The sequence below is a fragment of the Podarcis melisellensis genome (genome assembly GCF_964234715.1).
Source record: "Podarcis melisellensis genome assembly, chromosome: 3".
NCBI classification, from domain to species: Eukaryota; Metazoa; Chordata; class Lepidosauria; order Squamata; family Lacertidae; genus Podarcis; species Podarcis melisellensis.
The window spans coordinates 32926234-34079666 of record NC_138530.1 but is presented as its reverse complement, the minus strand read 5'-3'; the positions used below and the strand labels follow the sequence as shown (position 1 = coordinate 34079666).

General features: G+C 42.8%; 11 protein-coding genes and 2 long non-coding RNA genes across 31 annotated transcripts; 8 read left to right on the top strand and 5 right to left on the bottom strand.

The window, feature by feature from the left end:
• The first annotated feature begins 46312 nt into the window (after positions 1–46312).
• On the top strand, positions 46313–77711 carry PPP1CB (protein phosphatase 1 catalytic subunit beta). The gene is made up of 8 exons (XM_081904329.1): positions 46313–46788; positions 65025–65156; positions 67887–68117; positions 68366–68470; positions 71530–71601; positions 72689–72840; positions 73531–73665; positions 74527–77711. The coding sequence occupies exons 1-8, from the start codon at positions 46737–46739 to the stop codon at positions 74629–74631; spliced, it is 984 nt and encodes a 327-aa protein (XP_081760455.1). The 5' UTR covers positions 46313–46736; the 3' UTR covers positions 74632–77711.
• Positions 77712–84657: 6946 nt separating this feature from the next.
• Positions 84658–95215, top strand: SPDYA (speedy/RINGO cell cycle regulator family member A). 4 transcript variants are annotated; one of them, XM_081905629.1, is made up of 8 exons: positions 84658–85218; positions 85984–86020; positions 87343–87592; positions 88504–88562; positions 89199–89284; positions 91100–91271; positions 92998–93289; positions 94555–95215. In XM_081905629.1, exons 1-8 carry the CDS (start codon positions 85196–85198, stop codon positions 94641–94643), a joined length of 1008 nt encoding a protein of 335 aa, XP_081761755.1. In that variant the 5' UTR covers positions 84658–85195; the 3' UTR covers positions 94644–95215. The 4 variants fall into 4 exon arrangements, with proteins under 4 accessions (XP_081761755.1, XP_081761757.1, XP_081761756.1 ...); XM_081905631.1 differs by lacking the exon at positions 85984–86020 and adding an exon at positions 86325–86412 and having other exon boundaries at positions 84666–85218; XM_081905630.1 differs by lacking the exon at positions 85984–86020 and having other exon boundaries at positions 84896–85218.
• On the bottom strand, positions 94710–101912 carry TRMT61B (tRNA methyltransferase 61B). The gene is made up of 7 exons (XM_081905628.1): positions 100887–101912; positions 100182–100284; positions 97778–97968; positions 96921–97012; positions 95805–96031; positions 95113–95181; positions 94710–94940 (listed from the first exon to the last, which is right to left on the bottom strand). Exons 1-7 carry the CDS (start codon positions 101631–101633, stop codon positions 94873–94875), a joined length of 1497 nt encoding a protein of 498 aa, XP_081761754.1. The 5' UTR covers positions 101634–101912; the 3' UTR covers positions 94710–94872.
• A 3125-nt stretch (positions 101913–105037) lies between these two features.
• Positions 105038–128758, top strand: WDR43 (WD repeat domain 43). Its single transcript, XM_081904000.1, has 18 exons — positions 105038–105352; positions 110422–110556; positions 112612–112730; positions 114364–114484; positions 115915–116054; positions 116321–116423; positions 116828–116892; positions 117561–117732; positions 118111–118197; positions 119940–120074; positions 120978–121118; positions 122171–122257; positions 123450–123481; positions 124292–124355; positions 125388–125501; positions 126256–126325; positions 127438–127490; positions 127590–128758. The coding sequence occupies exons 1-18, from the start codon at positions 105053–105055 to the stop codon at positions 127737–127739; spliced, it is 2088 nt and encodes a 695-aa protein (XP_081760126.1). The 5' UTR covers positions 105038–105052; the 3' UTR covers positions 127740–128758.
• A 4781-nt stretch (positions 128759–133539) lies between these two features.
• TOGARAM2 (TOG array regulator of axonemal microtubules 2) lies at positions 133540–207243 on the top strand. Of its 5 annotated transcripts, none has more exons than XM_081903807.1 (20): positions 133540–133611; positions 161259–161395; positions 163277–163411; positions 164482–164727; positions 166240–166460; positions 168345–168529; positions 169556–169605; positions 174859–175040; positions 178007–178163; positions 180606–180770; positions 185465–185606; positions 187731–187836; positions 190847–191082; positions 191675–191833; positions 192548–192665; positions 193997–194100; positions 195287–195485; positions 196918–197134; positions 204213–204299; positions 206531–207243. In XM_081903807.1, exons 2-20 carry the CDS (start codon positions 161368–161370, stop codon positions 206785–206787), a joined length of 2994 nt encoding a protein of 997 aa, XP_081759933.1. In that variant the 5' UTR covers positions 133540–133611; positions 161259–161367; the 3' UTR covers positions 206788–207243. The 5 variants fall into 5 exon arrangements, with proteins under 5 accessions (XP_081759933.1, XP_081759932.1, XP_081759935.1 ...); XM_081903806.1 differs by lacking the exon at positions 133540–133611 and adding an exon at positions 139220–139419; XM_081903809.1 differs by lacking the exon at positions 133540–133611 and adding an exon at positions 150170–150287.
• A 2661-nt stretch (positions 207244–209904) lies between these two features.
• On the top strand, positions 209905–216567 carry LOC309366083. Its single transcript, XR_014166481.1, has 3 exons — positions 209905–209968; positions 214895–215035; positions 216139–216567. It is a non-coding gene; the product is annotated as an uncharacterized lncRNA (long non-coding RNA).
• Positions 216568–220028: 3461 nt separating this feature from the next.
• On the bottom strand, positions 220029–232117 carry PCARE (photoreceptor cilium actin regulator). The gene is made up of 2 exons (XM_081903724.1): positions 225840–232117; positions 220029–221788 (listed from the first exon to the last, which is right to left on the bottom strand). Exons 1-2 carry the CDS (start codon positions 229586–229588, stop codon positions 221659–221661), a joined length of 3879 nt encoding a protein of 1292 aa, XP_081759850.1. The 5' UTR covers positions 229589–232117; the 3' UTR covers positions 220029–221658.
• A 5679-nt stretch (positions 232118–237796) lies between these two features.
• On the top strand, positions 237797–275669 carry CLIP4 (CAP-Gly domain containing linker protein family member 4). Of its 3 annotated transcripts, XR_014166245.1 has the most exons (17): positions 238247–238340; positions 244965–245112; positions 250676–250815; positions 251605–251698; positions 253268–253429; positions 257865–257983; positions 258906–259142; positions 260965–261100; positions 261765–261902; positions 264560–264646; positions 266540–266680; positions 268103–268237; positions 270542–270665; positions 271175–271239; positions 271934–272006; positions 272983–273939; positions 274093–275669. XR_014166245.1 is itself a non-coding variant. In XM_081903989.1 (16 exons), exons 2-16 carry the CDS (start codon positions 244980–244982, stop codon positions 273302–273304), a joined length of 2106 nt encoding a protein of 701 aa, XP_081760115.1. In that variant the 5' UTR covers positions 237797–237951; positions 244965–244979; the 3' UTR covers positions 273305–275669. The 3 variants fall into 3 exon arrangements, 2 of the variants coding, with proteins under 2 accessions (XP_081760115.1, XP_081760114.1); XM_081903989.1 differs by lacking the exon at positions 238247–238340 and adding an exon at positions 237797–237951 and having other exon boundaries at positions 272983–275669; XM_081903988.1 differs by having other exon boundaries at positions 272983–275669.
• Positions 275670–278320: 2651 nt separating this feature from the next.
• Positions 278321–866275, bottom strand: ALK (ALK receptor tyrosine kinase). Of its 3 annotated transcripts, XM_081903661.1 has the most exons (29): positions 865121–866275; positions 691720–691839; positions 678543–678701; positions 602918–603119; positions 494384–494511; positions 428116–428247; positions 416663–416794; positions 415450–415550; positions 400568–400737; positions 376632–376726; positions 373711–373836; positions 341412–341574; positions 335607–335754; positions 330949–331086; positions 329466–329610; positions 322188–322370; positions 318051–318152; positions 317087–317239; positions 313372–313479; positions 309563–309749; positions 302910–303000; positions 302130–302194; positions 301117–301246; positions 290023–290120; positions 288200–288292; positions 286434–286535; positions 285766–285900; positions 284173–284263; positions 278321–281626 (listed from the first exon to the last, which is right to left on the bottom strand). In XM_081903661.1, exons 1-29 carry the CDS (start codon positions 865776–865778, stop codon positions 280955–280957), a joined length of 4827 nt encoding a protein of 1608 aa, XP_081759787.1. In that variant the 5' UTR covers positions 865779–866275; the 3' UTR covers positions 278321–280954. The 3 variants fall into 3 exon arrangements, with proteins under 3 accessions (XP_081759787.1, XP_081759788.1, XP_081759789.1); XM_081903662.1 differs by lacking the exons at positions 329466–329610; positions 330949–331086; positions 335607–335754; ... (10 more) ...; positions 691720–691839; positions 865121–866275 and having other exon boundaries at positions 322262–322355; XM_081903663.1 differs by lacking the exons at positions 329466–329610; positions 330949–331086; positions 335607–335754; ... (10 more) ...; positions 691720–691839; positions 865121–866275 and having other exon boundaries at positions 322268–322329.
• Positions 866276–945712: 79437 nt separating this feature from the next.
• On the bottom strand, positions 945713–957311 carry LOC309366600 (ankyrin repeat domain-containing protein 9-like). Of its 2 annotated transcripts, none has more exons than XM_081905282.1 (2): positions 955364–957311; positions 945713–946147 (listed from the first exon to the last, which is right to left on the bottom strand). In XM_081905282.1, the coding sequence occupies exons 1-2, from the start codon at positions 956234–956236 to the stop codon at positions 946088–946090; spliced, it is 933 nt and encodes a 310-aa protein (XP_081761408.1). In that variant the 5' UTR covers positions 956237–957311; the 3' UTR covers positions 945713–946087. The 2 variants fall into 2 exon arrangements, with proteins under 2 accessions (XP_081761408.1, XP_081761407.1); XM_081905281.1 differs by lacking the exon at positions 945713–946147 and adding an exon at positions 946585–948409.
• A 4678-nt stretch (positions 957312–961989) lies between these two features.
• Positions 961990–972282, bottom strand: YPEL5 (yippee like 5). 7 transcript variants are annotated; one of them, XM_081904544.1, is made up of 4 exons: positions 972070–972282; positions 970924–971049; positions 964763–964923; positions 961990–964095 (listed from the first exon to the last, which is right to left on the bottom strand). In XM_081904544.1, the coding sequence occupies exons 3-4, from the start codon at positions 964901–964903 to the stop codon at positions 963871–963873; spliced, it is 366 nt and encodes a 121-aa protein (XP_081760670.1). In that variant the 5' UTR covers positions 964904–964923; positions 970924–971049; positions 972070–972282; the 3' UTR covers positions 961990–963870. The 7 variants fall into 7 exon arrangements, with proteins under 7 accessions (XP_081760670.1, XP_081760671.1, XP_081760667.1 ...); XM_081904545.1 differs by lacking the exon at positions 972070–972282 and adding an exon at positions 971924–972034; XM_081904541.1 differs by lacking the exon at positions 970924–971049 and having other exon boundaries at positions 972070–972281.
• Positions 972283–972402: 120 nt separating this feature from the next.
• Positions 972403–973298, top strand: LOC309366131. Its single transcript, XR_014166535.1, has 2 exons — positions 972403–972582; positions 973047–973298. It is a non-coding gene; the product is annotated as an uncharacterized lncRNA (long non-coding RNA).
• A 39853-nt stretch (positions 973299–1013151) lies between these two features.
• LBH (LBH regulator of WNT signaling pathway) lies at positions 1013152–1031814 on the top strand. Its single transcript, XM_081904564.1, has 3 exons — positions 1013152–1013421; positions 1017261–1017360; positions 1029096–1031814. The coding sequence occupies exons 1-3, from the start codon at positions 1013396–1013398 to the stop codon at positions 1029282–1029284; spliced, it is 315 nt and encodes a 104-aa protein (XP_081760690.1). The 5' UTR covers positions 1013152–1013395; the 3' UTR covers positions 1029285–1031814.
• Positions 1031815–1153433: the final 121619 nt, after the last annotated feature.

Below are 1153433 nucleotides of genomic sequence, written 5' to 3'. Positions count from 1 at the left end.
AAATGGCTGCTGTGGGAGGGTGGCATAACCAAAAATGGCTGTCGCATCTAAAAGAGCAGAAAAAGAGTCAGGAACACAACACGGTGCAAGCATGCCCCTCATCAATGGGAAAAAGGTGCCCACATAAGCCACCACTGTACAGAGAAGAAACTATTTCCACCTTCCCTCTGTCCAGAATGGAACAGAGGGCGGCTGTCTACCCCTGGCATTCAGTGAGATGTAGGCGTGTTTAAGGGTGTGTGTTTGATTTAGGAGAAGCCCAGCCAGTACAACAGGAACTGGGCAGGAAGAGTAAACAATCTCTCGGGTATTGTGGATCTTTAATGAGATATTTATGGAGACTTTCCATGGGTATCACAGACGGTATTTGTGGGTGCGTTGGTGCCAGTGGGCACCATGTTCGTGATCCCTCCATGTTGGTGATCACTCCACTTAAACTCTTCTCTTCCCTGTCGCTCACCCAGGGGGGACCCCACAAACCAAATTTCCCCTCTACCAGGTGTTTCCCCCAGGTGAAGGTCACAGTGCCTGGCCTACAATTCCATATACTGAGTGAGTGGTACCTCTGCTCAAGTGACAACTCAAAGTGATGGCATCCTTCAGCAATGACCCCAGCGTGGTCAACCATGCTGTCCACAGAACCTCCTCCTGCTGCTAAGGTTCCTGCCACATTGCCAGAAACTTGGCATCTGATCATGGTCTGGTTTGGATCCAGATCCACTGCAATGATCACTAAGGAGGGTGAGGGGATAGCAGCCACCTGTTGACAGCCCCATTTGTATGACAGACAGACAAACACACACACACACACACACACACAAGCAGTTCCTTTGCCATTACCATTTCCCTCGCCAAACCAGCAAAGCTCTCAAAGCCTTGAGAGACTCTCAATGCAGCAGCCTCACGATGCGGCGAATGGAGGGGATTTGATCAAATGCTTGTTATTGTGTGCACAGTAAATGCGACGTCAGAGTTGCACAAACATCGCATTCACTGCAGACAACTTGTCCTCCAGGAAGCTGCTGCTAGTCATGGCTTCAGTCTTCTCACCAAGTGCAAGAAACGCTGTGAAACCAAGACATGTTGCCACTTCAGACGTTAAATTGCTAGCATCACTTGTGGAAATCAGGGCTACAATGTTTAATCAATTACTCAGTTCAGTTAATTAATTTTACACCTTCCATCAACCAAAAAGGTGTCATGATTAATAGGAAAGCTTATACACACACACACACACACACACACAGTTGTTGTGTGAATGCATTGTGAATGCACTTATAAAAACTGCAGGTTGCTGTTGGCGGTTTTCGTCCCTCACTCCCAGTTTATTTTGGGATTCTGTCTTCCCTCCCTTCCTCTCTCTCTGGAATGCCTCTTCTAAGAAAAAGACGGTGATTTATTAAATTTATATGACATCCCTTCACCAGAAGACCACAGAGAAGTTTGCAACATGCAACGCAAAGGTGCGACGTGATGCATCTATACTATATTTTAAAAATCAAAACAATGATCTAAATTCAATAATAATAAGGAATACATAATAAAATGCAAATTCTTATAGCAGCAACAGCATAAAAAGAGAAAATTGGCAACTCTGTGTCTAAAATACAAAGACGGCGAAACAATTCAAAAGATGCCTGCTATGACATATGTGTGCATTATCTTGCTTCAGAAATATTGTTTTTATCGTTATACACATTGATGCAAATTAATCATGATATTAAATGATTAAACCTCATATGATGGATGGATTAATATTTGAATAACTGAGTTGCTATCCTAGCGGAAGTGTACCATGGAACTTTCACTTCTAATCTGCCATGAACAGAGAGGCTGGAAGGGTGTACCTATAACACTGGAAAATCTGGATTTCCTTTAGCATCTCAACAGCACCAAAGGACACTTAAGAGCATAATCCTATGCATGTCTACTCAAAAGTAAGTTTCACTGAGTTCAGCGGGACTTTCTCAGGGGCAAATGTGTATAGAATTGTAGCCCTAAATGTCCCACATCCAGCCTATCCGTATCTTATTAGGGAGTTCCTAGCACTCTGAGCTCTCCTGAAAAGCTGCTTGAGATGACCTACTTAGAGGTGTCACCAGAAGATAATCCCACATCCTGCAAGGATGCCAGAAACTTGAACTACTTGCTGCATTGGGGGAAAGTCACTTCCTATCATTGCTGACCCATGGTGTCCTTTGACCTCAGGCTGAGATTTAGTTAGGACTCCTGCCTCTGCGTCCTCTAATATCCCCCCAGCAGTATGCTTCAGTTTATATACTGACCGTGAACTCATTCTCCAACTGTGGGTCCTTTTGGAGCCAAAACAGCATCACCCTTCAGAATCGGCAAGCTGCAACTTTTGCAAATATATGGGGGGGGTGACCCTTTAGTGAGTTTAAAATGAATAAATGGAGGGGTATGGAGAGATCTCGAAAACAACCCCATGCAAACAGCATGCTCCGTGGCAATGCAGTGTCATCTGACTGTTGTGGGGCAGGGAGAATGGACAGTAGTTTCCTGGAAGTGTGCAGGGCTGGAACCTTGAATGGCTGCACATCACACTGCAACATTTTGTCACAGGCCCCTACTTGTAGAAACCAAATACTTAACAGGAAATACTCTTCTGGAGGGGAAGATTCATCTGCTGTGCTTCATTGGTCACGTGGGATCTAGATCACTGGAGCCATCGCTACTTGTGTAAATTATTAAATCGTCACGCTTCCCTTACGAGCCAGAGTCCTTTCATGCAGTCATTTTCTGAAGCTGTACCACCGTTCCCATTCATTATGAGATTCTAATTATAGTTTAGCTTGACTGCAAGCGCAGGCTGCCTTTAGTTCCCTTTTCAAAATTGAACCGGGTAATTGAAAGTTAGGTCACTCTGGACTGTTTGCTTGCATAAAGCCAGGGGTGTCCAAAAGCTATTGGAAATGCATTAGCTCCTCTCCTCCCCGCCTCCCTCCCGCCTGGAATACATCCAGATGGAACACAAAGAAGGAGAGGATGGACGAAGCCTTCTGTCACCCTAGGAGCATGTGCTGACGTCAGCTTCTATGAACCAGCACTTTAATCATCGCACAGAGATTTTTCAGCCCTCTACCCTTACTTAGACATTTTCGGTACTCCAGTGTTAGAGTTCATGGGAGAGAAAACAGACAAGCTAGTTGCGTTTTGAATGCCTTTTTCATCAAAACTGCAATAGCAACCTGTGTTAGTTCTCCTGAAATGTGCAGTTCTGCTGGCAGATCAGCCTTGAAGGTTCATCCTACTCTTATGGGTACAGATACTGTAACTGTGGTCACAAGCTGACCCCCAAAGAGGGAAGGAGGGGCCCTGAATGAGGCTGCAATCCTAACCCCACGTACCTGTGAGTAAGTCCCATTGAATCCAATAGGATTTTCTTCTGATCTGAATAGACATGGTTAGGACTGCGCTGTTTGGTTAGGTAGAGGGAGCCGGCTTGCAGCTTCTGGGTCATGTGGCCAGCATGACTAAGCCGCTTCTGGCGAACCAGAGCAGCGCACGGAAATGCCGTTTACCTTCCCGCTGGAGCGGCACCTATTTATCTACTTGCACTTTGACGTGCTTTCGAACTGCTAGGTTGGCAGGAGCAGGGACCAAGCAACGGGAGCTCACCCCATCGCAGGGATTTGAACCACCAACCTTCTGATCAGCAAGCCCTAGGCCGTGACTAAGAATATAAACTACCCAGGGGAGACGGATGATGGGACACCAGCCTCACCTAACCTTCTGCCCCCTCAGCAAAAGTTTGATCTGCAAAAGCAGCGTTGCTTTTCATGACATGGAGATAAGCATTAGCACCTGCTAGCAGGCAAAGCTGCACTTAAAGACACAAGAGTCCTTTCGAAACCATTCAGACATACACGTTTTAAAACACAGCTGAAACCAAATCAGTCCCCCTAGGTCACTTTGGTCCACACTGACAGGCAGAAGCTCTTCAAGATTCCAAGCACGGGTCTTTCCTGAATCCCAGCCTTGCCAAGGATTGAACCTATGCCCTTTTGCATTCAAAACAAGTGCCCTATGAGTGGCATGACTTGCCATGTGACTTCCCTGAGGCTGGATTTCATGCTGTTCCAATAAAGTCTGACAGAGGGATGAAAACACATGTCACCAGCAGGATCATGCAGGCAGTCTCTCTCCACCCCAATATCAGTGGCAGGACGCTGATGGCATGCTCCACCTGGTTTATGTGATGCCATCTTTCAAATCCTGCTAAAGTGGTATGATAGGATTCAGATCGAGCACAGATGAAGGTGCAGCTTAGCTCTAACAGGTACCCCGTGTTTGTTTACTTCCCCTTAGATTTCCTGGGGAACACCCTCAGATTTTCTTACCAAAAGCAATTCAGTGTCTGTCTGTCTGTCTGTCTGTCTGTCTGTCTGTCTCTCTCTCTCTCTCTCTCTCTCTCTCTCTCTCTGTGTGTGTGTGTGTGTGCTTCTCCCAGTCTGTCCCAGCTGCAGTCTCAGTTTGCACAAACACAGTTGGATGACATCATCCGCCGGGAATCAAAACATGCTCCATTCCAGGAGGAATCTCTGGACATTTCCTTGCTTATGTAAGCTCCCTGGTGCCAATCCTACCAGCAAAAGATAATCTACCAGGCTACACTGGTCCGACTAGTTTGGCTCACTCTAGCAATCTCTTTTTAATAATTAGAGTTACAGGGATGAGGTGGGGGGATGGTGAATTTGTCCATTTTGGATTTTCTCAGTTTCACATTTTTACAAACTTCAGTTCAGCTCCCCACATTTCCATATCCAAAAAGTTCTCATAAAGATTCACCTGCATTTTAGTGTAAACTTCTAATATACACATTTTTGAAGAAAATTTCCCCAAATATTTTAATTTCCCCTATGGCAACACATTTTTGTATATCTTTTACATGAACATATGCACATTTTACCTTGGTATATGCCTTTTTGTACACATTACTTGGCTGTGAGAATTTTGAAGGATGGCTGTTTCATTTCACATATTGTTCCAGGTCGTGAGAATTAGGTGGGTTTGCCTTCACATGCAAACTGATTTTAATTTCTTCCCCATTTTTAGGAGGATGGATCCTTGAGAAATCATTCAAGGCTGCTGCCACTCCATATCTTGTCACAACACATATTGAACCTTGAATAACTTGTGGGAAAGAAGCCACCACAGAAAAGAATTGCTGCTAGGACCCAGGTGTTCCCTGTAACAGAAAGCCTTGTTCACCTAACCTTGACAGGAGGTCAGCTGTTAGGCCTAGGCTGGAGGAAAAGGATGCCCCTCAACATCAGTTGTGGGGGGGGGGAGAGCCTAAAGCTGTTGTCCTCATGCCCAGCTTATGAGGCATTTGGTTGGTCACTGTGGGAAATGGGGGACTAGAGTGGCACATTTGGAAACTGTCACTGTTACCACAAAATACCAATTTCACAGAAGAGAAACTGACAATGACATCTCCCTACCAACAAATAATACAAACCAAAAGAAAAAGTAAAAAAGTCACACACTCCAACAAGCAACCCTGCTAAAAAAAGAGCATACCTGTCAAGTGTCCCTATTCTCCCAAGACATTCACAGAGTTACAGAGCCGTAAGTGGGTGAGAGAGAGCAGCAGGGGACTTTGATGGATGTCAAGAATGGCGTCTGAGGGCTCTGTTGTGCTCACAGACACCATTTTGGAGACATGGCCTTAGGCAAATCACTTAAACCATTTAAAAATAAAAATCTGAATTTGCTCACTTGCACAATGTGACTGTTTTTATCAGCCAAATGCTTTTCAGGGAGTTATGGATTCCTTTCTGAAGTTATTGTTTTCAGCTTTAAAAGGTAATGCAGAAATAACCAGGAACTATTGGAAGCTGGGTCAGGCAGTTCTCTTTCAGATTTAATCCCTTGCCACATTGTTTATTTGTTTTTCCATTTCCCTCTTTAAAAAAAAAGGAACATATGAGGAACTCTCTCAGGCTGTGTGCAATGGCTGTGCCCTTGGGTTAAAAAAAGAAAAAGCAATTGTGTGCAATGGCTGCAGAATGGGCAGACTCTGAGGCCAGGACTTGGTGGAACAAGTGAAAGATGAATTTAATTCTCTACAGTGCCAAGAGATTGCCTCGCTGCACACACTCCGAAGCGCACCAGAGAGAGAGAAGACAGGGAAATCAATAATAAAAATGATAGTAATTACAAGCGGACTACAGCTGATGTAAATGCTGTCAGTTGAGCCTGACAGCTGCTCTGGTAAGGGAGCCTGGCGTACAAAATGGAAGTGTCTCCTCTACTGCTAACTCAGCAGAATGTTTTCCCTGGACCACAGTACAGTGCCATATCATCATCAGTTGCTGCCATTTCCCTCACAGAGGGGGCTGAGGCAGATCGCAACAAAGAACTATGTCAGCATTCGTGTCTTATTTGTGGCAGGCGGTGTAATTAAAGAAGGATTACAAAGCAGACTCACCACAGTTCCATATTCTTCCCTTCTTTTGTAGTTGCTTCTATTGCTTGGGATAGGAGAGAATCGTAGAAGGGACCCCAAGGGCCATCTAGACCAAACCCCCCCCCCCGCAATGCAGGAATCTCAGCTAAAGCATCCATGGCAGATGGCCATCAAACCTTTGCTTAAGTACTTCTAAGGAAGGAGAGTCTACAACCTCTCGAGGGAAACTGAGGGAGAAATTTGCACCTCTAGGAGGAAACAAAAAAACCCCACATGAACTAGAACACGGTTCTTTGAAATCGGCACTTCTCTGAGTTTTGCGGTGCAGTTCTGCAACCAAAAAATAATGAGTTGTGAATGCCAGATTCCCCTAAATTCCTGGGTCTGATAAGTGTTAGAAGACACATAGTATCTAAGGGTAGCTACATGTGGCAAAAATGCTCACAGTGCCTTTCCTTGAGAGAGAAGATAAAATGACGACAACAACAACAACAAAATGAACTATCCATTTCCTGCTGGGTTCAACCACCTCATGCTTTCGAATGACAGGGCCAGCCAAATCTTTTGCTCATCTTTTTCCAGTCTGATCTGAAACTGGCTTAAGAGTAATTCCCTCTCCCAAGGGAACCTTGAAAACTATATTTATATGAGGGGTGTTTGGGGCCTTTTAACAGAGGATTCCAGGTCTCCCCCTCAAACACTGATTCCTAGGAATGCTGCATAGAGCAAGGATAATTTGTAGCTATGCCACATGAAGACCATCACTGTGCTTCCTAGGACTGATCAGAGTTGGACTCCAAGAGCATCTCAAGAGCCACAGCTTCTCTATCCTTCCCTTAGTGCACCCCCCCTAACATTTCAATTTAAATGCTTACGAAACTGTGCACTCTCCAACATAAATTTCAGGTTTTGCTCATCTGCAAAGCCTGGGATACCCTGCTTAGTCAGTGAACCTAAAGCACCTGTTCTATCCATATGAAGGAGGGAGAACACACAAGGATTCACCTCTTCCACAGAAATGGGGAATCATTCATTCATTCTCCAGGGACCACCAGCCTCTACATCTCTTGCGGCTAAAGAAATGCAAGAAGAATGGAAAACTAATTACTATCTGAGCTTCTCTGCAAAGCTTTAAAGTGTTAATTCCTTTCTGGTGATCTCTTCTAATTGGATCAAATTTAAAAGGCACTGAGCTGACTAGGGCTAGATATTTTGTGAGTGATCCACTGGGCAGTGGGGAGAGAAAGATTAGGTTTAATCAGGGTCAGCTCAAGGTTTTCTGATTTTGCTGCCTTGGGTGAATTATTGAGTGCACACCTTTTTGCAGGCTGCAGAAAGGCGTCTAATTAATGTTAGCTGATCTACAGTATGGTGTTCCAGATGCCCCAGTAGACTAAGTAAATACAAAGGCCTTAGAATTGGTCCTGAATGCTTTGTCTGCTGGGCAATTTGTGAGAGTGGAAGGAGAAGGCAGTTCTGAAACTGTGGGGCCTTGGGCAGCCACCTGATCTCAATATACAACTGGAGCAGCCCTGGGTTTGATGGCAACCAAGAGATACTAACAGCGCAATCTTTCTGTGTTTAATTCTCACCATGTTCAATGGGGCTTATTCTCTCAGTCAAGCATGCAGAGGCTTACTGCAGTAAACTTACTTCTGAAAAGAGATGGGGAACATGTGATGACCTCCAGCTGTTATTAGACTCCCAACAGCCCTGGTCATAATGGCCAACAGTGAGGGATGATGGGAGTTGTAATCCAACAGTATCTGAAGGGTCATTGGTTGCTCCTTGCTGCTATAAAGCAGAGAGAACTTAAGGTAAGGTTACCAGACGTCCCCGTTTCCTGGGGACAGTCCCCGGATTTACAAATCGGTCCCCATACAAAATCCATTGAAGTTGAAAAGTGTCCCCGGATTCATTGAAAAAATCTGGTAACCTTAACTTAAGGGAAACGTATGGCATAAAATGCAAGTGATAGGTTATATTTCATATAAAATATACTGAACTGAAATGCTTTTAGTATGAATTGAGACAATTGTCTTCAGCTCTGGGTTCAGCTCTTTGTGGTCTCCAGACATTTATTTGAATTATAGTATGTCTAAATTTGCAGTTTTACAAATTTATAAATCCAATAAAAAGGATAAACATAACTTAGTCATGTTTATTGATTTCAGTGGGTGCACTCTGCGTAAAACTTAGTTGCATACTACCTAGTGTTTGCTTTCATGGTTATACATTTCCTAGAGTAGCATATGACCACTCTAGTTCAGCTGTGTCATCAGGACAAATGTCCAGTGGCCCACCTAGCAAAATAAGCAGGATGGCCCACAGCACAGCAGGGCTGCCTTGTCACATTTTAAAATAGCTGAAGGAATATACATTACCTTGATGCCCCCACCCACTTAATACCATTAAGTCCAGAGTCTAAAATTACCTAAACTGCAGCACCAGTACCTATTTTGTGACACTGATTGATGTGAAAAACTGGACAATTACTACTACTACTGCTACTACTGCTACTACTACTACTACTACTACTATTACTAATAATAATAATAATAATAATGCTCTCCAGCACCCTTTATCTGTCTTGACTGTGCAATAGGCAAAAAGAGCTGAGTGATCCCAGCAGAAGAATGCAAATGAGGTCAATGCACAGTTGGAACTGCAAACCTTGCTTTACAAGCTATTTAAAGCTTCAAAACGCAAGAGCATCCTGAAAGTTGCATGCACAGCTCTGCAAAAATGCAGACTATTTGTTGCATATTTGCAAGGAACACAACTCTACCAAGACATTTTCCCCTCGGCTTTGATCTTCTTCCAAGAGATCCATCTGGCAAAGAAAAGTTCTGAAACTAAACATATTTCACAATATCGAAAAACTTTTGCTCCCCTGAGGATGTTGCCTGCTAGCCAGGGGTTCCCAACCCATGAGTTAAAGTGAGGTGGCTATGCAGGCAGTTGGTTAACGGTGTCATGAAAGATTAGCAAAGTGTTAATGTGTTATTGTAAATGCATTCTTGTTTTTACTCCTAAGGAGATAAAGGTTGGCCAGCTGTGGGTGCAAGGCAACTTGATTTGCAAGAGTTGCAGCTAAATCACTCACATCTGGAAACATCACAAGTAGTCAATATCTGCAAGAACAACCTGGAGAAACTTGCATGCCTCCAGCATTTTGAATTCCTTAGTACAGTCCATGAGGGAGGCACGTTTGCAACCCGCAGCGTTCGTAGCCTGAAGCGCCATGTCTGTGCACACGCGTGACATGATTCAGCGCTTCCGTTCCGGTACTTCCAGGTTCGGCGTGGTCCACAACCCAAAAACGTGCAACCCGCAGTGTTCATAACCCAACGTATGACTGTACTTCTGGCACTCTGGGATTGATCTGATGGCTCTTTATAATGCTAATGGGATAGAATACATCAAATGGTTCATAAGGTTGATGTAAGGGGAGTAAAATGGAAATGGTCCTTCAAAGATGGACACAGAAACAATTAGAACTCAAGCGCTCATCCATGGCAGCTTGCCTCCAGCTCGTTAATGTTCTATTTCCATCATGAAAAGCAAGAACAAAATGTTCTCTCTTTGCTCTGAGACAAGGTTGTCACACAGGGAGGAAAATGGACTGCAGGGCCCTTGTTGCCTGTTCAGTAGATCACACCTTTGTCATAATCCAAATTTACACTTCTTATCTTTTGTCTCAACAGAAAAGTCTTGGGAGCAAGCCAATATGCCAATAAGCCAATATGAAAGCTGAGCTCCCTTTTTTTTTATTGACCTAAAATAAGTCAGATGAGGGGTGGAATATGGGAGAGGGTGTAATAGGTAGAATGTTATATATGTTGGTGTTGGTCAGTTAATTACACAGTTTATACATCACTTGGTCAAGAATTCTGCAGAAAATTTAGCACAGATTCTGCAGCCAGAAAATTCACACTTATTGATCTGCCCACGTTTGCTTCTGGTCCTGCACACCTCTGGCCTTTGGAAGGATCTCCAGAATGGAACCATTGTTGTTGTTGTTGTTGTTTAGTCATTTAGTCGTGTCCGACTCTTCGTGACCCCATGGACCAGAGCATGCCAGGCACTTCTGTCTTCCACTGCCTCCCGCAGTTTGGTCAGACTCATGTTTGTAGCTTCGAGAACACTGTCCAACCATCTCGTCCTCTGTCGTCCCCTTCTCCTTGTGCCCTCCATCTTTCCCAACATCAGGGTCTTTTCCAGGGAGTCTTCTCTTCTCCATAGAATGGAACCATAGAATCACAGAATCATAGAGTTGGAAGAGATCCTGATGGTCATCTGTTCCAACCCCCTGCAATGCAGGAATCTCAACTAAAACACCCATGACAGATGGCCATCCAACCTCTGCTTAAAAACCTCCAGTAAAGGAGAGTCCATAACCTGCTGAGGGAGTCCGTTCCACTGTCTTATCATCATAGCACAGCTCTTACCATCATAAAGTTCTTCCTGATGTTTAGCCGAATACATTTAGGGAAGATGGCCCTCGGGCTGTTAAAAGTTCACCATCCCTGTCCTGACCCGCCCCCCTAAACTAGTCTGTTAGCCACAGATTCAGTAGGAAGATGCTATCAGTGTTGAAGGAAGTTTAACTTCCTGTTTGGTCGGCTTTGGTATGTGGAATGGGGGTGGGCGAGGTCTGTGCCTTCTTCCCTTTTGCCTTGGGTTGACCCAGCCTCCCATAGTGGAAAACAGTGCAAGGCTCATAGGTCCTTGATATGCAGTGTCTCAGTCCTAAATTAAGTGCTGCTATGGCATGGCTGGCATGTTGCTACAGGGAAATGCTGTGCTCCAGTGGTTCTGCTGCTGTTGTGTTGGGAGGGGCAGTGCTCTGTTACCGAGATAAACACCCGAGATTACTTTACCTGTTGTCTTGGGAGACAGTAGTACAGAAATGCTTAATAATTCATTGCTCGTTCCATGAGACAATGAACCTCAAGTAACACCGCAGCTTGTGGACGGCCACAGGGCACCAGAAAGACACAGCTCAAGCAAAGGCGATGGTTTCGGTGCTTGACAAATCCTTACCATTTCCAAAGGAAGTGGGAAACCATGACGACATCAGGATTATCACTCATGAGACTTGGTTGCAAACTCATAGGTGGGGAGAAACTACAGTCAAGCAGTTTTTAGCTCGTTTATTCGCTATTTTGACAATTCATATTGTCAAATTGTCTCTAAGCAGTGCACAATGAGCTTAATAAATGCAACAGAGATGAAACCAATGAAAAAATCAAATGCCTTAAAATGCCTGTTGAAATAAAAAGGTCTTCACTAGCCGCTGGAAGTTCAACAGGGCGTGGAGGGGAAGAGGAGGAGGAGGAAGGTAGTACAAAAAGGCAGAGAAGGGGAGAAAGTAAAAAAGTGGGGAAGACTTGAAGGGGAATAGATAAATGGAATGATGGGCAACGAAGACTCCAACAGGTTTTCACTGAGAAATGCAGACACGTTCCACACCTTATCAGTGGTAGCTTTCTACAACTTTTTTTCTTCCTCTTTCCATTGTATTGGTGGTTTTATGCTGGCTTCATGTTTGAGTCACTACTATTTTAGTTCCCTTCTCAGACAAAACTGGGTGACCTAGGGCTTGTCACTGTTGTGCAGCCTACTTCACAGGGTCTCTGTCATGGGGAGGGCCATGTTAAACATCCTTAGCTGCTTGGAGGATGAGCAGGATAGAAACATAATAAATAAATAATAGTTGTTTGGTTTACTGGCTTGATTTCGAAGTTTTTGTTGCTGTAAAGTGCCTTGCAAGAGTAATATCCAAACAAGGCAATTTTATATATGGAGATAAAAAGGTAAAGGTACCCCTGCCCGTACGGGCCAGTCGTGTCTGACTCTAGGGTTGAGCACCCATCTCACTTAAGAGGCTGGGGGCCAGCGCTGTCCGGAGACACTTCCGGGTCACGTGGCCAGCATGACGAAGCTGCTCTGGCGAGCCTGCACCAGCACGCCGTTTACCTTCCCGCTAGAAAGTGGTACCTGTTTATCTACTTGCACTTAGGGGTGCTTTCAAACTGCTAGGTGGGCAGGAGATATATGGAGATAGACAGATATAGATGTAATAAACAATAAATGCTGAGAAGTGTCTGCCCTTACTGAATACCTGCCTGTCCTGCAGCTGTACAGAGGCCTCTACCATAAACAAAAAAATGAATTATCACTGGATGTTTCCAGGCTGGTGTGTGTTGTGTGATCGTGGCTCTAGATGCACCCAAGATTTCTGCAGCATACATACAACAACACTGACATCAAAATCTCAGCCTGTATTCCACCCGCCAGCACCATTTAATTTGGATTTACATGGCCCAGGGGAAATCTAATGAACTGAAAAGAAAACTGTAGCCCATGAGCAGCCTACAATGTAAAGCACTTGTCTGGAGGCCGCCATTTTGGTTTGCTATAAACGTGGTGTTAATCTGAATGCCAAAGCTGAGTTCTCCAGGAAACACTTCAGCTGAGACAAATGAGGAAGTTCTCAAACACATTGAGCATGAATCTAAATATTTGTCAGGGGATTAAAGAAAAGCACTCTTTGTTCCAGCTCTGGCTAAGAAAAGAATAAGTGGCACCGGTTAATAACCAGCAATATTTAGAGTTTCAATAGACCTTTAAACTTTGAAATAGCTTTCTAGGCTTTTCTTTACTTGGAGGGCAAAGTGAGCAGCTGTTGTGTTGCTCTTTGTATTCTTCTCCCTTCCATTAAAGCAGTGTTTCCCAAACGTTTTTGGGCAACGGCACACCTGTTTACTGAAAAAAAATCTCGCGGCACACCACCATTAAAGCCCCGCCCCGTGACGTCAGCGCGCAGCGTCACGCCGGGAGGGACGCACAAAAGTGAAAGTTTTTTCCCTCCCCCTTGCTGGGGAACCTCCAAGCTTTGGGGGTGGGAGGAGGCAGCAGAGCGAGGGACTGAGGGACGGCGGCAACTGAGGCGGCGGCGGCTGAGGCAGAGCTGGGAAGGGGGTTTCCAGGGGACACGGCAGCTCCTCGAAAGGCTTCTCTCAGCTGCGCTCAATCCGCCTCGGAGAGGATTTCCCCTCCGGTCCCATGCGTTCGTTTGGGGCATCGCTCCGGCTGCTCCCTCTCCCGCCGCGCAGGAGCGATGCCTCTCTCTGGCTCTCCCTCCGCGCAGGCTGAGGGAGGGAGGGAGGGGCGCGTGTGACCCGTCTCTGCTGGGAGACCAAACCCAGCGAGGCAGAGTCGCGCGGAGGCGCCCAGGCAGCGCTGCCGGCTGCGAGGAGGAGCGCCAGGCAGCAGCAGGAGGCGCGGCCTCTCCTCGCCGCCGCCGCCCCGCCTCTCGCCGCCCGACTCGCCCGCCTCCCTCCAGGCATCTCGCGGCACACGAGGCAACGTCTCACGGCACACTCGTGTGCCGCGGAACACCGGTTGGGAAACACTGCATTAAAGCAACTTCATGCTCAGGAAAACTCTAAGATGTTCCTTCTGCTACCTCCCTTCCAGACATGATACTCTCTTCATCTCCAATCTAGGAGGTACCTCTGGTGCCTTCCCTTGCTACACAAGATCCTCCCTGATCAGGGGAGGAGATCTGATGCTGAGTCCTGCCTCCAACACCTAAGCCATGTGGACACCAGCACTAGTGCGATACAAATGTCACCTAGCCAGCCCACCAGAAGGAGTGCTTGTTTGCATGCCCAGTCTCAGGACTCCAGCCATTTGCCATGCTTAATAGTGTGCCTACTCCCATCCTTCAAAAGAAACATGCAGGGAGCATGTTGCTATGTCTTATCTCGTGCTTAGCTCATGTAGCCTCTGAACCTTGCAACCTCCGACTTGTCTTATGTACCATTCTAATCTGAAAACAAAAGCTTCTGCCAGAAGCAGAGTTGTGAGTTCCATTCCTCACCAGATGGGGAGAGCAGGGATGAGGGAAATATGGGCTGTCATTTTGACATCTTGTGGATGCTACTCAAAGATCCAGAAGGACATCACGGATGCCGAAAAAAAGCTTGCATGCATGAAGTGTATCCATCCCATAATAAAATCCTATCTGGAAACACTGTCAAATTTGAAAGCCACCTGGAGGCTGCCAGTGCTGATCCAAACGTTAGAGCAGGATCTCTAGCAGGATCATCATAGCTATCATATGCCTAAAAAAATCCCCATGTCCACTTTTTGAGCCTTCACTAAATACCCAAGGCTGAAATTGCCAGGTTTTTGTGGGAGAGGACTTAGTGATGGCTGGAAGAGGCCAGCACACCATAGGAACTAAGAGAATATCTCAGAGGCTTTTGCACCATTGCTGGGTTTTCTGACATCTGTGGCACAAAAGGGGTTCAACATATCAGAAACTGTTCACGTGGCCTCTCACTAGGCAAGGGTCTATATCAAATAAGAAACACTGTCAAATTTGAAAGCCGACTGGAGGCTGCTAGTGCTGATCCAAACGTTAGAGCAGGATCATCACAGCTATCATATGCCCAAATAAGAAACAAAATGGAGGCGCTGGTTCTCATCAACAGGGCCCGGCAGCTGATCTGGGCCGGCCCGACAGGTGCTTGGGATTACCTGAAATTTTCAGCCATGATCAATCCTATACTTGGATAGCAAACCCCCCAAATATGCAGAGATCATATCACAAGCATGGGCATAAGGACTCCTGCCTAATAGGGGCTTCCAACCTTATTGTTATATTATCCAGCCAATGGTACAACATATTGGTTCTTTTCATGCTGCCGGCAGATCCATGCAATATCATATTGCTATCAATCTCCATTGTGCAGTCTGACAAAAAAACAGAGCAGGTTCTGAAGCCAACCTGTATTTCCTTTTTTCATAGCATCTGCAGCTTGTTCATATGCCTCAGGGTTATATCGTGCTACCATTTCTCACAATGAGTAATAACTGACTTCATAAATAGTGCCACTGAAATCAATAAGCATAGTAAGGTAGGAAATTAATGGTAGGAGAATCTGAGCATTAACACTCAGGCCCTTAATTTATTGTTGGCATCCTGCACATTGCAAAACAGGGTTATAATGCATGCGTTGCTTCATGAGAAAAGCAAGGCTAGATTTTGTAGGGAGTGGGAAAGTGGTGAGAGACTGGGGAGAGTCAAATAAGGGTACCCTTGAGTAGGAATTGGTAAACCTTTCAATTTCAGTTTCTCTCGGTTTCTCGTTTTTCCAATTTTAAGTTCAGTTCTCCACCTTTCCACAGCAGTTTGAGATGTATTAATGATGTATTAATTAATTAAAGGACTTCATGCAAGCTCATCAGCAAATTTTTCCTAATACACTGTATACGTATCTAGGCAATTTTGCACAATATACACATTTTAAGCTATTTCCCTAATATAGTACATTTTAATGTTATTTTTACTAATATATTATGAACAGCTTGCCTTAATATATGCATGTTTATACAGATTGGCTAGAGAACTGCATTGCAAAATTCAAAGAATTGCGACTTTTGATGGATAGATGTGTTTTGGTTCATGCATTATTTCAGAAAGTGGAAATTGGATTGGTTCACCTTTAAAGGTGAACTGAATCAAATTTCTCTCCTATCCCGAAGCTTGAGGCATGAACCAGCATCATTCAGCATTTAGCCCATACAGATAATGTTGCCTCCAAACTGACTCTGCAGTCAGTTAACCTGGGCGAGCCACGGGGCCAACCCAAAACATTTTTCTGCCTGAGGCAAAGGACAAAATGCCCCCTGTCCCCTCGTTCCACACACTAGATCCAACTGGAGTGGATCCAACTGGCAATTGGACAACATCTGCCACTGCACCTGAGTCAACAAGGCAGCTTAGAAGGAGCAGAGCAGTGTAGCTTGGGTGGGAAAGATTGCGGGACTGTAGCTGCTTTCCGCCTCCCCACCACCAAGCATCTTCAGTCTGAGGCAGCTGCCTCACTCTGTCTAATAGTAGGGCCAGCCCTGGAGAACTATAGCCATTAAGATCACACTAGTTTTGAAGTTTGATTGTAATTATTACAGAATCTAGGTGCTTGAATCAGAAAAGCTGTCCAACTGGTTTCCCATTGTGAGTGCAGGGATTTCCTGGGAGTGGCAGGAGCACCCCTGTTTATTTTTCCCTTTCCAATTTGTCATATCCTCCCACCATGGTAGCCGAATGGCAGTGCGGAAAACCTTTAGACGTGCCCTATTCCGTAGTATGGTTCTACAGCAAGCAAAGGATCCTGTTGAAAACCGAGACAGCCAGACCAAAGCTGCAGTTGTTTGAAAGGAACCTATATCATTGGATAGGGTGACTTGGGGTTAGAGGATGCCGTTGGATGAGCCACTAGCTCCACTTTTCTTAGAGGTGATAACTGTGGAGCAGATCGAGCAGGAAGGCTGTCAAATGCAGAAGGGTATACGCATTACCATCTAAAAGCCGCCCTGCCAAGCCAGAGTCTAAAATTGCCTCGTTGTGCAAATGGCTCATAAGATAGTGCAGGTTGTCATCAGCATGACCATGCTGGATATTATTGTTATTCTGCTAGCGTACAGGTCTCTTCAAGATAAGCAGTGGATTTCTATGCATCTGCATGCACCTTAGACAGATACAGTACACGCAGCAACCACTCAACGGCTGCTGGTCTGAATGTATCCAGCAAGAAATTGTTTTTTCAAAGTTGATGGCAAGTTCAAAGTCATGTATGTTTTCCATCTAACCTTTTGAAGTGATTCATTCTCTGGTCCATTTGATCCCAATGAGAAAATATAATCCTTAGAGGGTTTTTTTTCTTTTCTTTTTGCTACGCTGTTCAGATTTTGGGGAGCTGGACCTTGGATGATTGATTTTATTAGAACAATAAATGAAGAGAAAGCACCAAGTCATTCTCTTTCAGCAATGTTTCTTCTTGAGGTGACAGCACAGCAGATTACAGGCATATGGTAAATTCCTAAATGCAACCAGCCAGCTTGGCTCACTTGGAACATAGCACTGATTCAGCGGTTGCTAATAAACTGAAGGCATACTTGCTTGGAAGAAAGCTTTGTGAAAATCACCCCAAAATATCTTAAGTTCAAAGGGATAATCAATGAAGGTGTGTGGAATCAATGTGGAAAGTGGGCGCAGATCCATTAACACAAATGGAACACTATTCCAATTTCAGGCAGCCTTTAACCAGAAGCATGCACACAAACAGCTGCCCTTCTTGCTCACAACCAGTTTAGGGGGTGTCATTGGTTGCAAGTGTCCTCCTCCTTAGCCTCAGTAGAACTTCAACAGGGAGGAGGATAGAGACAAAACTAGAACTGATTGGTTCTATTTGTCATTCCCTCCGGCTCCGCCAACCGTTTGTCTCCTGCCTTCTGCCCAATGAGTACCGGCCACCCTTGTCCTGATACCATATTTAGTTCCTGCCCTTTAGATCAGAAGGGCTCAAGGACAAGAGTAGGCAGCTCTCCTTCCTCAGCGAAACTGAATTGCCCTATAAAAAGGAACCTTTTTATAGGCAGTAGGTAAAAGGCGGTGGAGGCAGTAGCATGGTGGTGGAGGAAATATCTCTGTGTTTGATGACCAGCCCTTAAGAGATCCTGCTTCCCCCAGGTGTAGTGGTGTGAACTCTTCCCCAATGTTTAAGGAAGGCTCCACAGCCAATCTGGTTAGCTACTGTACATGGAATAAAGAGGCATCAACTTGTCCTTTATCTCAGGCAGCAAAATGTATTGGGCTGGTTCTGATGAAGATCAGTCTCAGATGCTGAGCTACAACTGTTTGGAGCAATGTTTTTCAGAGTTTTGATACCTGTGGTACAGTGTGTTGAGTTTCTGAGTTCAAAAGGAGCTGTACTTTGCTCTAGGGTCAAAAAGCTCTATAATTTTGTGGGAGCTGAGTGACTATTTATTTGTGAGGCAGATTGCTGGATAATTATCCCAAATTAATGGCTGGCTGTCCTTTGTTGATAGATGCTAATGCTTAGCTCCTGGTAGCAGAGATCTCCTGGTTGCGGATAATCTTTCTGTGTTTTTAAAATGAGCTACTCATCAGAGTTCAGTGAAGGTAATAACTCTCTGCTAAAGGGATGGAAGAAGGTAGTGTGTGTGTAAGAGAGGTTGGGGCAGAAGAAAGAGAGAGGACTTAGCACTTTTGAAAGCGACACAGGCAGACACATGTGAGAAAGCAGATCATTCTAGTTGGAGCTAGCTAAAACTGGGTTACAGCCTGGCCAAAGTTGTTCTCTGGATGATCCTGCTTTGTAGGAGTGGCTGTAAGCCTCTAATGATGCAAATAAAAGAAATGGTATAAATATTCCATGTTGTTCTCTCATCTGAAGGAAACCATACCCAGATTCTGCTGCTGGAACCTCTCACTCCTTGGGAATGGGAGAGTGTGCAACTTAAGGAACGAAGAAGAACTGTGTGCTGCTTCTGAAAAATGCAGAGGACTCCTGGTCATATTGTAGGCTGTAAAATGTGACCTTTAAATGTGGGCCGCAGGAAAGCTGCTTAATGGATTAAATATTTTTGAAGCTTCTCTAGTAAATATATAGGGCTATACATTGTAGTATACATTGTATACTTGCGCCCCACCAACCCCGGCATGTGGTCCCTTGAAGGTTGTAGGGAAGGAGACCCATTCCTCCAACTGAAAATTGTCCCTCCACTCCGGTTATACACCCTGTCCTGGGAGGGGAGGAGGTGCTGGAGGAGACTCTTGAGAGTCCCATGGACTGCAAGAAGATCAAACCTATCCATTCTTAAGGAAATCAGCCCTGAGTGCTCACTGGAAGGACAGTTCCTCAAGCTGAGGCTCCAATACATTGGCCACCTCATGAGAAGAGAAGACTCCCTGGAAAAGACCCTGATGTTGGGAAAGATGGAGGGCACAAGGAGAAGGGGACGACAGAGGACGAGATGGTTGGACAGTGTTCTCGAAGCTACCAGCATGAGCTTGACCAAACTGCGGGAGGCAGTGAAAGACAGAAGTGCCTGGCATGCTCTGGTCCATGGGGTCACGAAGAGTCGGACACGACTAAATGACTAAACAACAACAACAACAAGGCCAAAAGACCATGAAATGCAAAGGATTGTAGGGGTCAGTCAAGAAAAAGGTGGCTTCTGAAGAGACCGCATTTGCAATGCAACATGGGATGGAATCTCAGCACGTACTTCACGTACTTACAAGTACCATTTGATAATTGTGACCAGCAAATGCTCATGTAAACAGTGCATGAACAGGAGCGACCCGCATCAAGTTACAACAGTCTCTACCAAACATGGCTTGGTATATGGCCTCTCTCCATTCTCCTATTTATTATTTCTCTTTCTGCTTCAGTGCAGGGTAGACCGTCCTTGCCTTAGCATCTTCCCCAGCTTCCTTTTGCTTGGCACTCTGCCTCAGAGCTTAATAAATGCATTTGTCTCATTCAACCGAGTTAAGAATACTTGGCATCTGTGAAAATCACCCCAGCCCGGTTGCCCAAGATAAACATTCCAGAAAAGGAGAAATGCTATACTCAAGACCGTTTCGGAAAATATTGCTGGGAACATTTGTTGAGGACATGAGAAGCATTCATCAAGGCTGGAAAACAGGCAAGGGACACAGGATGCAACCAAACCAGATTTTGTTGTTGCTGTTGTTTGACTAATAGAGATCGCTTTGTATAATTTTGTGCTAAGGGCAAGTCCTGCATTGAGCAAGAAATACAGCTAGTTTAAATGAAATGCAAATTACATGTAGATAGATAATTGCATGTAGGTAGATAAGTTGTAGGTAGATAAGCATGTAGGTAGATAAGTTGTATCTAATGTAGGTATATAAGTGTCAGCTCGGACACAGAGATCCAGTGCCGAGGGCCTTCTGGTGGTTCCCTCATTGCAAGAAGTGAGGTTACAGGGAACCAGACAGAGGGCCTTCTCAGTAGTGACGCCCGCCCTGTGGAACGCCCTCCCTTCAGATGTGAAGGAAATAAGCAGCTATCTTCTCTTTAGAAGACCTGAAGGCAGCCGTGTTTAGGGAAGTTTTTAATATTTAATGCTGTATTGTTTTTAACACTTGATTGGAAGCCGCCCAGAGTGGCTGGAGAAACTCAGTCAGATGGGCGGTGTATAAATACTAAATAATTCTTCTTCTTCTTCTTCTTCTTCTTCTTCTTCTTCTTCTTCTTATTATTATTATTATTATTATTATTATTATTATTACAGTGGTACCTCAGGTTACATACGCTTCAGGTTACATACGCTTCAGGTTACAGGCTCTGCTAACCCAGAAATGGTGCTTCAGGTTAAGAACTTTGCTTCAGGATGAGAACAGAAATCGTGCTCCGGCGGCACGGCAGCAGCAGGAGACCCCATTAGCTAAAGTGGTGCTTCAGGTTAAGAACAGTTTCAGGTTAAGTACGGACCTCCAGAACGAATTAAGTACTTAACCTGAGGTACCACTGTATATAAGTTGTTTTGCATGCAAAAGGTTTCAGGTTCAATTGCCAGAATCTCCAAGCTGGAAAGGTGCTGTTTGTGGTCACTGTAGGCGCTACTGAGCCAGGCAGCTCCCAATGTTCCTGAACTGCAAAAGTTTAGGCAGGGGTGGTTTTAGGGTAGCACAACTGGTGTAGTCACAATGGGTGCCACCCTGCAGGGGGTACCAAAACAAAGCTGAAGAACAGAGCAGGAGAGGTGAGGGGCACCAAATTTTAGCATCGCATAGGACGCCACAGAAATTTGAGAGCCCAAATTCCACCACTGGTTTAGGCTGCAATGCTGGGGATTCATGACTTGGGTGTTTCCCAGTACAAAACAAATGAACAAACTTCACTTTACTGCACATTTTTTTTTTAAAAAAAACCCAAGAAAATAAATTGAAGGTGCTCCCAGATGAAACCCTTAGTGTTGGATTGTGTTGTTCCATTCCTTCAGTTTTCATGGATCATCTGCATGACACTGTCATCCAGTTAGTGTCATTTGTATTTTCTCTGTGGTCCCCCCCTTTACTAGACCACAGAAAGAGTAGGGATGACCTTGCACCCAAATCATTTTGATCACTGTCATTTTAACAATGTGGTTAATGGCCATGACTGGAATGGGTTTGCTTCCAACAGTTCCCCCCCCAAAAAAATAAACACATACAGTTACAGTGCTACACCATTTAAAATATTATAGCCAGAAGCACATTTTAGCACTACCTAAAATGTGACACACCCTGCGGATGCCGTTGGGCTTCCATCAGTTCCAGTCAACATGGCCAAAGCTGGGAATGATGAGAGGAGGATGGGAGATGTCATTCAGAAACACCTGGAGGGCCACAGATTAACTACCCCTGACTTTAAGTTTAAATTTGTTTAAAAGTAAATGGGGGCTGACGGGACACTGTGGCGCTGTGGGTTAAACCACAGAGCCTAGGACTTGCTGATCAGAAGGTTGGTGATTTGAATCCCCACGACGGAGTGAGCTCCCATTGCTCGGTCCCTGCTCCTGCCAACCTAGCAGTTCGAAAGCACGTCAAAGTGCAAGTAGATAAATAGGTACCACTCTGGCGGGAAGGTAAACGGCGTTTCCTTGTGCTGCTCTGGTTCGCCAGAAGCGGCTTAGTCATGCTGGCCACATGACCCAGAAGCTGTACGCCGGCTCCCTTGGCCAATAAAGCGAGATGAGCACTGCAACCGCAGAGTCGGCCACGACTGGACCTAATGGTCAGGTGTCCCTTTACCTTTTTTAATGGGGGCTGAGATTCAGACAGCTTAAGTGAAATGGACCTTCTCCTTCCCCAAGCACAGTGGCTATATATGTCACACCCACTGATGAAACGTCGTGGGAACTTACATATGGAAAAAAGTACAGTATCTCCAACAGTGTAGAAAGTCCTTTACAGTGTAGAAAGTCATTAGCACTTGGAACCTCGCAGCCAGAAGCACCCTTTACACAGATGGCGTGTGTGCTCCTCTCTGCCCGCCACTAACATTAGAGCATTCACACATGCAGCCAGCCACCCTCCTACAGTCAGAATGGGTGCAGCAAGCCAAAGTCTTAGCATATGATTTGCTTTCAGTGCTGGGTGGGCATATTCATTCAGCATCAGAAGAGTGGCATGAAGATGGATATTTCACACAAAGTAAGGACAGCTTATTTGCACAGAACTCTGCCGTAGATAGCTCCACGCCTCACTGAAAGGTGCAAAAGAGAAATGATTGTGCATAAGGAAGGGGAAGAAATTAAATTCAGTTCACATTTAAAGGCAGCCCTACCTAACTTGCATTTTGTTAAACTATACATGAACCGAAACACAGCCATCCTTTGACATTTGCACTGCTTTGAATTTTGCAGTGTTGTTCTCCAGCTAAGTAGTGTGTATAGAAATGCATGCACTGGACCAAAGTGTGTATAAAAATGCACATAATAGTGAAGATAACATACAAAAATTCATCATCTTAGGGGAAATTTGTTTTTCAAACATGGGCATATTATGCAAAATTGCATACAAACATGTATACTTGCAGAAATTCACACAAGAATGCTGGTGATTTTTCTTTTTTAAAAAATGAAATAAAATTGCACAGTGATGTGGAACTGAGCTTTAGATTGGAAGAATGAGAAATGCACAGAAACCGAAATTGACAGATTCACCCATTCCAAGTTCTGCATAATTGAGCCAACTAGTTTATTAAAAGAAATATGCCAAATGCTGCTTGGCACACTATTCTGCAGTGAAAAAGCTAAGACGCTGTGAGATTTTTGCTTCCCTGTCTTCACCCTCCAAGACAGTAAAGAATGTAATGTGCTTTTGAAGATCCCTGTTTCTTCTAGGAACAAACTATTGATTTTACTCAGTGGTATGGCTATGTATCAGCAGCAAAGTCCTGTGCTCACAAGAAGCTAACGTTCTTCAGAGCTGGGTTTGGCCAGAGCCTCATTTTAACCCACCTTTGGGAACTGGAACAAGCAATGTTTTGTTATTATTTTCCGTGAGCACTGAAAAGCATGTGGGGTGCGTGTGAAAAGCTAAGCTTGCCACCCACTATAGCAGAAAGGCACATTTATTTCTGTGCAACCAGGATCTGTACACTCACAAAAGTCAGCTCTGTTTCTCTTTTTCATGTAATCTAGGTACTGCCTGTAATATTTGAAAGAAGCTGGATACTTATTGAAGATAAAAGTCACTTCTATCACTCATTCTCCCAACACACATGTAGGGAAGTGGTCGGTAGATGCAAATCTGAGACTTGGAATGTCCATGTTCCTCTCAAAAAGTGATGCTCCCACAGTTTTGTTTTCTTTCTTGGGCAGATAGACAAACAATTAACATAGTGGTCTCATCCTCAAGTCACACAGGTTAGGTGGAACAGAATGACTTCTGAGAAACCCTGCACTGGCGCATTGTGCTGGTGGGGAAATAATTGAGGCTAGCTTAGCAATACAGGTAGAGTTGCCACCCATATGGCAGAAAGCCATTTTGTCCTTCAACTCAGGCTGCAAAATGTCTTGAGCTGGCTCTGGAAGGGTGGAGCTAACATACTCATCCTCACTCTGCCTCATGCGCTTCTAACAATGTGGGGCATTAGGCTATCCAAATAGGATTCAGACTTTCAGGATTCAGTTGGTACCATGTATCTCATGCCATTTTTTCTGATATGACCCCAACTTGAGATAATTATCTGGTGGGACAGTTGGTGGCTTTGTATTCACAGATCTTTCCTTGGTAAAAAAGCTGTTTTTCTGAGGACTGATCATCCTTCCCTGCAAATTTTCACAGCAGTGAATTGAGTAAGAGGAGCCATACTAAAATTCAGGTCAGGCAGCAGAGGTCAACGGCAACATTTAAGTTTGAACCAGCCCAACATTTTTCCTTCAATAATTGACGCAACACAGTCAAGGTTACATAATTTTGATCTCAATAGGTTAGCTGACATTCCTTCCCTTTCCTGTATCTCTATCAACCTCACCCAGCTGTGTTGATTGGGTAACATTAAATCCAGTTCTTCTGGAATATGTATTTTTTAACAACTTAAATCCCGCCCTTCCTCTCAACAGAGCTTGACTACAATGTGTGGCCTACTATTTCATCAAGACAATAACACCACCTCAAAATTGTGTCAGGTTGCTAGCAGGTTGGGCAACCTGACCCAATGACATAAGGCAAGGAGGCTGCAAAATTTGATTTATCATTTCACTATGTAACTAAATCTGAAGTTTCATTCTGGGTCAAAAGGTGATGTCCCCAGGATTGTAGTGTAGTCCAGTGAGCCATCTGTTCACAGAATAGTCTCAGGTGTCATGTTTCCTTTTATCAGCAATTCCTCACCTGTAAAATGGGAATAATTTGTTTCCAATTTACAGGGGTGCTGTGAGGACAACTGTGCATATATGTGTTGTTGGAAATGGTTGGAGAATAAAATAAATATAATCAGTATATTGCAGCTTCCTTTCCCTAGTTCTCATGGAGTGTTTTCTGACTTGGTCCTGGAAATGTTGAATGTTACAGGAACTCACTTATATGCTTCTTCCCATTATGAACTCTATTTTAACTCAGATATACACCTTTCCAACAATTGTGCTTTCCCCTGACAATTCAAGACTAAGCAGGGCTTAGCCTGATGGAACAAAACAAATTTATTTTGCTTGAACCAAGATAAACAAATACTTTATTTTCTTACTCAACCATGTGCTTATCTTCAGCTGCAAGTTTCATTGTTACAGGATATGAAATTAATGGTCAACAGTTATAACTTTTTCCTCACTTTGAATGGATCCTTGCCTTATGTATAATGTAGCATAATCATGTACAAAAGGCTAAGTTGACCATTCCTTTTCCTGCCTATTGACATTCAGCAGTACATAGACTGGGGAGGCCCATGTTCAGATCTAAGTTCAGCCATGATGCTCACTGGATGGCCTTGAGGTACTCATATCTTCTTAGGCTAACCACCATCACAGGACAGTTGTGAAGATAAAAGTGTGTGGGACAGGGAGAACCGTGTATCTTGAAGAGAAAGGTGGGGTAGAGTATTAATAAACTGGTAAATGTAATATATAGATAGATATGAGCCATATGGAGAATTCAATGATGTTTGCAACATTGCATAAAGAAACATTTCCTTTCATTTTAACTCTGCCTTGGTTATTGGCTGTATTTTATTCAGTGTGGTGGTTTTAATATTGGTGTTGTTTAAATTGTTGCACGACATCTCAGGGCAAAAGTAGTAGGCGGTTTAGAAATAAACGAATAATAAAACATTTCAACTTACTGCATAAAGCCTAATTTCACCTAATTTTCTCTATGCTTTCCTATTTGTTCTCTTGAGGAAGACCAGTATTAGTGAGATTCTCACACACACACCCCTCTGTGTGTTGGATGAATTCTTAGGGCAGGGGGGCTGGGGGGGGCTACGTTTGCCCCCCCCAGCATATTACAGCCCCGCCCCCTTGCCATCATTGTGCACTGCAGTCATGGCCTCCACTGTCCGCCACTTTGCATATTTGCATATTTTGAATGAGTGTAGCGATCCAAAGACTATCAGATCATGCCTTTACTAAATCACCTATTCATTCTAACTTTTAATTGCATTTAATTAATTGCAGTAATTTCCACTGCTGTGTAGAATGAAAAAGAAAAAATATTGCTGTGATTAGCAACGTGTCAAAGTAAGATTGGAGAACGCTTAATGTTCTCTCCTCTTTCACCAACAACCTGGTTATTATGCTAGTTATTATGTATTATGAGCATATTGCCAAACAACAGAAAGAATTATTACTTTTCCACAGCATTCCAGTATTATCCAATTACAGGAAAGTTTGGAAAATGATGTCCTGCGTGTGACATATACAGCTCCTTAGTGGGTATAGGGATGATTTATTGAACACCACAGTTTCCATAAACAACATCTCCATTGGATTACAAAATCAAACATTTATATAAAAATTCACTCGATAATATAATAAGGCTTTTCCAGTCTAATGGTGGTATGCATTCAGTTAAATAAGAATACTTTGGACATTACAATTAATTATGTTCTGATCTACCAAAGAGCAAAAAGTGTGACAGTTATAGATGTGGGAATACACTTTCATTTCCACATATAAAAACTATGAATTATTAAAAATAATGTGGTATACAGACAATGCCTACTGTACTCAGATAAGCTGAAAAGATTCAGAGGCCATTGAATATGGGACTAAGGGTATTCATGACAAAAGTAGTAATAATGATCATTACTATAATTATTATCTGTGTCATACACCCTTAGTTTCATATTCTAATTACTGTAATTATCACACTTCAGATGTATTGTATTGTGCAGGTTCGTCAGGCTTATAATCCGAAAAGAAAAGAAAATAGGGAGCAGTTTTTCCTGTTTTACACAATAGCAAAAATTAATGGATGCCCAATTAAAATTAAACCCAAATGAAATGTAAATTAACATCAATATATATATATATATATATATATATATATATATATATATATGCACAGTACATATTTGATCTTGGCAACTAACATTTCCAAATGTTAATGCTAATAATCAAAATGTGGTTTGCAGGAAGAAAAGCAAGAAAAAATAATGAAACAAGCACCATTAAATGGCTATTATCTAAGGGGTCAGTGTATGCATCCTCTTGCTGGTTGGATGGACAAATATTAGACTAGTGGAAATGGTTTATGCGGGTTGATGTGCACTGTTAGTGCCCTGTGCCATTACAAACATTTTCTATAAGATTCAGGCTGTTCTCAGACAGCTGTTGCTCTAATCTTGTGTGGCTGCTGTTTTAGAAGCTTCTGTTGAAGTGAAATCCTGAGAAATGTGTTATTATGAAAAAGATGGATTATTGAAAATTACAAAACATATCCCTCCGTCTCTTTATGAGACGGGTAAGAGAGGGAGAGGAAAGTATTTCTGCTATGGTGGCAGGAACTCATGGGCACAAAAAAGGAGGCAATTGTCCTACAGCAATGCCAATCAATACATGTTGCTTTGTCCCACAGTAGCCTAGGAAAATGGACTTTAAATAAACAGTGCATGGAGAACTAACAATGTGATGGATTTTTATTTTAATCTGAAAAGCGGGTGACTCAAGCAGGCAGGTAGGAAGCTATGCATGCGTGTTGTTAAAATAATTAAAATTCCAACTTTCTTTTCTGAAAAGGGTCTTTACTCCTTTCCTTCTGGTAGATATCCTGAGTAATTTAATAATTGTGTGAGGGAAAGAATGTCCAAACATGCTGGAAAAGCTGTACTTGTTCAGTTTCAGCTTGCCATTAGGATATTAGAAGAAAAAGGTGGCAATCCTAATGTAGAAAGCAGTTTTCTTAAGTAAAGTAAATATTTTAGTCGCTTCGGGAAGATAGACACAAAACTATACATTTCAAGTACACACAGCTCTTATGTACCAACATCCTTTTCTGACCCGGGTGGCAGTGGTTTGGTAACAGTGTTCCTAGGCAGCTCACACAAATTGCAGTAATAAAATCAAAAGCCCAAAACTAACTGCAAGATATCAAAATACAACAAAACATTAAATAAAACATTAAAGCAGAAATATTGAACATTTGATCAGAAACTTAAAAGCTTGGCAGAACAAGCAAGCTTTCATGAGACTCAGTGCCACCACAAATAAGACCTGCTTTTGTGATATCAGGAGGTGATAATCGGCCGCTTGCTATACGGCCATCAAGGCCTCCTCTGAAGATCATTGGCACTTCACTGTTGGTAGGATCTGAGGTCTGAGTCAGTGATAGGCTGGTGGGATCCAACCTAGGAGCTCCCTCTTCAATGTCAGAGGGGGAGAGAGGGATCTGGTGTATCCTATGACACTTGGGACAGTCTCCCAGGGCAGTGCCAGATTTATGTACAGTATAAGCTAAACAAGCTATAGTTTAGGGTCCCACTCTCTTGGGGCCCCCCAAAAAATTTAAAGTAATAAAAAAACCACTAGATGTACATTTCCAAAATATTAGATAAAAAACAAATAAAATAAAACCTACATACAGCAGCAGTGTTTTGTGTTGTGTAGGCTCCTATGATGTAAGTAATGGGCTCCGCCTGCTAGTCTGCTCCCTAAAATATCACTGGTTTGCTCATTTATATATATAGGGTGCCTGCATTCTGCATGTACAAATGGCTTTAGATACCTATTAGGTCTATAAATTACCATATAGCATATATACAGCAACAAAAACAGTGATAGTTTGTTATTGACAAAGGACAGCTGGACAAATAATAATAATAATAATAATAATAATAATAATAATAATAATAATAATTTTTATTTATACCCCGCCCCCCCCCAGCCAAGGCCGGGCTCAGAGCGGCTTACAAGCAATAATAAAAACAAGTTGAATGATTACAACGTAAAAACAAAATTAAAATACATTAAAATATTGAAACATTAAAATATTAAAATGTAGCCTCATCGCAGGAGGAGAAGGAAAGGAAAAAAGAAAGAGAGGGAGGGAGGGAATCAAATTGGCTCCAAGCCAAAGGCCAGGCGGAACAACTCTGTCTTACAGGCCCTGTGGAAAGAAATCAGATCCTGCAGGGCCCTGGTCTCATGAGGCAGAGCGTTCCACCAGGCTGGAGCCAGAGTTGAAAAGGCCCTGGCTCTGGTTGAAGCCAATCTAACTTCCTTAGGGCCTGGGACCACTAGGGTGTTGTTATTTATGGACCTTGAGGCTCTCCGTGGGGCATACCAGGAGAGGCGGTCCCGTAGGTACGAGGGTCCTAGGCCGTAAAGGGCTTTAAAGGTCAAAAGCAGCACCTTAAATCTGGCCAGGTCGGGGCGGGAAAGGTAAGGGACCAACTGCTTGATGCGGCGAAGGTGGAAAAATGTCGCCTTGGCTGTTGCTGTAACTTGCGCCTCCATGGAAAGGGAGGCGTCAAGGATTATACCCAAACTCTTAACGGAAGGCAATGGCACTAATTGGGCCCCCGCAAGAGAAGGGAGTTGGTCCCTCATCCCCATGCCATCCCGACCTAGCCATAGGACCTCTGTCTTTGAAGGATTTAGTTTCAATCGGGTTATCAAGCTTTAGTTCTCCTATTCTACCATGTGAACTCTGTCAGTAAGGAGGTGTGAGCTGGATGCTCCAAGCTTAGACCACATGGCTTAAGAAAGCCATCTTTGTTTGTATACAAATAATTTAGAAACATTTACCACTTTGGAACCTAGGTTTTACTGCCTGTGTTTTCTTACCACTGTGTGGGAAAAGCACATGAATTTGACCTTTGAAGAGTTTGTAAGTAAACCATTTTAACTTACCAAACATATTCTCTTCCTGTGCTAAGAGAGGAGGGAACTTTGGAAGCAACTAAGAAGGGGATTTTTTAAATGTCTAACAGCCTGTATTTCCATGCTTTACTTTGCTGCATATTTTGTTATTTTAAATCTCTGCTGAAGCTCTCTAATCAAAGAGTACTTGTCCCAAACCTGGATCTTGTCATCCAGAGAATTCTCTTTTTATCACATATCAGTGTATTTTTTTTCCTTTAACCAAATATACAAAACCCAACAACCTCCACTTCTTAACATTTTATTCCCAGCATCATATTAAAATGTTTTAGGCACAAGCAGATGCAAGGAAGAAAAAGCTGATTATGTCAAGAGTATTATTATTTTTTGCATTTGTAATATGCTCTGTTTTGTGTGCAGTAGAAAAGAAAGGCATTATCCCTGTAATCCCCTGCTTCTCTTTGTCTTCACTAAAATCTAGGCTTTGCATGAAGCTCTGCCCTAGGAAAGCCATGAGCAAGCATGGAACAATTTGTGTTTCTTTGTTAGCCTTTCAATAACCCATTTCCATTGAGTGCCTGCCTGCCTCTCTCGCTCTCTCTGATACAAAACCAGTCTAAATAGCATAATGAAACCCATCAACCCACTGCCAAAGGCTTTCCTAGGAAGATTAACAGTAATATTATAATTGTTCTTAATTGTATTATTTATAAAACTATTACAACTGCAAGAGCATAGTGCATATCTCCTTTTCTTAAAAAAAAATTAAGTGACAAAGCTTATTTAAATTTTACTGGATTCTTTTTACACTATTGATGACTCACTGTAGGGTTTTTCTTTAATTGCAATACATAAATTAGGACTCTGGGTACTATGACAAAGTTAAGTACTTTGAGTTCCACTGAAATCAATGAGATTCATAAACAAGATATACCTTTGAGTTCAGTAGGGCTTAATCCCAGAAAAGTGCAGCCTTAGAACAGCACCATAAATAACAGCACCACCAGTTTCAATGATAAGGTTAAACTCACATTTGAACAGCTCACACTCAAATCACAGGGACTTAAAGGGATTTAACTTTAGCCAGGTTATATTTAAAATTATTTGGCCCAGGACAGAACAAAACAAATGGCATTCTAAACACAGGCAACTGTAGCACACCAAATCAGGCAACTGGACAACCTAGTTCTGTGTTTCCAGCACCTGCTGCTACCTGATCCTTTTAACTGGAGATACCAGGGACTGGATGTGGGGGTGGAGCTAGCTTGTACAGCCCTCTCACAATTGTACTTTATTTCAAAGTATGGGGGTGTAGATCATCTGAACCCCCTCCCTCCAAAGTAACTACCATACAGCCACATAACATGGCCTTTGACTTAAAAAGAGGGGCAAAATGGTTTCCATGCGTCACAAGATGGTAAGCAGAGACAGCTGAAGCACATGGAACTGCCACGAGCCCTGTGAAGACCTCTTGGTGGGACTGGTCAGAGGGAGAGGGAGAATGGAAGTGTTGAGCTGGGTGGTGGGAAGGAGAAGAGTAATAATACTGAGAGTCTCAGAAAGGGGCCCAGTAGTCTGGCAGGACTAGTACCTGCCCTGATGGTGTCAAACATCTCAGAAGAGAAGGCAGAGGTCCCACCGTATCTCCTACTAGTGGGACCTAAGCAATTGGGGGAGGCGCCAGGACCCAGATTGGATAATGAACTGGTTGGTCAGACCCTGCCCCTGTCTCCAAGTCTGCATCCATTTGCTTGCCGAGTTCGGTCACTCACAAACCAAATCATGCAAATGACTATGCCTGCCTTGCTCTTCGAAAGGAAGGCAAAGTGGGCATGTCAGGTGTGGAGAAGATGTCTTGGTTAGTCATGTCTCCCAGAGCTCTGTTTTGAACCACTGAACCATGTAACCCAGGGGTAGGCAAACTAAGGCCCAGGGGCCAGATCTGGCTCAGTCGCCTTCTAAATCTGGCCCGTAGACGGTCCGGGAATCAGCGTGTTTTTACATGAGTAGAATGTGTCCTTTTATTTAAAATGCATCTCTGGGGTACTGGTGGGGCATAGGAATTCCTTAATTTCCCTGCCCCCCAAATATAGTCCAGCCCACCACATGGTCTGAGGGATGGTGGACTGGCTCACGGCTGAAAAGTGTTGCTGACCCTGGTGTAACCTGTAACCTGATCTATGTTTACGCTGCATAGTGATTTTTTGAATAAAGCCTTCAGTAATAATTGAGCCAAGTGCCTGCGTTCTGTGCCTACAAGTTTGAGAGCCGGGAACTATGGTTACATTGGCCCTGTGTGACTGTAGTTTGGAGTGAAATAATCAACCAGGATGTTCACTTGCAAAATTATTTATCTCCTGCTCCATAATAGTGTTGTCTTTCTGTTTTATTCTCCATGATGAAAAAATAATAATAATCAAATTTCACACGTTCCTGTTTACTGCAGTTTCAGATGCATGATTGAAATTAGCTGCCAGCTTGTGGACCCACAGGAGTTTCGGCTAAAGACATATTTCTTAAATGTTAAATTTAGGCTAATCGGAGGTGCTATCCTTTAATTTAGCAGACTGGAGCTCCTAATACAGTTGATGAGATAAAGTGTGGCACTGGAGAAGATGAATACTAAGCCCCTAAGTGATATTATAACCTATAATTATGCAAGTTCTGCTAATGATGAATAATTCAAGTCTTAAGAGATTTTGGTAGTCTAGGGGGCTGCAGCTATTTCCAATTTACATTACCGTTGCTAGGTTTCATTGGCTCCCTAGTGTTGCAGCATAAAATAAATGCATGAAGTTAACAGACAGGATTCAAAAAACTGAATTTATATTAAATGCAAGCAAACCCAGTGAGTGCACCAAAATATAGGCCCCTTGAATGATGTTGAGATGCCTGTAAGCACCTCCTCCTCATTAATAAACATGGGCTTATTGGTCCTCCTTCTCAATAATAAATATAAGCGATTGATCTTGGCTACAGGGCATTGTCTTTTTCAGTTATGTCTGTTCAAGGCAAAGGTCACCACAGAATCAGGCAACACAGCACTGTGATTGCTCTGTGTTGTGTTTGACCCTCCCATGCTACAAACTTGAGCTGAGCTGAAATTTCTCAAAAGACATTTTTCTGAGAAAAAGACTGGTGTTCTTTATTTTTTACCACTCCCCTCTAAGGGCCACTTTGCAGACTTTTCTCCAAATTTTCTCTACACAAAGCATAATTAAACTTCAAAATTCACTGTCGCAGGATATAGTGAAAGCCATCAATCCAGATGGCTTTAACAGGTGGTTACACATATTTGTGAAGATTCAAGCTATCAGTGGCTACTAGTCACGATGGTTATGTACAACTTCCAGTACCACTACTTTGAGAACAGGATGGACCTGAACTAGATGGGCCTTTAGTCTGATCCAGCGTCGCCCTTCTAATGGTCTTTTTTTTTTTTAAATAATATTTATTAAGGTTTTCCAAATTAAGACAAATTAAATCCAATTTATAAACTTTTTCCAATAACCAGGACTTCCCCTCCCCACCCCCTCTTGCATTCCAAATCTTCCAAATAAACAATTAAATTCAACAAATTCTTATCCCCAAATTACCCTCATCATCAATAACCCAAATTTTCTTCCAAATTCCCATCCCCTAAGATCGATCTACTCCCTTCCACGAGGTCCCCCTTTTCAGATATAATGCAGATAAATATAAAATAAAGACGGAAAAAAAGATAATTTTACAGCTTTTGGGTTCCAAATTTCCCTCCCCCCCTTCCCTGTTGCGTTCCCCATATCCCTCCATTTCTAATATCTTTCTGGGGTTCCCACATTTCACTCCCATACCCCTCTGATTCTTTGCCAGTCATTTTTAATTTCGAGTGTCCGATCATAGAAGGAGCCTATCTCCAAAAGGGGCCCATTTCTTCTATCCAGATTTTTGTATCCAGGAGTAAAAACTCCAATTTTATTTCCATGAGCTTGTCAAATCTGGATATCCCAAATGTTCCCTCTTCCAGTTCGTTCTTGTTTCTTTATTTATTTCCCTGTTCTCCCGCAGAAATGTTCTTTTTCCAAAAGCTTCTAGTTTCTCTGCAGAGGCTTGTTATTCAGGAACCAAACGTTGCGTCATGTCCCTTTCATTTTTCCAACAGATAAATCCATTGTTTCTTATGGTGTGTAGACCTCTGTAGACAAAATAATGTTCCATTTCTGCAGTTTCCCAGGAGATTAAAAACTCTGTTCAGCTATTCAAGTTTCCTGTCGAAGACACATGCAATAACCCTCAGCTCCTCTAGATGGACCACAGCAGCTGAGCTCCCTTCCAGATCACATCCACCAGTCCAAATAGCTTGTTGATTCTTATTTGAAACAATTTATGTCCAATTTATCCCAAATGTAACCGGCAAAGTCCTCGTAACAAAGACTCCAATTTATTCTTCCGTTTTGACAGCTCTTTGACAGCTGTCAAAACCTCCGTTGCTCTTCTCCAGGCATTTTCACGAATCGCTCCAGGGATTCCGGGGGGGGGGGGGTGTTACTTTTTAATACAAATTCCACCTCTCTCCTCCAGCTCACTCTTATATTTTCCCCTCACGAAGTTGCAGATTCATCAAGATAAGGTTACTCTCGATCTTAGTTGTCAAGTCCTTTGTTTTGGCTCTTCTACAATTAAGGGGGGGCTGACTTCCTTTTTCCACCTCCCCCGTTCGCTCCAAATTTTAAAAATTTATCCCTCTTTTTAGTCCATAGTCCAATTACTCACGGGTTCTTCTTTTGGGTCCGAATTCTTAATAGAAGAAGCTAGCGCTCTCCACCGAATGGCATGCGGCTTCGCTTGGCAGGGGAAGCGGAGGACTCAAAGCACCACCCCTCCTCCTGGCGCCCGTTCTTTAGCCTTTAAAAAGGCTCTTTCGCGGGCCGGGGAGGGGCGCAAAGGTGCCAGCCGAGTCACCATGTCCATGGGCCCCGTGCCCATGGTTTTTGAGGGTCCCCGCGTCGCCGGCGCGGTAGGACCCAACCCCTGCCGAGCCGGCTCCCTCCGGAGCACGGAGGGAGCCCGCCATTCGGCGATGGCGCCAACCCGGAAGTCCCCTTCTAATGGTCTTTTGGCATAGATATACCTAAATATTTAATGAATTTGGAACAAATATGGAATTTTTCCGTATTTTCACCTACTGGCATCAATTCTGATTTGGACCAGTTAGTAGAGTATCCTGGTATTTTAGTAAAGCATCTATCATTTCATCAACACGGGAATAGTAATAAGAGGTTTAGAAATAAACAAAAGAATATCATTGTCAAATAAAACCAGTTTATATTTAACTGAATTATGTACTGCTCCACATGTTGTTTAATAGTGCAAGCCAAGGGTTCCATGCAAGTTTTGAAAAGCAAATGGACATCCTTGTCTGGTTTCTCCAAACAGTGAGAAAGTGGCAGAAAACGTGCCATTTACTTACTCTAGATGTGGGCAAATTGTATAATGTCTTAACCCATTTCATGAATTCCAAAGGAAATCTGAACTCATTTAGTATAGCTACCATTTAATGCATGGGTAGGCAAACTAAGGCCCGGGGGGCTGGATCCAGCCCAATCGCCTTCTAAATCCAGCCCACGGATGGTCCGGGAATCAGCGTGTTTTTACATGAGTAGAATGTGTGCCTTTATTTAAAATGCATCTCTGGGTTATTTGTGGGATATAGAAATTTGTTCATCCCCCCCCAAAAAAAATAGTCCGGCCCCCCACAAGAGACAGTGGACCGGCCCCCTGCTGAAAAAGTTTTCTGACCCTTGATTTAATGTTGATATATTTTGCGCTTCTTGTGTTCTTATCTTCCACAGCATATGTGTGTCTACCATGAACAACCCATGATGTCCCTGAAAGATGTTGGGTCCAGACCACCACGAGATGTACGACATGGCGGCAAGGCTGTCAACGCAGTTGTGGCTGCCTCCATAGGCTGCTGCAGCAACGAAAAGAAACCATTTGTACACAAGAAAAGAGGTTATGCAACTGTCCGTGTTAATGGTGGTCCTACTTCTGAGACACTGTTAGAATAACAGAAGTGTAGATTTGGAAGGGATCATGAGAGTCATCTAGTCCAATTCTGTACAAGGCAGAGAATTTCTCCTCCCAATAGTACAATTTTTCTGCCTACAAATAGGATGGAGGATCATTTTGCGCAGCTCTACTGCAAACGAACCTCCAGACCATATTCCTTTCTTATTGCCTCCATCTTATTCCACTCTTCTTGTCACTGTTTCCCGAAACACCACCGCGGGGTCCCACCAGGTGGGTGCCTGTTAAAATAGCCCACCTTTAAAAATCAATGTTGATGCCAAGCAAGCCGACAAATTACCAAGAGAGCACACTGAGGAGTGGCACCTGCAACAAAATATTCAGTGCAGAGTTCAGTATTTTAGCCAACCAGACATAGCCTTTTCTAGGAGTTGGGGTATTTTTTTCATTTTTTTGATTATTAATATTAATATTATTATTATTAAATTAAATTTGCCCTTCCTCCCATAGAAGTCCAAGGTGGCAAACATCAAAATGTTAAAACAACACAATTTAAAATACAATAAGAACATGTTTAAAATCTTTAAAAACCATTTTGAACATCTAACAACATTTCAAAGCAATCGCATACCCTCACAATTACTAATTTCAAGGTTGGGATGATCAGTATCTACCAGCCATTGAATCCCTGGCTAAACAAGAATATCTTTAAATTTCTCATGAAAGTTAATAATGAGGACGACAGATATACTTCATCAAGGGGGTATTTCACAAAAAAGTGAACCACCACCAAGAAGGCCCTGTTATGGGGCAGTGCTAACTGGGGAATATATAGAGGTGACACCTCCAGCACACTCTCCACAAGATGGCTGATATTGTGGGAGCCACTCCCTTAAGTACTTGGGCCCCAAAACACTTAGGGCATTGTGTGCTAGCACTAACACCTTGAATTAGACTTAGTATCATAACTCTGCACCCAGCATACACCATCCTAAGATTATTTCCAAGTGGAATACCTACTTTGAAGTAGAGACAGTCAGTAGGGATCTGATACAGTGACGCAAATCCACAATGAATCCTCAGAGGCAGAGGCTTTTTCCTGACCTCAGAAGACCCAGAAGGAGAGGGGTCAATCTCCCCCAGTAGAGCAGGTTTGTGATAATGTCCGCCACATGGGCAGGACTGAGTTAATGGGATCTTTCACATCCAATCATTGCCCAGCTGGGAAACAGGGCAATGTATCCCATCTATGAGATCACTTCATTCAGTCTCCAGCAATGTAGGATCTCAGTATGGGAGCCACGATATCTCCGAAGAGTCTGTGCAAATGAAGTTACGTCCGCATGAAGTGTGCCATAATTGGGGCACTTTTGGATGGAGTTTCTTGAATGTCAAATGCCCTGGCTGCCACACATTCTTCAGTGTTTTATTCTGACTATCCCTGTGTTGATCCCTGCTAGTACAGAGGACAGCAATGTGAAGATTCATGGGGGGCATTCTAAACTAGGTTGGCCTCTAAACATTGTCAAAAGAAGAAAATATTGGCATAAACAAACAGCATTTTTTTTTAAAGGAATAGTTACCATAGTTAAATAAAAATACATCTCATCACATTGGAAGATACTGATCTGTGTCCCTGCTCTGTTTGTTGCTCAGATGCTAACTTTAATGCCCCTCTTCTTCCTTTTTAGGGTTCTTCATTCTGAAATAGGTTTGGACTGGGCAGCCCTTCAAACAAACAAATAACTGTCCTCTGGCAGTCCTTCTATTCGAGGAATATCATCTGCAAAGCTGGACACATGGTCACTCTAAACAGGGCCAATAAAACACATGATAATTGCTGTTTAGCTGAGGGTCTTCCCCCCTCCCCCAGAGCTTCCATTTTGGATATATAGCTCCAGAGAGAGTATTTGCTGTTCCTGAATTGGACTGAATGAATGCCCTGTGTTGTTCACTGGTTTTTAGGACTGCTAGATTTTTGCTTTATCACTGTTTTTAACTGTTGTGTTAAAACTGTTTTTAACTGTTGCAGATTGCAGATTAAGTTTTATTGGGAGCCACGTCAAGAGGTTTTGGCAAAGAAACAGGATAAGAACTGAATGAGCAAATGAGATGGGAGAATCTACTGTCTGGATACAGCTCTGATTTGGAAATGGCTCAGTCTTTGCAAAATGGCCATTCCAGTCTCTCTCTCTCTCCCTCTCTCTTTCTCTCTCTCTCATCCTATTTATATCCCACCTATCCTTCAAAGAACTGAAGGTGGCACACGTCCGTCCCCTCCCATTTTATCTTCACAACAATCCTGTGAGGTAGGTAACTGGACCAAGAACACCCAGTGAGTTTGATGGCTGAGCAGGGATTTGAACCCTGGTCTCCCAGGTCCTAGCCTGACACTTTAACAACTAGTCACACTGGCTCCCCCTTGGGCTCGACTGCCTGATCCTTGTGTGGCAAGCAGACACCACTGAAGCTTATCTGAAGTCCATGCTTTCCCTCAAATAATTCTTTCAGGCTAAGAATGTGCATTGGATGTGCTTTAAAGGTATCTTGTGTACACAGCCAAAGAGATCTCTCTCCTTCATTTCTCACCTGTCACCCCAAGGCAACCAGAATAATTTGGGTTTGTATGAGGAGCAGCTTTGGCTATAAAACCGTCCATATGATTTCCCCAAGCACACAAGTTCAATGCCACTGCAATCGCTTTAGTAGGAGTGGGGAGGAACCAATGCCTGAGAAATCTGATGGGGAACAGGATCTGCGAGTGTTAATTCTTTGGACCTTCCATCTGATGTACCATTGGTGAACTTTGTATCATTGGTGAACTTTGGGCTTTCAAATATCAGCGGCACCCTGTGCGATGCTAAAACTCAGCGCCGCCCCCTGCCTTTCATTGTTTGTCACTGTTGCAGCACCCCCTGAAGTCCTCCCCTAAATCTGCCTCTGCCTGTACATACCTGGAAATGAAACCTTGAACCACAGAAGTGTTATGTACTGAAGTTCTTACCCTGGGCCAGCAGGGGGATACTGTAGATAGTTATGCAAATGAAGGATCGAAAGTGACGTTCAGTGATTGGATAGTTTTAGAAAGCTGCTACAGTAACATTGCACTGGAGCTCTATATAAGCAGGCTGACTGAGCCCTTCAGCTCAGTTCTGTTCTGGCCTCTGAATAAACAAGAGCTGTTTGAAGAATCGCTGTGTCGTCTGATATGTTCACCCAGAACTTAACAAGAAGCACCATCAGTGGCTGTCATCCTAAGGAAGCAGAACCCAAGATACATGCTGGGATGCCTGAAGCCTCTCACCATTTGGATATCGGATCATGCATAATGGTATATTTACCAATGCCAAATATGAATTTACTGTAGAGACAGATGTTAGGCCACACTTGGTAGAATACATATTGTTATGAACTGTAATACCAGACATTTCCTAGTTTTTGTGGACGGTGATTTCAGATACAAAGTTCCATTTGACATTGTAGGTTTATACATCAAGAAGTTGTCAGAGTCCTTAAACACTCCTGTATGTCAGTGGGCAGGCTGGTACAGATCCACACGCAATGCACTCTGGTGTTGTTGGTGGGTTTTTTTCCCAAATAAGGAGACCTTGAACTTTGCAGTTTTGTATACTGTAAATGCCCTCTTGAATGTAGAATTAAACAAAAGGATAGCATAACCAAATCCCCTGGGTTAAAGAACATAAAAGTGAGATAACCAGAATGTGTTAGCATTCACTTAAATCTCTGCAAGAGTCGAGTTATTTGATTAATTTGCTGCTTTCATGTTTGGCTTTTAACAATCCTTTTGATTTTATTTCAAAGCGTAACTTAAAATTTAAAGTTTATGGAGACAGAACACGTTTGTCAGAATTAAAAACCAAAACATGGTATAAAAATATTAGATAGTGTCACCTACTTTATTCCAATGATTCATCTTCTTTATCTACATTCACCCTTTATCCTGCTTTTTGTGTGTTTTGTTTCAATTGTTGAATCTTAACGAAGCATTTAATTTGCTCTATAAAAGCATAAAAAGTTATAAACATTGTGATCTTCCAGTTTCAAAGCTTGTGGCAGTGTCACCTGCATACTAATTGATAGCCTCATTTGTTTTCAGACAAAATAGTTTTTCTTCAGTATTTTACGAATATATGTGCATTTTGCTTTTCCTAATTTTAAGCCTTACATACTGCTCTTTGACAAGTCACTGATTTTAGGATCAACAGCCTAAATTGCTGTGTCACAAACAGTTGATGCTCAACAGTTGGATATGCTGTAGCACTGCTGGTGTTAATCACTGTGCATCCTTGGGTAATGGACAAGTCATTTCAGCATCTCTTGTTCAGTGTGATATGTATGAAAAAACTTGCCTCTTTTGACTGTAAGTCGTAATTAACTAATCATGCTTGCAAATCATCTCAGAGTTTCAAATGACTTGGGTCTGTGGAGTGAGTATGTTATTAAAATGCATAATAATTCCATATCCCAATATTCATAGTCTAATTTGTTCATGCTTCCTATGTATTCATAGTGGGCCTTTTTTTGTTTCTCAAGCATTATCTTCAGTTCAGGTTTTTTTAAAATGCAAACCTTGGTTCTCAAAGTATTTGAGAAAATCAGGTGGGAGTGAAGAGTTTTGGCTAAGCTGGAAGGATATGACCAGCCCAAGGTCACTCAGTGACCTTCAAAGGCTAAGTTGGGATTTGAACCCAGGTTTGCCTTGCCCACTCAAACCACATCACACTGGCTCTTCAGAAGTGCACCCCGCTCCTTACTTGGGGAAGAAGTCATGGTATTGTTGGGCAAGAGATTATATCTCTATTAAAAACCCTCATCACACTTTTGGACAGTTTAGTCATGGCAAATTGAGAAGTCAATGATTTTCACAAATGTACACAACTTACTTGAGAGCTTTTCATTGTTTATGAGGTCTCCTGGAGAGCTTTTTTTACATTTCTGTGAAATTAGTACTACTTGTTATGCTCAGGAAATACAGAAACTGGAGAGTAGGGTTGTGACATCAAAAGTCTGACAAACAAGTGAGGCTTTGGAAACAAGAGGTATCATCCATTATTTTGTTAGGAATAATGAGGCTCTGGGTTAGGTCTCAAATTTTATCATACAGAGGTTCCACAAGGCAAACATACACACACAAGTTTAAAGCTTCCAAAGTGTGTCATGGTTTTTTACCTTTTACCATGGTTATTATTTCGTATTTAGTCTATTCATTTCACAGGACCCTTCTTGTCCTGTGTGGGTGAGCTTGTAATTAGAAAATGAAAGAAATGGGGAACAAAGACAAGAGGGAATTAAAAAAACATTAAAACTAATAATTTACTATTTATAATTGTTTTTACCATCTAACAGCCAATCACCCATTCCCACCACCCTTCTGAGTAATACCCCTCCCCACCCTCTCACTATATATAAGGGTCTGGTGACTTCTGTTTCAGTGTATCTGAAGAAGTGTGCATGCACATGAAAGCTCATACCAATAACAAACTTAGTTGGTCTCTAAGGTGCTACTGGAAGGATTTTTTTTTTGGTTACTATCTAACAGGTTGTGGTAGATGGCCCTAGGCTACTACAGCCACTCTACTTTTCTAGGGGGTGCCAGAACCCACCATGAACACCTCCCTCGTTCTCTTAGAATGCCAATGGTGCCCACCTGAGAGGTGCTGCAACGGAGTTGCAGTGAGTTAGCTGAAAAAAACCCTGACTACAATTGCTGTGTCTTGTAGCTTCTGGCCTCTAACAACAGATGCAAGAGGCACTGGAGGAATAAAGATGCGTATAAGTCAGCCCTAGTCCTCAGGTGTTGGTAATCAGTGTAGAATAGCTTCAACAAGTGATTCATGAGGCCATTTCTATGCCAACCCTTGTGATGGATAAAGAAGTAGAGAACCACGTCCTCCTTTGCTTTGTAACTTAACAGTTGTGTAGAAGATGGAACTTAATTAGGTGCAGCTTATCACGCAGAGGTGAGGAAAGCTGTGCCTTCTGAAATCCGTCCCTGCTACCCAATTATTTCAAGTCCAGAAACCCTGTCTTCTTGGTCATCCTATTAGCGGTATGCCAGCAATGTTATATCAAAAATGGCAATGTATAGGAAGCAGCAGGAGGACTTGCAATGTCCTGGCCTAAGCGGTAACCAGGAACCTTTGCTTTCATCCATGACAAGCCAGGCTTAAGAGAAAGGGAAAGGATGATATTGGGGGGGAAAGAACAGAGATGCAGAAGGAAAAGAAATAAGGAAAAGCAGAGACAGCTGGGGGGGGGGATGCTAAATTATGGTCAGATGGCCAATTGCGTCAGCAGCACTCGCAGCAAGAGAAACAGACAGCACACAGCAACAGACCAAATATATTACAGGGGCTACTGGGGCTGGTAGAGCTGAGCTGAGCAGGTGCGGGGGTTCAGATTTTAGCTGCTTAGCATGGAGAGCAATACTTTTGTATGAGTGAAAGCCTGCAATTCAAGGGACAAAATAAATCAACCATCTCAGGCACACCTTTCCTCAAGTATACCTTGTGATCACTGCCCCATTTCATTTTCTTCTTCAACCTGCCTCTTCCTCAGCTTAGTTTATTTGGTAGTTTTCTTGGAGAAAAGCTTATTTATTTGGTAGGCAGATGATCGGCAAATAGCACCTCTGGAGATGTTCATTGCCTCTGCTGAGAGATAAACGATGGTGGTGCTTTGTCCCCATAGTCCCTGCCTCACTGCAGTACTGCAGGAGCAGTCAGAAGACAGATTAAGAATGGAGCCACTGTACTCTTCCAGCCCATGACATGTGGTCATTAGGACAATACAAACATAGGAAGCCTCTGTCTGCACTGCAGTTTCTATTTGCCTGTTCCATGTGCCCTGGCTTTGGTTCTGCAAGGAATACCGTATTTTTCGCCCTATAGGACACACTTTTCCCCCTCCAAAAATGAAGGGGAAATCTGTGTGCGTCCTATGGGGCGAATGCAGGCTTTCGCTGAAGCTTGGAGAGTGAGAGGGGTCGATACGCACCGACCCCTCTCGCTCTCCAGGCTTCAGGAAGCTATCAGCAAGCCTGGGGAGCCTGCAGGAGTTCCCGCAGGGCTCCCTAGGCTGCGGATAGCAGCCTGCTGCCCGGAGCGTGGGGCGCGCTGAAGCCGCGGCTGGGGGGGGTATTTTTTTTTCTTTATTCCCCCCCCAAAAAAAAATCCTAGGTGCATCCTATGGACCAGTGCGTCCTATAGAGCGAAAAATACGGTAATAAATCAAAATGTTTGGCTTGCAGTGGCAATAAGTGGACTGGAGCGATTGTATTCATAAAAAATAATGGCCATGTGTCTCATTGCCTTCCCTGGTTATAACTGGAACTTATCTGAAATTGGGAGCTTATAGCCACACAGGTTACAATCTAGTTTACATATTTGCCAGGTATTTCCTCTGTGGAAGACACTGCTGCCACTTGTGACAAAAGAGAAGGTTGTTAAGCCAACACACAGAGGTGGGCAATCTTTGTGTGCGTGTATGGAGGACTGCATTTCCTCAGGGATAAACTGTTAGGTACCACTCTGATGAAGAGTGGGACGAGAGAAAAAAGTGGGCAAGGGATACCCACTTTTCTCTGTTATATTTCTGCTACTCCCTCCTCTCTCTTTCTGCCACTCCTTTCTCCCCATCCCCTCCTTGTTACCTGCATGAAATAAGGAAAGAAGCTGCACCAAATTTAATTTTCATGCCACCTCTATCTACATTACAGTACTCAGGATGGTTTACAACCCACAGAAATGTCAAAATATACAGAAGAAATCCCATTGTCATCCGGTAACAATTCAACCAAAATTAATTAACAAAATTCAAACATTTATTTCACACATATAGCATTGCAACATAGTACCAACAAAATATCAACAAACAATAAAACAAAATGCATCAATTACAAAAGAATTGAACAGTTGTGAAACAGAATTTTATTTCTCCAAGATATCATTTCATTTGGAAGTATTCGTTACCCTGCATCTTGGTTCTATGTTTTGCAGACGACACAGTCTATTCTCATTTTTTTGTATCTGCTTTATGCTCTGGTATCTTATTTGTATCAGTGGCTTAATCTATGGTTCTGTTGAATTATGTCTTCAATTTTATTTTTTGTGGGGGTACAGTTGCACGAGCAGGAAGGCGCTGATTTGAAGGTTGCACCCAGTGCGCACTTTACTCAGAAGTAAACCCTCCTTAAGTCAATGCCCCTTGCTCTCTGGGGTAAACATGCGTCATGCCCTGGAAATTGACATGGTGGGAAAGAAACCAGGGAAAAGCAACTTGGCTGTGGCTGTGCTAAATTAAGATCCTCACGTGAGTTTCTCAGCCACAGCAGCTGAAAGGCCACTCTTGGGGCACACAGGGAGAGCAGAGAGATGGAGGGCCAAGCAGCAGTGACCTCATAGGGAGACTGTTGCACAAAAATAACTGCCAGCCCCCCTGCCGGCGGACTTGGGAGGGGATAGGCCTCTGCAGGGCTGCTGTCACAGCCAAGGCACTGAAAGAGATGCAATCTGGGGGGGGGGGCACTGTTGAGGGGGCCTAGTTACCACCACACTTTGGGTGGTGGTGAAAGGGTTAAAAAACCTCACCCAGGACTGCAGCATAATCTATAGGCTTTCTGATATTCCATACGTACCCAAAAGAACACTCAAAATGAACTTTAAAATATGTATATTCCTCCAAGCCAAGCAAGTGTCTCCTGCATAAAGGGCTGCCACCTTTCTTCCTTTTTTTCCTTTTCAGCAACAAGCATGGCCAGCAACTAGGGATGATGGGAGTTGTCGTTCAGCAACACCTGGAGGGCCAAAGGTTCCCCACACCTGATTTATAGCTCAGTATTGTCTACATCTGGCTAGCAGCAGCATCTCCAGGATCTCTGGCATCCTGCTTGGAAATGCCGGAGACGGAACTTGGGCCCTTCTGCATGCAAATCATAGGCTCTACCGCTGAGCCACGGCCCTGTTCAAAGTACTCTGTTATTATAATTATATGAAATTATCTGCAGAAGGTAGAAAACAATACGCACATTGACCGCACACCCCTTTTCACACTTGTCGATCACCTTCCATTCCGACAGCAGGCTGCACAGATACAGTGAACCCTAAGCAGAATGCCCAAATCCAGGCTGGGGAATACCTTTATTGGTACCAACAAAACTTGTCACAAAAATAGTAAGCAACTTTTGGAAATGAGAAGTGCGAAACCCGGGACACGGCAACACCATACATTTAAACCACAGTTAATGTATGTTCAATTCCCCCCAAAGGATACTGGTCTCTGTAGCCTAGGGGTCGGCTACAGACCCTCAGACATTGTGGGGGGGCCGGACTATATTTTTTGGGAAATGAACGAATTCCTATGCCCCACAAATAACCAAGAGATGTATTTTAAATAAAAGCACACATTCTACTCATGTCAAAACACCAGGCAGGCCCCACAAATAACCCAGAGATGTATTTTAAATAAAAGGACACATTCTACTCATGTCAAAACACGCTGATTCCCTGGACTGTCTGCGGGCCGGATTTAGAAGGCGATTGGGCTGGATCCAGCCCCCCCGGGTCTTAGTTTGCCTACCCATGCTGTCGCCTGTTAAAGGTGATGGGAATCACAGTTCTGTGCGGGGTGGGAGTGCTGTAAACAAAAATTGCCCTTTTCCCTTATGGGGTATCCAAGAGCCCATATAGAGTCCTTACGTTAGGTTCCCTACTGGTAGGAGAAAATAACAGAGGCCAACCAGAGAATATTGAGAAGCAAAGAAGCTAGTAAGCTTGATCTTTATTGATCTGTTGCAACAGGGTGCTCCCCTCACCTGCAGAAAAGGAGGAGGAACCCAGAACAATGGCACGCAAGACCTTATAAAGACTTTTGAAATTGCCACCCTGTAGATCAAGACCACCCCAGAAACATCATACCTACATCACAGAAAAGGCGGTCTAAAACAGAATGTTTGAATGTTGTTTTTCCTGTTTGCCAGGTTATCCGATTGCCTTTCCTGATAGTCTGTCACCCATTAAAATGTTGATTACTCAATTCCTGAGACAATGGGAAGGCTCCCTGACCCCCCTCCTTCCTTGCAGGGAAAACATTTGGTCAGTTTGGGAATCAAAATGGTTTCAGGTCGGTCTTCCTGTGCTGATCTATCTACGCGCGTGGTTGGTACACTTATGAACATTACCATATATCTAAGACCTCAAAAATTCCTATCACGGGGGGACTACAGTTCCCAGGATTCTTTTCGAGGAAGCCGTGTTCTTTAAATGCGCGGTGTAGCCCTTCCTTATTGTTCTGTGAATTTGGGAGGCTTTTCACTCCTCCCCCTTTAGGGAGTAACAAGGCTGCCTTTCCGCGCGAACTAAAACAGTAGAGAAAAGAGCAGAAATGAGTCTGGCCCTGTGCTCTTTCTTATTATACGCGGCGCTCGAGAAAAGCTGCACGGTGTTATGCGCGCAGCAGGCGCAGAGGCTCCACTTTGCATTTAAGCGCTAGGCCCCAGCCCGGTTACCAGGAGACACAAGCGGGATGGAAAAGGGGAGGGGGGGAGGAGAGAGAGAGAGAGAGAGCGAAGAGAAAGAAAGGCAGGCAAGCCGGGTGAAGCGCGTGCGCGCCCACGTGAGCGCCCGGGCGTACGAGCGAGAGGCAACAAGCGCGAGCCCGTCGCGCCTGCGCGCTTGTTGCCTCGGCCGGCGCCGCTCCGCAGCCCTCTCTCAGAGCCGAACCCGATACTCCCGCGCAGTTGTTGTTGGAGTATAAGCAACAGCGGCAAGAGGCGCGGGAGGAAGGATCGTGGAAAGGGACTCGCGGCGCATGCGCCTAAGGCAGGCAGGAGGGTGGGGAGGAGGAGGAGGATTGGCGGACTCGGCTTCGTGCCTCTTTCTCTCCCTCCCTCTTCAGCGGAGCCGGAAAGCGAGTGAGCGTTGAGGGAAGACCCCCCTCCCTCCCCGCAACGCTCGCTGGGCCGGGCGCTTCGAGGTCCCGCGCTCGGGCGAGTTGCCGCCGGCGGCGGGAGGAGGGTCCTTGACGAGACGCTGTTGCTTTCGTTGCCAGCGCCACCGCCTCCTCGCCGAAGCGCCGTCTCTCTCCGTCCCCGCCCGGGACTGAGTCCATTAGCTACAAAATGGCGGACGGGGAGCTGAATGTGGATAGTCTTATCACCAGGCTGCTGGAAGGTGAGCGCGCAACCCTCCTCCTCCTCCTTGGAGGCAGCGGGGTGCGGAGGCCCGAGCGGGGAGGCCGGGGACAGGGGCATTTCTAAACCGGGGCGAGCGAAGTTTTTCCTCCTAAACGGGAGTCTTGCGCGGTTGGTAGGGCGGGCGCCTGAGAAAAGGGTGCATTGGGGCTCTCCTTTGGTCGTGTGAATCCCGTGTCGTGAGAACAGCCGCCTGCCTCCCTCTTCTGCCTCCCCCCCCCTTCGCCGCCGCCGACTAATAACCTCATTTAATAAGCTCATTTAGGCGTTTGTTATCCTTGCCCTAATTGGGGGTGTGGAAGAAAGCGGTGGTAATCGCTGGGTACTTTAATTAAAGTTGGGTGCCTTTATCTTTTTCCTCCATATCCCACCCCCCACCCGTCTCCGGAGGAATAAACGCTCTCGCCGCCAGTACCTCTCGCTCCCCTAACTTACTACGGCGGGAGAGGTAGAAAAGCGTAGGTAGAAGTACGAGGTTTCCCTTTGCAGTCTCATCCTTCCCACCCCCATCGCTTCAGTCGCTGTCAGTCTCTTAGCACTCCCCTGCCCTTGTGGATATATATATGTACTATAACTTCAGATTTATAAACTACAGGTTAACCCAGAACCCGGGATTCTCATTCTAAGGCTGCTTTTTGTTTAAAAATTCCGCCTGACTTTACTGCTTGATGGACAAAGATAATCCAGTGTCCTACGACTGCTTTCTGTCATAGTGTTAGTATGGGTTTGTTTGTTTTTTTGTGCTTTGTGATATTAAATAAGGGCTTGAATCTAAACTTTTTTCTTTCTTCTGCAGCTGATGAGGTATATTTATAAATCAAATCCATGTGTCTTTCCTACTCCCCCCTCACAAAACACTCAAGCATTATCTAGTTCTGTCCCCCCCCCTAAAATCTTGCTTATTGTTTCTGTGGTTATAAAGATGTCTATGAAACTTGGTGGTTTTCACAGTGTGTGAAAGCACAAGCTTGGTTTCTGTAGGTGAGAAGGAATTGTGTGCAGGACAGTGAGCTGGCCAGTCGGGGAGGGACTCTGTCCCTCCTAGGTGCCTTGCATAGAAATGCATTAGACTGCTGCAGGGAAGAAGGAATTTTCTGTCCTCCTTGTGCCAGGCCTCGCCAGTGTAGTAACTTTTGTGGGTATGTTTTCAAGACTGTTACATTATTTAAAATAGTTTTTAAAACATATAGTGAAGAAACCTGCAGACATCCAATTCATTTTGTATTTTTATGTTGTGAACCTCCCTGTGATCTTTGGATGAAAGGCAATATACAAATTTAATACATAATAATAATAATCTGAATCCTGTTTGAAATATCTATGAAGTACAGTAAGTCAGTCTTGCAGTTTAGTTTTAGTACAGATAAGCTGACACTATATTGTGTTAACATTACTGAAACAGCAAAACAGAACTGTTGAAAATGTAGTGTAACTATAGGATTGTGAAATTTAATGTCACTTTTGTACAGGCATCTTTGTCTCACATCCACTGATAGTTATCTCCATGTGAAAAGAGTGTTTCACACATGTATCTACTCTAATGGTAGAGTGCCTGCTGTACAGGAGCGAAGTCTTTGAAATCTGCAATGAGTCTGTTTAGCAGTGGGCAGCATCACTGTATTGGCACCACCCATATTTTTTATTATTGCAAGGGGCTCCGCTAAGAAGCCGGTCACAACTGTTTGGTGTGCAAGCAGGGGCAAGACATGCAGGGGTAAGGCTCGCTGAGGTGAGACATTTTAATAATAATTAACTATAATGGGGGGACACAGGTGGCGCTGTGGGTTAAAGCCTCAGCGCCTAGCACTTGCTGATCGAAAGGTCGGCGGTTCGAATCCCTGCTGCGGGGTGCGCTCCCGCTGCTCGGTCCCAGCGCCTGCCAACCTAGCAGTTCGAAAGCACCTCCGGGTGCAAGTAGATAAATAGGGACCGCTTACCAGCGGGAAGGTAAACGGCGTTTCCGTGTGCAGCTCTGGCTCGCCAGAGCAGCGATGTCACACTGGCCATGTGACCCGGAAGTGTCTCCGGACAGCGCTGGCCCCTGGCCTCTTAAGTGAGATGGGCGCACAACCCCAGAGTCTGTCAAGACTGGCCCGTACGGGCAGGGGTACCTTTACCTTTACCTTTAACTATAATGGGAAAGGGGAGTAGAGAGAGGAAGCCAGAACTGGGACTAAATCAAGACATACCATCTTGACAACTCTTGCCTGAGAACTTAGTGGGGTTGCAAAGGTTTCTGCTCTTCAGCTCTGTGACTATACTACCAGACAGGCAGTGTTCTGAACACTTGTAATTTTCTGGATTGATGCCAGTATACTTATGATTTGGTTGCCAGTTGTATGTATCAGATAAACTGGAGGGTGACTATACTGACATTTCAGGTTTTGGATTTACTTGTGAGCTATAACTGCAAACTGTAGACAGTGCAGCCTTGCTTCAACATAGATACTGCTGTTTCAAAGCTTGGTTTTGAGAGAACAATTTCTGAGTTTTCAAAATACTGGATGGACTTCCTTTGTCTAAATTTTGTTTACTTTTCACATTTAACTTCCTGTCTCGCTGATACACTATACTGTGAGGAGCAGCCTGGATAAAGAGGATTTTTAGTTTTAAGGATTTGCTTTATGTAATTCAGACTGGTGATGGCATTTTAATTCATGTTATTTGACAATGCTGTTATGGTGAGATGAGCTTCAAAGTAAGACGACTATGTTGATTATTAGCTGGAAAATGCATTTTCAGTATTTCTGAGGCATGGTTTGTGGCAACCAGAACTGTAAACTACCATATCTTAGAAAAGCTATTGTAGAGCAGGAAAAAGTGCAAGAGAAGGCCAGCCAAAACCTATAGAGAGGTTGGTTGGAGCATCATTTGTGAGTAAAAACTGAAGTGGGGCTTCTTAGTTTAGAAAAACAACTGAGCAGGATATGACTTGATTCTTGACCAGCATCCAGACCTGAAACTGAATATTTCATTATATTGGAGGGCTGTGTGTGTGTGCATGTGAGAGAGAATTTGTTATTGATTCAGTTCTAGAGAGCTGGAATAGGAAAATGGTTTATTCCTGGGGGGAGGGGGAAAGCTGCATAACACAGGAAGAAGAGTTCTTAACCTCAGGCAAACATTCTTCCTCCATTCCCCCACCCAGTGATCCCTACTATAAAAGTTAGGGGAGGGGCTTTTCTTTTACATATTATTTTGAGTTTTTAAAATGACAGTTTTTTAAAAAAATGTTATACAGTCATACCTCGGGATAAATGTGCTTCAAGTTAAGTATTTTCGGGTTTCGCCGCGTGCGCATGCACAGACGGTAAAAATAACGTCACACGCATGCGCGGAAGCAGCGAAACATGCGGAGGCAGGTTGCATTCGCTTCAGGATGCAAACGGGGCTCCGGAATGGATCCCGTTCGCATCCCAAGGTACCACTGTATAGCCTTGTGTTTAAACAGTAGCCTGGTAGCCATACTGCTACTGCTATAGTCACAGCGGAATTCCTTATTCATTCTCTGCCTTCGCCCCTAAAAGTTTGTGCAGTCTAGTAACTGTTGTAGGTTTATATACCTACAATTTATATACATAATTTATAGGTATATACCTAAATTCATAGGATTTTAATATTTCTATACAAGCTTTCTTGTCATTTCTATAAAGAAACTGCTGTAGCATTTCATCTCAAAATGAGGAAGCAGAATATAAATTATTTTAATGATAATAATTAATAAAGACAAAAAAAATTCCTTCCAGTAGCACCTTAAAGACCAACTAAGTTAGTTCTTGGTATGAGCTTTCGTGTGCATGCACACTTCTTCAGATAAGTGTGCATGCACACGAAAGCTCATACCAAGAACTAACTTAGTTGGACTTTAAGGTGCTACTGGAAGGAATTTTTTTTGTTTTGACTATGGCAGACCAACACGGCTACCTATCTGTAACTGGAATTAATAAAGAAGCATCAATAAAGCTGTTTCCCAATGTGGTATTGTAATTGTTACTATAAATACATTTTGTATACTGCCCTTCATCCAACGATGATAGATCTGTTTACAATATAAAAACACAGAAATACATACCATAGCCAAAAACAAAAAGAATACACCCCCTTACTGTTTAAAGGGCCATCTATTGGCTAATTAAAGAAAGGCCTGGGAGAGGAGGACTGGCATCTAAAGATATGTAAACAAAGGCACCAGGTGAGCCTCCTTGGGGGAGAGCATTCCACAAGTGGGGAGGCACAGCTGAAAAGGCCCATTCTCCTGTTGTTGCTCTACAGACCTCTTGCAGAGCAAGCACAGTAGTAGTGCATGTTAAAGTGTTATCTACCTCAGACTCACAGTGATGCTTAAAATCAAAACAAAATTTGAAGTGGGATCATTGAAGGAGACTTAGGTTTGCAAACTGGACACTCAAGCTGGGTATCTTTGCCATCAGTTGTGTGGGCATTTAATATGTGTTAATTGTGGTGCCAACAAGATACATTTATATGAAGGAAAGGGGGTGTAGGAAAAATCCAGGGCCTGTTCAGAGTGGAAGGAAAGGGGGACCTTTTTCTGCCTCCACTTCTAACCACTCTCTGAAGACTGCAGAAGGGACCCTCTTAAGAATATGATTGGGGGAGGCATGGGTGTTTTTTGAAGTCTTCAGACTAGACCACATGAAAAATGAACATAAGGTTTTTAGCTGCAGTTCATTCATTTTCATCTTTGTATTCTTGTTATAAAAAGTGCGCCTAGACATTCTGATGTTGTGCGCATAACGTAGGTTTAATATGCTGTTTAGCTCCTAGCTTTCATATCTCAGTTTCTAACAATGACACTCACACACCAATCTCCATCCTCTATCCAGAAAAGCCAGAGTTCATAACAGAAATACTCAATGAGGGTGCAAAGCAGGACCAGTGAGGGGTGTGGGCTGGAGAGAATAGTGGGGTGGTAGTGAGGCCTGGAGGGCTATGTTCTGCCCATGGCCTTGAGGTTCCCTATCCCTGATGCATACAAATGTGTCAAATCTATGCTGGGAATGTGGAAATATTAGAACAGCCTTCCCTAACCTGGTGTTTTCCAGAACAGTGTTGTACTGCAATTCCTGTCAGCCTCAGTCGGCATGGGCAGCCACAAGGAATGCTGAGAGATGTAGTCCAAAATATCCAGAGTACACCTAGTTGGGAAAGGCTGCATTAGAAGAACCATGGCTTACATAGGAATGTAGGTATCTTAAAAATGAATGGAAAAGATTATTTAAAAATATTATTGTTGGCTTTAAGCTTTAATTGGATCATTTAATTGTACTGAAGATTTGAAGGGAAAGCAAGTGAATATGACCCATTAGTAGTGATCCATAAGTTAAGAGCTCAAATGTTGTTGGCAGAAACCTGGAGATTGGTTCAGTTTCTATCACGCTAATGAATAAACATTTATTATAAAAAATGAGTCAGAAAAGTGAGGCAATAGACTTTTAGGAGAAAATGAACTAGGAATAGGAGACCTAGATAATTTGTAGTACATGATGTTTTGAATGTGGTTTGAAATATAAAGCTGTTTCAGCTTCAGGTGCCTAATTACCGTATTTTTTGCACCATAACACTCACTTTTTTCCTCCTAGAAAGTAAGGGGAAATGTCTGTGTGTGTTATGGAGGGAATGCCTATGGGTGGCATGCCTACGGATTTTCCTCCTCTAAAAACTATGTGTGTGTTATGGTTGGGTGCGTGTTATAGAGCGAAAAATACGGTAACTGTCTCCCCTCCCACCCCCAACACCCAGTTTCCCTTTTCCCCTGAATTAAGTACCTTGACATTTTCTGTTTTAGTGTGTTTAACACACATGGTTGTGTTAATCTAAGTTCTTCAGGTAGTCTACTCTGAGCATGCCTAACATTGGATACCACTTTTTCTTTTAATTTACCAATTTATGTGCATCTGCATCCCTAGAAAGCCCCCATTGATATAGAAGCTACTACCTTATTTCTCGTGGCTCCAAAATACTTTACAGCCTGATTTTTGTTACTAGAGGGAATGATCTTAAAGTTTTCACAAATAAAATATCCAGAACATTTTTTTAGTTTGAAATCACAGGTGTTTCCTTTACCATAGTGATAACTTCTCTCCCTCCCTCTGTGAGCTGAGCTAAAACTCATTTTCAGTTTTCAAGTTGTGTAATTTTTACCCTCTTACAAGTATCTATTTTACTCTCTTACAAGTATCTGTATGATGCAGCAAGAAGCCCCTTGCCTGTACAATACTGAATATACATTGGATTTCCACATTCTGAGATGCAGTAACATGGTTTAATAATCATACTAGATTCTTAAAACTGTAACAGAGTGAATCACTTCTAGGACGTGCTTATAACTTAACTACTATCTTTTAGTAATGTCTTCCTGTTAAAACATTATCTGAAGTCATTGAAAACAGACATTGATGACCAACTTACAGTACATTCCTTATACAATTCAGTATACCGAAGTATACCATGCATACACACACCTCATTGGGACTTTCTCCTATGGGTTAGGATTGTGCTTTTAATCTCTTGAGTTCTGTTTCCAAGCAACTTTTCCTAGCTGTCCTTGCAGCTGCTATGTCAGACTTGTTATCCTTAAGAAGTTGTAAAGCTGCCCTTACCAGTATTCACTCCATAAATTGTATCCTCGGCAACAGAACTGTGATAATCTCTGTGGTAAATAAATGAACAGGGGGCTTAACTCTTGAAGACAAAAACATGTTCAAGGTTCTAACCTTTGGATGCTTTTCTTTAAGAGTTTAGAACATGGGTAGGCAAACTAAGGCCCGGGGGCCGGATCCAGCCCAATCGCCTTCTAAACCTGGCCCATGGATAGTCCTGGAATCAGTGTGTTTTTACATGAGTAGAATGTGCCCTTTTATTTTAAATGCATCTCTTGGTTATTTGTGGGGCCTGCCTGGTGTTTTTACATGAGTAGAGTGTGGCCTTCTATTTAAAATGCATCTCTGGGTTATTTGTGGTGCATAGGAATTCATTCATATTCCCCCCCCCCCAAATATAGTCCAGCCCCCCACAAGGTCTGAGGGACTGGCCCCCTGCTGTGAAAAAGTTTGCTGACCCCTGGTTCTGCTGTCACTTCTGAGTATCCTTTCCTAGAGAACTTACCGGTAACTGTACAAAATAATAAGTTTCCTCAACCCAAGTTGGAAGCTAGCAGGGTGCCCAAGAGCTAGTATAGACTAGCAGCTGCTGGATGCAAGAGCTGTGAACCAGGAAGTCACCTGTTCACACGTTGCCTCTCCAATAATTCTTGGCAAGTCACTCCTTTACCAGTTTATGACCACTTGTTTATTTTGACGTATCTGTACCCTAGCAGTTTAAAAGTACGTCAAAGTGCAAGTAGATAAATAGGTACCGCTCCGGCGGGAAGGTAAACGGCGTTTCCGTGCGCTGCTCTGGTTCGCCAGAAGTGGCTTAGTCATGCTGGCCACGTCACCCAGAAGCTGTACGCCAGCTCCCTCAGCCAGTAAAGCAAGATGAGCTCCGCAACCCTAGAGTCGTCCGCGACTGGACCTAACGGTCAGGGGTCCCTTTACCTTTAGACCCTGTCTACTAATTGAAGTATTCACAGTATATCCGTATATATTTTATTTGTATATGTTTGTGCTCTGTATTCAGTGTACTCTCTGTGTGCGTACAATAAAATAAGACAGTGATGCGAAAGCTAGTGGAATGAGACAAAGATGTGTATAATTTTCCAACAAGTGCCATTTTGCCGTTGAATCTTCTGGCCTGAAACTGATTGTTGAAACAGCCAAATGTTAGTCGCTCGCATGCCAGGCCTTCTCAGTGGATTGCTGCTGCTGTCTCTCACAAGCTGGAGGAGTAAAATGTTAGAAGCCAGTACAGTGGTACCTCCGGTTGCAGACAGGATCCGTTCCAGAGGTCCGGCCGGATCCCGAGGTTTTCGCAACTGGAGGACCGTTTTTGCGTGTGTGTGCGTGGCAAAACCTGGTAAAATACTTCCAGGTTTGCTGCTTTCGCATCCCGAAGTTTACGTAACCAGAGGTGCTACTGTAATTAGATTTCCCAACTGCCCTACTCATATCAAGTTCAGTCACCCCTTGCCATTGGGTAGGATTGAGGCTTAATTACATCCTTGAATATTGTTCCTCTTAAAATCTGCTTCAGTACCTGCCATGAGTCAGCAGCTGTTTTGGATCCATGGCCATATTGTGAATTTTGAGTAAGTGCTATCACAAATGGCTGTCATGTGGGGCATGACATTCACAAAATGACAGCCGTAATGGTTCTGACCAGTCAGAAAAACACAAATTTCCTTTTAGAAGGAATCCTTCTCTCCTAGGACACAGAAAAGGAAACAAAAACAGAGACCCAGAGGAGGAAGAGAGAGAAATGCACAGCATAGACATAGCCAGGATTTATTGGGGTGGGGGGAGGACGATGGAACCAAGCTACCTGCGACTTGATTGGTCAGTTAGTTAAACATTTTTATTTATTTTCTTGATTTAGGGGGCAGCTGCCCCCCTCCTCCCTCCTGGCTATGCCCATGATGAACAGTCAGAGAAATAAACATGCTCCTTCTTTCTCCCCCTCCCCACGTCACTTCATTCTACGTCCGTTTGGTCTCATTGCTCTCCCTTGCCCTTTTCTGTCTTTTACAAGATACACTCTCAGTCTTTCTTTACTTTCTGCTTGGGTACTAAAGTCAGCCTAGAAAGGTTCATGGAGTTAAAAGAGGAAGTGAGCACTTCACCTCTATGCACACTTCCAGGCAGTGATTGCGAGCTCTAAGGAGTCATCTTGGGTGCAGTTGCATCTACAAACACCACATTGTGAATACCAAGTATGTAGCAATATAAAGAGAGGAAGTAGTTATGGAGTGGGAGGGAATTCTTTGCACATGTGAAAGTATTCTATACCTGGGTCAGTTATTGACCTGTGGTTAGGAAAGACATGGCTCTCTTGAGCATTTGAGGGAGGTCTTGTTTGATGGTTCCATAATATGATTAATATGCTATTTTTCTGCTGAGCAGTGTTCTGTTTGCTTGTGGGTTTTTTTTAAGTGGATTGTTTGCTGTATTGGGGTTTTCTTACAGACTAAATTATGAGGTACAGGTATTTTATTAAATACCTAAAGTACTACTGCTTTAGTTCCATCTGGCATAAATTATCTGTCTCATAATAAATTATTGAACATCTAGCCTGCGAATCAGCAGCCATACTTGAGATGGTTCATTGAAGATGTCTGGTCACTTTTGTAAAGCTGGTTATTTGAGATTGGGATCTACACAGTTTTATCTGATTTGGCTCTGACAAAATCTTCAGTTTTGAGGAAATATTTTAGTACTGCTACAAGTGAGCAATTGTTGGTTTTCTTGAAGGAATCATTTTGTTTTTCAAAGAGAAACTCCATTGTGAAACTGCTGAATCACAACATATCAAAAAGTTCCATTATGTTCATTTGGGGGTTCTGAATAGAGTGGTGGTTCACTGAGACCAGCGGTCATCAACATGCTGCTGTGGGTACTGTGGTGCTCTTGGGGTCATCACCTGGTGCCCACAAATCCTTGAGCCCCGCGCCCTCTGCCCTTTCGGTCATGGGAAGATACAATGGTACCTCGGGTTAAGAACTTAATTCGTTCTGGAGGTCTGTTTTTAACCTGAAACTGTTCTTAACCTGAAGCACCACTTTAGCTAATAGGGCCTGCCATGCCACTGTTGCGCGATTTCTGTTCTCATCCTGAAGCAAAGTTCTTAACCTGAGGTACTATTTCTGGGTTAGCGGAGTCTGTAACCTGAAGCATCTGTAACCCGAGGTACCCCGGTAGTTACCTTTTTCTTCCTTGAAAATACATAGAGCTGAAGGATGGAGTTGGAAGAAGCTTTCCCACTTCTTCTTTCGGCTCTATGAGCTTTTCAAAGCCAGATTACTTTCTCTGGATTTGACTTTTACCCAGATTGTGTGTGCATGAATCTCTTTGTGTCTGGAAGAAAGAAGGGAGTGGCGCCCATGACACTTGCTGGAGAATCCAAATGTGCCCACAGGCTTAAAATGTTTGTAACCTCTCCCCAGACAATTACTGGTGTTTTGAAGTATCATTTTGTGTATTTTAAGTTGTCATTGTATTGTCAGTGTACTTTTGTATACAATTGCCATTTAACGTCAACCTTTACCTCATAACTGAGAATCCCACTCCTTGTATCTGATGGAAATTTCAATTCTATAAAAGACATAGAAAGCTTATGCCATAATAAATTTTGTTAAATTTGAAGATGTTACAAAATACTTTGTGTTATTTACTGCAGGAAAAAAACAACCAGATACTCATTTTGAAGTTGGTTTTTGTGCTTGTAGTTCAGAATCTGACCTTTTCCTTTGCAGTTTCATTTGTCCCACTGCAACTATTTTTGCATCTAGAAGTATGAGAATCTTATGCCAATGTGCAAGATGAAGGAATCTATGTTTAGGTTATGTATAATTTTTACTAAAAGGTTTTACGATTTATTTTTTTGCTAACATTTACATGAGCATGGATCTCAGAGGTGAATGGATGAGCTCCTGTTAGAGAGGACAGAGCTTCCTCTGTTTTTGCTTCATCAGAGCCTGTCTATAGAGGGGCAAAGGCATCACTGAGACTATCTTGTCTATACTTTGGGAAGTTGGCAAAGATAGCAAAAACTCAAGCTGAGTTTCCTTCTGATCTGTAGAGGTAGTAGATATTAAATCCATTAATGCATGCAGCCAGAATGCATGTAGAACTGTGTGTTTAGTCTTTAGGCATCACAGTTTTTTCAGCTGTTTGAGATACAGGTTGAGGAACTAAAATAGTGTTCCTCAATTTGAAGACCTTTAGATGTTGTAGTCTATAATCAGTGATGTGGGGTGGAAATTTTTCTGTACAATAGATTCCATTTCTTGTTAATTTGTAGCAATGAATGAATGCCAGTTGAATAAATATCAGTCAAGCATGGCAGCTCCAGTTTTTTGCTTTGTTTACTAAATACAAGTAAAATGCTAAACTAGAGCATCAGAAAACTTTCTGGTGCCAACTGAACATTTTCTGATGTGAATTAACTCCTATGCAAATTACCCTGATTTGCATAGGCACATTTTCCAATTCTAAATGTTCTGGAAAACCCACATCACTAGCTACAACTCTGTCAGCTTTGGCTAGCATGGCCATCTTAGTAAAAAGGTAACTGGAAGGCACCACGTTGGGAAAGCCAAGTCTTTTAGATTAAATTGGGCTTCCTCATTTACTTGAGCTGCCTGAGAGGGCTGAAAGCAGATAAGTGCCTTCCTGGATGAGCTCCTCTGTGAGATTCTAGATTTACCTGGGAACAGGCTAGGCATCTTGGGCTTTAAAAGCAAGTAGCTCAGAAAATGCCCTCCAAGGGCCATAATCTAGCTTCTCCCATTTGCTTATAAAAGAGGATTTGCTAGGGCATTCGTTTGCTAAGGGCACCTTGAAAAGCGATCATGACAAGTGCTGTTTCTGTTTCCTGATTTCCCTAAGGATGTTGTAGATTAGTGTTGTGGAATTAAGAGGGCAAAAAGCCTTGGCCAAAGAGAAACTTGAGAATATTATTACAAGTGCCCCATGGTGTTACACATTGAAGATGGGGTTGCCAATCTGGTACTTTCTTTTAACATTTATGGGCAGGGGCCCCAGACTCTTTGGTATCATCCATGCATCCTAGGAATTTGTGAAGCAAAATGTACCTGTAGCTTTCTAAGCTATTTCTGTGAAATAAGCTAGACTACCTGATCCCACCTGTCAGTGTGAAGTAAAGTGAGTAAAGTCAGAGCTGTGATTGATAAGTGAGATGTTTGGACACAAAGCAATGGGAATCCCTGATGATCCGAAAGAGCTTCTATTTTCCTTTTTTGCTTTAGTGTACTTTCCCAGCTTCTGGCTTATTTTCCAGTCCTTGGAATCTTTGTCATTTGCCCTTCTCCCCCCACCCCAGGGTTCAGGATGCATCCTCTCTTTGGTGGGGTCCTCTGAGAACAAGTAGTCAGTAGAGGGTTTTTTGTTTTTTTTCCAAATGCTGCTACATGATGTGTAGGTGGATGTAAACTAATCCCCCTGCTACCACAAAAGGCAAATGTGAAAACTTGGCAAAGAGGCTTAGGCATGTTTCCTGCTGTGCCGGAGCTAAAAACCAGGGACTTTTTAAGAATTCACTCTATAGTTAACTTATACAATGTTACACATGTCCACTCAGAAGTAAGTCTTTGTGTTTAATGGACTTGGGTTTACAGTTTGTCTTGGGGGAAAACAGAATTCTTGCACCTCTAATGATCATCTGTCAGGCAGAAATTCAACAGACTATGCTTTTTCTTGCATTGCTGCTGTGCTGGACGTTAAAAAGACTGGAGGGTGTGTGTTTTGACAATAAATTTTAGACTTTTCAGTTCTCTTCCCCTGTGTTGTTAAATGTTTTCCCGTGCTCTTTTTCCTAGTACCTGTGCTCCCTTCTAAATTTATTAATGTGCTGCTATTTCATATCCTTGTCCTGGGCTAGTAGAGGAGACAGAGAGAGAATTTTGCACTGCCTTTAGGCCACTGCATAGCTTTGCTATGGAAGCTGGGGCTCAAATGAGTATGAGAGCCTTTATGCTGTATTAAAATGGGGCAATATTAGAGAAATCTGTGTAACTGCTGTTATGTCAGTGGCAATAGAGGTGAGCCGCATCATCACAAGTAGTCAGGTGAGAGATGTTTTTACAAATTTAGAATATAGTTTAGCAATGAGAAGCTGATTCATTTGTGAGATTCCTATGATGGTTCATAATAGAGTTAACAAACCGGCATGTTTTGCCAATACAGCAGTTTTCAATAAGTACAGGGGGAGGTTCGTACAGAATCTGGAGCAAATTATGGTAATTCACAGAAACAAAAATGTACTATGTGGAGAAGTTGGTATTAGTTTCTTTTGATCAACATATAGACTAAACAGTATTGTTTTCTACGGGTTATTTTTATGAGACCTTTTAAACGGGATCATTTCGTTAAGGAAACAGAATATAATTTGCTTAAAATTGTATTTCTGTACCCACTTTTTTCCAGGTAAGTCCCACTGAACTCACTGGAGTTTACTGTTCAGAAGGATTTCACTGTAGATACTAGATTCATAGAACTGTAGAGTTGGAAAGACCACCAAGGGTCATCTAGTCCACCTCTTCAATGCAGGAATCTCAACTAAAGCATCCATGACAGATGGCCATCCAACCTATGCTTCAAAATCTCCAAGGAAGGAAAGTCCACCACCTCTGTTCCACTGTCAAGCAGATCATTTCTTGGGAATTAAATAGTGGCCCTGAATTGCATATATTTTGTAGTTGGTTAGTATTTTTTTTTCCAAATTCAGATTTTAAACTTTTGAACAAATGACATGCCCTCCAACTTTCACTGTGACTTTGTACTCAGTGTGAAATGTTTTGGTTCAGTTTAAGGGGCTCTTGATAGATCTTAGAAAATTGTGATAGATCCCATATGGATCTACAATGTGCTTACCAGGTTGCCATTGGCTAGTGATGGGGGATAGAAAATTTTCTGTTGGTACATTTTTCCATGGAAAACTGAAGACTTTCTAAAAATGCATATAATAAATTACTGTAGTGCTAGTCAAAATGGATAGTTACATGATTGTAATCAAGTTTTGGAGAGTGTGCATCCATATATGTGTAATGAGTGTGCTCAAAATGTCATACTTGCATTTTCAGTGTCTTTATTCTTCCCCAAAATAAAAACAGTGTAAGGAAATGTAAGCTATTGATTTGACAAATCTTAAAATATTTGCATTAAAATACTATATTACAGCAACGGTTTTCCAGTTGAGTCTTTGATTTTGAAGATAACATTTAAACCACATAATATGTTATTCCCCCTGCCGTGAAATATTTCAGTGTAAATACCTCAGGTTATTAGAAACTTCTTGAGATATTGAGGAAGTCAAATTAATATGGAATACTTCTTAAAATTTTGTTTACAAAATAAAATGTAACCATGATCATTCAGATCCCAATCAACTTAGTAATTTAGTAAATCTAAACCAGAACTTTCTGGAAAACTCACACCATTGCTAGTAGTAACTGCATACTGTGATCTGGCAAGTGCCTGCCCTTCTCATAAAGAGATGAGATGGGTGGGACTCTTCATTTCAGCTGTTTTGCTGGGCTGGCATTTGGAAGCACTGGTTCGGGCTGGGGAAGCAATTTAGGTAGAACTGCATACAATAGTTCCCATTGGAAAATGTTCTGATGCCCTAGATTGATTTGACTTAGCATTTTCATTTTATATATGTTTAGTAAATTAAGCTAAAAACTTTGAAGCAGCCGAATTTGTTTCAAGTGGCATCCGTTGATTGTGAAATAATGGTAGACTGAACCTGGGTCCATGCGGCTCTTTTTCTTTCTCCCCAGTGCTGATCTGTGATTCATGGGAATTTATTGTTACTACCAAACTTACAAAACTGACAATTTTCTAGAGAAATTTTTCTGCCCCACGTCACTGCTTGCAAGCAGTAAGAATTTCTTAAGAGCCCCCTACTTGTGGGTGCCTATTTAGAGGGATTGAATTTCATATCAAACTCACAGCCTGAAAGAACAGTTTATTTACTGTTTTGTAGCTATAGCCACCAGAGCTTTTGGTAACAGCCATCTCAAAGTTTTTCTGATTAATTATAAATACATAGTTGAGAAGCGGGGAGACTGCTGAACAACACACTATGGTAATGCTCCTTAAGAAAAGTCTCATTATTTTTTTTCTACAAAAGCTGCAATTTCAGGGTCTGTGGATATGGCTGTGTAAACCCTTACCTTCCATTCTTTTGTGCAATTTTTCATGCCTATCACATCCATTATTCCCTAGTCAGCTGCGGCTGCTGCTTTAGGGGGTTGGGATGAGGGAATATATTGTAGTTGTCCAGGCAACCAGGCTGAAGCTTGCCGCACTGGAAATTTCATTAACTGACATTGCCAGGTGGCAAGATTTTTGCCCTGTTCAGAAATGAACACATATAGTTACACGTGATTAGTTGGAGCTGGGTAGGGATTGGGATGTCACAGTGTTACTATGAATGAGATATGCTTTCCCATCCATGTTCTGCTGTATATAGTGAGTTTTACAGAACAGCATCCAACTTGTTCCATCAGTGCAATGATTTTTCCTTGCACAATGCAACACCACCACCCCAGCAAAAATTAAAAATAAAAAAATTACTCTGGTTTCCGTCACCTCTCTGAAGCATTTCTGCAGTGAGGAGAAAGGAGGAAGTTCTGTTGTACAAGTGGAAATCCTTGTGCTGATGGAATACCTACATTCTTTTGGGAAGGTGTGTGCATGACTTCTGCCAGGTGCGAAAAGTGCACCACATTTCTGCTTTAGTCTTTACAGACAGAAAAAAAGCCATGACATAAAACCCAGCTAGTTTACTGTGTTCAGCTTTTACAAAAAAAGTAAGTTTCTTTGATACAACAGCAGTACAGTGGTACCTCGGGTTACATACGCTTCAGGTTACAGACTCCTCTAACCCAGAAATAGTGCTTCAGGTTAAGAACTTTGCTTCAGGATGAGAACAGAAATCGTGCTCCGGCAGCACGGTAGCAGCAGGAGGCCCCATTAGCTAAAGTGGTGCTTCAGGTTAAGTACAGTTTCATGTTAAGTACGGACCTCTGGAACGAATTAAGTACTTAACCCAAGGTACTACTGTATTTACTTTTTTGATAAACTCTTTTTGTACTTGAGGCCCAATTCTTTTCTTAACTTAAAGAGTAAGCCACCCTATTTTGTTTTCCACGGATTAATCTGGATATGTGACTCTTCATATTATGTAAAAGAAGAATTTGAAACTGCTAAAGTGAACTAAAGTGAATTAGTTTTAGGAGGGATCTTCCTCTTTGGTAAATGTTTTGTTACCTTGTTCTAATGAATGCATGCGTAGCTCCTTAAAATAATAATAATAAATAGTAATAGTCATAATAGGTTTTTTGTTTTCTTTCTGTTTCTTAGTGGGGAGGAAAATATGATTTATCTCTCACTGCCAAGAAAAAGAATCACTACTCTATGCCTCCCACCAACATGCTTGACTTGTGTTGTCTTTGCCATTTACTCTTATATCACCTATAGCCTAGTATTGGATTTTTATGTAAAAAATATTGAGCACAGGAGGGCCTATGTTCATACAGCTTTTCAGTAAATACTAGCTTTTGATTCATATGATAATTTAGTAGCTTTGGTTTGCTTTCCACTATTGGTGTTCTTACCCTTGGTTTGCCCTTAATTTTCTCTTGGTTTGCCCTTTGGGGATTGGCTTATTCGTAATATATATAGAGAGAGGGGGGGGTTCTATTCTTGTTTGGGCATCCATTTCCTTATGGTGTTTTGTATTTTGAGAGACTGTGTGTGCCTGAATAAACTCTTGGTTTTTTTGGATCTTGTTGCATCTTGATATTCTCACTGTTTTGTGTGTGTGTGCTATAGCATCTTATATGGGATTTATATTCTTTGATTGTAATAGGCCAATATATTGCATGTGTTATTTCTATATTTTGCTTCCAATTCATTCCCTTTCGGTGGGCAGGGGGAGTAGGTGTAATTGTAGTTTTGTTTTTATTTTTATTCACCTGTGGTTTTTTTGAGCTGATTCACCCTATCTCTTTTGTTTCGGGTGTCATTTATTTCTATCAACCATATGACTTCATGTGGAGTATGTTTTATTAGAACTTTTAGCATCATTGTTATAGTTTGGGTTATTTCTTGACTAGGTGAGAACTGTTGGCAAATAAATGAAGTATTCAGAAGACAAAATGAGGTAGTTATTTCAGTAAAATTATAATCTCATGCAGGGCAGACTGGTAGTGGTGCTGCTTGCCAGCATTGTCAAATATGTGAAGCAGTTATCAATAATTTATCACTTAAGTTCGCTTCATATGACTGAACTACTGCTGTATTTCAGATGATAAGGACAGGAATCTTGAATTGTGCCAGCTTTGAAGTGCTTATGATGCAAACAGAAATAGAAAACTGCCTTTGTGATGGACAATTGGATTATTTTAATAGTTGAGATTACAGTATATCGGTTAAGTTAGCTATCCGTTTAAGATGGGGACAGGCTTCACATGTATAAGTCTTTTTTGGAGGGGGGCGTCATTGATCTTCCCCATCTGTAATTTGAGATGCCATCTCACTGGGCCATGTCAAAGATAGCATGCTAGGATATTGAAGGTTAGGTGATAACATTTCTGGTTTTATGGTAGTTTTTGGAATTAATGTGACAAGCTTCCTTTACTATACAGTTTTTTTCCTTATCTTGCATCTGTCTCCTCAGAGTATGCTATGGGTAGTTTCCTAAGATTTTTGGCTAGCCAAATGAACTTTTATGGCAGCCAGGACCCTATTCCTCTCCTGCAGTTGGAGAGTATCAGCAGTTGGAGCTATGCAGAAAGGCCCTTTCTCCATGTGAGATAAATGTGGCTCAAACAGAACTTGCCCCCCTGGTTCTTGGGTCATCAAGCAATCCTAGTCAAGCTTGGAATGTAGAAGCATGCAAGGATGTTTCCTGTTCCATCATTCTCAATCTCTGCTTGCAGTGTTCTGATGGGGTTGCCAAAATGAAACCAGGGAGGCTCATTAGTATAACAGTTTTCAAACCAATAAGGTCATATGACAGATCTGTACTCTTAAAGCTTATTCTCTTTTATTTGGACACCCAGTAAGTTCTTGATGGCAAACATTGTACATTGAGCAAATTTTTATACCCTCTGCAGATAATAACAGAATGATGAACCATAGTGTGCATTAAAAGTGAATGCCTACTTTATTATCGATCAATGGATATGGCCCAATTCAGACAAAGCATTTTACTATAAACTTAATAGCTGGATAAATGTTAACCTGGGAAAGGTGCAGAGAGAAGAAATGGCATGGTGCATTTGAAACAGCACAACCGGACGCCTTCATCTGCCCCAGCTGCAACAAGATATGTCTCTCCCATATCAGTCTTTACAGCTACAACAGGCACTGTAACCTTTGAACCGTTTGACTTCATCCCAAAAGGCACACTCCTCCATTGCCTCCCAAGACGGACAGATGCCAACCATATGCTTAAACACATTTTGGTTTAATGCGCTTTATAAATGCTGAGGAAGGCAAGGGCTTACTATTTGAAACACACTGTTTTCCTTGACAGATTTTCATAGACCTGAATTTATCATTTGTCTTTCAGTGCGAGGATGTCGTCCAGGAAAGATTGTGCAGATGACAGAGGCCGAAGTTCGGGGCTTGTGTATAAAATCACGAGAAATCTTTCTTAGCCAGCCCATACTTCTGGAGCTAGAGGCACCGCTGAAGATCTGTGGTATGTGGTGATTAATGTTGTATACTAAAGAAGCAAAGCTTTTAACCTGCAAAATAATGTTTGCCGAATGTTGCTATGTATTCAAAATATGTAAACAGTAAAGAGAAGCAAAACCATTTAACATGAAAAGATAGCCTGCTTATCCTACTAAAATGTGGTAATTTCGTACACTTTTACTACATTGAGTGATTTATATCCTAAATACTCCTGCCAAGTCTTAAGCTAATTCAAAACCTGCTGTACAAAGAAATACTGTATTTAATTTAGTTCCTATATTATTAAAGTAATTTAGGAGACAAGACTTAAGTGCTAAAACACTTCATATTTTCACAGTTATTTTTCAGCCTACTTGTGCATTCTTTTTTGGGTAAGAACCAAAAAGGGGAGTGTCTTGCCTTTTGATGTGAAGGTCAAGAATGCTTGCTAAACAACTTTAGGCTTTGGGAGGAATGGCAACATGCCACTGCAGTTGCACTCTGAATGCCTTCGTTTGCCTGAATCAGCATTCAACAGGAAGAGTTCTGCCATCACTAGCTGAGCTTCAACTCTTTGAGAGGCTGGAAGATTTCAGAGGGACAGTACAGACTAGAAAAGCAAATGCAGTTGCATCTGGGCTTAGTTTAGTTTAAATAGTACTTTATTAGCAGGTTTAAAAGCATTTGAGTGTTTCTAAGTGCATTCAAATGATAGGTTAAAAACAGATGTTTTTATCATTTGAATGCACTTAGAAACACTCACAAACTGATTTGTAATTGAAGTATTTTTTTACTATTATTTGATATTTTTATCCTGCCCTTCCTCCCCAAAAGAGCTCATCAAAATAATAACACAATATAATTAAACATTACAATTAAACTGCTAAAACACTTTTTAAAGAATATGTACAATTCCTAGCTCCTAAACGCATTTCAGACCAGTGGTATGTTTACTGTAGAGCTAAGTCCTAGAAAAAGGCATTGCCATTTATTTTTAAGGCACCAGCATGCTGCTCCTATTTCATTTATTTTAGTTGCTTATGGTGCTGTTCTGTGAAGTATAAATCTATTTTTGTATTTGATTTTTTAATATGTAATGCTTTTTATGTTGAAGAGAACATTTTGTTCTTCTGTTAATTATTCTGTTTTTAATGCGTACTTGGTATTAGATCTTAATTTGTAATATTTTATTTTGTAATGTTTTGGTTGATGCTTTTAAGGTAGATTGTAGAGCACTTAGCAATTTAAAAAATTGGTATAAAAATGATTTTAAATAGTAATAAAGCCCTATTCTTTGCAAAATCTTGGTAATATTAAAGCCTGCAATATAGCAATAACTTTTTGTGTGCAGCATGATAAAAACTAGTAGTTAATATGCAAAGATGTAGAAGCAATAACAGCTGTCCACATGGAGATTACAAGATAGTAGGAAGTCAGTACAATTTCCTGACTGTTAGTAGCAGCATAGGAATGTGTGAGTGGTACTATTATAAAAAGTGTCTACAACAAGCATATGAAAAATGTAGCATGCCTTGAGGCCAAGAAGGTATCCGTGATTTATTTAAATACTTCAGGTTGTATCCAGCTAACTTCTACTTAGAATAGACCCAATGGAATCGATGGTCCTAAATTAGTCAAGTCCATTAATTTCAATGGGCCTACTCTAAGTAGGCTATCCTTGGATACAACTGTTAAACTTCTTAAAAAGTGCAACAGTATAAAATCTTCCATTTTCAAGGTGAAAAGTAAACTAGGAGAATGCTTGCCACCACCCAAAAAAATGTGGCAAAGAGCCTGTTAAACGGTACATCTTTAATAACTGTATTGCACTGATCCTATAGGATCTGAACTGGCTTCCTGTACATAACTGGTTGGATTTCAGAGTGTTAATAATATCTTGCAAAGCCCTAAAAGCTTGGTGCGAGGGTATGTGAGAGAATGTTTTCCCCATTTTGTCCTGACTGGTCATTAAAATCTACCTAGAAGTGTGTGTTGGTGTTCATCCTCCCTGTCTCCCCTTTGGAAGCTGGTGGGGGGATGTTGGGGAGGGCCTTTTTCACTGCAGCACCCTAGTTATTGAACAGCTTCCCCTCAGAGGCTTGGGAGATAATAGTGGTCTTTTTGATGACCAGTTAAAACCTGACTGTTTGCATAGGTTTTTGGCTCATATAATTTTAGCTTGCAGATCTGCCTGGTGGTTTACTCATTGTTGATGGTTGTTTTATGATATATTATATTGTATTAAAAGGTTTATGTAATGTATACTCTGCCCTAAGAACTTGTAATAGAGGGTGGAAGAGAAATATTTTCATAAACTTAGGTTGTATCAAATGTTAGTCACATACAGTGGTACCTCGGGTTACAAATGCTTCTGGTTACAGACGCTTCAGGTTACAGACTCCACTAACCCAGAAATAGTACCTCAGGTTAAGAGCTTTGCTTCAGGATGAGAACAGAAATTGCATAGCAGCGGCGCGGTGGCAGCGGGAGGCCCCATTAGCTGAAGTGTTGCTTCAGGTTAAGAACGGACCTCCAGAACAAATTAAGTTCTTAACCCGAGGTACCACTGTACAGAGTACGCCTATTGAAATTAATGGACATAACGAAGTGGAATTGAGGAAACAACCCCCTTAGTATTTTACCATCAAAGCAGAGTATATGTTTTGGTTTTTACTACCAACTGTGGGTTTTCTTCTAATAATAATTTCTTCTAATAATTGTTTCATAAATATATCTGCAATCTTAATTTTCGTAGGTGACATCCATGGTCAATATACAGATTTGCTTCGATTGTTTGAGTATGGGGGATTTCCACCTGAAGCCAACTATCTATTTCTGGGGGATTATGTGGATAGAGGCAAACAATCCTTGGAAACCATCTGCTTATTACTTGCATATAAAATCAAATATCCAGAGAATTTTTTCCTCCTGAGGGGAAACCATGAGTGTGCTAGTATTAATCGCATCTATGGATTCTATGATGAATGTAAGTAGAGTCTTATATACATGTTTCTAGTAGTTACCCTTTTTATGACATGCTTTGAAACTTGTAGAAAAATTCACTTAACAATATTGAATTAATACTATTTTATGTTTCTCTTTAAACTTGTGAAATAACCTCTGAATTGCCTTTGCATTCAGCAGTTACTTAAATAAAGATGGCACTCTTTTTGAATGGTCAGACTACTGTATGTAATGTGATTAAATAAATTGCTGCTCTTCTAATCCCACCAGGTAAACGGCGGTTTAATATCAAGCTCTGGAAGACATTTACAGACTGTTTTAATTGCCTGCCTATTGCAGCCATTGTAGATGAGAAGATTTTCTGCTGCCATGGAGGTAAGCAGAACACACCTTTCATAACAGTTAAATTACTTGTTTCTTCAAAGTTTGGACAAAAGTCCAACCAATGAGTTTTCTTGTCCCTTACCTCTTAACTAATATCAAATAAAGTGAATTTGAAATGCATTATATGCCAGCATCTAGAATATCATTGGTTTCCCATAATCTAGCCAGAGAAATCTTGATGAATGAGCATATACAGCTTGCCAGCAGGGTATAGCAGTTTGATTAATTTTTTATAGTCCTGAAGAAGGCAGAGGTTATAGATTTGAAGTGATGGGTATGTTGACCTCTGGGTCTTTTGACTCATTTTAGTGTTCAGTTTTAAATACTGGTCCTTTATCATTTGGCCTTCCCTCATTCTTCAGGCTCATTACAAAGATTGTGGTGATCTTAGATAGCATTTTCAAGGCAACAGAGCATACATCCGTACCTCTTGGCTATCATTAAGGACATCAGCATAGGAAAATAGCCTACAGAGGAATTGATGAAGGATGTGAGAAGCCTCAAGGAAGCAAAACTTCCTGCTGAGCAGGAATTTTAAGTTACTTAATTCCATCTCAGGGATTTGCAGCACCCACATGACCACATCACTAAGTGGTCCTGTCCTTCAAGAAGGAAGTGCATTTACTAGCCCAGCTCAACCGTATTGGAGCCTACTATGGGTAGTGCCTCTGGTCATTTTCCTGGGTCCTCGGAGGATTCTCAACCATTGGATAGAATGCAACGGCCATATCTGAAAGAGAAACGGTATCCCTATTTCAGTCTGTTAACCGCAAAAATAGAACCATATCCTCAAGAGATCATGCTTCTATTTTGCTAGGTAGAAAGGTGCATCTCTTTGAGACAATAATATATTGGTATGAACAATCAGGAAGCCAGCTGGCTCAAAGGGAAACGAACGTTGGAGAGTAAACCATAACCCAATATTTCATTCAGAGTTTGAGCATTTGGTCTCTGGTCAGGCCTCCACATTTGACCCACCAGGCCATTTTCAGAAAGCCAAACCCACATGAGCATTGGGCAAGGGTGGGACTCCAAAGGAACAAATCAGGAACTTAAAGGTCCCGGTTGTTCTTTGGATCTAGTATGGCATGCTTCCACTCACCCATCAGCTGTGATGGGCAGATTATCGTGCACCTTCAGCCCCCTCACCCATGGTTCACTTGCTTTGAAATCCCAAGAATCGGGGCTTTAAAGGGAATCTTTAAAGGGAATAGTGACATCAGGTGATAGACAGGTGGGTGGCCTTGCCCACCTATCAACTTTGATCCACCAGGCATGGGGAAGGTAAAGAACTGGCCCTCTGGCCAGAAACGATTCCCAGCCCTTTTTCCTGAAAAGAGTGCTGATCAAGATGGGATAAATTGTGATATTCTTGGAATAAATTGCTGAAGTGTTGAAGAAGCCAAATTCAGAAGAAATTATCAGGACTCCCATTCTAGAAATAATCACAATGTGGATAAATCGGAACACTCAGCCATTATGAAGCGCCTCACAAATACCTGGTTTGCTTCCTAATACATTTGCAAAACACATGTGTCACATGGTTGTTTCTGTTCTGTATCTTTTTTTGATAGTTGTACTAGCTTAAAGTCTTAAAAGAAATTAACCCTTTTAGTTTATGTGTTACAATGATACGGATAGACTGCTTGCAGGGACGTGCCTGACTATGTGCCCTCTGGATCCTTGCCCATTACAGCTGGTGAAATTGAGCCTGGGGGGAGGGTTATTTCCTGGTTGTGGGCAACAGTGTCATTATGTAAGGGAGTGGTGCCTGCCACTTTGGTGGTGCAGTCATTAGCGGGGGAAAGCTAGCCTGGTCACTAATACTCTCCATTGGAGGAAAGTGTTTGAGAGGGTCATGCTAGAACAACTACAGATACTTTTGGATAAGACTGATTTATCTGGATCGATACTAGTCTAGATTCAGAAACAAATTAGTATTGGACATCATGATGACCTTTATGGCAATAGGAGCAGTGAAAGTGCAAGCATACCCCTGCTGCTGTATCTCTTAGTGGTCTTTGATGATATTATTATTAGTAGTAGTAATTATGTGTCCTTCACCAGCAGGTCCCAGGGCAGGTTAAAATAGTTATATTGTTAAAATAGTTGTTTATTCCTGCCCTGTGGAACTCCTTGCCAATAGAAGTTCAGCAGGAGTCATCCCTGCTTGCTTTCACATATCTTTTGAAAACACTGCTGTTCAGACAGGCCTTTGTAACATGACTCTTGCTATCAGCCAGTTTTCATTGATACCTTGATGTTTTTGCTGTTATTGTAATGTTGTGTTTTTATGTTTGCACACTGCCTATGAAAGTGTAGTTTGTAAATATTTCAACAAACTTGGCTCAGATATTTTCTCCATCATAGCTTAAGCTGGAGAACCACCCCTTAAAAATAATTGGTTTAGTAAACTTTTACAGCTTGGTATAGAATAAAAATAATTTTGTAACCTATATTGACAGAGGGAAATATCCAAGTAGAAGTCATCATTGAGGGAGGTGTCTCAGTATGCCTGCTACTTGAATTCAATTCTTTTTAGTGAAATAGTTGTCCTCAGATGTAAATTATTTTGCATTTGTTTAACAATGAAATTATTCCAAGTAAGGATCACTTAATTTAAAATTAAAGTTTCTTCATTATGAAGAATAAGTGTTCCCTGGGCATCTTGTACACCTTCAGCAATTTTATAAAAAGAAACAAACCCCACAGTTGTGAAATGGAGAGCTCTTTATGCTTCCAATAAAGAATGGATGTTTTGTGCAGTTTATTCTTAAATGTTTAGAACACAATTGCATGCCCTCTGTTAGCAATTTTTTGTGATAAAAAATACTTTTATATCCATTTGCAAAATCTTAGAGATGGCCCTGTCTCAGTGTAATAGCTATCGAGCCATGAGGTGGGGTAAGAGCATAAAAAAAATCAAATGGATATGGCTACCAGTTGGATGGCATTACATTGGAAAATAAAGGAGTCTATTATTGTCTAAATTATTTTCATTGACATCTTCTATGAACAATGAAAATGAGTTTTCTCATTCATGTTGTCAGGACTGTCACCAGATCTGCAATCAATGGAACAGATTCGAAGAATTATGAGACCCACAGATGTTCCTGACACAGGTAAGGCCCACCTGCACAAATTGCTGCTCACTGTAAATTATTTTAAAATTGTATTGTGGCATATATCAGTAGTGTGTTCAAAGAGGTAGTGAAACTTCCCATCTGAAGGGTTTTGAGGAGCGCTATAATACTTGTGCTGTTTGGAAGCTAAAAGTCTTTGTTTTCATCATTTGAGGTACAGATTGAAAAGGGCCATGTGGAAGTTACCTAGTTTTGAACATAAGGGATTAGATCCAGACTTAGTTGCACTATATTCCCTTGATTTCAACCAAATCTATATTAAATTGATTTTTGGATTCTGAAGAAGGTAGAGGGTGTGGGTGGGTGGGTGGGTGTGGGTGTGGGTGTGTAATAGAGAAGCAGCATAGCTTGTTAATTAGAACTTTTATGTTCTCTCTTTTAAAAACCATATTACATTCTAGAGTGTGACTTGAAACAATTTGGTTGTAAGACAGTAGTTGTAGGTAGTAGCCTTGGAAACTAAACTTAGTAAAGTAAAAATAAACATGTATATCTGTATAGTACTTTATAGAAGCAGAAATTCAAATAGAGGATTTCCTGATTTTAAGTTCAACCTGAGTCCCTATGCAAGGTGGCTGAAATTTTGGCATATAGGAAAACCTTTGTCTTCTGTTGCAGCGCTAATGCTACTCCAGCATTAAACAGGAAACAGACATTTTTGGAGAGCGAGGTTCATACTGAATCCGTCAACATGAGGCATGCCTGAGCTACGATTTCAGGATTTTTTGGATCTATGGACATTCATTGATTTGCTTTCATTCTAAACAACTTGATTTTTCTTGCTGGAAGAAAGTTAAAGATACTGGCTCAGTTTGCACATCCTATAAAACCGTAGTTTAAAACAAGCTATGGTTTAATGTGATGTGCACATCAGACCACAGACCATAGAAAAAGTTTGCACTGTTGTCTCCAGTAGGAGTGCATTGCAAATCTATAACTGTTACACTTGTATAGCCTCATGTGTACAAAGTATGCATACCAAAATCTCAATCATGAGAGGTAAATATTTTGTACCTAAAAGAACACATTAGGGTCCTGTTTCTGAGACTTGTGCTCTTACTTTAAGGCTTGCTCTGTGACCTGCTGTGGTCTGATCCAGACAAGGATGTGCAGGGCTGGGGTGAAAATGATCGTGGTGTCTCCTTCACTTTTGGAGCTGATGTGGTCAGCAAGTTCTTGAATCGTCATGATTTGGATTTGATTTGTCGAGCTCATCAGGTATGAATTTGCTTCTTTCTAATTTGGGATCTTTACCTTCTAGTTTCCAGAGCTCTATGTCATTTACACATACAAATATGATGACAAGTAGGTGAGCTAGTGCAGATCAGGCTACAAAGTTAGCTATATCTAGTCTGTAGAACTGCCCTGAGATCTACAGATATAGGGGCAGTATACAAATTTAATAAATAATCTTAAATAATATTGAACACAAAGCTACCCAAGCTGTCACATCCTTTCTGCACACATATTTCTGGATTTTGAGTCCTTTGTTTCAAAAATGTTGCAGAAAAACTGGAGGTCTTTGTGTAACTAGTCTACAGCACAAGGAATAATTTGCTTAAATTTATTTGTATTCTGAACTTCAAATTAGTTTCCTTCCCACCATGGAGCAGGCTTTCATTGGTGCAATTTACCTTGGTGCTCCTCTTGGAGCCCTCCATATTCCCCTAAAATTGCTTTTGGGGAGGCAGTGGGGAGCTGAGAAGAAAGAGAATTCCCATTGTGTTTGGAGAAGCCAACTTGCATGATAATGGATCTTGCATAGAATCTTAAGTTGTGGTGCATTCATTTTGCTATGTGTTCTCTGAAAACTCTTAGACTGCAGGTTATGGGATAAACATTTTGGCTCAGATTACAGAAATATTTTAAGTTACATCAATATTGGTTATGTGTTTTTCTCACTGACAGGTAGTTGAAGATGGCTATGAATTCTTTGCTAAACGACAGCTGGTTACCCTATTTTCTGCTCCTAATTACTGTGGAGAATTTGACAATGCTGGTGGCATGATGAGTGTGGATGAAACTTTGATGTGCTCTTTTCAGGTATGATAAACATGGATTATAACCTCTATATTGAGAGGATAGGTCAAAAAGTTACTAGGATTGTATAGCTTGAATAAAACTAGAGTTAGCCAGGGCAACCCAGCCAATTAAGTGAGGTATAAATAATAAATTTATTTATTTATTATTAAACTTTTAAGGTGCACGGTAGCTTGTATCTCCGTTGTTGAAGGCTAGCATTCTCAGCAAATGTTACAATCTTCCTTTAGTTCACAACCAATCTTCTAATACCTCATTGCCATAGTATTACTAAGCTAAGGTGAATATTTGCTTGAATAAAATGGGATCAAGCCACTCTGTTGATGGAGTCTCTTGAAAAATAATAAATAAAATGGATTTCTCTGAACTGGCTAGGGGTGTCTGGTTCTCTGAGACTGCCTTAGACGGAGTCAGACCATTGGTTCATCTAGCCCAGTATTTTCTACTGCAGCTGGTTAAAGTCTTCCCTAGATCTTTTAACTGGAAGTTGCTGGGGATTACTGTATTTACGCAAATCTAATGTGCCATCAAATCTAATGTGCACCCTAATTTTTGTGAACGTTATTTGGCCAAGGAAGGTGCGCATTACATTTGAGTAAATATGGGACCATCTGTATGCAAAGTATTATGCTCTGACAGTTTGCTATCATCCCTACCTGGTTAGATGAGTCCACAGAATGGGTAGCCCTAGCTGTTAAATAATTCTTTTTGTACTTTGCAAATGCATATTCAATTGTTGTTGTAAATAGGAAGCCACCTCAAATGTAGACAGCAAGTTATACATTCATTGTAAGGCTGGTTTAATGGATATGTTGTGTTGGTTTGAAGAGAAGTTTATTCATCTTCTTAATTCATCCTCTTAAGATTCTGAAACCATCTGAGAAGAAAGCAAAGTACCAGTATGGTGGACTGAACTCTGGACGTCCCGTCACTCCACCTCGCACAGCTAATCCTCCGAAGAAGAGGTGAAGAAAGGAATATCATAGAAAACCCATCAGATCTATTAAGGACAAAACTCCATATATACAGTATATAATAAGTGTGCACTGTAAAACCATCCAGCCATTTGACACCCTTTATGATGTCACATCTTTAACTTAAAGAGACGGGTAAAGGATCTTTAATATTTTCTAGTTGACAGATGTGCAACACTGTATTGTAACAAGTATACTCCAAGCTCTAGTAACCAACATAGAGTAAAATCAAATCTAAACAAATTATTTTGGTTGCATATTCACATCACAGTTTTGAAGTTGACCAACATCCCAATTTAAGCTTGATGTAATAGTTAAATCAGATGAGAGCATGATGTTTCATTTGTGTAATGTGGTCTTACTGTTGCTTGATTGCTTTTATTTCTCTTATTTTGTAGCTAGAATGATGGCAAAGTATCTAGTCATGTTTCCTGGCTGAAAATGATTTGTGGAAGGGATTTTTGGGGCAGCTGCTGTTCTCCCTCTTCCCAGTATTCTTGCTAACTAAATGTGTGCCCCTATAATAGGAGTTTAAAGACACAAACCAGTCTCAAGCTCGTAACTTCAGTAATGCTCCTTATCCAGACAACCCAACAGTCAGTATTTCTCATGACAAAAAACTTATTACTTTTTATCTTAGATTGCCACAGGATGACTTTGTTCATTGCACCATTTTAAACTAACGTTACACTCACAATGACACTTCATTTAACTTAAATAGGGCAAGAATGGTATTACTTATTAGTCGATAAGTTGATTATGTGGTACCTTGCATTAGATTTTATTAGCATGAAACACCTTTTGGCATGCTTAGCTTCCTGATAATGTCATATTTGCATTAAAGTGCATTCTGCATAGCTCACCAAACATGAAGATCCTTCTCTGATATGCCTGGAAAAGCTAGCTCTCCTCTTTCCCGCCCAACCGTGCACTCTGCCCCACCCTCCAGGAGGGTATATTTAAATGGATGTTGATCATTGAGCAGTAGGTTAACTATGGCTAGTGGTGGTTGGACTGTCTAATATTGCCATGTGAATGTTCTACATGATTGTAAGGCTTATGTCACTAAAGATTTATATCCTCTGGATTTTCATGATCAAGGTTCATATACTATTGTAGAAACTTCTGCTTTGTAGTGTACTATAGTAGCAATAATTTCTGTACATGATCAAGAGTTGATGCAGTATTTCTTTTCCTGTTTTCCTTAAAGGGTTCATATTGGCAAATGGCAAAGTGTAAAGAAATGTGCAAAGATTGTAAACAGATAAAAATTGAAAGGCAGCGACTTGATTGGAAATTAATACAATGTTTTTTTTATTGAACACTGTCAAATGTGCAAAGATTGTAAACGGATAAAAACTGAAAGGCAGGGACTTGATTGGATATTAATACAATGTTTTTTATTGAACACAGTCAAATTTATAAGATTACTTAGTAGGGAAGCTTCCAATTTAAATTATTCTAAATGTGCAACAATGTAGAACTCTTTAATATTGTCTTTGCAAATGTTAAATCGAGAATTCTAGCAACTTGCATTTAATGAACTGACACGTATTATGCAAGGGATTTCTGGCAAAGTGAAAAGTTCTTACATGGATTTAAGTCTCTTTTCTAATTCCATTTTGTTTTAAAACACATATTAAATGTAGGATTTTTCATTTAGTAAAGTTGTTTAATTGATTTGAAGTCTGACTGGTTATTCCAATCTTTGTTATGAAATAATTTGCCCTTGATGGCATACATTAATGAGATGCAGACAAAAGCTTAATATTGACACTAATATAGATTTGTGTTGTTGGATATTTAAAAATACAGCAGCTCTGTATACGTCACCTGTAGATCAATGGATAACCAACCATAGTTGCTTCCTAGCGCTGTGGTGTCTATCATATTATCTGACGATGAAATGATGAACTTCTTGGGTCATTACTGTATGAAAAAAAATCACCTCAAAGAAGGTAAATGGAATGTGACAAGATGGAAGCAAGGCTTTGCCATATCCAGCTCTCTATTTTTTTAATTTTTTTTGTAAAGTGGGTAACTTTGTCATTTTTACATTGTAAGAGCACCTTCATTTCAGATAATATAAAGGAGCCCAAAATGTGTTTAAGGGCAGTAGTTTAATATGTATGATTGGGTTTAACAAATTATTTTGGGAAATTGCTTTTACAACATTGCCCATGTATGCAGGCGTGCATGTGAAGCCATCTTGAAAGACAGAAACATTTACTTGCGCTGTGATTTGTATTCTTTATCTGTCCTCCACCTCACTTGTCACTACTTAATGTCTGATAATATATTGCAAATTTACAAATACCAATGAAACCAACAAAGAATGTAATGGCTAAAACCACTAGTTATAATAATTACCTGTAAACAACTTTTCTGGAAGCGTAGTCTTTGAAGCTACTTAAGACTGCTCATGATCAGTTTTTAGATCCTGCCCATGAATACAAATGGCTGGTCTCTGTAGGCTTGAGGGTGAGTTCTAGCCCTTACTAACAGATGTCACCGGGGAATCAAGTGAGATGTGTCATTTTCTTGGCTTTGCGATTTGTGTTAAGTATTTTGGCCAAGGGTGTGTAGCCTTTCTGTGTAATCAGAATGGAACTAGTGATGTATTTCAGCATGGTTCTAACTATTACTTTACTGTCCTCTCCCCTTTTTCTCTTTCCTTAATAAAAGGAAACAGGCACCTTTTATTGCCCCCCTTAAAGCTTCTATGTCTTTTTTTTTTTTTAGCATTCTCCTATAATTTACTTGTAAGTAACCTTTATTTACCGTAGTAACCTTTCGTTCCTACCATTGTTCCATCACAATGTGTCATGTAAGCAGCTTATTCAAAGACAACCTTGTGCAAATGAGTCTAGGCTGCCGGATTCCTAAATAAAATTAGTTCACATGATAGTTTTTGAACAAATTTTACAATTGACCTGCTTTTTTCACATGTGTGACTGCACATAAATTGTTTGAAACCCATCGTGTGGATGCAAAACATGACATCTGAGTTGGTTGTGTCTTGCTGGCTTGGAAGGAAATTTGAGTTTTAGGAATAAACTTTACTAAACCTCTTGATTCTGTATTCAAGTCTTGTTTTGCACACTGTAGCTGACTCAATCTCAGACCACCACATTATTTTGTAGACTGGTTCCCCAAACAGTCATGTTCCCTAAATGGTTGCATGTACCATTTAAATCCATTATAGATTTCACTGAAGGTTTCAATGCTGTTGATTTCATTAGGACTTCATTGAGACATATTAAAACCATTTGAAGTATCTGGGGATGTGGAGAAGAGTTAGATAATGAAATTAGGGAAGTGTTTCTCCCCGGAGATGAAAAATCCCTCTTGGAACCAAAACAACAAACATACATGAAAAAAGAGCCCCCAGAATTAGGAAATTGTAGGACTGTTTTACAGATTGATATTGAGGTCCCCATTTGTGTATTGATAAAAATCTGTTGGAACATTTCATTTTTTGATCTCCTTCCCAACAGTACTTATGGATGAACTGTAACTGGTTGTCAGTTGAGGTCATAAAATTTACTTGATTATGCTGGGGAATCTTTTATGTAGCATCATCATGGTACATGGCCTTGGTTGCATTTAGCTAATCTACTTTCAGTTCTCTCTATGGAGCTAGTGGAAAAATCAATATGTTGCTCAAAGGTTTAACAAATTCTGTGACCAACCAGTTGAATGCTGTAATTTGTCTAAATTATGCAAATTTGCTTGCATAATTTAAGTGCTTTCTTGTTTTGCAGTCTTGCTTTTGCTTGTCAACACCTCTTCCTCTCCTTTTCTTTTCTCCACTGGCCTCCTGTTAGGTATCTGTTTTCAGCCTTCTATTATTCTCTTGCTACATACTGTAGCTGGCTGACCTTATCAGATCCCATAGCTTTAATGCCATTTATATGTTGATGACAACCAGCTCTACCTCTCTATTACCAGAACATATTCCTTTCTCCAATCTTGCATGTACCTGATATTTCTGCCCTGCCCGATCAGATCCAGCATCCTGTTTTTCACAGTGGCCAACCACACGTCTTCATGCTCTGCTTTTAGGCTTTCTAAAAGCAACAGTCTTCTGCTATACCAGGTTACAAGCCATTGCATCCTGTCTGCATGGCCTATGAGCTTACATGACGGGAGTTGTGCTCAGCATCTGGAGGCCATAATGTTGGCTATTCCAGTTCTATAAAATTGTCGTGATGAATAGATTACACACCGTTAATTGGTCTGACTTCCTTTTAAAGGTATCTAAGCTGGAGGCCATCATAATATCTTGTACCTATAAAGTTTGGTTTGGTTGAAGTACTTCTTACAAGTTGTGAAACTAATGCCAATTACTGACATTGGGTGACCCAACACTTCTACACATGATGCATAATTTGATAAACATGCTTTGACTTCTTTTGTGAACCACCCTGAAATCTGCAGATGAAGGACTGTATACAAATTTAACAATTTTTTAAAATAAAAAATATATTCTTTATGGAAAAATAAAAAGTACAAAATTACAAGTGCACAAAATAAGATAAGGCACGAGAAATAAGAAATAAGAAATAGTACCCATGTAGACAACATTATGTACATTGTAAAGGGGGGGGGCTTGTAGTTAACCAGACCTTCATCTAATATGGTATTTATAAAAAATTAATTCCAAATATCTTTAAAATTGTCTATTGCAGGTCTATGTTTGTACACAACTCATTCATGTGTAGTGAGTATGTCCATATCTCCAATCATTATAGGGCGCCATTTTTTATTTTTCCAGTTCATCAATACCAGTCATCATCATCAATCATCATCATCATTACTAAATGAAGAAAAACAAAACAAAATGCTGTGGCCTTTCCACTGCCTTCTCTCCCTTGTTTTACTGTCAAATTCTGATACATTGCTGCCTATGATTTTCTTCTAACTCTGCCACCTTCAGATGTCATCCTTTAAACAATTGAATTACTGCTGTCATTTAAAACTTAAACTTCTCCTTTAGAACGACTGCTTAGTGGTGACTGCATCTTCAAATCCCTTCTCAAACCGACTGCTTCTAAGGTTTTTAAGTCAAAGGCTGTATAGATCTCATTCCCCTAATTCCCCCTTGACCAACTACATTCTTTCTGCGGCTCCCCTGTGGGGCTCAGGACCCCAGTTATGTCACCTGCAGAGCTGGTAGCCCCTCACACCTTTTCGAACACCCTCCCTTGCATAGTGTTCCCTCAGCCTCCTCTCTCTTCTCCTTGGGAGTTCTCTGGGCAGCTGTAGCTGCCATCCCTGGTCTCTGAGCTGCCCCCCTTGCCCCAAAGAGGTGCCGCCTTACACTGCCCCACTCCCTGGCCAGCACCATTCTCCTGGGGAGCGTGTAGCCAGGGCTGCTGCAACAAACAGCTGTACAAGCCTTTGGGAGGCAGAAATGTAAGAGGGCATCCAAGGAGAGAGAGAAGGAAAGAGGGACAGAGGCCAGTGTTCAGTGTGCCATGGCACACTGGTTGAAAACCACTGCCCTAATGAAACAGTCACACACTTCCTGAAAGCCTTGTCCTGATTTTTCCTCGCATCAAAATTTTGATAGTTCGCCTCTCAAGGCAGAGACCTATAAGGTGCAACACACCTTGATGGTGCTATTAGAATAACAAAATTAAAGCCTGCTACATGGACCACTGACACAGGTATCATTTTACTATGCCTTCATTTTGAAACTTGTCTTCAAGTGGAAGAAACATGAGCCAGACCTATAAAAATTATGTGGAGTATACTGGGGGAGGCAGGCACCCGCTGTTCCTTTAGGAATCATGCTATTTAAATATTAACACTTTTCGTAAGAAGGGATTTCCTGCATTCTAATAATTAGCTACCAGGTTCCACCCATCTCACCCTGGAAAGCATTTCCACCGCTAGGGTGCTATGTATAGACCAGCACCTTCAGTAGTGTTATAAAAGTACCTCTTCAAGTTTTCTGAGCTGAATCAATTTTTAATGTTCCTAACCACAGACAGCCAGATTGTCTTAGATTTACTGTTAAAACCTGCTCAGTTTTGAGCAGGAGTTGTAGCCATGTTGGCTTCATCCAGGGGCCAGGGGCTGATTCCAAGTTAAGACTTGTGCAAAAGAAACCCTATTAAGCTATTAGGTACATCACCATTTATTTTTCTCTTTAACCTGCTACTGAGTTAGTGCACGTAACAGTGTAGTCCAGGCATGGCCAAACTTGGCCCTCCAGATGTTTTGGGACTACAACTCCCATCATCCCTAGCTAACAGGACCAGTGGTCAGGGATGATGGGAACTGTAGTCCCAAAACATCTGGAAGGCCAAGTTTGGCCATGCCTGGTGTAGTCCTTTATGCTTCTACTCAGGTGCTCCATGTATGTAAGGTTGCAACACCTGAGATATATAAGAGGACTCAGTCCATCCCTGTTGCAGTGCGTGTTGAGAACTACAGGATTGGAAGAAATGACCAAAGTGCACCAGGAAAGGAATGGTGGTGGTGCTCTACTGGAAACCTGGGTTGACAACAAAGAATCGTGTGTTTGGGGTCATATTCTGCCCTACAATGTTCTTCCAACACTTGACTTGCCAGTTTGCTTCTGGCATGAAAAGCTGATTAAGGGTTGCTTGTCCTTGTGTTGGTTAGATGCACTTGAAAATTGTGATGGAATAAGCATTCTAAAGCTTCGGTGAACCATAGGGACATGTTCCTATCCTGCACTACAACTTGGAAGAAAGGTGGGAGCTAGTCCCTTTGATTGTGCTGAGCCTTGAAGGTGCTTCTCCCTGTGCTGCTTATTACCCCCAGAGCTTAGCAAGATGTCAGACAAGAGCCTTCCTTTTCCTGATCAGGGTCAGAGACAACTACATGCTTTGACAGTGCTAAGGCCAGACAAAAACTGAGGACCTCTGTTCTTTGCAGAACCAAGTGGACACCAGCAGCGGTACTTGGTAATAAATATTTCCAAGATAACTGTATCTCATGGCTAAAAATATGGGCAAAGATCCAAGGAGCTCCATGCACGTACACCAAATATATTTTGTGCAAAGGACGTTTTGCTTCTGGCTGTATGCTGTATCTGATGCCAGTTAGAAATGTTTAAGGGTTTTTTAGTCAAAGGCCTTGGCAAAATGTGCAATGCAGGGGAAAAATGCAAAATATGAAGTTGTCCTGTGGGCAATTAAAAGGTGTCTCTAAAGAAATAAATATCTTTTCATTGTTTTCTTAGCAGTAGTAATAAAGAGCTACACACTAAGTCATATATTTATCCATATCTATTAGCAACTCAAAGGGACACGGGTGGTGCTGTGGGTTAAACCACAGAGCCTAGGGCTTGCCGATCAGAAGGTCGTGGTTCAAATCCTCACGACGGGGTGAGCTCCCGTTGTTCGGTCCCTGCTCCTGCCAACCTTGCAGTTCGAAAGCACGTCAAAGTGCAAGTAGATAAATAGGTACCGCTCGGGTGGGAAGGTAAATGGCGTTCCCATGCACTGCTCTGGTTCGTCAGAAGCGGCTTACTCATGCTGGCCACATGACCCGAAAGCTGCACGCCGGCTCCCTCGGCCAATAAAGCGAGATGAGCACCACAACCCCAGAGTTGGCCACGACTGGACCTAATGGTTAGGGTCCCTTTACCTATTAGCAACTCAGAGGTGCAAAAAACAGCTCCTTTAGTATTCTTCTACAAGTCACATTGTTAAACAATAAGGTCCTTATGGTAAGAGCAATCCCAAGCAGTATTGTGAATAGTCCTGTTCAACACAAAATCTGCATCCATTTTTTGTACTTGGTACTATCCCTTGAAAATGTCTCCACCACACCCTATTTAGATCATATACAGCCCTACTATTTTCAATGGACTTGCACCAGATCATTTTATAGATGTAGAAACTGAGCCTTGGTAATATTGCCTTGTCAGTTAGAATCCAGCAAATCCCTTTCTTCACTGAAATATTTATTTCCAGGATCACGTTTATTTTCAAATTATTCTTCATCCCTTAAGTAAATAGGGAAAAAAATTATGTGTTAAAACATGCTTATGGCATAAAAATCGCCCTCTGTCTATAAATGCAGAATGCTTAAAAGGGATAGAAAGCACAAATATCTAATAAAGAGACAGAAGGATAAAAGTAATGCTAAAGCATCATGTTGGCAGTGCAAGCTAGCCATGCATTTTTTTGTCCTGATAATGGGCATGATTGTGGGTGCTCTTCCTACAGGGAAAACATCTGTGATGTCAACAGATAGTCAAGGCACCAAATTCCCCCTATATTTCACTTATTTTTACAATTTATATGCCACTTAATTACGATGTTAGAGAGAGAGAGAGAGAGAGAGAGAGAGAGAGAGAGAGAGAGAGAGAAGAGAAGAGACATAGAGAGATAGATAGCCTGGAAGCGTCCTTGGTTTGTTTGGAATCAGGGCCTCAATACACTTACGTTAAAGGGAAATGGAGTTAAGTTTCAGTCCACCTAGTTTGATCTGTGAAAACAGCTGAACTATCAAGGCTTGCCTTCAATGTTGACTGTGGTCTAATAGTGCCCCCTGGCGTACAGCTAACTGTCTAAAGTTCACCGCTAAGATCTTTATTTCTATTTATTTAGTCTATTGAATTCTACAAACTAGAGAGAAATACACATTCAGTAATAGATCAGTTTGAGACAAACTACACATTACATATATGAGTGCATTAAAATGATGGCAGCTGTTTTTCCCCCTAAGTAATAGCAGCTTGGGAGGTACTTCAAACAGAGAAGTGACCATGTAGAGTGAAAAGAGTGCTTAACCCATGCCAGTGGAGAGGGGAATCTGCAAAATCCAAATCCCACAGGGATACCACTCCAGACACCATAAGTTTGAACCCTTGGGCTTTTTCTATCACTCCAAACCCTTCTCAGATCTCTCCTCCCTCCTTCTCTCTCAGTGCACCTCTAATCAATCAATCAATCAATCAATCAATCTTTATTATGATCAGAGATTAGCCACAAAACATAGCTTCTCTATTTTTACATTTTAAAATATGAGAGTCTAGCTGCTATGGAAGATATATTTTACATACTGTGCTACTTTTGTGGTCAAATTCCTACATTCCTAAGTATGTCTCACACAATCAGCTTTGGAATCGTTCCCCATTCTCCATATAGACAACAACCTTTCTTTTGATTTAGAGCCAGTTAGTTCTTTGCTAGACTTCATCAGTCCAGGAAAACCAAGGAACAGATACGTTCACTGCCTCTATGAGTCTATGGACCAAGCGAAGCACCGCAATAGGCAGAAGGAAGGGTTTTGTTTAGTTTTTTAGTTGATGAACAAACTTTCTTAAATTTCCTTTGCATTCATCCTCTTTATGTGTATGAGACTTCAGATAATATTTGAGTTGCCATTCGTCCAGAATTTCCTGTACATAACCAGGATTCAGTTGTTGGAAACCGTGTCTGGGCAGAAATTGCTGTAATGTCCGGGAAAATCCAGACGTATGGCAGCCCATTTCGGAAGTGTAGATTTTTGAGAATTTAATTAAAAATAGCTCAAAAACTTCATTTTTTCCTTTGAGATTTTGCGAGAAAAGCTCAACAACTTTTGTGTCCAGATCTTCACTTTTTGAAAAATGGCAACCCTAGATAATCTAGTTTTAACTATTTTATCTGCAATCATTTTTTCTACAGTGTTTTTTCTCTGTATTCTCATTACTGGTGTGGATTATTTATTTACATATTAAACTTATTAGTTGCTTGTCAAATAACATTCAGCCGTGTTGATCTGATGCAGTCGAAATAAAAATATATATATATAATTGTCCAGTAGCGCCTTAGAGACCAACTAAGTTTGTCCTGGGTATAAGCTTTCATGTGCATGCGTATCTGAAGAAGTGTGCATGCACACAAAAGCTTATACCCAGAACAAACTTAGTTGGTCTCTAAGGTGCTACTGGAGAATTTTTTAATTTATTGTCAACTAACAGGTCTCCATGTGACTTACAGTGAAGAACATATACATAAATAACTTATAAAACAGAGTAAAATGAATGCTGCTGGGCTAATGACATTGTGGTTCTTGGAATTGTATTCTTAATGTTGTAGTTACAGTGTTTTAGGGTTATTGCTGATTACTGTTATATACATTCTAAGTTTATATGCTGGAAGCCATCTTGAGAGGGAATGACCTGGAAGGTAGCCTGTAAATACTTCAAGTAAAAAACAACAGCACATTTATTACATATCAGTAGGATGGCTCTATGTGATTTCCAGACTACCTCACTCACGTGTCTCCAGAAGGGAAGCTTTTGGGAGTCTTAGCAACAAGGCTCGCTTCCCCCTGATTGGCTGATGCCTTTTCTCCCTCTGGCCTAGCGCTTTAGGGCATCCTTTGCTTACCAGAGCAGATTGTTCAGTCCCTTGTGTTTTAATTGGCCAAGGCTTCTTGTGCCTGCGTTCTGATTGGATGTAGCGGGGGTGGCACCTTGCCCTGCGTGATGCTGAGATCCCTTCTTACGGCAAATGAAAATGTCAGTCTGAGGAGATTTTTTGATTGGTGGTGAGAGGTTGTGATCCAGCCTGTTTTCTTTCCCCATGCAGGTTGCATATAACCTGAGGTAATTGTCGCGCTTTCCTGATAGCTCATGTTTCCGGGTGCCACTAGCCGCAAATCCTACTTCAGTGTTTGGCTCACGGATTTTCATGAAGGGAAACAAAAGGCCTGGACTGATTTTGTCAATCCTTTGTCTATGACAAATCTGGATAGTTCTCTTGGGAATGCCACAAAGATACTGCTTCTTTTCAGGGAGCAACAGGCCGCTCTTAAGTACTTTCTGTCCCTTCACAGCATTGCTGCCTCCGTCAACCGCAGCAGCAGAAGCAGCAAGGTGGCAGCAGGGATAATCTTTTATTTATAACAACAGATAGGGCTTCTTCAAACAAGCACAACATACAACAAGTTTCTTGTAGAGGAAATTCTGCAGTGATGCTGCTTTATAAATGGCACTGATATCCTTTGGCCAGAGGGAGAGAGCTGTGTCTAGCTCCACCCTCTGGGCCAAAGGATCCTGCTCCTGAAAATAAATAAAAGAAGCAAAACATATACCCTCAAAAAAGGAGGGCATTGAATCTACAGAAGTACTTATAAGCACTGAGGGATACAAGGTAACATGTTTGATATGTTCTTTATATGGAAGGATGTTTGTGGGTGTTTGTGGGATGTTTGTAAAAAAAACCCAAAAAACATGACCACTATCACTATCCTCACAGCTCCTGGCAGCCATTTTAAATATAATCATAATAATATGAGTTTGCAGGTGGCTTACATAACACGGCTCTACCCCCCCTCTTTTATTCCTCCCCACCCCCACCCATGCTGAAAGGTCCAAAAGGTCGAATGGAGCTGGTTCATATAAAATGGTAAGGCCGGTATACAAATCGCTGCCATATTCCCACTTCCACTCATGCAGTTTTCTGTTGGAGCACCATTAAGGGATGTTGGGCAGAAAGGGTGGAGAGCCCCGTGAGGCTTTTTAATCTCCATGTGAGGCTCCGTTTGTGCTGTTGACAGACACCTGTGCCTACACCACTTCCTTGTTTCTAAGCTTTCCAAACATTTGTTTATGGAGGGGAGGAGGGCAACCAGGTTTCGAACTTTTCAGATAGAGGGGTGTGGTTTTCTTCCAGGGAAAAAACAATAATGAATTTCCCTGATAATCCCCAGCACTGAAAACTAGTACTGTACAAGGAGTGAGAGATACAAACTCCTGCTGCACACTGGCAAGGAATGTCCAGCTCCATCACACGAAAGGGTATGTGGGTGGGGAAAGGTTATATTTGGGCAGGAACACCTCAACTGAGTCAGGAAGCTGAAATTCCTCCCCTTTTACCAGCCTTAGAAATCTAAGGGAGAAGTGTGCAAGGTGGGAGGTGGGAGATGACCCACAGGAGTACAAATACTATGGTTCATGTTTACCAGCTTCGCATGTCGTGAACCTGCTTTCAGGAGTCGTTGTTATGTGACATTTTTGCAGTGTGTGAATAACCGATTTAATCATTTTTCAAATGTGAATATTTAGAGTCCATCCAATAAACATGGGCATTCATTTTCACCCAATTTAAATAGACTACCCTAGTGACTCTGCCCAGGAACAATTAGACCTTGTTCTGATCTATTGGTCGTGGCCACTCCATATTTATTTGCTGTGTAGGTTTGCGAAAGGAGCTGGGGCAAAGTAGAGTGAAGCAGAAAGGAGAAACTCTGTAAAGAAGAGAAGGCAAATTGCCAAGTGCACAGGTTCCTGTATTCCCATACTCAACCTCACAAACTGTCATAGGTGCTGGTTGTAAGAAATAAGAATATTTTAAAGGCATTCCCTCTATAGGTAGAAAAGTGAAGCATGTGACATCAAAAGGGATGCAAGGCCTGGTTGTAACAATGAAATAGTACCATTTACACTATCTTAGGGTTGCCATATTGCAGAAAGTAAAATTCCTGACACCCGCAAAGTTGTTGATAGCAAGTGCTTGGGAAAGTGGGGGTAATGCCTGTACAGTACTATTACATAGTACAACTTGCAGGAAGTAATATCAAAATTAATGGGAAAGAATATAAAAATCTATTAAATAAAATTTCTATTAAATAAAATTTCTCATAATACTGAAAGTAAAACTGGAGAAGAGAGATTAATGACTCTCATGCATTATCAATTCAGCTAATAATGTAATTTTTATTTTAACAGGTAACTTCATCTAGAAAAATGAAACATAATCAGAGCTGCTGTCAGACACCTCCCAGTGTCACTGTTCGTATAAAATCAAGTGCATCCAGATCCTATCAACAAAAAAAAGCTCTTAGTCTTAAACGACCGAAATTTAAAGATATCCAGGAGACCTATGGGGAAAACATTAATAATAAGAAGCCAAAACGGCCAAAAGGTTCATGTCTTGTAATTCAGCGTCAGGAAATGACAGCTTTCTTTAAGCTATTTGGTAGGTTCCTTTATAAATCATTTTGTAAAATGAACCAAGTATATGTGTGTAGAACTTCACATTCAAAAGCAGTTGTGTCCAAAATGCCTTTATGTGAGACATTTCGTCAAGACTAACCTGAAATTACCCTATAATCTAGAAGCGGTATATGGGAGCTTAAAACAGTATCTTACTGAGCCATACGCAAGACTGACTTCACTACATCATGATGGTCATCATGAGATACTGGCATCCATATTGTACTATAAACTAGAATATTTGGGTAGTATCCAGTGGTGATTGCCTACAGATGTCTTTGTAGATGTAAGAAAAAGTCAGTGGAATGATGAGGAGACATTTTTTGGCACGCACTTGTACCCCTTGCACTGCAGAGTGACCCCCTTCTAAATCTGCTCCAGAAGGTTGGGGAACCCTTCAGAGAACATTTAGGGGGAGCCTAGGGCACAGCAGGGGAAGGTGCAGAAAATCACCATTAGAGAATGAAGATAGTGCTTCTATTGAATCTGTTAATTTAATATGCCTCCAGATGGGGTCTTAATATTGTAATAACACAAATGAGTCATTGGATTTAAAAAAAAAAACTTATTGGATTTCCCCAAGAAGGTAAATTTAGACTAAAGGTGTAGGACAGGGAATACGTGCTGATATGTTGCTACAATGTGAAAAATTTGCATGCATGAGGAGTACCCATCACACAATAAACTCCCATCTGAAAGCAGCCTGGTCAGAATAACCTCTGTGCTCAAATGTTCTGGCAAGTAATTCTCTAGGTCAGTAGTGAGAAACAGTTCTGCTTCCATTTGCCTGGAAGGGGAAGATCAAATTATTTTAATTGTTAAAGGATTGTCTTGAATTAATGCTTCTTGAGCTTTGCATATAATTGTGTATGTCACAGCTGGCTTATTTTACAGATGATGACTTGATTCAAGATTTCTTGTGGATGGATTGTTGCTGTAAAATTTCAGACAAGGTAAAACTGTGTGTTGTCTTGAAAGTCTGTGAAACTTTAAGGGTGAGGAAATTGAGGGTTTTGTTTCAATTACAGGCCAGTGCATGTTATCTTAATACCTATGCTGTTGTTTTAAACAACATGATTAACTTAAAGCTTTTTTGATTAAATAAAATTGTTTACTAGGAAGTTCCCAGTGAATTCAGTGGGACAAGCTTCCTAGATGAGAAAGGCATTTTTTAAAACTCTGCTTGCAAAAATGTTTGATCACACTTCATCTGCTGAGACACAAGCTTCATGAATCTCTGCTGTTTTTCTGGTCAGATGTATGGAACACAAGGTGTACTAGAAAATGTTTTTGGAGGAATGACCTATTTCCCCTTGTTAAGAAGCCATTGGCTCCCCATTCTGCCTCTTTGGTAGAGGTTACAATTACGGTATATATTTTCTACTAGTTGTTATGCTCACAATCCCGCTTTCACTGCACGTTAATATATTGCAGCTAAAATATGAGAACTGTACTGTTAATGCCAGATTCAATTAATGAAAATGAAGTCTATGCTTTTCCCTACTGGTGAAAATATATTTTAGGGAAATGTTAAGTCATTTTTAAGGAAAAATAATAGCCAGAAATTGACATTTTACCTTTTCCAACAGTACCTTTTGGCAATGACTTTTGTTTATTTCAAGCGAGCTGGCTACAGTATAAATGAGCACACCAGGCTTAATTTCTTTGTAGCTCTGTAAGTATTTTCCAAATATTATGATTACAATTAAAATGTGTCAGAGGTTTTTAAAGAGTTTATTATTTGAGATAACAGTGAAGTTAGAAATAAACCTTGCTGCACCATCAATTACTTATTTAGGATGGGGTCTTGATTCTTGAAGGCTTATAGCATGTTGGAGATTAATACGCGTATGCCAAGACCTATTAGTTGTTAAATTGTCTGATTTCTGCAGATAAAGACTTTTGACTCCCAAAGCATCCTCCTTATTTGAAAAGCCCCCCCCCCCCAGGCTGCTGAGGGAGAAAAGCCCATCACAGCACAAATAAGCCTTCTTAAGAATCAACTGGGCTTTTATTTCCCAGGTGCCACCTTTGAATATATCCCCTATGCTTCTACTTTGGCAATCACTTGTAGCCGAGTAAGATTGTCTTCCATAAACACGGTTTTAACAATGAGTCCGTAAGTGACTGTGGAGGCCAATTCTGGATCCACATATCCTTCCACAGTGGGGACATAGGAGTTAACCGTGGTGTGGATTTGCCAAGTGTGCCTTCCTCTTAGCACGTTTCTCCCCTGCGTCCTGAGTTCGAGTGATGCAGATTTCAAAAGGTTCATTCTGGGTAGTATAACAATGAAACTGTATTCACCTGTATGTCCTACTGAAATTAGTGAGAATACTATGCATGTAAGTTAATTTAAGACTAGACTCTTCAGATGGGGTGTTGTTTGGAGAGTTTGGTTGCCATGGATTGTGGCTGTTGGGTTTTTTAAATCTTTATTTTAGATATTGTTGTGATTTACATATGGAAACAGTTTGCTTTGGTTGGGAATTTTTTAAATTATTTATTGTTTATAACTACTTTTGTTATGTTGTAGTTATGTATTTTTTTCATATAGTTAAGCCTCCTTGAGCATGGTTTGAACTGTGGAAATGTGGCATGCACATAAAAGTATGTATGTATGTAATATTATTTAATACTTGAACATTTTTGAATCAATAAAACTGAAATTCTACAACCATAGCAGTCATGCTGCTCAACCCTGTTTGGAAATATTACATCATGAAAAAAGGCATGAGATCTCCAGGAAATCTTTGCAAGTTTCCAGCAAAGTTTACATTTCATGTTCAATAGATTTGCTTGGAGTTTTGTTTTATATTGCAAACACCTATGTTCCCCAATGTATAAAGCCATATGTTATAGCTATATAAAACATTATACATTGCATGCAATTACTGTCCTGATATGTGTACAAAATAGTCAAAACAAAACACCTTCCTAAATGTTCAGACTCTTTATTTTCATTGAGCTGTTCACAATTCAGTGCTTTAAACTTTTGGCAAGCCTCTGCTCCATGCTAAAAAAATGTGTATCAAAATTCTCTACCATGTTAATTTGAAATTCTATGCTGAGAGAGATTGACCTGTATAAATTATGCAAACTTGGCGATTTGCTTGTATTCTTTTGATTTGCCTCATTTACTCTGTTTCTGTTATCCATGAGGGACAAGAATCCCGACCACTGCATAATAGAAAAAAAAGATATTCAGCATACACTCTGGCTTATGATACTTCATTAAGCACTGCCCACACACTTTCAAACCTTTTAAGAAGTAGAAACATGCTTTCTATATGTTAAACTTGAGATTTTCAGCATTCTTAATTGTGTGCCCATCTTTTCATCTGGTGAAAAATCATTTGGTAACATTTGTCCAAACTAAATTTTCAGCACTTTGGAATGTATATAAAGACCAAAGAAAAGGAGGAGACTTAGCAGTATACAAATGAGATCAAAACCATATTTAAGTGAGTCATAGTCCTCATCATTGTAGGTACCTGGCAAATACAGTTGAAGAAGACGATGAAGAGTCAAAATATGAGATTTTCCCATGGGCTTTAGGGAAATCCTGGAGAAAGCTTTTTCCTGATTTCCTAATTCGAAGGGATGAACTCTGGAGCAAGATGGATTATAGGGCTATTGTAAGCAGACGCTGCTGTGAGGAGGTAAGGCGGGTATATTTTATATGCATCAAGAAAGAGCAAATGAATTTTAATAGGCAGGTTCTGTTTTGTAACAAGCCTCTTTCTGTTTTTTCACCAAGCTATATAAAGGAACTGTTTGTAAACATTATCCACCCAGTTATAATGAGTGGCTCAATTTAACTGCTGGTTGATACTTTGCTTTCAAAACATCCCAACAAATTATTTACCTTCAACAAAGGGGATTCCCTTATCAGAAATAATGACATTAGCAATTATTGGAAAATATGAAACCATTCACAGGGAATGTTTACACTGGTAAATTAAACAGAAAAAATACATTAAAATTGACCAAGTCTGCAGTTGTATTCACACTTATTTGGGAGTAAGCACCTTTAGAATCAGTGAACTTACTTTTGGCCAACTATGCAAAGTGCAAGAAAGCAGTTATCAAACAGCATACTTTGCTTTTATTACTAACGTGAATTAAGGATATAGTCAGACCATTGGTAAGGAAATGCTAATGCTGTTTTTCTTCCTGAAAAAGACCTTTATGGTACCATACAGCCAGCTTTCCCATTAATGGATTACCATCAAACTCAAGTGAAAAGGGTTGCTACTTAGTAGAATAATCAGGATTGTGAATAAAAAAATTAGTTTGGGGCAGGGCAGTGGTAAACACATTTACAAAAAAAATCTTCCCGATTTTTACTCAGGAAAATGGGAGAAAATTAAAATAAAACCATAGAATGGAGACTTTCATAGTACCAATGGAGATAATTGCAATGCATCAGATCCCCTACAAAGAAAAGTTACAGTATTTGGGGTTCTCTGTGAATTTCCCAGAGATACCTAGCTGGCCAGTGTGGGAAACAGGATGCTAGACCAAATAGGCCTTTGATCAGCAGGCCTGTTCTTTTGCCTGTCTGCTTTACCCATCATAAAACTAATTTCACCACTAAGAAATTGGTCTAGTACAGATCCAATGACAAACTGTAGTTTATTCTTACAACCATGGGCCTTGAGTTCACATCCTCCCCCCATCCTTTTTATATATGAAGAAAGATTCTGGTTTTAAACCCATGTTTCCCAAGTTTGCACAAAACAATAAAAGTTTAAATGAACAAGGGATATAAGCTTTAAATCTTCTTCCTTCATGCATAAACCTGAAGCCATAGACTTAGAAGCTTTACTATCTCAAATGAGATTTTCTATTACAGAATAGTTCACAGGTTTTTTGGATGTAAAGTAGTACAGTAGTCTGCTTTCCCCACAGTTCAAGACAGGAGCTGCGTTTCATTTTCATGGAAGTTAAATGACGAACCAAATGTGTATGTAAAAATGCTAAAATACTAATGTATTAGTATCTATCAAATGTTACATTATTTATCAAGTCGCACATTGTTAACACATGCATTAAAATAATCAAAATTTGAAAAAATTAACAGCTTTAATTATGTGTAATTTATTAGTCTTTTGTATATCTGGATAGCTGTTAGTAAATGAAAAAATGTGTTTTTGTTCTAAGTTAGGCCTAATTAACATTCCCAGGAGTGGAAAAGTGGTTTGTTCAGGATCTTAAAAAGTAGCCCAATAAATAGCAGCTCATTCCTGTTCCCTGCTCTGTGACTGTTTTACTAGCAATTAAGAAAGCTAACAACACCAACTAATGATCCTTTGTGATTTTTATGCATTATTTGCTTGTTCTGCTAACAGCTCCATTTTGGTTTTTTGGTTTTTTTAAACACAGGTAATGGCTATAGCTTCGACACATTATATATGGCAGCGGGAGCGTTCTATTCATCATAGTGGAGCTACAAGAAACAATAGCAGAGATGGAGTACAGTTTCCTCGAGGACCCAATGCCACACCTACAGACTGTTTGCTTTGTGGGAAAAAGACAAGATACATACGGCTGGGATTATCCTCCTCTTCCTCCAATGGCACACTGGAAATGATGGAACAACATATACCTCAGGGATTGCATGACTCTCTTCCAGCTGGTAAAATACCTGAGCCATCTGTGCACTGTTATTCACAAGGTATGGTATGGTAAATGCTGAAGTAAATTTATTTATGCTACCTTCACAGCCCAATACTAGCTGTGTCACTCAGAAGTCAGTACCCTTGATTTAATGAAACTTGCTTAAGTATACTCAATATTCTCAGCAATGTTATTGCTATTGGTGTATAGGTTGAATCTACATCCTTTAAGCCTCGTAGGTGGGTCATTGTTACTTACAGCCTCCTTGATGGAGAAAAACCATTGTCATAGCATGTGCATAAATCACAGTTCTGGGCATAATGTTTTGCTCACACCTGCATCCTTTGGTGGTGGTGTTCGCATTCCAGCTTTTTCCTGGATGGAAGCTTCTCTCTGTCCCTGATCCTTATGATTGTTCTATCTCTCCTTCTCAGCCATTTATAGAATGCTTCCCTTCCCTTCTAAATTGTGAATTTGGTTAATGGTGGATTTTGTAAAATGAACTACAAGAAAAATCTAAGCCTAGCTACTTTATAGCCCCTTCTCAAAGCCACTCAACTCAGTTTTCCAGCAAATTACATCAAATATGAGCTGAGTTTTGTAAGTTCAATTAAAAGCGAAACTGACTCTCCTACAAACACTAGGAGGGAAAAGTGAAAAGCATGTGTTTTTTTCTGGATATACTTTTTTAAAATGAAAAATTGATGAACACTGTCCCTGGAACCTAACTCCATGGTAAGATATGTAGTACATGGTGTAATCAAGCAGTGTCTATCAAAAGTGATCAACTTTTTGCTTTAAACGATCCCCTCTAGTTCTAAGATAGCAATTCTACACTCCTCCTCATTGACTTCTTGGTGACTCCTTTAATTCAGATTTATGTTTATAGTGCTAAACAAATGTAGGGTGACACCTTCTGTTGTTAGTATAAAAGCACTTCCGTAAGAGGATCCTGATTTGTCAGTTCTTTATGTACAAATGATGGAATGAACTCAGCAGTTGGCAATGAAATAGCATCTGTCACTCACAGTGGGTATGTGGGGCAATACAGCAGTTACTAAGTAAGGATTCAACTACCCAGCTGTAGGGAAGAAGAACAGATGGCTCCCGAACAAGCGTAGCATTTCATTGGCAAGCCACTTTACAACCTTTTCTTTGTTTATAAATGGAGAACAGATATTTTTCATCCTACATTAATTATCCATTGCTCCTATAAGTGTAACCCGTCCTATAGAACACAATAAGCACGTCACGTTACCTGGGACAAACTGCACTGTAATCCCATATGCATTCAATGTGAATTTCTTCCCTAATTTTTCATAGATTGCAAACATCTACCCAACAAAGGAAGAAAAAGTGGCTGCACATGTCAAGATAAAGCCATGGACTGGTTTACAGGAAATGAAGAATAAAAAAACCACACTTCAGCCAACAACTTAAGAAATTATCAGGAAGCACAACTAATTGTCTGAATGAAATACATTTCACAATATATGATTTATTCTTTTAAGTTTTATATTTTGCTGAAACTTTTGGTATCAAAAATATTGTCAACATAAATCAAAGTTGTGGATTCCTAAATTGCATAAACAACAATGATATAATTTACAATTTTAATCCTGGTGAAGTGCAATCTTCAAATTAGCATATACTATTTGATGTAGTATTTGGATATGCCGGGTTAAATTTCCGCAGCTTGACAAGAAAGGCTAGTTTGGAAAGAAAATAAAACATCAGCATTAGTGATACAACACATAAGTAGCTGGAAAGCAGAAGTATTTATTCATTAATTCCATTTTTCTTTGAAAAAGTAATAGTGCTTATGAAAAATTAGTAGTAATAAATGTATATCTTATAAAATATTTGCCAAGCCATTCTTACCTGTGTGCCCCACTTGCCAAGGGTAAGGTCTAGCAATATATGGTGGTTTTGTCTCATCAGAAATGAGAGCTGTTAAAATAAAATTTAGAAAGTTGTTGTGCAACACTCTTAATTCCAATTTCTGCTTTAAATAATTCTACCTCAGGACATTCTTTTCCACATTGAACCCATTTGTTGTTCCTCTCCCTCCCACTTCTGGAAAACCCCTTCTCTATTTCTTTTCTCTAGATAGATATTTGCTCTCTCTTATGTCCTCACTCCTCAAAGACAATACAGTAGTGGTAAAGGTACAAGAAAGGTAGGCTAGAAATATCAATGGACAATATTCAGTTGTGCCCATTCACGAGTGAAACAGATTTCTACTCTCCTCCTTTCTGCAGCCCCCCAGATACGCTCCAGAGATCCAGGTGATTCCCTGGAGCAGATTTGGGGGGCCCACAGAGGCTGCAGGACAGAGGAGAGGAAGGGAAATTTCACTTGCTCAACACTGAATATTACCATCATAAAGAAGAACCCAATACCAGGCCCTTACAGACAAAAGTACAGTAGCAGATTGCGTACCCAGCAACGGTCTGCTGGTGGGCAGCTCAGGCTGCATTTTACATAAAGGTTCACATCTCGACACAGCATGTGGGACTGCAACATTCTAGTGACTGCCAAAAAACAAAATCTCATTAGAACTTGGTCCATACCATCACCTTCTTTGTTCTGTTCAGCAGGAGTCTCCTCATTTTCATCATGGCAAGCTGATTCATTGTTCATGCTCTGGTTGGATTTCATATTGCGGAAAACGCCACCAATTTTCCAGGACGCTGGGAGTACTATCCAATCTCTGTGTGTCACCTCAACTATCCTTTCACAAAAAAGGTTTATCTTGCTGGTCCGGATGGCTTCCACCAGATCAATAACCTGGGTGATACTTGTAGAAGAATTCAAATATTTATTACCAGTGAATAAATCTACACACATGCATAAATGTATAAAATATAATAGTTTGTACTGTAAATCTATCCTATGCATATTTACTCAGAGGTTAGTCCCACTTCCAAGTAAGTGTGCACAGGACTGCAGTGTTTCACTTGGTTAAAGGACTATATTTAAATTTGACTGTAGCTAGCCCAAACATTTTTTACTAAACTAGCTCTCTTGCCTGAACTACAAGTCCATTTATCCCAAAGAGCAACGAGACTATAAAACATGACAAACAGCCATCAGTCATCACTTATTAGGAACTAGGACACACTGATGATGTAACTGACTAGCCCCGATGCTATCTAAACATTAATATTTTGCCTTTCCCCTTCAACTTAGAAGCACACAAGGCAGCATATCAAAAGTCTATTACAATAACATTTATACTAAAACCAGATCAGATGCAATGATCTCAGTCAAAACAACTTTAAGAAAGAGCCTTAGATCTGTATTTTCCCTTCTTGGGTGCCTGGCTTAGAGGAATATATTGCAGTTTGTTAAGTCACAGTTTCCCCAGTTTGGATGCCACAGGAAGCTGTTTTAATAAACCACATTCTTTTCATTGAAGCTTGATATGCAAAGGGAGATAGGAAAAGGAGGGAGGACAAGGAGGAAGGTTCAGTCTCAGTCCACTATAAATAACAGTATATCGGACCAAGATAATTGTATCTGTCAGTTATTATAGCTTTTTGGAAATCTGAAGTTAGGATAAATGTACTTTATAATAATCTTTAAGACCATTTATAAACAACCTGCATGAAGCCATTGCAAGTTTAATGAAGGTATCACTCCATGTAGCAGAAAGGAGCATGTAAATTGGCAGGATCAATACTTACTTTGCAAGGTATACTGCACAAACGCCCCCCATTTTAAGATTTGGGATAACCACAGATAAAACGTTCTGGGGCACAAGCATATCCAAAGCTATCTATGGAAGAAACATACATTTTTAAAAACTTTAAAGGAGAATACAAAGGATGTGTTTTCTGTGCAAATCTATGAGGATATTAGAATATTAATTTGGATAAATTATATTAAAAGGTGAAAAGAAAGTGATCAGGGTAATGGAAAAGTCATGGTGAGTTGCAATAATACAAAACAGCATTAATACTAACAGTAATAATATTATTATTTTTATTTGCCTTCCAGCAAACACTGAAATCTCGATATAACTTCTCTGTACTCACTAGAAGTAACTGCCCTCCCACCACCACCAAAAAACACAGCTAAAAACTGAAGCAGAAATTATCAGGATTTCAATCAAAAACCCTCACAAGTTTCTTTCTAATGGAGAACTATGGGCAACACAGAAGCCTTTTCTACTCATTGTTTCAAAGAATGAATTGAGTTGGAGAACAGAACTTACTCTGTTTTTAAAAACTTTAAAGGAGAATATAAAAGATGTGTTTTCTGTGCAAATCTATTAGGATATTAGACCAGCAGTAACACCACTGCTGAATAAAGTTTGAATCTAGTGTTACTTTATACCACCTTAACTTAAACCGGCTTCCTTTACATCAGCTTTTTGCTCCCTAAATGTACCATTACTAAGTACTTGCTTTCTAGTTTTGAAAAAAGATCAATCCACTTTTCTCATATCTCTCTTTTCTCAGGGGGAGATGTGATAATTCCAGAAAGAGGATGCCTGTTTTGTTTCTTTGTTGTTGTTGTTGTTGTTTTAAAAGATACTTACTGCATCAAATGTTACAGTTTTCAAAGCCTCAGCTGCTGTTAAAATGTCTTCATTAATGAAATCCACATTATCTGGCCACTCTAAAGGATGACTTATTTTCCATGCATCACGCCACCTCTTATAATTCTTTTTCGCCACTCTGTAGTGGTCTCTCCGAACTTCATAACTTACAACACGTCCCTGTGGCCCAACTGAAAACAAATAAAATCGAACCAAAATTAGTTACTGCTCTCTTCATTTCTGCCAAGTTGAATAAATGACACAGGAAATGAAACACTAGCCTACCAGATATGATAACTTATTTCCTAATATTACAATCACTCAGAGCATAATGGCTAACAGGGCTATAAGCTTACATGGCAGTAGGGCATTATTATTATTATTATTATTATTATTATTATTATTATTATTATTATTAACATTTCTATACTGCCTTTGATCCAAGGATCACAGTGCAGTTTACAGTATAAAATTGCAAAACTATTATGGCACTCACCTCCTAGAGTCATGCTTATCCCCCACTGGTTGTTTTCAGGAGTTACCAAATTTTAAGCTGTAACATACAGCATTGCAATGTGCTTTAGCGGAAGGGCCATAGCTTGGTGGAGCATCTGCTTTGCATGCAGAAGCTCCTGGATTCTATCCCTGGCATCTCCAGTTAGGGCTGAGAAACACTCCTGTCTGAAACCCTCAAGGCCTGCTGCCTTGTAGTGTAGTAGAATATTGAGCTTATATGGCCCAAGGGTCTGACTTGGTATAAGGCAAATTTCTATGCACCTGCAGAGAAGGAAGAGACGTGTGGTGGTGGCAGGTGACTCTCTACAGAGTGGGGCAGAAGCAGCAGTGTGTGGAAGAATGACTCATGGTTTCAGTTGTTTCTACACACATACACAGAGGATGGGAAACAAGCAAGAAGAAATTGAGCTCTTAATACAGGTAGGCAAATATGACCTAATAGACATTACTGTGGATATCTGCTATAGATCTCCAAGCCAGAATGAGAACTTGGATGTCTTTACCTGAAAGGAAAGCTCAACCTGACGATAACAGAATAAACAATGCAAGGCACGAACTGCACTTCAAGATAGCAGATTGTGTTGGTCACAGAAGTATGTCTGCACATTTATGCAATTACTTTGTGATATTAGCTAGGTGTAGTTACCAGAGTGCTGGTCCTGGCCTGGCCTGGGACAGGAAGATAAAGGTAAAGGGACCCCTGACCATTAGGTCTAGTCGTGACCGACTCTGGGGTTGCGGCGTTCATCTCGCTTTAATGGCCGAGGGAGCCGGCGTACAGCTTCCGGGTCATGTGGCCAGCATGACTAAGCCGCTTCTGGCGAACCAGAGCAGCGCACGGAAACGCCGTTTACCTTCCCGCCGGAGCGGTACCTATTTATCTACTTACACTTTGGTGTGCTTTCAAACTGCTAGGTTGGCAGGAGCAGGGACCGAGCAACGGGAGCTCACCCCGTCGTGGGGATTCGAACTACCGACCTTCTGATTGGCAAGTCCTAGGCTCTGTGGTTTAACCCACAGCGCCACCCGTGTCCCTGGGACAGGAAGGCCCATGATTAAATCTACAAGCAGCTGTGATGCTGACTGGGCAACCTAAGGCTAATCTAAAGCTATTCCTGGTGCCTTTGTGATGTTTTTGGATTACAACTCCCATCAGCCCAAACCAGCATGCAGTGATGACCGGGACCTGCAGTCCAACACCACCAAGAAGGTAGCACATTGGCTCCCCTGAACTAATCACTCACTTAGTCCAATGCACTTTCCTGTGTTGTTTGTGGTTTTAAAAAATGGCATAGCCCCATGTTTGAGACCTCCAGGTACAGGGCAGTATATAAATTCAATAAATAATAATAATGTACAGCACCTTGAACTTCTTAGTGAAAGGCAGGATGTAATTTTAAAGGAGGGCACAGTACACCAAGGCTTGATTCTCACATTTAGTGTCCAAAGTGTCAGTGTCAAGGTGCCTAAAGAGTGTTCCTATGCCCCAAAGTGCATCCATTCTCACATGCCAACATTTCCTCTGACTTCAGCCCTGTGTGATGAAATGAGAGCTCTGCCATTTTCTGGAAAGCAGCTAAAGTTCCCAGCACATGGGACTGAATTTGAATAAATTAGAGTAATTCAAGAGTAATTCAGGGCATGATAATGACAAGGGGGACAATGATAGAGCACATGTTTTGCATACAGAAAGTTTTGGGTTTAAATCCTAAGCATACCAATTAAAAGGGACATATAGCATAAGATGAAGAACCCTGGAAAGCCACTGCCAGTCAGAGTAAGCAATATTGGGCTAGGCAGGCAAGCAATCTGACCCGATACAAGGCAGCTTCCTGTGTTCTTAAAATGTGTGGGAGAGCTGGGATTCTGTCAACAGACAATATTTTACCTGCTCGTGATAGAAATAAACTCATACCACCAGACCCAGAACCTGCTTCCAGCACTATGTCGCCTTGACTGATGTCCATTAGCAGCAGCATTGCATTAATATCCTACATGTTAAAAGAGCAAAGAACATAAATGTTTAGCTTAGCCCTTGTGCTTTATAGCAAATTTGTGCTTTTTAAGCAAATTGATAACCGCTGGCTAAGACTTATGGGGAAATAAGAATACTATTTAGCACTTAACATTTTACAGTGTTCAAAGTGTTTCACTTATATATCTTAGTAAACCCTTCAAACAGTGGGGCTATTAGGTAATTTTAGATTCTGAACCTAATGGTGGTGGTGGCTTAAGACGGGAAATCTCCAGATTTACTGCTCTAAAACCAGGGCAATCAGTGTTTCAGGTTTCTCTCTCTCTCACTGGCCTTTGTTCAGGGACCTGCCACCTGACCTGTAACCCCATTCATCACTTAGAATTTGCAACTACTGTACTAGTAACCTTAATTCCGGGAGCCATCGGAGAAAAAGTGGTCCAAGCCATCATCAGGTTCCCCCTTAAGGCGCCTCCATCGCTATTGCTGGATCAACCCAGGTTGTCCCTGGAATTACAACTCCCGCCATCCCTGCCCATTGGCCACGTCGACTGGGGTTGATGGGAGCGGGAGTCCAACGACAACTTGGGGGCGGCGGCCGCGGCAAAGCTCTCCCACCTTGGGATACGAGATGGTGGGTCCTCTCTCCATCAGCAACACAAACTCTTCCAGCGAAGGCCTCCGAATCAGGAAGGTGTGGCCCGTGGACGTCCGGAACATCTGCCCGGGGAGCTTGCCCACGATGTCGGCGTACTTCACCGCCCCCCAGGTGCTCGTCAGTACTCCGTCGGCGGAGAGTTTACACAGCTTCTTGAACTCGGCGTCGCGCCTCCGTCGGCTCTCCGCTAGGAACAGATCCCCGACCTGGAAGGGCACGTTTTTGGAAGGCGCGTCCCGGAGCTCCTCGGAGGGAGAGTCCTGATCCTGGGGAGCGATGTGGGCGAAAGGAGGGGAGGAGGATTCCTCTACGACGGGCGGGGAAAGGAGCTCCCCGTGCTGGACCAGCTGGCTCAGCCTCTCCGAGGGAGAGAGCGACCTGTGCCATGCGCGCCTCCGAGCGACCGCCGGCCCCGGAGCCGCAGCAGAGCCGGCCGGCGGTCCCTGGGGCTCGTCCCGTCCATCCTTGTCCCCGGCGGAGCTAGAAAGCGCTCTGCGGCTGGAGCCGAGGGAGCCGATCCCCGCGCTTAGCAGCAGCGGCGCCCTTTGCAGCTCCCTCGGGTGGGCGCTGCAGGTCTCCGGAGCCGCAGCCTGGAAGCCCAGCGTGTCCCTCGAGGGCGGCCGCGGCTGCTTGCCCGCGAGAGCAGCCCGACTCTCCCAGCTCGAAGCGCGCACCTCCAGCAGGCTCCCGAGGCGCCAGCACCTCATCGTCGCTTTTATGCACGGCCGCCTCTTCCTGGACAAGGCGCCCCGCGGACCCTCCTCTCCTCTAGGTCTCTCTGACAGCCACCGCAGGGTTTGCACCGCTGCAGGTTCCCCCGGGCCGGAGGGCGGCTTGCATAGCTACGCACCGCGGTGCAGGAGCCCCGTGGATCCTGAGGACGTCGGCGAAAGTGCGGACGTCTAGAAGGTTTCTAGTAGGAGCCTTGCAGGTGCCCGGGCTGAACAGCGCGAGGAGGGGTCAAAGGGACGGAGAAAGCGAACGGAACTCCGCGCGGCTCCCACCTCCGGTTCCGATTAGGCTCCTCGAAGGGCGGGGCCAGAGGGGGGCACGGGTATTGGGAAAACGGAACAGGCTGGGTTGGAAATGGTTGTAGGAAATGATTGTGCTTCCCCCCACCTTTAAAAATAAAAACTGAAGAGGCGCACTACTGCGTTTCCGTGATAGGGAAGGCTGTACCTTTCGAACCTCGGTCCGCTGGTCTTGAAGGGTCCGTTCTCTTTCCCTGCCTTATTTCTCCTTTTTAAATGGAGAAAGCAGGGCTAGCAACCCCCCGCAGCAAACAGAAGCTTGTCAATGGCACTCTTGCAGTCTTCCAAATCGAGGCAGCTTCGAGCGGCACAGGCTCATTCCTGCATCTTCATCGATTTCTGCCTTTCGTAGGCATTTAGACAAAGCTGTCGTATCAGAAAAACAAAAAGTCATGGTCGCCTGGCTTCTTTCGTATTTGCTCATTTATTGAATTTATACCCCCCTTCCTCCCCAGTAAAAGAGGCATGGTTCATGCTTTAGCACCGGAATGGAAGAGAGCCTTTAAACTCGCCCGCTGTATTCATAAATGCACATATTTTAATTAATCATTCTGGATGTTGCACTTTATATTTTTTATACCCCCTCATGCCCCGCAAATGGAGGACTTTATCCGCTGCCAATGGAAAGCGGACGTTTTACTATAGGACAATGAGATCGTAGTCCCTTTGGGGAGAGGGAGCGCAAGCGTGACGTCAATGCCGTGCGCCGATCTAGCGCCACATGGCTGCCCACATGTCTCCCAGCGTCTGCAGCCTCTCTTCAGCGTTCCTGTGGATGCTCAGAATACCTACTTAATAGGTGTAGCATGATAGAATTATAAGTTTCTAATGAAAGGGGCGGGGAGTCTATACGGTTGTCGCAATGCACAAGTGTCAATCGAGTAATCATTTACGGCAGCGAGCCTATGCGCACTTATTCGGACACTTACCTGGAACAGAGTGAGACTTCGGAGTGAATGTCTGGATTGCTCTGTAAATCTCGATCAACTGACATACAGCTAAATCAATACTTCTAAAGGGCAAAGAACAGTTCTTCAAAGAGACAAGTGCATGAACTAGGAGTGTCCTTACTGAGACGGTGCAGTGCTTGCAATGCTTTTTTAAAAACAGATCATTGAATTAAAATACATTAAAAATAAAAAAGTTTTTCAGTCAACTACATACTGCAGCTCAAAAATCAATGCGGATAATATAAACAGTTTGTGAGCAATATTTTTGTGTTTTGTTTCTTTTTTGTTCTAAATAATTAACTTTTTTTTGGTGGTATGATGTACCAATCTATTCTTAATAATGGGTGAGAATTCATCTAGTGGAGGATAGCAGTCGGAAACTCCTTGGCAGCAGCCAAGTGGAGACAACCTTCCTTCATCTGACATGAGTCCAAGTAGTTTGAGTCCTTCAACATAGCTTACCTGGTATGGCCATACAGCAGCTGCTCCTTTTGCTGTCCCTCATTGAAGTAATACAAAATTAGAAGCCACATGAAACACTGTAAAAGAGTTGGTTTAGATAAACTGGAGCATTCAGAGCAAATATAAGTGGAGAATACACCTCTGAGATGAAAAAAACATATGAAATTAAATGCAAAAGGGGCTTTAAAAGGTAAAGGTACCCCTGACCATTAGGTCCAGTCGCGGATGACTCTGGGGTTGCGGCGCTCATCTTGCTCTATAGGCCGAGGGAGCCGGCGTTTGTTCGCAGACAGCTTCCAGGTCATGAGGCCAGCATGACTAAGCCACTTCTGGCGAACAGAGCAGCGCACGGAAACACCATTTTACCTTCCCGCCAGCGCACTATGTGGTTTTGAACTGTTAGGTGGGCAGGAGCTGGGACCGAACAACGGGAGCTCATCCCATTGCGGGGATTCGAACCACCGACCTTCTGATCGGCAAGCCCAATCACAAGCAAAGCCTGGTTTTAAAGCTATCTTAATTTCAAATAACCTGTTCAAATACGTGATTGGTACTCCAGTTAGACATTAAAAATTCCACCCATAAGGTTACAGGGGAACCAAGTATCTTTAGAGTTTGGAGCACAGCATTTCTTCGTTTTGGAGGTGTAATTCCATTTTAAGCCTGAATGGGGGGGGGGGAACGTTTCAGTGAACATGTTAGCCATTTTGAAACTGTTCAGAATTTCCAATCTGTTTGTAGCAACCAAATCAGATAGCAGGGCAGGGCCCTGCCATGAACAGGTAAAGTTCTCTGCAGCAGAACCTTTGTCCCCCATTTCAGAACACAGCCACTTCACATGTGATTAATGTCTATCCTGCTCGTGCGAAGAAGATAAAAGGAGTTTTTTTTCTCCGTCACTGAGCTCCTTAGAGGAAAGACGGGAGTACGTGAAGAAGGATAAATAAGTGCAACAAGCACAGCCTCAGGCATGTCTACTCAGAGGCTAGTTGAGCGCCGCATCCCATAGTCGCCTTTGAATAGACTTCTACTAGCCAGAGGTCTTTTACTGCTCTCACTGAGGCTTACTCCCTGGTTGCAGCTTCAAGTCAGCCATAGAGATCGCCTAGCTTTCCTTTGTTCCACATTGCCGGCGCGTAACCGGTATGATGATGATGATTTTTTTAATAACTGGGTGGAGACGACGAAGCGCCTCAAGGGCCGCTATGACAGAATAGCGGAGTGCCAAACATCACAACTAGTTGCTTCCCAAGCTCAACCCCTAAGCATTGGATCCCGCGTTACAGATCCTGCTGCGGATCCCCACGGGCTTGCAAGCAAACCACGCCATAGCTGTCAACGTTTCGTTTTTATTTAAGGGAAATTCCCTTATTCCCAATAGGATTCCTTGCAAGAAAAGGGAAAAGTGGACAGCTATGAACCACACGCCGGAGGAGCCAAGCCGCTGTGCCCACCCCTCGACCGACTGAGCGAAGCCCCTGCCTGCGCGCGCGCTTCCCCAGGCGAGAGGAGACGCCTTGCACCCCGTCAGCGCGTCCGAGCCGCGCGAGGCGGGTCGAGGCTAGCGCGCCTGCGCGGGGAGGAGGGGGGGGGGTTCCGGATCACGTGGCTGCCGCGGGGCCGCCCGCTTGCCTGCTGGGAGCAGAGAGGGCCGGGCCTCGAGTGAGGGAGCGAGCGAGCGCCATGGCGTCGGCGTCAGCGGCAGGAGCATGCTCGAGAGAAGAGGCCTCGGCCGTGGCGGCGGCGGCGGCTCCCACCGGCGCGCTGCCGGTCTTCGCGGCGGCGGCCCCGTGCGCCTTCTCCCCCGGCGGGCGGCGCTTGGTGGCTCTGTCGGGGCCCGACGGGCGGCTCCGCGTGTGGGAGACGGGCAGCAGCCGCCTGCACCACGAGTACGTGCCCTCTGCCCACCTCAGCGCCGCCTGCACCTGCCTGGCCTGGGCGCCGCCGGGAGCAGGAGGAGGAGGCCGCCCGTCGCCCAGCAAGGTATCCCCGTCCCCCCAGGGCTGGAGGGGGTCGGAGCGGGACGGGAAGGGAAGGCTGGGCCTCCTTCGCCTCCCCCGACGGGAGGGAGCCTGTCAGTCCTCGCGGGGAGGGAACGAGGGGGAAGGCAGGAAAGGAGAGGCCTCCCCCACCCCCCCCTAGAAAAAAACCGAAGCAGCAGGAGCCTTGCTTCTTCCTCACGTGCGACTGGGCCTCGGGTGCCCAGGAGGAAAAAGCAGCGCTTTTTGGCCTGGCCTCGTAGGGGGTGTAGTGGTTTTGCAATAGTGGGTTCCTCCTCTTTCCCCGGTTCTTTTTTTTGGGGGGGGGGTTGAGGATTTCTGCTCTAGCGGGCCCCGTCCACCACCAGGGCTCCCTTGGGCCGCAGCTACAGCACATGTGTTCCGCTGTGGCTCCGCCCCGAGGCCGTCGCATGGTGGCTGGCAGAGAGGAGTTTGCGCCCCGTGCGAGTGGAATCTGCGCCACCAGGGCGAAACCGCATCCTGGCCTTGACTAGGTAGCCTAGCCTCGGTCTGTAAAGAAGCTCTGGGTGGTCGTTCTCCCCCCCCCCCCAAAAAAGTTCTAAACAAGATCTCAAGTTAGGAACTCAGTGAGCTACTTTATTCCATTTAAAAAAGCAAAAAACTATCATCTGCACTCTCTGGAAGTATAGTAGCTTTTCAGGTTTCACGCAGGAGGGCTGAATTTGGGGTGGTTTGCATAAAAAGCAAGCAGTGGTACTACTGAGATATGGCCCCCCTCCCCTTTTCCTAATCCAATCCCTGAGTCCAGAGATGATGCTGAGGACTCAACCTTGGGTGGTGTGTGTAAGTCTCTCCCTCTCTGTGTATAGGAAGCCAGTCTCCATAATGCTATTCCACTCCAGTGATACTAAGAAATAAATCCTCACCCCCCAGATCAAGTTAGGAGTGGGCTGCATCCTTGATAGCTTGGTAACAGAGGATGTGGGGCAGCCCCCCACCTTGGTTATGTTTTTCAGTGCACCCCTTTACTTCATCCTGTGCTTTATGTTTTAAAGGAAAAAAGTCTCAAATTTCAAAACAATCCAGAATAAGACAAATTCATGCTTCAAGGAAAATATTTCAGATCCTTCTCTGACGTTTTGCTTTCCCCATATTTATTTATTTACCTACCTAATTTATATAGCTGCCCCATAGCAGAAGTACTCTAGGAAGCCAGTGTGGTGTAGTAGTTAAAGTGTCAGATTAGGACTTAGGAGATCAGGGTTCAAATCCCCATTCAGTCATGAAGCTCGGGGGGGGGGGGCTTGGTCAGTCACAGCCTCTTAACCTACCTCCCAGGGTTGTTGTAAGGATTGCTTCAAAGTTTGCTTTTGAAGGCTGTAGCCTTGTGCTGCAACAGTTGTCCTCATTTGACACGTGGATGTTCTTCAGCAAAATCCCATCCCTGTTTATTCAAATGCAAGTCCTATTAAATGTGTATAGAATGTAGCCTTGGTGTCCTGATTTACTATTTTATTTATAACCTGCTTTTTCTGTTAGTTCAGATATTTTCTGCACAGTCCATCAGTTGCTCAGTATTGATCCCAATGGAACAGTGGCCTTGTGAGCTCTTTGTACTAAATCTGATATGTGAACAAATAAATAGGGGCAGCCTTCTCTATATCACCACATCATTCACAAACTTAGAAGAGTTTCCTTTTTATCTTGGTTTTCCAAGGAACGCGGCAAAGTTACTGCTAGTCTTGTAGCAAGTGGGAGTGCGATTTTGAAAGAATAAATTTAGTGCACATTTTTTCCTATGGTCACATATAAGTCAGTGTAAAGTACAGACATAAACTTTGTTTCCATAGGCACATTTGTTAGCCAATTCTGTTCAAAATGTTGCAGAACTAAAACACCCTTGCTTGAACCATTCATGTTGCTCATGTCATTTAATAATACATAAAAATCATTACAGTTGTACCTTGGATCCCGAATGCCTTGGTACTTGGACGTTTTGGCTCCCAAACACTGCAAACCTGGAAGTGAGTGTTCCTGTTTGCGTATGTACTTTGGAACCCAAACATCCGACGGGGCTTCCAATTGATTGGCTGCACCCTGCAGCCAATCAGAAACTGCACTTTGGTTTCTGAACGTTTTGGAAGTCGAATGCGTTTCCAGAACAGATTCTGTTCAACTTCCAGCGTAGGGCTGTATTCTTGATCAGAAGAATTCATGTGCTAAAGTACCTCTAATCACATGAAGCTTATCTATATATTGTAACATCATGCATTCCTCAACACCTTTTAACGCATTAAAAAGGGCTACACATTTTTGAGAGGGAAGGCTTGCTACCAAGACTAAGAATGTCCTGGAGATGAGTATAAAACAGAAAGCAGATTTCCTGGCAGCATTCAACTCAACCTGGGCAGTCTGTTTTTCAGGGTACTTTCTTTCTTCTGTCCATGCCCAGTTTGATCAGGAGTAAGTTGTTCCCCGCCCCAAAGATCTTAATACTGTATTGCTTCTTTGTGCTGAATTTTGAGACCTGTAAAAACAACAACAACCCAGTGGTCTGCAGAGAGAAAGAAATGTGACTGTTTAGATAACATGGATTCCAAAAAGCCTCAACATCTCTAAAACTGACAGTGTTGGCTTTTGAAATCAGTACTTCATTCAATATGATTTACTTGTAACCTTAAAATTAAGAACCCAAATGCTTACTAAATTTGTTGACAAATCTTCTAGTATGGAGAAATCTGAATTTATGCATGGAAAAGTATAATTATTTAGTGGAGAGCTGCTTTGTGTGTAGTTAGGGTTTTTTTTGTATTAAATGAAATTACTGTAGCAATTGGTACAATTGTTAAAGCTACACACACATACTCAGGCCACACACTCTGATTCCTTTCCTCACATCCTGATTCAGACATACTGTGATTCACTGCAGTGTCTGAAACAGGCAAAAATGGTTTCTATGAATTGTAGTAAGATTCTAAAACAGAATCAGAAGCTGAGCTGTAAATGTTTCTAATTCTGATTTGGAAGCAAATGACCATTTATGTCACAGATGGTCAACCTAGGCCCTCCAGATGTTGTTGGATTACTCAGCCCCAACTAGGATGGACGGTGGTCAGGGATCATGGGACTTGTAGTCCAACAAGCTTAGTGTGGTTGTAGATGTTAATTTATAAGCAGGATTTTAAATGGTGTGTGTGTGTGTAGACACACACACACACACACACACACACACACGTACAGACATATAAGTGATATGTATATGTTTTTGGTTTTCCTTTCTACTTTAGGTGTCAGAAACCAAAGTTTGTTCTTATGGCTTGTGCAGAGCTTAATTCAAAACAGTACAAACCTAAAATAAGTTTAAGAAAGTAGACTTCAGGTTTTCATGCTAGCAGTTCAGGGAGAGTCAGCTTAGTGAGTTTATAGGTGAGAAATCAAATATGCTCTTAGTGTGGTGGTCTAGTTCACAGTATTGTCCAGACTGACACCTGCCATTCATGCTGTGTGTCTTGCCTATGCCTGAGACTCCTTCACTGGTGTCACTTGTGGGAAGGGTGAAAATCTTGGGTAACATTACTGCCAAACCTGGAAGGCAGATGTTGGTCTGGGGGCAGGGGAGCCGGCCTGCAGAGAAACAGCAAAATAGAAACTGAAAGCAGAGAGGAGGGAATTGCGATTTATGTGAAACAAAACAGAAAAAAATGGTTTAATTTTATAAACAAATAGGGCATCAAAAGCCTTTGGGCAGGGAAATAGAAAAGAGAGGGGGTAATGGAGGGTGGGGCTCACATCCATGGTGGCAAGGAGTGAAACCCAGTTTGCAAGTAACACAAAACCAAATCTTGACTTACTGTGTGAACATGTGGATTCCCAGTGAGGACACCACAGCCGCTTCACTCATGCCCTTGTCCTGCTGCTGTGCTGCCCAGAGCTATGCCATGGTTTGGCTTAGTATGTTGTCAAAACTCACATTTGTGGTTTGTCTCATTCCAGGCAAATTGCAAGCTGTTTTTTTTTAAAAAAAAAATTAAGGGAAAAATACCTTGGTTATTGGTTACAAGCTTGTGGTTTGGATGATGAACTAAGTCAAACCATGGCTTTATCCTGGGTAGCATGGTGGCAGCAGAATTGGGAGAGGAATGCAGCAGTGACAGTTTCCTCTCTGGGAAACACCACACTAAGCCATGGTTTGGCTTAGTGTTATGAGCGAACTGAAGCAGAGAGGGAAGACTAGATGCATACTACAAAGAGGATGGCGAGAGCAGAGCGCACTGGGGGAGAGGATTAATAAAGAGATTCAGAGAAACAAGTTAAAAAAGAGAGGAGGGTTTCCTACAGGCTGCTGGAAGAAAAAGGAAGATAGAAAATCAGTTAAAATAATGAAACTATAGCAAAAATGGTTGTCCATTGTTTACTTGGTGAGACAATCCTCCTGAGTTAATAGAAGCATAACTGGATCAGAACGATTTGAGTTGTGGCCCAATATTTTTTAAAGGTGGCAGTTAAGAACAACATTTCCTGTTAATTCATATTAGCTCTTTTTGTAGCCATAGGTGAATAACATACTTTTGGCATAGTCTTTTTAAATGAATAAATTGAAGATGATGCCTTCCTCTTCATGTGGCTGGGAGAGAGATTTTGCAGAATATTTTTAGCTTGTTTTGGAGATGAGGGAAAAAAGAGCAAAATGTGTGCTTTTAAACTTGCTCTTGAACATGTCCCTTACTGGAATAAAGGCAATACTTAATATTGAGTATAGGTTGTCTCATTTGGGGAATAAAGCATTTAAAGCAGGAGCTTGATTTTGTTCTGGGTTTTCTTTAAAATATACAACTAAGGCTCTAAGTTTATCCCCTTCAATGTGTGAATAAACTTTGTTTTGTTTTGCCCAAGGATAGCAAACATGGAGCCCTCCAGGTGTTGAACTGCAACTCCCATTAGCCCAACCCAGTATGATCAGAAAAGATGCAAATTGGACTACAGCTTCACCTGGAGGGCACAATATTGGTTATCCCTGACCTTGCCTGTAAAACTGTAATTTAATATAGCCAACCAGACTATTTCTTCTGTCTTCATTTGATCGCTTTACAGGAAGGCCCTCAGAGAAAGAAGAGGAAATCTGAAGCTGCAGAAGCAGGTGAACAGTTAGATCTTTTGGCTATTGGTACTGCAGTTGGCAGCATTTTGTTATACAGCACAATAAGAGGAGAATTACAGAGTAAACTAGTAAGTATTACTTGCAACAACATTCAATGTTTTTCTACAACTAAAATAAATTGTATTTTTCTTAACATAGGTTTTATTGGACTAGCTTAATCATAGCTCACATACAATGGTTCAAGCATTGATGCAGTTAGAAATGGAATTTGTAAAACCTGCAAGGTGTCATGGGAACTTGAAATGCCTGTGTTTTTGGTGAAATACATGACAAGAGAACAAATTACCCAAATTTCATGCAGCTGCTTATATGAATTTTACAGTGTGCTGCTTATACAGTGTGCTGACAGTGTGCTGCTTATATGAATTTTACTTGAAATTAACAAAGTCCTTCATAAGTAACTTATTTAGGTTTTGTAAAAGAATGTACTTCCCTGTCTGTGACTGAAAAGATGGGAAGTTAATATTTGGGTAAATTACAATGTATCTCTCTTGGTGGACCTGTGGTTTTTTAACATGTATATTAGTGTCCGGATAAGTGGACTTAAAGGAATAGCAAGATGTATAAAGAATTCAAGGGGGATAATTCAAGTTAAGCCAGAAGCAGGCTGAAATGCCAGAAGGGTCTCATGACGCAGATGGACAAATTTTGCTTCCTTGATATTCTGGAAGTATTCCCTGATATTTGGGTAGTAAGTCAGTGGCCTCCTTCATGCATTTCCGCTGGGCTGCAGTTACCAAAAAGGTAAACAATTTCGGAGGGTGATTAGAAATGTTATACAAATGCATAAAATATTCATACCTCCTCAATATGCCAGTAATAAGCAAGTTCAGGTACCCATAATGGGGAACCTTTGGCCTGCCGGGCTGTTTCTAGCCATCTTTGCCTGCATGCCAATGATGTGATGTAATTTGATGTTACCTGTTAGTCATTTTAATCTGCCCCACCACTTTTCACAGTTTTCCTAGGGTTACATTGAAGTCACAGTTTGTAGTTCTTTGCTGTGGTTTTTATTGTACAATTTTTAAAGACACATTTGAAAATGGTACATTTTCTGCATCTTCTGTCCAGTTGCTAGAGGAGTTTCTGCAGATCCTCATATCATCTATGGTAATGCTGAGGAGCCCCCTTCTTAAAATGATTCATTCAGGGAGAACTTGAAAAGTAGAAGAGCATGATAGAGTGGACACATCTCTTGTATGACTAGATGTAGTGATTATGGGACAGCTCAGGAAAGAGGTACTCAAACAGTTAAAAACAAGGATATAATCATGTTGGTCCATAAGAGAGAGAAAAAACCCTCCAACGCCCACTCTTAGATAGCACCTTTATTAGTACCAACCCAAAAAGTCAGAAGAATGTGGCAAGCTGTTGGGCTCTTCAGGATTTTTCATTGGACATGGTGTTACCTGGGATGGAGACAGTAGTTGGATGAGGAAAATTACCGTATTTTTTGCTCTATAAGACTCACCTTTTCTCTCCTAAAAAGTAAGGGGGAATGTGTGTGTGTCTTATGGAGCGAATGCAGGCTGCGCAGCTATCCCAGAAGCCAGAACAGCAAGAGGGATTGCTGCTTTCACTGCGCAGCGATCCCTCTTGCTGTTCTGGCTTCTGGGATTCAGAATATTTTTTTTTTCTTGTTTTCCTCCTCCAAAAACTAGGTGCGTCTTGTGGTCTGGTGAGTCTTATAGAGCGAAAAATACAGTAACTGCTTCTCAATCTAACCTACCTCACAGGGTTATTGTGGGGATTAAATTAGGAATGGGAGAACCATGTTTGTCACCTTGAGCTTCTTGGAGAAAAAGGTGAGATATAAACGCAACAACAACAACAAATGACAACGATGATGCTACTACTAATAATAACAATCCATCTGTGTTCAAACATGGTCTGCCTGCTGCTACTAACAAAGCCATGTGTTTTCCACTACTTTGTCCTGAAGAAGTTTGTCCTAAGCATGAAGTTACTGGGCGTGAATGATAGAGCACAGAGTAATCCACAAGCGCCCCAGTGACAAATGTTTATGCACAAGTACTGAAGTGGCCACAGAAGGGTAGCAGAGATTGATCTAACCCCACTAGGGAAGTGATGTTACTTGCTAATAACCTTTTCTTTTCATCTAGAGTGGTCATGACCGTAAAATAAACTGTGTACGGTGGCACCAGGACAATGGCTGCTTATATAGCTGTTCAGATGACAAACACATTGTGGAATGGAACACACAGACGTGCAAAGTGAAATGGTGAGTCTGGTTTTAAAAACAACACAAAACAGCTACAGAGAATTTATTGCTGGAGTAGATGCCATACATGGAGGTTTAAGACATCTGGGGTGGGGGGGGGAATGACATATTTTCTGCAGCAAATTATTTCCTCTATATTATGATGTGCGTGCAGTAAGAATTCTCATTCAAGTTGGAGAGCTTAAGGCCTTTACTTTATGTAGCAATTAAATTGGTGGCTGCTGTGTGGACGATAGGTTGTTTTGCTGCTAAAAGGATTTATTTGCGAGTTATTTTAGTTGCAATCAGGGAGCACATTCAGTGTAGAGAACATGAGATAAAAATCATAGGTATATGAGAGATGAGATGTTGCAGGTGCCTGGAGGTGTTTATAGCTGTACAGTGATAATATCACCACTGATGTTATTACAGGAGTGAATCTGATTTATTTCAGATAGCTGCATTTAAACTCTGTCTTTGGGAGTATTTCCTGGATTCAGAAGAAGCTCAGCATTTTAAAGTTTCTTAAAGGGGGGCGGGCAGGATAAAGCACAAGGTCTATCTGTTTTGGTTATTAAAGCATGCAAACTTAATAGAAGGCTTCCTGTGTTGATCAAGTTGTCCATTTGCAAAAAAGGGAATGTTTCTTCCTCACTTATTTTTTTCTGGCTTCTCTGAAGTTATTGAGCTTCCGCAAGGAATGGCTAAACCAAAATATGTATGATTTGGAATACCGGAAGCCTTATGGAATACCGGAAGCCTTATGCAGATTTACAGACCTTACACATAATTGCGTTGCCTTCCCTGCTCAGCCTAACATTTACATGTTGCACTTGGCATACAGGCTACAACCAGTTGATGCATGTCCAATTGATGGAAGTGGCCATGCACCCACACATCATGGCAACTTGGAAGTGGCCAGAAAAGGGGACGGGTCTGATTTATGCGCACTTCACCATCACACACGATTACCTGGGATACAACCCACATGCAAATCGGAGGTTGCCTGTATATGTTAGCATACAAATGCCCAGACTACTGTTGTGTAGGTCTCTTAAGCTGTTACAAATGAGGCCAGTATTTGAGTGGGCTTAGCTGGCACAGTTCCGATGAGCCCTGAAAAGCTATATGCACATTTATATATTTAAGATATATATATACAATTGGCAAATAAAACCCATAACAGCTTGGGACCAGTTTACTTCCAGGATTACCATACCAATTCGACTGCTTTGATCTGTGGACCTGGTTCTGTTACAGGTGCCACGTAATACTCATTCTACAGTTGTAAGATACTGTGGCAGCACCTGCACTTTGGAACTCCCTGCCTGTTGATACCAGGCAGGTTCCTTCACTGTATTCTTTTTGGTGCCTGCTTAAAATATTTTTGTTTACGCAAGCCTGTCCAGATATATAGATGCTGATGTGTTTTGATCTTTTAAATGTTTTAATTACTTGCTTTTAACTGTTTTTATTGGTAATTTTAATACTTCTTGTAAATCACTTCCCATGGCACATTTAACATTCTTGAAACAAATGTTTTGAGGCTACAGAATTCTATTATTTTAAATGCCCCTCCCTTTATTTTTGCCATGGTACGTACTCTTGCCAGAGCTGTGCTCACTGTTCTTCCCATTCTTCTCAAACTTTCTAGCAAATGGAAAGGAGATAACAGCAGTGTGAGCTCACTATGCATCAGTCCTGATGGAAAGATGCTTCTGTCAGCTGGTCGATCTATCAAATTGTGGGACCTGGAGACCAAGGAAGTCTACAGAGTAAGTATTCACTTGGGGTAAATAAGAACATAGGGAAGATTGCTAACTTCTTATGGTGAACTGAGTTGCTTCACTTCATCCTGTTTAAGTAATATGATTTAAGATAGAGGTTTGCTGGAAGGTTTGCTGTGATGATACTGTCAATGTGGTTTCTACTGGCTGACAGTTGAATGAGGACATGAGATTCCTTGGCTGTGTCTGAGCACTGCCAGCAGCCTGTTCACCAAATTACATCTGCATTATGCAAAAGCATAGAGTTGTGTCCAGGGGTTTCCCTAAGCAGACAAAAGGCTCTTTGATCCAGAAGAAGACTCTTGTCTACTCTCAATCTCAGCTGTTACGTTTGCTTGATTATGTGGTGTCTCCCAAACTTTGGAAGAGTCTTTTTGGTGTGCTGCCATGGGAAAGAGTGGGCAGGGAAGTCTCCTTCCATCGGCCGCATCACACACACACTTTACTAGATTTTTAGTTAAACATAACATAAGTGTAATGCTAGAGTAGACCAAAATCCTGTCTTGTCCAGGGTTCTGTTTCCCATAGAGACCAACCAGGTACCTATGGGAAGTTTATAAGCAGGAGATGAGAAAAATAGCCGTTGATTGCCTTATACAACAATAGTTTGTCTAAAGCTTTCTAAGGTGGTTCCCAGTCTAACACAACAATTTATGTTGTTGAGCTGATGAGCTCGAAGCCTTTTCCCCCACTCAGCTGTCTTCGTTCCTAAGGTAGATTTGGATATATCAAATGACGGATATACCCAGACCTAGAAGTTTGTTTCTTTTGAAGCACACTGACCAATGCTTACCCTGTGCTTATTTTTCCACTCACTCTGGAAAAATGATTCCGTTACATGCAGAAATACAGTACCTTTGAGCACATGAGGATGACAAGTTGCCTGTCCCTCCCACCCCAAGACACTGTAATGCATTATTATGCAAAACTAATTTGTAATAGGTTTCCTGCTATTCTAAGGAGCCTCTTTGATTGTTGAACCTGACATTTTTAATATTACCTTTCTGGGAAGCTCTACAGAAAGATGGAACAGATTAACTCTTATGGAAAGAATAATGATTGGAGAAATAGAAAGCAATAACATCATGAGAAAATGATCTAATTTACTGAAATGCATTCTTAAAATGACTTGCTCAAGCTCACAAAAGAACATCATTTCTTTTTTGGATAAAGAACATCGTTACCAGTTTACCTCTTCATTTATCCCAAACACAAGACTTACAACTTCTGCTGCAATACATATAAGCTTATTGTTATTGGATTTAAAAGTGGTTTTCTTTAATACTTGCCTTTCATACTAATCCTAAATTCATTTTCTCATAAAAAAATCCCATTGATTTTGGTAGAACTGGTGTGTAGAACAGATCTTTTATCTTACATTTTTTAATTGGGTTTCATTTCTAAAATTTCTTCTCTAGCATTTCACAGGACATGCTACAGCAGTTTCAACTCTTATGTTCGTCACAGTACGGCCTCCCAATGAAAATCAACCCTTCGATGGAATTACAGGGCTATATTTCTTATCTGGAGCAGTGCACGACCGGTTACTCAATGTTTGGTATGTAGCTTTCCCCCTAACAATCAGTGTTGTCAGTTTGTACCCCAAAATATGAAATGTACTTAGAAACACAAAAAGCTCCATGATCAGAAATGTGGATTTTGGATAGTTGCTGTGAACAGATGTAATGAAAAACGTGGCTTCTATTCCTTCACTGTTCAGTGCAGAAATGAATTTCCAGGGTTCTCTGAGCATGTGCTTACATTACACTATGGTGTCATTGTTTGGTTATTTTTGCCTCATTTTTGTCACTATTATATCTCAAGGCAGGTGAGATCAGACAGGAAAGAAAGGAATGCTGTAATGAGTTTCATGGCTACAGATGAGCCAATTCATATTGACCTGACAATGTCAGAAAGCAAAGAGGAGGTAAGGAAATGTAACTCACCTATTGATTTTCTGATGCCACTGTGTAGAAACTATTTTGGCTCAGTTCTGATCTATTTTGTATAACTGGAGAACTTAAAAAGCAGCCATTAAAAAGAAACTTTGTGATTTTAAATAATTAAGTTGTATTTATAGTAAATGTGTCTGATGAACATTTCATAGAATCATAGAGTTGGAAATGGACCCTGAGGATCATCTAGTCCAACCCCCTGCAATGCAGGAATATGCAGCTGTCCCATAGAGGGATCGACCTGCAACCTTAGCGCTATCAGCACTATACTCTAACCAACTAATCTATTTGACCACATTTATAGAAGTAGAGAAAATATCTGAATTATTGATATGGTTGTTGTTTTGTGATCTGATGATGTATTATTTCTTTTCAGCCAGTTAAATTAGCAGTTGTATGCAGAGATGGACAGTTGCACTTATTTGAACAAGTCTTGAATGGGTAAGTTGGTATTTAAACATACACACATCTCTATTTCAATATTGTGTTACCAAAGCATCGAAGAGAGTAGTGGGACAAATCTCTGTTGGCAGCAAGGTTCAGTTTGGATGTATCTGAAACACGGAATACTCTTTTTAATAGAGCCCAATATTTGTGTTTGTCTTATAATTTGATCTTTAATAGAAGTCCGTTCAGCTGTACTTTTTGAATTGTTTTTAATGACTGAAGCAGAGAACTGTGAAATTGAGGGGGGCAATACTTAGGTTTGCCTCTGATTATCACTGTAGGCAAATATAACTTGCCTTTGTTAACCTGTCAGCAAAATGGCAAACTTGAGGCTTATTCTCCTTGCCATCTCAGCACATGGTGGCTGTAGTTCTCTACAGCATTCAAACTCTGAGGTAGTTGTGTTGATGGCATACTAAAGAATTTGACTGGCTACTTGATGGTCTTTGGTTGGTTCTGTCAAGGCAAACCAACCTGGGATATTTTTTTTATGAAGGATTAGTGCCTAACTTCATTCATTATGGAGCTTGAGCTTTGATTGGCAGTAAAAAGTAGCTTTGGAAGGTTGTGAGGCTTGCTCCCATGTTTGACTGTGAAGAGATTTTAAAGCTGTGGAGACAGGTGTGCAGAATATAATATTTAACGGACTTATTTCCTTGCAGTTCCTGCAAAAAACCATTGACATCAAAATGTACAATCCAGGTAGCAACATCTGGAGAGGGAAGTGATACCACGCCAAAGCCAATCCCTATTTTAGCAGCTGCATTTTGTTCCGATAAGGAATCATTGCTACTTATGTATGGAAACTGCTTACAGCCTGTCATTGAGAGAGTGGTATGTGATGTCTTTTTGAAACTCAAAAGTTGATGCCTTGATACAGAATCTGAATCTAAGTTGAGATTATTACTATTTCATGCTGAGTTTTATCTGATGCTCCTTGTAATATTTCAGGAAAGCTTTGATTTTGCTTCATAATTAAAAATTCCATTAATTAAAAGTTCATATAGCTTCTTGTTTTTGCAATTCAGTTGCAATTAAAACTTTGTTAACTTAGTTTATACATAGGTTACACGATTGGGGGAAGTGGACAGCCTAAAAAGCTTTCATTCAAGAGTCTTCCCTGTTACTGAAACTACTTGGGTACTGTGACTAAAAACTGTTACTGACCTGTGAAAGTATTGACATCTAATTTTTTGTCTCCCTCTGTTGTAGCCTGTGAATACTACAGAGTCACATATGTGCTTAGTAAGAGACATTCAGAAGACCTTGATGCTTAAAACAGAAATGGCTGTGACAAAGGTAAGATTGAAATCTGTTTTTAAGTAATCCTTTTTATAATGAAGATGTTGGTTTCTTTGATATAATACACAGAGTAAAAAAATAAATGGCAAGTTCATGGTGGCATCCCAGAATGTATTTTTAAATACACTGGCGTTTTTGTCTATGAAGGTGATTTGAACCTAAGATACAGTTCTGCTATGGATATGTTTAAAATGATGGATTTGCGAGTATATTCATGATGATAAGGGTGTTGTCTTTAACAACACCTACAAAACTATTTCGTCTTCAGTTTCTTGATATTTTATCCACTTGCGTATTGGCATAGATGTAAGCTTTCTAACAGTGAACTTACAGGGCTTCTTCTGCTACGCTAGCCACAAAGGAAGGGAAAGTTTAAGGTCCTCGAGTATGCTGTGATGACTTTGATCTTGGTTTCGCTTTTTGCTGAATTCCAATGATGACACATTTCTCTTGGCTGTCTGAGCATACCTAAAGGATGGAAAGCAATTTGTATATCTCACAGGGGCATGCCTCTCTGTTCTAGGAGCCCTTATAATTAGGATCCAAACAAAGCCCACCAAAATAGTAGACTCATTGTAAGCAGGATAGTTCCTTAACGAGCCAAATGAGTGTTGCTTAATGAGCCAAAATAATGCTGCAATCTAATCATCTTTGGGAATAAGCCCCAGGGAAATAAGTGTGGCTTACTTCTGAGTAGACATGCATAGAGCATTGTCCTGTAATTACTGAAAATATGTAAGTTCTGTTTTTGTCATGCATCTGGTGCTATTAGCTGTTGCTTATTTTGATATTTATCCATGTACAAATTGAGCATGGATGGTTCCAGTGGTTTAGTTTATGACCTTTGGCGAAAACGCAGATTTCCAAAATGCAGACTTTTCTTGCAAACAAATTCATGTTAAAGTAACCATATCATTCAAAAGTTGTACCCCATTAAGTTCTACTCAAAGAAGGCCCACGGACCCACTATTGTGCATAAGGATTTTCATTGCATAAGTGGGGGGACAGACACTTCCACAGGTTTCAGTACAGGCAGAATAAAAGAAAATGTGGGAAGGCCATTTGAGCTTCTGCTACCTTGCTGTAAGAATGCAAACGGAAATCCCATGGGAAATTGCCATGCTTTTACTGGCCTTTGATACCCTCCACCCACATATATGACTTAAGGAGTGATCAGTCTACCTACCCTGTATCTCCTGTTAATATGCTTCCTGGAAGGAGGGACTGGAGAGCTTGCCTTACCCTAGCAGCTGCCCTTTGAATCCTAGGATGGTCTAGTGTTCCAAGCAATCAGTATAGTTTAAGTCACTAATAAAGGTGTTTAAAAAAAAAAAAAAAAAAAAGTACTGAGGCAACTGACTGGCATATGGCGGCATTAGCCGTTCTGCCATTCCAGTAATAATGGGTTTCAGTTCCTAAGGCACAAGAGATTTCAACAGGTTATTAGGATTTTTTTTAAAAGTGCATTTTAAAGATCATAAAATTTAAATTCTAGGTATTAACCCTGCAGTTCTGTTTGCTAAGTAAGTATCTTGTTTCTGTTATTTTTCTTACCGTTTAAATTGTTTAAATAATGAATTAGCTGCCAGGTATGTTTTCTCTTAAAAGAACAGTTTTGGTTTCAAGTGAAAAATCTGTTGTGCAAATTAAATTGGAACAAGATCAAAATCATTGTGTAAAATAGGGGGGCAGTTGTACTCGTACAAACGCAGATATCTTTTCTTCTTCTTTTTTAAAAGGTGAAAACTCCCATAATCAACTCGGAAGTCAAAACGCTAATGCCTGGACTTCCTGGCCATAGTGCAGCTATCAAACCTTCATTTCGTGGAGAGAAAATGGAGACCAAAAGAAAGTCTACTGCAGCTGGTAGAGAGGTGAATTGATGTTTGGCCTAGAATAAATGCACAGCACAATCATCCATGTACAGTACACACTGTGGAGGAGAATGCACTTTAGATATTTCTTCAGTACACTAACTTTCACGTTGTGTTCTGGGATCCCTGTGGTTTCTCAACAAGAAGGCCAAATACAGTGGATAAGCTTCCTTGAAGTACAATTCTTTGCTTTCTCTTTTGCTTTTCTTTATAGTGTACATTTGTGGGGCAGTGTCGGGGCACATTCTCAGTTCACATGGGGCAGTGTTGAGGCACAGTGTGTCTGGCCAGTATGCCATATCAATGGCATATATACCTGTGAAGGTACTGCCACTTCGTGTGTATGTTTTGTGGTGGTGATGGGGAAATTATTGCTATTTGTTTTTAAGTGATTATTCTAACCAAACAGTTCAGAGGTTCACAAGAAGTGGTCAAAAGTTCAACTCAGGGAATTGAAACTAAATCATTTTATTTGTATGCTGCCTTTCCAAGGACGGCTTAGAATATATTTAAAAAAAAAACATATGTAACTACAAACATAAGTCATAAACAATAAGCAAACATGAAAAAGTACAAAAACAAATTGAACAGTTTCCACATAAATCATAAGATACAAGCTAAAGATACAAAGAATTAACATCCACCACAGTAACAACAGCCCCCCAAGCAAAAACTGCTAAAGAATACCCCACTTCCTGGTCATCCATTATCTCTTGATTGTGTTCTGTCCTTAAGCTTAATGAATGGCTGGTCTTTCAACATGCAACTGTAGTGCTGTGAAGAGGGATTTGGCTTATTGGTGGGTGGCATAAAAAGCACCACAAAGCTTAATTATGGGGATACTGTCCTGTATGTAGTGCCCCTTGCTGTGCAAATAAGAATGACTTTTTCCTTGCTGTATAGGAGAGCATTGAAGACCGCCTTGGTGCAATGGATATTGATGTGATGAAAATGAAACAGTCAACAGGAGGCCTTCCACAGACGGACAATTTTGCAGTGCTTTTAGTTCAGGGTTTGGAAAGCAGTGATCCTGAAATACTAAATGTAAGTGTAAAGAGCGTTGTGGATAGGGAAGACTCCCTCTTGTACCAAATAGCCATATTTAGTATTTTATTTATTAGGTTTTATGTATTGCTTATGTGTAAGTCAACCTGGAACCTTTATTGAATGGTAGCATAGAAATAATTAAATGAGGGGTTTGCTTTGGTTACTGCATGCCTGTTCATGCAGCAGGCTACCCACACTCCAGGGCTGCATGTTCCACGTGTTCCCTCTATTTTCAATGTTGTGGCTGTGACTTCTGTTGCTTAAATGGTAGCACATGTTTTCAAGAGGGGGGGGGGAGATACTGTAAACTTGGGGAACCCCAACATTTGCAGAAGTACCAAAAGAAGTCTTCATGAGGACTAATTTTGCTCAATCACCACAGAATGCTGTCATAGCGTTTCATCCAGTACTGCATTGTGCACACGCAGAATGGAATTTCACTTGCACAAAGGGACCACCCTCCCTTGTGCACCCTCAAGATCCGCTCGGGAGAGTTGGGAGATACTTCGGAGCAGATTTGGGGTGTGCATGAGGGGAAGGTGAAGTCCTGTTGCGTGAGTGGAAGTGCATTCATGCAGTAGCTGTTTGGAATGAACTGAAAACCTGGTGGGAGGGTGGCTGGAACTCAGGTGTTGTTGAGGAAAGCATGGCTGACAAGTTTAATAGTGAGCATGACCACTCCACGTTGAAACATTTTGTTGTAGGTCCCACTTGTTTTTGCATTATTTTCATAGAATTGTAGAGTTGGAAGGGACCACGAGGGTCATCTAGTCCAACCCCCTGCCCAGTATGGGGCTTGAATCCATGACCCTGAGATTTAAGTCTCATGCTCTACCAAATGAGCTGAGGGCTGTGTGTCTATGTCTGTCTGTCTGTCTGACTAGTCCAAGGCCATCTGATGAGTGGGACTTTGAACTTTGGCTTTACCAGTTGAATTACAGTGCACTACCCAATATGCCACACTGGCTTCTGATACAGGGCATTTTTGGTGCCAAGCAAAAGCTAGTAACATGGTTCTTTCACTGATTTGCTTTCCCTTCTTTTAACAGAAAGTGCTTCAAACCAAGAAGGAAGCAATAATAAAGAAAACAGTAGCCAGAATGCCTGTGTACTCTGTCATTCCTCTGCTGCATGAGGTAAGAAATATTTTATTATAAGTCACTACAATACCAACATTACACCAGAGTCTTAGTTTAAGCAAGGCAGACACAAGCTTTGTCATAAACTGGAATGGTATGTCTCTTTCTTATGAAATGGGGTGGCCTTTAGTTCTCAAGATTCTGTGCCTTGTCAAGCTGAAAGCCAGTTATGAAAACAAGGTTAGTTTCTTGTCACATAAAACCTGATGCATCACCAGAAGTGAAAATAAATGGTTGTTCTGAAAAATGGAAACAGACAGCACTGTATCTTAGTAATATCTGCGTAGAATTCATTTCACCACAAGTGAACGTAGTTCATTGCATTATTCCAAGCGGAATGGCTGCCATGACATATTCAGAGGAGAATATTGCCGCTGTGCTACTTGACAGAAGTTAATCTGTTCAGACTATCCAAATAATTTTTATTGGTTTTCATGTAAATAAAAACTACATATAAAGAAAGAGACTTAGGGATCATAATTGCAGATAATAAATGACAATCAATTTGGCACAACCCATCCCTATGAACCATCTCTGCTCGTTTGCAGGAGGCATCTCTTTAAATTATATTTTGCTGTTCAGACTAGTAAACAGCTGTGTGTAGAAACCAAGCTGATTTGTACACAAACCACAGCATGTTGTCTTGAATTTGCCCATTGGCTTTTAATCTGATGGCAGCTGAACACTGAAACATCACATTATGTTGTAACTTGTGGTTAAAAATGAGTGCAGTGCATGATTTTGAATTTTATATCAAGTTCTATTCTGCTTTCTCAGTGTTCAACAGAGCTATCACACTATAATCAAACTTGCTGAATGATCCCTGGTTAAACCAAGGGCTCACTTTGTGCAGCCCTTTGTGTAAAAATAAAAAACCAAGTCTGAAACCAGCATTTAACAAATGGACCAATATTTTAATAAGCTGATGTTGATAGATAAGGTCTTGCAATCTGGTTTGCCATGTAGTACACTGTTTTCTTGTTTTTTTTGTGCTCCAGTAACAAAACTGTGCTATAAAAAATACTTTATGATGACGATGAATAAAATATCAAATGGAACAGAAAGCTGAGTTACAAACCTATTTGGAAGCAAGGTTTTGAACACTTGAGAATTTATATTTGCCTTACTGAAGAAAACTGTTTATATCAGTCTTGTTATAGCTGTGCCTGCTTTCTCTATTCCATTTTAGCTCACAAAAAGGCTGCAAGGGCACCCATATAGGTAAGGAGAGATTACATATTTTTCTTCATTAAAATGTGGAAGCACAACTCAGGGTGGCGGTCAACATATATGACATAATTCTGTAAAAGAGTTACTATCAAAGGAGACATAACCAGCAGTTAAAGATCATAAAAACATCTGAAGCTGTACTAATCAATATTTAAAAAGGAAAAAAGTTCCATATAACAGCTCTGATACATCCTTCTGTTAGACAGTGATAAATGACAGTCTCCCGATCCAGCAGTAGTGGTGCTTAAAAGAGCATTAATGTTCAGTTAGTAGCACCAGATGTGCATTTTGAGTGTCTATCCATTTTAAAGGAATGCAGCATGGCTGGGTGACATCCACAGACAGATGTGCATCTGATTTATTTATCTTTCAGGCAAACTGATAGTTATTGCTATTTCAAATTCATCAATTATTAAAGATGACGGAATGGCTAAATCTGTCATAATAACTTAGAGCTGTCCTGGTTGATCTTTGCCTGACACCCTGGGGAGCTAGGTGATTCTGGGTTAGATGGTCGTAATTCTGCATTGAGGTAGCTTTCTATGTGCACTCTCATCTGTTTTTTTTGGGGGGGGGGGAATGTGAGCGAGGCCGTGCTGCACTTTGGGCTGATGTAAATGCCACTGCTGTGAACCATACTGCTTAGATGGTGCATTTAGCACATCATGATTTCTGACAGTTTCTTCATTTCTATCCCTTTGTGAAGTGGGCTGGGTTCTTCATCTTGAGATATGAAGCATGCTTTGTATTGTTTTTCTAAGCCATGTCAGTAGGTCACTCTCTTTACTCCTTGTTTTCCAGCGCCTCACAAATGGTTCGATGGCTAAAGGCCGTTTTAACTATACATGCATCTTACCTTTCAACAGTAAGTACTCTTAAACACTCTCCTCTATCCCAACTTTGTGATTCAACGATCCCATTTGTGTGACCTGAATTCTTTGCCTGTCCCCAAAGCTCACTGATTCTTAATGCTAAGCCCCATTGCATGCAAGCAGAAGCTCACATGCGCAACATTGCGTTCTGCCCGTGGTTCTGAATTGTGCTGATATTGAGACTATGGGCAGATCCACACCTTCAAAAATTGAAACCCCACTGCAGCAGTCCAGTGACCAATAACAATGGTGTCTCTCATTGGTTAACTTAGTGGTGTTAATCCAACCTGTGTGCCTATTCGGGCCTCCCTGTTTGGTCCAAATATGCCCACCTGCCCATCATCTAACATCAGGTGGGGAGAAAGGAAGAATTGGACACTAATTCTTAGTACCTGTAATACTTTTGCTTCGTGGGAGAAAACCATTACTGATGCTGCTGGTCTCGTGCCCATGGAATGGAATTTCAAAACTGGGGAGTCACTTCAGAGAAGGCCATATTCCAGAAGATGAGACCCAGTAATTGGTTGTCTCTTTGACATCTGATGGGAAGGCATTCCACAGGATGAGCGTCACTACCAAGAAAGCCCTCAGAGCTGGACCTCAGTGTCTGGGCTGAACAATGTGGGTGGAGACGCTCCTTCAGGTATACTGAGCATGAGGCCGTTTAGGGCTTTAAAAGTCAACACCGATACTTAATTGTGTTCGGAAACATACTGGGAGCCAATGTAGATATTTTAGGACAAGGAGTTACATGGTCCCAGCGGCTGCTCCCAGACACCAGTCTAGCTGCCGCATTCTGTATTAATTGTAGTTTCCAAGTCACCTTCAAAGGTAGCCCCACATAGAGCATATTGCAGTAATCAAAGTGGGAGATAACCATGTACCACTCTTGTGTATATGTGTATATTTAATATTTATATTTAATATTTATAATATTGCAGCTGGCTTTGTGTTATAATAAAATGTTGACTATTCCCATGTATCTTGTTAAGAGACAAATGATTTCTCCCTCTCCTTCTCCTCAGTTGCCAGATCTGGTCCCTCAGCTGGGAATGCTATATCAGTTAATGGAGAGCAGAGTGAAGACTTTGCAGAAGCTCTCTCGCTTACATGGGAAACTCTACCTTATTGTCACCCAGGTGAGTTGAAGTGGGTTGTAGGGCACAAGAAAGCTATGAATGTAAGAATGGAGGGATGTTACATCTTACAAGAATCATGGCTTATACTCTCCTGGGTGTAATAATTGATTTTAATAGTACTGTACACTATTTCTCACAGTCCTGTTGCTCCTTAAAAGCTAATAGTTGTGACATAAGCGGTTAAGAACTAAATCCCACATTGTCATCTTGATGACAATATATCCTGCAGTATATTGGTTCAGCCTACTGTGAAGAATACATCTGAGCAGCTAACAAAGTTCTAGCCCATGGATGTTTTTGCCACAATAACGTTTTGAGTCTTTCAGATGCTAGAAGGCTCCTCATAATCTATTACAGAGAAACGAGGGTATTTCTTTGGAAATATTTTGAAAGACGTATATGTCTCTGTGTGATTATTTTTATATTACAATAACATACTATTCTGGATAACTTTCTGGCATTCATTAAGTCATACAATTTTCAAGAAGTGTTTCTGAGCATATGGGTAGAATCAGGTGTTGGAGATGCAAACATTTAATGTAACCGTCTGAAACATCCACATGCTTTTAGTTGTATTGTAAACTTTTCTCATCCAACAGGAACACAACAAGCTCTCCGAGCAGCACTGCTTTTTAATTGCATGCAATTCATTTTACTTTCTATGAAGTAATGCAAGTTCTACACATGTGGTAGAATGGCATCGTTTTATAAAATATTGCTACAGCCCCTGTTAATGCCATACATTTCTTTTCAGGTTGCTGCATTGGAACAGACTCAGGATGTGCCTGATGTCAACCAGACTGCAAAGCTGGTGTATGAAGAAGGTAAGGAAAGGGACTTAAGTGGAGGTGCCTTGAGAGCTATCAGGGAACAAGATGGGCTCTGTTAAGGCCATGGCCCCTTTGTTTCAGATTTAGATTTGTGCGTGCAGCATTTTGGTCTTATAGACTGCAATTGGTAAGGAAGAGAATGATTCCACATCACTGAAATAAGCCTCAAATAGTTGAATCAATTTTATTGCTGTGTTCATGTCAGGCTCTCAAAAGTTGCTTCCAATATTAGTCTCTGCATGGAAGGAAGAGTTGGACTGAGCCTGCTGCCCCATGTTCAGCATTGCATGTCCAGTCCCCTATACTCATGAGTTCAGCAAAACATCTGAAAAGGCAGTTTCCATCCAGGCATACAATTATAGCCATGTAGGGGCCCTTTTCAGGTGTCCCCTTGAACATGCAGATGTTTGGGCTAGTGGGGACAGGTGACATGGTATAGACTAAAAAGGGGGAGGAGATTTTATATAAATCCTTAAGACTGCATGCATTTAAGGCTTTATATAATATATATATATCCCATCAGAAATTGAAACGCTACTGCCGCAGTCCAGAGATCAAAAACAATGGCGTCATTGATTAACCTGATGGGGACTCAAGGTGGCTTGCAGATAATAAAGAAGCAGCTAAAACCCCCCAACAACAATTAAACATTAATATAATTAAAACACGATCTCACTCGTATGCGTGTATGTTTGCATATATAAAATATCTATTTAAAAACATTATTAACCATGCAGCTTGCCTAATTGTAGTGCCAGAGTGTTTGGTCAGAATAATTCTAGAAGTTGGCTGGCTAGTTTACTGGTCCTGAGTGACTAGAGGATTTGGTGAGGGTTAGAACCAAATGAGAAGCATAAAGGGGTTTTTGCTTCCGTGTTACAGGCTGAAACCAGCTTGTTAGTCTTCTTTAAGAGAGCTTGGGGACTACTGTTAAACTTTGAACCCTACTGAACCTGTTTTTTTCTGCCAGCAAAATTGCTTTGGATCTTCCGAACTAATATAACAATAGGTTAAATGAAAGAGTTTTTTAGCATATAGTAGTGCACGCTCTTGGTATCTATTTGAAGAAAGGTCTGTCTCAAACCTTGTGCATTCTGTCCTGACAGAATCATCAGAGGAAGGTTCGGATGATGAGATGGCTGGAGAAAATGATTCAGATGTAAGTAAAAGCTCCCAATTAGTTCCTTTCCCCAGGCTTGGAGGTCAGGCTCTTAAAAGTGATCACAGTAGTCACGTGTCTTGTCACTTTCTCCTGCAGGAGAACTGGGATGAAGAGGATGAGAAAGAGGAAAGCGATGAGAACGATGAAAGAGATGAACTTTCAGGCGACGAACAAGAAATGGCTATAGAAAAAGAAATCAATGGGGAATCAGATTTGGATCCAGAAAATGAAAGTGAAGAAGAATAGCATATGCTTTAAAAGGGGGCAAAAACTCCTATTAACTGGCCTCCAAAACTTTCTGGACTGCCACGCTGAAAACCGCTTACAACACACAAGGGATACTTGGCCCCAACGGCTGTGATGGCATATTGGGACACTGTATTTCCAAGCCCAGAATGTGTAACAATGCCAGCCTTCTTATTCCTTTACCGCCTGTCCTATACTTCCTGGGATCACAGTGAAAGATTTTTCTTCTACATAGTAGGCAAAGATTACCCCCCATTTTCTGGACATTTCATTTTGCATCTTGAATGAAATAGTTTTACCAAGGCTCTTTGGATGATAAACTTGTTGCAGCTCAGTTTCAACAGTTCCAAATTCTGACGGAATGAAGACCACTTCTACCTTAGCCCTCTTTAGTTAAGTACTTTTCCAGTTGGCACCTTGCTGCATTTTTTGGAAGAGAATAAATATTTTTGTAAGACCTTAATGTTGATTGTTCTTCCTCTTCTCTCTCTCCGCCCATGTCCGTTCGCTCATAACCGAATTACTTAGGCCTTGGCAGTGGTACAATGCCAATCAGGCTGAGCAAAGCGTTTTCTTTTTGAAACCAAACTTTTTATATGTGTGTGTAAAATCAGTCACTTTTCTTGTACTTCAGAAAAACAAAAGAAAATTAGGTTCATTGGTGGTTCCTAACCTCTTAATTTTAATTGAGCTTGTATATAAGTTTAATGCTGACCCAGAGACAAGAGTCCATCTTTGGAAGGATAAGGATAAAAAAAAATGAAAAGAGGGGGCAGATGCTTGTGAATAATGCAACACAACGCATATACATTTATTAGGAATTTTTAATCTTCGGGGCAGAACAGGGGTTGCCATTAGTTCAATTAAACTGAAGTGGTATGAACAATTTTTGAGAGCAAGGTTGGGTAAAGGTTTTGAGCCATTAACCAGTATAATGTACAGTTATTTGTCTATAATTGGAGCTGTTGCAACCAAATACTGCCCTCCTTTGTAAAGTGAATAAATATACATTGCCTTTATCATGTACTAGTCCTGTCATGTGTTGGGTTATAGTTGAGTGCTTGCAAGCTGAATTTTGTACTAATGATGATTTATCAATTCTGTAGATTTATCACATATTCTTCCACTAGTGTTCACTCTTAGGTTTGAAATTACTTTTACAGAGACTCCTTTTTATGGAGTTTCTTGCAGGGGTGGGAGGCTCAGTAAGTTCTGCAGCTAATTATTTATTATTTATTAAATTTGCATACTGCCTTTCGCAGATCTTAGGGCAGTTCACAACAATAATGTGAATTATTGGAAATCTCAAGTATCACCTCTCTAAGTATATGGGTTGTATTGAAAGTTTTAGAGAGGCAGACATAGCTAAAACAAATACAGTCCCATAACAATTACTATATTCTGTATTTCCGTATCAAGAACTTAAACATTCTTATTACATTGTTTATTCTATAAATTTAAGCAACTCAGTCCAAGTATTTAGATGTAACTTGCTTTGTTACTTCAATTTTGGCGGGATGTGTTTTTTTTTTTTTGTTTTTTAATTCATTACTGCGCACTCCTTTTCCCTCAAAATTAATTTAATATTATATGACAGAATTCTGACTCCACAAGAGTTTAGGAGAATAGGTGTCCGGCACTATATGTGTTCACTGTGTCAGTCTGAACTACCTGCCATTTTAAAAACTGCAGTGACAAGGCCACCTGTCAAAAACGAAAGAAAAAAGGTGGAAAATAGCAATTGTCGAAGCCACCACTACCACAGATAACAGTGCTTTCCACATAATGAAAGTATTACACAACCATTATGGATCTTTTGGCAAATGACGCAACTTTGTCAACAGGTGAAAAAGTGGTTTGAGGACTGCAATATTCCAGAGTAGCTATGAAATGGTAATGTCATGTGGAAGTGTTCAGGGGGAAAAACAGAACAGGAACTTCCCTTGTTTCCGAGTCCAATACATCTGCTGGGCCCCATATCTGTATTTGAACAACCAAGTGATTGAGGAAATCATGGAAGCAGTTTCTGGACCACATTGAAATGATGTTATTAAATTTGTATACTGCCCTACATCTGTAATGGTTCACAACACAAAATGGTGGCAATTCCTTTCAAATAGGTCATGGACGCTTTTGTGGAAGCTAATTTAGCCCATCCTCTACTACTGTATTGTGACTTTAAAAGGGTTCGGGTTATTCGTACACGTCTGAATCATTCTGACCAAGAGGTGCTACCCCATCTTGAAGGGCAAATTCCAGCCAGGCAAAAGCACTTGAGGGGGCAGAACAGAAACCATTGAGGCAAGACCTAGGTAGAGTCCCCAGGCATAGCAATTTTTCTGATGGCACAATAAACCTGCTTATTTTTTTAAACATACCACATGACACACTTGTTTTCTTACTGTTTAACTTGTTTATTCTTAACCTAAATAACATAAGAGCCTGCTGGATCAGGTCTGGCCTATCGAGTCCAGCAAGCTGTTCTCGCAGTGGCTAACTAGATGCCTGTGTCAAAATGTCAAAAGATCTAGCATTTTTATTTCATTGCTTCCTTAAACTTAGTTTAAATGTATCACAGTTTGTTTACTGCTAAGTGTTTCGATGTCCAAGAACACTTCATTTATCCCTGGCAAACCCCACATAATTTTGAGTTCAGTGCCAAGGTTTCTTGTTCTGCTAGAAATCTAGTTCCAAAGATGGCCAGTGGGTGTCAGATTAGTGCCACAGAATAGTGGGAAGTTTCTGGTCAGAGGTGATTGCGAGGTACTGTGGTGTACTTTGGAAAGACTTGCTTTTTAACATTTGAATTGGAGCTTTGTCTTAGATTTCCACTTCTGGGTTACCTTCTGCGTAGTGCAAAGCCCATGGGAGAAACTGATAGGCTATCTGTGCTGGAAGCCAGTGGTTAAGTGGTTAAGCCCTATCACTTGGAAGTTCTGACTTGTTAACATTAGCCTGGAAAAATTCCACCACCATCCAAAGGCTTGCTGTGTAGACCTGGTACCTCTACTAGTACCGTACGATGTTCATTCATTGAGGCATCAGTCCAAAACTGGCATCAGAAGAGGAGCAGACCAGGGCATCCGAGCACCCAAGATTATGAAACCTTGCCTAGGGAGGGAGGGCTGTTTGGCACCTTCATTCATGGCCTTCTCTCATGTACTCAACACACTTTCTGGCAGGCATTTCTCCTGTTGCAGTGATAATTTTTAGAGAACTAACATCTCTTGCTAAACTGCATTTATCTGTTACTGCTTCCCCCTAATTTTTACAAATGCAAATTGTAATCCTTGTTAGCCACGTATAGAAGAGCAGGTTAGTAAATTTAAGGAAATAAAAAATCTCTTACCACGTCTATGTGGCTAATGGGCAGTTTAGCCTGAAATGTGGATCAGTGAGATCTCTTCCCTCCAGTTATTTTGGGATTAAGGCTGTCTTGTCTCTTCGCTGGGAGCACTGGTGAATGCAATGCACAAAAGTGAGCACAGGGATGGGAACCTGTGGCCCTCCAGAAGTTGATGGTCTTCAACTTCCATCAGGAACCTATTGCAGGGGAGAGCAACTTGGTTACCTCAACTTGGAGGTAACTGAGGCTATAGGTGACACAACAGTTTTCTTATGGCAGCATTTAATTGTGGCAGCCCTGATATTTGTTGCAATAATTTCACCCATTAGGCAATCTTTTTATCTTTTGCAGGGATGTCTGCAGTTTTTGTTACGTGTTCTATTCAGTTAACCAACGCATTGTGGTAGCTGTGGGTGGAAGAACCTTAATTTTATCTAGTCTTTTCACAGGTAATTTAATTTCTTCCGTGGTTTAGATCTCACCTACTCTTAACGGTTCCAAAACTTTGCTGTTTCCACACCCAACAAAGCCACCAAACAAACAAAAACGTAGAGAGTAGCCTGGGTAACAAGCTTTGGCTTCTATTCCCAGCATCTGAATAGACATGGTACTTCATGCAACTGCCTAATTCCCCAGCGCTGCTCTTCACGCCAGTAATACAAACAAGACTCCTGGGGGTGCGCATAGCTGGACCTCATGGGAGGTGCTGGTGCAGTGGAATCTGTGGTCAGATATGGAAACTTTTCACAGGTCTTCTAAACTTATGAGCTGAGGCCACACAGAACTGCTTTTGCTTGAACAGCAAGCAGTGTGAACAGTCATATTCTTAAACAGAGCAGTGTTGCCTTTTCCTAGGGAAAACCGTTCGCTTGAGCTGAAGGTTTATAATTCTCTGCGAATTATCCCAAATATTTGCAATTCACATTGAGATGTGTATGGTGCCCTTGCACAACTGAACTCTTTTTAGGAAAGGGGGAGGTGGCAAGTTAATATCTCTCAAACCTGCCCCACATCTGCCTGCCACCTGCCCATCCATCCACTGTAACGTAAAGGATGGTGTAGAGTCTGGTAGCATTGGGGTAGATAGCAGTCCACCCTCGGAGTACAGAAAGGCCAGGCTAGATCTGCTCTGATGTCTAAATCACTACCAGAAAGTACACATTTTAAAAGTTTGTATGAAACATTAGATTTAGAAACTTTAAAAATAATAATTAAATGTTTCATTTACCGGAACTTTGGTTCAATGGTATTCTGTTCTAGAAACAATATTTTCTTCTCTGTACTAGCTTCATGCTATGCAAATATAAAACCTAATATGGAATTTGACACCCTGAGAATCTCAAATTTCCTTTCTTTCCTGACAAAGTGCTTGGAAATGTCAGTGTGCATTCTTCCATTCCTTTTGGTCATGTTTGTCTTACCATAATTTCCAGATGTTTTTTTTTATATAAAGAAATCAGAGTCACAAAAGTGTAATTTTAAAAGACGGTTTAAAAATATGAAAATATGTATTGCTTAATTTAGTCTGCCCAAAACTTCTCGGTAGAAGAAAAACAAACACAATTGAGCACCGAACACATATGCTCTGGCTGAGCTCCAGATCACAGCTTTCTGGGACCAGGGGTCCATAGACAGTACTTTGCTTCTCTTCCACCTCTGTCCTTGCTATGATGCCTCTACATATATCCTATACTCTCCCCCTCTCTCTTACTATAAGCCATTAGTTGCAGTTACCATACAAGAGATGCAAGGGGGGCAGTAAGATTGGCTGATGAGGCCCTCTTAGTAATTGAAATGTTTGCATCTGTTTTTCAGAAAGTGCTATATCCCAAATTGCATTATACCAATACTTCCGACTGTGCATTTTAAAATTGATAATATACTGTATTTTATTTTGTTTTAATCCCCCGTGGAAACCTGGTAAGAAATTAATAACAAAAACAATAACAACAACAATAATAATATTAAAGTATGGTGTGAATTTATCCTGCAGATCACAAAGCTGCCCAATTCACATACTGGTAGCAAAGCAATCTATTCTGTACTTCATACAGAATGGCATTGATGCTTCCCACCCCTTCCTTTGCTCAGAAAAAGAAAAAAAACCCACCCCATTTTCATTTGTGCATGGATGTGGAAAGGTTGCTCTGTTAAAGTCTCTGCTTGTGACTTTAAAAACTCTCTTTATTATCTGGGTCACATCCAGAGATTTCTCTCTCTAACCTGGCTTTCTGAAGTGCAGGCAATGAAACTGACAGCATCTATTGCTGGCTGGTATCACACTTCTGAGGGAGGAACCGGTCTATGCACATTGGATTTGCTCCTACCTAGTAAGCCCATTCTTTATATTCTGTCGCTGACCATTGGGGGGCAAAAAGAAATGATTTATAACCATGGCAACAGTTGCTGCGAGAGACTGGGATCAACAAGAATCTCTTTCATGCCCACATCAATGAGTTGAAGATGAAGAGCCTCTCACATCCATTTGGACAAGACGACTAGTGCCACTTTTTAATTTTGATTGAGGTAAGTTCGCTTGAAATGTTAGACACACACACTCGGTAACTTGCTTAAGGGAACTTGTTGCTCTGAGCTATTTTTCTGAATTGGAGTTGAGTATTCCCAGGGGACTATCTCACCCTCTTACCTGCTAACAGACCCTCTTCTCCCTCATCCCACCACCACAAGTTGAATGGGCTTTTCTTCAACTGATTTAGAGTGCTTGCCAGAACCCATAGGAATCAATCTATGCTCTGGCTCTTAGCTTCAGAACTTTCTCTGCAATACAGGATGATTTTTAGGAAGAATGTTCCCTTAAGCTGTGCTTGTTTCATATCCAATAGTCATCCTGTGTATTCTGCCGCCTCTAGGGCACATGGAAAACTTGGATTTGTTTAAATCTTTACATTTGAAAATACTTGCAGAGCACCCTTCACATACTTCTCTAAAAATCATAGGAAATATCTGTATATCAGTGTTGAGTGATAGTAAGGGAGAAAACAGGAAAAACTTATTCATGCTACCCTCCCCCCACCTTGAGCCCCTTGAAAGAAAGCTTTAATAGTTAATGGTGAATAACCTACAGTGTAGCAATACAATTCATAGGCAAGATTATGGTATTACTTGAAAAGTTTTACTTTCGCTCGCAGTTCATGTGCTAAGCGGTGAGGAGGGACGACCACGCTATCAAGTGACAGCTGTAGCTATCTCTAGGATAATGCACACTTCCCAATAGTAATTAAATAGTACAGTGGGACCTCGGGTTACAGACACTTCAGGTTACAGACGCTTCAGATTAAAGACTCCGCTAACCCAGAAATAATATCTCAGGTTAAGAACTTTGCTTCAGGATGAGAACAGAAATCGTGTGGAGGTGGTGTGGCGGCAGTGGGAGGCCTCATTAGCTAAAGTGGTACCTCAGGTTAAGAACAGTTTCAGGTTAAGAACAGACCTCCAGAACAAATTAAGTTCTTAACCCGAGGTACCACTGTATTGAGGGTCACGGGTGTCGCTGTGGGTTAAACCACAGAGCCTAGGACTTGCCTATCAGAAGGTCAGCGGTTCGAATCCCCGTGACGGGGTGAGCTCCCATTGCTCGGTCCCTGCTCCTGCCAACCTAGCAGTTCGAAAGCACATTAAAGTGCAAGTAGATAAATAGGTACCGCTCTGGCAGGAAGGTAAATGGCGTTTCCGTGTGCTGCTCTGGTTTGCCAGAAGCGGCTTAGTCATGCTGGCCACATGACCCGGAAGCTGTACGCCGGCTCGATCAGCCAGTAAAGTGAGATGAGCGCCGCAACCCCAGAGTTGGCCACAACTGGACCTAATGGTCAGGGGTCCCTTTACGTTTATCACTGTATTAGCATTTCGTCCATTCATTTATATGAATATTTATATACAGCTGACTCCCCGTTTACACGGGGGATACATTCCGTACCCCCACATGCATATGCAAAAGCGCGTAAAATGGGGCACTCACCAGTATCAGCTCAGCTGATGGGTGGGGGAAAACCTTCTCTGCCCTTCAGCTGTGCCAATCCATGGAGCCGTGCCATTCCTCCACTCATGAGAGCTGGAGGGACAGCATGGGTCCAGGGACCGGCACAGCTGATGGGTCCACAGAGTCATGTTGGAGGGACAACCCAGCTCTCACACAGCAGAGGGGAGGGGTAGGTGCTGCTGCCATGCTACCCTGCACAGCAGCTGTTAGGTGGGGAGGCCTCCTGCTCACAAGGAGACCCCAGTGCGTGAAGGGGACGCCCTCTTTGGGCTCTGGGAAGGGTCTCCTTGCGAGCCAGGACTCCTCCCCAGGGTGCTCCCCATTTCCAGGATCCTGGCACCATGTGTGTGTTCGGTTGTGCACAAATACGGTGTGTGTAAAAGACCTTCACCTTACAGTCACTTGTTGTAGAAACTTAATAATACAGACATGAAATTTAAAATTACAGTGTCAAAGAGCAACGCCATGAAATGGCAGAACAATAGCTAACAAAGGCAATCCTTTCTAACAGCACTGTTGTTTGTGATGGGGAACTTGTGATCCTCCAGATATTGCTGAACTAAAGTTCTCAGCATCTGTGACCACTAGTCATGCTGGCTGGGACTGATGCTGGTTGCCGTCTAAGAACATTGGGAAGAGCCGCAAGTTCCTCCTCTGTTTCAGGTGCTGTGTTGTTAGACGGGGTGTCCAGGCTGAACCTTAAAATGAAGCTTTGGCTGCTGCTTCCCAGTGCTGTTGGTATCATACCACTTTAACAGCAGTGGCTTTCCCCCAAAAAATCCTGGGATCTGTAGACTGTTAAGAGGTGTTGAGAGTTGACAGGGGAACCTGTATTGCCCTCACAGAACTACAATTCCCAGAGCTCTATGGGAACAAGGATTTATCATGAACAGTAGCTCTATGAAGGGAATAGGTGGCAGTGGAAGACAGGAGTGCCTGGGGTGCTCTGGTCCATGGGGTCACAAAGTCGGACACGACTAAACAACTAAACAACAACAACACTCGGGAACCCTTAACAAACAGTGCAGATGAGGCCTTAATAGATTTAAGTTCCCCTTCCGCAATGCCCACTCCACCATCTCTGTATGGTGGAACATTTATTGGGTTTTCATTTCCTGATAATTGGCTAGTTCCCAAATATACACCATCATTGTTCTCAAGCCATAGACATTTTCACAGTCACCTGACACTTATTTGAACAATCAGGATGTACTTGATGAATTGAGCTATTTGTGTCGGTAAGAGCGGGAAAGCTTGGCAGAATGGACAGGAAATGAACCTGCTTTTCATCTCCTGAGCGGTTTTGCCATTTACATGTACAGCGCTCCCCACTGTGTTTCCTCTGTAAATGTCCCCTCATGGTTGCTCCCACCCCCACACCCTCTATAGAAACCTATGCTCCTTTGTTTCCATTTTCCATCTCCTCTCATCTTCTGTGAACAGGTTCGGTCTTTCCACCCATTGTGGAAACCCAGAGAATGAAAACCTGAATAGGGCTAACACGTCTGTCACTTTAAGCAACGTAAACTCTTCTCACACAGGAAATGAATTTACCATAAAGCCGAATGAAAATGGCAGCCCAAATTCTTCCTCTTATTTAGGGGCAGAAAAAGGAGGGTTTTTGTGTCTCATTTTACCAAATATTATCCTGAGGGAGGAGAATTTCTTCAGCAGTTTCTTGGAGATGAGGATTAACATGAACACTGGCAGCAGAAACAACACAGCTTGTTGCTTTTTTCCCCCCCTTAGAGAGTTTTCCATTTTTCGTGGTGGGCTATTTTGTTTTGGTTTTATTGCTGCTACTCTTTGTATTGTCTGTGGTGGTCTGTGGTGGCGGCTGAAACTGTGGCAGGATTTTGTATTCTCCCCAATGCCCTGGAATTAGTGTCGTTATGAGGTATTGTGGGTAAAAAATGGCAGCAGCCAAACAAAGAAGAAGAAGGAGACTATTCAGTAAAATGGTTCTCATTACTAGACAAGGGTGAGCTGAATAAAATTATCTGATTCCCGCCCCTGAAAAAACCCTCTCCTGAGGAATACAGGCTCGGCCCTACTTTTAAAGTATGATACGTGACTCACTGTGCTTGTTCCACTGACTTATTAGTATTTGAAGGAGCTAAAAGTGTCAGAATAGTTCTTCATGAGCAAAAGAAGAAAAAGCACTTCTATATAGGAAGGAGAAGAAAAATGATACCTCACATATGGGTTCTAGAAAAACCTTGTAACCTCCCAACCACATTGTAATTTAAACTCTTATGTGCTGCCCGTGTGTAAATTTCTACACAGAATTCTTTGCTTGTAGATAGTTACTTGGTTTTCCAGGCCAGCCCTTGGCATTTTGCTGCCTGAGGTGAAGGACAAGATGGTGCCCTTCTATTCCACATACAAAGTGTGACCAGGTGGGCAGTTGACTCCGCTTTAGTGCTGATGATGGGAAAACATCCTCCACTGCACCTGAGGGCAGCAAATGAGGGCAGGAGATGCAGAACAGGCTAGCTTGGGGGGTTCAGGGGGAATGGGGATAGTGTTGACACGCTATTGACACCTCCAGCATCTGCTACCTGAGACAGCTGCCTCATTCTGCCTAATGGTAGGGCCAGCCCTGGCGCTGCGTGAAGCATCCCTAGAAACAGGTTTGTAGTCCTTCTTTCCTTTCCAATTAGTCCTTGAATAGTCTCTGCCCTGACATCTAATGTTTTACAGCTCTGGGAATGTAATGATTTGTGGAGACCTCCCTGTCTAATTCCTGGTTATATACTGTTGGGCCTGTCATTACTCGAGGTGTATTACTGATTGCCGCTGCAGCTGGAATGTATATCTACCCACGTCTGTGTTTGGGGTGTTTATCTGATGTTGGAGCTGCTCCTGCTATTACTTGTCAGCATTGTTTATGAAGCCTGGTGGAATTAAATGTTATTGATTACAAGGCCAGGAGTAACTGCGAGATCAGCAAGTGGAAATTTAGGTAGAGATTTGTCAAAGGATGGGACTGCAGCAGCTAAAATTTTTAATTGGCTGTGCCAGGAATCTTTCCCACTAAGGCCAGCCATCATGTGTTCCATTTTTGTGTGCAAGAATAATGGCCAAGCACTGGGATCGTTTTCTCTACCCCACCCCCACCCCAAAAATGCTTTGAGTGTCAATCTTTTGTATGATTCAAATAGCCAAATCTGTCAATTTTGGTTTCTCTTTTTCCCATTAATGAGTGCAGTTATTCACACTTCCGCCTCAGTTTGCATTTGACTATAAGTGTGTGTGTGTTCCACATGAATATTCATCAACATTTTTGTATGAATTTCTCCCACTGTACGTGCTTACATTCAGTTTTGCCTAATATAAAGCAATTTCCCCCTAAAATAGTGCATCTGTGTATGCTATTTTCATGAATATATGCATTTTTATGGATACTTTACTGCACTATGTGCATTTTTTAACCCATTACTTGGGAGGAGAACTGCATTGCAAAATTCAGAGATGTGTACAGTACGTAGAATTGTACAGTTGGAAGGGACCCTTCCACGATTATTAAATCAAGAACGGATAGAAAAAGAATTTCCTCCCAAATCAGATTGCTTCCCCCTCCCCTTCAGTGTGTGCTGTGTCTTGTTTCTTCATTTTATAACGCAGATGTGCATTTACTCTAGCCGTCCAACGGATGTGCAGGACAGTGGCCCCTATAGGAAGGAAAGCAGACCCCAATTTCCTATCACAATGTCTCATCAAAACTGCTGTTCCATGTGCAATTGATAATGTTTCTTTTTACTTTCCATCAATACTGGCCAGTATTGGTTAAAAAGCACTTCAGAAGGTGAGGAGGAAATTAAGAATGCTAGGAAGGAATTCATTTTCAGTGGTACAGAGGCACTAATGTGGTTTTCCCATGGAAAAGGGGGGGGGGAGCTTCTGCTTGTTGCTTTTATGGGCATCAGTGATCTGACTTTTGACTGAAAATTCTTTAACACTCAGGAACTGGTGCTGACTTTCTTTCTCCTTTTTAAAGCTAGCATGTTGGCAGGTCGCCTGGTCTCCCCTGACACCCAGGTCCCACAGATCTGTTTGCATCCCATGTGCCAAATGCCTAAAAAAAGGAGCCAATCAAATCACGCCTGCCTAATGCATTAATGAATCTCCTTATGTGCTGCTTGCAAGCTTAATTCCTTAGCAAGTGGTAATGGTGCTTTCGTATCTAGCAAAACAAATCCAAGGAAGGGTTCAGAGGGGCAGGGGCAAATGATGTTTTGGAGAGTGCAGAACCCCAACATTAGACCTGCCTCACTGTGGAAATTCTGAAGCAATTCCCCCAAGTGTTAATTCGGGGCATCTAGTTGAGAATGGAGGTAGGTTGCTTTTCTTTCTGTCGTTGTTGCAGCAAATGTTCCCTTTGCTTTGCGGTTTCTGCCATTTGCCAAGTAGCTTTCAGCTGATTTGGGGGAAGCAGAGCTGAATAGGATTTATTTACTGCTCTAAAGTGAGCTGTTTCTTAGGGGACTCTTTAAGTGTTGTAAAAGCTAGTAGCCTGCTAGGCAGAGTGCACACAAAATGCACAGAAATGCATTGCTACGATCTGTTCTGCAATGGCACTGAAAAAGTGTGGAGGCAGTAAATTTAAACATCTCAGAGTTAAAAGGATCACTTTCTTTGTGGCAAGTATAGGAAAGTGGGCAGTTGAGATTAGTGAGAAGCCAATCACAGTTCAGATAAAAAGTTGCTCTAGTCAAGAACGTCTCTCTCTCTCTCTATGTCTGCCCTCCCTATCCTGGAGTATGTCTCTTTCTTGTGCTTCTCAGTTTGAACCAAATTTACCAAAGGAGTCATGAATAAAGACACTTTAAAATGCTGTAATCAATAAAAAAAAAACCCGGATGGCAGTAGGCTGGAAGACTAAACAACAATAATTTAACAATTAAACCAACCTGTGTGCTGAGTTTTTATCATATAGTTGTTTGCCACTGAAGGTCTTAACTTGGCATCTACAACTGAAGTTAAAAAGGCACCAGGTGAACCTCTCTGTGAAGGCATTTCCAGAAGCTGAGGACCACCACTGAAAAGCCCATCTCCCTGGCTGCCACCCACTCGCCTCATTTCTGAAGGCAGAAGCAGCTGGAGAAGAACACCTCACCACAATCTGAACTTGTGGACAGGATTGGATGGGAGAAGATTGCCCTTCAGATCAGTTTACGAAATTTAGAAGTAGAATTCAATTAAGTGTGGTTACACTGATCAGAGATGCCCCCTCTTTATTTTTTAAACACACACAGTTTTATATTAATGGGCCAGATTTAAGACAACTCTGCTGATCTCTGAGGTCGGGCATTCTGGCCTATCTCCTTGTTCCTTGGCATTTAAACTGTCCTAATCTTATTTTTTTCATTCCACACATAGCAGAGTTATTTTGCCATTGAATACATTACCGGTTATGTGAGCAGACTGTTTGCTCTCCAGGTCCTGACCTGGCCATACATTGCTTGTGATTATGTCTTTTAGTGTTCCTGGTCTTGAATACTGCTCTCTTTTTGTAGCGCTGGACACCCATTCCTTCTGCATATGAATGATGCTAATTAGTATATTAACCTTTTGCTTTATGCTGACTTGCTTGCTTTTGTATGGAAGGGGGGACTATTGAGAGGGTTTCTCAGTCTTTGGGTCATGACCTGTAATGACACGAAGTATTTTCTTTGCTAGTGCTGTTGATTTGGGTCATGACAAGCCCAGCAGAGTTTATATACAGGCCTTTGACTCCAAATGAGTCTGAATAGTCTTGATGCTTTCCCCTTTAAAATACATTGAAGCTGCCGTATATTTTTAAATGGAATGCTCTGTCACAAGAGACCAGGGCCCTGCGGGATCTGACATCTTTCTGCAGGGCCTGCAAGACGGAGCTGTTCCACCAGGCCTTTGGCCGGGCGGGGTCCAGTCTGACCCCCTTCCTTCTTCCCTCTTTCTATGGGGGTATGTAAGTGGCCTCTTGGCTCCTTCTATCGGCCCACATGGGACCAGCATGGGTGGCCGGGCCTGGTGAACATTTAATATTCCTTACCCTACGGTTGTGATTCATGGGTTCCCACCTAATTTTATTTTCATTTTAAATGTGATTTTGAACTGTATTTTAATCAGTCGTTTGATTTTGTGTTTTTAATGTATTATATATTTGGTGTTAGCCGCCCTGAGCCCGGTCTTGGCCGGGGAGGGCAGGGTATAAATAAATTTAATTTATTATTATTATTAATGAAAAGCTCTGTGTGAATTCTGCGAGGACGTGCCCTTCATCACACATATACCATACACACATAGATTTTTAGGAAGAGATCTTGGTGGAGATCTCTTGCTGTAGGAAATGAATGGATGCTTAGGGGCCTGTCTAATTCCAAGTCGGACCATTGGTCCATCTCAGTATTGCTTTTAGCTCCAGTGTTTCAGGCATGAGTCTTCCCTAGCCCTACCCAGAGATGCAAGCGATTGAACCTGGAGCCTTCTGCTAACCTACGACCCTTCCCGTGCCAGTTTATATTATAGTGGAGGTAATGAGGACCTCTCATTCCAGAGGGGCTTACAACAATTTCAGTAAAATTATCAGGAAGTACACAGTGTAATCATTAGACACTTTCCCCCATCCACTTCCTGTATTGGACCATCCATAGGTAAAGGTAAAGGGACCCCTTACCATTAGGTCCAGTCGTGGCTGACTCTGGGGTTGCGGCGCTCATCTCGCTTTATTGGCCAAGGGAGCCGGTGTACAGCTTCCAGGTCATGTGGCCAGCATGACTAAGCCGCTTCTGGTGAACCAGTGCAGCGCACGGAAACACCATTTACCTTCCCACTGGAGCGGTACCTATTTATCTACTTGCACTTTGATGTGCTTTTGAACTGCTAGGTTGGCAGGAGCAGGGACCGAGCAACAGGAGCTCCCCCCGTCGTGGGGATTTAAACCGCTGACCTTCTGATCGGCAAGTCCTAGGCTCTGTGGTTTAACCCACAGTGCCACCCGCGGACCATCCATAGGGAGCCATATATCTGGTTTTTGAAACATCATATTTTGTTCTAGCTTTAGTAAAATTTCTTTTTCTGAGTTTCTATGTAAATAATAAAAGAATCTTAATATATTATGGATAAATCTATATATCCAAAGGAATAGTTCATGAATATTATAGAATGGTAGAAGGGCTAGGCATTGAATGTCCAGGGCTCAACCTGTTCACTCTGAGCCTTAAGACTCTGCTGCTTAGCGAGCAGTTAATCTCTGATGCTAAGCCATAGGAAGTGAAAGCTCTGTAGGAAGTTGGCTGCTGAGTCCAAGAGGAGAGTTGCACCTCTTCTCCTCCTTTATGGATTAACAGCAGCCAGTGTATTCTGTCTAATTATCCTTGAGGAGGCTGAGGTGCTTGGCCAATACTGGCAGCTGGACAGCTCTAGATACCTCCCCTTCTTTCCTCCCATACCGTTCAGAGGTTCTGGCCCTGCATGCGGATTGGATAGAAAAATTCTAGCCCATAATTCTAGTCTCCCCCAATACCTTAACTTAAGAGAAGACAAGTTTCTTTTTCAATTTACTTTCCGTTCTTACTAAGAAGAAATCACCGGCATCCCTTGATTTTTCTCAGGATATAACGAAAAAGCATTAAGTGCTGCTCATGTTCCTCTTGCAATCAGGCAGCAGCATCTACTCAGAGTGATATGAAGGAGCCTGCCAAAGGCCATCAAAAGTGTGTTTTATTTTGTTAAAGCAGTTTGCCTTTCTAATGTTTCACAAAGCTTTGTAGCCTGAAAGCTGCTTAACTACTTCAGGGTGGATTGTTGCTGAACGAAACTTGGGTTCAGTAAAATGAAGGACTGCTACTGCCTTGAAGCATTAAAATATCAAAGCTTCCTGTCAGGGAACTGACATCAGAGCCGAGTGGAGAGGTAAGGCTCCCTAATGATGCCGGAGAGGGAACCAGCAAGGAGAGAGAGAGAGCTTCTGCTGGGGAAGGAAACCAAGGTGACACCAGGAAGAAAGGAGAGGCTGAGAGTACTTCGGAGGGGAGGCTCCGAGACTCTTCCAGTGAGATCAGTGAGGAGAGCGCAGGACCACTGCTTGGCATGCCCACTCTGCGCAGAAGGCTTCCGCGCAGAGAAGCGAGGCGGAGACTTGCTGTTAAGGAATTCTTATGTTGGAAGAAGTTTAGGAAACGCCCACTGACGGATTCTGCCAGTGACTGAGACAGTCGCGCTGTTAGGGCTGTCAAACCGGGGAAAGGTCCAGCTATACAACCAGCTCGGAGCAGTTTGGAATTTACGCACAAGCAACCCCAATTCCCATTACACTTCCCTACTATTAATTCTGCTGGGGCTTGATGCCGCTGTATTTTGCAAAATCCACAGCTTCCATCCCTGACTTCCTCTCACTCTAGCCACATTATAGTCCCACATAGCATTCTTAACAGAGCCAGTAAAACAGGTAAGAGAGCTGGCCTGCTTCTGGCTCCTATAATTCAAGCACGGCCAACTTGGCTTTCTCTCCTGAAAATTCTTCTTATTCAAAATACTTTCTACTGTTTGCTCAAACTTTAAGATATTCATCAGAAGCATTGCTTTCTGACCTTCCAGTGAGAGCTGTTAAATTGGCAGGGCCAGGCTTTTGTGGTGGTGGCTGCAAACCTTTGGAACTCATTTCCTAGGGAAACATGCATGGTTTCATCGCTGCTAGCTTTTAAGGAAACTCTTAATTCAATCTGCATTTGGTTAATTTTTAACATGCTGCGCTTTTAAAACAGTTTATTGATGCTGCTCATAAATTGACGGTATTGATGGGGGTAGGTTGTTGTTCTTTATTGTGTTGTATTTTAACTTTTTAAAAATTGCCTTGGGACTGCAGTGTGCCCTGAAACATGGGTTAGAAATCTTTTTAATCCTTTTCCTTCCTTTTTTGCTGTGAGACACCAGTTTGCCCTGATTATTGCTTCTTAAAGAACAGAGAAGGAGAGTAACCTTTAAGGAAGTGGAACATGTAATGATAGAGGCATCTTATTATTATTTCTATCCCTCTATCATCTCTGAACACAGATTTTTCAGGGTTTGGGAATACAGTACAATGCAAACCTGTGGGATGTGTGTGAATGCCATGGGCATGGAATGGAGCGGCCTCTCCTGTATAGCTCCTTCAGCTCTCTCTGCAAAAAATAAAATAAAAAATACACACCCACACAGACACACACTACCACCATGCCAAGTAAAAGCTGATTGTAATGCATGTACAATGTGTAATCTTCCTTTTCTCTCTTTTTTTCTGCCTAGAACGATATCCCCTAGTTAAAGTTTGGAACTCTTGGGACTATTACAGTTACAAATAATATTCTGCAAGTGTATATCACTTGCAGACTTCAAGCCTAAATTCAAGACAAGAGCATGTCTCTTGCCTTAAATTTGTTATTAGTGGAGGAAAGCCATTTCATGTTTCAATGTAATAAAGTGCTATATAAATGACTGTTTTAGGCCAAATCCTTGCAGCCACTCTAAAAAATTCATGTGGGAGTCCATTTTTTAAAATGTTTTATTCACAGTCCCATCTTAACCCTGTTTAGAGCCCATTAAGAGCTTATGTTTTCTTGCCCTCATCTTTTCCTCAGCCGAAGGAGCTTCATCTGGAGCTCTGGGCCAAAGTCAAAGTATACTGTTAAGCCACAAGAAGCCTAGTGAGGCTATCTTCAGATCACATGATTTTCATGCACGTAAGCAGTTCATAAAGGTATAGCTGGAGGAGGATGCATGGGTTTATTTTACAAGCCCCTGAGTACAGCATTCCAGGAATTAGCTCCTACCACTGAGTTTCCCATACTGCATTTCCGCTGTTTAGTTTTTGGTTAATGCTCCACGTGGAATAAGGCACGACAAGCACATTCTGTCACTAGCAAAAGCCACCTATACCAGGCTTCCTCAACCTCGGCCCTCCAGATGTTTTGAGACTACAATTCCTATCATCCCTGACCACTGGTCCTGCTAGCTAGGGATCATTGGAGTTGTAGGTCAGAAACCTCTGGAGGGCAGAGGTTAAGGAAGCCTGACTATACATTAAAAAATCCCATTAACCTCCTCTTTTGTCCCTATGGCTCAGGCATTTGTTGTAGCTCAGGAGGCTTTCAAACGATGAATTGACTTTAGCTATTTGCCTTAATTCCTGAGCTGCTACAGCCATGTCTATTTACACTCCAGAGGGGGTCTCTTTAATACTCAGGATGCGCTTTCCCCCAGAGCCAATTATTTGGCTCCTGGAGTGTCTCCCTCTACCACTTTATAAATTCTTGATTAAGAATCAATGCCTCCTTCTTGGGAGAATGCACGATTAATTCTAGAGTTGCCTAACAAGTGGAAGAGCAAGTCTTTTGGAAGAATCAGCACGTATTCTGCAAAAGGAAGTCTTGCCGCATGCACTTATTAGTGAGCTGGAATTATCAGCATTAATTCAATGAAGGTCTTGTTCACTTTGACATCCATGAATGACATCTGCGCCAGCAGCTGCTAACACCAGTTCATGGTGGTTCTTAAGAAGAGATTGCTGGATCAGGCCATTGGCCCGCCTAGTCCAGCATCCTCTTCCCACAGTGGCCAACCAGATGCTTGTGAGAAACCCACAAGCAGGACCTGAGCACAAAAGGACTCTCCTTTCCTGATATTTCCAGGAGCTGGTATTCAGAAGCATTAGCGTCTCTGACTACAAAGGCAGAGCATAGTCGTCATGGCCAGTAGCCACTGAGAGCCCTCTCCTCCATGAATTTGTCTAATCCTCTTTTAAAACCATCCAAGTTGGTGGCCGCCATTGCCTCTTGCCATGCCTTGCAACCAAAGAAAGAAAGAAAGAGAGCCAATGGCTTTGATTTCATTGAATGTTGTAATTAACATTAAGTCACAAAGCTTAAACAAACTCTATTTGGGATTGATTTAGGCCACATCCACACCATACATTTAAAGCACTATTATACAGTGATACCTCGGGTACTTAATTCGTTCTGGAGGTCTGTTCTTAACCTGAAACTGTTCTTAACCTGAGGTACCACTTTAGCTAATGGGGCCTCCCGCTGCCGCCGCGCTGCAGCCACGCCATTTCTGTTCTTATCCTGAAGCAAAGTTCTTAACCCGAGGTGCTATTTCTGGGTTAGCAGAGTCTGTAACCTGAAGCATCTATAACCTGAAGCGTATGTAACCCGAGGTACCACTGTACCATTTTGACCATCCTAAACATCCTAGGAACTGTTAAGTGTGCTGAGAACTGTTAAAAGACCTTTATTGCCATCATAGAGCTACAATTTTTGGAGTTCATTGATTACTGAACCACTCTTGGTATTGTAGCTTAACAGCTCTCAGCACCATTAGCAGACTACAATTCCCAGGATGTTTTGGGGGAGCTATAAGTGTTAAAGTGGCATCATAGTGCTTTTAAATGTAAGGGGGAGTTGTGGCCTCAAAATAAGAAGCAGAAGCAGAATTGGAACGGATTAACCAATCTGGCGCTATCTCTCATGGTTTATAAATGGACTGTGGCTATTTCTCCCACAGCAAAAATAATATGCAATATTCATGCTTTGATTCTCCAGGACATACCAATTATATTTGGATTGCATGTTCTATCCATGCTTTACACTCCAGCTGTCAGAATGTAGTGTTTGCAGGTGCTCTGTGCCTGTGGGCAGATAGTGTGTGTGTGTGTGTGTGTGTGTGTGTATATATATATATATATATATGCAGGTTTTGGTGTCCTCGGGTGTCTTCCCGTGTAAAAGTTGGGGTGTCTAGGCGACGTTTCGACGAGGTCTCACTCGTCATCTTCAGGCTGGTGCTTTCGGCTTCTTGTTACTGGAACAGAGCAGGATCTCAGTGTTTGAGTTCCTATAAATACTGTTGAGGGGGTGTGGTGTATAGCCTCCAATGTTCTGGGCAGAGAGGAAGTTCCCAGGCTAGTGTGCCTTTTCTTCTTTTGTTCCTTAATTACTTGAGGGATATCCTGAGTGATTTCTTGAGTGATATCCTGAGTACCACTTAGGTGGGTCATTAGGTGTGGATTAGTTGCTAAAGTCTTTGTGTCTTGACCTCTTGAACTTTGTGAAGAGTTTTTCTGAGAAGATGGCTGTACTGCACTTAGTTGTGCTCTGGCTTGGCTTCGTGTATAGGGGCGAGCTGTGGTTTTGTGGCCTGTGTCAGCCAGATCTGTGTAGGGATTGCAGGGGGGTGCAGCATCCGGAGGTGCCACCATGGTTTGGCTACTGGATGGTGTCTGTAATTTATCTGTGGAGAGGGTCTGGGTTTGGGTCTGGTGTGGTTGATTGGTGATGGCGTTCTGTGTGCCTCTGGATCCAAAAAGAAACACCCCCCAAAAACCAAGACACAGAAGAAAACAATGGCATGGCCCTCCTTCCTTATATCAAGGGCACTACAGATAAAATTAGCAAAATCCTCCATAAACACAATATCAAAACAGCCTTTTGCACCAACCAAAAAATAGCCAATATCCTCAGAAACCCCAAGGATAAAATCCAGTTGGAAAACCAAGGGGTCTATGAAATACCCTGCAAAGTCTGCCCAGCCACGTACATTGGACAAACAAACAGACGAATAAGTGCACGTATCGCAGAACACAAGAATGCCGTCAAAAAAGAAGAAAAAACTTCCTCTCTTTTCCAACACATGAAAGAAACAGGACACGAAATTAATTTTGCAGATTCCAAATTGCTCTTTAACATGGAACATCACCACAAGAGAATAATCATGGAAGCCATCGAGATAGAGAAACACCCTCACAACATGAACAAGCGTGACGACACATCCCGCTTGCCAGACATCTGGAAATTAGCCCTCCCCACAAAAACTGACACCAGATCCAGAGGCACACAGAACGCCATCACCAATCAACCACACCAGACCCAAACCCAGACCCTCTCCACAGATAAATTACAGACACCATCCAGTAGCCAAACCATGGTGGCACCTCCGGATGCTGCACCCCCCTGCAATCCCTACACAGATCTGGCTGACACAGGCCACAAAACCACAGCTCGCCCCTATACACGAAGCCAAGCCAGAGCACAACTAAGTGCAGTACAGCCATCTTCTCAGAAAAACTCTTCACAAAGTTCAAGAGGTCAAGACACAAAGACTTTAGCAACTAATCCACACCTAATGACCCACCTAAGTGGTACTCAGGATATCACTCAAGAAATCACTCAAGATATCCCTCAAGTAATTAAGGAACAAAAGAAGAAAAGGCACACTAGCCTGGGAACTTCCTCTCTGCCCAGAACATTGGAGGCTATACACCACACCCCCTCAACAGTATTTATAGGAACTCAAACACTGAGATCCTGCTCTGTTCCAGTAACAAGAAGCCGAAAGCACCAGCCTGAAGATGACGAGTGAGACCTCGTCGAAACGTCGCCTAGACACCCCAACTTTTACACGGGAAGACACCCGAGGACACCAAAACCTGCATATATATATATATATATATATATATATATATATATATATATATATATAAAAAACAAGCCCTGAAACTTCCTAATATTGTCGGACAATTCCGCTTGTGAGGGGGAAGGGGGAGGGGGAAGGAAATGAAAAAGCAGCATGGGGAGTTTTTGCAAATGAGTGACTATCATGTAATCATCTTTCCTAGAATCTTGCTTCTATCAATAGTTTATTTCATTTCTCTTTAGCACTGTAGGCTACTTTAGAAGTCAGCATGCTCTTGCAGCTAGGACTGCAGAGTTTGCCTTCTGTGTCTCTGCAGGACCCTGTTCAGATTTTTGGTGGTGAATTAGTAATCCCCTTCTGTTGCTCTAGGTTGGGTAGTAAGTGGCAGTTCTGTATGAAAAGTGGCCCTCTTTGTTGGGCTCTAATTAATGCTTATGTAATCTCCTTCTCCCTCTCTTTCCCTCCTCCTCTCTCTTGTGTCTGTGTGCACGTCCTTCCTGGGTGCAGTTTGAATGAGGCAGTCCTGTGCAGTGAGATTCCTTTTTTGCAGTTCACAGACTTGAAATTAAATAAACACAGGAATGGTTTCAAAGTGTGAGGGAAAAAGAAATTAGACTGGTAAGTCAGTTATGGTAGCTTCTGGATGACCTGTTTGTTGAGCATTCACCCTGATTTGTCTGCACAAAGTTTGCAGGAAGGTTAGATGTGCGGGCTATTTATTGAGCATCAGTTCTGATTTATTTGGAGGGTGTGTATACATTGCATTGAACGAATGTTATTCCACCCCACACTTTCCAGTGTATTACCCTGTCACTTTACTTTTACCCTGTACAGTGTTTTTTTGTTGGCTGGGGGCAGATTTATTGCACAAGAAATGTGATTCTATCCCACCCCAAAATAGTGGCAGTCTGGGATCAAAATATGTTTGCTAGAGAAGAAGTAGAACAGTTATGGATTCACCTGAAAAGAAGTGCAAGCAAGGCCTTTTTTTCAGCTGGAGCTCACCGGAGCTCAGTTCTGGCACCTCTCAGTAGGGCACCACTGCCATTCTAAGACAACAAGGGAAAAGTTCACGATGAGCTCCAGCACCTCTTTCCCTGGAAAAATAGCACTGAGTGTAAGCATCCTCATTCATCACTGGTGGTGCCTACCTCACAAGGTTGTTTGGAGGATATATGCCTCAATTATTCCTTCATGAAGGAATACCCAATTTAGGGAAGAGTGTAACACAGATATTATATCCTGCCATCAACAGAAGTTTGTTTTCTCCTCTCATTCATAAATAGAGATTTCAAAACATGTGGGTGTGGGGATGTTTGCTGTTTTGTGAATGCTTATCGGATCTGGTTACAGGTGTGTAGAATCCCAGAATATCCAACCTTTTTCCATTGTTGTTTGAAACCTGTGGCTTCCTAATTGTCTGGTTGCAGTCAAGGTCACTTAGTCAAACAGCCAGGGAGACGCCTACCAGGAAAATCTCTTCCTCACTCCTGCATCTTAATACTTCTTTGAAGAAGTTGTTGCTATGCAGCCTTGTTTGTTCACGGTATGTGACACTGTTTGCCTGCTCTGTATGTATAACTTGTTAAGGGTGAGTCAAGGGTTGGCCTGAGACAGAGATCCCTGCAGCTTTCCAAAACTGCCATCTGACCTAGGCAAGATCGCTAAGGGGGAAGACCCTCACAGCCAAGTTCTGCGGCTGTCCCAAGAGATGGCAAATTTAAAAAGGTGAGGATCTGGTTCCTGAAGTATAGAGGAGTTTGCAAAGCAGGTGAGTGACCAGAACGGCATTCTCTTCTGGCTGCTCTCTGAGGACTAGGCTGTCCCTTAGAAGGCTGTTTACATTGACTGTGCAGGAAATACATGAGTCGGTTGCACAGTATTCTGCTAGGGAGTTTCTTATGTAACTGTCATGTCATTTGTTGTTCATCCTTGAATTAGAGAGGTATATTTTACTTCAAACCACTGTAGAACTCCCCAGAATTGAGGGTCAGTGCAAATATTATGAGGAGAAGGGGGGGGGGACTCCAGAGAAGGTTTCGTACCAGCTGAAGCCCCAGCGATTGTCAACCAACCGTTGGAGAACTGAGAACAGGCTGTTCAAGTGACCTTTTATCCAAAATATGACAGGGGTGTTCAAATGTGATGAGGAAATTGTGAGGGCAAGGAGCTACTTGACTGGTTCCCCTACCTTTAATTTTAAAAAATATATATCAAGGAGGGGTGAGGAGAAGAACCAGAGAACTACATTACCTCAGTGAAAGTGAGGTAAAGTTGCAAGAAAACAACATCATTCGTTCCTCAACCCTTCAACAAAGCCACACAGAGTTGTATACATGGTCTCTGCTTTATCTTCACAGCAACCCTGTGAAGTAGGTTAAGCAGAGAGGCAGACAAGAGAAAGAGTATACTCTGTCAACCTACCACAGTGTAGCCCTTGTGCTTTTTTGGAGGTGAGTGACAAAAGGTGCTGCAAGTACTGTTGTATGATTGTAGGCATTTCTTGCACAATGTTGAGTGAGCTGCATGGAAACTTAATTCTGCCATTAAGGATGAGCCTACACGGCCTGTCAAGTAGCCCAAACTGTACCATTTTGGGGCAGGCTTTGGAATTGTACAGTGTACAGTGTCATGGAAAAAACAATCTAGTAGGAGCATTTTGGCGCTGTGGTCTAAACCACTAAGCCTCTTGGGCTTGCCGATCAGAAGGTCAGGGGTTCGAATCTCTGTGACGGGGTGAGCTCCAGTTGCTCTGTCCCAGCTTCTGCCAACCTAGCAGTTCAGAAACACACCAATGCCAGTAGATAAGCAGGTACCGCTGTGGCGGGAAGGTAAATGGCATTTCCCTGTGCTTTGGTTTCTGTTATGCTGCACCAGAAGTGGTTTAGTCATGCTGGCCACATTTTACGGACAAACGCCAGCTCCCTCGGCCTGAAAAGTGAGCTGAGCGGCTCACCCCATAGTCACCTTTGACGGGACTTAACCATCCAGGGGTTCCTTTACCTTTTACTTTTTGTGGTTAGTTAGCATAACACAAATGAACACACATGCAGAGTAATGGTGGTTCCATTTGTTGTGTTCTATGCATTTGTTTTCTGTGAATAGTGTGCTCTTGTGAACCCACTGGCCACTCACCGCTTTACCCGGGGGGCGGGCGGTTGCGGCCCCTTGCTTTCTGCCTCCTTCCCTGGCATTTCCCAAGTGAAATTGAGGGATGGTTTTCCCGCCAAAATGGTCTGCTTCAAACGGCCAATCTGAGGCTCCTCCTGGAGGGCAGTGCCTTTCTCACATACATTGCAATTTGGAGGTCCACCCCTTTCTAGGAGACATATGGTGGTGGCTGGGGTTATTTTACAGGGTGTATTTGGCGAGAGTGCATGTGTTTGTGTCTCAGGTACTGCATATACTTCCCCCCACCCCCGAGCAGAACCTAAAGCTGTCTCAGCTGAAATGGTCTGTCCTAGCTGTGCAGCATCAGTGGAGCTGTCACTGTCTTAGTTAGATGAGCGGAGGGTGAGGTGGCAATCCTGGGCAGACTCTTTAAAAAGAGGACAGTGTTATCTTCACAGAGGAAGAAGTTTTGCACATGTCTGAACCCTTCTGTTGGAAATGTGTGTCTCTAGAAAAGGGAATTCTACATGTGCTTGGGAGCACTCAGTCCAAGGTACCAAAATTCTTTTTAAAAAGTTGACAACCTCAGCTCTGGGTGAGACACCCCCGACTTCAATTCTAGCATCCCAGAATCAGGCACATTAGCAAGATGTGTTCAGTGACAATAGTTCACTGAGAGTTAATAAGTAGACGATTCCACTTTTCAGGTTATAATACAGCTCAGTTCATGCTTCTTTGGGGTACCAGAAATAGGAAGCACAGGTCTCTGTACACATTCAGCCCCAACTGAAGCCTTTATTTATTTGAATCTCCTTCAACAGTGAAAATAAAGCTTGGCCCTTGAACAGTGGTACCTCGGGTTACAAATACCTCGGGTTACAAACACTTCGGGTTACAGACTCCGCTAACCCGGAAGCAGTACCACGGGTTAAGAACTTCACCTCAGGATGAGAACAGAAATCGTGTGCCAGCAGCATAGCAGCAGCAGGAGGCCCCATTAGCTAAAGTGGTACCTCAGGTTAAGAACAGTTTCAGGTTAAGAACGGACCTCAGGAAGGAATTAAGTTCATAACCAGCGGTTATGTACTTAGTAATGAATTATGCACAGTGAGGGAACGACATCAATCAATAAAAATTAGTGACTGGAGTGGGGAGCAGAGAGAGAATTCTAAGGTGTCATTGAGTAGATGGATCTTGGTCCACTTTGTACGCAGATAGCAAATCCCAAGACTGTGCAAGAGCTAGTTTGCTGAAGTGTCATTTGCCTCTCCTTGCCAAATGGGTACAGTCTCAAGAAGCAGAGCTCTGCAAAAGCACAACTGGTGGGAACAACGAATGCTCAACACTGGCTCCTCCTGGCTTTTGAGAATTCCTGAGAATGTTTTCAGCGATGCCATCCTCCTGTCATTGACAAGCAGTTTCAGGGACTCTCAGCTCCTCTAAGGGATAAGAGGCGGGCACTCCCTTAGCTCATTATTAGAGATGTTTGCTGGTTACTCTCTTCCCTCTCTAGAGAGGAATCCTTTTCTTGCTGTTACTTCGGGAGATGCTGTCTCATCTCTGACTCGGCAAGAGGAAACTTGCCGGGGGATGTAGAGAATCTTCTTCGTGCTTGCAAAGACGGTTTTGCCCTGAAAGTGTCAACAGGCAGGTAAGGATCTCATCCATCTTGCAGATAGCGTCAGGTACGATGCAAAAGAGTCGAAGTGACCCAAGACTTGCAGCCTCCTATTTGGTGGCATGTGGAACTATAGAATTATCTGAGTCATTTAGCATTGCCAGCTTTGGCTTCCATGCCTTGTAGCATCTGTTTGTTTGCAGACAGCAGCACCTCATAATGCTTTAATCAGCTCAAGAAATGGGAATGACTCTGTAGGGTTTCTGGTCAGCTGTGGTTACCCTATAGTAATTTCTTCTGGCCTTATGATCTGTTTGGACTAAATCTCCCTTCAGTTCCTGACACCCAGCAGTCAGATAAGGATCTGAAGAGGCGGAGGCAGGTGAATCTTTGGTGAAGTTCCAAAATGGGTGGATAATGTGGGGACAAGATACATATCCCCAAGGACCAGTTGCTCAAGTTCAGGAACCATGGCTGGAGCAGCAGTTATATCAAGCCAGCCAAGTCCCCTGGTCCAACTGGGTTGATGAATGGCCATAGTAGCCCCTGATGAGCTGCAGGGAGCAAGGCATTGAACCCTGCCCCCAGAGTCCCCAGCTCATGGGGTGTCTTAGCAATGACATACTGGAGGCCACCATTCAGTTACTCTGCAATAGCATGTCCTGCACGGGCTGCTGAAATATAAGAATGTTAAAAAGAATGCCCAGTCTCACAATGGATCTGATTGTAAGTCTTTCAAAAGAGCTGTAACTGGAGAACAGTGTGTACTATCCAAATAATATGTATCCAGAGTATACTAGTTAAGAGGGCAGGAAGGATGGAAGAGAATCTGCTGCTCTCTGATGCTACACACATTAACAGCTTTGTAAAAGCATCTTCCAAGTCTGGGATGGGGAACCTGTGATGCTCTGGATGTTTTGGGGAACACAGCTCCCACAATCCAAGACCATTTGCCATGCTGGCTGGGGCTAATGGGAGCTAAAGTCCAACAACATGCAAGAGGTCCGTGGATTCCACACTTCTGCTCCAAGCATTTCCAAGCAAAATAAGGATAGCGATTGGCTAGGTACCACAAAAGAGAAATCGTATTGGGTGAACAGGGCAGATAGAGCCAAGCACACAGGGGGTTTTATATCTAAACTTATTCACACATGCAAATCATCACTGGATGTTGCAGCTATAGTATCACAGAACTGTAGAGCTGGAAAGGGACCCTGAGGGTCACCTGGTCCAAACTAGTGCAAAGCATAAATCCTGCCCACAGCAGTCCCTGGGAGGGCTCAAACCACCAACCTGCTGGTTAATAGCCAGATACACTAAACCATTATGCCACTCAAGTGGTGAACATGCCTGTATGAATCAGCCCTCTTTCTGATGAAGAACTGAAGAATTCTCACAGATTTGTTTTTGAATCCAGCAGCAACAGTACCTGCAGAGTGATTATCTGGAAACTATATCATTTCTGGTTTTAGCTTTTGAGCAACTTCTGCATAAGAGCCTGATCTAGAATTCATTGAAGTCAACAAGAAGTATTTTTGTTGACTTTGATGCCCACTAGGTCAGTCCCCCAGGCAGTGGCGTAGCGTGGGGGTGCAGGGGGGGCTGGCCACACCGGGCGCAACATCTGGGGGTTAGGGTTAGGGGGCACAAATCCATGGGTTTGGGGGGCGCAAATCCACGGGTTAGGGGGCGCAAATTACTTGCCTCGCCCCCGGGTGCTGACAACCCACGCTACGCCACTGCCCCCAGGAAGCACAAGTGAAAAGAAACCTTCTGTTCTCTCCTCATTGTTTCCCTTAAATTGTTCTGCAACTTTTTGCAGTCAATCAGCCAACCTTTCAGAAATTAGTGTATCTTGGCCACAACTGTAGTGGAGACTGTAACAATATGTACTCTGAAAACACTGGGCACAATGCTTGAATAATTTGTTGTGTCCGAGTCTTGGCACTCATTATTGGTGTTTAATTGCTCCTGAAGTTTGGATTCAGAATTAATCTCTCCTGCTCTCACTCTCGTTCCTACTCATGCTTCTCCTTGTGATCAAAGAGGCTGGTTACTTTGCGCTGAATCTGATTTATGCAACCTTTTGACAAATTACTGTGGCCTCCATCCCGTTTGAAGAACATTTTGGTAACAGAAGTAGCATATAAAGAGATGGCAACAACAGCAAGTTAGGGTTAGCATTGAGGGGAGCCCCAGAACTTTGACTACTGTGGAAATGGCATTTCTGCATGATTCCAAAATGTATGCAGTGCCTAATGTCATCTTTTTACTGCAACATTGTCTAAAAAGACCTTTCTAATATGGCAAACTCAGGTGGTGACTGTCAGCAGGATTGTTGCCAAAACAGGAACACTGAGAAACAAGCAGTTATCAGTCAAGAATTTGCAGAAGTACAATTATTATTTGCAGAAGTACAATTTTCCTCCAGAGTGGCTGGGGAAACCCTGTCAGACAGGCAGGGTATAAATAATAATAATAATAATAATAATAATAATAATAATAATAATAATAATAAACATATAACAAATGCACCCACTCACCCACTGAGAACTGAGCATGCTCAGTAGTCATGCAAAGAAGAGTAACCATTGAAAACGGAAAATGAAACTCATGGATGAGAAGTCGAATGTCCTGCTTGGAGGGATTGGCTGGCTGGAAGCTTGAACAGGAACATTCTTTTTAGGAAGGAGGAGACACTCATTCCCTGATTCTGTTGCAGGTTCTGCTTTATTATCTATCTCCAGTTTGAAGGGTGCTTTCAGATGGGTGTTCATTGCTGCATCAGTTCTCTGCATGCATGCAAGGTTTCTTTTTGCTGTGTCCACACAATGTTCACATCAAAATGTTAGTCCATATGTTCCCATTAGAAATCTGTTGGTTTTTATTTACTTTGCTGTTTTGAGATAATCACCAAATGGGGGCTGTTCTGGCATCAGTGTGAACCTTTTTTTCCAGGAAGTGAAGAGAATGGAGCCCAGCACACCGTCCTTATTCCTGATCTTCCTGATCTCACTTGAAGACTGGAGCTTGTGCACATACAACAAATATGCAGGCAGGGCTTTATCCACATCTGGGAAGCCTGCTCTTTCCACTGTTATGTGCATACAGTTATCTATGCATGCGTTCTGCTGAGCAGAATCTTTTCCAACATACAAATAGCCATGGGGAGGTTCGGAGCAGGGACAGCGGATGGGATTGCGGACGTTGAATACTGTATACAGTGGTACCTCAGGTTAAGAACTTAATTCGTTCCGGAGGTCCGTTCTTAACCTGAAACTGTTCTTAACCTGAAGCACCACTTTAGCTAATGGGGCCTCCTGCTGCTGCTGCGCCGCCGGAGTGCAATTTCTGTTCTCATCCTGAAGCAAAGTTCTTAACCCAAGGTACTATTTCTGGGTTAGCGGAAAATGTAACCTGAAGCGTCTGTAACCTGAGGTACCACTGTATTTATAAGAAACACATAGGGTACAAAGGAATGCATATGGGGATGGCTGGAACCCAATGGCTCCTACCTTGACAGCCATGCATTCAAGGGTCCTGCATACAAGCGTCTGTGTGTATGGTCTGGGGCCCTTGAGTATGTATAAATAGGAACCAAGTAATGTATGTGCATGTAGGCTCCTTGCAGACACAACCTTCTGAGTATGGGGAGATCAAGGCTGCCTGGAAAGGGCTTCTGTGTTAGTATTTTCATTGTGAGCTGAACACAGCCTTTCTGGAAGAAGTGGCAGGATATAAATTTTAAAAACAAATCGTTTTAAGAAAGACCGAGTTCTCCCCCTCCTAGCAGCCTTACGCAAGGCTAGCGTGCCTCTTTGCTGCATCAGGGCAGATAAGCCAATGAAAGCCAGAACCGCTACGGTGACTTTAGAGCTGATTATCCATCAAGGAAGAGGTCAAGAGAGGAGAAGAGATTGTTAAGAATGAAACGGTGTGTGTGTGTGTGTGTGTGCGCGCTATCCACAGCTTCAACTCACTTAGCTAGTTCATAAAGATGCCCTTTATCTCATCCAGTCACAAGTTTTATCATACTGGAGAAAGAAAGGAATTCCTATGATTTTGCATGATAGAAACCCACAGCTATAAGAATACAAAGGGAGCGCAAGAGCTTGTATATATATATATATATATGTTTTCGTAGATTTTCACGGGTACAGGAATGCAGGTTTTGGTGTCCTCGGGTGTCTTCCCGTGTAAAAGTTGGGGTGTCTAGGCGACGTTTCGACGAGGTCTCACTCGTCATCTTCAGGCTGGTGCTTTCGGCTTCTTGTTACTGGAACAGAGCAGGATCTCAGTGTTTGAGTTCCTATAAATACTGTTGAGGGGGTGTGGTGTATAGCCTCCAATGTTCTGGGCAGAGAGGAAGTTCCCAGGCTAGTGTGCCTTTTCTTCTTTTGTTCCTTAATTACTTGAGGGATATCTTGAGTGATTTCTTGAGTGATATCCTGAGTACCACTTAGGTGGGTCATTAGGTGTGGATTAGTTGCTAAAGTCTTTGTGTCTTGACCTCTTGAACTTTGTGAAGAGTTTTTCTGAGAAGATGGCTGTACTGCACTTAGTTGTGCTCTGGCTTGGCTTCGTGTATAGGGGCGAGCTGTGGTTTTGTGGCCTGTGTCAGCCAGATCTGTGTAGGGATTGCAGGGGGGTGCAGCATCCGGAGGTGCCACCATGGTTTGGCTACTGGATGGTGTCTGTAATTTATCTGTGGAGAGGGTCTGGGTTTGGGTCTGGTGTGGTTGATTGGTGATGGCGTTCTGTGTGCCTCTGGATCTGGTGTCAGTTTTTGTGGGGAGGGCTAATTTCCAGATGTCTGGCAAGCGGGATGTGTCGTCACGCTTGTTCATGTTGTGAGGGTGTTTCTCTATCTCGATGGCTTCCATGATTATTCTCTTGTGGTGATGTTCCATGTTAAAGAGACATCTGGAAATTAGCCCTCCCCACAAAAACTGACACCAGATCCAGAGGCACACAGAACGCCATCACCAATCAACCACACCAGACCCAAACCCAGACCCTCTCCACAGATAAATTACAGACACCATCCAGTAGCCAAACCATGGTGGCACCTCCGGATGCTGCACCCCCCTGCAATCCCTACACAGATCTGGCTGACACAGGCCACAAAACCACAGCTCGCCCCTATACACGAAGCCAAGCCAGAGCACAACTAAGTGCAGTACAGCCATCTTCTCAGAAAAACTCTTCACAAAGTTCAAGAGGTCAAGACACAAAGACTTTAGCAACTAATCCACACCTAATGACCCACCTAAGTGGTACTCAGGATATCACTCAAGAAATCACTCAAGATATCCCTCAAGTAATTAAGGAACAAAAGAAGAAAAGGCACACTAGCCTGGGAACTTCCTCTCTGCCCAGAACATTGGAGGCTATACACCACACCCCCTCAACAGTATTTATAGGAACTCAAACACTGAGATCCTGCTCTGTTCCAGTAACAAGAAGCCGAAAGCACCAGCCTGAAGATGACGAGTGAGACCTCGTCGAAACGTCGCCTAGACACCCCAACTTTTACACGGGAAGACACCCGAGGACACCAAAACCTGCATATATATATATATATATATATATATATATATATAATGTGTGTGTGTGTGTGTGTGTGTATTGTTGTTTGACACACTTACTGCCAAATGGTTTTCCTACACTGCATGCTCTCCTTGCTAAGATGGGATTTTTGTTCAGCATGAAAAATCCAAATTGTCTCCGCTCTTGAAACTTTCCTGCACCTCCATGTGATTAAATTTAGGAATTCATGTAGCAGAGCACAATACCGAGGAGAAACAAATGTAAATATATTGCTGCACGGGGAAGATGCCTGAGAAATGGTTGGCAGGCTGCAGGCGTGATAAATGAATCAATAAATTAATAAATGGTCAACTCATCTAAATTTACAGTTAATTGGCTAGTATTTTATCCTTGCACATTTATTTTGTGTTGAGGCGTATACAGAGGTATTCTCAATATTTCATTTTTATTGGAAGAATGAATAAATACTTCTGGCTGCTCCATCCTAGGCTCACACTCTCATGTCTTATGGCTTAACCAAGCATGAGGCATCCAATTTCTCCCCCTCACAAATCAATCGCTCTGGGTCCTCACCACTGTTGGTTTATTATGGGGATGACTCTTCCCTCACTCAGATGCTGTCTGTGGAATTGTCAAAGGTGTTTATCATCATAATCATGCTTGCCTGTCAGTGAAATTAATGTGAATTTTACCATAAGCTGCAATATCTGCAGACCTAGGTTAGGTGTTTACTGTAGGATAGCCAGGCTTTGCTCTCTTGAGCTACATGGTGTCGTCATCACCAGATGCTTGTTCTGTGCTTTCCTCAGAGTTCTTCCATCTCTTTGTTCAGATCACGGAAGATCTGAGTGGTGGCGTTTTTTTTGCCTTGCTTTGTTTTGCTAAGAGCGCAGCAGTAGCACCATCTTCTCGGGTGACAATTGTGTTTCTGCTACTCTTAGGACTTGCTTAAAGAGATATTATTTTAACATATTTAGTGCCGGAATGGGAAAGATGTAGGTCTCCAGATGTTGTGGTACTAGAACTTCTGTCCTCCCCAACCATTGGCCATGATGGGTGGTTCTGATGGGAGTTCATAGAATCAAAGAATTGTGGAGTTGGAAGGGACAACAAGGGCCATCTGGTCCAACCCACTACAATGCAGGAATATTTTGCCCAATGTAGAGCACAAGTCCATGACCCTGAGATTAAGAGTCTCATGTTCTACCAACTGAACTATAACAGTGGCCCAGCAGCACCTAGAGCTCTACAGGTTCCCAATCCCTGATGTGTGTTGAAAGGCTTACTCACAACACCTCAGAACTTTGGGACACCTTTAGTATGACCTTTTCCAGTGACACCATTTTAGCCACTTATTTTTTTAAGTGATCTTTTAATTTGTGTGCCTGTGTTGCCTTTTACAATATTTGTACATTAGTCCTTAATTAATAACTGTACATTTTTTGGGCCTCTTCATAAGGAAATGATCCATGCATCTGCTTACATCAGGCATTCGTGCCATTGTATTGCAAGTCTCCAATGTGCAAGCAGCTGCCAGTTATAGGTTGGGGCTTGGACAGGGGTCACTCTTCATAGGAAGCCATGGATTACTATTAACATCTTGGCATGCTACACCAGTACTCGTGGTGCTGTTTGCTTTTCTTCCTCTTACGTGAAGATTATCTCTGTGTAGGGAATTGTTAATGTAAGTCCATTCACCCTCCTTTGTAGGCAGGTGGCTTTGTGGGTGGGCCCTGGGCCTCCCTGGAAAACTGTCCTATTGCTGGCCAGATCATATTTCTGCCACCAATCGAGCCAATGGCAGCGGGAGGTAGTGGGTGCAGGGCCAACCAACCAACTGTGGTCCTTGGTGCCATTCCCAGGGTTTTCCCCACTTGGCTAATTGGCACCGCCATTTGGGTTTTTGCCTACCTCATAGCAATCATCACAACTTTGTGAGGCAGTTAGGCATTGGGTAAGCCTAGTTTTGTTTGGAGAGGAGGTTGTAGCCTCCATCTGCCCCTCCATGGGTAAGGGTATCCTGTTAAAAGGATCTGGAAGGAGTGGCTCTTGTCCGACACCTAGTCAGGGGCTAGGGCCATACCACTCCTCTAAAGGGAACCACTTGGGGTGGGGTGCCCCGATTTGACGTAGGTCACAGGGCTTCCCCCCACCAGCTTCACCCTTAGCAACACTCCCTGTGGATGGGCAGAAGTGACACACACTGTTGCTTACCACAATGCCTATGGCCAAACCTCAATCTGTAACCAATAAAGTTGTGGCCTTATTTGATCCCAAACCAATATCCTGTGTGGTGTCTACTTATTTACACTTTAGGCCATAGGGTGGTCCCGGGGCCTCAAGACACAAGAAGCAGCCCTTAGCCTATAGCTGAGAGTTCAGGAGTTGCATTAGCTGATAAAGTGTAAGAATGTAGAGAATGCATCACCTGGGTTGCTTTGTCTTTGTTGATGTTTTGTGCAGACCTTTGGATGTTCTGGGAGAGAAACAACAGCAGCTGTGGAGCCAGTAACAAGAAAGCCAACCAGTAGCCTCTTAGTTGTAGAAGTATCCTGGGCCCTGCCTTACACACATGGCAACACATGATGAGTTCACAGCAGGTAAAGATCTTTCTTTCTATCTTCCCGTATTTGAAACTTTCTGCTAGGTTATCACATATCATGTATCTGGAGAACGCTCTTGCTTAAGATTTGTGTCTGGCTTCATCAGTGTTCCAGAATATACCATGAAAATTTCTCCATAAATACTTTTACTGGTTACAATACACCAGGAATGGGTAACCTGATGTTGGCCTACAATCCCCATCATCCCTGACTGAGGCTGATTAGAGTTAAGCACCATTTACAGGGTGCCACAAATAAGGACATAAGAATGCTGCAGCTTCTGTCCTGACATGCGTTCATAACAATCAGCTCTCTTTCTGTTACGCTGTACTTTCCACCAAATATTGTGCTACTGCTGCCAGCTGTTTAAAATAGGTGATATAGTTTTTGTGTAACTTACTTAGCATGCAATCTTTTCAGTGTAAAGCAAATGCCAAATGTAAAGGAAATGCCAAAAAAAAAGAAACATAAAAAAACAACCCTGCTAGGAGGTACACACAATCTCAAGATGATTAGCTTCCATGCAAATTTGGAGGAGCAGAAGGGCACTCACACAATGGGACTTTCTCAATTCCTTTCCAGCTCATGTTGATCTAGAGTCTGAGTGTGTGCTGAACCACTCACAAGGATATAAAATACGTAGTTCAAGCAAAACAAAATAAAAAATGTATTTATCCAAAACCCCTGCCCAAATCAGCCATGTGAAACTAACCCTGAGTATGGAATAGCAGTTTCTTTAGCAAACTCTGGGCATATCCAGACTTGCGCTTGTCCCATGTCTAGAAAGCAGGAGTTTCAGTGGTTTTTTGCTTGTCCTGTGCTTTTTTCTAGACATGGGTCCAAGTGGTTCTGCCCTTGCCATGCTGCTTTCCCTTTAGTGATAAATTGGAGCAAATGTTGATGTTTGCTCCGATTCAGCAGTAAAGATGGGGTTTCCTTGGGTGAAAGTTGTGGGGCAGGGGCAAGAGTGGATGAGCCCTCTTTTGTTTATCTACTCTATACTTGGGTGTATTGTCCAACAAGAACATAAGACAGTAACAAGGGGTAGATTTACTATGAAAATGATAAAGCTTAAGCTTCAGGGACCCTAATCTTGGAGGGCCCCAGAAGCGACTTTAGTCCACATTGCTTAAATTATTTGGGTCTAGTTGACCGAATTTGAGTCAAACAACTCAAATTAATTATTTTTGTTGCTGTATATATTTCAACAATTCCAAATTCTGAGAGTCAGTTCAAGCTTCAGCGCCCCATAAACATAGGTCTGCCACTGAACAGAAACATTTTTTTGGGGGGGGGCACAGTTACAGACATATACATCCACTACTCTTTTGTTGTACACCTTCTTGCAGGGGGAGGGTATTGCAAAATGTTGGCATAGTACTGCATGAAGGTGGGACCCTATGATTATATTCTGCTTTTTCAATGACTGCAAGTGCTCTATTCCTGCTGGTCACGAGACATTTGTGCTGGCCATTCCTCCTGCTAACACAGTCTTCCATTGTGTCCCCTTCTGTACCTCTGCTGAAACTAGGCTTGAAATAAGCATTCTGTTGCAGCTAATTTAATAGGTTGAGGTCTCTGTGTTTGTGTGGTGCCCTGTGCAAACGACAGTTTCTCCATTTTGCAAATGGGCCTTGAGGCCAAAAAGGTTGGTGACCTCTGCACTGCAGTCTGAACTTTAGTGAAACACAGTCTTCTTAAAGCAGGAGCACTTCCAAGAGGGAAGAGTGTCTGTGCAAGCAACTTAGGAAACAACCACGCATTTGCTGCTTCATAGACTTACTAATCCTTTGAATAGGCCTTTAGACATGGAAGACTAGCAAGTGATTGTTCTGGCCCTCCTCTTTCATTTCATTCCTGTTGTTTTTGTTTTTAAAGCCAAGCACCGAGCTCCTGTTGCGATATATTGCGGGAGCATTCCCAAAGCGAAGCCTGGATGCAGGTCGCTGAGAGGAGGCAGCATCGATTCCAATTTGCAGCTCTGTGGGAACGGATGGACGACAGCAGATGATGGTTAGGATGGGGAAGACTAGGTGGGATTTGTGACCTGGGGGCCATTCCACACATCCTCCACAGTGTGCATTCATGATAGTTTGTGTTCAGGATGGTATTGGGGCAGCTATATGCATCCTTTATTTCAGTACTGTTTGCCCCTGTAAGAGTTTCAAGGGGGACACACTAATCTCCGATTGGTGCATGTCCCATAATGTCTTGCTAAAATCTCATAACTTTTGACACCACAAAAGTTTTTTCAGGGTTGTGGGGGTGTTCATTTTGTTTTGGTTGCAGTAACTTGGTAACCTTGGGGGAGCATTGGGGAACAACTAATAAAGCAGAACAATGTATGGACTGCCCTGTCCACTACTGATGCACCATTATTGCATCAGTAGGTTATTGCAGAATACAAACACAGAACTACACCAGTCTGGATGGGTCCTGTTCCTGTAAAATTAAAGCCCAGTTTGCAAGTGGGAAAACGAGATGCAGGCTGAAATTGCCTAATATGTAGCCGAGATTTTTATTCATCTTACAAGTGGTATATAGCTGTTACGACATGAACAAATAAAATAAAATAAATATAGCAGTAAGTCCCATAGAGTTCACTGGCTTTTATGCTTGTGTAAGTGTCCAAGGGATAGGCACACTGCCTTTGGTCACTTTAGCAAGAGTGACAATTTTTGAGGATCTCCAAGCATGGGGACCGTTTGACTTTTATCGTAGAGGAAGGATATATTTGGCCAACGTGCTGCAAATGTGGAGAGAGAGACAGGCCTACTCTGCTTCACATTCATGGCTTTCAAATAAACCCCTAGCGAAACTCTGCCCATTCCTTCAAGCAGAGCTGGTCAAAGACATTTGCTGCCTAAGGTGAAGGATGTATAGTATACAAAAGCCCAGCCATTGGCTGTGGTCCTGTTTAGCCTTCCATTTGGCAACTAGCTGGTGAGGGAAGTTCTAGCCAAACCAGCTGGCCACTGTGACCTTCTTGTTCTCTGCAGAAATAAGCAGGAGGGCTAAACCTGATTCCCCAATATGTGGGCCTGGTTGAGTAACTGAATGCCTCTCGTTAAATTCCCCTGCAGCTTCTCTTCATTCAGTTCTAAAGAAGCAGGCATGTTTGTGGGGAGGCAAAGGAGAACCTCTGGATATTAGGAATGGCCTTCTGAAGAAGAATACAGACAGAGCAGCCATGGCTGACCTTTCTAGCACTCTGCCAAGGCAAGATCCCAGTGAACTGGAGGTGAGCAGTGCAGCCGTGGAAACTGCACAAATCAAGGACAAGCTCAAGAAGAGGAGAATGTCTGAGGGGATCCATGCATCAAGCAAAGGTATGATGGATGCTTGCCTACTGATTCTGATAAGAAGCATTGGTCTTATTTGCAGTGATGTATAACAGCTCTTTGTGCGAAGCGTTTCAAGTCCTTACAGCTTTCAGCCTTGCAACAATCCCTTGAGACAGATTTGCCATTGTTCTCATTTTACAGATGGAGAATAGAAACTGAGCCATAGTAAATAGCCCAGTGAGACTTATGGGTTCTGTTCCATTCCTAGTTCTAAAGCTCAACACTCCGTTAAACCACAGTGTTGAAAGCTGAACAAATGAAGGGTGGGCAAAATCTGCCATTGACACACACACACAAAAACTAAGAACCAACCTGGCAATGCAAAGTGTTAGCACTGAAAACTGCAGTATGTTTGTTTAAAATAGAATAGTTAAAGTAAAAAAATAAAATAAAACCTGTTCTTAATGAAATTGTTGTGGATAAACTTGGGCTCCTTTGGAAGGAAGGGCAAGATAGAAATTGAATAAATAACAACTTATTTTATTTATTGATAGAAGTATTCATATACTGCCATTTTATACAATATTACAAGGTGGTACAGTGGTACCTCGGGTTAAGTACTTAATTCGTTCCAGAGGTCTGTTCTTAACCTGAAACTGTTCTTAAGCTGAAGCACCACTTTAGCTAATGGGGCCTCCTGCTGCCGCTGCACCGCCGGAGCACGATTTCTGTTCTCATCCTGAAGCAAAGTTCTTAACCCGAGGTACTGTTTCTGGGTTAGCGGAGTCTGTAACCTGAAGCGTATGTAACCTGAAGCGTATGTAACCTGAGGTACCACTGTATACAGAAAGATATACAATAAAATATACAGCATTATAAGAACAATATAGGATGGTAATTAAAGTGACTGGCTGATGGGGGGAAAACCCATAAAGAGTTGCAAAGGTCTTCAAGAGAACGCTGAAAATCACCGGGTTGCAGAATGTATTCTGGAAGAGTGTCCCATAGCATGGGACAAGTGACACTAAATGCCTGACTTCTAGGGAAGGCCAGTTAGGCTTCTGTAACATGGAGGACAACTATTGCCTTTGAGCCATTTCCACTGTTCCACCCAACATCACCCAACAGCAACCATTTCCAAGCCCAACTCTCGGTACTGCTTCTCAATGATATGACAACAGATTCTTGTTTGCCCCTATTGGTGTCTTTCCTCTCTCTATCCAACAAGAGACAATGCCCACTTGGGACGTATTCCAGAGACTGAATATACCTGAGCCATGAATCTGCTTCCAGCAGCCTACAATCACAGCAGCATTTGACCTGGTATCTTGTCCAACTGCATAGCTGCTGGACATCATTGCAGGGTGAGAATGTGGCAGTATACAATTTTCTAGAGGGGGAAAAGGTACCTGGCTTTTCTAATGACATTTTCAAGTCTTTCAGGTTGTTCACAACAACACCAAGCTGCTGTATGAGGAGCTCATTGTCCTTTGGGTGATGTACTCAGTGTATGTGCAAACATTCAGGGGGGAAATGTCACATTTTTTGCATTTCCAGGCTTATTGAACTCTGCGGGTCCTCAGGGACTTGCCCTGAAACCAACCATTTCCAGATCTGCCTCTCAAAGACTGCTGGTCGCTTCCAAGCCCATGCCTCCTATTCAGAGCATCCCCACTACCCCAGAGGCTGACGGAGCTCGTGAAAGACAGCAGAAAGTGTTGGGAAACTGCTTGGAAGTTAGAGCGGACAACCGGGAGTCAATAGCAGACACTCAAGAGGTAGAGTCAAATGAAGGTGCTGAAATGCGGTGGTGTTTGTGCCTGAGAAGATTTATGCTTCTAGAAGCATTTGGGTTCACTTTATTGTTTCTGTTATTAAAAACTGAGGAGCTAATGTTTGCCGGCATGGCGAGGTTATGATGTTGGGTCAATTGCACCAAATCACATTTGATTTAGTCTGCAGCTGAATTGCAGAGTCTGTTGTACAAGCATAATCAAATTGGTATGAATGCGCTGTCTGTTGTGCAAATTGTATTTCTTTGAAGAGGGGCAGAAAATTGCATGCAAAGGGATGAAATGTGTACTAGGAAAGAAAATGAATCTATGAAGCTACCTTATACTGAATCAAATCAGTGATCCTGCCTACTCAGCTGGGCAGAGGAATCAAGAGGCCTATCTGTTGGCAGTCGAGGCCAACAAGCCCTCACTAGTTCCACAGTGACATTAGGGAAGCATCAGTTCGGTGAGATACCTGGCATTAGAAATCTCTTCCTGATATGGGAAGATCCTCTGTGTTATACTGCACAGTCTGTGAGATATGAAGCGCCTCTGGAGTTAATAACTTGCAGTTAGATATGACAAATTGTTAAGTGGCATTTGCAGAGGACCAAGGATCCGGTGATCACACCTTATCATCCAGGAGCTGAGAAGCTGATGAGGGCCGGCAGGAGGAGCACTAATGTAAAAAATTAATAGACTTCTGAGAAGCAGATTTTGATGGAAGGTCGAAGGAGTTGCAAAATTGGCCGGAGCTCAAGGCTGTCTGGCAGGAATAATAGATACATCCTGGAGAGTGTGATCAAAATTTATTCCAGTAAAATATATAAGAAAAGAAAAAGGGAATAGAGTGTTGAAATTCTCCTGCCAAAGACAGGAGGAGGACAAGCAGAGGGCGCTATCACACTGCAGGTGACGCAGAGAGACCAAGATGTTGGAAAATGTGGTACTTCAGCTGAAATAGTCTATCTTTCATGCCACACAGAACTTCCCACATTTTTGCCCCTTGAAAAGTTCTGTGCAGCTCAAGTGCTTATTTTTCTGCATCAGTAGAATTTGGTTTAGAGAGTCTTCTTTTTTTAAAAAAAGGGCTGATCTGTCCCTCTCTTATTCTTAGGGATTGATGCAGCAACTGTTGTTTATAAAAATATGCGAAGGAAAATGAGATTAGTCTCAGGGCTTATCCACACTTCCACTGCTTACCCCCGAGGAAAACTACTCTTTAGTGCTCAGTCAGAGCAAATGGCAATTTGGGTTTTCTCCAGATTGACGTTTTCTCTGATTTAGAGCTAAAGAGTGGGTTTTCCCTGGGAAAGGAGTGGGACAAGGGGACAGCCTCTCAGGCAAGTGCTTTCTAAGCAAGGGATCAGCCAAAGTGTTGATGAGCCCTTAGTTTCCCCTGTACCACCTTGTTTCCACTGTGCCACATTATTCTTTACCGCTTTCCAGGACTAATCCCAGTCCCACTTTATTTTTTGCTTAGAGGACTTCAGGTTTCCAAGGGCATGGAGGCTTTTTGTAGAACAGCAGAATTCACCTAGAAGTGCTACTGCCTCACGTGTGTTTTTTTCTGATTGTTTTGACCAACCCTTAGTGAAGTGACTTTCCATGTCACATTTTAGTTCATGCATTAAAGTGACATTGTTCAGGCAGTAACAGCCATGTCTGAGGACACATTGCTACCAGCAGGTCAAAGTAGATTACTTGGAAGTCCTGCTCAGGAGGTAGGAGCAAATTTTAAGGGATTTTATATATATATAAAGGGGTCAAACCAGTTGCTGACTCTTGCACTCCATGAGCCTCAACACAGAGGTGTCTTTTGGCTACCTGCAAATACTGAGTGATAATGTCATTGTCCCGTGTCTTTTAAACCATGCTTTCCTGCAGATCTTACATAGCCATGGTGAGAATCTGAGGAGGTCTTTAGGTACTGCTTTGATCCCACCTATCCCCAAATCAGCAAAGGCACTTGAAGAAGAAAATTCTCAGAATTTTCAAGAACTCCTTCCAGGCTCATCACAGTTCCTGCTGGAATCTGCTCCTCTTGTTACAGAAGATTCCTCTGAAACAAGGTAGATGGCTCCTGCTTTCATTTCCTTTGTTTATCAGACCTCTTGCACTGCCTTTGTTTCTTCTCTCTTTCAAAGCCTTGCCTGCAGTATCCAGCTTCCCCGAAGCTCAGAGGATACAACTTTCCCCTTTTATGTGAGCTCCAGCTCTCCATTGCATGACTGTGGCTTTCTGAGGCATCTCTGAACATAAAAAGATCCCTACTGGGTCAGATCACTGGCACATCTCTCCCAGAATCCTGTTTCCCATAATGGCCAATCAGGTGTGTCTGGGAAGCCTCATAGCAGACTGAAGGCAATAGCCACCCCTTGCTCTAGCTCTCAGCAGCTACTCAAAGCCATAGTGCCTCTGGTGTAGCATAGTGGCTGAGCTACGCTTTAGGAAGTACCTTGTTCAAACCTCAACTCTGCCCTGGATTTGTTAGGTAGTCTTAAGCACGTCACTGGCCTCATTTACACAGAATGCTGGCTGCAAGCCATAGCTACAGTAGTGAAATTAGCCTGTGCATGAGCTTTGTGCTGGTGCATACAGCTTGAGCTCTTCCCACTTTGCTCCTTCCTTCCTAAATTAGGGAAATGAGCCATGGACCATCTGGCATAGCATTAGGTGTGAGCCTCCATTCCAAACAAACAGGGAGCGGAAGCCAAGGTTTCTTCTTGACTATGCTTGATTTGGGGAAAAGAACCAGGAGTCCTGGCTTGTGTGTCATGTTAAAAAGGGGAGAGACAAAGCAGGAGAGCGCCTGAGATCCATGCAGCTTTGGTCACAGGCCATGCTGACTAAGCATGGTTTGTGGTCAGTTTTACATATGAGCATGGCCACTGTCTTCTAGCTGCATCTCTTCCCTCCTCCCCATTAATTTCCAATATGGGGGTGATACTGACCTACTTTTTCAGATTGTTGAAGGTAGTGTGTTTGTATGCATGTTGAATAATCTAAAGCACCATATAAGTGCTGTAATATTAACCTGGGTTCCCTCCTCCCACTTTGTTTTTTCATATTTTCCTTTTTCTCCCAATTGTTTTAAGGTCGGGGACAGGGCCTTTCAATGCCGAGGACAGCACCCTCAACACTCTGGGTAGGTACAGGTGGCATATATGTTCTATCAGAAAATGTGGATGTGACTTTTAGGAGACATTAATGCTGAAAGCATCTTCCTAAAAACAACAACAATCCACTAGGTGGTAGTGTTAGAGATGCTCACGATTCTACTTTTATTAGAGATAGGTTTGTGCATCCATGTTGCAAGATGCAGACAAGGCGGCTTGCAAATGCCTGTGCTTCCCAGCACAAAACTGCAAACCAGTCTGGAGAGCACACATCTTGGCAGAGAAGCAGACGGGGTCCTCTTACCCTCTCAATGTGACATTTACATACATAGTAGCTGGGAGCAGCCTTTGGACAGGAAGGTGCTCAAGCAAAGCAAATGCATTCAGAAGTCTGAAGGAGCGATGTGGTCTTGCCGCTTGTCAGCAGGTAAGGCATATGAATTCATGTGCCCACAGAGAAAAAATGGAATTGAAAAGTTCATTGACGGGACCTCAGCAGCTCCTCATGATTAAAAAGGATCGCAAGGGCTGGCAGGGACTGTTCATGTTCATCAAACCTGATCTTGCCGTGTTGACACAGGAGTTGCTAGACTTAACCAACCCTGGCAGATGTTTACCCAGTGTAGGAAGAAAGTAATTTCTCTGAGACAGAATTTGGGGGCAGGCCAATGTCGGGGTAGCAAATAAAACCGGGTGATCAATCAAGAAGGAAAGCTGCAATGTGGCAGCAGAAGGGAGGGCAGAACCAGGAAGCAAACGGAAGCTTCTAGGCCAGGCTGCGAATGGAGCAGAGTTCTTGAACCAGAGGGGTCAGGATTAGAAAATAGGGAAATAAAGAATACTTATTGGAATGAAAGCACCAGACAGAGAGTCTTCCTTGCAGATATATTCCAGTCAGAGTCATGGTAAGAAGCAGACAAGAGGCATGGGAGGGCAAAGGGGGCAGTCACTGTGATGTACATGTCAATGCCACATTCCTATGTCAGCTGTAAAATAAAAAAAAACACTGGAGAAAAGTTTTACTAATGCAACTTCTCCCCACACCCAAAAATTCTCAGTCTGTCTAGCTTTTGGGAGGAAGAGGCAGCCTTGAGAGCATGCATGGTGTAGCTTGCAGTCAAAGTGCAGACTTGGGTTCACATCTCTGCTCATATATGAATTGCTCTCCCCCACCCCTCTCTCTGTGCCTAATCTACCTCAAAGGGATTTTGTGAGGCTATAATATAGCCACGTGTGCTGCCTTAAGCTCCTAGGGGGCACAACAGGATGTAAACGTGATAAAAGCATAAAATAAATACTAAAATAGAAAGAACCTCTTTCTGTTGCCACCCTGCTGGGCTTTGTGGTGTTGGAGAAAGCAGCCATGTGAAGATGTATTGTTGATCTGCTGAGCAAGGAAGGTGATTGTTTTTGTGTGGCAGCTTTAGTAGTAAAAGCACTCAGTAGGCTGGTAAGAACAGAATAAGAGAAAACGCTATTGATTTTTAAGCAGCATTGTTGTGTAAATTCCGATTAGTTTTTGGAGTGACTTCATTGCTTTTTAAAGCATGGCCTCTCTTAGTTCCCTGTGCCACAAGAAGCTCACCTGGAGAGCAAGTCCTGGGTTGTGTGTTAAGATGGAGGCTTTCACATTCTGCTCTCTGGGGTGATTGCCTAGTCAAAGGTGCTAATATCAAGGTGGCTGAGCTGCTAGCTTTGGTAATTATCCCACTTCAGGGGATGTGTCAGGAAGGGATTTATTGAGGCAACCGCTTCAAAGAGCTGAATTCTGTTAAAATACCTCTTAATTCCCTATCCAAGAGAAAGGGGCATTTCCCCTGGATCTTCTCACAGCACAAGAGAAAAAATCATTTCATGAACAAAATCCTGACGCTCTCCAATGCATATTGTTATGTATGTAATACAAACCTGAAAAAGTAGGAGATGAAATAAGATATTAAATAAGGTCGGAAGTGGGATGCTTCAGGCTACAGGGCCCAAAGCAGCCACCCCACTCTCTTTATTTTTCATCTGGGCCTTTGTGTTTTCCTTGTGGTCCTTGTTCGTTTTCCCACTTCCACTGACTCCTCAAAATTGGGCTTTTTGAATGTACACTCTGCTCAGCAATCTCACACAGCCAGGTCCTCATGGACTCCTAGATATGTAAGCAGTGCTGGGTTCAAATGAGATTCCTGTGGAGTGTATCTTCATAAACAGGCAGAGATTCATTTAACACATTAAACATACACATTCCTGTATAGGAGATTCACTTCCTTTCCCATGGTCTACTCTAATTTGTCCAACCTTGTTCATGTCTATTATGCAGTTGGGTTGGGAGAGAGGGAATATCTTGTCTGGGTGGGGGAAATGGGATCTGGTTTATTAATTATTAAGGGGTGGGTGGGTGTGGGTGTGCACGCACGTACACACACACACACACACACACATGCATGTGCCTCTCCGTATATATGTGAGAAGCATAATCTACATGGACATACCCTCCAACATTTCTCCAATGAAAAATAGTGATGTCCTAAGGAAAAGTGGGATTAAATCAGAAACTGGGACAACTTCTGTAAATCCAGGACACTCTCTGGAAAACAGAGACACTTGAAAGGGCTGCATGGATGAGAGAAAAAGCTATTCATTTTGGCAGTGTGGCCATTAGAGCTTTCTCCATCTGACCTAAGCACTAAATATCCATATCAATTGTAAATTGTACACAGCACCTGCCACAGTGTCTATGTTAAATAAAAAGCTAACATGACCACCTCTCTGAACAGGGCCAACCCATCCATGAGTCAAGATGAGGCAACTGCCTCAGATGGCAGTGTCTACAGGGGCAGCAGATCCAACCTCCAAGAAATGCATCACCTGCTGTTCCCTGGTAGCAGTGACAGCTATGGCATGCTCCCTGGAGGCTGGATCTTCTGTCTCCTCAGCAGCCCCCTGCCCACTGCCTCTAAAGGTGCAATGGTTTCCTCCCATCTTTGTTCCTGATGTAGATCTTTATCCCCCTCCCTTGTTCTTGATTTAGACCTTCAACCATCCCTTCTTGCCTGGTTGAGGGGACACCATTTTGTGGTTTGCTCAGGTGTCAAAATGCCTTGGGCCAGCCCTGCCTCTGAAAATTGTTTAAGTGAATATGGAGTGAAGTTAAGGAAGGCTACAGGTATTAATATAAGACATATTATGGGCAATCACCATAACTCAGTATAGCTGGCCCAGGCAAGGACTAGCCTGGTATCAAAGTTTGACACCTTTTGCCTTCCAGATGTTTTGGACTATCGCTCCCATCACTGGCCGAGGCTGATTGGACTTGTAGTCCAAAACATCTAGAGGGCACCAGGCTTCCTTTCACAATACAATTGAAGTGTTCTTGACAGGACAAAGGAAGAGGCTACTTGCAGTATTTAGTCTGTGGGGATGGGCATCAAGAAAGAGCAAATATTTGAGGAAATGTAAGTAGGAGTATGACTGATATCTTCAAGGTACTGTCTCCTCAAAGGGATTATCTCAGGAGAGAGAGAGAGATAGCTGAAAGAAATAATTATCCCCAGGAACAAACAGCTGAAAGGTGTGAGCTTGAGCTCTCTGCCTCAAAAAGGAAAATAACCAATTTACCTGAGCTGATGAGTCACTGTTCCTAAATGAAGGCTCATTTTAACTCCAGTTGATGGAATCAGAAGTAGCTCATATGGAACCAAGTTCAATCACAAAATCAGAGAAAGAGTGAAAGAAAAAGCCTGATGGATAAGTTCAAGTGTCCTTCTACCCCAGCATCCTCCTTCTCACAGCAGCCAGCCTCATGATTAATGTGTGAAGGCAACAGCCTGTACCCAGTATCTGTTGTTCAAAGGAAACTGCTTCTGAACATGGAGGTTACAATAGCCATGGAAAGCCCTGTCCTCAATCACCAGTAGTAGAGATTGATTCACACCACGTATTTAAAGTGCTTTTATGCAATTTTAGCAGCCACGGCTCCTCTGCCCCAAGGATTCCTGGTTTGTTAAGGGTGCTAAAAGGTGTTACAAGACACCTCACTGAGCTATAATTCCCAGCACCCTTAACAAACCACATTCCCCATGATTATTATTTTTTTTTGGGGGGGGGGGAGCTGTAAAGTGGTATAAGAGTGCTTGCATGGTGACCTAACATAATTATGCTACATGGAGTGCTATCTTTTATACTGACAGTCAGTTTTATTCACTAATGTTATGAGTGAGTGCATACTAGTGAGCGAGTGACAACTGCTCCTCACATCTGCTCTCCACACCATTAATAATTTTATAAACCTCTATCATGTGCCCACATCCTTCTCTCCTGCCCCCCTGCAAGGTGACTCACGCATGCACAAAAGCTTTTCGCGCAGGGAAGCTGCTTCATGCCCTTGTTTGGATTGCCAGATAAACATCATGTCTTTTTTTGAGATGGGGTGAGCAGAACTCTTTGCACAACACCATCCCTCTGGTAGGAAACTTACATGGTGAGTACTGGTAGAAATGGAGTCAAATCAGGGCCACTGAGAAACAGCAGGTTGCTATTGGCCTGCTTGGGGACTCCTGAGGTTTTATAGTAAGCCCTTGCAAACCAAAGGGGATGGTGCATGCTCAGTGGCCACAGAATGCAGAGGGTTAGTTGGAAAAGAAAACCAGGAAAACCAAGGTAGGGGAAGTGCCGTAGCTCAGTGGTAGAAGGTTCCCAGGTTCAATATCTGACATCTCCAGCAAGGACTAGGCAAGAACCCTGACTGTAAAATCCTGGGGACCTGCTGCCAGTCAGAACAGACAACACTGAGCTCGATAGACAAATGTTCTGACTCAGTATAAAGCAGCTTTCTATGTTCCTAATGGCGTGCTGGTTGATTGGCTGGAGCCCCGAAAAAGGAACAGGCTTTTCCAGAGGTGAGGATACACTGCAACATATTTTGTTACAGGTCCCACTTGACTACTACAATTTATTTACAAAGGTAATAATAGCATAACCCACAGCTGACAGGAAATGGGAACAAGGAGGACAGCGCTCTCTCTCTCTCTCTCTCTCTCTCTCTCTCTCTCTCTCTCTCTCTCTCTCTCTCTCTCTCTCACACACACACACACACACACACACACACCCCTACCTTTTTAAGTCCATCTACACAGGGAGTGATTCAATCTAGTGGAGTATCTCCTTGGCACAGCCTCTCGATTTACATTAATACATTGTGTAATTTCTTGGCTCACACTCTCCACAGTAACACTTGTTATTTCATACATGCTCGCTGCCCATGCTAACGTGTTTCTTATGCTTTATTGGCTCATCAGAAACCAGTGCACTGGAACCCTCTTTCAGAAATGGCCTGTCTGCATCCTTGAAGGTTACTGGGTGTCCACTAGAATCCGTACTGCCATTAACCGCCTCCTCTCCCGGTCTGGCGAAGGAAGGGGGTCAGATCTCAAGTCCTTACCTTTTGAAAGATGACGAGTGGAAGGAGAGCAATGGAAGGGTATGCGCCTTCTATCCCCTTTCTAGCTCTAATGAGGGCACGTTGGTGCGGTGATGTGTATTTAACTAAGCCAAGGGAAAGGTATGGTAAGTTAGCAAGCAGTAGCGAGGGTGACTGTGAGTGACATTTGATTATTGCTTTTTAAACGATGCCACTGCAATTAAGCATGCAGGTTTGGAATTGTAGGGCTCAGACCCATCCTTCAATGACTTGAATTGTCAGGTACCTGGGGATGTTTTCCAGTGAGAATCCCTCATCTGTAATCACCTTTAGGGCCGCACAGACTCATGCAACAGAGCTCCGCAAGCCTGATAAATGAAAACTCCTATTGCCAGTGACCCATGTGTGATATCTCCATGACCCATTTACAATATTAAGCACCTGCCTGGAAGCGCTAAACTCCATCTAAATTATCTCATGGGATTCCTCATAGGATTAAAAGTGAGAACCCTGTGCACATTGCCCTGAGTTCTTTGGAGGAAGGGTGGGAAACAAATGTAGTAAACCAAAAGAATACGCTGAAGGAAGATGTACAAATTGTATGCAGCTAGAAGAAATCAAGTGTGTTTTCATTGCATTAAGCTGATTTTGCAGAAAGAGCCTCGGAAACTTCTTTAATGTTTTCCTGCAGTGACAAAATGATACATAAACCTCAGAAGGGGCATTCAAAGTGAAGTTTAGGGATAAAGGAATTCATTAACGATTTCTGAGGATCTGGTCTCAAGTAATACTGCCCTTCTACATTCCTGCTAATATAAATTGCTTGCCTTTTTTTACATAGCTCAAGCCAGATTCTTTTATCATCTGTTCAGAATAGTGCTTGCTAAAACTTTTCTCTTTCTTGGACTGAAAAAGCATTGGTTCAGCATTTTTTAAAATATCAGCCTGAAACTATATGTGAAATCAATTATATAAATAATATAAGGCCGCATGCCCTACTTTTTCTGAAAATTTCCTGCTTCTCATCTTATAGAATAGTCTCCAACCCCACCCCAAGTCTTCTGCCTAATATCTGCCTACACTTGTACTTTCTCTTTCAGCTGCATCCAACAAATTACAAGCAATCCTCGTTTTGCGTGGGGGTTCCATTTTGGACCCCCCACAAGCATTGGCAGAGCATGCAGAAGCTGTGCATGTGTGCATGATCATAAGTCATTCAGATGCACCTAAACTGGAACTTGCCTTGTGGGAAATCTACAATCAGGTTCCCAATGCTGTTTCCTCCGTGCTAAATGCAGCTGGGGCTGAGGGGCAAACTACAAGGGGAAGAACTGTAGCTCAGCAGTAGAACATTTGATTTGCATGCAGAAGGTTCTGGGTTCAATTAATGAGAATACGAATGTCTGCAGCGGAGGGTGACCAAGATGGTCAAGGGTCTGGAAACCAAGCCTTATAAAGAATGGTTGAGAGTGTTGGGTATGTTTAGCCTGGATAAGAGGAGACTGAGAGGAACTATGTTAGCCACCTTCAAATATCTGAAGGGCTGTCACGTGGAACATGGAGCAAACTTCTTTTCTCCTGCTCTGGAGGGTAGGACCTGTACCAATGGATTCAAATAACAAGAAAGGAGATTCCAACTAAACACCAGGAAGGTTGTGGTCTCTCCTTGGAGGTTTTTAAGCAGAGGTTGGATGGTCATCTGTCATGGATGCTTTAGCTAAGATGCTTGCATTGCAGGGAGTTGGACTAGATGACCGTTGTGGTCCCTTCCAATTCTACGATTCTATGAAGTCTTTAAATGCCCCAGGTGACCTGTGTGCCTGCAATGCCTGCTGCTCAGGTGCTCACAGTTGATGGTCAACTTCAAGACCCCTGCTTCTCTTCCTTCATATGAGTCTTTATCTCCTAACAGATACCCCATGTAGCTCTTGGTGGCTAAAACCAGCTTCAGGAAGGAGCCTTAAGTTGGGGGTGGACGTATTTGGGGGAATGGAGGGGCAGCCACTTTTAAAGAAAGAAAACAATGTACGATCTAATCTAGATGATCCTCAGGGTCCCTTCCAACTTTATGATTCTATGATCTTTGATCTTCTATGGACTAGCCAGGAGCTCATAAGGAGGGCATTATCTTTTTATTGGCAAGCAAAGACATCTACTGAACACATCAGACATGCTTTTATTTTGACTATGTTTCCAGGTGAAACCCACAGCATTCCTACATACTCAATATAAGTAGCTACACTGAAGAAAAAACAAGAAAATTAGCACATCCTCCATTTTGATGAAATATTTATTTTACTTTCTAATAAATAAGGTTTCAAGAAAATGGATGAGTTCTGTTTGGGTTTGTGGAATCACATTACGCTAAGAAATTCCTCACTTGTGTGTAGAGCAGGGATGGAATTTTATGAAATTCTTGGTGTTGAGCTTATCTGTGCAATATTTTTTCCTGACTTCTGTCTTGCTCCTTGATCTTGATCAGAAGTGAGGGTTTTTTTTTACTAGCTCCACTAAATAATACAAACAACGCTCACATATTATACACATTATTATAAATATAATATTGCATGAATGTTTATATGTGTATACAGTCCAGGTTTCCTAAGGGAACCAACACATAAACAGAGAAATTCAACTACTGATATATCGTATCGAGAAACTTAAGTAAGAATACTTATACCATAATACAGCAAAAATCCAGTCCTGCGTGAGGCTTGACTCTTTTATGCATGTTATATATACACAATATATACATATTTTTGTTTATAAATTTCAATATAATTTTGTGTATAAATATGCAGGCTTTTTAGAAAAAGGAAAAGGAAAAGATAATGTGCAAGCAGCTCAGACATAAGCAAATTCTCAGTGTAAGAGGTGGTCCTTTGTGGTCAAAGCTTCATCAGGTTGGAAGCACCAAATTCCACGTATAGATACGTTTAAAATAGAGTCCTCTTCCATCCCTAATGTAGAACAACACACGTGTCCCTTATTTTTCATGCACTGCATTTTGCTTTCGTTGTGTCCAGATCCACGTGACCATATCAAAGTCGGCTCAGGAGAAACTGCGCCAGAAGCAGTTAAAGGAGATAGAGATTTTGCGCAAAGAAAGAGAAAAGGAAAGAGAGAGAGAGAAGGAAAGGCTGACAAAGTTTGAAGAGCATCTACAGAAAACTGCTCGTGAAGGTATGTGGCGACTTGAGAAATAAAAGGAGCTCGTTATGCAGATATCGTATGCATTTTGCATCACCCTGAATTTCATTTGCCTTCATTTAACGTGCCTTTCAGAGATCAGATGCACACTGTGTAAGTCAGGAGAAGAAGAAAAAGGTGACCTCCGGGGCTGCTACCTTCGCCTGTCTATGACAGCTGCCTGAAAAGCTAACATCCCAGAGGCCCCCTTTGTGAGTGGAGGTTATGGAGGAGCATTCACATGTCTGCTCGGGAGTAAGTCCCACTGAGTTCAGTGGGGCTTATTCCCAGGGAAGTGTGGCTGTCTAGATGTTATTGGAAGACATCTCCCAGAACCCCTGACTGGGATGGCCGGGGTTGATGGGCGTTTGACTCTAAGAAACTCTGGAGCATCTATTTTCTCCATCCCTGATGTATAGAGTGGCAGTTATGTGAGCCTCCTCTGTCTTCCACTACAGCCTGAAGTGATATAGTCTACATACAGACTTGCCTCCTCACCTCCTATGTGAGAACTGGGCCAATGCTGCAGCACCAGGTGAACTCTGAAATGCTCCCACAACCCCGTTGTCTTTATTGAACACGACCCTTTTCTTAGGGAAAAGGTGAGATGTGTCCTTGTATACTTTGGTAGACATGAACAATATTGGAATAATGCACTTATAATGCTGAACGATCTGTGACTTTGACACTTATACAGTACAGTGTATTTCATCAATGATTTCACTGCACTTCACAAAAGGTACACTTAAAAAGGGAGCTACCCTAGCAATGGAGAGACTGTCTAAGAAGGTAGCCTGTAATAATATTCTAGTTCCTGGACCATGTTGAATGGAGATCTATTCTCATCACTATGAAACGCACTCATATTTCAGTATACCTGCAGCAATTACAGTCAAGCAACGCAGATGCTGTTCGCCAAAATTTATAATTTTATTAAATAAACTATAGCCCGGAGGAAATTTTCATGCGCAGGAAGCACTTAGCCATACAGTAAGAATTTCCCTGATTTAAACACCCTCCACACCCTTGAGATGTGATGCTTTTCAGATGAAATATCCAAGCTGTTACAATAGGAGTGCATATTTAAGATGGGGGAGGAGGAAGGTTTATGGCAGAGCTCCCTAAGTGATCTGATTGCAACTGACATGCAGTGATTGTGCTGCAGTATAAACTCCACAAAGGTCTGCAGCAGCAGCAGAGAAAGTGGCAGAGTCAGCACTCTGCCGGAACAAGGCTCTGGTGCAAGGTCACTTGCTCTTGCTCTTTACTGTGGGTGGGAGATGGAGAATTGTCAGCCCCAGAGAGCTGGGTGTATGTGGTGGGGCTGTTCTTGCATATTGTTCTTCAAAGTCCCATAGTGCCTACTATTGCTACTATTACAGCTGTAGGGACACGGGTGGTGCTGTGGTCTAAACCACTGAGCCTCTTGGGCTTGCTGATCAGAAGGTTGGCGGTTCGAATCCCCACAACAGGGTGTCCCAGCTCCTGCCAACCTAGCAGTTTGAAAGCATGCCTGTGCAAGTTGATAAATAGGTACTACTGTGGCGGGAAGGTAAACGGCATTTCTGTGTACTCTGGCTTCTGTCCCGGTGTTCCATTGAGCCAGAAGCGGTTTAGTCATGCTGGCCACATGACCTGGAAAGTTGTCTGTGGACAAACACAGGCTTCCTCAGCCTGAAAGCGAGATGAGTGCCCCAACCCCATAGTCACCTTTGACTGGACTTAGCAGTCCAGGGGTCCTTGTACTATTACTGCTACTTCTTCTATTAGTACTTGAGCTCCTTGGAGAAAAAGGTGGGTCATAAATGCAATTGCTATTACTATTATTATTTCTCCAAATTTGCAGAGCACCCTTCACCATGTCAATATGATTCCAAGGCGGTTTCAAGCAATGCATTGAAATTATTATTTCTGTTCTAAACTTGTGGAGTGCCCTCCTTCTTAGAAGAAACATAATCCCCATCAAGTGATGTGTTGTGGTTTACAGAAATACATAAAAATACTATGAGCAAATAATATAAACAAACGTTAAAAACACTCAGTTAACAAAAAACAGAGCAACAGCAGGAGGCTATGCAACCTCTTGTAGGGGAGGCACACAAAGAAGGGCCTCAGATTATGATAGTTAACTCCAAAAGCCTGAAAGACTAAAAAAGTACTTACTTGCTGGTGGAAACCAATTGTAGCCTCCCCTGTCCAGGCTTTCAGGGGAATGAAGTTTAAAGAGTGGGCTCCAGCATCTCAGGATTTGCTTGGAGTCATGCTGCTGTTCATATTGCTACCAGGTAAGCCCACCAGGGGCCCACCACCAGAGAACGGGACCCACCTGAGTACACATTTTGCCTAGGTGCCTCTCAAACCTGGAACTGGCCCTATGTTTTTTCAGCTTCTAGTTCCCTTCACTCTCTGCTGACTTCCCTGAATTACTTTCTGCAGGTTCCGGGCCACTTAAAAGCAACGGAACCACCCCTGTTGGCCTCAGTCTGAGCAATCCCTGCAGAGCTCCTGTTGGGACGTCCCTGAAGAAACGGGTGAACAGGCCCTCTCTGCCCAGCATCCCCGTCATCCACCACGACAGTAGCTTCCTCAGGCATGCTTCAGGTGAGGCACAAAAGAGGCTAGCAACAAATGCAGCTTTTATGGTTGTCAACAGCACTGGATAGAAGTATCAGGCACAAGCAAGGGCTCCCCCATAACCACAATGCATACTGGAAAAAATAAATGGGAAAAGAAACTTCTTGCTTCAAGTATTATAATCTCAGCCAAGCTGGCAATATCACTTTTTCAGTTCACTGGTGTTTTTCAGATCATCTTTTCTTGAAACATTTTTTTTTTAAATGAAAGTTGTATTGAGTTTTTTCCCAATATTACATAAAACAGAATAAAGAAATCACAAGCAACAAATATAGGACTGGCCCGCTTGTGGGGGATTGTGCCTTGAAACTTCTTGGGTAGCTCAGAAGCACTTGGTGTGTAAAATTCCAACCGTGGACGATAAAATGAGGTGCAAAATTATAAAACATTCCTTGTTGCTGAACCAACATGCATTGGTTCATGTTGCAAATGTGGAAAACTGATAGGTTGCCTTTGTTTGTTGTTGTTGTTTAGTCGTTTAGTCGTGTCCGACTCTTCGTGACCCCATGGACCAGAGAACGCCAGGCACCTCTGTCCTCTACTGCCACCCGCAGTTTGATCAAACTCATGCTGGTAGCCTCGACAACACTATCCAACCATCTCGTCCTCTGTCGCCCCCTTCTCCTTGTGCCCTCCATCTTTCCCAACATCAGGGTCTTCTCCAGGGAGTCTTCTCTTCTCATGAGGTGGCCAAAGTACTGGAGCCTCAGCTTCACAATCTGTCCTTCCAGTGAGCACTCAGGGTTGATTTCCTTCAGTATGGAGAGGTTTGATCTTCTTGCTGTCCATGGGACTCTCAAGAGTCTCCTCCAGCACCATAATTCAAAAGCATCAATTCTTCGGCGATCAGCCTTCTTTATGGTCCAGCTCTCACTTCCATACATCACTACTGGGAAAACCATAGCTTTAACTATACGGACCTTTGTTGGCAAGGTGATGTCTCTACTTCTCAAGATGCTGTCTAGGCCTGTCATTGCCCTTCTCCCAAGAAGCAGGCGTCTTTTAATTTCGTGGCTGCTGTCACCATCTGCAGTGATCATTGAGCCCAAGAAAGTAAAATCTCTCACTACCTCCATTTCTTCCCCTTCTATTTGCCAGGAGGTGATGGGACCAGTGGCCATGATCTTCGTTTTTTTGATGTTGAGCTTCAAACCATATTTTGCGCTCTCCTCTTTCACCCTCATTAAAAGGTTCTTTATTTCCTCCTCACTTTCTGCCATCAAGGTTGTGTCATCTGCATATCTGAGGTTGTTGATATTTCTTCCGGCAATCTTAATTCCGGCTAGGGATTCATCCAGCCCGGCCTTTCGCATGATGAATTCTGCATATAAGTTAAATAAGCAGGGAGACAAAATACAGCCTTGTCGTACTCCTTTCCCAATTTTGAACCAATCAGTTGTTCCATATCCAGTTCTAACTGTAGCTTCTTGTCCCACATAGAGATTTCTCAGGAGACAGATGAGGTGATCTGGCACTCCCATTTCTTTAAGAACTTGCCATAGTTTGCCGTGGTCGACACAGTCAAAGGCTTTTGCATAGTCAATGAAGCAGAAGTAGATGTCTTTCTGGAACTCTCTAGCTTTCTCCATAATCCAGCGCATGTTTGCAATTTGGTCTCTGGTTCCTCTGCCTCTTCTAAATCCAGCTTGCACTTCTGGGAGTTCTCGGTCCACATACTGCTTGAGCCTTCCTTGTAGAATTTTAAGCATAACCTTGCTAGCGTGTGAAATGAGTGCAATTGTGCGGTAGTTGGAGCATTCTTTGGCACTGCCCTTCTTTGGGATTGGGATGTAGACTGATCTTCTCCAATCTTCTGGCCACTGCTGAGTTTTCCAAACTTGCTGGCATATTGAGTGTAGCACCTTAACAGCATCATCTTTTAAAATTTTAAATAGTTCAGCTGGAATACCGTCACTTCCACTGGCCTTGTTATTTGCAGTGCTTTCTAAGGCCCATTTGACTTCACTCTCCAGGATGTCTGGCTCAAGGTCAGCGACCACACTACCTGGGGTATACGGGACATCCATTTCTTTCTGGTATAATTCCTCTGTGTATTCTTGCCACCTCTTCTTGATGTCTTCTGCTTCTGTTAGGTCCTTTCCACTTTTGTCCTTTATTATGGAAATCTTTGTACGAAATGTTCCTTTCATATCTCCAATTTTCTTGAACAGATCTCTGGTTCTTCCCATTCTATTGCTTTCCTCTATTTCTTTGCATTGCTCGTTTAAGAAGGTCTTCTTGTCTCTCCTTGCAATTCTTTGGAGATCTGCATTCAATTTCCTGTATCTTTCACCATCTCCCTCACATTTTGCTTGCCTTCTCTCCCCCGCTATTTGTAAGGCCTCATTGGACAGCCACTTTGCTTTCTTGCATTTCCTTTTCATTGGGATGGTTTTCGTTGCTGCCTCCTGTATAATGTTACGAGCCTCCATCCATAGTTCTTCAGGCACTCTGTCCACCAAATCTAAATCCTTAAACCTGTTCCTCACTTCCACTGTGTATTCATAAGGGATTTGACTTAGATTGTATCTTACCGGCCCAGTGGTTTTTCCTACTTTCTTTAGTTTAAGCTTGAATTTTGCTATAAGAAGCTGATGATCTGAGCCACAGTCAGCTCCAGGTCTTGTTTTTGCTGACTGTATAGAGCTTCTCCATCTTTGGCTGCAGAGAATATAATCAATCTGATTTCGATGCTGCCCATCTGGTGATGTCCATGTGTAGAGTCGTCTCTTGTGTTGTTGGAAAAGCGTGTTTGTGATGACCAGCTTGTTCTCTTGACAGAACTCTATTAGCCTTTGCCCTGCTTCGTTTTGATCTCCAAGGCCAAACTTGCCAGTTGTTCCTTTTATCTCTTGACTCCCTACTTTAGCATTCCAATCCCCTATGATGAGAAGAACATCCTTCTTTGGTGTCACTTCTATAAGGTGTTGTAAGTCTTCATAGAATTGGTCAATTTCAGTTTCTTCAGCACCAGTAGTTGGTGCATAAACTTGGATTACTGTGATGTTAAAAGGTCTGCCTTGGATTCGTATCGAGATCATTCTATCATTTTTGAGATTGCAACCCAGTACAGCCTTCGCCACTCTTTTGTTGACTATGAGGGCCACTCCATTTCTTTTACGGGTTTCTTGCCCACAGTAGTAGATATGATGGTCATCCGAACTGAATTCACCCATTCCCGTCCATTTTAGTTCACTGATGCCCAGGATGTCAATATTTATTCTTGCCATCTCATTTTTGACCACCTCCAACTTACCCAGGTTCATGGTTCTTACATTCCAGGTTCCTATGCAATATTTTTCTTTACAGCATTGGACTTTCCTTTCGCTTCCAGGCATATCCGCAACTGAGCGTCCTTTCGGCTTTGGCCCAGCCGCTTCATCAGCTCTGGATCTACTTGTACTTGCCCTCCGCTCTTCCCCAGTAGCATGTTGGACGCCTTCCGACCTGAGGGGCTCATCTTCCAGCGTCATAACTTTTATATGCCTGTTGTCTTTGTCCATGGAGTTTTCTTGGCAGGGATACTGGAGTGGCTTGCCGGTTCCTCCTCCAGGTGGATCACGTTTGGTCAAAACTCTCCACTATGACCTGTTCATCTTGGGTGCCCTGCTCGGCATAGTTCATAGCTTCTCTGAGTTCTTCAAGCCCCTTCGCCACGGCAAGGCAGTGATCCATGAAGGGGTTGCCTTAGGAACTCCCTATCTATTACACTACTACAAAAAGCCAACAGGTTGATTGCAGCCACTTCTCTATTTGCACCCCCTCATTGTTTGTGGCCATTTCCTTTTGGGAGCGTATAAGGCATGGCCAGAGAAATTCTCTCAGCACGAGGGCCACATTTGCTTCTGGGCTACCTTCCAAGGGCCACAAGCGAGTCTTCGGCAGGGCCAAAGTGAATGCAAAATTTGCCTTTGTACAGTGGACTGCTCCCCATCTCTTCCATTTTTCCCATCTTCTACTGAGTCATCTGGTACTAAAGAGATAACTACCGTCTATTTATTTACCTCTGTAGTTCTCCCTGCTTCTCCTGCCCTTTCAAGGTCCCTGTGCAAATAGCATATGACTCAGCATTCTCCTCTGTCCATAGAAAGCTTTATAGTGATTATTATTGTTTTGCTTCGGCCTGCCGCTGTATCACCTTGTCTCATGAAATGGTTTAGATTTTGCAGTCAAAGCAGGCTGCCAGGATGATTTGATATTAATGCCATGTCTGCACTTCAGCGGGTCCTCCTGGAAAGTTATACCGCTCTAAAAAAAGATATGGTATTGTGTGGTATAATTGTTAGGCCAACAACGAGCCCCAATGTGAGATGCCTCTTCAATGTTGCAGATGTCACCAATAGGACATAGTGCAAAGGTGGGATGGTGCAGAGTGGGCTTCCACTGCCTGGTGCAACTCTGCCCCCACCAGAGAAGCCACTCATGGGACTCGGAGTAAATGGGATGTTCAGCCCAATACACCATTCGGTGAAAACAGTCTATTCTCACTGCAGTCCTTTCAATGGAATGCTATTCAGATATGCATCTGCAACTCCATGGGAACAGTAAAATGAAATATGACTCCTTATAACAACAACTTATTTGTAGCGTTAATTGTAATTTCCTGACTGCCAGTGTTAATTGCATTTATATGCCTGGCTGTTGTTGCTTCATACTTACAGCTAACTCCCTGCCAGCAAACCTCCAGGGTTCTCCGGAATGGGAAGAGGACCTCGTAAATAGAGATGCCTTAGAAATAAGACCCTTGTCTTACCCAGAGCAGGGGCTGGTCGATGCTCTGAAGTGGCTCAATAGCAACGATTGGTAAGGAAAGAGAAAACTGTACCTTCCCCCTGTGCCTCATGCCATAAAGTTAGGCGAGTGGCCTTGTGGCTGCATGAAGGCTACAGAAGTGAGATTCAAATCCACTTCCTCTGGTTTCCAGACAGCACACACTCCGTCTCTTTTTGTCTCATTCCTTCCCTCCCACAAACCCACAGAGGATACCAAATTGATGGTGGATTTTCACAAGCCCAATTTGGGAAAATGGTGAACTTGTTTCAAAAGGTTGTGGGCAATGTCAAGGCAGCCCAACTTGGGCCTCCCTTCCTATTTTTTCACCCAGCCCCATTAATCCCCACACCCTAAATTCAACTCCATGGACGGTGTCCAGCTAAAAAGTTCTGCTAGGGAAACGAGGTGTAGCTGGAACTTCTCTGCCCTCCTTGTGCTGCCCCTAAACCTGTTCCAGGGTCTTCCCAATCCTTGGGAGCTGATCTACAGGTCTCACATGGGACATATGGGGAGAGGAGAGGGCAGGGAAACTCCACCGGGCAGCTGAAAGTCCTTGCAGTTGTGGAACTGTTCAGTCAAATACTGTCCCACGAGCTTCTTATAGCTGACACCCCTGTGGAGTTGTCCTGCTTTGAGTGGCTTTCTCGACAGCATGAAATCTATGTATGAGACAAGAGCAATGCCAGCATTTAGCTCTTGATTAGAATTTGGCTGCCAAGCAGCCACTTCCACTGAATAAACCTTTTTCAGAGACAGCTAACTGTAATTTCCCCTGATTTATCTGTACAGTACAATTTAGAGTACAGGACTTAGAAAACATGACCAAAAAGCCTTTTAAGACTTGACTCTGGAATACGATAATAAGACCACATCATTAGCCAATAAAGTAAGACTCAATTGCCTCTGCTATCAAGTTTTGGAGAGTGGCGTTAAGGGCATTGTCAAGTTCATTTAGATACAAAATAAACACCAAGGGGGCAAGAATACAATCTTGCCCAAGGCAGGTCCAAGAGATGTTGTTGCCTGAGGCAGAGTAGCACTAGTATTCCCACCTCATACCCATTAAGCACAAGGGCAGGTAAGTTATATTGGCACCTGAGGAAGAAACTCCCCAAAGCACCTCTCCTACTTGCAGGCAGTAAGTATCTAATAATAATTAAATAACAATTAGCTGCCATTTTGTGACACCCCAAATCAGTTACCTCAGGTGGCTTCCCCACTTTGTCTAATAGTAGCGTTGGCCATGACCCTGCTTAACACCCCCAGACATTGTAATAATGCCAGCGAGTTGCACAATGTTACCACATTTAATTTGAAGTGTGTTATTCCCATTGATAATCCTACTTTTTTAAATATACAACTTGATAAAAAGCCTTTCCTAACACACACCATTAGTTTTCTATGAAAATATAAAAGCTGTGCTTTCAAAAAGATATGGAAGATTCAGTCTTCGTTGCCACTGGACCTCACAGTTAACATGATTTTTTTCCTTTTTCATTGGATATATCTGCCAGCCAGTGACAACAATTCACACGTCTCATGATGTGTGCCGCCGTCCACAAAGCTTATGCTATAATCCATCTGTTAGTCTTTAAGGTGCCATGATATTGTTTCTTGTTGCTAAGAGTACAAACACATCTACCTTTCTGGCAGCTGTTGCTCTGGAATTTGTCACCTGTGCTCATTTTTGTCGCTAGATCACCTGCAGATGGTGCTGTTAATTCAGAAAGGCAGAGTTGTGAGGGATTATTGGCCTCAAAAAAGGGGGGGGGACTCCACAAGCTTCACCTCTTGAGCCTCGCAAGAGAAAAACTTGCCATGCAGGTTTCAGCCCTTTCCAAGGATGGAGCCTATCATGTGGAACTAGTAAATCAATCACACTCTTTTATTCAGCTTAATTCATAGGAGATTCTGTCTAGCACACAGTGGAATGTATTTTCCCCCAATAGTAGTTTTAAAACCATAGTGTATAAGAGCTTCTGTTAAAATTCAGCATCTTTGCTTTTCTGTATTCCCAATGTGTGGCTTCTGTGACACGTCTCATTTTCAGACTCTTTTACTGCAGTGAGAAATCCTGTTTCTGCAAAATGCCAGGCGAGACCAATAATTTCCCTTCTCTTCTCTCCCTCCATCTTTCTGATAATTGCCTCTCAGGCATCTGAAGGAGAAAGGACTCTTCAGCATCCGATGCTTGGCTACCTGCCATTCAGAAGTTCTCCAGTGTAGACTTCATGATGTTTCCTTGGCAGCCACAAAGGAGGTGGGAAATGTGCATTTAACATATGTCCAATCTATCTTCTCTTGTGGCTTACCTGACACTTTCCAATCTGTTTTTATTTAGCCAATGGGTCTCTGAGCAGCTTTTATACCTGTCTATACCTATTGCTGCCCAATATGCTCCTTATCTCTACTGGAAAAATAAGCAATTAATAAGCTGTGTATAACCTGCACGGGGGAGGGGGGAATTCAGCACAAAATAAATCCATGCAAATTAATTAAATTTGCATGCATTTACTCACTTTCCACAAAGCTGTCTGCTTCTGAAACTTAAGCTTTCAGTGACTTTTTACTCTATTTTAGCAAGGAGAATGGCAATGGAGTGAAAGAATAAAAGTTGAGTTAGTATCCATGGAACAGCTGAGGTCCCACTTTCCTGTCCACTGGGAACCTGGCCCACTGAGTCATTTTAGAAGCCATCCTCGGATGCTTAATAGCTATCGTGACATAGAAGGTCACTTAAAAAAATTACTAAGTTTCTCTGGATGTCTAGAGTGAAAGCCAGATAACCCAGCCTGTAGTTAGCAATCTTCAGAGGCTTTTTTGTGTGTCCACCCTGCACCATACTTCTGTAGGGGTGCTTCCCCATGGCTTTCTATTATCTGTTCAGTGCTGCTGAGGCATGCGAGTTTTGTCCAGAAAACGTCATCCTTATCAAAACACTGTCCCATATTATTTCCCCATACAATCCGGATTTACTGCTTCAATGGAAAATCCAATAAGTAAAAACAAAAATGCAAAGCCGCCGAAACAGCAAATCTGAATTACCGTATTTTTCGCTCCATAAGACGCACCCGACCATAAGCGCACCTAGTTTTTAGAGGAGGAAAACAAGAAACAAGAAAGCAAAGCCTCTTGAGCAAAGAGGCAGGAGCGCTCCGACTGCGTTCAAGAGGCTTTGAGTGGCTATCACTGAAGTCACTGAAGCATCGATCCCTTTTGCTCTCCTGGCTTCAGTGATAGCTGTGCAGCCTGCATTCATTCCATAAGACGCACACACATTTCCCCTTACTTTTAAGGAGAGAAAAAGTGTGTCTTATAGAGCGAAAAATACGGTAAATGGAGGAAATATATGGAGTGGCCTTTTGAAGAGGACATCTGAGAAACTTGCATACATGAGCAATGCACTGATAATGCCTCTTGTGTGTCTCCATGGAGAATATAGAGATGTGTACGCAGAAACTATCCTACTAAGGTAGGAAAGGTAAATGTGCAAAGGTAAATTTTACATCCATTGCTTCAAGTACTTTTGCCTCTGGCCGCACACACTACTGTCATGAGGCCCTTGGAAAGTTTTTCAGAAGGGAATGCAGCCTTGGGCTGAAAAAGTTTCCTCATTCCTGAGCTGTGGCCTCTGCATCTTAGATTCTGCCATGGTTTTATATAATAAATATATTTTATGTATAAATGTAAGTGGCAAATATCTGTCTAAAATAAAGGAATGAAGAAGAAAGAGAAATGTACTTGGGTTCTTGTACTCAAATACCCATGAAGCATGTCAGTTACTGAGGACCCAAATGTGTATACTTCACTTAAAGCAGTGATTAGGAAAGGACTAGGGCCTTTCTGATGTATATCGGAGGTGGGTTGAAAGATACAGTTTAGTCATATATGTAGCTTTCGTATCTGACCTGATGTACATGCATTTTGTACATAGTTGTTGAAACCCAAATTCAGCATGTCTCACAGAAGAACCTGCAAGTCCAACCATGTTGATTCTGTCTCTTCTATCAACTGCATCTCTTTGTCTGAAATGCTTCCACCCAGAAAAAAGGAGAACAAAAGCTGATCTGAGCTACCTACATTTCCCCAAACCCAAATATGTTATGTGCTGGACTCTGTGAGGCAGCCAATTCTTGGATTCTAGGGAGCTTATTTACCCAACGGCCGCTCTTAACAGCTTTGCTGTTTATTTGATCGCTTAATGGAGAGGTTTTTATTGTTCTCATTTTAAACCCGTCTAATAAAAAGCAGGAGGTAAAAGAAGCCACAGGGGCCATTTCTACACTTGCTCATTGTTTGATCAGCCGACTGGGCTGTTAACATAGCAAAGTTGGCAAGGCCATTAAGCCTTCTGTCATCTGCAGCAAATAATGGCTGGCCATTTGTGTAATTTGTGGTCTCTGGCTTCTCTCTGAAATTATCATGGATGTAGACTTGATTCCCTGTTAATGGGAAGGTTGGAGCATCTTCAAACTTTAATTATCTGAATGTGGGATTCAGTTCTGTGGGATTCAAACCCTCCCACTTTGCAAAACACAAGCAAAGTGTTAACGGCAGGGTGTCTGTTTATACATAGAAAGAAAAATGGATGGCTTACTTCCCTTCCAGAAACACCCCCTTTTTTCGGTTCATAGTTTTAAAAAGTAATATAAGAAATTAGGACTGATAAATATTTACAGCTCTTTTCAGGCATTGGCAGCTCACCCCCATCTATCAGGACATTCAGCTCCTGTTAAGTATTTTGTGTGTGTGAGGAAAGCTGCCCAGAGTGGCTGGGGCAACCCAGTCAGATCAGTGGGGTACAAATAATGATTTTTGTTGTTGTCTCTCATGTGGAGCACAGCCGCAAAAAGTTCGTTAGTTGCTCAAACCAGTGAGCAAGCCTGACTTTATTATTTATTTTATTTATATTAAGCATTTATGCATGCATATGTTTTAAATGATGGTTAGGTGCTCCTGATTTAGTACTCTCCTTCCTTAAGTTAGATCTGCAGGTCGTGGTGCCCATTCAGATGGAGCCATTATCAAAACTGAAATAATTCCATGTTTCTCCTATTCATGATAGGAAGGCAATGCAGATGTACAGTGCGAATGACTCAACTTGATTGGCACATCCTGGTTTATTATCCACACTTTCATAAGAAGTGTGGCATTTTGTGGACAATTACAAATAAATTGTCTTGCCTTTGGTTGGCGTGTCAGCATTTGCAGCAGCAAACAGGATCACATGAATGCGCAAACGTTTCAGCTTGTAATGTTTCCATTGCCAGGTTAGCAACCTCCGGTCAAAAGTATCTCGGTTTGCTATCGGGACCCTAGCTGACCTCTTCAAGGCCATGAAGAAGCATATGGACCAAGAGGTTGAAGAGATTTCTCGGGTCCTTCTCCAGAAGGCAGGCGATTCTAGTGAATTCATCCAGAAAGCAGCTGATCAATGCTTGGGCATCATGGCGCAGAATGTGACTCCCTCACGAGCAATGGCTGCCCTCATGGCCAATGGAGTGAAGTACGTGAAGGGCCTTTTCCTCTGCATGCTTGTACTTCCTCAGTTATATCTGGACCAATTTCCCTAGATATTTTTTCTGGGCCCTCACACCTCTTCTTCTTACCCATGACTTGTTCTCTTGAAGTAGAGTAGGGCTGCAATCACGCTGGATAATAAGGCACCAGGGTCATATCCCTGGGGGGTAAACTTTCAGGGGATGCATGACAATGATGGGTGGGGCTGGAGTCCAAAATGGGTGTGGTCACCCCATGCGCTCCCCCTCCTCCTCTCCATAGTCTTCCTAGCTTATGGTTTGCCAGAGCTGAGGCAAAACACTCTTGCCAGAGATCTGAACTTACAGAGGGCTGCTCCCCCTCCTTCAACCACTCTGTCTGTTTCAGCTGCCCCCTTTCCATTTTCCTGCTCCCACCCTCCTTTTCCGCCCACATGAAGTTAAGCCAAATTTCACAATCAGGTTTCCCACCCCTGCAAGGCAGTTTGCCAGTTAGGGTCAGAACTAGCTGGGTTGGGATATTTTGGCTGAGGCAAGCTGGGGTAGCTTTGCAGTATAAGAAAAGTAGAGGTCTCATTCTTAGGACCACTGTGTTTGCAGCCACCGTAACCCCCTCATCCGGAAATGTGCGGCTGAACATTTGCTGAACATCGTGGAGCAGATTGGGGCAGAAAAACTGCTCTCGGGCAACCGGGAGAGTACAGAGCTTCTGGTGCAGATGCTGGTTAAGCTTGCTCAAGACTGCAATCAAGACACAAGGTAAACTGTCAGGCAAACAGCTGAGAGTCTTTGAGTGCATTTCATTGCAAGATGAGATGGACCAACCTATTGCCCTCCAAATGTTTTGGCCTTCCATTCCATTCAGCCCCAGCTAGCAAGGCCAATGGCCAGGTATGGCGGGAGTGGTTTATTTATTCATTTATTCATTCATTTCATGAAATTCATATGCCACTCCATTGTAAAAACAAAAACAAAACCAACAACAACAGCTACTCCAAAGAAGTTTGCAAAAAGAATCTGAACCCTGATCTCCCAGGTCTGATCTAGTCCATTACTCTCATCGCTAGAGCACATTGGTATATACATTCATTTTTATTATGAATGAGTGTTGGCAATGAAAAGCATTCTTGATGTCTTGAATTATGGTATACTTCCTTCAGAATTTGTGGTGGTTCTATTTTTCCGAATTATTTTGTGATTTGTCTTTTGAAGACATTTATATTTTACTCATTAATTCTGTATTTAATTATATTAATCGTATGTGTTAAATAATATTAACTATATTGTGAACGCTTTGATTTACAATATGGAAAAATTCAGTGTGTGGCTCACAAGTTCTGTATCAAAGTACTATCGCTGCCCACTTGGCCTGAGAGGTTGGACCACCCTGAACCAGACAAATGGCACTTTCTGAAACAGAGTCAAAATTTTGCCATCAAATATTCTTAATTAACTTTTCCCTCCCTGTGCTAGATTTTATGGCCGGAAGATGCTGAACATCCTTATGTCCCATTCAAAATTTGATGGGTATTTGAAGCAGTGTCTACCGTCACATGACTTGCGTGATGTCATGGCTGCAATTAAGCAGAAAGTGAGTATGGAGGGGCACAGAATGTGTTGGAAAGATTTGGTGTTTTATTTCCTCTTTCTCTCTGTTTTTGTTTTTATTTAGATTATTATTTTTTATCTTACTGTATTATGAAAAAGCTTTAATAAAATCTCTTTATAAGAAATATTTGCGCTGAAAGTGGAATCAGAAGATCAAATATATTTCATTCTTTGGTAAATAAAAATTAAGGGCTGGATCCAAGCTCAATCATGTTCAGAGCAAGACGTATAAAATCTCTCAGACTTGTTAGAACCAGCAGCAAAGCTCTGCAGAATGCCTCTCCTCCCACCAAGTTGGCAATAGGGGAGGCATTCCACCATCCAGATTTGCTACTGGGCGGGAAGGAAGCTTTGGAAACTGATTCTCCTTCAAGAGAAGTGCTTTCTGAAGCTCCCCTGGGCTGGCAAGGCTTGACGAGGTCTTCTCTGAACCTCATGCCCCCTCTCCACTGTGGGGGTGGCAGGGGGTGTTTTGTCTCCAGTGCTGAAATGTCTCAGGCCACCCCTGTGCACTCACATCCTGCTTGCAGGCTTCCCACAGGCATCTGATTGACCGCTGTGGGAAAACACGATGCTGGAATAGATAGGCCATTGGCATGATCCAGAAAAGATTTTCTTCTGATCTTAAGCATATGCTTGTGCCCATACATCTCCTCTTCAAATGTTACAGGAAAAGTTACTGCAACTTGTCTATGTGTAATTTCACTCTTTGTTAAAATGCCTATATCAGGGGTCATACAATTTCCCAAGCACCCCTGATTTTGATGGCAGCCATAGTGAAACGAAAGCATATTTAAAGCAGGCACAGTGTGGGGTGGATTGCTCCCTCCCAAGTCATCACTTTGATCGAGTGCAGAGGGGGTATAACTCTCCCAATCCAACTCCTTTCTATGGAGAAGAAGAAGAAGAGTTTGGATTTGATATCCCGCTTTATCATTACCTGGCATCTCAAAGTGGCCAACATTCTCCTTTCCCTTCTTCCCCCACAAAAAACACTCTTTGAGGTGAGTGGGGCTGAGAGACTTCAGAGAAGTGTGACTAGCCCAAGGTCACCCAGCAGCTGCATGTGGAGGAGCGGAGACGCGAACCCGGTTCCCCAGATTACAAGACTACCGCTCTTAACCACTACACCACACTGGCTCTCTGGAGGGTGTGTGTGTGCCTGTGTGTTTGAATAAGAGAGCGGGGCCAGAAACAACCACTGGGGCCACACCGACTGCTGGCATGTAGTGCTTGGAGGGTTGACCAAAGGCCAGTGTGGCCTTTGACTCAAGAAAGCTTAACCACTCCTGGCCTATGCATTTCTCTATGCAGGGATTAGAAGACCAATCTTCTCAAGCTCCTTCTGCCAAAAGCCACAGAGGGTCGAAGAGCAGCAGTCTGACAACCTCACTGGACAGCCTGCCTTCAGAGGAAAGGTATGGAGCACCCCTTGGCTCTACTAAACTACTCTGCATGCTCAGAGCTGTTTTTCTTTTTGCTGTCTTTTAGCATGACATGTTTTCTTGGGATCCATTGTGGCTTCCTCCATTTAATAAAAATGTCTGCTGAAAAGGCCCTTTTAGGACACATGATTGTGTTATTGAATGAAATTACAGTGGTACCTTGGGTTAAGTACTTAATTCGTTCCGGAGGTCCGTTCTTAACCTGAAATTGTTCTTAACCTGAAGCACCACTTTAGCTAATGGGGCCTCCTGCTGCCGCCGCACCGCCGGAGCACGATTTCTGTTCTCATCCTGAAGCAAAGTTCTTAACCTGAAGCACTATTTCTGGGTTAACGGAGTCTGTAACCTGAAGCGTATGTAACTCGAGGTACCACTGTACCAGGAACATATGCTGCCCATTCCCATGAATCCTAGCCCCTTGCTCTCTATACCTTAGACAGGACCTTCCTGATTTCCTCCACCTCAGCCTTCTTTCACTTTCCCCACTTCCATTTTTTTGCCAGTCATCTTCCAGTTTGGCACATCCGATAACTTTACAGCCAAAGTGAATTATGTGGGTTCAGTAAATTAAAACATTTTGCTTCAGTGCATTATACATTTTGAATTTCAAAAATTGTGTTGGTGCCGAGTTAGGGATGGAGGAAAAATTCATTTCAGTTTGCATTCAAAGGTGAACCTGCCCAATTGGCCCTTCCCAAAACAACTGAAGAACTGAAACGCAGCTGTCTTTCAGCGTATGCAGTTATTAATATTTTGCAGGACAGTTCTCCAACTGAGTAATGCGTTAACAAAAATGCAGATACTAAAGTGTGTATAACATGCATATATTCAAGAAAATAACATACAAAAAGCCATTAAATTATGAAAATTATGTACAAATATATAGCAGGCAAAACTGCATATAAAAGTATGTGTATTAGGATAAATTCACACCAAGACATGTATGAATTTTCATGAGGATATTTTTTTTTAACAACCACCACCACAAACTGATGTGGAAACATGGAAGAACAGAAGCTATGATTGAAAAAATGAGAAACAGACAATTCCCCCACTCCTAGTCATGAGAGCAATGTAATTGGGCAATGTAATCGAGTGCTGTCATTTAACTACTATTAATGCATAACACAATGAATAAACCTTTGGTTCTCAATGCTAGCTCTGTCCCAGATGGCCTAAGCATCCCGCAGGCTGTGGCTCGCCGCTCGTCCCTTCGCAGCATCGAAATGATGGAGCAGCTCAAGGAGCTGAACAAGATGCTGGTGGCGAAGGAATTCCAGATGCGAATGGAGGGAGTGGCGTTGCTAATGGAGCATTGCAAGAACAACCCCCAGCTTGTGTCCTCAAATATCATACAGGTACTTGGATGCCATACATTTGGGGGCCAGTAGCCCCAAGTGACCCATTTGCTGAGATTAGGTTGGGCCATCTTAATCCCAATTCCCTACTCAGTTTAACTGATGGGCAAACCATGTATTATGTGAGATACATGTTGTTGTTGTTGTTGTTGTTTAGTCGTTTAGTCGTGTCCGACTCTTCGTGACCCCGTGGACCAGAGAACGCCAGGCACTCCTGTCTTCCACTGCCTCCTGTAGTTTGGTCAAACTCATGCTGGGAGCCTCGAGAACACTGTCCATCCATCTCATCTTCTGTCGTCCCCTTCTCCTTGTGCCCTCCATCTTTCCCAACATCAGGGTCTTTTCCAGGGAGTCTTCTCTTCTCATGAGGTGGCCAAAGTATTGGAGCCTCAGCTTCAGGATCTGTCCTTCCAGTGAGCACTCAGGGCTGATTTCCTTCAGAATGGATAGGTCTGATATTCTTGCAGTCCATGGGACTCTCAGTTGTCTCCGCCTTTAAGCACAGATTGGTACTGTAATGGGGGAAGAGGGTTTAATCCTTCGCCCTACTGTGGTTGTGATCCAGATTTGAAGGCTCTGCACCTGCAAGTACAATAAAAGAGATACAAACAGATAGATCCCCTCTGCCAATTAAAATTGCACAATTTGGATTATGCCTACAGTGGGGAGTAAAGTTTCTGAGCCTTCCCCCCTCCCCATGCTAATATTCCATTTTGAGTTTCAGCCCCATGCTAAGATCCCAGTGTGGATTGCTAGCACTTAAATGTACATCTACATAGCTAATATAACTATATTTTGCTCTTATGTAAGGGCAATGTTCAATGTGCTGCTGTTTCTGAAGAACCTTCATAGCTGTTGCTGCTTCTTGGTCGCCATCTCTCTGTAATCTGTGGAAAGAAGAGATCTGGGTTTCCAGGAACGTAGTGTTTATTTACAGGTTGTATAGAGGAGTTAAAAACAAAACAAAACTGGTTACTTTCAAGAGGGCAGGGAGGCAACAATAGAGTACCACATCCTATTAATGACCCAAAGAATCAATCAATCAATCAATCAATCAATCAATCAATCAATCAATGCCCTCCCTTAACTACATGTTGCTGATCCTGGCTTTATTATTCCTTCATCATCATAGAGCTAACTTTTGTAAAAATTCCTCAAAATGACGCAAAAAATTAGACAAGGATATCACCTTATGTCAAACCAAAATTATCCCCAGTTTTTTACTTTGGTTTGTTGGGCGCTATCTCTCCACTATAAGTTGAGAAATGATAGCACATACAAAAAGAGGTTCTGTTGGCTGTGAAGACACTATATTAAAATGTTTTGCTTCCATAAGTAGACTTGTAACTGACTCTGTTTCCCCACTTTTCTGTGCTAACAGAGCAGTATGATATTTACAGTAGGATTTACTTGTTCTTTTTTGTGTTAACAGATCTTTGATGCTTTTACTCCAAGACTTCAGGACTCAAACAAGAAAGTGAACCAGTATGCATTAGAGTCAGTTGCTTCCATGATCCCAATCCTCAAAGATGGTTTAAATCCAGTCCTGGTCTCTGTGGTGACTGTAGTCACTGACAACCTAAACTCAAAGAATTCTGGGATCTACAACGCTGCAGTGAAAGTGCTGGACAAAATGGTTATTCATCTAGGTATTTGTTTGTTTGTTTGTTTATGTTTACCTTTCTATCACACCTTTATATTGCTTCCCACCTGAGATCAAGGCTGGACCCCATATGCCTCAATAGAAGGCTCTTTTATGAAGCTGCTTGTAGGGTAGACACGTCTGAGGCTAAAATGAAACATTTTAAAATAGTTTTTAAGCTCTTTAAAAATTATCTGAGATGAGGAGCAGCCATTGCTTGTTTATCTCAGAATCCAAGTTGTGTAGCTTGATATCTGAGTCTATAAGCTGACCTCATGGCTACAGCCTAATTTGGTTTTTTTTGGGGTTTTACTTTTCTTCATCTGCCTTACCCAGGGTTGGCTCAATATATTTTGCTGCCTGAGGAAGAAATGGAATTCTGTGTGCTGCTCCCTCTCAGGATACATTGTACCCATGGCCAGCCATGTTCCTTTGGCATCTGATGCTGAAAATCCTACTCCCACAAGCATTCCCCTTCTGAAGAGTAAAAATATAGTAACAAACTCACAGAGCAACTCTAATGAAAGAAAACCAACATAATTTATGACAGCTTAAGTTTAATATTTTAGCCCTTTTGTTGGTTTACTGTTTATGAAGAGATATGCTGGGTTGGTTTTTTTTAAACTGTGCTACTTTGATTCTACTTTTCTCTACACAGAGTAAACCTGTTTCTGGAGCTGTAAATCTGCCACCTTTCCCCTGTGCTAAATTCTTACAAGAAAAGAAATGTTATGCATGTGGAATGAAGGCAGACTTGGAACTGAAATGAGAGATGACCTTTCAGCGAGGGTCACTAGGGGAAAATGTTGTGCTGCTGTCAGGGAATAAGGCCTCATTAAAAGCTTGTACAGTGTGGTTAAAGTGACTTGTCCTGGGTGATCTGTACTCAGTAGGAGTGAATACATTTGTGTATTGCTCTTGGTACTAGGGTATTCAGAAAATTCAGTGGTACCTCAGGTTACATACGCTTCAGGTTACAGACTCCGCTAACCCAGAAATATTACCTCGGGTTAAGAACTTTGCTTCAGGATGAGAACAGAAATTGTGCTCCGGCGGCGCGGCGGCAGCAGGAGGCCCCATTAGCTAAAGTGGTGCTTCAGGTTAAGAACAGTTTCAGGTTAAAAACAGACCTCCGGAATGAATTAAGTACTTAACCCGAGGTACGACTGTATTGATTTCAAATAGAATTTGGCTGTTATAAAATTAGATTTACTTTGAAGGCTGGACCAATATATGAATTACAACTGTGTCTAAGATGGAAGAGTAAATGCTATAATTTCAGATTTCAGGTGTGGATCCACATGCATGTAGAAATTTAGGACATCGAGGGGAGAGGTTCCGGTCCTGCCATCTCCCTGCCATGCTGGTTTTCTACTTGCAGGAAATATGTTGGAGAATATTAAGAAATGTGATGTTTCAGACCTGTAGTCTGAACCTGAACATTCTGCCACCACAATCACATCTCATCCTGCAGCATGTGGAGAGATACAGCCCAAAAAGAGTTCTGAACATGCTTATTAGAAGGGAGGACTAAAGCCAGGACAGAAGCAAAGTATGGAACACAATGTAACTTACTTCTGAGCAAACATGTATAGGCTTACATAGTTAGGAGACTTTGACCTGGACCAATGAGCATGTTTGAAAGGTAGAATCAAGGAGAACTATGGGCTGGGAGCGTGAGATGGGTTTAGAAGGTTAGAACAAACCAATAGGAAACACTTGAGATATGTAGCTTGGGTCTCAGCAGCATTTTCCATCACAGCAGTTCTTCATGTTAGCCTGCTAAACATGGATTGGCATTTGTGGTGGCTTTCAGCATGTTGAACCAGTCTTGTGAATGCTCTGCATGTGCTCAGATTGTAAGTTGCCATATCCTGGAAGTCCTTTCCAAAGCATGTTGGATGTGGAGAATGTTGAAATCCGTGGAAATAGTTGATTTCTATGAATATTGTCATGAAGCAGTTTTATGTTATGCGGTGCTCATCTTGCTCAACTTGGTACCAAATCCGATTTCTAACAAATGCACAGCTGAGAACACTTAGAGTCAGAGGCATTAATAATAATAATAATAATAATAATAATAATAATAATAATAATAAATTTATTTATACCCCACCCTCCCCAGCCAAGGCCAGGCTCAGGGCGGTTAACAACCAATAATAAAACAAGTTGAATGAATACAGCTTAAAAACAAGATCAAAATACAACATTAAAATGCAGCCTCATCACAGGAGGAGAAAGGAAAAAAGAAAGAGGGGGAGGGAATCAAATTGACTCCAAGCCAAAGGCCAGGCGGAACAACTCTGTCTTACAGGCCCTGTGGAAAGAAATCAGATCCTGCAGGGCCCTGGTCTCATGAGGCAAAGCGTTCCACCAGGCTGGAGCCAGTGGTGAAAAAGCCCTGGCTCTGGTTGAGGCTAATCTAACTTCTTTAGGGCCCGGGACCTGTAGGGTGTTGCTATTTATGGACCTTAAGGTCCTCCGTGGGGCATACCAGGAGAGGCGGTCCCGTAGGTACAAGGGTCCTAGGCCATGAAGTCACCACTTGTCACTTCAAGTATGAGCATGAAATGAATGAATGAATGGATCCAAACTACAAGAAAGAAGAGTCCACCTAAACATTAGGAAGAACTTCCTGACAGTAAGAGCTGTTCGACAGTGGAATTTGCTGCCAAGGAGTGTGGTGGAGTCTCCTTCTTTGGAGGTCTTTAAGCAGAGGCTTGACAACCATATGTCAGGAGTGCTCTGATGGTGTTTCCTGCTTGGCAGGGGGTTGGACTCGATGGCCCTTGTGGTCTCTTCCAACTCTATGATTCTATGATTCTATGAATGAATAGGGATATCAGTTGTTCATAGGTAGGTCACATGATGAGATTTGTTTACTAAGCCCCAGTATCTGGTGAAAAATATAGTGTACTAGCGTGATGATAGCACCTGGTCACATGATAAAGCTAGTTTCTATCAGTTTCCCACATTCTTCCACGTACCCTTTGGTAATTGTACAAATGGACTTCTCCTGGTAAAAAGTCATGTGTCTCCATCCCCCAAAGTATTTTGTTCTTGTAGCTATCTGGACATCCTAGTGAGTTATTTTGCTCTTGAAGTGGGGGATAGTCCCACAAATAAGCTTCTTCTGCGCAGGTTCCATGGGAAGCCTTAAGTTATGAGTCTCAGCTAGCTCCTTCTCCTGTCTGTAGTCCATAAATATTCCCAGGCTGCACTCTTCTTTTGCAAAGGAAATTTATGGTTTGCTGAGTTCATTTCTGAAGAACAAACAAGCATAAATCCAGGTCTAAATGACGGCTTGTTCCAAACGTTGTTCTCCGTAGGCTGAAATTGCTGTTGCCAATAACTACACAACCAAGGACTGCTATAAATCCCAGGCCATGTGGATTTATGTTGGCAGTGGAAATGCAGTGTTGGGTGGGTAGGCAAGACATACTATAGGGTGATCAAGAGTCAGGACTGAAGTTGGAGCTAGCATACATGTTTCCTAGTCGGTTTGCTAATTTTCTTATAGGACAGATTTTCTAAGGACAGATTGTGCTTGTGTGAAGGAGAATGTGTTTGAGGTCAGAAATGAATTTACTCCATGTTCTGATTTCTTGGTGATGGTGGAGCATATGGGCAGTCATCTAGACTCTTGAATTCTTTGCGTCCAGTCCAGACAAAGACAGTCCCAACTAACAGTCAGAGGCAATATGCTTCTGAATACCAGTACAAGTGGAGAGGGTGCTGTTGCACTCAGGATCTGCTTGTGGCCATCCCATGGCCATCAGGTTGGTCAGTGTTAAAACAGGATCCTGGACTAGATAGACCTTTGGGCTCCACTTACATTCTTATGTTATGTTCTTAATTTCCACAGAAATTAAAAGGATTTAAGTGCAACACGTGTTGTCTTCACACATTACTCATGGAGAGAGGGTTAAAATGGTGACAGTGGCTATGGGGGCCATGCACCCCAAAGCCACACTGTTCCTCCTGCCCTTCCTGTGTTCATCATGACTTGTGTAGTGAGGAGCCTTCCTTAACTTGAGGGGGCTCCCTATGCAACTTAGAAAACGGAGTTCCCAAGGATTGGTTTTGGGACCTGTGGTTTTTAATTTGTTCATCATACATCTAGAAGAAGAGTTTGGATTTGATATCCCGCTTTATCACTACCCGAAGGAGTCTCAAAGCGGCTAACATTCTCCTTTCCCTTCCTCCCCCACAACAAACACTCTGTGAGGTGAGCGAGGCTGAGACTTCAAAGAAGTGTGACTGGCCCAAGGTCACCCAGCAGCTGCGTGTGGAGGAGTAGACTCGAACCCGGTTCATCAGATTACGAGACTACCGCTCCTAACCACTACACCACACTGGCTCTCACTATCTAGAGCTAGTGGGGAGCAGTGAAGGTGGCCAAGTTTGCTGATGATACCAAAATGTTCTGGAAACCCAAAGCCAAAAAAAGTGTGACAAAAGGACCTCTCCAAACTGATTGAAAAGGCAATAAAATGACAAATGCAATTCAGCGTAAACAAGTGTAAAGTGATGTATGTCAGGGCAGAATAATAATAATAATAATAATAATTTCACCATGGAACTGTAGCAGATAGCTTGATGTTGATGTTGAACCAGTATGCAGCAGTTGTGAAAACGGCAAATTCCATGTTTGGGATGATTAGGAAAGGAAGTGAAAAAAAGGAACTGCTAGTATCATAACAAACAAAACTGTGATACAACCACATTTGGAATTCTGTATACCATTCTGGTCACCTCACTTAAAAAAAAAATATTGTGAAATCGGAAAAGTTCAGAAAAGTACAACCAGAATAATCAAGGGTAGATCAAACTTCCCTATGTGGAAAGGTTACAGAGTTGGGGGCTTTTTTGTTTAGAGAAAATAAAGAGGTCCCATAAATTTATAAAATTATGCCTAGATGGAGAAAATGGATAAAGTTCTTCTCCCTCCCTCATAACACATCAGATATTGATATCCGATGAAGCTGAAAGCTGGAAGATTTAGGACAGAGAAAAGGAAGTACTTTTCCAAACAGTGAATAGTTAAACTGTGAAATTCACTTCCACATGAGGCAGTGATGGCCACCACGTTGGATGGCTTTAGAAGAGGAACAGACAGATTCATGGGGGAATAAGGCTATGAGTGGCTACTGACCTTGATGGATATGTTCTGCCTCCACAACTGGAGGTAGCATGCTTCTGAATACTGTACCAGTTGTTGGAAACTGCAGGAGGGGAGGGTGTGGTCGCACTCAGGTCCTTCTTGTGGGCTTCCCATAGGCATGTGGTTGGCCAATGTGAGAAGAGGATGCTGGTCTAGACAAGTCACTTGCATGATCCGGTAGGCTGTTCTTAGGACAGCTGTTTCAGAAAAGTTGCAGCTTCTGTGAACCTCAGCTGACCTAAGATAGAAGGATGTCTCATACTGTCTCATACAGAGGTTCACTTAGAGTGGTATGGCTTATTCATTTCTGACCGTCGTCATTGGCTGTGAAGGTAACAGACAGAACATATTTACCTGCCTCTTAATCAGAATCGCCAGATTTTAAAGCTGGGACCTTAAACATGCAAATCATGTGCAATGCCATTGAGTTCTGGCTCATCCTCTCTAGAATGCCATCTTAATTGCTGCATGTGTCTGTCAAAATCAGTGAACAAGGACATAAATAGTGACATGCATTTATTGTGCTGCCTCTAGATTATGAATCTCCCTTCCCCCAGGCAGTCACTTTTACAGTATCTTTTGGAAGCAGTGTAAAGTATTTCTATTTGGACTAGCTTTTAACAGCCAGGGTGATGCTTTTAGCACATTTTATAATGTGTTTCCTTTTGCTTGATGTTGATATTATTATTATTATGCAATTCTTGAATATATAGTTGTCCACTTGTTCATTTTAATTTGCAATCCACTTTTAGCTCAGTGATGAGTATGATGGAGTTTTAAGTAAATACAAAAAGAATATGGAAAGTTTTTGGTTTGTTTTTTTCAAAAAGAGTTTACCTCCCAGGTCCCTTAAACATTTGCCCCTTCACAATTCATAGCAGTCAAGAATCAACTGGAAAAAAGCAAAGCTAAGAAAACAGAAAACAGAAAATCAATTTTCTGTTTGACACTCTCTGTTTTCTGATGGTGATGATGTGTGTGCGGAGCCAGACAACATTGTTATTTCAGTGATGAATGAAAAGAATAGTTGCTGGCTTCAGCGGGATGAAGAAGTGCTTTGAAATGCTAATATAAGAAATAGAAGAGATGTGCAAAGTATTCATTATTGATGATCATTTGCTTATTAGTACAGTATCCATAAAGACTTTACTTCACCTTTAAAACTGCCTTTGAAATTCATTTTAAACCAAGCACAATACATGTGTATTCCCCCTTTCCCCTTTGTCGTTCTGAAAAGAGCACCAACATGTGATTGAAAGGTGTTTAACCAGATCTCTTTTCAGTAGAGGCAAAGAAAAGGGATGTGCCGTAGGGAAGCAAAGCTTACCTTTACCTGCACCTAGGGATGGGAGAGAAATTTGATTCAATTCACACTTAAAGGCGAATCTACCCAATTCACAATTCCTGAAGCAATAAAACAAACTGAAACACATCTAGTTTGGGAGATCTGATCATCTCGGGATTTTGCAGTGCAATTCTACAGGCAAGTCATGCATATACTAGGGTAAAGTGTACATAAAAATGCATATAAGTGAAAATAGCATACAAACATGCATTATCTTAGGGAAAGCTGCATAAAAAAATGTGTTAGGAAAAATCCACACTAAACTGCTAGTGAATTTTCATGAGGACTTAAAAAAAAATGGGGGGAAGGTGGAGAACTGGATTTGAGATTGAAAAAATGAGAATTTGAGAGATCCGCTTTTCTCTAGATACAGATAACTTTCTGTCTCTTTCTGAAGGGGAAATAGGGAATATTTCAATGTTTGATGTTTGATGATGTTTTTATATTTCTTTGAAGCCACATGGAGTAGCTGGGGCAACCCAGTCAGATGGGGGCGGGGGAGAAATATAAAAGTTGTTGTTGTTTATTTTCTTGGTTTATAACAATGTCCAAACAATGTGTTTCTGTCCCTTTCAGATAATCTTCTTTTGCTTCAAACATTTGCCAGCAGGGTGCGCTTCACCAGTGGTCGAGCTCTGCAGGGGATCACAGACCACCTGTCAGGTAACAAATGACTTCACTAAACTGCAGTATCCATGGCAATGAACAAAGCAATGGCTTGTATAACAGCAGGAGGCAAAGGACTTCTTTCTTCACAGCACAATTTCTTTTATTGTCGTTTACACCTTTTTGAAGTGGAAGTGAGGGCTGCTTCTTGTCTTGTCTTTAGTACACACACACACACACACACACACACATATATATAATCACTATACAGTTTACTGTTACATATGAATCAGAAAACTGATTTAATCATAAACTACCAACAAGGATATCAAATAACAATTTGTTTGCAAAGCCACATTAAATCACAGTTTCCTAGTTCAATTGTAATGAGAAACTGGTTTAACAAACTGGAAGTTTTCTATTGTGGGTCATGAGAGAGGTAAAAGGCAAAGGTAAAGGACCCCTGGACAGTTAAGTCCAATCAAAGGTGACTATGGGGTGCAGCACTCATCTTGCTTCAGGTCGAGGGAGCCGGAGTTTGTCCACAGACAGCTTTCTGGGTCATGTGGCCAGCATGACTAAACCACTTCTGGCGCAACAGGACAGCGTGACAAGTGTCAGAGCGCACGGAAATGCCTTTTACCTTCCTGCCACAGTGATACCTATTTATCTACGTGTACTGGCATGCTTTTGAACTACTAGGTTGGCAGGAGCTGAGAGAGAGCAAAGGGAGTTTACTCCGTTGCACAGATTCGAACCACTGATCGACAAGCCCAAGAGGCTCAGTGGGTACCTTCATCCTTAGTCAAACAAACCATTGTTTATTAGTTTCTTACATTCAAACTGGGTCACTTTTATGCACACACATGAGAGAATAATCATTTCAGAAAGCACACCTGTGCCTTTTAAATGTAAACTACAAAGCCACTTGCCACAGAAGCAGAAATTGTGACCACATTCCCAATGAATTTCTGATACTAGACCTGAGATCAGACTTTTTGTATCGTGACCCCACAGAACAGACTCAAGCCCCCAGACATGAAAGCAGCTCTCCTAATATCAAAGGTTTCAGTAAATTTTCCATCAGACATTTTGATTTTTGCAATCAACCTTTGACTCAAAAACTTGTTAAATCATTCTTTGTGAGCCCCTGACCACATGGCAGGACTCATAGAGCACTTGTCGCTTCCTCATCAGATATCACCCAAAGGTCATTGGTGTCATGGGAGTTTGACCCATCATGTACCCGTTAAGAGTTGCAGTCTGTGAATTTGATATGGCCATTTTAGACAGCTCAATACATGAAATAAATAACCAAGCCATCTATCATGGCATAGGTCACTAAAACCCAACAGCGTTCTAGAGCTATATATTTCCTGAGGAAATGTAGCATCGAAGTCTCTGGTTTTTAAGAATGATGGTCACTTAAGACCAGGAGCTCTTCGATTTAGTAACATTTACCTAATGAGAAAAGTCATCTATTCTATCTATCATTTTCTGTACTCTGCTTCCAGAGACTATAGCCAAATGCATTTTTTATGCAGTAAAAATGAACGGTAGTGGAAAAATTGAAGATCATCAGGCACTGGGGTGTAGGATGTATGTGTTTTTTAATTGTGAGAGGTGGAAAAAGCATCATAAGAGTAGCACAATTCTCCGTGCACACAGGTCAATAGGGAATGCCCATGGGGCTATGCAATATTCTGGGGTCTCCTGAGTGTCCCAGGAAGTGTTGCTGGGCTAGAAACCTGCATGTAGAGAGCCTGGTGCTATCAGAAGGTGCAAACCCTCTGACATTCACTTCTGAAAAAATATTCTAAGTTTTCCTACCCCTGCCCTCTGGTGGGACATCTTTTATTTACCCACCCCCCTCAAATGGCCAAAAATAGTTCTGACAAAAGGTTCACCCATGCCCTAACTCCTTGCACAAGACGGCTATGCTTCTTGGATAACTAAAACAACACTGGGACTGAGGCTCTGTGTATGTTTAGGACAGTTTTCAGTGGGTATGTGCAGAGCCAGTGTCAAACGTCAGCATGATTGAGCATTGGCCAAGAGTCCACATCACAGAAAGGGGTCCCACTAACAAAAGCCCCCTGGACCCCCACTGAAAGAGGTGGCTCAGGGAGGGTATCTTGCCCAAGGGCCCTCCAAAACCCAGAACCAATGCTGGACATGTTGATGGATTCCTTTGCATGTAGAGACACAGATTGTTCTTCTTTTGCATCCTGATTGTGTGACTATGTTCAAAGAAGTGAGCAACTCGTTACCTTTCTTCTGCATTGCAGTTCTTGTGGCTTTTGCTTATCCACGGAAACCCCAGGCGGTGGAGCGTCACGTCCTTCCCATTCTCTGGTATTTCCTGAGCAACATGATTGGCAATGGCGTGCTACCTGGAAAGAGTGGAAACGTCAGAGCCGTGGTCTCCAAACTTGCTAAGAGCCTGCACAAGCAAATGGGACCCAAGCTTGAGGAGTGTGCCTCCAGCCAACCACAAAACGTGATCAGAATCCTCCAGGACCTCCTAGATACGAAACTCCCATGAAGGAGACACAGTACCATCTCTGGGACAATCTCCTGTTTGCCACTTCAAGAGAGATCAGAAAAAGAAGTTGCGGACAATGATACAGTGCTTGCCATTATTTATGTTATTTTTGAATATAATAACTAACTATGAAGAGTTTATAGTAATATTCCACTATGGAAAGTGTATATAATATATTTTGCAGTAGAATTAAATCCCGTATTTTTCTAAATCTTAATTTCCTCAACTTTTCTCTCGTAGAGACTTACAAGTTATTATTTTAAAAAATCTGTGTACAGTTGTAATTTTTATCTGTATAAAGCAAAGAAAGCACTTTATTTATGTAATAAATATGTGTCAAAGGAGGGGGCAAGGGTGAGAGAGATGAACTTCGGTGGGCAACATGTTATACCATAGGGGGTTTGCCAATGCAATTGGGCATGGTTTTTTTCTTTTGGATTACATAGTGATCTGCGATTGATGGCCCGGGTGTTTCCTGTTTGTGTTCCTACTGCACCAGGTGCACATCCACCCCATACATTTACAGCACAAAGAACACTGGGAACTGTGATTTACCCCTCACAGAGCTACAGTTCCCAGCACTCACGTCAAACTACAGTTCCTAGGGGTGGAGCCTTGCTCAGCCAGACTTGTAGCCAAGTTCTGTGTGACAGAACTAGCTGGGAGCCAAAGGATCTAGGATCATCACAAGAATGCAGTGAGGGAAAAGAATTAAAAGACAAGAGCTGAAGGATCAGAGTTACTGCACCCACTGTTGGTTTCACCCAACTGCTGCTTCAAGTATTAGAGAGCTGAGTAATGTTAAATTCTGTCCAGTAAGCTACCGTCATCTTGGTGGTGGCACCAGGGCAGCAGAATGAGCAGGAGGGCTTCCAAATGCAGTGGGCCTGATTTACCACATAAAGCAAGTGATTTAATATATAATATTATATGTCCCTATAGGCAGAGTAGTGCCCAGTCTTGAAATCTGCCATCGACAGGATTCACACCCCATGAGCTCTCATAATTTGTGTGTTATGCCTGAGGCCTAGTTCCCTCTGTGGTGGTAAACAAGTACTTTGCAGACGGCAGGAAGAGGCCTCATGTGACCAGATGTGTCTTCAAATAAAAAATTATAGCAAATGAAGCATAAGGAGAAGTGCCTAGCCAGTTCTCCATGTGCATGTTTTTGCTTTTGATATGGAGAACATTTCAGTCATGCGCTTTCAGGAGTGCGTGCAGGAGCCGGGCCCTGGTAGGGCCTCGCAGGACTGGGGCCTTCCTGAGTTTGGCCTGGAAGCGCAAGGCGTGGCTGCACAGATGAGGCTTGACAGAAGACTCGTAGCACCTGTGGCAAGGGCTGGGAGGGGTATATAAGACCAGCATTTCCCTCTGGCTCTTCGCCACGGCAACACACTACCCACCGAGCTGTGCTTCGGCTTCCTGACCCCTGGACTGCTGACCCTGGACTGCTGATTCCTGCTTCCCAACCTCTACCACAGTCCCAACATACCAAGCCGGGACTCCGACTGCCTGTAACCCAGACTGTGACATGCGTGCCCTCCAGCCTGAAGTTTGAAATGGTACCAGTTTATCACCTTGGTGAGAACTTGGCCCAAGGTGGCCCCCTTTGGCAAGGAACTTGTGAAACCTTTATAATCCGATGCCACTTGGGTAGAATATGTGGTGTCAGATGGCAGTTGGCTCATTGTACTATTGAGACCAGATTCTCCTATCTACTTCTGATAAAGTCTAATTGCCACAGACTATTCTTATTTTTATCCTTCAGGTACAGATTAGAAGCACTGTCACATCCTAGTGTGGTTGACTGGTGATGGAACCCGCAGCTCCATTCCTGTTCATCTCGTGATGCTCCAGCATGCAATTCATGTGTGATGTGAGGGGATGTTGTATTTTTTTTTTTTTTTGTAATACTACATTCACATGGCATACTGAAAAAACAAACACCAAGTCAATAAAACTGCTAGCACATTTGGAAAGCTAAGCAGGGTCTGGTATAGTTTCAAACTGGATGGGGGATGAGATTCCTGCATTGCAGGGGGTTGAACTGAATAACCTTTGGGATCTCTCCCAACTCTACAATTCAATGATTCTAAGTCCTGAAAATAAGTTCTGTGAACTAGGTAGCTCACTTGAAAAGTTTGCATTTGGAAGTGGTAGCTTTGCAGTGTAAGACCAAAGGAACAGCATTCCAGGAGCACTCTAGTCACATGAAACTGAGGAGCAGAAGCCACCTCATGGTGATGGTAACACCTCAGAAGTAGCTATTGCCACTAGGCCTCACACGACTGTTTTGAGGTGGGTGTTGAAGTTCTGGCAAAGCTACTGCTAACTTCTTTATTTGTTTGTGACCACTTATACGACAGAGACTTTACCTCCCCACTCAGCTCACTTCACCATGCCAAGCTGAGGTATTTAGCTGTCACTTCAAAGCAGTTCTGTCAGCCTAGGACAAAAACTGTCCAAAGAAATCATTCCTAAGTAGAGAGGAGGAAGGGAAATAAATTAGAGGGCTAGAGCAGAGGAAGTCAGCTTATATCAAGTCAGGCAGTTACTCCATCTAGCTCAATATTGTTTACACCGACTGGCAGCTGGTCTCTAGGGTTTCAGTCAAAGGTCTTTTCCAGCTTGGGGGATACTGGAGGTTGAAACTGAGATCTTTTGCATGCAAAGTTTCTACTGTGACCCTTTCTGCAGGCTGTGATACCGTTTTCCCGAAAATAAGACAGTGTCTTATAGTATTTTTTGCTCCCAAAGATGCGCTAGGTCTTATTTTCAGGGGATGTCTTATTTTTCCATGAAGAAGAATACAGTACACATTTATTGTCTAATTGTGTGTCAGCCAGACTCTGTCAGGGCAGAGTGAGCAGCAGGTGGCAACTTGTCCTGGCAGCGGCACGGGCTCTCTCATTTAAAGAGACTTCACACTGCCTGAACAGCTCCATCTGCGCTGCAGCCAATCAGTGAGCTGTGTGGCGGCGCCCGCTGCTATGGTCCAGAGGAGTCAGATGCCTTACGGTAGCTTCGGGGGCCTTATATTTCAGGGAGGTCTTATGTTCGAGGGAGGCTTTTTTATTGGGGAGGTCTTATTTTGGGGGGATGCCTTATATTACAGCAAGCAAGAGGCAAAACTGGAAGTAGGTCTTATTTTTGAGGGATGTCTTACTTTCCGGGAAACAGGGTATTTATGGCCATTTGAAAATACAAAGAAATATATTTTAAAGAAGTATTTGGACCTAAAAATAGTCTGTGAGAGGAGAGAACCTGGAATATTATATTACACACACAGTGCTTTTTTCTGGGGGGCTGCAGGGGTACACATACCCCTAAACATTTTGTGAATCTTTGTACTTTTGTCCATTTACTGTATTTATTTTCCCTGATTTGAACTATAAAATAGTGATTTTCTTGAGTCAAAATGAGAGTACCCCTAAAGCACACACACGAATCAAGTCACTCAAAGACAAGCATGAGTCTCCATAGTTTTTTTTCCCATCTGATATGATGCAGTATGTTGCTGTTTTCTTTGTAGTCCTCTGAACTCACCACTGCGCCCTTAACAGTGAAGTCATCATTGCATAACTTTCTTTGGTAATGTGGCAAAGAGGTTTGAAAAACATGGAATTCTCTGAGGTTCCCTCCACCTTGAAACAGCAGCATTCTGCAAGGACTCTGGAACTTCCAGGGACTCGTTCCAATACACTATTGTAAACAAGACCATTGTGGAATATAGAGATTGCAGTGATTTTCCGAAATGCTGTGGAGCAGTAAGAGCTGTGGAACAGACTCCTTTGGGAAGTGGTGGACTCTCATTTCTTGGAAGTCTTTAAGCAGAGGTTGGATGGCCATCTGCCATGGATGCTTTAGTTGAGATTCCTGCATTGCAGGGGGTTGGACTAGATGACTCTTGGGGTCCCTTCCAACTCTACAATTTTATGAATCTATGGTCTACATTGGGATCTGCTGCCTGAGATGGTTGCCTCACTTTGGAATGTGCCACGGGCTATATACATACCTTACTTTTAAAACACATCCTCTGCAGCAATCCCAGTAACTATAATTTACCTCTCACAGAACTACCATTCTCAGCAACCTTGACAATCTACAGCTCCCATGATTCTTTTGTGTATGTGTGCACTTTAAACCTTTTCTGGAATAATAATAATAATAATAATAATAATAATAATAATAATATTTATTTATATCCCGCCCTCCCCGGCCAAAGCTGGGCTCGAAGCAGCTAACAACAAGTAAAAATAGCAATCTACATAAAATCACACAGTCAATTAATTAAAATACATTCTAAAATCAATTCAGAATCAAATTAATGGCAACCATTGAACTAGAGTTCTATGAAGATTACAGAAGCAGAAGGGGGGGGGATTAAGGGATGTGCCTTTCCTTAATTATTCTACAAAGCAGGGATGAGAAACCTGTGACCCTCCATATAATGTTTGACTACAGCTCCCTTCATCCCTGATCACTGTCCATGCTGGCTGTGACTGATGGGAAATGGAGTCCACCAGCATTTGGAAAGATTGTTGAAATTACTGATTGGGGTATTAAAAAGCCGGCATGCAACTGACGGAAGGGGGATAAATTTGGTTCATCTTGCACATCTACACCTCCCAAAGCAGCAAGGAGCCTCAGTTAAATCTGGTACACAGCCCTAATAAATGAGAACACTCTCATTATAGCTCATTATAGTCATAGTACCAGAACTCAAGGAAAAAGAAAAGAGAGCAGGAAACTGGGATAAAAACTCAGCTGAGAGTTCTCATTTTAGGTTGTTGTATAAAGTGAACCTTGCAGCTTCATGATAAACACAGAGGAGTATTTCACAGAGAAAGCACTTCTATTTTTCTCTTTAATTAAATAGGGATGCTGGTGGCAAGAGCAGTATTTGCTAATTCCTGACCAGCTGACTCTGAATTTGGATACCTTAATCCAGGCATAGATGTCAATTTGTTTGGGTCACAGCCTGGAAAAGGCCTACAAATAAAACGGCAGGTCGTTTGAATGTTTGGTACTTTGCCACATACTTGAAAAGCTCCCTATATTGGCAGCATCACCTTTCTAGAGCCCTGAGGTAATCGGGTTAGAAATAAAGAACATTTCATGTGCCTGAGCCTGATCTAATATACCTGTTCTGGGAATAATAAATTAAAGACTTTATTGTGCTCCATACACTTTAATGGATAGGCATAGCTGTTGTTACATCATATCCTCAGGGATTTCCATACACCATGTTCCTAACTGCATTCCATCCTTTGAGAATATCTGGCAAGGCACGATCCAATACCCTTCCTCTTAAATTCAACATACATATGCAGTTCTACTTTTCTAGAAAAAGAGGTGCCTGAACTCACCATGAAAGCCTCCCCTGTTCTCTTATAATGGCAATGGCACCTGAGAGTTGCTGGAACAGAGTTCCAGCGAGTTCCAGCTGAAAAAAGCCCTGCATATATGTACAGGTAGGAAGAAGAATGGGAGTCCACAGGAGCTTTTTTCCTCAGAGAGCTGCAATATAAATATTCCAAATAAATAAACACACAAGGCATATCAAGTCTACTATTTCTGGGTCAGCTGGTGACAGAGCAGTGGCAAGGCCTAGGTAGACCTAGCCTCTAAGAAACTTGTATTCCAGGTTTCTTCATCCATGGTGGGCAAAGCTGTTGTCTATCGGCAAGTAGACCTGGCCTCTAGATGTCCTTTCCTGCTAAAACCCTCAATTATTTCCCCTTGTCTCCCTTCATCAGCCACTGCAGCACTCTCAGAGAGAAGTTTATTTCCATCTCCCCTCCGTTCAGAATAGATGGAATGGCAGGTGCGTAACCTTGGCATCCAGTTAAATGTGGGCATGTTGTTCAATGTAGGAGAAGCTGAACCAGGGCAGACAGGAAATGAGCAGGAAGAGCAGGTCTTTAGTGCACCGTCAATTTCTGAAGCGATACGTATTGAGGTTTTTTTCAGGTGCCATAGGATGTACTGGTGGGTACACTACTGACTTCTGATTCTTATGATGGTTTGTAAGTAGCCATTAAATAATATATAAACACAAGTGGGGCCTGTAATAAAATGGTGCAGTGTGAAGTGCTCCTGTTCAGGATGCCAGCCTGCCACCAGAGCTTCTTCAGAATACTCCATTCCATCCCCGCATTCCCAACAAACACTCAGAGTTCTGTGGTCGCTGAGCAGTCTTTGGGCCAATTGGGTCCTTTTTTCAAAGTATTTTTTTTCTACTTGTGCAAACTTTGAGGTTCTCCAGAGCATAGGAGCCAACTCCCAAGGGACCATGTGGGCTTCGGCCCCCACAATAAAATATTTGAGGGGACTCCCCCCCAAGTTGATGGGCATTCCCATTCAAATGGTGTGTGTGTGCACTGCATTATGTGGTCGATTATGCAGGACAGGGCTTACCTGGGCCCCCCACAATATTTTATTCAAGTTGGCACCCCTGTTCCAGATCATGTTCCAGATCCCTCTTGTTTCTCAGTGGTTCGTCACAGCTCAACGCGCGATATATATGGTGTTTTAATTTTGTTTGTCTGAAGTTCTGTTATGCCTGCTTCAGTATCCATGAAAAAAGCAATGCTTTGTGCAGGTTGGATTTTCAACTTTTTAAAAGTATAATAAATCCATGTATTTTAAAAAGGACTTTTGAAAACGTAAAGTCTGCCCTCTAACTTGCACACATAAAATTCTCTCTCTCTCTCTCTCTCTCTCTCTCTCTCTCTCTCTCATTGTGCTCCTTTGACCTGGGTAGTCAGTTTAATATAGAGTCATAATCTACTGCTTCCTCTGTGGCAGATCCAGTATGAACTACGACCCCAGTTATCAAGCATTACCAGAAAAAGATCAGTCAGTGACAGTCAGGGCAGTTGTTGGCTGGCAAGAGTTCTGAACCATCTCAAGTTGCATCTGCCTCTACTGGAGTCAAGGCTGTTGACAAACAGAGTGTTCCACTTTCCACTCCATCTCACTAGTTTGACCTTTGCGAGGCCAGAGGGAGCAGCACTTGGTATATATACACAGAACATAGAAAAATCCACTGTCGGAGAAGCTAAGAGGCCCTTGAGTTTGCAGCCTGTCCTAAATTCTCCGAGGTTTTCTTCTTGTGCCACTACATCACTGGTTATTTTTTAATACAAGCGAAAGGGAATTAAATATTCCTTTACAATGAGTTCCCTAAAAATAGAACAGAACAGAACCTCCTGTGTAGTTTTAAATTGCCAGTACAAAGGACTTTGTGTGCTGTCTCGAATTCTTTGCCTTGAATTCTGTGCATGGACGGTGGGATATGATTTATTTATTTTTAATGCAGATCATAAAGCTGCTGATAAATCTAGAGCAATGGTTGCCAGTCTGGTGCTTACTGGTGCCAGCGTGCCCACCAATAGCTCTTGTGGTACCCATGAAAGGTCTCAGTAAATGCCTCCTCAAAAACCCACGATGTAAGGGAGACCTTTTGCTCTTTCTGCTCAGTTTCTGTTTTCACTGGCTCGGTATTGGATACCAGGATTGGACACTCACCCTCCCTAGTGCTCTGAACAGAAGAGGGGTGCAAAGAGCTGCTCTCTGTGAATGAGCATGGCAGTGGCTGATGCTTTTTTTCCTAATCATGGGAGTGGTTGATATGAGCGAATGTTTGCACCATCTTATTGCTTTCTGTCTTTCAAAAGATTTCAAAATTTATTTTTAAATAGCATCTCTTCCTTTGCAATACATTGTTTTTTAAACAATGATACACAAGCAGCCATATCCAGCACCATCATAGATCTACAAATAAATTACAAACACCATTACTGATTCACTTGTTCTGTTGTCCAACATCTGCCAGCTTTTTTCTTCTCACTTTTATTGTGACTATTAAATTAGAATTGCATACATAAAGGGGGGGACAGTTCAGCTGAAAGGAAAAAAAATCAAATCCTGTTTGGGCTTGGACAATGATTCTCATGGCAATATTGTATAAAGAGGGATCAACTTCCTCAGAATCCATTCCTTCTGTCTCCTGATGCTTCCCCCATTAAATAAGAAGTAAATTTAGCCAGCTTAACAAAGTGTCCCTCTCCCCTTAATTCAACCAATCTTTCTGCTCTTTTAGATGTCGCTGGTGCTCACAGCACTTCTCAAAATTCCAGATGTGCCCACTGGGCAAAAGGTTGGAGACCCATGCTATAGAAGGCAGGTGCCTAGGATGAATTACACTGAGAGGCTGGCCAAGTGGACCATGTGAAGATCACAAGTGAGATTGATGCCAGAGAGGAGGGATGGAGTTTATTTTATATCACACACACACACACACACACACACACACACACACACACACACCCCAAATGTGCAAGGCAATGCTTTGTGTAGTAAGAGAAACAGCACTATTTCTCATTTGGACCCTGAGAAATTCAATTGAAATTGCATAGTACTTTCTACAGTCCTTCACCTACACTGTCTGTTGATGTGGTTTGTTTTGAACCTTGAGAGCCCTTTTCAAATGCTCAGTAACACATAGATGGGAGGCACATTGTTATGTATTGAAGTTCTCACCCTGGCCACCAGGAGTATCGTGTATATAGTTTTCACTCAGGTCCACGTCAGTTACTTTAGGCGGGAAACCCTGGGTTGTTGTTGTTACAATGTTGACAGCTGGCTGCCTATAAAAGCAGGCCGGCTGAGCTGTTTGCTGTTCAGTTCTGTTCCAGCTTACAAATAAAGAACTGCTTTGGAGAAATCGCTGCGTCATCTGCTATGTCTACCCACTATTTAACACACATGGTTGTTGTTGTTCTGTTGTGAGTGCTGTGTAGGAAGGAGCAGACACACACTCTGAGGTTGCTGAGTAACCAAGAATATTTTGCTTGTACAGCGCTGTTATTGCTGGCACCAACTAGTGGCATTAACTGTAACTGACTTTACAGCGACTAGATCAGTAATGACTGTGTTCTACTTTCTCTTTGGAGGTAGTTTGCCTCTGAATACCATTTGCTGGGAATCACAGGTGGAGTGAGTACTGTTGCGCTCAGGCTTGTGGGCTTCCCATAGATGTTTGTGGTTGGCCACTATGAGAACAGGATGCTAAACTAGATAGGCCATTGACCTGATCCAGCAGTCTCTTCTTAAATCCTCTTGGAAATTAACTCTACATAGATTTAACATCTGAGAAACACCTGTTTGCACCATCAGCTTTGTCCATGTGCTCATGCGAGGAAAGGCTGCTCTGTGGACTGCTCACCTGGGGAGCAGTTTCTCTGATCACAGATGCTGGAAAATGTTCAGTGACTGTTATAAATATGGCTGTCATCTCCCCAAGCGTACAGTTAGGGTTTTACATGCCCGTCTTTGTCCTTTCAGAATTCAAGAATAGGAACTGGCTCAAAGTGTTCAGGGAATCACAAACGTCTCCCTCCTGTTTGCGGGAAGTGACTGCCGGGATTCGTGAGATTCTGCTCATGTGATTAATTTTTGCCATGTTGGTGTTTTGATAAGTTTTGTAGTTCTTTGGTTGACAACATGAGACTGTCAAGGCATATTTGGACACTGGCAGCATGGAATAACATTCCAGATGCTTACTGTTTCAAGATAAAGCTGACCTCATGCCAGCGAAAACAAGGGATTCGCTAAACTAGCAAAAGTTTATGTCGTGCCTTTCCCTCTTTCTATTCCTTTATACCAGCTGAGAAAAAGATTCAAACATGCCGATTCCACCCGCCTCTCAGTCAATATTAATGGGTAAGTGTTGCCAATGCATAAGATGAGAGGCATTACAAATGTCTAACCTTGTTCTCCCTGCAGCCAGAGAAAGCAGCCATTCCTGCAGAATTAATCTCTGAGCTCTTGCTGTTCACACCACGTCTGCCTTGCCACCCTTTGAAGATGATAATAAAACTCAGCAGCAGGTTTAAAACTCCTGCAAATGTAAATATCCACTAACAGAGTTCTCCGAATCGGATGCCTTCCCCATCCACATCAGAGGGAAACAAATGCAGTACATTTCGATCCTATCCTTAGCTCAGAAATGTAAAATAAAACCTCAAAGGATCAACAGTTAGCAGTATTTTATTATTGTTGTTTTCCTTTCCCTCTCCGAAGATGTCAATTCAACCTCAACAGAAAGGTATGGCCAGGAAAGGAATTACTAGCTCAGCTCTACCCATGATCATTTACCTCTGAGCTAAGCAGCCACTTGAGAAGGTGATAGATATTTATAGATCCAAACAATCCATCTCCAGCTGTTGCCAAACACACAGCCAACTCTCGGTTTAGGGTGTCCACACTGTGGATAGGGGAAGAAATTCAGTTCAGTGTGCGTTTTAAATGTGAGCCTCCCTAATTCACGTTTCCTGCAACAATGAGTGAACGCCAGTGTGGTGTAGTGGTTAAGAGCGGTAGTCTCGTATTCTGGAGAACCGGGTTCGAGTCTCCGCTCCTCCACATGCAGCTGCTGGGTGACCTTGGGCTAGTCACACCTCTGTGAAGTCTCTCAGCCCCACTCACCTCATAGAGTGCTTGTTGTGGGGGAGGAAGGGAAAGGAGATTGTTAGCCGCTTTGAGACTCCTTAAAGGGAGTGAAAGGCGGGATATCAAATCCAAACTCTTCTTCTTCTTCTTCTACTGAAACACAGCTATCCTTCACAATTTTCTGAATTTTGCGACAAACGTCTCCACTCCGAGACATGCATGCATTAGTGGAAAGTGTGCATTTAAAAAAGCTTGGACCCAAGTTTGCTGAAGCTATGAGAGGGGCAATGAGAGACACTATTTGGGCATAATCTTCCGCACCCACTCCATTCCACAGACTTCCAGGTGTCAATATGACCCTTTGGCTGATTCAGCATTGAAATTTCACACTGTCCAGAGTTTACGGTTTAAGCCATACGCATGCCAGCACAGCTGTTGTTCAGGTAATGGGCTGCAGATGAAAGGCTACATGAAGTCCTTGCTTTGTGGCTGCGCCAACGGCAGCTCCTGGCTGGGAAGCTGATACCGCTGTAACTTTCCTGCAAGGTAAGTGAAATGTGGTGAGAAGCACACAGGAAACTTCGCTGTGCGTTAAGCTTCCCGCCAGGCCACTATCTGTGCGTGTAGAAACTAAGCCGGTTAGCCTTGCAAAGTGGATCTGCTCATGATAATCCAGGTTTAACCCTTGGGCTGAGGCCATGACAGTAGCAATAGTGAATCCAGGGCAGTGCGTGTTCAATCGAGAAAATATTTTTGAAAAGGCAGTTTAAAAATAAAAGACATAAAAAACAACAACACAGGTATAAAATGGGATTGAATGCTGCGAATTATTGGGGATTTAACTACAACACATGGTCACACCCCCAGCTGATTGATATCTAGCAGGATGGGGTAGCACACCAGTATATATAAACCTGCAAACATAGATCTGCCAGGGGGCACTTCGGCACCCATAATAATATATTTTGGGGGGCTGGGCCCCCTCAAAGTCAATGGGCAAAGTTGAAGCCCTTTGTTGCGGGCACCCAGTCTTTGGTGCGAGATGGCACCTATGGATCTCATAATGATGCAGAGCTGGTCTGCAGAGGGTGGGCTTATATATTCTGATTGACGACTTTGTCTCCCAGCACCTTGACTAATGTGTCCGTCTTTTCCCTGGCCTGTTGATCCTACTTTGCCTCCTCACCTCTGTCCAGCACTCTGCTGCTGGAATCATCCAGCATTCACATGGCTCAGACCGCGTGATTGTCATTCAATCCCTGTGCTGGCTTCCTGCCTCCTCCCAGAACCAGTACAAGATCCTTGCTTTAAATCCCAGTGTATCTTTGCCTCAGTTGCCTGTGGCAATTGCTTACCTGGTTGCAACCCTCTCAGCCAGCAGTAGCCCACCAGTCATGGTGGCACTACATTTGCCAGGATGGTGATGGGGTGGGGAAGGAGAAGGCAGTGGTGAGGTCAGGGCAGTTCTGCCTTGCCTGCATCGGCATCCTGCAAGTGTACACACAACCATGGGACCCCAATGCCACCAACTTGGAGCTCCCCTACTCTTGCTATGCCCTACCTTATCCTGATGAACACGGGCAGCTTCCTCCAAGAGAGTACTACTGCTTTTTGATCACCCCTTACATGCTACTCCTGCCCTCAGTCATATGAAGTTCTCTTCTCCATCAATAAATTTCACCTATCCTCCTTTGCTGCTCCTTATGCTTTCAGCCTGCACCTATCTACACAGGCTCACCTCTCTGGCTTAAAAAATGTTGCCCTGTTTTCTGTTTCTTGAAAGCACAACAACGTGATGATAGGGATGTGACAGAAACATGGGAAATTGCTTTTCAGTATATTGTTGCTCCGTTTAGTAGCACATATAGGAATTGACAGAAATCTGACCAACATAGGGCCACTGAGAAACACGAGGAAGGTATTGGCATGCTTGGTGAACCACAAGATTTGCAGATGTACGAAGATCTATTATGAAACCCAAGGAGGCAAATCTTTCCAAAATCAGTCCAATGAAGAAGACCCATGTTCAGCTATCTCCAGGAGTTTGCAACTGGAGACAATATACAACTAAACAGTTGCACTAGCAGAAGTTAGATCAACAATTCCAGGTAGTGCAATGGGACTTCCCCCCTCTTTTCCCCACTATGCACCCTCCCCAAATCTGAGAACCCCCAGAGCAGTGCACAACGGGGTGGGAGAGGAGATTGTTCCATCAGTGCAAGCAATCTTCTTAACACTACTTTGAATATAACCCAAGATTTTAACTTCAAGATTACGTTTATTTTAACAATTTCTTGGTAGAAAACCACAAAAGTACAAATTCAATATAAAACTGCAACTAAAAAAGAGAGAGAGAGATAATTTATTCCATGGTAAGGTTTCTCACCGTGGCTTATAAAGCGAAGAAATGTAAGTTTTGAATATACATCACTCTGTAATTCATATTCACAAATATACAGACTTGGTGAAAAATGGAAATGGTATTTACACAAATATACATAGCAGTATAAAATAACTTTTTAAAAAAATACAGAAAGTTTTAAAAAGCCATTAACCAATATAGAGTCATATAAAGCTAGCTGGTAGCAGAAATGTGGAATTTATGTGCTTATGTAATTATTCTTTAAAAATGCTTCATAAATATATTGATGGTCTGCCTTCAATCTCAAGTATAACCTTATATTTAAGCCAGCCTTCTCCTACCTGCTGTCCACCAGACTTTTTGGACTACATCTCCCATCAGCCCCAGTCAACGCCTGTGATTGGGGATGGGGAATGGGCTGGGGAGAGCCATTTTAATCCATATTAATGCAGGAGCGAATAAAGGACTCCTTTCTCTGGTGCCACCTTATGAACCAAATGAACATTATCACAATGAGAGAAATACTTGGTTGATTGGGCCTGTGATCCCGTTCCATTAAATATGCAGATGCTTTTTGAGTGCTACTAAAAAGACCTGATTGGGCATGACACATTTGCTCTCATCAGGAATCAAGATGAAGCTTTTCTCTGATATAGAAGCAATGAGATTACACAGTGGCTAAGGCTACATCATCTGGTGGGGGGGGGGGAGAAACCCTAGACCGTGGAAAGAGAGCCTTATCTAAATCATTATTAAATTTCATTGATATTATTGTGCATTGGCTGCCTGCCTTTTGTTCTCTTTTTGAGTGAGTCTATGCAAAACCGAAATTCAGAATCCATTAGAATTCACTGAGATGCCACCTAGTTTTATAGTCTACCTCCACTGTCCAAACACGGAGTGGCTAGCAGGTGCAATATCTGCTCCAGGTTTACTACTGCAAGGCATTTCTCATTGCAGCTGCCTATGCCATACCTTCTGCTCTGTTATGTTCATTTGCACTGTAGACAGATGTTATTCCTGATATTGAGAGATAGTCCATACTGGGGCAGAAATAAAGTGGGCTACCTTTTTTTTACTGGTCAGGGAAGAATAGTTCTTTATGCATCCATTTCCTTCTAGGCGAAAGAGTGGGAATTCTTATGGTGCAAACATGCCTTTTAGTGTGTTCCTATACCTGTGGGATGCGGGTGGTGCTGTGGTCTAAACCACTGAGCCTCTTGTGCTTGCCGATGGGAAGGTCGGCAGCTTGAATCCCAGCGACAGGGTGAGCTCCTGTTGCTCTGTCCCAGCTCTTCCCAACCTAGGAGTTCGAAAGCACACCAGTGCAAGTAGATAAATAGGTACCACTGCAGAGGACGGGAAGGTAAATGGTGTTTCCGTGCACTCTGGCACTCATCCCGGAGTCCAGCTGCACCAGAAGCGGTTTAGTTATGCTGGCCACATGAACCAGAAAGCTGTCTGTGGACAAATGCCAGCTCCCTCAACCTGAAAGCGAGATGAGCACTGCAACCCCCTGGTCGCCTTTGACAGGATGCAACCATCCAGGGGGCCTTTACCTTTAACTTTTTATACCTGTGTACTTGGAAGTAAGGCCTATTGAACTCAATGGAACTTACTTTCAGGAGAGTGTTATAGGGGTAGCCTGCTGCACAGAGGTAAAAATCACATTCATTGCTCTGACTGTGCTTGTTTTTTCCTCTGGCTCCACCCAATGCTGGCATGTGGTGCCCAGGAAGGTGGCCTTGGGATGATCTGCCACTATCTGCTCTGTAAGTACTTCCTTGCAGTTCTCACACACTCTGTAGCTCATAGTGGTCGGGACTGTGACCATGCAGGTTGGCGAATGATCTCTCCTCTTGGAGGGGAAAGCTGGTCAGTATGACCTTCAGAACTCAAGTTCCAAAGGTCTGTGATGCTAAACCAGGAACCAGTATTCATTCTTCTTTTGACATGGTGAAGAAAGTGAAACATTGCAGCTTGGGGCTGCACATGAAAAGATTCTTGGTCCTGGGCCACAGCTTTCCAGATGCCAGCATAATCACTTCCACTCAGTCCTTCTGGAGTCCTTGGCCCACAATGTAGAGTTCAGGGTGGGAAGATGACTTGCCTGCTTTTCTGCCCTCAGAGGAACATGGACTGTTCCAAGAGTCCACCTCTTTCCTATGGCTCTCTTCCATTCTGCAAAAAGAGAAGATGTTTCAGACCAAAGGCTAATGACGTATGACCTTTTAAAAGCGAAAGCGTGGATATAACATGTAAACTCATGATAGAACACCACCAGCAGCTATTTAGGTGTTTATTATTCTGTACAATCCAGTTTTGAATGCTAATTGCCTCATACCAAAATGAAGCTCCGTTGCATAAAAATCTATCACCATTTGGGAGCTAAGAATTATTAGCACAAGTCGTCAAAGGTAACCCAAATTCTGCATCAAGAAAAGTACACTTCTGTCATCTGTATAAAGTATGCAAATAAAAAAATTAAAGCGAGGAGGACTATTGGTTTGTTTTAATTTTTGTTTTATTGTGTATTTTGTGTTCTCATTTTGTATTTTTATGTTGTAAAGGAAAGTATATAAATTTAATAAATAATAACAGCAATAATTATAAAAATTAAGCAAATGTGCACATGGTTTCATAACTATGAAAGCTGTGATTTTCAGAATGCTGAATATTCACATGAAATTCACATTCACATGTGTTTCTTCATACGTATATGTTTTATCACAGACTTTACCAACCTGGCACTCTTCAGATGTTTTGGACTACATCTCCCATCAGCCCCAGGGACCACCTCTGGGTATATAATGTAACATATATCTGACTACTTCCCATAAATTAAGTAATTGATGGATAAGGTAAAAAATAGATTGTGCTATCTGCATCAATATTTCATGTTCAAAAATAAAAGATAACATGATTTGGTACAAATGCATTTAGTGAAAGAGCACCAATATACACATCGTTATGAGTTGTGGGTGGCCAGGGTTTGCGGGTGCCAGTTTCCCCTAAATTCCTGGGTCTGATAGGTGTTAGAATTTAATCATTGCTTGGAGTGTTAAAATGGGCTACCAGAAAGTTCTGTGATTCTGTATTACATAAGAGGTGGGCCATTAACAGAAAATAAAGACTGTGCAAACTGGCAAATAGGTGGATCCCCTCCTTGAGTTCTGAGATAGTTAGCAAAGATAAAACAGAGTAGAGTTTAGGATTGCTATGATAGGAGAAAATAGTAAAGCACAGCAGGCTGAGGAGAGGGGCAGAGAGCACATTTGAGAGCATTGGTTGGGGTCAGCTTAAATCCAAGGCTGCTGTGGCTATTGGAGCAATCAGAACCTCTTGGGGTATTGATGCTGTGAACCCCTCCATTGTAGGCTCAGGGTGTGCAAATACGTGCAAATAAACCATATATCATAAAGACACCTGTGCCTCATTTTCCAAAAGCAAACACAGACCCTGGTTAAACATGCCTGGAAACTGTGGAATCTTGCACCTTTCAGAGTTTGGGGTGGCGTGTAACAACAGAGAGTTAGATTTAAGTACTTGAATATACCTGGATTTTGTGTGTGTCCTTGATCTTATCCTCTTTTGAATTTTGCCCTCTATTTCTGTGTATGTTATGAGCCAAGGCACCGTTAATGGAAAAATAATGTGGAGTGTTTGGTACTCCTTACAATCCTACACATGCCTACTCACACGTCAGTACCAGGGAGTTCAGTGGGTATATGGTTGCTGTCTTACACCCTATCCTGATGAGGTCCTGATCCAATACAAATTTACCCTGTATCTGGAAAGATGACCCAAGGCTTTGCTTGGGGTTTGAGTCATTAAACCAGCTTTGTGGCCCTGAGTTAAGTGGAATATTTGAACAGTATTTGTTCAAAGCTCCTCTCCCAGCTGTTACCCCATGGAAAGGCCTTTAACCTGATAGCCATCACTGGACTAAAATAAACTTTTTTTTTCTATTACACATGCACAAATCCTATTATGGATTAGCGGGATTTGTACGAGCAGAGCATCCGTGCTGTGAAAACGTGCCCCTCAGCTAAATTCCAGCAAAAGGCCAGCCTCATAAGAGCAAAGTAACTCCCTAACCCCCTCCTATTACATGAGCAGATGGTTTCTGATTCCCATAGCTTAAAACACCAACAGGCCATTCCCCTGGTACTTATGAAGCTACAACAGACGCCAGAGCTCTCTAATTGGGGCCAGTGACACATCTCTCTCAAGAGAGAGACCAGAGTAAAGGGAAAGAGCAAACGCTTCATTGGAAACTGATCCTGGGCCTGCGTTTACATAATCAGTTATTCTGGGATAACAACCCCCGGGCACTCTTCTGCCTCTTTATTATTTTGTTTACAAGTTGAAAGGCTGAACCCAAGGTTGAAGAGAGCTGGTTAAATACAGAAACAAAACAAGGGATTAGAAGATCAGAGGTGCTCGGATAGCTTCTTTTTCTTCCCAGAATACATATTCCTGTGGTAAATCAGCAGGGCTGCAATCTCTGCTGGTTTGAGGGCTTAACTGGACTCTCGCAGAAGGCTTAATGTTACAGGACAGGAAAACAACAGTCCCATACCACTTCTTTCTCTTTTCTTTGTAATGCAAGGAAAATAAAATTATTCCAGGAAAGGTAAATGATGCCTTTGGCAATATGGATCCTGTAACGTCAAGTTAAAACCTAGGAAATGTTGGACAAATGTCTCAAACAGTTCCCAAGTTGCAATGTACCATGGCATGTTCATAACCACCTGAGAAACAGAATGTACCGTCCTGTCAAGTGGTGAGGGGGAAAAAAATCTACCATTTGGTATGCAGTTGTGGTAAAATTCTTCCCACCAAGAAGGCCTCAGTGCAAAAGGCCCTAAATTCAATCCCTGGCATCTCTAGGTGGGTTTGAAAATGTCTCCTTTCTGAAATCCTATGCTCAGTCAACATACAGGATACTGACCTAGATGGACCAATGGTCTCACTCAGTATAGGACAGCTTCCTATATCCCTGGCCGATACATGTAAGTTTTTAAAACATTTTTTTTAACATTGTATTTATGGTCGCCAGATTCTGCGTGCAGATTTGCAGGTGCAGACCACCCACCCATAGCTTAAAACTTATTAGCTTGCTAGGAAAACAGCCGAAGTCAGCCTCCAGGGTGTCAGGGCCAATTTGTATGGTAGCCCAAATTTGTGTGGTAGCTTATCTTAGATTTTAATCGTTAAGCTGTTGTTGTACACTGCTTTAAATGTCTATTTTATTCTTGTGAAAGCTGTCCCAGTTGTGCTTTTCGAGCTGCTCTTTGACCGTAATAAATTATGATGATGACATTGTATTTTAAATTGTTGTAACCTGCCCTGGAATCATAGGGTGAAGGGCAAGTAATAAATTTAATAATAATAATAATAATAATAATAATAATAATAATAATAATAATAATAATAATGATGTTCCGTCAAAACACCCAGTGTATGAAGCTATCTCCAGGACACAACTGAAAACTGAAGGATGCTTCTGAATCCTCATACTTCATGCTATGAGCTAGTTCTATAAACGAATCATTGCAGTAGGTAACTCATGGAAAGGCACATAGGCTTTTAAACTGCAGTACGAAAAGTAGCGTATCATGCATTTCTTACATCAGTATCCTACGCTTTACAGGGTGGGAAAGGGTCGCCATTCAGTGGCAGAGCACCTGGGCAGAAAGTCCCAGGTTCCATCCCTGGCATCTCCAGGTGGGGCTGGGAGAAACCCCTGTCTGAAACCCTGGAGAGTTCAGAGAGCCTGATAGCTTCACTGTAACTTTGTGAAATAAGATATTCGAGACATAAGGGCACTTAGGTGTCACAGGTGAGCAGGGATTTAGAATCCCAGGTTTCCCACACCCACGCCCAGCATGGACTCTCATGATAGTACTACATGGAAAGCCAGTCAAGTTGGCAGCATGGCTGGTGGTGCTGATGTTGGAGTGGTTCCTTAGCTGTCATATGGGCAAATATGGGCAAGAGAGGAATTGGGGAAGGATTTGCTTCACTTCACTGTGCATTTTCAAAACCCATGTGCAGACGTAACACAAGGGAACAGGTTTTTTATTTTTACTTATTCCTCATACAAATCCTACTCGTAGGAAAGAGATATTAGTGACAGATATCGGTGCAACGAAGTTACTTGCCTGGACTATAAGGCTAACTATACATCTAAATTCAACTTAAAGGCTTTGAAAATACTGACTCTTACCTTGTTTGAAGTAGCACAGCTTCACTACCAGATGTGGCAAAGAATGGTAGGGGACGCTGAAATCCTGGCCTGCGATCAGAGGAACTCCTCCGTACAAAAGGTTGGGGATTGGCAGCACTGAGGGACAACCTCCTCTGTTGATCCCCACATTGCCTGAGATGTTTGCTGCTCCTCTGCGCAAATGCCGACCCTTCGGGATGGTCCGCCATAGCCTCTGTTGTGGAGCTGTTAGGTGGCAAGACCGGCTTGGCTTCAAATAACGAGGAAGTGGCTGGACAAAATATTGAGCGTGTATTGCTGACAATCTTCAGGATGGGCGTCTGCTGCTCATTCCCAGAGTCCAGGTGATTTCGTAATGCTTTGTGCAACCAAGATGGGGAAGTCGGTGGGGATGGGGTTGTTGAGAAAGGAGGTGGGCTTGCTTCTCTGCGGAGTGCTGGTGGGCTGGACACTTTCCGGTGGGTTGGTGGGCTCTGCTGTTTGCGTCCCAATGGTGGGCTAGACAGGTTTTGTTGGGTTGGTGGGGAAGGCTGCTTCCTTTGTGTTGGAGAGCTTGATGCCCTGGGATTAGCAGGGGGGCTTGGTTGCCGGTGGGTAGTGGGGGAAGAAGCTTGGTTTATGTGCCTGTGATGTAGTGGTGGGCTTGGGAGCCTTTTCTCACTGGGGGGTGATGAAGGTGGTGTTCTTGCGGGGGACACCCGTTTGGTAAAGCCAGCCATTTTCTCACTTCCGCTGGGTGAATCAGGAAAGCCTTGCTTTTGAGCTGAAGCTGAAGGTGTGCTACAGTCTTTATTTCCTGGCTCAGGTGCATCCTGTTCTGGCATTTCTTTAGGATTTTGAAGAGGTATGAGCTTACATGTCTGCTTATACAGACCTGTAGTTTCTTCCACTTCATGTTCCTCTGGGGATGCTGATGACATGTTTTGGAGGCTATCAGAAACATAGCTGGAATTCAACTCCAGGGAATATTTTCTTGGTCTGAAGTCCACCCTAGCGTTTTTTGTTGCTTTGTTAGTAATGAGACTGGGACTGTTCAGATTCTTACTCGGTAACAAGTCAATAGAACACAGAGAAGCTTTCATTCGCTGAGAAATGTGAGTAACTTTTTTAGCGGTGAAATGCTCGTTTGTTTTAGCAATTTCTGAATAGTTTTCTCCTGTTGTTGCATCTTTTGGAGATGTAGCTGAATCAGGTGAGATGTCCATCAACATTTCAGGAGGTGGTGGGGGCAGGTCTTCCATGTCATCACTGTCATCGCCATCATCATCAGAATCCCCATTTGTGCCACTTCTGCTTGCAAATACAGGTGACCCAGTGGTACCCAAGGTACAGTGTGCTGGATTGATGTTTCGACAATTTATGTCTCCTATTGGTGAAACTCTATGTTTGTGATTTAAAGGCGCAAGTCCTCTAGGAAGTGGGAGACTGGGAGTGATGCTTGGAAGTTCAAACTTTCTGATGCATTTTATTGGGCCCAAAATTCTTACACTTGGAGGTTTCACAAGACTTTCAGCGGTGCTGAATGTTTCAATTAATTTCTTTACAGATTTGCGGGGTGGAGCACAACCAACACTGTTCAGCTTCTGTGTTCCAGGAAGCTCATTTTCTTTCTTAGATGTTGGATCCATTGAAGGTGTGGTGCTTGTGACAGGCTTTTGACATTTCCTTTCACCAGTTTGTTGGCCGAAAGCATTTTGATCACACCTAAACAAAGGGACTTTATCTTGATTAGGCAATATGCTGAAATTTTTAGCAAGAGATGCTTTCAGTTTCTTAGTGGAAGATCTATGAATAACATGCTCAGAATCTTGCAAGTTAGATGGCTCTTTTGGGTTCAGTGATGCTGTCTTATCGTTTAGATCCCTGTTTCCATTAAGTGTGTAAAACATTTCCAGCCTTTTGTCAAGCCCCTTCTGAGTCCTTTGAAGTTCTAAAAGGGTTGGGTCCTCGGCACGACTTTTCAGAGACTCCTCTGACCTAGACCTTTTCTTTTTAACTGGTGCCTTCTGGCTTCCAGCTGCTGTGCTAGGCCGCCGCAGCATCTTCCCATTTTCATCTTCCACCCAATCCCTCTTCCCAGATTTAGCAGGGACAAACTTGATCTTTTCACTAATGGCATCTTTCATCTTGAGTGTAATTTCCTCATTCTCTGGGCTCTCTATCCGTTTGGTGGAAGGCCTCCGTTTACTGTAGGTTGCTGCAGGCGAAGATGTGGGCTGTTCTTTAGTTCCCTTTTCAGACAGACTTAAATTGTCACCTTCTTCTTCAGACAAGCTACTATCATCACTGTCTTCATTTGTGGTTGACTCACAGTCTTTGAAACAACCACCCTCATGAATGACACCACAATTCATAGAGTTAGGAGAAGAGGTTTTGGAGATGTTTTGATACTGAAGAACAGTGCTTCCTGGAGCTACAGCTGAAGTAGGCATTACACTCTTGGTGGGTGCAGGTGGGTAAAATATATCCTTAAATTGTCTTTCCAGGGCACAGTCGTGGGATCTGCCTGTGGCATGTGCTGATGTGCATGACCACTGGACTTCACCTGATGGCCTGGCTGGATTTAAGGATGGGTGGTCATGCGAAGAAGAATCACAATTTTTTTGCATTCCCTGTTTATCAAGAAGGTTCAGGTCTTTGACCGATTCGCTGTCAATCCCAATCCCACTGTCTTCAGAATAAAGAGTCATATCATCAGGGTGAGAGTGAGAGGGTTTGACTGCAGATGCTTCAAGGAGTTTTATTGTCCTGAGCAAGCGCTCATCAAAAGCTTGTTTTGCTTTCAGTTTTTCCTCCAAGCTGCTACCTGCAGACTGTAGAAAGCTACAGGACTCCTGCAGGGCATCAGATGTTAAAGAGGCCACAGTGCCATTTAACAGTTGCATCTTATTGACTGTGTACTGTAGTAACTGCTGCAAGAGATCTGGCTGTTCTTTCAGGTTCCCTTTGCCAGCTGGCCAAGCAAGATTCCCTCCCACATCTCTTAGTAGGCCTTCTCCATCTTGGGCAATTTCTCCCAAAAGATGGTTGATTTCATCAAAACGAAGGAGTAAAAAGCTCACCATCTGCTGCATAATTAGTTGTGTTTCCGTGGCCTGGTTGGCCATGCACAAGATAACCTCGTATTTGGAGAGGTTGGGGTTTAAATAGGCATAAGCATTTTGATGGGCTTTAACAAGCAACTCTGGGAAATCCACCTTCTCCTCTGCCTTGCATTCGGGTGGGTTGGGTTTTTCTTTAATTTTGCAATGACGGCCTTGTTTTCTCTGCCTGCTGCTCTTTTGCTTTTTCCCTTTCTTTGGATTTTGCTTTTCACTGTTTGCATCGTTGTCTTCCAAAGCATAGCCAATTTCTTCCGATGCAGAAGAGTTTTGCTTTTTGACCTTAATATCCTCAACCATATGGGTGGGAGACACGGTCAGTTCAGATATGGCTATCTCAGTCTCTGAGATTACCTTTTCCATTTCCTTCTCTTCCTGGTCAATCTCAGGCAGAGAAGGATCCTCAGAGGAGGAGCGGAAATTAACATTTTTGTCCTCATCTGATGAATTTTCAAAGAAGTGATCTTTACTTTGAGTCTCTCCCTGGCACAACTCCTCAAGATCATATGAAGAGGAGCATTTGATCAGCATTGGGAGCTGGGAACCTTCACCCTCTGGATCAACTGGCAGGATACCCCTGTTCAGTGACTTGATTCCATGGGCCACGTTATGGTTAGCAAGATCACTATGTGAAGGAGTGCAGCCCATTATGCTCCTCTTCCTATCCTTCTTTACTCCTGAAAATATCCAACTGATCTAGGAAGGAATAAAAAGGCAGAAAAAACTTACAAGTTCAGTTGATGTTAGGATCTTATGCTTCTGATGAAGCTTTCATCTTGAACAGCCCACAATTTGGGAGGTTGCCTTCTTAGCAATTACGAACTTCAGCGTTCCCAGTGCATCTCTCCACAAATGTGCACAGTGCATCCTTCGCCTTTGCAATCTCCCCTTTGGATGCAAAGCAGCAGCGCACAAGCTCCATCGCCGTTAGCCTGAGCTAGTGGATTAAGCGTCCTTGTGTTGTGTGTATCTTGCTTTTGCCTTGACAGATGTCTACGAGAAATAAGATTTTAAGCTTATTAGGCTAAGTAGCCCTCAGCTAGTTTGTTGCATTTATAAAAGGAATTTCTTGTTACATGCTGCATTTGACAAATTAGGTGCTTACACATTACAATACATTTCCCCACGATGTCTCATCGCTAAGGTACACTTGCTGCTTTTGCAATCCTAAAAAAAAAAAAAAGGGTCAGTTGTAAGGCAGTTCTTCCAGGAAATACCCATTTGAATGGCAAAGTACCACTGCATGGACACGTGCAAGGGCAAAGCATGACGTTGGGAGGATAATGTCAATCAGGAAGAAAGCACAGCACTTCAAGTCAAAAGAGGTAAGCGGTGGAAAAGCCTATTTAGGTCATGCATTCGAGAGTGTCTCCAACTTTTCTGACCTGCAACGTCAAAGCAGTTTTCCTTCTGATGCGTCTCACACGTGCTTCAGCCACCCTTTCCTTCCCCAAACCTATGGTGCTACATTGCACAAGATTGTAAATGTCAAGAGTTAATTAAGTTTGATTCAGAGAAGATCTCTTGAAATTAGTGTACCAAAGGTAGTCATGCCTGTGTGAACCCACTCACAGTAGGAATAACATTAGATGCAACCCTAAATAATTATTCAAAAGCAGTACCTGACTGAAGTCATTAAATTATATGGTAAGTAATACAATCTTGTTGTGCTTCTGTGGCATTGATTTCATGTTTTAGGTGGTGCGCCAGCCCCCCACTTCACACCGTTGCTTGGCTGTGGCCAAGTCACTGTCGCTCAGTCTAACCAACCCCACATGACTGCTGTAAGATTAAAATAAAACAACTAATGGTTTAGGATACTGTTGTGATGATTAAAGGCTAAAGCTTTGTTGCAGCAGACAGAGGAGCAGACAGAAGAATGGAAATTTTGAAGGAGGGCTGAAGTGGAAGTGGTGCAGAAATTTTAAAGGAGAGGATGAAATGGTGCAGAAGGAAATGAAAATGTTTGTTTGCTCACCTGTGCAAAAAAATACAAGAACATATTTATGCAGCAGATCTTCTCCTTGTTTTTCAGATTAAATTTTGATGAGTTTATAACTCCGCATCTACCAAGAGATGCACTGATGAATTCTTTGAATGATACATGGATGGCAGTTTGTCTGTCTGAATACTAATGAGGAAGATGACGAGGCTATATTTTTAAAGAAAAAATTGGAATAGCCATGGTTATCCACAGGCAGTTGGTATCGGCTTAATAATCTGCAAATATCACTTTTGCACATGTCATGCTGCCTTTCTAGTGCCATTGAACATAATTTGGAAGGACGCTATTAATTTCAAAACAGTGGGGAATGCGCTGGTGAAGCTGATCCCTTCCCACAGGTCAAACTGTGACAGATGGGTGGGATCACTCACTTTTCAGTCACCTGGCATCATCATGACATCAGATGATTGACAGATGGGTAGGGCCAGTGAATCGTCAATTCCATAGCTTCCCCCCAATGGCAGCCTCATTTCCTGTCACGGTGTTTCCTGAGTCTCAGACGGAAGCGAGCATTTAATGTGTGAAGTAGGACTTGGAAGTAGGAGGGAAGATGTTAGTGCAGACAACCTCATGCCAGTGTGGAAGTTACTGTCAGCTGTGTAATATGAGGTAATGCATGTTTTTTGTACTTTTGTCCATTTACTGTATTTATTTTTCCTGATTTGAATTATAAAATGGTGATTTTCTTGAGTCAAAATGAGAGTACCCCTAAACATTTTTTTTAAGAAAAAAAGCACTGGGGAGGGCTACCTACCAGTCAAAGTTGACTTACAGGCTGGGAGGAGATAAGAATATAGACCATTGGGCCAGAAATATTTCCCGCCTTTGGTCTAGAGCATTGCATCTTCCCAACACAAACTTAATATGAATGTTTGTCAAATACCTGGCACCCTCAAAAATAAAAAAGTTATGCAACAGCAAAGTAATATTTTGTTTAATCCTTTAATCTTCTTTTTGTCTTCTTGCCTCCTATAGTCTGGCTACAATATCTTCTTTTTGCCTTTAACTTTGACTTGGCGTACAAGAATACCTGCAGCAGTTCTTGGGTGGCCTATGAATTATTCACCAGAGTTGCATATCTCGGCATCGTGGTTGGATTTACTAATCTGTTCTGTGCCAAGAGCTGGATGAAGACAAGCTGGTCAGCTGATTAGTCTAATGAAAATGCCCTTTAGGTAATTTTGGATGGGTTCCATCTACCTTATATCCAATACAATCCAGAAATGTAATCTGTTTGCATATTCTAGTCTCATGAACATTTTCACAGGGCATGGGAGATTTGGTATTGTGATTGTTTATAACATTTATATGCCACCTTTATGAATTATGTATCTATTACTTTTTCAACGTATGCATTATTTTTTACAGTTCTCATCCCATGTAACCTTACAATAACCTTGTGAGGAAAATTTCCAGTGTGAGAGAGTATATTATCAAACACTTACTGGGTTGGAAAAGAATCCACAGCTCATATATCTAATCTAAGTCCCCATTTGGACCATATTTTTAAAGCAGTAGCATATTACTTTAAACAGTCAGGGCTCTCCCCAAGGAATCCTGGGAACTGTAGTTTATAAGAGTGCTGAGAGTTGTTAGGAGATCCCTATTTCCCTCACAGAGCTACAAGTCCCAGAATTCCCTGGGAAGAGGGACTGGCTGAGGAGAATAAGGGTTTCATATCAACTCTCAGCTCCCTTAACAAACCACAGTTCCCAGGATTGTTTAAGGAAAGTCATCCTTGTTTAAAGGTGTATGTTTAAATGTGAAGTGCAGTTGGGGTCTAACATACCGTATTTTTCGCCCTATAGGACATACTTTTTCCCCTACAAAAATGAAGGGGAAATGTGTGTGTGTGTCCTATGGGGCGAATGCAGGCTTTTGCTGAAGCCTGGAGAGCGAGAGGGGTTGGTGCACACTGACCCCTCTCGCTCTCCAGGCTTCAGGAAGCTCTCTGCAAGCCTTGGGAGCCCGCGGGAGTTCCTGTTGGGCTCCCTAGGCTTGCGGATAGCAGCCTGCATCTCGAAGCCTGGGGCGCGCTGCACAGCGCGTCCCGGGCTTCAGTTCCCCGACTTGGTTTGGAGGCTGGCGGAGGGGAGAAGCGCGCTTCTCCCCACCGCCAGCCCCACAAGCTCGGGGGATAGCGGGGAGGTGGAGAGCCACCATCCCGCTGTTCCCCAACCTGGTTTGGGCTTCAGGCAGATATCTGCACGGCTTGGGAACCCGGCGGGAAGTCGCGCCGGTCTCCCAAGGCTTGCGGAGAGCTGCCTGTTCTGGGGGCTGGGGTCGGGGGAAGCTCAGGCTTCCCCCGCCCCAGCCCTGTGCCTGGGGGGGAAATAATTTTTTTTCTTTATTCCCCCCCCCAAAAAAAACTAGGTGTGTCCTATGGGCCGGTGCGCCCTATGGGGCGAAAAATACGGTACTTATGTGCTGTGCAAAATAGCGTTCTTAAACAGAGAGGCAGGTATCTTTCTGGTGCAGTATGCAGGCAGTTGTTAAGGAGAGAACAACTTTCCTGACCACTCTCTCCCTATGCAGGTTGTGTCTTTGTGTTGATACACAAGATCCACTTTTCCTATTTTGTACAGGACAATGATAGTTGGTGTTGAAGCAAAATTTACACACCCTACTTTCTTAGGTTCTCTCCCTTTTGGACCTTAAAACATACTTCAGAATCAAATCAGATGGAGTCTCTTTTCTCCTTATCTGCTTTCTCTGTGTCTTCCAATATAACTGGGTCACTTTTTCCCGCCCTATTACAGGTACACCACTTGTCTGCAGTACGAAGTGAAATAGATTATCTATAAAACCCCCTGAGATGAAGACTATTAGAATGGCGATACGTTTTAGTGGAGTTATAAAGTGTGTTGAAAGCAGCTGGAGCCTCATGTTCTCTTCATGCAGGTCTGTAAAGGTCTGCAATACTAGTCTTTAACTAGACAAAATCGAATGAGGTATGCTGAGATGTTTTACTGTGAAACACCTTCACGGTGTGTACAAGTACACATTTAGAGGCTGATTCAGGGCATCCGGCCAATTAATTCGGCATCCCACTTCCATTAGTTTTGCACGGAATGGAAGCGATAGGAACTTAGCAGCTGCAAGCTCATGTACAAGAGTTTGCTTCACTTAAAAGCAAATCAATGTCAATGTAGATTGCGTGGAACAAGGAAAACAGCTGTGTTTTTTCTATTTCTCATGTGTTAAACCCGTAATTATCTGATGATTCATCACAGCACAAAAGAGCCTCCCTGACAATGGAACTGTAGCAATATCTTGAACGCTAAATTTGCCGCTTTTTACATAAATAAAGGGTGAATCACAGCTGAGTGACAATCTGGTTAGGGGGCTTAGTGGGACACCCAGCTTTGAGAGATCTACACTGGTTGCCTCTTAGCCACTGAGCCAAGTTCAAGGTGTTGTTGTTGACATTGAAAACCCTGAACAACTTAAGGCTTGGACACCTAGCAGATCAGCTCCCCGGGCAGAGACCAGGATGATCTTTAGGATCTCCCAAGGAGACCTTGCTGGTAAACAACAACCAACAGAAACAGAATGTCACTTGGTGACAATGCAGAAGCAAGCCTTCTCAGTGATAGCACCCACCCTCTGGAAAGACCTTCTTCATGAGGCTGAGACAGCAATTACCTTTAGATGCTTCTTTGAAAAGTATATTTTTACCGAAGCTTTCCTGGATTTCCACTTTTAATTTTTAATTATCTGTTTTGTACACTGCTCAATTTTCTTTGTGCTGTATAGTTTTGATATCGTTTTTAGGAAATTTTGCAGAATGTCATTGTTGTGTGCTTATTGCTTTTATGTAAACCATTAGATATTTGTATTACATTAAATCTTTTTAAAAATACATACATACTCTAGTTGTGATGTAAGTATTCAGATTACAGAATCCTACCATTAGCCTCCAAGTATTTTAAAATTCTCTCATGTTCCCTAGTCTGGTACTACCCCTTATTTAGCTGTTTTCAAAAGATAAGCTGATCATATCTAAACACCCTACCATGAAACTTAGTTTCAGAATTAGCAGTAAATTTTGCTAAGTGTGGGGGCCCAACCCTTGTTTTCTTACAAAACAGTGCAATCAGAAGTCAACACTATTTCCAAACACTGTTCTGCTCCAACAAGCTATGCAAGTTACTAGTCTCATCTTGCCTTTCTTGGGGTGCCCAATAAAAAAATCTTGGCTGGGCAGGTAATTTTATAATAACTACCTGGCATTAAGGCTTCTTTCTCATGGGTGAGATGATAAAATATATGTCTGACTATATCACTTCAGACTGAGATTGGAGCTCCTGCTGTTATTTATTTCGTTTTTATCCCACCCTTTTCTCCAAAGAATTCCAAACAATTCCCTGAACACAGAAAACTTGAACATCAGGGTGTTCTTTTAAAAACTCGGCTACCTCCCTGTGATGGTGGTGTCTCAGCTAGAGGTATTCAATCATACGATGTCCGTGCTTACAATCTGCGATGGTGCATTCAAGACCCAGGGTTGCCATTCCCATCTGCTGTACTCGTGCAAAGTATTACTTCTGGCATAGGCTTCATTTAAATCTAACATAGTCTGATTCTTAACCTCAGTTTTGTTTGTGCCCACACCCCCGTCTGGTGTCTAAACTGGAAGATCTGGGGCTCCCATTATCACTTTGTGGGTGGTTATCGGCCTTTCTGTCAGACCGCACCCAGAGGGTTCGGTTGGGCCCTTATACCTCTAATACACTTAAGACTAACACAGGAACACCACAGGGATGCGTACTTAGTCCGCTCCTTTATATTCTCTACACGTACGATTGTGCCGCTGCTCACCCTAGTAATAGGGTTGTCAAATTTGCAGATGACACAACCGTGATTGGGCTCATCTCTGAAAGGGAGGGTGAAACGGACTATAGAGATGAGGTGGAGCGGCTGACAGAGTGGTGCGGAGCTAACAACTTGCTCATAAATACAAGGAAGACAAAGGAGCTTGTGGTGGACTTCAGGAGATCCATCGCATCCTGGTCACTGTCTCTTTGAGCTCCTGCCGTCGGGACGGAGATACAGGACGATGATGACAAGAACGAGCCGTCTCAAGAACAGCTTCTTCTCCAGAGCGATCTCGGCCCTGAATGGGAAACCTGGACTTTGAAAGTCATCTAATCTTCCTTGCTGTATTATATTATATTGTTTTAATTAGTGTTTTTATAGTTGTTCTGATTTTGAGTGGAGTGCCCTATCTGGGTGGATGGAGCAGCCAAGTAATTTCGTTGTCCCTGAGAGGGGGCAATGACAATAAAGATATTATTATTATTATTATTATTATTATTATTATTATTATTATTATTATCAAATTTCAGTAGATACCTTGGTAATGCAACACTCAGGAGGTTGTGGGCTCTCCTTCATCAGAGGTTTTTAAGCAAATGTTGGATGGCCACCTGTCATGGATGCTTTAGATCAGTGTTTTTCAACCTTTTTTGGGCAAAGGCACACTTGTTTCATGAAAAAAATCATGAGGCACACCACCATTAGAAAATGTTAAAAAATTTAACTCTGTGCCTATATTGACTATATATAAAGTAATTCTCTTGAATAGGAATCAAATAAACACAAAGAAAGTATTTTATAATTACTTTATTATGAAATAGTAAGTAAACAGAAATATGAAAAATCATAAAATACTTTATTTTAAAATCTTTCAAATTTTTCAATTTTTCCCACGGCACACCAGGCAACATCTTGCGGCACACGAGTGTGTCGCGGAACAGTGGTTGAAAAACACTGCTTTAGATGATATTTCTAAATTGCAGGTGGTTGGACTAGATGACCCTCGGGATCCCTTCTAACTCTACAATCCTATGCACATTTACCCATAAATGCCAAACCACACATTTAAAGCAAATGTCCTCTCCCAAAGAATCCTGGGAACTGTAGTTTAAGGGTGCTGGGGACAGTAGCCCTACTAGGGGAAAGCCAAAGTTCCTAGGATTATTTCAGGGAAGTAATGTACTTAGACCTAACTTCTGAAACTCACATCATGCATATAAAGCACAACCAATGCACATTTTGTTTCAGAAGTTAGGTCTTACTGAATTCATCTTATTGAAGATTCTTACTCCCAGGGAAGTTGGGTTGTAGCCTGTGTGCATATATGGCTGTAGTTCAAGGATAAAAATTTAAAATTAGCTGAGAGAAAGCACCATTAATCTGAATAAATATGCACATGCACTATGAAAACTTATTCATTTTTTTGTATTGTTTGTAGCTTTCAAGGCCAGTATTTTACTTTTCATTGCAATTCTACACTTACTAGGGAGCAAGATCCAATGGCAGATTCTGCTAGAAAGGTGTATCGCAGCACCAACACTGATATGCGTAATTTAATAATGGAAAGTGAAAATGACTTGCTTTAAAATCACTTTTTTTTTCAGAAAAAGACACTGCAGTATTATGTAAACATTCCACTATCAGCTTTTTAGGCCACAAGTGCTGGGCACCACGAAAAACTGCGGACATTTCCTGAATTAAAACTTACACACCGCTGCCTGCTTTGAGCAAATGAACCATTACTTGCAGCGTTCTAAGGGACCGTTAGTGAACACACACAACACACACATACACTGCTTTTTGTATTTGTTGCACAGGATGTCATTCTCTCTTGCCGGTTTTATCTGCGTTTTCCTTTCTGTATGACTAACTGAAGAAATAATTAATTAATTCGCGGTGCTTCAAGGTGCTTTTTGCACTGCTTCTGTGACTGCGACCCTGTGCGCTTTGCGACGTTTGTGACGTCTTTGAAGCAATTTCCAAGCCAGGCTTGCTGCTTTCACACAACCCGCCGCGTTGTCTTTTTTTTTTGCAAGAAAACCACCGAACTGCGGAGAACGCGGCGACGGTGGCCGCGCGAAGCGGCGCGCGCTGAGCTCCGAGCCATTGCAGGCTGCGCGGGATTCCCGCCCCCACTCGCCTCTCATCCGCTTGATTAGCGAGGAGAAGCGGAGGAAGAAGAAGACAGGTGATGCGCGCAGGCGCAAGCGCACAAGGCCCGGGTGGGGAGGGAAGGGGGAAAGAGAGCCAAGGACCACACACACCGAATGTGGGCGTGGCCTGACGCGCCGTTTCCTAGGAGCCGAAAGTGGAAGGCAAAAAAAAAAAAGTCGAGTATGTAAAGCAGAGGGGCGGGGCCAAGGCCGCTCACTGGCTGAGAGCGAGGGTGAAGGGGCGGGGTCTAACGCCTCAACCTCTCGCTGCGCCTCAGGGATGGCGGATGATGGTGATCGACGGTGGGGGGGCGGGGCATGGCAGGCGAGCGAGGGCGGGGGCGGCGCCTGGAGGGAACGGGGACTCATCCTTCCTCGCTCCTCTGCCTTGTCTCAGGGAGCCTCCGTTGGGCGGAGAGGGCAGGTAAAGGCGCGCGGGGGGGGGGCGGGGGCGTGTGAAGGAGCCGCTGTCACCTCGGCTTGCTTTCCTTTCCGGCTGCCTCTGGGGAGCGGGGAGGCCGGTGTGTTGCTGAGGAGGGAGGCAAGGGGGCTGGGCGGGCGCTGCTGCTGCTCAGCCCCAAAGGCGAGGGGGGGGGGGAAAGAGGAGATGATGGAGGAGGCAGCCTAGGTAAGCCTACCTTTGTGATGTGAGGGGGGGCGTGGCGCGGTGAGGGGGCCGGGGAACGTCTGAACGGAGCACTTTCTGGCACGCCCACGTGGAGTTTGTAGGCATAGTCCTTGGTGGTGGTGGTGGGGGGGGGGAATAACGCTGCCGGTAGATTTGTGTGGAGAGGTTTTTTTGGGGGTGGGGTGAGGAGTCAAGCGGCTCTGCAAAGGTGACTTCTAGTGGGGGGGGGGAGTGAAGGGCAAAGGTGTTTGGGTTGCAGCTGATGGGAAGGACGCGGGAATCCTCCGAGAAGAGTGGGGTCAAATGCAGAGAGGGGCTTGCGTTGCTGTGCGCGTGGGCTCCGTAGGGACCCGTTGGGGCCTGAGCTTGCAAAAAAGGCATTGGCATAAGATACACACGCTTGGGGGGGGGGGTTGAAATATGTCCCTTGCTCTATAAGGGACGTCACCCCTCCAATCTCTGCATTTTTTGTCGCATAGAATTGCTGCATTTTTTTGGTGAACGTTCCCCTTCAGAGTCTTTCCCACCTTCCTCAAAGCAATTTTGCAGGCAGTGTTACTTGTTTTGACTTAGTTCATTGTGAGCTTGGAGTAATGCCAGGTTGCATGTGTCAGGGGTCTCTCTCTCTCTCTCTCGACCCCCCCCCCCCAACTTCTTGTTCTTTGCAGCAGCAGGGATAAAAGTCACACTTTCACATAATTTAGAGGCTGGCTTGCCTAGAGGGGCTTGCATTTAAGCACCACTTTAAAAAACAACACCAGCTTTTCTCAGAACTTCTGAATTGGAATGGAAGTACTGTAAGAGGAAAAGAGTGACACTGCAGTTGCTTGTAGTTTACTGTTGAAGTAAGTGGAATTTATTCTGACTAGGTGGGAATGTTACCATTATATTAAAAAATAAAAACCAAATACGGCAGCAATAACAATTTTTACCATGAATGGCTAGGATTTCATGGAGATACTATCCAGATATTCACAATATAATCCCAATACCAGCTAGTTTCTCTCATGGACTACCAAGTTTGGCTAATTATTCCTGAACACAAGAGTTTTCAGTCGGTAGTATCTCTAACTCTTCTCTGTACTATAAAATCACTTTACTTACTGTGTATGCTTTTACTGTGGTACGACTGCTCTCTAAACATGCACAAATATCACATGTTCATTAGTAGAACAAGAAGCCTCCTTTAATCTGTCAGGTGAAAACTAATTAACACTTTCCATGTCAAATTAGACTTCTAATTTTAAAGGACATATTAATCTGTGCTGCTCGTGGCTCTGTAGATTACATGTGGTTGCCTTCTCGTGTTTACTTAGATTACTATGCAGTGTAATGTAAGTGCTATTTAGTTTTGATATTAAATCACATTTGGCAGATACATTTGACATTTGAAACTGTAGTGCTGAAACTTATATGCAGAAAAGTTCGTTGTGGGTTGTACTGCATTCAGTGGTACATAATAACCCAATGTTTTTCTTTCATAATTGATTCAGAAAGCTAAGTTTTTGTTTCTAATAGCATTGACTTCTGCAGTCACCATGTCATAGAAATTGATTCAGGCTAGTTTGAGGGAATCCAGGAAATGGAATCTGTGATCACCACTTATTGAGCAAGCCAAAAAATTGAAACTCATCCAGTAAGTGCTGGCTATATGCTTGCTTACTTTTTGGGCATCTTCAACAACATGCTTTCAGGTGATGATTGTGAAAATCAAAACTTACTTTAAAAGATGGCCAAGGGATTGGGGAGCAGGACTGGTTGCTACTTACTTGTCTTTGAGATTCAATAAAGTTATCCTCAGTTCATCTTATGGGTCCAAAGTAAGCAGTTCTGTACTGAAAAAAAAGAGAGCTTCAGATCCCCTTTGAAGTTTCTCTGTGATATAGTCAATTTCCAATCTCGCCATCATTTTTCTTAATTTGTAAAATATGTAAATTGTTTGCATAGCACCTTTTGATAATGAATATTGTTATTACAATTACTTCATGCTTCATGCTCAGGTAACTTTCTGTTCATGAATTTCATGGCTGAATAATGTTCCATGGCCTTTTAAATGTGTTCGTGGGACAGGGATTATTCGTTTGTTTTTGTTTTATTATGTATTTTGTGTGCTCCTTTTGTATTTTTATGTTTGGAACCACACTGTGATCTTTAGATGAAGGGCAGTTATTTATAGATAAATAAATGCGGTGTTTTTTTCAAGAATTCTGAAAATGATGGAAGACCTATGAGTAGGCATGCTGTACCACAGTCTATAGATGGATGGATACTCCAGTCCCAAAATATATGAAGTCCTTCCCATTCTATCCATAATCAGTTGGTAATAAATCAAGCTTCTTCTGCTATAGTAAATGGAAACAAGCATTCCTGCGAGGTAGTTGTGTCTGCAGTGAGGATGGGGTTTATTGGCAGAAATAAATGGGGCCATCAGACATGCCTACCCTTTACCTACTGAGTGATGGTATAGGTAGTATCACAAGGTGAAGCAAGTGAGAACTTTATGGCCTACCCTGCCTCTTCATGGCTGATTTATCCATTTCCACTCCTTAGGACCTCTCTTTAGTTGTTCCCATATCTAGGTGAAAGATGCCAAGGAAACAGCAAAGCTATAGTTGTCATAAAAAGTATTTAATTTTGTTTTAGCATTTGCACTGTTTGCATGTTTTGCAAATGTTTGCAAGGTATACAGTGGTACCTTGGGTTACAAACGCTTCGGGTTACAAACTCCGCTAACCCGGAAGTAGTACCTTGGGTTGAGAACTTTGCCCCCGGATGAGAACGGAAATTGTGCGTCAGCTGTGCAGCGGCAGCGGGGGGCCCATTAGCGAAAGTGCGCCTCAGGTTAATAACAGTTTCGGGTTAAGAATGGACCTCCGGAACAAATTAAGTTCATAACCCGAAGTACCATTGTACTTTATACTTCATAGCTGATGTACCGTTGACCTCATTTTCCTTAAATGCTATTTACTTTCCTGTCCTTTTTTCTTACAAGTTCACAAGTTCCTGACTGTTATCTACATGCATGTCTTTCTGATATTCTTAATGAATAGGTTGTTGTGCTCCTTCCAGCATTGAATGTGATTTCATTTGACATGATACTTCCTAATTGGGGAATGATTTGTGGATGAGGGTACTGACTAGAGACAGAGCCAACCTATAGGCTGCTGAATACGCTCCTCATTATGACAACACTTAATTTGTTTCCTCAAGCTTTGTCCTAAGCAGAGAAGTAGCTATGACAAGTTCTGTAACAGCTTCTGCTATAATATCAAATTTCCCCTCTCACTTTTTCAGTAGCACAGTAGTAAGGTAAAGGTAAAGGGACCCCTGACCATTAGGTCCAGTCGCGGACGACTCTGGGGTTGCAGCGCTCATCTTGCTTTATTGGCCAAGGGAACCAGCGTACAGTTTCCAGGTCATGTGGCCAGCATGACTAAGCCGCTTCTGGAGAACCAGAGCAGCGCACGGACACACCGTTTACCTTCCCGCTGGAGCGGTACCTATTTATCTACTTGCACTTTGTGCTTTTGAACTGCTAGGTTGGCAGGAGCAGGGACCGAGCAACAGGAGCTCACCCTGTCGCAGGGATTTGAACTGCTGATCTTCTAATCGGCAAGCCTTAGGTTCTGTGGTTTAACCCACAGTGCCACCCGCGTCCCACTACTTGTTCTTACTGCTCATTTGGGTTTGAGGGTTAGTGATACTGAATATTTACAGTGTTAATCTGGTGCCATGACATTTGCAGCATGATGCTAAAGCTGAAAAGTGCATTTTAAAAATATAATTATTGCATATTTCCCATGTCCATCTTCAAGAGGTCAGGGTAGTTGGACACTATTAAAAATATGCCCAAAATCTGTAGAATAAATATAAAAGCAAAATCGATCACACTAAAAGCAATATCTCGTTAGGAAAAAAAGTAAGAACAATTCAGCCCAGTTTCAAGGTTTCTCCACCCAGGCAACTAAAAGCAGTTCTAAAAATGGTATACATATTTAAAGTCTTCAAAGATATATTCTGGAAGTCTACCTTTGGTTCCATCCACATGTGTGTTGGAGATCAGTGTTTTTCCTATCTGACTTAACCTGGCTAGCATATGATAATTTGATAAAATGTTCCAATAATTCCTTATGATACTTCAGATTGCACATGAGAAGAACCATGCAAAGCATGCAGGACTCAAGCCATTTAGAGCTTTAAAGGGACAGTAGTCACCAGTTGCCTTGCAGAATTCCAAAACACACTCAGGCTGTGAGCCTGAGTGACAGGCAAGCCCTTTTCAGTTTAACTATTATTTTGAATTTGAAGGGGTGGCTAAGGTAGGCTAGAAATAAATGGAATAATAAGGGCAAATATGCCCTGAAGTTAAATGCAAACCAGGGAGAAACAATTTTCAAAGTCAATATCTCACAAAGTGTGCCCTCCAGTCAACCTTCAGCTACGTGCGCTGAAATAGCTTAGTTTTTGCGTGGGTTTACCTTTTGAGATATGTGGTATAAATAATTGTGTACACACATTCTTAATTAAATAATTGTGACCTTCTATATTCTTCCAGTGGGAACTTGACCCAAATAAGTTATGTAAGAGCTGATTTGTCTTCCTCAATTTTCAAAGTGTTACTGGGATCCGAAACTACCAAAAATAGTACGATGAAGACTAGCTTATTTGTGTTTAATGGAAATTTTATAGAAATTTTAGGGGCTTGATTACTATGCTCAGTAGTAAACAATGATGTCTGATAACCCTACTAGATAATGTGTGAAGCTGTGCCATTCATTTAGATGAGAACTTCAGGTTGTGTTCTGAATTTTTACATACATATTCTACCCCTCCCCCCCCCCGTGTCCTAGAATGATAAAACCACCTGCTATATATCAACGAAAAATTCCCATAGGGTACTTTTCTTCAGAACATTTTCTGATACAAAGCTAAAAACTTTGAAATTGGCAGACTTTGAAATGGTAATGTATTTACAGCTGATTACCAATTAACGTACGAAACGATTTTTTTTTTTTTAGGCAAAAAATGGCTTAGAAATTTTTGGAATATTTCCACCCATTCCTAGTTAGTCAATTAAGACTGCTCTCTGGAAACACAGAGTATAAGGTGGTTCTGAACATACATCCTAGTATGTTTTCCATGCTTAGTTGGCATTACTTTGAGCAAGTGCTACTCAAATGCACTGAAATTCTCTGGCTTTGTAAGACCTAATGCAGCTTTTGTGTTTAAAGGAAAAGAATTACAAGTATACCAATTTAACACCAGGCGTATATCAATGTGTGGACATACTGAATAAGATTAGAAAAACACACCTGTCTGCTGATGGTTCTGCAGTACCATTATTTCCATTATTCCTATCCTACTTCACTGCCCCCTTTTCTGTCTCCTCACAAATTTTGTTGCAGAATTCTAGTGACCTAGATCACACCTGCACCATCCATTTGAAATGCTATTATACCACTTGAACAGTCAAGGACAATAATGGGAACTATAGTTTGAGGGTGACCCCACAGAGCTGCAATTCTCAGCACTCCTAACAAACTAGCTTTCTGAGGATTCTCCATGACTATTGAAGAGGCATCATAGTGCTTTAAATGTATGGTGTGGATGTGACCTTGGAGTGGTGAAATAATTCCTGAGATGATACAATTACTTTGGAGTTCAGAATATTTTCCATATATGTGGAATGTCTTAATTTATGCAACCCCTGAGCTCATGGGGGGGGGGGAGGGTGACCTGAAAAGGGGGCCTTTCCCACTGTTGTCCTACATTCTGGAATGTGGTTATCCCTTGCCATACCTGAAATTTAAGTTGTTTTAGCGTTTTGGGGTTTTGTATTGCTATATATTGTATTGCTATATACAAAACCCCAAAACGCTAAAACAACTGAAGGAAGGAAACTGATTTCTTAAGGAAATCACCCCTGAGTGCTCACTGGAAGGACAGATCCTGAAGCTGAGGCTCCAATATTTTGAGAAGAGAAGAGACTCCCTGGGAAAGACCCTGATGTGGCGAAAGATGGAGGGCACAAGGAGAAGGGGACGACAGAGGACGAGATGGTTGGATAGTGTTCTCGAAGCTACCAGCATGAGTTTGACCAAACTGCGGGAGGCAGTGGAAGACAGAAGTGCCTGGCGTGCTCTGGTCCATGGGGTCACGAAGAGTCGGACACGACTAAACGACTAAACAACAAATTGCTATATAGGACTTAGGGGTTTTAAAATTTATATGTAGTTTAAACAAATAATAAATTGTACTCAGTATTTTAGCAAGTAGTGGTAGTTAGTGCTGTATTGCTAGAAAGAGTCTTCAGTGATTACAATCTTGTGCATATTTGGCAATAGAAGTATAAACTGCATTGTTGAATGGACGTTATAACACATCGTTGAGGGAACTCTCCTTTTTGTTTGTTTGTTAAAGGTGGCTTTCTAGAAGATGACCATAGAGGATCTTCCTGACCCTTCCATAGAAGGAGATCCATTGACTAAAAGATACCAGTATCTTATTCCGGGTTCTGAAGATTCAATCACCTATTCTGTTTCTGCAGCACCAATGCCTTCTGAATGTGGTAAGCATATTTATAAAAAGGAATAACTTGTAACAACTGTTATCAGAATGTTGAGTTGAGGAAGATGCATGCAGATGGATTTTGGAATAATGCACTCAACTTGAAAAACAAAGTTCATTTCGAAATGGTCTCATCTGTCTCCCGTATCTAAAATGTGTCAAATCAGCATCAAATCAATGTGCTAGATGCTGTAGAATACAATCAATTTTACAGTCTCCCCAAGCAATCAATTTATTATGCAAATAATGCATAAACGATGCAGATTTCTTCTTCCAAAGTAACACACTTCTTCCAAAACGACATTTTCCCAGCACTCAGACAGCAATATTTTGGTGTGAGGCATCTATATTATTTGGAGTGCTGTGTGAAATATTTGTGGAAATGTCACAGGAGCCTATTGGCTAGCATTCATGACACTGTATGTGTGAAAGAGTTGTGTGATGTAGTGAATAGAGAGACTGGGGAGATGCCTGCTCAGAAAAAAGTGCAGTGGGGTGACTGCCTCAGCCAGAGCCCATTCATTAAGTTAAAATTATAGCAGGGGCACATTGGAAACTGCATATGCCTCAACATTTTACAGATGGGGCACTTTTGTATACTTATTGGGTCATCATAGCCTGCATTAAGGGTATGTGTGTGTTTTTCATGTGAGCGCACATGAATTAAGAATTCTTCAAGCTGGTTCTGTATGTGTTCATTTTAATCCTTACCACAAATACAGCTCTGTGATAGCCTGAGGAAAAACAGAAGTTCACTGACCTTCAGTTTCCATCACTTGGCCAAGTGAGGCATCTAGTTTCCATGCCTTCTAAAAATAGCCCCAGCAGGCTTTATTCCCCCCCGCCTTTCCCCTATTTCCCAAGGTTTTGTTAGTATTCTCTTAATGGGGAGGATGCCATTGGTGCCTTCTGTGTCGTCGTCCTAATCATATTTTTCTCTTCTCCAGCTTCTGCATCCTTGTCTACCCCCATCAAAGTGAAATGTGCACACAGGGCCTCAACCCTTTTCTTATGCACACATTCCTTCCCGCAGTGCAAGTTATGTACATGTTTCTGGCCCTGCGTGTCACAGGTTCATGCCCAAACATACTTTTCCTTTTCCTAGGTGCTGCAGGAGACACAATATCCTCATTTGGGTCATCCCCATTTCAAGCAGGGTTGATGATGCAGGGTTATTTGAATTACCCATGAGCACAACAGCTATCTTTGCAGTATGCTGCTAAATTTTAATCCCTTCTTAAACCCACCACTTGGGAAGAATGTGTTCAGTCCCCACTGGGAATGCTTGTTTGCTGCTTGGATTTCTTTAGAATTAAATCTCTCCTGTAGCGACAGAAACTATGGCTGGTAACATTGCTTTAGTAATGAACTCTCCTTCATGTTAGTCTAGGTGGCCTCCTAGGACTTGCTACTTCCTTACCCAGATTTTGTGGGCTATGATTGCTGTATATGACAGCAGCAACTGCATTATGATCCATACCTCAGCAATTATGACATGACTTTTACAGGTGGCTCCAATTCACAAGGCTGTGTGGGAAAACAATAAGTATGATACGGACCTCTCTGGTGTAAAGAAAGCTGCTCTCAGGCACCAATGTTTACTTTAAAACTTCTTGCAAAGATCTCTGACTGTGCATAGTATTAAATTCTTGGATTTGGAAGAAATAGTAATTCTTGGAATCTATTGCTAGTGTAGTCCTAACAATGCTTGCGCAGACACCAGCTTGAGTGCCCACAGGTTGTGCTTCAGTCTCATTCGAAATTCAGCACACATTGTCTCTATTTAGCTAGAGACTCTTTATTATAGAGTTGCCTTATTTTTTTTGTCAGTTCCTGAATATGTTTCAGTGAACTGACAGACCAGGCTGACAAAATGGCAAACCACCTTGACAATTCATCACACAAAGGTCTTGTTTAGTGATTTTACACTGTTCTTCAAACCTTAACTGAAGGCTGTATAGCAAGAACTGTGGGGAAGCCAGATCACTAACATGCTCAGACTAATATTTCATGCATGGCCAAATTCATCCATCAAGAACTTGCAAGCCAAAAGTTTTCATGGCTTGGTTAAGGATTGTACCCACCTGAAATAAATAGTATGCTGCCAGGTAGATTTTCACTTTGAAAAGTACAAGCGTTAATCAGCGGTGACAAAGTGACATGTTAGAACAAGTGATCCAGCTCTTAATTACTGTAGAAATCTCAAGTAGTGACTAAAAAACAAAACAAAAAAACCTTTCTCCAAATTATATACATTGTGCTTGCTTGACAGTTGAATAGCCTGCTTGCTTTCAAGTGAATGTTTGTAATGCTCCCTCTTTTCTGTGTTGTGCAGTCACTCCACAATTCTAAGAACTCTCCAGTGCAAGGCTCTCTGTGAGAGGCAGTTCGGCTCTAGCTCATCCTGAAGGAGATGTCTTACTCATGAGCACATTAACGGTAGAATGCCTTTAGTCAGGGTAGTAAGAGAAACTATATAAAAGGGCTTGTCAGTCAGCTCAGTATTTATTTCACTGATCCTCTGCATTGTGCAGGGCTTTCCCAGTAGGCACAGCAGTATATCTCAATGTTGTTTCAATTCAGCATATGTTCGTTGAATGTCAATTTTTTAAAACATCAATTTCTCCCCACAAGCCCACTTGATCTTCAGCATATGAACCTTCTTTCGTTTGCTGGCAAATACACTGATTGGCACACTATTAATGCATTTTTAAAGCTAATTCTCCTTCAAGTTCTTGTGGGAATAAATGCCTTAGTTAGTCCTGAAAAGAAAGTTGTGCATCCTGAGTTTATCCTGATTTGCTTGCACAGTGGTTGTATGTTGCCTTGTTAATCATTCATCCCATACTTTTCAGTGAATTTCCCTGTCATCTCCCTACCTGTGGAGAGTCCTAGTTTTTTATAAAGTATATTTGTTGTACCAGGGTGACAGGGTGCTTTGATACACTTTCACTGTGCAAATCTTAATTTCCGGTATGTGCCTGAATGCATCCCACAAAATTTTGCCAGTTTGGAGGCAACCTCTTCCTTCACAAGTAGCATGGAAATGCAGTGGGCCAGCAGAGAGCCGATCCTTCTTGCACCAGTCTGCTTAGTGGAAGGCTTTCCACCCTCTCAGCCTGTATTTCCATTCTGCCCATTGAGAACGAGACTCCCCCCCTCCCCTTGTGGGAATCATGGAAGTGCAAGCTACTAATAGAGACATGTTGAAAAATGAAAGAGAAGCAGGCTAGTACCGTATTTTCCCGTGTATAAGACGATGCTTTTTGCTAAAAAAGAATTAGGCAAAAATTGGGTGTCATCTTATACACAGATAGTGAATGCAGAGGGGGGACGTGTGATTAATGGCAGCAGCAAGCAGGAGATTGGCAGTGGCAATTGGGCAGGTGATTGGCGGCTGTGGCAAGTGGGCGGATGGGCTGTTGGTGGCGACGAGCAAGTAGACAATTGACTGCAGCAAGGTGTGTGATCAGCAGTGTCTGTGGCAAGCAGGCGGGTGAGCGATTGGCGGAAGTGACCTCCCCCACCCCCTAAAAAAGCTAAACAATTTAATTTCTTAATTTTGGGTTTAAAAAAATTAGGGGTCGTCTTATACATGGGAGCGTGTTATAGACAGAAAAATATGATAATTTTCACAGACTTATTTACAAGGCTGTGATACATGTGAGTTTTCACCTGCCAAAGACAGAATTGGGCAAACCAGAGCTTGAATCATCGTGGTCAACCTGCCACTGCTCCACACAAATCCTCATCTACTTGCCTGCCCATATCAACCAGGGACATGTGCTCTTTTCTGTAATGCAGATGCATATACCCCATGTTGCTCATCATTCCTGGTCTTGTCGCTGCTTGGTCTGTCCTCATGCTTGCAAAGAGATTTTAATATGAGCCGGTAAAGGTAAAGGTACCCCTGCCCGTACGGGCCAGTCTTGACAGACTCTGGGGTTGTGCGCCCATCTCACTTAAGAGGCCAGGGGCCAGCGCTGTCCGGAGACACTTCTGGGTCACGTGGCCAGCGTGACAAAGCTGCATCTGGTGAGCCAGCGCAGCACACGGAAACGCCGTTTACCTTCCCGCCAGTAAGCGGTCCCTATTTATCTACTTGCACCTGGGGGTGCTTTTGAACTGCTAGGTTGGCAGGCGCTGGGACCGAGCAACGGGAGCGCACCCCGCCGCGGGGATTCGAACCACCGACCTTTCGATCGGCAAGCCCTAGGCGCTGAGGCTTTAACCCACAGCGCCACCCGCTGCTGTTATCTCCTCTATTATTGCTCATGCCCCTCTTCTTTTCTATTTCTTCTTCCCTAAGCTGACCACATTTGGGAAACTGCATATTATAAACTGGGGTCGTTCTTTCTCTTCTTGTATCCTCAGCACCTTACCGATGTATGAAGCTCTGCTTCATGTTGGGAAGAAGGCAATTGTCAAAGCTAATCTGTTTTAATTAGAAAAACCTTCCTTGCGTGGCCAAGGATAAGGGTGGTTAGCTCTCAAACTTTACCTGTTAATAGCCTTCCTGATGACTGACCTAACTGTGCAGTCACTAAAAATGTTTAATTGTGCCATAAATAAAACCAATTCCAACTGTACAGCTCTCTTAGTGCCAATAAATTGATCTGTTTATCCACTCCAACGCTGCATACATCAATAGGTTTTTATTTAACCCACATCCTTAAATTTTCTTAACTGACAAACAAATGCAGTTAACTAAGAAGTAAGGAACTGCTACTGCTTATTCCTTATGCAAACTCTGTAAATTCTCAATAGCTAGCAAAATGCTGATTAATTAGGCTAAGCTAGGTTTCTGATGAGTGGCTTCATTTCTGATGCTAATTATTCTGGGTTATATAAGTTAACTTTGTGTGTTAGATTTCCTCCCTAACCCCCCTCCCCGCTCTGCTGCTGTAGCCCAGTATTCCAGAATGATTGCTGAATTAAACTTCACATTTTGCAGAGAGGAACACAACTCTTACGAGGACCAAACTACTTGTTACATGCAATTTCATATATATATTTTCCTGAAAAGATTCAAAACAAAACAGCTGCTTGAGACTAAAGCCCAGAGCAAAAAAATTGGGAGTAGTGCTTAACGCTTTCACTGCAAATTATATTTCATCTTAGAACCGCCTACCCCAAAACTTTTTGCTTTTCTTCCTAGATAGGAAGAACTACGTTGAGGGCTATTTTTAGAGGAAATAATGTCCACAAGAGACATCATCATTGCCTCAAACAGTTACTTTTTCATTAAGCAAAAATCTGTTCGAGGGAACATTACACAGAACTTTGCCCAACAGTAGTTTGGTCCAGAGTTTATTCTTCCTGTGAAGTAATTTCTTTTTTCCTGAACTATGCTGTATAGAACAATTACGTGTTGATATGTGAGGCTTCTATTTTGTGGATATTCTTTATATTTTGTCTTTTCAATAATAAAGCTACAGTGTTTGCCATCAAGTCAGAGAATTTGTAACTGTTTGTTTATATGTACATCATGTTCACAAATTTGTTGGGCATTTCTTACTGCAAAGTACTTTAGAAACTCAACCTACTTTTTCTTATCCCCATAGAGTTCTCCTTTTTTGATCCTAATGATGCGGCATGTCAGGAGATTCTGTTCAACCCCAAAACATCTGTGTCTGAACTATTTGCTATCTTAAGACAATGGGTCCCCCAAGTTCAACAGAACATTGATGTCATTGGGAGTGAGGTGAGAAATATATGGTGATTTATAAAGAAAGGTATTTTTTTTGTGTGTGCCTTGACTTCTTTGTGGAACTAACTAACTCACTCTGCTTTTATTTGAGAGCAAATGTTATCAAAATAGCATCACCTCTGCGGTGCTTTGGGCTTGGAAATTCAGCTGTTAAAATAAAAACTTGAATTCTTGGTATTAAAAGTGAGTGAGCACCACAAAAGTGGATTTTATCTTGTATTTTTATGCTGTGAACTGCCCTTAGATCTACAGATGAACTTTATGCTGTGAACTGCCCTGAGATCTACAGAGATCTATAGATTTCATAAAAAATAAAATAAAAAGCGTATTGGGTGTTAGCATATATTCCTAAGCTTTCATAAGCCTAGCAGATAACAAAGTTCCCTACTGAAACCCTGGAGAGCTACTGCTATTCAGTATAGACAATGCTGAACTTGATGGACCCAAGGGTCTAGCATTGTGTAAAGCAGATTTCTGTACCCAAGATAGTGCTAACAGTAGCATAACGTGAATGCATTAAAGGAGAGGATTTTGTTAATGTTGACGTTTTGAACCACCCTGTGATCTTTGGATGAAGTGAAATATAGAAATGTAATAAATGATAATAATGACAACAACATGACAATAAGCCATTAATTATCCCTTTGTTGCTGTGAAATGTATAGCCAAATTGGTCTGATAATGTACTAAGATGAAATTTGTTGGCAGGCATTGCCGTGAGACTGGGATCTTTTTAGGTTAAATAGCTGCATCATATATGGCCCTGTTTTATCATTTCTGCAGATCATTAAGAGAGGCTGCAATGTGAATGACAGAGATGGATTGACTGACATGACTCTCTTGCATTACACATGCAAGTCAGGCGCTCATGGTATTGGTGAGTGAATCAATTTGAGACCTTCACTGCCAGCTGTCTTTCTAGCAGAAGGAGAGGTTTCTCTACCTTTTCCACTGACTGTGCTGCCACTGTGCTTAGATTGACTGGTTGAGGAGGGCTGTATCCTTGAGGCTATCCATATACCCGTGGGGATATTATTTAGCTATATTAAAACTGCTAAGCTGCTTCTTGATCACAGAAGAGTTCTCAAAGATGTGCAAGAAGAACAATCTCATGAACTTGTCAAGTAACGGTTAAGCAATAACCTTTTAGCAGCTGAGAAAAGCATGTACTGAATCGGCAGAAAGTCCAAGCAACAGCCTTTTGAAAACAGCAATGAACAATGCTGTTGAAGGTTTGCCATAAAAGGGATGGTTTTCACTAGTTAATGAAAGATTATTAAGGAAATGTGCCTGATTTCTCTTCCCATTCCTAAATCTCTGGAGATTCTTGAGTATCTTCATAATCACCCAATCTTCCAGAAAAGTGGAGCCTGGAAGCTATATGGTCACGTCTCTTTGATTGTACTCAGTAGTGTGCTTGTTTGTTGTTTCTTCTTGCCAAGTCTTCCAAAGATAGCATACTCTAAGATGAAAGCATCAGATTTTCACTTCCAGAGTTGTTGTTTTTTGCCTATTCTATGTCTCTGTAAGTTTTGTGACCACCTACATAGCACTTTTTGATACACGTTTTCCCCTAGAAACACAGTGCAGGTGATTAAACACAATGCAGGTGATATCATTTGGAATTGATCTTGAAACATGATTAATAAAACTATTGGGAGGACGCAGTGTGGATACATGCTTTCTAAAATCACCTGACATTCAAAAACGAATGCTTTAAATTCTAACCCGGTCTCTGTTGACTTTGTGTATGTGTGTCTATACATGCTTTAGAGCTGCGACTCATGATCCACTTGAGTTAGAGCATTTGCTTTAAACCTGTCTTACTCATATCCGAGCCAACAAGCATATCTCCCTTGGCACAAGTGTTCTGGTTTGATGTGCTTTGGCATTGTGCCGCTGAGTAAATGACCCACTCTGCCTGGGGTGGTTGTGCATCAGCCCTGTGCCATCATACCCAGTGCAGGGTAGGGAATATGATTCATTGTGAGTCAGCTCATGTCCCATCATTCCTGTTTTAAGATACAAAGGATATTTCAGCCCCTTCTCTTACTTCTGCAAACCAAGACTTAATTAAGCCTTAAATCAAAGCATTTTGAGCTGCTTGATGTGTCATAAAAATCCTACAGAGAAGCCACTTCTATGTAGAACTGAATGCAAAAGCCACATATAGGCTTTCCCCATGCAAGTGCACATAGGAAGTCCTGTAAAGCTTACTTGCACTTTATTTTCCTAACTGTGTTCAAAGGCAATAACTGCCTGACTAGTCCTTAAATCTGTCTTGTCAAGGAACATCTTGCTTCAAATGCCTTGGCTTCATAACTGTTGCTGTAAAGTTGCCAACAATCTTTGGACATGATGTCCAATTACCTAACATATTGATACAGCCTGTTAAATAACCACAAAGCCAGTTATAAAGTGCCGTTTTTAAAAATCTGCTTTGCAGGGGATGTTGAGACTGCCGCCAAATTTGCCTCCCAACTTATTGACTTGGGTGCAGATATCAATTTGAGGAGCCGTTGGACAAACATGAATGCTTTGCACTATGCTGCCTACTTTGATGTTCCAGAACTCATTAGCATCATTTTGAAAAATGCAAAGTCAAAAGGTAAATATTGCCAAAGGTAATAGCAATAGATGCTGTATTTCTTACCTGTGTTGATACCTTCAGTGTCACAAAACGGCTTTCCCCCATGTTATTTTTCTTGACACGTGTATGAAACTGACTGAAAAATGGAGAGTGATTTGCATCTTAAGGCATCTGTTGTGAGAACATGGTCCAACAGTCCAAAATGGCAGGTCCAGTTTGTCTCTTCCCCATCTGTGCTATGCAGTGAATCTTAGCTGTGTCTTGATGCAGCTCTGTCTTTTCCGACTTTGGTTCATCATCAATGGCTGTTACATCATTGGTTGTGGGTAGGGGCATGGAGAACTTTACATGTCCACAGTTTGTCCTTTACAGTGTCCAGATAGTCAGATGCATATTTACCATTCATGTCCTTCTGAATATACTGGCATTGTTAAAAAGCACATTTCTGCCATTCAAAGCTGCATATTTTGAACCTTACAAAGGCATCTTATGACAAAGTATGGAAAGCAACGTCAGAAGTGAACATATATGATGTGCAAACCTTTCTCTATTCTAAATTTTTGTATCTTTGTTTGGAATTCTTCTTTCACTTTGTCATTTTTGTAGCTCAGTAGTAGCATTCCATGTCAATTGCATTCCACGTTTTAATATTTTGTTGGAAGCCGACTTGAGTGGCTGGGGCAACCCAATCAGATAGTTGGATGCTATTGTTAATCTTTTTTTTTTTTAGCCAAGTAATATTTAAGAGAGCGAAGCCTTTATAAATTGCTACTGGGATGGGTGGGAAAATGCACATGTTTTGACTTGGTTCTCTGAGAATGCTGATTAAGTAATGGAAGAGTGAACAAACAAAGGCAAACTTGTTTCAGTCACTGTTTCCTGACTTTTTGATCCCTCTTGTAGGAGAAGTAGTGTTGGAAAATCTAGCAAATTCATTCTGGAGAATGTAGGAAAATTTGTAGCACCTTTCATCTTGCTCTTTGGAGCAGAATCAGAGAGAATTTGAGGCTGTAACTAAATACTGTCACTAAAAAGGGTGTTGTTTATAATGGTGTTCCTGTGTTGCATTGGTCTTTCTTCCCCTGATAATGCATCACTTACCCCTTTTGTGACACCCCCCCATTGTGTGCATTTCCTTGTTCACATTCCATATTGTTACCAGCTGCTGGCTTGAAAATAGAGTGCAATGCAGGGAGGAGAAGGAAACACCTGACATTCCCCCCCCCCAAAAAAAAAAACCCCATTGTATTACATGCAATGTTTAGTTCTTGCTTGAATGTAAATGAACACATTTCTTCACTGGTACTGTTCATATAACTGTGCTGCTGACAAGCAACTCTATTTGAGTCAGAAGAGGCTGTGCAGGTTGTGGATCAGAGTCTTGATGCCGTGGAGGGATGAATGAAGGCCAATATGCTGATGCTGAATTGTAACAAGATGGAGGCTTGGTGGTTCCTTTGACTGGGAAATGGAGAGAGAGCATGTTTTTATGGTGTTGTATTCCCCCTTAAGCAGTGGCTTTGTAGTCTGCGCGTACTCTTTGAACCATTTGTAGCGATGGAGCAACTCTATGAAAAAAGGTTGCAGCGGTTTGCGCTTTTTAATTTAGAGAAAAGGCGCATAAGAGATGACATGCTAGAAGTTTATAAAATGATGTATGGTGGGGAAAGAGCCCCTCCGCCCAATAACACTAGAAATCATGAATATTCAATGAAGGCGAGTGTTGGAAGATTCTGAAGAACGTCCTTCCCGCAGCGGATTGTTAAATCATGGAACTCTCTCCCACATGAGGCAGTGATGGCCATCAACCTGACTGGCTTTAAAAGCGGATTAGAGAAATTTGTGGAGGAGAGGGTTATTGATGGCTACTAACCATGATGGCTATGCTCTGCCTCCACATAAGGGGCAATGCATCTGAATGCCAGTGACTGGAAAACACAGGAAGATTTAGTGTTCTTGGGCTTGTATCCTGCTTACGGGTTTCCCACAGGCATCTGGTTGGCCACTGTGAGAACAGGATGCTGGACTAGACGGCCCATTGTCCTGATCCAACAGGCTCTTCTCACATTCTTGTGACCATTTTGACAGGGCAGAATCCTTTCTTCCCTGTTCCTTACCCTCGTTTTGATTTCAGCGTGACAGGTGAAAGGCATGTTTCTGTTTCAAAACAAGTTCCCAGAGAGATTTCTCCACCCACGCTGAGCCTGATCCAGGGATGGCAGCTGTTTGCCTGCTTATGTGCAGGGTGCAGTGATTTATGTAGTTAGCTTCTCATAGCACATTTCACCAGTTTGGCGGGCAGGGGTGTGATGAGGACTCGAGAGGCTTTCTGTCCCTCCCTCAATGGACGATCAGAAATTCTTTCCCCCTCTGGAAACAGATGAGCTGGACAGTGAGAGGCTGATAGCATGAGTCAACCATGAGATGGCATTCACATAATTCAGGAATACTGCACATGAAACTTGACTGCTGGACATTCTAACCTTGTTGCTAGGATCTTTTTTTCCTTTCCCCTGAAACATCTTTATGCATACAGAGATAATCAGGGTGATTGCCAAAAAGATGGACAAACAGCTTCTGTTCAGATTGGCAGTCGAATGTTATATGATACTCCTAGCCATTAGGATCTGCAGCAACATGTTCTGATCTCTTTGGTGCTAGGCAAACTTGTCTGCAGCTTGTTGGATATTACACGCCCGTTGTAATCTACTTCAGGAAAGTGAAGGGTTTACATAACCCTGAAAGGGAACTTTACTTGGTTGACTCCCAGAAGACTGAAACTCTCAGTTAAGGAAACTGAGATCGGGACAGTGTTGCAACAGCTGATTTGATTTGGCTCATGACACGTATTCCAAAATTTTCAGGGGTTTGGTCTACAAATGGAATGCAGTTTGTGGAGCAACATCTCTCTCTGCTAATTAATCCATTGGAGTGCAGTTGTCAAGTTGCGTTGCTGCTTACAGGCAGGGATTTGCAACTGTCAGCTACATGGAATCATCATATTTGATAAATCTTCATGGGGGACTGTGGGTGCCTTATTTTGTTTATTAATTTACATGTGTGTCAAGGTGACTTGCAAACATTTAACATAAACAGCCGAAAGACAGTTTTAAAAAATGTAACAGAAAATAACTGGTAATAAATAGGTGTTTATTTTCTATTGTTTTTAAATCCTAAGACAGAAACCTTCTCATCCAGCTGGAAAAGCTTGTTAAAATGAAATGTCTTCAATTGTTTCCGGAAAGTACAAATAGTGGTTGCTTGTCATATCTCAACAGGCACCTTGATTTTTTTTTTAATTTGCTTTCATAATTGCATCCAATTTGGAATTCAAGTTGTAGATGTGGGAATTGACATTTGGATATGTAAATCCTTGGGTTGTTTCACCAGATGTCCAAGGGCTCTGTTCTTTCAATGTAGGCTAACATTTCCCTATATAGAAGCATCTGGAAGCTGGCCAGTACTGGAAGCAAAACAAACCGCTCGCCCTCACTGGAAAATTGGTACCTCAGTATGTAGTAAAACAATTCATCAGTTTCTGCCCAGACGTCTGCACACTCCTATCCTGTTTTGTATCACATTTTCAAGTCCAGCTGAACTGTCCTTAAGAAAGAAAGGGTCTGGGTTGGTTTATACTTTTCTCTAATCAAAAAACGCTGTTTTGATTTTCAAAGCACTTAATTTAAATATTGTCAAGTGTGTCTTTTTATAAAATTTGGTTATTTGTGTTGGTACAGGTATGCATTCACTTGTGCATTAAACCATTGAGATAGTTGAAGCACGTGATATAGCTGGGAAGGGCCAAACTAGATGTAACTCTAATTGTGTACAGGCATACATAGGTGTAAATAGCAGCTGTAGCAGAGCCTGAATAGCACTGAGGTAACATGGGTGGGGAGGAAAAGTTTAACCCTTTCCATACCATAGCCCCAATGAAAATCCCTTTCCTCAAAGCTGCTTCTGCATTTTCCTCCTAACGCAAATAGCCACTTGGGTTTTTTACCCTGCTTGGAACCAAGGTAGGGGAGAAAGGGTTAAACTCTCCCCACCCCCCACAAGCACCCTGCAGCCCTGATGCTGCTTTAAGTCCCTGTGGCTACTATTTTGTATTTTAAAGCACATGCCAATTGCCTTCATGCATCAAATTGTTGCATCAAATTTGGCTATAAGCACTGCTACTCTGGGACTGGTTAATGCCTGAATGGGAGAATGAATGAATCCTATGTGTACTCCTTGACTTCTAACACAGAAGAAACATGGGATATAAATTATGCAGTTACTACTACTATAGCATTGACTGTATCATAAATTTAAAATATAACATTAAGACTAATAATTGTATTTATCATTGGAATTCAGATTTTGAATGAAAACAAAACATGGTACCAATCTAGAATGTTTAAAATGGACAAATGTTTCTCAATCCTCATATCTATCTGGTTCTTAATTATAGATGTGGATGCCACCTGCAGTGACTTTGATTTTGGAACAGCCTTGCATATTGCTGCCTTCAACTTGTGTACAGGAGCTGTAAAGCGTTTATTGGAACATGGAGCCAACCCGGCCTTTAGGGTGAGGTTTTGATTTGCAACCAATTTTGGTTCATCTGTCTATATTTAACTCCCTCTTACAAGGAGATTGTCAAAATGTGTTTTTCTCTAGTTAGATATTGACAAATGAAAACTGCTTTTTATTTTTTTGCATGGGGGGGGGACAAATACTCTTATCTCTCACTCCATTTTAGGCTTGAACATATATTAGTCTTCAGGAAGAATTCAGATTCCTAGATGCCAGCATTGACTTTTTCTGAGCTGCATGACCAATTGCCTTGTATTTTTAAGTTTCCTGTGCTTTAGACGTTTAGCTAGAAAACAATTTAACTCCTGACCGCGGGTTATTTAATACCCAATTATCAATGTCACAGCTCTGTTTTTGAATCCTGTTCATCCTGTATCTCATTATCATAATCAAACTTGTTCATATTCTGCTTTTCCAGTTAATGCTCCAAGTAGCTTATATTGTAAGCTGCCCCTGTGATTCCCAGATAAAGGGTGGTATAGAAATTTAATAAATAATAATTATTATATGACAGAAAAACAGTCAATCAATATATAGACACATCAAAGCTAGTAATAAATATATCAAACACATTACATAAATTTTGGTTGATATCTGGCATTGAATTATGCAAGTGGAAGAAATGGGAATTCCTCTCCCCGCACCTGGGCGCTCCCCCATGTGCTCTGCAAATCTCTTCTGGAGGGTTGCCCAAACATCTGCAGCAGATTTGGAAGCTGCAGAGGAGAAAGGAAGGAGAAATCCTTTGCAAGTGGAAGTCCGTTCTTCTGTGAACAGACACAACTGGATGTTACCCGCAGTATTTTATACCTATATTAGTATTATAAAATACCTAATAAAATAAGAAAATGTTCACATTAACATTCCCTGAAGCACCTAAATCCACTCCCTTACTACTACGTGTTTTGTTCTACAGAATGACAAGGGACAGACTCCAGCAGATGTGGTTCCTGACCCGGTGGACATGCCACTAGAGATGGCAGATGCAGCAGCCAGTGCTAAAGAAATTAAGCAGATGCTCTTAGATGCAGTGCCTCTGTCTTGTGACATTTCCAAGGCCCTGCTTCCAAACTATGATAATGTCACTGGCAAAGATATGCTTGGATCCCTTGGCCTGAAGCTTGGAGATCGGGTTGTCATTGCAGGACAGAAGGTATGTCGAAAAACAAGCTGCAGAAGGGAAGCAGTACGATGGGTATGAGGAAGGGCCTACTGTAGATAGCAGTACTGGCATGGTATGTATCTATAGGGGGAAGCTTCCTAAGCTTTTCACCCTTGCAAAAAGGTTCACTAGCAAAGGGTTCTGCAGGTTTTAACTCGGGCCTTATTCAGCTTGTCGGGTATATTGTCCTGATTATATCTTGGCCCACAGTTATTGCTCTTCACAGTTGATTGTGTTGTAATTCAGCATATATATATATATATATATATATATATATATATATATATATATGGGCTATACATATATATAACACATTTGCTTCCGTGCCAGTAAGATTCACAGTAATTCTGTGCAAGTGGGATTTTTAGATGATGACAACCCCTGCTTCTGCTCTGAAATGTAATAACGTATAAAGTCATTTCCACAGCTGTCTAAGCAAACAGGAAATGAAAGCTGTACATAAAGCTTTGTTTCCACTGTGAATCTTTTCCACACATGATGCAGGAGGAAAAAATCAACACTGGTTAGTGAAGTCTTCATTTGATTCTGGAAAAGTTTCTCAGCCATTTGCTGTAATGAGCCAGTGGAGATTAGTTTTTAAAGGGCATTCATAACTCTGCATCCCGTGGATAGGTCAGCGGATCACACCCACATATAAAAGTCATAAGCCTTGCCTACACAAGGGAGATGCAGCTGTTCTGTGTCCTAAAACCAATCAACACAACACTCTGTCGGAGTGACTTACTGGGGCTCTCAAAAAGTTGTTTTCCCACATTGTTGCTCATGTAAAACTGAAGAACCCTTTGCATTTCAAGAACAATTTTACAGACTATATGGATCTACCCTTGCTAGCAGAAACGTCCTGAAATTCATTTAAATGACTAATACTGGAATATGGGAATCTGCAAGTTACAAGTGCAATTGGTTTATTACCTTTTAATATAAAAAAATGGAGCGGAATGTCCTGTGTGATTTTGCTCTTGAGGCACTTGTGATTTGTTGGAAAATACCTGTGTCGTATAACTGCTCCAGTTCATATTTCCAACAAATGAGTAAAAGACAGATTAATTCTTAGCCTCTCAATAAGTTAACTACTTTCAGAGTAGCACAGTTAGTTTTTCTTGGAGGAAAATAAATCTTTAGCTTTTTACTAATTAAGAGTGTTACATTTCATTTGTAAGTGGGTTTTTTATAGTTGATGCATTTTTTGTAAAATAACTAATAAATGTTCAGAAATCTCTGGTTTGTGTATTACATTCTTTACAAGTATGCTTAATTTAGCAGGAAGTTTGAATGAGCAAGGACTACATTTGGGAAGCTGGGTATCTCTACATCTTAGACTCTGGATGTTAAAACATTGTAAGCATCCATCTCTACATAGAATCAGAGTTCAAGGGGTCTTAAAGGCCATTTGGTCTGTGACCTGCTCAGTATAGGTGTATCCCCAATAAATTGCTGCCTAGCCTGTGCTTGAAGTCCTTCTGTGACAGAGAGTCCACCATCCTCTTGATAACTGGTTCCACTGTTGAGCTGTTCTTACAAATGTTAAACCGAAAACCTACCCTCCTGTGATGCAAGCCCGTTGGAATAGCAGCAGACAAGTCTTTGCTGTATTCAAATATCTGAAGGGTTGTCTCTTAGAAGAGTGCTTGTGTTAGGGTGGGACAGATCCATGAGATAAAAAAATACTGCACTTGAACTCTTCCCCTCCCCCAGATACTGTATTCAGTCTTCACACTGCTGCTCCTTTTTTCTTTTGAAAATAACCCATTACAAAGGTTGATGCATACTTTTTTACCGCTTCCCCTTTTAGGTTGGCACATTAAGATTTTGTGGCACAACAGAGTTTGCCAGTGGACAGTGGGCTGGCATAGAATTGGATGAACCTGAAGGAAAAAACAATGGAAGTGTTGGCAAAGTACAGTACTTCAAGTGTGCACCAAAACATGGTATAACTTTTTTATTATTATTTGAGATGCATTGCCTTGCAGATGCTTTAATGGAATGCCTTTTTACTTGGGCACATATATATCATGTTAAGCAATTTCCCCCACTTGCTGGATGTTTCTCTGATTGGAAGTTGGACTTTTGGGCTTAAAATAAAATGCATAGTTCCTGTCAACAATTTTCAACAACAATAGTTTTGCTAAGTTCTTAGTTATCAGTAGTGTCCCCTTCTTTGCTTGCCATAGAGATAGTAATTTAGATGGATGTTTGCTGTGGATGTTACTAGTCATAATGTAAGCAGTATGCTCTATCCCTCTGTTAGCTGTGATAGCCCTATTTCTTAAGAAAGGTAATTGAAGGCTATACTTAGGAAAGATGGCAGCGATGGCAAAATGGCTAAGACACAAGTCGTGAGGCCAGTTCTCATCTCAGTCGCAAGCTTGTTTGTGCAAAAGCTTAAGTACTCGTTTTAGTGTGCTTCAACTCCTATCCATAAGAGGAAAGTAGAATACTTGAAGCAGCATTTAAGACTGCCTACAAAAGTGTCAGGTACTTGGCCGTTATTTAAATACTTGAACAGTCATAAATACTTGAATAAGGTTATCAAGGAGTAGCTGAGCTCTGCAATTAATAACTTTTATTTCTCTTGTGTGCCTTCTCTGCCAGGTATCTTTGCACCTCTCTCTAAAATAAGTAAAGCTTCAGAACACAAAAAGAATGCAAAGGTTTCTTCCTCGCGACCTTCTCCCGCTGTCAAGTCCAAGAAAATTGATGTAACGCACATAACGTCCAAAGTGAATTCAGGTAAGCATGATAGCATTAAAGCCAAAGAACATATTAGGAAGATGACCTATTTTTCGGTCCAAAATCACAACCCATTGTTTGTAGGCAAGTGCTGTGTTGTGTCAGAGGCTAAATGATTAAAAATTGTATAATATTTGGTAGGTTTAGGTCAGATCAGGGATAAACTTGCTTTCCCAAGATGGTTTTTAAGATCTTTTCCACATGTTGTTGTTTTGAGTGTGTGTATTGTGGTACTTGTTTTACTTTTGGAAACCGCCTTGAAATCTAGTTACCTTTGTATCTGCAAGCCCCTTGATGTACCTGGGCTCCTGTGCTGAGGGAAGAGTCAGCCCTAGCCCCCCACCTGCTGGAGCAAATAGGACTTGCAGATGAGGAGGAGATGCCTCTGCGGATTTGAGAAGGCAGGAATTGTGACTCCTCCCCTGAAGTACCAGCAGCATCTTTTGTTGTGGTTGGCTCTTGGTTGTGAGCTGCGAAATCCTTTATAGATCATGTCCTCATAGAACATAGACAGCTGCCTCATACCAAGTCAAATGTTTGGACATGTGGCTTAGTGCTGTCTGCGCTATCAGTGGCCTTCCACTGTTCCAGGTAGGAGTCTTGGATTGCCGTGGACTCAGTTGGCGTGCATTGCATGTGCTTCATTCACTGAGCTAGGATCCCATCCTTCTCATATGGTTCTGTACACCCTCTTCTGTTTCGATATTCTGTTAGTGGTGCAGATTTTATTTTTATTTTTTTACATTTAAATAGTGGATTCCTCAACCTCTCACCACCTGTTCAACACTGTCATTTAAAATTTCCATAAAACCGGTCCCCTCTTACAAAGACTTTGGCTCTAGGACTCTAATAGTTAAGCCTGTCCAGCCCTCAGGAGGTGGGGTTTTTGTTGTTGTTTTGTTTAATGGGGAAACTGTTCCCCACCTTCCCTTGACTCGGTTCTAATAGATGTGGCAACTAAGTGTAGCTTTTAAAAATACTGTTTTTTTCCTGTTGATACTCTTTTTAAAAGGAATGACATGGTTTGGGGCATTGGGTTAAATTTTAAAATTCAAATTCTCTGCGTAATAGCTGTTTTGTCAGATTTTCTTCCGGAAAAGTATTCATAAATTGATATGTAAACATGTTTGTTCTTGCTCGTCATGCTAGTCTTATTGAGGCTGGTCTGATAAACATCTAATAATAGAGCACATTCATGAATTAGTACAAAAAGCAGCTTAGCAGCCAGATGAAGCCAATGGATATGCATTTAGTTGATAAATAATAAATTTCTGCCCTTTATGTTTTCTGCCAGAAAAATCAGCTGCAGACTTGTTCTCTGATATTAGTAGCATGTCTATCAATGTGGAATAGAAGACCCATGGAACATTACTAAGGCTGATTACTATTTTCCATGCATAGATTATGAGGGATGCTACTGTTCTGACATAGGCTATTTCTCTTAGGAAAACAACTGATTCTATTGTAAAATACTTCTATAGGTAAATGTATTCAAAAGTGCTTCAAAAGTTGTTGGTGCTAGTACAAATAAATTTGGGGGCATAACTTTATGTGATATTGAAAATCTGTGATTAGAATACCTTTGTGATTGAATAGTCATGCTGTTTTGGGGTATTTTGACATCCTTTGGTCTCATGAGTCTGGCATGTCAGCTTTTCAGCCAGGGCTGTTGTCCATGCTCTGGAGGTACCTTGCTTCCATGTTCAAGCCCAAGGCAGTGTGCCCTCGCATGACTATTTCCATACATGCCGATGTCAGGAGGAATGTTAAAAGTTCTTTAGGAGCAATTGGTGGAGTAGACAGGTGCTTTATTCCAAGTAAAGCAAGTTGAGGACTGGGTTGTAGGTCTGTTTTGTATATTAAACTGAATACTTTAAATTCCCAAACCCCAAATGGGTAAAGAGATTCGCAAAACCACCACATATGTATGTAATATCCAGTCTCCCCCACATGCTTTCCAATAGGTTGATGTTGCTCCTGGTATCATGTGGGATATTTGCACATGCATAGCATTTTAAAGAAGTTCTGTAACCCTATTGATGGGTGATAAAAAAACTAAATAAAAAATAGCAATTAAGTACTTTTTTCAATCCTGTGCTGAAAAGGGGCAAGAAATAAGAAAGACACCTTATTTCTGAATATTCATGTTTGTTCAGATTGTTATTGTTTAAATCAGGGCTGCTGAGCCCACAGTCCACATCTGGCCCACAAAATAGTTTCTAGTAGCCTAATAGCCCACTGCAAAAAATAGGCACTACTTCTTTCCATAGAAAAGTGCCTCTTCTCCCTCTGGTGCAGTGCCATTTGAGTCAATGTCTTCTGAGTTTCCATCAGAGGTTTTCTCAAAGTCTGATGCCTGAGATCACTTAACTTGGAATCAACTTGGGAATCCTCTCATCCATTCAAGGCATAAGTTGTACTACTGAACTTTTCAGTATTTTGTCTTCTTGTGGGGAAAATAAGACTTGGTATTCTTACTCATAGGTGTTTTACTCATAGGTGTAAAAGGATGAGGGAAATCTCTTGATACGACTCACAAATTTTGTAGTAGTAGTTGGATTTTTAGGTGACCTTGTTCTGCTGCCTGTTTGCTCTTTGGAAGGTAGAAGAATTATTACTAGACTACGATGGTTTCATTGATTTGGTTTGGCTCACAGGCTTATCTGCACTGAAAAAAGACAGCACCCCAGATTCCACATTTTTGGGCAGCAAAGAAGGAATGAAAACTCCACCTGGTAAAGAAGGTATGCGTTCTTTAGATATTTTTGGCTTCTGTACTTGGCGTGACTTAAGAGAAATCCCATAACAGTCTCTCCCAAAGAGAACCATAGAACTATGCCACTTAAAACTATTTTGTTCCTGTATTCTGGCTCCATAAAGCCCTGTGGTCACTTCACTAAGGTCTTATCCACACTTACCTTTCCTCCACTCTTTCTAGGCATGGCCTGTAATTTAAACTTCCATGTCCGAGTGCCCCCTCCCTCTGGAGCTTTAACAGAATAAACCCCAAAATCAGCGCAAACGTCAATCTGCGCAAAACCCCGAATTGACATTTGCTCTGATCCAGCTTTGGAGAGTGAGTTTTCACAGAGAAAGCTCTGGCAGGGGTGGGGAGCCTGCTCTGCCTGAAAAGAGTGGGGCAAAAAGTAAATGTGGATCAACCCTAACAAGGAGGAATGTGGTGCATGTATGGGGTATAAGGGAATGGAATAGAGCAGAACTAGGTGGAAATGCTCAACTCCTTTGATGCTTAGTCCCTCTCTGCTGGCCACCCTTCCAGGTCACATCTCTAGATGCTGCATCCCACAGACCGCATTGCCACTTTAATCAGTTGCATTCCTTAACATGGGAGTCTCATTGTTATTGGCCGGAAGGGGATTTTTATAATGAAGATGTGCAATCCTTCATTGCAAGTTGCACTGCTTATGGCAATCTTGATAGGCCTGGCAAAATTCAAGGGCTTTTTTCATATGACAGCCATGGAAATGGTAAGGTCACACATTGTAAGATGCTGTAGCAATTTAGGAGCTCTTTGTGATGTCATCCCGCAATGATACAGGTCCACGCTAAAGCTTAGTACATGCAGCTGCCCCCCCCCCCAAACTCTCACAGTTTCCAATACAGGTAAAAGGCTGCAATCCAACCTCCTCCCCTCTGCTGCTGTGGCTTTGCAGAGCAATAGCTCTACTGTCACACCTGCAGCCCTGCAGCATGTGATGGGTGGAGTCAGCTGGAGCTGGTGCAGTGATCGGATCTGACGCCTTTGTGTGATAAGCAGTGAGACAGGCTTGGGGTCAGACTCAGACCAGGCTGGATCAGTCCTTCTGTGCGGCTGGAACAGCCCATTTCAGGGGCCTTACAGTGGCTGTGACCTGCTAGCATCCCACCAGCAGCACTCCCGCTTGCAGGTTTGGTGGGTGGAGGGGGAGGGCAGCACTGATGGAGTGATGCTTGTGCTGGCTGGTGGGAGGCCAGCTTAGATGGGAGATCTAAGCAGAGCGATATCTTCGCCCAATCCAGCCCTCTCCCTCGCCTGCCAGCCTGGCACAAGGGGGATTTGGACTGCTCTGTTGCCAAGATATCCAGTTTCATGGTTGAGATACACCAAGGGTCAAGATCTTAACTTAGAACAGGGCAGGAGAGGAAGCTATATGAAGAGAAAAGCTAGAGATAAATCTCTTTAGGCAGCTTGAACATCAAGATTTCACAAATTGAAATGAAAGTGATTTACCTCCCAATCTTATTTTATAGACTGGATTTTAATATTAATACGGTGCATAATAGCATGCAGTAGGCACTAATCCACGCACTTCATAATTCACCCGCAAAATGTCACACTCCCTGTTTCTCATCAAAGATTTAATAGATTGGCTATCAAAAGCAAAAGGCTGATGTCTTTTATTACTTGAGGCGGCATTATTTTTACAATTATGCTCCCTGCTTACAAGTATTACACAATATTAAAGTGGGTTTGAAAGACTGTTAAGTGGTGTCCATCATGAAAAGTTAGCTTTATGCAGATGGTTTCTTTTCTTCTCTTACTTGGGTGAATGACATCTTTGACATCTCCTGTCTTGTATGCATCTTTTTCTTTATTTTGTGTGTCTGAATAATTCTTTGGTTTCTTCTTTTTTTAGAAAAAGCAACTTCCCTTGGATCCAACAGCTCTTCCTCTTCCATTACATCTTTAGACAGCAAGCAGAATTGCTCAAAGAAGTGGAATACCGCAAGGAAAAATAAGAAGGAAGACTTGAAAAGCCATTCTGCTGCAACAAAAGGTATGCTTTCTCCGCAGTTGCTTTTTAAATAGTAATGGGAAGACAGTGGTGGCACTAAGAGGTCCATTTTCTTTAAGTGTAAATCTGGGCTTTGATTTCTGCAGCTATTAAGATAAAAACAAGTCATCTGCAGACTTCTAGATGAGTTTTTTGTAGTTGGAATATGGGTGGGATTACAAGGCTGAATTAACCATTTTGGTAAGTGCCACCTTGTGAACAGCATGAACAGGTCCTGTTGTGGCCAGATCTTCCTAATGTGGAAACTGCCTCTCCTGTTCATGCATCATCACATGGTGGTAGGAGAGGCCGTGTTCCTACCTGTATGTGTTTTCATACCTCTAGGATACTCAGATACTTGCCACTCATAAAACTACTATGATGTGACTTTCTATAGTACTTATTTGAGTAGGCTAACACTTTTCATACAGTTCTTAAGGTGTGTGTATAGACATGCCTAAAAATGAGAAGTGAAGCTGCTGTGGAAGTGGACCTGAAGTGTTTAGGTCAGATATAGACCTCTCTCCAGCATTCAGCTTAGGGAAAGCCACCTCTACCACTTGTCAGAAGAAACCAGCTGTACACAGCACTGATTGGCTAGCATTTGTGTCAGTAAGAACTGCCTCTCACAACTATCCCTGGAATACTTTTTCAACTTTTAGAAACACTGGCCTGATTTTCTATAATAGAAAGTGCTGAATGAACTTTTCAATACCCATATATGTGGCATTTTAAACAGTTGGTTAGAAAGGTAGACAGCCCAGCTCAACCATTGAGTGTGAGTGAAAAATGCACACTTGAGAGTAAGCCCCATTTAATTCAGTGGGACTTATTTCTAAGTAAACCTGCGTATGTTTGGCTGTCTATTAATTAAAAATCCAAAGCAAGTGCATCTGTCATTTGCAGTGGGAAGCTGAACTCACCCTGCAGGAGAAAAAAAAATGCATCATCTTCTTGATTTGAAGTAATGTCTATACTTGGCCGTGAGTACTCCATGTAGCTTTCTAAATTATTATTCAGTCTTCCCTTGTATTATACTAAAATTAATTTAGAGACTCCTTTTCCAAGATGCTAGCTTTTTGTGGCTTCATGAATTAACCCCACAAGTGAAAGAAGGAAATAAATTTCCCATTGCAAATGGGAGCAGAGATCTGATTCCCATAGCCTGCTACAATTTTGCTCCTAGTTCTTAGTTTCTAAAACTTTTTGGGTATGCCCATTTTGATTCCATATAATTTGTGTATTTTAACTTAGCCTGAAGACCGCATAGGCATATTTGATTAGCTCTCTGGACTTGCTGCTGAGATCTTCTTTAGTTTTATTTGAGGCACCGACTATATTGGTTCAATACGAATAAATATTAATGGTCCTTTTCTCTTACATTATTCAAATATCTTCTCCATTTCCTTAAATCTGGTTGAACAGGAAGAAACAACACTTTTCCATCTTCAAGAAGAAATCCTTTTGACGAAGGGGAGATTCAGATTGGAGACAGAGTACTGGTGGTAGGACAAAGAACTGGAATAGTTAGATTTTATGGAACAACTAAGTTTGCACCAGGTAAGCTTTCTGCGTGAACATTTAGGGCAAATCTAGGATTGCCTAGTGTATGTTAGATCTGTGACTGAAGCTAAGACTTTTGTCAGGGAAAATAAAGCATTTAATTTGTTTCCTGGGCTTCATTTTTCAGATGAATTCACATTATAGCTTCCAGTAAGAAACAATGTAAAATGTTAGTTAAATACTATAAAATACCAATTCAAAACAAATAAAGTGAACAATCCATGTGAAATAAAATCGGAAAGCAGATTCTAGTAAACAGAGATGCCAGAGATGAACTTGGAATTTGAACCTGGAACCATCTGCATGCAAAGCATTGCTGAGCTATGTGTCCTTTCAAAAGCAGTTGTGTTGGCATTATAAAAATATCAGCCAGCATAAAACCAAAGATTTCATTTTTTGCTGAAGAATTCTGACCTCTGATAACAACATACACAAATTCAACTGCATTTGTTCAGCCCCCTCAGTCAAGTGTATAGTGCTTGCAGATAAATAATCTGAGTAATTTCAAAACTGTACTTTAGTATGCAAGGAGCAGGAAGCATAAGTGATCTGCACTTCCTGTTTTGGATATTTCCATGCTGAACTACCAGTCAACAGATGGTGCAAAGCTCATTAACTATTGTATGCGACTCTAAAAACGGAACACATTTTACTTGTCCACAGGGCATTTAGGGACTATTAAACTTTGCCTCTGCACACTGCACTGCACTAAACACACACACACCAATTATCACCCTGAACTTGCTTCGATTCGGGGGGTGTATGTGGCATTTATAGTTTATTCAGAACTGAAAACAATTATCCAAATAGCACCACTATTTGACACTGGGATTATAGGTATAGTGCTTATTTTGGTGTGTGAGACTTACCTTTACTACGTATGGTGCTTATTCTGTTAAAATAAATGATATGGGTGGCTGGGGAGGGAGGAATCTATCTCAGAAAACCTCTGATGTGTGTTTTGACCTCAGGGAAAGCTTGCTCTTTTGCAGAAAAACTCCTCCCTGTAGCATCTTACTTCAGATGACAGCTTTCAGTAGTGAGCCAAGGCATATTTAGTTGCATAAGTGTTGCTGCTGATAAACTGGCAGAGAATCTGTCGCTATTTCTTTTGAAGGCAGGAAGAAAACAACTCTTCCCCAGCCGAGCCTTTTAAATGCATGATGGAGTTCTGGCTGCTTCAGCTTGTAATTAGCATTGCCCTTAAAAACTGCACCCTAAGCGCCAAATGACTTGAATTTTAATGTTGAGTCTTAATGGAGTTGGATAGCATGAGAAATGGGGCATTATGGAACTTTCTTCAGAATTAGCAAATGCAACACATACTGTAGTGTTTAAATGAAAGTGTTGCTGTCTGATGACTTTCTCGGTGCCCTGTGAGGAAATAACTTTTCAAGAAAGCTCCATCAAACACTTTATTTGCTTCTTACAGTGCACACTAGAAGGTTCTTATATCTTGGAAGACAAGTGAATGAAAGCAGCAGCAGTTCAAAGTATTGCTTGCATACTTTCAGATCAGGACGAAGAAGGCAGCCTTGACCGTGTACATTTAGAGGCCCACAGTTCTGAAAGCTTTATTGCACTGTCTTATTTGGATGCACGGGACGCGGGTGGCGCTGTGGGTTAAACCACAGAGCCTAGGACTTGCTGATCAGAAGATCGGTGGTTCAAATCCCCGCGACGGGGTGAGCTCCCGTTGCTCGGTCCCTGCTCCTGCCAACCTAGCAGTTCAAAAGCACGTCAAAGTGCAAGTAGATAAATAGGTACGGCTCTGGTGGGAAGGTAAATGGCGTTTCCGTGCGCTGCTCTGGTTCGCCAGAAGCGGCTTAGTCATGCTGGCCACATGACCCGGAAGCTGTACGTCAGCTTCCTCAGCCAATAAAGCGAGATGAGCGCCGCAACCCCAGAGTCATCTGAGACTGGACCTAATGGTCAGGGGTTCCTTACCTTTACCTTACTTGGATGCACAACACTTTAGAAGCCTCTCCTCCCCCGCTTTCCTTGCCTTTCTAAAATCTTTATACAGAGGAATGAGATTAAGTGCTACTTCAAAAGTTGAAGCAACATTTGGAGAGAATGCTTATTTATCTTGATAGCTTCTTCAAGCTGATCTATTTAAGAGGCGTTCTTTTTTCTCTGCTCTCAATTCCTACTCCTTATTTGCTAACTGTAGATTTAAATTTGCCAAGAGCAGAATGCTTCTGTGGCATACAGGTAGATAGCTGTAGTGAGCAACAGCAAAACTGAAAAGAGTGCATCTTTGCCCTACCCGTGACTCTCTTAAAACATCTGGTTTTGCAGGGGTTTGGTGTGGAATAGAACTGGACAAACCTCATGGCAAGAATGATGGCTCAGTTGCAGGAATGCAGTACTTCAGCTGCCTCCCCAGATATGGTGTCTTTGCACCACCATCGAGAGTGCAGAGGTAAGTGCAGAGTTCATGACAGCAGGACAAAATGGGTTTGGCTTCACAGTTTGACCCAGACTACTTCCATCCATTTGGAGGGAAACCCAGAGAAGTCTCAGCACAGGTCTGCTACCAAATTATAGATCATCTCTGTTATTTGACTAGATTAGTTGAGGGGAGCAATCTGTCTTTGGAAGGCAAAACAACATACATGCAAAGGAGATTAGATGAGAGCACACAGGCCAGAGGAAATAGGAAGTTGAATTACAGCAGATGGTGTGTGGGGAGTGTCCTGGAGAGTGCGAAGTGGAAAGAAAATGAGCTGGAAGCTGATGGGGCGAAGCATAGAAGAGTGGCACAATCGTAGCAGAAGAAATGGAAGGAGACTTTGGCAGTGTATTCTAAATTTCCAGAGCAGGAAATGGAACAAAGGGAGAAATGACACTAAATAAGCATTGGACTGTTCTTTTTCTTCTTCTTCGCCGCCTTGAGAGAGAGAAGTGTTAAACATATTATTTCATTTGCAGGCTAGTGGGATCGCTAGACTCCCTCACAGATGTTTCATCAAGTAAAATGAATCATTCTCTCCCTGGTAAGAATTTGACAAGTACCTGATTTCATTGCTTCATATTACCTGTGCAAATTGCAGCAACTGTAGCTACTTGGGGATGGTGGGAGTGAAATGGGAAGGCCTCAAGGCAGGAGCTTTTTCCATTTCTCTCTCTTCCCTCCCATTTCGCCTTGTTTTTCTTTAAAGTCTGTAACCCCTCCTTTTTGAAACAAACACAGAATGATATTTTAAAAGGCATTTTATTATTATTTTCAATATTCCTGCTCTGTTCTCAGAACTTTGTAGTGTGATTGCAAGGGGTTGGTCTAGGTGGTCAGGAGCCAAAATTCTATGATCTTTCTCAGTGAAATATGGGCATAACCTTGCCTACCTGTTGTGTGGTTTTACTGCTGTGTTAAGTTGCCTTTGTTTGTGGACTTGTTTCCTAAGACCCAGGCTCTGGGGCTGACTTGGCAAGATTTTGAGCTGGTCATTCTAGACACAGCTCAGCAATGCTGTGCAGTGTCTATTACTGTCGGTGGGACAGATCACAGCTGAATGGACACTGAGAAAACAGCACTGTAAAAAAGGAACTGAATAAATGAGTGTTGAGGAAAGGTGAAAGACTTTGATTTTTGTGTGCTCTATGGATATTGAGGGGAAATAGGCTTAGATATTTATATATGTATGCCACTTAATAGACTGAATTGAAGTTTGTTTTTCTTATCATGTTCAGGTTTCCGACGAAGTTTTAGCACAACCTCTGCGTCTTCCCAAAAGGAGTTAAACAGGAGAAACTCCTTTGTCAAGTGAGTGGCTCTTAGAAAAGGGAATGCATGTGTTGTCTGCTATGATTAGATGAATTCAGCACTCTTTTTGTCTCTGGAGGCATGCATCTTAGTGATTAACAGTGCAATCCTATGCATGTTTACCCAGAAGTATGTCTACTGTGTTCACTGGAGATTACTCCCTTCCCAGTGTCTTTAGGGTCGTAGCCCACAGAGTCATTTTGATATTGTTGAATAACTCCCAACACTAATCCTGAATGGTTATAGGAAGTCTCAATGGCAGTGATGCTTTTTTGCTTGCCTGCAACTCTTGTTCCTGCACAGTGATAGCTGTCAGAAAAAGCTGGCTGTACATTTTAGAATTAATAACTGAAATCAGAATGGTAAAGAAATAGGCCTGCGCAGGATCCCAGTTCTGAGAATTATTGTGCATATTCCTTGCCAGCTCAATAGCTAGGCCAAAACGCTCCAGCGGATACACACAGACCAATTTCCCCACTACCTTTTAACAGGAGCTGGCTTAGGGCCAAACTAGACAGGACATCAAATGTGTTTTTGCATTTAACACACATGCTTTTAAAAATGAAAATGGTAGGTGAGTTGGGTTAATAATTATTGGGATCACAGCAGGCAAAGAGGAGACTCTTAACTCTTTCTTCTCATGCTGCAATCCTGCCAAAAATAGCTCTTTCGGAGCTGCTATTTGCATTGGTAGGAAAACTTCACCATCTTATCCTTTTGAAAAGCTCGTTGACCTTGTGGTACAAGGATACGCAGGCTTTTCTCTTGGGTTGATGATGAGCGTGTTGCGTGGCCTTTAACCGAAGGCATGTTTTACTGCCATTGCCAGATCAGAAGCAATCTGGTCCATATCAGGAGGCCCTGAAGTCTTTATCTTAGTAAGTCGGTGGCAGATTTCCTCTGTGTACATATGCAATCTTTAGTATCTTGTGCATTTAACAAATGGTCCACCTGTTGCCTTCTTTTATCTGCCCAGGTCAAAAAATGCTTCCCTGCGACGCAGCTGGAGCAGCACCACTACGGCCAGTGCTGAGGGGCCCGTCAAGCTTCACGAAGGCTCCCAGGTCCTCCTGAGCAGCTCCAGTGAGATGGGCATCATTCGCTACATTGGGCCCACAGACTTTGCTCCAGGCATCTGGCTTGGCCTGGAACTCCGAAGTGCCAAAGGCAAGAATGACGGCTCTGTGGGCGACAAGCGGTACTTTACTTGCAAGCCAAATTATGGAGTCTTGGTGCGGCCGAGCCGAGTCACTTACCGAGGGATCAACGGTGCAAAACTTGTGGATGATATCTGCTGAAAGCAAACTCCTCTAGCTCTTTAGATGAGGGCGTAAGAAATAAAGCACACAAGACAATCCTGCCATCGCCTGCATGAAGTTCTGCCTTACCCAAAGTCCTAAAACTGCATTTGTATAACACTTGCACAGCTCTAGCCAGATTGGAGTTGCATTATGACTCTTGAGGAATGAAATCTTAATAGCTTCCCCTACAGAACGGTCCTCACCCGAAAGCTGCTTACATACTAAAAAAAACAACTTGGGGTTGAGCAGTCCTGTTATTTGAATAATCTGTTTTTTATCTGGCTCCATGTTGACATGCTTTGCTACTTTACAAATGATGTTTCCATCCCACATTCTAATGAAGCTGTAAAGTGACTTGAGATCGCAGAGCTTGTTAAACAAGCAGCAGGATTTGTCAACCTGCTAAACAGTCTTCACTTTCTTTGGGGAAAAAATAGCAATAAAAAGGGAGGGAAGTGACAGTATTTAGGGGGGAAATGTTGTGAGACAGGTAGCTTATTATCCAGACAGATCCTCCAAGCACAAAGCAACCAGTTGAAAAGAGAAAAAAATGTGCTCCTTCCATGCTACATACAGAAGCATCCTGAATAGAAGAAAGGGAAAAAAGAATAAAGCAGCACAAATATTTTCAGGTAAATAGTAAAAGCACTTTTTGTTACAGTATATAAAGATATACTGTATAATGGACATGCGTGCGTATTTTAAAGGCAGCAGCATGCCAGAAGCACTTTCCAAAAATGCCATTGGAACAAGTATTAATGCACTTTTATTTCTCCTCTCTGAAGAGTTTCCCCACTCAAGTTCTGGAGAAATTATTTTGTTAGTCAAGACTGAAGCCTGTAACACTGCAAAGTTTTGCATGCATCAAATGCCCTTCAGCAAAGCTCTCCAGCCAGCAATCAGATTGGCCAACAGGGCGTTTTAAGGTGAGGTAGCGGTATTGGGTTTAAGATAATGTGTGCATGGATTTGCACCACCTCCTCCTCTAGGAAACGTGCTCACTCATGGGTAGGTGATGAGGGAGCCTTTCTTCCTTCTGATTTTTGACAGTGTTCTTAACCTTGGTTAAAACACCCTAGTTTAGACTACCTTCTGGGAGGAGAAGCTGGTAGAAAGCCTATGGGAGATTCCATGATTGTTGCAGGTTCAAGTTTCCTCTTCCTCTAGAACCGTCACCTGGTTGACCTGGAACCTTTAGCTTGCCTTACTATGCCAAGCCACTGCAGGTTGAGTTAGGCCGTATGGCAGCTGGCCATCTTGCCCGCAGGCCACCACTTCCTGGCTCTGGGCAGAACATTTAAGAGAGACCTATATTTTGGTGCTCGAATCCCAAATATCCCATGTGCAATAAGAATTCTGTATCACTGTAGACGCCAACCTTAGGAAAAGCTTGTCACAGTGCTAGGTGTTGAAGCCCTTGCCATTTTTATATAATGTAGTTGCTACATTGTTGCCTAGAAGCATGATGTACCTTGAAATAAAAAAAAAAACACTTTTAAAACATGTTTATTTTACTGCACTATGCTTCTCTTTAAATAAGTGAGTGATTATAAATTTATAAATTGTATTGTTAAAAAATATATCTTATTTTAATTGTTATGGCATATTTTGAATCCTTATTAAATGGTTTCAGATAATTTAAAAGCCACAGAAGTCACTAAGTGGCTTCATCCTTGAAAATAAGGGGAAGAATTCAGTGTAGTGTTATGGTAACTGCCTCCCTTGTGCTAACAGCAGTCCTTGCACAGCCTTCCACTAGTGGGACTCATTAGTTGAATCCTGGCCCAAGGTATCTTGTCAAATTGCACTCAAAAGTAAAACTACATTCTAGCTGTCTATAAAAGTCTATAGATAATATTTTTAAACATTGCTAGAACCATTTCCCCCTGATCTACATTAAGCACGACGAAGCTGCAATATTGCTTTATAGCTAATGGGTATTTTTAAACTAAGGGCAATGGTTGTAAACTGTGATTATAAACTTGTTCTTAATTAAAAGCCATCTGAAAACTGCAGAAATGCATTTGAGGATCCAGATGCACCTTGATGCACTGAATCTTGCCATGTCTGACATCTGTTTCCTTGGGTGTTTAAATGTATTTTTAAATGAGAGTGCTGTTAATGGTCGTTTGGTTTTAACGATGCCTGTTGCTTTTAAGAAAACTGAGCTATCACTGACCGAGTATCCTTTTTTTGAATCGCTTTCTTATAATGTTAACTTGCACATTATGCATTTAGGATAGAAAGCAACAGCTGTAATATAACAAAACAGATGTTTTAAACACCTTTTATGTTTGTAATATATTGATATACTCTACAGACATGCTGATTTTGAACATAAAAATCTTTTGTGCATTCCCTATGTATTGGTCAGATGGTATCTTTCTTTTGCCCTCCTCTTCCTCTAGGGATTGTGACTTACAAGGTAAACATTGGTACCATTGAAAGAAAAATTCTTGCGCTAATATGAACTGCCTCATTTTTCCTATTTGCTCTTGCAGGTGTGTCTTAAGATCATGTCTGCCCAAACTATCAGCATAAAATCTACATGGCTTCGGTATTAAGAAGGACTGCTTGCAGAATGAGTTCTGCTGTATATTAGAAAGGAAATGAATATACCAGTAGGCCATGCATAGTCACCAAGAGATAAACTGAACTGAATATAGAAAAAGGTAACTACTTTATTAACCCAGTAACCCGGTGCCAGTATAATGTAGGGCTGTTTGTTGACAGGGCCCTCTCAGTGGCAGCTCCCCGTTTGCGGAATGCCATCCCTAGTGAGGTATGGTCTCCCTGATAATTAACTTTCAGGATGATCTTAAAAACACCCTTGTTCACCCAGTCAAAACAAAAAAAATTCCTTCCAGTAGCACCTTAAAGACCAACTAAGTCAGTTCTTGGTATGAGCTTTCGTGTGCATGCACACTTCTTCAGATACACTGAAACAGAAGTTACCAGACCCTTCTATATAGTGAGAAGGTGGGGAGGGGTATTACTCAGAAGGGTGGTGGGAATGGGTGATTGGCAGATAGCTGTGATGAGCCTGTTGACGACTCTTAACGACTGCAATAGGTTCAACAGGCTCATCACAGCTATCTGCCAATCACCAACACGGCTACCTATCTGTAACTTGTTCACCCAGGTATTTGATGGGTGAAAGATACTGTTCCTGGCAACCTTGAAATTATTGCCTGTGAAGCTATGTGGCTTTTTAAATGTTTTTAGATAACAATGTTTTATTTTTGATTGAATTCCTTTACCACTTTGTGGGTTGATGTGCTGGGCTCCATTATTAGGAAGGGTGGGCAGAAATATTAACAAGAAGAGCTTCTCTGGAGTGAAATCCAACATACCCTAATGATCAGCCAGGCCTTAAAAGGACATTAATGGTGCATTTAGAAGAGCTGTACCTCCCCATCTCAATTAATTGTTCTGTAACCAGTATAGGAAATTTGTCATCTCTGCCAGGTAGCCTGGGTAACTTTCATTCTAGTTCAACAAGAACTTTGCATGACTTGGGGAGTCAAAATGGGACTTTAGTTAATATTGTCACTTGCATTTTACCCCCTGGCCAAGCTTAGCAGTTCATGTGCTGAATTAAAAGCCTCCTTGATTTGGTGAGCCATTGTAGAGAGAAGACATAGCCAGGCGCATGCTTTCCTTTACAGTCATTTTATTTTGTCTTCATGCCTTTAGCTTCACTACACTTGATTACAATACAAATACAATACAAAATACTTAATGATCATATATTAGCATTTTATCTTGAGAAGGATCCCTGAAACGCATAGGCCCTTGATTTATGAGCAATGTTGCATAAGCTTCTGTACAGATGTGACACACATTCCTAATGACAAAGCCTTGATACAGAAGGAGAGGCTGGGTACAGAAGGTTCAGACATAACTCCGTTGAGACTTCTGTGGGTGAGGTGACGGAGCTGTGAAAGGGCATTGAAAAGGTAGTACTTGCTCAAGGTTTAGACGTATCTGGTGGCCTCACCTACATGAGCAGACACATAAAAGGAAAGTCTTGGCATACAGCTGCCGTACCTAGTCATGCACTGAAAAATGACTGGGAAATGCTCCACCAAAACCACTTCATTTTGAACTTCTGCATCCTTATGGGGAAAGGAAACAAGTGTGAGGGACGTTCGATGGTGCTGCACTCCTATGCTCATTTGGAGGCAAGCCCCACAAAAGCTGAGCTGGGGGTTGCTTTTGAGTCCTCCTGCACTGGATTGGGTGAGAAAATGCACTCATTGGCTACTCAAATCAACGGGCTGTATTTTGCACTTGAGCATATGGGACTCTTCCCACATGCCTAATGTCACAGGAAGCAGAGTCAATTCTTAGAAGAGAGTTGTCCTAAAACCTCTCAGAGAAAATAATTTTCTGACAGGTTTGTGGAGAGTTGTCTTTTGCAGACTCCCCTAAACCATGACGCTTGAAGGAAGTAATGGGCTGTCTTCCAGTCCTCCTCTTTAAGGGTTAGGGTTAGGTGAATGAACCAAACCAAACCTTTTCCTTGCATACCCTTTGATACCTTCTGGGCCAATTCTACCCCCCTGCCCCAATTGCTTTAGGATAAATGACCTTCCTACATTTGCTGCCCACAAACAGGGTAAATAACTTTGGGAGGCAGTTTTTGCTCATAGTTTTCTTGTCTCAAAAGCTCCATTGTGTCTCCTGGCTAATCTCTGGTGCTATAAAAGGCCAAACGCAGACACTGAAGTGAACGTTGCACTGGAATTCCTGAAAGCCTGTGATTTTGCTCTCCTGTATAGTCTCTATTAAGATTTTAATATTGTGGAATCAATGTGAGTCTCTGATCAGGCACTGGGAAATAAAAATACAGTTAGAAAGCAGCGATGGTGCTCCAGCTGTTTCATACTCCTTGCTGCCTAACTCACGCTAAAGTCATGGAAACGGCTTCTGCCTAGGTGGTGTCGTCTAAGGAGCAAAGCCTGCCTCTGCCAGTGTTTCCATTTATTTCTGGTGATACCAGAAATCTCACCAAGTATAAATACTACGAGCTATTTTACAGTATTGTGACTGAAATCCTTTATTGCACACCTCTGCTGGGTGTGTAACAGGATTTAGTTTCATTTCCCTAATGAAAGACCCTGGATAAGTAGCTCTGCTGCTGAGAGTTGTGACATGCTACAAATGTGGCGTAGAACCTTCACAAACAAGTAATGGTGTAAGACATAGCTCATTCTATGCTTCTAAGGTTGCCATTCATATTCCTCTACTTTGGGTAGTGGTGATGTGGGGGGGGGGGAGGCCTGTTTTTAAGGAAGCTTTTCATGAGCTTTCCCCCACAGCTGTAACACAAAAGGATGCTTTACTGGAGAAGCTCCTGGCTAGTGCTTTTTCTTCCAGGAGTGGGTTGGACTGTGAGGCTCTGCAGTGTGCCTTGATGTTAATCACACACATGAACCAGCCAATCTGCAGTGGATTGTAATAACAGCACAGGAACTTGGCTGTTTTAGCAGATGACCATTCTTTTAAGCTCAGGTATCTTACAGCGTGTTAAGTTGTACTTTTTAATTGCCCCTTGGGGTCACCAGAGACAGTATAACATGCTCCCTGCTGTGAGCAAGTGGGACTTTCAGGCACAGCATCCACCAAACTATAATGAACTGAACACTGCCTCTGATTCGGTGAGCAGGCACACTTTTTTCAAATGAAGCATTTTTTATAGCTGCCTTATGAACTCAAGAAAAAAATATATAAATACCTTCAGTGGCTGCGACGGCTGGAAGTAGGCCCAATACTTTTATCTGTTTGAGCTGCACTTCAAAGTTCTTGGTTGTCCCATGATGGGAGCAAGACACATTACTGTACAATGGGGATCCATGATTAGATTTGTCCAACTGTAATTTGCAGCTAAGGATTCAAGGCCATTCCCCATTGATTTACTGCTCCTCCAGAAAACAAGTATCTGTGGAAAGTGGATCTCTTTTCTCTATCACTCAGGAAGGTCAGATTTCTTCATTTATACATCAATTCCAATTGAATCGATGAGCCTTACGCAGTGCAATCGTGCACAGGATTGCACCTGCATTTATTTAGTAGCTATAAGTTCTTGAGCGAGGCAAGAGACACAAACCAAGCTTCCTCCTCATTTGCTCTGCTCATGGGAACGAATGTGAGCACGAGGTTTGTATGCCCATATATACAGCTTCCATGGGGGTGATCTATTGCCTCAAAGTGTCAGTGGGGAAACAAGGATTATTAGTGGTCAACTGCAATAGTGGTGTGGTCTCCTAATTTGTAGCACCATGGTTATGCAATAGAATCACAGGCATTACCCTCTCCACTAATGCCTTTCTTTCTGCTGCCTGTGCTCAAGTAAGAGCAATTCTGGGCCCCAGTTCATTGCAGGATATTTTGACAGATTGTTTCAGTTCCGATAGCATGATAAGATAAGCTGTGAAATATGCTGAAGCATGGATTGATGGTATTGTTTGAGTCTGAGAATGCACTGAAGTTGGCAAGTAATTTTTACATCATATGCTCAAGTCCTGATTTTTCTCTGTGTGGATATTGACTCTTGTCAAAACAATGACTTAGAGAGTTGGCTACTGTGGTTGTTCTAAAACGTTTGTTAAAACACACTTGCTTTGGCGCATCTCCTACAGTGCCATGTTCGGCAATGCAATTCTAATACTAAATAAAATCATATCCTTATTCACTGGAAAAATGGGAGTCAGCACATACCACGGCAATCGACTACTTTCTGTTTGTCTAAACTCTGCCCCATAGTATTAACTGAAGCATAATAGCGGTGATTTCATTGTTGAACAACCTGACTCTTACCACCTCGATAATCTTATCCTCTAGCATGTGGCATAACCAACTACAACACGGAGGATTAAGTATTTGACCCTTGGTGTCCCACAACCACAACAGAGAAAAGGGGGAGAGGGCATCACCTTTTCAATCAAACTAAATCACTGACTTTCACCATGCTCCTTAAATTCCTGCAGTTTCCATCTTGTAGGTCAAAGGTGTGGAAGCAAATGTGTTTCTGCTACCCTTAAGAGTACCACAATAGTTGTGCATGCTTGTGGAAGGGCCATGTTGGAGCTGAGTTGCTGTTTGGGTACGTGCCACTTGGGAGTCCACATTTATCTGATTTTGAATTTCAGCGAGAGTGCAACATTTCCCCATCCTCTCCTCAAAACTCTGGCAGCAAGAGGGATTTCCCTGACGCTGCATCTGGCAGTACAGGGAAATCCCCGGACATTAAACTCTCTAACAGTGAGTCTTGAAACGGCACATAAACAACAGAGAAGGAAGCAGCGCACAGGGAAGGGCACAGAGAACAACCATGCAGATGACTTTATGCAACTGAGAGCGGGGCCTTGCAGATAATACTGTTGTCCTTGGGTGTTTCGAGTGTGTGTGTAAGGGGTGTGCGCGCTCTGACAAACGGAAGCTTCTTGCAGGTTCGAAAAGCAGAGCTTCCAAGGGTGGCACTTCAGAGCGCACTGGCACATTACAGAAGGGCATCTCGTTCTGCGCTCGTGCTTGTTTGGGTGATGCCGATGTTTGCACCAAGGCTTACGAGTCCCACAGGAAGAGAGTCAAAAGGATGGGATGTTTTCCTGGGGCCCTGGTGGGGGGGAGTTGGCCTTGTTCCTAAGGGGAGGGCCCTCGCAGCTGCTGGCACAAGGGTGGGGCCGAAGTTTCCAAGGGCAAGCCCTGCTGTTGGTATCCATAGTTAACGTTTCCACAGGGGAAATGGCGGAGCCTGAACAGAGGCACTTCCTTAACACTGGCTGTCAGCGAAGATGGTTCTAGAAGAAGGGAGGAGCTTGGCAGCCTTCCAGTCACAATGCTGGGCCCCAAAGTACAGTTCCCTTCATGCCCCGGACCTTCCCTCTCAGTTGCCTCTTTCTCCGCCTGTGAAGTGTTTTTGACAATGGGCTTCTCTGAAAACCAGGAGCCGTAGGTCGGGTTCCAGAGGTTGGTAGGCTTGTTTCTGGACCCTCGGCCTTTGTGGAGCTCAGTGGCCGGATTGGACTGAGTGTACGCCATGTTGACATGTCCCCCTTCCAGGGGGGCCTGTGTAGTAGCACAGACTGATGGATCGACACTAGCTGCTTTCACCAGAGCCTTCCCTGTAGCAATGGCTAAGGCCAAGGATGGTGGGGAAGGCAGGAGCTGCTCAACACCTTTTTTCTCTTTCTGCGGCAAGACTAGCAACGGAGGGATTGCTTCAGGGTCTTCAGGGCGCACAGGGACTTTTTCTTCCTCCTCAATGCAGGGGCCATATTCCACTGGCAGAACTGTGTTGATCACATCAGGATCCTGCAGTAAAAAAACAAGGGATTCAAAACATGCTGTTGCTTTCTGTAACTGCTTGACGCTACAGAGTGCTGCTGGAGTAATCTACCATTGCTTCGTGAAAAGATTTTCTCTCTCTCCTAATGGACGCATGCCCAATCACCCAATAAAATTGACTTTCAGGACAGCTATGAGGAACAACTACTTCCACACAGCGTGCAATTAATTTATGGAATTCACTGCCAGAAAGCAGTTGGACAAATCTACAGAGGGCAAGCGCATAGGCCAGGTAACCTCCATACTTGGGTAGAGATGGTTGAATCGGTCAGTTTTGGTTTCTCTTAATTTCTCATTTTTCCAATCTTAAGTTCAGCTTGCCACATTTTCAGATCAGTTTGCAGTTTTCTTAAAACCCTCATGAAATTTCACCAGCATTTCACACTCTTTGGGGCAGGAGTCAGCTATTGAGTCCTGTCAACAGCAGCCTTGTATCTGTTTCCTCCCCCTTTCTTCCACCCATGTGCCTCTATGCCTCCTAAAAGGGGCTCTGGGGAGGTTGGGAGAACCCCCAGAATAGCGTACAGGGTGAGGAGAGAGGAGGAAAGCAATCGGAAATGCTTTCCATGACAAAATGCTTCTAACAGCAAGCCATTGAATTCCACCCTTGTATGCAATCTTGCCTACATATTTTTGCAAAGCAATTTCCCCGAAAAAACTATGCACTAAAAATCCCAAGAATATATGCATTTTTATTGACATTTTATCCCAGTATATGAATCTTGATGCACATTACTTACCTGGAGAACTACATTACAAAATTCAGAGAAGTGCACATTTAAAAGGATATATGTGTTTCAGTTCTCATATTGTTTGGGAAACTGTGAATTAGGTAGGTTCGCCTTTAAATGTGGACTGAATTGCTCAGTGGCTCCAAATGCTAGAGGGTTGGTGCCGGAGGGGGCAATTGCCTTCATGCTCTGCTTGTGGTTTCCCATAGGCATCTGGTTAGCCACAGTGGAAAAGAGGTAGCTGGACTAGGTGGACTCATGACCTGATCCAGCAAGCATCTTTGAATGGTCTTAGACAAACCTACTCTTGAATAATATATGTTATTATGCAGCAGAACACTTAAATGTCTTGCAGGTCTGGTGAAAAATGATGACCTCATTCAGACATGTTAGGGTGGGGCAGAATATAAATTTATTGAGAGCAAAATTATTTTTTTCTCCCAGTGGCAGTGGACATCATACTTGGATGGAAACATTTTACAATTCAACAATTCTGGCATTATTGCATTGATTGCTTTTCTGTTGGCCACTTTGACTTTCGTTTAGGGAAGAATAGTGGGTTATAAATATTAAATGAGCGCAATATTTCTTCATGCATCTGATTCTGGGATGTATTCCTTCAATGCAGGGTATTCTAAAGAAGTGTGGATTTACTGGACAACACTAATGGCCAAGAGATCGGTTTTGAAAGCACTGAAGGCTTTGCTGCCCCTGGATTTGCTGCAATAAATCACAGTGTCAGCTGGATGTGCGTAGAAAGGATAGATCAGAAGGATAGGAAGAGCACCAGCAGTGAGGATCATGGGGCACTTGCTATTGCCACAACAATGCAGCAGGCACACAGTTTATTTGGCCACCTGCTGTTGCTGTTGCTCCTTCTTGCTGTTGCTGCCTATTCAGCTACCCTCTAAGCATGCAGACAGTAACCAGAACGAGGAGGCAGAAGAACACAACCTCTTCCCCTTGCCTTCCTTGCACTCTCTCCTTCTGCATGATCATGTGGATTGGACCAAGAAGAAGAGGGCAAGCAAATGGGCACTGTAGATAGTGACAAAAAGGAGATGCTGTCCCACCAGTTTGGTCATTGGACCTGCTGGCACATGGCTTTCCTTTTCCTTTCCCTCTAGTGGGGAAAGAGAGCAAGCAGATGAGCCTGGAGCAGCTAATGCATGGTTTCTTGCTGCCATGCACTTTGCACAGAGTAGAGCAAGATCCCCCGAGAGCAACGGGACTTGAGATCATTCCACCACTCTCAAAGGGAATTGCACGGGGGAGAGCAAGGACATGTCACCAAGTCCCATGTGCCAGCCAAGCCAGGTTTTGGATGTCTGGAAGACCCAAAAGGAAATTAAAAAAAAATTATTATCAGAGCTGAAGCCCTCAGGCTCCTTGTAGCAAGGACTGCAGCTTTTGAAATGGATTCATGATCTGATCCAATTCAGAATCTACCTGGATCAAATCAGGTGAGGAGTCCGCTTTGCAATCCAACTTATGGATCCACACACCCATCCCTAATCACTATCACACCCTGCCTCAAGGCTAGTTCTGAAGGGAACAAGGGCTTCGCATTTGATCCATAATGACTCCCAGATATAGCTTGCATCGCAACTGAATTCACTTCTTCAGCTGGTCTGGGGCACGGGTTGGGCAAGAGTCAGAGACATTGGCACCAGGTTGTGCTCTGGTTGTCTTGGCTCACCCATTGTTTCTTTTCCATGTGCCCCTTCTGGCATTTCTTAGAAGAAACAGCATAAAATAATTGCCCTGAGAAGTTATAGATACCTGAGTGCAGTATTCAATCCTCTCCAATATTATGGCAAAGTTTGGCCGGTCTTCAGGCTGGTGTTGCCAGCATTGTGTCATTATTCGATACCTGCAGTGGGAGCAGAAGACCAAATGGTGAATGGCAGGAGAGTGGGTTAGAATGCTGTCTTATTTATTATACAGAATCAAACCGACTGGTCTAGTAGCTCAGTATTCTCGACACTGACAGGTAACAGCTCTTCAGGGATTCAAGCAACAGTCCTTTCTGTAGATGGCAGGGCTTGAATCTGCAAGCCCTCTCATGCAAGACATGCACTCAGCCACTGAGCTATGGCCCTTCCCAGACTAAGGGACTGAGGCAAACAAGACTAAGCTGCTATAGGACACTCCTGACCACAGAGGAGACTATTGTGAGTTAGCAGTGGGACAGGCATTGCTAAACATAGAATATCTGAAGCTGGTGTTTTCTCAATGATTATTTTATCCCTCTATAAAATCAAAAGTAACATTGGGAGGAGGGGGCTTAGTTCATAAATGGAGTTCTGATTGTGTCCCTGGGACTAACATAGCTGAAATTTGGCTGAACTTAGTTCAAATGAGCTATATTAAAAATGAGCTAAAAGTGCTTGAGATGGAGCAGGTTACCTATTAGCTTGTTACTCAGATACAGTGGTACCGCAGGTTACGTACGCTTCAGGTTACGTACGCTTCAGGTTACAGACTCCGCTAACCCAGAAATAGTGCTTCAGGTTAAGAACTTTGCTTCAGGATGAGAACAGAAATTGTGTTCTGGTGGCGTGGCGGCAGCAGGAGACCCCATTAGCTAAAGTGGTGCTTCAGGTTAAGAACAGTTTCAGGTTAAGTACGGACCTCCGGAACGAATTAAATACTTAACCCGAGGTACCACTGTAATGCCCACCTACATAAGGGGGAAACACAGCAGGGACCTTGATGATTCATTTCCTGGAAGCATCAGGACACAAATTGTTATGTGAATTAAATTTAATTTGAGGCTCTTAGGACATTGGTAAGAGAAGCGAAGGTGAAGACTCCTGAATTATTACAAGAGGATGAGGACTCTGAACACGGCATCAGCTGGTAGTTAGTACCCACCAAAATGGCAGTGACTGCAAAGTTAAACCATTACAGCTAATGAAAGAATTTATCCTACAGATAAGTAGTGAAGCAAACTTTTATGAGGCTAATGGCACCATCCATGATAAAGAGAGACATATCAGAGGCTTGGGGGGACTTCAGGGGTTGCAGAACTCTCCCACTCTACAAAACAATCATCAGGGGGAAACCTGAGAAGCATGGTCTGTGGTTATAGAATGCTGGGGGTTTGTTGTGGGTTGTGGTGTGCAAGATGGAATACAGGGATGGGGGGCGGTGGGAAGCAATGGAATGGCACATCCTGGAAAACAACTTGGCTGGCCGGAACTCTGAAGATGCTGCTCTACAACATTTCGTTGCAGGTTCCAGTCGTTATAGCAGATTGGTGAAATATATGATACCGGAAAGCAATCTTTGCAGAGTAAACATGATGAGAAGAGATGCCAGAACATAACAAGTTGAACCCATGGAGCAAGCAGATCCTTAAAAGTTTCCTACACAGGGCCGGGGCAGTTTTTGGGTGGATCCATCCTTCCTCCACTTGTTACGAACTCCAAGACCTCCTGGTTACTTTTGCTGGGATAGGGCATATATCCGAGAGAGAATATTTCCCACAGCAACACTCCAAATGACCTGGACACAAAAGAGAAAGAAATATGGTCACGGATAGATACACTGAAAACTACGCAGATATACTTGGATTGGGGCCAGGATTGGGGCAAAAAGCCTGTCATGTGGTACACCCATGCACGACTGATTTTGTTGACTGCGAGATCCTTCTGCAGTATCAGAGTTACAGAGATTCTTGTGTTTTTGAAGAAAGGACATACCGTATTTTTTGCTCTATAAGACTCACTTTTTCCCTCCTAAAAAGTGTGTGCGTCTTATGGAGCGAATGCAGGCTGCGCGGCTATCACAGAAGCCAGAACAGCAAGAGGGATTGCTGCTTTCACTGCGCAGCGATCCCTCTTGCTGTTCTGGCTTCTGAGATTCAGAATATTTTTTTCTTGTTTTCCTCCTCCAAAAACTAGGTGCGTCTTGTGGTCTGGTGCGTCTTATAGAGCGAAAAATACGGTAGGTTGCTGCAGAAGAAACGTGGTTGCTACATTTAACCAACCAGCAGCAGGTGGCTTGAAAAATGGATGGAAAATATGGAGCAGGCTCACCAGGTATCTGTTTTGGATGTAAATATCCCTTCCATGAAGGCCTCGGGGGGCATCCACTTGACAGGGAGCATTGCACACCCTCCTTTTCTATAGTAACTGGCTCTGTTGAGAAAGCGGGGGGAATTTAGAAGATGAAATCAGACATGAGTGCACAATCATGTGACCATGGAGGCTGATCCTCATTTTTCTGGAATTGACTGACTGGGTGAACTTATATGCCACTTCTCCACAATGAGCTATGCTCAAAGTGGCTTACAGCAAACATTTAAAACATCTAAACATATGAATTACAGAGCATGGCAGTAAATTTAAAAATGACCAGCATTCAACAATTTAACAAACACAGAATTAATTCAATATTTACCAAAAAAAATCTCAACAATCTAGGTTTAAATACAAAGCACAAAACTAGAGTTAACTGACATTAAAGTTTCTGATACTGGTCCTTCCTGCACTCCAAGGAGAAGAAGAAGAAGAAGAAGGAGTCTCAAAGCGGCTAACATTCTCCTTTCCCTTCTTCCTCCACAACAAACACTCTGTGAGGTAAGTGGGGCTGAGAGACTTCAGAGAAGTGTGACTGGCCCAAGGTCACCCAGCAGCTGCATGTGGAGGAGCGGAGACGCGAACCCGGTTCCCCAGATTACAAATCTACCCCTCTTAACCACTACACCACACTGGCCTGGTGTACAGTTCAGAGGGCAGGAATTTTCTCACCAGGCTAAATGACATACAGTTGGCTCCCATATGCTTTCTCCAGAGGAGGCTGGCAACAGCAAAAGGCAGTGATGGTCAGTCTCTATCCCAGCCTCCTGGAAGCACCAAGTGCTGATGCAGGGACGTTTGTGGTAAGGTGATCCCGCAAGTAAACTGGTTCCCACCCTGTTGGCTGTTTTTAAAAAGGCAGTGCTCCCCCCCAAAAATAAAATATTTAGAGGCACTCTCATTTTCCTACTCATATTGAAATACTGCACCTCAATGAGGTCAAGCTTAGATTCACAAAATGTTTAGGGATATGCATACCCCTGTGTCCCCCCAAAAAGAGCACTGTAAAAAGGTATGAACTGTTCAAAGCTTAAGCCACATTTTTACTATAGCGAAAAATGTTCTTAAAGAGCTAAGTTAAGTAAAAGGCCAAAGGGTCAGTCATCTGTCAAAACTGTTGAGTGGACGGACCTTCATTGCGTCATGTGATGAAGCAGTTCTCCAGCCTGACATTAGAGGGCACTGTGAGGGTTGCTTTTCGGATGAGATGTGAGCAGAAGTCCTGACCACACACACAGTCATTAAAGTCTTCCTGGCACTTTCTGTAACTGCAGAATCATTAATCCCAACCGCCCTGGATAAATTCCAGGTTGGGTAATTACATTTTCCTGACCTTTCCCCCTCTTTTATATGCTGTAAACTAGAGAGATTTACTAATGACGCTGACATAGAGACTGAAAGTGACGGGGTCAACACCAAGGAGTATAAAACAGAACACAAGAGTGGAGGGGAGAAAAGGGAGAAATGGGAGCGTGGCTGAGGATGCATTCACAACAGAATGCAGGATGATGGACTCTGAACGTGAATGGAGGAAGTTGGGGTTAGTCCCCAGTGTCACAGCAAATGCTAATACTGTCTGCAAGTTAGGATCTGGAAACATTACAAGTCCCCTGACCAGGGCAAAAATATAAGATCCTGCAAAGAAGTTAAGCCAGATAAACCAACCCCATTTTATGGATTAGGCTTCCACTCAATGGGGCTAATAATAAGCTGCGTTCTCTTACCTGTATATGTCCCGGGCCATCCCAAAATCTCCAATTTTAGCTATTCTCCCAGGGCCTTTACATGTAAGGAGGCAATTTCGAGCAGCGATGTCTCTAAGAAACAAAATGGAAAGGAGAAAAAGCATGTGAAACTCTGCCCTTGGAGGAGCAACGGCTCAACTCATTGGAAAAACTAAGGACAAAACTAATTGACTATTGAACATTTTCATTCTTCTTCTTCTTCTTCTTTTTTGGGGGGGGGGAAACCGGTACGGGAGACTCAGCAGCACAAGATTTAAAGCTCCACAGATCACTCCAGTTGATGAATTTGAGAGCCAGTGGGGCTAGCTTTAACACACACACACACACACACACACACACACACACACACAGAGTACATCATCATCATCATCATTAATTTATTATTTCTACCCTGTCCATCTGGCTAGGCTTCCACAGCCACTGTGGGCAGCTTTTGACAGAACATTAAAAATACAACAAAACATCAAACATTAAAAACTTCCCTAGACAGGGCTGCCTTCAGATGTCTTCTAAAAGTCAGATAGTAGTTTATTTCCTTGACATCTGATGGGAGGGCGTTCCACAGGGCAGGTGCCATTACTGAGAAGGCCCTCTTCCTGGTTCCCTGAGACCTCACTTCTCACAGTGAGGGAACCGCCAGAAGGCCCTTGGCACTAAGACCCTTAATGTCTGGTCTTAATGTCTGATGGGGAACAGGCAGCCATCTTTAGACAACCATGTATATTGCTCCTTTTGTGACATTTCTCGTCTCTCCCTCTCTCTCCTCCCCACCATCAGAGGCATCCCTCTGCTCACTTCTGCTGGCTCAGCCACCTTCACTCCACCAGTTCAGACCTTCTGCCTGCTTGTGGTACCTCTGCCAGCAAAGCCAGATGGATACCACTGACCGAGGCATCCCAAGGGTCGGGAGGGGCTGACCCAGCCCAGGGTCTGCTGCATCCCAAGCCAGCATTGGCCAGCACTGATCTAGGCCCAATTGCCACACAAGCCTGAAGCTAGTACAGGGATCGGGCGCCCAAACTGCCTGCCCCCCCTTCTACCTTCTGCCATGCAAGTGGCCAGGCTGTGGGTGCGGTGGTAGTTCCACTGCTTTGCAAAGCCTGAAGTCTAACTTGGGAGTAAGCATCATTTTGTATGCAGAGAAGGACAATGTGTTTTTAAAACGAACACCTGTAACCATGCCCTTGCCTGGCCAGCTTATGTTCCCTGATTCTGTTTTAAAAAGAAAGGGTGCTGTGCCAATCAGCATCAGCCCTAGTGACCCCCAATGTCCCCATATTAGCATAGGTCTGATGCTGGGCCTGTCTGATACCACCTCTATTGTTCGCTGCTCTCCTTGGGGGCATTTGGTCAACTCCTTGGAACTGGACCTGCACCACTTTGACTTTAGCTGCACCACTGACCCCAGAAGCTGAAGTAGAAGGTATGGCTTTGACCTTTCTTCTCCACCAACTGGTTTAAACACACAAACACACAGCCCACCTTGGGTGGGCTCTACCTTCCCACCTTGGTTGAACAACGAGATAAGGACTACAGTTATTCAAACAGTGCTGGAAATGCTGTCTATGAAAATGCTTTCAAAAGCTTGTCATGCCGCAGCAAAATTATAATACCTAATTTGCTCCTCAAACTTCCCTTTTTTATATATATTTAAAATGTTCTGAACCTCTAGGGGGCAGTAGTGCACAACCATCCTCGCCCGTTTCCTGCTCCTATTCTCCCGTTAGTCCTTTTGCAAGCTAAGTCAGTCACACAGGGCGTTTGGAAGTGGTCCCTCAGCAACAAATGCTTCTGCTACTTACCTGTGAATGAAGTGATTTTCTTCCAGATATTGACAGCCGCAAGCAATGTCGCGAGCCACATGTAGCAAGTCCAGCATGCCTAGAGAAGAGGGGTGGCTCTAAAGAAATAATGCAAAGTATGACGCTTCAGAGTATTATCTTCAAAACCTGATCACTTTAAGCAAAGAGCCGCGTGGCTACAATAATATGTGCTGAATTGTTTCCTAATCCTTTTGGAAACTCCAGTTTGCATTTATTTTAAAGGCACACATTGAAGCTCGCATTGTTGCAAACATAGTGCTGCTTTTTCAGTAGTTGGAGCACGATCACACTGCCCTCAGCACCTCCACAGACCATTCTCTTGTGTCCTGGGCGCCCATTTAAACCTTTTCTCCACCATCCCTCACCATCTGCAACCTCCATGAAAAGCATTTTTAAAGAGGGAAATTATCCTAATTGAGACAATTCATATCAAATGTGTTAATAATGGCACTATGCTGGAACTAAGCGTGAAAGTGAACGAGGGCTGCTATTCTCCGATTCTGCTTGTGGGCATCTTACAGGCATCTGTTTGGCCTTTGTATGAACAGGAAGTTGGACTAGATGTAAGGATGTCAGAGAATTCTGATAAAAAGTTTCACGCGTTTGTCTATGGCCAGGAACAGAAATCAGTCAAGTGAATATGATCAGTATTCAATCACATAGTTTGTGCTTAAATCAGCAAACATGACTTTTCATCACTGTTTTGATGTTTCCTTTACACTGAAATGAATGTAAGTTGCCTAAAGTATGTAGAATAGTGGGCAGCAAGTATTGGGTGGAAACCAAATTGCAGTGGAACAGAAACAGCACTGATTGTGGTGAAAACAGGCCAGAACAAAAACTGCTGTCCGACTAAGATGGACCTCTGGCCTGTTCCAGCAGGACTTTTCTTGTTTTCTAAGTTGGAGAGGGAGATCTGAAGTGCATATTGTCTTCTAATCTGCATTTATGTCCAGGAGAGAGAGACTACACTGATTACAGCGAAAATCAGGTAAAACAGGCTTCCAAGAACCTAATCCCAATCTACTGCAGCAGCAGAGATATATTGTATAGGCACTTCTGTAAGAAGTCAGAAAGCTTTGTGCCAAACATTGGCTTTCCCTTCCAGAGTGCTTGAAAGGGAAATTCTATAGCAGAAAGTTGTAACAATCCCCAGCTTCGTCCAACTATTGATACCCAAGAAAAGCAAAATGCGAACAGATGTGACACAACACTCCTGTCATAAGCATCATCTTTTGCTCTTCTTCCTTCCCTGCCCTACTCTTTGAGTATGTAAGATTGGAGAGAGCAGCATCCATGGACCTGTGTAAATCTTTGTTCTGTCCCTTTGTGGATCTCTGTGCAATCTTGGTACAACAGACCCAGGTGATGACATTAGGACTGCCCTCGCCAGGTAGGCAAGGCTACTGCTAAGTTTTATGTAAAACTCTTAGTTGAGGAAGAAAAGCGCCTCTGCTGCCTTTTATTTGGTCTCTGCTAAAGTAGAGGCTCTTCTTTTGCCAAGGGCAATTTAACAGGGTAATTTGTTTGAGACATGAAGCGTTTGCCTTGGAAATGGATAGATTAAGAAATAGCAACACAAAAGAAGGGAAGCTACCCAAATCTTTCTTCGATATGGTAAAGAGCTGTAATCTAACAGACATCTGGAGGCTAAGACACCCACTGAGAAAAGAATTTACTTTTTACTCCGACCCTAATGAATCACTGTCCAGAATTGATCAAATTTGGATCTCAAACGAGTTGACGCCAAGAATATCCCAGGTAGAAATCCAACCAAGAGTTATCTCAGACCACAGCCCTCTGGAATTAGAAATTAAAGGTTTGGAAGAAAGATCGTTCAGGTGGAAAATGAACGATTACTTACTAGACGACCAAAAAATAATACACGAGGCTAGAAAGAAATTGAAAGAATTTTTTGAAGACAATTGGGATAAAGGAACGAAGAGGAGTGTTGTCTGGGATGCAGGCAAGGCGGTGATGAGGGGGTATTTCATCCAACAGAATTCGATTAAAAGAAAAAATAGAGAAAGAGAAAAGAAGGAAATTCTAAGACAAATTATGGAAAATGAACAGAAATTAATAAAAAAGCCGAATAATGCCAGAATCAAACAAACTATTAAGGTGCTGCAAAAGGAGTTTGAAATGATGATAAACAAAGAAATTGAATGGAACATCAAAAGACTAAGGCAAAGGAAATTTGAATTTGCGAACAAAGCAGGAAAGTGGCTGGCATGGCAGACTAAGGAAAGGAAAGAGCGAACTACAATAAATAAAATAGAAGTGGGTGGAGAGGAGATAACAAATCCAAAAGGGATTAGGAAAGGATTTCTGGATTTTTACAAACAATTGTATAGAAGGAAAGAAAAAAACAACATAAGGAAAATAGAAAGGTATTTAAGGGAGAAAGAGATACAGAATATTTCTTCAGAGGCAAGAGAAAGGTTGAACACCCCAATAGGAATAGACGAGATAAAAGAAGTAATAAAAAAATTGAAAAATGGGAAAGCCCCGGGACCAGACGGATTTACAGCAAGATATTATAAAGAACTGGAGACAACTTTGATACAACCAATGAAAGAAGTGATGAATATGATTCTGAAGAAGAAAGAAATCCCAGAGACGTGGAGAGAAGCATTCATAACATTCATCCCAAAAGCTGATGCAGACCTGACGCAAGTTAAAAACTTCAGGCCAATCTCCCTATTGAACACGGATTATAAAATCTTTGCAGGGATATTGGCGGGAAGGCTGAAGAAGGTTTTACAAGAGATCATAAATGAGGACCAGGCAGGCTTTCTACCTGGCAGACAGATGAGAGACAATGTAAGAAACATCGTAAACATTGTGGAATATCTGTCTGCCAGGAATGAGAAACAGGCAATGTTAATGTTCGTGGATGCGGAAAAAGCATTTGATAATGTATCTTGGGACTTCTTAGTGAGAAATATAGAACAGAGAGATATGGGTAACGATTTTCTGAATGGAATAAAGGCGATATACACGGAACAAAGAGCCAAACTGATAGTAAATAGTGTGATATCAGAAGAGATAAAAATTTCTAAAGGTACCAGACAAGGTTGCCCACTGTCTCCATTGATATTCATCATGGTTCTGGAGGTGCTATTGGATTCAATAAGGAAAAAGGAAAGAATAAAAGGGGTGACGGTAGGAAAAGATCAGCACAAAGTTAGAGCCTTTGCGGACGATTTAGTGTTGACGGCAGAAGATCCGTTGGAATCAGCAACAGAAATACTAGAAGAAATGGAGAAATTTGGAGAAGTGGCGGGATTTATAATAAATAGGAAGAAAACAAAAATTATGGTCAAAAATATGGAGAAATCAGCGATGGAAGAATTACAGCAACAAACAGGAATTGAAATTGTCAAAAAAGTGAAGTACTTAGGAATTTGGCTGACTACAAAAAATATTGACCTGTATCAGAATAATTATATACCGACATGGAATAAAATTAAGAAAGATTTGATAGTATGGAACAAACTAAAACTTTCCTTCTGGGGTAGAATTGCACTAATCAAGATGTCGATACTACCTAAAATGCTATTTTTATTTCAAATGTTACCGATATTAAAAGGAACGACGACCTTCAAAGAATGGCAGAGGATGATCGCACGCTACGTCTGGCAGGGGAAAAAACCTAGAATTAAACATAAATTATTGATAGATGCGAAGGAGAGGGGGGGGTTTGCCCTGCCAGACCTTAGGATGTACTACGAGGCATCATGCCTCTGTTGGCTGAAAGAATGGATCAACCTCAAAAACACAAAATTGTTAGATTTAGAAGGTTTCGATAATAGAGCAGGATGGCATGCCCATCTATGGAAAGAGAAGAAAAAGGGTTATAAGTCGTTTGAAAACCATATTTTCCGGAGAGCGTTGCTGGAAGTATGGGATAGATATAAAAACATCTTGGAGGTAGGAGTGCCACATTGGCTATCCCCATTGGAGGTGTTAGCAGTTAAAAAAGTTAACATGAGAGACAATTGGGCGACATATGGAGAACTAGTGGTGAAGGAAGGGGGAAAATGGAGGATAAAACCCTACGAACAAATAAAAGGACAGGTTTACGATTGGCTACATTACCTACAAATAAATGAAATGTTTAAGAAGGATGTAAAGGAAAAAGGATATAGAGAAAGAGACTCGGAATTTCAAACAGAAATAGTGAACAACAAACACAAGGTGATCTCAAAAATGTATAAAATTCTGTTAGACTGGCACACGATGGATGAGGGGGTGAAAGATACGATGATCCAATGGGCCAGAGACTTGGGACATAATATAGAAATAGACGAGTGGTATAAAATATGGAATGAAAACATAAAATTTACAGCTTGCGTCTCCCTAAAAGAGAACCTAATGAAGATGGTGTACAGATGGTATCTGACGCCAGTGAGATTAGCCAGAATGTACAAAATTAGTAATAAATGCTGGAGGTGTGGAGAGAAGGAGGGTACATTCATGCATATGTGGTGGGAGTGCAGTAAAATAAGGGAGTTTTGGGGGATAATATATAGCGAACTGAAGAAAATACTAAGATATAACTTCGATAAGAAACCCGAAACTTTCCTATTAGGAATAACAAGAAAAGTTATAACAAGGAAAGACTGTAAATTTTTCCAATACGCCACCACGGCGGCAAGGGTGCTGGTGGCCCAGAATTGGAAGGGAAAAGAGGTCCCGACCTTGGAAGAGTGGAGGGCAAAGCTTACGGATTATGTAGAACTAGACAAATTAACAGGCAAAATAAGATATCAAAAAGATCAGAAATTTTTGGAGGACTGGGGGAAATTTACCGATTATTTGGAAACAGTATGTGAGGAACATACAACGTTAGTGTGCCTAAAAGAAGCTTTGTAAAAGAGTGAGGAGCATTACGTGAGAACAAATAAAGATATTACTGTAAGACCTAATGGTAATGTTGAAATTAAGAAATGTGTAGATATGATAGAAATTGCGGAAGATTGTCGGGAAAGTTGAGGGAGGTCCAAATAGGGAAGAGCTACGATATGTACTTGGATGTAAAAAAAGCTTTTATCTTTCTGTGTTATCAAAAACTTAATAAAAACGAATAGAAAAAAAAAAAAAAGAGACATGAAGCGTTTGGGCCCATTTTGTACAGAGATGCAGAGCACTGGGGTAGCCTTGAAATGCCAAGGAAATTCACTTTGCAGCTCCTTGCTGCTCTTGCTCTCCAGATGAAGGGATGATACAGCCAGCTGGAAACTGTGTGGTTGTGGCTCGGAGGGAGGGAAGGGCTGGGAGCATTAAAGCAACGCATCCCCTTGTTAGGTCAAACCTTCCGAAAGGTGACCGCAAAACAAACTGACTCCATTGTTCAGCATAATCACTGCTTTGAGCAACATGCTGCAGGACACAAAGAAGGGAAATTACTGCTTATCTACCAAAAACCTCTCCTGATTGCTTTTCTATGTGAAAAACCCTTGAGCAGGGAAGTCTTTTAACACCTTAGGACTTTGTTATGTTCAGAGTATTTGCACATTTCAATTTCAAGAATCTGGACAGCTTTGGGTCTCTGCCTTTATCAGTCTTATGTCATTATTGGAGAAATAATGACCTTCCAACGGAGAATTTTCTGAATTAAGGTGAAATGCAAGTGAAGGAAATCATATTCAATGAGTATAAAATATAATAAAACATAAAATAAAATAAAATAAAATACAGTCTTAGCAGACTATGTTGATTCAGATTGCTGGTGCAAGTTTACACAGTCAAAGAAGTCTCTCTTATCTGTATTCCACAAGGGTCTGTGTTTGTATTAAAACCCACATGGATGCACATTTTTCCTGCCAGAGCTTTGAGGTCTCATTTATTTCTCCAAAGATCCTGTCATGTGTTTGTTTTTTCCCTAGTTTCCTCCATGGTGCTTGCTTTTGTACATTATAGTAGGAACTGCTGTGGTCTGACTTACCCCATCATATTTGTGTTAAGAGAACTAATGCAGTGCTCTATGACTCGCTGCCACCCTTTGTAGCTCAGGTTGGCTAATGCTATGTTCTGTCACTATGTGTGTCCCTGTTTCCTGCCACGTGTTTGGCTGTAAGGACTCAAGCTGCACTGTGTTGTGACCCACAACAACCAACAATACAAAGCATCTTGAGCTCCTAGCTAGAGACCATGAACGTTTAAAAATGACATCTACAGGCCTGCTTCTCAATCCAAGAAACCAACCACAGAAAAACAGTCACATATTGATTGTGTAAACTCACTATGAATAATTCTAGAGGGATAACTGTGTTAGTTTGCTGCAGAAAACACCTTGTGGCTTTTATCTTGCGTGGGAAGGGATTGGACAAGGTGACCTACTAGCCCACTTTCAACTCCGATTCTATGGCCCTGTTTTTGTGTAACATTAAACCACGGTTTAGCACTACATGGATGAATGTTGGACTCTCATGTTTCTACCTACCACTGTATTCTGCTTTGGTCAGACCTCACCTGGAATACTGTATCCAGTTCTAGGCACCACAGTTCAAGAAGGACACTGACAAACTGGAACGTGTCCAGAGGAGGGCAACCAAAATGGTCAAAGGCCTGGAAACGATGCCTTATGAGGAACGGCTAAGGGAGCTGGGCATGTTTAGCCTGGAGAAGAGGAGGTTAAGGGGTGATATGATAGCCATGTTCAAATATATAAAAGGATGTCACATAGAGGGGGGAGAAAGGTTGTTTTCTGCTGCTCCAGAGAAGCGGACACGGTGCAACGGATCCAAACTACAAGAAAGAAGATTCCACCTAAACATTAGGAAGAACTTCCTGACAGTAAGAGCTGTTCGACAGTGGAATTTGCTGCCAAGGAGTGTGGTGGAGTCTCCTTCTTTGGAGGTCTTTAAGCAGAGGCTTGACAACCATATGTCAGGAGGGCTCTGATGGTGTTTCCTGCTTGGCAGGGGGTTGGACTCGATGGCCCTTGTGGTCTCTTCCAACTCTATGATTCTATGATTCTACTTCCCCTTCTTCTGCCCAGGAGGGCTTCTGCCAAGTTTAGTTTTGCTGTCAAAGAATCTTCATCTAGCGTTACGTACAAGCCAGGAATCCTGGTTTACAACAAACAATAGTTGTTAAACAAGCCAACTTCAAGCTGTACATCAGGGAGGGCTGTGTGGAGAGAGTCTCTTCCTTTAAATTCCTAGGAGTTTATCTCAGTGAAGACCTTACTTGGAAAATCAATACAAGCCAGGTGGTTAAGAAAGCCCAACAGAAACTCCATCTCCTCAGAGTATTGCGGAAGAATGATGTCAATCAACATCTGATGATCTCCTTCTACTGGTCAACAATAGAAAGTGTCCTTTCATACTGCATCATGGTGTGGTACGCTGGTTTGACATAATCCGATAGGAAGTGCCTACAGAGGGTGGTGAATACTGCACAGTATATTATGGGCTGTCCCGTGAATCTGCTGGATGACATCGCGGAAGAACATTGCCTCAGGAGAGTGAGGAAAATTCTCAGGGATGATTCACACCCTGGTCGGCACTTTCTTGATCTCCTGCCCTCAGGCAGAAGATATAGAAGCATGATTATTTGCACCAACAGGGTAAAGAACAGCTTCTATCTGTGAGCTGTTAGGCTGCTGAATGTAAAGATAACAACAGGGCAACTGACTTTTGGGTTTGGTGTGTGTGTCAGTAAACGAGGGGAATTAAGACTAAGAGAGCTGAGTGGGGGTGCTTGTGTAATCTCACTGTATACAAGTTGTACAAGTGACAATAAAGTATTTCAATTTCAATTATTTAACTAACTGTTGCAAACCAGGATTCCTGATACTTCTGGCCATGTAGGAGGAGGAACACACAAGGCCTATGCTTTGCTCAGGCCTATGGAGGCTCATCACCATCTCCCTAGCTACTAAAAAATACTGTAAAGTTTTATGCAGATGTCACCAACGAGTCCTTGAAAGCTAGCACATTTGTTGAGCCATAAGCTTTCGTGGGCCAGATCTCTCTTTTTCAGATGCGCGAAGTATCATTGTCAGTTGTTATGCGGACCATGAAAGCTCATTTTGAGCAGCCACAGGGATAGCTTTGAGTAGCCAAATGTTAAAAAGCAGAATATTGGGTGACATTTTGTACTCAGTGTTGGAAACAAGTGTTGAAACTACATCAAATATAATACTGTAAGCATTCAGAAGAAATAAATAAAATACTATACACAGCCTTGATTCCCTATGGTGTGCATTGGTTGACTTAATCTGAGGTGGCTAATTTTGCTGGTGGCACCAATTATTCAGGGTGGTAAAAACAAAACAAAAAGGGATTGCTAGTAGATTAAAAAGGATGTCTCCAAAGTGAGTGAATGGGGATTAAAATGACAAACGAAAGCAAGTGCAAAGTGATACATGCTGGGGTGAAAAATATACATTAATTGAGATAAATAACTGGCAACGAGAGAGGGCTCGTGGAGAATAGCTCAGTGAAAAGGTTGACCCAATATGCAGCAGCTGTAAAAAACAGCTGAATTTTATGTTCAGGACTGTTCAGAGAGGGATTGAAAATAATATTTTTCAATATCATAAACCCCTTTTACAAATCTAAAAAATGACCACATTTGGGGGACCTTGTTCAATTCTGATTGCTGCACCTCAAAAATGATAGTTGTGCAACTGGGAAAAGCAAACAAAGCAATCAGATTGAGGAAGGGTTCCAATATTTGGGGTGTTTTGTTTTTTAAAATGTGAGTTTGTGTGGGGATGTAATACAGTTATACAAAATTGTGCTTGGTGTGGAGAAAGTGGAGACAAAGAGGTTTTCCTCACATATTAGCACCTAAGGTCATAAAATGAAGCTGAAGACTGGGAGGTCCAGGACAGGTAAAAAGAAGCAATTCTTCAAATAGTGCAAAGTTGAACTACAGAATTTGCTTCCACCAGATGTAATGATGGTGGCCACCAACTTTAAAGGAGGATTTAAAAATTGATGGAGGATATCAGTGTGTGCTACAAATGGTGGCTATATTACGTCATGCACAGGAGAGAGCTATTGTGCTCAGGTCCAGCTTGAGAGCTTAGCAAAGCAGAATGCTGAACTAGACGGCATTCATCTGATCAGGCAGGCCCCTAGATTCTTCAGTTTCTTTAAATCATCTTTTATTTAAAACGGATTGTGTCTTTAAAAATGATAATAATAATAATAATTTCAGCTTCCCTAAAGTTGGGTGCTATGTGAGTTCATTACACATTGGATCTGTTCTGACATGACAGTCACTATTTAGCAGTGGCTGCAATTTCTCTGCATGACAGGAGAAAAAGCAATTATACGAAGTTATCTTTTTCATGAAGTTGGCGCTGGTCAGTAATGGGAAGACTCTCTAGTAATTTGAAAAACATGTTTTAAAATGAAAGAACTACGTATGAGTGTCATTACCGGGGAACCCAGGGGAATGAGACTCACTGGGGTCAACACAGCAGACAGGCATTTCTGAACATACATTGCTTTCACAGCACTATTATTTCTGCTTTGAGTCAGTTTCTACTGAACAACAGCTTACAGTCCGCTATCAGCAGCTAGCAGGACACCAAGAAGAGGTTTTGCCGATTCGAAACGCAGGAGAGCTGCCAAGTTCCTTCAGGCTAGCTGGAAGGTGAAGTACAGAATACCCCTATACTGACATGCTCTCACCCTGTGTCACAGAACATGTTTCTGATATGCAGCTGACCTCAGCCTGCTAAGTGCTGAGCCTGCATAAACATGTTCTCAGTCACAACCACAATGTATCTGTGCCATTGTCCTGCATAAAAAGTACATACCTAGCTAAGCAGAGATTTTTTATGCACCTCAACCTGTCTTTTTGCTTACAAGCAGGGCGTCGCTTATCAGCTTCACATACCAGAAAGGCGAAGTGGCCTTGAAGAGACTAGAAGCTCCAAACTGACCGCTTCATGTAACAGACTATGAAAAATGCAACATTTTGCATGAGACAGAAGAAGAGTGAATTTATAAACTATCTGATGCCATGGTACAGATAGTAGAGCATATTTTTTGTAAACCAATTAGAAGTGAACATGAGGAGTCCACAAGCTGTACACACATTCTGTTATCAAATTATGCTGCTGAAAGGGATCATTCATGAGCTAAGCATGTAAACAGAATGTTATAAAGGTTTCTTCAATTTTGTATTTAGGGTCCAGAATTTGGAGAATTCCAGAGGAGAATTTCTCTGGATCATTTATTCTTAATGCAGTCTGCAATAAATTTGAACTCTTTCCACGACGCTGCTTTCTTTCTTTGGCTAAAGAGAACCAGCATATTTCCAGACCACCTTTATAGGGTAACAATGCTATTAGCATCCTCAGACTTCTTGATCCTTTTCAATCAGTTCCTTCCTGTAACACCAGTTCCTTGTTCAATATTTCTAGCAAGAATTCTATTCTCAAAATTATGCAGCAGCACTCCAAAAAAAGAATGCGTAAATGTTATTTATTCATGACTGAGGAAGAGTGCTATATACCTTGAAAACTTGCAAATTTTGAAACAGTAGGAACAGTCTGATCCAAGAGATCTGTACCTTTCATCCAGTCCAGAACTGAGAAACAGGTAGAGTAACAACTGCAGCTTTATTATGCTGATATTTAGAATGGTAGTAGATTCTCTCTTCATACAGACTCCCCTACGTTCAAGTGAAACAGAAGATCACTTCAAAGAGCTCGCTAGGAGTGCCAGCTTGGTCCCCTGACCGTGGGTGCCTAGCACCAAAATTTGTGGGTGCCTGGCCCCTTCATGGGGAATTTTGTGGGTGATCGGGCACCCAGGGCCCCAGGGAGTTGGCACCTATGGATCCTGGTGCAAGCTGGTTGCATGGTGAAGTGTTGCTCAGCTACCCCATCAGCACAAGACCTGCTCCGTGTTCATATATCTCCCCTAACAGTTCTAAAGTTCAAGAAAGGGTGGGAGAGGAAGAGCCACAAACCCCCACAAAGATTCTTTTAAAGGAAGCAGTTGAGATATGTGAAGAAAATTAGGCTACATTTAACCAAGGGAGACCTACTTGGAGACAAGGGCCTCCGATCCCAGCATTAAGCAACTGTTTCCTCCTTACCGGCCTAGGCCGTGTCTCCCTCAGGAAAGATTTCAAGTCTCCTCCAGCCATGAGTTCCAGTAGAATAAAGCGTGGCAGAGCCTGCAAGCTCACCCCAATGCAGCGCACGATATTCTGATGGTTGAACTTGCTGAAAAGGAGATGAAGAAACAGCTTTTAAATCAAACGGTAAATACTTGCTTGGGCAGATTTGAGAACCTGACAGCTTCAGTTATTGGTCTAGTCCAGGCATTCCCAAACTCGGCCCTCCAGATATTTTGGGACTACACCTCCCATCATCCCTAGCTAACAGGACCAATGGTCAGGGATGATGGGAATTGTAGTCCCAAAACATCTGGAGGGGTGAGTTTGGGGATACATTTGCTTTGGAAAATGTTATTCCTTTTGAAGTGGTGTCATTCTTGTAAAACAAGGTAAAAACATGATTGTGTAGACAAGCCTACCCAGATACTTAGAAACCTGGTGTGAATTTTAACCTATTTTAATATTGTAACTTTTTGAACGCTTCAAGCTATTGCTGTAATTTTTTTCTTGATTTTCTTTCTTTTATCTTTTTGTAAACCGCTTTGTTTGTTTGTTTACAGTCAAGCATGTATAAATTTTATGAACTAAATAAACATAGCGGCCAAAGAGACATTGTGGGAGAATCTGGATCCTGCTATAAACTCACCGGCTAGGCAACCCAGTCAGATGGGTAGGGTACAAACACAACAACAACAACAACAACAACAACAATTCCTAGGCAATGCCCTCTGTCTCTCAGCTTCAGTCCCACCCAGGGGGTGGGGTAATAATGCTGACCTACCTTAAAAAGTTGTTGTAAGAAATACAACAAGAAAATGTCTTTTAATCACTTTGAACACTCTTAAAGCATTATACAAATGTTATGTATTATTGAAATGGTTTTCACCTGCATAAAAGCAGTCCAACATTTTTCCCCCACCCACTGCTTCTAATTCTGCTGGGCGTGTGCTTGAGGTTGAAAGGCCATTGATCAACTTGAATTAACACACCTGATTATTAGAGCTTCCATGAGGAAATCCAGCTCGTCTTGCTCTGAACAAACCTCTGGCAAAGTCTAGACAAGAAAGAAGCAAGAGGAGAAACGTGAACAAACTGTCTTTCTCATGGACCTGCACGGACCTATTATAGACTCCATTCCTCTCACAAGGAAATTTTACAGTTGCTGCCTTTCTTATCGACAGAGGCACTCTGTATTTAAGAGCTGTAAAACAGGCAGAAACCTGTTTTCCCATCACTCTGTCTCCAAGCAAGAAAAAAACTCCAGTTGTCTGTTGATGGAACCACCCACAATAACGGCTGTAAACCTAGAAAGCATCAGAATGCAGAAGGGGAAGGGGCTGGAAGGCAACAGGAAATCATGCTATTACTTAGAGCAGGCATGGCCAAACTTGCCCTCCAGATGTTTTGGAACTACAATTCCCATCATCCCTGACCACTGGTCCTGTTAGCTAGGGATGATGGAAGTTGTAGTCCCAAAACATCTGGAGGGCCAAGTTTGGCCATGCCTGGCTTAGAGGATCCTTTCTAGCACCCAGAAATTCTTCAACTAACTGGAGTCTTTAAAGATGTGCCTGTGAATTAAAAATATGCCATTGTGCTGAACTAAAAGTGATACTGATTTCTGAAGAGACATTCTAGATTCTTCAGTTTCCCCAACCTGCCATAATCAGGAGAAACCAAGATAGTGAACTCAGACATGCTGCTTTCATTTGATGAAATATGGCACCTAACCACCACCATGGACACTCGTCACTGGTTTTTCCACTTACTTTTACAGCCACTTGCAAGGGACTGGGGTCGCTGGGGATCCCAACCACCTGACCTTCGTACACCTCCCCGAAGGCTCCATGGCCTAAACCCCTAGACAAATCAGAAAATGGAAGGAGGATTAAAATACCACACATATCACAATATGTCAATTTCATACAAAACGGAGAAAGATTAGGCCTACGTAAATCCATTGAGTGCACACTGTCAAATGTTCATTTAGTGAAAATTCATTTAGGGAAAGAGAAAGAAGTTCTGCACCCCTGAGGTTTTGTGTTGCTCATGCCTGCTTCCCGCTTTATGGCATGTTACAAACTGGTTACATGGAGTACTGTTAATGTAATGTTACCATTGGCACTAGTAGACACTCCACAGAGGAACTTGCCAATAGCAACACCCTCAACTCCCTCATTAAGTGGCACGGATGCTGATGAAATATTCAGAATTTGTATTTATGCATAAATTTGTTATGTTCCAACACCCTGAAGTCCACCCCAGAACTAAATCACATTGTATATGTTTTCACTGTGAATTAATCATTTTTGGCTCCTAGAAAAAGGAAAGGTTTTTTAAAAATAAAAAGAAGCATCGCATAATGACACATTATACATTATGTTGACTTGCTGTTTCCAAACAACATCTCTGACCATTAGCTACTATGGCAATAAATCACCTGTACTTGGCCAACCCCTTAGTTATGCAAAGGCCTCATTAGTGCAATTGACCCATAATACATTGCTGCTTAAAAACAAACAAACAAACAAACAAACAAACAAACAAACAAACAAACCCCAAACCCCAACCATCTCTAACTATGGTATCTACTATGGCAGCTGATCACTTATACTTGAGTTATGGGAAGGCCCATTCTTCCAACAAAAGGGGAATATGCTGGGCTGCCTTGACTAAGATTAAAATAGCCATGGCTTGATCAGGATTCTTTCTGTAATGAAACTGTTGTGGGCTGGATTCCTGCATTGCAGGGGGTTGGACTGGATGATCCCTGGGGTCCCATTCAACTGACTCTAAATGTAAGCAAGATGAACCGTGCCCCCCATCCCCACTGGTATAATACATTGTGCAGGGAGCAGGGAAGCAATATGGGCAAAATCCTACTTTCATATGCAGTACAGGACAAAGTGAGGGAAATCTGTAACAGCCCTGCTGGATCAGCCAAAGGCCTATGCTAATCTAAGGTCCTGTTCTCAAAGTGACCAGCCAGGTACCTATGGGAAGCCAGTAAGCAGGACTTGAGTGATCGTCCCAATTGTGACTCCCAACAATTGACAATCAGAGGCATTCTTCCTTTGACAGTAGAGGTAGAAGAAAAGTCATCAGCTTCCGACAACTACTCTTCCCAGTCTTCCCCCTCTTTTCCCTCTGACCACTTACTGTTGCCCCACCACCACTCCCTGGACTCTGAGTCTTCTTCCCTTGGTGATTCCCCAGCTGGTTCCTCCCACCATTCCTCTCCATCCAACCAGTCCATGACACTGGTTGACTGCTTCTACTGCCGACGAGAATGAGATGAAAAGGGATGCAGAGTTGGGTGCCATCTCAGTCCGCATCTTCAGACGATCTCATTCAACAGCTTTGAGTTGATGTTGACAAGCATGGGGGACAAGATGGAATTATTCTAGGGGGCCAATACCACAAACATTGCAGCCCTTTCTGGAACTGGCCAGCTAAAAATTAAACCACTGCAGCATGGTGCTCCCAGTTCCCACCCACATAGTCCAATCAGAAGGGTTATATGTTTGATGGACTCATAAGGATAACATGGATGATGGTATCGAAGGATGCTGAATGGTCCAAAAGAATCAACAATATCACACCCCTCCATCTTTATTCTGGCATAAGTCATCTACTGGGGATATTAAGGTGGTTTGCAACTGCTGACTACAGACCGTGGCCTTAGCATGTTGGAAGTGTACAAAGGGAGTAACAAATTCTGCATGGCACCCCAGACTCACAGCAGAGTAATTGTGTGCCAAAGCTAAGCATGATTACTGTAGATGTTGAACAATTTTTATAAAGTGGGTTTCGGGATTAATTATTTAAAAGAATACAGAAAACGAGCAAATAAATAAATCATGCACCCTGTTAAGATAGATTTTCTCCTGTGTGCTCATTACACAAGTTTTGTGTCACTGCTCATTCCAGCCTTTGATTAATAAAAATATAAAAACGTTGTATGTGCAGCAGAGAAGCAGGCAAATCTCAGGAGGGCTTTGGGTGTCCAGAGGCAGAACACGGCCACTGGGGCTCATTGAGTTGAAGGCTCAGCGTGTTTGTGGAGGTAGGTAGAGGAAGAAGAGGGAAAGGCAGCTATCGCCCAATGTCTCACATGCACAGAGAGTTGCAACTGATTGGGTATATTTGTGCAGAAAGGAAAATATTGAAAGCAGGCTTGAAACACCACAGGAAACAGCAAGAAAAATAAGCAATAAACACGAAGCACAGAACAATGCAGACAGTCTTCTCCTAGGGAAAAGACTGCATCAATAAAACAATTTCATCTCAAAGAACACCGCCAATTACTATTCTAGAAATCAACATAAAAAAGTAACTAAGAGATGGATTTTATTTTATTTTTTTGCACCTTAAGGGGCCATTAGGAGGAGATGACAGATTTCTGACAAGTGTGATGGACTGACTGTCTCAGAAGGAGGGGCCTTGCAAAACCTGTCTAGCTGAATTTTATACTGATAACTTAAAAACCAATACCGTACACAATAGTGGAGTCATCAAATTGCCAACAGACTTGCTTAGGACTTTTCCAGGAAGCTAATTTTAAACCATAGGTAGGTTTTGCACAGGATTTTCTTTCAATAGCAGTACTTGGGTCCTGGAATATTATGTTTTCCCAGGACCCAAACCGTGATGAGTAAAGAAAGACAACCCCCTGCCAATTGCTCTTGCAACAGCTGGTTGCAAACTCATGTTACACAGAACAACTGTCCGGGTTGGTGGTCTGATGGAAATCAATGACGGGGAGTCTCATGCAGAGAAGCCAGGGAGAGGACAACAACCTTATAGAATCAGCTGGAACCATATGAGCCTCTTGCTTTGCCTAATCCTTATAGGACTGATAGCAGCAATGCCTCCTGCAAGTCATCACCTGTGGTGGTGTCTCTGTATAGACAAAAGTTCTCTCTCTTCTCCATGAAGCTTCTATGGCAGCACAGGGGATCAGAGTCAAGCAGACATGGCGTGGGAGATAGGTTGTTGCATCCCCCCTGAGTTTTTCTTTTTACCTCTGTTTTCTCATGGTCTAAAATTCACAGTTCCAGCTGGGACTAGCCTGGTAAGAGCTTGGCACTTGGATCCTGCTACATTATTAGATCTTTGGTGCCTGAGTAGCAGCAGCAGCAGCAGTACATCTAAGCCAACAATCGTTGCTATAAATTTTATTTTTTGGCTCTTTGATGGATATTGACTGGTTCTAGTAAATGTTAGATGGCCTGTATTCTGTTCAATTGGTAGCTTTATTTGAAGAGTGCCACAGCATGTGCTGTGAGGAAGGCTGCCTCACGCTAGGGAATCTGAACCGACAATTTAGAGATTTGCCCCCTCAAACATGGGAACAAGATCCACTGCAAAGCTGTTTCTCCCACCCCCACCCCCAATGTGCCCTTTGTGCAGATATAATAAATTAGGAGCTGCTTCTGCTTTGTGCTTCTCAGATGCTTGATTAAGGCTCCTAGCTAGTTCCTTGGTTTTTTGTAGTGCGCTATAGTTTCTTACTACACTAGGATCACACTGCATGTCATGCTCTCCAGCGAACAGGCATCATCACCACATAGCTTTACAAGCTGAAATGACATTGTCATGATAGCAGCTGCCAATTACTCTTGACACAGGAAAGTCATTCTTGCTGGCACAGGTCCACCATTTTTTTTAAAAAGCCGAATGTAAAGTGCAGCACACAGTACCCTCCCCATTACTTCCTTCTTTCGCTTCCCTGGGTTCTCTGTCATGCTCCAGATGGATTAAAACTTGGTGATTTCCTCACTGCCAGTGTAGGGCAATGTCAGAATGCAGTGCTCCCTGGGGCCCATCTGGGCATAAGATTCCTTATTGCAGCTGGTGTGCTCTTGTTATTATTTTTATTTTATTTTATCTTATTTATTGAATTTATATACTACCCTATACCAAGAGATCTCAGGGTGGTTCACAGAACAATATCAAAATATCAAACCACTATATATATATATATAAAATCAAAATAAAAACAACAACCCAATAACACCCTCCTCGTCACAGGGCTGGGTGCAACACATGCCTCCAAATTCAGACTTTTTCTTTGTTGCTCTTTGTTTGTGGGTAGGGCTGGAAGCAGTGTGTGAAAATTGCAGGGATGCAGACTTTGCCCAAACGTTAGGAGAAACTTCCAAGCAGTAAGAGTTCTTTGACAGTGGAACAGAGTTCCTCTGGGGGTAGTGTGGGCTCCCCTATGATGTATCCTGAAAGGCCATTTATCAGAAATGCTACAGTGGCATTCTGCATTGCAGATGCTGCCCTGAGCAGTATGTCCAGTATCCCTTCCAACTCTAGAATTCAATGAATGTACAAGCCCTCTCTGATCAACCTTTGGCATCTTCAGAACAAAGACACTCAGATATCTGAACCGGCAAAGATCATCCACTGCTAGCTCCGATGGCATGATGTTGGATGGACTAGCTCTCTGCCTAAGAAAGTACCATTGTGTACCCACCTGAAGGGTAGATTTGCTTGCCCAGTGTAGCTTTGCTAGGTTGGGCTTACTTGCACCTCTATTGGATGAAGGCAAGAGTAGCTTTTACAGGAAATAGACTGGGCCCTCTTCAGTTTGGCATGCTCACCGAGCATGAACAGTGTTATGTACTGAAGTTCTCACCCTGGGCCAGCAGGGGGATACTGTAGATAGTTTTCACTCAGGTCCACGTATGCAAATAAGGGATTGAAAGTGACGTTCAGTGATTGGATAGTTACAGAAAATGGTTACTGCTGCATTCTAGTGGAGCTCCGTATAAGCAGGCTGACTGAACCCTTCAGTTCAGTTCAGTTCAGTTCTGGCCTGTGAATAAACAAGAGCTGTTTGAAGAATTGCTGTGTCGTCTGATATGTTCACCCACAACTTAACAAACAGTCCGGAGCTAAAACTCAAAACAGTGTGAACCTATTTCCTACAACAAACCATTAACTGAAAGCCAACCATGCAAACAGAGCTGGAGAGTGGGAAGAGATGTTGCAGGCCGTGCACAGATGTAGCTACACCCAGCCTGTGGAGAGGAGGGAAAGGATTCTGTGTGTGTTTGTGTGTGTTTATATACAGAGAAAGAACAGTAGAGTGAAATCACAGAAGAAGAACATTGCTAAGCAAAGATGAAGGAGCACAAGGAGCCAAAGGAGAATGCGATTGCTATGTTGAGGCAGGAGCAAAAAAACGGAAGTGATGCCAGCCGATTTCCTGTAAAAGCTACTCCTGCCTTCATTCACTAGAGGTGCAAGTAAGCCCAACACACTGAATGCTACAGTGGCAAGTGAAATTTAGGCACCCCCATCCTCCTCGAGGTTGGAACACCATTTGAGCATTTTAATTAGTTTAATTCACAGTTCAAACATATGTGTTGGACACATAAAGCTTCATTAAGGATTGTTATTTATAACTCAGAAGTGCAAGAGAGATAGTGTTCCCATAGACTGTAATGACTCTCATGTAAAGCATAAAGTTCAGAAATCTTTCTTCCCCACCCTCCCAGGCCTCCCCCACTACTCAAATCCTTCAGGATGTGTGTATTAAAATGTTAACAACTTTTAATTCTAACTGCTTCATTGGTATGAATCAGCTGTTGTATTGTGAAATCTGATCATATTTGAGATCTTTTAGACCCCAACATATTTGACAGGCTTAATTTTTCTGCCTCTCTTTTAGTGAGGAATAGCCTTTTAGTGAAATCTTCAATTTGCATGTGTATTATTATTATTTTTTAATGTACACAGGGGTGTAAGCATATGAAGCAACTGAATGTGAGGGGGCACACAAAGTTAGGGGGGGACATACACCTCCTTTCTATACCCTTACAGGATCAGCTACAACTCTAAATACACAGAGAAGGGTTAAAATTAACTTTCTCCTACTGGAATTTACCTTAACTTGCTAATGCTTTCCCCCCAAATCCAGATCCGTGTTAGATTGGCACTGCTATATCTGGGTTTTCTAGTGCCTGGCAGAGCAGATGCCTTTGCTGATGTCACTTTTATTGCCAGAGACCCAGTCACAAGCACTGGCAGAACCTCCAAAAGGTCACTGCGCCAGATGTCAGTGCTGTCTAAGAGAGCCTGGGCAAATTATAGCCAGTGCCTGAGGAATTACTGAGCTTTATATATGATAGCTCTTTGGATCATCCATAGGAAGCAGGTGCCGAACTTTTCTCCCTTCCTGTCAGGCTGAACAACCTGAGGGGAGGGCAGAGATCCAGCTTCCATCCATTCTCCACTATCTTTACACCCAGAAGACCATTGCCACAGCAGCAGTGGTCTTGCATGCTTGTGAATAAAGATGAGTGTGTGGTACTGCCAAACAAAAGGAGAAGGCGCATGTGTGGATCTGCTCGTGCACATTTGCCGCAGAGCACATCCGAGCATAAAAAAGTCAGAGAGGCTGGTTTACCTTATCAAAGAGATATTTTTCCGGGGCACCTCTTTGAGGTCACTAATGGATGTGGTCTTCCCTGCAAAGCAATAATTGGGGTTGTAGTCAGTCATAATGGTGGAGGTTCGCAGCTTGCTCAGTTTATACTCGGGGCTCTGTAACTCCATCTGCATAGCTTGAAGTTCCTGGTGTTTCCGACGGTACACTAGAAACAGAGCACAGTAAGTTAGGGGTGTGGGCTTTCATCTGAGTGCACCTTCAAAAGCAATTTGCACTAAGAGCTCTGGTTACTTCTATGCCGCTCAGTCTGAAGCTGGGGTTTCTTTTCAGCTTTGAAATTAAGATAGGAGGCGATGTAATACTTGTAGTTCATATGAGGCAGACAATCAAGTGCTGATGGATGGTTAGGGCCCACGGAGGTCTGTGCTGTGCTGCTTAGGCAGACCACCACAGAGTGACTGCCAAGGCAAGGTGTAATGGGAGGGGTGCTGTGCACATACCAACAGTCGGTGATTGGCCAAGTGTCAGTCAGGCTGGAATCCACTCTCCAGGCCAGCACGAAGCCAATTTGATGTTGCGCTGGCCTGGGAAAACACATGCCAGATGTCCCATGTCCCATGTCAGATCACGGGGCACAGCAGGCACCATCCCACAAAGGCCCCCAACTCAGAGATAAGTCTCACTGTTGAATGATATCACAGCTTGCCACAACTAGAGGCATCCATTCATGTGGTGCCCACCCTGTGGGGGATTGGAACTGCCTCACTCTTTGGTGCACCATCATGGATGTTATTTGCAACCACATTTATTTTGGAATGCATGTGGTTCTTCTTCCTCATATCTCTCTCTATCTACACACACACACACACACACACACACACACACAGGCCCAGTGTCAGCACCCAACTTTCTCAGAGAGCTGCCAGGGCCACAGCAGGGCCCACACTAGTGCTGACCCTGGGTGCTGGGTCTGAGAGACTCCCACAATGTAAAGCTTCCTCCAGTACCCCAGAGTGCATGATGGCCCATTTAGTTGTGAAAGATTTTAAATTGCAACCAGGAGCCCACAGATGTAGGTAGTGGCGCCTGCCCTGTGGAACGCCCTCCCATCAGATGTCAAGCTACTATCTTACTTTTAAAAGACATCTGAAGGCAGCCCTGTTTAGGAAAGCTTTTAATGTTTAATGCTGTATTATGTTTTTAATATTCGGTTGGGAGCTGCCCAGAGTGGCTGGGGAAACCCAGCCAAATAGGTGGGGTATAAATAATAAATAATAAATTATTATTATTATAGGTACCAAAAAAAGAAAAGAAAAGAAAAGAAGAAGTAACCATCACAAATACTCTTACAATGCATTTATTTTTATACCCCACAGGGCCAAAGCAGATGTGGCATTTGTCACGTACTTTGGGCTTCATGTAAAGCTGTTGTTTGTTATACAAATGAGTGGTATGCGCCCTCCCCTGAGCTGGATCAGGACCATGACATGGGAGGAGGAGGGGGCTTTAACCCTTTCCCCCTGCAATGGACCTGATTAGATTCAGCCCTCTCTTGAAGTTTGCAAGTGAAGGAAAGGTCCCATTAGTGTCAATTGGGATTTCCTCCCAGGTGCAAGGCTATAGACTCAGGTCCCTATCAGACTCAGGGTGTGGGGTAGGGTTTTTGCCAGCTATTTGCAAAAGAAAACAACAACAACAACAATAATGCAGGACAAAACTGCGTGAAAATCATGTCTAGCTCTTAATTTGCCTTCCACTGAAATGTCTTTGTTCTCCCCAGGGCAGAAAACTGAAATGGGGCTCTTGCAGAAACTGTGTGGACTCTAGTGCCCATCAATATTAGTGACGCATGTGATCTGATTCACATGGAGCACAGAATAAATAAATATTTGCGAGAAGAATTTTGGAAGGGTTTTAGACCTAGTTTTCTTTACTAATTTTCTGGTCCTTTCCTGCCCTTGAGAGTGTTTTAAAGGGGGCAACTAACATTTTGTGGATTCCAAACTCATCCATCAAGTCCTTGTTTTAACCTTTAAAGTTCCTGTGGGAGCATTACATGCCTAGGGGGGAAAGTACAAGACTAGAATTAATTGGACATGCAAAAACTTACTTTGAAAAAGTAATTGGAGCTGGGCATTCCCACAGCCTGTTCTTGACTCTGGGCAGATTAACACAGTACTGCAGTACTTGTACTGTAGTTTCAGCTCTATATCTATTCCAACAGATAAGTTACTTTGCTGTGTGCAAGGGGTGGAGGGAAAGCTGATGGAGTGAACCTGTCATAGTAATAGGAGCAGGGATTTGAGAGCCTATTATCACGCCTCTAAATTTCTCCTATCGCAAGACTCTTGCTTTTAAGAACTATGCAAAAGACTCCTTCAGGATTCCAAGGCAGAAGCGCAAGATGTGTGTGTCCAAGAGGGGAAATTAGTCCAGCAACACAAACATGGAGCTTCTTTGTAATTTTTAACAAAGTAATGAAATTTAATGTGTGCTTGATTAGTTGGTTTGTTTAGATGAGGAATGGCCATTTGGTTGCTTGTGGACCTGATTTAGTCCTAGAGGTTCCTTATCTAGTCCCTAGAAGCAAGACCAAATTTCATTACTGTGATGAACTCAGCTAGATGGTCTTGGGCCAGATACTCTCTCTCACCCTCAGCTCCCCATCTATAATAATAATAATAATAATAATAATAATAATAATAACAGCAACAACTTTATTGTACTCGGCCCATCTGATTGGGTTGCCCCAGCCACTCTGAGTGGCTTCCAACAGAATATAAAAAAACATATGATGCATCAGACTATAAAAGCTTTCCGATACAGGGCTGCCTTCAGATGTCTATGGAATGTTGTATACTTGTTTAGCTCTTTGACATCTGGCAGGATGGTGTTCCACAGGGCAGGTGCCACTACCAAGAAGGCCCTTTTCCTGGTTCCCTGTAACTTCACTTCTTGCAATGAGGGAACTGCCAGAAGGCCCTTGGAGCTGGACCTCAGGCTGAAGCCCTATATACAATACAGTGTACTATAGTGCTGGCCTTCTTTGCAGGGTTATTTTTTAAAGATTACAAACAGCACAATGTATTTGAAGGATACATTTGTTGTTGTTGTTTTTGCACTTTTAACTGTGAGGAAAACTGGCATCACCCAGGGGTGTGATTTGAACATACACACCAATATCTTTGAAGTAATGATAATGATAGAGATTATGATCACACCATCAATGTTCATGGCACTTCACAGAATGCAGAAGGAATGGTCCATAACCAAGAATGTTTAGCCGTCTATAATTTTACCCAGAGAGACAAAAGAGAGCCTTTAAGGGAAGCAGAGGCAGGGATAAACCGGATGGGGTGGGAGAATTATAGCAATTTGCCAAAGCCTAGTCAAGTGATTTTCTAGCTGAAGCGGGATTTTAACACAGGTCATATACAAACAGCCTACTTAACTAATCTATAAGGAGACAGGCAGAACACAACATGTGTGCTATTAATAACTTTTAAAAAACCTGAGGACTGCAATAAATCACTCCATCAGTCAATAAGCCAACCAATCGATACATTTCTCACTCCTTTAATTTAGTCCATTCCCTTAATTTAGCTCACTATGTACTGTGTTGGTTGCATGTGAAACTAGGATATTTTTGCAGCCCAGATAAAGCTGACTTCTATAACTGGGCTCCTCTGCTGCATCAACAGCCATTTAAAATGGTCACAACGGCAATCATTCTTGCTATGCCATTCAGGCAATTAAGGCCAGGAGGATGCACCACATTCAGTGAGTATTGCTGATTTCAGCATGTTTTGGGTCAAGAAGGAACTCACCTATCATGATCCCAGAAAAGGCTAGAATCAGAGCAGCAACGAGGGCAGATGTCACTACAGACAAGACCAAGGAGAGGGAAGGATTCTTCGTAGGCAGTACAGGCTCAGCTGGAACAGATGTGCAAAGACAGAAGGCATTAAGTTGTTCTCAGCAGCCTGCGGTAGTTGCAAAATACCTTAAAAGAGATATAGACTATTAAGGTCTCTTCATACATTCATTACATTTTTGGAGTGTAACAAGGAGGTTTTTGGTTTTTTAAAAAGAAGCCTACACCTAAAAATGCAATGTGCGAATGCAACAAACAGGTGTTTGAAAACACACAATTCATACAAGAATGGGATTGGCTGCAGCGCCTACTGAGTGCACATTCAGTTGCAAATCCAGCTTTGTTATTGTATCATGCATGAAATTGTTTGGTTCATACATCGTGTTAAGCCAAACCATGGCTCAGTGCAGGTACACGAGCATGCATACTGCTGGGGAGAAGATCGCTGCTGCTTCACTCCTGCCTGGTCGTTCTGCTGTTGAGCCACATTGAGCTAGACCATGGTTTGGCTTGATGTGCCATCCAAATTGAAGCTCAGGGTTAGCCTGCTCATGAAATGAAGTGGTCAACTCAGGTGGCGGATCTGGGCCCCATGAGTGTGCTGCTCATCACTGCTGCCTTCCTACACGAGTGTGCCCCCACCTCCTCCTCTTCTGCCATGGGTGCTCCCCACTGCTGCTGCAAATACACTCTGCTGCAGACACCCCCCCCCCATGGTGGTCATGGGCAGTGCCGGATTTAGGTATAAGCTAAACAAGCTATAGCTTAGGGCCCCACTCTCTTGGGGCCCCCAAAAAATTTAAAGGAAAAAAAACCTAGATGTACATTTCCAAAATATAAGATAAAAGACAAGTAAAATAAAACCTACATATAGCAACAGTGGCAAATGGCTTTAGATATATATTAGGTCCGTAAATTACCATATAGCATATATTCAACACAAAAAACAGCAACAATATGTTGTTGACAAAGGACAGCTGGACATATAAAGGGCCCCATTACCTTCAGTAGCTTAGGGTCTCATCAAACCTAAATCCAGCCCTGGTGGGGGGTATGTGTCCACAGCAGAGGCAGCAGAGGCAGCAGTGGCAGTGGTGATGGGACATTTTGCCTCAAGTCTGCTGTTATTGTTGCTATTGTGTTATTTTATATTTAAATTGTTTTACATTTATTTATTGCAAACCACCCTGCGAACTTTATGTGATGGGATGGTACACAAATATAAATCAATCAATCAATCAATCAATCGGAGGGATTTTTTTTTTTAAAAAAAATAGTGAACAATCTTCCACTTCCACTGCTGTATTATCTAATTTAACTCAGAGCTGAAACTGGCAGCTGCTTTGCATTTTGGGCCTGCCAATTTAACATTTTCTCCCTCTCAGCTTTTATGGCTTTTCTTTCATATCCATTGAGTGCCAATGTTAATTTCCTGATAGAAAACCATCTGTTTCAATGGCTTGATCTTAATTGAGGAAAGTGGAACAACGGGCCATTGGAGGGTCACAGATCCAGGAGAGCTGATTGCAGCAGAGGTTCACCCTGCTTTCTGCACAATGTAAAGATAGCAGATGGAATGAATGGGAGGGGCGGAGACAAAATACAGAGCCATGTGGCGGGAAGGCAAAGTTCGCTGTGGCATCTTGGGAGCTTATTGGCTTATTATGCAGCGTTGGGAATACAAGCAGGGTTATTTTTCATCCAGAACTCACTGGAACTCAGTTCCTTCACCTCTCAGGTGGGCACCAAGGCCATTACAAGAAAACAAGGGAGGCATTCAACATAGGCGCCGACTCCATGGGGCCTGAGGGGGCCTGAGCCCCCTCAAAAATTCTTTTGGGGGGGCTCGGCCCCCCCAATAATTTAAGAAAATTATTACCGTATTTTTCACTCAAAAAGAGGAAGCGGCTGCTTTCCTGCATTCTGCCTCTGTTTCCTTGCTGTGTTTGCTCAAACGGAACAAAGAGCAGGGAAAGCCCCTCCCCTCCAGGCAAGCAGAGTGTCGTCTCTGTGCTCCAGGAAGGGGGGGGGGGAGAGAGAGAGAGAGAGAGAGAGAGCGCACTCGGGAGCTGGCTGGCTTGGGTGGGTAGGTGAGGGAAAACTTTTGCCTTCTTAGCCAGCTGCTTCTCTGCACACCCCTCTCGTGCTCCTTGTCCGTTCTGTTTTTCCTTCCCTCCCCACTTAAAATGTGGTTTAAAAGCATGGATCCACATGGATCCTCAGGATCTTTGCATTGGGTCACCCCAAATTCACCAACAGATCACATAGCATGTCCATGGCTACAGCCTGCCCCCCAAAAATCACGCACCCACTGTTGCCTGGGGCTGCAGTGGTGCAAAAATGTGGTTAAAAAGCATGGATCCACATGGATCCTCAGGATCTTTGCATTGGGTCACCCCAAATTCACCATCAGATCACATAGCATGTCCATGGCTACAGCCTGCCCCCCAAAAATCACACACCCACTGTTGCCTGGGGCTGCAATGGTGCAAAAACGTGGTTACAAAACATGGATCCACAGGGATCCTCAGGATCTTTGCATTGGGTCACCCCAAATTCACCATCAGAGCACATAGCATGTCCATGGCTACAGCCTGCCCCCGAAAATCACACACCCACTGTTGCCTGGGGCTGCAATGGTGCAAAAACGTGGTTACAAAGCATGGATCCACAGGGATCCTCAGGATCTTTGCATTGGGTCACCCCAAATTCACCATCAGATCACATGTCTGTGGCCACAGCATGAAGCACAAAAATGATACATCATTAATATTCACCGCCCACGGCGGCAGCCAACCTCACAGGTTCACTTAAGGTCGGGGCAGCCCGGGGCTCGCCCCTTTCGTTCCCCCAGCAGCAGCGGTTTGGAGGTCTTGGGCCCCCCCAATATTTTTTATAAGTCGGTATGGGCCCCCCCAATATTTTTTATAAGTCGCCGCCCCTGGCATTCATAGTGAGTTCCGGCGCCTCTTTTTCCAGAAAACTAGCACTGAGCACAAGAGTTCAGAAGCAGAGGCTGATTTCACTGGACAGCACTGATGAAATGAAGTGAAATTTTAGCAAGCGGCATATAAGCTGTGAGGGGACATAATATTCTGACAGGTGGAGAATTTTAAAGGAACCCACTGCAGGAAGCAGAATAGGTACACTCTCATATTGAGATATTTTCAAATAATGTCAAATAATTGCACCACAGTAGAGGTAACGTACTTAGTACTACGGTTAATCTAACCTTCTTGAGAATTTTTTTGATGATTTGCAGCCCAGCTGCAGATTAATGAGTTTTATAGAACAAGTATATATTTGAAAACGCACCCCCCCCACATTGACCACATGCAACAGGTTCATATTACGAAAGGGATATGGGGCTGTGCTGCTGGCCCTGCCCCCAACGACATGCCCACCCACTCCCCTCTCAGCTCCACTCCTATGGAATGAGAATAGGTCTGAAGGGGGAAGTGTCTCATGGAGACTCCTCCACAGAATCACCAATGGGTGCAGAGCTCCCAGTCACATGGAGCTGCCTCCCTCTTCAAACTTCTGCTCAACACACAAGAGAAGGAATGGTGAGGAAGCCCAGAAGATGGTGCGAATTCAGTGCGGCGGCCAGTAACACAACCCTGCTTCCCATCTGAGCTAAAGAAGGCCTTTCCTGTCCGGCTTCTTACCTATGCATGAGACACCATCATCAGCCAACACATACCCGAAAACACATATGCAAATAACCTCCTGAGTCTTCATATCAATGTGGCACATATCGTGATCACAGTGGCTACAGTTCACATGCACCTTGATTTCGACTTCGCCATGCCCATCTGTCACTAGGGAACGAATGAAAGAAATATTACTCATCTGTGATCTAAATCACCCAAAACAGGGCACAGGCATACCCATAAAAGATTTGTAAGCAAGACAATGGTAGACTGAGGTGGAATGAGCTGAGGGGCCTTTGCTATTGTGTATTAGGCAGCCTATTATCAAGATGTTCGTACAAATATTATCACCCCGTTGCTTAGAAGTACTTCTAGTTTGGAATCGTCCAGTTTACTAGAAGGCGGAAAACTAGAGATTATAGCAATAGTCGCAAAATTTTGCCTGACAGTCTTCAAAATACATCAGTTGTGTTTACCCATTGGGTCTATATAGCCTTTTCATCTTTCCTTTAAATTACTTTTCAGTTAAAAAACAATGCTCTGTCCTGGCTGCCTTCCAGACGAGTTCCTCTGAGGTAATTTTTTTTTTGGGGGGGGCCCTGAAAGCAAGTGACTCCCCCAATATGAACTCTATTACAGCAGCCTCCTCACTCTGAATCTCTTCCCTCATCGTGATTGCACAGTAAGATGGGGGTGTCTGTAAAGGGAAGACAGCTTCACATACAAACTTCTGGACTCACTGATTCAAGAAAATAAACGCTATGTTATGTCAAGAGTAAGATCTGCTGTTGTTTGGCCTGAGGTATGTATAAGTTATTGCCTTCTTTAAAGGCTTTTGCCATGCCCAATTTAGCACCTTAAGAACTTTCAGACTATTCCAGACATGTTGCCCATATGCAATCTAATATAGCCCTTCAAAAATATTCAGATGTTTTACAAACACATCATAACAACCACTCTCACTGGCTGATTAAAATACCTTTTAATGCAGGGGTGTACAATGAACCATAATAATTATTAATAAAAGATACACCATCTTCTCCATCCATCTCTGGGTCATTGTTTTCTGCTGCATTGCCACCTACAGAAAACACAAAAACACCTTAAAATATCATTGTGATGCCAAAGTTTTTGAAGAAGAAAAAAGATACATAACACTTATAAAAGAACAACAAAGAGTCTTGTGACACCTTAAAGACTAACTAATATATAGTAGCATAAGCTTTTGTGGGCCCCAGATTCCACTTCATCAGATGTGGGTAAGTAGATATATATTCCCTGAGTACAGAGAGAAGAAAAATACACACACCACATTTTAGCAAACTTTAGCCCCCAAAGCCAAGCAATACAAGAGACTGTCGCAGATCTATCACAGTTCCACACAGAGGACAAATGAATACAGAATCAAATACATGGCTGTGATCCATTCCTGACTGTCCCACTCTCATTTAATCTCTTTTCTATGCAAGAGAATGGGCACAAACAACACTTGTAAAATGACAGAGAGTCTTGTTGCACTTGACAAGGTTTACATATTTTGTTATGGCATAAGCTTTTGTGGGCTATAGCCCACATCATCAGATCAGTGTGATTTTTTTCTTTTGGAAGACACCATATTTAGTCATACGGAAAAGAAATAATAGAATCATCAAATCACAGAATTATAGAGTTGGAAGGGACCCTGTGGGAAATCTCTCCATATATTTAGGATCCTACCCCATGCATCTGGCGAACTGGGCTCTAGTCCACAAACGCACATGTCGTAAGAAAATGTGTTAGACTTTAAAGTAGCAGAAGGCTCTTTCTTTTTGCAGCAACAGATTAACACAGCTAAGCCTCTGAAAATTTTAAAAATGGGAACACTCAGAAAAGAGTAGGGGGCCATTTTTATCTCTCAGGACATTCAATAGTAAGACATCAGAGCTGCCATTTTCCCAAATACTTTTCAAGATGGATTCCAGCAATAAGATGCTGAGCTGGAATTCATTAGTAAATCTGACTCTGAAGAATTTCAACTGTACAGAACTTGGAGTGGCTAGCACACTGTGGAAAGTCACTGCCATTTTTATGCATTTTTTTTTTACCCAATTGATTTACCAGTGGGAGAGCATCTCATGAAGTGGGCTCTAACCCCCAAAAGTTTGTGCCACAATATTTGTGTTACTTTAAGGTGCTACAAAACTCTTTGGGACAGAGCCAGATTAAGTTAGTTGAACTTTGGTTCCACTGAAATCACTGGGCAAATTGATCATGTCTAAAGCCCCTGTTGATTTCAATGGGAATGAAGTTCAACTAACTTAGTCAGGATATAAGACATGGTTGTTGTTTTCTGCAGCAGACTAGCACGGCTACCCTTCTGGTATGTGTCACTACAGCAGGTAAAGGAAAAATACTAATTACCAACTCTACAAAATAAAGAAAAAAGGACAATCATCTGGCAAAATATTAAGTGACTACTGGGTCATTTCAAGAATTTCAGTTTAATAAGCGGTTTGAATGATGCAAATGAGTATTTAAGCACAATCCTGGGGAGATCCATTGAGCAAAAAGATTACAATTGTGGGGGATGGTAAACTGCTTTCTGGTTGTTGCTTTGTGACAATCAAGCGGTGTATAATTTTAATGAAATAAATAAAAATCTTCACAGTGTTGTTTGAGTGACAGGTTGAAAATGCTGGTGTGTGCAAAAGTCAACCTGCTGTTCAAGGCATAGCAATAATCAGACAGGTTTTCTCTTTTATCATGTTGAGTCTATGGTAGCTCATCTTGGCAGATGCCATACACCAAGCATAGCCAAGGTGATGCTCTCCAGAGATGGTTGGGCTCCAACTCCCATCAGCACCAGCAAGAATGACCAGTGATCAGGGATGATTGGAGCTGAAGTACAACATCTGGAATGCACCACATTTGCTATTCCTGTCATGCAGATCCTGGGTTATTACCATGTACACTACAGATTTCTTTCTTGTTACCCATTCTTAAGCCTGTCTAAACCAAATAACCAATCATTCTACCAGTACCAAGAGTGCTATTTAATTTGAATCTCCTCTGAAGAAAGGCAGGAAATGAAGAGGAAAACACATTTGAAAATTTAAATAATCATACAAGGTTATTTTCAATTCTATTTTTCAGAAGCAGCATATATAATACACATGCAGTTCAGTAAGATTTTGAAATCATTTGCTTCCTCCAGTGTTCTCACATATATATGTGGGTTCCCCCCAACCATTTTGAAGTGGCAAACAATAGGATGGAGTCACCACAAGATGATTTTTGTTCTTGCATGAGGGATCATCTGAATGCTACAGTACCTCTCAGCCATGTGTCGAGAGCAAGACATGCCACATTCTGGTCTAAACAACATTTCGCGTTTCCCAGGATTTAGCACATCCAACATGTATCTGAGATGTGCCAGCATTCAAATAACCAACCAGCATGCATAAAACAAAATTACCTCATGGTGATTTCTCCACAGCTGACACCACATCCATCACATGTTGTACCCAAATAGGAAACTAGTAGCATAAGGTGCAAGAGACCACCACAGATGAGAAGATTCAGGATGGCCCAAAAGATTGGAAGACAGGTAGTGAAAATTATTGTCCACCCGGTGATTTGAATTTTAGGCTCTGACAGCTGTCATAATAGGCCTTCAATACTGCTGTTGCAATTGACTTCTCTGGCAACTGGCAACCATCTGCAATGGAGTCAGGGACTGATTGTGAAGACTGAATTACTTGCCTTGTCTAGAGATCAAAGCCAATGCATATTTGTGGCACAACAGTCTTCAGGCAAAAGTACCTTGATGCCATAAAGCACAGCAAATGCCTCCTGTTACTATTTCATCATTCATAAACACAAAACATCAAGAGGACACCATCATTATTCAAAGTTCACAGCAAGATCTTGAAGGCTGATGGCATGTCCTTTTGAAAGAACTTCCCACTGTGCAGGACTGGTGCTTTTGGTTGCTTTTGCCAAGAGTTATTCAACATGCACTATCCCACCAGCATTAACTGGTACATAGGCTAATAAGTACCAAAGCAGTTTGGCACAGCTGCAGTGTAAATTGCAGAGACTTGATGCCAAGTCAATCAATGCCAAGCCAAACACCATACCCCCCCAAATGGATAGGGGCGCCCCTGTCATTGTGCAACTCTCTCTGGCTCTGCATGTGTCCAGGGCAAACGTATGCAGCTGGAAGTGTGCTGTACTCATGCAAGTTCTCTGTGGGATCTAGAACCCTGTATGATTGGGGTTCTAAATCGTGTTGGGAGCCTGCACTAGTGCAGCAGGAAGCCCACTTGCCCTGAACAGGTAGGAAGCCGAAAGGGGTTGTGCAATAGCAGGGCGGAGCCAAAAGCACGGTCCTACAGCCCCTTTGTCCTCTTGTTGACCATCTAGGCAAGTAACACCTGAACAGAGCTTGCATCATGTTAATGTTCATCTAGCATTAAAAGGCAACATATACACAGGGGGTCAAGAATGCTACACAAGCCTCCCACCTCATCAGCATCTATAGCTGGAAATACTAAACTTCATATTCTAAATAAACGAGACCAATCTGCATAAGTTGTGCAGTTCAATGCTGCACAACTCAATTTGATGGAATAATTAGCTTTTTTAAAAAAAAGGTAAGAAGAACACCCAGACCAAACAACAAGGAGTGAAAAGAACACCAGGGGCATGGTGCAGGGAAATTAAGTGTGCTCGTAATGAGGTCTGAAAGCTGCAGAGGCACCTTCCATGTAACCATCTGAAGCTCTTCAGACCACCTCCTCTCTGCCCTCTGATCCTTTAGCACACCTTTAAACTCTTTTTCTATAGGTATGAGGGCTAGTAACTTCGGGGAAGAGGGCGCATATGAATCGGGATGCCCAGAATTCCAAAAAGGGACCCCTTTACAGCAATGAATAGATTGGTGCAACCGTGGCCGTGCAGATTCTTAGACCCCTCGTGCTTCAACACTTAGCACTACATGACATTCAAATATACAGATAGCTATTGATGCAAATAGAGATATGCCAGGTATAGGGAAGTTTTGTTTCAGCAAAATTTTGCTGAGCATTAGCACTAAGGGAGGGGAAGGGACACCTTGAACACGAAGCCACTTTACCTATATATCCTCCGCCTCCTCCACCTGAGGAGCACCCCCCTCCACCCCCTCCGAAACCCCCTCTTGTCTCCCACCCCCACTTCTTCATGGCCTGGGGGCAGGATTTTCCTCCGGTAGCGCCTTCCAGCAAGGATTTTCCCGACCAGAGGAAGGAAGTGTTATCACTCCAGCCACCTCCACCACCTGCAGTTTAAAAAGAAGAAGAAGAAGAGTTTGGATTTGATATCCCGCTTTATCACTACCCAAAGGAGTCTCAAAGCAGCTAACATTCTCCTTTCCCTTCCTCCCCCACAACAAACACTGTGAGGTGAGTGGGGCTGAGAGACTTCAGAGAAGTGTGACTAACCCAAGGTCACCAAGCAGCTGCATGTGGAGGAGCGGAGACGCGAACCCGGTTCCCCAGATTACGAGTCTATCGCTCTTAACCACTACACCACACTGGCTCTCCAAAAGGAAAAATGGTTCCAGTAAGTTCCCGTTGCATCCATAAAATGCAGGAGAAACTCAGCTAGGTTATAGGTTCCTTACTGGAAAGTACAGAATTTGCAGAGCACAAGTCTCATCTATACTATGTATATACTTTTTTTTTTTAAAAAAAAAACGGGTTTAAGTGCTATAACAATAACTTATTTCTTTTACTCCTCTCCCCCATCCGATTGGGTTGCCCCAGCCACTCTGGTTGGCTTCCACAAAGATACAGAGGGAAAGGTGCGTGGCAGGGAGGGAAGAACCACATCAAACATTAAAAGCTTCTCAAAACAGGGCTGCTTCAGATGTCTACAAATTTTTTTAGAGTTGTTTAACTCTTTGCCACCTGCAGGGTGGGTGTCCCACAGGGTGGGTGTGACTACCTAAAAGACCTTTTGCCTGGTTCCCTGTAATTTCACTTCTCACAGTAAGGGAACTGCCAGAAGACCCTCGGAGCTGGACCTCAGTGTCTGAGCTGAACGATGGTGGTGGAGACGCTCTTTCAGATACACAGGGCTGAAGCTACAGCTTCCTCTGATGTAGTATGTATTAGAGCGAACAAGCGGGGGAGTTGGTTGCTAGAAATTCATTGCCTCTCTTTCAATGGAGGCTCAATGGAAACTTGACACACTAAACCTGTTTTTGTGCAGTATCAATCAAAGTGTACACATGCCTTTGATGCTGGATTGTGGAAGGTCAACATGACATTATGGTGCCAATAGGGCTGGACCTGCCATGTACCAGGATGATGAGGAAACAGATGAAAGCAGAAATTGTGCCTGAATGCTGCACCAAGGCTTTTAAAGTGTCAAATCTAGTGTATCTTTTGCTTTAGGTAGCAAAATGTCTTGGTCCAACACTGGCTAACAAAGGCTTTCTTTATATCATAACAGTAATATGGGAACACATATAGTATCCTCTCCGCAAATGACAGGTTAATCCAGAAGTTGGGCTAACAAGGGGAGAAACCAAAGCTTGCTTGCAAAGCACATGCTTTTGTGTTCAGAAAGTGCCAGGTTTGAGCCCTGCCACCTCCAATGAAAAGGATTGGGGAACAGCCCTCTGAGACTGGTGGGCTGCTACCAGTCAGAGTAGACAATACTAGGCTAGATAGTATAATAACCTGACCTTCTATAGGGCAGCTTTCTATATTCCTGATTATTGTTCTTGCACTGGGTCTTTTGGAAAAGCAGCACGGAAATGGATCTATGAAACACAAAATTCACCTAGAAAACGGGATCTCAAAGAAAGCATTTACTTGAAAGTTTCAGACCCTAGGTCAGCAATGAAAGGACAGGGGCTGTTACAATGAACCCTATGTTAGAGTTTGACATTCCTTTGGCTTCTGTGTCACACTCCATTTCCTGCCTTTGAGGCATATTGTCAGGAGCTGGACTGAGGAGGAATGGTGAGGACCGCCCCTCTTCTCCTGAACCTTCCTGAGAACAGGAGGACAGTATAGATTTAGAACAGTGTTTTGCAGAAGGTCATAGTTCAGAGGCTGCAGAGAGAAGAAGCTGGGAAATATTGGGAAAAGAGCAACAGGAAGAAGAAACACCAGGGGAGAGACAGCTGAGAGACTCAGTGTCTTTAGAAAGCATTCCTGATTCCCCCCCCCCCCCCAGGACCAGGCAGGCATTGAGAGTAGTAGAATAGAAAGCTCAGAGGCAGAAAACTCAGATCAGCTGATGCAGGGATGACATAGAATAGGAGAGACGGAGGGGGCGGGACTTTACTCAGAGCAACACCATTATCTAAGAGAGACTGCATTCCTTCATCTCTCTCTCTCTCTGTGAATATTGAATAAAGTACTTGGTAAGAACTCTTCTTGTTCATCTGCTTCTTGGCTGCCACCGTGGGAGGGATCAGATTCCCTGAAGCCTCATATATATTGAGGCAGCTGTTCTGATACTAGATAGTCTCTTTTCCTTATCTCAGCAACCCCCAGCTGGAATCCACTATACAGTTGAGAGGGAATAGGCCCAGTTCACTCTAGAGAGAGCCTTTGTGTGGTTGGAAGAGGGTGTGGGCACCCTCTGTTTTGGACCACATAGATCATGGATGCAGACACCCTGTGCTACTGCATAATTGGCCCTCTCCCTTTTAAGGATGGAGAATCACATAAATCAGGTAGGGCATCCACATCACATGTGACATTACCTGTGATGTTTGGGGGAGGAGTCTACTTCTGCTTCTGATCCATTTGGAGACACTGATTGGCTCAGTGTTTGAACTGCACCAACAGTCATTCTCCTCCACCAGTGTTTTAAAATTTCCAATGGCTAGGCTAAAGAGAGTGCAGGAAGCAGTCTATCATTGTGAAAGGCTGCTTGTTCTACAAAAATCTTCCGTTTTTGATTCCATCTCATCAAGAGATGGATGAATCAAGCCTTTGGGAATTCAAAAGCTATTTTGGCTGGATTAATATAATTTAGTTTGGGTTGGTAAATAACTACATAAATATATTGACTTTTTAACATTTTGGGGAAATTTCCAATAAACTTATTAAAAGAAAGAGAAAAGTTGTATTATAATAATTATAAATGATTGCCAAGTACTTGCAGTAATATAATAATATTATAATATAATATAATATAATATAATATAATATAAATACTGTAACCAGTGGGAATTGACCTACAATGGCTTCTTAAAAGAGAACAAGAGCTGGAGACATTCATGCACATTAGCAAACTAATTGGAACTGGCAGAGAGTTGCTGCCCTTTGAACTCCCAACTCTGTGAGACATTCTTGGGTATGGGCTGCTGCTAAGAGAACAAAGTGATGAGGATGTCAGAAACTACCTAGCAGCCAGTCTTGCAAAGGACTTTTACCCTAAAGTGCTTGAAAAGCGGGAACAAGCAAACAGCTCTTTTGTTGCCCCCACTGTAAATTCACATGCCACAATCTTACAAAAAATCAAAGAGAGCCGGGAGAAGGCCAAAAACATATGTCTTGATAGAGGAAAGCTAGATGTCGAAGAGGTTTTCACTTTAAAACTTGACAAGCTTTGTGACACCCTCAAATGCAAGTGTGTCCCCCCCCCCCCACCTATGCTCTGAATTTTGCTGCCCTGCAGATGCTAATTGCAAAGATGAAGCTCACATTAACTGTACATGCCCTAAGGAGATGAAGATCTCTGTGAAGGAACTTGCCTTCATTAAAGGTCAGAGAGAGAAGACTGGTTCTATTGGACCACATCAGACTGGCTTGCCAGATCTGCCTCAGCATAACAGACAAATAGCAGAAGCGGCAAGATGAGAGAAGGAAGCTTGCTGAACATAAGCAGAATGCTTCAATTCCATCAAATGAAATAATTTTCTCTGCTGATGAAAATTAAGAATAAATAGCTGATGCCCAAGATGGAAATGATGGAAGTTAGGAATTAGGAAAACCAAGCAGGCCTTCCACTTCTAATAAAAAGACAGATTAGAAATACATAATGTTGCTATGCAGAGCATCAGATATAATGTTGGCCTGTGTGCTACAGTTGCAATCTCCACTGCTGCCTTTATGGGTGGTGTAGTTGATCACAATAAAGTCAAGAAGGGCCAAAGAAAAAGTCAGGATAACCCTGTATCAGGAATTTGATTATCTTTGTCCGAAGGGTGCAATTGACTGCATCTTCTTGGACGGCTGTAAAGAGACAACTAAAGGTTGAAAGCATACATTTCAGATCAGCAGTTCCCCATCAACACCACAGAACAGCATTATTCTGTGTGCAGTGAACCGGATGAAAGATCTCTACTGCTTCACTCAAAGAGAGAAAAACCAGCAGAAGCTATTGCTAATAATCTTGTAGATTTCATGAAGAAGTGCATGGATAAGAGCCTGCAGGCCATTGGAGGTGATTCTACAAATGTTAACACTGGCTGGGAGGGTGGTGACATGCTTTGGGTAGAGGTCAAGCTTGGTTGTAAGCTGATCTGGTTGGTTTGTGCCCTCCACACCAATGAGTTACCCCTGCAACACTTGATCACAGCACTTGATGCGAAGACCTTGTCTGACAGCAAGTGGACAGGTAACATTGGCAAGATGCTAGACACCATGACAGAACTTGAAGCTGATCTTTCATTCACCAAACTCTCCATTGAGGAGCCTCTTACTTCAAGGAGTGACAATGTCATAAAGGATATGTCTACTGATCAAGTGTACGGGTATTAGATCACACACGCCATAAGGCCAGGTAAACTTCTCACCAACCTGGCCCAGTGAGCCTTTCAAGGAGGTTAACAACAGCAAACAGGCTACGTCGCACATGAATGTAGACACATGACAGATGTGAGAGCTGCATCAGTGGCCAAGGAACAAATTGGCAGCTGATGTCCATGAGCCATTCTGAGCAAGACTTAATGAAACTTGTTTAAATTTCTTATTAACTGATGTCATTACTTTCTAATGTTGTTTTATGATTACAAGGTAATGTTGTATGCTTAGTAGGACATGTTTTATGCAGAGAAACTAAATTATTAATAGGCATTACCTGACCTTTTCAGAAGGTAAAATTAAAATTCTGTGGTTTTTCCTAGAGCAGCATATGTGCTTTTTAATCAAACAGATTTACCAAGCCAGATGTTGTCCAGTCACAAATAATAATAGCAGATTTGAATTCATCACACTGAAAAACATATTTTTAAGACCCCTCACTGAATAAAATGTTTAAAAATTAAACGCCCTGCCCTAAAATGACATGTCCTAGTGTGATGGTATCTACTCTTCAGAACCACTATCATTTTGATGCTTATTGAAGACCTTCTTTTTTCCAACTAACATTTTAGGTGGAGATTTTTATCTCAATCTGTATCTCTATTGGAGCTAAATGGCTTTTAAATAGGTTCTTATTGTTGATGTTTTTATTGTTAAGTAGCCTCAGGACGTTTTATGGGAAGCGATTCATAAATGAATCAATCAAACAAACAAATAAACAAAATATGGTTTATTGAGCCGGGAGAACCGTGTCTGAAAAGGATATAGAAGGATAAAAACATGATATTTTTTAAAAAAGTAAACAGAACTGAAAAGAGGCCTCTGTGGTAAATATCGGTGCATGTGGATATATGCAAAATAAGACTGCAGAAAAAGTTAATGATCTGTGTGGAGGAAGAAAAAGTGCCTCAGAAATGGCCAGAATGGGAAGCATCCATAAAATGTTTTTTTCCAAAGGAGCCCTGCTGGTGCTAAGGTGTATTGTAAGGTGGGCATCTCCTTTTTGAGGTAGTACTTTTAGCAATTAAGAGAGACTGAGAAAGAGAGAACACTGGCCAGAATAGGGCAAACATTGGGTGTTAATAAAAAGCAGCAGATACTAGAAAATTGAACTATGCATAAATGGCACCTCAAAACTCTCCACCATATTTTCAGGTAGAGAAATCAGAGATACTACTTCCATGAATTATCTGACAGTTTCTGGAGTGGGGAGGCTGTGCTCACCATTAGCAAATGGCAGCAACCAAATTTCTCTCTCTCTCTCTCTCTCTCTCTCTCTCTCTCTCTCTCTCTCTCGGTGAGGGGGATGTTTGCGTTGTCCACAACAGCCAGACTTTGTCATGTACTGGGTCTTTGGTAGGAATAAATGGTGGCTGTCACAATGAATGAATAAATACTAGAGAATATTATGGGATAATAAATGGCCGCCATTTTCTAGCAGGCTGAGAAAGAAAAATATTCGATGTTTTCTCAGAAAAATGTATTCTCTTCAGCTCTACTCAAAATAAACCACATAAAAATTGGATGAACATCTGGAAGTGTTCATAAATCCATTCTCCTTCAGTCTAGAATGATGTAGAACAAATACTGCATCTTGGTTCTACTCTCACAATCAGTACCGGACAGCATAATAATGGAACTTAAAACCACACAGATAAATGCACCAGCAATGTGTTATAACTAACCTTTGTAATTTATAATAACAATGGTTAAAATAATAAAAGGGCTAGATTTCCCAATGTATGTAATGAATGTTTGCAGAAATATTCTGTATGAAATCTCCAGGGGCAAATAAAAAAACATTTTATTTTATTTTGGATTGTCATCAGTCTGCAATTGCTACCATTTTCTGATTCCACAGAAAATATGGCATTAAAATAATTTCCCCAAACTACTAATTGCAAGTACAAAAGATGGTTATATGTTATATATGAGGTCGCTAATCTGGGTTAAGTGATCTCAACTTTATGTCTTGTTTGAGATTAATTTATATTCAAGAGTTCTCAGAAGCAGCAGATTATGCAGCAGAATTCCCAGTCCACTCGTTAAAAAATAATTATTTGGTGCGGGGGGGGGGGAATAGATGATGGGTGAACTGGTCAAACAGTTGTACCTTTTCTACTTCTTAACCACCGTTTCAACATAAATGTATTAAGGGGTAAATAGCTCACTTTTAATAAATGTCATGAACATTTGTGATCTGGTCAAGGTAATACAGGCCCTCTGGTTCAGCGGGGAAATAAAGTGACAGCTGTGGGCTCTAAGCTAACACCCATAACTCCTGAGCTATTCTTCTTTGCTAATGATAATGGCTGTGATCCAAAGAAGTTATATGAATGTACAGGGGAGAACCATATGGGCAGCCCGAGCTTTGTGTGATAAATTGTCACTGCAGCAGTTCCCAGGCTGAAGAGACAAGCTGCTGCTTTTTAAACTATAACAACTGCTTGTTTCTCTGGCGGGAGATGCTGATGCGGCAAATGCGTCAAACAATGCTCTAGCCCATTGGGTGCTGCTTCTATGGCTCAGAACCAAATGGCTTTTGCCAACCATCTTGTTATGCCTGGCAAGGCACTTGGAGTGAGTTAGTGGACGTTCCTTACCTGCGGCTCCTGGTTTCCCACTGAGCCCTGGAACAGATGTGTCATTCTCCAGTTTTTCTTGGTGAAATGTATATGCTTTGTCCCTGTAGGCCTTGCCACCACCTCCTGCTGCAACAATCAAGGGGACTGCCTTTCCATTTTCCATCTTGACAGGTGGAATCGAGAAACAAAGCTGGATTTTAGATGTGTCAGACATGTAAATAACAAGTTCGTTGCACTAAGCCAGCAACCCCCAGGCTTGTGGAGTAGCCCAGATTACTGCTGCATTATTTATCTGCCTGCATCCCAAAGATTAATTGTGACCATTAGGTTTCTCATGTACTGTAGGAGTAAAGAGAAGCAGTAACAGTATTTGGCAATGGCGTGCACACAGGGATGTCAACAGCACCAGAAATATACCACATTTTGTGTAGTAGAACACAGTGGATCTTCTCCACAGGGTTTTGTTGCAACACGCTGCTATCGCTTGCTAAACTGTGTGTTCTGGCATGTTAAAAATATATATATTATATCTCTTTTTAATTCCAATAAAAGTCCCTAGACATCTATCAAGTGGACATAGCCTTCAGAAGGACAAGTAGACATTAATAGGGGCGTCACTTCATCCCCTTGTTCATGTCGGCTGCCCTCTTCTGAACCTTTTCCAACTCTACAATATCCCTTTTTGAGGTGTCATGACCAGAACTATACAGATTTTTCCAAATGCGGTCACAGCAGAAATTTCCATTCTTGATTAACCACAGCTTGTCGTTTCAGCTGACCTTGAGAAACTTTTTAATAATCTGAGCTGTGGTTTATTTGAAACAGGGCAACTTCAAATACTGGTTTATGAAAACCCTGGGCTTTTTCAACCAATCACAGCTAGGATTAACTAAAGTTTGTATTTTGGAAGTCACACTAAACGGGGTTTAATAGAGAATGAAAATGAAAGCTTCCAATCTTATTGCAGCCATATTGGAAGCCAAGGGTAGAAGGAGATGATACATGAACTCAAAGGTCACTGGTTTAGCACAATATTTAATCTGGCCCACAAACGTAAGCATATGTGTTATTTCCACACTAGCCAGCTCCTTTACCCAACTGTGAATTCCTGAGGCTTAGGAAAAGGTTGTAATAGTGGCAGAGAACACACTCTGCAGGTAGGGCTAGAAAAAGCCTCTGTTTGGGACCCTGGGGAGCCTCTACCAGTCAGGATAGTGAAGCAATGAGCTAGACAGACCACTCGTATTTTTGATGTTTCTGTGGTCTGAATGTCACAAAAAGTTAGTTGGTGTGATGTCATCAAACAGATATGAGATAATTAAACAGCAACCTATATAAGTGCATGTGTTGCAATTACCAGGCTCATTTGAGGACAGAGGAGATCATACTTCCCCTAGTTCAGGCTGAAAAGGACCAAAAGGAAGGAAGCATAAGTAAACCGAGTGCCTCAAGCTGAAAGGACAAAGCTTAATATTTGTATGGATGGTGGATATTTGCGTACCTTAAATATATAAGTTGCTCCTCCACCTCCACCACCACCTCCAGCCCATTCATAGACACTCTTATTTACTTTAATTTCATCTTCAACGACATTATTCTCTCCAATGCAGACCTTCTGTATAACTTGGTTGGTCAGAGTCTGTAAATAAAAATGTCCAGAATTATACCGTGGACCTGACATAAGACTTCACCTATCAAAAGCACCTCTGATTATGCCTCTACTGACTCTTACCCTTATTTAATATTCACAAAGCAACGGGCATCAGAGCAGATGTAAGTGTGGCCATGTCAATATAAGGGTTAGCCTAAGCATGCAGCAGAATGAGGTGGCAATGCAGAGGAAGAACCCTGTGGTGGTAAAGTGGGCTGTATCATTCCAGACTGTACATGGGGAGGATCCCATTACTGAATGCTCTTCTACACAGAAAACACACAGAGAATGGGATGGGAAGAGAACCTTTCTCCTGATGCTGCTGTTTTACTTGTAGGATGTTGGTTACATGAGAGAGGATTGAAAAGTGACAACTCCATTTGCTGATTGAAGTGGAACAGTCCACTCTAGCTCATTGGGACTCTGTCACTTCATTCTGCTCCATGTGTAGATCAGGCCCTGGTCAATTGGCAAGGAACTGATAATGAGGCTAAAGATTCTGTGAAGAAGAACCTATTCTCTTGTCTATCTTAATTTGCTGCTTAATGCAATCATAAAAAAGTGTTAGGCAGCCCCATAAAGTGATAGCATTTTTTTATCTGCAAAGAGATTATCGGAAAAGAACCCTTTCTTCCTGCCAATAATTAGGACATTTGGCCTTCATGTATATTTTAAGGGATTCTTCAATGAAGATTAATGATTGGAACCACCTGACAAGCAGGAAGAAACAAAGACACCCAATTTGGAGAAAAGGGCAGTGGTAGAATGAAGAATACAGAGTCTGCTCCCAGCCCACCTAGAAGATCTTCCTACAGTGTGCTTCAGCTCAGCTTCAGAAATATGTAACTGGGGATGGACAGACCCACTAAAGTGTTGTCCATCCCAGTTCTGCACAGGGATGGAACTAAGCCACCCTCATTTTGTTTAAAATCTGAACAAAAACACAAATGTAAAAAAACCAACCAACATTAGAATAAAATAAAAGTGCTTAAAACGTGCGTAAGACATGCCTCAATTTGGTAAGTTGGTAACATTTTTTCCTTCCTTCAAAGAAGCTCAGTTATCTAGGTGTCCACAGCCTGGAACAGCTAGTGTGTGTGAGGCTTTGAATAGAGAAGATCAAAGGGAGTGCCAGGACCTGATTTGGATTCATGATCTGATCTAGGTCATGATCCACTGAGATTGAATCAGGTAAGTCTGCTTTGGAATTCGACTTCTGTACATTCCTCCCCTATCAACTAGGTGCAACAGAAATTGCACTGCCCTGTGTGCTTGGCTGCAACAGCAGCAGCATCTGCTCCCCTGTACTGAGTACAGAACAACGTATTCATTATGAGAAGTGGATAAATGCATATAAATGCTAAATCTGAATTATGCTGCCCTAGCTCCTGCAGACTGCCAGAGAAGACACAAAAGGAAGAAAAGGAAAGGCTCTGAGATACATTGCAGAAGGTGTTGATTCCACTTGCTCTAGAGACTACTCAGATGCTGACATAAAATGAGGTTGCTTCAGAAGACAAGAGTTGTATTGCTGTATTACTTACTTATTTATTGCATTTATATCCCACAATGTGAGTCTGGTGGGTTTACATGGTTGACTCCCTTTCTATTTTATCCTCGTAGCATGCCTGTGAGGTAGGTTAGCTAGAGAGACAGCAGCCCAAGGTCACCCAGTGAGTTGAATGGGAAGTCGAACCAGGTCTCCCCCACTGATGGTTCAATACTTTAGTCACTGTGCTATGCTGGATTAGACCAAAGGTCAATGCAGTCCTTCAGTCTGGTGCTAAATAGTGGCCACCCATCAGAGATCATAGAATCATAGAGTTGGAAGAGACCACAAGGGCCATCGAGTTTAATATTAGCTCAAATGCAATGTTTTTCAACAGGCCACTTCAGACATCCATCAAGGTCTGCTGTACACATGGCTGTCTTATGATTTCTCAGCAGTTGTCTGTGGTATACTACACTTGATGGCTGGCAACTGAGTGTGTAAAACCAACTCCACTGAAAACCATTTTATGTGAAACGTGGAAAGATGTTGAATTTCTTGCTATGGCTTTGTATCTGTTTTGGCACCCCACTGATGCTGTAATTTCCAAGCGATATGCATGCAGGCCAAGGCTTGGCCCTCTTCCCCATGTTGTTCAGATCAATTTGACCTACAATATTGAAATAAGAGGGAAGGTGGCCTTGGTCCCTCTCATGATTTATAGGCCAAAGCTCAGCCAAGGAACATGAAAAACAACATAGGCCTAGAAAGAAACTATCTTTACAAAATTGCACATGCTGATGATTAACCAAATACAGTCCTGCTTTGAGGTGCTTTACCTTCATTCGGAAATACTTTGTGAGGGAAATGGAACCAGATCTACAGCAACTTAATCTTAAATTTATGCCTCTAAAGTTAAGCTTGTTGATCAATAGCAGGCTCTCAGAGCTGGTCCACAGAAGGCTGTAGATGCTATAAAAATCCCAACACCTGCTAACTCTAATTCACAGTTGGAGAAGGGATGGTTAATCAAATGACTTAGTGCAATGACCCAGAGAAACCAATAGATCACAATTGGATTTTTTTTTTTAAAAAAAAGAAAGACGACTTCATGGCAAAGACATAACTGATTACAATCCAATCAAGTTAAAGCCACTTCCACAAGTCAATGCAATCTCTTTGCCTCGATGAAAGAATTACATTAGCACTCAATAAATCTTTGCTAAGATTACGGTGCCCTGTAATTTAATGACTTCGTATATTATCGTGTGCTGCAATGCACAGATTATGGATACAAAATAGGAGACTGAATCTAGATAGACCACAATCCAAAAAATATTAACCTCTTGCATTTATGTGCATGGTGAGCGTGGATGTGAAAGGGGATGCACTGTGCCCGCCTAAGAATTTTTTTGTGGTATTGCTAGGACCTTTGTAATGGAGTCCTCCACTTTCTTTCTTCATCCTGTAATAACAGCATAAGAATCTGGTGTCCAGACCCTAGTCATCTGAAATATACTCAAGCAAAGAACCCTGCTGAATACTTAAGGCTCAGTGGAAACAGCACTGTGCAGTTCCAAAAAGAATCACTTGTCTTGGAGTTTTCACATAAGGGACACAAGCTAAGCTAAAAAAAGATGTATTAGGGGAAAAATGGAACACACAACCTGAATTCATCCCCCCCAACTCAGTAACATGAGAACTTAATTCAATGGTCTTGCGATCCCTTTCTTCCATTCCATTAATGTTCACTGAGTGTTATGACACAGAGAAGTGGAAACCACTGAAAGTAGCTCCCAGATTATTTAAATTCCTCTTCACAGAGATGCCTCCACCTTTTAAAATTTCACCTCTGTGTTAAGTTCCCATGTACCATGTAGGAACACTTACCTCACGATGTAACATCACCACATTGTGTATTTCTCTACCTCTGGTAGTAGCAGCCAATAATACACAGGGGGGAACCCAGGAAGTGATGATGCCACACTGGTGGTTGAATGTTTTTACATGTAGCTCAGTATTAGAACATGTGTTTTGCATACAAAAGGTCCCAAAGTGAGCTAGATGCACCAATGGCCAGTCTTGGTATTAAGCAACTTCTTATGGTCCTAACTCCATCTAGGGATGCCATTTTGGTCCTGCCTCTGACTACTGTCCTGCATGTAGATGTGTCATTCTAGCCTCATTGCCAGGGCCATCTTGAATTTAAATTTATTTTGTTTAAGATGCACAGCCTTTCCTCATTGGCTCCTCAAAATGATCCCTGCTTAAGACTTTTGTTTTTCAGCTTTCTCTGCTTCAGTTGAAAGCCTCCAATTGATTAAGGAATCTTTAGATGATTAACCATCTGCTTCTCACTGATTAATTTATAACATGTACATAAAAACAGCAAATTACCCAAAACTCCCCTAGTGATCTAAATCTGAGCCTACATCTCTCTACTAGAGAGGGGGAGGGGGGAGAGAAATTTGATTCAGATTGCATTTAAAGGTAGGCAAACCAAAGCAATTCACGTTTTCTGAAACAATATGAGAACGGGAACAAGCTGTCCTTCAAAATTTGCACTTATCTGAAATGTGTGATGCAGTTTCCAACCGGTGTTTACAAAAATGTATATATTAGAGGAAAGGCTGCATAAAAATGTATATAGATATGAAAACAACATAGAAAAATGCAATATATTAGGGGAAATGCTTGCAAAAATGTGTATATTAGTCAAAACTGCATACAAACTTGTGCTTATTAGGAGAAATTTCCACTGAAATACTGATGAATTATCATCATTTAAAATAAAAATAAAAATCTATATTGCAAATTGCTGTAGAAATGTGGAAAACTGAATTTGAGGTAGGAAAAATGAGAAACTGAGAAAACTGAAATTGATGGATCTGGCCATTAATAAATAAGTGTGCCTTAACTCTCAAGGCCCAGATATTTCAGTCCAAACAGAGTGTTTCAATGTGCTCGTGGATGGGGGTGGGGGTGGGGATGGCCTTCATCAGGATGGATGATAACTTACACTAGGGCAGGCATCTTCTCCTTGTTGTCCCACCAAAATATACAAGTTATCATTCTTCTGGAGTTTAAATATTCCAACCACAGAAACGCCATGTGACCTCATGATACTGTTCTTCCCTTTGCCACCAGATGCCCCATAGCCTGAGACTCTGCAAGTAAAAGAAGAGAAGGAATAAGCCAAGGAGTGCCAATGGAATAAAATCTACACAACACGTACCATTGGTATCATTTATTCTGAGCACAGAATAACCTGGGCTTCCCCTGGGGCAGAAGTAGGATTTTTCAGATTTTTCCTCCCCCCAACTTTCCTTTTTCCAACTTAGTCGTTCATCTTGGCTCTGCTGCAGTGAGGATACCTAGGCTCTATGCTCTTTCCAAAACAGACAGATACAAGCAAAGCCTTGGCTGTCAGACTGAATACAGAGCTCCAAGCCGATCACAAAGCAGAGGGGATTCTTGGACTCTGACCCAATGATGTTCGTGTCACTTTCTGCGACCCAAGCAATCATTCTTCCATAAGGCAGGAATGGACGCAAGAGAGAAAGTGATGGCCACAGGATAGGGTCCCCTGAACAGATGCTACGAGGAACAGGAATCATTGAGCTGATTTTCAGCGGGAAGCTATAATGGCTAATGAGGTGCACTATTGAGCAAGGCAAGCTGGCAGGGCTAATTGACTGCAATTAGGAGCCATATTTTTCTGTGTATGAGTAGATTTTGCATATAAGCAATAAAGCCGGGAACCCAGAGAGACATGGTTAGTGCCTCATTCACCAGCTGTGAAGGATGAGGAGCGGCAAACCCTGGGTTGTGGTTACTCCAGATTTGTCAAAGCCAATGGCTACAAAGAGGTTATTGGCCCGGCCATTGATAATAGGCTGCAAATTTGCAGAGCTCCTATGAATGCCAATGACCGTCTTGTCAAAAGTTGCTAAAGTAATAGAAATGTATGAAAGATCACCAGAGTCAGAAATAGGGACTCACTTTTGCAAAACAGACATACACTTCTCTATTACTGTTGCTATGTTTAACAGTGAACCTGGCTATAAAAAGCAGGGAGAAATTTTCAAACATATTGTGTTATTCGGAGTGTTGAAGGTTGGGGGGAGAAATCAAAGTGAAGCCTGCTGGTTCTTTTTCAAACTTCTGTTAATAGTAAAAGAGAGTTCCTTTTGTTTAAAACAGAACACCATTGCATTTGCAGAAGGCTGAGGATCTGAGGCGAGAATATATAGGTAAGTGAGTTTCTTACATGACATTTGTATTTGCTCCAATACGCAAATACAAAACACACGCATAACGGGTCAGTTATGAGGTGCTCACACATATTCCTTAGAAACATACGGACGGGACAAACATAGGGAGTAACAGATTGTTTCTCCCATGTAGTTTGGCAGAACGAAACCACACAGAATAATTGACAGGATAAGAATGCATTTTTGTTTTCTGGAAATGGAAGCAGAATTAAACATTTTCTAAGAAGGAACCTTTTAAAGGAGCTATTGTGTTTTTAGCAGCAGGAGCATTGCTTGCATGTATGTAGATTCTCTTTCTCTCTCTCTCTCTCCCTCTCTTCCTCTGGGATACAACTGAGGGGAGAAAATGGTTTTGCACACTGAAGCGATGATGCGCAACGATTCACTTGGACCTGAAGATGCACAATCTCCACTTGCCCTTTTATTGCAATTGCTGCTGTCTTCTCTTCTCCCTCACCAGCCTCCAGCCAGTTAAGACAAGAAAACCTTTGGAACCAAAGAGAACTTTGGTCCCACTTCACAGTAGATGAGGCAGAAAGCTGCAATCCTAAACCTACTCACATGAAAACAGTGGGACTTTTGCGTGGACATGCATACGATTGCACTATACAGCAATGGAATGGGGGCCGCTGTTTTAAAATACTTGCTGTTCCGGTTTCTGGGTCTGCTGGCAATAGTGCACAGGACTAGACACTGCGACTAGACACTTTCACTAGACCTAAGTTAGGACAGGGCAATTTTGCTGCAACGGTAGAAGCAGCTTAGCACCCTATACCAGAACTTCAACGCCAGAGTGGTGTTACTGCTCTGGCAAAAAGGAGAAACCTCATCAGGTCTCGGTACTGTACAAGGGGCAAGTGGTGGTCATGGGCTGGCAAAATAGGGTCTGTAGTAAGGATTTTTCAAGGGTTTCGGAGGCACGGCAGGGAGAATGGCACGAGGGTAGCAACAATCAATGGTCAAATTGGCCTAGGCCCCTGTGGATGCCAACCATTTTAAGCAGTGGGAATTTCTGGAATGTTGAGAATGTGCTATGGGTGCCAGTCAAAACAATGGCTGCCATATCTACAAGAGACAGGAACACACAATGGCCCAGACAGACTGAGATCTTTTGTGGACATGCTAAGAGGTACTGATGGCACCCACAGGCACTCAGCTAGAGACCCCCCAGGGAGACCCCTTTGCAATACTGAAATAAGGCATTCATAGTGACTGCTTTCAGAACAGGGATGTCAACTCAAATTATTGTGCCTGTCTGATGTTCTAAGTAAGCTTGTGTGACTGGAACTGCGCAACGGGTTGTGATGTCTCGCCGGCACTGAGGATCTTGTGAATGACACACCACAACTTTTAAATGACTGGCACTAATTATTCAAACATGGACATACAATGCGCAACGTCCCATAAAAATCATTCAGTATATCAATGGCCTGCAACTTTTGATCTGCTTGCGAATGTATCATAGAACAAAGTCAGCCCAGGGTTGCTGGTGAATTTTGCTTCTTCCCCAGGCATTAACATTAAAGAAATGAGACTTCTGTGCATATAATTTACTGCTTCTCTATTTTGCTTCAGGGTTATATTTTAGATGCTTACATACTATATGCCAGTCTTGAAAAATTCCTCTCACCCGTTCCCCCACAGGCAAGTCATTCTTTTCTGGATGGCTGAGTGAAACATCATTAGTTTTTTCATTATCATCAATCGCCCTCAAAATGGGTAGGCGAGCAGATTTGGAACCTCTCTTAGTCCATTTTTCTAGACTCTTGCTCTTTGTTATTTTGTATGGCTGTAATACTGAGTCAAGGAGGGTGGTTCAGAACCCAACATTTCTTTTTTTTATTATTATTAAAAATGTACTAGCTTTCAATTACAAAAATCCAATATATACCACATTGTATCAATACCAGATTACCCCACACATTACTCATTAACATCAAAAAATAACCAAACACACACACATTTTTACCTTCCCCCTGCCCAAATCCCCAGACTTCCCTCCACCCCCTCTTCTGGTTCTTTAAATAAACCAAATCATCTTTACCAGATGATAAATTTCCAGATCCCTTTACCCAATTTTCCAACTACTAAACAATTAAACTTGTCGACCCCTCCACACAAATCAAAACAGAAAAAGGACACATGAAGGCAACACAAACTCTCAATCATACCTCAGATATTTTAAGCCATCACCATGGTTTTTCAGCAAGGACTTCTGCATTAAAATCAGTGGCACACTCAAAGGATTTCAATTTAAAATGTATGGAATTCAGTGCCTGGGCTTCACAGTGGCAGTGGAGAAAGTTATTGCTTCAACAGGGATATTTGTGTGAATGGTTATTGGCTGATTAACATCCTATATCCTTTTGGTCCATGGGGTCACGGACACGACTAAACGACTAAACAACAACAACAATCCTTTTAAATGTCATTGTGGGTGGGCTGGGTTTATTGGGTTTATTTTTGTTCTTGTTTTCATTATTTATTTTGTGTTTCTATATTGTATTTTTATGCTGTGAACTGCCCTGAGATTTTGAAGAGTGGCACACAAATTTAATACAAAATAAATAAATAAAATAAACAATTTTTTCAGGTACAAAATGTTATCGGTAACATACCCATTTCATTTAACATAATCATGTGGATTGTTATAACAAGCTGCTTAAAATTAAGATTCTCAGGCGGTAATGCCTTGCTTAAATTCTGGTTTCATAACATGTGATATGATCAGGTGATTGGTTTTTGGAGTCCAAAATGCAGCACTGTTTTGTGCTTCAGATATATCAGAAAATTCTGTCTCAAAGTAATCACATATTAGGTGCTGAAGTTGGCGTATAAGAGGGGAAGAGGAGTGATGGGGAGCTTGTAGGTTTAAGGTTTGCTCCTGGCTTAATAATAATAATAGTGGCTTATAAAGTTGGAATTGTTATATCTGAACAAGGTATTAGTGATCCTTTTGTACTACTTTGGGTAAGATTTCTATTTCTGAATGAATCCTACTAGCATTTTAAAGTTTCTCAATTTAAACAAATTCTTTGTCTTTTTGGTACCTATCATAATCTGTCTTTTTGGTACCAATCAATTTGGGACATGCTTATGTGTGCAAAATGCAAAATGTGTCCCAAAGTGACTTACAGCAAAAACAAACAAACATTAAAACCCCATATAAAATGACAATACAGCATACTTAAACATGTTCATCCAAGAATATATAGAAAAAGACAAATCCAACCCATCCCACTAAAAAATGAGAGGTGACCCACCTAAAAAACATAACTCACTACCCTCTAAATTACATCCCAGTTAAACATCTATCATTGTGGTTTTAAATTGCCACCAAACATCTTGAAAATATTTGACCTCCCTGGTTCTCCCTTTCAACTTCCTTTTAACAACTTCATTCGCTTTTCTCTCTTTTAAAATCAACTGCAGCCATGCTGACCTGTCTTGGCAGCTTTCTAATTACATATATATTGAATTTGATGGCACTGTGGTCATTCCATCTCAAACCTTATGATTGTCAGGGGAGGCCCTGCTGGTGGTGCTAATACTGGGTGCTGTGTGGTTGGCATTGACCCATGACATGGCCTTCTTGGTGGTTGTTCCCCATCTATGGACTCCCCTCCCTGGTGAGGTGCACCTGTCTCTTTCATTACAGTCATACCTTGGATCTCAAATGCCTTGGCTCCCGAACAAATCAGATCCCGAACGATCAAAACCCAGAAGTTAGTGTTCCGGTTTTCAAACTATTTTTGGAAGCCGAATGTCCGACGGGGTTTCCACGGCTTCCAATTGGCTGCAAAAGATTCCTGCGGCTAATCAGAAGCCACACTTTGGTTTCTGAATGTTTTGGAAGTCAAACGGACTTCTAGAATGGATTCCGTTCAACTTCCAAGGTACAACTGTATTTACGTCCAGGAGGAACTTACAAATATTCCACTTTACCCAGAAATTTGATTGCTGAAATATACTCATCCTGACACACTTGTCATTAGGTGTGAGGGTATGGGGATATTATTAGATGTTTGTTATTTCTTTTTTAAAAACAGTTTTTAGATTTCTAAATGGGTTTTTTATTTTGTTTTCAATTGCCTTTGGTGTTTGCTGTCCCGGGCAACTTTGAGAAAGGGAGGAATAGAAATTGAATAAACACACATATGCATCTCACACGCCAGAACCTGGGCACCACTCAATATTATTCTCTCCTTTGTCCATTTTTATGATCAAGTATTCTGATGGACAATCATTTGCTACATCTAGGAATATTCCAGGCAATCTTTATTTAATTCCTTGAGCAACTGCATGCCCTCAAGCCAGTCACTGCGGCAGGAACAATATGGTATAGATTGCAGATGTGTGCCTCTTTAAAACTTGGCAAACTCTAGCTCCAGTCCTTGGTGATAATGGGAAGGCAGTTTTAGACACACTCCTTGACGCTCTCTTCATTACTACTTTTCATGCTCAAGAGATGAGCCCTGGCTTGGATAATAGGTTTCAGAGAAAAGGCTTGGAAAGTCCTCTGGAACTAATGAAACTAATAGAACTCTTACCTGTAAGTATTGGTTGCAGGCACTCTCCACACTTGGACACCTGGAAAATTATCCTCCGTCCCTACCACTACACTGAGATTGGAGTTCCTATAGGCATCATTGCATTGGGTCTGGGTGGGCCCTTGAGGTCCATTAGCACCACAAGTATTGAAGAGCCAATGATCTGAAAGAGACATAGAAATATACACTGAGTAGCAAATACAATCTTCTCTGACTGTTGGTTCCTTTGTCTCACATTAATGGCAGTGAAGTGTAGAATCTGCAACGGTGAGGAAATACACCACAACTCTATTTCCCAGTTCAATCCAGATCTGGATCCATAATTCTGAATCTTGTACTCTCATGGCCATGAACAGTGTACTGTACTGGACTCTGTGCAATGTATTCACAAGTCTCTCTCTCTCTCACACACACAAAACCAAAATACCAATAAAGATGGATAGAGAAACAGACTCAGCTATAAATCAAATGCAAACCTAAGCTGAAAAACTAGGGCCAAAATTGGGAGCAGAGAGAATAAGGGAAAGTAACACTGCCTTTGTAACAATGGTTAAGACACAGACAACAAACTTTTTTGGGGGGGGCGTGTAAGGATGGGGCTGGGATTGAATTGGAAAGGATGGGAAACAAACAGCTTTAAGGCCAGGTAGGGAACTGAACAAATGCCACCAAACTATTTCAAAGAGACGGTATTTACAAAAGTGTAGGGGAAGTGTGAGCTTGCTGCATCTTGAAGCTTTGCCTTCGCTCTTCCTAAACACTGTGTTTGAGAGTATTGAATGAAATTCTACAACTCTACAATGAGCCAATTCCTGTCTTTGCCTAACCCTGGTGTTCTCCTTAAATGGTGTTGTAATTAATTGAAACACCTTGGAGACAGTCTTTGCGGCTTTAGAGAGGCTGGTGTTTTGTTTCTGTTTTTAGTTCTGGATCGGCACAAATCAGCACAAATTGATTTGAAATGCCCCCCCCCCCCCGCTCTGTGGCAATTTGTAGCTGCCACAACCTAATCCAGATCTGGCACAAATCGGCTACACAGCCCTAATTATTAGCTACTATTTGTAGAGATGAAGAGAGTGGATGCAATTAAACCTAATGACAATTGAGATTTATTAGCTGTTATTGCTTTTAGCTCCGCTTGGGCTTATGTTTTTCAGTGCAATCCAATGCATATTTATTTAAAACTAACTTATGCTGCATACAATGGGGCTTACTCCCTGGAAAGTAAGTGTGCACAGGTTTGCAGTCTTCACTTGTTCTTATTCTGGGTATTTTTATGCTGTTTTAATTGCTTCTGAAATGCTCCTTGTGGGCTTTTATAGCAGAAAGCCAGAGTGTAAAATGCCTTCATTCCCTTAAATTGCAATCAAATAATGTCTACTCAGAAGAAAATCCCTTTGAGGACAATGGGACTTATTCCTAGGTAATGAGCAAAGGGTTACAATCTTATAGTAATATAACATGTTAATGGCAAACATTCCACCATGTGCATATACAGCACAATTGTATATAAATATCTGCATTCAACAGAAATAAACATTCAATTGGTCTACTTCCAAGTAAGTGGGTACAGGATGGGTGACAGCCATTTTACAGCAAAGCTCACTGTATACATTGAGCAGACACTGAAGTCAAAAAGGTGGGCAATCCAAAATGTTACCAACCAGAACAGTTATTATTATTAAAAACTCTTTCTCAATGGAACACATGAAAAATTCTAACATTTATAAAAATCTTTATATGGCATAATAGCTTTGCCAGCTTTTTTCTGAAACACCTTACTTCAAATAATGGAAAAGGCTAACGTACTGTAATATAAATCACTAGTGTTCATAAATCATGAAATGAGTATTATCACTCAGTAGAAGCTTAGCCATAATAGATATTGGCTGCAACCCAAGCAAAGACATGAAGGTAGCATTATGTTGCAACCTTGCTAAAAGGATGCAGGCCTGAGTATGATCATTGTCTTAGAACCACATGTATGTCATATTGGGTGAAAGCAGCATATAAACATAATAATTTGAATTTTTTATTATTTTGAGAAAGACTTTGTAGACAGTTAACCACGTCTGTTCTGCAAGACAGTTGGTTTTGATGTGAAACCCTGGAGCAAAGGCAGACCAAATCACCTGATTCTGCCCTAGGTGGACCTACATGTTCCAGCATATGCTTGCTAAACTTTTGTGCCTCTCTTCAGGAATTTGTTTTGTATTCTGGAATCTATAGTTCCACTAAATATTCTATAATCTAATGGGGTGGTTGCAGTTTAGGTGGTCCTTGGACAAACCTATCCATAAATGCTCAGAGGCCTTCTGCAGTGGCTTGGCGTGATGACATCATTAGTAAGGTACGGTGTGTCACAAAAGTACCTGAAATGGCAACTGACCCTTGGAGTCCCTTTCAACTCTACAATTCTATTATTCTATATTTCCAGCCCCTGTATAGACCTGTAAGCTCACTTAAATCATTTGGGGAAATTCCACTCCAGGCACTGCGCCCTACAAAATATTATAGTGGGGTGGCATTTTCTGCTGTTTCCTCTGTACTGCGGAGCGCTCTTTCCTTTGCCATATGTGAAGCTGCAACCTTCAGCTGTCTCACTGGAGACTTATCCTTTTTCTCAGGCCTTCCCTGATACGTAAGACTGGACATTGTTTTACATGTCTGAATCTTCTGAATTTGCTTTATTAGCTTTTGTAAATATTGCTATTTTCCTGATTTTAGGTTGTATTTTCATTTTAACATTATATTGTTTGTTTTTTTAGACTGTACATTGCTTAAAGATTTTTTTTTTTGAAATATTGAGTGGCATATAAAAAATGCTTTTAAATAAATAACATTCATACAGCACAGTTCCTGTTAAGTCAAATCTGCTTTGGTGTGGTTTTGCCAGCAGCAGAACCACAGGCTCAACAACCTCTCTCCCCTGAATACAGCTCAGCATTCCACAACACAGTGACCACTGGAGCCCTAGAGCAGGAGTGGCTAACCTTTGATCCTCCAGAAGTTGCTGGGCCACATCTCCCATCCCTCCTGGCTACTGGCCATGTTGACTGGAGCTGGAGGGAGTTGAAGTCCAGCAATGGCAGGAGGGCGATGGGTTAGCCTCCCCTACCCTAGGGGCAATTAGTAATGCCACAGAGTAGCTGATTTTGTTTTAGTAATTCATCTCTAAAGTAGGTGCTAGGACTCAAGGGAACGAGTTCTGATGTTAGCCAGGTAGCTCATAACGCCAACCCGTAAAGGATGTAATCCCAATCTATAATATAAATGGCAGATTCACATTAACTTTAGTGGGATGTCAAAGGTGCTCACATAGTTCCTATTTTCACAATGCCTTGAGGAAAAGAAGTGTGAAACCATACATGAGAATCTACAGAATTTCAAACTAATGGGGTAAAGGTTTCTAAATAGAGTGCTGCATAGGCTTCCAACATAAACCATTCCTGAGCCATTTTGATCGTTCTGAAAATGATGGATCTTGCACAGAAATTGATGTTCATCAGCTTAATTGCTAATAAGAAAACAGAGGGCCATCTTGCCGGCAGTCTTGGTGTCTTAACACTTTGTGATCCCAGTAGGCTTGGGCCAGATGCAACGGAGCATATGTTGAATAAAATGAGCAGGCAAAAACCTTATACCAGGAATAATAAGACACACTTCTGATATCTCTGGTGAAAAATTAAATGTACTCCTGCAGGTGGGAGCAGGCGACCTTGAAAGAAGTAAAAAAAAAGAGAGAGAGAGAGAGGGAGGGAGGGAAGAGAAAAAAACACCACATAGCAAGGGAGAAGATTAAAACAGGAAAAATGAAGGCATGAAGAAAAATCCCCATATCTGGTTGAAAAATAATGGCAATTTAGTAGTTGTTTCATATACCAAGTACCGGTATACCAAACTATTTTCTATATCAAGAGCCCATCCTTCATGTTGATTTCATTTCTGACATTGATGAAAACCGTCTCTGGACAAAGGAGGCATAAAGTGCATTTGGGTGCACATTAATGAGATAATAGGTGCACAGTGCCCTCCATATTCATGAACTTGTATTGATCAAGAGGCACATGACCTTCAGACTGAGAAAGCTTAAGCTTCTTTCCAGCCAAGGTTATGAAGGTGAAAATTACAAGGAACCTGACAATCTTTGACCTCTTTGGATGATGATGGAGAAACCAGCAACAGCAGCCCTATCCTTCTACCCACCCAGAATGAATAAGAGGTGGGCTGCTCCTATCTGAGTGTTGGGTCTGGCGTATGACCAGGTCCTGGTGTCAGAGCATCATCCCCTTGTACCATTGTTGGAAAAGTGGCTCCGTACCTAATTAGCTGCTGCCCCTTCACGATGGGTTCATAGGATCAGGCAAGTATTTCTTACCCCTTTGACTTGCCATTGTGCAACAGCCTATGTTGTTGTTTTTTTCCTTCTGAAGATGTCGCTTAAGCAATGTAATATGAGAAAAATACCCATTCTTCTTGACTCTGTTTTTACCTCCCCGCCACCTCCCGCCAAAAGGCAGATGATATTCAACATTTAACAAGCTAAACATCATGAATATAATAGAGAAGCAGAGGGAGATGGCAGGATCACACATATACAGTACTTAAGAACAGGTTGGCATACTTGATAAGGGGGAGAAGACAGGAAGAAAATAGTGTTTTGGGTAACTGCACTTTTAGAAAAAGGCAGCAGAGTTCAGATTGCCAAAACTAATCTAGGTGTAACAAAGAATTCACTTCTGTTTTTCCAGATGCATCAGGTTTCTATGGCGTATTTTATATAATCTCTCTGTAATATATATTTGTGTATGACTGTCATCATGCTGCAGTTTGTGTGGCAGCCTATAGGTGGCCATGCCAACTGCAGCATAACAATGGACCAGAGGGCAGCCCAGGTGAGCTGTTGAGGAAGGATAAAAGTTTAAGTGATGGTGGAAGATGCTTTGGACAGCGATTTAGCAAATGGGTCTCTGAATCATGGCCTCCTCCCATTAAATGTTGCTGGAGGAGCATTTAAAGCAAGGTGGGAAGCACTTCAGAAAATGGTCTGGCAAAGTGCTCTCTGAAGCATCTCCCACCCTCCTCTAAAAGGGTTAGGGCTGGGCAAGCTGTGAGGGGAAAGGTGAGTGGGTGGATAAGGTGTAAAGATTAGGGGGGTTGGCGAGAGGAAAAGAGAGTGGGTTGGCCAGGTGTGGGAGAAGGGGGCTTGCAAAGGAGTGCAGATTTGGCAGGAAGGCATGTTGGTGAGAGAAGAGAGGAGGAGTGGCATATATTTTTACATTCATAGCCCCTGCCAAGGAGTCAAAGGTGACATACTTGGTTCTTCCTCCTTCTCCATTTGATCCCCACAAAAACGCAGTGAAGTAACGTATTCTGAGAGACCGGCTGCCCCAACGCCACCCAGTGAGCTTCATAGCTTCAGTACGGGGAGGAGTTTGATCCCTAGTCTCCCAAGTCCTAAATCAACACGGTAGGCACTACACCATATATGTGGGGCAGGGATGGCCAACAGGTAGATCACAATCTACTGGTAGATTGTGGGGTGCCTGTGGTAGATCACGGGTAGATCTTGGGACCCCTCCCACCCACCCCTAGAGACAACTTTTATCTCCAAAAAAACACGCTTAACAACTTTGGTCAATCCAGTGGGTAATCACCACCAGTTTTTTTAATAGTGGGAGTAGATCGCAGTCGCTTGGAAGTTGGACAAGCCTGATATAGTGTATAACCCTCATAAGGTACATAGTTGTTGACATTCAAGTCCTGTTCATTTCAACCCAACTAAACTGTGCGACAAAGTAAATGCGATGTTAATGATTTGGCAGTGCTACCGCAGTCTGTGAAAAAGAAGAAGAAAGAAGAAGCAGCTAGCTGAGAAAGAAGATGCATTACAATGTGAGCGGTACAGGCTACTCGTAATAATAGTAGCTTAAGCCAAGAAAGAGGAGCAGTGAAAACAATTCAAAATGTTGTTAATGTGAACCATTTGCAGGGTGTGGTAACTTCACTTAGTAAAGAATTGCAAGTGGAGGGAGGTTAATTACCTTATCCAGTCAGAGTTATATGCAAAGGTTATCTTGTGGTGACTGTTGTGGGTGGGTGAAATTGCTGCCTTGTTGCATCCCTGCATTGGAGCAAACATGGTTAGGATTGCGCTGCCATATTAAAAGCGGCAGCGAGAACTCTGGAATTTGAAGATAAGAATGTAAGAAAAGCCTGCTGGCCTATCTAGTCCAGCATCCTGTTCTCACAGTGGCTGAACAGTTGCCTCTGGGAAACCACCAAGTAGGATTTGAACACAAGAGCACTCTCCCCTCCTGTGGTTTCCAGCAACTGGTATTCTGAAGGAGTGCAGCCTCTTAACTGCGGAGGCAGAGCATAGCTATTGTGACCAGTAGTCATCAATAGCCCTCAACTCTATGAAATAAAATAATGATTTTTAAAAAAAATTCTTTGGATGTGATTCAGACATAAGGATGAAAGAATTTGGAAGCCAGTGTGCTGTAGTGTTTACAGAATCATACCAGGAGAAGGGAGGCCTGGGTTCAAACCCCCACTTAGGTGTGAAGCTCACTTAAGCGATTTTGGGCTCAGCCTAACCGGTTTCACAGGATTGCTGTGAGAACACAAGGTGGGAGGGAGAACCATGTAATAAATATGTCCCCTTCACTTCCATGGCTTCACTCTGTCCCTTTGTTCCACTTCTATATCCTGGTTAAGCTAAAATAATTTTTAAACTAAATTTCAGGATGGAAGCATATGTTATTTTCTATCACTTCCACTTTCTTCAGTTCAATTGCATCTTCATTGATACAAACGACCATTTAAAAAGTTACCTTCATGTGTGTGTGTGTGTGTGTGTGTGTGTGTGTGTGATTGCATCTAGCTTCCTCGTGGGTATGTTACTGGTGGTATTTTAATGATGTGCAAATTCAAATCCTGCACATTGCTAAAAGTCCTGCACACTGATAAACTCTAGGCAATCGCACAAAATAGCAATCTTAATACAATCATGATATGCTTGATCACACTGAAACAGGTACAAGCACTGCCAAAACAAAACAAAAGCAATTTGTACATGTAGCTTTGTTTATGTAGAAAAGTGTGTGTGTGTGTGTGTGTGGAGATGCAAATGAAGGAACTGACAGAGGTGGCAAACTGCATCCAAAATTCAGCAATATAAAATGGAAGGAGAAAGGATTCTGTACGCTGTGTTTTCACTTTAGAAGCAAAATCAGGGTAACTCACAACACCCAGAATGGGGAATAACTTCCAGGAAGGTGATTAGGGGTACACAGAAGTACCCCTAATCAGAAAGGGAATTAGGAATAAACATTGGAGCCAAGAGCTGGCCTTTTGGGTAGGTGGCATTATTCTCCATTCCAATTTTCCATCCCCTTAGTTTATTACACCACTAAATGTATATGAAGATGCCATTTATATAGTCTGAATCTGAATATAAATATGAAAGAACTGAGTCACAGACTGATCTAATTCCCTTACCCACCCTGGGTAATTTCCATGAAACTCACATTGATCTAAAATCTGTATGTAACATTTGCCCGAAGCCTTAAGAATATCAAAACAGGTATTCAAAGCTCTTTTAAACACTGGCTACATTGCCTCAGAGGAGGTCATTTCCATAAAAAACACGAATGTTTCTCCTTTGTATATTATTGATTCCCCCTCCCCTCTCTTCCCTCCATGGACCGAGGAAAAGAAATCTTCCGGGTGTCACACATATGCCATTAAAACGTCATACAGATTGGTTTCTACAGGTTGCCACATGTTATAGTAGTTTTGAGTAATTCAGTTTGGAGCACAGCTTTTGATCTTCACAGATGAAAGTAGCGGCGCTGAAATGGAACCCCTTTAACTAGCTCGAGAGACTGCAGTGTAGCATTTTCCATCTGCAAACAACCGTAATGCTGTTGTGCATTGTACTGGCAAATGCATGGCTCTCTCTTTGTTCTGCAGTGCAGAACACAGAGATACAACGTTGGTTGGATAATCTTATTACCCAGAGCACGCCGCATGCTGCAAGCCCCAGTCTTGTTTTTTTAAACAAAGTTGCTGAACAAAATCTCAGTTGCTCAAATTTTCAAAAGCAGCAAACTATTCCCTGAACTACTGGCATCATGGCTGAGCTCTTAACTCTGAAAAATCAAGGTACAGACTGGGCCAGAGTTAGACCAGAAGGCAACCTCAGGCAAGGCACATCTTCAGCTTCCCCACCATTGTTTCCAACTTCTAAATACCTTGTTTTTATTGCACTTGCATTGCATTTTATGACTTTGAATTATACACAGTAGAGATGGGCAAATATACCAATTTTGGTTTCTCTCAGTTTCTCTTTTTCCAGAAGGTTCAGTTCTCCACATTTTCACATTGTTTTGCGTGTGCCTTTTTGAAGTGCACATGAAGATATTTCAGCATGATTTTCTCCCAATATACACACTTTTGTGTGAAATTCCGCTTAACATACACATCTTCGCAAAGCAATTTCCCCTAATTTAATGCATTTTTAATGTTATTTTCACTATTGAAATGCATTCATATGCACACTTTACACTATCATGTGCATTTCTGTGCACACCACTGCTAAATTTAGAGAAGTCCACATTCTGTACTATGTGTTTTTGTTTCGGAAACTGAAAATTAGGTAAGTTCACGTTTAATTGTGAACTGATCCCAATATCTCCCCTGTCCCATAGTCTACTTCAAACTGTTGGTGAAGATTCACAAGACTGAATGCTCTGCAGAAGTCAGAGCAATATATATTGGCCAGCTAATTTGATAGTAAATAATGTACTGACTGAGAATTGTAAAATAACTAAAGGAACAAGACAAGGCTGTCCGTTGTCACCCTTGTTGTTTATATTAGTTTTAGAAGTATCGGTGCAAAGAATAAAATGTAATCAAGAAATTAAAGGTATAAGAGTGGGACAGACACAATATAAACTGATGACATGGTGATATCTGTAGAACCAATAGAGTCAATCTCAAAAGTATTACAAGAGATAAAAAATTTTGGAGATGTATGTAGCAGGTCTTAAGATTAATAAAGATAAAACCAAACTCTTGGTAAAAATATGAATGATGAGAGTAAAAATAAATTACAAGATGTGTCAGGTTTAAAGATTGAAAGGAAGGTCAAGTATCTAGGCATATGGTTAACAGCAAATAATATAAATCTATATAAAGATAATTATTAAAAGATATTAAAAGAAATCTGCAGATTTGGAGTAGAATGAAACGTTCACGGTTCGGCAGAGTGTTTACTATAAAAGTGAATATTGCCAAGAATGTTATTGTTGTTTCAATCAGTTCTGTTGATTGGCAAGACAGATTGTTTCAATGTATGGCAAAAAGATACTTCTAAATATATCTGGCAAGGAAAAAACCTGAGAATAAAATGTAAAATATTGATAGATGCAAAAGAGAAAGGAGGTTTCTCCCTGCCAGATATGAGATTATATTACGAAGCATTTTGTTTTTGTTGACTGAAGGAATGGATGGCACAGGAGAATCCAGATATCTTAGATTTAAAAGGTCATGATAATATTTTTGGTTGCCACGCCTATCTGTGGTAGAAAAGGTGAAAGTAAAGGAAGGTTTTACAAATCATATAATCAGGAAAAATTGTATAGAATATGGGAGAAATATAAAAACTTATTGGAGACAAAAACTTTGGCTCTCACCGTTGGAAGCCAAAGCAGTAAAGAAAAGGAATAAGGTAGAAGGTTGGGCAGCTTATAGAACTTTATTAAAGCAAGAGGGAGGTAAGTTTAAATTGAAAGAATTCAAGGATTTCTCAGGAAAGTTAACAACATGGATACAATATCATCAACTGAATGAAGCATTTAAGAAAGATAGGAAACTAGGATCTGGGGAACAAATATCAAAAATGAAGAGATCTGTTGGAATGTAATGTTAAAGTGCTGTCTAAAATGTATAAGATATTATTAGACTGTCAAACAAAGGATAAGCAAGTAAAATCTTCAGTGATACACTGGGCAATAGAAAGATATGGAAGCATGGGAAAGATTGTGGAATACAGATATAAAATTTATAGCATGTTGAAGCGAAAGGAAAGTCCAATGCTGTAAAGAAAAATATTGCATAGGAACCTGAAATGTAAGATGAGATGGTTAGACAGTGTTCTCGAAGCTACAAACATGAGTCTGACCAAACTGCAGGAAGCAGTGGAAGACAGGAGTGCCTGGCGTGCTCTAGTCCATGGGGTCACGAAGGGTCGGACACGACTAAACGACTAAACAACAACAACATGCTTTAAGAGAAACTATATGAAAATGTTATATAGATGGCATCTAACACCGAGTAAACTAGCAAAAATGTGTAAATCAAAATTGAACAAGTGTTGGAAATGCAAAGAGAAAGAAGGTACTTTATATCCTATGTGGTGGTCCTATAAAGCTTACTGGGAAATGATATACAATGAATTGAAAAAGATATTTAAAATAACATTTGTAAAAAAACCCAGAAGCTTTCCTTCTGGGAATTTTAGGGGTATACCTAAACAGTATAGAAATTAATTCATGCATGTGACTACAGCAACAAGGATATTATTGTCTCAAAAATGGAAAGAAGTCCCGACAAAAGAAGACTGGATACAAAAACTCATGGATTATGCAGAAATCACGAAACTTACCAGAAAAATAAGAAATCAAGACCACAAACTTTTTATAAAAGAATAGAAATGGTTTATTGAATATGTACAAATAAATCATAAACAGATAAGGACATTGGCAGGATTATTGTAATAACCTGTAGTTTCTTAAGAGTAAATAATTAAAGTACATGAATAAAAGAATAAGTTAAGTTAATTCAGAATATGCAGCAAATGATAAATATAAATTTAAGGAACCGCAGAAAGAGGAGGAAGGAAGTCAAGTTTTGAAATGTTAAAATGATTGTAAAACTATTGAAATGTATATAACTGAAAATTACAAAAAAAGAGCATCTGAGTAGTAGTAACTCCCTGATTCAGTGCCGGATTTCCGTATAAGCTAACAAGCTAAAGCTTAGGGCCCCACTCTCTTGGGGCACCCAAAAAATTTAAAGGAAAAAACCCCCTGGATGTACATTTCCAAAATATAAGATAAAAAACAAATAAAATAAAACCTACATACAGCAACAGTGGCAAATGGCTTTAGATACCTATTACCTATATTACCATATAGCATATATTCAACACAAAAAACAGCGACAATTTGTTGTTGACAAAGGACAGCAAGACATATAAAGGGCCCCATTACCTTCAGTAGCTTAGGGCCTCATCAAACCTAAATCTGGCCCTACCCTGCTTCTTAGCTTCCCTACTTTCTACAGTGGTGTCTTTGTTCTCATTCAGCCTGCCCACCTTGCCAGCACAGCTCATTTTGTCCCTAAGCTTTAGTCCCAGCCAAACTGATATTTTGCTTCCCTCAGAGGAGACTATGCCAAACATCCCAAGCTCCCTGATTCAGTCTCTCACAATTAAGCATGTTTATGGTCATTCTATAAACATCCCAACAGCTCAGCTGATAAAATCCAAAAGCTGTGTTGCCTCCATTACAAAAAAGAAAAGAAAAGAATGTCTAAATGATTTATAGTATATATAACAGAATGCCTGCATCTGGTTTGCAGAATTTGCTCTCCTCATTTCAGAGGCTGGAATAAAGAATTCATAAGACCCTGAACATAGTGACTCGCATATCCCTACGCAGCGAGGAACGTTGTCAGTGTGAGTCATTCTGAAGCTGAACTTTTCTGCTCTTGTATAGCCAAAGTTCAGTCTGTAGGTCTTCCATAGCCACTGTAAAGAATAGCTTATGCAACTGTGAGCATCTCAGAGGTAATTTTAGAAAACTCAGTCAGGTCTGCAGAGAGAAAAGGCACACATATTCTGCTGGAATGGAAAGCAATTTTGCAGTTCACAAATGCGAGCAAGCAAGTGTAAGGAGAATGGCAACAAGCATGTTAGCTGTGCCTCACAGGTCTAAGTGCATTAACATAAGTAGTTCTGAGCCAATGCTTAATTAAGCAGATTTGCTCAAGAAAAGCTTTTATTAAGATTGGAGAAGATAAAAGCATCACAACCTTACATGCACCATAAATGTAGCCGTAACTGGCATAAAACATTCTCTCCACACACTGAGCAATGCATAATATAACTTTGGAACTTTTCCCCCAAAGAGGTAGCTGTATTAATTTTTTGTTGTTGTTGGCGGAGGGGACATGCAAAAGTATTGTGCCACTTTGTTGTTGTTGTTTAGTCGTTTAGTCGTGTCCGACTCTTCGTGACCCCATGGACCAGAGAACGCCAGGCACCTCTGTCCTCTACTGCCTCCCGCAGTTTGGTCAAACTCATGCTGGTAGCCTCGAAAACACTATCCAACCAATTGTGCCACTTTAAGGACAGATTTATTGTGGCATAAGCTCTCATGGACTAGAGCCATGGTCATCAGATGCATGAAGAGTGATCCTCACTTGGCAGATATCCATCCCATTCCATCCCTCCATCACTTTTGCACTGAACTTGGATGATCCAATGCCTATCCGTCTGGAAATTGGGGCCACCCAAAAATAAGGTAGTGATATTGACATACTTTTGAGACTCCCTGGATATTCAGAAGTATATTAAATCAAAAGAAATAAGCAACGTAATATCCCCACAAGAACATGTGCTCAAGGAGCTTTCAGGATTTGTATAGAATACTGAGAAGAAATAAGCCATGGGATGTTGAGAGTTCCTGGTTAAAAGAAAAGGGAAAGGGCGTAAATTGGCCTGCTTGAGTCCCTAGCAGCTTAAAGGGGAAATATGAGGTTGAATAAGGCTATAAAATAACAGTCAGCCCATCCCCCCCCCCCACAGAAGTATCTGGACAAAAAAAATTCTTTTCACTGTATCTGAAGAAGTGTGCATGCACACGAAAGCTCATACCAAGAACTAACTTAGTTGGTCTTTAAGGTGCTACTGGAAAGAATTTTTTTTGTTTTGACTATGGCAGACCAATACGGCTATCTATCTGTAACTAGAAGTATCTGGAGTGAGGAAAAGGGCATCTCCCCCATTTCCCACTCTTCAGAAACTTCTGCCCCCTGTATAGTAATATTACCAGAGTTGAGGATGCAAAAGCACACATCATTCTAACAAGTTCGTGAATATTAAAAATTACTGAATGCTAGAAACTACTAAATGCTTGGAGTCTTCTCCTGGGATAGAAGTCTTTAAGCATGACAAAGATGTTGATGGCCCATCAAAGGAAGATGCTTGGGTCTGTGAAATGGAGGTTGCCAGGGTAATGTGGGTGTGATACACACAGGAAAAATGTTGTCCTTTGCACCATCTTTTCAGTGTTTTTGTCTGGCTAGAATGTGTCCTCAAATTCTGATAAGGACTCTTATCTACCTGGATGGCAGAGAGAGGGATGTGAGTGTGTGGACACTAGCCTACAAAGGTAAAATTATATTAATCAGCTTACTTTCCCCTCTGTCCCTACATACCTCTGGCATGTTACTTTTTTGGTTGCCAAGACAGGAGTGCAGTGTATCAATCCTGCCCTATAGTCCTGAGCAGGGGTAGGCAACCTAAGGCCCGTGGGCCTGATGCAGCTCAATCGCCTTCACAATCTGGCCCACGGACGGTCCAGGAATCAGCGTGTTTTTACATGAGTAGAATGTGTCCTTTTATTTAAAATGCATCTCTGGTTAATTTGTGGGGCTTAGGAATTTGTTTGTTCACCCCCCCTAAATATAATCCAGCCCACCACATGGTCTGAGGGATGGTGGACCGGCCAACAGCTGAAAAAGGTTGCTGACCCCTGGTCCTGAGGCCACAAAGTCAGTGGTTGCTAATACAAAACAAAGAACATATGCATTTAAACAATGCATAGCTTTGGTCTCGGTTTGATTCTGTTAGCTTGTTTGCTTGGTCTCTAATCCCTATTTTGATGCCAGAGATGACATAATACAAGGAGGTATATATTTGCCACTCAATTTCAGGGAAGGAAGAATGATTCAAATTCACTATCCCAAATGTGCACTGAAGGCAGCCAGACAAAACACACCACCAATATCTTCCAAGAAAGAGTAAGGAAGGAAACTTTTCATTTCTGTTGTTTCTGCTTAATAGTGTCCCTGTGTGCAATGGAGTGGGACCTATAGCCATTACCTCCCTCAGCAATGAGAGGGACAAAGGTTAATGGTGGAGGGAAATGTGAAAGATGGCCTTCAAGCTAGCAGTGGATCTTCACAGAATCCAGGCTGTATAGATATATACAGCTAAGTACAGAAACTGAAAGGATGTAGAATAATGAAAGGGGTAATGGGCCTTTCTGCTCTGTGGAAATTATTAAATGGCCTTCCCAGCAGTGCAAAAGGAGTACTGAAGGAAGACAGGGAAATTGCAGAGAAGCTAAATGAATCATGCATGGCAGCTTTCACTGTGCAGGATATTAGAGACACCCACATCTGAGCCGTTGTTTGAGGGGGAATGAAATCTAGACCACTCTGTTAGGGAGAAGTGACAATTGGATTAAAATTCTGGATGCCAAACTAAAAAGAAACAGCCAAGGAAAGGAGCAGGTGAAAGCTTGCTTCTACGTGTGCGGCTGAAAGGGTTGGAGGCTGCATTGAACCAGCTGGGGACAGCCATGCAACCATGTGTGTGTGTGTGTGTGTGTGTGTGTGGGTGTGTGCCTGTGCCTGAACTCCCTCCCTCCTTGCTCTGCTCAAATAGGTTCCTACTCCTCTGGCCTCAGTGGCCTCACTGACCTGCTATACGACCTGTGTCCCGTCTCTGTAGTGGCCATAATGGTTGCAGGCCCTTGTGCAAAATACATTTTGCTCCTCTCCTAATTTACTTCCATAGCACAGCTATATCCTTCTGAGTGAAGATGAAACATTGACCCAGTTCACACATAACATTAAGCCAAACCACAGTTTAGTGTGAATGTACTAGTGTGAATGCTCTCAGAGAGAGATTGTGGCCATTCTCCTCCTTCTCTAGTCCTCTTCCTGTACCATGGTGAGCTAAGCCATGGTTTGACTTAGCATGTTGTTGCAACCTAGGCTTGTGGTTTGCTCACTTCAGACAACCATAAGCTCTAGTCACTGTTTGCTCTATGGCTTACTGCTTGTGCTTTGCCGGGGTGGGGTGGGGAGGAAGTGCCTAGGGAAGTGCAACTCCGGAACCATTTTTTAAAGCAGCAGACAGAATTTAGACCATCAGGATTATTGACAGAACTCCCTAACAAGGTTTTAGGGTTTTATTATTATTGCATATTTGTATGATCTTAGAATGTTGTACAGACTTAGAATTGGCTTGGCTGTGAGGGTGAGTGGCTGTGACTATCATGAAGGGACCCTGCACTCCTGAATTTGCCATTTGCCTCAGCCCAGTATACCTGAAGGAGCATCTCCACCCCCATCGTTCAGCACTGAGGTCCAGCTCTGAGGGTCTTCTGGCAGTTCCCTCACTGCGAGATGTGAGGTTACAGGGAACTAGGCAGAGGGCCTTCTCAATAGTGGCGCCCACCCTGTGGAAGGCCCTCCCATCAGATGTTAAGGAAATAAAAAACTATATGACTTTTAGAAGACATCTGAAGGCAGCCATGTTTAGGGAAGTTTTCATACTTGATGCTTTATTCTGTTTTTAATCTGTTGGGAGCCACCCAGAGTGGATGGGGAAACCCAGCCGGATGGGTGGGGTATTAATAATAATAATAATAATAATAATAATAATAATAATAATAATAATAATAATATTACACCCAACGTGAGAGGCAGTCTTCTGACTATACTCTCCTAGTCACTCTTATGAACAGAGTGTGGAGTGTTGTTCTTGAGGATATTATAGCAGCAAGGGCAAAACCTGCCTTCCACTGGGTAGCCCAGCCAGGGGCCTACTGTATGTGTCCATGAAGAGCAGGCAGAGATGTACTACACATATGCACATCCAAGGCCCTTGAAATGCAAGAGCTGCCTCTTCTTGCAGAGAGACTTTGCTCATTACAATTACGGGCATTTTGCAGACAATAAATATTGACAAAACACTCTCCTTTACTTTGGCAGTCACCATAGAGGCTATCCAATCCCATCACCTATCCCAACACATCCGCCGTGAATGTATGGGAAACCAATCTTTTCGGGGTTGGTGCTGTTCACTCAGTGAGTTAACTGCCACTTAATATAGAAATACTATTCTGCAGACATCTTTATTGCATTATGCCAACAGTTCAGTTAGTATAATTGCATGTGAAGAGCCAACAAATGTAATTTTCTTGTACTTAGTATTTGCTCCACTGTTCCTTTCAGCTCCTTCATCTGATTAACTAACGTGACTCAGAGGCCTTCCGAGAATCAGCCACATGGCCCTTGAAGCAGGACCTCCTCTAGCGCTAGACTCTAAAGGGCCTGTGAAAACCAGCTGTCATGGAGAGGGCAAAAGATGGAGCTGGGGTGGATGGGTGGGGAGAGAAACAACAGACGGTCCCATCTGAAACACAAAGCAATGTGTCAAAATCTGATGTTGGCCACAGGAGGAAAATGGATTAATGAAGATGATGCAGACGTTGACAAGTTGACAAGAGATTTGAGAGAGAACTGGGGACAGGGGGAGGGGGAGAAGTTACTTCTTAACTGCTTAATGAGACAGGTCTTTTATCAACAGAGTTTGGAACTAGCAGGGTGCAATTCAGAGAAAAAGATGAGGCTTAAGCATTGAATATTTGAGAGCTATATTTGTGAATATGCCTAGGTGAGCTAGGAACCTACCAATGTTTCATACAGCCTTTCTTATTTGCTGTGTATGTAACAACGTCCCTCATTACAACTGGAGGGTGAGGTCTGCCCACAGTGGTCCTGCATCCATGAATTTAATTTACTTTGATTGTGTACAAGGGAAATCCAAACTGGGAGTCCAGGAAAAGCCAGAGATCAGAGGATGAGTCAAGAAACTGGTCTAGGTAGAGGAAAAAGGGTACAGGACAGAAACAATGTCCGGGAGAGGTGGAAGTAACAAACCACACAAGCTACATGAAGGCCATATGATGGGGGAGATACTGACAGCGATAGACTAAACTCTGAACCACAGAATAACCTTGTTGCTCAAACTGCTGAGCAGAATTGCAATTAAATTATCAACATTCCTGGATCTCATGCCTCATTGGTCACCACACAAACACCATTCTTGCAACATTTTGAAGCAAGTGGTTCTCAGTGCCTTTTTAGCACTTTGGGAGTGAAGGTTGTATTTTTTTTTAACAGCACTTGAAGCAGTACAATAGCAAAAATGACACAAAGTAATATTCAAAAGGAGTGCCTACAACAGCACAGGGGAATAGGAATGCAGCTATATTTACATTTCAGTAAGTAGGCTGTGGATTTCACCTCAGAATACGTGATATGTAGCCTAGTTGATTTCACAGCCATATGTGAAAAGAGGACCCTATTTAGTGAGTTACATAACCAGCTAGAAAACTTGTCTGCTTCATTTTTCCTACTTGTTGTGCTACTGTAAAGGTAAAAGTAAAGGGACCCCTGACCGTTAGGTCCAGTCGTGGACGACTCTGGGGTTGTGGCGCTCATCTCGCTTTACTGGCAGAGGGAGCTGGCATTTGTCCGCAGACAGCTTCTGGGTCATGTGGCCAGCATGACTAAGCCGCTTCTGGCAAACCAGAGCAATGCATGGAAATGCTGTTTAACTTCCCACCAGAGTGGTATCTATCTACTTGTACTTCATGCTTTCGAAATGCTAGGTTGGCAGGAGCAGGGACCTAGCAATGGGAGCTCACCCCGTCGTGGGGATTCGAACCGCCGACCTTCTGATCAGGAAGCCCTAGGCTCTGTGGTTTAACCCACAGTGCCACCCACATCCCTGTTGTGCTACTGTACCATAGTGCAATTGTGAAAGAAAAAAGTGTCCATAGAAAAGGGCCTGAGGATTTCAGCTTTACAGGATTACAGCCAGAATATGCACAGATTTAAGCACTGCTATTTTTAATGTAATCTGCTGATTAAATAGCTAATTAAAGTATGCTGGTTGAGGAAACCTCACTCCTGGAAGCAAGTAATTTTGGTTACATGTACACTGTATGTTTAAAGCACATCTATACCACTTCAACAGTCATGGCTTCTCCCCAAAGTTTCCTGGGAACTGTAAGTTTACTCATCAGAGAGCTACATTTCTCAGAACCTTTAAATCGTGTCCTCCCTAAAAGAGGGCATGTGTTGCGGTGAGACCTGGAGAGGGGGTTGTACCCATGCCTGAGTCTATGGGGGGCATCTGGAAGGTGAACATAGTCTGTTCCAGGCTTTTCGCCTACCCAGGTGTTCACCCTTGGCTGACCTATGCTGGTGCCCTGGGTCAGCACTGCCTGCAAGGGTGCAGGGAGCTAGTTGAACCAGAGCCTATGCAACCACTTACCTACTGTAATCAATAAAGTTGTGGCCTAAATTCTGCCAAAAACCAAAACTAAAATTTGAGTCAAGTGTGACTTTATTTAGGGGGGTGGTCTCTGGGTCCGAACACACAAAAACAACAGTTCCAATGATACTTTGGGGGAAGCCGTGTGCTTTAAAAGCATGATGTGGATGAAAGAAGGGCGAGAGCCAGTAGATTCAGGAAAAGGACTTGCAGTGCAGGACATGAAGTGGGCCTGAGACCAGAAGCTCTGCTGGTAAACAAGAGAGAATGGAAGGCATCCCCAGCATGTGGTGCCCTTTCCTCACTGTGCCTCAATAAGGCATTTTTGTATCCACCTCTGCAAAGAGACTGTGCTGCTGTGATTCACTTTCACTCCTTAATGGACTTTCCGTGTCAAGAAAAAAGAGAAGCAGTACAGTGGTACTTCAGGTTACATACGCTTCAGTTTACATACGCTTCAGGTTACAGACTCTGCTAACCCAGAAATAGTGCTTCAGGTTAAGAACTTTGCTTCAGGATGAGAACAGAAATCGTACTCCGGTGGCATGGCAGCAGCAGGAGGCCCCATTAGCTAAAGTGGTGCTTCAGGTTAAGAACAGTTTCAGGTTAAGAACGGACCTCCGGAACGAATTAAGTACTTAACCCGAGGTACCACTGTACTGGGGTGGCTGTAATTGCCGTACACCACCTGGTTCCCTGTAAAATTGTGTGAAGGAGACAATTTTAATGGTGATTGCATATTGAAAACCTCATCTGGAAGCCAAGTGTCAGAAGAAAGGGTATAGCACATGCTTGGCATGCAGAAAGTCCCAAGTTCACTCCTTGATGTATCCAGTAGGACTGGGCTGAATACCTTCCACGTCGGAGCAAAACAGTATAAACTTAAAGCATTTGCAGATGACCTAGTATTGACCTTACAGGAGCCAGAGCCAAGTACCAAAAGGGTATTGCAACTGATTTATGAGTTTGGTCGGGTGGCGTGATTTAAACTTAACAAGCAAAAAACCAAGGTTTTAGAAAAAAAATTGACATCTTCAGAATCAGAAAGGTTTCAGAAAGAGACAGAATTAAATGTGGTTAAAAAAGTAAAATACCTAGGGGTAAATATAACAGCGAAGAATATGAACTTATTTAAAGACAACTATGAAAAATGCTGGTCTGAAATTAAAAGGGATCTAGAAGTTTGGTCAAGACTGAAACTTTCCTTGTCAGGACGTATTGCTGCTATTAAGATGAATGTATTGCCAAAAATGCTGTTCTTGTTTCAAACTTTGCAGATTGTGGATAAAATGGAGTGTTTTGGGAGGTGGCAGAGAGATATATCTAAATTTGTCTGGCAGGGCCAAAAGCCCAGAATTAAGTTTAAGATATTAACTGATGCTAAAGAAAGAGGGGGCTTTGCCCTGCCAGACTTAAAGTTGTACTATGAATCAGCAGCTTTCTGCTGGTTGAAGGACTGGCTGCTTCTTGAAAACACGGATGTTTTAGATTTGGAAGGATTTAACAATGCTTTTGGGGGACGCAGGTGGCGCTGTGGGTTAAAGCCTCAGCGCCTAGGACTTGCTGATCGAAAGGTCGGCGGTTTGAATCCCTGCGGCGGGGTGCGCTCCCGCTGCTCGGTCCCAGCGCCTGCCAACCTAGCAGTTCGAAAGCACCCCCGGGTGCAAGTAGATAAATAGGGACCGCTTACCAGCGGGAAGGTAAACGGCGTTTCCGTGTGCGGCTCTGGCTCGCCAGAGCAGCGATGTCACGCTGGCCACGTGACCCGGAAGTGTCTCCAGACAGCGCTGGCCCCTGGCCTGCACAACCCCAGAGTCTGTCAAGACTGGCCTGAACGGGCAGGGGTACCTTTACCTTTTTTCTTTAACAATGCTTTTGGATGGCATGCATATCTGTGGTATGACAAGGTTAAAATTCATAAGGCTTTCAAGAACCATGTTGTCAGAAAAGCAGTGTTTAATGTCTGGACAAAATATAAGGACTTATTGGAAAATAAGACCCCAAGGTGGCTATCACCTATGGAAGCTAAGGCTGTGAAAAGACCCAATATGGAGGTCAAATGGCCGAAATATTGGGAAATACTAGAAAGAGATGGAGATAACTGGAGGTTGCAGAGTATGGAGAAACTAAAGGGGAAAGTGCGAGATTGGCTACATTATGCTCAGATTAAAGAAGTTTTTAAGCTGGACAAAAAGATAGGATTCCAGGTGGAAAAATCAAAGTTAGAAACAGAATTATTAGAACCCAGTTCTAAGATACTTTCAAGAATGTATAACTTGTTGCTAAAATGGAACACACAAGATGAAACGGTCAAATCAGCTATGATAAAATGGGCACAGGACATAGGGTACAATATCATGTTTGCTGACTGGGAAAAGTTATGGACCACCGGTTTGAGATTTACGGCATGTAATGCCTTGAAATAAAACATTATGAAAATGATATACAGGTGGTACATGACCCCAGTCAAGCTTGCAAAGATATACCATTTGCCAGATAATAAATGTTGGAAATGTAAAGAAACTGAAGGAACATTCTTTCACCTCTGGTGGACCTGCCCTAGAGTTAAGGCTTTCTGGGAAATGATATATAATGAGTTGAAAAAGATATTTAAGTATACCTTTTCTAAGAAACCAGAGGCCTTTCTTCTGGGCATTGTCGGCCAGAGGGTGCAAAAGAAAGACCGAACTTTTTTTATGTATGCCACAACAGCAGCAAGGATACTCATTGCTAAATACTGGAAAACTCAAGACTTGCCCACACTGGAAGAATGGCAGATGCAACTGATGGACTATATGGAACTGGCGGAAATGACTGGCAGAATCCGAGACCTGGGAGAAGAACTGGTGGAGGAGGATTGGAAGAAATTTAAGGACTATTTACAAAAACATTATAAATTGTATGAATGTTAAGAATGATGTAAGATTAGCAATAACATGGTACCAACAAACTAGCTAAAAGGAATAAGAACTTAAATGCCATTAAAAGAAAAGACAAATTTTGGATAAATATCACGTTAAAAATAAGATTCTAGAATTGTGGTTTAAATCTTCTAAAATTTGAGATTTAATATTGGAAAATTGTATTATTAGATTTGAAACAAGTTAATAATTTGCTGGTAAAATTTATGAGTTCAGAATGCAGGAACGAGAGTCGCGAGGAAGTCCAAGGAGGAGAATGAACTGTGGATATTGGAAAACTGTATGTTACTTTGTATGCTTTTTACTGTTGAAAACCTTTAATAAATATTATTATAAAAAAAATAAAAAAAGGAAACGCCGTTTACCTTCCCGCTATAAAGCGGTACCTATTTATCTACTTGCACTTAGGGGTGCTTTCGAACTGCTAGGTGGGCAGGAGCTGGGACCGAAAGACGGGAGCTCAACCCGCCGCAGGGATTCGAACCGCCGACCATGCGATCGGCAAGCCCTAGGCGCTGAGGTTTTACCCACAGTGCCACCCGCATCCCTGCCACATATTAAAACTCTTCTTATATTTCTGTTTTTCACCTTCCAACCTTTATCAGGTGCATTGGGGGTATTTATGACCAAGTCTACATGTTCTCAGAAAGTTGTCACCTGTCTGCCTCATGGTCCTTTGTTAACAAAGTCATGTCTTTCCCTGCTTCACACTTTTATAGATCCTTAGTTGCCATAACTGTCTTTTACTTCTCTCATGTTGAACATCTCTGCCTTCTCCTGTGCTTCCTTTCCTTTCTCTCTCATTTATTTTCAGGAAACACACTTTCCCTCTCAAACCACTGAGCAAAGGATCTACCAGACTATAAAAGCATGCACTACCATGCTTCTTTTTATGGTGAAATCTCTACAGGATCTGCTGCCTCAGGGTAGGTTAGCATAGGCTACAGAGAGTATTTTCAGTACCAGAAGTAGATGGATTCGGGTACTGGCAGGGAGGAAAGTGGGAATTTCCAGAGAAGACTCACAGGCATTTGAGGATGCTAGAAAAGAAATCATTACAGGGCTTGTTGATAGCAAAGATTACAGGGCTGACTATCCAGGTTCCTACTCAAGACATGCAGACAGAGGCTGTTATGTAGAAGTAAGAAAGAGATCTTTATTCAAACAAGTAATGGTGCAGGTTGGGAAGCAGACATAATGTTCAGGCGTCACAATTCATAGTTCAAGAACAAGGCAAGAAGTTCTGAATTGGACAGAAGCAATGGAGATGTCCCAACAGTTTTCACCCCCCGCCCATCAAGCTTTTAAAGATGAGATGCAACACACTCACAAGACTCACTTTGTGGGTATGTCTGGAAAATCCTCCTGATTTCTCCAGTCCTCCTGAAACAGCCTCTTGCATGGATGGTAACTTACAAATATATCATGAGGTTCACAAGAGGGCAGTATCTCCTATGAATCTGGGGTTTATAAGTGGAATGTCAAATATTGACATGAGCCACCTCCAGCAAGTAAGTCAACCAAGCTACTCAGGTGCATGTGTAAGTTGTCCTTTGTCACAGTGTTCTGCACACATTCTCAATATCATCTCAATGCTCAGTCATTATGAAGCTATGGGAATTTAATTAGTGAATATGATGTAGAAAAGCAACACCATTCAGTGGAAGAACTAGTATGTTTTCCTGGGTGGACCAGTCACTAAAGATGAGTTCATATATTAAGCATTTGTTACAAAGTGCAAGTGCAGAATCACACCCTCAGCTAGTTCCAGAGTCCAATATATAGAGGAGTTCTCGGCACAATTAAAAGGAGCAGTGCTAAAAAGGGGTTTGCTCTGAACTGGTCTGAAAATAGATGAGTCTGAAAAGAATGAATATTCAACACTTTTTCTGGAATTAGCTGACCTACCCATTAGGGAGATCAACAGGAGACTGCCAATCCCAAGCTGGTCATAGATATAGCATAAATTCCATGGAGGAACAATTAAGACAATGGAACTTCTCCAGATGTATGCCTACATCATCTAATGTGGTGCATTTTAGCTGGTTCTTCGGTTGTGTGGGCTTTCAGGTCAGTTCAGGGACTCAGCAGAGGGAAGCAAGATTTTATCATTCTCTCTCAGTTGCAACAGAAACTGTGGCTCTTTGTTTTAATCTGATTTGCTAAGAAGGAAATGCTACAGCCTGTGAGCTATCAAAGAAGCCAAAGATCACATTAATTGTAATTACTTTTTGCTGGCTCCGATTGATCATTGCCCTCCAAAGGATTTCACCAGTGTGCTGATGCTGTCAGTTCACCTGCCAGAAGCATATAGACAGCCATGAAACTTTCAACCCTGGCAGGATCAGGCCTTTGCTTCTTGAACTTGTAGCTGGGACTCAAAAAGGACAAGATTTAGTCATGCCTAATCTAAGCTTCAGGACCATACTTCTCATATTTATTTATGCCTTATTTTCTGGCGTGTCCTTTTTGTACATTGCACTTTTGTTCCAAGGACTTTGAGGTGGCTTACAAGGTGTGTGTCCCCCTTCCCCCATTTTATCCCCACAAGAACCCTGTGATGTAGCTTTGGCTATGACCCAACTAAGCTTCATGGCTGTGCAGTGGGGATGAGAACCCTGGTCTCCCTAGTCTTATTGCAACTTTTCCACATTACGACTTGTGACTGAATACTGGGCTTCAGCCACAGAAAGGGTTAAAGAAAACAAGTAGGTTAAAGTGGTGATGAGTGACGGAGTTGAGCATCTAATTTAATTATAAAAAAAAATTTATGTACTACTGTGACATTTAAAATATCAAAGTGGTTTACAACAAGAAGGTTTATATGCAATAAAAACCGTGTGAGCATTGAAAATCAGAGATCATCAACCAACACTTATGAAAAGACGCTTTCTTAATTGCCTACAGAAGCTTTGCAGTATAGAAAAGTTTTCAGCAATCATTTAGAGGTAAAACTGAAGGTGGTTTCTGAATCTCTATGGGCAGAGCATCCTACAGATCCGGGCCAATGACATTGAAGGCTCGGCTTCTTGTTGCTGTCAAATTAGCCTCGCTAACTTGGGGGAGGACCAACAACGATCTCCACAATCAAATTGTAATATAAGCATTTACAAGGTCCTTCTGGTTTGCCAGAAGCAGCTTAGTCATGTTGGCCGCATGACCTGGAAGCTGTACGCCGGCTCCCTCGGCCAATAAAGCGAGATGAGCGGCGCAACCCCAGAGTCGGCCACGACTGGACCTAATGGTCAGGGGTCCCTTTACCTTTTTACAGCACCCTGGACCTGAGTTGTTTGGGGCTTTGTAAATTAATACAAAGACCTTGAACCTATCTTGGCTGTAGATGAGCAGCTGGTGCAGATGCTTTAACAGCAGTGTCCCAAGGTGGACCATCCTATTTTGCCCCCTGAGGCAAAATGGGAAGCTGGCGTTGCTGTTGCCCACCTCCCAAAGCCTTGCTTACTGGGATCACATGGCTGTGACTTCACTGGAACCCAGAAGCTGCTTTTCCAGTAGTGGCAACAGCAGGACAGGTGGGTGAGATGCCCCCTGCCATGGGGAAGGTTAGGAGAAGCTGTGGCGGCAGTGAGATCTCACATGAGCACCACAAGATCCCACCCGAAGCTACCACTTCTCCCCCTTCTCTGGTGGTGGGGGCAGGGGAGGGCCCCGCAGGGGTGCCACCCCTTGGGATTCGGCTAACTCAGTCCACTTCATAGACTCTGATGGTGTCATATCATGATCCCCAACCAGCAGTTTATGCACTTAAATTAATACACTTAGGATTTGGTTGAACTACTGAACTCAGATATTCAAATTAGACTCAAAGTCAGTAACATACACCAATTTACATTTTAATCATCATAAAAAAGAGAGGGATTTCATTATAGGAGTTAGAGAGATGGATTAATATCAAAGACGTCCAGCTTCTAATCTACACTCAGCCATGAAGTTTACTGAGTGTGTTTGTGACCTTGGCCAACCACTCAGCCTAACCTACTTATCAGGATTGTTGTGAGAATAAAATGAGGGCGGTGGGGTGGGGGGAACCCTGTACACCCTGTTGAAGTCAGAGGAGGAGGGGTGGGCTTAAAAGGTAATAACATAAACTTTAAAATGCATTGTGAGAATTTGAAATTCCTGCCTCAGTACACTTTGAAATTAAACTCAAAGTGCATTTAATTTTGAGCTGATGATGCAGGATATTTCAGGTTGATGATGCACAACATACAGATTGCATCATTTATATCACAGATTACAGTAACTCGGGGCCCATACATAAAGTATTATAGTAGAAATTTAGGGGGGAACTATGGACCTTTGTAAGAAATCAAAGAAAAGTTCTCTAAACTTCAGCTGTGCTTTTAAAATATGTATTCCTAATACTGATGCAGCAACTCAGAGCATGGTATAAAGTTAATCAAGTCTGTAAGGTGCCTTTGGTTATAGCACCGGGCATTTCCATTCATTGCACGCAGCAATGACAGTAGTGCTGGGTGCCTTATTGAAGAGGTACTTCTGATACCTTCTATACTGGTCCTGCTAGCTGACATGGATTAGTTGTTTGGCAGGTGGACCACCGCTTCCCCTCCAGAGCAGGCATGGGCAAACTCGGCCCTGACCACTGGTCCTGTTAGCTAGGGATGATGGGAGTTGTAGTCCCAAAACATCTGGAGGGCTGAGTTTGCCCATGCCTGCTCCAGAGCACCAATGAAATACAAAAATCTGATGTATAGAGATGGCCAAAGCTAACTGGTACTAGAGATTAGAAGGTTCAGTTAAGGCCAGTACACAGGAGGCAATACTAGGTCCTGCTTAACAAGTGGTGGGGAGAACTGGGGAGGAGTGACAGGACTTCTTTCTCTTGCAAATGATGTTGGGTATGGAACAGGAAGGAGTGTTGGGTTAATACACAGAGGGGGTCAAGTGAAGCTCTCCTGTGATTGGGAACCTATGCAAACAGCTCTATGTGTGGAGGACTCTTATGCAGTGAATGCATGCCAGGGGGAAGAGTGCAGCCTCCTGCCCTCTCTCCATAAGATGCTTATTCCTATAAAGTGTAATAAGCCCTAACACAAGAAAAGAAAAGAAGCCTGAATCAACATTTTCAGCCAATTTCTTTTTCTTTTTTGGACATTCCTTTGTGGGAGTGATGGGGGGAGAATTGGTTCAGTTCGCATTTTGCTGTGAAACTACCTAATGAGTGCTGTCTGAAGCAACATGCAAAATGATCCTTCGGAATTCACATTTCTCTGAATTTTAGGGTGCAATTCTACAGCCAAAGAAACTCTGTGTGTAAAGAGTGTGCATAAAGATGCACAGTAAAAAAAAAGTAAAAATAGCATACACTTTTTGTAATATTGGAATTTATTCTGTGTTTGCCAAATTCTTTTATTTTTGTCATTTCTGAATTCACTGACACATTCTGTATATTGCATATCTGTATTTCTAAAAATCTGCATTTTGATGTTTTGAATGTTTGCTGTAAGCCTCATTGGGCACAACTCACTGTAGAAAAGCAGCAGTCAGCCAATCAATCAATCAATCAATCAATCAATCAATACCAAAATGCATTATATTAGAGGTAATTGCTCTGTGTGAAAGGCAACACTGAACGCAAAAAATGTGTAAATTCATAGAAACATGCATTTAAATGTTGACAAACTCTTGTGAAGACTTTTTTAAAAAAGCAAACTCATGCAGAAATGTTGTCCATCCCTACGGGGTTGTTGGGGAAAAGGTGAGGACTTTTGTGTGGTGTTTACGCTTATAACTTATGAGGTTGAGTGCTGTTCTTCATTTTAACTTGCTGCCTGGAATGCCCATTGAAATATGTCATATCATGTTGTCTTCCCATGGACATTCTTAAAAGTGTGGCCAGACAGGGAGGCTGCCTACAGAGCACCAGAGAGCAGCATGAGCATTACTTTTTAATTAAGAAAAAACAAAACTTTGCACCAGTCCCTTACAACCCAAAGGCAGACTCCCTTGCCATCTGTACTTCCTGGAAGACATTCTAAAAAGCGTGGAAGTCTGTGGAAGTCTGTAAAGCAGCACAAAGCTTTAAAGAATTTTATGAAAGAGAACAGAACTTGACTAAGTTAGTAATGCCATCAATGTATACTTCAAGGAAAAAGCCAACCCCTTGCAACCTCTGAATTTCTCCCAAGATTTCAGAAGCTGCAGGGGAGAAAAAAAGCTCTATTCTTTCATATGGAACAAAGAGGTCCATGAAACTGGGGGGGGGGTGAGGATCTGGCACAATTCTAAAAGATATTTAGAAAGCTGATGAAATACTGCACACCATGGTTTTATTTATTACCATTACTAGGGGCAGGAGGGACCTAAGGACAGGACAGAAGGCAATGGGAAAGACGAGGAGGGGAAAAGAAATCATTTGCAGAAATGTTCAGAGTGGAACGCTTTCCAATTCAAAGGCTGATATTGATGTGTAAAGTTGTTCAGGTACCAAGCAAGAGAAATCAGAGCCCTGGTCTGCAGCCCAGCTGGTAGACTCGTAAACGCACAACGGGGTACTTTCACTTATTTCTGGTGGTTGTGTTCTCTTCCTTGATGGCTGGATGCCCCTCATCATAGAAGTGACAGTTCTGCATTCCTGCCGGCGAGCAAGGGAATCGGATTCTGCTACCACTCTGCAGGGGTTGTCTGCCTCTGGTTTGAAAATAAAGCTAAAAGGGACGACAGGGGGTGGACTGTTTCTTCAGCACTGAATGATCAGGTATTTACTTCCTCAGCACAGCCTAATTACGCACCTGAAGCACAACACCAGACACCAACACGAAGATGTAAGGAGCAAAGCAACACCAGTTATTTTGTGTTTATTTATACAAGTGATTTACTAGTTGCTCTTCAGCCCAAGCTGCCAGTTTTTCAGAAGGATTAAAAATTAAAAGTACAGCATAATAGATATCAAAGCAGTAGAACACACCACAAGCAGAATTGATCCAATTCCAGTATAATCAAATTGGTGCTAAGGGAAAACAAAAACAGTGCCAGATGAACTGCCCTAGGAAGGGAATTCCAAATATGAGGTGCCACTGGTGGGAAGGCCCTGACTCCAGCCACCACCTGCCTCACCTCAAGCACTAGGATGACTCAGAGCAGAGCTTTAGATGCCAGTTTCTGGGCAGATTCATACAGGAGAAGGTGATCCTTCAGGTGCCCTCATCCCAAGCTATTTAGGGCTTTAGGTCAAAATTGGAACTTTGCATTGCGCTTGGAATCCACCTGGAAGCAAGTATGTTTCGAAACTGGCATAACATCCAGTCCCAGTTATAAACATGCTGCTGTGCTTTGCACTAGTTTCCAAACAGTTCTCAAACGCAGCCCAATGTTCAACACATTGAAATAGCCTAAGTGAGGTGAAACCAGTGCATGGTTAATTGTGAACAGGCGATCTCTGTACAGGATTAGCCAGAACAGGAGAATTAGACTCAGCTAGTGGAATATGTCTTGAGCCCCAGAATCTATCGACACCACTGCAGATGGGGCCAGTTATTGCCATTGTTCTCAATGGACACTGGTTCTAATCCTTCCACAACACACAAAGACCTGATTGTGCTGCTCCTGGCAGCAGCTAGGCTTGAAATTGACAAGTGCTGGAAGTCAGCCAATGGGTGTGTGTCTGAATAATATTCAGGATGTAGACTTTTCTGAGCATATTACGAAACATCAGAGAATAATAAAGGATGAAACAAAACATGACTGATTTGACAAAGTATGGTTCCCGTTGCTTTGCTACATGAATAAGAAGAGAGAAGGTCACCCATCCGTTAACACTTTAGAGAGGTAATCTGACTGTGATTTGCTCTATAATGCTGGGTATCAGTGTAGTCTGCATTTTCCAGGGTCAGTGGACATCCTTTTGTTCTTACACACTGTTCAATTGATCAGTCCAGAACAGTCCAGGCAAAGAACCCACCTACCCATTTCAGTGTAATTTGTATGGCGCGTTAATTTATTGGCTCCTATTCAAGCCATTACTGACTACTGAAACAAATCTACACTTCCACAGTTTCACCTGAATTTGATGAAAAGAGGAAACAGCTAGGTGTCATCAGCATACTGATGACAACACATCCAAATCTTTCAGTAACCTCACTCAGTGAGGAGTTTTAGTACAACAATAGTTCTCCAGCCCACCTTAATAAAAGAGTTAAAAAAACAAAACAGGAATGGAATCACTGCATAACCCTTATGGAGTCTCATTGGAATGATTGTTATGTCCATCCAGATTCCATCTTAAGAGTTTTAATAGATGCACACCATATGGCTTTAACGCCAGCCAGCTTTTCCCTCCCTTCCCTGCCCCTTCTTAGCTTTGTTTATTATCAAAAGATGATACATATTTTATGATATTTTAGTTGGCCTAATAAAGGTACTGTCCTAATATGGAGGTGGAGGGACACGTGGTGATCTATGGAGTGAAGCTATTGGTGAGTTTTGCTTATCATGAAACCAACTGAAATACTAAATGAAGCTGAATTCTCTTTGTCTGCCCACTCATTTGTGAACTCTATGCCCTCCTCTGGAAGCCAATAAATTAAGAAAATGCCAGCCAGTTTTGATTTGGCTACAAAGTTTGGTATACATTTGCATATAGTTAATCTGCAAAGGCCTTCCATCAATTACCACACAACCGAGATTGCAAATGTTTGAATGCCAGACTAGATGGGATATTAATTGCATGATGACAATTAACATGTCTAGTTTTTAAAATTTAACAACAGGAGCAGCCAAAAGTAGGAGATGGGGCAGCAGCAATCAGAGGAGGATCAGGAATATGATACGCAGGGAGGAGCAGTTAACACTTTCCTGCACATCACAGCTCCCCAGCTGCTATTCACCAAGGAGAGAAGTTTCCATTAGCATCAGATCAAACTTTACTGGCTCCTTGGATCACCTTCTCTTTCTACACCCTCTAGACATCTGCAGCAGTGGAGTTGTAAAGGAGCAGAGTTCAGAGAAGCAGATATGTCTATCTGCAATCTGTCTGCTGCAACAAGGAATAAGATACCTGAGACCAGCTGTCATCAGAGTCCCTTGTTCAAAACAGCACTTTACTGATCCGGCTCATGGTAAGTCAGGCATAAATAAAACTATGATTGTCGCAAAATGGTTCCCTGATATTCATGCTACATCAATTCCCACCACCAACACTACTAAACATTCAGGGTCAATTCTTATGACCTTTCCTGAGTGCGACACCCACAGCTTTTGACAGTAAGGGCTGATTAGAAACTGCATCTTCTGGATACAGTTGTGAGAATCAGCTTTCCAGAGAGCCAATAAACTATCCTTGTAAGTTTTCCAAGGTAGCTTGCCTTCCTCCCCCCTGCCCCATTTTCCTGATATTTGGCACAGTAAATATAAATAAATTTGAGCACTTTAGGAACGAATAATGCCCTGACCTGCTTTATTGCCTCTCATATTGGGGAATGGCAACTCAAGTGCAAGCTTTCTTGCTGCTCTATGCATGTTTTATACAGGACACATTATAAAACCCACTCAGTGCAAGATGTACGGCCGTTGCAAGCTAATGTCAGGAAATCAAGCGCAGGACCAGGAATCTCCCTCCTTGTCAGCTCCATTGCAAACTGATTCATGGAACAACATTTCAGAAGTGCTTTTTATCTTTGAAAGTGCTGTACAAACACTCTAACTAATGAAAACAGCAGTGGGTGTTGTTGATATCTATGTTTACAGCATTTATCACGGCATTAATACATTTCCTTTGATATGCTAGGTCTATTTTTTTTAAAAAAAAGACGCAGAGTGCAGCATGGCTACAGTAGGTCTACAAATTACTGGCAGCCCTCATCAGTCACCTGTATCTGCAGCCATCAGTTACTTTCAGAAGCATCATAGAACATCAGAAAAGCCACTACTACTATCACCACCCATCGGCACTGCAACTTTTCCATATAAAAGACCCAGGTGAGTCACCTTTGGACACAAGCCTGGCCAGCTCTTTCTGGGTGTCAAAGAAAACCAAGCCTTCACATTGTGATTAGGGTAAAAGTCTGCTCAACACCCCATTGATTAAGGCAAGGCAGTTGCATAGGTGAAGACCCCATCAGCCAGACTCTCATCTGAGCTGATCCAATAAGGTGTTCTGCTTACATACCTAACAGTTTTTATAGGAAAAAACAAAGTTATCAGAACCTGGTTAACATGAAACAACAAGAAACTAGTTTTGCAGGAAAACGGCATTGCTAGTCAAAAACACTCAAAGGTTCCATGCTTCATCTTTTCATGTTTCGCCCACCTTCATGCTGACTCTGTTTTTCCATGCTAAGGGAGATGTGACCTCAGAGTGGAAACTCGAGCCCTGCAGACTCCAGGTCCATGCATTCTGCTTCCACACGGGAAAAATACTGGGAAACTCCCAGTGGCTGACAGCAGTGCTACACCAAGGGGATGGACCACACGCCAGAAAGGGCAATAAACAAAGGGAAAGCACATGTGCCTATCAGAGGCATTATGGGTTAGAGAAATGCATGCAAAGTCCATGGCAGCTTGGATTAGTTATAGCAAGGATACAGACTTTTGATTTGCCATTGACTTTCCCACAGTGATCAGTTTGCCTTCCTTCAATGCATTCTTTTAATAATAATAATAATAATAATAATAATAATAATAATAATAGGCATTAGGGCACTTTTTTTCTAATCATTTCTTTTCCAAAATGGCAACATTCCTGGTTTTGTGAAAAGCCTTGCCCTAGCTGTCCAAATAAATACAAGAGATATTTCACAGCCCAAACACGCCAAATTTGCACGTTCTCATTTGCTGAAAAAAAGTCACATTGTTTCTCTTTTCATCACCCAATAATCAATAAAGCACTTTACTGTATTTAATGGAAGCTTGCCCTTGTGAAGACTTCTGTCCACTTGGAATGATGATTCTCAGCAAGAAACTATTTCCCTACCTCCAAGGCCAACTGGTGCAGGATCCTGTGTTGGCCTTTCTGTAATCTGCCCTTCCCCCCTGCCTCTTTCAGTGAGCAGATTGCCTGCGTCCGGGCTGTTGTCTCGAGATGTCTTCTCTTCATTGACTGGAACAAACAAACAAAAAAAACAGCCTGGTTTATGACTGTGCAGATATGGCGTGTTGGCCCTGGCAAAGGGAGGACAACAACAGCTGGTGGTGGATCAAACTGGGCCAAAGGGTTTGCAACCATAACGCGTGATGGCGTTAAAAGGAAGGGCAGGCTGGCATCCATTGCTGCTGTGGGATCTGAAACAAATGGAGAGGAAAAAACAGGAGGGAAGGAGGGAAGAATGCTTAAGATGCTAACAAGGTGAAAGGACATCAGCATGATTGGGGGTGAGCGGCGAATGCAGTGGCTGCTGTTTAATTGTCTACTTCCAACATGCATATTTAGCCTTTAAAACAGTGGAGTGCAATTCTTCTGCAGTTACAATGCAACAGCTACAAATAATTTAAAAATATATTCCCTTGTAGCTGCAGAAGCTCAGATTCAACTGTAGAGGCATTTGGCATTAGGACACTAGCAAATGGAATGCATTAGAAATAAGGGGTAGATTCACAGATGGCAAATGCTATAGAGAGTGGTTGTAAAACAGCGACAGAGATACAGTGAGTTTACATCAGAGGAGAAACTGGATAAAGGGAAATTTAACACACAGCATTACTGATTATCTTAATGGTTGGAAGATCAGGGGCAAGAAAAGACAGCTTAAGCCTAATGTCCAAGAACAAGGAAATGAGACAAAAGCACAGTAGTTCATGCACTGCTGTCACTAAACAGCCATAAATGTTTAAATATGGTGGCAATACAAGTAATATGATAACCCCAGTGCAAAAGGCAGTGGAGTATTTCAACTTTACAAACGTGCTTAGCGTAGTGCAACATTTCTGATAGGAACCAGCTCCCAAAGATTCATAAAAGCAATGGTCTTTCCAGTCTGGAGGCAAAGGATCTTAGTAAGTTGCCGAGCCTGAAAGCCTTGAAGGTTAATCCTAGAGTTAAACTATCCTGGCCAGAGAGGGGTAGGATTTGGTGTAAGTCCCAGTGCTAATGGATATTGGAGATAAATCACTCTTGGGGATACGACACCAGTGTAACAAAGCCAGGTATATGCAGGCACAGTGTTACACTGCTATATTTTTTATTTATTTAACTTATTAGATTTTTATACCGCCCTTCATCAAAAGATCTCAGGACAGTTCACAAGATAAATCCGGACTAAATAATCTGGAGTAACCGCAGATCAGGTTCTAAAGCGCTCTTGTAAAACTGCCCAGCACTCCTGTACAAAAAGGCAAGCCATTAAGGCTCCCATTTTACAGATGAAAGGCACTGAAGCTGAGATCATTACACCTAAGTAGCAAGGGACAACAAAACTCTTGCCTGAGCGACCACTTCAGTTTATTGAGAAAGCACGGCAGCAGCATCAGAGCCCAGAAGTGTCACTGGCTGGAAGAGACAAGCCACTGCCCTGACTCAAGGCGATGCAGACAAACTGAGATGGGGGTGCCAGACTCCAGGCAGCAGCTTCTGAAATGTATGTGTCCCTTCTCCTACAAGCACAAAGTGAAATGGCACCATTCTACACCCACCTATATTATTATTCGCACTACTGATACAACTCTGATGGCAATGAGGCCAAAAGTAAGTAGCATCAGGGGTGTGGGGCAGGATGAGAAATCTAACAGTTCAATCCTATATATCCATACATAGAAGCAAGCCCACTAAGTTCAATGAGCCTTACTCCCAGATAACTATGCATAGGATTGCAACAATTCTCTGAATTCTAAATCCTTTCCCGCCACTCCTCTCCTGGCTCCCAAACTAGCATTGCACTGCACTGGCAAAACAGATGGTGTAGATTAAACACTCCCATTGAACACTGCAGCAATATTCTGGCTAACTCTGCTCTCAATCAAAACACAACCAGAGTGGTATATAATCTCCTGGGAAAATCATAGCAAGAATACATATGGCGCTACTGAAATTTCATAAATGTATGTTCATGATATCAGATTAACATTTGGCAAAACGGACATATATTTTCCTTAAATACAATGAAAAACTTCACTGCATTACATTCTATATATACTGAAATCTCCCTTCTGTGATGAGCTAAGATAAAACTTCTTTCGAAACGTTTTGCCTGGATTAACATTTATCAGGATGGTTAGTATAGGAAGGAGACTTCTAGGCAGATGAGAGCTTCCAGACTGCTATTTTGTGAGTAAAGATTCAATCACATCCCAACAAAAACACCAAGTTTGTTTGTTTTTTAGCAAGGAAAGTGACAGGAAGATACACAGGAAAGTGTGGGAGAACAATTGTTTGTCATAACATTATATAACCTCCCTGCAAACAAATCAGAATAAATTTTCAGAAAATAACTGACCCTGTATAATCTCCCTGCAAACGTTGTACAAACAGTTCAGCAAACAAGTAAGCAGGAAGGGACCAACAGCTCTTTTTTAGTTTAGTTGATGTTGGGATTTTAAAATGCTGGTTCTGGTTTAAAAACCTTTCTTTTTTCATTGTAGCTTGCGTAATGGAAATTTTATATTGAATTTTTTGCCTGACAGCTGCCAAGGCTGAAGGCTAGTAAAATAAAGTTGATGACTGACTGATACAGTGCTAGACGTTTTGGGTGCAACTTGTACTGCTCTCACCTTGACCTGCTTTTCTCAGGGCCTCTTTGCACATGCTGTAGAAGTGCCAAAACAGGAAGCATGAGTGAGCTGCACCTACTTCCACACTTCTAGGGTAACAAGTGAAGACTTTAGTCAAAAAGATATGTATTTGCAGTAACCATTGTACTGTAGCAGGCTACACATTAAAAAGCTAATCATAGGCTCGCTCACTTGTAAGATAGCAGTCCAGGCTGAGTGACACATTATCAAAAGCAATGATGGCTTCCGATCCAACTTTCCAGGATGTAACAATCTGAAGCCAAAACCTGTAAAGAAGAAGAGAAGTTATCAAATTCCGGCAGATGGAAATACCGCTTACCACAAACGCATTTGCTTTTGATATACCCAGCCCAACCTTTCAAAGACAGGGAAACAGTATTGACGCATAATGGGTATCCTGGTGTCAAACCAACCAACTGTTCCAAGGGGGGAGGAGAAGGAACATTCATCCAAACAAGATATACCAAAATAAGCAGTGGCATTATGTGGAAGTATGATGGTGCATATAATTGGGCAAATAGTTCTTCATGGTGATATCCCTCAAACCAGCAGTGCAACAGGTGCTCTAACTCTGAGTGCAATGCTGATAAATTGCTAATTTGCTGATTTTCCTGGTGGACTATTACTTCACTGGGATCTTTCACTGTGTAAAGAAAAGTATTTCAAAGCCAAGTTTGGGGGAGGCAAAATTACATCATGTTGGTTTCTGTAGTCTGTAAGCCTCACTTATTTATAGTAGGAAACAGTTAGATTGAGAATTGTGGTCTGACTGAGTGGTCCTTGGATCAATTAAAATGCCACTGATTAATCGGGCAGCAGTCTTTTTAAATAAGAAGTGTAACTAGTTTTTAATGCAAGTACTTACAAAACCACAGCTACTTTGTTTCTGCTGTAATATGCCTCCCCAAAAGCATGGAATAATTGCTTGATGTTGGAATTAAATATGGGTCACAAAGACTAGAAGGAGACCATGGAAATGATGCTCCGGGCAGTGATCAATCAGGATGAATCTATGAAACAACTCTTTATGGTCGAAGACACAACTCAGATGGAATATATAGCTGCTGAGGGTAGGCTTTGTGCGCTCATTAAAAGAATATGCAACCTTTGAGCTGAAAGGGAATGGTAGGGTAGCCAATGTTTGCATAAGTGCTTAAAAATGGTGCCAACAAATTTAATCCTGATGAACAATGACCTATAGAAAGATCATGACACTTTCTTTTATCCATAGAAAATATGGAGCCTTTATACTGGTGATAAGCCAAAGACATGAAGTTGTAAGATAGACAGAGCCATATATTTCAGGTCTGTGTCAATTTCACGTGTGCCATTTTTATTTAAAGAATTGTTTTTACTAAGCATGTGTGTGTGTGTGTGTCTGTAGAACTTTTTTCTGGGGGTACACAGGGGTACGCATATCCCTAAACATTCTGTGAATCTTTGTACTTCTATCCATTTACTGTATTTATTTTCCCCAATTTGAACTATAAAATGGTGTATTTCTTGAGTCAAAATGAGAGTACCTCTAAACATTTTTTTTAGAAAAAAGCACTGTATGTGTGTGTGTATGAGAAAAGCATTTTATCATAAAATATATTTTAATGCATTTTGATAAACCCTTTTTGAACTGAAAAGTGCACTGCAAAAATTCAGAGAAGTGCAAAATCCAAAGCATAAATACATTCTGAATCACACATTAGTTCAGGAGGTCCTGATCAGGTCAAATCCATTCAGAATTCAAAGAAAATGGATTTCCCAAGCAGCCCTAGTAAGGATATGCATTCATCTCATGATGCAAGTCTAACATCTCTGATACCAGAGCCAATTAAGATCTACCAGAATATTACCTTTGTAAAGGAGAGTTTGTTCAAAACAGAAATCCATGCCATTGGACATACTGGATAGTTTCCCCCCCCTTGCCAATTTACATGCCAATTTGGCACAGTGGAGAGCTTCCAAGATCCCAAATATGCTTAAGAATCTTGGAGTAACTCCTGCAACTTATTCTTAGCTGTGTACTAGTGATGGTTTTCCCCCTCTTCTGCTCTGTTTTAATCCATCCATCTTCCCTGTTGTTGCAAGACTGATCCCCTTATGAGAAGTCAAGAGGCGCATAGGACTGGGGAGGGGGGGTGGGACTAGAAGCATAACAATCCTGCTAAATGATAAATGGAGGCAAGCTTAAGAAAAGCTGGTCATACAAATTGCCTGCTAAATGTGATGGGTTAATACCTGCCCTCTGTTATATCTCTACAATCCCCATCAAACTGATGGACTAGCCTCATTAACTGAGCAGCTGAGATGTAGCAGATTGCACAATTTGTTCATCTTGTATTTAGCAGATTTCTTATGTGGTCAATTGGGGAGCAGTGCAAGGGACTCTGGCTTTCATTCCTCAAGACAGAAACACAGGATTCCTTTTCTATTCTTGCTTTGGACTGAAAGATCCAAAAACTACATGGAACTGTGGGAAATCGATAAGTATAAATCTGCAACACTGATTTCAAATGGGACTCTATTTTTCCTCAACGGCACTACTAGACCAAACTAAGCATGACATTAAAGACACTTGTGCTTGTAATGTGTACATTTTTTAAAAATGCGAACAGCTACCTCATGAAAGTCAAAGCAAGGTCATCGCCATGTTGGGTGGAGAGCGAGACCTTAACCAATTCCTATTTGCCATGATCTCAATGAATACCCCCTGCATGACAGAAACCTCCCTCCAAATGTTGCTACTTGCACTGAGCAGAATATTCTTATTGGCACAAATGGAATATTTCCTCTTAGTGTAAATAACAGCACCCACGGAGTGATTTTCACCAAGGGTTAACCATCCATCCCCAGCTACCATGCCCCCAGTCTTGCTCAGGCCTTCCTGGTGGTGACTACTTGCATTTCAAAAATATATACATTAACTGCAAAGTCACATTTAACATCACATTTAGTTTGGCCATCGGGCTTTAGCTACACCCCCACCCCCAAAGAATCAAAGCTTCATATTACAGGGGCTACTAGGACTAAGTGCATCTGTAGCATATAGAACCAGTTTCCAACAGTATTCTACTTTTGCATGAGACCTGTCAAACTTTATCTTGCAGCAGCTGCCTGCCCTTCAAGTCCTCCAAGGATAGGGGCCTTACAATAAGCAGCTCTTGAAACACATGAGGCTAGTGTTAGAAGGAAACACCCCCACCCCAGGTTTGGCGTTGCCAAATTTAAAATTATACTATGAAGCAGAATGCCTTGTATGGCTGAAAGAATGGATCACTTTGGAAAAAGCAGATTTATTAGAACTGGAGGGCTATAACAACAGGTATGGATGGCACTCCTACCTCGCATATGATAAGATCAAAGTCCATAAAGACTTCAATAGCCACCTAATTAGAAACACGTTATTTAAAGACTGGAGCAAGTACAAAACGAGACTGGAGCCAATGACACCATGGTGGCTCTCACCTCTAGAAGCCCATGCCATGAAAAAATTAAACATGAATAAGGAATGGGCAACATATAGAGATTTGATTAGGGAAGATCAAGGTAAACTTAGAAGAAGACCATATGAGGAAATAAGGCATTATATCTCCGACAGATGGCAATATATACAACTTGGAAGTGCCTTTAACTCGGACTCGAAGAAAGGCTTTGCTAAAGAGAATTCATTAATGCATGAAACATGATTAAAAAAACAAAAAAATTACTATCTAAAATGTATAACCTTTTGCTAGATTTGGATATGATTGATGAGGAAGTGAAAGAGGCAATGATTAAATGGGCGCGAGACTTCAGCCACACAATATATTTAGAGCAATGGGAGAAACTTTGGCAGGAAGATATAAAGTTGACCACCTGTAGTACAATAAAAGAAAATTTCATCAAAATGTTCTACAGGTTGTATTTAACACCAGTCAAATTAGCAAAAATCTGTAAACAAAAATCCAGCCTCTGTTGGAAATGCAACAAGGAAGCTGGGACAACAATGCATATGTGGTGGAGTTGCACCCCAATTAAGTACTTCTGGGGAGAAATACATGAGGAGTTGAAAAAATGCTTAAAATCCCATTAACGAAAAAAACAGAGGCTTACCTACTGGGCCTTTTAGGAAAAGAAATACTGGGGGGGGGGGGAGAACTTTCTTATATGCGACCACCGCAACTAGGATAGTAATATCATCTAAATGGAAAGCTAAAGAACTACCTACCAAGGAGGAATGGATTCTCAAATATTTAAAATTGGCTAAATTAACAGCATCCATACAACAGCAGTCAAATCAAAAACTAAAAAACGAATGGCAATGTTTTGATGATTATATGACAAAATATTGCTCTAAAAAAGACATGCTAATATGCTTAGATTAAGAATGTAAAAGCATCAAAACAATAAATTATCAATGACATATGTATGTATGTATGTATATAGAGAAAATAAAAACAACCAGAATGCAATGATAAGGGTAAAATTGATTCTAGAGAAGACGAGTAGCGGTGTAGGGAAGTTAAACAGGGTGGTGGGTTTATTTTATCTTGTTTATGTTTATGTTTTTTCTTTTTCTTTTTTGGATATTGTATAATGATTTAATGTATAATGATTTAATGTTTCTTTTCTGTTATGTATTATTTCTTTTTTAAAATTAAATTGTATGATGGAAAATCTAAATAAAAATACAAAAAAGAAAAAAAGAAATACACCCCTTCCCCCATGCAATACTTGCACACTGAGTGGGGTTGGGTTCTCTGGCCCATTTTTTTCTATTTAATTTGTATGTATGTGTGTCTGCATCCATTCTTTAAAAATCACATTAATTTTTTTTAAAATTACAAATCTTTGGATTTCACTGAAGCAAGTCAATAAAATTGCTAGTAACAGCTTCAGTAGTTTTCTCTTACGGGGCTGATCTAAGAAATTTGTAATTATGTTTATCATGTGCAGGGGGTGGGGAAGGGTAGCTTCAATATGACACAGAGCAGCTGAATTTCTCCTGATCCACTCACTAAGGATGCCCTTAAGACTTCCAGATAGTGTTACCTGGCTTCACCAGGAGTCACTGCCTATATTGTGAAATGTACTGAGGCTCGGCCTCCAAGGCCTGTAATCTGTCTGATCGGTTACCAAATGATGACAGGGTGGGATAAGAATTCTGGCCATTAAAAAATTATTATAATAAAACCAGCAAGAAAAAGCACAGTACCGAAATCCCTACATGGGACAGAAAAGAAGGCAAGTAATTTCAACAGCCAATGCCCCTACCCTTAGCTTTTGCTCATAAAACAAAAAAGCATGGAGGGGGCTGTACTGTTCTATCTCTCTTGATGAAGAGTTCCAGAACAGCGGGACCACTTATGAGAAGTCCCTGGTACAGCGGTGCCCCGCAAGACGAATGCCTCGCAAGACAAAAAACCTGCTAGACGAAAGGGTTTTCCGTTTTTCGATGCGCTTCACAAGACGAATTTCCCTATGGGATTGCTTCACAAGACAAAAATGTCTTGCGAGTCTAGCCTTTTAGCCGCTAAGCCGCTAAGCCTTTAATAGCTGCTAAACCGCTAATAGCGCTAAGCCGCTAAGCCACTAATAGGGTTGCTTCGCAAGACGAAAAAACCGCTAGATGAAGAGACTTGCGGAATGGATTATTTTCGTCTTGCGAGGCACCACTGTAGAAGCTAACCTAGCCTTCTCCCAAGAAGGATTTGGAACAGGAGCTAGATCTTAGATGTGTGCATGTATTTGGAGGGATCATGGGACTGGAAGGGGAGGAACATGGGTAAGAGGAAGTTCTGGAACAGGACAGCAACCCCAGTAATTAGACCATAGCCTTTGCTCAGACCTTTGGTGCAATTGTAAGGACAATCTCCAAGAAATAACTTTGCCTCTTGGAAAAAGAAGGGATAAAGCCTGCAACCCTGGTTTTCTCACTCATTCAGGGAGTGTTTGCATGCCTTTTTGGTACAGTATTGTCATAGGGTACCAGAGTGTTAGGAAATGGAGGCAATAAATAGTAGTATTTAGATTGTATAGGGGATAAGAAGGGAAAATGCAAGCTGCAGAACTGTGCCAGGCAATAAATTCCTGGGTTAACTTATGTAAACCACCGTGGCAGGCTAGCTAAGCACAGTGCCATTAAGGAATAATGGGCAACCAAGTACTGAGCCATTAAGGGCCATTGGCGATGCAAAAGAACTGTCTGTCCCCATCCCCCACTGAAGAGTGGACAGAGACAGGAGAACTGGCGGGTTGCCAAGGTGAAGGGGGTGTGATGCGTCCTTTTTGAAATCTAAAGGTTGTTCTGGGAACAAGAAGGAGGAAGTAGACAGAACCATATTGGCAATGGCTGGAGGAGGCTGCATCAAGAGCCATGACTGACTGCTGCTTTGGACCTGAGCTTAGTGAAGGTATGAGAGGGTGACAAGAAACACTCTTGGGGTATACTGTTCTGTATCACCTCCATGGAAAACTCTAGGTGTAAATATGTGTACAATAAACCATATTTCTTAAAGCCTCTGCTGTGCCTCAATTTTCCCAATGGAAATAACCTTGGGGGAGTGCCCGGAATCCCCTGGAAACTTGCTACAGCCTGGCAGAGATTGGTGGTGGGGTGGGGTGCACAATCTTTGCAACAATATGCTTGAAAAGCGAGGATTCCACAGGCATAATAGCTCCCAGGGTAAATAATAATAAAAAAAAACAGTGATGAAGAATGGTGAATGATAAGCTGTTACGTAGCTCTGGAGCGCTGCCAGTTTATAAAATGGCAGTGTGGTTCCTTGCGTTCTGTAGATTCCGGGAAGTGAGACGCTGAGCTACTCAGGCTGTGGCTTTGGGGATCTCACCATTGTCAGCTGTTAAGTTGGCAGCCGAACAGGGAGGATTTGGAAGCTGTGGTGAACGCTGAAAGTGCTGAGAGATGAGGCAGGAGTGGCAGAGTTACAAAACATACATGGCAGCACTTTGGAAGAGAGCCTTCCATTCAACATTGATAGTTCAGTGTGAGTGCATGCAGGAAAATGTAATCCCGGAGGCTACAGAAACTCCTTTCCCCTCTATCCACAGTGCATCAATGTCCTTGGATCTGACTTTGATTGTTTTTATTGAAATGGCTCCGAAGAAAGAAAAGGGAGTCCTGCCCCAAAGGCCCAGAATCAGCATAGCTTCATGTGATCAGTAGTGTAATGACAGGGCTCCTGCAGGGATTTGCTTTCTTTCTAGGCAGACAGCAAATGTCTTACTAGGCAGAAAGGGGAAAAAGGAGGGGGGAGAATATTCAAACTACCTGCTGAATAATTGTAGAACCGGGAAAAGCTTAATATTTAAGCTTGAAATTGGCCTTGGGTGAAATCCGGCAACTGTTCAAATACTGAAGAGCAAAGGATGAATAAAACCAGTTCGTGTTTTTCCCTCCCTTCCTTTTTTGCTGTTGCTTATTCAGCATCAAGTCACAACTTCCTCAAGCAGTCAGGGAGCCTTATCAGGGATACTTTTTGTTTGGCCTGTTATTTAAAGAGGTTTCCATCCATGAGCTTTGTGTACAGGTTTGTAACTTCCTTTATTCTCGGTTTATTTTAGTTGTCTATGCTGAAAGGTCAATTTGCAAGGTTTTGCAATGTGCTAACTGCTGAATTCAAATTTTACATACATCTAAAATTTCAAAATTTGAACAAAAGTGTGTGTTTTTAAGCCCATAACTCTATGCCCACTTATCTAGGAGTAAATGGCATTGCACTGAATAGGACTTAATTCTGAGTAGACATATATAGGATTGCACAGTAAGCTAGTCAATCCAAGTGGTAGTAAAAAAAAGTTTTTAATTACCCGAAAAGCGCCTAATTAAAATACTTAAAATTAATAAAAATACCAAAAGCTTAAAACATATCCTCTATCAGTATAACTCCCTGCTGTTAAATGTCAATCCATGATATGAATTTCAGTACTGAAACTCATACTGCTCCCATCATATGGTCTGAAGGCACATGCAACCACCACCTTGCTAAAGCTAAGCAACAGTGGCGTAGCATGGGGGGTGCAGGGGGCCCCGGCCGCACCGGCCGCAACATCTGGGGGTTAGGGTTAGGTTAGGGTTAGGGGGCGCAAATCCATGGGTTAGGGGGCGCAAATTACTTGCCTTGCCCCGGGTGCTGACAACCCACGCTAGGCCACTGCGAAGCAAGTCTGGATCTGGCAGGTACCTGGATGGGTATCTGCCTGGGAGCCACATTTATGCTACCATGGGTTCCATGATGAAAGAAAGATGGGGTGCAAATGCAATAAAATAAATAAAAGCATTTCCTAAAGTATGTTTCTGAATCACCAGTCTGGGTCAAGAACTGGAGTCACCACAATGACTGCCTTAGCTGAGATTCTGTTTAGCAGTCAGAATTTCAGAAAGTAGTGCTGAGACAGCCATCAACTGAGAGTGTATGTGTGCATGGATTTTTTCTGCATGCAAGAGAGAGAAAGCAAGCCTGTCTCCCCGAGCTGCCAGTTTGAGAAGGTGCTGGAGGGGACGACAACGTTGCGTGCATGATGTCGCGATGTCCCAACATCACATGCATGACATCAGGATGACGGGAGGAGCCAGGGGTGGAGCTGAACACAGTGGCCACATGGTTTCAATGGGCAGTGGCACCACCTCCTCTTTCTCTTGGTGCTGCCACCAGAGGGAGGCTTCTTCATTCCTCCTTCCCCTCCATGGTAGGAGGAGAAGGAGACAGTCAGTGCAGCAGCATGTTAGGCTCTGTGCTTTGCCTTCACACTCTTTGGACATGGGGGGGGGCAAAATGGCTTAAGCCCCCTGGAACTGGCACCCCTGCCTCCACAAAATACAGTGGAACCTCTGTTCTCGAACCGCTCCATTCCTGAACGTTTCAGCTCCTGAACATTGAAAATCTGGAAGTGTTCGGGTTTTCTAACATTTCTCAGAACCCGAACATCCGATTTGGCTTCCGATCTGTAATAAGCCTAGCTGTCAGCCAATCGGAAGCTGTGCCTCGGAATTCAAATGTTTCGGAAGTTGAACATCCTTCCGGAACGGATTATGTTCAACTTTCAAGGTTCCACTTTACATAGAACCATAGAATTCTAGACTTGGAAGGGACCCCAAGGGTCATCTGGTCTAACCCCCTCTGCAAAGCAGGAATCTCAACTAAACATGTGCATGTTCCCCATGTGTCTACCTTTTCCATTCGTTTCAAGAGAAGGGACGGCAATGTATTCACAAAGGAATGCTTATGCGGAGGTGTCGGATAAATGAGGAAGCTCTTGCATATATGGCTCATGTAAGGGGCTTAGTGCAATTTCTGATTCCCCCCTCCTGAACAGTCAACACTTGCCTCTGTCCCATCCCATGCTATCTTACAAAACAGGGTCTTCTGTTTTCAGAAAAGCAAGTTTTGAGAACCACAGAATTCACCAACTAGGCTTCATGATTCTCTGAATCCTGGCCTCAGTGCATACCGAGACTCAGTGCTCAGGGGAGGTTGCTGAATTTGGCTGGTGAAAGTCTGTAACACTAAAGAAACATATGAATTTTATTTTAGAACTGTTGTTTACAGTCTGTATTTAGTAGTTCATTTGCTCCTAGCTGTGGGCTGGCAGGGAACTTTTCCTCCAGAGTGGAGACCTCAGCTGGTAGTTTTTTGTGTGTATAACCTTTTGGCACCTTTCCTTTAATAACAGTTTAGGCCCTGAGGCTTAGGGTATCTTTTGAGCAATTTAATGCTGGCTTGCAGGCACATCAGTCAGGATCATGCAGCTCTCCTTAAACTACAACCCAAGAATGGCTCCATAATCATTACAATCAAAAATCCATTAAAGTCAAGGATGGCTATCAAAAGGGAAACATGAGAGTCACTCACATACACTCAGAGTGAGATAATCAAGAGTGACTCAGAGACCTACAGAGATAAACAGAGAGTCCTGCACACACTGTTCCCCAACTTTTAAATGATATTTCCCTGAATGACAAGGACTGTTGCTATCTTGTGTGATTATTCTCAGCCTAGCTCTGGCCTAAAGTGCCTTGGCTTGAACAACAAACTTTATGAGCTCTGACTGCAGTCTGGCTGGAAATTCCTATTTGCTACTGAAGCACACATACAAATGAGAAGTGACACCCGTATACCTAGCTGAAGTGAATACAGTGAATGGAGATGTCAGAGTCAAGTTCTGTCACAGATGGAGGGCTTTCATTCAGAAGTGAAATTCAGTAGGCCTTTACAATCCTAACAAGCTTAGAGTTAAGGCCGAGCCAAAAGAGGGAGGCTGAGTGATTCCCAAAAAACTTCATACCCCACCTCCCATGAAACAAAATGTAACCCCAAGTTCAGCAACTGGGATAGGCCCATGTAGACAGGGCAGCTGGGTACATTTGTCCTGGGCCCCAGAAGGCTAAGTCAGCCAGTGGGGGCACACCAGGGGCCTGCCAGACTTATACTGCTATGCCAAGAACAAGACTGCCACCCCGGGCCTCACGTGGACCTGAATTGGGGGCTGTAAAACAAGGCAATGCTTCTTATTTATTCAAAGTAAGGCCAGAAGGGATTAAATTCAGTGATTTAAAACCACCTCACTATTTCACCAGACTAAATTGACCCTAGTCAAAGCAGAGACTGGACCAACCCAAAGTGCGTCCAGGTAACACCTGCCTTGCTGCCCAGCAGTTTCCCTGCCTGGACTGACAGAGCTGGTCTCATAGGTCGTGCTGAAGACTGATTTTGAGGAACTTCAACATCCATGCCAAGGTGACTGGTTCAGGGGTGGATCAGGACTTCATGGCTGCAATGACAACCATGGGGCTATCCCAACATGTCACTGGCCCAACACATGTGGCAGGCCACACTCTGGACTTTGTTTTCTCAACTGAGCTAGAAAGGATGATCTGAAAGTGGGGGATATTGACATAAGTACCTTGTCATGGTCAGATCCTGTTAAGATTGAGTACATACCACCTAGTATTTCTCTGTCTCACCACCATTCCCCAGGATTTTAAATCTAATGTAAGCTACCTTGTAGAGTCAATGAGGTATCTGTATATATACAATGTCAGTATATATATGATGCGTCCATCAGTTTGTGTGTGTGTGTCTCCAAGTCCACCTCCTCCATAGCCCCTGGAACTGTTGTACCCTCTTATCCGATTCCTTCCTTTCATCTTCAGCTAGCTTTATCTTAGCCCAGCTAAGCTTCAGACACATTTCTAAGAGTGATCAATCCAGTAAATTCCCAGATCCAAGGACCATCTAAAGTTTCCCCTCTAAAGACCAAGTAGTCTTACCTTCCCACACAACAAAGACAACCTGATGCAATACAAAACCCCCCCTAAAATCACACACATCAAACTTCACAACCACAATGTTGCAATTATCTTAGAAATGCCAGTGATAAAAAAATAATGCAGGAGTTTGAAACAGACTAGCCATATGGGAATTTTGTGGTTCAGAGCCATGTCTCACTTTTATAGGCTTTCTTTAATTCCAGCTATAGGAAATGATTCCATTTGAATTCCATTTGCCTTAAGGGTAATGAGTGGCGATATGCCCCAGTTCCTGCTAGTTTCATGCTACGCTAGGCTATTAATGGAAAGCATTAAACAATGACTTTTATTTCTCCTCACTTCTGAGCAAAATGTGAGTCCAGAAAAGCTGCTGTTACTGTTGCTGCTGCAGCACTAATGCTCACCAGGAATAGAAGTAAAAGAGCATTAGTGATGCACCTGCATGCAATGGAATCAATTCCAACTGGACTGCTGTCACTGATGTGGGAAATAAGACCATTAAAAACAAAGGAAGCCCATCAATTTTGCACATATATTGTTTTTGCCTTGATAAAAAGGATGCAGATATTGCCAATGTGTATTCCCCTGGGTTTGCTCCGTGGGAATCTGCATTGAAGCTGAATTCAGGGAACTGCTTCACTTGTTATGATTTTCACAGGGAGTAATGTGATTCTATGCAGGAAAAAGCAACAGCTACTATGAAGAAAAGGAGAATCTGTCTGATTCCAACAGGCTCTGCATGTTGAAATAGACAAGAGTGTAAGGAAGACAACTAATCCACTCATCCTCCTTGCCCCAACGAGACTGCTGTTATGCAAGGGGGAGAGCAGGGACAAGGCTGTTGGCCCTGCCTCCATCCATCACACGCCCCTCTCACTGCTTCAGCAGACCCCCATGCACTGGGGGCCGAATGCCTGCAGCAGGAAGGCTGCTCTACTTGAGTTGGCTCCCCAAGTGATACCAAACTCTGATCTTCCAGGATCTACACGGTGGAAGCCTACCAGAGTCCTGGGCTGCAGGAATGGAGAAAGAGATATGCAGGAGGGGATGGGAACAATGGACTCCTCCTGGCTCTGCCACTCATGTAATAGTAATCACATGGGAGTGGGAGGGGTGCAAGTAAATAGGACTCATAAATTTCCAGTGCTATCCTCCATCTCTCTCCTCCAAAGCAAAGGAAGCACCGTAGCCTTGCCCTGGACTTCTCACTAGGGTCAACGGCTTAATAGCAGTGTGCCTTAGTTTCCCAAACTAATTGATCGTCTCCATATTAGCCAAAATGAATGCAACAACTGAAACCCAAGGAAGAAATGAATTCATGTGGGCACCTTCATTTCAGTTCTTTCATTTTTGTTTTAGCTTTCACTAAGGTGGTTGTTTCAAGTACGAAGTCTTGCATACACCAATACAATAGCTCTTATTCAGGCATTAAAACCCCCAAATAATTAGAATCATAGGGGGGGGGGTGCTAGCTGGCCCACTCTCTCTGACTCATCTCTGTCATCCAGCCCCACTGCCCCCATGAGTTGGAGGATGTAATGGTTATATGGGGTTGCTCGTGCGTAAGTTGCCACCACTCCTGGCTAGGTAGCCTGGTTAAACCTTTCCTGGCTGGACAGCCCTTCACTTCGTGGCTGTTCAGTCGCTAGCAGAATCCGTCAGTGGGCGTTCCTTGAACTTCTTCCAGCAAAGAAGTTCTTTGACGCCAAGTCTATGCCTACTTTCCCTGCGCGGAAGTCTTCTGCGCAGGGTGGGTGTGGGCAGTGGAGGACCTGTGCTCTCCCCGCTGGTCTCCAGCGAAGAGTCCTGGAGCCCCCTCTCCGAATCCCCCATCCGCTCCCCTTTATCCCTGGTGTTATGCTGATTTCCTTCCCCAGCCAATGAGTTCCCTCTCTCCCTGCTTGGCACTTCTCCGGCATCGCTTGGGAGCCCTGCCTCCACTTCTGGCTCCGATGTCAGTTCCCTGACAGAGGAGAAGGTCTGCAGTGGAGAGCTTTGGGGTTAGGGTTTTTAATTACATGATGCAAACTTGAGGATTAAAACTTGCCAATCCAAGATACTTTCCTCTAATCTTCTATTCAGATACCAACATGTATATAATTTATTGCAATGTGACAAAAGCACCCTTATCAAACTTATTTTAGTTAAATTTTGTATCTTTAGTAAATTGCAAGACTTGACCTGTGCTGGTATTTTCAGTGTGATTCCTAGAAGACCAAAATCTAAGCTGCTTCTGCAGTAGGTCAATTTAATTAAAGTGTAATTTAATTAACTTTGGCATGGGTAAATAATTTACTTTATTTCAGAGCAGCCAAGTGAGAAGTTCCCAAATGTTAATGTGTGTATCACATGGAGTCCAGCACTCTCTCTCTCTCTTTCTGCAACCACATGTCCATAGAAAGATAGCATGTGGCTATCTACTGCAGATATTGTTTTTCTGTATATCTACATATAGAAAATAATAGCAACCTACATTATAGCTTCCCAGTTCTATTGTGATATGCACTTACAACAACCCTTTGCATGTTTGCAATGTTTGCTTGATTCACAAATATCGAACCAGGGCCTATTGAAAGCAAGCTGACTTCTGAAAACAAGCAGCAAAACCTCTGATCCTTCATCAGATGTCCAGATAACCACTGTGTCCAGTCCTCAAAAAATGGACCAAGTTTTTCCTGCATCCAGCTACAATTCTTTGCCTGACGCTCTTAGAATCCAAATTTAAAACTGGCTCCAAATTTGTCTACTTCTCCCACTAGCTGGAAGATGTTACATTTCCAAAAGGCTAGAAAGAGATTCCTAGTTATGAAGGGACATTACTTTGTTAAGGTCAGTTCCTGGCAACTATCTGTTTCTCTTCAAAGTCATCAAGATACAAAATTAAGATAAAAACAAAGAGGGTAAGGATTTGCTGAATTAACCATGTGAATTGGAATACAAAAAAGGGAGGCGCGAGGAGGTCAGGAAAATAAGTAAATGATATATAAGGTATGAAAAGATTGATTTGTTTTTATTGTTTTTTATTTTTCATCTATATTTTTCTTTCTATGTATTTTGTATTTGTTAATCTGTATTTTTGTATTTTTTCTTTTTCTTTTTTATCTTTTTTTTATTCTGTAACCTTTTCTGTATATAAAATCTTAATAAATATCTTTAAAAAACAACAACAAAGTCATCAAGGCAGAATGATCTCATAGCAACACTTACTATCACTAATTCAGATTAAGCACCATACTTCACCAGTAAGAATGTACTGAATGCAGTGCTTGGAATGAACCAATTCACTGAATTAATTAAAAAAAATCTCTTTAATACATGTGAAAGTAGTTCCTATAATTTCTATGTGAGTAGAATGTAGTAGTAGTAATAATAATAATAATTTTATTATTTATAGCCCGCCCATCTAGCTGGGTTTCCCTAGCCACTCTGGGCGGCTCACAGCACATATCAGAACATACTAAAACATCAAACACTCAGTGGCGTAGCGTGGGAGGTGCCAGGGGTGCCGGCCGCACCGGGCGCAACATCTGGGGGGGGCGCGAGTCCAGAGGGAAGGGACAAGTTCCTTCCTCCGCCGGGCACCCCGCCGCTGCCGCCGCCGCGCTCCACTCACTGCTCGCAAGAGGAGCAGCCGCTGCAGCAGCGCCGACGCCGCCTGGCCGGGCACGGGCAGCCTCCGCACCCAGACGCCACCGCCATCCCCTCGGCCCAGCCACAGGCGGCGGCTGCTTCTACCGACTGGGAGGGAGGAGAGCTCCGAGGGGCCTCGCTGCGCCCTGCGCTCCCCAAAACCCTCCGAGAGGAAGCCGGCGGGCGGGCGAGGGTCTCCCGGCGGAAGGGGGCGCCGCTAGCTCCGGCTCTCAGCGCAAGTCTCAGCCGCGGGGGGGGGGAGCGAGGACGGAGCGCGGCTGGAAGCCCCCGGACCCGGCCAGGAGGAGGAGAGGCGCTCGCCAAGCCCGGATCTGGAGCGCCTCGGAGCGCGGACTCCACCTACAGCCCAAGGAGAGGAGGGGCGGGGAGGTGCCCGAGGGGAGGGGGCTTCGGCTGCCTTGGCTCGCGGGGGCTCCGCAAATAATAAATGTAATAAATTCCTGCTGAGCCTTAAGGGGGGGTCCTTGGCTCCTTCGCTCGCCCCCAGCCCCAGTGGCGTAGCGTGGGTGGGTGCAGGAGGGCCTGCCGCAACATCTGGGGGGGGGCGCTCGCACTCGAGTGCTAAAATCCATGGGTTAGGGGGCGCAAATTACTTGCCTTGCCCCGGGTGCTGACAACTCACGCTACGCCACTGCAAACACTAAAAACTTCACAATACAGGACTGCCTTCAGATGTCTTCTAAAAGTCAGATAGTTGTTTACTTCCTTGACATCTGAAGGGAGGCTGTTCCATAGGGAGGGTGCCACTACTGAGAAGCCCTCTGCCTGGTTCCCTGTAACCAGCAGAAGACCCTCGGAGGAGGAACTCAGGGCTGAACGATGGGGGAGGAGATGGTGCTTCAGATATAATGGGCCGAGGCCATTTAGTTCTGTTGTGGAGGAACTTTGGGCTATTTTAAAAATTCAATTCCATTTTAATTCAATAATTTATATATATAGGCGTTTCACTGCGCTTAACTCAGTTTGATTGTGGCCATTGCACTTACCATTTTTATCTATCTGAAAAGTGATGCTTCTGTTTAAGCTTAAAGGTCATAATTGTTGGGGGAAATTAATAAAATGATTACTCCTATTATACCGTGCGATGTTTTTTTTAGTTCTTAAGTATATTTTACACTTTAGCAAAGCAGCTTGTAAAATTCTGAAGGCTAGAAAAAATGCTGAGGACCACATGAATTAATTGTGTGTGAGTGAGGGAAGCTTCTATTTTAACTACAGCCATATCTTGGAAGTCAAATGGAATCTGTTCCGGAAGTCCGTTTGACTTCCAAAACATTTGGAAACCAAAGTGCGGCTTCTGATTGGCTGCAGGAAGCTCCTGCAGCCAACCAGAAGCTGTGGAAGCCCCATCAGACGTTCAGCTACCAAAAATAGTTCGCAAACCGTAACAGTCACTTCTGGGTTTGCAGTGTTCGGGAGCCAAAACGTTTGGGAACTAAGCTGTTCAAAAACCAAGGTATGACTGTATTCTGATATAGCAATGTATATAGTATAGTTAAAAGTTAGGGGGTAGTTAATCCACATTAAGGAATCCTGCATATACATTAATGATAGGCAAAATCCTCTAAGCTTGATTTGAAATCAGTTCAGTACAGTGGTCCCTCGGGTTAAGTACTTAATTCGTTCCGGAGGTCCGTTCTTAACCTGAAACGGTTCTTAACCTGAAGCACCACTTTAGCTAATGGGGCCTCCTGCTGTTGCCGCGCCGCTGAAGCACGATTTCTGTTCTTATCCTGAAGCAAAGTTCTTAACCCGAGGTACTATTTCTGGGTTAGTGGAGTCTGTAACCTGAAGCGTATGTAACCTGAAGTGTATGTAACCTGAGGTATCACTGCACTTGTGAACTTCTTTGCTTTGAAAACTTAGAAAAAGCTTGCCTATTTTGCTAAGAGTTTGTTCCCAGCTCCTAATGTTGGCTCTTAATGACTTGTCACACTTCCGCTTGTCCCATGCTTTCTAGACATGAGTCTGAGCCATTTTCTGTTTGCCCTGCTGCTTTTCCTGGGAAATCAGCTCTTTACAACTGAATCAGAGCAAATATCAACCTGCGGAAAACCCAAGTGATGTTTGCTGCAGTTCAGTGGTAAAAAGAGAGGAGAATTCTTTACCACTGACCTGGAGGCAGTGGCATAGCATGGGTTGCCAGTGTCCAGGGCTACACGGAGGAATGGAAACATTCTTCTTCTTGGGGAGAAGCGGTGGAAGTCTGGGTGAGCCTGTTTTGCTTTCACTTTTGCTATTATAAAACGCTTTTTAGTGAATTATCAACTGCCTCTAGAAATCATCTATTTTTCATCCACATTCCGAATACTAATCACAGTTCAGATAGAGATATGCAAAAGCTTCCAAAGGGTGGTTTTTCAGGCTCAAGAGAACTACATTTAGAACTTCCCAGCCTAAATATGGATTGTAAGTGACTTGAGGCAGAGATTTGTGTTTTGCTTACGTTACTCTGTAAATAACTATTTCACACACCATATTTCTTATAGACTAAATATCGGACTTTGCACAACCTGATCTCTCTCTCTCTCTCTCTCTCTCTCTCTCTCTCTCTCTCTCTCTCTCTCCACCATATGTGTGTATACATTTTAGAGCCACTTTTGTTATAAACTGTTAACATTTAATTTCTTTAGCACATACCTAAGGGAACAGGATATGACTTTAGCTCTTCCACATACTTTTGTTTTTGAACATATTTTTAAAGCACTCCTGATTAACTGAATGCACTGACTGCTTCGATATATTGTTTTCTTTCCCCTGAGATCACACAGAGTATATACATTATAGAAACAGGATAAGTGCGCCTTCCAAGGAAAACGTCAATGTGATTATCATTCACAAATGTGCACAGATGTGCACCTGACCATATAAAAAAAGAAAGCAGTAAAATTATGTGTAGAAAGTTAATGTTAAGACAAGCTATGCAAGCATATACCTCACGTATACAAGCATGGATGCAGTTAAAGGGGGAAATGTTACCATGGCAACACATAAATAAATTATTACTCCTAAATGATGCTAGCAAAATACTAAAGCTGTCTTCAAAGGAGAGCGTAGCTAAATGGAACACAGCTAAATGGAATGAAGCAACTATGTCTTCCTATGGAGAGAGGAATGGCTAAATAAGACAAATGTTGATATTTTTATCTTATATATTAATTATGCATCCCATGTCAGTGTCCCCTTTGTATTAGCAGCCTTTGTGTTCCTTCAAGAGTCAGAAAGATGAAAGACACTTTCTGCATAATATCCCAGGAGACAAGGTAGCCCATATAATGAAATCCATTTTTTTCGTAGTGCTTTAAGTTGAACAAAGAGATAAGGCTTGGGTCCTAACAATGCAACAAACAGTAAATGTATCCTTTGCAACAAGGGCTTATCAAGACTGCAACCTCCCATATTTCTATATCAGGCACAACCAGGAGTGTGGGAAAGGCCCTGAGATGAATAGAAACCCTTGTGGCTTCCAGCCAATTCTTTCTTTATTAGACAGATTTCCAGTTAATAGTCCCAAATGGTTAGATGATGCATGCCGTCAATGAAAGCAGTAAGGTGAAGGTTTTCTGATAGGTAAGGAAAGCTATGTGTTTGAATGCTACACTCATCAGAGTGTGCAAAAACTGGTGAGACTGTTTTAGATGAAGAGGGGCACCTGTTTGTGTGTGTGAGAGAGAGACAGACAGAAGGTTTGCTAAAGATGAAGTCACTGGGATAGTGGTTCCACTGACCTGGAGGCAGTGGCATAAGGCCACATGGAGGGATGGAAATGGATGGAGTAGGCATGCACATTCAACTGCCTAACGGCGTCCGCATCATCCAGGAAATCATAGGCACAGAGATTAGAAGAGTCGTTCTGTTGTCTGGAGAGGTCACTTCCTGGTTCGCATGGAGAAGCCATTTTCAATGGAGCCCAGCAACAGAAGCATGCAGCCGTATTGAGGCAGCATTGAGTGTTGAAATCTGGCACCCTTAACAATTTGCTTTTAAATATTCTTTATTAAGTTTTGCATTGACTAATTATATACATTTTCCATTCTTTCTTCAAAATAAGTTAACTTATATGTGAATATAAACCAAAATAAATCAATACTTCTTCGCAAGTGACTTCTCTCCACCTTATTGCGGCTTATCTTTCTCATCTTTTTAACTGTGTTGTTTTCCTTATTTCACTTCTGCAAACTTCAGTCTAAACACATCAAAGATTTTGTTTAAGAACAATGTTTTTCCAGGTACTCTTTAAAACAGTCCCACTCATTTTTAAACCTTTGGTTTGGTTGATTTCTAATTACTTCTGTCATTTTTGCTATTTCCAAATATTCACACAATTTGATTTGCCATTCTTCCTTTGTAAGTGTCCTATCCCCTTTCCAATTTTTAGCGATCAGCATTCTTGCTGCAGCTGTAGCATATAGGAACACCCTCCTTTTATCATTTGAGATATCAGTTGTCAGACTACCTAGAAGAAAGGCTTCTAAATATTTATCTAAACATTTTTTTAAATTCCTCATAGACAATGTCCCATTTTTTTAAAAAAAATATCACAACCCCGCCACATATGGTACATTGTTCCTTCCATTTGCTTACACCTCCAGCATGCTTTTGAATTTGTTTTACATATTTTGGCCAATTTGCTGGGGGTCATGTATCATCTATATAGCATTTTCATAAATTTTTTCTTTATTGTGTAGCAAGCTATGAATTTTTGCCATCATTTTTCCCAATCATCCATCTGGATGGAATAACCAAAGTCCTTTGACCATTTGATCATTGCTTCTTTGACCTATTCATCCTTAACCTCCCAGTCCAGCAGTAATCTATACATTTTGGATAGTATTTTCATTTTATTTTGAAGTAAATTTTTTTACCAACTTTGATATTTCTGTGTCAAACCCAATTTTCCTATCTGCTTGAAAACATTGTTTAGTTGGTGGCATTGTAGCCAATTCGAAAAGAGATGTTTGATTTCTTCAATTTTTTTTAGCTTAAGTTGGTTTTGCTCTTCCTCTAGAATTTCTTTGTAAGTTACTTATTTCCCCCCCATGTTCTTCCTTTATACTAAAATGGTCTCTAGAGGTGATAACTACCAGGGTGTCTTGGGTTCCAGCAAATTTTTATACCTGTCCCATACTGTATATAATGATTTTTGAATTATATGTTTTAGAAAGCCCTTATGAACTTTAACTTTAACTAAATAGGCATGCCACCCAAATCTATTGTCCCATCCTTCAATGACCAATATATAGTATTTTGCAGAGTCGTCCTTTATTTTAACCAACAAAGGCATGAAGCCTCATAATAGAGCTTAGGTCTGGGAGCACAAAACCCCCTTTCCCCTTAATATCAGTTAATAATTTATGTTTAATTCGGGGTTTCTTCCCGTACCAATTAAATTTTGATAACTCCTTTTGCCAATCCCTAAAGCACCCAGCCCGCCCCCCACAATTGGGATCATCAAAATAGAAAGAACATTTTTGAAAGCAGATTCATCTTAATTGTTAAGATTCTCCCCCAAAGCGACAGTTTTAATGTGTTCCAAATTTCTAAATCTTTTTAAAAATCTCTTTCCATATCTTATTATAGTTATCATTAAATAAATTGATGTTTTTTGCTGTAATCCAAATTCCTAGGTATTTTATTTTTTCGTTATCATCAAACCAGACTTTGTTTGTAATTCCTGTTTTTCTTGGTCATGCATATTTTTTACCAGCAATTTTGTTTTGCTTTTGTTCAGTTTAAATCCTGACACCTGACGGAATTCATACATTCTTTTCAGAGTTTTTGGTATGCTTTCTAATGGATTTCTGTTGTTATTATAAGATCGTCCGCAAAGGCTTTTAACTTAAAGGATTTATTTCCTAGTGTAATCCCTTTTATTTTGAAGTCCGTTCTTATTGCCTTTGTCAGTGATTCCAGAACCATGATAAACAATAATGGAGAGAGTGGGCAACTTTGTCAGGTTCCTTTTCTTATTTTGAAGCTTTCTGATAATTCATTATTTATAATCAATTTAGCTTTTTGGTTCTTTATTCCCCTTTTGAACATTTCCGCTAACCACATTGATTCTATAGTTCTTTCCATAAAGTTCCATGAAACATTGTCAAATGCTTTTTGAAACATAAAGTTCCATGAAACATTGTCAAATGCTTTTTCAGCGTCTACAAACATAAATGCTGCTTACTTGCTGAGTCTCATTTCTAATGAATCACCATTCTCATGTTTCTAGATTTAGGTAGGTAGCCGTGTTGGTCTGACGCAGTTGAAATAAATAAATAAAAAATTGTCCAGTAGCACCTTAGAGACCAACTAAGTTTCTTCTGGGTATAAGCTTTTGTGTGCATGCATAGTTCCTCAGACACACTGAAACAGAAGTCACCAGAACCTTATATATAGTGGGGTGGGGTGGGGCTTTTCTCAGAAGGGTAGTAGGAGATGGATGATTGTTTCAATGGGTATGGTAAACCTGTTGACAACTGTTAGCGACTGCAATTAATTTTATAGGACTAATTTGTCCTCCCATTACATATAAGGGTCTGGTGACTTCTTTTTCAGTGTATCTGAAGAAGTGCGCAGAACATTCTCATGTTGTTGCTCATTTGTCTACCTGGTAGAAACCCTGCTTGGTCTTCGTTTATAACACCTTTCAATATTTTCTTTAACCTGTTTGCCATCACATCTGCAAATAGTTTATAATTTTTATTACTGACTCCCTCCTTTGGCAATCTTCACAGGACTCTAGCCCAACGGTTGCCCTCAATTTGATTTGAATTAATTTATAATGAAATGATTTTAGAATGTTGTATTATTTTATTGTTGTTAGCCGCCCTGAGCCCAGCTTCGGTTGGGGAGGGCGGGATATAAGTTATTTATTTATTTATTTATTTATTTATTTATTATCATCATCATCATCATCATCATCATTGTTCAAGAGTGATATAGGTCTATAGTTTTTGATTGATGTCAAATCTGTTTCCTGCTTTGGGATCAACGTTATAAACGCTTCTTACCATGACTGATATTATCCCCTCCTTTAGGATCTTATTCATGACTGTCTTAAGTGGTGCTGAAAGCACACCTTCCAACTTCTTATTGTAAATTGTTGAGAGTCCGTCCGGTCTGGGAGATTTTCCTAGCTTCACCTTTGTAATTGGTTGATGAATTTCCATCATTGTTATGGGAGAGTTTAAATATTCAATTTTATCATTTGTGATTTTTGGAAATTTACTTTAACTTAAGTATTTTTCCATTTTTGCATCATCTTCCTTACTTGCTTGGTAGAGATCTTTAAAATATTTTGGAAAACTTTTGCTTATTTCCTTGGGTTCATCAATTGTTTTCCCTCCATGAGTTTTCCTATCGTCTTTTGTTTTTGTTTCTTCTTTAACTGCCAAGCCAGCATTCTATCTGATTTGTTAGCAAATTCAAAACTTTTGTTTGAGCCATTTTAATTTATGTTCAATTTCATGGTTTAAAAATATGGAGAATTGGGTTTGCAACATTTTGATATTTTGTTTTGTGGTCTTGTTTTTTGTTTTTTTCGACCTTTCTCATTTGTACTTATCTCTTTCCTAATTTGCTTCATTTTGTTTTCTCTAATTTTCTTCTGGATGGCACTTTGTTGGATACAGAAACCTCTCATAACAGCCTTGCTAGCATCCCATATTACTTTGATGTCAGTTTCCCGATTTATATTTATTTCAAAAAAATATTTTAAGGCCTCTTGTGCTTTTTTTTCACTGTTGAAAATATTTTCATTCATTCTCCACCTCCATCTTAATTTTCTACTGTTTCTCAGGTGTTTCTAAGGTGACTGGATTGTGGTTTCGAGATCAGTCTTAGTTGGATTTCTCCTTTTTTTTGTTTTCAATATTAGATGACCTGACAGCCATATTGCATCTATTCTCCCTGCTGACCGTTTCGTATCTGAGAAGTGAGTAAATTCTTTCACATTTGGGTGTTTAAGTCTCCATACAGTGTTGAAGTTCTCCACCAGTTGGAAGAGTGTCATTGGTAATCTTCCTCCTTTAGATTCTTTTTCTCTAACCCTTAACAATTTTGTGCCCAGGGCAATCACTCCTGAGGTTCCCCCCACACTATGCCACTGCCTGGAGGTTACTTTTATGTCCTAATTTATACCCTGCTTGGAAATGTGCAAATAAAGTACATATTACCAGCAGTGCAGTAGTTTACTCTGGAGTGCAGAAGCACATCATGACAGCTTCCATGCCTGCAAGCTTTTGCCATGACCTCCAGCACAGCCCATAAATACAGGGAGTTGTGCTGATCATATAGAAAGAATTCATTTTTGTGCTAATGCAAATGTTATGTCAGTGCAAGAATTTCAGTTTACCAGATGGAAAGATCCACCTCCTCCCAAAACATGCTGTTCTGTGGATTCTCTTGACTCCCACTAGACAATTTTAGGGGGTGCAGGAGGAAAGAGAGGGGGGAAATCCCCAATGCACAAGCACAGGGCTTCTGCTGACAGTGCCAATTTGGTGAATCCCACCCTGTATCTATAGAAGTAACACAGCTGACTACAGTCATTTCCTTGTTTCCTGTAAGTATGTTCCACTGAATGCATGGGTGCTTTTGCCTGCATAGGTTCCCCGTACAAAACACACTGAGCTTTAGCAAATAAATCACGAGCCAACTGAAATGTCATCATTTAGTTTTAAACTGCTAGTGCAAAGTAGGAACCCTATAAAAAAACCCTCCATACAGCCCTGCTTTATTATTTCCTTCACTCTACAACTTCCCAGAGCTGCACTACCCTGCATTCCTCTTCCAGTGCACCAATGAATGACACATTTTCTCATAGAATGCCAAGTGTAGGAATCTAGCCTTGGTGACTGATCAACAAGCAGTCTTTCGTAGTCATGTGGAAGTACAAGAGAAGAAGAGAGTAGTAGCTAGGTTACCAGATGAAATTTAATTCTCTGCACACAATGTTTGGTGAAAGCAAGTGAGGAGAAAAGGGGTGTTCAGCTGGCTCAGGCTTTCAATACCTCCCCCAGAAAAGAAATATGTGGTGGCTGCTTTGCCCACAAGTTAAAAGCAAGTTAAAATTGAGAAGGGGGTTTGGCTCTTGTTGGTTGCCCCAATATGGGCAATTTTCTGTCCTTCTCTCAAGAAATCCAGACATCCATTAAATTGAAAGAGGCAAAGAATGAAAAAGAAGCATGATGTCTCCTACCTGTCTGATACATCCGTGAGAGGCCTGAGCATCTTCTGCCACACCCCCAATCCTTTTCTATTTTCCAAGTGCCAGAGTTTCCTGCTCTGTTCCTTCCCAGTCTTGTTCTCAACAAGGACCAAGGAAACATCTCCAAGAAAGATGCCTTGGAGGAGCCATGACAACCGGAGCTACAAGTAAAAGATTGGTACAAAGCAAATTAAAACAGGGTAATCACAACCAACAACCTCTTTTCTTCCACTTCCACCCATGTGGCCACCAAATTCCTTCTTTCCACCGTTCTCCTTAAGGATGAAACGCACTGCAATACGCTTGCAGTGGAAAATTTATGGTCCATGGCTTTCCCCCACTGCAGAAAATATTTTACTCACTCTCCCCTTAGCAAGTGCTGTGCAGGTTTGTTTCCACATAGCAGCAGCTTGGGACTGCATAGAACATAAGAAGAACCTGCTGGCTCAGGCCCATGACCCAGCAACTGATCTCAACCAGATGCTTATGGGAAGCCCCAAAGGAGGAGCTGAACACAACAGCACTCTCCCTGCTTGTAATTTCCCTGCAACCGGCAGCCAGAAGCATATTGACTCTGACAGTGGAGACAGAATATAACCATTGTAGCTGGTAGCCACTGATAGCCTTATCCTCAATCAGTTTGTCTAATCCTCTTATAAAGCCATGCAAGTTGGTGGCCATCAATACTTCTTGCAGGAGCAAATTCTACAGTTTAACTAAGTGCTGTTAGAAGACAATATTTGCTGCCTGGATGTTGCCTGTGGACATCATGTCTCCTTGCCGTGCCATATACACCATGCAATGTTCTACAGGAGCTGCTGTGCAAAACATATGGCAGGGATATTTAGGGGACCATTTCAGAGAAGGGGCTTTTAGCCCATTCTTTAAGCATTGGCCTCACCTCTCGAGCTCTACTGTCACCCCCTTTGCTTATGACAGAGTGCTTTGCTTTCTGTATAACGTAAGTGGTCCAGGAACCAAAGTCCTGGATTTTCATCAGTGCAGCGCAAGCATTTGTTCATCTTATTCCAACTTGTCTTATGGCCACTTCCCACATTATATTGTTTACATAAATATTTAACAGGGCATTATTCATTCAAGTGTCATAGTGGTTTACAACACTAAAATAATACAAACTTCTTTTAAGATCTGAACTCCAAAAAGCAATGACAGTGAGCAGAAATGAAGCTAAAAAGAAACCAAAGAAGTGCAAAACAGCAATTAATGCCCCCAAACCTACTGATACGGAAAGCATTTCACTTGTTTTCACAAGATGCTATCCAAATTGCGCTTGAAACAGAATTCCGTAATCCTCGAGCTGCTGCAGAAAATGTCTGTTTCTGGTCGAGATTTCTGTAGTCTCTCCATGAGACAGAATACAGAGAAAGGCCTTCTGAGAAAATCTTAAGCGCTGGGGAGAGGGTCATATGGGAGGAGACTTTCCTAAGATGAGTGCTTTTTTCGGGTGGGGGGGCACAGGGGTATGCATACTCCTAAACATTTTGTGAATCTAATGGGAGAAGAAACTTTTTTAAAAAAAAAAATAGTTTCGTCTCTAGCATGGTGAATGATCAGTTCCATTGCGGCCTCATTTCCTGCCTTGGTGTTTCCTGAGTCTCAGGCGGAAGCGAGCGTTTAACGTGTGAAGTAGGAGTTGGAACCCAGCATGGTGATTGGTCAGTTTCTTTATATTTACTGTAACCCCCCCCCCCCCCCGATTTGAACTATAAAATGGTGATTTTCTTGAATTAAAATGAGAATACCCCTAAACACTTTTTAAAGGAAAAAAAGCACTGTCTAAGATAATCCATTTAGAGTTTTAAAGGTAGGAATGAACACTTTTACGCAGCACCCACTTTGCCACAGTACAGACCCCTGTGCTTCCCCCTCCCCCAGGCTAGCTATGCTACTGCTTTTACCTCTCCCAGAAACAAATTTGCAGCCTGTGCAAGATGGGTATTTGGTCTCATCCAGCATGAACCTCTTTGTATTATGTTCTTCAAAACAGGTGATAAATATGAATACCAATCTGCACCTGTAAACAGGCGGCCTACCATGTTCTATATTAGTTGAAGTTTCCAAACTGTCTTCCAAATGGGCCCCACACAGAGTGTGCCATAATAGACTGATACAAAAGAAGCCCAAGCATGAATGACAGTGCCTTAGCCTCTATCCTCTAGCAGCAGGCAAAACCAGCATGTTAGCCAAACTTGATTACAGGCACTCTGGGTGCCACCTGCCACCTGGGACTCCAAGGATCCCCAGCCTGCAAAACTGGTCCTTACAGGAGAGTGTGACTCAGTTCAGAACAGGCATATCCCTAGGCAGCCAATTCAGTTTATTCCCCTCTACAATCAGTTTCATTTTATCTGGATTGATCTTAACTTTATTCCTCTTCATCCAGTTCACCACTGATTGCAGGTGAGCATTGAAGCACAGCAGTGCTTCAGCTGGATTTGATGAAAAGGAAAAACAGAGCTGGGTTTCATCAGCATACCGATGCCACTAAACTTCCTATCCCCTGGCAACCTTTCCCAGTGTTTTCGTGGTGTTGGGCAGCATGGGAGACATTACTGAACTTTTAGAGTAGCGGTGGGAAAGCTCTGGCCCACAGGCCTAATTAGCAGCACAGTTTTTCCAAATGCCCACCAGCCCCACACCTAACATCAGGTGTGACTTCAGTTAGGTAAAGATGCAGCTGCAAAAGAACAAATGGGTGCCTAAAGCACACTCCCAACTATTTCTTGGGAAGCAGGGCTTGCTGACAGCACCTATCATAGAACCATAGAGTTGTAGAGTTTTAAGGGACTGCAAGGGTAATCTAATCCAACTTCCTGCAATGCAGGAATCTCAATGAGATCATACATGACAGGTGGCCACCCAACCTCTGCTTAAAAACCTCCAAGGAAGGAGAGTCCACAACCTCCCAAAGCAGGGGTGAAATGAGACCCCCAAGTGCATTCGCACACACAGGCTGGGAGCCTCAGTGGTGCCCCTCTGGAGGCCTCACCCGGGGCAAAAAACCCAGCTAGGTCCCCCTCCCAGCTGCAGCTCTGCCTAAAGGAGACTGTTCCACTGTTGAATAGTTCTTACTGTCATGAAGTTCTTCCTGATGTTTAGTTGGAATCTCCTTTCTTGTAACTTGATTCCATTGGTTCGAGTCCTACCCTCCAGAGCTGGAGAAAGCAAGTTTGTTCCATCTTCCATGTGACAGCCCTTGAGATATTTGAAGATGATTGGTGATGACAACACACCTCTCTGAAGCTGCCCACCTTCAAGTATGGTTTAGGTTCAAACTATGCTTGCAAATGGACATTTTCCTTCTGCGGACCAGCTTTGAATGCTGCTTTGTTGCTCTGTGTTGGAAAAAATATATCCATTTGCAGGCACGGTTTGAATCCAAACTGTATCTGCAAATGGACAGAGCAAGAGTTCACTGACAGCCACCAATAAATTGATCAGCGCTAACAGTGACACTCTTTTATTGTGGAAAAGCAATAAAATATTTTGTTTTTCTTTTTTAAAAAGAAGATAATGATCAACTGACATCATAATGCCACCAAGTGATGGACAGGTGGTTCGCCCCACCCACCAATCTAAAAAGGTCCTTGGAAAGTGGGCCAGTTCTGGATCCAGTCCTCAGAATGAAAAATATTCTCTGCACTTGTCCAGAATGTTAGTTGGTGGCAAGTCCAGGTTATCTATAATTTACAGTTCTGAGGGCTTATAGAACCAATTTGTCACTTTTATTAATTTATTTTTGCCTAGAGGGCTGGGTGCACTGAGAAATCCTATCAATTATGCTTATTTTCATGGCTGAAACTAGTTTCTACTACTGGTATTTTTCTTGTCCTCAGTCCCAACTTTCAGTTCCCACTACATGTTTTAGCTGTTGAGATTCCCTCCCCCTTTTCTTCCTGTGATCACATGCATTGCCAAAAAGCCAGGTATTGAATATTTAGCAGTTCTTATTCCCCATTAAATACTTTGCCAGAGTTGTCCACTCAGTTCCCCCTTAAATGCACATCCTCCTATAAAATGGGAGAATGTTAATGCCTGTGTTATCCAAAAGAGCAAGAATCCCTCTCTCCCTTTAGACATGGCCTAATAGATACAAGTTAAAATTGACAGCCTTTTCAGTAATGAACTCTTTTATATTCAGGCAAGCAGTGGAGATGAGCGGAAAGTCTGCAATAAGAGGGTGTTGCCAGCAATTACACCATCATCCCCCTTGATATTCCTTTCAAAAATTAGGTTTTTTCCACTCCTCTCTGCAGGTTATTATAGACTTTCCAATTATGATCCGGTGGTATTTGGATTTTTATTAATTAAAGTACCATACCCCAAAGTGGTCCCAAGGATTTCACTTGGGTTTAGTATAACCAAGTCCCTCTGTGACCCTTTATTCCTGCATAGAAAATTATTTCCTGGTGTTTTCTCATTTTAGAACTTGCTGGCTCTCATTGTCAGGTGCAAAATGTAATCCTTTACAGTTTGGGCCAGTCTCAACACCTCTGCATTATGAACACTGAAGTGTACAGCTTAAAAAGAAGCAAAGTCTCTGCTAATAAGAAACAGCAAATGAGGTGTGGGTGAGCACACAGATTTAAGCAACTTCAAACTAAATACAACTTGAGAATACTAAAAGGAGTAACTTACTGAGGCTACAATAAATAATAGACTTTTTGGCATCAAATGGATAATAAGAGAACTGAGCCTTTTATCAAAGCAGTAGTTGTGTTGTTTTTTAATCTCTATTTTGAATTGTTTCATATGCAATTACTATCTCTTAGAGAAGCTTTTACCAGATATTTTGGGTCAACCTCAGCTCCAGCTACCACAGCTGTGCTGGCTGGGGTTGATAAACACTGTAATCTAAAACATCTGAAGGACATCAGGTTGGTGAAGTCTGCATTATGTACAGGATCAGTCCTGCTACCCACTGACTTCTACTTGGCATTTTTGTGTGTGGTGTGCATGTAAAAATAAGGTGCTGGTATCTTCATAAAAGAACAATGGATGCCAGCACAAAATGGCTGCCATGGGCAATACAAAATGGCTGCCAAGGCCAGCAACAAAAATGGTGCTGGTACTCCATACTGTTGACGACCATCATACACAAAAAGTACTGCTGCTACTTTCCCTCAGAAGTCTCTGGTGAGGAATTTGTTCTTTTCTGGTATAATAGTAAGGCCATGTGAATGCATAGACCAAGAAAAGGGCACCTCTCTAATTTGACAGTATAGCTTTTGATATTAAGTCCATTTCAGACGTTACAGAAACCCTATAACTATGCATGGAAAATGTGGGAATGGAATTGCAACAGCAGGCTCCTTCCCTGACCCACATGTTCATTATAACATGTAAAGCTATGCATGGAGGTATTTACACTTATTCTATTCAATCTTGGCTGGTTATGGGAGGAGCTGACTGTTGCGATTCCACTCCCACCTTCCCATGCACTTTCAGATGTTATAAAAAAGGACAAATGTTGAAAGCTTTTTAAAAGCACAAGGAAACATGTGACCTTCCTGACCATTGTGGCATGACATAGTACAGCAACTTTCCCCGACTCCTAGGCTGTCTCTCACCATTCAGACACATGATACCACTGCCATCAGCAACATGAGAATTGATATGTTATGGTTTGGCAGGACTCATGGTAAGATCTCAAGAAGAACAATGAACCTAATTGTATATTACACAGAAACATATAACCACACCTGGATAGCTGAAAAGCTGCTTTGGGATGCTATTTTTTGGAGCAGAACATTGCCCAACCTTTGGATTGAGCAATGAATGCTGATGCACCTTGTGCTCCTGTGCATTAGTGCACAAAGAGTAGTTCGACCCCAATTCATCTTACATTTGAGTACTATAAATATGTCACTTAAATCTACCCTGAATACCTTGATTGATTTCCCATCTTCCTACAATCAATCATGGTAAAAAATCAAATCAACTTGGACCATCCACATCAATGCTTTTAAAACCACAGCTTCTGAAAGTGTAACTTGGGCTGAAGGGGTACAAGCGGCATGAAGAGAGTCAGGGTCTCAGATTTGTTTATTTTTGTTTCTTTTAATTCAGAAAGCAGAGAGCTGACCGACTCCTGCCAACTGAGCGCAATGTAGGTGGCCTCTCAAATTATGCTGGCTGATAGTACCGAAGGCAAATGATGCCAATTGCCTTTTGTTCACGCTGCACACAACCAAATGAGTATTTTACTCTCTCTGTGTGTATTTGCTGTCAACAGGAAGAATGTAGAATGTATTGCTAGGGTAGGTCAATTTGCACAACCAAATGAAGTAATCCCCCCTCCCACCATCAAGTATTTACCAAAGTGCCAGATCTAATAATAATAATAATAATACCTTTATTGTCAATGTACAACCTGTGTACAATGAAATTAACCAAAATTAATCTAGCAACCCCAGGGAGGTTAAACTCCTTAAACTGATAGGCCAGAATTGGGTCAGGAGCCAACTCCTTAATCCCTACAAAACCTTCTTTGTCAGTCTTGCTCAGTCATCTGAACAACTAGGAGACCTATTCCTTCTGTCTATCTGGGCCCCATCCTGATCTCGACCAGAGCCCCATGGGGTGTGGTGAAGCAAGGTAGTGCTATGAGAAGGTCCGGGGAATAACTTGCTTCAAGATTTAAGAAAGGTCTGAAGCCTTTTGGTCTCATCCAGGGCCAAATTATTCTTCCCTGGTGCAACCCTAGGAGGTCTTAAATATGCAGGACTTTGGCTTGGAGGCTAGTCCTCCTCCTCCTCTTGGACAATTCCCTCCAGGACTGTTGCCTGAATTGACGGGGAAGAGTATAAACTTCTGGTGGACGTGGATCTCAGAGGTTATGATTCAGAAGGGTTCACCCAATCTGATGGGCCTGCATTCTGGCCCAGTCACAATGCTGGCACTTGGATTGATTTCCACCTCCTTTGCCTCTAGTGCTGCTGCTTCCACAAATTTGGTTATCCCTTCTTTATTTGAGTCAGAGCCCAGGCTGCTGCATGGGGTGGGAGTCCTCACAACCTTGTCCTTAGTCACCCAGGAGCCAACATTAGCCAACAGAGATGCCTGTATATCCTGAACCTGCCTGTATATCCTGAAGCTGTGCCATAAGCCTGCCTCTCAAAGCTTGTTATCAAACATATTAGACTGAAAGCATTTGGTAAATTGGAATGGATGCTGCAGTTTGCACACACGTCAGCTGCTTGGATGAAAGGAGTTATTGGCATCATACATGGGGGCTCAGCATATCTGCAAAGAGTAAATACACAGGCTGTAATGAACTGGCTCACATTGAATTAGCTGGCATGCTGCCTGAATGGATGCCTTTGGCTTTCATTTCCACAGTTCCTAAGCTCTGCAGTAGGACATTCCAAGGCCTTTAACACCTGCTGAAGTGAACAAGAGCAGGCAATGATCTGGATGCCCCAAGCCATGACGCTCCAATGAGACTGGCGTTCATTTTGCAGATGATGGCAGATGGCACTCTCTGTGTGCAATGGAGCCTAAAGCAGACTCTGGGCATGTTTAAAAAGATATGACTCTAGGATCTCATTGTTATTGTTTCTGGGTTCCCCCTCCCCTCCCAACCACTCCCTTGATATACATTTCCAGTAGGTTATTCAGAAGCCAGAAACACCATTAAAGAATGTAATCAACCATCCTGGCTTGACATTGTCTCATCAGTGCTTTGAAAGCCTTACTGATTCACTAAACAGAAAGCTGTACAGTGAATTAGGAGAACTTTCTTGTTGGTTTAGTCCAGGGGTTAAAATAAATTGCACTCAGGCATAACTAGAGCAGCAACGATGCCTGTGTTGAACTGTGATTATCTCCCTGGGCATGAGATGCTCCTAAACATCACTCTAAACTACAAGATCAGATGGGTTCTTGATCCTATCGGTTCCTTTGAAATTGCATAGAATGAGTCAGAGTTCATTTCCAGGGCATGCGGTAATAATTACTCAAGACAAGCATGCAAATTGCTGGCATCTTTCACATGGAAGAAATGCTATCACATAAGACATAAGCTATCACTGGACCTTCCATATCCTTGGGATGAAGTTTGAGTCCATTTATATTTGCTTGAATGAGAACAAGCTCCGTAAGAGCCAGAACTCTGCTTTTATAACACTGGAGCTCTGAAGAGTAAAATATGAGTAACCTTGGATGGATACATTATATTTTCATCCATCAGATATCGCTGGCATAATTAATCCTAGTGTAAAGGAAATTCAGCAACAAAAGTGGTTCAGGCTGTTTACAAGATTAGAGTCGCCACCTGGACCATTTGAAACCTTTCTGTCAGATTTCTGCTACCTGGTCTGACACAATTTCTTGCTGATGTTAGGCTATGCATAATCTAAAGCCTGCACTCCTGTGTACTTAACATATGCAAAAGAGCAATGGCCTTATTCTTCCTACTCTAGTAGAGGTGGCAACCTAAGCAGGAAGGTCGCCTATGACAGCTGCTTAGTAATTAAAGTTTTATCATGCTGGAGGCTTCTGACTTCTCCATTATCTATTGCATGGCTCAGGCAGGCAGATTGAAGAAGAGATTTGTGAGTAGAGAAGTTTGAAATTTTGTCCTCTAATGTGAATGCCCTGATTTGGCAAACGGAAGCTCCATATTCAGAAAACTCAGAGGAAACTTAATCATACAGTAGCTGCATGGAAGGGGAGATAGCAGCTGCAGAAGAATATATTTCAACACTGATCTAGCAAAGATTTAGATGGGTCTAATCCTCCTGTGACTTGTGACATCTCTACAAGGTCAAAACATGTTTTATAGGTGGATAGATGGATACATCATTAGGGGCATGTAGTTTACTATCACTTGCAATGGAAACAACTTTTGCCTGCTGGAGTAGAGGGAGACTCTTTAAAAGAGGCATATATAAAATATGAAGGTTTGACATGCAGGGAAGTGCTTATCTGAAATATTCACACCTCTGCACAAATTGGGTTGGGGCTCCTTTTGAGTTAGGGAAGTCTCTGAACATTTTATTTTCAGAAAGGATGAGCAGCGCTATGAGAGCAGTATTTTAACACCCTGCTTCTGGTCATAGGAGCAAAGTGAATAATGGAAATCTAATCCCTTCTGGTCTTTCCAATGAAAAGACATGAATCTGCATAGGGCAGGAGTGGCCAACATTTTGGGCAAGTGGATCACAAGTCCAAGGTATCAGATAGGGCTTCTATACTGCCTGCTAACTAGGGGGGGGGCATACATATAAGGTTAAAGGACTGGTACAGTTATCAAAAGCCAAGAGTATAGTGTGGACTGTGGCACTTGTCCTTTTGCCTATAAGATCTAAACTGCAATAATGTCCCACAACAAAAAGCATCACCATGTTGCCTACAACATAGGTACTTCCAGGTAGTTAGGACACATGATTTGCATGCAGAAGGTCCCAGGTTCAAACCTTGGCATGCCTAGGTTTTTTTCCCTCTAATGAACAGGTGATGGGAAACGCTTCTGCCTGAGAACTTGGAACACTGCTGCAAGTCAAAGTATGCAAAACCAGGTTAGATGGACAAACAGCTTCCTGTGTTTCTCATGGTACAGGTGGGAACATCATTTCTCAAAACCCCATACTAGCGTATCAGTAGACATAAGCATTGTCCACACTAGAGCAAAATCTGGATTTGCACCAGCCTGTCTCCCCATCAATGTTGGCCATCCACAAGATGCCCTCCTCATCTTAGTGTCGTCTTGGACTCTTCTCCCTTTAAGTGTGAGGTTCTTCAATCCTTGGAAAGTCTGAAATGGCAAGGATTTTAAAAAATGTAATGGGGGGGGGGAGAGTTCACGGCAGCACTAGGATGGGGTCTACGTTTTGCTCCATGGTGGATAAGTCCATGGTGTTTTGGGGCAAAGCTACTTTCCCAATCTCATATATATTGGTTAGCTACATTCTGAACACGAAGCAAACTTTATCTGCTGAGGTAATGACATGGGAGCCCAGCTGTGGTAGCTCCTGTTTGAAAGAGTGTTGGACTCACCATACACACTTAGGCATATACAAGAACCCACATCCCTGGAAGTCATTGAGGGTTAGGGGGCATAGAGGGCTCCTACATACACAGGACCAGGATCTGAAGTTTCCCCCACTCATATCCTTACAGGAAAAGTGAAGGGGTTTATGTGGGAGACTTGGTGAGACAGGGCTCCAAGGTGAAAACTTCACTGAGACACTGAGTTCAGTTCAACAACATCTTTCTGAAATCTACTGTAAAATTCCAATTGCTGGCCTGATTGTGAAATGCCCATTTGAGCTGTCAAAGCTAAAAGAGGTCGAGGGGAGGAGAGGAATTTTAACACGTAAATCCAAGCCAGTCCGACTGGGAAATGCTGGAGAGGAAATAAATATGGGAAAGCAGAATTTTAATTTCACCATCATATTTTCCAGCTATAGCTCCATTATGAGGATGATCACTTGCTCCTATCCTCCGGGATAATTAGGGGGCAAGGACTTGCTCCTCTCCTTGCAATAGGCTTGGAATGATGTTGAATTATTCTGGTCACATAGATTGATTGCTCCAGTAAAATAGTCTTCGAAGCCTCAAGCCAGGGCTTGTTCAGAGCCGAGGCTTCTGCACAGTATGAAAAGGAAGAAGCAAGAACCATTGCCAAAATCTGTTGAGTCTTTATTACCAACAGCTGCAATGCTGGATCTGCATGGGCGACTTTTAAGTGTCACCGGGAGTGACAGAGGTGGGGCAGTAATAGATTGCAACTTTCTCTTCCCCTCCCCAATGCACTTTCAAATGCAAGTTTAATTATTCACCCTGTTTATGGACGGGGGAGGGGGGGACGAACACACCTTGGGAAATTATTCACCCGGCTTCTGACAGCAGGCAGATTATGAGAAATATTCACACTTGCTGGTCTGTGACAAAATGGGAGTTTTAAAATATTTACATCTTGCATGTGCTGCAGGCATGAAGGAAGGAAAGGAGAGACTCTTGTAAAGGAAGAAGCAATGGTAGGCGAGGAAATTGAATAAGAGTGTGTCAATATGTCAATCGAAATTGAGGTAGCAAGTGTCTAATTGTCTGAAGAAAGATGTCCACTAGGAATAAATGCAATCAAATAATACAACATAAAAGTCTCCTAACCTAAGCTCAGGAAGAAAAATCACTATAGCAGAGGGATGTTGTCAGAGAAAAGGGGAGCCAAGGGATGATCCAGACAGTGTGGGCATGCATTAAACACAGGGTTACTAGTTTGGATAAAGTGCGGGGAAAGGGTTACCTTTTTCAACATGAAGTGGAATGTGCAGAGGATGGGAACAAAACCTGCTTCCTCCCCTGCTATATGTTCCTGCTTTAAGGTATTTTCCCCCAGCCTGGCTCCAATACTGAAAGTAAGCAAGTCTCAGGAAAAAGGTCTTGTGTATCATGGGAAGTTTTGAAGGAGGGGAGGGAAAAGTTTCACTCCTCTCTGTGCTTTATTTATTTTGGAATGAGAAGGTGTAGGTGTGTTGCCTGTTTGGGGAATGGTGGCCCGAGCATCATAAATTTGCCTTCTGTGAAATGGGCATTTTGTGCTACCGATTTGATTTTCAAAGGCCAAGGCCAAAAAAGGTTAAGAACCCCTGGCTCATGCTCATTTTGCCCTTTTCCATTATGACTACTCCGTTCTTTTCATCCTGTTTTCTTCCATTAACTTCTCTAGTTATAGAGATTCCTCCAGGGGGAGGGTATGAGGCATGGAGGGACATGGGTGGCACTGTGGGTTAAACCACAGAGCCTGGGACTTGAAGATCAGAAGGTTGGCGGTTCGAATCCCCATGATGGGCTGAGCTCCCATTGCTTGGTCCCTGCTCCTGCCAACCTAGCAGTCGAAAGCACGTCAAAGTGCAAGTAGATAAATAGGTACCACTCCAGTGGGAAGTTAAACAGCATTTCCATGCGCTGCTCTGGTTCGCCAGAAGCGGCTTAGTCATGCTGGCCACATGACCTGGAAGCTGTACGCCAGCTTCCTCTGCCAATAAAGTGAGATGAGCGCCACAACCTCAGAGTCGGCCATGACTGGACCTAATGGTCAGGGGTCCCTTTACCTTTTTATGAGGCTGGGGGGGGGAAGAGTCCTACTGCACCAGCAGAAGTCTTTCCCTGTGCACAAGGATTAGCTGAATAGTTCCCTATGTATTCTCTTTGCTCTCATAGCAAGATGTTAACCCCAAGGTGACAGCTGAGGGAAGGAGGGTTCACCTAGAAACACAGGAAGCTGCTGTGGTCAGACCATTGGTCCATCTAGCTCAGCATTGTCTGCACTAACAGCCAATGACTCTCCAGGGTTTCAGACAGGAATCTCTCCCACAGCTACCAAGAGACACCAGAGACCAAAACTGGAACTTATTGCATGCAAAGCAAATGCAGTATCACTGAGCTTTCTCACCTCAGCTGGAATAACTGAGGACAGTGGGCACACCATCAAGCTAGTCTATTGAGCAAGTTCATCTTATGTTGAGTTACACTGCAAGAACTGGATTTGCCACCCTTCCATAAATACTTGTTTCCATTCATATCTCTGGCGAATGTTGCACAAACACTTGATCCTGACAACAATTACTGTGGCCATTCATGCTGTGTGTATGCCCGTGTTTTGCAATTATGAACCTAAAAGAGCAAGAGAAGAAACTCTGCAAACCAGGTCAACCCCACCCCCAAACAAACCCTATTCTTCTTATTAGAGAGTCTCTTCTTAAATGTTTTCCAGGAGTGGGAAAAGGGAGGGGACAAAGATACAGGTGCCTTTGCTTGCCTGTTGCAACATTGTTTTACATGGATTTCACTCCCAACACATAGTTATTGGTCCTCAACAATCTTCCTTCACCACAACCTTCACCAACCTGGGGTGCTCCAGATGTTTTTTTGACTACAGTTCACATCAGCACTGGATGCGGCTGGGGGATTTGGAGTCTAAAGCATCTGGAGGGCACCAGGATGGCAAAGGCTGCTTTACAGAGTTTGCACTGAGATTTAAGTCTCTCAGAACTGTGGCTCTAAATGGGCATCTACAAGAATTCACTGAGCGCCAATTCCTTTTTGAAAATGTAGAAAATGTTAGCATTACTAATAAAGTATAGAAAAATCAAACTTCAGATATATGGATGCAATGAATCTGAACTCTTTGGGTACTTATCCAGGATGCTTTTGTATGACCTAGCAGTTCCTATTTGCACAATTCTGCTGTAATTATTCCAACGCACTCTGCAGCACTAGTGGCAAAGCGGTTTCCAATTTTAATTTTATACGCCTCTTGGGTATGTAATTTTCCTGCCGCTGCTAAAGAGCACCAGTGATTTACATCAGCGATGTTAATTACTTCTAAAGGCCAAACATGACAGTTTTCATTCCCTCCTTACTTGAGTGAATTTATCATTCACAGAAGTACAATAGTCATTCAAAGGAATGGGCAGTTCTGGCTGTCCCCTAACCTACGATGCTCCTGTCCCTGTACAAATTAAAAAAGAAATCTTAAGGGGAGCTTTAAGTCTGGCACACATTGATCTATCATTCTTTCCCATTGGTCTAGGGATGAGTGAATGTGTCAATTTGGTTTCTCTTTATTTTTCACTTTTTCTAGCCTTAAGTTCAGTTCTTTACATTTCCATATTCATCTGTGTGTCTTTTTTAATAAAAAAACTTTATGAAAATTAATTAGCATTTGAATGTGAATTTTGCCCAATATACATATTTTTGCAAGCTATTTTCCTAATATAATGCATTATTTGTGGGGTTTTTTTTTACTAATATATGCTTTTTTATGCATATTTTATCCTAGTACAAACATTTTTGTCAACATTACTTAGCTGGAAAACATTTCAGATTTCAGAAAACTGCAAATTTTGAAGTTGCGCTTCAGTTCATGTATTATTTGGGGAAGTGTGATTAGGTAGATCTGCATTTAAATGTGAACTGAACCCAATTCTTTCACCAAGTTTCTTACACAGGACTCTCCCACTTCAAACCCAGTTTTGAATGGCGCTTTTTGTGAGTCTTCTTTTTCTTTAGTCAATAACTCCAGTTCACCAGTGGAGGCGCTATTTCTCACAGCTGGTTTCAAACTCAGGGTCCCAAAGATCAGTTTCTAAAGGTGAGAGAAGAGTGGAGATAATGGGTCCTCCACTCTTTGCTTGATAAACACAATTGCTGTGTATTTCACTTGGTTCCTTGCACGTACACATTCACAAAGGAATTCACCATGCTGTCCACAGTAAACAGAAACATTGGTGAACATGTAGTAACGATTGTCTTTGCTACTTAAAGTACAGAGATGCTCTACACCACCGAAAGCAGCAGCCCTTGGAATGGAATACCCGACTTGTTTGGAGGAGCGCAGCTATCGTATACCCTTGACCAAAGAACAGTACACTCCTTCTATCTGGGATGGTCATCCTCTTCCACCGAGCGCGCAGCTTCGGGAGGGACGCACATGGAGCGGTGATGGAGGAAGGAGACACCCGCCTAGCCAGCCAGATCAGCCGAATCAACCCTGGCGATCAATGGAGTGACAGATGTCGCAGCCAGATCGCCCTCACATTTTGGAAGATAAAAGGGGAAAAATACTTACTTTCATTATTATCATTCTGTGTGCAGGTGTGGGTGTGTGGGTGTCTGCACATATGTGTGTTGTTGTATGCAATGTTTGGGAGGAAATAAGACGGTAAACAACAAATAACTGGAATGGAATACCCGACACTGCCCGAGCCATTAGTATTTGTAGCTCATGTCATTCAAATAAAAGGGTGATGTGAAGGGCCTCATAATAGCCAGACATACATCTTTTTTGACAATCTAAGCACCTTGCACACTTTTCCAGTTTGCAGCTAAGCAAGTATACTTACCTCACAGGGTGAGTTTTTCATGGGAGCTGGAAAAACAGCACTAGTCACCACAACTGTTTCTGCAGCTGGCATCTCACTGGTGTTAAGCAAAAGTGCACATTCTGGGAGGGGGCAAAAGGAGGGGAGAGAAGAAGGAGAGGTAAATTTGTTACTACTTTGATGGAACATTTGTGCAGCAGAACAGACTATTTGGTTGTGGGTGGGTGTGCACACACAGACATGCAAATGTCAGGTAGACCCTTATTATAGAGGGATAACACTGCTGAAGTCATTTTTCAGTATTCTTTGGATGTGGTAATGCAGTTTCATATACCCCAGAGCCTCACCTTCAGAATTATACGCAAGCGCCCTGCCAGCTTCTCTCACAAACAATGTTTATCCCTGACTTGGGATTTGTTTTCTTCACTTGCTCCGAATCAAAATGCATCCAACTTTTTTAAAAATTTGATTTTGAGTGAACCTCTGCCGTTATGAAATATGCAAAAGTAATATTTCACTGAAGCTTGAGGCTGAAGGTCACTTCTACCATCATCACGGCAACATGAAGAGAACTCCAAAAGAAGGGAAATCTTGGCGCTGTGAATTGCTCAGGGCCAGCCTGACACATTTTGCTGCCTGAGGTGAAAGACAAGATGCCTCTCGTTCTCCTGCATTCCATCTGCTGGAGCTGACTGGACGGGCAATTCAGTCTTACTTCAATCCTGGTGATGGGGCTAGTGCCTTGCCACCACTTCCTGCCGTCAACATCTGCCATGTCAGAAAGCCACCTCACTCTCCCTAATGGCAGGGTATTGGAAATAAAGAAACCTTGGAAATTTTATTCTCTTTTCAATGACCTAAGACAGTGGTTCCCAATTAGCTAAGAACTGCGGACCCCCAGTTTTTCAAAAGCCAAGCCATGGACCCCTGACTTTATATCTCTATGCAGTGCTATTTTTCTAGAAAAAGAGGTGCCAGAACTCACCATGGACTCACCCTTGCTCTCTTATAATGGCAATAGCACCCACCTGAGAGGTGCCACAACTTGGTTCCGGTGAGTTCTGTCTGAAAAAAAGCACTGTCTCTATAGAAGTTTTTGTTTTGTGAATGGTGCCACAGGTGGGTTATGTGGACCTCCTGTGGTCCGTGGACCACTGATTAGGAACCACTGGCCTAAGACAATTAAATTAGGTCTATCCCCTTCCCCCTGTAGTTTGGTACAACTCCGACATACCTTTCAAACAAAAATGGCTATGTTGTGGATTTCCAATATGCCACAGATGGGCCTCTTGGGAAGTTGATGAACTTTGAGTCCAGCCACAGTCTTCATCTTCAAATGAGCAGTAGAAGCCAGAGGGAAGTTTTTCTGCAAGGAAAATTGCGGGAGACAAAGATCTGACCAGCAATTCATGAGCACAGAATAAAGGGAAGTGTTTCTATGGTTCTTCTTGGGTGAGCAGATTGTTCCTTCACAGTGCTGCACCAGCAATGATATATGGTGCTTTTCCCAAGGACTCCAAGAGGTTCAACAGCCATTACTTAGATTACCCTGCAAGGTAGGGTAATGCTATTGTTATCTATAGGTTATAGATGGAATCAGGGCTCAGGTTGAGAGATAGTGCCATTCTCTGAATTGTGCAGTGCAGTGCTCCAGCCGAGTGGACAAAAATTCATATACCATGGTAATATATGCACCAAATGTATATTTCACATTCAAATTTACATTTACATTATGATTAATTTTTATAATTATAAAAACCCACAAATTTCTGCAGAAATGCGGAGAACTGAATTCAGGTTTGGGAAAATGAGAAACTGGGAGAATGGACAGTGACAGATCCATCTATCTCTGTACGTAAAGTTCCCTGTTACTGTGTATGTTGAAATTAATGCGGAGCAATTCCTGATATCGACAGCACTTCTTGATTACGTGCCATCACTCTATGGGGGAATTTTTACACATTTAATGTATTTTACATACTTCAAGGTGGAACTGAATGTAAAATATGCAAAATGTACATAAAATATATTGAATACTTAAAATTTCCCAGGATAGTGACAGCACATCACCATGATCCACAGCACCCAGTGGGACTTGCAACATTAATTACAACACGCTTAATGGCACTTGTAGGAATCTGGAAGTACTTTTAAAAACAGCAGCAGCAACAACAAAAAATCTAAAATAGTTACTGGAAACATGGTGAATGCTCAGCCAAGCTTATACTGTGAGTTTCTGTAAATAACAAGGGAAATTATGAGCTCAAACACAGTCAGTTCGTGCACCCCTAGTTTATTTCAGGTGATGTAGATTGCATATGAGAGCAGCTTCATCCACCTGGCCAAACAAGACTGCTTCTGTACCAGTCATGAAAGCCAGATAAGAATGCATATATGACCGTTTATTTATCATTTCTCTATCCTGAACAATCAGTTTACTTTTAAGAAGAATTTTCAGCTTCCCATAAATATTTAATGTACCTAGCACACGCATACACATATTTTTTTCCTTTAAAGGGATGTCATTGTATCAATAACTGAGAGTAACTTGCAGTACAATGATATTTCATGTGAAATACAAAACTGACATACATAATTTTATTTTTGGAGGCTGAATTCATTTTCACAATCAGCATATTCTTAGTGCATTTAAGATCTTTTGCCCAGTTCTTGTTCCTCATTCTTGGTTTTCAATCTGTATACATTCTGATACAGGTTTTATTCCATTTCAGATTCTATGCTTATGTTTTATTACAATTTTAGGTTTGGCTTTATTTTCCTTGTTTTGGTGTAAATCATCCAGAGAATGTTTGTTACTTGAGTGGTATATAAACAAACACATATGAGGGTAACAAAGATGAGACCTTATCCAGTCGAGTCAACCATTTGCTATGGGTGCAAGCGCTTGATAAAGGCCCTGTCTACATAGACACCTTTATTCACTGCAATGCAGCCAGTGGTCCATATTGAAGTAAGTTTATATATGTAGATAGGCCCTATCCATTGACATGAATAGCAGAGATGGGTGGACCTGTCGATTTCAGTTTCTCTCAATTTCTCATTTTTCTAGTCAACTAAAGTTCTCCACATTTCCACATAAGTTTGCCATAAAAAAGTTTAAAAAAGTGCCATCAACAGGATTTTTGTGTGTTTTTTTTTCCTTAAGCACATACATTTGGGTATGCAATGTTGCCTAATATACTTTTAGGTAAAGGTAAAGGACGCCTGGACGGTTAAGTCTAGTCAAAGGTGACTATGAGGTTGCAACGCTCATCTTGCTTTCAGGCCGAGGGAGCGGGTGTTTGTCCACAGACAGCTTTCTGGGTCATGTGGCCAGCATTACTAAACAGCTTCTGGTGGCGGTGTAGTCTAAACCACTGAGCCTCTTGGGCTTGCTGATCAGAAGGTTGGCAGTTTGAATCCCCACGATGGAGTGAGCTCCCATTGCTCTGTCCCAGCTCCTGCCAACCTAGCAGTTCAAAAGCAGGCCAATGCAAGTAGATAAATAGGTACCACTGCGGTGGGAAGGTAAACAGTGTTTCTGTGTGCTCTGGTTTCCATCACAGTGCCCCATTGCACCAGAAGCGGTTTAGTCATGCTGGCCAAATGACCCGGAAAGCTGTCTGTGAACAAATGCCCACCGCAACCCCATAGTTGCCTTTGACTGGATTTAACCGTCCAGGGGTCCTTTACCTTTACCTTTTTAATATACTTTTATTACTTCAAAATAATTACCCCAAATATAATGCATTTTTGCATGTTATTTGCACTAAAAAGTGGATTTTATGCATGCTTTGCCCCGTATGTGCATTTCTCTACACATCACTTTGCTGGAGAAGTGCTTTGCAAAATTTGGAGACATGCACATCTTGAAAGATGGCTTTGTTTCGGTCCATATATTGTTTCAGGAAGTGTCAGTTATGTACATGTGAACTGAACTGAATTTCTTCCCCCATCCTTAATGAATGAGCCACTCACATAGTAAGGCAGCCATCACCAAACCATTGTCATCCAGTGGCTTTTGGCTGCAACTCTCACCAGCCCCATCCAGCATTGTGGAGAGCGATAGCCTGTCAAATACTTCAGTAGGACCTCCCAGTTTGCACACACAGGGCTGTGAATCAGAGTGGCTGCATTCATCGTTGCTACTGCATACCCTTGTACTTTTATTATTTCTTTTGTAGAGACTCTGTTACTTCTAAAATTCTGCTTTGGTAAGAATCATGTGACACATTCAACCTTTTTTTAGACCTGGAGGTATTTCTTTAAAAAAAAAATCAATGTGTTTTAGTGCTTGCAATTTTGAAACTCATATTTATTCAATTACTGTCTTGTCATATTAAGAAAGCTTCTATGCAGAAAGTAATATGGATTTTTTTAAGACATTGGATTCCTCGCTAAATCAATATTAAGTCTAATATACTCATGCTCAAAGTGTTAGAGAGGTTTGTGGCTCTGCAAAATTCCTCTCTTCTTTTTTACACTGTTTCCTCTCATTCTTGCCATGGTCCTGTTAAATGAACATTTTATTGTAGCCTGCCCTATTCTTAAAGCGGACCATTTGGATCCCTTCCAGTCGGGATTCAGGCCTCATCACGGGACTGAAACTGCCTTGGTCGCACTGGTTGATGATCTCCGGTGGGCTAGGGACAAAGGTGAGAGCTGTTTCCTAGTTCTGCTGGATCTCTCAGCGGCTTTTGACACCATCGACCATAACATCCTTCTGGACCGTCTTGAGGGGCTGGGAGCTGGGGGCACTGTCATACAGTGGTTCCGCTCCTTCCTCCTGGGCCGTGTTCAGAAAGTGGTGGTGGGGGATGAGTGTTCAGACCCCTGGGCTCTCACTTGTGGGGTGCCTCAGGGTTCTGTCCTCTCCCCCATGCTTTTCAACATTTACATGCAGCCACTGGGAGAGATCATCAGGAGGTTTGGGCTGGGTGTTTATCAGTATGCGGATGATACCCAGCTCTACCTCTCTTGTAAATCAGAACCAGTGAAGGTGGTGAAGGTCCTGTGTGAATGTCTGGAAGCGGTTGGAGGATGGATGGCAGCTAACAGATTGAGGTTGAATCCTGACAAGACAGAAGTACTGTTTTTGGGGGACAGGAGGCGGGCAGGTGTGGAGGATTCCCTGGTCCTGAATGGGGTAACTGTGCCCCTGAAGGACCAGGTGCGCAGCCTGGGAGTCATTTTGGTCTCACAGCTGTCCATGGAGGCACAGGTCAAATCTGTGTCCAGGGCAGCTGTTTACCAGCTCCATCTGGTACATAGGCTGAGACCCTACCTGCCTGTAGACAGTCTCGCCAGAGTGGTGCATGCTCTGGTTATCTCCCACTTAGACTACTGCAATGCACTCTACGTGGGGCTACCTTTGAAGGTGACTCGGAAACTACAACTAATCCAGAATGCGGCAGCTAGACTGGTGACTGGGGGCGGCCGCCGAGACCATATAACACCGGACTTGAAAGACCTACATTGGCTCCCAGTACATTTCCAAGCACAATTCAAAGTGTTGGTGCTGACCTTTAAAGCCCTAAACGGCCTCGGTCCAGTATACCTGAAGGAGTGTCTCCACCCCCATCGTTTAGCCCGGACGCTGAGGTCCAGTGCCGAGGGCCTTCTGGCGGTTCCCTCATTGCGAGAAGCAAAGCTACAGGGAACCAGGCAGAGGGCCTTCTTGGTAGTGGCACCCGCCCTCTGGAATGCCCTTCCAGCAGATGTCAAAGCGATAAACAACTACCTGACATTCAGAAGACATCTTAAGGCAGCCCTGTTCAGGGAAGTTTTTAACGTGTGATATTTTAGTGTATTTTTTGTTTCTATGGAAGCCCCCAGAGTGGCTCGGGAGGCCCAGCCAGATGGGCGAGGTATAAATAATAAATTATTATTATTATTATTATTATTATTATTATTATTAAAGCTCAGAGAGGGAAACAAGATTTTCTTATGTTGCTGTTGTTAATTTGTTTAACATGAAAACATTTACCTTTTTAACAAGTGCCCAATGTGACTTAAAATATAAAACAAAAAAATTAACCAACTATAGTACTAATTGTTTGTTTGTTTGGTTGGTTGGTTGCTTGCTGCTGTTCCCATTTTCACCTTTGCAGACAATGAGATGGACATGACAGTACTAAATAAAACTCATGAGTGGCGATGAACTGATTTGCTTACACCAGAGGCTACCTATATATTTCCCTATCCATCTACCCTAACATTCAAGTTGTCTGCCCCTGAAGTTTTGCTGAGCTTTCCTTCTCCTCAGTCCAGACAGCCATCTGAACTCAGCTGCACACAGGGATCTCTTGCACAACAATTCCAATGGGGGGGGGGAGGGAGAGAGTTATTCTGCATGCACAAACAGAAGTGTGTACAAATCAGCTATGTTAACAGAAATGAATGGAGAAAGCAATCAGGCCAGACACCTCCATGAGCACATCAGAGCAATTGTGCATGGAGGGAATTTTCAAATTAGGGCAGATGTGGTTTTGTTGCTAGATACAGTACTTGCAGGCTTATTCTTCTAAAATAAAGAGTTCACATTCCTTCTCCACTCTACTCCATTCAGAGAAAGCAAGGGCAATGAAAAGCCACTACTCAATGATGTGAACTCTCAATGGCAATGAAGTGCCACATCATCACCACACTAGGTACGTGATCACTTGTTGACTTGAGATTATTTAGTAGGAAGAAGACATGGTTTTAAATGATCTCAAGCAGCTCATTTTGAGGTTCACCAACCACTCCTCTTCTGCCAAATGGTTTGCCTGCAAAATTTTTGCATAGTTCTAGAAAAGTATTTTATGATAAAGTTCTTCCATGTTGTCCCTTTATAGAAATAAAATGGCACATTCATTCTACTTCCATTGGGATGTTGAACTCCGAAACACAGAAGATTCCGTCCCCACCTTGTGATTATTTTTACTTCCCCTCCTCAGGCTAAGTTCTGAATAAAATGTCACAAGTAAGTATACCCAGAATTCTCCTTGAAACAGCTCAGCATGCAGTCCAGCTGAATTCACTTTAGTGCCTGCTATACAGTATACAGAATGGTGTAAACAAGCCAAAGCAGTCAGAAGGAGACATCTAAGCATCAAACACTGCCTAGGGCCTGGGAGGTGGGGAAGCGGTAGGAAAGCTTATTGTGGAGCGAGAAATAGTGATGTATAAAAAGAGCAATTGCTAGCCTAGTGTACCACTTTCTTCTGTCATAAATATGTCTTTATGAACCTCTGGCTGTCTTGTACTATGAATGCACAGACTTCTTCACTTATTGTAATGCCTCCTACATGTGGCAAACCAATGACAGCTATTTATTGCAATTCCGCTGCAAGCTTTGTAGTTTCTAGCTCATGTGTCAGATTACATTGTTCGGATTCTTTTTTTTTGGTTTGCACAGATTAGACTCTTATTAGCACAATCCTGATTAGCAAAGGCCTTGCATAGAGCTCACAAATGTGGTTATCATTTACATGTCTTGGTATGTTCCCATGTGCATTAAATATCAGATGCATGAAAGAACCACCATGGCTCCATTGCTACAGACCATGACCTTATTCTGCCCTTATTCAGGCAATAGAAAGAGTTTTGAAAAGTGGAGATATACAGGGCCAATCTTGACGCCCATAGACCACTTAAGGAACAATTGAGCACTGGGATGATATTCTGAAATATGACTCTGAATTTTCATATAAACTAAGACTATAAATATTATAGTGATGACCATAACACCAAGGTTAGTTGCTAATTATGTTTGCCATACCAGCAATGAGCATAATTTTGGATGAATCATTTCTAATGTGGCTTTTACCCTTTTTTTTCTTTGCTTCATTTATGGATTTCTTTTGGTCATCTGTGGATTTTTATCCAATTGATTGCAACATTCATATTTGCTGCACGTAATGTATCTACAAACTCCAAGTCACATTCCTTCACCTTCCTCTATAAATCACATAAGTAGCTAAGTCAAAGCTGCTAAAAGATCCTCAGAAAGTTCATATCCTGCAGTATCTTTTAGGAATGAAATAAATCCCCCACACATTTGGGTAGAACCACTAAAAGTGAATAAAACTTGATAGATTTGCCCCATGCCCCCAGAAGGTTAAGTGGTCCTCCTTATTATACATCTTCTCAGAACCAGCCAACCAATGATGTGAGCTGAGGCAGCTGCTTCTGGCAGCACTTGAGAGAAGAGCCACCAAGGATGAAGAAAAAACTGCTTCCTGCTGCTGCTTTGCATGGCAGGGTTGCCATAGCTACTGTGTATGGCAGCAGTGGCAGCGGCTTTTCTTCCTCTTCTTCCAGGTACCACCTCTCACAGGGCAGCTTGGGTGAATAGGCATGCTGCTTTCATAGTCTATGTAGTAGAGCAGAAAACCTATTCACTGTGTGCCCAGAAAGCAGCAAGGGACTGCCTCACTGCTGGCATCCCTTCACACAGTGACCATGAGGACTCTGCCTTGTAAGGCAGCAGTGGGGCAGAGGCTTCCCCTTCCACCTTTTCACCCTCCTTCTCCTTCCTTGCTCACTCATTTCCTTGCTAACTTGCCCTCCCTCTATGTGGTGGCAAAAGGTAAAGGGACCCCTGACCATTAGGTCCAGTCATGACCGACTCTGGGGTTGCGGTACTCATATCGCTTTATTAGCCAAGGGACAAATTTCACACTCTGGCTAAAGATGGGAACTGTCTGTCGACACTATGGGAGGTACCCTGGCTTGAAGCCTGTAGTTTTGCTATGTGTGTTGGTGATGATGAAGTGGATTTCTGACACACCCTTCACCATAAGGTCTGGCCGCAGATTACAACAACAAAACCAATCAACCATGCACAACAATCAGCAGGTTAATTTACAGCTTTGTGGCATGTCACAAAACTTACTTTTCAGCTGTCAAAGGCCAGAGTAAAGATGCAGATGAATAATGATGATGTTCGGCACAGTTCTGCAGGGAGGGAGTTCCACAGTTTTAAGGCTACCACAGAGGAAGCTCTCTCCCATGCGATTACTCAAAATTCTAAGGGTGACGGTGATGATCATTGTGCAGGCCTCTGCACCTTTAAGGTTGAAGAGCAGAAGTCTCGAGATAAGAAAGAAAACCCCAAGTCTCGAAATATCTCCCTGCCCATATTCTAGGCTGTTCTTGTCCCTCTGGACAAGGTACTGCTCTCAAATTTCCTCCACCCAGTAGAGTTTTCTCACAGATGTGTTTTCAGGCACATTAGTGACACATTTTGAGAAAGTGGGGGAATATAGCCAGCCAATCATGAAATTGCTGCAGGAGAAAGAATACCTGCTTTGCACATTATATCCAGCAGCACTTTGAGTAATCCAGAAATGACTGTGCAGATAAGTCCTCAATTTGCAGAAAACTTTTTGTATTTATGTGGAGGAAGAACACTTCACTATTACAGAAATGTTATATTGCTATTTCCTTTGTGGGTAGTTTTGTGCTGGTTCGCATCTACCAGCAAAGTTCAAATGAATCAGCCTTTTTCATCATAAAATGGCCTCCACAGAACTGTCAGGAGAACATTGCAGTCACCTGCTCGTGTTTCATCTAAAACTCACACTACTCATTTCCTGTCTCAACAAGAGGATACGGCAGGAAAACTCATTCCCTAAATCTCATTCTGCACACTTCCACCTCCCACACACAGTGAGTGAAGCTTGAATCACCATGTTTGATGGTGTTTCAGCTGCACAATTCATGTTTGCTGTGCCGATTCATGTTATAACCTGGGCATGTCTATCCTTCTTTCCATTCCCTTTTTGTCACAGTAACTTTTCCAGATGTCAGAGTGCTCCCATTTGCAACCCTTGGACAAACTTTTAATTGACAAGAGCCTATTTCTATGAAATGCCACCTCTTTGCCTCTTTGCACAGGCTGTCCATGTACAGCTCTGATATCATCCCCTTCAACATTTCTCTGATGAAAATAGGGATATCCTATTCAGTTGTTGTTGTTATTTATACGCTGCTCATCTGACTGCACTGCCCCAGCCACTCTGGGTGGCTTCCAACATATATAAAACATAAAACATTAAGAACCTTCCCTATACAGGGCTGCCTTCCAATGTGTTCTAGAGGTTGTAGAGCTACTTATCTCCTTGGCTTGGTGGTCGCATAACTCCATACCCTCCAACATTTCTCTGATGAAAATGGGACGTCCTAAAGAAAAGTGGGACATTCCGGGATCAAATCAGAAACTAGGACAGCTTCTGTTAATATGGGACTGTCCCTGAAAAACGGGGACACTTGGAGGGTCTTTTACATGTCCTTGAAACTTCCCCCTCTTATTCATCATGAGCTTGATTGCTTTGTGTCCCCACCCCAAAGTGACTGATTTGCCTCTCATTTTACACCTACTATCTACATGTTGCACTTTAGCACCATTAATTATAGGTATGCACTGGAGTTCTGAGTACTTCCTGAGTTACGAGGCAAATGGTGTCATTTGGGCGGGGCTTTTACATTCCAGAGTCAGATTCGGTTTTTTTATTTGTTTTATTTATTAAATGTATACACCACCTTTCATCTGAGGATCACAGGGCGGTTTACGGTATAACAGTAGAGATTGTATTATTGATGAGGTGTCTCAGGTAAGATCAGGAGTTTCCAAGTCACTCTGTAGATTCGAGTTTCCCCAAAATATTGCTGTTTTACCCTATTTGTTTATTTATTCATTCATGTATTTCTGAAGCAAAACTAAGCCGACTAGGGAAACAGCATGAGCAAAAAGGGTGGAGAGGCATATGCCTTGTCAGGGTGGATTCTTTCAGTGTGACAGGCAGGTCTAGGCTTTAATCACAGTGAATTATTTTCTCAGTAGACTCCAATTCCTGTACATATTGTTAAAGCACATTTCTGCAGTTCCATGCTGGGGTTCCCCCCCGCCCCCACCATTACTCTTCCCCTTTGCAAGTTGAAGGAGAGATCTGACTCTCTCCCAGGGAGAAGAGGCAGTATCACAACAAAACAACAACAACTGGTTGCAGCAGCCTGTTCCCATCAACAACCTTTGAGGTAACAAGATCTGAGTCGGGAGGCTGACATATACCTCATTGTTTCCTGGGGATCCATGTTATCCTCCACCCCATGATTCCTGTTATACCCACCCCAAAATGTTGAACTTTGCCCATATGGAAGAACCATTGACACCTGACAGGCTTCATCCCTTCAGAAGGGGTGACCATGCCTGCAAATTGCATCTAAGCCTGCAGAAAGCAAAACACACTTTCTTATTTTTTAAAGAAAGGTTCGCTGCACAAAGGACCCCTGGATGTTTCTCCCTACAATTGGGATTAACCTTCGATTAATCATGAAAATTCCACCCACTTCTGGATGGGGTGGGAATTATAGCTATTGTTAAAATCGTCATTATAGTGAATGGGAGGTGGGCAGAAATTTGTTTTTACTGTAATTCGCTCTGCGCAGGGCTGCCCTTGAAGCTGTCCCAGAAACTCCAGCGGGTGCAGAATGCTGCAGCGAGGCTCCTCACGGGGTCTCTGCCATGGGAGCATATTCACCCAGTGCTTTTCCAGCTGCACTGGCTCCCGGTGGAATACGGGGTCAGATTTAAGGTGCTGGTTTTGACCTTTAAAGCCCTTCACGGCCTAGGACCCTCGTACCTACGGGACCGCCTCTCCTGGTATGCTCCACAGAGAGCCTCAAGGTCCATAAATAGCAACACCCTAGTGGTCCCGAGCTCTAAGGAAGTTAGATTAGCTTTAGCCAGAGCCAGGGCCTTTTCAACACTGGCTCCGGCATGGTGGAACACTCTGCCTCATGAGACCAGGGCCCTACAGGATCTGATTTCTTTCCGCAGGGCCTGTAAGACAGAGTTGTTCTGCCTGGCCTTTGGCTTGGAAACGATTTGATTCCCTCCCCCTCTTTCTTTTTCCTTTTTCCTTTCTCCTCCTGTGATGAGGCTGCATTTTAATATTTTAATGTTTCAATATTTTAATTGTTGTATTTTAATCTTGTTTTTAAGTTGTATTCATTCAACTTGTTTTTATTATTGCTTGTTAGCCGCCCTGAGCCCGGCCTTGGCTGGGGAGGGCGGAGTATAAATTATTATTATTATTATTATTATTATTATTATTATTATTATTATTATTAAGATCTAAGCAGTTCCAAAACAGGCTGGGCTGCTGCTCAGAGCTACAGATACAAAGAAAATCTCGTGACTGGTGTACAAGAGATACAGCTAGAGCAAAACGAACACCTGGAAATTCTCAGGTCTTGATGCACTGCTTGGGTAAAATGGCATAACCCGTACTGAGCCACAGGTCATTGATTTCAGCTTCTAGCCAAAAGACTACAGGAACATTGACTGGCCGTTTATGCTTTCAGCAGTTATCTTAGTTCTTGCCCATATTCCTTTGCACTAGGAAGCATTACCCAGAATGTACAAGAGAGGCAAGAATATTCCTTTTTTAGGAGACACTCAATGACTGAGCTTTGCTTCCCCCACAGGGATAAAGCTAGATATCACATTTGAAGCTAGAGGCGAAAAGCATCCTAAGTCAGACAAGGTAGTGACCTCGATTTATTTGAATGCAGTCCATGTATAGCATGTGCAAGCATTGTAAGCATCAATTCAGATTCCCTGATGTGTTTAGGAAGGCATTATGTCATTCCCATTGGTTTAAGATCTTAGGAAATAGTGTTGATTTTTAATTTACTTACTGCACAGCTGTCCCTCGTCCTCTCCCTCTGTACAGTCTCTGATGAAGTCACACACCTGTCCCAGCTTGATCACAGTTCCATTCCAGCAGCTGAAGGAACTCTGCAGAGCCATTTTAGGACCAGAAGGAGAACCTGTGTAAAAGAAGAGAGATCCGCTGAAATTTCTCCACAGCAATTTGTGCTGCAGTATGCTTTGCAGCTCCACACTGTCCACGAAACAGGCCACAATAATCCAGAAAACTCTAAGGCCAGTTTAGGAAGGGCAAAAATTCAACCTACATCACCTATACTCCCAAGCTAACATAATAACTGAAGTGATCAAGGTGCCGTTGTTCTTTGATTGTGGGTGTCTTTGCAGCCCTGGGCTCATTTGGGAGAAAGGGCAGGATAAATAAGATCAAAACTTAAGACAAACCTAGATGTTAAATATGTCTTATCATTTAATATGCAATTTTCATAGAGTAACCAATGGGGCAATAGGGAATGTGGGTAGGGTACATGTAACTCTTTCCTTCCATGCTGTGTATAAGAATGTGATGAATTAACAAAAGGGGACATAATGCATTTAATAAGAATTTGGATAATACGTATTATAAGGTGGTTAAGCATTAAGCTCATTGTTTGCAACAAGCAATTAATTCATTTGCAATCAATTAAGATTTGCAATTAGTTAATTTATAAATTGCTTCCCTTGAGGTAATTCAAAGCAGTTTAAAATACAATGACACATGTAAGACAGTTAAAAATAGCTGCATATAAAAAACATTTAAGAAACAACTATAAATGTTAAAAACAGTTTTTAAAAGCATCAGATACATGAAATCAATTGAAAATTGAAGCCAGAGATCAACTGGGATAAGACAAAACAAAATTCCTTCCAGTAGCACCTTAAAGACCAACTAAGTTAGTTCTTGGTATGAGCTTTCGTGTGCATGCACACTTCTTCAGATACACAGTGCATGCACACGAAAGCTCATACCAAGAACTAACTTAGTTGGTCTTTAAGGTGCTACTGGAAGGAATTTTGTTTTGTTATAAGGTGGTTAAGCATTAAGCTCATTGTTTGCAACAAGCAATTAATTCATTTGCAATCAATTAAGATTTGCAATTAGTTAATTTATAAATTGCTTCCCTTGAGGTAATTCAAAGCAGTTTAAAATACAATGACACATGTAAGACAGTTAAAAATAGCTCATACCAAGAACTAACTTAGTTGGTCTTTAAGGTGCTACTGGAAGGAATTTTGTTTTGTTTTGACTATGGCAGACCAACACAGCTACCTATCTGTAACTGGAACTGGGATAAGGTTTATAGAAGGTTTGTTGATAGAGGAATGTCTTTAGCAGGCACTGAAAAGGCAACAGAGAAGGTGCTTGTCTAGTTTGCCATGGGAGGGAGTTCCAAAAGGTTGATGCCACCATACCAAAGGCCCAATTCTGACATTGTGCCTGCAGGATGCCCACTCCTGCAGAATGATGATTGATTGGGTATGAGGTGAGCTTTTAGATATCCTGGTCTCTGTCCAATACCAGCACCTTGAATCTAGTCCAGTAGCTAACTGGAAGCCAGTGCAATTATTGCACCAGCAACATAACATGCTGTCAATATTCTTCCCTGGTGAACAGCTGAGCAGCTGCATTTTGCACTAGCTGCAGCTTTTGGGTCAGCTCAGCTTACAGCCATTACAGTAAACCAGTTCCTTTCTAGAATGAACTTTCCGTGCCTGAATGGGAACTTTTGGGTCTCACTGCAGCTCCCCCATCCATCTCACAACCTCACTGCTTTTGTAGTCCAAGGCAGGTAGCCAAACAGGTCTAAAAAGCACCTGGTGGGCCACCATGCCAGGTTATTAGGATTGCATTCAGCTTGATATGTCACATATTTTGAAATCCTGCTTTGAAGCAGGCAGATTGTGAGAAGGAACAAATATACCCCAGCCCAAATAGCGTTGTGCCAATGTATGAGCCACAGGCTTTATGTTCCCTCCTTTTATGAAAGCAGTCGTCTCAGGGTCCAGTCAGTGGTCTGGGAGTGCTGCAGAAATACCAGAGCTAAATAGGCATGGATTGACTGGCAACCTGCACTGCCAACCCCCCCACTGCTTTATCTCTGGACATGCTGGCTCCGAACCTGCGAGAAATGTTGGATGTGGCTTCCAGAGGAAGGCGAAGGGAAATGCTGCTGTTTCACATAAAGAAACTCCAATAAACACATGGAAGAAGTGAACTTCAAGTGGTTCCGTAAATCGCAACCTAATAATGCATTTCCTTCACCACCTCCGGGACTATTGCACTATTGAGGGAACTCATTGTTTTGAAAAAAAAGAAAAAAGCTGGTGTGCTACTGTTTTCTTTGTTCTTGCTTTTATGTGGATGAATAGAGTTCAATCAGCAACATAGTCTCTTTTCATGGAAACTACTAAATCCCTTAAAATTCTTCTAGAAAGTTAAACGAACGGGAGATGCCAAAAGTAAGCCATGAGCTCCATAGAATTGTAAAAGTATATAAATAAAATATTTTTATAGACTTGGCCCTTCTCCAGATGTTAAACCCTTTCCCCCCAGTGCTTCTCCCAGAGAAAAGAGATAGAGAAATGCATAAATGCAACCCAATGGCTGGATCTGGCCAATGTAAGAAATAGAGAAAATGAGTTCTGTGATTAATAATAGTACAGTGGTACCTCGGGTTAAGTACTTAATTCGTTCCGGAGGTCCGTTCTTAACCTGAAACTGTTCTTAACCTGAAGCACCACTTTAGCTAATGGGGCTTTCTGCTGCTGCTGCGCCGCCAGACCACGATTTCTGTTCTCATCCTGAAGCAAAGTTCTTAACCTGAAGCACTATTTCTGGGTTAGCGGAGTCTGCAACCTGAAGCGTATGTAACCTGAAGCGTATGTAACCAGAGGTACCACTGTAGAGGATAGTTCGCACATGCATTTTCTCTATACATAGGCAGGTGTTTTCAGGCCTGCTAAAAACTTTTTTTAAATGTATTTTTATTAAAGATTTTCATTGTTTATAAAGGTATGTGCAATGTCTCTTTTTTTAAGTAACATTTTTACAGATCAGTTTCATTTGTTGAGACATTAGTGTTACATTAGGAAGAAAAGGGGGAAAGAGGCGGCGGCGGGAATGGTGAGGGGGAGTGGGGTCGGGTAGCGATGTTTCAATTTTACTTAATATATGTGTGGGGGGGTTTGCGTCAACGTCGCTTGTGCAGGTTCTCTGCTATTCACTTGTGTTCCTTTGGTGGTGAGAGAGGTTGGGGTTGGCCTAGGGTGTGGTTGTTTGTTGTGATTGGCTGTGGTGATCTTTGTTTTCGTGTGTGAGTGGGGTGGGTGAGTGTTTTGGATCAGGTTAGCCATATTGATTCATATGCTGTTGGTGGATTCTTGTCATTGTCTTGTTGGGCTGTGTATGTGATAAAGGGAAGCCATAGCGGAGTGAAAGCATCTTCTATTTGTCCCTACCCAGACATGTAAAGCCAATATATTCTAATGTATGCTTTAAACTGTTGGTTTTATTTATATTCTGATTTTTTTAAATAAAAGTTACTTTTAATTTTGACATTTGCTGACAATATATGTTTTATAGCTTTGCAAAACTGCTTAAGGTTTTATTTACAATTAAGCAGCATACAAATTCTGTTAAATAAAAACTTGATCATTATACAGTTGAGCCCTTTTCATACATGCACATGATGTACAGAATGAATACATCATAGAGAAAGAGAAAGATTCTGCCTGTTGTCCCTACACTCAACATCTGCACATCCATCGCCTCCTCTGTGCACAAAGCCTACATGAACACAAAATGGGTGAACATATGAAGGTCAAGGGCAGCCAGCTACCTTTCCACACATAATCATTTTGCTTATTTGGTAAACATGTGCAAAGGGCTTGGAATGGCTGGAAGCTAAATGTGTGAGCTGACTTGCTTGAATACTATTAGACTAGAACCAGAGAGCTCCTTATGGAGCAGAAAGCACTTCCAATCATGCAAGAGAACTGTCTCTAGTCTCAGCTGATTTCTGCCCCACCACATCATCAAATGCCCTTCCACAAGGTTTTGGGGAAAGGGACAAGGGGCTGCAGTGGAAAGGTGGAGCCAGGCATGGTCCATTGCACAAGCAGAACTCTCCTCATGGTTCTCTGGATCTAAGTCATTGTGTTGGAGGTGATGCGAGGAAATATGGTTGAGAGTCCTGGAAGACCTGCTCTCTGCCTTGAAAGCCTTTTCCAACCTGGCCTGGGTGAGTGGGGCCCTGACTGACTCCAACTACAAAAGCTGAGGCTGCTGAACAGAATCTTGGGCTGGGGTATTGTTTGGGGGATTCTTTTGGCTGTAGGGTTGTTGTTACTTTTATTTTAATCTTTATTTTGGATCTTATGGTTTATGTGGAACTTGTTCAGTTTGCTTGTGTACATTTTGATGTTTTGTTTATTGTTTAGGACTACTTTTGATATGTGTGTAGTTATGTACTTTTTTGTTAGTTGTAAGCTGCACTGAGGTTTTAACTTTGAGAAGGTGCCATGCAAATAAAATGATTGAGTGATTGATTCTGACTATGACGTTACATCTTTAATGATCCATTTAGTAATACAGATCTTCCCCTGATCTTGCACGCTGTATGTGCACAGCATACTTTCAAGACAATGCTGACGCAAGCAATGAAGACAGATACTTAGCACTCCTCTTTTTAACTACTGGGAATATGGCATAAGGCAGCACAGGACTGAGACAAATCTAGACCAGTGTTTCCCAACCTTGGGCCTCCAGATGTTTTTGGCCTACAACTCCCATCATCCCTAGCTAGCAAGACCAGTGGTCAGGGATGATGGGAATTGTAGTTCAAAAACAGCTGGAGGCCCAAGGTTGGGAAACACTGATCTAGACACTGGGAAAGAACATGGCCCACCTGGGGGAAGCGTTTGTGTTCCATTACACACATGTAAAGAATGGGCTACCTCATATGTTTCATATGTTTCACTGTATGGATATCCTATGGGGAGGGAGGGATGGTTCTACATATATACTAGCATTTTTGTACCCAGAGATTTGGGGCAGTCTATTATGTGCAGGTTCAAGGTATATGAGAATGGGCTGAGAGGCTGGGTATATTTGCCGCTTAAGAACTTCCTCCATATATAATGATCATTCACACTATAGATATCCATGTCATGAAAAAGTAATGTAGGAATAACAGGGATGTTGGAAGATTCTAACAGAAATGGAGGTGGAAATTACTGCTGTTTGCATTTCCCTCTGTGGTCAGGAATGGAAATAAGTCTAGCAAACGCAAACAGTATTTGTTGTGGTTGTTTTTTAAGTCCACAAATTATACATAATTAATTAGTTTTTTACATTGTTTTTTATTGGGGTAACAGAGTCAATTGCTTACTGAAACCCTTTAGTACACAGAGCAAGCGGAATTTGGTTACTTGTGCCAGTCACACAAAGAGAGATTCTTGTAGAGTAAGAAAAATAACAACATAGTTTATTGTAATAAATACATAACTTGGATAGAAAAGTTTCTAGTTCTCACCTAATTAACTAATCTAGAGAAGAACGAGGCAGCTATGCTCTCAGAGGATAGCTCCAACAAGACCTCTAATCTTGAAGTCTAAGAGTGAAGTGTGAGGACGAGGAAGCTGTAAACTAAAAACTATGGTTTACTTTGAATGAGCAGTGTGCTGCTCCACACTGTTGAAAAGCTCTTGCTACACTCCTCTCCTGCTCCACAGAAAAAATAAATCAAAATATTGACATGACAACTTAACTCTGGCTCATGGTTTGTTTCTTGCCAAACAAACCACAAGTGGTAACAAAGCTTCGTTCTTGGCCTATTGCTAATGGATTGTTCAAGGGAAACAAATCACAAGCCCAGGTTCCAACTTCATGAAAAAACCAGACTCTGGCTTGTCCCTTGCTGTGTGGTGGGACCTGTGGAGTGAGAACTGTTTAGCAGCATGCACTGGCATGCCTCCTTCCTTATTAATCTGTAGTATGCAAACTGGGCCATTATAAGTTAGTATCTGTTTTACAAGGTACTAACCATAGCCTGTGGGTTAAACCACAGAGCCTAGGGCTTGCCGATCAGAAGGTCAGCGGTTCAAATCCCTGCAACGGGGTGAGCTCCTGTTGCTTGGTCCCAGCTCCTGCCAACCTAGCAGTTCGAAAGCACGTCAAAGTGCAAGTAGATAAATAGGTACCGCTCCTGCGGGAAGGTAAACGGTGTTTCCGTGCTCTGCTCTGGTTCGCCAGAAGCGGCTTAGTCATGCTGGCCATATGACTCAGAAACTGTACTCCGGCTCCCTCGGCCAATAAAGCGAGATGAGTGCCGCAACCCTAGAGTCGGTCACGACTGGATTGGATTGGATTGGATTGATCTTTGTTACGGCCATTGGCCCGTCACACAACAGTTTCCCATACCACCATAATGTACTTGAACCTCCAAATTTAAAACCACCAAAACTTACAAAAAAACAGACAAGAACCAAAGCAAGACAAAAACAAAAGACCAACATCATACATTACAACAAATTTGTAACATAAACATCGCCCTCTGCTCATAAATTAATAGAAGACATCAATGGTGATATCACCTAATTACATCCTAAAACATAGATCATGGTTTAAAGGGATTATCCGAGCCACACAGGAGTCCGTTTCTCTTCTTTAGGGATAGGACGCTGATCAAGAATCTGGCAACCATGAGTGATTTTAGGGGGTCATCATCATTTAATAGATATCTCAGTTTGGCTTCAGTCGTATCATCGGCAATTCCCTTAAGATATTGAGCAAGAAACTTGCTCCTGGCCGATAAGTGAAAAGCACAATCAAGAATTATGTGATGCAACGATTCCGGTGCCCCACAATTACAATCACATAAGAGCGATATCTGTCCATTGGAGAATCTATTTCTCAGCACGTTCGATGGGAAGGTGTTGAATCTTGCCTTTACAAAGGCATATCTATGAGCCGAAGAAGTTAAGGAATTCAAATAGTTTGGGAGCCTTAAGAGGGGTAATAAACCAAGGTTTAGAGGTGAGCAGGTACCATTGCCCAAGACCATTTTCTGCTGCAAGTCCATCTCCTCTAGTTTACAGGTTACTGTTCTTTTAGCTGGAACTATGTCCTGCTCTAGTAATTTGGATGGGGAGATTCCCATTGCCGTAATTTTCAGCTGTAGATTTTTTACCCATGGGCTCTGGAAATCATCTCTCCACATACATTGTATCAAGTACAAGTTTGGGAGATTGTGCCATAGAGATAACCAGTGACAAAGTATGTGCTTCCACAGAGCGTTTTCCAGGGATACAGTGTTAAGTTCCATGCGTAACACTGTATTACTTACACAGTTGGGCAGTTTCAATATCCCTCTTAAAAACTGATTTTGAATAACCTCTAGGTGAGATAGATTGACAAAAGTCCCCCAAATTGAGATGGCATAAGCAATTGTCGGAATCACCTTGGCCTTGAAGACTTTCAATGCCGATGGGATATGAAGGGCCCCATCGGTGAAGAAGAATCGCAAGATCGCCAAGGAGATAGCTTTGGCTCTATTTGTAACATAGGCTACATGGGCCTTCCATCTAAGGTTATGTTGTAACCAAACTCCCAAATATTGGAATTTATAGACTTGTTTGATGGCTCTCCCATCAATTTTCCAATTATGGAGTTTCCGGCTCTTTGAGAAAACTAGTATCTTAGATTTTCCATAATTAATTGTAAGGGAATTTGCATTACAATATGATCCAAAAATTTTCAAGGCCCTCCTGAGACCTACTCTAGAAAAGGAAAGGATGACTGCGTCATCCGCATAGGGCACAAAGGGCAGCGATAAAGTGCTAGGCGGGGTGCATGAATCCTTTCTTGAGCCTCTATTAGGGGAGTCCTCATGTCGCTTATGAATAAATTGAACAGGAATGGAGCCAATATACTGTTGGTTTCTGCTTTCTTCTCTGTGCAGCGAAGTGCTTGTCACGAGACAGGTTGTTTACATTCCACAGAGTCTGTACTGTTGGAGGTTTTCTCACGGGAACGGGAGACTGGATATGACGTACACTGGTTTCCTGTTTTTCACTGTTCTTTGCAGTTTCAGTTTGTGATTCTCTCCGTGCTTTAGAGGAGAGATGACGCTTTCTCTGCTCCGGCAGAGGGAAAATGTTTTTCTGTAACTTACCAGCTTTGAACTGTAAATAAAGTAGTATAGAGCATGTTGGCACATACTTCTCATCATTCCGCTGTGCACTGGACACTGCTTATCCTCAACATTTGGTTCCGGGCCCAGAAAAACGCAGTGTTTTGAGGATGGACTCCAGAAGTCGGGCTCCTGGCAAAGGAACAAAGGAGCAAAGAAACGGAGTGCCGGCAAAGCATCGGAACAGCGGCAGAGGAAAGGATCGCACGGTATCTGCTCTGCGCGTCAAAATGATTGATGAAGGTATGTGCTACTGCTCCGGGCAGCCTGCCAGCTTCTAATTAATGGCTTTGTGGCTGGACTTTGAACTTTTAATAGCCGGTTTTTTGCCGTGGCACAGGCAAAAGGCTAAAAGCAACACTTTCCTATGCTGGGGGAAATCGAAAGTAACTTTTACAAATGCTGTTGGAGTACAGCAGCTGCAGAATTCAGTGACGCAGCATGAATTTAGGGCAGCATAGAGAAAGCACTTGGGGACTTTCGCTTTTGAACTTGCTTTTGGAATGCAGTTTGAAGCAGCTGCAGATAAGCAAAGCAGTTAAGCAGAAGAGCAGCACAGGCAAGGCAGAGGCTGTTTTGAATTTGCTTTTGGATTGAAGCAGCCATACACAGACGCAGCATGTATAAAGCGGCTTGATTTAAAGCAGCATAGATGACGCAAAAGGCTAATGCCAGAGTCATGATGGCTAGCTGCAGAAGGCTGGATGAGGCAAGTGGGGAATTTGATACCACTGATCAGCCAAATGCTCAACTCACAGTAGCTTGTGATACTGCCATGATTCAGAATGAAGCAGATCGGCGGGGTGATAGCTGCATGGGAAATGGGGAGGCTTCACAGACGTCATCCCATAGTGCAGTGGAACCACCAGATGGCGCCAAAGCTTTGAAGGCAGTGAAATGCTACTCGTGTGGACGTCTAGGCCATATGAAGAGGGAATGCAAATATCCCAGGGCCAAGACAGAGCAGCGCAGTGGAAGCTCATCGCGTGGAAAAGGCCAGAGCAAAAGCAAAGGTCCGGTGTCCAGGACAACGCAGCACAAGGCAATGGTCTCACGCTACGCTCCAAAGGTTGCAGAGGTTGCGGAGGTTGCAGAGGTCCAGAAGACGTCTAGATCTTTCTTCGTTGTTGATTCAGCGGCGACGCATCACATGTGCAACGATAAGAGACTGTTCGTGTCTTTTACACCGCAGGAAGGTGCGATTCACCAGGCGGATGACCACACAATCCCCAGTAAAGGCTACGGAACTGTTGTTCTTCACAGTTTGGGCTTATCGATACAGGATGTTCTTTATGTGCCGGATGCGAAACATAATCTGCTCAGCGTTGGACAGCTGATTGAGAAGAAGATTGACGTTTCCTTTAAAAACAATAGGTGCATCATCACTAAGAAAAATGATTATCAATTGTATGCTGAATTTGTTGGTCGTTTGTTTGTTTTGTGTTATGATGATGTTGTGCAGGATGACACTTGTTGCATTGCAGGTTCTAACAAAAGTTTGCATGCAGAATGTATTCATGATTTTCACAGGAAATTTGGTCATTTGCATTTTGAGGCAGTATCTAAAATGCCTGCCTTGGTTGAAGGTATGACTATTAAACCCTGCAGGTACCACATGAAGTGCAAGGCATGCGCAGCAAACAAGGTGAAAATGGCTGCAAAAGGTAAGGTGTCTAGTAGGCAAACTACAGAACCATACCAAATTATTCATGCTGATTTGGTTGGACCACTAGCGCCCTCTTTGGGTGGAAATAGGTACTTCATGGTTCTCCTTGATGCATTTTCCAGGTATATTTTTGTGTACAATCTCAAGCAGAAATCAGAGGCTTTTCCTAGGTTCAAGGAATTCTGTGCTTGGTTGGGAAATGTGCATGGTAAGAAGATAAAGATTCTTTTCACTGACCGGGGGGGGGGGAGAATTCACTTCTCAGCAGTTTGAAGCTTTTCTGGCTGAGAAAGGAATTCAACACGATTTGTCTAGTCCTCGCTCGCCATGGCAGAATGGACTTGCGGAGCGAGCAAATCAAACATTGCTTCAAGGGTTAAAAACCTTGCTGCATGATGCAAATCTTCCAGAGAGTTATTGGGCCGAAGCTCTCTCATGTTTCACTTACAATTATAATCGCAGGTTATCTTCAGCGATTGGTTGTACCCCCTATGAGAAGATGTTTGGCAAGAAGCCATACATCAAACACATGAAAATTTTTGGTTCTGACATGTGGGTTCACTCACCACAAAACTCCAAGTTAGACAAGCGTGGATTGCACGGTATCTTTCTCGGTTATCAGAAAGGTTCTTACAGAATAATGATGTCTGATTCTAAAACAATTAAGCTCACAAGAAGTGTTGAGTACAATGCAAAGTGGGGGGAGAATGTGGGAATTTTCCAATGTTATCCTGATGACAGTGATGAGACTGAGGATAGTCAAAAGCAACCACAACAACCCACACCCACTGATGAAGGTTCTGATTCTGAGTCTGAAACTGAATCGGATGATTCAGAGGATTTCAAGAGTGCGAAAGCCTCTATGCGACCCTCTGAAAGCTCTGATCAAGAATTGGAGGAACCATTGTTCACAATAGGTCGCTTTTCTCCTAAGAAGGAAGAGGAGAGTGTTGAAGACTTAAGGCTAATTCGTAGGTCACAGAGAGCCACAAAAGGCAGACCTCCAAAGAGATTTGCTGATGAGTTTGCTAACATAGCAGTAAAAGCTGTTAAAAGCTCCAAGAAGGTTTTTGAACCTTCAAGTTTCCAAGAAATCCAGGATTTGGATTCAAAGGAAGCTGAGCCATGGTTAAATGCCATGAAGGCTGAGCTTGATTCCTTGGAAAGGAACAAAACTTGGGAGCTTGTTCCAGTAGTTCCAGGAATGAAACTGCTTGGAAGCAAATGGGTCTTCAAAGCGAAGACTGATCAAAATGGCAAGATAGTCAGACACAAAGCCAGATTGGTAGCCAGAGGATTTGCTCAGGTACCAGGTGAAGACTATCACGAGACCTACTCACCCACAGTGAGGTATGAGAGCATTAGGCTTATGCTCAAGCTAGCTGCAGAGGAAAATCTACACATTAGTCACCATGATGTGAATACAGCTTTTCTGTACGGATCTCTAAATGAATCACTTTATATGCTTCCACCTGATGGCGTACAGGTAAAACAGGGATTTGTTTGTGCTCTGAAGAAGTCCCTTTATGGTCTCAAACAAAGTGCACGGTGTTGGCACACAAAACTCACTGAAGTATTGTTTTCTCTAGGTTTTAAGCAAGGGAAATCTGATCCATGTGTATTTGTCAAAGAGGAGGGGCAAGAGAAACTGTATTGTTTGTTTTATGTTGATGATCTTTTATTCTTTTGGAAAGATGTCACAATGTACAATAACGCCCTAGCTCAACTGAAAGAGCACTTTGACATGAAAGATCTTGGTGAGGTAAACAACTACCTATCTCTGGAAATAGAGAGAGATCAAGATGGTAACATTCTAGTACACCAGTCACGGAAAATTGCTGATGTGTTAAGCAAGCTAAACCTGATGGATGCTAACCCTGTAGACACACCGATGACAACAGGTTATCAGGTAGATGACACTGAAGAAGCATTTTCTGTCACTACACTGTACAGAAGTGTGCTAGGCAAGCTAAACTTCATTGCCAGATGTTCAAGACCAGACATTGCTGTAAGCTGTAATTTGCTAAGCAGACAAGTCAACAATCCTACTGTTAAGGATTGGAAAGCTCTGAAATGCATAGCGCGGTATTTGAAAGGCACTATGCATTACAGACTGAGATTTAACAATCAGAAGTCTGGTGGTCTTGAGATATTTGCAGATGCAAGTTTTGGAAGTGACACTACAGACAGGAAAAGTACGTCTGGAGTTTGCTATATGTACAATCAGGGTCTATTTGATTGGTCATGCAAGAAGCAAACAACAGTTAGCTTAAGTACTTGTGAAGCTGAACTGAATGCACTGTCTTATTCACTTAAAGATTGTGAATGGTTGTTACAATTGTGCAAAGACATGAAAATTCCTGTCAAATGTCCAATCCAGGTTTACCAGGACAACAAAGCATGTTTGGCTTTGCTGAATTCTGAAGGTTGTAAGCAAAGCACGAAGCACTTGCAATTGAAGTTGCAACATGCTAGGGAACGTATTCAGAAGGGACTCGTAACGGTGTCCTATATGCCAGGTAATGAAATTCCTGCTGATGTATTGTCCAAGATTGTATCAAGGGATCAACACTGTACCTATGTGCAGAAGTTGGGTTTGTACTGATATTGTACGAACACGCTGCCCAGAGATGTTCACAGAAAGGGGGAGGATGTTGGTTTCTGCTTTCTTCTCTGTGCAGCGAAGTGCTTGTCACGAGACAGGTGTTTACATTCCACAGAGTCTGTACTGTTGGAGGTTTTCCCACGGGAACGGGAGACTGGATGTGACGTACACTGGTTTCCTGTTTTTCACTGTTCTTTGCAGTTTCAGTTTGTGATTCTCTCCGTGCTTTAGAGGAGAGATGACGCTTTCTCTGCTCCGGCAGAGGGAAAATGTTTTTCTGTAACTTACCAGCTTTGAACTGTAAATAAAGTAGTATAGAGCATGTTGGCACATACTTCTCATCATTCCGCTGTGCACTGGACACTGCTTATCCTCAACATATACAACCCTGTTGGACACCTCTGTTAATGGGAATTGAATTGGTGAGATCACCCTCCGGGGTGAATCTCACTCTAGCCGCTGAGTTCTCATGGAGTTTGATTATTAGCCAGAGAAGCCTTCTGTCGATGCCCCAGCGGGTGAGTTTTTCCCAGAGGATGCTCCTGGGGATGCTATCGAATGCTGCCCTTAGGTCAATGAATGCCACACAGAGTTGGCCACCCTTTGGGGTGGAATATTTCCAGGAAAGATGCTGTAAAATTAGAATATGATTAATTGTTGACTGTTTCGGGCGGAATCCAGCTTGTTCAGGCCCAATTAATTTTTTCTCTTCGGACCATTGGATAAGTCTGTTCAGCAGGAAGCGGGCATACAGTTTCCCCACTATTGAGAGCAGACTGATATTTCTATAATTCCCCGGGTCATCTGGTGAGCCCTTTTTGTGGATTGGAACGATAACAGCGTCCTTCCATACTTCCGGGATCATTCCAGAGTTGTTAACGGCATCGAAGATGGTCGCCAGGACTTTGGCCCACCAGTCCGCGTGGTATTTTATAGCTTCTGCCGGGATCAGGTCTGGCCCAGGTGCTTTCCCTGTTTTGAGTTTAACGATCACATCATGGATGTCTTCCGGATCGGTGGGGGGCCAGAGGGGAAGCTGATCTTGGAATTCATCTCTTGTGTTAGCAATACAGTTAGTTGTGGCAAAGTAATTTTTTAAGTAAGATTCCCAAACCAGGGCAGGAATAATAGTCAAAGGGTATCTTTTAGTTCTTTTATTTACCAAGAGCCAAAATTGTCTGGAGTTCCGTGATGATGAGGCTTCTATGATTGCCCGCCATTGATTCACTTGCCATTCCTGTCTGGCTTCCTTTTGAATTTGCTTGTAGGCCGATTTTGCTTGGAAATATTCTTTTGGCAAGACCGTTGCCCCGGAGGCTTTATACTCTTTGTAGATGTTACCAAGAAGTTGTCTAGCCTGTTTACAAGCACTGTTAAACCACAATGCACCTATCTTCCTTTGTGTTCGGTTTATTTTATGCATCGGGACAGAGAAAAAAGACGTTAGATCTTCTGACAAATTCAAGAATAGTCTTAGAGTTTGGTCATAATCATAATAATCCTCGATTAAGCCTGAGTATGCTTGTTTTAGTCCTTGTTGGAAATATGCTGAGTATTTTTGGGCCTGTAGTTCGGACCATTTTACACTTTTGATTTGCAATACTGAGTTCGTAATCAGATGTGTTGGGTGTCTGTCTCCATCTGGGGTCCAGTCTATAGTCATTATGGCGACCAACGGTAGGTGGTCGCTCAATTGAATATTTTCAACTTTAAAATGGGAAAATTTGGGGAATATGTCATGAGATACTAACATATAATCCAGGACACTGTTTGCAGAGGAGCTTATGTGTGTAAACTCACCCGGTACGTCAAGCGGGCAGTTCCCGTTTAGAATCACTAGGTTTAGACGTAGTACCAATTGGTAAAGAAGGGTTCCTGCTTCATTTACCCTTTTGTCTTTGGAAAGTCTTTGATTATGGAGGGAGAGGTCATTTATGAATTCTGGGGTTATCCACCATTTGGTTTTGATTAAAGACTCCCAGTTGGTTGCAATGCGAGCATTGAAATCCCCTGCTATAACATTGGGTATATTGGGGTATTTGGAGTGACAAAGAGTAAGATGTTCCTCCAAGATTCCCCATTTATTGTATAAGTCTGCAATGTTGCCTCCAGGAGGAAGATAAACATTTGTTATAACAAGTTCAAAGTTTTTCCCCATAACCAGGGCTGTAATTGCAAAGGTGGAAGCATTTACAAGCGTGTGTTTTGCCTGTATTTTCAAGGAAATTGCTATAACTAATCCTCCACTAGGCCGGCCTCCTTTAGTAGACGGGCATGCCGGTAATGATGTAACATCAAAACCATTAATATCTACTCTCCCCTCTTCCCATGTTTCCTGCAAGAGAATTACTTGGTGCGAGTTTATTAGTTTTACAAAGTCCGGGTCAGATTTTTTCCCCTTCCAACCTGCTATGTTCCAGCTTAAAAGGGAGAACGGGGGAAGATTTGACTGAGGTTTGGGTAGTCACAATGGAGAAGGGGGGAACGCTGATCTTGGTGGGTTGTCAAATTTAAAGAAGTCAGTAATTTTCCTTTGACTAATGGTAGATGACTTCTCTCCTTTTGGCGCAGGTGTGCCTCTTGAGCTATTGTGAATAGAGATAATATTTGATGTTTTTAGCTGTCGGGCCCAACTAGGCCCTGAAGAGGCTCCTGCCAAGTCCGCTGGAGCCGTACTCTTTGGGGATCTAACCGATCCACTTGTGATCATTTGGTTTATATGTCCTGCTGGGTCTTCAGTCCACTCTGTGGTGACTCGCGGCACTGTGGTGTCTTCCTCACATGATTGTTGGATTTTTGGTGGAGAAGCCTGACTTGAGGTGGTCACTACCGTCTCAGGACGTGGATGGTCTTCGATGTATGTTGATTCCAAGTCCGGCATGGAGGGGTAAAGGGAGGTCACGACTGGACCTAATGGTCAGGGGTCCCTTTACCATTTAACCATAGCCCTAAATAACCAGAAAACAGGCTGTTTTTATCAGAACAGGGCACAGGATTTGCTGCAGATTGGATTTTTTACTGGAACAAAAAATACCCTGTGCACCTTCGGAAACCTTAGGGAGAAACACTTATTCTTGGTCACACTGTGCTAACTATCCAATTATAAATTTCTCTCAGTTGAAAAACAGCAACAAAATGTCAAAATGTTAAAATGTTGCCTCAATCAAGGGGGTTGATTTGAGTACTGTACCATTCCATCAGAAGATCAGTGTAAACCACCAAAGTTGCATTTCAACTGGGGTCAAATCAAGGCACTAATTTGCTGATAAGGACTTCCAGCCTCCAGAGAGATCCAACACACTTGCAAGCAACAGTGACAACTGAAGCTCCATTAATTGTAATAGAAAGAGGTGCCAGTACGAGGATAATAAAACTATCAAGAGAGTATAAAAGCCACCATGTTGGAGAAATCCATTCTTAAGAAAGAAGAACAGAGCAACTTACAGTGCAATTTTATACCTGCCAACTCAGAAGGAGGTCCCAATGAATTTGGAGGCTTACTCCCAAGTAAGCAAGCACAGGATTGCAGCCTTTGGCAGCAGAATCAAACGGGACTTACTTAGTTCTATTTTCCCTCATTCTCTTAGAATGGTAATGGCACCCAACTGAGAGGTGCCGGAACTGAGTTGCAAAAAGGCCTTGGTCTTACTGTTGATTAGACATGTACGAGATTGTATTGTTAATGTACATGTTCTCACCACTCAGAGAAGGATGTACAAAGTATGAAAGGCATGATGTCCTTGCCTTCCTTGTTTCCCACTTGCAGCTCTGCTTCTCCCTGGGCACTTTCCTTGTACGAAACTGTGTTTGAATGATGCCACATCAGTAGCCCATCAGGGCTGCAAATCCTTCACGATGACAACTCTGATTTCTGTTTATACAATAAAAGATAAAACGCAGAGGCAGTACCTGAACCCCCCTTGGCAGAATGAGCCATTGTTTACCTGACTCATCCAACCTTGCTAAACAACACAGCTACATCATGTTTCCTCAGGACTACAGGGAGTCGGGAATCACTAGTGATTCAATTAGAGGCGCACTTGATACTTTTATTTATATTGCCTGACAAAACTAAAAATTAATGAAGCGTGAGGGAAAACAACCACTATTTTCCCCCAAGATGATTTTGCAGTGTAAATCGGTTCAGGAGGGGGCTTTTTTAAAAAATAAAGGGCTCTGGTTTCTAAACAGGGTACTCTGTATTACAGACAGCTTTTTATATTTATTTATTTCCTGTAAGTTGCTCTGTTTCACTGAGCACTGCCCTTGTGTTTTGATCAGGGTCACTCACATCATCGCTTAAAAGATCTGATCTGAAAGCTGCAGGAGGGGAGCGGAGCTGTGAATTGCCCCTCCTACTGTTCTTTAGTGGTGGACATATACAATTCTGGGGGCTGCAACACTATACATTCATGGGAGTGTCCATTACATAAATCTGGGAAATATACACTTATGTAAACAGACGTATGCAGTGGAACCTTGAGTTGCGGACATAATCCGTCTTGAAGGCATGTCCGTAACCTGACGCATTCGCATCTAGAAGTGCCGCATCTGCACACACGCACGGCGCAATTTAGTGCTTGTGCACATACGCGAGCAGCGAAACCCAGAAGTAACCCTTCTGGTACTTCTGGGATGCTGCGGGACGTAACCTGAAGCGGACACAACATGAGGTATGACTGTACTGCAGAATGGGAAAGGAACCACCAAGTCCAAGAGGATGTCAGTGTGGTTTATGAGCAGAATCGAGGAAACTCTTGGAAACAAGGTTTCTTTCAGAAAATGGAAGTCTTGCTGAAATGTGGAGGACAAAAAGAATCACGAACTTGCAAAATAAAAGATAGAGTGCAAGAAAGAAAAAAAGAAAAAGATTTGAGGAGCACGTTACTATAAACAATTTAAAAATGTGTAAATACATTAGAAGCATGAAATTAACTAGGAAATTGATTGGGCGTTTGGATGACAGGGCAATTAAAGGTGTGATAATGGAGGAAAAAATGGAGCTTCCAGAAAGAATGAATAAATTATTTCAGCTGTTTTCACTATGGAATAAGTAGAACATAACCTTGGACCTGAACTAACTTTCTCAGGAAGGGAGCCTGAAGAACTGAAGCAAATAGTAGTGAAAGGAAATTATATTCTAGGTCTCATTAACAAATTAAAAACACTAGGTTCTCATGGTATACACCCAAGTTCTTAAAGATCTCAAATGTGAAATGTACAGATATTCTAGGAAAAATATGTACCATATACCTAGGATAGGCCTCCATATCTGAGGACTGAAAAGAGGCCAATGAAAAAAGGTATCTGGGGAAATCTGGGAATTTACAGGCCAATTAATTTCTGGGAGAAAGCATGGTTAAATATATAACTGGCAAGCACATAAAATAACAAGTTTTCCTGAAGAAGAATAAGCAGAGTTCCTCTAATGGTAAATTCCATCTAACTAACCATTGAGAGTTCTTTGACAGCATCAATAACCATAACTTCACATATACACTAATGGGGTCTGAACTGGATGTGAAAACACATCTGGAATTCATGGTGCTGCATGCTGACTCAATTAAAATGTTGGCCATCAAGGCCCACTGGTGTTTACCATGTTTTTTGTGGTGGCTATCATGTGTTCTCTGTTGGCTGGGCAGCCAGGGGCAGACTTGTGCTGTGGTAAAAAATGGAAGAAGTGTTGTTCGTCAACCCTGCTGAAAGTAAGCCTCTGATAAACATAAACCTATGAGGCTGCCTTATACAGAGTCAGACCTCTGGCCTAACTCAGTAGTGTCTGCTCTAATTATCTCCCCAGGCTTTCAGGTGGGACCCTTTCCCTGTCTTAGCTGTAGAAGCCAGGGAGTGAACCTGGGACCTGTTGCATACTATATATGTGCTCTATCACTGAGCTCATTGGTGAGATGAGTACGGGGAAAAAAGCTAAATTCACTCTCCCACTTCCACAAGGATGCATGAAGTGGCTGACAGTAAAACGCTTCAACAAAATAGCAATTATTGTCAGAACAGTTCATGACCGCAGCAAATGGAGCCACATCTAAAACAGTAATTTGAAACAAAACAAAACAAAACAGCACAGCAAATGCTAGAAACCCAAGGGCCAAAGGCTTGCAGCAACAAAGTAAGTTTCCAGTAAACACCTGAAAGTTAAGAGATACTTGGGCTGAGCACACAATACCAGCACAAAAATGCAGCTAGGCTGTTCTTTTTCTTTAGTTTGCAGGAAAACTCAGCCAAATGCAGCATTCCATTATAAATGACTGGATAGGCACAAGACAGGATATGGAGTGTGGATAACGGCGTTATCCAGCAGTGGGGGCACACTGGATGCAGAGAAAATGGGAGCGTGTACAGAGCCTTAAACAAAGAAACTTCACATCCATTTGACCAATGAAAATATTTCGTGCAAATGCTGAACTTGGAGCAGACTGTTCTTTCAATAAAAGACTTACTCTAATACAGGACTATCCTCTGGTAGTCCTCCCTATACTGGACTGCCCTCTGTAAAGTAGGGCACAGGGCCACGCTAGCACTGAACGAATCCCCATGTACACAGATGCTACCTAACCAGAGGAACACTAGGTAAAGGTAAAGGAACCCCTGACCATTAGGTCCAGTCGTGACCGACTACGGCGCTGTGGTGCTCATCTTGCTCCACTGGCCGAGGGAGCCAGTGTACAGCCTCCGGGTCATGTGGCCAGCATGACTATGCTGCTGCTGACAAACCAGAACAGCACATGGAAACGCCGTTTACCTTCCCACCGGAGCAGTACCTATTTATCTACTTGCACTTTGATGTGCTTTCGAACTGCTAGGCTGGCAGGAGCAGGGACCGAGCAACAGGAGCTCACCCCGTCGCGGGGATTCGAACCGCCAACCTTCTGATCGGCAAGCCGTAGGCTCTGTGGTTTAACCCACAGCGCCACCCGCGTCCCTAAAGGAACACTAGTCCTGCTCAAACATTTTTACAGGAAAAAAAAGGCGGACATTCAGCCCTTGTATATCAACGGGGAACGGGTGGAGAGGGTGGCGGAATTCAGGTTTTTGGGAGTGACTATCGATCAGGGCATGACTTGGAGCGCAAATACCACTGCTCTGGTGAAGAAGGCCCAGCAGAGAATTTATTTCCTCAGACTTTTAAAGAAGAACAATCTGAGTGAGAGACTGCTGGTGTCCTTCTACCGAGGCTCCATAGAGAGCATTCTCACATACTGTATTTGTGCTTGGTTCTCCAGTTGTACAGCTAGGGAGAGGAAGGTGCTCCAGAAGGTCATAACCACAGCCCAAAGGATTATTGGTCATCCTCTCCCATCTTTGGAAGAACTGTACGGTTCCCGTTGTCTTAGGAAAGCAAACAACATCCTGCAGGATTCATCTCACCCGGGATACAGTCTGTTTGCACTACTGCCTTCTGGCAGGAGATATAGAAACATCAAGTCAAGGACAAATAGACTGAAAAATAGTTTCTATCCAAGAGCTGTGGCCTTTTTGAATGCTGTAACTCGATAGTGTGACCTGGGAGTTTGATGGGTGTGGGTGTGGGTGTGGCTGGAATGTGGTTTGTTTGGTTGTTGTTGTTGTTTTGCTTTTGTTGTTTTTAAGGGATGGCATCCAATTTCGTTGCACTTGTGCAATGTTGCACTTGTGTAATGACAATAAAGAATCTATCTATCTATCTATCTATCATGCAATGAAGGGAAGGGAACAGAGGTCAACTAGCTTGCTCTGCTCTTCCTCCATCTTGGCCTCACTGCTGCTTCCATTGCCCTCCTTTTGTTGCTTTGTAACAGAGGTCTGCTGTACTCGTAGAGGCTCCTTGTCCAGTTTAGAACCCCAATGGTGCAGGGCTCTCTGTTACTCTGGGAAGCTCTGAAAGTTCAGCAGGATCCCTGCTGAGAATATTTGTCTTCCAATGCAAGGAGAGCGACAGCGATGGGTGATGTGGATGGGAGTGAACCAGTAGGTTCGGCTAGGGTGCCCCCCACCCTCCCTCATGTAATTCTAATCATGTGTGGGAATTAAATGCCTGAATAGGGTTGTTGAAACAGACAATCCAGAGCCTCCTTTGCTTTCTGCACTTCCCTCCTGGAATGCAGAGCTTTTGAGTCTCCCAATGGCCATTGATCGCAATCATTTAAAAACCATCATTCTCAATCAGCCGTCAGGAAATTTCTACCAGCTACTGCTGTGAAACAACATACTGCATTTGTCTGCTCATTTATCACAGTTGACAAGGAGCTTGAATGAGCTTAGATATGCATTACACACACATACACACTTGTATTATATAGGTCAGTGTACACAAGCAACAGCAACGTACACTGTGTGAGTTATTGGGGGTTTATGTCACCAGATAAATTGCTGTTCGGCTCTCCTGGTTACATATTCAGAGCATGCCTGCAGAAGGGGTGATTCAGACAGAAAAAGATTAGATGGCAAAATATGTATGAAAGGAAAAGCTCAAAACAAATTCCACTTTGTTTTAAACACTTGAACGTTCAAATAAATGCATTTGTATTCCAGCTCAGAGGCTGGGGCATTTAATTAATTTTTAATTAGAATGATTTATTTGATATTAAAAAATGGACATTTAATTTTCCATTCCCAACTAGCAGAGCCTAGGAGACAAAAACTGTGTGCTCTCGTCCAGATCCTGTCACATGCAAAAATAGACAATGGGGAAAGGGGTTGGGGGTGGGAGGATGAATTATTTTGAATAAGGATCAAAGTAAAAAATTGTGGGAGACATCCTTTATATTTACAACTGTGTTTACATAGCCTGTGGTATCCATAAATTGCATCAGTCATTAAGCTGTAGAATGGCTGGCTAGCTGTCTTATAAATTATTATTTAAACAGTAGCATTAAACAAATGGCACTTCAAGCTGCAACTTGACAGCAGAAACAAACTACTGCATGGAGGCCCTACGGATTTATTAAGAATCCATTCCTTGATCCTAGCCAAGATTCTAGAAGACTGCAGCTGTAAGCTAGTCTTTGACTGGATTAGCAGGATGGAAAGCAGACTGGGAGGAACAACCAGAGAATATAATAATAATAATAATAGTAATAATAATAATAATAATTTATACCCCAGCCACTCTGGGTGGCTCCCACCCGAATATTAAAAACACAATACAGCATTAAACATTAAAAACTTCCCTAAACAGGGCTGCCTTCAGATGTGTTTTAAAAGTAAGATAGTTGCTTATTGCTTTGACATCTGATGGGAGGGCGTTCCACAGGACAGGCGCCACTACCAAGAAGGCCCTCTGCCTGGTTCCCTGTAACCTCACTTCTCGCAGTGAGGGAACCACAGAAGGTGCTCGGTACTAACAGCTGTGTGTGTCTCTGTATGTTAACCGGATATATTAAAAATGTCATTCTGCAGGAATTTCTCCCTTATCCCTCATTCTCTGCAGAAGGTCCAGGATGTCTCTTATATCCCTGCTTCGCCAAACAAAATCTGATCATATCGTTGCACACCATCCCAATCTCTGAGCAGTGTAATATTCAAGGTGCGCTTAACTGAGGTACTGTGATGAGAAAGCAGTTAGGACCATTGCTCTGCCTCACAAAACTGCTGCACCATGGATATAAGAGTGAACCTCTGAAGTCCTGAGCAAGCAGATGAGAAACAGCTCTAAACTATGGTTTGTATCTTGCAAAGCTGGAACCTCAAACTATGGTGTGTGCTCTTCTCTTATTAGCACATAAAACATGGTTTTATGTTATGTCTGAACCCAGTAAGTAGTAATCGCAAGCCAGAGCTATTGTGAGAGTAAGCAGTTTTTTGATTTTTAAAAAATGATTATTAGTTTAAGGGAAATGCTAGGATCCTTCCGCAAAAGCCAGCACAGCGCAGGTATTGCAGAGCAAATGAACGTGGAATACAGTGGGTGAAGAAGAGATTTCAGCAATGTGTTCCATCTAGTGGGAGGGGTTCTTGGTGCTGGGGTTAAGTATGCAAGTGACCCTAGTTTAATATAGTAAATTTTGGAGTATGTATTTGCATGCCCCTTGCTACATTTACCAGGACTGATATTCAATTAATTTTAACACAGAGTAGACCCACTGAATAATAGTTGAATACTACCCTAGGGGCAAAGCCAACCTGACTCCCTGCTATGTTAACCCCCTAGAGCTTCCTCTTCTCACCCCCATACAACTATCAAACTTCCTTTTCACCTTCCCAACCCCATTTCTGAAGCCACTTCTCTTCCATCCCGCAGCTCCACTTTGCACCCATTTTTAGCTGCTGCTTCCTCTTCCCACACATCTCAAAACAGCACTGAATTGCAACCAATGACATCCAAATGATCCTAAACACAGATGAAAACCTGCTCCTTGATATCAGGAAACATGTTCAATTTGGCTAGGATACCTTAAGAGGTTTCCAAATGTATAGCAAACAAACTACCTTCCAAAGTATACTGTAGGTTTAAACAGCCTGGGTGAATAGGTACCAGCTGGCACACACACAAAGATAAAGGCAACTGGGAAGGCTATTCCACAACATGGGTGCCACTACTGAAAAGGCCCTTTATCATCTGGCTATACAGAATGAATGGTCTTACTTACACTGAGTAATCACCTGAGTGACATTCCACAACAGGAATGCACAAGGTAGCTAATAAGATGGTGAATAACACAGATTTTTCATAAGACAAAGGCTCTAATCAGGTATCCTGTAACATTCCAGAAAAAAACCCAATTTATTTACATATTTTTCTCTTATCACTGAACACTGACCAACCAAACAGAAGAAGGCATCTAATAAAGAACAAATAATTGAGAAGTCCCTGATTGCTAGGATAATGTAACAAAATGCGGTATCAGCAGAAACTCTTTAGCTTGCCCTTCTTGTGATAACTTTCTGTGTGGCCTTCCTAGTGTTTTAGGGCCTGTCATTGATAATGCTCTGCCTCCAGTTACCTTAAGCTACTTTTATTACCATCCCCCTTGAAAAGATTTGGGGAATGGGAAGTGCAGAGTGATAAAAGAGGTCTGCTCAAGGTCATCCCATGAGTCAATAGCACCACCTGGTAATAGAAAAACAAGAGCCTTAACTCCCAAGTCACTCTAAGCACCATGTTTAATAGAACCAATAAAATCTCTTTGTGCTCAGTCTTTAAACACCTCTGATTCAGAGACACCTGGATGCTGACAACAAAACGGAACAAATGAAATTGAACAACAGTAATGAATCCCCCCTGAGATACAAGGAGGATCAAGGAGGGCTTCACTTTTAATTACCAGATTATGGGTTTCCAGGATCCAGGTTATCTTTTTAATGCCACATTTTGGCCAAGGCAATGCAAATTAGAGCACAGCGCCAGGCTCTGAGACACCTTAATTAATTAAATATTGTAGAAATACGCCTTTGTTTTGAAAGAATACAGGGAGGGCTCATGAGGCAAAGCTTCGCGAACAGCTATTTCCGGCGGCTACTTGTATACAAATATAATTAAAACGCTATTCTCAGTGCATGCTAATGCCAAATGCCACACTGGGGGCTAATTTCGCTTCTACTGAAGCTCTTTCTGTTTTAATGATGGGAGTGGGCTCCATGCTCGGCAGATTGAGTTATAGAGGCATGGAATGGGGAGAGAGGAAGGGAGGCGATTGCTTTTTATTGGACCCAACACTTGTTAGGAGGTGCTGCAAGGTCTTGAGCTTCACTGTACTCTTCAGCAGAGCATAAAAAGCAGAGGATTCTGAGAACAAAAGTGCCCCAAAACCTTAACCTGCTCGTTTGTGTTTCAGAGACAACAGAGAAAAAACCCTCCCTTCTTGCTTGCCTCCTGTCTTCTTATGTACAAGGTGTACTGGTTTAGGTGGCAGCACCAGTGGCAGTAACTGGGAGGTTTTTTGAGGGTGGTTCTGGCAAGAGCTCCCTGCATCTGTTATGGATGTTGCTTCCACAAAGTGACATGGCAGGCTACAGGTTATAGGTTGGGTAGGGTAGGTTGGGCGGGTGCAAGTTCTGGGTCCTATTTTGCTCCCTTTGATGTTTCAGGCAAATGAAGGTGTTGGGACTCATTGCTCGAGGCGAGGGGAATGAAGATAGAAAGTTTCCTGGTTACTATTTTGCTCCATGCTTGGTATAATCTGGCTGAAGAACAGAAAGTGACATGCAGCTGCTGTGGGCTTGTGTGAATGGAGCCAAAGAGAAGCCCTGTTTGAAATGTCACACAATGCACCACTTTCTAAAATGACTTGCTTTCTAATGCTGAACCTTTCCTCCCCAGTTTTTGGAATATGGATCCAAATCGTGCAGCTTGATTGTATTGGTAATTTGAACCACTAAGCTAAAAGATTTGGAGAATTTTGCAAAGGTACCTCCTAATAAGGTGTGGAAATTGTTGGCAGCATGATATTACACTGCAGATAACTCCCTTAAAACTATAATTAAATAAAGATTTAGAGCACAAAGCTGCCCATGTTTCACCCTCTCCCTTTTTTCAATTATAATAGTTGATATTGGATTAATATTTATCTTCATTGTTCTATGAGAAAAACAAACAGGGGAAAAAATAACTGTTTGGTTGTAACAAACTACCTTGAAACGCTATTCCCTATTAATCTTGCACAGAAATGAGGTGGATTTTACTGTTTTTTGCTAGGGTGCCCATAAAACGTGTCATTTTCTCCTGTGATTTGCTTAGTAATCAATGAACAGCTCCTAACAACACATTGTTGAATTAACAGCAATCAGCAGCGGAAGGAGAGCTCTGCACTGAAAGTAAGGAGACCCTCTAGCATACATTATAAATCACTTACACAGATTGCGGATCTGGGAAAACTTGTTCTCTCACCTTCACCCCTGTCCCCCACACTGGGAAAATGGGACACATGAATCACAAATTTCATTCTGTGATGATCACCTCCCCATCCCACCCATGCCAGGAATTCATCAAATATTTTACATCTTCACTACTGCAGATACTATCCAGGTAAGAGGATAGTGACTATTGTATTATATGGAGTGGGGAGTGCTCCTGTGGGAGAGCCATTGAGAAGGGAAATGTGACTCTGTGTGGTTTACACTACGAAACAGGCTTGCAATTCCTTTCATATTGTGCAAGTAACAATGGGACTATTGTCATGTGTCCCGTGAAAATATCATGGAGGGGATGACTGGATCATGAGGAGGGAGCTTGGGAAGCTGCAGCTGGATGACCCTAGCAGGATGGGGGAGGTGAAAGTGGGACCCTAATAAGTGTCTGAGTCCAGGGACAGGGCCAGAAGTCCAGGGAGTGAACAGCTGGAGCCAGGGAAGGGACCAAAAGGGTTGGCAGAGGAGTGTTTCGCCCCTGGGATATTGGCTACCCCTGGTCAGATACCTCCTCCTGTCAAAGATAAGCCTTCTCTTTCCAGGGAGGTGACAGAGATTAAACTGGGTACAAAGCTGATGCCAGCACCACCACCACCTACAAGGGCATAGAGATGCCAGCATGAACAAATCTTATAGACCCAACTCACTTGAAGGAGTACCTAGTTGTTTGCCTAGTCCTGAAATTCTGGCCACTTGTGCTAAGAGCTGTGCCTGCCCCATTCTTCAAAAGTAAGGTACAGAGAGCATATTGCTTGTTGGATCAACATCTTAGTTTTTACTTAGCCATGTATCTATACTTTTTATGTACTTGCTGCATCTTGTAACCTGTGGCCTGCCTATGCATTAACAACATTAAAGCCTTTGGCAGAAAAAGAGCTGGAAGTTAAAGTTCTTCCTTCGGCAGTAAGGACCAGGATGATGATCCATTAGAGTGGCTGAACCAAAATGCTCTCCCTATTGCATGCTAGCTTCAGTCCACTGTCTTAAATCTTAAATTAACCAATTGAATTGGTTAATTTAATCTGATGTCATAGTCACACTTATTTCGGAAACAAAGTCATGACTCTTCTGGCTGCGGAATGAACCAACATCTAAAAATCAATGGTGCTTCCAAACATATTTTAAACAGTTTAGAAGATGAAAATCTTCTCTAGCTCAGGTTAAAATTTAAGATGGTGAGAAATCTAAGCCTTTCCTTCATTCCTTCTCCCACTTTCCTTGCCTCACAACCATCTACAGATACACTTCCAAATTCACCCTGGACTCAGTGGGTGGTATCCAGTAAATCTGTTCAGTCTGTGAACAGATTTCCACTTGTGCAATAGTACAGGTGCCTTGCACCCTGCCCAAATCTTCTCTGGAGGGTTGGGAAACCCCAAAACAAATTTTGGGGGTTCACAGTGGGGGAGGAGACAATAATTATATTGTACAAGTGGAAGTAATTGCACTGATGGAACAAGTTAGTGGGATCCTGCCTATAGAGAGGGACAGAACCTTGTAGTGCCCTCACTGACATCATTGAGAAGGAACAGGGTGTGAAACAGGATTGGCATTGGATTTAAACCACTGAGCTGTTTCCCAAATTGGGGGAAAGTGTGTGTGTGTGTGCGTGCGTGCGCTTTTTAAAGAGCCTAATTCTGAGCCTGATTTGGGGTGGGGATTTACCTATCACTAGGTAATATCTGTATTTTGATCATCCTATATGAAATTAAACTTCTTTCATCCATAGCAATAGCCAATGGCTTTGCTGTTGCTTTCATGGGGCTGATCTGTCAAATAGTATGGGGATTTTGTCAGGAAGTCCTTAGCATAGGGACATAAAAGGAAAACGAATACACAAATGAATTCTGGAGGCAGCCTGAAAGACATCTGTGACAAGCCTCTCACTACAACACTCAAAATTCTGCTTCTCCTATCCCACACTTGTTAAGAGTAAACAAAAATGAACAAGAACAGGTGTGAATAAAATTCCCAGTTCCAGCTGCATCTGCATAACAGCAAGCTGTATGAAATTAAAGCGGGAGAGCTAAGGCATAACCTACAGAGGATTGCAAACCTGTCTTCTGTTTCCCCATGTACTTACTGTGGGATTATTATTATTATTTTTCTATTCTAAAGTATAGCTATGACATGACATGAATGTTTTCTTTGTAAAAAAAGGCACTCGTAACAGTGAGTGTCTCTGATCATGGATAGATGTGGATTGAGCAGGGCCTTGCGGCCAACAAATTGAGCAGGCGTACCCACATAGAGGAGCAACCTTGATTTGAATTAGCATGGCACATTGGGCTGAAAGTGGGAGGGACATATTGCTATCAATAAGCTTTGTTTGCATGCCATGGAAGGCTAAACTATGGCTTTGTACATGGGCAGGCTCCCAGAGAGAAGCTCACAGCCCCATTGCTTCTTCCCAGTATGTTTACTCTTGTGCTAGGCTAAACCAATGCTTGGCTTTTGTGATTATAAACTGTCTCCTCACAAACCATGAGCAGCAGCCAAGAACAAACCTCTCCTCACTGGGAACCCCCACATTTATATGGTCCCAACATCATTAGTTTGGCTTACCATTTCAGGTGAAATATGGATACAGAGTCTGGTCCCAGACTCCCCTATTTTCATTTAATGCAGTCCATCCCTTAGCTCTATAATCTATACTTGCAGTCACTTCACAGGTAGTTTGCTTGAAACACGTAGCTGTTGTTTCAACTGCCACAGAAGCCCTTGCTACTGCAATGAGAGGTACACCATTTCCAAGTTGACGAAACTCTGGGCAATGTAGGAACCTAACTTTGCTCACTATCTCGGTCACTTCTTGCTTGCAATTCATCTGGCATTCCCTTTGTAACAGTAACCATCATATTTTATACAAGCAATAACGGAGCACAGCTAGATTAAAGTTAAAAATCCTATGCACATTTCTCCCTGGGAGTAAGACTCATTGAACACAATGGGGCTTCTGAGTAAAAATTATACATAGGGCTGCGCTATGAAACTCCCTGCTTCAACTTTCTATGCTGTTTACCCACACCAGCCTCTAAATTAATTGTGCAAACTAGATGTGCAAACAAACCACAAGGCTTCCCCCTCCTAGTTTCCTCCAATATTTGATTCCCATCTCCAATACCAATATCTGCCTTGTCAAGAAATCAGCCTCAATGTCTCCACACTGGGCCAATTTATGGCATAGCAAATGTGTCTAAAACTCAGGAGGAAACAAGGCAGTGACTGCTACTGCCTTTGGTTCCTGGTAAGCGTGTTTAAGTTTGTAATGAATGTGGCTTCTGGAGGTCGCCTACTACTAACATGACAGCCTAACACAGCAATGGGAGTCCCAATACCAACAATAAAAAGTAATAAAACTTTGTGTGCTTTTGAAGATTTTCTTCCAAAGCTCTGACAGGGAGGCAGTGCACAGGCATGCGATATGATTTCCCTCCTGCTGTGCTTTGAGATGGCAGAAGAAAAAAGAACAGAACCCTGGTATCCACATTAGCAGTCTCATGGATCCAGCCACAGATCCAGGTTTTATCTCCTTACAGGTCTTAAGCAGAAAGTTACAGAGAAAGCTGCTTTCTTTAATCCAGAGGATCTATGCTGGACATAACTTATTAATGAATCCTGTAGCAAAGCAAGCAAACCAGGCATCCCTTCAGAATACACACTGTAGTAGAAAAGAGCTTCACTTATTTTAAAGGGGCAAAGCAGGGAAATTATGGGTGCATAGCAAGTGTGGATAATCAGGTAACTATGAAGAAGGTTAGCCTACTTATTGAAGGAAAATGGCTTCTTATGTCCTTTATCTTGGAGGAAAGTGGCACATGTGTGCATCATGGGTTGAAGCTATACATTAAACTGCTTTGCAGGATGCTCTTGCACAGTGTAGAAGCAATGGTATGATAAGTAAGACCCAGAACATGCAATGGAATAATAGCCAGCAATCTGTCTTTCTGCCATTGGTTGTATTAGTTGTGGGTTTGTTTGTTTTTACAGATTTTTTAAAAAATCAGAGTACAATTAAAGTAACATACAAACCAAAAATAAAAAGGCAAGTAAAAACAGAAATGGAGGACATGGTTTTTTGACACACTGCATTACAGTTCATGATAAGTAAGTCTCAGGGAAAGCTGACCAAACACATTCCCTTGTATTTTTTTTCTTTAGCATGGTCACGTTAATATAGGCTCAGGGTGACTAAATCAAAATATATAATACATTAAAACATAAATTCAGCAATCAACTGAAATACAGCTTAAAATCGGATTAAAATCAAGATCAGATGGCTACCCACAAATTATAACTATAGGGGTTGGGAACCTTAAGTACTCACCAGGCTCAGCTATTGTATGAGCCGGTGAGAAGAGTTAGAGAGGCCACTTATATGCAGGTCTTGTAAGAGGAGGGGGTTCAGACTGGGCCCGGACCAAAGGCCTGGCGGAACAGCTCCTTCTTGCAGTCCCTGCAGAAAGATGTCAAGTCCCACAGGGCCCTGGTCTCTTATGACACAGTGTTCCACCAGACTGGAGCCAGGGCCAAAAAGGTTGAGGCTCTGGTTGAGGCCATTCTAACCTCCTTGAGGCCTGGGACCTCCAAGATGTTATTGTTTGCAGACCATAAGGTCCTCCGTGGGGCATACCAGGAGAGGCGGTCCCATAGGTACAAGGGTCCCAGGTCGTATAGGGCTTTAAAGGTTAGAACCAGCACCTTAAACCTGACCCTGTACTCCACCGGGAGCCAGTGCAGCTGGTGTAGCACTGGATGGATGTGGTTCCACGGTGAGGACCCCATAAGTAGCCGTACCGCGGCATTCTGCACCCCTGGAGTTTCTGGGTGAATTCACCTGTAAAAATGTGGGAGGGGAGGTAACCATAAACTTGAAAAAATTAACTTTCTTGCCTTTCCCCAGGGTTCTCAGTAGACTACAATAAATCTTTATATCTTTTAAATCACAGCAGCCTAGCAGTCTTGCATGCAGAAGGCCCCAGGTTCAGTCCCTAGGTAGGGCTGGGACAGACCCATCTGTCAATGTAGACACTACTGAGCTAGATGGACTGATGGTCTAAGGTAGCTCCCTATGTTCCTGTTAAGTTGAACTGAATTGAAGGGTTCAGCCAGCCTGCTTATATAGAGCTCCACTACAATGTGACAGTAACCACTTTCTGTAACTATCCAATCACTGAACGTCACTTTCAATCCCTTATTTGCATATGTGGACCTGAGTGAAAACTATCTACAGTATCCCCCTGCTGGCCCAGGGTGAAAACTTCAGTACATAACAGTTCCACCTTGCCCAGGTCCACTCTGTACATTTTAATAGGGAAGAAAAGATTTTACCCGGGTTTCCTACACCCAGAACTCAAAACCACTGTGTACTGTATTACCACACTAGGCGGCTTAACATTACCTTGAGGGGTGGGCTAGTCTAGGGTGGGTGTAGTTAATACTATGGTGGCTTAAGCACAATGAGGGGAACAAATTGCTTTCACCCAATTTCAGTGTCACATATAATGGAGTGGCAGCTACCAGAAAGACTCAAACATGAGTGGAATGAAATTGTGCATGAATGTTTTCTGGCAGGGGGAATAGATCTGCACCAGCCATGCATGGTGGGTTTGCTGCCAGATGGATTTATGGCTGTTGTTGCAGAATGCCCGGCTTTCAGCTTGGTTTGTGAGAAAGAAAATCAGTGCTGGCCCAACCTGGCTTCAGCGCATGCTGCCATCGGTGAGCATAACTGTGCACTATTTATGCTTCCAGCCAAGTGCTCTGAGCACTGATTATACCTTTGCGCTCCCAAGGGAGACGCTGCTTGTCAACCTTACACACCATGTTGAGCTCCAGGGGCTTATTGTGCACGACCCTGAACATCTAAGAAGTGAGGCTGCTGAATGCTGGTGACCTCATCCATCAGTCCAAAGCCATTTTTCTACATGTGCACTGACTGAGACAACCTGCCATATGTGCTGAGTGAACATGACGGCACCTCTACCATGAGTCTCAAGGGTTAGAAAAAACTATTAAAGCACAACTTGTGGTTTGGGCTATATATAATTAGGAGCTTCTGAGAAACTTCTGATATTGAGCTAAGATTCCGCATGTGCAGAAATGGAAGGAAGAAGAAGTTCCAACAAAAGAAGACTGGGTAAATAAGATAATGGACTATGCAGAACTTGCAAAATTAAGAGAATCTAATGATGAGTGTTTTATGGAAGAATGGATGCCTTTTTCAGACTACTTAAAGAAATATTATAGTATGATGAACTTGTGAGCAGGATTTGAGTATGAACAACAGAAGCTTATAATTATACAATTTTATAACTATAACCACCATTACAATATTCTGGTTATGATTAGATAGCCAGAAGATAGGGTGCAGCCGAAGGGGAGAAACAACTCCATAGAAAAAGGCCTCAATAAATATAAAAGATGAAATTGTGTTTAAAATGTTGAATCATAATTTTTTAAAAAAGAAACTTCAAATATTGAATTTGAAACACAAGATAGGGGGACACATGTATTATATAAAAACAACCCTGTGGAGGACCTCTGCATATTTGCAAGGCTTTTATATGTAAAAGGAACAGAACTTCAGTAAGAATTCAGTGAAAATTCACATTGCCTCATGATTGTACAAAGAAAGCGAACAAAGAACAGTCCAAACACTTGGGATTTCTTACCTACTTACACAAGATGTGTTTTTTTTAAAAAGGATAACAACTGCCTCTGAATATCTCTGATCATGTAAAAAGTTATTTTAAACAATCTAGCACTTTGTGTAACCTGTCTTGAGGGATAGAATGAACTGGAATTGCCCTCGTATAAGTACTGACTAATTGCCTCATTAATAACATATTGCCAAGCACACGTATTTTGAGCAATGAACAATGAAGATTTATGAGAGGAAATGAAGAAACACAGAACTGGAGCATTTTAAACAGCTCCCTTACATTCCTAAGGCTGAGAATGGAAGAGTGGGCATCCCATTAATAATAATATAATAATAATTTATTATTTATACCCCGCCCATCTGGCTGGGTTTCCCCAGCCACTCTGGGCGGCTTCCAACAGAACACTAAAATACAATAACCATTGCATGGACCAATCTAGGAACAAATCCTAGAGAACAAACTGCTTCACCAAAAGCCATAGAGTTGGATAGGGTTTAATGCACTCTTCCCCAAGCTGGTGCCCTCCAGATGTTTTGGCCTCCAGCTCCAAACAGTTGGCTGGGGCTGAAAAGAGTTGTAGTCCAAAACATCTGGTGGGTACCAGGTAGGGAAAGACAGGTTTACCGGTTAATAGGTCAATCAAACCGAATTTGGCTTTTGACACTTGAAATGTGTATTTTTAGGACCTACCTTCTCCTTTTTCCAGTAATTTTAAGTTGTTTAAAATTGTTTTTAATATTGTGTAATACAGTCATAGCTCGGGTTATATACACTTCAGGTTGCATGATTTTGGGTTGCGCACCGCGCCGAACCTGGAAATACCGGAACGGGTTACTTCCGGGTTTCGGCGCATGCACAGAAACGCCAAATCACAACCCGCGTGTGCGCAGACACGGCGCAGCGGGTTGCGAACGTGCTTCCCACACGGATCATGTTCACAACCCGAGCGTCCACTGTATTGTATTTTAATATTAATGTTGTGTTTTAATTGTTGTAACCTGCCCTATGACCTTAGGGTGAAGGGAAGGTAATAAAATGTTAATAATAATAATAATACTTTTACAGAATTTGGGTAACAGAGCTTAGCGGTGCAAGAGGAATGCAAAACTGCTAGTGTTAGTAAATGTTATAAAATAGTCAAATGGTAGGAGTTAGATAACACTGGAAGGTAAGGAAGCAGCCAGAATACATTCCAGATATCATGATATATTAGCATATCTTGGTATTTAACTGCTGATATATCACAATGCTGAAAACCAGATATTGCCCAGCCCTACTAATGATCTTCTGTTGCCCTCCTCTGTGAAGTCACTGTAATTTGTCTACTTCCTTCTTGAACCGTGGTGCTCAGACCTGGACACAGTACTTCAAATGAAGTCTGACTAACGCAGAATAAAGTGGAAGAACTATTACTCATTTCTTGGAGACCATGGTTCTATTAATGCAATCACGTTTGACTTTTTTGGAGCGGAGCCACAATTCTTTTTTTTTTAAAAAATTGAGATGTATGATGGAGGGGATATGTGCCTGCTTCCTATTTCACCACCAAGGCCATAGATGTGTGGAAAGTGGAGGAGGGAGGGGGGTAGGGCATGCATGAGGGATGCTGGTAGGGTAAGAGATTGTTCCACAGTTCAGTGATGTGCTTCAGACTTTAGCTGCCAAAATGTTCATTGAAGGTCTAACAGTTCTTAAGGTAACTGAACTGCTTTGATAGATCCATCACTTCTCTTGGCTGCATTCAACTTCCCCCCCACCCCGGCCAAACTGCAAAGCAACAACATAAAGTTTATTGAGATTGTAGTGTTATGAATGTGCACATTTCTGATAATGTTCAGGTAATTTATTCTGGAGGGAGTTGTCAAAGTGCTGACACTATTTTTGGGAACTGTCTCATGATAGGTTGGATGAAGATCTTAGTCAAAGCTGAAGATACAACCCTAGCATTCAATTGTTACCTCTCTTTTAGCAGGTTATGAAACTTGTGTAGCAACGAAATGGAAAACTCCAATTTCTCTTCTGTGTTAGACTGGTTTCGTAAAATACGGGCAATAGCTGGTGTGTGTAAATAGAATATAAAATGTAAATGCAAGTGTGTGTAAATAGACAAAAAAGAAGAAAGAAAGGAAAAGCTAGAACAACAGATATTTGTGGGAAATTGGATTTTGTTTACAGTATTCATTACTCATATTTGCAAGATAACATGCATTGATATACTTTGTTCTCCCTTCTTTGTGCTTTATGCCATTTTATATATTGATAAGTGGTCAACTTTTATCTTCTTACTCTTTGCATTTTGTAAATCTATTTTCTTTTCTTTTTGTATATGTACAAAAAGGCTGCTCACAATGCCTCTTTCATACCACGTGCAACTATTTGCAACAACTACCAACTGTCTCCAGGCATTGATCTACACAGTTGACCGAGTCCAATATGAATCCACAATGAAGTATACAATCTGAAAAGATGGAAATGTCCAGGTAAAGAGATGTGCCTCTCCTGCAAAATATATATGTCAAGAACCACAGCTTCAAAGTGTGACTCTACAAGCTTGTACTTGTTTGACCTCAAGCTGCTTAAATTTCTTCCTGTGCCAGTTCCCTGTACATTTTCGCTTGGCTTTCCTGGCCAAGAAGCAGTCACCAACTGTGTGTGTGTGACTTAGTTTCCTGAGGCTTAGCCTCATCTCCCAGTGCCGTGCTCACTTAACACAAAGTGGAAGCACTGCACCAACTATAATGAATGTCTCTAGACCAATATTAACACACCTGCTGCATCTCAGAGCCGCAGTCCTTAATCCATAATGCATAGAAAATCTACATTTAGAAAGTTCAGTGAAATAGCAGCGGCAAAAATTAACTGCCCTGAAATCTGTACCTAAACCAAAGGAATGACTCTTAAATTGGCCATCCAACTTTGCAAAGTGTTTCTTTGAGCAGCAGCAAGAGGCAGGTTTCCATGCGGTGGCATTTGCACTCAATGCCCTGAGCTCCACTTTGATGGAATCTTCCCTAACCTCCTCCCTCCAGATGTAATTACTGCTGTTTTTTAGTGAGCCATATAATTTTGAAGAGCCTGTCACCGAGGTGTCGCAAAAATGATAGAAGTGCCTTGCCCCAGCATCTAATAGGGATGGAATCAATGAGCCCCCGTCCCAGAGGCAGCAACACATCACAAAACGTGGGGCCCACTGAGATTCAATACTAGCAAGTTCTTCACGGATAATAGTCATTATGTTAGCAAAAGTGACAGGACTGCAGCAGACCTTTGCAAAAAGTTAAGGGGTTTTTAAAGAACCAGCAGAAAAGGCATATAGGATTTATAATCTTGTGGACCAGAGTCTCACAACTAGAAGGCAGCCACAGAGCAGGCAGCTGCAGAAGAATAAGCCCTGAAGCTTCTTGCTTGAAATTAATAGCAGATCAACACTACTAGAGGCAGTGGGAGATTGAAGAACCCTGTGTGTACAGGGGCTTTCTTGTCACTCACGCAGAAGCACACTGCATGCGCAGTGGGGAATGCCTCTGACAAGGCATCGTATAATCAAAGTGCCCTGTACAAATGCATCATTCCAAACCCGCTTCCCTCCCGTTAATGGTATCACAAAGCATATGGGAAGAGTTCAGAGTAACTCGGTGGCTGGGTGCTTATTGTTTTTTATTGTATCCCCTGGATAATCGAACTGGAGATGGATGCAGGTAGAGACAGGATTTGGAACTGTAGCACTACATGGGTGGTAGGGTACATGCTTTGCATACAAAAGGTCCCAGGTCCAATCTCTGGGTTGGCAAAGACTCCTGTAGATATGCTTGAAGATTTTGAATTTTTTTGTGATGAACTGACCTGATCTGACCCGGGAGAGTTCTGTTGCACAAGAAGAATGGCAGCACTGGATACAACCCCTATGTTCAACTCCTAAGTGGAATTTGCTGCCAAGGAGTGTGGTGGAGTCTCCTTCTTTGGAGGTCTTTAAGCAGAGGCTTGACAACCATATGTCAGTAGTGCTCTGATGGTGTTTCCTGCTTGGCAGGGGGTTGGACTCGATGGCCCTTGTGGTCTCTTCCAACTCTATGATTCATAAGTTTAGATTGAAGCAAACTGGGTCAATTGGGGTGTGTGTTTGTGTGTGGCGATAATGAAGACTTATGGCAGTTTACACCACTTAACATAAAACACTTCTCCCCTTAAACCGATTTCTGCAGCAACTTAAATGACTACTTAATGTTTGTTAAGCACTACGCAAGTGTTAAGTTGATGTTGCTTTCTCAACTGTTAATGGTATGGAAATTAAAGTTAATGCCAAGTTTACATTAAAAATTACATTGGTTATTAAGCTGACAAATTAATCTGATTTACATGCATTTGCAAACTGATTTGATGTTCACTGATTAATGCAGTAAATTAGATGCTTACAAATCCCATGAGTGACGATATAAATCACAAAGTCCCATATTCCATGTCAAGACTTCAGCGTTGGATGCAATAAGAGAAGAGTGAGACTTTCGTACTTTCAGATCTCATGGACCAGAGAATCTCACCGTGGGATCAGAATTAGGTTCTGCACTGACGAGAGAGGACTTGGCGACATCAAAATTGCTCTCCCATATCAAACACCCCAATACCATATGCGCAAACTTTCTGAACTATATTTAGGTCTATGTTACACTATTTTACTGATTTAGGGAAATGACAACTATTTCTTCTGAACATTTCACAGATGGCAATAGTAATCACACTCCTCTCACACCCAGGATTCCTGCCTGAAGTCGCCTACTTTTACTATTACATAGAGGCTCAGCATCTGCACTTGGAACCCTTGGTCAACCACCAAGACACCCGGGGCACTGACAGGGACCACAGATGAGTTGGCACTCATACAATTTCCTCAGTGCAGGTATTGTAAGCAATATTTAATGGCAGCTTGTAGCCATCTGACCTTGGCTGGTGTGGCCAAGTAAGGCTACATATACACTGCAACTTTAAAGCACACACAAAACACATTTACCCCCTCAAAGAACATGCTTTAAAGGTACAGCCTAATTGGGGCTGGTGCTGTCATTAGCCCAACCAGGCAGCTGCCTAGGGAGCAGGCCTGAAAGGGGCTCAGTATTGACCTTTGAGGGGCACAGCTTTATACAGATTATTGTTCGTTCTATCTTGTAAATTGATAATACAGTCATACCTCGAGTTGAATGTGCTTCGGGTTGAGCATGTTTGAGTTGCGCTCCGCGGCAACCCGGAAGTAATGGAGCACGTTACTTCCGGGTCTCACCGCTCGCGCAGACGTTCAAAATGACGTCATGCGCATGTGCAGAAGTGGCGAAACGCGACCTGCGCATGCACAGACACGCCATCGCATCTTGCATTCCGTTCGGGATGCGAACGGGGCTCCGGAATGGATCCCGTTCGCATCCCGAGGTACCACTGTATTTTACTTTTATATTTTGATTTTGTCATTTTTGAAGTAATTCATACTTTTTAATGTCTATAAGAAACAGGCTGTGGAGTTGATTGGAGGTTATGTAACACACACAGAGTGAGAGAAGGGGGAAATGTGCCTAATTTTAAATCTTCCTAACATTTTAATCTTATTTAGAAAATATATTCATTTTTCTAATGAGCTATGGCTGATTATAAAATGAACATCTGGAGCTCAGTACTGCAAATGAAAGGCAGAAAAAGCTTAGGAGCAAGAAAGCAAGGTGGGTTCTTCACGAAATACCTTTGTACACAGAAAGCATTTGAAGAACAGGACTATGACTATACTCTTGTTGGAACTAGCACTGAGGGAGCTGGATATGGTGCTTCTACTTCAAATGATATAAACTAAGAAGTTTTACAAAATGGATTGGAGTTATTTCTGGAAAACACGCAGAGGAAAAAGAGGGTGCAGTTAGAGTACTGCAAAGTCTGCAAAAGATGGTACTGTGCCTGACTTGAATTACAGTGACCCTGCTAGCTGGCCTATTGCAACAACTTATAATAAAATATGAATGACAGCAGGTTGTATCACATGCTTTTCCCAGAGACTAAAAAGAAGAGTTTCTCCTATACATTACAAAAATATGGTGCACCAACCCTACAAGAAGAAGGTTCAAAAGATTGGAAGAACACTCGAGCAATTCTGTCTTCACATGAGAGGAATACTGACCATTTAGAAAGCTATCAGACCTGAAGAGAACTTGAATTGCACTTACCTGAAAACAGTATTGGCAACAAATCTTGGAACACCTGATTGGTTTGGTCAGAGTTCTTGGCATGCAAAACTTGACATTCTGTGGAACAAGTGAAAGGTTGTACAGTCCTAGCAATTGATTTTTTTAAAAAATTGCAGAATATCTAGCCCTTTTTGAGCCTCTCATAAATGAACATTTGCAGAGATTTAAAGTTCAAGAAACAATGGGGGAAATATCCAAAACAAGCTTGCACAGCTTCTGACAGGTGCTGTAAAGCAGAAAATTTTACCGCATACAGACTCAGCCAAATACTACTCAATTATTCTGCATTGTACACCTGATGTTAGTCATATTGAACAAATGACCATGATTGTATGTTACGTTGATGTAATCAAACTGTCAAATTAATGAGATGTCTGAGCCTGAGGTTATCATAATAGAACATTTCTTGGATTTGTTCCACTAAAGGTAGCTTTATGACAGAAACTCTTCTTGGACGCTTGAGAAAATTGGATTACCAATTGAGAATCTGCATGGTCAGGGTTATGCTAATGGGAGCAACATGGAAAGCAAAGAAAAGGGTGTACAAAAGAGTCCTGGACATAAACCCACATGTCTTCTTGTGCCCTGCCATGTAGAAACTACAATGATGCCACTAAGAGTTGCCTAGAAGCAATTAGTTGCTTCCGTTTGGTTCAACAGATCTATAATTATTTCTCTGCATCAACTCAGCATCGGCAAATTCTAACTAGCCATGTATCAGACAGACATAACTGTTAAGCCATTGAGCATAACAAGATGGGATTGTCGGATCAATGCTTTGAAACCACGAGATATCACCTTGGTAGTATATATGATGCTTTAATATAGATCTTTGATGACACATATCAAAGAGATGACACATATCTAAAAGGTTTATCTGGAAATATTTCTTGAACTGACGCTAAAGCCCTTACTGATGCATTTGTAAGTTCAAGTTTGTGGTACATCCTTTTTGAAGTCATCTTGCAAGCAAGCCACTGCAAAATAAGGAAGCTAATTTAAATTCAACCGCAAGCAAATTGCAAGTGACCAAGATTTACACCTTGTGGACTGCAGGTGTGATGACATCAAGTTTCAATAGATGCTACTAAGATTGCAAGCAGCTAGGAATGCTACAAAACTTTGAGACAGAACAAGTTGGAAAAAGGAGAAAGAAATAGCAGTTTAAGTATGAGGGCCAAGAAGAAGCACCACAAGATCTAAAGCAGAAATTCAAAGTGATGACTCAGCTACATTAGTAAAGATGAAGCGCTTTATATGCACTATGGCACTGTGGAGTCCTGTTTTTTGCCAATGGGATTTCCCTGTATGACGTTTACAATGCGTTTAACTGAATCACTTCTTTGATGTATCTAGATCCAGCCCAGGTTTCTACTATATGTCTTAGACATGCTGTTCAATCTGCTGAAGAGCAATTCCAACAGCTACAGCAATATAGTTACCTATTTGGTTTGCTGTATCAAGATATATATATATCTACTGAAGATGTACTTAGGACCTACAAGGATACTAGTTAACTTGGCAACTATATCAATTGAACATGCCCAAGCATCAACACTTGACCTGAAGGAATCGGTGACAAAATTTGCAAAGGAAAAAGAATGCAAAGTGAGATTTTGATGTGCTTGAAATTGAAACATTTAAGAGACTAACATTTTTGCAATTCACAAGATCATTCAAAATGATTTGTGTGCTAAAACAATCTCTTTTGTATTTGAGAATGATAATCAGAGATTGTTGCATTACTTACTCTTGCAGTTTAAAATAATTTAGCAGCTTCAGGTTTTGTGCTTTCCATTTTTTCTACAAGACATCTGTTTCTGAAATTCTAAGTTAGTGGTTTTTTTTGGCAGGGGGTTCAAGTAGTTAGCTTCGTATAGGGTGCAAAATAGCCTGAAATCTGTATTGAGCCTAAGTGTGGGAAGTCCACTAATAGAGGATGAAGTCCACCTCTGTTCATTTTTCCAAGGACTCCCTCAAACCTCAAGCTGGACCTGATTGTGCATTATTACAATCTCTTCTCTTCCCACTTCATGTGATATTGATTTACTCCATCTGTTCTGCACTGTTTTAGAAGCATAAGAAGGCATTTGCTCCACAAAACAGAGTTGCCCTATTGTAATGTGTTAACACCAGCTCAAAATAAAAACTGTTAGGCTATATACTTCATTGTTGCCTTGGTGATTTTACATGGCTGTGTACTAGACCTAGGATGTGTCTTCCCCCTAGCCTCAGGGTATTCTTCCAAATTCCCTCAGGGCAAAGGAGGTGGGGTAGAAACCTGAAGAATAAAAATTCTAGCAACTTTCAATAAAACATTAAAAATCATACCCCAAATCTTTGTCAAATGGAAATAGAAACAATGATCCACCAGTGACAGGTATAGAAAAATCAGCGATTATCTGAAATAACACACCCCTCGTGTGTGCGCAAGATAGAGACTGGCTAGCTTATCTGAGAGCACACTGATGGTATTATATTCCTTCAAATTTTGCTCTGGATTTCAGGGCTCCAGATTATCTGATCTTTCTTCCAGAGCAACACCAAAAATGAAAGACTGGTGGGTTGCTAATGTTTTGATTTTCAGACTTTTTAAAGATTGTTGCTTGTAATTTGCTGCAAGCTTCCATACAGACTACAGATTGACACCGATGCAAGCGCACATTAAAGTATTTAGGCGATTCCAGTGGTTTACTCCGAGTCTTACTAATATAGACTATGAGTAGGAGTGAATGAATCTGTCATTTTCAATTTCTCAGTTTCTCATTCTTCCAGTCTTAAATTTGGTTCTCCCCATTTCCACAAGCTTTTTAATTTTTTTTTTAAAAAAAGGTTCTTATGAAAATTTGGCAGCATTTTTGTGTGAATTTCTCCCGATTCACTCATTTTTGTGTGCAGTACTGCATATCTTCTCTAACGTAATGCATTTTTAATGCATTACTATGTCCATGTTAGGAGGACGCGGGTGGCGCTGTGGGTTAAACCACAGAGCCTAGGACTTGCCGATCAGAAGGTTGGCGGTTCGAATCCCCGTGATGGGGTGAGCTGCTGTTGCTTGGTCCCTGCTCCTGCCAACCTAGCAGTTCGAAACACGTCAAAGTGCAAGTAGATAAATAGGTACCACTCTATGGCGGGAAGGTTAACGGTGTTTCCATGTGCTGCTCTGGTTCGCCAGAAGCGGCTTAGTCATGCTGGCCACATGACCGGGAAGCTGTCTGCGGACAAAAGCCGGCTCCCTTGGCCTATAGAGCGAGATGAGCGCACAACCCCAGAGTCGGTCATGACTAGACCTAATGGTCATGGGTCCCTTTACCTTTATGTCCATGTTATGCACATTTTACTTTGGTATATATATATTTGTATGCAATACCTGGCTGGAGAACTACATCAAACTTTGGAAAGTGAATTTGGAAAGATGGCTGTGTTTCAGTTCACATATTGTTTCAGAAAGGGCAAATTAGATATTTTCGTATTTAAATGTGAACAGAATCAAATTTCTTCCCCACACCTAGCTTTCACCCATTGTTTAAATCACAGCACCAAAATCCTGATCTGATTACAACAATATTCCTTTTATAAAAATTGATTAAAAGTGATTTAATCAGTGTTCATATGCACTACAGTTGATGAGCTAAGTTGTAAATGGGGAAGGTGAAACTTAAAACTGCAGCTGATATGTACCACTTCCAAAAATAATTATAGAAATCCTCTCAATTAAACTGGAGGGCATGTGGAGAAGAATGCAAGCCTGAGTGCATCCAGGGAACAACAGAAGCATACCACCATGCCCTTGAACACCAACCACTGGGAAACAACAGCAAGAGAAGGCTATGGTGCTCATACCCTGCTTTGAGGCTTCTAAACCACAGAGCCTAGGGCATGCCGATTAGTAGGTCAGTTGTTTGAATCCCTGTGATGGGGTGAGCTCCTGCTGCTCGGTCCCTGCTCCTGCCAACCTAGCAGCTCAAAAGCACGTCAAAGTGCAAGTAGATAAATAGGTACCGCTCCGGCAGGAAGGTAAACGGTGTTTCCGTGCACTGCTCTGGTTCGCCAGAAGCGGCTTAGTCATGCTGGCCACATGACCTGGAAGCTGTCTGCAGACAAACGCCGGCTCCCTTGGCCAGTAAAGTGAGATGAGCACCGCAACCTCAGAGTCGTCCACGACTGGACTTAACGGTCAGGGGTCCCTTTACCTTTATCTAGGCACCTGGTTGCATATCATAAGAACATACTGCTGGGACTATACAGGTCTTTGGACAGATCCAGAAAGCCTCTTCCGTTATTCTTAAAAGGATGGGAGAAATCTGCTTAGTAATTTTGTGTTACCAACCAAAAAAAATCAAGTATCAAGGGAAATGTTAGAGTAGATGACCATCCTTCATGTGAAAAATTCAAGCATCCGTTCACACAAAATTATTGGTTTGGTTTGGTTTGACAGCACTAAGCAGAAGAATGTAAGACCAACTGGAGTTAAACCAATACTACAGACGGCATGGCAGTAAACCCTAATAGCAGCCATAACAATAAAAATAGTCATTACAAGTACCTACTTATGTTGCAGAAATATACTAACTTACATGGGTGCAAGTCGCTTCTGAGTAGGCATACACAGATCCCACTGTTAATCTGTGAGCTAATGAATCTACAGTAGTTGCACCCTACAGATCACAGGTGTGCTGCAATCTGGGGAAAGTCATTGAAAGTTATTTAATTGCCAAATGGTCCCATTTAGGAGGAGTTACCCAATAGTAAAAAAGCAGCTAGGTCAAATTCAGAGTAGACCCACTGAAATCAGTGGAATTAAGTCACAGAATCATAGAATTGGGAGGGACCCCAAGGGACATCTAGTCCAACCCCCTGCAATGCAGGAATCTCAGCTAAAGCATCCATGACAGATGGCCATCCAACCTTGTTTAAAAACCTCTAAGGAAAGAGAGTCCACCACCTTTCGTGGGATGGAAAGTGGAGAGACAGTGATGGCTTTGGGGAGTCATATACAATATTGGTTGTTGAGTGAGAGGTTAGATCAGTAAGGTTGTTGTGCAGGGAGTCTGGGGGCAAATTTACCCCACACCTGCTGCCAGAGGCAATTATCTCATTTTATTTAACAATAGAGCCAGTTCTGTGCCTGGTTTTTGTTTCATTTGCTTTAAAATGTATTATTCCTCTCCCAATCTCAATTCAAACTTTTCAACTACAAGCGTAAAACTCACTCTCCTTCCAAAGAAAATGCAAATTGAGATTTGTAGGATTCTGAGAATGTAGCCAGTTCTACCTTGGAATTCCATCTGGTGTGGTTTATACATGCCTATTCCAGACCTCAAGGCTTCCTGCAGTGTATATATCATGCCACCATTTTATATAAATAAACTGTCAAAAAGTATCATGATTTTCTGATCCTCTAAACTGACTTTTTTGATTTGGAGTCGAGTATGCACACAAATTGCATACACTACTGGTCTAACGCGGTCCTGAACCCCAGCCTACCTGGAAGCAAGTCAGTATGTCAAGTCCCCATTTTAGGGTCATTCCACATGTCCAAAGTCCCACAGAGATCCTAGGGCATCTAAGCTAATGTCCCTCAGCATGGGCAGTTGAGCAGACACAGCCCCTCACCTCTGCTGCCCTTTTATACTTTGCATGTTGATTGCCACATCTGGGCTTGATGAGGCAGGTGAGGAATCACTTGCCTCTTCCCAGAGCTAGCGAGCCCCACCTGGCCATCTGGAGAGCTGGGCTGTGGGCCCTTGCCTCCTGGAATGGCCCTCCTTCTGCTCCCTACACCTCAGAGCCTGCTGTGTTTGTGGAGACAGGGGCCCTTCTGGCTCTGGTGATGGGTCCTGCTGCTCTGGTTCTTGTGCACTGAACCCCATTCCCTCGTCCTCCTTTGTCACCCCATGAGTACTTCCTACTCCAACCTCTCCTTCCCCATCCCCGATGTGTCCCAGTCCTGGCTACACCCCTCAATGGGGTCCTCTTCCTCCTCCCCATTATCCTGCCAGTTCATGACAAATGTAGGATCAGCTGAAAGAAGGTCATAAAAAAAATTCATGATAATGCCATGTCTCATATCCAGCTTAGGACATGTTGGGGCTACCAAGTGATAAGTGCTAAAGTTTGCCTAATAGTTAGTAGAAGCAATTGTGTGACTGCCCCATAAGTGACAGCCATTGCATCATAATTGCTAGATGTGAGGTAGAAGGCGCATCACTTGCCTGTTTGGCTTTTATTGTTGGGCCTCATGCTATAAAAAGCAACATCCATGACAAATTCCTAACATGTAAACAGATTACAGCAGCTTCAAAAGTTCAAAGTATCAAGTGATAACTGCAATTAGCATACAAATAACATAACAGATGATCTCGCTGTAAATTAGAACATCGCAAACTAAGGGCCATTTCTAATTAAAGCTGGACATAATGAAAGATGTGCATAGCAAATTCTAGCAGCATTTCTCCAATTAGCTGTTTAAAATTATTAAAGTGTGACAAGCCTATAACCAAGAAACTCGCACTGATTTTATATTTAGATAAACAACATTTAGTGTTAACTGCTTCTAATAAAGATGACATATTGACTTACATAATGTAAGAAAATACCATTTGGCTGCTGTTGCTCTTGGGACTTATTGCATGTAAAACATCCTGCCCGTTAAAAACCACACTAACACTGGGTGATCTTAAACAATTGGATTTGAAATGAGACTTAACTGTAAGTGGATATGCAGACATGAATCAAAGTCCAGGGCAAAGGTTGAGATTAGTATGGATCTTAACACTATTTCCATCAATGCAGCCTACGGAATACACAGTGAAGTCAGAACTACAGACAGATGGCTTTCTAAAGATATTAGGCAAACCCACCAGCCTCTTTCCTTGGGTAAACTCCATTAAAATGAATTATCTTATGCAACCTCCGTTCCTCTCAAATCCTTTTAAATCACAGCAGAGGCTCCTGGGGGATGGTGTCCATTGTTACTTATGTATGTATGTGTTGTATGCAATGTTGCACTTGCAGTGATTTAACAAAATGATACAGCTCATACTCATGGATACAGAAAACAAAGCAAAGTAAGATAAATGTGTGAATCATGCTTGTTAAGGGAATAACTAGACTGTGACATAGCTGTTAGTGCACTTACAATAGGAGAGTTGGAGCTAATATTTAAAGACAACTCGATTTGTTTCTCCCCCCTCCCCCCGATAAAAGCTTTGACAAAGCATTTCCCCTGAAGCTACTGGAGGGGTGGTGTTGAAGAATAAGAATGAACTGGGATCTAGGAGAAGATGCAGAGACTCTAGAATTAGAATTTCTCTTGGAATTTCAAGGAAATAGCCTGGTAGGAATCTAGTTCCACTAATAGCTCAGCTACTTTTTTGGGCTAGGATTTCCAAATGCCACCCAAAAATCTGCTTGATCTATGGAAATCTGGCAGAAAAACGCTTTCCCCTGGCATAGGTACTGTATATATGCAATGTCACTTGCTAACCCCTGCAGATTAAGCTATGGCAAAAGGGACACACATAAGTGCTACTAAAAACTTTGTTACTGAAGATCCATCTACAGTGGTACCTCGAGTTACAGACGCTTCAGGTTACAGACTCTGCTAACCCAGAAATAGTACCTCGGGTTAAGAACTCGGATTAATCACCTAATTGTAGAGTTGGAAGAGACCCCGAGGGTCAGCTATTCTGACCCCACTGTACTTCTGTAGAATAGCATTAGTGGGGTTCCCCCAGGCTGCATCACACTGTTGACTCATGTTAAGCTTGTGTTCTACCCCTAGATCATTTTCACATGTACAGTGGTACCTCGGGTTACAGACACTTCAGGTTACAGATGCTTCAGGTTACAGACTCCGCTAACCCAGAAATAGTTAAGAACTTTGCTTCAGGATGAGAACAGAAATCGTGCGGTGGCAGCAGGAGGCCCCATTAGCTAAAGTGGTACCTCAGGTTAAGAACAGTTTCAGGTTAAGAACAGACCTCCAGAATGAATTACGTTCTTAACCCGAGGTAAAGGTAAAGGGACCCCTGACCATTAGGTCCAGTCGTGACTGACTCTGGGGTTGCGGTGCTCATCTCGCTTTATTGGCCGAGGGAGCCGGCGTACAGCTTCCGGGTCATGTGGCCAGCATGACTAAGCCACTTCTGGCAAACCAGAGCAGCGCATGGAAACGCCGTTTACCTTCCTGCCGAAGCGGTACCTATTTATCTACTTGCACTTTGACATGCTTTCAAACTGCTAGGTTGGCAGGATTCGAACCACCAACCTTCTAATCGGCAAGTCCTAAGCTCTGTGGTTTAACCCACAGTGCCACCCGCGTCCCTAACCCAAGGTACCACTGTACATAAATCTTCCAACCTCTAAACAATAAGGCTATAGGTTCCACACCACTTATGCCCAGAACAATTCTACAGTACTCCATGGCACTTTCAATTAATTAAGGACTTGCATTTGCTAGTTGCCTCACAGCATGCCTCTAGGTTACATTCAATAATTAAGGTTTAAACGAATATAAAACATAGCACTGAATGTTCTAAACAATTCAATGAAAAGAACTCACTGCAAACAAACAGAGTAAAGTTGCACAACTGCACTAAAATATCCTGATCACATAAAAAGAGATAAGCCAAGGCCGATTCAAGCCGGCCAAAGATAAGCAAAGTATTTGCTGCAAATTTGTGCAAAGCTTTGCATCTAAGAAAAAATATAGAGGTAGGTGGAATGTGCAAGTCATGTCTCAATCAGATGCTGAAAAGTCAGAATTTGAACTAAACTATGAAAGGCTCTGCAGAGATGTCTTAGCAGGAAGCACTGCAGTTGTTAGGCAAAGATCAGGAGAATGGTGGAAGGGTATCCCACCTGGCTAGTTAAGTAAGATGAGCGCCGCATCCCATAGTCGCCTTTGGACTTAACCGTCCAGGGATCCTTCACCTTTTACTTTTATTAAAGAAGTAGGTTCAACAACCATAGCTTTGTTGCATATTTAAGGGAAACCTCCCAGATGCTTTCAACTACATTTTCTGCAAGTATCAAGCCACTAAAGAAATAATGTAGGGATATTATGAGATCACCAGCCAATTTTTGAAATCACAAGGGATGGAAAATTCAAGCATAAAGGAGAGGGCGAGATTTATAAATAGGAGAAAGAAAAAGTAAAAGGTACGGTAAGTATCCAACTCTGATAAGACAAGGATTTGAAGAATTACTCCCTGGACAACACTGGTAGGCACTGCTAGCCATTGGTAGGCATTTTTTAAAAAAATGAGTTTGGTTTCACAAATCCTATCCATGCCATCTAAGATAGTGGCTGCCACCATATCCAAAGGCATTTAACTCCATAATTTAATTATGGACTGTGTTGAATAAGTACTTTATTTTGTACATCCAGTTCTACAGTATTTAGTAATTTTGGCACTCTTCGGTAGATGACAAAAACTCACACGTCTACCATCTAGATGTGTGCAAAGGGGCAGAAAGAATACATAAGTGACTGTCAAATATCCAGAGATTTGCTATCCATCACTGGAGACCTTTTCCTCCTGATATTTGGACTACAAGTTCCATGAGCTCCAGCAAGCACATCTCATCAGGGATGATGGGAATTATAGTGCAAAACATCTGCAGGGAATCAGGCAAGGGACTTTGCTACAGATATGCTATCATGACACTGAGGAATCGTTAATGAAGAGCCAATAGGAGTAAATAAAAGAAGAGAAGGCAAGATGAGGAAGGGGAAAACACAGTCAGATGTATAATGTGAGGTAGCTACGTGCATGAGATTATTAGGGCTGCAATCCTATGAACTTGAGTTGAGTAGGATTTATTTCCAAGGAGATAGAATTGCAGAGCAAGATAGCAAAGCAAGGTAGAGGAATCTATTTCCTCTACCTTGTTTTGCTCACTGGAGAAAAATCTGTTTTATTTTCACTTGTTGTCTCTTCCACACAGATGACAAGAACATCTGTAGCTATAAAAGTAAGTGCAGATCTAGACAGATGCCTTGGAAAAAATAGTGCTACCTGCTGCAGACCAGCTTTTCTGCTCAGATGAGCAACTGGAACATTGAGAGAATTTTAAAGGAAAGAAAAGCCAAGGACAAAAGACCCCGGTTATATTTAAAACACGGCTGGCCCAGTCAAGCCTTACTATTGAGCCAAAAAAAACCCTCATATTTTCCTTCCCTCCTCTTGAATTGAGTCCCTGAATTCATTTTTTCCCCTATATATACCAAGCATGCCTGGTATGTAATTTCACTACTGAAATCTCATATGTTTCTGGACTGGTTTCATTAGTTTTCTCCAAAACAGAAGGCAAGTGAATACCGAACAGTCAAAATAAATTTGTTACTGCCTTTTTCATTATCTGATTCCCTTATCGGTACGGATACTGAATCTTCCTTTCATAGAATTGTAGAGTTGGAAGGGACCCCAAGGTTCACCTAGTCCAATCCCCTGCAATGCAGGAATCTCAGCTAAAGCATCCATGACAGGTGGCCATCCAACCTTGTTTAAAAACCTCTAAGGAAAGAGAGTCTACCACCTCTCGTGGGATGGAAAGTGGAGAGGCAGTGATGGCAGTGATACGATACTGGTTGCTGAGTGAGAGGTTGGATCAGTAAGGTGGTTGTGCAGGGAGTCTGGGGGCAAATTTACCCCAAACCTGCTGCCAGAGGCAATTATCTCATTTTACTTAACAATAGAACCAGTTCTGTGTCTGATTTTTGTTTCATTTGCTTTAAAATGTATTCTTCCTCTCCCAATCTCTGCTTAAAGAACTCCGATGAAGGAGAGTCCACAACCTCTCAAGAGAGTCCAGTCCACTGTTGAACAGCTCTTAAAGACACTGCCCTCTAACTTCTCCTGCTTTTTCCTGTTCTGATAGGGACGACTCTTGAGCCCCAGGTGGGAGTGAGTCAACATTCTTTCTGATGGTTTAACAACAGTGATTCAGGGTCTTTAGTAAATGATGCTATCTACAGAGTGCTGAAGCAACAGAGCTGTCTTCATGCTTTGCACTCTTTCTTCAGGCTTGCACTGTGAATTGACTAACTTACTTTTTTAAATTAAAGCTAAGAGCCTGGGGGCCCTGCTGACCCTGTCCTCCTGCAAAGCCGGTCCGTCTATTCATTGGTCTGCAGCTTAGGCTGGAACCCATGCACGAATCACACACATCCTCAGTGGGCCACTTCCCACAGACGTTTTCTTGGTGGGCTACACATAACTGAAGAACCACCTATTGAGAGCCTTCTACATGTACCTGCACATACCCTCAGTTCACCATCAGAGGCTCTGCTCTGTGTTTCCCTGCCAACAGGACCTTTTCAGTCATGGCACCTAAACTGCAGAACAGGCTTCTGCAAGAGGTCCAGCTGTTTCTCTTTCTGTGAATTGGGGGAATGTGGCTATTTCAGCGGGCATTTAGGATATATGTTTATTGATTCAGGAGTCAGTTTTCTATTGTGGGTTTTGTTGTCCACAATTGCTGTTTTGTGGTGGGCTTTGTTGTTTTGTTGTTGTGTTAGTGACTTTGAAAGTCTTTAAACAAATAAATACATGTTGCAATCCCCAGGAGACAACAAAGACAGGCAAGTGGAGCTATCTTTTCCCTAGAGGCTGCAAGTTATACCAACCTGCTTTACACACCTTCCCCACAGCATGCACATGAGAACTTCATTTTTGACTACTTTCCCTGTGGCACAATCCCCTTCCCTTTGTTCAGATGAAAGAGAACCTACATACAGGCCTTTCTTTTATTGTTTTCTTGGATAACAGACCTCAATCAATAAGCAGAAGGTAGCCACTGGCTTAGGTTTCATCTTCAACCCCAAGGTACATTTTGGCTGCCACTCATTTGTTGCTTTCATGAATTCTACATGTTTCAGGAACTGTGCCCATAATAAACAGAACTCTTAGTCCCATCCATCCAGCTTTCAAGGTGCTGGAATGACAAATAACTTTGGAAACAGCAAAGAGAAACAACAAGAATGTTTTCCCCTCCCCATTTGAACACCCTAATAATGTTAAGTCGCTTTGCTGAAATATATTTCCTAATGCTATATTATTTATCATACGTGCACTGAAAACTCAAATTGCAATGCAGAACAAACAAAATGTAATCATGGTCATTAGGCATGTGACAAGTTTCCAACTCAATAATATTAATTAAGCACAGTTCCAGTTCCACATTGGAAAAACACTACCTCTGAGTTTTGTTTTTTACAATGTTTAGCCCCCTTCTCCCCACGCAAAAAAATTAAGAGCGATTTTGCCAGGGCCAACACTGGAAAATTCCATAGTCTTCTTTGGTGAGTCCACAGTGTCAATGCTGAATGGATGGAATTGTCTTTAAAGCACCAACTTGCCAAATTGATCAGTGAAACGTCCTGCCTTGTTGTAGGGCAAATCAAATCCCTCCAACAAGCCCCCTCTTAATCCTTGACCAAGGATCTTACCCAACGTCTTAACCACCAAAGTTGTGACGATTGCTATGAGGTAGGCGAAACCTTTAGGCAGGACCATTTAGTCTGAAGGAGAAATTCCTCCCTGGCCCCGAATGTGGCGAATGAAAGCTCCATAGCAAAGGTTCCATACTAAAGGCACCAACCCCTCTGGTGGGTGGGTGTGAGCCATGCAACAAGAGAGGGTGGGTGGGAGATACAAAGGCGACTACTGTGCCCGGGTGAGGAAATGGACCTTATTTAAGCCAAAGAAGCAGACCTGCTTGAAGACTCTGGCAGGAGTCCCAGTCAGCTCCACCCAATCAAGGCTTGCCTTCAGGGGCGCTTGCGATTGGCCATTTCGCAGACAGGCCAAATTCAAATCCTTATGGATGGTAGAAGATGATGTGGTGTCTCCTGCTGGCCGTTGAGAACTGCCCCAAGGAGCTTGGCAATGGCAGAGCGACACTGCCGTGTCACCCAACTGCTGTGTCATGTAGGAGGGGGAGCAGACATAGTTGAAGTCTAAGCGCACACTTTAGGGGATAAGCCCCACTAAAAACCACAGGCAACTCATTTCTGAGTAAACATATTTAGTACCTTTGTGGGATTCTAATGGAGAATATAGCACTGCACTGTATTAAGTTCGCTGTGCAACCATTGTTCAATCCACTGCCAGCTAATTCAAGAATAAATTGTAGAGTAATTCAAGAGTAATTCAAGAGTAAAGTGTGGAAAGGAGTTGCATATGAAGCACTGCTACTCTGCTGCAAATTAAATTGCTATTTTCTCTTTACATGTAAGAAGATAGCAGAGACACATCCATCCAAGCTGCTATTTTGAAGGGTGCTTTGTGATGTAGCCAGACCTTCAAAAGCCAATAAATAGGAGAGAGAGAGGCTGCTTTGGTTGCCTTGAGGGTTCTGTGATGTGATTAGGACAGTCAATGGAGTTTTATGACTACCAACAAAAAAGAAGGGTGCCCATCATGAGCAAGAAGAACCACCTGACCCAAACTAAGATGGAATGAGCAAAATACAGCATCTGCCAAAGAGAATAAGCCAGTGTGGTGTAGTGGTTAAGAGCGGTAGTCTCGTAATCTGGGGAACCGGGTTCGCGTCTCCGCTCCTCCACCTGCAGCTGCTGGGTGACCTTGGGCCAGTCACACTTCTCTGAATTCTCTCAGGCCCACTCACCTTACACAGTGTTTGTTGTGGGGGAGGAAGGGAAAGGAGAATGTTAGCCGCTTTGAGACTCCTTAAAAAGAGAGTGAAAGGCGGGATATCAAATCCAAACTCTTCTTCTTCTTCTTGTGAGACCACAAAAGCTACGCAGGTTCCTCGAGGCAACCTTCAGTGTAAATGAGGTCAAGTTTGCTGAGAGAGCAATACAGCATAGAAAAGCGTATCATTGTGGAATCCTTCTGTTAATTTATAGCTCAGGAAGTACTAAAATAAATTGCCATAGTACATGTTCTGCATAGTTAGCCTTTATGAATTGCGAATGCATTATTAAGATTGGAGCTTTTTGATCTGTATTGATATTTCTGGAGCAACATCACTCTTTACTCCAAAGTCAGTGCTGCACAGAGAAGTATGCACTGATCATCTGCCGAGAGACACCATTTTATCACCATTCATTAACCAACCCAAATGTGAGACCAAATGGATGGTTGGAGAGGTGTGTTAAAAGTAATTAATCCATGCTAAATGATTTGGATATGCGCACCATTGGGAATGTTCAGCCATGGAATGAAGATATTTGCATGGCTACACAACTTGGTAGAGTAGCTACCAATCACACGTTTGTTTTAGCCAAATAGCAACTGCAAATTTGCAACTAGACAAGCAGTGCCTTCATCTTCTTCAAGCTTGCACACTGCTGAAACACTATCCTAGTTCCCTGCCTTGTTCTTTAATAGTTGGCAATTTTCCTAAATGGGAATGAATACTATGGCAGTTGCTTAAGTGTGCTCTTTTCTCTCTCTTATTCTTTAATAGTAGGAGACACAGGATGAACTTCAAAAGCAGTGGTCGCAGTAAGCATTTGGACTTGATACCCCGTCTTTCACTCCCCTTAAGGGGTCTCAAAACGGCTCACAATCTCCTTTCCCTTCCTCCCCCACAACAAACACTCTATGAGGTGAGTGAGGCTGAGAGACTTCAGAGAAGTGTGACTAGCCCAAGGTCACCCAGCAGCTGCATGTGGAGGAGCGGGGAAGCGAACCCGGTTCACCAGATTATGAATCCACCACTCTTAACCACTACACCACACTGGCTCTTCATCCATGACCACATGAGACTCTGCTATATTCTTAGCTACCAGACTCTGCTGCCTTCTGGAAGGGATGCTGAATCCCACTCCCCAATTCAGCAGCACTCAGTGGTAGTCGCCTAGCAAACTATTGCTGCCAGCAAACCATTGCACAAACCACCATTGTGCTCCACACTAGCCAAGATGCCTGTCCAGGGATATTAAACCTGGGAACTGCATAGCAACTGGAATGGCATAGATTCATTGCCATACTCTTTCCCCCAAGGAGAAGGGACAGCAGCATATATTGTCAACACAGTTCCATCCTATAGCAGATGCCTGTCTGAGGTTCAAAAAAAGTATGTCTAAAAAAATAATAATAGAAGAGCAGTGAGGATGGAAAGCAAGTGCCAGAGATAAACAGTGTAGGAGCCACTACCAGAAAGTCAATTAAATTGTTGAGAAGCTGGTAGAGGAGGAGCATTGAGTATGCTTCTAAACAGGTATGTTTCCAACTCCGGAATAATAACATGAGTACCGCACTCTCACTAGCTAAGTGAAAGAAAGCTAATCATTTTTGTAGGGCACTTGACAACCATTTTAAAGAGTAGGCTACTATATTATAGTATGTTACTAAAGGGCATTACAGAAAATATGAGCTGTTTGACTCCATGATAGAAATTTAATGCCTTAGATTTCCCTGATCTTTCAGAGCTCAAATTCTCTGGCTTAATGTTTCATTAATGCAAGTACATGAACATAATGCACATTTTCTTATTCTACACCTCAGGGGTTACTAGTGGCTACATATAAATCAATAACAGCAGTAACGGTAACACTACAGGAGCAATGAACTTGAATATTCCATTACTTCTTATTTATCTGCGTAGTAAGGGTAACAGAATCAATATATGAAACCATGAATACAGTTGGAAAGGTTCGGGGGCGGAGGGATAGAATAGAGTAGTGAAGAATATAAGAAGAGGCTTCTGGATCAGGCCAATGGCCCATCTAGTCCAGCATCCTGTTCTCAGATGCCAATCAGATGCCTGTGGGTTCAGACATATACATCGTAACGATGGGAACCCCATAAACAGGACCTGAGCTTCTTGCCTCTCATAGCTTCTTTGACTCTGCTCAACTACGTTTCCGCGCTTTTGGTCCTGACAGTACCTCTCTTGATCTGAAGCATATATAATACTGTAGTTTTAAACAAGTCCTGGGCATTTGGAAGAGAATTCGCTCTCTTGACTTTACTATTCAACTTCCCTTTTACCAATCGCCTCATTTGGGGAAAGTGTATTAACTTATGGTCTGTGTGTGTGGTTTGGGAGCTGCACAGTCAGGGAAATAGCAATACTGTCCAGGGTTGTAAAGACTGCGGAAAGAATAATTGGGTGTACTCTTCCCACCTTGGATCAAATCTATGCTTCCAGGAGTCATAAGAAAGCTGCAGAGATAGAGCCCGATAGTGCGCAGCCCGGAAATGATCTCTTTCAGCTTCTGCCTGAAAAAGGGACCCCTGACCATTAGGTCCAGTCATGACCGACTCTGGGGTAGTGGCGCTCATCTCATTTTACTGGCCAAGGGAATTGGCATACAGTTTCCAGGTCATGTGGCCAGCATGACTAAGCCGCTTCTGGAGAACCAGAGTAGCACACGGAAGCACCGTTTACCTTCCTGCCGGAGCGGTACCTATTTATCTACTTGCACTTTGACATGCTTTCGAACTGCTAGGTTGGCAGGAGCAGGGACTGAGCAATGGGAGCTCACCCCATTGTGGGGATTCAAACCGCAGACCTTCTGATCGGCAAGTCCTAGGCTCTGTGGTTTAACCCACAGTGCCACCCGCGTCCCTTCCTCTGGAAGAAGGTACAGGGTTATAAAGACTAGGACTAGCCGCCTGAGAAACATTTTCTATCCAAATAAGATTTTGGTTTTAAAACGCAGTGTAAGGTAGTCTCTATGGGAGTATATTGTATTTAATTATGGGGTATCAGAGTTTTTAGGGAGCTAACCAGGCTGGGATAGCTAGGATTGCAGGCTTGTTGGTTTTGAATGGCTGATGTAGATTTTTTCAATTTTGTTGTTCTGTATGGGACAATGACAATAAAGTTTATCGTATCATATCTTTCTCTTTGTTCTACAACCAATGCTGCTTTGTTCCTCCACAATCATTCTAGTAATCACCACCACCCCTTACATTTATAAAGCTTATTTGATCTTTCTGCCATTGCTCTTTGTAATGACCCTCATTCACTCTACTATAATTTAAGTGAACTGTTCCAAACATAATGGGCCAATTTTCATCTGATCATCTAGTTCCTCTGTCTTTGTATTTAGTCTTTCATTTAATCATTTTTATGAACTGATTGATTGCCATTGTATTTAATCATTTTACTTAATTAACCGAGAGAACTATTTGTTTACGTGGGCTCTCTGTCTGTTCAGTCAGCTACGTATTTGTTTATGAATTCTTCCTCGGGCTTGCCTATTTGATTATCCCCAGTCACTTAGTTAAATTTACTTCATTAATAAATATAATTCTTGCCTACCTTAAAACCCACTAACTTGTCCACCTTTCACATGTAACTGTTCTGCAATTACTTGATTCTCATAGCTCATTTTTACTTTCCCCCTCCTCCTTGTTTATTTCTATCTCAACCTGATTCTTCACGTGCCTTGATTTTATATTCCCAATTAATCCATTCAGTTCTCCACTTCTTTTCCTTTCCATATTGCAAGCATTTATTATCGAGGGTGTAGTAGAAATTTGTATGACTGCATATATGGGAGGGAGTATATATGCTGACTCCTACAAATCTGCAATTCTTAAAATTAAGATCTGGAGCACCACAGGGGATGCCATTTACAAAGCATTGTTGGAGAAGATTAAAGAACATAGTTGCTGCGGAGACAGAGTCAGTATTATTCCTAAGCTGCCCTCTTTTCAAGGATTTCTTTGGAAAAATGTTTTGGGATAATATGCTTTTGAAAGATAATAGTCTGGAATTATAATTCTGGTCTTGTAATATTAGGTAAAGGTAAAAGGTAAATGACCCCTGGATGATTAAGCCCAGACAAAGGCGACTATGGGGTGCAGCGCTCATCTCGCTTTCAGGCCAAGGTAGCCAGTGTTTGTCCACAGACAGCTTTCCAGGTCATGTGGCCAGCATGACTGAGCTGCTTCTGGCACAATGGAACACTGTGATGGGAGCCAGAATGCACGGAAAAGTCATGGAATATTACTGCTCCCTCTTCCCTCTTCATACCCTTCCTTAGTTTTCCCTTTCTTGCTTTGATCTTTCTATTTACTCTTTATTGTGGTTGTTATTGCTTCATGTGTGTTAGAAAATAAAGAAATTATATAAAAAAGTCTTACTTGCCTGTATTAATAATTCAACCAGACTTTAGAAGGTGTGCCTTTTTGGGTCATCTACTGCACTTTCATAACATTTTAGGGATATTTCCATAAATAAATCTGAGAGCTTAAGTCTGACAACTACTCTGGGATTTTGTTTCATTAAAAGTGATATTTGGATCTAAAACATCCTCATGAGGAAAAGAGTTTATTGGGGGGGGGTCATTTTTCACATATGCTCAGATGTGGAAATAACATGTCTGAATGTTATGAATATGGAAAGAGCATATTGGACTTATGCCCTGCTTTTGAGCTTCCCACTGGTAACTGTTTGGCCACTGTGGGAACAGAATGCTGGTCTGATCCAGAAAAATCTCATCTTACTTTCTTACAGTTTGGATTCTAAGTCACTTCTTTATGTGACATTATGTTTAAAGTACACCAGTTTTGCTGAACATGATTCCAGCTGAAATCCTGTTCTGTAGGAGTATATATCTCCCAGCTCCGCTTACCTGGAAATATTCAATTCAGTGGGACATAGAGTCATGCATAGGACTGCACTGCTGTAAATTAGGATCCTAGTGTACTATGTAAAACAATTAGTTTTCAGACACACAAAAACTGAGACCAGACAGCAATCCACTAACAAACTGGTTTAGTGCACAGAGCTCTCTCATTAAGTTAGAGAAACATTTGGGTCTTAAAATAGCCTCTCTTTTTTGGTGAGGTATTACTGCTCTACAATTTCAGTAAATCCGAGCAGTTAAAATGCCACAGAAACTAAATGACCCCAATTAATGGTAATAAAAATAAATTTGATGCCGAGAAAGAAGATAACGGAGTTCATCTCCTTACACTGAATCAACAGCTTTTCTCTTAGGATTGGCTTTAATTTAAGGGCAAGGGCAAAATTAAAATCATATGTAGTGATTTTAAAAAAGGATACTTTATGGCTCTGATCACTCTTCATTTCCAGCTGTGGGTTTCCAGATTCAAGACTGCTGTGGGTCATTAATATTTTGAATTTTAAGTAGTATTTTATTTGAATCTATGCACTGATGTAACATAGAAATGTCAATTATCACCTCTCCTTTTAATGACACGAATACACCCCGTGAGCCACATTTATGTTTAAAGAAGAACAGTGCAAATATAATGATGGGGTTACAATGCATGTTTCAAAAACTCATAAAGCAGCCTTAAATGAAATTCAGATTTATTATACCTAAAGAAAATAAGGGTTCTCTTCAGTTACGATGTTTCCACATTTCAGCACCATTTTGGATTTTGTTTTTTGTAGTCCTCATGGAAAATTTGTCATCATTTTAGTGCAGATTCTTTCCTACTCAACACATTTTTTCTAACACATTTGTTGTTGTTGTTTAGTCATTTAGTTGTGTCCCCATGGACCAGAGCACACCAGGCACTCCTGTCTTCCACTGCCTCCCGCAGTTTGGTCAAACTCATGTTGGTAGCTTCAGGAACACTGTCCAACCATCTCATTCTCTGTTGTCCCCTTCTTCTTGTGCCCTCAATCTTTCCCAGCATCAGGGTCTTTTCCAGGGAGTCTTCTCTTCTCATGAGGTGGCCAAAGTATTGGAGCCTCAGCTTCAGGATCTGTCCTTCCAGTGAGCACTCAGGGCTGATTTCCTTAAGAATTGGTAGGTTTGATCTTCTTGCAGTCCATGGGACTCTCAAGAGTCTACTCCAGCACCATAATTCAAAAGCATCAATTCTTCAGTGATCAGCCTTCTTTATGGTCCAGCTCTCACTTCCATACATCACTACTGGGAAAACCATAGCTTTAACTATACAGACTATTGCACAATTGCACTCATTTCACACACTAGCAAGGTTATGCTTAAAATTATACAAGGCAGGCTTAAGCAATTTGTGGACCGAGAACTCCCAGAAGTGCAAGCTAGATTTCGAAGGGGCAGAGGAACCAGAGACCAAATTGCAAACATGAGCTGGATTATGGAGAAAGCTAGAGAGTTCCAGAAAAACATCTACATCTGCTTCATTGACTATGCAAAAACCTTTGACTGTGTCGACCACAGCTAACTATGGCAAGTTCTTAAAGAAATGGGAATGCCTGATCACCTCATCTGTCTCCTGAGAAATCTCTATGTGGGACAAGAAGCTACAGTTAGAACTGGATATGGAACAACAGATTGGTTCAAAATTGGGAAAGGAGTACGACAAGGCTGTATATTGTCTCCCTGTTTATTTAATTTATATGCAGAATTCATCATGCAAAAGGCTGGGCTGGAAGAATCCCAAACCGGAATTAAGAGTGCCAGAAGAAATATCAACAACCTCAGATATGCAGATGACACAACCTTGATGGAAGAAAGTGAGGAAGAATTAAAGAACCTTTTAATGAGGGTGAAAGAGGAGAGCTCAAAATATGGTCTGAAGCTCAACATCAAAAAACCTAAGATCACGGCCACTGGTCCCATCACCTCCTGGCAAATAGAAGGGGAAGAAATGGAGGCAGTGAGAGATTTTACTTGCTTGGGCTCCATGATCACTGCAGATGGTGACAGCAGTCACGAAATTAAAAGATGCCTGCTTCTTGGGAGAAAAGCAATGACAAACTTAGACAGCATCTTAAAAAGCAGACATCACCTTACCTAACGCATACATTTATGCAAAGCAATGTTCCTAAAAGTGCATTTTTGTAATTCTTTTTTACCTAATATATTCATTTTTTGTATACTTTACTTGGCTGGGAAAACTGCACTGAAAATTCAGGTAAGTGCACTTTTCAAAGGGTGGCCTGTGTGTTTCAATTTACACAGGGTTTCAAAAAGCGAAAATTAGGTGGGTTCACCTTCAAATGTGAAGCGAGTCAAATTTCTTCCCCATCTGCACTCAAGGTGCACCGATAGTCTAAAGGGTTGAGGAATCTGATGGGATATAAAAGCATAACCCACCTACCTCATGCTGCACAACAAGCGTTGAATTGACCTATAAAATCTCCTTCAAAGCCATTTTAGTGGCACTTATTGAACAAATGGCTTATATTATTGTAACTAAAATGATGTCCCATGCATGACAAGCGGGACTACGTAGTACAGAAGAAAACACACACACACAAATGGGGCACAGGATCCTCAGTGGCTAGGTAGGGGGCTGTTAAAGGCTGCTCCAGCTCCATATGCTGTGCTGATGTGAGACTCTTCCAACAAAACAACCCTGACAGCTGCTGCTGAGCTTCTGGAGAAAGCTTTGCTTGCTCGCAGATACCTTGAAAGCAATTAATAGGATCACTGCTGAGGAACTTCAGATGTTAACTTTTTTTTTAAAAAAAAAAGGTCAAAAATATGCCTTTCCAGTTACACTTCTAAGCGTGAGATCCTAAAGCTAATTGCTTCCTCTCAGGCCTACTGAGCTTGAGAAAAGATGCTTTTATCAGACATGCCATACCATAAACGCTCACATATTTTAAAAGCATTGTGCTCTTTTCTCCATTCTTAGACGAAAAAATCCCCTGCTTAGCCACGTTCAATTTACTGATGTTAACTAAAAACAATTACTTGTCACTTAGTTGTGCTTATTACTGAGTGCTTTAATTTAATTAAGTTTTTTTGTGAAATGATTTAGTAAATTAATTACTCAAAAATGAAAGAAAGTATTAGTAAGAAAACCATTAAATGCCATTAATAAGTCAATACATTACTCAGGAAATGAACTCAGCTTTTATTACTAGGAATTGCCATCAATTACTAAATATTGCTGTACCAATTACTGTACTTGTGGAATGGAAAAATTATTGGGTGACTGTTAATAATGTCACTTACAAATTACAATGGCAGAAAAGTGGTTAGTAAATTCTTTGCTCTGGGTTCACATATTAGTGGGTAACTTGTCACAAAACAATTATTCCTTTTAAAAAGAACCATGAAGTGAATAATGTCATGCATTATTTGCCAGAGCAAAAGGATGAAAGCTTATCCTTTTTAAGAAAAACGGAAATCGGAATGGTCAATGAATTAAGAAACTTAAAGCTACTGATATTTGGCCGCAGTTTATGCTTGTAGAAGACTCTTATGAGACCTGTATGCAATAGCTACCATTGGCTCAGTAAAACATATTGTACTTTTGACACTACATTACTGATACCACATAGTGCTTTTTAAAAAGGATAAATTTTAGTTCTGGCCTTACAAAGACGAAAAACACAGCTCCTAGAAGTCCAGGCTAGCTTTTGAGCTGATGTCAGTGGGCTACTTACAAAATTCACAAATGCTATTAAATCATAGAAACATCCCATGAGGCACAGTCAGTTCAGACACAACCGCTTACAGGTCTACCACCCACCTCTGGAAAGTGGTGTTGTGAGTAAATAAAGTGTGATACAGTATGCATTCAGGGCAAGTACCCAAATTGCTATTATTAAGGCAGCTTTGCATGCAAACTTCTTCTAGTAAAGCAGCTGTTTGCAGTTGGCTCTTTCAACAAAAAGCAGAAAAGCTGTAATGACAGGAAGCAGCCAATCTGATAGTTGCAACACCAAGAGCCTTAAGGATGCAAAGAAGGATGAGGAAATGGTCTGAAACACACCAGAGGTCCAAAGCATTCGGCCAGATGGAACAAGCAAATGGCAAATCCTAAACTAGACCACACGTCCAATCCAGGGAAGGAATGCAAAGCCAGGGGGCAGGGGACACAGAGGAGCACGGCCATCTCCAACGAGTCATCACCCTTCCAACAGGGTGGGTATTATTATTGATATAGATATTATTATTGGGAGCCTTAGATCAAGTTAGATGGATCATGACTTACTCCGGTTATCATAACAATCCTTCCCACACAGGCATAACTGGAAGATCTGACCAGAAAGCAGTCCTTAGACTCTTGTGTTTCCCAAGAGTCTGGTCTTCCTAGCAGCCTGTTCTTATGAATTCCTGGTCCCTTAGGCTGTGTGCACACCATACATTTAAAGCACCCCTTAAAGAATCCTTGGAACTGCAGTTTGTTAAGGATACTGGGAACTGCAATTCTATTAGAGGTAAACTATAACTGCCATGATTCTTGGGGTGGTGGTGGATGTGCCTTAAATGTGTCCGTTCAGCATTAGACAGATTGCTGAGGAATCAACGTATGCTGAAGCACAGATATTATGCAGTTTGTTGGAGGAATATTTCCTATCTGTGGTAGAAAGGAAATTAAAAAATGAGCAAAGAAAAGCATAATTTTAGAGGAAGTAACTGCAAAGCAAAATTCCAGCAAAGGATGCAGAGACTTTCGCTGTGTTCACACACCCATTTATTCAGCATTCACTGCGTTTCTAGTGCTGGGTTTTCAATCTGTGTTCACATGGCATTAGGCAAGACCATGAGTAGGCAAACTAAGGCCCAGGGGCTGGATCTGGCCCAATCGCCTTCTAAATCTGGCCTGTGGACAGTCCGGGAATCAGCGTGTTTTTACATGAGTAGAACGTGTCCTTTTATTTAAAATGCATCTCTGGGTTATTTGTGGGGCATAGGAATTTGAGCATATATTTTTTTCAAAATATAGTATGGCCCCCCACAAGGTCTGAGGGACAGTGGACCAGCCCCCTGCTGAAAAAGTTTGCTGACCCCTGGGCAGGACACTATGTATCCTGTACTTTTTCGTAAGATTCTACTGTTTCATGCGTTGTTTCTCAAACCAGCTTCACACAGATTGGAGTCCTTAAACTGTTCTTAATTTATCTCTAGCCTTTGCATAGGATAATTGCATCCCCACTGGTCAAAGCTTCCTGGTGTGTGTGTGTGTGTGTGTGTGTGTGTGTGTAGAACTGAACTGAAGCTATGCTGATGTGAACAAATAGGGAAATAGGTGAACTCGTCTTTAATTTAATTACATAGGTGGGACTCCATTTTAAGAACTTTAAATGGTGGGCTTGTCTTCCCCTCTTGCTTTTTATTCCCCTCCTCCATTTCTGAAAAGGCAGCATTTGAAAGCAACCTAGAGATTCATTTGTCCCTTTATTGCCCTTTTGTTGAAACTTTGATGGCCCAAAATGAGACATCACTTGAACACCACACACCTCCATTTCAAAAGGTCAGTGCCTGGGTTGTATCCAGTGAAATAATTGTGCACATAGGATGACTTCTGTGAGCTCAGTGGATTTTTCCCTCCCCATAAGTGCTGCCTACAATAACCCCATATCTTCTCTGGAAGGTTGGAGGAGAAACCCCAAAGCAGATCCGAGTGGGTGGGTTTCTACCTACAAAATTCATTTAGGCTGTGTTCACGCTCTTGTTTGCTGTGCATTCACTGCATTTCCAGTGCTGAGTTTTTAATCTGTGTCTGCACAATGCTATGCAAAATGAGTATGTATCCTGTACTTCGTTGTGAAATACTACTGTTAGAGAATGTTGTTTCTCAAAGTTGCTTCACACCGGTTGGTCCTTAAGCCTTTCCTGATTCATCTCCAGCCTAGGTGTGACAAACTGATACACATCAGACATTAATTGCTCTGTTGTTGTGAGCAGGTAGGGGAAAGTGCTATGAAATGCAAGGGGGGGGGGACAACTTCACTGAGCTCTAAAGACTGTAATATGAACACCCCCGTAGTTTAATTCAGCTCTCTGCTCCAGGTTCTGCTTCCTAGAAGGTGGGTTCCTACAGCTCTGCTTCTTTAGCTATTTAGACAGCATTCACTGGCAGGCACTGAGTCATTCTTCTGCAAGGCAAAGAAACAGAACCTACTAGTCTTTTAATACTTTTATGTTTCTCCTTATACATTTCCATTCTAGATTTAAGTTGTTGCCAGCAGAAATTGCAAAACTGTCCATCTGGTCCTTCACAGCGCCCATAGATATGAATTAAGTTACCTAAACACAGCTGGATAACAACTCCCACTAGGCTTTAAAGTACATCATACTTCACAGATTGCTTTTACAGTTTTTAATTTATCCTAAAACCACCACAGTGGTGGAAGGAAGTATTGTTATTTTTCTTTGAAAGGGAGAAACCTAGAGTAAAAAAAATAAAGCTTTGTTCTAGCAAACGGCATCAAAAGAATTTGGAAACAACTTCAAAAGATTTATTCAGAGTTAGAATTGCAACTTCGGCAACTGTCTTAATATCACGTAACAAATATGTGGTACAACAGGAATATAGACCCTCTTAAGTTCCTAAACCAAGGTTACCTCTTATCCTCTCACACACAAACATTCTGTGTAATAAGAAGAATGCCTCACTATAAGGCATGAAACATACTGTGGTAACTATAGAGTTAAACATTATCTCCAGGTACTATGAGTTGGAGCTATCTTGCTTCATATGAAATCAGTAAGAACTTAGCACATACCTACTGCAAGTTTTGAAATTACAGCAACTAGTCAGTGTTGAAACCTGTTAACATGCTTCCCCCCTGCTACAGTTCCACCAGGCTCTCCTTGTATTATGTACCTCTTCATTCTTATCACATTCACATTAGTCCCAGGGTCAGATTAAGCATGTTCTCCTTCATGGAGAGCACGTGTTGCGGTGGGGTCTGCTGAGCCACCCCTCTGTTACCAGGCAGGGTCTCTAAAGCTGGCCTGGGGCAGTGATTGGTTCACTGGGTTGCTGGGGTAAAAGTTATGTTGCAATTTTGGTGGGAGGGGTAAAATGTTTAAATACTCTGCACGCAGCCGGGAGCTTTCTCTTTGCTGCGTGCAACCGATCACCTGCCCATCCGCCCTTGAGTAAGGGGTTGTTGCATTGACCTTGCTATGCCTGTCATGGGGTCATCTGCCGTTGGGGCAGGGGCCTGGTAGGAATTTTGTCCATCTGGCTGATTGGCTGGGCCATTTGGTTTTTGCCTACTGCGTAGCAAATTGTCACAACTTGTAAGGTTGCGGTTAGGCATTGGTTATAAATTGGTGGAGGAGGGGTTAGGATAGGCTGGGCCTGCCCCTCCATGGTTGCTGCGGAAAGGGAATTCCGTTAAAGGAATCCTGGGGCTTGCCATCTTTTCGTCCAATCCCTGGAATGGGACTAGGGCCGGCAAGCCTTCAGGGAGCATGCGGATGAGAATTGAGGGTCTGTGACTCATCTCCATTTCTCCCCGACTTGCTTCCCCCCGCACTATCTTTCGGTGGTGCCCAGAAGTCAGTTCTGTCCCCAGGTGGGGGGACAGATAGTCTTAACCAATGCCTAAACAACCACTCACGGTTTTGTATTTAAATAAAGTTGTGGCCAAAATTATGCCAAAAACCTTAAACAAAAATTAAGTGTGCGTTGTGAGTTATTTGGGGGGTGGCTTGGGGACCTTGACACGCAACAACCTGCTGAGATTCTAAAATGTGTCAAGTTTAAGTGGTTCCCACAGCACTGACAAAAAATGTGTATTTATCTAACAGAAGGGACAATGAAAATATAAATAATCCATAGTCTGTCCTAGCCACCCATCTTCAGATACACACACCTGAACCCAGCAGTCTTGAACCCAGGAGACTGTGGGAGAGGGCACCTGGTCAAGGGGATGCTATCACAATAGACCACTGCAAGTCTGCCTTGCACAACCCGCCTGGCAAGCAAGGCGGAAGTGCTGAAAAAGTTGTGGTTGTGGAAGGCGAAGTCTGTGTAAGATGTGTTCAACCTGTACAACTTTGGTGGCTCCCTAAAAGAATCTCAACAACCTAGCGAGTTTTGAACCTCTTTTTCTAGCAAAAAAGCACTGGTTATTGAAAGACCAAAACCCAAGCCTTGCAGCATCCAGAATGCCAAATTTTTCACATTCATCATGAGCCAAGAAATATTATGCACAAGTAATTCAGATCACCAAATCAATCAAGTTTGATTGATTAGAGACAACATTGAATTTCATTTGACATCAGTAAGAGTAACAACCTATTCAAAACAGAGTCACAGACTGCTGTGTTAAATCATGAATACTAATGACAGGATAGGGCAGAAAAGAAGAAGGAAGACTCACTGGATATCACTAGGTTGTAGGGAAAAGTAGGGGACTGGGATTCAAGAGGAGAGGTGGAGCTTTAGGTAGATAGAAAGTGGAAAGACACCCCCCCCCCAGTTCTAAATATGGCAGGCATTGGTTTCATTCATTTAAAATTTCACTGAAGGTAAAATCATAATTATTCTTAACTTATCGATTTGCAGACCCTTTTGAGAAACTTTTCTTGTCTGATTTTGGCTTTTTCTCAAACAGACCCCCAGATTTGATTTGGATTTCTACACAGGCAGTATTATGTGTGTCATCTCCACCTCCAACCCATCTGAAACCTTTTCTTATGTGTTTCTTATTTTCCTTATATCCCACCCTTCATTTAGGGAGTCAAAATGGTCTCTTGCTTTATCCTTGCAATAGCTCTGTAAGGTAGAACAGGCAGAGGCACACAGAGTGGGTGCCTGCCCCGAGATCCCTCACAGTATATTATGGATGAGATGAGATTTGGACATAGATCTCTTTGGAATCCAGTATGCTAAGCACTACACCACATTGGCTTGGGAACACCTACCATGGGAGTGAGTTGACAACAGCAGCATATTGCCATAAAGAGACAGACCATGCTCAGACGTAAACTTCATTATGTTCAGTGGGGCCCCTGCCCTGGGCCCCTACTCCTTGATCACTGAGGATAAGACTGGAACCTGAGACTCCACTCTCGCACACACTTACCAGAGAACAAACCCCACTGAACACAGCAGGGCTTGCTTCTGAGTAAATATGCATAAGAAATAAAGATAAAACTCTATCCAATTTTTGTAGGAAACAACAACTGAGCTGCTTTATTTACTCTATTATGAGTACTTGAACAAACCAATTGGTCATGCCATTAATAGTTTTCTTTTCTATTCAGTGCCCAAAGCAGCACCGTCTTTCTATTAGTGCAGACACTAGTGGATTTGAGATTAGGATGAAAGCACTGAATGGAAAAAATATATTCCCCAAAACATTTCCATAGGCAGAATTTTTACAAAATAAAGCATATATTGTGTTACTGTGCCCACAACCTTGTAAGTGGAATACATTAGAATTAGGGTGGGGAGAAAGACAGAATCTTTACCTGTGCTGCAGTTCTTCATTGCAAAGGAATCAATGACAGCTACACTTCTGTTCCCACTAGCAATATATTCCAAGGAGATCCGAAAAGGTTTCTCGAGGTGTCCAACCCTTTTCTGGAGAAGCACCCATCTGTTTTCGTTGCACACCAAGAAGAAAGAACAGAAGAAAATCATGGTAAGGAAAAGAGCTAGTTTGCAAGAAGTGCAGTTGAAAAAGCAACTGTTCCACATCTGCCTCATCATATTGGCTCTCGACTAGGCTGCTTTTCTATTACTCTTCCCCAACACAAGCCCTTGCTTTGTTCCTTTATTTTTTTTAAAAAAATAGAATTTAAAGAGCAAAGATTTCTGGAGAGCCAAGATGTTACTAGTAGTATTCCGCTAATGACACTCCCCCCACCCCCCCTTCTGATCTGTCACAGTTCTGTGCTTGGAGATCTCTTGCAGATGTCTATGCATGCTTTAAAAGAAACACAACTTTTGTGTGTATGTTTGCCCGCCCCCCTTCCCCACATGAATGAAGCTGTGAAATATGTAACACATAGGAATGCTTTAAATACCATCTCCCCATCTCAATCTGTTATTCAGATTGAGAGCAGTAAGTTTCTCTCAAGGGGTTGTTGAGTAGCTGTAATTCCCAGCCTTACATCTCTAAAGTATTTTGCTTCACTCGGTCAAAATGCATCTCCTTCCCAACACTACTATAAGCTTTAAAATTAAAACAGGCCATTTCCCCTTTTAGTTTTATTCTGCCTTTGGTGGTTTTTTAAAAAGGGAATTAATGGGTTTGGAAACCAAGGTCATGAACCAAGGCACCACACTCTACACAGGTAAGCATCAAATCCTGCCTTTCTGAAGCTGCTTAAAGGCTATTTATTGATCTCAATGGAATGGCACAGAAATAATAGGAGTGTACAGGCTTGTCCATGTCACTGTAAATCAACCCACATAGTGGAGGGCTCAACTACACCGGAATTTAATGTGTATTTGTAGCTGCCTCAGGTTTCTTCGGCATTGCCCACAAGATGTCCTCTTCATCCAACTCGCAGCCTGCACTTTTGTCCCATTAAATCAAGATTTTTCCAGTCCAGGTTAAATCTGGTAGACTTTTTTTTTCTAAAACAGTGTGCATGCACAGGTAGACAAATACCTGTGTGCGTTCCCACAACACGGGCCTCAAGTTCTGGGACTTGCAGAGTGTGGGGGAGTACTAAATGAGGGGAGGGGACGACAACACAGAGCACAGATACACCCCAGCAAGCTCCACCCACTAATATGGACTGGAAATGTCAAGAGAGATTGCAGAGGCATTAAACCAAAAGCACTGTTGCATGGGCAACAGCACACAAACATACACACGCATTGGAAAAAGGCCCATGTATGCATTAGTGCCCTTGTGTAGACACAGTCTGGGTTGTTCATGCACAGCATTTTAATATATTTGTAACATGTTGTCATAGGTGTTGTTGTTGTTTTAAAAAACAATATAAGGCTAGAGAGAATTGCTTTGCATGGAAATCAGATCAGTTTGAAAGTAGGCCTGGGAAAGTTGTGGCCCTCCAGATATTACACTACAACTCCCATCAGCCCCAGCCACAATGAGAGAGAGAGAGAGAGAGAGAGAGAGAGAGAGAGAGAGAGAGAGAGAGAGAGAGAGAGATATGGATTGGGAGGGGGAGGAAATCAATGCTTCCTAAGTTATATACAGTGGACCCCCCGGATACGAATTAAATTCATTCTGGGGGTCCGTCCGCAACCCAAAAAGTCTGTAGGCTTCTGTGCGCATGTGCAGCAAAACCTGGAATTATACACTTCCAGCTTTGCCACATTCGTAACCCAAAAGTTACATATCTAGAGCGGTATGTAACTAGAGGGTCCACTGTAATAGGGGTAACTAAACTACACTTCATTCAATTGGAGAAGAGGTTCATTTCAATACTGAACATTTTCATATGCATGTGGCAGCCGTTAACAACCCCCCATTTTTTTTTACGCATTATTTAACAGAATTTTTATACCACTTATACCTTCATCAAAGCCTCTAAATGGTTTACATAAAATATAAATAAAAATGATTGATAAAATACAATGTTAAGAATTTGGTCTAATTTAAACAATAAAATTGGGTTTTAAAATATTCTATTCTATTAAAAGTATATTGCCACATGTCTCTTGAAATAGTGGGACCATTATTCTATAAATGTCTAAATACTGCTGTTTTTGTGGAAAACACAATTGAGTTTTTTTGTTCTCTTCTGTTTTAATTGCAGCTGGAGTTGTTTTGAGAATGTTTCTAATGGGCCTTTTCAGGCACCTGTTCTTTTGTTTCCTTACTGATGACCAACTGCAATAAAGCTAAACAAGGAAATCTTACTAGCTTTTATGTGGTTTTCTTTTCTCTTTTTGGTGACCCAGAGGAATCTGTGAAGAGAAATTAAAAGTGCCCAAAGAAGAGGCCTGGAAAAAAAGTTCCAAAACTTCACCAACAAATATTTCTCCCCATTACAAAATAGTCATGTTTCCGGTTCCTTAGCCGCTTATTAAGCCAGTACTGTCATATGGCTAGAACAGAGGGAGGGAGGCATACAGGAGCCACTACAGGAGTTTCTCAGCTAAGACTCCTCCCTCCGCCATCTTGTTCACTATTCCATCAGGCTGAGAATGGATGCAGGGCCACTCCATTTGTGTAGCTGAGGGACTAGAAACATTGGGCTCTTCCTCTCCCATGTGGTCATTTGCAATGTTGTTAGCCAAGCCACTTATATAACACAAACAGAGTCCAGAGAGAAAAGGTCTCGTAAAACTGTACTGGGAAAGATAGGGGGGAAACAGTGTATAATTTGAGAGGAAAGGAGCAGGGAGGATTTGTCTTCCTTTGGTCAGGCCTTGTACCTAAGCTGGAAGACATTAAATTAAACATACAGAGGAAAGCTTCTGCAGAACTACACAACCAATGAGAGCACATGCTGCCTCAGCGACAATCATGCTACTTTGCCTGGTTGCTAAGCAACACACACACACACGCCTTGGCTAATGTTAACAGAAATAACTCTTTAGTTGCAAACTAAGTGATCCCTGCTGTTGCACTCCCAACACATAACTATGCCTGAGGTCACTAGATACTATCAGTGTTCTTAGTTATCCAGAAAAAAAAAGCCCTCTGAAATATTTTATCCCCATTTTGCAGACTTAATAACATTAAGTTTGCAAAAAAGTGGGACCTGTAACAAAATATTGCAGTGAGGAATGTGCTCAGGGTGCCATGCATTCTTCAAGGAAACTCTGTTGCATCCATTCCCCCTTTCCATGCTTTTCTTGTGCTTGAATTCTGCTTCCTGGTTTCCCTTGCTTGCTGAGAACAGGATGCTGGACTAGACAGGCCCTTGGCTGATCCAGCAGGCTCTTCTTGTATTCCCTAATTTGCACTATCATTAGTTGCCATTTGGACTGGGGAGTTCCATTTTGCTCTATGATTCCTATTCCCTCAAGAGTAATATGACTACCCTGTGGAGTGGTGTTCTCTAAATCTTCAATGACATTCAGTTTCTCAAAGCTTAAAATCCTGTGCAAACCCTGGACCTCTGGTGCATAGCACCAAGAATTTAATATAAATTAAAGAACAAAGATAAAGAGGAATGACAAACTGTAAGCATTTAAAAGATGCATTTTTAAAAAATGAACATAAGAGTCTAGAAGGCAGGGCAAGGAAACCAAAAGACATTATCATATTTATGAGCCTGAAAAATGAGAGAAAACGAAGATACCATTCTTTGTATTATTATGGATAAAGGAAGACCAATGAGCAGCTAATTGCAATCATCAGACCTGCATACAGTAAGGAATAAATGAGAATTTTAGTGGTATCTTCAGAAAGAGGGGAAATATTATTCATAAATCTTTAGAAGTCAATAATAGCATGATTTTGAAAGGGCCTGAACATGCAATAAAGAAGACAAACTTTTATCCTTGTTACAAGACTGGGAAGCAAAAGATCCAACCCCAACTGGTGCAAAATTTGCAATGCAGTATTCTCTAAATCATTACCAATAACAGAATGTGAAACTTATCCAGCAACACTGATTTCCACAAGCTGGAAGCCTCTCTGTGTGCAGATGTGCTAGCAGATATAAGAGTATGATTTACAGGCAAGAGACATGAGGAGTCCCAAATACAGTTCAGCATGAGGCTTCCCCATGCTCTTTTGGCAACAAAAACAGCTGGACCCATGTCACATGAAGCCCTCATAGAGAATTATTCCTTCAGAAGCATGGGGATATGATTTACACTGAAATGCGGGAGCATCTGTGTGTCATGCGAATCATTCCTTACTGTTTCCAAGACAGATGGATTTTAATTCCAGGTACATGGTAGCCCTCAACAAAATGATTTCTGTTTCTCTGCTACTACTAACCCCCTGGCTAAAAGTGTCATGAGTTTTAGGAATTGCTTCTCTGAGTTACTAGTGCAATAAACTTTACTTTCAAATTCTCCGGTCTCCCATAGTTTACCGCGGAAACTATATTAAATTTTCGGTGCTGATGCTGGGCAGGTATTTTATGCTGCTGGAATTCAAGACGGTGGAAGGCTCATTTGGGGCCAGATTAATTTAAAAATCTGCAACCTGAGTGCCTTGAAACTGCTTTGTTTCTGAAGTGAGTGATTCACATGAGGAAAGTGGCAGTGGGGTGGGGTGGAGTTCAGGCCAGTTATTGCAAAGTAGTTTCCCCGCATTGGAAACGAAAACCCCTGAAGCACAAATGCATCACTAATTGCCTTTTTTCTTTTTAAAGCAGCTGTCTTGGCAGAGGTGACACAGACTGAAAACCCCGCAGAGAACGATTTGTCTTCGATCCTGGCAATGAGGCTGGGCTTATCCACATTTCAGCATTATGTAGCTGTTAATGCACTCTTTTGCCACTTGAATTGCCACTTGAGTGTGGAGTAGTCCGCACTCACACATATTTAAATTTGTATATGAGGAGCAACTTTGGTCTTTCCCATTCCTACCAGTAGGCATTCCTTTTTGTGCATTCCTTATGTCATTGGTTCTGTTATGCTACCTATTCTGTTATGACATGGCACTCACACAGCTCTTTGCATGCTCACCTTGCTGTTATTGCTTTTTAAATCCCACTTAGGAGTATGAAAAGGCAATTGTGAAGATGTTAGTACAGTTTTCTGGTTTTTTTGCAAAAACGACGGATCAAAAGAAATATATACACTATAGCCTAAGCTCCTGACACAGTTGTAAATTCTGAGCACACATTTTTCAGATTGCTGCCCAATGTCTATAGTGTATAATTTTTAATGTAATTTGCATGTGCAGTTTTCTGGTTTTGTGCAAATATCAGGATGATGCTGATGATTATTTAAACACATCCAGGTATGTACTGGAAATAACTGTGAGCACAGCCAGAAAAGAAATGAAAGCATTGGGGAAGTAGTGGGCATGGAAGAGGCAGTAGAAGAAAGTAGAAGAAAGGAAGGACTGAGCCTAAAACACTGAAACAAATTGTCTGTGCTATGGAATGGAGTCAGATTTTCTCCAATTTATCTCTATACAGTGGTGCCTCGCAAGACGAAATTAATTCGTTCTGCGAAATTTTTGTCTTGCGAATTTTTCATCTTGTGAAGCACGGATTCCCATAGGAATGCATTGAAACTTGCAAGACGTTTTCGTCTTGTGAAGCAAGCCCATAGGGAAATTCGTCTTGCGAAGCAACTCAAAAAACGAAAAACTCTTTCGTCTTGCGGGTTTTTCGTCTTACAAGGCATTCGTCTTGCGAGGTACCACTGTATTGCATAAATCCAAATTTACAGGGTGGTGTTTGAGGGTAGCATCATATAGACTACACAAATTAAATAGTTATTTATTTATGCCAACTATGACAAACATACAGCAAACACCTCCCTTGTTGTTTTTTAAAGGATAGAAGGGCACTTTTGACTAGCAGTATGTTGCCTTCAAAACTAGAATGCAAAAGGAATGGAAAACACCTTGTCTTGTAGCTTCATGTGGTACAGGACAATTCTTTCAGCTGCTGTGTTAACTATTCATATTTCCATCAGATTTCTATTAGACATATATCACCACTTTTGATGGGATAACTTGTTTTATAAAATACCCTGCTGCTGAGCTGTGGCAAAGGGTTTTAAACCACTGTATTATATATTCAGTTAGTTTATATCCTACTTTCCTTCCATGGAACTCAAATTGAAGTAGTGCACATAAACTTCTCTGGACATGTTGAAACAATTGAAGGTGTGAGGGAATTATGTATTAATATATCTTCTTTGCTGCAAGACAGTTCTACATACAGACTATACTTCCAATGACAAGAGAGGGAGTAAAATTTATTCCAGTGGTTTACCTTTGATATGTGCATTTTATGTTTACTTCTAAATTATATGTCTCTTAAGTTCTAGCTCTGAGAGTACAATTTTATATACATGTTTACTCAGATCCAGTGAGTTTAGTGGGACTTCTCCCAGGTAAGAGTGCATAGGATCTGCTCGGATGTGATACAATTTGTGTGGGGTTTCTTTCTTTCTTTCTTTCTTTCTTTCTTTCTTTCTTTCTTTCTTTCTTTCTTCCTTCCTTCCTTCCTTCCTTCCTTCCTTCCTTCCTTCCTTCCTTCCTTCCTTCCTTCCTTCCTTCTTTTGCAAGACCTGAACCAGCTTTCATTATTCATTCCCTCTCTTCTCTGCTTGAACTAAAATGTGGGTGTAATGGTTCTAGGGGTTGCTCGTGTGTAAATCGACGTCACACCTGGCTGGGTTACCTGGGTGAACCCTTTCTGTCTCAATCGCTGGCAGAATCCGTCAGTGGGTGTTTCTTGAACTTCTTCCAGCAAAGAAGCTCTTTGACGCCTAGTCGCCGCCTACTCTCCCTGCGCGGAAGCCTTCTGTGTGGGCAGTGGAGGGTGTGGGCAGCGGAGGACCCGTGCTCTCCCCGCTGGTCTCCGGCAAGGAGTCATGGAGCCACCTCGCCGATTCCCCCATCTGCCCCCCTTCTCCACTGGTGCTACGCTGAACTCCTTCCCCAGAAGATGGGCTGCTTCTCTCCCTCCTGGGACGCTCTCCGGAACCCCTCTGGAGCCCTCCCTCTACCTCTGGCTCCGATGGCAGTTCCCTGACAGTGGGCAAAGAGAAAGTTGAATCTATTTGCTCTTAATCTAAAACTGATTGATGTTCATCTCCAAAGGCATAAGGAAAAAGTTAATACTTTGAGTATTTCTAGAAGTCAACCTAAGAATGGGTTTCCATTAAAGGTTCCAAAAGGCAAATATCCTGTATCTCAGACCTAACACATGGGAATGGGAACCCCAATGCATATTTATAAGACTCTTGAACTCTGATATACTCTGATTTTGCTTAAGGCTCCCATAAACATTTATTTTAAGATATCCACTTATTATTTAAAGCCTGAATCTTATTTCTAAGTGCTATGGCCATCTGCTGCAAAGACTATCATGAAGAAAGGCCGAGTTAGGAATCTGCCCCAGTGACAGAAACCACTTGAGTATAGTGCCAAAGGTATGAATACAACAAAATCACATACCCCAAGTCTTTTGGGTCTAATGACAGAGGAAAACTTTTGATTCCACTTTCTTTTCAATGACCTGACGGGGATATATGAGACTACTGAAGTGACAAATTTTACAAGGACTTTTGTAGCCCCTTAATGGCAAAATGGACTCAGCTAGACTGGTAAAGAAAAAGCGATTTATATGTGTTGTATGTGCAATATAACATTGTGCTGAAGAGACACGGGTGGCACTGTGGTATAAACCACTGAGCCTCTTGGGCTTGCCGATCAGAAGGTCGATGGTTCAAATCCACATGACAGGGTGAGCTCCTGTTCCTCTGTCTCAGCTCCTGCCAACCTAGCAGTTCAAAAGCACACCAGTGCAAGTAGATAAAAAGGTACCGCTGTGGCGGGAAGGTAAACAGCATTTCTGTGCAGTTTGACTTCCGTCACAGTGTTCCATTGTGCCAGAAGCAGTTTAGTCAGGCTGCCCACATGACTCGGAAAGCTGCCTTTGGACAAACCATGAGCGCCGCAATCCCATAACCGTCTTTGAATAGACTTAACCGTCTGAGGTCCTTTACCTTTTTTAGAACATTGTGCCACCAGATGATGACATGGAGTCCCGTTTTGCTCTACTTGTTTTCCCTGTTTACATTTATAACGTTTTAAAGTGAAAGGCTTCTTAGATCCAGCCAATGTATGTTACTGGAAGAGTCAGTAAAAAGTTGATGGAAAACAAGTGATAATGGATGAAGCAGTGAACTCTTTGAAAACAGACGTTCAGGACATTCTCTTTGAAACTGCTAGTTCTGAGAATGATGAACTGGGGCCCATATGTGGAACAAGGCACTTCCTCCTCCAGTGCTCAGCATCATTTGCCACCTGATAGGTAAAGAGGAATAAATTGCTCCCTCAAATTAATGTGTAGCCCCTTGAAATGAAAGCCTAAGAGGTGCAACAGAATATAGTATTTCTTTTTATTTAGAATATTTGTTATATCCTGGCTTCTGGCTACAAGAGTCTTCAGAATGGCTTCTCGGCCATGGCACTTTCCTGTGGAACGCCCTCCCATCAGATGTCAAGGAGATAAAGAACTACAGTGGTACCTCGGGTTAAGTACTTGATTCGTTCCGGAGGTCCGTACTTAACCTGAAACTGTTCTGAACCTGAAGCACCACTTTAGCTAATGGGGCCTCCCGCTGCTGCCGCGCCGCTGGAGCACAATTTCTGTTCTCATCCTGAAGCAAAGTTCTTAATCTGAGGTACTATTTCTGGGTTAGCGGAGTCTGTAACCTGAAGCGTATGTAACCTGAAGCGTATGCAACCCAAGGTACCACTGTACACAACTTTTAGAAGACATCTGAAGGCAGTCCTGTATTGGGAAGGTTTAAAGTTTGATGTTTTATTACGTTTTCATATGTGCTGGAAGCTGCCCAGGGTGGCTGGGGAAATCCAGCCAGATAGGCAGGGTATAAATACAACAACAACAACAACAACAACAACAACAACAACAACAACAACACAGATTTAAAAGCAAATGCAATAAAAGAACAATAATAACACAATAAAATACAGAAGAAATGAAAGTTTAAAAACAGAGCAATTCTTAAAACCATGCGCAGCAACAGGATGCAAAATTAAAACAACCCAAAATATTGGTCAAGTAAGACTGTCTTGACCACTTGCCAAAAGACTACAAGAGGGAGCCAGTGGCTGCGGCTATGAAGGAAATAAGATGGCCACTTAAACTCTAAGCTGTGATCCAAGGCCCAGAAAAACAGCTTGGAGCTAAAGCCATTGCTGCCTTAAAAAATTCAAAAGAATTCAAAAAATTCAAAGAAAGGAGAGAGGAATGCAAAAGCATTCAGAAAAGCTGAAAATGAAAGTCCTCACTCAATTCTTTCTACCCAGTGATAGATGGCTCACTTCAATAAGGACATTAATGCAGGCAACAGCCAAAGATGGCACCACTCTTAAAAGAGGCCTCTTCCTTGCCGGAGAAAGAAAATGCTAACAATATCTTAAGAGTTTGCAGCACAACAAGAAACCATAAAGGAGCTTATTAAAAATACTTGGAAAGAGCTAATGCTTCTAGTGGGAACAAAACTGACAGAACTTAGCACAATGCTTGACTCTTTAATACAAATAAGTACAGCAACAAAAGAATTAAGCCAAATCCATGACAAAAAGATAAAAGAATTACAAAAAAGGGAAATATACAGATATACACAACAAGCTGGAAGATGAAGAAAATCGACAAAGAATAATTAATTTACATTTCTTATTCTTTTGAAGAAAGAGCAGAAGAAATTGATGCTGTACAATTCATTGCCTCATGGCTTGAATCACTGCTTGCAGACCTGATTTTCAGTGGGCCGACAGAGTACAGTGGATGCTCGGTTTGCGAACATGATCTGTGCGGGATGCACATTTGCAACCTGCAGTGTTTGAAACCCGCGTCTGCGCATGCGTGGGTTGCGATTCCATGCGTCTGCGCATGAGCAACCGCCAAAACCCGGAAGTAACCTGTTCCTGTACTTCTGGGTTTCGGCAGTCTGTAACCCAAAAAAATGCAACCTGAAGCAGCTGTAACCTGAGGTATGACAGTACTTGGACCCAAACAGAGAGGGAGCAACCCTTTGATATAATTCTCTGCTTTGCTCATTGCAAAAAGGAGGAAATGTAGAACAAACTGAGGAACCTAATATATTCATAACTTATAAAAACAGCCCAGTTATGGTGATGCAGGATCTGGCTTCTGAAACACTGGGGAAACCAGAGCACACAGAAACACCGCAGCGGTATCTATCTATCTACTTGCACTGGTGTGCTTGCTCTGGTTTCCGTCACAGTCCTCCGTGCGCCAGAAGCGGTTTAGTCATGCTGGCCACATGATCCAGAAAGCTGTCTGTGAACAAACGCTGGCTCCCATGGCCTGAAAGCGAGAGGAGCGCAGCAACCCCATAGTTGCCTTTGTCTGAACTTAACCATCCAGGGGTCCTTTACCTTTACCTTTTTTTACCTTCAATAGTACAAGGAAAGAAGTTGCTCGGGGCCAGAGGGCAAATGGGTAGGACTCCCACACCCCCACCTCACCTGCCTGGAATTTAGAAGGACAATAGTCAAGGTGGCCTTTTGTGAGCTGAGCTGAAAAGCAGGCTGAGAAAGAGACATGATTGATTTGGACCTGGATCCAAAGCTGTGATTTAACGGAGGAGGGTATTAATGCTGTGAGCTGCTCCATCCTAGGCTCAGGTTGTATATACTGTATGTGTAAATAACCCACATATCAAAAAGAAAGAATTCCTAAAAGTCCTGACCTTTAGGGGCTGCAATCCACAAGATCTGGAGGGGACTATATTGACTACCTTTGTGACATGGAGTATGTTCCAGTAATCCAGCCTGGATGTGTCTAAGGCATGAGTGAATGTGCTTTTCCCAGGAGAGCGCACATATTATTATTATTTCCATTTATACCTTGTCTTTCATCTCAAAGGAGCACATGAGCTGAAGCTGTGCAACGGCACTCCTGGCCATAGCAGCAACCTGAGCTTGAAACATGGAATCCTTATTTCCACATCTAGCTGATATAAAAATATTGGGGAAATCAACATAGATTTTTGTGGGTGGCTGGTTTTTTTTTTTTTTTTTTTACTTTGTGTAGAGATTGTAAAGAGCCTATTCCAATGTTCCATGAAGGGCTCAGATGTCAATTAGTTTAATTAGTTAGATTAATGATCTTTTGGAAGCATTTGCAGCACCTGGACCTACTGCGGAGCATTCAGATAACGACCACGCGTTCTGTATTCTACCTTGGTCTTACAAATCAAAGCACTCACGATGCATGGGAAATAAGTCCAAAAAGGAACTGAGTGAATTTCTCCAAAATAAGATCATATGAAGGGGTTTTATCCAGGGAAATAATAAATGAGTTTGTTCTGAATTCAGTTTCTCTTGAAATGGAGTCCCCTGCATTACCTTGCTCACAAGTTCTTTTTGTAAAATAGACTTCCTAAAATAGTGTGTGGGAGGTAACATTTGGACTTGTTTACTGACGTAGAACAAAAACCAAAGGAATGATAATAATTTCACACCTTTGCTGCACGAAGAACATCACAGACATTATCGTGTTCACTCTATGACACTCATGAATGATCCTACTATTTAATCCCAATTTTACACATTGAGAAAGCTGCTTACTCATAACTACACAGCGGGTTAATGCTCGTCTATAATTTAAACCCCAGACTAGAGGTATAGTTAGGAGGGGTGGGGGGCACTGGGCGCCACACCGCAGGGAGCGGCACTTATCAGCCTGCAGTGCGCCCAACCCAAGCGTCTCTCCTGGGACCTGCAGCCTCCACCCTGCCCCGCCAGGACCTGCAGGCTCCGCCCCATGGGTGGCTCACCCCGCCCTTCAGCGCAGGACAGGTGTGCTACCCCAGGTGCCCAAGCAGCTAGCTATGCTGCTGCCCCGGTTTCCAACAACATACTTTAACTCATTAAGAGTGATGAATACCTTGAAAAAGACTGTCCATCTCTCAGGAGACAAAAGGTATACTATAAATGTTATACCAGGTAGATAAAAATCTCCGACAAGTTAGATTTACATTATCCACACAGCTGATAACATATTTAAACCAAGTCACAGGTGCAAGTCAGGGGTGTACCACTAATGTTGGTCATGCATAGGCTTCAGTGACCCATTTTAAATTTAATGTCTGCACAAAGTCGCACATGACTGAAGTTTTTACCCTAGTACTCAGATTTAATGAAATCTACAAGCCATTTCAGCTTTAAAATTATGGCCCACATTGTAGCTACACAATCAGTAGCTAGTCTAAGCGGGACATCACAAAATGTTCAGTTTGAAATATTTCTTTTCAGTTGTTTTATGTATGGGACAGAGCCCCCTGCAGTTGGTCACTGTTTTTTTTTTTTTTACTTTTTTACCGTTTGTGTAATCTTTACACCAGGCCTTAAAAATTCACCTGAATTGGGGTGGGGTGGGGTGGGGACCAGCAACAGTCGCTTGAGCCTCTTAATTAATTTTGAATATAAAATTGTGTAATGTCCACTTGTCAAGCTGAACAAGAATGCCACAACAAACAAAAATAATAATATCCGGGTTGAGGAAAAAGGAAAAAGAAACAACAGCTAAGCGACGTCCTTATCATTCTACCCATGACTCAAGAGAGTGTCCTTGTCACAAATGCATTGAAGTGTGTGAATGGGGACCTCACATCTATCCCTAATGCTCTCTTGCTTATAAATGTGTGGCGACAATAGTTGTGTCAAAGTACTTCAGATCAGCCCTCCCACTCCTCCTTAATTCCCTGCAATTCCAAAGAAATGAAGAAATGATGAAAGCCAGTTTCATAGAAAAGGCAACGTGTTAATGAGAGATAAAAAAAATGGGTGGGGGGAGGAATATTGCCAGGATTCTGACAGACTTCTTTGCTCTCAGACTAAGGAATGGATCTGTGACAGAAAATCCAAAGATAATCCCTCTCCCTCCACAGATATTGTTCTGTATTTACAGCTGGTGAAACGGCTCCTCCATAACAATGCTGCGCGATCAAGTCGAGCAGAAGGAACTATCAACAGATGCTGTATGAGGTGTGAACAAATGACATCCATTGCTAGTTGCAGCAACAAGGAAATGGAAATGGGGGTGGGGGGGAATACTTGCCTCGGCTGGCCATCCCTGTTGAGGGAAAAGAGGGGAGGGGGAGTGTGAAATGAGCCATAGGAAGGCTGTCAGGTCCTTTCCTCATTAGATCAGATAGTGGCATTTCACTATTATTTTTAATTATCCTTGTTAAGTTTATTGCTCTTTATTGATCTTCAAATTACTAGGAAGGAATGATAGCAGTTGTGTTGTGTTATTGAGGCTGGTTATCTGCTTTTTTTTGACAGGATCTATTTTTGACAGAAGCTAATTAAACTTTAAATTAGTTTGTTTCAGTGGTTCTCAAGGCATGAGCTAGGGCACCCTAGTGAGGAAATGATGGTAGTCAAGAGAAGTCTAGCTTTTATCTGATGTCTTCCAGTGCACACACTAACAATAGACAGAGTGCCTCAATTCTTATGTCATTGAGGCTGCAGTCCTGTGCTAACTAATCTGGGAGTAAGTCCCAGTGGGACTCACTTCAGAATAGATATGCATAAGATTACTCAGTAAGGAGTGTTTTCAAGCCTCAGTTTATCACAATATGCTTGCTTTTGTGCATAAGGCCCTTCAAGGGCTTCAAGCTTGCAAGGGGCCCATGAAACAGTGGGTGACTTCCGCAAGATTAGAATCAGGATTATTTAGTACCATAGTACCTTCCACCAGCCTGAAAGAACTCAGAACAAATACCCAGTTCTGCACAGTCCATTATAAGCCTCTTAATAGAAACTGCCTCTCCTGCCTTTTCCAACTGCAAATGCAATTCATTCTTACCTGTTTCTTATCATACTGATAAAACTGCTTCATCAGTTTTTTTTTTATTGGCAGGTTCTGTTCACCCAATGTATGAAATTAGATTTGGTCTGCCCCGCCTGTGATCTCACCTGGCTACAAGCCCATCTGGTAGGGGAATTTCTGCCTCTCAGCCTAACTCCTTCCTGACAAGCAATCTGTATTTTGTTCTGATTATGTTTGGTAAGGATTAAATAGCTATTACCTTGACTTATCCATTGACATAGATAGTTTAATTGACAAAGATATTTTAAGTGTTAACATAATGGGATATCCACTGTATATAAATCTGTTTCAACACTTTAACTTTTGTATGTTATAAAGTATGGTTGCGTTCCCCCCCCCCCTGATTTTACTGTTTTATCTTCTGTAAACCACTTTGAGGTTTAATTTTGGGGGGGGGGAGTTTACGATCAAGCAGTGTATACATTTTATGAAATGAGGAAACAAAATAAATAGATATATCAGAAAGCACTTCTGTTCTTACACTTTTAAGAGTCCAAAACAAACTGATAGTGACATGGGGACAAATAGAAGACGATACCTTCACCCTGGTATGGCTCCCCTTTATCACATACACAGCCCAACAAGCCAACGACAAGAATCTACCAACAGCATATGAATCAATATGGCTAACCTGATTCAAAAACACCCACCCACCCCACTCACACACGAAAACAAAGTTCAACACAGCCAATCAAAAACAAGCAACTGCACCATGGGCCAACCACAATTTCTCTTTGAATAGCAAAGAGAACCTGCACAAACGATACTGACACAAAAACCCACACATACATTAAGCAAAATAGAAAGATTGCCTCGTGACCCCACCGCCACCCACCATGGCCCCCTCCCCCTCTTCTCCCCCTCTTTTATCTTCCTAATGTAACTCTAATGTCTCAACAAATGAAACTGACCTATGAAAAATGTAACTTGAAAAAAGAGACATTGCGCGTACCTTTGTAAACCAATAAAACTTTAATTTTTTTTAATAAAAAAAACACTTGATGTGCATCGAGGTAGGTCCATGTTAATGCCTCCATATTGCAAATGGCGACTGAGTCTGAAAATGTAAAAACTTGTGAAAAGTGAATTCATGGCAAAGGTGATATTTGAACCAGGGAATTTCTGGTTCACAACTCATTTTTACATGCCTTTACATGCCACACTAGGGGAGACTATGTAGTAGAGGCCGTAACACAACCTCTTTACTCCAGGCTTAATTCAAAGAGCTAGCTAAATGGTTTGAGTAAAGAATCCCTGGCAACTGCCTACACTCCTATCATCCTGCTGGCTCCGTAATGTATGTTGGAGAGGTTATTATCCAGGTCTGGTTGGTTGGAATGTGGGTGTGATTGGTTGGGATGCAATGAATCATTCTCCAGGTTTGCTTGGTTGGTTGCACTTAGGTTATGGAACATCCTATCCTGAGAGGTTCATTTGGTCTCCTCCCTCATGTTCTTCTGTTCTCACTTTAATACATTTTTTTCCCCCAGCAGGCATTTGGCCTGCAATGGAATAATGAAATGTATTGATCTGTTTTAAGTAATTTTAATGTGCCCGCTCTCTCCCCTTCATCAATATTTTTCCTTTGCAGTTTACAAATATTTATGCTTCTTTTTCTTTTTTCTCTGTTGTAAGCTGGGTGTTATAGTAGTGGAAGGGCAGGGTATAAATATATAAGCATATCGTAGTCTGTAGACTTTATTTTCTAGCTGGTTTCTAGCTGGATGCACCAACAGTGCATGGAACAACTTATAAGACAGAAAAATCAAGGCTGTGATCAATAGGTGCCAACTCCCTAGGACCCTGGGTGCCCAAACACCAACAAAATTTCCCATGATGGGGCTGGGCAGCTACAAATTTTGGTGCCAGGGCCATGCACACTGCATGGCACCCACGGCCCCGGGCATTCACAGTCATGGGGCCAAGTTGGCACTACTGCCGTGATCTATATAGTCTCTTATCATAGAATCACAGAATAGTAGACTTGGAAGGGACCCCAATGGTCATCTTTCTAGCGCAACCCACTGCAATGTAGGAATCTCAACTAAAACCACCATGACAGACGGACTTCCAAACTCTGCTTAAAAACCTCCAAAGGAGAGTCCACCACCTTTCAAGGGAGTCTGCCCCACTGTCAAACATCTCTTCCTACCAGTAAGTTTTTCCAAATGATTAGTTGGACTCTCCTTTCTTGTAAATTGGAATTGATTGATTTGAGTCGTACCCTCCAGGACAGGAGAAAACATGGTAGGCAAACTAAGGCCCGGGGATGGATTTGGCCCAATCGCCTTCTCAATCCAGCCCGTGGATGGTCCGGTAATCAGTGTGTTTTTACATGAGTAGAATGTGTCCTTTTATTAAAAATGCATCTCTGGGTTATTTGTGGGGCATAGGAATTTGTTCATTCCCCCTCCAATATAGTCTGGCCCCCACAAGGTCTGAGGGACAGTGCTGACCCCTGCTTTGGATATTATATCTTATCTAAGTCTCATCTTTTCCAGGTTAAACATCCCTGATTCAGCCAACTGTTCTTCCTAAGGCTTTCCAGTCCCTTGGCCTTCTTGGTTGCCCTCCTCTGCACACATTCCAGCTTGTCAATATCCTTCTTAAATTGTTTTAAGAACAGATCCTTCTCAACAAAAAATACAGTTGGAAATGATTTCAGTTTAAACTCTGATGAAAAGAATAAGCCATTCTACAGCTTCCAGTTGCCTATTTAATTCTACAGTGGGAATCTTGTATTATGAGATTCTGCAACTTCTTCAGAGCTTAAGTTAGTGCTGCTCTAAAGCCAATGTAATTTTGTCGATTGACTTCAATCGTTTCCCTTCAAAACTTTAATTTCTATATTAACCGCTGATCCAATTACTGCCATCTCTGCCCTGACCCTGTAAAGGCTTTATTCTATGAGCAGATTTGATGGAATCAAGTTCAGAAGGCCTGATGCAATGCTCATTAAAGTATAGTGAAGTCTTGTAACGAAGATTAATGACAGTTGGACAAGATCCTGAATGGGATCAAAGAGTACCTGAATGGCCTTGAAGGGATGACGGGATGCACACGGAATGATGGGTCATCTGTCAATATAAGATCAGCTTTACTGAGCTACAATGAAAGACCATCAATCCAAATGTCCTGTATCCTACAATGGCCAATAAGGGAATCTACCAAAGAAGAATGAGTCATGCCCTTATTTACTGCCAACTTCAATTTCATCATTTATTGGCACCCTTGGCCAGCAGAAATTGATAATCTATAGATATTTTTCTCATGGATGCCTAATGTGGTGTGTGTCTATGCATAAGAGAAAGAGAAAATTAGTGACTGACAAGACAAACAGAGGCTTCACATTTAGCTATATGTTTTACTTTCCACCTAAGTTATTAACACTTAAAAAAAAAACAGACACTAGGAGCCAAAGTGATAATTCCAGGAATTCTAAAGAAAATCAGGATTAGGGCTGGCCTTCAATCCTTTTTAAATCCTTGCTTATACAGTGGTACCTCGGGTTACATATGCTTCTGGTTACAGACGCTTCAGGTTACAGACTCCGCTAACCCAGAAATAGTACCTCGGGTTAAGAACATTGCTTCAGGATGAGAACAGAAATCGTGCTCTGGCGGCGCGGCAGCAGCAGGAGGCCCCACTAGCTAAAGTGGTGCTTCAGGTTAAGAACAGTTTCAGGTTAAGAACGTACCTCCGGAACGAATTAAGTACTTAACCCGAGGTACCACTGTACATACTTATATGGCAGATATCACCACCGCAGAATATTCTTCATCCACAGAATTCCTTGGCTCCCAAAGTCTGATTTAAAATCTGAAAAAGGCAAAGTTGTGACACAGGTCTGCCCATCCACAAGCCCCGTGTACATCAGCCTAAGCAATTCCTAAACACATTGTGCCATAAGCAGAGAACAAACACATTGCTGAAATATGCCTGCTGGCTTACTGTTCCAGACAGCTCATGTCTTTCCTTAAGTGAGTTGCATGGTTCTTCTGCAATGGCTCAAGGGAGCCAGTGTTTGTCCACAGACAGACTATATATATATATAATAGGGATGCGGGTGGCACTGTGGTCTAAACCACTGAGCGTCTTGGGCTTGCTGATTGGAAGGTTGGCGGTTTGAATCCCCGCAATGGGTGAGCTCCTGTTGCTCTGTCCCAGCTCCTGCCAACCTAGCAGTTTGAAAAGCGTGCCACTGCAAGTAGATAAATAGGTACCACTGCGTTGGGAAGGTAAATGGCGTTTCCATGTACTCTGGCACTCATCACAGTCCTCCGTGTGCCAGTAGTGGTTTAGTCATGCTGGCCACATGACCTGGAAAACTGTCTGTGGACAAACGCCGGCTTCCTCGGCCTGAAAGCGAGATGAGTGCCGCAACCCCATAGTCACCTTTGACTGGACCTAACCGCCCAGGGGTCCTTTACCTTTACCTATCTACACACACACACACATGAGAGAGAGAGAGAGAGAGAGAGAGAGAGAGAGAGAGAGAGAGAGAGAAAGTGTACCAAATGCCTTCCTAGCATTCTATCTCCAACCATTCATATATGATGAGATATTTCACTAGGCAAAAGTTAAACCATATTGTTTCTAGTGATTAACCATTCTTGCTTTACAGAAGTGTTACATAACATAGACTTTGTTCTTGAGACACACCAGTGCACAGATTAGTCAGTTGCCTCCACAGGACACAATAGCCAAGTTAACTAAAGACAGTAACATTGTATTTTGTGGAATATTTCCTTTTTTGCCATTCTGTACCAGAGAATGTCTACCAAAATAACCCTCTGTGCAACTAATCTTGTGATTTACACTTTTTGCACATAAGGGTTTGGTGCACGAGTTAGTCCATACGCCTCCAGAAGTAAAGCTGTAGAAGATGGAAAATATGTTCCTTTCATTTCATGTTGGAGATGGATACCAACAGTGCAATTCATGCTGATGCATTTTTGTAATTATGCTGTAGGTGGAGTTTCACATCTCTGATGTACAAATAAATTAGATTTTTTTGTATAATGCTTCCTTAATGCCTGATTGCTTTTCAGTTTCACCTCCTTCACACTCCTCTTCTTCTTGTATATACACGAGCCTAATTACAATTAATTTTACTAAGTGAACTTCACGAGAAATGAAATTGTATTCTATGAAATCAGAAGGCAACAAGCTGCTAGGAGAATAACAAGCAAAATCTTTACTTCCAGAATGCTTTCAAATGTAAGAGCATTGTGATGATACGAGGCAGCTAATACTCCAGACAATGCTACAAAGAAAATCATTCTTATTTCATTTTACCAACAGGAGAACTGCAACACAGAGAGTTAACGTGACTTGCTCAAGACTGGACAGAAGATTCTACGTGCATGCAACACTAAAGGCATGGTTTGCAATCACACCAATGGCTTTTTCAAATTAAAATTAAATACCAGGTGTGGAGGGAAGAATACTCCTAGACAAATGTAGAGCTGCTGGACATGTTAACAACCCAAACCAAGACAGTGACTATTCTACCTAGCAATAACTCTGATTCTTCTGAATGTCCAGGTTCTCCCAAGTGGATTTTCATTATAATCCATTTTGGTCCCCTACATTTCCCCCATTCTGCATCTCCAAGACAACTCTCACACACCAATATCTGATTTCTCTATGAGACTACCAATCACAACGAGGTGTCCCCATTTGGCTGTTGGGATACTGCCAGGGAGACAAAGGCCATCATGCTTCCACGTCGTCTCTGGACAATCATCGGTCTCCTGTGGAAACAGCATCAGTCAATTAGCGACACGAGCCTCAGACGCATTCCAAGACTCATGCACGGCCTTTTCGCAGAGTTTCCACAACGGAAGATTCACCCAGAAGAGCATATTTACAGCTTTATTCAACGTTGGTCAGAACAAAGGAAAAACATGACTGCTTGCTTCCATGTCGAGGAAAACAGCCAGAACAAAAGCTATATACAAAACAAAAACTCCCTGTGAGCAGGAAGTACGCAGGCTTATGACACACAACAGCCTGTTCCCTTTTTAAGGAGGAACAGAAATATCCTAACATCCTCCCCCTTTCCGTGTAACCTGTACTACCTGTGGTTCAACCCAATTGCAACCTCTGTACATAAACTCTGTACTAACAACCTTACATAACAGATCAGCAGGAATTTCATTTCCTGGCATGTAGGACACCTGAATGAGTCCTTTCTGAATGCACTCTCTTGCACGATGTAACTTAATCTGCAAGTACTTGGTTCCTTGCTTGCAACTCTCATATGAATTAGCCTGTATTTTAAGATAACCTTGGAGTTGCTGTTCCAGGTCCTTTTGTCCTTTGAAGTATAATGGGAGGTAGCCCAGGATGAGGCCTTTTCTGTGCATTTGGTTTTATTGTTAGCTGCTTAGCAGAGCCTCTTTGGTTCAAAAGCCTGGATAAAAATATTTGTACAACCAAGCAACAACTTGAGGATAGATTCAATCGAGAGATCATTTTATTTTGTACAAAGAACAATTTGGAATTGCATTATTTATGCAAAATGTGAGTCATAAGGGAAAAAACACCTCTCTACATAAAAGAAACATTAAGGCTGCAATCCTAACCCCACTTACATGGGAGTAAGCCCCAATGAATTTAACAGAACTTGTTTCTGAGTAGACATGGTTAGGATTGCTCCCTAGGGCTGCAATTCTATACCCACTTACCTAAACCTTATGGAACTCCGCGGGTACTGTAAAGTATAGGATTGCACTATCTGACTAAGGTGGCATGAACAACAGAGATTCCTGTGGGGAAAAGGCTAACCAAACAATTACCCAAAGAAGAATGTAGAGTAGTCACCACAAAGTCTGAAAACGGGAACATTTTGAATTAATTGAACTGTTTAATGGCATCATCAAGGAGACCCACTGAAATTAAATTGCTATTACAGAGTGCAGAGGTAACGATTCACAGTAAGGCTGAAGAGGACAGTAAATGTCAAATTAGCTTTGCATTTATGGTCCAACTGACTATGTTGTTAAAAAAAACCAACCACCCCCCAAACACCAACCCCTTTTAATGTTACAAAGAGGAGATACTGCATGATGTTTATTTCACAGTTCTTTGAAATACTATTCTTAATATAGCCTGGTGGGTTTTATGATAACATATTTCAGAACAGCATGTCAATTAATTAGATTAGTGATTAATTGAAGTACACTTTGGGTCAGAGAATAGTTAAAGGGATCTGTATGTGTCTTCTGGAGCAATGACTCTAATCCTACCTGACTCTGAAACTATGTGAAAATGCGCAGTTAAGAAATGAAGGGCAGCTTTATATGACCTACAATTTCTTGTTTGAATTTGGAAAACCTCAGCTCACATTTTAGTGCAACTGAGGGCTGAGTCAAGTCACCTGATGTTTTGCCCTGTGCATGCAGCAAAATTAATGGGAACAATGGGTGCATGGTTCACTGGTGTCAGAAAAGTGTTTCCTCCACTGCATTACTTTAGTTGTATTGAAACTTCTGAAACAAGAAACTACATGAATGCCTAATCATTGATATGATGCACTTCTCATCTAGTTCAGAGCATCTCATTTTAGCAGCAAAAAAGAAAAGAAAAGAAAATAAAGAGCTCTCTGTTGGCACTTTAAAGCAGTGCACATTTTCAACATTTCTGCATCCCCTCCTAAATATTTTATTTTTATGCATATGAACGTTTTTATCCCGCTCTTCTGGAGCCTACATATCACTCAGGGCAACCAACAATTAAAAGCAACCATAAAATATAATAAAAATTTAAAAATACAATATAATAAAAACAGAGATAATTGCAGAAGATAAAGTAGAGACATCAGATAAAAATGTATCAGATAAAACCAACAAATGCCTAAACAGTTTTGCTACGTGGCAAAAAATGGATTTTGCAAAAGATGTTGTGTGCATGTATTCATAGGCATCCACACAGAGAGACACACACCATTTCAGCTTAGCCCTAGTATTAGTCCATGTTCCAGTAATTCCTAAGCTTCTAAGTAAGGGATGAGGAAGCTGTGGGCCTCCACATGTTGGTGGAATACCATCCCTGACCATTGGTCATGCTGGCTGGGACTGTTAGGAATTGGAGTACATAACATCTGGAAAGGCACTAAGCTGGCTTTGGCTGCTCCAACAGAGTTTTAGGTGACTTGTTCCATTAGCACAAATATTTACACTTATGCAGTAGAACTCGCCTTCCACAATCTCCTCCCTCTGTGTGTCTTATATATTAGTAATGGGCTTCCCCTCAACTCTGCGGATCAAATTTTGGGCAGGGCATGGGGGGGGAGAAGAAAGTTCCAATGCACAAGCACATATCCTTGCACTAACAGAACAAGTGTACTGGATAGGGCCCTTAGTGTTTAAGAGTGAACAGCAGCAATTCCATGGAGCTATAGGAGAGGGAGAGAGATAGGACTCCATCAGCTCTGCCGAAATACCTACTTCATCTAGTTCTCCCCTCAGCAGTCATCTACAGTAGCCATTCATCAAGCTACAGGAGAGGAATCTCTCCATCAGCTTCATCTGGCTCCTCCCCCCCTTGAAATCTTCCCATTTCAGCCATAGCTTTGTGGCCAAATTTGCTCCCCCTTTCTCCCTCTCAATCTATTTTCCTTTCGTGTTGCAATCTTCCAAATTACGAGCCTAAGGATAGGGACTTTCTTATCACCAGCATTTATGAACTGCTTTGGAAGCCTTTTTGCAGGGAAGGCGCTAAAGAGTGGTATAAACATGTTTCAAACAAACATAGTTTGTGTGGGCTGACGTTTTCTTTCACTGTGTGCTCACTGAATTGCACTGTGATGTGATCAGTGTCATGATGACCCAAGGAAGTCTGATGTCCACAGGTGCCCCAAGGAGATATTTACACCTTTTGTCTAGACTACCCAAGCAATATGCTCTCCCTTCTTTCTTAGACTCTGGGGGCTTCACTTCCAAACATTTGACAGAGGGCTTTCCTTAGCAATTCACACACAATGCCTGAATAATTGACCATTGCCTAATATCTTTCTTGGGTGGCGCTGTGATCTTCAGCTTATTTAAGCCCTTAGTCAGTTAAAGATCTTTGCATTTTTTCATTCTTTGTAGATCTCATTTTGAATATCCTTTCGAACCTATTACATCAGCAAGGTCTGGATGACATCATCTGCCCATCTGAAACTGCAGTATAGCATTCCGGTTGCTTTTGTGATCTGGTTAATATATCCTGGGCATGGAGGACTTCAGCAACACCAACCTTACAGGGGTTTTTTCCTTTTGTTTTTCAGGAAGCTCTCGAGCACATGCACTTTGCCTTTTTCATCAAAATTAAGATTTATTGACTCTTAAGGCCTCTTGCTCTGACTTCAAAGTTTCTTTAACAAACGTTCCAAAAAAGCTACCAGATTGTGTGTGTCTGCCAGGAAGATCAATCAATACTGCTGAATAAAATTTCACCTGTGGATCACAGCTACCTTTGTATCTACCCAGCTCAAAGGTTTTGTGAGTTTTCAGCTTGTTACTCGGTGTTCAAACTCCTGGATGATAGAAAGTTCAGAAGTGCCTGCACTAGCACTAATACATTTTGCATGAATGTATAGTGTTGGGAAATAGGAAATCCCAGCTATAGGGGGAGGAAAAAAACCTAGATGCTGATGGAGTCAGCATAGTGTAGCAGCCAGAAGAAAGATGCATGAAGAGAGAGGCCCCTGGGCCATGTCTACATCGCCACAGTTGATTGTGTTTGTCAGCTACTCTGCCTCCACAGAATGGAGAACTCGCTATTCAGAGTCTCTGCATCCCTCAAGTGCCCTGAGATTATGGTTTTGCCAGGCATCCTAATTAAAGGTACTGTTGCACGCCACCCCAGCCTCCAAGTGGCGAGAGATTCCAGGCGCTTACCCAGAGTCCGTGTTTACTTTTGGGAATGAGGCACAGCATTCATGGTTTATTTACAAATGTATAGAACTTGAGCCTGCTATGGAGGGGTTCACAGCATTAACACCAATGAGGGTCTTGCTTCTCCCATAGCTGCAGCCGTGGATCCAAATAGACATCAGCCATCAGGATCTGACCCTCTCTCCAGCTTGATGCCTTTCATAGCCTGAAACCTCCCCCCCCCCCAGGTCAAATCACAGCTAACTTGAAAGCTCTAATTCAAAATTTGCCTTTGTCTTCTAACTAAAGTAATAATAATAATAATTCCTTCCAGTAGCACCTACCTTAGAGACCAACTAAGTTTGTTGTCAACTTTCAATAGTGTATATCTAAGAAAGGGGAAAATATATATCTGTAATTGGAACATCCATCCATCATCTATCAACTTTATCCAATCCTTCTCTCCCACACTTTTCTGTATTTTACTGATATGCCGATACACCCACCCACATTTTGTGTGTCTGCTGAAACACAAATTAATTAAGCATGAATAAGTGTGAGGCCATTGGAAGCAGGGAAACTATTTTTAATGTATATTAACATCACAAATCCTAAGTATTCAGTAGCAGGAAGCAGCCACAGGTAATGAGGAATCAAGCCATATCAGTAAATTACAAATAATTGGACAGCAGGTTTAGAAGAAAGGACACGGGCAAATCTTAGGGCTGAATGCTGTCCTTTTGGCGTTACAGAGTTCCGGACATAAATTTTGCTTGCAGACATGAATGGGCAAGTCCTTAGCCAGTGGATGCTTAATGGTAATAATTACACCAGTGGTGAATTTGGCTGTGTTCCTATGGAGATTCATGACCTTCTGTTTAGCAAAGGAGCTTTTAAACATCTACTCCTCTTACTGAGAGGACTTGGCATCCTGATGCGATAAGTGGACATAAAACAACCATATGTAGTAGGTAATGCCCCATTTAAACAGTCACATTGTCACAGCTAGAGAAACCATGAGTGCCTGGAGTTAATGGCATATGTTACATTTCTTGCTTACTGAAGTAGACAGTGGCAATTCCAGAATTTGTCTAGTAAATTTGGGATCTGCGAGGGATCAAAGATTTTCAGCAAGAAACAATACGCAGGGAAATAAATAGACTTCTTGAGGGTTTATAAGGACATGATGATGTAAAACAACAGGCATGTCAACAGAAAATCTAGCAGATTAGTGAACTGAAGATCACTTAGGTGCATTCAGCCAGATCATGTTGATAAGCTTATTCAGCATAATGAAGTTGCTTTTATTTTATTAGTCCTAGTTAACACTGTCCCCCCCCCCCCATAAATCAGTCTCAACCAGTAAGCAAAATCACTGAAACAGCAAAGACAAAAATGCTGTAATAACCCAAACAGCAGGTATCGATCCTGTGCAACCTACATTAATTATTTAAGCGGTGGTTTCCCTCAGTGGTAGTAAAATCAGCCTTACAGATGTTTGTCACTTCATAGCAAAGTCATAAATTAACCTATAGAGTTTGAGTAACATCACCGATCCACAGTAGCTCTTAGGTGTTTTCTTGTTTTAAGTATCTTCTTTGTTTTCTGTAGATAAGAATGAACCTGGAGAACATTTCTCGTTTAGGCTTAGCAAGAGGAGATGTGGTAAAACCTAGGGGTTCTATCCAGTGGTAACTTCTGCTACGTCCAGATGGGACACCTGCTTTTTCTGTGGACACCCCAGCTACCTCCTTAAAAGTTGCTCCCCAGAATGGAAGGATCCTCTGAAACTGTATTAGCTATGATACAGAAGAGGGTGGTAGGTAAGGAAAATGGGTGGGGGGGCAGGATATTAGTGTGTGAGAAGTATTTTCAACTAGTACAAACCCACCACTGGATAAAACTCTTTGTGGGTGTATGTGGGATGACCACAAACTAGAGGAGAAAAGCATCCAGGTATTCCTTTCCCACTGCTGCCTCCTTCTTATGACCTGCCTTACTACTGCTCCTTTGTTGCCTATGCAAGCCTGAGATGTGAGCGGTATTGGCTTAGGCACTGGAACTGAACCGACTATATCTGACTCCTGCCCATCATATCCTCGCGAGCACCTAGTCCCCATACTCTACAGTAATGATGCCTAACAATGTGTAGCTAAAATAACCTATTATTATAAGAATAGTGTTGAAAATTAAAACATTATATGCAGTTGCCTCCAACAAAAAGGTAAATCGTATGACTATAACAAAGTTACAATCTTATTTAGACTGCAACATATGAAAGCATTTACAAATATTTGTGTTTCGTCTTTCAAGAATAAGTTCCATCTCTTGCTCAACAAATTCGTATTTGATTTAACCTCTTTAAGTCAACCTCAGGATGCTAACTTAGATGAAACTGCTGAATGCTATAATTTAGCTTGCCAGACACCATACAATTTTATACTTTCAGCCCCAACACATAAATGCAATAGCATCCAGATTTTTTTTTTTTAAAAAATATACATTCTCCACCCCAAAAAATAAATAAATTGAAGCAACATCCTGAGAACTCCTAAAAACCAGTTTCCTTTGCTAAATGTATCACTATAAAAATACTAGATGCACCAATATTTTAATTACTAGAATTAAACAATTCGGCGATAGAAAGTGTTATGTGGAAACAGACTAGTTCTACCGTATATTATTTCTTTGAGTACCTGTTCCTCTATTAGTTTATTTTTCCATGCTCAAAGCTGAATTATTGATAATTCTGGATCAATGATAGCAAAAGCTCAGCTTTATCCCTTTGTCACCCCACATGAATGAACATCTCTTAGAGATGAAAATATCAAGTCTATTTCTGTCCCATGTCAGTTTGGCAGGTGCGCGTTCATAAATCAGTTCTGTTCCATTTCTACAATTAATCTGAGATTTATTTATTTATTTTTGAAAAACTGAATTAATATTTGTAATTACATAGTATTTTATTACAAAACACATATTGAAAGATAGTTGGCGTTGTTGCTGCTGTTATTAAATTTATTACCTGTCTTCCCAAGGCGGGTAACAACAATTTCAAATTCTAGAGATGGAGATGGGAGACTGAACATCTTCTTTCAACAGTTTGTCAACAGAGATAATTATGTGCGGGTCAATGATAGCCAAGCCATAATCCTTGGTTATCAAATTGCTCTGGATAAATAGAGTGAACAAGGGATCAACCACTGATGCTCCAAAAAAGCTGCTTTCCATGCCAGGAGACTGAGGGGGCTTGGGACCTTTGGTTATTGGCCTAGAGAGGGGAGCTATCTGTAAGACTTGGAGGCCTGCCACCTATGCCTTCATCGGCCAGGTGGACCAATGAGAGGTTCTGGACAAACTGAGGTATGCTGATTTTTGTATAAGTACTACTACCACCACCACCACTACTAGCCTTTATTGGCATAAATTAAAACAGTCATAAAATCATAAAATCATACAAAGTCATCCAAAGACATCAATAATCTAAACACATACAATAGATAAAAGACTAGATAGCCACCACTGAATAAATCAGGCAACTTTAGATTTAGCTTTAAAGATCTGGGCTAAGTACCCCAAAATAATCTTGGTAGTTTTGGGAGTATCATCCTTCAGCAAATATCAGATTACAGACTCTTTGTAAATCAATAATTTGAGCTGTAAGGGAGTCACTAGGAGATCTCTGCGATGGGTGTCGAGAAGAGGGCAACCTAAAATTATGTGATGTATTGTATCTGGTGTTTACTTATTACAGGAACAGAATCTGTTCTGGGAGGGGATTTTTTTGAAACCTTCCAAACAATACAGATGAGGGGAATGCATTTAGATGAGCTAGCATAAAAACTCTGCGATGCGATAGAGCAGGGATGTCCAAGTCCCAAGAGACTGTGATCTATTCCCAGAAAAAAATTAGCAGTGATCTACCCATTTTTGGGGGGGCACAAAGTTGTTGAGTTTTTTTGAGAGGGCAGCGATAACTCCATCTTCGAAATGAAGGACAGAGAGAGGGGCCGGGGCCGGATGATCTTTTCCCCACTGCTAACACCAGGGGATCAACCTGTTGATTGCGGTTGACTGGTTGGACATCCCTGCAATAGAGTAATTAGGCACTACTCCATGGTGGTGCCCACCTAGCAGTTCGAAAGCACCCTTAAGTGCAAGTAGATAAATAGGTACCGCTTTATAGCAGGAAGGTAAATGGCGTTCCGTGTGCTGCTCTGGTGCCGGTTCGCCAGAGCAGCTTCGTCACACTGGCCATGTGAACCGGAAGTGTCTGCGGACAGCGCTGGCTCCCGGCCTCTAGAGTGAGATGAGCGCACAACCCTAGAGTCTGTCAAGACTGGCCCGTACGGGCAGGGGTACCTTTACCTTTACCTTACCATGGTGGGGCTGCAATCCTGAGTAAGCAGATGAATACACAAAAGGCTGGGAGGGGTAGAGTTTTTGGATTTCATGCTCTAGCAGCCTCTGCTTGATGAGGGAGAAGATTTTTGACTCATCCAATAGAAGAAGGGAATCTATTGCAATCCCTATTTGCCTGAGTTTGAGGGGTAATATCAGAAAACCATGTAGAATTATGTGTATCTCTCAATAAAGAAGTTAGCAAACTTTCCAGGTCTGTATTAAAATGGTTTTTTAGCTAGTATTTGAAAGTCAAAATCCAGCCCCTAGATTCTAGGAGATGCTGGCCTAACTCTGCACACACAGCCAGATAGGAGACACATTTTAGAGCTCCTAGAATTTGTCGGAAGAAGGATGCCTGGACGTCCTTGACTTTGTTGTTAAAGTCAGTTATCCATAAGGGAATCCCATAAAGGAGTTGTGAAAGTTTTTGAGCTATAGGCCCTAACCGCTGCAGGCACATTCTGATTACCATCGAGAAAATAGAATCATTTCATTCATGCTGCAGAGCATTTAGCTAAGTTGATTATCCTGTTACGATGGGTCTCCCATTTTAGATTGTAATAAAAGGCGATCCCTAAGTATTTAAAGCTTTTAGATTTCTTGAACACCAATACACCATTTAGATGGATGCCAACTCTTTGAAAAGACCAAGATCTTGGATTTTGAGTAATTAATTGCTAGGTGATTTCCTTGACAGTAATGAAAGAATGCTTTTAGACACCTTTGGAGCCCAACATTTTCCTCGGTGTGGACAAGTCACGATCAATGTTTGCTGTTTGGGTGTCCGTCCTGGGTCTGTAACAGCGGCAAAGCTCTGTAGGCTGTATTGTAACTTTGTACTTTCTTCCAATAAAGCACAAGAATTGGCCATTCTGTCATTTTGACATCCTTCTTTGGTATCCCTGCAACAAACCACTCGCACATGGATCAGGACGGTCATCTGTATCTGGGTCAGTCTCAAATGTTCATCTGCTTTGTTTCCAAATATCAGAATATGTGTTTGTAGCTGGTTACTGCGTCTTCAGTCCAATTGCTATTATATTTATTATAGTTGTATCCCCTGGGAGCCTCAATTGTAGACCAAGCCCCCTTTCTGATCAGTACAGTGCAAAATACTGTTTTCCCCTCCAAAGGGCTTGTAAACTTACAGGATATGTAAACCTTTGCTGTCAATCAGAAAAAGAAAGAACTAAATGTGCTGAACACTGTAATAAAGAATGTGGGATCCTTTAGAATTTTCCCAGAGGCTGACCTAGTAGATGCACATTGCTGATTCTATGTTGTTGGCTTGGCTTGTACTTAGGTTAGCACTGCAAAACTCCACTTTTTGTTAACAGAAAGAAGGAGGAAAACTCACGGATTTAAAAGGTAACTAAAAAACAACACTCAAGTGTTGGGAAGTTGATTTATCACTTGAAACAAAAATCCTCCTTTCTGTTATTGGCTCTCTGGAGACAATGCCAAGTATTTTTATTTTTATTTTAAAGCAAGAGTAAACTTGAAATACCAAGTAAGTAAAATAATATGACCTGGGATGGGGTGGGAAAAGCAAGAGACAGACAGAGTATTCATATTTACATAGGGCACAAAGCAGAATAGTAAGAGGGGCTGCCATTTTTCACAGTTCTCTCTAATTTGGTGGCTTGTGGTATAAAAACATATTGCATACAAAATGGCATGGTAGTAGATCTGGAACTGACTGAAGAGGTAATAAGGCTGGGGAACAGCAGGAACTCCCGATTCCTGAAAACTGACATTACTCGTTAATGGAGCAACTGGCTTTATTTACTGGTCCATTTATTCTTATTTTGCTTTTCCAGTTACTGTTCAAGTGGCTACATGAGGCCATTGTCATTTGTTTCTTAACTCAGAAGTTTCTTATGTGTTGGGTTCAGAAAGGAGAAGGGGGGGGGGAATGGCTGGTCCCTTCTTCTATTCCCCCCACTAACCGCCTTTAGAAAGGAAGTTCTGAATTCTTTGCTTTGAAAAATCAAACCATGCAACAAGGGAGCACCAACACTGTAAGTGCAATCATTCACACAAAGTATAATTTGCACAAAGCACGTGCACCAATTTCCTTTCATTTTCCTGATATATTTCAGTCAGCAGTCTTCCTCCATCTGTTCCAGACCATCATGCCCCACAGTGCATCTGGGGAAGGAAGGAAGAATCCTTAGATGCACTGTGGGATAGAATGAAAGAGACAGAGGGTTATTGCTGTTGCCACAGGAAACTGGTGTAGAATAACTGTTTAAACATGAGAGAAGGGAAAGGATTGGAAAGGAGAAGCTGATAGTGTGTCTCATAGGTTGTTTATTTTAAGGTAAATCTGCTGCCTGCTGAAAAGTGCCAGAACTTTATCTATGCCCATTTCTTTGTGCCCATTTTATCTCTCTCCCAATGTGCCAAAATAGTTCTCAGAAATTCATTTTGCATGATCCTAAGAAAAATGGTAATTTCCATATTCAATATGGTATAAAATGATTCATAATTACTCCTTGACTACTGAAAGTCCCGCTTAAACTACTGTACCTCTGGTTTAGACTTTGGCAAGATCTTGAAGTCTAGAAATAAGCTTTCCTCCTTTGGTGTTTTTGTTTTTTTCCCTTTTTAAATGAGATGGCTCCTAGGATTCAATGGGAGCTCCCAGGCAGAATGTTAAAAGTCCATATTCTGCAAATTGCCAAAGACCTTTTGCCTGCACGGACTCAAACATACTGCTTCTCCCCACCTCTGTGCATCAGATCCCATCTGTTAAGTGAAGATAACAGCCATTCCCTGTCTCTCAGGGATGAGGATAATCACATTACCGTTTGCAAGGTACTGCTATAATCAGTATTTTATTACCAGAAAGGTAAGAGGGCACAATATGAACAAATGGGTCCAAGGCACTGAAGCAGGGAGAGAGAAACAAATTGCTCTGGGTTGATTTTCTCTACATCTTTCAACTCTCCACTCACCTTTCTCTGACGCTCAATCCTACAGCATTTTAGCCGTAGCAAGTCCAGAACTGGAGACAGTCCTGTTTCCTTTGCATTCAGTAAAAAGCACTAACACATCTGTGAAGTTGATCATCATGAATGACGCCACCAGGAGTGGGGGGAAAGAGGCACAGGAACCCGTCTGTGTGAGTGTACAGCCAAGCTGTATAAATGACCAACCAGAGGAGATGGCAGCTCCTCTTCTGCTTAATCAACCTTGATGATCTGTCTTACATTTCCCTGTAACCTTCAGAAGAAGTCCCACCCATTTTGTACCATAGAGGGAAAGCATCCATGGAGTTTGTTTCTTCTTCGCTTGTCCTTTAAACACACCATCCAATAGGGAAATGTTTTAAAAGGCTGATCCCATGACACATAAGATAAGGAAAACTCCCTAAATGATGTTCATTTACATAGGTAAAAGAAGAATACTGAACAAGAATAAGTTCACAGCACACGGCTTCTTCCAAAGAATCCTACGAACTCTAGTTTGTTAAGGGTGCTGGGAATTGTGTGTAGTGTTCTTGAGACCTTAGTTGTCCTGCATGCTAAGTCCTTGGTCATAAATGAGAAGCTCTTCAAAAGGGGTGGGGGGCTCTCCAAAGAACTGCAAGAATGGACAGCTGTTCAGTGAATGTTTGATTTCAATGGCCATTTATTTTGATTTAATGTATTTGTAACTTTTCTATCCCAATGCTCATCGCACATGATTTCGGGGTGGATCAGATTTTTTTAAAAACAACAACAATAAAATAAAATAAATATATTTTAAAATACAACCACCCTCCCATCTGTTCAATATTTCAGCCAAAGTAATCAAATGACTCGATGCACAAAATAAACATCTCAAAGGCATATAATGGCCAGTTGAAAACACTGACCTTGAGAGACAGTCGGTTCAGAGAGGAGAGTGATTTGTAGCTGGGGTCTTACTGCAAGGGAGTCCTCCTGGCAAGCCACAAATCTAACCTCAAGGAGCGATGAAACTACCAGAAGAATCTCTTCAGGTGACCTCAAGGCCTGGGCAATAGTATATGGGGTGAGATGCTCCTTCAGGTATCCAGCCATTTAGGGCTTTGTTCTAACACCTTGAATTGGAAGAACTGGCAGCCAGTACAAATCACTGAGCAATGGTGTCATATGTTTCCACACCCACGTCCACAAGCTCACATATATGCACATCAGTGTTCATCTGTATGCCATAAAAGCTTCTGTATTGTCCTATAGTCAGCTATGCTAAATCTTCTACCTCCAATACTCTAGTCAAAAGATTTGGTATTGCTTACGACATTCAGTAAATGAAACAATTGTTCTATCTTTGGTGTGATGCATAAGGAAAAATGTATGCCCATACTTAATTAAAGGTCGGAGATGAAGTAGGTTGGAGCTTCAAGAGAGATAGGAAACAAATGAAGCAAATTATAGTTAACAACTTACACTGTATGAAAACAGATTTAGCCCAGGGACACTCTCATACTTTTTGCTACTGGAAATGAAATTAATATTGATTATAGTTCTGATAAATGATTTAATTGACCAAAAACTATGAAAACTCATAATTTAAACGGTATTTCTAATGCATTTTCTTTCTTGCTTGGTGCATATAAGCATGTAAGTGACTTGAAAGCAGCACAGCACTGACGCATCATAAATATTACAAATGTGAATGGTTATGACCTGTCTTTTTGGCTCAGCTCTAAATCACGGAAAAAGTAATAACAAAGGGGTTTAAAGCTTTAAAGTTTGCAGAATGCTGGTGAAAAACATGATTAAAAGTCTAAAATGGGTATTTGTCAAAATACCACTTAGAATATGAGGAAATGCATTGATATGAGCCTGCTATTGCACATTAAACTTTGCCTCAAAGGCTCTTGTACAGCCTCAAAGGTGCTAAACAGACATTTCAAATGGAGCTGAAAACCTTAACGGCATGGAACATGCATTAGGGAGCGAAAAACGCATACCTAGGCAGGTGCTGAGCTGGGACTGAACTTCAGCTGAGCACTATAGGTACTCTTAAACATGGCCACCACTGCAAGCTGTGCAAGAAATAACAATTGAAAACAACTCCAGAACACCCCTTGGGTGAAGGCACTGGTGGAGGAAGAGGAATGCGGGGGGAGCGCACCACCCCTGGCAGCACGATCCCAGTGGGGTGCCATCGCGGCTGCCCCCCCTGCCCGCACTGGGCACCCCGCCCCTGCAGACAGCACGTCACACCCCCAGGATGCATGCCACACACCTGTGGGCAGAGCATGAAGCTCCGCCACTGGGTGGAGGTGGGAAAATGTGTTATTTGCTCTTTGCACTATCCAGGAAGGTATATGTATTTTTATTTATGTTCAAATGGATATCTTTCATGGGTGTAGCCAAGATTTATGTTTGTGGGGGCAGGACACCCACCTGTCATCATCCTCTGTCTGGCTCCGTCTAGCAGATTCAGAATGAAATGTCTCAACAGCAGTTGCTTTACATTACTTTCTTTTGAACCCAAGCGCTCAGAAAAATCTCAAAATTTTTCTGTCATGTGAAAACTACTAAGTTAAATTTTAAAAAATAACATCAAGGAGTACCTTTCATGTAGTTAACAAGTATATTTTGCAAAATTAGAAAGAACATGTCTTTTTTATCTTATTTTTTATAAAAAAATCTAAACTAAAATAAGTTTTAGTTGGATTTGCTGAAATAGGATTTGCTCCCATCCTTCTGTGAAGTGTGCATTTGGCCCATATCATTCCTTTATTGGCAGCGCTTGGCCTTCCTGCACATGTAAACATTACTGGTTATTAAGAGGACTGTATTATAAACTTTATTAAAGCATAAGTAATATTTATACTGGAAACCTCTTTCAGAAATCTGCTAGGTCTCTTAGGCTAGAAGTAAGAAGTTACAAGAGAACAAAATAACTTTGAGTCACACTGCATGGCATTGGCACAAATCACTTCTAAACAAGCTAAATTAGGCCTAATTGAGCAGCAGATGTCCAATCCCTTGTCTGGAGCTGGTTTACGCTCATTATTCTAATCATTTAAGTCATCGTTAAAGAGCCACTTCAAAGTCCTCTAGAACTAGCCCTGTGCTATACTTTGACTGTCAATAGGGGGATGAGCATAAGCACTCCCTGTGGAACAAAAATTAACAATTTATCTTTCCCCCCCTCCTTTATGAAGGAGACCACCTGAGGTGGGGGGGAGTGATTCAAGTGGCTGAGCCCCTGTGCCCTATGAAGCTTCAGGTGCTAATCAGGGCAAATTATCAAAGCCTTTGTTGATTTCATTCCCCTGGGCAAACAAAGACAAAATGCAGCACCACCTGAATAAGAAGGGAGGGGAGGTGTACACATTTGCATTTCCAAAGAGGAAGAGGATAAAAATGGTTGGGAGAAAACACCTTTATGAAAAGGAACTGCACGGTATACGGTATATTTGTTCTGCTGTTTGATGCAATGAGCGCTCACATTTTACATTGTGGGTGCCCATTGCGGGATCACACGAGGTGCTACAGTTCCCAGGGAACTTACTGGCAAACAGGGACTGGCCTGCCTCTCAGTGTTAATTTGTGGCGGTTCAAGCCCAGCCCCAGTAGTCAAGTTTCATTGCTGGGAGCTGGGGCCAGTCCCATATATATAAGGGGGTGGAGCCAACAGTATCCAGGCGGTCGGCTCTGAAGATTCACCTTCCCTTAGTTTAATGTTTTCTTGTTTGTAGGTTAACGGTTTTTTTCTTGTTCAGCAGGCGCTGCTATGGTCTATGACTGGTTGCTGTTGAAGGACCAGGAAGAATTTTTTCTGCATTGGCAGGTTTTACCTTCCCTGTAGCAATTCATCACAACTTTGATGGTTATGGCCAGCTTGGGTGGAATCCTTTAGTCTTTTATTCCCTATAATGGGGGTGGGGTGAAGTGGTGACTCACCCCCTGCGGCAGCGATTCCAGGGTCCCCGCTTAAAGGGGTTATATATAATGGGTGTCACTGGCCATACACCAAAAGGTAGTCAATGAACTACCCTGTGTGCAGGGATATGGGCTGCGCTGCCTGCGTACACTTGCGTCTCACAGAGCACCCCCATATCCTATTTACCCTGATGTGCCCCAGTTCCCTCAGCTGGGGGGCTGGGAGGGATACACGCCCAAGGCCTAAGCCAAGGTCTTCCTACATTCAGAATTTTAATAAAGTTGTGGCCTAATTTTAATTCCATATAACGTTGTCAGAGACTTTATTCCTTCCTTATGATCCCTGGGGGCTGGGGCTGGCGCCGCCTGGTCACGTAATTACTAGGATCTGTTTTTGTTTTTCTATTAAAGATTTCTTAGTTTACAAAAATATGTGCATTGTCTCTTTTTTCAAGTTGTGTTTTCTACAGATCAGTTTCATTTGTTGCAAGACATTAGTGTTGCATGCAGTATTTGTTGAAGGTTAGGCAAATGAAAGCTGTTGTGATTAAAGCCTGAGGAATCATAGTTGGAGCTGAAGGAGACAGGTCAGGCAGACTGTAGCTTGAGACATCCTGGCTGATATTGGCTGTGACTAAGACTCAGGTCCCCTGGATTTGTTGTGAACACTTATAGGTCTTTCAATCAACAAGATGACCCTTCAAAACTTACTTAGTGCGTTGAAAAGATCATTAGGTTTGAAATGATTGCAGGGTTTTTTTTTTAAAAAAAATGATAATCTCTAGAGAGCAGAGATGAGAACTTCAAGAAAATACAGACATCTGGCACATTTAATGATAGCAACAACAAAAAAGTCTTATGGCACTGTAAAGAATAAAAAATATGTATTATGGCATAAGTTTTAAAGTCTACTTCATCAGACGAATGATGCATTTACCTGCGTTGCTGGTATACAGATTGTATGTAACCTGTAATCAATGGGCTACAGCCCATCCTAGACAGTGATACGTCCCTTTCACAGGCCTTGAGTGGTAAGCCACTGCTGGCTTAAACAATCCCCTAACCTGGAAGAGCTACTCACTAGCAACAATAAGCCACAGCAAACAAAGACAGTACCCTGCAACAGACCCAGATGCCAACTTTGTCCCCCATATCTACTGAGGAAACACTAATACAGGTCCTGATGATGCCAGCCCCAATGCCACCTGTGCATCTTCCAATAGGATGGCCGTGGGTACTACTTTGCCAAGGACAGCCCTCTATTTGACAGGCTGTCAGAAGACAATTCTCTGAAGGAGTCCACAATCTGAAGGGCTTTCTGTGTGATGTGTGGCTTAAAGATTTTTTAAAAAGCAACAGAGATAGAGACCTTGAAGTTGGCACCTGGGTGGCTGAGTGAGGAGGTACACAGGGCACCCAGTCACAGCCTTTCCCACTACGGTGAGTTGCACTGCACTTCTTTTACAGTCTAGAAATTGTTATTAATTTGCATCATGCACACCTTACCCTATGTTGTGTTTTATGCTAATCAATGTCCTCTGTTGTGTTAGGTTGATGCATGCCAGAATTGGCCAGCAATGCCCTTCTTCACTCAACAGAGGTCCAACAGACCAGCTTCAATTCAAAAGGATAACTGGACACAAATCCGACATTAGAAATGGAAATATTCAAAAACCAGTGGGGGAACATTGCAGTTCTCCCGGACACTGCACCACTGACCTTCAAGCAGTTAATCTTGAACAAAGGAACTTAAATGAAAGACTGCAATGGGAAGCCACTGAATGACAATTTTTCAAAAAGTTCAGTCTTATCACTTGTGGGTCATGATTTTTAATCACAGTACATGTGTTAACTAACTTACCAAGCCCCACATGTTTGTGCTATCACCTGCAAATAACTTTTTGCTGCAGCAGGCTAAAATGGGTACCCACCAGTGGAAATCTGGTGATAGGTTAATTGTAAAATGTGTAAAACATTATATTTCCTAGATTTGAGAAGGCTAATAGAATGCACATTTTATCTCTCTGGATAGACCAAGGCACTATGAAAATACTGCCCGCCCCCCTTTCTAGTAGTATTTAAGTGTTTGGGCAAGGATGACAGTTTTACATTTCTTTCCAAGATATATACTGAATATACAGATAGTTATTTAAAGCTGTGCTGCTTAGAAAAATACAATTTTTTTCCTAGGTGTTTTTTTTAAAAAAACCAAAAGTATAAAAATGAAGAACTGGAAAAGAATGCCAAGAAAAGAATACATATTTTCTAAAACTGGGAGGGAGAAACCCATCCTGGGAACATAAAAGAGAAAAATAAAATTGGATATTATTGGCTTTTTAAGAATGTGGGAGCAGATGCTGTAATTTAATGCTGAGCATCTTTTCCTGTGGCTGCTAAAATTTGTCGGGTGGATGCTGAATTGTCTTTGACTGTGAAAGGATGAGAACAAGTACAAAGTGTGCACCAAATATGTAACAAATAGTTGCTTCTAGGGAGAGGCAGCTGCTTTGAAAAACAAATAGCTTAGATTTTTCAGAAAGTTACTGGAAGTATAGGAACACCTGTTGTCTGTAGAACAAATGTAAAACCAAAGCATATTTTACACAGTTGGACATACTGGGACATTGGTGTGATGGAACAGCTCAACTGTCAGAAAAGACTAAAAAATGGTGCTGTGATACAACTCAGAGCTTGCTGAATGAGTGCTTGCTATTGTCTTCCATAGTGGTGGTGGTTTGAATGATTTCCACTGTAATTTTTGGGTGTCATTTTTAAGATAAAGCATCTTAAGAGTCATTTGTCTGAGTATCAGTATAGCGATATTTCTACACCTGCATTATGAATTGCTGCTAGATTTGGTAGTGGAAGGAAATTATTATACAGGAAGGTGTGATGTGGAATGTGAGAGACCCATGCTGATGTCTCCCATGAAACAAAACATCCTGCATTCACAATGCTGGCATTGAAATTGTCCCTGAATACAAACAGCATCTGCAGGTGAATTTTAGATCTCTTATTTATTTTCCCCACTGTGATCCGATTTATGACATAATGGCATTATTGTCTCTATTTATCATGCTATCATCGGATTGCGTGCAACACTTTGAGGCAGAATGGCCCCAGGTGGGTGAAAGAAGTAGTCACCAAAGGTGCAATTTTCAAAGAGGCTTGGAAAGTTCAGTCCATAGACTTTCTGAAGATGGAATGAAACCAAACAGTACCATACATAATAAGAAAGCAATTTAGTGTGTGTCACAAATCTGGAAAAAAGCATAGATAAGAAGCTGTACTTTATACCTGTGAGCTTTGTTATGGCAGCAGGTGAGGAAGAAAAATAGAGCAGATAAAGGTAGTGCATAATACACCGTAAGAATAATAGTAATAGTAATATTTATAGGGTTGTATTCAGTGGTAGCTTTCACTCGTGAAGAGCACTTTGGCTCATGCAAGATTTTGTTGAGCCCTTCGTATTTGCTGGAGGCCCCTGCACTCATCCTGAATAATAGTATGTGTAGGGCTATAGCTGCTGCTGCTGCTGCTGTTGTTGTTTAGTTGTTTAGTCGTGTCCGACTCTTCGTGACCCCATGGACCAGAGCACACCAGGCACTCCTGTCTTCCACTGCCTCCTGCAGTTTGGTCAGACTCATGCTGGTAGCTTCGAGAACATTGTCCAACCATCTCGTCCTCTGTTGTCCTCTTCTCCTTGTGCCCTCAATCTTTCCCAACATCAGGGTCTTTTCCAGGGAGTCTTCTCTTCTCATGAGGTGGCCAAAGTATTGGAGCCTCAGCTTCAGGATCTGTCCTTCCAGTGAGCACTCAGGGCTGATTTCCTTCAGATTGGATACGTTTGATCTTCTTGCAGTCCATGGGACTCTCAAGAGTCTCCTCCAGCACCATAATTCAAATGCATCAATTCTCACTTCCATACATCACTACTGGGAAAACCACAGCTTTAACTATATGGACCTTTGTTGGCAAGGTGACGTCTCTGCTATAGTAGCTAGGCAGGATTAACAAAAACTGGGAGACACACCTTGTACCAGCCAAAGTACTTTCCACTAGTGAAATCCACCACTGTATATAGTCCATTATATCTAAACACCTTATTCAACAGCACACTATGACAAATGTTCTGTCCATGTAAGCATTTCAGCTTGTCAGATGGAATTATTCCCCTCTCCTCCCCCTGCATGCAGCTTGGTGTCTATGTGTGTGTGTGTGTGTCTCCTGACCTTCCAGGGAAGAGAGGGTGGAAAGTCCTGTTGCACAAGTGGAAGTCCTTGTCCACTGACAGGACTCCTTAGGTGAATCTCATTCCAGGTGCTAATGGGCCTTTGAAAATGGCACATCCTGCCCACAAACCTGCAGTCTAAGGAGCAGGGAATGGGCACAGGAGAGAAGAAGAGATGCAGAGATTGTTGTGAGTTGCATAATTCATTCCTTACATATCCCTTTGCCAAGTAAGAATATACCTCAACCTCCCAAAAATCAAAATTTTCTGTGTGTCCAGGGCAGGATGGGTGTGGTTAGGGAATGCAAATGTGATCACATTATCAGACCACTCATTTGGCTATTCAAAATGTTTCTTTGGGATTCAAAGTTTTATAAGTGGGCATACAAAACAGCTGCATAATGTACAGGTACCCTATCTTCCCAGCACTTCTCTCTTGCAGTTCTTTCCCTTTTCTCCTTCATAATAATTTAATTTCATGCTCATATTTAGTGGGATTTTAACAATCTGACAAGTGAGTTTGGTCCCCCTGTTTTTCCATGTCTACTGAAAACTCAGATTATTTTTAAAACAAACAAGATACAGACATGCAGAGAAATAGTGTCCTTTGTTGACATCTGGAGGGCAGACTATGGGCCAAACCACATGTGAAATTAAAGGCATGCAAGTGTCTCTCCCTAGGGCTAATAGCATCTTTGGGGGATGTTTGGAAGTGTTTTGGTGTGCAAGGCAAGGGTTAGCCCCCCTGTCTCCATGCTCTGGTCCCAATATTGCCCCTCCATGGCTGCTATTTAAACTAAGGAAAGCAAATAACAATGACCTGTATAGTTCAGCTCTACATTAAGGTGACCCACTAAGGATAGCAAAAAAGAAATGCTTTTTCCCAATTATTGTACCTGATTGCCTGGAATACTTAGGGGTACATTCAAACTGGCCCCTAGAAGCAGCATTGTATTGAGACACATTGCAAAGAGAACAAGAAGAGGACTGCAAAGAGGAGGGGTTTAATAATTGCAAAAGAAGTGATTGACAAGGAAGACTCATGTCACCTGCCAAGTTGTCAATTGTGGTGATTAAAATTCACGAGACACAAAATTATTAATGAAATCTCCCAAGTGTTTCCTATATGAAAAGGCATCCATTATATATATAAAAATACTGTGTAGTGCTAACTGCTAAGGTACTTAAGCGGGTCAGACACATCAATCATCTTAGCAGACTGAAGCTGGCAGGCAGCAGAATACTGCCCTAGCTGGCAGTAGTAACCAGTACGGCGGGGAAAGAGCTGTAGAGTTACCCTACTGAAACGTACATCCCTGCAGCTCACCTAGACAACATACCTGGTTCCACCCCACCAAACCAGCCAATACTGCTGGCTAGACCGGCAATAAGGCATCCTCTTTCTTCATTTAACATTCAGATGTAGTTTGTTCTTAGTATGACATGTGGCTGTCATTTTCTGTCCTGCTTCCAGTCCCAGCCCATCATTAATTTGTATGCCATGGAATATAGGAACAATACACGAACACAGGAAGATTCCTGCTGGATCGGACTGAAAGCTTCTTTAGTCCATCTGTTTTTCACAGGTGCCTATGGGAAGCCCACAAGCAGAACTTGAGTGCAACAGCCTCACCTGATGCTGTTTCCCAGTGACTGATGCTATTGTACCTGCCATCATGACTGGAATAGTACAACCTTCCAGCTCTGCTGCAGTGATGGGGCAATTTGGATCAACTCATGGTGCATGCTGTTCCAAGCTCCAAGCAGTGCAGGATTCCAGGGATTCCAGGCACACTTACCCAGGCTAAGCTTCTCACTTTTCTCCCCTAAGCCTTGGCTTTCTCTGTAGAGTGAAGGGGGCCCCACCAGTTTGCCACATCACACCTTAGCTTATCCCCCAGGCTATCACCTCCCAAGGAAGTTAACCTTGATTTATTAGCTTTCAACACTTCCAGTGGGTTAGCATTGTCTAGCACACAGCTTAATACTCTTGGGCCTGGCTTAATATGCAGGAGTCTTACACCCAGTTTTAACACTCCAAGCATTGATTAAATTCTAACCTTCCCTCGATCTGGAGATTATAGTGGTCTAGCACCCACAAGCTCAGAACAGTATTATCTCTTCAGTCATCTTCCTTTTGCAGGCCTGAATAGTTGGAGGAGACAAGATGGTTGATGACTGCAATGCTCAGATAGTGACAGCTTTGATTCTCTTTGAGTGCCTTTACAGCTTAAATGATACTCGTTATTTCAGCATTTCCTCACGTTTGTATTGATTTTCTTGTTCTCTTTGTTGTTGTCTTACTAAAAGGCATGCAGGGCAAATTCAAGTATTCATTTTCCTGTGGCCTTGGAACAGAATCACATTGTAAGTGTTGAACTTAAGATAATTTTTCCATGATCCACAGGCACACAATGCAGAAGGGACAGAATCTCTCTTAATTTGATATAGTTTATTTGTGCTGACTTTGCACAGTGAGCTGCTCCCAGCATTGCGCTTTTTAGAAGTTTGCATTCCTTTTCATTTGCTAAGTGCACTCTGTTGTTTAAATAAAGAAAAAAAATCCAGATTGCATGCTTCTGTATCCATAACAAAATACATTTCTGGCATGGCTTATTGCAGGATGCTAACATGAATTATACAGGATACGTGGAACCTCGGTTTTCGAACGTAATCCGTTCCGTAAGACCGTTCAACTTCAGAAACAGTCGAAAACCAAGGCACAAAGGGTGGTCTGCCAATTCAATAGAGAAAATTGTCAAAAACAGCAGATATACGCAGCGAAAGTTGTTCAACTTCTGAGACGCGTTCGAAGACAGAAGCATTTACTTCTGGGTTTTCAGCATTCAAAAACCAATATGTTCGGCAATGGAGACGTCAAAAAACCGAGGTACCACTGTATTAAGCATGTTGAACATATAAGATTTAGAATTGTATGGGCTCCTTTTGTATGCCTGCTCTCTCATCAGAGCATCTGTTCTTTGGTTTCAAAGGCAAAATCTGAGATCAGTCTGAGGGCTCATTCATATAGACACCTGAGTACATGTGGGTCTCAAATTGTGCACCGCACATTGGATCTTACCATAGCGAACCAATCAGTGTGCACAGATATGTTGACCACCCCCATGGATCTACATGATTATGTGAACTGCACTGGAGTTTGAGAAAAAAAGTAAACAAACTTCTTTTCTTCTTCGGCAATCACTCGGAGCCAAATAAGAGTGACTTCCATGAACACAGTCTTAATGGTGTGTCTGTAGGTGACTGTGGAGGCCAATTCTGGATCCACATGTCCTTCCACAATGGGGACAGAGGATTACGGGCAGGAGTTGACCATGGTGAGGCTTTGCCAAGCATGCCTTCATCTTAGCACATTTCTCCGTAACGAGAAAGCCTCTTACAAACCGGCCTGTCTTTGCTGAGTGCTGATCTAAGAGCAGACTCTATTAGGCCAACAAGCCTGAGTACAGGCAATGACTGATTGGTGTGCATCCAATTAATGCATGATCATGCAAATGCACACAGTGCTAAACCTGGAAGTGACCTGAAAACATCACTAAAATATGGGTGGAATGGGGGTGGAGTGGAATGCTTTACAATGTGCATAGGGATCAGGAATGTAACCCCTGCGCAAAACAAGGACACCCTGTACTCTAGTCCTGGGGCCCACAGCAAAAAGGAATTATTATTGCAAGGCTCAATACAGTCCCAGGTGTGCATTCTATTTTTAAAAAACTAGGGACACGTGAATATAATAGCTTTCAGGGTGCAAGGAGCCATATCTGTAAATGAGGGACTGGAAATATCAGTTTTGAGGGCTTAATATTGCCCTCCAAGCCATCTTGCCTGGTTCTCAGAACTCACACTAGCCACATCCCTCACTGGCTCAAGTGTTTCTGCCTGGCTGGAATGTATCCTTGGATTATGACAATTTGTCTGGCTTGTCTGGATGGAAGATAGAGAGGTGTGTGAGAGTGCATGTAGAAACTAGCAATGCAAGGAATGAAGAGCAAGGACCGGCTTTAGGGCTACACTAAGAATGAGGTCACATATGAAGGAAGTAGACAGCATGAAGCAGAACCGTAGAGGCAGATACCTGCGCTGCTGGATGGAGGTAGGGAAGGTTGATCTTCCCCAGTGCAGACTTGTACATAGCTGAAAAAGTTGCGTCTGTTTATTTAAATCCACATATAGTGTCTTACATCACCATTCCTGGTTGGCGGGGTGTCAATGAGATGACTGCAGATTTGTAGCTATGTAAATGAATGCAGAGTTTTACCCAAATGTCATTATTCTCTTCCTCTCCAAAGCACACATTTACTGATGTCAAAAACTATAGTGCAAAGAAAACTGTAATTGCAAAGCTATCTTTGTCCTTTGAAACACAAACTTCAAATTAAACATCTTTAATTTTCTGTCAGTTTTCTTTGTTTAGCCAATGCAATTGTTTACCTGAGAAGAATTTATAAAACAGCCGAAGGTAGATTTCCTTCACTCAGGAAAGTGTCAGCAGATCCCTGTGAGACATCAACCTCTAATGGGGTGTTATGCCTGGATGGGAACTACAGTATTTGGGGCCATTTAAAAAAAAGGGGGGGTAAATAAAACATAGCCCTCTGGGTATCCTGAGGGACAATTCTTGTTGCTTGTGACATTATGAAATAAAAGGTTAAAGCCTATTTGCATGACCTACAGTAGCAAAAGAAATAAGAAAGCAGCTGTACATAATTGTCAAAAGGCTGACATTTTCAGATTGTACAAAAACCTCAGGTAGTACACTTTTCTTCCCACTTTAATCCCAAGCATCTGTTTCAGAAAAAAATAGCCTTTTCTAGTCTACTGCAGATGGAAGGTTCTCATCAAGTAAGAGTCAGTAAATTCTCTGTGTGTGTTCTACATACATTATATCTCCATGACAGTGTGGCCACATTACAAAGGGTTATTTTAAGAGTTTTTTCAGGAACATTATTTTCAGGAACATTATTTATCCACACTTTTTTCCCCCTGCCACTTGACACAAATCACAACTTACAATTAAAACAGCATACAACACTACAAAGTACCATTTTTAAAAACACATCAATCAAGAACAACAAAAACCATTTTAAATAAGAAGGCTAACGAAACACAAAATCCCTATTCAAAATATTAAACCCACTGGCTGAGAAGGATAATGCTCTAAAATCTGTTACTACTCCAGCTAAAACTGGTAAAATACTTAAAAACAAACAAAAACAAAAACTGATGAAAAGGAGGACTCCCCTGTGTGAGCGCCTGAGGGCCCTGCTCCTGCCACTCACGACCTGGCCCAGGGCGGGTCCTGACAGACCTCATAAGGACTGCTGCTGCTGGCCAGGAGAACTCGGAGCGGGGTAGTGTTCTTTTTAAAATGTTTTAAAATTCTCTTTTTTCCCTTTTGAATTTTTTTTTGTGTGGTGGGTGGGTGTGGGATGGATGTTTGGTTGGGTTCGGGAATTTGTTTTGATTTGTTTGTATTTTTGTTTGTATTGTTTTATTGTGGCGTTTTTTAAAAAAGGTTTTACTTTGTTCTTAAGGGGAGGGGTCAGGGTTGCCGGAGAGTGAGTCCCAGCCAACAGCCTTGGTCGCACTGGACGATGATCTCTGGCGGGCTAGGGACAAAGGTGAGAGCTGTTTCCTAGTTCTGCTGGATCTCTCAGCGGCTTTTGATACCATCGACCATAACATCCTTCTGGACCGTCTTGAGGGGCTGGGAGCTGGGGGCACTGTCCTACAGTGGTTCCGCTCCTTCCTCCTGGGCTGTGTTCAGAAAGTGGTGGTGGGGGATGAGTGTTCAGACCCCTGGGCTCTCACCTGTGGGGTGCCTCAGGGTTCTGTCCTCTCCCCCATGCTTTTCAAAGTCTACATGCAGCAGCTGGGAGAGATCATCAGGGGGTTTGGGCTGGGTGTTCACCAGTGTGCGGATGATACCCAGCTCTACCTCTCTTTCAAATCAGAACCAGTGAAGGCGGTGAAGATTCTGTGTGAGTGTCTGGAGGCGGTTGGAAGATGGATGGCAGCTAACAGATTGAGGCTGAATCCTGAAGTACTGTTTTGGGGGGACAGGAGGTGGGCAGGTGTGGAGGACTTCCTGGACCTGAATGGGGTAACTGTGCCCCTGAAGGACCAGGTGCGCAGCCTGGGAGTCATTCTGGACTCACAGCTGTCCATGGAGGCACAGGTCAATTCTGTGTCAACGGCAGCTGTTTATCAGCTCCATCTGGTACACAGGCTGAGACCCTACCTGCCCGTAGACTGTCTCACCAGAGTGGTGCATGCTCTATTTATCTCTCACTTGGACTACTGCAATGCGCTCTATGTGGGGCTACCTTTCAAGGTGACCCGGAAACTACAACTAATCCAGAATGCGGCAGCTAGACTGGTGACTGGGAGCGGCTGCTGAGACCATATAACACCGGTCTTGAAAGACCTACATTGGCTCCCAGTACATTTCTGAACACAATGCAAAGTGTTGGTGCTGACCTTTAAAGCCCTAAACGGCCTCAGTCCAGTATACATGAAGGAGCGTCTCCACCTCTATCGTTCTGCCCGGACATTGAGGTCCAGCGCCGATGGCCTTCTGGCGGTTCCCTCGCTGCGAGAAGCCAAGTTACAGGGAACCAGGCAGAGGGCCTTCTCGGTAGTGGCACCCGCCCTGTGGAACGCCCTCCCACCAGATGTCAAAGAGAAAAATAACTACCAAACTTTTAGAAGACATCTAAAGGCAGCCCTGTTTAGGGAAGCTTTTAATGTTTAATAGGTTATTGTATTTTAGTGTTTCGTTGGGGAAACCCAGCCAAATGGGCGGGGTATAAATAATAAATTATTACTATTACTATTACTATTATTATTATCATCTGATGCCAAGGCCATTGCCCCATCTGTATCATTGCCTGACACCCCAATCTCTGAGTGGTGTGAGATTCTAGGAGTTCCAGGCACTCAGCCAAGGTCCGTGTTTTCTTTTGGAAATGTGGCACAGTAGAGACAGTGTTGTCCTTATGATATATGGTTTATTTACACATATATACAACCAGAGCCTGTGTTCAAGGGGTTCATAGCATTAACACCCCAAGAGGGTCTTATTTCATCCAGAGCCACAGCCTTGGATTCCAACAGAAAACAACCATTGTGCTCTGACCTTCTCTCTAGCTTGCTGCCAATACCAGTCTGCAACCTTATCTTTCCTCCCCCTTCTAGTTCACATCACAGCCAGTTCTCGACTATGAACTCTGGCTTCACCCTTCTGAGTAATACCCCTCCCCACCTTCTCACTATATAGAAGGGTCTGGTGACTTCTGTTTCAGTGTATCTGAAGAAGTGTGCATGCACACGAAAGCTCATACCAAGAACTAACTTAGTTGGTCTTTAAGGTGCTACTGGAAGGAATTTTTTTGTTTTGTTTTGTTTCGACTATGGCAGACCAACACGGCTATCTATCTGTATCTGGCTTTTGTTGTTCTGTCTCAGAGGTGGAGAGGGGCCCCACCCATTTGCCTTCTGTCACAGAGCCTTGTCTCCTTGGCTTCAGTAATGGCTCATTGTCTTTCTTTTGTTTTCTTAACGGTTCATCTCCCAGGTGATTACCTGTACTGGCTTATATTTTAACCATTGCTGGATCCAAGGGTTCAGGAGGCTTGATTAAATTCTAATACTTATTGGGTCCAGTAATTTAGAAGTGCCTAGCATCCACAACCTCATAACATTATGCTCTGACAATGACTCTCTAGGGGGTACTATCTAGCCGTATCTGGAGATGTCCCGGATTTAACTTGGAACTGAACCTGGAACTTTCTGCAAGCAAAACATGCACTCTACCACTGAGCTATGGCTCTCCCCCTATTTTGATGCCAATTAAAAAGAAAATCTTCCAAGTTTTTATATCAAGGAAACAAACACTGTGCATTCAAAATAAATTATGCAAGTCAGTAAGAATAATCTTGCCTTGGGCTTTCATTCCCGCCAGTGTAAATAAATGCAAAGATAAACAAACAAATCAGACAACTGAAGAATTCTGTAATAACCAAAACGATTACAAACAATTGCTTCAGTTTTTGATTCCAGTTTGTGACTACTATGTTGCTGTATGTCGAAGTATCATACTAGAACTACACGTCTTTAAGGTGGTGCAATCCCCCAGTCAGTCAGTCGGCTGTGCAGCCTGCCACTGAGTCATCACGCTCAATTTAAAATATCAACCTGATACACATTTGCCACAGCAGATAAATGGCAACAGTAGGATATCCATTCCTACAGGACCACAGAACACTGGCAAGACTTTTCCTGTCTGTTGATTCACTGCAGTAACTAAAAATCAATTCATTCTGTAATACTGCAGAGAAAAATACCTGCTTGTTCTTAATTAGAAATGGAACCCACTTTCAAAAGAAAGATACTTAGAATGCCTTATGATGAAGGATAGTAAATAAAAATTACTTGCTTTCTATAACAATGTTTTCTGTTCCCCCCAAATCCCTGAGTGGCTTAAATGCAGCTTTCCCCCCGAATTACATTTTCTGTCACTGATTTACATCAGCCCTTTTGCACAAGTAATTCTACATAAAATACCGTATTTTTTGCTCTACAAGACTCACTTTTTCCCCTTCTAAAAAGTAAGGGGAAATGTGTGTGCGTCTTATGGAGTGAATGCAGGCTGTGCAGCTATCCCAGAAGCCAGAACAGCAAGAGGGATTGCTGCTTTCACTGCGCAGCGATCCCTCTAGCTGTTCTGGCTTCTGAGATTCAGAATATTTTCTTTCTTGTTTTCCTCCTCCAAAAACTAGGTGCGTCTTGTGGTCTGGTGCGTCTTATAGAGTGAAAAATACGGTACCTTTAAAGCAGGGGTGGCTAACCTGTGCACTTCTAGATGCAGTTGGACTACAACTCCTACCACCCTGACCACTGGCCGTGTTAACTGGGACTGATCGGTATTGGAGTCCAAGAGCATATGAAAGCTATTAGGTTCGGCATTCTGCTTTGAAGGAAGTGAGAGGCAAGTTCTTTAATTATAATCCCGTGATACTTTGCAATTATTGAGCAAGGAATTGAGTCATAAGGTCATTAGATAATGTGAAGAACAGCAGGATTAGGAAGGTAAGCTACCAGACAGTTGGGCTTGATACATCAGGAATGGAACATCAAAGTGCTGAAATAGATATTTAGCAGCAGACATGTGTGGGAAGTCCTATTCGCAGCTGAAAAGCAGTATGGAATAATGGTTACATATGCAGGGGAGAGGCAAAGCTTTTCTCTGTTATGTAAGTACATATCTGGGGCAGATAACTGGGGAAAGAGTTTCAGGGGAAAGCAATCACTAGGCGTCATAGCAACCTTACACAAGGAAATATCTCTTCCTTTGTCCAGTTTCTTTTCTGCAAATTTCCCATTGTGTTGCAATGACCATGATCCCAAACACTGTCTTTGCAACTCCTAGACTTATATTGTATTTTTGTTTAAATATATATTTGTTTTATATAAAATATCACAGGGCAAGATATAGCCTAAAAACACATATTACAGTAAAATGTCTAACACCAGTGAAATGTGGCTGGCAAAGAATCTCAGGTTTTAAAGGCCAGGCTGAATAATACAGTTTTTAGAAGATGTTGAAAAATAAGCAGAGATGATTCCTGCCAAACCTCTATTCCACAAGCCTGCCACACTAAAGGGCTAGCCCTGGTAAAGTCTAGTCAAACCCCAGGGACATGTGGGGCCACCAAAAGTGCTCCAGCAGAAGCCATCAAGGTGGAGTGTAAGAAATCAGGTGGTCATTAAGGTAATTTGGGGCCTAGGACCCAAGTTGTTTTGGGCCTTAGGAATTAACTCAAGAACCTTGAACCTGGCCCAGAGGAAAATTGGTAACCAGTGCAGCCATGGTAGCATAGTCTAGACCAGAGATCTTAAACCTTTCCAGACCCCAGACTCACTTTTGGCCCAAGAATGCATTTGGGGACCCATTTCTTAATCTTTTACCATATATTTGCATGGTGGGAGGGCTCCTGTTGTGACCCACCTTGATCAGGCTGCAACCCATGAGGCAGTCCCAGTCCACCAGCTGAAGACCAATGGTCTTCAAGTTTACACAGAGCAGAAAGTCAAGGGTCAAATCCAAGGAAGCAGTTCAGTAGTTAGTAAGCAACAGCTAGTAAACAAATTGGACCCTGAGAGATATCTGAGAGATCTCCTTGCCCCTATAAACCTGCCTGTTCATTGCAGTCATCTACAGGGGTCCTCGTTGTGGTGATGCTTGTTCCACAAGTTCATGCCATGGCAGGTTGCAGTATGTTCTTCAGTGCAGTATCGCATGCCTTGTGGAACACACTGCCACTAAGACAGGCTTTGCAGCTGTGCACATCTTGTTGGATGCTTTAAAACTCTACAGCAGAGCTTTCCAAACTGTGTGTTGCGACACATTAGCATGTCAGCTGCAGTGTGTAGGTGTGTCATGTAAAGGCTCCCCAAATTCCTCCTGGGGCTGCAAAGGGGTTAGTTTAACCTCTGGTTTGCTAGTAAAACTGAATTACTGTGTCACAAAATGATATATGTCTAAAATGTTTCACCAACATGAAACGTTTTGGAAACTCTGCTCTACAGGCTTTTTTCCAGAAGGATGAGCTGATGTGGGCAGTATCGGATTTCTCTTTGGAAAACTGTTTTTATTTGTTGCACTTTTATGGCAATGATATTTGGTAATATTCCAAACATATAATTATGCAAACCTGCCATAGGCAGAATACAGAACTGCTTCAATGGTCAAGCAGCCTTCCTGCTTCCTTGTGTAGGGTTGCTAGAAAACGGATTCAGTCAGGTACCACAAAGCTGAATGTCATGTCAATCCTCCTAGCACAGGTGTAAGCTAGCCAGAATAAAACTGAAAATAAGTCTTCCTAGTAGCAGATCTCACCTTGCTTCCCCCATATGTGCATACAAATCGACATCTAGATTTCAGGCACACCAAGAAACCCAAACTGACCTGGTTACCCTGGTAATTGTTATGACTGCTGGCCAACCTTCCTTTATTAGCAACATCACTTGTTAATAGCCTCGATAGTTGATTGATGTTTCCTTAATGGGAGTTAATGTTTGGGAGATAGTGGAAACCAATCTGTGTGTCTAAATGAGATACCTATCAAAACCTTTAAAAGCTGAGGGGAGGGGGCTGATGAAAAAGCAGGGCTGGCAGTTTTGAGTGAGTGAATGAAAGTGTTGACTGAAGGCACTCTGGGATGCAGGATCTCTCTCTCTCTCTCTCTCTCTCTCTCTCTCTCTCTCTCTCTCTCTCTCTCTCTCTCCCCAGGGATCTGGTATGAGAAGCAGATCTGCTGCCTGGAAAGAGCACATGCTGCCTGTCTCCTATTATGCTAAGCAGAAACTACAAAAATACCATTAAGTCTTCCTCACCACTTCCTTTAGCCGTGTTGAGTTGCGTTGTCCCTGGAATTTGTTATAACCCCATAGTTTCACGATCCTTGAATACTTTAAAGTGGAAGAAGAGACAGCAACTGAAATAGAGATTTCTCATAAAACCATAGAATGGTACAGTTGGAAGGTAGCCAGAGGGTCATCTAGTCCAACTCCCTGCAATGCAAAAATCCTGCCCAAAGCCATCCCTGCATGGGCTCAAACCACCAACCTTCTGGTTAACCACCAGATACACTGACCCACTGGTGCCACAGAAAGCTATAACTTTTCAACTGCACCTCAGGTCAAGTTGTACTGCTGATTGTGTTCCACAGATGTGGGGCCACCACTGAGCTGGTCCTGCCCCTGATAAACACCAGGTGACTTTTAATGGTGTGCAAGAAAGAGAAGACTGCCTTTGAGACCAATCTTAAGATCATAGCTGTCAACTTTCCCCTTTTCTTGCGAGGATCCTATTCGCAATAAGGGAATTTCCCTTTAAAAAAGGGAAACGTTGACAGCTATGCTTAAGATCAAGTAGGCTCATAAGGGTGTAGATAACCCTTCAAATACCCTCGCCCTAACTATTAGGGGCTTTAAGGATTAAAAACCAGAACTCTGAAATGAGCTTGTGTTATATGTGCAGGCTACCTGGGTTTCCATAAGCAGTCTGGGAGCTCCCTGCATACTACATCAGCTAAAGCTTCTGGGCTATCCTCAAAGGCAGCCCAATATCTTGATTCAATGTGAAACAAAACTAAATCCTTTCCATAAGGGAAAATAAACATTCCTGTTCCCCTTCTCAGAAAATAAAGATTCTAGTCCGAGCAGGGTCATTGCCATTGTTCTTAATCGCAGAGTCACCAAAACCAGTTCCCACTGCTCCAGATACCTAAATTAAATTTCAAGTCCAGGGGGCATGACTTCAAGGCTCACTTGATCCCAGACAACTCTACCAGAAGAATCAAAGGAAGGAACAGAAAAAGGAACAAGGTATGCGAATGAAGCACTTGTGCAGAGTCTGGGATTTTAAATGCCAGATGAAGAGATCTGGCATTCATTTGAAGACGGGGGTCATGGGGGTTATGTTGCTTTCAATTTGGCTTCATAGCACCTTTGGAGAAGTTAGTGACTTTCACAATACTCTAGGGATAAAGTGAACTCTTTCCCAACCTCTATATCACAGCCTCTGGTTACTATAATTGTAAGGGCTTGTGAGATGTGATGGTTTTTCTAGCTGCTCGGTAGACATTTGAGTTGGTTTTATAAAGCGTACCTTAGCCGTGTAGCATTTTAAAAAATTATTTCTAATGGAAAGCTTCAGTGTTGTGTGACCTGTGGTTAGCGATACTTGCATGAAGATACAGCTCTGTAAGGAGGAGAGTGATAAGGTGGGAATCTGAGATGAGAAGCTATTGCTTTGACCATGTGTGACCAGAAGATAACGGATAGCCCTACATTAGGCAGAATCAAGCAGCTGATTTTCTGGCCAGAGGTGGTCATGAAAGGACAGCAAATAGTATGTTATTTAATGTATTATTATTGTTATTAGGCAAATGATTCATCCCCTTTCCAAGAATGGAATTTCCAATGATCAGGCCTGGGCAGATTTTTAAACAAACAAGTCCTTTTAATATCACCTCATGTTAGGACAGTTACTGCTTTTTCCTGCTTCTTATGGTCAGCTTGTCTGTAACCTGTGGCCCCTGCTAATTTTTAGGCTAAGTTCTCAGGGTAGAACTAAATGTTAAGCCTTTTCCACCGAGCCCTCTCCTCTCATTGTGTAAAACAGCTATGAAAGATCAGAAGGATGTGTGTGATGGGGTGTAACCCCTTCCTTCCTTTACCTGTCCCCACCCACAAGCTTCTCATTTCACAACATGTAAAATATATTGTTATAGTAAAGAAAAAGGTAAAGGGCCCCTGGATGGTTATCTATGGGGTTGCAGTGTTCATCTTGCTTTCAGGCTGAGAAAGCTGGTGTTTGTCCACAGACAGCTTTCCAGGTCTCATGTGGCCCACATGACTAAACTGCTTCTAGTGCAACAGACACCGTGATGGAAACCAGAGTGCACAGAAACACTGTTTACCTTCCCACCACAGTGATACCTGTTCATCTACTTGCACTGGCGTGCTTTCAAACTGCTAGATTGGCAGGATCTGGGACAGAGCAATGGGAGCTCACCTCATCACAAGGATTCAAACCGCCGACCTTCTGATCGGCAAGCCCAAGAGGCTCACTGGTTTAGACCACAGTGGCACCCGCATCTCTACATATTGTTATAGATTGGGGGGAACCCCCTAAATCCTATAAATTAATAAATAGTAGGATTTTGATTATTAGGGATGTGAAGAGAGAAATACAAGCTGCAGAGGAATTGTTAAACTACCCTATGCAATGTGGCAAAACTAGGGCCAGTAAGAGACAATACAGGGCCATCGAGGGCCATTGGCAGTACAAGACAACTGTCTTCCTGCCTTGCGCCAAGGTGTGAACAGAGACTGGGGATATAGATGGTTGCCAGGGTAACTGGGTGTGATGTGACAGGAAAAGAGAATTTTTAGCATGGTGTTCGAAGAAGAGGAGAGATGGGGATCCATCTTGGGCAGGTTGGCTGAAGGTTGGCTGGGACTCCAGGGCTGCACTGCTGTGGGGTACAAGCCCCTCTTGAAATGACCATGCGGTAAGTTCTGGACTTCCTCCATGCAGAATGAAGGTGTAAGTATGTAAATAAATCATATTTCTTAAAGCCATGACAGTATCTGCTGTGTCTTAATTCTCCAAAGGAACACAGACCCTGGGCAAAGGCCTGGAATTCTTGCTACCATTTGGCAGAGATTGGAGGGGGGGGGCAGCCAACTTTTGTAACAATATATTCCAGTATATTTTATCTCAAGAGGAGAAAAGCAGCTGGGCGTTTTGTATGTGGAATTTTGAGTAAACAACAGCTGAGAAGGAAAGGTTTAGACAGCTGCTTTCTTCCCTCGCCCTACTGGTCCTCAGCTCAACCTTAAGCTACTGCTTTACATAATAAAAGAAAGGCTTCAGGAAAAAACAATAATGGAATTGCAATTAACTTATAGTTCCATTTGCAGGCTGCAGGGGGTGGGAGTTATGAGTGACTGAATGCCGACTGAGTGGTAGTGCAGCGCTGACATAGCTTTACTACCTCAATGAGCAATAGGACGTGTGCGTGTGTATAAAGTTTTAATTTAGGGAACAACTATCACATGTTATTGTAAATGTGACTGCAATTCAGAGATAATAAGGACACTTAACATTTCCATAGTGCATTAGAATATTCAAAGCACTTTAGCTGGAGCTGAACTAATAGGAAAATGGGAGGAAGTTAATGTTTGACAGTATATGGGGGAAATCCTTTAAATTTGGAGGCTGAAAGGCTGTGCAGGCTTTAATTTGATAGGCTTGTTTGTTCTTGGTTTTGTTGTTGCTGTTTTGTGGATCCCATGCAGAATCATGCAAATTGACGAGAATCTGTTTTGCTTCTACTGGATTCAACTTTTACACAGTTGAAAAGCAAAGAATGTGTGTGGGGTTTTTTCTTTCTTTCTTTCTAATCGTCTGGGGGGTGAGGCTGACGCATGGGAGGGTGGAGTGGAGAAACCACTGCAAGAGGCACCTGCAGGGCCGGTCCTATACATTTTCACACCTGAGGCAAACCATAAAATGGCACCCTCTGTCCCCCCACAGGGATGAAAGGGTAAGTGAAGATTTACATCAGGAACAAGGGGGGTGATGAAGATCTACATTGAGATCTCATGCCCCAGTGGATCCTGCTGCTTGGGGTGGTTGCCTCACCTTGTCTCATGGGTGGGCCGGCATGAGGTGCCTGCGACATTCTCTCAAGATTCAGTCTGTGACCAAAGAGCCCAGGAAGTGGGTAAGCCACTTTCCATTATGATGGAACACCAATTTGCTGGAGAAGTCCATGTGCAAAACCAAGTCAGAGACAAAAATGTAGCAATGGTGCCTTTCAATAACTCAACCATAGTGATTTGTAGTCATAGGCAAAAACAAATTAATTATGACTACTGAGCTTTTGCATATATACAACTATGTACTGTAAAAGACTTTCTTATCCAGGATACATCTTTTTTCTGTCATAAAAATAATAATATTTAATTATCCATATTCTGACTTAGTGAAAACAAAAGATTTCCCCCTTCAATTGCAATTCCATAGCACCACAGTCCTAAAATTAATCCCGTTGTGGAATATCCCGAAGAGAGTTCATATATTTGTAATTGCTTAAATTGCTCTTATTGCCTTGGGATTCTTGTATGATTGAAAATGGATGTCCTAAAACACACCAGATGATGGAGCAAAAGTCCAGTCCAATTTGGCTTCATTTATTTTATAGCAAAAGGGCTCCAGTAAGCTAGTTCCATCGGTATTAATAATACCCCCAAAGAAATTTACAAATGCAATGACTCGTTTTTTTCCTTAATGTTGAAAACATTTATTATTATTATTATTTGCGGGGCTGCAAATAATAATAATATAAGTCTTCATCAAACCTTTTCTGAATATGTGTTATACCGAAGTAACTAAAATATGCCAGTTTGGTTATTCATATAATAGTTCCACAGCCTCACTTCCTTTAATAATAATTTAACAACAAAAGTTTCAGAAGTCTGGATGGGCTATAAGAGTAAAGTAGACACTGAATCTCTACTCTGCAGAACCATGAAGAATTTTTTATGAGAGAAAGCTCTCCGAGGATTTTGAATAGTTCAGGTTTGGGGTTTTTTAAAGTTAAGAAAAAGCATCCTTTTTTTAACAAGGCCTAGTGGGAAGGAACCATATATAATAAATAAATAAATTTGATGGCGGGAGAGAATATTGAATCAAACTTTTGACAAGTCACCCAAAAATATTTTGGTGTGGAACTGAGTTGCAGTTTTGAAGAAAGGTCGAATGTGTCCATATATTCTGATCAGTCGCGGCTCCCAGTAATACTCAACTCAAGCCATCTCATTATTATAGAGTCCAGTGTCTTTAGTGCAAGTAAACAGAGTTGCACAAGAAGTTCCCATCCTTAACTGGTGAAGGCTTGTGAAGGTAGGCAAACAGAACTTCTAGTTGAAGCATCAGGAAGTTGTCACTTCAGAGCTCTCTTTTCACCCCCTCCTAGCTAAATGAAAAAAATGTAAATGAGAAATACAGGACACAGAGCACTTTGATATCCTGCCATAAATCCATTTTGCCATTTTACGATTCTGCTAAGATATATTATACAAATAATGCATTTGCATTTCCTCTGGGCTCCATCACACGTTTTAAGTCATGGCTCTTTTGTATATCATGTCCCAGCAGGTGAAGATCAGCATTAAGTAGTAGAAAGAGTCAAATTTTCTGCTGCAAAAACTGATGCTTTCTAGATCAGAAAAAGAGAGGCCTGTTTAAAGCTATACAGCCACTGAAATGGAAACCCTGATTTAATAGAATTATAGAATCACCAAATTGTAGAGTTGGAAGAGACCCCAAGGGTCAGCTATTCTGACCCCACTGTACTTCTGTAGAATAGCATTAGTGGGGTCCCCCCCGGCTGCATCACACTGTTGACTCATGTTGAGATTGTGTTCTACCCCTAGATCATTTTCACATCTACAGTGGTAATTCGGGTTACAGACACTTCAGGTTACAGATGCTTCAGATTACAGACTCCGCTAACCCAGAAATAGTTAAGAACTTTGCTTCAGGATGAGAACAGAAATCGCACGGTGGTGGTGGGAGGCCCCATTAGTTAAGTGGTACCTCAGGTTAAGAACAGTTTCAGGTTAAGAACGGACCTCCAGAATGAATTAAGTTCTTAACCTGAGGTACCACTGTACTGAAGGTATCCCTGGTGCCCTCTAACTTATATTTGTGCAGCTTCTTGCCTATGTGCAGAACCTCACATTTGTCCCTATTGAAATTATTTCCAGTATGGATATGTAATGAAGGGCAGATAACAAAAAAGTCAAAGTTGGCAAACTGGCTTCATGTTGGCATTATCAGTAATATGGCTGAAGGTTGGCCAGGCATAGCCAGGTGGTGGTGTTGCCATCTTAGCGTGGCAGCTTTTTCACATTCTGGCCATAGGAGCAAAAGCAACACCCATGAGATATCCTTTCTCTCCCAAGAGGTTTTTTTTGGGGGGGGGGGTCCTCCCCCTGGAGGGGGGGTGTCATCATCTGAGCTCTTTTCCTTTCTGTTCAGGAGCAGACAGAGTTGGGGTGGGGCTCCGATTCCAGTCCAGGTTTTCCTTCCCACTACTCTCCTGCAAACCACTGTTTCAATGTGTAGCACATTTCTCATAAAACCATAGAGCTGAATAGCTAGAAAGGACTCCGCTGCATCTTGTTTCATCCACATCTGTTTTCCAGCACTTGGAATGTTTGTTATGCATTAATGTGCATGTGAATCATGCACATCACCTCATGTCATTGACTTTCATCTTTCAGCATTTGGAATGCTAGCTGTGTCTTAAACAATACCCACCAGTTCGTTCACCTTCCTGTTTTTGGATGGCATTACACTCCCCGTAAAGCAGTTAGTTTGGAGGTATTTCTGGATTTGCTGCTCTTGGGTGGAGGTGGCCAGGAATGGTTTTATCAATGAGCGCAAGTGCCAGGAAAGTCCCTTTGCAGAAAACATAGCAAAGGCAGGGCACCATAGGTGAAAGGGTACTGTCCCCATTCACCAACCTCCCAGGAAACTGAATATGTCTCCCATTCACTCAGTCCTTGATAGCCAGTCACATTTAGGATGTGAAAGGCTGAAGTTTTCTTTTGCATTTCCCCCATAGCCAGCACTAGGCTCAAGGGAGAGCTTGACCCTGAGGTGCTTTATGGTCTGCAAACAGCGGTGCCCTGGTGTCTCCTGCCAGCAAGCTTCTTAGGATATGGCAGAGCAATGGCAGGGATAGATGGCTACACTCTGTACTCCTTAATTCCCCCAGAATGCTTCTAGGCTTTAATTCAGGGCTTAGAGGCATTTTAGGGAAGTGGTGAATTCTTTTCAGAACGCTAGGCCACATTTCTGAATAAACGAATAAAGACAGGCACCTCCAGTGGTGGGCCCTAAATTTTGCTGCACCCTGCCAGATGCTGATGGCAGGCCTGATCCTCCCTGCACCATTGAAGGGGGAAGCTGCGAGTCCACCCTTGTTATGCTATTTCTACTTTATATTCCCTACTATTTACGTTCACCATCATTCTCTAGCACAGGGATGGAGCACCTGTGACCCTCCAGATGGATCCCAACTCCTATAAGACCAAGCCAGCAAGGTCAATGGCTCTCATGAATTGTGGGAGCAGCAGCCCATCAACATCTGGACAGCCCCAGGTTCCCCACCCCTGCTCTCGCATGACAAGATTGTCCTTGTTGAAAATATGAGACAAAGTGTTCACTAAATAAGTGCAATACATGGACCGTCTCAAGTCTCTTATCTGTTATTTATGCAATTATTAAATTGCTTGTCATTTTTCTTTAGGCATTTTGGGTTGTTTTGTGGTATCTGATAACACCCATAAGCACTGCAATGCAAATTCTCTACCCAGAGATCTCATATCACTTTGGGGCTCAACTCAGCCAAGTCCTAATTTGTAGAGCTTGGCCCAGTCTTGTGCTTATTAATGACTCTGGAATAGCCAAGATGCTTGAAAGTTAAGACCACAGTCTCTAAGGGGCAATTAAAATCACTGTGCTTCTAAGCCTTGTTACAGGGTGGTCCAGTTCAGTAAAGCACATAGTTTTCACACTGAAAAATTATAGCAGCTTTGCCTTGGGGATAATTAAACTCATATCGTACCCGAAAGTTACAGCACTTGGAAGCCTTTGTATATCAAGCACTGTTTTAATTAGAAGGCAGCTTGCATATTTCTTTACCTCAAACAATTTACTCCCTTGAGCATCCGGGGTGGGGTGCGTGTGAACCTGGTTAAAATGCCCAATTCAGTTTGTTTCCCTACTTTGTACGTTACCCACTTGTACAATAATATGGTGAAGTTGGACAGCTTTGTGGCTTGCAAGGTGCTTTGTCAGCTTTAATGAGTTATTTCTGTGAACCTCAGAGGATAGAATTATCCCCATTTCCCTGGTGGTGATAACTTAGATACACCAAGATTATTTAGTAGCCCAAGGTCACTTCCAGAAAAATCAATGGCTGAGCCACAAACAGAACATAGGTTGTGACTTCTGCTCCTTTGCTCTCACTGCAGTTTAGTTAGGAAGGACTCCATATAATTTCACACAGCCATACAATACGTTCAAAGCACATGGCTTCCCCCAAAGAACCCTGGGAGCTGTCATTTACCCCACACAGAGCTACACACCACAGTAACAAACAAGCCCTTGCCACCAACACCCCCCATTTAAAAGACCATAGTTTGTTTAATTAGCCAAAGGCCTGGGCAAAGAGTAATGTTTCTGCTTGGTGTCTAAAGATATGTAATGAAGGTGCCAGGTGAGCCTCCCTGGGGAGAGAATTCCACAAGCGGGGAGCTACTGCTGAAAAGGCCTATTCTCATGCTGCCACTCTCCAGACCTCTGGCAGTGAGGGCCTCAGATAATGATTGCAAGGTCCGGGGTGGTTCATATGGAGAGAGGAGGTCCTTGAGGTACTGCAGACCTGAGCCATTTAAGGCTTTATAGGTGAAAACTATTGGTAGCCAGTGCAGTTGGGCCAGGATTGGCTTTATATGTTCTGGCAAGCAACCCACCTATCTGACTGGGTTGCCACCCTGAGATCCTTGGAGGTGAAGTGGGCTATAAATGTAATTTTATTGATAAACAAATAAAATTTGTGAGTGGACAGGATGGACATTTTATTTACATTTTGGAGGATTCTATGTTTAGGTGAGGGACGCAGGTGGTGATGTGGGTAAAACCTCAGCGCCTAGGACTTGCCGATCGTCAGGTCGGTGGTTCGAATCCCTGCGGCGGGGTGCGCTCCCGTTGCTCGGTCCCAGCGCCTGCCAACCTAGCAGTTCGAAAGCACCCCCGGGTGCAAGTAGATAAATAGGGACCGCTTACTAGCTTGTTACGCTGGCCACATGACCCAGAAGTGTCTTCGGACAGCGTTGGCCTCCGGCCTCTTAAGCGAGATGGGCGCGCAACCCCAGAGTCGGACACGACTGGCCCATACAGGCAGGGGTACCTTTACCTTTACCTTTATGTTTAGGTGACAAGAGGAATGAGATACCTTTGTGGTTTTTTCTGGCCTACTTATTCTGTGACTTAAAAAGCATTCTTTAACCATGTTCTCCACCACTTTCCTAACTTAAATGAGCATGAGTCATATGAGTTGTACATAACCTGTGCTGTTGCAAAAAGATACTGCAGAGGCAATTTAATCCCGCAGCGTGGAGGCCTCAGACAGCTTCATTGATGAACGATCCAAATTGCATATTAAAACCACCAGGCACAGATCTATAAATGCCTCCAAACGAATATCCAAATGATATTGTATCTTGGCAAATGTATGAATGTTATTTACTGTGGAGAATTTACTGTACTTAATACAGGTCAGCAGTTTGCAGGCCAGTACTATATGGCACATACTATAGTCAGGCATAATAGACTTTGGCATTTAATTAAAAAAGTAAAGAGCTGTTTTCAAGGACCAAATAATAAACTTCATCTTATTCCCATTGAAGGTTAACAGAAATTAAACTTAAAATCAGTTGAACACAGAAGAGGGGATAGTATACAGTATATGCCTTTCTATATTAAACACAGAGCAAGCACCATCACTAAATAAATTCAAGGTTTTCCTATTTCAGGTACTTCTCTCTACTGCTTCCCATTCTGTTCTACTAAAGGTTTTCTAGGCTTTGCTTTGGTTGTGCTTTGAAGCAGGCTAACTGGGAACTAGGAAGAATGCTCCCTCAGCAAGACATAGCTCAGTGGCAGAGGACATGTTTTGCATGCAAAAGGTCCCAGGTTCAAGATCCAGTATCACCAGGTAGGGCAGAGATAAATCTTCTCTGAAAAGCTTTCGACATGGAGTCTATTTTCCCAGTTATAATGCTAGCACTTCCATAATGCTAGTGTTTTCTAACATTCATTTCACACGGCAATACCTGCTGCAGTATGGAACTATGCTCTTTTTGTCCCACAGACTGACATGCCACATTAAATTGCATTCACCCCAGTTGGCATGGTGTAATTGGACAACATCACTGGACAAGCCCCCACCTTTTCTGCATGTGTGTGTGTTCGGTTGCCCCATGATCTACTATGAAAACAACAGGAAATAAACTCTATGCCAGTATACCACCCCAATTTCATCACTTTACTCCTGTGATTTTCTGGGTTAATGAGGTTGATAGCAGGTCTCCCCCCTTTCTGGAATCAATTAACACAGGAATGAGCACGAAACTTTCACCATATAGATTTCCAGAAGTGGCTTTTCTGACATGTGAAAGCTCAAATGCAACAGAGAAATTAAGTTAGGGAAACGCTGGGGAAACATAATGAACTGCTGTGTGAATGCAGCCTCTGTATATAGCGGGTGGGGGGCGCACACATAATTCTGGCTTTTACTAGAACCCTGGGGTCCACCAATAAGAACCTGGTGCAAAATGTAATGATTAAAAGAGCACACAAATTCACATAAAATCAGCATATGCTGTGTGCCGCATGCCGTTTGCAAATTTGTGTCCATTTTTGTGGGTGGATTGGAGGACCCAAAAATAAATCAGGGGCCATACACAAGGAATAAGATGCCTCACAAATGACATGTTGACAGATGAAGCTTTTCCTTTCATTACAGTTCCATACTAGAAAAACATAGCTGTTAAAGGCAAAAGAGCCCTACTACTCTCCCCTAATGCCAACCCTAAACCCTGCAAAAAACCCCAAACAAAAAAACCCCAAGTTTCATGAGATGTAAATCACCTATACTATTGTCTCTCTTTCACGAATTGCTGGAAATACTACATTCAGTGTGATACATGGTGTGATATTTCAGGTGTTGTGGGGTAGGATGGGGTGAAAAGGAGATTTGACATTTACAGCAGCCAAGGTTCAGATGCCCAAGCTAGGATAAATTGAAGGCAAGTTGTCAAAAGAAAGCACAGTGTATTCTAAGAGCATTTGGAGTGGTTGTTTGTCTAGACCTCATAATGACAATTGCAGTGTTTCCCACACAGGTCAGACAACCTTTTTTCTTTCTTTCTTTGAGCAAAGCAGATTTGGGCCTTTGACATTTAAGGGTCTACACCCAGCAGCAGCAACAATCTAGCCCTAAGGATCCTCCTATATTCCTCCGCACCCATGGGTGGGAAATCAATTCATCATACTCTCCCCTGTCAACTTTACAGCCCCCTCCCGACTGCATTTCCTTTTTGAAAAAGGCACCCCATGACAAGAAAATGGATAGCAACACTGGACTTCAGTGCCACGCTGTGCTACAGAACTTTCTCTCAGCCTTCTCCCCCAGCATCATGAGTATAACACCACTTTGCAGGGTTAACATAACCATGCTCCCCAACCACAGTGCACCCCCTGCAATAGGAATATGCTAGTAAAAGCTTTTATTTGCATTAGCATGCTAATTATGGCAATGTTTACACACTCAGTAAAAAGCAACATAAAACTAAAATAAAATGCCTGAAATGATAAAGCCTTATAAAAACATGCTTGAAAATAGATCTAAGTTAGAAAGAGCATGAACTTTACAGCTACTGTGTGCTTTTGGGTGGGCACACTACCACACAGCATCGGCTATAGTAAAATCCTTATTAGTTGTTTTCTCTGGGCAGCAATCAGTTTTCTACAAGGGAAAATGCAAGGAAAGCTTAGTCATGAACCAGAAGTCCTTCAAAATGAACCAGGCATTATCTTCTCCATTGGCTGAGTGACAGAGAAATATCTAAACTCGTATGTGCACCTTGGAGAGGTCCAAAAATGGCTTCAAATTGAAGCAGGAAGTCTTGTCTCCATTTTCTGAAGAAGAGTCTACCTGATTCATTATAAGGTGTTATGAGCTTCTGGGAACTGAACTGGGAACGCTTGCTTAGCACATGGTGAACTACTGAACTGCATATAGCAGCATCTGCCTGGGCAACTGAATACCCCCAGCTCCTTTCTGGATTAATCTCCATCTCTCTCCCAGAGGCGGACGCTGGATTCTCCAGGAAAGAAAAGTCACAGGAGCACTTACTTCTCCTTCATCCTGAGGCTGAGGAATGTGTTGAGGCTCCAGAAGTTGTTGGACTCAAACTCCCATATGTCTCAGCCAACATGGCCAGTGGTCAGGGAGGATCAGAGCTGTAGTCCAGTAACTTTTGGAAGGCCCACAGGTTCTGCATCCCACTTTTTTGTCTGCCCATTTGCTCCTGTCTCTTGGTTTGTCCTGTAGACATAGCCCAGCCCCACTGGTTCATATGCATCAGTGCCAGCCATTTCTGCTGTTCACTATTTCCCTTTCTCAAAGATATCTTGTGAGAGGGTGGAGGCGGGAGAGAAGAAGGAAACTAGAAGCTGAGAAGGTTGGGAATGGTAAAGGACTGCCTTGAATCCCCCTGGGCCACTTTCTCAGCATTCAAAAAAACTCATGGGGAGAACTGAGTTGCCCTAAAAGATTGGCAAGACTGGGTCCATTCTGAAAAGAATGTGGGGTGGGTAGGGTGTTCTCTACTACAGTAAAGTTATTGGGATACTGGGCTAGGTTTTGCATGCAGAATGCAAATAACAAACTTAACAAGAAACAATTACTTTAGCAAAGTGAAGCAAGTTAGAACTTTCTTTTTTCTTTTTTTGCTTAGAAAACCCTCCATGCCAATTAACCTCAGATTCAAATGTGCACATTGAGCAATAGCAAGCGCTGCTGGGATAGATTTAAAACTGAAAGAAAGGCAGGGGGAAGCCATTATGTAAAGATCAATAACAAACTTAATGAAAATTAGAACACATTTTGTGCCCCCTTGGAAATTGTTCGAGGATTAATAGCGTGCTTGTCTTTATTTCCCTTCCATCAGCTCTGTCATTCTATGGCACGCCTGCCCTGATGCAATATAGCTGTGAAACCGATAGTTTTCAACGATCCAGAGCCACGCTAATCCTCTGACATATGACACGGTTTACATACATAAGTTGTTTGAAGGAAAGAGATGGAGGGCAAAAGATTACACGATCAAGTCAGCTGTTTACACATGGATGTGTGTGTTGTCCAAGTGTCAGTGGAATTACATTTATACTAGCCTTCTCTGGGCAATGCTAGCTGAATTCAAGTGTAAGCCAATAATGACTCTCTTTGATCTACTGTTGAAAATTGATCAAAACGAGCACAAGAGCTTTCTTTATTTCTCTGTTTAGTTGTAACATTTATATATCCCCCTCAAAGTGGGGTTTTTTTGGGGGGGGGAGTTCAAGTGGTTCAGTTTCATTTGGAGGAAGAGATCACAGGAGACTTGTGGCATTTCTGCAGTATTTGAGTCTATTTATAAATAAACTGGTTGAGCATAGATGGAGGAGGCACAACCTAATCAACAACAGCAAATCCACAGCCCCACATTAAATCCCCAGAAAGGCACCCCTGCATTTCCAGACAGCTCACAACCCAGTTCAGCCCCCCCTCAATTTCTGTCCTGAAATCATAGTTCCTATACAACAGCCTTCCTCAAGCTGGTGCCCTCCAGATGCTTATAATTCCTAACTTGAACGTTCAAACCTCAACAGACCGCGTGAAAGATCAACTATGGTTTGTTTGAAACAAACAGTCAAACCACAGTTTAGAAACCTGCCTCATTTCAACACACCATAGTTAAGACTAACCACAGGTTAGAGCTTAAAACACAGTTTAGGGTTTAGAGTAACCAAACTGTGGTTAATCTAAAACCAAGGCAGAGGCTTCTGATCTCCTTGTGGCTGTGCTGGAGGTGAGGGCATGAACCCAAGGTTTGCTGAAGCTTATTCTTGTAACACTAAATTATGGTGTAGCACTGCATCCAAAAGCAGCCGCTGATAAACAAACTACAAAATCACCTATTTGATAACACAAACATAATTAAACAATAACCTGTCTATACTAACATTGCATTACTCCTCAAGACAGTAATGCTCATTGCCAACAAACTCTCCCAAATAGATTAGGGTTGCTGTGGAAATACCATAAACAACTACAGTGCTTAATTAGATATTATCATTTGTTCCTGTCTCAAAGATCCAGGGCAAAATCAAGGCTAGTGAAATAAAAATAAAGAAAGGCTTTATTGTCCTTCTAACCTAACTTTGTCCTTAATATGATGATCATGCCTAAATTTACCAATGCCTGAAAGTAGTGGGAATGCAAAAGTTTCAAAAGTCATTGAGTGGCATTCGTCTATTTCTTACATAAAGTAGACCTGCTGAAATTAATGTGCCTCGCAGCAATTTCACAGCCATTCATTTCAATGGGTCTGCTGTGAGTAAAACATAGTTAAATGTCATTCCTTGAATGCAGGAACGCTGGTGTTTTGAATGAACCATACTGCCGTAAATCCTTAAGGCTGAAAAAACTGCACATCCTTTTTTTAAAAAAATATTTTTATTAGTTTTTTACACATATTAATGACAATACAAAACAAACACAAACATCAAAAACAAACAACAAAAATTGACTTCCCCATGCCTTCCCTTCGCCACATCCTTGTTTTACCATTTTTCGAGCAACTCATCAATCAGTCTTTAGATAAGTCCCTTTTGAATTTCCTTAAGGTTTAAGATTTACAGCTGTAGTTCTTTGTTTCCTACCCCTTAACATCTTATCAGTCCACAATTTTACAGTAATTTTTTAGATATGTTTTAAATTTCCCCCAGTCCTCTTCCACTGTCTCTTTCCTCTGGTCACGGATTCTGCCGGTCATCTCTGCCAGTCCCATATATTCCATCACCTTCGATTGCCATTCTTCCAGAGTAGGTAATTCTTGCATCTTCCAATACTTTGCCAACAGGATTCTTGCTGCCGTGGTTGCATACATAAAGAATGTCTTATCCTTCTTTAATGCCAATTGGCCGACCATGCCCAAGAGAAAAGCCTCCGGTGTCTTTACAAATGTCCACTTAAGGACTTTCTTAATTTCATTATAGATCATTTCCCAGTAGGCCTTAATCTTTGGGCAGGTCCACCAAAGATGGTAAAAGGTACCTTCAGCCTCATTACATTTCCAACATTTGTTATTGGGCAGATGGTAAATCTTTGCAAGTTTGACTGGGGTCATGTACCACCTATAGATCATTTTCATTATATTCTCTTTCAGGGCATTACATGCCGTAAATTTAACACCGGTGGTCCATAACTGTTCCCAGTCGTCAAACATAATGTCATGACCAATATCCTGTGCCCATTTAATCATAGCTGATTTCACTGTTTCATCCTGTGTATTCCATTTCAGCAGCAAATTATACATTTTAGATACGTTTTTAGTATTGGATTCTAACAATTCTGTTTCTAACTTTGACCTCTCCTTCTGAAAACCAAGTTTCCTGTCCTGCTTAAACATCTCATTTATCTGACGGTAATGTAACCAGTCTCGAACTTTATGCTTTAGCTTCTCAAAACTTTGTAGCTTCAGTCTTTCGCCATCATATTCTAAAATTTCACAGTACTTAGGCCAATTAGAGTCCATGTTAATTTTTTTCACTGCTTTCGCTTCCATTGGTGACAACCACCTAGGGGTTTTACTTTCCAATAAATCCTTGTATCTATTCCAAACATTATACAATGCTTTCCTGACAATATGGTTCTTAAAGCTTTTATACACCTTTACCTTGTCATACCACAAATATGCATGCCAACCAAAACTATTATCATATCCTTCCAGATCAAGAATGTCTGTGTCTTCAAGAAGTAGCCATTGCTTCAACCAGCAAAAGGCTGCTGATTCATAATAAAGTCTTAAGTCTGGCAGGGCAAAGCCCCCTCTATCTTTTGCATCGGTTAAGATCTTAAATTTTATTCTGGGCTTTTTGCCCTGCCAGACAAATTTAGAGATATCTTTCTGCCACCTCTTGAAACAGTCCATTTTGTCTAGAATCTGTAGCGTCTGAAATAAAAACAACATTCTTGGCAATACATTCATCTTAATAACAGCAATTCGGCCTAACAAGGAAAGTTTCAGCCTAGACCATATGTCTAAATCTTTCTTAACTTCTGTCCAACATTTTTCATAGTTGTCTTTAAATAAGTTCACATTTTTTGATGTCAGATTTACCCCCAGGTACTTAACCTTTTTTTCTATTTCCAACCCAGTTTCACTTTGAAACCTATCTTTCTCCTCTTTTGTTAGATTCTTTTCCAGCACCTTTGTTTTCTGTTTGTTCAGTTTAAATCCTGCGACCTGGCCGAATATCTCCATTAATTCTAAAACTCTTTTGGTACTAGCTTTTGGCTGTTGCAAAGTTAGCACTAAATCATCTGCAAATGCCCTTAACTTATATTGTTTGGATCCGACCTGTATTCCTTTTACCAGCTGGTCCTTCCTAATCATGTTTAATAAAACCTCCAGGACCGATATAAACAGTAAAGGGGATATAGGACATCCCTGTCGTGTACCTTTCTCTATTGGTATCTCATCCATTACCACATTATTCACAATTAATTTCGCTCTTTGTTCAGAATATATTGCACCTATACCGTTTTCAAACCCTTGACCTACCCCCATCCCATGGAGATTCTTCTTCATAAATTTCCAAGAAATGTTGTCAAAGGCCTTCTCCGCGTCCACAAAGATCAGAACTGCCTTCCTATTAATGTCCACCTCTAGCATCTCCAAAATATCTATAATGTTCCTCACATTTTCTGACATATGTCTCCCTGGGAGAAAGCCTGTTTGGTTCTTATGAATCTCCTCCATCAAAACTCTCTTGAATCTTTTTGCTAAAACATCTGCAAAAATTTTATAATCCACATTCAAGAGTGATATAGGGCGGTAGTTTTTAACTTGATGTTTCTCAGTTTCTGTCTTCGGTATAAGTGAGATAAATGCGTCTTTCCACGATTCAGGAGCCTTTTTCCCCTCTAGTATCTGGTTGCATACTTCCTTCAATGGCTGTATTAGCCATTCTTTAAGATCTTTGTAGTATTTTGCAGTCAAACCCTCTGGTCCTGGTGATTTCCCCAATTTCATATTCTGGATGGCACCCTCTATTTCTTGTTCTGTAATTTTTTCATTCAAAATCCTTTTATTTTGTTCTGAAATCTTTGATAGTCCATATTTTTTGACGAATTCTTCTATTTCTTGTTCATTTGTAGGCCCTTGTGCGTAAAGTTTTTTGAAGAAACTTTGAAAACAGTTGCTTATTTCATTTGGTTTATTGATAATTTTCCCATCTATTTCCAGGGATGTCACCGTATTTAACTTTTGCCTCTTTTTCAGTTGCCATGACAGCAGTTTCCCACATTTGTCTGCCGATTCAAATGTCCTTTGTCTCATTTGCTTTATCTTCCATTCTATTTCTTGATTCATCAATTCCATGTATTGCGTCTGATGGTACTTTATTTCTCTTAAAATCTCGTGAGACTTCGGCTTAGATCTCAGTTTCTTTTCTCCTTCCTTTATCTGGTTCAAAATCTTTTCCTTCTTCTCATTTTGTTTCTTCCTTTTTATAGAATTTTGCTGAATTAGGAATCCACGCATCACGGCCTTACTTGCGTCCCATACTATTCTTTTTTCCACCTCAGTTCTCAAATTTATCTCAAAGTAATCCTTCAATATTTTTTGGGCCTTATGATAAATTTCTTCATCTCTAAATAGGGTGTCATTCATTCTCCATCTGAAGGTTCCAGCCGTTGTTAATTTCATTTCCATCTTGACTGCATTATGGTCGGAGCAGGTAAAAAAAAAAAAACAAAAAACTGCACATGCAGTCTGACACAATGCATGCATTGCTTAACAACTGGAAAGCAAAGAGCACATTACAATAGTGAATGCAACTGAGGGAGATAATGATTCCACAATTAAAACTGCCCCCACGGAGAGTGCCTTCTCACTCAGAGTCTGCATGTGTGTATTCTGCTATCTGTTTAGAAGGCCTGATAATGTTGAGTTTGGCCTACTGGTGATGCTGGCTTGAGCTTTCTTTGTATTTAGCTGTTGTGGCAATGCTTCCCTCTCAGTCTTTTCACCTTTACTTTCTGTTTATTTGTTTTTTGTTCATAGTTTTCATTGATTTGCAGATATACAACTGCGACTTCTTCCATCTGTATCCATATGACACAATGTATAAGAACGAGCAATAACAAGTTCAAAAAAGGCAACAAAGAAAACCAAAACCAAAAACAAAATCCACATGATATTTACCACCCACCCCAAGTTACTACAAGTGGAAACAACAGTCAATAAGACTGTTAAAGTCATGGGTGACAAAACTGTCCCATTAAACTTTAATTAGTTTAATGTAAATGCCCAGTGCACTTCCTTCTTTAAAAGTCTCACCACGGCAGAGGATTTCGCGCAGCAGCTAAGAAGGGCAGGAGAGGCAGCATCTTCCCAAAAAGGAGTCCTGGAGCATGCGGTTTGTAAATCAAAAATAAGGTTTATTTACAAAACACCAAAAAACAATCCTGGCGACGAATCACACATCTCAGCAAAACACACACCCAAAAGGGAGAAGGGGGAGAACAAACAAGCAGGGGGACTATTTATACAGACTCATGTTCCTGGAAGCCTAATGACCTCCAGCTGCTCAGTGATTAGAGCGTTTCTGCTACTCTTTTAACCCTGTTTGAAATATTAACATGAGAATTCCAGGTTTAGACAGTATTTCAAAATTGTGCTTTATTGTTGCCGGCTGCTTACTTTCTTCCCTGTTGTTTTCCTCTCCTGAAACCTTTCCTCAGAGCAGCAGAGGGGGGATGCATATGCTTTAAATGAAAAACAACTTTAAAATATATATTGTATTTTTCATCTGCTATGTTGGCTTGTTTTACTTTTGTAAGCCCCCTGGGAACCAGTTTTGGTTGAAAGGCCAAATAGAATCAACAGGTATTCTGACTGAACTGAAAGATCCTACAGCATGTTGAAACATGGCGGATCTGATGATACTTATAGGTAAGGGAAAGACCACTATTAAAAGGCCCCAGTTTCTGCCTGTATCAGCTTCTCCTCTCTGTCAGTCAATCTTTATTATAGTCAAAGACCAGACAACAGAAATCTACCTCAGCATAAAAGTGCAGAAGCAGTAGATAAAACTGAAAATTTCATATATACTTATTTACATTAAAAGTAAAACTTCATCAACCACAATCTGCAATACAGTGTCTAAATTCAGTATTCATTCACCAACCATCGCTGTCACCACAGCCTGTCTTGTCTTCGTTGCCATAAAACAGAATTTCGCGACAGGCTTGGTGAAATTTGGGTCTTTGTCAGCAAGAAGGTAGTTAACAGACGTTTCCTCTGAGTGGCCAGGTAGGAAAAGTTGAATTAACTCTCTTTGGATATCGCAGTATAATGGGCATATAAGAGAACATGGCTAATTGTTTTGACTGGGATGTTGTGATATCTGCCCTCTAATAGTGGAGGGTATTAAAGTGGGCTCATTTCTCTTCTCAAAGGAATGGGACTCTTAAGTAAAACTACTACTTCAGCTGTAAAAAGGTGAGTGGGAAGGAGGCTGGAGGATAGGTGTGAGGGAAAAGAATGCACAGAGATTGAGAAGCAGTTTTTACTTGAAGTGGATTGGAATAAGTCATTATTTTTTTCCTGGGCATAGGTGAATAGCTAATGGTATTGAGAACATGGATGGGGTATGGGTTATCACTAACTTCTGCATTGCAACCTCAGAATCCTAACAGCGTATAACAAAAATCACTCCTATATTATACAGGCGAAATGATTACTAACTGGGAACGAAAGGATCTCCCACAGCATTAGAGCACAGCATTAGAGCACAGCATTAGAGCACATTTAACTAGTGAGAGATAGGAAGCCATTATATCACAACAACACACTCATATACATATCTATTCAGGTGTAATCCCCACTGAGTGCCCTGGGACTTATTCCCATATGTGAGTTTAGAAAAAAAGTGGGTACTACCTTGTCTTCTGCTGTTTATGTACAGAAACACCGCAAACTGAGTTAATGGTAAATTAAGTGACTGTTGACTGGGAGCCTGCACAGTGTAAAAGCTAACTCCTGCAGCAGCCAGGCCACACCTTGCAGTCCTCTCTCTGGGAGCTGGCCTACTGGATCACAGCTGCTTCTCTTAAAGGAGCCACATAACAGATACTTAATTGATAATACTGCAAGTATAGGAATGCAGTCCAAATGGCGCATATTTGCATATTCTCGCATTGCCAATTTATAACCCACAAGGTCATTGGAGAACCCCATCTGTTTCCATCTTATTGGACACATGATGCTATTGTTTGCAGAGCACAAGCCTACTTTATCGCAAACACCTGCCACACTTCTTGTCAGCATGAAATCACAGGAATATGAAGAAGGCTTGTCTCATACCAGGTACACAATATGCTTCTTGGCTGCAAGCCAGGGATTAGTTCTGAATTCTAAAAACCCTCAGTTGATATTCTGCTTGATTTATTAATGTTGGTAAGATACAGAACACCAGCAAACAGAGCTTTGGATTTTCTTGTTAGGACCCACCTCTTCTGAACACCTTTATGTGCTCGACAGAGGCTGTTATTTTTACCTGGTCTTACATCATACAACGATGTGTCTAATGGACCACATCCTCCCTTCTCTTCCATTACAACCAAGAATATCTCTCAGATATGTCATCTACCTGCCAAGGCCAAGAATTGATACAAGAAGAAACAGTGTTTATGTTTGATGCATAGCAATTCACCACACTCGAAAGCCTTTGGACCAATGCCTACACTTGAGGTTTAGCATAAGGTAGCAGCTATTCACAATGCGGTAAAATAAAAATAAAAATCAAGCATAGAAAAAAATAACAGAAATCAAGTATGAAATATTGAAACAGATACAGAGGGGGCCAGAGACATCAGCAATACATTTTCGATTTTGATATACCGTAATAGAAATTATAAGAAGTCTATAAAAAAAATAAAAACACATGGCTACCCATTATTTTCCAGGGGGATGAGCTGCATTTCCATTGAACCTTAGTCTGTAAAATGCTGCACATATTCCTACTTTTTTATTATTATCCCAGCCATTTATAGACTGGGGTGTCAGGGCAGGGAGACTGGTTATGTTCTGAATTATTAACACAAACAATACAAATTCACATATTCACAACATGTTAGTCATATGGTTTGATGTTAAATGTATACAAATAGTCAGCAGAGGAATACCAGTTCAGACTAGGATCCTGCTGTGAGGAGGTCCTCTACCATTTGCCCACATTGCAGTCTAAGTGCAATCCTGATATCATTCCAACTGTATTATGGTCGGGAAAGTTCCCTCTGCCCCAGCAATAGATTGGGATTGTAGTGGAGAACAAAGGTGTGAAAGACCCCAAACCCCACCCACAAGGGTTCCATTCTGAACCAGCCTCCCTGTACCTGGCTGTAAGATAAGCACTGCATGTGAGGGAAAACCATGAGATTGGCATGATGCGTAGCTTAACACCACAGAGTCACGGAGTTATGGTCTAGGCTAGGGCAGTCCAACACATGGCCTGAAGTCCACTTGCAGCCCTCAAGGCCCTTTTTGCTGGTCCTCAGCAACATTTGATGCCCCCCACAGACACATGCTGCCTTCCCAAAGCTGGGTAAGTGAGGTTGCTGAGCTTTGGGAAGGAGGCATGAGGGCTCTGAAAGGGTCCTTACATCCCCCAGCCTCCTTCCCAAAGCTTAATTAGTGCTTTCCCAGCTTTGGGAAGGAGGTGGGAGAGTTCTAGGACCTTGCCAGAGCCCTGATTATGTGCAGCCCACTTGGCATGCAAAGCTAGACTGCCCTAGTCTAGGTTAAATAGGAAATAAATGACGCAGTAAAGAAAGGAAAGTGTGATTTGCTGTGCTAATTTCCCCCCAAAAATGTTCTGAGGATAAAAATTAAAATGAGAGAGTATTCATTAGTGCTCTGAGCTAATCATATTTAATTTAATTACCATACAGGTGAATTTTTGCATGCTGAGATCATTTACATAACAGTTGTACTAATATTTGCAAATGGCAGCCAGTTAAAAATCACCTGGAAGTATAATGTCTAAACAACTATACTTTCTGAATATGATTAACCATTAGTGTGTAGCACAAAGGAAAAACAATCCTTAATCAAACTGGGCAAAAATGATCTCATCTCCATTTCCAAAACTTAGAAGCTTTCAAGCGGAATAATGAGTTGACACACGAAGTTGATAACATTTAAACTTTATACTCTGCGGTAGAGCATCAGCCATGCAAGCAGAAGATCATGGGTTCAGTGACCACTGGAATCTGCAGGCAGGGTTGGTAAACCCTGAAACCCTCGAGAGCTCTTGTCAATCAGTGAAGACAGAACTGAGCTAGAAGGACCAACAGTTTGCCTTGGTATGAGGAAGCTGTTCCTATGCTCCTGTGCTTCTAAGGTGGAGGGGAAATACACGCTGAAGTGTGGGCCAAATTCAGAACGCGGTTGCATCTCTTTTCAGAAAGGTAACGTCAATGGATTACACAGAAATTTGGCACAAATAAGGCATGTCAGAAATAGGCCCACTAGTTAATATGAGTACACACACCCACACACCTCCTAATGCTTTGAGCAATATTAACATTGCAGTATATGGATATGAGAAAAGGCTTCAAGACATCTGCAAGATATCCATTTCCTTTTCAGAAACCTGATATTTTAAAGTGACACCAGACATAATCTGTTAAGGTGCCTTGAGAGACCAACTTCTATGGAATCAGATATAAAGCTGTAGCCAAGGTTAAGATTTATGAAGGCTAATAATGATATGAAATGGAGTTTTGATCTCAAATTTCCCGAAGTGGAAAGAAATGTTGGCTTCAGCCCACGCCATTTAGAAACAGAGTTGCAGTCGATATAGTGGCTCAGAAGCTGCTATGCCTTCATGGCCCAGAACCTAAGCATGTTTTACTCAAAAGCAAAAATCCTGTTCTTAGAATTTTAGCCTTCTAAGGGTGGATGGAACTGGCTATATATTTCATCTTCTGCTGGAGAGCTGGAGTCATCAGATTAATTGTTCTTTCCCTTGTGAATTATTATTATTTATTAAATTTATATACTACTCTTTGAGGTATTATGGTAGGTAGTGCAGGGGTCAGTGTTTGAGTAGTACAGGAGACTGCATTCAGTGCTACATTCACTACAAGACAAACAGAAATAGAACCATATTCCTCCATATACACTTATTCCCGATAACTGCTCTGCACACTGGTAATCATTTGGCATAGATAGCAACAACAACAGATGCTGTTTATGCCAGATACCTGTTTAAATCCAACTGGGAAAAAGCAAGAATTTGCACCAGCATATCCAGGAGTGGGGGGTGGGGAAGGAGCATATTTTATTAAGAAAGGGGATGTTATGATAAGGCATTATAGAAAAGACCTGTGTGCCATAATAACACTTTACATATTTCCATAAAACGCTATGCAACAGTGTAGCTGAGAATGGCACTCAGGGGTGTTATATTGTCTGCATTAGGCCTGGCGTTTAATTGAGCCCCTGCTTTATAAACAAACACCACAAGCCGAGAAGTGGTTTTCAGTCAATTAGTAAAGCGTTAACAAGCTAGAAAAGATACCTGAGCATAATCCAGTGTGTTAGAACAAACACACACACACACACAGAGTGAAGAGGGCCTTGGGGGAATTAAAATATCCGTCATGGGAAAGCTGGACGGTTACAGTAGTTGACAAATTAACTGTGGAACAGACAGCACATCACGCAGGGACCAATTCTGATATGGGGAGTAGGAGGTCGCTTATGCCAATATTAATCAGGCAAGCTACAGAGGGAAGAGGAACTGGCAGGATAGAGGATATATCTGAAAATGCCTCTTTCCTCTGTTCAGATTGGTCTGCATAACTCATCTGTCAACGTGAACCAGGGATGGAGAACCACCATCAGCAGAAGGGCCACATTCCCCCGTCAACATCCTTTTGAGGTTCACATGCTAGTGGTAGATGGGGGCAGAGGTGAAAGTGGGTGGGGGCAGAGCCAAACATGGGAAGGGGATTGGATGTGTGACTCTGCTCAGTTGGTAGAATATGAGACTATTAATCTCAGGGTTGTGGGTCTGAGGCAAAAAGATTCTTGCATTACTGTGGACTACACTAGATTCTCCTTTCCAACTCTACAATTCTATGATTCATACCTTTGCACCACTGGCTGCATTTCAGCCATGCAAAATCCAGTTATTTCCACATGGACACACTCCATACACATTTCACTCCTCCCTCCACTTGGGCAAGCAAGAGGCATCAGTACAGACACATCTGAGACAGACAAAAGCACTCAAGGAAGGAGCAGTGGAGGGCTGGTAGGAAGTGTGGCCTGGGGCAGAGGGAGGCTTGAGACTAATCTACACTGGTTGGTTATAACGTTAGAAATGTTACCACCAGAAATTAAAAAAGAAATAAGAACATTGTTTATGTACGGTCTAACAGCAGCTAGAATCCTTGTAGCAAGGAACTGGAAGAATGACACGCTTCCAGAGATTACTGACTGGCAGATACTTATGCTACAATTAGCAAAACTGACAGGGTCAGTTAGAGCAGTGTTTCCCAAGCTTGGGCCTCCAGCTGTTTTTGAACTACAATTCCCATCATCCCTGACCACTGGTCTTGCTAGCTAGGGATGATGGGAGTTGTAGTCCAAAAACAGCTGGAGGCCCAAGGTTGGGAAACACTGAGTTAGAGGAACATCAAAACACAAAACAACTAGAGAATGGATAATATTCAAGAACTATGTAAAACTTTATTGTACAAATAATTCCGTATTAGCAGAAACTGAGTGATATTTGTAAAGAAAACGATTAGAGGAATATATACAAAGTAGAAAGAAACTATACAACATAAATCTGTGTTTAAAAAGAATGTTTATATTACTGTGTAATGAGAAGGATGGGAAGGATTGTGTCGATGAACACTTTTATTGAGTAAAAAATGTTGTCTTGTCTTTTCTTTTCCTCTTTTGATTTTTTTTACTTCGTATCTTTGTTATTTCTTTATTTTTTATTTTTCTCTTTTTTGTTCCTTTAGAAATTTTCTATTCTCTACATAATTTTCTTTTTCTTCATATGTAAAGAGATAGCATATAATGTTTATAAATATATATATATATATATATATGTAAATTTTTAATCAATAAAGAATTTTAAAAGTGACACCAGAGGGCGTTGCAGAGCTGCAAGTCACTGGCAATGAAAAAATGCATTGAGCAATATATAATAATGGTTAACATTATTTTCAATAGAGTTTTTACAGATCAATGTAGATCCAGCCTTGGTCTAGGCAGAATGCTGAAGTCTGCATAGAGAAGGCTGCATTTGGCATCTGGGCCTGAGCATTCCCCAACGCTGCTGCTCACATGATGCCTAAACCTTAGCCTGCCGCCATTTGCAAATGAAAATAAGTCAAATGGCTACACATGAACAGAGCATGTAACAAGATTGGGAACAGTTGGTTTGGGAAGAAAAGCTCTTTCACAAAAAGATATATTTCCTTGCAATCAAAACACCCACTCTTGCATTTAGACTGGGCCTTCAATGTACATCTGGAGCTGCTTTGTTCACAAAACATTCTCCATTCACTTCAGTGATGCACAGAGGCCAACAGATGTGCACCTGTACTGTTGTAAGCAGGAGAGGAACCTACAGCCCCTGACCTCATCTCAAATCTTAAGGTGCCCCATTTGTGCATCCCGTCAGGTGTTCTCCACCTCTTTCTGTGTAGCTTCAAAAAGAAGCAGGATTTTTATTTCATAAAAATAAATTGCTGTGTGAGCCCCCCCTGCATGATTTAAGAACATAAGAAGAGCCCTGCTTGAACAGGCCAGTGGCCCATCTAGTCTGGTATCCTGTTCTCACAACGGCCAGATGCCCGAGGCAAGATCCTCAGGCAGGATCTGAGCGCAACAGCGCTCTCCTCACCTGCGATTCCCAGGCATAATGTGGAAGGAAAACATAACCATCATAACAGACACTGAGAAGCTCATCCTCCATGGATCTGCCTTATTCACAAATTTGTCTAATTCCCCTGACAATCAGTTTTACAGCTGCTCTGCCAGCTTTCAGATTTTAAGTGACAACAGTCTGGTGCTATATACTGGTTCAAGTGGAACCCGCCCCCTGTTTATACAAATCCAGCATGTCTCAAAATATCCCCCGGTTTATAACAAATTCAGAAGCCTCATCTCACCCATGCGCTGAGACTGCACAGCTGTTCCTGTCTTCCTAGCTCTGCACATGAAACTTGTAGCACTAGAAACCAGAATACATAGGCTAAATTTAAACCTTTTCCCATGGCTTCCTAAGCTAGGATTTACACGCCACAGATGACTGCTATGGCCATGCATTCCTTCCTCGCCACAGCCATGCTCAACTCTGGCACAGCGTAATCCCATGCATGTCTACATGGAAGTAAGCCCCATTGAGTTTAATGAGACTTCGTTCCAGGCAATTATGTATAGGATTTCAGCCTAATAGTGTATTCATGCCTTACGTAGCACTCTGGCCTGGCCTACAATCAACTTCCCTTTCCATTTTTGGAGCAATTTTCTGAAACCGACAGCTTCTGCAAAAAAAATTATTAAAAAAATTACATCTGCCCATGATTTAGTGATCTCTGTATAACTGTTGAAAATTTACATGATAAAATTTACCTTCTGGTATATCATTTAGCAAAGCAAGAAATTGCACTTAGCCTGGGGAGAGATGGACATCAGCGTCTCATGTTTCTCTTCCAGACTGAAGGGGGGAAAGCGGGCCTGTATTAGGTGAAATAGCTCTACATTAGTTTCCACACTCAACCCTCCATCTGCCACATGCTGTTTACATTAAGGCTGCAGGATGTGAAAATGCTCGGCCCACACAGTCCCTGGTTCCGCATATTTCACAGCACATTAGGAAAATGAAATATCTGAAAGGATGACTGCACTTTTGGCTGGTAGCTCAGGGCCAGATCCAGGGCCTATTGAAAACTCCTGGCAGACTCCTGTTGCTTTTAACACACAATGAAGCAGACCCCTCAAGACTACCAAAGTGACAAGTCACATCTGCATAAATCCTCCTGGAGTCAATGAGACTTGCACAAGGGGTACATGATGCAGGGTTGCTACCTTAATGAACAGTTGAAACTTTTTTGGGGTGGAAAGTGTTGGCTATTTGCAGTTTAGTAGCGCTGCAGAGAGCTTGCTGGGGAGACCATGCATCACAAGGAACTCAAAAATAACTTTAACAAGGTTTTAAAAACAAAAACTCCTTTTACACTAAAGATAACAACATGACCCAAACACCAACCCATCCCCCAGGGTGGTGAGAGAGCTAGGTGCTGCCCCTTATATACTATACCCAATTGCTGACACAGCTTAATTAACACAACTCAGCAGCACCTGCTATGTTTCACAGCTGTAAGACTGGGTCTCGTTATTTGCCCTGGCCCTGGCTCTTAAAGACATACACAACTTGTGAAACAATAATGAACTTTCACATTTTAAAGTGACCATTCAACAGAAAGTGGTATAAAGTATCAGGGTTGTTTCCTGACACCAGGCCCAATTCATTTCAGGGTTTTGACAGCTTTTTGCATGCTTTGGATAGAATATATCATGCCAATAAGGCAACAGACATTGCACCTGGGTTAATGAGCTACAGAAAAGCAGCTGTACAGGCTATGCAATCTGCACTGATCCGGACAGGGGGCTAGTGCAGGCTGGAGCCTCTAGCGCAAAAGGAGTCAAGACATGCAACATCTGCGACTACCTGCACACTGTCAAGCACTGTGCAGGTGCGCTTTCAGACATGTTGTACACACTTGCTTGGGAATGAGAGTCATTATAATCAACGGGATTTACTCCTTAAGAACGTATGTGGAAGTTGCTAGGCTCAATATAGTACCTATGAGGACACTGCAAACAATTTGCATCCACATTTCTCAAAGATCCCTTGGGGATGCTTTGTGCATTATGATTTTCATTCAGGTGAGTGCACTTGCATATGGGAATAATCTGTACCTCTGTTTATGTGCAAATTAGCAATAGTCATGCTTGCCTTGTGGGAGCACTGCTCTGACTAAAAAATTGCTGGATGGGAAGTATGAAGAACACTGTGCATTTAATAGAATTGCATCAGCATGTTTGCCTTCGCATTTGATATAGAAAGGCTCTCCCAAAAGCCCTGCGGGCATAATATTTGAAAGCTCCTTATTGCATCTCTCAGGTCAATTGCACAAATTTAGTCTCTTTACCAATCCCAGATACTACTGCGGGAAAATGGGCCTTTGAAAAATATTTTTCTTTAAAATATGCATAGCCTGTTCTTCATAACCAAAAAGGCATCCAATAGCAGGTTGCAATGTTAAAGCATTTAACACACACACGCACACACACACACACACACACACACTATAAAAAAGTAAACAGCAATAAAAGTTGTCAAATTTCATTAGCAGCAACAACACATCCAAACACCTGGACAAATAGGTAGGTTTTAAACTGGCAGCCAATACACATGATACTCAGTGCCATTCTTATTTGAGAGGGGAGGAAATTCTAAACTTGCAGCACTTTAGCTGAGAAAGCTCTCTCCCACATTGCCACGGGAAGATGTGGCACCGCCAAAAGATATAAAATAATAGGCAGCTCTATAAGGGAGCAGGCACTCTGCCAAGCAGCTAGGCCCTAAGCTGTTGAGAGCTTTCTATGTCAATACAAGAACCTCATATCTGGCTCAGCAGCCAACAGGCAGATAGTGAAGTCATCTCAGTACAGGTGGGAAGTGTTCCTGGCAGGCTACCCCACACAACAACTGTGCTACCTCATTTTGTACCACCTGTAGCTTCCAGGCCAGCCTCCAAGGCAGGCCCATACAAAGTGCATTGTAGCACTCCAGCCTTGAGGTTACCAATGTACAGTGGTACTTCTGGTTACGCACGCTTTGGGTTACGAGCTACGCTAACCCAGACGTAGTTGCTCCCGGTTGCGAACTTTGCTCTGGGATGTGAGCGGAAGTTCCACACCAGAGGCGTGCAGGCACAGTGGGAGGCGACATTAGCGAAAGCACGCTTCAGGATAAGAACCGTTTCAACTAAAGAACGGACCTCTGGAACGAATTAAGTTCATAACCAGAGGTACCACTGTATGAATCACTGTAAATTGCAGTATTTACTTCCGCGTGCAAGGCAGGGTCAATAAACATTGTGTGTGTGTGCGCGCACATGCGTGCGTCTGAATAACCACTCAGTTTTCCATGAGTAATTCTACAACGTTACACTTCTAGATTGCTCATGAGAGCAGATATTTCTGCACAAGTAAACTCTGAGGCAGAACGTTAGTACTAATTGTAATATGCAACCAACTTTGGACCTGAAAAGTATGCTGCATGCTACTGCCCCCTAGTGGAAGGGATTAAACAACACAAGATGGCCATAGAGTTGGCAGGGAGCTATTCATTCATTCCATCCTTCTACTAAGACATCAAAACGCTTTACTTATAGGTGGATAGGGTACTCTGAAATTTTGTGAGTGGCCAAGGCTGTACCTGCCCTGCAAGAGCTGCACTAGTTAAGTTTCCAGACACAATACAAAATGTTGGAGATGGCATTTAACACCGTAGATAGCTTAGGTCAAGGATCAGTTAGGGGCACCCTCATCTCTATGCCCCAGTTATGTTGGAAGCTTGGCTGACGAAGACTAGAAAAAGGACATTCTGCAGCCAATGAGGTGTGGTTAGCCCCTTCCTTTTATGGTGTTTCAATATTGGTTAATTGTTGTTAGTCACCCTGAGTGGTGTGCAGGTATTAGAAATCCATACATGTTTAAATAAATAAATAAATAAATGGGGATTTGAACCCAGTTATCTCAAGCTGAAGTGCAATGTTCTAACCACTAGACCGCCCTGACTCTCTGGTCCAACTCTCTCTCAAATGGTAAAAGTAAGCATTCACCGGGCAGCCAGAGGTCAAGCTGCACAAAATGGAAACGTCAACGCATCTCACGATAACTAGAGAAGTGAAATCAGAGCTTAGAGCGCCACATGGCTCAAGTTAGTGAACCATCCCAACAAGCTGCATGGGAAGGCAATATAACTGAACTCTTTTTCTCCCTTAGATATAAAACCTTTGTGAACCCCAAACGTTGCCATCAGTTAGGTTCAGAACACTGGAAAAATACATTCAGACTAAGTAGTCCCAAAGCTGATTTTATTGGAGGCACAATTTCACAACGTCAGTATTAGGCCCATTTGTCAACAGATGGGGGGAGTCTTTTAGGTCACATACAGCAGCCATTTTGAATAACTGCATTCGCTGTGACATAAGAAATCATTCTGGAACCTCTAATAGATTTCACCAAGATGGTTAAAAAGTCAGACAACATCTCTAATCTTTATACAGGGCTTCCCAGCAAAGTGTAGTCCTGGAATTCCATATTGCGAGAGATACTTTATAATCTATGCACACAGAAGAAATGAGGGAGATTTATACTCCTGTTGGAATTAATGACAATTACACATGTACCCCAAGGACAATGGACTCCTCCATCTGTAAAAGCACGAAATAAAATTTATAGTTCAGCATTGATATCATCACTCGCATAAAACCTTAATTACACTTACAGAGGAAACACTAAATACATCATTTCAGTGCTTTATGTATACAATGATCATTTGAAATAATTGCTAATGTGTAATAATAATAATGTGAAATTTGAAATACAGTTAATGCCTTTAACTCTGGGATTTTTCCCTACCCCAAGAACAGTAAGTGGTGGTGGGGGGGTAGTTTTATTACTTGAATTTTTCATTAAAGGAACAAAGCAATACATATCTCTCTCTGATCCCAGGAGTACCATGCCACTGAGCGTGGCAGGATAACTATATCTGTTCCCCTCCTTCCTGCACTAATACTAAAACAGATTTACTTTTAGTATTCAGTAGTGGACATCTGGAAAAACCTCCTTTCATTTCTCATTTGCAGCCTGATTGATGGGTCTTTACTCTATAGCTGCACTATCTTGCAGTGGAATGAGATGTGGAATATCAGTGCACAGGACGCCCACCAACTTTTTGTATACTTAACTAGGAGCCCCAGAACAGCTTCTTGTAGGAGAACGGGGGAAGTGGTTTCCTGAGAGAGGGAGTTTAATACAGTGGTACCTCAGTTTAAGAGAAGTCATGTTTAAGAACAATTCGGTATACAAACTCTGCAAAACCGGAAATAGTGTCCCAGTTTGAGAACTTTGCCTCGGTCTAGTAATGGAATCCGAATGGTGGAAGGGCACCAGTGGCGGGAGGCCTCGTTAGGGAAAGCACGCCTCGGTTTAAGAATGGTTTCAGTTTAAGAACGGGCTTCTGGAACGCATTTAAGTTCGTAAACCGAGGTACCACTGTAAATGCTGTTACTGTATTTTTATGCTGAGATCTTATATTAGTGGGCTGGACTTTTCTTTTTTTTAATGGTAGAGGAGGTAATTTACATTGGAGAAAGTCCATAGGAGGAACGGAATTAAAATCCCTCTTTCCTGATCTTCAGGCTACCTACTCGTCTTACAATGTATTTTTAATCTTTATTGGAAGCCTCCCAGAGTGGCTGGGGAAACCCAGCCAGATGGGTGGGGTACAAATAATAAAACATTACTATTACTATTATTATTACTACTACAAAGCAGGAACTGTTCCATTATACCAAAAGTGTTGGGAGGAGGAGCAGGATTAGAGAAGTAAGTGCATGTCCACACAATGCGTTCCCTGTTCTCCAAACTATGGTTTGGAGGATCATAGAACGTTGCATCTGAATGCAACCATAGTGCATGGTCCTCGGGGACCTGTAAATTGAACAAGGTGTAAGATCCTGCAAAACCCTGACCACATGTAGGCGAGCATGACTTGGGAGAGAGAATACCGTCAACTGAAGCTCAATTGTGCCATTGCAAAACTACTGCAGGATTGCAAAGTAAGGGAATATCCCAGAAGAGAGGTTTATGCTTTTCTCCAAAAATTGATCTGTTAACTGAGAATGTGCTTTGTAAACAATAAATCAGAGAAACTGGAAGCAATCTAATTGTTCGTCTTGTCCAGCACCCTTGCTTCATGACATGACAGAATGGGAAATAATAGAATTAATCCTGAGAAGCCTTTGCAGTGCTACTACAGTATTGTTATCCCTGCTAGCACTCCCACTTTCGAGGAAAATCATCTAATTGTAAGGCTAATCTGTACACTCCAACTATAATTTTCAGATTCTGCCTTTATTTGGTTAGTTTCACCATTATCCCAGCTTCCTAAGCAATGCTACTACTCATATGCACGGCCCAGTTTTTCAGAGGCATGAAAAGGACTGAGGACTAAAGATGGATGAATCTGTAAATTTCAGTTTCTCTCAGTTTCTAAATTTACCTCTAGTTCTCCACATTTCTACATCAGTTTGCAGGTGTTTGTTTGTTAGTTTGAAAAATAAAGTCTTCATGAAAATTCACCAGCATTTTCGTCTGAAATTCTCCCAATAAGCACAATTTTGTGTGTAATTTTGCCGAATATGCCCAATCTTACCATTTCCCCTAATATAAAGCATGTTTTGTATGCTACTTTCACTAACATCTGCATCATTATGCACACTCTGGTATCTGCATTTTTGTACATGTTACTTGGATGGAGAATGGCACTGAAAAGTTCGGAGGATTGGGAATTCTGAAGGAGGTCTGTATTTTGGTTTGCATATTGATTCAGAAAGTGCAAACTGCATAGCTTTCCCTTTATATGTGAACTGAATTTGTCTCCCATTCCTGGAGGACCCAACTCTGTCTCCTGCAGATTTCTGCAAGCTGGTTTGCTTATTAATTAATACAACTGTCGCTGGTGGAGGAAGGCGGGTGCAGGGGCGTGGTGTGCACCGGGTGTCAGCCGTGAGGGCAGGTGACATCACCGCACCACCGCCCTGCTTGCTAGTGGCACCCCCCGATGCTTGCCGTGCAGGCAGCAGGCAGCTAGGGAAGCTCCCTGCACAGGCGGCAAGTGGCGCCCCTGATGGTCGCAGCAGTCGGCTAGGGATACTCGCCGTGCGGGCGGCTAGCAGTGCTCTCCACTCTCACCGCACGGGAGGCAGGCGGCTAAGGACGCTCGCCGTGCGGGCAGCTACCCGAGCACCCGCAGGCTGGCTAGCCCTGCCCCCGCCCCGCTCCAGGTGCCGGGGCAGGTATCTCCACCCCTGACAACTGTGCCAAATCTGAGCTGCTAGATATGTTAGATCTAATGTCTACCAGCTGACATTGTAAGACTTTTAGATCTGGGGTACCTACTTTCTTGGATTTAGCAAACACCCTTAACTGCTAACTTACATTTTCATTCAGCATGACTATTGACAAAGTGCTGCCTGAAAGGACTCCTGCTTTCTCGCTGCCTTCTTTGAACTGTGCTTACTTAGTGGAAATGGGGGGCTGCCAGGATGTCACTATTTTATATTTCGCTGGGCATTCTGGGGAATGTTAAATGGCTGCCCACTGCTCCTGTTTGGTACACCCACATGTGACCGCAAGTGTACCCTACCAAAGTACTGGGGGGCCATGGCAATTGTTGAAAGAAGAAGAAGAAGAAGAGTTTGGATTTGATATCCCGCTTTATCACTACCCAAAGGGTAGCTTTACTAACTCAAAGTGGCTAACATTCTCCTTTCCCTTCCTCCCCCACAACAAACACTCTGCACCCAGCAGCTGCATGTGGAGGAGCGGGAGCTCAAACCCGGTTCCCCAGATTATGAGTCTGCTGCTCTTAACCACTACACTACACTGGCTCATTTTTGACACTGGGGTTGCCCAAGAAGATTAGAATTTACAAGTGAGGCACTGTACACATACACCAATATGATATGGAACATTATAAATGGGTTTTGCTTTGAGCATCTGCTTAAGAATAGGATTTGAACAAGTATGAGTACCAGAATATCCACTCTCATTCTCTGGGACCTAATCTATGTTTTCTGGGAATTAATACCAGAGTCCCAGGGTATGGACATAACAATTGGACCATAAAAAGCAACTCACAAACATAGGCTGATTTTTTTTAAAAAAAGAAGAAAACAGCGCTAAGATATTGGTGAATTATCATAGAGATGCTTAAAAAAATTGCAAAATGATGTGGAAATGTAGAGAATTTAATATTAGAATAATAAAAATCAGAGAGAAACCAAAATAGACACATTTATCCATCCTAGCACATAGCAACTAAGACCCTGCAACTCTTCCACTGAATCTTGTCTGGAAATGGAGTGTTTCATGGTGAAAGATTCCTCCCTGCTCCCCACAGTGGTCCTTTAAGACAGGGATAGTGATTTGCTGGAAATGAAAAAAAAAGTTTAAAATCTCCTAAAGGGATGCTTTAAAATGATTTTATAAGTAGCATTCAAACCCATGGGAAAATTTAAATAGAACTGCCCTCACCATAGAAAGCTTGGCTAAGTCAGATTCTACAACAATGTCATTTAGCCTAATTTGAATTAAGCCTTATCCCCATATGGTTTACTTCCATTAAACCAAACTAACAGAAAGCCATAAGATTGAATTAACTGCTCCATCTTAAAGGACTAGGTGTCCTTTAATGATAACCCCTTAGCTATTTGCTCCTACAAACACAATTTGGACTGCCTGATTTCTTCCTTACATTCGATTTTAATCCAATAGTTGAAAATGTGAACTCTTAACTGCAAAGACACTTACTGCAGACCAAAGAAGAATAAAATATAGTATATATAAGGTACCCAAAATGAATCTAAGCATTTTGTTATGAAGCCTTTTCAGTTCTATACCATCCTTATATCACCACATTTCAGCACCAAACCAAATCCGCAGGTACAAGTGTAACTTTATTGTTTTTTAGTTCAAAAATACGAGGAAATCTTGTTTATGCCGAAAGCTTAAGTAAGTCATTTGCTGCTTGCTTTGCTTCAGTCTAATTGATTGTAAATTATCCCTTCAGTTTCCAGTTTTAGAAAATGCATTCCCCAGATATGACTTGTTTAGTTCGGTGGTCATTAATTTTCCAAGCATGTTACCACTTCCAACAACCCCCAACAGGTCAAACAACAATGTTAATTCCAACTTTCAGGGGAGTAAAACAGGTCTGCATTTGGATCTCCTTTTAATTGTTATATTAATGAAGTTACAACCTTATGAAATGGTGTTGAGTCCGCTGGTCCTATTGTCAATGTGAATAAATTATCTATTTCCTTATATACAGGCGACCCAGTTCTCTAGTGTGCAGATGAGCTTGGGAGAGCTGTTGGTAGCATAATGAAGTTTGGTAAAAATGGGTTGCTGACAATAAGCTACGAAAACAAGAACTAAATTCCATTGCCTGCCAACTTCAAAACCCATAAAATAAAATTCCGTTGAATGCCAAATATAAAATGCAATATGCCATTGCTTGTTAGTTGTGAAATACCATTGAAAGTACAGTGAAATTTCAGCAATTTTATATGAAGATAAAATCAAGAGATATTATCAAAATTTCAAAAGATATTGCAGAAGATTAGTTTTGAGATCAGGTGTGTACCTGAAATTTACAGCGTACCCAAAAAATGTTTCACCTGTATTTATGGAATACCTATGTACAGTAATAACTGCGCACAGTGGCTCTAGTTATAGAATGGAGATGAACTTTCCTGTTAATATTGGGCTGCTTACTGTGGAAAAAAGCTAATATGAATGCATGCATCTCCTATATACAGTCTCTTATGAACCTGCAGTAGCTTTCTATCAGCTACTGAGCCAACTTTTAAGGTCTTGTTACTTACATATAGCCCTAAACAACTCTGCATCAGATTACCTGAATCTGGTAATCTGCACCAGATTACTTCTGTTGTCCAATAAGAGTATTAGTATCTGCAAATATCTACAAATGGATACCGACATGGTAGTCCTACCATAGCCTGTTGACAATCAGCTTCTGGCGAAGCCAAGGAAGACTTTATCACTGGTAGCACCAGAGCTGTCGAATGCACACCCTGCTGAAATATGAGAGGCCTCATTTTTATTGTAGGGACGCGGGTGGTGCTGTGGTCTTAACCACTGAGCCTAGGGCTTGCTGATCGGAAGGTTGGTGGTTCGAATGCCCGCGACGGGGTGAGCTCCCATTGTTCAGTCCCAGCTCCTGCCCACCTAGCAGTTCGAAAGCACGCCAAAGTGCAAGTAGATAAATAGGTACCACTCCGGCGGGAAGGTAAACGGCATTTCTGTGCACTGCTCTGGTTCGCCAGAAGCAGCTTAGTCATGCTGGCCACATGACCTGGAAGCTGTCTGCAGATAAACGCCAGCTCCCTCAGCCTATAGAGCAAGATGAGCGCCGCAACCCCAGAGTCGTCCGCGACTGGACCTAACGGTCAGGGCTACCTTTACCTTTACCTTTACATCTGTATTAGCATTCCTGCAACTCCTGAAGACACACCTGTTCAGTCAGGCATTCCCTTCAACTCTTGAACTGAGACTCTTGTTTTCATTGCTATGTTTAAATGGAATTATTTTATTGCACATCTTAACTAATGCTTTAATTAATTTGTTTTTGTGTGTGTTTCATTTAGGGTGCATTTTAACAATACAGAGTAATTGCTTCCTATATTTTGTAAACTGCTTAGAAACCTATTTAAGCCCCATAAATAATAACAATAATAAGTTCTATGCTGGATATTTATTTTTATTGTTGTGAAACAGGACAAAGGGGGAGAGACTTCAGACTGGAGCTTGTATCACCATATCCCCTGGTTTGTCTTGTTAAAATTTATTAAAGCACCTACTACTATTTTTTTTTTTACAGGAAGACTGCAAGCTACTAGCTAAACCTTGTCAGATCCTAAGTATTATAAAAGTCTACAAAGCTGACTTCTCACTTCTACAAAGATCTTTTGTGAAAATGTATGCAACAATTCTAGCGGTAAAGAAAACAACCACAACACAGAAACAGGAGGACTGTTTTTTGTTTGATTCTTCAGTAAATATAGAAGGGCCTCTGCAGGGAAAAGCACCATTTATTTATTTATTTTCCTTTAGCTTCAGAAATCCTTTCAGAAGCGGAAGAGATTTGAAATAATGTTGGATTTGTCACCCTTAAATTAAAAACGTTTTCACGGTATCTGTGATTATGGCAAATAATTAATAGTAGGTCCATCAAGCGGTTACAAAAAAGTTGTAGATCACTTAATTGTGTTGCTTTAACTGACAGATCAAGTCAATTAATAGATTAAGAAACACAGAAGGCAAAATCCCAGGATAACTCCAAAGCCTTCTTTAATCAAATCAGGTTGTATCACCCCAAAGAGTTTTTGTTTTTGCTTTGCTTTGCTTTTGCTTCTCTCTGCACCACCAGTTATGGATTCTTTATCCCTAGAACGGAGTTGACGCCGCAAAATTACATCCCTTTGCACCCCTGGGAAATTATGCTGTTTCCTCAAAAGCCAGCGGGACCACATTACAGATGCAACCAGGAATTGTAATGTGCAATCAGGAAAATCAAATGCAATGCAGCCTTGTCCCTAATTTCATGTATGCAGGGGAGCTTTTTCCATAGGTGGGTGGAAACTGCATGTGACAGCTCTCTCTCCCTGCTATGAAGTGGTACTGCCTGGCAGTGGTTCCATTACATACAAAGTTTGCTATAGAAATGAATTCTAAAAGTTGTGTCATGTGACTGGTTTATATAAGTACATAAGAGCCCTGCTGGATCAAACCAAAGGCCCATCTATTCCAGCATTCTGCTGTCACAGTGCACAACCGGATCCCTTGGGAATCCCACAATCAGGCCATGAGCATGGGGAAACTGCTCTTCTGCACATGAACTGCTTTGTGGGCTTTCCCAATAAATCTTGTTGGCCACTGTGAGAGCAGAGAGTATGATTGCATCTACCTGACGCTTCGTTTTCCATTCCCAATGAAAGGTCAGTTTTGGCTCTGCCCACAGGTTGAAGACCGGCAGCAATGCTTTGGGATGTTAAGGCTCCCAAGATTCAGTCTGCAAACTCACCAAGCTCGAAAGGTTAACCCAAGTTATAGAAGGAAAAATCAAACCCTATGTCCCAGACATATGGAGAGAAAAGAAGAAAATAGAACGAAATACAAATGTGCTGCAACTGGTCATAAGGGCAGGGCTCTCTTTAGCACAGAAACAGCAGGCAGCCATCCTTTGGAATTTGCACTTCTCAAAATTTTGCAATGAAGTTCTCTAGCCGAATAATGTGTACAAAAAAGCATATGCTAAGGCAATCTGTGCATAAAAATACATATACAGTTGTACCTTGGAAGTCGAATGGAATGCATTCCAGAAGTCCATTCAACTTCCAAAACATCCGGAAACCAAAGCGTGGCTTCTGATTGGTTGCAGCAAGCTCCTGCAGCCAATCAGAAGCCGTGGAAGCCCCTTCGGACATTCAGGTTCCAAATAAACATTTGCAAACCGGGTTTGTGGCATTCAGGAGCAAAAACGTCCTAGTTCCAGTGCGTTCAGAATCCAAGGTACGACTGTCTTGGTGAAGATAGCATACAGAAAGTGGTATATTAGGGGAAATCTGCATTAAAATGCCGATGCATTTCATAAGGCCTAAAAAAACCCAACCTCAACACGATGTGGAAATGTAGAGAACTGAATTTAAGATTGGGAGAATAAGAAACTGACAAACTGAAACTGACAGACTTGCTGATTCCCCCGATTTGCTAAAACCTACTGCTCAAGCTGCTGTCAAAAGCACAGGAGCAGAAGCCAGTAAAAAGATTTGGCAACTCTACAATTAGTGCATTTTCGGTAAGTGATAAATACGTAGCCTACAGGTTATTTTCTTAAGTTACCAACGTCATCTGCATTTGTAACAAATCCTGCTTGCTGTACAGGTATCAGCTTCCTTCCCTTTTGGCCTCAGAGAAATTTGTGCAATCATATCCTGCATAACTTGTGATTCCCTGCCTAGACACAGCCCACTAGCCACATGGGGTGTCATCAATAAATCTCCTGGGTTTGCTGGCTGCTGGAGACTTCAAAAACACGCAGCAGGCCGCAGGGTACGGGAGGGTTATATTCAGCTTAGTGGGTCAGTTGTGCAGGACTGGTATTCAGCCAGAAAGCTTATGTGCTTTAACAAGACTTAAGCAATACAAAGCATTACCTCCATATGTTTGTGAGTGGTTCTTAATCTCTACAGTTGACAATACTGATTGATAGAACAGGTTAGAAAGAAAGGCTTTTAAAAAATAAAAGATTATTGTATGTGTGTTTTGTCTTTCTCTGCTTTTTTATCTGCTTGCATGACTGATAAAAGTTCAAACCCAGCAAGATTAGGCAGAACTCCGCTTACTCTCAACAGAGTCAACCTTTACTGCTGTTTTTTCAGCTGGAAAATTAGGTTTGGTAAACCTATTAAACAAGGGGCAAGAAAGCAGCTGCATTTGAGAGTTCTGTTTTCATACAGAAAAATAGACATGTGGCTTCTAGATGCTTTTTGTAAATAACTGGCAACTATGTTCAGTGACTCAGAGAGTTAAATGGTATAGAAAAGAGGCCGCTGAAGACTCTCGCAAACTGTCAGCAAGGGAGCAAGAGCCTTTGAATGCTACTCTGGTGGGTCTGAAGCGTCCACTGAGCCTGTTTTGCTGAACAGTAAATCAAAATACTGCTGTGCAAGATGTGAAAATCAAGATGGTTGCACTGACCCATTTCTGAACCACGTATAAAGCAAACTGCTAAACAGCTGGTGGGGGGGGGGGACTCCAGTCATGTGGGGGTGAGACAATCATTGGGGCAGTGTGTCATTGATTTTGACAACACTATCTCAGATTAAGGGAGATTCTGCCAAATTGCCTTGATTTTGTCCCCAAACTGACAGACAAACTGTTGGACTAGCCTCCACTGAAATGGAAAAGAGAGTGGCCAAGCCTCTGTGCTCTGGGCTGTGCTAAGCCAGCCTCTCCTTCATCCTAACACAATCTGGGCAACACCCTCATGCAGTCATACCTCATGTTACGTCTGCTTCACGTTACGTTCTTTCAGGTTACGCCCTGCGGCGACCCGGAAGTACTGGAAAGGGTTACTTCTGGGTTTTGCCGCTCGCGCAGACGCACAAAATGACGTCACATGCATGCGCCACTGCAGCAAATCGCAACCCGCTTGTGCGCAGATGCACCGCTGCCGGTTGTGCTCCGGTTTGCAACCAGAGGTACCACTGTACTCATTAATGAACAGTAAATAAGATCTTTGAGGACTTTTGCCACCTTAAATCTAGTATCAAACACAACTCTCCCCTTTAGTCCTTTAAAAAAGTTGGTCCCAGATTCTCAGACCCTTCCAGCAAATGGTCCAGCAGACCACGCTCGTTTGTCTTGTAATACTGTATTATGATGGGACGTGGGTGGCACTATGGGACGTGAGTGGTGCTGTGGGTTAAACCACAGAGCCTAGGACTTGCCGATCAGAAGGTCAGCGGTTCGAATCCCCGTGACGGGGTGAGCTCCTGTTGCTCGGTCCCTGCTCCTGCCAACCGAGTAGTTTGAAAGCACGTCAAAGTGCAAGTAGATAAATAGGTACCGCTCCAGTGGGAAGGTAAACGGCATTTCTGTGCACTGCTCTGGTTCGCCAGAAGCGGCTTAGTCATGCTGGCCACACGACCCAGAAGCTGTACACTAGCTTCCTCAGCCAATAAAGCGAGATGAGCGCCGCAACCCCAGAGTCGGTCATGACTGGACCTAATGGTCAGGGGTCCCTTTACCTTTACTGTATTATGACTGCTTTTGCATTGTACACCTCCTTCCAGCAACTCCTGCAACCACACTGGAGCCAAATGTATTGTTCTGCTTTCCTTTGGATCACATCGGTGAGGCCGAGAGGGGGGTTTTGTCATCCGGGCAGCACAGGACCTCCGTGCACAGTGCCCAGGCTTGCCTCCCCGCCTCCCGGGGAGGTTACTTTATTGCTGCTAACACAGCAGTTTGGCTTCACCCCCGGAAGTGCACTCCATTCTCTCTCGATGCCAACGGATGCCAACAATATTTCCAACCTCTGAACTACCTACACTTTATGAGAGCGATCCTGCAGACAGACACTCTGCCTCATTTGATCCTGGATGACCCCGCCTTGGTCCTATACCTTTGCACCTAGCATTGCTGCCTGGTAAGAGTTCTACTGTGGCCTAGGATTGCCTGATCTCTGCACCTTTATGGATAGGCAAAAGCTATTCTTCCCTTCTTCCTTTTCTCGTGTCTGATCACCCCTCTTCTCCCCCCACCTCAGTTTGCTCTCTCTGTCTTCTTTTCTCTTTCCCGCTGTCCCTGTCTTGGTGCAGCTGTGCACGACTCATTTCCTTTTCTCCTTCCTTTCGTTTCTGGGGTAGCTTTCAAATAACTAGACTGTGATTTTGTATCACAGCCTTTTAATAAAACTCATTTCCGTCTTTGTTCTGTTTTGTCTCCCTGGAACTCTACGGGGAGTTCCATTATCTGTACCAAAGACCCTAAGTTGCCCATGCTGTGCACCAGTTAAATCGGCAGTTGTGCCACTTTCTGTGCCAACTCTATTGAACTGACAGCAGCCTGTCTATTGGCAAGAAATGAGCCTGGGGCTGCAGATGGAGGAGTTTTCCCAGCACCAGACTTAATTTTCCATTCTTCTATCTGTTGTTGCTCCTGGGGAGCTTACTCCCTGAACACGGAAAATAGGCTCAGAAGTCTGTCCATGCCTGATACATCATATTACATTCAAGTCACCTACAAACTATGGAAAGCTTCCAATCTTGCTTTCTAATAGATCTTCTGTATTATTGGCACTTGCTTAACATATGGTGATGGGGATATCTGGAAAAAATGCAAGTATCAGAACCAATTCTTAGAAAATTCAGCTACCTGGATTTTACACACATACTCCTTGACCCTCAACACCAACCGTAGCAAGAGCTCCTGTAAATTTCCCATGCCTGATCTTCGCAAGAAAACACCTTAGTCAGCTTCTCTGACAAAATGCAATAAGAAAGCATGGATATCTCTGCACTCCTGGCCCATATGAGCACCCTTGGCACTGCTGATGAATTTATCCTCTTCTGCAATATAAAACCTCTTTGTTCATCACGGTTCTTTTTAAAAACACTGATCTTATCAAAATCTTGACCCTGGATTCAGTCAAGAATAGAACTGAATCCATAGTCAATGAAATGTCTGCCACACTTACATGCTTGTTTATTTCAGTTCTAGGAGTGATTATTTCACAGCTTTCCCAGAGGTTTTTTAATCAATTGGAGTCTTTCAAAATCATTAGATATAAACACTATGGTATGATCTACTTAAAAAAAATGTTTGGACACCTTGTGCATATGTACACATAACAAAATATAATGTTTTTGCTTTTTGTGATTTATTGTATTTTGGTAATAATGCTTTTATTGTGAATTGTATTTTATACAGTATTTTGATGTTTATGTAAACCACCCAGAGAACTTGGTTGGATGAGTTATCTACAAATGGAATTATTAAGTGTGGACAAATTTAACACTGGAGAACTACTTGAGCCGTCTGTATAAGATTCTGTTTAATATCGGGGAAAAGTTATTACATCTTCTCAATGTACTAAAACTAAACTAGGCCAATTAATCTCATTTCTTCTCAGCCATCTTGCTTTCTAAAGCACTCATTTCTGTGATATTATCAAATTCATCTGAAGCTTGCTTACGTTCTTTAAAAATAGTCATGACTGCAACTTTGGTTGATGTCAAGGACAATATGCTTCTGTTCTTACAACCTAATATAGAATTGGCCTTTTAAAAATAATATCTATCCTGTAGTTCACTTTGCGTTTCTGAGCTAGTGCACTTTCCTTATACGCAATTTACTATTTCCTTTTAATTTTTTAAAATAAACAACAACAACACGAAGGAGTGGCATTGAGGGAAGGACACAGAAGCATGAAATATTAGAGCTATAGCCTTTTCTGGTACATTACCAAACCAGGATGCCCAGGCAGATGCTCCTAATGCCTGTTGGTGCTGTCGCTGAATAGTAAGACTCTAACTTCCATGATTTAATGTGGTTGACGAGGCTGACTTGGTGTGTATTATCAAAGCAGATAAGCTGGGAGGTGTTTATCTCACTTAGTTTTATTCATTCAGGTATTCAGTGCAGAACCAACCTAGATCAGAAGGCTGGGGAGTGGGAGTGGCTGTCATCCAGTTACATCTCCCTCCCTTGCCAGATCAACATTCAGAAATAGAATTTGTACCTGGTTTTTCAGTTGCAGATATCTGAGGTGGTCTCTGAGGTTTCTGGAGACCCCCACCCCACCCCAGGTGTTGGTGCTTTAGGACCTCAACATCCATGCTGGGGCTCCCTCAGAATGGCCTCTGGAGAGGCTATATCTGACAATTATCAGGCTGTCTCTAGCAGCATGGGACTGGGTGGGTCCAGGGGATGGTGAATTCCTCTGAGTGGCTCTTTAAGATAGTTCAGAAGCTTCCATTAGTGCAGATCATGAGTGCCAGAATGTTGACTGGGCCAGCCACCTGGGATCATATAATATTAATTATGGAAGATCTCCATTGGCTGCCTTTTTATTCCCAGGATGTATTCATGTTGCTGTTATTGACCTATAAAGCCCTTAATGACTTGGGTCCTAGGTGACTGAAGGAACACTTCTTCCTGTGTCAGAAGTGTTTTCCACTTCTTGGAGGTGGCACTGAGATAACAGAGTGTCTTCCCTCTTGATGTATGCCAGATGCAAATTATTGTGACATCCTGGCACCAGGCAAATACCTGTCTTTTTGTCTTTATGGGATAGTAATCTGCGACCAGGTTTTAAGCTGTAATTTTAATTTTATTTTTTTACCTGATCTATTCATTTAATTGAATGTATTGTTGTTGGAGATTTTTGGATGCAAGGCAGGCTAAAAATAAAGACTCATCTCTTCCTTCATATCTTTGGTGGAGGGCAGGTTTATATACTGAGCCACCTGATTTATTCTAGGACAGGGATTTCCAACCTTTTGAGCCATGGGTATATTCACAGACTATTGTGGGCACTAGACACACCCTTGTCTATTGGCTATAACAGAATGCTTCTTTCAAGGCAAATTTCAACAGTGCAAAGGACACCAGGGAAAGCTTCTGGTGGTACATATTATAGGGAGTAGATTAAACTCAGTGCAGTTTGTGCTGGTTTAATGCTACATTGAGGAATTGCATTAAGTACATTTCTTTATTTGAATGTGACCCACCCTGAAACCATTTGTGGTAAATGCCTAGATACATACATACATACAATGAAAGAACAACAGGGACTGGACACATTAGAGCATGTGCAGTCATGCACTTCATTGAAACTGTAGAATGGAAGTATGGGTGTGTGTCTTGATAATATTTATTGATAGGTGGCCATATAATATAAATAAGTAAATACATTCCCTTGTCTCTTTTTGAAGCCATCACTCAGAAGGGGAAAAAATGGGGGGGGGGAGAGAGAGAGACAGAGAGATAGAAAGAAGAGTAAACTACTGGGGGAAAATGCTTCAAGAAACAACGTTCAAGTCTATGTAGCCACAGCTGGCAGAAGGCCCTTCATTTATTTTTCTTGGCATCTGTCAATGAAATCAAAGTGAGTGAGTTGTGCATGCCACAAAACCACCGTATATCATGTTTAGCAGTAACCTTCAAAACTCAAGTGCTGTTTTGCTGTTTAACATGCCAAATACAGTATTGCCTTGGTATCTAATAAATATGAGTCCTGCAGACATTTCATCTTCAGCCCACCAGTCTGCATATTTATGCTCCAGTTTTGCATTCTGGGCTTAGGAACATCTTTTTCTTTTCTTTTTTGCTATACGGCAAAATATTCAAACAATGTCTGAAGAATATACTCTGAGCAAAAAGTACAAATTGATACTATTATTAGGAAAGGCTTATAAACAGCAAGACTTGCCTCTGCTGAACCAGGCAGAAGGCCAAGGGAGATTGGGATGAATCAGCCCTGACGTAACCCATCATGTGGAAGGGAGGGAGTGGGCAAAACTCTCCCACCACCACCTGAGCACCTTCCTCACCTCCATCATACATGCATGGCCAGAGCATCTGGATGTCACCTACCCATATACAGTTCAACACACAGAAGCAAATATCACTGTTAATTTCCCCGGGAAACAGATTGTCCAGAACAGTCCTCTGTGGTACTCAACTGCATGTAGGTTTTCTCCTGAATATACCTCCATCCTTCGGCAGGGGGAGGTTGTAATCCACACTAGATGACTACCATGGGAGCAGGGATGGGGAGGACAAGCTCCTTAATACTTCCCCTGCCAGCAGTTTTCATGTTAAAATTGCCCATTCCAGGTCTAGATTTATTATGGTTTGGCCTATGAAAGGCTTTGTAAGCTGGGAGAGAATTGGCTCTGCTTTCTGTTCATTGCCACCCATGTACCACAAACAAAAAACCTGAGTGTGTGTAAGGAAGTGGGCTAATAAACATTCTTTCGTGGGCTAGAAACTTTTGTGGACTTAGCTGCAAGGTTGTACTTGAATTACCATAATATAATAACTTTTTGCAATGGTTACTCCAGTCCAGAATTTTTGTACACTACAGAAAATTAGAAGCCTGCACAGTGACTGTAGGATTGTCTTCAACTGGTGCAGAGAGAGCATAGGTCTTGACTGAAGTATGGAAGGAAAGAGTCAGTCAGTGTCTTCTTCCTTGAGACCCATTTTTTTCTCTCAAGAGATCAAAGAATGCATATTTTTTATGCGAGAGAGAAGAGGCTAAGCTAATTTAACTGACATGGACAATCCTACATCAGTTGCAGTGCTCTCTGCTTATTTCTGCCTCCCAGACAATGCTCAAGCCACACAATTGCAGTTACAATAATAGATTATGAAAAAATAATTGCCTTGCTCTTGCCTCTCTCTCTCTCTCCTCCCCCCTCCTTAGCAAAGTGATTTATAGGAACAGATTGCCCAAAGCATTCTTTAAGCAGCACAATAATACAATGCAGGAGCTATGTGACTGGTACCATTAGGGAATAATCTGACACTATTATGTACCCCGGGAGTAATTATATCAGCTCTTTTAGCAGCCAGATGGAATAATTGATTTCTTTATTACAAAAGGATCAATAAGAGTGCAGAGCCTGTCTATCATTTGCTGCAGCTTTACCTACCGAGAGACAAAGAAAACTGCAATAGATGACAGAAGCGACCAACAGGATCAGAATGCAACGGTGGTGCTGGTTCCCCTTTGCAATTCCGTCTTCTTGCAATAAATTCAATTTCAGTCACTTGCATTATCCCAATGAAAAAGTTTTGTGGAATTCAATAGGAATTAAATCAATACAGCTCTACAGCTAGAAGTTTTGCCAACCATCTATAGAATATAATACAGCAACCTACAGAATTCGAAAGCAGGGAGGCAGCTTTCTGTTTTAAAAAAGCCACATTTCACTGGAGAAGCTTGCTTGCTTGTGTAGGTGGAAATGAGTGAAGTGCCCTAGCTGAGGGTCCTTACAGGTCCTCAGAATTAACAGTTATTTGAAGTGTACTACAGTGCATTAAATGCCATTGACAAACACCGTCAGTGAGCTAGTCGATGAGAAGCAAGTACAAGACAGGGCTGCACTGAATATTTGCTCATTTCATTTTTCAAGGCAAAAGTACAGCTTTGATGGTGTGTGAAATGTTTCCTGCAAACACAACACTTGTACCTTCCATGTGGCAATATCAGCAGCTTTTTTCAGCCACTGGTTCTGTTCTCTGTGGCTGCTTTGGGACTATTTCTCTATCCTTTCTCCCTCCAGAGTTGATCCCAAACAACTGGGCATCATTAAATGAGCAGTGTCATAACGATACTGCATGACCCATCTGATTTGACTCTGTGATTCTGATTTGACTCTGTGACTCCCCTTTTGTTGTCTGCAAAGTTAAGGGGACTTCTCCACAACCCTTTTACTCTGGTCCACCCCCCGCCACGTAATGGATCCAAATGGTTTCCAGAGAGTGGTAGGGGATGCTTTATCCCATGTTGATGGCCTTTCAGATGATTCTCTGGTGGCCCGCTGGAATGTGGAGTTAACCAGGGCTATTGACTGTTTGGCTCCGAAGTGCCCTCTCCAATTGCATGGAGCCCGGGCAGCCCCGTGGTTTTCCACAGATCTGAGGGCAATGAAACAATCGCTGAGATGGCTAGAGTGCCAGTGGAGGATAACTCATTCTGAAGCTGACATGGGTTGGAGGTCAATGTCGAGCCTACCAAGCGGCGATAGCGACGGCGAAGAAGACTTTCTTCACTGCCTCTATTGCATCTGCAGAAAACAGCAGCAGGAGACTCTTTCAGGTGGTTCACAATTTAGTGGAACCATCTGCTCCATTGAGGCCCAGTATGGGCCACATGATCTCCTGCAATGATTTTTGCAAAGTTTTTTTGCAGATAAAGTCGCCCAGAGCCAAAGTGTGTGGGCTTAATGCAGTGGACAGAGCAACACAGAAGGGCTCATAAGGAGTGTGGTTTGGGGTGTGTTGTGAGGCCTAGATGGCCACTTCCAGCCCACAAGCAGAAAGTTCCTGACTCCTGGACTGGATTAAATTTGGAAGGATTGTCTAGTTCTGCTTTTATAAATGGGAATGCTGGCATTCCCCTTCTTGCCTTACTAATATGAAGGGTTGGAGTGTGTTAAAAAGTTTGCCGAGCCATACCTCTGGCCCCTGCCAGCATTTACCCAGGGTTCCCACCAGCCATAAATTTATGTGGATAGCGGAAGAAGGCAAGCATTTGCACACACTATTATGTTTCTCCAGTTCCAGAAATCCTGTTTGATCAGCATTTCAGAACACAAGGAAGTTCCCATACATAGAGGTCCATCTACAAATGGCAAAGCCAGGAGAAGCCATGTATTGTTGAGGGCAGTACCAGAGGCTTGTCTTACATGGTGAGCCATGAAAACACATATTGTTGCATCATAAACTGACTCTTTCCACTGAAGTTGACCACTGGACTGTTCTGCACAGGAAAGACTATAAAAGTGCTTTCTGTTTGAGTTAGCTGCCAGAGATGATCTGTAGGCAGCCATAAGAATTGAACTGTGATGTGGGAATTTAAGCAAAGGAGCATGTCAGAGACCTGGGCCAAGAAACAAGTAGGAATCAGAATGGAGGAGCAAGCAGAAGTCAGATCAGTGAACAAGCAGAAACCAGCACAAAAGGCCAAGGCAGATGTTGAAGCAAGAGTCAGTGCCAAAGAACAGTTCACAAGTGTTCTGTTTCAGGAAACAGCCTCAGCCAGATGGGTTCGTAGCCAAGCATGGGGCTGTGGGCATGAGTACAGATACCAGCAAGCAAAGTAAAACAAAATCAATCACGATCCAAGTTCAAGTAATAACAATAACAATTTTATTATTTATACCCCACCCATCTGGCTGGGTTTCCCCAGCCACTCTGGGCGGCACCCAACAGAACACTAAAAAAAGAATAAAACTTCAAACATTAAAAACTTCCCTAAACAGGGCTGTCTTCAGATGTCTTCTAAAAGTCAGGTAGTTGTTGATTTCCTTGACATCTGATGGGAGGGCATTCCACAGGGAGGGTGCCACTACTGAGAAGGTCCTCTGCCTGGTTCCCTGTAACCTCACTTCTCACAGTGAGGGAACTGCAAGAAGGCCCTCGGAGCTGGACCTCAATGTCTGGGCTGAACGATGGGGGTGGAGATGCTCCTTCATGTTATGTTATGATAAAGCAAGGTAATGTTCAGGTTCTAATAAGATGAAGTCAAGCAGAAGCAGGTAGCCCCCTGGATAGCTCCACATGGAGCTCTCATAGTCGGCAATATTCAGTAGTGAACCATAATAAGCTGAATTGCCATATTCAGTAATAAGTAAACCCAGACTGAGTCTTAAATAGAGCTACAGCTCCATCTCAACAGCAACCTCTGTTTCTAGTAAGTTAATCCTTTTTTATTTCAAGGGGCCTTGCCCATCAACTTTTGCAGTGCAGGAGAGATTGTGGTTCTGCTGGGGTTTTTAAATTGGAGTCTTCAGAATCTAACAATATAATCTCTTCAGGATGGAGAACTGTTGGCAAAATGGGCTTCGGAGACATCCTCTGAATCTACCTCCACATCCTGCAAAGATGAGAAATTGGACCCAGAAGGACTTAACAGTGAAGCCAGAAGGCAGAACGGAAGATCAAGGAAAGGGATGTGTCAGAGCTAAGAATATCTTGTTACTCAGGAAAGCTTTTTTACACTCCTTCCTGTCCAGCAGCAGCTGATTGGCTACTTAACTGTTTTGGTACCTCAATTTTGCACCACATTGGTGACAATAGAAATTCCTTATGTGCCCATGGGAGGGTTGTCAAAAGAAATACAGTAGGACTGCAATCATACTGCTCTTATCATATTGTCAAATTACTTTGTTATGCTTTATGGAAAGTGATTTACTGTATAAATGAAATAAACAAATTATTAAATAGGATTCAAAATCAAGATACCTTTACTAGATCAAACTGTTGGTGAGAAAACCTCTTGGAAAAAGAATGTATGCTCCACAACAGAAATGTTTCATGAATAATATCATATGAAACATTTTAGAACTTATCTTTGAGACTTTTCTCCTACAGCCTACCCTAGACTCACAGTTATTGGAGTCTTCAGAAAAAGGCTGTAATCCTGTACACACTTAGGAGAAAGAGCATACGAAGATCACTGCTGGATCAGGTCCATCTGGCCTAACAACCTGTGCTCACAGTGGCCAACCATATGCCTATAGGAAGAATGCCAGCAAGACCCAAACTCTCCTGCAGTTTAGAGCCACTTGTATTCATGTTGCACCCAACAGTGGATCTAGAACATAGCTACCATGGTTAGTAGACATTGATTGCCTTATCCTCTATGAAATTGTCTAATTCTCTTTATAGCTTTCCAAGCTGGTAGTCATCACTACATCTGGTGGGATAAAATGCCATAGTTTAACTGTGAAGAAATATTTTCTTTTGTCTGTCTGGAACCTTCCAACATTCTGCTTCATTGGATCACCCTGGGTTCTAGTATTTTGAGAGAAGGAGTACTTCTCAGGAGACCCAGATAGACAGACCTGGATAGTGTCCAGCTGGTCTCATGGCAAAGTGACCCTTTGACAAACACTGCACCCATTTGTCCTGGTTTTTCTTTTTTTTAAGTGCCCAGTGTTTCTGGTGTCCCCCACAGCTCACGACAAATCTAATTAGATAGAGCCAATCAGTTGTAGAGTACAATCATGACTGTAACATTTTCAAGCATTTCAGAAACATGTATATTAATGACAGAGGCAAGAAGAGACCCTCTTCTGTGTTCTGCTGTCTCCACACATGCAGATTTTTTTCCTCAATTTTGTGAGAGCAGCAAGCTGGATGTTTTTCTTCTTAAAGTGCCCATTGACACAACAAGGAGCATAGTTTCTCTTATATGGTCTTAAGACAGGCTCCTGCTTTGTCGCATTACAGTTTAATCCCCCCTCCACAAGGTGCAAGCAAAAATCTTTGCTTGGCTGGCTTAACCCCAATCAAAGAGTAGTGCCTGAAAGCTCTTGCTTTTTCTTCCTCCTGTAAATGGACATGAACTGTGAAGACCTTATCAGATATTAATACATGTTATTCGGGCTAACGGGGGAGAAAAAGACACTTGCTGACACAATGAGCAACTTGAGATATGAGAAAATCCGACCTGAAATTAATTTATCGCCATACTGCCTTTCAAGTGCATTAATTTCAGTGAAACACATTTTCTGCTTCCATTATGGAACCTGATTGTCAGAGGTGTCAAGTAGCCACCTCTTCCCTTTAGAAATTAGTGGGATTTGAGAATGTTCATCTCTTCTGCTAACCAGACTCATGCGCAAATGAAAATAGACTAACACTACCCCAAAGCCTCATGTTCTCAGTTCAGGTTTCAGTGCAAGTACCTGAAACCCTTTTATTCTCTCTTTCTGCTACAAAGAGAACTGGCTTGTATTCATAAGTCTGGATCTTACAGGGCCAAAGAATACTGATAGCAAGAAATGAGCCAACCTGCCAGGACAGGTGAGAAGTAGGCGATTAGATATTTGAACTGTTGTCTAGGTTAGGGATGCTAAATCTGCCCATGGGATGGGATGGAACACACAGCCACAGGCTGGAGACCAGCCAGCTTTCATGTACCCAGAGTAAGCAGGAGAAGGATTAAGAGCCTTGGCAACATATTCTCTACACCAGCCTTTATCAACCTGGTGCCCTCCGGATGTTATGAACTACAATTCCCATCTGTCACAATGGAGGGCACCAGGTTGGCAAAGGATTTTATACAAATGGTTCTAGGACAAGGACAAGTAAAGTTCATTGAGGCAAAAACTAGAATGAGTATTAAGCCAGCAGAATTTTGTAATCCAGCAGTGGGGAATCTTTGCAGGCCAAGAGCTGCATTACCCTAGTGGAAATATTTTGGGAGCCACATTTCACTAGTGAGCAGGCCCAGTCACACAGACAACCACACACCCTCACCACAGAGCACCACACATCCACAGAATCACACCCACGATGTTGTCTGCCTCTGATCCTTGCTCATCTTATCTGTGCAAATCAGCTGAGGGGGGAATGATAAGTGAAAATAGTCAAAAAGTTGTTTTATTTGTCCAAAACTGTCCACATGGGCTATTTCCCCTCTAAACATCTTGAATCCTCAGAGAACACAGCTTGCTTTTCAGTCATCCGGCAAGCAGAAAGAATCCTTTATTTTGCTAACTTAATTAGTAGTGATAAGCCATCCTTGATCCACGGTAATAATGCTACCTGTGATTGCAATTTGTTTTAATTTCACATACAGTGGTACCTCAGGTTACAAACACCTCAGGTTACGAACACTTGAGGTTACAGACTCTGCTAACCTCAGGTTAAGAACTTTACCTCAGGATGAGAACAGAAATTGTGCGGTGGCAGCAGGAGGCCCCATTAGCTAAAATGGTACCTCAGGTTAAGAATGGACCTCTGGAACGAATTAAGTTTGTAATCAGAGGTACCACTGTATACACTAATGGGGTCTGAACTGGAGCTGACTGACCAGGAACAAGATAATGGGGTCATAGTAGATAGTCCTAAAAAGACATGTTTCAGTTGTCAATATCTTTCTAAAAACGTTGCATGAGCATGGCTCTAGACGTGGCCACAATGTTTCAGAGATGACCTGACCATACATTAAAATAATAGCATGGGCTATTATTTTAGGCATGGGCTACAGTTCTTTGGATATCAACCCCTCCCTCAGCTTTGTAAAAGTTCGTTTCATTGGAGATACATCTCCAGAACATTTAAAGAAATCAAAAAACCTAATGTACACTGATGTCTCAGCTGCTCATTTCCATAGTCACATTAAGAATTCTCTTTGAAGGCTGCCCATTCTCTATTAAATTATTTATAGTTTCTCATGGACACTGTATCCCAAAGACCAAAGTATTTTCACACAGAGGCAGCACTTCACATGAAGAGGGCTTTATGCAAGGGGAACAGCCCCAATCAATCAAAATTTATACTCCAGAAAAAAGGCAGCAAAATCCTCATTATGCATGCTAGAAGGCCATTCATTTTTCTGTCCTGTAAATAACTGTGGGGACGGATAATGGACACTTGACACCTGCTTAGATCATCAGCTGGTGTAGTCAAAGGGATAGTCATTTATCTGCCAAATTTAACATCCATGCAAAGCAGTGTTCAACTTTAATAAGTGGTTGAGGAGAAGAGAGTGATACCCCCTCCCCACTGTGGCAACCAATCATTCGTTTGAGTGAAATCCCAGCTCATGGAAGGCAGAAAGGGGATTCTCTTCATGCAGCTGGGCATTTGAATCCCATAATACTAAAGGCCTTGAGAAACACCTTCTGGACTACAGACTACAACCTCTGAGTTGGACATTGGAAACACTGACATTGGTCAACAGTGTTCCCAATGTCCAACTCAGAGGTTGTAGTCTGTAGTCCAGAGTTAAGATTTAATGAAGTGGCAAGTGCAGAAAGAAGCTTGCTAGCAAACCAAGCAAACATTTGTGGACTGATCTGCCTCCCTGCACCTGGCCAAAATTGGCACTTTCCACCACCAATGCTCCATTTAGCACTACTCACAAGTGGGCAAGTGAGAGTATTTAGGCCTTTTTTTGGGGTGGGGAGCTCACCACTGAGCAGGCAAAATTTCTGTTTTGGAAAATTGGTCTGTTTTCTTTACCTTCAACATCTGCATTTTCAAAATGTGGGAAAGATCCAGGAAAACAAGATGGGCTTGATGGGTCTTATGATTCAGGATGTTGGCCTAAGTGGTGTCAATGGAAGCTTCAGCTGGGGGGCTAATAGCAGCTGGGGGGAGGTGTGTGGAACAATGTTCATCAGGACTGCCGTGGGGAAGGGTAGAAATCTGCCTCCCACTACACTACAGGTGGAGAACTGGATCTCAGCCGCAGGACGGATGGTTATCTACCCCACCAATTGTTGGCCATGTTTGACAGGTAGGCAGCTCAATCAACTGACATCACAATGCCTCCCCCCCCCTTTTAATTATCTGCAGGGGTCTTCAGAAGCCCTTTTCAATGTGCTGGGTAAGATAGTCTAACCAGGATAGGTCCTAATCCTGATAGAAACACCAGCTCCTGATACTTGTTTTTGTTTTAAAAAATATTCACACAACTCCATATGATATGTTTAGCATCAGACATAGATTTCCCCTCCGAATTCAGTTTTTACTACTTTGTTTGTACCTAGTATCCATGTTTAGTGACACACACACCCTCCAATCAGTTAATCAGCTGTGTCTTCCCATACAAGAATAAGCCAGCATGGCTTACTGCTATAATCATTATCTCTGCAGCCTGCCATGTTAAACAAAACAAAAATATATGATGACTGGTTTGAATTATTGTTCGCAGTGTGTATTCTGTAGCCATGAAGGTAAACTTGGTAATCAGAACACCAGGAATTTATATTGAACATATATTCAAATTGAATTCTAAATTGAACAAAAAACATTACTTTAAAAGCATCCAGAATGAGTTTGCTCAACTGTGCCCCTGCTGTTTTGCTGCTAACCACAATCTAAGAGAACACACAGAGAGTCTGACAAATTGAGACATCACTGGCAATTAATCTTAATTACACAACTGGAAGGGGATATTTCAGCTGGCCAGAGCCCAGAAACAGCAAAACGCTTTCACTTGATAGAAAACCTGAGCATTCTTCTTGATACATACAACCTAATACTTTTTTAAAAAATATGCTGGCAGAAATAAAACCCTTCATTGATTAGGAGCCCATCAGGAGGCTGAATTAATGTTTTTATACATGAACTAGACTGACAGATGACTTTCTGATTTCTTTACACTTCAGAACAGATATGGTTCAGTATAACATATCCTTAGAAAAAGGCGACTAATTTTCCAGATCTTGGAGTAAGATTTGTGTAAAAGGACACATTATTATTATTATTATTATTATTATTATTATTATTATTATTATTATTATCAGACATCAAGGTAGAGCTACAGTTTGCACCCAAACCTTTCACTGGGGGATAACATGGATATCAGGATATTGACAAGGTTTGCTACACTCCATTCAGGACAATATTCCTGTCCCTTTTAAGAGATTGCAAATGAGCCAGTATTCATCAGATGTAGCTTTTACCATCACTGCATCAGTATGATGAGGAAAACTGTCCTTATGGGGTTTCTTTTTCCCTGCAGAGCACTTAAAAGAAAAATTAAGCCTTGTCCCAGAGGGATAGACTTTGTCAATGCTATTTACTACTACCTTTTAAAGATATCAGGCTATTAAGTAGTAAGAGGTGAAAGAGCTCCTGTGTCTCTCAGGGCCAATCTGCATATTGTACTAACAGGACATAAACTTCAGGCACTGTGCCAACAGAGGACACTGTACAGATCGTTGTTGGGCTGCACACTTAAGTTCCCCTTTGGTCTTACAGCTGTACTTTCTCTCCAGTCAGCTACTATCCAGGGACCAGGAAAGGAGAAGGGGAGCTTCCTTTATTGGGTTATCCAGCCTGATGCTAAAGCAAAACTTTTCATTAGGAGTGGGATAAAATGCAACCCCCTTAGTTTGGATCTCCTTTAGTTTGTTTTTGTTTCGTTTAACACATGAATCACAGAATTGTAGAGCTGGAAGGAACCACAAAGATCATCTAGTCCAAGTCCCTGTATTGCAGGAACCTTTTGCTCCATGTGGTACTTGAACCCACAATTCTGAGATTAAGAGGCTCTTTGTTTACATAGTTTTCACACTTCCATAGATATATGTATGGTATGTCTTCTTGGACCTATGTGAAACGCTGCAGCTCTGTGCTGAAGCATCTGCTTTGCATACAGAAGCCCCCAGGTCCAATCCAATTGGGAACTAATCCTAGCGAGGATTGTATCTGGTGCTGAATACAAGCCGCATTTGCAAAGGAACAAATCAGGAGTGTGTTTTAAAGCCCCCAATACAGTAGTTCCTTTCCAACTGCATCTTTATCTGCTCCATGCCTGACATAAAAGATGTCAGGTTTGGGTTAGGTGGGCATGGCTTGGCAAAAACAGCATCACAGGCCAGATTATGACCCCCCAGCCAGGCCTAGTTGGATGTGTAGCCCAGATTTTCCCCACTGCTGCTATACAGGACTCAACCATGATACCTCCCAATGGAGATGGGTGAGTCTAGGAGAGATTTAAAACTTTTTTCATGGAATGTCAGTGGGATGGGTGAGCCCATCAAACACCAAAAGATGGCAGACCACATCAGGCAGCACTTCCTGAATGTAATTTGTTGACAAGAGACACATCGTGCAAACTGCTGTGACTGATTTCTAAAATGTGGGACAAATCCTGGCTAAATTCATATCTTGGGATGGTATAGGGCAAATGATGTCACTCTCCTAGTACAATGTGAAAAGATTCCCCATGAGATATGAGGCTGCTTCGCCTCATCACCTCTAGTTGCTGGGCTTTAGTTTTTGCTGTTTTGATTGTGTTTGTGTATGCTGCAACCCACCCTGGGAACGATTGCTGAAGGGCTGGTAAGAAATGCAGTAATTTACCATACTACTCCCCAGCATCGCCCAGTAGGGCTAGGAAATAATCCCACCTGTTGTCAGTGTATGCAATACTGAGCTAGATGGATCAATGGTCTGATTCAGAGTAGGGCGGCTTCCTGTAACCTTGTGGAGCAAATGGAAGAGATGGGATCGTGTCCTTCCTTCAACAACACTGCATCCCAGTGGCCCAGCCCTGACCTCCATGCACTGAAGGTCTGAAAGGAGGCTTTCTTTAATTATTTATGAAAAGCATTATGAATTTATTTATTTATTTATTTATTTATTTATTTATGAAAAGCATTATGAATCAGCTTTCTGCCTTCAAAGGTGCCAAGGTAACATGCAATAAGGAAAACAGTACAAGAATAAAAAACACTTTATAAAAAAGGAACAAAATCAGACAGCAGAATTTTAAAAAACCATCAAAACCAGATGAAACAAAACAGCTCATCTAGCACTAGGCAAAGATGGAGTCATCTAGCACTAGGCAAAGATGGAGAGTTTCACACTCAGGATGCTTCTGTAGAGAAGGCCTTGCCCCAGGTACTCACCAACCTAGCCTCTCTTGGTTGTACATACAGGCCTCTGGTGAAGATGAAAAAATTTGTGCAGGCTCACATGGGAGAAGCTCTTTCAGATAGTTTGGCACCAAATCATCTAGGGCTTTATCAGTAAGAACCAGCACCTTGAATTGTGGTCAGGAACAAATTGGAAGCCAATGCAGTCGACACAAGACCAGTCTGACAATTTTCACACTGGTTGCTATTTCTAAACACTCGTCCACAGCAGTCCTCACTCTTTAAGCTTTATGCATGCAGGTGCTTCACATGATCTAAACACCTTGCACAAACATGGTTCCCATGAACACACCCAGCTTACATACGTGGGGAGCAGAAAGGGGCAGTGGGAACCACACTGATATGGATAGAGACCAAAGTGCATTCATATCTTCTGGAGTCCTCCTGTGTTGTGGCTGGTGGAAAGAGGTTTCCCTGGGACTCCAACCCAGACAACACTGGAAATACTGGGCTGTCCATCATGAAAGGAGACACCTGGGCAGGTTAATTCAAATCAATGTACTATATCACTTACACAATTGCTGAAGACAGCACAAACACTTGAATGGCAATTTGCAACATTTGTACATTTCTCGTGCTATTGTTTGATGATTAAGATTTCAGACAGGAAAGCAACCAGCAGAACAATGTGAAAGAATTACCACTGCTAATCAGAAATAATCACAATATAGGCATGGATAAAAAGGAAAGTGAATTATCTGAAAGAAGGCTTGGATCTAAAGAGTGGGTGGTGGGAGTAAGTATGAGCGCACTGAAAGATATTAAGAACAGCTGGCATAATCATAAAAGCCCAATTTGAACTACAACTGACAGAATGGAAGTTATTTTATTGTTGCAGCAGCATTCCTTCTCCCACTTAATCCACCTAAGCTGAAGCATTTGCACAATGAAAGGTGGAGCTAGGAAACAGTCTACAGATGCTCCCACTCCTACAGATTCCAATTCTTAATTCCTTTAAAAAACACCCTAATCCTCTTAAAGCTAAATTCAAGTGTTATGCATATTAAAATATTATATAGTATTTATGTTGGACCTACCCGTGCTTTTCTCTGCTCGGTATCAAAGGGATTTTGTTGTGGCTTTCATTGGCATGGATAACCTGAGCGACATACTCCCCACTTTGCTGGAAGTATCTGTAGACAGCCACTTGCACAGTGCAGTCTTCACTAGTGCTTTTCAGCCAAGGGCTCAAAATGAGGAAGTTCGTGCTTTCTGATGTACTGAGGTATAGGAACGAACCTGCAATGAAAGAGAAGATAAGAAGCTGATTACCGTCCCCCAAAGTGTAAATGATAACAAGGATTGTTGTCCAAACTAGGGCTAGCAGCTTCCTTTACCTTGAAAAACAACTGTTCATTCTAGAATCAGTCTGGTGTTATTGGATTGTTCATCTAAAATGCCTCTAAAGTTTGGCAATCTGCACACAAAACCTAAATCGACATTCTAGGCTCTGAAATGGAGCCAAGAAGAGCTACTGGGTCTTGGCATGTATGAGGAAAGCTGATGGTGCCATAAACCCAAATCAGTAAGAAATCTCAGTGCCAAGACATACTCAGGGGGCTCAGGCACAGAATACCTGGCATATACTTGAAAAGGCATTTCTGGAACCATAGCCAGATTCTCATTAGTCCTCCTGATTGTAACAAGGAATATACCAAGGTTGTAGCTATTGTCAAATTATCTTTCTTTTCTTTTCTTTTCTTTTCTTTTCTTTTCTTTTCTTTTCTTTTCTTTTCTTTTCTCCTGGAACTGTCGCTAGGAATTTGGAGTCATGTGTTTACTTAAACATTTGCCTTACTTGCTGATTGAGAAATGTGAACAACCCTAACCCATGTGTACTCGGAAGGTAGTCCTATTGAATCCAGTGGGATTTATTACCAGGTTAGTGCGATTAGGATTGCAGCCCTAGTTTCCATTAGAAGAAGATCAGTGGAGGATCGTGTAGTATTTTGGTTTATTTAAAAGCATGCAAGTTCAGCAGAGACAGCTTAAACATTCTAATAGACAGGAAGATTTGCTGCCTCACACCAGTTCTTCAAATACAGACAGTCTCCAAGATGCTAACACAGCCCTAATAAGGTTGCCATATTTTGAAGAGCAAAAAAGAGGACACATTTGCTGATTTCTACTTTTAACTATGGATCACTATGACGACTCTACCCATGAAAAGGGGGACTTGTCCTGGAAAAAGAAGAAGAAAGAGGAGGAGGAGGTGGCATTTGGATTTGATATCCCACTTTATCACCACCCTAAGGAGTCTCAAAGCGGCTAACAATCTCCTTTCCCTTCCTCCCCCACAACAAACACTCTGTGAACCGAGTGGGGCTGAGAGACTTCAAAGAAGTGTGACTGGCCCAAGGTCACCCAGCAGCTGCATGTGGAGGAGCGGAGACGCGAACCCTGTTCACCAGATTACGAGTTTACCACTTTTAACCACTACTACACTGGACAAATGGCAATCCTACAACTCACTTCCCTTCCCTTTTCTCTGTATCTACTGGTAACTCAAACTTCAGTCTCTCTCTCTCTCTCTCTCTCTCTCTCTCTCTCTCTCTCTCTCTCTCTCTCTCGTTCCTTTCATAGACACTTTGCTTAGCTCATCCATACCTAGTGGGGGAAACCCCCTCCTTCAAACCCAGCTTTGAGAATACATAGGCTGTGTACCAGTTTAAAATGCAGAGAATTTCTTCTTTTTCACAGTACAGCATTTCAAATGGCATTTGCACGTCAGCATGTCTTGATTTGTACCAAAGTCCCCTGCTATATGACCACCCTAGTGGGCGGAGACCAGACGGGCAGTTCCCAATTTGGAATGAAGCTATTTGGGGGCAGGGAAAATGCATCAAAACACAGTATTTCACAAGAAACAACAGGCTGCGAATTGTGACTTGTTGTGTGTACATGGCTTCCCAAACAGTAATAGGTGTGTGCAGCACATATTGTTAGGATGTGCACCCAGGGATTTTTATTCATTTATTTATTTCAGTGAAGAATGGGGGGTGAGGCAACAAGACGAACAAATAAGGACAATGAAGAGGCAAAAACCTAGCAAAACAACCCTAACAAGAGTGGTCAAGAAGCCAAAAGAGGGAATTTTTCTTGCAGAGAAAAGGGCCCATGCCAAGCTGACTAGAGGCAGGGCAGATCTGGAGGGCTGCTTGTTTTTTGTTACTCATTTTGGAGAATGTTGTCTGTCAATGATAAGGCAGCCCTAATTTGCAGTAAAGGGCATTTTATATGCTAAAAGCATTTAAATATATATATGCTGGGACATTTAGCATACATATGACATCCAAGGGAGAAGTGGTGGTGGTTTCATACCAAAGTGGCAAACTGAGTTGTGAGGCAGTTTGACAACATTATTAAAGCAGTAATCTATTCATACATTGCCCAGAAGTCAGTATTACTGAATCAAATATTGCTGACTTCTGAGTAGACATAATATGTGCTGCAAAAGTGTTGCATACTGAATCGACAACCCCAGAGAGAAAAATATAATATTAACGCTAATAGAAGAAAAGAAAGAATTTTACTATTACCCACAAACACAGTCTAACATTTCTACAATATTTTGTTCAGGATGAGTGCTTAATGTAATTTCATTACTACAGCAGTTTGTTCTGACATTGTTATTTTACATGCACCTAATCCATATTAAAGAGTTTTGTTATTATCTGGTACATCAGTTCTCTTGGAACTGACTTATTCAAATAAGGTGGCAGAGATTTATCTGAAGGATAGAAATAAATTTAAAAAAATATTTATATATATTTCAAGTTGTGTTTAAGTTCAACATTTTAGTCCTCTATAGATTTAAAAAAACAAAGCTGTGTATGACACAAAACAAACAAAAGATATATACTTACTAATCAAATATATGGAAGGAATATAACTACTTCAACCATTATACAAGTTGCCTGCTTGTAGTGAGTATACCAGATGCATCTTGGGATGAAATAAGCTCTTGCCTATAAACTCATGCCACAATACAGTTGTTAATTGAGGGACCATGCTGCTTTAAGTTCTAGAAAATACTAGAAGGCAAACACCACAAAGAGACTGCATGAATATTACTTAAGGCAAGGATAGGGAACTTCGGGCTTTCAAGATGTTGATGGACTCCAACTCCAGTCAACCCAAGCCAGCATGGCCAATGACCTGAGATTATGGGAGCTGTATTCCAAAACCACATGATGGTTTACCTGCTTTCTTTGCCAGCCCATGCCCTAGGAGCTCTGTCTGCCTGCAGCCATTCAGAGGAGGCTTTTGGCAGCTTCCCCTGTCATGGTCATGGAGAACTCAAACAGGACTCTGTATCATGCACTGAAAATTACATTAGTTTCCCCAGTATCATTTAGAAAGGTTTGGCTTCTTGGACCATGGCCTCTGTTCCCTTGAGGAAGGACTTCTGGCGAAGGATGGGTAATAGCTCATAGCGGCTGGAAAGAATGAGTTTGCTAAGAGTTACATGAACCTGATCAGGAGAGCTTTAAACTAAATCCTGAGAGAAAGGGAGACAAGATTACAAAAGACAGAACACCCAGTACTGGGGATAATAGCTTCAACTGATGCACAGGAAACTAAGGTTGTGCTTCAGAAACCTGCCAAAGGGCAGGAAACTACAAGAAGGAAGCAGCTAGAGAGAATGACTCATGATTTGAGTTGTCTCTATAATACTGCACAGCCTATAGGAAACAAGCAAGATGAACTTAAGCTCTTGATACAGGATGACAAATATGATCCTGAAAGGCATTGCTGAAACCTGGTAGGATGAGACTCATGATACGAATGTAAAAATTGAGAGTCATAATCTATTCTAAAGAAGGAGAGGAGGAGGAGGAGGAGGAGGAGGAGGAGGAGGAGGAGGAGGAGGAGAGTTTGGATTTGATATCCTGCTTTATCACTACCCTAAGGAATCTCAAAGTGGCTAACAATCTCCAGGAATAGACCAAACAGGAAGGGAGGAGTAGGAGCATTATGCGTAAAGGATGAGTACACTTATGAAGAACAGCATGGAACTTGCAGCATGGAAGGCAGATTGAGAGTATATGGGCAAAAATTGTAGGAGAGGGAAGTAACAGTGACCTTATTGTGGGTGCCTGCTATAAACCTCCAACCCATATTGAAGACTTGGATGATCCTTTCCTACAGCAAATTACCAAACATTCAAAAATAAGAGGCATAGTAGTCTTCTGAATAATCACTTTTCTATATGAAAAAAAATAATCATTTGGATTGCCATGTTTTCCTATTGTGCAGAGGTAAAAACAGCCTCTGGCCAGCCAAGGGGCTTTTCCAGAATGCCCATCTCATGTGTGATAGGAAGGCCCTTCATATGTCAGAATGTCAGAAAATACATTTTCATTTCTGCAGAATTTACCACCAGTCAATAGCATGTTTTACAATCATGTCTTTCAACCTTCTACCGAAAACCACAAGAATTAGAGCTCTAAATCATGTAGATTTAATCATGTATCTCTCAGAGGAATGCAGAAATCACTGAGATGAGAGAGAACAAACTGATCTCAGCTGCTCGCAGACATATTTCTGAAGGCTGAAGTAATTGCAAATTATAACCTTGCTGATTCACAGGATGTTTGATCATTTTTTTGTTTCTTACAAAGAAGGGTTTCTTATATAATAAAAAACTGAAAAGAAGCTAGGCTGTTTCTTGCTCAGGTTGGGCAAAGCTATGCAATAGACTGTTACTGAACATTTCTGACTCCCTAATAGTTGGATGCCAGCTATGCCAGCTAGCTAGCATGGCACAGATTGGGCCCTCCTTGCTAATAATAATAATAATAATAATGTGGCAAATAGTTGGAGTCAAGGGTGAGCCCAGAAGTTTTGGTGGCCCACGGGGAGAGTTCAATGGCTCTGGAAAGCCAAGGGATGGATCCTGTAACAAACACTTCAGAATCAAGTGTCATTGCTGCTTACCTGAGTGATGGTCCCTGTAGCTCTGATTTCACTATCACCCTACCCTACCATGTCCTGGTAAGTGCTGGTGCTGGGAGGTTAACTCTGTGCTCCCACTCCACCTCCTGTGTTCTGCTGGATGGTGCTAATAGTCCAGCTAAACCAGCCTTCACAAACCTGGTATCCTCCAGACGTTTTGGACTACAACTCCCATAAAGTCCCATCAAGCACAGCCATACTTGATAGGTTCTTATATTCTATTATCCCACCAGGCCTGGCAAGCACAGCCACAGTTGTCATCCCCAAAATATGGAGGGAACAAGTTCTTGAAGGCTGAGGCACATCTTCTCCAACAATGATGGAGCATCTCAGTATTAGAAAGAAAAAACCCTGAAGATGCTACCAGTGGAGCACAGAGCCTGAAAAACAATTTTTATAGATCCCATAGAACAGGGGTGGCCAACTCCCAAGAGACTGTGATCTACTCACAGAGTTAAAAACTGGCAGTGATCTGCCCCCTTTTGGGGGGTTCAGGTCAAAGTTGTTGAATTTTTTCAGCGAGGAGGTGAAATGTTGAGCTTTTTTTAGGGGAGCCACAGTTGTATGGCTTCTTTGCGGGGAGCCAATGATCTACCAGTGATCTACCACGGATGTCCAGTGATCTACCGGTAGATCACAACCTGCCTGTTGGACATGCCTACCAGTGAACAAGAGATGGAACAGCTCCTTTATGAAAGCCTGACACAACAATGTCACTAAAACGTTCTCCTGTGCTCTTTGCAGTCCCAGCTCAGGGCAACGTTCTCCAGGGCTTTTGTTTGGGGTGTGGTACTCCTGGGGTCATTTTATGAAGATAGTAACTAGAGTTTTTCCCTGAAAACCCACTTTAGATTCTTATTGCCAAGGCTGCACATTCAGATTGTTTCTCATAATGCTGGTTCAAAATAATCCTGCACAAAACTGCTCTATTTCGCAATCCAGTTGTTATTCCATTGAGGATCCTTGATAATAAATCTCTTGTAATAAATACCCTGTTCTCTAAAATAATTCATTCAAGTCAGCCAGAACTCCTGCTAAATATACATGCACTGGGGCATCTAAATCTTCCTTGTTTTCCCATTGTAAAAAGTATGACGTTGGCGATCTAACTGAGAGTTCCATGTCAGAATATGCGTTCTTTTTTCCCCTAAGAAGCAGACAGGCTTTCAACAACAACAATACTAATAATTTTATTTATGCCCCACTCATCTGGCTGGGTTGCCCCATATCTAACATATGAACCACTGAGCTTCTTGGGCTTGCTGATCGGAAGGTCGGTGGTTCGAATCCATGCCATGGGGTGAGCTCCTGTCACTCTGTTCCAGCTTCTGCCAGCCTAGCAGTGTGAAAGCTAGGTACCACTATGGCGGGAAGGTAAATGGCATTTCTGTGAACTCTAGCACTTGTCATGCTGTCCCATTGCACCAGAAGCAGTTTAACATGCTAGCCACATGATCTGGAAAGCTGTCTGTGGACAAACACCAGCTCCCTTGGCCTGAAACGAGATGAGTGTTGCACCCCATAGTTGCCTTTGACTGGACTTAACCATCCAGGGGTCCTTTACCATTTTACCATACAGGAAGGAAGCAATAGCAATAGCAAGGTACAGTAGACAGGGTATTTTTTTCCTAGTGCTACATGCATAAGATATAGAATTAGATAAAGTACTATTCTGCCAAAATAGTCTCTAATTTTTCTGGGATACTAGTTAACAACAACAACATCATCAACAACAACAACAACAAAATCAACTTTTTACCAACCCCTCACCATAAGGTCCCAGGACCTTTGTTTATAGAGAGCTATTCAAATGGTAAATGACCAACATTAATTTTTTAATAATCATTCTCTATGGAATTTCCAGTCTTTATATTGTCCTCTTGGCAATCCCATATTAGTAGTAGTAGTAGTATTCTGTCATTTTAATATCACACATGAAAAACTCAGACTGAGAATATGGAACTTGATCATGGCTATTCAGGGGGACTATAGCTTAAACACAGATCTTGGAAATCCAAATCCAATGATCTCACCTACTGGACCACACTTGTACACAATTCACTTGTTAGCACAGTGATGTGGGAGCTACATTTGCTGGATTCCAAAGTCCTTCAGGAACATCTGTGTGTAACTGATGAGCCTGCTACTTATTCCACCCTGTCATGGTAATATATGAACATGGTCACCAAACTGTGTTGACCCACTTCACATGAAAATATGCTTTGCTTAGGAGAAATTATTTTCTATTTCTATAAGGACTTCTAATGATTCCTGGAAAATCAACAGAGGCTTCCAATTTGGAGATGAGACAGACATAATTCCTCTTATATCATCATCCTTCTTGTTGTTGTAAATTCTAATGTTAACTACTCAGCATGGACTATAATTCTTATCTCAGTCATCTTCAGACCCCTTTGCAGTGACTGCCAGTATTCCTGATCAGTTCACAGCTTAGCTGGGATTTGGCTGAGTCCAAGTCCAGTGCAATGGACAACCTTAGTTTAATGTGTCTGGAATGCATTATCTGCCACCCCTGTGAAAATCTACCCAAAGATAAAAAGGCTCTGGAAAGACAAAGTATCAATTTCTATGTGTTTTAGTTGTGACTCACAAGAAAAATTGGCAGCATTTTTTTGAGAACCTAGACAGCATGTTACCGTTGTTTAGCAACAACATAAAAAATACGACCCGTTTATCTTTCATGGGTAAACCAGCAGACCAAATTAGAAGCTGGCTCCTAATCTCTTCAACAGTTTTTGATTTTCTTCCAGAAATATAGCCTGCGTGGAACGTTGACTGGGAGATAGTCGCATAAGTCTTTACTACAGATTTTTTAAAGCTTCATATTTAACTTCCTTGGACTTCATTATTTTTTTATCTTAACTGGATACAGCTCTAATGAGGCCCTTGGGGATGATCCAGGGTGAATGAATAAGAGAGATAGAACACTACAGCTTCAAACAGATTTCCCCCCTCTCCTGATACCTGAGCACCTTGAGAATAAAACCTAAGATGAAAGGAGCCTTCACGGAATGTGTTGCTAGCATCATGTTCTACCATGGGCACAATTAAAATGAAATGCAAACACCAGGGCACTGCAGCAGCCCATGGTAAAGGCCCCAAGGTAATGCAGACTGTGCAGCTGGTGAATCTGATTAACACGCTGAACCAGTCATCACAGGCAGAATATTTACCATGTGAGGCACTGCAAGGTTTTGCCATAATCACCTCTTTAATTAAAGTGGGTATGAACCAATGTTATGCCTCCACAGCACCTGTATGAAAGAGATGGACACTGGGAATGATTATATAATCAATTGGTTTAATTCTAAATTAATTAAAGACACACTACTGACATAGGAAAAAATCTGTTGTCAGAAAGCACTGGATGCTTTTTCAGAATGCCATTCACAATGGTCATTCAATCTACCTGCAAGCAAAGCTGAGTAAGACTAGTGGTTAACCCAGCTCAGCATTCAATTTTCCTCTAGATACAATGAGGAAATTTACAAGCAGGGCGCAGAGGTGATGTGCATTGCCCATCAGTCTTAAGTATCTGCTAGTCAGGTCTTGTCATGGGCATAACTTAGCAGCCATCTTGTTCCGACATATAAAGAAACATAGAGCAAATATGAGAATGGTGGTGGTTAAAGGAACAGCCAGCTTTTAACCTTGGCTGGCTGTGGGAAACTGGGGTTCCCATGACAGGCTACCATTGTTTCCCCAACATTGCCCCATTTCAATATCACTTGAGAAAGCAAGGAAACCTGGGACTCAATGATGTCGCATCATGCTATGTTTTGTTTTTCTACACTTTACTGTAGAGAAAAGAATACACTCCAGCAAGTGGCGTAAGAAAGAGTACCTTGACATGGAACCCATGGGGCACACACTGCTTTGTTGTGTGGGGTCTGGGGAATGAAGCCAAAATTTGGCACACACACACTCCATTCTGCTTTCCCAAAGCCAAATGAGCAAGACACCAGGCTTTGGGAAGGAAGCACGAGACTCTGGCAGGGTCCTACAGTGCTCCCACCTGTTTCCCAAAGCTGGGAAAGCATTAACTAGGTTTTAGGAAGGAGGATGGAGGACTCTAGGACCCTGTCGGAGCCCTTATATCTCCTTCCTGAAGCTCAGTGCCTCCTTGCTTGGCTTTGGGAAGGGGGGGGTATGTCAAATGCTGTCAAGGGCTGCCAAAAAATGCCCCAAGGGCCACATGTAGCCTTTAGGTCATGTGTTGGACTGCCCTGATGTAGAAGAACCTCACACACTGATTGTATCCCTGAACTAACAGTGAGTAAGTCGTAAAGGTAGATACTTCTTTGGGCATAGCTGCTCCTTGGGAGAAGTTGGGACACTCTGGATTAAATTTATTTGTATACTGCTTCCTAGATTGTCAATCTCTTGTTGATCCGCTGTTGTTAGCTGAATAAATATCACTGCTTGCACATACTTTAGGAATGAGTGTGTATGGTGGGAAGGCTGCTATATAAATACTAAGACAGATCTGAAAAGAGAAGACAGCCCAGTCAGTAGAGCATGAGTCTCAATCTCAGGTTCACGGGTTCAAGCCCCACATTGGGCAAAAGATTCCTGCATTGCAGGGGGCTGGACTAGATAACCCTCATGGTCCCTTCCAACTTTAAAATTCTATGAATCTATGAGACATATTTGCAACACTGTTGCTGCATTTAACCATTATTTAAATGCACCCACTTACAGAAGGAGAGCAAATGGATATGAATTTGCTGGCAGTGTTACACAGCAGGGGTTTTACTTCAATTCACTTTTTATTTAAACCACAATGGCCTTGGTCAATAACCCTAACACAATTTCTCTCAGAACAAATAATGAGAATCCTAAATAATGCTTTTCCTAGGCCATTTATGGTTAAATCAGAAGATTTCCCCTACAATTATTTTCTTTACAATCAGCTCATAATGGTTTTCTTCATGAATGAGTTAGTTATATTGTAAGTTGCTGTTTATTAATTTGCTGTTACTCCAAGCCAGATGCAGAAAAACATATTTAATCAAAAGCTCAATGGAATTAATATAGCTGACACTAAAATATATTTAGTGGTCTCTAATTGCAGTAGCATTCAGTAGGAGACAAATGAATTAATCTTGCACTCAAGGTTTTTCCTCTAATAGTTGCCAGACTGTTGGCAGCATTTCAAAATTAATGGCATGAAAGTAAATGGATATTTTAGAAAATGAGTGACAAGGCAGGATCACTCGACATCAAAAGATGTATTCTTGTTGCTATTATAGTCAATTTCATGGGGAATGTACAAGAAAAGACTAGCACAAGGTATTTAAATATCCAAGCTTTCACTGCCTGTCTTTAGAGATGGAGAAGAAATTTGATTCAGTATGCATTTAAAGCTAAATCTATCAAATTTGCACTTTCTGAAACAATATGCAAACCAAAACAAAGCTATCCTTTGAAATTCACACTTATGTGAATTTTGCAATGCAGTTCAACAACCAAATTTTACAAAAATGCATATATTAGAGGGAAATGCCTAAAATGATATTAGTGAAAATAACACAGGGAAGTGCATTATATTGAAGAAAATTGCTTGCAAAAATGTGTCCATTAGTCAAAGTTGTATGTAAAAATGTATTTATTAGGAGATACTCATATTAAAAAGCTGATGAATTTTCATGAGGGTTTTTTAAAGTACAAAATCGCAAATGGCTGCAAAATGTGGAAAACTGAATTTAAGATTGAAAACATGAGAAACGGAAAGAAGCAAAACTGACAAATCCTGAGACTTGGGGAATTGGTGTTAAATCTGAAATAGAAGTCCTACAAAATAAATTTATGAGGCAGATTTGTGGGCTTCCCTGCGGGACACCAGCAGCCCACCTTAGAGCTGAGTTGGGCCCCCCCTCTCAAGCAGCCAGAATTGATCTAGCCTATCTGAGATACTGGAGCAAGCTAAATGCCTTTGAGGATCATATCCTTACTAAGCTCTGCTGTCCTTACTAAGGACAGGGGGCTGGGCATGAAAGTGCCAAGATAAGCTTAGGCCTTATAATCTCCAAATGGAGAACTACTTAGCCCTTAGCCCACATGACCTTAGAAACTGGATTTTTGATCAGGATGCCAACCATGACAGAGCATCCACCATTATTCTACTTGGTGCACTCTAGTACTCATCACGGTGTCTCGTTGCGCCAGAAGCAGTTTAGTCATGCTGGCCACATGACCCAGAAAGCTGTCTGTGGACAAACACCGGCTCCCTCGGCCTGAAGTGAGATGAGTGCTGCACCTCATAATTGGCTTTGACTGGACTTAATCATCCAGGGGTGTTTTACTTTGTCTTTTTACCTTTTACTTGGTGTATTGTATCTTTGAGATGAAAAGAATCCCAAGAGCATGCCTGCCAGTTAGGTTGTTCAGTTAAAGAAGCTTAAGTATAGTTGATCCATGTTGGGACAGATGTAGGTGCTTGGTCAGTGTGTACCCAATGGTACACCCCCCAAAATGGGATTTGCCATACTAGATTCATCAGGGACCTTTTGGTACACACTGACCAAGCTTCTAGCTCTGGGACTACTCAGGAGCCATGAGGACATTACCGCTGCTCAGGTTGTTTAGCCTGTCCTTTGCTTTGCCTGTGAAGGCGTTTTCTGACATCAACACTGGCTTTAGGTTTCAATCAAATCATTTTTTGAATTGTGCCACCAAAAATATTATTTATGTGGTCCGGTGCGCCCCTGTAATTTATTGTATGTGGGCAAATGTTCTAGATCTTTAAGGACTAGGATAGGGGAGCATAGATCTTGTATGAGAAATGCTGTGACAAGTGTCCCTCTGGTGGAACATTATTTCCAGAAAAAGCACAGCGACACTAACATACAATTTTTTGCCATTTGGCGATTGAAGAATTAATACTGAGAAGGTACTCTTGAGACAAGGAATTTCATTTAGTCATCTTCTTAATATAATCACACCGCATGGGTTGAATACATCTTTGTTTTGGGCTTTTTCTTGTAGTAGTTCTTTAAGAAACCCTCAGTGTTTCACAGTCTCTACTCATAAATGTCCACTAGTGGGCTTCCTCTGTGCTCAGCTCACCAGCAAGCAGCAGTTGCCTCTACGTATACCCAATGTGGGACCTTGTTCACTTCACAGGTGAGTCAGCCTCCTCATGGCCTGACAAAGTTTACACTATATTGTTTGGCTTGGGTTGCTACCATTTTCTTTTATATTGTCAGCTGAATAAGGAGTATCTCTTTGAAATTGGGATCACCAGGCTCCAGTCTTGTTTGCTACAGCTGCTCAACCGCTCCCAATAATTCCCTTGTGCCGGAGATAATGAAAATATATTATTAATTGTAATTCTGTACTTATTTAGGTGATTCTGGAGTACTACTTACATGTACTGCATGCCTTGTAATAGCGGGTACATTGTGACGAATACATTCATTGTACTTTGCTTGCCATATATTGTGTCTTTGTATGCTGGCCTGAACCCCTGTTTTTTTCTATTTGGGTATGTTGCTATACACAATAAGGGTTCCTTATTTTTGTGCTAGAAGCTTGAGCAAAGCAGGAGTGGTTCAACCCTGAGAGAAAAATTGTGGTTTTAAACAACGCAATAAGTTTTAGTCGTGCAGGGGTGGAGGAACACTGGAGTTTCTTTTAAAAATAAAGAATCAAACTGGTTAGAACATGGAGAAAAAGCAGGAAAGGGTACAACACAAAGTGAAAACTAAAAAGCTAACACAACAGAGCCTTTCCAAACACCCTTCTTGTTAAACTCAAACCATGGTTTGAACTCACCCCCTGCTCAGGCCCCCTGCTCAGTCTGACCAAACTGCGGGAGGTAATGGAAGACAGGAGTGCCTGGCATGCTCTGGTCCATGGGGTCACGAAGAGTCGGACACGACTATACGACTAAACAACAACAACCTGCTCAGGCCAATCAAACCTCTGCCATTGTTTAAAATGGGGGGGGGGGAATCCTCTCAGTATCCTATCTTCTCAGTTGACTGTTCTAAGTTGTAATTGAGTACTATCCACACCAGTAGAATTATTATTTAAACATCTTTGAAGTGTGACATATATGCCTGAATCCAGACATGGTAAAATGAAAAGCAAAAATGAGGACATGGCACAAGAGTTTGCAGTGCAGGTGGGCACATATTGTTGGACTACCACTTACATTATCCCTGACTGCTGGCTATGCTGCCTAGAATGATGGGAGTTAGAGTCCAGCAACACCTGAAGAGCCACAGTCCACCCACCTCCGGTTTACAGTGATAGAACTCATGTTGATTGTTTGGAAATGGCACCAGTCTAATGCATGGAAGAACCCCCTCAGTATCAAGCACAGACATTTGATCTCTAATTGCTGGAGTTTCACATTTTCTGTTAACATTGCCCAGAAAACCAAATTCAGAAACAAAGCAAGCTTAGCTACTTCAGTTGACCATACTTAGAATGCAGAGCAGGCTTCCTCAACTTCAGCCTTCCAGATGCTTTGAGACTACAATTCCCATCATCCCTGACCACTGGTCCTGCTAGCTAGGGATCATGGGAGTTGTAGGCCAAAAGCATCTGGAGGGCTGAGGTTGAGGAAGCCTGATGTAGAATTTTAAGAGTCAACAGCAAAATAGTTATTTTAAATGTGAACTTCATCTTAACACTGCAGGGGAGATGGGTTTATAGGTTGTTTGTTTTTTGTCAGAGTAAACAGCGCCGACAGATTAGAGCTGTAAAGCTCCTTAAAAGGCAACATCCACTGGGGGCCTCATGAAGAATAAATAAAGCAAACTATTTCATGTTACTGACTTTGATGAACAAGGGAAAGCATTTTCATCAGGGTTACAAAATAAAAAGCTATTAAGATGTAGTACACTTCACATTCTGCTAACAACACTTGAGGCCAAGGGTCAAACTCAAAGTGACTGTGATATACGCTGTATGTCTCCTCTTTGAGGAAAAAATACCAGCTGTCAGAGGAGATAGGTATCCACCCCCCCGGCAGAAGCTTTTTTGGAATAATGCTATGTCATAATATAGTCACTACATTGCATGTTGTTCCAAGGGCATTCTGGGGATCAAATGCTGGCCCCCAGCTACCAAGAAGAGCAGCAATAAGTTTAAAAAGAGAGAAATCAATGCTAGTGACCCAACACCACCAAGTGCACCTGTGAAACTTTTTTTAGGGGGGGGGAGGATCATTCTCCTGAAAAATCTATGTAATTTGACCTCTGTCTGCCATTTTCACCAATCATCATATTGGGGTAGGCCATTTCATCTCAGCTCTACCTCTCCTATGTCAGATGTTCCTTGTAAAGTCACATGCCTTCATGTTCCTCAAAGCACCAGGCACACGGATTGCCATATACAGTGGTACCTCTAGTTACATACTTAATTTGTTCTGGAGGTTCGTTCTTAACCTAAAACTGTTCTTAAGTAGAACAGTGTGCTTTTGCTAATGGGGCCTCTTGCTGCCACTGTACCACTGGAACACGATTTCCGTTCTCATCCTTGGGCAAAGTTCTTAACTTGAGATAACTCTTCCAGGTTAGCGGAGTTTGTAACCTGAAGCTTTTGTAACCTGAGGCGTTTGTAACTCGAGGTACCACTGTACTTTGCAATGTTCATCTCAGGGAGATTTACCTGCTCTCATAAACATTTGCATTTCATTGTCTGGAATCATTATTGGTACAAATATTTATCTATACAAATTTTGTCAAGGCATTCCAATGAGACACTTTCAGAAGGTACATGGCAGCTGATTGCTTTTTAAGAAAGCTTCCTATGGCTGATAAGGAATTTAGCTTGTTGCTGCTTCTATGTAATTTCTATGTCAAAACAACCACACTGATGGCTACTTTATTTCTGGACCCACTTCAAGGTGCACACATGAAAGCTTTCAACTACTTACAGCCCAAATATCTGACTAGCATTCCACACTGACCCTCTCATGTGTTAAAATCAATAGAGGGGACCCTCTTGGTAGTCCTACCACCCTCAGAAGTTGAGGTTATGGTGGTCTGGGAGAGGGATTTTCTTTTACAGCTATCAGGTTGTGGGATTGCTTTCCAACAAAAGTGCACCTGGCACCTTCATTATATGGTTTCCACCATATACTGAAAACTCCTCTTTACCCAGGCTTTTGGCACCTGAGAAGTGTGTTTTCAGGACACCCCCCATTCTGGTGAGTGCAATTTGTTTTAAATAGTCCGTATAGTTAAACTATGGTTTTCCCAGTAGTGATGTATGGAAATGAGAGCTGGGCCATAAAGAAGGCTGTTCGCCAAAGAATTGATGCTTTTGAATTATGGTGCTGGAGGAGACTCTTGAGAGTCCCATGGACTGCAAGAAGATCAAAGCTATCCATTCTGAAGGAAATCAGCCTTGAGTGCTCACTGGAAGGACAGATCATGAAGCTGAGGCTCCAATACTTTGGCCACCTCGTGAGAAGAGAAGACTCCCTGGAAAAGACCCTGATGTTGGGAAAGATGGAGGGCACATGGAGAAGGGGACGACAGAGGACGAGATGGTTGGACAGTGTTCTCAAAGCTACTAACATGAGTTTGTCCAAACTGCAGGAGGCAGTGGAAGACAGGAGTGCCTGGCGTGCTCTGGTCCATGGGGTCACGAAGAGTCAGACATGATTAAATGACTAAACAACAACAACAAAACCTGCCTGGATGGTGAAGGACAGGTAAATTGGAAATAATAATAATAATAATAATAATAATAATAATAATAATAATTGATTTTTATTATTATTGATGATGATGGAACCATTGAACTGCAAGGGACCTCTAAGGTCATCCATGCAGGACATCTAATATTACAGTATCATGATGGGTAGCAACCCAGCCTCTGTTTATAGCAAGATGGAGTCATCCACCTTCCACCTTTGTTCCACTGTGAAGCAACTCAGAGCGTTAGAAAGGTTTTTCCAAACAATCTTAAAGACACTTTCACTTTTGTGCTGTTGCTGCCTTGAATTTTCTTGTGAAAAAAGGTAGGATGTAAAATTTACAAATCGGTATCACAACAGCACCACGGTATCTGGAGAGAGAGGAAATTATTTTAACACAGTGGAATGATAAACCACATATGATGGTAATTACATTTTACTTGCTTTGCCCTTTTCACAAAGTTAATTTCATACTTGCGCACTGTCTTTTAATATGATGAGTGTACTGTCAGCTGTGCACTTTTCCCTCTGTGCCGGATTAATTAGCTGCTTGGAATGTTGGTTGCCTTTTCTTCCTCAGCAAAATACTTACATTATGATAGAGAGTTGGTGGCTGAGTATGTTTTGATTACAGTAGCCCAATGGTAATTAAGATTATAGATGTTGATTTTATGTTGGTTTTGTTAATTTCACTCTCTCTGACAGTTTCATTTCAGGCCCTGTTCTGGAGGTTTTGCTGCCACTAAAATACTGTTTAAAGTAAGCAGAGAGGTACATGGATTCCTCTTGGAAACGGAGGGTGTCTGCTGCCATGTGAACAGTACCAGAAGGGGTCTATCTAGTGGAATCACAAGGACTTATTTCCTTCTGGAAATCAGAACAGAGGAGAATTTTGGGGTGGTTATTTTTTATTGTTTAGTCGTTTAGTCGTGTTCGACTCTTTGTGACCCCATGGACCAGAGCACGCCAGGCACTCCTGCCTTCCACTGCCTCCCGCAGTTTGGTCAAACTCATGTTTGTAGCTTCGAGACCACTGCCCAACCATCTCGTCCTCTGTCGTCCCCTTCTCCTTATGCCCTCCATCTTTCCCAACATCAGGGTCTTTTCCAGGGAGTCTTCTCTTCTCATGAGGTGGCCAAAATATTGGAGCCTCAGCTTCAGGATCTGTCCTTCCAGTGAGCACTCAGGGCTGATTTCCTTAAGAATGGAGAGGTTTGATCTTCTTGCAGTCCATGGGACTCTCAAGAGTCTCCTCCAGCACCATAATTCAAAAGCATCAATTCTTCGGCGATCAGACTTCTTTATGGTCCAGCTCTTACTTCCATACATCACTACTGGGAAAACCATAGCTTTTACTATATGGATCTTTGTCGGCAAGGGTGGTTATATAACAACATGTATAAAATAATAGTTTACAAGGAATAGCCTCACAACTTCCCCACAAGGTGGGCCACAACCTGTGAGAATGTGGAGACTTTTCTTTAAGTATTCCTTTATGTCATTCAGGAGGCCCTTGAGGAAGCAATAACTTTTTGACAGTAAGAACTGTTTGATAGTGAAATGGACTAGCTCAGAAGGTGGTGGATTCTTCTTCATTGAAGGTTTCTAAGTGGAAGTTGGGTGGCCATCTGTCAAAGATTCTTTAGCTGTGATTCCTGCATTGTAGGGCTGGACTAAGTGACTTTACAATTCTATGATTCTAAGAGGAGTGCCATCCCTATCACATGTGGACATAACGTTATTAAAAGAGAAACACTGCTGCCCTTTTGGCAATGATACCCTCCAATGCCCCCAATGCCCCTTTCAGTCCCCATTCTGGCTGAAAGAAAGACCCTAGGCTCCATTTGGATCAGCACGATATCTCTGAGAAATTGCACCTCCTCCCACCAACCTGATCTGGGGCCTGATCCATGACTTTGGATTAGTCCCAACCTGGATCTGCCCCTAAACTGATTTGGATATAGTATTTTAAAACATAAAAGGTCAGTTGGGGGACAGTGGGAGGAGGAGGCATTGTGCATCTTTCCCTGCTTCCAACCACACTGCCGAGAGTACAACTGAGTCTTCCACTCACCATCTGGGGAACCAGCAGGAGAACACAGCCAAAATTAGCAGGGCTGAATTTGCTGCTAACCAGTTGGTGAGCAGAGGATTCAGTCCTGCTGGATACTGCTTTACCAGGGAATGTGCTGGCAAAGCAAACCCTGGCAGTCAGCAGGACTGAATTCTCCCTTCACCAGCTGATGAGTGGATGGTTCAGTCCTGCTCATTTTGGCTCCGTGTGCATGTTTCCCTGCTGGGAACAGGTGTGCTTAGCCCAAAAACACTGCACAGCTACTTCCCAGCACTCTTGCAAACAGCTGCACTTGGTTCTTTGCAGAGGCTGTCTGCTCTTCCAGACCTATTTTTAGAAACCTAGCTGATTTGGAAATTTTAAAACAGGTAATTTCAGAATCATATGTGGGAGTGGGATTGCCCATCTTGACCAACAGAGCAACCAATATTTGTGAGAGGAAGACAGCATGATTAAGAAACTGCATTCATCTTTCAGTTACAGATAGGTAGCCGTGTTGGTCTGCCATAGTCAAAACAAAACAAAATTCCTTCCAGTAGCACCTTAAGGACCAACTAAGTTAGTTCTTGGTATGAGCTTTCGTGTGCATGCACACTTCAAGAACTAACTTAGTTGGTCTTTAAGGTGCTACTGGAAGGAATTTTTTTTGCATTCATCTTTGTTTGTTTTTTTGTGGGTCCCAGGTAGGGATGTGCATTAAAAAAGACAAATGAGAAATTTTATCACTCTTATCAAAACTGTTTGCTTCCCTCTGAATTCTTTGGATGTTTCCTCCAAGCTGAAGGCCCCAAATTAATATTTTAAACACTTGGTTTGTCAGGTACCAGCAAAATGGGCTTCATTAACACTCTAAGTAGGGGCGGGCTTGGGTAATCTTTTGTAAGATGGCACTTGTGCAAGGCCAAAATCTGGCGCCCCCAAATGAATCTTCCCAATTGTGGATCTTCTCAATTTTGTGCTCCCTCAGCTCAGTACCCTTTGCAGGGGAACTGCCCAAACCACCTTAAATCCAATGCTGCTGTAAACCAAGCACCTTTCTATTTCTGCCTCCTCCATGTAGTCCAGTTCTGAGGAGCTGTATGATATGGTGTATCATATGCACCATAACACACTGTGCTCCTACTGTTGGCTAATATTAGGCTGGAGGAAAAAACAACAACCCCAGCAGTTGCTCTTTACAGAGGTGTGTATTCAAATTGTGTACCTCCATACGTAGGTGTGCTTTGTACACTGCAAGCAGTGTTATCATTGCTTTATTTGGCAAGTTGCAATTATACCCAGGGAATAAGCTTGAGAACCTCAGGTACCAGAAACACAACAAAGAGGCATGGTTTTTAGACTGTAAGCATAAAGGCGGGACTTTGTTGTTTTTTACATGGTACAGCACCTTGAGAGGTTTATTATTATTATTATTATAAAGGCACATAAAGGTAAAGGTACCCAGTCGTACGGGCCAGTCGTGACTGACTCTGGGGTTGCACGCCCATCTCGCTTAAGAGGCTGGGAGCCAGTGCTGTCTAAAGACACTTCCGGGTCACGTGGCCAGCGTGACGAAGCTGCTCTGGCGAGCCAGCACCAGCGCAGCGCACAGAAACGCCGTTTACCTTCCCACTATAAAGCGGTACCTATTTATCTACTTGCACTTAGGGGTGCTTTCGAACTGCTAGGTGGGCAGGAGCTGGGACCGAACGACGGGAGCTCACCCCGCCGCAGGGATTCGAACCGCTGACCATACGATTGGCAAGTCCTAGGCACTGAGGTTTTACCCACAGCGCCACCCGCGTCCACAGGCACATAAGAGACAATAAATATTATTATTACTCCGTTAGGGAAATTTTTCTATGGAAAACTTATTTTGTTCTAGCAAGATTTGTATTATATGTACTGATCAAATCACTGGGGGTGGGGAATGGATATAAAGATTCCAATATTGTATTCTCTTAGAACTATATGTCGTCTTAACTCAATTCCTAAATGACTCAACGGTGGTTTATAGCCCAGCTGATACTCATTGAACTGAAGTTAATTAAAACTTAAAATGCAGCAGTGAAATTAAAGCTTTACCGCTGAATTTAAATAATCCAGCACAGTTGATCAGTCAAGTTCAATGCAGCAGGACCTCAACAAAATTGTGTTCCTTCTCTACAGTACTGTGTAATTTTGTGTGCACTTTGTGTGGAAGGTCCCAATCCTGCTTCCTTCCACAGGGTTTATTCCTCTGAGCACAGTAGGTCTTGCTTCTTCCTTAACCATAAAATAACCTCCATATGCTGGGAGAATTAAAATATCAGCAGACCTGAGCTTTATTCAACTAAATAATTATGTGAGCAGAAAGCTTACACTTGTGCAATGGGACTTCCCTTCTTTGTGTGCCCGAATCTGTTCCAAAGGTTTGGAGTAAGCCCCAGAACAGATTTAAGGACACATGGATAAAGGGGAAATCCCATTGCACAAGTAGAAGTAATTCTGTTCATGCAAGGAGTTACTTATCTGGTGCTGAATTAGTGGGATAGAACTCGCAGTTTAACCTCTGGCACAATTTACCTGAAAGGCCTGCTAAAACATTCCTGTGAAGCAAACATTTGTCCCTCTTTTCCATAGGCTGCCCACTGCCTGAATAGCAGCAGCTTTGGCATAACTTCACTCAGAAACTGGGCTGCTTCTATCTGGGAAGTGACCCCACTTACTCAGGGATCATGTAGTAAACATGATTTATGTCACAACACCACACAATCAATCACATTTGTGTATGTGATGGTGAAGTCATAAAGTCAATACAGAGTAAGTAGAATTCCTGGATCAGTATTGGCTTTGCTCTGAACAAACCATTTGTCCCCTTCTGCAATGTCGAAAAATGAAAACAAATAAACTGCTGTGTGGAGGATGCTTTTTTGGAGCTGATAAAAGTTTAGGGAAAAGCAACTCCCCTTTCAACTCAGCCCTAGTAACTAGTTGTTATGTTTATGCCAATATAAATGTATGAGAACAAAATGTATATGAATAATACAAAAGAGACAGAACAGTTCTTTTTGGCTTTTATTCAGAGCACTTTGCATAGCCCAGTACAGTCACAAAAACTGGAAAAACCAAAGCATAATATTTAAATTTGTGAGTGTTTCTGAGAGCATAAGAGAAAAACATGTCTGGTATATAGGTTGAATATAGGGGCCCAAAATATATGGCCCCTATTTAATCTAGTGCTGGGAACCAGAATAAATATGCTCACATTTGTTCCCTAGTGCTGTTGATTCTTTTTTAACTCATTGGTGTCAAGTTTTTTCTTTCTGGTTAGCTATTTGATTTCTGAAAAGCTGTGCACACTAATTCTCTTTTAAGTGAGTTCCCCCATTATGGAAATCCTGACTATCTGTTTGAATGCTATGTCCTCTATTAATCTTCTGATTCCAGTTAATAGCCTCTTAGCGCTGTGTTTGAATTAATCCACCACTTGCACAGCAGCTTGGTTGCAGAAAACTGAGCCCTGGAAGTTGACAGATTCAAAGAAGTGCCGGGGGTGTTGTAACCTTAACAGTTGATTGAAAGGAGAATTCTGGCTGGCACAGTGTCTCCCGTCAAAGTTATGCATTGTGGGCCAGTATGGGCATAACACTACTGTTATGTACTGAGTTGAATAGGATCCAAAATGCAGCTGTCTGATTGGTCCTAGAACAATAGGATCCAAAATGCAGCAGTCTGATTGGTCCTAGAACAATAGGATTCAGAATGCAGCAGTCTGATTGGTCCTAGAACAATAGGATTCAGAATGCAGCAGTCTGATTGGTCCTAGAACAATGCAGCAGTATGATTGGTTCGCAGGAGCCACCCAATTCAGTTCCAGGTGGAAGTGAATCCACAACCTGATTGGCCTACAGGAGAATCCTGGAATTAGCCAATCACGTGCAGCCCATTGTGTAAATAATGTATACAAAGCAGATATTTTGGGGGAACTTCCATTTCCTCCTCACCACTATGAGCTGAATAAAGAGCATGAAATCCACTCTCAACTCTGAGTATATTTCAACTACCAAGTTCAGAAACTGTGGTAAGCTTCCCTAAACTATCTGGGTCATGGACACATATAGAATTGGGAGAAAGGGCTGTGGGCACCACCAAAAAATGGCTGCCGTGTGGGTGAGTCCCATCTTAAAATGAGAAGACACACTGGATCTTCTTCGCATTCTATTTATACAGGATTCCCTGCAAACCACCACCTAATTAAAGCTTAGGATGGCATCTATAGACTGCTCAGTAAGGTTAACAGATCCAGGGCTTGCTAGCAACACCATGACAAAAAGGGGGTGGGGGTATCAAAAGCACTATCACAGATCTTCATCATTTTATCAGGGCATGCCCCCCAAACTGCCATCCAACTGCTGGATGTATCTGTAGATACAAGCACCATCATGAAGCTCCTTTAGGATCTGTGTGTCAGTTTTTTGTACAACCTTGGTACTGATAACCTCCATATTTGTTATGGTCCAGTCAGTGGAGGCAGAGGAAATCTGTAATTTGATGGTGGCTTGAGAGATCCTCTACTAAACCCTCAGAACAGCAGACTAGTTTAGAAGGTGGAGCCCTGGCTGCATAGGGCAAACAAGTCTGTTTTCTAACACCTCACCCCCTCCCACCACCCCCCCAGGTATCTGCCACTTGAGGTTCTTTCCACCTGATATTAGAAGACCCACCCCACAGAGTGAGAACTTTAATGTCAATGCAGAAAAAATGATTCCAGAAATCATGTCAAAATGTTTACCGTATAGTGTCATTGTCAACTCTGCAACTCTAACCTCTCCCACCCGAGTCTCCTTTTTATTCTTCTTCACGGTGTACATCTGTATACTCTTTTAGTACTGCAGGGCAAACTGATTTGATCTGGGAAATTAATTTCATGTTTGCGCTGCTTTTTACAATTCAATAAATAAACAAATAGAAAGTGATTTCCAGGACTTCATTTATGCATTGCGACTGGTATCAAGTTTGCCAGCAACAAGAACTTCGAGTTGCTTGTTTGCTGCCTTTTAAAAGCAAGCCAAATACAAAATTAATTTCCCAAATCAAATAAAAGATAACAGCCAGGACACATTTCCTACATGTCAGGCTTTAATCTCACTTATGCATTTGTTGTTATTTTCAGTAATGTTGTATCACATATAATTAGAAAACTGAATCCTTTGGAGAGAAAACGTTTTCTGATAAATTGGACTAGTTCACAGTGTGCAGGGCTGTGAGATCCCAAGCTGTGTTTCTTGATATCTGAATGCCTTTGTGAGGATATACAATATTCATTTTGTCTTGCATCCACCTTTAGGGTGACCAAGGAGGACCTTTTGTAAAAGAGGTGTTGCATGCTATTATACAGAGAGAAAAACTGCACCTTTTGAAATTCCTCTATGTTTTTAAGGTACAAAATTGTCCTCTTGACCTCCTATTGCATCGGTTTATCCTACCTACTGCCTACCTACTTACTGCCAATGAGGTGCAGGTTTATAGGCTGTCTATTCTCCCATAGTTAGATGTCACTCCTGTCTTCGTGGCTATTCTGGCAGTACTATGATAGGACCTAATTGTGGTTCGAGGACCCGACCCCCGCAATGTGGAAAGAATACACACGGACACGTGATATAAGGTTAATGGGCAAGGAAAGGCCACAACTTTATTGATTACAGCAGTGAAAAGGTATTGGCTTAGGCATTGGATTTGAACAAGTGGGTTTATTCATCAGTAGGTGGAGCCAGTTGATGCCGATCCAACTATAGGCTCACCCCTAATGTCACTGAGGGTCGTGCCATGGCCTCCCGCCAAGCAGGCATCGGACAGAATACATGACCGCCAGATTCCTTTAACGGAATACCCCTAAAAATTGAAGGCATAGGCGATGGCCACACCTAGCTCTTCGACACAGCACAACACATTATTCCAATGCCTAACCTACCCACCAATACCACAAAAAGTTGTGACGATTGCTACGAGGTAGGCGAAAAAACCAAAAAGGCCTAATGCCAAATGGAAAAACTCCTACCAGGCCCCCTAGACAACCAGGGCGACCAACCTAAGGTCCATAGCAAGGCCAGTGACCTAAGCCCTAACTAAAAGGGAGTGGAGGGTGGGTGACTCGTGGCGAGAGGACGAAGAATGAGGCCAGGCGAAGGCTGCCGCCGCAGCAAAAGGCTGCTGAACACCCCCCCCCCTCAGGCACCTGGTTGGATGCCCGCTGAGGGGCGTGGGCGCCAGCCAGGTGAGGTGAAGGCAGGGGGCTAACGCCCCCTGCTAGGGGCGGAGCTCGGGCTCCCACCCACAACCACTCCCCTCTCTTGCAGGGAGGAGAGTCTTAATATGATCCACAACATCAGCGGCTTTTTCACCTGGTCATCTTCCAATGTGATATCTGCCATCACCTTCTCCCAGTGACACCCTTCTGCATTCTACATTGGACAAACAGGCTAGGCCCTATGCAAATTATTCATTTTATTATTTATTTTGTTAAATTTATATACCGCCCTTCATCTAAGGATCACAGGGCGGTTTGCATAACATAATAACAACAGTTCAAAAGGCCATAGATAGTTTAATTAGTCGCCTGGAGAAAAGGAAAGTTTTCACCTGGTGCCTAAATATATGTAATGAAGGCACCAGGGAATCCTTCATTAATAATGGACACTAATCTGACAACAGAAATGGCAATGTTTCCAAATGCGGGGGGAGGTATTTCAACTTCCTTGGATGTTCTATCCTAGTCCTAAAGTGGTCATTTTTGACCAAAGAAACTTCAAAGAGATAGAATCCCTTAATTACCATTCATCAACAGGTTTAATTATATCACCTGTGGCATGAATCAGGATAAAGGTTTTATTGCTCTTTGCATGTTAATTAGCCAACATATCTCTGTGCTAACCCCCAACAACTGGTTTGTGAATGGCCACTGTTAATAAAAATCATTGTTATGGTCTGTACGTCGTGTATTCAATTTCCCTCTGACCTTACGAGTAACAAACCCACTCAACTGTGTGTTTATATGTGTATCTGTATCTCAGGATAACACTTCATGCACCTGCTTCATGAAAGCATATGCTGTGGCAAATTTGTTAGTATTTAAGCTGCCACGTGGCTCTTTTTTGTTGTTTTATATAAAGTTGAACACTTGGCATTAGTACAGAATCAAAATTTGAGACTTGAGATGCCAGTGAATATAAGTATGGACATGGCCAGAGCTGGCAGGGATGTTGGGGTTTGGTTGTTTTAAGATCAGACTTCTGTGAATATGTGAATTCTATCTCATACAAATGTTCTCCTTGATAGTTGATGAGCTGAAAAAATTGTGTGTGTGAAATAGGACATACAATGAATCTTTTCTTTTTCTTTTTTTCTTTTTACCTTTTACCCTTTTTAAAACAATAAATCTATGGTTAAACTAGACTATAAACTCATGCAGCATCTCTATATTACTTGCTAGCCCAGTATATCATCACATTGATTATTTACCCATACAAACATCATGGGAAGCCTGAAAATAAAAAGGAAGATCTCCCATCTAATAGGACTCATTGTTCCATTTCCCCCAACATATAATCCAGCCTACAACATGACCAGAATTCCTATTAAACCTACCTGCTTAGGCTTTCTCCAAAGCAACTCCATTTCTACAATAGTGTTTTTAAAATATGCATTTAACATATTTTAGACAGCAAGCCAGTACACTGTAGAGCTATAGTAACTCATCATGATTTTAAGTCTATAAACAGAATATGAAATATGTCATTATAGAAATCCCCCTACACCAAAGCTATGATTTCTATTTTAGAATACGAATGAGAAAGCAATGTGCATTATTATGTTGATTTTAAAGCTACTCAGTCTTCTAACTATCTTCAGTCACTTTCCAATCTTACTTCAATTATCTAATGAGAGACAGATTTGGACACTCTGACTTCTCATCATTCCACTAGCTCTCTGAACAAATTATCTTTAGTTCACTGACATTCTAATTTGCCAGAGAGAGACAGAATTGTACAAGGAAGTTTCTGATCTATAATATTTATCTTGCTTGGCTACAATTATTCCTGCCTCCATTTCAACCATTCACCACTGTACAACATGAATGAGGAAATACAATTCAATTTGTTCTGAGGTGGCTGAAGATAGCAAGGTCTTATTTAAAGGCAATCCTGTAAGGCATTAAAACTGCATTCCAAACAATGTTAATTTTAACCAGAAGCATAAAACAGAACTGTCAAAAGAATTGACTGGACAGCTGAGAAGAATGGAAATGAACTAGGAAGTAAAAGTCTGACAGCTTACTCTGAAAAACAGTACGATTCATTTCAACAGAGTTTGCTACAAAAGGGATTTTATTCAGAAAATGTTTTGGGGAGTGACCATAGGAGTGGGATACCCATATCAGTTTTGGTGATCTTTGCAATTTCTCTGGGGGATGACTAAGCAGGAATGGCCAATAATTTTCACTGACAGACCATGAGTTTAAGAAATAACACTACACATGCCAAACTTCATGTCGAAAGAATCCCAAAGTGGGAATTTACCACACCAGAAAGAAATGCTGCACATTTGTGGCTATACTTTTAAAATAGAAGGTGGGTCTGATTCTCACAGTGACCAACTGGATGCTTATGGGATGCTTATGGGAAGCCCAAAAGCAGGACATGAAGGCAATCTCCTGCTGCTGTTCCCCAGTGACTGGTATTTGGTCATGGAGGTTATATATAGGCATCATGACTAGAAGCCATTGAGAGCTTTATCCTTAATAAATTTGTTTAATCCGCCCCCCTTTAAAGCTATCTAAGTTGATGGCCATCACAAAATTCCAATGCTCAGCTGTACACTGTGCGAATAAGTACTTCCCTTTGTAAACTCATCCTCATCCTCTACAGCATGCATTCACTACTTGGTTAGGAAAGGAAATATTCAGTGGAGTGAGTTTGTTCTGTGGGATGTTCAAGCGTGTTATTCTGGAGAGCTGAATAATATTTCATGCTCTTATCACCTTGTATAAGGTAATTGATTTGATACATGGTTAATTAGCAAGAAGATACAGAATCAATATTTGTATATCAGGGACTATTTATTTTATTTGTATTTTTATTACAGGACTTCACAGGAGCAATTTATCGATGTGTCATTTGTTGTTGCCCTGTTGCCCTGGGACAGACTAAACCGAAGAATTGATGCTTTTGAATTCTGGTGCTGGAGGAGACTCTTGAGAGTCCCATGGACTGCAAGAACACCAAACCTATCCATTCTGAAGGAAATCAGCCCTGAGTGCTCACTGGAAGGACAGATCGTGAAGCTGAGGCTCCAATACTTTGGCCACCTCATGAGAAGACTCCCTGGAAAAGACCCTGATGTTGGGAAAGATTGAGGGCACAAGGAGAAGGGGATGACAGAGGATGAGATGGTTGGGCAGTGTTCTCGAAGCTACCAACATGAGTTTGACCAAGCTGCAGGAGGCAGTGGAAGACAGGAGTGCCTGGCGTGCTCTGGTCCATGTGGTCACAAAGAGTTGGACATGACTAAACAACTAAACAACGACAACAAAACTTTCAAATGTCCAACACCTTAGCAGATTAGAGCAGGGATAGGGATGACATTATACTCCATTTCCCATCATCCCTGATCACTGACCATGCTGGCTAGGACTGCTGGGAGTTGGATTCCAATAAGATCTGGAAATCCATGAGTTTCCCATTGCTGGGTTAGCAGAATACCAGAGCAGGTGACTAGAAAGTTTGCAAGCAAGAATTATGTATTTCCACTGTAGGACTATTAGATGCATTGTTTTTTTGTTTGAAAGACAAACAATGCATTTAGCTCTATGTTGGCAATTTCTCTGTTGCTCTGTATTTTATGTTTCCAACTAAAGAAATAAAGTGATTATGTAGGTTAGGTTAGGTTACCATTATCACTGTCAACAGATGGGTAAAAAAAAGACCATGGGTAGAGAGTTATTGATCTGCAGTAACTGTTGCCTGTACCTATGAAATTCCTTGGTGTCCCAGGTCTAATCCCAGGAGCAGACTGTGTAGTGGGTGGTGTGGCAGACCTGCACTCACAACATTTGTGTCATTGCTGTTTACTTGAATAGTGCAAGGGCAGGGCAGGTTAGTGGTGAAATAAAGGCTGTGCAGATGCATTGGCTAAGCCAGTCTTCCACTCCCACTGGAAGATACCTGTGATGACGGAGCCAGGAGGGCTGCACCGCCCTACAAAGCCAGCCACTCCTGTGTAATCCATAGAGCAATGGCACAATTTTGATTATATTGAAAGTCAAAGCAAATATTCAGTGCATTGTAATGCAACAAAGAATTGCACTTTTTCATTCTTTCCCCCTTTTTTGCAATCCGCTTTACTGATCTGTCACTTAAGACTTTGACTATTTGGCTTTCTTAGTTTGTTGCTTGGGAAAGACAATGATAAATTTGATCAAACCTCTGTTGTTATTGTCCTTCAAAGGGAAAAAAACCCCTCACAGCAACCTTTCTATTGATCCCTGGGTTCAGTAAAAACGTGTTTTTACAAAGCCTTATTTCTGGGGCTAAATCGAACTGACAGGAACCCTTTATGGGAGGAAAACAAACTCCCTAAGGAATAAATGAGGGAAAAGCAGCAGGGATCTAAACTGTAATGCAGCAATGAATTGTAAACACTAGATTCTCCCATTTTTTCTGAAACACTCAACCTTTTGGGATTTGCCTGCACTGCCAATCAGCAGCTTCCCGTATGTTCAATTACAGTTACTGTGCCATGAGCTATTAGTGGGGCTGAATCTGGAAAGATTTCACAAGACGTTCACAGCTCCCTCTTTGCTCCCTACCTTTTCTTTAAGGAAAAAAAAATGTCCCATGGTCTACTGAAAAGAGTAACTGCATACTGGCAACATATCACCACAGAGCCACAAGCTACCCCAAGGGAACGGTTCAAATTTGCTGTCCATCACCATCAATATTTAAAAGTTGCAAGTGTAACACTGCGGCAACTGGTAGATTTTAGATTACACTCCTTTGCAGTTTCCTTTAAGAATACAGCCCTTATGGTTGCTTGTTAGAGTTACTTTTTTTAAAAAAAAGAAAGAAATTGTATTAAGATTTTTCACAATACAATAAAAAAAATAAACTAATCTAAACAAGAGAGAGAGAAAGAGAAAGAGAAAGAGAAAAAGAGAAAGAGATAGGAGAATGTAAAGTCTTCTCTTACAGGTATATCTTAACTTTTGTCCCAGACAGAAAAAGATGAGCCCTCCCAGCTCTCACCTGGGAGCTTCCCTTTCTTACCCTAGCCTCTCACCCTGGGAGATCTCTGCTTCCCTGTCTCTCACACAAGGTCCTTCACCAACTGCCCATCAACTTCATCTGCATGCAATCCAATAGCTTTACTATTCTGTATTTCATTTATTTTTTTATAAACAATTTTCTATTCCACCTTTCTAGTGCAGACAGCTCACCGTGATATAAAACCATATTATCATAATATACATTAGAAATACAATACAAGCAAAACATTAAAAATAAAGCAAAGGAAGAGACTACTGACAAAAACCTGACTTTTACAGCAAGCAAGCAAAAGCCCATAGGACTAGATTAATCTATCCACTAGTATGCACTAATTTGCCTCTAGTATTGTGCACTCCTAGAATCAGCATTCCTTATTTGACCAAGAAAGGCTTGCCAATAGTGCTAAACAGCATTCATAATAAGGTAGATGTGCTTTCTATGACTGAATCATTGTAGCTAAGCATTAGTAGAAAAATCTCAAAGACTTGTGTCTAAGATCATGCTCTCTTTAATGCTTATCAGCAGTTGATGTACTAGAATATGTGTCCTAGATGCAATCTCATCCAATTCAGAAGTTATGTTGCTTATCCTTTGACCTGCTAATTCCCCTTCTCAGGGGAAAGAAACTGCTGCTATGATGGCTTAGAGGGACCATCATAGAGCAACAAATGGAAGTCTAAGAGCACAGGCTGTGTAAAATGAAATAATGCTGAAGTACCGGGGGGCAGGGCGGGGGCGGCAACCACTGCAAAGATTGCTCTCTATTATTCTCTTTACAAAAACCAACCAACCAATAATCTATAAATCTAGGGTTGTCTCCAATCTGGGTTTATTCTGAGTAAGGCTGATTTTAGGCAAAAAAAGCACTGGTTTCTTCCCAAATGTTTGCCTTGAGGGTAAGTGGGACAACCTCACACCCAATACCCAAATTCAGCACTGAAATCTAGGAAGCACACGGCAAACAAAGCAAGTTAATCTATCTAGACAGCCATGACTCCTGGCATTTTTGTAAGAGATTAGGCAAGCACAAAGAGGCTATGGCAGATGGAGACAATCTAAGGGCTAGCAGAACATAACAGGCCAGTCTATGTGAACAGGTTTGCACAGTTCACAATTGTATTTGGACTGAGAATGTGGACAAAACAAAAGCCAAGAGTTTTATGGATGTCATGAAGGAAGTAGTAATCTGGCTAGAATCCTAGTAATCCCCACTGAAAAACTGGCAGAGGAAGAAATCGAAACTGTTCTAAAAGCCAAGAAAGCAATGAAGAGGGACTAGTTCTAGCTATCACGGGGATTCCCCAGACTGCAAATCATAACTGTAGTTAGAAAGCTTCCACTATATATCTGCTGCTATCTTTGCAGTAAGAGACAAGAAAAGGCATTTAAATGGACAGCCAGTTCTCTCCATTTGGCACTTGAAGCCCTCTTGGCAATGTCAGCAGAAAAGTAAAGGACAGAATTTGTCATGGAGGCAAGATAGCATTCTTCTGGTATAGATGTTGGCAGGACAACATACAGGAGCTTAAATGCAGATTTCCATACTAGGGCTGCATACAGACTAATCCATTTGTAGCACAACAATGTAGTCTCTCTCTGTCTCTCGCCCCCGCCCCTCCCCCAATCTGGATTGATTCATGCTCATCCTCAACATACTGCTTTCAAACTAGATTGATCTTAGATTTTGCTGTCCACAAGAATGGGTGCGGTTAATTGATATACATTTGAAAACCCTCCCCTTGATTCGCTTATCCACACACCGTTTCCTCTCTGCACATGCCCGGGCAAATGAAGAAGGAAGTGGTTTTTGTGATCTTGGTCTACAACAATATCATTGGTCTGGTGTGAATACACACATACCTTGCCAGGACTACCTGCACCTGTTTTAATCTGTTTTCAAATGGACACACTGAGAGGTAATGCAGAATCTACCTGCAATATGTATTTATTATTATTTGGAATGAAACCAATTTCTCAAGAAGAGCTTTTCAGAGGCAAATGAAAATATCCAATAGTTCTAGATTGTGTGTGGACTAGATGAGGGGGGGACAAGTACTCTGGTCTCCATTGATTCTAGAATAAATGTCATGTGTGTGCAGCCTAGATATATATATCACAAGAAGATTAAAACAGGAAAAGATAACATCTTCATGTTCTGTCAAAAACAACCTGGTAAAGAAAAAATAAGTCAGGTTTTGGGGGTACAGAACTAATGAACTGTACTATAGATGGATTCACTTCATGGCAGACATACATGAGACTAGTATTAAACAGTTCCCAAAAGATGGATAAATCTATCAATTTCAGTTTTTCAGTTTCCCAATCCTTAAAGGATAGTTTGCTATATTTCCAGTTTGCCCTGTTTTTAAATTTTAAAAAAGCTTATCAAAATTTGTCAGCATTTTAGTCTGCATTTTTCCTCATGTATGCATTTTTGCAATCCATTTCCAATAATTTAATGCATTTTTATGTTCTTTTTCACTGATATGCATTTTAATGCACATTTCCCATAATATATGTGTGATGGGACGATGAGCTGCTTGTGCGTAAAATGCAAGTCCCTCAGAGTTTGATCAGGTTTTCAAACCTCTGCCTGTGACGGAGCCCCTCCAGCATGGCTGCGTCAATCACTAGTAGAATCCGAAAGTGGCTGCTTTCGGAAACGTTTCCAACATAAAAGCTCCTTAACGGAAACACGTCGTCTGGCCTCTCGGCGTGACAGTTTCCGTCGAGGTGTGGGTGTCCCTATAGGAGGTCCTGAGACCTCCCCACTGGTTTCGCTTGAAGCGTCTCTGAGCCATCCCTCCGACTCACTTTCCCTTGGAGTTCTTGCTCGCCCTCTACTGGTTCCCTCTTCCGCTGCTACTGCTCTCTCAACCTCAGGGAGCCTTTGCACCTGCGGCGCTTTAGATGTCAGTTCCCTGACATCCACCTCCCCTCCAGGGCCCCCTTCACCCCCTCCCGTCTCCTCTCCTACTGGCGGTGAGGAGGTAAAACCCCTGAAAGAACCTCCCTCATCTTCCGACGTCGCGAACACTTCCTTCCACTTGTTGCTGTTCCTACTCTCTAGGTACTCTTCGTCATCAGAGTCCACTCCATCTTCCAACTCCGACTCCGCGAACCCTTCCATTTCCTCTTCCTCATCGGTGGTGCCGAAATACTCCCTCCTAAACCTTGCTATAGGCTGAGGTTTCCTCGGGAACCTTTGGTGGAACGTTTCTGTTAAAACCTCGTCATTGACTTCCTCTGCACTTACCCAGGTGTTTTCTGACTCCGGTTCCCCTTCCCACGCCACCAAATACTCCACCTGATTACCCTTCCACCTGGAATCGAGGATTTCCGCTACATGGTTGCGGCGTTCCCTCTCTTCCAAGGCTGGTCCCCTGACGTGCTCCCCTTCACGTCCCCCCCTGTATGGTGACAGTAACGACCTGTGGAACACTGGGTGCAATTTCATGTGGTTGGGTAATCGGAGTTTGAAAGCTACCGGGTTGACCTGCTGAATCACCTCAAAGGGTCCCAATCTTCTGGGCCTCAGTTTCTTACAACCCCCTTTGAACGGCAACCCTTGGGTTGACAACCACACTTGATCCCCCACCCTTATGGTTTCACCTTCCCTTCTGTTCTTGTCTGCCTGCTTCTTATATTGTGCCTTGGCCCTTTCTAAGTTGAGCTGGAGCTGCTGATGGATGGCTTCCATCTCTTCTACAAAATGTTCAGCCGCTGGAACGCTCCATCTCTCCCCTCCTTCCCCTGGAAATGCCCTGGGGTGACACCCGTAATTAGCCAAAAAGGGACTCATCCCTGTGGACACATTCTCCGCATTATTGTAGGCAAATTCTGCCAACGCCAACTTTTCGACCCAATCGTTCTCTCTGTCATTGACATAACACCTAAGATATTGTTGAAGAATGCCATTTGCCCTTTCCGCCTGCCCGTTGGTTTCAGGGTGCCGGGCAGTTGAAAAATCAACTTCCACGTGTAGCAAGCTCATGAGCTTCCTCCAGAACCTGGAAGTAAATTGTTTGCCTCGATCTGAGATCACCCTCGAGGGAGCCCCGTGCAACCTAAAGATATGTTCCACAAACAACTTCGCCGTTTCTTCCGCTGTGACTGCATGTGAGCATGCTACAAAATGGCACATCTTAGTTAACAGGTCTACTACTACCATGATGGCTGTTTTCCCCTTGGACCTTGGCAGATCCGTCATAAAATCTATTGATATCGCTTCCCAAGGCCGTTCTGGTGTGGGTAAAGGTTCTAATAACCCTGCCGGCGCCCTTCTTTCCCCTTTGGCTCGCTGACATTGGTCACACCCTCTTACATACTCCCTTACATCTTCCCTCACCTTAGGCCACCAAAATTCCCTGGTAACCAACCACATGGTTTTGTGTTGCCCAAAATGTCCCGCCGTGGGGCTATCATGCAACTGCTTGAGTACTCTCCCCCTCAATTCACCTTCGGGTATATACAGTGCCCCTTTGTAATACAATGCCCCATTTCTTTCCTCAAAACCTCCGGGGCTCTCGCCCTCCCCCCTGAGACCTCTGAGCTTATCCTGGGCATATTCATCATTTTCCGTTTCCTCCACCAGTTCCCGTTGCCCCACCAGCGCCGCCCCACACACCCAGCGGTCCTCCGGGATGACATGTCTCTCTTCGATCACCTCCTCCCCTTCCCAATATTCTGGTTTGCGTGAGAGCGCATCCGCCCTGACGTTTTCTGGGCCTGGCACATAACAAATCTCAAAGTTAAATTTGGAGAATTCCTGTGCCCATCTCACTTGTCGTTGGTTGAGCACTCGAGCTGTTCTCCAATACTCTAAATTTTTGTGGTCGGTGCACACTTGCACCTTGTGTTGTGCCCCAATTAATAAATGTCTCCACCTCCGGAATGCTTCGTGAATGGCAAGTAGTTCCCTGTCATACACCGTGTAATTCCTCTCGGACTTATTCAGTTTCCGCGAGAAGAATGCACACGGTCTCCACTCCGACGCACTCCTCCCCGGTTGAAGAAGGACCGCCCCTATAGCCCGGTCGGATGCATCTGTTTCCACTCTCATGGGTTTTTGTAAATCCACATGCAGAAGTTGTTCTTCCGAGGCGAAAGCCCTTTTCAGTTCTTCAAAGGCTCGATCCGCCTCCACCGTCCAAACAAATTTCTTCTTGCTGCTGAGGCAGTCGGTGATGGGCGCCGTCAAGTGGGCAAAGTTCTTGATGAACTTCCGATAAAAGTTCCCAAACCCCAAGAATCTTTGCACGTCCTTCTTGGTCTTCGGTGTCTTCCATTCCAGTACCGCTTGAACCTTGCCTGGATCCATGGCCAATCCCTTGTCTGACAAGCGGTACCCCAGGAATTCCACCTCCTTGGTATGAAACTGGCACTTCTCCAGTTTCACCCACAGCTGGTTGGCTTGCAGCCTGCCCAACACTTCTCGAACGTCCCTCACATGCTGTTCCTCATCTTCCGAATACACCAACACGTCGTCTAAAAAGGCCACACAGTTCTTGTAGAGCAAAGGTCCCAGAACGTGGTTTATAAAAGCTTGAAAACAGGCGGAGCCCCCTTGTAGACCGAAGGGCATAACGAGGTATTCAAAGGCTCCCAAAGGGGTAAACATGGTGGTCTTCCATTCATCTCCCTTCCTTATGCGTATCAGATTGTACGCCCCCCGCAGGTCCAGTTTTGTAAAAATCTTTCCCTTCCTTACTCTGGTCAAAATGTCGTCAATTCGGGGCATAGGGAAAGCCAGGGGCTCCGACACTGCATTGAGGGCCCTGAAGTCACACACCAGTCTCGGTTTGTCTGTGTTCTTTTTGTCCACAAAAAACACTGGGCTGCCCCCCACCGCTCGGGACTCTCTGATGAAACCTCGCTTCAAGTTTTTGTCAATGAACTCCCTCAGCTCCTGCATCTCCCTGTCTGACATGGCGTACAGCTTGCCTACTGGGAGTTGGGCCCCTGGGAGTAGGTTGATTTGACAGTCAAAGGGTCTATGCGGTGGCAGTTTGTCTGCTTCCCTTTCGCTGAATACGTTGCTCAGATCTGCGTATTGCGGGGGCACCTTCCCTTTGCCCATCACTTCCATCCCCGCTAGGGTGACTCTGTCTCCTCCCGAGACCTTCCCCTCCTTGCAGTGTTCTAGGCAATGCGCTGACCCAAAGGAGACCACCCTCTGATGCCAGCCCACTAGCGGATCGTGTAGCGCCAGCCAGCTCATCCCCAAAATGATGGGCGCTCCTCCCAGGATGGCCACATTAAACGCTATCTGTTCGGTGTGCCTTGCCACTCTCATTATCATCGGGACAGTCTGTTGGCTAACTTCTCCCCCCAACAGCTCTCTGCCGTCAATCGTAGTCACCTGCAAGGGGTTACTTAAAGGGATGGTCTGTATCTGGTGCTCAGCTGCAAACTCCTTACTCATGAAATTACAGGAGCTGCCTGAATCCAAAAGCGCCTTGACCTTTAGTGGGTGTCCGTTTGGCAGTTCTAGTAACACCTCTATCACTAAAGCAGGTCTGGGAGGTTCTGGCATGGGCACTTTCATTGCTCTTTGGCCTGGCTGCTGTGCCCCGACGGTGGCAGCCAGGCGTTGGCTTTTACTTGCTCCTTGCTTTCCTCTTCCTTTCCCCCAACAGCTCCTGCCATCCCTTGCCATTCCTTTCTTTGTGGGCAGACTCTGGCAAAGTGCCCTGGCTGTTGGCAGAGATAACATCTCTTGGCGCTCTTTCCCTCCTTCTTCCGCCCTTCACTGGGATTTGAAACTGCGCGCGCCCGCGCTGTTCCAACTTCCATCGGCTCTGCCGGCGGGAAAGATGGCTCTGGAATGTCTGGAATGCGGAACTCCCTCCAACGGTCTCCTTTCCCTTCCCGCCTTTCCAAAGCCCTCGCCTCCTGGCGCGCTCCTATGGCCAGCGCAGATTTGGTTAATTGGTCCATAGACTCCGCCCTGGGCCCCCGGGAAAGCTCATCTTTGACGGTTGAAGAAAGCCCCTCTTCGAAAAGCATTTGGATGGGCTCCGCCGATAGGTCCCACCCCAATTTATGAATCAGCATAGTAAATTCAGTCCAGTACTCACGGACAGATCTGCTTCCTTGCTGGCAAGCCATTAACTGCCTTCGCACCACCCCCTGCTCAATATCGCTGGAAAACATCAGGTCCATGGCACGAAAAAACTTCCTCGTGTCCTTTAAGATCTCATTATTCGCTGCCATCAGGGGTCTAACCCAATCTTTCGCCCCGGATTCGAGATGGCCAATCACATACGCCACTCGCGATTCCTCGTCGGGGAAGTCATCAAACTGCAAGTTTAGAGCGTATTGCATCTCTGTTCTAAAGGCATGATAGTTCCTGGGATCCCCCCCGAATTTCTGCACCAATCCTGGTACCTTTCTGGCGAGCGGGGTGGTTTTCTCCTTTCCCTTTTCTGCATCCTGAGCCCTCCTCTCCTCAAGCCTCGCCGTTTGCAGCGCCAACTGGATCTCCAACGCTCTGTACCTTTCTTCCAGGCTTGGACCCCCTCCAGCTGCTCCTGCACCCCCGGTTCCGGCTGGGTTGCTCATGATGCTTCTCTCTGCACAAGCTGGCTTTCGGTGACTTTCGGATTGCTGTGATGGGACGATGAGCTGCTTGTGCGTAAAATGCAAGTCCCTCAGAGTTTGATCAGGTTTTCAAACCTCTGCCTGTGACGGAGCCCCTCCAGCATGGCTGCGTCAATCACTAGTAGAATCCGAAAGTGGCTGCTTTCGGAAACGTTTCCAACATAAAAGCTCCTTAACGGAAACACGTCGTCTGGCCTCTCGGCGTGACAGTTTCCGTCGAGGTGTGGGTGTCCCTATAGGAGGTCCTGAGACCTCCCCACTGGTTTCGCTTGAAGCGTCTCTGAGCCATCCCTCCGACTCACTTTCCCTTGGAGTTCTTGCTCGCCCTCTACTGGTTCCCTCTTCCGCTGCTACTGCTCTCTCAACCTCAGGGAGCCTTTGCACCTGCGGCGCTTTAGATGTCAGTTCCCTGACAATATGCATTTTTGTACATAGTTTTCAATTGACATAGTGAATCCTAAAATTCAGATAAGTGTGCATTTTGAAGATTGTTTACATGTGAGAATTAGGTAAGTTCACATTAAAATGTGTATCAAACGAAATCATCCCCATTCCTACCCATAAAGCCAAAACCAGATAAGCAATACATGTTGTACTCTTCTCCTTAGAAACCTAAATTGAATATGAGAAACCACTCTGTTTTCAACATTAGCTTGAGTTATTTTTTGGCTCTGTGGGTATTGTGTAGGCAAGCCTCAAGGACTGAACACAATAATATAAACAAGCCACTCTGTTGTCAAATATGAATTGACCCCAACTACATACACTCAAGCAGTTGCTTGCCTGCACAGTTTGGCAATCGAACAAACACTATTCTCTGGAACTTGTGCAGGGCTATCCATCAATGTGCCCTGAACTATTGATTTTATTAAACACCTACCAAGATCAATTTGTGCGTGTGTATAGCTTTTGTCTTGCTAGCCAGCTCCAATCTTATTATGTCTGCAGTACTTATGCCAGCAGACAATTATTTTGCACTACCTAGATAACAAGCTGATAATCCAAGACTCTGGAAGAAAGGAAGCCAGCTTTTTGTACAAGTACACTGCAGTTAATAAAGCACAGGTGCTTCTGCCTAAAGTAGGGCGACCATGAGCAAAACCACACAGTCCTGGCTGCCATGCTGTGCTGGTATCTGTCTGAGAGCATGAAAGCGGAGGAATGAAGTCGATCCCAGAAATTACAAGTGTCTACTCCAACGGCCGGGAAGTGGCTTCCACCGAAGCCACCTCAAATCCAATAAGCCTTTCTGAAACTTTGATTATAAGCAGAATTATAACTCCATTACTGTAATCACTGTGGGGAGAGAAAATAAGCCAAACCGTGCACCAGGCAACACTAATTGGGAATTAGAAGACAAAGGGAGAACATATGGCTGTTCACGTAGGTGCAAAAGACTTTCTAATTTCTAAATTAAATTAAAGGAGGGGAAAGAACCAACAAAGATATTGCCATTGCTTTTGAGGTATTGGGAATTCTCAAGCCTGAAAGAAAAAAAGCCTTCACATTACCCATAAGTACTATTCAGGTTTGTTAGCTTTTTGTTCACCTGTACTGCTCCTGCACTTTTAATAGCAGCCTGAAAAAGGTGCTGGTTTCTTCAGCATTTTTTCATGCCAGGAAAAAGCTTTGGAGCCTAAATTTCTGAATGTCAGGTTGCTGTTAAAGACAGAGGAGCAGGGCCTCTAAAAAATCTGGCACCCCTACTACTGTTATCCAACATTAATTTAACACGAATAGCAGAGCTCTGATGTGTTGGTGTAATTTGGGGGAAAAAATAATGGGTGAAATTGCTTGGGTCATGTCTTGAGCAGTCTGTCCCCCTCGTCTGGATTCTGTTTAGAGAAAGACTCAGCTGCACTGACTGGTGGGAAATAATTCAAGGCTAGAGATGGAAGGGAGAGACAACCCTGACCAAAGAAGAATGGCAAATGAAGTTGATGGACTATGCTGAGATGGCAATCAAGAAGACAAGAAATTCAAAAAAGAATGGGAAATGTTTATAATGTATATACAACATTATTGCAAACAGGTCAAAACGTTAGCAGGATTTTAAACACACTTGTAACAGAAAGTACAGATAAGTCAGGAGGATGAAAAATTGGAGAAGTATTGATATGCAGTTGAAAATAGAATTAAAAGGACCCATGGATGGGATGGAGGGAAGACAGGAGAGTCAGAGTATTCTCTGTATTTGGATTTTCTACCGGTTTTTTTTTAAAATGTATGATTATTATGATTATTATTTTCTTTTTTCTTTTTCTTCTTTAACTTTGAAAATCAAATAGAAATAAATAAATAATTCAAAGCAAAATGCCTGAAACATAACTCATCCATCCTCCTTTTCTCTAAGCAATGTGTGCATGTACAGTGGGAGATATGAAGCCAAGGCTGGATTCAGAAGCAGTTTACAAGTGTGAGGTATTGGCCGGTATTTGCTCAGTGCAAGTTATCTTGCTGAGGGTGACATGCTAGTATAGCATGGAGAGTTAGCATGATAAAATGCTAGTGGGTATCTCTGTAAGCTTCTATCTTAACCAGGTTTAATTCTAAGACCAGAAGAACTGCATTATAGTAGATTAGTTCATGATGTACCAGCATCTCTTACTGTTTATATAGCTAGGGTATTTATGCTTGTCTTGTGCCATGAGACAATAAACCTTTCATACTTTCATACTTTGAACTGAACTGAGTGGGTAAGGAGTTTTCTTAACCAGGAACTCTGGAAAAGGCTGACTAATGGAAAGCAAAGGAAGACTCTGGTGTTCTGCTGGAAGACGGTGCATACTCTGCTGATCACATTGGTCAAAGTGTGGTGTAGTACCAACATCAGATGGTGGGCCCAAGTCAAACAGGTTATGGGCCAAGTGACTTCTGCAAGTGTAATGTGATGTTGCTTCTGCAATCATCTAACCGAGACACAGCCCTATATAGTAGTATCAGCTGCAGCTCTATTGTTAGCTCTTGTCATGAGTCCTGTGGTGAGGCTGGTCCAATCAGGACAGGAAGTAGGAGGAGTTGGAGCCTGGTGACCCCATGAAGGGGCCAAGTCAACTGGGATGTGTTTCAGAGTCAGTGAAGGAAGAGGATGCCAACCATGATGCAGATCTTGGGAAAGGGTGCCAGCCCAACAATGCCTGGGTTCCTGTCTTGCCTCCTCTTCCACAGAGCTCCTCTGGGCTCAAAGCTCCTGTCCATGGAGATATCAGAAGCCATGGAGGACATGGAGCTACCAGTGCCAGGGTAACGGACCTCTCAGGTCCAACCCTCTAGAAGGAGTGCTCACTTGATGGCTCAATCCAAGGACACTTCATGCTTGCCTCATTAATGCTGAACCCACATCCATATAGCATGGGCTCAAGAGTCATGTCAGCTGATGAGTAAACTTCTTAGCTTGCGAGTCATGCATTGTACTTGCTGTACTTGCTGTGAACCCTTCCCTTCCTTTTGTACCCTACTGATTTAGTCAAAAACACAACTTGAGTTCCAGTTCTTCATCCAGCGAGAGCCAGGGCAGCCCTTCCTTAACTGAAAAGTGCCTTTTCACTTAAAGGGCCTAGTCCACTCCATTAGTATTCCACCCTGGTCTCACTGGGGCCTCTGCAGTAGAGTCCTCCAAGTCTGAAGACAGCAGCACTGCACCTTCAGTCTGGAGTAGTACTTGCACCACAACTCCTCTGGGCTTCTAGAGCTGGCCCTGCATGCCATTTCCCTTCTGCTTCAGAGTCCTCACCCTCATACCCTGAAGAAGGGGAATCTGACTCCAGGGTCATATGTACTTATTTGCATGTACACCATGGGTTGGCAAACTAAGGCCCGGGGGCCAGATCCAGCCTTCTAAATGCAGCCCGTGGACAGTCCGGGAATCAGCATGTTTTTACATGAGTAGAATGTGTCCTTCTATTTAAAATGCATCTCTGGGTTATTTGTGGGGCCTACCTGGTGTTTTTACATGACTAGAATGTGTGCTTTTATTTAAAATACATCTCTGGGTTATTTGTAGGGCATAGGAATTCATTCATATTCCCCACCCCAAATATAGTCCGGCCCCCCACAAGGTCTGAGGGACAGTGGACTGGCCCCTGCTGTGGAAAAGTTTGCTGACCCCTGATGTACACAGTGGAGATTCTTACTGGTCACCAGCAATTTTGTTTATTTGAATTCCTTTGATCATCTTCTGCAGTTGGGTGTGAAAGAAAGAAAGAAAGAAAGAAAGAAAGAAAGAAAGAAAGAAAGAAAGAAAGAAAGAAAGAAAGAAAGAAAGAAAGAAGCAAGCTGTGGCACATGTTAGGTTTTAAAAATATATTTCTAGCACTTTGAGTTTTGTCAGTGCAATCCTACACTTGTTAATTCAGAAGAAAGTAGTCAATAAAATATCTTCCCCATTCCCCGCAAATCTCCTGAAAATTTCACACACTACATGATGTTAAAAACTCAACACTCATAATTGCTTTGAGCATAGTAAAAAAATTCTCACCTGTTCAGACAGTGGGCAATTAGGTGCCAATTTAAAGAATGCATTTCCCCATTCATTCCCAAACCTGTAATCTTTCCTCTCCCCACCCTGCAGCAATCTGGATTAATTTGAACAAAATTCAAGTAAGTTTTATATTGGTTATTAACTTTCCACCATCATTATGGGAAGTTTACACGGCTAGAAATAAATATGAAAGTCTCAGTGTACTTAAAGACTATTGGAACCCAAATCACAAACACTGAAGATCTGCTCACCATGGAGCTCTCCTACTGATAAGTCCTGTTTTGATTTGCTTTAAATTACATTCACATAAATAAATAGCTAAATAAATGCTGAATCTTGATGAAGCAAAACTGAGGTTATTAACAGGCTAATCGTTAAGCATGCCTCTAGGGCAGCAGGCTGCCTCTAGTCAAAACTTCATTATCTTTCCAAATTTTGTTAACTAAGTAAATGAGATGACCTATTTACTTAAGATATAAATTTAATTAGGAGGCTGATTTATTTATTCACCTCTCATCAATAACATCCTTCATCAATGTAGTTGCAGTCGTGAAGAGGTAAAGAGGGAGTGATAACTACACACTGCAGGTACCAGATTATAAAGAGTCTTTTTTCGCAGCTGAATGAACTGTCTGCCGCAGTTATGACATTTCTTGGGCTTTATTGAACCAAGTATCATATTCAGGGCTTGTTTGTAACTCCTGGAAAGTGCCTCATAAAGTGCAAAGGAGGAACAAGATACCCCTGGAGGAGACCTGATAACATGTATAAGTCATTTGCTTCATACAACTGGAACTACAAGGATTGACTTCTGTTCTTTCACACACCAGCAAGGCACCTCAAATTAAACCATCATACTCTCACTTTGTACACGCCTCTCCTGATCCCTAGCTGATAGTGATGGTCAGGCAGTGGGGAATACCTTTAAGCCAAGCAACAGGTAGATCAGCAAACAAATCCAAAACTAAAGCTGACCAGGAAATGCCTTAAACAGTTGTTCAAGCGCTAGCCAGAAACCTACTAAGGTTGAAATATTGCTGCAGAGAGGTGCATAGACTTAGAACTGCCTTCCTAGAGGTGTGTAGTTCTTGGGTTAAAAGGATTACACCTCTATTACCTGGGGTTGCATGGGGGCAATAAGGGCAAAGCTCATGGCATATGCACTACTGCAGTAGGTGGCTGGTGCTCATTAGGACTTGTGGGGCAGAGGACAGGGAGACCAACCGTTATGTGGAGTCAAAGCAAGTGACAGGTGGAGCTTGTGACAAGCAGGTTGGTTGTAAGCAAGAAGGCAGGCTGATCTTGCTGCAGCAGAGACCCATTCACCCTTATGAACCAGCCTCCACTGACTACTGTGTCTGGACTAGTGTGCTGAAGGCAGGATGCGGCGGTTGTCCAGCAGTTGCTTCTGAGATAGTCCAGGCAAAAGGTCTCAATCAGTGGCAGAACCCTCAGTCTCTGTGAATTACTCTTCTGAGCCAGAGGATGAGTCTGGGTCTTGGGCCATGGCACCTCATTCAACATGCCTACCCATTCATGATTTCAACCCCCTCCATTGCTCTTCACCTTTCTGCAGCTTTTCACCTGCTAGATGCTAATCTTCCTAGTCAAACACAATAATCTTCTTCAGAGTTTTTGACCCAACCATTCCCTGCCTCTGATGTTCATTTCACCCCTTTCATCATTTGGTTGCAATGTAAGTCTTTTTTCTAAACTGTTGTGCTGTGGAGCTTTGGAAAAGCTGCCATGGCCTGACTCACATCTTCCTCTTTTGTTTTCCCTTTTGGAAAGGGGGAAAAATTAAGGCAGCTTATATAGATGATGGGTGGTATTCAACAAAATTTAACTCAAGAATAGGCCCATTGAAATTAATGAGCATGGCTAAGTTAGAGCCATTAATTTCAAAGGTCTCCTCTGAGTAAAACCTAACTGAATGCCATCTTTTATATTTAAAATATGAGGTTATCTACAAATAAGCAATATCAGCTTAAAGGAAATGGAGTGGGATCAAATATGCTATGATATTAAAATGTGATGACCACCCTTGTTTGCTCACTTGGATGTATAACGTGGAACATCTTAGAGTAAGGTGAAGGAGAGAACAGCAAAGGCATACTACAATCAGAGTAAGGAAAGGACATGAAATGTTGGCCTATATCAGCATGTACATCAATGAACTGGATTTAATCACTTGAAGCGGATTTAATTTGTTTTCAAAATGGGAAGATGATGAACAGGGAAATCATTCTTGGAGAAAATTAAGCCACAGTCAAATTAAGCCCAATTGAGCCACAGTCCAGAAGTCTGCACTATAATGAACTCTTCAGTCTTAATCAGAAACAAGACTCTCCTTTGCTTATAAAAGCGTGGCTTTTAAAAATTGTAGGAAATTGTGACAGCATAACCAAAAGGATCAAAACGGCTACAGAAGCAATGAAAAGTCGGCAGCTATAAGATTCCCCACCCATGCCATTACCACAGTAGGTTTGTTCAGCTTCCTACACCAGCTCCTTCTCGGGAGGAGGTGCATGAGAGTACTGAATACTCCGAGGAGGGAGGGGGAGTGAGCACCCCACAGGAGGAGGGGCAAGTCTTGGAAACACTACCTCCATCCCCTCAATGAAGAAGGAGTGAGAAAGGCAGGCAGCGGAGGGGACAACAGCCAGTAAGGAGGAACGAATGCCCAAGATAATGCCCCTTCAATATTTAGGGCTGAGACAAAGGAACACACAAGATCTATTAAACTTTCCTAATGCTAGAGCACAGCTTGAAAGTCCGTGTAGTAAAAGGGGGGATTAGCAAAGCCTGCATTGTGTAGCAAAGAACAGAGGTTTATCTATGTGCATCATCCGAAGTGCCTCGGGGGGCTAATGTACCAAAGCTTTCTTTCAAGAAAAGTGAATGGCATAACCTCTAGGAGTTGCAGCTCAGTTCCTGGAGGGCAGGACACCCTGCCTTATATTAAATAAAATTTAACATCCTCTGCTAATCTTAATATAGCCTGCTGTCATTTATCTGATATGCATCACCATTATTAAGGGCCATGCGTTTTAGCATCCCACATATGTGATTTTCAGAAGCATTCCTTAAGGATGCTGGCCTGAAAAATAAAAAAAATAAAAAAAGATTCCTCCTGCTTGTAAAGCAAGTAAGGTGTCAACAAAAGGGTTTTCGCTTGCATGCATGCATTGGACTTCACTTAAATAGCTAATGTCAACCTTGTAGGAGGGGGAGATACAAGATGAAACACTTGTTCTAAGAGCCAGTACTTCTTCTGCACTTCAAAAACTGGAAAGAATATAAATCAAGGCATGATATAAACTGACAAAGCTAATTTACTGCTTGGCGCTTTCATTTCAGTTGCGTCTTTCTCAATCTCCTCAGCAACTTAACACGGGCCTTTCCTTGAAAGCCATATAACCACACACACACAAAAAACCCACACATCGAAATTTATGACTGCCTAAAAGGAAAGGTGACTCATAGGAATGTTGCGTTAACAAAATGGTGGATGAGAGAGAGAGAGAGAGAGAGAGAGAGAGAGAGAGAGACCAAGTGCTTGCTCTGAACTGGTTCTAATGATCTAATGACTAATACCATCCATTAAGGAAAGAAGGTTAAGAACTCCCTAGTTGATTAACGTCGTTCCCTTATCTGTGTTTTTAATAAAAGTTTTAATATATATCACTCCTTGGCCATCTATGTGGTTAATTAAAACTCTAAAAGCTCCCCAAGTGTTCATTTCACTCGGTCGTAAGAAATATTAAACTAATACTTAAGCCAGGGAAGGGTGCTGAAGTGAAGACGAAAAGAAAGGAAGAAAAAATGATGATGCTGTGTCTGTTTACCAAAACACATTTGCTTAGTGAAGTGAGCAAGTGATGGGGCTGCCCATGGAACTTGAAATTGTTTTGTTTTGATTTAATATATATCATTTATGTCCTGCCCTTCATCACATGACCACAGGGTGGCTTGCAGTAATTAATTAAAGTATGTGCAGACCACATATATGCAAACACATCAATCCATACAGTAGTTAGGCAGGGACCTGAACAGGTAGCAAGTTTGTTCACAAGATCAAACTGCACATGGATCCAGCCAAGGAGTGTTTTGCTGAGGGTTGAACCTGAGACATTCTGCATGCAAAGCAGATGTTCGACTACTGAGCTATGACCCTTCCCCGATTTCTCCCTCAATTTGTGTGTGTTCAGAGCATACTTCTGGAAATATTTGCCCAAGCACTGTGAAACTTCTGCTGTTGTTTGATACAGCCACTTTCCCCATTTCAATGTCTTCCCTTCTCGCTTTACTCAAACATCTCCCTCTTCCATTCCTCTGCTACCTCATGTAAGAGAGATAAGGCATGCAGAGCCCTCAAATAGTCTATAGTACCTTCACACAATGTATTTCACTTCTGGTATGAAACACTGTCCTCAGCCCCTAGTAAGTACGTATTTTGAGAAGTTTAAACTGCTGAGAATTGTGTTGTAACATTCAGGCAAGTGTGAAATATGTGATAATATGTATTTACAAGTGTATTTTCTCTCAAAGTATGTATTTAAATGTGTGTCTTATCTCAAAATACTTATAATATGCATTCTGATACATCTGCAGTGCTAGGAACTGCATTACATGTCTAGAGAAGTGTGAAATCTGGTGCATAGCTAAAATTCCAATCTGCACATTAGTCCAGGAGGTGTAGAGCAGGTCACTTCATATAGCAATTCACAAAGATTGAATTCCTGAAGCATCCCTAATGACACATGCAAAGGACCAGGCTGTGAGTCTGATAAATGTTTGCCTTCAGCTCTTACCTGATGACTAGCAGGAGGAGACCAGGAAAAATGTCTGCTTAAGGAAGGAATGTATCTGAGCTAAAATGTTTTGGTTTAATGTTTACCTCGTCTGATTTATTATGCAGTAGTAATGGCTGCTTTTTCATTTACATCATGAACTGCTTTTCAGGGAAGCTGGTGTAAATAAGCTTTTATTTCTTCCACAGTATATTTTAAGGTCTTCAGATTAAATACACTTGCACACAAGCTTAGTGTGCATACTTAAAGTGCTACTAGTGTAAGCCCGGGGTGTATTTAAAATGATCGAGAAGCTTTGAATGTCTAGCACACTGTTAATTTTTTGTTGAAGGTTTTCCAAGCAACAGAAAATACAACAATCCCTTTCCTGTTATGGTATGGTATGGAACAGTATACTAATCACAAATCCCTGATGATTTGGATGCAATTTCTTTCTTTCTTTCTTTGCAGACATCTTCCCTTAGAAAGCATCCAGTTGTTTCATACAAGTTACAATGTATAAAAAAACTGGAAAAGCAAGCAGCTTTGCCAAGGAAATAAATACCTGCAACTGTGTGGGAGTAAACTCCATTTAACACAAGGGGACTTACCCTCCAAGCTAACATGCATTGGTTTCTGCTGCTAATTGTTATGTCTCTGCATGGAGGCGCCATCACATGTAAGTATTTCTCAGCAGTCTCCACGTTGCTGCTGTAATGAATAAAGCAACTCTGATTCAGGAAAACGTTCATGAGAATCAACGAGGTCTTTGATAGGTATGGAATTCATTTGTAATAATTCTCTTCTCCTGGCTGTTTGCCTGGCTTCTGCTTACACTGGCCTGCTTCAATTCCACACAAAATGTGTTAATTTAGATTTGCTGTGCCTATCACAATCTCTAGGTGTTTAAAGCCTTGGATGTTAAATCAAAACTGTCAGAGACAGACAGAATCTCCTCCCTCAAAGCACCTTCCCTGTCCTAAAGCAAAACAACCAACTGTCAGATTGAAACATACCTAATAATGCATCTTGGGCATTCTGCAATTAATCTCCCCAGCCATAAAGCATAAGCTTAGCTCCTTCCCGACATATAGCTCAGATATTCCCATAACAACCCCCCTGCGCTGGAAATAATTATTTGTGGCAGATATGTTTATTACGGAAATACGTCTTAGGCAACACAGCCAAGGCATGACTGCTGAAAGCTAGGAGTGAAAATGGGACAATAAGGGTGTCACAAGGCGACAGGTTTTCTCTGTAGAAGTAAAAGGGAAGCATGTGTATTGCATTGGTTTTGTACTTCAGTGCCTCTAAGCATCTGCACTTACCCTACTAAACCATCTGGGCTAACCATCAGCACCACAGTATTATAAAATTATATGTCACTGCCATCTACAAAAGACTAAATAGCTCAGAAAGAAACTCTAAAGTGCAGATTGTTTCCCCAAGGCCTTCATTTCTTATTTACCAAAGTCTAATAATGTATATAGCTTTCTTCTTCTTCTTTGGTGATCACTCGTAACTGAGTAACATTGTCTTCCATGAACACAGTCTTAATGGTGTGTCCGTAGGTGACTGTAGAGGCCAATTCTGGATCCACACATCCTTCCACAGTGGGGCATAGGTTTCTGGGTGGGAGTTTATCATAGTGAGGGTTTGCCAAACATGCCTTCCTCTTAGCTTGTTTCTCCCTTTCATCCTGAGTTTAAGCATCTTCAAAGTCCATGACACCTTTGGTAAAGGCTGTTCTCCAACTGGAATGCTTTGCAGGCCAGTGTTTCCCAATTGTCAGTGTTTATACTACATATTTAAAGATTTGCCTTGAGAAGTCTTCGAACCTCTTTTGTTGACCACCAGCATTACGCTTTCCATTTTTAAGTTCAGAATAGAGTAGTTGCTTTGGAAGATAATCAGGCATCCGAACAACATGACCAGTCCAATGAAGCTGATGTTGAAGAATCATTGCTTTGACACTGGTGATCTTTGCTTCTTCCAGTACACTGACATTAGTTCACCTGTCTTCCCAAGTTGGAGTTGGATATAGCATTTATAAGTGGTCCATGTTTCACAAGCATACAGTAGGGTTGGCAGTACTATAGCTTTGTAAACAAGCATTTCTATTTCCCTGCAAATGTCCCAGTCCTCAAACTCTCTGCACTTCAGTCAGAAGAAAGCTGCACTTGCAGAGCTGAGGTGATGCTGGATTTTGGCATCAATGTCTGCCCTTGTGGGATAACTGCCCAGGCAGGAAAAGTGATAGACATTTTCCAACATTACATGGTTAAGTTGGATTTGTGGTGCTGCAAAGGGGTTGCTTTGTGCTTGTTGGTGCAGCACTTTGGTTTTCTGGATATTGAGCGATAAGCCAATCTTTTCAGAGATATTTAGGATAGTTTGGAGGTCATCCTCTGAGTGTGCATACACTACATTGTCATCAGCATATTGAAACTCTGTGACAGAAGTTATGGTAACCTTATTCTTTGCTTTCTGCCTGCTCAAGTTAAAGAGCTTTCCATCTGTTTGATATATGATTTCTACCCCGGGGGGAGTTTCCATTTGACAATGTGTAGGATCATGGCAATGAGAATAATAGTGTTGGGGTGATAATACTTGCAGTAGCCACATACTTGCAGTAGTGTGGCCGTTACTGAAAGGTGCTTCCATGTGTTCATGGCTCCACACAGCCACAGGGAAGTGTATAATCCACCTTTGGCTGTAGTGTAATAAGCTCCAGTGGTGCTGATTTGGTTGCTTACCACATGATATAACCAACCCATGTTGGACTCCAATTCACTCATATTCGTAGCCACACCAAATTCCAACTATTCTAAGAAGTGCTCTCTCCTAGTCATTAATCATTTATTCAGCTCCAGGTTAAAATATTCCTCTACTCTAATGTTTTTGATGGGATATGATGGATGGGTCAATTTTTAGAAGCATCAGTCTTATGCTGCTTGGCAATTCCTGATTATTTTGTCTCTTTTGTGCGAAGTCTTTTTTATTTTTTAATGGAATTTATTTTTGTATTATTTTTGCTTTTAATTTTTGTATATCTCAATTTGTTGTACAATGCCTTTAGTCTTTTTTTTTAAAAAAAAAAGCTGTCTAGGAAATTCAATGAACTAAACTCTGCTGAAGCAATTTTCAGCAGCAATTATATTGCTGTATGTAGATGAGTTTGCCCAGTGACTCCACAGCTGGCGAGACTCAAACCAATGTCTCTTGGATCAAAGTGCAGCTGCTTAGACATTGAACCAAACTAGCTACAATTGCTTTCTAAAGTATCAGTATCAGTACACGGTCAAACAAATGGGGAAAGGCATTCCCAGGAACTATTAGAAGAGATTTATAACTTTGGTTTTGCCTAGTATAGAAGAATGTCCTGGTTCTACAAAGAGTGGGGATGGAGGATATGAAGGAGAGAACAGGTAGTGATTCTCCATATTATTTCCATCTGCTCCTGTCTTCTGCCATGACTTGCTGTTCTGAACACACAAGGCAGGTGTTTCAGTTTACTTTGCCTTTAAGAGGGTCCATTAACCTTCAGAAACTTCACTTCCTTCAGAGTCCTATGTCTGTCTCAGGGTTTTAGGAGAGATTGGGTGAGGCTGTTCTCCCTTTGGGAAGTCCAGACCTCTTCTCATAATCAGGAACTGAAGTTCCAAATAATATTGTTTAGCCACTTCCTTCAATCAATACTCATACAATTCCAAAATTTATTTATGCTTTTATTCTCTCCACATACACATGCACACACAGTTCATGCAATTGTAAGGCTAGAGAGAACTAAAGGCTGGAGTCATTTGTCAACAGTTCCTTACAACAGGGATTAAAATAAATAAGTAAATCAGGTTTCAGAGCTAGAGCTAAAGGACCCACAAGAGGCACAGACCTTTGCCTAGCAACGCAACAGCTGCTTCCACATGTCTAAGTATATTATACCTAGGATGGTAGCTAATTCTGTATTATCTAATCAAAATTGAAATGGTGTGACCTTGTATGTTTCTGATCATGATCTATTGGCTTTTATTTGTTTCTAGGTCCTTTAACTAGGGATGGGGAGAAATTAGATCATGCGTCCTACTTTATATATACAGAGCTGCTTTACTGACATCACCCTGCTAATCAAAAAGCAGCATAAAAGATGGGACCGTAGTCAGTGTTGCATGCCCTCTTTCTTTAAATCAACATGGTTTTGCAAACATCCCTGCTTACAGCAAATAGGCTTAAGCAAAAGGTTTTATGATGAAATGTAAAATGTTATTGAACATATATTAGAAGAAAATGAGGCTTTACGATGCTTATATTCCAAGGGCTTACATTTCAGGCTTTAGTATTCATGGAGGAAGAGGATGAAGACAGAAGAATAAAATGCAAAGCCAGCTGAATGGCATATATGTTTATAACCATTCCAAGATGAGTCGTTCAGAATCTTGCTTCTGGGATAAGGCCTTATTGGCCACGACAGGTGTTGCCTTTCGGTCCTCCTTATTGTTTCCCAGAAGCATCTGGCCAACCGCTTTTAGAAATAGGATGCTGAATTAGATGAACCCTTAGCCTGCTCTTTTAGTTCTCTGTTTTACATCTTTCAGCTATAAACCTTAGCTTAAGAACAGAGAGCATTTGTACAGGTCTCTGTTGGAAACTTGCCCCCTCGGGAAAGGCTGACTCCTCTTCTCAGGCATGTCGGGGCCTGTCTCCGGTGACCTACCCTGGCTGGCATCCCGGCAGACCAGGGAGATCTTGATATAGGCGACACCTCCCTGCTTGAAAGGTGCACACCCCCTTCCTCTCTGCATAGCAGCAGGAGAAAGAAGAAGCAGTCAGAAAGTCTATTTCATCCCTAGTTTATTTCTGACTGTACAACTGTACAAAAACATGACTGCTCACTCAGACTTCTCCGAGCGACCGACTCAGACTTCCTTCACACAAGCAACAGGAAGGTCTCATATTACACAAAGAACAAATCCCTGTGAAATCCCTGGAGCTTCCTGTCCCACGGTTAGCTCCATCATGTGATGTAAACATCCAGCTGCTTGTTCGCAGCTGTGTAGTAGTCATATCCCAACAGTCTCCACCCCAGTACCTGCCCCAAACAGCTTGGCTCTACCCCAGACTAGCTCTGGAATAAACTCAGTAGTCTGCCCAGATTATTTCTAAATTTTTATTTCACGAGATTGCACACACAGGGAGCCTCAGGTTCTATTAAGTAACGTAATCCTCCCATCCTTCATTTTCTCTTTATGCCTTTTTGTTTTCCTACAGATTTTTCCCCTCTCCCATTGTCTTATCTTTCCTTTCCCTTCATTTCTGCCTTTGCTGGCATCATCTCACATCTTCATACTCCTAACTTTGAAAGTTTTGAAATTTTCAAACTTTGCCCTTTAAATATTGGAGAGACTAACTAGGGCATATGACCCAAGATCAGGTTTGTGATGGAAATTATAGACAGTTTTATACTCTAGAGGCAGATTTGAATATGTTAATGTAGATTTAACAAAGAGTTTTCCTCCAGCTAGAGAAAGCTGCACAGAGTATGGAAATGGTTGTTCTCAGGTAAGTTGCTCAGGAGTTCTCCACAAGGAAAAGTAAATAAAAGAAGATTTGGTGGAGCAAATCAAGCTAGCGGAATGCAGATTTTGCTACTTCAATATATTTCTCCTACATCAAAAATAAATCAAACACGCTGACTGCACTGTTTTTGTGACTCCAGCGAAGAATTTATTAGACGTTTCTGCCACTCCATATTGATTTTACATAAAGTCATTTAGAATCTCTCACTTGCTCGGTTGGTAAGAAAAAGTGGGAAAAGATGGGGATGAATATTAAGGTTTTAGGGTTTGTAAAGGAATATGAAAAATGCAAACTATATTTTTCATTAACGAAGTTTTTTTTTTTAAAAAAGCTATGTTTTAAAATTTTTCCTTAAAAACAGCATTTAGTAAGCATATGCATTTATATTTTATCTCTCTTGGAGCAATATTTAAATCTTCCTGTTTACCTCAGTGTTGTAAGCAAAACTCATCTGAATTTTGTACCTGAAGCTGTCAACTTTCCCCCCAAATGTCCATTTCTCCAGGATCTGAACACAAAATCATTCTCTCCTCTCGTGGTCTCGAGCAACTTGTATTTAGAATCATACTGCCATTGACTGTTAAGGCAGAACATACCTAAGTTGGGGTCCAGTTCATACTGTGCCATAAGTCCTGTATACATAGATTTCAATGCACAAAGGAGTTCCAGATTTCATTCTGTGAGACAATGGCTGCCTGAGTTGGGGAGAAAGAGCAAGGGGAATGATATCTGGGTATATGTAAAGCCATAACACATAGTGTATGTTCAAAGTTAGTTTTCAGATCATTTTGTGGGGGGCATGCGAACTCGCTGAGAGCCAGTATGGTGTAGTGGTTAAGAGCGGTAGATACGTAATCTGGTGAACTGGGTTCACTTCCCCGCTCCTCTACATGCAGCTGCTGGGTGACCTTGGGCCAGTCACACTTCTCTGAAGTCTCTCAGCCCCACTCACCTCACAGAGTGTTTGTTGTGGGGGAGGAAGGGAAAGGATATTGTGAGCCGCTTTGAGACTCCTTCGGGTAGTGATAAAGCGGGATATCAAATCCAAACTCTTCTTCTTCGTCTTCACCTTATTAACCAGCCGCAATGGCTATTTTCTTCCTCCATTCTGGAAAGCAGCATGTCTCTGAATTCCAATTTCTACAAGTGGGGAGGAGGGCTATTGTGCTCACGTCCTGTTTGTGGACATCTGGTTGACCACTGTGAGAATGAGATGCTGAACTAGGTGGACCTTTGGCCTATTCTGGCAGGCTCTCCTTACATTCTTATTCTATTCTTTCAAACGTAGTTTACTGAAGCTTTCTCATTCATATGCCCACAAAACAAAGCATGTGCACATGAGCGCGACCACGCACACACCAGAGGATGTGATTCAATCTGACATTATTTGTTATATGAGACAAATGCAGTTTTGTCTGTAGAGGGTGGAAAACCTAACAGATAAGGATTTATACATCAACCTGTAGTCTGTTTAATACTTAGCTTATCTAGATCATTGTTTAAAATAGTGTTAGGCTATTCATCTTTCTGTCAGCTAGCAGTAGATCATTCGGTAGGAGCACTGTAGGAAACAAATGCTCCTTGTTTTTTGAATTAAAGTTTGTTTTGTTCCCGTTTGTGACATGTTCGAGCCCTTAAGTCACAACTCAGATGCTGCGCATGCACAAAACAGACCTCACTCTGACAAAATGGATATTTTCGCAGCTGAACTTAAGAGAGCTACAGAATTCAACTTAAAAATCCCCCCTCTCTCTTTCTTCAACTTTATAGGGATGTGGAACCTGTGGCCATCCAGAAGTTGTGGGACTCCAGCTCCCATAAACAGCATGACCATTGGTGAGGGGTGATGGTAGCTGGAGTCCCAAGAATATCCAAATGGGTGAAAGCAAATTTTGAATTTGAATTTAATTGAGGTTACTCCTCAGTATGCACATATATGATTGTACTGTGTATTAGAGAATATTTAGATTCACTGAGCTGAAACATCAGCAAAGATACAGGATAAATTTATTATTATTATTATTATTATTATTATTATTATTATTATTATGCTTTGCATAATACCCTGTATAATTTTAAAGCCCAGTACTGTAGTTTCAACATTAGATCAATAAACAAAAGTTATAATATTGGTTGATTTGCTATAATGGGTAATTATGGTACTGCAACCAATCCTGTTTAAAGCCCATGTAGGCCTCTAATCTGATAGTAATCTTAGATTTATAGTTGTTTAAATTCACTGATGCCTCCCACACACAATGTAACTCTACCAATGCAACCTCACACAAAGAGCACCCCAGCCTCTTTCTTCAATGCTAAGCAAATAAATCAAGTTAGATTACACATTTGTAGATTTGCAGTTTGTTTTACATGCAGGACTGAGCCTTTAACACAGCAAAATGAATCAGACTACTTTAGAAGGTGGAATTTAGAGGGATAGATAATTGATTGATTGCTGAATCATCAGTAGAAATTGACATCTGAATGGTGGAGAAAGACTTTAAAAACATTGGTCCTAGAACAGAAGGTGACTGGTACTTGGAGTTGTGCCTCAGGCAGAAAATTTCTTGGGCCAGCAACACTGTTCACTTGAGGTACAATATGCATTTTTTGTGTTTAATAATTTGATCATCAAAACCCCCACAATTAAACTCATTAATAAATCAAATCAAACCATCAAGGGTTTTTCTAATCATAGAACTATTTACAGCTCCTATAAGACTGATAGAGATATCTGTCTCTATCAATATGTCTCCATTCCACGCAACTGGTCAGGCAGTTAGAACACAACATTTTTTTAAAAGCTGCGGTATTACCAAAAGCAAACTGCACATTACATACTACAACGTTGTTTAGAGAGGAGACATAAAAACAATATCACTGGAGTCCATTTTAGTACACCGGTTACACTTTGGCACAGCACTAGGATAACATAAGATGGCCCTTCATTTTGAAGCTAGTAAAAGCAACATACATTTCCAGGGGAAGTGCTCTACAATGAGTCCATGAAACTGTTCAAAAGACATAAATCACCATAAGGGGATTTGAAAGATACTGTAACACCCCACCCCCAATCTCCAAGCAGTGAGAGTTTTCAGCTAGCACATACCTCAGGTTTGCTTTCTTTAGAATGAAGGTCACTGGAGTCTTTGTGATATATGCATTCATTTATGCATATATACAGGCTGGGCGTAAGATGGAAGGGCTCTTAACATTAAGTCTCCAGAATATCCTGCTCCCCCATTAGCATTTGATTAAGCACAGAGAGCAAGTCAACCTGCTGTGACTCTTCCCAGCCCAGTCCATTAAAGACCTCATCCTGGGTTGAAGGCTTTCCCCTTATAGCCTACCTTCAGGAAGCAACTCCAGCAGGTAGTTTCCATAGTACCCAGTCACCTGTACTCTTTAGTCATGCAAAGAGATGCTTAAGAGACTTGGCTACAGCCTTTAACTAAACCAATAGACTGCTTTGACTAATTTAGCAGCCTTTATCTACTTACAGATTTAAAACCACAGGGTTGGAAGGAACCATAAAGAAGGCATCCAGACTAAATTGTGTGTGTTTGAATCAATACAGTAATTCATGCTCTTCTGATTTTCCATTTGTACGTGTGATTTTGTATTTATTTATTTAGTTTTCTTTCTATTCTATTCCAAATGTTAAGAGCACTTGATATCTATAAAAGCACCCAGTACTTGGATGCTGTCTCTGTAATATTGAGCAACCTATAGATAGAATTCAGGAAGGGACTATACAGACATAGGGCTACGCAGAGAAGGCCAGTCTCTATCTGCAGTGGCTCTTGCAGAATTCTTCAACATAAAGCGAAAGCAATCTAGACACAGTCTGAAATCTGCTTCTTCTGGAGTCAACCACTAACAATGGATGCCATTCGTAAACATTCTTGGTTCTGGGCAGGATTGCCAACTGACACCCCCCCCAAAAAAACACACCCCACATCTGCCCTGATTGTTGTAGAGATGAGCAATAGTAAGAAAGCACTTTGTACGATGAAAATTATAACAATTCCTCTCACAGAAACTTACTTTTGGAAAGGGCATTAAGCATATTGCAACTTACACCATAAAAAAATGAAATTGCAAGTAATAAAATGAAAGTGTTCACAAAGGGCATTTGTATCTCTGCACAAGCTGCTCTTTCTAGACATCTTTGTACATGTTATTGTGACTGATACCCTAGAAACACAAGCAGCAAGTAATGACTTTTTTGCCTCTGCCTTTCCTTGGATCCTGGGAGGATTAATAGCTGTAGTAATTATGCCCTGCACTGGAGAGAGGCCATGATATAGGAGGTAGTTATAAAAGATCCATGGCTGACATTACAAATTATCAAAAGCTGGGATCAGTTGTTGCATATGATGTACACTTTGTGCAAACTATTTTTTTTAATCACCTTTGCAACAATAGTGCCCATTCTGTAAGAGCAACTGAGTTACAAGATAACTCAAGTAGCCCACATTCATTTAGCAGCATTGCCTATTATTTGTATGACTTTGGCGAATTGCTTCAGTTCTATACCTCTAACTTTAAATTGTATTTATTAAAAACACTCATTTATATAGCATGTTTTTATTGGGGATTAGTGGTCCTTGCCAAATCACATCATGACAGTGAGCTCATAATACACATGTATTATGGTATGTATTTTGGTAAGTTTACTGTTTTATACACTTGCTAACATTGCACCAATAGTTTAAGACTACAATCCTATATCCATCTGAGTGTAAATTCCATTGAATTCAGTGGAATTTACTTCTATATACAGCACAGCTGGGGAACCCATGACGCTCCAGATGTTACTATACTAAAACTTCCACCATCCCTGACCATTAATCAGGACAAGAGTTAGGGGTCAACATCTGGAGGCCCCACAGGTTCCCCACCCCTGATGTACTGGATGAAGTTGCATATATTCTGCTTCATGAAAGAAATGTACTGCTTTTCTAGGTCACAGATAAATTTGACTATTGATTAAAGCCGTTTTATAAAATGGACTTTGCCAGGCCTTTATAACAGAATTAAAGTCCCTGCATTTACATCAACAAAAGACAAATCTAGACTAAACCTTGCCTCTTATACTTCCTATGTAAAAGCAATGGGTGGAATCCAACACAGGGCTAAGTGAACGCTCCATCACTTGTCTTCCATTGCAAGTGTAATGGAATGTCTCCCTCCTCTCCTCCCTCAACACGCCTTTAAATCTGTTCTAACGGTTCCCTCATTGAATACCACTCAATCTCAATAACTTACGAGGAACAAATTTGTCACCAATGCCAATTGCCAGACCTACAATGATTATACAGGTATCCCCTGCACTTATGCAGGGGCTACGTTCCAGGCCTCTGCATATATAAGTGAAATCCCGCTCTCTCTCCAATCCAGACCAAAATATCTAGAGTTGAAGCTTTGGAACCAGCTGGAGAACACACAGGAAAGCAACTGCTGCTGCTGCTGCTATGCTACCCTGCATGTCAGTTGTTAGGCAGGGAGGCTGAGCTCGCCTAAACAAAGCCCTGCTGCACCTCAGATCTCTTCAAGGCTTCCTCTGCCCTCATTGACATCCTTTTCAGGTTCTGGGGAGGGTCTCCTTGCAAGCCACAAGGACTCTCCAGCGCTTTCCCACCATTTCCTGATATGATCTTATTTACTTCCCAGTGGTTGAGTGTGAGTTGATCACATGTAACTGGGGTGACGGCTGTATATTATTTCAGCAGGTAGAATGAACCATTCAACAGAGCAGAGGAAATAAGGATTTGTCTATTACCTGGCAAGCAGCAGTACATGGTTGTTTGGCTGCTTCCACTTGGTGTATCATGAGCTGCAGGCGAGTCCAAATGACATCACAGGAGGATATGGAGCAGGATTGCCTAGTATGGTGCGCTATATTATTTCTCATCTCATGTATTTGTATAACAGAGGTGGGGGTTTTTTTGGAGTTGTAGCTCCATTTTTTAAAAAATTAAGAGCAACATAATAAATAGTCAACTCCTTGCATCCTTCACAAGGTTCAGTTTAGCAGAACTGAAATTTCTGTACTTTTTGAAAACAAAAAGGTAAACCGTATGGTAATACAGAGACTGCAAATACCACAAGCTGCTGTAAAGAAAGTAAATCTCATCCAGGATTGTGCTGGTTCATAAAACACACACAGGAAAATAAATTTAAACCCTGTCAAATTTATGAAAAATATTTGCAAGGTATAATAAACAGTAATATTCAATTCTAACATTACATAAATTTAGCTAGTTTGAACGTCCACTATTTACTGGGGAAAGATTCAAATTTCCACTTTTTAAAGAAAACAGACTATGCTTATTGAATTCTGAAAATATTGATGCAAATTCCAGTATAGAAAGAGGAAGATATATTGTGGGGGTTTTCCCTCCCTTTCTACATTTTGATTTACAGCTCACCTTAGCTCAATAATTCATGGTAGGTAACCATTCACAAAACATCAGTAGTTAGTTAGATGGATGACTCCCACTCCTCAAATAGTTCATAACCTAATATGTGAGGAAAACTAAGGAGATGAAATACTATAAAAAACACAAAACTGTATATAAAATATTTACCCTACTCACCTATAGATCCTTTTTCATGCAACACTCCATGATTAAATCTCAAATCAGCCTTCCTCTGGAGGTGAAACTGTTCCTTAATCCAAAACCTTCCTGCATCCAATGAACATTCTTCTGCGAAAATTGCAGCTAGACCTACTTTTCATTCTCTGTCTGCTATCCTGTACACCAGGCTATCTAGGGCCTCTATGTTAATCATAACCATCTATGAAGAATGGTGAGCAGTTTGTGTCTATATTCAGCATAATATATATGCTCCTATTTGTTTAACTGAAAAGAGTTGAAAATAAAAGCACCACTATCATAATGTCATGGCACATTTAGAATACTTATGCCATTCTGGTTGTATCTTATTATAAGAAAGAACAGGATTTCCAAAATCCCAAGAGGTTTACATTCTAAAATCAGATAAACAACAGAAGAAGTAAGGGAAATGGAGACAGGAGCAAATGCAAAGAATGTATTATTATTTTTGTTACACTTAGTTACCATCAGGTAATATACTACTACTAATTCCTTATTCCTTGTCCATCTGACTGGGTTGTCCCAGCCACTCTAGGACTAGGGTGTTGTTCCAAGGACTCTTTCTGGAGGTTCATCAACATGTATGTCATGTTCAACCAATGTACTGGCAGGGAAGCTGGGTGGAGGAACCTGGGGGTAGGATACTGACCCCATTCAGTGAATTCCTTTGCATTGCAGGAGGTTGGACTAGATGATCCTTGGGGCACCTTCCACCTCTCCAGTTCTATTATTCAAACTGCTAGGGAGATGGGAAGAGTCTGGAAAAGAAGAGCAACTCTTCTGTGCACCAGCCAGAACAAGGAACTACTGAGCTATATTTTGGGTACTAAAAGTACTATTGAGTGGGACCACTGGGCGGACAGTCAAAAAACCTAATCCATGGAGGTTACCTTAATGCCTAGGGAGAGAGACGTCTGGCATTGTTGGAGGTAACTATTAGGGTGTGCTGTGAGCACTTAATCCCTAATAAAAGTTGTGAACTAAACACTTCAGTGGCTGTGGCCATCTGTGCAAGAAAATAAGAGGTCTGTGGTAATGGACACAGGGCTATGGAAGCCCAAGGCTAAGGGAGAAAGGGTGGTGATGGAACCACAGCAGGGCAAGCAGCAGTTTTGAATATTAGATGCTCACATCTGCTTCCCTGCACAGATCCTTCAATGCACACTAAGACAAAAATGTGGACTTGGGCCACAGTATCAGCCATGAGGGCAAACTGAAATATTTTGCTATCAATTCCACCTGCCAAGTTCTCTGCCTGCCATGTTCCACCCACCAACGTGTTCTTGAATCATCTCTGGCTCTACCCAAGTACCAGACTATTTTAAATGAGGGGTAGCGCACATGTTTTGCATGCTGAAAGTCCCAGGTTACACTTAAAAGTAGCAAATGGTATGAAACCCTAAGGAGCTGTTACCAGTCAGAGTAGACCATACTGGGCTAGTTGGACCAATGGCATCAGTCAGTATCCTCTGTTCCCATGTTGGTAACCCTTGAGTTGTCTGATTTGTCAGATTGTATCTCTGGAGTCTATACAAGCAGACCATTTTGGATGCCTACATAACAACAACAACAACAACAATTTAATTATACCCCGCCCATCTGGCTGGGTTTCCCCAGCCACTCTGGGTGGATTTCAACAGAATATACAATAGTCTATTAAACATTAAAAGCTTCCCCAAACATATAGGCAGAGAATGGGACAATCCACCAGTCTAATGATTCTGAAACCCCACCAGCCATCTCTGAGTCCAAAATGGCTTGTTTGCAGAGCTGAGCACATAAAGCACACCAGTCTCATATGGATCTTAAAGGCCCTCTTATTAAACATTAAGCTTAATGTACTCAATATTGGCACCATAAATAATATTCAGCACTCCCTCCAAAGTTCATATGACAGCCCAAATCAGGTATCTGAGCATTCATCTGTCGCCTGAGGATGACAGGGGAGTACTTGACACTGACAAAGCTTTTCTACTCTTCTCTTTGCCACAGCAAGCATTTATAATTATTGTACAACTAACCTTGCCTGTCAACAGTTTCCACATCATCAAGCCTAACTGACTCTGACATTTGTGCATTAGCCTTTGTATTGCGACATGCCTATCTTTCTCTCAATTTAAATTCTTGTCAATGTATTTACTGTGAATTAGAGTGGTCTGCAGTGAGACAGGTGCCATACAAACCCAGCTTGCTGACTCTTTCCCACTCAGTAGCCGGAGATCTGGAAATGAGAGGTGAAAGTTGAGTCCTCCAGAAGTGAGCCGGGTTTCAATAAGTTTCTGAAGTGCATTGTAACTGGGTTACTCTTAATCTGTTCAGCAACAATTAGCTCTCTAAGCCGCAACAGCTGCATGAGGCTGAGGCTTTCCAGATGCAAGCAAAGGAATTAAATCAAGAGCTAATTCAATTGGAAAATTGGGTGTAATTATGGAGAATGTGGAGTCTGTTAGGCTCCTTGTGGCAATTGCTCACTATTTTAAAAATAGCATAGTGGTCTTCTGCACAGTGTGTGCTGCATACAGATAGGTAGCCATGTTTGGAGAAATCTTATTTAGTTTCATGAAGATAAAGATTTAATGTTATTAGAAATGTACTTGACGGCATGAATATGAACCTCTGCTCACTACCCGTTTATTGGCAAGAAAAAGAATAATCCAATATCACTTGTGCATAGCATAATAATACTTTGCACTTATAGCAGCTTCCATCTGGAGAAACTCAAATTACTTTGCTTACAACAACAGAGCAATTCTCCTCTGAAGCCAGCAATGGAATTGTGAGCAGTGTCTATCCTTAAACTGAGCAGGTCCTTCTTATCAGTCTGGTGACGGGTTCATTGGGTATATTGACTAACGGGGGGTTTTGTTTTGTGTTTGGCTCATTCTACGAAACCAAATAAACACAAGAAGATCCTCAGTATATCTGGATATCTTCTGTTGACAATTAGTGAAGTTTATTTGCAAGTAAGGATGTTTAAGTATGGAATGTAAGCAAAAATGATTAAATTATATTTTGCAATTGCTTGGTATATTTCAATATTAGGAAACAGAAAGAACAAAAGGCCAAGTATGAGCAAACCTGAGGACTTCAGTCTAGAGCAAGTTAATTGCACTTAATTGGTACTGAAATGAAGATAAAAATTGATGTAGTAATGATTTATTAATTCACTTGTATTTATTAAATCCTATATTTATATATAGGAGTGGATGCAGCAGGCACCATTCCCTTGCACAAAGATGCATCAACCTGGACCCACCTGGTCAAGCTCTCCCTGCCCTGGTTAGTTGAAATCAGGACAAGGGTTGAGAGAGCAGGTTGTAGGCAGAAGGAAACATCTTGTCCATTTTTTCAGGACTCTGTAACTGAAACTGATTTCACAAAACTGGACAAGCTGTTGCATCTGACACTTCCTGAGTTTTACAGTAACAGTGGAATACAGGTATATGAAAACAATAGTGGCATAGGAAGAAATCCAGTTGTAATCACAATTTTCCCCAGGGCTGGGAACCTCAGGCCCAGTGCAAATGCAACCCTTCGGGCCTCTATATATGGCCTTTGGGAATCTCTCCAGGTCATGTCCTGTCTCCTCAGGCTATATGCCTCATTTGCTCTACATTATCCATCCCTTCCTACCTGGAGAGTGTCCTTGGATTCTGATCATGCTTCTTGGATGGAAGACAGAGAGGGGTGTGTAAGCATGTGTTGACACTAGTCAGCTCTAAAAAGGTAAAATTGTAATTTATTGCTCTACCCAATTTTGCCTCTGGTCTAGTAAACCTCTGATATGTGACCCCGAAAGGCTGCCCCAAAGTGAATACAGTCCTTGGTCAAAAAGATTCCTTTTGCACGATTTACATGCTTTAAGGTCAAGCAACGTTGTGGGAAGAAGGGATCCTTTGATAGCTTATCCCTTCCTTTTCCCATTAGACACATTTCTGAAATATACAGAGCTGGCATTTAAAACAATAACCCTTTTAAAAATAATTCAGTCCCATTCCCAAGAAAAACAAGAGAACCTCCACAAAAAGCTATTATAATTCACTGCAAAAGTTCATGGTGGTATAATGTGGCCTCTTAACTTCCTGTTTAATATTCATACAGACTATAATACTTTTAATAGTAGTGATTACATAATTAATAATTATAGCAATTATTATAATAATAGGCATAAATCATTTTCCAAACTAGACAAGCAGGGTGCTGGAACTGCCTTCTTTCTCAGAGGTTTTGGAGTCAGCCTTTCATAAGGTCAGTGGGCAGTTTATAGGACTGCAAGGTGCCTGGGCTCTTTATTCAAGAAGGCATTTACAATATGATGCCTCTGCCCACAAGATCTGCAACCCTACACACATTTATTAGAGAGTAAGGCTTGCCAACAAAGGTCCGTATGGTAAAAGCTATGGTTTTCCCAGTAGTGATGTACGGAAGTGAGAGCTGGACCATAAAGAAGGCTGATTGCTGAAGAATTGATGCTTTTGAATTATGGTGCTGGAGGAGACTCTTGAGAGTCCCATGGACTGCAAGAAGATCAAACCTATCCATTCTGAAGGAAGTCAGCCCTGAGTGCTCACTGGAAGGGCAGATCGTGAAGCTGAGGCTCCAATACTTTGGCCACCTCATGAGAAGAGAAGACTCCCTGGAAAAGACCCTGATGTTGGGAAAGATGGAGGGCACAAGGAGAAGGGGACGACAGAGGATGAGATGGTTGGATAGTGTTCTCGAAGCTACCAGCATGTGTTTGACCAAACTGCGGGAGGCAGTGGAAGACAGAAGTGCCTGTCGTGCTCTGGTCCATGGGGTCACAAAGAGTCGGACACGACTAAATGACTAAACAACAACAACAACAATGCCCATGGAACACAGTGGAGGCTCATTTCCCCTCCTCTTCCTAGAATTTGTAAATCTGTGGAAGGAGGATGTGGGTAAAGAACAAAAGTGACAACTTTGGTGATGGCAGAGGGGGTTAAACTGAGCTGGGCCTTTCCAACCTGTAGCGATTTCTCAGAAAAAGCCAGAGCTTTCCCCAATGTTTCTTTCTGAAGGCTCACAAAGAGTTTGCCTATTACAAACTGTTGAGTTTTCCCCATTTCTAGATGGATGAGAAGGTTAGTGGAGAATAAGTCACTGCGAGGGGGAAAAGAAAAATAGAGCATATTTTTAAACGTGAAATAGGAAGAGGAATAAGTAGTAAGGTTGTTTGAGCCAGAGAAAGGAAGAGTAGTGATTTGTTGTCTTCTACACTTACCACGGTGTGTACTGTGACTAATAAGGTTATTTTAGCTACAGAGAAGTGCTCAATAACTCAGCACCGTCATGAGAAACTGTTTGGCTAGGGTGATAAAAATGGCTTATTATCAATTACACAGCAAGTTAATTAATTTTTGCCAGTCAACCTCCTCATCAAGTCTTTCTCACTATAATGTGCATTTGTTTTTCAATTAACTGAGTATTTAGTGGGGGCGGGAGGGGCACTGCATCTTCTTTAACCACATACTGAGATGACAATAAGATGAGTACCTGGAGGACATTCTATTAGCACTGAACAACAAGCACTGTCATGTCTGGCCTTACTCATTTAACCACCTTTATCCAGAGGCAACACCAACTGGTAGCCCTCCTTACCCAGGTGTGGAGGGGCAGGCTGAACCACAGGGCTATGGGAAGTACAGTTATTTCTCCTGACATAGTGCAGCAATGCACAGTGGCCTCCATCTACCAAACACATTGGTTACTAAAGGTAATGAGGAGGAACAAAAGAGATCTGAACCTGCTTAGTCCATGGCTAGAGAACACTAGGGATTATTTTTATTAAAAACTAATAATGATTCTGGCATCCCAAATTAAGTGTTCCATATAAAGTAATATGCTTCCCAACAGTTAACATTGATCTGCAGAGAAGGGAACATAATGACTTGTTTTGCAATTAAGCCTAAGTGCACAGAAGAGATATGTACAACAGTACCATGCAATGTAGCATGTTGGCCAGTAATTTAAGTGGGAAACAATGCATAATTAAGTGTCGTGTCCTAATCACTTGAGAGATCTGTGATAAAACTCATTTTCAAAGAGAAGGATGTGTGTAGACCCACATGCATGTGTTGGGACTGCAAGACCCATCCATCCACAACATTTGCTGCTACCAGCTTGGTTTAAGGAAAGGCAAAAATGGGGCAGCTACTTAAACTGTCCACCATAATCTAATACAGAAAAGTGGGGTTTTCATTCCAGCCTTGAGTGTAGTGGTTCTCAAGTACAGATCTCAAAACAGTTTGCAAAAAGCCAGATCCATCTCTTAAATGGACCACTGTACAGAAAAACAATCACATCTATCTGCCTCACTTAGCTGAAACTGAAGCTGGTGCTATGTGGCAGAAAACTGAGGTGGGTATCAGCTTATGCTCTCCTGAAGGGACAGAATGGAGAATATTAACTCCACAATCCTGCACCCTTACATGACTGAATAGTTGCTGCCCTATATGCTGGAACATACTCTCAAAATGTGTTTGTGATTGTGCCTTTCTTTCTTCAAATCCCTCAGCTTTTAGTGGTTTTTTGTTTTGTTTTTGCTACTGCATTTAAGTTGGATGCATATTAAGCAAATAAGAAAGGCCTGCTGGATCAGGCCAATGGCCCACCCAGTCCAGCATCCTTTTTCCACAGTGGCCAGACAGATGCCTGTAAGCAACCTTCAAGCACAAGAGTACTCTTCCTCCTGCGGTTTGCAGCAACTGGCATTCAGAAACATTACTGCCTCTGGCCATGGAAACAGAGCGTAGTCATCATAGTCAATAGCATATCACTAGCCTTATCCTCCATGAATTTGTCCAGTCCTTCCAAGTCCAGTCCTTTTACAGCCTTCCAAGTTGGTGGCCATCACTGCCTCCTGTGGGTATTTTTCTACTGTGAAATGTTTAGATTATAGACTCCCCAGGGCAGAGACCTTTTACCTTATCGTGGCAACACCATAATATGCCGCACATACTTGATGACACTATATAAATGCATTAGTAAGATAATAACAACACAGTCCTAGACTGCAGGTGAGAAACACATTTCTGAAATGTTCCCCTACATTGAAAAAACCATCTTTTTTATATAGAAAGAAGAGAGATGGCTGGTCAAAAGGCCCTCTCCCTGATGTGCAAGCTTTCTTCTTGAATCAAATAATTTAAACTGAGGAAGCTTTAACCCTTCACCCCCTGCTAGTTATTATCTGATTGGAAGGGACTACATTGGCAATGTATGTGAAAACAGCAACCAACATACTACAGTTAAAAGCACAGTAGCTAACTGGTTATCCAGGTGGGGGCTGTTCACATTGCCTCCATGGTGCACATGAGCGCTGCATCCCCCTTTTTGAGACACCAAAAGCAGACAAATTGCAGAAGCTGCCTGAAAGCAGATGCAGGAACTGGTTCTTTAAACAGCAGGTGTAGGAGGAGTCCTTCTGGGGCTACAACTCCCTTATTCCAGGCGATTAAAAAGGTTGATTTTGGAAAGAAAAAACAACAACCTCACACAAGTCTAGAGGAAGACTGTTCTGGCAGATCTTGGCATTTGTTTATAAATGGGATCATTTATCATGTTCATTTACTAAGCTGTTTTTAAATAGGACCTCCGGCCTTGTTTAACAGACATTTACTTTATTATACGACCTAAAAAGGAAAGTCATTAATTTTTAAAGAAGCCACAGCTTTTAAACAGAAACATCTGGCAACTCATTGTATTTGCTGAGCCCATCAGAATAAACTGAAAAATCAGTTTCCTGAGCTGTTAAACCACTTGTTTGGGATTCATTTGAATGAAAAGCAGCATAGAAATATAATAAATCAAATCAAATCACTTATACACATACATTATGTGAAGGCCTCTCACTTGACTACTTGCCATTAATTATGTTTGAGGCAGGACAGGCATCAGCATTCTGGAGCAACTGCCCAAGTTTGCAGTTTTCCACAAAAAATATTATATTATATGTTTGTTTGTTTTTCTTCCTTAGCTAGCTAGCTTAGCACCAAGGTATCACAAATCACAATCTGTTTACAAGAGTCAGATGGCTCTAAGTCCATCTCAACTAGGGATAAGAGAGAAATTCATTTCAGTTTGCTTTTATAGCTGCACCCACCTAATTTACACTTTCAAAAACAATATGTGAAACAAAACATAGCCATCCTTCAAAATTCGCACTTCTCTGAATTTTGCAGTGCAATTCTGCAACCAAGTCATGTGTACAAAAATAGTGAAAACAGGATACAAGAGGCATATATGGAACACTAATTTGCAAAGAAGGAGAAGGAGAAGAAGAAGGAGTGTATATTAGGCAAAATTGCATAGCAAGTCGTGTACATGAGAGATTTTGACAGGAGCGAGCCAACAGTAAATCACACTGAGTAAACGGATCTGTTAGGCCTAATGAGCACAGTGATTCAAATCTTGCCCGAAGCAGTTGCCGAAACTTCCCTACAGCTGGCTATGTCTCCTCCTGTCCATGATGTGTTCCAAGCAATCAGGGACTGTGCCTGCATGTCTGCCTTTGCTCCTCCTGCTTCATGCCTCTCCTGGTTCTGGGAGACCAGAGGGGAGGGGAGCTTTTTGCAGCAGTAGGGGTAGACACCCATGACTCTTCACCAGCCTGACTCATCTCTGCCTCTTGGCCTCTCTCCTCGCCTGCTTCAGCTTCTGTCTCTGATTCCAGACTTCTCTCTGCCACAAACTCTCCCCACTGTTCAGTTTTGACATGTCCTCTTCCCAGTCTTCTCCCTCTGACCATTCTTAGCCATCCTACCACCAATCTCTGAGCCTTCTTCCCTTGGGGGTTCCCCAGCTGCTTCCCCCCACCATTCTTCTGCATCCAACCAGTCCATGACATATTTGCACTAAAATGCTGCTGAAGTTTCATGGAATTTGGCTGGGTTTTTTAAAATATTATTTGTAAACTGATGAGGAAAAGTGGAAAACTGAAGAGTGGGAAACCGAGAAAAACAAAAAACGACAGATTTGTCCATCCCTAATCTCAACCCACCTCCAAGTGCCTCCTTCAGCAAACTGCCACCAGGTCTTGGTGCTGAAATGGCACATTGTCAATTGGATACCAAGCTAAATTCAGTGCACTGGTACCGGTGCACAAAGCCCTAGACAGCTTGAGACCAGAATACTTTAAAAAATTCCCCTCCTTACATATCCAATCAATCACTGCAGATAACATCTTATCCAGAGGTCCATTCTATACAATATAGGAATTGGGTCTTTAGCAACTACCCTTTGGAATTCCCTCCTGTTCCAAATAAGACCGGTCCTATCTCTGTGTGTTTCTTTGGCACCTTCCTCTTTCAACAACCATTTAAAGTTGCAATCTTTATCCCAGTCTGTTTTGTATGTGGAATTATTATTTTATGAGTGTAACTGTTTTGGGGTTCTAGAACTGTACAGTGGTACTTCGGGATACAGACACTTCAGGCTACAGATGCTTCACGTTACAGACTCTGCTAACCCAGAAATAGTACCTCAGGTTAAGAACTTTGCTGCAGGATGAGAACAGAAAACATGCTCCCGCAGCCCAGTGGCAGCAGGAGGCCCCATTAGCTAAAGTGGTACCTCATGTTAAGAACAGACCTCTAGAACGAATTAAGTTCTTAACCCGAGATACCACTGTATATTTTATTGTTGTAACCTATCCTGGGACCATGTGATAAAGAGCAGGTAAGAAATACAATAGAGTAGACTTAAACCAAATGATCACAACAGGGCTACAATGCTCTAATCCAGCCAAGCTTTGACAACCAGGTTCAATCATGCCGATGCAGTGTTCTATTATTTTCATTATCATTCATTGCTTGTTAATTCCAGTAAGTGAAACGAATATCTCAATGGAGTAGTCTGATTCATCAGAGTCAGATGAATAAAAACTGTTTGGCCCTCTGCCTACATAAACTCCAATTAGCTAGTGCTTTGTAAAATAAGACCAGCCAGCACTGTTTCTAAATCATAATTTTTATGATAATTATATTCTTAAGATCCTATGGAAATGACTCAGTGATGTAGCACGCCATACACATAATAGAAAGATATCAAAGAAGACATAGGCAAACAGCTAGACATAGTTTCCTGCCATTTCATTGTGGGGGGGGGCACTCCTTGCTGATCACTTTAACTGAATTAAAGCAAACGTAATAATTATCTGCCTTCAAATTGAAATAAACTCTCAGAATTGAATACTGGGATGGCATCTCTCTTATCTTCTTAAATTAGAAAGCTGCCCAGCTGATGATGTCAGCCATTAGTTCATCACCCCTTCCCCTGAGGATTATTTAACTACAGCAGGAGTTCCATGGTGATATAATACTTTCAAGATGCATTTACAATGTATCTTACTATACAACTTCTAAGCATTATGCAGCATCAATATATGTTACATAGGGGCATTTTAGAAGTAGCACTTACCTGGTAATGAAATGTGGTATGTAAGAATATTCAGAAATTTAAGAACAGTTCAAAATCTACATCTGTGGTCCACGTATTATATTAATGACTTTAAAAAACCCAACCTCTTTCCCTATGGCATAAAGCGTTTTGCTAACATTACCAGGTGACTTGGCACACATTTCAAAAGTCAGAACAGCTATGGAACCTAACAGATGTGGCAAGCACAGTGACAAGGTCCCTTGCTGGAACAAAGCCAGGAACTTTATGGAGAGAACCTTAATAGATAACATCCTTTTGTTTACTCCTGTGTCCTCACTGCTACCCCTTTCCTTCTCAACCCATAATGGACTAAGAAGCAATCCTAACTCCTGCCTGACAGCAGTGGAGCTGAATAGAGCCCCCGCCTCATCTGAAGCCCACAACGAACAGAGCAAGTGTGTGTGTGTGTGTGTGTTTCATCTCATTTTTTCAATGCCAGGTTCAGGCTGCTGCAGCAGAGACTCCTGGATCAGGTTCATTGCTTGTACCTGGACCACTTTTTGATCTTGACCTATTTAATGGTTTTGTTTGTTTGCTTGCGTGCTTGCTTTGCTGACTACTGGTGGCAGAAATACCACAGGTGGCAGCTTCAACCCACCAATGTAGTGCAGTGATGACTTCCGAACTAGTGGATGCCCATTCCAGCAGAGCTTCGTCAAGCTCAGCCAAGCAGAGACACATTCCCAAGTGTCCTCCAACTCCCAGGAACAGATTTTAAGTGGGAAGAAAACTTTTGTTTCATGACTGAGAACTCTGTTCTGCTTACGGAGTAAAACTTAGAATCCAAGCCTGCATCTTCAAGTACTTGTCTTGCAACAAATTACCATGGCTTTATTTTCCAGTTTTGAAGTGTTTCACTGGAGCCCTTTTCCCCATACTCAGTGCATATATGAAGGTTGTTGTTGTTTAGTCGTTTAGTCGTGTCCGACTCTTCGTGACCCCATGGACCAGAGCACACCAGGCACTCCTGTTTTCCACTGCCTCCCACAGTTTGGTCAGACTCATGTTTGTAACTTCGAGAACACTGTCCAACCATCTCGTCCTCTGTTGTCCCCTTCTCCTTGTGCCCTCCATCTTTCCCAACATCAGGGTCTTTTCCAAGGAGTCTTCTCTTCTCATGAGGTGGCCAAAGTATTGGAGCCTCAGCTTCATGATCTGTCCTTCCAGTGAGCACTCAGGGCTGATTTCCTTCAGAATGGATACGTTTGATCTTCTTGCAGTCCATGGGACTCTCAAGAGTCTCCTCCAGCACCATAATTCAAAAGCATCAATTCTTCGGCGATCAGCCTTCTTTATGGTCCAGCTTTCACTTCCATACATCACTACCAGGAAAACCATGGCTATACATCACTACCATGGAAAACTCCATGGACAAAGACAACAGGCATATATGAAGGTGTGTTGTATAAATTATGATCATGCCCTAGGAATGTCACTGATAAGAAGAGTAGCAGCAAGTATTAGAAGGCAGAGCATGAGGTCTTTGTGCTGCTAGGACAACATCCAAAGAAAGGCTCAGGGTGCCAGTGCATCCAGGAATGGCCCAACATGTGCATCATGAAAAGGTGGATTTTCAGGGCTAGCTATAGTTGACTGGACTTTGCTGATGAAATGCCTTTTCCCACCATCTCATCATATCTGATCCCAAATTCTACCTACCTAGTTGGACGAGCCCCCTACTGTGTCCAGAAACTTGTTCTAGAACCTGCTACTTGCCCTACTGGCCTGCCAGTAGATTGAGAACCTGAATATCATTGTCCTAGCATTGGTTGGAACCAAAGAAAATAGAGAAACAGGTTATAGGATGCACCTGGTTACTTGATGCATATATCACAGGTTTTGTGAATTTATGTAGACAAGGGCATTTTACTAAGCTGCGGAGCATAATATTACACATATACTAAACCTCTACTATTAGTGCCTGGGATGGGAGCAGATTTTAACTTGAAATATATCCTCACTTGAAATACCTTTACAATCTCCAAAAGAGTCCATGTTTTCCCATGAAGTTATATAGGAGAGGGTTATGGGTTACAGATAAGGGACACTGTTGAATTGAGGAAAAACCTCCTTCCTCCTTTGAAAGCAGTGGTCCAAATGCCTGAGTTAATTGCATTTATAGCAGAAATTGTAGGGTGTGCAATTTGTGATGCTGCTAAAGTTCGTGCAACACATTGCCCTGTCTTGGACATGGGTGATCAAGGCATCAAGAGAAGAGGGGAGTGGTGTTGTTGTTGTTGTTTCTATCTCTTTGCACTGTTCTCTTTCCTATAAATCTATGGAAGCCACTCACTTATTTAAGAGACAGTAATAACTGATTCATACTGAAGGGCACATAAGTAATTATTTATACATACTTATGACATACTAGACATACTAAATGTTTTCATTTCATTCTATATAAGAAGCCATTCAGTTCACAAAAATTCTAGGTAATTAAGTAACACACACACACACCCCTCAAGAAGATTAGCAGACTAACCCACACATATCCCAGTTCTGTATTTTAAATAAACACAAACCTATTGCAAAATTAGCAGGCATATGCAAAATTAAACATGTTAATCTACGGGTACTGCCTTTTTGGAGAAAGCTCATTAGAGCATAAAGGCTGTACTAACAAAGCTTCCACTGTGTCACTAATGAGGCTAATGCCTCTGAATTAGCTAGTTTAAGAGTGAATATTTTCTTTAAGCTATAAAGGAAGTTCCTCAGTACTTTACTTCAAAAAGTCAGGTACATTTGCCATGTGTTAACATCTCTGTTATGTCCTTATTGGAGAAGCTAGTATCCTTTCAGATTTTCTTTATATAAGCTATATTGTTACATTTCTTTCTAGGTGGTCTATACTGATGTGCTGAAACATAGAAGAGACCATGAGACCATGGAGAAATCACTGGATGGGGTTCCCAGAGCAAACAATGTGACAAATGCCAAGATAAAATTTAAAATTCAGCTCTTCTGCATTTTTCTGATGCAGCTGTCCTGATTGTGTCCTATGAAGACAAAGCAGAAATGTTCAGTCCTGAACAGTCTTTACTGCTAAGCAAGGCTGGCCTATCCATGAGGCATGGTGAGGCAACCATCTTGGGCAACAGAATCCATGGGGCAGAAAGATCCATGGCCTCCAAGTAATGCCCACTGCTGCCACAGTGACAGCAACAGTTATGGTGTGCTCCTTGGAGGTCAGATCTGCTGCCTCCTCAGCAGCTTACCCCACAATTCAGCCTCTTGGAGAACAGTCTCCTCCCACCCTTGTTCTCACTGTAGATCTTTATTCCCCGTCGTTTGTTCCTGATGCAGACTGTCACTCACCCTTTCTTCTCTGGCGGGGGAGGGACATTTTGTGGTTCATCTCAGATGCCAAAATGTCTTGGGTCAGTCTTGCTGCTAGGGCATCTCAGTGACACAGGAAAGAGTCACTTTCAAAGTCACTTAAAGTACATGCAACACACCATTAAAGTGCATGGCTTACCCCCCAAAGATTCATGGGAACTGTAGTTTCCCACTCCCAGAGCTACAGTTCAAAGTAGGCTTAACAAACTACAGTACCCAGGATTCTTTCAGTATTCCAAGAATGGTCACATCGTAGATGTGTATAACCACCGTATGATCTTTGGCTGAAGGGCAGTATAGAAATTTAATTAATTAATTTATTATTATTATTATTGTTGTTGTTGTTGTTGTTGTTGTTGTTGTTATTTTATTTAACAATAAGCCATTATTATATTTCTGGTTTTATTTTTGGTTCCTTTCCTAATTAGCTTTTGCATAGCTGTTTCACACGCTGGCACACTGCCCATTCCTTATTTTAGCATCTTACATATCAGGGGGAATAGTCCTGAGAACGACATCTGAAAATATAGTGAGAGCTATGCAAAACTGGTTCTCAGATATGTGGCTGCTGCCTTCAGCATTGTTTCTTTTCTTTGCACTGAATACAATCAATGTTACTCATCTGACTTGAACTACCCAACTTCTATGTACACTTTTATCTTTCTATCTGGGTATTTCTTATTATATTCACTCTAGAAAGTTTGATGTTTATTTGTTGCTTATTTTCTTGCAAGCCAATGCCTTGATTTATTCTCTCTAGTTACGTTAATATATAATATTTTGTTCAGGATTATCGCTTTATTATCCTGTAGTGTCTCCCTCATCCTTCTCTGTCAAAAGGACCATAAATTAAAGTCAGCAAGCATTTACAGTCCAATAATTCATTGTCTCTGAATGCTAATATTCTCACTGCCTAGCTAGGTCCCAGAACATTTTGTCCTGTGACCTTTTCGTCTCAGTACCTCTGTGAGAAACAAAAAGGAAGCATCTAACTAACAGAGCATGTAATTCTTTTACATTTATTGTAACTTCATCAGATTTGGAGAGCTTCAACCCCACAAAATAAATTTACATCTCAGAGAAAAAGACAATCACTGTTTAGACGAAGTATATTTTTTTTCTGCTGCTCATACCAACAATATTTATATCATACAGTTACGATATGATGGCTCAGGAAATGTCCAAAACATTTGACTAATTAGAAAGTTATCACACTTTCCACATAGCAAGTTAGTTACAAATGGTTACCCACAGAGATCTGCATACATAGAGAAGGTGCAATAAATCTGGAGAACATTCCTTCTAAATAAAATTCAGTGAACGGATTTGTACAAGAGTCACATGAAGTCACATTCATCAATTTAACTGAATTAATTTAAAGCCACTAGAGAGACATATCTGGCTGAGGCCTGAATCCAGAGCCAAATCAGGATCCATGCCTCATTCGAGTCAGGATGAGACAGTAGCAGGTGTTATCCTATGCTAGGAATGTCTCCCACCAGGATCTTCAAACAGAAATAGATGGTGGGACAAATTTACTCCTCCTACTCACCATCTATGAATGGAGGTGAAACGGGAGGCAGCTAATTGGAATCACATTTTCAGGAAACAAACAGTAGGGGTTGAAAATACTATGCCTAATTATTTAAGATAGAAGCAGACCACACACAATAATTCTGTGCCAAACAGCTGTAAGCAAAATGATTTAAAACTGAATGGAAAATGCTCACTGAAATTTTTCAAGTCATCATCTACAGACAGAAAAGGAAACAGCTAGCTGCGAATCACAAGACTACAGTTCTCCTGAAGAGGCTCTGTCAGGGTTCACCTGGAGTTTTAATGGTTACTCCCAGCCTGCTTATCTGACTCCACAGCCTTCATGCAGCACTCCTAAAGCAACCCTTTTAGGGCCATTCCCCTTTTGGGGTCATCACAGCATTTTGAATTCATAACCTGCTAATGAAATGTTAGTGAGAGTGATCTTAAACCACAGTGCTCTAATTATTTACACCTTAGAGATAGTTCACAAATGTAGTCTCTTCACCAAATACCATCCTCATGATCAAATGTCAACTTGCGTGTAATGTGACTAGATACTTATTCCACGGTGGATTACAGCAAAATATCAACAAAATACAGAACAGGTCAATACCAACTTTCTTTTAAAAAACAAAAACAAATTTTGAACACAGTAGGTGATGCACCACAGTGGTAACATTACCTAACCTCTTCCAAATGCTTGCACAAAATGGTTGACTTAAACTGATACTGAAATCCAAGTAAAATTGGTGGCAGCCACACTTCTGAGTAGCAGGCTTTACAGAGGCCAAGCACTACCAATCCAAAGACTTCTTTTCTTGTCATGACACCATGTACTTCCCCTGGTGGCGAAACAACAAGAAGGGCCTCCTCCAGAGAAGGCTGTTAAAGAAAAAGGTGTTCCCTCGAGTTAAAAGAGATAAATGGAAATGATTAGTGTGAATTTCTATCCCCAGGAGTTCCTAGAGGGCAGCCCTGATAGTTGGGATAGTGCCTTCTCCTGGTGCGCAGTGGGGAAGAGCTAGAAGAGCAAGGATAACCCCTTAATCCCCATAATGACACGGCTCAATAATCCCACCACTTCCCCAAGGAGCTATCTGAAGTTTGCGAAACTGAAAACAGTCCAAGTGAACACCAAAGCTCCAAAGGCAGCTGTCTGTGCTTCAAAATCTCTGCATGATACCACTTTCACATGCTTCTCAAAGGCATCCCTTTGGGTCCCTCTCTCCTTCTGAAAGGAAGACTACATAGGAAGAAAACGCAGCCACTGCTAGAGTTTTCCAGTTCATTGCCCTTCTAGGGAAGTAGTAATTTTAATGTCTGCTGACCAGCTTGTTGACCTCTCCTGTCTGAATAGGTGTGAACCACCTCTGGGGATGGGATGGGGAAAAGATGGAGCAAAGACGACGTGAGGAGGAGAATGGAGAGGTAAAGAAATTTAAGAGCGAGAGGGGGAAAGATGTGAAGAGGAGAAGCTGAGCTCTTAAGCAGCACAGCTATGTCTCAGCCTTCAAAGTGGAAGCGCTGGTCTGGAGAATGGGATAGCTCCTCCATCTAGATGAGGCCATTTGAAGAAGGACCTTGCCTGCATGCCAGGAGGAGGCACCGTCCTAAGTTCTAAGACTGCCCTCTAGGATCCTCTGGGGAATAATTAGTAGTTTAATTAAGGAGCTTTTGTCAGAAGTCACAAGAAGTTTGAATGCCATTTGCATTAAAGCCCTGCAACTGAATTCAGAACACACACTTGCATGGAAATAGTATTGTTACACCATGGCCTGGTGTTGATCCTGAAGACATTTGAACAAAGAGGTTATAGCAAAATCTTAGGGCAGATTTCAATGTCTATGCTGTTGGTTTGGTGGTTGCCATTATCACACAATAGCCTGTTTGCTTTAAGTTTCATCACATATTCGTCTTGTCACTTTCTAACATTTGTTAACAGGAAGTCTTCACATGTGTATCACAGCTTGTTAAGAGATTTTTTTGAATCTATTCATTAACATATCAGTTCTGGCTTGGGTTGTACAAGTTATACAGGTAACACTTCCAGAGACTAATTGACTTAAAATGTTGTTCATAAGATTGCATGTCCTTCTTATTAGTCATGTAATTTTTTTTCTTGTAACCTTTCATAGCAAACATTTTACATCTGCCCCAACACCTGCTGAGAAACAGACCATAAGCTCAAAATAAAATCCTATTCCTTTTGGAGTAATAAGACTTCGACCATCGTGTTCAGTGAATACAGATTGTTATTCTCACCTTCTGCTGAATTTTCAGAGTAATCCCTCTCTGGGCCATCCAAAAGATGGAGCCGTGAGAATTCATCTGCAGTCACTCGGTGCCAGGATCTGTTATGTCCCTCCTTCATCGGTGGGGAATATTCTAGATCACAGTGCGATTCAAAATTGCAGTCAAAAACTGGAGGAAGGAAAGGAAAACAGAAGAACATTCTAAAATAAATAATACAACTAACTCTGCCAACAAACAACAGATATTTCATTGCCATTGTTATAATTATTTTGCCCATTCCACATTAGGAAAACAGACCATATCACCATATGTTGAGGATATGTATTTTCTCACTGTGATTCAACTTCAGTCTGTACTGGGAAAGAAAATAGATCTCTACACCTAGGAATAAGATTTAGGAAAAGAAGCACATATGGCTATGCCGTGCCATCAGAGCTCCTGCTCCAATACATCTATTTCTATTTTTGTTTTATTCCTTGTTGAGATGCGCAGTCCATCTGCAGAAAGAGCAGCACAGAAACAATAAGAGGAGCATACCAAATTAACGGCACCATTTCAAACATAGCATGTTGCTCTCCTTACTCCTTTTTCTTCTTTTATTTTGTTTTCTTAAAGAAGCACTAGATGAGGTGTGTTTTTCCTTGAAATTGCAGTGGTAGTGTGTTTTAGTTCTGCTTAAATCTTCCCCGCCCCCTTTTTTGTGTGACTTGAATTATGTTTGCCCTCAGTCTACAGTTGGCCTAGAAATTTCAGAACTTTGGGGGTGGAAAACTGCTGCTCTTAGGAGATTTTCATTAACATCTATTCTTCTCGTCCCAGGATAAGATTAACCCAAATAATTGAAGTTGACACTAGCCAAACCAGCCAAGACATTTTTTAAACTTCAATTAGATTCTCTATTAAACATCTCATTTCTTTCCAGCCTGCATAGATTTATGATCTTCACCCCATTCTCTTGGAGGCATCATACCTTTTAATCCTAAGGTTAATACCCTCGCCCTTTCTCTGATCTATTTCAGATAATTCACCTGTTTAATGACAAAGTGAAATGAATGAGCCTTTTTACATTTTTCATTCTACTTTCTTTACCATACCATACTTTTGTGACATTGCTAGCACCTTGTTCACTCTGGGTACCCAGCAATAACACACCACCAAGCAGCACATCAACGAGGAGAGACATTTTCAAAGCAAGGTGGGCCAAATGTGTGGCAGCAGTGTGGGATGCCCGCCATACCTACTCTGAACCTCCATGTATTTATCAGCTTCATGCGCATGCAGTCCTGTTATGTGTACAACCTGCATAAGTTCTCTCCACATAAATGGGGAAAACTGGGTTCTTAGTTGCTTAGGGAGAGCCTGTGCATGTAATAAATTATATATGCATAGTCTCTGTGCACACAGAACTGATAGACACCCAGAAGTCACAACTGAGGAAAGTAGATACAATCCTGCACTCATGCACACACATTCAGTATACACAGTTTCTAAAAGTGTGGGCTGGGTTTTCCTTAATATCAGAATTACTTCTTATGCCCTAAGCTATGGTGTCATGCTCACATTTGACTGTCTCCTTAGTCTGTGATATGTAGGCACCAGCATGTGGACAGTCCTGCTTTTGGGTGGCCTCAGCGTCCCTTCCAGCTCTATGATTCTAGGAATTGCAAGGAGGTGAAGCTAAGCAGGTAAATGAGCCCAAAAAATAAGTGAGTCAGCAGGTAACAAAGCAGCTAGGCTGATAAGTTTGAAAGGAGATGAGCAGGGAGGCAATGAAGCATGGAAAGAAAGGGGCGGTGTTAGGGAATACCCTGGGGGGGGCAGGGTCCCAGATCTTTTGTTCCAGGCCACAGATCTGCTGCCCTTCCCCGACTCCCCTGATTTGTTTGTTTTGTTAATGTGTCTATAGGCTGGCCAGTCACAAAACATAGTGCTGGTGAGACTGCAGCCACCCACCATATTAATTTATATTTTACCTTAAAATACACATAAGCAGTCCTTTTCAACAGATTTTGGGCTGAGGGGAGACTGTTTCCCAAGTTGGCTGCCACATAAAAGGCCCTCCTCTAGATCAGGCATAGGCAAACTTGGCCATCCAGATGTTTTGGGACTACAACTCCCATCATCCCTAGCTAACAGGACCAGTGGTCAGGGATGGTGGGAGCTGTAGTCCCAAAACATCTGGAGGGCCTGAGTTTGCCTATGGCTGATCTAGATCGTTGCATGACTTCAGCAGACTGCGACACAACCAGGAGGGCCTCATGAAAATATCTTAGTAAGCGGACAGGTTCATAAAAGGGAAAGTGTTTGTTCAGGGACCATCCATTCTACTCTTACCAACCACCTACTAAACCTGTTTAAATAGCAGCTGTTGGGGAGGGCACTAGCTTCCCTTCCTACCCCCATCAAGGCCATTCCACAGGGGAAGAAGAAGTTCAAACTCATTCCACACCCAATGAAAATTGCCACCCCTGCACATGCATATGTTATTCTCCCCAGCAGAGAAGCCTCAATTGGCTTCTTATAAAAATAACAGGCACTTAAGTTGTACTTGGTATCCATAAAATTGATGTTTCTAGGCAGGCTGCAGTAAGACAGGCTTTAATTTGGTCATGTTAGTCTTTCTCGACAGTGCTTTCAATTAATGTTCGGGCCTATACTGGAAAATCAAAAGAAGGAATGACAAAATCACTACTGCCTAATGTCTGGTACATAGTATCTCATTATTCTCATAAGATTAATACTCCATATTCCTGGTCTGGTCTATCCTCAATACACGGAACTTTGAAAGGGATTTCAAACAGGACACATTTTCCTTTGAAAGGCACTGTATTTACTTTATGTAGCTTAAAGTTACGCTCTTAATTAAAAGCTCAGATGAAGCTAAGATTAGGAACCCAATTCAGCATAAGTGCACATTATACATACTATATATGACCTCATTTGTAAGCTGCCCTTTCTTTTGCTCCTACCATTTTTTAGTTTGCTGTCACAAAAATGTACTGTAGAAAACATATGATTTCTTTTAGCACTTGTGAGTGGTGAGTTGTTCATAATTAGAATTACTATTTATACAAGTTGGGGGACATTTCTAATGCAACACCACAACGTCCTGTTTCAGTGTATACAAAATACTTGCTATTTAGCTTGGGTGTGGTGCGAGGTGAATTCAGCCCTTTGAAGCTGTTCATGTTTAAATAAAAGCCACCTTTTCCTCCAAGCTGAGGAAAGAAAATATGTAAGGGAAAGTAATTAAATTTAATAGAAAAACCAGGAGAGTTTTCCTTTTTATGTCGCCTCTAAAAGACATGACTAGATATGGAATTTTAGGAAGTAGCTACAGTGCATACTCAGTAGCTTTGTGCAGTGAGATTTCCAAAGGATTTATATCAGTATATGTTTATGCAGCAGCTGTATGAAATCCACAGATCGTAAAGCCTTGGGAGGAATTGCTACGGTCCGGTGAATCACAAATCCAGATTTTCCATTTACACTAAAACAGAAGGCTTTCCTTTTCAAGTCTTTTGACAAAGACACCAAAAGTTTAGGAACCTACAAAAAAGCGACAATTTATCACAAACTGTCTACCAGCACAATTCATCAGAAATCATTTTTTTGGTCTTTGTTAGAGTTGTTCTTCAGAAATCAATATATCTCTGTATCAAACTGAGGCTGCAATCTTTAGCATAAGTCTAAGGCATAAACCTTGTTTGTTTGTTTGTTTGTTTGTTTAAATTTGTGTACCGCTCTTCTTTTGAGATCACAGGATGGTTCACACCATAGAAATACAAAATGAAAACACACACCCCAAAACTCAAGAACAAAAAATGGTTGAGGTCTGTGTACTAAACACGTTCAGGACTCGACTGCCATGGTAAATATTGTGCAGGGGAGAGAAAAGGCGAATCTCTTAAAAGAGAAATGGGTGCATAGCACAGAATGAGAAACGACACGCACAAAGCTCAAATCATCTAGTCCAGTGGTTCCTAATTAGTGGTCTGCAGATCCCAGGGGGTCTGCATAACCCACCCAGGGGTCCATGATACTTACCCATCAACTGTCCAGGACATCCTGTTTGAGGGGGGCCTGTACTCTCACACAAGATTGCAGCACCCAAAAAACATACATTTTGGGGAACCATGCTCTTCCACAAGTCATGTGACATGTTGGAAGGCGAGGTGGCTCCACTCACATAACAAAAACTACCACAGAGATACCACTGTTTTCAAAAGTAGGGGTCCATGGTTTGACTTTTGAAATACCAGGGGTCTACAGTACTTAGCTAATTCAGAACCACTGATGTAATCCTGTCCATTCAAGATCTGACACTTTAGTTCTGAGGTGTTTTGAATGAACAGGCCTCTGAGCATACTGATGTGCCCGTGTTCTGGCATGCTGTTTGGTCAGCATGTCTAGACTGCAAGTATCAGGCTGTTATTTAATTTCATTTGCATTTTTATTGGCTGTTCTGGGGTATGAAGAGTTTGCTGGGAAACCACAAGCATGTGACCCATGATCAACCTCATGCTCCCATTCCAGGGGAATTCATATACTCCCTTTCAATATATAGCCTATGTTCACTACTGCAAGGAGCAACGCTAGGCCTATAATTCACACTGGCCTGGGCAAGTGTAAACCACAAATACTTGCATAAGTACAGTACAAACAGTATGGACAATGCTGAGACATTTTTACTACAGTAAGTCCTGCTAAATAAATATTCAAGGATGTGCATTAGGGAGGAGACAGTGTTTAAATTGCTTTCTTGGGAGAAGTACTGTTTGGTGAGCCCTGGGGACCTCTATTAACACTGGCTAACCTCTATATACTTAATTTATAATGCCCATAAGCTTTTAATTCATGACAGGGAAGTGACATATTGATTTTCCAGTTACTAATTTCAAAAGCAAAGCCAGTTTGAAAGTTTCCCTCTTTGCCTTTTGACAATACCTCTCCCACCTCCCTAAGAAGGTGCATGAAGGTGGTATCAGAGGTGCATCCTGCTCCTTGACTCTTCCCATTCTGGTAATTGAATGTATCTTCAGAGACCTAGAATAGGAAGGCAGGGATCCACACATCTGGGAAGGGTGATCCAACTGCTAGCATTGATATCAGTGTGGGATAATTGATATGTTTGCTCTTGGGGGTCAAGGAGTAATCCTGGGGTGGGAGCTGCATGGGCAAGCTGAATACATGCAGCAAAGAATTCAGAGATGCATCTGAAGATTCACTAGGAATGGAGATGGGGTGATCTCTTCCTAGACCCTTTCAAGTAGAGGGGCTAATTTGCCCTGGCTCTAACATATATGGGACCAGAGGTTTTCACAAATAACTATTTAGGATTTAAATTTAATTGAAATTCCTGCATTGTAAGGAGTAGGACTTGATGACTCTTGGGGTCCCTTCCAACTGTACAATTCAGTGGTCCTGTGTCTTTGCTTTTCCATGAGACATTGCTAAACTAGTCCAAATAAAACTCCTGTGGCCTGGTGTATCTTTGGCCAGGGTTCTTTTTCATCCTAGAATCACATTCTAATCGAGATCAGGAATTCTGATCCAGGGTACATTTGAGAAGGATAAAAATTACTTAGGTTCACTGGTCACAAAGTGGTAGTGCAAAGGCAAAGTCAGTAAAAAAAAAATCAATGAAATGAAATGAAATAGTGACAGATGAAAGTGGAGATTAGAATAATCAGCTGCCAATTACTGACATCATTTTTTATGGATATCTAATCTTTATTTAATAATGGCTAAATTCTTTGCCACAATAATTTTTTTTGTGGCAGGGAGTTCCAGAGTTCAGCTTTAATTCTATAGATCTGTAAAGCTGCAATGGAAGATGCTCAATAGCTTTTGTGGAGGAAGACAGCCTTGAAGTCTAAAGAGGAGCTCAGCCTTTAAAAAACCTGCACTCAATCTTTTGGGTGTTAACTGAAAATTCGAAGGTCTGGGTTGTCTGAGCACATGAGATGAACACGTCTGAAATCCTGGAAAACTGCTGTCAGTCAGTGCTGGCTTTGATGGACCAATGCCCTAATTTGATATAAGGCAGTTTGCTGGTGTGTGTCACTTTTGCATGGGTTCACAGTGAGTCTACTCCATCCTGTTCCTTCCTTAACTTGTAATTTTCTTTTTAAATCCACATGTAAATTCAGTTATTTGCATATTTTCTCTCAAAATATGCTTCTCTAAACACATTGCTTCCAAATATACCTTTTTTTAAAAAAATGCACGTTGATACTTTCCCTTTAGCTGAGAACTATATCAGAACGTTTGAGAAGTACAAAAGCTGGTGGATAACTATCTGCACATTAGTCTGTGATATGTAGATCAATTCAGTTCCTATAGGAATTCAAAAATATTGAGTCGCTCAACCATTCCTACATGTACTAGAGTGGATATTGGCTACAGGCCTAAAAGAGCAGGAAAGGGATTACTGCTTCTGTTTGTCTCAGTGAGAACAGGAGGGCATGAGAGTACAGTCACTGAGTCAGCTAAGCCAGACACTATCTCTCAGATGAAACTTTTTTTTTTTTTAAAGGATAAACTTTTAAGGATAAGGATAAACTGTGATATTCTCATGTGTTCCCTCTTAGGCTCTTTGAAGGTAGGGTAGGATTTAAGATGTTGTGAACTGCCTTGAGATCTATGAGCCTCTTGGGCTTGCCAGTTGGAAGGTCAGCGGTTCGAATCACCGCAACGGAGTGAGCTCCTGTTGCCCTGTCCCAGCTCCTGCCAACCTAGCAATTCGAAAGCATGCCAGTGCAATAGGTACTGCTATGGCAGGAAGGTAACCAGTGTTTCCATGCACTCTGGTTTCCGTCATGGTGTTCCGTTGCGCCAGAGCTGTTTAGTCATGCTGGCCACATGACCCGGAAAGCTGTCTACAGACTAACACTGGCTCCCTCGGCCTGAAAGCGAGATGAGAGCCGCAACCCCAGAGTCACCTTTGACTGGAGTTAACTGTCCAGGGGTCCTTTACCTTTACCTTATAGGGCGGTATAAAAATTTGATCAATAAAAATGACAAACAAACAAATACAATATCAATTATAAACAGCAGATAAACCACAAAAATGGCAATGCATTTTTAATAGTAACGCATTCTAAAAACAAATAAAATTGAGTGATAAGTTTAACCCGTGTCATGCAATGCAAAGTTCACCACAGTTGCAGAACACAGATATGAGAAAAGTGGTGGATGCATTCAGAAAGAAACAAATTTCACAATCTTCTCAAAAGGTTTCTCAGTACTGGGCATTGGTCCACATGTAGATACCTGAACTTGGATCATATATATATGGAATGGTCAATTTGTCTTAGCTATACTAAGCACTGGCATAGCATTGCATCATTTATCATTTTATGAATAATTTCACAGCAGAGTGGATTAATAATTACCTCAGCTGAGCCAAGAAGTAAAATACAAGGCTGGGTGCTGAGCATCATGTAAGCCTCAAGTTAGAGTACTATCAGCAATGGAAACTGGAGGTGCAACACTAAGCCAATACTGAGAGAATGTTTAAGAAGCTCTTGGCTTCAAGATCTCAAGCACTTGCCAATATGAGAGGGAGTAAGTGCAACAGGCCAGTGAGAAAATCATTCTAAGAACTGGGAACCTGGCCCTAAGCCAACTGAAATTAATTGAGTGCCTTTAATGACCTCAATGGAATTTGGATTGGGCTTTGAAAGAAGGGGTAGGCAATAGTGAAAAACTTACTGACTATATGTTGCCTTGCCTTGAGTAAAACAAAGTGCATCCGTTATAATCTTGGGGAACGGCGCAGTTTGGTCAGTCCAGATGATGCCATCACATCTCAAGTCCTAAGTATACTTGCTGCAGAGTTTTCCCAGCCTTTTCATGTTGGTGAAACCTTTTAGACTGGCATCATTTTGCAACACAGTAATTCAGTTTTACTAGCACACCGGAGGAGCAGAAGAAGAATTTGGATTTGATATCCCACTTTATCACTACCCTGAGGAGTCTCAAAGCAGCTAACAATCTCCTTTTCCCTTCCTCCCCCACCACAAACACTCTGTGAGGTGAGTGAGGCTGAGAGACTTCAGAGAAGTGTGACTGGCCCAAGGTCACCCAGCAGCTGCATGTGGAGGAGCGGGGAAGCGAAACCTGGTTCACCAGATTACGAGTCCACTGCTCTTAACCACTACATCACACTGGCTGCTGGGCTGGGGTACACTTCTGAAGTGGTAAAGATTTTTCCCCCTCTTTTCCTGAAACCTCCCCTCAAAATCTCTGACCAATGCCATAAGACTCCTGTTCCAGACTGGTTTGGGAGGAGTGTTTTTTAACTTCATGGCACACAGACCCCTTGAACATAAACTTGTCCTCAAGTTTGCTTATTTCTTCTTTCCTCCTAATCCATTTTCTTTTTGTGTTGTGTATTTTTATATTGTAAAAAATAAAATAAAAATAAAATTTATATTGTGTTGGACGCGGGTGGCACTGTGGGTAAAACCTCAGTGCCTAGGACTTGCTGATCATAAGGTCGGCGGTTCGAATCCCCGCGGCGGGGTGAGCTCCCGTCGTTCGGTCCCAGCTCCTGCCCACCTAGCAGTTCGAAAGCACCCTTAAGTGCAAGTAGATAAATAGCTACCGCTTTATATTGGGAAGGTAAACGGCATTTCTGTGTGCGGCGCTGGTGCTGGCTCGCCAGCTGCAGCTTCGTCACGCTGGCACCGGCTCTCGGCCTCTTGAGCAAGATGAGTGTGCAACCCTAGAGTCGGACACGACTGTCCCGTACGGGCAGGGGTACCTTTACCTTTACCTTATTTTTATATTGTAAGCCAGAGAGGAAGATTTTTTTAAAAAAAACTTTCTGTAAACTGCTTTGGGTGGGCGTGGGGGGGATAAAAATTATTTAAATAAATAAAATAAAAGCAATCCTCCCTGTAGGTTTCTATAACATCTTAGGGGCTCAAACAGGCTAGTTCTCTCAACCCTCCATCCTTGCCCTCGAAATTCTCAGTGTTTGATGGCTCAATCATTCTCACCATTCAGATTCTGGAACTCATAGCTCTTGCCTGCTCCTTCTTCCTTTTAACTTCTAAACTGATATGCTTCTGTAGAGCTACAGATGCTACTGCATATGCATAAACCACTACTTTAACTTTTGCACAGCCCTATTTCACTTCCAAACTGATAGAAAATGGGCTGTTCAAGTCTGGCATTAGAAGGAAGGTGATACTGAATAAAGAAGCTGTGTTCTGACTGACATGACCAGTAATCAACATCAGTTATTCATCCACTAATGGAAATAGGTGGTATTAAGAATAAACAGTGAGGTGTGCCTAAACACCTGTTACTATATCATTCCTGCTGCAGTTTCAAAGAAGCTGATGACTTTCTCTTGTGACTATAATATGCAGTTTTAGAAATGCAGTCAAGACTCAAGCATTCAACGTTTCCCTTCTCCTCTGTGTATGTGTGTGTGGGTGTGTATTGCAGGGGAGGGGGGATACTATAAAAATAATTTATTTCAACTTTCAATCAATTAACAGAACAATGAAAAAAATAATTAAGAAGACTAATATTTCCTCACTTCAGCAGTGCCAGTCACTTAATTAGAAGGGTCCCATCAGACTATTAGGCAAACAAAGTTTTAATAGAAGTTTTTATTAACACACACTTGTAATCTTAATCAGGCAACAAGGCTGTGAACTGTTAGGAAATTATTTATTCATTCCTTATATGGGAGTGGAGAGATCTTTAGAAAAAGAGGCCTGTGAGGTTTGAAAGGCCTTAAACAAATAGTTTAGCCGCACTTTAGCTCAGTTTTAAAATCTGCAAAATGGCAGTGTGTGTGCATTAATGGGGCAATATTCATTTATGTACATGCTAATACAACAAATGGAGTTATGTTAGGGTTTAAACTTTATTTAAACTTCTAAACCAAATATTTTATGCTGGATGAAATGATTAATATATTAGAAGGCACAAGAAGAAGAAAAATCTGTTAGCCTAAGATGAAACTAGAGGGTTCTCATTGTTCAGGTGGATATAAAAGCAGGGAGCAGATATTCTCTGCCATTTGAACAAATGTGTACTGTACAACATAAAAGGCTAAGACATAAATTTAGAGAAATATGTGATGCCTTCACACACGTAGGTCAAACTTTTTCCTCAAGCAGATAATTAGAGGCTTGGGGTGAGTAAATCTTATTAGCCTTTTTCCACCTCATCTGTTCCCACAAGAGGCTGGCAATAGATTCATCCTCCTTCATCTTCCAAAAGGAATGCTGAATATAGCCTTTCCGGAAGCCACAAGGACTGCAAGAATGCCTATGCAGGACCCATATTACTCTGAAAGAAACCATTATAATAAAGTCCATACTGACTCCATAGTGAAGTCAGACGCCAAACATCAGTTAAAAGATGGCGCCAGTGACTCACATGCCCTTTTGCAGTTGGCTTACCAGACTGGTGTTTTCAACAAACCAGTGATGGCAGGTTTTGCAATAATTACATCATCATAATACCATTAGAAGTGTCTGCAATTTCTCCTGCTTTGTCCATTACAATTATGTCAGTGCAGGAACCAAGGATGCTGCCTTGTACAGAGTCAGGCAACTGGTGCATCTGCTCTGTGTTGTCTACACTGATTGGGATTTCAGGCAGGGGTCTCTCCCAGTTCCACCAAGAGTTGCCAGGGATTGAACCTAAGACTTTCTACATGCAAAGCAGATGCTCAGCCATTGAGCTATGGCCCTTCCTTTAAACACAGACAAGTGGTACCCGACCCACAAACAGACCTAGCTATATTGCCATTTGAATAGGCTGTTCATTAGGATTGCCTATCCTAACACAAGATATATTTGTTTTAATTTTTATTGATTTAAAATGCTTTCATACACCCTTTGCAAACATCTTAAGGTAGTTTCCAACATTCGGTATTTTAGGTTTTTTTATGAATATACTGTAATGCCTTCAATATGGTACTTTGAGAGTCCCCTTCCCTAAGGATCTTACAGTCTAACAATAGACATTTAAAAAGTAACAAAGGAAGGGGAGGGAGTCAGAGGTAGGATATGCGATTGTTTCAGCTACATATACTTACAGTAGTAGCTAGGGACGAAAAGGTTGTTCTCTATATATATATTTATCCCACCTTTCCAGCTAACAACAAGCTTCCAAAATGGCTCACTATCAACAAAAAATAATACATAGTAAGATTCTTTTTAAGGCAGTAAAGACTAATGAAAATTCTGAAGGGAACAATTATGTGAAATGTCCATTTCCAATATTGCCATATGGGAAGCCAGGAAACTTCACAGAACAGTGAGCCAGAAAGACATTGGTTTAGAACACACCTTTCCCACTGCTGATTGCTGGTAGCCCAAACGTCTTCTCAGAATCAGTCTAATGGTACAATTCAGATTCACAATTCACAATTTAGTGGCAAAAGCAGAAAACCACTGTGTCGGTTTATATTTTGGCTATAATTCCTGGGGATCTTGCCATGGCCTAATTTGATATAAACAGTCAAAAGTGCCCCCCCCCCATTTTTTATTTTTTATTTTGATACCTAGTATCCCTTCTACAAAGTGCTAATATTGTATTGCAGTAGTAATTCTCCCAAGAAGAAACTGCAGTGAAATTAAATCACCGTATAAATCAGCAAAGGGAAACCTGTGACCCTCCAGATGCTGTTGGACTCCCAACTCCCAGCCAGAATGAGTGGTCAGGTACGATGGGACTGTTAGGAGTGTCTTACTCTCGTGTAGGACCCAGGCAGAGACACATGCACGACTGGCATGTTCTCTCCCTCCTGGTTGATCGTTCGGGAGCTTCAAAAGCTTTCCTCTGCCCGAGCATCACAGCGACAAAAGGCATTAGCGCACTCAAGGATCCGCAAAGTATTTGCATTTTGTGTAACAGAACTCAGTAGCTCAGCATTTGGCTAATCTATGTTTATTTACATATAATACACTTGGAACATTCTGGCTTAGCTCCTTCTCATCAGACAGCAAAGAGAAAAAGAACAAAGGACAATAGTCCTACTTCACGGAACACAGTAACATCAAAACATCCTGTCTCCACCACTTCCCACACTGTGGAATGAAAACATACACCATCGTGTGATAGACAACAATCCCATTACTGAAGACATGGAGAATGAATCTCCAACAGGGACTTGTAGACCAGCAAGATATAAAAGGTCAGAAATTGCCTATCCTAATCTAAAGCAAAACAAGGAAGGATGTATTCAGTAGCACAGCAGGTCAGTGTGTGTGTTTTGCTAACATTACCCTTTTTCTCAATGCATACAAATTTAGGATGGGCACTGATGGATGATTGTTAGTATATGATGATAAGGTTAATCTTCTCACAATGGGGCTCCCATTTTTGGAACTGGTTTGGGGTTATGGAAGAAATGGTACAAAATGACTCATCATGGAATTGTACAGTTAGAAGGTACATCTAGTTCAACCCCCTACAATGTAGGAATAACATATGACCAGTTTCACCCATATAAACCTCCCTGTGCCTAAAGAACTGCAACTGAACCCTTGCTCATTTATCTATTTGCCAGCTGAAATCAGTAGTGCTCAGAGTAGGGCATTTTGTGGGATATCTTTTTGAAAGATGATTTCCAGGTAGAGTCACTACTTGTCTTTTGCTGGATGGTTAAGACTCTTCTATTTGTCAAGGCATTTTTAACACACTACTTCGGTCACTAACTCATTTGAAGCAGCTATTTTCATGCTACTATTTTTGTGTATTTTTAAAAAAGTTTTTAAAACATATTAAACTTATTGTTTATCATTAGGGCTATGTGTTACTTTAAACTGTTAATGTTGCAATGCATAATTTCTGTATGTTACCATGCCAAAAATCTGTTGCTAATAAATTCTACAAACAAACAAATAAAATGGCAGTTTTTCATTTGAGTGATTAACAAGGTTATCAAATGAATGCACTAAGGTGTGAGCTCATCTTTAAGTTAACAGAACACTGGATGATCACCTGAAATCATTTATGATGTGGCATTATTTTAGGAAACACCATCTTTGAAAACTTATCTAGGTGGTCATTTATTTTAACACTGGAAATCATTTATGATGTGGCATTATTTTAGGAAACACCATCTTTGAAAACTTATCTAGGTGGTCATTTATTTTAACACTGGATCATTTCCAAATTACTGGGAATGCAAGATGGATGTACTTACAGTGCCGCCCTCTGGGAACAAAGGAAGGGTAGGAATCTCTCATGACCCAGGACAAATTCCAAGCAGTAAAATCCAAAGAACGTGGAGGAATATTTGTTGGAGATTCTGGAATGTTGACACCTACCAATAAAAGAAAGAGATCATGATGCAAAAAAATGATATAGTAATATAAGAATAGCAGATGCCAACCAGAAAAAATAACAACATTCTGTTTAGTACATCTATTTAAAATTATCCTTGCAAGTGAGCATGAATAGCAATTAACCAACATTACCCAATAGTAGCAGTATCAGTAGCAGAGTAGCAGAGAAACTGATATGCAACCATGAGCTACACATTCAGTGCCACATGCAATACCAAATTACTGCTGATCACCTGTGGGGAGAGGGGTGAGTAGTGCTGTCAAAACTGACAGCAATGCCTCAACTGCACATAAAAACAATGACACCCCAGGCACACTGGGCAGTAGTTGCCAGCTTCCTCCCATACGAAACCTTCCCAGAAGTGAATTGGGGGGGGGAGTCATGCTTGTTGGAACAGAGCAATTACAATTGTTTGAAACCTGGTCAGCTTTGTAAATAAAAATTTAATTAGCAGCACAAACTTTTCACCAATCCAGGATGTGAAATGCAAACCATATCTAACCAGAGAAAATGCCGACCTATGATTCTGTACTAGCAATTGCTATTGTGGGTTAAAATCAGAGCTGAGTCAAAGTGAAGTGGGCATGTTTTTCATGATGACTTTCATCCATGCCTATGGTGTTGTGAAATTGTTTTCAAAATTCTTCAGTTGGGTGCTCTCATCACCACATCCTAGGGAAGGGTTTGCAGTAAGGGCTTTATTCTCTATCCTGCTATGAAGGCTATCATGATAGAACAGACATGCAATCCAAGTGTATGGCTCTCAATATGATAAAGGCTGAAACATACATGAGTGCTGACGTACAGGCACCTGTTCGCGGTAGGGAAGTGAAACACAGCAATCAAGACAAGTCACAGAACGCACACACATCTGCACAGATGTTTAGTGGCAAATATAATTCTTACTGTTAACCACTGACTTGAACTAATAGGTAAAATACTGGAAGCCCAGATTTGCAAAATATAAATGCCAGAGTATGAAATAATATTCCTCCGTTCCATCGCCATCCACAGCCAGGACTGTAAAGTTAAAAGTAATATTTACTTTTTTTTCTTTCCATAGGGAAGGAAAACTAACTCCAGCACAGAACTGCAGGCAATATCATCTGGCTGAAGTAGCAGATTCTTGGCATGAGGTCTGACCTCGGAGCATTTCTCACTTGTTACTTTATTTTTAGCCTCTGGAGAGTTGGCTCATAGAGCAGGTACCTTCACACCCTGCTGAATTTCAGTGTCACAAATTAGAATGTTCGGTATAAGCCTTTGGGGATTATCATGTCCCAATGACCCCACATCAGCTGTGATGGTATATTTTCATCTCTATCCACTCCAAACACCTGCCAGGCCAGCATGATTCTGAAAGTGTGAGATTAGCACTTCTGCTGCTCTGATCAGGGAAGCAGGTAAACTCAACAGAAAACAGGGGCATAGAATGCAGGCCATGTCATGGAGGCCTTTTACTCTTAGCTCCTACATTTTAATAGCTTGTGTTTGACAGCTTAATTTTTTCTTTTCATGTGTAAGTAGGAAATTGAAACTGGTAGAAAACCAGCCTGATTGCTACAGAAGGCTAGTCCTCACATTCTCACATAACTCCTATTGGCTTCATGAGGAAAATTGCAGCAGTCTGCCATCAGAACAATTCAACATAAAATTGTATTTTGGTCTTTCACTTCTAATCTCTTGTGTCTCCTGCTAAGCTGTTCTCTGTGCTTGGAATGACCCCTATCAAAACTGCTCTGCCTTAATATTGGTTCAGGCAGCCACCAATGTACACATACGTCCCTTACTTGCCAGAAAAACCAGGTATACACACACACACACACACACACACACACACAATGCCATGTACAGCAATGCCAGCCAACCGCACGGCAAACCCAAAACTCCCACACCCCACCTCACTCCCAGTGCTAAACCTTGCTGATATATTCTGCCTAGAAAGCAAGCAAGCTGTCATAACACAGAGAGGTACAGTGATAGCATGGACTCAGAAGCCCAACCAGCAGCAATTCTTCCCCAAACACCCATGGCCTGTGTTATCATTAAGCCAACTAGACAGCCACCTAGAACAGACCTCAGAGGGGTGCAACACTGAAATCTATAGTTTCATATAGATTAGTTTTTGCTATATCTTATAAATTTCTGATAATGTGGTTGTGAGTTTATGGGCAGGGTTAGGCTGTATGATGCCTGAGCTGCCTCTAGTTCCTTGATCCAGCAAATGTTAAAACCTTATCCTACTGTTCAAGTAGCCACGCAAGGGCCATAATGTCCCCTAAGCATGAAAAAAAAATGTGCAGAAGTTGTTTGCAATGAGGAATGGCAACTGTCACAGCAAATAACAAACTTCATGAAGATTACGTGACAATATTACTCCCGGATATTCCAGGGCTTCATTATTTTTCTGGATATTCTGTGGTTGGAAAAATGCTTTCCTTTTCCCCCTCATTATGTATCCTCTGGAGATGCAGGACTCAAAGTCAAAATATACTGAGGAACTTTAACTCTGGTTGGAACATGCAACCACCCTTCCTGACTCCCTGGTTTAAGGTGCTTTATCACTTTTCTGCAGCCATACTAACCTTTTAAATAAATGAATGAATTACAATGGGAGGCTGACGGCTCAAATTTTAGTAGCCGGGAGTTTGGCAGGGCACTTTAAACCATGAAGAGAAGGCATGCTGAACCTCTCCAGGCTTTTTCATTTAAATTCTGCTTTAATAACTATGGCCATTTTTGACATTCCTGCCTAAAGGACAACTTAGAGCCAAATACTGCTCTCAGATACTCAGAGACTAGTACTAGTACTAGTACTCTGGACTTGAGAGAAACCTTTCACTGGTATGCTTATATGATGCAACATATAAGCAAGGGATGTCTAAACAACAAGAGGTGTATAATTCAGGATTGCCTGCAGAATTATGTATGTCCTTTAGCTGTTACGCCACCATTCAACTGCAGCTCCTTTTCTCCTCCCCCTCATCACAGCCCACTTCATTTGTCCCCTTCCAAATGAACTTCAATGCCAGAGTGGCTAAATTGAGTATGAAAAAGTCACTGCTTTGTTTTTTCTTCTTGCTAAGAAATGAGAGGTCCTTGTAACATCTCTGGTCAGTTTTGGGCACTGGGCCAGGTCAAGGAGCTTTGACAAGTCCCAACCCCTGCTGCTGACCACAAGACAATTAATTCAGGTCAGAGTTTCCCAAACTTTCTGAAGGAAGGCAATTTTCACTCTTCTGGCTCAAAAGGTTTAGTGTAAAGAGTAAAAGAAACCTACCCATGTTTCTGGTAGAGTTCTGAGCATGTCTGCTTCATGGGAAGCTAATTGTGCTGTATCCTTGTACTGAACATCTTTATGTTACCTCATCACATCTAGTGCAAAGATGTGGTAGAGCTGCCTAGCCCCAGCAGAGAATGACGGGGACAGAAGCAAAGCCTGAGCACAAAACTGTGCAGAGATGCAGTGGGCAAAAGCTCCTCTGAAGGCCTATGTACTTTGAGCGCTCAGATGCCTTCATTTTAAAAAGAAAAAATCATTTCTCACAGCACAACAGCAGTCTCCTTATGGCGCACTGGTGTGCTTTGGCCTGCGGTCTAAGATTTACTGATGAGGCCTAATCCTGGATTCTAAATATGCAAGTAATTTGCATTTTCCTCAAGAACGCAAGTGCCTTTGGAGCACAGATCCCCATGCCACCAACATCAACATGGGGATATTTCTGTGAGTAAATGATAAAACTTCAGGGGATGCAAAGCTGCCCTGAATGACAGGGGTTTGGGAATGCAGAACATTTGAATAATTCAAACCTATTGTTAAAGCCTTTGCATATTCACATGAATGGGTGCCTAGAATATGATGAAACTTTTCAAATGAATACTCTCAAAGAAGGAGGCGACATAAGATCATGTTTCGAAAAAATTCAGTGGTGGTTGCTGCTAGCAACCCACCAACTCTCATTGTTTCCAGAAAATGCAGGTAGTGGGTACCTGTCATATCTCGACAGGAATGCAGAAAAGGGGCAGTCACAGTCAAGGTCCTGTTCCAAGTTACTGTGGTGCTCTTGATCCTATCTCAAAGACTAGATTCACTAGATGCACAGATACTGAAACAATTTAAAGGGTTTGATCCTCAACACCAACGATCATAGAAGCAAACTCTTGCAGATTTTGAAATGTGGAGACATTTATTATATGCTGTAGGTCAGAGCTCAAAAATCTTTCCTTTATCAAAACAAAAGGTCACTGGGAAGTCCCAATGAAATGAATGGCAAGGTTCTGGATGTGCTATTGTATTTACATACAGGTGAGCAGGGACACGGGTGGCGCTGTGGGTTAAACCACAGAGCCTAGGATTTGCCGATCAGAAGGTTGGCGGTTCGAATCCCCGCAACGGGGTGAGCTCCCGTTGTTCGGTCCCTGCACCTGCCAACCTAGCAGTTCGAAAGCACGTCAAAGTGCAAGTAGATAAATAGGTACCACTCCGGCGGGAAGGTAAACGGCGTTTCCGTGCGCTGCCCTGGTTCGCCAGAAGTGGCTTAGTCATGCTGGCCACATGACCCAGAAGCTGTCTGCAGAAAAACGCCGGTTCCCTCGGCCAATAAAGCGAGATGAGCACCGCAACCCCAGAGTGGGTCAGGACTGGACCTAATGGTCAGGGGTCCCTTTACCTTTACAGGTGAACATACACACATGAAGTTCTCTAATAGAAAATGTACTATACTGCAAGTTTATCTTACTACTACACTCGAAGAACTGCCTTAGCTGTTTGTATGTTAAAGATAAAAAACAGCATAGCATGTTGAGTCCCTGGATATGAAAAGCAATTTATCCAGAATGTAGCTGCTAGACTGGTGACTGGGAGCAGCCGCTGAGACTACATAACACTGGTCCTAGAAGATCAAAATTGGCTCCCAGTATGCTTCCAAGCACATTCAAAGTGCTGGTATTGACTTTAAAAGCCCTACATGGCTTCTGCCCTGTATACCTGAAGGAGTGTCTCCACCCACATTGTTCAGCCCAGACACTGAGTCTAGCACTGAGGGCCTTCTGGCAGTTCCCTCGCTACGAGAAGTTAAACTACAGGGAACCAAGCAGAAGACTTTTTTGGTAGTCATATCCTCCCTGTGGAATGCCCTCCAGGCAGATGTCAAAGATTTAAACTATATACATTTTTGGAAACATCTGAAGGCAGCCCTGTTTCAGGAAGCTTTTAATGTTTGATGTTGTTGTTGTTTCCTGTATTTTGTGGTTTTATATTTTGATTTTAATCTGTGAACCACCCTGCGATCTCTGGTTTATTGAATATAGATTCAATAAACAATAGCAACAGCAGCAACAACATTTCTGCTGGAAGTTGCCCAGAGTGACTGGGAAACCTGGTCAGATTGACGGGGTATAAAAATAAATTATTAGCGGGAGTAGGAGTATCATGAGTATTATGACTATTACCTCCTTGGCTCTTTGGAGAATAGCAAAAATACTTTAAGTAATAATGCTTTAGCGTACAAAGTGAGTCTGAGAGGAAACCAAGGTGCGGATCAGAGATAATAATAGCAGCTGATGGCGAACCTCACAGTCAAACCACACTTATGAATAAAGTATTTTTGTTTGCTTGTTCTGCAAGTTTAGAGAACATGTAGACAACATTTTGAAACATTGTATTTGGGAGGATGCCTATTCCCAGCCATTGAAGACCAAGAGCAAAACTTTTGTAAAACAGCAAATTTGGCCAGAGCAAAACTTCACCTTATTTCTAGGCACTGCTGCAGGTTCATCCTTTGGGTAATGTGTTTCTGCCAGGTAGGATACCAAGGAAGCAGGCATTTTTCAAAGCTCTAAAGTGCCATAATAGAATTGTAGTTTCAAGATTGTAGGTCCAATTCCACTCGGTTACATACTGAGCTTGGGGGATATATTGCAAAATTACTCTCAAACAGTTGTTTGAATAAAAGCCAGGAATTCATCGTAGTAGTAATTCAGGGCCTCTTTATTCATTTTCCACACGAGCGACTCTAAGAATGGATGCAGAAAGCAGAACTCTTACAAGTATACTTCAAAAAGCTCAATTACAAGAGTCTAAGTAGGTCAGGGGTACAGAGTTTCTGCCTTTGGAAGAAAAAATGAGAGCCTCTAATTATTTCCTTACAAACACCCTATGGGCCATATTTAATTTAGCTCCACTGCGATTTTGGTACGACTCAGGCCCATCTCCTTGGCTAGACCTGCTATGCCAAATCCATAGATTCCTTCTCAGAAGCAGTTTTCATAAGGCCCCTGATTAAGCAACAGCCCAGTTACTTCCAAAATAGTTTGCTTAAAGGAGAAAGGTCTAATCCAAGAGGGAGGAACAGGCTACAGTGGTACCTCAGGTTAAGTACTTAATTCATTCTGGAGGTCTGTTCTTAACCTGAAACTGTTCTTAACCTGAAGCAGCACTTTAGCTAATGGGGCCTCCTGCTGCCGCCGCCCCACTGAAGCACAATTTCTGTTCTCATCCTGAAGCAAAGTTCTTAACCTGAAGCACTATTTCTGGGTTAGCGGAGTCTGTAACCTGAAGCGTATGTAACCTGAGGTACCACTGTATTCCTGGCTTTCTATTTTACTTTTCCCTGCCTTGTGCTCCATTTTGTCACTACTTGCTGAGAACTAATGACTCTGTGAGCCCATTTTACAGTAAGCATGCAGCAAATAAACGCCTGTATCAACACTCGGGCCCTTCTCTGATAGTCAATGTGGAGTGATGTAATATGCATGGAGGTGAGGGACAGAACTGCATTCAGCAGACCATGAGAACAGACTCTAGAAATATACCTACTGTGTGCACATGCAAGCCCAGTATTAGCTGACTCTCTGATCCTTTGCATGCATACCCATGTATGGTATGTTCTCAAAGTTTCCTGTGAACACAGAAGGAAGGAGACAGACCCTTGTGGAGACACATAGAGCATGATGGGGGATGTACTTCTCTTTCCCAGTCTAGTTTCTCCTGCCCCTGCAGCCAAAAGAAGAGCCTTGCTGTTGGTTCAGACCAAAGACCCATTTAGTCCAGCACTGTGTTGTCACAGTGGCCAACCAGATCTCAGAATCATAGAACTGTAGAGTTGGAAGGTATTCCAAGGTTCATCCAGTCCAACCCTCTGCAATGCTTATAGATATTTCCATGGACGCCCATGGAAACCTCCACAAGCATAAGATGAGCACAACAGCACTCTCCAACTGGTCATACTGGTAAGAGTAGCCATTGGTACTCTTATCTTATATGAACCTCTTTATATACCTCCCTGCAAATTTTGCAGGGTGTGTGTGTGTGTGTCAGTTTTACAAGTTTCAGACTGGCTCTCCAATATGTTCCATGCTTTTTCTACTCTTTACCCCCTGAAGACTGTGGGCCATTTCTGAGTTAATCTGAGGGGAGCTCATCCATCTCAATAGTCACCTGACAAATAAGCTGGCTACATGGTTGGCCTTGTCTATAAACTCCCAATGGAAAGTCACAATTCAGCCACATTTCCCCCCACTTATTTCAATGAGAGGGGTAAAAAGCATGCTTAATTCTGCTGTGTTGAAATAAATGGGGCGGAAAAGTGCTGGATTTTCCTCTAGTTTGGTTGATTCCTGTACTAGTTTGGCTTTGCCCGCTGTCCTAGCAGGGTGCATAGCCTCAGACCAAATATTCTCTTTTCCTTTTCCAAAATGCTCAGTGACAACCCATCACTTCATCTTTTCCAGTTGGAAAACATGTTAAATAATGTATTACGTTACAATGATTTTATGTCACACTCTGAACGCTTGATGAGTGCAAATAAACAGTATTCTGGGTGTCAGAAAATCTGTATTGAACTATTGCCGAGAAAGAGGAATACAGGTAGCAATTAGTAGGTGGTAGTAGATGCCAAGATGTTTCTTGAGGCTTGAATGGAATGTACTTCTGGAAACATTTACAGTGACTGACACTGTTGACTGACTATGATCAGCCTGAAAAATTATTTCGTTAGGCCTCGTAATGCTCAGGAGCATGCTCTCCCCTCCAGACCCCCAAGAGAATTAAACATAAATTCTAACAGCTTGTAAATGCTTTAGTATTCCACTTGCCCAAACCCCAGTTCTTGCCAAACCCTGGACTTCACATAAGGGAACGTGAAACACCTTTGATCCTCTTTTTCACAATTTGTGCTGTGCTAATGTTGTTAATAATGCCAGCTACTACATAGAAGAGACAGCCAAATCTACATTCCCACCAATGTCAGCTTGATATTTTCATTACAGATGACTATAGAAAATCCAGATTAAAGGCTTTGAATCTGCTTTTAGTTTCCTTTAAAAATGGAGGAGGGAATTGAAAGCATCAGATACTATCAGCAGTACTGTGGAAATGTTGTAAAAGTGCATAACTATTTCCTCCCCATGCCTTTCTCCAGTCTAACTTTCCCCCAGAGACATTACTATTTGCCCTACGGAGGGAAAATAACTGTAGATGCATGTTTTCCCCAAGCAGGGATAGGAATAGGATCTGGGGGGCACCATTTTAAATGGGAAAATGATACAGGGCTAAAGGATTTACCCGCTGATCCTGGCACCATAATGCCAATCCAGTTTGAGATGTTAAACAGCATAGGTTTTAAAGATAAGGAATGTTAAGAAGAGAGTGCCTAGACACTGAAGTTGTCCATCAACAATTAACACCTGGGCAGCAGAATGAGCAGGCACAATGGTCAACATTCCCCCCACTATGGCAAGATGTATTGCATTTATATCTGAAGTAACGAAATTGGGCAGATTCAACTAGCCTGTTCTGACAGCGGGAGCCCTGTGCAAGGTCTCCCACTTGTGGAACAGGGCTTCCCCCGTAGGTTCTGGAGGATCAGTGCATGGGAGGGGAAGGAAAAGGTAATTCCATCCAGCAAGCTGAAATGCTTGGGTTGATGGAACAATTGCCTTGGAATGACATTGAATTCCATCCATTATTTCTAAATTTGCATCCATACAAACAAAAAGCATGTGTAAAAAAAGTAAGCAGCCCTTGGTTCCTTTGGAGGAAGGGTGGGGTATAAAACAACAACAACAACTCATGCAAATCTTTATCCTGTCTGTGATGATGCATAAGTGGCTACACTTAATTGTTCATATTATTATTATTATTTTAAATGCTGGGAGGGTTTTAAAAAAATATAGATTATTCCCACAGTTGCCATTAATCTACAGTTTGAATTGTACAATCCCCAAAATTGCACCTAATACTTCCCATATCATGTGTTTTAGCTCTCAGTGATGTCTCCATTGGAGAATAAGCAGCTGAAGGGTGAAATATTTCCAGGCTTCCAGGAAATATGATGGCTGCCGATGCAAAAGAAAAGCAGCCATGGGACCTTTAGAAATCAGAACAAAAAATGTATCAGGCATGAACACACACACTCTCTCTCTCTCTCTCTCTCTATATATATATATATATTTGTGCACAACAGTTCAGAACAAATCTGAACTTTTAAAAAAATCCTTCAGTAGGCCCATTAAACCTAGTAGAAAGTTTAAAATGACCACTATATATATTTATTTCATATATGAGAGAGATGTTTTCTTTTATTAGCTCTGCTCCAGCACAGATCCAAAAGGGGGATTTCAGAAACTTCAGGCCTGGTCTGAGTCAGTTTATTAGGAAAGAGGTTTTTTTTTTATTACACTACTCATTGTCTCCCTGTGGATATATAGATTGATGCTGTTTTTGTCTCTTTTGTTTTCTTCCTCAGATGCAATGTATTCCGTGCTCTTATGGTGTGCTTTTTTAATCTCCAAAGTCAAAATAGCTAACTCCCCCCCCCCGCCCATGCTCATCCTACCCCCATGTGAAAATAGTGCACATCTTTTTTACAATCAACAATGAATGCAGCCCATCAAGCACTGCAATGGTGGGCCCCTATGGATTCCAGGCATGTGGAACTTACCCAGAAGCCATGCTTGCTGGATTGATTCCAACATATGTCTTGTTCTTTGTTGTGGAATTGTAATTGCAAAAAGGTATCAGACAGTATTCCAAAAATCCATGAGCTTTCTATTTACTACAACACTCTTGAGTGTGCTTTAACAATTACATCTGCAAAGCAGCCCAGGTTGTTATGTACATAACAAGGGATCCACACAGGATGCGGGACATGGGAAATTCCAGGGAGATTAATGCACTATTGCTAATTATGATCATCATCACTTTAAGAGGTGGGACTTGTTATGGACAGCGGCTGGAATCAGCATGCTCAGCAATGTTGTGATAGCTCTTTTGACCCAATACACACAAGGGGGAATGCAGTGGTACTTTTTCTGTTTTCACTTTTAGATGCTAGAGGAAGATTGGGAGGGATGAAGCACTATGGGAAAATTAAACTTAAAACTCAGAAACAGTTTTGGAGTGACTCTGCCAAAAGAGCATGGATACACTGAGCACATGCACATGTTGTGTACGCCATGAATGCCTTGGGCCGAGGGAATATTTATGTGTTAATACAGATATGGTATACGTGGATGTCAGGGAACTGCCATCGGCTCAGAGGTGAGGAATAGAAGGGCAGTTGTGCTACAGGGAGCCTCTGAAAATCTTGCGAAGCAGTTCCTCTTCCGGGGAGGGGGAAAGCCCCACCTCTAGTGGGGGAGAGGTGCAAGGACCAGAGGATGTTGGTGGGAGCCTTGCCCTCCTGGGCAAGCCGGACAGGAGGGAAACATGCCCTTGCCATCGCCCATCCTGTGCAGTAGCCTAAGTCGCAAAGAGGGAAGGATAAGGTTGGGGGTAATGAAACTCTTATGTTGGGGGAGGTCCAAAAAAGACCACTCCTGGATTCTGCTAGCGATTCAGCCAGAAATAAGCTTTGGAGCTCTTCATTGTAAATAGTTTGCACCAAAATAAAACCTGTAAAACACAGGTTTGGAGTCCTGCCTGGTTACTCTTGAGCAACCGCAACAGTCATCTGACAGTGGAGAAGTTTGATATGATCACTCGCAAGTGCCTGTCCTGCAACGCACAGCCTGGTCAGCTCCCTAGTTTCCTGTAGAGCTGTGGGCTATGAAGCAAGTAGGGTGATGGCTAAAACCAAGTGGCAAGTTAAATAGCAACTATGACTTAACTCAAGCAAGGAAACATTTTTGCTTCTATTTTTTGGCAGTGATGGCAGCAAAGCAAGCTCACTTTTCTGCCACCACTGAATGCTCAGGGAGCTGTCCAGCAGAGCATTTTTTTTTGGGGGGGGGGAGGTGAATGAGTTTTTAAGAACAGACACAGGAAAGGGTGTTCTGGGTGGAATCCTCGGAAGCCTGCTGTGACAAATTTGAAAGGCGCTGTGAGGGTAAAGTTGCTCATATGCCTTCTGAACTTGATGCGGGTAGAGATGGTGATACAGATCCAGTGGAGGTGTCCAGAATATCACCTAGTCATTTTGCTTGGGAATGGTTTCAGTCAACGCAGCCCAAAGATGTGGATACTGTCCTTGATGGATGGATGGATGCCAGCTACCTGAATTCTTAACCCTTGCATTTCTTTCTTTATCTCGGTGACATTTGGTAGCATTGACCATGGAATTTTGCTGGACCAGCTTGGTGAGGTGAGAGTTGGGGGCACTTTGATAGGGTTGGTTTCAGAAAAGGGCGTTGGGTGTCCTCTGTTTGGCTTCATAGCACTCGTGCTGTGAGGTCCCACAAGATTCCATCTTGTCCCCCATGTCCCCATGAGGTCAGAAGCTGGCTGCTTCTTGTAGCACAGGATTTGAAGTAATATGCCATCAATATATTAATGGCACTCAGCTCTATTCCTCATTGTCCTTTGAGTCAGGTGAGGTTATGCAAGTGCTGAACTGGTGCTTGGATTTAATAATAGGCTGGATGGGACCAATACACTGAGGCTGAATCCTAACAAAGCAGAGGTGCTGGGGGTGATTGGTTTCAATTCCCAGGAATTAGTTGTGCAGCCTGTTGTGCACAGAGTTGAAGTTCCCTTGAAGCTTGGAGTTCCTCTGGTTGCAGCAGTGTCACGCAAGGCCATTGTGCCCTCAGTGGTGAGGAGTGCTTCCTGCATCAGACCAAAGTCTCAACTGGTCCAGCATTCTATTCCCACGGTGGCCTGCTAGATGCTTATGGGAAGTCTGCAAGCAGGATAAGAGCACAATAGCACTTCCCTTTTTATGTTCTCTAGCAACTGGCATTCAGCAGCATAGTTCCTCTGATGCTCAAAGTATTGCATAGTCATCATAACTAGTAGCCATTGGAAGCTAATCCTCTTCTGAAGCTGTTGAAGCTGGTGACCATCTCTACATCTCGTAGGTACAAAACTCAAATCTCTTTCCTTTTCCCCTGGCCAAGTTTAAACAGCAAAAATGTCCTTGCAACTCTCCTTGTCGCAGTGGCTTTATTACAAACCCCATACTGGCAGATGAGTGGGACATATTCCAGAAGTCTGAAGTAGCAGCCTAATGGTCAGCTTAACGAGCCATTGTTGCCACTGTGAATGATCCAGCTACCAAGTCTACTTACTGCAGGGGCTACGTGATTAAGAAAGCATGTCAGGAATGCTATCTGCAACCTGTTTAATTTCTAAAAACTGAAAACATTCAGACCATTAAAGCTAATGCCACAGAATGCTCCGAAGTTCCATTATATATGCACAATGGAAACAAATTATGATAGCTGTAGGGTACTGTATTTTTGAATTTCTTGCCTTTTGTGTGTATTGCCATTTATTAGAGTCATTAGGGTTTGGGGCTGAGAAATACCTTGGCACAAAGATAATGAACTCACAAGATGTTTCTAATGCAGAAAGAATACTGGGCATTTGTTAGCAGGAAAGCTGTATTACCCCTAGAAACAGCCAAAGAATGAGATTACTATTTCCATCTAAAATCCAGCTGTCTTGGCAGTAACAATAAAACCTTGTTCATATTCCCTTGACTGGGAAGGATGCCAGTGTGCTTATGTTGTCTGTTTTCACTGCAATATTTCTGCTTTGCTTAAGGTAAAGGATATCATCTCTGGCTACAACCGTAGGAAATTTAAATACATAGGAGCATTTCTCGTGAAAGTTTTGTAAGTGTTCCTGAAATGAAGGCCATAAAACACCTGAGTAAAACATGAAAAGCTCTTATCTTCACACAGATAGGCACCTCGGAACTGACTGCAAATGGAAGCTGTAGACGGGAAAATTACAGTACCTCATCATTTTGTTTTCAAACTGAAAAGGGGGGTTTATAGGAGAGAGATAGGAAATATTGGGAGATCTCTCTTAGATACACTACAAAATGCAGGCCACAACATTCCTTTTCCTCAGCTTGTAGGCTGCTGCTGCCAACCCATCTTTGTGGCTCTCCAAAGATAAATCTCTGCAGCGGGCTTTCTTAGGGGATTAGACAGCCTCACTCATTTATCCAATTCTCATACTTCTTATACTTGGCATCTCAACCAAATACCTTCCTGGTTAAGGTAACAGAGAGACTGGTGTTGGCATCATGCTGTGCTCATAATTCATATGGTTTTGACTGTACCTATGGTCCTTTTCTTTCTTTCTTGCATATCTCTGCCAACCTTAGATGCAGAAAAGACTACTATGTAGTGATGCCATAAAGGCAACACCTTACAAAGGTGGGGAACCTAGTGCCCCCCAGATTTTCTTGGGCAACACATCTCATCATTTCTTAACATTGGCAATTCTGCTGGAGGTTGATGGGAATGGGACAGAATCTGGAGCACAAAATGGTTCTTCTCCCCTCCAGCAGAGTGCATTGGGGATTATTTTCAGGGCTACTCTACTAGGTGTTATTCTGCCCCTTGTCAAATATTCTTAATTGGTTTCATTGACACTTACAGCTCTCCCAGAACACCAACAAAGTTTCAAGCATCTGTTGTTGTTTTTTTAAAGCAAATTTTTAAACACATGTTGTTGTTGTTGCAAAAAGCAAGCGTACTTTATGTGGGCTTCCTTTAAAGATAATTCAGAAACTTCAGTTAATACAGAATAGAGATGCCAAATGATTGATTGGGTTGGGGCTAAGAATTCAGAGAATACTATTCTGATATTACATCAGCTCTATTGGTTACTTGGTTGCTTCCACGTCCAATTTAAATACTGCTGTTAAAGCACTAAACTGTTTTGGGCTTCTTGAAGGGCTGTGTGCAGCCATATGAGCCTTATTAGGACTTGAGACGAAGAGGCCAGGTCCACAGGACCATGGGGTCAAGGAACAGGGCCTTTTCACCAATGGCCTCAAATCATGAAATGCCTTCTCAAGGGATGTATGTTTAGCTCCTTCAATGCTTGCTTTTAAATGAACCTTACAGTGCAATCCTAAGTGGGAAGGGGAGTGAAGGTGGGGAATGAAGTGCTGGACAATCTGGCCCCTCAAAAGTTCTACTCACTTCTGCAAGTCAGCAGGACATGGGAGCAGGGGGAACATGTTTCTCTCCATTCACAAATAGTTGTTTTCCCCCTTAATTTTCCCTACCCCAAGTGAAACCAGTGGGGAATCATCTACAGCAGCTCAAGTCTGCTGTTAGTGACAAGCCTGATCCTGAGGACCCTCAGAAGAATGAAGGAGCTTTGGATCCAAGAAACCCAAAGTCCCTCTTGCCCTGCCTTCATCTGACCCCTTGAATGCACTGTTTTGGAATCTAATCCTATCACTGGAAAACTACCACTGGTGGTTAGGGATGGGAGCAGTGGTAGATTTACAGGGAAGTGCAATATGCACAGAACTAAGTTCCAATTGGCTGAGGGCCCTCCAAGGATACCTTTGAAATATGACTACAAACAATGAACCGCCATTGCTGAATTTCAGTATTTTCAATTGTTGCATTGTTTATACTCTTTGCTGACCAGATTCTCTTTACAGATTCCCATTAAAGTGATTACTATCTGTTGATGCTACAGCCACTCCCCACCCCCTTTACATTTTGGTGGAAGAATAGCTGTGAGTCGATGTATCATGTGGCTGACTGGCAATGAAGCATTGTTAGCCCTACTCAGACTACAGCAATTGAAATTAATGGGCCTAAGTTAGTAATGTTCATTAATTTCAATGGGTCTACACTGAGTAAGACTAGCATTGGAGGCAAACCAATGAGTTTGTGTTTCAAACTGAAGTTACGGTTAAGGGAGCTTCTTTTGAAATACAAAGAATCCTCACGGGGTAGGCAAATGCACTCTGTGCATGCTCATGCCATTTATTTCTGGGGCTCTGTTCAGCCAAGGCTAGGTGGTTCTGGCAAGCATGGTGGTTCTTTTATGGATTCAGAGGCAATTAGCATGCTTATGGGTAAGAAATACAAAATTTATTAATGCACAGCAAGCATAAACATAACAAGGCACAAAGGCATCTAATCAAACAGACACATAAAGCATATTGCTATGTAGTTAGGCAAAACTAAAAGAAACACAGTGAACAGCATACCTCATGCACTTTCTGTTGCTGCCAGGGAAAATAAACCCCTACTGCTGAATTTAGTGTAGAATATACATAACTATGCATTTAGATCATTTTGTGCAACAACTGTAATTCTCACAGCTTTGAATTTACTCGTTGGCCATTTTTGTGACTTGAAGCTAAGCATTTGATCTGCTTTACTGGAGACAAAATCTGTGTGATTAGAAAGGCAATCTTTATTTCATATTGCTACTGACAAAAGAAAAATACTGAGCCTAGATAGGATGAAGAGATAATACATTAAAAAAAAAAAAACCACACCACAAATTCTATTGATTCCTTTCTTCTGTTGGTATTTACTTCATAATATTTTTAACCATTTTCACTGAGGTAGCTTGAAGTATGAAGCCATTAGTCCTATTGAAGACAACAGGATAGTTGGCTTAAAATTCTGTTTGGTTTGTGAATCTAGGTGGTAGATCTCTGAGTCTTATAAAGGGCTAAGCTAAGCTATGACTCCAGTGGGTGGCACGGGCAAAGCCTTCTTCATGTAATAATAATTATACATAAACTGTGCATATGGAGGGGATATAAACAACCCCATATTTTAACATGGTGATAAGCAATTTCAACGTACTAATTCTAAACTGCATGGAAAAAGTCTATGCACATACGACTGGAATTACATAGCCTGCTTTCACACCTTCAATGGCAAGTGTGGATTACTGGAGTTGAGTGCAATCCTGATTCCATTTCTTATTCCCTCTCCCTGCCCCCACCCCAAAGAAACACAGTTCAACCACAAAATTAAATCCCCCATCCGTAAAATGGGATCAGTAAACTTCTGAAGTTAATGTGGTGTGGTAGTCAAAGAAACTGATGGACATTTGGTGTCTCATGGGACTCCAGATTAACAAATGTTAATCAAAATATGGTAAGAACTTTGCCCAGAGTTTCACTCATCAGAACAATAAGAAAGTTAACAAGGATCGCATACAGAAGTTGGACATCCCTGGGTTTCAGTTTTTCACTTGCAGCTGTGGCTCCAGGTTCAAGTCCCTGCTTAACCACAGAGCTGATGGCCTCTGGTATGTTGCTGTTTCCCACTTGAAGTGACCTCACAGTTATGAGGCTAAAGAAGATAATGCACTTTGTGCTTTAGAAATGATTAATGATGCACCGGGGAATGTATGAGGCATGGAATTGTGTTGATGGAATTATCTTCACTTTTATGGGTCAGCGAGGCTGCATGCAGTTGATTGACCATGCAACTCAATTTTGTACCTGCCCTGTTCAGCAGCCATTCTTCACATGTGGGTGCCTTTGATCTGTTCCCTTGAAAAAGAGCTTTAAATGAATCACTACACAAGCACTTTGACCACTAGATGCAGGAAGTAAATAGCTTTTAGCTTTGAGAAATGCGGGCCCCGCTTAGGAAAACAACTAACCAGTGTACTATTGGCAGCTGGCAGAGATTTCCTTGAGATTATTGCTTAAGAACCGTTATTTGCAAGCACCTTCCCTCATGAGGATTAGCTAGAGGAACAGCCAAGGGAGGAAGTCTCCTTAAAGAGGTTTCATCTGTCATGACAAGTTGCCTGTCCTGAAGAGACTTGTGCTGAGGCCGCATTATGATGACTGATGAGGCCGTCTGGAGCAGTTAACTCAGCCATTTGTAATCATTTCTCTTTCAGGCCTTTTGGTAATCACTTTGGGAAATTCTTTTCGAACAGCACAGAATCTAGGCAGCGGAAATGGGAGTGAAGTTATTTCACTTTTGCAGGAAGGGATTTAGACAGTCATAAACTCAAGGGGGTGAGGAAAGCAAGCTGGTTTAAAACATCCAGATATTTTGGCAAGGCCATTTATTTTCAAACTAAGTGAATGCTCTTTCTTTTTCATGCGATTGGTAGAGAGATTAGGAGGACAAAATTCATTCTTATAGATTAGAAGCATGGAGCATGGTTTATGTGGTGGGTTGCTGAGGCATTCCGACTTGAGATGTTTTGAGACTACAAGTCCCAGCATCCCTGACCACTGGTCCTGCTAGCTAGGGATCATGGGAGTTGTAGGTCAAAAACATCTGGAAGACCGAGATTGAGGAAGCCTGTTTTAAACTATATTCTCGATGTTCACTCTCCTCACCTGACTGTTAGTGTCAACTTCCTTAGTTCACATCTTCCTTTGGTTGGTTCACTACCAACTTCCACCCTTCCAATGGCCATAGCCCAGTTATTCTCAGCATGGTCAGTCCTACCATTAGGCAAAGTGAAGTGGCTACCTCAAAGGGCTACCTCAAAGGGCATAAAAGGGCAAAACATTGTTAATTGTTAAGTTTATTTTTAATGTGTTTTACTGCCAAGGAGGGGGCAAAGCACTTGTGAGATTTTCTGTCTCATTTGCCAAAGTAACTTTGGCATCCTTGTAAACTACAGACCTGGACTCAGGAGGGGTGGGGTGGGATTTGCAGTTCCACCTCAGACAGCAAAATGTCTTTGCCTGGGTCTGGTGCCCAGTTTCTTTCCCAGTCATCTTGTTCTTGGTTCCTGTCTGTGAAATGAACCTCCCCACTCCCTTCAGATGTATCCTATACAAAAAAAAATAAAATCCAGCTTTGCATTGGTTGTGTGACAGAAACAAGAGTTGTGATCTAAGGAAGCGAGGCATTCGAATGGTAGAACTGTACACTCAGGATGGAGCTATGTTTGATGCTGCCACTGTAGGATGTTTCACCACCAAAGATGCGCAAGTCACCAGCATTACTGAGTAGGTATTAGCTGAAATTGGTTGGGACACAGGTGGCGCTGTGGGTTAAAGCCTCAGCACCTAGGACTTGCTGATCGAAAGGTCGGCAGTTCGAATCCCTGCTGCGGGGTGCGCTCCCGCTGCTCGGTCCCAGCGCCTGCCAACCTAGCAGTTCGAAAGCACCTCCGGGTGCAAGTAGATAAATAGGGACCGCTTACCAGCGGGAAGGTAAACGGCGTTTCCGTGTGCAGCTCTGGCTTGCCAGAGCAGCGATGTCACACTGGCCATGTGACCCGGAAGTGTCTCCGGACAGCGCTGGCCCCTGGCCTCTTAAGTGAGATGGGCGCACAACCCCAGAGTCTGTCAAGACTGGCCCATACGGGCAGGGGTACCTTTACCTTTACCTTTTATTAGCTGAAATTACTCTTTGTATTTCCTTAGTGCTGAAACTGGGGGGGTGGGGTGGGGAATGTATCTTTTTTGGAAGATGGTTTCCTTTTCCTTTCCACCCCCGTTTGACTTTTGACAGGCACTACCTTTATGAAACAAAAAAAGGTTTTCCATGCAATAGATACTTTTAATACAACAGAAACCTAAACTTTCAACAGAGTATCTTCCTCAGAATATTTTTCTCAAGGACAGCATGTTAGAACTCCTTTTCTGCAAGCTTCAAAAGGATCTAATAACACTACCTATACAGGCCATAAGGTAGATATACCTACCAGACGAACATATTTTTCTTACATTGTTTGGAATGACAGGTGTAAATAAAGATGCATGTGGGAGTATCATGTAATAATCTTTTAAGCAGCATAACATACCAAATCCAGTGTAAAACCTCTTGTTTGTTATAAATCAATTTCACATAATATTGCATTTATTAATTAAAAAAAGCAAAGAAATAAAATGATGATTCAGGTTCATTATTTCAACTGCAGCTCTCTTCTAGTGTCTCAAGGCACCACTTAAAATCTTCTGTGTTAATCAATTTGCATACTACTGCTGTATCGGCCTGTATCTAGTGTGCTGCCAATGTAGCATGCTGTATCTGGTGTGGTAAGATGCTGTTTGTCATCACTTAGAGCTGGAAAGATGCTTTGAAAATCTATTTATTTGCTGCTTCTGTTCAGAAGCGTGCCAGACAATCTCTTTCTTGACCTTCAGATGCACACAGGAAATAGAATTTAGAACCAAAAACAGCTGGTTCAATTCCATTCTCTTGCCAGCACTAGGCCTAGCAGTGCAGCTGGCTGCCTTCTTTTGCTTGTGTTCAGCTGGAAGCCACAGCAGCACCTCAGGCTTACTACTGATGGAAATGAATACACAGTCCACATCCCTTCCAGTTTTGGTCAAGTAACCTAAAGTGAGGAAGGTGCTAAGGCCAGGCTATAGCTTCATTTCTATGGATTCAGCTGAAAAGAGCAAAGCGACAGAAAACTTGTTGCCCAATCAGAAGAAATACAAGCCCATAAAACAAATATCAAGGCAGGCAGGGGGGATAATAATAATAATAAAATATGTTGTGGGTACCCTGCCATTCTGAAGGCTAAAAAGAAGCAGGCAGGCCTGGTCTACAAACACAATATAGGAAGTGGTAGTCTCCTGAGTTGGCAGAATGGACTGCTTCATTTCAGATGGGGATGCCATTTTTAAATGTTTCCTTTCAAAAAAAAATTTAAAACCCCACTTCCTACAAATATATACCATATAACCAACTTTTACTTCACACTTTTCCCAGCAAGTGCTTACCATCACTGTTCTGAAGACTACAGCAATTATGTAGCCTCTGGGCTAATCTATGTGGTTTCTCACCCCAATTGAACTGTTTAATAAGCATTTATGTGGCCAATTCAAACTTGCTATATTGTTTTGCAGCACACTAATACATTTGGTTACATGTCATGATGTTCTCATTAGAAGTCAACTTATACTTCCTGAGGAGATAATTGCAACAATGCTAAACATAAAAAAAAACCTCAGCTCTTTCAATTTAGAAACCACTAACGTCAGGTAATGTCGTTCTATGAAAGAGAAGAATCCCTCACACTGCTACTGAAGCAAAAAATAGCCCAGTCCAAAATAAGACATTTATTAAATGAGATCTTGGCAGAGGAAACAATATGATGTATATTATGATCCCCACGATAATTTGATAACTATAGAAGGAATGTTGTTTTTCAAGTAAAAAAGCTTTATCAAAGCCTTTTGATGAAAACCGAAGGAACACAGAAATAAACTGAAGGCACACTAATAACTGGGCTTTTAATAAGTCTGCTGCTTGCTTAAACTAAAGAGGCGGGGAATAAGAGCTAGGATTTTTTATGGACGCTTTTAAAGCTATATAGCTAAGATTAATCAGGATACCCTGAAGAACACTGAATAGGTTATAAATTCCCCCGCCAATCCTCAATAATTCAAATAAAGTTTCTTAATGGAGTGTAGTCATTTTGAATCTGTAGCCAGGACCAGTTCGAGGTTTGAGGGGCCCAGACAAACCAATGTCTTCAGGTGGGCACCCTCATGTCAGTGGGGGCTTGCCTGGCAGTGGTTGCAGGGTCCTGAGCAATGCTGGGCAGTTGGATCAACTTTTAAATTTTTGCATAGTTCTCCAGAGTGAGAATAGACTCAGGAAGTTAAAATTGGGGCTAGATTCAACCACCTGCAGTTGCACAGTGTGTGTGGGGAGTTAAGAGGGACTCAGGGCAGGCCCAAATATTCCAGGTATACTTGTATTTTTTTTACATGGGAGCTGATGGAAGTGCAGTTGTTACACTAAAGGGTGCACATGTATAGCCCTGTTGTGGAGGTGCTGGCCTTTACAAACACGTAGCACCCCTTAAAACATCTAATTTAATTAATTAATTTTAACTTTTTAAAAAAACAAACAAACACAACAACACTCATGCCTCATCTGAAAAATTCAACGCAACTAACTAGTTAATATTCCAGAGGAATGTTTAAATATAAAACAATCTCCAAGTTGAACTCAGTCACAAAACTTGGGAGATTTATTTAACACAGTTTTTAACTTAATGAAACCAACTTTTAAAACACTGGAACCCTCCATAAATATTTAAATTCCAGATGATAAAAGAAAATTTAAATTATTTACACAATTCCCTAATTTTGAGTTAGAATAAAATACCAAAATAAAACCTGTCATTTTATTTCAGCAGCAGACATAATAGTTTCAAAAGGAAGAGCCATCTTACACCTCTGCATTGGAAAAAGTATTAATTTTAGGTGGGGTTTCAAGGGGTTATGAGGTTCTATCTGTATTGGGCCATATGACTGATAAGCTAAGCATACATCTACTAGCAAACTTATTTACTGCCCCTGCTCCTAAACCTGTAGCTAGCTCCCACCGAATATCCATGCAAGTTTTGTGATGGGTAACACATATTTGGAAACAGAGGTTTAAATGGCCTTTCCCAACCTGGTGTCCTCCATATGTTTTGGACTACAACTCCCATCAGCCTCAGCTAGCATTTAGAAGTGATTTAAGGTGAAGGGTCAAGCATTCTCCCTGTTGCTTTTTCCACTATAAATCTTTCCTTCCCCCAGCAAAGCTGTTTTTTCCTAGACTTGCTCCTGTTTGTTTGCTTGTGTGTAATGTGTAGTTAAGCCCTTACTCTGAGCAACAACTTTGTAGGGTGCTCCAAGGGCAATTATGCTTGGACTGGTGATGTAGAGAGCTGGTTTTACTTCTTTTTTATTATTAATTTAGCAGTAGCAGGGTTTCAGATCCAGTTTTCAGGCTCTTTGGAAATCTATATCAAGACTTGTGGGTTGGAGAATGCAAAACAAGGCAGACAGGTAAGCTGTAATGAGGAGACAGGGACTAATGACCATTTGCACAACCAGGCAATAGTTAGAGACTTTCTAGGGCCAAATGAAGCATAATTGATCCCTTACCATTAGCTCTTACTGAGCTTATAGCAAAATTAAGGCATTCTGATCTATCTGTGTGGTAGTCAACTGAACAAATGCTGCAGTCCCAAACTATAATGACACAGAGGATAGGTTTGGATGCTAGAGTTTCTGGCAATTTGCCCCATATCATAAAAACCTTTATTTATGGCACCCCTGCTTTTGCCTACAATTAGTTATGAGGAATCAGCTAGACACCCATGAAGGCTGGGCTACTTTTGTCTTTTACAATTGCAATAGTGCAAAACTGAATGAGGACAGTGAGAAAACCCAAGATTGAAGTGCATGGTAGGAAAATCTGGCACTTGCATCCAGTCATGCTAGAGCTACTCCACAAAATAAAAGAAGCCATCAGTCTGCAGTGTCTATCAGACATACACCTTTCACCATGTTTTAAATTTAGTTACAGGAAATAAGTTTCTTTCAAGGAAGATTCAGCTCAGAGATGGCAGCTTTTAATCTCAAACTTTGCAGTAGTGGGCAAGTCAGAGAAGATTTCAGCTCGCAAGAAAGAATAAAAATCCACCCACTTCCTTCTCAAAAGTTCCCAGTATCAACCATTACAGTGCTATCTACAGCAGCATTGAAGGCCAGTTCAATTTCTTCTTGTGTCATCCTGAAATATATGAGACCTAGTTTTTTGTCTGTTACTATCTCAGAAGCACACCTGTTCACCAAGGATATGTTGATCAGAAATCCACTTCTGTGGTCGTAAGAACCCTCATTATCAGTAGCCACAGCCTGCTTGGATCACAAAAGCAACTCAATGTACTGTCTCATACATTTCTACTCAGAAGTAAGTCCTATTAAGTTTCAAAACACTTACTTGCAGGTCAGTGGGTATAGGATTGCTGCCTGACACAATCCTGCGGTATTTGCATTGCCTTTCTCACCCATTTTCTCTGAAGTGTGTATGTTAACAGAAGCTAAACACAGATGTTCTATTAGCTAACCATTCCACCTCCACCGTATCAGTGCCCTGCCTAAATTGCTTGCTCATCTGAACATACTTTTTCTGCTTAGATCTACAGCAGCTTTTCGTATTCTGCAGGATATTCAGCAAGGATATTCAGTTGAACCCACTGGCCACCCCCAGATCTCAGAAATTGTAAATCTGGATCAGATAGGTGGGAAATGCGAGCTGACAACTTGTGCCAGTAGCATTCTACAAATTACTCAGGAGTAGAGTGAATCAACATTTCGCTTAGTACCATTTTGCACAACTCTGACCATAAGCCAGCATCCTATGTACTTCCTTCGCAAAATAAACTTTTCAACCCTGAAATTTATCTCTGTAAATATTGATTTATCTTTTTAGATACACAAATGGGACCTGCAACAAAATGTTGCAGTATGAAATCCTGCTGGTTAGTATTCCAATGGCACCATTTCATCCCCCTTTCCCCTGCAGTCCATTTACTATTCCCCCACCCAGTGGTGGAGCTTCATGCTCTGGCACCCGGGGGGGTGGAGAGCAGGCAGGGGTGGGGCTGTTGCACATCCCGGGGGTGTGGCGCACGTCCTGGGGACATGGCATGGCGCCTGCGGGGGTGTGGTGCCCAGCACGGACGGGGGGCAGCCCCAATGGCACCCCACTGGGATCACGCTGCCAGGGGCGGTGTGCTCCCCCTGTACTCCTATTCCTCCACCAGTGTCCCCACCCCGACTCAGCATTCAATGGCCACTAAACAAACTCAGTCCTCCTTTGGGAGCGGATTCCTTTTGATGGGTTTCTGCTTGAAGAGCAATTGCTATTGAGCAGCCAATAAGTTCAGCATTTTTAAAATATTGTTATTATTATATTTCTGGAAACTTTGGGGTTCCCTCTAGCCTTCTGACACCTCTTATGGATGTGATGTGATGTGTTGTGTTGCTGTTTTAGCTACGGAAATGCAAAGGCACTCGCAGCCTGAACATTGGGAATAACAGGATGGGCTCCATGACAAACAGACTGGCTTGAAGCTCTTTAAACTTGTAGTATACACATTCTTGATTGCTCATCTCTTTGAATTAAATTCTTTCAAAAATCTCCAGAGTTAAACAAAGAAAAGAAAACATGACTGTTTCTTCATCCCACTAGACCCAGCTGCACAGGAGTTGTCTGTTCTTTCTGCACAAAAAGCAGAAGACCAAAGTCTTTTTATATTGTTGAATTTAAGCACAGATTGAGAGCCAAACAGGAACACACAAATACACACACATCACACGCCACAAGTATTTTTAACCCGCCTCTAGAAAAAGGAAGGAAAAAGCATTTGATCTTCCCAGTTGTATTAAACCAGTCAGTTATTATGGCCAAAATAACGGCTGCCTAGAGCAACTAGAGGGAAATAAGCCAAAATCTTTCTAATGAATAAAAGTCTTAATGGTTTGGCAAAACATCAGAAAGATACTTTGCTAAATAAATAAAAAAATCCTTGGTAATTTAAGTAACGTTTCTGCCAATATAACATCAGTGGCTGGGTTCCAGGCAATATTGATTAAGTATAAAAACCCATATTACGGAGATATACTCCGATACTTCCATCTCCTAACAGATTCAGAAAAGGGTAATTTCTGTGTTCTATATTGACTTTCAGACTCCAGGTTCTGGTTAGACCTAGTAACGTTAAACAAAATTAACAACAGCAAAAAATTTCATTTCAGCTTTTTAAGTTCCTTAATGTTCCAACATCACTTACTTTGAAACTTACTTCAGCAATTGTAAATCTCAAAGCTTCCCCTAACTTCTTTTATGTATTCTTGCAACGGCAACGAAAAGACTCAATCTTCCTACTCACAAATAGGATTAGAATATCAAAAGGGAAATTGGGTTCCTGGATCGGCATTGTTATTTTGGCCAGGTAATTTAAGGAAGTGCAGTCCTTCTCACACTAGCAGGGCAAGCTGTATCTGCTAAAAATTCTCTCTGCTTCTCAGCTAGAATTGGAAGAGTCACCTCCTCCTTGGTAAAAGGTTAAAGGTCACAGGGCATGGAGAAACAATGTGCTTATTGTGCTCACATAAGTATGCTTCCAACACCCAGTCATGTTTAAAGACACTTACCATATGCAGTTAGGGACGTGGGTGGTGCTGTGGGTAAAACCTCAGTGCCTAGGACTTGCCGATCGTCAGGTCGGCAGTTTGAATCCCCGCGGCGGGGTGCGCTCCTGTTGCTCGGTCCCAGCGCCTGCCAACCTAGCAGTTCGAAAGCACCCCCAGGTGCAAGTAGATAAATAGGGACCGCTTACTAGCGGGAAGGTAAACGGTGTTTCCGTGTGCTGCGCTGGCTCACCAGATGCAGCTTGTCACACTGGCCACGTGACCCGAAAGTGTCTGCGGACAGCGCTGGCCCCCGGGCTCTTAAGTGAGATGGGTGCACAACCCTAGAGTCTGTCAAGACTGGCCCGTACGGGCAGGGGTACCTTTACCATATGCAGTGGTCCATTTGCACTAATTAGTTGCCTGGACAGGTGTGCCACTAATATGCAAACATTCCGTAGTGATTTGGCACATGCGTTTAAACATCACACAATGCATATGAAAAGTATGTCTGTTCCCCCCCCCACACACACATACCCTGTGTAAGTTATTGAAAGTAATTCTACCTTCAAACGGCATAAGCCATTCCTATCTTAAAGGTTAACTGGATTCCTTGAGATACCGTATTTTTTCGTGTATAGGACACCCTCTATTTTGGGGAACTCAGAATTAAGAAAATGGGGGGGGATTGCCCAGAGTTGTTGAGCTTTCTTGGGGGAGGATTGCCCAGAGTTGTTGAGCTATTTTTAGGGGAGATTGCCGAAAATCGCTCACAAGCCTGACCTACACTGCCACTCGAACGTGTTGCTAAAGCTACCTATCGTCTGTCCCTTCACTGGCAAAAGCCGCCAATCACCCACCCAATTGCCACAGCAACAGCCAATCAACAACAGCCCTTGCCACAGACAACAATAACACGCCCAATAGCCGCTGACAATCTACAGCTCACGGCAGCAACCAATCCCGTGTCACACCAATGAACTATCCGTGTATTAAACAAAGCCTCTCCTCCTTTTAATTTAAAAAAAAGTCATCTTATACACAGAAAAGTATGGTATCCCCATTATCACCATTCCATTCCCCCAACTTTTTCTAACAAAAATCTGAGATACTCCTCCCCACCATGCTGCCACCCGCTCAAACCACCTTGGTCCAACACTACCACCACCACACCCTGCTCGTCCTCCCTACCTGCTCAAGTCATCTCAGCCCACTGCTACCACTGCCACCTGCAGCAGGTGTGCTCTCTGCCTTCACTGCCACTGTGGCAAAACCTCCTCCATCGTGAGGCCTCAGCTGAGGCCTGTCATGGCCGCTGATGTACTTATGGAAGCCGATCGCGTGCTTTCAGTAGCACACTTCCAGAAGTGTAGCCCAATTTCCAGAAGAATATCAGTGGCCTCGGAGGGCCTAGGCTGAGGCCTCACTGTGGAGGCCTCATGGTGGCAGCCAAAGTTGGACACCCAGGATTTCAAAAAGAAGCCAGGACAACTTCTGTAGATCCGGGATGTCCCACTCAAACCAGGACAGTTGGTGGGTATGCCATTCTCACGCCACAAGATCCATATATTGAAGCAGGGTTCCTTTGTGTCAGTCCCAATACTTCCATACTTCCACCACTTTCATAAGTAGTATCTATTCATAAGGCTTGTAGTCAAGAACATGGACTGGAGGATGTTGGATTCCCTCAACAAATCTTATGCAGAAATGTGCCCTACTTTCAATGACACCTACTCTCAAGTATGCAGCCAACTGTAGCCTTGGAGGACAATGTAGATAGATTTATTCAGTCATCATGCCTTGCTTTTCTACATGAACATGTCCTTTAGATAGTTTACATATTTTGCTTAGGGGACAGGGAACAGTAAATATATTAAAGGTGTGGGGGACTGTAAATAACTTGCTAGGCAGAAAAACAGTGCCACTTTGGTGGGACATTATTGCAGTCAAACCAACAATTCATGTTTTGCCAGATAGGTACATAAAGGGGCTAAGACTCACAGAGCTTTCCTGTAAAATTTGCTTGAGATAAATCTGTGAGATCACTTCCCTTGTCTGCCTTGGAAGGAAGCTGTAATTCTACCTACTTCCAGCCTGCCTGGGCAGCCTCCTCTTTCTTCATCATGCTTCCAAGCTAACCACATGTGGGTGTCTGTGCTCTGCAGGTCAAACAAAAATTTTGAGCTTACATGTTCTACTTTTGTAACTAGGATAGTAGTTGTAAACCTAACAGAATAGAGACATATACATATATAAAATAAAATAAATGTCCAGTAGCACCTTAGAGACCAACTAAATTTGTTCTTGGTATGAGCTTTCGTGTGTATGCACACTTCTTCAGATACACTTCTTGGTATCTGAAGAAGTGTGCATGCACACGAAAGCTCATACCAAGAACAAATTTAGTTGGTCTCTTAGGTGCTACTGGACAATTTATTATTATTATAATATAGATATATATATATTTCTACTGCATAGGACCAACACAGCTACCTACCTGAATCTAGAAGAGAGACAGTATTGCTGCTGGTTGTTTGCTTCTTTAAAAATTGCTAAGCTGATTGACGGTTACTGATGTGGACGCTTTTGGATGTTACCCTTGACATCCTTGCACTTAATTTTGATTAAGCTACTGTATTAGCGTCATCCAATAAACAAAGCAGCCAAACAACAATTAGGCAGCTATAAATTAAGTATGTTTGACACCCAGGTATAAATAAAAATGCCAGCAACTCAAGCAAACTACATTAAAAACAATTTAATTTTGAGTGAAAGAGTCACCTGTTTTTTTTAAAAAGAAATCAGATACTGTGCAGTTCTGAAGACAATTACAGCTGTTGCCTGGTCTGATATTCAGTGCTTAGGCTCTGCTTTTAATAGACTTGCTTTGTGTTGATTTTTATTAAGTAAAAGATGGTGACCCTGATACCAACGAACTGAGGATTCTTAGCCAAATCATTCACTGGTCAGTATGTCAGATTGATTATATTCTCTGCAGCCAAAGATGGAGATGCTCTATACAGTCAGCAAAAACAAGACCTGGAGCTGACTGTGGCTCAGATCATCAGCTTCTTATAGCAAAATTCCAGCTTAAACTGAAGAAAGTAGGAAAAACCACTGGGACAGTAAGACACAATATAAATTTAATCCCTTATGAATACACAGTGGAAGTGAGGAACAGGTTTAAGGATTTAGATTTGGTGGAGAGAGTGCCTGAAGAACTATGGATGGAGGCTCATAACATTATACAGGAGGCAGCAACGAAAACCATCCCAATGAAAAGGAAATGCAAGAAAGCAAAGTGGCTGTCCAATGAGGCCTTGGAAATAGCAGGGGAGAGAAGGCAAGCAAAATGTGAGGGGAGATAGTGAAAGATACAGGAAACTGAATGCAGATTAAAAAAAAATAGCAAGGAGAGAAAAAAGGGCCTTCTTAAACAAGCAATGCAAAGAAATAGAGAAAAACAACAGAATGGGGAAAAACCAGAGATCTGTTCAAGAAAATTGGAGAGATTTTCTCCAATTTTCTCCAAAATACAAAGATTACCATAATAAAGGACAAAAGTGGAAAGGACGTAACAGAAGCAGAAGACATCAAGAAGAGGTGGCAAGAGTACACAGGGGAATTATACCGGAAAGATATGGATGTCTCGTACACCCCAGGTAGTGTGGTTGCTGACCTTGAGCCAGACATCCTGGAGAGTGAAGTCAAATGGGCCTTAGAAAGCACTGCTAATAACAAGGCCAGTGGAAGTGATGATATTCTAGCTGAACTATTAAAAATTTTAAAAGATGATGCTGTTAAGGGGCTACATTCAATATGCCAGCAAATTTGGAAAACTCAGCAGTGGCCAGAGGACTGGAGAAGATCAGTCTACATCCCAATCCCAAAGAAGGGCAGTGCCAAAGAATGCTCCAACTACCGTACAATTACGCTCATTTCACACACTAGCAAGGTTATGCTTAAAATTCTACAAGACAGGCTCAAGCAGTATGTGGACCGAGAACTCCCAGAAGTGCAAGCTGGATTTCGAAGGGGCAGAGGAACCAGAGACCAAATTGCAAACATGTGCTAGATTATGGAGAAAGCTATAGAGTTCCAGAAAAACATCTACTTCTGCTTCATTGACTACGCAAAAACCTTTGACTGTGTTGACCACAGCAAACTATGGCAAGTTCTTAAATAAATGGGAGTGCCTGATCACCTCGTCTGTCTCCTGTCTTCCTGTGAAATCTCTATGTGGGACAAGAAGCTACAGTTAGAACTGGATATGGAATAACTGATTGGTTCAAAATTGGGAAAGGAATACAACAAGGCTGAATATTGTCTCCCTTTCTTATTTAACTTACATGCAGAATTCATTATGCGATAGGCTGGACTGGATGAATCCCAAGCCGGAAATAAGATTGCCAGAAGAAATATCAACAACCTCAGATATGCAGATGACACAACCTTGATGGCAGAAAGTGAGGAGGAATTAAAGAACCATTTAGTGAGGGTGAAAGAGGAGAGTGCAAAATATGGTCTGAAGCGCAACATCAAAAAAATGAAGATCATGGCCACTGGTCCCATCACCTCCTGGCACATAGATGGGGAAGAAATGGAGGCAGTGAGAGATTTTACTTTCTTGGGTTCCATGATCACTGCAGATGGTGACAGCAGTCTGCTGTCACCTTGCTGACAAAGGTCCGTATAGTTAAAGCTATGGTTTTCCCAGTAGTGATGTATGGAAGTGAGAGCTGGACCATAAAGAAGGCTGATTGCCGAAGAATTGATGCTTTTGAATTATGGTGCTGGAGTAGACTCTTGAGAGTCCCATGGACTGCAAGAAGATCAAACCTATCCATTCTGAAGGAAATCAGCCCTGAGTCCTCACTGGAAGGACAGATCCTGAAGCTGAGGCTCCAGTACTTTGGCCACCTCATGAGAAGAGAAGACTCCCTGGAAAAGACCCTGATGTCAGGAAAGATTGAGGGCACAAGAGAAGGGGACGACAGAGAACGAGACAGTTGGACAGTGTTCTTGAAGCTACCAGCAACCAAACTGCGGGAGGCGGTGGAAGACAGGAGTGCCTGGCGTGCTCTGGTCTATGGGGTCATGAAGTCGGACACGACTAAACAACAACATGTCAGTTTGGCATTGTTCCACAACTAGAGAATAATTCTGGTCCAGCACAGAGCATTATTAAAAATATGGTTTATCAGCCACCTTAATAAGGTATCCATTCTACTTATAAACATGACAGGAAACAAGTATTACTACTAATACTAACAGAAATATCAGAGGAATCCCAGTGGTCCACTAGTTCAACAGCTGATGTGTCCAAGTGTTAGTGAGCTTTGCCATGGCTCTCATAAGTTTTATGGTAGATGAACCATTCCAAGCAACTGTTCTATTGTTCTATTCCATTTGGAATGGTTTTATGTATTTTATAATTATGATGGTTTTATGTTTTTATAACTGTAGATTCTGTTGCTTTAAACTTGTGGTGAAGGGTAGGTAAGAAATTGTATAAAAAAATGAATAAATACCGTATGCCACTTTCTGCTGGGACTTTGGCACCATCCTACTTTCTCTTTGCCTGCACAGTATTTTTTCCAAAACTGAAAATGGTAGGAGATAGAGTGGGGAGGGAGCCTGAGCCTAAATCTAGCTCCACATGCCAGAATAGGGCTCTCTCCGCCAGTGTTTGTCTTCTCACACAAAGAGGATAGGTGGAGAGTAAGTGGATTGCTATCCTTGCTATACTCAAAGTAAAGGAAGCTGAGGCCATGTTTTGATTCATGTTTCACTCAAAATCAGGATAGCAGTTATGCAGATCATTGTTAAACCAAAAGGCAACAAGAAGTATATTAGGAGCCTGTCTGTTATGAGTCCAATGCTGCTATATATTTTCTTTAATTTGCTGGATGAAGGAGACATTTGCATTAAGTTGCTAGATAGGAAAGAGCTGTAGCCCTATGACCATTAATGATCTCTGTCTGGCACCATGCACACACAATCACATGTGAATAAATGTCTGAAGCTGACATGGACGGCTGACTTGGAAATCTAGTTTACTGAGACAGGATGGAAAGCCATGTTGGCTAAATCCTATCTACAGTGGTACCTCGGGTTACATACGCTTCATGTTACATATGCTTCAGGTTACAGACTCCGCTAACCCAGAAATAGTCAGGTTAAGAACTTTGCTTCAAGATGAGAACAGAAATCGTGCTTTGGCAGCGTGGCGGCAGCAGGAGGCCCCATTAGCTAAAGTGGTGCTTCAGGTTAAGAACAGTTTCAGGTTAAGAACGGACCTCCGGAACGAATTAAGTACATAACCCAAGGTACCACTGTAAAAACCACTTCAGTGACAATCCAGGAAACCATGTCCAGTTTCCTGAACATGCTGATGTTATATTCTTATATGTGCTGATGAGGCTTAGAACTTTGTGTCAAACCACTATAAGAGCATTTTCCTTCTTACAGTGTGTAAACCAGCTCCACTTAAGTTAACGACAAGACTTCCCACTGGCTTCCCACATTGTTTAATATTCTACACTACATAGCTTCCAAATGTATCAAATGCAAACTATCATATTATCTCTAAGCAGGCATTTCATATCAATACAGTATCTCCTAAGTTTCTCTGATTAGCTTTAATAAATACAATGCAGTACATTCATTTTTCAGGACACGCAACCCAGAAACTTCATAACAGAGCTAGCTTAATGCAAGAATCTGCTGGGTTTGTTTTGTTTTCTGCTTTTATTGCTTTCCCATTATCAGTCTGAACCCAAAAAATCAAGAGTAATTCTCTACCTGGAGCTTAATCTTAAACAATAATGAGTAAACAGCTTTCATTTGATCTGTGCAAACCTGCAGTGAGCTTGAGAAAAGCGCTAGGGGCCTCTGGCAGTATTGAGATATTGGCGGAGACTTTTCTTTGAGTTATAGAACAGAGAGAAAAGACCCCTCTTAGCAAAGGTTGTTACAGCAGATTAGGTTTAGATCAATGATGTGCTTGATTATCTAACTTTATTCTACAAATCCCTTTTCAGGTTTGGGTGTTGCCAACCATGAAAATTAAGATAGTTTACAAAGCATCAGCAGCTCCCCTTCCAGTGTTTACCTTAGGAACAATGCAACTGATTCTTAGCTTTGAGTGTCTCTTACTCAACTGCTGTGGCTGAACTACTAAGGAGCGACAGATGAGATAAAAGCTCCTACTCTTGACTCAGGACAAAGAATCCCAGTATTGCAAGTTGTTGTAAATCAAGGGGGAACTGAACAGTTCTTAGCATAACTTCCAAGCAAATGTGTTATTATTTTACAACCATTGCATTCATTTGATATTTCAAAAACATGGCATAATAAAGTGAATTAAAGGCAATGGGGACAGGAAGTCAGATGATATTAAGTGGTTGATGGTTAAGTTAACAAAGGTGCATGAGAGCAGCTGACAGGTCATGAATGGAGCCTGGTAATCTGAGAAAGAATCAACTGCAAGCAAATCATTGCTGAATGGGCTCTGATGTTTACTAGGGTTGGTTTTTTTCAAAGGAAAGGGCAGGTTCTTAGCTCTTAGAGCTGTCACCACCCACTTTCGAGGTCACAGCCCCAGAAGAAAAAGGGGAAATGTGGATGTTCAGTTAATGGCTAGATCCTGGGATCCCAGACTAGCACGCCTTGCACCTCCAGTAAATTCCTTGCAATTTGCATAGCTCTCCAGTTCTCTGCTTTCCCCTGAAAACAAAGCAAATTCCTGGCTGTGCCAACTGGTCTTAGACGCCCCCCAATAGTGTGAAACCCAAAGTGATCTATGCACATGGGGATTTCCAGATTCTGAGACTGGCAAACACAGGCAGCCTCCAGTTTTGAAATTTTATTAAGAATATATGCAAGAGGACAACAAGGTTCAGCAGAAATACTGAAAGCAAAAGGAACCCAACAAACCCAAAATTCAGCTATCCTATTTATTAACAGCCCAATGATCTCAGTCTACTCAGGAACAAGCAGAAAAGGGGATCATCTGTCGGGATCTCCACTCGGCCAAGCTGATAAAGCTCATTTTCTTCCCCCGAGTCTCAAGAATCACCTCCCAACGTATTTAACGACCTGAGCCTTAGGCCTCAGGCACATTCTTCAGCAGAGTTTCCAGCACAGGAAAGAGACGAGAGGTTTGGCTACATGCTATGCTTTATTTCTAAGCTGCGCAGACAGCAAAAGAAAAATACATCCTCTCTCTATGAAAGCAGAGAGCAACCGAAACAAAGGAACAAAGGAAACAGGAAATCACTAACGTCACATCCCATCTCCTTTCCCATGAGACTTCCAACAGCCTGGGAGGTTTCTGGAATGTAAACAGAGTCCTGTGACTCCAAGCAACTTTACAGTGATAAGAACAGAAACTAACATCATCTCCTCTGAGCAGTACATAGAAAGATCAGACCTGGACCTCAGATTCAGGGATGGGCCAAATGACCTAGGGAAGCCTAGTTTTAAATATATTTTTTTAAAATAATATTTATTAGAGATTTTCAAATATAACAGAGAAAGAGAAAGAAAAAGAAAAGCATCCACAATCAAGACCTTAATTTCATGAACATCTTTCCAGGACTTCCCCTCCCCTCCCCCTCTTGTATTCCACTTCTTTCACATAGATTCAACAAATTCTTACCCCGTTTTAAACTTATTATCATTAACCCAATTTTAAAAAAAGATTTTTTCCCATCCCCTAAAATCGACCTAGTCCCTTCCACGAGTTCCCCTCTTTAATATACAATACAGATTAGAATCAATAAAGATAAAAAAGAATAAAATGTAATTTAGCACCCTTTGGATTCCAAATTTCCCTCCCCCCCTTTCCCGGTTGCGTTCCCAATGTCCATCAATGTCTGCTGTCGTCCTGGAGCTCCCAGATCTAAACCATAGTTCTTCACCAGTCCACTTTGCCGTCTTTTTAATAATCTTTGCCGTCTTTTTAATCATCTTTAATATCGAATGTCCAATCTTGGAAGGAGTCTGATTCAAAAATGTCCATTTTTTCCATCCAGATCTTTGTATTTAAGAGTAAAAACTCCATTTTTTATTTCTTTAGACCTTTCAGATCTGAATGTCCCAAATGTCCAATTCTTGTTATTCTTGTTATTCTTGTTGATCTCTCTCTTCCTTTCCCCCCCTGCTCTCCTGCACAAATGTTCTAATTCCAAAAGCTTCTAATTCCTCTGCAGAGGCTTTGTTATTCAGGTACAAAACATTACGTCAAGTCCCTTCCATTCTTCAATAGATAAATCTATTGTCTCCTTTAGTGTGTAGACCTCTGTAGACAAAATAGTGTTCCATTTCTGCAGTTTCCCAGGAGATAAAAAGTCCTTTTCCAATTCCATGCCAACAATACTTATAATGTCCCACAGCTCCTCTAGAGGGATTATGGTAACTCTGTTTCCTTCCAGATCACACCCAACAGTCAAAATAACTTATTGTTCCTTGTTTTAAATAATTTATATCCAATTTATAACAAATATAACCAGCAAAGTCCTCGTAACAAAGTTCTCTTTTACTCTTCCACTTGACATCTCCTTTGACATTTGTCAAAACCTCTCTTTCTCCTCTCCCGGCACTCTCACAGATCGCTCCCGGGGTTTCGGGGGGGGGGTTGCATTTTAGTTCAGATTCCACCTTTCTCCTCCAGCCCAGTCTTATAGTTTTCCATCGCGGAATTTAGTGACTTTATCAAAATAAAGTTGCACTCGATCTTAGTTGTCAAATCCTTTGCTTTAGCTCCTCTACAACAGGGGGGAGGCTGACTTCCTTTTTTGCACCTCCCCCGCTCGCTCCAAATTTGAAAAAAAAAATTCTCCCTTTTTAAATCAGGTTCCAATTACTCACGGGTTATTCTTTTAAGTCCAGATTTTCAATGGAAGAAGTCAGCGCTCTCCGTCGAATGGCATGCGGCTTCGCTCGGCAGGGGAAGTGGAGGACTCAAAGCACCACCCCCCCGTCACCCGTTCCACAGCCTTTAAAAAGGCTCCTTTGCGGGTCGGGGGGCGCAAAAGGTGCCAGCCGAGTCACCATGTCCATGGGTTTCAGCGCCCATGGTTTTTGAGGGTCCCCGCGTCGCTGGCGCGGTGGAACCCAGCCCCTGCCGAGCAGGCTCCCTCCGGAGCTCGGAGGGAGTCCGCCTTTCGGCAATGGCGCCAACCCGGAAGTCTAGCTTTAAATATTTTCTCTCCTTTCTTTTGTGGAGAATAGCCCCTAGCTCCTTCTTACAAACAAGAGCCACAGTCACATCAGTCAGGGCAGACTGCTGTTCATCTGATGTAGACAATGGTGAAGGAACAGACCACTGAGCAATCTAACAGCATTTATGAGCTAATCGATCTATACTGATCCATGTACTGTCAATGATCAGGAGATCATGAAGTTAACATACTTTGGCTGAATGTTGTTTGATACATAGGAATGAGATTTTTCCTGAATTTTTCCTCCTCTCCAAATGCAATTTGTGCACCTTAATTGGCACAAAAATTAGACATAGATTAAAAATCTAATTAAATAAATTAGAAATGAAATGTTTCCCTAATCAGCCCTGTACAGTCTGTAAAATATGAACAGTTGTGTGTATACATAAACACACACACACACGCTACACTGATTGACAATCACAAGGGCTATCATTTGCATGCTTACACTCCCCAGGAGTTGCTCCCTCAGAGGCACTTTGCAGGATTTGATCCCTGCTTAAAGAAGATGTCAAACCAGTGCATGACAACTGTGAAAAGCTGTGGAAAAGATATTTTATGCTCTTATCTTTCATAAACTGAATTGCATTCATTGGTCTTCTGCTGGTGTATTTAAAATAAATATTTCCATTTCATCCTTTCCAGTCCTGTTTGGTCACCATCTTCTCGCCCATTGATGCAGATTAGGGACCTCATTTTCAGGGGTAGGTCAAATTTAAGAGGCAAAAGAGCGAGGGGAACTGAATTATTCTCCTCCCACAGCCGCTTTTCCTAGATCCGAGCACACTTCCAATACTAGAGTACTGCCAGGGAGAAAGGTGTAAGGGGAGAAGGGCATCAGAGAAGTAAGCAGTGGGAGTAGTAAGTTATTATCTCTTTACACATGCATCCATCACTTTTGCCCTTTAGCTGCTTCTGTCCCAGGTCAGTTCTAAGTTATTATAGCAAGCCCACCTTTATACATTTGGATCTTCCACTACCACATTGTGTTTGGTTCTTGGTATTTTGTCAGGTAGTCTTAAAACATATTCCTGTTCTCCTGTGTTTAACAGTTCTTCACTTAATTTCATCCACTGAGTAGCACAGTTTGCCACTCAGCAGACCCTGTGACAGAGTTTGGAAAATACATTTGCCTCTGCATTTTGGAGAGAAGATTCATTTAGGTTTTCTAAAACCAAGAACTAGGTCTGCATTCCATGCTGGTTAATCCTGTCCCTGAGCTGCCTGCCAAACATTTACATAAACACTATGCCTTTTCCCTTTTCAGTTTTTCAAAACATTCATTATGCTCTTGAGCATATACAGGATAACTGAATTACCAAGCTAAAATACGATCACTAGCGCCCTTTCTCAAGAGCAGCTATTACCTTTACTTTAGAGACAGCTAGAACTAAAATTATAACTAAATTAACCAATTGGGCAGAGGGCAATTTGATTTGCACATGGCACAAATCCTCATTTCCAGCTAGAATGCTGACTGTTTAAGCATGACTCATGGAGATCTTTATTGTCTAAGACAGCCCGCATTTGATTTTGGTTCAGGTTCTGGAACATAGCTGTGACTGGACCCTGTTCTCCCTTTCTTTTTCTTTTTTTTAAGACTGTAATAAGCAACCAAGTCCATAGCTGTATAAAAGCATTAGAGACTATGATGAACAGTTCTCCATATTTGTTAAACAACTCTACAAGTGAAGATCATAATATTTTATTGCCTTGTGACTAAGAGACCATTGCTACATTCATTTGGCTTCTATGACGCACTCCATGCCCGTTGCTCCTCAGGGTGTAAATAAAAAGTTTACTCAGCCATTAAAAGCAATTAGGTACAAGCAGCTGTTATCAACAACATTTTAAAGAAATAAAAAAGGGCAAAAGTAATGGTACATGACATAAAACAGAATATCTAGATTTTAAACCAAGATGAAAATGTTAACCTTCTGTCCAACTAACAGTCTGCAAACTTTAAGGGAAGTCAAAGAGTGGTGGCATCTCTCTCATTCTATAGTACATCCTCCCACATTGTTCTTTGTCATGAATTAGCTGAAGATGAACAGAGGATTGTGGGTTGAGATAAAAGGAAGAGCTTGATAGGAGCAACTACTAATCACCGGCCATTAGGCATGATGGATATGTTCTACGTCCGCTGTAGGAGGAAGTATGCCTCTGAATGTCTGCTTCTGGGAATCATAATTAGGTAGAGTGCTGTCATGCTCAGGTCCTGCTTTTTGACTTCCCACTGGCATCTGTTTGGCCACTGAGGAAGCAGGATGCTGCACTGGGCAGTCCATTTGCCTGATCCAACAGGCTGTTCTCAGGTTCTTAGAATGAGCTTTGTCAACCGAGACCTCTGTCATTCCCCTATGTATGTGAATAACTTACTCTGAACAGGAACTTACCAATTCTGAATCTTTGCTTGTAGCATACACTCACTAAGGTGGCTTAAGGCAAGCTACCATCAATCTCACTACATTTCAAGTCTGGTGTGTGTGTGTATGTATTTTGTTATATCTACATTTGTGAGAACAAATCTTCTCCATGTGCCTGCTGGAAGAGAAGGGCACATGATTGATGTGCAGGAGGCATGTGACACATGGCTCATTGTAAGGTTCTCATGTCATTCCATTACCACAATTTTGCTCCCTCATGTCATCACTGTATGAGCTGTGCAATCGGTCTGTGGAATTATGTCTTATGAATGCTCCATTACCAAGATACTGTATGGATTCAGCCACAGAGTCAACAAGTTTTCTCATTGCACTACCCATTGCTCAGATGATCTTCTTCCACCTCCCTCTGCACAATTCAGCCCTTCCATTTGAGAGAATAATATCCGCTAAGATAACATCATGCATAAAGAGCTGGATGGTTTTTTGCCTCCCTCTGTTGACAAATACATTATTTATGAGTACATTCCTCCAGTGTATCCTCTGGTCTTAAAGATCGTCTAAGAAACATACATCAAATACATTATTCACAATTTTTTTTTTAATTCTTCATCAGCAAATGTGGTCTTTGTGAATATTTTTCACCCCATAAAATCAATCTGTTTTTACTCAGAGGACAGAATATTTCTCACAATATTTCCTTGTCATGTTTTTTTAAAAACAAAATCAATGCAACTTAGTCAGAGAAGATATGGATAAATAACTGTCCTATGGATACTGTTTTCCCCTATATAACTATCAAAATCTGTAGGTGTTAGCTTATTAGTAAAAATAGCCCCTTGGCATTTCATAGATATAGGTGTCCTCAGCCCTATAGAACTGTGGCTCAAATATATACACATTCATTAAAAAAAATTAAGTGCAATTTAAAATTGACACAATAGATGGAGTGTTCTGGGCTGTACACACAGTTACAGAAACAATGCAAAATCCACTGCAAAATTCTCCCCATGTGAGCAACCAAAGCCCCATCAATAAATAAATGGATTCAGGATATGCTGGCTTTGGCAGTACATGAAAACAAAAATCTATTACATCAAATTATGAAAAGAAGACAAATTGTAGGGATTCCTCAATTTCTCTATAGACTAACATGAAAACAAAGGAGCTTTTTTATATAAAGGAATACCACAGGAACCTGTGCACTAAGCATATATATTAGGTGAACATTTATTTTTCTCTCCCCCTTTCCCCCTCCCCATTTCCTTTCCTTTCTTGTTTTGTCTTCCTTCTGGTTCTATCCTGGTTAGCCAATCCTTTCTCCTAGTTTTTATTTTAATTTGAAGCCTACATATACAGGGGTTCTCCAGACTGGGGTGGTTCTGTTGTTGTGTTTATTTTCTGCAAAAAAAGAAATTACACTATAATGGTGCATTTGTGGTGAATTTATACTTAACTGTCCACACATGTCATTCTGTTTTGTTGGTAGTTATGTTGTTGTTGTTGTTTAGTCGTTTAGTCGTGTCCGACTCTTCGTAACCCCATGGACCAGAGCACGCCAGGCACTTCTGTCTTCCACTGCCTCCCACAGTTTAGTCAAACTCATGCTGGTAGCTTTGAGAACACTATCCAACCATCTCGTCCTCTGTCGTCCCCTTCTCCTTGCGCCCTCAATCTTTCCCAACATCAGGGTCTTTTCCAGGGAGTCTTCTCTTCTCATGAGGTGGCCAAAGTACTGGAGCCTCAGCTTCAGGATTTGTCCTTCCAGTGAGCACTCAGGGCTGATTTCCTTCAGAATGGATAGGTTTGATCTTCTTGCAGTCCATGGGACTCTCAAGAGTTTCCTCCAGCACCATAATTCAAAAGCATCAATTCTTCGGCCATCAGCCTTCTTTATGGTCCAGCTCTCACTTCCATACATCACTGCTGGGAAAACCATAGCTTTTACTATATGGACCTTTGTTGGCAAGGTGATGTCTCTGCTTTTAGTTATGTCATGTTTCCTCATTGTTAATGCATTGTTGTCATCTGCAGGGGCACTCTTGAGCTACATCAGGATAAGAAAAAAAACCAAAAACCCAGAATATCTGCAGTATAAAAACCTACAGGAGTTTAGCAGGAAGCTACTTGAGATGCACCAAATGGAAAGGAAGCAATGTGACTGCCCTGAAACTTGTAGGCACAAAAGGTATCAATGGGATTATGTATAACTGCCCTGATACCATCATGAGAAACAAATCATCATAACTGCACAGTAAAAAGGATGTCTGGAGGGGCTCATAGTGTGAATGTGATAGATCAAAGAAATGCAGGGAGGGGACCAGTTAAGGAGGATGGAGATGGGGATGACGGATGGGCATGGTAACATGGGCACTGTTGTTATTTACTGAATTTTAGCACAACACTGGAAATCTCCAAATTTTATACGTTGGGTGCAGGGGGAGGGGGCAACTGGAAATTGTGTATAAAAATAAAATAATAATCAATGAAATGTTTAATAATAATAACAAAGTCTGCTCTTTTATTAATTTCAATGAGGCCTGGGTGGGAAAACATTACGATGCAAGTGCGTGCATACAGAGCCACATTGGCCTGATGAATCAAGCATATTTCATTTCCTACAAGCATGGAGAATGCTTATTCTGAGCTGGGAGTTGCCAGGGGTTAGTCCAGAGACCTGTTTTCATTGACAAGAAATCAGCCACCAGAGGTATGAAATACTAGTAAAGAAGAGAGTGGAATTGTACTTTCACTTACCACTGAATAGGTATAATCAGCCTCTACCCATATGTGCAGTGAAGCAGTTGCACTCAATTCATTGCAGTGGGCATCAGACAGTGAAACTAGATTGACTAGTTCTATAACTCAAGCACAACGAAGCATAGGAATCAAGGATGGCAGAAATATTGCTATGAAAATGAGATTCACAAGATGCATTTCATACGTAGTAATGTAAGGTGCATTACTTATATATACCAGGCAGGAAATTCAATGAGGTTTATTTGCAGCAAATTCTGCATCCAGAAGCAGTGGGGACTTGCTTAGTGGTGTCAAAGAAAGCCGCATCAATATTTGCCATTCGAGATGAGCCTTACTAGATTTGTTCAGATTTTGAGTATGTGTGCAGCTGTGACAATCTTGCAAAATATCTTGCTTCGTGGAGTATCTCTACCGCATATGTGGCTGCAGGGAGAAAACTACTTGAAAATTGAACTAAACATAAGTTACTGTAGAAATAGGAACTTTTGTGTCCTCATCTCACCCCGTCTCTTTCTGCTGCTCAGGAATCCCTCAAGGAGTCAAGGTTATAACACTCAGGTAGCTCTCTTGATAGTTCTTCCACCCTCAGAAGTTTGGTGGGGATGGTAGTAACCTGGCAGAGGGCATTCTAGTGGCAACCCCTAAGTTGTGGGATTCTCTCACTGCAGAGGTGTGTCCGCCACCTTCATTACAGAACTTCATCATATTTTTATGACCCGTTCAAGTTGTGATTATAATTTTGTTCTCAACTGCTTTTAATGTTGTATTTTACCCTGTTGTGACCCACTCTCTGGGACCTTATGCTCAGAGGTGCTGGAACTTGTTGACCTTTTTTTAAGGGGAGCACCTGGCTTTTTTTAGTATCTTCTTCGCACGCTTGTCCTCCACTGCGATGAACCATAGTATAAGAACACAAGAAGAATCTGCTGGATCGATCCAACATCCTGTTGTGGCCGGTTTCCTGTGGGAAACTCACAAGCAGGATGTGAGTGCAAGAGCACTCTCCCCTCCTGTGGTTTCAGAGCCATTGCTTCCTCAAATTGCGGAGGCACAGCATAACCAATGGATCTACATTGGGATTTGCTGTGCCTGTGGAACCAGCTGCCTGAGGTGGTCACCTCACTTTGCCTCATGGGTGGGCTGGACCTGATAGCTATTATGGGTGGTAACCATCAATAACCATCTCCCCCTGGCCTGTCTTGTTGTGCAAACCTGTCTTCCACAAAACAAGAGGAAATGCTTTATGCTAGCACAAACTGATACAACCTCTGGTTGATTTGCTTATCTCTCTCTATTAATATTAAAATGTCAGTATCTTTCTAAGGCTTATTATATGAAGAACAGGTAGGCATCTTTTTTAACCTCATTTGTGATTGCTGCTAATCAGAACCTTATTCCAAGATACATTCAGCTCTTCATGGTGCTCTCTGTCCCATTCTGCAAGGGGAGCAAAAAGTCCAGGAACAAGAAAGCCTTTGTATCTTCTTGATTGCTGGTTCTGTTCCAACGCTCAAACGATTCATCTTCTTCGTGGTGCTGCTTTGTGACTCCAGCTGACAATTGCAAGCAAAAGCTAATCAGAGAGCTGGCAGTCATTGTGAAAAAGGGCATTTTGCATCCAAAAGAATAACAGGATAGTGCCTGCACACAATAATGTAGCACTCCTCTGTTTCTTCTCTCTGGAATCATGGAATAGCCACAACATCTTCCTCTAGCTATCCACTATGACTCCAGGGTATCATTCCTGGTGAGTCACTGCCATTAGTGTACAGGCATACCTCGGAAATATTGTGGGTTTGGTTCCAGACCACCGTAGAAAAGCAAGTAACACATTATCATTTTTTGTTTCCCAGTGCCTATAAAGGTTATGTCCAGTGGTTCCCAATTAGCTAAATACTGCAGACTCCCTATTTTTCCAAAGCCAAGCAACGGACCCCCTACTTTTGGAATTTTTGATATATCTATGGTAGCTTTCATTGTGTGAATGGTGCCAGAGACTCCTCGCTGGGTGGGTTATGCAGACCCCCAGGGTCCTTGGACCACCAATTGGGAATCACAGTCTATTAAGTGGGCAATATCATTATGCTTTTTTAAAAAAACCAATGTGCATACCTTAATTAAACAATATTTTATTGCTTAAAAATCCTAACCATCACCTGATTTTTCAGCGAGTTGTAATCTTTTCCCTGATGGAGGGTCTTGCTTTGATGTTGATGGCTGCTGACTGATCAGGGTGGTATCTGTTGATGGTTGCAGTGGCTATGGCAATTTCTTAAAATAAGACAACAATGAAAGTGCTGCATCGATGGACTCTTTCTTTCATGAAATATTTCTCTGCAGCATGAGAGAGTCAAACCTCTCAAGCCCTGCCACTGCTTTATCCAATAAGTTTATGTAATATTCTAAATCCTTCATTGTTATTTCAACTATGTTAACAGCTTTGTAACCAAGAGCAGTTTCCATCTCAAGAAACCATTTCCTTTGCTCTTCCATAAGAAGCAACTCCTCATCCATTAAAGTTTTATCATGAGATTGCAGCAGTTTGGTCACATCTTCAGGCTCCACTTCTAATTCTGGTTCTCTTCCACCACACCTGCAGTTACTTCTTCCACTGAAATCTTAAGGGCTGGAATCAACTTCTTCCAAAAACTTGTTTCAAAACGTCTCCTGTGGGAGATCAGCAGTAGCTAAGCCAGTCTGGCTCCTCTCTACGTCTCTGGCTCCCTCCCTCCCCTGCCACATTACTTTTTCAAAACGCTCTGCCTCAATCTCCCATGGAAAGGTTGGAGGGAAGCTCAATGCCCAATCCTGAGAAACCATGCTTAGCCCACCCAAGGCCCCCCTGGCTGGAGGGGGAAAAGCTGGCTCCAGCCCTACCCAGCTCCACTTCTGTGGCAGCAATGGGCTTCCTTCCTCTGTAAGTGGCTGGGCTGCCTGCAACTTTACCAATGTCCTCATAAGGACGAGCAGGAGCCACTGCTTGGAGGGGACAGGTTCTTGTTTCTAACCCAGCAGCAGCAGCTCCTCCAGTCCTTCTATTATTATCATTTTTAAAAACAATATGTGCAAAGTGCAATAAAGTGAAGTGCAATAAAATGAGATATGGCTGTGTATGTTAGCTTAGGATATTTTGCCCCAATGGCTAACTTGCTTGTTTTACATTAAGTAAACAACTTGCTCATAGTCCAGGTACAGAACAAAACAAGTCAGACACTCCTAGAATGTTATCGAAGCCAGGTGTTGTCTCTGACGGACAGTAACAGCAACCCAGTGAGAAGGCTCTGGCCTGTCAGGGGCTTAGCATTCAGCTGTTTGGACAGCCATGTGGCACAGCACCTCAGCAACTGAGTAGCAGTTGCAGCATCTGAAGGCTGGATGCAGCTCCCCCAGGGCCTCCTGTATCTACCACCTGATCTAGGAACTGTGAGTGACATCAGGAGCCCAGTGAGGAAGCCCTGACCCAGGCGGGGCTTCATGTGCAACTGTATTGGCAGCCATTTCTGGGCTGGGTAAAGTTTCTGTATACTTTTCCCCTGCCTGAGTAAACCCTATCTATTTATTCTATTTAAAATACATTGTAAGCACCTTAAAAACATCAGTTATATAAGTAGTACTGCCGATAAAAAAATGTCCATGAGACGTTGCAGCATGGGTTGCCAAAATAATGTTTAGCTATCAAAAACACATTTCATCAGGAAACTCTACATTAATAACCCAAAAAGTCAATATTCACATCTCAAGTTGATAAAATTAGACTTGTTGTCATACAAAATCTCACCTTACTACAATTTTTGGTGTTTCGAAATTCAGGTCATGCTAACAAAGCTGTCATTTCAGTTCTCAAATAGTTCAGAAAGTATTATGTCATTGAAGCATGTACAATCTCCCGGGGGGGGGGGGGACTTTAGTCTCAAATAAAAAATCAGAATACATAGTGGGTGGAATGCAATGCCAAGGCAATTGTTCCATCAGCCCAAACATTTTCGCTTGTCAGATGGAATGATCTCTCTCCTCTGACCATATGCTGTTTTAAGGGTTTCCCCAACCTTCTAGAGCAGCTTTGGGGACCCAGGGGTGCACACGGGGATGTGCTTGTGTAGGGCTCCTGTTGGCAAGGCAGGTTAGTTGAATCTCTCCCACAGGATATATTTGGACTGCAAACTTGTATTGGTTTTATACCAGTTTAATTTTCATGGCTAACTACCTTAATTAGGGATCTGTTAACAGTCAACTCGAAGTATCCTCAAAAGAGCAACAGTTCCAAGATTCTTAAGGGGAAATAATGGCAGTTAAATTAGTATAAAACCAATGCATAAATGAAATCCTGCTAAATTTATGTTTGTTGGGATAGTATGCAAAACAAGTAGTATGCAGGTATACACCCCTGTAGATACCGGTAGAAAGGCTAGTTGTTGTAGAGTTGGGATGCCATTCAAAAATTTCCATGCTGGTGGCCTGAGTGAATAGGAAGATACGTATCATCTACAGAATCTTAACTTATTTATCTAAATTTTCTATTAACTTCTAATGATAAAAAATACAATGCAGAATACTCAATAACAATCACCTATTTTTCTGTCTATAGGATGCCCCCTTGTATAAGACCCCCACTATTTTGGGGGATTCAATTTTAGGAAAATGAGGAGAGATGGTCCAAGGTTGTTGAGCCTCTCCCCCCACTCAGCTGTGGGCAGGAAACACTCCCTAGATCATTTCCCACACGCAGCGGCCTCGGGGGAAGTTGTGCTCCTGGGTGTTAAGGATTCCTGCTCCGTGTTTGCAGTCATGGGATTGTTGTCTATCACATGACGGTGTATGTTTTCATTCCACATTATAGGAAGTGACGGAGACAGGATGTTTTGGTATTACTGTGTTCCATGAAGTGGGACTATCATCCTTTGTTTTCTTCTCTCTACTTATCTGATGAGAAAGAGGAAGGAGCTAAGGCAGAATGCTCAGAGTGTATTATATGTAAATAAACGTAAATTAGCCAAAATGCTGTGCTATTGGTTCTGTTACGCAAACTGCGAATACTCTGCAGATCCCTAAGTGTGCTAATGCCTTTTGGCATCAGTCGCTGTGATGTCCAGGCAGAAGAAAGCTTTTGAAAGTCCTGAACAATTGACCAGGAGGGAGACAACATGCCAGCCAGGCATGTGTCTCTGCCAGGGCCCTACACGAGAGTAGGACACTCTTAACACTGGGAGACAACCTCCTCTGATGCCGTCACACGGGAAATGATCCAGGGAGTGCCCGTCATGCGCAGCAGCATTGAGAGAATTTGTGCCCCCACCAACGAGCTGGCTGGTGGCACCCCCTCCATCCATGCAGCTGTGGGCAGGAAACAGACCCAGGTCACTCCCAGCTCTCTGCAGCATCAGGGGAAGCCATGCTTCCACCATTGAGCTAGCTGGCGGCACACCGCTTCTCCCCCCACCCCCCATGCCACTATCCATGTATTCGACGACCCCAGTATTTTGACGTGATTTTTCAGTCAAAAAACCTTGTCCAATACACGGAAAAATACGGTAAAACTGAGCTAAAAAGAACTATGAAATAATACACCCATAGCAAGAAGGAAACAAGAAAAGCTCACTAAAATCCAAAAGCAAGACAAAATAAATGCTTTTTCACTGGACAAACATTCTATGGTCATATTGGTTTTATATCAGTTTAACTATTCCAAAGAGTTCTGGAAATTGCAGTTTAGATGCTGTGAATTCTTTGACAAAGAGTCTCCCCTGAGAGGTAGAGAATGACTGTCCGCAGCCCATAGTGACAATACACATACCAAACCAATTAAACTTGTATTGTCATACAATGTGGTTACTGGTAACTAACAAATGACTCAACTTTTAAAGAGTTTAAGGACAAGAAGGAAAGAGACTGTGGGAGGAAAAGGTAAATGAAAAGAGGAAATGAGAGAGGGAGAGATTACTGAGGAAATATGATTTTAGCTGCCTAAACTGAATTTGAGCTAGTATGACACATTCCAAAACCCACAAAAAATTAAGCCAGTGATGAAAAAATCATGGCCACACCATCTCTGGTGATCAATAAACTTCAACTTTTATTCATGCTAATAGAGATGTGAATTTATAGAGCTATCTGTGATGAAATGTAGAATGACCTTTGAAATATTTTTTCCCTGAAGGGACCAATTGAAATGTATTATACTGTTGCATGTCACCCCAATCTCTGAGCGGTGAGAGATTCTAGGGGTTCCAGACGTTTACCCAGGTTTTGTGTTTCCTTTGGAAATGAGGCACAGTGGTGTGTTTGAGATATATGGTTTATTTACAAATATATACAACTTGAGCCTATGATGAAGGGGTTCACAGCATTAATATCCCAAGACGGTCTTGCTTCGCCATAGCCACAGCCTTAGCAGATTCTAGCAGAAATCAGGTATGGCTCTCTCTCTCTCTCTCTCTCTCTCTCTCTCTCTCTCTCTCTCTCTCTCTCTCTCTCTCTCTCTCTGCTTTGCTTCTGGTGCACATCACTCAACTCTCTCCTTTTGACTTTTCTTTCTTTCTAACTAACAGACAGTTGAGGGAGGGAAGCCTCTGGCAAAGAGCCACTCCCTTTGTTCCATTAATGACCCATACTTAGCAGGCTATTACCAGGCTGGCCTGGCTATTCAAGTAATTAGAAGGGGGTGCAGGTGTTAGAAGGGTCTCAGACTACAACCTGCTCCCCCCACCCCGAAACTCATAATAATATTTTGCAGTTGGATGCTGGATGCCTTGGTGCAATTTCGGATGAGATATAATATTGTAAACAACCAAGCGTCAATCAAATATTTAGAAGCAGGTCCCCCTCAGAGGCAGCAGAAATGACTTGTCTCCCATGTTCTGCCTATCATAACCATGTCTACTCAGAAGTAATCCCCACTGAATGGGTCTTAATTCAAGGTAAGCAGGGTTAAGATTACAACCAATCTCTGTAAGGTAGGGCCATAAGAGCAGGTTATACTACCCAAAGAACATTTGTAAGATTTTTTTTTTATACTAGTGATGATTTCTCTGATTCTGGTTCACGCTGCCCTCCACTGAGCTCCTCTTGAGTTCCGGCCTATATTGGATAATTCTGAAAATTAATGCCAGAACTGAGGCAATAATGGTGAGTGCCAGCTCCAGGTTCCTGGGACTCTGGGGCACTGGCACTCCCATCAGGCCCCCTCAGCAAGTCTAACCCTTCTCAATCACTGCTGCCAGCAGCTGCTGTTCCTCTTTCATCATTAACACCACTCACTGGTTCTATTACAAGATAGATACCAACAAACAAAGGAGAGGGTCCAAAAGATCTTTTAATCCCTGATTGACCTTTAAAAACAACAACAACAGAACCCTCCTCATGCACTTGCTCAGTGTGGCTCTTATCTCAAAGTCTTACATGCCAGTAGCATTTCCTATATTGGTCATGTGATGTCAGGACAGTGACGTCAGTCACTGAATGAGGAGACATTGGAAGCTTTGTAAAACTGAAGCAAGGATCTACCTTGGGCCCAGAGCAAAATGCGTCTTGCTTGTGAAGCGGCCTCCTACCCTGAGAGCAAAAGTAGGTTCGAAATCACAACACGTGATTCCTAAGCAAACACCTAAAAATGTAGGTGTGACAATGTAGGCAAAGTACCAAGATATCTTGATAGGATAAATGACCATCAAACAAAGGGGAGGGGGGGGATAATCTGCTGAAATGAAACTAAGTTTCTTTGTAAAGTGGTTTGGGAAGATAAATAGGTGAGGAATGTAGGACTGGTGTTTGTACAAAAAGCTGTTAGGTAATGCAAAGTTATCCTAATATATGTATCTGGAGGAATAGTAACTCAGACTTTAGAAGTAAAATTCAATAATGCAGGCAGCTCAGTAGCTGCAGGAATTCTGGCCACATTACAATATGAAATGATGATCCTTATGCAATATTAAATGATGACTGACAAATGAATCACTGTGAACACAGGCTGAAATTCTCCACTCACTTACTTGTTCAATGATAAGGTCAAGCAATTCAATTCATTTGTACTGCTTTTAAGCATTTTATGTTGTTGTACACCTTCCTGACATTTTCTGAGAGGGCAGTATATAAATATATTTTATAAAAAACAAAAGCAAATAATGCCACTTTTGAAGTGAAAGAATCCTAATGACCATTCTGCCCCCATCCCCATATTTTGAAATGGTGCTTTATTTTGTTTTTTGTTTTTTATGTAAGGTACTCTGTGCGGTAAAATTGCCTTTAGTCACATCCAGGAATCTTCTCTAGGATGTGATAAATAAAATCTTAATCTATGTGCTCTCAGATCATCCCTTCAAAACTGAAGCGAAGAATTAACTTTTCCAGCTCAAAATCATTTCTCTGAATTGGTGCTCCAAGTCATTAACATCAATTAGATTTTTTTCAAAATCCACTGTGCAGATTATTGTAGCCAATGCAAAGTTTACAGTGTCCTATACATGTCAACTCAGAAGTCAACTGAGGACAATGGGTTTGATCTCAGTTAGGTAGGTCTAGCACTGCACCTTTAGATCTCATCAAGGTAGTAAACCTGTGTCAGAGTTGTATCACTTCATGCTGCAGGTGAAGCTGACATGACAATTCTTCCTTGAACAGAAACAGGTAAAATTAATTGCAGATAGAAAATTGCATTTCTAGTTATGCTTTCGCCTTGCCAACTAGCTTTCTATGTGCAGGATCCCCCCCCCCCGAAGTGATGCGCATTGAGTCCCCATCTGTACAGCTTCCACCTATACAACTTTGACAGAACAAGGCCCCAGAGAAAGTGAATAAAAGCAGCCTGTCCACTGACCTCTCAGCCCTTGTCTTAAGAATATAGCCAATCTATGCAATATTTCTAAGAAGCATGCTTGGGAATTAAAATTCATAACCATGCTGAATCCAAAGGACATTGAGTTAAATGGAAATCTTAAAGAGTCTTGGATCATTACTTGCAATTTCCTGCTGGCCAATGTATCATCCATGTTTTAAATGATAAAATGTGCTGTGGTTCAGCCACTATCCCACTTAGAATATTTGCACTTGTATCGAACTTTGTCCTACATACTGCAGAAAATAAAACTGCCATGCTGTTTTGCCCATTGAAGAGCTTTGCGTAACTTGAGGACCTGCAGTTTCATACTCCCACATGAACAATAAGTTGCGTTAAGACCTGGCTATATAGCACTGTGCAAGATAAGCTGACCCAGTAAAAAGCTACGGTCTTAACTTAATTGTCACTTGCTCTCTGGGACTGATTTGGCAGCAGGTCTATACAAAGCAATATTTAACTCATTGGCTTACTCCTGGGTTCTGGGAGAAATGAAAGGTGGCCTCTCTACTCTGGGTTCCCATCTGCAACTGTTAAAAACACAAATGGCAGTCTAATTGTCTTGGTCTATCAATGGCTATTGGTCTTAACAGCATGATAAAACTTCCACGTTCAAAGTCAGTATACATTTGAGCACTAAATGAACCCATTTCTGCTGCCCTGGACATGATGGCAGGCCACAGTTGAATGGTGGGAAATCAAAATGGTGGGCAGCTCCCAGTCCCAGTAACTCAGCAAAGCCCCACAGCCCTCTTCCAGGCCAGGTGGTGGCATGACAGCAGATGCTCCTAGGTTCCTGGAGCTGCCTGAAGATGTCACGTGCCTTCTTTCAGTTCAGCCCTAAAGTGAAGATCAGTTAATGACAGGCAAGCTTGACCACTGCTACTAATTTCCCTCTGCAATGAGCACAGCAATAGGGAAAGCCTTGGGTATGGTCTAATATACATTCTCACTTTAACAAGGGACACAGATGAAATTCATGTGCCTTCGAATCCTTTGTACTTCACAGGACTCACTGTGGCAGACAAGCTAAAATACAAATGATTTGCCAAAGGTACTACATTTGAATGGCATTGCTTTAGTTAAAGCAGCTTGCTTTTTAAAGAAATTTGCAAAATGCAACATTAATAGCTCCTACTCAGTCCACCCCTTTAAGTCAAAATTATGCTTGAGGAAAGCTATGTACAATAAAGATTTAGTGCACGCACTTAAGAAATTCAAAATAATTTGGCATTTGACCATGCCGTACCTTGGAAGTTGAACAGCTTAGTTCTCAAACATTTCGGCTCCCAAACATCACAAATCTGGAAGTGACTGTTCTGGTTTGCGAACTATTTTTGGAAGCTGAACGTCCAGCAGGGCTTCCAATAGGCTGCAGCCAATTGGAAGCCGTGCTTTGGTTTTTGAACATTTTGGAAGTCAAACAGACTTCTGGAATGGATTCCGTTTGACTTCCAAGGTACAACTGTAATATGTTTTTAACACCCCCACCCCTGTATGTTTCTACATGCCTATACTTCATATTCATCCTTTGAGGGGGGGGGCGGACAAATCAGAACTCTTTGGTTGAGAGAAAAAAATAGTTGTGTTCAGTAGCTCATTCTTTCCACACCACCTCCTGGAAATGTTGAATAACTCTGTTAAAGTGAAAGTTATTTTTGCTGCTATTATTGTCAGCATTAAGAGATTCCTTTGAAAACTTGTCCCGTTGTTCAAATAAACCACCCTCAGCACCAATTGACCTTAACGCTGCCTAGCTGTCTGACAGTCAATTATCTACTCATCTCCCTTCCACAGAGCCCCCTATGTTGAAATTACTAATCCATCAGTCAGGCAGGTTGGTTTAATAGCATTTCTTCTGTACGTAAAGTGTGTCTATAGCCAGAGAATGAGTCAAAGAAATGCTTTGCTCTCCCTGCTATGAAATATCAGTGAATGATTGTACCTGTTTAAACTACGAATTACTTTGATCGGGGATCATTTCCAATCTAACTTCTTTATAAAAAGAAGAAGAAGAAGCTTGCCATGAGCACTCTTTAAGCATTTTTCTGTTTGCCCCAGGTGCTTGATGGTAGTAACTTCCTTTTATGGTGCTAGCTTCCTATTATACACATTTGTGTGTATGTAACCCTGATACTATTTTGTTCTTAAAACGCAGCTTCAAGAAGCTGAGAAGCTTTGAATGGAAAAGTAGGAGGAGGAAGGAGTGCTTAACTATTTCCCTATGCCAAATTGCCTCCCTCTGACTCTCCCCATGGAATTAGAATATGGTCAGCCCACATTTCAGAAAGGGTGTGTGGGGTGTTATGGGAAGGGAAGTACCTCTGGTGGGGGGGCAGGTCATGATCCTTCTGGGGTAGTTTCTCCACCTTTGGTCCCCACTCTGCATTCAGCTCTCACCTGTGGCTCCTAGAAGTTGTCCGCATGCAACAGTGGCCACACCCTGGGAAACAGCTTTGACCAGCCAGCTAAACCAGGTGAGGGTAGCCAATGGGTCTCAGACCCTTGGTGAGTTAGAGACTTCCCCTGCATGCAAAGAAAGGCTCTAGTGGATTGAGTGGACAAGACCAATAGTGGGTCCAATGGTCAAGAAGGCAGTTACTGATCATGCTGCAGCCAAGCTGGTGCCAGATGTATTGCTCTGCTTTTCTTTGGACCACATTAGCAAGGCTTGTCTTGTTGTTTGGGCAGCCCAGGACATCCATATGCACTGCCCAGGTTTGTACCAGAGAGGTCACTTCAGTGCTGCTAATGCAGCAAAAGCAACATGGGAGGCAGCAGTTGCGAGTTGCTGGCCTCTGCAGCCACAGCTGCAGTTTGACTTCAACCCTGCAGGTACACTTCATTGTCTCTTGAGACAGACGGATGCCAACTGTTAAGTTGTGAGTGAACATATCAGACAACATAGCGATTCTTCAAAGCAGCTCTTGTTTATTCACAGGCCAGGACAGAACTGAACTGAAGGGCTCAGTCAGCCTGCTTATATAGAGCTCCAGTACCACGTTACTGTAACAACTTTCTAAAACTATCCAATCACTGAACGTCACTTTTGATCCTTCATTTGCATAACTATCTACAGTATCCCTCTGCTGGCCCAGGGTGAGAACTTCAGTACATAACACCAACAACATTTCAAATGGATGTTGTGGGGGAAATCAGCTGAGGCACAGAAAGGGTTGTGTGGCTTCTTCACTTTTCCAAATTGCCCCAAGTTGTTATTCTAAAAATATATTTAATATGCATGTAGCTACCCCCTACTAATGCCCCTTAGTCAATTCCTACTAGAACCCACATTTTGCCCAAAATTTTGATCAAGTTGTCTATGATCTTGGAAACTCTATTGATCCCTTGAGATTTCTGTACTATTTTGATCATCTCCTTTCCCTAAAGCCTCATTCAGGGAATAGTGGGGGTTGTTCTTTATCTGGTTCTTCTGGCAGTAGGAAGGATCAAAGTCTTAGCAATACAGGCCTTCCAACACTTCAGTCTCTGTGACAAAACTGGTTTGAGGCTACAAAGCCTGATGACAAGCTTATGCCATCTTCATAGAGCTTTGGTTTGAACTTGTGAGCTCAGCCCTCAGCTAATTTGCCTTAACTGATAAAAATTGATTTGGAAACTCAGTTAAGATGAACATCACTTGTACTTTGGCAGGTTAAAACAGTTGCATCTGAAAGTGGGAAAGACAAACTTGCCCTGGCTCAATGTGGAATTGGCTTTGTACTTATGAGCTGTCTTAGCAAGTATTCAATTTACATTTACCTGCCCAATCAGGTAATGATAAACTTTGTTGAAATCCGTATGGGTGAGTTAGATGGTCACATTTTCCTTAGTATATGCACAACTAGTTGTGATTTTTGCCCCCAAGCATAGTCCATATTTTGCTAATATGGCATCAGTGGAAAGGTGTGCTAAGAGAGGACGTTTTGTCCATCTCCTGAAAAAAGCTAGGTTACATTGCACTCTTTCCACTTGGTTGCAATGAACATGAAAGTAGCTTCATGTTACTTTCCATTTGCATCTTATTAAGATAAAACTGATGGAATCATTAAGCTCTGAAATATATGAAATCTTCCAATTTGCCGTGGTTCCCAGGCCTGTTTAAGGAATGAGCCTTGTCTGCTGCAATGTTTATTCATACCATAAATATCAGAGTACTTCTTTAGAAAGACACTTGACTTTTGGACAAACTGATTCTTTGTCAATCCAAATTCCAATTAGGAAGGAGCTATGATGTGTGTCTCCATAGGAATACTAACAGTTCTGCTGTTAGGTGCCTATCTACCCTTGAACATAGTGGCCATCATGAAGAGACAATAAGATTGAGAACAAACAGAATGACAACAGCTACCTCTAGACATAGAGTTAGGGTGCTGGGTAAAATGCAAGGTACAACTTTCTTGCTGTAGCTTCATATCACACCAAACATCCACACTGAAAGTAGCTGTGTCGATCACACCTTGCTTACTCTAAGGAACAGGGTTATGCTCACATTTCAGTTCGATAATCTCATTCCAAACACAGGAACTTTCTGTCCCTTGTTTTTTTCTGAAAACCTACAATGAATGGGGAACCTATGGAGTCTAGAACTTCAACTCTCATCAACACTATCCATCATTACAAGGGGTCAGGGATAATAGGAACTAGGAACATAATAAACACCTGCTTAATCAGGTCCATGGCCCATTTAGTTCAGCATCCTGTTCTCATAGTGGCCAACTAGCTAACTAATTTCAATCTGCTTTAGAGTAAATAGGGCTGGATTTTAAATTAACACTGCTCTTTTTCAAATTATGTGATGCTGTCATTTCAGTGTTGGCTTGCAGACCTGGTTGGCATTCTGCTGCTCTGCTGCTCTTTTATTTTTAAAATATTTTAGATATTGTACTGGTGGTATTTTAAAATTCTTTTACATTTACTGTGATGTCTCTCGGGAAAAGCTCTGTGTTTTGAAAGGCCACAGAGAAGTCCCTGAAATAAATAAATGCACATTTATTGCAGGTCCCACTTAGCTCAGACTGCCTAATGAGGAGTAAGAAGGACACTCACTGCTGCTGACAGTGAGCCCTAAAGATAGGGCAGAGGCAGAGAACCTGTGTTTGTGTGCCCGCACACACTGAGAGACACAGTGGGGCACCTAGGAACACTGTGCAGAATTTTGTTGCATTCCCACCACCTGTCATGGTGCATCTGCAGCAGCACAACCAGATGCCTTCATCTGCCTCAGCTACAACAAAATATGTCTCTCCCACACAGTGGTACCTCAGGTTACATACGCTTCAGGTTACATACGCTTCAGGTTACAGATGCCGCTAACCCAGAAATAGTACCTCGGGTTAAGAACTTTGCTTCAGGATGAGAACAGAAATCGTGCTTCAGTGGTGCAGCGGCAGCAGGAGGCCCCATTAGCTAAAGTGGTGCTTCAGGTTAAGAACAGTTTCAGGTTAAGAACGGACCTCCGGAAAGAATTAAGTACTTAACCTGAGGTACCACTGTATAGGTCTCTACAGCCACAGCAGCTGCTGTAACCTTGCAACAATTTGAATTCACCCACAAAGGCACACTCTTCCATTGTCTTCCAAGGCAGACCAATGCCAACAACATACATTAAAAAATGGCAACTCTTTCAAGAGGTGTACCCCTGGAAGCCTCCAGTTCAATGCTTCACTGCCCATTCAGCACTTTAGCACTTACTGAAGAAAACAGTATTTGAAAACCACTCCAGATAGGTGTGGCTATGGGGTGGGGTTTCCACAAAATTCATGTTTGGATTGCACCCTCAGATCTGACTCAAGAGACTGCATACCCTCCAACATTTCTCCGCTGAAAATAGGGACGTCCCATTCCATAACGATAATGTTACTATTTATACCCCACATATCTTACTGGGTTGCCCCAGACACTCTGGGTGGCTTCCAACATATATAAAAACATAATAAAACATTAAACATTAAAAAAAAAACTTCTGTATACAGGATTGCCTTCAGATGGCTTGGGGATTGGATGATTCCATACCCTCCAACATTTCTCCAATGAAAATAGGGACATCCTAAGGGAAAGTGGGACATTCGGGGATCAAATTAAAAACCAGGATGGCTTCTCTAAATCAGGGATGTCCCTGGAAAATAGGGACACTTGGAGGGTCTGAGATTCCACAGATTAGCACGAGGCTTGGTAGGTCCAATCTCTATGCTGTATGTGAGGACTGGATATGCTGAATCAGGCCACAAGAAGCCTCTTGCAGGCATGCATGAAGTGAGTCTACATTGCTAACCTATAAAGTTAGTCTAAACCCTGTTCCTCAAAAGCATCTAACTTTCCCTGCACTGCACTTTTGTTTTACCTTTGAAGTGTGCAGGGCAAGTGATGCTGCTTTATTAAAATCAACCTCGACAGTACTTTTTTACCCTATGAAAATGAATGCAGACAGTACATTTTCCCTTTCTTCGGTTGCTCTCAGTCATGTCCTCCTTAACATTTTTGGCTTGCTACACGCTTCTGACAACAGCAGACTTGATGAAAAGATATGGGCCTCCACTATGATATCTCTGTTCCATCATAAAGGCCTGAGCTAAACTCTTCTATTATGCAGGAAGCTGCAGTGCATGAGGCTGTGCCCAGAAAGGAAAAAGATGTCCTCCAAATGGCTTGCAACATGTTGCCAACAAATCAAAAGCAAGTTCAATAAATGTCAACCAGTCTTGCTGTTAAAAGAATATATATCTTAAAGGACTCACAGGCGCGCACAGAGTTACATCAAAGGCCCACTGCAGTTAATTTGTTAGGCTGCCTACACTGAATTATTCCATGTAGGAAGTTTCACACACAGCCACAGGTGCAGCAGTAGCTTTTACACACACACACACACACACACACACACACACACACACACCTATAAATCTATGCCAAAAGACACATAGTTTTATCACCTTGGATCTATAAGCATTTGAATTGCTGGCAAGAAGGAAACCAGATGTGATTCCAATGCATACAGATTAAACCCCAAAGAGTTGAGAGCAACCTAAGGCCTACCCTTTGAAATCATATCTAGTCAGTCCCTTGACTTCAGAAAGATCTGGATTAAAGCCTTGGTGAAAGCAGATAACTCAAGGGATGCATAATGATTTCACTTCTGTTAGGTGATTGCCCCGTGTCTGCTTCAGGTGGATCGAGGCAAAGTCACTGTGTTCCAACAAAGTTTCTGTCTTTATAGGCATTCAGCACAAATCATGGAACCACAAAATGGCCTATGAAAATAGCATATGAATGTATGCAGCTTGCCTTATAATCAGAACACTGGCCCATCTAGCCCATCAACAACAGTGTATATTCCATTTGTCAAGTGCTCCCTGGGGTCTCAAACAGAGAGGTGCTTGGGAGTCTTGCTTTCTGAGACCTTCTCTTCTCCTTGCTAGGGACCAAACTGAGAATCTTCTGCAGGTAAGCGCAAGTGTGGTGTAATGGAATATCAGGATTCAATCCCTACTCAGCCATGAAGCTCACTAGAAGATCTTCGGCCAATTTGTCTTTCTGTCTGTCTGTCTGTCTGTCCCTGTCTCTTCCACACACAGCCCAGCTTACCTCACAGGGCTATTGTGGCGATTAAATGAGGAAAGGGAGAGTCATGTGCATCATCACGTGCCCCTGGATTAATATATGTATAATCCATTACTTGCAGGGTTCAGTGGAATGAATATCTTCCTTAATCCAGTCACACAGATAAAGTTTTTTTTTTAAAAAAAGGAAAAGATTCAAAGCACAATGGAAAAAGAATTGGTAGCTCAACGATGCTAATTTGATAATGCATGAACATGCAAAATGACCAGCATCTTTATAATGATGTGAACAACTGGGCATCCTCTCAAAAAGATAATGGAACAAGCTTTAGACCAACTCATACGAGATGATCTGATGATTGTGGGGGTGAACAGGAAGAACTGAGAGGCAGGAGATGGGGAGAGAGAGAACTGAAGCATCCCGCAGAGATCTGATAATTTTAGTACCCAATTTCACTCTGGGAGGCAAAATTACTGAACATATAAACTGATGCAGAGGACAGGCCTCTTCATTCAGTATACCAAAAGCCAATTTTTAGCACAACACCACTGCATCAAAGCAAACAGCAAGATCACAATCATAAAATTATAATAAGAGTGGAATTGATTTTGTGTCACTCTTCCCCTATGGTTTCATTATGGCCTTTGACGAAAGAATGGATTAATTTAGTGCCATTTCCTTTTTAGCAGCTGAGATGTTTCTTTCTCCTCCTCTTTTTGTCAAGAGAATTAACTGTCAAGGGTGGACAATTTTTTGTTCTTCTCATGTATACCTCAAGCACTGCTGAAGCTATGGAATTTACTTTCGGTGTGCAAGGCCCTCAATCTGTGTTTTTCTTGCCATTCAGTCAGAATGTGCTGTAAAAATGGCCAAAAGCAGAAGCCATATAGCTATATGGACCATAATATGGCTATGCTGACCAGAGAATAGTTGAGATCTCAGCAGCAGCCACTGATGGCTTTTCTCTATAGCACGCAACAGACTTGTCCAATAGCTGGAATTCAACAGGCTTAAACTTTATAAATGGGAAATGGTCCATATTGTTAAAGCTCTGGTTTTCACAGTAGTGATGTATGGAAGTGAGAGCTGGACCATAAAGAAGGCTGATCACTGAAGAATTGATGCTTTTGAAATATGGTCCTGGAGGAGACTCTTAAGAGTCCCATGGACTGCAAGAAGATCAAACCTATCCATTTTGAAGGAAATCAGCCCTGAGTCCTCACTGGAAGGACAGATCATGAAGCTGAGGCTCCAGTACTTTGGCCACCTCATGAGAAGAGAAGACTCCCTGGTAAAGACCCTGATGTTGGGAAAGATTGAGGCACAAGGAGAAGGGGACGACAGAGGATGAGATGGTTGGACAGTGTTCTCAAAGCTACCAGCATGAGTTTGACCAAACTGCAGGAGGCAGTGGAAGACAGGAGTGCCTGGCGTGCTCTGGTCCATGGGGTCACAAAGAGTCGGACACGACTAAATGACTAAACAACAACAACAATTAAGATCCATGTGGAGGGATGATTAGAACATTTCCTGTTTGGTTTCCCAGGGATGCTTGCATGGACAGTCAGCTGAGACACCCCAACAACACAACCCAGTTCATTCTTAAGATATTTCTGATAAATCAAACTAATTTCCTATGTGGGGAGAGGTACACATGAGGTATACTATCCTATTGGAGCAGCTTGCAACACCTGCTTGCAATTCCTTCACAGTTTGCCACAGACAACAGGACCACTTGTAGGATGCTCAGCCTCCTGGGAGTCATGTTATGTCATCCCAGTAGAGAGGTCCTATTCCTCACACTGCCAATGTTTTTTCCACATGCATACTGGCCCTTCTTCAAAAAGGCATGGCAAATGGACAAAACAAGTAACTACAAGCCAAAATAAACAAACAAAGCCAAAGAAGCTGAAATCAAGAAATTATCACATCACAATTAAAGCAGGCAAGCACTGCAGGCTGGGAGTGAAACAAACAATAGAAGAGGCTTCCCTGGTGAACATTTCCCAGGTGCCTGCATGGTGATGGAACACTGCTTAACCTGCATCAGGTTGATCAATTGAGGAGGGAGCATCCTTTTGGTCCTGGAGACCACTTGCAAATGCTGGAAAGGGATGGAGTAATCAGATGCCCCTCAGCTCACCTTTGAACAACCAGGCAAGAAAGGGCATGGAACAGTTAACTTACTGATTTGATGCCTGCAACCAGGATGTCACTCACATGGGAGGCTGGGGAGAATTTCCAGTTAGCCTCCCCAAGGATGGATTGAGCCACATGGATTGAGTCTGCTATGGATCCCTGTTTGTCATAGTTAACTTGAGATGTGGTTATTTGCCCAAATCCCGATCTCCTGTTTTCTTTCTTTGGTTGTGGGGATAGGGAAGAGGTTTGGGAAGGGGTTATCACTGTGACAAGCCCTGCCTCTGACTAATGCACATTCAACAGACTGTGTGAACAAAGAACCCTCCTACAAACTGCACACAATTGGAATTCCTGCAAAAAAAAAAACACAACTGAGTTCTCAAGTGTATAGACAAGCCTATGCGCTTAGAGTTTGTATTCACGTAGGGTCTGTTCATGCAGCTTGCACAATATGTATAAGTCAAGGGAAGGGTTGCAGTCCTGCTTCTACTACTCATTTCACATTCACCTGCCATGAATTGGTTACCTGAAAAAGGCCATAGATATGGATCTCTGAAATAAAAACCTCAATGGCCTTTTATAAACTGTTGGAGTCTAGGACTTAGACACACATTTTTTTTCTGGATTCTAATATCCTTCTGATTTATTCAGCAATTGGGGTTGTTTTATTTCTCTCCTCTCTCATTTACTGGTAGGAAGTTATCCTGCTGTTATCAAATTGCAAATAAAGCCAGGATATTGGATAACACTCTGCAGAATCCATCAGACGTTACAATTCCAGAACAATGATTACAAATGCATCAAACAGACCCCAGGAGCAAAATTGGTTGTGCGCTATAGTACCATACATTTTGGACGCATTTAGAAGAACACAGTCTGAAGGGAATTGAGACACAGCACAACCTTATCCAGCCATTCACAAGCCCAGAGATCACAAAAAATTTATTCACTCCTTACATCTTTCACCATGACAGGTGTTTGTAAGGCTGAATCCCTTTGCTACCCTTCTTCCATTCTTATTTCTGGGTCCAGATGGATACCTAGTAAGACAGGGGGAATCCTCCTCTTATCATTTCCTCCAGTTTTTTTTGGTGTTGCTTCTTCAAACCTTGGGGTGGGGGCAGAGGAAATCTAAGGCTGATGAAGCTGAGCTGCCCTGGCAATAATCAGAGCATGAGGGAGAGCAAGGGAAGAGGGTTGCTACTCCATAATCAACTGTTTCAGTTCATCACGCAAAGAGCTTGCCTGCTCTGCAAGGACTCAGGTGAACATAAAAAGGACTGGTAATAGTGGCAATCAAATGGAGGCATGATTACACATAGAACACAAGGTCACCCTAAATGTACACCAACTGAAGGGTTGGCTATTGGGGGAGAAGAGAAATTCCTGTCCAACATTCCACATTCCGCTTCCTGAATATAGAAAAATACATTACTAGCTCCTGAGCACAGAAAAGAGTTAAGCCATTCTTACATGCCAACTCTTGCACAAAACGTAACACAAGACATTCCTCTTCCCTGATAAATTAATCTTTTAGGCTGGCAACTAGATCACTTTGTTAGAAAGTGTTACAATCTCTGTTTCCTAAACAAGCAACTGCAATCCTCTGGATAGCATAAACTTCCCCCAAACCCATAGCTGTGTGACAAAATACCAAGAGTGCTCACTGCTTCTGCCCATGACTTGCATGGGTGAATGGACCATCAATTAATTAATAACCACTGAAATAATGTTTCTGTCACCCATGACACATTAAGTTCCATCACATCAAATGCTGACTAATCAAGTGATGAAAAAACAAATGATGAACATAACCTGAGAAAAGACTTAATGGAAAGAAGAGTGTTTCTGGAGAGGGCAGGCTAAAAGCCCCTTCTGGCATCACCCCACAAGAAGCTTGAGAGCTGCTGTTTCATGAATCACTTGCAGTAGCTAATGACAGGAGCAAAAAGCCACATGGGGAAAATCATTTCAATGCAAGTTCTGCATTTCCTGAAAACAATGGCCAAGTTGGCTTGGGAAAGAGATGTGGTGGTAGATCCCGTGTCACTCAGCAACTTGAGGGCAAGGTGAGGCAACAGGATCCACAGGGGAAGCAAGTCCAGCCTGTTGCTGTTGCTGCTACCCCCATAGTGGCCATGAGGCTGTGGCATGCTCCTTTGAGGCTGGATCAGCCTCTTCCTTGGCAAACCCCCATGCCGCCTCTACAGCAGCCTCTTAGTGAATAGCAGACACTGCTATTCCCACCTTTGTTTCCAATGTACATCTTCCTCTCTTGGGAAGATCTTCACTCATTTCCTTCTTCCCTGATGGAGGCAGGGGAACACCATTTTGTGATTCATCTGAGGTGTCAAAATGTATTGGGCTGGCCCTGCACAGCAAACACACTAAAGGGCTTTTTGTCTGTGTTGCTGCTGGGATACTGAGTACATGAGGGCCGAGTGTACAAACTAAAGCAATATCGTAGCCCTCAGATAAGGATGTCAATGTTGTTTTTTCTTGATTTCTCATTTTCCAATCTTAACTTCAATTCTCCACACTCCTACATCAGTTTTTTTTGGGGGGGAAGCATCCACAAAAATAGTATTTTAGTATGCATTTCTCCTAATATATGAAAAGTGGCTAATATATTTATTTTTACAAACAATTTTCATGTGGCCAGCATGACTAAGCCGCTTCTGGCAAACCAGAGCAGCGCACGGAAACGCCGTTTACCTTCCTGCTGGAGTGGTACCTATTTATCTACTTGCACTTTGAGGTGCTTTGGAACTGCTAGGTTGGCAGGAGCAGGGACCGAGCAACAGGAGCTCAATCCGTTGCGGGGATTCGAACTGCCGACCTTCTGATCAGCAAATCCTAGGCTCTGTGGTTTAACCCACAGCACCACATGAATTAGATTAGGTCTGACCAAACTGAAATTCTCCCCCACACCTGTGCTCAGATAAAGGGGTTGGATCAGGAACTCCAGCAGCGCTGAAGCCGGGTTCATGTGCATTGACCTCCGGGAAGCCTAAGTGTTTTACATTATCATGTTGTAATTTGACTACAATATGTTAACTATCACCATTTTATTATTTTATAATGGTGAAAGTAACAAAAGAAATGCACTAGACAACTGACTGCGTTAGTAACGCTTTAACTATGTCCACATGGCTGAACTCTATAAGCTAAGTTACATCAAGCTGAAAAAGCTTATTAGGAAAAGCACAAAATGTTCTTATACAAGCCAAAGTTCCATTGTCAAGAAATCTCTCATATGCAAAATATAAAAAATCAGAGATAACAAACTTTCTAGAACAGCGCCAGGACTCTGAAGAATTGGTAACGACATCCAACATTTGCATTCCTTCCGGATAAATACAAAATATTCTGATATGCCCACGAGGAATGTATTAGGCTCTCATCTTTTGCAAGCTCGTCGCAGTTCAGGGCAGAACACTCTATGGGGGAGTAGCTTTTTCATTACCATGTACTTCTATTTTATAGTGTGTGTGAAGCAGAACAGTGAAACCTGCTCTGTGAATTAATACTTTAACCCACACACTTCAAGTTTCCCTCTATTTGCCTTGCTATGAAACTTTAAGGACCAGAGGCTAGTTTTAGTTTAAAACAAAACAAAACACCTCAAGTGATTACAGTGCAGTGGTACCTTGGGTTACATACACTTCAGGTTACATACGCTTCAGGCTACAGACTCTGCTAACCCAGAAGTATTACCTCGGGTTAAGAACTTTGCTTCAGAATGAGAACAGAAATCGTGCACCGGCGGTGCGGCAGCAGCAGGAGGCCCCATTAGCTAAAGTGGTGCTTCGGGTTAAGAACAGTTTCAAGTTAAGAACGGACCTCCAGAATGAATTAAGTACTTAACCCGAGGTGCCACTGTACTGCCTTTTGCAAACACAATGGTTACACTAATCTACACAACACACATAAAGTTCCTGAACCTATGAGAAGTATTGGAATATACAGGCACTGACAGTAAGTCCGCTGCAATGGGCTGTGCTACAGAGTTCTCAACAGGGAGTTCCTCATAGGGGAAATCTGTAGCACAGCCAATCCCTGCCCAAAACAGCTTTGGTACAAACACCAATCTGCTAACTGGTGTTTACAACAAGCCCACTGGGATCAGCGCTTACAGCAAGTCCCAAAATGGGCTTGAAGTAAGCACAAGTACTCCTTTGCACCAGTGAGCAATGCAAAGGATCTTCCTCTGCAGGTTGTGCTTGAGCTGCACCTACAATGGAAAAAATAATAATACTTTAGTCACCTGATGTTATTGTGACAGATGGGTGCCCTTGCGCACTAGCCAAAATGACCTTCAAGACTGGGGAGTATTCAGGAGCTGGCCCACTGGCTGGAAAAGATTCCCCTCTCCTGGTATGGATGATACTGAACTATGTGACTCAGTGGCCTGACTGAGTAAGGCAGCTTCTTCTGTGGGGCATTGTCCAACCCCTCAGAGTGTCCCTATTTTCCAGGGACAGTCCCAGATTTACAGAAGCCATCCCGGTTTCTGATTTGAACCTGGGAATGTCTCACTTTTACTAAGGACCTCCTTGTTTTCATTGGAGAAATGTTGGAGGGTATGGAGTAGGATGTTCCCATTTTCATTGGAGAAATGTTGAAGGGTATGCAAGTCTGCTCACCCTTCTTGGTGGTGGGTGTTGCGGCCAGGCCCCAGGCTTCACCAGTGATCTGGCAAAGAGCAGACCAGATTGCCCGGCTGCTGGCTATTGGCCAATGCCAGCAGCCCTTCAAATTCATATTCTGACTGCTGCTTTTGCTCAACCCAAAAGAAAATAAGCCAATTTAAAAAGCTGGAAAAGGCAGAACCTACTTTGTTTATATATTTATTAGCGGTAAACAGTATCTCTTGTTGAGAACAATAATTTTATTGATGGAACGAATTGGATGATTTTACTTAACCAAAAGAAAAGCATAAATAAGCTTTTAAAAACATATATTGTTCAATAACCCGCAGTGTGATTTTAGTATCTCTTCAGGTATATATTATCTCCATCCTGACAGGGTTTTCTTTAACAGCACAGATGAGAATGGCATGGGGCATGGGAAATGAAAAGTAACCTTAGTGAAGTGAAATTAGCCTGGGTTAAATAAGTAATAATTGCAAATACATATGTGCCCATCTGAATGTGTAATAAATGTATTCAGCAGAAATAGAAGAGGAACAAAGCAGATCATATTTCAAGGGAGAGAGAATTAGAGAATAAAGAAGAGGACAGCTGGGGAGCAATACAATGATTTTTTTATTTTTTATTTTACTACAGGACAAAGCCTTCAGGCAGTATATCAATGAAGGCAGCAGTTAGGGTTTTACAGAATGGAAATAAAATCTGTAAAATATATTCAACATTGCTCAGATATATTTTCAAGAAGACTATTAACGGCATGCCTTCTAGCAGGAGCCACACAGCCATGATTTAGGCAACCATAGGACTGATGAGACAAGCCTGGAAGGCACGAGGGGGGAAAGACAGAAAGCAACTGACAGGTTGTATGTCTCAATGAGGAAATTCTTTAAAGCTCATAGACATTTCACTGAGCTCAACATCTGAGAGCTTTTTTGCCACAGTAAATATAGTAGTACTGCTCTACATCACCACCAGAGGGTGGTTTCTGTGCCTACCATCCCAACATAGATCAGATGGCAAAAGAACCAGCATGGTCCCACCTCAGCATTAGAAGAATAGCTTGCTTGGCTCCATAATTCATTAGGGAGAGAGTTCAGGGAACAGCAAACTCCCATAGGTGACAGGTGGTTAGCAGCCACACCAGTAGGCAGAACCTGAAGGTCAGGCCCTGGGAGCATAAAAGAGTTCAGTCCAGACTCCTGAAAAACCTGCCTCAAACTGCCCATGATTTTTGTAAATCTGGACTGAGCCTGTTTGTATTTTGCCAGACCAGAATTATCCTGATCCACCCAGTCGACCCATGGATTCAGAGACATCAGGGCTGGAAGGGAGTATGTGTGCATGAGGCTGATACCATAAGGACACCATAATCCACACCCAGCAACATGACCTCTGGAGATTTTAGAGGCAGGTTCCACCAGGAACTATATGGAGAAGGAGCACAGCAGACATGGATGTGAAGAGAGCAAGGAGAGCATGAGGAGGACTTTACTAAGGAGGAGGAAAGAGGTGTAGACAGAGGGGAAAGGAGGAGGTTGCCCTAGCAAGGGCAGATGAACTGGGAGGGAAAGAGAACCAAGGAAGAAAGAAGGAAGGGTCAGCCAAGACAAGAGAAAAGGGCAGGAGGAAGGATATAACATAAGGAAACTATATTTACGTACATAGAAAGAGATTGTATAATGAAAGGGCACAGAAATTTTTGAGCCAAGGGCCCTGTCTCAGTGTCTCTGAATGTAAGAGACGAATTGGAATCCTGAGGATCCTTAGGACCTAAGTCATACTCAGAGTAGACCCACGTAAATTAATGAACCTCAGTTAGACACGCCTATTAACTTCAGTAGGTCTACTCTGACTAAAACCTAGTTGGATACAACCCATAGCCAGGACAACTATGACACTTTTACAGGCAAAGAACCCCTTCTGAGATATCTGAGGGCAGGTTTTAGCACAACACTAGATGATATGGCATGGCTCTAGCAGCTGCACATGTTGAAGCTGTAAAGTAATGATTGGAGCAACTACAGGAATAGTGTGATGTGTGAATGCCCCCTTCAGGGCACAACAAGCCAGCATGTAAGTGCTTTCAGAAGGGGAGTACTAGCACAATGGCACGAAACAGAGCAGCATTCCAAAATGCAAGCCACAGAAGTCTTTCCCCTTTGTTCAACTGGGGCTACTCTCCTTCCTCCACTGTTTAATGTTTATCTGTTGTCAGCTTCTGCTCACTGAGTTGTTTCATTTGTCAGTATGCCGAATAAAAATGCTACTACTATATATTTATCTAAGGCAGACCAGCTTCATTAATATGAGAGTATTATGAATTTTCTGAACAAAAAGTGTTGACACATATTTGAAGGATGCCAGCACAAAGGAACCAACCTGAGTACAATTATATCTGAAGAGATTCATATAGCCTTATGACTCTTCCCACTTGCAGAAGTTATGGTGCAAGACAGTCTCTCATAGCAACTGAGCACCCATCCCTGTGAAAATCGAATCCTCCCATTTGTCACCTAACTAGAAATGATAAGAAGCAATTCCCTAAGCAACAGAACAGTTGAAGACCACCTGGAGTTGCTAGTGAATCTGACAGCAGGACAAAGCTTCCAGGAAAATAGTCAAAAATAAAATAAAAGGAATTGTACCTCTCAGAGTGAAAGTGAAGAACATTACCTACAAACTCGAAATATTAAATGTCTGGAGATAGATGAGGGAAGTAAGATTGCTTCTACAACACCTACTATAGCTAGGTGTTACACCTGAATACATTAAAGACTAGCCTTGCCCACTAGTTTACAAACAGAAGTCTAAAACAGACACAGTGTTAAGCTTGCTTAAGATCACTGAAATCAACAGCTGTAAGCATGCCTAACTTTGTGTTGGAATTAGGCCTAAGTCATGGGATGCAAGTAGGGATGCTTGCCAAATTAGCTTTCCATACTCCAATATTAATTGACCTAATCCCCACCTTCCTTGGAACCAATGGGGAGGAATTACACACAAGGGATCCACACAGAGGAAGAACAAAATATACCCACCACTCCATCTCTTGCCCCGGGTAGTGCAAGCCAGTAGGACTTCATAAGTCCACTAGTCACTTACTTTGGATTGCACTGTCAAACAACAGATCTATAAATAAAAGTTTTTAAAGAATTACAGATCAACAAAATTTAAAGGGTCTAGGAAATATAAAATATTCACCTGGTACTGTATAGATATTAAACTGGGTGCCTGGTGAGCCCCTTGGAAGACGATTCCAAACCTAGGGTACCACGGTTAAAAAGGACCTCCCCCTGGTAGCCTCTAGGATGAAACCAGAGAGGGGTGTCTGATGAGGATCTCAAAGTAAAGACAGGCACATATGATGGGGATAGATGATCTAAGTCCCCTTGCCCCAAACCATGAAGGGCTTTAAACATCAGGTCCAGCCCTTTGAACTGAACCCAGGTATGTTCTGAATTACATGTTTAAGTGCAAATTTCCATGTAGGAAAAAGCCTGCTAGTTAGTATGGAACTGGGATGGAACTCACACATGTGAATGTGGCACAGGCTGATTCACCCATCGCTAGACACAAGAGGGAAGGAGAAGAAGAGGAGATGCAGAGAAGAAAAGGAAAGGAAAATTCACTTGGAAGCCACAAGAAAGAAGTGGGTACTATGAAAGCAAGCCCCCTCATGGGCTCACCTCCTCTTTTATAAACCAATATTTATGCATTTGGAATAACTTGCCTGAAAACTCATAACCATTATTTAAAACATTCTTGATTATGTTTATCCTTAAAAATATGAACTGAATTGTTCTGAGGTTTCCTCCCACTCCGAGAAATATGAGATTTTAAAAAACTTATTGAAGTTTATTGTGCCTATGATTAATGTTTGTTATTGTTCCCATTCATTGTCGTCGTTGTTAATCCATGCACTGCTTTTTTATTCAATGAGAGCTTGTTGATGTCATTGTAGCTTTCCCCTGTGTGTTTGGGTGGTTGTTTTTTCCTCCCTCCCTCCTGCCACTCATTCTGCCAGTCTGTTGTTTTTCTACAGTACAGGTACTGTCTCAACATGAGGTTGGCTTCAATAATAGAAAGCCAGGGAATAGGTACTGTATATGTGATCTTTAGAGGTCTTCAAAGGTGTAATGAAACACTGCAGATTTCGAACATTTTAAAAACAGGACGCTTTGGGTACATTGGTCCAGCTGAGGGCTATGATATTGTGACACTACTCTACACATTCACATACTGAATATTCTCTATTCGCACATTATATTTACAGTCAGCCATGCCAGCTAATTTGAGAGCTTCCCATATAACAACACTATTTGGCTCTCAACAATCCATGTCTAGGAATGTAAGCCGGCAGTGATTTCTGTCCCAGTCAGCACCTCTTGCAATCAGTCCTGTTTCTGTTCTGCCAAAATCTACATTTTTCCTCTTGTTACCTACTATAGTCAAAACTAACATAACAGATTATGTAATTAACTATATAATCAGCTTCAATGCATTTCAATGGAAGAGAAACATCAAAAACAATATTTTAAAAATGTAATTATTTATGTATTATTCATGGAACTAATCACCAACAGCAATAAGGACTACTGCTCATATTCACTTGCGTGATTTCCATTCCTGACCATAGGCAAGCCTGCAAATTGTCACAATTTCCTTTCCCATTTCCATTTTAACCAGAATTCTCTGACATCCATGGCTATGAAATTTATATCAGCTTTAGATTCAGCTATTGGAACACCTCCTTTTAGCCTATACAATAAAACCATAGGACTGAAGGTTCCTCATTGAACATTTTGTGTTCTTTTCCTGGCCAGATTGAGAGTCCACATCCATTTAGCACCACTGTCTTTGCTCCCATTTCCTGCCACAGCCTCTGTTTACTCTGTATCATCACAACAGTGCTGATACAGAAAAATATGTAATTTGGAAGCCATTTCTTTAATGCAGTGTTTCCCAACCGGTGTTCCGCGGCACAGTAGTGTGCCGCGAGATGTTGCCTGGTGTGCCGCTCCGGCGGCTCCTCTGCGGCGGCGGCTACAGCGGCAACCTCGGGCGGCTCCTGAGGCGGCGAAGGCGGCCCAGCGGCCGGAGGCGAAGACGGTTGCGGCTGCTCCCGGCGCTCACCAGCGGCCTCCTCTTCCTCGCCGCTGCTGCTTCGCGGCTTCTCCTCCTCCGCCTCCTCCTTCTCCTCGCCGCCGCCTTTTTCGGGCTCCGGCTCCTTCTTCCCCTCAGGCTCCTCCGCGGAAGGCCCGTCCGGCAGCTCGGCCTCCGAGTCGCCGCTGCTGCTGCCGCCGCCGCCTCTTTCTCCTCCGCTACCGCCGCCGGGCTCTCCTCCTCCTCCTCCGGGCCCCTCATCCTGGGCGGGCAGAGCGGCGGGGGTCTCGGCGGCCGCCGGGCTCTCCTGGGTCTCCTGCATGGGGGGCTACGCGGCCTTCCCGCTCGCCTCACACGCGCGGCGCACGAACAGGCAAGGCGGCGCGCTGGGCCGAAAAGGGGGAGGGAGGGGGCACAGAGCGCGCAGGCGCGCGCTCAGGCGCGCGCGCAGGGGAGGCGCCCTCTCGCGGGCTATGTGCGCGAGAGCGGACCCGGCGGCGAGTCTCGCGAGAGGGGCAGGGACCAACTCGGCAGACGAGAGGGGGAAGGAACGGATTCCAAAACCGGTGTCTTGCCGCGTTGTATATGTTAATTTCCTATGTTAATGGGCTAGGACAGGGTTTGCGATCGGTTAACGCCCAGTTATGCTTTCCCCCTAGGAATTAGGCGTTTCGGTCTTGAGGTACTCGCTTCACACCCCACTTGGAGGTTCCCCGGCAAGGGGGAGGGAAAAAAATTGAAAGTTACACTTTCGTGCGTCCCTCCCGGCGTGACGCTGCGCGCTGACGTCACGGGGCTGTAATGGTGGTGTGCCTCGAGATTTTTTTCATCAAACAAGTGTGCCTTTGCCAAAAAAAGGTTGGGAAACACTGCTTTAATGCCAGGCATCACAGGTGTTGCATCTACATTAGATGTAGCCTTTTCATATGATACAGTTAATGAGAAGCTGCCACTACAACCACAAGATCCAGGTATATCAACTAATCAGGAATCACCACAAAATTGCAAATGTGAGCAGTCAGAGGAGGTCAACCTCTCCATTTCTTGTAGAAGTGAAGTCCTTGATGGTGGAGTTTTCTTACTTTGTAGTTCCACTGCATCAATTTTTCCATCAACCACAAATAACTCTGTTCCCAGGAATTACCAGCCATATCCCATGAGTCTTGTCTACCCAGTTTCAGTTGGCTATTCTGCATCCAGTTCCCAAACACAACCAGAAACCATGCCTTTCTGCAAACTTACACTACACACCTAGGCTCTGCATGAAGACGTTAAGTGGAATGCTCCACCACCACACAACCATTGCAAAGTGTGGATATTACTATTGTATAAGAATTGAGACTGCAAGGTGCAGGCTGGATGAAAATGATAAATGCAATTGGTTTAGGAGAAATGGAGTGTAAAAACTGCCATGTAAGAAGCAGTGACAAACAATATCAGTCTGGATTCTGAACCTTTTATTATGTCAGCCTCAACACTGTGTTGCAATGACAACTTTTCAAAGAATAATAAACTAGTGCATCTTAGCAGATTTCTACCTACATACCCTTAAGGTGTCTCATTCTACTTGAAAACATGTCTAGACTAGATTGGAATTTTAAAAATAAATACTGGAAACTATATTCTAGAGGTAGCCCTGCTGTGCTCAAACATTAAAAAAATATTTTCAGTTGACCTCCACTTGCTTTCAAACAAGATTTTTTATTTTGTTTTGTTTTTGTTTAATAAAGGCAGACTTTTATAGCTGACACCAGTCTTCCCTTCTTAGGTTTGGTTTTGATGACTGACCCAGCAATCCTAACCACACTTACTAAGGAGGGGTCTTACAGCTGAATAAACATAGATACAATTACATTGTGAATAAATTTTCTGGTTTAAGACGAGTCTCTTTAAGGATTGCCTGTCTCCACATATGTGCACCCACAAGGTTAACATCTTCTGTAGGTGTCCATAATGTGTTAGTTAAGGCAGGTGACAACCAGGAAGAGGATCTCCTTAGCAGTGATGTGCCAATTATGAAATGATTTCTCAAGATCTACTTTGTTGCCCTTTCAGCACTAGGCAAAGGCCTTTTTGTTTCCCTTGGTCCTTCAGCTTGTTTTCATTTGGCTGTTAAGATATTGCTTCCTTTTTAGTCTTCAGTTTTGAGTATTCTGGTTTGTTTCACCAATATGTTTTCATATTTTCAAAGGAACGTAAGAGAAGCCTGCTGGAACAAGCCAATGGCCCATCTAGTCCAGTATCCTGTTCTAGAGAGACCAATCAGCTGCCGATGGGAAGCACATGAATAGGACCTGAGCACAACAGCACTCTTTCCTTTTATGTAAACCACCCTGGAAATTTCTATTGCACTGTGGTATAGAAATTTGTATCATTAGACCTTATGCTGCAACCTGGTAATACCTGTTTGGCTGTCATAAGGCTGATCTGGAGTCTATATTGTTTGTTTGTTTGTTTGTTTGTTTGTTTGTTTGTTTGTTTAATAAAATGCATACACCCCAAAGTGGCTTACATAATTCTATGGATTTTAAAACAGTAAAGCATGTAAGAAATAGACCTTGCCTTCTATTTGTCCAACTTTAGGGGGAAGCATTTCTAGCTATTATACATGATTTTGATATTTTCTTTCTTAGGCGAATGCTCACATTGTGTTGTGCATTCTACATTTATGTGTGTAATTAAACCAATGGTATTTGCTCTGGTTTGATTCTGCTGAGTTCCGTCAAAATACTGCCACCTGATTGGTCAAACTACTCATAATGTTTTTGCTACAGAGCCTGGAAAGTTGATAGGAATATCAACTCAGTAGTCAGACCCAAGTCAGATATCTAATGTACATTTTCACCCACATCTCTCCATCTAGAAAAGGAACAAGCTATTCCTCCCCCCACCATGGTGTTAGCAACTTCATTATTATGTATTTAGTAACCTACCCCCACCATTATTTACTTAGATGTTCCCATAAGCTTCACTTTTGCTACCATGACTGATTAATTAATTAATTAACTTTAGTTATATCCCTCCTTTTCCCCCAGAAACAAAACTTAAGGCTGCTCAAAAAAATAAAATAAAACTCACATAGCTTTAAAACATATAAAAGGTTATTCTTTAAAAAATGGATGGCAGATTATTGTGTTCATAGTAGAGACAATTTTATAATCACAAACGCAGCATGGTTCAATTCAGTATTCTTAGTACAGAAGACATTTGGTAGGTTTCTAATATATGGAAAGACAAACAATATGTCTTGATTATCCCTTCCAACCTTAAGGTCTTCAAAGCCATTTAAATGCTAACAGTGTTGCTGATGCACAATAGGGAAACATGACATTTGGAGATCAACAAGAAGATGCACACCTGTTTGCAAACGGAGAACGTCACAGCCAGCGACCCATCTTGCTTAGCATCATGTTCTCACAATGGACAACCAGTTGCCTATGGGAAGAACACTAGCAGACCCTGAGCCCAACAGCACTTCTCCCTGCTGTGGTTTCTAGCAACTGGTATTCAGAAGCATACTGCCTCTGACAGTGGTGGTAAGTGTCAAGTTTGACACCTTTAAAAAGGGGGGGAAAGAGTCTGTGACCCTGTAAAAGTCCTCTGTGCTACTTGCCCAAGGGCAGCTTTAGGGCAAAGCAGCATTTTACATAATTTAAAATAAGAATTCAGAAAGCTGTTAAAAAATAAACTCATGGAAATATTTTCTTCCTAAGAACTTCACCACTGCACACTCTTTAAGTGTGAATAAAGAGCAACAGCTAGAGATAATGGATCTATTCAAAACCCATCATCTGAAGTTTAAAGAGATACTGCTTTCTGTAAGTATATTACCTGGAATATCAATTACTGAATTTTTAAACAGCATCTGCGGCTTGGAATAATATATATACATATACTGTTTGGCCTAACCCTTTTGTCTTTCCTTCTCCCAAGCAACAGTTTTTCAGGGGGATTATAATTTTGGTTGCCCTGTTTTTGTCTCCCACTATTACTCTTCTTTTCCCTCCTGCCCTACTAGCACTGTGATCACAAAGCTTAGAGAATATTGTTCACGTACCAATTCCAACTTGAATATAGAAAGCAACAACATGTTTTTTTACAAGGCACTTGTCTTCGTGAGATTTATGGTACTATTGTGTAGCACCGAAATTCTCGCCTCCATATTGGGCTTACACTGCGAAAAGTGCTCATAAAAATGCATTCACATTTTAAGATGAACTTGCTATGAAGGCTGATTCACACCTCTTTTCTATTTGTTTCCTATGAATAGTCTAGCAAGCATATTTACTAGCAGGAATATTTGCTGAGACAGTAAATTTAAAATATATTTGACTAGGCAGTTGAATTGATGATCCCCGGTATTTACAGTGATCAGAAGACTTAATGCCCTTCATTCAGTTAACAGGAACTCTTCCGCTGGGGCAGATGTTTTACTTATGCTGTTGTCCCAGTACATAAGTGGGGGCACTTTGAGTAGGCACACACCATACATTAATGTGTAGCAGGTAGCCCCTACCTCTTGGCATTTGCACGCCCAGCATGAACGTCTGCATGGGAAGCCTTTACATATAGTATACACCTTGCATAATGAGTGGGTTAATGCCGGTGTAGAGCGTCTGTCAAGATCACTTCCTATATTATGGCAACAATATAGAAAAAAAATGGGAAGGCACAAAACACGGGGGAATGTGTGTTGAAATGATGGAATGACAACTCTGGGTGCCCAAGAGAACTTTTTTTTTTTACCAACCCCAGCATGTTTCAAACTGAATTCCTCCTCAGGGGCTCTGTTGCACAGCCAGTTTTAGTTGAAGTCTCTTCACACTGTTGCAAAACAATTCTGATAGAATTGGACTTGGGAAAACAAACAGAGAATTCTCTTGTGTACCCGGAAGTCTTCCCCCAAAGAAGCCTGGGAACAGTATTTTTCCCTTCACAAAGCTACAGTTTTCATCACCTTTAATAATTTACAGCTCCCAGAATTCTTGTTGTGTGCTTTAAATGTATGGTGTGGGCAGCCCACTAGTGAACTCCAGGGGAAAGGACTGTCGGAATCTCCTGGAACATCAAATGTGGTCCACAGCAGTGGGATAAAGGGCCACAAAAATACCTCAGTTGCCTTTTCTAGACCCTCACTTGAGGTTCAGTCATACAATAAAGACAACCCCATTAAAGCCAGTGTGTGCAGATGCATGTGCTATGTCAAGCCTTCCTTCCTTCCTTCCTTCCTTCCTTCCTTCCTTCCTTCCTTCCTTCCTTCCTTCCTTCCTCTCTCTCTCTCTCTCTCTCTCTCTCTCTCTCTCTCACACACACACACACACACCATAACCAGGTTCAGATTCTAACATATTTACCATTAGTCATGACAGGGATGATTAATGGGGAGAAACAGCTTCATTTTCCAATAGCAGATTATGCTAGGTTTACTAGGAGTTAGAAAATTCCAGTTTTGATTTGTTAAGTGGAAAAGACTGATAGCAAAGCCACAGGCTTAGAATTGATCCAGGACTGTTATGAGCTATTAAATAATATATACCAGTGTTCAGAAGCCCAGCCTATTTTCAAGGAGGATTCTTTTTTAAAAAATGCAGGCAATGCTAGCCCCAATGTTTCCATTCATCATAATAAATATTCTGAAGGTTTTGAGATACATTTTGTAAAGCACAGAAGGCAGTTATATAATGTATACTTCTGACACTTCTTGACATAAAGGATCTCTGTCTTTGCAAATTGGCCTTTCTCATCTAGAGCTGAGGCATACCAGAGCACCTCAACATCACTCCGGGCTACCCTTAGGAATTTTGCCGTGTTGGTCAAGAAGTAGAATGGAGTCAAAAGTAACATATTAGCTACATTATCTTGTTCTCAGACTCTGACATTACACAAACACACACACACACACAGAGGGAGAGGGAGAGGGAGAGGGAGAGGGAGCACTTTGGCACAGGAGCAAAGTTCATTTCATGTTGCTGTCTGAACCCCAACCTTTCCTTCATTTCATTTCTTCTATGATACTGCCATGGAAAACAGTAGCACTAGTTTCCCTATTCCTCCCCATAACCTGTAGGGTTACATACCCTCAGCCCTGATGTCATCATATCATGCATTTCTCTCTCTCTCTCTTTTTAAAATAATTTTTATTAACAGGCCAATCAAATCACATTAATTCCAAATCACATTAATTCCAAATTATACAGCCAAATGTTTAAAATTTTGGTTGGGGGTACCCATACTTCAAGCTCCGAAAGGGATCCAAACATCACTCTTGCTGCTGCTTTGATTAAACAGTTCTATCCAGTTCTGTCCAGATAGTCTTTTTGTTATTTTCTTCATCTTCTTATTGTTATCATATATTCCTTTCTTTGTGATCTCTGATAATCTTCACAAGCGGGTGAAAGACAAACATCTCCTGTGTGGGTTTTACACTCTCCAAAAAATGATATCACATAAAGGACAGACGCCATTTCCACACCTCCATTCCCACAGTCTGTTCGTTGATTCACAGGCTTGCCAATCTATATCTCAGAGGGCCCTGCCAGGTCAAGATAACGTTCCAATAACCATACATTCACATTCCAATGACCCTGGTCCTCCTTCCCCTTGTCCTCCTTAGGCAAGCCTGTCTTCACAAAATTCCATTTTTAACTGCGTCATAGAACTTTCCTTCCATTCCCCGATGTTTCCACCAGTTCTCTCTTTAATCAGTAATTCATTCCCACACAGTTCTTGGTCTCCTGCTTGTGATTAATAATCACAACGATTCTTCTCTCTGGAGGGGAGGGTTATTGGTACTCACATAAGGCAAAAAAAAAAAAAGTTTTTTCCTCCCCCCCCTTTCCGTTTCACTCCGACATACCAGTCTTTTAATGATGATTCCTCACTTGATTTATTTGTCCAGCCCGTCGCTCCACTCCCAGAGATCCCATTAATCAGCAGTCTCTACTCCCGATCTTCACTTGATGTATGTGCATTAGCTTCTTTCCAATTATATATTTCCAATTATATATTTCGAGCTAATGCAAACCAGTGCGCTGATTGGAGACAGCATCAGGGAGAGCCGATCTCACTCGAGGGCTTTGTGCCAAGTGTCCACACCCCCTTCTTTCGAATCCGGGGGTGAATTATGGACACAGCTGGCAAGGCAGTCCCCCCATCCCCTTGGGGGGGGCAAGGGAGGCTACATACTCCCATAGCAGCCTCTTAATTACCTCGTGTGGGTCAGAGAGATGTTATTGTCTGCCATCTTCCAATGCGCCCCCTGGTGAAATATAAAGCATTTCTCTGCCCACTCCACATCAATGGCTACCAGTGGCCAGAAGAAGAAAAAATGACATTGATATGATTTTTAAATGGCGAGTCAGTGATTCTACACGTTATGGGTGAGAAATGGAAAAGCCAGCAGGCAATGCTGTTTTAGGAAACGTCCCTGTTTCAAGTGTAACATGTAGTTCTGATTTTCCATAAGCTTTGGTGGGCCTTCTTAAAATTCTTGGGTAACACTGTTTCTAGAAGGGAGATTTTTTTAAAAAAAGTCACTTGAAGATCAGTCAGCTGGTGCTGCAAGCAGGTTAAAAAACATATTGTGGAGCATAAGGGGGCACTAAAATTGGGGGTGGTGCACTGAAGACACTTTTGTCCCCATTTAAGTGCCTACCTTTAAAAAATGGCAAAAACAACAACACTAGTGTTCTTCCATGGTGGCTCTGCACAACTTGGGAAATGTAACAGAGTGGATGTTTTGTTCAAAGAAAAAGAAAAGAATTAAATTCCACTGAGCTAGCAGAAGATTTTGCAAGTGCCAAACTGATTCTTTGGATCATGACCACTGTTTTTTATTGTTATGCATTCTAAGGTTAGCTCTTGGAACAAGGTTCAGCCCTGGCTCAAGCTAAGCCTCTGTTTTCTCCAACATAATCGTCTGCCTACAGGAGCCTACATGTTTGGGAGGTAACTGTACCATTATACCAGTTTCCATTCAAGTGGGTAAAGCTGTAAATTCTAAAGAGAGGATAAAAGCTGAGCAGCAGGCTTCCAGCAAAGATGATGCCAAGACTATGCCTCTAGCCTCAGCAGCATCTTATATGCAAACCAAGTACAGGAATCAGCAAAGAATTCCAAATGGGATTCAGCTGCATGAGCAACTTTTTTCCTTCCTTGCTTATTGCTCCTGACCTTTGCTCCAAGCAAAACCACCAGCAGTAGAGAATGTACATGATTCTGCCTTCCATCAAGTAAAATGAAAATCCATTGCCATCTCCCACTCTGCTATCTCTTGCTTTCACCCCAATTACCACACCACCCAGACACTTTCTGTTCTCAAAAAACCCCAGGCCTGATTACATTCCTGCATGTTAACAGACACAAGACAGATGAGTCTCTTCCTCTTCCTCCTCACATGCTTCATAGTTTTGCTCCGTACAGCCAGACTGCAGCTAACAGAATTTAAGATGACCTTTCTGAATCAAGACTTAAAAGCATCATTATTACGCATTATGTTTTGTGGCTGGAGGGATAGTGCTGAGTTGCCTGACTGAGCTAGCTTAAAAAATAATTAAATAATATGAAAGCACCTCTGTAAAACTTTTTTCCCCCCTGACACACATTATTTCTTCAGAAAGCCTCCACAAAGTAAATAAAATAATGAGCCAGTTGTCGATGAAACAAAAGGAAAGTTTGCACTTTGTAAATTGGATGAAACAGACTGAAAGGCTTATGAGATTTTTCGGAAGCATATAGTGTTTTGCTGCTTAGGATCAAAGCACTTAGCAAAGTGGTCTAGTGTGACCTTCTAGTTAAGTGCAAAGAAGGCACAGATTGTTCACCCTGTCATAGTATTGTGCAGGACTGTTCACCGGTTTCATTTGGGTGAGGATTATGAAAGTAATGCTTGCAGAAAGTGAAATATTACATGAATCCACCCAATTATTGATGTGAATCTTCACTTCTCCCCACTGCCATTGCTTCCTCATTCTGCTGCTACTGTTTCAGCAGCATTAAAAACCTGGTTCTTCATTTATTTATTTTTTTGGAGAATAGTCATATGGATGATGCCAGCCAGCCAGGGACCACAGAGTGAACAAGATGAAGCTATCCTAAGATTTGCCTCATAATGAATATAACTCCCCATTATTTCTGATCTCCAGTACAGGCTCATCTTTCCCCTCATCTCTCTTCAGCTATGCTGTGAAGAGAATCCATTGCTTCATCTACTTCTCCCTGTGAAACAAAACTGGTATTTATGTGCCGTGTCCACCTTAACACATCATTTCATAGGGGGAAATGTCACATAACATTACTCTTTTATTCTTGTAATACGGGAAGTTTTGTGTTTATGGGCAAAGAAGAGCTAAATTTAGAGCAGGGGAATGGATGGAAATCCTTCAGAAGAAGTGATGAGGTGATAAATGTTGTGGGTCAGATTAGGGCGGGTATAAAACAAAAGAGACAAGACATAAAAAGAAAAGGTAGCTGGGATGATCCTGGGATAGAGAAGATTAGTGATGAGCAAATCTCCTCCCATCTCCCCTCCCATCACATGTTCAATTAATAAATGTGCTCAGCAAACCAAGCTATTTCCCCAAAAGTAAGAAAATAGCTCAATTATTCCTCACACAATTGGACTCCATCATCACACACAAACCCTACCCATCTTTCTTCCATTGAATTGCCTTAACCCGGCAGTAGCAAGGAAGAAAGCCAGGTGTGGGGGGAGGGAGGTGTCCCTCTCCCCAAACCCATCCCCACTGAGACTTGGTTCGCTGCTATGCTGGTAACCCAGGCAACAGGTGTCTGGGGAAAATGTAATCTTCCAAAGGCATCTTATTGACCTCAGGCACTCTCAGAGAATTATATTGCCCTGGCCTCCTGGCACCTGCGTCACTGTTCCAGGTTCTGGGGGAGGCAGAGAAAATAGAGAAACCTTCCTTTCACCTGCCAACTGTCACCAGAGCAGCAACCAGATAAGTGGGTAGGAAGGAATGGTTCTCTGGTTCAAACTGAAATCCAAGGAGAGAACATTATGAACCTAAATGAAGTTTGGAGTGCAATGCTCACTTTGTATTAAGGTGGACATTGCAACCAAGGTTCAGAGTTCCATGGGTCATAGAGCCACAGAATCATGATTTTCAGAGAGGTCATTAGACAGAAGGCATCGGAACAGTAATGCAAGTTTAGCAATGCACAAAGCATAGAAGTAGGACCTACTGTAGCCTCTCGAGGCTGCTTTTGATTTTAAAAAGTGGGAGAAAGATATACGTAACTGCATGAGCCTAACGTTTATTGGATTTATTGGGTGTTCAAAAATGTGAATGGCCTCCCCTCCCTCTGCAAAACTACTCCTTCACAGAATGTACTATGAAAAACACCAGCCACACTCTACCGTTCACACTGCCACAAAGAGAGCGACTTCTGCTCCCTTCTGAAACAATTTAACCTATAGTCGTTTATTTTTAATAGCTTTTATGCTGCAAGTCCCCAAAAGCTACTTAATCTTAGACGCACCTGTATAATTCATAGCGAGGGTTAATAGAGTTTTAGCAAATTGGATTTCATCCATCAAAAACTGTGACTCACCATAAATAATGAACACCTGAATGAAAAGGGACAAACCAAACTGTTTCCATGAAACTATGGCAAAACAGACACTTGTTCTTGATACTGCAATATCCCTGAATGACAATATTAAAATTGGTGGGAAAATTTATGACCACAGCAGTTTCTACAATTTCTGCTGCTGATGCCACCCTAGTTATGGTGAACAGAATAGGCTCTATTGCTTTGATCGGGCTAGCAAGGAGTCAGTGATCAACAGAAAATTAAATAAAACAGTGGTATCACATTTCTGCAAATGATTAATATTGCCTCAGTACGATTTTAGTAGTGATAGGTAGCCTTCCTCCATGGCTCAGCTCAAAATGAAGGGTGGGTTTGTTTGTTTTTACCTTTCATGGAGAAAGCTTTGGTCTTTCTGAGTTTTTCCCCCAAGAAAGCTTAGAAAAAATAAACATTGTGGAGAGGAGGAATCATACTCCAGTCTTCTCTGCCAGAACTCCACCCTATCAAACAAGGAAGACAGAATTGGCAGTCAAAAGGACTCCCAGAAGTCACAGAAACATAGAACTGTAGAGTTGGAATTCTGTGGCTGTGTATGTGAGTGTTCAGAACTTAAATGGTTAAGGGTTCTGAGTGTGCGTCACATTCCGACGTCAGTTTTTAGAAGCTGGGAGGAGACAGAAGCTAAGGAGGAGCTTGTTTCCTGTACCTTCTCCTTCTCTCTGTGTATCTGTAAGCAAGAGACATGGCTGAAAGAAGCCCCGGTCTCTGTAGCTGAAATGTTTCAATAAAGAGCTGTAAATAGACGGACCTGTCTGTGTGTGCTTTCCAGAAGAAGGAAGTAAGTCTGCTTTACACCGCTGTTCAACTCTGCTAAGCCGTGACCTGAAGGGAGCAACAGTGGCGCAGCTTTGAAGAAGTGTGCCGGACCCGTTATAAACTGCTGATTGACGATCATAAAGGAATCAGGTGTCACGGCAGGGATCGATATCCAAGAGGTTATGGAAGGTCAGCCAACGCTCGTAAAGCAGACGCTGTGAGCCTCAGGAATGCTTTGAAGTTCTGAGGCTGAGGGGCCGTCGGAGGCCAACGGGAGCAAACTGGATGCCGGAGAGCAAGAATGATTAATTGCCTGCTTCTAAGAGGCAATGAGAGCTGCTGATACAGAGAGCTGGCTGGAAGCTGAGAAGCAGCTGGAGCTAAAAGCAGCTGGAATCGTTACTCCAAGCAAGGGAGAGCCGCAGGAGCTGGTACTGAGCACTGAGTACGGAGTAAGTACAGCTTGGGGCACCTTGGGAGAACGGGAGAAGATGGCCAAAAGCCAGAATATACCTCTGGAAAAGCTCACTCTAAAGAGTTGGGCAATATGGAGCAGAAGAATAAGGGGATGGTTCTTAGTCGAGGGGCTTTGGGAAGCAAGCCAATGGGAGCCAAAATCACCCCTTAGCTGGCCAGCAGCTGGAACAGGCGTTGCAAGCTGTGGGGCTGCGTGGGCTGAAGATAGCCAGCAGAGAATGCAACTTGAGCTGGATATGCTCAGAGCATGCGTTGATGAATCGCTGAAGCCTCATCTTGAGGGCGTTGAATCGGCCCATGCCGCCTGGCAGGCGCTGAGGAGTGTGTGTGAATGCTCAGCGGGAGTCAGGCCAGAGGGGGCTGGAAGAAGCCCTGGGGGGGCTGAAGGATGCCCAGAAAGCCCAATGGGGGCTGGGACAGTGTTGGGGAGCTGTTGTAATGCTTCTACACGTCTGTGTGATGGACTGGGTCCTGGAGAGGCTGGACTGGCAGGCCCTGTTCCCGATGGATTGGCCTCTAGGAGCGCTAGTGAGCAGATCGGGGGGGCGAAGAGTTCCAAAGGCAAGTTTAAAAGACTTTTCACTTGTGCTGAAGCGAAGAGCAGCTTCAGGGGGGGCCAGGCTGGTGGGAGGCGCCGTTCCAGAAGGAGGAAGGCCAGGCCAGCTGGCAGGAGCCCCGGGCAGTGTTTTTCCACTGGAGTTCAACGTCTGCGTGGCAGTAGCCCCCACCGGAGCAGAGAGCCGAGGCAGGATGTTGGCAAGGACACTTCTCATGGGAACCAGGCGGGTTTCCATGGCAACAGGCCTGGGAAGCCTGGCAAGCGTGCAGGTGGCCGTGTGAAGCAGCAGGAAGAGTCTTATCAAGTTTCTGCAAGCATGGCGTTGTTCGAAGACGGCCGAGTGGAAAATTTCGAGCTCAGCCTTGTTATTGACTCTGCAGCTAACCGCAACATGGTTCCAGAGACCCCTGCAGTCAAGATGTGGAATTGCACGGCAGTTTCCACAGGACAAACTGTTTTATTTGCAAATGGACAGCGGAAAAATGTCACTAACTGTGGTACATTGTTTCTTTCTGTTTTGCAGGAGGCGGTGGATTTTTGTATTGTTCCAGGGGTTCATCACTGTTTGTTATCTGTGCCTTATTTGTTAAAAAAGGGTTTTCAGGTTTGTTTCCAGGGGGATTCCTGCACAATCTCCAGAGAAGGAAGACGACTTGTTGAAGTGAAACGGGGACAGAATGATCTTTTCATTCTTAAAACGTCTCTTGGGGGTGAGGGGAAGGTTGAGAAAGCACAAGCGTCGCGTGCTACAGTTCCCAACCAGCGTACTACAGTTCCCGCTCATGATGCCTCATGTGCATGCGTATGGCATCAGAGAACGATTCACAATCCTTTAGAGGATTTGCAGGTGTTACCTGAGGTCGTTGCAGGTTGTAAGATTAAAAATTGTGGAAGTGCCATTAATTGTGACACTTGCAAGCAAGCAAAGGTGAGAGGGTGCAGTTACCCAAAGGTGGAACGGGTTACCACCAAACCTTTTGAGCTGGTACACATAGATCTGTCCAATTCTGTCAGGGAACAGAGTCTAGGGGGGGCCAGGTATCTGCTGACTTTTCTGGATGATTTTTCGCAGAATTCCTGGACTCATGGTCTCAGATCCAAGGAGGATGCAGCACAGCTGATCAAGAGCTGGATTGAGGGAGTAGAACTAAGGTTCTCCACCAGAGTGCAAGCGATCATCAGTGACAGAAATGCTAGGTACACTGGTTCTGCTTTGCAGAAGTTCTTTCACGAGAAAGGGATACGTCACACAGTTACTTCACCCAATCAGAGGGGGGTGGCAGAGCTGAGGAGTGGAGCTCTGGTTCAGGCAGCACAGGTGATGCTTACAGAGTCTGAGTTACCTCCACAGTTTTGGCTGGAGGCGGCTAGAGCTGCATGCTTCACCTGGAATAGAACCTACAATTCGCTGGTAGGTGACACTCCGTTTTCTCTGTTGAATGGCCGCAAACCCCAGGTTCACTTTCTGCGCAAGTTTGGGTCTCCTGCGATTGTCTCTGCGCCTGAGGCTTTGCGAGGGCCAGATGGAGCCAAGTTCCAGAAAATGATCTTCTGTGGGTATGAGCCAGAAGCCCGTGCATGGCGGTTTGCTTACCCTTCAGGTGATCAGAGTAAGGTGCTGATCAGTAAACACGCTGAGTTCTGTGAGGAGGATGTAAAGTCAAAGTCTCCTGTCAGGCGTGATGTTCTATCAGAATGTCTCTCTGATCCAGAAGACAGTTCTGATGAGGCGGAAGAAGAGGCTGAGGCTGCTGATGACGACCAGGTCACTGACCAGGGTCAAGAGGAGGATGTGGCATCTCCACAAGTTGTAAAACAACAGCCCAAAAGTGAGCCTAGTTCTCCTGTGAGTGTGATGGAGAGGATTCGAAGACGCTTTAAGTCAGAAGGAGAATCCCATGATGCAGAGGACACACCTGCTGATCAAAGTGAGTCAGAGGGAACACCTGAGTTTGTGCCTAGGAGGTCCAGTCGCACAACAAAGGGTATTCCACCAGAGAGGTACCAGGCCACAGGTGCGTGGGTAAGTTTCGCACAGTGCGATTCTGAGAGTTGTGAGGTGGTTCCACAGTTGCCAGACAGGTACGCCAAGAGAGGGTGCAAGGCATTGGGGAAGGCATTGATCTCACAGAGTTTTGCTGAGGATGTTCCACAGGTGCAGTCGGAATCCAACGCAAGGGGGGGGGTGAGTGTTCAGAACTTAAATGGTTAAGGGTTCTGAGTGTGCGTCACATTCCGACGTCAGTTTTTAGAAGCTGGGAGGAGACAGAAGCTAAGGAGGAGCTTGTTTCCTGTACCTTCTCCTTCTCTCTGTGTATCTGTGAGCAAGAGACATGGCTGAAAGAAGCCCCGGTCTCTGTAGCTGAAATGTTTCAATAAAGAGCTGTAAATAGACGGACCTGTCTGTGTGTGCTTTCCAGAAGAAGGAAGTAAGTCTGCTTTACACCGCTGTTCAACTCTGCTAAGCCGTGACCTGAAGGGAGCAACAGTGGCGCAGCTTTGAAGAAGTGTGCCGGACCCGTTATAAACTGCTGATTGACGATCATAAAGGAATCAGGTGTCACGGCAGGGATCGATATCCAAGGGTGTACACACCATACTTTTAAAACACAAAGCACATTTACGCCTTGCCAATGATCTAGGAAACTGTAGATTTAGGAAAGCCAGAGAATAGGCCTAGGAGCAGAGGGGAGGAGGAGGAGGAGGCGGGAGGAGGAAGAGAGGAGGAAGGACAGGAGGAAGAGGAGAAGACGGAGGAAACAGATGAGGAGGATGGTGAAGCCGTGGTGGGAGCGGGGACGGCAGAGGAGAGGGAGCTCTCAGGTAACAGAGGCAGTAGATTCTAGTTCGTGATTCAGAGAAACCGTAGCAGATAAAGGAAAACAATAACACACACATTAAACTTTTTATCCTGGAATGTGAATGGGCTGAATGAGAAAGTCAAAAGGAATAAAATTGAGAGAGTGCTGAAAAACAAAAACTATGATGTAATTTGCTTCCAGGAAACTCATATTGCAAAGAAACATAAACATATCCTGATGAATAAAAAATTGGGAGTAGAGTTTATCAACTCGGAAGTAAATAAAAAAAAAGGAGTAGTGATATATGTAAAAGAGAAGTGGGATCCCGTGCAAATCTGTAAAGATGAAGAAGGAAGAATTTTAGGGATTCAACTAAATTTCCGGGGGGAAAAAATTAATGTGGTGACGGTCTACGCCCCGAATAAAAACAGAGCAGAGTTTTTTGAGAAGCTTGAAGGAATTCTATTAGAACTAGATTCGCATAACTTAATCCTGCTTGGGGACATGAATGGTGTCCCAGTACCGGAGCTGGACAGGAGTGAAAGGAGAGGGAACTTAAACAGAGGAAAATTGCCGAAATCCTTTAACGATCTAGAGGAAAATTTAGATCTAATTGACGTCTGGAGGAACCAAAACCCTACCTCCAAACAATTCACTCATTACTCAGAACCCCATCAGAGTTGGGGTAGAATTGACCAAATTTGGATGACAAGAAACCTTGTCTTAAGGGTAAAGAGATGCGAAATCCTACCCAGGACACTTTCTGATCACTGTGCGTTGACCATGGAAATTAAAAGTGGGTGTAGGGGACAATATAGGTGGAGGCTGAATGAAAACTTACTGGATATTGATGAGGTGAGAGAAAAGGTTAAAGGCAGCTTGAAAGATTATTTTGATTTGAATTTAAGGGGGGAACCTACCATAGATATTGCATGGGACGCCAGCAAGGCGGTCATGAGGGGTATCTTAATCCAACAAAACAAGTACAGGAGGAGACTAAAAGAGCAAAAGAAAGAAGAAATCCTCACACAACTGAGAAATTATGAGAGGAAATTGACTATAAACCCAGCAGATGATGAGGCTATTCGCGCCTCTAAAGTGTTACAGGCCCAATATTCAGCTATATTAAATCAAGAATTAGACTGGAGAATTAAATACATGAAGCAGAGGTATTTTGAATCGGCAAATAAAATGGGAAAATTACTCGCGTGGCAGTTGAGAAAAAGAAAGAAGCAAAATGTGATAAGCAAAATAATAATGGAAGATAACATCATAGAAGACCCAGATGAAATAGAAAAAAGGTTTGTTCAATTTTTTGAAAAGTTGTATGAGAGAGGATTGGAAGACAGTTCAGAAATTGAAAGTTACCTAGAGCAGGATAGAGGAAAATGTATAGCGGAAGAAGACAGAATAGAATTAAATCAAGAGATTACAGTAAATGAAGTTAAGGAGGCTATAAATAGGATGAAAAACGGAAAGGCCCCTGGGCCGGATGGTCTGTCCTCAAAATACTATAAAATATTAGGGGAACTCCTTGCTCTGGTACTTAGGGATCTAATTAATAATATTCTCCAGGGAGGGGGAATTCCCGGTTCCTGGAAGGAGGCATACATAACTTTGGTTTCAAAATCAGAAACTGAGAAAACAGACATAAAAAACTATAGGCCAATCTCTCTGCTCAATAACGATTATAAGATCTTTGCTGATATCATGGCAAGCAGACTCAAGAAGTTATTAACGAAATACATACATAAAGATCAAGCGGGATTCCTCCCGAACCGATACCAGAAAGATAACGTTCGCCATATATTAAATATTATCGAATATCTAGACACAAGGATAGACATTTCAGCAGCACTAATTTTTATAGATGCCGAAAAGGCATTCGATAATGTTTCCTGGGAATTCTTATCAAGATGTTTGGAAAAGGCAGGTATAGAAGGCCCCTACTTGAAAGGTATCAAAGCAATATATTCGGAACAACAGGCTATGCTGATCATAAATAACAATTTGTCTAAACCATTTAAGATCGGGAAAGGTACAAGGCAGGGTTGTCCCCTATCTCCCCTGTTATTTATAATGGTTTTGGAAGTTATCGCAAATAGGATAAGAGATGCAGTGGGAGTGAAGGGGATAAAAATCGGAGAGAAAGAATTCAAATTAAAGGCATATGCCGACGACCTAGTCATATCCCTGGAAGAACCAATGGACAGCACATGTAAGGTAATAGAATTATTGGAGGAATTCGGCAGATTGTCAGGATTTAGATTGAATAGGAAGAAAACAAAAATTTTAACAAAGAATCTGGCCAATGAGGATAAAGCCCAACTAGAACAAAAGACTGGAATAAAAATTGTGAATAAGGTGAAATATTTGGGAATTTGGCTTTCCCCGAAAAATATAAATTTGGTTGAAGATAATTATGACAAGATATGGCAGGATATTAAAAAAGATATGGACACCTGGCACAGGCTGAAGCTTTCGTGGACAGGGAGGATGGCGGCGATCAAAATGTGTATTCTTCCAAGGTTACTGTTCTTGTTCCAAAACATCCCAATAATTAGAGGTACCACCCGTTTCGGGAACTGGCAAAAAATTTTGTCTGAGTTTATTTGGCAGGGGAAGAGAGCCAGGATAAAATTTAAATATTTGACAGATGCAAGAGAGAGAGGCGGTTTTGCGGTACCGAATATAAGGTTATATCATGAGGCAGCCTGTTTAAGTTGGGTAAAAGAATGGGCCACCCTTAAAAATACTGATTTATTGGATTTGGAGGGTTTTGACATTAGGTTTGGGTGGCACGCCTATTTGTGGCAGGAGAAAGGCAAGGTTCACAGAGGGTTTTCTAGTCATATAATCAGAGCGGCACTATTGGAGGTGTGGAATAGATATAAAAAACTGTTGGAAGAAGGGACCCCTTGGTGGCTATCCCCAGTGGATATTATTAAAATTAAAAAGTTAAACATGACGGGGGAAAGGTGGACCTATGAGGACCTTTTAATTAAGACAGAAGAAGGATGGAAGGTGAAGACATATGACGAGGTGAAAGATAAGATAAAAGAATGGTTTCACTTCCATCAGATTAATGCACTGTGGACTGAGCATAAGAAATTGGGGATGAGGGATAAAAAATCAAGATTTCAGGTGGAAATCTTAGAGAGTAATGAAAAACACCTTTCCAAATTATACAAACAACTACTGGAATGGGACACAAGAGAGGATGTGGTGAAGGGGGTGATGGTAAAGTGGGATAAAGACCTTGGACACAATATAGATTATAATAAATGGCAGACACTTTGGAGGAAGGGTATGAAATTCACAGCGTGTGCAACGCTCCGGGAAAATCTAGAGAAAATGATGTACCGCTGGTACCTGACCCCAGCAAAGTTAGGAAAGATGTATAAAACCGTCGATAGTAATTGCTGGAGATGCAAAGACAAGATTGGGACCTTTTTTCACTTATGGTGGACCTGTGAGGTAGTGAAGGAATTCTGGGGTAAGATATATGACGAACTGAAAAAAATCTTAAAGTACAACTTCCCCAAAACACCCGAGTTGTTTCTTCTGGGTATGATTGGTGAGGAAATAAAAAAACCAGATCAAATCTTTTTCCAGTACGCGATAGCCGCTGCGAGGATTTTAATTGCACAAAATTGGAAATCCCCTGATAGTCCCACGATTGGAGAGTGGCAAGTGAAATTATTCCAATATATAGAATTAGCGAGACTAACACAGAAAATAAGGCAAAACAGTACAACGAAACTTAAAGATGAATGGAAGAAATTTTTAATTTATGTTGAGAATAATATGGGTATTGGCAACACAACAGCAGATGATAATTAATACCTCCGATGTAAAATACTAATGTAAGTTCTACTGTAAAGATCATATAGTGGTTATGTAATTCCTGGACCGAGCTGAACGGAAGTTTGTCTTTTATTGTTTCTTTTTCTTTTTCTCCTTTTTTTTTCTTTTTTCTTTTGATTGTGTTTCCTTTCTTTTTTCCTTTTTCTTTTTTCACTTTTTAATTGTATATGCTTGATGTCTAATGTGAATCTTTTTTCTATTAAAATAAAAAAAAAAGGAAACTGTAGTTTATTAAGGGTGCTGGGAACTGTAGCTCTGTGAGGGGTAAACTACAACTCCTAGAATCATAGCTGTCAACTTTTCCATTTTCTTGCGAGGAATCCTATTCAGAATAAGGGAATTTCCCTTTAAAAAAAGGTAAACGTTGACAGCTATGCCTAGAATTGTTCAGTGAGGGGAATGCACTTCGAATGTGCTTGAAGGGCATGGGTGTGTGTGTGTGTGTGTGTGTGTGCGCGCGCACCCTTATTTCCATATATGTTTTTGATTGTGGTTTTGGAAAACAATCCATAAGCCATGTTCCATAACTTACTCAACATATGTTTTAACACACCTGTTCTCATACTTGCAGCTGTTGCTGAAAGGTGGTTTGGCAATGAACTCTTGGCTGGAAACTGATCCCTTGACCCTTGGCATACAGGGAAGTGCGTGAAAGACCCAAGGTCAGCCCAGTTTAAAAAGCATCTTTGGTAGCAAGGCTGTGAATATCCCTTTGCTATTTCCACTGTTAGAGGCAGTGTGATTCTCAATGCCAGCTGCTGGGAACCACAGGAGGGGACGGTGCTGTTGCACTTAGGTCGCACTTGTGGACTTTCCAGAGGCATCTGATTGGCTACTGCAGGAACAGGAAGCTGGATAAGATGGGCCACTGGGTTGCCAGGCTCTTCTTCTGTTCTTAGCTTAGCTAGCGCCCCTCTCTCTTGTCTATCTCCACAAATGCTGTTATTGCATTTCCCTCATGTACCCACTAATATGCCTTTTCTATTCCTGAAAATTTGGGTTTTGAATGAGTGCCAATAGGCCTCCCTTTGCCTTCAACCAGTTTTCCACCTGTTGCTATGGAAAGTATAAGAAAAACTCTCTCTGTCTCTCTGCCACTGTTTCCATTTTAAGCTGTTGTTTAAGCATCTACCCTATAACTACATTTCTGTACTTTGGTTTTTACATATATATACTGTTTGTATAAGGTCATAGATTCCGACAGGTTGGGGAGGGTGGGGAAGGGGAAGGCTTCAATTGCTTCATTTAAAAAACAACAACAACACCTGAACTATGGTCAAATGCCTTATACCTGCTAAGAAACAGCAGAGCAGCAAAATCTAGCACGCAGGTTAAGATTTTAGCTCATTAGTAGACCAAGAAGTGCTTTGTTTTGTAGCCCACAAGGAACAATTAAAAAGAAAAAGAGAGAACAACCTGCAGAATCAATGCTCATGTAAACAATATCAGAATAGTTCTTTAAGATGTGTGGAATTACATTTTCGTTGAGACTAATTAAATGGGCTTCACACCAAGACAAATATCTTGCATAAAAGTCACCTCCATGTAAATAACTGCATATGTACCATGTGCAAACTCTCGTGTGTTATAGTATAAAAGTCTATTTTGCAGTGCCAAGATAAAGAACAATTTGGCACAGCTGATACACCTCGGTGTTTCTTTTTTGTATCAAAAGGAGTTATCCTATACAATCACCTGTTATTCAGCACCAAAGTTGTCCTGAGTCATGAACACTTGTGAGGACGTATGATTCCTACCCAGCCTAGCATTTGCGGAGCATCTCATTAAAATCCCAGGCATTATGAGAGTTACAGATCTACTTCAGCAGATATCATTAATTCCAAAAGGTCTTCAGCAGAAGGACTTGGAAGTAGCTGGACTGCTCTCATGGTCTGCCTAATATGTAGAAATAGGGATATAATGGGAATGAGAGAGCCAAGATAAATTCTCCAATAAAATAAAGTTTGTTTTAAAGCACTTTCTTCAAACTTGCCTGTGCCTTTCCTCCTCAATGTTGAAAGCAATGAAAGGTACAAGGCTTTAGCTCTATTTTTATATTCCTTTTAAAGTAGCACAGAAAAATGTGGCTGTCACTGATTGAATGCTGTTGTTAAAATGAACTGCTGTAAATTGAAGAAAAAGCACAAGAGGATTTTTTTTTAAAGACCCCGGTTGTTCATTAAAGCACTTTAGTACACTCTGTTCTGATGGTCTGATCCATTTTTAATTAGCTGGGGTGCTAAGCATCCTTTGTCATGGTCTACTAAAATTGCAAGTCTGTACCACGGAAGTGACACCTGAATGTAGCTTGCACCTCTTTTGGTGTCACAACTGTGTCGGCAAACTCTATGCTAATTGCACCTCAGTGTCCCATAATGTTGCTTTAGCAACTGCCAGCTTTCAGAAGTCTAGCTGTGGTGCCAACTTTGGGTAGAACTTGAATCCATGCTGACACTGTGCTATCACACAGTGGTGTTTGATGCGTATTTTACAATGGTTGTACACAACCTCAAGACAGAAGTGGGAGGTGGCATAGAAATGTTTTAATAAATGGAATGGAATAAAATAAACCCGTGATCAGACAGACTCTACAAGAAGCAAGGAAGAGCAGATGCAAAAGTGCTTCAGGCCACAGCTTTTTTTTTGTAAATAACATTTTATTGTATTTTCAGCAGTGAGAGTATACAAAAATGAAAACAAGAACACAACAAAAGAGAAGAGCAAAACGGGAAAAGGGAGAAAGGGGGGGGGAACCATATAAAACAAGATTAAGCAACTTTCCCTTTTCCTAGCATGCACATTATAAAATTCAAAGTAAAGAAGCAAACATATGGATCACCACAATTTCAGCAAACATGAAGAAAAGGAAGCATGCAGAGAACATGACAGTTGGGTGTAATTTTGCATATGCTTTTTGAGCTTTTTGTTGTTATCATAAATTACACTTTCATCCCACCAATCAACATGGTGTACATTTTGTTCTCCCATTTTATCTTGAGGACTTTAACTCAGGTCTCGGTGGTTCATATGCACACTTTATCAGCCAAATTGCAAAGGGATCTTCCCTGTACAAGTTCCCCCTTGGAGAGGAAAGTTGAAGTACAAAAATGGTAGTGCAATGTAATCACTTTCAGAGCTGTTGAAAACACAGCACCCCATGCCTCATAGCAGCGTGTATGGCTCTTCTGCAGGCCCACCAATGAGGCAAGGTGAGGCAATTGCCTCAGATGGCAGGATCCACAGGGAAGTAGATCCCAATGTCGATTTTTCTTCACACTTTGTTCCTGGTGTAGATCTTACTTCACCTCTTCATCCCAGGCGCCATTTTGAGGTACGCCTCAGGTGCTAAAATGGTATGTGTCCAAACTTAATTGGTTGTGAAGAACCAGAAAAACCATTTGCTTGAGAAAGGCTTCCTACATAAGGGTTTTTGTTTGTTTGTTTTACTTAGACCCTTAAGACATGGGATATTGCTTGGCCCTAGGAAGAGCAAAGCAAAAGAAAAATGTCCTTCCTAAAGAAGGAACATTATCCAAAGAGAGGCCTTCTTAAAAGCAACACTCTCCATGAAGTATTGCTTTTAAAGCAAAGAGCTCAACCATTCTGTGGGTGGCGGGAGATCAAGGAATCAAAGTCCAAATTGACATGTGCAGGCTCTCAGCTTTCATGAATAAACCCCCTGGATTGTAGACAAGATGTGTCACCTTGAGATCACTTTGAAGCCCTGGCATAGTTCTGAACTGCCACATTTATTTCCCTAATGAATTAGAAGAAACACTGCATTCTTTACTGTGAATTTTTCCATTTTGCAAAAAGAAAAGTCTCTCTCTCTCTCTCTCTCTGTGTGTGTGTGTGTGTGTGTGTGTGTGTTGGAAAGTATAAGTATTGACTACTCAAATATATACACAAGATATTCCTTGACTTCACTCCTCTGACTTGATGTGATTGCTTGGAGGTACCTGATAGCCTAGTCTATTTTCACTCTCCTTATTTCTCAAGGCAGCAGAAAAAGCTTTCTATAATTGGGCAACTTTGCTAAATGTTTGATCATCTTGATGGATGAAAGGTGCTGTAGAAATGACAGGTAATTACTACTGCAGTGTTAATAAAGTAGGAAAATGCAGGTTTTCAGAAAGGCAATGCTTCAAGATAGGGTTCTGAACTGATACGGAGATTAGAGATGACAGAGAAAATCTCTGCTTTCCAGTTTGGCACCAAAATCTCCCACAGTTCATTCCTGTCATGCCCCACTAAAGCAGTCATGGCTTCAATGAATGATGGTGACAGTTCATTGGATTTTCTATACCTTGGTTCATATTTAAAATAAACAAACTCAAAATTCCATTGCTGAACTCACCAACAAACAAACAAACAAACAAACAAACACACACACACACACACACACACACACACACACCATGGTCCTCCTAACTCCTGGCTACTTTTCATAGCCTAGCTACTTTTTGTAGACTTTCTATTGTGTTACTTTGAAGAAGCATGAACTCAGGGCAAAAAGGAGAAATGAGCTTAGAGGAAGGCACATTTGGCAAACCCTCACCGTGATCAACTCCCACCCGGAAACCTATGTCCCCACTGTGGAAGGATGTGTGGGTCCAGAATTGGCCTCCACAGTCACTTATGAACTCACTGTTAAGACCGAGTTCATGGAAGACAATCTTACTCAGCTATGAGTGATCATTCGTATTTGAAGCACTACTGAAATGTCTTTGAAATTCTCAGTGGGGTGCTTAACAAACAATGTAATCTACAGTTTTAGTCACTGCAATGCTGCAACCTGTCACTAGAAGTACAGATGAGTTGGGCAGTGGAGAGGGAGGGGAGATGGAAGGAAATTTATTTGTTACCAAATCAGATCAATACTGTGTGGATGGCTGCTTCTCCACCAGCGATGGAGGCGGCAGGGCAGGCAGCGTGCCAAAGGGCCCCACCTCTGAGGCTTCTGCCATCTGAGGTGGCAGCTTCACCCCACCTAATGGTGCCAACCACTCTTCCTCATCCAGCCAGTTCCTGACAGGTGGCTATTCCATCACTTCCCACTCTACTTTGCCCCCATGGACAAGGAATAACATTTCATAGGAAGCGCAGAGATGCTCAAACACCCCTAATGAACACCTAAGGTTCTCCTTTTTCAAAAAGTAACCACTGCATTTTGTGGGTGTTGAGATTTAGGATGATATTTCAGTGGTAGACATTTATACTCCATCTCTGCTTTTTGTTCTTTTGCTTAACTGATTGCCACATATTTCCTAGAATTGCATCTATTTGCTTGATGCTAATAGCATAGTTTGTCAGCAGCTCCATTTACCTTGCAAGATAATCAGTTATGCTATTTCTCTAGGTCTGAAGTTATGGCTCTATATCTGCAGATGTGTTGGAACTTTAATGGAAAGTAGTGCCCCGAGGCAGAATATGCTCCTTTTAACATGGTATGGGACAATTCATTGCCAGCACTGTGCTAACTAGCAGGGCAGGCAGAGGTAGTGGAGCTAGATGTGTCCATGTGTAATTTGTACAGAAATACTGCATCTCTTGTGTGGGACAGGTGCCTGGATCAACACAGATAATGTGTGTCAGTCAGGTGCTGACACATCTAATACACATAAGACCCATGGGTTTGTGTGAACGCCACCACAGCCTCAGATGCCCTAACCACAATGACCCCATACAATGCACAACAGATAAATAACCGTTGGATGCTACTGGAATAATAATCTTCAATATAACCACATTCGTTGAGTGCACTGAAAACTGAGTGTGTGTGTGTGGAGTAGTGTTATCTGAAATGAAATGTGACAGGGGAGAGAATGGCTAGAATATTTCTAACATTCCTTTCCTGCTACTCCTTTATTCAGAAGAACTTGCAAAGAGCCCCATGTGATGAAAGTGGGCAATGCAGGGTGGTTGACCTTTGGACTCAGGAATAGTTAGTGCTCAGGATATGGACTAAAGAGCTACATTATTCATTAGATGCTAGCCTTTCCTGCCAGTCTCTGCCATGGGTATTCTGCCAGCAGGAATTATTGAAAATGTGATCAAAGCAACATTGTTTTTAGGGAAAACAAGACAGGGCATTATCAGACTGAAGTAATTAGAGGCCTGATCTTGTGAGGTGCCCATGAACATAAAATCTGTAGCATAAGCATTAAAGCTGGCAGCCCAAGCTCTGCCCCACTTGTTACTGTAAGGACACTGCTTTACCTTTAGCTGTGCTACCGTGTGTGTGCAATCCCATTTGAAATGAACCTAGCACTGTACCACCAAGGAGTCTCACTCTGACAAACATTAGGGACCCGGCAGCCCAAGGCTCAAGCATTTTAGGAGAGTGCTGTTATTAAAATAAGACTGAAATGTAAAAAGCAAAACAAGTAAGACTGAGTCTGAATGAACCTTTAGTTAATATCTGGTCATTTTACCCAGCCTGATCCTGCGAATCTAATAGCGAAAAACATTGTAATCGAGAATACTGTTAACAGGGAGGAAATCTGGTTACCCACAGATCTTGCAGTGATGTACTAAGATATTTATCTTCCTTACACAATTTTCTCCTGCACTCCAATTGTTGCCTTTAGGAAAGCATAATTTTACACATTGGTGTTGTGAGAAGGAGTAAACAAGGTGTGCCTCGAACTCAGTTGTAAATTCCTGCGGTGGGCTATTGTAAATTCCAGCATTGGGTGCAGGGGAGCCAGGTCAACAAGATAAGGAAGTAGAAAGAGTCTCTAAATAAGTTTAGGTTTAGAGAGTGTAGAATGGATGATGTATTAGTACCATGTCTTTGATGATGAGCCAGATTGTAAGCCAAGCCTCGAATGAGGGGCGGCAGCAATAGGGATAAAAACTCTTGCCCGTCCATTGTTCGGGGCTCTTCGTACCACCCTGGGACGAGGAGCCCGCCTTTGCAAACGCGTATAATAAAAGGGAAGTAATAGACCTTATCTCGGTGTCTCCTTGTCTCATTGTAAGTCCACGTAAGAAACTTCTCACAATTTTTGGCGCCCAACAACGTGGGGCTCTCGACGACCTGCTCGGCGGGGGCTGGGGAACGGATCAGCCGGCACTCCGACTTTCGGAGAGATCTGTTGCTCAGGGCCCGCGGTGACAGGTTCCGGGAGCTGGAAGGACGGAGAACTGACTTAAGATATTCTGAAAGACTGGTGGTCTGGGACCGCCGCAGTCGGGGACTGCCTCGCCCTGCAGGGACGCCTGCCAGTTTACCAGCCACCGAGAAGGAGGCACTAGACTGAAGGGGGTGAGTATCTTGGTAATATATCCCTGGGAAGGGGAATATTGGGTGTTGTTGGTGTGTGGTCTCTGTATGAAAGAGAGGTTCCAAACGGACGCGTGAGTGTGGACCGGGGGGCCTGGGACCCCGGCGGGAGGATTAGCTTGCGGTTCCGTTCTCCCGCGAGGGAAACGGCCAGGCGATTCCGCGTGATTGTGTGAGTGAACGAAAAAGAGACATAATAGAGTATGGGAAAGAGTCAGAGTACATGTAGAAGGGGCCCCAGTAATGGGACCAAGGACCCCATAGATCCCAATAGTCCTTTGGGACAGGTTTTGTTGGCTTGGGATGATAAGGACATAAGACCCTATAGTAGGGGATTAGTCAAAGAGACAATGATTAATCTGTGTAGAGTAAGGTGGCCAGAATACCCCATAGGACCCGATGAAGGGTATCGTTGGGATCCAGATGGGGAAACAAACCCATACTGGATCAAGCAGTTGAAATTCTATTTGATCAAATCTAAAAAAGATAAAGAAAGACCATACATAGAATTATGGTCCCATGTAACTTTTTACGGGCCAGATCCACCACCATTGAGACAATTTCCACTTAAAGAAAAGAAAATAGAGTCTGATGAAGAGACAGCGATACCTCCACCCACCGGTGCACCCCTGGCAGTGCCTGGATTGGCCGACCTCCCCCAACCACTGCCTCCGCCACCACAGCCTGGCTGTCGTGGAGGACTCAGTGATTTGCCTCCGGACTATAATCGTGTGAGTCCGACCCCCGCAGTCAGGGCGACCGCACCCCCATATGAGACAGCCCCGTCATCCGGCCCAAATGTTTTGAGGCCCAACGATGGTGTAATGTCTAGTCCCCCTCTTTATGAGATGTTAAGGCATTCAAGGCTACGAAAAGAATTGGAACAGTGTAAACGAGATTTGGAGAATTTACCGTACAAAGATTATCCATTGCCGGATGACGACTCAGACAGCAGTACTAACTTGAGAAAGAGAAATCCATGTATAGTACAAAATTATCCCCTGAGGGAAACCCCTGGCGGAATCAATGCAGCCGGACAGCCCGTAATGGTATATGTGGTCAGCCCTATAAAACCCTCTGAACTCAGAGAATTAAAGCAAACTTTGCCTAAACTACATGAGAATAGTCAGGAGGTAGCAAACCTCCTACAAATGTGGATGGGACCACACATATATACATATACAGAGTTGATGTATATATTGGGACATTTATTCACTCCAGAAGAAAAGGCAATGATACGGAGGGCAGCAATGCAATATTGGGAAGTAAGGGAACAGGCGCGAGTGGCTGCGCCCGCGGGTAACCAGGGGGCCCCGGCGGCAGTTCCGCCGGAGACCAAATTTCCTATAGGGGACCCAAATTGGAATATAAATAACCCAGACCATCGTGTCCAGCTTACAGATTTAAAAGAAATGATTTTGGAGGGTATCAAGAGGGCAGTGCCTCAAAGTACCAATTTAACCAAGGCTTTTGAGGTTAATCAAATGAGGGACGAGTCACCAGGCGATTTTATACAAAGGATTAGAGAACATTTGACTAAATATTCCGGAGTTACGCCGGACTCTCCAGCATTTGATAACCTGTTAAAGATGCAATTTGTAACCAAGGCATGGCCTGATATTCAAAAGAAATTGCAAAAGATGAATTGGCAAGATGCCGCGACTATAGAGTTAGTAAGAACGGCACAACAGGTTTTTGTTAATCGTGAGGTAGTCAAACAAAAGCAAAAATGCCAGATGATGGTAGCGGCTATCCAAAAGGCAGGAGAGGAGAAAAAGAAAATCGGAGAACAGAATGGGAACCAAGAATTTCAGACCAAGGGGAATTTCCGAGGAAGTGGAGGTTACAGAGGCAGGGGGTCTTATGGACCGGGCAGGGGCTCTGGTCCTAGGACCGGAACAATAATATGTTACCGATGCCAGAAGATGGGTCACTTTGCTAGGGAGTGTAGGACGCCGCGGAACCAGATACCCGATGCGCCTGTCAGACAGAGACAAGGACCTCCCCGAGATAATGAGGACACGGGGACCGAATTGTATAGTCTCTACGAAGACTAGGGATGCTCCGGCTCATGCTCTGGGACCCGGAATGAGCCACTGGTGAACTTATTTGTGGGTCCCTCTCGGAAACCTGTTGTGTTTCTGGTGGATTCTGGGGCAGCCCGATCATCTGTTTCTGTAAATATACCAGGAGTAAGGAAAACTTTAAAAACAGTCAAAGTGATAGGGGTAAGTGGCAAGTCCACCGAAGTCTACCAATTAGAACCAAGCAAAATTGTTCGGGGGGAAAAGGAAATCAAAGCATCCCTGCTGTTCATACCAGAGTCAGGAATAAATTTATTAGGTAGGGATCTCATGGTTTCATTGGGGTATAGATTAATGGATGAGGAAAAAGGAACTCCAATGTATACACTCCAGCTGGAAGAAGAGAAACAAATCAATCCTAAAGTGTGGGTAGATGGGAAAACTATGGGGAAGATGGAAATGGACCCAATAAAAATCACAGTGAAGCCTGGCATTACTCATCTATGGACCTCACAATACCCGATGAAACGAGCAGGGAGAATAGGTTTGCAGCCGGTGGTCGACGCCCTTTTAAATCAGGGGCTTATAGAAACTACGATGTCACCTTTTAATTCACCCATATTGGCCGTACAGAAGAAAGATGGCAAATATAGGATGGTACAGGATTTGAGAAATATAAACAGCATAGTGATACCCCGATTTCCCACCGTGCCAGATCCTTATACGTTATTGAGCCGGATCCCTCCTTCCACTCGATGGTATACAGTAGTTGATTTAAAGGACGCCTTTTGGGCATGCCCTCTGGACAAAGACAGTCGAGATTTGTTTGCCTTCGAGTGGGAGGATGTGGAGACCGGTCAGAAAAGGCAGTACCGGTGGACGGTCTTGCCCCAAGGATATACAGAGAGTCCTCTGTTGTTTGGACAGGCACTGGGGGAAAGATTGAGGGAGTTTAAACCCACTGGATCCAACAAGGTTCTGCGGTATGTAGACGACCTACTATTGATTGGGGAAAAAGAGAAGGAAGTTAAATGTGATTCTATTCGGCTATTGAATTGGCTAGGTGATTTAGGAGTTAAGGTATCCAGAGAAAAATTGCAATTCACTGAGCGGAGGGTTAAGTATCTGGGACATATTTTAGATGGGGGAACCAGGCAATTAGACCCAGATAGAGTAAAAGGGATCATGGAACTACGACCACCTAAAGATAAAACTGATGTAAGAAGAATGTTAGGATTATTGGGATATTGCAGATTGTGGATAGATCAGTATTCAAAGTTGACTCAGTTTTTGAATAGGAAACTGACAGGAAAACAAGAGGAGGTGCAATGGGACGAGGAAGATAAGGCCAGGTGGGAAGAAATTAAGAAAACTTTAATAACTAGTCCGGCTCTGGCCCTGCCAAATCTACAGCAGCCGTTCCACTTGTATGTGACAGTGGCTGCTCAGACGGCAGTAGGAGTCCTGGCTCAGAAAAGAGGGGGGCGATATCAGCCAGTAGCTTATCTAAGCGCAACCTTAGAACCAGTGGTTAGAGGATGGCCGGCGTGCATTCAAGCGGTGGCTGCAGCGGCCGAATTAGTATTGGAAAGCAGGAAATTGACCTTTGGAGGAGCACTGATAGTGCACAGCCCTCATCAGATAGGCGCAGTACTGACAGGTGCTGCACCCACCTGGATGACGGACAGGCGCCTAGTGCAATATGAAGGGATACTCAGAACTGGAAATGATATAACCATAGGGACAGATAGAAATTTGAATCCAGCGGAATTCCTAAGAGGGGAGCGGCAAGAATGGGAACTCGAGGAGCATGATTGCCTTAAGGATATAGAATTAATGGCCAAAGTTAGGGAAGATCTAAGCGAGGTACCTCTAACGGAAGGGGAAAGATGGTTCGTAGATGGATCTAGTCATGTGAGGGAAGGAAAAAGAAGGTCGGGATACGCAGTGGTCAAGGAAGACGGGGAGACAATAGAAAGCGGGGCCCTCCCTAGCACTTGGTCAGCCCAGAAATGTGAAGTAATGGCGCTAACCCGAGCCCTGGAATTGGCAACCGGGTTAGATGTGACAATCTGGACTGACTCAAGATATGCATGGGGAGTGGTGCATACTTTCGGTCGGACCTGGAGAGAAAGGGGCTTCATAAAGGCGGATGGGAAACAAATTGAACACGTTGCTTTACTTGAGCGGCTACTAGAATCCCTGATGGGACCTCGGAAGATAGGCATTGTGCACATCCTCGCCCACACCAAAGGACACAGTTCGGAGGAACAGGGAAATGCATGGGCTGATCTCCGAGCGCGAGAAGCGGCGGAGGGGGAACCAAGGAAGGAAATATTTAAACAATGTGTCCTGCAAGTACCTGTGATTGACCCGCAGGATGTAAAAGATTTAGTGTTCACTCAAAAGGAGAAAGAATACATGGAAAAGGAGGGATGGGAAAGAAAAGGAGAAAGTTGGGAGACTCCAGAAAAGCAAATGGTCCTTCCAAAATCAACTATGTTAAATATATTGGAGAAAATACATGAAGGAAGTCATTTAGGCACGGAGGGAATGGTGAATTTGGCGAAGTCAGTGTATTGGAGTAGAGACATGTGGCCGATGGCGCACGCCATCGCATGGAAGTGTCTGATATGTCAAAAGGTTAACAAAGCCCGGGCAAGGAAAACTGAAAGGGGTGGGCGGCCTCTAGCGGTATGGCCCTTCCAGAGAGTACAAGTAGATTTTACCGAACTGCCAGAAAGGGGGGGGCAGAAGTATTTGTTGATATTTAAAGATCATTTGACAGGTTGGATTGAGGCCTTCCCTAGCCGTAGGGCCACAGCTCAGGTGGTTAGCAAAGCCATTCTGGAACACATTCTTCCTCGGTATGGAATAATAGAAGTCATAGACTCTGATAGGGGAACTCATTTCACCCAAAAAGCAATGCAGGAGGTAATGAGAGCTGTGGGGATTATGTGGAGTTTCCACACGCCCTGGCACCCTGAGAGCAGTGGAAAGGTGGAACGGGCGAATGGGGAAATAAAAAAACATTTGACTAAGTTATATCTTGAAAATGGGCTGCCTTGGACGAAAAATCTCCCTTTGGCACTATTAAGGATGAGGGTGGCTCCCCGAAAAGACACTGGTCTGTCCCCTTTTGAGATGATGATGGGTCACCCATATTTGGTAGTATTAGGAAACCCTCAAATCGAGTTCAGGGATCAGTTTATCAGGAAATATTTGCAGTCACTGTCCCAGTCTCTGTTATCTTTCCACAGACAAGGCATACTAGCACAGCGGCCCCCACTCCTGGAGCAACAGCACACCTTTCAGCCCGGAGACCTGGTCCTGATAAAGGCTTGGCGGACGGAGAAACTCAGCCCGAGTTGGGAAGGCCCATACCAGGTCCTGCTCACAACCGAATCAGCAGTACGGACCAGAGAGCATGGATGGACCCATTACCACCGGGTGAAAAGAGCTCCACCTGAAAATTGGACAGCAGTGACTAGTCCAAATAATCCGCTGAAAGTTACGCTTACCAAATCAGGAACCGGGATCCAGAAGGGCGCACCTAGACTGTGATGTGTTTGTTTTGTACCTGTGTGTGTTTTTTCGAGTGCTGTTGCTGTCAACATTGCGAAGGGTGTGTGCAGTGTGTGCATTGTACTGAAAGGTGCAGCATCATCTTTATAGAGGACGTTATACTCCAATATTGTGAAGTGAAATTAGGAGGGGAGGTAACGTGCCAATTAGCAGAAACCCCAACGGTGAGGCAAGCTTTAATCTATTTGAACCCCACACATGAAAGGTAACTGGCAAGTATTAGGAATAGTATTAATAGGATGGGCCACTTCATGGGCAACCCAATCGGAACCCCAGTGCACCGAATGCATCCAGACAACCCGAACAGGCAATAAAATCACACAGACCCTAATGTATTATAATATAGCGCCAGAATGTGTTCAACAGTTAGATCCTTGTGTTCACAACCAAACTCAATATTATAGATGTAGGGTAAAAGGAAACAAGACGGAATGCTATGAACCCCTGGCGGTGGGACCCATAACTTCCAGTATATATGTTTACGGATATAAGGGCGGAACCGCTAATCAAGCTGGTGAGGGGAGAAGTATGTTTTCCTTGGCCCAAAACCGACAGGGTTATGTAGCACATAATACAACAAGGGGAGAGGGCAGGATTATGGTCTGTTTTGATGCTTGTATCGCAATAGATAAAGGACAGGGCCCAAATGGAGGGGCAGGGGTCTGGTGTGGAAATCGTGGATGGGAACAATCATATTTACAGGAAAGAAAGTACCTTTTCCAGAGAATAAAAGGAAGCAACGTGGGGGCTGGGGCCGGGGTATATAATTATTGGTACACAGAGGGAGTTAATAAGCAGCCCACCTATAGAGGCCCTGAGGGAATAAATCTCACTAGGGGAGCTGCCTCCACCGACTGCTCCACAGGAAAATGCAACCCAGTATGTCTATGGGCGAGCGAGAGACCTTCTACTTCGCCTAAACTTGTGCACATAGGTATAGGCATTGATGGGACTGGAAAAGATCCTTATGGATATCTCATCATACAAATACACACAACTAAGGTAACAAGACAACCCATATCAGTATTCGAAGATTTTGAGGAAGAAGTACAGCATTTAAATACCCTTCCCCTACCCCCTAAAGCCCATAATATGTTCCTAAGTTTAGCTGAGACTATAGCCAAGGAATTAACGGTGAAAAATTGTTTTGTATGTGGAGGAACAAATATGGGGGATCAGTGGCCATGGGTGGCTCATGAAGTAAACTATACGGAGGTATATAAAACACAAAACAATTACACTTATAAGCATTTGGGTAACGAGGTATGGCAAATCTCTAATCACCTAGTTGGGACAGAATGCTTCACCAGGAACACCAGCCGAATAAATGGAACGCATGTGGGGACACTCCCTTGTATAGGACAATGGGAGGACAAACAGTGGTGGAGTCAAGGGAATAATAATAAAACTTGGCCCTCTCCCCTCGGAAATATTACCAATATGAGCTTTCTCCTAGACCCGGAGAACAGAATGCTAGAATGGAAAACCCCCGATGGGTTTTACTGGGCTTGTGGGAGCTATGCTTACAATAGGTTACCTTTAAATTGGGTCGGCTCATGTGTATTGGCAACCTTAAGACCTAGTTTCTTCCTACTCCCTTTGCATACTAAAGCAAAACTAGGAGTCCCAGTATATGATGAAATAGGACCACGACGAAAACGGGGAATCCATATAGGAAAATGGACAGATACAGAATGGCCCCCAGAGAGAATTATCCAATATTATGGTCCAGCCACTTGGGCAAATGATGGCACAGCCGGATCCTTTGGCAGAGATCCCATCTATTTGCTGAATCGCATTATCCGTTTACAGGCAGTTGTAGAAATAATTACTAATGAAACAGCCGCAGCGTTAACCAAATTAGCTAAGGAAAGTGCTAAAAGCCGAACATATATTATGCAAAACAGGCTTTCTTTGGATTATTTATTAGCAAAAGAAGGCGGGGTTTGTGGAAAATTTAATCTTACTAATTGTTGTATTGAAATAGATGATAGTGGGAAAGTGGTGAAAGACATAGCAGACCGTATGGTAAAGTTAGCACATGTACCGGTCCAGACTTGGGATGGATTAAATTTTAAGGATATGTTTGGTTCATGGTTCCCTAAATTACCTGGTCTGCAGGCCATAGTGGCCCTAATTGGGTTAATTGCGGCAGGATGCGTTTTAATTCCATGCATTTTGCCAATCTTCGTTAGAACTATCAATAATTCTTTGTCCCTCCTAGCAGAACGGAAGGTATCCACATATTTCATGAAGATGCAATATGCCTCAGTACCTACATCAGATGAGGAAGCAGAAATAGCAGCCCAAGAATTATTATGTGAGTTCGAGACAAGATACAAAAAGAGGGGGGGATTGTGAGAAGGAGTAAACAAGGTGTGCCTCGAACTCAGTTGTAAATTCCTGCGGTGGGCTATTGTAAATTCCAGCATTGGGTGCAGGGGAGCCAGGTCAACAAGATAAGGAAGTAGAAAGAGTCTCTAAATAAGTTTAGGTTTAGAGAGTGTAGAATGGATGATGTATTAGTACCATGTCTTTGATGATGAGCCAGATTGTAAGCCAAGCCTCGAATGAGGGGCGGCAGCAATAGGGATAAAAACTCTTGCCCGTCCATTGTTCGGGGCTCTTCGTACCACCCTGGGACGAGGAGCCCGCCTTTGCAAACGCGTATAATAAAAGGGAAGTAATAGACCTTATCTCGGTGTCTCCTTGTCTCATTGTAAGTCCACGTAAGAAACTTCTCACAGTGTTGTATTCACTGTCAGCTAGCATTCCCACAGGGAAGCTGCTGGCCAAGATCAGGTTTTTGTGAAACATGGGATTTGTAAAACAATAAATAAATCCACCTCTTCCTTGCTAGTGATGGGGGATAAATACCTTCGGTTTCCATTTTAATGCAAATCAATCTAATTCACACTTCTCTTCTTTTTCTTTCTTTTTTTTTAGTTTCAGAAGCTTACAGATTTATTCAACCAACAGAAATACAGGAAAACTCCAGGAAGTTAGTCTGTACTAATGCAGTCTACCCTTATGTCTATCCTGCTTTTCGCCCTTCAAGGCTTTGGGTTGTTTCTGCCCTCTCTGGGAAGGCTGACAACAAGGTACATCTTGCTTACAGCATCCATTTTACCTTCTTTTCTTTTTTTGAAAAATATTTATTTCCTAATTTCTTTTGTAAAATGAAAAAAAAGGCTTGACTTTTAAAAAAACAAAACAAAACAAAAATGAACAGTTGTCAGATGTGTGGCAGTCAGCCTCTCTTGCTTCCTGGACAACCTAGCTGAGCAGGGTACAAGAACCTCAGGCACCCAGGAAGGCTGCAGAAAGATGATTTGTAGAATGAAAGGAAAACTCTATGGCCACTTTGACATTAAGGTAAGCTCAACAAAAAGTCCACACCCCATCCATGTCAATATATTCATTCCCCCTTTGGTAACTGCTTTTTAAAAAAAATCAGAACTTGAGAATTTGGAAAAGTACAAAAGAAAAACAAAATAACCAAAAGAAGTGTTGTAGGTACAGGAAAGCCCAGGGGAAATAACAGAGCATAAAACAGAAATACAAAGTTTCTTGCAGATGGATTTTACAGCATCACAGAAAAATACAAAGCAGGGGAGGTTTGCCAGTGGGTATAGGAATGGAAAGGTAGGTTACGTATACCTCCAAACAAAAGCTAAATGGTTAATATGAGGTCTATGGGTTTTGCCAGACATTTGGATGGCAAACAAACCACCAGACAGCTGCAAAGTCCTCAGGACAAGCTATGCCTCTTTGAACTTTTAAATGATGTGTGTGGGGTTTTTTCTAGGGCTGTCATTAATAGAGGGTTTCTTTAATGCCACATTTCCAGATCCAAGTTCTTAGTTTCTTTCCAATTTTGAGTTATGAGTAGATTTTCTGCCGCTAGCATGAAAACAATTGATTCTTTCAGGCAGAGAAAGGCATGTTGATTAGGAAAGAGTGATAGTAGATGGATCATAGGGAATATTTGTCTGTAATATTATACCCATTTCCTTCAATAGCTGAGTCCTTTTTTAATGTCCAGGCAGAACCACTTGAAGATGGATGGATTTGCCCTGTTTCCCACAGCCTCTCCAGCAAAGGGAAACAGGTCTTTTAAAGATCTGGAACATCTGCACTGAGGGGGCACAGTACCACCAATGAATTCTCCCTTATGCTGAACCAAACTGAAAAGAAGGGTTTGGAGGTCCCAGAACAGCTTGTTGCTCAATGGCCCTTTCATGATTGTTGAATGCAATTTGTTTGCTCATTAATTGATGAGGAATGGTTAAAAATAACTGAAGTACATTTTCATCACAGCAGTAGTTTATGTGGGAAGTGAAATGGAGAATGTTTCTAGTCTGCTAGATTGTTGCTGGAAGCTGACATTCAGAAGCTGGGATCTCAGATGATGTGAAAGGTCCATGAGTATTGGTTTCTCTCTAGGGGGCTCCTTGTATGCCAAGACTTTAACATTTGCATGATCATTCAAGCTTAGACAAGCCTCATGCAATATTAAAATGTTTACGCAAGTCCTTTCTGTGCTTAGAGCAGCAGCAGCCGCAGTAGCAACAGCATGGGTTGAGGACCAGAATCTCAGGAGGAAACTACACCATGCTTCTAAGTTGGCCTCCAAGCCAGCTCCTCAATAATCAACACAATAAATCCCAGAGTGGTTAGCTTTGCTTGTGCTGTACAAATCCCACTCTTTGCCACTGCATTTGGGAACTTCTTTAGCATGTAAGTTCTTCAATCATGGCGGAGAGCATACTTTTATTATAATTTTTTTAAAAAAAGATTATTCCATTTAATGCGATCCATTACTAAAGTGAGGCCGATACGCCTTCTGTTTCAGGGCTTTTTCACACAGCAAAAGAAGAAGCTTGGCTTGTGCTTTCTCTTTACAGGTTTCTCTACCACTTCATGCTAAGAAAGCAGAATGGTGGGGTGGACACACCTTCCTGCTACCTGCATCACTGGTGCTTATCTGGCCAGGGCTGAAGTGAGATGGTGGCAAGGTTGTTGCACTAGCAGAATTGCTGCAAGTCCAACTCCCCTGCTGGTGCACTCACAGAACCACAGTCTTGTCACTGCCCCCAGCCCCATTCAGGTACGCCACAGTGATGCTGGTTTTGGGGGGTGCCTATGCAGCTCTGCCTCAATGCATACACCCCTAATGCAAAGGGAAACTTGGACATCTCTGCAGAGAGATTTATGAGCTGTTTCTGGAATCAAATCTCACGTATCTCCTCAAAGGACTTCCTCCTTCATGTTTTATATAATGGAAGTATGTAGAGAGAAGATATAAGCCACAGCACTGCAGAGCAAATATTCAGACATCTAAAAACTCCTGTGTGAAGTGGCACAGGCTGAATTCAAGATATTGGCAGTGAACTATAAAACTATACATGCCCCCAACTACCTGAAGTAGCACCTCTCCCTGTCCCAAGATTGGCAGCAGAGACCCTTCTCAAACCTACACTGCTGGGAGCTGCACATTATGCAGAAATTCAGGAAATTGTCTTCTTTCCAGAGGTGCTTTGTCTATGGAATACCCTCCCCTTGGAAGCATGTATGGCATCAATGCTTCTTTGTTTTGCCACCAGGTAAAGCCCATTTGTTTTGTCCCAGCATTTGCAGGAAACTAGATTCTGGATACAGCTTCAAATCTGTAGAAGTTTCAGGTAAACAGAATAGGCAACTGCAATACGCTTTACTATACCTAGGTAGATACGTTTCAAGATACCAGACCCTACTCAGGTTGAATTCTCACTGCCTAGAACTAGAGTGAAATGCATTTTCTGTTCAACAAGTTCAGTTTAATAGTAACTCCTCTAGATAGCAGCATGGTTTATTTGTATTACTAACAGAGGTCTAGACAATATAATTGCAAAAAATGAATAAATAATCTGAAACTCATGTGGGATCCGTCTCAACATCAGTTATTTTTAAAATGTCCCCCCCCCCCGCCCGTTAACTCTTAAATCAAACAATTTGACATGCATGATTCATTAAAGATTTAGCCCACAAATAAACCAAACTTGAAAAATTCATTTCAAATGCTCAGTGTGATGAGCACACTCAGTCAATGTCTCTGTGCATTGAATCCACGTGGGTGTTGGAAGCAACACACTAGCAGAATGTACTTCCTTTGGGAGCCTCATGTACAATTAAGAATGAAAAGGATAATCTCATTTTTAAAGTGCACCACTAGCTCTGAATACATCCAGATACCATACATATAAGCTAACCGATTTCCCAGACTCTCCGAACATTCTTAGCACATATTCCATGTCATATTGGTTAAACATTGCAAAAATTCCATAAGCCAGCCTATGGAAACTTTACTTTCTCACTTCCAGCCATTCAGCTGATGAGGTACAGCCAACCCACCAGTTGATACTGAAAGTAGAATCCAAGCCAGGAGAAAGCAGTGGAGGGAGAAGACATCACAGCTGGCCTGATAAAAATCCAGCAGGTATGTAGCCCCTGTTCACAACACTGGCCTATACCTGCATGGGAGCTGTTGCCAGACAGCAATTGTGCATTTAAACACTGCTGACTCTGACAGTCTACTTCCATTGCCATCTCCTGATGCTGATAGATAAAAGTAGGAATTCTCCATCAGCAAACTGTTTCAACAACCATTGCTGCTCCTGGGCCAAAGCTTTCGGAACTACCTGGCTTAAACAGTATCACACACACACAGTTGGTAACATTGCTGTAAATGGGATCAAGCAAATGTTGTTGGTAGAAAGCTGTTGCAAGGACTACAAAGAGAACACAATTGCTGCTTATCAAAAGCAGTGCTGGATCCAGGACAAGGGTGGTGCTATGAGTAGGACCATATGGAATGGGCCCTGAACCTTTTTCTGAGAGCCTAAAGTGTTTCTGGGTGGGTAATGAATGAGGTCGTGTGTGTGTGTGTGTGTGTGTGTGTGTGACTGGATATTAATTTGGAGAAATGCATTGATTTAAGATTACTTTTTCTAGAGATGATTTGGGGGAAGAATTGTGAGATAATGAAGGGAATTGAACTGATTTGTGTAAAGTGCGGGTAAATGAATTGAAGAGGAACTGATCTGAAGTGATCAGGCAAAGCCCCTAGTTCAGAAAAGAGTTGACAGGTGTCAACCATCCCATTACTTATTGGCATAGTTAACCCCTTTGGGCCACAAGGACTTTCTTCCAGGAATAGAAACTAACCTGTGTGGAATCAGTTTTGATGTCTTCAACTTCATCCATTTAACACCTTTTGACATCCATTTGGTTAAGAACCAAATTTTCTTAACTTTGGTTAGGGATATGTATGACTGTCCCTTCTACTGATATTTTAAAGTCACGTTAAGGTTGTGTAATGGCTTTGTGCTAACCTCACCCACCCACCCACACACACACACACACACACACACACACACATAAATAAATGTTTGACTGAATGAAGGACAGCTATATGAACCCCAGATTTATTTTGCAACAACTTTTAAAATTTTTGCTGCATGCGCAGAAAACTTGAGAATGACACTGCAGGCAGCCCTAAAGTTAAGGAAACCAATACACTGAATGCTTCTATGTTTTATTATTTTTAAACTGGCAATTTGTTCTAGCATAACCTGAGTTCTTGTAAATGGTTGGAGCTGACCATTTTCTTTCCACTTACATAGCATTTGTAAAAGTAAATGCATATTTTTGAGAAATGTAAATGAATAAACATTTTAACAGTGTATTTCTAATATAGGTATACCAGTATTGGATAAGATCAAGAGGTTAATTATCTAGTAATATATCACCTTGCAGGCCTAAGAACATATTGGATCATTTTCAGTATTGTCCACTATGCTGCTTCTGCATTTTCGTTGTGGCTGTTCTGTTTCGTATTAATTGTCTTGATAGCATGCAATTGTTCCCAGAGGCTGTTGACGAATGCCTGTCTATAAATATCCCATACAGTTTTGTTCACACCTAAGTATTTATTTTATATTTGTAAGACAAGTGCAAAGTGGGGGAAGGATGCCTCCTTACTTGCTGCATGAATAGGACAATTTTGGAATTCCAGGTATTTATAGTTACAAAGTACATTATCATTTCATTTGCTGTATGATGCCATTCTCTCTTTTAAATAGCTTTGCAATAAAATAAAATTTTGCATAGTCCCCCCCCCCCATTGAAATTTGCAAACATTTATATTGGGGCAGGGGCTATTTTTTTTTTTAGCTCTTTTGTGTAGGCATACTGTCCAGATCTCATAAATTCATGTATTGCCAACTAAAGCATAGGCTTTGTTCTAAAGCAGCATTGCCCCATTCAAAGGGTACATGAATATTCCAGTGTGCAGCCATTGTTCCCATGGTTGCAGCATTTCCCATACATTGCAGCAGAAGAACCATTTAATCACATTGAAGTAAATGGAATAGACTCTGTGTGTGCTCAAAGATATTTATGTCCTCAAGTGATACACTGTGCAGACAGTGTACAACATTTCTTTACACGCTGCCTCAGTTTGCATGTTAACTATGCCAAACCATGGCTTAGTACATGTGTTCCTGGAAAGGAGATCATGGCTGATTTGCTCTCCCTCTGGTCCTGCTGCTGCTGTGCTACTGTGAGCTAAACCATGGTTTGGGTTCAGCGTGCTATCCAGACTCAGATTCATGGCTTGTTTCCTCCAGACTGACATATGCAAGACAAGCACAGGCACAATGTGACATCAGAACAGCCAAGGGCACTGAGATACACAGCAGGCATAAAGAGCTCAATAGCTTAGGCTGATGGGAGTTACTATCCAAAACATATGGAGAGCACCGAGTGGCTTGAGACAGTGGTATTTTCATTTTTGTCGTGGGCCACCTGAGCTCCTGCTGCTGACATCCTGGCTCTAGGGGAAAGAGTGGCTAGTTGCCACACCCAACAAGTTAGCAAGCAGGTAGGCAGCCAGCCAGCCAGCCAGAAGGAGAACAGTGAGGGTGGTGTGGAGTGCCCCAACAGAGCAACATGGCAGCCCTACTCTTTAACACACAGCTCTATATGAGCCACTCAACCTCTACTATATGCATTTTAGAATGCATTTTTTCTCTCCAATTCAGGTAATGGAATTCTGTTTAATAATAACTTTTCTGGTTTCTTTTAACCTGCATTCGATGCATTCTTTATAGATTTGTAGCAGTAACAGTGGTGTATACAATAGAAGTTTCTTTTCATAAATCATCATTTGGACAGTTAATTTGCTGCTGAATGAGATGGTGTTAAAAGCAGCACGACTGAATATATTGGGTATAAAGTATAAATAAACAGATAGAAACAAGAAGCATCTGATGCCTGTAAAAAGCAAGGGCTATCTGATTTGTTTAGTTACCTTTGGGAAGTTGAATAAAGTAGAAATATGATTTGAACAAAGTAGGATATGCAGCACTGACTTTGTGGGTGTCTTTACTGATCATATATTGTGCAATCACTTATGGTACAGAAACCATTGTACTCATCTGTGCTCTGATAATTCTTCATAGCTGCAAAACGTGGAGAGTGTGCTTGGCAAGTGGAGCAAGCTTCTCAGTTCTTCTTCCTGCCTTTGACTGTAGCCCAACTATAAAAGCTTATTGTCAATCACAGATGAGGTTCCAATGGTACGTGGTGGCCAAAATGTCATTGACAGAGTCAATAGAATTGTAGAGTCGGACATGACCATGAGAGTCATCTAGTCCAACCACCTGCAATGCAGAAATCTTTTTGCCCAATGTGGGGCTCAATCCCACGACCCTGAGATGAAGAGTCAAATGCTCTACTGGCTGAGCTAATTTGCATACCACTTTATTATAAACGCCCCTAAGCAGATGGCATAAAATATAAAAGATACATAAAAAATATTGGTAAAAGTCAGACGTTAGAATCAAAACAAATCAAAATATAAATAAAACCAGCAGGTAAAATTACATTTTAAATTAGAATTATACGTCTACTTTACATATCTGGGTAGGTCTGCCTAAACTAAAAGGTTTTTAACATATGTCGAAGACAATACAATGACGATCCCTGCCTAATGTCAATGGGCAGGGATTTCCAGAGTGTAGGTGCAAGTGCAGAATGAAAATCAAGTAGCACTGAAAAGTCCCCGTTTTGCAAATTGAAGAGGTCGAGTGGGCATATATGGATTTTAAAAAGGAGGGTCCTACTGGGCGGCTGCATCTTCACTGGAAAAGGTGGAGTGGATTTCTTACCAAGCTGCTCCTTCTTCCTGCCAGACTTTCCCCATCCCTGTCCTCTGAAGCAGCACTGCACAGAATCAGATCCTCTCACTGAGCTACTCCTTAGCCATGGCAGTCTCTGCTCCTAGGGGAAGTCACTCTCAAAGGAGCAGCACTTTGCAAGATTACATCCTCCTGCTCATGAGGTGGGCTGAGGCAGCCATGCTGGGCACGGAAGCCCTAGTGATGCTGTCCCTGCAGGCACCCTTCCCACCCTGCTGCCTTCGCTGCCAGCGGAGAAGCACTGCCAAGATCTTGTGAAACCTCACTGAAATATCACAAGATCTCTCATGAGAGCTCACAAGAGAGCTGCCATCACCACTGCCGCTTCACAGGTGCTGCTGTGCAACCCAGATAAAAGAGGTTTTGGTGCGGGTGGGGCAGCAGTAGCAGCAGAAGGACTGCAGCTTCCCATTCTGTCTCAGAATGTGCCGCCCCTGAAAGAACAGTACTGCACATGATTTGATGCTAAAATAGGGTTTTTAAAACCCTCAGCCCTGCCCCCTTGGTGGCACAGGACAAATCAGCCTCATCCAGAGGCCACAGATCAGGGCCATAGGGAAGATGGGTGAGGCTTTATAGGTAACATTTTGAATTTGACTTGGTAATGAATTGGCAGATAATTCTTTATTAATAGCATATCTGGCTAGGATGCCTCCATCAACATTGTTTCTCACTTGCCTCTGGGCTTCAATAATAATAAGAGAATATTTGAGGAGACTAAAAGCATGAGAGCAGCAATCAGTTATTTCAGTTATGTCCACTTTTGTCCCCCAAGCTGCTTCCAATGGCAGAAACATTGTGTATAAATTATCCTATTCTCAATAAACCAAGTGATAAACTTCAGTTAACACACTAATATACTTATGGCAATTTTTTTGGTAGCCTTCAGTACTCTAAAGATGTGTTTTTCACAAGAGATTGTTGATTAATGGACAACATGTAACCTTTGATTAATTAGCTGATATCCTAGGATAACATCCTTGAACTTTCAGGTGAATTAGTATAAAGAGCCCCTAGAAATTAATTACCGTATATCAAAATCAGACATGACAAGAGTACGTGCAGATAAAAGAAGTGGTGCCTTGAAGAGGGAATGAGATATTTATCCCTACTCTGTTCAAGAGGAACTGATGCAACAAGCAGTCTAGTTAAGGCTTCATTTCATTATACTATTCTTAGATAATCTGTGGCCTTGAGTTTGACCTTAATGGGCCAATAATATGCTAGCAATATCTGAATCCTGGTAGAGCTTGCAACAGTGTATGTCTCCTTGACCTCTCTTGCTCCAATCTTTGCCAAAACAGAATTCCGTGAAAAGACCTATTGCCAGCAGAGCGGGGAGTTGTAGTGCAATTCAAACTCCTCACTCTGTGCTATTGGATGGGGTTAGGATGAGGTGAAGGTGACCCTTTGGTGAATTCTGCTGGCAATGAGGGGACTCGACTCGACTTCCATGGAATATGGCAGAGTTCATATTACTGTTTGCTGTGTCCCTGCCAGCACTAGCCATTGGAAGGTTCTGAAACAGTGTGTTATGGGGAAGGGTTGGAGTGGAGCAGGCCTAGCAACAGAATTGCTTGTATCCCAAGCTAGTTCATTTCCTAGAGAGGGCTTCACCCAGTACCCTCTGCTGCACCAGCCTAGAGCTGGCAGAATACCACACGCGTCCACCACACACACACCACACCCCTTTTGCCCTGGTCAGCACAGTGCCAGGGCTTCAGATGCAATGTTAGATCTGCTGCACCCCACTGCTCCCCACTTTGGATTGATATATGCTTGTGAATGATGTATTAGGAACATAGGAACACAGGAAGCTGTCTTTGGTCCACCTAACTCAGTACTGCTTATGCTGGCTGGCAGCAGGTCTGCAGGGTTTTAGGTATGCCTTTCTCAGTTGTACCTGCAGATGACAGGGATTGACCTTCTACATGCAAGGGAAGTGCTTTACCAATGAGCCACAGCCCTTCTCCAAGGGCCGCCGTACTATAACTACAGTTCTTGATACGGAATTAGGTTTTTTATAACTACAGGTTCTTGATACGGAATTAGGTTTTTTTATCAGTTGCTTCATATGCTGTGCAGTGCACACAGTACTGTGATGATAAAGATCACAATATCCTGAGATTTGTTATGTATGTATATGTTTTGCACCTCTGGCCATTAGTTAATCTATTTGGAAATATTTGAGAAACTTTTTATAGAGCCTTCCTGTAGGTGTATTATCAGGAATTTCAAGTTGTACAAATAAAGCAGGGGGTGGGAGGGAGAAAGAAATGCTAACATTTTTTTTTTTCTGAGCAGTAGTATCTATCAGAAGGGTGAATGTAAGATGAAAGATTAAATAAAAAGTTATTGGCATTTTAGAATCTCCACAGATTCCATTTGAGTAAATATTTGAGTCTTAACTTATTTAACAGCAGATGGCACATATAAGCAAGGTAACCTCTGTTACAAATTGTTCATTTCTGATTATAATGGTTGCAATTATTCTTGTTATCTGTAGATATGGAAAATAATAGGTGTCACCAGAGTCATGTGAGGGGACAATGCCTCTTAACTACATATAGATTGTGTTTCCAACTGACCTACTCTCTTTCCATAGCAAAGGCAGACATGGAGGCCCTTGGCCCAGGTTGGAAGCACAACAAACTTTATCCTTGTTGTTGTTGTTGTTGTTAACTGCCTTCCATGTGAAGAAACCTATCTGTTTGAGGCCTCTCTGATATAGAGACTTATACTCAGATCTTCTGCTGTATCCTACCTAGATGGCCTGATGGAAAGCAAGTATGAATAGCTGCAAGAACTAAACTCTGTGCCCAAACAACAGCATTGATAGGCCCTCACTGTCAAGTTGGGCTATTTCTCTTACAGTGGTGAAAATCAGAATGAAAAACAAAAAAACATGAAAAGAGGATGAAAGACAAGGCAGAATGTTCAACCATCTGTTACAATCACTCACTAAAAAATTACGATACTGATTATTTGTTCCCTTCATTATCTCCAGAGAGCTCATCTAAATTAAATGGGAAAGTCAGCAATAATGACTTGTGAGGAAGCACTAATTTCCAGATCATGCAGTATTAGTACTAAGCCCTAAAATGAGGTTAGTAATTTTACATAGGTGATCTAGTCTACATCCCATAGGAGGGCTGCTACATCCCATAGGAGGACTGCTATATTATGTATCGAGTTCATGAATTCATGTGCTGAATCTTACAATTAAGGCCTAAATAACTGTTAGAATAATTACTTTATTGGAAAGTTGTGGGGGGGATCACTGATATAATAGGTTATGAGCCAATTCAATAGATATTGTGACATCTCTAGAAATATTGGCTAAGATCCAAACCTCCAATTGTGTGTGCAGACACGAAGATCACCAATTATTATTTTAAAAACACATTTATTAGCTGTTTCCAAAAACCACAGAAGTAACAAACGACAAACAATATTCCGTCTTTTCTCCAAGGAGCTCAGAGTGATGTACATGGTTCTTCGCCTCCCCAATTTATTTATAAAACAACTCTGTGGGGCAGATGAGAAATGGTGACTGGGTTAAGGTCCCACAATGAGCTTCTTGGCTAAGTGGGGATTTAAACTCTGGTCTGAAATCCGCCCCCCCCCTCAACCTGCCAAAATCCCTTGTACCACAATGCACACCACTATTAAGCATCCTTTGACCCTCTTGAGTGGCTTTTGTTGAGACAGCTGAGGTAGTGCAGCTTGGGGAAATCAGTGATCCCCACCATGTGTGAGCATTAATTCTGCTCATGTAAGTGGAGGCTGGTGAAAACCAAGTTCAGAGAGAGAAAGAGCACTACTGATATGTTGGAAGAGGTCATAGACCTCACCGCTTTTCAGTTTTGTTTTGATTTGTTTTCTAAAAAGAAAGAAAGAAAGAAAGAAAGAAAGAAAGAAAGAAAGAAAGAAAGAAAGAAAGAAAGAAAGAAAGAAAGAAAGATTGTGGGAATATATATTTAATGGATAAAAATGGCTTTGTCGTTCCTGCTCAAGGTTTTCTTTGATAGCATATACCACAGCATAGAGACTACAATTTCAGTATATGATAAAAGTGCATTTCTGTTAAAGATAGAGTAGCAAATGAGCCTTAAACCATCAGGTTGGACTTAAAACATGATCCAAGTTTAAGGACTGCTCTGCAGGATCACAGAGAGAGTTCTCATCCTGCTTTCTCAAGAAAAATCCCAAATTATTAGTGTACAAATTAAAACAACAAACTCTCAAAAATAGAATCGACTCTTTAAAAAAAAAGTGGATCACAAATATTTGAGCATAAACAGATCAGATACGAATTTAAATTATTTTATAATTATTAAGTACAAAAAACTTGTCCAACAATATATGTATAGAAATTAATATGACTGAAAAGAGAAAGAAAGAAAAAGAGACATGAAAAAAAAAATCTCTAGTGACTGGAGGATATAATTAAAGTAATTAAGAAACTCAAACCCCACATAGCACTAGGCATAGATGGTCTAACAGGATATTTTTATTTTTAAAATATTAAAAATTATCTGAGGCATGCAAAGTTTATTTAATAGCTTATTGCTTGGCAAGACAGCGCTTAAGCCCTGGAAAGATTCTAGAATTGTTGTGAGATTGAAACCAGGTAAAAATCCAGAGAATTCAGAATCATATAGGCTTATCTCATTAATAGGACAAGATGCGAAAAATTTCACTGACATATTGGTGGAAAGAATAGCAAATATATTACCAAACGTGATTCACGCTGATCAGAACTTGTTACGCATGGACATTTTATGAACCCTATACACAAAATGCTGAATGCAGTGCACTGTGGAAAAGCCTCAGGAGAACCCTGTGTCATAGCTTCCTTAGACACCCACAAGGCTTCTGATGAAAGTCATTGGAAATATTCATTCCAATTATTATCCAAAATGAACTTTGGCAACTACTAACACTAAAAATAAAATAAATAAAATAAAATAAATGTATTGCAATAGCAGAGTAGTAGGTGAATGGACAAGACTAAAATACAAAGTGGCATCAAACAAGGATGCCCCTTGCGTGTTCAGACCCAGAAACCTTCCCCCGAAATAAATTCACACTTGACTCAAAAATTTGGTTCGGTTTTTGGCAGAATTTAAGCCACAACTTTATTGATTACAGAAAGTGACTGGTTGCTGAGGCTCTGGTTTGACTAGCTCCCTACCATGCAGGTAGCGCTGACCCAGTTGTTCCAGCATACGTCAGCCAAGGGTGAACACCTTGATAAGCGGAAAGCTGAGAATGGGCTGTCTCCATCACCCAAATGTCCCCCTGGACTCAGGCACGGGCACAATCCCCTCACAGGGGTTGACCAAACCATCGAGTCCCTGGATTCCTTTAACAGAATACCCTTCACATAGGGATGGCGAGAGCGTTCTCCCATCCTTATCACCTGAACCAGAGCCTATCCACAACCTTACAAGTTGTGACGATTTGCTACGCAGCAGGAGAAACCCAAATGGCAACAGCCAATCAGCCAAATGGGGAAAATTGCTGCTGTGCCTCTGACAGACGACACATGACGGCATAGCAAGGTCAAGCGAAAAGCCCTAAATGTAGGGAGAGGTGGGCGGGTGTTCCAAATGCACACGCCGAAAAAGGAAGCTCTGGGTCATGTGCATGGGCATAAATAGGTCCTTTGAACCGTTTGGACTGCATCCCATTGGCCAGATTGTACCCAGCTTTGAGGGACCTATCAATCGGGTGTTGTGGCTGACCAATCGTACCCACCCACAACACAGGTGTCGGTTTTCCAGGTCTCACCGCAATACGTGCCCTCTTTAAGGGAGGACCCGATTTATCACCTCTATTATTTGTACTGTCAACAGATCCATTCTCTAATGCTATCCAAAACAACCAGAAAATAAAAGGAATATTAAGACATCTTAACTCTTTTAAGTTAATACTTAGATGACATTTAACACCTGTAAGGGTCAGCTGTATAGACAAAACATACTCTTGAGCGTTTAAGTTAACTCGTATGATTTTCCATATAAGGTAGTGGACATGAGCATTAGTGCACAACCATTTTGGGAATAAGCAAGAACATGAACCAGGACATACAATGTAATCCATGTCTAGGTTTATTTAGTCTTCAAAGATACGCAGACTATTACACAAGGAACTTACCGCTTTCCTTCTGCTAGTGGCATTATTACTTATAGCAAAGAAATTGATCACCTACACATCACACAATGGAAACAGAACATAAGGACAATGGCTTTATCTGACAAACTAACTAAGAGAGTATCCTATATAGACAATCTAGCTTATGGCACCGCTTTATAAAATGGTCAAAGGAACATCCTGATGACTGGCACCCACCGAATATGCACATAGTCTTACGGGAAATTTTGATGTATTAGTCTTCTGTTCTGCAGGAAGAGGTGAGAAGGGGGGAAGGCCATTGTTTTGATAATGTTTGAGTTCCATGTTCATAGTCTTACCAAAAATCAATAAAATATTTGAAAATGAAGAAAAATGAGGAAATGGTTCTATTCCATCATTTTACAATAACGATAAAGAAGCAAAGAAATCATATTGATAACCTATTAAGGGTAAACCTGCTTCTGAAAGTAAAGCTATTTGATACATTTGTTTGTCAGTAAATGTAATGATCTGGCAATGTCCTTGGCCTAAGACATAATTTTTATTTCCTATAAATCATGTCCTTACCAGGACCAAGAATGTGCCATAACTTGATTAAACTGATGCTGTTGAAATGGTTGGCGAATTTCTCCAAAGTGATGTCACAATAAATCCGTATCAATCATTGGAGTGCAATGATTTAGCAATCACTCTGTGATGGAGAAATATGATGCCACTTAAAGATCAGTGGTGAGAATTACTTGCTCAATAAATTATTATAATAATTATTTATATAGCCCCTACTTCTACATAAACAGAAGTAAACACAAAGGAACCCTGCCAGAAGGCTCACAGAGTAAAAGATACAGAAACAGAAATTGAATTCAGCAGAAAGATCAACAGTAAAAAATAAATTTTAAAAAAAAGGTTGTCAGAGAAAGGCAGAGTAAAGGAAGAGGTCTTCAAAAGTTATTTAAATAAAAGCAAAGAAGAAGCAAAATAAATATCTGTAGGAACAAACTCTAAACATAAAGGACAAAATAATAGCTAACAGAAGAACCAGTATAAGAGATAAGAGGACTGAGTTGTGGTTTAACAAAGAGAGAACAAAGAGAATGAAGAGGAATGCACAACTGAAAAGAAGATGAAAGATGTCTGTGAGCAAGGAAATTATTGCTTCCCCTGTTCATTCACTGCCCAGTGGTAAAGCTAGGACTGGACTTTGGGGCTGTAGTCCAGAGCCCTGCAGACTGAGTGGGGGGATGTGTACATAGAGAGTGGCAGATGGTGCACCGAGTGGTATATAGGCCCAATGTCAGCACCTGGGGCATGCCAGAACCTGCATGAGCTGATGCTTGTGACTAATAATAATAATAATAATAATAATAATAATAATAATAATATATTTGTATTCCACCCTCCCCAGGCTCAGAGTGGCTAACAGCAAGTAAAAATAACACAGTGTACATAAAATCACACAGTCAATTAATAAAATTACATTCTAAAATCAATTCAGAATCAAATTAATGGCAACCATTGAGTTAGAGTTCTATGAGGATTACAGAAGGAGAGAAGGAGTCAGACTGTGCCTTGGCCAAAGGCCTGGTGGAACAGCTTCATCTTGCAGGCCCTGCGGAAAGATGTCAAGTCCTGCAGGGCCCTAGTCTCTTGTGACAGAGCGTTCCACCAGAGCCGAAAAAGCCCTGGCTCTGGTCGATGCCAGCCTAACCTCCCAGTGGCCCAGGATCTCCAAGATGTTTTTATTTGAAGACTGTAACGTCCTCCGTGGGACATACCAGGAGAGGCAGTCCCATAAGTACAAGGGTTCTAGGCCATATAGGGCTTTAAAGGTTAAAACCAGCACCTTAAACCTGATCCTGTACTCCACCGGGAGCCAGTGCAGCTGGTATAGCACCAGGTGAATGTGATTCTGTGGTGAGGACCCCGTAAGGAGTCTCGCCACAGCATTCTGCACCCGCTGGAGTTTCTGGGTCAGTCTCAAGGGCAGCCCCACGTAGAGTGAGTTACAATAATCAAGCCTGGAGGTGACCGTCACGTGAATCACAGTGGCTAGGTCAGGGCGAGAAAGGTAAGGAGCCTCTCTAAGGCATTTAATCTCCTAGTGTTAATCTCATTCTATGAGCTACTGATGCAAGGCATGGGTCAACTCACAGAAGGATTCCTCTAGCAATACAGTAAGGCTCAGATGCTTCTTAAGGCAATACAAGACCAGGGCAAAATCCGCCGTTCCTTGAGCACTTCTTTCATCCTGCTTGCCTGTGTTTGTGTCTGAAAGGCCAAGGGAACCTGACCCAACATGAGGTAGCCTTAACTCTGATCTTCAACCAGGAAGGTATTTTTTTTTAATCAATAGCATTTGAGGGATTGTATACAAGCATATAGATAAAACCACAGACTTCTGGCATTAAAATGTGAAATTTACAACCAAATAGAGGAAGGATATGGAGATATAAGCTGATAAGCTACAGGTTGCTTATTGATAACAATGAAAACACAACAAGAAATATCTTTGAATATGAACAAACGATGAGAGAGTCAAAGGAACAAAAGAAACCAAGAAATAAGAATAAACAGGATCCAAGAGGCAGATTATGGCTAATTTCTACCTCTACTGTTGGAAGCAATTTGCCTCTGAACACCAGTTGCTGGGAATCACAAGTGAGAAGAGTCATGTTGTGCTTGGGTCCTGTTTGCTAGCTTTCCATAGGCACTTGGTTGACCATTTTTAGAAAAGTATGCTGAGCTGGGCTGATCCCGCAGCTCTTAAGCACTTATGTTCTTCTAGCATTATTTATTTACGTATTTATTTAAAACATTTGTACCCTGGTCTTCAGCCAAAAAGGCTCCCAGGCTGTTTGTTTGTTTGTTTGTTTGTTTGTTTTAAATGACACACAAGAGGAAAGGGAAAGGGAGGTAAGAGGGGAAAAGCAAACTCAGACAGCAATTCTTAAATTGCATTTCTCATAATGACCAGCTGGCCCAGAAGCAGCTCAGAGGTAAGCAGGTACCTGATAGAGCTGGTTTTTCCGCAAAGCTGGTGGGATAAGCCCTGGTTCTCAACTCTCCCACTGAGGCAGCCTGATGAAATGGCTGCTGCCAGGAGAGGAGGCACAATTTGGAAGAGTAATGAAATGAGAGAAACATCCAAAGGGGAGATATCTCCCTTTAGGAGATGGTGACAAGCGGAGGAAGGATAGGAGAGAATGAAAAAGAATCCAGACTGATAGCAAAATAAACAAAGGTTTAGAATTAATAGCAGGCTTCCAGAAAGCCCAATCAGTAAGATGGCAGGTGACCTCAGATGCCCTGTGCACAAGGCCCTATTCCTCTTTGCATTTGGTGGAATGGTGTGAATTCTCCTCGGTACCATTTTTCCAAAATAGTGTAGCTCTCATCCTGCTCTGGTGAGATGCCAACTGAGTACAGTGGACGCTCGTGTTGATCTGTGCAGGATGCACGTTCGCAACCTGCAGCATTCACAACCCGCATCTGCATATCTGCGCACACACCGGTTGTGATTCAGCGCTTCTGCGCATGCGCATGTGCGACCACCAAAACCCGGAAGTAACCTGTTCCAGTACTTCCGGTTTCAGCAGTCCTCAACCCGAAAAAACGCAACCTGAAGCGTCTATAACCCGAGGTATGACTGTACTGGTTACAGAATATCTCTCCAAGTGCACAGACTGCATGTAAGGCACAAGAAGAAACACACCTTTGCTATTCTAAACCATTGTTACAAAATGGAGGTTAAAACCACTTCTCCAAGTGGTAGGAAAGGCAGCTTGGGATCAGGATTTGGATCTGGACTGCCCCACTGGGGGAGGTGAATTTAACCCTTCCCAACCAGACTGCATTTCCTTGACTGAAATCCTCCTGCACAGTTGCTAAGATATGGGGAAGGGGTACAACATATTTGTCTTTCACTCCATCCATGGCTAATAACATCTTGGGGTGGGGCACTTTAAATTAGGCAGTGTTGCTGCCTTCTCTCTCCTAGCCTGCACCCCATTTTGGCTGTATAATTTTATTAGTTATGGCTGTTTTGACCAAAAGAATCAGAAGAAGAAGAAGAGAAAAACCTCTTGATCTACCTGTGTGAGGGGTTAATCCCCTCTTGGGGTGCTATTGTGTCTGCAGGTTACATGCACTTACGTGTGGGGGGGAAACCCAAAACGTTGTGGCCATTTTGGTTTCTCAATGAAAACCAATGGGAGGACTTCAGCTGCAGTTCGGATTTGGTGTCTAGGGCAACACTGCCTCCCCCCAACCAAAAAAGAAAACCAACAACATGCCAAACAGTCCCCAAAGCACAATGCTTGCACAGCACTAGTTCAATCAACCTGTTGCAGAGTTTTGACTTGATTCACATTTAACTGGTTTTAATATTATTAATAACAACAATAATAAATAATAGTAGGTAGAATCTCCACCATGTCCCTGCCAGTCTAGCTATGCAAGAGGGGATCTCCTGGGTTAACTGAACAATCCAAGCTGTTCAAACATCCATTCACTGCCTTGAACGAAAAACAATTTTCAGAGCTGTGTCAATCACATAGTTAAATATTTTCCATAAACCCAGACAAGACCTAAACAAGTGTGGCGCTTTCTGCCCATGCTCAAATGCAAACGTACTACTCTTTTTTCTATCCCTTCTGGTTGCTCATGACTCATGAGTGTTGTCTTCCAAAGGCAGAGGAGAGGGATTTCCAGCCATCAAGGTACATTAATATTTCGATAAGAATATGACTAGGCTTAAAATATTAGTAATATTCTCTGATGGCTGGAAACTATTTGTCTAGAGATAGGCCCATTCACAGTAATGAAGATAAGACAAACTCAACACACACACAAACAGACACACACACAACCCTGTTAAAGGATTGTAATGCTTCATTATGTCAGGGAAGGGGGCATAAATGTATTTTCATATTTGTAATTATGCTGTACAGTATCATTAATCTTTGGTGTGATTCTGTACTTGTCTAGCAAGGGAACACATAGTCCCATCCATCTAAAAAGACCCATTTGTGTGCAAAAATTCTGCCTTTGGAACCATTAGAAGTCATTAAATAGCAATTGGAAGGAGGGAAAAGGCATATAAGAGTCAAAACGTGCTGAGTTTAATGAATACCACAGTCAACACTCCCCCACACCTGCTTATATGTGACTGTACGCTTTGCCTATATCCTAGTTAAAGATTCTACTGCGATTGCAAGGGTACTTACAGAAAACTGAATGCAGCACCCAGAAGCTCATATGAGAGAGCAAAGCGGAAGTGAATTGTAATCAAGCTTGCATTATATATGGTTTTGATCCCTTTCAGCTGGAATCCCTTTTCTTTTCCCCAATCTCTGCAAGTTCGAACATTTTAGATTTGACTCAATCAGTCTTAAGGGCTGAACATTTCAACGCAGATTTGAATTGAGAGCCAATCTACATGTTACATACAAATTCACATATTTTTAAATCTGGAGCTTTATGAATTTGGAGCGCAGACAAGTTGAAAGCAGTTCTTAGCCCAAGACTTTCCCCATACAAGTCTACCTCCACCATCCCTGTCCACTTATCCTCTCCTGCCAGTTGCTATGTGTGTGTTTGTCAATAAAAGCCTGGAACCTAATTGGCGGGGGAATAGCTTGGGGACAGGAGTGGCAAAAGAAAAGGGTTAAGTACCATATCCCCACTTAATATTTCTAAACTCCAGATGTATCTGGAGTATTTATTTCCTACCTGAAAAGGTCAAAGCATAAAATAATATGTGGGTATACTGGTTTCAGGTAGTGGCTGGAGCTCAGGAAGTCATACATGGCAGGGAAAACTGTGCTTTAATATTGATTGATTGGTTGATTTAATATTTAGATCTCAACACAGAACTGTCTGATATGCAACAAGAGGAAGTCCAAAAGAACTCCATAGCACTACCACATTAGATATTGGTACTAGAGTCTAAATCTCATTTTTATGTATGTTTTCTCTTCAACTAATAGGATTGAAATAGATATAAAATTAAAGACTTTTATAATACACACACCTTATGTCTATGTTTTAATACACAAATGGACAAACCTGCTATATTTTTCTCCAGCTAACGGATGACAAATGTTAAGGTTTCTATTATATATGTATGCATAGGTGTACTATTCTGAAAAGAAATAATTCCTTTCTAACTTTAATGTGATATATTCATTCCAGAATAGTATCTGTATTGCTCTGCTGAATAACAAAAAAAAAAATTCCCTGTATATTTATTTGAGAGGTGACCAATCAAATCTAGTGGGATGCACTTCTAAGTAAACCTTCATAAGATTGGAAAATCTAATCTGAGGCAGCCATGAAAAGAAGAAGAAGAGGAAGAAGAGTTTGGATTTGATATCCCGCTTTATCACTACCCCAAGGAGTCTCAAAGCGGCTAGCATTCTCCTTTCCCTTCCTCCCCCACAACAAACACTCTATGAGGTGAGTGGGGCTGAGAGACTTCAAAGAAGTGTGACTAGCCCAAGGTCAACCAGCAGCTGCATGTGGAGGAGCGGAGACGCGAACCCGGTTCCCTAGATTATGAGTCTATCGCTCTTAACCACTACACCACACTGGCTCTCGAGCATTGAAACTGAATGCTCTTTCTACTGGATCACCCAGAACACATTTCTCTTTAGCTTTACCCATGGCCCCCATGCAGCCCCAGATGGCCCCCCCACAACCCCTGGGGCAATGCAGCCCTCAGCAAAAAGCAGGTAGGATATTCTTGCTTGAATATATTATGGCTATTATTTTAAAAATGCTGTAATACAAAAACAAAATAAGAATAAAACACTTCACTCCTGGCAATGCCTCAGAAGGCAACATTGCACTGCTTATCTTTAACCTCCCATTTTAGGTCTCTGTTTCAAGCCCAAAGAGGTTCAGACCTCTGAAACTTCATGATGTTTCTAAATTTCTAGACCCTGCTGCTTAAAAGGAGCAAGAAATAGCTTATTACTACAAATCTAGTGCCAGAGAGTGCTGTGCAACCAACCGTAAACATTTTAAATTCAATTGCCCTTATGCAAGGAAAGTGTAGGAGACAATTAAATAAAAATCAATGGTCATACTTGGCGTGGTATTTTCCCCACAGGGTTTTGATTATAAAATGCAGCCCCGGCTAAGCAAATGTGCACCTTTGTGTTCTGTCCCCACCTCCTCCATGTTGCTGTTTTCCACTGATCTCCCTCAGATCCACTGCAATTGTGGAACAGAGCCACGTGGAAGCACGTGGGCTGGAATCTGAATGACAGCATGAGCTTCTTTAGCAGTGCCTGCACAACTATCTATGCAGAATAATAAGCTGGTAGGAAGGCGGTAAAGGTAAAGGTAAAGGGACCCCTGACCATTAGGTCCAGTCATGTCCAACTCTGGGGTTGCGGCGCTCATCTCGCTTTACTGGCCGAGGGAGCCAGTGCACAGCTTCCAGGTCATGTTGCCAGCATGACTAAGCCGCTTCTGGTGAACCAGAGCAGCGCACGGAAATGCCGTTTAGCTTCCCGCCGGAGTGGTACCTATTTATCTACTTGCACTTTGATGTGCTTTCGAACTGCTAGGTTGGCAGGAGCAGGGACTGAGCAACGGGAGCTCACCCTGTCACGGGGATTCGAACCGCCAACCTTCTGATCGGCAAGTCCTAGGCTCTGTGGTTTAACCCACAGCACCACCCACGTCCCATGGAAGGGGGTGGTTATTTTAAAAAGAAAGAATGGAAGACTTGCTTCTCATACATAGACCTGAACGCAGCACATAGCATTTCTTACAGAGTTCCATACCTTGTAGGCAATCTAGTACAACTTTTTCACTACACATTTTGTGGAAATATTAATATGGACAACAGTAATCTGAATCCAGATCATATATATTTAGGAATATAGGTTGCTGATTTATACTGAGTCCAACTATTGGTCCTTCTAGCTTAGTACTGTCTGCGCTGATTGACAGTAGCTCTCTAGGATTTGAAGGAGGGTTCCCTCCCAGCCCTACCTGGAGATGCTGGGGATTGAAACTGGGACTTTTGGCTTGCAAAGCAGGTGCTCTGCCAAAGGGCTGTAGTCCTTAACTTGTATTGTGCACACAAGCTGATCTACCCATGTTGCAGGCTATTCCCTGCTTGGAAGTGGTTTCAGTGCAAAACCTTCCCCAACCTATTGCTTCCAGGTGTTTGGGACCAAAATGTGTGTAACTATGTAACTTTGCAACTGTCTGTCTACAGGAATTTTCTGGCGAGTAACAAAATGGTAGATACTTCAAAAGGTGAGGACAGCCGGAGGAGAGCTTCATATACAAGAGATAATGGCCTAGCAGATATCTGGATCCTAACCCTTTTGGGTTTTAATGATCAACCGAAAATGATTCGGGAGCCACTGCAGATGCTTCATAACAAGCAAGACATCTTGCAGTCTGGCTCTGTTTGGCAACCAAGTTGCCACATTCTAGGCAAGCTGCACTTTCCGTCAAATAATGTTCAATAATTTCATCAGGTCCGGGGAATATGACCTAACCAGTTACTGCCAAACTTTTAAATTTCGCAAAAAGCAGAGGATCCTCTCAGTTCCGATCAAGACCACAGCACTGGGGAATTAATTCTTTCTCTCCCCCCCCCCCCGCCCTGTTTACCTGATTTAAAAAACCTGTTCTTACCCATCCTAAAGCTCTTATTAAAACTTTTAAGTTTTTGGTTTTTCCTAATGGGCCAAATAGTAGCTTTGAGGGGCATTATCATTTGGAAAACAGTGACATGAGAAAGTGCTTAAGTCCTCCTCTGATCTGCATTCCCATTCTAAACAGGGATGGTAGGGGCTGCAGCTGCTTTTTTGCAAATATGTTAAGAGACCAGGGCAATCACAGATCTCCAGTGTATAATTTAGTTTAGCCCACATTCCATCTTAAAAACAATACCCATATCACAAGCGAGCAAGGAATATTTCATTCGCAGATGTTTGTTTCTGCAGCTCCCATTCATTTTAACAGGGATTGTACATGAAATTCTCTATGGTGAGTTTTGCCTTAAATCTGATGGAACTCCAACAACATCTGGAGGGTATCATATTGGTTACTTGCCATGGTTTCTGAAAAACCTGATCACAATATGCTAATACTTCCTAAATATCAAGTCAATTTTTTTAGTAGCACAGAATATCAAAAATAAGATCTTTTGCATAATTCTGCTCCAATTGCTCCAATTATGCCTCTTTAATTATGTAAGCAGGCAGCACTGTTTTGAAAGATGCCATTGCATTCAGATTACAAGCACCCTGGATACCTGTCACTCCATGTGTCAGACCTACTGCACTCCCTGCAAGCCAGCTGTGAAGCAGAAGAGGAAACGACTAAAAATGAACACTAAAGCTCCTCACCAGTTGGTATCCCGCCACATTTTGTTAGATTGCTCCAGCTTTGTGTTTCCCCCTGTGACATCAACTGTGAATTCACATTGTTTTCAAAATTGGAAACTAATTAGCAATCCATTGTGGCAGTAGGCAAGTTACCTCATTCATTACCGTACTAAATGGCTTATTGCCAAGGGAACATTCAGAAGGGAGCCTTTCACATACAGTCCTGCTTGCACTCCTGCAGACATAAGACTGGAAGGGGTGGGTGTCAGGAAGAAAGGCTAAACAATAAATTAGGTTGCTTTGGCTCAGATTGAATTGATCAAAGGTGAACTGTAACCAAACTAGGTGCAGGTAGGAGAACCACTAATTCCAATGGGACACAAACACATCTTTTGTCAGTGTCACGGCCTTTGGCACGTGCTTTGGGCATGAGAACTCCTTCTTCTCTCTTCTCACTTGTGAGGAGTTGATAGAGGAATAAAAATGCCTTCCTATTCTGGGCAATGGCTTGTGGACATGATTAGAAGAAAAGGAGGAAGCCCCCCCCCCCATGGCTCTCTGATGATCCCGGCACATGAGCTTCCACAGAGAAGCTATATCATGGGCCTTCATGTGATTCATGTGATTTTCTCGGGAACATTCGCATTAGCAGAATTTTCAATTTCTACTGAATATTCAAATCTCTCTCTCATATCGGTCACTATAGCCACAGCAGGCGCTGTAACTCTCCAACAGTTTGATTTTGCCCGCAAAGGGGTCCCCTGAGACAGATGGATGCCAACAACAATCTCAAATCTCATCTGCATGCCTATGTGATCACTAGACAAAAACAAAAACACCTCCTCTCAATGCTGCCAAACTTTCAGAGCAATCCTATGTATTGTTGCATACGACCTCCATCTCTCATCAGTGCAACATTCCAGGGGTTCTAGGGGGTTCACCCAGGGCCTGGTTTCCATGGAATGAGGGACAGCAGAGACTGTGGAGTCTTTATGATATATGTTTTATTTAAACACATATACAACCCAAGCCTATGATTTACATCTTGCTTTTCCCATAACCACACTCTTGGATTCCAGCAGAAATCAGTCATGGCTCTTTCTGCATTCCCAACCTGCTGCCTTGCTTCCAGCTTCTAGGTTAAATAACTCAACTCTCAACCCTACCTTCGTCTTTCTAACTACCAGTAAGTTGAGGAATGGGGAAACATCCATCTGCCCTCTGACATCTGCTACCAAAATGACCCATGCAGTGGTACCTCGGGTTACAGACGCTTCAGGTTACAGACGCTTCAGGTTACAGACTCTGCTAACCCAGAAATAGTACCTCGGGTTAAGAACTTTGCTTCAGGATAAGAATAGAAATTGTGCTCCGGCGGTGCAGCGGCAGCAGCGGGAGGCCCCATTAGCTAAAGTGGTACCTCAGGTTAAGAACAGTTTCAGGTTAAGAACGGACCTCCAGAACGAATTAAGTTCTTAACCCAAGGTACCACTGTACTTGGAGCCATTACCTCGCCAGGAAACTAGCCTGGCTATTCCAGGAAGTTTAATTCTTGCTTAGATTTTAGCATTTGCTGGATCCAAGGATTTGAAGGGTTTCGGTATACAATCTACGTGCGCGCCCCCGGCAAAGAAACACAACTCGTAACACTGTGTTGACTCACAAGTCTCACTGTGTTCAGTGGGGATTCCTTCCAAGTTAGTGTGTGCAGGGTTGAAGTGGTAATGTCACAAAAGGGCCCAAAAGTTGGTTTGTAGTTCATGTGTGATATTTTGTGCTGACATAGCTCCACTGAATTCAATTTCCAAGATAATATCTACCCAGGTCCCAAAGGCTCAAACCACCCATGTTTTACTCATTCAGAAATTTGTGCCAGAAATGCCTCCAAACAATGACATTTTTACTTTCACCACAGTATTCATTATGTTGTCCCTACCACTTTAGTGTAGCAATGACAAAATATAGTTTTCCTATTTGGATACCAATTTCCATTCTCACTGCTTCCTTATGGCTTCAGGCAGAATGAAAGGTGTAAGTCAAGCAGCAGCACAAGCTCTAATATGATCAGGGTTCCAACTCCATACACGGGGAAATCATGAAGGCTGCTTTTAGACACCAGACTGAATTATTCCCCAAGAAATTCATTGCCGCCCTCTCTCTGTCCTTTGTCCCATGGTGGTATAACCCTGTACTTTTATTCAAGTACAAATTATTCTGAAATGTATTGCTTTTCATAAGAGTGACTGATTGTCAGAAGTCTTTACATTCATTGATAGTCTTTCCTTGAATTTCTTTTTCTCCATCCATCCACAACCCCATTTTCTCTAGGTGTTTAAGAAGCTCTCTTTCTAACACTCCATCTGTTTCAATCAGCTTTTTGGTGAAACTGTCCTCTAATTTTATATTCGTATACCTGCCTGTCTGCTTTTTTTTAACTTTCAGTTGCCGTTTTTTCTGCAGTTCTCCTGCTGTGATACTATCCAAAGACCCACACCCACTGACCATGTGGGGGCAGGACCAGGATACTGCCCACTGGTCCACTTCTGTGTGCTATCTTTTGAATAAAGTGTACATGGCATAGGCTTTGTTCAGAGCTCCAGGAGAGCTTGCAAGGGTCAGGCGTAGTCCATACCTACACAAGCATACACACGTTCGTTGAACAGAGACAGTGTTATCCATTATCAGGAGCCCAACCATGCCCAATTTCTTCCATGCTCTCAGATGGTGCCCAAATGTCCCACCACCCCATGTTTACAAATGGAAGACATACCATGAGAGCCAATCCAACTATAGTTTTAGTCCAGTCAGGCTCAAATGTAGCACCTGGCATGGTGGAGCAAATGCCAGGGCCCATTGCTACTGACACTGGGCAACTTTTATATGAATAAAATTGCCTTTTTTCCAACAGCCCAGCACCACAAAGAGAAGCAAACGGGTTACCCCAAAGCCATTCTCGTGGAATCGCTTGATGCTTCTCTTTTCAGCATTGGACTGCTAGCCACATCTTGTCCCTGCTGCTGCCTGATGTGGCAGCAACATCCGCTCTGCTACACCCTGGTGAGCAGCTTGTTCACACCTGGATTCTCTTCAGTGTGAAGCCTCATTCATGGAACAGGCAAAATGTCAGATAAGAGAGTGCAGATGAGCATGAACAACATAAACTCAGTGAGGAGTTTCAGCAGCCATCTTGATTAGGGTACACGGATCAGAAAGTACAGCTTCCAGGATGACTCGTCACCCTTCTTCCCCCCACCCTCGCCAACCAAAGAAAAAAAAAGTTAACCAGTTCCCAACGCCTTGATATAAAATGTTCTATATTTAAAGTATCCAAGCCAGAGAAATGGTTGTCCAAGCTTTTATCCTCTAAAAGAGGATATTCTGCATCAAGCTGATCTCTAAGAACTCAGGCGGCTCCCACCCTCTATTCAGATTGGCTTTTTCAGGATGTTGTTGTCTGATTCTAGTGGAGCAGACTTAGACCTTCTGAGATACAGGGAGCATACCTATCAGGCATGAATATATTCAGTTAGCATGGAATTTCTGGTTCCTCGTGTCAAACCCAGCTTTTAACATTATTCTTCTTCACTTCAAACTGCATCTGATACTTTCAGCATGTTCTGCCTTAGGGTTTTGAACTCCAGAGCCCCCTTGAGGTGTGAGCCTTTGAGCCATTCCTTATATCAGTACTGGAGACTACTGAGGCTTCCTACAATCTCTGCTTGGTAGCCCCCTGCCTTGCCTAATCCTGTCTAGTCCTAATTCCAGGCCTCGTTTTATCTTAAACTCATAGGTCCTGATCTTGGCTACTTCCTTTTCCTCAGCCCTGATCATAATCCTATGTATCTGCTCCAATTTTAATTTCTTTATTAAAAAGCCTTTTTAATGTTCCTTTGCGAGCTTTCTTTGCAAAGGCTCATATTCCTTAAGCCAGCTTTGTCTTATGGATCCTTGCCAGACAGTCCCTTCCGGGAATACATATATTATTTAGCATAGGCAACAACGTCATTCCTATACTTTCCAAGTGGACAAGGTAGCTCCAAGGCTTGAAACTACATTCCGCTACATCTGATGCTCTCAGTGGCATCAGATACAGCCCCACACCATGGGGGCTACAAGATTGAAAACATGTCTGGGCAACAAGTACATACTGTATATTCTGTCTTATTATTTTATATTGTGTAGCACAGGAGTCACCAGTGCGGTAGCCTCAAGAAGTTGCTTGACTCCAGCTTCCATCATCCCTGATCACTGGCCATGCTGGCTAGGGCTGATAGGAGATCGAGTCCAGCAACTTCTGGAGGGTATTGTATTGACAACCCCTGGTGTAGTAGATAGATATTCACTAGGAAAATCAAGATTCAATCAAGATTCTTAAATGAGAAGCCTAGTGGCTGAGTGTTGGCTAGTCATTATCTCTCAGCCCAGTCTATCTCTCAGAGTTGCTGTTAAGTATAAAAGTTGCATTGCTCTTACCTCCTTGAAGCAAGGGCAAGATAAAATTAAAATAAATATTTTGTTGTAAGCTGCCTTATGGGCCATTTTTAAAGCTGGGAATGAAAATGATAATGGCAATAACAGAACAATTTGCTGTGGCTCTTCACCATTCCCATTGGTGACATCTGCATAACATCAGAACGCTGCCATTCTTCCTGAGCAGTCAGACATGAAACAAGATATTTACAACTGGTGGCTGCTCTGGTAAAGCATGTACATATGAGAATGATGGCGAATATATATATAAGCTGAAAGAGATAGTTGAAGATTCAGCACCACCCATCTAAAACATTTTTGAGCTAGAAAGCATAGTAATAAGGTAGTTTGTATGGATTACACCCTACCTCCAGAGCTGATGCAGTTGCTTCCACTCAAACATTTGACAGAGTGCTGAAGTCAATCATCCCAGCAAATAACCTTTTTTTCTGAATATATATGCATGTGTATAAATAGTAAGGAGGGGTTATCTACGTGCTTATATTGTTTGGTTTTGATGTATACGAGATTTTACTTGTTTATTTACTTCGGTCCAGTGTCTATCCCAAACAAGCATAACAGATTGGAATAGGTGACAACAAACGAAAAACCTGTCCTGAGCACACACAACCCAAGAAGGACAAATGGTCAGTTGTTTAATTCTTTATTGACAAAGCACACACTGACAGTAGCTCCTAAGATGCACTAAACATGCACACACATGCTTCCGGCAACTAAATATCTGGCATCCCCTCCCCAGGCCTGTGCTCCAAGCTGCACTGTTGGAGCAACAGCAGGACCATGCCTCCCTACAAATTTAAGTACCCTTGTCTGACAGGGTGCATGCAAGCAATTCGTGACTTCTCTTACAAGGAGGGTGTCACTGTGTCTGCCTCTTCAAGTCCCTCCTGGTCTTGGGGGACAGTGGGGAAGGGGACGAAGGCAATTCTACTGCACCCTCTCTCAGGCACAGTCTTCCTCTGCTCCTGGTGTGTCCTGCCCTTCTTTCAGGCCTGGCTCCTGCCCCGCATACTGCACCCTCACCCCCGTCCCCGACTGCTCAGACTCTTCCAGCCCTGGCTCCTGCTTCACAGGAGGCACAAAAGCCCTTTAATCACCATTCCCTTCCTCTGGATCAATCTTTGGCCTTTACCACACACTCTTAGGAGCCCTGCCAGTCCCTGGCTACACTAGGCTATTCCAAACCAGTTCTACTCCAACAGAAACCTCTCATAATTGGATGTCTTCTTACAGTATTTTGGACTTTTCAGGCCTTTGTAAGAAAGGAGCTCTACAGCTGTGGGTTCAGCCACTAATAATACATCCATTTCAGGGCTCTCTGGGATGGGAGGTTTTCATGTTTCATTAGAGTGGGCCTATTACACGAAAAAGAAAAATTGGTTTCCCCATGCAACCAAGGAAAAGCAAATAAAGATCCTTTGCCTTGTCATGTCCATAGCTGCACAAGGCAGCAGGCTGACTAAATATTTAAAAGGGAGAGAAAGCAGGATCACATGGACACTGACATCCCCTAACATAAAATATTCAGAAAGAAGTGTATAGGAAAGAGGCTGTTACCAGCATGCATGCAAAAATCCAAGAGTAGAGTTCTCATCTCTCCCAGCAACACTTCTCACCTCTTTAGATCAGGGGTGAGGAAAGTGTGGCCTCCAGATGTTGTTCAGATCCCATTAGCCCAGCCAGCAGTCAATGGTCAGGGATTATGGGAATTGTTGTCTAACAGCATCTTAAGGGCCACAGGTTCCATAGCCTTGCTTTAAGGAGATGAGTCTCATGCTTTGAGGACTTTATGGAGTTCTCATATATGCATGTTAGTAGCTTCACAGATTTTAAAAAAAATGATCCAATGAATGGATAATTGAATTTGCCCCGCAAATAGAAACTTCTTTGTGCACTCAGTTTTTTTGCTCTATCTTGAGTTGAATGTTTAGGGGAAAGCATTCCCCCTTACTGGTCCTTTAATATTACTGATGCAGAACATTCTCTTCTTAACAAGTGAGAACCCACAAGAATTTCCTTATCAGCCCTCCAGATTTTGTTGGATTATGACTTCCACCATTGCTGGCTATGCTGAATGTGGTTGATGAAGATAAAGTCTAACAACGTCTGGCAGGTCACAGGACCTTGAGTTATAATCTAGACCAGATTTAGACAATGTGGTGTCTTCCAAGTGTTGTGAACTACAATGGCTATAATCCTCATCCATTGGTCATACTGGTTGGAGCCAATGGGAATTACAGCCCAAAATATCTAGAGGGCCCCACATTGGTTATCACCACAGTATTCTTGACTTTAACATTCACAGATAGAAATCCAGTTTGGAATATCAGTAGGTAAAGTAATTATGAGATGTTTTTAAGTGAGAGTGAAGCAGTTGCTGCAAGATACAGATCCAAATCTAATCTTTCTTCTGTTGCATGTGCAAATAAAGCCAAGTCCATTCTGATCTTTGGTTGCAAATCAAAACAGGAATTATTATTTTTTTACTGATTTGCACATCCATGCAAAAGGACTGATCCTATTCTTATTCAAATAGACACACCATGGGCATCGTTGGATTTACCTCTGCTATATTGACATTTTATGGATGATCAGATTCAGATTAGCTATCACAAACCTTTATCTCCTGATTTCATGGAAGGAAATGAAACCCAAGCTCTTGATTCCCAACTGGTAACATCTTATGATGCAGCCATGTTGCTGGGCCAGCACACAAATCTTTTTGAAGTAAACTGTTTACTGATCTACACACTTGACCTCTTTAAGGAAAAGGTGTTTTGTGAGAGCATTATGGTCCTGATCTCAAAGTGCAGAAGTAGCTTTGGGGATAGTTTCATTGCAACTACCACCTTCCCCTTCCCGCTATGGCTACAGCCAGAAGCAACAAAAGAGAAGGAGGTGTATAGTCTGCTGGCAAATCACATTTATAAAGTGAACAAAATGTGTATTTGAAACGGCATGTATTCTCAGGAACCCCACTGTTCAAACTAGTTCCACCTTTAAGACAGTTCACTATGGACAAAGGTGATTGAACAGTTTACTGAAAAAGCAGAGGCACACCCTAACCAGGAAATCCCACATACTTTCTGTAGTGTACAGTGATGCTAAACTGCAATCACAGGCAATTGTCTCAGATATGGCTGTGATGCTCCAGTTGCTATCCAGGCTGATTCCTAAGGAGCTGTCCACAGTGCTGAACATGCAGTTTGCAATAAATACTTGTGGTGTTGAATCCACAACTGTGTGAAGCTGGTGATATAATGTAATAATGATTATGGCATTGCTGTTTTGAGAGTGTCCCTTTTATCACTGCATGTCTGTGGCAAATAAGGAGCAGCTGAGAAAACAAAACACGATTTTGCATGTAATCAGGAGTCAAAATAAAATAAGTCATTCTGGTATGCACAACGGGGCAATAAGTGATAACTGTGCCAACCTGAGCAAATCAGTCTATTTCCGGTCTCTGACACTTTCACATATGAAGGTGTGGGTGAGATCAGTTCATATCAGAATTTGCAAGGACTGGATTCCATATGGAAACCTAATTGTATTTACAGGTCACTGAGCACGCCCTGTAAGTTGACTGTACAGCTCTAACAGGCAACACATTTTAAAAGATATTTTGAACTGATCCAGGGCTGAAAGGCAGAAACACTGGCTCCAGCCACTGGCACACAAATCAATACACAAGCAAAGGACTCTTAACCCTCTTCTTTTCCTGCATGGACAGAAACAGAGGACTTGGTCAGGGACCTTCCTGCATTATTCAGTCCAGTCATTCTTTTCAGGACTGAATTCATGTCCATTTCTCATGTGGACAGCAACAAGGGTATTTCCCAAGTTCTTCACTTATGTGTGTCACCTTGTCAATCCTGTTTTCTTGAAATAAAAAAAGAGGATCTTTTCCCAAGCATTTTCCAATTTTGCTCACAATAATCAGCCCAAGCCCAAATCAAGTCTGGGGAAGTTTTCACACCTCTAGTTTAAATACTGAGCTCAGGGCCAGAGATAGGCATTGATGAACACTTGCTAAGGCCCATGCCCCTAAAGGGTCCCCCACTATTTCTCTCTCCAACCTCATGGTCCTCTTGCTTCTCCTCCTCAAAATCACCACCTGTTCACCTACTATCTCCATGTATACAAACTTGAGCACAAGCAAGGAGATGGGGCAGCATTCTCCACTTCCCCTATGCTCCCCCCCCCAAAAAAAGAGAGTTGTGGGTTAGAGGGAGAGACACGGCAAATGAGTGAACTGTGATGCCTTGGAGAAGGAGACATCCCACAAGAGAGGGACCTCAATGACCACACCTTGCCTAAGGGTCCTTCAAACCCTGTAGTTTGCACAGTAGCGCTGGCTGAGTCTGATGAAATTTTAGTATAAAGCAGCAGGATGACAACAAGTTGGTGAAGGCTGGTTTGTGGCTTTGCATACAGTTATGAATTCATTGCTCTATACACATCCAATGTAAATAATGTGTGGCATATGAAACATGAACATTTTGACCTATAAGCCAACTATTTTGATCTATTGAATAGGCTACAAGCCATGGAGAAGGTGTGGTGTTCGCTCATAAAGATGGAAATGTTGCACATCAGGCTTGATGGTCTCTTGAGTGTTGATTGCGACCTGACAGCCAAATGGAGCAATGAAAGATGTTACATTAGGTTGGTCCAACATGTAGAGTGCTGTGTTTGAAATCTCACCACAAATTATGAGCATTATGGAGTCCCTCATAAATGATGTCTTTGAAGATAGGGCAATCCCCTCCTCTGAAGTAATTCTTAATACATTAACTATTCTATATAGGTCTAGCTAAACATAAACACAGTAGTACCTCGGTATTTGAACGTAATCCATTCTGGAAGACCATTCGGGTTCTGAAACGTTCGAAAACCGAAAACTCAATAGCCAACAGCTAGGCCTAAGAATCTTGTGCTCAGCAGATGGCATGTTCGACTTTTGAGGCGTGTTTGAAAACCAAAGCATTTACATCTGGGTTTATGGAGTTGGAAACCGAAATGTTCAACAACAGAGACGCTCAAAAACTGAGGTACCACTGTATTCCACTTTTTATTGTCAAATTTGCTTTGTTTGTCTCCCTGTCATCAATAATGCAAAAAATGTGGCCAATGAATGAATTAAATAAGAATGATTCAATTTATCCAGCTGTACTCTTCCACAAATGGAAGGAGTGCTTCCAATTTCCTAAGAGTTTTTGATCTAACAGATACCACAACTAACAGGAGAAGGGGGTGATTCTCACCAATTCCCTCCTCCCCTTGCATTCCCCAGTGCCACCATGTTCTGGCGTTTTACCTTGATATTCATCAGGAGTAGATTTTCAGGGGCCACTGCAGACTCCAAGAGGAAGAGAAAATATGAAAAATCAGATCCTCTTCCATTAACAGGGGCTTTTACTGAACCAAAAGCTCTACTGTGAATGGAAGAATGCAACTAGATCCCATCCAGCAGTTCTTAAGGAAGAAGCATACTCCTTTGTTTTTTAGATGAACAGGGCCGTCTTTAGCATATGCACCAACGGGGTACAAAGATCCACCCAGCATCCCAAAATTTTGACATGACTGATCTCCTGACTAACTACTTCCCACGTTCCCGCCTGGGGAAAGGCAAGCGCCAGGCAAGCTCTGCACATGCCCTGGGTGAAAACTGTGTTGCATGCAGGATGGAGCCATGGAAAAGCCATGTGGAGTGCAGCTCTGCACGCCGGGCTCCAAAGCCCAGACCAGACCAGCCCGGGGCTGCATGGCGGGGCTCCTTACATTTCTCCTTCCTCTCTGGCTGCCTGTTTGGAGCAGCGGGTCAAGGTTGGTCGTGCTGGTGGCAGCGTGGAGCATTCTCCTCTGGCACGCCTGGTGCACATGGACAGTGGCGGTGGCCCACAGATTGGCTGTGCCAGACGGAGGAGCGTTGCAAAGGTGGAGCGAGGCGAATCACCACAGGCCCCGTGGCTGAGCAGCCTGGGGAAAGCGCCAGGATAGGGAGTGGCCTTGCACCGCCTTCTCCGCCAAATCCGGCCAATGCAAATTTGGAGCGCTGCCAGAGTCCAGCCGCACAGCCACCGGGGTATGGTAGGAGGCAGCCTGGAATCCCCCAGAATTCGGCGCTCGGGTGCCCCGCACCCCTTGCACCCCAGGGTAAAGATGTCCCTGTAGATGAAATACACAGCAGGCATCACACATGAAGAGGCATGTTGTGAAAAAAAGAAGATGGAATGCACCTACACCACCCACTCTTTTAAAAACACATTCATTTTTATAAACAAAAAAATAGAAGCCTGGAGCCAATAAATCAGGGTCAGTTTTTAATAAAACTGCTAACGCTAAGGGAGCAGCAAGGGATAAGTAGCTGCCCTTGTGAATGCACCCATTACTGGTTGTGTTTAGGAGCCAAACCCTTGAGACCGTTCTTCTGAGACTTCATATGTAACTCAGAACTCAATGATCTTGTCAAGAGCTTTCCAGGACTAACTTAACAAGTCCTTGGATTTGAAAGTCATTTTATTCTGCTGACCCACATGAAGAGCAATCGTGTGTACAAGACGCAATAAATCTGAGCATCACATTCCAAGTGACAGAGGATTTTGAAAGGGGCCATGCTGCACAAAAACCGGCATTACAGAGCAAGCAGTCACTGCAGGGAAACAGCTTGCAACGTTGACCGCCCTGGGAAGCAAGCCTAAGGAATTTATTGAAGAAGCGCAAAGGCTAGGCTTATTACAGTCTTCAGTGGAGCTGGAAATTGTGTTGTGGCCTCTTTAAATTAAAGCGCACCACTATGGGAAAAAGTTATATTGCAGTAACGTGCTACAGCAGCACTCAATGCAGTTTGAGGGAAATAGATTGTGAGGAGTGAAAAGAGCAGCCATCAGAGCAACCTTCTGGCCCTGGCTGCAACGTAAACTGTAGCCATTTGGAACCGTCTTGCTTTTAAATGCCTAACACTATACAGCAGCCCTCTTTAAAGTAAAAGCCTTTGTGGCAGGAGAATCCTCTGCTCGGGACCACTGAGAGACCTATACCTTTGGTTATTACAAGGTGTAAACAGAGAATGACAGCACATTACCTTAAAATACACTCACATATTTACAGTCTGGAGGATGTGGTGTGTGTATGTATGTATGCATGTATGTACTGCATTTACTGGGCTACAAGGCTCTGAGAGCAACTTACAAAATAAGTAATAGTATAATATTGTTTACATGTCAAATTGAAAATAAAGGAACCCTTGAGGAACTCTTGTATACACACCTGACAGATGGATAGTTGGAAGTCACTTTTACTTATAAATCTCTCTCTTTCTTTATTCTGTCATTATTTTTATCTTCATGTGTATGTGTGTTTTCACCTTTCTTTTCCTTTCCCTTTTTTCCTTTTCTTTTGATTCTGTCTTGGTCATTTAGTGTATTTTGAAAAGCCTTAATAAAACCATATTAAAGAAAAAAAATCAAAACAGCCCAAAATGATCCATAACTTGTTGGGGGCATGGGGAAGAATGAGAAGGGTGCTGGACAAAGCAACTAGCTTTACCAGCAGGACACTACCTGGGGAAGGGACTGTCAGTGTGCTGGACTGCTTAAAGTGTCAGACAAGGGCTGGGGAGAACCCAGGTTCAACCCCCACACTCAGACATAAAGCTCAGAGGGGTGGCTTTTGGCCAGCTACCATATTGCAACCTAATCTACCTTATGGGGTTGTTGTTAGGGGCAAATGTGGGAGAAGAACCATGTATGCCAACTTGAGCTCACTGGTGAAAATGCAGGATGTAAATATAATAAAAACAAAACAAAAATTAAAAAATGAAGGTTCCCTCTCTTCTTCAGAGTGGCCCTCTGGCACAGCTGGTGGCTGACCAGCACTGTATAGCAAGAACACATAATGCTGGATATATAATTAAGATATACAGCTAAATTCTATGTGTGGGATCCTGCCTCAAGGGAAGATGTTGGACAATTGCTGTGACTCTCTGGCTATGCAGTTCTGTTTCTTGGTGGTTCTATTTCATCATTTTCCAAAATGTAAAATAAAAAGGCTGTTGTGTGTAAACATATCAAATTTTTTAAAAATCATCAATATTGGCTCAATACCTTTAGTGGCAATTTATTTCTCTTTTAGGTAGTTCAGAAATACATTTTGCTGCTATTGAGGCTTGATTCTTCAGGCGCTGATGCTCATCTAGCACAAATCAAATGCTGCCAGAATCATCATCCCCTTATAGAGAGCAACAAGTTAACAACCCATTACATCGCTGCTGAACCTCTTTTCACTCAATGATTTGTCATACATTTATAACCAAAGAGTAGGCACAGCATGATAGCTTTCCTAAGGCAGGCATTTTCATCAAAAGTGAAATAATACAAAATTGCATTTTTCTTGTCATATCAGAATTGCATAGACAGGGACTGATTAGAATATCACTAAACAACAAGAGGAGACTATTATACCACATGTAATCACATTAAAATCCTCACCCCATCTGCCACCCCTTAGTCAACTCATAGAATAAATTACCACCCTGCAGAAGTAAAGGAAACCAATTCTGGCCTTTGACTTGCTGAAAGAAGCTAGGATTTTAACAAAATGACTCCAGTTTTGCACACTGCAGGAAACATCACAAAAGCATTTGACCTGCTTTTTGCATTTATGAGACAAATGGAGATAGGGAGTTCACATATCCCCACCCCAAGGATAAGGTGCATGAACTGAATGACAACTAGAATTTATGTGCCTCCCTTTAGGGAAGGTGGCTGCATTGGTCTTCGCTGCAACACCTCAGAACGGCAAAAGAAGGAAGCAAACCTAGTGGCTGGTTTTTTTACCACTCCTTGAAATGTGGCTGGCTGGATCATTTGCAATCGAAAGCTTGGCTTTAGACACCAGATTGAACACCCTTTAAAAAAAAAAATCTATCAGCTTGTGCAGAAGATCAAAACTTAGGAAGATCAAGGAGGAAAAGGAAATGAATATTGACATCCATTAGTGAAAGTATCAAAAAGGAATATGGTGTGAAATGAGATTGGGGTGAGGGAGGCTGAGAAATGAACACTTGAATCCAATTGTCTTTCACTGACACTTATGGTTGTAATGCTCAGAAAACTTGTGAGAAAGAGGGGAATGATCCAGGCCTCCTCGGGGGCAGAGTGAGCAGCAGCAATGAAGGCATTGTTGCCTAGACCTCCAATGGATAAAATCAGATCCTAGCCCCTAATTTATTCTGAAGACTGGGTCCTAAGGTCAGTTTTGAAATCTGACCTTGTGGTCAAGGCTCTAAAGCTCTGATGAGAAACATGCACCCCATGAATCATGTCTTCACTGAGGCTCTTAAGAGTGGCTCCCTAGGCTGTTGTTAGAAATTTCTAATTTTTAAATATGAAAAACAGTAAGCCTACTGTGGTGCCCTGTGAATGAGCATTTGAAGCCCTGCCTTCACCAGCAGACTCCTCCACAGCCTAGCACAGGAGTAGGGTCCTCCCAGAGCTACTGAACTACAACGCCCATCAGCCCTAGCAAGCATGGGCCAGGGATGGTGTTGTAGTTGAGCAATATCTGGGGTGCCAAAAGTTCCCCATGCCTGGACTAGCCACAGAAAATATTGGCCTCATCAGGAGGGGGCAGAGCTAAAGCTGGACCCTCCCCAGTTGTCACCTAGCCACCTCACACTGTCACCTTAGCTAAATTCGGAAACATCCTTTTCAGATAATGCCAGAGCCCCACACCATGAAGTCAGAGAATAACTTGGGCTCCCCTATATCCTAATGCTGCTTCAGTGTGCCATCACCCATGGGGTGGAGAGGAACTCCCAGTCTGGTTGGCAGTCCCCAGCTGGACCCACAAGCACTGAATAATTTGTTGCATCTACTTTAGATTTCAGTTCTGCCCAGTTCCAACACCCAACTCACACAAACAAACAGGCCAGTAGTGGTCTTTAAATCCAAATTATGTTGAGGCTGGTGCACATAGTAAAGCAGCTGCCTAGGGTGATGGAATCCTGCTGGGTGGCAACCTTTGACTGACTGAATGTTCTATGGCCTTCCAAATGTCATTTTGGAAGGGGAGTTATTGGTTTGTTTTCATTTTTTTCCTGGTGTATAGTGTGTTCTCATTTCATATTTTTATGTTGTGAACTGCCCTGTGATCTTCAGATGAAGGGAGGCATACAAATTTAATTAATGGTGATGATGCTGGCATGAAACATATTTTGAGGCTCCAGCATGGGCAAAACACCTGTCAGAGTTTCGATATGACTACCAAAGCTCATCAGGAGAATTTTACACTCTTAAGTTGTCACGCAAAATGAAATTTCGGAAGACCCCAAATGTGCTCTATGGGGTCCAAAAGACACATAGGCAACTTCCTCTTTTTTAAAATACAGTGGTACCTTGGGTTAAGTACTTAATTTGTTCCGGAGGTCTGTTCTTAACCTGAAACTGTTCTTAACCTGAAGCACCACTTCAGCTAATGGGGCCTCCTGCTGCCGCCGTGCCCCGGAGCACGATTTCTGGTCTCATCGTGAAGCAAAGTTCTTAATCCGAGGTACTATTTCTGGGTTAGCAGAGTCTGTAACCTGAAGCGTATGTAACCCAAGGTACCACTGTACAGCAAGCAAGCTTTCAAGTTATGCAGAAGTCTTCTTCAAATTTTGTTAGAGTGAAATAATTGCCATATAACCAGGGTCACGTTAAGCTAGCCAAGTTTGCTCCTTTTTCAAAACTTTAGCGCAAGAGATTGGAGCACACTCTTAAATTAATTAGATTACAAAGAGACAGGCTGTACCGTAAGGGATTCAATTTGCAAAAATATCTGGAAGCAAAGTAGTGAATAAGAAATTTATATATATTGCCTCTGAGAATACAACCACAAAATATAAATAGGGTACTTTTGCATTTCCAGTACTGTTTGGGCCACACAAAATCCTTAGAAAGTAAAGAACAGGTAAGCAAAGCATAGTAGTCATTATATCAAAAAAGCTGGAGATTGCTTTTAGAAAGCACACAAGGGTAGAGAGTCAAGTGAAGTCAAATTTGATGGCGCTTACACAGTATTACCCAGGAAGCTGGTGGAAATGAACACTGCTCTTCTCAAGCACTTCACTCACCTGGACCTCACAAAATTGCATCCCATTTTTTAGCCACTTGTGCAGTAGGATGCTTAGAGACATACTGTTCTTGTTCAATTAGGCCCAGGGAGTTCTTTTGACTACAGTAAAGATTGATTCTGGAATTGTGTGTTAGCTGAGACTCCCTAATTCACTTTGGCCTCTTTTGTCTACTGGTATTATACCACTATTTGGACATTAGTATGGCTTGATCCCTAACAGCTCTTCCCACTTTTCACAAACTAAATCTTTGATTCCTGTGCTCAACCAGCTTTACAGCTGTCTGCCTTTTGAAGTGTTCTGGGAACACAGATGAGGCAATCTAATTCCTTATCTTCATGGGAGCCTTGACTCTCACCTCTGGCTTCCCGTTGAGTGATTTTGGAGCAGCTAAAATATGTTATTTTCAGTCTAGTCATGAGCAGAGATGGAAAAGTTCTCTGTTTGGCCAAAGATCCTGAGTTCATTATCTTTTCTTTCTTAACAAGGTCTCATTTTGTTTCCTTCAAGTTTGAATTTCTTCAGGTCATTAATATAAAAAACCCTCACATCTTTTTACAAATAATATACTGAAAATGAATTCATTATCCTGGACAGGGACAATTTTAAACAGTGTCAGCACCAGTTACACCTCAGTTAAAATCTTCTAAAATATATTTTAAAGTATTATTCTCTGGTGTATTGTAAAGCATGCTACATTTACACACATATACCCCCTTTTCTATATACTCCAATTTTGCTGGCAAGGAAAATCTGAAAAAACAGAAGACCCTTAAAAAGATTTGTAGCATGACATGTCTGTAAAATCTGGAATGTTAGGTATATATACATTAGGTAATATATTTATTAGGAAGCAAAATCAGGAGAGGTGAGAAACTGAAGCTGAAAGGGGAGTTGGGGTTCTATAAATGTTTCTGAAATCTGTTCTCTGAAAAGTTGCAATGGCCATTGGTCGAAAGCAATGAAATCTTAATACACTTTACAGTGAATATTGATGAACATGGGCACTATCCAATTTTTAAAAAAAGTTTAAAAATTTCATAATGGTAAAGCAGAGAAACAAAACAATAGCCACAATCCAACTAGACCTGACATCAAATGTGTGAATGCATTAAATAGGTTTCCCCCCTCCATCCCAAGTAACAGTTGCATGGGGGAGAACAGGATTGAGACCATGGTGCACAGGTACGGATATTTGCCCTTTCCTCTGTAGTTTCAGTGAAAAGCCCCACCCAAGCCCCAGAGCTGCTATCACCCCCCGATGGAAAGCTTCCATTGGTGCCAATCGGTTCTTTGTGGATCTAATAGCATCTTCAGGGAGGGAACATTTTAATCAGAACCACAGTGAGAGAAAGGGTTAACCCCTGTGCTCTTAGCACACCAGAGTCCTAATTCTCATCCCAGTAGGTTCCATGGGACACATGACAATGTGTCCATTGGAATTAACTTTGCATTGAGTTATTGCCAATAGCTGGCTTTGAATAAGCTGTGGATGATGATGATGATGATGATTAACCAAATTAGAGCTCAGCCAAAATTTCTTCAAATACATTTTCCTTAGAAACTTTCTCAGGTTTTTCTTGCTCTCATCCAGACCACTGCCCGGAAAAGAAGGTCACTAACTGAATATTCTCTGAGTACTCCACATAGTTGCTGCTGCCGCCACTTGTAATGACAACCAAAACAAAACAAAACCATTAGAATGGTGCTGCATTACTGCCACTGCTAATAATAAGTCACACCCCTGAAAAACTGTTTTGGAATTTCTTCCCCTGGATAAATTTGAAAAAAATGTCCCACCCCCACCCCCACTCCACTCCATTTCCCTGTCCGCAAATAGCATGGAAAAGTTTGAGAGGTCATTTGTACATAGCTCTAGTCCAAATTATATACAATTTACAACTTGTCATGCTGGTTGGTTTGTAGATAGGCATTTTGAGAAATATGACCATTAACACTATAAAAAAGGGCTTGCCAATGAAGCACAATCAGTACATGACTCTGTACAGTCTACACAGCATGTATTAGAACAAATCATGTGAAAATTAGCTGACATATCTTTAAAGAGAGGAGTGAGCTGATAAAGATGAAAACTATAAAGAGAACTAATAGTGATGCCTGAATTCACATTGCACAACATTTTCCATCATAATAAATTTCTATAGGCTTTTAATGCAAATTAGTTGCTCGTAATGACAGTATGGCCACGAACAATACTAGCACCCTCTACAGATTCTCCGTAGCTATTGCAGATAGGAACCAAAAAGCTTAGTTATAAGGCCACAAGAGAAAATGGGGAAGTCTAGCAATCAGACCTTACTTAAACAAAAAGCAAATACATTTCCAGAATAGCACTAAAGTTGACTTCCAGCAGAGAGGGAATGAGGAATACTGCGCCTCTTTCCAGTCAATAAAACATTTTTCATAGGTCAAAATCGCAAATAGCAGTTGGTAGATCATGAAGTCGAAAGAGCTTTAAGCTGTTCGCTAAGGACAGCAATCTATCCACTTAACTTTGGGCAACTAGTTCCTCAAACTTCCATCTGTTTGTTCTTTTTCTATTATCTAAAACCAGTTCCAGTTTCTCCTGCCACACATGCCTCTATTGACAGCATCCATCTTTACTAGAGTCCCACAGAAGCCACCACCTGACCGAGTGATTTATAGTATCCCTCATGGCAAAGTAAAACTCGCAATCATGATGCATCAAGGCTTCCCACAATGAGAAAGAGCTGTCGAGCCCCAAAGGGGCAAAAGCACAAATGCAGGTGGAGGAATTTCTAAAGTCCCGGGAAAAAATACCTGCTGATTGCAACTAGCTTTGGCTTGACTTGCCAATAGTTCTGTCCTCTTAAGCATAAAATTGAAATAATGTGGCAGAGTATACTAAAATAGATCTTAACAATAGTGTAAAAGAGCAGAAATCCTATTTAGTTAAAGCAACATAATATGGCCAACTCTGTCCCTTCGATCTCTGTGCGTCACAAGGATAGCTTCAACTTTCTCCAACACACTTTACACGTTCATATTAAGGTGAAGAGCCTTCAAGTGGGAATAATGTTACCTTCTTTGATTTATCTCTCTTATCAGTGCAGGCAAGGCCCTGACGCAATCTCACTTTCAGCTGCTGTAGGTGTCTTTCTCAAGCAATAATTCCTGCATTTCTTCACATGGGTCTTGTGCTCCAGCTCTTTACTATTTAGAGGATATTGCTCTATTCATCCTTAGCTTCATAGCCTCTTTTATGTTTATCTACCACCATTGCCATATTTCAAGCTGTGCTACTTAAAGATAAGACATTCTGCATCTGATTACCACACTGCTATTTATTTGCTGGCATCCATCCCTCTTGCCATTTGGAAATATTTTGCCTGTTTGCTGACAGCTTTCACTACTCTATTATACCAATTGCTGTCACAGAATTAAAAACAGGAACATATCAATGACTCTTGAAGCATAAGCATCTAGCCATAGCCAATAGTAGTTTATTTATCTACCAATCTGTTCAGAATTAGTACACTGTCAACTATAAAGGTACAGAATAACTCCTGTTATATAGAATGTGTTGGTGGAAACTGTGGGTAAATCTACCCATTCCTTTCAACATATGTGACATTTTAAAGTCTAGCATTGGAAGGAGAATCATATAATCATAGGGTGGGAAGCCCAACCTCCTGCAATGCTAAAGCATCCATGACAGATGGCCATCCAACTTCTGCCTAAAAACTTTCAATAAAGAAGAGTCCACAACCTCTCAAGGGAATCCATTCCACTGCCAAACAGATTTTACTGTCAGAAAGTTCTTCCCGATATTAAGTCAGGATCTCCTTCTTTGTAACTTGAAACCATTGGTTTGTGTCCAACCCTCCAGAGCAGGAGAAAACAAGCTTGCTCCATCTTCCATGTGACAGCCCTTAAGATATTTGAAGATGGCTATCCTATCTCCCCCCTTCATGGATCACTGCCTTGCCGTGGCGAAGGGGCTTGAAGAACTCAGAGAAGCTATGAAATATGCCAGGCAGGGCACCCAAGATGAACAGGTCATAGTGGAGAGTTTTGACCAAACGTGATCCACCTGGAGCAGGAACCGGCAAGCCACTCCAGTATCCCTGCCAAGAAAACTCCATGGACAAAGGCAACAGGCATATAAAAGTTATGACGCTGGAAGATGAGCCCCTCAGGTCGGAAGGCATCCAACATGCTACTGAGCAGAACCTTACATTTGTCCCTACTGAAATTCATTTTGTTAGATTGGAGAACTGGGCCTAAACCATTAAGGTCATTTTGAATCCTGATTCTGTCTTCTGCGGCATTAGCTACCCCTCGTAGTTTGGTGTCATCTGCAAATTTGATGAGCAGCCCCTCAATTCCTTCATCCAAGTGATTTAGAAAGATGTTGAACAACCGGGCCCACTTGTCACTTTTTCCAGGATGACGAGGAACCATTAATGAGTGCTCTTTGGGTTTGGTCAGTCAACTAGCTACAAGAAATGAGATTTGTCTGGCATGACTTGTTTTTGAGAAACCCATGCTGGGTTTTAGTAATCACAGCATCCTTTTCTAAGTCTCACAAACCAACTGTTCTAGGACCTTTCCTGGTATCAGTGTCAAACTCTCCAGTCGGTAATCACCTGGGCCTTCTCCCCCCCCCCTTTTTGATGATGGCGGAACATTTGCCCACCTCCAGTCAGGAGGGACCGCCGATCAAATGAGGAAAGGGAGAGTCATGTATGTCACCTTGAGTTCTGTAGAGGAAAAGGTGAGATATAAATGCAATAAAATAAATAAATAAATAACTTGGACACAGGCACCCAGTGATCTTCATGGACAAATGTAAATTTCAACCCCACCCTTCAATGAGAAGATCCATAATGGCAAATTTCCATGAAATATAAGTTGTCCATCAATCATCATCACCAATCTTGTCTTAAAATGCACAGCTACACAGAACATTGGGTGTGGTCTAGACAGCATTCTCAATTCCCTGGATTTCTCACTGTCTGATTGGAGCCTTGCTCACAGAAATGTCAGGATATATTCTTATTCTTATTATTTTGTGGTGCAACAATAACCAAAAATAATAATAATCCATCTTATTTCAATGGATTCAAAAGCATGTGCAGTAGTACATTTTCTTAAACTTTGCTTCACCAATACATAGTAAAGGAAATCTTTTCAAATCTCCAAAGAAAGTGTTGTTTTTAATAAATATGATCATCTACAGGAGACACAGCTTTCCATTTTTTTGTGTGTCTCTCCAGTACTTTAGCCAATTTCTCACGCCTTATATCCCAGCCAACCTTGTATATTTTCATTAGAATAAAAGTTTCCCTCCCCATCAATCTTGCTGAACAACTAGGCTTTGGGGGTTTTTTTATTGCCAGGCTCTATTGCCCATAATTTGGGGTCCCTAATTCCTGAATATCCATCACATGTAAATCGATTCTAAGCACTCCCATTACTCACATATTTGGACATGTCAAAGCAAGGCCACAAAAGAGCTGCAGTACCTCTTAGAATTCCCTTTGCTTTTCACACCAGAGAAGCCAAGGAGATACAAGTGAACAGTAGATTATTAAGAAAACTATTATTCAGGCAAGGCAGAGGGGGGGGGGCAGGAAAACTCATTCAGAAAAAATGGATAAGTCAAAACAACAAAACTCCAGGGTCAGATGCGGAAACGTTTCTGAATACCATATGCTGGAATCTGCAGAAGGGGAGAATGTTCTTATGCTCAGGTCTTGTTTGCAGGTTTCCCATGGGCATCTTTCTGGCCAGCATGAGAACAGGATGCTGGCCTAGGTGGGCCATTGGCCTGATCCAACAAGGTTCTTCTTAAGTTCTTACAAATAACAAGTGTTTCCAATTGAATACATACCTAGGGTTGTATCTGACTAAGTACTATTCATAGTAGATCTGCTGAAATTAATGAAGCTAAGTTAGTCATGTCCATTAACTCAATGGGTGCACTCTGAGTAGGACTAGCATTGGATACCATCCATTGAAATTAGTGGTCTTAAAAATTAGTCATGGCAATTTATTTCAGATGGGGAGCCTGTGGCCCTCCAGTTGTCCTTGGACTCCAATCAGCCACAGGCAACATGGCCTGGTCAGGGCTGATGAGACTTGCAATCAAGCAACATCTGGATCACCAGAGGTTCTCCACCTATGGTGAAGCTGCTACATTGCACTGGTTTTCACTCTGCTTAGCTTCTGGTAGTTACTTCAAGTTGGCTTGACATAACAAGTATGGATAGACTGATGGCTACAAACGGACAGTGATATAAGCATAAACCACCCTGTACTTCAAGATTCTCTTTCCACTTTCAGTAAGTAGCCAGCTGCACTGAGTCTTCCAAGAAGGTTTATGAAGTGTAGCTAATAGCTTTTTCATGTGGTGCAAATTCCCCAAATGATGGCATGGCTGGTGCCTGCTTGGAATACATTTCCTTTACATTTTATCTCCTTGGAGTCTGTGTGTCAGTCATTGTTTTACAATCCCACCAAAACAAAACTCAAATAGGTTAGCTAGATTGGTAATAAACTTCAATACATTAAGTCATTCATAAGCTGGCTTTTGAAGACTTAATATCAGCCATAATAATCATCCATAAAGTGTTATTGAATCAGGTCTTAAAACTTAATGCTGCTTTCATTACCCAAGGAGGAAAAGGGTTTCAGATTGGCAGGCGCTGGGAAGAAACGTCAGGCCCCCATGACTGATCAAAATTTGTTCGTGTGATTTAAAACCTTAATCACTCCCAGAAAGTTTGCTATTCAAAATGTTATCATTTGCACTCCGCAACGAACTCGTGTCAGTGAGCCTAATCTGTGCATACTGAGAGCAATGACATTGCACCAATAGAAAAACAACGAATTCATTTCCACTTGGAGATGATGTCATTAGGATATGTGCCAGTGGTGGAAAAAGGCAAACCAATCGAACCAAAGATGACCCAACCACTCCTGAAAGAGCCTACCCTGCTTTGTGACAACTAGCACCCAATCACAAATACCCACCTTTTAGGGGAAGGTTGAAGAGAGGGTTGTGGAACAACAACTGTATGTACTCTTGGATGAAACAGGCTTGATTAAGGACTTAATTGGCCTTGATCGCACTGATGTGCACTGAGAAGGAAAGATGGAGTGTGACCCTGTTATTCCTTCTTGATCTCTCAGTGGTTTTTGATTCCATTGACCATCTGAACCAGCTTAGTGGGACAAGTATTGGAGGCACTGTTTTACAGTGGCTCTGATCCTTTCTCCATGGTAGGTTTCAGAGAACAGCATTGGGTGATTGAATTTTGGGACCTTGGCACTCTCACTCCTTTAGTTCTTTCTGTTATTATTTACATCAACTTCAAACTGCCTGGTCTCATGTTTAAGGTTATCACATCTCTGGTCCAACTATCAAATTACAAGTTCTGTACAAGCTCATCTTTCACTGTTTTGTTCTTGCAATTTTTAAAATATAAATATACCTGTTGTTTAACCATTTTATCGTATGCTGTTCTATAGATACAGATAGATATAGATATATAGATATAGATAGATATAGATATAAATATAGATATAGATAACTTATTACAATAAGAAAATAAACGATAAAAGATTTACAGTTTCCATCACATTGTAGCATAGATAGTGAACACATTTGGGCACAAAATATGGGACATAATATCCAGATGGTGGAATGGGAAAAACTATGGAATAATGATATAAAGTTTACAACATCTGTAGCGATAAAAGAAAATTATATGAAAATGATGTCTAGATGGTACCTAACTCCTGTGAAATTAGCAAAAATGTATAAATATAAGGAAAGCAAATGTTGGAATGTAAAATTACAGAAGAGACATTTTTCCATATGTGGTGGGATTGTAAAATCATAAAGAAACATTGGGAAATGATTTATAATGAGATGATGTTTAAAATAACATTTGTTAAAAAACCAGAAGCTTTCCTATTATGTATCATAGGAGGGAATCTACCAAAATTACAAAAGAATTTATTTATGTATGCAATTACGGCTACAGGGACATTATTAGCACATTATTGGAAAGAAGAATGTGTCCCAGCCAAAGAAGATTGGCAAGTTAAACTAATGGAATATGCTGAAATGTCAAAACTTACAATGAAATTAAGAGGAAGAGACAACAACGAATTTAAGGATGAATGGAAGATGTTTTTGCATATATATTAGCAGGGTTCTAGAACTACTTGTAATTTTGTTATGAATGGATAATAAGTGATTTAAATAAGATTTTAAATTAAGCAATGGACATGAAGTACATTGATAAATAATGGAACCAAGGAAGGGACTAAAAGGGAAGTCAATTTGTTTTATTTTGTTTTTGTATTGTTGTTATTCTTTTTAATTTTTGCTATCTTTGGAAAATCAATAAATTGCTATTTAAAAAAAGATTGTGAACACGTGTCACTCAACAACAACAAAGATTGTAGATTGAAAGCAAAATTGAAGTGGAATACAGATCCAACCATTGTATGCTGTTCTGATAAGCTTTTGTCCTGAAGTGTAGCATAGAAATCTTCAAAATAAATAAATAGATACTACTATTGGTCCCATTTATCTCTTTTCACACCTATCTCTGAAATAGCTTACATGACTAGAACACATGAAAACGCAATCTTAAACATAAAGATTTGTTGAAATATACATTACTGCAGGGAATATATTTCAGTATTGTGCCATGAATTCTTACGCATGTCTGTTCATAAGTAAGTCCTACTGAGCACAATGGGAATTACTCCAGATACAGGTATATAAAAATACAGGGCCCCCCTTATTTATATACCCAACAGAGAGCTCCCATGAGAAAATCAATAAAAGCAACAATAAAATCAGAACAAAATTAGACACAAACAATACACAATAAAGGATTGTAATTTAAAAACAACAGTTTCAATAGATTATTGCTGCTATTATCCAGAATTTATCTATCTATCTATCTATCTATCTATCTATCTATCTATCTATCTATCTATCTATCATCTATCTATCTATCTATCCTGTCCCTCCTCCCAAAGCAGCTTTGCATTGCAAACAACTGTTAAAATGATAAAAACCCTGAAAAACAGTTTTTAATACCGATGCAGACTGAGAAAGACAGGGTGCCAGGGAATGACTCTGTGGGTGCATAGGTGCCCATGGGTGCCACATTGCTGACCCCTAAATTAAACCAATAAGCATCAATAAGTAACATCACCAGACCAGTGACCACAGAGGGCTAAATCAGTCCCTTTGCCCCCAAGACCTGACATGGCTTTCACTCTGTTTGACTTCAAGGGTCGGCTCAGAACTGACCTCCTCCAATCAGGGAAAGTCTGTCCAACCTCAGGATGAATAAGGTGACAGTGAAAACAATAGCTGTTCAAACACTGCCGACTCAGCCAGTACTTCTCCTCATCCCTAATGCAATGGCAGTTTCTGGAGGTGCCCTAATCTATCATCTATCTGAGATGATAGTTGCATGCCAAAACTGACCCCTAGCAAAAGGCAGGGGTGACTCAGATACTCTGGTTTCCTGCCTTTCACACAGAAGATTGGTGCTCACCATCTTGATGGTACAGCCTGTAGCTGTCTGCTCTTTAACGCCAATCTTTCAAGCTATCCCCATCCTTCAAGCTATGCTGCAGTTATGAAGAATCTTCAAAAGTTACGCTGTCTCCTTCTTTCAGTGCTTTCCTCTTGATATTTTGTTTCCCGTACGGCTTTAGTCCCAGAATTTGTATTCTGTCTGTCTAGTGGCAACTAGGGGTTGTAGAAGGTTTTCGTTTTATTATTGAGACTTAGTCTAGATTTATTTATTTATTTGTTTTACTTTTATGCCGCCTATTTAACTGCATTCTCTAGGCAGTTCATAGCATGTAAAAATCAATAAACCAATAAAAAAACACCAACAAAACAAAACAGTTTTGCACCAGCACAGGCCGCAGGGGCAACTTCAATTCAAGAACCAAAGGAGAGAGAAAATACAGTTTAAAAGCTATTTTTAAAGGCCTAGGAGAACAGAAAGTTTTTATCTGGTATCTAAAAGAAAATAACACAGGTGCCAGGCAGTAGCAGGTCGCATGATGTGGTGGTGGCACTCACCTGACTGCTGGCTGGTTGTGTTGCTACTACTTGCCAGGAGGTTAAAGGAGAAGACACAGGCAGTGGCAAGGTTGGTGCAGTGCAAAAACACCAGCAGAACCAGCAGTGTGTTTGCCCTTTGCCAACTTTGCCATCAGTTCACCCCTCCCCTTGTATATCCAATTAAACAGCTGTGGTGCAACTGACTGGAGGTCGGGTAAGTGCTGCCACCCCACCAGTCTGGTACTTACTGTTAAACTGGAAACGTTCCCATATGTCTGTCTGTCTATTTTTATTGTACTTATTTGAGCTGCATAAGAGTGGGCACAGACTATATTCTGGAGAAGGCATATCAAAAGAAGGAGAATGACACAGATCAAGTGGATCCACAACATATGGTGAAGTCTGGCATAAGTGCAATTAATCAGAGATACATGAAAGTAACCTTTGGAAATAATAGATGGTTGCACCATTGATATAAAGAGCTGACAAGCCACACAAGGGCTGGCAGTTGCTTTCTAGCCTAATCAAAATTAGTTCTGGGAAATCACTTGTGCCTCTCCTGGCAACTGGCCACACCTCCCTGGGATGACCTGCCTTGCACTTGAGAATCACTGGATTTGCATACTCAGCTTCTGTATACAGAAATATCTCTACCAGTTGATCGTGCTGTACACTTGCCATGACAACTAAGCAGCTGAATCACTTATTGTTCAGTGGTCGGGTCATTTGGGTGATGGTATAGTGGAAGAAATTATTAATTTATAAAAGCTGTGGGTGATTACAGTCAGTATTTAAATAAAATATTATTCAAGTTCTATCTGTAGGTATTCTATTTCCCCTAAAGGATTCTATGAACATCTGGAGAATTTGTAGGATAACATTTTATGCAGGCTGTTTAAAAAAAAACACAACCTGTTTATTTGATTATGCTAATAGCTAATTAATTCATACACCTGAGTCAATAGTTGAGAGAAAAACTGACTTCTCTAAAAATGGAAACCTCCCTGCCTTTTCCTAAGTGTTTAAAAAATGTACTGTATACAACCTAGGCTTCAAAAATGAGCTTAGTTCACCAAGACTCTCATTCAGGTCTGCTGAGTAAGAAAGCACAGCAGAGGAATAAAGGGCTGCCTGAGAACAGGGGCAACCTCTTCTCTTTTGTGAACTTGGAGTTGGCTTCCTGTTTAGGAGCCTAACTCCCCATCCCCTATGGTGATCAATAACCTGGCAGGTGCCGAAAGTCTAAGCACTGCTCAGATAGAAAAAGCAGAGGAAAAAGAAAGGAGAACAACTACCACATACAGAAGAAATGGCACAGTACATGTGAACCTTTTGGAGCTTTCTTTGTGTTCTCTCAAGACTCTTTTGATAAGATCATTAAAGAATCAGGGACACTGTAAACATTATGCATAGTTGGTGTGAACCCAATCACTATTAAAACAGTATACTTAACAAGTAAGCTGTAGACATGGATGAAGGTGTTCTTTCAGTTCTGAAGCTGTCAGCTAGCAATGTTCAACCATTATTAAATGACTCCACCATGATAATTTAACTTGTGAAAATCTGTTGCATGTAAATTCACCATCAGAGTTTATCCTCCATGCTAAACACATATGCCAATAAACTTTTAAAAACACATAATTTTCTATATTTTGCTTTTAAAAAAGTGATCAGGACTCTGTTCCTGAATGAATATTCCCATCCATGAACCAGGGCTCGTCCAAGACAGTTTGAGAAGGACAACATGGTGCCTCCCCCATTCCATGTCTAAAGGCCAAATAGAATTATATTTCAAACACCCTTGATAGGACTGTATCCTCTGCAGCATCTGAGGGCAAAAGGGCAGTTTAGGAGGGTGCAGGGAAAGCTGTCTGCTCCCTGCCTCTCAGCATTTGCCACCTGAGGCAGCTGCCTTACCCTACCCAATAGTAGGGCCAGCCCAGCTATGAACCAGAAACATAGTACACAGAAGGAACCATGAAATTCAAAGCAGCTCTACCACATGGTTAAAAAGCAGCACCTGATAGTTTTCTTTTATGTTCATTTTTTAAAAAAAAGAAATGTCCAGCCAGCTGAGTGAAGCAACTGCCCTGGTGCCTGGGACAGGTAACAGCATCCTTTAATGGGTCACTGGGTGACCTTGGGCCAGCCACTGCCTCTCAGCCTTACCTACCTCACAGAATTGTTTTGGGGATTAAATGAAGAGCAAGAGAACCATGTGGCCACCTTTTGCTCCCCAAAGAAAATGGTGGGATATACCGGTGTATACCTGTCATATTTGCCAGGTCAATTTCCGTTCCAGACATGGGATGGACAAGCAAATACTCTAGTCTACGTATTTGTTGGAATTATCTTACTTCCCTAGCTGCCACCTGTCTCTGGAAGTCATTGTGGGTGGGGTCACAGGCTAGAGGGCCCTGGACAAGAGCTCTGAAAACTGACCCCAGTGATGTCATTGCATTGTGCAGAAGGACCAGCAAAAACCACCTCAGACTCAAGCTTTGTGTATTATACAGAATGCAAGTAGTCAAGGTACCATAAACCTTTTTGAAACCATTAGTGCTGGCTTGAAGCATTCTGCCATTAAAGCCTCTGTTGAAATATGCAGCAAAACAAAGCATCTAGCCCAGAGGTTGAATCAGGATAATGCTGCCCTCACCAGTACTGCTCTTTATAAGTAGGAATGGATGTACTCAGTGTTTTGCTACCTTTTTATTATTTAAAGTTTACCTACTGATAAGAGAAGCACAGGTGCCATTTTGGGTGAGCAGCAGGGTATGTAACGGGCTGTCTTAAGGGATTAAATAATTGGCAACTTCCCACCTGTGCTGACATCAGGCCTGACTCATAACAGATTCATCCAATTGTTTATTTTATTTATTAAATTTACATACAGCTCTTCATCTGAGGATCACAGGGCATTTTGCGGCACAGAAACACAAAAATACATAACATAACTAAACAGTACCCCCTCCCAAGACAGACAGAGTTTAAAAAGGCCATAGATGATTTAATGCACCAAAGCCTTGGGTGACGAAGTGTGTTTTTGCTTGACACCTAAATATATGTAATGAAGGCACCAGGTGAGTGTCCCTGGGGAAAGCATTCTACAAATGGGGAGCTGCTACAGAAAAGGCCTGTTCTCATGCTACCATACTCTGAACCTCTCACAGAAAAGGCACAAAAAGAAGGGCCTCAGGTTATGATCACTGCGTCCGGGTCAGTTCATACGGGGAGAGGTGGTCCTTGAGGTATTGCGGTCCTGAGCTGTTTAAAGCTTTAGAAAATCCTGCCCCCTGACAGTGGGGGCCAGTGTGGTGTAGTGGTTAAGAGCGGTAGTCTCGTAATCTGGGGAACCGGGTTCGCGTCTCCGCTCCTCCACATGTAGCTGCTGGGTGACCTTGGGCCAGTCACACTTCTCTGAAGTCTCTCAGCCCCACTCACCTCACAGAGTGTTTGTTGTGGGGGAGGAAGGGAAAGGAGAATGTTAGCCGCTTTGAGACTCCTTAAAGGGAGTGAAAGGCGGGATATCAAATCCAAACTCTTCTTCTTCTTCTTTTAAAAGGTATCTGAAGCTAAATTTAGGATACCACAGAGGATTTATCATAGTAAAATTGTCATCATCTTTTACTTCAAGAGAAATGCGAGTTCTGAAAGCTTTTTGAGGAGGAGTGGATCAGGGAGGAAAAATCTTTTTTTTCCCCCCTTCCTATAATCATAAGGGCTACAGCCCTTACTTGGTTGTAAATGAAAACTGAAGAGGGCCACCAGAATTATGGGTGCCTGAACAACTACCACAAACCTAACACACCCTACTGTTCTCTGTTCACGTAATACACGAAGGCCAGCTGTAGAAACTGACATTTATTATACTTTCTTGGATGGTGGTATCACAGCATAAATGATAACTTTTAAAAATAAATCACATACAACCATATATACAAATACTGGAATATTTTTTTGGGGGGGGTTAGAATCATGGAAAATTCAGCATTGCTCTGTAAACAGGTTAGAAACGATAGCTTATAAATGTTTTAAAATACTTTCACACTTACACAAACATTTGAGATTGAACTCAGAGTTTAATTGGGGATTTGAACTCTATTTGAAAGTATTAAGACAACCTGAAATACAGATTCCTTATAAATGTATTTTCTTCTTATGGTAGTACAAAAATTAACTGTTTCACTTCTGGATTTTTAGAAGGTTTGCATTTTTCATAGTTAAAGGGTATGCTGAAAAAGGCTTATGGGAAATATCTGCAGGGCAGACTATTCTGTATTCACCATATGCACAGCATTTCTTTCCTTAAACATTTTATTAACCTTCTGCTGATGCAAAATGATTGCTGATCAAGCAATAGATGGGGGGGTCAGTCCTGCAATTACGTTTTGAATTCTCTTCAAACATATCTCACCCAGCATGAAAGGGTGGGGATGGGAGTTGATAAAATGAGTTGTTCTTGAAATGGGGTCTTTTAGAAGAACAATTAACCTACAATAACTGTTCTGGCCTCCTCTTAAGCCCCTGAATAGTAATCCTTCCTCATTAACTTCAAGTCTAATTAGCACCAGTAATGAAAACTGCTTCTGAAATAATCATAAGGTCATGCTCCCTTCATCTACAAAGTCTAATAATACCAATTAGTGCACTGGCCATTTTGATTTAACCACATGGCCATCCAGTTAGTCAACAGACATGGGCTGGAGGAACCTGTGCACCTGGGATAAGTCACAGCTTGGAATTAGTGAGCAGACTCGAGTCAAGCCACAGGTATGGCCAGATTTTGGCTGGATCCAGACACATCAAAGAAGCGTTTCTGTTTTGTCTTTCTTCCCTTCTCCTTGCCACCTGTTTTTTCCTCTGTTAATGCTCACAGCATTTCTTCTGTGTCGTCCTAAGCATGGCATACAACTTTTCTCAAACTATACACAGCAAGTGGTCTTAGGGAGCAATGGGTAAGACAGTCGTAGCCTGTTTGTGGTGTTGTTTTTGTACCAAGCATTTTATGACTGTCAGGTATACCTAAAATTTAGCACCTGCACTATTACTTATCTGAGATTCTTGTACTCAAAAATCCATAAATAAATGTGCCTGTCTTATTTTATTTTTAAAGAAAGCTTTTGGGGGCTACTAGAATAACAGCAGAACTGTCGGCCCTCCAGATGTTTTGGGACTACAATTCCCATCATCCCTGACCACTGGTCCTGTTGGCTAGCATGGGAGTTGTAGTCCCAAAACATCTGGAGGGCTGAGTTTGCCTATACCTGATATAGGGCCTAAAGAGGACCCCTTTGGTGAAGTGTGAGCTCATGAAGAGCTTCTATTTTCTGCTGGTCTAATACTCCAAGTGAAGAGATTTCAACTAGGTGAGATGTGACCCATTGATTGGATCGACTAATAATTTGTTGCAAGCTTCAGATTTGCAAGTTTTTCTTCAGGTATGGGCAATCAGGGTGGAAAAAAAGAAATCCTACAAATGCAGCTAAACTGGAAGATACCTGGCTGAGGCTAGTGCTCCATGAACAAAGAATTATAAAATCATATTGTAGTAATTAATAAGATTACACTCGGTTAGACTTTGCCCAGAGGAACAGTTATTTCTGCCTTATGGAGAATATGTGATGGAAATTTTCAATATTGCAATCACTTAGTTTGATAAAAGATATAATTCAATTTACTACATATCTCTCAGTATATGGGATACAATAGTGCCGCTGACATTTCATAGCAGACTTGAGCAGGCACTAACTGAATGGTGCTGAAGGCCAGCTCAGGAAAAGTGTGCACAGGATCGCACCCTTGGAGATGTTGGCACTGGACCTTGGATGGGCAGATCTGCCTATTCTTATTTCTATTAATTTCCTCAGTTTCCCCATCTTTCAGTACTCCACAGTTCAGTACTCCACATTTGTGGATCAGTTTGCAATTTAATTATTTATTTAACAAGCTCTTGTGAAAATTCATCGGCATTTTATTGCAGATTTCTCCTAGTATAACACATTTTTGTATGTTAGTTTCGCTAATGTGGGCATTTTTTTGCATACTTTACCCTGGTATGTGCATTTTTGTACACATTACTTGGCTTACTTGGCTGGAGGACTGCACTGCAAAATTTGGAGATGTGCAAATTTGGAAGGATCACTGTGTTTCAGGTTTAGTTCAAGTATTGTTTCAAAAAGTGCGAATTAGGTAGGTTTACCTTTAAATGCAAACTGAATCAGATTTATTCCCAATGTTTTATTTTTGTAACTAAACGCAGCCTCCTGGAAAGAAATTATGGAGGGGAGATGCAGCTTAACTCTTCCCCTTCCAGGCATTTTTGTGCATTCAAAAGCCATATACGCATTCCTCAGTGTGCTTTTTATTTCACAGGGATAAATATATAGGTACCTGTCTCTTACCTGCTGCAGGACAAAAAGCAGCAGGAAGTTACCAATTTTCAGTAGAAAATGTCTGAAAGGGGAAAGATTTCATACTACCACCACCTGCTCATCCTTCACCGCTATTCACAGCTTCTTGTCACTGCTTTCAGTTAAAACAAGGACATTTCTGAGAAAGTACACACATAGTAACATGTAATTTGGCTCTAAAATGTAGACAGTAAAAGCTACACTTTCAGTTGACACCAGCAATCTGTACACACAAATTGAATTCTATGGGATTATGCCCATGGTTTGTTTGTTAAAAGGAAAAAAAAGGAAAAAACCATAGATTAGGTCACATTTGTAGTCTAGGTGCATGCTAGTGCCATCTTCTGGATGTAACCAGAACTACTCAATTAAAAGGAATGAATAAACTTGTACGGTCATTTATCAGTTTCTGTCAGCGCCTCCTTTCCGTTTTATCCCAATTTAGAGAATTACCTCTTTCTTGAACTCTCAGTTCCCAGCAATGTGTTTGTATAAGAGGTTCACCTTTCATACATACAGAAGTCTACAAGTATATGGAGTATTTAGCCAACTCATGTATTTCAGAGAAAATCGTTTAAATAATAAGATTTTAAAGCCTCACTATCATTCAAAGCTGGTTTAGAGAAAGGCAGCATCCTGTGATATTATGAACTGATTCTGATTGCTTCCAGAGGCATGCTATGGCGCAGTGCTGCATCTGTGAACTGTTTTGCATTAGGGACAAGGGTCCCTTTCTTTGCACTTCATAATGATGAATGTGATTCCTGAAGAGTGGTTCTCCGTTTCCAACCTCAGCATTGATGTATTAGCTGCCTTCTGTGCTCTCACAACTCCACTTCAGCCCCCAAGGAAAAGGATGTGGCAAACAAAACGTCTGCACTGTTCTGAAGGTGCCCCTGCTTTACCAGACCTGACGAAACCTAGGTATATATCTAGGGTGTGGTCACCACACTGACCACATTGTGTAGAAGCTAACTCAGCTGCTGTCACTGAGAAGCAAAAAAACCCACACACCTCAGAGCAGGAGCTGCCAGTCTCTTGTGTCCTGTCCCTGGAAAGGAGCTGTTGCGTGGCCCCCAACCAATTGGAAGTTCATAATAAGGTAATAAATTGCAAGGACGTAACAATGTAAGCGAGGCCTGCTGGATCAAGCCCAAGTCCTGCCTAGACCAGCATACTGCTCTGACAGTGGCCAACCAGATGCCTCTTAAATGAGGTAAAGGTAAAGGTAAATGGACCCCTGACCATTAGGTCCAGTCGTGAACGACTCTGGGGTTGCGGCGCTCATCTCGCTTTATTGGCCGAGGGAGCTGGCGTACAGTTTCCGAGTCATGTGGCCAGCATGATTAAGCCACTATTGGCAAACCAGAGCAGTGCACGGAAACGCCGTTTACCTTCCCACCAGAGCAATACCTATTTATCTACTTGCACTTTGACGTGCTTTCGAACTGCTTGGTTGGCAGGAGCAGGGACTGAGCAACGGGAGCTCACCCCATCACGGGGATTCGAACCGCCGACCTTTTGACCGGCAAGTCCTAGGCTCTGTGGTTTAACTCACAGTGCCACCCACGTCCCATCTTAAATGAGGTACTAGCTTTCAAATGAAGTAACTAAGAAGTCGAGTGCTAATCAGATAGCTTTAAGAAAATGGGCTGAACCAGAGTTCCTTAACCCACTTTGAAATCATCAGCAGACAGCTGCCTAACATAAATCAGACGTTCCCTTTGAATTAACAGTGGATCTTTATCAACCCTAGGAGCAGTGTGCTTTCAACATACTGTGCTGAGTCTCATCAAAAAGACTCGTGTGTGTGTGTGTATTTGATTGGTTTTGTTTATTTACTTTGGCCAATGCAGGTGAAATAAAATGGTGAGCATACAACATAGCTCAGCGTATCTTTAAAAGGACTCCAAGTGCATCCAAAATATTCAGATAATCATACATCAAGAGAAACAGAAGTGCTACTTGCCTAGGATTAAATGAACATGAAGAACCCCACAGACCAATAAGAGAAGCGGTTTTAGGGCAGCACAACCAGTTCCCCAGCACTGGACACCAAGCAGAGATGGTGCCTTGTAAGCACTTGCCCTGCTGTGGGAAGGAGGCATGAGGGCTCTAGGACCCTGCAAGAGCCCACGGTGCAAGAACTAGGGGAGGAGCAAATGTTGGCCTAATCCAGGGTGCCAAAGCACCAAAGTCCACCCTTGCTAGTAGGATAATTTTGATTAACAATGTTGGATTAAGAAAAGGCTTGGGATGAGAGGAAGGTGGTTCATGTTTGTGTGCTGTGTGTACACATGTGTGCGTGCGTGCGCACGCGCATGCATGTGTATGTCTGTGAGCCCTATAGCAGGTGTTATTTGAAAGCAGTGTGCTGGTTGTTGTAAAACTTGTGTTGAAATCATGTAAAAGTAATTTATCACATATAATGTAAAGTGGGATACCAGAGTCATGCTTCTGCTGTTGCAGTGAATCTCTTCACAACCATGGTTTTCAGCATAGCAGCCATCACAGAGTTCCAGAACAGCCACCATCAAAATAGCCCTGTTGCCGTTAATGTACAGGTACAGTTTACTGGCTTCTGCCACCTCTCCCTCGCCACATCAGATAATCTTTTGATTAAGACCTCCATTTCATGTTATGTGCATGAAGCAGGGAGGGGTTCACACAATTTATGGGCTCCAGGGTTATGCTGGTGCCCATAAATAGCCCTGATGTCTCATATTGAATGCTAACATCTGAAGAGGAGAAACCTGTGTATATAGGTTGGCTTGCCCTTTTCAGATATCCATGCTCAACATGCAGACATCAGTAGGCATGAGTAGAGAAATGTGACTGTCAGGGTAGTTCAACATCCATTTAATCACATAGAGCCTCCTTGGTATGAGGTGGTTTTAGCTCAGGGCACATCACCAGGGGTATAAAGCTCAGCAATGGAACATAGCTCAAGGCTATAGCCTAAAAGCATTTGACACAGCAATGTTGCTACAGCTATGCTGTGAGTATGGTCATTGCCTGTATGGAACCCCGTATAAGCAGCATTGTCTAGGAACTCTATATATGCTACATTGCGTTCTGCTGAATGAAGAAAGGCAGGATATAAATGTAAATCTATGCAGTTAGGAATATTGTGAAGTGGCTTGTTCACTCAGCAGGTTGTAGTGGTGTAGCATGCATTTTGCTTACATACTCTGGGCCGTGCCCCTGCCTCAACCTAGAAAAGCTCCCACCATGTAGTAGTGAAGCACAGCCACCATTGTCATGGACTTGCCATGGACCATCATGAGCCTTCTTTGTGGGTGTGAGGTTAGGACATTGCTTTCCGTTTAGCCCTGCCTCTTCTCCCTTTTTCCATCTCAACTTTTTCCAGTTGGTCACCTTTCCATCCAGTTTACATCATGGTCCACTGTAAACTTATTGGTGTAGGGTGCATCATGGTGCTTAACTATGTGTCTGCTGTTCCTTACAAAGCCTGTGTTACTCTCACACAGACATCCACCCAAACACACTGTGTGCAATGATATGTCCCATTTTTTGTGTACTGTCACCATATGGAATACATGTGCAGGCCTCTTACCTATGGGGGTGACTTGGGTGTTGAGACTGGAATGGCTGGACTGCAAGGGAAATTAAACTCTTTTCTGAGAGGAAGCCTTGAGGTTGGTGGCTTCATGCATCACTTCAGTCGCTGCCCTTCTCACTGCTAGTCACTGGCGCCTCTGATAAGGGAGGCACTGTGGACTCTTCTTGGCAGCATTTTGGCAGCATCCTTCTGTATTGTGTGTGGGAGGAGGTGAGGACCAGGCTCCATAATATCATCATAGCCTCCTTACTGCTTCTGCATGTTGATTGATGCCCTCCATGCATGAATATGATGTGATATTGTCAGTACACAATGCCATTATTGACTGGTGCTGCTGTAGTTGCCGCTGTGGGAATGTCTGTTGGTGTTGCTACATTATTTCTTGTATACTGCTGTTCATGGTTGGTTTTCGGCTTTTGCTGCTGTGGGTATATATGATTGAGACTAGAGGAGGTGCGCCTATAGTGTAGTGGATTGGCCTGTTATTCTCAAAATGCATTTCTTGCCTAAATATTTAAAGACATAAATAACCTCCAGCTATTCCACCTTGTCATTTTAAGCTTTCTGACATTTATTGTTCTGAAGAGAAGAAAGGTCAAACTTATCAAATCTGCATTTATGCTTCCATGACATTTTTCTCCAACCAAATTTTTCTGAATTACAGAGGCAAGACAAATGTAGCTCATTTCAGAAAGGACCTTTTTCATCTATGCATGGCCGCCTATGCCGTAGCACACATTTCTGAATATTCTTTGTATAAGGGAAGAGTAATAATTCAATCAGTTCAAGAGAAATTTGGGGAACAGTCTTGTGAGGTAGAGATTGCATTCCAGTTCTGCCACTGACCCATCAACAGTGTAGTCCTATACACGTGTACTCAGAAGTAAGCCACAGTGAGTCAATGGGATTTACACTCAGATCCGTGTGTACAGTGCATAGCCTAACTACCTTGGGGAAAGGAATTTAGACCTCATTTTCCAAACATAATGACTAGTTTTAGAGTGCCTTCCTTTCAGGTAAACAAACATACAAAGTGGTTTGAATGCAGCATTCAGATGCTTTGAGCAGTAGGTATGCATGCAGAGTTGTTGCCTCCTGTTGATTTCTAGCTATAATTATATTTCTGCTAAATATTTACATAACGCAGTGTCCCTTGAGGGACTGCAAATTTTCAGAAACAGATGTACAAAATAGCCCCAGCTAAAGTAATCACTTGAAAAGAAATCTTGTATATTTTCCTATATATTAAACACTGTTCTGACTTGGCTGGTACATTGTGCAATATATTTTTACCTATCAATATTTTAGCAGGTTGGGTTACTGTTAGGAATTCTAACAAAAGGCAGCCGAATGATAAGCAAACATAAAATTATACTTCAGGAAGCAAACTTCAGATTCCTTGGCACAAGTCTGTGTTTCCAAGTGTGATGCTCAGAGCCAGAGACAAATCCATATCACTGGCCTTCAAACAGGAGCTTGAACTTTGAATATCAAATATACGTAGTGACCTTCGCATAAGCAAGTTGCAGACCGAAAAACGTTTGCTGAAATTAGGTGGCAAATAACTCTGACAAGCCAGAGACATCCATAAGCTACAGATAGGCAGCGTGCAAACAGGGAACAAGGCTACGGTTTGTCAAATAAATTGTTTTTCATGAAAACTGCTCAGGAAGGGACGGCAGTGGGGAGGAGGGGTATAACTCACTACATTTCAAAAGGACATTTTATTGAACAGATCAGAGAAAATTCAGGCATCCTGGCTGCTGAATCTACTTGTTCTCCTAACTAAACAAGACGGAAGCATGTATTAACTGGAAACTTCTCCAGAGCCAAGTCTATTTATATGAAACGGAATTCCAACTTTTGGAAAAGTCTTGGAGGGATCATGGATAAGAACCTGGTCAGGCCAGCTCTCTCTTTGGAATTGATGCTAGTTAAGCAAACAGAAGCATAATAAACAACATGCCAGCAGCAGTGCATATTATAGGTAATGACAATGGGGAAAATAATCCAATGGTCATAGTGCTGCCTTGGGAGCTTCCTCCTCTTCTGAAGACACTTTGCTTCCATGAAAATGAAGCCTTTCTCTGCCACATTTCCCCAACTGTAAATGTGAATAATTGCATCTCTTTACTATACAGGAAAACAGCCTGTACCAACATTTTGGTACACCTATGACTTAAATGTCATGTTTAACTATTCCAGCAGTTTAGAGGGAGACGGACATACAAATACTTATGATAGACACCAAGATAAGTCAGAAATAGAGGTCTATACAGTTCTGCTTAGAAATTCCACCAAGCTCAGGTTATGCAGAAACTGCTCTTCATGAATAGTTCATAGTGCAGTTAAATTGTTCTCTGAACCTTACTTCTGTGGAGACCATTGAAAACCAATGTGGTCCACTGGGTAGTTGTTGTTTCTATAATTTAAAATTGGGTTCAAATCCAAGTTGGACTCATCTGTAAATTGAGAATGTTAATTACTGACAAAAATGGGCTGTGTAGAATATGAACCAACTAATGGTAGAAATACAGACATACACTGCAATTGTATACACTAGCATCCTATGGAGGTTAGTGGGAACTGAGCAGGTTTGAAGGCAATAGTTGCAAAAGTCATTTGCATATTCATATGCAGGTGATTAATAACTGGGCCAACTGAGAATTTTCACACTTTAAACATTAAGCATGCCTACACATTAGACTGACATCAATGAGCATCAATGGGGGAAATATTCCTTTTGAACTACAGGAAGATTACCAGCTGAGGTTGCATTGGATCTGAAGCTATACCCCATTCAAATGAGGCAAATACAACAGAATTAAACACAAGCAAAATAATTGCACAGAGTTGATTTGTAAGAGCCATAGTGAGACAGCAGAATGAGGTAGTTATTGCCCGTAGCTTTCAGGATCTCACTCACAGTTTAAATATTTCACTCTTAGCACAATTTCTGTTGTCAGGATTACAAAATCAAACAAAAGGAATAGCAATAAATTAATTATCCATCATGATTATTATCATATGATCCAAGCCAGGGGTGGGAAATAGCCAGCCTGTTGAGACCACGGAAGGCCATGGAGCCTCACCACCTGAACTGCAGCTTCTACTTCTTAGCCCCCCATCCTACCCCATCATTTAGGTTTGAAAACCTAATTCACACCTATAGAAGACTACCTTCAAGCATAATTCCAGCACAGGAACATTTTCAGTGCAATTGCAGCTGAGGAAGGAGTTAACATTTAATAATGACTTTGCACTAGATATAAACTGATTTGATAGTTGTTTCTGTTCTCCAGGGCAGGGAATGCTGGGGAGCTCTAGCAGAGAATTATGAGCACCTTAATCAAACTATAGTTCACTGGTTTTTTTTGTGGGAGGCCATGCTAGTTAAATTGGTATAAGACCAATATATGTGGGTAAAATATGTAGCTATAGCATTAGTAACTAAAGATTTGTATACACACCACCTGTTGCAGCATTACTCTAGTGCAATTGCTATCAGCCCCGAATTGTACTGGAAGTTGGCTGAATTTACTTCCTAACAGGGTCATTTGCTCCCACCCTCTACCAGGGTGTCATAAAAATGGCCTATCCATAGCACGTGATCCATGTCCTATCCATAGAATATAGGACATAAAGATACCTAACCACAAACTAAGAGTGTCTGGTGGCTTCCAGGATTGTGTGTGCTTCCTGATCCATGGGGGTCCCACCCACAAGGACAGATGATGGTCCAAGCAAGGTGGAGGTCTGTAGCCCAAAGATTCAAAGCAAACAGGAAGGCAAGGAAAGGAAAGTTCAGCACCTTGGAGAGGGACCAGTGTGTGGGTTTGAAGACCACTGTTAGTGAATCAGCAGAACATCTAAGTCAGGCATAGGCAAACTCAGCCCTCCAGGTGTTTTGGGACTACAACTCCCATCATCCCTAGCTAACAGAACCAGTGGTCAGGGATGATGGGAGTTGTAGTCCCAAAACACCTGGAGGGTCGAGTTTGCCTATGCCTGATCTAAGTTGTCTAAGCAATGCCCTGAAGCAAAGGGCAAATCTTATAGCCTGGGCTAGGTAGAGGCTCCATTCCCTGAATGCTACATATGGTCAGTTAAAGGGCCCTTTACTGCAGAAGCTGATGTCTTCTAGACCCTCATATTTCAGTTTGTGGGGATCTCAGAGCTCTCTTGATCTTCCAAGGAGTCTGTGGTCCAAACATCAGGGTCTGATTCAGAGGAAGAGACGCAGACTCCAGTGTCCATGACTCTACGTGGCATAAAAAAGAGAGTTGATCCATCTCATCCTTGGGACTGCCATTGTCAGAAGACTTTCTCTCCAAGGATTCCTAGATTCTACATGGTATGGAAGAAATACTACCACCTGCCACAGTGTTAACTTTTTGGCAGCTTGTCCATACTGAATTTTAACTGTGCTATACTTCACACTGAATATTATGTGAAGGAATATAATGTTAACAAATCCTAAGGCTAAACCCTAATGGGTAGGACTATTGTGGAGTCTGCCAGCAGCTATTCAAAATCAGCAAGGCCTAGACATAGGAGGGCTCCTGCACAGGTACAACACAAAAACATGGACATAAGGAGGAGCCCATCCTTCTACAACTGATTACCAGGGTGGTGCCAAGAACAGAGATCTATGGAGAGGGAGCAGGGGGGCATGCAAAACCACCCTCTTTTTTCAGAATTAAAGACCATGGAGGGGGTAGCACCTGAAGGCAGTGTGGAAGACAGGACATCAAAGGATGATTCGGTAACAAAGCATTCTGAGAGTTACTGCATAGTGAGCCACAGTGACCTACCTCAAGCTACCTAGGAGAACATTCAGGCAGAGAATTTTCTTGGTGTCAGGAGAACTGTCAACATATTCTATTTCTAGAAGTCAATTACTGTGCCTGTCCCTCTGCTTTACCCCACTAGCCCAAATAACAGTCAGCACTGGCAGCAAAGTCCAAATGGAAGATTGCTGGGCAGCAGAGGAAGGTCATTTCACAACACCATGCAAAATGTCATGCTTTTTCTTTGTAAGTACAGTAGTACCTCTAATTGTGAATGGGATCCGTTCCAGAGGCCCATTCACAACATGAAAAGCCCGCAACCTGAAGCGCCATATCTGCGCAGGTGTGCGGTGCGATTTAGCGCTTCTGCGCATGTGTGAGCTGCAAAACCCAGAAGTAACTGTTTCCAGTACTTCCAGGATTGACTGTACTACTTTTGGTTTAGCACTAAATTGAGCAACCTAAATACCCAAGAACTTGCCATGGGTGTAAGATGGAAGTACTTATACATCCATGCAAATAATTCCAGCCATCCCATTTGAAGTAGTTGAATTTCATATACTTTTCATTAATATTACATTTTCTCCAAGTGTCAGATCTTGAACGTAAGATTGATATATTTATTTGCCATGTTGCGCAAGGGTGTTTTAACATACACATTTGTTTTTTTCTTCTAATATGGCTATTTTAGCATAGGCAGTATCAAAAAGACAGATGAATCCTGCTCATGGAAGTATAAGCAATGCCCTTTCATTCCAATTTGGAAAGTTTCAGCAGGGCTTGGAGTAGAATGAAAACCATCTGCTAATACCCATGTCTGCTTGCATTCTCCAATCCACTCTACCATGATCTGAGATGAAAGTATGCGCCTACAGACATTCCCAGGCCATGCAAGACCTATCAGAATATGTTTTATAGCTTCCAGGATGTGAAAAGTCTGATGACATCATGAACTACTTGATGTGCCAAAGACCTGCTTCCAGATCTCTCTGGACATCTCCGGGTTATGTTAAACCTTACATTGCAAGTTGTTTCAGACCAAAACCCACCAAAATGCAATAGGTTCTAAGTCAGAAATCACTCTGCACTAGTTGGCATCCTGGTCTGAAATCTGGTTGTAAACATCAATCAATTCCATCTATATACTGGTTTCCAACCATTTCCCACTGTTTACTTTGTTCAGGTTGGTATATGTCTCCACCATATTTTCTTATTTCCATGCTGAAATCTAGTGGCGAGTTCTGACTACTTAAAACCTGAGGAACTTTGCTACTCGTGGTATGTAAAAAGTTTAAATAGGAACCTAAAGCTAGACTGAGGGAATCCTCCAGCACAACATTCCAGGTGCTTTTGAAGTGTGAGCATAGCAGTAACTCTAACAAAAATGCAATTACACTCCCATGGCGCCAGAACAGCTTCAGACATAACCCCATATTAAATTAGTATTAGTCTACATGTGTGCTATAGATTAGGAAGAAATGCACCCTGAAGTCTCAAATGGACATACTATGCATTCCTATTAGGAACACTGTTCAACATCTCAATCTGTCTCATACATCAAAGTGGCATGACCTTCTGAATTGTCTCTAGACTGGCTTGCACTGTCTGTGCTTTAATATGCACCCCTATACACATACACTTTTGAATATATTGGTAACAATTTGTCATCAATAAAAGTTAAATCCTTACTATCTACAGATTACTGAAACATCCTAACAAACTTGCTTCAAGGAGCAAATGAAAACATTTCTGGCACTATAACAAGCAGATTTGTCTACAGTATAGATGAAATACATGGACCAGTGGTTTATAGATCCTTGCCTGATATAGATCATACATTCACTGGTGCTGGGCTAGAGCTGTCCTTCCAAGGTGGAGGAGCATGCTCACCCACTCCCCTCCACCACGCAGATAACATCTAATGTGAACAGGGCACTCCATTCACAAAAATGCCCTATCACACAGACAGGCCTAGTCCAGGTTGTCCTTTCTCCTGAACAGTGTGTGTTCATGAGTGAGGAAGGAGACTGTGTGAACTTGACATCCATACGAATAGATGTTTGTGTGGAGCACGTGACTCACACGTGATGCCATTTGCATGGTGGAGGAATTAGAGCTAGCCCCCTCTTCCACCTTGCAAGAGCAGAACTGTCCCTGGCAAATGTAAGAACCGGGACTTCGTTACTAGAATTATCTAAGGTTATAACGTTTTCTGCATCTTCAGAGTTTACCATTGCTAAATCTTAAGGACCTCCTGGCTGTAAACTGGCCCGTGTAAAGCAAACTTTTTCAGCAGGGGGCCGGTCCACTGTCCCTCAGACCTTATGGTGGGCCAGACTATTTTTTGGGGGGGGGGGAATAAAAATGAACGAATTCCTATGCCCCACAAATAACCCAGAGATGCATTTTAAATAAAAGCACACATTCTACTCATGTAAAAAGACGCTGATTCCCGGACTGTCCACGGGCTGGATTTAGAAGGCGATTGGGCCAGATCTGGCCCCCGGGCCGTAGTTTGCCTACCCATCCTGTAAACTGAGAACATTACTGAAAGCTGCAAACACCCTTAGAAAAAGTCACAATGGCAAAGGTTGCGAACCCCAGCACAGAACCCCCATAACACAAGGGATGTTATGCTTAACTGTTGAGAACTGAGCATTTCATCTAAGGACTTTTGTTGACACATTCTGCGGGGTGTTCCAAAGAGCTTTTGCAGCCATCCTTTAAGATGGCTTTTCTTGCAATCTTTCACTGTCTTCTTAATAATACTTCCCACACATGCTGAGGATTATCCTTCATAGAAATCTCTTCCAGAGTGATTTGTTAAATAGGGAAAGGATATAGACTTTAGCTAAGCAATTTTTTAAAATAACCTTCAGTGGGTTCTGAGCAGAGGTTGGAGTGACAGTTGAGGCAACAAGAACATTTACTGGAACTTCTTGCTCATTTGAGAGGCAGAGTTCAGCTAACACTTTGCTTCCCAGACCATCAATATTTTAATCTCAATCTACACAAAGAACAACGTTGCCAGCCTAAATAAAGTCAGGTTAATTATTAATCTCAACTTCTGGCAATTGTGAACTACTCACTAAACATGCAATAAGGAAAAGGCTACTGTTTACCAATGAGAGTGTAAAGGCTTTGCATTGTTGACTTTAGGACTGCATTGTTTGCAACATGTTTCCTATTAAGATGAACAACTGCTTACATGTTTTGCAAGGAAAATCTCAGCTATGCCCTTTCTGCAACAACTTGGCTCCTGCAAACAACATTGGTAGCTCTTGTGTGTAGGTGAGCTGCTGCTTGTAGATTGTGTTATTAACATAGCATTGATTAAATATGCCTTCAAACTAAATGCATGGTCATGCTTAATCATGGAGCAAATATAATATATCTGAAGATATAACTAACAGCAGGTCTGAACTACTGTCAATCCCAGCAACAGAATCACTCAGAAGAATGGTAGGTAACATATGGAAAGAATATAACCCACAGGCATCCCAAATAGTAACCAGAAGGATCTGTGGGATCTGTTTCTCTGAAAATCACATCTTTGATTGTTCTGGAATTGAGGGCAGAGCTTCAGCAACATGTTTTTTTTAAAGTGTCTACAGGAGGTCCATCACCATAGCTCAAAAAACTGAGTATAAGCCCTGCTTGTCCAATTTTTATTTCTGTTAGAATGCTTTCAATCTTGATTGTGCCCACTGAAGTCCTATCAGCAATTTTAAACTTTATGGACCATTTATTCCTATATAAGACAGAAGGTGGATGCTTCATCTTTCATTTCCGAACCAATCGGAATATACAACTCTCTTGAAAGATGTATTTAAGACTGCTCTGCAGGCCATTAACTATGGGGTTACTAACACTCCACTGATTAGGGTTCTGCATTATAAAATGCTAGCTTATGTCCTTATGGCACATTATAAGGGATATGAGGTTAATTTATACCATAATTTTACTTAAATGACAGGGAAAAGAAAGAGCTGCAGTCTAGATAGTATCAGCACTCAACATATGGGGAGAAGAAGGGATCTGTTGGGGTTTTTTATCAGGAAATTCAACAGGGAACAATTGGTACAAGGGGACATGCAATTCAGTGATCTCTTGCACTGGTCTAACCTTACAGGAGTTAATGAGACTGAATCAATATATATGGTCATCAGTCAATCTCTCAGAGAAGGGACAGGCAGTTTCTTCAGTCAGAAGAGACAGGCCCTGCCTGGTCAAGCTATTCATGGCCTAGAGAAATTTGGGAAATGATGGCATTGCAGCCACCAGGATATCTTGCCTAGGCTTCCCTGAACAGAAGATCTCAGCAAGTGCCAATCTCATTCCAAAACAGAAGGACATGTGATGGACTTTCATACCGATTTCATCCTGGTAGTGGGAGTAGTGGGAGAATCAAAGTATAGGCTGAATGCAGCCTGCAGGCTGTCAACTGGCCACTACTGTCTTAGAATATAAAAGCATTCCCTTTGGATACCAAAATGTCATTAAAAGAAGAATGATACTAAGAGGTTTCTCCATGTGTATGCTTCTCTTCCAAGAATGTGTCTCTTGTCCCTGTGCATTGACTTTATGCACTGTCTAGGCATTTTTCCTTAAGAAATAAATTCTGGGACTTTTCAGTATACTCTGCTTGTGCATAACACACAGTACAGTCTTCACTCCATTTACTCTAAAGTAGCCCAAGGGAGCTCAGAACTACTCTGGAATCAGTAAACTGAAAACTGGCAGTCTGGTATACAATTTAATTAAACCTAAATACTTCTGCTTTACAGCAGTTTAGTCTACTTCAATTCATTGGCTGCATAAACTTAAATCAGTAGTTCAACAAAATTGAGAAGTTAGCTGTTATTCTACTTTATATCCCCATTGTAATCCATAATGTAATTTCTGTAACCTTATAAGCAAGCTATGGGGACAAATTTTCATCTGTTTCACTGAATTAATGTGTCATACATTAAACACAAGGAATTTGAATTACGTACACTGTATCTTACAGAAAACTTTTTAAGGCATGCTGATAACAGTCAGTAGGAATCTATTGATTGAAGGAATGTGTTTAAGACACACATACTGGAATGCAGAGATATTGATTTTAATCCAGTAATTAATGGAAGAAGAGATAAATTGAAATGAAGACTGGTCACTGGTCATTAATCAGTTGACAGCTTTAGCAGTTATAGACTTACATGAGACCAGAGAGACCAGAGAGACTTGTGAACCACAGCTAAAGAAATACATCCTGCTTATCAACCAACCACTTCATAAAGTCTTTTTTTCTAGGCTACAGTTCCTTGAAACTCAAACCACACACAATTTTTCACAAACATGCTTGATCCAATCAAAACTTCGTTTTGTATCTCTCTTTTTCCAGGGCCAAGAGATTAAAGACCCTCTCTACTCTCTGTCTTGAATAATCCTGTAAGATGTGGTTTACTTTTACTGGGTACATTTAACGGGAAATAATTCCCACTGAAATCAGTGGAACTTTCTTCTGGGTAACCAGGCACAACAGTGATTTGTTAGCCAATGACACAGAAATTCAAGGAACCACTTGCATCTCCCGAGATAAAATAAACATCTAGAACCAGAGCAGTTCACAGCCCAACAGCTTCTTAGTAGACTAACCAAAGTGCTTTGGAACCAAACTAGATGGTTTTTAGACCATAGTGATAATGATTACTCATTTATTATTTTCTACAAGAGGGAGAAGGCAGCTTCCTGGTCAAGGGAAGGAAGAACTTTGCCTTTGATAACAACCCTTTATGCCACTAAGTGAGAATCAAGGTTCCCAAATAGAGTACTGCAGAGCCTTATGCCCATAAGCCTGCAGTACAATATTTTTGCACTGGACACCACAAGGCCAATCAATTAAGGGAGAAGAGGAATTTAGACAAGCACAACAGGCATGTAGTTTCCATGCAACTCTTTCAGTTCCATTCAGAGATACACACCCTTTCTTGCAGTAGTGACTGGTTATTTTAATATCTGTGCAGAAATTTCAGAGTAGATTACAAACTCTTTCCAGTGGATTTTTGTGATAAGCTACATAACTTCTGTACAAGAAGTAGAGTCGACTTTAGAGGCAGCAGCAAAATACCTCCTTAGAGGTTTCTGAGATTAGGTTTCCTAATCCAAATCATCCTAGCCCGAAGGGGTGGACTCTGGGAAGTCAAAGACACCTCTGTGCCCCCCCCCTATTTCATTCCTGGTAGAGTTCCCAAACTTTCTCCAGGGACAGATTTGACCCCCATCCCTCTAGTAAGGGAGAAGCCCTGCATCTTGTCCGGATGCAGAAGTCGCTAAGCAGCTGCTCACCTCTGGTGGCCATCTGCAAGAACAGACGGGGCTGGGAGGCTCTGATCGCCGCTGATAAGCTGCCTTCTCTGCCCTGGAAGGACGCCTTCCTCTCGGGCATCAGCCGGATCCTCAGCCTGCCTTCTCCTGAGCGGATCCACCAGCTGAATTCCTCGGTCAGGGTGAACTCGATCTGGCGTGCCTCTGCCTGGGCTCCTTCCCCGGCAGGATGCCACGCGCAGTCCTCCCGCAGGTTGGCTTCTCCCACTTCCAGCACCAGCTGCTTGGCGCGGCGCAGCTTCCTCACCGAGCCGCCTTTCAGCACCTTGGACGGGGCTCTGGCGCGGCCAGCAGGCGCCGCCGACCCGCTCCTGGGGAGCCAAGAGCTGACCGCGCGCAGCAGCGGCTGGCAGGCGAGCACCAGGCTGCAGCGCGCCTTGAACCCGCCCAAGGGTTCCCCGCCGCCCAGCACCAGCTCCCGCAGGTAGGTCCGGAACAGAGAAGGCACGATGAAATCCATGGCCAGGCTTTTCCTCTGCTGCCGGGAGAAACTCGGCGCATCCCGCTGCGGCGGGCGGGAGCCCGGAGGGGAGCTCCCCGCTTCCCGGGGCACCGCTTGGGCGGCCAAGGCGGCCAGAACGGCCAGAAAGAAGAACCGCGGCAGACCGGCGGCGTTCATCTTGCCATGGAATGGAGCGGGCGGGGAAGAGGCGAGAGTCCGAAAAGTAAGCTTCCTCCCGCTTCAGGCACCAGCGGGAACCAACTGGCCGCTGAGGCGGATCCTCCTGAAGCGGAGCCACCAGCCGCACACGAGGCGGATTCGCGCTCCAATCACCGCCGCCACCAGACGCGCCCGAGACGGTCTAAACGTCCCGCCACATCCTTGTGGCAGCCTCTTCCCTGAAGAGGCAGGAGGAAGGTGGAGGCGGGGGCGCTTGCCTCGACCTCGCGCCCAGCCGCTTGCAGGCGGCGACAGGAACGCGCGCGCGCGCCCCTGACCGCCGGAGATTCGGTTTTGTTTTTGAAACAAGGGAACGGACCGCGCGTTTTCCCTCGCGCTTCGCCAAGTCTGTGGAGAAAGCCAAACGCCGCCGTCCGCTTGGTGTCTGGGGGGGGGGGGCGGAACCTTCCCCTCGGCGGGTTCCTGGGGGCCAGAGACCCACCTCTCTCTGGATTCCTCGCCCAGCTCTGAGAGTTGCAAGGGGGCGGCGCGCAGCGTCTCTTCAAGTCCCGCGTCGTCCAGACGTCTCGGGCAGCGACGGGGCCCCCGCTGCTGGCCCGCTGGCGTGACTCTCCCAGGCCCCGGCGAGCGCTCTCCTTTCCCTCCTCGCCGGGTTCTCCGGCGCAGGCTCCTTGCCCGGAGGTTCCCCCGAGTCGTTTGGCCCCGAGTCGGCACTGAGCTCCCTTCGCAGCCTGGGCTCTTCTTCTTCGACTTCCCTGCGCCCTGGCAGGTGACGGAGGAGCTCCTTTTTGGCGGGAACAGCGGGCCTTTCGAATTACCTCAGGACTCGCCGTCGCTTTCTTCAGACTGGCCGGTCGGCGTGGCAGGTGAGACGCTCATTCTCTCCCCGTTGCCCACCCTTCCCTCTCTCGCTGCTTTTTCTGAAGGAAAAGGGAAGAGCGTGGTGGTTTCGCGGTTTCGCTTCCAGCCGGAAAGGCAACTGCTACTTCTACTATTGCCGCCGCCGCCACTACTAGTAGTCGAGACTCCTACTCCACGTTTGCTTGGCGCTTCAGCCTGGCTCTCTTCTATCTGCGGGCACCACCGCTACGAAGATTTTTCACAGGCTCCAACTACCCGCCACAACCCTGGCATTACCCTGTGAGCGCTGACATCACGCACGAGCGCGGCTGCTGGCAGCCAATGGCCATTTCGGAGGAATTCATTATGCAAATGAACAGAGGTAGTGGGAGGGAGGCGCGAGCTGGAGAACAGCCGGCCATTGAGAAAAGCAATGAGATACACGCTCGCTCGCTCGCTCGCTCTCGTTCTCCTCTCATTCGCTCTCTCTCTCTCTCCCTCGTTCATTTCGCTGATGGCAGAACAGGCTGGCTGTTTTAGGCAAATGAGAGAGCCCTGCCTTGAAGGGAAATTTGCAACTGTGCACTTTCCCTAATTATGCATTAAAAGATTAAGCGGATCAAGCGAAAGAAAAAAGAGGGGGACAAGTCCCTATGAAATAGTACAGGATGTGCATAGGAGGGCTTTAACTCAAGGCTTCTCTTGGTGCCCTAACAAGATATAAATCACCGTCTTCTAGGGAACACGGATGGGGGAATAAAGAAGACTGTGAGGTCTAGTGTACTGGCACACCATTGTATTATTAACTATCTCACAAACAGAGGCAGTAAGCAGACCTGCTGCTAAGTAGTGATGGAGGTGAGCACATGCAGTTCAGAATATATGTAAGGCAAGTCTAGATCATGCCAAATGTGCCCCTGAGCTCATTTTCCCCACTCGCAGGGCAGGGGACACCAAACTCTTGAGACCTGAGGGCACATTTTAAATTGCATTTGTTTATTAGATTTATATACCACCCTTCAACATAAGATCTCAGGGTGGTTCACAGAATAAAATACAGGATAAAAACAAGTAAATAAGTAAAGCAAAACAGGGGGCGGGGGGCTTCCTACAAACACATTTAAAAGGCCTGGTTGAAGAGGAACGTTTTCGCCTGGTACCTAAAAATATTTTATGAAGGTGCCGGGGGAGAGCATTCTACAAATGGGGAGGCACTATAGATGGCAGATTCAGGGCCAAGAAGACGAAGTACTTCATTGCACCACATATAGTGGAACTTGCAATGAAAGGATGCAATGAAGCCACCAACTTAGATGGCTTCAAAACATTGTTTAAATAGATCAAAATTAGCTCTAGAGGCCCAGGGATCAACCATACTTTGGACTGATCCAGCAGGGTGCTTCTAATGAATGTTCTTCAGTGCTATTCTCTAGAGACCACCTAATTGATTTGCTTTTGTGATCTTCTGTCAGCATTCAAGAAGACTGGGGTCAAAGCCAAAGGCACTTAACCCATCACTAGCCCTGTGCTGAGCTTTAGTTCCTGTAGCTCAGTGGTAGAGCATCCACTTTTCATTCAGGAGGGCCCTGGTTCAATCCCCGACATTTCCAGGTAGGGCTAGGAATGTCCTGAAACTCTGGAGAGCCACTGAGAATCAGGAGAGACAATACTGAGCTACGTGGGCCAATGGTCTGATTTGGTTTAAGACAGCTCCCAGTGATCCTTTCTTTTAAAAAAACCAACCCCACAGAATCTGTATTTGATGCAGTCCAGTCTCCCATGATTGTCTCCTGGGAAACAGGGCTGTCTCTACCATAGACACACAGCTGCCTAGGTCCCCTGGATGTAGAATTTAGGGAGCGTCCGTTATACAAGTCTTTTCCAAGAAAGGAAAAAAATAAGTGCAGGTGGACCACCCACTCCCACCAAACTGCTTGTGAGGCTCTCTGACCTTCCTTCCGACCCAATAAAACTCCCCTTCCCACCCACTTCTGGTGACAGAGGATGAGAGGAACTAAGGGAAAGGAGTTATCTCCCATGTCTTGCCCCCTTCTTCACCAGCACCCTTCAAGCCACTACACTCTATACCAGGTGCAACTAATCTGGGGAATGCAAATTTCCCATGGACTACTGACATCCATGGTTGTCTTTGTTCTTGGCACACTTGTTCTTGAGTGCTGCAGGAGAAAATACCCTTCTGTTCTTTACTCTCTCCATGCCACCAGAACATTAGCAGATGCTTGCTAAGTGGTAGGCTGGAGGGTTTTGGGTAGGTGAGATATAGCAGGAGTTCAGTTGGGAGGAGAAAAGCATTTGTATTATTTTCTTTTGCTTGGATAAAAATTTGAGACCAGCATTACATGTCCCTACAATGGCATGTAACAGAAAACATAAGTTTTCACTAGTTACAAAAAGGAAAAATAAAATGGTGGAACCTCTACTTGCATTTAAAGTTTTTTATTGAGCAAAACTTCCTTGACCTTTGCAAAAACTAGTCGATCTAATCGAATCTCTTGATGCCTGAGACTACCAGATCACTATTAGGTTTAAAATTCTGAACTTCTGGAAAAATTCTGTCTATGACTTGTGTGCACACATCCATTTTCTCTGCACCCAGTGTGCTCCCACTGTTGGTTTGGGAAGCAGTGTACAAACAGCATTAGCTACAACCCACACCTGTCCTGCTATTTCTATGAAATACAGTGTTTTGATGCATTCCCCCTACCCACCCACCCCACCCCACCCCACCCCAACACCCAAACAGCTTCAGTCCAAATTGGGGAAAAGAATGACCTAGCTACAAAAAAAGCTGGTGGTTGTGTACATAGCCACCTCTGTTCGAAAGACCAAAGTGTAATTTTTTTCCACCTCCGTTTGGCAGAGGGTTTCATGGAAGGTCACGTATGTGTGGCTTTTCCTGCCAGGTGAAGATTAATAGCCTCTGCACTGGGGTGACTTTCACACTAACATGTATTTATTCCTTTGACTTTATAAATAATAAAAAGGTGAGCATTGTTTGTAAAGCATTGCCAGTGTAGGAGGTACAATGCAAGTCAATATATCAGTGTTATTTCCAGTCTTTGGAGAAGGTTGCCCAACTTGCTAGTCAAACACCTGGTGAGCAGCATCAACATCCAGCTTTCCGTCTCATTTAAGAAAGGAAATAAAAGATGGGGGCTTTACAAGTAAATGCCTTTTACCACTGAGGCATTGCCATAACCACCAGCCACCTTTGAGGGCAACAGTTTTCTAGATAAGGCATGTACCCTGATCTAGAAAACTGTTGCCTTCAAAAGTGGCTGGTGGTTATGGCAAGGTCTCAACAGTAAAAGGAAGAGCACTCATACTATTCTCTTCCTTTCTAGCTTTCTGACATAAGGCTGATCTTTTTCAGGTTATCTTTTGGAGTATGATGACTCCTTAACTGACAAATGAATGCTGTTCCTGCTTACTTTGTGTGTTTGGTTTGGCTTCTGCTGCTTTTATTAGTTTGCTGCCTTGGGTTTTATGCAATGGTTTTAATTTCTGCTCTTTTTAGTTACCCGTATGTACTTTGAGCTGCCTTGGAGATTTTCAATCAAAAGGCAGCATAGATCTGTTTTAATAAACAAACTAAAACATATGCTCAAAGGTAGTATACTTTTCATGTCTAGACAAAAACAATAGAGGTTGCTGAGAAGTTGAGATTTCATCTGACACCAGCTCTGAAAATTGATTCCATCCTTGGGATTGTCAGCATGATTTTTCCTCTTCCTCAATGGGCTCCTGTACCTGTAATACCTGGGTGACATGCAAACATACAGCAACTGTAGGAATTGGGAATTCAGCTTGTGGTAGTTGCTATTGATTAGATGTTTCCTTGTGCATATAGTGCCATTGATGTACACAGTGTACATGCCAGTAACAGAGCGAGTAATATGAAATATCAACTTATTTTTTAATGCACACCAACAGCAGCACAAGGTACATGAGTCCTGCTTGTTTGCCCAGAGGTATAACGTGGTAAAAAATGAGATGGGAAAGAGATTGGGGCTGGAAGATTATTATTCAGAGTTATTGCAAATGCATTCATATCATAGAATGCTTTCTGGAACCAAACCCTGGCTACCCCTGGCTCAACCTACCAATTTGTTCATTAATGATATTTATTCCATTTATATCCTGTCTTTCTTCCATGATGGAAAGGCAAGGCAGTGTGCATGGTATTTTTCAGCACTCTCCCAGGCTAGATGACTGCAACATACTAAATGTGGGGTTGTCCTCAAAAGTGATCCAAAAACTTCAATGGGTCAAAAATGCAATTCAAGTTACTGCCATTTAGAACACACATAACCCCAGTTTTAAAACAGCAGCATTGGTTTGTCTCCAGGCCCAATTCAAGGTGCAGCTTGAATTGATCAAAGCAATAAACAACTGAGGTCCAAAATATCTGAAAGACTGGCTCCTTCCCTACAGACTCTTGGTAGTTCCACCACCCTCAGAAATTTGGGGAGCAGTGGCCCAGAAGAGGGCATTCTCTGTGGCTGCGCCTAAACTGTGAAATTCCCTCCCTACAGATGTGCATCTGGTACCTTCATTATATAGTTTTTCCCGTTAGCTGAAGAAGCACCTTTTTACCCTGGCCTTTGACACTTGAGATGTGTGTTTTAGGACTCATCTTATTTTCTTGATTATAATTTGTTTTTAACAGTTCTTAATATTGTACCAGTGTGAGAGAGCCAGTGTGGTGTAGTGGTTAAGAGCGGTAGTCTCGTAATCTGGGGAACCGGGTTCGTATCTCCGCTCCTCCACATACAGCTGCTGGGTGACCTTGGGCCAGTCACACTTCTCTGAAGTCTCTCAGCCCCACTCACCTCACATAGTGTTTGTTGTGGGGGAGGAAGGGAAAGGAGAATGTTAGCCGCTTTGAGACTCCTTCGGGTAGTGATAAAGCGGGATATCAAATCCAAACTCTTCTTCTACTACTACTACTTCGAAATTGTTGTAACCTGCCCTGGGACTTCATACTGAAGGGTGGGTAAGAAATCTAAAGAGCAACAACCACAGCCTATTGAGTTTTGCACTTCTGCACATACCGAGGACACAGGTGACCGGCGGTAGGAATGCTTATGAATACCAGTTGTTTGAAACCACAGGAGGGGAGAATGCTGCTGTGCTTGGGTTCTGCTTTCAGGTTTCTCACAGTTGTCTAGTTTGCATGAACATTATGCTGGACTAGATGGGCCATTAACCTGATCCAGCGGACTCTTCTTAGTTTTCATTACAACCCACAGTCTGCTGTTTGCTTAAAAAAAACACCCAACAACCTGAAATGCTGGTACCAAAAGCCTCAAAAGCTTTCTAATCTATCCAATCCCTTTTTAATTATTCCTTTAAAAAAACATTTTAACTCCCCAAGAGATAAGACACTTGAAAAATTAAATAACACCATAACAACACCGACAACTCCCCCCATAGATATTCATGTTTATTACATATCCAGATGGCACACCTGTGAACAGTGATTATCTTCCAATTGCATTTTTTGTTCAGTGCCTTAGGGTTGTAGTCCTACTCAGGGTACACCCACTGAAGTTAACAGACATGACTAATTACAGGTAGGTTGCTGTGGTGGTCTGCCGTAATCGAAACAAGATAAAAAAATTCCTTCCAGTAGCACCTTAGAGACCAACTAAGATTGTTATTGGTATGAGCTTTCGTGTGCATGCATGGTATCTGAAGAAGTGTGCATGCACACGAAAGCTCATACCAATAGCAAACTTAGTTGGTCTCTAAGGTGCTACTGGAAGGAATTTTTTTATTTTGTTTAGACATGACTAACTTAGGTTCATCATTTCAGTTCATTTACTCTGAAAAGAACTTAGCTAGAGCCAACCCTTAGTAGTTCTAAGGGACTTAAAAACAACCACCTACAATTATACACACAATATAATACTTCTTTTTAAAAGTTCATGACGGAATGGAGCGGATATGATCCCTCATTCATGAGTAGCTGAATTATTTACTTACATAAACCACATTGAGCATCATTTGAGCGAAAGTTGTGCCACAAATTTTACAATTCAATTAACACATGAATTATAGTTTTGGGCAATGCTGGCAACACCATATCAGTAATGGTATCCAATAACTGAGGCAGAACCAAGACACAAAACGCTTTATTTTAAAAGTATAAAAGATAACAACAGCAAGAGGATTGAGCACCTGAGTCTGAGTTGCCCCGCATTGCTACTTCCTTTCATAGTAGGGGGTAAGGGGCCTATGGCCCTCCAGATACTGGACTCCAACTTGAATCAACCTCAGCCAGAATAGCAAATAGCCAGAGATCATTGGAGTTGGGGCTCAGTAATATCTGGAGTTTATTGTCCCGTCTGTCATAAAGGTATACTACCTACAAAATGTCTACTTCAGTAGTAGTCCTGACACCATCACCTAGCATGGCCAGTAAATTCTGAGGCTCAAAGACTCCAGTGGGCCAAATGACACCTTTGATGTGTTCACATTCCCTACCCCCTTTTGTCTGAGTCTTGGGATTCAGCTATACAGCTTAAGTGTGTTATAAAGTGCAATATACAAATGTGACACTAGATGGCAACAGTGAGCTATGGCAAAATCGATGTGTTTTTCAAAACTTTTTTTAAAAAAGCATTTTCACAGAGTTTTTTTCAATATGTGTGTACATTCCACCTTGGAGTATTTGGTGAAACTTATCCTTCCGCACAGACCAACACAACACTGTCAGTGGTGCCATGATGATCTGCTACTAGTCCAATTTTGCAGACCTGGGGATCCAGCAGAAATGGCAGAATTCACATGACTGTAAGGTCTTCAACACACAAGTTGTAGTGCTAGCTGTAGGAAAACTCATATTATAGTTTTAGCATATAATTATGTTATGGAACACTGTGCAAGGAGACATGTGGCAGGAGCAGGAGTTAAGAGCAGGTCAGCAATAAAAAAAACACTGGTGTAGGTAAAATTAACTCTTTAGTCAAGGAAACCAAAACTATGCAGGCCTACTGATCCCAGCAACCCTTCCCGGTAGACCTTTCCCCAGTGAGGCAGTTGCAAGGCTCCTCCCCCAGGTCCTTCCCAAGCAATCTTAGACTTCTTCACTGTGTCTGTCTTTGCTCCTCCCTCTTCATACGTCCTCTCGTTCTGAGATACCAGGTGGGAGGGGAGTTGGTCACAGCAGAAGGGGGAGACTCCCTGGCTTATTCAGCAGCCTGCCTCATCTCTCCTCTCCTGCCTCTGAGTCTGGACTGCTCTGTGCCACAGCCTGCTCTCTGCCATAGCATCTTCCTGCTCACTAAACGCAGTTGCCTCTTCTGCTTCTGACGCCTCCCTCCTCTCCTCCTCCTTCTCCTCCCCTCTGGATACTCCCTCCCCCCCCCCCCGACCACACATTGTCATCCCACCAACAATCCCCTGGCTCTGAGCCTTCTTACTCTGGGAGTTCCCTTGCGGGTTCCCCAGCTGGTGCCTCCCACCACTCCTCTGTATCTAGCCAGTCCATGACAACATGACACTTTGAGCAAGGGAATAATATTCATCTTATCATGGGGTCTGGGTTAAGTCTACATCACTTGAAGTAGTGCTGTTCTCATCAAAGTAGAACCATCCTTGGGCACACGTGCTCTTAGTGGCCACAATGGGGAAATATAGACTTAATACCTACTGTGTAATATAAGCAAATTATGAATTATTCTGTCTGTGTAGTTCCCATGAAATCATTGGGACTACACTGCTAGATGTGTGAGGGAATTGTTCCCTAAAGAATTGGCACTACATTAATTGAAGACAATGACACCGTTGCCTTTAACCTTAATGTTTCAGAATCCGAATAAACTTAAGCAGTGCAATTACACTGTGGATGAGAACTAATTGCCTCCTGGTGCTGGTGCTGCCGATTTAAATAAATTAATGCCCCTTAGTATGTGTATTTTTTTTACCATGCAGGTATGCTGACTACATAGCAATTCCAGCGACATTACTCTGTTGTGTACATTACCATATCATTATGGAAAATTAGCAGTAATTACAAGTGTACAAACACAAATCAATTTTTGTTTTTATGCAACTATGCATTACGCTGAATATATGGTATAATTACAGCCAGCACATCCGAATGTATATCCAAGCATTTTTTATCTCCCTATGTTATAAAAAATAGAATGCTCATATTATTATAACGACACATCATGTAGCATTAATATATATATTGGACAAGATTGTAAAAGTTTATAGGACAAGGCTCCTACCAGCACATGCACACGCACTCTACAATATTATACTATATACACTTGTATTACCTTTTGTTTTTGTATTGTACGTTGTCTTGTGCACTTTTTGTGGAATTATTATTATTATTATTATTATTATTATTCCAACAGAAAGGTAGCTCATAAAAACAATATAAGAACACAAAACAGACCCATGCCTGGAATCAGGTCGAGGCAGTCTGTATCTGCTCAAAGAGAATACTCTTTTTATTTTGCATGCTTCACAGTTGTGCCATGCATTGTTCCCTGCTATGCTGCTTTTTTCCCAGAGCAGTAGGTGCAACTGCAATGTGAAGCGCCTCCTGCAATATATAGCCCTGAACCAATGAGTCAGGCTGCCCTGTCTCAGTTCTGCATCCTACAAGTGTTCAATGTGCCACTTTGTCTGCTTGCAGCCTGGGGGTCAGATCTACTATAACTCCCATATTTTAACCTTTCAGCTTCACAGACTTTCAGGCTCAATACAAGGTGCTGGTTTACTTGTCCCAAACAGTTGTTGACTAGATTATCTGAAGGATAAACTACATGAACCTACTTGTATGCTAAGATCATTGGGGAAAACCCTGTTGCCCAGCTGTTTACCTTGGAAAGAGCAAAAGTTGGAGGAGCGTGATTAGGCTTTATCAGTGGTGGCTCCCAAACTGTGGAACTTTGTATCCAGGAAGCTCAGCTTGCACCATATGCTTTCATTTTCAGATGGAGAGTAAAAACCATTCCAATTACAGTCTAATGCTATACATGTCTATCCGAAGTAAGCTTCCAGGTAAGTGCTCTTTTGCTGGGTAATTTATGTATATATATTTTTGTGTGTGGGGGGGAGCATTACAGCTAATACAACAACTGATATTTTACAAGGTTATTTTGTGTAGCTGTACTCTGGGAACCCTTGAGGTCAACAATTCTTATAAATATATAAATTAAATCCCTCAATGGTAACTTAATGTCCAGTCTTCTCAAACATCTTTACTGCTGCTTCTACTTCTCACTAGAAAGGTTCCATCTTCTCCAGTACACAAATGACCCACTCAACTCAGTGGTGCCACCAGAGCAGCAGCAGAAGAAGAGTTTGGATCTGATAGCCTGCTTTATCACTACCCGAAGGAGTCTCAAAGTGGCTAACAGTCTCCTTTCCCTTCCTCCCCCACAACAAACACTCTGTGAGGTGAGTGGGGCTGAGAGACTTCACAGAAGTGTGACTGGCCCAAGGTCAGTGTGACTGGCCCAAGTGTGACTGGCCCAAGGTTAGGATTTAAATTGAACAAGTCAAAAACTAAGGTTCTAGAGAAAAACTTAACAGCAATTGAAAAAGAGAGGTTTCAGAAGGAGACAGGTTTGACGGTGGTTAAGAAAGTGAAATATTTGGGGATTAACATGACAGCTAAAAATGTGAATTTATTCAAAGATAATTATGAGAAATGTTGGACAGAAGTGAAAAAAGATTTAGAAATCTGGTCAAATTTGAAGCTTTCCTTGTTTGGTCGAATTGCGGTTATAAAGATGAATGTATTGCATAGAATGTTGTTTTTGTTTCAACCATTGCAAATTGTGGTCAAGATGGACTGTTTCAAGAAGTGGCAGAAAGATATCTCTAGATTTGTCTAGCAGGGCAAGAAGCCCAGAATAAAATTTAAGATTTTAACTGACGCAAAGGAAAGGGGGGGATTTGCCCTGCCAGACTTTAAACTTTACTATGAATCAGCAGCATTCTGCTGGTTGAAAGACTGGCTGCTTCTTGAGGATACAGATATCTTGGATTTAGAAGGTTTTAACAATATTTTTGGGTGGCATGCATATCTGTGGTATGACAAGGTCAAAGCTCAAAAAGCATTTAAAAACCATATTGTCAGGAAAGCATTATTTAATGTCTGGATCAAATATAAAGACTTGTTGGAAAATAAAACCCCAAGGTGGTTGTCGCCAATGGAGGCAAAGGCTGTGAAAAGACTCAATATGGAGTCCCAATGGCCGAAATATAGGGAAATATTGGAACAAGAAGGAGACAAATTGAAATTGCAGAGTTTTGAGAAATTAAAAGATAAAGTGCGAGACTGGCTTCATTACTATCAAATAATGGAGGCTTATAAATTGGACAGGAAAATTGGTTTCCAGGTGGAAAAATCAAAATTGGAGACAGAATTGTTAGAACCAAAAACTAAGAATTTGTCAAAGATGTATAACTTGCTGTTGAAATGGAATACGCAAGATGAAACGGTTAAATCAGCTATGATTAAGTGGGCACAAGATATTGATTATAACATTATGTTTGCTGACTGGGAACAGTTGTGGACCACCGGTATGAAATTCACGGCATGTAATGTCTTAAGGGAGAATATTATGAAAATGATATATAGGTGGTACATGACCCCAGTCAAGCTTGCAAAAATCTATCACTTGCCTGATAATAAATGTTGGAAATGTAAAGAAAATGAAGGTACATTCTTTCACCTTTGGTGGACGTGCCCAAGGATTAAGGCTTTCTGGGAAATGATCTATAATGAATTGAAAAAGGTATTTAAGTATACCTTTCTGAAGAAACCAGAAGCCTTTCTCCTGGGCATGGTCGGCCAATTGGTGCTAAAGAAGGACAGAACATTCTTTATGTATGCAACAACAGCAGCAAAGTATGCTTTATGTATGCAACACTCATCGCAAAGTATTGGAAGACACAAGATCTACCCACTCTGGAAGAATGGCAGATGAAGGTGATAGATTATATGGGACTGGCAGAAATGACTGGCAGAATTCGAGACCAGGGAAGAGAGACGGCGGAAGAAGATTGGAAGAAATTTAAGGACGATCTTGGGAAATATTACAAAGTTAATGAATGTTAGAAGAAGAAGAAGAAGAAGAAGAGTTTGGATTTGATATCCCGCCTTTCACTCCCCTTCAGGAGTCTCAAAGCGGCTAACATTCTCCTTTCCCTTCCTCCCCCACAACAAGCACTCTGTGAGGTGAGTGGGGCTGAGAGACTTCACAGAAGTGTGACTGGCCCAAGGTCACCCAGCAGCTGCATGTGGAGGAGCGGAGACGCGAACCCGGTTCCCCAGATTAGGAGACTACCGCTCTTAACCACTACACCACACTGTTAGAATGATGTTGGTTAGAAATTAAGTGGTTTTCAGCTATGATGACTAAGATAATTGGGGGGGGAGAGAGAAAGAAAGGTTGAAAATTAAGTGAAAATCAATGGTGAGGATTTGCTGAATTAATACTGTAATTTGAATTGGAATACAAAAAGGGGAGGTATGAGGAGGTCTGGGAAGTAAGTTATAAGAAAATAAGTGAATGGAATTTTATGTGTTTTTAAATTGTTTTTAGTTTTGTATTTTTGTATTTTTGTTATTTTTTTTTGTTTGTGTTTTTTATTGTTTTTGTATAACCTTTGAAATGTTAATAAATATCTTATATATAAAAAAAACAGTCTCCCTTCCTCCCTCACAACAAACACTCTGTGAGGTGAGTGGGGCTGAGAGACTTCAAAGAAGTGTGACTGGCCCAAGGTCACCCAGCAGCTGCATGTGGAGGAGTGGAGACACGAACCCGGTTCCCCAGATTATGAGTCTATCGCTCTTAACCACTACACCACACTGGCTCTCGCAGGGCATCTGGGCAAAAGTCTGGGTCTCCACTAAAGCAGAATGAGCAGGACAGCCTCCATATTTTGAAGTAAGCAAAGTAATACACATGGCCATATAAAGAACCTTTGTCTTTTAAGACCCTTAAGTTAGGGTGAGCCACAGCTCAGTGGGAGAGAATTTCCCTTGCATACCTAAAGTCCCATGTTCAATCCAGGTACGGCTGGAAGAGACCCCTGTTTGTCATCCTGGAGAGCCACTGCAAGCCAGAGCAGACAGAACTCAATTAGATGGAACAATGGTCTGACTTCATATAAGGCAGCCTCCTGTGTTCCTATGCTCCCGAGTCTAAAATTACCTAACTACATCATTTGACTTTCACCCATTTGGCTCCGCTCAGAGACATCCTTTAAGGAGGGCTGGGGATGGGCATATTTCAGACTATATGTCTTTATTTCTGAGTCAAACAGCTGTATCTATCTTAGCTCTCTGGTTATAACAAACAAATGATAGAGAGATGCTAGAATTATTTCATATTTTATGTAAAGTACCTTAAACAATAGGTAGGTAGGTATTGGTATTCAAAAGTAAGCACAACAAAGAGCCTTAAGGTATTGAGCCCTTTGGCCTTGTTTTCTGGAAAACCAGTGTGGTGTTGCGGTTAGTGTGTCAGCCTAGCACCTGGGAGACAAGGGTTCAAATACCCACTGGGTGACCTTGGGCCAGTTACTGTCTCTCAATCTAATATACCTCACAGGCTTGTTGTAGGGATTATGTTGTTGTTGTTTGTTGTTGTTGTTGTTGTTGTTGTTGTTATACTGCCCTATACCCAGGGGTCTCAGGGGGAGGACAATGCATTGCACCTTGAGCTCCTTGGAGGAAAAAGGTGGAATATATATGCAATAAATAAATAAAAGCTTTCCCTCTGTTGGGTTTCTTTTACCTCTCCATAGAAATATGAAAGAACACTCTGGGGATTCCCTAGTATATGTGGCCACCCACCCTTCTTTCCCCTGCACACATCCCTGCTGCCGTCTCTGTGGGTCAATTATTTGTTCACTTTTCTAGCTGGATTAAAAAAGGTGCCCTTTCTTGACCCATCTAAAATTCACAGGCACAGCACAACAGCCAAAAACAAATTATACTTCTTCCGCACAACCCCCAAACAGCCCCCAAATGGCAAATACTCAAATATTTTCCATAGTTACTTTGGACCTGTAAAACAGTGAAAACAATCTCTCACTCTCTTTTTTTATTTTCCTCTTGACCCAAGAGTCCCCTTTGCAAAATAGAAGAACAATAAGTTACGGACTTAGCTATGGCCCACTACTCATGGTATTCTCTGTCCTGCAATACTAAAGCAAACCAGTGTCTGCTTTCATGGGGATCAAGAGTTCATTGCCCAGATTGCTTCTGCATCAAATTCTTTAGGACTACTCCCTTGCTCATGCAAAGCGTTTTCTTTTCAAGTCAGCCTCTTACAAAAATGACATTTATTGGAGAGAATGAATTGGTGGGAACGGCAAGAAATTATTTTGAGTATTCTCTTTGAGGAACTGATTACAAGATGTTTGGCTGCTCGGTCAAATCTGATTTGCATCTATTTAAAGCAGCACTGGGGGGCTTCCTTTATGAGTTTCATTAATCTCTATTTCCAGATGTATTTCCGATGCATTAAATATGGAACATCATAGTCCTTGTTTTTGTGGGATAACCAGCCTCATATAACCTACATGCTTTAATTAATGCATGAAGGAGTTAATGCCATAGAGAAAGCTGTCCCATCAGGCTTAGCTAGGCCATTCCCCCTCACCTTGACTTGAGGGCAATCAAGTTTTTGTCCTTTGGTCTACCATGTGAACACCAGCAAAGCCATCCTTGTGTTTGTATAGCAACACAAAGCTATTCTTGTGTTGCTATAAAAATAATTTAGGAATACTTTAACAACTTTGGAATTAACCTAAGTCTTACCGCCTGTGTTTTCTGAATGCCATATAGAAAAGCACATGAATCTGACCTTTGAAAAGTTTGTAAGTAAACCATTTTTAACATACCAAAGATGTAGTCTTCTTCTATGCTAGGGAAAGTGGAAAACTTTGGAAGGAACTCGCAAGGGCATATTTTAAAGGTTTAAACAGCCTACGCTTTGCTTTACTGCATTTTTTTGTGATTTAAAATCTCTGCTGGGGTTCTCTCACCCAAGAGTACTAGCACCAAACTGGATCTTGGCATCCATGGAATTTTTATACCTAAATTTTTCATTGCCAACCAACAGTTTTTAGTAATGGTCTGTTGTAGAAGGAGAAGCAGGAGAGCAAAAACTCAAGGTTGCATTTGCATTTAATGGCTTGTGGGTGCAAAGAGTTGGAAAAGCTGTGAGGGAGATTGCTCTTTTAGACAGTTATTTCTTTCCCCATGAAACCACTTTGTCTTGGAATATGATTTTGTTGATGTTGTTGTTAATAATGCTACAATCTGGACCTCAATTGCTGCCTTAGCCACTGATGCACATTTGCTTTAAATGTTTTGGGGACATTCACTGTGCATACTTGGAGCCATGAAATAATACACTATTTTGTCACACTATTTTGGTGTTGTTAGCCGCCCTGAGCCCGGCTTCGGCTGGGGAGGGCGGGATATAAATAAAATTTATTATTATTATTATTATTACAGGTTCTCCAGGCAGAAAAAGCAAGCTAAGTAAGCCAAAGTATTATAAAAACTGCATTATGCCAAAATTCATATGTGGTCTGATTTTCACTGTGAAAGTTGCTGGGACTTAGCAAAAACCCAGAGACTCCTTTCCACTTTCAATTCATGTTATTGCACCTGTTCACAGCTCCCATCAACTGCTTCTTCAGCATCATTCTCCCCCACTTGAGGTATAATCCCAGCCAATCGAGGACTAAATGGTGGACCTGACAATGTCACAGTGCCATATAACAATCAGATTAGGCTTTGTGATAAGCTCTCTGAGGGCAAATAAAATCCTTCCATGGCTTTAATTCTAAATGGAGAGGGAAAGGGGGTGCATGTCTCTTGCATAGGTAATCAGGCCATTGTCCTGTGTCTTGCCAAGCTGGGCCTCCATTTTCTGCAAGCACTGTGTGCCAAGACTTTAAGCTTAAGCACTAATCATACATACATATTGTGTCACTAGTTGAGTCAGAATGTGGTTTGCACATTCAGACATCCATGTCACCTATACACACTGCATTCAGGAGTTCATTCAAATGTGCATCCTCACTGAAGTATGTGACTGGATTAGGGTAAGAGGAGCATTTTTTCTTCCCTTGACACTTCCCTTTGTGAATAATTCCATACCCTTTTCACAAAAGGGTACAAAAAGGATGAAAAGGAAGGGCATGTTTCACAGGTGTAAATGTTCATGAAATACACTTTCCATATTGGCTCAGCCAAAAGTAAGCTGTAAAACTGGGATAAGAATACAGTTGATCATTGACCATGTAGGTAAAGTAAATGACCCCTGGACAGTTAAGTCCAGTCAAAGGCAACTATGGGGTGCAGCACTCATCTTGCTTCAGGCAAAGAACCTCTGGATGGTTAAGTCCAGTCCAATTTGCCTAGGTCATCATATCTGTCAGCACACTCTGAGTCAGTCATGTATGGGTGTGAGCACCCTAGCTGTTCTCTGTCCCTCTCTTCTCCCCCGTCCTGTCTAAAAAATTATGTGATAAAGGGAAACTTCCTGAGAACTGCAGCAAAACCTATTTGACCTTATTGTGACAGATAGGTCACATCTGCACCTTACGTTTAAAGCACATTTAAACACATGTCTTCTTCCAAAGAATCCTGGGAACTGTAGCTTGCCCCTCACAGATCTACAATTACTAGCACCCTTAACAAACTTGAGTTCCTAGTATTCTTTGGGAGGTGGCATGTGCCCAAAATGCGCTTTGAATGTGTGGTGTGACTGTATGCTGCGTTGGTGTGGTAAACAATGAAGGTAAGAGCAAAGAGTGGCTCTGACACTCCTTCGTGGTGTCACAGAAAAGCACTGAATGGATGCTTGCTGTGAGAATATGAAAACTTGCACGTAATTGGAAGGAAATGTAGATGGTCCTACTCAATGACAGATCTAGGATTTGGGGTGCAGTCCAGGTTTTACCCCAGAAGCTGGGAGAAGCAGGGCATGAAAACCAATGATTATATTGCCTGACTTCCTGCAGAGTGAGAATGACGAGACCATTGGGGCAGTAGGCCATTTGCCTGGCTCAACATTGCCACCCTCTGGACCCAGCTTTGCTTCTACAACTGCAAATGAAGAAAAAAACCTATATGGGTTAGAATTGAAGAGGAGGCACAAAGACAAGATTCAACTTCATTTCATATTATAGCACAGAATGGAGAAACTTACTCAGTCCAAGAGCCACATTGCCTTCTGGGTTTATCCTTTTGAGGGCCACATGCCAGTGATTGGTAGGGCCAGAGGCAAAAGTGGGTGGAGCAGCAAATGTTGAGTTTTACTTTTGCACAGTAGACTCACTCACTCACTCACTCACTCATGCACACACCTTTATCCTATATCCAGACAAACAAGAAGAATTAGCAGAGTTCAAGGATGCATTCCAGCTAAGCAAAAATGTTCAATATGTGCAGTAGGGCCAAGGAGGGGTTGGGTGGTGAGAGAATTCTGAAGGCTAGATAGAGAGGTGTGGAAGTCTATCTCTCACCTTCAGGCTCAAGGCTTACCATAGCTGGGAAAAACACTGAGAATGTTGTAACTGGGTTGCTGAGATATTGCCAGTAGGTCTCTGACAACAGTTTTCTTTGCAACTTGTTGGAATTTTTCTGGAAAGGGTAAATTCAGATGAAATGGCATTTTTATGACAATGGCATGATGTGGACACGGCAAAGAGCTCACATACTTAAAGAGCACAGATCTCACAATAAACACATGTCTAGAACACCCTCTGTGTGTGAGACAGACAGAACAAGCCCTACAGGGTAATGGGCTTGTTGATGGAGGAGGAGGTGCAGAGACCACATAAAATGTCAGTTTTAGAAGAGAAGAAGAGGAGTTTGGACTTGATATCCCACCTTCCACTCCCCTTAAGGAGTCTCAAAGCGGCTAACATTCTCCTTTCCCTTCCTCCCCCACAACAAACACTCTGTGAGGTGAGTGGGGCTGAGAGACTTCAAAGAAGTGTGACTGGCCCAAGGTCACTCAGCAGCTGCATGTGGAGGAGCGGGGAAGCGAACCCGGTTCACCAGATTACGAGTCCACCACTCTTAACCACTACACTACACCATGCTGGAACAAAGGAACAAAAAACAGCAAGTGTTTCCTTTGGGCAGAGGATGGACAATATAAATGGTTGTTATACAAGGAGCCACTATAAAAGGGCAGAAAATGTGCTTCTCTGCATACTTATGAATACCATAATACCAAGAGAACATGGACAAAGGATGACAGCTGCAGCACCCTTTCCATCCACAGCCTGCATAGCTAAGATGTAATGCTCCAAGATCAGAAAAGTCATAGGAAGAGCTTCCGGAGGAAACACTAAATCAAAGGGGTACATATCTTAGGAAGCCTTGAATCGTAGACCCATTAATAAATAAAGAAGGAGGCAAATTTCAGATTTTGACGAATAATCTCCAGCGGCTGAGCTGCTGAACTATTTATTTGGTTGTTTTAATTATCTTTACTAAGGAAAGTAATAATAAGTGATATGAACAACCAAACTAAGGTAACATTTAGCAAAGTGAATGCTAGTAAGGAAATATGGGGGGGGGGGCAAGATGATGGTTGTGGGATTATACAAGCCCACTTAAAAAAAGTAATAAATTCATATTCTCTGACACTGGAGTATAGAAGTGAAGGAAAGCAAAAAGAGAACTCTTAAGAGATTCTAGGAAAGGATGGGTGAAGCCTAAGAATAAAATGCAGATTCTTTGTAACTCTACACATTGGCCCCCGTAGTAAATAAATGATGAGAACAGCAATGTATCAGATTGTTGGGCTGCAGACCTATGCATATTTACCTGGGAGTAAGTTCCATTGGACCAAATGGGAGTTATGTACTTCTGAGTGGACATGTACAGGATAACATTGTTGGTGTCATGAACTACAGAATATTTGCAGTGTGATTCAATGCATGTTCAGACATTAGCAAATCCCACCAAGTTCAATTCATCCCTGATATGTGCCTTTAGGATTGCCTTTATATAGGATTATCCATATATATAGCCTTTATGCAAATAAGGTTGGGAAAGGTAGTATGGGTGTGAGGTTCTCTTTTTTTACCGTTTTAGTTGTGTTTTTATATATTGCAAGCTGCCCTGGGACCTTCTAGTAAATGTTGGGTAAGAAATACTGTTGTTGTTGTTGATGATGATGATAGTAGTAGTAGTAGTAGAGTAGGAAGAGGTTTACAAACCAGCATCAGATGTCCATGACTGGGCTTAGCAATCAAATTAGAAAAGAGAATGCAATGAGACTGGATGAATTAAATGCCTTAGATTTAATAGTTTGATTGTTATGTTGATCCCAGAAAATTAGAGGTCCAAAAAAGCATTTTGATATCTATGATTGGATCAGCTTCTGTGGGTGAATGAGACTGCAAGAGCTGAAGGTTAACAAACATATTGCACAAGCAAATGGAAAGGTAGACTAGAAGCACACTAGACATTTTGCTTGCGGTAGTTTCCTTAATTTCATTTTGACGTAGTTCTATTCCTATTTACGTAGCTTGAATTGCCATTTTGAGAGTTCGACCATGGCTCCAGAGCGTGACTAAGAATGGGATGACAAACCTTCTGAGGGGTGTCAGTAATGACACATCCAGCCATTATCAGAGTTCCCACAGTAGCCATCTCACGAACCTGTTTCATTGCAGTTAGAATGCAATCATCATGAGCAATTAAACAAACAGTCCAATATGAATAAAAGAATTTGTGACCATCAGCCCTAATTCTTCACTCGCTGCAAAACAAGCCTCTGACATGTGCAGACAGTTCAGCCATAGCTGGTCAAAAGGCACCAAATCACTGGTTCAGTCTCCCGCAATCTGGCTAAAGTTGGTATTATTCATGAGGCATATGCTGGGTACAGCTTAGTTTGTCCATTGGCTTTTATGGGTCTTAAGCACAACTAACTCTAGCTGGCTCAGGGCCCAGTTGCTTACCCTTCTACTCCTGCTGCTTCTTTTAAAGATGCCGCATACACAGGTGGCAGAAAGTTGTGGCCAAGGAGAAGCCAGTCACAAACATGGGGAAAGGGTGGAGAGGCAAGAGGACCTGTGCCCTGTAATGGGACATGTGCAGTGCATCAACATACTAAACAGAAGAAGGCTCTGCTGCATCAGCCCAATGGCCCATCTAGCCTAGCATCCTGCTTTCCCAGTGGCCACCCAGACGCTTGTGGAAAACTTGAAAGCAGGACCAAAGCACAAGAGCACTCTCTCCTCCAGTGGCTTCCAGCAACTGGTATTCAGAAGCATTGCTACCTCTGATCACCTGTGTCCTCAGTATCTGGAGAAGTGCAAAGCTTGCATGGCTCTTTAAAACTTGCTTGTAGAGTAGGATCGAGACCTGAATAACAAGGAATTGGTTTCACATCTTTTGACAGTGGTCCGGGCCACAACTGCCACGTTTTAGATATCGGAAGCTTCATTTTCAGTTCCTTTTCTAATGATCCCTAGCATGCAATCTGCTTTTTTGCCATAGCTGGGTTCCTTGTTATCTCTTGAAAGGAGGGCTGGTGCTACGCAGTGTCATGGGTAGAGAGCGAGTTTTCCCCTCAACACAACAGTGCTCCCAACTGCATTACTTTGCTTTACCTCATAAAAAAATGAAAAGCACCTCTAATAAATGTGCAACGCTATCCGTAGGCATCACAATTGTTCATGGCTAAATAACAAGTTTAAGGCGCGTTGTAACTGGCAGAGCAGCAATGTGATCATCTGATTGCCCTGTTGTCTAGCCAGATCAATTTTCAATGTGTGTGAGGAGGCAAGTTTCCACTCCTTCAATGCAGGCTGAAAATTAATCTGGCGCCACGAGATGACCACTCTGCTGCATAGCCAGCTGCAAGGCACTTTGGATTCTACATGCTGCCCGTACTGCCGCTCAGCCATGAAAATTGGCCTACATACCCACATCAGATATAGTGAAGTAACAAAGCACTTTTTCATAGTCTCTGATCATGTTAGGAACCTGCTTGCTCTTTGCATACTGCACATTTCATACACCTCCTCCTCTTATTAACCTGGGGTTTGTTGCTCCTTTCATTCATCACATCATGGTAATTAGTGTTTTCCATTTTGAACAGTGATCCTGCCTCAGAGCAATCTGGCCACTAATGTGGCACAATTAGTCTCTCGTTCTGTTGGACCAATTACAGATGCTAATGTTACAATTTGACAATGTTTATGTTCTAATTAAGAGTATGGCAGCATAGAAGGCATACCCAGCCCAGCCAAACCCTTGATCCTTTGTTTGGCATTCACACCTTACTCACAGTTATTTCTATATGCTCCTGGCACTGTATTCGGGAAATAAAAATAGATGGGTCACTGCCTGGCTTGTTTTCAAGCAAATTCATCTCCTCAAGTCCTCAGTAGCCAATGTGATCTTGTGAGGTCGACTTGCTGGCCGAGGACTGAGTACACTAGGGATATCAGCAGGACAGAGACTTAATTTAATCCATTTTTAATGCAGAAACTCTCCAGTCGCAGTACCAAAGCACTAAGAAATCACTCTGCAGCAAGTCACTCCATCATAAAAGGTTTTGACCACCATGAGAAAAACAAAAAAAGAAACAACAACCACATCAGATCTCAAAATAAATGAAACTGCCATATTTACTTGAATGTAATGCATACCCTTTTTTTTTTTGCCAAATTATGTTGTGAAAATTAGGGTGCGCATTAGATTTGATGGTGCATTAGATTTGCATAAATACAATATCTGTGGGCAAAAATTTTGATTTTGATACATACATCCATAGTCAGATAATGTCCTTGGTGATTAGAGAATAAGACTTGTGTGAGATCTTATTCTTATATAATATGACAAATTTTTTCCACCCCTCTCCTCTCTCCACATGCTCCCCATAGAGTTCCCCAGCTCTCTGGAGCAGATGCTGAGGGTATGTAGGAACTGCAGAGGAGGGGAGAAGAGGGGGAAGGTCCATTGTGCAAGCAGAAATATATTGTGCATATAGAATGGCAGTGTTGGATGCAACCCTATGTTTCTAACTGAGTGTGCATCTGAGAACACTCTCCAGAATCCATCACAGGGTTCTGTGGTATACAGTTAGTAGGCATGTCAATTAGAAAGTGTACACAATTTGGTCTGTATACACATTTCTCAGCAGATGTGTGCTGCCAGTGTTGACTGTACAGGTCTTATTTTAGATATAAATTTGTTGTGGGGGGAGAGAATCTAGGCTTTCTTCCCCTACCCTTCCCCAACCCACCTCCAAACAGGTCAGACTCAGAGCTAACTACACTGACCATATATTTGGCAAGTATACATACAAAGGACCTTGTGTGCAGCCATACTTGGGCAGCTGTCTTTTCACTGGGTGGATACAATACTTTTTGAACCATGTCCAGTCTGTGAATAAAAGTGACAAATCTCATGATGTTTCTAGGAAGCTCCATGAACCCTATATTTCTCCCACATTCTTGGGTATTTGTTTGGCAGCAATGTGGCCATGATGTGTATTCCTCCAGAACCATTCCACAGTTAGATTATTGTCGGTTTTTGGCTGGACCTTCAGTTTCATTTTCATTAACCCTCCCTCCCTTACAGAGAGGAGATGTCTGTGTAGCCACCTCTCCTCTGTTGTTACAGAGACACACTCCTCAGCAGCATTAGCTGTGCACCATCACACCTACTTGAAAAATCAGCCAAAACACTAGAAAGTAATATGGAAGAAATTGGTTCTCCTTCAGCTCATCAAATGCTATGTTTGTGGCCAGCTTTAAGAGCCCTGGAATCAGCTATCAAATGCAGACTGACTAACCGTAGTAAACTTCTCTTCCTACGTGATTAAATATCTCTTGCTAAAATAGACAGGTAAGCTTTTGTGTTGTGACACCTGCTGATTGCAATGACTGCTTCTGCTTGTTCACCACTGGAATCCATCAATAGTGAGGACTAAAGTCTCCTGGCTGTTAATTTTAATACAGATAGAAGAGGGTCACAGGCTTGGAAAATCAAGATGGAACATCAGCATATATTGCTGGTAACAGTTGCTTATTTTTTTGCCTGAATTAGCTGAGCAAGATTCTCAGACTTGGCTGTGGCCAATTAAACTTCTTTGCCCGTGGCCTGATGCTCACAAACGCTAACCTTGAAGCTCAGTGATTTCAGTGGCAGCTTGGAGTTCCCATTATCCCTGTGGATGAGTGCATCTTTAAATCTGTATTCCTTAAAGTGTTGTACTTAAGTAGAAAGAGCTTGATTTCCCCCCCTCCCAAATATAGAGTGTGGACACCTTCATTACCATTTCCTTAATTTCATGAGTGCCTAGAAGCTTGATGCCTTTACAGATCACATTATTCTTTTCATGGCATCACAAAATCATTGGACTGTGAGGCAGTTTAAGAACATGTGGTTCATTCCTGTCTTAATGCAGTAGCTTTCATATCCAACATTCAGCATAGATTCATCTCTACCATCCAGACTATGGGAGAAACCTGGGTCCACCACACCAAGATAATGAATTTTAGCCAAAACCATTCAACTGCTATGGTCTGCTTCACCAGCTCCTTAGGGAAAAGTGGCCTCTTGGTAGCTTATCCAGCCAGGTGTCTTATTACATCTTTATTATGAAGCATTCCTAAGCCTATACCAGTCAACTATTGCTCATCTTCACTGTTGTTGTTGTTGTTGCTGCTGCTGTTGTTGCTGTTGTTGCAATTGTTGTTGTTTATATGCTGCCCATATGACTGGGTTGCCCCAGCCACTCTGGGAGGCTCCCAACAAAGTATTAAAAGCACAATAAAACATCAACCATTAAAAACTCTGCTCAGTGAACTTTGGCCATCCCTGCCTCACTGCCCTGTCTTATCATTGACTAATTTTCTATATTACACTACTATCTGTGGTCCTTTCACTTCCACCTAGACTGACAAGCCCACTCCTGTGTAAGATACAGAATATGGGAACAAGCAACGGTAGCTATTAATTTTAGACAACAGGCTTGCAAATAGACTGTAAAAATATAATAAGAGCCCTGCTGGATTTGACCAAAGTCATTTCTATTCCAGCATCCTGTTATTCATAGCGACCAACTGGATGCCTATGGGAAGTTCTGGATTCTCTCTAGATATGCTAACCAGAAACAAACAGAAACACACAATTTCTCAAGTACCACATGCAAATTGACACTTATGAATAAAGCATGAATGCATTGTTAACTGCTTTTCCTTTCCAAATACTCATGAGCACAGACCCCAACTGCTGCCCATCACATTTGCTTAAAGAGGAAAGTGGAGACATGCATACAGAATTCACACGCCACATCATCCACACATATATACTGGAATACAAAACGTTGTGTGGGAATCAGTCCTGAACCCTCATAAAAAATGGAATGTGGAGGACATATGTTGAATGGAGCTATACATAATTTGGCTTGTGTAATGTATTCACCATGTGCCACACTGACAACTCAGCTCTTGTTTGCCAAGTTATTGCCATTGCCCAACTTACAACTGGTTCCTCTGCAATGAATGACAAGCAGTACAGTGGTACCTCAGGTTAAGAACTTAATTCGTTCTGGAGGTCTGTTCTTAACCTGAAACTGTTCTTAACCTGAAGCACCACTTTAGCTAATGGGGCCTCCCGCTGCCGCCGCACGATTTCTGTTCTCATCCTGAAGCAAAGTTCTTAACCTGAGGTACTATTTCTGGGTTAGCAGAGTCTGTAACCTGAAGCGTCTGTAACCTGAAGTGTATGTAATCCGAGGTACCACTGTATGTCAGTTGTGAGGATGGAATGAAGCAACCATACATCATCTGCCAAGCAGCCTGGATCAGTTCAATTCTATGCACCCCTGCCTGGAATTAGGCTTCATTAAACGCAATGGGTCTCACTTGTAAACAAACATGCATAAGATTGCATTGTACGGCATGTTCTCCAGCCTTCAAGCTCCTAAGTCTCATGAGTTTGCATATTTTACAGTGCATTATAAACTATGCATGGATTGTGTTTCATTTGTACCATGAAATTTCATGGTTACAAAAGTCATTTTAGATGATGGAACTCATTCTAATCCAAGTTCCCAACTATTGTGGAATAATAATAATCAATGCCACTTCACAGGATACTGGGAGGGGAAAAAGCATGTGAAGACCATTTCTCACAGGTCCTGTATTCAGCAGCCTTTTGAAAGCATGTGCTTGGGGTATCACAATGAAGGATTCCTATGTGTGGCGATGCATAGTCGCCACAGGCTTAGCCACAGGAAAAGTGTGCTAGTTCCTAGTTCATGATAATATATGCCCATTGAGCATTCTTCTGTCCACCACATTTATACCCCACTTCTGTGGATCTCAGAGACATGTCTTTTTCTTCATTTTATCCTCAAATGAGGATACATACATACATTTTCCTAGGAGGAAAGTTGCCCTGAGAGACACAACCAGCAGCTTGCTCATGATGACCAAAGTGCTTCATGGCTGAGTGAGGATTTGAATCCAGGTCTCCTTGGTCCAAGTCCAACATAATCTCCATCATATCACGCTGGCGCAGATGAATACTTTCCTCTCATTGACTTCCCTTTCATTATCAGTGCCCTTTAGCACCTTCAGCCAGCAATTAATCTTTCAGCGATATGCTGCTACTGACATCTACAGTAACAAATAGATGAGTGTCCATTATAAACTCTGGCATCACATTACCGTTAATGCAGTCCCATCCTCTGCCACATCAGCCCTTGTCTCTCCAGGAAGGCAATTAGGGTTGTTTTTCCCCGATTAAACAAGCTCTAATGGTTGCAGCCAATGGGCCATCTATTATCATGAATGAGTGCAATTACTATCCCAGTCACAATCAATATTTGCTTACATGAAGTTAAGAGAGATATTGAAAGCTTACAGTGTGTTTAAATGGCTGTTGACACCAGGACAATGCAGGAGCTCAAGAACGCAGAAGAATGTTACTTTAAACAAGGATAGCCTCTGACAATATTATTGAAGTCATCCGTGAAATGAACATTGGAAAGCATCGTATCTGGCATGGGGCCCCTCACATTGTACCAAGGGGAGAAGAGAGTCAGAGAAAAGGAAAGGATTGTCAAGGGAGGAAGTTAATTGACCATTTCTGAAATATCACTAACTTTGGAAATTGAACCACTGCCCTGCTCTCTTCCCCCATCCTATCTCATTCCCACACAAACTACCACATAGACTAAAATAGTTCGATCATTACACATTATCTGGGTTGGGCTCTGATTTGATAATCATTGTGAAGGGACTGATATCTCAATACTGATATCCTCAACTGTCATCCAAAAATATTCCATAGGCATAAGGGAAGTGAATACTGCAGTGGATGATAGATTACATTAAACAGATCTCTTATGAGGCAAAATAATCTGGGGGATGTTGGGCGGGAGAACCTATACTAACTCACATAACAGTGTCTAAATCTGGAGTGAACAGTTTGCATGACTTTATGCTAAGTCCCCCTCTTGGTAATTTGCTTGCATCCCAGATTCTTTGTAGGGCTGCAGTAGTGATATTAAATCCACACATTCCATAGACACCTGGTTGCATGGTCTAGGTAAGTTTGTGACAAAGTTAGTCAGACCAGTATTTGGCAAGATATAAAATTGGAAAGTGGAAGATAGGAGTGCCTGGCGTGCTCTGGTCCATGGGGTCACAAAGAGTCGGACACGACTAAACAACAACAAAATTGGAAAGTCGTCCACTGTGGCTGGCAGGGAACAAATGGAAGTTTTTCTTTTCTTTGTTAGAGAACCTATTGTGCCACACTTGGAAGGCATGAGAGGCCATAAAAATAGAGGAAAGGGACCTGCAGAAGTGGGTAGGCTAACAAGGATTTGGAATTCTGTCAAGAAGTGTGAATGAGAACTGAAAAGCATATAGAACAAGGGAAGCCAACATGGTGCCCTCCAGATATTGGATGTGTTGTCCCAGATATATCTCTGTATCTTTCACATCTAGAAAGAATCAAGGGCCTATTCTGAGCCACTGGTATATTTCTGGTCAAATCTGACTCTGGCCAGACATTGCCTTAAGGTCTCACCCCAATAACCAGATAGTAATCCTGTAACAATGTTGTTTTGTGTTGATGGTGAAGCCTCCAACATGGATTGGCTGAGCTGGTGTACCATATAATTGTTGAGAATCAGATAACAATTCTGAGCCTCAGAATATTCAGTTGCTCAGGGAACAAGGCAGCTTGCAGTCCAGAATTTATATGGGATAGGAAAATTGTCTATATGGCTGGGATTGAAACTTCACATGGGGACATCTGGGGATTAGAAACAGGTCCTGGGAGTTAGGGGAGCTAAGGAAGTCAAGAGAGACAAGGAGACTGAAGAAAGAGTGCAGTGAGAGAGGAGTCTAAGAGAAACAGTAAGTAAAGGAAGAGGCTTTATTATAGGCAGCTCTGAAGAGGAAGCCTCACAGCACTTGAGGTTAGTAGGGGCTATATATTTTGATGGGGGTGGGAGGAGTATTGCAGGGGTGGGGGCTGGTCAAGAGACAGAGTGGCTAAAGAAATGGGAGGGAAAGGCAGGATCCTGAAAATCAGGAACTGAGAGAAGCAGTCAGTGGTGGAATAAAACTGAAGAAAGGAGGAAATAGTGAGGCCTGGAGGCAGGAGGGATTTTGTTTGTTTCTTTCACTAGTGGCATGAGTGAAACGAAGATTCCTTGTCCATTGCTGTATGGATCCTGACAGGGGAAGTCTGAAAGTACTGGAAGGGCACTTGTTCCAGTACTGAAAGTCTCAAAAATACATGATTTTGAAAAGGGATTGATGTTGCCAAGCCACTTAAAATGGCATAACCTTGGAAATGGATGTACTCAAAACCGATATAACTGAAACTACACAGATGGTACAGGAAAATTTGATGCTTGGTACCAATGACAAGAACCCCCACAGCCTGGCCAATTCCACCTACATCGACTTTATTTGCAGCTAACTCTTACTCCAGTTGAAGACAAGATAGTGCTAGCCATCCACCAAACCTGAGGGCAGGAAGCAAGCTTTGAAGGGGCAGGGCAGGGCATGTGGCACAAACAAATCTGTCTTCTAGTATCTTGCTGCTGCTCCCATGCATCAGCCGCCTCACTCTACCTAATGATAGGGCCTCCCTGTGAAACCATTATGGTTTTGAGGGGGTTATGGTCTCAGTTTGACCTGAACACACACTATCTACATTGCCTGATTTTAATGGAGAAAATTGCTTGACTTCCACTAAAGAATTTAATGGAAGAAAATTATGAATAAATAGCAAGTCACTTTTCAGTGCAAAGCCGGTCAATGGAAGTAAAATGAAATGCCACTCCTGGTGAAACGCAGTGGAAGGAATGCTGTCACTGGCTAAAAAGAGCCTGTATTGCATCCTTATTACTGCTAACCCCTCTGATCATGCTGTTCCCTTGTGTGAATCAAGTGTGCACAACCCACTGAGAAGTAGATGTTTTTTAGAAAGCCTGAGTAAGTTCGAGGCTAAAGCAAAGTACATTCAGTAGAAATGCAAATTTTGCTGAGAGAAAATCCATAATAATTTACAGAGCCCAATTAATTCTATTAGCACCTATTAGCTTGATTTTCTTAGGTAGCAATGCATTGTTGTTCCTGTCAATGGTTCAGCTAAATGCACAGTTTGTTTGAAATATGGTGGGTCACAAGTATTGGTGGATTGCAAGGTGGTCTTACATCCTTAAAAAGAAAGCAACAGAGCCATGTTTCACCCTAAAGAGTGAGCATATGGGCGAAGTGAACATGCAAACACTATAATGCCCCTTTCCACTTCCAAATAAGTCAAGTAGGGTGGTAATAAACAGAGAGAGAGAGTTGTTTTACCCCAAAGCAGGGCTTTCTGAGACCATGGGGAAACAGCTAAGCAAAGAGATCATAAGTGACTATAGCAAAATCAATATAATATTTTGGAACATTGCCATGTCGTAAGCCAAGTGCTGCCTTAGCATTTATTCAATCATTCGTCAATAATAAGTCAGGACAAATGAAAACAGGATTTAATCAGGAAAAAAGTGTTGATACATGTTTCATCCTAAGTATAGGAAACCTAGAAGAATCTGAAATCATCTGTATTTCTCAAATAATTGTAGCCATTATTATCCCTCCAAAACAGAAATGTTGGGTTTCCTTGGTTAACTCACAATACGATCTGAATTACTGAATGTACAGTAGTTTGCACCAGCTTTGAGTGTGATACAAGGAAAGCAAGTTAATTACTGTACGTTGCGTAGGCTACTTGCTGTTGTTCTCTAGGAACTGTCTGAAGAAATCAATAAAGCCCTATTTTCTTTCCTTTTGTTGGACTGTGAGCGATCCTGATAGCATGCATGAGAGTACAATGAGTGAACAGATTCAGATTTATTGGATCTCTGAGGAACAGTTGAAATAGATTAAATCAGAGGCCGCCTTCTCTGACCTGGTGCCCTCCGTATGTTTTAGACTACAACTATCATTCACAGCCAGCAAGGTCAATGCTCAGAAATGATGGGAGTTGTGTAGTTCACAACATCTAGAATAGGGATAGGTAATCTGTGGCCCTCCAGGTGCTGTTGGCCCACCAGCCCCAGCTAGCATGGCCAATGGTCAGGAATGAAGGGAGTTGTAATCTAACAACATATGGAGGGATACAAGCTCCCTAGCAGAAGGAGGAATAGCTGGATACTATCCTGGAGTGAATACTTTATATAATCTTTATAAATATAACTGGCAGATGGAGAATTGGAAGCTGTTTTGATTTATCTCTCATATCATTTATTTTTCGTTATTTTATTATTTTTATCATCCTCTTTCTTTTTCTTCTTTTTCCCTTGCTGATTTGTTTCTTTTGGTGTCGTCTACTCTGGGTTACTGAGGGGACTGCGGGCACATGAAGGGGATGGATGGATGGATAGTGAAGGACCCTGTGTGAGAGGCAGGGAAGATCTCCCAGGACAGGAGACTGGAAAAAGAAGGAGAAGCTCCCAGGTGAGAGCTGGGAGGGTCCTGCCCAGATCGTGCCACAGGATATTGACCAATAGCATCACCTCTTCAGATCTAGCCAGGTTAGGAAGGGGAACAATCCATTCTCAATATGAAGTCATCCTTAACCTACAGTGTAAGGGCTTCGTTTTTGAAATTTCCTTTCTTCTGAAGTGGGATTTTAGTATTACAGCTATTTTTTTTCTATCCATTTAGCTGTCCAATCTTTCATCAATTAATATGCTAAAGCAATTTCTGCATATGCTAATTCAAATAATTTTCTGAATTCTAGACACATATAAAGGAAAATCTACCTTGAGTTTAGTAATCACCAGAAAGTGATAGGATATTTAAGGCTCAAGTGTTTCTTTCTCTTCATCCCTTTCTAATTGCAATACTTTCCCGCAGAGTCCAAAATTACTCCCTTTACTCACAGAGGTCAGAACATCAAGCTCTGGAAAAGCAACCTTAGAGAGCCCTTCCTTGTGTGGAAGGATTTTCATTGATCTTGATTAGAGGTCAAAATCAATATTCAAGTCAGAACAAAATGGATCAAGCAACTATTTGCTTACATTTAGAAACTTCAGTGGTGCTATTCATGAAGATGATTACTGGAGGAAAGAAGAAATAACAGATGACATATTCGATAGTTCATTATTCATTTACTCATCAATACATATTTTGCCAATTTATCCAATGATTGGTTTACATTGGCTGTAAATGTATGGGTGGTAAGTAATGATGTTACATCATTCTTGTTGCTATGTAGTAATAACCAGGAACAAGCACCAACCTCAAGATTTGGTTCAGTCCCCGATTTGGCACATTGAAAAACAGCCCATCTTGGTCTTAGATGCTTCATAGACTTAGAGTCTGTCCAGTTCCATATTGTTTCTTCCCCCAATCATTATAGGGAATGAAAATTAATATAACTTCTTAATCTTTTGACAGAAGTGGATGGAATTTGCAAGCTTAATTGCTCCGCCATAGTGGATAAAGCCTAGCATATTACAAAAAAAAAAAAGGTCCAGTGGCTTTTGTGTTAGGCACATTTAAAGTTTTATTATTTTTTAAAAGGGGATGTCTATAACTTTTTATTTTGGATAGAATTTGATGAAATTTGCAGGCTCTGTCAACCCCTTTGAAGTAATGAATGCTGCCAGATTTCAGAAGGATGGCTGCAGTGGTTTTCCTGCAAGGACAGCCATTAAGATTTTGGAATGGGTGAAATTAGGAATCAATTTCCCCATGTGTTTTGTGGGCCATTGGCCTTAACATTGCAGACATGAGAGAGCTGAGCCTGGGTAAGGAAGCCTGCCAAATTGCAGACAAATAGGTTTGGGTGCTATTGTGTTAGGCTCCTTTAAAGCTAATTTTGAGAATAGGAAGAACTTAAAGACATTCCATCTGATTTCAAGCTCGCCTTGTTGGTTAAAACAGAACTCTCTATTCATCTTCTCTCTTCATCTGGGTATCTTCCTTAAGTTTAGAGACACAAGTGCTGCTGCTGCTAAACTGCTCCTTTCTCCAAGGCACCAGAATTGGAGAGCACTAGTAAAATCATTCCCTCTGACCATAAGCTACAGCTGTTAGTTGTGAAAGAACGCACCCTCCTTGATTCTGGTGTTTTCCCTAAGCTACAGACATAAGTTTCGATTCTGTTCCCTCCCCTCCATATTGTTTTTCTTGTATGGTAGACTTAAAGACATAGTAGATGTTTGCCTGCAACATTTTTTTTCACTCTTTGGCTCCCTGGATTGCTTTAGAGTTCCTTGCTAAGACATGTGCAACCTTGTACAGATCCTGCTTCACCTTGGACAAACCCAACATCCACCTGAGGCAGCCTGCCTTGGCTTGGATTCATCTAAATACACCAATAATACAAGCAAACAATACAGGAATGGATGGACTGGTCCTGCGCCATCCTTACTGTGGACTAAATCATATGTACCTTGAGCCATTCCTGCAGGTGGAAGAATGGGCCTCTGGTTTCCCTTTACAATTCCAGTTGTAAATTACATGTTGTGAAGTATTCTTTGTAACACGCCAAAGGGCATTAACTTCTTCTTTTTTACACAAGAAAAAACATTCTATGCATGTGCGATTAATAGTTACAGTGGTACCTCTAGTTATGAACTTAATTTGTTCCGGATATCCATTCTTAACCTGAAACTGTTCTTAACTAGAGGCGTGATTTCGCTAATGGGGCCTCTTGCTGCCGCTGCGCCACCAGCACACAATTTCCGTTCTCATCCTGGGGCAAAGTTCTCAACTCAAGGTAACTCTTCCAGGTTAGTGGAGTTTGTAACCTGAATCGTTTGTAACCTGAGACATTTGTAACTTGAGGTACCACTGTAATGCCTCTCTCCCCCCCCCCATCTCTTTACTTTGAAGCTTCTGGGGAACTTGAAACCTTGCACACTATTTTGTGATGCTAGGTTGGCCTAGAAAAGATAGTGCTCTAATGCATATTTTGGAATTTTGCATATAGGCCCACGCAGCTATCTTTAATTCAGGATACTGATACAGAGCATTGATTGCTTTGCCTGGGACAAACGCCGAAGCTGTCGTGAACAGGGAGAAAGTACAATCTTGCTTACGCTGACATGCTATTACAACTCACTTGCAGAATTTAGCAATGATCAATAGATGCATATTTTAGAGACGCTTGTTTAGGAGAATTATCAATAACTGCACAGTTGTAGTAGCAATGAAATGTATCTGGGGGAAAGAAATGGACGAACATCGAGCATACGTAACTTCGCAGCTTGAACAAGCCATTACTGAAACCTAGACTAGTAGAATGATTTGTACTTGTATGCATACATAGGCTACAGGCCGCTTGTCCCATAACTTTAGTTACCAGTATAGAGATTGAGAGCAGTAATGAGAGGTGGAGAAGAGTTGCTGAATGAGAAGCAGGAAGGGGAGACGTTCCGATGCAAAGCAGCAGGGAAGCTACTCTTGCAAGAGTGGGAAATGGGCAATATTATAGTAATAATAGGAAAGGTGGAAAGTTGTAGGAGAGGAGACATGAGGTAGCTCTCTGTTGCGAATGCGGGTGATGTGAAAGAAGTCTACAGAAGCAGGTCACCATAACACATTAGTCTCCTTTCACACATGTAGCCTATGCTTTGATACACCCACTTCAATTAGGCATTTCTAAGAGGTTGGAATAATCTGCCCATGTGTCAGTATAGTTGGCAGTGTCCTGACATGTTGGAAGCTCTTGACTTTGTGCCTGATGTGATAAATATTATGAAAAGGGAGGAATCCGGAACCAGACACTACTACTTTGTAAAACAAAGCTTTATTATTATTATTATTATTCCATGTCCATCGTAGGAATATAGCAAAAACAGTTTCAGAGTCAAGGCTGGAGCTCAGGGGTATGATCAGAGCCAGTCCAGCCATTAGGCAGGGCGAGTCCACTGCTTCAGGTGGCAGAAGACCACCCAGGAAGCAGGCCATGGGTGCCCTGCCTTCTCTGGTGCCTCCACCAGTGGAGGAAAAGCACTACCGCTATCAGTGTCAATTTGGGACAATATCGTGTGCATTTTGTATGAGATCTCACCCAAAATCAGTGCAACCTTGCTCAAAATCAGCGCCAATGGCAGTGACACTTCCTTGCCAGTGGCAGGTGCAGCAGGGTTCAAGGTGGCAGCAGCGTGGGCAGCAGCAGGGGCAGATAGGTGGTGGTGGGAGCGGCTGCAGCAGCAGCAGGGCAAAACTGCACTTCCTGTTTCGCCTCAAGCGGCAAAATGAGATGTGCCACCCCAGGTATGATACAAAGCAAAGGATAGTAACTGAGGATTGGGCAGGGTTACTTCAAATGTTTTGGCTAACCCAATGATATATGTGATATGAAACATACTGCTAGAGGGGAACACTCTGACTTCCCCCTGTTGACCTCTGAAATACAATATGCTAGGGCTCACAAGTGGGGAGAGTGCTGTTGCACTCAGTTCGTGCTTATGGGCAGCGGCGGAGCAAGCTGCTCGGGCACCTAGGGCAGCATGCATGCCCTGTGCCCAGGGGTGGGGCCAGCCACCCGCAGGGTGGGACAAGCTGGGTCAGGACGCTCCACTGGGCCTCTGAGGATCAGTGGCGTAGCGTGGGTTGTCAGCACCCGGGGCAAGGCAAGTAATTTGCACCCCCTAACCCGTGTATTTGCGGCCCCTAACCCTAACCCCCAGATGTTGCGCCCGGTGTGGCTGGCCCCCCCTGCACCCCCCACACTACGCCACTGCTGAGGAGTTTGCCTGTCTCCTCCGACTCAGCCGCCCTACAGCTGAGGGGAAGGCCGCGGGCGGACCGTTTGGGGCAGCACAGAGCCTGCGGGCGCCTCAAGCCACCGTGTCACTCTCAGGAGAGACGCATGGCTCGGGCACACTGCAGGCCCCACAGGGAGTGTTGCCCGGCACACCCGGGGCAACTCACCGCCACCGCACCCCCCTTCCTCCACCCCTGCTTATGGGCTTCCCATGGGCACTTGGGAATGAAAATCCTGAGAGATGTACACCAGACAGTAGACCGGAGAAAGGAAATCACATTAGGTCATGCAGGAAAACAGCACTGACTACATGAACTTAGGTGAACTAATATGTATGTGTTTGCATATGCAGCTGAGCTGGAAGAAGATCAGTGATCACAACAGCAGCAGCAGACAGTGGCAGAGGCAAACAAGTGTGGCAATTCATACGTAATCATATGCATTTACGAGCAACATTATGAGCAGATGTATGTTTCAAGAATACCATATAATAGCCTGGCACAAAAATAGCGGAAATAATAAAAGAGGGGTGTGATTTGGTCTGGGTAGGATTTCAGGGTGACAACAACAACAACAGCAGCAGCAGCAGCAGCAGCAACAGAAACCTATGCATTTCTGTGAATTTAGCAAATTTCCCTTACAGGCTGTAAAAATAACAGTAGTGGCCAGTACTCAACTAAATTATTGTGCTAGTGCAATTATGAGCATAAGTGCAATGAGATCTCCCACCCTTCCTCTTCCTGCACACACCCCTTGCTGTCCCCCAATCTGCTTTGTGGGGTTGGGGGGTGGGGACACAGAACAGATTTAGCAGGTGCGGGGGGGAGGGGCAGGGGAGGAGGGAGGAGAGAACATTCCGTTGCGCAATCAGAAATCCTTGCACTCACAGAACTTTCACAGGGATGGTATAATTTTTACTGGGAGGCTTTTCAAGCTGAAAAGCAGGGTATAAATAATTTAAATAAATAAATAAATAAATGGCTGCAGCGGAGGCTCGTAAATTGGGCACAAGGCTGCCGCATAAATTAAGTCAAAAAATCTGGCACCGCACCTTTACTAGACTGCAAATTTTGTTGAGGTTTATGTTCTTCCAGGGCACCCAGGATTCTGAACACCAGCTTCCCTCACGGAGTTGCATTTTCAAAACCGAAACATTGAAAGGCAATTTAAAACAAACCGAGTCAATCCATATATGTTTGATAGGCAAGATTTGCCTTTCATGCTGCTGGTAACCTCCCCACCGTCATTTTATAGAGCATCTACTATTTAGCAACTACCTGAAAGTTTATCAAAATGAGAAAAAGCCAGAACTGTGGTTATCTTCTTTAAGCTTCCTGGCTCCATCAGGTTCTGGAATGCTAAACCAATAGACTCCTTTGAAGTTTCTCAGTATCTGGTTTTCCTGGGTATGAAAGAGCAATTGATAAAGTCGCAGTCTGAAAAGTTCAACAGAAGCAGAAAGTTGCGGAGAGAAGGAGGAGGGAGAGAAAGAAGCAGTTGTGAGCCTGCAGTCTGAACCCAAATTGCACTGTTCAGTCTCACTGTGCTCTTATTTTCATGTTTATCTTCAAGGACTGGATACAAATTTAGATTTTATCCTTTTAAAAAAGAAAGAAAGAAAATGCTGCTGAGCAGCAGTTTGTTTTGTTGCAATTAATATGTAGTTAGGGTAATGTAATGTAGGATAATGGAGTCAGAATCCAAAGTAAAGTACACTTTCTGATTATTTTATCACATTCTTCTTAAAACCTGCATCACCTCTGAAATGTCTCTAGAGCAAAAATCTCTAGAGACAAAATCTCAAAGCGACTTACAAGTTAAGAATGGAAGGGTACCTTTGAACAGCAAAAAAGGTAATAAAGCCATACATTGTAATAGAAGTGTTCACACACACCCAAGCAATAATGTGAAGGAAAATATCCCTCCCTACCACACGAAGAACAGGCCCAAACTCAAACCACATCAGGATCTGAATATCTGAGAAAACAACTGCCTTAAAGCCAATAATGTTGGTACCAGGCAAACCTCCTGGAGGAGAACATTCCACAGGTGAGGGGCCACCACTAACTGTGCTTCAGCCTTACCTTCAGTTTCTTAGCTCTCATCCTGTTCATTACTGAAACTAGGCTCTGGTTCAGCACATTTCCCCACCAAACCTGCCTAAGATGCTGAGCTGCATGTCATCATTACATTTAGGGGAATTCATTCCAAGTCTCTGGATAGTTCCCCTCGGTGGTTTCATGTAGATATTAAATGTAGATAAGATTGAACAACACAGAACCCTGAACAATACCCTGTAAGAACCACTGCTCCAGAAGATAACTGGCAAAATTGAACAAGAAGGAGATGGCTAATTGGGCCAGGGAGGTGATTTATGCCTCATTGAGAGAAGATGTGGTCCTGGGCTGCCTGAAAGATGACTCCTTAAGAAAGCCTCCCTGGGATAACCGTAAGATCAGAACAACTACAGACCTGTCACTAATGTCCACTTCCTGGACCAGGTTCTCCAGTGGGTATTCTTAGATAAGACTGATTTTCTGAGTCCATTTCAACAGGGTAGTTCAGCCCAGTTTTGGCACTGAGATTACCTCAGTTTCCTTGTATTATGGATTACCTGTGTCAGAAAATAGGTGGGGGAGTGAGTCGCTGTCAATACTCTTTGACATCTTAGAAGTTCTTGATACCATTGATCATCATCTCCTTTTTTGGAGCAGCTGCCCATGAGTTGGGAGAGGTGAAGTGCTAGTGGGAACTTTGTTCATGGACCATCTTCAGAAGAACTACTGGGGAACTGTTTCTTGCATAAAGACCATCACAGGTGGTTAGAAAAGACACAGGGCACCTTTTCCCAACCTAGTATCTTCCAGATCTTTGGACCACAACTCCCATCATCCCCGATCACTGCCTATGGCGGCTGGAGCTGATAGGAATCACAGTCCAAAGTATATGGAGGGTACCAGGTTGGCTTGGGGACTGTGCATCTTTCATCATTTATTCTTGGAATTGTCTGTCTCTACAAATAAGTACAGATAATTCCAGTCCCTGAATCCTCTTACCATCTGACTTTGCAATTATACCATTCCTAGATGTGATAGACCTATTAGATTCACTGGAGGCCACAACTTAGAACTAGAGTTTTACCACTTAACTGGGGGATGATATTCTCCAGGGAGAGCAGGTCAAGCTGGTAATCATCCTTCCTGACTACTGCTGGAGCAATACGTAATCTGTAATGAATGCTGGTGCTAATTTGCCAGCTATACTTTTTCATGACCCCCAAAATAAGCAGTGGAACTTAATAAAACAAATTCGGCTAGTTATTCATTTCCTCCTGAAAATCTGAAAATGTTTGATTTTTTTTTTGGAGTGAGACATTGATGATAAAAAAAACATGCAGATTCTAAAGTTGAGTAGATGCCTTTGTGGAGAAAAGGGCCTTTTCTGTGTTGGCACCCAAATTATGGATCTCTCCCCAGACGTGCATGCCTGTTGCCAATTCTCTTATCCTTTAAGCACCAGGTGAAACAAATCCTCTTTTTCTCTATGTTATTAACAGTACATATAATCTTCTGGTGTTTTATCTTCCCTTTTTATCTTTTTACAGATATGTTTTTCTCTTTTACCTGGTGTTCTTAGCATTGCACTTATTGGGTTTTATTACTGGATACCCACCTTGTAGCTATTTTATAGCCATTTTATGTGGGGGGAAAAGTTGAGGCATGCTACTAGTACAGTGGTACCTCTGGATGCGAATGGGATCCGTTCCAGAGCCCCGTTCGCATCCTGAAGCGAACGCAACCCATGTCTGCACGTGCGTGCATGCACAAGTCGCGATTTACCGCTTCCACGCATGCGCGTGATGTCATTTTGAGCGTTTGTGCATGCACGAGCGGCGAAACCTGGAAGTAACGTGCTCTGTTACTTCTGGGTCACCGCAGAGCATAACCTGAAAACACTCAACCTGAAGCACATTTAACCCGAGGTATGACTGTACCTACCAAAAAGTATACTTCCAAGTGAACAATTTCAAAATTGTTTAGCAGAATATGCCTACTGCATCAGACCCCCTGGTCCATGGATTTGCTTGCGCATTGCCAATTGACCTGAAAAACAAGTATAATCAATGGAGTTAAATCCTGGAGGGTATGGATATGGTGTTTTTCATTTGCCACTCTGGGTCAGTTTTTGGCTGATCCTTCCATATTCTACTAAGGGAGCAGATCAATTTGAGTGATGGCCTAAGCATTTTTCTTCATTTGGTTCTAATGCAAAGCACTTGTGGATCCCTCACAGTGAAAAGGCATTATACAAGCATTATTGGTATATTATTACCCAGTCATAGACAATGTCATATTGTTTCATGACTTGTTCAACAGGCATCAACATTTCAAAAATACCAGACAAATGTCTTTTTATTTGACCTTTTTAATGCACTGCTGTAGATCATTTGTGGGCTTAACAGCTTTCAAAACACTGATGTGGGTGTGCTTGGGAAACAGATATGTCCGCGCTCTCCCCCACCCTTCCTCAAATGCCATGAGAAATTATTTAAGGAAGTCTTAATGAAATGCATCTGTCACTTATGAAGATAAATGGCCAGAGTATGGCTTTCCATTACTGGAAATGGCAGAATTAAATTAGAAAATTACAATCCTCAGCATCTTCCCTGACTTGTTTTTGCATAATGTGTTAGAAAATATGCCCACATAGGCAGAATGCTGCAGTACCAGCGGAGCATGTCGTAAAACAAGACTTTTTAAAATAGATGTTTTGTTAATTTGCAATGGAGGAATTTTCTCCTGGGGGTAATTCTGGCGTTCTCCTGGCCATTCAAATTCCCAATTAGCAAAAGAGAAAGAACTAAATTAGGATTTGAAAGGGGGGGGCAATCTCAAGTGATAATCTCTTATAAAAATCAAATCATTGGTAGCAGGGAAAAGTATTAAATGTGCTAATTTACTTAGCTGGGAGTGAGGGTGGTGTTTGGGAAAGGGAGGAAGGAAAAAATTAAAAACATGTGTCCCTCAATCTGGTGTGAGGAGGGATGTATGCTATCGTTCTCCCAAACTGTGGTGGCCCCATAAAATTACAGAGGAACTCCGTGAAAACTGAGAAGTGGAAACTTGAAAATGAGATAAGAAAACAATACTTTCTGTTCTCCTGTTGCTTGAATTATCAAGTTGGTTGTTTTTAATTGTATTTAATAAACGTGTTTGTTATAAGAGCAAATGTTGTTGACTATATCTTTATGGTTGTGTTAGTTAATTTGTTTTGTTTTGAAAAGTAATACAAAATTAGTAGCTGTTATAATAATAATAATAATAATAATAATAATAATAATAGACATGTGACAGATGTTATTGCTAGTAATAGAACTTGTGCTGGCTGTTGTCGTAAATAGGGTTGCCATCCCAAGCACTTTTGCACCAGACTGGGGGGTTTGGTTGGGCAGAGGGAGCCCTGCAGGCCTCTGCCTTCCTCTGCCCACAAAGTGATGTCAGTGCCACTCTGATGAGTTCCCCATTCTACCTGCCAAATGTGTGGGCAGGAATACTGCTGACAGGATGCCTGCCGGCTGCAGCCCACAAAAAGAGAGCCCAGGGAGAGGTAGGGGCTGAGCTGACCTAGGATCTGCTAGATCATGGGTAGGCAAACCAAGGCCCAGGGGCCGGATGCGGCTCAATCGCCTTCTCAATCTGGCCTGCGGACGGTCCGGGAATCAGTGTGTTTTTACATGAGTAGAATGTGTCCTTTTATTTAAAATGCATCCCTGGGTTATTTGTGGGGCCTGCCTGGTGTTTTTACATGAGTAGAATGTGTGCTTTTATTTAAAATGCATCTCTGGGTTATTTGTGAGGCATAGGAATTCATTCATTATTTTTTCAAAATATAGTCCAGCCCCCCACAAGGTCTGAGGGACAGTGGACCAGCCCACAGCTGAAAAAGTTTGCTGACCCCTGTGCTACATCCTGAGCTGGCCCCTCTGCTGTCACATGACAGCATCTGGCCCAGCTGCTGTACCTCCCCTGCTGCCCTGCCAGGGTGAGCAGCGGTCCCTGCACACAGTTCAGCCTCACTGCTCTCCAGCCCCTGTTTGATTTATAGCCTAGGCACGTTAGCTACAAATCTCATTATTCAGCATCCCCTCAAAACCTATGCCAATGGATTTGTTTGTTTGTTTTGCTTTCTTGTGATATTTGAACGATGAAAAACAATACACCTGATGAGCTGGACTGCAGCTCACAAACCATAGTAACTTTGTTAGTCCTTAAGGTGCCACAAGGTTTTCCCAGTAGTGATGTATGGAAGTGAGATCTGGACCATCAAGAAGGCTGATCGCCAAAGAATTGATGCTTTTGAATTATGGTGCTGGAGACTCTTGAGAGTCCCATGGACTGCAAGAAGATCAAACCTCTCCATTCTTAAGGAAATCAGCCCTGAGTGCTCACTGGAAGGACAGATCCTGAAGCTGAGGCTCCAATACTTTGGCCACCTGATGAGAAGAGAAGCCTCCCTGGAAAAGACCCTGATGTTGGGAAAGATGGAGGGCACAAGGAGAAGGGGACGACAGAGGACGAGACAGTTGGACAGTGTTCTTGAAGCTACCAGCATGAGTTTGACTAAACTGTGGGAGGCAGTGGAAGACAGGAGTGCCTGGCGTGCTCTGGTCCATGGGGTCACGAAGAGTTGGACACGACTAAACGACTAAGCAACAAAGTTTGCTGTGTGTGATTTAAGAAGGGTTGCTTTTGTGTCCTCCACCCCCACTCCCTGCCCACCACTGCCAATAACACATATCCTAGGAATTCCCTCCCTTGCCACCCAATAGAAGCATAACCTTCTCCACTTCTGATGCCCAGCAAGTGCACTGTCTTTTAAAAAGTCATTTACCAAACTACATCCAAGCAAACTAAAGGTACGAAGGGGAAATGGCTTACAGCTTCGCAGTGGTCAGGAAAAAATGTGTTCAAAGAGGTAATTAAAGTGATTTGCATTTGGGAGTTTGCAGAGAAGATAAAAGGTCTATCATTGCTTTGGGTTTCTTTCCCTCCCCCCAATTCTGCCCAAGCTGTCTTTCCCAGTAATACCAAGAGATCCTTTCAAAGGGGAGGCTTGAAATGAAAGGGGAGAAGATTGACAGGACGCTTTGTTTGTTTTGAAGTCTTTTCCACATTGCCTCTGATTCATAGAGGAGATTGTGATGCAATGCAATGAAATAGACTTTAAGGAGGTTGAGCAATCTCCAAATTCCCTTCAATTTGATTCGAAGATCCTTTTAGCAGCATGCAAAGTGTACAGGTATTACCAGAGTATATGACAGGAGCAAACGTTAAGACCTGATTCTCATGCTAATGTTCACCGTCGGGGTGGCAAGCGTAAAGGTGGCTTTTGTTCTGTAATGCAATTCATTTAAGTGTATGCATAAAGACATACTTGTAAAGAGTATCTTACATAATGTAGTTTCCAGAGATGTAGCTGTGTTAGCCTGTTGAAGCAAGAACAACCAAGACTCTTACGGCACCTTAAAGTTGAACAAATTTATTGTGGCATAAGCTACAGGTGTACCTGTCTTTCTATCTACATTCAGGAGGCTCACAGACAACTTTCCAATACCGCCTTTTACATAAAATTGGACTCAGACCCCACACAAGAATACAAAAAAGAACTGAACAAGATTGTTAAGGAGCTACCCCCACACATCCATGAACAGATCCTCACAAACAAACGAACAGAACCTCGACCAGGAACTTTCTATCTTCTACCTAAAATACACAAACCAGGAAATCCAGGACGCCCCATCATTTCAGGTATTGGCACTATTACAGTGGGTGTCTCCAGTTATATGGACTCTGTTCTGAAACCATATGCCATCAGTGCTCCCAGCTATGTACGTGACACCACAGATTTTCTGAGGAAAATACAATCTTTAAATAATCTTCCTAACAATACTATACTAGCTACTATGGATGTGGAATCTCTGTATACCAACATCCCACACAACGATGGTTTACAAGCTATAAGCAACACCATTTCAGATAAAACCACAGCGGACTTTGCCACCAAACTCTGCCAATTTGTCCTTACCCACAACAACTTCAAATTCGGTGATGACCTGTTCCTTCAGATCAGCGGCACAGCAATGGGCACCCGCATGGCCCCACTGTATGCCAACATCTTCATGGCAGATTTAGAACAACGTTTCCTAAACTCCTACCCACTCAAACCTCTCTTGTACCTGCGATACATTGGCGATATTTTTATCATCTGGACACATGGTCAACAGACCCTGGACACCTTCCACCAGAAATTCAATGATTTTCACCCCACAATCAACCTAACAATGAATCAATCTATGCAAGAAATACATTTTTTGGACACTACTATAAAAATACAGGATGGGCGCATAGACACCACCTTATACCATAAACCAACTGACCGACAAAGATATCTACATGCCTCTAGCTACCATCCCAAACATACCAAACAGTCCATTGTATATAGCCAGGCACTACGTTACAGCCGTATCTGTTCCAATTCTACAGACAGAGACTCTCACCTAAGAGATCTACAGCAAACCTTTTTAGAACTAAAATACCCAGCAGATGAAGTTAGACAACAGATCAACAGAGCCAGACTGATACCCAGAGAGAACTTGCTGCAAGACAGACCCAAAAAAGAAAATAACAGAACATCTAGTCATCACATACAGCTCCCAAGTTAAAACAGTACAATGCATCATCAGAGATCTACAACCTCTCCTGGACAATGACAGTTCTCTTTCTCAAGCTCTGGGAGGAAGACCTTTCATTGCCTACAGACAGCCACCCAATCTTAAACAACTCCTAACCCACAATAATACTACAACCAGACTTAACACGGACACTGGCACCAGAGCCTGCAATAAACCCAGATGCCAACTTTGCTGCCACATACACCCGGACAACACCAATACTGGCCCCAACAACATCACACATACCATCTCGGGACTATTTAATTGCTCATCGTCTAACATTGTGTATGCCATCAAATGCCAACAGTGTCCTTCAGCTCTCTATATTGGACAAACAGGCCAAACCTTACGCCAAAGAATAAACGGACATAAATCTGACATCAGGAATCACAAGACAGAGAAACCAGTAGGAGAACACTTCAATCTCCCAGGACATTCTATACAAGATCTCAAAGTAGCTGTTTTACTACAAAGGAATTTCAGAAATAGACTGGAAAGAGAAGCTGCTGAATTGCAACTTATTACCAAACTTAAAACCATGGAGAGACCTGGTCTGAACAAAGACATTGGATTCTTATCTCATTATACATGACAAAGCCATTTTTCACCTTCTCACCCCTTGCTTTTTCCTGTAAGACCTATTGCAGTCGTTAAGAGGCATCAACAGGCTCATCACAGCTATCTGCCAATCACCCGTTCCCACCACCCTTCTGAGTAATACCCCTCCCCACCTTCTCACTATATAGAAGGGTCTGGTGACTTCTGTTTCAGTGTATCTGAAGAAGTGTGCATGCACACGAAAGCTCATACCAAGAACTAACTTAGTTGGTCTTTAAGGTGCTACTGGAAGGATTTTTTTTGTGTTTTTTCTATCTATTGTTACTGATATAGTTACAGGTATGTAATAGAAAGTGTGATCAGAAGTAAATGAAATGCCAGAAGTACAGGTGGTGGTAATTGCATTATTAATAGTAGCTGATGACAAAAACAGTTGTTGATAGCACAGACATCCTGGCATTAGTGAGCCAATTAACACATGTAATGTGATTTTTTTATTTAAAAAAATGTCCCAATGCAATCCACAAGTGATAGCACTGAATCTCTAGGTGAATTGCAATGGAGGTGTCATGTTGCAATTTCCATTTCAAGTCCCTTTGTTCCAGGCTGCTGCTTTAAGATCACAGTCTCTCGCAGCCCCTTAAAGACTATCAAAGTTACTATGCCATAAGCTTTTGTGGACACTGGCTTGTTTGTCCTATGTAGTATGTGGAAGGGTATTGCATAGCTCACATTGGAATATGAGATTCCAGGATGTCTACATAATATAGCTGCCAACATCTAAATCACTTAGAAGCTGGTTCATGCATTTAGCTGTACAGTATATAAACCAACACATCGTCGCTGTAATTGTCATTGTCATGAAACTGCAGGCTGCCTGCCTTTTTCCTTCTGAAAAGTTTTGCCATCATGGGCTACAGGAGAGGCACCATCTGAAAACTGAGAGGAAGGACAAGGTAATTAGGGTGGCTACTTATGCATCACCCGAAAAAGAGGAAGAACGAGGACACAGATCTGCATAAAAATTGTGTAAGCTACTTTACATGCAAAGACACAAATTGATAAATTACTGCTCTAGTTCAAGTAGAAATACCATAGTGAAGAAGGCAGTGACCAGGTGATCTGTGGAACTGCTCAGTCTGTTTCCTCGGTGCTCACTGATAATGGGCAATTTCCAAGGCCCCGGATCTCCCTTCGTGGGGTTCCTTAACTTTAAACCCTGCTTGACCTTCAAATAGAGCCCCATTTCAAACCATAGCTGTCAAGTGTCCCTTATTTGAAGGGACAGTCCCTTATTCCAGCGCCATGTCCCGCTGCTGTCCCTTATTGATGGATGTCCCTTAAATGTCCCTTAAATGATGTCCCTTAAATTTCAAAGGAAGCAGCTCCGCTCCTCTCCCTCCCTCTCTGCCGGCCATGGAGGAGGGAGGCTCGAACTGTGTTGCTTGGCTGTGTTGCTCACCCAATAAGAAGTCTAAGAACGACTGGGGGGTGGAGCTTGCATGCCTTGTGTGTGGCTAGTTAATGCAAGCTGAGGAGGTTTTTGAATGTTGGACGCCATTTTGTTGCACGTGCTGCTGCAAACTTTGCAGTGCAAAGCCAGGCCGGGGAGCCATCTTAAGTTGAGGCTGCATAGGCCTTGTGGTGCGTGTGATTCAGATTCTATTCAGTTGAACCTCTGGTTACAAAGTTGGTTGGACAGTGTTCTCGAAGCTACCCAGCATGAGTTTGACCAGACTGCAGGAGGACAGGAAAACTGGAGTGTCTGGAACAGGTGAGGCTGCAGGTCCCTTATTTTGTCTGCTGGTCCCTTATTTTCAAGGCTGCTGGTCGCTTATTTTCAAATCTGTAAGTTGGCAGCTATGTTTCAAACAGATGACTGCCCTCTGAGAAACCTTTGTTCTTGACTATGATTAGACAACTTTCTGTAGCATTCCACCTTGGAGAAGGCACCCTTCTCTTTCAGGGTCACGTGTCTCTTATCTGCAAGTTTCAGACCAACTGCACACAAAAACATGTGAGGAGATTAAGTTATTTCTATTTCACCCACATCAACACTTTAATGGCTGCCCCACAGCTATCTTTCTTAAATTTGCCAGCAAATTTTATCCTATTCTGCCCCAAAGTAAAAAAAGTTATAGACATTTCCTTTCAAAAAACAAACTCTAAAGGTGTCCAGCACAAAACCCTTGGACATATTTGCCTGAAATTTGGCAAGCTTTATCCACCACAGTTGCAAATATCATCCACGTCTGCCAAATAGAAAAAAGTTATAGCATTTATATTTAAAAAATCACAATAGTGAAGGGGAGGGATTAAAACAAAATTGAACAGACCCTGAGCTGAACTAGAACCTCAGAATAAGGTGGATAATTTTCCAAAGTGCTGGAATGGGTTGTTAACTAAATTTTGTGGTTGGCTCATACTCCTAATAATTATGTTCAGATCTGCACTTTCATTCAGGAGGTGAGAATCAGGTCAGTTCACATCAGAAATCACAAATAATGAATTCCTCAAGCATCCCTGTTGGGGATAAGTAACAGCTGGCCCAGCTACTGCCAAGAAGGACAGCTGAGTGGCAGTGAGGTCTGGTAAGGATCTTAAGGGCCAAAGAGAAGGAGGAAACATCTGCCAAGAGAAGCAAAGTTTGGCAAAGCCAGCTTGAAAGAGAAGCTGGAGCTGGCACTCAGAAGAAGAAGAAGAAGAGTTTGGATTTGATATCCCGCTTTATCACTACCCGAAGGAGTCTCAAAGCGGCTAACAGTCTCCTTTCCCTTCCTCCCCCACAACAAACACTCTGTGAGGTGAGTGGGGCTGAGAGACTTCAGAGAAGTGTGACTGGCCCAAGGTCACCCAGCAGCTGCAAGTGGAGGAATGGAGACGCGAACCCGGTTCCCCAGATTACGAGACTACCACTCTTAACCACTACACCACACAGGCTCTCACACTACACACACTCAGCCATCTATGGAGCTAGAACTCAACAGTACAGTGGTACCTCGGGTTACGTACGCTTCAGGTTACAGACGCTTCAGGTTACAGACTCCGCTAACCCAGAAATAGTGCTTCAGGTTAAGAACTTTGCTTCAGGATGAGAACAGAAATCGTGCAGTGGCGGTGCAGTGGCAGCAGGAGGCCCCATTAGCTAAAGTGGTGCTTCAGGTTAAGCTCAGTTTCAGGTTAAGTACGGACCTCCGGAATGAATTAAGTACTTAACCTGAGGTACCACTGTATGGCTAAATGTTCAAACTTATTCCCACCCTCCTGAGTGACACCTCGGGTTGTATTCAATGTAGCACTAAGGTGAACGTTCTAACAGCGCAAAGATTTCGTCTTGCGTGAGTGAATGTTCTCTTCTGCTTCCCCATAACCCTCCAGAGCAATTTGAAGGGCTGTGCAGGGCACATGTAGGGGAAAGAGGAGTGGAGAAAACCTTCTTGCACTAGCTTTAATCCTTCCACTAGTACAAAATGTGAGTTGAATGCCACCACGGGTTACTTATATAACATTACCACTCACATTACAGGCAGTGGATCACATGTACTATTCAAACATCTATTTATTCTACAGTATTATGAATTGTTTCCACTGATGTCATAACATTTAGGTGGTGGAACGAAGCCCTCATTGATTCAAAATATGAAATTTTATTCCTCTCCATTAAAGTCCACTGTTTTTGACAGTCATGCATCGACTGATGGAAGAGAGTCACTGCTCTGTTTTCTGATGATATTATTCCTATCATCCATCAACAACTTGCCCATTAAATTGTAATATTCATCGGAGGGGGAGTCGGCAGGGGAGTCTATTCCATTTTTTAAAATCCAGAAAAAAGCGGTAAAAGAAATCAATTTAATAGAACATCTCACTATCATATACACCATGCCATTTAAGATCTTAGTTATGTCTTTCCAACTTGGGTTTCATTTTTATTTTTTTATGGCTCCAGAACAAAAACTTTTCCCATTACCTAGTTCAGACAAACCCTTTTGGCTCAGGAAAAAAAATGCCCCAAAGTATAACATTTTATAAGCAGGTTATTTTCCAATTACAAGGGGTGGTATCCAATTCTGTCCATCCATAGGCAGAAGGAATCTGTCAGCAGAAGAGGAAAAAGAAACAATTTTTAGCCATTTGTGCTCCCTGCTCCAGCAGCCCACCCACCCCCCTAAATATTCTCCAGAGACTTGGAGAGCCTTCCAAAGCAGGCTTACAGGAGTTGAGGGAGGATAGGAAACCTGTTGCTTAGTTACTTACTGGTGGGCTAAAAGGCGGAGAAGGATGGGAGAAAGGCAGTTTGTTGTCTAGCTCACCTGCCCTCCCAGCTCCCAGTAACCTTGTTCGCTTAAAGAAGAAACACCTCCAGCAGAAACCAGCTTATTGGGAAGCTAGCAAGGAAGTTCTCAGTAGCAGTGACTCTTTTTAGAACTAAGTCTATTGAGGTGTAAAACATGCAGCTCACCTTGATGGGGAAATGGAGAAGGGACACCACCAATAAGAACTGGCCCTTTGGGGTTGTCATTTTTTTGCTTTTATTTTGTTGACTCATTGTTGTTTTAAGCTAGGCTGTTATGTAGCAGTATGAAGTTGTTCTCCGTACTGCTGGTGAGGACACTAGCAGAGGAACCATAGACGTTTCATTCTCCAGGGTGCTAGCCTGCGGTTGTGGATCTTCCCTGCTTGGTCTCCACCCCCATTGTTCAGCCCGGACACTGAGATCCAGCGCTGAGGGCCTTTTGATGGTTCCTTCATTGCAAGTGAAGTTACAGGGAACCAGACAGAGGGCCTTCTTAGTAGTGGCACCCGCCCTGTGCAATGCCCTCCCTCCAGATGTGAAGGAAATAAGTAGCTATCTTATCTTTAAAAGACATCTGAAGGCAGCCCTGTTTAGGGAAGTTTTTAATATTTAATGCTGTTTTGTTTTTAATACTTGATTGGAAGCTGCCCAGAGTGGCTGGGAAACTCAGCCGGATGGGCAGGGTATAAATAATAAATTATTATTATTATTATTATTATTATTGGGTGGGAGCATAGCTGTCAACTTTTCCCTTTTCTTGCGAGGAATCCTATTTGGAATAAGGGAATTTCCCTTTAAAAAAAGGGAAGTGTTGACAGCTATGGGTGGGAGACAGAAGCAGGTGAGTGTTGCATGCCACGTTTGTAGGATTTCAACCCGAAACTTTTATTTTTATTCAAGCCATGGCTATTATAATATGGGCTTCTAAGTGTTTGGTCTGCTGCTTTGTCAACTTCAGTGAAAGAAGAGACTGGTTTCTGTCCCAGGGTGAGAGGCTGTTTATGGACCCTCTGCCCATGAGGGAGAGACAGACAAGAGTTAGGGGAGGGTGTCCCGGAAAGACACAGGAAAACAGATGGACTGATAATTACCTCTCCCAAGGAAAGGAGAAGGAGTGGGTTTCCTAAGTCATACTGACTTCAGAGACTAACCATAGCTACAAACTGAGGTCAGCAGTGGCCTGCATGGTGGGGCTACCTTCCCAACATCAGAATGGCTGCCGTTTACCTGGGTGGGGGTAGAGTGAGGTAGGCAGGCATGGATCCACCACCAAAAAACCCCCAAACCCTGGATTGACACTGCTGGTGTACCTGTGTAATCACAACCTCGCTGTCACCCTGTCCAACCCAGGTAAGCTGCAGCATTGCTGATGTTAGGAGGTCAGCTCTGCCCTGCCACACAACTGCTCCTGATTGGTGCTGAGCTTGTGCTTGTGTTGGCATTTGATGAATGGATCAAAAACAGAACTGGGCATTAGCGCCTGCTTTCCCAGTTACTGTGGGCAAGTTGGTCTCCTATTAATGAAGCTACTTAGTTTACAACAAGACCCACTTTCTCTGTGATGCTTTTCAGAGACTCCTGCTTTGCCCAGCCATCTGCTGAGTGAAGCTAAACGAGCCAAGGAATTTAGTGACATGCTCAGGGGACAGCCAGATTCTGCATTTGGATAACACTTCTAACAGGTAATAAGAGTCCAAGGTCTTGCCGAAACACCAGTCGATCCTTGCAACAGTTGGTGCCAATAGTAACACCTTGAACTGGTAACCTGTGCAGGTCTCTGAGCAGAGGTGTCATATGCTGGTAGGATCTCACTCCTGCCAGCAGCTGAGCTGCAGCCTTCTGTACTAGATGTGGTTTCCATGCCAAGCACAAGGAAAGCCTCACATACAGTGCATAGCAGTAATCCAGTCTTGAAATCATGAATGCTTAAACTACTGTGGATCAAGCACTCCTGTTCCAGGACATGCAACTGGCAGATTCCTTGAACATGGGAACCACTCACCCACAGTGCCTCTGCTTTGCTTATTTCCCCTCATCCATCCCAGCACTGTGTCCAAGAACTGGTCCAGGTCTAATTCATATGTTATATTGAACAGTGTCAACAGTGTACCAAGGGCACCTTGCTCCCCAGACATCAAATGACAACTCCCAGTGGCTTCACTTAGATATTAAATGGCATTGGGGATGAAATAATGCTCTGTGGCATCCCACAGCACAGCTGCCAGGGAGGCAAAAAGCACTCTTCCAATGCTACTGTCTGGACCCATTCCTGAAGCACAGTGCCCCAACTCCCTTTCCAAGGATACAATGACCAATGGTATCAAAAGCCAGAGAGAGAGAGCAAGAAGCAGGAGCAAGGTTGCACTCCTTTTGTCCCATGCTCTGTAAAGGGCAACCATCGGTTTCTGATAACGCAGACATTCTGGCACGGGTAAGCCAATTAACACAAGCAGTGTGATCAAACTGATGGATTGCAATCCAGCCATTTCACTTTGTAGTCTTCCTTTGAAATTATTTTGTTCCAATATGGGCATCTTAAGGTTAGCTACAAAATACTCTGGCAGGCTGAAGTGTTCCCCACTGTGTTTTTGTTTTTATTTCCAATATTGTCATTTCCGATGTCAGGTTTTGTATCCATTTAGTCTTCTGCATCAAGACTGGCCTGTTTGTCCTATATATAATGCAGGAGGGCATTGCCAGATGATGGTCTATATCACCTTGGAAGATCAGCAGAACCCCTGATGCTGTGGATGACATTATTAGATCCTGTTCGGGTGTTGCCAAAGTGAAGATGGGGACAGAGCTGGCATTTGGGTCTGTTCAGTTGCCTTCTAAATTTTAGCCACCCCCTAAGCTTGTAAGACTTAATCGTGAGAAAGTTGAAAATGCACAGTTGCTTTCCATTTGCTGTCCCAAGGAAATGTAAGCAGTTATTAAATCCCACACATTCTTCTTACTTTTGCCAAAGTGTGAAACTAGGCTATGCATTGCATTTCCTCCATGTGTCCTTGCATTGTACATAGTGACCTTTCATATACTTCCATTTGGATCACCAGCTTCAGCCATTACATTAGCAACACACAATTACCCCCTCAAGGTAGGCTCAAGTGCAGATCCTAACTCGACATAAATACCTTAATGAGATGAAAGTAATGCAAAACTTCTCAGTCATTCAAAGAAAGACGTTGATGTATTGCACAGGAATGTTTTCAGTTCACGTAATCAAGCAAAAAAAAAAAAAGACCTTCGAGATGGATTAGTGACTGCAGTCAGCACAAACGTTATCAGAATGTTTGCGTTCCTTTCCATCTGAGTCATTAGGGGCTGTTTTCTGTGCAACTGCATATTGCTTCCCATTTTTTAACGAAATGATATGGCAAAGCTTCAAATTTATGCCTAGATTAATGCTCATGCAACGCACGCAAGACAACATTTGAGCACAGAAATCAACTTCATGGGGGAAATAGTCATTATATATCTTTAAAACACAGGTTTCTAGTCCTTATGGCTGTGGGAGGGAATATTAAAAATATGTGGGGCAGCATTTCCCAGGAACATGTTTCTCAGGTGTTGTGCACTTGGAACTATTCGGTATGGAATATACAAAAGTTGGAATTCACCTTTCCCAATGTTCTTTCAACCTTCCCTGTAAATTAAAGTTAAGTTGACACTCTCCTAGCTCTTAGTCATGGTCACCTGCTGTCAGGGACTAGCAGGGCTCTGAAGAGTGTGGGGCAGAGGCAGGGGGTGAACTTGGAAAGGGGACCAGCAATACATGGGGTATGGTGCCACCTTCAAGTAAGGAGCCAGAACAGGAGGAGAAGGAAGAGTCAGGGCTGTCGAAGAAGTAGGAAGGAGTGCAGGATGCAACGAAAGAGGTGGCTGTTCTGGTGACAGATGGATCAGTAGTCTCCGTCCCCCCACAGGCTCCTAGAACTAGAAGGGGCTTGAAGTGGGAAGAGCAGTGGCAACTTCTGTGGAGGAGAAGTCTCAGGTTGCAAGCACACAGTTAAAAGAACTGGCAGATGTGATCTCAGAACCACTGGCAGTCATCTTTGAGATGACAGTTCAAGAAGGACACTGACAAACTGGAACGTGTCCAGAGGAGGGCAACCAAAATGGTCAAAGGCCTGGAAACGATGCTTATGAGGAACGGCTAAGGGAGCTGGGCATGTTTAGCCTGAAGAAGAGGAGGTTAAGGGGTGATATGATAGCCATGTTCAAATATATAAAAGGATGTCACATAGAGGAGGGAGAAAGGTTGTTTTCTGCTGCTCCAGAGAAGCGGACACGGAGCAATGGATCCAAACTACAAGAAAGAAGATTCCACCTAAACATTAGGAAGAACTTCCTGACAGTAAGAGCTGTTCGATAGTGGAATTTGCTGCCAAGAAGTGTGGTGGAGTCTCCTTCTTTGGAGGTCTTTAAGCAGAGGCTTGACAACCATATGTCAGGAGTGCTCTGATGGTGCTTCCTGCTTGGCAGGGGGTTGGACTCGATGGCCCTTGTGGTCTCTTCCAACTCTATGATTCTATGATTCTAACCCATTGGGAAAGGATATATAAGCCAGCTGAGGAGCAGAGTCTCACTGTTGCTGCAATTACCCCACAACGTGCAGATCTGAGGGACAGCACATCCAGAGCACTGCAGGAGTTGCTGTAAGTGCTTCTTTTGTCAATAAAGACTTAGCTATCAGGTGTGTGCCTACCCTAGCTGGGGTGGACCAGGACACTTGCTAGTCCAAACTCTTCTCCTTGAACCTATACTACCACTCTGTCACTACTTTCTGTTATTCCAGGGGCTGCGGGTGGGGAGGGACTATGCCCAGCTGTGGTCTCGTGTTGTTACTCATCCGGAAACCAACTTTCCTCTTCAAGTTGAAAGAGAGTTTCAGAAGACATAAGATGAAAGCCCACAAAATCAAAAAGGTGCTGATAAGTTAGCAAGAAAGCTTAATGTATAGGGGTGCTTTTTTTAAGAATGCAAATAAGCATCACCTGAAGGAGCTGATAATTTTATTCTCTGCTATGATCCTGGGGGGAAATTCTCCTCTGAATGTGCTATTTGCATTAGGAGAAATTTATTGGAGAGGGGGATAGGTGCTGTGTTTGGATTTTAAAAAAACATGCACATTAAATGCAAAGATGCATTTAGCAAAATGCTTCCTTTGGCCCTTAGTCAAGTGGTGGGGAACCTGTGACCATCTAGGTGTTGTTGGACCAGAGGTCCCTTCTTTCATGACCATTGGCCATGCTTGCTGGGACTGATGGAAGTTTTAGTCCAAAAGAATCTGGAAGGCCATGTAGGTTCTCCATCCTTATTTTAGATGGTTGTGGAAAGTTGGCATCACAACTGGAGGTGACTAGTTTAACACCATAATCTCTGCTGTGGAGCAGGGTTCATGGTTGGAATGAAGATGTTAAATCTGTGAAATAGAGCAATATGTCATGGTGCTATTTTCTAATAAGCACATAAGGTTAGTACTTCTTCCTATATGGAATATCCAGTGTTCTTTCAGCTTTCCCTCTAAGTGGTAGTTAAGAAAAATCTTCAGTCTGCCAGCAAAGCTTCATTACATCTGGTTTCACAGCCCACTAGCACAATATATGGTAATACTGCCCTGGAGAACCATAACATTTGAAAAACTATGTTCAATCAGCTGAGAATTCTATGGAATAATAGTTGACAACCTGAAATATAGAAATATGGCTGCACTGAACAGCAAAGCCATAACCATCTTGAATGCAAAAGCTTCCATCTTGGGTCAAAGAGGTCAGGTATTACAGCCATCACAAGCCTGCAGGATGAACAATTCTGTTTAGTAAACAAAGAAGCCAACATGTTGCTAGGATATGATTTTCACTGATTTAAATGGAACTTTCTTCCAAGTCATGTACTTGGAATACGATTCCTTGGGCTTTTGTGAGATGAATGTGCATTTCCCTCCCAGAATGGAGTTCATCATATTACTGGGCAATTTCTGAGACTGGCAGTCAGATTCACAAATTCAATCAATGCTGGCTCAAGGGGTGTCATGCCATTCAGCACAGTGGTTAATTCATCACCTTATGTATTAGTTCAGGGGTAAGGAATCTTTTTTCCAGCCAAGGGCTACACAACACTGATGGAGAGCTTTTGGGGCATTGGATTGCAGTGGTGGGCCACACAATCACACCTCCTTAACACATAGACAATCATGCGTGTTGGCGTGCGCACACTTGCACAATCCTCTACAAAGTATAGAAACACACAAATCTTTCCCCCATGGAATCATAGAATTGTACAGTTGGAAGGTACCCCCAGAGTCAATGCAGGAAATTCAGTTAAAGCATCCATGACAGATGGCCATCCAACCTCTGCTTAAAAACCTGCAAGGAAGGAGAGTCTACTGAGGCATATAGTTCATCCTTAGTAACTCCACTCAAGTTTCATCTTCCATTTTCTCCATACATTGTGTAGAAAGAGAAGGAGCTCTTCAACACCCTTTATCTGTCAGAATTATCCAGATATTTGAGCTGGAGTAGCCATCCCTTATATGGATCTGCTTCAAATGATTTCAACCATTTGATTCTAGAAAGGCAGCAGAAATGTTGAACCAAAGTCTAGTATCAGTGAGTAAACAAACTGAAGTTCAATTTAGACAAGATGGAGGTACTGCTATCTGGGGATTCTTGAGTTCCTGGATTCAGTGCCTTTAAATAGTACAGGAACAGATGAGGCCAAATCTGCTTTTCCAGAACCAAGATGGAAGACCTCCGTGCTGCAGATGTGTGATTGTCACATGTCTGTATTCCAGCACTGATGGTTGGAGTCTTGTGAACAGAAGTTCTGTTCTGTGTTGCTTTTGCAATTTCTTGTCTCTTCCGAGGACGAAAGAGAGAGAAGAGCCATGTTTTCTTTGTTCTGTTACATTTGATTTTGTACATAATAAATTAGGCTTAGATGTCACACCTCAAGGTTCAGCTTCTGTTTGGACTCTGCTAGTGTCGTGTGCTCATGTCCTTGGATATGGGTCACATCAGCGCAACAGCACACAGGAGTGATGAATCATCCCGGGCGGCACTGCGTTGGTGGAGAGGCACCGGCCTCGGCGTTTCCCAACAGTGATGAGGGCAGAAGTTGGGGTTTCTGATGGGGTAAGGGTGGGAGAAGGATAATAGGAGAGTAAGGTTTGGGGAGTCTTAAAAAAAAACCCCACCTCCACAACACAGCCACTCATAAAATTTCACAAGGCATTATTTTGTTAATATTGTATCACACCTTCACCTGCCATAGCTGCAACAAAACATGTCTCTCCCATATCGGTCTCTACAGATACAGCAGGCGGTGTAACTCTCCAAAGCTTTGACCACCCCTGAATGCTGATGCTTCCATTGACTCCTAAGACAGACGGGTGCCAACCAACCAACCAACCAACCAACCAACCAACCAACCAACCATCACCCAGTGGGACATAGCTGTTGCATAAAGTGCTTCCACTTATCTCCTTTTGTCCTACAGAGGTAGACCACTGCTTTTGCAGTGTCAACCTGCCCTTCGTCTCCATGCATAAGTGCGGAACGTGCCCTTTGAAGTAGTCTGTGGCTAGCAACCTCACGCTATTAGCCTGAAATTCCTTTCATTCTGCTTCTCTGCATAACTGTGACTGACGGTTGACAGTCACTTCTTTCAAACGTCTGTGGAGCGTGACCTCAGGTTAATATGCTGAATAATGAAAGAAAGCAGATGCATTTAGCATGAGAATTCTGCGCTGGGAGAATTCTTTCTAGCAGAAGCAGTGAGCACATATGAATTGCTACATTGCGGTCAGCAAGTGCAGGGCTTCTTTGCACATTTAAATAACCCAGCCACTCCAAGCCATCGCCCTTTGAACAACAACAAATATTTAGGAAAGTGGAAGAGCCCCAAAGCAGCCCGCTAAGGATTGGACATGGGAGCCACAAAATGCTGGCTGACTTTTGTTGTTGAGGGTGGGCGGGTGGGACTAATGGAGTGGCTAAAATCATAGGAAGAACATAGGAAGCTTCCATATACAGACCATTGGTCCATTTAGCTCAGTGTTGTCTACATTGACTGGAACAGCTTTGCAGGGTTTCAGGCAGGAATCTCTTCCAGTCCTGCCTGGAGATGCTGGGGATTGGAGCTGGAGCTACCATGAACCTGGAGCTGGTTCTTTATTTGTCCCCACCTGCACAAGCCAACTCTGATGGGTAGGTGAGGCATATGACATTGGGCAGGTGAGCATGGTTTGTGAGAAATAGCCCCTTGCCATGCCAAATTTAGCCCATGGGCTAGAGGTGCCCCTCCCTGGCCATGCTGCAACTTTTTGCTCAATTGCTAAGTCCAGAGGTTTGAGCCTTAAACGTGCACATCCTAACCTAGGGATCAAGGTCTGTCTGGTTGGGTGGTTGTGGACAGCAGACTGCTCTCTTGGGGTAGAATCAAATGTGCCAGGTCTGTCATTCATGCACCCACCCATTTCATATATGGAGTGAGGAAGGCATGTGATTGGGCAGAGCAACAAATGTAAATTTTACCTTTGCACAGAAAACCAGTTTCAGCACACATTCACATTCCTCCATCCAAATGAAAAAGGACACGTTACAGCCACACAAAAGACATGGGAGGTGTCTTCATCCAGGGATGGGGCCAGAAGTTTGGGGAATGGAGAGTTGCATCCATGAGAGGCACCTAGTAGGAGAGTTCCACACTTACGACATTGGACAACCCTAGACAGACACCTCCTGTTGGGTGCCTCCTTATATCAATGCAGAGCCACTTCCTTTGAGAGAGATGGCTGAGGGTAAATCGGATGCTGAGCTTCTCCTCCTCCTCCAATAACACAGAGACTCCAAGGTGAGCATGAACACACTTCGTAAACCCAGCCCTCTCAAAGGAGTGCTGCTTGCTTGACTAAGTCACAGGACTCCATCTGCTGGCCATGCTGACATGTGTACCCCATCCTTCAAAAAGTTGGTGCAGGGGGCATTTGCTTGTTGGATCAACATCTTAGTTTGTGCTTAGTCGTGCATCTCTACTTACCTAGTACCTGTTGCTCTGTGTAATCTGAACCTCGCCTAGGCACTGTTTTGATTTCTGCATTAAACCCTTGGGAGGAAACAGAGTTCGTAGTTCCAGTGCTTCGTCCAGCAATGAGGGTCAGGATAACCCTGGGTTGGGCAGATGCCAGTGTTGGGTGGAGCCAGAGGCAAAAGTGGGTGGAGCAAGAAGTATGACTCTTAGCTTTCTACATTCAGTCAGAAGTTCCTATATGGGCACAACTTTTTCAATCCAGGCAAGCAACAGTCACTATCCCCGTTCAAGATCAAGCAAGAACTCTCAAAGAGGGTATGGGAAAGGGCCAGAGAGAAGGGAGAGTGTGTGCCTGGGCTGAGTCCCAAGGGCCAATTGGAGAGCCTTGGGGGCCACATGTGGCCTCTGAGCCTGAATTTCACTTCCCTTGATCTTCAGGATGCACTCCTATTTATCCAACCTCTTTTTGTTATTCAAATGTCTAGCTATGAGCCAAGCTATTAAGAGAATCAGAGGCACAGTGACACTGGGGTGTGAGGTGGGACTTCTGATAGGCTGCAGCAGCCAAAAATGGGAGCACATCATTTGCACATGCAAGGCGTCATCAACAGATTGCATCCATTACGCCACATGCTATGTTTATAGGATCCGTAAAAATCGTCCACGTCACTCTGTGGCCCATTGGAGATGAATAAATGTGGTGATGCGTGATGCATTAAATTGTCGTTGGGACCTGGGAGCAGGAAGCCTGCATCATCTCTTTGTGACAGGCTGTGTAGACTCAACCCCCTACCACTCACGAATCAGAAATGTCTCATCAGGGTCACATTAAATTCTCCAAATACCAAAGCAAACTGACACACTCTTCATACGTTGTGGGGCTATGCGATCGTAAACCGAGAGCCAGAGAACAGGAGAGGCAGGAGAGGCCTTCCTAAGGCAGCCAGTGATGCTGGTGGGATCTTTTTAGTTTCTCTGCCACTAATAAAAACAGCTTGTGCGGTGAGGGCAGAATTTAGCAGGGAGAAATAGGAAACCGAAATGGCACACACTCAGCAATAAAGCAATCCAGCAGTGCCATCTCCTGGCTTTTCTCACCATTGCAAATCCCTCTTTGTCTCTGGGAATTGTTGGGTCCTAAAGCAGAGATGGGGAACCTGTGGCCCTCCAGATATTCCTGAACTACAACTCCCAAAATCCTTGGTTATTGGTTATGCTGCCTTAAACTGACAGGGCAGATTAACAAGTTTTGGAGCTTGCCTGTTCCTGACATCAGGCATATGCTGTGCCAGGATACTAGATCTGGGGCATGTTTAGGTTTGGAGATTAATTCCCCCTCAAGCCTTTCACTGATGTTACCGCTGCTGGTTTAGGATTATTGCAAACCAATTACTGGTTAATATAACTAACGATGGTTGATTGTGGGTTCATCAATGCATGAATATGAGATAGTCTGGTAAATGGAGATCTCTCTCTCTCTCTCCAGTCTGTTCTTTAGGAGATGGCTATCAGGGCTTACAGAAAAGGTAACCCCACCTATGAATATTTTTGTAAACAAAAGAAATAGTCAGTGTTGTGCTAAGCATACTGAAATGTACCTGGCTATCCCTAGTACAGTGGTACCTCAGGTTACAGATGCTTCAGGTTACAGACGCTTCAGGTTACAGACTCTGCTAACCCAGTAATAGTACCTCGGGTTAAGAACTTTGCTTCAGGATGGGAACAGAAATCGTGCGGCAGCAGCATAGCAGCAGCAGGAGGCCCCATTAGCTAAAGTGGTACCTCAGGTTAAGAACAGTTTCAGGTTAAGAACGGACCTCTGGAACGAATTACGTTCTTAACCCGAGGTACCACTGTAATCTAAGGACCACCAACCTCTTAGTTGCCTTCACCTGAGAGCCTGGAGAGCAGCAGGACAATATGTTCCATGCATGCAAATGTGGTCCAGGATTCAGCAACACATTCTGCACGGCAGCAAGGCACTCGGCTGAAGGGTGGCATCAGAGAAGGAAGGGGTGGTGATTACAGCATATTCTCTGAGAAGAAACACCACAGTACACTGGCATCAGCACAACCAGATGCCTTCATCTGCCTCCCAGCTGCAACAAAACATCTCTCTCACGTCTGGGTCTCTACAGCCACAGCAGGTGCTCTAACCTTCCAATAGTTTGACATCGCTGCGGAGGGCACTCTTCCATTGTCTCCCAAAATAGACAAATGCCAACGAATCTACGTGTGCCGTTGTACACTCTGCTCCCTGTACAGGGATTGACCTGCACCATTCCTTCAGGGTTTGGGCTGTGTGTTCGTTTTTAAATAACCCTGCATGCTAGAGGGAAGGCAGGTCTCACGCTGTTCATATTCTTTGCTGGGAACATAAGGTCACAGAACATCAATTGTTTATATTCTACTTCTTCCCCCAGTTTAGCTTCTTCAGTTGTATTCTGTACCACGGCTGTGGCTAGGAGCAAACCTAATATTTACTTTCACCTGTGTACACTCGTTTGAGTTTATACTGCTCTGTAATCTGCTCCAAGATAATAATAAGGCAGTGTGATGTAATTTATAACAACTGTTTTAAATTCTGACAGTTCTGACAGTTTCCAAAGTGTATTTGCTTTTAGGATTTGCTTATCTGAATGGCATTTCGTGGGGAAATATTTGCACATTCTTCAGTGTATTATATAGCCAAAGATGATGTGGTTGGGAATATGCAACAGGGACAGAATGGAGGAAATCAGAATGGCCTGCCTTTTCTAAATCACATGAACTTTGGCTGAAAGCCTATGGAAGGGAGAAAAAATGGCGGAATCAAAACTAATGGCAGGAGACTTGGATAAATTCTGCTAAGGCTGCGAAGGTGGGTCTCTCCATCCCACAGGAATCTCATGAGGTGTCTTTTGTTGTAATACTCAGGGAAATCTACTGGCTTTATCACATATCCATTTGTGTATTTTTATATTTCTTTTGTTTTTTGTAACATTTATCAAGTAGCTATAAACTCCTGCACTGGAGCTAGAACAACGTGCCACATTTTTTTGTACTGTTTCAATACTTAGTACTGAGTTCTGTTTCTGTACTGAATAAAGTTTGCTTGTTGGAATCTTGAGTAGCTGGAAATGCAATCAAGTAACGACTCTCTGGAGTCTTGAAGCAACTGGAGAGGCCACAGCAAAGAAACATTTTGTGAAAAAGAAAGCTTTCATTAAGAAGCATAGCAAAAGATAACAAATGGGAGTCAAGTATAAAATCAACAGAAATAGCCTCTATGGATCTAAGACTAAGACTTATTCAGCAGAAAATAATATTCAGAGTCCACTGGACTCCAGCAAAACTATACCTGAAGAAAATAACAAGTGCAGACAGCTGCCAGTGTGAGTGTAGTGGTTAAAAATGATAGACTTGTAATCTGGTGACCCAGGTTCAGGTCTCTGCTCCTCCACATGCAGCTGCTGGGTGACCTTGGGCTAGTCACACTTCTTTGAAGTCTCTCAGCCCCACTCACCTCACAGAATGTTTGTTGTGGGGGAGGAAGGGAAAGGAGAATGTTAGCCGCTTTGAGACTCCTTCGGGTAGTGATAAAGCGGGATATCAAATCCAAACTCTTCTTCTTCTGCTGGAGATGTGAGAGTAAAAATGTGAACTTAGTACATATGTTGATTAACTGCCCAACGATAAGATCATTTTGGTGTGAGGTGAGGATATTTATAGCAAGAGTAATAAAAAGAAATTGTTATTTAGGGGAACTGAATTTAATTCTAAATTATATTCCGGACACTTGGGAGATTTCAAAGGGTCAAAAAAAAATGAATGTGCCGTGCTATATTAGAAGCAAAAAAACCTTGTTTTGATTATTTGGAAGAGCTGCAAAAAGATTCCATTGAGCACATGGATTGATAATATGGACAGATTAGCTACATATGAACAAATTGCATGTCAATGCAAAATAAGAATTGATAAATATTAAGAAATCTGGAACAAATATGTTATGTATTAAGATTAAGTTGCAGTTCTCACTCAGGGCCACCAGTATGTAAATGAAGGATTGAAAACTGTCGCTCCTGATTGGTTAGCTGGTTGTCAGTTGTTACTGTTTCAAGTTATTTAGTATTATAATATTATATAAAGCAGCCAGCTAGGCTGCAGTCAGTCTGATTCCAGGAGCAGTTCTAACTGCTGCAATAAAGAGCTGTGAATCCAACAGAGCTGTGTCCTTCGTCCATCTTTTCCACTATTCAACAGAATATTTAAGCGGTAGGGTGCATAGTGGTGGGAAGTAGGGGGAGGAGAGAGAGGTGGGGAAATATTGTTTAAAAAGGTGTAGTCATAGGTATATCAGTGTATTCAAATCTGAATTGTCAAATTGTGTTATTATGGTTTTTGTTGTATGTGTCTTTTGCGGTTGATGCTTGTATCAAAAAAATGATTAAATAAATTTTAAAAAGAAGCACTGCAAAAGCAATCATACACACACACAATGTCAGAAACAGCTGGCTGCCTTGGGCATGATGATGCTGAACTGAAAATAGCACCCAAGTCCCTATGTCTGAAAAACAAGGTAATTTATCATTGTTAATGAGTGGGGGAAACCGGGGGGGTTGGAGAAATGAGACAACACATCCTTTCTTGGAAAGAGGAGAAAGACAGTCAAGCACACTCAAAATATGGAAGTTGCCCACTCTTCCAAAGATGCAGAAATGGAAATATAGAAAGACTAGCAGAGAGGCACACTTCAATATACAATGCAGCTCTGCTGTACATGGAACAGGATGAGGTAGCAGAAGGCTGGTGTGGCAGGTTGGACTGTACCGCTTCAGACTCTAGGGCTAGATCTCTAGACGCATCAAAGAAGCACTTCAGTTTAAAGCATTGTAAATTTAAACAGGAAAAACAGACCGAGAAAAACGGGACTCTGCATCGCCATCTGGTGGCACAATGCTATATTGCATATACAACACACATAAAATGCTTTTTCTTTACTAGTTTAGCTGAGTCGCCGGCTCCCTCGGCCAATAAAGCGAGATGAGCACTGCAACCCCAGAGTCGGTCACAACTGGACCTAATGGTCAGGGGTACCTTTGCCTTTACCTTTAAGTAGGTAATGAATTTGTTTTAAATTATTTTTTAAAAAAACAATAACAAATTAGGGATTTGCTGCAGGAAACCCTACAAGTAGACTTACCATAAATGGAGGTTCTCAAATAAATACTGCAACAGATAATACACAAATAGATAAATATATACCATATAAATAGATAAAACATACTGCAGATAAATAGATGGTGCAGAAATAGAAATACCCAAGTAAATTTGTTGCAGTAAACCCTACAGATAGAAAGCCAGCAGCAGGCAAAGGACTGGGGTAGAGTTTTTCCCCTGATGTGTAAGTTTATTGTATTCTGGGAGCATTTTGTTTTTTCTTCTGTTTTTAAGGAAGAAGAATTGAGGCAACTGAGGCAACTCTGACTTGAGGCAACCACCTCAATATTCTCCCATGGCTTTGCCATCTGATTTACTTGCATATGTAGTCTAGACCAGGGAGGCCTTGTCCCCTGAAGAGGCCTATATGGATTTGTCTGTTTCGGTAATTCTTATGTTACAGAGCTCTACAGTTTCCCTGACCCCAGTCTTCTTTCTCTGACGTATTTCTGCAGCTGGCAAATAGCAGAAGAAATGTTAGGGTAGTAAGGCATGAAAGGGATCTCATTGCAGGTGTTGCATCTCTTATGCCAGCATAAGCAAGACATCAGAGGAGATGTGATGGGGATGTAGGAAATTACCTTATACCCAGCTGGACCAATAAATAAGTTCCAGAGTTTCAAGGGCAGAGGGAGAATAAAGTACCATCCATGAGGGCAGCAGGGTACAAGCTTCCTCACCCTCTCAGGCCCTGGGCCAGCAGGGGAATACTGTAGATAGTTTTCACTCAGGTCCACATATGCAAATAAGGAATTGAAAGTGACGTTCAGTGATTGGATAGTTACAGAAAGTGGTTACTGTTGCGTTGTAGTGGAGCTCTGTATAAGCAGGCTGGCTGAACCCTTCAGTGCAGTTCTGTTCTGGCCTGTGAATAAATGAGAGCTGTTTGAAGAATCGCTGTGTCGTCTGATATGTTCACCCACAACTTAACACACACTATACATTTAAAGCTGTATCATAACACTGTAAACAACCATGGCTCCCCCCCCCCAAAGAATCCTGGTAACTGTAGTTTGTACAGGCTGGTGAGAGTTATTAGGAGAGTCCTTTCCTCTTCACGGAGCTATTATTCCCAGAGTGGTCTGACAATCAGCCCCAACTTTGGACTTGTGCCTCTGAGAAAAATAGGGGTCAATTAACAGCCCTCAGCACCCTTAACAAAATTCAGTTCCCAGGATTCTTGGCAGGAAGCTGTGGCTGTTTAAAATGGTATGATACGGCTTTAAATGCACAGTGCAAATGGGGCCTACAGCGAAGACTACCATAGCATCACTCTAGGTCAGACTACACCTAGCTTAGTATTTTCTATTCAGCTTTGACTGGCAACAGCTCTACAGTGTCTCAGAAAGTGACCTTTCCTATTTATCTACTACCTGACCCATCAAACTGAAGGTGCCAGGGATTAATCCTGGCACGTGCCCCATCACTGAGCTACAGTTTCTTCCCATGGCTCTCTGCGTGCTGTAATTTTGCATGAATATAGGATGCTAAGGTGACCTGCTCCTCCTCAAGAATTGCTGGCTTGAGTTCTCCTTTGTTATGGGAAGCTGAATGACGCAGCTTGTTTCAAAAGTATGTTTAGATGCTTCGATTGGACTCCCATCCTTAATTACCTATGATTCATTTAAATTAAGGTTTTCAATTTTGAGAAAACAATCTGGAACCTTAAGTTGGAACCTCCTAGCACGTGTTTATTTTTTTGCGTGAAGGATGACTGTGACTGAGTCATGTGCAATCAAACTCCAGAAGGACTCAACACTTTGTGTGGGCTGGTAGTGGCAAGTCATTTGTTTGAAAATACATGCTGATTTTTTGTTTGCGTTTCACCTTTCTTAGAAAATGACAGAACAAACATTGTATTCCCCATTACGCAGTAACTCAGCACTCTCTTCCACTGCCTCCTCTCCAGTGTGCTCAAAATGAACATCCCAAAGTGGCCCAATTCATTATTTCATTTGTGCCCAGATTGGATACCGAGGGTTTTCAAACAAAGCATTTGCCGAAAATAACCAGCAGCAAATAAAAAGATTTCATGTGTGGGTAATTAAGAAACTCCCAGCTTACAAGTAAATGGGCCTTTATTGCTAGTCCTAATTTGTTTAATTGGAACTGCAAAAAGGCATCCAATGGAGGTTGTTGGAATGTTGCTGATAGAAAACTGTGCTGCAAGGAAAATATGTTTTATGTACAGTGAAAAACAAGAATCCGTAAGAGCCATCTGGGAGACATCCTTCAAAATCTGATGCAACTCTGAGATTTGTTCCAGATATGAATATGGATTTGAGTGCTTTAGAAACTCTGTTCAAAAAAAAAAGTTCAGTGCTGCAGAGAATCTGTTTAGTCCCTCGATTCTATTATATTTTGAACAATTGCTTTTCTTTTAAAGAAGCTAAGATAAAGAACAAATCTCATGGAAATCAGCCGGTTTAGAAACACCAACTGTCCCCTGTGTGATGATTTCTTGCAAGCATTCTCAAAATGAATGAGGTCCAGAGGGGTGTCCACATGCAGAGCTTGGTGGACTGTGCCCAATTAACTTATTTATAGATTTTATTGTATTTTGTTTATGGCAATTGTGTGCCACTCCATAACATAAATTTGTCTGGGAAGCAAAACCAGAACATCAAAAGCAATGCAACAAAAATACAGCTCCCACGCTGCACTCCCAAAGTTAAAATAGAAATTCGAAACAGAAAAGCCCAGATTACATGAATTATTTAAAAGCCCTGGTGTAGCAGGAAGGTCTTCATTTGGTGCTGAAAGTACTGCAAAGATGGCACAAGATGGCCAAGTTATGGGGAGCCTGTCCCATAACTGGGGTGCCACTACTGAAAATTCCCTCTCTCTGGCCATGCTTATGTGCCTCAGTTCATAGTGCAGAGGGACTCTGAAGGGTCTTGTATGTTAGTTTATTCAGCTCCAGCCCTTGAGCTGATACGGCTCATCTTGACTTGAGCCCAGCAGAGTTTTATCCCATAGTCCGCAAACGAAAGGATGAAGCAGGTATGGTGCTACATTGCTATACTTTATTTCTAACCTATACCGAGAACATACAAATATACATCTTGCCTCTGTGAGAGCAGAGAGCAACTCCCAACAAAGAAATGACAGAACAAAGAAACAGGAAACCAGTGTACGTCACACCCAGTCTCCCTTTCCCGTAGGAACCCAACAGTAACTGAACTGTGGAATGAAAACATAGTCTTGTGACTACCAGCAGCTGCTCAGTGAGGGAAGCAGAAACCAACATTATATACCTATATAAAGGTACTTATATTAAGCTATAAAACTGGAGGTATGTATGACCATAAGTATACTCACTGAAGCATCGACATACCAGTTGGATACTCAACCTCAGCAACGATGTGGAGCTACAGAACGAGAAACAACTCCTAGTTGCTCACAGTCTGGAAGTTCACAGCCTCAGTGGGAGCAGGACTGATATCCAATGCCATCTGTAATTCAGTGAATGAAAGGCCGCTGGCAACAGTGCAAAAGGAGGAAGAAACCAGGACAAATAGGAACTTCTAGGAGCTTGGGGAATTTTTAAGAGGTGACCAGATGTCAAAGAGAAAAATAACTACCAAACTTTTAGAAGACATCTGAAGGCAGCCCTGTTTAGGGAAGCTTTTAATGTTTAATAGGTTATTGTATTTTAGTGTTCTGTTGGAAGCCGCCCAGAGTGGCTGGGGAAACCCAGGCAGATGGGCGGGGTATAAATAATATATTATTATTATTATTATTATTATTATTATTATTATTATTATTATCATCATCATCATCAAGGAGGGATCTGCAACAAAATGTTCCAATGTGGAGTGCTGCTTTTCAGGATTCATAGAATTGTAGTGTTGGAAGGGACCTGGAGAACCATCTAATCCATGCCCTGAAGTATACCTGAAGGAGCTTCTCCACCCCCATCGCTCAGGCTAGACACTGGGGTCCTCTTCTGAGGGTCTTCTGCTGGTTCCCTCACTATGAGAAGCGAAGTTACAGGGAACCAGGCAGAGGGCCTTCTCGGTAGTGGCGCCCTCCCTGTGGAACACCCTCCCTTCAGATGTCAAGGAGATAAAGAACTGTGCAACTTTTAGAAGATATATGAAGGCAGCCCTGTTTCAGGAAGTTTTTGATGTTTAATTATATGCTGTAAGCTGCCCAGAGTGGCTGGGGAAACCCCGCTAGATGGGTAGCATAACAACAACAACAACAACAACAACAACAACCCCCTACAATGCAGGAATATGCAGCTGCCCCATATGAGGATCGAACCTGCAAGCTTGGCATTATCAGCACCAGCACTCGATTTAGCCTTGCTTTCTTTCAGGATACTCCATTTTCCCTCCCATCCCCCGCTCTCTCAATGGGCACCCATCCTTTGGCAGCAAGGATTGAATAGAAATTTAATGAAACTAATTTTAAAAAATAGTAACAATGAGTCAGCATGGTCTGGGAAGAGTTCCCAGGGCCAGGTAGAACGTGAAGTCCCCAGGCCTGAAGTTCCCCACCTGGACCAGCTGAAATGTGCAGACTATATGCGAAAGCATCCCCTGAGACACAGGGAGGCTATATTCAACTCGAGATAAGACCTCATTGACTGCACTCCCTTTCACTTGGGGCACCACATTTGAGGAAATGATGCCCTATAGATGTAAGTAATGCAACTCGACTGCACTTCGAATGAACTCTGAATCAAGGTGACTGTGGGTTTTTTTCCTTCTGCGCGGAAGCCGATCAGCAGAACTCCAAACATCTGCTATGACTTGGCAAGAAAGCATCAGACTTATTATTGCATTATAGAAAATTGGCTAAGTACTGTTGAACAAGAGCATCATTAAAAGTATTGTATGCATTAGGGAAGTGGCTGGTCTGAATAGCCAGATGCTTTCTAATTAGCAGCTTTCATTATCCTTGACCTTTTCACTCACTCGCATATATACACACAGAGAGAGAAAAGAAATTATCTTCTCCTTTTGTATTATCAGAGTCAGATGCCTGTGATTAGTGGCGTGTGCTGTCAAGGGAGGAACTGACTATTGCATGCCTGCGATGGAGGAAGAAATGCATCTCAGTGGCTCTGACACAATGCTAGCCCTGTGTGAACAGCAAATGATGAGAGGAGAATGAATACATGGAAGGGGAGGGGAAATGGCTTCCCTGGACCCACCATGTACTGATCAGGTCCTTTGCACAGAGCCTCTGTGAATTCAAGCTGCATTTATTCATTCTGGGGTTTGTTTGTTTGTTTGTTTGTTTGCTTGCTTGCTTGCTTGCTTGCTTGTTTGCTTGCTTTAATCAATTTGTAAACCACCCTCCAACCAATTGGTTCCCAGTGCAGTTACCAACAATACAAAATTAAATAAAACAGGATAAAAACAGACGCACACAATGAGGCCAGCAAGCGAAACCAGCAAATTAAAACAATTAAAGCTCACAGCTCAAAAGCTTTAAAAGGCTGGAAGGATATAGAAGTTCCTGCCTGCTGACAAACTGGTAGCCAATGGGTGTCAGGAGATCCTTTCTAGGGAGGGAATTCCACAAATGGGGCACCACCACTGAGAAGACCCTCACTCCAGCCCCTGTCTCAGATGGGGTGGAAATCCAGAGGAAGGCTTCAGTTGTGGACCTCAGTGAATGGGTAGTTTCATGTGGAAACATTCGTTCAAGTATTCAGGTGTCCCAAGCCGTGTAGAGGTTTGAAGGCCACCACTAGGACCTTGGATTGTTGTCTTTGTGGTCTGGACTCTGCCAAAATGCCTGAATGGGGCTTCAGGCAGCCAGTTAAGATGTTGCCAGGAGTGGAGAGGGCAGATCCTTGGCTATTCGCCTAGAGCGAGCACACCTGCAATATCGGTGTAGTAGGTAAAAGGGTAATACTATGTTCCACAGGGATTGTAAGGCAGGAGTGGGAAAACTGGCCCTCCAGACATTGCTGGACTGCAGCTCCCATCATCATTGACTATTGGCTAGGGCTGATGGGAGCTGGAGTTCTCCCTCCTTCTTTTAAAGCAGGTGTGGCAGGGCTGTTTATCAGCCAGAACTCACTGGAATTCAGTTCCAGCACCTCTCAGGTGAGCGCCATTGGCATTATAAGAGAACAAGGGAGGCATTCATGGTGAATTCTGGCACGTCTTTTCCTTAAAAATGGCACTGGGCGTGGCGAACCTTTGGCCTTCCATATATTGCTGAACTAAGTGCCAGCAAGCATGGTGAATGACTAGGGGTGATGGGAGATTACTGAGAGTGCTTTGAAGTGTGTTGAATCCTGAAATGCCCTATATTGAAGCAAAATGATGTGATAGTATTGCCTTAACAATTGTTCCTTCACATAAGACTCTGAGAATGTCCCCTTGAATTTTCATGCTTGGGCCCAGGACATTTCCTGGAGCCCCTTGATGTAGCACCCCTGTGCCTGTCAAATAGACTACGAGGGGGCCATCGGCATGCCATCTTGAAGACAAGACAGAAATGTAATACAGTGGTGCCCCGCAAGACGAATGCCTCGCAAGACGAAAAACTCGCTAGACGAAAGAGTTTTCCGTTTTTGTGGCGCTTCGCAAGACGAATTTCCCTATGGGCTTGCTTCACAAGACGAAAACGTCTTGCGAGTTCTTGCGAGTTTTTTCCCTTCACCCCCCCTTTTTCTAAGCCGCTAAGCCGCTAATAGCGCTAAGCCGCTAAGCCTCTAATGGCCGTGCTTTGCAAGACGAAAAAACCGCTAGACGAAGAGACTCGCAGAACGAATTATTTTCGTCTTGTGAGGCACCACTGTAATTGGAAGGTTTTGCCCTCCCCACTTTAAAAAGCTCTCTTACCCTAGAAGTTCAAGAAAGCTTTTCTACACCTTGGATTTAAGCCTGTTTTGTCCAGTGGTGATAATTTGGGGAAAGGGTATTATCTAAGTTAGCCATGATGTTTCAGTCCTTGAGTCTGAAAATCTAAATGGTGCTGCAGGCATAATAGGAATGACTTTGTTTCTTTTACATGTGGGGGCCCCATTTAGATTTTCAGCCTCGAGGACTGATATATATTGGCTATCTCAGATAATAGCCTTTTTCCAACTAAGCAATGCTCAACAAAACCACCTAAAAATTAAATGGTATCAGAATAAGGCAAATATGTTTCCCCAAATGGTGCATCAGAATCTATCTTCTGAGTTATACCACCTCAGCCATGCTGAATAGTTAGCTGATTCTGATTCATTGAAAGGATAGCAATTTATTATATTGTTGTATGGGCTACCAGTCTCAAGTTCTTAGTTGTGTGTTGGCCATTGAAATTAACATGTAGTTAAATAGCATTGTCTTAATATTTCCATTCCATAACACAGGAAATGATGTGATGGGGACTTGCATCTGAGATGGTGTCAGAATTGGTTTTCATTCTCACATTACAAATTCTAGAACAGGCAATAATACCCAGTTACCAGTACTGAAAAGGTAACTTAGAAAGTTCCTCAAGTACCAATTTCAATGCATATACAGTGGACGCTCGGGTTGCGAACGTGATCCGTGCGGGAGGCACATTTGCAACCCACAGTGCCACGTCTGCGCATGCACGGGTTGCGATTCAGCGCTTCTGCGCATGCTCAAAACGTGATTTAGTGCTTCTGTGCATGCGTGAGCGCCAAAACCCAGAAGTAACCTCTTCCGATACTTCCGGGTTTCAGTGCGTCCGTAACCCGAAAACGCGCAACCTAAAGCGTCTGTAACCCAAGGTATGACTGTATTGGGAATGGCTGCATTAGGTATTATGGAAGTAGGCTTTTCCCCAAAATAAATCTGCCTAAGTTTAGAACAAGGGTGACATCTAGTGGCTAAAGTATGACCCATCTTCCTGTTGATCCTTCCTTTATTTTTGCGCCACGAAGCAAGATGAAGGACACAGCTACCCAAGTAAGAGATTCACAAAAGGGCATCACTTTCTTCCCTGCTGCCCCCTCTCATTCTTTGTGGAAACTCACTGTTGTTTGCTGCGAGGAGCATGGATCTGTAATTGTCACAAGTACTGGATTCCAGGTGTCAATTGTTACAAAGACTGTGGGCACAATTAGGGCTTTGAAAAAGGGGGAGCATTCGCCCCACCAGTGTGCTTTTATACACAGTGGTTTGCAGTTGTGTGCACATTCACACAGTAATGACATCTGAAGCTGCTGTCTGTGTTGTCCATACACACAGGTGGGCATGTTTTTGAACTAGTGTGCAATGTTGTTCTCTAGTCCCCTCTCCTCCGTTAGCATTTCCACAAACCTACTTATTTTTTTTAAAAAAAATTCACAATCTTCCGAAAGAGAGGAGCTGGAAGCTGGTGTGTTGATATACAGAGGATATATAGATACATGTTGGTATACAGAGGTGGCTGACTGTACTGCTTCCTATTTTTGCCCATTTCATTCATAGACATGTTAAACATGGCAAAAAGCGAGTGGCACAGTGCATATTGGGAGCCAGGGTTGCTAGTTTATTAGCCTCCCCATCCAGTCTCTCTCATGCTCTCTCTGTGCCATCACACTAAACTTGGAGGGGTGATCTTATTCCAAAAAATAAAAAGCTTCCATTGTTGTCTATATTCTAGAACTTAATCCACAGTTATGCACAGGGTGCAAGTTTGGTAACAAGGATACTGTCAGAGACTGCCTCCAGGTCCCAGCTCACAGAAGACCAACGCTAGCCAGCGGAACTGTACAAAGTCTTTATTGAAGTTTAGTTCCCATTTTCAAACCCTAGCGTGCATCTCTACGTCTAGACCCTAGACCAGCGAAGCCTCATCTGAGTCTCCGCCCCCTGTACACCAGTTCAACACTCTAGCCTTACTCCACCTTCTGCGTTTCTCCTTCCGCCTCTGGGTCCTACTACCCCCCTGGGTGCCTTCCTTCCTGGACGCTTCGGATGCGGACCCCTCGGACTCCTCCCCCTCTCTTCGGCGGGCTTTGGGACCCGGCTCCCTCTCCGGGCTGCTTATGGCGCCACCCTCTTGTACATTTGAACTTGGCGCGCGCGCGCTGCCCCTGACCTTCCTTTTGGCCGTTTCCTCGCTCTCTGATGCAGGCGTGGCTAACCCTGACTCCTGTCCTTCCGCTGACGGAGAGCTGCCTGCTCCCGATGCCTGGGGCTCCTCCCCCCTACTGCTCTCCGGTGGGGAAGCTGGTCCCGATTTCCAGCTGCTGCTCTCTGAGCCCTCTCTGGCCCCTCCCTCCTGGGGTGTTCCCCTTGGCAACCCCCTTGCTCTGCTCACGGGAGCCCCTTTCTGTGAATCCTCTGATTCGCTGGAGAGACTTAGAGACCTCGGACGGCTATCATCGCTGACTTCTCCCTCGGATTCCTCTCCCTCGGTCTCTAATTCCTCCCTTCCCTGTCCCTCTGCTCCTGAACCCCTGACATCCATCCCCCCCTCGAAGCCCCCCCTTCCCCCCTCCCCTCCTTCCGGTGTGGGTACTGGGTGCTCCGTCGTAGCGGGGGTGCGTGCAGGATACAGTTCGTCCCCCATGTACTCGTCGACATCTCTCTCCTCTGCTTCCATCTCTCTGTCTCCGTGCTCGAACCCCACGTCTTCCCCCAACACGTCCATGTCCGTCTCGCCCCCCTCCCCCTCTTCGGGTGATCCCAGCCAAGGACCACTCAGCCACTTCCTGCGCCACTGCTCCTCTGGTCGATCGTCCCACCAATAAGAGCTGTCTGAGGCAGACCCCGGTGGCGAACCCACCCGGGAGCTCGGGACTGGGGCCTGTTCTTCGTCCGAGTCGAACCCCTGGAATGTGCTGGCCGAAAGAGTGGTTGTGAAGAGCCAGTCGTCGAAATACTCGGCTGGCATGGGCCTGTGTGGGAAGAGGGCATGAAACTCCTCTTTGAGCAGAGGCTCCTCCAAAGCATAGTCCGGAACCCAGCTGTTCGCAGTGGCCGGGGTACCCTCTCTGGCTAGGAGATATTCTACTCCTTCTTCCCCCCATCTCGAGTCTAAAATCTCTGTGACCTCGTTGATGTGCCCCCTCCTTGGCGACCCCCCCTGTCTGGGCCCTTCTCTGGGCGGGTCCGGTGCTGTGTCTGGCTCCTGAAATCTATGAGGTGCTTTGTAGGGCGTGAGCACTGATCTATGGAACACCGGATGCATCCTGGAACCCTCCGGAAGCGCTAACCGGAAGGCCACTGGATTGACCTGTGCCTGGACTTGGTAAGGTCCTAGCTGCTTATGTCCTAGCTTCTTCTTCGCTAACGATCTGGTCGGCACTGCTTGCGCTGCTAACCAGACCCAGTCTCCCACCTGTATGTCTTCCCCAACTCTTCTGTGTCTGTCTGCCTGCACTTTGTATGCGTGTTTTGCGAGTTCTAACTGCCTCCTGAGCTGTTCGTGGACTTCCTGCAACTCCGACGCTAAGGCTTCCGCTGCCTGTGGCTCCCCCTCCCCCACTCTCTCTAAACTCGGGAAGGTTCTGGGATGCCTCCCGTTGTTGGCAAAGAACGGCGTCACCCCCGTCGACACGTGCTTCGTATTGTTGTAAGCGAACTCAGCGAGTGGCAGGTAGTCCACCCATGTCGTGGGCTGCTGATTGGCGTAGCATCTCAGGTACTGCTGCATGATGGCGTTGACCCTCTCCGCTTGTCCGTTGGTCTGTGGGTGTCTCGCCGACGCCAAATTGACTTTGACGTTCAGAATGCCCATCAGCTTCTGCCAGAAGTTCGAGATGAACTGTCGCCCCCGGTCGGAGAGAATAGATCGTGGCAGACCGTGAACCTTGAACACGTGGTCAATGAACAGTTTGGCGGTCTGCTCTGCCGTGGCTACCTTCGCACACGGAATGAAGTGTGCCATTTTAGTAAACATGTCCACCACCACTAGCACTGCTGTCTTTCCCCTCGAACTGGGCAGATCCGTGACGAAGTCCAGGGCCACCCTCTCCCACGGTTCAGCCGGTGTTTGCAGCGGTTCCAGCAATCCCACCGGCGGTTTGTGAACTGACTTGGCCCTTTGGCAGGTGTCACATCTCGCGACGTAATCCGCGACTTCCCCCCGCATCTTGGGCCACCAAAAGTCTCTGGCTACTAGTTCGACAGTCTTTTCTTTGCCAAAGTGCCCGGCTGTGGGAGCGTCGTGTAGCTGCTGCAGAACCCTTGCGCGGAGGTCGTCTCCCGGCACGTAGAGTGCTCCCTTGTGGAGGAGCAACCCATCGCGTATCTGGAACTCGTCGGCCCTCGCTGTGCCCCTGTGCACCTCCTCCATCCTGGCCTGTGCGAAGGGGTCTTCCCGCAGCGCTCGACGGACGGCCTCCAGGTCCACGGTTGCCGACGCGCATGCCCACGCTTCCGGTGCGAAAATGTGCTTGGCCGCCGGCGGTGCCGCCTCCTCCAGGTATTGCGGCTTTCTGGACAAAGCATCCGCCATCACGTTGTTGTCGCCCGGAATGTACTCTATCTTAAAGTCGAAGTCCGCGAAGAACTCCGCCCATCTAATGTGTCGCTGGTTGAGGAACCTAGCCGTGCGCCAGTACTCCAGATTCTTGTGGTCCGTGTGGACCTGCACTGTGTGTCTGGCTCCGATAAGGAAGTGCCGCCATGCCTTGAACGCTGCATGGATGGCTAGCCACTCCCTGTCCCAGATGGTATAATTCTGCTCCGACTTGCTGAGCTTCCTCGAGTAGAAGGCGCACGGCCTCCAGTCCCCCTGCTGGTCTTGTTGCAACAGGACAGCTCCCACGGCTCTGTCTGAGGCGTCTGTCTCCACCCTCATGGGTCTGCTGGGATTCACATGCAGCAGCTGCTCCTCTGACGCGAAGAGCCGCTTGAGTCTCTGAAAGGACTGCTCCGCTTGCTCCGTCCAGATGAATTTCTTCTTCTTGGAGCTGAGCGTGTCGGTGATGGCCGCTGTCTGCATGGCAAATCCCTTGATGAACTTGCGGTAAAAGTTGGCAAAGCCGACAAACCGCTGGACTTCCTTCCGATTGCGTGGGCTTTTCCAGTCCAAAACTGCGCTAACCTTGGCGCTGTCCATGGCGAGCCCCTTGTCTGACAGCTTGTAGCCCAGGAAATCCACCTCCGTCACGTCGAACTGGCACTTCTCCAGCTTGGCGTACAGCCTGTGCTCCTTCAGTCTCTGCAGAACTTCCCTGACATCCCTCTCGTGCGCCTCGCGCGATTCTGAAAAAATCAGGATGTCGTCCAGGAAGCATACGCACTTCTTGTAAAGGAGCCCCGCCAGCACATGATGCATAAAGGCTTGGAAAGTGTGAGAGCCATTTTGCAATCCGAAGGGCATAACTCTGTATTCGTAGGTGCCCAGTGGCGTGAACATGGCCGTCTTCCACTCGTCGCCCTCGCGCATGCGAATCAGGTTGTACGCCCCACGTAGATCCAACTTGGTGAAAACGCGTCCTTTCCGCACCGTCGCGAGCAGGTCGTCTATCTTGGGCATGGGGAAAGCTGAGGGCTTGGTTTTCGAGTTTAAGATCCTGAAATCCACCACCAGCCTCCGTTGGGGCGTGTCCCGCTTCTTCACAAAGAATACTGGACTGCCTCCCACCGCTTTCGACTCCCGGATGAACCCACGCTGCAAATTGTGATCTATGAACTCCCTGAGTTCCTGCAGTTCATCCTCAGACATGGAGTACAGTTTCCCCGTTGGCAGCGTCGCCCCCGGCAGGAGGTCAATCTTGCAATCATAGGGTCTGTGAGGAGGTAGCTTGTCCGCCTCCTTCTCGCAGAAAACCTCCAAAAACTCCGCATACTTGTGGGGTACTGCTTGCAGCGTGCCCAACTGTAACTGGGGGTCCTCCTCTTCCTCCTCTGGGCTGGGTATGATGCAGTGTTCTGCACAGTAGGAGGATCCAAACGTTAGTTGGCGCTGGTACCAAGCCAACGCTGGGCTGTGCCTGTGCAGCCAACTCATGCCTAATACTACAGGCGTGTCTGACAGTTGGGTGACATTGAAGCTGATGACCTCCCGGTGATTCCCAATTTGCATCACCATCGGCGGCGTCTGCTGCACCACCTGCCCCCCTAGCAGTTCCCTGCCATCCACCGTGACAACCTTCAGGGGCAGCGTGGCTGGCAGTAAAGCTATGTTGTGTCGTTGAATGAACTCCAGTCCTATAAAGTCTGCATTACTGCCAGAGTCAATTGTGATAGGCACTTCTAAGGTGAGTCCATTGGGCAGCTGGAGTGATGCGGTGAGCTGCACCACTGGTTTGGGCGGGAGGGGGTCTGTGGGCTGCAAAATCTCCGGGGACTTCTTCACTGACTTGTCTGGCTGGGCCCCAGTGCCTCCTATTCCAGCCAGACTTCGTTGTTTCCCTGCTGTGGTTCTCTCTGCTGAGTTGTTTCCAATACTGTCACTGAGGCTGCAGTTTGCTTGCGGAGCCTCTGGGGACACTCTTTCGCCAGATGCTCCTCACTCTCACATATATAGCACTTCCTGTTCCTTCTAGGCAGCTTCGGTTTTACTGCTCCCGGTGTTAAGGCTCTATTAGCTGAGAGAGCCCTAGCACCTCCAATCTCCATCTGCTCTTCGCCCCCTCCCTGTGGAGGCGTGGACTGCGCACGCGCTGTCTCTCTAGACAAGAGGGGGGGCACCCTCCCTGGTGTGCGTCCCCAACGTCCTTCTTCTTTGCTCCATGGCCGTTCTTCCTGCCTCACCCCAATCGACAGCGCTCTTTCCACCACTTGCTGAGTGGTTGTGGGTCTCTCTCCCCGTGCCATCTCATCTTTGATCTGTGGGCTCAATCCCTCCAAAAAAAGGTCTCTAACTGGCGGAGAATCCTTATCCCAATTCAGCGCGTTGACCAATGCAAAAAACCTGGAATGATACTGCCTGACGCTGGCTTTCCCTTGTCTTAGCCCAAATATGTCCTTTCTGGCAATATCAATGTCTATGTTTGATAAGAAACAGGAATCCATCGCCTTAATGAATGCATCTGCGCTTTGGAGCGCTGGATCCTTGTCCCTCCACAGATTTCGCAGCCATGCTTTCGCGTCCCCATGCAAATGGGACAGGATGAACCCCACTTTCTCTTGCTCATCTCTAAAGTCTCTCTCCAACAGCTGCAGCGCAAACAGCACGTCTGCTCGGAAATTGGGGTACTGCTGCAAATTCCCATCAAAATGAGATACAATGCTGGCTCCTCTTTTCCCCAACCCAATCCCCTCGGATCTGGGTCCCGGTAGCCCCTGCTTCGCAAGCCCCTCTAACCTGGCTTGAAGATCTCTGCAGGCAGCCGCCGCTTCTTCCTCTCTCTTCCTGGATGCGATTATTTCAGCGCTGAGTTGTGTCACCGCTTCTTGCAGGGAAGCTATTTTCTGTTCTGTAGTCATCTCGCCTGACTTTTGTGAGCTCGCAAGGCACCAGTCTTCTGCCCTCCCTGCCTCGCTCCCGTAGCGATGCTTGAGGCGAAGAAAACCGGTGAAAATTTGAGATGAGGCTTACTGTCAGAGACTGCCTCCAGGTCCCAGCTCACAGAAGACCAACGCTAGCCAGCGGAACTGTACAAAGTCTTTATTGAAGTTTAGTTCCCATTTTCAAACCCTAGCGTGCATCTCTACGTCTAGACCCTAGACCAGCGAAGCCTCATCTGAGTCTCCGCCCCCTGTACACCAGTTCAACACTCTAGCCTTACTCCACCTTCTGCGTTTCTCCTTCCGCCTCTGGGTCCTACTACCCCCCTGGGTGCCTTCCTTCCTGGACGCTTCGGATGCGGACCCCTCGGACTCCTCCCCCTCTCTTCGGCGGGCTTTGGGACCCGGCTCCCTCTCCGGGCTGCTTATGGCGCCACCCTCTTGTACATTTGAACTTGGCGCGCGCGCGCTGCCCCTGACCTTCCTTTTGACCGTTTCCTCGCTCTCTGATGCAGGCGTGGCTAACCCTGACTCCTGTCCTTCCGCTGACGGAGAGCTGCCTGCTCCCGATGCCTGGGGCTCCTCCCCCCTACTGCTCTCCGGTGGGGAAGCTGGTCCCGATTTCCAGCTGCTGCTCTCTGAGCCCTCTCTGGCCCCTCCCTCCTGGGGTGTTCCCCTTGGCAACCCCCTTGCTCTGATCACGGGAGCCCCTTTCTGTGAATCCTCTGATTCGCTGGAGAGACTTAGAGACCTCGGACGGCTATCATCGCTGACTTCTCCCTCGGATTCCTCTCCCTCGGTCTCTAATTCCTCCCTTCCCTGTCCCTCTGCTCCTGAACCCCTGACAGATACATTTGTAAACTCTGGGGTTTTATCTATTGTTATTTGATCCTATCACAAATTTAGGATAGGCAGAATAAGACAGTGGGTATGATAATGGAACATGACTATGAACTCTAATTTCCCTGTTGATAAACTCCGGTTTATAGGAGACATTAAGCTAGGTGTGGCATCTAAGTTCTGCTCCTATTCCATCAGGAGAAGCTGTACTGGTGGGAAGGAACTGGCAGTTTTGGAGGAGTCATAGACATACCATCCCTGCTAAAGAGCACATTTTTGTTTGTGGACTTTTTCAGGGAGAAGGGCAGCCCACATCTGTTTTTGCCACCATTATTCCTCCATTCTGCAGTTGCTCCTGCGTCATTCAAAACAAGAACAACACAGACTCAGTGAAGCTTCTTCTTTCTTATTCATGGCATGTCCCCAGCCAAGCAGGAACGATGTGAACACCATGATATCTGGGGGGGGGAGGGGGGAGGAGGTAACCGAGTTTTTTTTCTTGAATTTACATGGAGGCTGGATGTCTCACCAACCCGTTTAACTGAACAATAGCCTCTCTCCCATGGACGTCATCAACTGAAGGGGAAGCAGCAGCAACAGTTTAGTCCATAACTCACCTGCAGCAACTGCTTGTACTTGTTTTTCATGCCCAAAGGATGCATTGGAATATGAATCTCAGCACTGGTAAAGGTAAAGGGACCACTGACCATTAGGTCCAGTTGTGACCGACTCTGGGGTTGCGGCGCTCATCTCGCTTTATTGGCCGAGGGAGCTGGCGTACAGCTTCTGGGTCATGTGGCCAGCATGACTAAGCAGCTTCTGGCGAACCAGAGCAGCACACGGAAACGCCGTTGACCTTCCCGCCGGAGTGATACCTATTTATCTACTTGCACTTAGACATGCTTTTGAACTGCTAGGTTGGCAGGAGCAGGGACCGAGCAACGGGAGCTCACCCCGTTGTGGGGATTTGAACCGCCGACCTTCTGATCAGCAAGTCCTGGGCTCTGTGGTTTTACCCACAGCGCCACCCACGTCAGGGCTCTTAACAGCAGTGCTGGAAGACCTGCAAATGCCGAATAATGCCCAGGTGTAAGCAGGTAGAAACTGTTACCATAAAGCACCAATGCGGCAGCAAGCAAAGGCTCTAGCAGCTAAGTCAGCTGCAGGTGGCTGCAAAGCCAAACAGGATGTTTGTGACTGTTGCCATGGGAACAAAGGGGCAGTCCATTCTGTACTGAGCACCAGATGTTAGCTCAGAGTGTGTGTCATATGACCCGTACTGGAAGTACAAGGGTGGAGTTTATTCTTACTGCTGTTGAGTGCAGACATGTTTCTCTGTACTGATGTAAGAGACAGAAATAAAGAATGTAAATAGTTTTCTGTCTGCTTCTTTTCCCTCCCTGGGGATACCAAAGGGGAGAGAGAAGAAACGGTGTGTTCTTCTCACATCTGGGAAGAATCGCCGAGACCTTGCCTGCTTATCTGCCGGGAGTAGCAGCGGGGAGGTCGACAAGGAATATCTGCCGGTGCCTACGCTGTGGCACATTCCTCTGACCCAGGCAGAATTCCAACAGAAACGAGGCTCAACATTTTACAATAGAGCTCTAAACAGCGGTTCTGGAAGACTTACCAATGCCCAGGTGTAATACTGACACCTAAGCCGTTACTAATATTAATACTAATGGAATAGAGCTCAGGAAAACATGTAGAATTGTGCCTGCTGGTTTGCTCATGTGTCTAAAGGAAGTAGAGGAATGTGGGGGTGGAAAGGCAGAACCACCAACATGAATTGTCATCTGAAGGCAGAGAAGCAGGTCACAGGTCATGCGTCTCAGATCATCCCCACTGCCAAATGATGAGACATTGTTGTGCTTTAAACATTCATTTTTCACCAAAGGGAGACCTTTGTGTTGGTACACATTTGTCTTGCTTTGTATGGACAACAGGAAACAAACATCCCATCAGCTCACAAAGAACCTTCCATAGCCAGTGAGAACTGTTGGGTCAGTTCTGGGGCTGCCCTCAGGGAAGGCAGAGGTCAGGGAGTCCGGGCCAGGGAGCACACTAACCATCAGCTCCCAGCTGGCCTGAGAGGACTCTGTCCCTCTGCATTTTATATAGTGTGTTTGTTTTCGTGTTTCAGAATTGTAAATCACTTGGTAGAAAGACAGCATAGAAATCTAATAAATGAGTGGACCGAGTCAGGAAGCACAGCGAAGGCACTCCAAAGTGTGGAATGTCCACAGCTTATGGCAGTTCTTATTATTTTCACATAGTAGGCCTTAGGCTAAGAGGAGATTGCACAACCTTTGAATATTCTGTTTATGAGACCTGAGACAAACCTTTGTCCTCTTGGGAGTGAATCTATTTTTCTTCTGTGAAGCTAACAGGTGTATTCCCCGGATAATTTTGCATTTTTTTGAACAGGGAAGTGTAATGTGACCCTAAGCATGTGGATCAAGAAGTAATTCCCAAAAGATGTGGCAAATGCATTAAAAACAAGGGATAAGAGGATTTCCTCAGTTCCGTTCTGTAATTGATCTGAGATTACAGCCTTGCTTTGTTTCCCTACCAGCTGAATTTCAATTAGAGATTGGGATTTGGGGGTAGTGGCAGAACTGGCGCTGCACCTGGTATTCAATGTTTTTTAATTTAAAAACATAGAGACACACAAAATTCCAGAGTTTGGTAAAAATAAAATAAATGCAGAGCATACAACAGTTGCCTTGCTCTCCCTCTCTTCCAACCAGTGTGTTCAACTCAGTGCAGTGCAGGATGGAAGAGGGACTAGAAAGTCAAGAGCAATTATGGAAATAAATTTATTATTTCTTTATTTAAAATGAATGCTGTTCATTAAAAATCCCAAGCCAGTTTTACAACACATAAGAACCAATACAACACAAAGTCCAATATAAACTTAATATGTACAGTAAATAATTAAAACACAGCAGCTAAATCAAATCAAATCACAGTAGCTGAAAAATTATCAGTGGCCTGATATGAGTGACTAGCAAAAGCCTGAGTGAACCAGAATAGGAAGTGCTGAAAACTCAACAAGGTCATTTGCCTTTTTTCCCCCCAGTGGTGGGAGCCATGATGGAAAAGTCTCCACTCACTTGTAGCTGCCAGGTGGACTTCCATAGGCAGTGGCTTGTTCTGAGATCTCAGCAAGTGGGCAGAGGTGTTGTGTCAGGTAACTGGGTCCCAAGTTATTCGTGGCTTCATAGGTCTAGCCTGGTAGCAAATATACTGGAAGGAAAACAAGTTCCAAAGATTTGAGTTCTGCTCCAGAAAACATTTCTAGTAGAGCAGAACCTCAAAGTCTATGGTAGAATACAACAGAGGCAAATTCTGCAACCATCCCTTGTTTAAATGCCATGGATAAAGGCCTTAACTGTGCTCCATGTCAAGTATAAATTTGCCCTGTTTGCCTTTCTCCAGTTTTGCAGAGGATTTCACACGTTCTTCTTCACCTCTCCTTGGAAACAGATGGGGCTAAAAAAAATGGAATGACTCAATTGGAAGCTGAGGGTAATCATGCCCATGGCAAAGATCCTTGGACCCAATTTTATTGTTCCACCTTAACAGGCAATGTCCAGTTTTTGAGGAGGCATCTTTTCTTCTTGCTCCAAAATGTAGGGTTGGCATATTTCAAAAAGTGAAAATCTGGAGCTACTTTTTTTAAAAGGAAAATCAGCAAAAACATCACTGCTGGCATGGCTTGGCATACATCCAGATTTTCCTGGACAATTTTGCCAAATTTTTCTAGGACACTGCTTCAGACTACAGATGGGAGATGGCAACCCTACTTGGACGTACATTGGTCTGTCTAGCTTAATTTATTGCACACTAAGAAGTTGGGGTGCAGAGTGGGCTCCCCAGGCACAGATACACTACCAGCCGTACCTGGACGTTCTGGGCGTTGAGCCCTTCCAGTGGAGTACAATGTGTTTTTCCAGAGATCTAAAAACATTTAACTGGAGCACTCATCTCTGTGGTATGAGTGAAAATAATAATTCCGAAACTCAAATATGTTTTTTTCCAGTAATGAACATATGCAGTTTAAAACAAAGGGGAAAGCAATTAACCCAGCACTTTAAATCCAACTGATAATAAAACCCACAACCAACTCAACAGGCAATAAAAAAGACTAATCCAATTTACGTTGGAGGTTTATTATGGTTCATTACAATCTGATAAAATAATTTTGCAATCGGCATAATCAGCATATTTTTTTTATTTTGCGATATATACTACAATCTTTGTCTTTTAGCATGCAGAAGGTAAAAGTACAATCACATGGATAAAAGGTTTTTCCATTGTAAAACTGAAGGGGTGGGGGAGAGGCAGAGTCTAAATTACAAAATATGGCTTTACTTGATAAGTGGTAAAATGAATTTATCAAGATTTCATGTTATTCAGCAAATGGCAGCATGTGCCCATTTAAGCAAATACTGAATACAAAAGGGTAGAATGTATAGCTGAAACAAAGAATTGCAAATGTATGAAAATTTTCCCAGTTTCACTCGTCATTCTTTTCAAATTTGAAAGCCAAATTTAAACATGTGCTTCTAATGAGATCTTTTTTCTTTTAGCTCAGAATTTAAAAGCAGAATTAAATCCCTTGATCTTGGTTGGGTTGGGAACTCTGTTTCTCCAGCTTCCAAGCAGCAACAGATTCTTCTGAGCATGCTCTGAACCACTCCTGTTCAAAATTTTAATGCCAGGAACATCAAACAAAGCCTTGTAATATCAATCAGTATTATTAATATCATACTACTGACTGTGGGGGGCAGTGAGATTTGAAGGAAACGGTTATTTGCCTAAAGCAACCTAATGGCTAAGTTAAGGCTTGAACTAGCAGCTGCCTGGGCTAGAGCTCCTTCTCTCAGCCTCTACACTTTGCCAGTGCGGGCACCAATTATGCCTCAGGTAAGCGTGACAAATGCACAATATTAACACAATGGTGACCAACGAGTTCTCTGGGAGAGGTGCCCCACTTTCCTAGTTACAGAATACTTAAAGAGAGATGTCACTGCAACAGTAGATCCTGACAGAAGATTTTAGGACTCTCTGCCACAGATGAAAAACATATGTGCATCATTTCCAAATTCTTTCTGGAGGAATCTAGCAGTTCAGTCTTTTGCAATGTTTCATAGACTTGACATCAAATTTTAAAAATTGAGATTTCTTATTCATGTATACAAATACATTCTTCCTCCCTCCCTCCTTCCCTCTCCCTCCCCTTGAAATTATTTCAAGAGTCCAATATGCCACAGGACATCTGCCGTCAACATTCATTCTGTTTGGTTACAAAAATAAACTATATTAATATTTGTCACCATACAAATGCATGGACTTCCCTGCTTCTGGGTAAGCCCAAAGAAAGGACAGAAAGGCTTGAAGGTTGCTTTCTCTAGGTGCCTTCCAGATGCTTTGGGTTCCAATTCCCATCATCCCCTGTCTCCATGGCCAGTTGTTACAGATGGTGGGAGTTGCAGTCCGAAACATCTCATGAAAATCATAATGGGAAAGGGTGATGGAATGGTTATTATTATTATTATTATTATTATTATTAGCTGTCTGTGATGAGCAAGCTTTAAATCAGAGGTGACTAACCTGTGGCCCTCAAGGTGTTGTTGGACCACAATTCCCAGCAGTCATGATTCCTGACCATGCTGGCTGGGAATGATTGGTGATGGCATCCAACAACATTAGAATAACTACACCCCTGCTTGAGTGAAACATTCACCAAATTAAATGCCAATAGACCTGAGGTAGACTTGGCTGTAGAATGACTACATTCTGGTACAGAAGACTTACAAGGCATCAGGCCAGGGTTTCCCAAACTTGGGTGTCCAGCTGTTTCTGGACTACAATTCCCATCATCCCTGACCACTGGTCCTGCTAGCTAAGGATGATGGGAGTTGTAGTCCAAAAACAGCTGGAGATTCAAGGTTGGCAAACGCTGCATTAGGTTAAAATACTTTCCTATGACTCCATTCATACATAGTCTGGTGTGCCAGTGAAGCATGAACACCATTGTATTCTCACCGCTTAAACTGTGGCGCAGTCATCTGAGCAGGTAGCCTGTTCCCTAACTTGTTTTGGTGGGAGAGTGTATCAGCAGACATCTGGTTGTATAGGTATGCCATACCTTGTGCAGCAACCATACCTATGAGTGCTAATGAAGCAGATGTAATCCTAATGGTATCACCACCCATTAATGCATGATATGCAGCAAAGATTCAGAAATAATGAGCCAAAATAGACCAGAGGTCTGACGTAAGAACATAAGAAGAGCCTAAAGCCCTGCTCTCACAGTGGTTAACCAGATACCCATGGGAAGCCCACAAGCAAATCCTGAGCACTGCAGCACTCTCTCCATCTGTGATATCCCGGAAGCTGGTATTCAGGCATATAGTGGAAAATAGCCTTCATGGCTAGCAGCCATTTGGAAATGCCTCGGACCAATATTTCAGATTTTTGTCAAGCTGATGATGGCAGCGTTGTATATAATGCTGAGCCAAATTTCTCATCAGGCTTTTTCCCCCCAAGTAAAAATAAAAGAAAATCTATGGCTTTTTTCCTTAACCCCCTAGGAAAAGGAGGCAGTTTTGCAGACTTTCCTCCCAACATTCTCCATCATATTTGTGGGGGTCACCATCTCACCTCTAGTCACCCCCCACACACACACACCAAAACAAGCACACACACACACACACGGTCCCAGGGGCATTGTTGGGGATGCAAAATGGTGGCTGGGCTGTCAACACAGCTGCTGCTGTTGTGACTTGCAGTGGCTGTGAAAGAAAGAAAAACTCCCGGGGGGGGGGCGGAGCTGTGCTACTGCCTCTGTGAAATGTGAGGGGGAAATGATGAAAATTTGCCCTTCCCCTGCAGAAATTCAATCGGATTCCCTCCAGTTTCTGTGCTGAGGGTGGAGAATGTTGACAGGCTATTTGTGTACACAGCTGTAATAAAAAGTGACAGAGAATTACAGGCTTGCAGCAAGTGACCTTTGGCTCCTCCAGTCCAACCGACTGCTCCATGCAGGAGCTGCAATGCAGGATTCCTAGCAGATGGCTGGCCAGACTCTGCTTAAAGACCTTGAGGGTCAAGGGTTGGGTTAGCAATAACAACAGGCAGTGTTGCAAAACATTTACAGGTTGTCTGGAAGTAGTACGTACTGGAAGCCTATCCCGTGCCCTTGCAGTGGGAGAATGGGCAACTGTGCCACAGTAAGGAAATGCTAAGCTACTTCCCATGCCTTAATACAGGCTTGCCATACATCAGAAATATTCCTGACCTGTCCTGTTTTTTTGGCTGAAAAAATGATGTTGGGGGTAATTTTGCCAAAGCGGAAAAAGCACAATGGAAAATGCAGCGGAAACAGCTCCAAAAAGCTTAAAATCACTATTTTTCAGGGAGGCTTCCTAAAAAAATAAAATAATAAAAAGCTCAAAAATGTTGGGGTCTTCCTAAATAAAAGCTCAACAGGAATTTTAGCTTTTGAAACATGGCAACCCTACTTAATAAAAGCAAGTATATGTGCATTTGCAAACTATGCATTGCAGAAAACTGCAATTTAGTTTTTTAAAAGCTGAGCTCAGAGCCAGCTATGGTTTATAAAGTAGGCACTGTAGCTGTGCATTTAACAACAGCATAATGTACAGATACTAGGTAATGATGTTTGCTGTCGTGCTGCACTTAATAAGATGCTACTAAACGCACAAAGCCCTCCTTCCTCTGCCCCTGATCAGTTGGCAATCTCATTGGTAAGACCCATAGGAAATCGATCAAGTAGTAGCCCTTAAAATGGATTATTTTTTCCACGATGCAGAGGGACCTGCACAATCCCATTAAAACAAATTGTTGAGAGGTTTTTCTTAGCCATGGGCTAGCTAGAATTTTTCTTTTGGGATCTCAGGAATACAGGGTCATTAGATACCCCATATTGGGTTCTGGGGATGGGTAGAGATTCAAATGGATTGGTACTGTTATTTTATGTTAGTTTCATCTCACGAGTAATAATGAACGACCCATTCCCTCAAAGTGTCCCTATTTTCCAGGGACAGTCCCAGATTTACATAAGCCGACCTGGTTTCTAATTTGATCCTGGAATGTCCCAATTTTCCTTTAGGACATCCTTATTTTCACTAGAGAAATGTTGGCAGGTATGGAGTTATGCGACCCCCAAACCAAGGAGATAAATAACCATACAACCTTTAGAAGACCTCTGAAGGCAACCCTGTATAGGGAGGCTTTCCAATGTTTAAATTTTTATTATGTTTTTATATATGTTGGGAGCTGCCCAGGGTGGCTGGGGCAACCCAGTCAGATGGGCAAGATATAAATATTATTATTGAATATGATGTCCCTATTTTCATTGGAGAAATATTGGAGGGTTTCCAGAATATTCTAACCCTAAAGTTCTGGCATTTCACTCCGTCACTCTAGAAAGCAAACCCCTACAAATTTTATCACCAATGATACCCCTGCCCAGTTCTGATGTAGCTTTCTCAGGCTGATGACTTGTGCCTGAAAGAAAACAGTGGCCTCTATTCTGTAACTCTGCAATCTTCCATTCTCTTCCCGGTCTAAAAGTACGCTTCAGCTCCTCTCATCAATGGCCATCAGTGACCATGGATTTCATCCTGAACCTCCTTCAATTTCATCCTTGACCTTTAAATCTGTTTGAATTTGGATTGGGGTTTTTTTTAAGGTTTGGTTCACTCGGGGAGATTTTATACGGTCGAAAACAGTGTGCAGATATCTCCCTTGTGGGATTATTCCTAAATAGCGCTTGCTTAAAGAGTGCCATCCTTGTTCCCATCTTTGCTGACATCCAAATTAGAAGCTGCAGCTGCAAGAGGAATGAAAACAACACCAGACCCAGCCCTTTCCCCACAGATTTCAACAGCTGGTGTCTCTTTGGCGCAGGCTGCGGTCCACTCCCAACAACCCCTCTGTTGTTCTGTAGATCAGTCACAGTGGATAGCGGTTCCTTTGTTCTTATCCTGACTTTGGAGGCTGCTGCAAAGATATGGTTAGACACACCTCTAAATCTTCTGTGAGACTGGCTTAGCAAGCACATAAAACTACCCTAATCATTCTCCCTTCTGTAAGAAGGAAGGAAACTCTGAGCAGCGATAAGACTGCAAAGTGAACAGCCTTCACAGTTCAGGGAACTGCTGCCAAATTTGTCTACTGTGGCTAATACAATATGGGGCGAGGGGGACAACAATTTAAAGGCTGTGTCATTTTCCAATAGACTGAAAGATTAAAGAGGGTCTTGCATTCAAAATGTTTGCTAGGATAGGGTGCATATACTATAAAGCAAGATAATTGATAGTATTGCGTGGGGATATCTCAGATACATTTTCCACTGAAATGAGATTTATTAGATTGCCTGCTGCAACATGGTTAGATTTATTGATGTGGGCTTTATTTGCAATTTGATTATTATTTTAGCATTGCTTGATTCAAGCGTACACACACACGTTTGTGCGTTTGTTGCCTAGTTCATTTAAAACATTCTTTACTCTGGCTGGCATTTAGTTGTGTTGTCTGTGTGGCTGGTTGGCTAGAAACTGGTTCTGTTTTGCTGTATCAGAAATGTACTGCAAAAGTTCCCTAGATGCCTCTCCTTTATGTCCCCCATAGGTGAGGGGAAAGCTAAGGCAATCCTGTGAACTTCAAAATGCTGAAAGGAGGGTCCTGAGGATTTAATCATGGAAAGGAAGAGGGATGCTGAACTGTCTGGCTTTTGTTGTTGTTGTTGTTTTGTTTTTTAAGGTGCTCTTGCGCCCTTAACAGCTCTATGGCAGAAGTTCGGCAGGCACAAATTCTCAGTTTGCTGCAGGATTATGTCACAGAGCTGGCGGGGGGCAGGTGCTGCTGTGCTCATGTCCTCTAGACGGGCTTCCCATAGGCATTTGGCTGGCTTTGAGAACAAAATGCTTGGCTAGATTGGGGCATTTGGTCTGATTTGTCAAGTACCTGTGGGGAGTCGCCAGTACCAGAACGTAATAGGAGATTCTTGCAAATCATGTAGGTCTGTTCAAACCCACTGGCTCTAATAGAACACATAGCTTACATTTTGTTGCAGAGGTAAATTTCAAAGACTGAGATAGTATCCTCAATATGCCTGGCATGTGCTAGGGCACCAGCTCCTATGCATCCACTAGACACAGAAAAAACCTGCTCATTTGTTCACAAGGATGAAATTGCACAACTGTTTCAAATTCTGAGTCTTCTTAGGCATTTACATTAAAGGGACAGCTTCTCATTGGCCATTATCGTGGAATTTGGACCTATCTGTGAAAAACAGGTCAGCTTTCTACAGAGCAGTGGTTATTATCAAGCCAAGTTGCCTTAAGAAAAATGCTTTAGCCCCGTTTCCAAAGTACATAGGATCGTACGAAGCTGCCAGATGCTTAATCAGACCACTCGGTCCATAGAGCTCAGCACTGTACTCACAGACTGGCAGGGGCTGTCCAGGGTTTCAGAACTTGCTTCTAAGCCTGTTCAGGAGGAAGCAGCTCCCCTCCATTTCCATATGAGTTGCTTCCCAGGAAACATCCTTAGGGCCAGGCTCTCACTCAGGACTGGCCCCACCATAAGGCAGAGTGAGACAGGTGCCTCAGGCAGAGGTGGGGAGCGGCAGCTACACAACCCACCCTGCAACCCCTAAGCCAGCCTGCTGCCTCCAAGTGCAGTGGAGGCTGCTCGCCTGGCACCTGTGTTGAGGTAAGGTTCATCTGCCAGTCTGCTTGGCTTTTCTTTGTGGAATTCAGGGGTTGTTGGGGTGGAGGGAGAGAGCATCTCATTCTTCTCTTTCCAGGAAAGCATCAAGGTCCATCCCTGGCTATCAGTGTTCTTCTGGCCAGAGATGCCTTGCTGAAAACAGCATGTGATCCAAAATCAGAGGAGCAAACATGTGTTGCCCATCTACAACATGGGCATGTAGGGAACACAATCCTTTCTGGCAGAGGTAAAATGAACGAATGAACAAACAAAAAAAACAGAAACCATGCACCTGGAGCTACAGAGATTGTGCACCTTGAAGGAATGCTGATGGGTCATTATTTAGGCAGGTTACATCAGTGGTCATGGTTGGGTGGGGGAGATAAGTTGGGATGGACAGAGAGGCAGGAGCAGCCTGTCTACAGGCAAACAGGGCAAACTCTTTGGTTGATGATGGTGACCTTTGTACATTCACTCACAAGGTCTCATCCTCTAAAGTGGGCAGGGTCCCTTTTTCCTAAGTCAAAAGCCTTCACACTGGCTGGGACTGATGGGAGATGTAGCCCAAGACATCTGGTGGGGAAGGCCACCAGCATTCTTTCTCAGCAACTGCAAGGATCCCAGTGCATTTCTTGCAGGGGAGGGGGGCATCAGCTGTCTAACATTACATTGCTTCTTGCAGTGAAAAAAAAAATACAAGCAGCCACTGTAGGTAGGTCTCTAGCATTAAGGACCATGCCGCATCTTCCTTTGTAGGCATGCTCACTCTTGAAACTACAGTGACACTGTGAGCAGAGAGGAAAGGGGAGGGTAAGGGTCTGGCACATTGTGATGTGTTGTGGAAATTGGTCTTTCCCCTACCACTCAGCTTTGAAAAGGAATTCCATCTATGTAGGTTTCATTGGGTCCTTTCCATCACACTACGAACCTATCTAGCTTTTGCTAGAAAGGCTCGATGTTTTAAGGTGACACAACAGAATCCTGCAGCCAGAGGGACTCCTCGCCACTGCAGCAGCACTGAAGGCCAAGACATTTATGATCATAACTGCTGATTCATTATGCAGCACTTGAGAAAACTTAAAAAGAGTTCCTCCTTTAACCCCCACCACACGCTCCCCTAACAGCACAGTGATCTGGTAGGCTGCAATCCTGCATAGAGTTATGATCCTTAAAACTCAGTGATGTTAATAGAAGTTAAGGCATCAAGCAATGTACAGGATTGGGACCTTGGTCCATATAATGCCCTGTGAAAACAGTGCCTTTTAAATAATAACAACAATGCAAAACCTGGATAATTTACATAAAATGCAAACAATAAATCAGGAGTGCTGCTACACTGATTTCAGTAAGCAAAAGGTACATTCAGTTCAATGTAATATTTTCACATGCACGGAATGGGAGGGGGTTTTTAATCTGAAAAAAATAGAGAGAGAGATTTCATTTGACAACATATACTAAGGCTGGGATTTTCAGCGGCATCAAACAGTAGCCCAGATTTCGATGCCAATTCAGTAATAACTGGGCAGCAAATCCCCCTAAGGCAGCAATCCTCCTGTGACTTACTTGAGAGTAGTCCTATTTAGCTCAAGTGGAAGTGCGCTGGGGGTTTGGTTTGCAGTCTGAAGCACCTTTGAAAACCCCACCTGAACAAATTACACAATTTGAATGTGACATATTTTTTTAAAAAAAAGCATAACATCATGGAAAAACATTTACCATATTTTTTGTTGGGTGCTGCTTGCCGAAGCGAGGCAGGGGCTTTAATGCCTGAGGTATAGGAAGTTCCTGGATGCTTTTAGGGAAATGGGAGGGTGGGAGAGTCTGAAGGATGGTTTGCATAGCTTGCAGGTATAAGGATGCAGGCATGTTCCCCACCAGGCTATTGAACTTGTCCTCCCCTAGCAGAACTGCCCAGTGCTCTGGGTGCTCCTGCAGCACCTTCCTCATCTTGAACCGGGGGCTGGGCATGAAGAGCAAGAGGTAATCGAGGCAGAGCTTTTTGGACACCACGTTGACTTTGGAGTCCCACATCTGCTCCAAGATGACATCCAGCGGTGTCAGTCCTTTGCTGTCCTCTATCCTGGGAGAGGCCCCGTTCCCCAAAAGGATCAGAACCGTCTCTGACCTCAGGAGCTCGCAGGCGAGATGCAGAGGGGTCTTTCCATCTTCCAGGTGGAAGCAGCCGGTTCTGTTGATGTAGGAGTTCAGGCTGGGCAGCTTGTGGGAGATGCTGATGATCAGCCCCAGAATGTCTCTCCTGTCGTAGGTGACAGCCATGGCCAAGTGAGGAGCAGAGGAAGGGCAATAGCAGAAATGTTCCCCGGGGACTTTGAGAGCCTCCTCCGGAAAATGAGACAGCAGGTACTGGGCATAAGGCAGGTGGTTGTGCACCACGGCGTAGAGCAGGGCTTCGGAAGGGGAATACGTCCTCAGGCTGGCATTTTCTTCCCAGTAGAAATACTCCATAGTCCTCATGTCTTCCAGCATCCAGACAGGTTTGTGATCTCTGACAGCTTGGTAAAACATATAGGATAAGAACTTGCAATGCCTGCTCTGGTCATCCTGTAAGCTGGCCTGGTTACTGGCCATGTCTCGGAAGTCCCGATGGTGAACAAGCCCTTTTGTGCCAAAAAGAGGGTCGGGGGGGCTCCACTTGCAAGCGAAGGCTGATGTTCAGTTTGAATGCAGATTCCAGAGGCTGCTACAACCTTCAGACTGTCATTGCAGCAGCCTGGACTGCACTAGCCGGAATGCATAGCTCTTTCTCTGCTGGGCTGTTCATCTCCACCCATTCATTGTTTTCCCTTTCTCACTGCGGCTGGTTTTGTTGAGGTAAGCAGAATCTCGCCAGCTCAGTTAACCATTGCCATGCAAGCACGCAGTAAACGCAGTCGGTTCTCTGTTCGGCGCAGGTTAATGGGATACAGATAGCTGTGATTTAACAGCCGAAGAGAGAGCTATTTGCAGGGGACTATAATTAGCTTTGCAAAAGGAGCAATTTTCTGCCTGCAGTCAGGGCCCAATCAAAGCTACAATAACTATTGCAAGAGAGTGTGTGCTCCTAGAACTGTAGGGGCATGTGTGTGTGATGTCACTTATACGCATTCTCCATACAGATGCAGTCCCTCAATGGATTAATCAAATACAGTTATTTCATATTTTAAAAAGTATATACCATATTCATGAAAAGTATCATTGTAGTTTACAACAGTTATTCATAAAACCATGCGACAAAAAACAAAAATGTTAAAATCAGAAATCAGCTATTGTGGAAATGTGTGTTCTTAATTGCCTGCATAAACCTGACAGAAAAGTTTTCAGCAGGCATTTAAAAATTAAAACAGAATACGCCTGCTAAATCTTTAATGAAAGAGTAATCCACAAAACTGGGCTGACAACACGAAAGGCTCCGTTTCTTGCTGCTGTCAAATGAACCTCGCCAGTTTGGAGGACGATCAACAACACTCCTGCAGATGATCTCAGGGATCCAGCTGGGCTATAAGGCTTCAGGTGGTTCCTAAGACAGCTTGGACCTAAATTGTTCAGGGCTTTGTAAATTAACACAAGGACCTTGAATCTGGCTTGCTAGTAGATTGACAGATTGTATGCAGGCTGAGACCCTACTTACCCACAGACTGTCTCGTCAGAGTGGTGCATACTCTGGTTATCTTGGACTATTGCAACATGTGGGGCTACCTTTGAAGGTGACCTGGAAACTACAACTAATCCAGAATGCAGCAGCTAGACTGGTGACTGGGAGCGGCCGCCGAGACCACATAACACCAGTCTTGAAAGACCTACATTAGTTCCCAGTACGTTTCTGAGCACAATTCAAAGTGTTGGTGCTGACATTTAAAGCCCTAAACGGCCTCAGTCCAGTATACCTGAAGGAGCGTCTCCACCCCCATCGTTCTGCCCGGACACTAAGGTCCAGTGCTGAGGGCCTTCTGGCAGTTCCCTCACTGCGAGAAGCTAAGTCTCTTGAAAGACCTCCTAAATGGCCTCGGCCCAGTATACCTGACGGAGCATCTCCACCCCCATCGTTCAACCCAGACACTGAGGTCCAGCTTCAAGGGCCTTCTGGCCCTCACTGCAAGAAGTGAGGACACAGGGAACCAGGCAGAGGCACTGGCAGAGGAAGAGGAGTGCAGGGGGAGCACATCGCCCCCAGCAGCGCGATCCCGGTGGGGTGCCATTGCAGCTACCCCCGCCCGCACTGGGCACCACACCCCCAGGACGAGTACAACGCCCCTGCGGGTGGTGCGCCATGCCACCGGGACACGCGCCAGCCCCACCCCGCCCCTGCCTGCTCTCCACCCCCCGGTGCCGGAGCATGAAGCACCGCCGCTGGGCAGAGGGCCTCTTTGGTAGTGGCGCCTGTCCTGTGGAACGCCCTCCTATCAGATGTTAAAGAAATAAACAACTATCTGATGTTTAGAAGACATCTGAAGGTAGCCCTGTTTAGGAAAGTTTTTAATGACTGATGTTTTAATGTATTTTTAATATTTTGTTGGAAGCCACCCAGAGTGGCTGGGGAAACCCAGCCAGATGGGCGGGGTATAAATTATTATTTTATTAATTATTATTATTATCATTATTACTAGATTTTCAAAAAATAGTGGCACAAGTTGTCAGCCCAGGGCCCACATCATCATCATCATCATTTTTATTTGTATACCGTCTTTCTATCTTACAATACTCAAGGCGGTTTACAAGCTGATGAAGTCTCTCCCCTCACTGTTCTTCCTCCAGGAACAGCTCCCTCATGAGGAGTCCCAGGGCCAGGGGGGCGGGCAAGGCAGGAAGAAAGAGGCCTTGCTTGATGGAGTCTCTCCCCTCACACATCATATGGAAACTTACATATTACTTTTATTTATCTAACAAATTTATATACTACTTGGTTTTAGTAAAATTTCTAATAGATTACAAGAAATATTAAAATTATCAATACAAACAGCTTAAAAAAATTTAAATTAACAGTAAAAGAAATTAAAACATGTTAATGTGTCTGGATGGGGAGTTCTATCGGGACTGGAAGAAAAGCATCCCAACAAAGTGTTAGGATATTTCCGTTCCACCTTAAAAGGGAGCAGGATGTTTGTGTCACAGCCTGCGTATTTCCTGTTCACAAGATGTTTCTGTTTTGTCTATTGCTTTCGTTTCTCTCTGTGTGCCTGAGACATTGAAGCAGGCAGTCATGTTTTCTTTGTTCTGACCAACGCTGAATAAAGTTGTAAATAATGCGTGCATCTTTTGCTGTGCGAATTCTGCTGATAGAGCGTGCATCAGCTCTGGAATGTGGCAAGCTATTTCTGGAGCTCGTGTCGCTAATTGAATGATACTGCGTGTCTACGGGAGATCGATGGATCATCCGGAATAGACGTGGGGTCATGATGGCCTTTGTCTCCCTGGCAGTATCCCAACACAAAGGAGCCAGGTAATGAAGATGCAGGACCTCTAATATCAGCAGAGATCCAAGTGGCTAACCCACCCATAACTCATGCATAATGTTTCTTGGTAGCTGGATATGAAAAGGGCCTAAAACTGGAATTGTTTAAAACACACTCCAACTGGTGGGCTCCCGTACTTGCTAAATTATTTGCTGAGATCAATCCGATTGGCTTAATCCTGTCCGTAGTTTATCCTATTTTTTCCAACTGACTTTTAAAGTTACTCCAAATATGAAAGCGATCCCCCGATCACTTTGGGTAGAGTCTAGTTGATGCCATTGTGCTCACAGAAGGGCTTTTGAGTCAACTTCTGATCTACTCAGAGAACAGGAGGGTATACAGTTGCCATGCTATTTTCCACCCTGCTCTGGCAAATCTCTCAAATGAAGTCCTTAGAACACTTTGATCCACTTTAAGGGCAGGAATACTTTCACTTGTGCAACAGGATTTACCCTCCTCCCGTCCCCCCACAAGTGGTTCGGGAGGGGGAGTTGGGGGAACCCTCAGCACACTGCATAGGGTGGAAAGATGGAATATTGTTCTGCCTGACAAGCAGAAACGTTTGCACCACTGGAACAATCAGAAGATTAAAATGCTGAATTCCTCCCATTAAGCGCAAACATAAATTCCTACTTTACAATGAACATCTGGAAGAAACTCTAGTCTTTCCTTAAAATCACTTAAAAGTATTCATCACTTCTGCATCTTTTAGCAGAAAGGTCTGCATATCAATTGTACTCAGTCTGGGAACTAGTTTTCAGATTTTGACTTTTAAGACAATTTAGAATACAAAATTACACCACCAGCATCCCCAAAATTATCTACCTAATTAGCACTGCCTGCCATTCATTTGATTCTGTCCTCACTTTTTACACCTCCCCCTCCCAAACCATCTGTATACATACCTGTAACTCAGGATAACACTCCATTCACCTGACAAAGTAGACTGTGGTCTATAAAAGCTCATGCCATATTAAATCCTTTAGGCTGCTTCCAGACGACCTGTTTATTAAGCATTGATTCTGGTTTGTTTGCAGGGACATTAGAGGACTCTATTTAATGAGCATTCATCCCAATTTGTTTGTAGGAAGGCGAGATGACATTGCATCAAAACAAGTGCTATCCCAGTGGATTTTCCAATCTTTTTCCTTATTGCAAATAGTTCAATCTTTTGGGGGAAAGTAGGGTTTGCCATGCAAACCCTCCCAATCAGCTATAACTGTGCAACCTAAAATTGTGGGTATATGTTTTTCACCAAAAATAGCAGCTTTGAGGTGCCATAAGAATACTACTCTGGAAACCCTCAAGATTGTTATTTACAGTTATTTTTCAGTGCAGATCCAAAGGAAGCATCCCACTGCTGTTTGTCTAATAAGCACGCAGAGAAATATGGCACTGCATCTTACTGCGGAGTGCTGAAGCTGCTCCAAAATGTTGGCATGGAGTATTTCCTCTAATGAGCTATTACATACAGGCCTGAGAACAGAAATCCATTAAGTGGATTTCCTCTGCTTTAGCTGTGCGGTACAGAAATGAATCAGCTTTCCAAGCCCTAATGTATGCCACATCCATGGGCTCCTTCCTTTTATTAGCATTATTTTCAATCTTCCCTAAGTGGACATAACAATTCAATCAATTTTTTTAAAAACAAAACAAAACACACAGCTGGTTGATTTGGCACAAGCTGTTGTTTTTCCCTCTATCCCTGCACTATCTCACTCTTGGATCGAGGGTTCCAGCTGATATTTTTTGTTCCCAAACATTTATTTGCTGGGTAAGATGTTTAACCCTGTTGGGCTCTTGTATTCTGGCCCTGTGCAGATGTACTGCTTCCCCATTGCTACATTATAAAGCCAAAGGGACAGGTTTTCCTGTGTCCCAAAACAGGACAACCTCAGGTACCAATCAGCTGGTGCTGTGCCTTGCACCCCTGGATGCATTAGTTGGGCTATGCTTGGGAAAACTTTGCAGCAGACCCACAACACCTCTTTCTGTCTCTCCCCACCAAACCTCCAGAGTATATGATGGAAACAGGAACAATAGATGCTGCAATCCACTCAAGGCACAGCTAGGTCTCGTTTATATTTTATATGGTTTTACATTATTATCCATGTGGCAAACCACTGTGAAGGGGTGCAATATTGCATTTTGAATAGTGATTGAGACACTTATGAAACAAATAAATAAAAGTTAAAATGGCCACCACCTTGGATGGCATTAACAGGATTAGAAAAAACTCAAGGTGTATAAGGCTATCAGTGACCACTGGCAACAACAGCCATGTTCTCCAGGCGAGAAGCTGTATACCTCAGAATACCAGTTGCTGGGAATCGCAAGTGGGATATTATAATATCATCTATTGATGTATTTATGGTTGTTTAATATGATTCTAGAAAGCTATGGCAATCTGAAGAAATTTTATTATATGGAACCAAACTGTCAAACAGAACAGCTGATCATCCTACAGCATCCAATTCTGAGGAGGAGCAGAAGGTGGACAATTTTAACAGATGCATGTTTGTAGTCAAAAAGGTATGTACTGTCTAAATAGAAATGAATCTGCTATGCACCCTACTCCATTAAAAACAGCAATCCATGTTACTTTACCTACTTGTAATAATGCACCCTTTAAAAAGCAAAATAAATTCTTGCTGTTATAGCTTGCACCTGAGAAGGAAGGTTTTATTTTGGCCTGGAGAGACCAAAAAGAGATTCCATTACAGGAAGCCAGGCAGACTGTTCCAACCAAGCTGTGTTGCAATATACAACAGCTATCTCCTTCCACTGTAAAATCTCTGCCATTCCTTTCTTACATTTGTATATTTAAAACAAGCAAAAAAAAAAAGTCTCAAGAAGTGTTCTTGCCAGTGAAGCATAGAGCTGGAGACCATGCAGGACAAAACATACTTTATTGTACTGCAACATCAAAAATACATGTAGAGTATATCAAGGACTGCCAATCACAAGTTGCCAGTTAAGTTACTAAAATAATCGGGAACTACTGAAATCAATAGTAAAGTTTACTCATCTGAGGCACAAGTACACTATTGTTTAAGTATCCTGATTTGACTTAGCTCCAGTACACAAATCTACATGTTGCCCCTCTAAGTTGCATATTAGAGCTACTTATCAAGCTAAGAGGGGTGCCCAAACTACAGCTCAATGGCCAGAATGCCACATGTGGAGTGCAAGATACAACTCCTCATCCAGTCTGCAAGTTATATATGGGAGGCATATATATTCTCCATGAGAACAGTATTCCTAAAGGCACTTGCAAAGGCAACCCCTCGCCCCAGCCTGTGCAAGTGTGGTTAGGACTGAAGTAAGGACTACTCATCCTCCAGATATATGGATGCTTTATTTGCATTCCTTGCTCAGTGGCAGAACTTAACAGGTGCTATCTGATTGCTGAGGATCAATTACAGTAAGGCAAAAACCTTGTCTAGGAAGTAACTGGTAATGACAAGGAGAGTACAAAATTGTGATTAATATCTTTAAGATGCAGGTCTTGGACTTCCAAGAAATGTAGCTTGGCAGGCCATGCTGGCAGCAACATTTGGGCACCCCTGAGTAAAGAGTCTACAGAAAGGTTTTTCGGGTGAGCAAGATCCAGTATTGCAACACAAGTAACTGCTACAGGAAGCAACAGATAACCTGTGACTAAGTACAGCCAGATGAACTTCTGCTGGTGAAAGCAGTAAAGGTGCAGCACCACAATGGAAAGATGCAACTAAGAGTAAGAGCTTTGATATCAGAAGCAGCATTTGAAGACAAGTTGTTAGCCATTTAAACAGATTTAGATCAGATGCCTAGTTGTAGGCATGGCTGTACATGCTGGCATGCCCTTCTTCCTTAGTTAGGTTTCTAATGCAAAGCTATGGATTATAAAGGAGGGAAATTCTCAGATTAGGAGTTGCAACTTTTCTATTTAAGGAAGTCAGCCAAGAAACAAACAAATAAACAAAAGAAAAAAGCTGCAGCAACTGCTCAAGTCCCACCCATCACTACCTACATAGTTCTGAAGCAACACAAGACTGGACAGCCATTTGTCTATATAATTAGGTAAGTTACATCAGGAAACTGAGAAGACAAGCAGTTTTGCCCTATTAAAAAAAAGTCAACACCAGCCTTATGGTGGAAGGGGTGCTTAGGTAAATGAGGAATGAAAAAAAAATTGGGTTACAAAAAAAATAATAAGGTACAGACAAGCACAGGCTCTGTACTACCAATGAACCCCAACAAGAATATGAATCAACGGCCAGCACAAACTGGACTAAACACTGAACCTTTAGCACTCATCATAAATTCGGACCTCTTAAGCCAGCAGATCAGGTGAAAAGTCTGGCTAAAATCGAATTAAAACGAAGGACAAAAAATTGAAATAAATTAAAAGATTGCTACACTTAAAATTTTCCTTTTGATGTAACAGGTTTTACACGCTAAAATCTAACTGTATTCTCTCAAATGAAAGAAATATTCCAGATTGCTTTCAGAGGATTTGTAACTTCAAATGCTTAAATATCTGAGACTTTAAGAGAAAAAGCAAAGTTACAGCATCCATTCAACATTCCCTATGAACTGAAAGGGATAAAAAAAGAGAAAGAAATAAAGGAAAGTTCCGTCTGAAATTCTCTCACAATCTTTCCCACGCTCTAGTTCATGAATCCAACGCTGATGCTAAGGTGACAGTGTATGTAAGTATATTTTTTGTTGTTGATTTTTCTCTTTTTAAAGTTTCAACAGAGAAAGCCTGGAGACAACTGAGATGTTCATTCATGAGTTATCAGATGGAACATGCTCCTCAAACCCCTCGCTCTCTCGGACTAGAGCTCTTTCCAAGATAACACGGCCTTCCTTATACCGCTGGCTGTCTTCAGTGGCAAATTCATAGATCCAGCCTAGCTTGCTGTTGCAGTTCTTGCAGCTCACATCACGAACCATGTGGCGTCCAGTGAGCATGACCCGATCCTGGACTTCACTGTACTGCAGATTTACTACCTGTAGCAGATAAAAGGGATAGAAAGCATTTGAGAAGTAGTTAATCTACAGAGGAATTGCTTAGAGCTTCATCTCTAACTGCAGGGACCCATTAACAGTAATGACCTTACTGGGGCACTCTGTGAAAGAAGCATCCAGACCAGTACACCTGCTGCCAAAGCTGACAGTGCCAGATTTTAAAACTGCCCCAGCCTAATACAGCAAACCACTGATTTGGGGGAAATTTGAAAGGAGCTCTACAAAGAAAAAAGTAGACAACACTCAGTATGTTATATTAATTAATTAAATTAATACAGTTGCCTAGTGTTTTATAATGAACTATGGATTATAGGCCTCTGATAATCCCTCTCACCAGTTGGTTCCCTATAAATGTGACTTTGACTTTCAGACAATGATAGGAGTATTTCACAAGTTGGCTTTGCTTACTTTCTTGTTTCCAGTGCTTCGGCATTTATTGCTTTTCCATTTCAAATCTGGAACTGAGGGCTGACTTTTTTTCCAGAAAGGTCCAGCTACACATTTTGTTAACCACTTAGCATGCAGTCTACAACCTCAGCCACTGTTAACATCACATTGTTCTCCAGCGTGCAATTCTGTTTCACCATAACAGGCACTGCAGTAACTAAGTGTGGTGGCACTTAAGGAGTTGCAGGTCTCTTTAACTAACCTTGTTAAATAGGAAGGCTCGACCAGTAGCCCCTGTGAAGCGAGTAGATATGAGTTCTGAGCGGTTGGTCAAGATTGTGTCACAATTTGCACAGGAAAACAGGCGAGTACCACCAATATGATCCAAGAAAATCCGGCCCATTTTTAAAGAATGCTACAGCCCTAAAAGGAGAGAGAAAGAGCAAAGCTGAAAATGCCACCAATTTATGTCAACACCTTTGAAAAAAGATGGGATGGAATACATGTTTTTATGTTAGAGATTTCCAGTAAGAGCTGTTGAGTAAATATCCAGCAGTGCTACATTTAGAATACAGAATCTGTGTATTCTCCTCTCCACACACACACACCCTCCTGATAGAAAAGCAGTGGGGAGCAAAATCAATTTTGTGCAGCAGCCCCTTATCCCAGCTAATCCTCTGCTGAAACTTGCAGCAACCAAAATTGCTTTTCTTTGACAAGGAGTCAGAATATTGTCACATGTGACTGGCTATAGCAGAGGAAGAAATGGGACAGAAGGGCTTCTCCATTATCTCTGTTGAGAAGCCTGCAACTTTTGGCTCCTCCTTGCCTTGAACAATTTCCATTCTAGTTTATCATTTCAAGAACTCTAAGAACTAACGTCCATTTGCTTTTTCTTCTCCCCTTTCAATCCTTTTTCCTTCTTGCCTTTTAGACTGTAAGCCTGAGGACAGGGACTGTTCTACTACTGAACTTTGCAAGCTATTCTGGGAGCCTTTTTAACTGAAGAGCAGGGTAAAAATCCTTTAAATATCTAGTTTGGCCCATAGGTTCTGTGCCAAGTATAGAAAACAGAGATGCTGAAAGAAGACCATGGATGGGCCCAAGGAGAAAGAGTAGCTGGGAAAAGGGCTATGTCGTAATGATATAGAACATGTCTGCATGCAAAGTCCCAGGTTTAATCCCTGGTATCAAGTTGTCAGGGACTAGTTGGATGCAGAGGAATGGTGGGAGGAACCAGGTGAATCTCCTCCTGTGTATGACTAACACTGGATATCATCCATTATCCTGAAGCTTAAGAAGCTCAAGTATGCCATGAAAAATACTCTTAAGAACAGAAGCTGTCACTTACATTAGGGAAGTCAAATATTCCCGGTGCTGTCCTAGTTCAATAAATAATAATAATATATTTATACCCTGCCCACTCTGGGCAGCTTCCAACCAAATATTAAAAACACAATTAAACATTAAACATTAAAAACGACCCTAAACAGGGCTGCCTTCAGATGTCTTCTAAAAAGGGTTTATCAACAACCCTAAGCCTGAAAGTTTATGAGAAACTAGTTAATAAGCAAGAGTTTTCCATTACTGGCTTAAAATGCCAAACAATAAATTTATGTGAAAGCAAGCTTGTCTGACGAACATATTGGCTATAGCCAGGGATGGGGTGCCTACAAACTTATAACCATACATCCTGAATGCATATTATAAAACAACAAATACTACTAATGGCTCACAAGAATGATGCAAGCTGAACAATCAAAACCCACCCAGAAGAAGTGATTAACCGGGGGGCGGGGCATAAAAGAAAAGAGAGAGCGCACTAGAGAGAAGAGAAATCCAAGCGCACTGTGACTTTCCTTTTGTTTTATATTGTCACTTCTGTTCTTGTGTGGGCTATATGTAGAATTTGGATAAACAACCTATTATTAAAATGAACAATTTGAGCACAAAGATCTGAGTATTCATGCTAGGGACTAAATTTAGAAAATCATAGCCTCAGGGCAACCAATCATTAAACTTTTCAACATTTTCTTCCTTTTATACAGATCCTTTTTTCCATGAATTGAAACGGGTTCAAGTACTTAAGTTATTCTTGAAACTGCTGCCACCACTCATTCTAACTGGGCATTCCTTTTTCTTTACTGCTGTAAGGCAATTCCTACCACTACTTGAATAGGTTTAAACAAGAAGTTAGCATTGACTACATGTAATTATTGTGCTCAATTAAAAGGCTAGTTTACACCCTATCCCCCCCCCCCATGCTGATATTTATATTCTAAATCTAGCACCACCTTCTAATGAGCTGGTGCAAATTTTAAAGGCACATAACTTATTCAGATTAGGAAGCAAAGATCTAAATACATGAACATACTAGAAGGTAAATCTAGGTAAAGGAACCTTAGGTCACAATGCTGGGAAATACCTCTCTGCCCAAGATCCTGGGAAGCCACAGCCAGTTAGAGAAGACATTAGATGGCTAGACAATGCAGCAAGCCTAATTAAGGTATTTTCCCTTTCAAGAAGCCTAATGCATTGTCCCAGAACATTGAAGAATCCAAATCCAGCCATCTTACTAATGACAAAAGCACTCCCCTGAATAGAACAATCAAGTGTTCAAAATTACCCAGGTGAATTTTGCACCTGGCTATCGACCACTTACAACCAAGTGAAGATACCTGGGTGCCAGGATGGCGCCCGACAATCTTCACCATCTGGAGGTACATGCCTGGGGATCATTGGATCTGGACTGTTTTCAGACACCAATACCCCAAAATGGCAACTAGACATTCCATTTTGGTGACTGTAACCTTAGTTTAAGGAGCTATTTGACATCTAGCTAATATATCTGAGTTTCTAACACTGAGAACAATCTCATACTGTTACCCACCCTTCTATGGCCAAAGTACTGGTGTAGTAAGTTGCTCAACTATTACTTGGAAGTTTGAGAACATCTGCTACAATAACCTGGCTTCTGTTACTCTGCCTTTTCTACCCAATGTCACTAAAACTCCCCAAACGCAGATGTATATGAAGGAGATTCAAAATAATTTTTTAACATCATGTTCCTGCCATAAAGACTTCTGCTATTCTGGTCCCATGGGAAAGACAAAGACAACAGCAACACTTCAGACAGTATAATTTACTGAAGTGCCCAGGATACTGGCTGTATTCTACTTTCCTGCAAAATGGAAACCTAGAAGACCCAGGCCTCCTTGCACATGCAGGTTTTACTTATGAATGAGATGCTTTCCTTCCCACATTCTTATAGACATCATTCAACAATGCATTACAATTCTCCTGCTTGTTTTAGATAAAAGTAATCTGATTATTTTAAAAAAATTATTAAGCAAATAATGGATATTTTACACTCATATTTATTCAATTTACACAATATTTAAATTTCTAAAATGAGCTCCTCTACACTTAAATGCCACCAATATGCATAACTGTTTGGAACTTCTACATGTAAAGTGCACTGAACTTTTCACTAGATGTCAATGGAAATGATGTACTACAACTATTTTCATAGGGTTTGGAGATGACAACTTATATGTAAAAACACTAAGCACTCATTTTAAAATCTCACAAAATTGCTTCCCAGTTATTAACATTATCTGTCTTTGATAAGAAAATGAAACAGATAATCAGTTAACTCTAACAACAAAGAATTCAAAATTAAATATAGTCACAAGTTTCTAAACAACCCCTGATATACAGCTGACTCAACTAATATGGGGGTTATGTTCCAGGGATAATGTATAAAGCCAAAATCATGTACCTTGGTTCCCGAACGGCTCAGCTGACAAGCAAATCAGCTCCCAAACGCCACAAACCTGGAAGTAAGCGTTCCAGTTTGCGAATGTTTTTCAGAAGTCAAACATCCGTTTTGGCTGCTGGCATTGTTTCTGGGGCCAATCAGAAGCCACGCCTTGGTTTTTGAACGGACTTCCAAAACGGATTGAGTTCGAGAACCAAGGTACCACTGTATAGTCAAAGCATACTCTCCCTGCACCTCTGAACACTCTCCCAAGATGAGTGTGATGGAGGGATTGCCAATTATTTCCCCCTGAAACCTGCCCCCCCTTTTACTCCCCCCCCCTTCCCGGCCAAACACGTAAAGTTGAATTCACACAAGGTAAATAAATGCACATAAGCTGGGGGTCAACTTATAAAAAACTTAATTCCACCAAGAAGTTAACTGGTTCTTCTTTTAAAGCAATCAGTGTCACAAATGACTAACATACTATTTTCAGGACTATGGTGTAGTATTTTTTGCGAGTTAGGAATTTTATTGACTTTTAAAAGCTAAACATGGTTATAAGTATTCTTCTGTGGCGCTACACTGAAGCAAAGAAGCTCAAGAGGTCCCAAATGTATTTGGTGTCCATGCATTGGGACTAACCCAATTCTACCACCACTGCTCAGCCATTTAAGGGCAATTGCACTAGTATTCTAGCAGCAGAAAAGCATGGTTGGTTTTTGTAAATATTATTTCATTTTCAATAGGTATAAAGTAAGAAAAATAGCTGTAACGGGGCATCAGGAAAAAGAAGAAAACAAAACAAGATACAAAGGCATGTAAAATAAGTACAGTTGTTTGTGGAGTATCAGAGTCCAGATCGAGAATAAGATGAAAATTGTTTTTCTGTAAATAAAATACATTGGTTGCATGTGTCCTTTAAGTACAATTTCAAAAGACGCATGCTTGAGATAACTTGCAGCTTATTTAAGCTATGGGAGCTCTAATGCAGTGTTTCCCAACCTATGGTCTCCAGCTGTTTTTGGACTACAATTCCCATCATCCCTGACCACTGGTCTTGCTAGCTAGGGATGATGGGAGAGTTATAGTCCAAAAACAGCTGGAGACCAAAGGTTGGGAAACACTAAACACTGCTCTAATGTAGGGTTTTCCCTACTTAGGAATTCCAAGAACTCCGGGAAATCCTTAACACGGAGCACTGACTTTCTATAATTTTGTTATCATTGAGGCTTCCCCTGGTCCACAGGTTTCAGAGTTCAGCAAAAAAAAAAAAAAAAAAAAAAAAGGAAATTACTTTCCCATTTCCCTTACCTTTTTTCATCCATTATAGAATAATAAGTCTGCACAAGTCACTTCCCAGGAAGTCTCCCACCCAGACACCGATCACATCTAGAGCTGCAGCAAAGTGATTGCATCTTGTGCCTTCAGAGAATGCTCTGGCCACGTATGAGGGTACAAAACAGTGGTATACAGGTTTCCTCTTCCTCTCAATATCATGGGAGAAGAGCTGTTTGCAATGTGGTATTTCATACTGGTACTAATACTGGCATAGAGAAGTAAGAGACTAATAATAAAAAACAGGTAGTATCTAATTCATATTTCACACCTTCCACTACCTCATGACAAACCTTCTCTGCCTCACATATACCTGTCTTATAGGATTGTTGTAAAGAGAATCAAAATAAAGTACTTCAAAGTACTGTTACTTAACTTTATATGATGCTTTCAGTATGTTTGCAAAATGTACCTTGTTGCACAACAGTAAGCTGAACAACATGAGGTAAAGGCTGTTTGAACCAGCCATTGATTTCAATGAGATGCTGAGTACTAAATGTTATCAACGCTACATCCTAAATTAATTTTTTAAAGTTTGAGCTCAGTGTAATATATATAAAATAAAGCCCCTAAATATCCATTATATTGTGACCCTTAAGACATTTTAGAAGGTGATACATCACCTGGAAGGGGAGGTAGGAAGGATCTGAAAAAGAATTAAATCACTATTCAACAGTTAAATAAAAAAATTCCACCCTTTATAAAGAACGCAGAAATCATTATGAGTCATATACAACCATACTTGGGGATAAAGAACTAAAACATTAGAAGGGAAGGGAAGCAGAGCCTGTTCCGCTCTGATAATGTTTTAATCACTTGGGCAGCTGCTCTATTTGGTAGACAGTAAAGCGAGAAGAGAGCAGTAACAGCAGCAGCACCCTCACTGCAGCAGGATCCTCCTCTCTCAACAGCCACTGCAGAGCACCGCAAGAGGAGTGTGTTTCTGCCGCCTCCCCCAGAAGACCCAGAACATACAGTCCTGCTCTTATTATCCAAAACAGTAATTACACACAAAGAAGGTGGTGGAGGAAGGGAGCGCACCCTGATTCTGGTCACATGGCCTACGACATCCAATCAGCAAAGGTTCTGCCCATGTCTGGTTTGAGAATGAGACTTTCCCAGAAGCACAGGCGATTTGACAACAAATAAGAGGAAACAGCTGACAAGGGAGACCTGTGGGCCCCAAGTCACTGGTACCACACAGTCAGAAAAGCAAATCAACAGTCTCCCCCCCCCAAAAAAAAAACTTCCTATCAACACTCTGCTCCGGGAAATACTGATCTCACGCATTTGTAAATTATGGGAAGAACGCTGAGGCTGCTTATAGGATTATAAATCAAGGAAGTGACCATACTAATCCAAAACTAGAGCATTTGGAACAACGAAGTGACGGGGGCACTAATAATTCTGAGCAGGTGTCCTCCTGGAATTGAAAAGCAAGGTGCCAATATCTGTTTAAGGCAAAACGAGAGAAAAAAGTTATTGTCCCTGGCCTGTTTTGGATCACAGAATAGTGCAGCCAGGGTAGGGGAAAGAAGCAAAGCAGGAAAAGACCGGAAGCAGAGCCTGACCTGTTTTCCAACATATGTAATTTACAGTTGTTAAGTGTGTGAGGCTATAGTAATTGATCTATTTGTGAACATCTCAAACAGACTCGGCCGTCCAGACACGAAAAGCAGCTTTCCGAGAAGGTAAAGAAAGAGGGAAGAGGAAAACAAAGAGAGCAGACTTTTTAACACGACAAAACTTGCTAGTCATGCAACAGCTACATAAGACAGTAACAGCAGCGGAACAAGGCCCCCAATAAAACCGGCAAGCTTTCCAAGCGCGACAGGACCCTTCACTGTTTTTCGTTGAGGTTAGGGATCCATGGGTGGCGACAGAAAAAGAGAAAGAGCTTACAGTTTCTACGCAGCTGAGGCTGCACAAAGGGCGTTGTGTTGTTGTCGTCGTCGTTGTTGTTGCGGCCGACGTTGCCTTTTGCGCTCTCGGGGAGGGACAGGGCTGGCGGAGGAGGAGGAGGAGGCTGGGCCGCCCAAGCTCCAGCAGGAGGGCTTGTTATTGCGCTCGAGGATGTGGAGGAGGATGAGGAGTTGGCGGGGGGGGGGGGTGCGGCCGCAGCGGGATGATGCAAAGGGACAAGGGGGTGGGGGAGAGGAGGGCGAGGACGTTATTGTGACAAGGCGAAGGAGGGGCCTGCTTCTGGGGGGAGGGGAGGCTGTTATTGTTTATTCCTCAAGCGAAGTAAGGAGGAGGGGGGAAACGGGGGAGGGGGAGCGTTTGGCGCGTGGGTTAAGGAAACACGCAGGAAAACACCACACCTACACGCACAAGGGTCTTCGCCGAAGCAGGGAGGGGGGGGAGACGGGAAGGAGGCAGCCAGGCAAGCAGCCCCCACCTCCTCAGCGACCCGCCTCCCCGACCGACCTCCTCCCCCCCCCCGCGAGCCCGGCGCGAGCAACAGCCGTTACCTGCGGGCGGACGCAGCGACTGACTGGCCACGCGACGGCCTCAACCAACTGACCGACTGTGTGTGTGGGGGGGGGGTGTCTCGTCTCCTTCCCCTGCCGCCGCTTAAACAGCGCCGGCCTCTCTTTCTCTCTCTCTCTTTCTCAAACTCAGCTGGCTGGGTGAGACTCACTCTCCGGCCCTTCTCCTCCGCCCCCCGCCCCTAGCTCCGCCTCTTCCCCGCTCGAAGCCACGCCCCACCCCAACGGCGCCTCGCCTCCGCCGCCGCCATGCTGGCTCGGTGGCCACGCCCCTCCCGGCACGTGCCGCGCCTCCCGGCTCTCCTCCTTGCGGGCGGCGCGCGGACGCCGAGGAGGGGCGGGGCGCAAAGCGGGAGAGAGGCGGGGCCTCCTTAAAGAGCCAGGCGCCGAGCAGCTGAATACCTTTATTTGGTCTCTGTTGGCGACGCTTAGAGGCCGCAGGCGCTATAATGTGGCTTAGTTTGGGGTGGTTGTTTTTGCTTTTGCTGATCCCAGGTACTGGTTGTTTATTTGCCTCAGAACCTTGACTTAAGTGTTACCTGATACCTGTAGCAGCGCTTGGCTCACACTTACCCCAGGGCGCAGTCTCCGCCTTGGAAATGTGTCTTTAAAGCTGATTTTATGGCTTGCAATCACCACCAGCTTCGTTTTTGTATTTTCCCCTGCATCCCCAACCGCCAGCCTTGCGCAGAGGTGGCTAGCCATCTCTGAAGGCCAAAAAATGGCGAACCAATCCTGTGTACACTAGTGTAAAGTGATGCAAGGAGGTGCAAAAATATATATCTTAATTTCACATATAAAGTCATGGGCAAGGCCAGTGCTATTTTTAGGGAGATGCCCAGGGTGCAGACCTTAAAAGGAAGTACTTACCTTTGGTGGGCACAGTTTTATACAGATTAGCTTTTCCTGTACAGTATCTTCTAAATTCCTGATATTTTACTTTTATATTTTGAACGCAGTACAGTATCTCAAAGCTCAAACTTGTTTTTAAAAAAATTACATACGTTCAGTAATGCTGCAAAAGAGACTAGTTGTCTTGGCAACGAGATCCATTGGACATGCCCAAGCATCAGCACTTTTAAGAGACTTGAATTTTAACATCACATCTCAGGAGATCATTCAAAATGATTTGTGTGCTAAAGCATTTTCTTTTGTATTTGAGAAGGGTTGTTACTTATTCTTGTGATTTAAAATAAATGTAGCAGTTTCAACTTTTGTGCTTTTCAAGTTTTATACAAGACATCTGTTTTCAAAAGCTGAAGTTAGCATTTTTTACCTTGGTTTCTTTCTGTCTCCGTGCTGCCTGTTGCTAGGTGCTCTGCAGCTCCCTCTGGTGTCACATTTTAAAAATGCATTAAGAACCCCTGAGTTGTGGGTGCAGGGGAACCCATAATTTCTGGAATCGGTAGAATAATTATTCAAGCTTTGGTTAAAACTGTGCCAAACACTGCTGGGTTAAGTTTAGGATAATCCTTTATTGGGGGGGTCCTACATACCCATCCAGGGGAATTTTTACCTCTTAAAGCAAATTTCCGGGCAGCTTCGGCTCAGTGGCGGTAGTGGCCTTGGGCAAGTGGGTGATCACACCCAAAAAGCTATTGTGCAAAAAAAGCCAAAGTTAGTCCACCTTGGATAAGCCATTAAGAAACAAAGGCTGACATGACCAGTAATTAACGACTCCTATCATCCCTGCCCCCATAAAGAAGGCTGATCGCTGAAGAATTGATGCTTTCGAATTATGGTGCTGGAGGAGACTCTTGAGTGTCCCATGGACTGCAAGAAGATCAAACCTATCCATTCTTAAGGAAATCAGCCCTGAGTGCTCACTGGAAGGACAGATCGTGAAGCTGAGGCTCCAATACTTTGGCCACCACATGAGAAGAGAAGACTCCCTGGAAAAGACCCTGATGTTGGGAAAGATGGAGGGCACAAGGAGAAGGGGACGACAGAGGACGAGATGGTTGGACAGTGTTCTTGAAGCTACCAGAATGAGTCTGACAAAACTGCGGGAAGCGTTTTTTTGCCACCTTGGGTCAACTCAGCCCAGAAAGGCAGCTTATAAATATTTAAATAAATGCATGTGAATAAACAGATTCACTTTTTTAATGTTATTTTATGTTCTTGCCTCCATTGGAAACTCGCTTAGCAAAAACTTTCCTGGATGTCCTTTTATTATCTCGATTGTCTGGAACATTGCTATAAACCTTGAGAGGTTGTCCTATTAACTTCCTGTGACTGCCAGAGAATGTAAGTGGCTGAAGCTGCCTTGTAATTAACTGATATGGTTGAACCCATGTTATTGTGCCTCCAATTATACATAGATATGAGCTTTATTGTTCCTAGAGTGGGAGACAGATGCAGGCAAGAGCTAGACTAAGATTCTGCCTTTGATCAGCAAAATCAGGTACAAAAGCCTGAGGTAACTCTGCCCTACCCTTGGACAGATTCCACACATATTGATGAAAAGTAGGCTTGTTTTTTTAAGGAAGGGGCTGATGTGGCACAAAGAGTACTGAGAGCACACTCACAATGGGAGGAGATAATTAGGTTCTTATTCATAAGCAATATTCTTCCATTCCTGTCAACAGGATTCTAAGGCTACTCACAGAACTGCCCTGAAAAAGCTAATTAATCTTCCTGCGTCTTCCTTTTCCAGAAATATTCCAATGCTGCTTATCGCAGTGGTTGAAAAAAAATGCTGTGAGGTAGGACTAAATATCTTACTATGGCCTTGTTCACGGTATAGCTCAGACTGCAAACACTCTTTGGTAATGAAAACATGGACCAAACAAAGTCTAACTTTTTTTCTGGCAGGGCTCCTCTGCTTTTAACCATTTAGGTTTCCAATATCAGCTTGAAGTTGCTCTATAGTGACTGTTCTTTCTGTTAAGTTGTGGGTGAACATATCAGACGACACAGCAATTCTTCAAACAGCTCTTGTTTATTCACAGGCCAGAACAGAACTGAACTGAAGGGTTCAGCCAGCCTGCTTATACAGAGCTCCACTACAACGCAACAGTAACCACTTTCTGTAACTATCCAATCACTGAACGTCACTTTCAATCCCTGAGTGGACCTGAGTGAAAACTATCTACAGTATCCCCCTGCTGGCCCAGGGTGAGAAGTTCAGTACATAACACTTTCGTTCTTGTAAGCTCCCAACAGCTTAAAATGCCGCTCATTCTTTCAGGACGATGTTGTTCATTTAGGAGCATCATTTTGAATTGATGGATGGTGAGTAATAGATAATAAAGAGGTGAGATGCAATGTCAGGGATTTTTTCCGTATAGAGAAGGTATTTTTGATAAAGAGGTTTTGAATGTCAGCTAAGTTTATTTTTTATTTTTTAAGCAAGGGTTGTACCCATATGCAATTCCCTTTTAACAAATTACTTCTATATTGATCCATGTTTAGATGTCTTTGTAAGGATGGTAATAATAATGCAGAGCTGAAAGAATGCATAGTATAAGACCAAGCTTAGGAGCCCCTATGACCCTCCAGCTGGTTCAACATACAGATGTCTCAATGGCAACCTAGGTTTTTACCTTGAAATACATAGTCATTTAGAATGTTTTGCTATTGCTTCAGCTGCACCAACCAGAGCACGATGTATGGAACTTGCATAGGTAGAGATATTTTTGTATGACCTTCGTCTGGACTGCAGCAAGCCACCCGAGGAGTTGTAAGTTCCTGTTTTTCCATTGTTTAATCAGTTTCTTTGTTCACTGTATCAGCAAGGGGGGAATTTAGGTCATATGATTTGCTCAGCTTTCATGGTATATTTAGTCCCAAGCATTGAAAGGACCGGGGATGAATTCAACTACTCAATAATTTCTGAAGATGTAATTGATCTCTTGGTTTGATACTGAAAACATAATATTGGAGTTTTCAAAGCTAATTTTTAAGCCAACCATTTTCTCATCTGTCTTTAAATGTGATGTAGCTCGCAACGGTCACTCAGCCTAATGGCAATGTTGTCTGCATAGAGCCTTATATGATTATGTTCTTAACCCTCAATCTGTTGGCCTTGGGCATGCATTATACCATGCAATGAAATTGCCAGTGGTTCCAGAGTGGGGTGAGGGGGGATCGCCTCTTTAGTCTCCGTGACCAGCTTTATGGATTGAGAATCATATGAACAAGTGCGGAGTGTAGCATAGAAGAAGAAGAGGAGTTTGGATTTGATATCCTGCTTTATCACTACCCTAAGGAGTCTCAAAGCAGCTAACATTCTCCTTTCCCTTCCTCCCCCACAACAAACACTCTGTGAGGTGAGTGGGGCTGAGAGACTTCAGAGAAGTGTGACTAGCCCAAGGTCACCCAGCAGCTGCATGTGGAGGAGTGGAGACCTGAACCTGGGTCACCAGATTATGAGTCTTCCGCTCTTAACCACTACACCACACTGTCATAGTTCTCTTGATATGATTTAGTAGTGATGGCTTGTATGAACTTTTCTCCCATTTGGTATTTTCATGAAACTTCAGGGATAAAATCCCATTCCAGGGGGGCAAAGGCCTTGTAGGCACCTAGAGACAGTGGGGTGAATGCTTTTGGTGTATGTACACAATCACAAAATTAGGGTCACCTACATAGGCATAGCCAAGGGGAGGCAGGGGGCAGCTGCTCCCCCTAAAATCAAGTAAATGAATAAAAATACCTAACTTATTGCCCTCCAATAACATAAAGCCTCCCCCTCACCAACATAAATCCTGGCTACTTCCATGGTCACCTATTTGATATAAAGTCTCAAAACTCTTGTTCCATTTCATGAGCAGATCTTCATGGAGCCTTATGATTTAGACTGCTACAGGGTTTGGCTAGTCAGCAGCAGAGGAGATAGATGGTGCTTCACTTTCAGGCCTTTGGGCATGCTCCAGGCTGCCATTTTTTGGGGGGGAAATACAGCCTACACTGTCCTTCATTTGCAGACCGGTGAGTAAAGGAAAGAATTAAGCCAGGTTGTTTTCATTGTTCACTGGGTTTATATCTGGCGCATGCATCACAGATCCTCCAGTTCAGGCAATTTTTAGAGGTGTGGGATGGGCAGAGATCAATAAAATTGGGAGGCAGATGACTCTGGCATTAAGCTGCTGCTGCTTCTCCCACATGTATGTGCCCTCCCTACTTCTTGTTCTTTGATGTGCTCTGAGGGAGGCATGAAAAAGATTTAAAACAGGGGTCAGCAACCCTTTTCAGCCATGAGCCGGTCCACCGTCCCTCAGACCATGTGTGGTGGGCCGGACTATATTGGGGGGGGGGATGAACTAATTCCTATGCCCCACAAATAACCCAGAGATGCATTTTAAATAAAAGCACACATTCTACTCATGTAAAAACACAGTGATTCCTGGACCGTCCGCGGGCTGGATTGAGAAGGCAATTGGGTCACATCCGGCCCACGGGCCTTAGGTTGCCTACCCCGATTTAAAACATTTAACGGAATACACTCAATCCAGTGGCAGTATCTGCTAACAAAGAGATGAGGAGATTATTTTTTGCCAATCCCTCTCCTCCTAAAACTCCCCACATCACTTCTCAGCCTATTCTGGCAGGTCCTCCAACACTCTAGAACTGATTTTCAGACCTGTGCTTTGGTTAGTGCAGGGCTATGATAAACCTGTGTTCCTTCAGAAGTCATTGGACAGCAAGTCTTATGATCCCTGCCTACTGGCCATGCCTACAGAAGGGCAAAAGTTCCACATGAGTGCACCAATTGGATTCCACCCATGGGGGCAGGTTATTCCAATGAACTCCCTCCCTCCCTCCCTCTCTCTCTCTCTCTCTCTCTCTCTCTCTTTTCCCTGCCTTCATAATTAACCCAGCCCAAGACATTTTGCTGTCTGAGATGGAGCAAGTTAATTTGGCAATGGAGGCATAGAATCCCACAAGCACCTTCCAAGCTGTAGTAATAATAGAAATAGTAGTAGTAATAGCTACTAACAATTTGTTGCCTGTTTATGACACTCCAGATCTACTGCCTGAGGTAGCAGCCTCACTCTGCCTAACAGGTGGGCCGGTCCATCCACTATCTCTCAGCCGGGGCTTCTGCGCCTTTGAACGGGTGCACATGAAATGGATATTTAAGAGGCAAAATTTTCAAGAAGCTCCAGTTATGACTGTTCATTGGGCATAAAGCCATTATTCTAAGAAAGTTGTAAGAGAAAGGAACAGCAATTCAGCCCCAAATATGACAAATGTTTCCTCTCAGATGAACATTTTAGTCATACACCACGAAATCTGTTGATATGATACACATGCTGAAGACATGACTAGTAACGTCTTAATCACTACTACAGTATCTGCCAACTCACATTTTGCATTTTGATATACGAGGCTGTCCCCACAGTCAGTTCAGTACATTCCATCACCGTAGCAAGGTTGCCAGGTTATGTGCAGATGAGATGTTGGGAGGACTTCCTGTGGTCAAAGACAGCTAATTAAAGGCAGAAAACAATCATTGCAACAGGAAGGATCTGGATAAAAAATATGTTTTGTCCATGAGATGCCTTTTCAGTGGAACAAAAATAATGTGGAAGTATAACTTCAAAATGATGCACGACCTTGGCATTATCAGCACCAGACTCTAACCAACTGAGCTATCCAGGCTTGATGTTGTAGGGCTACAACTCTCATTATCTCTGACCATTGGCTGTGCCAGCCGCGACTGATGGAACTTCAGCACATCTGGAGGGTCTTTCATTGGCTCCCCCTGCTGTACATGGTGCTTTGCAGAGTAACATGACTCCTCTCTCACCCACTCCAAAAAAGCTGGCCTTCTGCCTTGAGGAGTTGACAAGCTACATTTGAGCATGATCTCTGCAAGATTGTGTTAAGTGGACATCTGGAGTTCCTGGGTTACTTCTGAGCCATGCTTAATCTTTTCTGCCATGTGCATCTATAATTGGAAGTGTTTTCATATTCTGTGTAGAAGGACTAGCCATTATTATTAGAACTGCATCTAAGAAAGCCTTTGCTGGATCGGACCAAAGCTCCATCTAATTCAGCATCCATTTCTGCAGAATGATTCATCATATGACTTCCAGTTTGCTTCCCTGGGTTCAGGAACCTGGATGTCTGAAGCCTGACCTGCTGTTTCGGCCTGACAGAGCACACTGTCTTTGCAGATGAAAGTTTAAACTAGTTTTCACAGCTAGAGAAGCTCTCAATCTCTGGAACAAAGGAGGGCTAAGTAGCTTTGGATTTCATTTAGCAATGCCCACATAACCTTTCCTGTTCCCCGCACCTTGCCTGCCTCCCCTTACACTACAGCCTGGCCAAAAAGTAAAGCAATCATTGCAGAAGATGACTCCAAGCAACTGGTGTCCAAGCTGATTCTCATGCCTTGTCCTCAATGCACTTGTGCTTATACTGTACTTGGAGAATATACAGTGCTTTTCCTGTGCTGTGGCTCAAACTGTTCCTGCATGGACAAAGTCTCATGCTGAAAGAGGGAAGAAGATTACATGAGTCTATGAGCCACCGTGGGAAGTCAATTGGAGGAGGAAATGAAATTGGCTTTAGGATGATTGTGGCTCCAAAGAGAAGTCATCACCTTAGGAGACTCAGAATAAATTCTGCACACTGAATGGCTGATACCACACAGGAAGAACCAATTCAAGTGACCGTTGAGAGGCAATTTACTCCTTACGCTTGTTCAGTCATCTGTTGCTGACCACTACAGGAACCTCGCTCAGTGGGCAACCCAAGTTATTGGTGTTTTGTTTTGTATAAAGAATTGGAAGCAGTTTTCAAGGTAGCTCAACATCTCCTTCTGCTGTTCAGAAAGAAAAGCACATAAACGGTTGGGATAATTTTCGTCAGTGCACTCCTTTTTAAGAAGCAACCCTTGTATTCTTATGCAGGCACCTGGTGCAAAACACCTTCATTGAAAAGAAACAAAATGAATGCTTTCTCTGTTCTGCTGTGCTTTCTGGGGTGCCCACAATTTGTAACGCTTGCATTGATAAATCCTCCCCTGTGAATTTGAACTCCGTTTCCTTAGCAATAATTTATATGGATGATTTCAATACAGTATACAGAATAGTTTATTTCTTTATAAAAATATGTATATTGCTAAACCATAAAAAATAGAGAAGTTTTCAGCAATAAAAATATTTTTAAAACCATACAATAAAAGCATAAAAAAACAACTTAAAAGCAAGGTAATTAGCCAGTTAGCACATGCTGGGGCATTTATCCATTGTCAGCACCCATGTATTTCATGTTTTTATCTGACTAGCTTAACAAGGTCATCATTGCCGGCATGCACTAGCTATGGTCATTCTTGGACAGAGATTGCCTACCAATAGTAACCCATGCGCTGGTAACCTCCATACTGGGTTTCTGTAATGCATGCTTCATGGGGCTGCCTTTGTAGACAGTTCAGAAGTGGCAACTCTTGCAGAATGCAGCTGTTAGGAAGTTGTATGGTCCAAATAGCCCTGATCCTGGGGCACGTTTGCTGGTTGCTTATACTTTTTTGAGCCCAGTTCAAGGTGCTGATGTTGACAGAGAAAATTCTAAACTGCTTGTGGACCAAATATCTGAAGAAATGCCTTTCCCTATATCAGGAGTGGAGAACTGGATCCTTATTCCCTCTACCTCCAGTGGGCCAGTTTTGACAGGTGTGCAGCAGTGCTGCTTGTCAGTCGCCAAGATGTTACAATGATGTCAGGTGACTGAAAGCTGTCAAAGGAGGTCATTGTAACCATTGATCAGCTGATCAGCAGTTACAGCAACCTCCTCTGAAAGCATGCTCTCAAAGGAGCTTGCTGTAACCACTGATCAACCTTGTCTTCCATGCATTTGTCTAATCCTCTTTTAAAGTCATCCAATATCCGTAGGGAAGAGCCCACAGTTCAGTAATATACCACATGTAAGCTCAGTCAGCAGAGCATCAAACAATCTCAGGGTCATGGGTTTGAGCTCTACATTGGGCAAAAGATTCCTGCATTGCAGCAGGTTGGACTAGATGACCCTTGTGGTCCCTTCCAATTCTATAGTTCCATGATTCTTTGTTTGTGTGCAGCAGATCTTAGGTAAAGGTAAAGGGATCTCTGACCATTAGGTCCAGCCATGACCGACTCTGGGGTTGCGGCGCTCATCTCACTTTACTGGCTGAGGGAGCCGGCGTTTGTCTGCAGACAGTTTTTCTGGGTCATGTGGTCAGCCTGACTAAGCTGCTTCTGGTGAAACCAGAGCAGCGCATGGAAATGCCGTTTACCTTTCCGCCAGAGTGGTACCTATTTATCTACTTGCACATTGACGTGCTTTTGAACTGCTAGGTTGGCAGGATCTGAGACCGAGCAACAGGAGCTCACCCCATCGTGTGGATTCGAACCGCCCACCTTTGGGTCGGCAAGCCCATGAGGCACAGTGGTTTAGACCACAGCGCCACCCGCGTCTCATAGCCAAAAAGATCTCTGTTGTAGACCTTTGAAAGATTCATTCAGAGGAGATTATACTGGACTAGAATGGATTGTAGCAGGAAACCGCCCCCCCCCCCAAATCATTCAGTTTGTACAAACTTTACACACACTCACACTCACACACTACATACGCTACACTTCTATTATAAATTCATAGAAAATCAACCATACATCGGATTTGCACTGTTCCACTTTTATTTTACTCCATGAAGGAAGGACTACAAAATGGGGAAGGTTTGATACAGGCCAGCCCAGCACATCCACAGGAGCCCTGCCCAGTTGCTATGCCAACCCTGATGGTCCTAGACAGAAGACAATCAAGATCACAAAGAACTTGCATATGGGAGTGGATTCAGCATGGACTGGAACAAAGGACAATGATCAGATCTTCCCTCAGGGGGCAGGAAACTGCGACTACCTTTTGTCTTCAGAAAATGACTCATGGGGAGGAGGAGAAGGGAACCAGCCAGGTGACAGGACACTCAGGTTACCACCACAACTCCTCCCTCAACCCCTCCTTTCTGTAATGTATGCATGATGTTTCTGGGGGTGGGCTTGACCTAGAGGATGGGAATTTCAAAAGTTTTTATAAGGTCTTGCACACCATTTTTCTGTGTCTTTCCTCTCTCCTGCAAGTGAGGGGAACACCCTGTTGCAACAGTTCAATAAAGGCCAAGCCTACAGGCTGCTGTTTTGCTCCAAGTTATCCTGGTTGGTGTCTTTGTTTTGTCCAAGGGAGCCCTCAGATTTTTCCGGTAACAGGATCAATATCGTGTGTTGCTATCCAAGCTTCAGGGCTAGCGCTTAATTCAGTCCTAGTAATAGCCTCTACTCCTTGTAGAGACAGAAGCTGACAAGGAAGCCAAGGGGAGTCTGTCTGATCTTTCCCCCAAGGCTTTCTGTGCTAATCCAGTCTTGCCCCAACAATGTATTTCTTGAGTCTCTCACATTGTCACTTTGGCTTATCTGTCCTTATCTTAGCACAACCATGTTTCCAAATAGCTTCCTGGCCTTGGGTTATCAACAATACCTGGATAACCAGTAGTTTAAATTAATATTTATTCAGGATTGTGTTGAGGCAACATGGGAAAGGTGGACAGTTGGGATGCAGAGTAAAACAAATTACATCACCTTGCCAACAAAGGTCTGTATAGTTAAAGCTATGGTTTTCCCAGTAGTGATGTACGGAAGTGAGAGCTGGACCATAAAGAAGGCTGATTGCCGAAGAATTGATGCTTTTGAATTATGGTGCTGGAGGAGACTCTTGAGAGTTGCATGGACTGCAGGAAGATCAAACCTATCCATTCTGAAGGAAATCAGCCCTGAGTGCTCACTGGAAGGACAGATCCTGAAGCTGAGGCTCCAATACTTTGGCCACCTCATGAGAAGAAAAGACTCCCTGGAAAAGACCCTGATGTTGGCAAAGATTGGGGGCACAAGGAGAAGGGGACGAGAGAGGATGAGATGGTTGGACAGTGTTCTCGAAGCTACAAACATGAGTTTGACCAAACTGCGGGAGGCAGTGGAAGACAAAAGTGCCTGGCGTGCTCTGGTCCATGGGGTCACGAAGAGTCGGACACGACTAAACGACTAAACAACAACAACAAACACTGTTAGTGTTGCTGTAGGTGTGGCAATCTGGCTGTGTTATGGATGAGGATGTTAAGAGAAGAGGGAGAGGCTTCACCTTCAAGATAAAAGGGGGAAATGTGTGTTTGGGACACAGGGTTAAGCCCCACCTGCCTTTGTTTCATATTCAACATGGTAATAGAGACCGATAGGATTAGGTTCATTATTGCGCATAAGATTATCACCATCATCATAATCAATTTGCAACTCTAAAGTACAAAGAAGAGAATTAAGAAATGAAATTATTGCATGTGAGAATTTGAGTCCCACTACACATTATAATTTGATATATGGCATATTTCTCTCAATATGCAGAAAACTCCTTTATCTTGCAGTGGATGTGAGTTTCCCCAAGAATAGCTGTGCTGCATCAGTCCAAGGGACTATATCTAATCCAGCACCCCATTTCCTGTAGTTGATAACCACATGCCTCTGATGAACTTCAAGCAGCCCTTTCTGGCTGCAGTTCCCCAGCAGCTGGCATTCAGTGGCAGGGTACCATACCTTGATCCTGCAGCAATGGGGAGGCTGTGGTCCTCCAGATGTTGCTGGTCTTCAACTCCCACCATACCTGATCATTGGCTAATGGGAGTTGGAGTCCAACCACATTTGGAGTGCCACACAGATGCCCCATCCCTGGTACACATGGCCGTCAAATATCTGAAATAATAATAATAATAATAATAATTTATTATTTGTACCCCGCCCATCTGGCTGGGTTTCCCCAGCCACTCTGGGCGGCTTCCATAAAAACCAGAAATACACTAAAATATCACAGATTAAAAACTTCCCTGAACAGGGCTGCCTTAAGATGTCTTCTGAATGTAAGGTAGTTATTTATCACTTTGACATCTGATTGGAGGGCGTTCCACAAGGCGGGTGCCACTACCGAGAAGGCCCTCTGCCTGGTTCCCTGTAGCTTTGCTTCTCGTAATGAGGGAACCGCCAGAAGGCCCTCGGCGCTGGACCTCAGCGTCCGGGCAGAACGGTGGGGGTGGAGACGCTCCTTCAGGTATACTGGGCCGAGGCCGTTTAGGGCTTTAAAGGTCAACACCAGCACTTTGAATTGTGCTCGGAAACGTACTGGGAGCCAATGTAGGTCTTTCAAGACCGGTGTTATGTGGTCTCGGCGGCTGCCCCCAGTCACCAGTCTAGCTGCCGCATTCTGGATTAGTTGTAGTTTCCGAGTCACCTTCAAAGGTAGCCCCACGTAGAGCGCATTGCAGTAGTCCAAGCGGGAGATAACTAGAGCATGCACCACTCTGGCGAGACAGTCCGCGGGCAGGTAGGGTCTCAGCCTGCGTACCAGGTGGAGTTGGTAGACAGCTGCCCTGGATACAGAATTGACCTGCGCCTCCATGGACAGCTGTGAGTCCAAAATGACTCCCAGGCTGCGCACCTGGTCCTTCAGGGGCACAGTTACCCCATTCAGGACCAGGGAGTCCCCCACACCAGCCCGCCCCCTGTCCCCCAAAAACAGTACTTCTGTCTTGTCAGGATTCAACCTCAATCCATTAGCCGCCACCCATCCTCCAACCGCCTCCAGGCACTCACACAGGACCTTCACCGCCTTCACTGGTTCTGATTTGAAAGAGAGGTAGAGCTGGGTATCATCTGCATATTGATGGACACCCAGTCCAAACCCCCTGATGATCTCTCCCAGTGGCTTCATATAGATGTTAAAAAGCATGGGGGAGAGGACGGAACCCTGAGGCACCCCACAAGTGAGGGCCCAGGGGTCTGAACACTCATCCCCCACCACCACTTTCTGAACACGGCCCAGGAGGAAGGAGCGAAACCACTGTATAACAGTGCCCCCAGCTCCCAGCCCCCCTAGACGGTCCAGAAGGATGTTATGGTCGATTGTATCAAAGGCCGCTGAGAGATCCAGCAGAACTAGGAAACAACTCTCACCTTTGTCCCTAGCTCGCCGGAGATCATCAACCAGCGCGACCAAGGCAGTTTCAGTCCCATGATGAGGCCTGAATCCCGATTGGAAGGGATCCAAATGGTCCGCATCCTCCAGGCGTGCCTGGAGTTGTTCAGCAACCACGCGCTCAATCACCTTGCCCAAGAATGGAAGATTTGAGACTGGGCGATAGTTGGCCATACTGGCCGGGTCTAAAGATGGTTTTTTAAGAAGCGGTTTGATGACCGCCTCTTTCAGCGGATCTGGGAATGCTCCCTCACAGAGGGAAGCATTCACCACCCCGCAGAGCCCATCACCCAGCCCTTCCCGGCTTGCTTTTATTAGCCAGGATGGGCAAGGATCCAGGAGACAGGTGGTTGGTTTCACGCGTCCAAGCAGCCTGTCCACATCCTCGGGGGTAATGGATTGAAATCGATTCCATGCAACTTGACCAGGCAGAGCTCTAGCACTCTCCCGCCCCAGCCCTGCTCCCACGGTGGTGTCTAGCTCCTTCCGAATATGAGTGATTTTATCCGCAAAAAACTTTGCAAAATCGTTGCAGGAGATCTTGGGGTCTTTACAAAGCCCCGGTGGTAAAGGTGGTTCTGTTAAATTACGAACCACCTGAAAAAGTCTCCTGCTACTATTTTCTGCAGATGCAATAGAGGCGGTGAAGAAAGTCTTCTTCGCCGTCGCTATCGCCACTTGGTAGGCTCGACGTTGAGCTCTAACCTGTGTCCGGTCAGATTCGGAGTGAGTTTTTTGCCACCGACGCTCTAGCCGTCTCAGCGATTGTTTCATCGCCCTCAGCTCCGAAGAAAACCACGGAGCTGTCCGGGCTCCATGCAATCGGAGAGGGCGCTTCGGAGCCAGACAGTCGATAGCCCTGGTTAACTCCGCATTCCAGCGGGCCACCAGGGAATCAGCTGAAAGGCCATCAACATGGGATAAGGCATCCCCTACCACTCTCTGGAAACCATTTGGATCCATTAAGTGGCGGGGGCGGACCATCTGAATTGGTCCCACCTCCCTGCAGAGGGGAAGGGTCGCGGAGAAGTCCAGTTGCACCAGGAAGTGATCTGACCATGGCACTTCTTTTGTTTCACTTTTACTTAGTGTCAGATCACCCACGTCACTAGAGGTGAACACCAGGTCTAAGGCATGTCCATGACTATGAGTTGGGCCAAACTTATTCAGGGACAGCCCCATGGAGGCCATGCTTTCCACGAAGTCCCGAGCTGCCCCTTGTAAGGTCGTGTCGGCATGGATGTTAAAATCCCCTAGGACAACCAAACTAGGTGTCTCTAGGAGAAAATCCGCCACGACCTGAAGCAGCTCAGACAGGGAATCCTTGGTGCAGCGGGGAGGTCGGTACACCAAAAGGAATCCTGTACTGCCCCTATTGCCCAACTTCCAGAACATGCACTCAGAGAACTGGATCTTCCCAGTAGGACGCCTGGTGCAAGCTAGTGACTTCCTAAAAATCACTGCAACCCCCCCTCCCCGCCCACATGACCTGGGTTGCTGTGCGTAAGAGAAACCTGGTGGGCAAGCAGCAGCAAGGACAGGCCCATCTGCTTCCTCCAACCAGGTCTCTGTCACACATGCCAGGTCAAGTCCTCCATCCACGATCAGGTCGTGGATGGCAGTGGTTTTGTTCATCATTGACCTGGCATTACACAGCAACACCTTCAGGTCATGTGGGTTTCCCCTGTTGATTCCAGTATCCATCCGGTCAAGGCCAGACCCGGAGGCAGGGATAGTCTTCAACCAATGACTAAACCTGCCTCCTCAGTAATGACATGGTCTGGTCTTAGCGTAACTCCGCCTCCTGCCCATGATCACTGAGATCGGATGTCCTATTGCTTCCCCCCCTGTGGAACTTGTCCCAGCCATCGTGGGGCCCCACTCCCAGGCAGCCCTGATCTAGCCCCTTCAGAACACAACACAAACTATACAGAACCAATAAAACAACAACAACAACAAAAAGGAACAGAACAATTATACTAAAATTAATCCCCAACCAAATATCCATCCCACCCACCCCCAGCAATGGAAAAAAAGAAATAAAACTTTAAATTGCCACCGACTGTTTGAGGACATTTTAAAGCACATTGACCCCCTGGAACAGGGAAGCAATGGCAGAACACTTTCCACCCTTCCCAAGAGTTTGTTCCAAAAGTTTGTTCCTGGGCCACGCCCCCTGGGCCAGTTGGAAAAGGCCCTGGAAGGGAGCAGGCCCTGCAGTCCTCACCCAGCCGATGGTCCGAGGCTTCCCTGCAGCAGGAGTCCCTTTATAGCCAGGAGAGAGGGCTTGGGCCACGCCCCCTGGGCCAGTTGGAAAAGGCCCTGGAAGGGAGCAGGCCCTGCAGTCCTCACCCAGCCGATGGTCCGAGGCTTCCCTGCAGCAGGAGTCCCTTTATAGCCAGGAGAGAGGGCTTGGGCCACGCCCCCTGGGCCAGTTGGAAAAGGCCCTGGAAGGGAGCAGGCCCTGCAGTCCTCACCCAGCCGATGGTCCGAGGCTTCCCTGCAGCAGGAGTCCCTTTATAGCCAGGAGAGAGGGACTGGGCCACGCCCCCTGGGCCAGTTGGAAAAGGCCCTGGAAGGGAGCAGGCCCTGCAGTCCTCACCCAGCCGATGGTCCGAGGCTTCCCTGCAGCAGGAGTCCCTTTGTAGCTGGGAGAGAGGGCTTGGGCCACGCCCCCTGGGCCAGTCGGAAAAGGCCCTGGAAGGGAGCAGGCCCTGCAGTCCTCACCCAGCCGATGGTCCGAGGCTTCCCTGCAGCAGGAGTCCCTTTATAGCCAGGAGAGAGGGACTGGGCCACGCCCCCTGGGCCAGTCGGAAAAGGCCCTGGAAGGGAGCAGGCCCTGCAGTCCTCACCCAGCCGATGGTCCGAGGCTTCCCTGCAGCAGGAGTCCCTTTATAGCCAGGAGAGAGGGACTGGGCCACGCCCCCTGGGCCAGTTGGAAAAGGCCCTGGAAGGGAGCAGGCCCTGCAGTCCTCACCCAGCCGATGGTCCGAGGCTTCCCTGCAGCAGGAGTCCCTTTATAGCCAGGAGAGAGGGCTTGGGCCACGCCCCCTGGGCCAGTTGGAAAAGGCCCTGGAAGGGAGCAGGCCCTGCAGTCCTCACCCAGCCGATGGTCCGAGGCTTCCCTGCAGCAGGAGTCCCTTTATAGCCAGGAGAGAGGGCTTGGGCCACGCCCCCTGGGCCAGTTGGAAAAGGCCCTGGAAGGGAGCAGGCCCTGCAGTCCTCGCCCAGCCGATGAAAGACCATCTCCTTCCCTACTTCCCCTCCCAGGTGTTAAGGCCAGTGGAGAAGGCCTTCTTGATAGTTCCACTTCCCACAGAAGTTCAGGTGGACGGCCTAGAAGATGAGAATCTCTGTGGCAGCCCCTAAGTTGTGGAATTCCCTCCCCACAGAGGTGTGGCTTCTTCATTGTACAACTTTAAGTGACCGTTGAAGATGTACCACTTTACCTTTGACCCCTGAGATGTGTGTTTTCTAGGTCCACTCGATTCCTGTGACTGATGTTTTGCCTGTCCTTAATTAACAATTTTAAATTGCCGTCACCTACGCTGCGACCTGCTTGGTGAAGGACAGGTAATAAATTTAATCATCACCATCATCATATCTTGCAGCCATGAAGTCTGCCAGCAAAAAGCATTTCTGCCATTTGATCTTCTACAGTGAACACATTTTATCATTCTAACCCAATTCCTTGCGGCTTGTTGTTCTGCTGGGTTGCTTCCAACCAGGCCAGGTTTCCTGTGCGTATAAGCTTACATGCTCCCGGAATGTGATCTGGATGACAGCCCTACCGAGGAAAGGGGGCAGGAGCTACTGTTAACTCAGCCAGGTCATGCCTCTACAAGCTGGAATTAGCCAATATCGCTCCAAGATGACTTACTAAGGCTCTTAGAAGCAAATATTGCACAGGTGGAACTCCACTGGAGGCAAAGGAGATCACATCAAGAAATGATCTAGGGTCACTCACGATCCCATTAAGACTTCCTAGCTTGCGGAAGGCTCTGCTGCTGACGTACATCTTTCTAATTATAACTAATACCTTATTGTGAATCTTCTTCCTTCAGTATTTATGGGAATAAGAGTGCTTCAAGGAAACAGCTCCAGACCTTCACCAGAAAAGAGCAGAGTTCCATGCAGAAGTGATTTCGTGAGTCTGGATGCTGTAGGATGGGCACTTTATAAAGCGGTAATTTGCTCATTCTGTCACTGATTATTTTTTTTGGGGGGGGGGACACTATATAAATGTTCAAGGTCAGAATTCTGGATGAGCTAGTATCAATCCCTGATAAACACTGCCCCTATTTTGCGTCTTAAGGAGCAGCATAGAAGCCAGTTCCTAGGGGCCGAGGGGTTTTTGCCCCCCAATAAAATATTTGAGGGGGCCGCCCCCCCCAGGTTGATGGACATTGTGCATCCACCAGATCATGTGATCGATTATGTGGGGTGGAGCTTACCTGGGCCCCTCCAATATTTTATTCAAGTTGACACCCCTGAGAAGCATCACCATTTGACCCAAGCACACATCCATAGGTGTTGTGGAAACCTGAGCATGACTACTAAGAGACCATTCTGTACATAGCTTGACCATTTTAGTTTGAAATGATAGCTGGCATCATGTTACAGTGGTAGCTCAAGTTAAGAACTTAATTCATTCTGGAGGTCCATTCTTAACCTGAAACTGTTCTTAACCTGAGGTACCACTGTAGAGGACTCTTAAGTGATTGCAGAAGTAATGCCCTCTTGCTTTTAAAACAATGCAGAACAGGGAGAGTCCATGGATACAACTGACAGAAAAGAGGTTAATAGTTGTAATAGAGGAATGGGCAGTGGTGGTGGTTGTTTTCCTAAGAGGCCCAAATGACTACCTGTAATTTTGATGTGAAATATAATTCTGCTGCTTTTGCCGGTTCATTCTCTTACCAGAAGGGGGAGCATGTTTTCCATTAAACAGTGCTGTATGCATAGACTGAAATGTGGGAACAGCTACAAGGAGGGGGAAAAGGCAGGAGCAGGCAGTGAATAGCTGTAGTTGGCAATTTGTTTGGTGGTGTGTTTTTTTTAAGGGACAATTTTCAAGTTGAACAAAAGCTGAAAGGCTGGCTCTCCCTATTGCCTCACTTTTGCGTCAGTGCTGAGTAACAGTTTATTCTCCTCCGTTTGAGTCCTCCCCATATGACTTAGGTAGGGAATCAGCCCCCGAGATGCACATTTTCAGAACGCCGGCAGAGCCATTTCGGCTATTCACATTGAGGGCAGGAGGGCTGTTTTCATCCACATGGGGAGCATGAACATGAATAATAAGGAAGGGCATTGCCAACAGTACCAAGGGTGGAAAAACTCTTTATGTGGTTCTTGGAAGAAATCAGGTCCAATCCACTCATTACTTGCACAGCATGGCAGTCACTGTGGCATAGCTGTTCCTACATCACCCCGGTCATATGCCTGAAGAAGTCATATATGCCTGAGACTGGTCCAGTGGTTACTTCGCACACCAACAATTCTAGCACCCCAAGGTGAGTGTACACCAACATAGCAATAGAGATGAGTGGTTCTCAATTTCAGTTTCTCTTGATTTCTCATTTCCCAGTTTTAAGTTCAGGTCTTCACATTTCCACATCTGTTTTTTTTTTTTTTAAGTTTATCAACATTTTACTGCAAATTTCTCCCAATATATTCATTTTCCTATGCAATTTTGCCTAATATACACATTTTTGCAAAGCAGTCCCCCCATTTAACACATTCTGGTACATTGTTTTTGGTGATAATCTGCATTTTACCCTGGTATACACATTTTAACTTGGCTGGAGAACTGCGCTGCAAAATCCAGAGAAGAATGACTTCTGCCTCTAATGGCTTCACCATGCCAGGCACACTGAGCTTTAACAAAAGACCCTGAGCCAACCTAAATGCAGGTTTTATCTCTTAACTGGAAATGCAAACAACTTTGCAAAGAGGCAGTTTACCATTGGAACTGCTTGCATGAAGAAACAAAAACCAATCTTGGGAAAAGGCCGTGAAGCCTTAGCTTTAATCCTTCCTTCATTCTCCAAATGTGCCCTTTATCATCTGTCACAAACAAACTTGAAAGCCTTGTTATCACCTGATTTACTTGCCAGAGCAAAGGTGGGGGTGTCTGTGAGGTACCCTGAGATGACATCAGCACTCCTTCTCTGAAGGGGAGAGGAAGGTGAAGAGCTGTGCTTCTCCTCCACTACCTCGCTGCCTTTAAATACAGGGGTACCTCGGGTTACATACGCTTCAAGTTACAGACTCCATTAACCCACAAAGATTGCTTCAGGTTAAGAACTTTGCTTCAGGATGAGAACAGAAATTGTGCTCCGGTGGCACGGCAGCAGCGGGAGGCCCCATTAGCGAAAGTGATGCTTCAGGTTAAGAACAGTACGGACCTCCAGAATGAATTAAGTACTTAACCCGAGGTACCACTGTACAAGTAGATTTAATCTTACACAGGGGTTACAGTCCTGGCTATTGTTGTTGTTGTTGTTTAGTCTTGTCCAACTCTTCGTGACCCCATGGACCAGGGCACGCCAGGCACTTCTGTCTTCCACTGCCTCCCGCAGTTTGGTCAAACTCGTGTTAGTAGCTTCGAGAACACTGTCCAACCATCTCGTCCTCTGTCGTCCCCTTCTCCTTGTGCCCTTCATCTTTCCCAACATCAGGGTCTTTTCTAGGGAGTCTTCTCTTCTCATGAGGTGGCCATGCATATATGCAAAAATCACACAAAGTTAGATGATACCTATAATGGACCTGCATCCCAACCTGTCCAAAGCCAGCACTGAGTGGGCCTTCTCCACACACCCCACACCCCCAGCACAAGGCAGAGAGCTTTTTGAGCTTACCAGGCTCTAGGAAAGTCGCAAGGGTTCCCACGAGCAGTGGTGTAGCGTGGGTTGTCAGCACCCGGGGCAAGGCAAGTAATTTGCACCCCCTAACCCAGGGGTCTGCAACCCGCGGCTCTGGAGCTGCATGTGGCTCTTTTACACCTTTGCCGTGGCTCCGGGGCGGATACTAGCGAGGGGAGGAGGCGCATTGTGCGCCCCGACGCTCCCCACTGTGGCGGGCGCTGTACTGGCTGTGACGTCGCATGGGGGCGGTGTGTGCGTTAGTCACGTACCGTCCCGACGTCACCTTCCCGCCTGCTGTCAGATCGGAGGGCAGCAGCGCGCATGCTTTAAATGTTGCAGTGGTTTTGCGGCTCCCAGTTTTTTTTTCCTTCGGAAACGGGTCCAAGTGGCTCTTTTTGTCTTAAAGGTTGCAGACCCCTGCCCTAACCCATGGATTTGCGCCCCCTAACCCGTGGATTTGTGCCCCCTAACCCTACCCCCCAGATGTTGCGCCCGGTGCGGCCGGGCCACCCTGCACCCCCATGCTACGCCACTGCCCACGAGATATCAGACTGCCGATCCAGGTTTCTTTCCCTGCCCTCCCACCCCTTTTATTATTATTATGTGATTATAGCTTTACACAATCTGCATAAAGCTATAATCACATAAGTGGAATTAGTGCAATATGTCACCTACCTGTAACCTGACTAAGATGCATAATAAATAATGAATTCTTGGGATTCAGGGCTAATATGGAGACCTGGTGTGAAGCCCAAAAGGACTGACACACACACATCCCTGGTCTCCCTAGTGTGAAGATAGTGGAGGCAGAATTTTCTTTGTGTGTTATTTCTATGGTTACATAAGGCCGGAAGAGACTGCAACTTAGCATCCACCTTGATTTGCCTGGCTACAGAATGACTTTATATACATTAAATCCGGGGTGCTCAGCCTGATCTTGTCTACATCTCTATGAACCCAGAAGACTAAAGCAGCTGATGTTGGTTGAACACTTACTCTTCAGTGGTCTAAAAACTGGTTGTCAATATCTAAATATTAACATGAAAAAATCATGCCCTCTTCCTTTCCCAGGAAACTTAATACTCCCTTTTGTCTCACATTACTCCATGCTAATCTGAAATGTCTACCAATTCCTCCTTCAGTTCTCAACATAAATTAGAATCCCCACATCACCCACAAGCACATAATGAAAAGGTGTGTGTGTGTGTGTGTGTGTGTGTGTGTGTGTGTGTAACCACTTTTTAATTCAATAGCTGACTTGGTTTTGCCAGTGATCTTGGATATATATATGTATGCTCTTGGAGTAAATCAGGAATCTTTCCTTTAAAGCCCATGGAGCTATGTGCTTGTCAACGTGAGCTTGACTCTCTAGCGAGAAGTAATTGGGGGGGGAGGATCCATATTTGGCTCACTTAGTCCAAAATATGCTTTGTTGGCCATCATGGCTGAGAAACAGAGAAGAATGTGAAGGTCCCTTCGCAACAGAGGGGGTAAGTAGTAAAGCTGAGCAAGAAACTAATTTATATATTAACACAGCTCAGAGCAGTGGAGAAGGATCTGTGCAGACTATTGCCAATGTAAAAGTTCTGACAAGGTGGGGGGGGGGAGAGAAAATTACTTTCAGACATTGGGATTTAAGTGTGATCTTCAAAAAGCTTCAGTGCCGCCAGTTCTCAGCCTGGACTGCCACAAACTTTTGACTTGGTTTGAAGTTATGTGTGCATATTCATCCTTTGATGTCAGCAGCAGCATCAAGGGACAATTTGCATGTATAGTATGGAAAAAGACTCTTCCCCCTAGCATTTCTCCATATTTGAGAATGGATAAGGAACTTCTGCTTCACATGGGAGATGATGATGATGATGATGGTGGTGGTGGTGTATTTATACCCCACCCATCTGGCTGGGCTTTGCTTGATATGCTACCAGCGTAAAGATTCATATTATAATTTTTTATCAATTTAGATTTTAAGCTGGCCTAAAATGATTAGAAAGCCACCAAGGCAGGTAATAACATTCTGACAAACAGGTAGCATAAAACCTGGCTATGATGTGGAGTGGTTTAAAATTAGTTAGATTTTTAAAATAAAGAAAGAAAGATTTAATGTTTAGTAAAACGTAGTTCTTAGGGGAAAGGTTTGCCACAATAATGGTTACAACTATGCAAGCATTTCTACCATTGGGGCAAAACAACAGCCAAATAAATGTCGGCTAAACAGAATCTAGTTTACAAAACCTTGTCAGATCTCACCTGAAGCCGCTGCCCCACAACTCAGTAAGCGAGGCTTGGGGGGGCAGCACCTTCTGTTTTGCCTCAGGTCGCGAAACGGGACAGGCTGTGTGTGTGTGTGTGTTTGCGGCATCTGTATTTCACCACATAACACAAAACTCTCTGGGTAGCTCACAACTATCAATCATAAAAACAATCCACATACAAAATAAGGCATAAAACCATCCCATCATAAGCAACAGAAATGCATGCATACACCATCCATAAAGTACTCCCAGAGATAAAAACACTGATTTAACAACTGAGAGGCCCAAACGATATCAGTTTTCTTTCAGAGGGTATGGGTAAACAGAAAGGTTTCTCCCCTGGTGCCAAAAAGACCACATATAATTCAGGGAGCAGGTTTCAGGTTTAAAAACAACATTTTGACTTAGTCCATGAGGGTCTAAATAATTATTATTATTATTATTATTATTATTATTATTATTATTATTATTATTATTTCTGGCTGGGATGTTAATCATTTTTGGAGCAGTGAAGGGCTGGAGGTTGCCCATATGTTATCTTACAATTACAGTTAAGGTTGAAGAATGAGGAATTAAGACAGAGTTTCCTAAGAATTGGGAGAGCATCTGATCACTATCAAGGGAGGTATATAATCTATTTTTAATAGAGAATAGATACTAAACCAATATTAGACAAGCCTCAAAGTTCCCCAGGCTGAAAAAAGGAAGAGCACTATTGGGAATGCTATTCTATTGGGAATGCTATTCTGTTGGGAATGCTTGTTTTACTGGATGGTGAGGAGAAAGTACAAATAAAACCTGGCTGTAGCTTAATGGCAAAATGCCTGTGGAAAAGAGGTCTGAAATGAGCTCAGCTGGGTAACTGTTTCATAAGGCCATGAACCTATGGTTTTACTGTATGTCAGGCAACATAGCATTATGTAATTACCCAGTAATTAGAGTAAGAAGACACACAGAGAAGCAACAAGAAACGGAGAAAGAAAGACAACCTCATCTTTATGAATAAAAACCCTGATTCACCAGGGATAGCTGCCCATCGCTACCTGTGACAGCCGTTTCTGCTACCTATCCAATTTCTTGCTGCCATAAAGCTATTTTAAAAAATGAAGTGGGTAGCCCAATTTCTGATCACACGAATGAGCCCTGACGGGACGAGTGTTTTTGTCAAAAAGTATTTTTCTGAGCGTTTATTTACAGTATATTGTAAATTTATCATTGTGGTGCCCATCATTATCATCATTATTTTTTAAGTAAGGTGTCTTCCAACATCACCCTACAATAATAGCTATTCTTCACAATAAAAACAATTAAAAAATGAATTCCCATTTGGATCAGGAATTCTCTCTCTCACACACACACACACACACACACACACACACACTACAGTTTCTTAAGGGTGCTGGAAATTGTAGCTCTGGGTGGGGTCTCCTAACAACTTTCAGCACACTTAACAAACCAAACTAGCAAGATGAAATGCAAACAAATAAATTCAATTAAAAGAAAAATCTTATGAGGAACAGAAGCCAAGCCTTACAAGGAACACTTGAGAGAGTTAAGTATGTTTAGTCTAGAAAAGAGGAGACCGAGAGGAGATAGGATCGCCATCTAAAGGGCTGTCACAAGCTTGCTTTCTCCTGCTTTGGAGGGTAGGACCAATGGCTTCAAGTTACAAGAAAGGAGATTCCAGCTAAACATCCGGAAAAAAATTATGACACTAAGAGCTGTTTGACAGTGGGACAGACTCCCTCGGAAGGTGGTGGCCTCTCCTTCAATGGAGGATTTTAAGGTGAGGTTAGATGGCCATCTGTCATGGATGCTTGAGTTGAGATTCCCCCATTGCAGGGGGTTGGACTACAGACCCTTGGGGTCCCTTCCAACTCTACTCTTCTAGCATTCTATGACAATTTAAAAATCTACACGATAAAATTCCTAAAAATGCACAATCCCAAAAGAAAGGATTGGTTGCTATGAAAGGCAAAAGACCAGAGACTTGGATTTGATATCCCGCTTTATCATTACCCGAAGGAGTCTCAAAGCGGCGAACAATCTCCTTTCCCCTCCTCCCCCACAACAAACACTCTGTGAGGTGAGTGGGGCTGAGAGAGAAGAAGTGTGACTAGCCCAAGGTCACCCAGCAGCTGCATGTGGATGAGCGGGGAATTGAACCCGGTTCACCAGATTATGAGTCTACTGCTCTTAACCACTACACCACACTGGCTCTTGTCTTACCAAATACAAAACAATGAAAATGGCATCCCTAACTGCACCTCACTTTAGGAAATTCTGTTCTAATGAGGATGGTAGCCATGGTTAGATACTTCAAAGCATTGCTCTTGTAAGTGCTAATATGTTCCACTTAGAATTCTCAGGATCAGATATCTTGAGCTATGCAGTCCAAGCTGTGTTGCTGATAGGGATTGCAAAATGCAGTGAGGATTGTACTCTCTGATTCTGTAGCTGTCAATCAGGCACTGCAGAGGCTATATACTAAGGCTAAGCATTGTGTTCCCTGCCATCTGAAGTGCTGAAATGTTGCCTTTCCGAGCAACAGACTTTCTATTACTCATCTAATGCTGCAGTGGTTGTTTTTTTTAAAAAAAATAAAGAGTTAAAAAAGAGTGAGTGTGAACCTCAAAGATGCCCTGCGATGCAAACTCCTTGCTAAAGGAATAAATTTCACCTGACTGCTGGAGCAAAATCACAGCGAAACACCGTGATCTGCTAAAATATTTTCCATGTAACAAACCTAAGTCAAACTCATTTCACTTATCTAAACATGAGAGCAGGTGCTCTCTGTTTGTTTTGCAGCATGTTCCTTTGCTTGCATGTTCAGAACCTGATCCTAAGCATGAACCTTTCTCTTCCTGTGGAAAGTGCTTTGATTCATGCACCTTATAGATAATCCAAACAAGGTAGCTGCTGCTATTGAAAGCACAGTTGCAGTTTGGCCCTGTGTTGAGTTAGGCTCGATTAAGCCCACTGTAGTATGTGGGTTTTATGTGTGCCCTATTCCTCATATATGGGATGCAGGTGGCGCTGTGGGTTAAACCACAGAGCCTAGGACTTGCCGATCAGAAGGTCAGCGGTTTGAATCCCCGTGACGGGGTGATCTCCCGTTGCTCGGTCCCTGCTCCTGCCAACCTAGCCGTTCGAAAGCACGTCAAAGTGCAAGTAGATAAATAGGTACCGCTCCAGTGGGAAGGTAAACGGCATTTCTGTGTGCTGCTCTGGTTCGGCAGAAGCGGCTTCGTCATGCTGGCCACATGACCTGGAAGCTGTATACCGGCTCCCTCGGCCAATAAAACAAGATGAGCACCGCAACACCAGAATTGGTCACGACTGGTTCTAATGGTCATATACTCCTCATATACTCAGGAGTCCTATATACAGTCCTATATGCACTTAATTGGGAGTAAAGCTGTGTACACACCATACATTTATAGCACATTCCCCCCAGTATCCTGGGAACTGTAATGTAGTCCCCCCATGGAGTTACAATTCCTAGCACCATTAATAAACTACAGCTCCCATGATTCTTTAATGAGAGAGGATGTGCTTTAAATGTGCTTTGAATGGTGTGTATGCCGCCTTTGTTTCATCTTAGTGGACTTCTGTTAAATAAACTTGCATATCATTGGGGTAAACATGGCAGTATTTCTACAGAACAAATATAACCTTTAGTATAATGTCTGAATCCTCATCCCCAACAGTAAACATGTTTAAGCACAAGTAACTACATTTACTCCAGCGGGTGCAAAATGCCGTGGCGAGACTCCTTATGGGGTCTTCGCTGCGAGATCATATTCATCCAGTACTATACAAGCTGCACTGGCTCCCGGTGGAGTACAGGATCAGGTTCAAGATGCTGGTTTTAACCTTTAAAGCCCTATACGGCCTAGGACCCTCGTACCTACGGGACCGCCTCTCCTGGTATGTCCCACAGAGAAATTTACGGTCTGCAAATAAAACATCCTAAAGATCCCAGGCCACAGAGAGGTTAGGCTGGCCTCAACTAGAGCCAGGGCTTTCTCGGCCGTGGCTCCAATCTGGTGGAACGCTCTGTCACAAGAGACTAGGGCCCTGTGGGACCTGACATCTTTCCGCAGGGCCTACAAGACAGAGCTGTTCCACCAGGCCTTTGGTCAGGGCGCAGCCTGACCCCCTCCTCTGGCAACCTGCACAGGATTTTGCTTGATGGTTGCCATTAATTTGTTTTTAATTAATTTTATAATGAATGTTTTTAGAATGTTGAACTATTTTGACTGTTGTTAGCCGCCCTGAGCCCAGCTTCGGCTGGGGAGGGCGGGATATAAACAAAATTTATTATTATTATTATTATTACTCATATCCATTCCTGGCTACCGTCCTCCTTTCTTCCCCTCCTTTCCCCATCTTGTGCAGTTATTTCAATGATAAGTTCCTTCAGAGCAGGGAAGAGCGCTTTCTTTGGTTTTGCTCACAAAACTCATTAAGTTACCATGTCAATTGATGCTGCTGTAAACACATTTCAGATGCCCAAACTAAGCACTTAATGACTCTCACAATAGCCTTGTAATATTAAATAAAGATCATCTCCACAATGCAGCTGGAATAAGAATAGTTTCTTTCTGTGGCTATGTAATGAGTTTGTAGATAAGGTGAGATCCCAACCCAGGACTTCCCAGCTTCTAGATCTTAGCCATTGTGGCACCACTTGCTTTCTCTAGCTCTGTTCTTGCCTTTATTCTTATGCATTAATTAGAAACATATTTTAGCCCAAAAAGCTCTTAGAACAGGAAGGAGAAGAGGAAGATGACATCCCTGTCCTATGGCGTACAATCTAAAAGATGTGGCACCAAAGGAAAGTGGGATGGAGAAGGAGAAGGGGGAAAATCATGACCAACCATCAATTTTTTGCATTGCAAATTTCTTATACAGTGGTACCTCGGGTTAAGAACTTAATTCGTTCTGGAGGTCCGTTCTTAACCTGAAACTGTTCTTAACCTGAGGTACCACTTTAGCTAATGGGGCCTCCTGCCGTACCGCCGGAGCACGATTTCTGTTCTCATCCTGAAGCAAAGTTCTTAACCCGAGGTACTATTTCTGGATCAGTGGAGTCTGTAACCTGAAGCATCTGTAACCTGAAGCATCTGTAACCCGAGGTACCACTGTAATGGAATTAGTTCAAAGAGAGGAGGAGCCAAAAGGCGCTCTTCTCTCAGCAGAGCCAGTGAATGGAGAGCCACTGAATACAGTGGTACCTCGGGTTACATATGCTTCAGGTTACAGACGCTTCAGGTTACAGACTCCGCTAACCCAGAAATAGTACCTCGGGTTAAGAACTTTGCTTCAGGATGAGAACAGAAATCGTGCTCTGGCGGCACGGCAGCAGCAGGAGGCCCCCTTAGCTAAAGTGGTGCTTCAGGTTAAGAACAGTTTCAGGTTAAGAACGGACCTCAGGAACGAATTAAGTATTTAACTCGAGGTACCACTGTATCTGGAGTGGGGAGCAGAATAGCACTTTCTAGCCTTCCCTTTTACAGTCAGTGGAGTGTGTGAACAGGGCCACACCCTTTCTACTATCTGCACATAGGCTCTTCCATGGAATCAGGAAATTCTTGGCTATTCTACTGCTGACGACTCCAGGCATTTGGAAAATACAGTTCTTGAAAGTGGTAACGGGGCACCTCTCAACTTTTGACAAAAGCTATGGAAATATGCTTTAACTTAGGACATGCCTGGGGTTTCCTCCTCCCAAGCCCCTCTAGCAAGGCTGCTGTACCCTTTAATTAGGTGCAATGTCGGATATAAAAGGTCCTTCCTTTCATTGCATCTCTGTGCTAGGAAGAACTTCACTTGCTGAGCTTAGCTGGCATGAGCCCTGGAGAATTATCTCCAGGTAGTGTCCTGCTTTTGCCTCTAATAATATCAGCCTTCTGCGATCCCCCTTTTCTTACTGAAATGGTGTCTCTTTCCCAGCACAATCGCCAGGTCTTTAACACAGCTGCACGGCAGGCAGAAATTCAGCAAGTCCAGCTGTCCCCATCACCACTTCACCTCCGCAGAGATGTCAGCCCAGGAGAAAAGTAGCAAGCCTTTCTCACACGCAGCTTGCGAGGTGCATTTCCCAGTCACTGTGACATCTTTCATCCTAAGTTCACTCTGTTCCACTTGTACCTCTTCGCTTCCACTGACTCCACGAAGGAGAGGGAAGCCTTGATTGGCCATTTCTTTTCCACAGGCGGCAGTGAAATTCAAGCACCATCTGTGACATGCGATCAGTTTAAAGAGGTTCTGCAGAAAGTAACTGGAAAGAATGACACCACGAGACCCCTCCACCCCCCGGGCGAAATAAATAAACTGACACACTCCGTAACTAGGAGAGTATTTGGTAAGGTGGAGTGGCTACCTTGGGACGGGTGCAGGTAAGGCAAGGCACAGTGGGCTGCATAAAGTTGCTAGGGGATGGTTCAGGTACAATCGGCCTTGCTGAGCTGTAGGAGAGCAGACTAGGTCCATGTTTTCATACTGGGGTAAATAAGGGTGTGAGCTGCCATTGTGTGACCCCCATCTCAGGCAGTTCAGGCAGAGCAATGAAGCTGCATCTAGCAACAAATTAAAGAACCTCTTAGGGACCAGACACATCTTGTTCTCCAGCTGCAAACACACCATACATGTAAAAAAGCACACCCAAGGTATCCTGGGAACTGTAGTTTGTTAAGGGTTCTGTTAACTGGAGCTCTGTGTAGGGTTACACTACAGTTCCCAGCATTCTTGGGGGGAAGTGCTTTAAATGTATGGTGAGTCCCACAAGTTTCACTTCAGGGCTACCAGATGCAGAAGGAAGACGTTGATGGGAGGTGAACATCTTATGGAAAGGTGGACGGCAATGAGCACCAATCTGAGACTCTGTGTGGGAGAGAAGATGCTTGCATACATGCGAGTGAGATAACATACATGCACATGCATGTGGCGTCGCTATTACAAAATTACTATTCCGCGATGTGTTTTTAAAGGATCGTGTTGTCTGTCATTACCTGTTTTCTTTCTTGTAATCTGCCATGCAACTTGTGCAAAGGGCAGAACTTAAACCATCCAAATAAACCAAGAAATGTGACTGCTAGGAGCCATTGTACCCCAGCAGCCGGGGAAGAAACTTCCTGCATGGTGCAACCAAGTAACGAACATTTATGGCTCATAATGTCTCAAAAGGCAGGATATACTGGGCAAGGCTCCACTGTTCTTTCCCATTCAGCAGTTACCTCACAATGGGATTTGATGGTGTATACTGATCTGGGAATCCAAAAGAAATGAAGCAGGAGGGTGGTGGTGAGGGAAGTAGTCAGCACTAAGAGGTTACTCAAAAACCGATGTCTTCCAGCCCCTCTTAAGGTATATCCATAGGCGCCGACTCCATGGGGCGTGAGGGGGCCCGAGCCCCCTCAAAAATTCGTTTGGGGGGGCTCCGCCCCCCCAATAATTTAAGAAAATTATTACCGTATTTTTCCCTCAAAAAGAGGAAGCGGCTGCTTTCCTGCATTCTGCCTCAGGGTCTTACTGCCCACCCTCCTCTGTTTCCTTGCTGTGTTTGCTCAAACGGAACAAAGAGCAGGGAAAGCCCCTCCCCTCCAGGCAAGGAGAGGGCTGAAAACATGCAGGAGGGAGAGGGAGAGGGAGAGGGAGAGGGAGAGGGAGAGGGAGAGAGAGAGAGAGAGAGAGAGAGAGAGAGAGAGAGAGAGAGAGAGAGAGAGAGATGGCTAGCTTGGGTGGGTAGGTGAGGGAAAACTTTTGCCTTCCTTTCCTCCCTGCCATTATACCCCTCCCCTGCATTCTTAGCCAGCTGCTTCTCTGCACACCCCTCTCGTGCTCCTTGTCCGTTCTGTGTTTTTCCTTCCCTCCCCACTTAAAATGTGGTTAAAAAGCATGGATCCACATGGATCCTCAGGATCTTTGCATTGGGTCACCCCAAATTCACCAACAGATCACATAGCATGTCCATGGCTACAGCCTGCCCCCCCCCCCAAATCACACACCCACTGTTGCCTGGGGCTGCAATGGTGCAAAAACATGGTTACAAAACATGGATCCACAGGGATCCTCAGGATCTTTGCATTGGGTCACCCCAAATTCACCATCAGAGCACATAGCATGTCCATGGCTACAGCCTCCCCCCCCAAAATCACACACCCACTGTTGCCTGGGGCTGCAATGGTGCAAAAACGTGGTTACAAAGCATGGATCCACAGGGATTCTCAGGATTTTTGCATTGGGTCACCCCAAATTCACCATCAGATCACATGTCTGTGGCCACAGCATGAAGCACAAAAATGATACATCATTAATATTCACCGCCCACGGTGGCAGCCAATCGGCTGCCGCAAAGGGCGGGCCCTCACAGGTTCACTTAAGGTCGGGGCAGCCCGGGGCTCGCCCCTTTCATTCCCCCAGCAGCAGCGGTTGGGAGGTCTTGGGCCCCCCCAATATTTTTTATAAGTCGGCGCCCCTGGGTATATCTGTGTCTACAATGTTGGCTTCCCTTTCTTCCATCAGCCACCTCTATTTCAGTTGTGATGCCAGAAGTTGGGCCACTTCCTGCATCCCCATTGCTCTCTGTCTTCACATGGCAATCCCTGCATCAGTGCTGTTTCCACATGATGTCTCTGTCACCTGTGTTGGGAGAATAAGGACATACTTCTGTTATTTCCAAGGGATTGTGCCTGACTTGCCCTACCTGACACCCTCCTGATGTTTTAGACTACAACTCCCATTAGTCCCCCAATCATCTGGAAGACACCAGGATGAGGAAGGCAAGATTATTCCCTGCATGGTTAGCATGAGGTGTTAAGCCCCATGTGTAGAGAGGTGCTTCACACTGTATATTTTTATTACTCGGGAATGTTCCTTAAAATCACTTTCTGCACTATAAGAATGTTGACTGCTTCCTTCACAAGGGTAAAGTCCATTGGTCCAAATAGTACTTTACTCCTATGTACCTGTATGGAAGAGTACAGTTACCATGTACATAGTCAAATTTGGGGAATTTGTTACCAAAAGATGTATTGATGGCCATCAGCTTGGATGGCTTCAAAAGGGGGGTAGACACATTCCTGAAGAATGAGGCTGCATATGGCCATTGAGCTTGACAGCTATTGATGCTCCTGAATTCCACTTGCTAAGAATCACAACTGGGGGAGAGTGGTGTAGCACTCGTGTCCTGTTTGCAGCTTCCCATAAGCTACAGTGAGAACAGGATGCTGGGTCAGGTGGGCCTTTGGTCTCATCCAGCAGGACTCTTCTTACATAGGAAGAGTTCATGCAAAATTACTAAGCCACAGGTTGCACTTGCCACTGGAAGCAACCAAAAGAGTCCTTCACCTGCCAAGTGAGCCTCTTCTTGCTATAGAGCAGGGTTTCCCAAACTTGAGTCACCAGCTGTTGTTGTTTTTTTACTACAAATCCCATCATCCTTAGCTAGCAGGACCAACAGTTAGGGATGGTGGGAACTGTAGTCCCAAGTTTGGGAAACCCTGCTATAGAGCAGGGGTCAGCAACCTTTTTCAGCCATGAGCTGGTCCACCGTCCCTCAGACCATGTGGTGGGCAGGACTATATTTTGGGGGGTGGGGTGGGGGGAATGAACGAATTCCTATGCCCCACAAATAGCCCAGAGATGCATTTTAAATAACAGCACACATTCTATTCATGTAAAAACACCAGACAGGCCCCACAAATAACCCAGAGATGCATTTTAAATAAAAGGACACATTCTACTCATGTCAAAACACGCTGATTCCTGGACTGTCCGTAGGCCGGATTGAGAAGGTGATTGGGCCGCATCCGGCCCTTAGGTTGCCTACCCTGATATAGAGCACCCTAGCCATGTTACTGGAAGCAGGAGTAGAAAGCTGAGAGTGCTGAGAGTCTCACAGCGCAAAGGCGGCATTACACTTGGCAAGCAGCTCTGTACGTTATGGCCTGGAACATGATTACTCGCCCCAAAAATGATGCATTTCATGGTCTGCATGTGGCAAGCGCAATGTGCTTTTGGTTCCAGCTTTCATGAAGACATGGGTCCTGCTGAGCCCTTTCCAGAGTCGTTTTATACGTCTTTCTTGCTTGCAGCAATGTGCGGTCAATGTATGGCAAAAAAATATAGCAGCACAAGAATCAGGAAACGCCTGCTGCGAGTCTTCTGTAAGAATGAAACTCTAGATAATTTAAATGCTGTGATGTGCTGCCAGCAAAATGAGTAGCTACTTGTATTATTTTATATCTGAAAGTTATGAATTGCCTTTGAAAAAGATTCCAATACAATAAATCCAGGGAGTTAAAATGCTTTAGCTATCTGCACTTTCATTCTTACAAAAGGCTCAAAGGCATATTCACACAACCACATTACTCTGTTGATTTGTGAAAATAGACTTCCAGTTCCCTTGGCTTGTGCTGAGATGCAAATTGTGTCTGTGGAGGTGGGGTTTTTGTCTTTTGGAATTCCACTGCAAAACTATCCTAAATGCCGCACGCTGAAAAAGCAATGAGAATGGGCTCTCATCAACTGGAAGCTTTCCCCGGCATCTTTCTTGGAATATTTTGGGATGGCTACCTGCAAATGAGTGTTACTGTTCCCAAATTGTAACCCAGAAAATTATACTTAAACAAGTGTTGGAACCTATTTGTGTGGGAGTGTGGGATAGAGACCAATAGCAAAATATAGAGAGAGGGGGATTTATATGGTATTCATGGATGGGCTCTCATATGATGTTGGTAGGGCAGAAACAAAACGCATTTGCATATGAAGCAAAACAGTTGTGCAATTGCTTCACCATGCTCCAAAGTGCAGGTTTTATCATTCCCACTCTGCCATCTGAAAAGAGCTATTGGTGAAAGCATGACAAAATGGCTCTTCGCTTCCTAATTGGACCCACATTGGTGCTTAGGTCACCCATTGGTGATCACAACACACTATCCTCTCCTGTCAAGGTGTGTATGTCAAGGTTACAATCTACGATATAGCACTTTGCTTACAAGAAGGGCTGCGAGGGACCGGGATCAACAGGCAGAGATACCAAAGCAGCAATTTGAGACCTACATAGACAAGACCAAAGATTGGCTTTTACCCAGACATAGACCTTTCCCTGACCTGGGACTTTTGAAACCCAGGTCAGGAGGAACTAATGGGCTGCCTGGGAGGTGATGCCATGCTGAACCCTAGAGAGACAATCCTGCCTCTTCTTTCTCCCTGTTGTAGCCTTGAATGCCTCAACTCAAAGGGGATCACATACAGACCAGTGCACAGATCCCAGGGCCCCTAGAGGATAAGACTCCCTTTTCATCAATCCTATCTTAATGGTGGCCACTTTTTACTAGCATTGTATAAGAATGAATTTCTTTCTAACTTTTTAACAATCCAATGTAAATATTAAATTCTTATCTGCTCTTGCTGTTATTCTAATAAGCTGAAAAGGTTGTCCAACCTTTCATAAGGGGAAAACATATGTGTAAATTTGAATTTGTTTGGTGGCTGAGTTGTTCAACTATTCTGCACATGGCCAGGCATTTTAGTACTATTGGGGAGCAGTCTGGATTGCCCTGGTGCATAGAAACATCATCATCATCATCATCATCATCATCATCATCATATTTATATGTCGCCCATCTGGCTGGGTTATTAGCACAAACTATAGTAGGTCATCCTTTGCCAACTTTCCTAGTATGTTTAGGTGAAACATAGCAAAATAATAAATGGGATATGTGGCTATGGAAGCAGGTGACCCATTCACCAAGTGTACAGTGCACTCTGGGTTCTAGAAAAACAGATGATTTATAGATGAGTCAGCCCTGACTCTGTGGCATCCTAAATAAGAATAATTGTCTTAGATCAGAGAGATTTCCATTTGTGTCATAAATAGTTTCGCAGGTTCCACAACCTGTGGGAATGCCTCTCCCTGTCTTACAAAACTCTACTTTTAACAAATATTCTGCTATTAAGGAGCAAAACTGTTCCCTACAGTGTGGGAGTTAACTTGAAATAGCTGTTCCAGCCTTGCACTCTCTTTGGTCTCAGTCAGTCAGATTAATCACTCAGCAGCCTTCATTCAGTGTAGTACTTGAAAAATCAAGAACAAAGGATCCCAATCAGATCCCAGACTCAAAGGAAACGGCCCAGGCTGATAAAGAGAAAAACGCAGAATTCTAGCGCTGCTGAATACAGAACAGTTTTCATGCACAAAGTGTCAGGTTTCGGTGGGACATAAAACGCCAGTTTTGTTTAGTTTTTGTTTTGTTATCTGCTTTTTGGTGGGGGCAACTTTTAAAACCTGAATAAGACAGATATGGGTGTTTGTAAATTGTGCTTTATAGGCATATGTATTATTTATCAAAAAGAAGGCTAAATAATATGTACTTTGTGAAAACTAAAATATTATCTGTGGCTTCAGTCTATGGCAATGGACCGTCCTGAAGGGTTATTAGCTACTGTTATCTAACAGTTGAGGGTGAGGTGGAGCTGTGACCAATTGACTTTTGACAGGCAGTGCAGTGAGTCAAGTAAAAAGAGGCAGCATAACAGCATGGCAACTGGTAGTCTAAATAACAACTTAGAGCATGGGTAAGGATCCCGCTGGCTTCCAGCTGTTGTTGGACTCCAGTTCTTGTCAGCCAATGGACAGAGATAGAATCACAGAATAGTAGAGATGGAAGGGGCCCCAAGAGTCATTTAGTCCAACCGCATGCTATGCAGGAATTTCAGCTAAAGAATCCATGACAGATGATGAGAGCCTACTTACATCTAGAGGGACAGAGGTGCCCCATTCCTGACTTAGGGGCTGGGGATTCTTCTTTATATAGATCTCCTTTGGTTGATATGCGTAGAGCAGGCATAGGCAAACTCGGCCCTCCAACTGTTTTGAGACTACAATTCCCACTATCCCTGACCACTGGTCCTGTTAGCTAGGGGTGATGGGAGTTGTAGTCCCAAAACAGCTGGAGGGCCGAGTTTGCCTATGCCTGGCCTAGAGGAACAGGGATGACCATCAAGAGTTGAATTTGGTGATTGGTAAAGGCTCGTTAGGAGAAACCAGGATCTCTAGGGGAGTCACAACTGTCTCTTTTATACAGTGGTACCTCAGGTTAAGAACTTAATTCATTCCGGAGGTCCGTTCTTAACTGAACTAAAACTGTTCTTAACCTGAGGTACCACTTTAGCTAATGGGGCCTCCCGCTGCCGCTGCGTCGCTGCCTCACGATTTCTGTTCATCCTGAGGTAAAGTTCTTAACCTGAGGTACTATTTCTGGGTTAGTGGAGTCTGTAACCTGAAGCGTCTGTAACCTGAAGCGTCTGTAACCCAAGGTACCACTGTACTGCAGTCCCGTACGTATCAACTCAAAAGTAAGCCTCAGTGTGACTAGAGCTATCTAAGACATTTTGCTGCCTGAGACAAAGGACAAGATGGTGCCACTTCTCCAAACATACAGAAGTTGACAAGATTGGCAGCAGAATCTTATTTTGGCCCTGGTGACGGAACAGCCTCTGCCACCACACCTGAGGCTAGCAGGCTCTCTTAGTAGGCACAGTGTAGGCCATGTGGCACACACAGCTCTGTCCTCCGACATATTGCTGTTGTTCCCTGACCCTTGACCTCTGCCACCCAAGGCAACTGCCTCACTCTGTCTGCCTAATGGTAGGGTCAGCCCTGAATGCAATTTATTCCCATGCAAATGCTCGTTGGATTGCAGCCTTAGGAAGAGCAGTGTGCAGAGGAGCCTCCAAGTTCATTTTATAAAGTCTTCACTTTATAAAGGTGATGGTTTGACTCATAAATTGCTTAGGACTGGCATACTTTAAGGGCAATCCTAATCCCTGCTGGGCAGCACTAACTTTTAAGAGAGTGCTGGAGCAACTGCTGCGTCCAGAGCCTCACCCCTCAGACCACCTAAGGAGGAAGTATAGGGGAGGAAAAGTCTGTATGTTTGCTGCACCAGTTTCACATCAGCCCCCTTCCCCACAACTTGCCAGTAGCTGGAATGGCTTAGGATCTCAGCTCTGCCACATTTCAGGGCTTCACACTGGCAACCGCTGGCGGTGGCAGAGCATCTTGAGCAGAAGGAGACCTCTGCCTTATTCCAAGCCTCTTCCAGAAGTGCAGGTTGAAAGTTTGGATTGCTTGGCCCAATGTAATATATTTGCTCTTTCTCTCTCCCTCTTAAGATTAGCCAAAATCTGCTAGAGGCAGAGATACAAGCTTGCACTAATAGTAAAACAAAAGCAGGTGTCTTCACTTTTTTATGTTCACATTTCTCCATGTTTTAGAGAAATGCAAACTGTTTAGCAGCTATTTCCAGAAGATTATCCACTGAGAATTTTTTGGGAATGTGGAATATAAATTTAATTGCTAGTTACGCACTCAATATTTCACTCACCTTGATTTATCGAAGTGCCTGATCTTAGGGGACATCCATGCTTGGAAAGCTGAAGCTTGTGGTTGTTTGATTTAGCCAAGGAGACCTTGATTATTTTTTTATTTGATTAACTTGCTGGCTCCACTTTAAAAAAAAAGCAAACAAACATTTTTTTTAAAAAAAATCTCTGTTGCTATAAACTGCACTGATGCCCTTCAGGGCACCACTGCACACACAAAATTATCCTTTGTGGGAGAAAGAGGGTATCATAAGGCTTATTCATTACTTAATTATTTTAAGACATCTGATGTCCCTGAGCTGAAGGGTCTCATTGTTAACCCTTAAAATTAAGTGTACTCAGAATTTTTATTAGTGTGCACAGAAAGAGAGCTGCTGGATGCCACAAATTCTGACTGTCCAACATACATACGTCCAGAATAAAGAGAATTTCCCATTTACTCCACAACAATATTTATATTAAAGGGTGATAGGATGTATTTAGAGTCAGGGACTTTAGATTTCTGGATTTCAGTGCAGCTTCCCCTCTGTTGTATTTTCTCTGTTCATTGAATTCAGTTCCATATTGCATGCATCTTCACATACATATACATATGCTTGTGTATCCCTCCCCACCCTCAACCCCCCCCCCCAATGTTTTCAACTCCTGGTAATCAAAGGGACATGGCCAAGAATTAACTGGGCATTGGCTATCCCCAGGTGTCATCAGGTGCTCTCACCACTGTTTCATATGGGCTGTCAAGTCTGACTAATGCATTTTATTTCCAATAAAAATAAATCTGAAACTGTGGCCATTGCTTAAAAAAGCTCTTCCACGCCCATTCTTACTGGCTGAAAAGGTGAGTGTGGTGGTTTGTTCAGTGTTGTGTTCATAAATCTGTGCAGCTGGACAGAATGCTAGGAGAACCCAGTTTGCTAAAAGAACCCCAATGATAGCAAATCAGCCTTTTGCATGCTTGCTTTGTTTACAAGCAGAGGTGATGGGAATAATTGTCTAATTCTCCCAAATACATTTTCAAAATGTGGAGAGAGCCTAGGTGGAAGGCTGACACCGAATCATGTACGTGCAACCCTAAGGATAGCATAACTGCCCCAAAATAACCTAAGGAAAGAGGCTGAAATTTCATGGCTGTACTTCTAACATGGGAACACTGGAAGGAGCAGGTGAGCAGGCAAACAGATGCATTACACACAAAAGAACCAAAACTACACTGGCTAGAAGTGCTGTAACTTCCACTGTAAACATCAGTGTAGAGATCCAGAGAAAAGGCCTTAGACTCCAGCATTAAGGAGTTTCTTAGACCACATCTGCGCTGCTTTCTACAAGCTTGCACTGTTTTGAATGTGCTCCAGGGAGCCTTTCTACATAGATACTGTTGCATGGGAGCCACTTTTCTATGATGCAAAAAAAAAAAAAAAAGCCTTTCTTGGCCAGCTTGTTTTTTAAACGGTCTTTCTGATATATGGTTGTGCATTGTCTGTCCACTTGTCTCTGTGTTTTCGACCATTTAGATATTAATCTGCCACTCAGGGTATATGACATCAATCATAATTCACATGCTGTTATCAGTTTTTCAGAAGGTCCTGCTTCCTTCCCTCTGGTACAATACTGATTGGGTTCATGCCAACAAGAAGGGACTGAGGTATGAATAGTTGCCCTCCTGCTTGCCCCAAAATTGCTCGATTTTTTTTGAAACATTTCCCCAAAAAAGCTTTGAATGGATATTCAAACATTTGATTTGAACATTCAAAGAAACTCCAGGAATCCCACACTTTTAACAGCTCCATGATGCACATGCAGTTCAACAGGCGGAGCTCTCTATCATTGTGTCTTCATGGCACGAAAAAGCTTCCACAACTGAATTTCTATCAAGCAAAGGAAGTTAGAAGAATTTTTTTCTGGAGGATCTTGTCCATAAGTTGCTTTGAGAGTCTCTTGGGTTTATAGAGCTGGTCATCTATCTTACTTAAATAAACAAATCTTTTCACCAGCACTGTCTACAGCTTTGATCAGCCACAAGCTAGACAAACAGGGGCTTCCAAATGCAGGTTTTTAAAAGGCTTCTTCTTCTTTGATCACCTGTAGACTACTGCTAACTAAGTCTAGAAAGAGGGGGGATATATGATTTTCATTAGGGCAGAAATTGTTAACATACATGCTTGCATGTGAACATTATTTAAATATGCGCAACATAACCTATTAAACTAAGTTATTAGACTCACTGAATCAATGGACTTAAGCTAGAGTAGACCTATTGAAATTAATGGGCATGACTGAGTATGATTTATTTGGGTGCAACCCAGCATATTTAGGATGGGAAATACAGAAATGTTTCTGTTTGGAAATGTTTTGTGAACTGGAGATTGTCCACCTCAAGATCTACTTTGCCCCCATATATATTTATTTCTGGCACTACTGTATCATTTTGCAGTAGCCAAGAAATGTGAGGACCAGGGATGCTGTTAGAAAAAAAGTGGGTGGGGGAGGGAGAGAGGGAGAAATCCATTGGATGCAAGAAAATAAAGGAGTGCATGGGGCTCAAAACACACATTTCTGTGCACCTGGAGACCTCATTGCTTCTTTTCCAGGTGTTCTGCTAGCCATTTCCACGATTCCTACAGCTGCACAGATAGCACTAACCTGCTGCTGAATGATCTACCTGCCCCAAGTTAACTGCTGGAGCATACACGGCAGGCAGCAAAAGGAATCCATTGCAGTGTCACTATATGCAGTAGAAATTGCAGAAGCTGTGGCCACAGTCCCAGAGGTAGGTGGGTGAGTAGAAAGAAAATCAAACTGGCACAGCTGCCAGGTAGGAGGGCAAGCAGCAAGGAATTCAGATGCATGTCAGAGGACTCATCTCCAAGTAGAACAGTAAACATGAATGTTGCAGGCCTGAAGGCAAATGCCAAGAGTCATCCCTTTCCACAGCTCTACTTTATGCCCATTGCTGCATTTTTCCTGATGGGGCCAAGAAGACACAGAGGCAAGGGCTGTTGGGACTGATGGTTTATTTTGGCTTCATGGTGCCTCTTCATTTGCAAAGAGACATTCTAGAGCTAACCACAAACTTACATAAGGGCTTCTGTGCTGCAGTTCCTTCCTGTGGCACTGCAGAAAAGCTTCAGAGCCAAACAACAGCACACAGCCTTCAAGGGCTTCTCACTACACATATGTAAACTGTAGGCACCTTGGCCTTGCTGGGATCTTCTGTTCTACGGCGACCCCATATGTGCTACATTCCTACATTCAGCTGGAATATCTTCACAACAACACAGCTGTGTGGCTGCTCTGGGTACCAGGAAGCAGGTGCTGTTTACTTACTGGTGGAAAATAAAGGATTTGACCTCAGACTTTCGTGTCTGTGAGCTGGGGAAGAAAGGCAGTAGCTCAGAGGTAGATTTAGGGTGCCTGTTTCCAGATTTGATCCCCAGCATCTCTTGCTGGAGCTGGGAAGGATTCTTCTCTTAAACCTTGGAGAGCCACTGCCAGTCCGTGTAGGTATAAGCAACCTGCTGCCCTCCAGGGGTTGATGGAGCCCAGCTCCCATCAGCCAAAGCTGAGCTAGACAGACTAATGATCAAACTGTTAGCTTTGTGGGTTCCTCAGTGATTCAATCTCGTGGGAAAACTATTCTTTACTCCCACATATTGTAAGCATATTAAAAATAAATCCCATTCTGGGGGTGGGGTGGGGGAGCAAGGCAGAGGGGAAAGTAGTTCAGCCCAGTAAATTTATGATCCTGCAAAGCCACTGCCTCCTTTCACGTTCCCATGGATTATTTTAAAAATCAATCTTAGGCAGAGTAGGAAAACCAAAAATAGCAGCCAACTTTTCACTCCCACTCCTTACTACACAGTTCGAGGCGAAAGGGTAATATCACTTGCGTATTTCCAGCTGGTTGCTGTTCAAAGCCTTCGCCTATTGTCATTGTTGGAAATAATTATAACCGGACAGTAGGTGTAGCTAGAACGCATAGCTAGATTTCACTTCTGTGCTGGCGAAGCGACTGCCTTTCCAAGCGCAGCGAAGACAGACACACCGTGTTTGTCGCCCCCATTGTTATGAATGAAAAGCTACCTTAAATGAACCTCTCGGCTATTTTCTTAGCAACTGCATCCTACTTAAGAACTCTTGCGTTGGCAGATCCTCTGACCTCTTCGGAAACGCTTCATTTCTCAGCGGAGCTAGGTGCTTTTATTATTTTATTTTTTAAGGGAGGCGGTGGGGGGGTGGCAAGCGCGTGCCCACAGCCATGCAACCCAGGAAGAAAAGCTAAAGGAGTGGTTTTACATATACCCAAACTTGGCTTGATTGACTGCGATGTGGGTTAGGTAACAACAGACATCAGCAGCAAGGCGCGCTCGTGCCGAAGATGATGCCATAGGAGCCAGCCAATAGGAGAGCTCGGCATCCCGCTCCTTTCTTCCGAGACGCGGCTTTGCTACAGGCTGAGCGCAAGAAACCATTCATGATTTTGGTGACATCATCGGAGCGGGTGGGCGGGCCTTGCGGGCCGAGGCACGCCTCCCTCGTCTATAAAAGGAGCTGCCCACTTTCTTTCCGCGAGTCAGCCTTGCAGAGAAAGTCGAGCGTAGTTTCCTCTTGTGCGCGCGGGTTACCAGCGCTGCTCAGCCGTTCCTACCCCCTTCCTTGTCCAAGCGGGCGCTTTCCTCTCGGTGCAAATCGTCCGGTGGTGGCCGCTCTTCCTTAGCGAGGCCAGCCCGTTCCTCCTTTCCGGCTCTGCCCCCCTGTGCTCAGATACAAAGGACGTTGGGTCACCCTCTTTGTTAAGACTTCATGTCTGTATTTTTCCCCATTCACTGGTGAGTACCTCGTTTGCTGGTCTTTGCTACTGTACTCGTGGGTCGCAAATGTAGATTACGAGATCCGGGTTGCAGGCTGGGGAGAGGGGGGTCGACTTTTTCCAGGAAGGCTCGAGAAACCCAACTAGTCAGACTTGGGAACTTGAGGGGAGAAGCAAGTTCAAGGTTGCGCAGGGGATCGGCGAGGAACAAAAGGAGACGCTCGGTGGAAGAGGCTTCGGGGAAGCTTAGGTCAAGATCCTGGCCAGAAACGTGGAGACTTGGAAAAAGGCAGCCTGGGTCTAATTCTGCCGCCCCCCTTTCAAAAAAGCAAAGCCCCCTGCAAGCCCGACTCTGTTCACGCTTTACGCGGAAGCAAGACCCGCCAAGTTGCACGGAGCTTTCGCCCGAGTAAACGCGCCGGGGATTGCAGCCTGCTGTTGCTCGGCGGTGCAGCTACGCCGTTTTGAATGCGAAGCCTCTTTAGCAGTCGGTGCACGCTCTGCTGCTGGGGGCAGGGGGAGAGAGGGCGCCGGTTAAGCGGTTATTCATTCGGCGTTTGTCCTCCATTTCACCCCGCCCGGCGAAGCGGCTCGGCGAAGCTGGGGTTGCTGCAACAGGAGGCGGCGGCAGTTTGCACGGCGAGGCGGCAGCCGCCGCTGCTCCTCGCTTGAGCATCTTGAATGGGCGCTGCTCGCTTGCTTAGAGCGCTTGCTCTGCAGCCAGGGCTTTGCAGACGCTGCACCCCGAGCAACGGATTTTAGAGGGGCATTTGGGGGGCGGGGGCTCAGTAATGACGGCTAAATAGCGACTGTCTGTGTTTGAAAAGTCGCTTGTCAGTTTTGATGTTCGATCTGCAAAGACAACACCCTCCCCCGGCCCCAAACAAAATATCACCCGAGAGTGTGGAGGGGCGCAGTCCTGCAACCCGGAGGGGAAACTTAATCGCGTGAGGAAGTTTGCTGCTGGGCAGCTGCTGCTCTGCAAGCCTGCAACAAAGGCAGTAGTGATCCGAGCAGCCGGCTGCTGACAAGGGGCGGGGAGTAGTCGCCGCAGCAGCCGCTCTTGGCTTGGCAAGTAACCCACACACCCCTCCGAATGGGTGCAGGATTACGGGGAAACAGATTTTGCCAGGGACTAATATCTAAAGGTGGTGTAAGGACTGTAGGCAAATCGGAAGCCCTGACCCTTAATCCCAGATGTGTTGAGCTGGCTGTGTTTAGTAGTGCTGGAAGGTCACTCTGCATATGTTCAGAAGCTCTCTGTAAATTATTATTCATTGTCTTACATGCCAAGGCTGGGACCTGAGCTTGGAAAATGGTTCCAGGGCAGAACTGAGGCTCTGAAGAACTCCTGGAATTTTTGCTTGAGGCTGTGATGATGGGGTTGCATTCAAATGATGCCTTGAGGTGGTGCATTTTAGCCCGCCTGAATCTACCCTTACGTATTTGCGTCTTTCCGCTGTATTCTCTACAGCCTTGTAACTGCTAGGAAAGGCGTGAGCTGCCCAGAGAAGTTGTGTAACCATCTTCCTTGGGCTGCTTTCAGAGAAAGGCTGGTCAGGCATCTGCGAGGCAGGCTTCAGGGGATTGTGCTTTTCTGGCACAGAGAGGGGCTTGAAAGCTAGATGGCAATTCAGAATCTGATTCTGTGGCCTCACATACACCACACACAAATATGAAAACACTGGATGCCTCTCATGATGAATACCAAAAGCAGTATGAGTATCCCTTGGCACAAGAGATGCTCTACCTGTGGTAAATTCCTGAGTGGTTTTAATAGAACTGGCAGGGATGCAGCGAGTGAGTTGTTTTTTTTGCAAAGGTTGCACAGCTTTCTGAAGAGCAAGTGAGGGGAGAATAGCACCAAAGCAAACTCTGCTCTCTAGACCTGCAAGCTGTGTGGAGATGTTTGGCAAGTAGTCTGCTTTGCCTCCCTAGTGTATTTTTGTCTGGAAACCATGCTCTCGCTTGGTGGGGCGCTTCTGATGCTTACTAGTCAGTTATACTTGCCAGATAGCACAGTTTGGGTTGTACACCATCCAGCTGTTAGCCGGTAGGGCAAGCTAACTGCTGACCAGCATGTAGCTACCCAGCGAGCTAATTTCCTGCTAAGCCTCAGCTTTTCTCTTCTCCCCAGCTTGAAATTGAAAAAAGGAGGTAGCTGTTTACTTGACCTCAGCTGGTTGCTGTTATTTTTATATTCAAGTTTTCTTGCAGAGCAAAGCAGACTATAGAGTTCGGCAGGCTACAACCCACTCCTTGGCTTTCGTAACCTTTGAATAACTCTAGCAGGGAATTCCTAAGAAGCTGGTTGTCTCTGCACTTTTTTTAAGCATTTTACAGAACAAAATCCAGTTTCGCTTCCTTTTTCTAGAAGCACTGTAAAGAGATAGTCCATAGGCCCCAATATAGAAGGCAGGAGGGCCACAGCAAGGTGGGTAAATGAACAGATTAGTTTCCTCCCTGTTTGTCTAGTCCTGGAGATACACAGAGCTGAGCTGATCCTGATGTAGCTCTCACTTACGCATAGAGCTAAGATGCAGCAGCAGCAAATAAGTTGATTCACGTCAGGGAGGCTTTCAATGACTTTTCTCTGTGGCCTTGTAAGATTGTATGCTCCTTGGAGCAGAGACCTGTCTTTATTATTATTGTAATATATTTGAGTGCTGTATGCATTGATGTCACTAATAAGTACACATATCTGTTATCTGCACAACTGATTTCCTAGCATGAGCTGTTTGCATTTTGTATTATGCATATGTGTTAAAGCTTAAACTTGGTATTCTGTATGAATCTATAAGAGCTGTCGCCACTTGGCAAGGGTATAAAGTATGCACAGAGAAGAGCGCTCCCTTCTGCTGTGTCCACCAAAGATTGAGCACTGGTGACTAGCGGGCAAGCATTTCTGTTGCTATTTTATAGTGCCATTGCATTTTATTATCTGGGGTACGTCTGAAGCTGATTCAGAGCAGCTTCCAGACTGCAACACAGTTCTTTTATGGCAACATGAATGGATGCAGGCAAGCTTTATAAAGTGCTGTGCCTGGAAATTGAAAATGGTTAAGCACACACCAAAATGCAGAAGTTACTGGATGTGTATGCAAATCCACTTTTGCTTTCAGAATTCATTATATAGGAAAATATGAGTGCATCTTTAACCCCCGGTGTGGCAGTTCCTGAAACCAAAGTTACAGAATTAATCAGAATTAAAGCCTTTGGAGCTGCATAAGTGCTCCATTTGACAAGGTTCTTTACCATTGTTTTGAAGAGGTTATGGAATTGATAGGCTTTCAACACAGGGTTGGGGTAGGCATTAGAAAGTCTCAGATTGATTTGTTTCTAGGAGGGGTTTGGCCTTAGGCCAGGTGGGTTAGGACCCACAACCGAATCGTGTGCTCCATCCTTATGGCTGGTTGCTGCCCTAAACAGTAACACTTATTTTTTAAAGGGTCTATGTAAGGAGAATAGCAGAGTGGGAAAGAAGAGGACTTGTTCAGTGTTGTCTGGATTAAAGACCCCAGGTCTGTAAAGACTTGACTGCTGATTCCAGCTGTTGTTCTAAACTTGGCTAAAACTTGTACAAGATCTTCCTTTGAGTGAGGGGTTGAACTTTGAAATCAAAGGAGTCGAGAGGCCCAAAGTGACTTGAAGTGTTCCATTCTGTTTTTTTGAAAAAATTAACCAAGGCCCTTTCCTAAACTGGAAAGGTTGAAAGGCTTTACCATGTTGATCAACATCTGAATGGTTCTTCAACAACATGAAGCCTTAGTAATAATTCCACTTGGTCCAGTGATTGTGTTCATTTCATGGAACTCTCAACAGCTGAAGCTCTCTCTCTCTTTCTGCCTCTGTTTCCAGCTCTGATTATCTGAGATCAGCTGACATGACTGAGGTGATGAGCGCTCCATCTATGGACGAGATTGGCTTAAGCCCCCGCAAGGATGGCCTGTCATACCAGGTATGTTTCCTCCGCTTCATAGAACACTGTTAACCAGCACAATCTGTTGGGAGTAGATGTTGACGCCTTTTCAACAGGCTGACCTACCAGCCTGATTCTCTGCATGCTTACTTGGGAGTAAAACCTCATTGACTTATTTTCAAGCTAGGGATGTGGAACACTTGGCTGGGGTAGAAATAAAATGTTTGAGGTAACACTTTGGGCAGCCTGGAATAAAGTCACTACACCTAGATCTTAATCCAACACAGGTTACAGAATGCTTAGATTGCATTGTAATGAATGGAGTTTAAGCAAAGTGCTCAGCACTCCACCGCACTGTGGCACCTTTTCACACAATTCATGTCCTATTATCTATGTTAAGTTGTCTCAAGATTTCATCTAAATCAGGCACCCCCAAACTCGGCCCTCCAGCTGTTTTGGGACTACAATTCCCATCATCCCTGACCACTGTTCCTGTTAGCTAGGGATGATGGGAGTTGTATTCCCAAAACAGCTGGAGGGCCAAGTTTGGGGGTGCCTGATCTAAATGATCCACTCTTCTGGCAGCCCACACTTGAACACACGGCTTAGGCAGCATCTGAAGTTAACACGTATGTCTTGCAAGGCCACAACATGAAACACAGCAAGGTTTGCCTTAATTTTGTAAGAGAAATCTGGGAAGGTCTTGTCACAGTACAGACACCCTACTTGCTTTGTTTTTGATGCACCAAGCTAGATTTTTAACTTGCCAGTGCCAGAAGGCAAACTGTTCACAATGAGGCTGAGGAGCAATGGTGATGAGTCACATAATATCACAGAGATCTCATTTATGGTGTGTTTGCAAAACCCACCAACTAAAATGATAATTGGAAGTCACAACAAATGTTACGAATGCTTGCTTTGGTTACACACATGCTATGGCTAGACCCTTTGGATTCTTTCAGGGTGCCTAAACCACTGTCTGTTAACTGCCTACAGCTTTGCAAACAAACAAGCAAACAGAAACATGGGCTGCTGGCAGCATTGAGTGTAAGAAAAGCCACATTGAAACATTGCAAGCATTTACTTATTTTAGCATCCCTTTGGTTTTGCATAAGGGCTCACCCGTCAGCTGGACATGAAGGAGAAGCCAGATGTGAACTCACTGATGATACAGATGAGCTTAAAAGTGGCACTGGATATGGGTTGCCATGTGATACTTGCTAGGAATGATGACTCAGCATCCTCCTTAGGTCAAGGGCAATTTTTCTGCATTGTAAGAGGAGCCAAGCGGCAGCATTGCAGCAGGCATTGAGAATCTTGGCCCTCCAGATGTGGACAGACTACAACTCCTATCAGCCCCAGCAAGCATGGCCAGTGATCAGTGATGATGGGTGTTCAGCAACATCTGGAGGGCCAAAGGTTCCCCACTTACTTTGCAGCATTTCAGTCTCCTGTAGGTTTGTTTCTATTATCTTTTCATATGTTGGTATTCTAATGAAGAAACTAGACAGGCTTTGAGTGCTTGAATTATAATCCTCCCAACATGATGCTGGTTTTTTTTTGTGGGAGAGGGGAGCATTGACCCGCTGATTGTAAAAAGCAAAAGCAAAAAAAGGTTACAACAAAGAAACGAATATATACATTGCACAGGGCAATTGCAGATGTCACCATTCCCTGGAATGACAGCTGCAAACCCAAAAGCAAAACAGGAAGTAGCTGTCGGACGAAGCACCTGTTGTCCTGGGGCTTTGGAGTTACTATTACATTTGGACTAGCAGCACTCGGAGTGGAGATTGCCACAGTGGACATGTAGGCTTCTGGCATGCCAGAAATCTTAGGAATGCCCTGTCCAAGGAGGCTCACCTGGCATCAACCCGGGCCTTTTTGGCACTAGGCATAGAGCTTTTTATTTGCCCAGGCACTTCTAAATTCTGTTTTTAAGCAGGCATGTTTTTGTCCTTGCATTTTATTTCTGTATAGTCCACTTTTAAAGACGCAAATACTCTCAGGGCAGCTTAAAAGTAGCGTAGGAAGCTGCCTTTTGCCAAGTCAGAATCAGACCTAGTTTGGTTTTGTCTACACGGACTGGCAATTGCTCTCCAGGGTTTAAGACAAGAGTTCCTTCCCAGCCCTGCCGGAAAACACCAGGGACTGAAACTTGGGCCCTTCTGCACTCAAAGCAGTTGCTCTACCCCTTTCCTGAATTGTTTACTTGGAAGTAAATTGGAAATAAAATACTAAATTGATATCAAAAGAATTCATTAGGAATGAATTCCCAGGGCAGCTGGCAGGTGGTATAATGTCCTGAGGGGTGAAGGGAGGTCCTAATTCCCTCTTTGCTTGCCTCCCTCATTCTATGACCTGGCTCTAATTTGATTTTCAGTTTTCAGAACTGTCGTTACTTTTTCTGCCTTTTAATTTATGATAACCAGGGGAAGAAGGGTAGAGCCTAAAACTTATGTATGAATGAATAAAGTCACTATGATAAGCTGCCCCCTGGGAAATGGTAGGGCCTGCATTTTTTCCAGCCTAACTTCTCCGCTCACCAAGAAGTCAAAAGCGAAAATCCCCTACTAAGTTACTTACGATTAAATGGCTTTGACTGGCCTTCTTCAAGTTGGTGCCCTCCAGATGGTGGCTGGACAACCATTCCAGCTGGGGCAGGTGGGAGTTGCAGTCCCAACAACCACCTGAAAGGCATGAGGTTGGGGAGGGCTGGTGGTTTTTTTGAGGATTATGGCCAAAGGTTTGCATGTGGACGAAACGAGAACCTGCTCTCATCTTTTCCTGGCAGCTGTGTTAAGTCCTCAGTCTTTGATAATCTATTTGGAGGGTCAATATGTACCTTGGGGCATATCCAGATGGCTCAAACCTCTGTAACTGGTGGCACCTTTCCAGTGCCAACATGTACAGTGCTTAAGTTCTCAAGTGCTGTTTGGCTGCCAGTGGCTATGATGAACTGGGTCAGAATAGGACCACAGTGGTCTATGCAGGCTTCACCTGGCCGCTGATGTCCTGGGGGGAGGGGGAATATACTCAACCCCACTCCCAGCTTGCGTGCTGCAGTGTCCCCAGGAAGTAGCTAAACCTCCCATTTGGTCATCTGTGCCTTCAGTTTTCGCACTTGACTTTGTGCAGTCTCTGCATTGCTAACTATGACTTCTCACAATGTCCCACATACAGACATTGACAAATTTACACTTTTCCTTTTCCATTTTTAAAGACTTTGGCTTCTCCTGGGCTGTTTTTGGTGGTTTTTTTTTTGTTTTGTTTTTTGCATTTTTCAACTCAGAAACTCTGCTCAAAACTTTTTGGGACGTTTTCATTGCAATTCTAAAGATTGCTGTAAGGTTCTTGCTGGTTTCTCTGTTTAGTAAACTAGAAAGTCACATGTTCTCCCACTCACCCAAATAGAAGTGGAGATTCTTTCTCTTTTGGGTAACAGATGGGATGGTGAGCCCTGTGACCCTCCTTCCTATCAGACCATTGGCTGAAGCTGATGGGAGTTGGGGGGCCAATGACACAACTGCAAGGCATCCCATTGGCTTCCCTTTGCAGTAAAGCAATAATTCCTGTTTCCAAATGCAGGAATGCAGGTTTTTCTTTCGTTTCTGTAAGAGATGTGCAGTATCCTTCCTGTTTTTCCTAACTCAGTTTATTTGTGGAAGCACCAACATTGATCATTTACTCTAAAGCTTCCTATTAATCCAGACTTGCTGAAATCCATATCTTGTGTGCCCATAAACCAGAAGGGCCCAAATATTGCTGTACTTGTACCTTTAAAAAAAAATATATACACAGCATCTCTGGCCAATTCCATTAAAATAGCTTGTGGCAATTAGTGCTTGTAGTAATTTTCTCCCATTTATATCCTTCCTTTTCTTCTGGCATGGTGTTGGGGAGAAGGGTTTGGCACAGCTTTCTTCCAAACATGCTGTCTTTTTAAATTCAGGGGTGGTTTTTAAGCTGGGGAATATGCAGTTGCCCCCTAACGGCAGTCTGGATTAACAGGGTCTACCAGGGAAAAGGAGTAAAGGTGTCAAATTTGGCTGCACAGTTGACCACTTCATTAACCATTTTTGCGCATTACCTGCACATAGAGCATAATGGTGCTTACGTGGAGCAGGGCTGTGCTTTTACCCCTCAAGTCTCCTGCCAGCAGCCACACATTGCCCCCGGTTGTTTGACAGGAAACCCCAATGTTTGGGACAAAAACATGAGTAGGTCTATTGTCTATTTAAAAGAATACCCAGCCCTTCTGCAAAATAAGTAGCAAGTAAACATGGGGTTCCAGGAAGTGTACTGACCACTTGCCTTTGTTTACGAGGGTGGATCGTTGGTAGGGTATTTGCACTCCCTTGAGCTTTGATCATGCCTCAGAATGCATCTGGTAGAGTGGCAAAAGGGAACGTCTATTTTTTGGAATGATTTCAGATGTCCCCTAATTCCTGCAGGAATAATAAAATGGCAAGTCTTCTAACTATGTCATCCACTAAATGGATTGATGTCCAGATGAAGGCTTGGTTTGTTTTCAGCCTGTTGAACGTTGAGCAGCCTAGTTTGGTCTTCTGAGTCTGCCTCTCCCTTTGACTGTGTTGTGCTTTCTTACTCCTTGGAAATGCTTAATCACCACTTTGCATGTTCACTCTGTTAATGTCATTTGACTGCAGAGGTTAATAACTGCTTGAAACTGAGGCTGGTTAAGAACTAATTAATCATTTTACTAGCCTGGTGTCAAAACAATGCCTTGACTTCAAACCTTTTTTTAAAAAAAAAAATCCTGCTGGAATGGAATTTGAACTAAGGGCCATTGAAAGAAATCTCAAGTTGTGTCAGCTGTGCCCGGCAAACAATATGACTAACTTTAGAGGCGAGTGTTTTGCTTTTTGTGCTCGGATTGCCTTGAACAGCTGGTTAACTAAATCCACTGACTCTGCTGGGAATGAGCATTCAAGCGACTGATGGCACAAGCGACCCAAGTGGTGGTTTGGAGCAGCCATTAAGGGTGGTGATTGTATAAGCAGGAGTCGTGGCCCAAAATAATTTCCTGTTTTGCAGAGCATGTTGGAGTGATTCCTCTCCTGTGTGCTGCGCAAGGAGCAAGAGCATTCCTTAAATGTGGAAGTAGCCCTGGGATGGACACCCTGGTTGGATTGCATGGTGCATTTGTTTGGGAGCAGTACATTCCTTGGGTTGGTCTTGTGGTGTGTGAGGCTGGCTTGCACAACTAGGGATCCAACATGCCAAACCTTTCACCTGCCAAGTGCTTGATAACCACCATGTGCTTGCCATCTCAGCCAAGTGGCAAAATCTCAAGCTTTTTCCCCAAGCTCTGATGGGCTGCTGCATTTGGCTTGGTGGATCATAGGCCTGATGTTGGGACCCCAGCTGTACTGCCAGCATTTAGGAATGGGAATCCTGTGGGCCTCAAAACCTGGTTGGACTACAACCCCCATCATCCTTGACAGCTGGCCATGCTGGCCGGGGTTGATGGGAGTTGTGGTCCGGCAGCCTCTGGACCAGGCATAGGCAAACTCTGACCCTCCAGATGTTTGGGACTACAATTCCCATCATCCCTGACCTCTGGTCCTGTTAGCTAGGAATGGTGGGAATTGTAGTCCCAAACATCTGGAGGACCTGAGTTTGCCTATGCCTGCTCTGGGCAGTCACAGGTTCCCTACCCATGTCACGGCTGTGCAAAATGCACTGCCCTGCTGTAGGACTTGCTGGTTACACAGACAATGAAGTCGGCTGTGCAGTTCGCTAGATGCCTTTTAAATTCTCTCCAGTTGTTTTGGATTCCTTATTAGCATAGCTTGTTTCCTTGCACTGCAGTTTTGCACTGCAGCTGAGCTCTTTTGGTTTGTACTCGAGCAAGCTCGCGTACAGCAAGCCTTTTTGTGGTTGTTAAAACATTTTCCACTCTTGGTGCCAAGTTCAGTCAACTCTAGAGGAAGCAGCAGGGGGGTGGGGCTGGGGGAGAGGAGGGTGTCACCTGGCACAGAAGAAGCAGATGATCTTCAAGTTTAGAGCTTGAATTTCAGTTTGATTTTGAGGCATTGAGCAAGAAAATAAAGTAGTTTTGTGTTTGCATGAGTTGAGTTTTAGGCCAAAGCAAACTGTTGTTCCATCAATGAAGATCTTTTCAGTCTTTGGCTAGGTAGCTAACTGCTTGGAGTGCTCTTGTAGCTGAAAAGCAGGATATAAATACAGTGATACCCTGGGTTACATACACTTCAGGCTACATAGGCTTCAGGTTACAGACTCTGCTAACCCAGAAATAGTGCTTCAGGTTAAGAACTTTGCTTCAGGATGAGAACAGAAATCATGCTCCGGCGGTGCAGCGGCAGCAGGAGGCCCCATTAGCTAAAGTGGTGCTTCAGGTTAAGAACTGTTTCAGGTTAAGAACGGACCTCCGGAACGAATTAAGTACTTAACCTGAGGTACCACTGCAACTGAATCATGGAACTGTGAAGATGTCAGGGACCCTCAGAGGCCATCTAGGCCAAAGCCTTGGAATGCAGGATTAACAGGCAAAGAATCCCTGACAGATAGCCACCTAATTTGTTTAAAAACTTCCAGCGAATGAGAGTTTGCCACCTTTTGGGGTAGCCCATTCCACTGTCAAATAGCTCTTAATGTCATATATTCCTAATGCTTGCTTCAAATCTTCTAAATAAACTTTTCAAAAGGCATCCTGCTACTGTTTTTGAGATGCAAAATGGTTTTCCACATATTGGGCTCCATTTGTTTATCACTGCAGCAATAAGATTCCCAACAAACATTTCCTCTGTCCTTATTGGTGCTTTACTCATGTGTAGATAGTTCTGGGTGGTGTAATGGTTAGTGTATCAAACTGGGGCTTGGGAGACCAGGGTTCAAATCCCAGTCAGCCAAGCAGCACACTTGGGGCCAGTCACTGCTTTTCAGCCTTACCTGCCTCACACGGTTATAGTGGGGATTAAATGAGAACACCTTTATGCCACCTTGAGCTTCTGGGAAAAGACAGTAGGATATAGATGAAATAAATACGTAAGTGAGAAGGGTGACTGAGAGCAGACATGGAAGTACAATGAGCTTGACCAGGGCAAGCCTATATGATCCTAGCTTCCATATGTGGGAGCTGTTTTTGGCAACTGTCACAAGAGCACAGTAAAAGTCCCAGGTGGGCGTCTGGTACCGAAATGCGTTGTTTCTGCGTTGTGTCGAAGAAAATGAAAAACTACCTAAAATGCCGTTCAGGAAAGGAATCTTCTGCTTTATCTGGCTCCTAGTTTGCAGCAGCTGGCTATTCGTTTGCAATCAAATGCCTTTCATGGCTTAAGGATTTCCTTGCTAGATGAGATCAAAAGTCCTCCTGCTGCCCCATCCAGTCTCAGAAGTGGCAAGCCAGGGGTTGCTGGAAGCTCAGAGTTGGGGCACCACAAAGGTGCTGCCCATCTCGTCTTTATTTCTAGTGTTGCTGCTTCTGAACAAGATTCCATTTAGCTTATGGAGCCAACAGACACTGGTGGATCTGTCCTCTGTGGCTTACTTCAGTGATTCCCAAACTTGGGTCTCCAGCTGGTTTTGGACTACAGTTCCTGTCTTTGACCACTGGTCTTGCTAGATAGGGATGATGGGGGTTGTGGTCCAAAAACAGCTGGAGACCCCAAGCTGGGTGGAAAGCTGTGGCCATCAAAGAAACTGCTTAGGCTCATAATCCTATCCCCTGTTAACTCCAAATGCAGTTTGGCCTGTAAAGAATATAGTCTGAACATAGATAATCTGGCTTCTACACCAAATAAATATTTGCACACCAAGTCCCACATGCTATGTAAATAGCTGTGATGCAAACCTGAAATGGATAGCGTGAATGCAGGCTTTGAGTTCAAGGATCTGCTCAGCTAGCTTAGTAAATAAGCCCAGAAAAGTTAACACGCTGCAGCATTTTTACTGGCCTGACAGAGGAGAGTCAAAAATTGCAATTCTATGCTGGGCACCAAGTAGGAGGGGGGTTCCCCTCTTTTAGAAGCCTGCTTGGTTTCTATGCTGGGTGCAGTGGAGGGATGAAGGCCTCCTCTTTCTCCTCCTCCAGCATGCTCACTCGCCTGCACAGAATTCCATTCACACACCTGCATGCAATTTATGGGTGCCTGTGGCTACCAGGCTAGCACTTATATGCAAGGCTGTGCTCAGTAGCAGGACCACAACTCAGTAGCAGGAACATGTCTCTTTCCATCCCGCCCTGAGATACTCTTTAACCTCCGGCATTCCAAAGGATCCGAACACTTTATTTCTCTACTGATATCATGGGAAAGTCTCCCTTGCCAGGCTGCTATTCAGTCACTGGCTTGCATTTATTCTCTGATCAGCTTGGTTGATAGCCCAAGAGGCTGTTGTGTATTGGGACAGCTGTAAGTGTGCCTGAGTCCCCAGGGATGGAAATCTACCTCTTGTGTAAAGAGGAGAGAGCAGATAGCATCTCGTGGATGTGGATAAAAGTGTCCTCATGCAAAGCCCCTCTCCTGTTCCTTTGTTCCCACAGACAACCTTGTCTTGTTTCCTTGTCTGTCATGTGCTGGGAAATGTGACTTCACTTATTTTCCATTGGGCCATCCCTAATCCTTGAGTGTAATTGCAACAACTCATTTTTATGCTGCCTTGATTATTTTTAAAAAAGCATGAGTTAGTGGAAAAATCCCGACCTCCTCTATTGCAGCTGCTTGGAGATAAGATAGTTCATTCTATTTAAAAAGGAGGGAGGAAAAGCACACTAAGCACAGCACGTTTGAGGGATGTTTATTTAAGGAAATCATTTATTCCTTAGTTTTCAAGGGGGTGGGCGGAAGCAGACAGTTTATTTCCAAAACAGCTATTCTGGCTTGACCTAATGTACCTAACATGACAGTGAATGCTTATTGCTCTGGTGTTTCCTGCACTGCTGTTAACTATAAGCATCAGCTTGGAATACTTTTGTTTCCCCCCATGGATGTGCTAAATCAGTGCCAAAGCTCTTTGCCGAATTTTAAGACTGCAGTCGGTTAATATTGCAAGTCCTGCCTGACCCGCAAGACAAACTGTCTTGTGTATGGGGAAAGATTTTCAAAAGTGGGGGTGGGGACCTCCTGGTGTTGCTGGACTACAATTCCCATCACTCCTGACCACTGTCCATGTTGGCTGTCACCCGTAGGAGTTGGAGCCCAACCACATCTGAAAGACCACAGATTCCCCATCTGTGCTGTGCGGCTGCACAATTTTATTTATGAATCTCCTTTCACAAGTATGTCAAGGTGATTTACAAACACGCCATGGAAATGGCTAAGAGTAATTCTTGAAAACAGCGCCAGAAACAGCTGACTATAGGCTTTAAAACCACGGAAAATAAACACCAGGAGAAACCTTTTTTATCTATGCAGAAAAGCTTGTCAACACAAAAGTGCCTTCCAATTAATTCTGCTAAATGCAGGTAGTGGGCACCAGTCTTAAGCCCCACCAGGAGGGCAGCCTTGCCAAAGATCCTGCCTGGAGTTTCTGTTGAGGGACAGCTTGATGGAGCACTGGGAAAGCCCACTTGGAGCTGCATCAGCTGTGGCGCCTGGCTCACTGATGGAGGCAAACAACTGTGTCTTTAAGGTGACCATCAAGTGAACCCCCACCATCTCCAGGTAGGAATAGGAGAGCTGCTACGGATACTAAGCTCTTGTCTGACTGGGCAAGGCAGCTTTCTATCTTCCTAGGACTTTGACTGCAGGCTGGCACTCTTCACTTTGCAGCCCAGAGTCTGCTGCTTTCTCCCCAGGAGTCCTGGCCAGCTTCCTTGTGCGATGAAGAAAAGGGGGGCTCTGTTGATGGAGCCTCCTTTGTCTTAGGCCACAGGTAGGAATCTTGTTGTTGGACTGCAGCCCCCATCAACCTGATGGTACCCAGACCAAATATCTTCTCCAAATTGCAGACAGGGAAGTTTTGGCTGGCTCTGGGAGCAGCAAGCAGGTCATTCAGCTTAGGAAGTCCACCGTCCACTTTCCTTGTACCTTGACTATTCTCCTGCAGCCTCTGGTGATAACAGGCAGCAGGATCCAAGGGAAAAGAACGAAGTGTGAGGTCTTGTATTTTGAGTTGCCATAGCATTGATACAAAAAATAGAAAGCGCTGAAGCCCTGCGATAGGGCAGAGCAGAACAAGTTTGTTCTGAAGGAAAAGAAACGGGTACGGTTCTGTTGTGTTGCCGGGATGAGGCAATTTGCCTTGACATCTGGGAAATACTAACTGGGGCAGAGGAAAGTTGGATCAGCTTCCTTGTAGCACAGCTGGAAAGACTGGTGTTCATCATGGGACTGGCCACGGGCAAGAATGCAACACATTGGAAAGGAGGGTGGCACAAACTGCTTAGAAGGAAAACTTATTCCTAGCTTGTATTCCTAATTGTAGATATTAGAGGCTTCAGACTATCCCCACTACCTGCTGAAATAATGCATGAGGGAGCTGTGTGGACCAGTCTCTCGTGCAAGCACACATGCAGGCGGCAAGAGCAGATGGGAATACTCTGTATTCTTGAGCTTGTGGCAAGTACCAGAGTTGAGTGGTGAACTTTTCACACTACTTGGTCTCTAGGTGTTCTTTGGCCAATTTTTTAAGATTCTTCTGGAAGCTTTAGGGTCAGCCTTCGAAATTTGCCCGGCGCATTTTGCACCTGGCTGTTGGTCACTTGTGATGAAGATGCCTGGGGGCCAGGATGACACCTGACATCTTCCCGCATCTGGAAGTGCATGCCTGGGATCTTGCCTGTTTTCACACACAAATAACATATATTGTAGAATTGTATCTGTGATGTTTTATTTGCACAACCGGAACGAATTTCAGGAACCAAAAAGTTGTGTTGAAAAGTACCACTAGCTTGTGTATCTGTTTAGGGCCCAATGTAGAGCTGCTTTTGCTAGGTGCGTTCAAGAGAAGGGGCACCCCATGCAAGCTGGTCCTTCACCAGAAAACCTGTTTTGGGGCTATGCTAATACAGTTTGGTCAGAGGCAGCCACTAAATTGCATCAGCCCAGTTCGGGATAGCTTAGTTCTGTATATGAATGCAATATTAATCATTCCATATGAGCAACAAATCATTAAACAAAGCCTTTAAAAATTAGAAAATGTTCAAAAAACAAGCCATAATTTGTGTGTGTGTTCACACATGCAAATCATCACTGGAAGCTATAGTCAAAAGTCATGAACATACGTTTCCATGGGACCATCAGAACTTTGATACTATTCCATATTATTAAGAACACAAATGTTTTTCAGTGGCATCCATTCACTCATAATGTACATCTTGTACATATTGGAATATTTCAGACAAGTTCTGTGTAGGACACACGTTGGATTTCAATCTAATTAAGATCAGGTTGGGTACTGATTTGTAGGCATCGGCAGTCTCCCCATCTCAACTGTACAATGTGGGAAGAAGTTTAAAGAAGATGATTCTGTTCACTGAAACGCCTGAACATGCATTGCAGCTGGCCACATTACGAGCTAGCCAATAGCTTGAAGCCAGGTTTCACCCAAACAACACTTGCAGGCAAGATCGGCTTGCCTTAGATCATTTGTGTGGTTTACTGATCAGATGGTTGGTTTTTGATGTGGCAGACCTAGGTTCAAAATCTTGTTCAGCCATGATGCTCACAGTTGGAACCCTGGACCCAAGGCACTACCTACCTCACAGTTATGATAAAAAGAGATGAGAATGTCAAGCATACCTCACAATACTACAGAAGTGCTGACTGTTGTAAATCTTTTGTTTTCAGATTTTCCCTGACCCTTCAGACTATGATCGTTATTGCAAGCTGAAGGACCGTCTCCCTTCCATTGTAGTCGAGCCGACAGAAGGGGATGTGGAGAGCGGAGAGCTAAGATGGCCGCCCGAGGAGTTCCTGGTCCAGGAACAAGAGGAAGAAAACTGTGACGAAGCAAAGAAAGAGAGCAAGGAGCAATAGAGTCTTCTGTACGACTTAAGATGCCATGTCATCTTGAGGGGGGAAGAGAACCACAACTGTTTTGAAAAGTCTTTTTTTCTACAAAAGACATTCAAATTTTGCACCTGCAAAAAGATCTTAGTTTTTTCATATTCTCTATTGAGAACTGAAGCGCTTGACATGACAATCTCCAAATGAAAGCAAGGAAGGCAGTTGTGCCGTAGTGGAAGGGGGATGGCTGCTCTTCTCAAGATAGCTGTTGAATTTTGTTAAGGTTATCTGGGGGTAGCCGTGAAATTGCCGGGCGCTTTGGTGGAGGATCAGACGGGCAGGAAACACGCTTTTTTTCTGAAGTGTGTGGGGTGGAAGAAATGACTGCAGATGTGTAAAATGCAGCTGCCTCTGGCTATAAAAGCATGAGACTAGTATTCATCTCTCAAAACTTTGCCTTCTTATAGTGCTTTGGTTTTTGGTTTTTTGGTGTGTATGTGTGTGTGTTGTGGGTTGAGAGGTATGATAACATGCCACTGAAATGCTCCGATGACAGTAGAGTATGGCAGGTCTTCCCTGCTGAACATCATCGAGGAGCAACGGATCAATAACGTTACCCCATTCAGTATCTTTTCTCTCTAAGTCGCACACCCTGTTGAGAATGTTGGTGTTTGGCACTTGCTAGCCCAGCCCATTGCAGACAAAAGCCATCTTCGCCTTCTCCCCCCCCCAGCCCCCACTTAAAATATGCATTTAAATTCTAACCCGAATGGGTCTTGTGACCGTGATAAAGGTATTTGACTGACTTACGTTTAAATCTTACAGCAGTGAATCTTCTTTTCATTGGCACAGTGCTGATGACTTTACAAAATGGTCCTTTGCCACTTTTCTGCAATAGCTTTGTTTATCCTGCACATGGTAACAAACAGGTTGAGTTTTATTTTCCTTTTTTAAAAAAACCCACCTTCAATAGATTTTTACCATAAAATTATTTTCCGGGCACCAAAGCTGCTGTTAAGTCTCCCATCCAGAAGTACATCTAGTTGGGTATGAGATGCCAGCTTTTCTAGTGGCATTGAGGGATGTGTGTAGTATAACCATTTGCAAAACCTGGATGAAGAGCTCACTTTATGACAGCGCATAATCTAACTTTGTCCAACAGATGCAGAGCACCCTAACAGAGCTTTGGAGATGATCTGAAGTTAGTTTTAACAGAAGTAATAATTGAAGGAAAGCAGGTCTTCTCTTCAAAGAAACAAAACAAAAAAAAAGTATTATGGTCTCTCAGTATTCTGGAGAAGATAATATGCTTTTTGAACATATCTATGAGATTTTATTGATGGGCAGAAGCTTGTTCCCAAGATCTAAATTCCTAGCAACAGATGCCGCTGTTTTTGTCCAATCTATCCTCTTAGGATGTGGAGAACAAATTGCAGGATAAGCTAAACTTGCTGCTTTCTAAGAAAGCAGAAGTCTTGACCTCTTGATAGAAGTCCTTCCTGAGACTTCACAGTATAAAAGGATCACTCTTGAGAAATGAAAAGCCAACCGTTTCCATGTTTAATTCTGGAGACACTAAAAAGATGTAATAAACGCGCATCATGGCCTTAACAAGATATTCAAAACAACCCCTAGTCTCGCACGTCCCTTGTTTATCGCCTCTGTTCCTCCTTTCTTAAGAAATCTGTTGGGACTTTGTGTATATATTTGTATTTGATACCTCATGAGTAGTAAAAAACGCTGGTAAGGAGTTAGGGAATTTGCTTGTTTAAAATCAGCAGGATTAATCCCCACCCCACCCCCAGTCTTTGTCTTGCTTGTGTTTTCAACATAATGGCAATAACTTTTTAACAGCTGTGAGTCATTGTTTCATGTGGGCGTGAGGTTGCCGGAGTGTTTTTTATTATTATTGTTATTATTATTATTATTTTAAGCATAATATAGGGATGTAGTTGGTGTTCCTCTGTATTCTTTTGGCAGCCAAGAACTTGTCACACATGTACTACCTATCTTGGTTAACAGTTTTGTCATCGCTGAAACCTGTCTTGCATCATTTCCTAGTCCAAGGTTGCTTTAAAACCAATGGATCCAGATGTTTTTCGGTCTTGTATGCTGGACATCTGTTCTTGTCTTGCTGTTCAGTAGAATGAGCTGTGATACCTGCACACCAGCCTGAACTCCCTAGTTTTATCTCCAAAAAGTTATTTCTTGTTTTGTTTGCAGATTTTGGTCCCAAGTTTTGAAGCTGTCAAATGTAAACCACTCAAGACGAGCAAAAATCCTTAATGCTTAAAAGATCAGAGTGGAAATGCTGTTTGTCTTTAAATATTAGCATATCCTTTTTGCGCCTCTCTTTTTTTTTAATTGTTGCTTGTATTTCTGTCATTTTTGAATGTGTCTGAAGAACAAAGCACTCCAGTTGAATTTCTCCTGTTGTATATTACATTCTATATTTCTGTAAAGTTCTTTTTTGAGCCTCAGGGAAAAAAAGCTTGCATTTTTTTCAGACTACTTTTGTCACTGTGACAGTTGTAAATAAAGTTTGAAAATGCTTTCCAAACCTCTTGTGTTCATGTATGCTCTTTATTTCGTTTCCTTTCCCACAATCCAAGAAAGGTGGGGTGGGTGATCTCTAGCAGTTTGAAATGGGTATGTGAATCCCTATCCAAACCCAAGTGTGCTGCTCTTGGAGTGCAAACATTAAAGAGGATGGTAAAAAGGTAAAGGTACCCCTGCCTGTACGGGCCAGTCTTGACAGACTCTGGGGTTGTGCGCCCATCTCACTTAAGAGGCCAGGGGCCAGCGCTGTCCGGAGACACTTCCGGGTCACGTGGCCAGCGTGACATCGCTGCTCTGGCGAGCCAGAGCCGCACACGGAAACGCCGTTTACCTTCCCGCTGGTAAGCGGTCCCTATTTATCTACTTGCACCCGGAGGTGCTTTCGAACTGCTAGGTTGGCAGGCGCTGGGACCGAGCAGCGGGAGCGCACCCCGCCGCAGGGATTCGAACCGCCGACCTTTTGATCGGCAAGTCCTAGGCGCTGAGGCTTTAACCCACAGCGCCACCTGCGTCCCTCAAAGAGGATGGTACTGTATTGCAAATCTACAGCAGGAAAACACTTGATCAGTTTGGGTTATTCAAATGAATTAAACAAGAGAAAGCAGGAAAAACCTCCCATGTTTTCTGAATTGTGGGGTGGATGATCCTTTTAGCTAAATACATTCGAAAATGGGGTGAGGCATCTGCTAGCTCTCCCCAAGAATAAACTGCATGCTTCTAGTACAAATCTTTCCCATCTAATGATCAGCATTTGGAAAGATAGAACACATCTGTGCTTAAAAGGATTGCAGCTCAGTGTTACTGCATCTGTTTCACATGCCAAAGGTCCCATGTTCAGTTCATGGTATCTCTAGGTAGGGCTAGGAATCTCCCCTGTCTGAAGCCCCAGAAAGCTGTTGCCACCCAGTATGTAGATATTACTGAGCTGGATGGGACAGTATAAGGCAGCTTCCTAAAACAAGTCACCCTGATTTGAGAGCGATTTACACTTGAGCACATGTGCATAAAATTGTAGCTTGAGGCTCCTAAGTCTAAGATAAGCCACTCAACTTAGGCCTCATTCACACCCTGCATTTATAGCGCTGTGATACCACTTGATACTGTCATGGCTCCCCCAAAGAATTCTGGGAACTGGTATTAAGCTACTGAGAGCTGTTAAGAGGCCCTTATTCCTCTCAGTTACAATTCCCAAAGTTCCCTGTGAGGAGGGATTGATTGTTAAACTGCCCTGGGAGGGGAATATGGGTCTCCAAATAACTTTTGGCACCCTTAACATCCTGCAGCTCCCATAATTATTTGGGGAAGCCATGACTGGTATCGTAAAGCTTTAAATGTATGGTGTGAATGTGGCCTTAGGCTACTTATCAAAAAGAAAACATGTTTTGAACATTTGCTTAGTGTGCCTCCATGACAGCTGCCTTATACTGTTGGTCCATCTACCTTGGTTTGTTCTACACTGACTGGCAGCTACAGGAATCTGGCAGCATTAAGGGTTGCTGCTAAGGAAAACCATGCTGGAAGAGTCCTGTTGGACCAAGCCCAAGGCCCATCTGGTCTAGCATCCTGTCACTACGTATGCGTACTGGGAAGCAAAGCCAGCCCTACCATTAGGCTGAATGAAGCAATGGCCGCATTGGGGGAAAGAGCTCCTCCTCTAGTAGAGGATAGAACGATTTGTGTCATATAGATTGCCTGGCGCTGCCTCAACTATCCTGCTTCCCTCAAGTGCTGGTGGAAGACGCCATGCCATTGCTAGTGTTGAGGAAACGTTCAGCTAGCAGTCTACGTGGCTTCTGTATGAGCACCACCATGTCCTTTGCCTCAGGCGTGTCTTGGACTGGCGTGTACCTCTTGAACTACAGGTCAAGCAACTATGACAGGGCAGGCGTCACTGGAGGGGAACCAGCCCATTTGATTGCAAAATATCTGGACATTCTCATAAAAACAGATAAAATCAAGAACACCCAAGTAACTATAAAAGGGAACATGAAGCATTAAAGCAACCATTTCAAAGCAATAAACTATTAAAAACAAAACATTCCACATGTTTGCACTCCACATGTGCCCATTTGACTTCTTAGATCCATAGAACCAGCGCTTTTACAGATATCACATAATACTTAATTTGTTCTTGCAGGAAATGAATCCTTTACTGTGACAGCACCTACACTTTGGAATGCCCTGACCACTGATATGAGGCAGGTGCTTTCACTGTGTCATTTACTGTGCTATATCCCACCTACCTTCTAAGGAGCTCAAGGTAGCAAACATGGCTTTCATACTCCCCATTTTATCCTCGCAGCAACTCTGAGATAGAGTTGGGCTGAGGAGCGACTGGGTCCAAGGTTGTCCAGTGCACTTCATGGCTGACTGGGGACTTGAACCCTGGTCTCCCAGGTCCTAGTCCAACACTCTAACCACTACACCACACTGGCTTTCAGTGCTAGCTAAAACAAGGAGGAGGAGGTGTGACTCTAGCAGGTATATGTAAGCACCATGATGACCATAGGCATTTATAACATTATCCTCCATGGTTGTAATACAGAGGGAAACAACAACAGAAGAGACTGAAAATGAGAACTTGGTGACTCTGAATCAGCAACCCTTTGCAGGTGTGTGGCGTTTTCTTGAGGACATATTTTATGTCCACTGAGGAGGCCTCTCCCTGTGAACAAATATGAGCCACTATTCATATTAGTGAATAATATGAGAAAGCCACTATTCATACTAGTTAGCAGCGTGGCCTGCAGGTGGTGTTTACATCCCTACACGCAAATCCTATCTCAAGGGCACATTTAAGATATGAATAGGGTGAGCCTGTGACCTGGTTTCAGGGATTGAGTAGTTATCATAACAAAAGAGTGGCCAGGATGCCCAGGTAATCCAATCAGGTAACCTGGAAGACAGGATAAAAACAAGGCGCTCAGATTTCTGCTGTAATCTGCACCTTCTCTGATGTACGAATGATGTATTGGGGTGGTGGTCTTGGGCTACAGCCCTTCTGTGATGTACCGTATGTATGATGTATGGAAGGGCAGTCTTGGGCTCCAGAGTGGGCAGTTCAAAAGTCTACATAAAGGACTTGCACACCTTTGTCCTGGGTCCCTCCTGCCTCCAGCATGTGGTTGTGAGCATCCTGTTGTAACAGCTAATAAAAATCAGGCTTACTAGCTGCTTTGCTTCTCAATATTCTCTGGTTGGCCTCTGTTATTTTCTCCTACTGATAGAGAACCTGCAAAAGATTTCTATATGGGTTCATGGGTACCCCATAAGGGAAAAGGAGCAGTTTTTTCTTATAACAGTCAGTGCTTTTTTTCTGGGGGGATGCATACCCCTAAACATTTTGTGAATCTTTGTACTTTTGTCCACTTACTGTATTTATTTTCCCCAATTTGAACTATAAAATAGTGATTTTCTTGAGTCAAAATGACAGTACCCCTAAATTGTTTGTTTGTTTGTTTAAGAAATAAAGCACTGGAAAAGGCGGTGCATGTAATAGCAAAACCAGCTGAAAACGCAATTAATTTGTCTCTTGTTCTTCAAATGCGGGGGGGGGGGGGGAGGATAAAAATGAAGGAGAGCACCCGGTTCATGTGCTCTTTCTTCTGAGACACAAGGGGACGGGGGGGGGGGGGGGAGAGAGTAAAGGAAAAAGAGTGGGGCGGGGGGAAGCCACAAATCAAGCTTGTGCTGAACGTTCAGTCTCTCGAAGAGGCCCCTGACTGCAAGGTTACCACGAAAGCAGCCAGAAGCCATCCACTTCATCTGATAAACACAAGCAAGGAAGTAAAGTGTGCATGAAGAAAAGGATGTCATAAGCCAAGCCTGAAAATATCACAGGCCCTCGGTTTTATTCTGCTGTACTTCCTCATGCAGCTTGTGTGCTTTAATAGGTCCTGCTGGCGTGGCTTGCATGCTGTGAAGAGGCACTGTGCAGGCCCCATTGTTCTCCAGTGTGAGTCTGTCCCTTGTGGTGTTTCATTACACACACACACACACACACAGAGAGAGAGAGAGAGAGAGAGAGAGAGAGCGAGCGAGCGAGCAGGGGTGTGAACATCACAATACCAATCCTTCCACTGAGGCATAACTTTTTAAAAATTGAATATCATTTAATTCAAATTTAGTTTAGTTTAATTCTAAACATCTCAAGCTAAACTGTGTATAAAAATATGTATACTGGTGAAAATTGCATACAAAAATGCATTATGTTGGAGGAAATATGCTTTTCAAAAGTGGCAATCAAAAATCTCACTAAAATGCAAATGAATTTTCATGAGGACTTAAAAATAAAATAGACTGATGTGGAAATGTCGGGAACTGAATTTAAGACTGGAAAAGTTAGGAGCCCAGGGAAACTGAAATTAACAGATTTACCAATCCCTAAATCCTGGTAAGGCATCTGAAACTGAAATGGACTGTAGTACATTGAAATGGACTGTAGTAGTGAATTGTTTTATTGTTGAAAATAAGTTGGAGTAAAGATAGATGTGTGTGAGGGAGAATAATTGAAAGAGCAACTAGTATTTCTTATTCCATTTGATACAGATATCTTTTCATCACCTTATGTTATGAATCTATCTGAAAGCATCCTAGATTTTTTATTTTTGTTTTTGCCATTAATCATCCATGCTCGCCAATAAAATTGAATTGCTTCATGACACTCTTCATGGGGTTGGATGCAGATTTTGTCCTGCAAAGAACATTTCGTTTGCACAGTGTAGCGTGCCAAGCATTTGGGGGGCAAAGATTAAAGATGAATCAGCACGTTACTTTGTTTTTGTTTAAAACGAATAAGGATTTGCATCGAGCCATTTTGTCTACTGTACTGAAATTGCCCCCAGAACTTACAAAGACCTGGCTGCAACTGCTTTCATGAATCACTTTAAGTACCTGTGGGTGATGTGTGCTCTCTTATTCTGGATTCATTGTTACTTACGTAATAACTAATCCAAAATAAACATTACCACTTGTCAAGACTTGTCAGCTTCTCTGTTTATTTCTTTTAAATCTTGCAGGGCTCTTCTGCATCCTTTACCATGTCAAGTAGAAGCTCAACAAGTATCGGTACACCTCTCTATGCTTTGGGAAAGTTTGCCAACTGATTTTTTGCTAGGCATTTGGCTACTGAAAGGGCAGGAGCCAGGGCAGAAAAAAATCCTGGACAAACCCACCTGGTTTTGCTATTACAGTGCTTTATTTCTCAAACAAACAAACAAACAAACAAACAATTTAGGGGTACTGTCATTTTGACTCAAGAAAATCACTATTTTATAGTTCAAATTGGGGGAAATAAATACAGTAAGTGGACAAAAGTACAAAGATTCACAAAATGTTTAGGGGTATGCATCCCCCCAGAAAAAAGCACTGGCTGTTATAAGAAAGAACTGCTCCTTTTCCCTTATGGGGTACCCATGAACCCATATAGAAACCTTTTGCAGGTTCTCTATCAGTAGGAGAAAATAACAGAGGCCAACCAGAGAATATTGAGAAGCAAAGCAGCTAGTAAGCCTGATTTTTATTAGCTGTTACAACAGGATGCTCACAACCACATGCTGGAGGCAGGAGGGACCCAGGACACAGGTGTGCAAGTCCTTTATGTAGACTTTTGAACTGCCCACTCTGGAGCCCAAGACTGGTACATCATACATACGGTACATCACAGAAGGGCTGTAGCCCAAGACCACCACCCCAATACATCATTCGTACATCAGAGAAGGTGCAGATTACAGCAGAAATCTGAGCGCCTTGTTTTTATCCTGTCTTCCAGGTTACCTGATTGGATTACCTGGGCATCCTGGCCACTCTTTTGTTATGATAACTACTCAATTCCTGAAACCAGGTCACAGGCTCACCCTATTCATATCTTAAATGTGCCCTTGAGACAGGATTTGTGAGCAAAGAGACAATGGGGAGGCTCCCCATTTCCTTCGACCTTGCAGAGAAATATTTGAGGTCATTCGGGAGAGACTAAATAGTTTCAGGACTTTTTTCTGTGGGGTTTCAGACATGTGGTTTATACATTTATGTGTGTGCTTGCTTGGTACAGTTATGAACATTTATTTTATATATTTAAGACCTTAAAATTCTTTTCCATTAAGGCACCATGGGTATTTTCCATATCAAAATCAGCACCACAATGAAGTTGCATGCATTGCCTTTGCAAACTGGTTTACAGAAGAATGAAGCTGCATGCATTGCCATTGCAAACTGGTTTACAGACCAATAGCTGATGAGAGACAGGACCCAACAAGTTCAAGTTCAGTTAAAGATGGAGAACACTAAAAAGGAAGTGCAGGGGCTGTTGATTTACCTGATACCTGGGCAGTAGGCTCACAGGTCACCGTTTTCCCCACTGTGGTGAGATATACTGGATTTCTGTTTAAATTCTAGTCATTATTTTAAAATGTGCATCTATAAATGCAAATTTTGGGCAAATCTGTGATACCTTTTGCCTATATATTTTTTTACAGCAATTTATTTTCTCTTCCTTTTTGGCCATACGTAAGTGTCCACCCAGTGGCATCGACATGCTAGGAAAAAATTAAGACTGGTATTCAATGTTAATTCAGCTTAGTGTGGACCCGTCGAAATTAATAGCATTCACAATTTATTTCCATTGATTTCAGTGGGTGAATATAAGTAAGTGGATGCAACCCTAGGCTGCTATGTTCTGTCTGTCAGGTAGCTTTTGAAAGCACAGAGCCTTTTAGACTTCCAGAAATAAAAACCTCGAAACTAAGCTGCAACAAAATCTAATTATAAAAGAATCAAGATTGCAACAGAAGTTTGAACTCACGATCAACCAATGTTTCAAAGGGTTGTCAAGATACACTAAGCTGTGGCATGAAGGCATGCAGAGCCATTCAGATGGACATGCAAACCCACTTGTTGTTATTTAGTCATTTAGTCATGTCCGACTCTTCGTGACCCCATGGACCAGAGCACACCAGGCACTCCTGTCTTCCACTGCCTCCCGCAGTTTGGTCAGACTCATGCTGGTAGCCTTGAGAACACTGTCCAACCATCTCGTCCTCTGTCGTCCCCTTCTCCTTGTGCCCTCCATCTTTCCCAACATCAGGGTCTTTTCCAGGGAGTCTTCTCTTCTCATGAGGTGGCCAAAGTATTGGAGCCTCAACTTCAGGATCTGTCCTTCCAGTGAGCACTCAGGGCTGATTTCCTTCAGAATGGAGAGGTTTGATCTTTTTGCTGTCCGTGCGACTCTCAAGAGTCTCCTCCAACACCATAATTGAAACCTAGCAAACCCACTAAAGGTAAAGGTAAAGGTACCCCTGCCCGTACGGGCCAGTCTTGACAGACTCTGTGGTTGTGCGCCCATCTCACTTAAGAGGCCAGGGGCCAGCGCTGTCCGGAGACACTTCCGGGTCACGTGGCCAGCGTGACATCGCTGCTCTGGCGAGCCAGCACCAGCGCAGCACACGGAAACGCCGTTTACCTTCCCGCTGGTAAGCGGTCCCTATTTATCTACTTGCACCTGGAGGTGCTTTCGAACTGCTAGGTTGGCAGGCGCTGGGACCGAGCAGCGGGAGCGCACCCCGCTGCAGGGATTCGAACCGCCGACCTTTCGATCGGCAAGTCCTAGGCGCTGAGGCTTTAACCCACAGCGCCACCTGCGTCCCCAGCAAACCCACTGCTAGGAGTCAAATTTTGAACCTTGGGGGGAAATTGCATGTGGGTTCTTTCACATTCTGGAGAGTAGTTAACACAGGTTACTAAACATGCTGTGCAAAAGCCAAGTATCCTTTCCATCTATCAAAGAGCCAAGCTGCCAGATATTGCAGCCTCCCCTTTTCTTTTAACAGAATCATAGCAGATAGAATATGTCTCTCCCCCTCCCTCTGCCTGCCAGTGTATATTTAGTGGATTTATTTTCATGGTCCTTTGTTAATCCTTCCAAACAAATTAGCCTTGGTCCTCCCTAGTCTTAATCACAGACCTTAATCGCAGACCAATGAGCAGCAGTTTTGGTTAGTATCACTATTTTTCAGGGACAGTCCCAGAATTACAAAAGCCACCCTGGCTTCTCATTTGATCCCAGAATGTCCCTATTCTCCCCATCAGTGCCACAGCCACCAAGCTTGGGGAAGAGAATGAGATGGCCCTCTCCTCCATGAATTTGCCTAATCCTCTTTTAAAGCCATTCAAGTTACTGGCCATCACTGCCTCCTGTGGGAGTGAATTCCATAGTTTAACTTTGCACTGCATGCAGTAGTACTTTCTTTTATCCGTCCCAAATCTTCTAACATTCTGCTTCATTGGTTTCCTACAAGTTCTAGTGTTAAGAGAGAAGGAGACGAACTTTTCTCTAACTTGAGCAATAGATATAGGACACAATATACCATATTTTTCGCTCCATAAGGCGCACCGGACCATAAGGCGCACCTAGTTTTTAGAGGGGGCAATCAAGAAAAAAATCTTATCCCCCCCCCAGCCCCAAAGAGCAAAGAAGCCAAGTGGGATCCATCCTGCTGGCTGTCTTGGCTTCCTCTTTAGCAGCGCACAACCTCTCCAGCCGGGAGAGGCTGCATGCGGCTATGGCAATACCCCCATCTCCCGCAAAAGCCCACAGGAGCCGTGCACCCTTTAAGAAGTGTACGGCTCCTATGGCTTTTCTACGAGGAGGGAGAAGGGACTGACTGGCCACGTCAGTCCCTTCTCCCTCTTGGGTAAAAGTCCGCAAGAGCTGCGTGGAGCTTGTGTGCGGCTCTTGGGGGCTTTTCCTGCCTGCCTCCCCCCTGCATTCGCTCCATAAGACGCACACACATTTCCCCTTACTTTTTAGGAGGGAAAAGTGTGTCTTATGGAGCGAAAAATATGATAGATTTTAACCTCTGGAAAAAACTTGACTTGAAGTTGACTTGAAAACTTGACTTGAAGCAGGTTATTCTTTGAAGGAGAACTACTGTACCTGCAAATGATTCACAGATGGTATTTAACTCTGAATAGGCTTGCTAAGATGTATAAGACTGAATCAGATAAGTGCTGGAGATGCAAAGAGGTGGTGGGAACGGTCTTTCATCTTGCAAAAAAGGTAAAGGAGTATTGGGAAATGATCCATAATGAATTGAAAAAAATGTTTAAAAGTACCCCCCCCCCGAAAAAAACACCCCAGAGTCTTTTCTATTGGGAATAATTCAGACTGAAATTCCCAAGTGTCAAAAAAGGCTATTTATGTATGCTAATACTGCAGCCTGTGTTTTGTTAGCCCCCAAATGGAAAACGAGCGAAGTCCCAACTAAGAAGAATGACAACTTAAGTTGACAGAATATGCACAGCTTGTGGATCTAACATTTAGAATAAGAGAACAAAAGGAACATACGTTTAAAGAAGATTGGAAAATGTTTATTGAATATATGGGAAATAATTATGTACAGCTGAAAACGCTGGCAGCATTAAGATAAATTCAGCAGTGTAAATAAGCTTTGATGGATGCAATAGTGGAATACCGAATGGTACAGTTTTTGTAAAAAATGCAGGGATTTATGATATGTGAAATGAACTATGGAAAGAGAAGAAGGGAAGTCATTGAAATCTTAAGGATGTAAAATGAGTATCTTAAATTGTAAAACAAAACAAAAAGGATATACAAAAAAGAACTACTTTCTCAATGCCATGCATAAGTTTATCAACTTCCATCAAGAGACAAGAGGAAATCTCACATTTTAGCTAACATTTCTAAGGTAAAGTCAATATCCCCTGCATTCGAGTTTGTGACACAGTAGCCTCTGTGTAATTTTTTGTGTGATTTCAGAGGCAAACTGAAGGAGTCAAGCTTCCTAGATTTTTTGCCTGTGACCAAGAACAGTGGGTGCCTTGTAAGGGGAAAGGTTACTGTCAAACTCTGATAACATGCTGACTCCTCTAATTATTGTTTCTAAAGTCCAAAGTCATAGGAAAAAATGATGAAAATTACATTTCACACAAACATCAACATGAAAGAGATTACTGGAACTTCTGAGTCATCATTTGGAACATCTTAATTATATATTGTATATTACATATAAAATGACTCCCATTGTAAAAATGCAGCCCTGTCTGGATGAGCTCAGTTCCTCGATTGTTTTATTATAGGCATTTTCTCGCCACGTGACTTTCAGTTTGCTGGGAAGACCCAACTGCCTTGATTGTTCAGTGGAAACGAGCTTTCCATCAAACATACTGATCTTGGAGCATGCTGTGATAAATTGACTCCTTACTACAAAGACTTACTGCCATTTCTCCCAGAAAACAAAGTACAGAATATATACGCGGATGCCTTTAACTGGTTCAAAGAGAAGAGGGAATCTCTCATTGTAAATATATAGGATTTAATTTGTGCTTAATTTGTGCAGATTGTGCCCTCCCATTATGCACACATGCTACTTAGAAATACCGTACGTATATTTTCCTTACATAGACTACCTGCAACATTTCCTTCTTTTATCGTTTCATGACATTATGCAACATCCCGGTGTAAAATAAAGATTTTGAAATGCCTGCTGCCCCCTAGAGGCAAGGGAGTGAACAAGGGTATTGAAATTTTCGGGGAAAGTGACTTAGAATCATAGAATTGTAGAGTTAGAAGGGAACCTGAGGATCATCTAGTCCAACCCCTCCCCTGCAAGGCAGGAATATGCAGCAGTCGCATATGGGGATCAAACCTGCAACTTTGGCATTATCAGCACCACACTCTAATCAGCTGAGGTATCTTACCTACAAAACTAAAGGGCTAGAAATTTGCAATTTTTCAAAAAAAAGAGGTGCAGGAATTCATTATGAACACCTCCATTGTTCTCTTAGAAACCTTCAAAGGGCCGGAACTGAGTTCCAGCTGGGGAAAAAAAAGCCCTAGCGAAGATTGATATACAGTACAGGTGATTCCAGCAAGTCTGGAACCACAGTGTTTATCAATGTTGCAGTCAATAAGGTGCTGTGAATGTTTGTAGCAAGAAGTCTGACGTGTGTTGCAAGGCCTAAAGTCAGGGCTATGTACAATTCAGTAGCTTGAAAAGCAGCGAGATCATTTCCCCCCTCCCTGCATTTCACGTCATATTCTTATGCTGTTATACAGAACATAGAGGCGAAGAGGATGTCTTCCCGTTACCTGATTTGTTTCCACGCCAAACACCAATTCTCTGACGCTGTTATCTGCGCAGGTACATCTGTCGTGTACACACCTCGGCTTAACCCCAGCTTCTGCTTTCAAATAGGATGGAAGTTGCTTCAAAGGGAAACACATCCAACTGGAGTATTTCTCATGATGCTACAGGATAACATAAGAACATAAGAAGAGCCTGCTGGATCAAGGCAGTGGCCCATTCTAGCCCAGCATCCTGTTCTCACAGGGATCAACCAGATGCATGTAGTAAACTCAAAAGCAGGACCTGAGCACAAGAGCACACTCCCTGCTGTGGTTTTCAGCAATTGGTATTCAGAAGCATTGCTGTCTCCAACTGTCGAGGCAGAGCATAGCCCCAATTAACTATCTATTCCTTGAGGGAGCCAGCGTGGTGTAGTTGTTAAGAGCGGTAGACTCATAATCTGGTGAACCGGGTTCAGGTCTCCGCTCCTCCACATGCAGCTGCTGGGTGACCTTGGGCTAGTCACACTTCTTTGAAGTCTCTCAGCCCCACTCACCTCACAGAGTGTTTGTTGTGGGGGAGGAAGGGAAAGGAGAATGTTAGCCGCTTTGAGACTCCTTCGGGTAGTGATAAAGCGGGATATCAAATCCAAACTCTTCTTCTAACATCATGCGGAAAGATAAAGGTACCCCTGACCATTAGGTCCAGTTGCAGACAACTCTGGGGTTGCGGCACTCATCTCGCTCTATAGGCTGAGGGAGCCGGCGTTTGTCCACAGCTAGCTTCCGGGTCATGTGGCCAGCATGACTAAGCCACTTCTGGCGAACCAGAGCAGCGCACAGAAATGCCATTTACCTTCCCACCAGAGTGGTACCTATTTATCTACTTGCACTTGACGTGCTTTTGAACTGCTAGGTGGGCAGGAGCAGGGCCCGAACAATGGGAGCTCTCCCCGTCACGGGATTCGAACCCATCATGGGGATCAGAAGATCAGCAAGCCTAGGCTCTGTTTAGACCACAGCACCACCTGTGTCCCTAACACCATGCGTATTTGGCTTCAAACTCCAGCAGTGGGAGCACATTGGCAACGTGGACAATGGACATACCTGAGAGAGGCCCAGAGGAGATGACAGAAATGAAGAGGGGCTGTAAGGAAGCAATTTCCTGCAAGTGACTTCAAATGCCAATGGGCTGTTTATTTGCCTGCCATTTACTTAAACAGCCGTAATCAGGAAGTCATTTTCCAAATTATGTGAACACACTTTGGCAATATCTCATGATATACCCATTAAGGGATCTGGAGAGCTTTGCCATTTTCCAAGCTGGAAATGCCACTAATTAAGGGGCAATTTGCATGACCATTGTTCACGGACATAAGTCAACCAAGTAGACTTCTGTGGGGGGATTGATTTGTGTATTCCAAAGGCTCCAACTTCTTGAGAACCCAAGATGTGGTGGTTCATAAACAGGTTCAGCTCGCTCAAGTCTACTGAAGCCATCAGCTGTGTGAGTTCTAACAATACTTAAACAGGGGAATACAATGATTATGTTGTTGTTTTTCATGGGCAAGGAGTCCACCTCATCAGATGCATGAAGCGTCATCTTCTGCTGCAGGTATATTCCTGTGGTTGAGAGAAGAAATGTAAACAGTGAGCTCAAGGGGAAATGAAACACAGAGACTATGGACAGTAATAATTACGTTAGCTCAGTTCTCCTTCCTGTGGTTGGAATTGGAATAATTCCCATCCCACTACAAGTCTTAATCTTCTTACCAATACCAGGATGTTTGTGTTATTGTCATCAATGCTGTTTTGTGAATATTGAAGGCAGGCTGCTTCTAGGCTTCAGTGTTTTGCAGGAGGGATTCAAGCATATACTGTAAATTCACACAATTAAAGTGGATTAAAGTGCTCTGGAGAAACAAAACCAGTTCGCCTGTCTTCCCAAGTTATGTGTAAAAATTGAGAACAATAATAGAATCATAGAGTTGTAGAGCAGTGTTTCCCAACCTTGTGCCTCCAGATGTTTTTGAACTACAACTCCCATCATCCCTGACTAGCAAGACCAGTGGCAAGGGATGATGGGAATTGTAGTCCAAAAACAGCTGGAGGCACAAGGTTGGGAAACACTGTTGTAGAGGACCCTGAGGATCATCGGGTCTAACCCCCTGCAACGTTTGTCCTGCACGGGGATAGAACCTGCAACGTTGCCATTATCAGCTCCACACACTAACCAACTGAGCTATCCAGGCTGACAACAGACCAGTGGGTGTCCTTCTTGATGCCAAGCACCTTCTTATAATCTCAGTAAAGTGCCAGGTGTTCATTTTGTCCACGTGAATGCCACAGACATGTGAAGCGTACCAGCTCTCAGCATGGATCCAAGAAACCAGGGTTCCAGTCCCCACCCAGGCAAGAAGGTAACTGGGTGGCCTTGGGCCAGTTGCTGCCTCTCAGCTGAACCTACCTGACAGGGTTCTTGAGGGGAGTAAACAAGGAGGGGGAGAACCATGTGCGCTCCTTGGAGGAAAAGGTGGGATATAAATGCAATAAACAAATAGTAATGCTGGACAAAATTTAACACAAAAACCACACATCCAAGCAAATTCAGACTGCGCAATTAAAGGTGATTTGAAGCACTTGTGGAACAAATGTGCTTCTCTAAAAGATAGGACTTCTTGCAATACGGAAAGCGACGAAAAAATGCCCTGGAAAGCAGGAGACAGCAGTTGCTTTGATGCAACATTATCTAACTTCCCCACAAAGAAATTGGGATGGGTGCTCAAGAAATGGTTGATATCTTCTAATCTCTCTGCTAACCAATCAGGCTGAATGCTTATTAAGCAGGTTGTTTTGAAATGAACCCACTTTTTAAACAAACAAACAAACCCTGGACTTTTTTTGTGCTGAAATGCACTGAAAGTGTAGGTTGAATGAACGATTTAATAGGAAGACAAACTGTCCTGGCAAACAAATCAGAGCGACCATTAAAAATCAAAAACAACAACAAAACACCCTCAAAGCCATTTACGAAAAGAATAAACAGTGAAATTATCAGTAAAAAAGGAGTTAAAAACAGCTATTTAAAACGTTCAAAAAAATTAATTACATTCGACGATAAGTTGCAAACCTAAACAAAATTGTTTTTAGCAGGTGCCGAAAAGAGTACAGTGAATGCCAGTAGGCAGGGAGTTCCAAAGTGTGGGTCCTGCCACACTAAAAGATCATTTTTTTGGTTACAATTAAGGTACACACATTATGTAGCACCTGTAACAGTGCAAGTTCTGCAGACTGAAGCAGATGAATCGGCATATATGAGGTAAGGCGATACTGTATTGTAGGTAATCTAGTCCCAGGTTGTTAAGGCCTGGCCTGGTAGCAAATCAGCGACCAGTGCAGGTCTCCGAGCACAGGTGTTACATGGTGACAAGGCCTCATTCCCATCGGCAATCGTGCTGCAGCATTCTGCATCAACTGCAGCTTCTGGCTCAAGTGCAAGGGAAGTCCTACAGAGAGCATCCTTTTCTTGCCTCCTCTAGTCCAGATGTGGGCAGCTTTCTTTGGTGTGTGTGGGGTGGGGGTACACCCTATTCTCCTGACAGTGGCCTGGGAGGAGCAGGAATTTATTCTGCCCCCCAACCTAATTCCTTTATGGGCAGTCAGTCTCTTCCACAAAGCAGGAATTTTGCTTTGTATTTATGGAACAAGCGCACTCAGCCATGGCTGAAACATTTCATGTTTAAGATAAAGGGTGGGATTTCTTACTCACTTTCACATGGACAACTTTTGAAAAGGAGTTCATTTCCTTTAAGGGCAAACTTTAAAAAATAAAAATTCCTTGATTAAACTTTGGTACAGATGCCAGGAGCCAGATTGAATTGCTTTCAGAGCCAGATTTGGTCCCTTGGGCCACCAGTTGACAGCCGTGATGGAGCCACTTGGTAATGATGTGTCCCAACCATCCCACAGGAGGTCACGTTCAGATATAATGGATTGCAAGGGGGGCATTAACTGGCTGAAGGGGGAATAGCTGTGCTGCATCAGTGCAGGGGGATTTTGATCAGCACGTTGTGGGGGGGAGTGGGAGGTGCGCAGCGCACCAGAGGGACAGCACACAGCTTGCCGACAAAAAGCAAAGTGGTGTGTGTGAGTGTGTGTGTGTTTGTGTGTGTGTGTGTGTGTGTGTAGGGGAGGTCCAGAAGGCAGACCTTGCTGCTGTTTTTAATCTGATTTTTCTCCCTCTTTGTTTTGTTTTGAAAGGAAATACATGAGTTGCTTCCAAGATCAGGAACTGTGACTTATCAGCTTCATCTCAAAGTATAAGCCTTAATTAAAGGGACGCTTGCTTATTTCAAAATAAGAGAGCTTCCTGATCGATGTTTGTTGCGGGATCAGTGCTGTTCATGTGTGCAAGGTTTTATTTTTGCAGCATCCTCACAACATTCTTAGCCTCAAATGGCAGCTCGTATTCTCCACCCCACCCCGTTTAATCCAAATTTATCCTTTCTGCAGACAATTGACTCCCCACCCCCTGCAGAAACCTGCAGAAGCCAGCTGTTTTAAATATTAAGCCTTCGATTAAGCCTGGTCTGGAATCCCCCATGGAACGTGAAGATAGTGATGGAGATAATTATGGGATTGGACGCTGGAAACTTGGGTTCAAATCTCTGCTCAGCCATGAAACCTAATTTGGGGTAGGCAATATGGTGTCCGTCGCATGTTATTGGATCACAACTCCCATCAGCCCCAGCCAGCATGACTGATGGTCACAGACGAAGGGACTTGTAGTGTATCCAACATCTGGAAGGTGCTACATTGACTACCTGTTCTGACAAAATATAGTTTTGATTTGGTTTATATCACAGCCTGTCTCATGAGCCTGAGGTTGGTGAGGCAGTGCCCCCATTTGCCCTAATGGGGGGCTTCCACTGCCATTGAACACTGTGGGACTTACCTCAGCGTAAACATACACAGGGTTATGCTGCACCCCTCTTTTCCTCCTGATGGCTATAGGGCAGCTATTAGACTATTTAAGCAGTCCAGTCCCCATGTTCTGGAGAGACTGTGCTATTTCTGGTCTCTGTAGCCACGGTTGCTCTGATGCCTTACTCTTCCCTGAGATCATCACGTGACTGTGCTCTCTTTTTTAAAGAAGGCCAGACGTCTGCTAAGAAAAGAGCTCTGTGTGTGTGTGTGTGTGTGTGTTGCACCTATTGCCTTGAGAGCCCAATTACCTGACAGAGCTGCTAGGCGGAAAGAGATGGAAAACTCTGGGATAGAAAGGGTTACGGGCGGCTCCAGTTGCATAATTCTTTTAATGGGTTGTTGTTTTCTCATAGGCCTTTCATAAATAGGCAGGTGCTGGAGGGGGGAAGGCAGGGAAAGGTGGATGGAAGTTTCTTCGGAGTCATGGCAGGCCTACAGCTGTAATTTGCGATGGGGTGACTAACTTAATTACCAGCTTCACAGGTTCCACTCGCTCCCTGCTACCTCCAGGAGATTATATTCATTTACATCTGGGCTCCTCATTCTTCTTTTGTTGGAACTACCACTGCTGTCCTTCTTCCTGATTACATACTGGGGGAGGGGGCCCACACCGTCAAACCCCCCCCAATAATTACCCCAGGCTATTTTTTGCAAAGCAGACAAAGGACAGTGGTCAGTAAACAATGTGCTGCTGTCTGTGCTGGGAGTGTGACTTTCTTTTAGCTGGCTCTGCACCTGTGCGTTTAACTAGGGCTCAGCCAAAAATGTATATGCGTGGGTGGGGTGGGAGTGAGGGTGGGGTGTCAGGGAATGATTGATTATATTTTTTGGAAAGCTACTCTCAGCCTAAATTTTTGTCTTTTCTTGTTCTCGTAGGAGTAGCAATGGGGCGCTCGGAGTCACAGTGGTGGGCAGGCACCATTATTCTTCACCCCAACAGGCCCTGCACTGTGTTGGGGCACATATTAGAGTGGTTGTGGGGGTTTTTTAAGAACACCTTTCCCTTATGAAGTTCTCCCAGGTAAAAAACATCCTCCCCTGTTATAGCGGTACCTCGGGTTACAGATGCTTCAGGTTACAGACACTTCAGGTTACAGACTCCGTTGAGGCACTTACTTTAGTACCTCAGGTTAAGACCTTTGCTTCAGGATGAGAACAGAAATTGTGCAGCAGTGGGAGGCCCCATTAGCTAAAGTGGTACCTCAGGTTAAGAACAGTTTCAGGTTAACAATGGACTTCCAGAACGAATTAAGTTCTTAACCCGAGGTACCACTGTGTTTGGCTCATGAGGCAAAATGTATGCCTATCCTATGGAACATGTTGCAACAAAGTTGTGATCCTCGCCTGTCACCCAACCCTCCTATTCTCTCTGCTTCCTTCAATAATACTGTACATGCACTTTTCTGGCCAAAGTTCTCTCTTCCTTAGCCTCCCCACCTATGAGAGTTTGGAATTTTGGTTAGTCTATGCTGACGGACAGCTAACGGTGCGTGATGTTTTCATGGGCCTGCACTCTAAAGTCTAGAGCATATATATATATATATATATATATATATATATATATATATATATATATATATATATTTGCTTTCGTAGATTTTCACGGGTACAGGAATGCAGGTTTTGGTGTCCTCGGGTGTCTTCCCGTGTAAAAGTTGGGGTGTCTAGGCACGGGAAGACACCCGAGGACACCAAAACCTGCATTCCTGTACCCGTGAAAATCTACGAAAGCAAATGCCTAGACACCCCAACTTTTACACGGGAAGACACCCGAGGACACCAAAACCTGCATATATATATATGTATATAGTGCTCTAGACTAGATAGATAGATATGCTAGGTAAAATTGCTGCCACAAATGCTGCTAATAAGCAGCACCAGATTTAGTGCCAGTTTGGCACTTGGCACACCACGGCAGGAGCAGCTTTTTAAACGCTTGCAACGACATGCCCAAAGCCAGCCTGTCCCAGTGTTTGACATTTGCCACCATGTTATAGGAATATCCTTGGGCTCACTTGGATTACCAAACAAAGACACCAGCCAGGAATATAGGAGCGAAACAGCAGCCAGTAGGCCTGGTCTTTATTTAAAAGAATGTTGCAACAAGACTTCCACCCACCCATGGGAGAAGCAGGAAGACGCCCTGAACAAAGGAAGGTTCTTACTTTTATCAGTTTCAAAAAGTTACTAGTAAGACCCCTAAAACTACGTCACACTTAACACCATAAGTACATCAGGAGGGTGCAGTAAACTGAGCATCAGGGCTTGCCCCCACCCTTCCCTTGACCTCCACCATATACCCATCAAGTGATACAAAAGAGATATTTACATTTCCCTGTTTCCCACCCAGTTTGTTGTTGTTTAGTCATTTAGTCCTGTCTGACTCTTTGTGACCCCATGGACCAGAGCACGCCAGGCACTTCTGTCTTCCACTGCCTCCCACAGTTTGGTCAAACTCATGTTCATAGCTTTGAGAACACTGTCCAACCATCTCACCCTCTGTCGTCCCCTTTTCCTTGTGCCCTCCATCTTTCCCAACATCAGAGTCTTTTCCAGGGAGTCTTCTCTTCTCATGAGGTGGCCAAAGTATTGGAGCCTCAGCTTCAGGATCTGACCTTTCAGTGAGCACTCAGGGCTGATTTCCCTCAGAATGGATAAGTTTTTGCAGTCCATGGGACTCTCAAGAGTCTCCTTCAGCACCATAATTCAAAAGCATCAATTCTTCAGCCATCAGCCTTCTTTATGGTCCAGCTCTCACTTCCATACATCACTGCTGGGAAAACCATAGCTTGCCAAGGTCACACCCTTTTGTCTTCACCTGGGTCTGTTATTGTTTCTGGAATAGCTACTTGTCTGGCACCCAGGTATCAGGATGCCAGAGATTATCACTCAGGCAGAGGGATGGCTGCCCTCACTCATGCCCCAAGCTCTCCTCTCAGTAGCCATTCCCTTCCTGAAAAGAACAACATTGGAATGGCGTAAATCCGACACTGGAGTGATTTTATATGAATTTCCCAGTGAGCCAGTACATAGATATATTTATCAGTGAATTGCTGCATTTGGTAATATGCAGCAGAGGCCCTTTGAATAGATAGGAAAAACTGTGATGAAGTGTTTTGTGGGGACATTTGAGGAGTGATTGTGTTGATTTTGGTAGTTGTGGTATGTGTGTATGATGTCTGCTGGAGGGGCAACCTCCCCCCATCTTTACATAAGTTCCTGCAACAACCAGCACGGATATGCTGTCCAGCCAGCCTGTGGCAGCTAGAAACTCAGCATGAGCTGACTGGAAAATGCGGCTGGTGCATGCGAAGAAGCCCAGGAGACTTTGCCCCATGTTGTTTGTGCTTTGGAAGTTTCCATAGTCTGGTCTGGAAACTGAAGTTCCCACGGGGCAATTTAGCAGGAGCAGGAGAGATGAACAAATGGAAGGAAGGAAGGGGAAATTAGATCCAAGCAAGGCATGGGAAAACAAAGTTCCTCTGCATCTTTCTTACCAAGATGTAACATTTTATTTTCTGCTTAAACGACATTGATTATTTTTTTTTTACTGTAAACCAGGTTGGTCCATAATAAGTCACTTTTTATTTATTCATTAGACCAGACTTTGCCCAGCTGGCACTCTTCAGATGTTTTAGACTATATATCCCATCAGCCCCAGCCCAAGTATGGCTGTTGGGAGATGTGATTTAAAGCTTCTGGAGGGCCTCTGGTTACTGAAGATCTTTTTCATCCTGCCCTCTAACCTGAAGGTTTCCAGGGTGATACACAAAGGACAAAAAAGCGCAAAAAATCCACAGAATAACAGCACAAACGAAGCAAAGAAAATTAAAAGCATTAAAACAAGAAGATTCAGAAACTGCAAACAGTCCAGCTGCCTGTCCTAAACCATGAGAAAGCAGGTGTCCTGGCCCTCACTGCTGGTTGAAGAACTCAGTTCTCATTCTGCCAAAGGCTTTAATGAATAGTTTTGCTCAGTACATAGGCAAAATACAGGTGAAAAGATGCAGCATGTACAAAAGAGACACAGAGAAATGGTTAAGGTCAAGCTAAGACATTGGTCCAACAAGTGATATGCCCCTTGCACATTCCTTTTGAAGGACAAGGTGGGCACAGCTCTAGTGTGGGACTGGGCAAGCAAACGGGCACTCCTTCGAGTGGGTAGGGCCTATGAGATTTTTCTGTGCCAGTGCTGACAGCTCGGTGTCCTCAATTTACTCTCAGTCACTTCCCCAGAACAGGAGGGTTCCTCACTGATAAGAGGGGGCACCTAAGGCAGCTCCCCAACAGGAGGTATCCGGTCGGGGGTATCTGATGTCCCAAAGGTGGAACACTCCTCGGTCAGCCTGCTTGGACCCTGCCCTGAATCCAGCTGTTCACCCTTTAGACAGGGCTCAGACACTTCTTGGGCCACCAAGAATCCCAAGAATTTCACCTTCCCCATCCTGCTAGGACCCTTCCCAGGGTCCCTCAGCTCCAACCACCTGAGCTCCTCCCATTCCTGCTCCAGATCTGACCATCCCCTCCAGCCATCAAACCAGCAAATTCAACCACAAAAATCATCAGACTAGTCCACACCACGCTTTACTGGTTTTGTGGCTCATAGCTTGCTGTGTTGACTCCAGGTGTTTTTTTTTTGTATGGATGGGGTTGTTCTTTGATGGGGTAGAGGCACGGCAGGTGGGTTCACCTGCTAGCAATTGCCACCACTCTCCAGTTGCTCCTGTGGGCCTAAGATGGACCACGACCCAGGAGAGATCAAGGTGTGCCCAGGTTGGAACTCCTCTGACTGCTCAGTTGCTTGGGGAGGGCAGGTTGGCGAGGCAGCTATAGTAAGCAAGAGGAGGAGGCCGAGGGGCTCTGTGCCCCCTGCTGGGGTGTGGATCTTGGCAGGTGCCTATCAGCACCAACCTCTGGTGCCAGCTGAGAACATGCATAAGATTTGGCTGAGGTTCTGTGTGTGACATACTTGGAACATTTACATTCTTTCCAAATGAATACTAAGACCAGGAAAAGAAAAGAGAAAAAAAAGAAAGGTTGCAGTTGCTCCTGAAACAATAAATAATAATTAATGCTTTAGGCTGATACTAGTTGCCACGCCAAATAAAGGGGGGGGGGGTAGGAATCTTTCATAAGTGTGTGACATTTCTGAGTTCTGCCTTGTAGTAAATTAACATTCCTTCCACTGATTGTACTTTACTTTCAGTCCAGACGGAATTCTATGCAGGCTCTGAGCTGAGCATCACATACTTCTGAGTTTTGTGTCAGGGTTTTGTTTTTTTATGCCGGGGTGTGTGTGAGGGGGGTAGGTTGTAATAGCTAGAGGCAGCTTTGCTCCAATGTTACCCGCTCACGTTGGGTGGCTCTGTCTTGGCTGCAGAGCACGAAGATGGTATCAGTGTCATAGGTGGGAAGTACGAAGAATGAGTTGAGGTCATGAGGAATGTGGGTTGGAATGCGGGGGGGGGGGGAGTGTTTCTTTTGAAGAGGCAAGAGAAATTAGCATGTGGCCAGGAAAGGAGAGATGTAGGATTCTGTGCTGATGGACGCACAAGGAAGAATCCTTCACGCAAGTGTGGAGTGAGCAACCTCATGACTAATGCTGCTTGCGAGTGAGGTTTTTGTGCCTGGAATTTTAACAGGCCTCTCTCTCTCTCCATGTGTGCAGGTCAGAGTAAAGTATGAGCTGTTCTCCTCCACTCTAGCTCTAGTATATAGTAAATAAAGCATCATCATAATCGCAGCTTGTTTATTGTTCCCTAGCGACTTCATTACTTACAAAGACGATCATTGAGAAGAAAGGGGGAAAGGTATTATCTGGAATTTGGTAAATTTTGCAGCTTGCATTCCAAAAGAGGACTGGTTTACTACCCAGAATACGTAGCTATGCAGCATGTTTACCAGAAGCAAGTCATGGTGAATTCAATGGGATGCCTATTTCTAGCATAATTTTTCTATTTCTGACAGGGAACAAATTTTGTTTAGCTGTTTAAAAAAATACTGAGAATGCTTTTGACGTGTGTGTGTGTGTGTGTCTGTGTGTGTGTGTGTGTAGCAGGTGGGTTTGCCAGCCCCCTGACACCTTTCACTCCTCCTCATGTTCACATCTGTGCTCTTTGCAGTTGCTTGGGGAGGGAACGAGTCCCTGTTTCTGAGGCAAACAGCTTGTCTTCCCTCAGACTGAGAAGTGCATCTGACTGAACGCCTCACTTAAAACACTGCACTGCAGAGGGAGTGGCATGTGCATTCAGTGGCAATGTTTGTTCCAATGCGAACAAACATTGCTTTTTTGTCTCTGTATGATTTGCCTGCACTGCATTGTCTCAAATAGGATGCACATGACATGTATATAATAACACCAGGGAGCATTTCTCCCCTCCCCCCGCCTTCCCAACGTCTGATGTTATAAGCAGTTTCATGCCTTTTCAAACCACTTTATGGCTTTAAATGAGGACTGAAAAAGTTCATGGAGGTGATCAATGGCAATGAGCCACCACGGCTACGTTGCACCTCCACTGTCAGAGACATTATGTTGCTGCCAGACACATTATATACCAGTTGCCGGGAATCACAGATGAGCAGAGTGCTGTTGTGCTCCTTGCAGGCTTCTCACCAGCCACTGTGAGAACAGGATGTTGGACTAGATTGGCCATTGGCCTGATCCAGGAGACTGTACTTCTGTTATGTGCTTCAAGAAAGGAGTGCAAATAGTGCCAAAATACAGGACTCCTTATGCACATCCCCCATGTGTGTGTGTGTTGGAAAGTGAAATTGTTCACACAACGTTCCCCTATTTTTAAAACTCTCCTATTGAAGAGTTTGCAATGTCCAGTTCTGGTGCATGGAAAGCACTGTGGCATGCGGAAGAACCCAAGTTCAGTCTCTGTTATTTCCTGGTAAGGAAAGTCAGGGAGACAGTAATAGGAAGGCCCGTTCTCTGCACAAGACCCTGGAGAGCTGCTGCCAGTCATGCAGCAATGCTGGGGCAGATGGACAAGTAGCCTGGCCTGGTACAAGGCCGCTTCCAATGTCTTCATTTTGGGGGAAGGAGCTCTGTGGTAGGACACATGCTTTGCACACTCAAGGTCCTAGGTTTAATTCCGTCCAGGTCCAGCTAAAAGCCTCAGGGAGCAGGTGGTGGGAAAGAGCCAGTGTGGTGTAGTGGTTAAGAGCGGTAGTCTCGTAATCTGGGGAACCGGGTTCGCGTCTCCGCTCCTCCACATGCAGCTGCTGGGTGACCTTGGGCCAGTCACACTTCTCTGAAGTCTCTCAGCCCCACTCACCCACCTCACAGAGTGTTTGTTGTGGGGGAGGAAGGGAAAGGAGAATGTTAGCCGCTTTGAGACTCCTTCGGGTAGTAATAAAGCGAGATATCAAATCCAAACTCCTCCTCCTCTTCCTCCTCCTCCTCCTCCTCCTCCTCCTCCTCCTCCTCCTCCTCCTCCTCCTCCTCTTCTTCTTCTTCTTCTTCTTCTTCTTCTTCTTCTTCTTCTTCTTCTTCTTCTTCTTATTCTTCTTGCCAGAGCCTCTGAGGAGCCACGGACTTTCACAACAGACCCCCACTGGGGCTCAGTGGACAAATAGCCAGATTTGTTATAAGGCTGCTTCCTAGGTAACTCAGAGTTAGACGTATAGGACAGACTTTCATGGGCTTTGAGATGTGGCATCAAATGCAGAAGTTCAGCACACCTAGTTCAGCACATAAGCTGCCTTCATCCTGAGTTCCATTGTAATATTGGCATGTCATGAGTTCTTCTGCCAGCCATCTCATATCTGGGCAAAAATGTCCCAGCACTAACTAGCTTCCACTTAGCAATTCTCATGAGCACAGTCCCAAAGCACCAGCCAGTCAGTGCCAATTGGCTCACAGTGTCCCTCTTCCTTTCTTTTGAGTTCTGCACAAGGTGCTCTTGGCAGCTTCCTCCACATGGCAAATGGACCATCTGACTCATTTGCCTTTCATTATAAACAATTCATGTGCACCGAGACTGCACACATACATGAATAAATTCATGCAAGTGGATTTTCCTCCATTGCCACAATCTTTTCTAATTGCCTTCTGATGGCATGCATCCTAGCTGAACAAATGGTCCAGCATACATCCTGATGGCTGGACAACTTGCTTCAGCCATCTGAATACCTGAGGCCTTCCATGCAGGGGTGCTGCTGTCCATTATATAAACACACACACACACACGGTAGCACTTGGTTCATATTGTGCTCTCCTGTGGTTTCCAGCAACTTCTCTGCCAGCTCACTCATGCAATTCCTTGTCACCCATAGCTGTCAGGCTAGTGCTTAGTTGCAAGGCTCTATTTAACCACTCACAAGAAAAAGGGATATTCAGATGATCATCTGCGAAAAGGGCAGGGTTACATCACCAGCCCAGCTCCAAAGCCTGCATGCTTGGCTGAAGGTGCAAAAGAGCATATAAGTCAGGAACACAGGATGCTACAGAGTCAGACCTTTGGTCCATCCAACTCAGTACTGTCTACATTGAATGACAATGACTCTCCAGGGTTTCAGACAATTCTCTCCCAATCCTACAATGCCAGTATAGGGAAGTTTTTGATGTTTGATGTTTTGCTATAGTTTTATAATTTGTTGGAAGCTGCCCAGAGTGGCTGGGACAACCCAGTCAGAAGCATATGATATATATATATATTATTATTATTATTATTATTATTATTATTATTATTATTATTATTACAGGGCTTCAACTTGGTACCTTCTGCATCCAAAGCATTTGCTCTACCCACATTGCTCTGGCCCTTCCCCATACAAGTTGCTTGTTTATTTATCTAATACTTATATGCCACTTTTGAGAGGAAAATCTTCCAAGGCAGCTTACAATACAGCAGAATTTAATTTAAAAAACAAATCAAAACCAAATACTCACAGAGCTGCAATTCTCACAGTAGTTTAACAACCAATCCCTCCCACTAGGCAACTTGGGAAGCTGTAGCTCTGTGAGGCAGATAACAAGTCTCAGCACCCTTAATAACCTACAGTTCCCAGGATTTTTTGGGGGGAAACAATGGCTGTTTAAAATGGCACGGTACTGCTTTAAATGCATAGTGCAGATGAAGGCCAAGTGTGGTTGAAGCTAAAGAGCCATCAGAAGAGAGAACAGCAGGGGCCTTGAAGTTGCCCACCAACTGGGATCACCTAGACAGCAGACTAAGATGTCACCTGGACACATTCTTGCCCACTATGCTGAGAATCAGCATATTTCTATTTAGGTTAATTAGTTCTACATTTTTAAAATGCATTATACATCTCTTAATACATCACTTATACAATTGTCATTGTTTATCTTAAACTGTTTGACTGCCACACACATCCCTCTGTCTGGTCTTAAGCTGCATCCCCTTAATTACCACCCCTCTTCTACTTATTTTAACTGCTGCTCATAAATCTAACCCCACTCGGAAGCTTATCTGATTGTTATATTTCATTAAATATTCACCAAAATATCCCCACTCTTCTTTTATATCTGACTCGGTTTAATATCTTATCTTTGCAGTCAACATTGCTAGCTCTGCATATTCTATTAGCTTATTCTGCCAGTCTATTCTGCCAGGGACTATTTTGTCCTTTTACCTTTGGGCATAAATTATTCTAACCGCTGTTATTGGATAGAGGAAAAGACTAAGTACGGTACTTTCTTGGGCACTTCCCCCTCTGCTATACTCAATAAGAACATCTCTGGTTTCTTGGGAAATGAGACCCTTAACATCTTTTTTAGTTCTGAGTATATCATCTCCCAATACCTTTTGGCTTTCTTGCAACCCCAACACATGTGTATAAATGTCCCTTCAATCTCTTCACATTTCCAACATAAATTGTAATTACTTCTACATTTATAGCTGTACATATAAACCAGCATGTTCAAGTTTTATGCGATACCATTTCTTTTGTCCTCTTTCTTTGGATGATGCATTTCCTTGGTGATGGGTCCATGGTCAGTCTCATTTGACTACAAGTGAAAAAGGACCCAAAGACCTTCTCATCCTTTTCTTTCCCATTTTCTGCACTGTGTCAAATCTGCAGCATAGCTGGGAATGAGCCACTCAGTGGGTTGGACCCAGGCTAAGTCCTGTTAACATCAGTGGCGCAACTGAGCCATGATTTAACACATTCTACGAATTTCAGTATACCTGAAGGAGCATCTCCACCCCCATCGTTCAGAGGGCCTTCTCGGTGGTGGCACCCACCCTGTGGAAAACCTTCCCATCAGATGTCAAGGAAATAAACAACTACCTGACTTTTAGAAGACACCTGAAGGCAGCCCTGTTTAGGGAAGTTTTTAATGTTTGAAGTTTGAAATTTTATTCTCTTTAATATTCTGTTGCAAGCCATGCAAAGTGCCTGGGGAAACTCAGCCAGATGGGCAAGCTATAAATAATTTATTATTATTATTATTATTATTATTATTATTATTATTATTATTATTATTATTATTAACTATGTATAACCAAGTTAATCAGGATCCAGCCCACCCAACCCAAATGCCAGGCATATTTTCAAACATCTGGCAAACATGTTTCATATAGAAGCATTCTTATCAATGAAGACAATGAGCTAGTTAAAATTAATCAAGGATAAGAGGACAGAGGAACTGCTGTCAAACAGTGTGGCGTTGCATATAAAGGTTTTGCAATGCCTATAAGGTGGCTGCCAGACCCTGCCTTGGCTACTGAGGTTACTGTGCTCTGTTCTTGACTATGGAAAAAAAATGAGGCTCTCAAGGGGTTACAAGCTGACTATGGCAGTGGAAAAGACAGGCAATTAGTGCCTGTGTTGCAGGCAGCCTAACCTCAGTGAACTTGTTGGATTAAGTTCCCAGGGCACTTGGTGCAGACACTTTGGGTTTGGCTTTCTCCCAAGGCATTTTAAAAGATATCATTCATATTTTCCATCGGAGACTAGGGCAGGGTAGGGCAGGTCATGACTGCTGGCTCTGCTTCTCCTGCTACCAGCATAATTGCCCTGAGTGAGAGAAAGAGATAAACACTATATACCACCGGTGCAAAGGTACATCTGCCTAGCTGCAGTGTTTGTGGTTTCCAGGAAGTTGACTGAAAAGCACCTGCTCCAACACAGCCAGTGCAGTGTAGTGTAGCGTAGTCAGTGGCGTAGCGTGGGTTGTCAGCACCCAGGGCAAGGCAAGTAATTTGTGCCCCCTAACCCGTGGATTTTAGTAGGGGAGGAGCTGCAAGTGCGAGCGTGCGCCCCCCAGATGTTGTGCCCGGTGCGGCCGGCCCCCCCTGCACTCCCACGCTACGCCACTGAGTGTAGTGTAGCATAGTGGTTAGAGTGCTGGCGTAGGACCTGGGTTACCAGGGTTCAAATTTTGTGCCTAGTCATTGAAGCTCACTGTGAAACCTTTGGGCAAGTCACTGTCTCTCAGGCTAACCTACCTCACAGGATTCTAGCATTTGTATAGTGCTTCCAAGTGTTCAAAGAGTGTCACACACAACATCTTACAATCATAGCATTGTAGAGTTGGATCTTGCATAGCTGTCAACGTTTACTTTTTTTAAAGGGAAATTCCCTTATTCTGAATAGGATTCCTTGCAAGAAAAGGGAAAAGTTGACAGCTATGGTTGGAAGGGACCCAAAGAGTCAGCTAGTCCAGTGTTTCTCAACCTTTTTCTGACTGTGGCCCCTTCATACATTGTTTCCTTCCTGTGGCCCCCAGGGCCAGGGGGAGAAGGGAGGCAACTGCCCCCCCCAATTAGCAACAATCAATACAAATCAATACAAATCTGAGGTTCTGTCCCCCCCTAACGAAAGCCCGCCCCTAACAAAAATCCTGGCTATGCCCATGCCCCCCCCATCCTACCAATACAAAGGTAGGTATTAAAATGTTTTGTTTGTAAATTTGTTGTTGTTGTTGTTGTTTAGTCGTTTAGTCGTGTCCGACTCTTCGTGACCCCATGGACCAGAGCACGCCAGGCACTCCTATCTTCCACTGCCTCCCGCAGTTTGGTCAAATGTTTGTAAATAGAACATGTTTTATTTATATTTTTTATAATTTATACAAAATACAATTACATAAAATGATGGGATAATAATTAAATATTGTTGAAGCAGAAAAACACAGAATCATGGCGCTGGAAGGGACTCCAATGGTCATCTTTCTAGCGCAACCCACTGCAATGTAGGAATCCCAGCTAAAGCATCCATGACAGATGACCACCCAATCTCTGCTTAAAAACCTCCAAGGAAGGAGAGTCCACCACTATCTGAGGGGGACTGTTCCACTGTTGAACAGCTCTTACTGAGCAGCTGCAATCTTGTTGCAATCTTTACAACAACCCTGTAAAATAACCAATTATTATTAGCCCCCATATTGCAGATGGAAGGGGCTGAGGCTGAGAGACAATAGCTTGCCTAAGGCCACCTAGTGAATCCACAGCAGAGGCAAGATTTGAACCAAGGACTTCCTGATTTGCAGCTCAGATGATATGGTCACTGTGTTACATTCTGTTATTGTGCCTTTACCAATAGTCAGAAGACAGAACACAACATTAGAAACAGTTGAAAACTGTTGAAAATAACAGTTGAAAATAAACAATGAAGATGCCTCTTCCACTTTGTGGGAAGGGAATTCCATAAACAATGCCCTCTCTTAGGCTGCCACTCCCCAGATTTCTGAGGGTGATGCAACTACCAACAGGACCCCCTCTGTCAGTCTTAACACCCGAGAGGCACTGTAGGGACGGAGAAGCTCTTTCGGATATTATTGTGTAGTCGTTTAGTTGTGTCAGACTCTTCATGACCCCATGGACCAGATCTCGCCAGGCGCTCCTGCCTCCCACAGTTTGGTCAAACTCACGTTCATAGCTTTGAGAACACTGTCCAACCATCTCTGTCGTCCCCTTCTCCTTATCTGTCCCATTAAACTTTAATTAGTTTAATGTAAATGCCCAGTGCACTTCCTTCTTTAAAAGTCTTACTACGGCAGAGGATTTCGCGCAGCAGCTAAGAAGGGCAGGAGAGGCAGCATCTTCCCAAAAAGGAGTCCTGGAGCATGCGGTTTGTAAATCAAAAATAAGGTTTATTTACAAAACACCAAAAAACAATCCTGGCGACGAACCACACATCTCAGCAAAACACACACCCCAAAGGGAGAAGGGGAAGAACAAACAAACAGGGGGACTATTTATACAGACTCATGTTCCTGGAAGCCTAATGACCTCCAGCTGCTCAGTGATTAGAGCGTTTCTGCTACTCTTTTAACCCTTTGATAGCAACACCCCCTCTCGCTCGTAACACTGAGCTGTACCAACCTTAATACAAATTTAAACCTGAACAGAAACATTTATGAGATTGCGGACTCAAAGCTTTTGTAAAACCGTCTGCGAGATTTTCTTGGCTTGGACAATACTTTAGTTCAATTAAACCTTGTTTTACACTTTGGCATACATTTTGATAACGGATATCCAAGTGTTTTGTGTGCGCCTTGAATTGACCTGATTTAGCTAGTTTAATACAAGGTTGATTGTCTTCCCACACTCTGATAGGTAGGGAACATTCTCCAAACAATTCTTGTACCAGTTGCTTATAAAATTCCAGTTCTCTACATATATCTGATAACGCATTGAACTCAGATTCAGTTGAACTTAAAGCTATAAGTGATTGTTTTCTTGATCTCCAACCAATTAGTGCATTTCCAAATTTTATCGCCATTCCTGACACTGATTTTCTATCTGGTCCAGCATCTGCCCAACTGCTGTCGGCCCAACATTCAAGTTGTGTGCTGCCCTCTGCTGATAGTTTTAAGCGAAAGCTTTTGGTAGTTTGGAGATACCTTAAAACTCTTTTTACTCCTTGCCAAGCATGCATTGATGGTTTTTCAGCTTGTCTACACAGCATGTTGACAGCATATGTTATATCGGGCCGAGTCCACTGTGCAATGTGGAGTAGACTGCCTATCGCTGACTGGTAAACCCCGGGATTACAGAACTCTGCCTTTTGCTCAGTTTGAGCATCCTTTGTGTAACTTAACTCCATTGGGGTTTTAACACCAGCACAGTTGTTCATTTTAAACCTTTCCAGCAACTGCTGGATTTTAGCTTCTTGGCTAAGCCAATAGTTACCATTTTCATCTTGCTGAATTTTAACTCCTAGATAAACAGATACATTGCCTAGTGATTTTAACTGAAACCTTTCTCCAAGCTTTGTGGCAAATTGTTGTGCAAGTTTATCATCCTTTCCACTGTATAATAAATCGTCAACAAATATCAAAACTGCTTCTTGTTCACATCCCGAGCCTTTTAGATAAAGACACGCATCTGCTGCGCTCTTTCTGAACCCCATGCTCTCTAGAGCATCGTTTAAGCAGGAATTCCAATTACGGGCGGACTGTTTCAACCCATAAATGGATTTGTGTAGGCGCCAGACCTGGTTTGGCTTGTCTCCTTCAAAACCTGGTGGTGGTGTCATATAGACTTCCTCCTGTAAGTCTGCATTTAAATAAGCCACATTGACATCAAAATGAAACAGCTTATTTCCCTTCTTAGCTGAAGAGGCTAGAAGCATTCTTAATGACTCCGATCTTGAAGTAGGGGCATAGATTTGAGAATAGTGAACACCTTTGCGCTGCGAAAACCCTTTTGCAACTAGCCGGGCTTTATATTGCAACTCTTCAGTAGTTGTGGGCTTTAAACGATATACCCATCGACAACCTATAGCTTGTTGCCCTTTCGGAAGCTCTGTACTTGTAAACACACTGAGAGACTTCATTGAAGCCATCTCTTTTTCCATTGCTTCCTGCCACTTTACGGCTTCTGAGCTTGGAAGCTGTTGTACTTCCATATAGCTTTCTGGCTCACACTGTGCCATATTTACGTATACACTTGTCACCTTAAACCGCTCTGGCGGCTTGCCCTTCGTGGCGCGTTTTGACCTGCGCAATTGCTCCTCTTGTGCCCCCTCTGACCGTTGGCTGTCAGAATCTGTCTCAGACTTTATGTCTGGACGTGCCTCTAGGGATAAAGACCTCCGTTTAGATACCTCCCTTGGGCTTGGTGTTGCAGGTGACCTGCTTTGCTTTTGCTGTCTGCTAGGCCTACTGACTGGCGAAGTTGGAGCACTCCTAGATTCTGGCTTTTCTACCTTAGGAGAAGAACCTCGTGCCTGATCAGAATCTGCATCTGAACCATGTGCACCATCCCCTTCTGGCTCATCACTCTCTGGACTTTCTTTCTCAGCATGAATGCCTAAATCATCTCTCAAAATGTCAGGGTTAGCGTGTAAGTGAGTCCATCCGGACTGCTCACAAAAATCAGCGCTCCTACTGAGGACCACTCTTGTAGTATCCCCACCTGGGTCCACAAACCTCCAAGATTTGGCATGTGGTTCGTACCCGCAAAAGATGAGTTTCCTAGCCCTTGGACTTCCCTTTTTCCTTAACGCTTTTGGGATAAGTACATAGGCTTGAGATCCAAACACCCGAAAGTAATTAACTTTGGGCTTCTTCCCATATAAAGCAAAATAAGGCGTAGTATCAATTACCGAATTATATACTCGGTTCAGAATATGAGTAGCCGCCTGCCAGGCTTCCGCCCAGTAACTCTGAGGAAGTTTAGCATCAAACAACATAGAGTTTGCCAACTCTTGCAGAACCCTATTTTTACGTTCGGCCACGCCTCCTTCTTGGGGGGAATAAGGTGTAGACAGACGATGCTTAATTCCCTTTTTCTTAAAGAAATTCTGCAACACAGACCCGGTAAATTCTGACCCTCTGTCTGTCTGAAAAGCAAGTACTCTAGTACCGAATTCAAGTTCTACCGCATGAACCCAATTTTTAACTGTTTCTGCAGTATCTGCTTTTGTTTTGAGAGGAAAAAACCATGTAACCTTTGTTTTGTCATCCGAGAGACACAGTGCATACTTCGAACCTCCCATGCTAGCAACAGGCATTGGGCCACACAGGTCCATATGCACAAGTTGGAATACTTTGTCAGATTTCCTATCTGAACTGGGATAGCTGCATCTATGAACCTTTGCACTTTTGCATGCAATACAATCCAAATACTTAGTACATTTGTTCAATTTGCACCCTTCTGATAATTCAGGTTGCCTTTTAACATACTGAAAATTAATATGCCCTAAACGGCGGTGCCATAAATGAACACAAGAATTATGGGTAGGCGTGTTCACACAACCAGCATGAACCTGTTCAACTTCATCTGGACTTGTCTCAAAATAATATAACCCATTTCTGCATTCCACCTGCAAAAGAGATACGTTATTCTTTGAAATAGTGCAAACCCCATTTTCAAACACAGTTTTAAACCCATTTCTATCAAGTTCTGACACAGACAAAATACACCCCTTCAGTCCCTTTAGCACGTAGGCATCAATTTCTGTTTGCAAACAATTCAAGAACACTGTGCCTACAGTCTCTAAGGAACGTTTAGTTGAATCTGCCATAGTCACAACTTTAGGGGTTTGCAAATGTCTGCAATTCTGCAAACGTACACTAGATGGCGCCACCAGGTGGTGAGATGCACCACTGTCGATCAACCAGCGTAGATTGCTGCCTTGGCCACGCCCTTGCATCAACGCCATTGCTGAAGCCATGTGCTGTGTGCTGTGGGAGTAGCCACGACCTCCTCCTCTTCTTCGACGTCCCCTGGAACTCCTTGTCTGGTAACTAGGGGTAACGGCCTTGTTGCTGTCTTGACCAGGTTCACGTGGACAATTCCTGATTAGGTGGGAAGGGGAACCACAGCGAAAACAGTGTCTAGCTGCAAAAGCATTTACTGTGTGCTCAAACTCAGCATCAACACTCTTAGGCACAGCATAACTCCCCTTTAAAGACAAACCTCTTTCTCTTTGCCTTTTATCCTGTTCATCCGCAAGCCGAGAAGAAATGTATTCAAGGGTTAATTCAGTTGAAGGCATAGCTTCCAAAGTTAGAGCTAGAGTCTCATAGCTTTTATCAAGAGAAGACAACAATATGTATGACTGCTGCTCCATAGAGAAAGGAATGCCCAGCTGCCTTAGTTGATTAAAGGCAGACACCATTTTGGCAATATGTTCTTTCACACACGCTCCCGGTTGGAGACGTAAATCAAACAAACATCTTGTAGCATGGATCTTGGCCCCCGCAGTGTTTCTGGAATTTAACCGCTGCAGAACCGTCCAGACCTCATGCGTGTTCTTTAACTCAGAAACATAAGGCATTTGCTCTGGTCCCACTGCCAAAACTAGTAGACCTTGGGCTTTCCTGTCGCGTTTCTGTGAAGCTGCTGCTGCTGCTTTGGCTTCTGCAGACGCGTCTGCAGCTGCCTGTAAAGGCGGTGCTTCAGTACAGCTCCACAACTCTTTTGCTTGCAACCAAACCCTTACTCTAGCCTTCCAATCTTGCCAATTTTTCCCATTGAGTCGCGTAAACGGGACAGTAAAACTTTCCTGGGACTCTGCCATCCTCCCTGGGGCTTAGGAACGATACTCACACACCTGTAGACCGTCTCCCAGCTGCTGAGGTGGCTCCTTGAGGAATCAGACGTCTTCCAGCGAGTACAAACTGCGCAGTGCCTCTTTAAAACTTTTCTAGGCACGTTGCAGGACTCAAGCTGCTTTGAAGGCTTTCGTTGTCAGCAACCGCTTCTGTCTTCACTCCAGTCCTTGCATAAATCACTCTGAACTGCTCTCCTTATCTCCTTCTTGACGTACAAACAACCATAACCTGTCCCATTAAACTTTAATTAGTTTAATGTAAATGCCCAGTGCACTTCCTTCTTTAAAAGTCTTACTACGGCAGAGGATTTCGCGCAGCAGCTAAGAAGGGCAGGAGAGGCAGCATCTTCCCAAAAAGGAGTCCTGGAGCATGCGGTTTGTAAATCAAAAATAAGGTTTATTTACAAAACACCAAAAAACAATCCTGGCGACGAACCACACATCTCAGCAAAACACACACCCCAAAGGGAGAAGGGGAAGAACAAACAAACAGGGGGACTATTTATACAGACTCATGTTCCTGGAAGCCTAATGACCTCCAGCTGCTCAGTGATTAGAGCGTTTCTGCTACTCTTTTAACCCTTTGATAGCAACATTATCTCTAGTAGCCTGTCAAACCACTGTCCAACCATCTTGTCCTGTCATCCCTTTCTCCTTATGCCCTCCATCTTTCCCAACATCAGAGTCTTTTCCAGGGAGTCTTCTCTTCTCATGAGGCGGCCAAAGTATTGGAGCCTCAGCTTCAGGATCTGTCCTTCCAGCGAGCACTCAGGGCTGATTTCCTTCAGAATGGATAGTTTTGATCTTCTTGCAGTCCATGGGACTCTCAAGAGTCTCCTCCAGCACCAAAATTCAAAAGCATCAATTCTTCGGCGATCAGCCTTCTTGATGATCCAGCTCTCACTTCCACACATCACTACTGGAGAAACCATAGCTTTTACTATACGGACCTTTGTTGGCAAGGTGATGTCTCTACTTTTTAAGATGCTGTCTAGGTTTGTCATTGCTTTTCTCCCAAGGAGCAGGCGTCTTTTAATTTCGTGGCTGCTATCACCATCTGCAGTGATCATGGAGCCCAAGAAAGTAAAATCTCTCACTGCCTCCATTTCTTCCCCTGCTATTTACCAGGAGGTGATGGGACCAGTGGCCATGGACCTAAGTTGTTTAGCAGATGGAGCCATTCCTAACTCTTTGTCAATAATTACTTTCTACATGCAAGGTTGTTGTTAACATCACAGGAGCAGGGCCAGTAAGAGCAGTGGGGAATCCCATGTGGAAATAGCAGCCCTTTCTGAAGGCTTGCCCAGCAATCCAATGGTGGGAAACAGAATGAATCCATGCCCTGACACCTTCTGGGTCCTGCAGCTCAGAAACTGCTAGGGCTGCCCAGTTTTCTCTTTGTCCCTGCTAGTCCTCTGTGTCCCTTAACAGGCTGGGAAGCTGTTGTTTAGCATTTTAAGTTTTGTTCCTCTTGGATGAACCTTGGTGGTACTGAGGGGCAAAGGTTATCCAAATCTTCTCACTAAAATCCCATTTCCACAACCTTACTCTAAAGTTGCACAGATGCAGCCAAGTCTGTTTCAGTATTTGATTATGAATCAAGTGGCTGCAGTTCTTAAATGAGATTAATCATCTCCAGCAGCTCAGGCTTCAGTCTGTCCCTTTCTCATTTCACTTCTTAGCAGCCAGTTGTTCTGAAACCAAAATGCAGCTTCATTTCCCGACTTTTGCAAGCCACAGCACAGCTGTTAGAGGTGTAGGAACCTGACCAGAAAAAAATGGATCTAGAGACCATATGTGTGATCATAGCTACCCGCTGGGTCAGCCAAGGTTGGGGAAAGGTAAAAAGAACCATTTTGTAATTCAACAGCGTATGCAACAGCAGCTGACATTTTTGGCACTTCCAGTTGGTGATCCTCTTGCATGCAATTACACATCATGGGCATGTCAGTTTGTATCACCACACCCACAATTTAATCTGGCTTTGGCCTTTCCAGGAAAAATCTGATTATATTTAAAAACGACAACCACAACCAAACCCCAACCCTGCCAATGACCTATTTGTGGTACCTGAATGACCCATTTACAACATTAGGCTCCAGTATGGAAGCACGGCATTTCAACCCCTAGATCAGGGATGGGAGAAACAGACGGCCCTCCAATGTTGCTGGACTCCAACTCCCATCATGCTGGGGATGAGAGATGATGGGAGCTGTAGTCCAGTAAAATCTGTAAGAGCTACGAGTCATGTCTAATTCTGGTCTAGATACAATGAAGAAAAGACACAAGAGGTGGGACAATTGTGTGTGGCAAATGCAGAACCATCAGGGGCGTTTGTTTTAGGCAGAAGCTATAAAGCAACCAACAATTGCAAAAGGAGATGGTAGTTGTCAAATTTCCTGGTGTGCAAACGTATTAAGTTTGTGACTGAAATACGACAGGTGCGGACCTCTCCGACATGAAGGTGTGGTGAGGCAGAAACTACATTCCTGCTGGTCATGCAACTGTTAAAAGCATAAGCCCTGCAGCAATAGGGAGGAACCCTTAACTGTAGGGAGATGGAATACTTTAATTTTACCAGGCTGCTGAAGAAAGAGGGAGAGGGAGAGGAGGGCCCCCACCCCAAGCTCCGTATGTCCAGGAGGCTTTTTCCATCTCTTATCCGTATCTTGTACTAAATGACACTGCGATGCCAAGAGGCAGATGGAAAAAGGTATGAAAAATGAACAGGGAGATTCTTGAGATTCTTTCCGATGGAAAAAAAAAGAAGTCTCCACTTATCACTCAGTGTCAACAATAACAGCCACCTGCATTTAAACAGCAAAGAAAGCGAGGCAGAACAAGAGGTCGCTTGAGGTCTCCTCTTACACCTAGACAGGTTTCTCTTGTGGCTCACACAAAGCAAACAGGATACCTCCCTTGAAATCATGTACGGCCAGTCTGAAACGGAACAAAATATCCAAACCCTTTCCCTATGTTTGTGCATTCAAGCTTAGTAACTCTGCAGCACCAGTTCAATCTGACTGATCATCATATGGATCCCAGCCCAGTGGTTGAAAATACAGGCGAGGAAAGCCATCCCTCTCTCCCTCGCCCCTTTGTCATTGACACTGTGGCCTTTTCCATGTATTCAAATCCCACAGAGAGTGAATGCATGGGGGTGGGTGGGGGCATAAATTCAGTAGATGAAACTTCCACATCTCAGCATCTCCACTGGTCTCCCTTAGCAGGCTTCTTGCAGTCACCAGTCTGTGATGTCCTTTTTTGTGTAGACAGATGGTGGAAGGTGCTCTGCAAGCATTGGAGGAGATTGGCTTCCCCTCTCCTCTGATGCTTGTAATGCTCTGCTTGGTTTCGAGGCCCCTCACAATCAAGGTCACTCTCCTCAGGATACCCTCTGGTTATTCATTCCTCAGATGTGATGCCCAGAAATGGACTCATGGCACAAGGAGGAACAGGGCTAGCCCAAAATACTTTGCTGCCTGAGGTGAACAAAGATGGCTTCCCTTCCCCTTACCGAAGCCAACTGGACTGGCAGTTGAATCTTATACCAACACTGGAGACAGGCGCGTCTCCTGCATTTCACCAAAGGCAGCGGACCAGATTAGGGTGTGACATTAACATATGAGAGTGCTGGAGGTGAAATAGTTAAACAAGTTACCCAATCAGAACCCAGGGGGGTGGAGTCAGAGGGACTATAAAACCAGTTCTGGGAGGGGCGAAGGTGGAGTTCGTTGGGAGTTGGGTGGTTGGTTGGAGTAGGAGTGAATTGGGATAGAGTCTGTGGGTAGGTGGAGTTAGTATAGCGAAATAAGCTGAGTCAGGAATGGTTAGGGGCTAGGAAGACAAGTAAATATCTGAGAGGTGGTTTAGTGAGTGAGAGCAGGTAGCGAAAGTTATAGGTCTGGATAGGCACCCCATGATTGTAACTGACCGACACCGTTTATGAAACCACACGCTTGTTAAACTGCAATAAATAAACAGTAGTTAATGTACCGCCCGGTTTCGAATCTCCCATTCCTGGGTAAGGTGATTGAGAGAGCGGTTGCTGAACAGCTTGGTAGGTTTCTGGATGAAACATCGGCTCTCGATCCATTCCAGTCCGGCTTCCGTGCTGGACATGGGACCGAGACGGCTCTGGTCGCCCTAACAGACGATCTCCGCAGGCAGCTGGATCGAGGCGGGTCGGGGCTGCTGATTCTTCTGGACCTGTCAGCAGCCTTCGACATGGTCGATCATGAACTCCTGGACCACCGCCTTGCCGACGTGGGAATCCAGGGCACAGTCCTTCAATGGCTGCGCTCGTTTCTCTCTGGTCGGGGACAGAGGGTGGCACTTGGGGGGGAATTGTCATCGCGCCACTCCTTGGTGTGTGGAGTGCCTCAGGGTGCGATTCTCTCCCCAATGCTTTTTAACATCTTTATGCGCCCCCTCGCCCAGCTTGTCCGGAGTTTTGGGCTGGGTTGCCATCAGTATGCCGATGACACCCAACTCTATCTGTTGATGGACGGCCATCCTGACTCGGCCCCAGATACACTGACCAGATGTCTGGAAGCTGTGGCTGGATGGTTACGTGGGAGCCGGTTGAAGTTAAATCCTTCTAAGACAGAGGTCCTCTGGCTGGGACGGAGCGATATGGGACTGAGGGGGCAACTCCCATCTCTTGCGGGGGTGCAATTAGTGCCAACATCATCCGTTAAGAGTTTGGGTGTAATCTTCGATAACTCCCTCTCTATGGAGGCGCAGATTACAGCTATAACAAAGGCGGCTGTGATGGCCTGGGATTCCGAGTCTGAGAGCGATCCGGAGGAACCCCAGCCGGCACAGGAGTCCCCGCCTCCAGGGCCGGCTGAACCTGGGCAAGGCCTAGTTGCTGAGGAAACTCAAGAGCAGGCACCAGGTGAAATCATTCAGGCCCCAGAGGTGCTGGAAGACTCAGTGGCTACAGGTGAGCCTCCTCCAGGACCCAGTAACCCTTCGGCCTCTCCTGATCTGCAGAGGCTTAGGGCAGAGAGGCGAAGGGAACTGGTGTCTCCCAGGAGGAGTGCTCGCCTTAAGGCCAAGAGAGGCGGGGCTTCTGGGGGCCGGGACCGCCCCCGGCCTTAGAAGAAGATAAAGGTCAGGCAGCCCGGTCTCAGGTTGCGGGAGCAACGTCGTTGTGAAGTATCTGCTTTACCCAGTCCTTGTTTGGCACTCCCAGTGTGCCTATTCCTCGCCTGGATTCCTGCTTCTGCCTTACCAGTGTTCCTGCTTCCCCGCCTGGATTCCTGCTTCTGCCTTACCAGTGTTCCTGCTTCCCCGCCTGGATTCCTGCTTCTGCCTTACCAGTGTTCCTGCTTCCCCACCTGGACTCCTGCTTCTGCCCTACCTCCGTTCCTGCTGACCTGCCCGGCTCCCTGTTGATCTTGGCCTACGGTAATAATACCTCATCCCCCCTGGGACCAGCACAGCGGCATTTTTCCATCTCCGCCAAGCTAAGCAGTTGGCTCCTTATCTCTCTCGCCCTGACCTAGCCACTGTGATCCACGCGACGGTCACCTCCAGACTGGATTATTGTAACTCGCTCTACGTGGGGCTGCCCTTGAGACTGACCCAGAAACTCCAGCGGGTGCAGAATGCCGCGGCGAGACTCCTTACGGGGTCTTCGCTGCGAGATCATATCCATCCGGTATTATACCAGCTGCACTGGCTCCCGGTGGAGTACAGGATCAGGTTTAAGGTGCTGGTTCTCACCTTTAAAGCCCTATACGGCCTAGGACCCTCGTACCTACGGGACCGCCTCTCCTGGTATGTCCCACAGAGAAATTTACGGTCTGCAAATAAAAACATCCTAAAGATCCCAGGCCACAGAGAGGTTAGGCTGGCCTCAACCAGAGCCAGGGCCTTCTCGGCCGCGGCTCCAATCTGGTGGAACGCTCTGTCACAAGAGACTAGGGCCCTGCGGGACCTGACATCTTTCCGCAGGGCCTGCAAGACAGAGCTGTTCCACCAGGCCTTCGGTCAGGGCGCAGCCTGACCCCCCTCCTCTGGCAATCGGCAATCTACACAGAATTTGCTTGATGGTTGCCATTAATTTGATTTTAATTTGATTTACTTAATTTTTATAATGAATGTTTTTAGAATGTCGGATTATTTGATTGTTAGCCGCCCTGAGCCCAGCTCCGGCTGGGGAGGGCGGGATATAAATAAAATTTATTATTATTATTATTATTAATTTAACCCTGATTGGACTCAGTATTGTACCAGGTAGGGCCTGGGTTGTGGCAGAAAGAAATAAAGTGGTGGCACAGGAATCAATAGACGGTGAAACATCCAGGGACCCTGTGTGATCGCCACATAGGGTTCCTAGGGCAGGCCTGAGAAGAATGGCTGAGGGACTCAAGCAATACCCGGGGACTGCTGCCTGCCCCACCAGCATCTGCCACCTGAGGTGGTTGCCTCAGTCTGTCTTATGGTAGGGCCTACCCTGAGGAGGAAAAAGAGAAATGAGATCACGAACCCTGGCAGGCCTCTCTGCCTCTCTTCCGTCTCGCAGCACCTACAGTGTGGTCCTAATTGCTGCTGTGCCTCCAGGCCCTGTGATAACACATGTGCAGTTTCATAATAATAATTCTATATTTGAAGCAGAGTTAATGTAGCATTAGACTGACAGGCTCTCAGAAGGCTTGAGGCGCTGTTTGCATTTCCACCCTTATCTCTTCTTGCCCAGCCGTGGGGACTTCATAAAAGTGGAAGGCTCTATATTAACGTTTCCCATTCTCCTTCCTGAGCAGCTGCCACCTTTCCATTGTTTAAATGTCTTCCCGGTTTTTTGTTTTTTTGGAAAAAGAAATATATAAAAATAATTAGCTGCCTCGCGTTCCCCCAGCCAATCAACTGAACAGCTCCTGTTAAAAGCCGCTGCGTAATTCAGCATCATTTGCCTCCTGTAATGTTACCATTACTCTTCAAGGCTCATTTGCCTCAAGACCGTTTAAAGCTGTAAAGCCCACGAGGGCTGTTGCCTGGTCTTTGGGAATGTTTGTCAGAGGAAAGGAAAAGACGGGGAACCAAAAGTAAATGGAAGCAAATGTAATTATATGTGCGCTGGCATTGCACATGCTGTTCATGTGAGTTAGAGGCACTCCAATATTTTTAATAATTGACATCCCTTTCCATGGGGCTGTGAGCTTGCCAGGTTTTCTTCTCTTTATAATTTCTGGCATCATCTGCTGTGCCTTCCGCAAATGCACGAATTCAGCAGGAATTCAGCAGGTGGAGTAGAGTCACCACCTTGGGCTCCAAGCTTTCCAAGGTTTGTCTTTGGGTTGAGAGGGAGTGTGGAGAGAAAAAAGATTGGCCAGTGCATGATTGGCCAGCTTCCCTGACTGAGGCTGGTGTCACGGTAAATTTTGAAGTGCAGGGGCTCATCGTGAAAGCCACGCCCCCAATTTTGCACAGAAGTGTTTCCTTTTAAACTGCTAGCATGAAGGATGAACCTTAACAAAGGAAATGAAAGATGTGCCAAGCCTCAGCTTAATTATTTCCCTCATGCTCAGATTTTCTCTATCTTCGGTCATCACATACAGCAGCAAAACTCTGAAAGCCTAGTTTATTACTTCACTGACATGGCAGAGCACTGAGGCTCTATCAATCACACTGGTGTTCCTGCAAATGGGGGAACATTGCTTCTGGGCTGAGCTGCATTTCCCTGCATTTCCTCTCCACTAGAAGTTACTTGGTTGTTGTTGTTGTTATTATTATTATTAAGTTATTTATGTTAATTGTCTTATACCAATAAATGTGCTTCAAAAGTATGGTGTAAACGTGCTTTAAATTTATGGTGTGTCCACAGCTTCAATCACTATGCAGACATTATCATTATTAATTTATGAAATTTATTATTTTTCTGCACACCACAACCCAATCTTTTGTGCATCATCTTGCCTGTTGTTCTGGAGAACTTCAAAGCTTGCCAAAATTTGTAACTTCTCACTTGGTCCTAATAAAAGCATAATATCCAAATGCGGACTTCAGAGTTTCATGTTCTTCGCCTCCATTTACCTATGTTGTTATTCACATGGATTTTCAGGAGTTCAACAAACCCTTTACAGATTAAAATTCTTTCCTAGCCACTTCTGGTTAAGAAGAAGTGAATTTTCTATTCCATGGGCATTCCAGCCTGCTGTTTGGAAGATAATTTGCAAAAAGAAAAGAGAGAAGAAAGGAAGAAAAGGAATGGTTATTTTGGTGTGGCAGAGGCTGTCACCTCATTTCATTGTACTAATTCCATTCAGAAGCCTAAAAGAAAAGAGATGAAAAGAATGCCAGGTGCTCCTTGCGCTGTGCTGCCTTGCGCTGCGGGCCAACGAAGGTGGGATGGCGGGGAGATAAACCCTAACAGAGCCATCGCTGCCGCTTCAACTTCTGCCCAACTCCCTAGGGCTCAAGAATAGATAAGGATCTTAACAAATCCACCAAGGTTTTATCTCAGGGCCAAACTAAACTTGACAGCTGAGCTGCCTCTTTAAAGGCCAGTTTATGTTTGTGTGTGTGTGTGTGTGTGTGCGCGCGCGCATATCTGGAGAGGAGTTTGAGTTACAGAAACAGGGACCTAGGAAGCTGCCTGACCATCAGTCCATCTTGCTCTGCCTTGTCTATTAACACTGGTCCTCAACTAGTGGACCTCGACCTGATACAAGGTGGGTGGCAGCAGAAGCACTGCCCCCATGCCAATATCTGTTAAAAGATCAAAATATATGTTCTTTCATAAGTGGTGGAACCTGTAAAAGGGTAAAAGAGTATTGGGAAATAATTTATAATGAATTGGAAAAAAAATGTTTTAAAGTACTTTTCCAAAAACAAAAAAGAGTCCTTTTTGTTGGGGGTAATTCAGATAGAAATTCCCAGGTGTCAAAAAAGGCTATTTATGTATGCCACAAAATGAAAAACGAGCAAGGTCCCAACTAAAGAAGAATGGCAACTTAAGTTGACAGAATATGCACAGCTTGCGCATCTAACATATATTATACGAGAACAAGAGGAACATATGTTTAAAGAAGATTGGAAAACATTTATTGAATATATGGGAAATAATTCTGTACAGCTGAAAATGCTGGCAGCATTAAGATAAATTCAACAGTGTAAAAAAGTTTTGATGGATTCAATAATGGAATACCGAATGGTACAGTTTTTGTAAAAAATGCAGGGATTTATGATATGTGAAATGAACCATGGAAAGAGCAGAAGGGAAGTCATTGATATCTTAAGGATGTAAAATGAGTATCTTACATTGTAAAACAGAAAACTTAATTAAAATTATTTTAAAAAGAAATAGGTCAAAAGTAGGTCCTGGGCCTGAAAGGTTGAAGATACTTGGTCTATAACTATTGCCTATGGCTTTCCAGGTTTCTCTCTGGCACTATCTTGGAGATAGTGGGAGCTGGACCTGGATGCTTTGCATGCAAAGCAGATTCGCTGCTACTGAACCATGACCCTTCCCCAAAAGGGCAGGTGGGCGAGGGGAACCAAACCTTCTCCCCCCCCCCCCCACCTACAAGTAATCTTCCTATTCCCACAAGCCTTCTCCACAGTGGGGATGAGAGAAAAATTCCATTCTGTTTGCATTTAATGGTGAACCTACCTATTCCACAATTTCTGACACGATACACAAACTGGAACACAGCCATCGTTTGGAACCGGCACTTCTCTGAATTTTGCAACACAGTCCTCCAGCCAAGTAATGTGTCCAAAAATGAATATATTGGTGAAAATAACATACCAAAGTTAGGAGAAATTCACAGTAGAATACTAATGAATTTCCGCAGACTTTTTTGGGGGGTGGGGGGTGGATCGCAAACTGATGCAGAAATGTGGAGAATTGAACATAAGTTTGGAAAAATGAAAAAACTGAAATGGGTGGATTTGCCCATCTCTACTACACAGCCGCCTTCATGGATCACTGCCTTGTTGTGGCGAAGGGGCTTGAATATCTCAGAGAAGCTATGAGCTACGCCGTGCAGGGACACCCATGACAGACAGGTCATAGCTGAGAGTTTAGACTAAATGTGATCCACCTGGAGAAGGAACTGGCAAACAACGCCAGTATTTTGCCAAGAAAACTGCACAGACATAAAAAAAGGAGATGCTTTGAGAAGAAAGTGAGAGTTTCCAAGGCATGCTCTGGTTCATGGGGTCACAGAGAGTCGAACACGACTAAGACGACTAAACAACAATAACTACACAGCCATGTATCTCCAAGCTACGATCAGTTGGCAAAGAAGGGGGGAAGGCGTTGGGTGAATAGACTCTAAGGAGGTAAGCTACATAGGGATGATGGTTGGAGGGAGAGAAATTCAGCACCCCTCACCTATCCTCCCCTATTGCTCAATAAATTGGAGGGCATTCCCATTTTGTATGGAATAGGGGCAGACCCATATTCAAAATAGGGCTGGAACTGTCCTGTTAAATTCTTTTCTCCTTAAACTACTTAATTTTCCATACTGCTTTCACAAATACAAAAGGGTCACTGGGAGGCTGCTTCCCCATTATGGCATGGGCTCCCCCATCCATCACTCAGAGAAGAAGTAGCTTGCTTTGGTCCCACTGATGGAAAGGACACCTGTAACCAGGAATGACTGTCTGAGATTGCTCTTTCCCCCCACTCCCTCCCAGTCACTTTGATGCCTTGCTTTTTAAATTGTAAACCTGAGGGCAGGTTATTCTTGCTGCTGGTTATTGTAAACCTTTGTAAACCACTCTGGGTCTCTTTTTGATGGAAGGTAAGCGATGGAGCTACTAAGTGCCCTCTTTAGACTATCCCAGTCAAAGCAGAAAGGTTCCGTGGCTGCATATGTGTTCCTCGACCCCAGTGTTTACCAGCTGTTTTTGGAATACAACTCCTATCATCCCTAGCTAGCAAGACCAGTGGTCAGGGATAATGGGAACTGTAGTTTGAAAACAGCTGCAGAGCCAAGTTTGGGAAACACTGCTCTCTCTACCCTCTTGTTTTTGAACACCTGAAAAGAGCTATGAAAATTTGTAAAAATAACATGGAAACACCCTGAAGACTGATTAAGGCTGCAGTCCTGGACCCACTTACCTTATTCTAAGCTCCCTTCAACTCAATGGGACTAACATCTGAGTGAGCATGCATGGTGCGGTAATTACATTTACTGTAAAAATAAAGGTAAAAGGACCCCTGACCATTAGGTCCAGTCGTGATCGACTCTGGGGTTGCGGCACTCATCTCGCTTTATTGGCCGCGGGAGCCGGCGTACAGCTTCTGGGTCATGTGGCCAGCATGACTAAGCCGCTTCTGGTGAACCAGAGCAGCGCATGGAAATACCGTTTACCTTCCTGCCGGAGCGGTACCTATTTATCTACTTGCACTTTGACGTGCTTTTGAACTACTAGGTTGGCAGGAGCAGGGACCTAGCAATGGGAGTTCACCCCGTTGCGGGGATTCGAACCGCCAACCTTCTGATCAGCAAGTCCTAGGCTCTGTGGTTTAACCCACAGCGCCACCCGCGTCCCCTACATTTACTGTACCCTGAATTTAAAAGGACCAAGCCCATTGATGGTGTTCAACAATCTTATTAGTATTCAAGCTCGAAACAATCCCCAATGTGTCCTACGACCTTTACCAGCAATTTGCAATATTTGATCACAAGCAAAACACGGTGGGATTAGAAAGGACACCTGAAGGCTTAAGTGCTAATGAGACGGATAAAAGAAAGGGAACTCAAGCTGCACCACTATGCTTCCCTTCATGCAGAATGACTCAAGTCAGCTACAGAGATGAAAAAGGAGAAACGGCAAGGATGTCACAATAGCACAGTCCGTTCCATGGCTAAGGCAGCAAATTGTGCAGAAAGCAGGGCCCAAGAGGGCACACTGTTTCCACTGTGCCAAGGGTGGAAAACGAAGACCTTTCTCATTGTGGCATTATCTACCTTTATAGCATGGCTCTCTTCCAGGGTAGACTCGGGACAGCAGGTCTGATATCTTTAATTCATGTGGAAAGTTTTAAGCACATTGAGCCCTTATTCTAGAAATGGGGAATCTGCAATGGCCTGCCTGGCAGTATATCTAGTGCACATCCCACGGAGGACATCTATATGGGAAGCCTGTTTGGCATGCTTTGGCTGCTGCCTGCCAAAAGACCTTCAGATAAAAAAGCATGGCTACAATGTGCAATGTGGTAATTTATCAAAAGCAGTGGCAGCTGGGAACTACGACACTCGGGGGATTGAATTAATAGGCTACATAAAGTCCTTCATCTCCCTGCCACCAATGCATTTCCGGCTTAGCTGGGAACACTGCTGCCATATGGAATTTGTTGTGCGGCGTCTGTGCAAAGCACTGAAAGGGCTATTGGCTGGCTTCAAACAGGCAAGTAGCAGCATAACTAAGTGCAGCTGCGTCAATGACGTTGATTCTGACAGCTCCATCAGAACTGTCCATTTATAGTGACCAAATCAATGAAGTTCTTCCCAAGATCCTCAGCTCCCAACTGCTTGGTTAAGATGATCTGCCAACGGACATATTCCTTTGTTGTGGGCCTTCTTGTTGAACCCATCATCACCCCAGGAGACACTATTTCATCAGAACCTTGTATTGTTCTCTATCTTGAAGGTCCAAGTCGCTTGACAGCCAACCATGAAACTTTTCATGCTAAACTGGTGTGTTCAAAAATGTTGTTCACTTAGAAGGTTTATGCCTTACCTTCAGCACAGGTTCAATTTTACTAAAAGTAAATTAAAATACATAGATCAGATATAATAAACAATGTTTATTTCAGCCTGCCTTCTTACTTACATCTAGATTTCCCATACTTCAAAAAGTGAAAATACAGACACAAAAGTTGTTGAGCTCTTTTAAAGGAATTCCCCAGACGTTTGTACTGATTATCCTCCCAGACACAATTTTCGACGGGTGAATCCCGGATATGTATGGCAGCCCTATTATATCTAGTCCAGGGGGTGGCAATGGCTGTCTGCTTCCTCCTCCTTGATCTCAGTGCTTCCCTTGTAGAACTCAGCAGGGAGGAAGGCAGAACTAGAATTAGTTGGCTCTGCCTGTCATTGGCTCTGGCGCCACCTACTGTTGACCTCCTTGCCTTCCGCCCCATGTGTCACATGGCGCTAGCTGCCACAGGAGGCGCTGACTTCCAGTGTGATTGAGAGGGGGAGGGGAAGAGAAAGATGTGGCTGTTTGTGTCCCACTACTAACCCATTTGTAGTGCTTCCTCAGTCCGGAATTATTCATGCTTGCCTTCAACATGCTGCTTTTCAATCTAGACTTCAATCTAGATTATTCTAGATGCTGCTTCAATCTAGACTTCAATCTAGATTATTCTAGATGCTGCTACTTACGGGGTGGGTGCATTACTTGATATATGCTTGAAAACCCTCCCCTTGATTAGATTATCCATGCCTTTTCCTCCCTGCACATGACCCATGTAAATAATGTGATTGCTATCTTGGTACAGATTATGCAACTCCACCCACAACGTCAGCCCCTTACAACTGTTTTCAAAGGGGCACACTATGGGGTGATCCAGAATCAATCAGCAATGAGCTTTTACTGTATTTTTGAAATTAAACCAGTTTCTTAAGAAGTGCTTTTCAGGGGCATAAAATATGCAACATATCTAGTTTGTGTGTGGACTACATAGGAAGAAAACAAACAGACAAGTGTCTGGTCTCCATTGATTCCAGAACAAAACGTCATGCGTGTATAGCCAAAAAGAGCTCATGCGGTGTGTGTTTTCCAAACGCTTTAAGGAAAAATCACAAAAAGTGAGTGGAAGCTGAGGTAAGCGAAGGGAGTTCACCCTTCACTACTACCCCTGGGAAATGTTGCTAATCATATCAAAAGCGTTTGATCTTCCCTCAGCCATTTTTATTGATGTTTTGCCTGAGTGAGACTTCCAAGTTTGCTTTCAATTTCACTTCAGGCAAAATTCAATGGCAACTCTAAACAAGAGAAAACATTCGCTTGAGGAATGTTGAGATCAGCCTGGTCTTCATTAGTGGAACCACGAGCATTCACATGAATTTGGGCTTAACGCGGACCCGAAAGCAAGCCACATGCCCGGGAGGAAGCCATGACCTGGGTCAAGGCTGGGATCAGTACCTGCCATGACCACTGTTGCCTGCTCTGAGGTCCCCCTTTAAACGAAAATTCCTGACCCACAAGCCCAAACAGCACAGGATGGCTGAGTCTGGCCATCATTTAAATTCCATATAATGCTCCACAGCTATGGCAGGGGCATTGTGGGAAACCCTGGAATGCTACTTGGATAGCGAAGTCTGTAGAGCATGAGACACTTAATAAGAATAATGGTCATGGGTTCGAGTCCCACATTGGGAAAAATATATTTTTGCAGAATATTCTTATTATTTATTAAATTTCTATACCGGCCTTCACCCAAGGATCACAGGGTGGTTTAGAATAAGAAAATGGTATGGTAATGGCTTGACTTGCATAACTGGAGCCAGTTGCAGAACTCTTCCTTTTGAACAGAATACTGCACAGTGGTACCTCTGGTTAAGAACTTAATTCGTTCTGGAGGTCCATTCTTAACCTGAAACTGTTCTTAACCTGAGGTACCACTTTAGCTAATGGGGCCTCCTGCTGTCGCCGCGCCACCGGAGCACGATTTCTGTTCTCATCCTGAAGCAAAGTTCTTAACCTGAGGTACTATTTCTGGGTTAGTGGAGTCTGTAAACCAGAAGCGTCTGTAACCCGAGGTACCACTGTACTTCATTCCCCCCCCCCCCTTAGCAGAGTGCACAGCACAGAACAAATGGAACTGTCTGCCTGATAACCTTGCACATCTCCAACTCTCTGCTTTCTTAACTCACGCTGGAGGGAACATGGACCTCCCCCTCCTCCTTTGTTATGTGAGCAGTTAGCAATACCAGAAGCAAGCTGCTGCCGCTGTTATCTTTCTTTGCTTCAGAGGTATTAAAGTCAGAAATATCCCTGGGGAGGCGGAGGCGGCGGCGGCAGGTTGGAGGGAGGGGGACTAGGCTTAAACAACCAAAGTCTTGTGAAAAGAGAGCCCTGGGGAGGGACAGGTCTGAGTGGAGGGGTGGCGGAGATAGAAAAGAAAAATGGAGAATGCAAAGTGCCGCAGGCAATGCCTTTCTCTGCCCTGGAAGAAAGTGTTCTCTCCTTACAAAAGGCACCTTCCTGATACCAGCCTCTCTCTTACAGCTTCCTTCTCCCCTTCCGCCCCCTCTCATTCAGGACAGCACCCAGAGCCCTCACCAGGCCAGTGTCCCTTACACAGTCAAGGCCGAGGGGGGGAAAACTGAAACAGAAGCTGCCTCCAGATCCCCTTTCTGCTCTTTGTAAATAAGCCTGGCAGCGATATTTCGGAGGCCTTTAATCTGGGGGATCTCAAAGCAGCAGGAAACACTAATTGATTGCACCATCAAAATCGCATACGAAGCAGCCTGCTCAAGGTCACGCAGCAGGCATTTCGGAGGCGGCAGCGGCAGGAGCCGAAGCCCCAACACAACGAGGTGTTCATTTTGCTCATCATTCATCTTTTCCCCCTTGGCCATCTCTTGCCTAGTTATCAGCTCCAGAAGGAAGACATTGTTTAGGGATCAGAACAGGGTTCTGAATGGCCTTGCCAATTTTTAAATGCCCAGGCACCCTTCCCCCACCTTAGTGCCCAGCTTTACAGCTTTTCAGGGGCGGTGGCGTGTAGTGTCAATCCCAGTTGCTGCCCCCTCACATCACCACTAGGGCAGTCTGACTTTGCTGGAGTTTAAGCTCCAGCCGTCATATACAGTGGTACCTCGGGTTACAGACGCTTCAGGTTACAGACTCTGCTAACACAGAAATAGTACCTCGGGTTAAGAACTTTGCTTCAGGATGAGAACAGAAATTGCATGGCGGTGGCAGCGGGAGGGCCCATTAGCTAAAGTGGTACCTCAGGTTAAGAACAGTTTCAGGTTCAGAACAGACCTCCAGAACAAATTAAGTTCTTAACCTGAGGTACTAGTGTATTTGGTAAACACTTGTTAGTGTAAGCCAAAATAAGCCAGCTGGTCCCAGACTTGTGGTCAGTCAGTGGTAAATGAATTATGTGTTGAAGGGGAAAAAATGAAGCGAAAACACTTCTGCAAACAGCACCTTTTAATTTTGCATCACAATACTACATGTACTATTTGCCATGAATAGTTTTTCTCCCTTAACTTCATTACGTCCTCCACAATGTCTACATAAACAGACCATTTCTCTTCTCCCTTCTTAAGCTGCTCTTTCTGTTGGAACAACTCATTTTTCTTGCTCCGCCCCCTTAAAGTGATTAAGCAAGAGAACTCATTGTCCCCATTACCCCCATCCTCATCTCATAGAGGGAATAATAAGTTTGAGAGTTAGCCAAAGAGTGCTCAGAGTTGCTGAACCACAAGAGTGCATTCAAAAGGGGAGCCAGCTCACAAATGAAATAAAAGCAGGCCATGTTTTCCTAAATGGTCCAAACAAAAAGGCTGATGAGGTGCATGGAAGTAGTGATCCGGTTTGACAACCACTCTCATAAAATGTTCCACCTTTCCTAGAGCCAAGCCCTGATAGGAACTCCAGCCAAGAAAAGGCTTAGTGCACTGCCAGCTTCAGGGGCCTAGAAGCAAAACCTTTCAGGAGGGAGGGGTGGCAAGGTCATGGCAAGGAAGCCTTAGCTCCAGTGTAAGTCCAAAAGCTTTGTTTGTTTGTTTTTAACCCTTGGATATTTTATGGGTGCGCATGGGCCCCAAAATTGGTTTTGCATTTGCATCTTTCTTTCTTTTTAATCCATTTGGTCTCTGAATTGCTCTCTGCTTCAGTCTGTGCTTTGTGCTCCAAGCTAAGAAGCTCTGTTTCCATTCACTGTAATGGGATATCTAAAAACAACTACTGTCTAACGCCTCCCCTGTTGATTAAAGTGGAATTAATTTACATGCATAGGAACCCCTCCAGAGTGGATTAAATTTTGCAGAAAAATAGGGCCAGGGGCTTTTTATGGGAGAAGTAAAAGGATTAACTTTCCTACATAATCCATGTTAGGGCAATACTAACTTTATTAGGCCAACAATAACTCCAAAATCTATAATAGTTGCATATTTTTGAAGGCGGAGGGAAGCAAGGCGTTATTTCTTGCTGTTTCTTAAAATAATTAAGAGGTTGTTGAGTGTTCTTGTTTTATATTTTTAAAAACTTTGCAGCTTGACATGAGACCTCAAGGAGGCCTTACAAGGAGGAGCTGTCCAAAATACGGCCTGCAGATTTCTGAAGTGTTCTAGTGTTGCTGTTTTTTGTTAAAGCAGAGCAATGTAAGGTTCTGCCCGGACACTGAGGTCCAGCGCCGAGGGCCTTCTGGCGGTTCCCTCGCTGAGAGAAGCCAAGTTACAGGGAACCAGGCAGAGGGCCTTCTTGGTAGTGGCACCCACCCTGTGGAACGCCCTCCCTCCAGATGTCAAAGAGAAAAATAATTACCAAACTTTTAGAAGACATCTGAAAACAGCCCTGTTTAGGGACACTTTTAATGCTTCATAGGTTACTGTATTTTAGTGTTCTGTTCAAAGCTGCCCAGAGTGGCTGGGGAAACGCAGCCAGATGGGTGGGGTATAAATAAATTATTATTATTATTATTATTATTATTATTATTATTATTATTAAATAAATAAGCAGATAGAGTGGCCTCAAAAGTCCAGCCTGGTCTGTGGGTCCCCAGTTAGAACCTACAGAGGGTCATGTGTTAATCTGTACCCTGCTAGGCTTACACAACCAGCAGTTACTGTCAGTTTAATGCATACAGTTAGAGCAGCCATGATTGATTAAGATGGATGGCCCCGTTTTATGCCTCACATTGTTTTTGTGCAAGCTGCTTGGAATGCCAGGCTGGATTTTGCCTATCGCCAGAATGTTGGCATCCTGAAGGATGATAAGAGCAGCAGAAAAGCAGCCATTAAGCTAAAATAAAGGTGAAGGCATAACATGTTTTGGCAAGGAAGTGCTGAAGTGTGTCAGAGTGCCATGCGTAGAGAGCTGCTGCTGAAGCAGGGGTCCTAGGCACTCTTGTCCCCTTCAGGATAGACTGTGGTTACTCATAGTCCATGTCTTATGTGGGTTGTCTTCCCAAGCAAGTAATGAAATTAATGCAGCATTAATGGAAAGGTCCAGCCCCCCGGTCCATTTATTCAGCAATATAAAATGTGTATTTAGTTTTCTGAGCTATTTCTTATCGGAGAGGAATAGTATGGTTTTTCTTTCATCTTCTTTCTTGCTACCTGTCTTGCTGCACCCAACTGAAGACCACAAGGCCCAGCCTTTTGCCTTGGATTGGTAACTATGAATTTCATTGATCTCATATTCTAGTTAACTTAGAACTGTTTCACAGCTAGATGGGCTGCAGGGAGTTAGGAGGAGGTTAATCACTTCATACAAATGGTATCAAATTGCTTTAAGTTGCTTAAAATTTCATCATATGTCAGTTGCTTTATTTTCAATTTTTTAATGTAACTTATTTTATTTTCTATAAACTCTGAAAGCTTTCATAATGCCATTAAGCTTTGTACAGTGGTACCTCAGGTTAAGAACTTAATTCGTTCTGGAGGTCTGTTCTTAACCTGAAACTGTTCTTAACCTGAGGTACCACTTTAGCTAATGGGGCCTCCTGCTGCCACCACGCGATTTCTGTTCTCATCCTGAAGCAAAGTTCTTAACCTGAGGTACTCTTTCTGGGTTAGTGGAGTATGTAACCTGAAGCGTCTGTAACCTGAGATACCACTGTACCCTAATAAATTGAGTGATCAGTTCCAATTGTAACCTTGAGTTTGTGGTTTTCACTTTTTAGGCCTAACTGGGTTGCTGCTGAGCAAATTTGAAACTTGAATGAGTGATCCAATGGGTGTTAGTACATTGGTCAGGATTTGGCATGGTAAGTGCTGGTCTTGACTGGATCTTCAGATTAGCATTTTGCAGTTAATAAATCTATCCAGGTTTAGTCAGACATTAATTGGTATCGATAGGGCTGACTTCTAGGCAGGTAGATTTGCAGCCTAACAGCACAATTCTAAAAAATAAGTTCCATTGTACCCAATGGGGCTTATTTCCTAGTCAGTGTATATAGGATTCCAACCTTACTCTAGCACAGGAATGGGGCACTTGTTGTCCCAGCCATCATGATCAATGGTTTAGGATAACGCAGGTTGTAGTTTAACACCATTTGGATGGCCACAGCTCTAGCAATTACCCTGTTCTGTTTTCTATTGGCACCATAGATGAATCCTGATTTCCCCCCCCCCCCCAGCCTTCTCGTATGACTGGACCGTAAGGTTTTTATATTTAAAAAAAGATTAAAGGAAGAAAGAAACCCGCAAAGGACTCTTTAGACAGCAAAGTCTCCATCCTGGGAAAAGGAGCTCATTGGAGCTCTGGAGAGTATTTAAAGCACCATTCCCAAGGGTGGTGTTCTTTATAGCTCTGCGTTGACATTTCTTTGCTAACAACCTCCTGAACTTGCTGCTTACAGAGTCAGCTACAAGTGTGTAATCTGGCATGCGAGTTTCCATTCGCTTTATCTGCTGTTATCAGCAGCAAGGAAAGGATGTGGGCTTGTTGTGGCTTCTCCCTTAAGAGCCAGCGTGATAATCCCTAGCTGAAAGTCAATATTCCTGAGGCCACCTTGACCTTCGCCATGATCTTGACCACGCTCCGATTGTTTCCTTTGTGATATGACAGCGCTTCTGTAACTCCACATACTGCACTTTTGGCCAATCGATATTTTGGCAGGTCTGCTGAGTCCCTACTTATATCACATACGCATGGATAGAGACACATTGAGGCCATGACTTCCACGCATTCAAGTTGTTAACACGTGTTACAATAGGAAGGTTGAGATGGTAATTATCCCCTGAATGTAAAGAACACATAACCAGCGCTGCAATGCCTAATCAGGATCCAAGGATCTATGTTCTGTGTGCGTAAGTCCAATACGCACATAGCACATAGAGACCCTTCAGATTGAATGCACAGATGCATGGCCTCTAGGCACAACATTTAGCAGGGGAAATACTAGCCCACATGGCCCCACAACTCCCTCATGCTTTTAAATGTGTATGTGTTACCGAAGCATCACCCCACTGCATAAATTAATGAATTAAACTATTAATGAATTAAACTAAACACCTCCTCCAATAAACCTTTCCACTGAATCTCTAGTGGCAACGAAGTGGCAAATTGCCTCTGAAACAACTCCCATATCTTGGGCCTGTTTGTAAAGGAAGAATGCAGTTTCTGAGGTATCCCAGGCTTAGGCCAATTAGGGCTTTATGAAAGGTTAGCTTCTTTGCACCTGGAAACCAATAGCTGAATCTCTGGGCTCCATCCAGCATGCTGACAGCAGCCTTTTGAAGTATATGAAGTTTCCAAAATGTGTTTTAAGGTGGGCACAGTTGAGCTCCACAGGCAATTTGTAGCCCTTTGAAATGCAGGACAGTGCAACATTGCTACACATTGTCCACATTGGATGGGCCCATTCTGCAGCCCCAGGAGCGCTGAAGTTACCCTCCATTTGGCTGGTTTCAAGACTGCCCTGCTCACGGCTACTAACAGTGGATCCAGCCATTCCGCCATAAAGCAGAAGTACAGTGGTACCTCAGGTTAAGAATTTAATTCATTCTGGAGGTCCGTTCTTAACCTGAAACTGTTTTTAACCTGAGGTACCACTTTAGCTAATGGGGCCTCCCGCTGCCACCGCGCCACCGCCGCATGATTTCTGTTCTCATCCTGAGGTACTATTTCCTGGGTTAGTGGAGTCTGTAACCTTTTTTTAAAAAAAAAAAAAATTTTATTAACCGACCAATCAAATCAAATCAAATCAAATCACATCATATAAATTCCGAATTACAAAGCCGAGTTTTAAATTTTTGTTGAGGGGACCCATATTTCAAGTTCCGAAGGGGCATTCTGATCATCTTCTTGCTGCTGCGTTAATATCCACAAATCAATCCAAATAATGTTCATAATTCTATCCAGTCTTATCTTGCTGTTTCCACATCTCATCTTATTCATATATTTTTCCTTCTTTTATTTACGATCTCTTCTGATAATCTTCTTAAGCTGACAAACACCAATTATAATCCTGTGTGAATTTTTCGTTCGACCAGTCCTCATATCAGATGGTTTCCATATATCATCACTTTCATAAATAACATCACTCTTTCCATCATTAACACGTAGATGTGTCACTCTTAAGTCCCTCTGAGGAGTATCACCCACAATATAACAACAGCTCTGTTCCTCCTCCCAGACTTAAGTCCTCCGACAGAACTAGCCAACATGGCGACGGTATTTTTTAGTGCGTCATTCCAAAGCTCTTATAATTTTCACGGTCTTCTTGAAACATGCTTTGGTTAGTGAATTATCTCCACACAGTCTTAAATCCACAGCTTAAGTCATTAAAACGACATTTCTGACTTGTGAGGGGGGGGATTCTTGTTTAATCACATAGAGGAAAGAAAGGAAAGTTTTTTCCCCTCCCCCATCAGTCCCTTTGCCATACCGAGTCTTGGCGTATCTTCTCATGATTTACTCTTGTTCCTCCGACTCTTGGGCTTGCCAATCAGAAGGTCAGCGGTTCAAAAACCCCGTGACGGTGTGAGCTCCCATTGCTCTGTCCCAGCTCTTGGCAACCCAGCAGTTCGAAAGCACGCAAGTCCCAGTAGATAAATAGGCACTGCTGTGATGGGAAGGTAAACAGCATTTCCATGTACTCTGGTTTCTGTCACGGTGTTCCGTTGTTCCAGAAGCGGTTTAGTCATGCTGTCCACATGACCTGGAAAGCTGTCTGTGGATCAGAGGTCAGCAAACCTTTTCAGCAGGGGACTGGTCCACTGTCCATGAGACCTTGTGGGGGGCTGGACAACATTTTGAAAAAGAAAAAAAAAAGAATGAATTCCCAAGCCCCACAAATAACCCATAGTTGTGTTTTAAATAAAAGCACACATTCTGCTCATGTAAAAACACCAGGTAGGCCCCACAAATAACCCAGAGATGCATTTTAAATAAAAGGGCACATTCTACTCATGTAAAAACACGCTGATTCCTGGACTGTCTACAGGCCGGATTTAGAAGGTGATTGGTCCGGATCCGGCCCCTGGGTCTTAGTTTGCCTACCCATGCTGTGGCTCCCTTGGCCTGAAAGCGAGATGAGCGTCGCAGCCCCATAGTCGCCTTTCACTTAACCGTCCAGGGCTCCTTTACCTTTTACCTTTAATGAGAGGCCCATAACAGAGTGTGTCCTAAGAATGTAAGAAGAGCCTGCTTGGTTAGGCCAATGGCCTGTCTAGTCCAGCATCACAGTAGCCACCAAGATGTTCAAGCGGGAGCCAAGCACAAGAGCCCTCTCTTTTCCTGTAGCCTTGACAGTCAAAAGCATCGCTGTCTCCAACTGTGGAGGCAGAGTGTAGCCATTGTGGCTGGTAGCTGCTTATCCTTCGCAAATTTGTCAGACTATCTGGGGCCGGTGACTCCCACTCCCAAAAGAGAGCCTGCACATTGTGTTCCCAAGCTCTTGGTAAAAGCTGAATGAAATTATTTGGCCATAGCTTGGGAATTTATTGCAGAGATTAGATAAGCTGAAATAAATGTGGGGAGATAATAGATATTTACACAAAGGAACAAGAAGTGTTTCTTTCCTCCAAAATAGCTTCTTGTGTTTTATTTATAGCTTCGCATCCCTTTTGAGATGGAGCGGGGCATTTGCATAAGGAGGCGACTGGCCGACAGCGGGCTGGGGAGGAAGAGAGAGAAGCAATGATGATAAATAACCATTCCTTGTACAGACTGAAATCATCATTATACCTGCCACTGTGGATAGATGTTTCTACCGAAGGGAGCACCAGAATTAGAAAGGATCATTTTAAATGGCTGAGATTTTTAACCAGCAATGGGTGAACCTCATTTAAGTTCATTTCCAAACACCACAAAGGCTAGGAGATAGGAGCTTTCTGCAATTTATATTTAGCCCCTGAAAAAATGGCAGGCAGACAAAAGAACGGAGCGTTAAGGGGTCAAATCAGTCTATGGTCTCTTCTGGAAGCTAGAAAAAGTATACAAGGTCCACAGCATAATTATGGAGCAGCATGAGAGCAGCTTCCCACATTATGTTTATGTGACATAGGAATGACCCCACATGGCACTCCTATAAATGAAATAGACGTGTGCACTAACTATTGCCAGGCTGTTTTCAGACCTGGGAACGACACGCAGAAACAGCCCCTAGTCACTTGAAAGCCTTAAGGATGGACATACCTTCTGGACAGCCTTGGGCTGTGTATCCTCAACAACTTTCCACAAATGAACCTTCTTTTTCCATGTTACTGGCAAAAATACTTGGGGAGATGGTAAACACCCAGCTTGTTATTTTATTTGAGGAGTTTGCCTTCTGAAAATTCACCTCCCACCCCTTTAGACCAAGTGGTTAATACAGGCTAAAAGTACAGAAGATGTCACAACATACAAAGCTTCCATTGCCGATAGTTATTGTTTTTTATTTAGCAGTGTGCTAAAAAAAGCAAAAACTTGAAAAATCTGATACATTTAATGAAATTAATAATGGCTAATATTCCAAGATACTTCACTAAGTTTGTAACTGAATATCTCATAGTTTTCCTAACAAAGCATATGGATTTAGATTTCCTTGTACCTCATCATACATGATAAAAAGGTCAAATTCTCAACAGAACAGTCAATTCTGTCTATCCTCTCAGATCCAGAACGCACTGGTCAACTTAACCACACAGGCAATGACTCAAACTTTGGTCAGCCAGTTCTCCAAAATTGGAGGTCTGATTTTATTCCATACTCTTCAACATGCCTCAGAGGAAAATCAGGCTGTGTGTCTTTCGGGGCTGTGATCTTGTGGGAGGTAGCCAACTTGTGAGACTCCACAGCCTCTTCCCCCAACAGGTGTCTTTTGTGGCTGTCATCTCACAGAAGCCAGGGAACATGTGCAAGAGCACAGACCCCAAAATGGCTTCCTTTCAGGTCCCCATCTTGCAGGAGCCAGGTGACTCACGTGAGAACACGCCCCCCCCGCAATGTGCATCTTTTGGGACCGTGCTCTCACAGGAGCCAAAATGAGACACCCCAGCATTCCAGTCAGAAGCCACAATGGCTTCTGTAATTCTGGGATGTCCCACTCAAAGCAGGGTAGTTGAGGGGTATGTTAGTCCAGTTATAGGCAATGGTTACATTGACTGCACCATCTCCCTATCACTGAATGGTACTACTTGGGGTAATTTCCTACATAGCCAATAGGTATCCTGGAAATAAACTTATTTGCTCTATATTATCCCCAAAGTAGATTGTGGGGAGTTAGACAGCCAGCGTGGTATAGTGGTTAAGAGTGGTGGACTCATAATCTGGTGAACCGGATTCGCTTCCCTGCTCCTCCACATGCAGCTGCTGGGTGACCTTGGGCTAGTCACACTTCTCTGAAGTCTCTCAGCCTCACTCACCTCACAGAGTGTTTGTTGTGGGGGAGGAAGGGAAAGGAGATTCTTAGCCGCTTTGAGACTACTTAAGGGGAGTGAAAGGCAGGATATCAAGTCCAAACTCTTCTTCTCGTCTCTAATATTTGTTCCAGCTTTTATATTACATTTCAGCTTCAGAGCTGAATGAAGCCTTCGGACAAGGCAACATCTCTGCAACCTGAATGTCTCTTATTGTGCAAAGGCAACTGAGGAAAAAATGATGATTTTTTTCCACGGTTGATGTATATGAGCCTTGAGAACTGTCACTTCTGCTCCCTGTGTTGCAACCATCCTGTCTGTGAGATGGAGATCTAAGATAATTGCCATCCCAATTAGGGTGTGGTAGCAAGTGTTTAGCTTATGTTTCCAAAACCTTAAAATTAAGACTCACCCTTCCATTTTCCATCATGGATGCTCAACATTGCCATCTGCCTGTGTACCAAGGTAACTCCACTGGGATCAAGATTCTATGTAAGAGTTCCACTTGTACTAACCGTGGGAGGGGAGAGTGCTCTTGCCCTTGGGTCCTGCTTGTGGGTTCCCCACTGGCATCTGAGTCGCTACTGTGAGAACAGGATGCTTGACATGACGGACCAGTGACATGATCTAGCAGGTTCTTCTTCTGCTCCTGATGTTTCCTAACTGGGTTCTGGAAGAGATTACTCAAGTTCTGTGGTGCATTAAGAGAGTCTGCAAGCTTTCATTTCCCTTTCCTCTTGTAGGCTTGAGAGCCAGTGTGGTGTAGTGGTTAAGAGCGGTAGTCTCGTAATCTGGGGAACCGGGTTCGCGTCTCCGCTCCTCCACCTGCAGCTGCTGGGTGACCTTGGGCCAGTCACACTTCTCTGAAGTCTCTCAGCCCCACTCACCTCACAGAGTGTTTGTTGTGGGGGAGGAAGGGAAAGGAGAATGTTAGCCACTTTGAGACTCCTGAAGGGGAGTGAAAGGCGGGATATCAAATCCAAACTCCCCCTCCTCCCAGGGTCTCTTTCTCTGAATTAGGGTGCAGTGGTGTTTCTGCTACTTACCAGGGAGGGGGGTCCTGTGTGAGTGCACCAGTAGGAGCACCAGATTAACTCAGCCCCAATCTTCTTGTTGCATCTCTCTTTTGATTCACACCTTAGAGTTGAGGCAGCGTGCTTGTGGCTCCTCAGGTGCTAGAATCTTCTCGCGGTTGGTTGTAATAAAGGGCCCTGTTGTGAAGGTTCCCAAGTCTCCTGTGCATTGCAGAAGCTGGGGTAGGCTGCAAACTGAGTAAACAAGCTCTCTCTCACACCCACCCACACCCATGCCAATGAGACCTAGGACAACAATGTCCTTTTCAGGACCTGCAGGCATATTAGTGGTAATCAGGAAAAGAGGGTCTCATCTCCACATCTCTTTTGAGTGTGGGAAGGATGACTCACCTCCCCTTTGGAATGCCCACCAACTGGAAATCCAACTGACATCTGCTCTAGCTGGTTTTCGGCATCGGCTAAAAGCTTATTCTTCTGCCAGGCTTTGGAGGCTATCATGGGTATGAAATTTCCGACCAGTGATTGTGGGGAATGAGAAGGAATAGTGGAGGGAATTGAAGGAGGGAATTGGCTGGCATTTTGTGGGAGGAAATTGACAGACACAGGAGAAGTTAAACAGCCCTTCCGATTTTGCCTTGAAGCACACACTTCCTGCATTAGTGGCTTAGCAAATGAAGGTCCAGTAACTTACTTTTGTGAAAATGACCGTATTTTTAAAAGATTCTTAAGGGGATATGGTATGGTCTGAAGGCACATCAGATCACCTCCTTGCTGAAGCTAAGCAGATCTGGGTCTGGTCAGTGCCTGGATGGGCAACCAGATGGAAACCACATGCATCCAAGCTTTGGGTTCCATGATGGAAGAAAGGATGGAATGTCAGTGCAGGAAAACAAATAAACAAAAGGCATCTGATGAATTTATTAATGATATTTGTATGTCACCCCATAACATGGCATTCTCCAGGTGGCTGAAAATAAATTAGTAAAGAAAATACAAAGAAAAAGAAAGAAAACCACCCTTGAAACCATTAAAAAGTTGAAGCTATGCAAATAGAACTCACCATCTCAAAATAAACAAACAGGGCCTGGCTGAATAAAAATGGTGTTGAAAAGGCCACAAATATGGTGCCAAGTGAGCCTCTGTTGGAAGGCTGTTGCATCACAGGGGTGTCCCTATTGAAAAAGCCTCTCCTGGCGGCCTTTCCACCTCACCATATTGCAGGAGGTACCTGGAGAGCAGGGCCTCCAAAGTGGGTCTTAAGATTCAAATAGGCACATGTCCTGTGCCTCAGCCTGGTCCTGAATTGTCTATGAAGTTGTTCATCCATGTGATCAACCGGCCTGTTTGAGATGGATGGGAATAATTTACAACTTTTCTACTTGTATTATGTAACCCTGTATATCCCACCTTCCCTCAGTTTCATGCCACTGCGGATCATAGAGATGCAAGTTTCTAGAGTGTCACAAGTTCAGGACTTTGAAGTCAGAAATGACTGGAAGAAAAAGTGAGGAGGAGCTTCCCTTGTTTTCTTTAGTAAATATAAACTCTTTGGTCAATCACTGCTGATGGGAAAGGAAGTGCAGAAGAAAGTACATGGCAAGTTAATGGGGCTTGAGAGCAGGGAAATGTGTGTTTTCTTAACTTTTTAGTTATGTATTTTTAGCTCTACAAAACACATCACTAAACCTTGGACAAAAATAGCAAGTCACTTACATAAGAATCTAGTTCACTTAAAAAAAATATTCAGGGTCTACAGGCTCTTCATCGGATTCGGACATTAGATTAAGATGGAAACAAATATTTGTCTTGCTTTTCGCAGACTCTTGCGAAATAGCCTGGGGGCAGGCAGAGGATTGCAGCCAGAGGTGGTGAAAGCCCTCGCTCTCCAATGCTCCATCCCAAGTAACTCCAGTGATGGGGTCTCTTTCGTATGTGGTGCCTTGTCATTCCTGAAGACTGGCTACAAAGTTATGGTGATGCCGGTGGTCGTAGTGATGGCAGTGGGGAGTAGGCAGCACAGAGCTCAAAGAAGGTGGAATATGAAGGCAAAAGGGAAGAAAGGGGCAAAGGGATGGAGGAAGTGGAGAAGGAAAGGTGAATCTAAACTGTCTGCTATTTGAGATGGAGGAAAGGATTGACTCCCAGTCTGAGGGGACTCTTGGCAAAGTTCATCTCCTATTCTGATGTCCTGCTGATGTGGGCTTATCTGATAGCAGAGGTGGGGCTACTCTTCCTAGAATTCCTGGCCTAGCTAGCATCACTCTCAAACATTGTGGGAAATTCAAAATGGCTGCCCGTAGCTGCCTGGCATGCTGGGCCTAGGGCAGTGGAGGCTAGTTTATTAGGGAGAATAATGCGCTGTAGAGAGGAGGATAGGGATAAAACTAAACGAAGGCCCCACCTCAGGCAGTGGAAACCCTCAAGGTGGCTCCTCCACAGGAGAAATAGAATTGAGGTCCCCTGGAATTGAGAAGAACTGACTGATTGAAAGAGTGAACCCTACAACATTTGTTTCAGGGCCCAATTGCATTTTACATAATTGGTTTTTAGGAGCCTACAAGACGTCCTGAGGCCATGGGATAGGGTGGCACATGAATATAACTCATTAGTAACAATAAGGAAATAATTGTCTCATTTTCTCTGAGTTATTGTATAGACAAGCCTGGGCAGGCTGGGCTGAGCCACTCTGTTGACGAATGTGTAACTCTCATGTTACAGTAACACAGCAGACTGGTTGTTGTGTGATGGAGAGGATTTGCCATGGCTCTTTATTGCCTGTACACACCACGAGGTTGAACTAAGGACATGTAAAGAATTAGCAGAGGCCTCCCTGAAATTGAGCTGCCCCTATGAACATCTTCCACGGAAACACAATGTGTTGGGCACACAGAGACATCAGGTACAATAATTCCAAGAGGAGTTCCGAGTTCACCGTCATCATGATATGAGCCAGATTCTTTCTTCACTCTCTGCCATTTGATTGCAAAGTTCGCCTCAGTGGGGCCATCAGAAGGGGACTTAGGGGCAGAAGTCAATGGACTTGCACAACAGAATGAGCAGGGGTGCCTCCCAAACACCAGGGCTGGCTAACCTTTTTGGCCCATGGTCAACCCTGCAGGGCCCAGTTCTCCAATCTGTTAAGGTCAACTTGAATCTCAATTCTGTTTTCTGCAGCATTGACTACCCCTCCCAGTTTGGTGCCATCTGCAAATTAAATGAGCATCCCCTCAATTCTTTCATCCAATACGTTTATAAAGATGTTGAACAATGGGCCCAGGACAGAACCCTGCAACGCTCCACTTGTCACTTTATTCCAGGATGATGAGGAACCATTAGTGAGCTCTCTTTGAGTTCAGTTAGTCAACCAGCTACAAATCCACCTAACAGTTACCTTGTCCAGTCTACATTTTACCAGCTTCTCTGCAAGAATATCATGGGGGACTTTGCTAAAAGCCTTACTGAAATCAAGACAAACTATGTCCATAGCATTCCCTTCATCCACCAACCTTGAAAGTCTATAAAAACAAAAGGAATGGGATTTCTCTTGTAAGAGTTTGACTGCCGTGTAATGAAGCAAGATAGCACAAACGAATTTGTATCTAATTTGAAGAGAGTAATATTTTAAGACACATTCTGAAAACAAATTATTTGGTGAGTTGGAAAGCAGTCTACATTGCTTTACAGATAAGGTTTTAAATATAATTTTGGAATTTCTCTCTTTCTGCTTGGCTCCACAGATCCCTTAAGACAGCTAACAATAATGTCATAAAATAATAAATACAACAGTGAAACACATCATTATAAAAACAGCAGAGCTGAAATCAAATATTCTGAGCTACCCTATAAGGCAGCAAATATTACAACAACATATAAAGCTAAATGAAAAAGAAAGTTTTTATCATGTTGGTGACCTACCAAATCCCAGAATGCCTTTGAGGCTAGATTTGAGAGTCTGAGGTAGCTATATCTCAGCAGGCAGTTCCATAGGAACATCCAGTCCATTCATATTCAGTTGTTCTTTCTCCAAGGATTAGTTTATCACCTGTTACAACCACTTTTGCACCGAATACAATCTCAATGGCCATGACTAATGTAGCATTTTAATTTCAGTGGATCAGCTCTGAATAAAAGTTGGATACAACTTGCTCTGTTGTTGCTGTTTTTTAAAAAAAATTAACAAATTGGTGGCACAAAACCCCATTGGCTTCATAATATCACAGCAAGAAGAACAGCAGTTAAATAAATAAATGTATGAATTAATTTTTTTTAAAAAATGGAGAAATTGCAAAAATGTTTTAGCATCATGACATCATAGTGCAGCACTCATAGTTTGTAAGTGTACTGGAATTTCCCCTCAATGTTTCACTATATTGTTTGTGCGTCTGATATCCTAGGCTCCTTTGGGAGGATGGGAGAGCTATACATTTCATTGTTTTTAATAATAATCATTATAGGAACAGAAAAATAACATTTAATTGGGAGTATCTCAGGGGTGTGTGAGTTAGAATACACACATGTGATAGACCACCAGAGAAGCGGCGTTCTGTTGTTGTTGATTAATTTTGAATAAGCCGATGTGAGCAGATGAGTTTTCATAGACCTCATGGAAACAAACAGGCCAGCCAACAATGACCCTGAAATCTGTGACAGTGATCCACAGCCCTTTAAAAACACATGCATTCATATGTAATCTACATTCAAGTCTCTCGGTTCTGGAGACTTCAGAGCCACAAAGAGACCAAGCAGTAAACAGCTTGGAGCTGCATTTCCAATAGCAAGTTAAATGGAGATATTGTACTCGGAGAGCCTAAGAATAATTCTATTAGGACTCTTCTGCCTCAGGAGAATACAGTGGTGTGTTTATGGGGATTTTTAAAAAAGAAAATCTTAGTGATACAGAGAGCAACGTGACTGGCTGAAGCACCAGGCATGAAATGAGAGACATGAAAGTTGCAGACAAGAAAGGTTTTAAAATTCATTGGAATATTAACAGGTCAATGATGATGATGATGATGATGATGATAATTTATTACTTATACCCCACCCATCTGGTGGTCAACTTTGCATGTGATCAGTTGCAAAGGAGTGGAGAATATGCAGTTGAAATGTGAGTGTGTGTTTCTGTCTTTTTGTGTCTGTGCATGTATTCAGCAGAATCTCAGGAGAGACAGGTATTCAACAGGTGTCCTCCACTCTCATGACCTCCCACACTGTGACCCACCCAGCTTTCTTACCCCATTTTCAAATCCTGTGAGACCATTACTAGCTGGCCAATCAGCAGAAGAATCCCCTCTGACACCCCTATACTGTGGGAGTCAACCCGGCAGTAGCAACAGCACCAAGAGCATATAAAGTGACAAGACATTCTCAACAGCTCTTATATACGTCTGTTTGGGATAATCAAGCCCTAGAGCTAGTAAGTGATGCACTTAGCCAATGTGCTTCCCCAGTCCCCACCCCCAAAGCTTCTCCTGTGTCTTTAATTTCTTTAATTTATATAAGCACTTCAATCACACTCGCCCAGTGCCTATGTTCAACTCAGTGGAGTCGACAACACTTTAAAACTACAATATGGTATAAAACAATGCATTAAATAAGAAGCTTTTTTAAAACAAAAAACAAACAAACAAACAAAAACAAAGCAGAGACAGGGAATGCAATCAAACCATAACCTGTAAATAAAACATTAAGTACTCAGCAAGGCAAAAGTCTGCACAAGAGGGAGGTGAATGATATTTTCACAAACTGGCCAGAGACATTCAAAGAGGGGTCCATCTACGTTTCCTGGTCAAACTGTTCCACCATATAGATGTAGCCGCTGAGAAGTCTTTTGTCTCCACCTGCTGTGCTTTCACCCTCCACACGACCAAAGAAGGGTCCCTCCTTACGATCTTAGAGAGAAGCCAGGTTGGTGCTGGAGGAGGAGATCCCTCAAAGATCTGGGAAGTCATAGGAATGGGTGGAGGGCAGTGGTGTAGCATAGGTTGCCAGTGCCTGGGGCAAGAAGAGTATCCTTGGCACCACCCACTGATAGGCTGGAACAAAGGGGCAATAGTTTGGCAACCTACCCGAGTGGCAGCTGTGAGCATCAAGTACGGCGAGCAGGACGGAGGATTGGTCGGGAGCAGGTTTCTTTCCATGCAGACTGCAACCAGCTGTCACCCAAATCCATTCCTCGGCCCACCCCCAAAACACTGGGAGCTTTTCTGTATGAGGGGGAGGATGCACTATTGTTTATTTATTATTTCTACTTTCTCGTTTTTTCTTTCGAAATTTTGTGCCCCTAAGAATTTTGCGCCCAGGGCAACTGCCCCTGTGGCCCCACCCATGCTATGCCACTGGTGGTGGGAACTGTAACTCATTGGTAGGGCACATGCCCTCAGCTACATCTGAGAGTGCTGCCTGCCTGAAGCTCTGAAGAGCTGTACCAGTCAGTATAGACAGAATCAAGATGGATCAAGAATGTGCATTTCCTATGTTTCCAAAGAAGCAAATTGGCAACCAATGCGTAGGCACTGCAGGATCGAGTCAGCAACATGATCCCAAGGGCAGACTCCCACTAACATTGTTGCTACTTCATTCTGGACCAGCTGCACCACCTGGAAACTCTTTAAAGGTAGCTCTGTGTACTGTTCACTGCTTGACGCTGGTTATTTAGCAGGCAATGATTTCCCCATCACTTTATTTCCATACCAGGAAAAGCTCTCCTCTTGCATTTCTACCTCCAAAGCAGATGTTCAAAGACACAGGAGTGCTGTTGAGGGAAATGTTGGCAACCAGCTGGCCTTGTGGATCTATCATAGCCTATGTTGAGTAGATTATCCAGCCCAAATTTGTCTCACTTGACAAGTGAGGTGCTTCTGCCAGGAGCAGGCATCACTGAGCATCTGTCGAGGTCCATGCACTCCTGCTTGGGCTTCACTTCCACCCTCTGGGCAAACTTGTTCTTGTTCCTTACCCTCTTGGCCGGCATTCCCTGCATTTACCTACTGCCTCCAAGCATGCACACAATGAATGACAAGAGCGAGAAGATGCTGTAGCTCCTTCCATCTGCCTTGGGGTCCCTCCTGGGTGGTTTTATGGATTGAGTCCAGAGGAAGAGAGCAAGCCAGTGGGTAAAGGTGTTTGAAGAGGAGGACAGGGGCCACAGACATGCCCCACCTCACTGAAGACACCTTGCCCAAGATTCTCCCCCACCCATCCCCTTTCAAAACATGGAGCTGGCCCCATCTTTTACGACTGAAACAAAGAAACCAGTGTTCAGCCAAACTCCTTTTTTTACCCACACTGCACTGCAGATTTTAAACTTTTTATAGAAGCATTCTTGATTTCCTGGAGAGGGTTGGGGTTTTTTTTGGGGGGGGGTTGATATTTTCTTTTAATCTCATCTTTATCCCACCAGTTGGCCTAATCAGCCCCTGAAACTGAGCGATCACAGGAAGCAAGGCAGAGAAAATAACTCGTGAGAACCAAAAAAAGAAAGAAAAATGCTTGGGCATGTAGGCTATTAATAAAATCATGTTCCGCAAACCCTTGCAGTTTGTTCCATGCAGCACTGAGCAGAGAAAAGTAGCTCATCAATTTGGGTCAAGCCCATTGGAACAATGGCATTGATTTGCAAGCCTTCCCTTCCATGAAGTGTCCCTTTGGACCGTAGGTAGCCAGAAACAGCTTAAAAGGATGTTGGAATAACCTCATTTTTGTAGGAACGTGGTAGGGCTGTCATACCTTACTGTGTTTCAGCCACCCCCAGCAATACTAGTTTAGGACTGATGCTTTCTCAGCCACAATATGCTGCCTCTCCCTGGGGAAACCCAGCCAGATGGGTGGGATATACATAATGTTGTTGTTGTTGTTGTTGTTGTTGTTGTTGTTGTTGTTGTTGTTGTTGTTGTTGTTGTTACAACAGCCCTCAATGCAATATGGATTTACTGTATTGGCCTGAATATAAACCTCACTTTCCCCCCAATTCCAACTGTGAAAAGTTAAAGTGTGGCTTATATTCGCGACCTTACGGTATGCAGCCAGGAGCCCAGGGCAAACAGCGCCAGGAGCGTGGCAAAGTGGTGCCTGCTCCATGCATAGTCCCCCGTCCTCTTCCCCAAGCCAGGAAGGGAGAGAGCAAGGCAGGGGAAAGGCCGCTGGCAATGCAGCACGCCTCATTCCCCCCCCCCCCAGTATTCAGCCAGGAGCAGCAAGGAATGGAGCAGTATATATGTGGGTATTTTTTTCTCCCCCTCTCCTTCCAATTTTAAAGGTGCAGCTTATATTTGGGTGCGGCTTATATTCAGGCCACTATGGTACTAATGAGGGTTTTATGTGCATTTGCTTTGGCAGGATAAATTCTATAGCTTTAAAAAAAGGCTATCTGTTGAGTCAATCATTTGCATGCACAGTTTACCTGATGGGGTCTACAAAAGTGTCCAATTTCAAAGTGATCTGATAAAAATGCCACAGGTATGGCAAGTTTAAAAGTGCTAAAAACTGATACTCCAACTGTTTCCAGTTTTTATCCGAAGCAGCTCATTAGGTGGAGTAGTAAAGTTTCTGTGCTACTTTCCTGGGAGTTGGGTCACTGCTGCTTACTATGCTGAGGTGGTGTTGAGGTCAGTGTGGTGCAAACGCGAGGGCACTGGAGTGACTCTGCCCATGTGTTTGCACTGTGCCAACCTCTCCCCTCTCCCAGCTGCTAAGCAACAGTGATCTACTTGCCTGGAATCTAGCATAGGGGATTGACCCCACTTAGCAAGCTGCTTCTGGGTTTTATCCAGGCATATCAGTTATTTCTTTCCAATATTGGTGAAAACTGCTGATATACTTTACTCAGGCTTGCTGCAAATGTGTTATTTAGTCAATGTTGATATGGTATGTGTAATGGTTCTAGGGGTTGCTCGTGCGTAAGTTGTCGCCACTCCTGGCTAGGTTACCTGGGTGAATCCTTTCTGTCTGGACAGCCTCTCACCCGTGACTGTCTCAATTGCTGGCAGAATCCATCAGTGGGCGTTTCTTGAACTTCTTCCAGCAAAGAAGTTCTTTGACGCCTAGTCTCCTCCTACTCTCCCTTTGCGGAAGTCTTCTGCGCAGGGAGGGTGTGGGCAGCGGAGGACCCATGCTCTCCCCGCTGGTCTCCGGCGAGGAGTCCTGGAGCCCCCTTGCCGATTCCCCCTTCTGCCCCCCTTCTCCACTGGTGCTACCCTGATTTCCTTCCCCAGCAGATGGGCTGCCTTTCTCCCTACTGGGACCCTCTCCGGCATCCCTCTGGAGCCTTCCCTCCGCCTCTGGCTCTGATGGCAGTTCCCTGACAGTATGGTATGGTATCCTAGCCAGTGATTAGTGCCAACTTCACTGCTACCTTAGAGCTGGGTGGCTGTCAATGGCAGAGTGGTGGACCTAAGAGAGCCAGGGTGGTGTACTGGTTAAGAGCGGTAGTGTTCGTGTCTCCGCTCCTCCACATGCAGCTGCTGGGTGACCTTGGGCTAGTCACACTTCTCTGAAGTCTCTCAGCCCCACTCACCTCACAGAGTGTTTGTTGTGGGGGAGGAAGGGAAAGGAGAATGTTAGCCGCTTTGAGACTCCTTCGGGTAGTGATAAAGCGGGATATCAAATCCAAGCTCCTCTTCTTCTTCTTCTTCTTCTTCTTCTTCTTCTTCTTCTTCTTCTTCTTCTTCTTCGTCGTATCAAGATTTGTCTGTTCCTGGGAATAGAAACATAGACACTGAAGCTATCATGCACTTGAAGCCAGACACTACCAAGCTAGATGGACAGTCTGACTCAATATATGATGCGGCTTCCTATGACATCCAATCTCTGTAGGATCCCCTCTGTTCACATGTTGCTCTTTTTAAAAAATCAAAAATGTTTAGTGAGCCCAGACATCCCTGTGAATAAGTTCTGCCCAACCTCATCCTCTCCAACATTTTTCCAATGAAAATATGGATGTCCTATTCCATCCCCTCCAACATTTCTCTGATGAAAACAGGAACATCCTATTGAAAAGCGGGACAGTCTGGAATCAGATACCAGGACAGCTTCTATAAATCTGGGACTGTTCCTGGAAAATTGGGGCACTTGGAGGGTTTGCAACCTTCTTCATCTGGGGCTTTATTTTCTATGTGGTTAAGCTTATCCAAGCTTTGCAACATTTTTTTCTGGGGCAGACATTAGTCTGGTAGGTTGGTGTCACACAAGTACCTTCTAGTCCTTTGTTAGCGAGGCTGGCTTTAATGCTTCCATGTTTTAATTAAACAATTTCACATCTGAGATCCTTAAAAAAAGTCTGCAAGGTGTCTCTTGATTTGTGGCCTGTTTTCCCCACTAAGCTCTTTGTATTTCTCCCTGATGAAATCCTTTTTGCTGCCTCCCAACCAATGAATGTCACACGGTAGCTATTCTGAAGATTGTTTTGCAATGTTTGAAAGTATAGCAGAAGCAATAAACCATCAAGCCAAACTCCTCCGGCAACAGGCAAGCGCATAAGCAACATTTCTTTGCAAACTGAAGCTACAACATAGACAAGCTGTCTCTTACAGAGTGAATCTTTCTGGAAGTTAAACACACAACAGATATTGTTCACACAACAAAAGCAGAGGATTTTGGGAGGAGAGGAGTCCTTGAGACTCTCCAGACTGACCCCATGCAGGAGGCAATGGGCCATCATCCAGCAAAGGAGAGACCATCACATCCCAAGGCAGTCTGCTCCATGGGCAAACAGCTCTTACCAGCAAGAGATTCACTGATTTTTCCATCACTGAGCATAAGAGAGTAACATAAAAGATATTCTGTAAATATGTGACTTCAGGGGTATCCATGACCCTCTGCAAAAAAGCCCCCCCCCCCAACAAGCAAATAAATTGCACATGAAAATTTGTGTGTAACTACATTTTTCTGGGGAGGGAGGGATAACTTTTATCTGATTCTCAAAGGGGTCCTTGATTCAAAAAAAAAAAAAAAAGGAAATAAAGCTTAAGATCCACTGGTGTAGATAATACTGAACTTGATAGACCAATGGCTTCCATTAATTCACAGTGATCTGAAATCAAGGGGTTATTATTAAAGAACTTTGGCACTTTCACCTAAAAATCCCAAATGCTGAATGTATGGAACAGCTAGGGGAACAGCTAGGGTCAGAGGTGCCAGGTTGCAGGGGGTGGGTGGGGCTGACATCACACCTGTGACATCCCAATGTCCTGATGTCCCGATGTCATGCACATGAGCATCATGCCTCCCCTGCTCAGCCAACCAGAAGCTTCCCAGGCTTTGGGAAGGAGGCGCTAGGCTTTAGTACTCTAATTTACCAAGAACACTTAGGAAACTAGATTAGTCCCCCCAGTGTAGTCCCACTGATGGAATATCATTTTTACATTGCGAACAGAGAAAAACCCCTGGGAGTAATTGTGCTTGATTTGTAATGCACCTGAACTTTAGAAGCTGGACAAATTTGTATTCCAGTTCAGATGGTTATGAACAGCAAAATTTGAAGGGCAGCCCACCAGGGCACAATAGTTGTGGGTTCACTACTGGCTTGTAGTTGTCAGGCAGCTGGCAGGCCACGATACAGGGTTGGCAGGCTGTGTTTGGATTATGAGTCACCCGTCTGCAGGCCTGCTTTAAGTCGGGTGTGAGGAACCTTTGGCCCTCCAGATGTTGCTGAACTACAACTCCCATCAAACTTGGCCATTGGCCATGTTTGCTAGGGGTGATGGGAGTTGTAGTTCAGCGACATCTGGAGAGCCAAAGGTTCCCTCTTCTGCTTTAATTGATGCAGAGTTTAGGGTCTTTAGCAATGAGTGTTCTCACATGACATACTACATAAGGGATCAATTACTAATCAAATGTGTTAGGATTGTTATTTATTATCATTTATTAAACATATTAGCTGCTCTTTTTTGCCATTGCAACCCAAAGTGACTGACAAAACTAAATAAATAACATACATAAAAAAACCATCCTAAAACAAAGCATGGAAAAATCTAAGACACATTTATATTTTTAAAGGGCAGGATTCCTTGATTGCTCATGAATATTGCCAATTAACTAAAACAATATTTTTTCACACACCAGTTGCATATATATTTTTTGTCCACCCCAGTCTTTGAGGAAGCCTAATTGTGAGTTTACATATTTGATTGATTATGTGGCTCCTGGAGAAACGGATGATGTGAATTTGTGAAATTTGTGGAACTGGGAGCATCAGTCATCATGCAATAACACACCACAGAACACTGCCTTTGTCTGCCACAGGCAAATGCTCCCAAATTAGGAACCAGACTAGGATTTTAATAGGATCTACAACAGCTCGCCACCTGGTAATTGGTGCTAGCAAATTGAATGTGTGAACTCACCCCTATCCCCACCAAACAGGTTTTCCTTTAGCCCTCTGGGCATCTGACAATGCCTTGATTTCTATTTGTCAACAACAGATTTAAATCCATAGGGTGAGCAATATAATAAAGGTGGGGGGGGAGCAGGAAACGAGAATTACATGGCATTCGGGGGGGGAGCAGGAAACGAGAATTACATGGCATTCGGGGGGGAGCAGGAAACGAGAATTACATGGCATTCGGGGGGGAGCAGGAAACGAGAATTACATGGCATTCGGACGTAAAAGAAAATATTTCAAACTCTGCTTGAAAAAAATAAACTTCGGGAAACATGACAGAGACAAGACTCATTACATGTTTTAGATGCCAAGTATCTAAAAGTCTTTGTTTGGGTCATTTCAGTGGTCCTAAGATGGTGTCAAGCATGTGTTTCCTGGGCTGTCTGAAGCAGTTCCAATCCCATGTGTCCATTTGCCAGCATCCTAGAATGATAGAATGGTGGAACTGGAAGAGAACCAAAGGGCTATCTAATCCAAGCCCCTGCAATGCAGGAATAAGAAGAGAAGGGAGAACGGAATGTCCCGGGAGAATGATGTCATATGCTTCCATAGAGAAAACATTCAAGAAGGAGCAGGTGGTATCCACTCCCCTGGCAATGTGTACCAATTGATATTTTATTATTTATTTCATTTATAGCTCACTCACCCTCCAAACTACTGAGGAGATATTAGGCCCCTGTACTTATTTCATCATCCACAAAAACCAGTTTAGGCTGAGAGATCTTGACTCTCCCAGTGAGCTTTATGGCTGAGTGGAGATTTGACTAGGTCAGGCATAGGTCAGGCAAACATCTGGAAGGACGAGTTTGCCTATGCCTGGACCAGGACTTCCCACTAGGAGCAGGTGGCGCTGTGGTCTAAACCACTGAGCCTCTTGGGCTTGCTGATCAGAAGGTCAGTGGTTCGAATCCACACTATGGGGTGAACTCCAGTTGCTCTGTCCCAGCTCCTGCCAACCTAGCAGTTCGAAAGTACACCAGTGCAAGTAGATAAATAGGTACTGGTGGCGGGAAGGTAAACAGAGTTTCTGTGTGCTCTGGCTCCCATCGCAGTATTCCATTGTGTCAGAAGCAGTTTAGTCATGCTGGCCACATGACCCGGAAAGCTGTCTGTGGACAAACACCGGCTCCTTCGGCCTGAAGCGAGATGAGCGCTACAACCCCAGAGTCGCCTTTGACTGGACTTAACCGTCCAGGGGTCCTTTACCTTTTTTTCAATTATGTAGGACTGGGTTTTCAGCACTAGGGTGGGAGAAACAGGCTTATGAAGCTGATCAGGGAAACTCATGCTTATAAGCAAATAGGCCACCCCAGTACTGAAGTATAATTAGAACTTTACTTAAGCATACCCTCCAACATTTCTGCAATGAAAATAGGGACGTCCCATTCCATAATGATAATTTTACTATTTGTACCCCACACATCTTATTGAGTTGCCCCAGCACTCTGGGGAATTTCCAACATACTGTATATAAAAACATAATAAAACTTTAATTATTTTTTTTAAAAAAACCTTGCCTATACAGGATTGCCTTCAGACAGCTTGGGAGTTGGATAACTCCATATCCTCCAACATTTCTCCAATGAAAATAGGGACATCCTAAGGAAAAGCAAGATACTCTGGGATCAAATCAGAAACCAGGACAGCTTCTCTAAATCAGGGAAGGGAACATGTCCCTGGAAAATAGGAACACTGCTTAAGTGTCTGCTTAAGTGATTAAGAGTCTGCTTAAGTGATTAGATTAATTAGAAAATAGGGAATCACTACTTGACATCCTACAGAGTAGCTTGAATGGGAATTAGTTTGAACGGGAACTTCAGTAGCATTTACAGGCTGCTCAAGGGCTAAGTGGCAAACAATCTAAAGTCAGGAAGAAAGAAAGGAAAAGAACTGGGCTCTTATTGTTACAGCAATGATGATTTGCTCGTTACTAGCTTGGGCCACAGACTCCCCTTTGGGGAGCATCATGTGAAAATGTCTCAAAGCAACTGGCAAACAGTGGAGTTTGCAGCCCAGGAAAGTATTGCTTGCTCCAGTTTATTGTTTTGGGTTTGCAGAGAAAGAGATAATGGCTGGTAGTAGCTTCAAGAGCCAGCTGATGCTACTAAATCACCAGACTGATCCCACTTTGCAACAGCTTTAAACATTTCTGAGTCACAAAAACTGGCTTCTTTGCAAGATGTGTTCGTGGGACGGTATGTCTGGAATTAGCTTTACAGAAGAGCCGTGTTTGCTTAAGGATTTTGTTTCCTTTCCATATTTACAGCCTAAACCCCACTGAGACTCGTACCAGCTGCTGGAACTATGAAAGCTCTGAACAACTGCTGGGGCCTGGCTGCACACCGCAAAACACAAACACGTGTCCCCGGATGCGGTTGATGATCATCCCTGCAGAGGAAGAAGACAACAACAACTGGACATTTTTAGTTGTTGGGATCAACCTGCCAGGTTACTAACGTGCATGCCCATGTCCTGAAATTGCCCACTGATTTCAGCTTTCTGACAGATGAACAATGGAAATTAGCACTTGCACTCATAACTTCAGTTAATCCAAAAGCCCCAGTGTCACGTAAGTGGCTAGGCTTGTATACTGGATGTGTAAGTTCCTTACAGATGTTTGGGATAAAGCACCATGGATCTGATGTTACAAAGGGTAGTTGTAGCATGAAGACTTTTGAACATAAGAAGCTGTTAGCAATGTCTACTGGCAGGAGTTGTCTGGGATTTCCGACAGGCTTTGGAAATGAAGGGAACTGTAGAGTTGGAAGGGATGGGACATCAAGTCCAATCATTTGCAATGCAGGAAGAATTAGTGCTAATATTGATTTTGACAAATGCTATGAAAACATTGGTTGTTGTTCTTTCCCTCTTTCCTTCCTAGGTTTACTGGAGAAGGTACTAGGACCATGGTTTCCTGTGACCCTACTGTGACAGTATCCATGCTGACTGCACCCAACTGCATTACCGTCTGGGTCAAACTCATGGCATGTTCATAACATTTCACTTTTAGCTGAAGCTGACTTGATGCTGGCCATCAGCCTGCAGAGCTGATCCTGAACAACCTGCCAAAGATGCCATGCAGGGGATGCGACAGAGACGCCACGTGGGCGTTTGGCATCAATGACTATTATGCAACATGGGTCGCAAAATGGTGACCCAGTGAGATGCAATTAGTGCCATCGCCACACAGGAAGGGAACATGTTTGTGCAGATGCGTTCCGATTTTCATTGACACCTGCTTGCTTGCCTGAACCAGATTACTCAAGAAGCAGCTAATTAGCACTTTCTTGGAAATGTGGCTCTCTCTAGGCAGAACCTTGGCATGGCATTTCCTTGGGGAGAAGTCTTGCTAATTACTATACAAGGAGAGCGCTGTTAAAAAGCAAGGAGTGCTTTCATAATAATTAAGGGCGGACTCAAAGCTCACCTTCATATGCCTGTTTCACCCATCCATAGGTCAGCCAGAACGACAGTGTAAATTAATGTCCTCTTTTGCTTTCTGCTCCTGTATACCATGATTATTCCTTAATGTTATCTTAAGTCTTCATGGAGCTGTCTTTTGATGAAAAAGGCTGCATATACACCATGAATTTACAGCATACAACTTCTCTCAAAGAATTCTGGGAGCTCTGGTTTGCTAAGGTTGCTGGGAACTATAGCTGTGTGAGGGACAAACTACAGTTCCCAGGATTCTTGGTGCTTTACATGTATGGCTTTGCCTCACATTTAAATTGTGCCACAGTTTCTCTTTAGCAGGGCAGGGTGTGGGGGGGAGAGTGTTTCTGATTAAATCTTCATGAATTGTATGTGGTTGTGGTGGGGAGTACCTTTCTACTGTATAAATTGTGCCTTTGCCTAACTACAAAATGAAATTAAGTTTAATGTGTGTGAACAAAACAGACTGCGTAATATTTGTCTTTAGGGCACGACTGGGGAACCTGTGGCCCTTCGGAAGGTGTTGGATTCCAACTCCCAGCAGTCACAGACCCCAAACAACATGTAGCACAACAAGAACGGGAAGATCACTAGTTCCCCCACCCCTGTCTCACAATTTCATGGGTGACCTAAGTTACAGGACTTTGTTGTCCTGTGGCTACAAGAGTGAGCTGAGTGTGGAAAGAACAATCTGGCCCAATTCACTGTGACTAGTTACCCTCAGGCAGGAAATGCTGTTCTCAGAAGTGCCACCATTTCAATAAGCTCATTTGGAGAGGATCACGAGATAGTTTGTGAAATTCGAGATAATAGCATCGTGACTTCCTGATCCTGTTCTCCAACGCCCAGGGAAGCAGGTTTGTCGTACAAGAGCTCCAAATCAACTTTCATTGCACAGCCTGAATTTGCTGGTATGTGACTGACTCTCACGCAAAAATAGCAGCAGCCAGGAAGTGTCCGCCAAGTTGCCCTTGTAGAACTCAACAGGAAACAGAATGGTGACAAAACTGGAATTAGCTGCCTCCACTTGCCACTGACTCTGGCTCCAGCTGCTGCTTGTCTCCCTGCTTTTTTGCCCTACCAATCCCAATGACCACTGGTCAACACTGCTCAAACTCGTCTTCCATGTGTGCAGACACACACACAGTGGATGAGGTTAGAGAATAACCTTCCATGTGGTATAACACAGGAACATAGGAAGCTCCCTTATACTGAGCCATTGGTCCATGGAGCTCAATATTGTCTACACCAGCTGGCAGCAGCCTTCCAGGGTTTCAGGCAGCGTTCTCTCCCAGCCTTATCTGGAATTGCCGGGGATAGATTCTGTATCCTGCATTCAAGGCAGATGCTCGACCACTGAGCTACAGCCCTTCCCTTGACATTACTTGCTTTCATACACATGGGCACCTCTGCATGGTAACAGAGGAGAACTAATGAAGAATTAGTTCTGTTGAATTTGGAAGTCCCCACAGAAGCAAAACATCTGAAGAATTTTGAGGGCAGCTAAAAGAATTCCAATAAAACGAACAAAATTCTACACGACTGCTTTGCACCTTAGGCCGCTTGCCACTAAATTCTGCCCGCAGCAAAATTGGAGGGGAACTCAAGCATCACTACTTGGGTGAAACATTTGATGAATTTCAAGGGAACACTTGGAGTACTGACACAGCTAGGAACATTTCCCAGTAGTGGGGAAGCTGTCACAAATCCCCATGTTTTTATGGAATAGTGCTGAAAGGGTGAAGAAACAAGTGATTCCTTGAAGAAGTGGTCCTCAATGAAAAGACACCCAGGGTGGCCAAGTAGGAGCAGCGGAGCATTCCACACAAGAACTTCTCTGGTCACAAAAAGCTTTCTGTCCCACTTGACTTATTTTTCTTGGGGCTTGTTGCTTTGATGCACAAATGCCAGATGAGAAATGTGATCAATTTCAAGCAGGCTATATTAATGATCCTCAGTGAAGCAAATGTGATTGCATTAATAATCCATGCTCCAGCATGAGGTAACCTTTAATTACTCAGGGAAGCTTGTTCTACTCATTTCTATTACAGATCTTCCTTTATGTTTTTTATTACCTTAGCGGGCTGTCATTCTGTGCAGAAACTTGGAAAAAGAGAAATTAGGCTTGCTGGTTCTGAATGAAGCAATTCTTCTTGAAAGCCCTGGACCAGCCCCCAACCCTTTGATGGCTATTGTCTTTGCCTCTCCCATTTAGACAAGGAAGGAAGGAAACCCCTGGCACAAAGGGACAGGAACAGATTTCAGTACGGAGCATCTGTGTCTGAATGTGTCTGCAAAATACAAATATTTGTGGCTGCAAGTGGGGAAAGAACAGTTTTATTGAAATGTTCTGTGCATGAGAAAATAAGTTAACATCTGGAGGAAACCAGACCTCCCCCCTTCTCTAATGATATTTCTAAACTGAAACAGGAATGATGGATTTTATAATATTTTATATATATAGATAAAAGCTCTGAGTTGCTATCAGCTAGCTTTATTATTCAGTTTATACAGTGATACCTCGGGTTACAAATGCTTCAGGTTACAGACGCTTCAGGTTACAGACTCCGCTAACACAGAAATAGTACCTCGGGTTAAGAACTTTGCTTCAGGATGAGAACAGAAATCGTGCGGTGGCGGTAGCTAGAGACCACATTAGCTAAAGTGGTGCCTCAGGTTAAGAATAGTTTCAGGTTAAGCACGGACCTCTAGAATGAATTAAGTTCTTAACCCGAGGTACCACTGTAGTAGTTGTTTTTCATTTGCAGGGAACCTTAGGACAGCCCTGCTAGGTCTGGTGTCATTCTCTCTCTTTCATAGATAGGGAGAGGGCAGTTTCCTCCAAACCAAGCAGAGCAAAACCATGGGAGAAGTGGCTAATTGTACCACCCTGTGTAATGGATATGCCAAAGACCTTTGTGTTGTGAGCAGTTAGGGTGCACAGCAATTGCTCCTCTTGTGCCCAGACTTCCTTTTGGGGGTGGGGGTGGCGGCATGGTTGGGACTCTTTAATTAGCCAACTGCATTTCTTATCTTGTGTTCAGACACCTGGTGACTAATTTCTTATCTGTGCCTTAGTCCCAGGCAGGGATGGCAGGGCTCCAGGGTCCGTCACCTGTTAAAGGAGCACTCAGGTCTAGTCATGCAGTTGCTGAGAATGCTTACATTTGTAAGATATAAAAGCAGTTTGCATAATCTCCCCCACAAACCTTAATGTAGACCAGGACCATGGAAGGTGCTATGAAGGAGCCACTCCAGGAATCCTCCATTGCTGTTCTGAGGGAGTTCTCGGTGACCAGTGCTTTGCTCTTCATTCCTTGTTTTGCTTTCTCATTCTTCCTGTAAATAAAATCTGTTTATCGAGGAACAGAACCAGTGGGCTCTTTGCCTTGTCTGAATTTTTAAAGAACCTCTGTAGAATATCCGGCCTCTCAAACAATTTTTGCACTTGTCTTCAGATGCCATCCTCCTGTTCAGCTTCCTTGGATCACCTGTCTAAAGTGGGGCAGTAACGTAGGTGTGGTTTCCTACACCCACACCCCAGAGACCACTTGAAAAATTGCTGAGGGTTTTGGCGAGCCACTTAATTGTTCCGCTGGTTGTAGCAACTCTGCTAGATGCTGCATGGTTTTTAAATGAATTTTTTTACAAACATACCATGGACCATGTGAATGAAGCTCACAGACCCCTAGTGGTCCATCGTTTGGGAATTGCCAACCTATGTTAAGCTGCTCCTCTTTAATTCCACTAGGCCTCCAGCAAGGAAGGAAGTAAAACTCTGGAGTCTGGTTAGAGTATTGAGCCTTTAGTTCTGCAGGTATGGCTCTCTGACATCTGGGCCTCACCTTATCCCAGCTTAGGTGCCATCTAATTAGATATACAGTGGTACCTCTGGTTGTGAACAGGATCCGTTCTGGAGGCCTGTTCACAACATGAAAAGAGCGCAACCTGAAGTGCCATATCTGTACATGTGCGCAGTGCGATTTGGTGCTTGTGTGCATGCGCGAAGCGCGATTTCCGGTACTTCCGGGTCGCCACAGAACATAACCTGAAAGAACGTAACATGAAGCAAACGTAACATGAGGTATGACTGTATGTTGATTCACCAGCACGTATGCTAATGAGTTCCTCTGTTGTAATTTGCAGCATTTCCATTACTGGGCGTGAAGGGTGGGGGCTGACATTGTGAAAAACTGTCCTTCAAAGCCCATCCCCAAATGTTCTTCTGGGGGTGGAGGTGTAATGAAGCATTGGCAGAGGTGAGAAGGAAGAATATGAAAGGAGAGAAGGGACAGTAACACCAACATACTGTCCAACTGCGATTCAGATTAGTGAATGCCTCCCCCCGCAAAGGAAGATTTTATGCGTGTCGTTCCAATTTGGCTACAAGGTTGCCTTGAGCCACTCTAATCCTTTAATGGTAAAAAAAGCTAACTTGAGGAAAAACAGACTCCCTCCATTTCACAGGAATGTGAAATATGGGGTTGGAAAAAGGACAAGCCTGGAGAATTTGAGACCGATTGAGCATTTCTCCAGCTTTCAGTCATGTGGGGTTCCGCCATGCTCCGCTTCTGGCTTATAAGAAGACAGATGCTCCAGATGTTCTCCCAAACAGCAAAGCATTAGAAGAGGTGGTCCAGTACCAATTCCTGGGGCTGGGAGCTTGCTTGCTTGGCTTTAAACATTCCTTAATAAAACACACTTGCTTAGTATAGATTTAATTTGGAGTAGACATGCCTAACATGCAATTTAGATGCCAGTCCAGAAAACAAGAAATCATAAAACTTTAAATGAAATTTGTGTTTGTTTGCTGGTTAGACCGTTTATATCCCAATACTAGCAATAAGCACTGCAATGCCATTCTGACTGGGTGGGCAGACATCAGTACAAGCTTATTGTTGTTGTTTTTTAAAGCTTAGGGTAACTATTATTTATTATTATTAGTTATTAGTTATTAAATCTATATACTGCCCCTTCATCCGGAGATCTCAGGGTGATTCACAAAATAAAAAATACAGGATAGAAGCACAAAATAAATAAATAGTTAAAACAAAAACAAAACAAGAACTCTCTTCCTCCCACAAACACATGAAAAAAGCTGTTGTCTACCAAAAAATATTCATCAGCCAAAGGCCTGGCTAGGAGTGGGCTTTTGTGACCTTAGTTCAGTTGTAGTAGTGAACATTTGTTTATTATATTGATACCCCAACTTTCCTCCAATGAATTCAAGGTGGTTCTTCCCCATCTACATATGACCCTCACTCTACTGTGATTAGGCTGAGAGTTGATGACTGGACCGAGATCACTCTCATGGCTGAGAGGGGATTTGAACCCTTGTCGCTCAGGTTCTAGTTCTGACATTGGCTCCATAACATCCTAAGCCTGTAATCTGCTCAAAAGCATCCTGTTCTAGCAGTATGCCTTTTGCACCTGGCTGGGGCTGGCAGGCCTTGGGGTTCTTGTAAAAACAGAAGTGGATCCAAACAAGCAATTCTCACCCCTGCTATAAAGTTTCCAGCCTCCAGTGGCAGAGACCACCAGTGTCAGATCAGAGAAGAAGCCCACATGGGTCTCCTGCATCAAACAAGGTCTTCTTTTCCACTGCATCACTAATAGCACTTCCTCATGCCCTAAAAGGTTTCCTGCCTGAATTATGATCAAGCAAGATGATCCTTTGGCAGGAAGGGGGGGAAAATACAGCTTCTGCAGCTAGTAAGATGGCACAGCCTGGATATTTCTGTGGGAGGCAGTAACCCTAGTTTTCATTGTGGAATCTGAAACCGGACGTGTTGTAGTCTGTTACTCTGGTTACTTAAGCAGACAGGCGCATGGAGTTTTGCTCAATGGCCTGTTATTAAACAGAAGAGGATAATGTTACCTCCGAGATCAGGTTATAAGCTTAGGACTTAACAGCCTGTCTCAGAAGCCAGAGCCCCTTATTTCCATGCCTTGCTTGCTTGGTGGTTTGCATGAGGGTTAAAGAGATGATGTTGCATTCACCCCCCTCAATGCCCCCCAAGATTGACTGGCAGGATGGGTCAGCTAGGGGACAGTTGCTCTGCAGATCCTATTTCCTTAAGGTCTATATGGAAAATAGTGTTAGGGGGTGGTGATGGGAGAGGTGTGTTCTGCAGAGCAACTTGAATTATCTGAGGAGCCTATGTATCAGTTAGCTAAGATGGGAAGGCAAAATAAAGGGAAATGGTTGAGGTCCTGCTTTTATCTCTTGGCTGAGAGGCAGATGGCACGGCAACTGTGGTACAAAGGATGGATTCACTGGGACCCATGACTGTCGGTCACTAAGCAGCTACAATTTTGACTAGAGATGGGGGATAAATTTGATCCAGTTCCCATTTAAGACTGGACTTATCAAATTTGTACTTTCAAAAACAACATGAGAACTGAAACAGCCATTCTTCAAAATCCGCACTCATCCTAATTTTGCAATGCAGTTTTCCAGTCTACCAATGTTGGCCAAACATGCATCTATTAGGTAAAAGATGAATATAAAAATGAAAATAACATACATAAATGCATTTTATTGGGATGCAAAAATGTGTACACAAGTGAAAACTGCATACACACATGTATTTATTAGAAGAAATTCAGACTGATAAAATGCTGGTGTGGTTGGCCACCTGCCAAGGTCCATGCCCTAATAAGCAGCCCATAGCTGAAGGTAGGAGTTATGGGCCAGCAATAAATGGAGGTCCACAGATTAGCTAGCACCACAGTGAGACCACTGCAGAGGTGAGTCTCAAACCAAGGCCTCTAACCTCCAAGTCTGTCCATTGGGCCACATATAGAACTGCAGTATCTGTCAGGCAGCTGCCTTAGCACTTGCACAATATAAATTTCCCATTCTCCATAGCAACCTCAGAGTGAAGAAGTCTCTGCTGAGCTTCCAGACCCGACTTAGATTCCATTGTTGACCCTCTTCCTCCTCTAAACCCTACAAAGGCAACCCTTCTTTTCACGCCACTGACAGCTGGGACTGAAGAAGAGAGTTTTACGGGCACAGTAGATGGAAACACTCACCTTAGGAATTCTCATTCTGTCTATTAAGTTTAGACTCTCTGGTGCCTCTTTTATACCTTTCCTTTTTTATTAGCTTCTCCTCAAGGTCATAAAAGAGCTGGTCTGAGACGCATTATCTGAAGGGAGTGTTTTTCTTAGGCACGTCATACACCTCAATATTTCCAAGTACTTCATCAGTTGTGGATCTGGGCCTGTGCATGCATGTCGCTAATTTGCTTCCTCTTTGATCATACATCAACATACTTGCGTATTCTGCCACGGAGAAAGGCGCAACCATGAGCTAGATGATCTTTATCTCCTGCACTAACATCACAACTTTTCGGGCTGAGCACCAACTTTTCTCATACTGGTAACAAGTTGAGTGACGGCGATTGGTTTTAATTGAGAAATGGGATCCAGCAGCTATCATTACTGCTTATACCTCAAAATTATGTGCTGATGTGGGACATAGGAAGTTCTTAGGTCCGCACAATTAAAGAATACTGTGAGCTGTAGTTTGTTAAGGGTGCTGGGAATTGTAACTCTGCAGGGGGGTAAACTTACAGAGTTATATCCCATTCCCAGGATTCTTTGGGGGAAACCATGTGCTTTAAGTGTAGGGTGTGGATGCGACCTCATTTTGAGTCAGACCATTGGCCCTTCTAGCTCAGCCTTTAAAGACAAGCAGTGGCTGTTCCTAGTTTCCTGTGGAGGCATTTCCTAGACCTACCTGCGGTGCAAAACACCTTGGATTTTTTGCATGCGAAACATGTGCTCTACCACATGAGTTTTGACCCATCCCCAGAGCATGCAGAAGCAAGGCCCACTGCAAGCAAAACACTTGGCACTGCTAATAATAATAATAATAATTTATTATTTATACCCAGCCCATCTGGCTGGGTTTCCCCAGCCACTCTGGGCGGCTTCCAACAAAGATGAAAAATACACTAAAATGTCACATATTAAAAACTTCCCTGAACAGGGCTGCCTTAAGATGTCTTCTGAATATCAGGTAGTTGTTTATCGCTTTGACATCTGATGGGAGGGCGTTCCACAGGGCGGGCGCCACTACCAAGAAGGCCCTCTGCCTGGTTCCCTATAACTTGGCCTCTCGCAGTGAGGGAACTGCCAGAAGGCCCTCGGAGCTGGACCTCAGTGTCCGGGCAGAACGATGGGGGAGGAGACGCTCCTTCAGATATACTGGACCAAGGCTGTTTAGGGCTTTAAAGGTCAGCACCAACACTTTGAATTGTGCTCAGAAACGTACTGGGAGCCAATGTAGGTCTTTCAAGACTGGTGTTATATGGTCTCAGCGGCCGCTCCCAGTCACCAGTCTAGCTGCCGCATTCTGGATTAGTTGTAGTTTCCGGGTCACCTTAAAAGGTAGCCCCACGTAGAGCGCATTGCAGTAGTCCAAGCGGGAGATAACCAGAGCATGCACCACTCTGGCGAGACAGTCTGCAGGCAGATAGGGTTTCAGCCTACGTACCCGATGGAGCTGGTAAACAGCTGCCCTGGATACAGATTTGACCTGTGCCTCCATGGACAGCTGTGAGTCCAAAATGACTCCCAGGCTACGCTGCTGGTCCTTCAGGGGCACAGTTACCCCATTGCTGAGATGTAAGCTCTAATTGGGTATTTTATTTATACTTCCTCACCACCCCTCGTTCATGTCCAAGAAGCTCATGATGGAATAGACAGGGTTTTCCTCATTTTATCCCCTCAGCAACCCTTTGAGGTAAGTTAGGCAGAGAGAGAGAGATAGAGATAGAGATCTTGTGAGATTTATGGCTGTGCAGGAATCTGAATCCAACTCCAATATTCTGTTCAGTACAGCACCCTGTTGTAATGAGATTAAAGCTTAATGAAAGAGGTGGATAAGTTTTTTTCTTTTAAGGTCAGTGTGCTTCATTGTCTTTCGGTCAGAGGCAATATGGTGGACTGGTCCAAAGCCAGTCATGGATGAAGCCAGAGCCCTTCAGTCAGGTTGACCATCCCCTCTTCTGAAGATTTTAAAGGTGCATCAGATAATTAGACAAGCAACTGGAACATTCCTAGACAGTAGGCTGGTCACTTGCACACTACACACACAAAAAGGGGATCAAAGAGGATATGGATCTGTTTAATTTTTTCATATGCTAATTTGTCAGCATAGGTGCAGATTTAGAAATAATAGCTATAATTAAAATAGAAACACACCTCAGCTTAGTAGCGAGAACTTAGAGAAGGTGAACTGTGTGCCTGCTCAGTCTGTTGTCTCGATGCTCCCTGTCAATGAGGCAACTTCATGCCCCTTCTCTGCTCTCCCTTCTGATGGTTCTTTATCTTTAAACTGAATTTAGGCCTTCAAACAGAGGCCTGTCCTCTACGGAGTATGACACACGGCCATCCTACCAAAGAGTACTTTAGCTAGAGCAAGGAAATGTAGAGTTTAGCAATGAAAGTGTCATGCATCTCACCAGTACGCTTCAGTGCCTTATGAAAGGGCATTCATTGTACATTTCTTTGCTCCTCTAAACCCAGTCAACGTTGCAGCAGAGGTGGTATGCGGTGCACACAAATATTATGGCATACCAACCTGGTGCAAATGATTCTGTCCATTAACAGAGATGGAACTCAACCGGGGGGTGGGGTTGCTTGCAGAGGTATCCCCCATCTTTTGAGTAACGTGCAGTTCTGCCCTCGATCAAAATCTTTTCAGCTTCAACGGGCTTTATGTGTGTAAGCTATTATTAATAGCAACTATTTGTCATTATAAAGCACTGATATTCTTCTTGTTGTTTAAAACATGCTGCACCCCAGATCAAATGCCTGCAAGGCAGCTCTATGGGTCCCATTATCAGTACTTCTCGCATAGCGATGGTGGCGTATAATGCCGAGGAAGATGCCTGAAATTCTTTCCAAACCACAAAACACTCTCCAACCCATCACAAAGATATCGTCTGTTGCTCCAGTCTCTGGAACTCTTGAAAATGCAATTAAAATTAAAAAGTTGGAGGCTGAAATATCTCCACTTCAGTCGGTTTCTCTGCCTATAAAACATTCATTAACAAAGCCAGCCTTATATGACATTGATTCAATAGAGGCAGCTGTCGGCCTCTATCCCAGATCATCAAAAGTTCATTAGAGCTCAGTTCCAAAACAGAACCCGGCTCAGAATTAAGACCGCTTTCCCAGAGGTTGTGGGGAAAGCTCATTTAATGGTTTAATGACCTTGAAATTGCCAGTTACTGAGCTGATGACACACTTCAGCGCCACGCCACAAACTCAGTGTTCAGCTGTGCAAGTTGCAGATGCATTCAAGAAAATGTGGATCAGAGAAGGCTTGCACAACTCACTTGCTAACAGTGTAGCATGTATGTGCCACATATGGTGCACATGGAATGCATTAGTACCATTCAAACTAAGTCCTATGGTCCTCCAGACATTGCTGAACACCAGGTCCCATCTTCTCTGGCCATTGCCCAGGCTCACTGGGGCCGATAAGAGTTGTAGTTCAGCAAACTATCCATTCTTAAGGAAATCAGCCCTGAGTGCTCACTGGAAGGACAGATCCTGAAGCTGAGGATCCAATACTTTGGCCACCACATGAGAAGAGAAGATTCCCTGGAAAAGACCCTGATGTTGGGAAAGATGGAGGGCACAAGGAGAAGGGGACGACAGAGGACGAGATGGTTGGACAGTGTTCTCGAAGCTACCAGCATGAGTCTGACCAAACTGTGGGAGGCAGTGGAAGACAGGAGTTCCTGGCGTGCTCTGGTCCATGGGGTCACGAAGAGTTGGACATGACTAAACGACTAAACAACAACAACAACATCTGGAGGGCCAAAGTCTCAAACCTACAATGGGCAGACTCACATCGTTTGAGGCTGTGTACTAAACATGATTTGGGAGGTCTTGGCCCCAAAGGCCAAATCTGTTCCTCTGATCATCTGGATTTTACAATTCCCCCTTTGCCTTATTAGCTTGACGCCCAAATCCATATACAGCTTTGCCTTCAAAGGCCATGGATGCCTAATTTCTAATAACACAGGCAAGATCTCCCTGCTTTTTACTAAGAATGTATATTTCTAGCGAAATAAATATGGGAATGATTTATTTGTGGGAACACGGTGGTATCAGGAGCCACCTCAGAACATTCATTTGTTCTAGCTGTCCCTCAGTCACTGCTTCCTTATACCTGTCTCAGACAAATCACATGGATACAGAAGGCCATTGTGCTGTTTCCCTTCTATGACTCCCTCTGCCCCCATAACCACTTGTTCAGAAAATGAGTTTTGATAAATACATGTTTGTCATGGGCAAGGCTTTTTTCAGGGGGAGCTCACAGGAACTCAGTTCTGGCACCTCTCAGGGGGGCCCCATTGCCATTCTAAGAGAGGGAGAGAGGTGTTCATGGTGAGTTCCTGCACCTCTTTTTCTAGAAAAATAACAGTGACCATTCTCTAAATACAACCAGATCCATTGCAAGACATGTCTGCTCCATGTTTCTCTAACAGTTCTAGTAGACAAGAATCTAGAGCAGTTCCAACCTAGGTTTAATATAACAGTTCAGCTGAAAATCTGCCTCTCTGTTCACAAACTAGGACTGGTATGGTAACAATGGGAGGTTTGGGTAAGCATCATAAGAAAATAATAGGAGTTGTGGGATGTCAGTAGCTACAGGAAATGTTGTGGAATCTCCCCATGTAGTTACAGGGTAAAAAATAATAATAAATAAACCCATGTGAAGTTAAAGGCCATTATTTAGCCTTTAGCTGGAGTCAGAAAAAGGAATCAGAAGCACAAGCCAGCTGTCAGGACTCCTTCCTGCCCAGAAGGATCCAGTGATCAGCTGGGGTGGATAGAGTCAATCTGGAAGGTTCTTTGTCAAGAAACTGCTTCCTGCAACTCATTAGTTCATCACATGGAGGAGCTGCACACAGGTCCAGCAACTGTCGACAATGTGGCATCCCCTGTTCCTTTGAACAGGTACTTGCACCCTTTACTATCTCTCAAGCATTGATGGATCTTTTCAATAGAGACAAATGTAAGGTTCTACATGTAGGCAGGAAGAACCAGATGCACAATTTTAAGATGGGGGACACCTGGCTTGCCAGTAGCATGTGTGAAAAGGATCTAGGGGTCTTAGTAGACCACAAGCTTAACATGAGTCAACAGTGTGATGTGGCAGCAAAAAACCCTAATGCTATTCTAGGCTGCATCAACAGAAGTATAATGCCCAAATCAAGTCCAAATCAAAATCCAGTTCTGGGTGCCACAATTTAAGAATGATATTGACAAGCTGGAATGTGTGCAGAGGAGGGCAACCAGGATGAACAAGGGTCTGGAAACCAAGCCTTATGAGGAGCAGTTGAGGGAACTGGCTATGTTTAGCCTGAAAAAGAGGAGACCTAGAGGATCGCCATCTTCAAATACCCAAAGGGCTGTCACATGGAAGATGGAGCAAGCTTGTTTTCTCCTGCTCCAGAGGGTAGGTCTTGAACCAATGGATTCAAGTTACAAGAAAGGAGATTCTGGCTAAACATCAGGAATAACTTTCTGACGGTAAGAGCTGCTTGCGGAATGGACTCCCATGGAAGGTGGTGGTCTCTCCTTCACTGGAGGTTTTTAAGCAGAGGTTGGATGGTCACCTGTCATGGATGCTTAGGGGGGTGGACTAGATGTCTCTCAGGGCCCCTTCCAACTCTACAATTCTATAATTATATGAAATACAAGTTGCCTTTAAATAAAGCGCTGTTCTCTGCAACATAGGGCATGTGGCCACCCACTCATATACATGGTGCTTTAGAGTGCATTCAGACATGTGGAACACTGTATTAGTGTTGTTGTTTTTTATTATAATGCTAACATATCTCTCTTGTTTTCTAGCATTCCTTTCACACTGCAATACCCATTGCATTATATAACTGTGACATTTTGACAGATATACAGGCATGCTGTGCTCAGTTTCATGACACAACAATGAACATCAATGGACAACATGGCTACTCTCCCACCCTTTCCCCACATGCATGCTTCTGTTCCCTCATGATTCACAGTAGGGAAACGGCAAGAAAAAGCCATATGCCAGTATACCATCTCAAATTTCATCACTTAACTCCCACAGTTTTCTAGGTTAATGAGTTTTGGGGGGGGGGGAAATTCTTCCTTTTTTCTGGAAGCAATCAACACAGAAATGAGCACCAAACCTCTACTGTATTCCACAGAGTTCCAGAAGTGGCTCTTACATTGTGTGGAAATTCAAATTAACAGTTGGGGAGCCAGAATAAACTGCTGTGTGAATGTAGCCTTATAGAGCACCAGAAGAAAGGAGACAGCAAGCAGACTGTCCCAGAATATCCAAGAAAATAGGTCGCCTTGGTCCAAGGTTTTTCAGTGAGAAGTTAAACTTCAGATGTGAGAATTCTTTACCAACTCCCTTTATGATAATTTCAGCAGTGGACCCAGCCAAGATATCAGCCTTCTGATTCTTTGACAGAACTGAGTGTTTCTGAGGCATCCCATTCTTTACAGAGGGAACAAGATTAAAGTGAGATGCACGGTGTGCACACTCTAAATGGCTCCTCCAGGGCACAGGATGTTGAAGTGAAGCTTGGGTCAACTTGAACCAGGCTGCCGTGGTCTGGAAAGAACATTGTTATGTAACTTTGCTGCCTGGAGACGTTTATACCCTGCAAGATTTCACAAAGGAATTGAGATGTGAGAGTTTTATGTTACAGGTGCAAGGGATTCCTAAGAAGAACCAGCAGGTTGCAGTGGTTAGGGTGTTGAACTAGGACCCAGGAGACCCAGATTTGGTTGCTACCTCAGCCGTGAAGCTCTCTGGGTGACGTTGAGCCAGTCACAATTTTCCAGCCTAACTTACGCCACAGGGCTGTTGTGAGGATAAAACTGGGAAGGGAGGAGCCTCAAGCAACTTGGAGGAAAAAGTGGGGTAGAAATCTAATATATCTTTTAATAACGCGTTAGTAAGCGATAGTTGATCGAGTTCTGTGGGAATTTGATTTCATACTTTTGAAAGGAAGGAAGCCACTGTGTATACTAAGCAAACAGCCCTTCCACCCTGGCACATATGTGTATCTTTAACACATATTTGTGTTAAAAATATAATGTGTGCATTAAGAACACAAAGTGACCAACAGATGTAGTTTTTAAGGGCACTAAGGGTTGTTAGGAGATGCCTATTCCTCTCAGAGTTACGGTTCTCAGACTTCCCTGAGAGGGATTGGCTGTTCATCTACTCTGAGAATCATAGCTCTGTGTGCACTCAGTATCCCTAACTAACTACAATTCCCAGGATTCTTTGGGAAAGCCATGACAGTTTAAAGTGGTTTGATACTGCTTTCAATGCGTAGTACCGATGAGGCCTTGTTTTCCTCACCTTCATGATCACCAGAGATGCTACACTTTCACAGCATTCCTCCACTTATATTTTTATATGCAGACACAGCTCTTCAAATAGTATTTAAACGCTGACTCTGGGAAAAGTAACACTTCAAGTCAGCGATGGCCCCTGGTCAAGCCATTTCCCATGATCCTCTTCTCCCTACTACTCCTCACATCGTATTTTAGAGATCGGGGAGCAGCAAAGTGTCGTCAAGCTGCCCTCTGGAATAACATTTGTCGAGAAACATGCCGGATAATCTGGAAAATGCATGAGTAATAGGGACTTCTGAAGAAACCTTTCCACAAAAATATTATCAGCATGAGAGTCTGAGCCAAAAGGGGAATGATTCATATTAAAAATGAGTGTGCCAAAAGAACCGAAGAAGGGGATAGGATAGTGCAGGATCCCATCATCCGACCCTCGCCAGAGGAAAGGAAATGATAAAGCAGTGACTCTTTCAACAGCCATATAAAGCTATCTCAATGGCTTGCGGATGACGGATGCTCTTGGAAAGAATGTAGGAGAGAAAGGAGACGTAATGCTTGGCAGAGAAGCATCCTGGAGGTAGGAAAACTTGGTGCTGAGATTGACAAGTAACCGCCAAAAGAGTTATATGGTGTTTGCAGGCCTTCCGCGATTTCTTTGGCAACGCCAGGCAAAATCACTTATCCTCTTTGAACCTGATCCTTTCAGAAAAAGAAAGAAAGAGAAGGGGGGAAAGAACAAAACACTTCTCTCTCAGGAAGATTGTCTCATGCACTGAAGGTACTGCTTTTGCTATACAGCAGGAATGGGGAACATTTCCAGCCCAAGAGTCATGTTCCCTTTCGGACCACCTTCTGAGAGCTGCATGCCAGTGAACTGTGAGGGGGAGTAGAGGCAAATGTAAATGTTAACTTGGTTCTGTAGGCTAGTTTCCACACACAGCCCTTTGTGTCTTCTGTTAAGATAAGCAAGAGGCATTATCAGAACTCAAGGCAAAAAACACTTGTGAAGCAGGGCTGGCGAGGAATATGGCCTAGGGAGAGGAGATATGGCTGGGGAGGGGTGTGTGGCCTGGGAAGAGTCCCAAGGGCCAGATTCACCCTCCCCTCAGATCTGAGGTTCCCCAGCCATGTTATCTGGGAAACTGAAGCTGCTAGCTCATGGTGGACAGGTGTGTCCTACTATCAGGAAGTAAAGGCCAGAAATGATGCCTTGTGCCCAAGAGGGAGAAAAACTTTTCTTTCTCCACTTTCTCTGTGCCATGCCTAATTGGTGGAGACCACTTCTACCGTCCCTCCTCTTCCCTGACTTTTCTCGAAACTAAAAAGCCAAAATGTTGTAACCTTCCTTCCTAGGGGAGTCGCTCCATCTCCTTGATACACTTTTGCGAACCCTTTCCAACTCCGCAATATCCTTTTGAGGTGAGACGATCAAATACGGTACACAGTATTCTAAGCACGGCCACACCATCGATTTGCATAACATTATGATGCTGGTACTTTTATTTTCAATTCTCTTCCTAATGGTTCCTAGCATGGAACTCGCCTTTTTCACAGTTTCTGCACACTGAGCTGACATCTTCACTGAGATATCCACTTTGCCCCCTACGGCCTCTTTCCAGGTCGGTCAACACCATTCAGAGTGTATATGTGAAATTTTGAATTTTTTTTGCCCTAGCGTGCGTCACTTTCCACTTGCTGACACTGAATTGCGTTTGCCATTTTACTGCCCACTCATCCAGTTTGGAGACATCCTTTCAGAGCGCTTCACAATCCCTTTTTGTCTTACACACCCTGAACAATTTGATATCAGCACACTTGGCAGCCTCCTACAGCTGTGCTAGCACACCACTTTCCATTAACTATGAACATGTCAGTCTGGAGAATGCATCATTTTCTATACTGATATTCTTGTTATCTGCAATATGTGAAAGGAGAAAAATTGAGGCTTCTTCTCTACACGACTCCCAAAAGTCATTCTTGTGACTACAGAAATCTGCAAACATCTTGTCTGAATGACTAATGCAGATGGCTAGTTGGACTCACAAGGTATAACCTTCAGGAAGTGGCTGAGAAGTTTACAGGTCTGGCTGGGAGACAAGATGTTCAGAATCAGACATGATCTCTGCATATCTTTGCAGACTCTAGATGCAGGAGCAACTCTGGGGAGTATTCATCCACAATGGGTCGGAATCAACACGAAAAAGAAAAAGCTGGTTAGTAGAAGATTGAACTGAAGCAGCTCAATCATTGGCTGATTGGGTTTGCTGAGCAGGATGTCAATAAATAGGGGAAAAACACTTTGAAGGGGCTGGCAGAACAGAAAGGAAAGTCACAATACTTTTGTGTGTTTATTATGGCGCGGCACATTCAGGTTTTATACTGTGTGTTGTATAATATTTTATGGGGTAAAAGTTTCTGCCCTCACTTTGCCCCTACAAAACGCATGCCATAGATTGCTGTAAAACTTAACTAGCCAGCACTAACTGCAAATGTTTAAATATCGGGAAGGTGGTGCTTTTTTTGTTTTTAACTCGCTGAGGTTAGTTAAGCTTAGAGGAGGCAGAGCTGGGAAGACTTCTTACTTAGCCATTAGCACAACAAGGAATTGTAAGCAGGGAGAAAAGCACTGGCACTTTCTGGTTATCTTTTAGAAGAAGAACAAGAGATGCAAACATGCTGGAACAATATTTACTTATTAACCTACAACTGCCACCCCCCACCCCCCACTCCTTAGCCATGCACAGTACTGTATAGGGAGGTGAAGCACATTTTAAGAACAGCTCCTCCTGAACTCTTTGTACAACACAATAAATAAAATGCTGACTGCTCTGAACTTAAATAAACTCTCATGAGAGCCAGAGCCCTGAAGAATGCAGCCAGGGAACTTGGAGTCTGGGAAGAATTTCAAAAGGGGGAAAGCTTTGCTCGACGTCCGGAGAGCGAGACTGACTGCAAGAATCCCAGATGGTGCAATTTGGTAGGTGGGAGCTCTTCCTGAATTTAGCAGGAGGACACTTTCACATCCAAGCCTTGCCACTTCGTTGTCCAAGCAAGCAATGCTAGGGTGACCAGGGTCGCTTTCAGATGACCTGTTTACATGCTGATTTGTTCTCAGGGATTTTAGACCACGCTGGCTCTTTATTAAGCACGCCTTCTGCTTTGTTAGCAGGGAGATTAGACAATGTCAACTTCCAAGTGCCTTTGCATTTCCTTATCGAAAAAGGTCTGGTCTTTTGTGGTGAAAGTAGGTAGATTGTGTGAGGCTTCCAAATCAACTTTAATTGGGCGACTAGCAAAAAAGAAAAAAAGAAGACCCGAATTTGCCAGCATGTGATTGAATCTCACCCCAAAATAGCAACAGTCTGAAAGTACTCTAAATGGTGGGCAGGACCCTGGTACCATTTAACCATTTGTTTTTAAAAGGGGGGGAGTTGAAATATGCAGCTTCTGGGGTGCAGCAAGGGATGAGAAAAAGATTCACTTGCTGAAATCCCTCCTGCCACACAGCAATTAAAGGACCATGGATCCCTGATTTCCTTTGCAACTGGTCACAGGATACAGACAGGTCATTTGTCTTAACTCAGTTGCAGAGTCGAAACAAAATAAAAAAATTCCTTCCAGTAGCACCTTAGAGACCAACTAAGTTTGTCATTGGTATGAGCTTTCGAGTGCAGGCATACTGCTTTAGATACCAGAGAAAGCTCATACCAATACTTCAGAGAAAGCTCATACCAATAACAAGCTTAGTTGGTCCCTAAGGTGCTATTGGAATGATTTTTTTTATTTTGTTTTGACTACAGCAGACCAGCACGGCTACCTACCTGTAATTAGTTGCAGAGTATAATGTCAACCGTATAGTAAAAGCTATGGTTTTCCCAGTAGTGATGTATGGAAGTGAGAGCTGGACCATAAAGAAGGCTGATCGTCGAAGAATTGATGCTTTTGAATTATGGTGCTGGAGGAGACTCTTGAGAGTCCCATAGACTGCAAGAAGAACAAACCGATCCATTCTTAAGGAAATCAGCCCTGAGTGCTCACTGGAAGGACAGATCGTGAAGCTGAGGCTCCAATACTTTGGCCACCTCATGAGAAGAGAAGACTCCCTGGAAAAGACCCTGATGTTGGGAAAGATGGAGGGCACAAGGAGAAGGGGACGACAGAGGACGAGATGGTTGGATAGTGTCTTCGAAGCTACAAACATGAGTCTGACCAAACTGCGGGAGGCAGTGGAAGACAGAAGTGCCTGGCGTGCTCTGGTCCATGGGGTCACGAAGAGTCGGACACGACTAAACGACTAAACAACAACAACAAAAATGTCAACCAGGACTTGGTTGTGGAATCTGATGTCTATGTCAAGGCTCAGTCCTAAAACATCCAAAGTGATCATAAAAGAAGAGAACACTTGAGGAATCCAGCCCCAGCACATTTGAGACTAGGGAGAAATGTCACCTAGATCATCTTTCCAAGCAACCCTGTTTCCAATGGTTGATCCCAGTCAGGGGTGAACCCTAGCATACCTCACCTTAGCACAGGGACCGGCAGAGCTTTGGCTTGTCAGATCTACTTTTTGTTGTTTTTTAAACTAGAACTTCAAGATCTGCTAACCAGACCCAGGTTAAACATACCAGCACTGATGTGAACCAAGAGGGGAAGTGTATTTTCCACTTGCCTTGTCTCTCATTTTGTTTCCACACAACGGCCATCCTATTCACAAAATGGTGCTTGATGTGAACATTCATGCCCAGTGGTAGCTGGTGTTCCTTCAGACTGGTGGAGCGGACAGTGCCAAGAGGAGGTGGAGTGAGAGGCAATAATAGGCAGAACTAGAGCAAGTTGTAGGCAGAGCCGACTAATTTCAGTTGCGTCCCCAACCTTGGCCCCGCCTGTTGGTTTCCACAAGGGGCAACACCGAGACTAAGGAGGAGGAGGAGACTGGCAGGCAGCCATCCACCTGGCCTGGATGAAAGAAAGATGGCAGGCAGGCAAGTGGGACCTGTCTGAGGGCAGAATCATCTAGGTAGGGCGGTGCCCCACCTGCCCTCTTGAGCCAACATCCACTACTCATGCTGTAATACTTTTATACTGTAGCTTTTATGAAGTGACAACACTCTACTAGGTATAATATGCAGCAGGGATGGGCAATGATTTATAAGCTGGCAACTGTACGTCTAAATTACTGCTTGCAAAATCTATGCAGATTGTGTCTTCTTTCCTCCTCAGTTTTGGCAATGCGTAAGTGAAGAAACCTTAACGTTGAGGTTTCATTTAGACAGCGAGGCTATGAGGTATTGATGGAGCTCCCTTTTGGCAAGCGCAAACTAAGGGTAGTTTTCTTGTGAAAACATGTGACTTTGTCTTAATTTATTTCCACAAGGTGTATTTCTTTTCTTAAAAAAAAAAAGGAAAAGGAAAGTCAGGGTGACAAAATGGAAACCAACCAACATAACACAGAAAGAGTCTAAAAATACATAGCTATTGTTCCTTTATTTATGACCCAGATGAGGTGAATTGTTTTGGAGAGGAAGCTGGAAGATAAACAATTCCAACAGGCTGAGGGTTTTATTCCAACCAGATCCATGAATAAGAACTTGAGACACTTTGCCACTGATGGTAACCTGCTAGCTGAGTCTCTAGCTGGGCTCAGGCAACAACTCAGGCTGCAGTGCACTCCTAAATGCGGTAGAGCAGGGACACTATTTGGGGAGCACAGCTCCCCCCCATAATAAGTCAAAGCTTGCATTGTTTATTTACCCCACCCCCACTTTCCCCCTCTTTCCTCCAAGGTTCAGAATTTTAAGAAAGTTACAAAACCTCATCTGTTATCCCAGCCATTTAATTGCAAGTCTTATTGTACCTGCTTCTTCTAACGCAGTCCTTAACAGCATTTTAAAATGTATGATACTCAGTCTTGTTTTAATTTTATTTATTGCTTTATGATTGGTTCTGTTTGATGTCATTACATCTGCTGTACCCAGGTATCCTTTGAAAGGAGCAGAATGGAAAGGTGTTAAATGAAGGTGCTCAGGTGACAACCACAGTGTCACTCAGCCACGGTTCATGGCTAAGCAAGAATTTGAACCCGGGCCATTTTGGTTCCATTCCAGGACTCTGTTCACATACTGTCTTTCCACTTGAGGTTCTTGTGGACCCAACTCAGGCACACCAAGGAAGAGTGGAAATATTTTGTTTGCTTTATCCTGGCCTAACATATGAGCTGAGCTTTGAAGGGAAAAGCACACGGCCGTAAAGGGAACTGGAGGAATGGATACTCTCTGGAAAGTCTGGTTGGCTTAACAAGCTCTGCGTCACCACTAACGTTTTGTGGGGGAGAGAGCTGGCTTCTTCTATGCCAGCTTGCATGCTTGGGCAAGCAATTCCTCACATACTGAAAATAAGCTATAATTACCATTGCTTTCAGCAGCTTTTACTTTTCTAGGCCTAGCCCAGTAATTACCAAAACAGTAATTGCAACTTTGCTTGGTCAGATTGTCCAACGTCTGAAATGCTCCCCGCCCTGCCCTTTGTCTCTCATCTTGTTGTGTGGCCCGTTCAAATTCCTGCTGGAGGCTTAAAGGCCGACACAAATCAAAGAGGCCCCATTGCATTTCACTCTGGCTTCTTAAGGGAAGTTCAAGCAGGATGGGTGAATCTGTCAGTTTTGGTTTCTCCGTTTCAAATTTTTTACAACCTTAAATTCAATTCCTCACATTACCCCTTCAGACTGATTTTTTAAAAAGTCATCATGAAGAGTCATCAGCATTTTAGTGCAAAGCTCCCCATTTTATGTACTTTTGTCAAACACAGAGACATTTTTGAAAGCGGTTTCCTCTAATATAATAAAAAGGTAAAGGTAAAGGTACCCCTGCCCGTACGGGCCAGTCTTGACAGACTCTGGGGTTGTGCGCCCATCTCACTTAAGAGGCCAGGGGCCAGCGCTGTCCGGAGACACTTCTGGGTCACGTGGCCAGCGTGACATCGCTGCTCTGGCAAGCCAGAGCCGCACACGGAAACGCCGTTTACCTTCCCGCTGGTAAGCAGTCCCTATTTATCTACTTGCACCCGGAGGTGCTTTCGAACTGCTAGGTTGGCAGGCGCTGGGACCGAGCAGCGGGAGCGCACTCCGCCGCAGGGATTCGAACCGCCGACCTTTCGATCGGCAAGTCCTAGGCGCTGAGGCTTTAACCCACAGCGCCACTTGCGTCTAATATAATACATTTGCGTAATAATAATAATAATAATAATAATAATAATAATAATAATAATAATAATTTATTATTTATACCCCGCCCATCTGGCTGGGCCTCCCCAGCCACTCTGGGCGGCTTCCATAAAAACCAAAAATACAGTAAAATCACACGTTAAAAACTTCCCTGAACAGGGCTGCCTTCAGATGTCTTCTGAATGTCAGGTAGTTGTTTATTGCTTTGACATCTGCTGGAAGGGCGTTCCACAGGGTGGGCGCCACTACCGAGAAGGCCCTCTGCCTGGTTCCCTGTAGCTTTGCTTCTCGCAATGAGGGAACCGCCAGAAGGCCCTCGGCGCTGGACCTCAGCGTCCGGGCAGAATGATGGGGGTGGAGACGCTCCTTCAGGTATACTGGACCGAGGCCGTTTAGGGCTTTAAAGGTCAGCACCAACACTTTGAATTGTGCTCGGAAACATACTGGGAGCCAATGTAGGTCTTTCAAGATCGGTGTTATATCAAGACCGGTTATATGGTTGTTTTCACCAATATATGCATTTTTATGCACACCCCCACCCCCAGTAATGCATTTTTGTGTGTGTACTTGGTTGGAGAACTGCATTGCAAAATTCAGAGTAGTGTGAATGTTGAAAATGGCTGTGTTTCAGTTCACATATTGCTTCAGAAAGTGCAGATTGCATAAGTTTGCTTTAAAATGCAGTATGAACTGAGCTTCTTCTCTGCACCCCAAGGCAGACAGGGGGATTCCTTCTGACAATATTGCCAGCTGCTCTGCTCAGTTCCTCTGAGGAAACAATGCCCCTTACCAGAAAGCCCTTCCATCTAACTAGGGTGTATGGGGTGGTAAAGGCCCTTTATTCAGGTTTAGTACCAAAACGTATCACAAGGAAGAGCCACACCGAGGATGCATCCACAAAACAACTTTAGACAAATGGGTTATGGAGGGAAAAACCATGCGGAACAGGAACTAAAAGTACAATGCCTGAGAGCCAACTGAGGCAGCTCTGGTATGGCAACTTAGAAAGGCCATTATACTACAGAAACCACTCTACATGTTATTGTTTCACATGCTCTGAGACTGGTCCAGGATCTGAGGCTAACTTTGTTTTAGTTTTGGTTTTTAAGTTTTTATTTATAATTTTCATTTATATAACAATTATTCAATCATAATTTCAAACTCTGGCTCCATTCCCCCTCTTTCTGTGGTTCTTTACATTTCTTTTCATCTTCCTACATACTCCAAATTATCTCAACATATTCTTTTATATATCGGTTCCCGCATATATCCCATACATATTTTGAAACTGCAGGTTTTTACATTAATCTGCCAATGTCTTAATCTGTTTACATTTTGATTGTAAATAATAAACCATTTCCATTCCTTTTAAAAAATGTTATCTTGATTTCTTATTCTCCCCTTAGGTTTCACCATTTCTGTGTAGTCCATTAACTTCTGTATCCATTCTTCTCTCATTGGGACCTCATCTTCCTTCCATTTTTGGGCAAATAACATTATTGCAGCTGTGGTTGCATAAATTTCTATACTGTTTAGGTAGTTCTGATCCCACAATTTCCAAAAGAAATCTTCTGGGGTTTGTTTTTTTAAAAAAATAAGTGTTATCTTAAACATCTTTTTCTGTTCATTATATATCATTTCCCAGTACAGTAAGTTTTAACCTTATGGATCTGCGGCTAACTTTGAATCAGACTAAACTACGGATGGGGAACTTGAAGCCCCTCCAGATATTGTTGAACTCTATCTCCCATCAACCCCAGCCAGCATGGCGAGCAGTCAGGAATGAATCGAGCTGTCATCCAGCAAGATCTGGAGGGCTGGGTTAAATGCGGAGTATATGGGCATTCAAATCTGGTTCAGCCACAACCATTATGAACTTGCCACAAGAGCACTGTCTGAACTTTCAACTTGCCTCAGCCTGATCTGTCTCCCTCTCGCTTTGCTCTGTGTGGAAGCATCCGTAGTGTTTGACATTCTGAGAAGGCTGCCAGGGATCCTCATGAATTTTGAAACAAATTGCCTGTATGTGATGGGTGACAGCTTTTGTAAACATTTCAGAGGTGGCTCCGGAAGGCCCCGCTGACTCTCTTTCTCCCTACCTCCGCCAAGGCGGTGCCTCCCAGGTCCCTCATTTTCTTCTCATCAAGCTGCAGTCCAGAGACAAGCAACTTCTCTCGCAGCTGGAAGCGGCTGACTAATGAAGATCTGAGAACATTCATCAGCTCCTGCATTATGCAGCGAGGCTCTAAAAATAGCGAGTGGTGCAGGTCTGAGTCCAACTTTGTCAAGAGAGATTCATACGCCAGATTCAAAAAATGATTAATCACTTGGTGGCCATGGCAACAGCCATCGCTGAGAGAGATAAAGGGGTCTTGGTGGAAGGGCCAAAGGCATGATAACCATCTCTCAGTCCAGAGCTGCACTCCCTTATCCCGATGTCTGCAAACCATGAGTCCTATTCAATGCTAAGAAGCAGGCTTCTAAAATGGATGAGTGTCGGTACTCTTTGTGCACAGACACATTGACTCTCCCCAGTCACTGAAGAACCAGAATATACAGGCCCTTCCTACAGGCGCACACAAAATGATGCATTTCTGTAACCGCAACTCTGTGACACAGGTAACTGTTATAACTGCTTTGCAGATGGAGAACAAAGGTATTTCCAAATGAAGCCCCTTACCTATGAGGGGGCAATGCTGGTTGATGTGGTTCTGCCCTAAATCGATATTTCCATCTCCACATAATGGAAAGTGCAGGCTTGACTTGCTCTGTGTTTGTGTGTGAGAGTGTGTGTGTGTGTGTGTGGTGCTCTGGGTGTAATAGCAATGGCTCAGTGTTTTGTTTTTTTGTTTAAGTGCGTCCTGGCAATGTCCCATTTACATGTGTTCAAGGCGCATGTGGCCGCGCATGCGCGTATCACCGCAAACCCACAAGTGGCACCAAAAGGGGGGGAATGGACCTTGAAAGAGCATGAAAATGGCAAAAATGATGCAAGAACAGTGTCTAGCAATACCAGGAGCCCTTGCACCACCCTTTGAGGCCTGTGGAGAGTTGGAGCTTGAACAGGGCAGTTGGGAGGGAGGGAGCATTATGTTTGCAGGCTTTTTCAATGGTGTTCCCAATATATGTGATTTCACTTAAATGTGCACTGCCTTGGAAAGCAATCCCTGCATAAATGGGGAGTTGCCTGTACTGAAAAGGACAAGTACACACATAATTAATGAAGAAAAAGGGAGAAGGATAAAAAATGGGAAAGAAAATTCAGCATGGTGTAGAAGGAGGAAGTGTGTTAAGAATCTTTCTGTGATGTCACAGACGTTTAACCAAAGGCATTCACAGCAGTAGGACAGCCATATTCCACATAGCAACAGCGGTGTAATAATTACCCTTTGACCTGGCCTTTGTCACTTAAGAGCTTTGTGGTTTTCGTGAGACCACCTCAATTGCCTGATGTATTTTCTTTGATTAGTTTTCCATTGTATTATTGGATTTTAATATTGCATGATTGTAACCCACCCTGAGACCTTGTGGTGAAGGGTGGGTAAGAAATCTCTTAATTAATAAATCATGCTTTTTTTAGAGCAAGCATTGCAACCTGAACAACAAGAGTTAGCAGTCTGAGTGCTGGTTCAATTATGACTGTACAGCCTTCTCGAGTAAATGTCAGTCTTCTTTGCTGCGAAATGAAATAGAAAGTTAAGACTGGCCATTATGGTCAGCAATTGCTCTATTCTGTGCGTACACGGGAGGTCAAACAGGGTCAATTCCATTCTCATGAGAGATGGAGGTCATTTGGCTGTCACTAGAAAATCAAGACAAACCTCAGAAAAGAGAGGCTAAAGAGCATTTGATTCAGCTTGTTCAAGAACTTGAGCTTTTTGGTGTACGTTGGGGGTTCACTTTGCTGTGTTTGTGTTGTGTGTGTGTGTGTGCGCGCGTCCACACACACTGACAGCTGAACGTTTCTTCTTCTGCCAGCTTGTTTTGTGTGGCAATGACAGTTATAACCTTTTCAGAATTCTTTCTCGGTGCTTTCTTTCTTTTCGAAGCTGGGTGAGAATGGGCCGATCAGTGGAAGGAGCGGAGCGGAATAGAAAACATTCAAGTTAAAAGTAATTGTGAGACAGCTGTTCCATGTACCTTTTACAGGTTGGGCAGTCTCTCCTTGCCCCCCTCGGATGCCGGAGTGGTTTGAACAATGCAGATGAAATTACCAGCTCCTGGAAATGAAAGGTTCCCGTCTCCTGTAAAATGAGCACTTCAAGCCACAGTGTGTGCAGCGGGGACCAGACACACAGAGAATTCAAATAGGCCCCGGCTGCTCAATCCTATTAAACCATAATGAAATATAGTGTATCTCGGGGAAGTTGTTGACAGGAAGCGCCGTACGTGACTGGGAGCCACGGAGCACACATTAGCCCCAACAGGAGTAGAAAGCGTGAAGAGCAGGAAGGCAGAGCGAGGGAGAAATGGGAAACGAGGGCAGCAAGATGGCAAGATGCTAATGAGAAGGTGGAGAGGAAGGCAGAAGGGACGTTGCTAACAGGAGGTGGCAGGGCTGAGATAAAAGGACATAAGAAGAACAGATGTTCTGGACATGCCGCCCATCAGTTCTATCTGGTCTCCTATCTCCAAGGGAAGGGAGGGCATGCGCAGGAAAAGAGAGCTCTTCTGCCTTTAATATACAGTGGTACCTTGGGTTAAGAACTTAATTCGTTCTAGAGGTCCATTCTTAACCTGAAACTGTTCTTAACCTGAGGTATCACTTTAGCTAATGGGGCCTCCTGCTGCCGCTGTGCAATTTCTGTTCTCATCCTGAAGCAAAGTTCTTAACCTGAGGTACTATTTCTGGGTTAGCGGACTCTGTAACCTGAAGCATCTGTAATCCGAGGTACCACTGTACAGGGATAGCCAACATGGTGCAGTCCATATATTGTTGGAGTGCAGCTCCATTAATTCCTTACCACTGTCCTTGCTTTTGCGGTACCTGTGTGTGTGAGAGAGTGTGTATATATCCTATATTTATTACTATGTAGTGCTTATTGTTATGAATTGTATTTATATGATGGTTTGGGTTTTCTTGTATTTTGTGGATATTACTGTATGTATGTATGTATGTATGTACACACACACACACACACACAGAGAGAGTTTATTATGTTCTATGTTGTCAACTGTCCTGTGGTATTTTGATGAATGGTGGTATATAAGCTTTTAAATTAACAAATAGTAGCATCTGGGTGGCGTCACATTGGCTATCCCTGCTTTTAAAATTACAGGTGACTAATAGAGGTATTAGAGGGATGCGAGTGGCGCTGTAGTCTGAGCCACTGAGCCTCTTGGGTTTGCCAATCAGTAGGTTGGCAGTTCGAATCCCCGCAACAGGGTGAGCTCCCGTTCCTCGGTCCCAGCTCCTGCCAACCTAGAAGTTTGAAAGCACATCAAAGTGCAAGTAGATAAATAGGTACTGCTCTGGGGGGAAGGTAAACAGTGTTTCTGTGCACTGCTCTGGGTTTGCCAGAAGCAGCTTAGTCATGCTGGCCACATGACCCGGAAAAACTTTCTGTGGACAAATGTCAGCTCCCTCGGCCAGTAAAGCAAGATAAGCACCACAACCCCAGAGTCATTCATGACGACTTAACTGTCAGGAGTCTTTTATCTTTAATAGAGGTGTTGCTCTTCTATATTCTGTCTCTATATGACCGCCTGCAAACATTCCTTCTGCTTCACAGTATTGAAAGTTCGGGAGTTCTGTCCTCCTCTGCATTTGATGAGCATTCACAAGGATCAGTATGCCTATGGCAAATTTCCTACCACCACTCCGGCCAAATTGTCACTGAGCAGCCTACGTAATTTTGTTGAGGACACTACACTTGATGTTATGGACGACCATATACAAAATAATGTGGGTTGATGCTGCGGCCAGTCAGATTCAATGGCAGTGAGGGCAACTAGGGTGAAAAGAAAAAGATTTATGCAAAGAAGAATCACTACCCAGAGGAACAAAAGGGCATGCTAAATTTTTATTCTACTGGTAATCTGTTCAGGTTTTTATGGTTCGCAGCCAGTAGCCATTACAATATAATCTGTTTGGTTTTGTTGAACATGCAGATTCTGCAGTGGGCATCAAAAAGTAAAGACTATTTGGTAGGGCTTCTAGTTATAACAGCATAGGCTCCTAAAAAGAGCCAGAGTTGCAGATCTCAGAGCATGGGAAGCAAGCAGCATGTGAGAATGCATAGGAATTCTGCATTCTAAGACAGTACACATGATGCCCTTCACATGCAAGGTGTGAAGGGGTTGTGGGTTCACACAACCCAGCCCCTCCACCAGCCACATGTTTGACCTGTGAGAAATGACCACTGTGAGAATGGGTCTTATCCACATACAAATGGGTCTTATCCACATACAAATGTACAGATATAGAGCCCTCCATTACATATACATCTCTATGCACACAGGGCCCCTTAATACAGTGGCTGAACATGTGGTTGGGGGGGCTGGTGTGCATGTTGGTGATGCGGGTGTTAGACCAGTTAGACCAGGCATAGGCAAACTCGTCCCTCCAGATATTTTGGGACTACAACTCCCATCATCCCTAGCTAACAGGACCAGTGGTCAGGGATTGTGGGAATTGTAGTCTCAAAATATCTGGAGGGCCAAGTTTGACTATGCCTGGCCTATGCTGTGCAACCTCATAACTCCTTGCAATAGGAGCCCTGCTATTGACTAACAGATCAGATGTAGGGAACCTGTGATGCATCAGATGTAGCTGGACTATAGCTCCATTCATCCCCGGCCACGGGCCATGCTGATTTAGCTGATGGGAGTTGAAGTTCAATAATGTCTGGAGGGCTGCAGGTCCCCCTGGAATAGATTACTAAATTTATCTTTGTTGAAAATATAGGCCAATTCCAGACCATTGCTATTTTGTGGGTGGGATTCAGTTATTTACCAGCAAATTCCATTTGCGCAATTAAAGTGTGAAGTCTATGCTTTGTGCAATAAGCCCACTTCCAAACTTTTTGCAGTAAGGTAAGTGATGGGAAAATTCACTGGGATAACAATTGCCTGCTATGACATCACATCACTTCCCCACAAGAAAATCAGACTGCATGCTGTATAAACAGCAGACAATGTATATAACCTCCGCACAAACTTTGTGCAAATGACTCAGGATGAATGCTGAATAAAAAGGTCACCTCAAAGAGACCCAAGGCCCAGCATATAGTACTTGCTTGAAAAGTTATTGTTTGTGTCATTGGTGATGATTAGGCTCATGAAATATTGTAAAGACAATAAGCATAATCAGAGCTGTCTTTCCCATAGGGCTTAGTGGTGCGCGGCGCCAGGGCCCCGGCCCTTCAGGGGCACCCCAGCAAGTGGGGGAGCTGTGTGGCTTTGCCTCCCCTTTCCCTGCACGCCGCCAGCTTCCCTCCCAAGCCTCCTCGGGAGGAGAGCAGTCCCTGCAGAGGCTTAGGATGGAAGCTGTGCCCCACCAACCATATGGCTGGGGGGCGCACAGCTTCACTCCCAAGCTTCGGCAGGGATCGCTTTCCCACAGCAGTATGGGGGAGGAGTTGCACCCTCCCCCCCCCGATGGCTGGCAGTGTGCAGCTATGGCCACCCTGACACTATCCATGGTAATTTGGGGGCGCTGGGCTGATATTTGCACCCTGGTGCCGCATCTGCTAAAGACGGCCCTGGACATAATAAATAGGTCGTGAAATGAACTGCTTCTTTTCTGCAACAGAGCCTTGAATATATCAGACAGTGAGTCTTTGACTCTTGTTCCCCCCCCCCCCCATTTTCTCAGGGCAATCTAAAGTGGAACCCTTGGATAATAACAATCATCACAGCCAGACTTCTGCTTCGGAGAATATATTCAGCTACTTTTTCAATTGGGCTTATTCAATTTAATTTTACCTCACTCATTCAAAATGAGGGAAAGACCAAAACAAATTATTATTTTTTAATAACGCTGGATGGAAAGTGAAGTCCAAGCGATGGCAAATATATAAAAAACAAATGAGTTCCGTTTACATCCTGTAGGCAATAAACAAACACGGGTTAAATTTTTATGGCCTTTTAAAGGGAACTTTATGAGCTTTTAGGGAGCAGCAGTATAATTTTAAGCCAGTGGTGGTGGTGACAATATAATATGAAACATGTGTACCTGGAACATGCTGCTAACATTGTAATATATTATTATATAAAAAAGAGAGAGAGGAGCAGAGTTGTATCCCACACTGCATGCTTCAGGTTCCATTCCTACAATGGGACCTCTCCTTCTCCTTCCTCCCATCACTTGGCATGCCCTTAAAATCTACCCCTCTGGAGCAGATTTTGAGAGTTCCCAGAGGGCTTCAGGGGAGAGGAGAGGAATGGGAATTTCTGTTGTGGAAATGTGCTTCACTAGCAAAACAGCAACATTGGATGCTGCCCAATATTTTGTCCCGTTTGATGGTTCCATGTGCCCCTTATTTTCTCAGTCACGTTTCTTCACTGGCCTTACCTTTATGAGTTTATCCAGTAGGGAGAAGTTACCAGAGTGGCTGCTCACTCGGGAAGAGATTGGCCAGTAATCAGAACAGAATGGGCTGCATATGGGGAAAGGTGGGGCTGATGAAAGGCTTGCAAGGCTCCTCCTGAAGCAGGGTTTCTTTTTAAGCCAGAACTCATCGGAACTCAGTTCCAGCACCTCTAAGTGGGTGCCATTGCCATTATAAGAGAATTCATATTGATTTATATATATCTGTTACTTTGTATTATTGTAACATTTCTATATGTAACTGCATTTTTGTAATATTAAGAATAGGTTGTCTGTTGCTGCTTCTGTTTTTCTGCACATTTTCTGCACATTAAATGGTATGTTGTTGTTGTTGTTGTCATCCATCTTTCTTGAGAGTCAATGGAGTGTGCCTCTGGGGATGAAGCCAAACCACTGTGTTAGCAGCAGTGAAGTGACTTCCCCAGGGTGCAAGTCTGGGGAGTGTGTATGGAGGTCCTGGTACTATGGAGATTAAATAATCAATTAATCAATCAATTCAGGGGGGAAAGCTCATCTGTTATCTGAGAGTCCACTCCTGAACAGTGGGACAATGAGGTCTAGAAACTTGCTTTCTGGAAATATTTAATAATCTAAATTCTGCTTTAGTTACCAGATTTCCTGTGCAATCCAGTGTAGTTTAGAGGTGGAGATGAATAGCTCAGCTCACATTCGCTTTGCATGTTTTTCATTGCTGCAGCAAAATTCTCATGAGATCCACAGAGCTGATCACTGAGCCCTGAATTCTAAATATGGCTGTTCTGGATGAGAGCAGCATGCATTGTCCCAAAGAAATACCTACAATGTTACTAACAATAGCAGGCTTTGGCTCAAAGGTCACCATGCCCAATGTCTCCCACAATGATGATAGGAGAGGTTGGCCATTGTCCATGACATTGAACCATGTGCCCGATGAGAAAGAGAGATTGGACAGGATTATCTCAGAGGCAATCTTCAAGTCCTTCATTTGCATGCAGACTAAGTCTAGCTTTTCCTAATGCACCTACTCAGCTTATTCTGCAATTATAGAAATGTCGTGTTTAATGCTAGATCACTGTTAAAAAAAAAAAGCACTCCTGAATAATCTGTCCATTGCCTAGTGTCCAGCTTTTCCAGCCATAAACGACCTTGAGCTGTGGGTTTCAGTTATTAGTTTTCCAAATGTATTAATAAAGGACACAGAGTGGAAAAATATCTCCACATGACTGCAGCATTGTTTGCTGATGATGATATATTTGGCAGATTCCTGCTCTGCTAGAGGTTCATAAAATAGCCACTGTTGCTGTTGTTTTCTTTCCTCCTCTGTGGCAGAGATTGTAGCATGGAGAAATCAAAAAATGCTACTTAGAAATTCACGTTAGTAGTACCCACCCATCTGCATGTGCTCTAACTGGGACATTGGTTTTCCATGCTGTGCAAAAAGCCTCTGGCCAATGTAACTTACAGCTGTGCAAGTCAATCCTATGTAAGTTTCCCCAAGAGTATTCAATGGGGTTGTCTCCCTAGTAAGCATGTTTAGGACTGCAGACTTCCTTTCAATCTACACTCAATGGCTTAGCATTTTCTCTGCAAGAACACCCCCTTCTATTGATTTGAATATCTCATGAATTGCTTGTGAACCCAAGACCAGAGTGACACGATTTGCTAAGGCCGTCAGAGTCTTTTCTCCAGCTATTCCTGACTTGGGCAGATGGTGACTGGGAATAAGACCTTTTGCAAAATCTCATTCTTGCATCCCCCTAATGCATTGAGGGCGGAGCCTCCTAACCAAAACCTGATATCCTTCACTGTGTTGGCCCCACCCCTCAACAACCACATGTTGAACACAAAAGTCTGCAAAGGGAGGCCCGTGTATTTGCTGCTGTTCTCTTCCAAGTGACAGTCTGAACATGACAGGGGTCCTGATCCAAGGAAATAATTCAGGTTTGAGCAAGCAGAGGCTAAACAGAGCAAGATCTAGGCTGAGGCAAGGGCTTCTGATTTAGAGACACCCTGGACACCTTCACATTACAGTATACATGTAAGTGCCCTTCTACCACCTCTTTAATAGTCATGGTTTCCCCAAAGATCCCTGGGAACTGTGTAAAAAGGGGGGATATATTGATTGATAATTGGCTGTTATATATATATTGATTGATAATTGGCTATATATATATATATATATATATATATATATATATATATATGCAGGTTTTGGTGTCCTCGGGTGTCTTCCCGTGTAAAAGTTGGGGTGTCTAGGCGACGTTTCGACGAGGTCTCACTCGTCATCTTCAGGCTGGTGCTTTCGGCTTCTTGTTACTGGAACAGAGCAGGATCTCAGTGTTTGAGTTCCTATAAATACTGTTGAGGGGGTGTGGTGTATAGCCTCCAATGTTCTGGGCAGAGAGGAAGTTCCCAGGCTAGTGTGCCTTTTCTTCTTTTGTTCCTTAATTACTTGAGGGATATCTTGAGTGATTTCTTGAGTGATATCCTGAGTACCACTTAGGTGGGTCATTAGGTGTGGATTAGTTGCTAAGGTCTTTGTGTCTTGACCTCTTGAACTTTGTGAAGAGTTTTTCTGAGAAGATGGCTGTACTGCACTTAGTTGTGCTCTGGCTTTGCTTCGTGTATAGGGGCGAGCTGTGGTTTTGTGGCCTGTGTCAGCCAGATCTGTGTAGGGATTGCAGGGGGGTGCAGCATCCGGAGGTGCCACCATGGTTTGGCTACTGGATGGTGTCTGTAATTTATCTGTGGAGAGGGTCTGGGTTTGGGTCTGGTGTGGTTGATTGGTGATGGCGTTCTGTGTGCCTCTGGATCTGGTGTCAGTTTTTGTGGGGAGGGCTAATTTCCAGATGTCTGGCAAGCGGGATGTGTCGTCACGCTTGTTCATGTTGTGAGGGTGTTTCTCTATCTCGATGGCTTCCATGATTATTCTCTTGTGGTGATGTTCCATGTTAAAGAGCAATTTGGAATCTGCAAAATTAATTTCGTGTCCTGTTTCTTTCATGTGTTGGAAAAGAGAGGAAGTTTTTTCTTCTTTTTTGACGGCATTCTTGTGTTCTGCGATACGTGCATTTATCCCTATGGGATCACCCCTCTCACCGGTCATCGCAAACCTGTACATGGAACACTTTGAAACCAATGCTTTAGACAAGTCAGAACACAAACCCAAACTTTGGCTCAGATATGTTGACGACACCTTTGTAATTTGGCCACACGGGAAGGAAAAACTGGATAGCTTCCTCACACATCTCAACAGCCTACACCCCAAAATACAATTCACTATGGAAATAGAAGCCAACAACCAACTTCCCTTCCTTGACGTCCTAATCTACAAAAAACCTGATGGCTCCCTAGGACACACTATCTACCGGAAAAAAACACACACCAACCGCTACTTACATGCACAATCACACCACCACCCTGCACAAATAAACTCCGTAGCCAAGACTCTCATCTCCAGAACCAAACGCCTGGCTGACAAAGACCACTTGACAACTGAGTTACAGAATCTCTCAAATGTGTTAATTGCCAATGGATACCAGCAAAACAGGGTTACGAAGCTAATCCAAAAAGAAACACCCCCCAAAAACCAAGACACAGAAGAAAACAATGGCATGGCCCTCCTTCCTTATATCAAGGGCACTACAGATAAAATTAGCAAAATCCTCCATAAACACAATATCAAAACAGCCTTTTGCACCAACCAAAAAATAGCCAATATCCTCAGAAACCCCAAGGATAAAATCCAGTTGGAAAACCAAGGGGTCTATGAAATACCCTGCAAAGTCTGCCCAGCCACGTACATTGGACAAACAAACAGACGAATAAATGCACGTATCGCAGAACACAAGAATGCCGTCAAAAAAGAAGAAAAAACTTCCTCTCTTTTCCAACACATGAAAGAAACAGGACACGAAATTAATTTTGCAGATTCCAAATTGCTCTTTAACATGGAACATCACCACAAGAGAATAATCATGGAAGCCATCGAGATAGAGAAACACCCTCACAACATGAACAAGCGTGACGACACATCCCGCTTGCCAGACATCTGGAAATTAGCCCTCCCCACAAAAACTGACACCAGATCCAGAGGCACACAGAACGCCATCACCAATCAACCACACCAGACCCAAACCCAGACCCTCTCCACAGATAAATTACAGACACCATCCAGTAGCCAAACCATGGTGGCACCTCCGGATGCTGCACCCCCCTGCAATCCCTACACAGATCTGGCTGACACAGGCCACAAAACCACAGCTCGCCCCTATACACGAAGCAAAGCCAGAGCACAACTAAGTGCAGTACAGCCATCTTCTCAGAAAAACTCTTCACAAAGTTCAAGAGGTCAAGACACAAAGACCTTAGCAACTAATCCACACCTAATGACCCACCTAAGTGGTACTCAGGATATCACTCAAGAAATCACTCAAGATATCCCTCAAGTAATTAAGGAACAAAAGAAGAAAAGGCACACTAGCCTGGGAACTTCCTCTCTGCCCAGAACATTGGAGGCTATACACCACACCCCCTCAACAGTATTTATAGGAACTCAAACACTGAGATCCTGCTCTGTTCCAGTAACAAGAAGCCGAAAGCACCAGCCTGAAGATGACGAGTGAGACCTCGTCGAAACGTCGCCTAGACACCCCAACTTTTACACGGGAAGACACCCGAGGACACCAAAACCTGCATTCCTGTACCCGTGAAAATCTACGAAAGCAAATATATATATATATATATACACACACACACACATATATATCTGTCTTCCATGCCCTGCGGAAAGATGTCAAATCCCGCAGGGCCCTGATCTCTTGTGGCAGAGCATTCCACCAAGCTGGAGCCAAGGCCGAAAAGGCACTTTGAGAACTGTCGGGTGGAGCAGTGTGCGTCGCTGCTGGAGAATATATGTGTATTACTTTGCAGATGTGGGCAAAGAGGCATGGAAACAGCATGAATAACGTAGCTAAAGCTGCAATCCTACACATAATTGCCTGGGAGTAACTCCCATTGGTCTCAACAGCTCTTATGTCTTCGTAGTAGACATGCACCATTAGTATGACTTAGTCCTAATTGTTAGAACTATACACATTGCTTCTTGTGAGCATTTTCAGCTGTCCCCAAATATGCTTTCTCAGAATATCATTTTTAAATATCGCATATTCGTTTAAATGGCCTTCATGAGTTCTCATCCCTGTCACCCTCAGTTACCATATTTTTCCATGTATAAGGTGCCCATATGTATAAGACAACCCCTATTATTTTGAACCAAAAATTAAGAAATCAGTATTTTAAACAGCGTGTGCCCCACCAAGCAAGTCGAGCTTTTTTGGCGGTTCCAGCAGCTTCCTCATGACAGCCACAGGAAGGTAATTTAAAAAACATTGCCTTATACATGGAAAAATACAGTATATTGTGACATAACTATATCTGATTGATTGTATCAACCAAAATGATCCTAGATAGGAGGGTGAAGGTTGTTGAACACTAGTCAGCAGGAATGTGTGCCCATTCTTTAAACGAAAGAGCATTAAGTATGTGTGCATTTTCTACATAGACCTCTGGCCAGCAACGAATCAAAATAGAACCAGGGGTGGTTTGCCAGAGCTCTGATCCCACCCACAAATGGCCCAGGACCAAATCCCATTGCCGTGGATGCTGTTCACCAACATCACCCTCTACTTTGGATGTTGTTGACAGCACTGAAGCCGGAAGATACCCCCTAGGGTGGGTGGAAAGTAGACCTGGAAATACTGGTAGATCTGAGTGATTTGCAGTAGGTTGCAAAGGCTTCCTGACTCCCGATTGTTTAGCAACAACAGCAACAAAGTGACCCCTCTCCTAACCCTAAATTATACTGCTGAAATGGAAAGAGGGGGAAAACACCTTGGGCAACAAAGCTTGCGTGAAAGGATTATGAGCGCCATTGAATTCCAAAACTCAAGACAAACTCCTGGGCTCAGAAATCTTTAATTCTATGACTTGGGTAGATATTGAGATACTTGTAAAAACAAGTAAAAGAAGCCTGAAGTCTGCCCACAGATGGTGCAAGGGACTGGATTTAATCCAGGGACCATCGGCTGCTGGTGTACCTGCATTTCCTCGCAAATCCTGAAAGATTCACTATTCAACCAGGAAATTGCTCATATGTTGATCCTTTGTCATTTCATTATGGATCATTTGTTATTCTCCCACCAAGTTTCAGTCATCTAGTCAATGATATCCCACAGCCTCCACATGCAATGAGCAACAAACAGCAGAAACCAACTGTTAGCCAGGAAATCCAAATTAGTCCAGATTCTACTGTTAGTTTGAATATAGAATGTGTTTGAAGCTGATATGAGTAGTTCGGGAGTGATTCATTAAGTGCTGGTGAGTCCAGAGCACTTTGCGTAGAGTAACAATGAAGGAAAAACAACCCCCACTCTGCAAAGAGTTATTAGCCACTATGATGGAATCAAACAGGCTTGAATGGAGCTGAGTAATTTTCAGCATATCCGCACAGAAAAGAATTCTTCTGTTTGTTTTCTTACCATCTAACCTACCGGAGGATACAGACAGAATGCAAGGAATGAAAAATAAGATCTGTGGCTAAGGCACAGCTGTTGTGCTGTTCTTCTTATTATTATTTTTGCCACAAACTTGGGAAAAGTTCCCACATGAAAGTTCATCGTACGATATTGCATGTGTGAATGGGCCATCAAAAACAACACATAATTTATTTTATGCTATGTCATATACAGTATTGTGATATATCAAACACAATGGCAATTCCGTGCGATCAGTTCATTCATTCAACTGCCTTCAGGGGGGTGGTAATCAAATGATATGTCCATATGTCAACTGTCCCTTTCTTGCAGGCAATCATCACCTGTAATCAGTATTTATTTATGCCATAAACACACACACACACACACACACACACACACCTCTCTTTGGGTGTTCTCTGTTTTGCTTTTAAAAATTTTTTTTAATGTTATTATTGAAAGAAATGAGATATAGAAAAGAACACAGGTGCTGCAGGAGAACTGAAATCACATAGGCATGATTCTGGAACTTTCTACAAAGCTATGTGCATCCAGCTCCTGTCTCCCTACCCTCCTCCCTCTGTGCTACACAGGTCAGTGCAGATGAATATCTGAACAGTTGCTGAGAAGAAGAGGAAAGAAAAAGGAAGATGGATCCATCTTGGGCAGGCTGGCTGCAGGCAGGCTGGGAGTGCATTAAGATCTGCACTCCCTCCATGCAGACTGAAGGTGTAAATAGGTGAGGAAACCAAATTTCTTAAAGCTACGACAATCGCACTATGTCTCAATTCTCCAAAGTACCACAGACCCTGGAACGCCATGGGCTTTTGCCACTGCACCCAACTTTTGTAACAGTAACTGCCAAAAGTGAAGAATAGAGATGCAAAGACTTTGGGGGATAATAGGCTTGTTCTATCACATCCATTGACCTACATTTCTGGACTGAGCTAAAACCATTCTGAAAATCAAGCGGTTTCTGGCAGAACTTTGGGTTGAGGCCACTCTCTGCATCTTCTTCGCCAGTTCCTGTTCGACCTAGCTGCTTGCGCACTGTGTTGTGAATCACGTCAGGTGACACAGACGCTGTGACACACATACACACACTGCAGCTCACAGAAAAGTGCTAATATGAGTAATTATTGCAGTATGTCACTGTGCTATTTAAAGGCTGCTCACTGTGTGCCAGAAAGTGCTCTGTGCAGGGTTTTCATTGCAAGTGTCTGCCAAAGCACTTCCCAAGGGGATAGTGATAAATATAGATAGCAGAGAGCCAGTCTGAAGCCATTGGAGTGAAGAACGGCTAAGCACATGCCTCGGGGTCTGCAGAGCTCATAACCCAAGAGATAGTTAATGTGCCTGGCTCAACTCCCTGAAATGTTTCGGAAGAGTCTGGCAAACTCAAGTGATGGATTTTTCAGGTAGCCTTTTGATATCCTATAATACCTCAATCTGGAGAGTCAGCTCTCATAGGCATTGCTACCTTTGCCTCTAGTCCCTGATTAATCATTTCTTTCGGAGCAATGAAAATAATATTTTTGTAGCTTTTTTCTTATGCCATGGCTCATTGCATTCCATTGTCTGGCAAACATATGACAAAGAAAGCTGACCAATTAAATGCACCCTTGCTAGCACTGTGGGGAAGGGCAGCAGTGCAGTAGCAGGATACCATATAACACCGGTCCTGAAAGTTCTTCATTGGCTCCCAGTACATTTCCGAGCACAATTCAAAGTCTTGGTGCCAACCTTTAAAGCCCTAAACGGCCTCGATCCTGTATACCTGAAGGAGCGTCTCCACCCCCATCATCCAGCCCGGACACTGAGGCCCAGCGCTGAGGGCCTTATAGTGGTTTCCTCATTGCGAGAAGTGAGGTTACAGGGAACCAGAGAGAGGGCCTTCTCGGTAGTGGCGCCAGCCCTGTGGAACGCCCTCCCAGCAGATGTCAAGGCAATAAAAAACTATTTTACTTTTAAAAGACAACTGAAGGCGGCCCTGTTTGGGGAAGTTTTTAATGTCTGATGCTGTATTGTTTTTAATATTCAGTTGGAAGCTGCCCAGAGTGGCTGAGGCAACCCACCCAGATGGGTGGCGTATAAATAAATTATTATTATTATTATTACTTGTACTGCATGCAAAAAGTCCCAGGTTCAATACCAGGTATATTCAAGTAGCACTGAGGAAAATCCCTTGCCTGTAACCCTGGAGAGCTACCACACAGCAGTAGAGAAAACTGACAGCACAGAGCTAGATGGAGCAATGATGTGACTTGATATGAGACAGACTCCCATTCCAATCTATCTAAGCGGGAAAGGGGACGCTGGTGGCGCTGTGGGTAAAATCTCAGTGCCTAGGACTTGCTGATCGTAAGTTCGGTGGTTCGAATCCCCGCGGCGGGGTGAGCTCCCATCGTTTGGTCCCAGCTCCTGCCCACCTAGCAGTTCGAAAGCACCCCTAAGTGCAAGTAGATAAATAGGTACCACTTTATAGCGGGAAGGTAAACGGTGTTTCCGTGTGCTGCGCTGGTGCTGGCTCGCCAGCTGCAGCTTCGTCACGCTGGCCACGTGACCCGGAAGTGTCTTCGGACGGCGCCGGCTCCTGGCCTCTTGAGCGAGATGAGCACGCAACCCTAGAGTCGGTCACGATTGGCCCGTACGGGGAGGGGTACCTTTACCTTTTTAAGCAGGAATGATCCTGATTTGCATATAACACCTCAGTCCTGGTGGATTGCTGGTTTTGACTGACTAAGCATATCAAGTACAATGCTTCAGCACCAGTGTTTTGTCTCGGGGAAGGTTATTGCTCCCACATGAATACCAGGCAGTAGATGGTTGCACTATACTGATTAAAACAATCACTTAAGGATATTAGGTAGAAAGAAAGAATGATAAAGTAATGACCTAGAGAGATCACCTGTGCCTCTTCTGGTTTGTCTAAGTGACTTATTGGGGTCATCCAATGAAACAGATTGGCAGGAGATTCAGGACAGACAGAAGGCAAAAGAGAGTTAGTTAGTGGCAACTGATTTAGATGGCTTTAAATGAGAATTAGGCAAATTCGTGGAGGGTATGTCTAGCAAAGCCGAAATGTCATGATTGCTTTATGTACCTCCAGGATCAGAGGTAGCATTCCATAAAGTTCCTGGAGAAGAGAGGACTGTGACCTTCATGCCTAGTTTGTGAGCCAGGGGGTTGCCAGCAGTTTGGAAACAGGGAGATCAATTGGAATTTTGAAATAGTGCTGTAGCTCCATATAGGTGTAACATAACACAAAATGGCAACCGCATCTAAAACAGCAGAAAGAGAGAAATGTGTGACAATGGTCTCACCCCCTCATCAGTGGGGGAAAGAACCTAGATCAACCACCACCCTTCCTCTGTTCAGAATGGGACAGTGGATGTCCAGTCCTGACATCCAATGGAACGTTGGCGTGCTTAAGTGGATGTCTTTAACATAAGAGAGACTGAATCAGTACAAATAGGCACGGAGCGGGAAGAACAAATGGTCTCTCATGAACTGTGGATTTTTGATGGGATATATACTGAGACCTTTTGCAGGCACCATAGGAGGAGCAGGGCTCTTCTTATGTTCTCGTATGTCACACAAGAGCACCCATCCTTGATGAGTTTTTCCATCAACAATAAATATTAAAGGCACATGACTGGAGTTCTCTTCAAAGCAAAGCATTAGAAAACACACAAGGTTCAGTCTTTAAAATGCAATGAGTATACATTAATAGCATTCCGGGGAGCATTTAGAACTAAGCAAACACACAAGCACACACCCATTATTTTAAAAAACTGTCTGCTGTAGCAGTCCCCCCCCCTTATGAAGAACCTTTTTCACCTGTTGGAAACAGGAAGAACAACTGATTTTAGGGCCTTCTTCCTTTCTCATGACCTCTAGAGGGACCATTTCCACCATTCATTCCAGAGAGAGCCCTGCTGTAGGTAATGGAAATGGGCAATGAGAAGAGATAGCCATAAAAGTCTTGAATTGGGGTTACAGGTTGGAATTGCAGGTGTAGAAGACATGGCAAGTTCCACTGCAGACAGCAGGGTGATGCTCCTCAGACCCATGGTAAATATAGCTCTGGTGAGTTCCATTTTAGGAAAAGCATTAATTTAAATCAAGGCCACTGTCAAGGGACGGCATCCTGTAATGGGGCCCATTAACAACAACAAACCCTTGAATGACTGTGGTGAGGAGCTAGGCGCACTGAGGGATGGGGTTTCATGAAGTGTATCTTGCCCAGGGCCCCTCTAAAACCTGGAAATGACACTGAGCAAAATTTTAATTTTTCACTCCTGTCTCACAGATGAAAGACAGTTTGCTGGTTTCATGTTACTTTTAGCATATATTTAATTTGTGTGAGGCTATTGTTTATATAAATAGGGAATGTTGCTGGGCTCCCATCAGTATAGTGAATGGTTAGGGTTGATGGGAGTTTCAGTTCAACAACATCTGGAAGCCGCAGGTTCCCAACCCCATATTAGGGAACCAAGGTGTTTCCTTTTGTCCTTGAAATAGAACAGCATGTGTTTAACATATAATCATCAGGATGCCCACCGTGTTGTGGAATGCACATGGCAAACACAAGTGCTTGTATGATTAGCAGAACTTGGGTTTTGTTTTTTGCTTGGTCCCAACCCTCAGAAAATGTGCCTCTGCCCCCTCAATGCTCTGCACAAAACTGAGCTTCCAGGCCCTGGTTTTTCTAGTTGTTGCTCACTCTAGATGCATGTCTTTATTCCTTCTAGGGTCAGTCTTTCCTCCTTAAGGACACAAGAAGAGCTCTGCTGGTTCAGGTGAAGTCTCATCCGGTCCAGCACTCTGTTCTTACAATGGCCAAGTATATGCCTTTTGGAAACCTATAAACAAGACCTGCTCTTTCCTTACTCCTGAGGTACAGGAGCATACAGATTGGTACCATAGCCAATGATGCCACATGCAGTTCCTGGGACTAAGGGAGAGCTTTCTCTTTTGGGGAAAGGTCCTAATTCACTCAAACATCATCCATTTACCTTATCTTCCATCTCCGCTTTCACATGGCACTTTCCCCACCCAGTGCTGGCAAAGCAATTCAAGAGGAAAAGGCAAGCAGGCAGATATGTGGAAATATTATTATGTAAAATGACACAAGGGCACAGGGGGATTAACACAGTTCAGTAATGTATTATAGTGTTTGGTATGTGGGAAGCAAATTACAGAAAATTTATTACCCAGATTTTCCTGCTTACTCAAACTTTTCCTACAGAAGGCAGTTTTGGGCAAAAGACCAAGAAGCAGAGAGGCCTGAAGCTGAATCTTGTTCCAGGTTTCTCTGAAACAATCAAAAACATGACATCCCCTTCAAACCCTTCAACTTTGTGTTTTCATTCCCACCTCAACAATTATGGTATAATTATGGGTCCTTATAAACCAGAGGTGGGGAACCTGTGGCCCTCTAAATATTGTTGGACTCCAAGGTCCAAGGTCAAGGATGATGGGAACTGTAGTCCAAACTGCATCTGGGTGGTGACATTTCCCTTGCCACTGCCTTGTAAAAAAGCAACAATCTAGACACGAGTGATCAATTCTTTGGTCTCATTTCTGCAGTGCTGTTTTTCTAGGAAAAGAGGTGTCAGAACTCACCATGAACACTTCCCTCATTCTCTTAGAATAGCAATGAAGGTGCCAGAACTGCATTCATGTGAGTTCCCCCTGGAAAGAAAAAAAAAAGCCCTGCACTTCTGAGAAATTAGAACCCACAGTTCTCCTTTCATCTTCTTTTAGAATTATAATCAGTAATTCCAGGGGCAAATACTCCAGTTCTATATTTAGAGATCATCAGCACTTCATGAATATCAAATCTTGTGCTGTTGTTCTCTGCATACAAATAGGAACATAATTGTTAATTGTTATGCGAAATGTTAGGGAAACAGGTTGGAATCCCCCAAACAGGCAAAGAAAAAGATGCAGCACAACCACTAACAGAGAAAAGATATTAATACATCATCATCTGTTTACTGTATTTCTAAAGCATTCATATCAATGGCTACTAACTCGTAACTCTCAGAGGTTGGGGTGGCATACAATAATAGATCTCTTAGGTGTCATAGGCCAGGGTAACGAGGCAGTGGCTGGTGCCCATTGAGGCTGGTAGGGCAGAAGGCAGGGAGCTCAACTGTAGGTTGAGCCAGAGCCAATGACAAGCAGAGCCAGCTAATTCTAGTTTTGTTCCCATCCTTCTCTCTGCTGCGTTCTACAGGGGCAACTCTGACATTAAGCAGAAAGAAGCTGGAAGGCAACACTACCCACAACCTGGGGACTGGATGAGAACCAGCCTCTACTGGGCATCCTCAACATACAATGAAAACCAATGAAGGTGCCAGTCACACTTCTTTGGGGAGGAAATTCCAAAGCTATGGGGCTGCCACAGAGAATCTCTTTTCATGCCCCCCTGAATTTCTTTTTTTTAAAAAAAACAAACACATATTTTTTATTAACAGGCCAATCATATCACATTATTTCAAATCACGCTAATTCCAAATTATACAGCCGAATTCTTCAATTTTGTTGGGGGTACCCATACATCAAGCTCCGGACGAGAATCCAAACATCACTTCTATTACTGCTTTAATTAAACAGTTCTATCCAGTTCTATCCAGATAGTCTCTTTTTTACTTTCTTCATCTTCTTGTTATCATATATTCCTTTCTTTGCGATCTCTGATAATCTTCACAGGCAGTTTAAGAACAAACATTGTCTGCGTGGGTTTTACGCACTCCACAAGTCATATTTCATAGGGACAGCCGCCATTCCACTCCTCCTTCGAAAATTTATCTTCGGTCTGCCCTTTAGTTTTCCCAGGCTTGTAAAATATCTCCTAGAGGGCTCTGCCAGGTTAAAGGTCAAATTCCAAACATCGTTCACTTTCAAATAGTCCTGGTTCTCCTCCCCCCGTCTTTCTTAAACAAGCCTGTCTTGCGAGACACCATTTTAAAACTGCGTCATAAAATTTTTCCATTCTCCGATCTTTACCAATCCTCTCTTCATTCATCATTAATTCATCCCACACAGTTTTTAGATTCCTGCTTGTGTAGTAAAATATGGTGGTTCTTTTTTCTTTGGGGTGGAAGGTTATTATTTATGCTCATATAAGATAAAAAAAGAAAAGTTTTTTTCCTCCACCCCACCTTCTTAGCTCCAAACATACCCATTTCTTAATGGCGCTTCATCTCTTGATTTATTTGTCTTCGCCCACCGCTCCGATCCCAGAGATCCATTAATCAGCAGTCTTATCTCCCGACCTTTGCTTGAGGTATGTGCTTTAACATCTTCCAATTATATATTTCCAATTATATTTTCGTGTTAAAGCAAGCCAGCACGCGCAAATTGGAGATGGCGTCCAGGAAGAGCCGACCGCACCAAGGGCTTAGCCAAGTGACCGGCGCACCCCCTTCTCTCGAATCTGGGGGTGCATTGTGGCCACCGCTGGCAAGGCAGTGCTCCCCATATCCTTGGGGGGGGGGAGATTGCATACTTCCCATAGCAGCCTCTTAATTACCTCGTGTGGGTCGGAGATATGTTATTGTCGGCCATCTTCCAATGTGCCACCTGGTGGCCCCCCGCCCCCTGAATTTCTGAGGGTGGCGGAATTACAACCCCTCTGCTCATCTTAACAACCGATGGGGTCTGTAGGGATGAAGGGCTGAGGGATGGAGGGCTGTAGAGATGGAAGGCTAAGGAATCTCATGGCTATAATCCCAAACCACTATCAGGTTTTGACCGTGAAACCAAGATGCAACACCAGTGAGAGGGCAACGTGTTATTGGAAGCATACTAGCAACTAGCTATCATTGTAGGGGAAATATTTGTTTAACACTGACTTCAGTGACTCTGAAACCTTGGGACAAAAATAGCTGATCCCAACAGTTTACCAGGAAAAGAAAGAAAGAGTGAACTGCTTTGAGTGGGCCTTGGAGTTATTTGGCCTTTCACCTGTCTCACAAGCTGACATATCTTTCTTTTTAGGATGACATTGGGGGGAGGCAGTGTTGTAAGTGAACAGCCTACTCTTGGAAGAGACACACTTATTTGACAAAACCTGAATTTATCCATGTAATCCTTCCTCACATCTCCACAGCCAGATTGGAGCAGCCGGTGGAAAAAATTCCTGTCTATTTTCAGAAACAGATAAAAGCATTCAGATTATGAAGTGCAGATCTCAGCTCAAAATGGCTGGAAAAATCCATTCAGCACCCCTGTCACTGACCCCCATGGCCCCTCCAAGTAATGAATTTCAGTAATCCTAGCTCCCTCCCCTGCTTTCTGGCAAGCTTGCCTCACACTCATCACCACTCCCGGAACCGCTTTATGCACCCAACATCTGCAAAATGTCATAGTCCTGTCATAAGTGTTTATGCTGCAAGGGGATGAAGCAGGGAGGTGTTTTGTAAAACAGCTGGGCTTGCAGATATTGTTTACTAATTGTTTTGAATCCCACCATTCCTCCAAAGGGCTCGGAGTGACATGCCTGAGGTTTCCAGGTGGTCTCTCATCCCAGGACTGCCCAGGCCTAGATCTGTTTTACTTCAGACTACTATGCAGTCTTGGTTTTCCAACTTTCTCTGTTGTCTTTTTCGAAGAAAAAGATAAAGAAGACATAACTTAGTTTGAGATCCTATTTCTAGGATCAATCCAGAAAAAAAGCAAGGGTGTGTTTGCCTGGGTTTTGCTGAATATGCTGGTTCAGCACCTGAGGTTTCACATGGAAAATGGATGCCATCTGCCCTGTGGGAAGGAAGGCTGACAAACGAAACAACAGGGCCTGCTCTAGTTGGACTGCTCCTTACACAGCACTACCACCCAAAGGGCCAACATTACATTTAATATCATTTCTTTGTTTGGGTATTTTGAAACTGTAAACAGCTTTGGGTGTCTCAGAAGGAAGGCAGTCCATATAACTGCAAGACACAAGATTCAATCAGTAATAAAATGACACTTTCAGCCCTTATGACAAATTGTAGGGCCAACCCTACCTTGAGGTACCTGCCTCAGGTGGCAAATGCCAAGAGGCAGGGAGGGGGACAGAGGTGTATGCCTTGCCCATTGCCGGAGTCAAAGGAAGATTCAACTGCCAACCTGATAGGCTTTTGTACATGGAATGTGTGTGTTGGTGGGGAGGGCACTATCTTGTCATTCACCTCAGGAAGCAAAACGTATTGTTCCACCCTTAGCAAATAGGGTAGAATGACAAAATCAACATAGATGGCACAATCTGTCCAGAAAAATGATGCTCAAAATGTAGTGCAAGGTAGTGCTTCCTTTTCTGAGGTAATGCTTTCTGAAGGAGGAGGTGGTTCATTCCCTCCTTGAGATGATGTTCCTGGTGTCAGAATCGGGGGATGGAAAAGCCAGCTGGCTTGGCCCTAGCTAGAGCATCTCCCCTCTCAGCTTTGCTGCTGCAGATATCCATCGACCTCTGCTCCTCTGACGTTTGTCAGTGACTCAAGCTGCAGTGCATACTTGAGCACACATTACTCAGCAGTGTAAACTACACAACAGATGAGCCTTGAGGTTTGGACACGTACTAAACTACGCATTTATTATACATAAATCAGGACAAAGAAAACATGGCATCTCTCCTTGCTGTCTTCTCGGAGAGAGACTGAAAACAAAAGCAATACAGAGCGGAAGTTCCGCTCATGCCAGCAGTATGTGCTGGAATGTAAACAGACATGTGACGTGTAACAATCCACATATCTGCAGCAAAAGGTGAAATGGAATTCCCAACAACTGGACCCAGAAGTGCTTGGCAACTGTTGACTGAATGCTAACATCCCCTTCTTGGGCAAAGTGCTTGAGGAGCTGATGTTTGGATGAAACATGCCTGTTTCAGTCTGTCTTCAAGTCTGGTTTAGGGACCAAGGGACCCAAACTGTCCTGTCCTAGTTGCAGGAGAGAATGGGGAATGCAACCCTGATGATTCTCCATTACCTCTCAGCAGTTTTTCATACCACTGAGCGGCCAAGCTATCTTTGTAGACCGCTTTCGGGAATTAGAAGTTGGGGGTATTG

Bases quoted from the DNA above. Each gene is read 5' to 3' on its own strand.
- PPP1CB (XM_081904329.1), top strand. From the start codon at position 46,737: ATGGCGGACGGGGAGCTGAATGTGGATAGTCTTATCACCAGGCTGCTG. The intron at 46,789-65,024 runs GTGAGCGCGCAA...TTTGTCTTTCAG, and splicing joins TATCACCAGGCTGCTGGAAG to TGCGAGGATGTCGTCCAGGA. The intron at 72,841-73,530 runs GTATGAATTTGC...TCTCACTGACAG, and splicing joins TGATTTGTCGAGCTCATCAG to GTAGTTGAAGATGGCTATGA.
- SPDYA (XM_081905629.1), top strand. From the start codon at position 85,196: ATGCAGGTTGCATATAACCTGAG. The intron at 86,021-87,342 runs GTAAGGCCGGTA...TTATTTTAACAG, and splicing joins GAGCTGGTTCATATAAAATG to GTAACTTCATCTAGAAAAAT. The intron at 91,272-92,997 runs GTAAGGCGGGTA...TTTTAAACACAG, and splicing joins GCAGACGCTGCTGTGAGGAG to GTAATGGCTATAGCTTCGAC.
- TRMT61B (XM_081905628.1), bottom strand. From the start codon at position 101,633: ATGAGGTGCTGGCGCCTCGGGAGCCTGCTGGAGGTGCGCGCTTCGAGC. The intron at 95,182-95,804 runs GTATGGACCAAG...TTATTTTAACAG, and splicing joins ACAGAACAAAGAAGGTGATG to CTCTCATTTCTGATGAGACA. The intron at 94,941-95,112 runs GTAAGAATGGCT...TTTCCAAACTAG, and splicing joins TTGGCAAGTGGGGCACACAG to CCTTTCTTGTCAAGCTGCGG.
- WDR43 (XM_081904000.1), top strand. From the start codon at position 105,053: ATGGCGTCGGCGTCAGCGGCAGGAGCATGCTCGAGAGAAGAGGCCTCG. The intron at 114,485-115,914 runs GTAAGTATTCAC...TTTCTTCTCTAG, and splicing joins AGACCAAGGAAGTCTACAGA to CATTTCACAGGACATGCTAC. The intron at 120,075-120,977 runs GTGAATTGATGT...CTTGCTGTATAG, and splicing joins CTACTGCAGCTGGTAGAGAG to GAGAGCATTGAAGACCGCCT.
- TOGARAM2 (XM_081903807.1), top strand. From the start codon at position 161,368: ATGGCAACACATGATGAGTTCACAGCAG. The intron at 187,837-190,846 runs GTGGGAAATGTG...TTCCATTGCCAG, and splicing joins CCTTGGCAGCCACAAAGGAG to GTTAGCAACCTCCGGTCAAA. The intron at 192,666-193,996 runs GTGAGTATGGAG...TTCTCTATGCAG, and splicing joins TGGCTGCAATTAAGCAGAAA to GGATTAGAAGACCAATCTTC.
- PCARE (XM_081903724.1), bottom strand. From the start codon at position 229,588: ATGGGCTGCACTCCTTCACATAGTGATCTTGCTAACCATAACGTGGCC. The intron at 221,789-225,839 runs GTAAGAGTCAGT...CTCTTTTTGCAG, and splicing joins GCTGTGCTACTTCAAACAAG to AATGGAAGAGAGCCATAGGA.
- CLIP4 (XM_081903989.1), top strand. From the start codon at position 244,980: ATGACCATAGAGGATCTTCCTGACCCTTCCATAGAAGGAGATCCATTG. The intron at 257,984-258,905 runs GTGAGGTTTTGA...TTTGTTCTACAG, and splicing joins GAGCCAACCCGGCCTTTAGG to AATGACAAGGGACAGACTCC. The intron at 270,666-271,174 runs GTAAGTGCAGAG...TTTCATTTGCAG, and splicing joins CCACCATCGAGAGTGCAGAG to GCTAGTGGGATCGCTAGACT.
- ALK (XM_081903661.1), bottom strand. From the start codon at position 865,778: ATGAACGCCGCCGGTCTGCCGCGGTTCTTCTTTCTGGCCGTTCTGGCC. The intron at 494,512-602,917 runs GTAGGTCCAACA...CAACGAAAACAG, and splicing joins CCGAGCAGAGAAAAGCACGG to ATGGGTGCTTCTCCAGAAAA. The intron at 335,755-341,411 runs GTAAGAGTTCTA...TTTTACTTGCAG, and splicing joins CCTGCAACCAATACTTACAG to AGTCTCAGGCTATGGGGCAT.
- LOC309366600 (XM_081905281.1), bottom strand. From the start codon at position 956,236: ATGGCCAGTAACCAGGCCAGCTTACAGGATGACCAGAGCAGGCATTGC. The intron at 948,410-955,363 runs GTAAATGTTTTT...GATTTTCATGAG, and splicing joins AGCACCCAACAAAAAATATG to ATGTTTCGGACTGCAACTCC.
- YPEL5 (XM_081904544.1), bottom strand. From the start codon at position 964,903: ATGGGCCGGATTTTCTTGGATCATATTGGTGGTACTCGCCTGTTTTCC. The intron at 964,096-964,762 runs GTTAGTTAAAGA...TATCTGCTACAG, and splicing joins GAGCCTTCCTATTTAACAAG to GTAGTAAATCTGCAGTACAG.
- LBH (XM_081904564.1), top strand. From the start codon at position 1,013,396: ATGTCTGTATTTTTCCCCATTCACTG. The intron at 1,013,422-1,017,260 runs GTGAGTACCTCG...CTCTGTTTCCAG, and splicing joins GTATTTTTCCCCATTCACTG to CTCTGATTATCTGAGATCAG. The intron at 1,017,361-1,029,095 runs GTATGTTTCCTC...TTTTGTTTTCAG, and splicing joins AGGATGGCCTGTCATACCAG to ATTTTCCCTGACCCTTCAGA.